Source organism: Scyliorhinus torazame, chromosome 16 (assembly GCF_047496885.1).
Source record: "Scyliorhinus torazame isolate Kashiwa2021f chromosome 16, sScyTor2.1, whole genome shotgun sequence".
NCBI lineage: Eukaryota > Metazoa > Chordata > Chondrichthyes > Carcharhiniformes > Scyliorhinidae > Scyliorhinus > Scyliorhinus torazame.
The window spans coordinates 59,562,715-60,584,490 of record NC_092722.1 but is presented as its reverse complement, the minus strand read 5'-3'; the positions used below and the strand labels follow the sequence as shown (position 1 = coordinate 60,584,490).

General features: G+C 47.4%; 3 protein-coding genes and 2 non-coding genes across 11 annotated transcripts; 3 read left to right on the top strand and 2 right to left on the bottom strand.

The window, feature by feature from the left end:
• The first annotated feature begins 14,614 nt into the window (after nucleotides 1–14,614).
• ldlrad2 (low density lipoprotein receptor class A domain containing 2) lies at nucleotides 14,615–56,175 on the top strand. The gene is made up of 4 exons (XM_072478564.1): nucleotides 14,615–15,313; nucleotides 30,982–31,488; nucleotides 51,790–51,951; nucleotides 53,248–56,175. The coding sequence occupies exons 1-4, from the start codon at nucleotides 15,232–15,234 to the stop codon at nucleotides 53,493–53,495; spliced, it is 999 nt and encodes a 332-aa protein (XP_072334665.1). The 5' UTR covers nucleotides 14,615–15,231; the 3' UTR covers nucleotides 53,496–56,175.
• Nucleotides 56,176–93,337: 37,162 nt separating this feature from the next.
• hspg2 (heparan sulfate proteoglycan 2) lies at nucleotides 93,338–738,158 on the bottom strand. 7 transcript variants are annotated; one of them, XM_072478556.1, is made up of 93 exons: nucleotides 737,897–738,158; nucleotides 590,997–591,123; nucleotides 589,870–589,965; nucleotides 546,913–546,990; nucleotides 508,403–508,512; nucleotides 506,112–506,170; nucleotides 499,799–499,959; nucleotides 490,454–490,582; nucleotides 487,103–487,345; nucleotides 482,325–482,444; nucleotides 480,233–480,364; nucleotides 478,879–479,023; nucleotides 475,218–475,369; nucleotides 467,217–467,363; nucleotides 459,693–459,856; nucleotides 455,226–455,405; nucleotides 453,236–453,432; nucleotides 452,290–452,437; nucleotides 444,458–444,585; nucleotides 442,336–442,422; nucleotides 441,890–441,948; nucleotides 439,887–439,960; nucleotides 432,374–432,514; nucleotides 431,208–431,390; nucleotides 430,262–430,441; nucleotides 428,734–428,852; nucleotides 427,317–427,428; nucleotides 426,887–426,997; nucleotides 425,364–425,491; nucleotides 421,245–421,331; nucleotides 398,654–398,703; nucleotides 385,349–385,419; nucleotides 383,515–383,655; nucleotides 380,265–380,459; nucleotides 364,993–365,085; nucleotides 350,713–350,796; nucleotides 347,219–347,449; nucleotides 344,397–344,510; nucleotides 337,639–337,766; nucleotides 336,814–336,900; nucleotides 335,643–335,701; nucleotides 330,208–330,372; nucleotides 328,445–328,555; nucleotides 324,367–324,467; nucleotides 319,674–319,854; nucleotides 301,989–302,042; nucleotides 290,593–290,706; nucleotides 283,642–283,794; nucleotides 276,983–277,128; nucleotides 265,402–265,537; nucleotides 263,021–263,172; nucleotides 261,958–262,087; nucleotides 258,441–258,592; nucleotides 257,702–257,831; nucleotides 254,883–255,034; nucleotides 254,568–254,694; nucleotides 238,883–239,034; nucleotides 238,547–238,673; nucleotides 235,488–235,636; nucleotides 234,431–234,557; nucleotides 232,508–232,659; nucleotides 231,146–231,275; nucleotides 227,681–227,832; nucleotides 221,963–222,092; nucleotides 215,862–215,996; nucleotides 213,473–213,607; nucleotides 210,331–210,512; nucleotides 207,203–207,398; nucleotides 203,545–203,724; nucleotides 201,814–202,074; nucleotides 197,528–197,690; nucleotides 193,275–193,372; nucleotides 191,084–191,350; nucleotides 186,120–186,232; nucleotides 184,630–184,777; nucleotides 179,099–179,215; nucleotides 173,498–173,582; nucleotides 171,897–172,041; nucleotides 160,313–160,415; nucleotides 154,606–154,715; nucleotides 151,443–151,551; nucleotides 149,670–149,768; nucleotides 148,842–149,063; nucleotides 146,895–147,139; nucleotides 144,448–144,619; nucleotides 139,315–139,437; nucleotides 124,088–124,138; nucleotides 110,651–110,726; nucleotides 108,401–108,479; nucleotides 104,584–104,654; nucleotides 102,318–102,401; nucleotides 101,211–101,314; nucleotides 93,338–99,279 (listed from the first exon to the last, which is right to left on the bottom strand). In XM_072478556.1, exons 1-93 carry the CDS (start codon nucleotides 737,960–737,962, stop codon nucleotides 99,107–99,109), a joined length of 12,285 nt encoding a protein of 4,094 aa, XP_072334657.1. In that variant the 5' UTR covers nucleotides 737,963–738,158; the 3' UTR covers nucleotides 93,338–99,106. The 7 variants fall into 7 exon arrangements, with proteins under 7 accessions (XP_072334657.1, XP_072334658.1, XP_072334659.1 ...); XM_072478557.1 differs by having other exon boundaries at nucleotides 227,681–227,829; XM_072478558.1 differs by lacking the exon at nucleotides 124,088–124,138 and having other exon boundaries at nucleotides 737,897–738,157.
• On the top strand, nucleotides 113,683–113,877 carry LOC140393415 (U2 spliceosomal RNA). The gene has a single exon (XR_011935600.1). It is a non-coding gene; the product is annotated as a U2 spliceosomal RNA (small nuclear RNA).
• trnal-cag (transfer RNA leucine (anticodon CAG)) lies at nucleotides 597,387–597,469 on the bottom strand. The gene has a single exon. It is a non-coding gene; the product is annotated as a tRNA-Leu (tRNA).
• Nucleotides 738,159–865,838: 127,680 nt separating the features above from the next.
• On the top strand, nucleotides 865,839–1,020,980 carry LOC140392842 (proproteinase E-like). The gene is made up of 9 exons (XM_072478555.1): nucleotides 865,839–865,907; nucleotides 892,614–892,668; nucleotides 933,572–933,666; nucleotides 933,739–933,836; nucleotides 934,366–934,494; nucleotides 961,807–961,943; nucleotides 981,306–981,448; nucleotides 1,007,842–1,007,994; nucleotides 1,020,786–1,020,980. Exons 2-9 carry the CDS (start codon nucleotides 892,629–892,631, stop codon nucleotides 1,020,801–1,020,803), a joined length of 813 nt encoding a protein of 270 aa, XP_072334656.1. The 5' UTR covers nucleotides 865,839–865,907; nucleotides 892,614–892,628; the 3' UTR covers nucleotides 1,020,804–1,020,980.
• Nucleotides 1,020,981–1,021,776: the final 796 nt, after the last annotated feature.

The following is a 1,021,776-nucleotide window of genomic DNA, read 5'->3' as shown; positions in this document are numbered from 1 at the left end:
GACCCGGCTCCTCCTGTTACTTACATCATCTTTATCCCACCAAATCCTATGAATTACTTAATTATGTTTAAACACAATGTTGCTAATTATCTGCTGCCCACTGACTCCCCAGAAAACGTTCTTTGTTAATATACGCATGGTTGGAAAGAATGACGTTTTCACTTTTACGATATCTTAATTTCACATTATGCAGCCACAAAGTCTGCCTGTCTTTTAAACCAGGATTTTAAAAAATATTACTCCAGCTGGTATATACACATCCTAACCCAAACTTTTAAAACCATTACTGCATCAGGTACATATAATACTATATATATATATATATACCAAATTCTTACGTTCATCACACCTCCCCTCTTCAGAAAATTGAACCAGCAATATGAAAAGATGACCTCATTTTCCAAAGCCTTTTAAATTGAAACATTACTCATAATGATACATCACTAATACTCTATAAGATACATATCTTATTACATTTAGGCATGCAAATTCATACATTAGCATAGTCCAGTTCAGTCTTTCTTTTCCTACTTTGATTGTTCCATTCGTCTTACATTTCAAAGTCATGATTACGCATCTGCAATCAAGTTTTCTCTTCCTGCTATATGTACAGTCTTCAAGTTAAATGGTTGTAGCAATATACTCCATCTAACAAGTCTTGCATTTTGATCCTTAAACTTCTGTAAACATTTTAATGGATTATGTTCTGTATGTACAATTGTCTCTAATGAATTATTCGCAAGGACTTCCGGTTGCGGCGATGCAGAGCTAAGCCGCGCGTTTCGGCAGCTCCAGCGAAAACAGACTTTCGGGCTCTACAGAGGAGCCCCAACGGAGCTTTTTTTTGGTTGATCCCGTGTGGGAAGGAGCAGTGAGGACCCCCCCCCACAATATTTGGCAGGGAGCAGCGGTGGAGCAATAAGGGAAGAGGCCATGGAGCAGAGAACAAAACGAGGGGAAGAAGGCAAGATGGCGGAGGGTGGAGTGCAAGCAGCGTGGGGGCCAGACCAGCAGGAGTTCTTCATGAGATGTGTGGAGGTGCTGAAAAAGGAGGTGCTGGCGCCGATGCTGTTGGCGATCGAGGGGCTGAAGGAGACCCAGAAGACCCAAGCGGTGGAGTTTCGTGAGGTGAACGATAAGGTGAACACCAACGAGGACGATATCCAGGGCCTGGCGGTAAAAATGGAGGCGCACGAGGCGGTGCACAGGAGGTGGGCCGAGAGAATTGAGGTCCTGGAGAACAGGTCGAGGAGGAAGAACCTCCGGATTCTGGGTCTTCCTGAAGGAGTGGAGGGAGCTGATGCTGGGGCGTACGTGAGCACGATGCTCCATTCGCTGATGGGTGCGGAGGCCTCTCCGACCCCCCTGGAGCTGGAAGGGGCTCACCGGGTCCTGGCGAGGAGACCCAAGGCAGGTGAGCCGCCAAGGGCGACAGTGGCAAGGTGCCATCACTTTGTGGACAAAGAAAGTGTGCTGAGATGGGCCAAGAAGGTGCGGAGCAGCAGATGTGAGAACGTGGTGATCCGAGTATACCAGGATTGGAGCGCGGGGGTGGCAAAGAGGAGAGCTGGATTCAACCGGGCCAAGGCGGTGCTGCATAGAAAAAGAGTCAGGTTCGGCATGCTGCAGCCTGCGTGACTGTGGGTCACTTACCAGGACAGACACCATTATTTTGAAACGCCAGAAGAGGCTTGGACCTTTATACAGACAGAAAAAATGGACTCGAACTGAGGGGATGTGGTTGTATATGGGGTTGTAAATATGGGTAAAGAATATTTTGTGGATGGGATGATGGATGGGGATGTGGGTAGAGTTCTGGTTAAAATTCCTAAAATTTCCTTTTTTCCTTTCTGTAGACAAAATGATGATGATGGGGAATGTGGGCGTCGGTCCTGGAGGGAGGTGAGACTCGGGGATGAGGGAACTGAGATGATGGCCGCAATAGGAGCTGCGCCACAGGGGACGGGGCTGGTTCAGGAAAGCGCGAGCTTTTCACCCGCGCCAAAAAAAAAAAGGGGGGGATGGAGGAAGGTAAGGAGGAGGAGAGACTCCCACACGGGGAGGTCAACGGGAAGGCGGGGGAAGCCGGGGTCAGCAGAGGTCAGCTGACTCACGGAAGTAATATGGGGGGAGCAAAAGCGCTAGATGTGGATCTAGCGGGGGCGGGGGGGGGGGGGGAGAGATTCTAGGGTTGCTGCTGCACTGTCCGAGGGGGAACTGAAAATGGAAGAGGTGGTCGGGGCGGGGGTTCCCCACCTGGGGGACTGGAGGGTGTGGGAGGCGCGAGCACGGGACTGGCCTAAGATAGGCGATGGCTAGTCGGCGGGGGGGGGGGGGGGGGGGGGCGGGGGCTAACCCCCCAATCCGGCTGATCACGTGAAATGTGAGAGGCCTAAATGGGCCGGTTAAGAGGGCCCGAGTGTTCGCGCACCTAAAGGGACTGAAGGCAGACGTGGTCATGCTTCAGGAGACACATCTGAAGGTGGCAGATCAGGTCAGGTTAAGGAAGGGATGGGTGGGACAGGTGTTCCATTCAGGGCTGGATGCGAAGAATAGAGGGGTGGCAATACTGGTGGGAAAGCGGGTGTCATTTGAGCCCAAGAACATAGTAGCGGACAAGGGAGGCCGATACGTGATGGTGAGCGGTAGGTTGCAGGGGACGGAGGTGGTACTAGTGAACGTATATGCCCCAAACTGGGACGATGCTGGATTCATGAAACGGATGTTGGGGCGTATTCCGGACCTGGAGGTAGGGAGTTTGATAATGGGTGGAGATTTTAACACGGTGCTGGACCCAGCATTGGATCGTTCTAGGACGGGGAGGAGGCCGGCTGCGGCCAAGGTGCTTAGGGGTTTATGGATCAGATGGGGGGAGTAGATCCGTGGAGATTTGCCAGACCTTTGGCCAGAGAATTTTCTTTTTTCTTCCATGTACATAAGGCCTACTCCCGGATAGATTTTTTTTGTTTTGGGCAGGGCACTGATCTCGAAAGTGGAGGGAACGGAGTATTCGGCCATAGCCATTTCAGACCATGCCCCGCACTGGGTGGAGCTGGAGCTGGGGGAGGAGAGGGACCAATGCCCGTTGTGGAGGTTGGATGTGGGACTGCTGGCAGACGAGGGAGGGTGCGGGGATGTATTGAAAGATATCTGGAGGCTAACGACAACGGGGAGGTGCAGGTGGGAGTAGTATGGGAGGCGCTGAAGGCGGTGGTCAGGGGAGAGTTAATCTCCATCAGGGCTCACAGGGTGAAGAGAGAGGGCAGGGAAAGGGAGAGGTTAGTGGGGGAGATTTTAAGGGTGGACAGGAGCTATGCAGAGGCTCCGGATGAGGGACTACTCAGGGAGAGACAAAGTCACCAGACGGAGTTCGACCTGTTGACCACAGGGAAGGCAGAGGCACAGTGGAGGAAGGCAGGGGGCGATATATGAATATGGGGAGAAGGCGATGCTAAGATGTAGATGCTAAGTTGCTGGCAAAAATGTTGGCCATGAGGATTGAGGACTGTGTCCCAGGGGTGATTCATGAGGACCAGACGAGATTCGTAAAGGGTAGGCAGTTAAACACTAATTTGCGAAGGCTCTTAAATGTGATAATGATGCCATCGGTGGAGGGAGAGGCGAAGATAGTGGCAGCCATGGACGCGGAGAAAGCCTTTGATCGGGTAGAGTGGGAGTATCTCTGGGAAGTGTTGAGGAGGTTTGGGTTTGGGGGAGGGTTTATTAGTTGGGTTAAGCTCCTGTATAAAGCCCCGGTGGCGAGTGTGGTCACGAACCGGCGGAGGTCGGAGTATTTCCGGCTGTATCGAGGGACGAGGCAGGGGTGCCCCCTGTCCCCTCTACTGTTCGCATTAGCAATTGAACCTTTGGCCATGGCGTTACGGGAGTCGGGGAAATGGAAGGGGGTGGTTCGAGGGGGAGAGGAACATCGAGTGTCGCTGTACGCAGACGACCTGTTGCTGTATGTGACGGATCCAGTGGAGGGGATGGTTGAGGTAATGCAAACTCTTACGGGAGTTTGGAGACTTTTCGGGCTATAAGCTCAATATGGGAAAGAGTGAGCTCTTTGTGATCCATCCGGGGGATCAGGGAAGAGGGATAGAGGACCTATCGCTGAGGAGGGCGGAAAGGAGCTTTCGATATTTGGGGATTCAGGTAGCGGAAATTCCCTCACCTGCCGCCTCACAAACGCCCTCACTTGCATGTACCTGAAAGCGTTTCCCGGGGGTAGCCCAAACTTCTCCTCCAGCGCCCCTAGGATCGCAAACACCCCATCGATGAACAGGTCCCCCATTCTTCTAATCCCTGCCCGATGCCAGCTCTGAAACCCCCCATCCATCCTTCCTGGGACAAACTGATGGTTATCTCTGATCGGGGACCACACCAAGGCACCCATCGCACCCCTGTGCCGTCTCCACTGCCCCCAGATCTTTAGCGTTGCCGCCACCACCGGACTCGTGGTGTACCTTGTTGGCGAGAGCGGCAGCGGTGCCGTCACCAGCGCCCCCAGGCTCGTTCCTTTGCAGGATGCCATCTCCAACCTCTTCCACGCTGCCCCCCTCTCCCTCCATTACCCACTTACGGATCATCGCCATGTTGGCTGCCCAGTAGTAGCCACCCAAGTTCGGCACTGCCAACCCTCCTCTATCTCTGCTACGCTCCAGGAACCCCCTCCTTACCCTCGGGGTCTTACTCGCCCACACAAATCCCATAATGCTCCTGCTTACCCTCTGAAAGAAGGCCTTAGTGATCACAATTGGGAGGCATTGAAAAACAAAAAGAAACCTCGGGAGGATCACCATTTTAATTGACTGTACCCTCCCCGCCAGCAAGAGTGTCCCACCTTTTAAAATCCTCCTCCATCTGTTCCACTAGCCCGAAAAGTCTCCAAACTCCCTTAGGATCTGCATGACCTCAACCATCCTCTCCACTGGATCCGCCACATACAGCAACATGTCATCTGCGTACAACGACACTCGATGTTCCTCTCCCCCTCGAACCACCCCCTTCCATTTCCCCGACTCCCTTTACGCCATGGCCACAGGTTCAATTGCTAATGCAAACAGTAGAGGGGACAGGGGGCACCCCTGCCTCATCCCTCGATACAGCCGGAAATACTCCGACCTCCACCGGTTTGTGACCACACTCGCCACCGGGGCTCTATACAGGAGCTTAACCCAACTAATAAACCCTCCCCCGAACCCAAACCTCCTCAACACTTCCCAGAGATATTCCCACTCTACTCGGTCAAAGGTCTTCTCCGCGTCCATGGCTGCCACTATCTCCGCCTCTCCCTCCACCGATGGCATCATTATCACATTTAGGAGCCTTCGCACATTAGTATTTAGCTGCCTGCCCTTTACGAATCCCGTCTGGTCCTCGTGAATCACCCCTGGGACACAGTCCTCAATCCTCATAGCCAACATTTTTGCCAGCAACTTAGCATCTACGTTGAGGAGCGAGATCGGTCTATACGTCCCACATTGCAGTGGGTCCTTATCCTGCTTCAAGATCAAAGAGATCGTCGCCTCCGACATTGTCAGGGGCAGTTTCCCCCCCTCCCTTGCTTCATTGAAGATCCTTACCAGCAACGGGGCTGACAGGTCTATATACTTCCTGTAAAACTCCACCGGGAACCCATCCGGCCCCGGGGCCTTCCCTGCCTGCATGCTCCCCAGTCCTTTAACCAGCTCCTCCACCCCAATTTGCGCCCCCAAACCATCCACCTCCTGCTCCTCCACCCTCGGGAGCCTCAGTTGGTCCAAGAATCGTTGCATCCCCTCTTTTCCCCCGGGGGGCTGGGACCTATACAGCTCCTCGTAAAAGGCCTTGAATGCCTGATTCACTTTCCCCGCACTCCGCACCGTAGTTCCCCTGCCATCCTTGACTTGCATTGACTTTTCTATAGTCCACACACAATTGTTGCATTCCATCTGGTTTTGGTACCATCGCAATAGGTGAGCTCTGATCACTTTAATTCACTTCAGTGATATATATCATGTATAATTACTTTTGTATTTCTTAATTTGTTCCCACATAAAGCTCTTTGTGACCCCAGTACCTTTTCAGGTTACTTTGATTTTCCTCCGGAAGGTGACTCAGTAATTTATCCCTATTTATTATCACTTCCTCATTGCCCAATCTAATTTGAGAAATGTCAATTCAGAATCATCTGGATTTATCTTTCTTCCTGTGTTACAGTGACAAATCTATCCACCTTCCCTATCATATTTGAGCATATTAACATGACACACTGTGAGTTTTCCTTCTGTCTGGCGTTCTTTTCAATTAATTCACCTCACTCAATTTCCTTTTAGTTTGATAAGGCCCACCAAATCTAATTTTTAATGGCTCAACTACCACTGGTAATAATACTAATACTTTTCACCCCTTAACATAGCACACATTTTTGATCTCTTGTCCACCTCTTTTTTCATTATATGCTGCGACAATTCTAAATGCTTTCTAGCCAACTCACAAGCCAAGTTAATCTCTCCCTAAAGTTTGACACATAGTCCAACAATGTAGCCTCAGAATGCTGACTCGCCAATTTCTCTTTGATCAAATTAAGTGGTCGTCTTACCTCATGACCCAAAATCAGTTCAATGGACTGAATTTAGTGAAACCCTAATTGCAAATTGTACAAATGAAATTATTTTATTTCAATCCTCTGGATAACCCTGACTATGGGTCCTCATAGTTTGGAGCCACATTCCAAATGCTCCCTGTGATTCTGGATGATAGGCTGTGGATTTAAATTACTTTACTGCTACATTATCCATAACTTCCCTGAATAACTTTGACATAAAAGTGGATCCCTGATCTAATTGGATTTATTTTGGTAGTCCGTATCTGCTAAGAAAATTGAGTTAACTCCTCTGTAACCCTATTAGCTGTAATATTTCATCACTGAATGGCCTCCGGAAATCTAGCAGACACATCCATTATGGTCAACAAATACTGATACCCACTTTTCATTTTAGGCAGGGGTTCCACACAATCAATTAGGACCCTAGTAAAAGGTTCTTAAAATGCTGGATTGGGTATTATGGGTGCTGGTTTGATTACCGTTTGCGGTTTTTCTATTATCTTGACATGTGTGACATGTATGGCAAAATTCAACTACATCCTTATGCAGTCCAGGCCAATAAAAATGTTTTTGTATTTTTGCTTGAGTTTTCCTTACTCCTAAATGACCCCCTACTGGAAACTCGCACGCTACCCACAAAATCTTCTTTCTGTAACCCACTCTGATGAACCTCTGCCCACTTATCATCTGCCTGAATATGTAAAGATCTCCACTTTCTCATGAATACACTATTTCTAAAGTAATAGCACTCTGGTGTACACATAGATTCTATTTCTGTATATGCTTTCTGATGCAACTGCTTTATCTCTGAATCTTTCTGCTGCAATTCCACCAATTGAACTAATGATATCCACTTCATCCACCACCTGCTTTGTTCTTCGTCAACCATCTGGCCAAAAATTGTTTCTGATAACTGAATCTCAGCTTCCTTAAAGGCATGCCTTGATTTCTCCTCCTCTTGTTTCAACCTGTCATTTTGTGATCTTCTCACCACGCAATCTGCAAACACCCCAAAACATGCCTCTTACAACTCCTCAGTTTTTTGACTTTCCACTGGCTAGTCAACTACAGTAGGCACCACTCACACCTGTGATCCAGCTATATCATTACCCGGGATAACTGTACCCCTGAAAAAGGTAATTTCTCTATTATTCCTACCACCACTTCACCACTTTTCACCAGACTCTCTACCTTAACTTACATAGTGGCACATTACTCCTCTCACAACTAATTCCACATATTACAACCTTTTCTGGCTATACATATCTCCTTATCTCTCACCATTGGAGATTGTCTTTCTCCTGTAAGCCTTGAGATCTTAATTTTTTCCCAATCCACCTTGAACACACAAGTAACCCGTACCCTCACAAATAAAACCTTCAAGAGATCTGGCACCTGTTTATTCACCAACCTCTAAACAGGCCGCACACACTTTTGCACTTCTTTCACTTGAATCATGTTTTTTCCCCTACTTCAATAAACCCCACTGGCTTACCTTCTTATTTTTAAAATAAAGTTAGAGTACTCAATTATTTTTTTCCAATTGAGGAGCAATTTAGAGTGGCCAATCCAGCTATCCTGCACATCTTTGGGTTGTGGGGGTGAAACCCACCCAGACACAGGGAGAATGTGCAAACTCCACACGGACAGTGACCCAGGGCTAGGATTCGAACCCGGGTCCTCAGCGCCGTAGGCAGCAATGCTAACCACTGTACCGCCGTGCTGCCCTTGGCTTATCTTCTTTTAACTGGTCTGTCTTCCCAGTACTTTTCTTAAGCCACCAACACTGAAACATCATGTGTCCAACTTTATTACAATGAAAAACTTTAAGTTTGTTTTATCTCTCTTCCACAATAATAGATTTCCAAACAATCCTTTATATCTCCAATTAGACCTCCTTTACCTTGCCCATCTCTGGATTTCTCATTTCCCCAGTTTCTATCCTTCACAGATTAAAATTGATATTGAAAAAAAGACTTTGATTTATGAAATAATTCAAAAAACACCTGCCATTTCTGCTGCCAGCCTAATCCTTTGCTCTTTCACATCGGTTCTCACAACTGCGGGAAGTGAACATTTAAATTCCTCCAAAATAATTGTTTTCCTAAGAGCTTCATATGTTAGGTCTATTTTTAATGCTTTTATCTACCTATCAAAATTATTTTGTTCAATTCTTTCAAATTCTAGATATGTCTGCTGGTTCTTTCCTTAGATTTTTAAACTTTTGTCTGTAGGTTTCTGGCATTAGTTCATATGCACTTAACATGACTTTTCTCACCTCATCATAATCCCTAGATAACACTTCTGATAGTGATGCAAAAACTTCACTCGCTCTACCTGCCAACTTTGTTTGAACCAGCAATACCGATATCATCATTTGCCAATTCAATTGTTTTTAACCACTTTCTCAAATGAGATGAAAAAGGCTTCCACATCTTTCTCATCAAAACCTTGGCAGTTTGAATATATTTAAACATATCCATAGTAAGCTTTGACCAGGGTGTGTTAATCCTTCCTCTAGACTTTCCTCAGCTTCTGCCTTTAAATCCAACATTTCACATTAATTTTCTCTTTGCAGTTCCAGTTTCTGAAGTACAAATTCTCTCTTTTTCCTTTGCTTCTGCCATCACCTCTCACTCCTTCTCCTTATCACTTTCGTCCCTTGCCAACCTTTCCATTTCCACATCATATTTCCTTTTGAAAAGCCCTCTCTTTTTCCTGCATTTTTAATTTCTTCAGTTCCATTTCTTTCTGTTTATATTTTCCCTGCATTTCTTCTAATTTTTCATTTGTAATTGAATTCTAGCTAATTCTAATGATTAGTGTTATGTCTTTGGCAGATCTAAATGCTGAGCTGTTGCTTGCATTATCTCCACCTTCCTCACCACTTCAAGTAAAGTCAATTGCAGTTGACCACCAAAGGCAAAAGCCTTGGGCGAAATTCTCCCCCAACAGCGCGATGTCCGCCGACTGGCGCCCAAATCGGCGCCAATCAGACGGGTATCGCGCCGCCCCAAAGGTGCGGAATGCTCCGCATCTTTGGGGGCTCAGCCCCAACATTGAGGGGCTAGGCCGATGCCGGAGGGATTTCCGCCCCGCCAGCTGGCGGAAATGGCGTTTGTTGCCCCGCCAGCTGGCGCGGAAATGCGGCGCGGGAGCGTCAGCGGCCGCTGACAGTTTCCCGGCGCATGCGCGGGAGCGTCAGCGGCCGCTGACAGTTTCCCACGCATGCGCAGTGGGGAGAGTCACTTCCGCCTCCGCCATGGTGGAGGCCGTGGCGGAGGCGGAAGGGAAAGAGTGCCCCCACGGCACAGGCCCGCCCGCGGATCGGTGAGCCCTGATCGCGGGCCAGGCCACCGTGGGGGCACCCCCCGGGGTCAGATCGCCCTGCACCCCCCCAGGACCCCGGAGCCCGCCCGCGCCGCCTGGTCCTGCCGGTAAATACCAGGTTTAATTTACGCCGGCGGGACAGGCAATTTCTGGGCGGGACTTCGGCCCATCCGGGCCGGAGAATTGAGCGGGGGGTCCCGCCAACCGGCGCGGCCCGATTCCCGCCCCCGCCCAATCTCCAGTACCAGAGAATTCGGCGGGGGCGGGATTCACGGCGGCCAACGGCCATTCTCCGACCCGGCGGGGGGTCGGAGAATGCGCCCCTTGTTTCCACCACCCTTTGTAAACCGATGAGAGTGACCTCTTCCCCACCCAGGAAATTCTTTGCAATGGAAAGTATATTTCCCAAGTCACTCCCTATTTAAACTGCAACACCTGAAATAAAGCATCAGTTCTTCACACACTCACTGACTTTAAATTCAATAATCCCCAGACAAACTAAGAATTATACTTTTAAATCCTGGCACTGTGAAGCAACAGTGCTAACCACTGTGCTACTGTGCCGCCCATATTAACACAGTATTAAACTATCTTAACATCACAGAAATATAATTTACAAGTTAACAATGCTTAACAATAAAATAAAAGGAAACGCTTTAATTTCTAGCTGATACCTTCTCTATCTCCAGTCATGCAAAACCCATTACAGGTCAAAAAACACTTATAAATAAGTTAGCAAACACAGGCTTACTTGTCAGCCTCTGGATAAAGAGTTCTTTAAAAAAAACTGCTCACAGAGAGTGAGAGAGAGAGATCTTTTCAGTAAACAATCTGCAGATCCTGTCTGCCAGATTAATGCTGAATCTGACAGCTCCTGGGCCGCTTCAAACAGAATTAAGTGATTTCCAAGCAACCCCGTCATGCTTGAGAGATTTTGAAGTGGTCAGCTAGAAATTGACAGCACTTAAATCTATTTGAAGTGGTCCAGAAGCTGCCAATCAAAGCTTGATATTGATAAACATTGCAGTTAGAGCACTTCAGTTACTACAACCGTAAAGTAAGATGAATGGAACAATGCTGACAGCTGGAGGGTGTGGGAGCTGCCAATCATAGCCTAGTAAAATCAATATCAAAGAGAAATGAATAAATGGCTCGAAGATCAAAAATCTGAGGGCTTTATACACAGCTGACTGTTTTTCTCTTTCCAGGAATTGGCAGGTGGTGCATTCTGTGCCTGACCCAGGTGTATTGCCCAGGTGAGTGTTAAAGCAGTAATTATTTTCACTGCCTCTGTCTGGACTGCTGTTCCAGACAGGGGTTTTTCTTCTTGGGGGCTCCCGGACAGTGGTCTCTTTTCTGGTGGTCTTCCTGATAGGGGTCTCTTTTCTGGGGGTTACATGACTGGGGTCTCTTTTCTGGGGGCTTCCTGTTTTCTGGGGGCTACATGATTGCGGCCTCTTTTCTAGGGGCTACCTGACAGGGATCTTTCTTTCTGGGGGCTTCCTGACAGGGATCAATTTTCTGGAGGGCTTGTGGGGGTTTCCTTATTTAGGGAATCTCTATCACGGTGTATCTTTGTTTAGGGGGCCTCTATGGAGGGCTCTTTATTTGGTGGGTCTCTGGGGGGTTTCCTTATTTAGGGCTTCTGGTGGGTTCCTTATTTGGGGGTCTCTGGGGGGTCTCTTTATTTAGGAGTCTCTGTTGGATGTTTTTTATTTAGGGGTTCTCTGAGGAGGGTTACTTATTTAGATGGTCTCAGAAGGGTGTCTTTATTAGGGACCTCTGTGGGGAATCCCTTTATTTAAGGGGTCTCTGGTGGCAGCGGTGGGGGTGGGTCTGGTGGGGTTGGGTGGGAAAGTCTTTCATTGTGGGGTGGGAGGGTGGCCCTCGGATGGACTATAGGGGCAACTCCCTTTTTGTACATGGTTATATTTACAGGTGTACACAAAGAGAAACCAAAAAGAGATAACAAAAACACGACATAAATAAAAAAAACAGACAAATAAAAAACCAAGGGGTAGGAAAGTAAAAACTGGGAAAGTATTACATAGAAGCAACGGAGAGACAATTACATTATACATGTCTTTGGGGGGGGGGGCTTTCTCGCCCCCCCCCCCACCTTCTTTTCTTCTGTTCTATTAAAAAAAGAAAATACATACAGCACTAGTAAAACAAAACAAAACTGGGTTGTTGTTGTTGTGTGTTTACCTCTGCCTCGGCTGTGTTCGTTGTGGTCATTGTTGTTTCCCGTGCCCTCCTTCCAGTTTGTGTTCCCTCATCTTTCCTCCCCTCTGGCTCCCCTCTATTATTCTTTATCCTCTGTCCTTCCTTCTTCCCTGCCCCCGTTCCCCCCTCCCTCTCTGCAGCTCTCCTTTGCTTTCTGTTGTGTTTGGCTACACCTCTTGCACCGTCCTGTCCCCTGTCCCTGCCCTCCCCCTCACACACACACACCCTGGGTCCTTCCTTCCTTCCTTCTCTTCGCTCATGTCTTGGCTACTTTCTCTGGCTCTTGGCTACTTGATTACTTATTTGTTTGTTCGTTGGCCACAAACAGGTCCCGGAACAGTTGGGTGAGTGGCTCCGATCTTCTGAAGAAGCCATCTTCCGACCCCTGGATGGCGAATTTGTTTTTCTCCACTTGGAGAAATTCCAATAGGTTGGACAGCCAGTCTGCAGCTTTTGGTGGTGCTGCTGACTGCCAAGCAAGTAGGATTCTACGGTGGGTGATCAGGGAGGCAAAGGCAAGGGCATCCGTCCTCCTCCCCATGAAGAGACACGGCCGGTCTGATACCCCGAAGACCTCCACTTCCAGTAACGGCTCCACCCTCATCCCCACCATTTTGGATATTGCCTCGAAGAAGGCTGTCCAGTACCCAGCAAGTCTGGGGCAAGACCAGAACATGTGGGCGTGGTTGGCCGGGCCTCCTTGGCACCGTTCACATCTGTATTGTTATGGGCCAGGGTTTAGAGAACTCCAAAGTGTATCATGGAGTTCACCTGACCCACAACTTTTAATAGATTGTGGTAATGGGAGCACATGGCCCACTCTACAGGTGTGGTACAGCAGAAATGGAAAAGTATTTTTTAAAGCAAAACAATGTTTATTCTACGAACGCAAGTTAACCTTTTTAAAACATACAGTGAACATCTTAGCAACCATTAATTCAAATACAACCCCCAAAGACTACAACACTAAGTAATCTGCAATATGTTTGCCAAATGTAACAGTCTGCTTTTAGTCTCTGTCCGTAAGGTACTGCGTGTGACCGTCTCCACCACCAAAAACCTCTGAGCCTCTGAAAGAGCCATTGTCCACAACACACTCCCTGCTTAAACTAGAATACCACACCTGAAAGCAACCACAATATGCTCACCCCTCACTGTCTTTAAGTTCACTAAGCCAATCCAATCAATAGACTTTTATCCCGGACGAGCTCCCAATTTGTTATGGGCCAAGGTTTAGAGAACCCCAAAGAGTATCATGGAGTTCACCTGACCCACAACTTTTAATAGATTGTGGTATGGGGAGCACACGGCCCACTCTACAGGTGTGGTACAGCAGAAATGGAAAAGTATTTTTTAAAGCAAAACAATGTTTATTCTATGAACTCAAGTTAACCTTTTTAAAACATACAGTGAACATCTTAGCAACCATTAATTCAAATACAACCCCCAAAGACTACAACACTAAGTAATCCTTTAAGCTTTCCTTTTAACATCCATAAGACTTAAAAAAGAACTTTTAACAGAAGCACATCAGGTTAAAGGCACTACTGAGAGCAGTTATTAGTTTTAAATCACCAAAGGATCGATTTACATTTTTTAGATTACAGAGAGAGAGAGACTCATACACCTTCTGGCTGTGACTGCAGCTATCCAGCTCTGAAAACGAAACTAAAACACACCCTGCACCAAACAGCCTAAAATGAAAGTAAAAAGCTGACAGACAGCCCAGCTCCACCCACACTCTGACATCACTGATAAACACTCATTTCTTAAAGGTACATTTCTTAAACATCCATTTCTTAAAGGTACTCTCACGTGACAGTATATTCATCAGTGTTAACAGTTAATCATTTGCAAGTCATTCAAAGTCTGTTACAATTTACAAATTTTAAACTCACTCCAAGTTCAGAATTTGTTGTGAACGCTGATGTGGCGTCATCAAGATCAGACTGCCTGGGACCAACAATCGACAACCTGCTAAAGGAACACTTTGTAACATTAGTTAAAAAATATAGATTAATAATATTTGTCACAAAGAATTGTTCATAAATCATATTTGGGGCAGCACGGTGGCACAGGGGTCAGCACTGCTGACTCACAGCGCCAGGAACCTGGTGAGTGTGTGTGGAGTCTGCACGCTCCCCCATGTCTGCTGGGTTTCCTCTTCCTCCCACATTCTTAAGAGTGCAGGTTAGGTGGATTGGCCACAGTGCCCAAAAGGTTAGGTGGGGTTATGGGGAAAGGGCCGGGTAGTGGGGCTAGGCAGGGCACTCTTTCGGAGGGTCGGTAGAGACTCGATGGGCCGAATGGCCTTCCTCTGCTCTGGAGGGATTCTATGGATTTTACCAATGTCAGCTGCCAGGATAGTTTGTATACGAGTGAGGCGGAATATTGCCAGTTCGTGTTTCTGCCATTTGAGTTGCACTAAGTTTTGTGTTTGGAGAACAAATCATTTGAAATGTGCAGGTCGAATGACCCCCGAGTTTCATCCTGTGGGTGGAGGCGCCAGATTTTGGTTTAATGAGCCGGACCTTAAGGCCAACTTTAATATTTATCGCAATTTCAACAAAGCGTAAAGAAGGCACAAAGGCCCGTCCGTACCCAAACTTCGAAGTGCTGAGCGGAGTAAACACTCGAAGGAAGGGCAGAACTATTAATTCTGCAATTTGTAAAACACTGTGGTGGAAGAGCCAGCTCTCCATGAAAGATGTGTCATTTATCCCGGCTGCACTGTGGTGTCTCCTTGCTCTATTAAACTCGCGTTGTTTCCATGGTTTCCCGCCCAAAGCACACATTGGGGAATAAAGTGGACAAAGGACGAATGTCGCCTCTTTTGTGGACCTTTGGGATCCCCCACCATCACTTCCTTCCCCCACCCAAAAAAAAAATCCAGAGCTGCCGGGAATAACCTGCCTTCCTCCGAGTGTTTGCTGAAGAAATGATGATTCGCTTAGTTGAAGGGGCTAAGCTGTGTAACCCGCAGAGAGGGCCAGGAGCTGGAATACCCAGCGCAACTTCCCAACCACCACCTTCCCAGTCCTAATCCAGGGAGCTCAGGAACATTGAGAATCGTTGGGAGGGAGAAGATGGAGAACAAGCCAGGGAAGTTTCTGCAGCCCCTTCTGTTGCTTCTGCTGAACACTTTGCTTGTGAATTCCATGCGAACAGGTAAGTCTCTCTCCCCCCACCCCCCGAACTAGTTTGAAGTTTTTAGTGTGGATGCTGTCATTTCAGATCTCATTAGCGTTTGTTTTCTCCTTCTCTCACTTTTTGCTGTTCTCGCTGTCCCGGTCCGTTTGTATTCACTTTCTAAGCACCATCGTCTCGTTTCCCAGCTATCCATACCCACGCAGCTTTGTCCCTATATGTTTTTCTTCCTCTAAATTTGCTTCTTTCCTTCTGCTGCGGCTTCTTGTCCCTGGTCCGAAATGCAATCAGACCCCCTGTTTAGTTGAAAACAATTCTCTCTACGCAGATCTTGTTATTTACTTGAAACAAGTATTTGCCGTTCCGGGTCCGACAGGAGAGTTTTGCTCAGCGTGAAAACAGGCAACCTGCTGTGTTGGAAAGTGTTAGCATTCAGAATCAACATTTTCAAACTATTTCCCCAGTTTGGTCCTTTTTTATCCCCTGTGTGGGGTGCTGCTGAATAACTGTCCAATTCAGTTCTTCATTTTTGTGAAACGGAAGTTGAGTAAAGTCTGCCTCGAGACCAAAAGTGCAGACCACCCAACTTCTCTTCCTGCTCTCCATGTTACCCGAAATTATTAATGTTCGTCTCTCCTTGGATGCTGTCCCCTGCCATTCATATCTACCACCATTATCCCTGTCCTAAAAAAAACAACCCATATTCCCCCCCTCCCCTCCACCCCCCGCCCTTGCACCCTACTACTCCATCTCCAACCTCCCTCTCCTCTCTAAAATCCAGGAATGGGGCAGCACGGTAGCACAGTGGCTAGCACAGTTGTTTCACAGCTCCAGGGTCCCAGGTTCGGTTCCCGGCTTGGGTCACTATCTGTGCGGAGTCTGCACGTTCTCCCCGTGTCTGCATGGGTTTCCTCCGGGTGCTCCGGTTTCCTCCCACAGTTCAAAGATGTGCAGGTTAGGTGGATTGGCCATGCTAAATTGCCCTTAAGAGTCCAAAAAGGTTGGGTGGGGTTGCTGGGTTACGGGGATAGGCCACGATAAACTGCCCCTTAGTGTCCAAAGGTTAGGTGGGATTACGGGGATAGGGTGGGGGTGTGGGCGCAGGTAGGATGTTCTTTCAGAGGGTTAGTGAATATTTGATGGGCTGCATTTTAGGGACAGCATGGTAGCACAAGTGAATAACACTGTGGCTTCACAGCGCCAGGGTCCCAGGTTCGATTCCCTGCTGGGTCACTGTCTGTTCTCCCCGTGGTGCGTGGGTTTCCTCTGGGTGCTCCGGTTTCCTCCCACAGCCCAAGGACGTGCAGGTTAGGTGGATTGCCCATGATAAATTGCCCTTAGTGACCAAAAAGGTTGGGAAGGGTTATTGGGTTATGGGGATGCGGGTGGAAGTGAGGGCTTAAGTGGGTCGGTGCAGACTCGATGGGCCGAATGGCCTCCTTCTGCAATGTATGTTCTATGAATGGCCGTTTTCTGTATTGTAGGGATTCTATGCCTTCTATGTCTATGTCCAATGTGCCTATCCCAAAATTCCATGTTTGAATCTGATCAGGTTCTGCCCCAAGTCAGTACCAAATGACATCCACTTGCCTGATCCCATTCCTATCTATCCAGTTGTAGCCAAAGATTCACCTGCATTTGGCTTCTCTTCCCACTGCCACGCGCTGACTGGATTCCCTAAATGATCTATTCTTGGCCCGCTCCTATTTCTCTGACTTGTTATTTGCACCATTAGCACACTAAGAAGTCCTATTTCCAGCTTCATACAATCATTCAACTTCATCCTTGCTTCAGCTCAACTACTGCTCAAACCCATGTCCATGTGGAGGGTGTGGCTATGAGTGAGCTAGGTAGAGGAATCTAGGAGGTAGGGTTGCAGGGGCCTCAGTCCTTGTCCAACAAGATTGAAATTCTTGCTCCCTGCGGATGGGAATGGGGACTGCAGGGAGGGTGTACAAACTGATCACAGCACCCTGGTGCAGGGAACCATTCAAGTGAGGGAAGAGAAGACAAAAGTAGTCATAATGGGCATAGTATAGTTAGTGGCATAGACACTGTTCTCTATGACCAGGATCGGGAGTCCCGAAGGTTGTGTTGCCTACCTGGTGCCAGGGTTTGGGATATCTCATCTGGGCTGCAGAGAGACATGGAGTGGGAGGGTAAAGATCCAGTTGTTGTGGACCATGTAGGTACCAACGGCATAGTTAGAACAAGAGCAGAGGTTCTGCTAAGCGAATACGAGCAGATAGGGGCTAAATTAAAAAGCAGAACCAAAAAGGTAATAATCTGTGGATTACTACCTGAGCCACAATCTAATTGGCACAGGGTCAATAAGATTAGGGAGGTAAATGCGTGGCTTAAAGATTGATGTGGGAGAAATGGGACATTGACACCAGTACTGGGGAAGGAGGGGCCTGTTACAATGGGACGGTCTCCATCTGGATCATGCTGGGACCAGAGGCCTGGCGAATCACATAGGGTTACAGATAAGGCTTTAAACTAAATGGGGGATTGGGGGGGGGGGGGGGGGGGGGGGGAGGGGGGAGGGGGGGGGTCAGTTGCAGGGAAAATTAGTAAACCAAAATTAAAAGAAGTTAGCAATGTGACAGGTGGTTACCAGAAAATTATGGTGAGGGTCAGAATGGGTGAATGTCTTTTTGCAACAAGGAATTATAAAAGAGCAGGAAAATTTGACAATAGAACAAATTTAGAAGCTTTTTATCTAAATGCACGAAGCATTCGGAGCAAAATTGAATTAACGGTGCAAATAGAGACAAAAGGGTATGGTTTGGTGATGATGACTGAGACATGGTTACAAGGAGACCAGGTCAGGGAATTGAATATTGAAGGGTACTTCGTATTTTGGAAAGATAGACTGAAAGGAAAAGAAGGTGGTGTAGCTTTGCTGGTGAAGAGGGAGATCAGTGCAATAATGAGAAATGATATAAGCACTGGGGGTAAAGATGTGGAATCAGTCTGGGTAGAAATAAGAAATAGCAAAGGGAAGAAGTTCCTGGTAGGAGTAATCTATAGGTCCCCAAACAGTAGTACCACAGTGGAGCACAGTATAAACCAGGAAATTCTGGGGGCTTGTAAGAAAGGTCCGACTATAATCATGGGTGATTTTAATATGCACATATAGTGGATTAATCAGATTGGCATGGGTAACCTCGAGGGAGAGTTCATTGAATGGATTAGAGATTGTTTCTTGGAATCTTGTGGAACCAACCAGGGTGCAGACTACTCTGGATTTGGTATTGTGTAATGAGGAGGGATTAATTGATGAGCCCAAAGTTAATGATCCTTTAGGAAAAATTCAGTTTGGGGGCTGTCATGTGAGAGTACCTTTAAGAAATGGATGTTTATCAAATAGCTGTAGTGGGTGTACCTTTAAGAAAGGGGTATTTATCAATTAGCTACAGTGATGTCAGAGTGTGGGTGGAGCTGGGCTGTCTGTTTTTTTCCCGTTTTTGAGCTGGCAGCTACAGTGTGTGTTTAGTTTAGTTTTCAGAGTTGGAGCTACATCCAGCCAAACAAGGTATCATTTTGGTCTCTCTCTGTGTGAAAAGAATGTCTTCAGAGCACTTGCTAATTTAAAAGTGATAACTGCTCTCAGTAGAGAATTTAAACCTGATGTCTTTGTTACAGAGGGTATTTGTCTTATGTTACTAGGAAAGATTAAGGGTTACTTATAGCGTACTGTATTCTTTGGGCGAAGTATTTAAGTTGATAGTTGCTAAGATGTTTACTGTGTGTTAATAAAATGTTAACTGGATTCATAGAATAAACATTGTTTGGTTTTAAAAGTACTTTAGATCTCTGTTGCATCACACCTGTAGAGTGGGCCCTTGTGCTCCCTGTAACCAAAATCTATTAAAAGTTATGGGTCAGGTGAACTCCATGATACACTTTGGGGTTCTCTAAACCCTGGCCCGTAATAGGGGCGTGGAAGTGAAGTCCCACACTAGCGTTTTGGAACCAAAGTAATTGCATCGGCATGAGGACAGATTTGGCCCGAGTAGAGTGGGCACGAAGGCTAAGGTAGGACAGCTGAGCAGTGGCAGTTGTTTAATGAGCTACTCAATTCCTCACAACTAAAATATATTCCAGCGAGGAAGAAAGATGGTAAGAGGAGTAAAAAAAAGTCATGACTAACAAGGAGGTTAAGGACAATATAAAGGCAAAAACTAAAGTATACCACTTTGCAAAAGCTAGTGGCAAGCTGAAAGATTGGGAACTTTCAAACATAAACAAAGGGTTCCTAAAAAAAGTACTAAAAAGAGCTAAGGTAAATTATGAAAGATCGATAGCACAAAATATCAAAAAGGACAGCAAGAGCTTTTATAAATAAATGAAAGGGAAGAGAGTCACTAAAGTGAATGTTGGTCCCTTGGAAGATGAAACTGGAGAGTTAAGAGTGGGGAACACAGAAATGGCAGAGATGCTAAATCAATATTTTCCTCAGTTTTCACGGTGGAGGACACAAGTAACATCCCTATAGGAATGGGTAATTCAGAGGTAATAGAAAGGGTGGAATTTAGAACAATCAGCAGCTACAGACTATTGGGAATGAAGGCAGACAGGTCCCCAGGGCCTGGTGGCCTACATCATAGGGTGGTAAAGGAAGTGGCAGTGGAGATAGTGAATCCATTTGTTACAATATTCCCAAATTCCCTGGACACGGGAAAGGTTCCAGGGGATTGGAAAAATGCTCATGTAATGCCTTTATTCAAAAACGGAGTGAGACAGAATGTAGGAAATTACAGACCAGTTAGTTTAACAGCTGTTGTTGCGGAATTGTGAGAATACATTATTAAAGAAGTAATATCATGATATTTGAAAGTCAAAATGCAATCCATCAGCGCCAGCATGGTTTTATGAAGGGTAAATCACGTTTGACTAATTTGCTCTTGTTCTTCGAAGATGTAACAAGCCAAGTGGATAATGGGGACCCTGTAGATGTAGTATATCTGGACTCCTGGAAGGCATGATAAGGTGCCGCACAAGGTAGGAGGTTACATGGGGTTAGAAGTCACATGGGGTTAGGTGTAATTTATTGGCTTGGATAGAAGACTGGCTGACATTGATTGCTGGGAAGTATGTTTCCTGGGGTGTTTATTTGTTGTAACCTGTTTTGATACATGGTGGTAATAAAATGCATTTTTTTTTCAAAGAAAAAAAAGACTGGCTGACGGACAGAAGACAGAGAGTCGGGATAAATGGGTCTTTTCCTGGATGGCAAGATGCAATGAATGGGGTGCAGGGTTTGGTCCTTGGGCACCAACTATTTACAATCTATATTAATGACTTGGATACAGGGATAGAAGGTTCTTTAGCCAAATTTGAGGATGACACTAAAATAGGTAGCACAGTAAGTTGCAATGAGGAAATAAGAACCTTACAAATGGATTTGATAGGTTAGGAGAGTGGACCAAAATGTGGCAGAGTTTAGCGTGGATAAGTGTGAGGTCATGCATTTTGGTCAGAAAAATGGGAAGGCAACTTATTATCTAAATTGAGAGAGATTTTGGGATGCTCCGATGCAGAGGGATCTGGCTGTACTCAAGCATGAGTTGCAGAAAACTAACAAGCAGGTACAGCAGGTAATAAAGACAGTGAATGGAATGTTGGCATTTATAGCTAAAGGAATAGAGCATAACGGTGAGGAAGTGTTGTTGCAATGTTCAAGGCATTGGTGAGACCGCACCTGGAGTATTGTGCACAGTTTTGGTCCCTTTATTTGAGGAAAGATGTAATGGCATTGGAGGCAGTTCAGAGGAGATTCACTAGGGTGATTCCAGAGATGAGGGGTTTGTCTTATGAAGAGAGATTGAGCAGTTTAGGCCTATACTCTCTAGAGTTTAGAAGAATAAGGGGATATCAGATGATAAAAGGTATGGATAAAGTAGACGTGGAGCAGATGCTTCCTCTTGTGGGACATTCTGGAACAAGAGGTCATAGTCTCAGGATAAGGGGTAGCAAATTTAAAACAGAGATGAGAAGAAGAAGAATCTTTATTAGTGTCACAAGTAGGCTTACATTAACATTGCAATGAAGCTACTGTGAAAACTATTTCTTCCAAACGGTCGTGAGTCTGTGGGATTCGCTACCCGAGTGTGCAGTGGGTGCTGGGACAGTGAGTAAATTTAAGGAGGAGTTTGACAGATTTTTAATTGTAATGGGCTGAAGGGTTATGGAGAAAGGAAAGAAAGGTGGAGTTTAGGCCATGATGAGATCAGCCATGATCGTACTGAAGAGTGGGTCAGGCTCGAAAGCTAAATGGCCTACTGCTGCTCCTAGTTCTTACGTTCATATGTTCTAAGAAAGAACTATTCCACATTTCAGCTCTTGGTCTGTCACCCTTTGATTACAGCACTTCAAGCACAATTCTGGTGTTCTTGATTAATAAGGGGATTTCTTGATTAATAAGGGATCGGGGTTATGGGGAGAAGGCAGGAGAATGGGGATGAAGAACATATCAGCCATGATCGAATGGCGGAGCAGACACAATGAGCTGAATGGCCTATTTCTGCTCCTATATCTTATGGTCTTATGCCTTTGTTACTTCTCAAGGCGACTATTTCAATACTCACCTCACCAGCCTTCCACACTTCATAAATGTAATCTCTTCTGAAACTCTCATGCCATTAAGCTAACTTGCACTGAGTCCCATCCACCCTCTGTGCTCAGTGAACCACGTTGGTTCCTGGCTAAGCAAGGCCTTCATTTAAAAAAAATATTCTTATCCTTGTTTATATTTCTGTACTCCTCAAATTCAGGCCTCTTTGTGCATCACTGATTTTAATCGCTCCACCATTTGCCGTCATACCTTCTGTTGCCAGGGACATCAGCTCTGGAATTCCCTCCCAAAGTATCTCCACCTTGCTAATACTCTCCCCTTCTCTAAGATGCATTTTTTAAGAGCTCTTTGAAAGAGCTATTCAGTTTGTTTCATTTCTCGGCTGTTTGCCATTTACCTTACTTTTTCCCCATCAAGTGCTTATCCAACTTTCCTTTAGACAGAAGACAGAGATGCTTCCACCAGCCTTTCGGCAGTGCATTCCAGATCACAACATGTGAAAACATGGCTCCTTAAGCCACCTCTGTTTATTTGCCAATGTGCTTAAATCTGTCTCCTCTGGTTACTGACCCTGCTGCCATTGGAAACATTTTAAAAAATAAATTTAGAGTATCCAATTATTTTTGTTCCAATTAAGGGGCAATTTAGCATGTTCAATCCACCGAACCTGCACATCTTTGGGTTGTGGGGGTGAAACCCATGCAGACACGGGGAGAATGTGCAAACTGCGCACGGTCAGTGACCCAGGGCCGGGATTTGAACCTGGGTCCTCAGCGCGGAGTCCCAGTGCTAACCACTGCATTGGAAACATTATTTACTTTATTTAAAATCCTTGATGGTTTTGACCGCCTCCATCAAATCTCCTCTTGAAACCATTTTGTTCTAAGGAGAACAACAGTCTACAATTAAAATGTGCCCATAATGCACTGAAAAAAATCTCCCGGCACTTAACAGGCACGGCTTTAAACAAAATCTGAAACCAAGCACATGCGAGGATCTTCGGGGAGATGGCCAAAAGCTTTTTGAAAGAGATTGATTTTTAAGGAAGATCATAAAGGAGGAAGGAGAGGTAAGACCATAAGACATAGGAGCAAAATTAGGCCACTCGGCCCATCGAGTCTGCTCCGCCATTCAATCATAACTGATATTTTCTCATCCCCATTCTCCTGTCTTCTCCCCATAAGGACTGAAGAATATTGCGATACACGTTTTGAAATTTCTAAGGTTGATTTTGAGGAAGTTTGAGCAGTTTGAAATATTGCTGTGTGTGTACACACCATCTCCAGGTAGACAGCGATACAGCATGGTATGTAATTGAGAAAGTGGCACTGGAAGCATATTTGGGGGTAACCCTAACAAAGAAGATTAATGATTTCACATTTGATAAAATAAGAGAAGGGGATAAAGTAAATGGGCGGGATTTACCGACCATCCCGCCACATTTTTTTCAGCGGCAGAGATGGCCCACCAGCAGGATCTACCAACCCCGCCGTTGTTAATGGGATTTCCCGGTGGCAGCACCCCTCGTCGCCAGGAAACCCGTGCGCGGGCCTGGGACTGGAATGTCCCGCCGGAGTGAACAGCCTTTAAACCCCGCCCAATGTTTTGGCGGCGCCAGATGTTTTGATGTAGTTTTTCAACCATGTTGTCCGAGAGACCCCAGTTCCATGAAATATACTGAAATTAATGAGGTTCTGAACTCTTATTATGGTTCAAGAATGAAATTGCACTGAGAGTTATGATTCATCAAAGGAAGCACTTGCCAAGTGAGGCTGTTGTCAATTACTTTCTCGAATTAAGGAAACTCTCTTGTCACTGTGGGTGTGGCCTAAATTTAGAAATCAGCCTCAGAGACAAATTTGTCAGAGCCTAAAGAACAATAAAATCAAAGCCAAGCTTTAAAACAAATGCTTTAATAAGCTGATGGGGAAAGAGACCTCCGATAAGGCCATGGTCATGGAAATGGCAGAAGGAGATAGTTGCCAATTGCAAGGGTGTTCTTTACTTGAGCCAGGAGGCAGGTCCACCTGTTTTCGGCGTGATCCAGGCCTCAGAAAATAACTTCACATGCTCATGGTTGGAAATTTAGAAGCTACAGTTGCCATGGTAACCAACAACCACATAGATTCCCCCATTTCCACCCCATATCCAGTACAAGTGTATGCCTATGAGAATGTTAGTTATATCTAGCCATATCAGGAGCAAAGAAAACAGTATAACGCTCCAGGCAATGGTGAAGCTCCAGGTCACAGCCATGCACAGGTTTGAAGTCGTGGTAGGTCTAAAGCTGGTTCAGGAAATCCTTGAATGCCCATATCATAGATAGAAGTTACAGTGCAGAAGGAGGCCATTCGGCCCATCGAGTCTGCACCGGCCCTTGGAAAGAGCACCCTCCTAAACCTTCGTCTCCACCCTATCGCCGTGACCCAACTTTACCTTTTGGACACTAAGGGGCAATTTAACGTGGCCAATCCACCTAAACTGCACATCATTGGACTGTGGGAGGAAACCGGAGCACCCGGAGGAAACCCATGCAGACACGGAGAGAAAGTGCAAACTCCACACAGACAGTTAGCTGAGGCCGGAATTGAACCTGGGGTCCTGGAGCTGTGATGCAGTAGTGCTAACCACAGTGCCGCCCATTGGATAAATATGGAAACAAAAGTTGCTATCATTGAGCAGGAAGATCAAGAGTTATAATCACTTAGAGAGCTACAAAATAAGCACAGGGGATGAGAGTAATAGGGTTGAAGATAAAATTGCAGCGTCCACAGTAGAAATGAAAGTCAGAAATTCACTTTTCTTTTATAAATTAGAGTGCCCAATTAATTTTTTTTACAATTAAGGGGCAATTTAGTGTGGCCAATCCACCTAACCTGCACAACTTTGTGTTATGGGGGTGAAACCCACGCAGACACGGGGAGAATGTGCAAACTCCACACTGACAGTGACCCGGGGCCGGGATCGAACCCGGGTCCTCGGCGCTGTAAGCAACAGTGCTAGCCACTGCGCCACCCTGCCACCCTGAAAGTCAGAGATTCACAACTTATTTTCATCATTGATACAACTGCAGCCATGTCTGTTATCTCATAAGGACAATTCAAGAAATCCCTAAGTCGTATTCCCTTACACAAAACTGGTGTGAAATTGACTAGTTATTCGAATTACAGTGGCCCAGTATTAGGTGAAGTTATTGTTAGGGTGCAGTATGATGATGCATTCTATTACTTGCCATCATTAGTAGTTGAAGGGCACAGACTCTCCCTAATGGGTAAGAATTGGCAGCAGAAAACACGATTAAACATGCTGAGTTATTTACTGTCGGATAAATAAGACTATGTCTGACAATGAGGAAATGCTAAGAGAGCACAAAGTTGTCTTTGAGTAAGGAGTACCAAATGATAAGATTTGCCAGCAGTACGATATCAAATATTGTAAGTTAGCAGATCATATAAGGACAGATGCCCTTTCAAGATTTCTCGTGAAGACTGATTAATTTTTCACCGCTGAGCTATCTGTGAATGACTTTACATACACAAAGGGCGGCACAGTGGCACAGTGGTTAGCACTGCTGCCTCACAGGTCCAGGGTCCCAGGTTCGATTCCCGGCCTGGACCATTGTCTGTGCGGAGTCTGCACGTTCTTCCCATGTCTGCGTGGGTTTCTTTCGGGTGCTGCGGTTTCCTCCCACAGTCCAAAGATGTGCAGGTTAGGTGGACTGGCCATGATAAATTGCCCTTAGTGTCTAAAAAGGTTAGTTGGGGTTACTGGGTTACGGTGATAGGGTGGGGGTGTGGGCTTAATTGGGGTGCTCTTTACAAGGGCCGGTGCAAACCTGATGGGCCGAATGGTCTCCTTCTGCACTGTAAATTCTATGATTCGATGATTCTCACAGCGCTAGGGAACCGGGTTTGATTCCGACCTCGGGTAACTGTCTATGTGGAGTTTGCACATTCTCCCCTTGTCTGCGTGGGTTTCCTCCGAGTGCTCCGGTTTCCTCACACAGGTCAAAGATGTGCAGATTAGGTGGATTGGCCATGCTAAATTGCCCCTTAGGCTGGTGTTGCAGGAATAGGGTGGGGGATTGGGCCTAGGTAGGATGGTCTTTTGAAGAGTCGGTGCAGACTCAATGGGCCAAATGGCCTCCTTTTGCACTGTAGGGATTCTGTGATTCTATTCTTCTATGATTCTATGACACTCCAGTGCCGGAAGGGAAATTAGTGAAGAAACACAAAAGGGTGGCATGGTGCCAGAGGGCCAGGTTCAATTCCAGCCTTGAGTGACTGTGTGGAGTTTACACTTTCTCCCCGTATCCATGTGGGTTTCTTCCGAGTGCTCCGGTTTCCTTCCACAGTCCAGTGATGTGCAGGTTAGGTGGATTGGCCATGCTAAATTGCCCCTTAGTGTCAAAACATGTGCTGGTTAGGTGGGGTTATGGGGATAGGGCGGGGGGTGGACCTGGGTGGGGTGCTCTTTCAAATCGTCAGTGCAGAATCAATGGGCCGAACGGCCTCCTTCTATGATACTGCTCAATAAAGTGTTCAATTGTGTCATCAATGGCTGGCCTAAAGAGTGTAATGATGAGAGATTGCTGGGGTATTTTTCACATAAAAATGAACAGAGTGTAGATCAAAGCCGTCTTCTTTGGGATTTAAGAGTCATTATTCCACCAAGGTTTAGAGGGAGATTGTAAGAGGAACCTCATCAAGGGCACACAGGAATAGTCTGTATTAGCAAAAAGCTAGTGTTGGTACCCAAAGGTAGTTAGAGATATTGAAGAGTTGGTGAAAACGTGTGAAGCATGTCTCAGAACGAGAAAGGATCTAACCAAGTTCCTTTCATTCCATGGTCATCTACCCTGGGAACAAGTTTCTGAAGTGGAAGGGAAACATTGGGCACAATTCAGCGGCCTGGTCATGCCCAACTTATGTCAGGACAGGCGGTTGAATCCCATGAGAGCCTGGCACACTGGCAGTGCCACCTGGGTGCCAGGGGCACTGCCAGGGTGCCAGGTTGGCACTGTCCGGTGTCGGTCCCGGAGAGGGGGGGGGGGTGTTCCTCCGCAAGGTTGCGGAGTGACAAACAGAGGTGGGGGGGGGGAGCAAAAGGTGGGGGGGAGGATGGGTGCAGCCAGTCCAAATGGTTCCCTGATCTCCAGGGAGCCTTGGATGCTTGCCAGCAGGAAATTACTGTAAGTGCAGCCTCGGCGGAGAGAATTGCCGCAAGGTCAAAAAAAGGGCAAAGTGCCCTTGGATAGCGTGGCGTTTTTCGGTGCTGCAGCTGCTGAGAAACAGCCCGCTAAACATGCCGTTCTGCCGACTTTAACTCAAGTCTGCTGAATCACACCCCTTCTTCTGGTTGATAGCTATAGCAAGTGGATAAATGTTGAGTCTGTGCCCAATACAACAAGGGCCAAAACTATTGAGGGTTTGAGAAGTTGGTTTACAATTTATAGATCACCAGATGTATTGATAATGGTCCACAGTTTATGTAAAAAGAGTTCGACATTTTTCAGAGTGAATGGAATCAAACACCCTCTAACATTACCATGTCACCCAATATAGAATGTTGCTGCAGAAAGAATTATAGAGATTGTGAAGAGTCGGGCGGAATTCTCCGCTATCGGCGCGATGTACTCCGACCGGCGCCAAAAACGGTGCGAATCAGTCTGGCATCGCGCCGCCCCAAAGGTGTGGAATCCTCCGCATCTTGAGCCACCGAGCCCTAACCTTGAGGGGCTAGGCCCACGCCAGACTGATTTCCGCCCCGCCAGCTGGCGGGAAAAGCCTTTGGTGCCCCTCCAGCTGGCGCAAAACTGACTTTGCCGGGCGGCGCATGCGAGGGAGCGTCAGCGGCCGCTCAGGGCATGCGCAGTGGCAGGGGTCTCTTCCGCCTCCGCCATGGTGGAGACCATGGCGAAGGCGGAAGGAAAAGAGTGCCCCCACGGCACAGGCCCGCCCGCGGATCGGTGGGCCCCGATCGGGGGCCAGGCCACCGTGGGGGCACCCCCCGGGGCCAGATCGCCCCGCGCCCCCCCAGGACCCCGGAGCCCGCCCGCGCCGCCTTGTCCCGCCGGTAAGAGAGATGGTTTAATCCACGCCGGCGGGACAGGCATTCCAGCAGCAGGACTTCGGCCCATCTGGGCCAGAGAATCGCGGGGGGGGGGGGGCCGCCAACCGGCGCAGCGCGATTCCCGCCCCTGCCGAATATCTGGTGCCGGAGAATTCGGCAACCGGCGGGGGCGGGATTCACTCCAGGCCCCGGCGATTCTCCGACCCAGCGGGGGGTCGGAGAATCCCGCCCGAGGTCTTTCCAGATGTATTTGGTAGGTGACATGTTAGAGTGTAATTTCCATGTTTCTCTTCGACACAGGGGTAGTCAATTTTCTGTTCTCTTCCAGAAAACCCCAACAGCCTTAAAGTTTGAATTTAAATCACTTTTACCACAAAATTTAGTTTGCTTAAGCCTGATGTCAATAGCAAACAAAGAGAAAAGCAACAAAAACAGAAAGTGCTGGAAAAACTCAGCTGGTGTGGCAGGTACTGTAGAGAGAGAAAAACAGAGTTATAAAAACCATCTTTCCAATTAAGGGACAATTTAGCATGGCCAATCCCCCTACCCTGCACATCTTTGGGTTGTGGGGGTGAGACCCATGCAGACACAAGGAGAATGTGCAAACTCCACACAGACAGTGACCCGGAGCCGAGATCCAACCCAGGTCCTAGGCGGTGTGAGGCAGAAGTGCTAACCACTGTGCCGCCCCGAGTTAACGGGTGAGATTCTCTGGCCTCTCCGCAGCGTGGCACCGACCCGCTGTTGGCTGGCAGCAGGATCTTCTGGTCTCACTGCTGTCAAAGGGACTTCCTATTGAATCCACCCGACAATGCCGGGAAACCTGCGACACAGGAACCAGAACATCCCTCTGGAATGAACAACCGGAAGATCGCGCACAACATTTTGAGTCCAATGTAACCTTCCATGGGAAAAGTTCCAAAGAGGAATCATACTGGACTCAAAATGTTAACTCTGTTTCCCTCTCCATCAACCACACTGCTGTCCTTAATTGTTCCATTACTTCATCAAAGAACTCAATCAAGTTAGTCAGACATAATTTTCCTCTAACGAATCGATGCTGACTTTTATTTATTAGTCTATCCTTTTCCAAGTGCCAATTAATTTTTTTCCAGAGTTTTGTCTCTAAAATATTCCCACCACCAATGTCAGTCTGGCTGGCGTGTTATTATTAGGTTTATCCCTCTCCAGCCAATCCTCCAGTCCTCCTGCACTATCTCTATATCTTGGATTGGAAGATTGTGCCCGAAACATGCAGCAGTTCACCTTCACTAGCATTGTCAATTTAGAATGTATCCCCTCTGGAATGTCTCACTTTTCTACTTTGCATATTGCCAGCTTTTATTAGTACCCTGCTTTATCTGCTCTTATCCAGTATTACTGCTATCTCCACCATTCACAGAGTCACAGAAGTTCACAGCAGATTGGCAGCATTCTCTTCTCCAGCAAAGATCAAAGCAAAATAGCCACTTGGTGTTTCGGCCTCCAAAAGGAGGCCTCCATATTTGATCCTAATTGGCCCTACCCTTCCTTGGACTACTTTTTCAGTACTGAGTTCCAGGGATGCTCTCGGCATCTTATAAACTGAAACCGTCTAATTCCCAGTGTATTGAGTGCATAAGGGTTCAACCCTCCACCCCACTATTCTCAAACCATTTAAATATTCCCAGCAGCGTTTGGGCTGTCTCAATGCGCTACAAATATATATGTACAGCCACAGGGAGATTGCAGTATAACCCGTATGCTTCCACGGAGAAAGCACCCGTTGCAGCTACTGGTTTCAGCATAACTACCGCCTGATTTATCTAACATCTGTAGGCATTGAAGTTGAGGACTTGGAGCAAAATCTTTCACGTTACCGTTTGCTACCTAATGGAATTTTTACTTGAGTACAATCACCATAATTCACATGTACTTAGCTCGCAAGTACCATGTTGTTTGGAGGATGTAGCATAATTAGTGTGGCAAACAAAGGCATTGATCATCAACGGTATTTTTAAAATAACTCTTTCAAGACAATGTTTTCGAAAGCAATTATCGAAGTGCCAGGCAAACAGGCTCAGAGAAACCACTGACAATGGACTTGAGGGATGAACAAAGCAAATTAGCTTCAAACATTCTTCTGAATGTCCTAACCAGACTTCCCTAAGCCCCTGGAAACCTCGCTAATAAATGCTGAGAAGCACAATAAATCTCTGTGTTCTCCATGTCATCCTTGGGTAGTGCGGTGTGAGAAAGAGGACAATGATAGCTTTGGCATCTCTTTCATTGGGATGCTCATAGGACCCTAATAAAGGTCCCATTTTCTTACTTTACTGCTGTTTGCCCCATAGAATACAAGATGGAGCAGCTTGCGTTCATTGTTAAAGAAAGTAGCTTCAATTTATAGCAATTTCAATAAAAGTTATTCCTATAAATTGAGGTGATTTAGTTGAATTCCAAGGAGTGTTTTCAGACATCCATTTCCTTACAATGAAGCCACGCTCTGTATTTCCATTTTTGTTCTCTTTATTTTATATCTTTGCATTTGGTTAATGTTGAACAATTCTGTCCGAAGGCATAATACACAATGGTCGATCATTTGAAACCTTCACAAGCAGGCAAATATCAGGCTGAAGGAAGCACAGAGTGGGGGTATAAAATACTTTCACAGTTTTGCGCCTCTCAGTACATTCTATGTCGGCATCAGAAAAAGCTACAGGGCTCAGATCAGAGCAAAGTAACTACCAATCCTAATCTATCACATCATAAAAACATTCTTAATGTGCAACCTTTTAATTTAGGCTGGAAAACCACCCTTTCTGTTATTCCGTGAACTCTCACATCAGCTCCATGTCTCATGATTTGCTCAGTAAAAAATAAACCATATTAAATGTCGTTAGATCACTACATTTGTGCCAATCATGGAAAGATGGAGACGGTCAAGTGTAAAGGTTGAAATGTTTTCTAAATGAATTTTGTCTGGTTAGACTTGCTGTAACCTTGAGTAACCGAATAAATACAGTAAGTAATATAACTCTATTTCTATTGCCCCAAGTCAGTCTGGTGGATTTCTGTGGACACAACATCAAGGCTGATGGAATCATTATTAAATCCCATCAAGAATCTCAGAAGGACTATTTTGTCACTGTCGGGACTGACTGTGAGTTTGCAATGCAGGCTATTTCCCCCACGGACAAAGTTCAGTTCCAGTTTAGATCCTTCCTGGTATACAGTCTGTTGCGAGAGTCTTCTATCCTCCAGCCCACCGCATCACTTCAGCTACTGCAGCGCAATGCAACAGGACCTCTGTCCCTACTAGAGACCAACAGACCCGGGCAAAGACCACTGCGAGAGGAGGTTACTGACACATGCAATGCTGGATCGTATGTACAATTTTATGACGGGAAGAATAGAAATTCACCACCTATTGGCTCCCTTTTATGTGGGAAGAATATCCCCAAGCCAATTTTATCGACCGGGAACTACCTTTTGCTGAGACTGGTCACCAGAGGTCAACAACCCAGAGTGGACTTTGTTGGAGATTTCACGTCCTTTCGACCAGGTAAGTGATACTTTTTTTGTTAATTGGATTTTTAAAATCCAATTATATTTCAAATTATGAAAGGATTGAGGTGGGTGACCTTAACAGGGAATACTATAATTCCTCTAAAAGAGCACTCTACCTAGGCCCACTCTCCCGCCCTATCCCACCTTTAAATATCAGAGTTAACATGAATATATTTTGTGCGTTTCCGCTGTCCATTTCTATTTATTTGAAATAAGTGCTGATTTGTTAAAGAAATTACTGAGGCCCATTACGATTAGCCGGATTGAATATTGTTAGAAGCACACTCACAAGACAAGGGATGATTTAGCACAGGGCTAAATAGCTAGCTTTTAAAGCAGACCAAGACAGGCCAGCAGCACGGTTCAATTCCTGTACCAGCCTCCCCGAACAGGTGCCGGAATGTGGCAACTAGGGGCTTTTCACAGTAACTTCATTTGAAGCCTATTTGTGACAATAAGTGATTTTCATTTCATTTCATGAGTTGTGATCATCTGCGCTTATTAATCCAGGTGCCTTACATTGTTACATTGCCTTCCAGGGGCCGTTTAGCACAGTGGGCTAAATAACTGGCTTACAATGCCAGCAGCGCGGGTTTAATTCCCGTACCGGCCTCCCCGAACAGGCGACGGAATGTGGCGACTAGGGGCTTTTCACAGTAACTTCATTGAAGCCCCCTTGTGACAATAAGCGATTATTATTATTATTGTTAGTTGGATTCAATGGGAGTCGTTTTGACATTGGGCAAAATGTAATATTTGATTTACTTCTTGTTCTGCACCCCACCAAGTTTTGTTTCCTTTACAAGCAATGTAACTGAGATGGTGTGCGATATACAGCAGGTGGCTGCTCAGATATTGCTCGTTTTACATGCTTGCCCAAAAACAAAATAACTCCTTGCAAGTAACTTTCCTTCTGCAAGAGCGATGATGCAGGATTGAAAATAATGAGGCAGGGGAAGTGTTGAAATATAACGGGTGTGAGCTGTATATCTGCATTTACCAGCACTGTACCTCTGGTTACACAGTGTAGACCGATTGTCTTCCTCATTGGGAAACACCATTTTCCCAAGTTCTCATTGTCAGCACATCTCAATACCTCTTTAAGGTGGAAAATCTTAACCTAGCCGAGTACACGGAAAGCATCCATTCTTTTCCTACCGCCTGGGATGAGATATCTCTTTTGTGGTTCGTTTCGCAGGCAAGAAAAAGATCCAAATTGCATTTAATCTCCTTGTAATTTATCTCCCTATGGGAGAAAGAGCAGGGGAGTGAGACAAATCTGTTAGTTCCTTCAAAGAGACACAATGGTCTGAATTGCCTCCTTCTTTGCTGTCGGATTTCATAGAATGCCAACAGTGCAGAAGGAGGCCATTCGGCCCATCGAGTCTGCACCGACCCTCTGAAAGAGCACTCTACCTAGGCCCACTCTCCCGCCCTATCCACGCAACCTTGATCATTGTCAATTGTTCCACGGTTCAATTTCCGTACCAGCCTCCCTGAACAGGCGCCAGAATGTGGCGACTAGGGGATTTTCACAGTAATTTCATTTGAAGCCTACTTGTGACAATAAGCAAATTTCATTTTTTTCATTTCATTTTCAGACAGACTTTACGATCTTATAATTATTATTGATCACATTTTGTGGTTTCTCCAGCTCAGTGCACATTTCCTAAATTCCCACTATCAATGTCTGTACTGTTTCTACATTTGTTCAATTGATAAGACATTGGGGAAAAAATGGGTGGGGTATATAAAGTGTGACTCCATCTTTTGGATGCGATATTAAACCGAAACCCCACCTTGGGTGGATGTAAAAGATTCCATGGCGCTATTTCGAAGAAAAGGGGAGTTATCACGGTATCCAGGCCAATATTTATCCCACAATCCACATGAAAAAAAATAAGAATGATTTGGATATTTTACATTGCTGCGTGTGCGAACTTGCCGTGTGAAAATTAGCTACCATGTTTCCTGCATTATAACAGTGACTACACTTCAAAGGGTATAGAGGAATGTTCATAGCCTTAAATATTAAATATGAAGACAAAAGAGACAAGGAAGTTTGTAATGAAGAGAGATTTAAGGCCCAGGACAAAAGAAGATCACTTACCAGAGGACAAGTGGGAGAAATCCATTCTCCCCCCACCCCCCCCATATATGGGAACGGGATTTAAGTCTTGGATACACATGGGTTTTATAAAAGTTGAAAGTTGGAAGACCCAACACTTTACAGTATCCAAGGCCATGGAGAGAAATTATGGGCCCTGTTGCTATTTCCTCCCCTGCCCCCCTTTTAACCTCCCCCTCATATCCTTCAAGTGCCCAGATTTGGGAACCATTGTCAAAATGGGGTCAAACTGTTGAATATAGGTTTAGCAAAATGTCTTGGCTTTTGTACGTTATGCCTCTATTTATCAAGTCCATCGAAAACTCAGGTTTCAGTATGACATACATTACAACTACAGCTCTGTTGGACAATTACACAATTACTTTCGCTTTGAGCTGGAAGCTGTTTTGTGGCTTGGTGTTTTAGTTTCATTTTCAGTTGGGAGCTGCATTCAAACAAGAAGGTGTATTTTGATCTCTCTCTCTGCATGCTAAAGAATGTCTTGAGATCACTTGATAATTTAAAATTGATAACTGCTTTCTGTAGGGAGAGGGGGGGTGTAGTCAGGTGCTCAGGGAGTGTGTGTGGAGAGGGGGGGGGGGGAGGTGGAGGGTGTAGTCAGGTTCCCGGGGAGTGTGTGTGGAGAGGGGTCGGGGGGGATGTGGAGGGTGTAGTCAGGTTCCCGGGGAGTGTGTGGGGAGAGGGGTGGGGGGGAGGTGGAGGGTGTAGTCAGGTTCCCGGGGAGTGTGTGGGGAGAGGGGTGGGGGGTAGGTGGAGGGTGTAGTCAGGTTCCCGGGGAGTGTGTGTGGAGAGGGGTGGGGGGGAGGTGGAGGGTGTAGTTAGGTTCCCGGGGAGTGTGTGTGGAGAGGCGGGGCGAGGGGGGGGGGGGAAGATGGAGGGTGTAGTCAGGTTCCCGGGGAGTGTGTGTGGAGAGGCGGGGCGAGGGGGGGGGAGATGGAGGGTGTAGTCAGCTGCCTAGGGAGTGTGCGTGTGTGTGGAGGGGTGGGGGTACAGTCAGATGCCTGGAGAGTGTGCGTGTGTGTGGAGGGGGGGGGGGGTACAGTCAGATGCCTGGGGAGTGTGCGTGTGTGTGGAGGGGGGGGGTACAGTCAGATGCCTGGGGAGTGTGCGTGTGTGTGGAGGGGGGGGGTACAGTCAGATGCCTGGGGAGTGTGCGTGTGTGTGGAGGGGGGGGGGGTGTGGGGGGGGTACAGTCAGACGCCTGGGGAGTGTGCGTGTGTGTGGGGTGGTGGTGTCTAACATCAGGTGTGTCCCAAGTTGGAAACATTGCTGGAGGGCGGGGGGGGGGGGGGGACCGGGGGAGTTTGTGGGGGGGACCGGGGGAGTGTGTGGGGGGGACCGGGGGAGTTTGTGGGGGGACGACGGGGGAGTTTGTGGGGGGGACCGGGGGAGTTTGTGGGGCGGACCGGGGGAGTTTGTGGGGGGGGGGGGACCGGGGGAGTTTGTGGGGGGGTCCGGGGGAGTTTGTGGGGGGGACCGGGGGAGTTTGGGAATCTGCCGTCGACAGCTCAAACTCCCGGTACAATTTCCCACCGAGGTCCACGGGTCAGAATTTCCGCACGGTCCCGACTAACCGCCTAGAAAAAAAAAGATAACTGCTTTCTGTAGAGAATTCAAACCTGCTGGGCGGGATTGTCTCATCCTGCGGCAGGGTGTCCACGCCATCGTAAACGCCATCGCGTTTTATGCCGGCATGAACGGGCCACTCCCAGGACTAATTCTGGCCCCTACAGGGGTCCAGCACGGCGCTGGAGCGGTTCATGCCACTCCAGCTGCCGATCGCGGTGCGAACTGGGTGCCGCGGGATCCATGCAAGCGCAGTGGCGCCGGCGCGCGCATGCGCAGTGACTTCCTTCAATGCGCCAGTCCCAACGCAACATGGTGCAGGACTACAGGCGCCGGCGCGTAGGAAATGAGTCCCCCAGCCAGAGAGGCCGGCCCACCAATTGGTGGGCCCCGATTGCTGGCCAAGCCACATTGGAGGCCGCCTCCCCGGGGTCGGACCCTCCTCCCTCCCCACAGGCTGCCCCATACACTTCCACGCTGAGTTCCCGCCGGCTGAGACCAGTTGTGGATGGCACCGGCAGGACTCAGCATTTCCACGACGGCCGCTCGGCCCATCCCGGCCCGAGAATCAGCGGAGGGGGGGGGGCGCATAGAGCGGCGCGCGACTGGCCTGGCGCCAACCACACCAGCTCCAATGGCGCCTATTCTCCAATCTGCGGAGAATTGCGTGCCGGGACGGCATGGCCAGGTCGCGGGGATTCTCTGGTCCGGCCTAGGGCTGAGAGAACCCCCCCGCTGTCTCTGTTAAAAAGGGTTTTGGCTTATGGATTATCTCTGGAAAGGTATTAAGGGTTACCTACAGAGTATTGTATCTGTGGGGGAGTACCTGTGCTGGTAGTTGATAAACTGTTTATTGTGTGTTTATAAAATGTTAACTGGATTCATAGAATAAACATGGTTTTGTTTAAAAATACATAAGATCTCTGTTGCATCACACCTGGAAAGTGGGCCATTGTGCTCCTCATAACCAAAATCTATTAAACGTTGTGGGTCAGGTGAACTCCATGATATACTTTGGTGTTCTCTAAACCCTGGCCCATAATAAGGGGGACGTTTAAAGAGATGGGGCGGGGTGGAATAAGGGGTCTGAAAAAGTGCCAAGGTCCATGATTTCTCTCCCTGCCCCTGATGATCTCTGTAGTGTTAGTGCCTGGTCAATCCAGCCCCACCTGACCCAGAGATGCAACGCGATTCAATTAACCAATAATTCTTACAAAAATATGTCGGTTGGAATTCTCCGACCCCCCCGCTGGGTCGTAGAATCGGCTCCGCGCGAATCGCGCCACGCTGCCCCGACGCTGGGACGCAATTCTCCACAGAGCGGAGAATCGGCGCTGGCATGGTCGGCGTGGCGTGGTCAGGGTATACGCGACTCTCCGGCCCGGGCCGGTATGGGCCGGTGCGCCGATTCTCCAGGTCGGATGGACCGAGCGGCCGTCACAAAAAATCTGACTGCCGCCGGCGCCGTTCTAACATCGTCTGAGCTGGCAGGACCTCGGCGTTGAAGGGTCCGGGGGTGGCCTGTGGGGAGAATGGGGGTCCGACCCCGGAGGGGGCCCTCCGTAGTGGCCTGGCCCGCATCGGGGCCAACCGATCGGCGGGCTGGCCTCTCTGACTGGGTGCCTCCTTTCCTCCGCGCCGGCTCCTGTAGCCCTGCGCCATTTGGCGTTGGGGCCGGCGCGGGGAAGAAGGCCATTGTGCATGCACTAGTTGGCGCCGGCCCAACTGCGCATGCGCGGACCCCGTGGCGCCGGGTTCACACTGGGATCTGCAGCTGGAGCGGCGTGGGCCGGAGAATGGGGTCCCAGAACGGGCGCCGACGCCGGAGTAAAACACTCCCGATTTTATGGCGGCGTCGACACTTAGCCCGTCGTCTTTGGTCCTTGGCTGCCTAATAATTACAGTCAACAGGTTTGTAAATGCAAACCCAATTACTTTTTATTTCTAACAAGAACTGTAATGAAATATGCAGCAAATGCAACTGATTAACTATTACCAAAATCCTAATCTCCCACTTTAACTTGGTCGCACTCGCTACACACACACATAAGATAGACAGACACACAGGGTAGGAGAGGGGTGAAAATCATAAGTAAAAGGGAAAAGAGTCTTTGTTGCAGATGGTTGTCTCCATCCAGACCTTCCTTCCAAGCAAGCTTTCAGATCCAGGGTCTGATTGCAGCCTGTAAAAGTTTTACTGTAGATTAATTGAGATATCTGCAGTTTCAGAAATACATCAACCCACAGCCTTTCTGGAAAGAGAGAGAGAGAGACAGAGAGAGAAGAAGAGCAGGTCCTTCCCCTGAGTGCCCAGGTTCCAAACAGAGCTCCTTGTGTCTCTGAAAATCATTCCAGTTGAGTAGGATCCAATCACCACATGTTACAGCCAGAATGCCGTATTTTGGCCAAATAATGAATACATTAATTACTGTACGACCCCTGGGCTAGTGCATGGTCAATTCCAGCCCCACTTGAACCTGAGTCGCAACACAATTGGTATAAACAAATAACTATGAGAAGATACCCAAAGTCTTATCGATGGCTGCCCAATAACTACAGTCACCTAGGGCGTCATTCTCCGACCCCCCCAGCGGGTCGGAGAATGGCCGTTGGCCGCTGTGAATCCTGCCCCCGCCGGTTGCCGAAGTCTCCGGTACCGGATATTCGGCGGGGGCGGGAATCAGTCTGCGCCGGTTGGCGGGCCCCCCCGCTCGATTCTCCGGCCCGGATGGGCCGAAGTCCTGCCGATAAATTGCCTGTCCCGCCAGCGAAAATTAAAGTACCTATTTACCGGCGGGACAAGGCGGCGTGGGCGGGCTCCGGGGTCCTCGGGGGGGCGCGGGGCGATCTGACCCCGGGGGGTGCCCCCACGGTGGCCTGGCCCGCGATCGGGGCCCACCGATCCGTGGGCAGGCCTGTGCCGTGGGGGCACTCTTTCCCTTCCGCCTCCACAACGGTCTCCACCATGGCGGAGGCGGAAGAGACTCTCCCCACTGCGCATGCGCGGGAAACTGTCAGCGGCCACTGACGCTCCCGCGCATGCGCCGCCCCGACATGTCATTTCCGCGCCAGCTGGCGGGGCAACAAAGGCCGTTTCCGCCAGCTGGCGGTGCGGAAATCCCTCCGGTGACGGCCTAGCCCCTCAATGTTGGAGCTCGGCCCCCAAAGATGCGGAGCATTCCGCACCTTTGGGGCAGCGCGATGCCCGTCTGACTGCCGCCGTTTTGGGCGCCAGTCGGCGGACATCGCGCCGTTTGGGGAGAATTTCGCCCCAGGTTTGTAGATTTAACACAATTAATTTTTTATCAATAACAATAACTATAATTAAATATGCAACAAATAAAACTGGTTAACTATTATCCAATTCCTAACCCCGCCCCCCCCCCCCAACTTTAACTTGCCCCACCCTCTACAGGCACACAAGACAGACAACCAAACAGAGGGGAATTAGGGTATAAAATAATGATGAAAGTGAAAGGATAAGAGTCTTTGTTTCAGATGGACTTCTTCCAACACACCTTTCTTCAATCTAGGCTTTCAGTACCAGATTTTTGCTTTCAGTATGTAATGGTTTTCACTGTAGATTCATCCAGGTCTCAAAGCTTCTCTGCAGGTTCATAAAAACAGCAGCTATGCAGCATTTCTGGAGAGAGAGAGAGAAGAGCAACTTCTTCTCTCTGCCTCCAGGACCCGACTGTCCTTTCTTTGGTTCTCTGAAAACCATCCCACTCAGATAGGATCCAATCACCGGGCAGAATAAGGTCTTTGGGCCAAATCTCTCTGATCTCTTGGGTGCCAAAATGTCTGAGTTCTGGGGTGGGATTCTCCGACCCCCCGGCGATTCTCCGACCCAGCGGGGGGGTCGGAGAATCCCGCCCCCGCCGGCTGCTGAATTCTCCGGCGCCGGGGATTTGTCGGAGGTGGGAATCGGCCGCGCCGGTCGGGGGCCATTGGCAGAGTCCCCCCCCCCCCGGCGATTCTCCGGCCCACGATGGGCCAAGTGGCCGCCCGGTTTCGGCTGGCCCCGCCGGCGTATGTTACGACAGGTATTTGCCGGCGGGTCCTGGCTCAACGGGCGGCCTCGGGGGACGCAGGAGGATCTGGCCCTGGGGGGTGCCCCCATGGAGGGCCTGGCCAGCGATTGCAGCCCACCGATCCACGGGCGGGCCTGTGCCGTGGGGGCACTCTATTCCTCCGCACCGGCCGGTGTAACAGTCCACGATGGCCAGCGCGGAGATGAACCCCCCCCCCGCCGCGCATGCGCTGGGATGACGCCAGCAGATGCTGGCGCTCCCGCGCATGCGCCAACTCGCGCCGGCTGGCGGAGGCCGTTTGGCGCCGGTTGGCATGGCGCCAAGCCCCTCCCGCGCAGGCCGGCGCGGCGCAAACCACTCCTGTGCCGGCCGAGCCCCTGAAGGTGCCGAGGATTCTGCATCTTTGGGGCGGCCCAACGCCAGAGTGGTTCACGCCACTCCTCGGCGCCTGGACCGCCTGCCACGCCAGGTAGGGGAGAATCCCGCCCCTGATGTATAAAAGCTAGCACAGTGTGTTACTTTGTAACTTTTGAGTTCCTCACATCCTCTGCTCAACTTAAAGGTATATGTCCATTAAGTATCATATGGATCAACAATGAAGGCGGCAAAATGAAAGAAATAGGAAATAAGGGAATCAACAGGAAGAGCCTATACAATACTTAAATATTTACTTTATTTAAAGAGACAGAGATGTGTTGTATTCATTCCCCAGAATGTTACCATATGTTAATACTTATGTTCAATTATATAGGCAAAGTGTTTATTTTCTACTCTTGTGATAATTATATTTAAATTGTTTCTAGAAATGTGTCTTGGTGGATATGCATGAGATCGGTGAGTATAGGATGGGTCTGTAATGCATAATTTAATCAGGTTAATGACAGGTCAAATATTGGGATGGCAGTATCCAGCAAGTTACGCAGAGTTACAGCCCATAATCCCTTTGCCTTTAGGTCCAAATACAAAGTTGTTTAACTAAAGACTGATTCTCCTATTCATGCTCCTAGATTAGTTTTATTCTCTTGTACATTGTATTCAGTATAAAAGTTTGGAGGACCCTGAAGATCCCTCCACCAGCTCACAACGCTGAGGAGCCAGGTTCGATTCCGGCCCCAGGTCACTGTCCGTACGGAGTTTACACATTCTCCCCATGTCTGCATGAGTCTCACTCCCACAACTCAAAGATGTGCCGGTTAGGTAGATTGGCCACGCTAAATTGCTCCATAATTGGAAATAAATAATTGGGTACTCTAAATTTATTTTTAAAAACATGAAATCCCGCCCGTGTGGTACAAACTGCATTAACTGAACAATTAAAGAAAAGATCCTTTTTGTTACTGCACCAAAATGTAACTTCAATAACAGTAATAAATGGCCAATTATAGATTTTTTAAAAATCTATTCGGGAGCCTGGGTGTCACTGGTTCGGCCAGCATTTATTGCCCATCCCTAATTGCCCTTGAGAAGATGGTGGTGAGCTGCCTTCTTGAACCGCTGCACCACAATGTGTAGGTACACCCACAGTGCCTATTGAGAGGTGGTGCCAGGATTTTGACCCAGTGACAGTGAAGGTGATATAGTTCCAAGTCGCACACCATTCATTTGGACATTTCTGAATCAGATTTGTGAAATGCCGTTAGTTAATGCTTTTGTGTTTTTTGCATTTCCTGCCCAGCTTCCTGTTGTCATAAATTATGGTAACACTCTTTAATAAATACTTAACACTGAAACTGCTTATTTAAACCTTAGAATGAAAATCCTGCAAATAAACAGTTGCCATAATAATATGGCTGTGAGCTCTGCCCTGTGGATGTTGCTATCATGGAATGAGTTTCTGAGTCTCTTTCTACCTACAATAACTGCATTGTTTAGAAAAAGGATATTCAACAACTCATCTTGGTAAATTTCATCGGCTGGATTCGAAAGACCCCCGGAAGGAACTTCCATCCCTGCCGAATGGGACCCCGGAAGACCCATCAGCGGGAACTTCCAGTCCCGCCGATGATGACCCCATGCGGTGGGATGGGAGGGGCACGCAAAATAGCATAGACATTGGCAGGACCAGACGATCTCACCGGCAGCCAATGATGGGCCGCCCCCCCGACTGGAAAATACGCCATGGGGAAGGGGGGGGGGGGGCACGGGAGGAGTTCCAACTCAAAGTCATCACTCTGATCCTGGAATAACAAAAGTAGAAATAATAATGTACGTAGAAAATCTGAAACTTTCCAGTCTTTAATCACAGGGTTCAAATCTTCAGCATGCAGTAAACAATACTTTCAATGTCAAAACAGAAACTGCATTTCCGAGAGTCTGGTCTGTGATTCAGAAAGTATTGATAACTGTGGAGGTGGCAGTGATGAATCTGGACTTTTCCCAGAAAAACGCAGAAGTAAGACTAGAGTATTTGCATTGAACAGGACTCACACAGGGGCATAAATAGGGATTAGAATCAAATAGCACAAAAGCAGGTCATTTTCCCCATTGTGCCTGTATTCGATTAAATGTTTCTGGAATCAGAAATATTTCCAATTCAACTCTCTCGCTACCTTCTTAAAAATGCATGTGGTATCAAATGATATTAGGATTGAGGTGTCCTCTATCGTCCCAATTGATAAGGCTGAGCCTCCCTCTTCTCCAATCCCCAAGAGGATAATGATTGAGGACACAAGGCACGAACCCTCATCAAAGTTCGCTGTGGGAGTCGGTCCCTGCACCCTGTTTCCATTCATTACTGTTCTCCGAGCTGTCAGTCTCTCCCCATCCCCCCAAATCAGGATCAATCTACAATCTGCCTGCCTCAATTGACAACCAGGATGTGGAGGAAATATGGTAAGTGTAACTTTTTTCAATAAATAATGAATTGCATTTTTTGTGCAATTGTAGAGATTAATATTTGGGCTTTGCTCCTTGAAAAAGTAGTGTCGACATCGACAGGAAGTATTTGAAAAAATTTATGATTTAAGCCAAATATCATGGGGTTGACTATTACATGAAATTGATTTTTACACAAGTATATATGATAAATTAGTTTGCGACATTGAACTGCAATGTGGTATGTGGTGTGCCTAGCAAATTCCAAAGGGAAACATGGAGAGCTATCACAATGGTTTTCAATTTGTATTCTATTACGAGAAGATGCTTAGAGAGAAATCAAGAGTTAAAAACACTTCTGGAAATTTTCAGTAGTAAATTATAACATTTATTAATAAAAGAAAACTTAAACACACAAGTTCACATTTATACAGTTAAAATTAGGCTGACAAATATTTATACTTGGTTATACCAACAAACAAACACCTCTTTTAGACAAAAGTTCCGATGGATATTTATTCTATAAAGATTCCAATAAGTTTACCACAAGGCACCCACTGTTGCTCTCGGGAAGATATGTCACAGGGCTTCTCTCCCTCTCTCTCTCTCAATGCCATGTGAAGGATTCCAAGAGCTTGAAAATAAAACCCTTCTTTCTGGAACAGACACTTCTTTGGGGTGGCTGAAGTCTGCTTCACTTTGCTTTTTTCACGGTTCTGTCCCAGCACAGCACTCTTTTCAGGATTTTACATGGCCGCACCTACTAACATAGCTTCCAACCTTCCTTTAAATATATTTTTCCTTCTTTCATCTTTTCCCGATTGTCCCTATCCTTCTTTGAAATTTACCTTTCCCAGATTTTAGAAGTCAGGTGGGGAGGCAGAAAAGGGGATATAATGGGAGGGTGGGTGCCCCCAATTTTCACAGGGCAGCCCTCCCTCCACCACACCCTCCACCCTCTGTCCAAAGGATATAACCCCCCTCCCTTCCCACATTTTCACCACCTTTGGTTAAAAAGAACAGCCATTCCACTCCCACCCGCCTTTCCACTGCCCAAAGGGGATATGGCAGTGGAGGTGGATCGAGCTCCTTAAGTGGACATGAATTGGTCACAAAAGCTTCAATAGGCCTACGGGCTGATGGGCCAGTGAGCGTCTCACCCATGTCCCCCGATCATAGGGATTGGGTCAGGGGTGGTCAGGAAGGCAGTGGACTACCCACCCGTCATATTTTACATCCCCATTCCTGCCAAAAAAAAGCCTGGCTGGGGACTGTAAATCTAGTCCCTGAGCACAAAATCCAGGCAGATAGTTCAGTGTGGGATTGCACGTAGGCACTGCCTAAGGTGTTGTTTGTTTGCGTAAGATTTGAAACCAAGGCCCAGTTTGGCCTCTCAGATGAATGTAAAAGATTCCCTGGCACAATTTTGAAGAAGAGCAGAGTTCCCTCTTCAGTGCCCTGGCCAATATTTATCCTTCACCCAACATTACTAAAAGAATGGGGGTAATTTTTACGACCCAAAACAGGTAGCCATTATTGTGTTGATGTCTGTGGGAGTTTGATGGGTGCAAATTGGCCGCTGTGTTCCCTGTATTTCAACAATGACTACATTTCAGAAGTATTTCACTGGCTGTTCAGTGCTTTGGGATGACATTGAGATCAAAGCAACCTTTCCTTCCACAATTTGTTCAGTCAGATTTTACTTATTGGTTCATGACTGGTAGCTTTGAAAAGAATTAGGAAATTCGATTGGACAATTATCTGCCGGCTACTTATTCATCACTGGTCTATTTTAATTAATTTACAAGAAATCAATAAGTTAATTGATTCAATTAAGCATTTATCTAAGCTATCAGTCACGATATTTTGCATGACAGATATGTGACTCAGTGGAGTTACTGTGACTATAATTCGAGGTGTTATACCTGTGATGATAGGCATAAGAAATCGTGTATATAAAAATGTACACGACCTCTGACCACCAGGTGGCAGTGTAAACGTACCACGTGACTCTGTGCCCAGGGGAGTTGGGAGTAAGTTGTGTTGGTGGATAGACAAATTTTGCAGTAGCTCTAATAATAACAATAATAATAATAATCGCTTGTCACAAGTAGGCTTCAATGAAGTTACTGTGAAAAGCCCCTAGTCGCCACATTCCAGCTCCTCTTTGCAAAGGTACAGCAACAAGCAGGCCCAAATTCATATCTCATCATCACGGGTGAAGGCATTGTCTTAAGGAAAAACCGAAGAGCTCAGCTGAAAGTTCGGCAACCTTTTGTGATGTGACCGCAAGAAGAAGTAGTTAGTAGTTCTTTTTTTTTTTCGAAAATATTTTATTGAAGCATTTGTAATTTTCACAATTTAACATGATGAGATTTCTAAAACAACTGCGCGGTTGACGCACAAAATACCCCCTGAAAGACCAACAAACAATAGACCACGTTCCCCACTTCTCCCGCCCTGTCCCCAAATACCCGTATACTGAGTTCCCTGTCCTTATTTAACATTACCATGTCTCCTGTTTTCCTCTCCCCCCCTTTTCCCTTTCCCCCCTTACTGCTGAAGTTCAATTTTTGTTGAAGAAATCGATGAACGGCTGCCAACTCCGGGCGAATCCCTGTATTGATCCTCTCAGAGCGAACTTGATTTTCTCCAGACTGAGAAACCCCGCCATGTCGCTGACCTACACTCCTGACATCGGGGGCTCCGAGCCCCTCCATCTCAGCAAGATCCGTCTCCGGGCCACCAGGGAAGAGAAGGCCAAGATATCGGCCTCCCTCCCCCATCTTTGCCCCCGGATCCTCCGACAGCCAAAATATTGTCAATTCTGTACTCGGAGTTACCCTACATTCTAGGACTTCTGACATAACAGCCACAAAGCCCTGCCAGAATTCCCTCCATTTCGGACATGCCCAAAACATATGCACATGGTTGGCTGGGCTACCCCTACACTGTCCGCATCTGTCCTCCACCTCGTCGAACTACTTGTAGTCCCCTCAATAACGACACGAGAGTGTGGAATGGTAAATGAAGGCTTTAATAAGCAGAGAACTAGCCAGCTACAGAGACGTGTGCTTACTGAGTGCCGCCTACAGGGCGTCATCTTATATACGGCACCCTGGTGGGCTGAGTCCCCCAGGGTTCCAAACCCGGTCTTAAAGGGGCATCACCTACATGGTCTTAAGAGTACAGTAACCATTCATCACCTACTCATCCGGGCTACCGTTATGTGGGCCCTGTGGACTACCTTGAACTGAATCAAGCTGAGTCTAGCACAGGGCGAGGATGCATTTAGCCTTTTCAAGGCTTTTTCCAACAGTTCAGTTTCCAGCTCCCCTCCTAGCTCCTCTTCCCACTTCCTCTTCACCTCTCTGATAGGGGCCCCTTCCCACTCTAACAATTCCCTGTATATGTCCGAAACCTTCCCACCTCCAACCCCTGTTTTTGACAGCACTTTATCCTGTAGCCCCTCAGGGGGAGGCGGGGAAAGCTTGGTACCTGCCTCCGTACAAAGTCCCTCACTTGAAGGTACTGAAACCTGTTCCCACACAGCAAATCAAACTCCTCCTCTAATGTCTCCAAGGTCGGAAAGCCCTCCTGGATGAATAGATCCCCAAACCTCTCAATCCCTGCCCGCTGCCATACCTTAAAGCCCCCATCCAGCCCCCCTGGGACAAACCGGTAATTGTGACAGATCGGTGACCACACTGACGCCCCCTCCAGTCTCATATACTGCCTCCATTGCCCCCACAACCTTAGGGCTGCCACCACCACAGGATTTGTAGAATACCGAACTGGCGAGACGGCAGGGGCTCCGTCAGTAAAGCCTCCAGACTCGTACCTTTGCAGGATGCTGCCTCCATCCACTCCCAGACCGACCCCTCCCCCACTACCCACTTCCTGACCATCGATATGTTGGCAGCCCAGTAAAAGTTAATAAAACTCGGGAGAGCCAAGCCCCCTTCTCCGCGGGTTCGTTCCAGGAGTGCCCTCTTTACTCTCGGGGTTTTACCCGGCCATATGCACCTCGCTATCGCCGCATTCATATTTCTGAAAAAAGCCTTTGGGACAAAAATCGGGAGACATAGAAAAAAGAAAAGCAGTCTCGGAAGGACCGTCATCTTCACCGTCTGAACCCTCCCCGCTAGCGTCAGTGGGAGCACGTCCCATCTACGGAAATCCCTTCTCATTTGATCCACTGCTTTGCCCAAATTTAACTTGTGAAGCTGCCCCCAATCCTTGGCCACTTGAATTTCCAGATACCTGAAACTCCTTCCAACCACTTTAAAAGGTAGCTCCTTCAGCCCCCTTTCCTGCCCCCGTGCCTGGATCACGAACATCTCGCTCTTTCTCATATTTAACTTATAGCCTGAAACTCGCCCAAATTCTCCTAATACCTCCTTGATTTTGGTCATCCCCCCCACCGGGCCCGTGACATAAAGCAGCAAATCGTCCATATAGAGAGAGACCCTGTGTCTCCCCCCCCCCCTCCCTTCCCTCACTATACCCCGCCAGGCATTCGCTGCTCTCAGGGCCATTGCTAAGGGTTCTATGGCCAGGGCAAACAGTAATGGGGAGAGCGGGCATCCCTGCCTTGTCCCCCGACATAGAATAAGGTATTCTGACCTAACTTGATTAGTTCTTACGTTTGCCACCGGGGCCTGGTACAATAACCGGACCCACTCCACAAATCCCTGCCCAAACCCAAACCTGCCTAAGATATCCCATAGATACTTCCACTCCACTCGATCGAAAGCCTTCTCGGCAGCCATGGCAACTACCACCTCAGCCTCGCGCCCCTCCGCTGGCATCATAATTACATTAATTACATTAAGAAGCCGCCTCTTTGGGGGCCGAGCCTCAACATTGAGGGGCTAGGCCGGCGCCGGAGGGATTTCCGCCCCGCCAGCTGGCGGAAATGGCATTTGTTGCCCCGCCAGCTGGCGGAAATGGCGTTTGGTGCCCCGCCAGCTGGCGTGGAAATGCGGCGCATGCGCGGGAGCGTCAGCGGCCGCCGACAGTTTCCCGCGCATGCGCAGTGGGGAGAGTCTCTTCCGCCTCCGCCATGGTGGAGGCCGTGGCGGAGGCGGAAGGGAAAGAGTGCCCCCACGGCACAGGCCCGCCCGCGGATCGGTGGGCCCCGATCGCGGGCCAGGCCACCCCCCGGGGTCAGATCGCCCCGCGCCCCCCCCCCCCCCCAGGACCCCGGAGCCCGCCTACGCCGCCTGGTCCCGCCGGTAAATACCAGCTTTGATTTACGCCGGCGGGACAGGCAATTCCTGGGTGGGACTTCGGCCCATCCGGGCCGGAGAATTGAGCGGGGGGTCCCGCCAACCGGCGCGGCCCGATTCCCGCCCCCGCCCAATCTCCGGTACGGGAGACTTCAGCGGGGGCGGGGGCGGGATTCACGGCGGCCAACGGCCATTCTCCGACCCAGCGGAGGGTCGGAGAATGACGCCCCCTGTCTCCCTTCAGGTTGACAGAAATTGATGCCTGTGATAATGTTGGGGGGAGTGGGTAGTGGGGGAGGGGTCAGTCTAGGAGTGGATGGAGGTAGCATCCTGCAAAGGTACCAGCTCCTTGGACTCGTTAAAAGTCTTAACCAGGAGCGGCCCCAGTAACCCAGAGAACTTCTTATAAAACCACTGGGAATCCATCAGGTCCCGGGGCTTTACCCGATTCCCCCAGTCCATCTATCACCTCCCCAAGCCCAATCGGGTCCCCCAGGCCTCCACCAGCTCCTCATTTACCTTCGGGAACTCTAGCCTCCCCAGGAATTGATTGATGCCTTCCTTCCCAACCGGGGATTCCGACTCGTATAGCTGCCTATAAAATTCCGGAACACTTCATTCACCACCCCCGGGTCCGTCACCATCTTCCCCCTCATATCTTTTATTTTCCCTATTTCTCTCGCCGCCTCCTGTTTCCTCAGCTGATACGCCAGCATCCTGCTAGCTTTCTCCCCATGCTCATATATTGCCCCTTTTGGGAAAGGGTCCAAACTCCATTTGACGTCTCTGCCGCTCCTTCAAGAGCTCCTCATTTGGAGACTCCGAGTATCTCCTGTCCACCTGTAAGATTTCTCCTACCAACCTGTCCAGCTCCGACCGCTCAGTTTTATCCCTGTGAGCTCGAATCGAAATACATTCCCCTCTAATAACCGCTTTCAGTGCCTCCCAGACCATCCCAGCTGCAGTCTCTCCCATGTCATTGATCTTTATGTACCCCCGAATGGCCTCTCTCACTCGCTCACAGATCTCCTCATCCGCCCGCTAGCAGCCCTGCATCTAGTCTCCACTGTGGGCACTGGAACATTCCCGTGTCTGCCCGTAGGTCTATCCAATGTGGTGCGTGATCAGAAGCCACAATTGCTGAGTACCCAGTGTCCTCAACCCCTGCTAACAGTGTTTTATCCAGCATGAAGAAAACTGTCCTGGAGTACGCCTTACGTACATGGGAGTAGAATGAATATTCCCTGCTCCTTGGTCTCTCAAATCTCCACAGATCTACCCCATGAACCCCCGCAGTTCCTTTGCCATTGCTAATAGTTTCCCCGACCTAGCACTCGACCGGTCCAATCTTGGGTCCAGGACCGTATTAAAGTCGCCCCCCATGATCAGCCGGTGCGAGTCAAGGTCTGGGATCTTTCCCAGCACCTTCCTGATAAACGCAACATCATCCCAGTTTGGGGCATATATATTCACCAGCACCACTGCCATTCCCTCTAGCTTCCCGCTAACCATAATAAATCTGCCTCCCGGGTCTACCTCTATCCTCCCCACCTCGAATGTCACCCTTTTGTTAATCAGGATAGCCACCCTCTTGTTTCAAAGTCCAATCCTGAATGAAACACTTGCCTGACCCATCCCTTCTTTAAGCTAATTTGGTCTCCCAGCTTCAGGTGTGTCTCCTGTAACATGGCCACGTCCGCTTTTAACTGTCTCAGGTGTGCGAACACACGGGCTCTCTTAACCGGCCCGTTCAGTCCACGAACATTCCACGCAACCAGTCTGGTTGGGGGGGGCCCTTGCCCCCCCTCCCCTGCTGATCAGCCATGACCTTTCTTAGGCCAGCTCCTAGCCCGTGTTCCGCACCTCACTTGATCCGCCCCTCGGCGGCGACCGCCATCTGATCTCCATCTCCAGTCTCCTAGCTGTCCCTTACCCGTCGGCAGCAACCCCCTCCCCCCCCCCCCCCCCACTTCGTCTTTCCTCAGCTCTCCCCCCACTTTGTTCCCGTGAAGTCGCTGTCCAGCTAGCCCAACAGCTCCCACCCTCTGGCGTCAAAAAACCTCCATCTGCCTGGTTCTATCTCCCCTAAACATAACACAAGCACTCAACACAGTAACAACAATCCCCAAAAGCAAACACACTGTTATAACCTGCCTACTTACCATTGGCTGGGGACTAATAACAATCCCACAATCCTGTGGGAGTATGAGCTTCCCCAATGAGGGGGGCAGAGAAATCATTAGCAGACGCCCTGTATAAATAAAGCTGGCCAGTTTGGAACCAGCAGGAAGGAGTAAGCAGCAAGCGAGGTTGCTGCTGTTGTGTATATATATGTTATTGTAAATAAATGTTATTTCTTTGTATCCTTGAAACTCGTGCTGAATTCTTCGCGGCCCTCACAAAACACACCATCCCCAACACGCAGGCAACAAAGCCCACCCCTCCCCTTTAACCAATTCTTATCAGTCCCTTCACCTTCAAACAGAATCAAACACAATAGAAGAAGCTTCAAGCAGCTTAAGCAAAATTATGCTTAAGCAAGAATCAACCATCTTTCTTACAGAAAAGAAAACCCCCCGTCGCAACTCAAAAGTTTTTTCCTCTGTAATCCAGTACATAAAGCAATAAATCTAAATCAAATTACAAAGGGAAAAAAAAGCTTTTCTTCCCGAACATCGCGACTTAACTCACAAAATTAGAAAGACGGAAATTATAAACAAGACAAAACAAAACACAGAACTATTCCCCCCCCCCACCCCCACTTTATCCCTACCCCCACACTCAGTCCACCACAGTTAGAATTTAAAAGTCCCTAAGCCAGATTATTGTCTTTCATAAAAGTAGCTACCTCTTCCGGAGAATTAAAGTACAGCTCCCTCTTCTCATAGGTCACCCAAAGACGAGCCGGGTATAGCAATCCAAATTTAATGTCTTTTGCAAACAGGGCTCCCTTAACTTTGTTGAAACTTGCTCTCCTCTGTGCAAGTTCTGGTCCCCAGTCTTGCTACACCCGGATCTCTGATTTTTCCCACATGTACCGTTTTGTCTGCCTGGCCCACTTCATGATACGCTCCTTATCGAGGAATCGATGTAGCCTCACCACCGTGGCCCTCGGCGGCTCACGACCCTGGGGCTTACGTACGAGCAGCTTATGTGCCCGGTCCACCTCCAGCGGTTTGTCAAACACATCTGCCCCGACCATCTCCTGCAACATCTTCCCCACATACGTACCCGCATCTGATCCCCTCCTTTCCCTCTGGCTGCCCGACGATTCGGATATTTTGTCTGCGAGACCGGTTCTCCAAGTCTTCTACCTTATCCAGCAGTCGTTTCTGGCTATCCTGTAGTGTGCTAATTTCCAAAACCATCGTAGTGGACTCCTCCTCTCGTTCAGTCCCCAGCTCCTGCAAATTTAGAATCTCCTGTGTCTGGGTCGTCATTTTCTCCTCCACCCGGTCAACCACTTCCTTAATCGAGGCTATCGCCTGGGTCATGTCTTCTGCACACTTCTTACGATGCCCCACGAACTTCTCATCCAGGTACTCGACCCATTGCTCCATCGACCAGTGAGCTGGCGTGGACACGCTTTGTCTCGTTACCATTGTTTATCGATGACCTCTGAGCCTTGCTTTCACTCATCTTTTGGTTTCTTCTTTTTCAACTCTTACTCGGACACGATTCCATAAATTGAGGGTCACCTCCTTTTCCTCTCCCTTCGATCAACTTATGTTGAGAAATTTCCTGAAAAATCCGGCTTAAAAACCATTTAAAAAAAACACTAAGGGCGAGAGCTGCTGAATGTGCGACCGTTCACTCCATGGGCACCACCGGAGATTGTAGTCAGCAGTCCTAAGCAAGCTCAAGAAGATAGAGTCCAGCATCTTGTTGTGCAGCACAACAACAAGATAAAGACACAACGATACAAGAACAACAACAAGCTGCATCCACAACTACAAAGGAAGATGAAGTAACTTCACAAGTTCAGCAGCCACTCAGAAGATCAACAAGGCTAAGACGTAAACCTGAGAGACTGAATTTGTGACAGACTGTAAATAGGTTAAAGATGTAAATATTCATGCATATTATATTGAATTGTTAAAAATTATCTAATGAATGTAAATAACTACATTTCCAAAAGAAAGACGATGTGATGATATGCATAAGCAATCTTGTATATAAAAATGTACACAACCTCCGACCACCAGGTGGCAGTGTAAACCTACCACGTGACTCTGTGCCGAGGGGAGTTGGGAGTAGGTCGTGTTGGTGGACAGATGTATTTTGCAGTAGCTTTAGATCAATTAGTTAGTGTTAGTAGTTTGTTATATATTTATTCCTTTTATCTTTACCACGCAGTAGTTTTCTAAAAAATTATTTTAACTAGTCAAGAACCAGATGTTCTGTAGTGCATCATTCATACTGGCCAATGTACAGAACATGACAATATCTTTGAAAGGCTTTTAATTACATCAATGCTTATTTGAGCTTATGTTGCCACCCACTGGAACCTTCTTCTTTTGTAGATAATTTCTCCAGCTCAGCAACTGTTGGTAAAGTCAGCTCAAGCACCATGGAGCCGAACAATTCACTTTCTCCTTCTGTCAACCTCTCAGCTCTTTGTCAAACACCAAATAGACGTCATCACCTTCTACCAGACAGCGTTCTTTATCCAGGATCTGTCACAGGTGCTTTGTTTAAATAATGATGTAATCATTTTCCCTTTTCTTTTAGTATCCTTTATGGAACTCATTAAAGTTTGTTATCTTGGAATGAAAACTCCTTGACCTTAAATTCCAGGAATGTAGTCCCTCCCTCCTCCATGTACTCCCTCCCTCCCCCGTGTACTCCCTCCCCTCCATGTGCTCCCTCCTTCCTCCATGTATCCCCTTCTCCTCCATGTACTCCCTCCTCCATGTACGTACTCCCTCCTCCATGTACGTACTCCTTCCTCCATGTACTCCCTCCCTCCTCCATGTACTCCCTCCCTCCTCCATGTACTCTTGCTCTCCAAAAGTGCATTTGATGTCATGTCTGTTACTTTGAAAAGCCATTTGATAAAATGTCACAGATTAGGCATGTTAGAAGAACTGAAGCTAAAAGGGCAGGAGCGTCATGGGACAAAATTAGTGAAAGGATAGAAGACGGGGAGTGGTGAAGGGCTGTTTTGTAAACTAGAGAGAATATCCAGTGGAGTTCCCCCAGTTCCCAAACCAGGATCACTGTTGTTTTTAATAGACGTTAAATGACTTGAACTTGGGAGTCGGGGACCCAAAACTCGGAAATGTTGGAAACAGTGATGAAGATAAGAACAAGCTTCAAGAGGAAGTGAACAGGCTGGTGGAACTATCAGGCACACAGCAGGTGATGAAATGCAACACTGAAAAGTGTAAGACATGTATCATCAATGTACTCCTGCCAATCCACACCCTCGAATGGTGAGTCAGGACTGGGATGGGCAGCAGGAATTGCCTAAACTGGAGGTTCCCAATCCTGAACCTGGTCTGAGGAGCCACTGTTGCATGAACCCCCCACTGAGGTGGAGGAGTGTTTTGGCCTCTACAACAGTAGATGTGGGTCCCACCAGTCATTGTCCAGGGTTGGTAAATGGTGCAAGCCCCCTTTAGGAACTACAGGTTTGTTTTTATCTGATTTCCTTGCCGTCATCCATGTTCAGTGAGCTGATTGGTCCAGTGTCAAGGAAGAGGAGAAGTGAACTGAACTATATTCCTAAGGTGGAATAAATGGAGAATTTCCAGCATCATGGATCAGGCTCTTGGAAACACATAACAAACTTGTTCCCTAACCATGTTAGTCTCATACACATGAGGAGTTCCTCCTGTTAGCCCAACGAATTCTGGCTGGAGTCCTGCCCTGGGAATAAATTATTGTAACAGATGTGGTTCTTGGTTGATTAAAAGGTAAATTGATCCTAAATCTGTCGAATCTTTGATGCAACTTGTGCTCTTCTCTCTTCCTTGCAGACGCCAAGTCGTACGTTTCACTGCTCACCCTCTACATCATCCTGGGAGTGATTGCTGGGGTGGTCCTCCTGTTCTGGTGTTGTTGGTCACCAGGCTGGCTGGTCTGGAGGTTAAGTGTCTGCAGGTTCCTCCCGTGCTGTAACTCCTTCTGTGCAGCCTGTCAGCTCTGCACCCACAGCTGCTGTCGGACGGACAATGGTCGACTGGCCAAAGTCACACCACAAAGCACAGTCCCTGTACCTGTGTAATATATATTGCCTAGGCTCCTCCTCTCTTTGAGTATATTATTAATAGCCTGACCAGCATTATGCAACACTCCAGCCCGACATTGCTACAGTTCAGGATTGGGTTGGACTAATTTAACACTTAAAATAAGATCCATTATATTTGTTTGACTAATTCATGGCTTTCCTGTTCTTCAGGAATGAAAGAGTGTCGGTATATTGTCTACTTTCTTGCGGCCTCAGCAGTATGGGATTGTACTAATTTACTCTCGTGTTTCCAGACTTGTGTGTTGCATTTTGCGCAAAGACAGATTTCCTTTGCGACTGTGAGAGACAGTTCGCCGTTTGAAAGTGAGTTGATTTCAATTGAATTCTGAAGCGTAACTGGGTCCCTTCAAGGCAGTGAAAATGCAGCATGTGTAACACTAATAAACCACTGTTGACAGCTGTAGATTTCCTGGTAAGATTATTTTCAGATTTAGGCTTCGTCTGTTCTTTGGCCTTTGCAAACTGGTCCACAAAGTTCCCTTGGGACATCGAAAATGCAACGTATCATGGTTTCTGGAGGTTGGGCAGCCTGAGGCGAATGTGTCCAATGAACATAGAACATAGAACATACAGTGCAGAAGGAGGCCATTCGGCCCATCAAATCTGCACCAACCCACTTAAGCCCTCACCTCCACCCTATCCCCGTAATCCAATAACCCCTCCTAACCTTTTTGGTCACTAAGGGCAATTTATCATGACCAATCCACCTAACCTGCACATCTTTGGACTGTGGGAGGAAACCGGAGCACCCGGAGGAAACCCGCGCAGACACGGGGAGAACGTGCAAACTCCACACAGACAGTGACCCAAGCCGGGAATCGAATCTGGGACGCTGGCACTGTGAAGCCACAGTGCTAACCACTTGTGCTACCATGCTGCCCAAATGGAGCTGTTAGAGGGAACATAGGAACAGGAATAGGCCATTCAGCCCCTCGAGCCTGTCCCACCATTTAATGAGGTTATGGCTGATCTGTGGCCAAACTCCATATACCTGCCTTTGGCCCATTTCCCTTACTATCTTGTTTAACAAAAACTATCTATCTCAGATATAAAATTAACAACTGATCTCGCTTCAACTGCTGTTTGTGGGAGAGAGTTCCAAACCTCTACCACCCTCTGAGTGAAGATGTTCTCCATAACATCTCTCCTGAATGGTCTGGTCCTATTTTTAGACTATACCCCCTAGTTTTAGAATCTCCAACCAGTGGAGATAATTTATCTTTACCTACCCTGTCTTTCCCTGTCAATATCTGAAATACTTTGAACGGATCACCCCATAACCTTCTAAATTCTAGCAAAAACAGGTCTAATTTGCGTAATCCCTCCTTGTAACTTATCCCTGCAGTCCAGGTATTATATTTGTAAACCTACGTTGCACTCCCTCCAAGGCCAAAATGTCCTTCCTAAGGCGTGGTGCCCAGAACTGCTCACAATACTCCCAAGTGGGGACCAACCAGGGTTTTGGAACACATATTCCAAACACATGTTTGCAACCAGGGAACACATGTTGATTGATGTCGACAGGAGTGGATGGCAAATGGCCTAACCTGTCTCTGCCTCTGTTGCGAAACCTGCCTCTCTTTTTGTGACGCGTGTTTTCACTGCGAGATAGGGTAGTACATTAGGAAAAGGAACTGTTTCAGGTTTTGCTTTTTACACTGGGCTTCAACTGGGCAGTGGAGTCATCGGCAAGCAAATAACGCTAACCTGACCTGTCGAAGGAGCCTTTGTGAGTTGCTTCAGTGCATCTTGTCGATAGCGCACACTGTTACTGCTGTGCGTCGGTCGTAGAGGAATTTAATGTTTATTGGGGTGGATGCAGTGCCAATCAAGCAGGTGCTTTGTCCATGATGGGGTCAAGCTTCTGCAGTGTCGTTGGAGCTGCATATGGAGAGTATTCTATCACTCTGCTGACTTGTGCCATGTCTGAATATGGCTAGTCAAATGCAGCTTCTAGTCAATGGTAACCCCCAGGATGCTGGTACTGTGGATTCAGTGATGGTAATGTCATTGAATGTCAAAGGGAAATTGTTAGATTCTCTCTTGTTTGGTGATGGTCATTGCCTGGCACTTGTGTGGCATGAATGTAACTTGCCACTTATCAGCCCAAGCCTGGATATTGTCCAGGTCTTGCTGCATTTGCACATGGACTATGTCAGTATCTGAGGAGTCACAAATGATTCTGAACATTGTGCAAACATCAGTGAACATCACCATTTCTGACCATATAATGGAAGGAAGGTCATTGATGAAGCAACTGAAATGGTTGTACCTAATACACTACTCTGAGGAACTCCTGCAGTGATGGCCCGGGACTGAGATGATGGATTTCCAACAACCGCAACCATCTGCCTTTGTGCCAGGTATGATTCTGACCATTGGAGAGATTTCCCCGATTCCTATTGACTCCAGTTTAGCTAGGGCTCCTTGATGCCACACTCGGTTAAATGCTGCCTTGATGTCAAGGGCAGTCACACTCGCCTCACCTCTGGAGTTCAGCTCTTATGTGCATGTTCGAACAAAGGCTGTAATGAGGTCAGGAGCTGAGTGACCCTAGCAGAATGTAAACCGAGCGTCTGTGAGCAGGTTTTTGTCAAGTAAGTGCCACTCGATAGTATTGTTTTTTTTAAATTAAATATTTTATTGAAAATTTTTGGTCAACCAACACAGTACATTGTGCATCCTTTACACAATATTATAACAACACAAATAACAATGACCTATTTTATAAACAAAAAATGAATAAATAATAAATAACAAAAATGAAAACTAGCCCTAATTGGCAACTGCCTTGTCACAAGTAACACTCTCCAAAAATATAATTTAACAGTCCAATATATAATTATCTGTAGCAACGACCTATACATACTATACAGTATATATTAACAACCCTGAGAGTCCTTCTGGTTCCTCCTCCCCCCCACCCCTCCCCCCACCCCCCCACCCCCACCCCCCCCACCCGATCCTGGGCTGCTGCTGCTGCCTTCTTTTTCCCATTCCGTCTATCTTTCTGCGAGGTATTCGACGAACGGTTGCCACCGCCTGGTGAACCCTTGAGCCGACCCCCTTAGGACGAACTTAATCCGCTCTAGCTTTATAAACCCCGCCATGTCATTTATCCAGGTCTCCACCCCCGGGGGCTTGGCTTCTTTCCACATTAGCAATATCCTGCGCCGGGCTACTAGGGACGCAAAGGCCAAAACATCGGCCTCTCTCGCCTCCTGCACTCCCAGCTCTTGTGCAACCCCAAATATAGCCAACCCCCAGCTTGGTTCGACCCGGACTCCTACTACTTTTGAAAGCACCTTTGTCACCCCCATCCAAAACCCCTGTAGTGCCGGGCATGACCAAAACATATGGGTATGATTCGCTGGGCTTCTCGAGCACCTCGCACACCTATCCTCCACCCCAAAAAATTTACTGAGCCGTGCTCCAGTCATATGTGCCCTGTGTAATACCTTAAACTGAATCAGGCTTAGCCTGGCACACGAGGACGACGAGTTTACCCTGCTTAGGGCATCTGCCCACAGGCCCTCCTCGATTTCCTCCCCCAGCTCTTCTTCCCATTTCCCTTTTAGTTCATCTACCATAGTCTCCCCTTCGTCCCTCATTTCCCTATATATATCTGACACCTTACCATCCCCCACCCATGTCTTTGAGATCACTCTGTCCTGCACCTCTTGTGTCGGGAGCTGCGGGAATTCCCTCACCTGTTGCCTCGCAAAAGCCCTCAGTTGCATATACCTGAATGCATTCCCTTGGGGCAACCCATATTTCTCGGTCAGCTCTCCCAGACTCGTGAACTTCCCATCCACAAACAGATCTTTCAGTTGCGTTATTCCTGCTCTTTGCCACATTCCATATCCCCCATCCATTCCCCCCGGGGCAAACCTATGATTGTTTCTTATCGGGGACCCCCCCAAGGCTCCAGTCTTTCCCCTATGCCGTCTCCACTGTCCCCAAATCTTCAGTGTAGCCACCACCACCGGGCTTGTGGTGTAGTTCCTCGGTGAGAACGGCAATGGGGCTGTCACCATAGCCTGTAGGCTAGTCCCCCTACAGGACGCCCTCTCTAATCTCTTCCACGCCGCTCCCTCCTCCTCTCCCATCCACTTACTCACCATTGAAATATTAGCGGCCCAATAATACTCACTTAGGCTCGGTAGTGCCAGCCCCCCCCTATCCCTGCTACGCTGTAAGAATCCCTTCCTCACTCTCGGGGTCTTCCCGGCCCACACAAAACCCATGATGCTCTTTTCAATCCTTTTAAAAAAAGCCTTCGTGATCACCACCGGGAGGCACTGAAACACAAAGAGGAATCTCGGGAGGACCACCATCTTAACCGCCTGCACCCTCCCTGCCAGTGACAGGGATACCATATCCCATCTCTTGAAATCCTCCTCCATCTGTTCCACCAACCGCGTTAAATTTAACCTATGCAATGTGCCCCAATTCTTAGCTATCTGGATCCCCAGGTAACGAAAGTCCCTTGTTACCTTCCTCAACGGTAGGTCCTCTATTTGTCTACTCTGCTCCCCTGGATGCACCACAAACAACTCACTTTTCCCCATGTTCAATTTATACCCTGAAAAATCCCCAAACTCCCCAAGTATCCGCATTATTTCTGGCATCCCCTCCGCCGGGTCTGCCACGTATAGTAGCAAATCGTCCGCATACAAAGATACCCAGTGTTCTTCTCCTCCCCTAAGTACTCCCCTCCACTTCTTGGAACCCCTCAACGCTATCGCCAGGGGCTCAATCGCCAGTGCAAACAATAATGGGGACAGAGGGCATCCCTGCCTTGTCCCTCTGTGGAGCCGAAAATATGCAGATCCCCGTCCATTCGTGACCACGCTCGCCACTGGGGCCCTATACAACAGCTGCACCCATCTAACATACCCCTCTCCAAAACCAAATCTCCTCAACACCTCCCACAAATAATCCCACTCCACTCTATCAAATGCTTTCTCGGCATCCATCGCCACTACTATCTCCGTTTCTCCCTCTGGTGGGGCCATCATCATTACCCCTAACAACCTCCGTATATTCGTGTTCAACTGTCTCCCCTTCACAAACCCAGTTTGGTCCTCGTGGACCACCCCCGGGACACATTCCTCTATTCTCATTGCCATTACCTTGGCCAGGACCTTGGCATCTACATTTAGGAGGGAAATAGGTCTATAGGACCCGCATTGTAGCGGGTCCTTTTCCTTCTTTAAGAGAAGCGATATCGTTGCTTCAGACATAGTCGGGGGCAGTTGTCCCCTTTCCTTTGCCTCATTAAAGGTCCTCGTCAGTACCGGGGCGAGCAAGTCCACATATTTTCTATAGAATTCGACTGGGAATCCATCCGGTCCCGGGGCCTTTCCCGCCTGCATGCTCCTAATTCCTTTCACCACTTCTTCTACCTCGATCTGTGCTCCCAGTCCCACCCTTTCCTGCTCTTCCACCTTGGGAAATTCCAGCCGATCCAAGAAGCCCATCATTCTCTCCCTCCCATCCGGGGGTTGAGCTTCATATAATTTTTTATAAAATGTCTTGAACACTCCATTCACTCTCTCCGCTCCCCGCTCCATCTCTCCTTCCTCATCCCTCACTCCCCCTATTTCCCTCGCTGCTCCCCTTTTCCTCAATTGGTGTGCCAGCAACCTGCTCGCCTTCTCCCCATATTCGTACTGTACACCCTGTGCCTTCCTCCATTGTGCCTCTGCAGTGCCTGTAGTCAGCAAGTCAAATTCTACATGTAGCCTTTGCCTTTCCCTGTACAGTCCCTCCTCCGGTGCTTCCGCATATTGTCTGTCCACCCTCAAAAGTTCTTGCAGCAACCGCTCCCGTTCCTTGCTCTCCTGCTTCCCTTTATGTGCCCTTATTGATATCAGCTCCCCTCTAACCACCGCCTTCAACGCCTCCCAGACCACTCCCACCTGGACCTCCCCATTATCATTGAGTTCCAAGTACTTTTCAATGCACCCCCTCACCCTTAGACACACCCCCTCATCTGCCATTAGTCCCATGTCCATTCTCCAGGGTGGGCGCCCTCCTGTTTCCTCCCCTATCTCCAAGTCCACCCAGTGTGGAGCGTGATCCGAAATGGCTATAGCCGTATACTCCGTTCCCCTCACCTTCGGGATCAATGCCCTACCCAGCACAAAAAAGTCTATTCGCGAGTAGACTTTATGGACATCGGAGAAAAACGAGAACTCCTTACTCCTAGGTCTGCTAAATCTCCACGGGTCTACACCACCCATCTGCTCCATAAAATCTTTAAGTACCTTGGCTGCTGCCGGCCTCCTTCCAGTCCTGGACTTCGACCTATCCAGCCCTGGTTCCAACACCGTATTAAAATCTCCCCCCATTATCAGCTTTCCCATCTCTAGGTCCGGAATGCGTCCTAGCATCCGCCTCATAAAATTGGCATCATCCCAGTTCGGGGCATATACGTTTACCAAAACCACCGTCTCCCCCTGTAGTTTGCCACTCACCATCACGTATCTGCCCCCGTTATCCGCCACTATAGTCTTTGCCTCGAACATTACCCGCTTCCCCACTAATATTGCCACCCCCCTGTTTTTCGCATCTAGCCCCGAATGGAACACCTGCCCCACCCATCCTTTGCGTAGCCTAACCTGGTCTATCAGTTTCAGGTGCGTTTCCTGTAACATAACCACATCTGCCTTAAGTTTCTTAAGGTGTGCGAGTACCCGTGCCCTCTTTATCGGCCCGTTCAGCCCTCTCACGTTCCACGTGATCAGCCGAGTTGGGGGGCTTCCTACCGCCCCCCCTTGTCGATTAGCCATCACCTTTTTCCAGCTCCTCACCCGGTTCCCACGCAGCTGTATCTCCCCCAGGCGGTGCCCCCCCGCCCATCCTCTCCCATACCAGCTCCCCCCTCTCCCCAGCAGCAGCAACCCAGTAATTCCCCCCTCCCACCCCCCCCCCCCACTAGATCCCCCGCTAGCGTAATTACTCCCCCCATGTTGCTCCCAGAAGTCAGCAAACTCTGGCTGACCTCGGCTTCCCCCCGTGACCTCGGCTCGCACCGTGCGACGCCCCCTCCTTCCTGCTTCTCTATTCCCGCCATGATTATCATAGCGCGGGAACCAAGCCCGCGCTTCTCCCTTGGCCCCGCCCCCAATGGCCAACGCCCCATCTCCTCCACCTCCCCTCCTCCCCCCATCACCACCTGTGGGAGAGAGAAAAGTTACCACATCGCAGGATTAGTACATAAAACCCCTCTTTGCCCCCCATATTCGCCCCACCACTTTGTTCAAACGTTCTTTTTAATAACCCGCACATTCCAGTTTTTCTTCCACAATAAAAGTCCACGCTTCATCCGCCGTCTCAAAGTAGTGGTGCCTCCCTCGATATGTGACCCACAGTCTTGCCGGTTGCAGCATTCCATATTTTATCTTTTTATGAAGCACCGCCTTGGCCCGATTAAAGCTCGCCCTCCTTCTCGCCACCTCCGCACTCCAGTCTTGATAAACGCGGATCACCGCGTTCTCCCATTTACTGCTCCGAGTTTTCTTCGCCCATCGAAGGACCATTTCTCTATCCTTAAAACGGAGGAATCTCACCACTATGGCTCTGGGAATTTCTCCTGCTCTCGGTCCTCGCGCCATCACTCGGTATGCTCCCTCCACCTCCAACGGACCCGCCGGGGCCTCCGCTCCCATTAACGAGTGCAGCATCGTGCTCACATATGCCCCGACGTCCGCTCCCTCCACACCTTCAGGAAGACCAAGAATCCTCAGGTTGTTCCTCCTTGCGTTGTTTTCCAGTGCCTCCAACCTTTCCACACATCGTTTCTGATGTGCCTCCTGCGTCTCCGTCTTCACCACCAGGCCCTGTATGTCGTCCTCATTCTCGGCTGCCTTTGCCTTCACGACCCGAAGCTCCCGCTCCTGGGTCTTTTGTTCTTCCTTTAGCCCTTCGATCGCCTGTAGTATCGGGGCCAACAGCTCTTTCTTCATTTCCTTTTTGATCTCTTCCACACAGCATTTCAAGAACTCTTGTTGTTCAGGGCCCCATGTTAAACTGCCACCTTCCGACGCCATCTTGGTTTTTGCTTGCCTTCCTTGCCGCTGTTCTAAAGGATCCACTGCAATCTGGCCACTTTCTCCTCCTTTTTCCATCCGTATCCAGGGGGGATTCCCTTCTGGTTTACCGCACAGTGTTTTAAGCCGTCAAAATTGCCGTTGGGGCTCCTATCAAGAGCCCAAAAGTCCGTTTCACAGGGAGCTGCCGAAACGTGCGACTCAGCTGGTCATCGCCGCACCCGGAAGTCTCCCGATAGTATTGTTGATGACCCCTTCCATCACTTTACTGATGATGGAGAGTAGATTGATGAGGTGATAATTGGCCGGCTTGGATTTATCCTGTTTTTTGTGTACAATTTCCCACATTGATGGGTAGATGCCAGTGTTGTAGCTGTACTGGAAGTGATTGGCTAGGGTTGCGGCAAGTTCTGGAGCATAAGTCTTCAGAATTATTGCTGGAATATTGTGTGGGCCCATAGCCTTTGCAGTACCCAGTGCCTTCAGCCATTTTTTAATATCACGTGGGGTGAATTGAATTTGCCAAAGCCTGATATCCGTGATGCTGGGGACCTCTGGAGGAAGCCAAGATGGGCCATCCACTCAACACTTCTGCCGAAGATTGTAGCAAATCCTTCAGCCTTATCTTTTGTTGTGATGTGCCGGGTTCCTGCATCATTGAGGATGGGGATATTTGTGGAGCCTTCTCCAGTGAGTTGTTTCATTGTCCATCACCATTCACGGCTGGATATGGCAGTACTGCAGAGCGGTTGATACCTCGTATGCCTGGTGTTGCTCCTGGCATGCTCTCCTGCACTCTTCATTGAACCAGGGTTGATCCCCGGACTTGGTAGTAATGGTAGAGTGGCGGATATGCTGGGCCATGAGATTACAGATTGTGGTTGAGTATAATTCTGCTGCTGCTGATGGCCCACAGCACCTCATGGATAGCCAGTCCTGAGATGCTAAATCTGTTAAAATTCTATCTCATTTAGCACAGTGTTATTGACACACAATATAATGTCGTCACTGTGAAGATCATACTTTGTCTCCACAAGGACGGAGTGATGGTCACTCCTACCAATACTGTCATGGACAGATGCATCTCCGACAGGTAGATCGGTGAGGAGGAGTCAAGTAGGTTTTGCCCTTTTATTAGTTCCTCACCACCTGCCGCAGACCCAGCCTAACAGTTCTGTCCTTTAGGACTTTACCAGCTCGGTCAGTAGTGGTACTATCGAGCTTCATTTCATGATGGACATTGAAGTCCCTCACCCACACCTTTTATGGATTGGTATCATGTTTGCTTTACAGTAATGTTGTGCAATGCTTTTGGATATTTTATTCTGTTAAAAATGTGATATAAATATGAGCTCTTGTTATTTCACAGCCAATTTTCTTATTTTTGTTATCTTGAGCGGAAGCTAGTTTCCCATCTCCGTGAGAAAGTGCCAATCCCCTCCCCCCTCGGATGGCACACAGTGAATTTTCCATTGCAAATGTATTTATTTCTCTCTTGGATCAAGGAAAGGAATGGCAATGACAGCATGGAGGCTGGTGAGATTGCACGTGGCACCCACCACACTCCCCACCAGACTGCCGTGGTTTACCTCCATGTGAGACCTAGCCTGTGGTGGCTTTGATTTCTAAAGGACACCGCCTTAGGCAGTTCACTGTCAAGGGTGGGTTTGAGCTGCTGAGTGACCCTGCCAAGAAGGACGAATTGAACTTGGGGACTCTATTTTATAGTCCCCAGGGGCTTCCCACCCCTTTGGGCGGACCCCGTATCTGGTTCCAAGTGATTAGACTACGTTCTGATCACTTGGATTGATTTCTCCAATACTGGAGCTGTTCCCTGATCGCTGGGCGGTCCCTAGGTGTCCGTTGGCCTTCCTTTGTCTTGGCTCCTACTGGCGCCGAGGAGTCTGGCTTGACCTTGTTTTACTCCATGTTTCCAATTGTTCCCGGGGATTGCTCATTAGTATGCAGATGGTCGGTAGTTTCAGTGCTGTCTGGGTTTCTGCAAAGTCTAATACACAGGAAACTTTGCACCTGCTAGTTTTTCCTGGCTTGACTGAATTTCCCTGCAGTCTTTGCGGATCTCCATTTTAAGTCGGGAAGTGGCCAACCCAGGTGGCTACAGAAGAGAGACTCCTGCCGCCAGCGAATGGCACGTCACTGAGAAACACATGGCTGGGGGACTGGAAAATCCCACCCAAAGCCTATGACAGTAAGTTTCCTCCACTGTCATCACTATTTAAGCTATCTTTAAAAACACATTTAAGATTGTATTAGCTTCTAACTTCACCTCACATCTATGTCTTAATTGCTAATTGGCTTCATGTAAACATTCTTTGAAGTGATTTTATTGTACTTATTTTTGTTTCTTGGTTGTGTGAAAATCCTTTAAAATGATTGGCTGCTTAGACAGCCTGCTGACAACACTCTGGGTGGGAAGACTCAATGAAAATCACGAGGCCGAGGACCTGAAATTCCCGTGTCTGCGTGGGTTTCCTCCGGATGCTCCGGTTTCCTCCCACATGTCCCGAAAGACGTGCTTATTCGGTGAATTGGACATTCTGAATTCTCCCTCTGTGTACCCAAACAGGCGCCGGGATGTGGCAACCAGGGGCTTTTCAAAGTAACTTCATTGCAGTGTTAATGTAAGCCTACTTGTGGCAATAATAAAGATTATTACTAACAACAAGTTTGATGTTAAAAACCCAAAATACAGCTCTCACCACAAAAAAGAACTTGGATTAAAAATCTATGAAGAGCCCTTGGCCATAATGGATTTTTTTTTTTCAGGACCAGTTTTGTTATTCATCAAATTTTATTAATCACATTGCTGTTTAAAACAGTTACAACTGATTGAACAAAGTGTAAGTTTTAATGCATTTCAAATGACCACATGCGAGCAGGAATGTTGAAATTCTTGTTGATTTCAATGATTGCTGGCGCAGGGAATGGGTGAGGCAGTGGGGGAATGGTGGGGTTGGCCCTGCCTGTGTTGATGCACTGAGTGGGAGACCATCCCGTCACGATTTCCGTGCTAAATCTGCGGTTAAGCGCCACGCCACACCAACCCCCCCTCCCCCCAAAATCCGGCCTTTAAGCCGATGCTCCCTTTGCCATTTCAGGTGGATGTAAATACCCCATGAACGCTATTTAGCGACTCCGTTATGCCCGGCGTGGATCCTAGCACGATGGGTGAATCACGCAAGAGCCCCAAATCGGGCTCGCTGGCCCAGGTCCAGATCTGCATATTTAAATGAGCCAGGGCGCAATTTAGTACTGGCCCCACAAATGTAAACCAGTCGGAACGCCACCTCTGGGGTTTGTGCAGGCCATTGGAGACCCCCAGGTGGTTGAAGACGGGGCAGGGTAGTAGAGATGTGCCTGGAAGTTTAGGCATTAAGCCGACTTTGAATATTTAAATCAATTTAAATAGATTTGGTAATCAGGTTGACGCTCTCTGATTACGTCAGCTGGGAGGGTCTGGGAACATCACCAACTGTTTGGCGCTCATCGCGAGTCCCGTCTCAGAATTCTCCCGGAATTCTCTCGGCATAGGGGGGATTTGAGTCAGGCACAGCCTGGACGGAGAATTGTCCCCACTGATTGTACTGGGGGACATTTCAGTAATTTGAGGGGTCAAAAACGTGGGCCAGAGATACAAAGATTGAAAGAAAGAGAGTTGGAACAAAGGGCAGGAAAATCCTCTTCACAGGGAGTTATGAGGCTTTGGAATTCACTTTGCAGAGATAGTGGTTGAAGCAGAAACTGAGTCAACAGTGAAGCTTAAATTGGATAGGGGATGATGGAGAACAGATAGAAGAGCATTGTGATTAGAAATATTCTCTTGTGTGGATAGTAAACACTGACACGGGCTAGTTGGACCAAATGGCCTGTTACAACTTTGATGTATTTCTGTGTATATCAGTAAATGTACACTAGGAATATTGCTACATCATGCAAAGTTTCTAAAAATCCAATCAACCTCTCTCCAAATCATCTTCTGAAAAATTAGTTCCTGTGGTATAAATTATATAATTTAGGATTCAAGTTTGAACAGTACATTTCATGTGAAGGCCGTTTGATTTGTGTGCTTTTTCTAAAATTACTTAAAAAATATATATATAATGGAATTGAGTGTGTTAAAGTAAAAAAAAGCCAGATTAAAATTTAAAAAGCTACAAACAAGCTATGGATGAAGGAATGAAAACACTTGCGTGTGTTTTCATGTTCATTATTGTAGAGACTGTAATGTAACTTCTATAATTGTATTAGCGGATTGTGCAACCTGTGAACAATTAAAAGTAGAAAACCAACAGTGGAACCAGAAGGTGCATTGGTCTTTAATCCATGAGGGAGATCCTTTACAATGTCCTCAGTGTGGTGTTCTTTGGGTTGCTTATTTCAGGATAGTTGGCGTAGTGTTCACAAAGACCACAAAATAGCTTGAACTTAAAGCTATAAATTTATTAACACTACTAACTTGGATTCGACACGTACTCATAAAGAATACACACTTGATGAATAACATTTAAACGACACTCATCTGCAGCTAATCTCACTACTGATATAAACTATGATCTGCTCTTACTTATACCATCTGTACTTCTGACTCTCTCTAGCTAACTCCTGCACAGACTTTCTCATCACTGCCTTATATAGTTGTAACTGAAGCTCCCTCTAGTGGCTACTCTCAACACTTCATTAATGCCTGCAGTTCTTACAGTTATGATAATACTGCAGTCAGCTCCATTAGGGGCAAATCCTCCATTTATCGAACACTTTCTCATTTCATGTAGGTGACCGACCCTTCAATTCCCCTGCCTCTTCTTCCCCCCGCCCCCCCCCGCCTGTACAGTTTTCTGGGGTTCTTCTAACTTTACATGTTCTATTATCTTTCTTTTTCACAACACAACAAACAATTTGACAAGTTTCAGCTGGTTGGATTTTGAATTTGGAAAAGGAGTTGCGCTATCCCTGTAACCCCACCTAACCTGCATATTTTTGGAATGTGTGAGGAAACCGGAGCGCCCGGAGGAAACCCACACAGACATGGGGAGAAAGTGCAAACTCCACATGGCCAGTCACCCAAGGCCAGAATTGAACCCGGGTCCCTGGTGCTGTGAGGCCACAGTGCTAACCATTGTGCTGCCCACCTGGGACTCCTTTGAGAAGAGAAAGTTGCGAGGAGATTTAATAGGGGTTGAGGGGTTTCCCCGCAGTTTCCACCTGGAGAACAGGAGTTCTATTCAATGCTTTAAACAGTCTGCTCGCTAGCTGACAGTTTCTTGCTTCAGTTTAGTTTCTCCTTCACAGTCCACCACAGTCGGGCTTGACTAACAACACACAGAATAATTAGTAGACACACATAATCAAACACCGAAGATTCAATCAATTGAATACTACAGGCTGGTTCTCCGAGCACATCTCTCTAGCATTCACTCAGATGATAAAGGAATAGACTGGCCATCAGAACGTCAATCTCTGCTACCTCCAGAGTCTCGCTAAGCCCTCCCTCAGCTACAGTCTTGTCTTTATTTTACTGATAGCACTAAAGTGATAAATGCTTCTTCAAGCATTTTACTGCCCCACACTTCCACCCCACACATTTTTAAATAATTCTTTTGTTTTTGAAATATTTTTATTGAAAGCATTTTGCATATTTTTAAACAATATATATATTTATTAAAGTTTTTTAACAACACAATTTTTCCCCCTTACAAACAATAGCCCCCCCTCCCCCCGTAACAAAATAACACAAAATCGCACTGAGCAAGATACATCCATGGGAAAATGGTATATTTACAGAGCTTTATACACTAGCTCTCTCCCGCACGTGCCAGTTTCCCCCACCCTTCATGTTATCTCCTGCTCATCCATCCCCTCAAACAATCTCTCATCCCCCCCCCCCCCCCCCCCCCAAGGTTGCTGCTGCTGCTGACCGACCTTCCTCGAACGCTCCGCGAGGTAGTCTAGGAACGGTTGCCACCGCCTGTAGAACCCCTGCGCAGACCCTCTCAAGGCAAACTTAATCCTCTCCAGCTTTATGAACCCAGCCATGTCGTTTATCCAGGCCTCCAGGCTAGGGGGCTTCGCCTCCTTCCACAATAGTAAGATCCTTCGCCGGGCTACTAGGGACGCAAAGGCCAGAATTCCGGCCTCTTTCGCCTCCTGCACTCCCGGCTCATCCACTACTCCGAATATTGCTAGCCCCCAGCTTGGCTTGGCCCGGACTTTCACCACCTGAGATATTGCTCCCGCCACTTGTAGCCATGTAAAATGGCTGCGTTTCGATTAATCTGGCCAAAACCCAGTTTAAAATGGCTAACCCGAAAGACTGCTGGGAAAAGCAGCCAAGAAGACACAGGCAGGCAGCTGCAGACAGGTTTGCATATTCAGCTCTGGGAACGTAGCCCAGATCGATACTCAGGGCTATCAACAGCCCTTCAACCCAGGTATCCGCAGTTTCATTCAGGACTGTTTACACCTAATCAACTCAGACATTCACAGTTAAATCGGCTATCCCCGGGAACAATTGCAACATATTAGCAATTGAATACCGGGCCAGACCTGTCGGCGCCTGCAGTGGCCGAAACAAAGACAGGTGAGCGACCACCCCCCGATCGAGGAATCGCCTCACCATTGGACACATCGACCCCAGAGACTGGGGACAGAATCCAATCACTTGGGACTCAGGGTCAAGGGCCGCCCCGGGAGGCGGGAAGCCCCTGGGCCCTATAAAAGTGAAGGTCCAAGTTCAGATCTCTCTCTCTCTCATCTTCGCCTGCTCGAGACCTTCGGAAGACCAGCCACCGGTAGCAGTAAGTTTGAATCCAACGATCGCTATCCGGTAGAGACACCTAGCCACCGACCTGTAGCAGCACTTTTGAATCCCGCGGGCCAGATTTGATTGGACAAGCCATTCGTTTCCCTGACCTGGTGGGCTCTTCCTAAGTTAAGTATTGGCTAGTAGTGATAGGTTTATTGTATAGAAAGTAGTATTAGGGTATTAATATTGCTTGTTGTATATAATAAATGACCGTTGTTTTAATCCTTACTAAGCAGTGTGCTGTGTTATTAATCATAACCTAAACTTGAACCACGTGGCGGTATCATAAAGATACCTGGCGACTCATGAGCAAAGGTGACCTAAACAGAGCAAATAGATTAAAGCTAGAAAGAGCAACATAATTGGCGACATCCTGACGGGACCCGACTTAGAAGTGGAAAACCACTCCGGGAGAACCCCAACATTTTGAATTAGAATCCAATCGGAAACAAAGCAAAAAAAAACCACAAGTGTTCAAGCGGTTCTGGTTAATAATTCACAATTCGGAAGTGTGTATATGCATGCGTAACTAACAGGGTTATGAGGCAAAACTGATAGACTTTTTGTTGCGTCAAAACTATTGGTATTTCGGAAATTAGCGCAAGCCGTACCCGCATCTACCACACCACCTTAGCCCCCTGTTCCAAATTCGAACGTAACGAGCAGATAAGAGAGAGCCATGCAGGCAATGCAAGCGATGCAGCGCCTCATGAACCCCGAAGATTTTGCTGTCGCACCAGTCAGCAGCATAGGAGCGGGACAGTGTCCCGTTTGGGAGGTGGAAATCCGCAAATTTCTGCAGGGCAAAGGATGGCCCGTGTGGAAGGATTTCTGCAATAACGACGACTCAGGTCCTGGAAGTATAGGGCATACTTGGTGGGAGAACCTGAGTGAGATTCACAGAAAGAGTTTAGCAAAAGCGCGCAAGCCGATGGCAATTGTGTCCTGTCTGGCACAATTGCGAGGCACAGAGGAGGTTGTCAGGACGCTCCGCAAGGAAATAGAAGGCATACATCGGATAAGTAAAACCGATACATGCGAAATTGAGAAAGAGAACCTGGAATTGAAAGGGAAATTAGCAGCAAAATACGAAGAGGTGGCTGACGCCAAACAGGGTCACCAATCTTGTCTGGCGCACTTGAGTAGTTTCCAGTCACAGTATGAGAAGGCTTATCAGGACCTGCAGCGTGCATAACCCTGTAAAGAAAGAAACAGAAAACCAGTTAGAGAAGCTCCAGAAACAATGCAGTGATCTCAAGGCAGCCTTGAGAGCGCTCCACGCCACAACAACGGAACAAAGGCAGAGTACTTTAGACCATGCAAAGTGCCGAAAGCAGGTTGCAGACTTGAAAGCACTGCTTTCTGTCCAAAAGGGATTTCAAGAAACCTTTGGGGAAAGTTTAGAACAGGAAGACGGCCCTGATTGGGAAGAATTGCGAGAGACAGCGCAGAGATATGTTCAGGGAGCATGTGCGCAGGGAAAACCCCAAAGGAGGAAAGCACCCCCACCCCCCACACAACAGATAATACAGGCTCCCATGAACCCTGTAACAACCCACCGCACCGCCACAGCAGACGCGGTGGACGTCTTATATTCCACCCCCCTCACAGTGACCCAATTATGGGACGCGTGTGCCAAAATCACACCGTTCCTCCCCGCTTCAGACCCACACCATTTCTTTGCCACCGTCAAACACCAGGCGACCATGTACGGCCTGGATGAGAAAGAGCAGGTAAAGCTCACGGTCCTCAGCTTAGACCCATCGGTCGCAGCAGCCCTTCCCGACCCACAGAATGTAGGAGGAGGCACCCTTGCAGAAATGCATACCGCGATCCTGGATGCGATCGGGTACAACCGGGGCGACCCCGTAGACGGTCTGAATAAATGCAGACAGAAAAAGTCTGAACACCCCACAGCGTTCGCAGGACGCTTGTGGATTCATTTTGAAGCCGTTTTCGGCAACGTAGATCGTGCCCATTTGTCCGCAGACAATATGGCCAAGTGGACCCGCACCCTTATCTCCCATGCCACGGAAGCAGGACAGAATGCCTGTAACAATCTGAGGAGGCTCATAATGAGAAGTGGGTGGTCAAGAGATTGTCCCGCGTTTGGGAACAAGTGGCTCACGGCAAATCAGCAACTAGAACCCCCGAGGAAAACCAAGCCGCCGCAGACGTGCAGGCAGTAAGAACCACTCTTCACAACCCCGCCTGGGTAAACGAGGGAAAGAACAGCCTCCCAGCCAAACCGCAAGAGTGCTACAATTGCGGCCAATTGGGTCATTTTGCTAGGGAATGCAAAGACCCTAAGAAACCACAGAGTGCCCAACCGACAGGCACTCTCAATAAGAAAAAGGCAGAGCCCATCGCGACCGAGAACTGAGGTGTCCACATGATGATTTAAAGGAGACACTTGGTGAAAAGTGTTGTCCTTTCTGATGGAACCTGCAGAATGTTTTACATTGTCTGTCTGTTTGTTAAATGTTTTATGTTGTCTGTCCGTTTGTTAAATGTTGTTCGTCCTACAGGAGAATTTTCTCACCGCCCCACACCCATTCACCTGAACGTTTAATTTTTCCCGCTGGTACCCACCGCGGCCACACGCCCATTCGGCCGATACCTCTGAGGACTTGCCTCAGAGGCCCAAACAGTAACCCCACCATGATGACTACATTTTTGTCCGTTCTTTGGTCGCTCAGGCAGTGGAGAAACGGCGTGAGACCCGCCCTGCCTGGGGACCCCCCCGTTGGTCAAAAACGCTCGGGTAGGGAAGATACGGTATTGGTAGCCGTCCTACCCGGGGACTCCACCCAAATCGTACCCGTCGCGGCCCACACGCACCCCATTCGAACTTTTCTTTCAAAAACCGTTTTATTTTATTTAGGCAACCGTTGGGTTGCTGCCACATGCTATTTACATCCTGGAACATTTGGATGGTAAAGTTAGCACTGGTCCACCATTGGGAAGTGTGCCGTGTCCAAACATTTGTTTTGAAAACAAAAAAATGGGGGGAGAGTCACATGCTGTGACCAATTATAAGGGTTTAATTGGCCCCAAGAAGGACAGACACACTAACACACCAGATATTAAACCAAAGTATTTACACACACTACGCTTGTCTTACAGAACTCCAGAAGCTCCAAGTCCGGAGAAAACCAGCAAAAACAGGAAAAGGAAAGAAAGAAGACAGCCATGAGGACTCATTTTTTCGTGCTCAACATGCTTGTTATGGATTTTTTGTTGCGCGGGAACGCGGACCCCATTACTCCAAACCCCCCTGCCGTTAACGCTTCACTGCCCCGTAGTACCGAGGGCCCAGTCACCAACCACGCTGCATTATCCTGGTGTGCCAAGCTCATAACTTGGTACTCTCTATCGTACATCATTGAGGCACTGTTGGCATTGGCTATACTCAGTTGTGCAGTACAGACCATGTGCCTCCGCAAGTGGAAAAGGAGAGCGTACCGCGCTCGAACCCCAGTCTATCGGATCCGATCCCCGATATTCGGCTATGACCAGACCCCAGACCCCCGCGACCTATAAAGAATAAAGAGTATTCATGTGCATTATTCCTGTAAATAAAGAGATATATGGAACATTTCATTAAAAAAAATGTATGATCCTGAGCTTGACTGCCAAGCCAGGAAAGAGTATATTAAATGTTGTGATTGTTGTTGTATGTTTTAGGAAGATAGGATAATGAAATGTTTAGGAGTATAGAGTGTTTAGGTAAAATTAGAGGTTCCCAGTTTATTTTTTTTATAGACACATGCCCCTGCCTGACATAGCACCCTCAAGAATTGTTTAGGTAAATTTTTGTGCATAGCTAGGGTCAGAGCAGTGGCCATGTGGGAGGTACCCCCCCCAGTCGGGAAACGAAGAGGACAAAATTTATGTGATCCTTCACGCTTCGCGTTAGGATCACAAGGTGGGAATGTAGCAATGTAAAATGGCTGCGTTCCGATTAATCTGGCCAAAACCCAGTTTAAAATGGCTAACCCGAAGGACTGCTGGGAAAAGCAGCCAAGAAGACACAGGCTGGCAGCTGCAGACAGGTTTGCATATTCAGCTCTGGGAACGTAGCCCAGATCGATACTCAGGGCTATCAACAGCCCTTCAACCCAGGTATCCGCAGTTTCATTCAGGACTGTTTACACCTAATCAACTCAGACATCCACAGTTAAATCGGCTATCCCCGGGAACAATTGCAACATATTAGCAATTGAATACCGGGCCAGACCTGTCGGCGCCTGCAGTGGCCGAAACAAAGACAGGTGAGCGACCACCCCCCGATCGAGGAATCGCCTCACCATTGGACACATCGACCCCAGAGACTGGGGACAGAATCCAATCACTTGGGACTCAGGGTCAAGGGCTGCCCCGGGAGGAGGGAAGCCCTTGGGCCCTATAAAAGTGAAGGTCCAAGTTCAGATCTCTCTCTCTCTCATCTTCGCCTGCTCGAGACCTTCGGAAGACCAGCCACCGTTAGCAGTAAGTTTGAATCCAACGATTGCTATCCGGTAGAGACACCTAGCCACCGACCTGTAGCAGTCCTTTTGAATCCCGCGGGCCAGATTTGATTGGACAAGCCATTCGTTTCCCTGACCTGGTGGGCTCAAACTAAGTTAAGTATTGGCCAGTAGTGATAGGTTTATTGTATAGATAGTAGTATTAGGGTATTAATATTGCTTGTATAGAATAAATGACCGTTGTTTTAATCCTTACTAAGCGGTGTGCTGTGTTATTAATCATAACCTAAACTTGAACCATGTGGCGGTATCATAAAGATACCTGGCGACTCATGAGCAAAGGTGACCTATACAGAGCAAATAGACTAAAGCTAGAAAGAGCAACACACTCCTCTCCCGAACCCCTCCAGTGCCGGGCATGACCAAAACATGTGGACATGGTTCGCCGGACTCCCTGAACACCTTCCACATCTGTCCTCTACCCCAAAGAACCTATTCAACCTCGCCCCGTCAAGTGCGCTCTGTGAACCACCTTAAATTGTATCAGGCTGAGCCTGGCACATGAGGAGGAGGAATTAACCCTACCCAGGGCATCAGCCCACAAACCTTCCTCGATCTCCTCCCCCAGCTCCTCCTCCCATTTACCCTTCAACTCTTCTGCTAGGGCTTCTCCCTCTTCTTTCATCTCTTGCCCTCCCCGACCCATACACCCGAGATCACCCTGTCTTGAATTTCTTGTGCCGGGAGCAACGGGAATTCCCTGACCTGTCGCCTCACAAAAGCCCTCACCTGCATATATCTAAATGCATTTCCCGGGGGTAACTCAAACTTCTCCTCCAGTGCCCCTAGGCTCGCAAATGTCCCGTCAATGAACAGGTCCCCCATTCTTCTAATCCCCGCCCGATGCCAGCCCTGGAACCCCCCGTCCATCTTCCCCGGGACAAACCGGTGGTTACCCCTGATCGGGGACCACACCGAGGCTCCCACTGCACCCCTGTGCCGTCTCCACTGGCCCCAGATCCTTAACGTTGCCGCCACCACCGGGCTTGTGGTATACTTTGATGGCGAGAACAGCAGCGGTGCCGTCACCAACGCCCCCAAGCGCGTTCCTTTACAGGACGCCATCTCCATCCTCTTCCATGCCTCCCCTTCTCCCTCCATAACCCACTTGCGGATCATCGCCACATTTGCTGCCCAGTAGTAGCTCCCTAGGTTTGGCAGCGCCAACCTTCCTCGGTCCCTACTGCGTTCCAGGAACCCTCTCCTTACCCTCGGGGTCTTATTCGCCCACACAAACCCCATAATACTCCTACCTACTCTCTTGAAAAAGCCCTTGGTGATCACGATGGGAAGGCACTGAAACACAAACAAAAACCTCGGAAGGACCACCATTTTGACCGACTGCACTCTACCCGCCAACGAGAGCGGCAACATCTCCCATCTTTTGAAGTCCACCTCCATTTGGTCCACCAACCTCGTCAGATTCAATTTGTGTAGGGTCCCCCAACTCCTGACTATCTGGATCCCCAGATACCGAAAACTCCCCACCGCCCTCCTCAGCGGTAGGTCCCCTATCCCTCTTTCTTGGTCCCCTGCCTGTAATACAAAAAGCTCACTCTTCCCTACATTGAGCTTATAGCCCGAGAACTCCCCAAACTCCCTCAGAGGCTGCATGACCTCCACCATCCCCTCCATTGGGTCCGCCACGTACAGCAGCAGGTCATCCGCGTATAGCGACACCCGATGCTCTTCTCACTCGCGGACCACCCCCCTTCATTTATTAGACTCCCTCAGTGATATGGCCAAGGGTTTGATCGCCAATGCAAACAACAGGGCGGACAGAGGGCACCCCTGCCTCGTTCCTCAGTACAGCCGAAAGTACTCCGACCTCTGCTGGTTCGTCACCACACTCGCCACCGGGGCACTGTAAAGGAGCTTAACCCAGCTAATAAACCCTCCCCCGAACCCAAACCTATGCAACACCTCCCAGAGGTACTCCCACTCTACTCGGTCAAAGGCCTTTTCCGCGTCCATAGCTGCCACTACCTCCGCCTCTCCCTCCTCCGATGTCATCATTATCACGTTTAAGAGCTGCCGCACATTAGTATTTAATTGCCTGCCCTTTACGAATCCCGTCTGGTCCTCGTGAATCACCCCCGGGACACAGTCCTCAATCCTCGTGGCCAGCACTTTTGCCAATAACTTAGCGTCCACATTGAGGAGCGAAATCGGCCTGTACGATCCGCATTGCAGTGGGTTCTTGTCTCGCTTCAGAATCAAGGAAATTGTCGCCTCCGACATTGTCGGGGGCAGGGTCCCCTCCTCTCTTGCCTCGTTAAAGGTCCTCACTAGTAGCGGGGGCAACAGGTCCACATACTTTCCATAGAACTCCACCGGGAACCCGTCCGGCCCCGGGGCCTTCCCCGCCTGCGTACTCCCCAAACCCTTACTCAGCTCCTCCAACCCGATTGGTGCCCCCAAACCAGCCGCCACTTGCTCCTCCACCCTCAGGAACCGCAGTTGGTCTAGGAATCGTCTCATCCCCGCTTCCCCCCCTGGAGGCTGGGATCTGTACAGCTCTTCATAGAAGGCCTTGAATACCTTGTTTATTTTCGTTGCACTCTGAACCGTGGCTCCCCCTCCATCTTTGATACCCCCTATTTCCCTCGCTGCCGTCCTCTTACGGAGCTGGTGTGCCAGCATCCGACTGGCCTTTTCCCCGTACTCGTAGGTTGCCCCCTGCGCCTTCCTCCACTGTGCCTCCACCTTCCCCGTGGTCAACAGGTCAAACTCCGTCTGGAGCCGTTGCCTTTCCCCAAGTAATCTTTCCTCTGGGGCCTCTGCGTATCTCCTGTCCACTCGCAAAATCTCCCCCACTAACCTCTCCCTTTCCATGCCCTCTGTCTTCTCCCTATGAGCCCTGATGGAGATTAGCTCTCCCCTGATCACCGCCTTCAACGCCTCCCATACCACCCCCACTCGCACCTCCCCGTTGTCGTTGGCCTCCAAGTACCTTTCGATACACCCCCTCACCTTCCCACACACCACCTCATCTGCCAGCAGTCCCACGTCCAGCCGCCACAGCAGGTGTTGGTCCCTCTCCTCTCCCAGCTCCAGTTCCACCCAGTGCGGGGCATGGTCCGAAACTGCTATGGCCAAATACTCCATCCCCTCCACCCTCGGGATGAGCGCCCTGCCCAGAACAAAGAAATCTATCCAGGAGTAGGCCTTGTGCACGTGGGAAAAGAAAGAAAATTCCCTGGCCTGAGGTCTTGCAAACCTCCATGGGTCCACTCCCCCCATCTAAGCCATAAACCCCCTGAGCACCTTGGCCGCCGCCGGCCTCTTTCCAGTCCTTGATCTGGAGAGGTCCAGTGCTGGATCCAGCACTGTATTGAAGTCCCCTCCCATTATCAGTCCTCCTACCTCCAGGTCCGGAATGCGCCCCAACATGCGCTTCATGAATCCAGCATCATCCCAGTTCGGGGCATATACATTTACCAACACCACCCACGTCCCTTGCAACCTACCACTCACCATCACATATCTCCCTCCATTATCCACTACGATAGTCTTGGCCTCAAATGACACATGCTTTCACACCAGAATTGCCACCCCTCTATTTTTCGTGTCCAGTCCCGAGTGGAATATCTGTCCTACCCATCCCTTTCCTAACCTGACCTGGTCCGCCACCTTCAGGTGTGTCTCTTGGAGCATAGCCACGTCTGCCTTCAGTCCCTTCAAGTGCGCAAACACTCGAGCCCTCTTCACCGGCCCATTCAGGCCCCTCACGTTCCACGCTATCAGCCGGATTGGAGGGGCTCTCACCCCACCTCCCCCCGCCGACTAGCCATCTCCTTTTCTGGGCCAATCCCGTGTCCGCGTCTCCCTCACCCTCCAGTCCCCCAGCTGGGGGACCTCCGTCCCGACCACCTCTTCTGTGTCCCATTCCCTTTCGGCCAGTGCAGCAGCAACCCTTTCCCTTCCCCCCCCCTCCCCTCCCTCCTGCTAGATCCCCGTCTAGCTTTTTTGCTCCCCCCATATCACTCCCGTAAGTCAGCTGACACCTGCTGACCCCAGCTTCCCCCGCCATCCCTTTGACCCCTCCGTGTGGGAGTCTCCCCATCTATATACATTCCTTCGTTCCCCTTCCCGCCTGCGTGTGATTGACCCCCTACATACAACAACCATCATACTTCAACCCTCAAACACCCCCCACCCTCACAAACCCTCAATTAGAGTCCAACTTTTCAGTTAGTATAAAGGTCCACGCCTCTTCGGGCGTTTCGAAGAAGTGGTGTTGGCCATTACGTGTAACCCACAGTCGCGCTGGCTGCAACATTCCAAATTTCACTCCTTTCCGATGCAGCACCGCTTTGGCCTGGTTGAAACCCGCTCTCCGCTGAGCGACCTCCGCGCTCCAGTCCGGGTATATTCTGATCTCTGCATTGTCCCACTTACTGCTCCGCTCCTTCTTGGCCCATTTCAGGACCCTCTCTCTGTCCGTAAACCAGTGAAATCTCACCACCATCGCCCTTGGCGGCTCATTTGCCTTGGGCCTCCTCGCCAGCACCCGGTGTGCCCCATCCAGCTCCAGCAACCTCGGGGGGGCCTCCGTGCCCATCAGCGCCCTGATCATTGTGCCCGCATATGCCGCGGCGTCGGCCCCCTCCACTCCTTCTGGGAGACCCAGGATCCTCAGATTATTTCTCCTCGACCTGTTCTCCAGGTCTTCGAGTCTTCCCGCCCACGTCTTGTGTAGCGCCTCGTGCCGCTCCACTCTCACCACCAGGCCCAAGAGCTCGTCCTCATTCTCACTCACTTTGTCCTGGATCTCCTGGATCTTCACCTCGTGGGCTTTCTGGGTTGCCCCAAGTCCTTCAATTATTGCCAACATAGGCGCCACCATCTCCTTACGCAGCTCCTCGAAGCAGCGCTTGATGAATTCCTGCATCTCCTCTTTGTCCCCGGCCGCCGCCATTTTGCTTATTTTCCCTCTCTTCTCCCGCTGCTCCAATGCCACTTTTTTGGCCGTTTCGCTGCGGGTCCGGTCCATACAAGTTAGTAGGGGACCTCTCTCCTCTCTTCCCCACGGGTTGGCTGTAAAAAAAGTTCCGTTGGGGCTCTTCTAGCGAGCCCAAAAGTCCGTGTTCGCGGGAGCTGCCGAATCGTGCGGCTTAGCTCCGCATAGCCGCAACCGGAAGTTTCTCGCATTTTACATATTTACACGAAGGTATCAGAAGACCAAACATCAACAGGAACAAAGGACACATGATCACAACATCCCCCAATACTAATCCCCTCAACTCAACCCGTCCTCTTAATTTCCGTCCCCCCCCCCCCCTCCCTTAAGGCGAACTTGACCTTCTCCATGTCTCCAAGTGCAGGAATTCTGTCAGGTCGCTCACCTACACCCCTGCCGTTGGCAGCTCCGAGTCCCGCCAGCCCACCAAGATCTGGCTCCGGGCTATCAGGGAGGCAAAGGCCAACACATTGGCCTCTCTCCCCACCTGGACCCCCGATCTTCGGACATGCCAAATATCACCACCTCCAGACTCAGAGCCATCCCTACACCCAGAATCCCAGACATGACATCTGAGAACCCCTGCAAGAATCCCTTCAACTTTGGACATGCCCAGAACATGTGGACGTGATTCGTGCGCCCCCCCCCCCACCTCCCCTCAGCACACAGTCCATACCTATCTTCCACCCCTGCAAAGAATCAACTCATCCTCACAACTGTCATGTGGGCCCTATGCACCACCTTATACTGGATGAGTCTTAACCTCGCACACGACGAGAATGTGTTCACCCACCACAGGGCGTCTTTCCACGTCCCAGGCCTCACTTCACCACCAAACCCCTCCTCCCATTTGCACTTAATCTCCTCCACTAGAGTCTCCATCTCCATCAACTCCCCATAAATGTCTGACGTTATCTCCTCCCCCAATATCATCCTCCGACAACAGCTTGCCCTGCAACACTGGAGGCGGCAGCCCTGGGAATGACGGCACCTCTCTCCTTACAAAATCCCTCACCTGTAAGTATCTGAAACTGTTTCCCTGAGGCAACTCATACATTTCCTCCAACTCTTCCAGGCCGGCGAACTTGACCCGAGAAGCAGATCCCTGAAGTATTCTATCCCCACCTTCCCTGTGTCTTCCCTGCCTACACAAACCCTGAAATTATCCCATTCACCTTCCTGAAAAAGGACTTGAGAGGTTCCGGAACACGGAACAAGAACCTGGGCAACACTGTCATTTTAACCGTCTGCACGCACCGAGCCAATGACAGCGGCAACACATCCCACCTCCTAAAATCAGCCTTCATTCCCTCCACCAGTCATGCCAAGCTCAATTTATGCAGTTGGGCCCAGCTCCGCGCTACCTGAATTCCTAGAAAACCGAAAACCTGCCCCCACCACCCTGAAGGGAAACTCCCCCATCTTCCTCTCCGGCCCTCTAGCAATGATTGGGGACACCTCGCTCTTCCCCATGTTCAATTTATATCCTGAGAACCAGCCAAATTCCTTCAGGATCTCCATGCTGCCCACTGGGTAAAAATATGTAAAAGATCGTCTGCATACAATGCTCGGCCCCTCCCCGCTCTATCCCTCTCCAACCCCTCAATGCCCTAAGTAGCATTGCTAGTGGCTCTATCTACAAAGCAAAAGGTAATGGGGAGAGTGGGCACCCCTGCCTTGTCCCCAGATGCAGCCCGAAGTACCCCAAGCTCATCCTATTCATCCAGACACTAGCCACCGGCACCCTTTACAGCAGCCAAATCCAATCCACGAACACCTGATAGAACCCGAACCTCCAACAGATACGCCCACTCCACCTGATCAAAAACCTTCCCCGCATCCATTGCCACTACTACTTCTACCTCCTGCCCCTCCGAGGTAATCATAATGACATTAAGCAGCCTCGGCACATTCACCGAAAGCTGCCCCTTCACAAGCCCTGTCTGGTCCTCCGCTATCATTCCGACACCCAATCCTCCATCTGCGACGCTAACAACTTTGCTAATAGGGGAAGCTCCCGCCTTCCCTTCACCTCGTTGTACATCCCCACTTGCAGAGGTCCCAAATCCTCACCAAACCTCTTGTAAAACTCTGCCAGGAACCTGTCCAGCACTGGCGCCTTCCCTGCCTGCATCGACCCTATGCCGTCCCATCACCTCCCTCAGCCCAATTGGGGCCCCCAGTCCCTGCACCCACCCCTCCTCCACCCTAGGGAATTCCAACCCACCCTGGATCCGCCCTCCTCCCCAGGCGGTGACTCCGACTCACACAATATTCTGTAGAAGGTCTCAATTACCCCATTCACCCCTTCTGCGTTCCATGCCACCTTGCCCCTCTCATCCCTCACTCTACCAATCTCCCTCATCACTGCCTGCCTCCTCAGTTGGTAGGCAACATACTACTCACCTTTTCCCCGTACTCATACACTGCCCCTCTGGCCCTCCGCAATTGCCCTATTGCCTTCCCCATGACACCAACCATCTGGGGCCTCTGCCTCTCCTCTAATATCTCCTCCTCTGGCGCAACCGAGTATCTCCGATCCACCCTCAAAATCTCATCCACGAGTCTCGTTCTCTACTCTCGTTCCACCCTCTCTCTATGCACCTGGATCGAGATAAGTTCCCCCGACTACTGCCTGAAGTGCCTCCCACAGCGTGGAGGCCAAGACCTCCTCGATGTCATTTCGCTTGACTTACCCACGAATGGCGGCCCTTACTCTCTTGTGCACCCCTTCATCCGCCAACAACCCATGTCCACTATGTCCAACCTCCACTGCGACTGCTGGCCCTCCCCCAGTGCCACCCTCAAATCCACCCAGTGTGGCGTTTGGTCAGAAACCACGATTGCCAAATAGTCCGAGTCGGCCACCCCTGCCAGCAGTGCCTTGTCCATCACGAAAAAATCCACCCAGGAGTACACCGGGTGCACATGTGAGAAGTACCAGAACTCATTCGCCCTTGGTCTCCCCAAACCTCCATGGGTCTGCCGCCCCCCCATATGGTCCAAGAACCCCCTCACCACCGCCGACCCCTTTAACGACCCGGGACACGACCGGTGCATCCTCGGATCCAAAACCGCGTTGAAATCGTCCCCCATTATCAGCCGGTGCATATCCAGATCCAGGGTCTTCCCCAACATCCACCTCAAAGTCCAATTTGGGGCATAAACATTCACCACGATCACCGGCATCCCTTCCAGCTTCCTACTGACCATCAGATACCTCCCCATGTGGGCTACAATACTACCCACCTCAAAAGCCATTTTCTTATTGACGAGCCCCCCCCCCCCTTCATGCCCAACCCCGAGTGGAACATCTGCCCCATCCATCCCTTCCTCAGCTCGTCTGATCCCCGAACTTCAGGTGTGTCTCCTGCAGGAACACAACGTCCGCCTTCAAACTCCTCAAGTGCATAAAAACAGGCGACCATTTAACTGGCCCATTCAACCGGCAGGGCTCCCCCTCCCATGCCGATCAGCCATAACCTTTCTTTAGTCAGCTACCCCAGGCTCGTGTTGCAGACTTTTCCCGGCCTGCCCCAAGATGTCCGTCACCATCGCCCCTTCCCCCACTGCTTCACACCAAACACACCCTTGTCAGCAACCCTCCTGCCTACACCCCCCTCCCCAGAACCACACCAAAAATCAACCCATCCTCCCCACCCGACTTCCACCTCCTGGCAAGTGCCCACTTCATTTCCCTTAACTAGCCCAACCAGCTAGCATTGTGGCCCCCGCCCAGGGTCTCTGACTGCTCTCATTCCCCCAATCCGCCCCTCCCTCCATCCCTCCAAACAACAAACATACAAGGAAAAACAAAAGGCACATTCACCCTCACCGCCCCCCTGTCGTAACGTGCACCAACCACCCACACTAGGGGCGAAATTCTCCTACCCGCCCCGCCACATTTCTGCCCCGACCGGCCGGCGGGAGTCTCCGTAACACCGGCCGGTCAATGGGGTTTCCCATTGTGGGGCAGCCCCACGCCGTCGGGAAACCCCCAGGCGCCAGCAAAACGGAGACTCCCGCCGGCGGAGAATGACGCCCTAGGTTCCCACATTTTATACAAAACCCCACTCCAATGTTCAATGTGCTCACACTCCTCCCAGTCCATGGTCCCTCATTAGGTCCATCGCCTCCTCTGGCGAGTCTTGCTTCTGGAGTGTTATGGGCCAGGGTTTAGAAAACTCCAAAGTATATCATGGAGTTCTCCTGACCTACAACTGTTTATTGATTTTGGTTGCGATGTGCACAGAGCCTGCCTTTCAGGTGTTATTCAACAGATTTCTTAGGCGCTTTTAATCAAAAACAAGCTTTATTCTACGAATTTAGTTAACATTTGTATAAACACACACAGTAAGAATTTTTATCCACTACAAACATGAAGACCCCACACAGCTGCAGTAATCTATGTATAACCCTTAATGAATCCCCCTTAACTGTTCCAATTCAATAACAAAATCCAAGTAAACCAGAAATCCCTTTTCAAAGGTGTGGCCTAGCACACGGCATTCTTACTGGTATAAGACTTGTTAGTGATACTCTTGTTCCCCTTTTCAAACAGCAGCTTTGAATTCCTTCCAGAAAAGCAATTATCTCTTTTAAGTTATCAAGTAGTCTGGAAACCACTTTTAAAAATGAAGATAGAGAGACACTTCTTTCGACCTGTGCAGTTCAAAACCAGTCCAAACTCAAAGCGAAAGTAAAACCTACCAAGCCATAGGCCAGCTCCACCCACACAATTACATCACTGAAGCCATGTGATAAGACAAAAACATTTCTTAAAGGGACACTCCCATGACAGGTGTGTAATCCACAAGTGAGCGGTGTACAGGACCCTGAACCTCACCCCCTTCTTGTACAGGGTGGCCTTGATCAGGTTATACCCGACCCTCCACTTGGCCAACTCTAATCCCAGGTCCTGGTATATCCACAGCTCACTCACTTCCCAGGTACACTTCTTGTTTTGCCTCAGGATCTTCTCCTTATCAAGGAACCGATGCAACCTCACCACCATCATCCTCAGCGGCTCCCCCACCTGCGGCCTCCTCCTCAGCGCCCTGTGCTCTCGGTCCACCTCGAGAGGCCGGTCAAAGGCCCTCTCCCCCATCAGCTTCTCCAGCATGTTCACCATGTACTTGGCAGCTTCTGTGCCTTCAATGCCTTCAGGCATCCCTGCGATCCACAGGTTTTGCCACCTGGGGCATTCTCCAGCTTCTCCCTCGACCTTTTCTGACTGCTCACCACCATCTCCATCATCTCGCCTCCTGCAAGGTCAACTGTTCTCATGCTACCCACTCCTCCACCTTTTAGATGACCAGGCCTTGCCGTCTTCTGCCTCTGCTTCACCCATTCGATTGCTGCCCTAAGCAGCTCCACCACCTTGGCCAAGTCCTCTAAGGCCTCCTTCCTCTACTGCTGGAACTTGCTATTGAGAAATTCCACCAGCTATTCCATAGACCACTGGGTGAGCAGCGCTGCCCCCCTGCTCTCCATCTTCTCCTGTGTTGCACTACAAAAGCTTTCTTGCTCAAGTTGCTGTCTCTTCCTTGTTGCACTTGAGATTGGAGTTGGCCAAGTGGAGGGCCGGGTATAACCTGATCAAGGCCACCCTGTACAAGAAGGGGGTGAGGTTCGGGGTTGAGCCACAAACCAGTCCCACCAGAGGAGCATAACATTCCCTTCGCGCTCATGCACCTTTTGCCATCAAACACCACACAATTCGGGTGGAGAAGGACCAGAAAATTCCACCTCGAGCGGGAGCCACCAAAAAATTCCACCTCGAGCGGGAGCCACCAAATGTACGGCCACTCACTCCATGGCCGCCATCGGAAGTCGCCAATTCTTTCATCGTGGTGGAAAATTAGGTAATGAATTTGCATGGGAGTTTAGAAACAGAACGGAGCAAATGAATGCATGGCTGGAGAGATGATGCAAGAATCCTTAGATTCCTGGGATGCTGGGACCAGTTCTGGTCTCAACAGAAACTTGATCAATGTCTTCTTGGGTGGATTGATCAGGATGTTAGACTGAATTCAACTTAATTTTCTTGGTGGTTTGTCCATCAGGTTGCAGCATTAGAAAGGAGAAGCCCGGGGTACAAAGGAATGACTGAGGCAGATAGAACTAGAGTAAGAAGTAGTGAAATGGAGTCAAATTAAGCAGGAATACAAGGTGTAAATTAGGCTTACAGTGCATATATGTAAATATACAAAATGTGGTTAATTAAATTTTCGAGTGGTAGTACCATAAATTGCGGTGTAGAAGCTTGCTTTTGAAGGAGGTCGCACCATTTTTTACCTGGTTGCGCCAGGAGCAGTGATTCTGGATGAGCTTTTCTGTTGAGTCCTGGGTTTATGGAGAGGAGACGAACAGAAACATCACCATAAGATCATAAGACACAAAGTCCATGTACTCCTGAGCAGACTTGAACAGAATCAAGCCCTGACACAGAGGCTGCATTATCCTGTCCAAGGCCATCAAAAACGAACAAAAATTGTTCTAGTGACACTCATGGCTGACTGCCCATCACCAACCACATGGCAGTGGGTACCTCCGAGCAGGATGTTTAAAATGGCATACCCCACATGGAATCATAGAATCACTGCAGTGCAGGAGGTCGTCATTTGGTCCATTGAATCTACATGCAGCTCTTTCCGTACTGATTGTCATGTTCTGCAGACTGGCCGAAGTGAATGATAAACTACAGAACATGTAGTTTAAAGTAATTTTATTACAGAACAAACTGCGTGGTAAGCTAACTAGGAAAAATTAGCTAACAAACAACTAACACTAAATAACTCGTGGAACTACTGCAATTACGCCTATCTCCCAGCACAACCAACTCCCTACTCCCAGATCACATGGTGACATGATGGGTATATAATAAGAGGGAGAAAAGAGGAGGCCAGGAGAAGCAACCAATTTCGTGATAGGTTGAGCTTGGAACAGGTTTCACACGATCTGTCTCTTAAGTGAGGATGATGTGCATGATCCAGAAAGAATCAAAGGAGACAAGGATTTTTTTGTGTGTGTAAAGAGAACACAAAGAAGTGGTGTTCTGGAGCACTAACTTGACAATAACTTGTTTCACTGTGAAATTCTGAATTCTTCCTCATGGAAATAAAATGTTTACTTAATTTTCAGTCAAAGTTCGATCCATTTTCAGAATTATAGAAAGGGCTGAGTTATCGCCACGGATAATATTTAGTAATTCATTCAAGCAAAGCATTTATCAACAAACATGTTCATTTGACCTGCCAGGCTGATTAAGCAGGAGTTCCCTGCAGTTGTGACAACAAGCTACTTGACATACTGCTTTGAAAGTCAGCCAGCATTCAAATGTATATGTGCACCATTGATGAGCAGACACTCCCTGACAATCAGGTAGTGAAGAGGAAGAATGCGGACATACACCCATCTAACAAAACCCCACGGATAAAGGCATCGATCGTGAAATTGAGATCCTGTTGCTGACTTCAATAGAAGTAGTGAAGCATTTACATTCCAGTCACCCGTAGACAAAAATACCTTCAAACTTTGTGAGAGTGTTATGTGGCTCTCTAAGGGCAGTATCTTTTCAAAAGTCTTGAGTTTCGTTTGATACGGTGGATTGTTTGTTGGACTCACAACCCAGCAAAGGCCTGTTCCCACTATGGAAGTTTGAGAATTTGAACTGAATTTTAAAAATCAAACTATAAAATTGGTCGGAGTAAAAATGATTATAAAGTTTCCAGATTGGATCCAAACACCAACTGGTTCACTCATCTCCTGTAGAGAAGAAAGCCTGCCACCCATACCAGGCCTGGCCTACATGTGACTCCAGACCCACAGAAACATTAAACTGTCTTTTGAAATTGCCTAGCAATGCTTCAAGAAGAAGTGACATTAACACCCTCTCAGAGTAACTAGGAATTGGCAATAAACATTGGCTTTGCCAGCTCACCACACGAGGAAATATTTAATCTCCATAGGCTATTTTCTGTAAAGTTCTTTAAAGTATTTTTATTGCTCTCCCCGTGTCTGTGTGGATTTCCTCCGGGTGCTCCGGTTTCTTCCCACGGGCAACCCGTGGGTGGCGAATGTCGGTCACATTTTCTCTACGATTGCTGATGAGGTTGTGGACTTCATTTTGTGTCTGTCCAACCATTTGGAGTGGGCATCAATTATGAGGAGGAACACGGTGCCCATGAATGGGCCTGTAAAACCAACCTGTAGTCACACCCATGGTTGAACAGGTCACTGCCAAATGGTGCGTAGCCGCCACAGACAGCAATTTTTGCTGCATTTAAAATTGGTGACACTGTTTGACCAGATTCTCTATGTCGCTATCCATCCCAGGTCACCACACATAGCTGCGTGGGGGAATCTTCATCATTGTCAGCCCAGAATGGGAACAGCGTAGCTCTTGTAATAATACCTTTCTAGTGGGAGTGGGAACGACCATCCTTGCTCCCCATAATAATACATAGACTTCACAACTTAACTCACCTTTTCTTATCTGAAAGGGTCGTAACTGCTCAGATCTGTTATCATGATGCCAGCAGTGAAGGACCATATGTTTAACCCTAGACAATACTCTGTCCTTTTGGGTCCAAAGTTTGATCTATCATGTGGACATGGGTAACGCATCGAGAAAGTTTAGAGCATGTACAATTTCCTGTGGTACTGGCGGAAGTGGTATGCTATCCGGTAGGGGAAGGCAGCTTAAAGTGTCCGTGTTTGATATGTTTGAGCCCAGCCTATACTGACAAGTATACTCGTAGGCTGAGGCCAGCATTGGACCTTAACTGAAGCTATGGGATGAATGACCTTATATCTCTAAATAAGCCGAACAGGGGTTTGTGGTCAGTAGTGACAATGAAGTGCCGTCCACAAACATCTAATTTACATAGATGATTTGGAGTTGGGGACCAAGGGCAATGTGTCCAAGTTTACAGACGACACTAAGATAAGTGGTAAAGCAAAAAGTGCAGAGGATACTGGAAGTCTGCAGAGGGATTTGGATAGGCTAAGTGAATGGGCTCGGGTCTGGCAGATGGAATACAATGTTGACAAATGTGAGGTTATCCATTTTGGTAGGAATAACAGCAAAAGGGATTATTATTTAAATGATAAAATATTAAAACATGCTGCTGTGCAGAGAGACCTGGGTGTGCTAGTGCATGAGTCGCAGAAAGTTGGTTTTCAGGTGCAACAGGTGATTAAGAAGGCAAATGGAATTTTGTCCTTCATTGCGGGAGGGATGGAGTTTAAGACTAGGGAGGTTATGCTGCAATTGTATAAGGTGTTAGTGAGGCCACACCTGGAGTATTGTGTTCAGTTTTGGTCTCCTTACTTGAGAAAGGACGTACTGGCACTGGAGGGTGTGCAGAGGAGATTCACTAGGTTAATCCCAGAGCTGAAGGGGTTGGATTACGAGGAGAGGTTGAGTAGATTGGGACTGTACTCGTTGGAATTTAGAAGAATGAGGGGGGATCTTATAGAAACATATAAGATTATGAAGGGAATAGATAGGATAGATGCGGGCAGGTTGTTTCCACTGGCGGGTGAAAGCAGAACTAGGGGGCATAGCCTCAAAATAAGGGGAAGTAGATTTAGGACGGAGTGTAGGAGGAACTTCTTCACCCAAAGGGTTGTGAATCTATGGAATTCCTTGCCCAGTGAAGCAGTAAAGGCTCATTCATTAAATGTTTTTAAGATAAAGATAGATAGTTTTTTGAAGAATAAAGGGATTAAGGGTTATGGTGTTCGGGCCGGAAAGTGGAGCTGAGTCCACAAAAGATCAGCCATGATCTCATTGAATGGTGGAGCAGGCTCGAGGGGCCAGATGGCCTACTCCTGTTCTTAGTTCTTATGTTCTTATGTTCTTATATTCTTGGGACTTCTCCACTCCAAAGATTACGGTTAGTCCCCCTTTCTTAATTTGAGAAAAGCTTTTTAGGCATCGGTCAGAGACCTCGAGGCAAAGTCGATGGGCCTTTCTACACCATCCTCCATCTTGTGTGTAAAACTGCTCCGATTCCACGAGTTGTGTCGCAGGTAAGAAAGATCTTTTTTGAGGGGCCAAAATGGACCGAGAGGCTCGATGACTGCAAAGCTGGTTTAACCTGTTCAAAGGTTTTTTTCTGATGCTTTCTCCACTACCACTTCTGGTACTTCCATCAAATTCATACAGTGCAGAAGGAGGCCATTCAGTCAATCGCATCTGCACCGACCCTCTGAAAGTGCACACTAGGTAGGCTCACTCCCTCGCCTTACTCCCTTAACCCCACCTAACCCGCACATCTCTAGACACTGAGGGCAATTTAGCATGGCCAAGCCACCTAACCTGCACATCTTTGGACTGTAGGAAACTGGAGCACCCGGAGGAAACCCATGCAGATGCGAGGAGATGTGTGGTAGGGGTTCCATTCCTAAAACTCATTTCAATATTGACACATTTTTGGGGCCTTTACTTCCTTAATCACTTTTATATTCTCCTCCATTGGGTGCAGCCCTTGGGTGTCTACAAAATCCTAAGTACATCGCACACTTTTCCCTTTTTAACTTCACTTTGGCCTTCTCAAATCATTTTAAAACTTATTCGAGATTTGCTAGGTGCTCCTCTTTGAACATTCCTGTAATCAGGACATCATCTACTTGGGCATGTCCTGTAGTAAGATTTCCATTGTGCGCTGGACAATAACACACGTCAATGAGACTGATGGGTAGCTGGGTATATTGGTACAAGCCTTTGTGGGTATTTATAGTAATAAACTCTCTAGATGGCTCATCCAATTCTAATTGTTGGTATGCATGCCTCATATCACGTTTAGTGCCAGTTAAACATCCTGCAAAGTTAGTGTATAAATCTTCAATTCTTGGTATTAGTCCAATTTTGCTACCTAATAATTTATAACCCCCACATATCCTAATGGTTATATCTGGTTTAACCATTGGCACAATGGGAGTCGCCCACTTTGAAAAATGTACAGGCTTGATGGCACCTCATTCTTCCAACCGCTTGAGTTCAGACTTAACCTTCTAATGTAAGGCAGAGGGCATGGTTTGGGCTCTGGAAAACCTGGGCTATGTAATTTTTTTCTTCTTGGCCCTATATCTTACCTAACTAGTCTTGGAACACCTCGTGGTATTTTTTAGAAGATGCCATGAAAAGTTCCATCATAAATTTTCAAGATTTCTAGCCAATTTAATCTAATTTGGTGAAGCCAATCTCGGCCCATCAAACTTGCCCCCCCCGCCCCACCACCCAACTACTATTAGAGGCCATTGAGCTGACTGGCGCAGGTAGCTTATGGGCATTGTTGTTGTTCCCAGGATCCTTAAAGCTTCCCCAGTGCACGTAGATAGCCTGGCCGTCATGCTTCTTAACTTCAGGAGCTGGTCTTGAAAATGCAAAGAATGATATGTTTGTCCTCCTATAACTGCAGCAAGGCACATGTGTCCACCTCCATTCTGATTGACTGACCATTTATCATCAACACAATGGTGATTGGGGGTGTCTTGTCCACCTTAATGTTGTTTAAACTGTATGCTTCAAATCTGTTTTCACTGTTATCCTCAACACCGAGTGCTGGAGTCGGAATGTTTTTTTGTTGGCTCCCTCTAGCCTCTGCCTAGCCTTGCACTTCCTCCTAATATGCCGCCTCCTATAGTAGGCATAATATTCAGCTTCCCTGAATATACATCTTTCCTGGGGTGGGTGGGGGGGGGGGGCAGGGTGATCTCCCCCACACCAGGAGCATTCTTCATTTCTCCTGGTGTGTGGACCAAATTTCATATATCTCTGCACTCTCTTTTGCTATCAGCCTCTTTCCTCTCTACACTCTCATCCCTATCGCTACGACGACCAGCGGCTTCCTACCAAACTTGATGGATATCGCCTGTTTGCAGGTTTTGCAGTTCCATTGCCCCCTTTCCGGCACTTTCCAGAACCTGGGTGATCTCTAATGCCTTCTTTAAGGTAATCTCTGCCGCTGCTGATATTTTCTTTTGTACAGCCCTGTCGTTAATACCACAGACTAGCCTATCTCTCAACTTGAATACATGGAAAGTATAATGCCTGGAGGTCGGTGACCAGTGGTGCCCTGCAGGGATCAGTTCTGGGACTCTCTGCTCTTTGTGGTTTTTATAAATAACTTGGATGAGGAAGTGGAAGGGGTTAGTAAGTTTGCCGATGACACAAAGTTTTGTGGAGTTGTAAATAGTGTCGAGGGCTGTTGCAAAGCTGGGCTGAGAAGTGGCAGATGGAGTTCAACCTAGATAAATGTGAAGTGATTCATTTTGGAAGGTCGAATTTGAATGCTGAACACAGGCTTAAAGGCAGAATTCTTGAAAGTGTGGAGGAACGGAGGGATCTTGGGGTCCACATACATAGATCCCTCAAAGTTGCCACCCAGGTTGATAGGATTGTTAAGAAGGCGCATGGTGTGTTGGCTTTCATTAACAGGGGGATTGAGTTTAAGAGCCGTGAGGTTTTACTGCAGCTTTATAAAATCTGGTTCGACCACACTTGCAATATTGTGTCCAGTTCTGGTCGCCTCATTATAGAAAGGATGTGGATGATTAGGAGAGGGTGCAGAGGAGATTTACCAGGATGCTGCCTGGAGTGGAGGGCATGTCTTATGAAGAAAGGTTGAGGGAGCTAGGGCTTTTCTCACTGAGCAGTTTTGGGCTCTGTTTCTAAGGAAGGATGTGCTGGCCTTGGTGAGGGTCCAGAGGAGATCCATGGTCCCCGGAATGAAGGACTTGTCATTTGAAGAGCGGTTGAGGACTCTGAATCTGGACTCGATGGAGTTTAGAAGGATGAGGGAGGTATCATTGAAACCTACAGAATATTGAGAGGCCTGGATAGAGTGGTGTAGAGAAGATGTTTCCACTAGTAGGAGAGACTAGAATCAGAGGGCACAGCCTCAGACTGAAGGGTCGATCCTTTAAAACCGAGATGAGAAGGAATTTCTTCAGCCAGAGGGTGGTGAATCTTTGGAACTCTTTGCCACAGAAGGCTGTGGAGGCAAAATCACTCAGTGTCTTTAAGACAGAGATAGATAGGTTCTTGATTATTAAGGTGATCAGGGCTTATGGAGAGAAGGCTGCAGAATGGGGATGAGAAACATATCAGCCATGATAGAATGGTGGAGCAGACTTGATTGGCTGAATTGCCTCAGTTTGCTCCTATATATCTTATGGTCTTACAAGCTACTGCCCTTAGACCGGGCAGCCATCCCACAGCAGGCCCAACAGTTTTCAATGGTTTTCCAGTGTTTTTTTGGCCTCGCGCTCCCCCACCACAGCCATGGCGCCCAGTCCAGGTTTGTTGAAACTTGCAGTAATTAACAGCCGCAAAACTTCTGACTGAGAAGGCCGGAGAATTACAGAGGCCGAGAGAATACTGGTCAAATGTGCTAATGACATGTAAATTATGCAATTGCAGGTTTTAGTTTATCGTAACCAGCAAGGAACCGAAGCATGGCATCTGATTCGGTGCAGACCTCGGTTTTGGCGAGATGCCTGGTTCATTTCCCGATCGCGGTTCAGGTTTCTGGCATCATGAAGCAGAGAATTTAGCTCGTACTGTCACAGTTTGATTCTTTTTCACCCCTTATTTCAGCAATTCCAGTCCGTTTCACAGTGACCTTGACCTGCTTCACACTCCTCCCGGTCTGCTTCACAGTGATCCTGACCTGCTTCACACTCCACCCGGTCTGCTTCACAGTGATCCTGACCTGCGTCATACTCCTCCCGGTCTCTTCACAGTGATCCTGATATGCTTCACACTCCTCCTGGATCCTGACTTGCTTCACACTCCTCCCTGTCTGCTTCACAATGATCCTGACCTGCTTCCCACTCCTCCCGGTCTGCTTCACAGTGATCCCGATATGCGTCACACTCTTCCCTGTCTGCCTCAGTGAGCCTGACCTGCTTCACACTCCTCCCAGTCACTTCACAGTGATCCTGATCTGCTTTACACTCCTCCCCGTCTCTTCACAGTGATCCTGACCTGCGCCACACTCCTCCTGGATCCTGACCTGCTTCACACTCCTCCCTGTCTGCTTTAGTGTTATCCAGACCTGCTTCACTCTCCTCCCAGTCTCTTCACAGTGATCCTGATAACTTCACTCTCCTCCCGGTCTCTTCGCAATGATCTTGACGGTTACACACTCCTGCTGATCTCTTCACAGTGATCCTGACGACTTCACTCTCCTCCCAGTCACTTCACAGTGACCCTGACCTGCTTCATACTTCTCCCAGTCACTTCACAGTGATCCTGACAACTTCACACTCCTCCCGGTACCTTCACAGTGACCCTGACAGCACCCCACCCAGGCCCACTCCCCGTAACCCCACCTAACCTGCACATCTTTTGGACACTAGGAGAAATGTAGCATGGCCAATCCAACTTACCTGCACACCTTTGTACTGTGGGAGGAAATGCAGACATGGGGAGAACATGCAAACTCCACACAGTCACCAAGGTCGGTGCTATGAGGCAGCAGTGCTAACCACTGTGCCACCATGCCATCCCTCATGCAAGTTATATATGTTGCAGGCAGTGTAACAATGATGGCATAGAAAGATATCAATCTTAGTGGCATGGGTGCCAATCGAACAAACTGTTCTCTAGTGGATGATGTTAACACATCTTGGGCAGAATCTTCTGTCCAAGTGGAAAATGAATGACTACTTAAGAGTCTCATACCACCACTACTGGTATTAATCCAGCTGTGAATGGGTCTGTGGTCATGTAGTGTGCACGTCAAGAAAACCTGTACAGGCTACGACATATCGTCTTCTGTGGTTGGGGGTGGAAGAGGGGCTCATTCAAAGGTTATCAGAGTAAGATTGAGGGGCCTCCCACTAAGAGCCACCCTCCTGCCATTGCTGCCCACTACATCACAACCCCACCCTGCAAATCCCTTCCTGTCATCACTTAACTGGGCCTCTGATGACTGTTGTTCCATCAGCGGCCACTGCTTCACTGATGGCGCTGCCGTTCAAACGAGCTGGCCGGTCATGGTAGGCGAGACCTCACCGGTGTCCTGGTCCTGGGGCAAAGTCCACCGCTGTCCTCGCAATTTTGGATTGGCTTGTAATTTGGCGGGCCTTGCCTCAAAAGGGGCAACGTGGGTCTCTCGTCAACTCTTCAGATGGCAGGCGAGACCCCTGTTACACCCACAAGATTCCACCCCTTGAGTGGCATGGCATATACGCTCATGTTAGATCTTTGCAGTGGAGAGTCAGGCGGTGTGACGTCTGTCGCTAAATGCCCAGAGTCTGGCGGCTCTTGTGAGCCACAGTGTTGTTTTGTCTGGTTCAGTTAAGCTACTGCTGATTTCCAAGGTTTTGGCGATGGGAGGAATTCATTGATGGTGTGCTGTTAAAAGTTGGAGTGAGAAAGAGAGAGCTGAGGCTTTCTCTTTTACAAGGTGACCATCACATAACACCAGTTCCAGTGAATTAGAAAGCTTTTATTGTTTAAATAAAATGCATTGAACACAGACAGCAACAGTAGGTTCACTTGCAAATCCCAAGGAACCTGCTCAAGCACCAAACAAGTGGCATTTTTGATATATAGTTGCCAGGACTATTTTTTTTAACAATAAAAAAAAAATCGTACAACAGTTCGGATTTGGTAAACAACACAATATCCACTGGAATTGTACTTTCAGTTACATTTCTCACCAGGCCATGCCACCCAGACTGATATAACCCTCCCCCCCCATCCCCTGCCGTGACAGCTGTGTACAGATGTGTTATGTTAAAATGGCTGCTCCATTCTCCTGTGGGTAACAGAAAAATGCCATTCTGTATAAAAGTTAAATTGCTTATGACCATTTTCTGTGGCAGCCAACGTTTCTTCAATCATATCTCCAGCTCCGCTCACGATATGCACCCTTCCCTCGGGGCTTTGGCTTATGTATAGCCCCCTGCGCGTGATGATTTCGGAACCTTGTTGAACTGACAACTAATTGAGACAGGCAAACCTGGGACACCTCGGACCAAATGCCTGAAAGTTGCCAGGTGACGTGCTGCCGTGTCTGCCAGCACCTTGTACAGATTCTTATGTTCTGTTGTCACAGTGGCTGAGGTAGGAGTTTTGAAAATGATGGTCCGAAAATAATGGAGGTGACTCGGGAAATGACTGGATAAAAGACTGAAGTTGCCTTGATCATTTTGGAATGAGCCTTGTACACAACAACATAATTTCTTACCAAAATCACGTCCATAGCAAACCGTATGAATGTCGAAAAGGAACTCCTCTCAGGATGTTGAGGAGGTGCGTATAAATAATAGCTGGGGCAATAACAAAGAAAATGTAGGTTTGCATGATTGTCACCTCACCCTACTGGTACCGGGTTTGAGGCTGCGATGGTGGAATATCAGCGGGTGTTCTGATTTCGCAACTGTGAACCCTCCTCCCCCTCCATAAGGATCTGGTTGTACTTGTAGGTGAGCTATCATAAGTAAACAAAAACAAAAGTCGGCATAGTCCCAGAGGCTGCTTTCCCCTTGAGGGGAGAGTTGACAGGTGGTGATTTAACCTGAAGATCACCACACCTCAGGCGAGGGGCAAGGTTGAGAAAGCGGAGCCCTCATGAATAACCTCAGCCGGTACGGGGATTAAACCCGCGCTGTTGGCCTCACCCTGCATCACGAACCAGCTGTCCAGCCAGCTGAGCTACACCAGCTGACAAGTTCAAGGTGGGCGATGAGGGATGACTAAGCAAAGGGACAGGGTTGGTTTGGCTTGGAGCAAGATTATGAGGAAAACGAAAGAGAAAAATTGTTCTAATAACTTTTTTGGAATTGAGGGACAGTAACGAGATGGGCTCCAGAGTGGACTTCTATGGGACACAATATTTATACATGTCAAATTTTAAGAAGTTATTTAAAAAAAGAATTCCTATATATCCCAAGATCATTTCCCTCACTGTGTTGCCTGCAGTGTTTAATGCTTGAAGCTTAAAGCATTCAGGACAGTGTCAGCGCTCACTCAATTCTGTGGACAACTGGATTGGAATTTTACGACATGAGATGGCCCTATTCTGGGCTATCAAACTCAACTACTGTTAACAGAATGCTTCATCCAGCAGTCGCAGAACATAGAATGGCAAATAAGCGCACATGCTTTCTGGCAACACAAATTTGCAGAGGAATGACCTTTAGGTAAAGTCGCCATAGTTCCAGATGACCATTGGCTACTTTCACCTCCGAGGGGAAGAGCAGACTGTGGTGGTTTAACCTTAGGATCACCTCACCTCAGGCAAGGGACAAGGTTGCGAAGGCGGGGCCTTCGTGTTTGTTAGCGAGTTTGTGTGGCCATGGAAAGGGAGCTAATTTTTTTAAAAGACTGGAATCCAATGACACGCAACTATTGCAATAGCCACTATTCTGGATGAAGCATGAAGGTTTAAATATTTTGGCAATTGGACCATCATGCAATGTTGGGTTTCCCAATATATAATTCAGACAGGTTGAAGTCTAAAAAAGATCAAATTGATTGATTTTTAGTGTCACATGTACCGAAGCACAATGAAAAATATTTTTCTGCGGCCAAGGGAACGTACAAGGGGTTTAATTCAGTCAAACTCGAAAATATTTTAAATGTCAGCATCCAGATACTTCTTTCAATAGTTCACTCTTATCCTTACTTCCCATTGCCCAAGTCATTGAATCACCTCCAAACGGACTGCAGTTTTGTATAACAATCTACGTTGCAAGGCCATCATTCTTGGTTCCAAAAAAGTTAATAGCAGTAAAAGATTTTTTTCTACATAAAAACTGTATATCCTTCAGCAATCTTTAGTGGGTTAATACAATACACAGAATATGGATGCCCCAGCTAGTGTGATTGTTGGAAGAACACAATAGATACGAGGGCAAATGTTTCTGTTGCACGGACTGGGGGAGGGGTGATAGTTGGTGCCAAATGTTTCCATTCCATATTTTTTTTTAAAAATGACAAGTTAGCAATTAATTTCTGAGTCTCAGACTTGTATCTGCTTAATCCATATGTGGGAATAAGCTGCGAAATGCAAAGTCATTGTATCGCACACGACAGGGCCAAGTATCGAAATATATCTCAACACATGTGTAGTACATTCTATATTGTTGGAGCACAGACAGGGTCAAATCATCAGGCTGATCATCAGATCCTGAATCGCCTGATTGGCACCAGGAAATCAAATTTAATAAAATATGGCTAACACAAAATGTATAAAAATGTTTCGAGGACACATATGACAATATGTGAGGAATGCTGGAGGCACTGGCTCCTTCCTAGTGATGCAGTGATAGGAAGGCACAGTGACCAACAGTTGTGTACTAAGTTGCTGTCTTCACTCTGGAACCAGCCAGGACAATGTGCGGACCTAGAACTGCCCAGGAAAGTGAAAGGCTTCTCTTCGACTTTGAAGCAAGACTTTAACCCAGGGTGTGTATTTTCTTTGTCCATTCTGGGCCCCTCCTTCTCCAGTCCTGTTCCATCGCCGCTTCCTTAACCAAGAGAGAAAAACGAACCTGTGTCCGAGATAGTTTGCAGAATGAGAAGTGAATTCAATCACCACTAGGGCGCATTTTGAAGAAACTGCGAAAGGGGAATCGAGATTCCAAATTATTCTAGTAGTCCACAGTGCCAGTGCCGAATTGAAAATGGTGTGTACAGTGGCATTCTTCTTATAGCTTCGTAACCCAGAATGAAAATTCATTACTACAACTTTCTAACATGGAGCCATGAGCATCTACCTTAACAAAGAATGATGTGATGAAAAATGAAGCCATTCCATTGAACAAAGTGAGAGTAAGATTGTTATTTCTTTTATGGCTTTATAGATATACACAATAAATCTAAGGCATGTCTCAAACCTGCTCACTTTAATAGTAACATAACGAGGGGTAGATAGCTGAAATGCTGACTCACTAATTGAGGAATCAGGTTTCTTTAATACTGCGGTTGACGGAAGAAAATGTCTTTGGTTAAAAAAAAACACAGAAAATGATCAAATATTACAATCATGTTCAAGGATGTTGTACATATCATTAAAATGCATAGTTAAATGTTAAAAACACTAGCACGTGCTTGGTGTGTAATTGCCCTGTCTATATTCGGAGAAGAGGTGTCAGTAGTTCTAATAAAGCATAAACTACGCAAGGGTGGTCTGGTTTGTTTTCTTTTTAAAAAGTATTTGTGTTGGATATATATGTCCAGCAAATATCTTTCACAAAAGGCTCACAAGCTTAATGAGTACATCAATTCTGAACAATGTTTGGAACTGCAAATAGTGCTAAGTTTCAAAATAAAAATCTCAGTCCATCATTAAATGTTAAGCATGAATGTGTACTTGCACCTGAATGTAAAGACCAGGACTAGAGCAAAGATGTGTCATTGGTACCTGAGGTCAATGTCTTAGTGTCTCACCGGCTGTTCCATTCTCTGCTGGTTTGCTTGTGTTCTGTACACCAGCTTTCTTAGTATTTTAGTTAAGCCATGTGCGTGAGTGTGTTACCAACAGTTGGAGGGTCGCTCTCTAGTCAGAAGGTTAGATGCAAATGCTGATTATCACATTTAAGAGAACTTCCTGGATCTTTACCCTGTTTAATAAGCAGCAACTCTCAAATCCTTAAATCAAACGTAGAGGACAGCGTGTCGGGAGCTTGAGGCAATCTCAACTTCAGGTGGATTTACACCAACCTGCCAACACAGCAGCGGAAGAAAATAATATTCACCATATTTGGTTTTCATGGACATTTTCATCCTTGGGAAATCCCATTTGCCCCAGAGAAGGAACCAACTAAGATTACAAGCAATCCAGACATTGACAGAAATCCTGCTAGTAAGTTAAAGGGGCATTGTCTTCATGGAAACAATAGTAACCATTTTGTACTTAGCAAATACACTCAGTAACTTCATTTCAAATCTTTCACAATGTCTAAATCATATGTTAATGAATTTTGATGTCGCAAATTTTGTGTGTGTAAACACTGAAAAAGCAGTTAAATACTTCTCCAAATGACAGTGTCCCTCCATTGATTTAAACTTTGGCATTTGCTAAACTCCTCAATTTCAAGATCTAATTATCTTGAACAGAAGCTTTCAATTGAAGGCACACAAGAGAATAAGGCAGGTAGAACTGGGTTTTATGTTTTAAAAAAAAAAATCACTCCTGGGATGCGAGTGCTGGGGGCAAGGCTGGTTAGTTCCCCTGAGGGCGTTAAGGGTGAAACATGTCCCGTGGGGGACTGGAGTCATGTGCTGGATTGTTGCAGTATTTGTCAGCCCAAATTTAACAAATACAATTTCCCAATTTTCTCTGCTGAGATTTGAACTTACAACCCCGGCTTGCTCGTCCAGCACCATAACCACTCCTAAAAATGTGAGCTTTCAGAACAACCTTGAGTGATTTTTTTCTTCTCCTTTTCCTTAATGTAGGATATTAATGTCTTCTGTCCAGCTAACCCCAGGATCTCAAACCTTAACTAATGTCGTATCTTACTCAATGGCCGTCTTTGTGAGCGTGAAGCCCAATTACCCTCTGCACCTTTCTGGTTATGTTAAGAGGTGGTGTTTAAGCACAAGGCTGGACTTCAGTGTGTGTGGAACAATTGGTAAGCCAACCATGTACATGCACAGGAAATGGTTGCCAGTCTGATCAAAGTTAAATTGTTATAAACCCTTGCCATTTTTCTATATGGTACCAAATCAGATCTCCGCATATTCTTTTCCAATTAATAGAGTTCCTATGGTGGCCAGCCCTCCGATACGTCAGTTATAGACCTTCAGGTATACAGCTTGTGAACCTTTTTTCTTTGTAAAAGAAGTGATGATTGAACTGGGCCTGGTTCATTTCAAGTAGGCACCAACCAGGCCAGAGTGCGTTGAAACACAGTACTAAAATCCAGAGGCAAAGGTAGAAGACTGATTTCTAGCTGTTCTTCTTCACTAACATTCCAAACTTCAGTGCTAGAGAAATCTGAATCCATAGGATCGTCCGCCTCAAAGGATAATGCTAGTGTTCTTGTATGGCTGTTGTAGGTACAAAATAGACCAATCCAAGTTGCCGAAACCCTTCATTCAACGGAATACAATTGGATGACATTGTGATGATTTGTTTTTTGGTTAACGAGGACTGCATTAAAGAACACAAAACAATCCAATTTAATAGCAGCAAAGCACCTTTTCCAGAAGTCTCTACTTTGCCTTTAGTGAGTCAGAATGTTTATGATGAACACTCTCGAGCATTTACCCCTCCCTCAGCATGAACCCGGAGGTCGACTGGCTGAACGTGATGTTGGTCTGGTCTTTTATTTACAAGGACCACTTTCCTGATGCAGCCAGTAATTCCGGAGGTGAATTTCCCCCCTGTGAAGAGTTGAATGTCTGGGGCACCACCTGAGGACAGGAAGGAAAGATTAAATCAGGATGGAAAAAGTGGAGCAGAGGTTCTGCTTGCACAGATTCTTGCCGTGGGACTGGGAGCACACAATCTGGTGACGTGCACGCCATGTCTGCACAAGTGGTGTCTCTTGTCCATGAATTAAAATTCAATCAAAATGATTCAATACTTCAAGGTAGTCAACAGCATTTTGGCTCCTCTTATTAACAATTAATAGCAATAATAACTGTCACATAGTTCATCTTTAAGTATGAAAATTGGCAAGTCATGTTGCAGCTGTATAGAACTTTAGTTAGGCCACACTTGGAGTACAGTGTTCAATTCTGGTCGCCACACTACCAGAAGGATGTGGAGGCTTTATAGAGGGTGCAGAAGAGATTTACCAGGATGTTGCCTGGTATGGAGGGCATTAACTATGAGGAGAGGTTGAATAAACTCGGTTTGTTCTCACTGGAACGATGGAGGTTGAGGGGCGACCTGATAGAGGTCTACAAAATTATGAGGGGCATAGATAGGGTGGATAGTCAGAAACTTTTTACCAGGGTAGAGGGGTCAATTACTAAGGGGTGAGGGGCAAAGTTCAGAGGAGATGTACGAGGCAGGTTTTTTTACACAGAGGGTACTGGGTGCCTGGAACTCGCTGCCGGAGGAGGTGGTAGAAGCAGGGACGATAGTGACGTTTAAGGGGCATCTTGACAAATACATGAATAGGATGGGAATAGAGGGATACATAGAATTTACAGTGCAGAAGGACGCCATTCGGCCCATCGAGTCTGCACCGGTTCTTGGAAAGAGCACCCTACCCAAGTCCACACTTCCACCCTATCCCCAAGGCCCAGTAATCCCACCCAACACTAAGGGCAATTTTGGACACAAAGGGCAATTTAGCATGGCCAACCCACCCAACCTGCACATCTTTGGACTGTGGGAGGAAACCGGAGCACCCGGAGGAAACCCACGCAAACACGGGGAGAACGTGCAGATTCCGCACAGACAGTGACCCAAGCTGGGAATCGAACCTGGGACCCTGGAGCTGTGAAGCAATTGTGCTAACCACTATGCTACCGTGCTGCCCAATACGGACCCTGGAAGTGTAGAAGATTTTAGTTTAGACGGGCAGCATGGTCGGCGCATGCTTGGAGGGCCGAAGGGCCTGTTCCTGTGCTGTACTTTTCTTTGTTCTTTAGCATAATAAAACACTCCAAAGGCATTTCATGGATGTTACTCCCAGACAAACTTTGACACTGAACTTCATATGGAGATACTCGGATAAGGTGACCAGAAACTAAATTCTGAGGAATGTTTTAAAAGATGAGAGCGGCCGAGGGGAGGAAAGGAACTTCTGGGCTTTTTGGCAAAACAGCTGAAGGTATGGGCAACAATGGTGGAACGATTAAAATCGTGGATATTTAAGAAGCCAGAATTGGAGGCAGAATTTCGAATGACTTGGGACTTAGAAGATTGTGAGTTCAAGCCGTGTACCATGAACTTTAAACACATATTTTATGCATATCTTCAGTGCAAAATCAGTGCAACCACCGATAGAGGTGCAGCCTTTCTCGAGGCGGCCTGACACCAAGGTCCTGTCTGCCTTGTCACCTGGACATAAAAGGTTCAATGGCACCACTTGAAGAAGAACAGGGGAATTCCTCCCTGGTATCTGGGCCAACTAACATCACTACCAACAGATCATTAATGGCGTGGCTGTTTTGGGAATATTGCTGTGCACAACCTGGCCCTTTCATCTTACTGCAAAAGCAGCATCACTTCCAAGGCAATTAACTGCCTGTTAAGAGCTTTGGGGCACCTTGCGTTTGTGAAAGGGAAGCTTTCCTTTCCCTCTTTCTGACTCTATGACACCTTCTGATGGGACAGGGAAAAAATGAACTGAGCTGATGAAAACGACCTCATGGAAATCCAAACTCACCCAAATAGACACTTCCCTTCGTGTTCACCATGACTTTGTCTCCTTTAGATTCTCCTCGCACAATCTCTTCATCGTCCACTTGGATATATCCCCTTTTTCCTTCTCTGTGGAGGGAAACATTACTTAGATTCCAAACAGGCACCAATTTTCCACATACTTTAACCGAGCTGGAAAAACCATGAATGACATTTGAGCTCAGCAAAAATCGTTTCAATTTGCTACAAGGTTCAAAGGCTTTAATACTCAGATTCATAGGGAAACAGTAAATAAGAGGGTTTTGAATGAAGATCATATCTGAAACATTGACCATTCCGTTTCAGGTTGGAGAATGTTTCGGGTCCCTTAAATCACTGGCACGAAGGAGTTCCAACAATGGTAGTGTATTGCTGGGCTCAACTGCTACATTTGGTACTTGTGCTCTGCGTGGGACTACAGGGATGACATCCGCACTCCCGCCACGTGAACTCTTATCCAGCCACGTCATCACATTCTTATGTGACCTCTCAGTCTACATCTTCCCTGTTTAGCTGGGATTCCCTGTGGCATGAGATGTAACAGTGTGCTCCAATAGAAATTATGTACAGTCGGACCATTATGTGACAAGCAACTGAACAAACTGACAATGCATAACTATTTACATCGATACAAAGATGGATTAGGCTGCAGCAACTGGTACATATCCCATGGTACATCCTTCCCCCACCCCTCCTCATTTCTGTTGGAAAGAAAGCATCCCATGAAAGATTTTTTAAAAAGGCAACTGCATGGCTTGTGAGACCATTTCAGCGGGCAATCAAGTGTCAAACAAATTGCTGTGGGTCCAGAGTCACAATGTAGGCCAGACTGGGTAAGAGTGGCAGATTTCCTTCCCTAAAGGACATTAATAAACCATATGGGTCTTTACAACAATCTAATAGTTTCATAATCATTACCGAGACTAGTATTTTATCCCAGATGTATTAATTAACGGAATTTAAATTCCCCCAGATGTCGTGGTGGGATTTGAACTGAAGCAGTAGTAAGTAACTCTGGATTACTATTCCAGTAACATTAACATTTTTCTATCGGGTGGATTAATATCACTAGAAGTGGTTTCTATTTCCTTACCGCACAGCAGTTATTCTGTGCCATTCCCCATCATTAATTGGATCTTCTGACAGGATATTGGCTTCACCACTTCCCAGCTGGTAACTGCATGGACAAAAATAAAACGTGCAAAGCGTTTTAGAAAAGAGCTAGCGAAGAATCTGCTGTTGCTGTGTCACAGTTCTGAGGCCTATCATCAATACTAAATATGGATAGGAAGAGGAGAAGGGCATTTAGCCTCTGGAGCCATTCAATTTGATCATGGCTTAACTGTATCTCAACCTGGCTATGATTCATAGCTGCCAATAACCGAACAAAACTCTATCGACCCTTGTCTCAAAAGCTTCGGCTGACTCTTTTACTGCAGAGAATTTCAGATTTGGCTTCTCCTCGGGTTCTCAATGCAAAGACAATTGCGACCCCCGCCCTCTTCCATAGGTCAGGCAAGGAGGCAGCTCCCAAATCTACCGCAGCCAGAAAGGGGATCGAGGCCCGGGCTGCCAGCAGCACCAATCTGATCCACGCCGGCCATTCAGCAAACTGAGCCAACACCCCCACCCCCCCTCAAAGGGTTCAGGGTTGCTGTGGCAACATATATGTTGTAGCCCAGAGCTTTTAATAATGATGGTGGAAGCTCCAATCTCTTTCCATCACATGACTGACCAGGAATCTCTCCCACTCTTACCATTTGCCACTAGCGTGTTGGAAGGGTTTACAAATTACTACTCAACCTTTTGGGCCGCGTTGTGAACACATCTTCCTTCAGCTTCTGGCTCACAGGCAGTGGGCAGCACGGTAGCATTGTGGATAGCACAATTACTTCACAGCTCCAGGGTCCCAGGTTCGATTCCGGCTTGGGTCACTGCCTGTGCGGAGTCTGCACATCCTCCCCATCTCTGCTTGGGTTTCCTCCGGGTGCTCCGATTTCCTCCCACAGTCCAAAGATGGGCAGGTTAGGTGGATTGGCCATGATAAATTGCCCTGAGTGTCCAAAATTGCCCTTAGTGTTGGGTGGGGTTATTGGGTTATGGGGATAGGGTGGAGTTGTTGACCTTGGGTAGGGTGCTCTTTCCAAGAGCCAGTGCAGACTCGATGGGCCGAATGGCATCCTGAGGCTATCAGTGGTAATCCCCTGGTGGTATGGCCAATAGTTAACCCTCAAGCAACATCGGTAAATGCATTATCTGGTAATAATCACATTGCTGGCTGCCATTTCCTGCTTACAACAGGAACCACACCTTATTTATTGTACAAATACAGTACCCTGGGATGTACTGAGGGGGGTGTCAGGAGCTACATGAGTGCGAGTTCTTTGGTTTTTTTCAGAATTGACCTGAATTATCTTTGGTATCTTGAGCATGTTGGAGGTTTTCTTTAAAGTGAAAAGGTTCAATTGCGTGAATGGGGCAGAATGGTCCACTGGAGCCTCCGTGGGTCACTGAGCCTGTGGACAGCCACTGGATCTGACTTTAGCCTGTGACGATTTTGGCGATCTCATAGACGACCGTGTTCCTGTTACCGACCGCAGTACCTCAGGTGAGAAAGAATGTGTTCCTGTCTGCTGGTTCTTGCTGGAAATCCCTAGGGTTGGCCTTAATCCTTTGGGCGGTTGGAACATTCCAGCAACTTGCCCATTCTGGCAGTGAAGATACTGAAACCATTTTGATGACAAGGACTCATCTAAGTAAGCAGATGGACTGCCCACTTAAAAAGATCATTCTGATGCAACTCGTCATGTTCCATTTTAGCCTGGCCATCAAGGTATATTGGCAACAGGGTTTGGGCGGGGGTGTTTTTGTTGCAGAGCCTGGGACGGTATCAACCCAGAATATTTCTTGAGTGCCTGGAGGGGCACACTCACTCTTGCTTCTCAGGATCTATGTAATTGAAACTGGACAGGACGTTCACAGAGATCCCACTATTTTTGCCTGCAAGGGTGATTGGAATCTGATGCATGTCATACAAACCTGTTTTGCATATTAAAGGGCCACCCACCTGAAACAAGGTAGGCAGCCTGGTACCCATGTTAAGGTGGCAGAAGGAAGAGTGTCAGCGTTAGTGGGAGAACAAGACTACTGACCATATTTTGAGGCCAAAATTACCCCATTAACACTGAATTTGGCAAGTTAAATATTACACAGTGACGCAACATATGAGGTAAAGGACGGGGGATAGCATTTTCTGTACACTATGGTCCGAGTGTTACAAGGATGGAAGAGGTTTTTGGGCCGGAATGAATAAATGTGCTTTTTCCTTGTTGAATCACATCACACCTTGCTTGCCTTACCTGAAGAGCACATGACCATTCTGTAGTCCGAGAGCGACAAAGTCCTTTCCTCTTCCATTTTCCCCATGTTTCTACAAACAGAAGATAATTGACAAAAACTAAAGGAGGCAAGCTGGAACACTCATCTGCTGACTAGCCCAGCGTGTAAGAGAGAAAAAGTGTAACATTTCATCAGAGCTCCGAAACCGGTTATCCTCCTCATTTATAACAACAGACCTTCTTCTCTTGGTGAGGTATGGGACTGCAAACCTCAATTGAATATGGGCACGTACGTAGAGAATAAAATTGCCGGAGATTTTAAGGACTATGACAGCCCAAAGATGTGCAGGTTAGGCGGTTTGTCCATACTAAATTGCTCCTTAGTGTGCAAAGGTTAGGTGAGGTTACGGGGTGGCAGGGATAGAGTGGGGAGTGAAGGGAGTCGGTTCAATTTGTTAACTGGTAACTAGTGGGACAGTGTTCTGCCTGACAGCGACCAGTAATTGATTCCTGCGTAATGCTTTCTGAAGAGGACTTAGTAGAAGTGTTCAGACCTTGGAAGTGAAAGGAACAGTCTCTCTTTCTCTATCTGTCCTGCTTGCTGAAGAGAAAGAAGTGCTCTATTGTTCCGAAAGCAGTGAGTGCTGGGCACATCCTTTGTTGTAAACCTGAAATGATGCAGAGTCTGCAGAGAAAGTAGACAACCTTGCAAGAGAAAACCCTCTTAAGTCTAGAAGGAAGAAATGCCAAGACGAAAGCCTGAACTTCAGAAAGACATCGACTGGAAATCGTCCCAGTTTATCAAAGATCCTCCTCATTTTACTTTTATGAATATTTTCTTTTCCTTTCCACCACCCTTTTCCCCTCTGTGTTGCTTGTTTGAGTGTGTATGAGGTGGGGAGGGTAGTAGATAGTCACTTACATTTTCTGTCCGTTTAATTATAATACTGTGCATAATAATAGGTTACTTGTGTTTTTAAAGTTACAAACTTGGTGACTACTTTATTGGGCTCAATCAAGGTCCTCGAGTATTTTAAATAAAGTCTAATTTTGCCGGTATCGCGACTCAAAGGGGACTGGAATTGGCTGCATACTATCCCGGGGAGTTATCACACAATACATCAATGTCTGCTGCTAAATATTTTATATTTGTGCATTAAAACGCATATAAACCAAAATAATACCGATAAACGCGGACCAGAATGGGATTTTTGTCTTCTAAATTTTGGTGTGACCTCAGAATTCAGCAATAGAACAGTATCCTGGGGACAGTTTTGCAAGACAAAATAAGAAATAGGGACAGGAGTAGACCAGATGGCCTGTCGAGTAGCTGTCGAGCCTATTCCGTCATTCAATACGACCATGGCTGACATTGGGCTTTAACTCCATTTTCCCAACCACTCTCCACTACTCATTTCCTGAGACTCCAAATCCTCTGGGGTAGAGAATTCCAAAGGTTTACAATCCTCTGAGGGAAGACATATTTTCTCATCTCAGTCCTAAGTGATTGGCTCCTTGACCAGAGATTGCGCCCGACCCCCCCCCCCCCACCCCCTCCATGATTTTGATTCCCCCGACCAGCGGAAGCAATCTCCCAGCTCCACCCTGTCGAAGCCCCTTCAGAACCTTATAGGTTTGAATGAGATCGCCTCTCATTCTTCTGAACTCCAGAGAATATTGATCCAATTTACTCAGCCTCTCATCAAAAGATTCTGATACTGTAGGCTGATGAACATATTGTTTTCAATTTTATCATTCTGGTGACTCTCATTAAGGATATACCAGATTGGTATGAAGTGAGAGGGGTGGGGGAGGGGCATTGCGTTGAAATAAAACTGCACGGTGATGAAGTCATACCATGCTCCTGAGCATTTAAGCAGCGGCTGCTGTTGTGGCTACTGCCTAGGAATACAGGAATGTCAGTATTAGAATTTTTCCTTTTGTTACCTGCCTGCCACCCGTTCATATTTTCATGTTAGCTGGGTGGGAAAACCAGCAGCCGGAGGCCAAGCAGACCCATTTCCATAGAATGATGGCACAGTGGTTAGCACTGCTGCCTCACAGTGCTAGAGACCCGGTGTGTGCACTTTCTCCCCGTGTCTATGTGGGTTTCCTCTGGTTGCCCTGGTTTCCTCCCACAGCTGAAAGATATGCAGCTTAGGTGGATTGGTCATGATAAAATTATCCCTTAGTGTCTTGGGATGTGCGGGTTAGGTGGAGTTACGGGGATAGGGTGGGGAGTGGGTCTCGGTAAGTTGCTATATCAAACAAAGGATGGCACAGTGGTTAGCACTGCTTCCTCAGAGCGCCAGGGACCCAGGTTCAATGCCGGTCTCGGGTGGCTGTCAGTTTGGAGTTTGTACTTTTTTCCCGTGTCTGTGTGGGTTTCCTCCGGGTGCTCCGGTTTCCTCCCACTCTCCAAAGATGTGGTTAAGTGGACTGGCCATGCTAAATTGCCCCCTGGTGTCCAAAGTGGGGTTACTGGGTTATGGGGGTAGGATGGGAGCCTGCCACGAGGTAGTTTGCTCTTTCAGATGGTCGGTGCAGATTCATTGGGCCGAATGGCCTCATTCTGCACTGTAGGGATTCTATGTTCTAACCTAATCAATTGATATCCCAGGGCAGGCTGCAGAGAGGGCTGGGGGTAGAGGCAACAACCCGTATTACAAAGGCTGATGCTATGATCGAGGGACTGAGTAATAGCTCCTGGCCCGCTAGGAGTGCTGGGAAAAGGCATTCATATTCATAGAATCATAGAATCTCTACAGTGCAGGAGGAGGTTTGGCCCATTGAGTCTTCACCGCCCTCCGAAAGAGCACCCCAACTAGGACCATGATCCTGCCCTATGCCCTTAATCCCACCTAATCTTTGGACACCAAGGGGCAATTTAGTGTTGCCAATCCACCAACTAACCTCCACATCTTTGGACATTGTATAGTTAGTATTCCCTCCTCCATATCACTGCCAGTAACCTGATTGGCAGCAGTCAAACTGAAATCAGGCTTCCAATTTTGTTTGAAAAATGTTTTATTTCCAATTATGGGGCAATTTAGTGTAACCAATCCAGCTACCCTGCACATCTTTGGGTTGTGGGGGTGAAGCCCATGCCGACACGGAGGAGAATGTGCAAGCTCCACACGGAGAGTGGGGCCAGGTTCGAACCCAGATCCTCAGCATCGGGAGGTAGCAGTGCTAACCACTGCACCACTGTGCTCCCAATTTCAACGTGGGAGTGTGGAATCCTTTTTTGTAAAGATCACATTTATTCTTAAGTAACAGACAACAAATAATGGCAATTTTGTCTCTTCCTTATACAATACCTCAAAGATTTTCAACAAAATACAAGTTTGAGATTTTGATGTTAATTTGTTTGGACACCGACGTTGTGGCCTTTGCGTCCCTAGTAGCCCGGCGCAGGATCCTACTCATGTGGAAGGAGGCGAAACCCCCCGGACTGGAGGCCTGGGTAAATGATATGGCAGGGTTCATTAAACTGGAGCAGATAAAGTTTGCCCTGAGAGGATCGGCTCTAGGGTTCACCGGGCGGTGGCAGCCATTTCTCGACTACCTAGGGGAACGTTAGAGGGAAGACAGAGGACCAGCAGCAGCAACCCAGGGGGAAGGGGGGGGGGGGGGGGGGGGCGGGGGGGTTTAGTTTAGTTTAGGTCAAAGATAAAGGGGTTTTGTTACTTGTGTATTGTTAAAAATTTCTGTATTGTTATTGTTGCGTTTGCTTTGTAAGAGGGGAAAAATTGTTGTTTGGGAAAAAAATTTCAATAAAACATATTTAAAAAAAAAAAAAAAAAAAAATTTGTTTGGACACATTTGAGGTACTTACCACTCCCTGCCAGAGCAGGATGCCATCAAGCGACGTTGTGTGAACTTCCATTTCAATGGTTTCAGGGGCAGTTGGAGAACTGTGAAAATTCAATCAGAGTTTTTAAATAGAAGGAATATAAATTTGTCTCGATAGTCACAGTAACCTTTCCAATGCACCCAACGGTGAAGAAAAGCTTCTGGTCTATAAGTGCACGATTTTCGTAGCCATTCATGGAAGAGGAGGAGGGGGCACTATTGCTCTAAGGCTGGGCTGGAATATACCTTGAAGCTTCAGCATAAGGCCTCAGCCAGTCACGGCCTTCTCTGCTATTTCCTCAGGCTGCAAGAAATCTCTGTCCCAAGGTCAGCCACATCAGAGGGATGTGTCTGCATGGGTGGAGGGAGTTTACACCACTCCCCCACCCCCCCTCACGTTTGGTGGAAGTTAAAAAATCTATATATATTTCTATTCTCCATTTTCACATTTTCTTCAGAATTTACACCCCACCAACAAACAGTAAACGGTAACGAATACATTGACAATCCCCTTATCAACAACGATCCCATCATCCCACCACCCCCCAAACAACAGCCCACCTGACAATATAAGCGTCAAATAAAACTAAACCTCCCAAGGAGGGAAAAAGGAAAAAAGAAAAAGGAATCACCCCTGGTCACCGTTGACATATATAGTCCACCCCCCTAATATTCAATGCCATCCAATCCCCAAAAGAGTACCGTGAATGGCACCCATGAATTGTAGACAACCCCCACAAGCCCCCCCCCAGACTCCTCCCCTCCACTTCCTCTTGTAAACTCCGCCTCAGCCTCGGTTCCTTCCCCCAACTTTTCACCCCGGCTAGACTCACCGAAACCTGTTCTACCAGGCTCCGATGGCCGCAGCCCCTCCCCCCACCTCACTCCCGTTCACTGGCCGGCTAAAACCGGCCAGCGTGGAGGCACCCACCCGGGTCTCCTTCCCCCTTGCCCGGTCCCAGGAAAACCAAGAAATCCCCTTTAGCACACAACCCCAGCATACACACCCAAGCCCCAAAGAACCATCATTGCAAATGAAAGTAGTCTGGTGGAATAGTTGATGCAACAGTCAAGAAAGCCCAACAACATCTCTACTTCCTACGGAAGCTAAAGAAATTTGGCATGTCTGCATTGACTCTCACAAACTTCAACAGATGTGCGATAGAGAGCATCCTATCCGGCTGCATCACAGCTTGGTATGGCAACTGCTCGGTCCAAGATCTCAACAAACTGCAGAGTGTGGTGAACTCAGCCCAACGTATCACACAAGCTTGCCACTCCCACATTGATTCTGTCTACACCTCCCACTACCTCAGGAAGGCAGACAACATTATCAGAGACCCCTCCCACCCAGGCATTGTCTTCTTCCAGACCCTTCCATCAGGCAGAAGGTACAGAAGTCTGAAGACACGCACATCCAGACATTGGAACACCTTCTGCCCCACAGCTACAAGACTCCTCAACGACTCCCCCTCAGACTGATCTGTTGCCTGTAAGAACACTATTCACGACGCCCTATGCTGCTCTTGCTCATGTATTTGCTTTGCTTGGCCCCTTGTTCCGCACTGTAACCAATCACTGTTTGTCGATGTACCATTTATCAATGTTCTCTGTTGATTATTCTTTTTGTCTACTATGTACATATAGTGTACGTTCTCTCGGCCACAGAAAAATGCTTTTCACTGTACTTCGGTACATGTGACAATAAATCAAATCAATCAATCAATAGCTGTCATTCATATGAGATTCAAAGGAGATAGATTGTTTACTGTCAGGATGGAGGGGACTGCCATCAAGAGAGACTGATCCTGGGTCATGGGGATGGAAGAAAAGGCAGCACTCTGAGTAAGGGGAGTAGCTGTGGACAAGAGTTTGCCCACCATCTCAGCATCCTGGAGTGACCATCTGCCCCTGGGGGAGGAAGGTGGGGGGGGGGGGGGGGAAGATTCATTGGCCCCAGTGTGTTTGGCAGGATCAGTGCTCAGTGGAGTGGGATAATCCTCGCTTTGATTGGGGATCAAAGCTTGGCAGATTTTAAATCTACAAGACAAAGAAAGACAATTGATATCCTTTGAACTTCATATTCTATTGAACCCCCATTCCAGAGGTAATAGTTCACATGTTTGTACAGCTGACATCACTGGTTCGTTCATGAGTAGTCTCAGGATTTGTGACTCATGAGACCCCACAGGTGCCCGAACTGTCACTCTGGCACCTCACTCATTGCTCTTACCTCCTTGGGAACATCTGTTTTGGTAACACTATGTATCCTCCATCATGGAAGAAAGCTCCATACTGCACAGGAGAGTCTGTACGAAGAGATAATATTGAAAATTTAAACCCGTAATAAGCCACAGCAACCCAGAACCTTCCTTTACAAAATGCAGCTTTCCATTTGGTGACTTATTTCACAGTAAAAAACCAACCAATTAGGAGCTACTAAATTCTTTGCCATCTACTCAATTGAGACCTCACTATGCTGCATACCGGGGTATAAAAATATTGTGACTGAACCACCTTATGTGTGTTAATGAAAGGTTTCATCATTGCTTATTGAACCCTTAAAATGCCCATAATCGGATTTCACCTTTGCTTTTTTTGTAACATGTTGTTTCAAATGAGGTGGGGTTGAACCCTCATTATGTGACTCCACATCCTGATTACTTGGGAGTGTAGTCAACAGAACTCTTGTGGTCACTGTACTACTTACTTTACCTGGGATTCAATCTACTCGACAGTGAATTTATAAAATCCATTGGGAGGTCACAGTTTTTAAGTCCTGGCTGTTACTCAATATTTCCCTGGGAAAAAATTGATCTTTCTTCATCAGATTTTAACATGAGATCTTACTTCCAGGAGCTAAATTTCTATCTGCACTGGACTATTTTATTCGATCAACACAAAATATGAATTGAGTAAACATTGACTCCGGTTGCTGTAATAATCCAGCTGTGCTGGCACTCACAAACAGTCCATGTGCCGGCCTCACAACAACAACGCAGAGTTTTCATATCGGCCATTTTCACACTTCAGTCACAGGCTGATCAGAAAATCACACAAACGAAACAGATTTTTATGTTCCACCACTGCCGCCCCAATATCAAACCTCTCGCCATCTGTGGCCTTACCTTTCATGTCCCAACCCTGGCCTTGCCCTCTCCCTCCCAGTGCAGCATCTGATGTCAAGTCCCGCTCCCCAGGAATAATTTCAGGCTAGGGGACAACGGTTCCCTGAAATGGCTGGGTTCCCGTTCCAACTTTGATTCCCACCTGCTGGCCACGGCGTCATTCCAGACAGGAGACACTTGAACGAGGAGCAGGGGTTAGAATGACCTCAGGCATCCTGCTGAACCCTCTCTGCAAGTGGCAATCTCCCCGCCATCCCCATCCTGAGGCAAAATCAACGCCAAGCACTTGTCACGGTCTTCTCATTGCAGGCCAGAGAAGCAAACAGAATAGCCACCCCAAATATAGCTACACCTTCTAAAGCTAATCCTGGACACTGCTGGTGACCATGTCAAGGAACTCCCTGTACCTTCCATGCACCCGGGAACCCTCAGAGACAACCAGGAGCATACACCTCACTTCCCTCCCTCACCACATTACCACTTAGAAGGAGAGTTGAATTGTGGAGCAGAAAACTACATATCCTCAAGGAAAAAGATCAAAGAAAGAACAAATGGGTCACACCAGAGACTGGACATTGATGTTCGGGCTTCCTCATATGGGCCCTGAACATAATGCTGTGTCCATGCCTTGCTATGTGGTGCTGGTGAGTGCGTGGTAAAGGAAAGAACTGTAAATGTGTAACATCTTTCAAAATTCATGACACCTTGAAGCTCTTTACTGCCAATTACTACTGAATGTAGGAAAATGTGGTCGCTAATTGACACACAGCCAGGGCCCACAAACAGCAATGTGATAAATGATCAGATAATCTGTTCCAAACATCGGTTGAGGGATAAATATTAGACAGGGCACACGGGTCAACTCCTTTGATCCTCTTCAAATTCCGTCGTGGGATCTTCAAAATGGCACTCGTCTCATCTGAAGGACTCTTGACAGAGCGACATTCCCTCAGTAACAGCACTGGAGAGCTGGCCGCGATTATGTGCTCACACCTCTGGAATTTTATGTCTGCGTGCTTCACCTCTCAGGAGCACCAAGTGGAAATCGCACCGCCTTCTTCACACAGAAAGCAATTTAACATATGAAAGGAACAACTAAAGGAAAAGCGTCCATAAAGTTGGCCAGCTTTCCAATATAAGAAGTCTTACAACACCAGGTTAAAGTCCAACAGGTTTGTTTCGAGCTGCGCTCCGAAAGCTAGTGATTCGAAACAAACCTGTTGGACTTTAATCTGCTGTTAGAAAACTTCTTACTGTGCTCACCCCAGTCTAACGCCGGCATCTCCACATCAAGCTTCCCAATGGGCTGTTAACAATATGCTAACTATATTGTTAAGGACACAGGCAGAAGGGCCATTATTTAATTCAGTCTTTTGAGTGCATATAAATGAGGGACACACCAGGGGACTTCACCCTCTTCAATTTGTTTACTTTACTGATTTATTCATTTTGATCAAGAACAGTATAAATGGGGGACAGCCTTCCACGACCGGTGGGCACCATGGGGGCTGAAGTGCATCATCACCTCTGGAAATGATATTTTGGTTTAGTGAGTTCAATTTCCTTTGACATTTTGTTTTAGTTACAGTGCCCCATCAGTGGCACTCCCCCCTCAATTGTGTTTAATTTATTGATTTTCATTCTATTTGTGAAAAGAGTATAAGCAGGGAACAACCAGATAGGGGTGTGTTCGCCTTTACTCTTGAGGATTTCCGTGAGTGGTGTCATGTGAGAGTCCCTTTAAGAAATGGATGTGTAAGCAATGTACCTTTAAGAAAACAGTGATGTCAGAGAGTGGGTGGAGCTCAGCTCAGTTCAGCCATTTTGAAGTTTCAGTTTTGAAAAGAACCTGGCTGGTTTTGCTGAGAGCAGCTAAATAAAGAACCTGGCTGGTTTTGCTGAGAGCAGTTTAAAAGTGCCTGGCTGTTTTGCTGTGAGCTGATTAAAAAGTAGAAAGCCAGGTTTGAGAAAGAAGTTTGGGTGTGTCTGTGGGTTTCCAGAGAGCTGCATGAAGAAAAGCAAGGTGCTGGAGCTGAAATCAAACAAGCTAATATATCTCTGCCATTCTACAGAAACTATATATATCCTTTAACCTGATGTGATACTGTTTAAAGGTGTTAAGTCTCTTGGAAGTTTGATCGCTTCTCGGCCTTTTGGCTAAGATCAAGTGTCTGTAGATTGAGCCTTTGGGTTCAGATCTAGTATGTCTCTCTTGTGGGGACCATGAATTCGATTCAATTTGAATTAGTTTTTTGGAGCAGGCGAGGAGCTGGATTGGGGGTTCGCCCCTGACCCACACTCTGAGCCCTGGCTTGGTAACTCAGAAAAGGAAAAAAAAAAAATCTCTTGGAAGTTTGCATGAACATTTTAAGGAAGTATTTACTGTTACAATATTTTCTGAGTTATCTTTGAAGTAAGGGGTGTTAAGAGATCCAATGTTTATTTAAGATGTTAAGTTGAGTTCATGGAATAAACAGTGTTTAGTGTTTAAAAACCCACGTGTCCATAATTGTAATCCCACTCCTAGGGAAAAAGCCGTGTGCTCGGAAAAGCAACAAATCCATTAAAGGGTGAGGTTGGTTGAACTCCATGATACATTTTGGGGTTCTGAAAATGCCTCGCCCATAACAGTGGTAGCACTGCACGGGCTGGAGTGCATCATCAACCCTGGGAACATCATTTCAATTTAATCTTATAAGTTTCCTATGACGTTTTGTCTTTTTGTTGCAGTGTCCCTTTAAGGGGCTTTCAACTAGCTTATGAGTTTATTTTATCTGTTTTAAAAAGGGTATACAAATAGAGACAGCTGGGGCAACGGGTGGGTGAGAGGAGAGCTGAGACTGAACAAAAGTCAATAAACTCTTAGGAAAAACTCTGTATCTTGGTTTTGATTTCACCAACTGGCTTGGCTTCTATTAATGTGGGTGAGGGAAGTTGTTTTAGAGTGGTACACTCAATGTGAAAGGAATGGGCAGCTCAAGCCTACACTAAACAGAGGGCACAGGAACTCCACCAGTCAAAGCTAGGAAAGCAGTAAAAACTTGCCTGATATGGAATAAACAGGAAGCTCATCAAGATTGGACACAAAGGCAGTGAGTTCACCTCAAAGAGGTTTTAGGAGCTGACACAGTGCTAGAATTCATACTGCTGATTCAAGAGGTTGTGGGTTCAAACCCCACCCGAGAGACTTGAGCATATAATATATTTTGGGGGGGGGGGGGGGGGGGGGGGGGGGGGGGGAAAGAGTTGTTGCAGAAGTCCTGCTGTTCAGATGAGACATTAAACAGAGACCCCGTCAGCGCCCACAAGTGGATGTTTAAAAGAAAATTACTTGTCCAAAGCATCATGCTGGAGTTGGCGGAACTGGCAGAGGATGATTCTTTGAATCACCAAATGCCACCACCAAGCACATCTTTCCCTCACTCCCCCTGTCAGCATTTTGCAGAGAATATTCCCTCAAGGATACGCTGGTCCACCTTTCCATCACCCTGAACACCTCACCCTCTTCCCAGGCACCTTCCCATGCAATCATAGAAGGCGTAACACCTGCCATTTTACCTCCTCCCTGCTCACCACCCCAGGGCCTAAACACTCTATTTCAAGTGAGGCAGCACTTCATGTACATCTCCTTCAATCTGGTCTATTGTATTTGCCGCTCCCAATGTGGTCTACTCTACCTTGGAGAGACTAAATGCAGACTGGGTGACCGCTTTGCAGAACACCTTCGGTCCGTCCTCAAGCACGGCCCAGACCTTCCCATCGCTTGCCATTTCAACTCACTGTCCTGCTCTCACGTCCACATGTCCGTCCTTGGCCTGCTGCAATGTTCCAGTGAAGCCCAGCGCAAACTGGAGGAACAGCACTTCATCTTCCGATTAGACACATTATAATCTTCTGGATTTAACATTGAGTTCAACAATTTCAGACTGTGCACTCTCTCCTCCACCTTCACCCAATTTTTATTTCCATCAATTTATTTTCATTTCTCCCTTTGATCTATTTTCCCCTCACCATTGTCCCCCCTCCCCCTCCCCCCCACCCCACTTGGGCTATCTGTTCCCTGTTCCTAGTTGCCATTTACACACTGCTCACCTTTGTTCCGCCATTAACACATTCTAATCTCTAAATGAGCCACTATCAGCACCCTTCTTAGCCTTAATCACACCATTTATATTTGTTTTCTCTTTCAGTCCTCGACATCTTTGTCAATCTCTGCCCATTGCTGGGCCCCTGTCCAGCCCTTACTTCCAGTTCTCCCCAGCCTTGACAAAGAATCATCCAGACTCGAAACGTTAGCTCCCTTCTCTCTCCACAGATGCTGTCAGACCTGCTGAGATTGCCTAGTATCTTCTGTTTTTGTTTCAGATTCCAGCATCTGCAGTAATTTGCTTTTATCTTCACGCTTTGGCCTCAACTGCTTCCTGTGGTAAATAATTCCACGAGCCTCCACCACTCTCTGGGTGAAAGAAATTTCTCCCCATCTCAGTCCTAAATAGTCCTCAGACTGTGACCCCAGGTTCTGAACTCCTCTGCCAGAGGGAACATCTTTCTTGCATCTACCCTGTCTAGTCATATTAGAATTTTATAGGTTTCTATGAAATACCCTCTCATTCTTCTAAACTCCAGCAAATATAATCCTGACTGACTCAAATCCTTCCTCATATGTCAGTCCCACCATCCCAAGAATTAGTTTGGTAAACCTTCGCTGTACTCCCTCGAGAGTAAGAACATCTTACTTCCGATAAAGAGACCAAAACTGCACACATTATTCCAGGTGTGGCTTCACCAATGCCCTGCATAACTGCAGCCAGACATAGAGTCATAATCATAGATGTTTACAGCTTGTCCACGCCATCCTGTTTCTATCAGTAAGCTAGTCCCACTTGCCCGCATTTGGCCCATGTCCCTCTATACCCACCCTGGTCATGTAACTATCTAACTGTTTTTTAAAGGACAAAATTGTACCCGCTTCTACCACTGCCTCTGGCAGCCCGTTCCACATGCTCACCACTCTCTGTGTGGAACAATTTCCCCTCTGGTCTCTTTTGTATCTCTCCCCTCTCACTGTAAACCTATGCTCTCTAGTTCTAGACTCCTCTACCTTTGGGAAAAGATGTTGACTATCTACCTTATCTATTGTTCATTATTTTATGGACCTCTATAAGATCACCATTAAGCCTCCTACGCTCCAAGGAAAAAAGTCCCAGCCTCTCCTTATAACTCAGACCATCAAGCCGTGGTAGCATCCTCGTAAATCTCTTCTGCACTCTTTCTAGTTTAATTTAAAAAAAAATCCTTCCTATAACAAGGGTGACCAGAACTGAACACAGTATTCCATGTGTGGTCTTACCAATGTCTTGTACAACTTCAATAAGACATCCCAACTCCTGTGTTCAATATTCTGACCAATAAAACCTAGAATGCTGAATGCCTTCTTCACCACCCTGTCCACCTGTAACTCCACCTTCAAGGGGCTATGAACCTGTATCCCTTGATCTCTTTGTTCTGTAACTCTCCCCAACTCCCTACCATTAACTGAGTAGTTCCTGCCCTGATTTGATCCACCAAAATGCATCACCTCACATTCATCCAAATTAAACTCCATCTGCCATTCATTGGCCCACTGGCCCAATTGGTCAAGATCCTGTTGCACTCTTACATAACCTTCTTCACTATCTACTATGTCACCAATCTTGGTGCACCTACAAACTTACTAACCATGCCTCTTACATTCTCATCCAAATCATTGAGATATATCACAAATAACAGTGGACCCAGCACCGATTCCTGAGGCACACCATTGGTCACAGGTCTCCAGTTTGAAAGACAACCCTCCACAACCACCCTTTGGCTTCAGTCGCCAAGCCAATTTTGTATCCAATTGGCTACCTCACCCTGGATTCCGTGAGATTTAACCTTTTGCAACAACCTACCATGTGGTACCTTGTCAAAGGCCTTGCTCAAGTCCTTGTGGACAACGTTAACTGCACTGCCCTCATCTACCTTCTTGGTTACCCCTTCAAAAATCTGAATCAAGTTCGTGAGACATGACTTTCCCCTTACAAAGCCATGATGACTTTCCCTAATTAGCTCTTGCCTGTCTAAATGCCTGTAGATCCAGTCCCTCAGAATACGTTCTAACAATTTACCCACTACAGAAGTAAGGCTAACCGGTCTGTAGTTCCCAGGCTGATCCCTACAGCCCTTCTTAAACAAGGGCACAGCAATTGCGACCCTCCAATCTTCAGGCACTTCCCCTGTGGCTGTCGATGATTCAAATCTCTCAGCTAGGGGGCCGGCAATTTCCTCCCTAGCCTCCCACAATGTCCTGGGCTACGTTTCATCAGGGCCTGGGGATTTATCTATCTTGATGCGTTTTAATACCTCCAGCACCTCCTTCTCTGTAATATGTACACTCCTCAAGACATCACTTTTTATTTCCCCAATTTCTATAACACTTGTGCCTTTCTCAACAGTAAATACTGACGAGATATATTCATTTAGGACCTCTCCCATCCCTTGTGGATCTGCACACAGATGACCTTGTTTATCCTTAAGAGGCCCTACCCTCTCCCTAATCACCCTTTAGTCACATTGTTTGAAGAAAAGGGGTAAACCTTTTGAGGCGAGGAGAAATTTCTTCACCCAGAGAGTGGTGAATCTGTGGTATTCACTACCACAGAAAATAGTCGAGGCCAAAACATTATGTAATTTCAAGAAAAAATTAGATAAAGCTCTTGGGGCTAAAGGAATCCAGGGATATGGGGGGGGGGGGGGGCAGGATCAGGGTCTTGAACTTGATGGTCAGCCATGATCAAAATGAATGGCTGAGCTCAAAGGGCTGAATGGCCTCCTCCTGCTTCTATTTTCTATGTACGTTTCTACATATCATTCCCCTGTACTCAAATCCTCTCGCTTTGAAGGCCAACATACCATTTGCTTTCTTCACCGCCTGCTATGCCTGCCGATCAGCGGAGTTCCTGCAGGTGCCCTGACCAACACTATGCATCACCAAAACAGGAGTATCTGGTTATTCTCACATTGTTGTTTCAGGAAGCTCGCAGTGTGTCAATTAGCTGTCATGTTTTCTACGTTACAGCAGTGACTATGCTTCAGAAAGTACATAAATGATTTTGGAGCAAGTTAAGTGAGTTGGCAGCAAGGTGGCAGATGGAGTATAATGCGGGTAAATGTAAGGTTGTTCACTTTGGTCAGAAGAATAGAAAAGCAGAACCTTTTTTACAAGGCATGAAACCCCTCGATGATCAGAGAGACTTGGGGCTACTCGAACACAGAACAGAAAGTTAGCATGCAACTACGGCAAGCAATTAGGAAAGTAAAATCATGTTAGTTTTTATTGCAAAGGCATTGGAGACAAGAAGGAAATCTTACTACAATTGAACAGGTTTTCCGTGAGACTGCACCTGGAATATTGGGCACATATTTAAGGAACAACATATCTGCCTTTAAGACAGTGCAGTGAAGGTTCATTTAGATAGATTCCTGGGACGAGGAGGTTGTCCTATGAGGCGAGGTTGAGAAAACTGGGCCACACTCCCTTTAAGTTTAGAAGAATGAAAGGTGATCTCATTGAAGTATCTGCTGAAGGGTACAAAAGGAGAGGTTGTTTCCCCTGGCTGGGAAAACTAGAACACAGGGCACAGTCTCAGGGTAAGGGGGGAGGGGCGATCATTTAGGACTGAGATGAGGAGAAATCTCTGCACTCTAGGGGTTGTGAATCCTTGGGATGGTCTATCCCAGATGGTTGTAGGTGCTCCAACCTTGAGTATATTTAAGTCTAAGATTGACTGAACTTTGGTTTCTTGTGAGCAATCAGGGAATGTGGGAAGCAGACAGGAAAGTAGAGCTTGAGGTAGAGGAGCAGCCGTGATTGTATTGAACGGTGGGGCAGCCGTGAATGTATTGAACGGTGGGGCAGCCGTGATTGTATTGAACGGTGGGACAGCCGTGATTGTATTGAACGGTGGGGCAGCAGTGATTGTATTGAACGGTGGGACAGCCGTGATTGTATTGAACGGTGGGGCAGCCGTGAATGTATTGAACGGTGGGGCAGCCGTGATTGTATTGAACGGTGGGACAGCCGTGAATGTATTGAACGGTGGGGCAGCCGTGATTGTATTGAACGGTGGGACAGCCGTGATTGTATTGAACGGTGGGACAGCCGTGATTGTATTGAACGGTGGGGCAACCGTGAATGTATTGAACGGTGGGGCAGCCGTGATTGTATTGAACGGTGGGACAGCCGAGAATGTATTGAACGGTGGGGCAGCCGTGATTGTATTGAACGGTGGGACAGCCGAGAATGTATTGAACAGTGGGGCAGCCGTGAATGTATTGAACGGTGGAGCAGCCGTGAATGTATTGAACGGTGGGGCAGCCGTGAATGTATTGAACAGTGGAGCAGCCGTGATTGTATTGAACGGTGGGGCAGCCGTGATTGTATTGAACAGTGGAGCAGCCGTGATTGTATTGAACGGTGGGGCAGCCGTGAATGTATTGAACGGTGGGGCAGCCGTGAATGTATTGAACGGTGGAGCAGCCGTGATTGTATTGAACGGTGGGACAGCTGTGATTGTATTGAACGGTGGGGCAGCCGTGATTGTATTGAACGGTGGGGCAGCCGTGAATGTATTGAACAGTGGAGCAGCCGTGAATGTATTGAACGGTGGGGCAGCCGTGATTGTATTGAACGGTGGGGCAGCCGTGATTGTATTAAACGGTGGGGCAGCCGTGATTGTATTGAACGGTGGGGCAGCCGTGATTGTATTGAACGGTGGGGCAGCCGTGATTGTATTGAACGGTGGGGCAGCCGTGAATGTATTGAACGGTGGGGCAGCCGTGATTGTATTGAACGGTGGGGCAGCCGTGATTGTATTAAACGGTGGGGCAGCCGTGATTGTATTGAACGGTGGGGCAGCCGTGAATGTATTGAACGGTGGGGCAGCCGTGAATGTATTAAACGGTGGGGCAGCCGTGATTGTATTAAACGGTGGGGCAGCAGTGATTGTATTGAACGGTGGGGCAGCCGTGATTGTATTAAACGGTGGGGCAGCCGTGATTGTATTGAACGGTGGGGCAGCAGTGATTGTATTGAACGGTGGGGCAGCCGTGATTGTATTGAACGGTGGGGCAGCCGTGATTGTATTGAACGGTGGGGCAGCCGTGATTGTATTGAACGGTGGGACAGCCGTGATTGTATTGAACGGTGGGGCAGCCGTGATTGTATTGAACGGTGGGGCAGCCGTGATTGTATTGAACGGTGGGGCAGCCGTGATTGTATTGAACGGTGGGGCAGCCGTGATTGTATTGAACGGTGGGGCAGCCGTGATTGTATTAAACGGTGGGGCAGCCGTGATTGTATTGAACGGTGGGGCAGCCGTGATTGTATTGAACGGTGGGGCAGCCGTGATTGTATTGAACGGTGGGGCAGCCGTGAATGTATTGAACGGTGGGGCAGCCGTGATTGTATTGAACGGTGGGGCAGCCGTGATTGTATTGAACGGTGGGGCAGGCTCAAGGGGCCCCTCCTTTTTCTTGTTACAGAACATCCCGAGGGTGTGAAAAATGCGGTTGAAATACAAGTTTTTTTCTCATTGCCTAATTTAATTGGCTGAAAAACAATCCTTCCTCTAAAAGCTCAGATATTAGAAGTTCCTTTTGCAGTTTATATTTCTAAGTTCCTGATCAACTAACAAAGTCAGCAGAAGGGGTTCTTACCCTTGTGTGACCATATGTAGTGGGGGCCCATAGAATCCCTACAGTGCAGGAGGAGGCCATTCAGCCCATCGAGTCTGTGTCGACCCTCCGAAACAATACCCTACTCCCCCGCCCTATTCGCATAACCCCACCTAGCTCTTGGATACTAAGGGGCAATTTAGCATGGCCAATCCACCTAACCTGTTTTTCTTTGGACGGTGGGAGGAAACCAGAGAACCAGGAGGAAACCACAGAGACACATGGAGAAAGCGTAAACTCCACATAGACAGTCACGCAAGGCCGGGATTGAACCCGGATCCCTAGCTCTGTGAATCATCAGTGCCAGCCACTGTGACACCGTGCCGCCCTTATATTCATCAGACCTGACCTGGCACCAAGGTAAATACAAATCAGACGGAGACACTCAGATCAAATGGAAATTGCATGTGCAATCAAAATGACAAACACCAAATACTAATGTCAAATGTTTGCTGGAATTTTGACTTGCTAAATATATCAGGAGTTTCACACTAACTAAATTCTTGTGATTACTCCCTGGCACCTATTATTCTCAATGCAGCCATCAGTTTATGAATAAGGGCTTCAATTCTTAGGCTGTAAGTTCCAGCTTGGGGAGGGAAGATAATCAAATGCAAGCAGGGATTGTAAACCTGTTCTCTTATAAAACAGAAAAATGTTTTCTTTACTATGTTAAATAGTTTTCACACTGGCTCGTAAACACATTTGAAAAACTTAACAGCATCACCCATCAAATCACTTATTTGGACACGTAATCAACCGTGCTTCCAATAGAAAATAACTGCAAAATTATCACGAAATTTGTTGCTGAATGCTAAATTCTGGTAATCATTTCACAGAATTTGCAATCCAGGAATATTGCCAACAACTACTTGGGTTAATTTTGTTAAAGCAATTGGTGAATTCTTTCATATAGTGTGCCTTGAGCTATTACGAGTGCGGCCAGCATAGATTTCTTGTGTCTTTATGTAGACTTCCCAATGTGACAAGGACATGAACTGGGGCTCCAGCTGAACTTGTCCAACAGCAGTCCTTATTCGCACCACACTGCCCTATTGAGGACGGTGCCACTCAGTACATGCTCCAGGTGTGAACAAGGAGTCAGACTTCCAATCCTCAGCTAAAAGGGTTTGTGCGGTGGGCGATTAAGCCACCAAAACACTTTGTCCTCAACAAAGGGAGATGGAGAAGCTTTGTGTTTTATGTTTAAACTTTTCCTTCCTTCTCCCACCAAAGTTGATATAACATGGGGCATCACATTAGACTGGGTTATCTCATTCCAACAGATCCGTTAAAGACACTGTATGAAAGTGTTAGTATGTAGTCAGATCTAGGTTAAAGCTAAATGATGCACGACAGGATTGGATTTGGGCTAAGAGCTTCACTTTAAGCCCAAATCAATAACCACCTATTATTATCCTCCTCTCTGTTCCTTCCTTGCTATTTCTTTATGCATTCCATTTTCAAGTTGCATCATGAACCATTTCTTCCTGGATGGAGCAGCAGCCACTGGGGGTATTGATCCAATCCTTAAGGTGACCATGTTTAAATGCTTTTGTAATCAAATCATAGAATTATGAATCCCTACAGTGCAGGAGGCCATTTGGCCCATCATGTCTGCACTGGCCATCCGAAAGAGTACCCAGGCCCACTCCTCAACCATATCCTCGTAGCCCCACCTAACTTGCACATCTTTGGACACTAAGGGGTATTTTAGCAGGGCCAATGTACCTAACCTGCACATCTTTGGACTATGGGAGGAAACCCACGCAGACACCGGGAGACCGTGCAAATTCCACAGTCACACAAGGCCGGAATTAAGTCCGGGTCCTTTGCCCTGCGAGGCAGCAGTGTTAACCACTGTGCCACCCTTTATGGCTTCAAAGCATTATTAGTACCTCCCTTTGAGGTGACCTGTTGGCTCAGGTGGTGACACATGGGGTGCTCAAGGATGCGATTGAGTCCTGGGTTTAGACTTGATCATCAGATGCAATATGGTCCACAGTGAGGCAACTCATTCAATCCACAATATTCAAGTTCTGTTTACTGCAATTCATTCAGCCAATGACAGCTCTGATGGATAAGGTCTTCACCTAGCCTGGTTCCTCCTCCCATCTGAAGGAAGACATATGATTATTATCAACTTAACAGGGCAGAGAGAAGCTGGGACAAAACTAGGGATATCTTGGAGGCCCTGGGAATTAAAGATTAATCTCCTGAACATTTATGTCAACATTCTGGGAGAGGATTTAGGGGGCTTATTCATTTTGAAATTTCTGTTTAACAGATCAAAAATGGGACCAAAAGACTGTTTGGCAAATTAGAAGTGGGAGGTTATTTGCAGAATCCTCCAAGATTATGTTCACTCAGAATTGGCAATCTGAGACAAAACTGAAGACCTCAAAAATGAGTAAAATTAAAGCAAAAATCCTCAAGCTAAAGTCCTCAAAAATAAAATGCCATTTTGGTTGCCACTTCAGACTAAGAGGTGGACTAAAAGATGAATTCAGACTAAATACCTGACAATGCTCTCTATATTGGGCCTATAGTTGGGCAACATTTCTGTCAGTCAATCAATCTAAAATGGTTCAGGACTGAGGCATGCTGCATCCTCACGACAAGGAACCCATCCCGTTTCCTCTCTTCCCTCAGACTTCAGTGCATCATTTAACAAATAAATGTTACAAATGGGATTACAGGCAACTAGGACTAGGAGTCATGCCAAATTAGATACCATCACCGCTTCCTTGTTAGATTAAAAGCCAACACAGACTAAATGACATTACCCGCACTACCCTCCATGTGCCATTCTGATGCTGGAGTAACAGCAGACATACCTGTGTAGGTGTAAATAAAGTCATTAACAAGCCATTGTCTCTTGCTGAGCATCATTAAATTTCCTAGTTTGGGGGAGAAGAAATGTAAATGCCCACAGACAGCCCCTTCCACTCTGCAAAGTCCTCCTCACTAACATTTGGGGACCTGTGCCCAACTGGGAGAGCTGTTGCACAGATCAGTCAAGCAACAGCCTGACGTTATGATGGCGGCCATGGAGGGGTAGGTCGCACATTTGATACTTCCCGCCTGTAATGGACTTTTGGACCTTTTCCCTCCCCGTTTTTTTTCGGATTTTATAGGATAGAGCGGTAAAGAGTGAGACAGTAAGGAGAAATCCCCCTCCGGTATATGGAGAATTGGACCAGAAGTGGTCGTGTGAGATGACAAAGTCCTATAAGGGAGACGCAAGCAGAGCTGGTAACACGGGACAGCATGGCGGAAGGCAAGGGCCGCGGGGAGACGGCACAGTGGTCGACGGAGCAGCTGGTGAAGTTCTTCGAGGATTCGATTGATCAAGTGGTTCAGAATCAGGAAACCCACGGGAGAGCGATCCAGGAGGTCGAACAAAAGTTGTGCTATATAACCGTGCTGGAAAGCAAGGTGCGGATGATGAACGTCCGCCAGAAAAGAATGCAGGGGAAGCTGGAGGACCTGGAGAATAGGTCCAGGAGGCAGAATCTCAGAATTGTTGGCCTACCTGAAGGCAGTGAGAGATCGGATGCAAGGGCCTATGTGACGGACATGTTGGAGAAGTTGATAGGGGCTGGGGCGTTCCCTCGGTGCCTGGAATTGGACAGAGCACACAGAGACCTCGCGAAGAAGCCCAGAGCGAACGAACCGCTGAGGGCCATGGTGGTACGTTTTCACCGTTTCATGAACAAGGAACACGTTTTACGGTGGGCCAAGAAAGAACAGAGCAGCAAATGGGAGAACTGTGAGTTGCGCATTTAGCAGGACCTGGAAGCGGATTTGGCCAAGAAGCGAGCTGGGTTCAATCGGGCAAAAACGACCCTCTTTAAGAAGGGGGTGAAGTTCAGGATGCTGTACCCAGCCCGCCTGTGGGTCACACATGAGGAACAGGACTTCTACTTTGAAACGCCAGACGAAGTATGGACCTTTATTAAAGAAATGAAGCTGGAGGCGAATTAAGCCTTGGAGAAGTACTGTGGCAGCGATTTGTGGTGCTGGATTGTAAAAATTTAAGTAGCTCTATGTGAAATAATGGGCTGTGTGGATGGTTAAAGGTTGATCTGTCTTGCAGGGACCTTGTTGGGGGGGGGGGGGGAGCTTTTAACTTAGTTCTGCTTTTTCGGCTATTTTTCTAAAGTAATTGTTTCTTCACATTTTTTTTCTACTGTTTGTTTACTGGGGAATGTGATGCTTTTAAAATGTTTATTCATGTGGGGGAGAGAGAGGAGAGTACAAAAGGGAGACAGACTGCTTGGTGCCAGGGGCGGGAGTTATCGAGTGGATAGCACAATTGCTTCACAGCTCCAGGGTCCCAGGTTCGATTCCTGACTTGGGTCACTGTCTGTGCGGAGTCTGCACATCCGCCACGTGTGTGCGTGGGTTTCCTCCGGGTGCTCCGGTTTCTTCCCACAGTCCAAAGATGTGCAGGTTAGGTGGATTGGCCATGCTAAATTGCCCATAGTGTCCAAAATTGCCCTTAGTGTTGGGTGGGGTTACTGGGTTATGGGGATAGGGTGGAGGTGTGGTGTGGACCTTGGGTAGGGTGCTCTTTCCAAGAGCCGGTGCAGACTCGATGGGCCGAATGGCCTCCTTCTGCACTGTAAATTCGATGAAAATTCTATGAGTCAGCATGGGTCAGCTGACTCTCGGAAGCGCAGTGGGGGTGGACAGGTGTTAAGCTGGAGCTTGACTAGGGGGACTGGGTTTTTAGTGTTGTTGCTAGGGCGGAAGGGAGCTGCTTTGCTGACAGGAGAGGAACTGTTACTAGGGGACAAATGGGAGGTCGGGAATGGCAACAGCCCGAGTGGGGACTTGAGGAAGCGGAGGGTGTGAGCTCGAGGCTGGCCTAAAAAGGGTGACGGCTAGTCGGCAGGTGGGGCGGGGGGGGGGGGGGGCGGGGTTGGTAGCCCCCCGTCCAGGCTGATCACATGGAACGTGAGAGGAGTGAATGGGCAGTCAAGAGGGCTCATGTGTTCGCGCATTTGAGGGAACAGAAGGCGGACATGGCAATGCTACAAGAGACACACCTAAAGGTTACAGACCAGATGAGATTGAGGAAGGGGTGGGTTAGCCAAGTGTTCCACTCAGGACTGGACTCAAAAGACCGGGGGGGTAGCGATCTTGATCAGCAAACGAGTGGCATTCGAGGCAGGGAGAATCGTGTCAGACAAGGGGGGTAGGTACATAATGGTGAGTGGGAAGCTGGAGGGGGTGCGAGTGGTACTTGTAAACATATATGCTCCGAATTGAGATGATGTGGAATTTATGAGGCGGGTGTTAGGTAATATCCCAGACTTAGAGTCACATAACCTGATCATGGGAGGGGACTTCAACACAGTCATTGATCCGGAATAGGACCGGTCAAAATCCAGGACAGGGAGGAGGCCGGCTGCGGCAAAGGAATTGAAGGGTTTTATGGAACAGATGGGGGGAGTAGACACATGGAGGTTTGCCCGGCCGAGGACGAAGGAGTTTTCCTTTTTTTCACATGTCCACAGGGTATACTCTCGCATTGACTATTTTGTTCTGAGCAGGGCGCTAATAACGAAGATGGTGGATCCTGAGTATTCGGCAATTGCAGTGTCGGTTCATGCCCCGCACTGGGTGGATCTACAGGTTAGTGTGGAGAGAGGGCAATGCCCGCTGTGGAGACTGGATGTGGGGTTGCTAGCGGATGAGGCGGTCTGTGGGCGGGTTAACAAGTCCATCCAGAACTACCTGGAAACAAATGATAAGGGGTGGTCTCTACAGTGACGGTCTGGGAAGCTTTGAAGGCAGTAGTCAGAGGGGAATTAACCTCGATATGGCCCCACAGAGAAAAGGTGGAACGGGCTGAGAGGGATAGATTAGTGGAGGAGATACTCCTGGTGGACAGGAGATACTCGGAGGCCCCGGACGAGGGGCTACTGAGGGAGTGGCGGATGTTACAGGTGGAGTTTGGGCTGTTGACCACAGGGAAAGCAGTGGAACAGTTGAGGAAGGCAAGGGGGGGGGGGGGCGATCTATGAGTACGGGGAAAAGGCAAGCAGAATGTTGGCGCACCAGCTCAGGAAAAGAGAGGCGGCCAGGGAGATAGGTAAAGTAAAGAGTAGAGACGGTAATACTGCCCTGGACCCAGCGGGGGTGAACGAGGTGTTTAAGGACTTTTATAGTAAATTATATGAGTCGGAACCCCCGGCTGGGGTGGAGGGGATGAGGCAATTTCTGGATCAGTTGAGGTTTCCGAGGGTTGATGAGGATATGGTAGAAGGGCTGGGAGCCCCAAATGAGATAGAGGAAATAATCAAGGGGCTGGAGGGCATGTAGTCGGTCAAGGCCCTGGGGCCTGACAGCTACCCGGTGGGATTCTATAAGAAGTTTTCAGAGACATTGAGCCCACTGCTGGTGAGGACATTTAATGAAACAAGAGAGAAGGGAGTCCTCCCCGCAATAATGTCGCAGGCCTTGATTTCATTGGTCTTGAAACGGGAGAAGGATCCAGAGCAATGCGGGTCATTCAGGCCGATTTCTCTACTGAATGTGGATGCCAAACTGCTGGCTAAGATACTGGCCACAAGGATAGAGGACTGTGTCCCGGGGGTGATAGGGGAAGGCCAGACGGGATTTGTTAAGGGCAGGCAACTCAAGGCCAATGTTGGAAGGCTTCTAAATGTTATTATGATGCCCTCAGAAGGACAGGAGGCGGAGGTGGTGGTAGCGATGGAGGCAGAGAAGGCTTTTGACGGGTGGAATGGAATTACCTGTGGGAGGCGCTGGGAAGGTTTGGGTTTGGTGAGGGCTTTATTGACTGGGTGCGGTTGCTCTATCAGGCACCAGTAGTGAGTGTGCATACGAAGCGGCTGAGGTCGGGGTATTTTGAACTACATCGAGGGACAAGGCAAGAGTGCCCCCTCTCCCCGTTACTGTTTGCTCTGGCCATAGAGCCATTGGATTGGCCATGGCATTAAGAGTTTCTATGAACTGGAAAGGGCTGGTTCGGGGGCCGGGGGGGGGGGGGGGGGGCACCGGGTCTCGCTCTACGCAGATTACCTGCTCTTGTACATTTTGGACACATTGGAGGGGATGGGGGGAAGTAATGTGAATCTTGGGGGAATTTGGCAACTTTTCGGGGTATAAATTGAACATGGGGGAAAGCGAGATGTTTGCGATCCAGGCAAGAGGGCAGGAGAAGAGACTGGGAGAGCTGCCGTGTAGAATGGTAGGGAAGAGCTTTTGATATCTGGGTATCCAGGTGGCCCAGAAATGGGAGGTACTGCACAAGTTAAACCTATCCCGGTTGGTAGAACAAATGGACGGGGGCATGCTCCCGCTCTCACTGGCGGGGAGGGTACAGACCGTGAAAATGACGGACCTCCCCAGATTTCTGTTTGTCTTTCAGTGCCTCCAATCTTCATCCCTAAAGCCTTTTCCAAGCGGGTGAATAAGATTATTTTGGGCTTTGTGTGGGCGAGTAAAACCCAGCGAGTGAAGAAAATGTTGCTGGAGCACAGTCGGGGGGAGGGTGGGTTGGCGCTGCCGAACGTCTGCAATTACTACTGGGCGGCTAATATAGCCATGATCAGGAAGTGGGTAGCGGGGGAGGGGTCGGCATGGACGCGGATCGAGGCGGCGTCATGTAAAGACACCAGTCTGGGAGCATTGGTAACGGCACTTCTGCCATTCTTGCCGGCCTGATACTCCTAAAGTCTGGTGGTAGTGGCGGCTCTGAGGATCTGGGGGCAGTGGAGGAGATAGAAGAGAGTGTAGGGTGCATCGATTTGGACCCCGATTTATAACAATCACAGGTTTGTACCGGGTAGGCTAGATGGCGAATTCTGGAGTTGGCAGAGGGCAGGAATTGGAAGGATGGGGGATCTATTTATAGATGGGAGCTTTCCCAACTTGAAAGCCTTGGAGGATAAATTTAAATTGCCAGCAGGGAATGGTTTTAGGTATTTGCAGGTGCGTGACTTCCTGAGAAAACAGGTGCCGGTCTTTCCGCTGCTGCCGCCACGGGGGATACAGGATAGAGTAGTTTCCAGTACCTGGGTGGGAGAGGGGAAGGTATCGGATATTTACCAAGAAATTTCAGAGGCGGAGGAAACTCCGGTGGAGGAGCTTAAGGGCAAGTGGGAGGACGAGCTAGGAGGAGAGATAGAGGCGGGTCTATGGGTGGATGCCCTAAGCAGGGTTAATACCTCCTCATCGTGCGCCAGGCTTAGCCTGATATAATTTAAGGTAGTCCACCGGGCACACATGACAGTGGCTAGGATGAGCAAATCTTTCGGGGTAGAGGATAGGTGTGCGAGGTGCACGGGAAGTCCAGCAAGTCATGTCCACATGTTTTCGGCATGCCGGAAGCTTAGAGGGTTTTGGCAGGGTTTTGCGAAGGCAATGTCCACGGTGCTAAAAACATGGGTGGTGCCGAGTCCAGAGGTAGCGGAAGATCCGGGAGTTCAGGGGGCGAAAGAGGCCGACGTCCCGGCCTTTGTCTCCTGGTAGCCCGGAGACGGATCTTATTAATGTGGATGGACTCGAAGCCCCCCGAGTGTAGAGACCTGGGTTAGTGACATGGCTGGGTTTCTCAGTCTTGAGAAAATAAAGTTCGCCTTAAGAGGGTCATTGTTAGGGTTCACCCAGAGGTGGCAGCTGTTCGTCGACTCTCTCGGGGATAATTAAAAATATCAGCCGATGCAGTATTCCAAGTGGGGGGAGGGAGGAATTGTTGTTGTATAGTTGAGGTGTGTGAAGATTGGGCTGGGGGGGGGGGGATGTTTATTTTACCATGTTGATGTCATTGTTCTTGTTACTGTTATATTTTCAAATACCTTAATAAAATATTATTTTAAAAAAGCAACAGCCTGACAGAGGCACACTTACCGCTCACACCTTTCAGCCAGTGTCATAGATCCTTCTATCACCATTCCTAGGTATATCCTGTTCCATCAGCACAACAGATCGACCAGAGGTGGTGGCACAATGGTGCGGACAGAGTGTCCCTAGGCACCCTCAACATTGACCCCATGAAATATTTTGGGATCAGGTCACACTTAGGCATCAAAATCTCCTTATCACCACCTACCACCCTCAGTCAGCTGAGGAATTGGCAATCCTTCATGTTGAACACAACACTGAGGGTGCAAGAGTGCAGAATGGGAACTTCAAAATGTCCAACACCAAGAGTGGCTTGATAGCACCCCTACTGACTGAGCTGTCCAAGACCTGAAGGACTGATTCTACAGACTGGGCCTAAAGCAGGTAGTAAGAGAACTAACCAAGGGGAAAAACCTATTTGACCTCATCCTCATCAAACTACCCATCAACGATGCATCAGCTCGTGAGCCTAAGTAGAAGCGACCACAATACAGTCCTTAAGACAAGGTGCTGTTTCACACTGAGGACGTCAGCTACCACATTGTGTGGTACTACTACCACGCTGAAAGGAATAGTCACAACAGATTTAGCAGCTCAAACAAAACATAGCTAAAAATGAGATGTCAACCTCGTGAAGCTACAACACAAGGACTACATGCATGTTAAACAGCATTCTTTAGCAGGACTAAGCAATCTAATAACCACCAGCTCAGATCAAAGCTCTGCTGGTCTGCCCTTTCCAGTTATGAATGGTGATGGACAGTTTAATAAATAACAGGAGGGGGCTCCACATCCTCAATGATGGGAGAGCCCAGCATATCAGTGCAAACAACGAGGCTGAAACTTTTTCAACCATCTTTGGTCTGAAGTGGATGATCCATCATGGTCTCCTCCTGAGGTTCCCAGCATCACAGATGCCAGTCTTCAGCAATTCACTCCGCATGTTGTCAAGAAATGTTGAAGGTGCTGGATCCTGCAAAGGCTATGGGCACTGACAAACATTCGGGCAATAGTACTAAAGACTTGAGCTCCAGGACTTAGTTGCGCCTCCAGCCAAGCTGTTCCACTCAAGCTACAGCACTGGCATCTACCTGGAGATGTGGAAAATTTCCCAGCTATGTCCTGTCAACAAAAAGCAGGGCAAATCCAAACAGGCCCCATAGTCTACTCTTGATCATCAGCAAAGTGATGGATAGTGTCATGAACAACTAAGTGGCATTTACACAGCAATAATCTCACTAATGCCCAGTTGGGGTTTTGCCAAGGCCTCTTCAGACCTCATTGCAACTTTCAAAGCTAAAATCCGCAAGTGGGTGATGGAGGGAGAGGGGGCGGCATGGAAGAGGATGGAGATGGCGTCCTGTAAAGGAACGAGCCTGGGGGCGCTGGTTACGGCACCGCTGCCGCTCTCGCCGTCAAAGTATACCATGAGCCCGGTGGTGGCGGCAACGCTAAGGATCTGGGGCCAGTGGAGATGGCACAGGGGTGCAATGGGAGCCTCGGTGTGGTCCCCGATTAGGGGTAACCACCGGTTTGTCCCGGGGAGGATGGACGGAGGGTTTCAGAGCTGGCATCGGGCGGGGATTAGAAGAATGGGGGACCCGTTCATTGATGGGACGTTTGCGAGCCTAGGGGCACTGGAGGAGAAGTTTGAGATACGCCCGGGAAATGCTTTTAGATACATGCAGGTGAGGGCGTTTGTGAGGCGACAGGTGAGGGAATTCCCGTTGCTCCCGGCACAAGAAATTCAAGGCAGGGTGATCTCGGGTGTATGGGTCAGGGAGGGCAAGGTGTCGGTAATATACCAGGAGATGAAAGAAGAGGGGAAAGCGCTGGTAGAGGAGCTGAAGGGTAAATGGGAGGAGGAGCTGGGGGAGGAGATTGAGGAGGGGTTGTGGGCTGAGGCCCTAGGTCGGGTTAATTCCTCCTCCTCGTGTGCCAGGCTCAGCCTGATACAATTTAAGGTGGTTCACAGAGCGCACTTGACGGGGACGAGGTTGAGTAGGTTCTTTGGGGTAGAGGACAGATGCGGAAGGTGCTCAGGGAGTCCGGCTAACCATGTCCATATGTTTTGGTCATGCCCGGCACTGGAGGGGCTCTGGAGAGGAGTGGCGGAAGCAATATCTCAGGTGGTGAAAGTCCGGGTCAAGCCAAGCTGGGGGCTAGCAATATTTGGAGTAGTGGACGAGCCGGGAGTGCAGGAGGCGAAAGAGGCCGGTATTCTGGCCTTTGCGTCCCTAGTAGCCCGGCGAAGGATCTTGCTAATCTTGCTAAGGCGAAGCCCCCCAGCGTGGAGGCCTGGATAAACGACATGGCTGGGTTCATTAAGCTGGAGAGGATAAAGTTTGCCTTGAGAGGGTCTGTGCAGGGGTTCTACAGGCGGTGGCAACCGTTCCTAGACTATCTCGCGGAGCGTTAGAGGAAGGTCGGTCAGCAGCAGCAGCAACCCGGGGGTGTGGGGGGACGTCCTGTGAGGGGGGGAGGGGGGGTGGAGGGGGGGGGGAAGGAGGGCTTGCCGGGGGGGGGGGGGGGGGGGGTTGAGCAAGAGAAAACATGAAGGATTTGGGAAACTGGCACGTGCGGGAGAGAGCCAGTGTAAAAAGCTGTGTAACATATCGTTTTACCATGTATATATCTTGCTATGTGCGATTTCTTGCTATTTTGTTATGAGGGGAGGGGGTTATTGTTTTTAAGGGTGAAAAATTGTGTTAAAAAACTTTAATAAATATATTTAAAAAAAAACTTTCAAAGCCAAATACCAAAGATGAGGCAAGTGTAACAACCCTTGACATCAAGGCAACAATTGATCGAGTATGGAATTAAGGACCCTATCAAAAGTGGGTTCAATGGGAATCACGGGAAAACTCTCCACCGGTTGGCGACATATCAAGCACAAAGGAACATGGTTATGGGAGCTCAAACATCTTAGTCACAGGACTTCACTGTAGGAGTTCCTCAAGGTAATGCACTTGCCCCAGGATGTTCACAGTGTTTCAGTTCCATTCATAACGCCTCTGCCACTGCAGCAGTCTGTGTTGATCTGCAGCAAGACCTGGACAACATTCAGGCATGGGCTAATAAGTGGCAAGTAGCAGTCGCGCCACACAGCCACAATGCGATGACCATCTCCAACAAGAGAGAATCTAACCATCTTCCAGTGTCATTCAACAGCATGACCATTGGTGAATTCCCCACCATCAACACCCTAGTGATCATTATTGACCAGAAACTGAACTGGACTAGCCATGTAAATACCGTCGCTACAAGAGCAGGTCAGAGGCTGGCAATTCTATGGTGAGATATTCTAATATATATTTTAAATATATATTATTTAAATATATAAATATTTTATATTTGTTGACAATTTGGAGATAACTAGTACTTGACTATAAAACCTAAATGCATAATTTACTCTGAAACCCGTACATGTCTCAGAAACCCACAGACATAAGTTGCTATCTCAAATGACTTTCCTTTGAATGCAATCACAACACAGGGGAAGTCATTAGCAAGAGCAGCACTTACAGACCACCTGTATTTACTCTTCAGAAGCTGGTGATGAACCGCTTTCTTGAACTGCTGCAGTCCATGTGGTGTAGGTACATCCACAGTGCTGTTAGATAGGGAGTTCCAGGATTTTAAACTCAAGTGACAGTGAAGCAAGTTCCAAGTCAGGAAGGTGTGTGACTTGGGAGGGAAACTTGAGGGTAGTGGCGTTCCCATGCATGTGGTGCCCTCGTTCTTCTAGGTCGTAGAGGTCACAGGTTTAGAAGGGGCTGTTGAAGAAGCCTTGGTGAGTTGCTGCAGTGCATCGTGCACACTGCTGCCATTGCACGTTGGTGGCGGAAGGAGTGGGTGTCAAAGGTGGTGAATGGGGTGCTGATCAGGTGGGCTGCTTTGTCCAGGATGGTGTCGAGCTTCTGAGATACACTCTCATCTATGCAAGTGAAGAGTATTCCATTGCAATCCTGCCTTGTAGATGGTGGACAGGCTTTGAGGAGTCAGGAAGCATCAAAACAAAGAACAGTTCATGGAGAAATTATTAATTTAGCCATGTGAGCCAAGTATTATTTAGATCAATAAGTGTTACTAAGAACATAAGAACAAGGAGCAGGAGTAGGCCATCTGGCCCCTCGAGCCTGCTCCACCATTCAATGAGATCATGGCTGATCTTTTGTGGACTCAGCTCCACTTTCCAGCCTGAACACCATAACCCTTAATCCCTTTATTCTTCAAAAAACTATCTATCTTTATCTTAAAAACATTTAATGAAGGAGTCTCTACTGCTTCACTGGGCAAGGAATTCCATAGATTCACAACCCTTTGGGTGAAGAAATTCCTCCTAAACTCAGTCCTAAATCTACTTCCCCTTATTTTGAGGCTATGCCCCCTAGTTCTGCTTTCACCCGCCAGTGGAAACAACCTGCCCGCATCTATCCTATCCTCTTCAAAATGTTATGTTTCTATAAGATCTCCCCTCATCCTTCTAAATTCCAACAAGTACAGTCTCAGTCTACTCAACCTCTCCTCGTAATCCAACCCCTTCAGCTCTGGGATTAACCTAGTGAATCTCCCCTGCACACCCTCCAGTGCCAGTACGTCCTTTCTCAAGTAAGGAGACCAAAACTGAACACAACACTCCAGGTGTGGCCTCACTAACATCTTATACAATTGCAGCATAACCTCCCTAGTCTTAAACTCCATCCCTCTAGCAATGAAGGACAAAATTCCATTTGCCTTCTTAATCACCTGTTGCACTTGTAAACCAACTTTTTGCGACTCATGCACTAGCACACCCAGGTCTCTCTGCACAGCAGCATGTTTTAATATTTTATCATTTAAATAATAATCCCTTTTGCTGTTATTCGTACCAAAATGGAGAACCTCACATTTGTTACTGTTCCACAAACCTGGATAACATCGGAAGCTCTTCCAACACATTTCTCCTGCTAAAGGAATTTGATTAGTTGTAGCCGGAATCCGCTGTTAGTCAACCCAGTAATGGGCATCGGTGGGAGAAACAATTTCAAATAGAGTAAAACAACTCAACTAGTTACCCAGAACCAAAAGACATGTGGTTGTAGCTGCTTGGATCCTGCTCTATCAGTGAACCTCGCTATTCTCATCCCAAGGCTGCAGACTCGCCAACTCCTGGTGATGGGACCATTTGCATAGTTGGGAGGGTGACGGGAGCCCACGATGAAACTTTCGCAACAGTTACTCAGACCTTCTCAGGAGCAACGGCATCCTCACAAAGCCAAAATGTGCGAAGAATATATGTATTTTTAAAAGTCTAGACAAGAGCATAAATCCCGAAGGATGAATGACGTTCCTCTGCTGAAGGTTGGGGACTTCCATGCAAGATCACACAAATGTGTAGCTAGGACATAAAGGGAGCAATGCCCCCATGACATACCCGCCGGATGGAGCCTCCTGGGACTCCAGGAATTTCAGTTTTTCCCTCATTCAGCATTATTAGCATTGAGATTGAAGACTTCCAGGATATTATGGATGAGCTAAACATTTGTTCGCAAGATAGTCCTCTGCAATGTATTCAAATGAAGCAGTGAGCTGAGAACAGTTGTCTCTTGCCTCTGATCTCCACCAGAATTTAAATCGGGTCATCACTGAACCATGCTTCGCTTGGTCAGCATGGAATGATCAGGGTCACTGTTACCATCGCGGGTCAGATTTTCAGAACACGAACTGAGACGTAAATAAATCAGGGAAATGGATATTAGAATCTGACAAGGAATTGATGGTTCATCCGGGATGCGGGGTCTCAGCTGCGATATTGCAGTAAGATTTATTTCTACCTGGAGAGTGAGGGATGGTAAACGATCAGCCATTTTGCCCCAGCTGCAGGAGATATTCTTCAAACCTGTGAAGCTCAGGTGACACCAGTGTTCAAGCTGTAAAGCCTCCTTGTGCAGGTCCATCTCAGTACTGTCAACTGTCCATTCTTGAGGAACAAGGCTGTGCAAGCTATTGATGTGGTAACTGGGCCTATTTGCATTGAGTCTAGATTCCTAGACAGGAGTGGCCATACCAATTACTGATTACAGCGTAATTAATGATTTAAAATAACCTCAAGCACTCATTTGGCGTCCCATTTTAAGGTGATTGCTGACCTTCTGATCCAGCTTTCCTAGGCCAGCAAAAACTTAACTCCCCAACAGCCTCCTGAACTTTTACCCGTGTTGCCATAAAAACGACTTGCCATCAACGTCAGACCTTACTCACACCTGAAGTCTGCATTCATCACAGAGGTTGCAGCATTCACGTGGCACAGTTAATAAGTGATCCTCTCCGAGCAGGTGTAAATAACTGATACTGTAGCTGCTGAAAGTGTATATATTATTGATGCAATGAGAGACAGGCCCTCAGCACTTTACAAACAACAAAATGGTAGGTGTTCACCATTTGAGGGTGGGAGTAGCAATAAACGCAAATATATTACTCTTAAAACTCAGAAACCCAAGCTTGTAAAACATCTGGTGGCAATTTTAGTTCAAGAAAAGTGTTGGCTTTACGGTTGAGTAGGAAACTCGCCCGCTGGCCACAAAAGAGGCCCAGAACATTTGTAATTCCTGCGCCTCCTGTAATTTCCATGGCTGATCTCTCTCCCAAGCTGTGCAGGGTGTTGTTGGGAAACAGTTTTAAAGAAAAGCGGATAAAGCAAATGGTCATATTGTTTACATCACTGTGGTCTGCGGGAACTTGCTGTGCACACAAAATAGTGGCTGTGTTTCCTACATTTACAACAGTTACTACAAGTCAACGATACTGTACTTCAATGGCTGTCAGGAGCTGTGGGATATCCCAGGGGTGTGAAAGGTTCTGTATAAATGCAAGTTCTTCTTCATCTACTGAATACAGGCAGACCAAAATTCTTGTAGTGTGGGAGAGAATGTTTTCCTTTGGCCCTTTCCTTTGTTTCACAAACTGTGCCTTATTATTAATCACAACCGAGCAATGTGGTGCAAATTGATAAAATCATCAAGAGCTTTAGCAAAATTAATCACTGGTGTTAATGCATACAAGCCACTTGTGACATAACCAGTGCAATCACTTTGGGTAAACCATCTAGTGATAGGCGAATGGACCTATAATCCCTTTAACAACTCTTTAATCCTCATATTTTATTTACATTCCTGCACAAGACCATTATTCCCAGACAGAAGGAAGAAGTGCTTGTTAACTGTTGGATGTTTGCAGTCACAGCAGCCCCGAGCTTTCAGGCTGCTTTGCTAAGGGCAGCCCAGGGTGACTCATCACCTAATGTTCCTTGTGTTGAAAATGCTCTTCTCCAAGGAGAACCCCAGGGAATCTATGACTAATCGTGATGGGGCATTGAAACACCTCACAGCCAAGACCTCCCATTGATATTTTAACTCACTCGGGAATTCTCCCAGGAATAAGAGGGTTACTATAATGATTTTCACCTGCCAAATCGCCCTGAATGACCTTCGAGACAAATTAAGGGATGACACGCAAATTCTAAGCCAACTTGATCTCTTCTCACTTGGTGAGGCCAGAGAGCAAGTGACTGAACTACTTGAAGACTGATCGTAGGTTATTTATGACTTGCTGAGAATAGACACATTGAGTTTGGAAGATAACATTCCTGTAAGTTTATGTACAATTGTTGAAATGAGAGGCAGGCCCTCGGCATTTGGGAAACAAGATGATGCACAAGGCATTCATGTGAAGGCCACCGTAATCAACTGAACAGTTGCTTATTTTTCACTTCTGCAAGAGGAATGTGTGTGGCAAGGAGACAGTCATTCAGGAGTCACCTTCAACTTTGCACTGCTGCTGTGAGTCTTACAGCTCAGAAACCCAGGCAGCCTGGCACATGGATCTCTAACATAGTAATGAGCAGGGCAATTGCATGTGCAGCATTCACCCACGATTCTGATATGCAGTCAAGCTGCATGGCGTGTAATTAAGAATAACCAAGAGACTTCAACCATCCAGATCTCAATGGACATTGAAAGCTTGTGGCATAATTCCAACTCCGCAACAGAAATGTCAAGTGTATGACACCATTTACCGCAGCGAATCTAAATGGGAGAATTATATCTGCTAGCTTCTGAAATTGGAGATCCTAAATGAAAAGTTATCAACCTTTTCACTGGCCCACTTAACTCTCACTCAGTTTTATCTTCGGTTGAGGTTAACCAACCATGACTCCTTCAGCCTTTGTGATGAAAACACACAATAGGAAGTTAAACAAATTGAGAAAACCCTGCCCACCAATGGGAAAATTTGGTGAACATCCGCTCGTGAGGCTTCTTGCCCACCAAGAGGACATGCCAGAAATTCTGGCACATTGCCCAGGAATGAGCATAGGGTCAAAAACATTATGCACCTAGGTTTCTGATACCCAGTCATGGCAGCTACAGATCTCTGCTCAAGATGGGCATCAGGTCAATTCCACCTCATGTCTTCAACTGCTCCTCGTATCCCCAGACACCTCAAAATGAAAGTTCTCTTCCTGGTTCTCTACTGCTTTGTTTTTCTCCGTCTCTGCCATACAATCCTCAAAGGGCTCTGCATTCCTGGCCTCCTGTACACTCTCCACTCTCTTTGTCCTATCATTAGTACTCAGACTTTCAATCTGACTAGGCCCCATTTCCTATTCCCTCCTTCTATCGCTGTGCCTCCTTCTCATCATCCTTTAAGACCCTCCTTAAAACTCATCACTTTCACAAAGCCTTTCACCGTCGCTCCTCATTTCTCTCCTTCCTGAGCTCGGTATTCATTTTCATTTCATTATGCTTCTGTGAGACATCTAGAGATAATTTCATTTTCTTAATTGACTGCATAAATACATGTCGTTATCCTTGATAGTAAAACTCACGAGTGGCTGAAGAAATATCAAACAACAGTAATATTCTCCATTACTGAACAGATGGATCATTCAGAGATAACTTAATTCTGCAATTCAGAGAGAGCATCTGTTCAAAGATAATTACAACAGATTATATCAAATATGCCCTCACATTTGTCAAAATATTAGAGAGATCCTTTGAGGACCATTAATTAAATCTTATTCTTTTTAATGGTTCTAGGATTTCAAATGAGTTGGGAGATGGCATTGTGATGAAACATTTGTCTCTGTCTGTACCTAGCTCACAGTACGATCCAGTATATCCCATTGGACACCAGCACTGGTTCTTCTCACAGGTCCCACCGTTCATGCAAGGATTTCCCTGCAAACACATGTCCAGGAAGATTTCACAGTTCTCACCTAGAATCAAAGTAGAGTTACAATTAAACACCAGTCCTTTTATATTATTCAGGTCAAAACAAGCACACAATTCCAACGAAAGGCGCAAGGGGCAATACTTTCTCCGAAGTGCTCGGTTTTATGAGAAATGTGCAAAAATAATCGGGCAGCACGGTAGCATAGTGGTTAGCACAGTTGCTTCACAGCTCCAGGGTCCCAGGTTCGATTCCCGGCTTGGGTCACTGTCTGTGCGGAATCTGCACGTTCCCTCCCGTGTCTGCGTGGGTTTCCTCCGGGTGCTTCGGTTTCCTCCCACAGTTCAAAGATTTGCAGGTTAGGTGGACTGGCTATGCTAAATTGCTCTTAGTGTCCGCAAAAGGTTAAGTGGGGTTATGGAGGTGTGCGGATAGGGTGGAGGTATGGTCTTAGGCAGGATGCTCTTTCCAAGGGCAGACTCGATGGACTGAATGGCCTCCTTCGGCACTGTAAATTCTTTGATTCTATGTAATAAGCAGGTGAAAAAGACTCAATAGCAAGACACCTTTTGACCCTGCTGATAACTGCAAGGTGGGAAGGCAGTTGAGGTCGAGGAAGGGAGAATCTGAAGCTGGAAAGGCCTGGACACACAGCTCACCGCAAGTCCTGCCAGATTTAACGGAGGGCTGGTTTCTGAATATTTGTCAACAGGTGCAGCTTGTCTCTGTCAGGATGGTGGGTGTGGGCACAGGGAAGGTAAGCTGCTGGGGAGAGGAACAGTGCTAAACCCAACGATGAAAGAGGAGAGGATGGTAATGGCCGTTCCATGGGGTAAGTATGTTGGGTCAGCGGCAGGGACATTCCTGCTTTTCTTGGCCCACAAGCAGTGCTGGAAAGGGCACTACCTACGTGGACCCAGCCTGTCACACCTCTCGGCAGCTGCCAGGTTTCTCACAGAGTCCAGAAAACCTGACCCACAGGCATTAAACTCCTTTAAGTATTATCGTGAACAACCTGCCTCCTGAGAATGGATTCATTGCCTGCTCTGCCCCCGCTTAGCATGTAAAACTGAAAGTGGGTGGGTTGGGGTAGGGTTGTTCATTTATTTAAGTTTTTACCCCTCGCCTACCTCGGGAGATAAAATGATCATCTTCGCTGCTGCCAATTTTTCTTATTTCTCAACAAAATAAAGAAAAACTATCGATTATAGGCTTTATTGAAGGCCTAGTCGGAGAAGGAAAATTTGTGCCCCTGGCTCAAAATCAGAATTATCATCTGACAAGAACTCATCAAGATTTCCAACTGCTGAGGAGACTGAGGGAGATGCCGTTCAAAGTGGTGGGAGGGGGTTTTAGGTACCTGGGGATTCAAGTGGCAAGGGACGAGGGTCAGCTTCATAAACTAAATTTGGCCGGGCTGATTGAGCAAATTAAAGGGGACTTCCGTAGGTGGGATGTTGTCCCGCTGTCATTGGCGGGGAGGGTTCAGACTGTGAAAATGACAGTCCTCCCGAGTTGCTGTTCGTGTTTCAGTGTCATCCAATCATCATCCCCAAGGCATTTTTTAGAAAGATGAACGCGGCGATCTCAGTTTTTATATGGGCCGGGAAAGCCCCGAGGGTGAAGAAGGACCTTCTTGAGCGGGGGCGCGGCGAGGTGGGCCCTTCCAAACTTTATTAATTACTACTGGGCGCCTAATATATCGATGGTTAGGAAATGGTCAGTGAGGGGGGGGTTGGTGTAAGAGCGAGTAGAGGCGGCATGTTCTACGGCACGAGTCTGAAGGCTTTGTTCACAGCACCTCTGCTGTTCTCGACGGCTCGGTACTCCACAAGCCCAGTGGTGGTGGCAACCCTGAGAGTGTGGGGGCAATGGAGGCAGCACATGAGACTGGAGGGGGCGCCGGTGTGGTCACCGATCTGTGACAATCACTGGTTCGCTCTGGGGGTGCTAGACGGGGGCTTCAGGAGGTGGCAGCGGACAGGGATAGAGAGGTTTGGCGATCTCTTCATTGAGCGGGGTTTCCCGAACCTGGAGGAGCTAGAGGAGGGGTTTGAGGGGAATGGGTCCTGGTACCTGCAGGTATGGGATTTTTGCAGGCCCCGAGCTTCCCTCGCCTCCCATTAAGGGGACTACAGGATAAGGTGATGTCTAAAACAGAGGTTGGGGAGGGGAGGGTCTTGGAAATATACAAGGAATTGATGGAGTGGGAAGGGGTCCCAAATGGGGAGGTGAAGAGGAAGTGGGAGGAATAGCTGGGAGGAGAGTTGGAAGTCGGGTTATGGGAGAAAGCCCTGAGGAGACTACAAGGCTCAGTCTGATCAAGTTCAAGTTGGTCCACAATCTCATATGACTGCGGCCCAGATGAGTAGGTTTTTTGAGGAGGTGGAGGACAGGTGTAAGCGCTGTGGGGGAGGTCCTGCGAATCATGTACACATGTTTTGGGTGTGTCCGAGGGGATTTTGGCAAGGATTTTCAGATGTCATGTCAGAGGTCTTGGAAGGGAGGGTGACTCCGAGACCAGAGGTGGCAGTATTTGGAGTGTTGGAAGATCCGGAAAGGGGGGGGGGGGGAGAATTAAGTTCGCCCTAAGGGGTTCATTACAGGGGTTCGCTCGGAGGTGGCAGCCGTTCATCGACTTCTTCAAGGAGAATTGACCGTCAGCAGGAGGCATGGAAATGACTGATAAGGGGCAGGGAATCTAATGTATGGCTAGTCAGGGTTTAGGGCTGGCAGGAGTTGGGTATGTTATTGTGTGAGGTTTTGCGTGTGTTGCATTTCTCTGTTGTTTAAAATGTTAAAATCATAAGTGCCTCAATAAAATATTTCCTAAAAAAAAAGTTTTCCAACTGCTGCTGGGAGCTTAAAAACATACGTTGTCAGTAATAAGACGGCAATACAATTGATAATTCAGATGTGTTTTACAAAACGAATCCTCGAATGTAATATTTTATTAAGCATGCGATACGGGTGTAATGTAAATTATTCACTCTTAACAGTTCTGTTACTTGATTTGAAGGATTATCTTTCAATCTAACACCAAACCTTAAACCTTTTGTTTTACAATGGCACATTCTCATTTCCTCAGTAAGGTTAATTTTTTATTGTTCTTTTGTGGGATGTGGGCATCACTGCCCATCCCAAATTGCCCTTGAACCTGGAGGCTTGTTTGGTCATTTGAGTGGGCAATTAAGAGTCATCCACATTGCTGTGGGTCTGGAGTCACATGTAGGCCAGACCGAGTAAGGATGGCAGATTTCCTTCCCTCAAGGACATCAGTGAATCAGTTTTTATGACCCATCAATGATAGTTTTCTGATCACCATTACTTAAGACTAGCTTTTCATTTATTTAGTGAATTTAAATTGCCCTGGTGTTCCATATTTCTCACTTCTTGAGAAATGCTTTAGGCAGTATGTCATTTGTAAGTTTTGTAAATTCTAACTTCGTACATAAATACTAATTTGCATTAGTAGTCTAGCTCATGGATTTAGAGAAAAAATTGTCAGATCGAAATGATAAATTAATGTTAGCTCCAGAAGAAAAATAATTGCTACAGTTGAACTATTTTTTCTCATATGATAAAAGCAAAATAGCGCGGATTCTGGAAATAGAAACAGAAAAACTCAGCCGTTCTGGCAGCATCTACAGCGAGAGAATCAATTTAAATTTTTTTTATTTAGAGTAACCAATTATTTTTTTTCCAATTAAAGGGCAATTTAGCATGGCCAATCCACCTAACCGGCACATATTTGGGTTGTGGGGGTGAAATCCACGCAGACACGGGGAGAATGTACAAACTCCACATGGACAGTGACCCGGGGCCGGGATCGAACCCGGATCCTCAGCGCTGTGAGGCAGCAGTGCTAACTACTGCACCACCGTGCCGCCCTTAAACAGAGTTAATGTTTTGAATCTAAAATGACTCTTCTTTGGAACTGGAGATTGTAGAAACGGGACGGGCTTTAGACAGTTGAAAAAGGGGAGAACAAAATAGAAGTTCAGGGCTATGTTGGGGGACAGGAGAGATTAAATGACAAAGATGTCATGGAATACAAGACAGAGGAAATGGTAACGAGTGTATACAGACAAAAGCTTTGATCCAGAGAAGGTGTTGAAAGTAGAATAAAGGTCAGCACTGTCTGAAATTAAAACAGCAGAATGTGCTAACAGCAGAGAAAGTGGTTTTGTTGTCTGAAAGCAAAATATATGTGAACAAGATGAAATGAAATGAAAATCGCTTATTGTCACAAGTAGGCTTCAAATGAAGTTACTGTGAAAAGCCCCTAGTCGCCACATTCCGGCGCCTGTTCGGGGAGGCTGTTACGGGAATTGGACCGTGCTGCTGGCCTGCCTTGGTCTGCTTTCAAAGCCAGCGATTTAGATACAGATTGGTATTTGGTGGGGGTGGGGGGATTAAAATGGAGGACAGAGTTAATTCTTATAAAATGTCTAATGCAATGTTGAGACCAGAAGGCTGTAAAAGTTGGAAGATGGGATGCTGTTCCTCCAACTGGCTTTGGACTTTACTTGAACATTGTGACAGGACCCAGGACAGAAATGTGAGCATGAATATCCAAACATTTTACATCTACGACATTACCCTTGTCTAAACTTTGCAATTCCTATAGCTGTAGGAAATACAAGATTTTAGGCGGAATCTGTTGGGGGATGAACCTGAACCAGGGCACTGAGGTCAAGGCCAGAGCCAGGATTGATCAATCATCAAATCCCCAGCAATTGTAGAAAAAATATGCATTGTGACTTTATCTGATAGATGATGGTCAGTAGTCACAATCGTAGCTCTGGTGTTACCAATAGTACCGTAGGTAGAAAATTTACTCTACATACTATTTGCAACTGAATTGCACATCTATCAGTAAATACGTTAAAGCTTTAATACATAAAAATAGGAAATCTGGTCTTCACCTCCCAAAATTACTTTCCTGATGTCAACCCGAGGAATTTCAAACCCTTTTCATTAATCGCGAGGCCCTTGTCCATCAACACATGAACAGAACAAGACACAAGGCAGCTCTTTCTTCCTGCAGACTCACCCTGATATTCATTTGCACAGATGCACTGATATTCATATTCTCCAGTTACTATACACCTTCCACCATGCAGGCAAGGCACACGGTCACACGGTGATTTGTCGTAACACTGATCAACATTCAGGCTTTCGGTAAAGGTATAGGAGAGATCCACCTTCTTCCCATTAACTGACACCTGGTTAACGGAGAAAGGTAGAATTACACAAATTGAGGTGAGAGAAACAGCCCAGTAAGTTTATCTTCCATTTGCTTATCTGACCTTCTCTTATGCCTCTATACTATTTTCCTCATACTGTGGTAGAGACCTCCACATTCTGGCCATTCCCTGGCTAAAGTGGTTTCTTCAGAATTCCTGATTTGATATTTTTTATTCTTTCGCCGAATGGAGTGTCGCTGGCTAGGCCAGCATTTGTTGTCCATCCTTAATTGCGTTTGAAGTGGTGCTGGTGAGGGACTTTCTTGAACTGCTGCAGACCAAGTGGTGTAGGTACACACACACAGATTTCTTGGTGACTATCTTTTATTGATGGCCTCTAATCATGGTTCTTCTCCACAAAAGGAAACACAACTCAAACCAAGTTTGATGCAAGTTGAACAAAACTTCTTTACTTTCAATTCCATCCCTCAGGAATGATGCTCGATTTGCCTTTGTTTTGGTCTTATTAATTAACATCAATACTTTGTTGGTTTGCATATTTGGGTCCCGGATCTCTTTGCTCCTCTACCCCATTTCATTTCTTACTTTGAAAGCAGTACATCACCTGCTTGTCCTTCTTTCCAAAATGGACTACTTCATGCTTATTTATGCTAAAATTCATGTCAGTTATGTGCCCCTTCTGCAAGTTTTTAAACATATTGTAATTTGTTACAGCTCTCCTCAGTGAAGACTATCCTTCCCAATTTGGTGTTCTCCAATTTAGAAGTTGTAGTTATGATTCCAAAGTCTAAATTGTTAATAATAATTGTGAAAATTAGTGCTTCCAACATTGAATCTTGCAGGCATCCATTGTCCATCTTTGGCCATTCTGAACTACCCCACTCTCTGCTTTCTACATTGCAGCAAGTGAGTAATCCATTCTGCTAATTGTCCTTTAATCTGCAAGCTTGGAACTTATTCATTAGCCTATTACTTGACATCTTATAAAAGGCATCTTTAAAAGGTAACCTTGTCTACTCTCTGTTACCCCTTCAAATAATCCAATGAGGTTGGCTGATAAGAATTCCCCTTTCGATATCAGTGCTGACAATGCCTTGCAAGCTTTTTGGTGAAAGCTGAATTGCATAAGCATCAAAATAAAGTGAACACAAATGTTCATGGCACCGTTATCACTCAAACCTCAAGTTAGAAAGGTGATGGGCACATTAGGGGGGGGGGGGGGGGGGTCAGAGAATCCACATCAGATTCCAATCATATCAGAGGTGGTGCAGCTTTAAGCACTAGATTGCTCAATTACTTTTTCCAAAATGGACCAGACAAATAAAGCAGCTTTTATTCAAATATAAATGAGCATTTTTGGTTTGGAGAATCATATGGGGAGCAGTAAGCTATGTAAAAGTAATCCTCAGAGTTGGTTAGACATCAATTCGGAGTTTAGAAGTGTGAGAGGTAATCTTATTCAAACATTCAAAATTCTGACAGGCTTGACAGGGTAGATGCATGAAGGATATTTCCCCTGGCTAGGGGGTGTCTTGACCAGGAGAGACAGTCTCAGTAAAAAGGAACGCACCATTTGGGACTGAGGTGAAGAGGGTGGTGAATCTTTGGAATTCTCTGCCTACGAGGGCTGAGGAGGCTCAGTCATTGAGGTCAAGTCAGAGATCGATGGGTTTTATAACATATTAGAAACATTAAGGAATACAGGGATAGTGGAGGAAAATGGCGTTGAAGTAGAAGATCAGCGATGATCTCATTGAACAATGAAGCAAGCTCGAAGGGCTGAATGGCCCACTGTTCCTGTTTCTTCTGCTTTTCTGAACTCAAGCCCACAATTTCCCAACACAGACATTAATCTGTGTGCCACAGGGTTAGCCTATTTCCCCCAAGTTCCACTATGGGCTACTTTAACACAGTCCTGCACTTATTTAAAAGAAGCCAGCCCAATTTAGCATATATCAAAGAATTTTACACAAATGGGTTACTTTGTGCAGCATTTCCAGAGGAAATGCAACCCAAAGGTGAGTTCTGGGCTGGGATGTTAGAGGTTGGGGATTAGGGGTGGGGGGAGGGGGCGAGGTTGAGGAATAGCCAAGGCAGGCTGCTCGCACCAGTTCCTTATAGACTAATAACAGAGAGGAGACTGGGTACATTGGGCAAGTCCGTCACATCCTCAGCTCATGTATGGTGTTTAGCACACAGGAGAGCGTACATTTGTGGATGTGTGATAATACGGGTCCTTTCTTCAATCATTGGTGGACATTGGCATTGAGTTGTCCTTACTCCAGAGACTCACCTCAGTAATACAGCCATCAATCCCCTCCGTGACATTTACTGCGATGGGAACAACTTCTGTCCTGGGCACACCACCAAGATACATGGGGCTTCGGAGGTTAAGACCTTGGCTTTTGCCCGGAGAGACACTTCTGATCTCCTTCTCACCATCAATAATCAGCAGGCCGTCCCTGTTGTGTCGATGTACTTTCAATCTGTGCCAATTGTTGAGATCCACTGGTTTGGCGCTCTGTAGAACAGCAAGCCCTGTGAAAATCCCAAGTGAGTTGGGGTTGAGTAAATGGACACAATGGCACACGCTCGCTCTCACATCAGTGATATGAACCCACTCTCAGAAATCTGTCCCTCAACCAAGAGCTGCTCACACATAAAGGAGATCCTTTTGCTCCGAAATGTATGGGGTTGTCTGAACAGTCAGATAACCGAGCAAATACACTGAGGCCAATTTCACAATTCCTGAGGGGAGTACATTCCAAAGTTGAATATTGGGGCCATATCGTGAACATGGCTTAAAAATAACCAGCTTTCTTTTTCCTTTAACTATTTATGGTGATCGAGGGAAGGGATTTTGTGCTGGGAATGGAACTCTCAGCAACAGCTCGGGCCTGGCTTAGCGCACATGGCCTTCATTCCTGTAGAGGCCCCTTTACTGTACTAACAGCCACACACCTAACTGCCCCTAAAACGCCTCCAAACGTGTGGTGTAGCTGGATCCCTGCATGGCAACAGCTAAAGCTTGGGGATGTGATCATTTCCATAGCGCAAATGGGTGGCAAACAACTCCTTGGGCATTCCAAAGGCTCGCTTGTGCTGGTAGCAGTTGCAACTGAATTCGGCTCCCCCACCAGACAATCTGGAGCGACGGGAAAGACTGCAGGACACAAGCATTTAGCTTTGGAATTCTCCAAACGGAGCGAAGTGCCAATGTTTTTAAAGGTAAGTAATTTGGGGCAGGTTCTTTCCTAAGGCTCAATTTAGGACTAGCTCTCAGTTATTGCGAGTATCACTGGGCTTCGGGAAGAAAACTGACTGGATTCCTCAAGGATCCTCCGGACTCTCTGCTAGAAAAAGGGGAGCACTTCGAAAGGACACCTCCTCCCCACAGGAATTTGGGTGCAGTGGGATTATAGAATGTACAGTGCAGAAGGAGGCCATTCAGCCCATCAAGTCAGCACCGGCCCTTGGAAACACCACCCTACTTAAGCCCATGCCTCCATCCTATCCCCGTAACCCCAGCTAACCTTTGGGACACTACAGGGCAATTTAGCATGGCCAATCCACCTAACCTGCACATCTTTGGACTGCGGGAAGGAAACCGGAGCACCCAGAGGAAACCCATGCAGCCACAGGGAGAACGTCAAAACTCCACACAGTCACCCAAGGGTCCCTGAAGCTGTGAGGCAGCAGTGCTAACCGCTGTGCCACTGTGCTGCCCGGAATCCGGGTGGAAAGCAGGCAGCTCTTGGCTCCATCATCACCTCCTCCCCTACCATGGAGAACTTATTTTGTGTGATCCCGCAAAACCCGGTAATATTCACTTTTACCACAGAGCATCAGTCTGGCAAAGAGTATCGCCCACCTGCCATAGAACCCAACTTTCATTGTAGGCAGCATTCTACAGTGGGCTGCTGATCCTCAATGGATTAATGCCTGGCAATAAATGGTACTCGCATAGTTCTTCCCATTTCTCTTGCTGGCCAGCTGCTGCAATGTACCTGGTCCCATTTTGGTATCATGCAGCAGCTACATTTTGCAAAATGACAACTGTTTAGAGGATTTAAATGGATCGAACAGGCAAGGTTACATAAACATGCAACACCCCAGAAAAAGAGTGCAACGCTCATGGTCAGAGAAAGCCCAAACAGCGGATTGTTGGAGGAGCTCTGCACATGGAAGGCTGAGCTTTGTTAATAGCAGGAGTTATCAATCCAGATTAATTGTCACCCACCTGATCCCAGGTCGTAGCGGAACTCCACATGTCTGTTGAGCATGGCGACAGAGATGAAGTCATTCATTTTCATTCTCTGGCCACTGCTGTAGAACATAAGGCCGGAGGGTGAGCGAGGTTTGAACTCCAGCTCGATCGTCAGCTCATTGTGAACATTGGTCAGTGGCGGATACGCCACAAAAGAATTATGTCCCCTGAAGGAAGGAGCTGTAATTAAAACACCTGTGAGACAACAAAAGGAAATGAGAGTCAAGATTTACAATTTTGGAGCTTACATATTTCCAGTTAAAGCAAGGATACTGGTGAAGTCGTTCTACAGAAATACTTGATCTGTCTGATTGCCAAGTGAGAAATGCCCAGCGAGGCCACCACAGCTCAAATCCTAATCTCCGCTCTGATATTAGGGATGGGCAGCAAATGTGGATCTTGCTATAGTGAGGCCTGCATCCCATGAAAGAACCTTTTAAAAAGGTGGTAGTCTTCTTTATTTGAGACCAATGAACGTTATTAGGGCATCAGAAATGAAGTTTGGCTTTGCACTGGGCCTTTGCCGTACCTGATCTTGGGGCAGTAGGAGTTGACACAGATCAATAAAACTAGAGTCTTCTATTTCCTACAGTACCCCCACCAACAACAAAAAATGATTGCTCCTTAAATTTAAAGGGTAAGATATATGGAATGATTCCCTGCAAGCTTTGGATGTCTATAATTTCAATCGGTCAACAGCGTTAAATAAAACAACGATCATGCAACTGGAATGTTATTTAGTTATTTTCAGTGTGGGATAACTTTCTTGTCCTGTAATTATGACTGAACAGCAAGACTCACCATCCATACATTTTGACCCTCGTTTGCCCAGGTGGCATCGGCAGTTATACCCAAGGCCGTCTGGTCTGTTCACACAAGTTGCATCTGATCCACAGGCCTCTGCGGACCCAAAACCACAAACTGGCATCAGTAACTTCATCACAGAGTTCTGACATTGTTAGATTATTCTAAACAGAGAGGTATGTCCCTTTTGCCCGTGCTCAAGTTTCTACAAATTGGATCTCCATTGGCCGGAGGGGCCAGCAACAGCCTTGATTGTAAATCTTCGGCCAGCACTTGGATAAATAGCCAATGGAGTCTCTTCATCACCTTCCCATAAAGACATTGCTTAGAACAGGAGCTCACTTCACGCAGAATTGAAGAGACCTATCCCTCGCCACTCGAGCAATAGGTTCCCCGTCTCTACGATTCTTGTTGGGTAGTATTAGTTGTGAAACAAAGGGATCACGAAGCATCTTGTATAACCTTCCTCGCAGTTACTAAAAACTTGCCCAGCACAGCTACCTCCCTGACCCAACCACCTTGGAAAATGAAGAATACTTATTTTCTCAGACCCTCTTTGAACTTTTCAAGTTTAACATTCTTACTCCAACTAGATTACCAATGTTTGGGTGATCTACTTTAACTCTGTCTTCAAAAACAACTGGTTGGCCACGAGAAGATGCTGTGATGATGAACCCTAGTTTATGAGAACTTGATATGGTGAGTGGAATTTACTGATTTTCGGCGGCATGGATGGCCCGCCACTGGGATTTACCGATCCCGTCGTTGTCAACCTGATTTCCCCATGACTGCACCCCTCATTGCCGGGAAACCCGTGCTCCGGCATGGGACCGGAATATGCCACCGGCATGAAGAGCCGATAGATTGCGCCCGGCATTTTCACACCCTCGTGGCATTTTCACACCCTCATTACAAAGCACTTCACATATCTTTTGAAATGCAATTATTGTTGTTATGCAGTACACACGAGCCAAAGTGTATCCGGCTTGGCTCCACAAACAGCAAGGTGATGAATAATGAGCCAATCTAGGAACATAATGAGGCCATTCAGCCCTTCGAGCCTGCTCCACCATTCAATAAAATCATGGCTGATCTGATTGTGGTCTCAGCTCCACTTTCCTCTCTGCCCCCCCCATAACCCTCAACTCTCTTGCCTAACAAAATTCTGTCTAACTTTGCCTCAAATGAATTCAGATTCTCCTACTTTCTCACCCTTTGGGAGGGAAAATTTCTCCTAATTTCTGTCTCCAAAGGGAGACTTTTACTTTTAAACTATGTCCCCTCCACATCCTCCTGGTATCCACGCCATTAAAGTCCCCGGAGGAAGTTTTGATAAGATCATCTCCAATCTGCTTCGATTGATTGATTGAGAGATAAACATTGACCAGATCATTAGGTGGAATCCCCTGTTACTTTTCACTCAACCCAATTAGGACTTTGGTTTAGTCTCCCATTTGAAAAATTGGCACTTTAGACAATGCACTGCATTAGAGTTTCAGCTCAGAGTGAGGCTTGAATCCATGCCTCTGACTTAGAGGTGAGTGCTATTAGTTTGCTGAGCTGACACACTGGGACCCAATCCTCTCCTCCACCCAATGTAGAACACTCAGACATCATAGGCAGTCTTTCCCCAGCTGATCAATTCCAATTATTTCGAAAGCGATGAGAAATCAAGGGTCAGTGTTAGGTTTTCCCTCTTGTCGGTCAAAACCAGGTTACATGGTCCGGGCATCACCATTTATGGTCAAGCGGTTCTAAATACACGTTTACCCGGGTGACAGTGCAGAGCCAGCGAATGTTCACAGTTGCTCCCAGTATATCCCGTCCTACAGTGACACGCATAGCTGCTAGTCTCAGAATCGACACATCGTCCTCCATTCTGAAAAACATCAAAGCCGCTTCATTAATAAATGATAAACCCTCAATACTGCTGTCAGCCTACAACAGCAATGGTTAATTAATTGTCGAGACATTACCCGTTAGTATTCTCGTCAATGTAAAACATCAACTAGAATATTGGCAGAATTAGCACGGTGTCCTCCTCTAAGCACAGCTACATATATCTCTGGAATTTAACAACTGCACTAAGTCAGGCTTAGCATCAAAATGTTCGTAAGTGAGCAAATTTCTGTGTGCATTCCACCCTCATTGATGTGATTCACCCTGGTGAATGATTCGAGATTAATAAGTCGGGATGTTTAACTCGTATAATTGCGTCATATCCTGTATCATTAAGTGACCCCTGATCAGATTGAAATCAAGCATCTAATCTCGGGTTAGGACTGTACACATTCTGTGATTCACAAACTATCACAAATGCATGGGATAGGCAGGATGGACAAAAGGGCCTTTATAGCTGTCGATCATTGTTCATGTATACGCCTAACTTTGCCAAGTCAGAAACACCATAATCTGGAAGGTAAGGAACTAGTCTACTGGGAGAGGGACAATTTCCTTTAAAGATTCTTTAATTCCACCACGATTTATCATAATTGACGGAAGCATTGAAAAATGGAGACTCAGGGGCGGCACGGTGGCGCAGTGGTTAGCACTGCTGCCTCACAACGCCGAGGTCCCAGGTTCGAATCTGGCCCGGGTCACTGTCCGTGTGGAGATGGCACTTTCTCCCCGTGTCTGAGTGGGTCTCACCCCCCACAACCCAAAGATGTGCAGGGTAGGTGGATTGTCCATGCTAAATTGCCCCTTAGTTGGGAAAAAAAGAATTGGGAACTTTAAATTAAAAAAAAAAAATGGGGAATCAATTGCATTTGGTATTTTTTTTTTTTTTTTTTTAAACTGGAGAAACGTTGGGTGGGAATTCCACACTGACCCCCTCCACCGCAGCATGTTTTCCATCAGCCGAGGCAGCTCACCATTGGCCCCCGGTGTGATCTTCCAGCCCCGCCGAGTTCTATGGCAGTTTATTCCGCTGTTATTCCAGGGTAACCTGCTGTGGAAAATCCCACCCTTTGAGCTTTTAAGTCTTGAAACGAAGCACCCGCAGAGTGATTGCATCGGGTGCATAAACTGAATAGGAAAGCTCAATGCAAAACATTACTTTCAATTGAAAGTGTAGGACAAGAGAATAAGGGTCGTAACTAGTGTGATTAATCACTTGCAATGGATTTTCAGATGGAGTGATCGAGCCAAAAACCTTGAAATTGTTGACGAGGTCATTTTGATTTAGCGCTGGGAGTGAGGTGTGGACTGTGACCTCTCTCTAAATGGGGGAATTAAGATGGCTGGGTTCCCTGAATGGATGGGCTGAATGGTCTTCTTGTTTATAACTCTCTTTTGATTTTTCTGAGACTTCATTTTTTGGTTGGTGCAGACAAAAATAAACCTGCTTTCCTTCTAAACAATTGGAATATCTTCTATCTTACCTGTATCTATTTCATGTTCCACAATGTCTTTTAAAAAAAAAAAAATTTAGAGTACCCAATTATTTTTTCCAATTAAGGGACAATTTAGCGTGACCAATCCACCTATCCTGCACATCTTTGGGTTGTGGGGGTGAAACCCACGCAAACACGGGGAGAATGTGCAAACTCCACACGGACAGTGACCCAGGGCCAGGATTCGAACCCGGGTCCTCAGCCCCGTAGGCAGCAATGCTAACCACTGTGCCACCGTGCTGCCTCCACAATGTCTTTTGAGTATTAACTCCCAATAATTCTGTTCAATTTTAGGACTCATTAAGTCAAAATAAAGATGCTGTCGCCAATGTGCACATTTCCTGATTCAATGACCCGTTGTTGCATCAATTGTCTAAATCCTCCCCTGTACAAACATCCATCATCTGAAAGTCCAATCTCGAAGTATTCTAGTCTAGAGATGGTGGCCCTTGTCCATGACTCGGATGCTATCGCACTAACAAGCTAACCAAGTGATACTTGGGTTTACGACAAAGAATAATCCTCAAGCGGGCATCTGGACCTCATATACTCTCTAACCAGGAACACTGTGTTCTCTTCTAGATTCTACATGAAGTTATTGAATGTGCACATGAATTCATGCCACGTACATACTAATCATTCCTTTCCTTCAGGAGGTTAAGGCAATTACCCTGATATCATTATTAACTCCAGGTGAATGGGCTTATTCAATTCCTAAATATACCAAGAAGGAGTTTAGAGTAGATAAAGCAATTGGTGCAAATACTGGAACACCAAATTATAAGCTACAGTGGACTTGTAATATTTCAAGATCTTTGCAATGTGCCCATTTGCTGGTGCAGCCCTCTTTAGTCTCACAGGTGTGTGACTGGTAATAACAGATGCTCCCACTATTTTCCGGAAGATTTCCTAACTCAACTGTGCTGATGAAGGAGGTGCTGAAAGAGGCCTAGTTGCTTCTCGTCACTTGGGAAGCCAATGATGTGAGGCTAGTTGACTCCATGCCTGTGGACTTCATCTTAGAGGACTGCATTGACAGAGATCCGTAGAATCCCTACAGTGCAGAAGGAGGCCAATCGGCCCATCAAGTCTGCACCGACCCTCCGAAAGAGCACCCTACCTCGGCCCACTCACCCCGCCCTATTCCTGTAAAACCACCTACCCTTTGGATATTAAGGGGCGATTTGTCATGGCCAATCCACCTGAACCTGCACATCTTTGGGCTGAGAGAGGAAACCGGAGCACCCGGAGGAAACCCACGTAGACACAGGGAGGACGTGCAGACTCCACGCAGACGGTCACCCAAGGTCGGAATTGAACCCGGGTCCCTGGCGCTTTGAGGCAGCAATCCTAACCACCGTGCCACCCTGAAAGTAAGTTACTTACCTTAGCCGGCAAATGAAATGTAGGGTGGGGAACTTGCTTAAAAGAAAAAGGGATATGAAAACACAGCAACAAACTCCCTGATACAATGAAAATAAATTTTCACTCGACAATCACTGGATTCTCATCTGAACAGCCCTATTGATGCATTGTACCTTGCAAGGATTCTCTTTGCATGTTGGGCAGTTGGATATTCCTTTCCCTTTCGTTTCTGGAGCTGAGAAGATCACCTCATCACCTTGAATTATGAGCTGACGGATGCAGCCTAATCAGGGGGAAGAGCAAGTCAGGTGAAATATTGATCATTGTATTGTCATTCTGCAAACCTATCCATCAATGTTTACCAAGAGGTTTCTTTTCCACAATTGATTTCACGGACATACAAAATATTTTCCTCTGCTACATACTGCAGTGAAAAGCAACACAACAGTCTGTGGGAGCTCTGTGAATGGTTGTAGCGCAATAGCTGTGTGACGTCGCATGCATAACCCTTTGGTATTATAAAGCACCGTGGGAGGAAACGGGAGTGGAAAGTCCCTGCCCGTGACCCCTGCCGACACAAGATGGCCGCCGAAGCCCGTTGTAAAAGGCCAGAAATATTCAGCAGGTCAGCCAGCAGCTGTGGAGCGATTTCAGGTGATGACCTTTCACCAGGGTTGAGAGAATGACCGATTGCTAGGCAAGTGGGTTTATAGGTAAGTGTTGAGAGGAGCGGATAGTGAGGAAAGATCGAAAGGGGAAAGTTTATGATAGGAATGGAGGGCAGGAGGGATCCACTGACAAAATGCCTGTCCCTCCAGCATCTTCTGCCTTAATTTCAGACTTCCAGTAATCGGCAGAATTTGGGTTTACTATAATTAGTTGCTGGATTCTCAAAGCTCAGGGTGATTTTGGCAGTACTGCAGTGTGAGATACTGCCAGTTGGACAGTGGCTGTACTGGAATAAGCACCGGAAAAGGAGCAAGGTAGGTGTTCAGGGCTAAATCGCTGGCTTTGGAAGCAGACCAAGGCAGGCCAGCAGCACGGTTCAATTCCCGTAACAGCCTCCCCGAACAGGCGCCGGAATGTGGCGACTAGGGGCTTTTCACAGTAACATAATTTGAAGCCTACTTGTGATAATAAGCGATTTTCATTTCATTTCATTTCATTTAACTGGGAAGCAAGTCAGCTGACCCTAACTTCCCCCCCCCCCCAACGCCGCATTCTTCTGGAGAGAGACAGTGGGAAAGGGGCGAAGAGTGAGTGAGGCAGAGTGGGAAAAGTGGGTGAGTGAGAGGGAGGGTTAAAAAGGGGGGAAGTGAAGGTCGTGAATGGCATATGCCCGAGGGGGGGGGGGGGGGGGGGGGCTTCAGGAGACGGAGGGCGTGAGCTAGAGGCTGGCCTAAATAGGTTAATGGCTAGTCGGCAGGGGAGGAATGGGTGGGGAGGGCGGGAAGCCCCCCCCGACCAGGCTGATTACATGGAACGTCAGAGGGTTGAATGGGCCGGTCAAGAGGGCTCGCGTGTTTGCGCATTTGAGGGGGCTGAAGGTGGACGTGGCAATGCTACAAGAGACACACCTAAAGGTTACAGACCAGATGAGATTGAGAAAGGGGTGGGTTCGCCAAGTATTCTACTCAGGGCTGGACTCAAAGACCAGGGGGGGTAGCGATCTTGATCCACAAGTGAGTGGCATTCGAGGCAGGGAGAATCGTGTCAGACAAGGGGGGTAGGTACATAATGGTGAGTGGGAAGCTGGAGGGGGTGCGGGTGGTACTCGTGAACATATATGCTCCGAAATGGGACAATGTGGAATTTATGAGGCGGATGTTAGGTAAGATCCCAGACTTAAGAGTCACATAACCTGCTCATGGGAGGAGATTTTAACACAGTCAATTGATCCGGAATTGGACCGGTCAAAATCCAGGACAGGGAGGAGGCCGGCCGCGCCAAAGGAATTGAAGGGGTTTATGGAACAGATGGGGGGAGTAGACCCGTGGAGGTTTGCACGGCCAAGGACAAAGGAGTTTTCGTTTTTCTCACATGTCCACAAGGTATACTCTAGCATCGACCTTTTCGATCTGAGCAGGGCGCTAATACCGGGGGTGGTGGATACTGAGTACTCGGCAATCGCAGTGTCGGATCATGCCCCACATTGGGTAGATCTACGGGTTAGTGTGGAGAGGAGGCAACGCCCGCTGTGGAGACTGGATGTGGGGTTGCTAGCGGACGAAGCGATCTATGGGTGGGTTAACAAGTCCATCCAGAACTACCTGGAAACAAATGATACGGGGGAGGTCTCTGCAGCGACGGTTTGGGAAGCTTTGAGGGCAGTGGTCAGAGGGGAATTAATCTCGATACGGGCCCACAGAGAAAAGGTGGAACGGGCTGAGAGGGATAGGTTAGTGGAGGAGATACTCCAGGTGGACAGGAGATATTCCAGGTGGACAGGAGATACTCGGAGGTCCCGGATGCGGGGCTACTGAGGGAGCAGTGGAGGTTACAGGCGGAGTTTGGGTGTTGACCATAGGGAAAGCGGTGGATCAGTTAAGGAAGGCAAGGGGGGCGATTTATGAGTACGGGGAAATGCCGCAGGCCTCAATTTCATTGATCCTGAAACGGGAGAAGGATTCGGAGCAATGCGGGTCATACAGGCCAATTTCTGTACTGAATGTGGACACCAAACTGCCGGCTAAGATACTGGCCATAAGGATAGAGGACTGTGAACCGGGGGTGATCGGGGAAGGCCAGACGGGATTTGTTAAGGGCAGGCAACTCAAGGCCAATGTTCGAAGGCTTTTGAATGTTATTATGATGCCCCCAGAAGGAGAGGAGGTGGAGGTTGTGGTAGCGATGGGTGCGGAGAAGGCTTTTGATCGGGTGGAGTGGGATTACCTGTGGGAGGCGCTGGGAAGGTTTGGGTTTGGTGAGGGCTTTATTGACTGGGTGCGGTTGCTCTATCAGGCACCAGTAGCGAGTGTGCGTACGAACTGGCTGAGGTCGGGGTATTTTAAACTGCACTGAGGGACGAGGCAAGGGTGTCCCCTCCCCCGTTACTGTTTGCTCTTGCCATAGAGCCACTGTCCATGGCGTTAAGAGTCTCTAGGAACTGGAAAGGGCTGGTTCGGGGGGGTTGTGGAGCACCGGGTCTCGCTCTACACAGATGACCTGCTCTTGTATATTTCAGACCTGTTGGAGGGGATGGGGGAAGTAATGCGAATCCTGGGAGAATTTGGCAATTTTTGAGGGTATAAATTGAATGTGGGGAAAAGCGAGATCTTCGTGATCCAGGCAAGAGGACAGAAGAAGAGACTGGGAGAGCTGCTGCTTAGAATGGTAGGAAAGAGCTTTCGGTATCTGGGAATCCAGGTGGCCTGGGAATGGGAGGCACTGCACAAGTTAAACCTATCCCGGTTGGTAGAACAAATGGAAGGGGACTTTAAGAGATGGGACATGCTCCCACTATCACTGGCAGGGAGGGTACAGACCGTGAAAATGACGGTCCTCCCCAGATTTCTGTTTGTCTTTCAGTGCCTCCCCATCTTCATCCCAAAAGCCTTTTTCAAGTGTGTGATTAAGGTTTTTTCAGGCTTTGTGTGGGCGGGTAAAACCCCGCCAGTGAAGAAAGTGTCGCTGGGCGCCGTCAGGGGGGAGGGTGGGATGGCCCTGCCGAACTTCTGCAATTACTCCTGGGCGGCTAATATAGCCATGATCAGGAAGTGGGTAGTGGGGGAGGGGTCGGTGTGGGAGCGGATGGAGGCGGCGTCATGCAAAGGCAAAGGTTTGGGAGCACTGATAACAGCACCTCTTCCGTTCTCGCCGGCCCGATACTCCACAAGTCCGGTGGTGGTGACGGCTCTGAGAATCTGGGGGCAATGGAAGAGATACAAGAGAGTGGAGGAAGCATTGGTTTGGACCCCGATTTATAATAATCATCGGTTTGTACCGGGTAGGCTAGATGGTGGGTTCCGGAGATGGCAAAGGGCAGGAATTAGAAGGATGGGGGATCTATTTATAGACGGGAGCTTTCCCAGCTTGAAAGCCTTGGAGGAGAAATTTAAATTGCCAGCAGGGAACGGGTTTAGGCATTTGCAGGTGCGAAACTTCCTGAGAAAACAGGTTCCGGCCTTTCAGCTGCTTCCGCCACGGGGGATACAGGATAGAGTAGTCTCCAGTACCTGGGTGGGAGAGGGGAAGGTTTCAGATATTTACCAGAAGCTTTCGGAGGCGGAGGAAAGTCTAGTGGAGGAGCTTAAGGGCAAGTGGGAGGACGAGCTAGGAGGAGAGAAAGAGGCGGGTCTATGGACGGATGCCCTAAGCAGAGTTAATAACTCCTCATCATGTGCCAGACTGAGCCTGATACAATTTAAGGTAGTCCACCGGGCACACATGACAGTGGCTAGGATGAGCAAGTTTTTTGGGGTAGAGGATAGGTGTGCGAGGTGCGCGGGAAGCCCAGCAAATCATGTCCACATGTTTTGGGCATGCCCGAAGCTTGGGGCGTTTTGGCAGGGTTTTGCTAAGGCAATGTCCACGGTGCTAAAAACACGGGTGGTGCCGAGTCCGGAGGTAGCGATCTTTGGAGTGTCGGAAGAGCCGGGAGGTCAAGGGACGAAAGAGGCTGACATCTTGGCCTTTGCCTCCCTGGTAGTCCGGAGATGGATCTTGTTAATGTGGAGGGACTCGAAGCCCCCGAGTGTAGAGACCTGGGTTAGTGACATGGCTGGGTTTCTCAGTCTTGAGAAAATAAAGTTCGCCTTAAGAGGGTCAATGGTCGGGTTCACCCGAAGGTGGTAGCCGTTCGTCGACTTTCTCAGGGAAAATTAAAATGTCAGCAGAGGGGGAGGGTGGTGGTGGTGGGTGGGTGGGTGGGTGGGGGGGGGGGGGGGGTTGTAGGGGGCCGGATTGTTGTTTTAGGGTTGGGGCATGTGAAGATTGGGATAGGGGTGGAAATGTTTATTATACCATGTTGATGTCATTGTTATTGTTATTATTATAAATAATTTCAAATATCTTAATAAAAATATATTTTTTTTTAAAAGAAAAGGGGGGAGAGAGAGAGAGTGAGAAAGGGGATGAGCGAAAGAGACAGAGTGGGATGAGTGTGAGACACAGAGTGGCCACCTGCTGCTTATGGACATATAGCGAATCAACTGGCATTTTTACAACAATTCAGTAGCCTCATGTCACCGGTAGCTTGTATTCCAGATTCAATTGATTAACCAAATGTAAATTCCCAGTTGCTATGGTGGGATTTAAAACATGTCTCTGGATTTTACACACAACTAGAAGGGTGCACATCATTCAATTCATATGCAAATCGAAGGAAAATTGAGAAAACTATTTAAGACCAAAGGGACAGGGATTGGACCTTATCATTCTGACGTGAAGTGATTAGTTATCGTTTCAGCATAATTTGGAGGGTCACCCAGACTTGAAACGCTAACTCTGCTGCTCTCTGAATAGATGCATCCCGACCTGCTGTGTTTTTCCAGAACTTTCTGTTTTCATACCGACTATTTTCGCAGGTTGAAGCAATAATTAACTGTAGGTAGAATCTGGGTAGATGGACATTGGTCGTGGAGTGAAACCAGTCTTTATACTGTTGCCGTGGTTATTTTGCGGCCTTTGCTCGTGCAGACGAATGGTTTGGCGTGCAGGAGAGCTGATGATTGCGGAGGCTGATCAAACACAAACTTTGATCTTTAGGACCAGGCATGGCAACTTCGACTCACTGAACTCTGGATGGGAGTCATATCACCTTGAGCCATACTTGGCTGCTCTACATGCAAGACTTGACAGGAGCTACTAACAATGGTCCTCAGGAATCTTTCAACTGTTGATCCAAGACTCTATAGTCATGTTCTGAATTTGCTTTCTTACCCATAAACCCACTGTTGCTTCCGGTGACTTTTGAAATGTTGTGAAAATCAGGGTATCCACCGACGTACAGCTCCTCATTCAAATCCAGGCCTCGGAAATTACCCTAAAATAAAAGAGTAAAATACCTTAATGGGACAGAGTAAAACAAGAGGAAAGCGGTGAAAAATTGGGTCTTTCCCCTCAAGGGATGCAGCAGATTGCCAGGCAACGTGATCAACATGTTTAAATGGGGCGAGATAGATGGAAACAGGCTGTTTCCAGTAGTTGATGGGTCAAGAATGAATGGCCGGAGACACAAGATTGAATGGAAGAGACTTAGGACAGAGATGGAGAATCTCTCCACATCGGGCATCGTGCGGCTGTGGAATTAATTCCAGGGTTAGTGATTGAGGGAAAAAGTGCGGCAACGCTGAAAATCGCAGTGGGTATGGAGCTGCAGGTAAAGGGATAAACAGGATTTGGGAAGAGGGCAGTAAGGTGACCAGCCATCCCAGAATTTTGGGGACCATAACTTGGTCTCCTGACCTTCCTGAGGTCACAAATGTCCGGGTCACAATTTTTTCTTTCCCAGACCAGTTTGTCATTGGTCAGCTTTCCGCTACCCTGATTGGTTTGCCTTTCGGTGCCCTGATTGGCCATTTGATCAGGACGCTCCTTGGCGATTGGCTAATCAGGGATTCCAGGGCATGCTCAGTTTGATCTCGCACATTCGTGCATGCAGCAGCTTGGAGATTCCTGCCGAGATTAATTCACTTGGTTAAAAATAAATGGCTTTTCACCGAATTGTATGGAAATCACTCTGGATTTTAATTCTGTTAATTTGAATGAGAAACATTTGTGAAAGGATAATGGGCAATGGCACTGGGGGGGGGGGGGTGAGGATTCCTGGAGGACTCACAGGAGTAAAAGGGGGGATGGGGGGAGGCAGAGTGGGAAAGGGAGGGAGAATGGCGAAGAGTGAGGTAGAGAATGGAACGGGAGAGGGAGAAAGAAATGATGAGGGAATATGAAGGGATGGATTGAATTGAGTCCATGTGTGGTTTTTAATTAACTCCAGTGAAGTTTAGGTTTTTGAGGTTGGGTTTGGAATTCACTCATGATTGGGGAGATGTGGGACAATGCACTGAAAGACCTGTGCGTGACAGAGACACCATGGGGTGAAAGAGTCTCCGTGGGTGTGAGAGAGACCCCGTGGGTGTGAGACTCCATGGGTGTGAGAGAGACTCTGTGGATGTGAGAGAGCCTCCATGGGCGTGAGAGAGACTCAGTGGGTGTGAGAGAGACTCTGTGGATGTGAGAGAGTCTCCGTGGGTGTGAGAGAGTCTCCGTGGGTGTGAGAGAGTCTCCGTGGGTGTGAGAGAGTCTCCGTGGGTGTGAGAGAGTCTCCGTGGGTGTGAGAGAGTCTCCGTGGGTGTGAGAGAGTCTCCGTGGGTGTGAGAGAGTCTCCGTGGGTGTGAGAGAGTCTCCGTGGGTGTGAGAGAGTCTCCGTGGGTGTGAGAGAGTCTCCGTGGGTGTGAGAGAGTCTCCACGGGTGTGAGACAGACTCCACGGGTGTGAGACAGACTCCACGGGTGTGAGACAGACTCCACGGGTGTGAGACAGACTCCACGGGTGTGAGACAGACTCCACGGGTGTGAGACAGACTCCACGGGTGTGAGACAGACTCCACGGGTGTGAGACAGACTCCATGGGTGTGAGTCTCCGTGGGTGTGAGAAAGAATCCGTGGGTGTGAGGGAGACTACGTGGGTGTGGGAGAGTCTCCATGGGTGTGAGAGAGTCTCCGTGGGTGTGAGAGAGTCTCCGTGGGTGTGAGAGAGTCTCCGTGGGTGTGAGAGAGTCTCCGTGGGTGTGAGAGAGTCTCCGTGGGTGTGAGAGAGTCTCCGTGGGTGTGAGAGAGTCTCCGTGGGTGTGAGAGAGTCTCCGTGGGTGTGAGGGAGACTCCGTGGGTGTGAGAGAGTCTCCGTGGGTGTGAGAGAGTCTCCGTGCATCACCTTGTCTCACACCATACAGTCCATCACCCTGTCTCGCACACATACAGCACATCACCCTGTCTCGCACAAATACAGCACATCACCCTGTCTCGCACAAATACAGCATGTCACCCTGTCTCGCACAAATACAGCATGTCACCCTGTCTCACACACATACAGCTCATCACCCTGTCTCACACACATACAGTACATCACCTTGTCTCACACACATACAGTCTATCACCCTGTCTCACACACATACAGTCCATCACCCTGTCTCACACACATACAGCACATCACCCTGTCTCGCACAAATACAGCATGTCACCCTGTCTCACACACATACAGCTCATCACCCTGTCTCACACACATACAGTACATCACCTTGTCTCACACACATACAGTCTATCACCCTGTCTCACACACATACAGTCCATCACCCTGTCTCGCACACATACAGCACATCACCCTGTCTCGCACAAATACAGCATGTCACCCTGTCTCACACACATACAGCTCATCACCCTGTCTCACACACATACAGTACATCACCTTGTCTCACACACATACAGTCTATCACCCTGTCTCACACACATACAGTCCATCACCCTGTCTCACACACATACAGTCCATCACCCTGTCTCACACACATACAGTCCATCACCCTGTCTCACACACATACAGTACATCACCTTGTCTCACACACATACAGTACGTCACCCTGTCTCACACACATACAGTCCATCACCCTGTCTCACACACATACAGTCCATCACCCTGTCTCACACACATACAGTACATCACCTTGTCTCACACACATACAGTACGTCACCCTGTCTCACACACATACAGTCCATCACCCTGTCTCACACACATACAGTACATCACCCTGTCTCACACACATACAGTCTATCACCCTGTCTCACACACATACAGTCCATCACCCTGAATCTCACACATACAGCACATCACCCTGTCTCACACACATACAGCACATCACCCTGTCTCGCACACATACAGTCTATCACCCTGTCTCACACACATACAGTCCATCACCCTGTCTCACACACATACAGTCTATCACCCTGTCTCACACACATACAGTACATCACCCTGTCTCACACACATACAGTCCATCACCCTGTCTCACACACATACAGTCCATCACCTTGTCTCACACACATACAGTCTATCACCCTGTCTCACACACATACAGTCCATCACCCTGTCTCACACACATACAGTCCATCACCCTGTCTCACACACATACAGTCCATCACCCTGTCTCACAAACATACAGTACATCACCCTGTCTCACACACATACAGTACATCACCCTGTCTCACACACATACAGTCCATCACCCTGTCTCACACACATACAGTCCATCACCCTGTCTCACACACATACAGTACATCATCCTGTCTCGCACAAATACAGCACATCACCCTGTCTCACACACATACAGTACATCACCTTGTCTCACACACATACAGCTCATCACCCTGTCTCACACACATACAGTCCATCACCCTGTCTCACACACATACAGTACATCACCCTGTCTCACACACATACATTACATCACCTTGTCTCACACACATACAGCACATCACCCTGTCTCGCACAAATACAGCACATCACCCTGTCTCACACACATACATTACATCACCTTGTCTCACACACATACAGCACATCACCCTGTCTCGCACAAATACAGCACATCACCCTGTCTCACACACATACAGCACATCACCCTGTCTCACACACATACAGCACGTCACCCTGTCTCGCACACATACAGTCCATCACCCTGTCTCACACACATACAGTACATCATCCTGTCTCGCACAAATACAGCACATCACCCTGTCTCACACACATACAGTCTATCACCCTGTCTCACACACATACAGTACATCACCTTGTCTCACACACATACAGTACGTCACCCTGTCTCACACACATACAGCTCATCACCCTGTCTCACACACATACAGTCTATCACCCTGTCTCACACACATACAGTACATCACCTTGTCTCACACACATACAGACCATCACCCTGTCTCACACACATACAGTACGTCACCCTGTCTCACACACATACAGCTCATCACCCTGTCTCACACACATACAGTCTATCACCCTGTCTCACACACATACAGTCCATCACCCTGTCTCACACACATACAGTACGTCACCCTGTCTCACACACATACAGCTCATCACCCTGTCTCACACACATACAGTCCATCACCCTGTCTCACACACATACAGCACATCACCCTGTCTCACACACATACAGTCTATCACCCTGTCTCACACACATACAGTACGTCACCCTGTCTCACACACATACAGCACATCACCCTGAATCTCACACATACATTACATCACCCTGTCTCGCACAAATACAGCACGTCACCCTGTCTCACACACATACAGTACATCACCCTGTCTCACACACATACAGCACGTCACCCTGTCTCACACACATACAGTACATCACCCTGTCTCACACACATACAGTCCATCACCCTGTCTCACACACATACAGTCCATCACCCTGTCTCGCACACATACAGCACATCACCCTGAATCTCACACATACATTACATCACCCTGTCTCGCACAAATACAGCACGTCACCCTGTCTCACACACATACGGTACATCACCCTGTCTCACACACATACAGTACATCACCTTGTCTCACACACATACAGTACATCACCTTGTCTCACACACATACAGTACGTCACCCTGTCTCACACACATACAGCACATCACCCTGTCTCACACACATACAGTACATCACCTTGTCTCACACACATACAGTACATCACCCTGTCTCACACACATACAGCACATCACCCTGTCTCGCACAAATACAGCACATCACCCTGTCTCACACAAATACAGCACATCACCCTGTCTCACACAAATACAGTACATCACCTTGTCTCACACACATACAGTCCATCACCCTGTCTCACACACATACATCACCTTGTCTCACACACATACAGCACATCACCCTGTCTCGCACACATACAGCACATCACCCTGTCTCACACACATACAGTACATCACCTTGTCTCACACACATACAGTACATCACCTTGTCTCACACACATACAGTACATCACCTTGTCTCACACACATACAGCACATCACCCTGTCTCACACACATACAGTACATCACCCTGTCTCACACAAATACAGCACATCACCCTGTCTCACACACATACAGTACATCACCTTGTCTCACACACATACAGTACATCACCTTGTCTCACACACATACAGTACATCACCTTGTCTCACACACATACAGTACATCACCTTGTCTCACACACATACAGTACATCACCCTGTCTCACAAACATACAGCACATCACCCTGTCTCGCACAAATACAGCACATCACCCTGTCTCACACAAATACAGCACATCACCCTGTCTCACACACATACAGTACATCACCTTGTCTCACACACATACAGTACATCACCTTGTCTCACACACATACAGTACATCACCTTGTCTCACACACATACAGCACATCACCCTGTCTCACACACATACAGTACATCACCCTGTCTCACACAAATACAGCACATCACCCTGTCTCACACAAATACAGCACGTCACCCTGTCTCGCACAAATACAGCACATCACCCTGTCTCACACACATACAGTACATCACATTGTCTCACACACATACAGTACATCACCTTGTCTCACACACATACAGCACATCACCATGTCTCGCACAAATACAGCACGTCACCTTGTCTCACACACATACAGTCCATCACCCTGTCTCACACACATACAGTCCATCACCCTGTCTCGCACAAATACAGCACGTCACCCTGTCTCGCACAAATACAGCACGTCACCCTGTCTCGCACAAATACAGCACGTCACCCTGTCTCGCACACATACAGTACATCACCTTGTCTCACACACATACAGTCCATCACCCTGTCTCACACACATACAGTCCATCACCCTGTCTCGCACAAATACAGCACGTCACCCTGTCTCGCACAAATACAGCACGTCACCCTGTCTCGCACACATACAGTACATCACCTTGTCTCACACAAATACAGCACATCACCCTGTCTCACACACATACAGTCCATCACCCTGTCTCACACACATACAGTCCATCACCCTGTCTCGCACAAATACAGCACGTCACCCTGTCTCACACACATACAGTACATCACCCTGTCTCGCACAAATACAGCACGTCATCCTGTCTCTCACACATACCACCACCCTGTCTCACACAAATACAGCACGTCATCCTGTCTCTCACACATACCACCACCCTGTCTCACACAAATACAGCACGTCATCCTGTCTCTCACACATACCACCACCCTGTCTCACACACATACAGTACATCACCTTGTCTCACACACATACAGTACATCACCCTGTCTCACACACATACAGTCCATCACCCTGTCTCACACACATACAGCACATCACCCTGTCTCACACACACACAGCTCATCACCCTGTCTCACACACATACAGTCCATCACCCTGTCTCACACACACACAGCTCATCACCCTGTCTCACACACATAGTCCATCATCCTGTCTCACACACATACAGTGCATCACCCTGTCTCACACACATACAGCACATCACCCTGTCTCACACACATACAGTCCATCACCCTGTCTCACACACACACAGCTCATCACCCTGTCTCACACACATAGTCCATCATCCTGTCTCACACACATACAGTCCATCACCCTGTCTCACACACATACAGTCCATCACCCTGTCTCACACACATACAGCACATCACCCTGTCTCACACACACACAGCTCATCACCCTGTCTCACACATATACAGCACATCACCCTGTCTCACACACATACAGTCCATCACCCTGTCTCACACACATACAGTCCATCACCTTGTCTCACACACATACAGTCCATCACCCTGTCTCACACACATACAGCACATCACCCTGTCTCGCACACACACAGCACATCACCCATCTCACACACATACAGCACATCACCCTGTCTCGCACACATACAGCACATCACCCTGTCTCGCACACATACGGTTTCACGCACATACATAGTCATTCAATCAGGCAGACCGGGTGTATAGAGCGTGATGTGTGTGTGGTGTGGGGGGGTGTGGTTGGTGGAGAGGAGATTGTCCCGTTTTCCCCCCCAACTTTAGTCCACCTCAGTCAAGCTCTCCAAGTGATGTGGCACTCCGCATTGCTGGAGGAGTTGAGACTCTGAAGGTCCCGGTCATGGGAGAAATCTCGAATAGCATCCAGTCAGGAATGTTCAAGTGGAGCAACAATTTTCCAATGTTTTTATCTCTCTTGCTCTGCCCCCTTTCCCACTCTTGTCTTTCTCGCTCTCGTTCCCTTTCCCACGCTCTCCTTCTCTTTCCCACTCTATCTCTCCTTCCCTTTCCTACTGTCTCTCTCGCTCCCATTCCCTTTCCCAATATCTCTCTCGCTCTCCTTCCTTACTCTGTCTGTCTCTCTCACTCTCATTCCTTTCCCACTCTCTCTCCTTCTCTTTCCCACTCTCTCTCCTTCCCTTTCCTACCGTCTCTCTCGCTTCTCTTCCCTTTCCCAATATCTCTCTCGCTCTCCTTCCTTACTCTGTCTGTCTCTCTCGCTCTCCTTCCCTGTCCCACTCTCTCTCTCTCTCTCTCCTTCTCTTTCTTTTGTTAAAAAATATTTTTATTCTCCTTTTTCACATTTTCTCCCAAATTTACACCAACCACCAATAAACAATAATCAGCAACAAGTATGTCAATCCCCATAACAATAACAACAATCCCATCCTCCCACCAAACCCCAAACATTAGCCTGCATGTTCACATAAACAAATGACAAAGAGGAATCAGGGATCACCCATAGTCACCCTTAATACACACAGCCCCCCAACCCTCCCACCCATCCCCCTCAACTAATATTCAATGTTATCCAGTTCTTGGAAGTACATAATGAATAATGCACATGAAGTGTAGAACCCCTCCGTCCTTTCCCTCAGTTCAAACTTAACCTTCTCAAGAGTCAAGAATTCGAACAGGTCCCCCCGCCACGCCTATGCACAGGGTGGAGAGGTTGCTCGCCAACCCATCAGGATCCGCCTTCGGGCGATCAACGAGGCGAAGGCTACATCTGCCTCCACACCCGTTTCTAACCCTGGCTGGTCCGACACCCTGAATATGGCCACCCAGGGGCCCGGGTCCAGTTTCACACGCACCACCTTGGAAATTACCCTAAAAACCTCCTTCCAGTAATCCTCTAGCTTTGGACAGGACCAAAACATATGAACGTGATTGGCGGGGCCCCCCCGCAACGCTCACTCACATCTTCTACTCCTTCAAAGAATCGGCTCATCCTCGCCCTCATGAGGTGTGCTCTGTATACCACCTTCAGCTGTATCAGCCCCAACCTCGCGCATGAGGTGGAGGCATTCACTCTCCGGAGCACCTCACACCAGACCCCCTCCTCTATAACCTCTCCCAGCTCTTCCTCCCACTTTGCTTTGATCCCTTCCAGTGATGCCTTACCCTCTTCCAAAATAGCTCCGTAAACTGCTGACACTACCCCCTTCTCCAGTCCCCCTGTCGTCAGCACCTCCTCCAGCAATGTGGAGGCCGGTTCCTCCGGGCAGCTCTGTATCTCCTTTCTGGCAAAATCTCGAACCTGCATATATCTCCTTCTCTTTCCCACTCTATCTCTCCTTCCCTTTCCTACCGTCTCTCTCGCTCCCCTTCCCTTTCCCAATATCTCTCTCGCTCTCCTTCCCTGTGATTGTGTATCATTCCCTACTCTGTCTGTCTCTCGAGCTCTCCTTCCCTTTCCCACTCTCTCTCTCTCTCTCTTCTTTCCCACTCTCCTTCCCTTTCCCAGTGTCTCTCTCGCTCTCCAACCCTTCCCACTCTGTCTGTCTCTCTCGCTCTCCTTCCCTTTCCTACTCGGTCGTTCTCTCTCACTCTCCCTCCCTTTCCCACTGTCTCTCTCATTCGCCCTCCCTTTCCCACTCTGTCTCTCTCACCCTCCCTCCCTTCAATTCCTAAAACCCGTGAAATCTCCAAATATCACCACCTCCAGCACATTACCTGTCATTTCTTTACCAATGTTTCATGTGCAAATCAAAGGGGCAGATTTTTCTGGCAGAGTGATTTCCATATAGTCGAGTAAAAAGTGACTTCTTTTTAACCAAGTGAATTTATATAAAGAGGAACTGCATGCGCCCTGGACTTCCCCAATTAGCCACTTGGAACATTGACTGAATGGCCAATCAGCACAGTGAAAAACTGTCCAATGCCAAACTAGTCTGGGAAAGAAATATTTGCTCCTGGGTCATGCCTTTGTGGGATGTCTACTGTCCTGGAATTCATCTGTCACGCCAATCTTCCTCTTGCACATGCGTTGGCCCCAGAGGTTCTGAGATTTCTGCTTGTGGCTTCTCAGTGGGTGGTTGGTTGATGTTGTACAGAGGGACTGTATTCCCTGTTCTCATTGCCCTTCAGCTCACCCACCCCTCCTACGCTCTCAAATTCAGCACCACCACATAGCCTCACCGCCTCCCCATTGCCCCTCATCTCCCAATAATTGGTCATCCTGCAGAGAAGGTAAATTCGATTAGAACTATTTATTCAGGTGAATGGTAAATGTTAACTTGGGTTGAATTCCCTGTTGTAATTTCTATGCGCCTACGTCCTCATTGACTTCTATAATTAAATCGAATTGCAGTTGTCCTGTGGATGTTTTGATCGTGTGGGCATTTGATTCTGCTTTACATTGTGCCGGCATGCAGCACCAAGATCAGGAATTTCAGGTCCCGCACAATGCGGCTAATTTAAAATTCCCTCTGCGCTGCTCCGACTTCCAAAGAGCCCCCTCTACTGTACCAGTGGGAAATTCTCCCATTTCCCACAACAGCCATTCTCTCAGGCTGCTGCAACTTACCATCTAATTCGAGGCAGCCATCCATGGTGAGCACACAAGTCACTGGGAACTGGGAGGACACCTTTCACACCGGGCCACCAGTCTGACATTGATGTGAACACAAGATCCAAAGGTGAAGCATCAGTGCCTGAGCCTCCACATCACATGTGCAGCCCGAGAAAACTGCTGTTTATGAATTGCAAAGTTGTTTCTAAATTCCATTTCTCCTGCCAGCCCAGAGCCTGCATAATGGCATGACATCCCAGGAGACTGTCAGAATCTTGAATTAATGCAGTTTCTGCTTATTTTAAATCATCATTAGTGTAATTTGCACTCATAATTTGTGGAGTGAAGTAATACAGGGATAGAGCAAATGCAGGGTTGTCCTGAGAGAGCCACAGTGATCAGAAGGGTAGGTTTTTGACGGCAAAGTTTCAATAATTTAGAAATACTGAATCGCAGTATTCAGTACAGAGCAATTACAGGGTGTTGTGTGAAGGAATGAAAAACAATTACTGAGGAAGGAAAATTCCAAACTTTTTTTTATTTAAAGTATCCAATTCTTTTTTTTTTTCCAATTAATGAGCAATTTAGCGTGGCCAATCCTCCTACCCTTCACATCTTTTTGGGTTGTGGGTGTGAAACTCAAGCAGACACGGGGAGAATGTGCAAACTCCACACGGGCAGTGACCTGGGGCTGGGATCGAACCCGGGTCCTCGGCGTCGTGAGGCAGCAGTGCTAACCACTACACCACCATGCTGCCTGGAAAATTCTAAACTTGAGACTATAACCAGATACTTGTCAGGTTCGGTGGATTGGCCATTAGTGGCCAAAGATGTGCATGTTAGGTGGGTTATGGTGATAGGATGGGGGAGTGGGCCTATGCACGGTGTTCTTTCGGAGGGTTGGTGCAGATTTGATGGGCCGACTGGACTCCTTCTGCACTGTACAGGGTTACGGATCTATGGAACTAACACCTAAAATCTGATTATCTGGTCATAATTACTTTGCTGTTTGTGGGAGCTTGCTAGGCGCAAATGTGTTGCCACATTTCCTGAGTTTAAACAGCGACAACACTTCAAAAGTACTTCACTAGTCACAACGCACTCTGGGATTCCCTTAGGTTGCAGAAGGTGCCATTTAAATCTTCTTTCCTGAGGAGTCAAGGAAGGAAGAACGTGCTTTTGTACAGCACCTCATGGTCTTCAGAGCATCCAGACTTCACATTCAATTAATTACGTTTGAAGGGCAGTCTCTCTTGTCATGCTGGTAAAATAGAGAAAATAACCGGTTAATCAGTTTTTGGTGGTGCTGCTTGAAGGAGGCCAAGACACCAGGGAAGCTGATGGTTATTCTTTGCCAGTACCTGAAGAAGCAGATAGGGCAATGCTTCTTCTGAAACACTGCAAAAATGCAGCACTCCCCTGCACTGCTCTGGAGTGTCACTGTGAGTTATGTTCTCCTGGAGTGGGACTTGAGCCCACAACTTTCTGACTCAAAAGGTGAGTTGCGTGAGCCAAGCCGGCTCTTTTGAAGAACTCAACAGGCAGTGCAGCCATCCACGATACACACATCAGTACACTGCAGCCAGGCACCCCAAATGCACTCTCAACATCTGAAATACTGATCGTACCTGAGAGCTCCCGTTGACAGGCAGGTCGTTGTCCACAAATAGTGAGCCTCGAGTTAAGTTCCGATATAACACCACAGTGTGGTACTCTCCCAGAGAAATGGGGTTGGGATGGCGAATGGTGGCCGTGCCAGAACCCACATCAAACCTTTGGAAGGAAGCACATGCGTTCATCGTAGATATCAGGAAACTGTGAGGAATGTAATTATCAGTGAGTGTGAACCGAGGCAAAATGCGTGAGATTATTAACGAGGTATGTTGCAAGACTCCTTTAAGGGAATCCTGCAATGGGCATGCATAGTTGCTTTTTGATGATTTAGTCCCATCTCTTTGCTGCAGTTTCTTTATTTAATATGTTCGGGATGGAAGGCACCATTATACTAGAGTGTTTATTTTGAGGGTTTCTTCTACATTGGAAGTAATTTTACCGAGTCTGCGATGAGAGTTGGCAAGACTCCTGAGGGATAACACATTGACATCGGGACCTTCTACAGAATTCAGATCAAACTTCAACGTTTGGGGTCAAGCAACACCAGAAGGCAACGAGGACAGGTCCGCGTTGCCCAACACAATGCTTGTATCGTAGTGCGTATGACTGGTGCTCGAGTTTGGTGCACCGGCCTGCTCGCTCACTCTTCAAGGGAAAGCTGCATAAACTCTGCAAAGCTTTGTCCAGAGCTATGGAAACAAAGATGCAACTCCTCACATTGGTGGAAGGAATGAAGAAAGGACATTTCCAGGAATGGATATCTCCTCTAATAGAGATGGGCAGATAGTTTATTTGTATTTGTGAACAATAACTTTATTTCTGGATGAAGAGTTATTGCCATTGCTTTTTTCTTTATTCTCTCATGGGATTTGGGCATCACTGGTAAAGCCAGCATTTGCTGAACTGAATGTCTTGTTCGGCCATTTCAGAGAGAAGTTAAGAGTCAGCCACGTTGCTGTGTGTCTGGAGCCACATGTAGGCCAGACCAGGTAAGGTGGCAGATGTCCTTCCCTAAAGAACCAGATGGTTTATTTTGTGACAATTGATGATATATTCATGGTCACCATTATGGAGATAAGAATCCAGATTTAATATTTATTAGCAGAATTTATGCCATGGTGGGTTTTGAACCCAAGTCCCCAGAGCATTATTCTGGGTCTCTGGTCGAGTGACATTACATCGTCCCCTTTCGGTTTGATTTGGTCCAGGATTGACGGCTGTGTAACTAAGGCAGCCACTCTTATAATTACCCAACATTTTAAACATCCAATACACGGAGCACAGTGGGTAGCACTGTTGTTTCACAGTGCCAGGGTCCCAGGTTCGATTCCCGGCTTGGGTCACTGTCTGTGCGGAGTCTGCACATTCTCCCAGTGTCTACGTGGGTTTCCTCCGGGTGCTCCAGTTTCCTCCCACAAGTCCCGAAAGACGTGCTTGTTAGGTAATTTGGACATTCTGAATTCTCCCTCTGTGTACCCGAACAGACGGCGAAATGTGGCGACTAGGGGGTGTTCACAGTGGCTTCATTGCAGTGTTAATATAAGTCTACTTGTGACAATAAAGATTATTATTATTACTCTGTACACATGTAACTAAACCAAAGCATTAAAATTACCTGAATTCAGGGCGGCCGCCCACTAAAGTAAATGAGATGAAATCGGCTCCTGTTGTTCGTTTCTGGCCATTGTATATAATCATACCTGAAGCACAGAGAACGAGAGTGGGGTCAACATAAAGAGTATCGCTTCTGATGGAATTGCTTCAATGCATTTGCACAGAGAAGGTTTGTGAGGATGTTGCGGGGGCTGGAGAATTGCAGCTAGGAGGAAAGATTGGTTAGGCTGGGGTTGCTCAGCTTGGAACAGAGGGGGCTGAGAGGAGATTTGATTGTGGATTTCAAGATTGTGAGGGGCCTGGATAGAGTGGATGGGAAGAGCCTATTTCCCTTAGCTGAAATGGCAGTGACTGGGGGCCATTCATTTAAAGCGATTGGTAGGAATATTAGAGAGGAGATGAGGAAAATCATTTTCCACCCAGGTAGTGGTAGGGGTCTCAAACTCAACGCCTTAACAGTGATGGTCGAGGCAGAAACCCCCAATTCATATAAAAGGTGCGTGGATGTGCACCTGAAGTACTGTAACCTGCAGGGCTAAGGACCAAATGCTGGAAAGTGGGATTAGGCTGGTTTTTCAGCCAGCACAGACATGATGGGCAGAGCTGCCTCCTTCAATGCTGTAAACCTTTCTAAACTTTCCATATATCCGAAAAAGAGAAATGTGCAAGGGTGTGGGGCAGGATGTGAATTGCTCCTTAGGAGACCCAGCATGGGCACGATGGGCCTCATGGCCTTCTCCTGTGCTGTGGTGATTCCATACTTTGCCAACGATTGCCATGTTTGCATTCTAGGGGTGAGTTGGGACACCATGGAGCACAAGTTCACTTTCCTCTTGTTCTCAGCCATGTTCCTAGGTAGTGGGAGTCAAGGCCGCCCACCATTCAAAGGGGAGAGGGACAATTCAAGGAAGATGTGTTGCCACGTTAACCTTTGAGCGCTTCTTAATATCTACCCTAATATCCATCCGGAAAGACATAGGTGGAGTTGGAGTACTCTGGGCAGTTTTGGTCTCCATATCAAAGGAAGGATATACGTGCCATGGAGGTGGTACAGCAAAGGTTCACTGGATTGGTGCCTGGGATTGGGGGGGGTGGGGGGGGGGGGTTGGCCTATGATGAGAGGCTGAGTAACTTGGGTCTGTACTCGCTGGAGTTTAGAAGTACAAGAGGCGATCCCAATACAACAGACAGGATTCTGGAGAAGCTCAACAGGGTGGTCACTGAAGGTCACTCAGTCCCCCTGACCAGGGAACCAACATTACAGGGCCCACAGCCTGAGGGTAAGAAGTCAATAGTTTAGGACTGAGAGGAGAAGAAATGTCTTGAAAAGGTGATTGAATCTTTTGAATTCTCTATCCCAGAGGGTGGCGGATGCTCCACATTGAGTATATTTAAAGTTGAAGTCAGCAGATATTTGGTTGCTCAGAAAACCAAAAGATACGGAGAGCGGGCGGCAAAGTGGAGTTGAAGGCCAGGAGCAGCTGCAATACTACTGAATGGCAGAGCTGGCAGGGCAAGCCATGTGGTCTATCTATCCCTGCTCCTATTTCTTACAATCTTACGAGCTGACGGAATGGACCAGCCACACTTCAGCCAGAGTGCAGGAGCTCGTCTGACTGACTGTAATCCAGGGAGACACAATAGTGGTAATCTGGGGGCTCCAATCCTAATGCTGAAGAGGGTTGCCCGGCAAAACACTGAAGCCTATTAGAGATGGAAATGGTTTAATTCTGCCCCAAGCCAGTCAAGGCTGAAGTCATTGATGCTCTTCAATAATTAACCATTTGGCTTTCAGTAAGAAAATGGTTGGATGAAATGCTTCACTGGACAGCACTTCGGTAACAAAATCCTCTTTTCACAGAATAATACAATTAAATATGCTATTTAGTCATCTGATCAAGCAAAAAAAAAAAAGACAAAAGCACATTCAAAAGGAAGGACAGCTGAGGCCAAATAAAAAATAGTCTTATTCCACCCCCCCCCCCCCCCCCCCCCACGAACATGGGCTTTTGAGTAGAACAGCATGTGTGTAATAAATTCTAAACCAACCCTCGGCATCCATATAAAAGCCTCCCCATGTAGTTACTGGTTTAAATCGGAACTTTAAACACACAAACATTAGTTTCCAAAAAAAATCCCTTCCTGCTTGGATTAATATATTCTAAACATGGCCAGCCTCCTTTTCGATCTTTGTATGACCGATTACTTAACTGATTAACAGTTCAATTTGGGAAATAAAACAGGAATCATCCCACCCAAGAAAATTGCGTTACATAATTAGAATTCTAAAATGCACTTTTCTCCAGTATTTGGCAACATTAAGCGATTCATTACATTTAATGCACTTGGAGATGAAGGAATGAAAAACAATCAAACTCATTGTTCTCATTTAAACACGCACATGACAATATTGTTTCTCTATAACTTAAAAGCCAGCCAGCTTTGAAAAGAGCAGAGCCTGAGGCATTAATACAATGCTCTGTAAAAGCATGCGGATTATTCCAAGCAGCTTTCAGCGGCAAGAGAACTTTTTCATTATTAACCCAACAGGTGGTCTCAGCGTTAGTAGAGTTAAGTGGCAACTCTACCCGATGATTTCCTGGTCGGTCAAGCACTGACAATGCATAGCCCAATCATTCCAACTCCCAGTTTTCTATTTAGGGTTGAAGTTGCCTATGGTTTGGTTTCCAAATTACACACCTGCCATTGCTGCCTTGGCTCTAGTTACACAGAACAATGAATCAAACATACGGATGCAGGAGCAGAGTTCTGGCTTGATATTGAATGTTGAATGATACCAAGGTCCAAACCACGCAGAATATGGTTGTTTATAGGCTTCAGAAGAATCAGGACTGGTTGACATAGCACAGAAGCAATAACATATTTTCCCATTTCCACTTGTTACTTATGATCTCATGTGGTCAAAAGTGATCGCCTGCTCCAGTCAGTGTCAATGCCATATTAATCGTGTTAATAAGGTCCAATGGCAATTGCTTTGTTAAGTGGCCGCCTGTTCAACAGGTGATGAGTGTTGGTCAACAGGTTGCATTGTTCAACAGGTGACGAGTGTTGGTCCATCACTAAATGTGGACAGTACCTAGTGGGTGCCAAGGGGACTGGGCTGTTTCATCAACCCGTCTACTCACATTTTGATTTGATGTTTTAAGTTTCCTTTGCCATTTGTTTTTGTTTAATGCAGTGTCCTTTGATTTGTCCCTCAGTTTGTTTAATTTAGTTTAGTTAGTTTAATGGGAACAGCTTGAGCACCGAGGGGAGGAGGAACTGGGTGAGTCTGTTACTTTGCTGTCTTGGAACTAAACCTGTTTTAGGTACAGGCTAGCTTCAATCTCATCCTTCCTCAACATACAATGAATGGAACTAACAGTCAGCTGATAAGGCCAAAGGTTCAGGAGGTTTCTGCTCATCATTGAGCATAATGACTTGTGATCAATCACAAGGGCACAAAAAGAGTAGGCCATTCAGCCCCTTGAGCTTTGGGACTGTCATTGGTTCATTCATATCAATCTTCTGGGATTCTAATATCGAATTGTGTCTATTGAATGGCCAGAAAATGGTCAGAAATATTTCAATATTGGATCTATAATTCACAAAGTGCGAAGACACGTGTCTGGGAGGGAGGCCAGTCAGCTTACATCAGCTCAGCCATCCAAAAACACATGGCCAACCCCTTTGCATCATCAAACTCTACTCTCAAAGAGTTCCAGGTTACATCCAGAAGACCACACCCACTGCATGTCATAGAGGTCTACAGCTCGCAAAAGGCCCTTCGTGACTGCGCCGATGTCAGGCACTCCATTTGAGGAATCTCTCTCCCTTAAATTGACCGTGCACTAATTTGAGCTAATGCCATCTTGCCCCAGCATCTCTGCTGACCTTGAGTGTGAAGTGTCCTAAATGTTTCATTGAGATGTGGTCTATTCATTCGAGTACAAATAAAATAGATCTCAAGAAGTCTGGATTAATAGAGATCGTCACACATTTACCCTTTTAAGAATGTGGCCATTTGTTTTTTGGAATCACCTGTTCATTGTATTCAGGATATCATAACTAGCAGCTGGGATAGTCAGAAAGGTCGAGTCCAATGGTTAAGGAACAATAAAGGCATTGCACAGAAATTCACATCAGTCAAAATCAACCCAAAACGGTTTAGTTCTAAAATCATACCATTCACAACACACCATAAAGGCATTGCTGGAGGAATTAATCAATTCAAATATTAATTAGAATCCAAGAACATTAATAGATCAAAAATTCATATTAGCATTTTGTAAAGCACTCACATTTATGGCCTCTATCAAATCAGTGAAAGCCTTTCTTTATACTGTAATCATACAACACAGGAGGCCATTCAGCCCATCTCACCTGTGCTGCCTCTTTGAAAGAGTTAGCCAATTAATCCCACTTACCTGAAGAATATTGCAGCTTTGGTTACAAATGTTAGCACAATGTTATCCCCAAATCATATTAGGAACATAGGAACAGGGAAAGGCCATTCAGCCCCGAGCCTGTTCTATCAATTAGATCATTGTATTGTATTCTCACTCACAGTGAACTTGATAATAAATAAAACAGGTATAATGGTAGCAAATTTGCACGATAAGGCAAAGGCCCAAGGCTTAAAGCAGTTGATGGTCTGATATAATTTTTTTTTTTTTTTAGTAGTTTTATAATGGAGCTCAGCACAATCCAAACATGAAGCATAGTTTTTGCCAAGAGCAACTAGTGGAATTTGCGGATATACACAACAAACTCACCAGAGTACAACAAGAGAGCTTGGATATAGAGATGGGGAAAAAAAAAACACAGAAACACAAACAAAGAGTGAGAAAAATCAAACACAGGAACAGACAACAAACTATACACCTCTAGACTGACATATCAATATGAAAAGTCTTTGTACAAGTTAAGGTCGAGAGGCAAAGCTTTGACAAATATAGTTACAATTTTAACAGTGCTGTTCACTTTACAATGTACCAAAGGTGAAGATAATCTTCCCTGTCTTGTTGGAGGGGAGGACTGAACACATAGATCATGTGGAACCGCAACTTGGTGTAAGAGCCTTTGAGTTAACACAATAGGCTTGACCACCGGAGCCCATTGTGAAACGAGGATCGTCTCTGACTGCCCCTCATTTGGGTTGATGAATAAAGTGCCAATGACATAGTTGTGTGAGCTCGTTGGGAAGAATCTCAGCTTGGGGACTGTAGGGATTTAATCAACACCCATCATCCAAAATAAAATCAGCATATGATGGAGTAAATCAAAAGAGCCTTGCATATTAAACAGAGTTAACTATTTATTTTCTAAAAGGATCTCATGTTGGTCAGATCCCCACAGTAATATCCTTACTGGGGGGTTATGGACAGTCACTGAGCCATAATGACATAGAAGGTACAAAGATTGACCGTTGGGCTATTTTGGTGTCAAGTAAAGAGAGGGTTATAGTTAGGTTTGATGTCATTTCTCAACTGCCAACGCGCAGTTCATAAATAAAGGTCACTTGGGTGAGTCATCGAATGGCTTATTTACTTGAACACGATTCAGAGCTTTAAGGAGAAACACAGAGGGAAGAGATTCTTACCATCAGCTGTATCTGGGCGGAATGTAATCTTGATTTCAAACTCATGGTAGGCATCCTTTATGGTGGGCAGAGCAATGTAGGAGATGGGGTCCTGTGTGAAATATGGGATCTTACGTTCTGCAAAGACAGGAAAATGTACAAAGGTTTACTGAAGTCATACAAAAGACCCTTTTTGACATTCAACATTTAAAGTGGTTCAGTGGGAGCCTCATAACCCCAGAGTCACCATGCCTTAGGTTCAAATCCTCCTCTGCATAATTTAGGCTGACACTTCAGTGCGGTACTGAGGGAGTGCGGCACTGCTAGGGGTGCAGGTTTTCGAATGAGGCATTAAACCAGCCCCATGTGCTCCCACAGGTGGGCGTAAAAGATGTTATGACACTATTTCGAAGAAGAGCAGGAGAGTTATACCTGGCGTCTTGGCAATGCCAGTGAAACAAATGATCTGGCCATTAATTTTATTGCTGCGGCCCAGTGACACAGTGGTTAGCACTGCTGCCTCACATTGCCAGGGACCCGGGTTCAATTCCGGCCTCAGGTGACTGTCTGTGTGGAGTTTGAACATTCTCCCTGTGTCCGCGAGGTTTCCTCCAGGTGCTCCGGTTTCCTCCCACAGTCCAAAAATGTGCAAGTTAGGTGAATAGGCCATGCTAAATTACCCCTTAAAGTGGGCAAAGATGTGCAGGTTAGTTTGTGGGGTTACGGGGATATGGCTGGTTGGGTGGGGGCATGGGCCTAGGTCCAGAGCTCTTCCAGAGGGTTGGTGCTGACTTGATGGCCGAATGGCCTTGTTCTGCACTGTAGGGATTCTATGCTGGATGTAGGACCTTGCTCTGCACAAACTACCTTCAGTGTTTCCTATGTAAAGCCGTAGCTTCACTCTAAAAGGACTTCACTAGCTATGAAGCACCTTGGGACATGCTGAGGATCTGAAAGATGTCGAAATACGACACCACTGTAGCACCTTTTGGGAGTGTCAAACCGAGATGCAGGGAAGCCTAATGTATTCGGTACTGAATATGGAGCAAAGCAAACCATAAGAAATATGAACAGGAGTAGGTCGTTCGGCCCCTCGAACCTGCTTCGCTTTTACTCACATTTCAATACTGCTACAGCAATACACGTTCAGATAACTTACATCATATTGTATTTCAAGATTTGTATTTTTGACTCTGCTAAACCCCATTTGTACCAATTCGGAAGGCAAATGACGGGTTGGCCCTTATTGTAAGGGGACTGGAGTCCAAGAATAAAGGTCATTCTACAATTGTGTGGGGCTTTATTGAGTCCACATCTGGAGTATTGTGACAAGTTTTGATCTCCAGATCGAAGGAAGGTTATACGGTCGTCTTTGAGGTGTTGTAGTGGTATTGTCAATGGACTAGTAAACCAGGAACCCAGGGTAATGCTCTTGGGACATGGGTTCGAATCCCGCCACTGCAGATTGTGAAATTTGAATTCAATAAAAATCTGGAATTAAAAGTCTAATGATGACCATGAAACCATGGTCGATTGTCGTAAAAACCCATCTGGTTCACTAATGTCCTTTTGTGATATTCCTTCCTTTCGGGAAGGAAATCTGCTGTCTTTAACTGGTCTGGCCTACATGTGACTCCACAGCAATAGGGTGGCTTGGCAGCACAGTGGTTAGCACGGTTGCCTCACAACGCCAGAAACCCGGGTTCAATTCCGGCCTTGGGTGAATGTCTGTGTGGATGTCACGTTCTCCCAGTATCTGCGTGGATTTCCTCCGGGAGCTCCAGTTTCCTCCCACAGTCAAAAGATGTGCAGGTTAGGTGGATTGTCTATGCTAAATTGCCACTTAGTGTCCAGGGATGTGTGTCGGTTAGGTCATGGGTTTATTGGGATAGGACGGCAAAGTGGGCTTTGGAGGGTTCTTTTGGAGGGTCGGTGCCTACTCGATGGGCTGAATAGCCTCCTTCTGCACTTTAGGGATTCTATGATTCTATGAATGTGGTTGACTCTTAACAGCCCCTTCAAGGGCAATACATGCTGGCCAGCCAGCGACACCCATGTCCCATGAACAAATTTTTTTTAAAATGTACGTGATTGGTTCCTGGGTTGAGAGGATTGTTCTATAATGAGAGGCTGAATAAACTGGGCCCATACAGTCTGCAGTTTAGAAGAATAAGAGGTGATCTCATTAGAGTCTGTATGCCTCTTTGTTGATAGTGACTGAGTTCATCAACTTTCGACTGTGAACTTTCTCTTCCATTTTCACCGTTTGTTTATGCAATCAAAATGTTTTTGTTCCAATGCACCATGCCCCTTTCCACAGGGCCATCTGTCACTTGTTCTTCAGTTTTGATTTCACTGAGCAATGACCCTTGTTCCCTATTAACACATTCTGCTATCTTACCTCTCATGCCACTATCTGCATCTTCTATTGCACTGCAATTAACACTTCCTTTGTCCTGACGAGGGTGCCCGCTCTCCCCATTGCTTTTCGTCTTGGCGATGGAGCCGATGGCAATGGCACTTAGGGCATTGAGGGACTGGAGAGGGATTGACAGTGGGGTGGTGGTGGTGGCGGTGGGGGGGGGGGGGGGGGGGGGTGAGTATAGGGTTTCGCTATATGGGGATGAATTGTTATGTATTTCGGACCCGTTGGGGTGCATTGGGGGATTATCGCGATTTTGGGGTAATTTGGCTGGTTTTTGGGATATAAATTGAACATGGGAAAGAGTGAGGTATTCCCGATCAATGCCAGAGGGCAGGAAAGGAGATTAGGGGAGTTGCTGTTTCGGGTGCTGGGGAAGAGCTCTAGTACCTAGATATCCAAGTGGTGCGGAGCTGGGCCCAGCTGCATAGTTTGAACTTGGCTGGAGTGGTGGAGGGAATGAAGGTGGATTTTAAAAGGTGGGGTGTGCTGCCGCTGTCGCTGGCCGGGCTGGTACAGACAGTGAAAATGACGGGGCTGGCCAGGTTTCTGACTGTGTTCCAGAACCTCCCCATCTTTGTTCGTAAGTCTTTTTTTTAAGGAAAGTCAATCTGATAATTTCAGGGTTTGTGTGGGCGGGGAATGTCCAATGGGTGCGGCAGACATTTCTAGAACAGGGGAGGGGGTTGGCATTGCCAAATTTGATAAATTATTACTGGGCGGCGAATATTGTGATGGTGAGGAAATGGGGTGTGGAGGAGAGATCGGTCTGGGGGCGGGTGGAGGCGGCGTCTTGTCGGCCAGTGATTTTCAAAGTGGGGATCATGACCGTGGATGGGTCGCGGGATGGTGTAGAATGGGTTGCCAAAAGGTCACCAAAAATAATCTCCAAAGATCGCCTGACCATTTTTTCCGTTTGCTCTCTTGGTAAATTCTCACTGCAGCCTAGTGTATGACCACATGAGGCTGATGCAGAAGTTGGTGCCATGGACTTCCTTGCCTCTCTGGGCCACAGCTGGCAACTAAACTACTCTCATGTATGCAGGAGCTGGTAAAATGTTGCAGGCGTATGGAATGGAATGTGTCTGCACGTTCTGCATATTGATCAGCTGAGTTGTGTCCAGTATTTTTTTTTTTTTTTAGCATTTTTTCAGTCTGTTTCATAGTTACCTGGGAAACAGTACTGACAGGCGTCCAGTGACATTCTGTCTGACTGTGTTTTTAGTTCAGCCATCAGGGCTCCTGTTCTGAAGTGGAAGTTTTGAGTTTAATTTCCTTTCCGAGGTCGCGTTAGGTATTGAACGAGTGAACATGACGTTGTTAAAACTGCAAAATTGAGCCTGTTACTCTTTCCAGCGCTTGTATGCAATTCTCCAAATGCTAAAAATGGGTGTGAAGATATAAAGTACTCAAATAAGCCCGAGTTACACCCTTTAGCAAGGTGTCAGGGTGGAGCTGTCGGTTAAGGTGTAACAGCAGCTCAATTTACAATTTTACATTTAATAATACAGAAGTGCTAACAATGTGTGAGACATTTTTAAGAATAACTGTGGGGAATCTTTGGTGAATGTCGCGAGTGGGTTGCGAGAGTCAGCCATTCTTTAAACATGGGTTGCTGAAAAAAAGATTTGAAAAACACTAATGTAGGCTGTGTTGTTGTTGCCTGTGCCATTCTTGCCGGCCAGGTACTCCGTGAACCCCCGGGGCAGTGTAGGCAGCATTTTAGACTGGAGGGCATGTCGTTGTGGGCACTTATCTGTGACAACCATGGTTTTGTGCCAGCGGGACTGGACGCAAGGTTTCGAGGGGCAGTTGGAGATTGAATATTTCAGTGACTTGTTTACAAGGGGCAAATTCACGGGGATGGAGGAGTTGGAGAAATTGCATGAGTTGGCCAAGGGGAATGGTTTTAGGTACCTGCAGGTTCGGGATTTTGTGATGAGAGAGCTGCCGCCTCCAGTGTTGCAAGACAAGCTGTTGTCGGAGGACGAAATAGGGGAGGGGAAGGTATTGGATATTTATAAGCAATTGATGGAGAGGGGTGGAGATGCAAGTGGGAGGAGGAGCTGGGTGGGGAGGTGCGGGCCGAGACATGAGCGGAGGCCTTGTGGAGGGTGAATGCGTCCTCTTAGTGCGCTCGGTTAAGCCTCATCCAGTTTACAGTGGTGTACAGAGGTTTACAGAGGGCGAGAGACGGATGTATTGGCCTTGCCTCCCTGATAGCTCGGAGATGGATTTTGTTGGGCTGGAGGGACTTGGAGCTGCCGAAGGCAGGGCTAAGAGTGAGCGACCTGGCAGAATTCCTGAGGTTGAAGGAGGTCAAGTTAACTTGTGGGGATCGGTAGAGGGGTTCACCAGGTGGTGAAAACCGTTCATTGATTTCTTCAATTGAGGGGCCAGCAAAGGGGAGGGGGGATTTGGGTTGGGAGCAAGGTGGTTATAATGGGGAAGGCGGGAGGTGATGGGGTTATGGTTGGAGGACTGTGGTTGTTTGTTGGGTTGATGTGTTGTTCTTCTGATACTCTGTGTATATATGTTAAATGCCTTGAATAAAATATTTTAAAAACACTTCCTTTGTCTTGTGCTCGAAACATTTTTGTTGCAATCTCTCCTAGCTCACACCTATCACTGACCCCTTACGTTGCTCCACCAAATTCCACCCCCCCCCCCCGCCCCGCCCTCTCTAACAGTCTATAATCCATTATATTTCTCCTTCTCTAGCTCTGAAGAAGAGTTATATGGACTTGAAACGTTAACTCTATTTTTCTCTCCACAGATACTGCCTGACCTGCTGGGTTTATCCAGTATTTTCTGGGTTTTTTTTATTTGGGGGGGTGGGCACAGTTTCAGACTGAGGAGGCAATCATTGAGATGGAGAAACATTTCTTCAATCAGAGGTTGTGAATTCTAGGAATTCTCTACCCGAGAGGGTTGTGGGTGCTCCATCGTTGATTCAACTCAGGGTTGAGATGGTCACATGTTTGGTCTCTCAGAAAAGATATGGGGAGCAGGTGGGAAAGTGGAGTTGAAGCAGGAGACTGTCCGCGATGGAATTGAATGGCGGAGCAGCATCTACTCCTAATTCGTACGTTCTTATATTACAGAAAAACGCAGGGCAAATTTGTGATACCTCTGACTTTCAGCATGGCGTAAGCGGTTTCTGTTCCCTGTTCATTTGTAGCTGTACAGACGTATGTCCCAGTATGTTCAGTGGCAGCTGATCGTATGGTCAACACATTGTTCTCAACATATGCTCCAGGTGGCAGATCGCCCTCCAGCTAAAAGTAACCACAAAATCGTGTGAACATGAAAGCAGGATGGCAGTCTCCTGACAAAGTCAACTCAACACCAAGATTTTCATCGGCCTTGGTCAAAGGCAGAAATGCAACGTGGGCTTGCTTATTACCGATTAATAATCTACCTAAAAACTAAATCAATTTTCAATTTATAGTCGAAATACTCCATCCTATTTCTCCTGATCGCATTTTTGCCATGAATCTTTTGCATGGGCATTTATTGGTTAGCACCACTGTCGTACAGCGCCATGGACCCGGGTTCCATTCTAGCCTTGGGTGACTGCCTGTCTGGAGTTTGAACGTTCTCCCTGTGTCTGCATGGGTTACCTCCGGGTGCTGCGGCTTCCTCCCACAATCCGAAGATGTGCAGGTTAGGTGGATTCGCCATGCTAAAAATTGCCCTTCAATGTCCAGAAATGTGGTTAGGTGGGATTACAGGGATAGGGCCTAGCTAGGACTCTATTTCAGATGGTAGGTGCAGAGTCGATGGGCACTATAGGAATTCTGTGAGTGAATGCCTTCTGGAAATCCACATCGCAACATCTAGAAACAGCTTTGACAAAGAATCATCCAGACTCGAATCGTTAGCTCCCTTCTCTCTCCACAGATGCTGTCAGACCTGCTGAGATGTGCAATATTTTCTGTTTTTAATCTAGGAACACTCCTTTATCTCCCTTAATAGTGACATCCTCAAAGAAAAATCAACCTGAATAATTAGAAATGACTTACACTTAACAAATCTCTGCTGGCTCTCTGTGGCCAAAGTATATTTGTTCAAGTGCTTAGTCACTCAATTGTTAACAATGGACTTGAGCAGCTTCTCCACAACTGGCTTTAAACCGACAGGCCTGCCGTTCTCCCACTTATCTCTCCCACCATTCTGAAACAATAGAGTGTCAGCAATTTTGCAGTCTAACGATGCACTTTCTGAATGCATATACCCCACTCTTGACTCAGCCCTGGCTATTTAATTTTCGTAAGGGAAATTTGGCATTAATACTTCCTCAACCAATGGATCATCAATTAAAATTGCAGAGGGCCTACCCATTCAATAACTCACTTATATAACAGAACACCTTGCCACCCACAGTTAAAGCAGCCACAAATTATTTAATCACATCAGTCTGTGCTTCGGTCATAACCTCCGATCCCATTCACAAACCAATATTTATCCAGAAAGGGGTTAATCAGTTCAGCATCAACTAATTAGGAGCATGTGGCAAAATGTGCAAGATGGACAGGAAATGAGTGCGTTTTTGACCCTACAAAGGACACACTTCTCAAAACAGTATCGAAGGAAACAGATACCCAAGCAAGAAACTACCTTATTCCAGGTGATCTCTGGTACTGGGTACCCTGAGGCTAGACATGGGAAGACAGCGGTAGATCCAATAGCTACTTCTTTGAGTTCTGGCTGAGGAGCAATCATGGGGACAGCTACAAAAACAACAAGTATTTTGTTAATGGTGTAACATTGGAAAGTAAAAGTTTTACAAGCCAATTTTTGAACACGCAACAAACAAGGGGGCTAAGTAACCCCCCACCCCTTGTACAACAGGACTGCCCTTGTCTCCGTTCATCTACTTCAAAGTTATGGAAAGACTCTTAGCTTTTCTTTAGAAATATCTTAATGAAATATTAATTTATGGGGGTCAGTTGTAGAGGTATGATGAAGGTTAGATTATCTGGAGCAAATTGTAGTTGTTTTCAGGGATGTGACCAGCATTGGCAAGAACACATTTATTGCCCTTTCCAGAATTGTTTTGAGGGCATTAGGGGTCAAGCAAGGGTTCGGGAACTGGAGTCAGTTGTCACATACAGAAATTATTTCAGGACAATGTTTGCACTTGGTTTTGCAGGGTGCAACAGCTTAGTGGTTGGTTATGAGCTAATAGCTCAAATCCCACAGGAGCAAGTTGTGAGACTAAATTTAATAAATCTGGTCCTTTAAGGGTTGTCAGCTAAAACGTAACCAATGTGGATTCTAAAGAAAGTCCAAACTGGCCAAACTAATGCCCTTCAGGGAATGGGCCCTGTCATTCCTACCATGCCTAGCCTGGAGAGGGGTGGAAGGGGAGGGGGGGGAAGGGGAGGGGGGGGAAGGGGAGGGGGGGGAAGGGGAGGGGGGGAAGGGGAGGGGGGGGAAGGGGAGGGGGGGAAGGGGAGGGGGGGGAAGGGGAGGGGGGAAGGGGAGGGGGGGAAGGGGAGGGGGGGAAGGGGAGGGGGGAAGGGGAGGGGGGGAAGGGGAGGGGAGAAGCGAAGGGGAGGAAGGGGAGGGGGGAAGGGGAGGAAGGGGAGGGGGGAAGGGGAGGAAGGGGAGGGGGGAAGGGGAGGGGAGGAAGGGGAGGGGGGAAGGGGAGGGGGAAAGGGAGGGGAGGGGAGGGGGGAAGGGGAGGGGAGGGGGAAGGGGAGGGGAGGGGGAAGGGGAGGGGAGGGGGAAGGGGAGGGGAGGGGGGGAAGGGGAGGGGGGAAGGGGAGGGGGAAGGGGAGGGGGGGAGGGGGAAGGGGAGGGGGGAAGGGGAGGGGGGAAGGGGAGTTGAGGGGGGAGGGGGGGAAGGGGAGGGGGGGAGGGGGAGGGGAGGGGAGGGGGAGGGGGAGGGGGGGGGAGGGGAGGGGGAGGGGGAGGGGGAGGGGAGGGGAGGGGGGAAGGGGAGGGGGAGGGGGAAGGGGAGGGGGGAGGTGGAAGGGGAGGGGGAAGGGGAGGGGGAGGGGAGGGGGAGGGGAGGGGGGAAGGGGAGGGGGGGCAAGGGGAGGGGGGAAGGGGAGGGGGGGCAAGGGGAGGGGGGGCAAGGGGAGGGGGGGAAGGGGAGGGGGGCAAGGGGAGGGGGGGCAAGGGGAGGGGGGGGAAGGGGAGGGGGGAAGGGGAGGAAGGGGAGGGGGAGGAAGGGGAGGGGGAGGAAGGGGAGGGGGAGGAAGGGGAGGGGGAGGAAGGGGAGGGGGAGGAAGGGGAGGGGGGAGGAAGGGGAGGGGGGAGGAAGGGGAGGGGGGAAGGGGAGGGGGGGGAAGGGGAGGGGGGGAAGGGGAGGGGGGGGAAGGGGAAGGAGGAAGGGGAAGGGGTGGCTATGACAACTTTACTACAATTAGGACATGAGGCAATGGAGAAAGTTACTGAAAGGTTTGTCAAGGATCTTAGCACAGATTTGAGGTTAGAACGATCAGGAAAGAGTTAACAGACGAGGGTTCTTTTCTCTGGGAAAGAAGAGGTGGAGGAACAATGTAACATAGATCAAGAGATTCCCGTACCAGCCTCCCCGAACAGGCGCCGGAATGTGGCGACTAGGGGCTTTTCACAGTAACTTCGTTTGAAGCCTACTTGTGACAATAAGCGATTTTCATTTCATTCCATTTCATTTCATTCATTTTCAAGAGATCCGATATTCTACTGCTTGTTGGGGAGTCACAAACTATTGTAATGATGGAATCATTAAATACAGTTAGTCCTCAATTAAAGCTGTGGTTGCGTTTCTAAAAATCATGACTTTCAGTGAATTATTGGTTCCGATAGGAATCAATTTAAAGGTGGATACTGCTCGCTTGGAAAACCCAATGTACAAGTTGAAATAATTTCCCATACATAAGCAGCTCAGTGGATTCCTACCTGAGCTAGCTTGCAAAATAAAATGTGTTGCTAATATAGAAGTACAATATACAATAAAATACATACAAAATACAAGAAAAGAAATGCAATATAGAATAATTAAATTGTTCTTTTTAAATTGCAATACTGACCTCAGTATAGTACTTTTGGATTGACCAGGCTCCATCCAGTGGCTGACATTGGTCAGTGCAACTAGAAGCTGAAGTCCTGCATATCTGCACTGATCAACCTCTGCCAGGAGATGGAGCCCAAGACACCGGTTGCGAGGTTCAGGAGCAAAGCCAGCAAAGTCGGGAGCTACAGAGGAACAGAGACCCTGAGGACTAAGGGAAGAACAGAGGTAGGAGGAAGGGTGGGAGCCAGCAAGGGCGGGAGTCGGCCGGTGAGAGGTGGCAAGGGTGGGCACGGGAGGAAGAGGAAACAGAGGGCGAGGGCAGAAGCACAGCCGGAATGGTAATGTGAGCAGAAAGGCCACAGAAGGGGACGTCGGGGCAAACAAGGTAAAAGTAAAACTGGCAACGGTCAACAGATATATTGTTAATGTATTGGATGGGATTGGATTTGTTTATTGTCACGTGTACGGAGGTACAGTGAAATTTATTTTTCTGCAAGCAGCTCAAACAGATCATTAAGTACATGAAAATAAAATACATAATAGGGCAACACAAGGTACACAATGTAAATAGATAGACACCGGCATTGGATGAAGCATACAGGGTGCAGTGTTAATGAGGTCAGTCCATAAGAGGGTCGTTTAGGAGTCTGGTGACAGTGGGGAAGAAGCTGTTTTTGAGTCTGTTCGTGCGTGTTCTCAGACTCCTGTATCTCCTGCCCGATGGAAGAAGTTGGAAGAGTGAGTAAGCCAAACAACGTTAAGTGAGTTGATGTTAAGCGAGGGCTTATTGTAGTGACCAATAAATCCAATAAGGAATTCAGGAGAAATGTCTTTCTCCAGAGTGTGGTTAGAATGTAGAACTTTCAATTATATGACAGGATGAAGGCAATTTGTATAGATGTATTTAAGGAGAAGCTAAATAAGTATGAGGGAGAAAGGAAGAGGAAGGATGGTGATGCAGTCAGGTGAAGTAGGGGGTGAGATTCTCCAATAATGGGGCTATGTCCCCAAGTCCAGAGTGATTCTAATGCCTGAAGGGGGCTAGCAGGGTCCCGGAGTGGTCCTCGCAGCTCCGGCTGACGATACTGGGCCCTGCACTCCTGGTCAGGGGTCAGCGTATGCGCACAGCGGCTGCCTGCATCGGCTGCCCCGCAGGATGTGGCAGATCCACAACGCGGACTGGCACCCAAAAAGATAGGCCCCCACGAGATCGCGCGCGCCTGCGGATCGTTGTCCCCGATCGATAGCCTGGCCGTCTGCGTGGTTCCCCCCCACCGGTGAAGGATCCCCCCCGCCCCCCCAACAGGGGGCCGCAGACTCCGCAGCCACCACTGGCCGTTCCCGACAGACAAAACATGGTCAGAACTACGCCGTCGGAAACATGGCCAGTTTACGTGGCAGAATCGCCGCGGGGGCCTCTGTCAATGGCCCCCGACTCGCGCTGCGTAGACCGTGCGCGCGATTTGCGGTGACCGGAGAATCGCATGAGCGGCGTCGGACCGGATTTCGGGTTCGACGTCCATTCTCTGCCCCCGCGCCCATCACGATTTTGGCGCGGAGAATCCCGCCCAGGGTAGTGGGAGGCTGGTGTTGAGCATAAACACCATTTCGGACAAGTTGAGAAGAATGGACTATACCTGTGTTGTAAATACTATCGTGGCATCTAGGTGAATTCCAGATCTGGACCCCATGCCCAGGCTGCATCGCCGTAGCAATGTAATCTTTTAATGCAAATGGCCGAATTGACGAGAGGGCAAGGTCGACTCCAATTAGAGGAGCCAAGTGTCTCCAATTCAAGGAGCCAAGTGTCTCCAGGAGGGAGCTGCCTGCCTGGCACCAGCAACAAAGGCAGACAGAAGCCATGTTTGGGGCTGTGCTGCTCATTAGATCAGGCAGCTCCTCAGAAGTGGAAGTGTTGCACAACAAGGTAGGAACAACGTTCCTGCGGGCATCGGCTGGCCCCACGTACCAGTTGAGAAAAGCACTGCAAATAAACTTATTCGGGTCCCGCAGTGAACCCAACAGCTGCGCACTGACAGGCACAATATCGATGAGGTTATCGCCGAGAAGAATTCCAAAATCTGATTCCATTTCAGGCAGACCCTTTAACAAGATCCTCAAAGAGCTTAAGGGATCGCCAGGTGGAGGAGAGTGCCTCCCCGGAGAGGGAGCATGCGGTGTCCATGGACACCATTGAGGCCTTTCGTGCCTGGTGGGCCTGGGGGGAGGGGTTATTGACCTCTTTAATCACATTTTAGTTTGATGTTTAAAGTTTCACTGGTGATGTGTCTTTGTTTAAGGCAGTATCCCTCTCAGGGACTGCCCCTTTTAATCTGTCCCTCAGTTTATTTAATTTAGCTTCAACAGAATAGTTGAAGGCGAGTGCCTTCCCGGCTCTCTTCCTCCCTGGATGGGCAATCGGAAATTTGAGCCTGCCCTGAAGAGGGGCGGATGTCCTGATACGGCTTCCCGTGCTGCCATTTCCACAGGCTGCCCACACTGCGCCCCCGGCCCTTCGGAAATCTGGTCCCACGGCACTCAAAACGAACGAGGGAACAAGTAAGGCTTCACTCACTCTGTACGTATAGGACCACCTCGGACTTGACGGATCCAGCGTCGTTGGTGGCTGTGCATCGGTAACGCCCAGCGTCAGACTCCTTCACATGTTCAATATTCAGCATTCCATTCTGAATGACGACATTGGGAGACAGCCTTCCATCCACTTTACTCCACCGAATACTAGGCTGGGGATCACCGATCGCCTGGCATTCGAATTCCACCGAGCCACCCACCATCACCATCTGCATAGATGCCCTCACGTTGATCATAACGACAGGCAAGGCTGAAAATAATCAGGGAGAATATTGGCTTATGTTTTTCAGCCTGTTCCAATCCCCCACCCTCGTTGTTGATGCTGGATTAGCATGTCTAGCTCAGTGTCACAGCTGCCCTATAGCTTTCTGCCGTGTACATTGTCTCCAATCTTCTCCTGACTCTTGGTGGTTTTAGCTAGTTTCCACCAATCCTCTCTGTAAACGTTTGTGAGCTCGGAGGCCCATCACAGTCACGCACACAACCCGAGCAGCCCACGCCTCATGTACTAATCACCTGACATGCCCAGGTGGATGACTCCCTCTTAAGCTGACCCACCTTTGCTTTGTGACTTACCAACCTAGCCCATTTTCCTCATGTTAGCATTGCTGGGTTATTCGACTGCTGAAAGTCCGTCCAAACCAGGCCAGATCTTGAAAATCATTTACAGCCTATCCTTGCTGTTAGCCAAATTCCTTACATTTGCGTCTCCCACAAGTTTCCCTGTGCCCATTTCCAAATCTTCCTCAGCTTTGGGAGTTGGCCTCCCATCCTCCAAGCTTGGTAAACTTCAGCTGATTTGAATCCATCTCTGCTTCACATATCCCACACCAAGTCTGTTAGCTCGTCATCCCTCTCCTTGTTCGTCTGCAATGGCGCCTGCTTCGTGCAATATTTCCATTTGAAAATTTGCATTGAAATCTCTTTCTGACCCGACCCTCTCCTGATCTCTGTAACCTCCTCCAACCGTACAGACCTCACAGAACCTTCTGATTGGCTAAGTCTGAACCTTGTGCATTCGCCCTCTCGACTCTCTTTGCTTCTCCCTTGACAGACGTACCTTCAGCTCCGGAGCTAATCAATAAACCGTTCTACCTCCCCAGTATCTTTCAAACCCACCTCTTTGACCAAGGTTTGATCACCCTTTGAATATTCCCCCTTTGACTCAGCATCCATTTTCTGTCTGATTATGCCCCGCGAAGCACCTTTGGGGGGGGGGGGGGGGTGTTCTACATTATGGGTGCTATTTAAATGCAGGTTGTTGCTCAACCGCCTGTCAAATGCTCGTTCTTGAATCTTGAAAACCTATCGTCAGCATTGAGAAGCTCATGATCCACAGAAAACCAACACGCCAGCAAAACATGTCAAATATGGAACAAAGGCTATTCACCTGATTCTCTCTAATAATAATAATCGCTTATTGTCACAAGTAGGCTTCAATGAAGTTACTGTGAAAAGCCCCTAGTCGCCACATTCTGGCGCCTGTTCGGGGAGGCTGGTACGGGAATTGAACCCGCGCTGCTGGCATTGTTCTGGATTACAAGCCAGCTGTTTTAGCACACTGTGCTAAACCAGCCCTACCTCTCCACTGAAGGGAGGGATGACCTTCATTAGCACTGCTATTATATTGCAGCTGGCCAATCCTCTCTGTAAACGGGCTAGGGGGCACATCAAGAATATATCTTGAGCAGCCCACTCCTCATGAACTAATCATCTGACATGCCCAGGTGGATGACTCCTCCTTAGCTAACCCACTGCCTTATGTTCTTAACCATTAAAGTTGTGGCTGCAGTATCTCGAGTGTGCCTGGCATGTGTACTCTTGCCCGTTCTCCAGTTCCATTGTGACATCAGCCGATGTCTGCATCATCTGGGAATTCTGTGCAAACCCACTTCCGGAACACTCGCAAACACTTACAAACCTTCCTCTTTGCAATAACCAGGGCTACAACACATCACAACTTCATCAATAAGGACCTCAGCTTAGGGCAAGGAGTTGACCGATTCTCAAAATGTTTCCAAATGTCCACCACTGCACTCAAAGGAGGCAAAGAATAATCCATTTATTTCCCCAGGCATTATAATCTATTTAATTACATCTAATTTTTATTTTTTAAACAGAGGAAATATAGAATCCTCTGTCAACTGAGATGAAGAGTCTAATCTAAAGCCTACCTTGGATGGCAAGTTTGGCACCGTCCTGCACTTGCCCAAATGGGTTTGATGCTCTGCAGATATAAACTCCTTCATTTCCATCTTGTATATTTTCTATTCTGTAAAGATAACAAACAACGCAATTTGATGTCAGATAAACATCCCCAAAGGAACTGAACACACGTAACACAAAACCCAGCCTTTACTCCATTTGTTTTTTTTATTTGTGTCACCCGTTCCTCAGGTCAGTAGAACTCTCACCTCTGGCCTACAAAGCTCTAGGTTCAAGTCCAATTTAAGGACCTGCGCACAAAAAAGATCGAGGCTGGCATTCCCAAACCGAGGGAATGCAGCACAGTTGGAGGTGCCGCCTTTTGGATGAGAGGGGAATCCAAGGCCCCACCCCGCTTTCCCATCTGGTGGGAAAAGTTCCTATCACACCATTTTTTAAAGAGCTGGAGGATTTATCCTGGTACACAAGGAGGCCATTAGCCCCATCGAGTCTGCACCGACTCACTTAAGCAGGGTTACGTGGAGAAGGCGGGCGGATGACACTCAGTGAATTGCTCATTTGGAGAGCCGGTGCAGACACGATGGGCCGAATGGCCTCCTTGTGTACTGTAACAATTCTCTGTTCTTTTTGGAAAGTTGTTGCAATTTAGAACATACGACATGGAAGGCTGCTGGAAGCATTTCAACAGCCAAAAGGGAATTGGATATAACGTGAAAAAGATTTGCTGCAATATGGGGAATGAATGGAGGGGTGGAACTAATCGGAGAGCTCAGCAATGATGGACTAAATGGTCCTCGGTCTGTGTTGGATAACCCCAAACAATGCTCTCTCTCAGCTGTAGAGCTATCAGAAACCCAAAGGTTCTCGTGCAAGTCAGTCCCATTAAATTATAGGGTGTACACAACCATGTTAAATATTATAAAGGGACCTCTTACTTAAAGGAATAGGCTGCACACTTAAAAAGGGTATGTTGACTCCAAAATGGAAAGCTCAGCTCTGGGACTTTGCGCTGGGCAGCAATCCCATCAGGCCGGAGAGGTGTCCCAGTTCCATATGACTACAAGTTCTAACACTATGTGTTTCCTAATCCAAATGACATTAGAGGGTGTCTTATGGCTCTGCCCCTGGAAAGTGAGGATGAAGAGAATTTTTCCCTGAATGCATTACGTGATGACATTTTTGTATACATTATGTTATGCGTCTGTTGCAGTAATATTATTAAAAGAACTTAGGTAAAAGTATCCAGATGAGATGCCTTCTAAAACTGTGATTAAGGGGTTCCTAGCTGGGCAGACTGTGATGCCACTAATGGGATGGGCTGGGTCTGTTTTTAGTTTCGTTTTCAGCCCTGCCCTGTATCTGTTGTTTTCAGTTTCATTTTTAGAGTTCTGCTCTGGTTTCTGAGAAAAAGAGGTGCATTTCCCAGACTGAACTCTGAACGTTTCTCTCCCAAGGTCATTGTTCAGAAATCTGTAAGCCACGGAGTGTTAACTGTATTGATAAGTGGCGTTTGACCTGTGTGGATTTTATTTATTTGAAATTTTAGAAGTAGATGGGAGAGTAAGCTCAAAGACCTTGGGCTGGATTCTCCGTTTTCGGGAACACGTCCCCACGCCGTCGTGAAAACTGTGGTCTTTTACAGCAGGAAAACTGGCGTCAAAAGGCCACAGATTCACAGCCCGCTGGGGGCTAGCAGGCAAATGTCCTGGAGCTCGCAGCTTCAGCTGCCGAAATGGTCCCCACACTTCCGGGTCAGAGGCCGCGCATGCGCATGGCGGCGGCCTCCAGCGGCCGTGCCGTGCTCCATGGCGGACTCAGACTGCGGACCTGGACCGTGGAAATAGTGCCCCCAATCGGCCGCTTGCCCGACCCGGACCGCCAGCATAAACAAAAACAGTCCCGAATGAGTCCCCTGCCCTCCGAGCGGCCCGCTCCCGACTGTGGCGGCCGCGGTCTGGGACCGCAGCCACCTCACGAGTTTTCCGAATGGCAGGACCACATTAGAAATACGCCGTTGTGAATTCGGCCAGTGGGGGATGGAGACTAGCAGGGCGGTCCTCAGGCAATGGCCTCAGGTGGTGGCTACTCGGCGCGGCATACTGCCGGAGTACGCTGCTTTTCGGGAGGGCGGAGAATCACGGAACCGCCGCCGGTCCTGATTTCATGCGTGAAACTGGATCTCCGCCCCGTCGGCGAATGCGATTTCGGAGTCGGGGTGCGGAGAATCAGCCCGTTTTTCTTTGTTATATGGTAAGAAATGTTTAATTGTTATTTGAAAAGCTGTTTTTTCTTGGATATTAATGGGGTCAATCCTGTGTTAATAATAAAGGTTGTTTCAAAATAAAAGACGCCTGGAGTGAAGTATCCTTTCCTCACAGTTTGCAAAATAGGAAAATTGTTGGGGTTTCGCACGGTTTCCGAATATAAATTGGGGCCTGGTCGGAATACCGTAACAAAAAGTGATGGTGTCGGTGGAGATGTGTTTCTGGGGAAGGGCTATCTATTTGCAGAAATGTGCAACTGCAGGAGTGCTTGCATCTCCAAATGACAATGTCCAAGTGTGAAACATGGTAAATTATATGTATTGTAAATATTAAACAGCAACCACCTTAATAACACTGTGCAAAAGGAACATCTTTATAAGATTCTATCTGTGGGTCAGTCACACACAAGGCTAAGGCACCCCTCATTCATGGGACAAAGTTTTCATTTTTAAAAACTGGCATTCTTTGTGAAATACAATGGAACTAGGTAAATCATAACAAAATAGTTAATTTGTAACACCTAAATGAGTAAAATGCATACATTGCTCAGGCATTTTTCTGTTTCCAAACAAGAACATTCTCTTCTTAAAAAAATTTAGAGTACCCAATTATTTTTTTCCCAATTAAGGGCAATTTAGCGTGGCCAATCCACCAGCCTGCACATCTATGGGTTGTGGGGGTGAGACCCACGGGGAGAATGTGCAAACTCCACATGGACAGTGACCCAGAGTGGCATCAAACCCGGGTCCTCAGCCATTGTGTCACCCAACACAACAACATTCTCAACCAGTTTTGTTCTGGTACATTATCCCTTTAATGAAGATAGAACTGTCTTTATGTTCCAAAGAACAGGTGATTGGACCACACAATAATTGCGAAAGAGGAAAACCGTTCATCCCATCTTGATTCATCCCTCTAGAGTTATCTCAATGCCAGCCCTTGCTGTCCCCTCATTGAAATCTCTAACTTTCCATAAAATCCATACAGTGCAGAAGGAGGCAATTCGGCCCATCGAGTCTGCATTGACCCTCTGAAAGAGCACTCTACCTAGTCCCACTCCCCCGCCTTATCCCTGTAACCCCCGCGCATTGATCATGGCCAATCCACCTAACCTGCACATCTTTGGACTGTGGGAGGAAACCGGAGCACCCGGAGAAAACCCATGCAGACACGGGGAGAACATACAAACTCCACACAGACACCCAAGGCCGAACCGAACCAGGGTCCTTGGCATAGTGAGGCAGCAGTGCTGACCACTGTGCCAATGTCCACTCTTCTTATGCAAGTGCATTCCACACATTGATCACCCACCCTGTGCAGAAATATTCCTCAATAATAGTCTGAAAATTAAAATTTACAAATATGAAGCCTTTGGTCTGGCTATCTAGTTTAATTTAAATTAAATTAATATTCTAGCTTAACATCTTCTCTATATGTTTATCCATCTATAGGGCGGCACGTGGCGCCGTGTGGAGTTTGCACATTCCCCCCGTGTGATGGACCATCAATAATAGGCAAAGTGAGTGAGAGAACTAAATTGTGGCTTTAACACACTGAGGTGTGTGCCTGCCTGCTGCTGATCCCTCACTGGGGCAGGGCCACAGATCAGCCAACTATATACAAAGCCCGAGGGCGGAGGCAACAGAAGCAACAACAACAGTAAGTAACAATGGAACAAACAATAACAGTGAATATATATATACAGCAGTGAGTAACAGTGGAACGTGGTTCACCACACCGTGTCTGCGTGGGTTTCATCCCCACAACCCAAAGATGTGCAGGTTAGGTGGATTGGACACGCTAAATTGCCCCTTAATTGGAAAAAAAATAATTGGGTACTCTAAATTTATATTAAAAAGAAATGCTTATCCATCTACCAGGTGATATTTCAGAGACCTCATTTAAAAGCGGAATGATAGGAAATTTGGACATTTACTGTCTTCAGTTAAGAAACAGTTACCTGTAAAGCTATCAGAAGTAAACATTTGTTACCTTACCTCAAGAGTCCTTTACTGATTCTGTGATTTGGTGGCAAGTGTCCACCCTCCTTAAACCACTCAATCCTGGGTTCTGGGTGGCCGGTTACCGAACAGGCGAATTCAACAGAGCTGCCCAGGTTCCGCACCTCAATCTGCGGTGTTACTTTCACCGCTGGGGGAGCTGATGTGGTAAACAGTACAAAACACAGGAAAAAGAGTTACATATTGTGATGTTCATTTCACAAAATTCCCAAACATTATCACTTCCTTTTCCTTTTTCACTCCAATCTATTCCATTCCACTCATGTAACAACAGGCTCCCAGCAATGGATTATTCAGGACGACATTAAACACCATGCATGGAGAGATCTCATCTATTCTGTGAGTCGCCGCGCTATAATTTGGACCATTTGCCAAGAAATGTATTGGAGCTTCGCAAAACTGACCCTTTGCACCTGAAGATTGAGCAGAATGAGCAGACATTGGTGTCTTCCTGTATAAAGGTGGTATTTTTCCAAAACATCTGTATTTGCTGTAAGCAAGAGGATCAAGCTTGCTAGTTTAGCAAATAATTTTGTATTTGAATTAGGATTATAGCCAGATAAGGCGCGCTATTCTCCCCCCCCCCCAACGCCGGGTGGGAGAATCACCGGGGCGCCGCGCGAATCACGCCACGCCGCCCCGACCCCCGCACGCGATTCTCCCATCCCCCCAGAAACCAGCGGCGCGCAATTCGCACCGGGCCGCTCGGAGAACCGGCGAGCGGCGGTTCACCGGCCTGGATGGGCCGAGCGGCCGCTACGACACGACAGGTTCCCGACGGCACTGTCCACCCCTGGTCGCTGCCGGTGGGAACTCTGCGGCACGCTGGGGGGGCAGCCTGTGGGGGAGGGAGTGGGGCTCCTTCACCGGGGTGGCCTCCGATGGGGTCAGGCCCACGATCGGGTCTCACCGATCAGCGGGCCGGCCCCCCCCCCCCCCCCCCCCCCCCCCCCCATAGGGCATACCTCCTTCCGCGCGCGGCCCCAGAACATCGCCGCCATGTTGGTGAGGGGCCGGCGTGCGTAAGACGTTCCCCACGCATGCGCAGGATTGGGCTGCCCCGACAGCGCATGCGCAGGATTGGGCTGCCCCGACAGCGCATGCGTGGGTTGGCGCAGCGTCCATTTGGCGCCATGCAAGGACGCTGGAGCGGCGTGAACCGCTCCAGCGCCGTGCTGGCCCCCTGTGGGGGCCAGAATAGGTTGTGCCCGGGCCCCGTTTGCACGGGCCGCGTTTCACGACGGCGCGAACACTTGGCCTCCATATCGGAGAATCGCCCCCAAGATTTCCATCAGTTTTGGTACAGTAACCATTCAGCAACCTGTCAGCGGGTGATTCTAACAGAGGGGAAAATACTGAACAAAGACATTTTCTCTCGAGTGATTGGATTGTGTATTTAAACTAAACATATTCGGAACATCGACTTATTAGTCCAACTGTATGTGTGTCAATAATATAAAAACAAATTACTGTGGATGCTGGAATCTGAAACAAAAACAGAAAACACTGGACAATCTCAGCAGGTCTGACAGCATCTGTGGAGGGACAAGGGAGTTAATGGGTGGGATACCCGACCCCCCCGCCGGGTCGGAGAATCCCCGGGTGGCGGCGTGAATCCTGCCCCGACGCTCCAACACCGGCTGCCGTATTGTTCGGCGCAGGTTTTCGGGCGGGGGTGGGGATCACGCGGTGCCGGTCGGGGGCCGTTGGCAGCGGCCCCCCTGGTAATTCTCCGGGCCCCGATGGCCAGTCCCGCCGGTGTGGATTGGATATGGTCCCACACGGCGGGACCTGGCTGGTAGGCCGGCTGGTGCGGTCCTCGGGGGGGGGGGGGGGGGGGGGGGCGGGGAAACCGGTCCTGAGGGGCCCCCCACTGTGGCCTGGTCCGCGATCGGGGCCCACTGATCGGCAGGCGGGCCTGTGCCGTGGGGGCACTCCTTCCTTCCACGCTGGCCTCTGTAGGGCTCAGCCATGGCCGTCGTGGAGAAGAACCCCCCTGCGCATGCGCTAGAATACACCGGCCGATCTGTGCATGTGTGGAACCGTGGCGGCGGTTCTGCGCATGCTCTAACTCGCACCAGCCCTTCGACGGCGGTTGGCTCAAAGCCAACCCCTCTGGCGCCGGCCTAACCCCCGGAAGTGCGGAGGATTCCACAACTTCGGGTTGGCTGACGCCGGAGTGGTTCGCGACGCTTTTTACTCTGGCGTCGGGCCATCGCGGGGATTTGGGAGAATCCCACCCAATGTTTTGAGTCTGGATTATATGTGTCAAACTGTGAGGTAAAATATCTGCATTTGAGAATGATAGTTGGAAGCTGTTATACCTAGAGTTTTTTTAAGAATCACAAGTCTGAGAGATTTATTTTTCTGCTGATATTGTTGAGCATTAGTGGGATTTATTTTTTTACCCATAAGGAAATAGTGCCAGTTGCCATTGCAAGCACTGAATTGAGACCAATCAAATGGCCCCTCTCCGGTATTCACTTCCTGAATGAGAAGCCCAATCAAATCTGCCCCCACACCCCCGCCATTCACTTACTCAGTAAAACGGCCAATCAATCTCACCCCCTATTCCCTTTCTCAGTGAGAAGAGCAATCAAATCTCCGTATCGTCCCCGCCCCCACACTCCCCATTCACTTCCTCAATGAGTTGAGCAAATACCTCCTGGAAATGCTGAGCATGTAACAAATCATCAGAACACAATCAAGTTTCTCCCAGTTTAGAAATTCAACATTTTTTATATTTTCTTGCTCTAGTTTAGACTTGAGCTGATAAGCAGCTATGTCACAAAAATCTATCTGATTATGGTTCAAATTCAGTGATAGCATTCTGCGGCAATCTATCAAGATGATCATCAGGGAATAGAGTCAATATTTACTTTCTTTATTTCAAATGCTCCAGGATTATTTTGGGCCATCAACAGTGATCGCCAGCTGATGTTTTTACTTAACTGCAAACTAACATCAGTTAGAGGCACAACAGTGAAATCCAATTCTCTTCTGGCAACTCATTCAATCATCGTTGAGAACAATGACATGTAAAGATGGTCTGTGCTGGCAGGTTGCAATCAGAGTGTTAGAAAGATGCCAGAAGGAGAATCACAATGATTATACATCGGCATCAGTAGTTGTCGAGACAACTGTTCATCTTATAAATCCAATTTATTCCTCTATTCGTTTGAGACTAAACGGAATAAAAACACAGGCAGACTGGTGAGTGAAGACTGAAAGCCAGTTTCGCTTTGTGAACTACCTGTGAAATGAGACATGAGAAGTGCGATAATACAGGGTTTCAATCACCCCGACATGTCCTTCCTTCGTGCAGGACACAATATGAATGGGGTACTTCTGAGGAATCAGTCAGACACCCGCATCTCACTGTGATGTCACAAGGATCTGCTGAGAAAATCTTCTTTGGGAAGAGGAGCTTCAAGTAAAGTGCACCCCCCCCCCCCCCCCGAGTAAATTGTATAGAGCCTGGAGCAGTGTGCACAGGCTTGGCCTCCTTACCTAAGGAATGATAGACTCACCATAGAGGGAGTGCAATGGAGGTTCACCAGACTAATCCCTCAAAAGACAGGATTGTCCGAAGAGGACAGATCGAGGAAACAGGATTGTCCGAAGAGGACAGATCGAGGAGACGGCCTCTTATCCTCCAGAGTTTCGAAAAATGAAAGGCGACCTCAATGGAACTTACAACATTTTTCCCGGGGGTGACAAGGTAAATGTAGACAAATTGTTTTCCCTGGATTGGGGCGAGTGCAGGAGAGCTCATCATTAAAACTGGAAATTTGCATCCCCCAAAAATCCAGAAGTCAGATTGATAGACAAACTTTCATAATTTTGTGCACTTTCCAATTTGTCCTAATTGCAGTTAAATTACTGATTGGATTATCTTGAAGCCTTGTTAAGGGACTACTTGAAGGTAATTGGTTCATGTTCAAGTCCACCCATCAGACACCTCTGTTGGCCTTGATCTGATAGCCTTTGCCATTCTACACCCAAGGTAATATATCAACCTCATTTTTAATTAGGCGGATAGAGTCTGAGAATCGCACCATTTGTGTTGGGAATCATTCGGAGAAGGCAGCTATTCAGTCCACTGCACTGTACCTGCTCGCTGCAAGAGCCATCACTAAATCCTACTACCCATACTCTTTGGTCCTAGTCCTGCAAATTGTCTTCTTCATCAATTTGCTCTTTAAGTTCATTATAATGGAAGAGGAGAAAAGGATGAGATGAAAATAAGACATTTTACTCACATTTCACATTGACTGTTGCAAATGCATCACTTTGACCAACTTTGTTCTTCACCAGGCATCGGTACATGCCTGAGTCAGATACAACGGCCAGGTTGATCTGCAGGAAGCCATTTTGTATGACTGCCCTGCTCGGCAAGCTTCCATTCACCTTGGACCATTCATACTTTATTGGTGGAGTTCCTTGGGATAGACAATGCAATTGGATTATCTCGCCCACCCGTACGGTGACAATCGCAAGGTCAAAGGCGGCATATGGTGCGGCTGAGGAACAAAATAAGGCAGTGTTACATCAAATGTGTAATTTGGCGTTAACTACATCATTAGAAAATAGCTATAGGAATATGATTGGTTACTTGTGGCGGATGGTCACACAGTCACGTTACCTGTGAGTCCTCAGTTCTACTGAACCACAGCTCTTTGACCATGACTGGCCTTTCACTGAGGTCCTCCGGTCTTAACCAATGCACAAATAGTGTGCATGTCACTTCAACTCGAGAGTCCAAAAGCTTCACGGCTGACCAAGCAATAAATATCAGATCGATGCACTTTGTCGGACTCTCACAACTGGGAGCGAAGATTGTGGACTCAAGGTCACCTTCAAGATTTGAGCACACAATCTGGGCTGGCACCACAGAGGGAAGGTTGCTCTGTTGGTGTCCTGCCCTTTACCCGAGTTCCATTAATTCAATTGGGTGGTGAAGTTCTCAGTCCTGGCTGAAGAAAAGCAAGGAATTCTGGTACCCTGGCCCATTTTCTTCTCCCAGCCAACACCAATAAACTGAATGGGATTTGCTGAGTGTGTAACATCTGCCATATTCGTAGAACCATAGAATTCCTACAGTGCAGAAGGAGGCCATTTGGCCCATCGAGTCTGAACCGACCCTCTGAAAGTGCACCCTGCCTAGGCCCACGTAACGTCCAATAAACTAATTGTGTGGGCAGTAAATCAGTGATTAAATGAATTTACCATCCTGGCCAATAGGTATCCCTCAACCAGCATCTCAAAGCACATTATCCGGTCAATACTGTTTGTGGGAGCTTGCTGCACACAAATTGGTCGCTGTTATATTACAACAGTGGGCTGGAGAAGTCCTGAAGCGTGTAAAGCACAAATCTTTGCATGGAGGCCTGGATAAATGATATGGCTGGGTTTATCAAGTTGGAAAGGATAAAGTTTGCCTTGAGAGGGTCTGTGCAGGGGTTCTACAGGCGGTGGCAACCGTTCCTAGAGCATCTCGCGGAGCGTTAGATGAAGGTCGAACAGCAACAGCAGCAACCCGGGGGGGGGGGGGGGGGGGGGGGGACATCGTTCGTGGGGGGGTTCCTGTGGGGGGCATGTGAGCAAGAAAGCACATGAATGATCCAGAAACTGACATGTACGGGAAGACTCCAATGTACAAAGTTCTGTATTTTATTGACTTGCCATGTTCATGTCTTGCCACGCGAGTTCTTTTTCTTTTCTTTGTTAGGGGGGGGGGGGGGGGGTTTGTTTGTAAGGTGGAAAATATTGTTATTGAAAAATTCTTAATAAAAATATACTTTAAAAAAAAAATCTTTGCCAATCCCTGATCACCCCGGCATTGCTGGCAGAGCCTTCTCCAGTGATAGAATTCATTCCCAAAGTCTCGAAATACGGTAGAAACTATTTAAATAGTACCTGCCTGCTAAAAAGTAATAATTCATAGACTACTCAAAAGGTATTGAGAAAAATACCAGCGAGCTAGCTCTTACTTTCGACATCCAGCGATATGTACAACTCAGCGAATCCAGCAAAATTGGAGGCATTGCAGATGTACTGGCCCGAATCCTGCAGTCCCACATTCGGAATAAACAGAGATTCATTGACAATCCTGTGCTGCCATGGCAGTGGGGCCCGCAGTTTAGACCACTGAATAATCGGAGTGGGGTAACCTATAGAGAACAAAGAGAAGAATCAAGGTTTAATGCGACAAAGAAACTCATTACATTTTAGATTCAATTCTCTTTTGTTCCCACAAGGGAGTTTAAATGCCTGGGGGAGATGCGGGAATTCATCGTAGCGTCAAAAGACGAGTGCTCCAGGGGCCCAAGCTAATGCTCTGCTGACATGGGTTCAAACCCAATGCATCAATTAATGGAATTTAAATTCAATTAATAAAAAAATCTGGAATTGAAAGCTGGCCTCAATAATGGTGACCATCATCAATTGTCATAAAAACTAATCTGGCTCACTAATGTCCTTTAGGAAAGGAAATCTAGGACTGCGGGCGGGAGGCGGCCGCACAATGGAGAGCTCTCGCTCGGGAACGGCATTTTCGGGGCTTTAAGCCCGGTCCCAGGGTCCAAGGAGGCGGCAGAAGCAGGGAGAAGGCACGGAGGAGGCACTGTGAAGACACAGGAGGGAAAAAAACCCAAAGAAAAATGTCGAGGGTGAGCAAAAAAACGGCCGAAAGAAAACCAGCTGGAGGTCCGTCGGGGAGTGGAAAGGTCACCGCGGGGTCACCAGGAAAAATGGAGGCTTGAGCACCAGGGAAGGCCGCACTGCTTACGGCTGAAGAAATAACCAAGGTGATGGCTGCGGAATTTGAAAAGCAGTTGGCGCAGATTGCGAAATGCTTGGAGACGGTGAGGAAGGAGATGAGGGCGGTTTTGAGTGTGCTGGTGGAGGAGGCGGTTTCCCCGGTGAGGACGGAGGTGGCGAGCGCAGTGGCGGAGGTGCGAGAGCAAGGGGAGGCGCTGAAGGAAGTGAAGGAGACCTTATTGCAGCACGGTGATCAATTTGCCTCGATGGGGAAAGAGATGCGGAAGGTGATGGATACTAACAAGGATCTGCGAGGAAAAATGGAAGACCTGGAAAATAGATCCCGGCGACAATCTTGAGGATTGTGGGGCTGCCCGAAGGAGTTGAAGGAACGAAGCCGACTGAGTATTTTGCTGCGATGCTGGCAAAACTATTGAGGGAGGGGGAGGATCCGTCCCGATATGAACTGGATCGGGCTCATCGGTCGTGGAGGCCAGTACCAAAGGCGAGTGAGCCGCCAAGGGCAGTGACTGTGCTTCCGTAGGTGAAGGAGAACGATCCTGAGCTGGGCCAAGCAGAAGCGGGTGGTGCAGTGGGCTGGAGCTGGTATACGTGTATACCAGGACTTTACGGTGGAGCTGTCAAGGAGGCGGGCTGCCTTCAACCGGGTGAAGAGGGCACTGTACGTTAGCAAGGTGCGGTGCGGCATTGTATATCCAGCGAAGCTGAGGGTGACTTACAAGCTCAGGGACTTTTATTTTGGAACAGCGGAAGCAGCGGAGGAGTTTGCGAAAGCAGAAGGACTGTGGCAGAACTGACAAATTGAGGAATGGCCATGTGCCGATGTAACCTCATGACTGTATTTTCTTCTTTTTTGTATCACTGCGCGCGGGTGTAGAGATTGAAGGAGCCAAGGTGGTATATATTTGGACAAGGGAAGGGACGGGACTTTCACTCGAAATGAGAGTTCTTTGGGGTGTAGGTGGATATGCGGGGTTTGTGTGCAAAAAGGGGATCTTTGGGCTTTCCTGGGGCCGGGCAAGTGGGAAAGGGACCCAGGCGGGGGCCTCCATGCTGGCCGGTTTGTGCCGGCCAGTGAATGGGAGTGAGGTGGGGGGAGGGGCTGCGGCCATCGGAGCCTGGCAGAACAGGGTCCGAGTGGTCTAGCCGGGGTGGAAAGTTGGGGGGGGAAGGAACTGAGGTTGGGGGGAGGAGTTTTACAAGAGGCAGTGGACGGGAGGAGCTGGAGACCTGGGGTGGGGGGGGGGGGGGGGGGTGAGCTGTGTAAGATTAAGGGTGACTATGGGTAATCCCAGATTCCTTTTTGTCATTTGTTTATGTAAACATGCGGGTTGCGGTTTGGGGGTTGGTGGATAGATGGGATCGTTGTTATTATGGGGACTGACATATCTTGCTGATTATTGTTTATTGTTGATGGATGTAAATGTGGGAGAAAATGTGAAAATGGAGGAGAATAAAAAAAAATGTTTTAAAAAGGAAAGGAAATCTACCATCCTTAACTAGTCTGGCCTACATGTGACTCCAGATCCACAGCAATGTGGTTGACTCTTAATGATTCTCATGGGCTGGCAAACAATGTTGTCTTTGCTAGCCATGCCCACATCACATTGGAACTTGAAAAAAAATACTTATCTCCTTACCAATTAAAAATAAATCTTGGGTCGGTTCCCTGCGGCAGTTTCATGCGCTCAAGACTAGTACAAATCCCACCAGAAATATTAAATGCCAGTGTAAGCTTATTTGTCATCATTATTCAAAACACCAGGTTGACACGCAGATGGATCCGTGGTGGACATTAATATCGGGCATCAAAAAATCAAATTCTGAATAGCAATGCATTAACAATTCGCCTCAAAGATTAAGACTTCCTGTTGAATGACCACGACAATCGAGCACGAGATGCTTTTAAGGAGGGCAGCCCCCTGTGTCACTCTGCAGTAACCTTCCTGAATCTCCTTGCAGCATTCTTGCAAGTCATAGCAGACAGGTTTATGGGCACGGCCGATAGTTACTCCATGCAATAAGATCCTGTTTACTTTACACTCTAGACAAAGGCCTCATGCCATGTGGTTCACTCTGAACCACCTTCCAGAATAGCGTAACAAGCCACTCATTTTAAAGGCACTTAGGGGTGGGGAACAAATTCCGGCCTTGCCAGCTAGAATGAAGGGGGGGGGGAAAAGCATAGTGAAGCTTTACATATATAGGCAACAAGGTTAAACAATTGTTCTTACAGCGGCAACACTAAATACTGACTTCCTTATACATATTGAATCCTCGGGAGCGAGTCCTGTGGGAAGGAGAAAGGAGGACAGTAGAAGTATGTATGCTTATATATCCTGAGCCCATACAGCGGAGCCTGGTCTCCAGCCGTTTTGGACCTCCTTGCCACTGGTCAAAGGCGGTGCTCTCTCAAGCCCGTGTGGCAGCTGGTGTGCAACAGCCACCACACATTAAAGTAAATCATGCACGGGCATGGCCCCTCCTTAAAAATGAAGTTCGGGACCTGGGGTGACTGCAGGTCACGCATTGGACTCCCAGGTCACCCAAGGACTCATTTTGAGTGTGGAAGCAAGTCACCCTCGACCCTGAGGGACTGCCTAAGACGACCTTGCTACGCCATCTTATTGTTCCAACTAATTAAAACTTTAAACAATCTATGCTGCGTCCTCAGTAAAGGACATCCTTTTCAAAGTCACTGGTGTCAAACATTCAACAAGAATGAGCCAACTCATTCATAGGGCACATTGTCAATAGTGGCCTGGGAGGCTTAAATAAGCACGAGAGGGAAGAAAGGATAAAACCTTATTGATTATATTTGAAAAACCAAATGATGAATACTGGAGCATCATGATGCCACTGACATACCTGCAGCTGAACAACGCAGTGTAGCAACCTGCCCTGCGGTAACAGTTAATGTTGGCTCTTCCGAGGTAACCTGAGGAACCTGAGGTATGGAGGCTGAACGCTCGACTATCACCTCCACCTGAACCTCAACGGTGGCAAACAAATTAGAAGATGTACAGGAATAGGTCCCAGAGTCCTGCAGACGAGCGGAAGAAATCTGAAATAGAAAATTGAATAAACGATCCAAGGTTATATTCGCTTAAAGTAGAACAATCTTTGTGCAAAGTGTTTGTCAAACTCTTGAAGCAAGGTCATAAATCATTAAAAGTTCTGTCACAGGAAATAACCCTTCGCTTGCGGACACTCCAGAAAGCCGAGGCCAAGGTGCCGGACTTCAGGTGAATCAGAGTTTAGAGAATGGAGCTTAATTAGACCAGACTGTGCTACTTCATTCACTACCCATTTTACCCATACTATTACATAACACTTTGATTCTATATTATTTATGGCAGGGTTTTTGGCAATTTGGAAGAGATAAGGGCTGGTTTAGCACACTGGGCTAAATCGCTGCCTTGTAATGCAGAGTAAGGCAGCAGCGCGGGTTCAATTCTCGTACCAGCCTCCCCGAACAGGCGCCAGAATGTGGTGACTAGGGGCTTTTCACAGTAACTTCATTGAAGCCTACTTGTGACAATAAGTTATTATTACAGCGGATTGGTGTGCAGGTGTTCTAATGTCGGATGACGAGCTGGGAGACTCAAAACGTAAGCACAGCAGCGCCATGAATGATGGGATGGTGTAGTTACAGCAAAATAAAGGTAGTTTCCATTCTGAATGTGGATAGGGACAGTTATAACAGTAGAAAATCAACTCAACAACTGATAAAAGCATGGAAAACAGGAAATAAGATTTTGTAGACTGGAAATGCATGCGAATTTAAGATTTTAAAATATATAATCAATATTAGGTTCAATAGAGATTTTCAAGTGACATCAGTTCCTGCTTTCTGGACACTTGATAACCGTTGGCCTTGGGAAATATTGCACTTGCGCACCTGCCTGAGAACTGCATTTCGATATGTCGTGCAGCTGCGTAAGTCTAGACCCGAGAGTCATTACGTCTTTAAAGACGGTTGACAGACGTGTGGGGAAGCAGTTAAGATATGAGCCGGAATTGTCCGGCTATTGGGATTCTCTTTCCCCGCTGGCAGCGCAGCCCCTGGTGGCGTGGGGTGGCTTCAATGGGAATTCCCATTGGCAAACAGCAGGAAGAGAGAATCCCACAGCTAGTGATCCCGCCGGGTCGGAGAATCACCGGGAGGGGTGGCGTGAATCCCGTCCCCGCCGACTGCCGAATTCTCCGGCACCGAACATTCGGCGGGGGCGGGAATCGCGCCACCCCCCGGCGATTCTCCGGCCCGTGATGGGCCGAAGTCCCGTTGCTGTCATGCCAGTCCCGCCGGCGTGAATCAAATCACCTACCTTACCGGCAGGGCTGGCGGCACGGGCGGACTCCGGGGTCCTGGGGGAGGCGCGGGGCGATCTGGCCCCGGGGGGTACCCCCACGGTGGCCTGGCCCGCGATCAGGGCCCAATGATCCGCGGGCAGGCATGTGCCATGGGGGCACTCTTTTCCTTCCGCCTCGGCCATAGCCTCCGCGATGGCTGATGCGGAAGTGACTCCCCCCCCCCCCCGCGCATGCGCCGGGATGACGTCAGCAGCCGCTGATGCTCCCGCGCATGCGTGAACTTCCGCCGGCCGGTGGAGTCCCTTCGGCACCGGCTGGCGTGGCGCCAAAGGCCTTTCCCGCCGGCTGGCAGCACGCCAACCACTCCGGCGCGGGCCTAGCCCCTCAAAGTTTGGTTCCCGCCACTCCATCCCGCCCCGCGGGTAGGGGAGAATCCCGGCCCTGAATCTTCAGGTGCTGTTGGTGCCTTTAAGGGAAAACTGGACCAGAACATGAGACGGAAGAGAGTGGAATGATAGGTATGGATGCAGTTAATGTGGGAAGAAATCTGTGGGGAGCAAAAACTGGCATTAGGTGAATGGCCCATTTCTGTGTTGTAAATTTATACTAATATTGCAAAGGTTAATTTGATTTCCTATTTTAAAGAAATTCTCATAATTCAGAGAAATTAACTGGAAAAAAACTGGGATTTCCTGCTGTACCCATCTGAAGGGAGATGAGAAAATAGGGTTAAATATAGGTAAATAATCATAAATTGCCTGAGAGTACAGCATGAGATGTCAATCTATCACTGAAAAAATGAGCTCTAATCTGTTTACCTATGTTGTGCCAGTATTGGGGTTCTGCATAATCTGGAGAAGTACATGCAACAATATTTACTGTGCGCATATGTGAGATGAAGGTGCTTGAACATCTGTATTATATTAGCCCCAAGCTGGTTGATTTTATAATTCTCCTTAATTTACAAATCTAGAAATAAAACCCACCAGGTGTTTTGGCCTGGAAACAATTCAATTCTGGATCATTCATTTTATGAGCTTGCGAACTTAGATTTGGAATGTGACTTAGTTTAGTTCAGTAAGAGAAAATGCTGGAAAATCTCAGCAGGTCTGGCAGCATCTGTAGGGAGAGAAAAGTGCTAACATTTCGAGTCCAATGACTCTTCCAGCATTTTCTCTTTCGTTTCAGATTCCAGCATCCGCAGTAATTTGCTTTTATTTAGTTCAGTCAGAGCTCCACAAGCAAGACCATTGTTCATCCAGGGCATTGCTCTTCACTGAAAGGGTAACAATGCAACAACTTTGGATTCCACTACCAAAATTGTCACAGAGTGACAATACGGAGCAAAACCACAGCAAACAACAGTGATGATGCGGTCACTGGGTCAAAAACCTGGAACCTCCTACGACCAGCATCTTCGCATCATGGGAGTGTAGTATGGTTGAAGAAGTCGACATCTCCACCTTCCCAGGAGCCCTTGGGATGAGCAACAATGAACTGCCAGTAAAGCCCACTTGGCCAGAATAGATAACATAAATAATAACCGACACCAGTTGGGTTCTAAACCAGTCCAGCCCACTTCGACTTTGTCACAACTAAGATGTCCTGTGGCCAATCTAATCTCCGGTTTAAATTTCTCACAATGTTGGCAGAAGAGATGATGAGTATCAATATTTACTCACCGTCAAGATGGGATCGCCTTCCCTCGGCAGCTGCCTCCCCAAGTTGTTCCTATGCCTGCCACTAACCCGACGCCAGTTGATTGTAGGCCGGGGCTCCCCCATGACTATGCATTCCAGAGTAATGGAATTGCCCACACCCAGTCTGACCGGACCTCTGGGGGAGATGGATACAGTGGGCGGTCCTAGAGGCAACGAAGGAGAAGTAAATTTCCACTGATCAAACATAAATACAGATTGATGGATAAGCATTAGGGTGATGGATTTTTTTGTACAATCCAAGAAGGCTTTACCAGATTCCCCTTCTAACAACAGATGTAGGTTCCAGCTCATGCTGCTGAAAAGAAGAGGCATGCTATCTAATCTTTCCATCTTGTACTCATCATGACAGCTCGCCAGAAATTACTGAACTATAACTGAGGAACAACAATCTATGCCGCACGAGATGAATGTGCTGATTGGTTGGCAATCGGACCCTGACTGGTGGAGATTTTGCCATGGGGCATGGAGAAAGTAGCTGCCCAGCTTTGATCAAATATCGGGCAGGTTGACTCCGATTGGTCAAGGATACCCAGGGGAATGAACCAGGTTTTGTTTTGATGAAAAAGGCGCAAAGTATGCACTTTGCATACTTTGTGTCCCTTCTTTCTCCAAATCTTCTCTTAATTCATTGAGTACTGATTGAAGTATTGGATGGAATTCTCCCAACCAGCCCATGGCGTTTTTGATGGTGGGCAGGCGTGGTGGCGGGAACCAGAAAGTCATAAACTCGCCTGCATGAAATCACGTTGCAATTCTCCCAAGGCGGGTTAATGGCGGGTCGCTCTTCCCGCTGGCAGGTGTCGCAAGCACAATTTGCATTCATTTGCATCTCATGACTGCTCATTAAAACAGCTGCCCACTCGCATTCCGTCAGGCCTTTCAATCTTGTGTCACATCAGCGGCAATTTACATTTGCTTCAAACCTGATGGCTAATGAATGGCACGCACAAGGTGGTCGAACCTCAGTTCACAAGAGACTGAGATGAATGCAACAGCTTTTCTGCCACAGTGCTGTGCTGCTCCTGATGCACTGTTCGCCACTCTGCCAGGGCAGACTGGTTCCTGCTCTCCATCTCCAGGCCGAGTTGGTATTCATGGACAGCACCATGTTGCTGGATCCATGGACCCTGCTGTGATACCAACTCGGATCAGTACAGTACCTGGGGATGGGGAGCACAGGAATTTCCTTCTGCCCACACCGGTGCCACACACCAGTGTCTATCTTGACAGGATGGTGTTGTGGAACTCATGCTGCCACCGCAACAAAGGTACGAACTTCGACCGGGGATGGGGGTGGAGGGGCGGAGAGTGTGGCCTAACAAAGACAAAGAGGGGCTAGAGCGATGGCTCACGATGGCAGGCAGAGGGGCAAAGAGGTGGATGATGGTGGTGAACAATGGAAGGCAGAGGTAAGATCGAGGGGAGGGAAGCTAGACCCAGTCAAGCTGCATGAAAAGTTCACAAACAAGGATAAAGATAGATCAGCCATGATCTCATTGAATGGTGGAGCAGGCTTGAAGTGCCAGATGGCCTATTCCTGCTCCTAGTTCTTATGTTAGGAGATTAAAGGGGCAGCCACCGAAAGGGGCTTGTTGAAGACTCCAGATGCGACGGGTAGAGGTCTAAGTGGGGCATGAACCCCTTGTAGGTGATAGGCTGGGTTGTTGTATTGAGGAACAAGCTTCCTGTTGAGGTTGCTAACCTTTTCCCTCTGGGTTGCTGAAATCCTACTGGAGAAGTCAGGTGGGCTAGAGGGAGCGATATGAGTGGGCTGGACTGGTGTTTAAATATGGTGCTGGGACCTTTGAACCTGTCAGCTGAGAATGGGTGAATCAGCTGGCAGGTGACTTGAGGGGAACTCACTTGTGCACAATTCATGAGCTTCCAAGTGTTGGATTTTGCACGGGATCCTGATGTTCTGGTTGGAGGGACAGGCACCGCTGGAGCTGCCCGCTACCACACTTAGTCTCAAAATGGGAGATTTCCACCCAGTAAGTTACAAAAGCAACTGCTTATGACTTTAAGGCATAACTGGATGAACACTCAGCATTCATACGGTAAAAATAAATGCCTCATCGCTCTGAATAGGCAGCCATTAACACTGAGTTCTGGGCGAGAAGTCAGCCAGCTGAACTGATAATACAATAATGTTGTATATCGCGTCTCTCCTGTCCTCAGGATATCACAAAGGGCTGCCAATAAGTTACTTTTGGAAATGCAGTCACTGTTGTAATGGAGGAAAATGCAGTAGTCAATTTGAACACAGCCAGCTCCCACAAACACAACTGCCGACCCTGGTAAAGTCCACTATTCTGTTTTTTATATAATGCAGGGAAATCTTTTACACTCGCCTGAGAGGACGGGCATCCAAAAGACGGAATCTCTGACAGCGCAGCACTGCCGTAGTACTGCATTGGTGTGACAATTTGGATTCTATGCACAAGTCCTGGTGTAAAGTTTGAACCCAAAACTCTCTGACTTGGGGCGAGTCTGCTACGAACTGAGACAAGGCTGACACTTAAGACGACAAATAAAAACGGAAAACACTGGAAAAACTCAGCAGGTCCAGCTAGCAGATCTGTGGAGAGAGAGAGAGAGGCAGAGTTGACGTTCCGAATCTGCATGACCCTTCTTCAGAGTTTTGCAGAAGAATTATAATGGACTCAAAATGCTAACTCTTGTTTCTCTCTCCACAGATGCTGCTAGCTCTACCTGCTGAGTTTTTGGCTGCATTTTCCATTCTGTTTCTGACTTCCAGCATCGTTTTGCTTTTACTTCATATTTGACTGAAATAGGAATACTTTACTTTAGATGGGCGAGTCATGTGTGGAAAGAGAATTCGTAGAGAGATGAGAATAAATAATATGACCATGTCAATAAAATGCCAAACATTCTTTTATATGACACAAAAGGAGGATTGAAGTGAACTGTGCACTCATCCCAGTCAGCTTTGGAGAAAATTCACAAAAATATGGATCACCTCACCAGAAGAGTGAAAGACTGAGAACTGACCGGTGTTTGTGTCAGGACTGGTGACAGAATAGCTGGGAAGTCAAACTAACAGAGCTGAGCCTCAACTCATTGCTGTTTTACAATGTTGTACCTTGTACGATCAGAGTCATTATGCTGGAAGCTGAGCCAAACTGGTTACGAGCCACACATTTGTACTGGCCTTGATCGCGTTGACGAGCTTGACTGATTGTTATCATTGAGCCATCACTGCTGATCTTCACGTTATCTGAAAAACGAGATGAGCAGGTAAAGCTGTGGAAACTCCTTCATGGAGCTATCGCAACAGTTCATATATGTTCGTTGCTTGCTGTACGAGTGCCCACGTTGCAAAGTCTGACATGTACAGGCTTGAGCAATGAAGGAAAGTAACGATTGATTCTACTGTTAATAGTTTATTGATGCTTTCATTGCTCCATATCTACTGCTATAAATTTGCTATCAATATTTTTAAAGGGGTGCCGTTTGAAGCTAGGATATATCCAGGAATCACAAGATTGCTGATAGACTGGGACTATATAAAAGGTTAGACTGGGACTATATAAAAGGTTATATACCAGGTTATTCATGAAGGCTTCGCCTTCTCAACCTTGCCCCTCACCTGAGGTGTGATGACCCTTGGATTAAATCACCAACAGTCAGCTCTCCCCCTCAAAGGGGAAAGCAGCCTATGGTCATCTGGGACTATGGCGACTTTACTTATTTATATAAAATGCACAATAATCATAGCAGCACCAGTCTGTGGACATTTTACTTAAATAAACGTGTCTGGAAACTATTTGCAATAGTGAACTCCAGAGTCCTACTCCAGGCTTTCGGAAACAGTTTCAACATTTTACCCTGTGCTACTTTTAAGTACCTTGGGACGCAGAGTGCTAAAACTCATAAAACCCAGCTTGATCTTCGCAAGTTCAATGGAAAATTCCGAATGCAAACTACAAGCACCTTATTGACTCTGCCGTGATCAAAATTTATTTTCCTTCATTTACTATGTTTCAAAGTTGAAGAAATTCTAAATCTCTATATCATCTAGAATACTTGGATATTAAGTTTGCCCAGATAGAGATCGAAGTGGGCATTAACTTTCAAGCAATAATTCAAATAAAACATAATTATATAGGCGATTTCTCAATTTTGGCATTACATATACGGAGAACATAGACGCTGGGTGGTTTGGCAATGTTGCAATGTGACACACATTATGCCTGTTTGCAGTCAGGAGTTCACACAGAGGTGGCTAAAGCTTCAGACCTACAATGTCCAAGCATGAGCACGATACGGCAGCACATGGGGCGTATTAAACCCTGAAGTGTCAACCTTATCACTCAGTTGGTATATCTTCATTGGGCAGTGTACTAAAGAGGGAACGCTCAGGACCAATTGTTGGCTCTTGTGCACCGATTAGCCTTTGCTTGGAGACGGGCCTGTGATAGTTTACAAACCAGCTCTCCCTGCAGCAAACATTATGTGGCAAAAAAGACAACAAGGAAAAGTACAGCGGAAATGCTGGGTCTAACGTTGAACGGTTTGTATTTCAAAGACTTCCCTTTAAAGTGCATTACTTTTTCCTGTTACTGGATTTCCATGAGCTATCCTGAATTAATCGAAGGAGACGCTACTTGGACTCTGAGCACTTTGGCCAACTCATGCTGTTCTCTGGTTCAGTGTACACCGTGGTGACTGTGTTACGGCTCTGTGCGATTCGCACACTGACAGGACTTATTAAAGTACCACAAATTCCTCATTTCGTCCTTCCTTACTGACACTGCCTGCAGAGATCAAACAGTGCAGCCTCAGTCTCTGCAGCTTAACTGCGTGTATGGCTCCACGGTTGATACATGCAGTTGTTACTCGAGGAGAGAGCTATTCACGCTGGACACCTGTGGTTGCCTCAAATAGCCAGTGCGTTTACCATACTGGAAGCAGCTGTTATTGACAGTGACAGCAAATGGTTTGTGCTACCGTTCCCTATTTACATATGGGCAAGTTAAATGATGGAGACATTATGTTAAAAAAATGGCCATTCATGGCACCCCATAAAAGCACATTCCAGGCAAAGTCATAACTGTGGTGATATATATGTACACATCAATGTATATAGTTGTCCATCAATGCACATAGTTATCTTTTCGACCTCCGACCACCAGGTGGCGGTAGAGATCCACCACGTGACTTGAGTTACCCGCCAGTTGGTAGTAGGATGTACAAGAGTATAGTCGCACCGAGTAGCTCCAGGAGAATTCACTGAATTCATTTAGTAGCCTTCATCTGTATTATAGTTCCTGTGTTATCTTTCCATGTTTGTTAATAACTCATCTTTCTCGTTAAACAACCAGATGTTCTGTGTACATCATTACAAAGGTGGGATCACAGTTGGTCATTCATGGAGCCCCCCCAAAAAAGCACATTTCAGGCAATGTCAAAACAAACTCCAACCCTGCCTTTAGGTATCGGCATATGACACAAACCCCACTGCAATGTACCTTGTAGTGGCTCATTAGGCGTTTTCCACTCTATGCTGAATGGCTGAGCTCCCTGGGCAACCTGACAACTGAACACCGTACTGCCACCCTGGATTACAGTCATATCCTGTGGCCCGGTGCTTATCATTGGTATGCCTGCAGCACAATACAAAGGGTTAAAATTAATTATAAAGGTAACAGACAAGGGAGCAGTTTATTTTACAATATTAAGCCAATATGCAGTACAAGAAAGAACTTGCAGTTGTAAAGCACCTTTCACAACCCATGACTTCCTAACACACATTGCAACCAATTAAATAGCGTTGAAATGGAATCACTGCTGTAACGTGGGGAAAAGCAGTCACTATTAAAATCCCACAAACAGTAATGAGATAACTGAGCAGATCATCTGTTTTTCTTTTAGTGATACTGGGTTAGGAATCAATATTATAGCATCACAGAATTATACAACACTGATGGAGATCATCTGGCTCGTTGCAAGTTCTTTGGTAGAACTTTTTGATTCATCCTATTCCTTGTTCTTTCCTTACAGCATTGTAACGTTTCATCCTTCAGGTGTTTACCCAATTCCCTTTCAAATCTGCTTCTAGCACCTTCTCAGGCAGTGCATTCCAGATCACACCCAACTCGCTGATGGCACCTCGGTTTCTAAATTGCCTTTAATACGTAGCCTGGATTTTCAAAGAACAAAGAAAAGTACAGCACAAGAACAGGCCATTCGGCCCTCCAAGCCTGCGCCGACCATGCTGCCCATCTAAACTAAAATCTTCTACACTTCTGGGGTACGTATCCCTCTATTCCCATCCTATTCATGTATTTGTCAAGATGCTCCTTAAACATCACTATTGTCCCTGCTTCCACCACCTCCTCCGGCAGCGAGTTCCAGGCACCCACTACCCTCTGTGTAAAAAAACTTACCCTTCTCCTCTAAACCTTGCCCCTCGCACCTTAAACCTATGCCCCCTCGTAATTGACCCCTCTGCCCTGGGAAAAAGTCTGTGACTATCCACTCTATCTATGCCCCTCATAATTTTGTAGACCTCGATCAGGTCGCCCCTCAACCTCCTTCGTTCCAGTGAGAACAAACCAAGTTTATTCAACCTCTCCTCAGAGCTAATGCCCTCCATACCAGGCAACATCCTGGTAAATCTCTTTTGCACCCTCTCTAAAGCCTCCACATCCTTCTGGTAGTGTGGCGACCAGAATTGTACACTATACTCGAAGTGTGGCCTAACTAAGGTTCTATACAGCTGCAACATGTTGCCAATTTTTATACTCAATGCCCTGGCCAATGAAGGCAAGCATGCTCTATGCCTTCTTGACTAGATTCTCCACCTGTGTTGCCCCTTTCAGTGAACTCTGGATCTGTACACCAAGATCTCTCTGACTGTCAATACTCTTGAGGGTTCTACCATTCACTGTATATTCCCTACCTGTATTAGACCTTCCAAAATGCATTACCTTACATTTGTCCGGATTAAACTCCATCTGCCATCTCTCCACCCAAGTCTCCAAACAATCTAAATCCTGCTGTATCCTCTGACAGTCCTCATCGCTATCCGCAATTCCACCAACCTTAGTGTCGTCCGCAAACTTACTAATCAGACCAGTTACATTTTCCTCCAAATCATTTATATATACTGTGAACAGCAAAGGTCCCAGCACTTATCCCTGTGGAACGCCACTAGTCACAGCCTTCCAATCAGAAAAGCACCCTTCCATTGCTACTCTGCCTTCTATATCCTATCCAGTTCTGTATCCATCTTGCCAGCTCACCTCTGATCCCGTGTGACTTCACCATTTGTACCAGGCTGCCATGAGGGACCTTGTCAAAGGCCTTACTGAACTCCATGTGGACAACATCCACTGCCCTACCTGCATCAATCATCTTTGTGACCTCCTCAAAAAACTCTATCAAGTTAGTATTACACGACCTCCCCTTCACAAAACCATGCTGCCTCTCGCTAATATGACCACTTGCTTCCAAATGGGAGTATATCCTGTCTCAAAGAATTTTCTCCAGTAATTTCCCTACCATTGACGTAAGGCTCACTGGCCTGTAGTGCCCTGGATTATCCTTGCTATCCTTCTTAAACAAAGGAACAACATTGGCTATTCTACAGTTCTCCAGGACATCACCTGAAGACAGTGAGGATCGAAAGATTTCTGTCAAGGCCTCAGCAATTTTGTCTCTTGCTTCCTTCAGTATTCTGGGGTAGATCCCATCAGGCCCTAGGGGCTTATCCACCTTAATATTTTTCAAGACGCCCAACACCTCATATTTTTGGATCTCAATGTGACCCAGGCTATCTACACACCCTTCTCCAGACTCAACATCCACCAATTCCTTCACTTTGGTGAATACTGATGCAAAGTATTCATTTAGTACCTCACCCATTTCCTCTAGCTCCACACATAGACTCCCTCCCCTGTCCTTCAGTGGGCCAACCTTTTCCCTGGCTACCCTCTTGCTTTTTATGTATGTGTAAAAAGCCTTGGGATTTTCCTTAATCCTATTTGCCAATGGCTTTTCGTGACCCCTTTTCGCCTTCCTGACTCCTTGCTTAAGTTCCTTCCTACTTTCCTTATATTCCACACAGGCTTCGTCTGTTCCCAGCCTTCTAGCCCTGACAAATGCCTCCTTTTTCTTTTTGACGGGGCCTACACTATCTCTCGTTATCCAAGGATCCCAAAATTTGCCATATTTACCTTTCTTCCTCACAGGAACATGCCGGTCCTGAATTCCTTTCAACTGACATTTGAAAGCCTCCCACATGTCAGATGTTGATTTACTCTCAAACATCTGCCCCCAATTTATGTTCTTCAGTTCGTGCCTAATATTGTTAGAATTAGCCTTCGCCCAATTTAGCACATTCACCCTTGGACGACTCTTATCCTTGTCCACCAGCCTTTAAAACTTACTGAATTGTGGTCACTGTTCCCGAAATGCTCCCCTACTGGAACTTCTACCACCTGGCCGGGCTCATTCCCCAATACCAGGTCCAGTACAGCCCCTTGCCTAGTTGGATTATCTACATACCTACTCAAGCTCCTCAAGTGTGGCTTGATCTCTCAACCTTCTGATTCAAAGGTGAGGGTGCTACCACAAAGTCACTGCTAACTATTGTGAAGAAACATTTTATTATTTTAAAACTATTTTGGGGGTTTATTGTGTCATTCTGTGAATCAAGCTTGTGGCTGTGTGTGTGTGAACATAAGAACCAGGAGTAGGCCATCTGGTCCTTCGAGCCTGCTCCGCCATTCAATGAGATCATGGCTGATTATTTGTGGACTCAGCTTCACTTTCCCACCTGAACACCATAACCCTTTATTCTTCAAAAAACTATCTATCTTTATCTTGAAAACATTCAATAAAGAAGCCTCAACTGCTTCACTGGGCAGGAAATTCCATAGATTCACAATCCTTTGGGTGAAGATGTTCCTTCTAAACTCAGTCCTAAATCTACTTCCCCTTATTTTTGGGCTATGCCCTCTAGTTCTGTTTTCACCCGCCCGTGGAAACAACTTACCCGCATCTATCCTATCTATTCCCTTCATAATTTTATATGTTTCTATAAGATCCCCCCCGCATCCTTCTGAATTCCAACGAGTACTGTCCCAGTCTACTCAACCTCTCCTCATAATCCAACCCCCTCAACTCTGGGATTAACCAAGTGAATCTCCCTGCACACCCTCCAGCACCAGTACGCCCTTTCTCAGGTAATGAGGCCAAAACTGAACACAATACTCCAGGTGTGGCCTCACTAACACCTTATACAGTTGCAGCATAACCTCCCTGGTCTTAAACTCCATCCCACTAGCAATGAAGGACAAAATTCCATTTGCCTTCTTAATCACCTGTTGCACCTGTAAACCAACGTTTTGCAACTCATGCACTAGCACACCCAGGTCCCTCTGCACAGCAGCATGTTTTAATATTTTATCATTTAAATAATAATCCCTTTTGCTGTTATTCCTACCAAAATGGATAACCTCACATTTGTCAACATTGTATTCCATCTGCCAGACCCTAGCCCATTCACTTAAACTATCCAAATCTCTCTGCAGACTTCCAGTATCCTCTGCGCTTTTTGCTTTACCACTCATCTTAGAGTCGTCTGCAAACTTGAACACATTGCACTTGGTCCCCAACTCCAAATCATCTATGTAAATTGTGAACAATTGTGGGCCCAACATTGATCCCTGAGGGACACTACTAGCTACTGATTGTTACTAGCTACTCCCATTGTTAAATCTCCCTTCCCATCCTCTAAAGGATCAATACTTACCTTAGCCACTCTTTTTTGTTTTAGATATTTGTCAAAACTTTTACTGTCTTTTTTTATATTCTGAGCAAGTTTACTCTCATAATCTATCTTACTCTTCTTTATAGCTTTTCTAGTAGCTTTCTGTTGCCCCCTAAAGATTTCCCAATCCTCTAGTCTCCCACTAATCTTTTCCACTTTGTATGCTTTTTCCTTCAATTTGATACTCTCCCTTATTTCCTTAGATATACATGGTCGATTTTCCCTCTTGCTACCGTCCTTCCATTTTGTTGGTATAAACTTTTGCTGAACACTGTGAAAAATCGCTTGTAAGGTTCTCCAGTGTTCCTCAACTGTTTCACCATAAAGTCTTTGCTCCCAGTCTATCTTAGCTAGCTATTCTCTCATCCCATTGTAATCTCCCTTATTTAAGCCCCAAACACTAGTGTTTGCTTTTACCTTCTCACCCTCCATCTGTATTTTAAATTCCACCATATTATGATCGCTCCTTCCGAGAGGATCCCTAACTATGAGATCATTAATCAATCCTGTTTCATTACACTGGACCAGATCTAGGACTGCTTGTTCCCTCGTAGGTTCCATCACATACTGTTCTAGGAAACTATCGCGGACACATTCTATAAACTCCTCCTCAAGGCTGCCTTGACCAACCTGGTTAAACCAATCGACATGTAGATTAAAATCCCCCATGATACCATTTCTACCTGCATCAGTTATTTCTTTGTTTATTGTCCGCCCCACCGTAATGTTACTATTTGGTGGCCTGTAGACTACTCCTATCAGTGACTTTTTCGCCTTACTATTCCTGATTTCCACCCAAATGGATTCAACCTTATCCTCCATAGCATCAAGGTCATCCCTCACTCCTTAAATAAATGTCATCCTTAAATAACAGAGCTACACCACCTCCTTTACCATTCACTCTGTCCTTCCGAATAGTTTGATATCTTTTGATATTTAACTCCCAGTCGTGACCATCCATTAACCATATTTCAATAATGGCCCCTGGTGTGGATCTATGTATGAACATAATTTAATTAAGCTGGGGACTGGTTGGATACACGGTTGATGACATCGAAGGGGTCGAAGTGTGAAAGATCTAGATTTATTGTCACGAGTTATAGTGAAAAGTATTGTTCTGCGTACAGTCCAGGCAGATGGTTCCATACATGAAAAACATAGGACACTTGATAAAAACACAATGTAAATGCATAAATATAGACATTGGGTGAAGCATATGGGGTATAGTGAGCCTAGTTAGAGATGGCAGGCATTCAAAGTAAATGCGGCTAAGTTGAATTTTCTTTACGAAAATAAGACATGGCTAGAACTTTACATTTGGAGATAAAGTAGGGATGTTTTGTTCTGCAGTTACATTTCAAAGGGAAGTATAAAAGGGTTCACAACTTGGAAAAGGTGATGAATGAATAAGGCAAGGTTACTGAATTTTATTTTACCCAAAAGTGGGAGCAATAGGGAAAACATAAAAGAGTAAACTAAAGATTTTGGAACAGTGTCCAGTAGCCTCATTGGAAGGAGAGTTTTATAACATCACAGCTGTCAGGCAAGTTCTGGACCAATCCCTACACTACAACAGTGACCACACTTCCAAAGTACTTCATTACTGTGAAGCACTTTGAGCAGTCTTGAGGTTGTGAATGGTGCGGTGGAAATGAAAGTTCTGTTTCCTTCCATCCATAATGGAGTCATTCTTAAGTAGACAAAAACACAAAACTGATGCCTGATAAAGCAAACAGAAACATTAAAAGGTGAATAATGAAATAATAATGAGCACGAATGACTAGGTTTACGCACCGGATGATGTGGAGGGGACCGAGACCGAGAATTTAAGTTGTTCCATTCCGAACATATTTTCAGCGCGGCAGATATAATCGCCGCCATCAGCCAGAGTCACTTGCAGGATTCGCAGCACACGACCCTCCACCTAGAACATTAATGGGAAAAGTGCAAGATAGCTTTGTCACTTAAACTAACCGCTTTTAGCACTGCCACACATAACACAGCTCCCATCCAGCAGAAGCGAAATTCACGGAATATTGTGTTCACATCCAGTGGGAATGTGGCGATTGTTGGGCGGCACAGTAGTTCTCCTCGTGTCTGTGTGGGTTTCCTCTGGGTGCTCCGGTTTCCTCCCATAAGTCCCGAAAGACATGGGGCGGGATTCTCCGACCCCCCGCCAGCCTCTGTCAAGCTCCACCATGGCCGGCGTGGAGAAGAAAGCCCTTGCGCAGAGATCACATCAGCGGTTCTGCGCATGCGCCAGAACACGCTGGTGCTCCCGCGCATGCGGCAAAACGCACCGGTCGTCGGCGGCCCTTCGGCGCCAGTTGGCACGGCGCCAACCACTCCAGCGCCGGCCTAGCCCCCGGAAGTGTGGAGGATTACGCAACTTCTGGGCGGCCCGACGCCGGAGTGGTTCACGCCGCTCTTTGGCGCCGGTTGGGGGAGAATCCCGGCCGTGCTGTTAGGTGAATTGGACATTCTGAATTCTCCCTCTGTGTACCCGAACAGGTGCCAGAGTGTGGCAACTAGGGGATTTTCACAGTAACATCATTGCAGTGTTAATGTAAGCCTACTTCTGACACTAATAAAGATTATTCATTGTATCCAGCCAGCCTCCCGGAGGTTAAAAGTCAGACCAATGACCTGATCAGGAGGAAATGAGCTCCGATATGGAAAACACTGAGAGCAAGCACCACCTTTTGCCTGTGAGAGCAGTGACAGAGGAAGATTGCCTCATGCGCCTCATGTTTATAGCACAAAGCTGTTACTTGTGAGTGTAAGTCAAGTGAGCTCAATTATCAGGCATGGAGGCCTGAAGCCTACCATGTCATTGTTAGACTCTGTCCATGTCCATACACTCAGACTATCAAGGTTCATCAATGCCCCAGGTTCTGCACTAATTAGACATCTTCCCCAAACTACCTTAAGTGCCATTGCTCTAGATGCTCAGTGCAGGCTAGGAACAGGTGCTAAAAGCAAGCTACATTAAATTCAAAAAACTGATTCTTCCTGATGAACTTTCTTTCCAAAATGGCCATCTAATCATTTCAAAAGCTCCATGTCTTTGTCTCCCTGGAGCAATGTATAGATGGGGCCCTGTGCCCCAAAATATGAAACCATTAAAAAAAGTATTGGCACTAGGATAACAGTCATCGGCACTTTATTAGCCGCTGGTGCTCAGTATCCTGGAGGCAAATTTGCCATGCAAGGTCAATTCCTCTGGTCGCATGCAGGGCCAGTGCACAACTTCCAGAGGATTAGCCCGACAGTGACAGCTGCACTGTGTCCTGTGAAGGAATAATTGAGGTTTCCTCATTTTAGCTATTCAAATGGAAGCAGAAGTCATTCCCACTCCTAGTAACTCCTGAGACAATGTATGCAGTTTGATGATGGAAATGGTCTTACCAGTGACGCTCGGTTTAAAGTATTTTAAAAAAAATAGAAAACCTGAACTCCAGCTCCTAGCCATTGCATATTAGGAAGCGGGTCAACAAACTTGAAAATAATGGGAGCGTTTTCACTCATTTTTGCAAAAGAAACTTTTTCAAAAATCTTTACGACTTATTTCTTTCGCGAGGGCACTAAATCATTACTGCATTTGGCACATTCAGAAATGCAAACATAAGTTAGAAAAAATTGAAATAAGCTTTTAAAGATAGGCAATATAATTAGATCTAAAATAATACTGCTATGTTACGTTACTACATTTTAAGTAGTATGTTTTATCATATTTTAATTTCCCTTCAAAAACCATTTCTGCCTGGAAGCAAATTGCTTGCCAGCTTGAAATCCCAAATTGACCCTGTCTTGTTATGCTCTTGTCGTGGCATCAGCTGATCCTTGATGTGCACTCTGACAAAGGAAGGTTCAGACTTGGACATGTTTATTAAATTATTAAAAATTCTCCTACTTCGATTCGACGCTACTGTTCATCCTGCTATAGCTACTCAGACTGACTAACCAGTCTGCTACAATCCACGTGGTGGGAGTGATGTATTTCAATCAACCCTGTGTCTGTACTCACAGAGTCTCCACTGGAAAGAGGCTGAGCATGTGTGATGTGTCCTTTTATATGGGTTGGTGTAATGCCCTCCTGTGGTAGTGTCACCTTTGTGTGTATCGTGACTGCCCATTGGTCGTGTCCTATCTTACTGACCTATTGGTTGACTGTCTGTGTGTCATGTCTCTGGTGTTCCCTCTAGTGTCTAGCTAGATGTAGTGTATGTACATTAACCCTTTGTGTACTTACAGTGATGTATATCATCACAGACCCTAAACTGAGCTTTAACCTCTGCATTCCATCCACCATCAGAATCTTTCAATTCCCTGACATTCGCTGTCTTCACCTCCACGGTTTAAGAATACAGGTTTGATGTAACTTAAGTAAATTTAAAAACTTTGACCAAATTTTGTACCTGCATGCTTTGCAAAGTCAAAGTGGAGTAAGCTGCTCAAAGCTGCAGGTTGCCTTTTCACAGATCAGCAAGAATCACTGGGCTGGGGCGGGGAGCAACACTTTGAATGCCCACTGTCATCAAAGGGAGTTAAATGCAACAGACAACCATACGTTGGAGCTGCGGTAAATCATTATGTTGCTAGAATTCAAGGTTAATTAGAACCTCAGTTTGGAATCGATAGTCTGATCAAATCGGAGAACCATCATAAGTGGCTGACAACAGGCGAATACTAAACAAGAAATTCTGCAAGTTAATTTACTCATCAGAGGCGGCGCACCATTTGCTGTCACTGGGATTCTTTCCTCCCGGGAAAGGCGGGAGAGGCCTGCAGCGAGCCTCCCGACAGGCTCCGCACCTCCTGGGAGTCTCCAAAATCCCGCGAGACGTTGGAGTCGGAACCCTGGCCCAAAGGGGCGGGACCGAATGACACTCGCAGAAATAGGTCTTAAGCCTACTTATGACCTACCTGCGTGCGATTCAATGGTCTCCCTCGATTCTCAAGCCTCCCAGGAAGGCTGCAACCAGGCGCCGATCAGTGCTGGTCCAAACAAATGTGGACCAGGCGGAACGGCAACCGGGGGAGGGATCTCCCAGGCCACCAGAGACCCCAGGTAGACAGGGTAAGTGCAGCGTGGCTCCTTGGCCATCCTCCTGGAATGCGGGTAGCTTGGCACTTCCCTGATGGCACCTTGGCACTGCCACCCTGGCACTGCCAAGGTGCTTGGATGGCACTACCATGCCAGGAGCACTGCCAGGGTATCTGTGTAAGGGTGCCCAGGTGGAATTGCCAAGAGTCATGGGACAATGGGGGCCATAGACATGAAATGAGGGTGGTGGGGGTTTTGAAGGGTGTGGGAGTGCAGGGCAGGTATGTAGGGCCTCTGGGAAATTGGGTGGGTGATGGATGTGGGTCCTAGAAGGAAGGGGGTGCTGTAAGGGGCCTTGTGGGGGCCTGAAGAGCAGGGATCCCCAGTGACTCCATAGCGGGGGTGTACTCACTTCGGGTGGGGGGGGGGGGGGGGGTAGTGTCCATGAGTATGGGAGGTGACATTGCCCATGGGCGGTGGGTGTGGGGGACGCACAAGCTCACTTAGAGATCGGGGCACTCTTTCAAAATTGCTTCCTGATCTCGGAGTTCAGCTCCCCAGTGCTAAAAAAAATTCGAAACGTGGGCTAAACCAGTGAGAAACTCCCCAGAGCCCCAAAAAGTGACTAAGTGTAATTGAATAGCGATGGGGATCTCGCCGGCAGAGAACTCCTTGAAAAACCCGCCACAAATTAACTTTGTAATTTTTTGGGAGAATCGGGCCCAATGTTAAAGATTGGTGGATCAAAGGCAGAAGGCGCACATTAAAGTCCTAGATGCTCGTGGAGGATGAATAATATTGTCGGGCGGGGGGGAGAGGGGTCACCCCCTCGCTGGGTGTGAACCTGATTACGTCGCTGGAAAACCTTTAGTGGACAGTGAGGTACCGTCAGTACAAAATCCTGTCTACTACTGGAAGAAAACTGTAAGAAGTGGCTGTTAAAGGGACATCATTACTTTCCCACCAGAATCTGAATCAACAAGGCCGGATCATCTGTTGGTGGTTGTATGTATGGTCATCACCTGTAACATTATCAATGTACCACTTACACTGTGCAGCTAACTTTATGGTGCGTGGTGGCGGAAGTTTAGAATCTATCCATCAGATACAAATTACATCATTAAGAATTTGTGAGTCCTGTGTAATTTCTCATAAATTTCAAGTAAAAGAATCATAAAGCTGTAAAAATTAACAATGAGGTCTTACAACTGCAATCTTTGTAGGTGTCACTTCCACACTATTCCAACGTCCTGAAGTGTTTGTAAACTCCCGACCTGCGCAAAAAAAATCTTCCTCATCCACTGCACCCTTCAAATTTGTTAACTTTCACTGATTCCCATACCTCCAACACAGTCAACTTAAAAACACATGCCCCTGACATGGCCACCTCGATTGCTAGAGAGCTTATTTAAATTCATGCAAATTGATGGTAATCAGGTTCACGCCTTAGCTAGCGGCGGGGGAAGGAGACAGAGTGGGAAAGATCGATTTCTGAGATCTCTGTCGGTGCAAAACTCATTATGGCCCTCTCGCAAGAGCCATAATGGAATTTGCGGGCATGATGACCGGGTCTGAAAAGCCCCCCCCCCCCCCCCCCCCCAGCTCAAACGCTTAATTCCTTGTACTCTAGCCTTCTCCTCCCAACATTAGTAGCAAAGCCTTCAGCCACCTCCATTCTACAGTGAAATTCTCTCTCGTGGTGTCCTCGTGTTCGCCTCTCTCTCGTCACTCAAAGAGCTTCTTAAAGGTTTCAGTTACTCTTCCGAATCTCTCTTTATCTGGCACAGGATTCAGTTCCTCAAGCACATTCGTGACATGCCTTCAATGATATTATAGAATACAAACAATCCCAGAAACATTCTGTCACCCCCCCCAGCTTTGGTCTGACTCATTCCTGGAATCTAGTCCAGCCTCCATGTATATAGAAAGCCGCAGTCATCCCAACATGAGGAAGTTGGAGGCTAGGGTGAGAACTACGCTGGCATGATTTCCTTTACGGGTTTGCACTACAATTACTCAAGAAATTCCCCACAGCCTGACCATCTACGCACCCCTGTTCTGGAGGTTTCTCAGTATTGTTTCGAAGACAGATGCCAGAGTTTCTACAGCAAGGAGCAAGAAACTTCCAACCAGTAATAGAGAGGGACAAAAGGAACATTAAGTGAGTCAGTTTGAATGCAGAGGGTCAGATACACTTACTAAGTTAGATCACAACTGGATTTATTGCCTGACAACCACCTGCCAAAGTAATACCAGAATTCACAGTTGGACATGCACAGATCAATATTGATTGTGATTTGTAGCAACAGAGCCAAAGGATTTGGGAAAGAGTAATTTTGTTGGTGCTTACCTGAAAAGTGTCTCCATTGCAAACCCCAATGTCCCTGGAAATTTAGTTTTTCATTACACTTTACTGATATAAATTAAACCAGAAGACTCACTTCTATTCCACCACAATGACATACCTGGTGATTGGCATTTAGATAGCCATCTGTTTTGTACCATGTGATCATGGGTTCCGGCTGACCTGTGACCTCGCAGTGTAACTCCAGCATTTGCCCCTCCGTTATCGAGACGGGTCTGGGCTGGACTCTCACTGTCGGTGGTCCGCCACCTGCTGCAGGGAGGGTGGAGATCAGAAGAGGCATCAATAAGACCAATAGAAATGTGGGTGTTACAGACGCTGTCATTGGTTGAATCTCATATTTTGGCATCTTGTACTGACATTGGGGCGTCACGCTGGCAGTGTGGTTAGCACTGCTGCCTCACAGCGCCAGGGTCCCGGATTCGATTCCGACCTTGGGTGACTGTGTGGAGTTTGCACTTTCTCCCAATGTCCTCCGGGTGCTCTGGTTTCCTCCCACAGTCGAAAGTTTTGCCGGTTAGGTGGATTGGCCATGCTAAATTGCCCTTTAGTGTCCAAAGGTTAGATGGGGCTAGTGTGTTACGGGGATAGGACAGGTGAGTGGGCCTAGGTAGGGTGCTGTTTCAGGGGGTCAATGCAGACTTGATGAGCTGAATGATTGCCTTCTGCACTGTACAGTACGAAGTCTTACAACACCAGGTTAAAGTCCAACAGGTTTGTTTCGATGTCACTAGCTTTCGGAGCGCTGCTCCTTCCTCAGGTGAATGAAGAGGTCTGTTCCAGAAACACATATATAGACAAATTCAAAGATGCCAAACAATGCTAGGAATGCGAGCATTAGCAGGTGATTAAATCTTTACATATCCAGATATGGCACTCGACTCATCGATCGACAGTTCCAACGCGCCACAGCGAAAAACCGGACCGACCTCCTCAGAAGACAAACATGGGACACAACCGCAGAATACCCTTCGTCGTCCAGTACTTCCCCGGAGCGGAGAAACTACGTCATCTTCTTCACAGCCTTCAACACGTCATTGATGACGATGAACATCTTGCCAAGGTCATCCCCACACCCCCACTACTTGCCTTCAAACAACCGCGCAACCTCAAACGAACCATTGTTTGCAGGAAACTACCCAGTCTTCAGAACAGTGACCACGACACCACACAACCCTGTCATGGCAATCTCTGCAAGATGTGCCAGATCATCGACATGGATACCACTATTACACGTGAGAACACCACCCACCAGGTACGCGGTACATACTCGTGCGACTCGGCCAACGTTGTCTACCTCATACGCTGCAGGAAAGGATGTCCCGAAGCGTGGTACATTGGCGAGACCATGCAGACGCTGCGACAACGAATGAACGGACATCGCGCAACAATCACCAGGCAGGGATGTTCCCTTCCAGTCGGGGAACACTTCAGCAGTCAAGGGCATTCAACCTCTGATCTCCGGGTAAGCGTTCTCCAAGGCGGCCTTCAGGACCCGCGACAACGCAGAATCGCCGAGCAGAAACTTATAGCCAAGTTCCGCACACATGAGTGCGGCCTCAACCGGGACCTGGGATTCATGTCACATTACATTCATCCCCCACCATCTGGCCTGCGAAATCCTACCAACTATCCTGGCTTGAGACAATTCACACCTCTTTAACCTGGGGTTACCCCATCTCTGGATCTGTAAAGATTTAATCACCTGCTAATGCTCGCATTCCTAGCATTGTTTGGCATCTTTGAATTTGTCTATATATGTGTTTCTGGAACAGACCTCTTCATTCACCTGAGGAAGGAGCAGCGCTCCGAAAGCTAGTGTTTGAAACAAACCTGTTGGACTTTAACCTGGTGTTGTAAGACTTCGTACTGTGCTCACCCCAGTCCAACGCCGGCATCTCCACATTCTGCACTGTAGGAATTTTATATATTTTAAAATTACTCAGTAAGAGTCAGTAAAAATCTAGGGATGCAATTAAACGCGTGGTAGCAATTTTATGACAGGGTGGGATGGTAGCACAGTGGTTAGGACTGCTGCCCTACGGTGCCAAGGACACCCGGTTCGGTCCCGGCCCTGGGTCACTGTCCCTGCGGAGTTTGCACATTCTCCCCGTGTTTATGTGGGTCTCACCCCCACAATACAAAGGTGTGCAGGGTAGATGGATTGGCCACGCTAAATTGCCCCTTCATTGGAAAAAAAGAATTGGGTACCCTAAATTTATAAAGAAAAAGAAATCTTATGAAAGGTTTTGAATATGTAACCTCTGAATTACATCCATGTCATTTTTGAAGTTTGCAAAGCCTAAAATGGACACAACAGGGATCCTGATCATCCTTTGAGAGGAAGGTGACCATGCTCATCATCTGGGGTGTTTGGTAGGGTTCCGGTGGTTACTTAGGTGACCACTGAGACAGATGTGCAGCCGGAAAGCTCTGCTGCAAATAGTGCAAGATTTAGCAGATGACTGAGTTTTGGAGTTGCTGGTTTGGGACCGATTTCCTCTCCTCGCCTTTCCCCTCTGAATCTGGTACGCTCTTGCTTTCGAAGGGCACACCAACAGAGTAAATTCAGGAAAGCTCCATTTGGGCCAAGGCCTGTTTCATCAAGAGTCTGGGCCAGAGAGGGCGACTGGCATTCTCAGACCAACTCTGCAACCTGCTGAGTCAGAGCAGGAGCATTGCTGATTTACTTCCAAATTTACCCAATGTTGCTGCACCCGTGATCAATACAAGTCCAGACCAAATTCCTCCCAACAAACCATTGCTTGAATTCTACAAGGTGCCTGGTACGAAGTTATTGTACAAAATTAGGGCTCATGGAATCTGGGGATATTGGCATGGAATGAGGGCTTGTTGATGGACGGAAAACAGAGTGTAGCAATAAATGGATAATTTTCTGATTGGAGAGCTGTAAATGTGGAGAACCCCAAGGATCAGTGTTTGTGCCACAATAATTTAGAACCTATATAAATAACTTAGATGAGGAGACTAAGTGTAATTAGTCTAAGTTTGCTGACAACACAACGTTAGGTGAGAAAGTAAATGCTGAGGAGGACACAAAGGACTATAGACAGGTGCAGTGAATGGCAAAGATTGCGCATATGTTTGGCCTCTTTGGCCCTAGAGTGAGTGCAACCAAAACTGGTTCCTGGGGTGAGGGGATCCAATCTACAAAATTCTTAAGGGCTCAGCAGGGTAAAAAGTGGGCCGATGTTTCTCCCTGGCTGTGGAGTCTACAACTAGAATTAGAGATGAGAGAAAAAGGAGTTGATCATTTAGGACTGGGATGAGAACAGCAGGGCTAACCCACTCAAATAGGGAGCTATTTTAAGGCTCTTGGCAAATCGGATGGCTTTGAATGCAGTTGGTATTAAGTTTAACCCTGTGCTCCCGTGTGCAGTCATTCTTCCCGAGTGCATGACCTGACGATTAAAATTTTCTTAAATAGCGCACAAAATCTTTTGGTTCCAAATGGAAAGTGAACAGTAAGAGCAAGGGCAGTGATAGGATTAAAAGTGGGTGGGAAATGTAAAACATGCAGAACATAAATGACTGAGTTACGCACTGGATGGAGTGGAATCGAATGAGACGGAGAATCTGACTTCCTTTGTTCCAATGACGTTTTCTGCGCGGCAGATGTAATCCCCGACATCGACGGGATTCATGCGAAGGATGCGTAGCATGTGACCCTGAACCTAGAGCATCAACAGGAAATTCACAGCCTGCGTAACTCTCCCCGGCACCTTTCAGCATTTACAAATATACAGATAACTACAATGCACACTCACCACTCAGGAGGAGCAAGGGCTAATATTTTCTTCAGGTGTAATGATTTAAGCTCTGCTTCAAGATACACCTGAATCTCATGAGCAGGTTCAAAGGGGTTAAACACCCGAGTCCTGTATCTTTATTTTTAAAAAAAACTTTCAATTCTCTGAAGATTATTTAAATAATTATTTATCAACCTGAATGGGTCTAGGGATGATACCAATGGTACGAGAGAGAAGTTGCTGGGAGATAGATGCAAGGTTAAAGGGAAGGGATGGAGGGAGGATTAGAGGGAAGAGAATTAAAGGGGAACATCAGAATGGGTTTCACACGAGTGGGACTAAATTCAGAACTGTATTAAAGTACCTACAGAAAAACATCTCAACTCTGACCTTTTCCAAGGCTGTGGCAGTGGAGGATTAAGAGTGACCAGATATAAACAAAGGGTTAGAGAACCTGAAGTAGAGGCTTGAGCAATTACTCGCACTCCAACACCATGTCCAATGGCGACAGGACTCAAGGTGGTGCTGCACAAGTTGCACGCAAGGAGGGTTGTCCTTCAGAGCTGGACCATCCCATAGGTCAGTCAGTACTGCTGCATGTCTACGGGGGAGTGCAACCAAGTATCAGGCTGCAGGTCAGCACTACTGACCAGCACCACAAGCTTCCTGATGCAAGATTGACACAAGCATCCTTGCAGGAAATGGTGCATCATTGTATCGGCCTCTCCACTGACCCGGGACAGGAGAAGCTAGGTTCCCCTCAGTTCCAGATAGATGGTTGCCTGGCAGTCGTGCCAAGTGTCCCCTCCCCCAGACACCTAGCTGCCCTTAGTTGTGTGGCAGTTACGCAGTTATTGAGGCGCGTCTGAAAAATATTCCAACATTGCAGTTACTTAGTCAGGCATTTGCATCTCAGGATAGGTCAACCAGGGACCAGCCGGGCGTGCCACCTTTTGTAACGGAAACTCCCTCCAAACCAACAACCGGCGAAGCCTAATGAATAAAATCATTTGGTGTCGGGTGGGGTATTTTCTTGGAAATGCCATTCCTTCCACCACAACAACAGGTTACATTTTACATCAACAGCTCCATTGTGTCCACACAAAATAATTACCAACAGATGGAACATCCTGGGTTGTCCCATCAGTTTCACCTACCTGGTGATTGGCTGTTAGAGAACCAGCTGCTCTGTGCCATGTGACTCGGGGTTCTGGCTGCCCAGTGACCTGGCAGCGTAACTCCAGCATTTCGCCTTCGCTGACCGAGGTGGAAGAGGGATAAATCTTTGCCGTGGGGGCAGTTACGTGTGCTGTGGGAGGGGACGGTGGTGGTTGGAGAATAGAAGAGGTTTTTAATCAAAGCAAGCAGGTGGAAAGTACACAATACTGAGGGCTGTTACTTGTGGAATCACAAGGATGTCTCTCTACCCCCGACTTGTTCCCTCCTCGTTCTTCTCCTGCCTCATCTCGAACCACAACAAGATACTTCACTGGATCGCCTCCCGTTTCCGTTTTCGCAGTCCTTCAGATGACCCAGTTAATCCCAGTTATGCAGTATCCTTCATGTACCCCTCCTTTATACAACAAATATCTTTTCAAAAAATATTTTTTATTCTCCTCCTTTTTTACATTTTCTCCCAAATTTACACCCAACAATAAACAATAATCAGTAACGAATGTAATGTCAATCCCCATATCAATAACAACGATCCCATCCTCCCACCAAACCCCCAAACATTAGCCCGCATGTTAACATAAACTAATGACAAAAAGGAATCAGGAATCACCCATAGTCACCATTAACACATACAGTCCTCTCCCCGCAAACCTCCCAGCCCCCAACCCCCCTAATGTTCGATGTGATCCAATTCTCGAAAGTGCATAATGAATAACTCCCATGAATTGTAGAACCCTCCATCCTTCCCCTCAGTTCAAATTTGACCTTTTCAAGCGTCAAGAATTCCCACATGTCCCCCTGCCACGCCAGGGCACAGGGTGGAGAGGTTGATCTCCACCCTAACAGGATCCGCCTTCGGGCGATCAACGAGGCGAAGGCTACAACATCTGCCTTCGCCCCCGTTTCCAACCCCGGCTGGTCTGACACCCCAAACATGGCCTCCCGAGGGCCCGGGTCCAGTTTCACGTGCACCACTTTAGTGTTTATCCTAAAGACCTCCTTCCAGTAATCCTCCAGCTTTGGACAGGACCAAAACATATGAATGTGGTTTGCGGCCCCCCCCCCCCCGCAACATTCACACACATCTACTACCCCCTCAAAGAGCCGCTCACCCTCGCCCTTGCAAGGTGCGCTCTATGCACCACCTTCAGCTGTATCAGCACACCCAACAGCTATGTTTACTCAGGGGGTTTTGTGGCGTCGGAGCAATTGATTTTATAATCATGGTGATTATGTTTATGGATTCAGTTCTTTCCCGTAGTACTGAAAACACAGAACTCGTGAAGCTCCTAAACATTCCACCTCCTTTTAATATTGGATCTATAATGCTGGTCCTACCCTCCGCTAAGAGAAACATAGGAAATATGAATAGGGGTAGGCTACTCGGCCCATTGCGCTTGCTCTGCCATTCAAAGCACGGCTGATTATTTACATCTCCGCCATTTTCCACACTATTCCCATATCGGGTGATGTCATCAGTATCCAGAAACCTAGCGATCTCGGTCTTGAACAAATTCAGTGATTGAGCTTCCCCGGCCCTCTGTGCGACAGAGATTCGCCACCCATTGAGGGAAGAGATTCCCCCTCTTCGCAGTCTTAAGTCGCCTGCCCCTTATTCTGAGACTCTGTCCCCTGGTTCTATCCCCCCTCCACACCCCAGCCAGCGGAAACATCCCATCCGCATTTAACCTGTCATTCCCAGTAAGAATATCGTCTCAGATTACGACAATCTCTCAATGATGAGGTTTCTTTCCCAAAATGACAGACGACTGACGTTGCAGAACACTTTTCTAAGGCTACAAGAGATCCTCGGATCTCAAATTGCGTTGAAGAGTAAAACAACAAGAAATAAACAGAGTAAAAGATGCCACGAATGAATGCAAGAAGAATGACGTGTTACATACGGTTGGAAGGAGTGACTGAGACGGAGAATTTGACCTCCTGCATCCCATAGATGTTTTCTGCGCGGCAGATGTAATCCCCGACATCAGCTTTGCTCACACGGAGGATGCGTAGTATAGCGCCCTGAACCTAGAGCATCACCAGGGGGAAATCACAGCCTCTGTTACTTACATTCTCCTGGGCAGCTTTCAGAAGTCACAAATACACTGATAACTGCAACACATGAGGAGTGAAGGCTGACAATCGCTTGCGCTCCTCTCTGAATGAGGAATGAAAATCAGGACTTGGAAGGATGACCCAGGTTGTGCTCCCAGTTCCTCACAACCATCCAGTGACCCACGAGAGCAAATGAAGGCGTGCAGCTAGGGTATGATTTGATTCATCTGCTCCGGTGTTTACTTAGCAGATTCATATGAAATGGCACATTATGCAGAGAGTAGAAGAGCACGGATCGGTGTTAAACCAGCTAATTTCAGCCAGATTTCTGCACTGTCAAGGTGAATGTTGTACTAAATAAGAGAGCTATTCCAGTGGAAACCAGATCTGATACTTCCAATGGAGCCTCTCGATCCAGTCCCCTCTCTCAGTTTTGTTGTACCCATTTTCCATGGACACTTCAGAAGGAGGTCAGAAATCTGGCAGGAGAAATAAGGAAAAGCTGAAGGTGATTGGACATCCCGGCTGAGGGAGACTAGATGCTCAGTTTGTCAGCCAACCTGATATCAGACTGGCAGTGTAGTCACCTTATTTTCTGTCACCTTACCTCAGTTATTTGAAATGAGAGTTAGCCCGCCCAATTTGACAAGGAATGAGCCAGGGGACATTATGCATCTGTTCAGAGAGAGGGAACTGAAAGGCAGGTCAAAGGGCAGCTGTGAATGGTGAGGTTGAGCTACGATCAGAGAATGACTGTGACCAGCACAGGGATGCGGACATGCCACTTTTGGTGTGATTTTAATCTAATCTGCCCACCACTCGAACCTTAGGTCACGCACTTCGGTCCAGATAAAATTATTTCCCAGAAGGAGGAATATTGAGGGTTCCACTGCTGTCATTTACCTGATGATTGGTTGTTAGAGAGCCAGCTGCTCGGTGCCATGTGATCCTGGGTTGTGGCTGACCTGCGACCTGGCAGTGTAATTCTAGCATTTCCCCCTCTATTACAGAGAGAGGGGAGGGGTGAGTCAGCACGGTCGGTACATTTTGTGCTGTGGGAAGAGTGGAGACAAGAGTGAGGCAAATAGATCAAAAGTGGACAATACAGTTGTTGCCATTTATTGAACCCCAGATTTGTTCCTTGCCTGGATATTCCCTTCAATAGTTTGTGCTGATGTTTAAATATTTCAATTGACTGTTCATCCTCGGCCATCTAGCACAATACATTGGACAGAAACCTTTGTTTAAAGAGAATTCAAATTTTTTTCCAATGAAGTGGCAATTTAGCGTGACCAGTCCACCTATCCTGCACATCTTTTGGGTTGTGGGGGCGAGGCCCACGCAGACACGGGGAGAATGTGCAAACTCCACACGGACAGTGGCCCAGAGCCGGGATCGAACCTGGGTCCTCGGCGGCGTGAGGCAGCAGTGCTAACCACTGTGCCACAGTGCTGCCAAGAGAATTTAATTTTAACTGACCTTGTGTTGGCATTGCTCAATTGGTCTCTGGGCGCGATTCACCCAAAAGGGAACAAAGTCCCTGGCATTCGCAGTGCCGAGAAACACATGGTTATTCAACGTGACTCGCGTTGAATAAGGGGCCTGAATGGGGAACGTGCAGCCACTGCGTCACACAGCCCCATTTTGTACATTGTAGCGAGCGATCAGGACGCCATTTTTAAATGGCGCCCTGATTTCCGAGGCCCTGAAACAATCCCCTACCTCCCTGCCAGCCCAAATGCAATATGGGAGGGTTCCCGCCGCCACCCCCCAAACACCCACGTTCGGCAAGCCTGGCCTAAATGCACGGGCAAAGAAAATATCAGCTTGACAGTGCCAATTGCTGGTGCCACGAGTACCCTGGCATTGCCCATGCCAGCTGGCAGTGGGCACTTTGGGAGTGCAAGGCTGCCACCCAGGTGGCACTGCCAATGTGCCAGGCTGGCACTGCCAGCATACACATGTGGCACCAGCAGTGCAAGGGCACCACCCTGCTCATAGGGCATGAAGCTAGGGTCTCTGATTCTCTGGGAGGCCACCTGTCTGGTCCCCATTTGTGGGGACCAGTGCTGAACAGCGCTTGCCCGAGGCAAAGGGGTTGAATCCCAAAGCCTCTGGTACCTCGGGAATCTGCACATTAGAGTGAGGCTTATGCAGATTTGCTAAAAAGTAATCTTGCCCATTGTGGGCGGGAATCACATCGCAACGCCTCGCGAGATTGAGTTGAATCTTGCGAGGCGTTGTGGGCCGGGTAGGCCTCGGCAGCGGGGTCTCCTGGCTTTCAATGGCCATGCTGCGATGCAGTGAACTGTTTTTCGGGCGCAGTGTGGCCGTTGATCACGCCCTCTGTCTAGCCTCTGAACCAGAGCTGAGATTAGGAATTTGACCAGAGTAGAGCCCATAAACTCACTTGACATTTCAGTGCTGTGCTGGTGGATTGCTGCACTATCATTATTGAATAATGCTGGTCCCTTCCCTGCCGATATTCCAACAAAGTCTGACCACGAACATTAATCAGGCCTCCCTGATTGAATAATGGCATGTTGTTTGCTGCCTTCCAAACCACTGCCACCATTTAAGTTTTATTTTTGTATATCAAACCCCTTTTTGCCTTTTAAAACATTTTCATTTTGCTGCTTTCTAAAACCTCAACACATAATTCTGGGCACGATCTGGGCGCCCTTCATTTGTGGGGCAGTGCGTAGGCTAACTAACTTCATTCACCTGAGGACATCGGGGAGGAGGAGTGGGGTGGGAGGCCTGATTGAGGTTTGTGATCAGACTTTGTTGGAATATCGGCGGGGAAGGGACCAGCATTAATTTTGCTGCTTGCAAACATCTTGCTGTTCAGGGGGGTGAGTAATCTGGTGGGCTCTCAGCTCTTAAGGTGCTTCCTTATACTCTACACTTGCCTTTAGCCCTTGATGCGAAGTCATGGCTTACTTCAAAGAGTGCTCAGGATTAGCATTAATTACTGCCCTCAGTATCATGTACTTTGCTTCAAGGCCCCCTCTCACTCACTTCCTTCCAGGATTGAGAACTCATTCAAACCTTTCCTCTTCACTTGTGGCTTTGCTGTTGCCACATTCATTTTCCCAGAATATATTTAACAAACCTGTGTTTTCCCAATCTACTGGATCTCTTAACTTTTAATTGGCTCACTCATGATGAGACAGCTTTGGGACACTGCTGCTACAGTGCAAAGGTGGTGAAGGGAGTGAATGTTTGCAGATGTGGTGCCAATCAAGGGGGCTGCTTTTTCCTGGATGGTGTCGAGCTTCATGAGCGCTGTTGGAGCTGCGCTCATCCAGGCAAGTGGAAAACATTCCATCACACTCCTGAGTTGTGTCTTGGAGATGATGGACAAGCTCTGGGGAATCAGGGTGTGAGTTACTCACCACAGGATTCCTAGCATATGACCTGCTCTGGTAATCACATTCAGTTTTTGTTCAATGGTCACCCCCAGAATGTTGATTGTGGGGGGGGGGATCAGCAATGGTAATAACCATTGAATGTCACGGGGAAAGGGGAAATGACTAGATGCCTGGCACTTGTGTGCTGTGAATGTTACTTGTCAGCCCAAGCCTGAGTTCTGGCCAGGTGTTGCTACATTTGGACGTGAACTTTGCCACAATGATAATGCTCATGAATTCTTTAGGGTAGGTGTGGAAACGTTAAACATGCAAAACCCATTGACATTTTCTCTTCTAATAATATTAAGTCACCATGCTGACACCATCTTTCCATTGCAGCCTCAGCTCACAGAACTCAATCGTGTTTCCCAAAGCTGGAGATCACTGCAGTTACAGAGCACTTTTCAAAGAATAAAAGGAGTACTTTGGAACTCAAGCATTTTGAAAACTGGGCAGAAATGTTAAGCAGGTAGTTGTAAAATGCATTAAAAATGGTGCAATTAACTGCTGTGGTGCAAATAAATGCTGGAAGAATTACGTGTTACATACGGGTGGAAGGAGTGACTGAGACGGAGAATTTGACCTCCCGAGTTCCAACAATGTTTTCTGCGCGGCAGATGTAATCTCCGACATCAGCAGGACTCACACGGAGGATGCGCAGCACAGCGCCCTGAACCTAGAGCATCAGCCGGGGAAAACCACAGCCTCTGTTACTCACACTCTCCCAGGCAACTTTCAGCATTCACAAATATATAGAGCGACAGGTAACCATTCGCCATGAACACATTCGCCATAAACAGTTAATTTCCGGTCAATAAGTTGAAGAACAGATGAAGACAAACAGAAGGCAAGTGGATGATGGCCAAACTGGAAGGTGTCACTTACCTGGTGATTGGTTGTTAGAGGGCCTGCTGCCCTGTACCACGTGATCCTTGGTTCTGGCTGACCTGTGACCTGGCAGTGTAACTCCAGCATTTCTCCCTCCCTAACTGTGGTGCGCGAGGGGTGAACATTCACTGTTGGGGCAGTTCCATGTGCTGAGGGGAGAGACAAGAATAAGCATAATGTAGACAATATAGATGTTGGTATTTATTGAATCCCAGATTTGCTTCTTGCCTTGATATTCACTTCAATTGTGTATGCAAAATTTTAAATATTTCAGGTGACTTTTCACGTGTGACCATCTGATGCAGTGCATTGGGCAAAGTTCTGTGAAGAAAGTACACTTTCAACTGACCTCCTGTTAGTCTGGCTCAATCTGAATCTGCCTAGCCCCTGAACCAGGGCTGAGATTAGGAACTCTACCAGAGTAGAGCACAAAGGCCAAATTGACACTTTAGTGCTGTTTCAGTTTATTGTCATATATCAAACCCTTCTTCATGATTACTTTCCAACCAGTTGTCCCTTGTTGTGAAGTCATGGCTTTCATCAAAAAGTGGTCAGGATTAGTATTTCTTACTGCACTTAGTATCATACTTGATACTATAACTCTATGACTTTGCTACAATGTTCCCACTCACTTATGATCAGGATTGAGAACTCGTTCTAACTTTTCCTCATCACTACTGGGTTTACAGTAATCATATTCACTTTCCAGAAAATATTTTACACACCAGCTGTTCTGAGATTGGGACATTCTGAGGAGGATTTTCCGACCCCCCGCCGGGCCGGAGAATCGGCGGCGGGGGGGCGTGAATCCCGTCCTGCCGCCGGCTGCTGGATTCTCCGGTACCGGTTTTTCGGCAGGGGCAGGAATCGCGCCTCGCGGTCACGGCCCCTGACAGCGCCCCCGCCCCCGGTAATTCCCGGCCCGCAAAGGGCTGAGTAGCCGCCCGTTTTCAGTGGGTCCCGCCGGCGTAAAATGCACCAGGTCTGTACCGGCAGGACCTGGCTCTGCGGGAGGCCTGCGGAGTCCTCGGGGGGATCTGGCCCCGGGGAGGGTGTGGGGGCGCCCATGGTGGCTTGGCCCGCGATCGGGGCCCACCGATCCATGGGCGGGCCTGTGCCGTGGGGGCACTCTTTCCCTCTGCCCAGTCGGGTGTAACGGTCCGCCAGGCCAGCGCGGAGACAGAACCCCCTGCGCATGCACTGGGATCATGCCAGCGCATGCTAGCGTTCCTGCGCATTTGCCAACTCGCGCCGGCCAGCGGAGGCCCTTTGCCGCCGGCTGGCATGGCGGCAAACTCTCCGGTGGCGGCTTAGCCCCTGAAGGTGCGGAGAATTCCGCACCTTCCAGGCGGCACGACGCCGGAATGGTTCACGCCACTCCTAATCGCCGGTACGGCCCGCCCCACCGGTTAGGGGAGAATCCCGCCCTCCGTCTTGGATACCAGGCATGGTTCTTAAACATACTGGAGGATGTTAGGCAGTGGATTTCCCCAAGTTTCAGGACTAGGATCACTTCTTCTGGAGCTGTGACAAATGATAAGAACGATACCAATTAACTGCATTGTCCTTGAACTGCTGCAGTCCATGTGGCAGAGGTACACCCGCTGTGCTTTAGGGAGGCAGATCCAAGATTTTGACCCAGCGACAGTGAAGGAACAGCGATATATTTCCAAGCCAGAATGTTGAGCAACTTGGAGAGGAACTTCCAGATGGTGGTGCCCCCATGTACCTGCTGCCCTTATCCTTCTACATTGTCATAATTTTGGAAGCAATGTAGACTTAATAGCACAGTTCTAAAGAGTGTAAATGAAGAGAGAGACTTGGGGATTCACGTGCATAGATTATTTTTGAAGTTGCCAGCAGATGGGATCTCAGCTAAGCTCGTTGCTTACTGGTAGAGATTCCTTTAAGAACATTGTTAAAAGTGATATGAGGAGAGACAGAGACTGTTGTGTATTGCACTGAGAAAACTCAGCAAGCAAGTAAGTAAAGTAAAGTCGCCATAGGCCCAGATGACCACAGGCTGCTTTCCCCTTTGAGGGGGGGGGGGGGGGGGGGAGCTGGCTGGTTGATTTAACCTGCGGATCACCACACCTCAGGCAAGGGGCAAGGTTGAGAAGGCAGGGCCTTCATGAATATCCTCAGCTGGTACAGGAATTGAACCCCCTCTGCATCACAAACCAGCAGTCAAGTCAACAGCTAAACTGGCAATTGAACTAACTTTATTAACACTACAACAACCAAAAGGGCAGCAGAGAAGGCTCTGTTGCAATTTTATGCTTTGGAGATACGCAGGTATGACACACAAGCTTCTGTGAGTGCAATAGGATTTTTATTCAATGCTTTCAAATGTCTGTTCTCATGCCTCTAGCTATTTGCCTACAGTTTAGTTTCTCTTTCTCAGTTAACACACCCAGCTTAAGTAATCGCACACAGACAACAGAGACCAGACACATAATAAACAAAAACTGAACAATTGAACACTACATTCCCTTCTCGCTTCAAACAACTTAAAATGCAAAATGATACATGTCCATAAGAACAATACGTGACTAAACCAACAACAATACCTGAACATTTAACAGATCGGGTTGCTTATTTGTTTTTTGCCACAACCACAACCAAATCACATATGACGGAGTAATTTGGGTGTTAAAAAAAATTGTCTTACTCAGAAATATTGCAAACATTTCTGTCATAAAGTGTGGACCATTATTGGACACTAAAACTTCTGACAATCTAGAAATTGTAAATCACTCCTGAAAACCCCAATAGATTTGGCAGTTGAAGTATTGGGGATAGAGTCAACACTTCTCCACTTGCTGTGGCTATTGACCAAATCAAGGTTTTTTTTCCCCCTTCCACTTCAAAGAAATCGCTACGTGCTCGATCCAATGGTTTTCTTGTGTTCAGAATGGAATGAAAGGAACCTCAGGCAGATCATTTTTCATTCTGAGATGCTCTTCACAACTTTTTGCCGACTCTTCAATATCTCCATCTACCAACATTAGCTCCTTGCTCGTGTTTTGATACAGCCTATACCTGTGTGCTCTTGATGAGGTTTCGCAAATAGTCTCTCTCTAAACCTTGGTCGAATAATTGCTCTTAAATCCCAAAGGAGACGGCCTTGACCTATACTCAGTTCATTTCTACGTGTAAAATATCTCTTGCAATTTCACATCATCACACTCTTTAGGCCAGCCACCCATGACAGTGTGTTTGTGTGACAGGGGGAGTGTGCGCAGGAGAGGAGGTGTGTGTGCGTGCGTGAAAGGGTGTGTGCGTGTGTGAAAGGGTGTGTGGGTGTGCGTGAGAGGGTGTGTGTGTGCATGAGAGGGTTTGTGTGTGCAGAAGAGGGGGTAAGTGTGTGTATAGAGGGGGTGAGTGTGTGTGAGAGAGAGGGGGTGAGAGTGTGTGAGAGAGGGGGTGAGTGTGTGTGAGAGAGGGGGTGTGTGTGAGGGGTGTGTGTGTGTGAGAGAGGGAGTGAGTGTGAGAGAGGGGGTGAGAGTGTGTGAGAGAGGGGGTGAGTGTGTGTGAGAGAGGGGGTGAGTGTGTGTGAGAGAGGGGGTGAGTGTGTGTGAGAGAGGGGGTGAGTGTGTGTGAGAGAGGGTGTGTGTGTGAGGGGTGTGTGTGTGTGAGAGAGGGAGTGAGTGTGAGAGAGGGGGTGAGAGTGTGTGAGAGAGGGGGTGAGTGTGTGTGAGAGAGGGGGTGAGTGTGTGTGAGAGAGGGGGTGAGTGTGTGTGAGAGAGGGTGTGTGTGAGAGATTGTGTGTGTGTGTGAGAGGGTGTGTGAGAGAGAGACGGGGTGAGTGTGTGTGAGAGAGGGTGTGTGTGTGAGAGAGGGGGCAAGTGTGTGTGAGAGAGGGTGTGTGTGTGTGAGAGGGTGTGTGTGTGTGAAAGAGGGGGAGTGTGTGTGAGAGGGGCTGAGTGTGTGTCTGAGAGGGGGCGAGTGTGTGTGAGAGAGGGGGTGAGTGTGTCTGAGAGGGGGGTTAGAGTGTGTGAGAGAGGGGGTGAGTGTGTGTGAGAGAGGGGGTGAGTGTGTGTGAGAGAGGGGGTGAGTGTGTGTGAGAGAGGGGGGTGTGTGTGTGAGAGGGGGTGAGTGTGTGTCTGAGAGGGGGCGAGTGTGTGTGAGAATGGGAGTGAGTGTGTGTGAGAGAGGGAGTGAGTGTGTGTGAGAGAGAGGGAGTGAGTGTGCGTGAGAGTGGGTGTGTGTGTGAGAGAGAGTGTGTGTGTGTGTGTGAGAGGGGGTGAGTGTGTGTGAGAGAGGGGGTGAGTGTGTGAGAGAGGGAGTGAGAGTGTGTGAGAGAGGGGGTGAGTCTGTGTGAGAGAGGGGGTGAGTGTGTGTGAGAGAGGGGGTGAGTGTGTCTGAGAGGGGGTTAGAGTGTGTGAGAGAGGGGGTGAGTGTGTGTGAGAGAGGGGGTGAGTGTGTGCGAGAGAGGGGGTGAGTGTGTGTGAGAGAGGGTGTGTGTGTGAGAGAGGGGGCGAGTGTGTGTGAGAATAGGAGTGAGTGTGTGTGAGAGAGGGAGTGAGTGTGTGTGAGAGAGGGAGTGAGTGTGCGTGAGAGAGGGTGTGTGTGTGAGAGAGGGTGTGTGTGTGTGTGAGAGAGGGGGTGAGTGTGTGTGAGAGAGGGGGTGAGTGTGTGTGAGGGGGTGAGTGTGTCTGAGAGGGGGTTAGAGTGTGTGAGAGAGGGGGTGAGTGTGTGTGAGAAAGGGGGTGAGTGTGTGTGAGAGAGGGGGTGAGTGTGTGTGAGAGAGGGGGTGAGTGTGTGAGAGAGGGTGTGTGTGTGTGAGAGAGGGTCAGTGTGTGTGAGAGAGGGGGCGAGTGTGTGTGAGAGCGAGGGAGAGTGTGTGCATGAGAGAGGGTGTGTGTGTGAGAGAGGGAGTGTGTGTGTGAGAGAGGGAGTGTGTGTGTGAGAGAGGGTGTGTGTGAGAGAGGATGTGTGTGTGTGTGAGAGAGGGTGTGTGTGTGTGTGAGGGGGTGAGTGTGTCTGAGAGGGGGTTAGAGTGTGTGAGAGAGGGGGGGAGTGTGTGCGAGAGAGGGGGTGAGTGTGTGTGAGAGAGGGGGTGAGTGTGTGAGAGAGGGTGTGTGTGTGTGAGAGAGGGTGTGTGTGTGTGAGAGAGGGGGCGAGTGTGTGTGAGAGAGAGGGAGAGTGTGTGCATGAGAGAGGGTGTGTGTGTGAGAGAGGGAGTGTGTGTGTGAGAGAGGGTGTGTGTGTGTGAGAGGGTGTGTGTGTGAGAGGGTGTGTGTGTGTGTGAGAGGGGGTGAGTGTGTGTCTGGGAGGGGGCGAGTGTGTGTGAGAATGGGAGTGAGTGTGTGTGAGAGAGGGAGTGAGTGTGTGTGAGAGAGAGGGAGAGTGTGTGCGTGAGAGAGGGTGTGTGTGTGAGAGAGGGGGCGAGTGTGTGTAAGAGAGGGTGTGTGTGAGAGAGAGGGGGTGAGTGTGTGTGAGGGGGAGTGTGTGTGAGAGGGGGTGAGTATGTGTCTGAGAGGGGGCGAGTGTGTGTGAGAGAGGGGGTGAGTGTGTGTGAGAGAGGGGGTGAGTGTGTGAGAGAGGGTGTGTGTGTGTGAGAGAGGGTGTGTGTGTGTGAGAGGGGGCGAGTGTGTGTGAGAGAGGGTGTGTGTGTGTGGAGAGGGTGTGTGTTTGAGAGAGGGGGAGAGTGTGTGTCTGAGAGGGGGCGAGTGTGTGTGAGAATGGGAGTGAGTGAGTGTGAGAGGGAGTGAGTGTGTGAGAGAGAGAGGGAGAGTGTGTGCGTGAGAGAGGGTGTGTGTGTCAGAGAGGGTGTGTGTGTGTGAGAGGGGGTGAGTGTGTGTGAGAGAGGGTGTGAGTGTGTGAGAGAGGGAGTGAGAGTGTGTGAGAGAGGATGTGTGTGTGTGAGAGGGGGTAAGTGTGTCTGGGAGGGGGCGAGTGTGTGTGAGAATGGGAGTGAGTGTGTGTGAGAGAGGGGGTGAGTGTGTGTGAGAGTGGGTGTGTGTGTGAGAGAGGATGTGTGTGTGTGAGAGGGGGTAAGTGTGTCTGGGAGGGGGCGAGTATGTGTGAGAATGGGAGTGAGTGTGTGTGAGAGAGGGAGTGAGTGTGTGTGTGAGAGAGGGAGTGAGTGTGTGTGATAGAGGGTGTGTGTCTGAGAGGGGGCGAGTGTGTGTGAGAATGGGAGTGAGTGTGTGTGAGAGAGGGAGTGAGTGTGTGTGAGAGAGAGGGAGTGCGTGTGCGTGAGAGAGGGTGTGTGTGTGTGAGAGGGGGTAAGTGTGTGTGTGAGTGGGGTGTCTGAGAGGGGCTGAGTGTGTCTGAGGGGGGTGAGTGTGTGTGAGAAAGGGAGTGAGAATGTGTGTGAGAGAGGGAGTGAGTGTGTGTGAGAGAGGGTGTGTGTGTGTGTGAGAGAGGGGGTGAGTGTGTGTGAGAGAGGGGTTGAGTGTGTGTGAGAGAGAGGGTGAGTGTGTGTGAGAGAGGGGGTGAGTGTGTGTGAGAGTGGGGGTGAGTGTGTGAGAGAGTGGGGGTGAGTGTGTGTGAGAGAGGGTGTGTGTGTGTGTGAGAGAGAGGGTGTGTGTGTGAGAGAGGGTGTGTGTGTGTGAAGGGGTGAGAGTGTGTGAGAGGGGGTGAGAGTGTGTGAGAGAGGGGGTGAGTGTGTGTGACAGAGGGTGTGTGTGTGTGTGTGAGAGAGGGGGGGTGTGAGAGGGGGTGAGTGTGTGTCTGAGAGGGGGCGAGTGTGTGTGAGAAATGGAGTGAGAGAGGGGGAGTGAGTGTGCGTGAGAGAGGGTGTGTGCGTGAGAGAGGGTGTGTGTGAGAGAGTGTGTGTGTGTGAGAGAGGGTGAGTGTGTGTCTGAGAGGGGGTGAGTGTGTGTGAGAAAGGGAGTGAGTGTGTGTGAGAGAGGGAGTGACTGTGTGTGAGTGTGTGCGAGAGGGTAAGTGTGTGTGTGAGGGGGGTCTGAGAGAGGGGGTGATTGTGTCTGAGGGGGGTGAGTGTGTGTGAGAAAGGGAGTGAGAGTGTGTGTGAGAGAGGGAGTGAGTGTGTGTGAGAGAGGGTGTGTGTGTGTGTGAGAGAGGGGGTGTGTGTGTGAGAGAGGGGGTGAGTGTGTGTCTGAGAGGGGGCGAGTGTGTGAGAAAGGGAGTGAGTGTGTATGAGAGAGGGAGTGAGTGTGTGTGAGAGAGGGGATGTGTGTGTGAGAAACGGGGTGAGTGTGTGAGAGAGGGGGTGAGTGTGTGTGAGAGAGGGGGTGAGTGTGTGTGTGTGAGGCGTGTGTGTATGTGAGACAGTGTGTGTGTGTGTGAGAGAGGGTGTGTGTGTGCGAGAGGGGGTGAGTGTGTGTCTGAGAGGGGGCGAGTGTGTGTGAGAAAGGGAGTGAGTGTGTATGAGAGAGGGAGTGAGTGTGTGTGAGAGAGGGGATGTGTGTGAGAGACGGGGTGAGTGTGTGAGAGAGGGGGTGAGTGTGAGAGAGACGGGGTGAGTGTGAGAAAGACGGGGTGAGTGTGTGAGAGACGGGGTGAGTGTGTGAGAGAGGGGGTGAGTGTGTGAGAGAGAGGGGGTGAGTGTGTGTGTGTGAGGCGTGTGTGTATGTGAGAGAGAGGGTGTGTGTGAGGGGTTGAGAGTGTATGTGTGAGAGGGGGTGAGTGTGTTTGAGAGGGGGTGACTGTGTGTGTGTGTCAGAGGGGTGTATGTGAGTGAGCGGGTGAGTGAGTATGAGAGGGGGTGACTGCGTGTTTGAGAGGGGGTGAGTATGTCAGAGGGGTTACGTGTATATATGAGAGGGGGTGAGGGGGTATGTTAAAGAGAGGGGCGAGTATGTGTACAAAAGAGGGGTGACTGAGTGTGTGAGAGGGAGTGGTGAGAGAGATAGGGAGAGGGGAAGCGCATTCGAGAGGAAGGGGTGAGTGAGAGAGCTCTGCGTGTGTGTGTGTGTGTGTGTGTGTGTGTGTGTGTGTGTGTGAGTCCAACACAAAAATCACTTTTCCAGCATCAGGGGCGAAATTCTCCCCCAACGGCGGGATGCCCGCCGACTGGCGCCAAAGCCGGCGCCAATCAGACGGGCATCGCGCCGGCCCAAAGGTGCGGAAGGCTCCGCATCTTTGGCGGCCTAGCCCCAACATTGAGGGGCTAGGCCGACGCCGGAGGGATTTCCGCCCCGCCAGCTGGCGGAAATGGCGTTTGTTGCCCCGCCAGCTGGCGCGGAAATGCGGCGCATGCGCGGGAGCGTCAGCAGCCGCTGTCAGTTTCCCAGCGCATGCGCGGGAGCGTCAGCGGCCGCTGTCAGTTTCCCGCGCATGCGCAGTGGGGAGAGTCTCTTCCGCCTCCGCCATGGTGGAGGCCGTAGCGGAGGCGGAAGGGAAAGAGTGCCCCCACGGCACAGGCCCGCCCGCGGATCGGTGGGCCCCGATCGCGGGCCAGGCCACCGTGGGGGCACCCCCCGGGGTCAGATCGCCCCGCACCCCCCCCCCCCCCCAGGACCCCGGAGCCCGCCCACGCCGCCTGGTCCCGCCGGTAAATACCAGGTTTGATTTACGTCGGCGGGACAGGCAATTCCTGGGCGGGACTTTGGCCCATCCGGGCCGGAGAATCCAGCGGGGGGTCCCGCCAACCGGCGCGGCCGGATTCCCGCCCCCGCCCAATCTCCGGGAGCGGAGACTTCGGCGGGGGCGGGGGCGGGATTCACGGCGGCCAACAGCCATTCTCCGACCCGGCGGGGGGTCGGAGAATGACGCCCCAGACCTCCCATTAAAAATAGCACAAAGGCGACTTCCGGTGGCAGCAATGGAGTAGGAGGTTGCACATTTGGTAGCTCCCGCTCGTGACGGACCTTTTCCCCCGACTTTTTCCGAAATTTATTTGAAAAATCGGGAGTGGGTGGCACAGTGAGGAGGAATCCCATGCCAGTATATGGAGACGTGGACCAGAAGTGGTCGTATAAGAAAGACAAATCGAGCAGAGAAGGCACGTGTAAAACCCACAGCACAGAAAAACATGGCGGAGGTGCAGGGCACTGGCTCAGCGGCCAGTGTTCAACGGAGCAGCTGGTGAAATTTATTCAGGAGGGTTTCGCCAAGCAAAAGGAGGATTTCTAGACCCGATCACGGCATCGATCGACTGGGTGGAGCAGGGGCTGGAAGCCCAAGATTGGGCGAACCAGAAGGTTGAGGAGAAGGTGGTCGAGCACGAGGAACACCTAACTGAGCTGGAGTTACAGGGTGGGGCTGATGAGGGATCATCAGAAAAGGCTGCAAGAGAAGATGGAGGACCTGGAGAACAGGTCCCATCGACAGAACTTGAGGATCATCGGCCTCCCCGAGGGCTGCGAGGGAACGGACGCAAGGGATGTTTTGCAAATATGCTTTCGAGAAATTAATGGGTGATGGGGCGTTTGCCTGACGCTTGGAAGTGGATAGAGCGCACAGAACACTTGCGAGGAGACCGCGTGTGAACGAGCTGCCGAGGGCGATGGTGGTGCGAACGCACCGGTTCCTGGATAAGGAACTGACTTTGCGGTGGGCCAAGACAAGGAGCTGCAAGTGGGAGAACAGCGTACTGCACATCTTCCAGGACCTGGGTGCGGATCTGGCCAAAAGAGAGGGATTCAACCGAGTAAAATCGACCCTTTTCAAGAAGAATGTGAAGTTTGGGCTGCTATATCCAGCTCACCTATGGGTCACTTTTGAAGATCAGGAACTCTATTTTGAGTCGCCGGACGAGGCGATGGACTTTATTAAAAGTAAAGGGCTGGCGTGCTGGTGGGGAAGGGTGGATGGATCTTCTTTGTCTTTTCTTTGTGTTTGGTTGGAACTGTGTTTGTTGAATATGTATGTCCGAGCGGGGTGGGGGTGGGGGGGTAGACAATAGTGTGTAGGATGTTTGGCGCCATGGGGGGAGCTAGCAGGCTAGCTGGGCGGGCTAGCTCACGGAAGCGCAGTGGGGGGGTGAGCAGATGATAAGTTTGCTAAAGGGGGTTGGAATTGTTCTGTGGTTAATGGGGGGGGGGCTCTGCTGACAGGGGAGGGATTGTTGCTGGGAGACAAATGGGAGGTCGAGGATGGAGGGTGCCGAAGGGCGGGCCTGCGGAGGCGCGAGCTGGAGTCTGGCCTAAGAAGGGTGATGGTTGATCGGCAGGGGGCGAGATGCCTCCCGGTCAGGCTGATCACGTGGAACGTTAGAGGGCTGAATCGGCCGGTTAAGAGGGCTCGCGTGTTCGTGCATTTGAGGGGATTGGAGGTGGGGGTGACAATGCTACAGGAGACGCAGCTGAGGGTAACAGATCAGACTAGATTGAGAAAGTGGTGTGTCGGGCAGGTATTTTACTCGGGGTTGGACTCCAAGACTAGGGGGGGGGGGTTGCGATCCTGATTAATAAACAGGTGTCATTTGAGGCAGGAAAAATAGTTGTGGATATGGGGGGGCAGGTATATCATGGTCAGCGGGAAGCTGAAGGGGACACTAGTGGTGCTCCTGAATGTCTACGCACCAAACTGGGATGATGTGGAGTTTGTAAGACGGGTGTTAGGGAATATCCAGACCTGCATTCACACAAGCTGATCACGGCGGGGGGGGGGGACTTTAATACAGTCATTGATGCAAGGTTGGACCGGTCGAGCTCAAAGACAGGGAGGGTGCCAGCAATGGCGAAGGAACTAAAGGGATTCATGGAGCTGATGTGTGGGGTAGACCCATGGAGGTTTGGTCGGCCAAGAGCGAAGGAGTTTTCTTTCTTTTCGCATGTACATAAAGTATACTCCCGGATCGATTATTTTAGTCTGAACAGAGCTCTACTGGCGGGGATGGTACATACCGAGTATTCGGCGATTGCTGTGTTGGACCATGCCCCACATTGGGTGGATCTGCAGGTGTGCAAGGGTGGGGGGGGGGGGGGGGGGGGGGGGGGGGCAGTGACCACAATGGTGATTGGATGTGAGACTGTTAGCGGATGAGGGTGTGTGTGGACATGTGAGGGAGTCCATCCAGAACTATCTGGAAATAAACGACAGGGGGCGGGGGGAAGTCTCAGCAGCAATGGTTTGGGTAGCGCTGAAGGCAGTGGTTAGAGGGGAACTAATATCGATATACAGGCCCACAGGAGGAAGGTGGAGATAGGTTGGTTGGGGAAATACTCCAGTTAGACAGGAGATACGCAGAGGCCCCGGAGGCAGGGTTATTGAAGGAGCGGCGGTAGCTACAGATGGAGTTTGATCTGTTGTCTACGGGGAAGGCGGTGGAGCAGCTGAGGAAGGCGAGGGGGGCGATATACGAGTGTGGAGAGAAAGCCAGCAGAATGCTTGCACAGCAGCTAGGGAAAAGGGAGGCGGCCAGGGAGATGGGTAGAGTGAAGGGCAGAGCTGGGAACACGGTCTTGGACCCAGCAGGGGTGAACGGGGTGTTTAAGGAGTTTTAGAGCCGGCTATACAAGTCAGAACCCCCAGCTGGGGTAGAGGGGGTGAGGCAGTTCCTGGGTGAGTTGAAGTTTCCGAAGGTGGCGGAGGGTTGGGAGCCCCGATCGGGATTGAAGAAATAGCAGAGGGGCTAGAGGCCACGCAGTCGGGTAAGGCCCCGGGACCGGATGGTTACCCAGTGGAATTTTACAAAAAGTTCTCGGAGTTGCTGGGCCGGCTGCGGGTGAGGACATTTAATGACGCAAGGGAGCGGGGGGTTCTTCCCCCGACAATGTCACAGTACACGTTCTCACTGATCCTGAAGCGGGAGAAGGACCCTGAGCTATGCGGGTCATACAGGCCAATCTCCCGATTGAATGTTGATGCCAAACTGTTGGCTAAAGGGTTTGTGAAGGGCAGACAGCTAACGGCCAACGTTAGAAGGCTCGTAAACGTGATCATGATGCCCCCAGAGGGGAGGGAGGTGGAAGTAGTGGTCGCGATGAACGCAGTAAAGGCCTTCGACCGGGTGGAATGGAACTATTTGTGGGAGGTGTTGGGGCGGTTCGGGTCTGGGCGGGGCTTTATTGATTGGGTCCGGTTGCTGTACCAGGCAGCAGTGGCGAGTGTCCGAACGAATTGGTTGACGTTGGACTATATTAAATTGCACCGGGGGACTAGGCAGGGTTGGCCCCTCTCCCCACTGCTGTTCACTTTGGCCATAGAGCCACTGGCAATGGCGCTATGAGCTTCAAGGGACTGGAAGGGGTTCATAGATTATCATAGAATTTACAGTGCAGAAGGAGGCCATCGAGCCCGCACCGGCTCTTGGAAAGAGCACCCTACCCAAGGTTGGTCCGAGGTGGGGTAGAACACAGGGTCACGCTATACGCCGACGACCTGCTCCTATATATTTCCGACCTGTTAGGTGGGATGGGAGAGATTATGAGGATTTTAGGGGAATTTGGCCGGTTTTCGGGGTACAAATTGAATATGGGGAAAAGCGAGATGTTTGCGATCCAGGCAAGGAGGCATGAGAGGAGACTGGGAGAGCTGCCGTTCAGAGTGGTGGGAGGGAGCTTTCGTTATTTGGGAATCCAGGTGGCACGGGACTGGGGGCTGTTACATAAACTAAATTTGACCCGGCTAGTAGAACAGATGAAGGAGGACTTTTGAAGGTGGGACATGCTCCCGCTCTCACTGGCAGGGAGAGTACAGACCGTGAAAATGACAGACCTCCCGAGGTTTCTGTTTGTTTTTCAGTGACCCCCAACTTCATCCCAAGAGCCTTTTTTAAATGAGTAAACAAGGTGATTTCGAGTTTTGTGTGGGCGGGTAAAACCCCGCGAGTGAAGAAAGAGTTGCTGGAGCGTGGCCTTGGGCAGGTTGGGTTGGCGCTGCCGAACTTTAGCAACTATTACTGGGTGGCAAATATAGCCATGAATAGGAAGTGGGTAGTGGGTAGGGGGGAGGGCGGCAGGTTTCGTCCTTTCCGCTTGTAGAAGCCAGGTATTTCTAATACAACTAATATAGATAAAAGATAGCTGTTTAAGCATAAATATTAAGCCCCAGTTTTAAATTAAGGATTGAAGAGACACATATTCTGCAAATTCATTTTACATAGTTTTAAAGTAACACCGAAGTCTGATAAAACAAACATTTTTAACTACATTTCTTCAAGGACAAGGGCTGAATTCCATGGCAACGAGGTGACACGAGTCCAGTAACTTAAAAGCTCTATTGTTCTCTTTTCAGGCCATTAGTGATTACAGCGTGAACCACATTCCATAATTTATACAGGCTGAAACAGTTTAATGGACAGTTTATAAAACATCGAATCAAATATATATTTGATTCCAACTTTCTCGAAACATAACAATTTACATTTTGTAAATTATTGTCCAGCATTGCATGAAGAGATTACATGAAGTCTCCATTGTTACAATAGCCAAGCCAGCATAAAACCAGTTTTTTGCTGGTAAAGATAAAGCAGAATATCGCATTCCTTAACATACATAAGTATGCAGATACGCAACAATTAGAAGTAATGTTACATATTGAAGATGGACGGCTTGCCGTCAAATCAAATGCGTTTGAGTCTACCCCAAACCAATTAGGATTATATTGGGGTGTGATTAAATGACTTAAGACAGATATGAAAGAGTATAACTGAAGAAGTTTCGGCCCGCCATTTTGAGTTTTAGTTTGGAGTTTTTGTTGTAGATTAGGTTTAGGTAGATTGGTAGGGTAGGTTTTTGTGGTTAGTTTTTGTTTTGTTGGTTTGAAGCTGAAGATTAGCTCTCTCTCTTTTTCATATTTCATTTTCAGACTTTGACCTTTTAAAAGTTATTGTTGAGCTGTTTGCCTAAGCAAGAAGACAATGGCTGTGATTCTTGAAAGCTTCAAATTGTCTACGAATTGCTTTTTAAATGACTTTCAAATTGTAATCAATAGAAGACAAATAAAACAATTCCTATTGGCACCTGAGAAGTTAACTTAAATTTCTACTGAGTTCCAGTAATCGCAAAGTGCTGCTGGTAACTGAATGGTAGAAATCCTTCACGCTCCTACTGCCACGGGGATACAGGACAGGGTAGTTTCCAGAACGGGGGTGGGAGAGGGGAACGTTTCGGATATTTATAAAGAACTCACGGAGTCGGAGGAAATGCAGAGAGGAGCTAAAGCGCAAGTGGGAAGATGAGCTGGGGAGGGGGGGGGGGGGTGCGTTAAGCAGAGTCAACACGTCTTCATCATGTGCCAGGCTCAGCCTGATTCAGTTTAAGGTCATTCACCGGGCACACATGACGGTGGCCCGGATGAGCAAGTTTTTGGGGATAGTGGGCAGGTGTGCGAGATATGCAGGAGGGCCAGCAAATCATGTCCATATATTTTGGGCATGTCCGAAGCTTAGGGGATTTTGGCAGGGTTTTACAGGTGTCATGTCCACGGTTTTGAAAACAAGGGTGGTGCCGAGTCCAGAGGTGGCGATTTTCGGAGTGTCGGAAGATCCAGGAGTCCAGGGAGTGAGAGAGGCTGACGTCTTGGCCTTTGCCTCCTTGATAGCCCGGAGACGGATTTTGTTAGCGTGGAGGGACTCGAAGCCCCCGAATTCAGAGGTCTGGCTTAGTGACATGGCCTGGTTTCTCAGGCTTGAGAAAATAAAGTTCGCCCCAAGAGGGTCAATGCTAGGGTTCGTCCGGAGGTGGCAGCGGTTTGTCGACTTCTTTGGAGAAAACTAACTGTCAGCAGAGGTGGGGGGAGTTAGATTATTGTTTAGAGGAGGTGGAACGTGTGAGGGAGGGAGGTGGCCTTTGCACTATGTTTATATATGTATTTGTACTGTTATTACTGTTTACTGTTATTATTATAAAATTATAAATACCTTAATAAAATGTTTTTCAAAAACAAAAACAGCAAAAGGTAAGAATTTAGTATTTTTTTAAAATAAGAGAACTTATTAATCATTACCAGATTACCTACTAAAGTGGGTACTATTAACAGGGGTTAATGTTAAGGAGCCACAGGAGGGGGGTTTGGCCAGAGGTTAATGTGAGAGGGCCATGTAGCTGGTGAATGTATCTGTCACACTGTACCTCCTCCTAATTACTGATATATACATACTTATAGCTTATTTAAATTTGATTCTGTGTTCACACCTATTTTGTGGCAATGAGAGGGGAATCACATTCTGAGAATGCTTGGGGTTCCGCGTTGCTCTTGGGATGTCACTAGTGGGTTCCAGAACTCAAAGAATTTGGGAAACCCTGCTTTAGGTAGCTCTCCTACACAACTACACTACTCAAAACACCAGGGGAGACTAGAGAGATAGAACCAGCTGAATTTCTTCTTCCCCACTATGACTTTAAAAAAAAAAAATCAATTAAGGGTCAATTTAGCGTGGCCAATCCACCTAAGCTGCACATCTTTGGGTTGTGGGGGTGAGACTCACACAGACACGGGGAGAATGTGCAAACTCCACATGGACAGTGACCCGGGGCCGGGATCGAACCTGGTGCTAACCACTGTGCTGTGCTGCCCTTTCCCCACTATGCTGATAAATTCTTCTTCAGGAATGGTCTGGAAATGTAAAGTATGCAATATTCATGAACGCTTTCTCTCCTATTAATATTACGTTAATTTATCTTCCATGCTGACACCATCTTTCTGTAAGAGCCTAAGGTCACAGAACCCTCTTGGTTACAAGGCTGCTCAATCTGGTTTCCCAAAGCTGGAGAACAAAAGGAATACTTTGGAACCCAAGCATATTGAAAAATGCTCAGATAGATAAAGCAGATAAAACACATAAAAGATTTCACAAATTAATGCTATAAGTGGTACATACGGTTGGAAGGAGTGACTGAGACAGAGAATTTGACTTCCTGCATCCCATAGATGTTTTCTGCGCGGCAGATGTAATCCCCGACATCAGCAGAGCTCACACGGAGGATGCGTAGTACAGCGCCCTGAACCTAGAGCATCACCAGGGGAAAATCACAGCCTCTGTTACTCACACTCTCCCAGGCAGCTATCGACATTCATAAAGAGTGACAGGTAACCATTCCGCATGAACAGTTCTTCTCCGGTCGTGAATTTGAAGAATAGATGAAGATAAACAGAAGGCAAATGGATGATGGCCAAACTGGAAGATGTCACCTACCTGGTGATTGGATGTTAGAGGGCCTGCTGCCCTGTACCATGTGATCCTGGGTTCTGGCTGACCTGTGACCTGGCAGTGTAACTCCACCATTTCCCCCACCTGAACTGAGGTGGGCAAGGGGCGAACTGTGACTGATGGGGCAGTTTCATGTACTGTGGGGAGAGTGGAGATTCCGTCATTGCTGTATACCAAGCAGGTCATGGTCAATCACTGGTCCATGCAAAATTCCGTGGGTTACACCCTGCCACTTTGAAAATGTCCTTTTATTCCGATTTTCTGTTTTCTATCCAATCCTCAATCCTTGTTTATATATTGCCCGAACCCTATGGACCCCAATCTTGTGTTATCACCGCCTGCCTTTTAAAATCCAAATATACTACAACCAGCTGTTTCCTACTAGTTATATCTTCAAACGCTAACAGATTTGTCAAGGATTTCCCTTTTGTAAAACCATGTTGACTCTGCCTAATCATATCATGATTTTCTAAGTGCCCTGTTCCATGTTCTTAATGACAAATTCTAGCATGGCCCCTACTAATGATGTCAGGCTAACTGGTCGATAGGTCCCTGTTTTCTCTCCTTCTCCATGTTTGAGCAGCCTTTGCTACCTTCCAATGCATGTTCTCGAATTTAGGGAATTCTGGAAGATACTAGGGTTGTTTCAATTACTGTCTGTGTGAAAATCATCGTAATTTACATAAGCGTCTGGTTTCAATCAGAATAGTTATTCTTCTTAAGTTTTCTGGATTTAATCATTAAGTTTCTCCCTTCAGTTATGCCGAACCCTCTTGTCAACAACTTCTTCACTGAAAAGATCAAACCAAAATCGTATTTCAGCACTCCTTCTTCATCCTTATCCTTTCCTTCGATACAACAGTGTCTAAATCTTTTGTTATGGTCTCCTTAGGAAGCAAAACCTTATGAAACATACTTGAATTCCAATGACTGACTGAAAATATTAAACGACCGATTTCACAATTTACGGCTTCTATTGAAACAAACAAACTAAAATCAACATTGGCTAAACACTATTTTTTTTAGACGTTTTATACTCTAAACTACAGAAAGATTTCAATATTTAACTTTTAGAATGATCAAAAATCCCCTGCCATGGTTATACTTTATTCTGTTCCTTAAACAATGCTTTATTCTCCCCGAATCAGTCCAAAGCCACGATCCTCTCCCAATAGTCTGCTTCCTTTTCCCTTCTCAGCTGTGTAACTTCTAACCCCAGAATTGATTTTCATTGTGATGGTTATACTGGAGATTCCTCTACTCTAACTCAAACTAGGCAAATCTTCCAGCCTCCTTTAAATCCTCACAAACCCAGTCCCTTCAATCCAATGCGAGCTCCCGCGGGCATTCTACATGGTTACAACAGAGACACAATTTTCTCTGTTATGGGTTCAGGACTGGCTGCCTCTGCTCTCTCTAATTTTGGTCTGTGAAGTTCAGTACTATCTCATGAAAACCTGTAGCCCAATAATACAATGGCTTAACGGGCTCTTCCCTTCCCTAACGCCCATCTCCGTGGCAATGTGAATCACATGTGTCTTGTACGCAGGTAGAAATGCTAATTAGCTATCTTCTAGACACCCAGTTGCATTCTATCTTTGAATTTATGAGAAAATTTAAAATATAACAGTTTATAAATCCTGACAACCACACCTGTCTCTGAGACTTAGAGACAAACAGTCGACCCACAGTCAGCACAGATGCTCTTGCCAATGTCTTCAGGTGTTCTGAGCAAGGCTCTTGACTTGGGCACCTCTTGTTCCCAGAATAACCAAGCCACCCAAGCTTGTCGACAGACAGAATTCAGCGAAGGTCACATGACCCCTTTCATGACTCCATTTTACTTTAAATTAAAGAGACAGTGCCAAAACACAATCATGCAATAACTTTTGTATTTAATTGGCAGTAAACTGTTTTGGAACATCCTGAGGTTATGAAAGGTGCCATATAGATTTTTAAAAATTTGTTACCCATGTATTCTAGGATGCTCTTTGGTTGTTGCAAAGAAAAAAAGGGGTTGGAAAAACAGTAGGTAGTGGGGAACAATGGATATGCATTGGGGGTGCGGGATGAAACAGAGAACAGAGTACATTTTCCTCAGAAAATCTAACTACATCTAGCTAGGGGGTGGCACGGTGGCACAGTGGTTAGCACTGCAGCCACACAACACCAGGAACCCGGGTTCAAGTCTGACTTTGGGTGACTGTCTGTGTGGAGTTTGCATGTTCTCCCTGTGTCTGTGTGGGTTTCCTCCGGGTGCTCCGCTTTCCTCCCACAGTCCAAAGATATGCAGGTTCGGTGGATTGCCTTGTTAAATTGCCCCTTAGTGTCCAAAGATGTGCAGATGGAGTTATGGGGTTACGGAGATAGGGTGGTGAGAGGGCCTAGATAGGGTCTTCTTTCAGAGGGTCAGTGCCGACTCGATGGGCTGAATGGCCTCCTCCTGAACTGTAGGAATTCTATGGTTCTATAGATTAGTTAGACAGGATCTTTTGGCCTTGGCGAGGATCTCGTTCGATCTCGCAAGGTGTTCCGAGCATCGCAGATTTAATGGCCTTGTCATGTAACCGAGTCGGGCGCGATGAGGACGTTCGATTGCACCCTCTGTAAAAACCTTCTGTTGTAAGATAATTAGATCTTGTTTCCCCAATATTGTGTACCTCAGAAGGGACAGATTATTTTTCGAATACACAAAATTCCTGGATCTCAATTGCTGCCAAGAGTGGGCACAAGGTTAAAACATACAGCCACAAAGAGAGTCGAATGAAGTGCAAATCAAATACTAAAATGACCAGGTTACATACCGGTTGTAGTGGAAGTGACCGTGACGGAGAATTTGACTTCCCGCATTCCAAGAACATTTTCTGCACGGCAGACATAGTCCCCGATGTCAGCAGGCGTCATGTGAAGGATGCGCAGCCTTGGACCATCCACCTAGAGCATTAACAGGAAAGTAACAGACCCTGTTTACTACATCTCCCAGGCTGTTTTCAACATTCCCAAATACACTAACAACTACAACACACAGTCGTCGCTCAGGAGGAGGAGCGCCGGCTGGAGTTTGCTGGCGAGCCTTGACTGAAGAATGGAAAACAGGAAAATGAGCCATTCCTCAAAGCTATCCAGTGATGTGTCAGTGAAGATGCACGTTGGGTAAAGGCTCACGCTGAGTACAACTGTGATGCTCCTCTATGTCGAAGAGCATGTCCAGCTTCACACACAAAGAATAACCGCTCGGTTACAGTACCAACTGTCGCGTACCAGCCTCCCCGAACAGGCGCCGGAATGTGGCGACTAGGGGCTTTTCACAGTAACTTCATTTGAAGCCTACTTGTGACAATAAGCGACTTTCATTTAATTTCATTTCATTTCAGTACCTAATATCGGATTGGCACTGAAATTATCGCAGTGTCAACAGTTGGATGGTAGAGGTGATTTTATTTCTTTTCTGAATGCATTCTCTGTTTCAACAATAGTTAAAAGTCCGTGTAAAATAATTCTGCATTAGTGGAAAAGCAGGGTTGTTCCAGCATCTTGACCTACCTGGTGATTAGCTGATAGGGAGCCAGCTGCCCTGTACCATGTGATCCTGGGTTGCGGTTGACCGGTGACCTGGCAGTACAACTCCAACATTTCACCCTCACTCACTGATGTGCGGGAGGGATGAACCTTCACCACCGGGGCTGTTGTGTGTGCTGTACAGACCAGACGAGGTTTTAAATGAGATAAACAGATCAAAACATTGTCATTGGCTGTATCCCAGATACATTACTTGCAACAATTAATATAAATTGAAGGATGGAAACAAATTCCTAACTTGTGTTGTAACTATTTTTGAATAACAAACCTTTTTGTTCAATGTACCTGTTAGTTCTTGGGGATGCACGGAGGCACAGCTACCTCACAGGGGCCTGGGTTCGATTCCGACCTCAGATGACTGCCTTTGTGGACAGTACGAAGTCTTACAACACCAGGTTAAAGTCCAACAGGTTTGTTTCGATGTCACTAGCTTTCGGAGCGCTGCTCCTTCCTCAGGTGACGGTCACCTTAGCACTTCGCTTTACCGCAAACCCACGGATAACCTCATGATGCTCCACTTCTCCAGCTTCCACCCTAAACACATTAAAGAAGCCATCCCCTATGGACAAGCGCTCCGTATACACAGGATCTGCTCAGATGAGGAGGAGCGTAACAGACATCTACAGACGTTGAAAGATGCCCTCGTACGAACGGGATATGGCACTCGACTCATCGATCGACAGTTCCAACACGCCACAGCGAAAAACCGCACCGACCTCCTCAGAAGACAAACATGGGACACAACCGACAGAATACCCTTCGTCGTCCAGTACTTCCCCGGAGCGGAGAAACTACGTCATCTTCTTCACAGCCTTCAACACGTCATTGATGACGATGAACACCTTGCCAAGGTCATCCCCACACCCCCACTACTTGCCTTCAAACAACCGCACAACCTCAAACGAACCATTGTTTGCAGCAAACTACCCAGTCTTCAGAACAGTGACCACGACACCACACAACCCTGCCATGGCAATCTCTGCAAGACGTGCCAGATCATCGACATGGATACCACTATTACACGTGAGAACACCACCCACCAGGTACGCGGTACATACTCGTGCGACTCGGCCAACGTTGTCTACCTCATACGCTGCAGGAAAGGATGTCCCGAAGCATGGTACATTGGCGAGACCATGCAGACGCTGCGACAACGAATGAACGGACATCGCGCAATAATCACCAGGCAGGAATGTTCCCTTCCAGTCGGGGAACACTTCAGCAGTCAAGGGCATTCAGCCTCTGATCTCCGGGTAAGCGTTCTCCAAGGCGGCCTTCAGGACACGCAACAACGCAGAATCGCCGAGCAGAAACTTATAGCCAAGTTCCGCACACATGAGTGCAGCCTCAACCGGGACCTGGGATTCATGTCGCATTACATTCATCCCCCACCATCTGGCCTGCGAAATCCTACCAACTGTCCTGGCTTGATACAATTCACACCTCTTTAACCTGGGGTTACCCCATCTCTGGATCTGTAAAGATTTAATCACCTGCTAATGGTCGCATTCCTAGCATTGTTTGGCATCTTTGAATTTGTCTATATATGTGTTTCTGGAACAGACCTCTTCATTCACCTGAGGAAGAAGCAGCGCTCCGAAAGCTAGTGACATCGAAACAAACCTGTTGGACTTTAACCTGGTGTTGTAAGACTTCGTACTGTGCTCACCCCAGTCCAACGCCGGCATCTCCACATCATGCCTTTGTGGAGTTTGCACTTTTTCCCAGTGTCTGCGTCGGTTTCCTCCCACAGTCCAAAGATGTGCAGGTTAGTAGGAGTTATGGGATTACAGGAATAGGTCGGTGTTGTGGGCCATGATAAGGTGCTCTTTCAGTGGGTCGGTGCAGACTCAATGGGCCAAATGGCCTCCTTCGTCATAATGGGCAGCACGGTAGCATTGTGGATAGCACAATTGCTTCACAGCTCCAGGGTCCCAGGTTCGATTCCGGCTTGAGTCACTGTCTGTGCGGAGTCTGCACATCCTCCCCGTGCGTGCGTGGGTTTCCTCCGGGTGTTCCGGTTTCCTCCCACAGTCCAAAGATGTGCAGGTTAGGTGGATTGACCATGCTAAATTGCCCTTAGTGTCCAAAAGTGCCCCTAGTATTGGGTGGGGTTGCTGGGTTATGAGGATAAGGTGGAGGAGCGGACCTTGGGTAGGGTGCTCTTTCCAAGAGCCGGTGCAGACTCGATGGGCCGAATGGCCTCCTTCTGCACTGTAAATTCTATGAATCTATGAACTCTGAGTTTCCGCTCGTAATGAAAACCTGTAAATCTCTGGTAACATCCCAGTGAATCTCTTCTGCACCCTCTCTATGTATGACCCTCACATCTTTCCCCAGGTACAGCTCCAATGCTTGAGGTACTTTTAAAAGCATTTATGCAAATCTCATTGATTTAGAATCTTTAATTTCCTCAGGCATATTAAAAAACACTGCAGGGTTAAAACTTCATAACTGACAGAAGAACTGCAACATGCCCTAACAGAACCGCGTTAAGTTCTAGATCATTAAGCACCAGCTCGATCACACAAATCTTGGTCTCGCAAGAATAGTGGGAGCATCAACAATAGGAATACAAGAATTAGGAGGAGTAGACCATTCAGTTCCTGAAGCTTGCTAGCGGACTGTGTCCAGCGCCGCCAACAGTCAGATGGTGCTGCAGGTCGTCGCCGTGCACATGCGTGGCCACGGACCCGGCAATTCTCCAGCCATTCATATCGGGAAGGCCGTGCGTTTAACGTGGTGTGGCTGCTAGTCTCTCACCATTCGGAGGATACGTGCTGGGGCCTTGCCGATTTTCCCCACGTAAAATGCCACGGATCCTCCGGACATAACCCCAAAATCGGAGAATCCAGCCCCTTCTTATAAAAATGGTATTCCCCAGTTCTAGTCTCTCCCACAAGGGGACATCCACCCTGTCAAGTCCACTCAGGATTTTATACATTTCCATAAGATCTTATTGTTCTAAACTCCAATGATTACAGGCCCAACTTGTCCAACCTTTCCTCATCCCGGTTATTAGTCGAGTGACTCTGCTCTGCCTATCTTTGCGTCTTCAGCAAATTTAGCAATCAGATATTCAGCCTCTTCATGCAAGTTATTGATCTAAATTGAAAATAGTTGCGGATTCAGTGCTGATCCCTGCGGCACTCATTAGTTACAGCTTGCCACCCAAAAATGGCCCATTTATCCCTACTCTTCTGTTTCCTGTTGCTAACCAATCCTCTATCCATGCTACTATGTTACCCCCAACACCCTTCTCCCTCCTTTCGTGGACAGAGAAGTTATGTTCACTATTTTCCAATCTGATGGAACCTTTCCTGAATCTCAGGAATTTTGGGAAATTGAGACCAATGCAGCTACTATCTGGACAGCTACTTCTTTTAAAAGCCGATTAAAACAACCACTGTACAGTCCTTAAGAAAAAAAAAGGGGCAGAAATGATCCCATGCTACCCAATAAGCACGAGTGGGTTACATACGGTGAGCACTGGACGTGACCGACACAGAGACTGCAACCTCTTGCATTCCAAGCTGGTTTTCAACATGGCAGATGTAATTCCCAACATCAGCATCAGTCGCCTGCCGAATACGCAATACAGGACCCTGCACCTACAAGATCAACAGCAAAATCAGAGCCATGGAACTAATGTTTTGGAAGCACGGGGTTCAAAACTCACCAGGGCAGCTATGGGAATTTAAATTCAATTGATTAATTAAAACATCAGGGATAAAGTGCATGACTTGTTAATAATGATCACAAAATTACTGAATGGTTGTAAAAACCACCTGGTTCATTCATATCCTTAAAGGGAGGAAATTTTCCACCTTTGTCCAGCCTGGCTTGCATGTGACTGCAGGCCTACAGCAATGCGGCTGACACTTGACTGCCCTCGGAATAGATAGCAAGCCACTCAGTTGTATTACAATTGTTACATAACAAAAAGCACTGTGGGTGTAGCACATTGTCTACAGCGGTGAAAAAAAAGGTGGCTCACTACCACCTTCTCAATGGCAAATAGGAACTGTCAGTAAATGTTGACCTTGCCAATGATGCGCACATTCCAAGAACAAATTGAAAAATATAAGGGCTGTTTTCAATAATCAGAACATGTGCTGCAAATAAGGCACAGAGATTGCAGCCGATCAGAGCGAATGTCAGATCTTTTCCGGAGTTTGATATTTGATTAATAAACAAAGATTTGAAAGAAACCAGTCAAGGTTCCCTCTCCTGATTACTGCCAAGCGACCCATAAAGGAAAAGGACTTGTGGTTCACAACCTCTTGGTATTCCAAAGCCCCTTCTGCAACCAATTAGATTTTTCTGAGGTGTTGCTAATATTGTGAGATGGGAAACGGTGTAGTAAATTGGAAAAAGCTCCCACAAAAACAAGATCATCAGTGGCAGTGAGAATGGTTGACAGATTAACATTGGCAAGAACCCTGGGAGAACTCCTGTACTCCACCCTGAAAAATCTCACGGGGGAAAAAGTGTGGGATGTCTTTGCTCTCACCCATTTCCATCCAGAAATTACAATTGCATACCTGGTGATTGGTGGTTAGGTAACCACTTGACTTGCGCCATGAGATCATGGGTCGGGGTTCCCCTGTCACGTGGCAGTATAACTCCAGCATTTCCCCCCTTGTTACTGAGGCAGGGGAGGGCTGAATTCTGGCTGTTGGTGCAAATCCTGCTGCTGTGGGGAGAGGAGACACGAGAAGCAAAACATCAAAATGTGGAACAAAGAAACTTTCATAGAATTTACAGTGCAGAAGGAGGCCATTCGGCCCATCAGGTCTGCACCGGCTCTTGGAAAGAACACTCCTACTTAAGCCCACACCTGGGTCCCTGAAGCTGTGCTATCCACTGTGCCACCATAAACTTCTCCTGAATGCTACAAAAAGTCAGAAAAACGCACACAATAACCTCATGCACAAGAGTCAATACTCTTCAAAGGGAAAATGTGTGACGAATCTAAGAACTTTAAGAAAAATTAAACAGGCACCTAAGTGCAGATACCACAAATTAAATGGGCCATAATTATAGAAGACAGTGCAAGTGTAAATACATTTTAATTATATATTCATTTTAGAAACAAATACTTTTTAGAGCAGTGGATAATTTCGAAATCATCATTTTGATCGTTGTACAAAGTTTGTTTAATATTTATGGGGTTAGGTTTGTGGTGAAGTAGATGAAGAGCATATGGTAACTCATTTTTAATCAAATGTTTTTGGTTGAATTCTCTTACAATTTTATAAACTGTGGGGCAGCACAGTGGCTCAGTGGTTAGCACTGTTGCCTCACGGCACGGAGGTCCCAGGTCACTGTCCGTGTAGAGTTTGCACATTCTCCCCGTGTCTGCGTGGGTTTTGCCCCCACAATTCAAAGGTGTGAAGGGTAGGTGGATTGGCCACGCTAAATTGCCTCTTAATTGGAAAAAAAATAATTGGGTACTCTCAAAGAAAAAAAATTCTAAACTGTAAGTTTGCAAATCAGGGTTTCCAAATGTTCAAAGGCCAAGGTTCCAGTTCAAGTTTTGCGAAAAGAAAACTTGGTGGAGTTTAATTACTGTGTGATAGGTTACTTTAGGGTTCTCTGTTAAACGTGATGTTGAAATTTGCTATAGGAGATTGACTAATCAGAAATACAGAGATGGTTTGGAGTACGTCTGCTTTGAAGATAAGCCAGGTAAAAGAAAGGACCTTTCCTTCATTTATTAGCATTTCATACACTACAAAATGATCGCGACTGCAAAATACAACCTTGGGCTGGATTCTTCAATTCCCCCAGCCTCTTGTTTCTCAGCCCGCACCCTTCACTGGAGGTGGGATTCTCTATTTCCACTGCTTGTCAATGGGATTTCGCACTGAAGCCACCCCACGCCGCTGGGAAACCCGCGGGCGGGGTGCGCTGCCGGTGGGGAGGGATAATTCCTGCTCTTATTTCACCTTTTGTAGTGACTGCGCTTTTGGCAAAGATATTCTTTAACAGCTGCAAAATCGACTACATGGGGATAGAAAAAACACATTGTGTGTGTCGCTCTGTTCTCAACTAACTCTGGAGGCATCTCCTGGAATAAACTCTGTACACCAGACTCAAGCCCACTAATGGAAAATTCTGAGATGGCATCAATGGATTTAATACAGGTTGAGTCACAGTATCTGTGTTTGAACATTTCTGGCTGTCCTTCAGTTGAAATATGCTTTAGCTATATGCCCAGACAGAACATGTGCATGTCTGGAAGACCCGACTGACTCTCTGAGGTGACTTGCATCTCTCTGCAATCTGTTACCTGCCAAGCTTCATAAGCTGAGAAGCCAATATATTTGGTCCCACTGTGATCCTTTCATTGCTGCAATATGATTTGCTTTCTAGTTACCATGTAAATCAGGTTTGTTTGATATGGAATCTCAACTCTCTGCGCTATTGTGCTTTTTAGCTGCATTCGAATTGCAGAATTGGCTAGTCTGCCAATCAGTATTGCTCAGCCGCAGATATGTGGCTAGTGGCAGATTATTTGGATCCATCGATTATTGAGGATCGACTCTGATTGGGTAATCCAGAATACCAGGTCCCAGCGGGGCTACTTGTGGCCCAGTCAAAATGGAATAACCTCCGCCAGATAGGAAAAGTCTGAAATGGGTTCTTTTGAAGTCAAGTGAAGGTGGAGGAGTAACATATTCTGAAGATCGTAGTTGGGCACAAGGGCAAGAGTGAATTGAATGGGCGACAACCTTAAGCATCACACAAATAAGTTTGAGTATTGTTGAGAAAAAGAGAGACATGTCGAAGTTATTCTTGCGAAATGTCCTGAGTGCAAGATGAAAAGTTTTGACATGTCCCTTTTTTTTCTGCAATACTCAAGTTCTGACTACCCAACAACTATAAATAAGCTTAATACTTCTGGAAAACCGCCACCTACGGGTTAATACTGAGACTTCTATGCGACCTTCAGAAGAGCCAGCAGCATTGGTTCCCACACACAGGTAGATACCAGCTTGGTCAGTAGTGATTGAAGGGATAATGAGAGTCCCAATATCTGTCCGTTCGACCTTGGCCTGCAAAAAGAATAAAAGCAATATATGTCACACAGAGCATAATGTTGCTAGGTTTGTCCCTACCGATAATATATGAAGCATCTCGCAGTTCTATGCATTGTCAACTTTTCATAAATGCCTATGTCCACAAATATAACTGCAGCAGCCTATAAACAGTGCCTCCAGTGGGTTGAAAGTGTAAATACATTGCAAGGTGCTTGCAAACAAAATTAGCTGTAAACAGTGCCTCCACTGGAGGAGGAGATGTAATTACACCAAGACATGTCGACACAGCCACTTTGCATTGTAAATGTGGATTTGAAATTTACAACGGAAATCTAACATTGACAATGTGAAAGTTAAAAATTAGGGACCGATGTAATGTCTGTGTATCAAATTATCTCCAACTTCTAACCCGGCTTCACCTAAAGTCTTGACTTCCAGACTAGCACTCGCAATCTCTTTTGCCATTTGCTTGATTAGAGGAGCAACAGATCCATGCGTTTTCATGCAAGGGATATGCAAGCTCCTGCAAAAACAACTAGTACTGATCGATTTGGCTTAATGTCTTGGCAGCGTCAAATATGACTGAAATCCTTTGTAGGGCAATTCCAAACACTCGTCTTTGGACCTTCTCATGCTCCCATGCCTCTTGTATCTTCCAGCCTCCACTACTAGCGTTATTCCGCAATGAAAAGGGGTGGTGCATTTTCCCCCCGCGAGCTTCCAGCACCCAGTGGGAAAGTATCTCATCACCGCTACGGATTCTTCTCACACCCTTCCCAAAACCTGAGTGGATGAGCAGCTCAGCAGACAACGGTTCGCAGACCCAAACTCAGAACTCGTGGTTGGGGCAGTCCTCTGACAGAACAATGCCACACAGCGGCAGCACACAGAAACACCTCACAGCTCTGATCGCGGGTCGCAGTGGAGTTGAGCCTTTAGGTTTAGCAATGGTGTACACTTACAATAGTCACAATGGCCACAGGCACATTGTCACAGTAACTTCAGTACATGTTAATGTAAGCCTACTTGTGACACTTATAAAGATTGTTAGTATTTTGTTGCGATGCTTTCAAAAGTACTTGATCCGATTAGATCGGAGTCAGTACGATCAGCAAATCTGAGAACCAATCATGTTCATTGAAGATTTATTCTCTCCATGAAATCATTAGTATCAGAACATATACTTCAATTTTATCACCTTGCTCAGCGTCTCTATCGGTAGCTTGGTTCCTGTTTTGTCTGATAAATCTCTTGTGGAGGAATGGTTAGGTAAAAGTTTACAGAAATATTGTTGGGACAGCTCACTTCTGTCTCCAACCTTCATTTGAGACTTCAAGCACAATCAAGGGAACTGTTTTCTTGCACAGTGACGGGAACTTGCACTCTAAAGATCCTTGCTATCTAAAGATCCCATGTAAGAAACAGAACCCACCAACCCAGAGAGGCCCGCCCAACAGCCCAACCTACCTGGTGATGGAAGAAAGAAAAATCCACGCGGAGGCCCGACCGGGCCTACTTAAAGATCCGACCCCAGGAGTGCCCAGGGAGGGAGCAGACCACGGGATCCAGCCCAACCTGCCTCAGGAAGCCCCTGCCCACGACCCAGGACCCCCGAAATGGCGGAGACCCCACGCGAGGACCCAAATGCGCTGCAAGATATTCCCGCGCCCGCAGAACGCCGGGACCCATCCGGATCGCAAACATGCCCCCCTAGCAACCCTTCTACCTCAACCAGCGCCCTGGACCCCGCCAGACGCAACCACATACCTTCCACAAGAGCTGACATCTGCCATCGGATCCCAGGATCATCCAGCAGCAGCCGCCGACCGAGGAAGCGAGGGAAATGCGGTGGTCTGCAGGCTAGACTGAAGCAACGCGGTTTCAAGACCCCTCTCCCCAGCATACTCCTGGCAAATGTCCAAGCGATCGAAAACAAGCTGGATGAACTTAACGCCAGACTTACCGCTCAGAGGGAAGTAAGAGACTGCTGTGTGCTCTGTTTCACAGAGACATGGCTCACCACCGCCTCACCGGACTGTGCCATACAACCTGAAGGCTTCTCAATTCACCGGGCAGACCGCACGCCATCATCAGGCAAAGCGAAAGGTGGAGGAGTTTGCCTCCTCATCAACTCCTCCTGGTGCTTGGATGTGGCGACTCTGGCGACCTACTGCTCCCAGACCTGGAATACCTGACCGTGAAGTGCCGCCCATATTATCTTCCATGTGAGTTCACTTCAGCCATTATCACAGCGGTCTACATCCCACCCCAGGCAGAAGTGAGGAAGGCGCTGGACGAACTATACACAGTAATAAACAACTACGAAACAGAACACCCGGAGGCCTTGTTCATTGTGGCCGGAGACTTCAACAAGGCCAACCTCAAAAGTGTCCTGCCAAAATTCCACCAGCACATCTCCTGTCCCACCAGGGGCGACAACACTCTTGACCACTGCTACTCAAAAATCAAGGGCGCCTACCATTCCATCCCCCGACCGCACTTTGGGAAATCAGACCATAAGACGGTGCTCCTTCTCCCAGCATACAAGCAGAAACTCAAGCGGGAGAATCCAGCTAAGAAGGTTGTGCAGTGCTGGTCTGAGAAGACAGAAGAGCTCTTACGTGACTGCTTCGAGACAGTGGACTGGTCCCTATTTAAGAACTCAGCGACCAACTTAAATGAGTATGCCAGCACCGTCACAGACTTCATCAGCAAATGTGTGGACGACTGCGTGCCAAATAAAGCAGTACGTGCGTTCCCCAACCGTAAACCATGGCTCAATCGCGAGATTGACTCCCTACTGAAGGACAGATCTGAGGCGTTCAAGGCAGACGACCCTGACCTATACAAGAAATCCAGGTACGACCTCTGCAAAGCCATCAGAGATGCCAAGAGAGAATATCAAACCAAGCTAGAGTCACAGACAGACTCTCGGCGGTTGTGGTAAGGACTAAACAACATAACGGGCTACAAAGCGAAGCCGAACAGTATCTCTGGCAGCAGCGCACCCCTCCCCGATGAACTCAATGCATTCTATGCTCGGTTCGAGCAGGTAACCAACAATCCGCTGTCGAGTGCCCCAGCAGCCCATAATTCACCCATACCCACCATCACAGCTTCCGAAGTCAGATTGGCCTTCCTGAAAGTGAACCCTCGGAAGGCGACGGGCCCGGACGGGATCCCTGGTCGTGCACTCAGAGCCTGCGCGGACCAGCTGGCAGAGGTATTCGCGGACATCTTTAACCTGTCTCTACTCCACTTCGAGGTCCCCACCTGCTTCAAGACGACCACCATCATACCGGTACCAAAGAAGAACCAGGCAACGTGCCTCAATGACTACCGACCAGTGGCCCTGACTTCAGTCGTAATGAAGTGTTTCGAGAGGTTGATCATGAAGCGCATCACCTCCATACTCCCAGAATGCCTTGATCCACTGCAATTCGCATAACGCTGCAACCGGTCCACATCAGACACCATTTCCCTGGCCCTACACTCATCCCTAGAGCATCTCGAAAACAAGGATTCCTACATTAGACTCCTATTTATTGACTACAGCTCTGCCTTCAACACCATAATCCCAGCCAAGCTCATTTCAAAGCTCCAAAACCTAGGACTTGGCTCCCCATTCTTCAACCGGATCCTCGATTTTCTGACCAACAGACCACAATCAGTAAGAATGAACAACAACACCTCCTCCACAATAGTCCTCAACACCGGCGCCCCGCAAGGCTGCGTACTTAGCCCCCTACTTTACTCCCTGTACACACACGACTGCGTGGCAAAACTTGGTTCCAACTCCATCTACAAGTTTGCTGACGATACGACCATCGTGGGCCGGATCTCGAATAACGACGAGTCCGAATACAGGAGGGAGATAGAGAATCTAGTGGAGTGGTGTAGCGACAACAATCTCTCCCTCAATGCCAGCAAAACTAAACGGCTGGTAATTGACTTCAGGAAGCAAAGTACTGTACACACCCCTGTCAGCATCAACGGGGCCGAGGTGGAGATGGTTAGCAGTTTCAAATTCCTAGGGGTGCACATCTCCAAAAATCTGTCCTGGTCCACCCACGTTGCGCTACCACCAAGAAAGCACAACAGCGCCTATACTTCCTCAGGAAACTAAGGAAATTCGGCATGTCCACATTAACCCTTACCAACTTTTACAGATGCACCATAGAAAGCATCCTATCGGGCTGCATCACAGCCTGGTATGGCAACTGCTCGGCCCAGGACCGCAAGAAACTTCAGAGTCGTGTACACCGCCCAGTCCATCACACGAACCTGCCTCCCATCCATTGACTCCATCTACACCTCCCGCTGCCTGGGGAAAGCATGCAGCATAATCAAAGATCCCTCCCACCCGGCTTACGCACACTTCCAACTTCTTCCATCGGGCAGGAGATACAGAAGTCTGAGAACACACATGAACAGACTCAAAAACAGCTTCTTCCCCACTGTCACCAGACTCCTAAATTACCCTCTTATGGACTGACTTCATTAACACTACACCCTGTATGCTTCATCCGATGCCAGTGCTTATGTAGTTACATTGTGTATGTTGTGTTGCCCTATTATGTATTTTCTTTTATTCCCTTTTCTTCTCATGTACTTAATGATCTGTTGAGCTGCTCGCAGAAAAATACTTTTCACTATACCTCGGTACACGTGACAAATCCAATCCAATCCAATCCAATCCTAATTCCGTCATTTTCTCACTTATTGTGATGGACATGCATCAAACTGCTGCTCGGGGACAAACGCGTTTGGGTAACATGCGGCCCTTTGAAGCAGCAGTTTACTAGTATTTTGATAAAATAAAAACAGCGCAAAATATTGCAAAAGCTGTCAAATGGGGAGTGCGGGGATATACTCAAACTGCAGGATTGCACCAGCCACCAGGGAGCGCACTTGCCAAGGGCTGAACCATCAAGTCAAAGATTTACTAGGCCACAGTCGAGAGTTGCTCAGCACCAGATAATCCTGGGACTGGATACAAACAGTCTTAATATTAATATGTTCCAGCCTCTTCCCCCTAACAGGAAGACAGAGTACTGGGCTAATGGTAAGATTCTTGACAATGTGGATGAGCAGAGAGATCTCGGTGTCCATGTACATAGATCCCTGAAAGTTGCCACTCAGGTTGAGAGGGTTGTTAAGAAGGCGTACGGTGTGTTAGCTTTTATTGGTAGAGGGATTGAGTTTCGGAGCCATGAGGTCATGTTGCAGCTGTACAAAACTCTGGTGCGGCCGCATTTGGAGTATTGCGTGCAATTCTGGTCGCCGCATTATAGGAAGGATGTGGAAGCATTGGAAAGGGTGCAGAGGAGATTTACCAGAATGTTGCCTGGTATGGAGGGAAGATCTTATGAGGAAAGGCTGAGGGACTTGATGCTGTTTTCATTAGAGAGAAGAAGGTTAAGACGTGACTTAATTGAGGCATATAAGATGATCAGAGGATTGGATAGGGTGGACAGTGAGAGCCTTTTTCCTCAGATGGTGATGTCTAGCACGAGGGGACATAGCTTTAAACTGAGGGGAGATAGATATAAGACAGATGTCAGAGGTAGGTTCTTTACTCAGTGAGTAGTAAGGGCGTGGAATGCCCTGCCTGCAACAGTAGTGGACTCGCCAACACTAAGGGTATTCAAATGATGTGGAGATGCCGGCGTTGGACTGGGGTGAGCACAGTACGAAGTCTTACAACACCAGGTTAAAGTCCAACAGGTTTGTTTTGATGTCACTAGCTTTCGGAGCGCTGCTCCTTCCTCAGGACCTGTTGGACTTTAACCTGGTGTTGTAAGACTTCGTACGGTATTCAAATGGTCATTGGATAGACATATGGACGATAAGGGAATAGTGTAGATGGGCTTTAGAGTGGTGTCACAGGTCGGCGCAACATCGAGGGCCGAAGGGCCTGTACTGCGCTGTAATGTTCTATGTTCTATTTTCCTGAGTTTATTTACGCTCCAGTGCTGTTACCCTCAGCCTTGCAATGTAGGTGCCACCAGGCTATTTCCAACCAGCAAGGAGGAAAGGATTTCTAAATTCGGGAAAAGGTTATGTGGTACTCCTCAGGATCTCTGGTTATGTGAAAGTGTTTTACAGATGACCCACACAGACAAGGAAAATCACAGATTCAATCCCTCAACTGCACTGAGTCAGTCAATGTAAATCGGTGTTTCTCAAACTTGTTTTTCCCTGGGACTTACTTTTTGCCAACTGGCCGACCTTGGGCCCCACTTGATGGACGGCACAGAGACGATGGGCCGAAGGGCCTCTTTTTGTGCTGTAAAACTCGAGGAAAGTAGAGAGATATTCAAAATGCAGAGGAAAGCCACAAGGTTGATTTCGATATGTGATTTATGGAAATAAAAAACAAGATTTGTATTTTGCTAACACCTTCTCAGCTACATGAGCACAAAGGAGTTTGCAGCCAATGAAGTACAGTCACTGCTCATCAACCTGGTGTTTGGCTTCCCAAAAGCTCCTTCCAATGAGAGGACCGAGAGATAAAGAGTGTGTATGTGGAGGGCTTGTGGACTAGGGGTCTGTGTTCGCTCCTCTATAGAAATGGGAACTGAGTCTCGTGGTGGGTGATCCTGAAAAGCTACTCAATTGAAGGTTAGTTGATTGAAAGACTTCAGTTCAGTGAAGAATTGGATTGGTTGGCGACGGCCTTTACTCGGCTTCAGTCTTGACCCTGTGATGGTTCCGAATTACAGCCAACCGTCTGGCTTGCTGTTGGGCTATCTATGTCAGCCCACCAGTCCACTTTGCTTCCTGCTCCTGGACCATGCGTTCTATCACATCTCCCGCTGCAAAAGCTATTTTCGTGGCACCCCTTTCTGTTCATCATCCTGCAGATCCTACCCAGTAGTTGGGACTCTTAATTTGATTTCAGGATGCACCTCGACCCTTTTTACACCTGCTCACTACCCACCCATTGGGTCGTGACACCCACTTTGAAAAAGCCTGATCTATATAGAAATGCCCTGTTGGTCATGGGCTGATGCCAGGATTATTACCCGGCCACTCCTGCTTGGAAATGTACTTGTAGGTATGGGATGAGGATTGGTTTGGCGCAGCTGTGATGAGACAGGCTGGCTGGGGGGCGATCGCAGCTTGGACCCATTTGGTTGACCCAGAAGACGTTGGTTGTCCCAGTAAGTTCAAACAAGTGGAGAAGGGTGCGAGGATTGGGGACGGAGTTCCGGAGAGAGTGCTGAAGGCTCTGTTACCAATGGTGGGACAAAGAGAAGGGATGAAGGATAACTGATGGAGTCAGCAGAAGAGAAGTTAAGGGAAAGACTGGAGGAGTTTGCAGAGACAGGGGGCGGTGAAGTTGCGGAAGGATTGAACAGATGAGGAAGCTCAATCACTGAGCCTGTTTAAACAGAAGATGATAGATTTAATAACAATAATATTTACTATTGTCACAAGTAGGCTTACATTAACACTGCAATGAAGTTACTGTGAAAAGCCCCTAGTCGTCACATTCCGGCGCCTGTTCGGGTACACAGAGGGAGAATTCAGAATGTCCAAATTACCTAACAGCACGTCTTTCGGGACTTGTGGGAGGAAACTGGAGCACCCAGAGGAAACCCATGTAGACACGAGGAGAACGTGCATCCTCCGCACAGACAGTGACCCAAGCCGGGAATCAAAACTAGGACCCTGGTGATATGAAGCAAACCACTGCGCTATGTGTGCATAAAGCTAGATGATCAACCATGACCTGCGTGATTGGCAGAGCAGCCTCAATGGGCTGAATGGTTTCCTATGTTCCTCTGATAGATATTTTGAACTAAATAGTTTTGGTGGTGGGTATCTAGCGTCGGAAAAGTTGCACGTGGATAGAGTGAGACTTTCGGAGGGTTTGGATAAGAGCGGCTGATTTATGGAGGGTGGGACAATGCAAAATGCCACTGCACCCAATCTCATAACCATAAAGATAGAAGGTATGTTACAAGTGCATCTTAGCCTACCCTCTGGGGTACATTACATTGAAGGAATTATTTGGTTTGTGATACTTTTGCTTTGCACTCAAGTATGAGAGTCAATTTGTTCACAACAAGGTCTCACAACGCAGACAGATGAATGACATGTTATCCTGTTTCTGGTGAGGCTGATGGAGGAGTGTTGGGCAGAAATGTAAAATTGGGCTAGTTTTATGCTGTGTGGAAATATTCCTTTTTAAGTGCCGCACTTCTATCAAACCCTTCACCACTCTTTTTTGCTCACTCCTGCTGCAATACGTGCCATGCTCTTTGAACATTCATCATAGAGTGTTCCTGACATTAGACCCAATGAAAATTGCTTGTCACAAGTAGACTTCAATGAAGTTACTGTGAAACGCCCCTAGTCGCCACATTCCGGCGCCTGTTCGGGGAGGCTGGTACGGGAATCGTACCGCGCTGCTGGCCTGCCTTGGTCTGCTTTAAAAGCCAGCGATTTAGCCCAGTGTGCTAATGTTTCAAGGTAAATAGTTGTTTCCATGTGTCTACTGAGTGGGAGTGTTTGGTAGCAGCTGGCTGTCAAGCTCAAAGGGAAACTCCTCCCAAAGAGACCAGAAATCATAGAGGAACTGAAAGATTTGGAAGTCTGACTACAGAAATGATTAAACTCTACAATTCAAGTGAAAAAAGTAATCGAAAAGGCTCTTGGAATGTTGGTTCGTGTCCAGAGAGGGCTTGAATACAAAGGGGAAGAAGTGTTACTTCAGCTGCCTAACAGGTTGGTCAGACTGCATCTGGAGCACTGCATTCACTTCTGAGCATCACACCTGAGGAAGGATATGGAGGGGGTGGAGCACAGGTTCAACAGAATGGGCACCGGGGCTAAAGAAAATTAAAATGATGAGGTGTCGCATAAATTCTGCGTGTATTCCCATGAGCAGAGAGGTTGAGATTAGATTTGATCAAAGTGATTAAAACATTAAAAGGCAGACAGACCAAAGGCATACAGACAAACTATTTCCTTCTGGTGGGCCTCCTGAGGGACTGAAGGGCATACCTAACCCTATGTTTCTATGTTGGCAGCTCGCTCTGAGTGAGGTCAGCACCATTCATGAAAAACATTCACTCCAGAAGCAGTCGTCAGAAATGGCTGAGACCAGTCAGATAATGTAACATAGGATCATGGGTGCATGCGTTGAAGGCAAGTGCAAGACCACCGTATACACTTCGACTGCTGGAGGTGTGAGGGGTAGATCAGGTCAGGGGCTTAATGAGGGAACAGCCAGGGTATTGCAATGGTCTTCTTTTGGTGGAATGTGATTGGTCGCCACTTAACCAATCAGGAACGAGTAACAAGTCACTCTCCAGAGGCTAAAAACATTTAAATAAAATATTCTGAAAAGGTTAGGGATCAGCAGATGATCCCAAAATGTTATTAAAAATTTTTAGAAATTGAAGATCTTACACAGGAAACCTGCCCAAATATATAGTGATGCTATAATTAAACAGCAAAACCCGCAAAAATCATTGGAAGTCATTTAACACACATGTATACATGCATGTTATACGAGAGCTCAATTTATAAACACATCACTTCAATGAGGTCCTTGTGGCAATTTTTCTTTCTAAAAAAGGGCTTGACTATAGTCATGGGGTGGAAATGTTTATTACCTTGATTTCAAGGACATCTCGGTCTCGTGAATGCCCAATAAATAGAAAGATGACATTGCCATTCCAAATCCTCATCACAGCTCCGAGCCTCATTCTTACAAAGCATGCAGGCACACGCAATATTGGGATTACTGCATTGCAAACAAATTGCCTTCAGACCATTCCACTCGGGTGTCCCAGATGGGCAATACATCCTCAGGTTTGTAAGCCTAGCTTCACTTCAGATCAAGCTGCTCTAACTCCGAGGCTGACCTCTATTGTCCGTGCAATGCACGGAGGAACCTGCGCAGGCTCGGACACTTTTAATGCTAGCTGGTGCTATCTCATGGCTAATGATCAGATGCGATTAGCACTCAGTTTGGCCACATTTCTATTTTAAAGTTCTCATTCTTGCTTTCAGATTTCCACCATGTACACGTCCCTCCCTAGCTCTGTAATCATTTCCAACCTTATGACCCTCAGATGTATCTGCTTTTCTTCAATTCTAGCCTCTTAGGCATTCCTGATTGTAATCACTTCGACATTGGAGGTCGTGAGGTTCTAAGCTCTGAAATTCCCTCCCTACACTCTCATCTCTAACTCCATCTCATTAAGATTCTCCTTAAAACGTACCTCTTTGATCAAGCTTTGAGTCGAACGCGAGACTCACCCAGAGTCAAATTTAATCTGATAACACTCCTGAGAACTGCTGTGGAATGCTTTACTATTTTAAAAGTGTTTTATAAATGCACGTCGTTATTGGTATTACTGACATTGTGGATTTGGGCAGAGTTTTATACTCTGGCTCCTCCCAAAATGATTTTATACAAGTTGGAAATCGACCCAGAGAGAGACAAATCTGTGTGCGACTGGAATGTGGACTGATCAGTTCGGGCTGGGAATAATTTTAAATTTGTCAAAGGTAAAAGGAAGGAAGAAAACAGACATGTCCTGGAAGCGGCAAGTGCCAGTACATTCAGAGAGTGGGAGAACAAATAATAATAATAATAATAGCTTATTGTCACAAGTAGGCTTCAATGAAGTTACTGTGAAAAGCCCCTAGTCGCCACATTCCAGCGCCTGCTCGGGGAGGCCGGTACGGGGATTGAACCCACGCTGTTGGCCTTGTTCTGCATTACAAGCCAGCTGTTTAGCCCACTGGGCTAAACCAGTCCCTGTAGCAATAGTGCAATGAAACACCCAAGTCTATGCCATCGGGTGCTGAATGTTGGAGAATAGACTGCACTATAGACAGGCGTGAGTTTCCAAATACAGATGTTGTGCTGCACTGGACACACCCTGCACACCTGCTGCAGCCCTGCCCACCTGCTCACACACTGCCTACCTGAAGCTGCATTGCCTACCCGCCGCAGCCCTGCACACCTGCTCGTGCCCTGCCACTTGCTGCAGCCCTACATATCTGCTACTGCCCTGCTGTTGCCTTGCTCATTCTGCCACTGTGCTCCGTGATGGAATGGTCTGAAACCAGCGGGTCAGAAGCCGCTCAGCAAGATCCAGTGCCCAGACAAGTGCAGCTACCTGCAGCTCTTGGATGCGCCTCTGGAAAACCTGAGCATTGTAGCCATTTCCCATCGGAAAGAAACCAAATACGGACATAGCCTGGACAGAGAGCAGAGAGAGTTGAAAAAAAGAGTGCAAACAGCAAAGAAACAAGCAGTACATCATGGGGGAAAGACTTGTATTGCAATATTGTTAAGAGACCGGTTAACACCGGAAAGTTGATTTTATTTAGAGCTTGAGCTTTTGTTAGTTCCCTCACCAACAACATCTCCTATGCTTCCTCCTTCAGGAATTTGAGTGCATCTTGCAAGCGAATAAAGGTAAGTGTTACCTGTGGTGGTAGTTCTCCTCCATGCTTCTTCCATGAGAGCATTGGTGAAGGATGTCCTCCAGCTCGACAGTACAGCCTAACAGTGTCACCTGCTGGTACCTCTATCCGCTGCGGACTGATCTGTACCTGAGGAAGGTTCCCGCTACCTACAGAGGCAAGTTAGAGACATTGGACTTAAAAATGTACATATACAAAGCAACTTTGAGTAAGGATTACCATTCATGGAATTAAAAGACTCAAAACAATAGAGGGTGCCGATTATTTTAAACAGCTATCATTGAGTAACTCAGATTATTAGATTAGTTCAGATTGGTGCATTTCTGTGATACTAGATTTTGTTTCCAATTTTTAAAGGTAGGTAAATTATAAAATGCACAATTACATGTGATAGATGCCTCTCTTTCTTTTAATTCACCCTGCATGTTCATTTGTACAATTATATAAAATTGTGTCTTTAAACTTTTGGCATTCCACCTAACTTGGAAGGACTTATTTAATATTAGAAGGAGTCAGTACTGCAGAAGAATACATGGAGCACAATAAGAAACACAAATGTGTAACCGAGACAAGAGTGAGAGAAACATGTTTTTAAGGAGGTCTGGCCCTATTGAAACAATGAGGAAGACATTCCCCAATTCAGTCTTTCCCATTTGACAATGCTCATAAACAAATGAAACGTGTCAAGTAGTTCGGGGTAGAGAAATGTAGAGGCCAGCGTAGACCAAGAAAATATAAATATTGCCATACCATGAGTTTTTCATTGAACCAAGGCTTGGCTAGGAGAATAAAATAAGCCTTTACTTTTTGCAATAAAAACCACAGACCAGGTAAAGGAATGAGCTGAAGAATAACATACTTGCCAATGCTGATTTCTAAAGGAGTCCCATATCCTCGATCCTGTCAATAAAGACTCATAGATATCATAGAACTTACAGTGCAGAAGGAGGCCATTCGGCCCATCGAGTCTGCACCCGCTCTTGGAAAGACCACCCTACTTAACCCCATACCTCCAACCTATCAACGTAATCCTGCAACCCAGTCTCAACCAAAGGCAATTTAGCATGGCCAATCCACCTAACCTGCACATCGTTGGACTGTGGGAGGAAACCGGAGCACACGGAGGAAACCTACGCAGACACAGGGCGAATGTGCAGACTCCGCACAGACAGTGACCCAAGTGGGAATCGAACCTGGGACCCTGGCACTGTGAAGCCATAGTGCTAACCACTATGCTATCATGCTGTCCTGGAGAACTCAGGTTATCCTCCTCTCACAATGAGCATCAACAACAGAAATCACAAACCACAGCAATTAGAAAAGGTTAGGTCTACTATACTCATTGGAGTTTAGAAAAATGAAATGTGATTTACTGAAACATATATGTCCCGGAGGGGACTTGACAGGGTAGAACATTTCCCCTTCATGGGAGAATCTAGAACTAGGGGGCAGTGTTTAAAAAATATGGCATCTCCCATTTAAGACTAAGATTAGGCGCACTTTCATCTCTCTGAAGGTTTTTAATATTCAGAATTCTCCACCCCAGAGAGCAGTGGAGGCTGGGTCATTAAATTATTCAAGGATGAGTTAGATAGAATTTGGATCGCCAACGAAGTCAAGAGTTGTTATAGGGATGATAGGGGATGGAGATGAGAATGCAGGTTTGAAAGTGGAGTGAAGGCCACAATTAATTTAGCCTTCTGGATCTTGCTGAATGGTGGATATCTTCCTTGCAATTACTGTAATGTATTTACAAAAGTTTGTTTCATTGGATATAGAGATTGAATGATTGAGGAAAGACTTGTTCTTGTCTTTATATTTTTGGGGAGAAAATATTCAAATGGGTTTTAATTTTGAATCTTGGCCTAATTTTCACAAGACAAAATTTTATCCATCATTTCAGGGTGGCAAAGCAACATTTTGAAACTGTAATCTTCATTATACTTGGATTATTGTGGAGCTCGGTGCTAAGTGAATCAAACCAGGCAGAAGTAAAAAAAATAAAGGCTGGATAGCTTGTACAGTCCGATCAGCCTGCTCTGTCATTTAATTGGACCATGGCATCTCTCCTCCTCAATGCCACTTCACGGCACTATCCTTAATGCCCCAAAATCGATCAATCTCAGTCTTGATTACGTTCATTGGAAAAGCATCTATAGGCCTCTGGGTATTCCAAAGATTCACAATCACTCCAAATGACACCATTTCTCCTCATCTCTGTCTTAAATAGTCGACCCCTTATAATTCCCCTAGCTCGAGATTCTCAAATCATGGGGAACAATCTCCAAGCTGTTCAAATACTCAATATTTTTTTAAATTTAAAAATTCAATATTTCCCCAATGAAATGTTACATATTTTAATATTATCTCTCATTCTTCTAAACTCCAAAGATAGCAGCCCCCCCCCCCCCCCCCCCCACACACACTCTTCTTCATAGGACAACTCTCTAGCCCCAGAATGATCTGAGCTATTTTTTGACATTGTGACTAATGTTGGTACAACTTTTACGTTTTGGAGCTGTTGTTATGGGATTTTTCATTTTTCTGCTGGCAAGTGATTACAGAAATGACAAACCACTTCAAATTGTGTTTAAACTGTACCAAAAGATAGTCAAAGTGGTTGTGACATACCTACTGTATCCTGCTCAGCACGAGGTTTACTCAATTGTGTTTTTTTTCTCAAAAAAAAGGACCAAATCTAAATCGTCCATTCATGACCCCCTTGTCATGACAGTAGTTAGAATTATGCAAGGCGAATTCTTTGATGTGTCCACACATCACATTAAAACTTAACAATACCCCACAGAAAGATTCAAAATTAATGCTGAGCTTGGTTGTGTGTGGGATGAATTTAATGAGATCACACAAAATGTATGTGTCACAGAGACAGCAAGCAGCATCCTGCATGATACTGTCTATCTATCGCGCTGGAAATTGGCGCACGTTAAATGCACAACAGGCTTCCGGGTTGGCAGGTTTTCAAAATTCGATGTTACAGGCTTCAAATCCACGAGGGTTGCCACAGCAACACAAAACTGGGACAGGTTGTCCAAAGAGTGGAAGGAGGAATGCAGACAGTTCTGGTTACACAATTTAGCCGCACTATGGCAGACAGTGCACAAGATCAACAATGCTCATTCCCTTTTATAATGGCCACGCCAAATCTAATCAATCCAAAATGGACACCTAATCCCCGCTTATGCATTGCAGCACCGCCCGACTGCACAAGAATTTTTCTGCAAATGTAGTGGGTAGTGATATTAGGCCTGGGTAGTGATATTAGTAATGTTGTCTCGGCCTGGGTTGTCCATTAGCCCAGTGAAGCCTGCTTATCACATAATTATTACAACAAAGAAATAATGCTTTTTAATTTTACTTTGAATTGAATGATGGAGGCAATTTTATTTCACATTTATCAAGTTTGAGTGCCCAGAACAGAGGTTAATTCAATTATCTGTTTAGACCCATTTCCCACATCTTACTTGGACTTTGAGCACTTCATTTATTTCAGCTCTGCTATCTATCTCTCAATCTACATCAAGGTCCGTTTGCCAATCACCCCGTGCTTGGTGACCAACGGTGGTTCCTGGGTCCACCTCAAATTTAAATTCCCTGTATTTTTGCATTTTGTATGGAGGCAAGGTGGCACAGTGGTTTGCCCCTAGCACTGCCTCATCACTCTAGGGGCCCGGTATGATTCCGACCTTGGGTGACAGTCTGTGTGGAGTTTGCACGTTCTCGCCGTGTTTGCTCCGGGACCTCCGGTTTCCTCCCACAGTCCAAATATGTGCAGGTTAGGTGGATTGGCCATGATCAATGCGTGGGCATTACAGGGATAGGGTGAGGAAGAGGGCCTAGGCAGAGTGCTCTTCCGGAGGGTCAGTGCAGACTTGATGGACCAAATGGGCTCCTTCTGCACTGTTGGGATTCACCCTCCTCTTTGCCAGCTGTATATCTCTCTCAGATCAGATCTCTGCATTCCTCTGAATTGTAGCCTCTTGAGCAAACCCCCGCTTCCTCCAGCCACCATTGGCAGTCAGCTACATTGGCATTTAGTTCTGGAAATCCATCCCTGAATTTCGCCCTCTCTCTACCTCTTTCTCCTCCTAGTAAGATGCTCTTTGGACAGGTTTTTGGTCACAGTGTATATCTGTACATGACTTGATGACGCTCCTATTTTGAAAGGTGCCTTATCAATGCAGGATATTGCTGTGTGTGTGGAGGTGAACAAATTCCCCGACTGGGTCAGAATTTGAGAGCTTGCCTTTGTTCCATGTATGAAACAAAGCTCTTCTTTGAAAAGAGTTAAATAGCGGACAGGCATAGGGCAACCGCTGTTGCTTTGATTTCTACACCAGTGCCCCAAATGTTCTGCACCTATGTCACACGGAATGCAAGACAGGTACTGCTCAGTGAAGGCAAGCAGGATAGGCCGCAAAGTCGGAGATCCCGTGGTACAAGTTACAGAAGATCAAATTCAGCCAAGAGACTGCAGACATCATTCTTGTGGCGAATCAGTGTATTAGTTTATTTTATGTTCCTTTGCAAACCCACTTAAGGCCAATTTGTACAAAAAGGGAGGGGGGGGGGGGGGGGGGGGTGTTGAACACAACAAGCAATGCGGGAAGTGAAGCTTCCATTATTTTCCCTCAAGTGGACAAGTCCGAAAGAGAATAATTCCTCAAAATCCTTTGTGGTAAAATAAATACTACCTTGATTTATTGAGATTCTATCTAAAGTTCCCGTGAACATCACCTGCAGCTCTTGGGTTGTTACTGATACATTTCTTTACAAGGAACCTTTGGTGATTTGATAGTGTCTTGGGTTGTTACTGATACATTTCTTTAGTGATTTGATAGCGAAAGGAACTTTAAGAGCAGATGCCCTTCATCGAGAATCCCAATCTCTGGTCCTGCACATGTATGTCACCTATTGCATTAAGTCACTTGCTGGTGAAAATATAATCAGGCCTTTCAGTCTTGTAACTGTAACACATCACACTTCATTCCCATGTCTTGGCCTAACTGCAGACAACGTGACATCTTTTTACAAGGTCATGGCTTTGAGAAGATGTCAAAGGCCAAGAGTGTGGTTGCTGCGGCACACAGTGACCACACCAAATTATTGCAAGGATGGGACAATTGTAAAGTTTGCAGGTGATACAAAACTTGGAAGTTGAAGAGGACAGTGTAGAACCTCAAAAGGACATAGAGAAGTGGTGAAGTGGGCGGATAGGTGGCAGGCGAAGTTCACCGAGAAGTGTGAGGTGATGCATTTTGGTTGGAAGAACATGGAGAGACAATATAAAATAAGAGTTAAAATTCTTAAAGGGATGAAGGAACAGAGGGACTTGGGTGTATGTGTGCATCGATCATTGGATGTGGTAGGACAGGTGGAGAGAGCAGTTAATAAAGCATATAGTATTCTGGGCTTTATTAATAGGGGCATAGAGTACAAGAGCAAGGAGGTTACGCTGAACTTAGACAAGACACTAGTTAGTTCGCAGCTCGACTATTGTGTACAGTTCTGTGTGCCACACTATAGAAAGGATGCAAACACATTGGAGAGAGTTCAGAAGAGGTTGACAAGAATGGTTTCAGGAATGAGAAATTTCAGTTATGAGGATAGATTGGAGTAATTGGGACAGTTCTCCTTGGAGAGAAGAAGGCCAAGAGGAGATTTGATAGAAATGTTCAAAATCATGAGGGGCTGGACAGAGTAGATAAGGAGACACTGTTCCCGCTCGTGAAAGGATTAAGATTGAGAGGGCACAGATTTAAAGTGTTTTGTAAAAGAAGCAAATGCGATGTGAGAAAAAACTTTTTCACACAGAAGTGGTTGGGGCCTGGCATGCACTGCCTGGAAGTGTGGGGGAGATAGGTTTAATTGAGGCGTTCAAGAGGACATTAGATGATTACTTAAATAGAAAAAATGTGCAAGGGTACGGGGAAAAGGCAGGGCAATGGCACAAAGTCTGATGCTTGTTTGGAGAGTCGGTGCAGACATGAAGGGCCGAATGGTCACCTTCTGCGCTGTGCCAATTCTGTGATTCTGACAGTGCACATTGATCGAGTGTGCAAATGTTGGATAATTCATTTGGGAATTGTGTCCATGATATAGTTACACGGTGCACTTTCCAACTATAGCACACTAGCACATTCTTGGCTGAGTTGTCTACGACTGGAGTAATTTATAGGCAGTACCTTTTTGATATTTCATGAAATCCACAGTAAGCCTCAAGCAATGACTGTGAGCCACCAAATTTCCATTCAATGATGCTACTTCCTCCTCTCCCCTTTTAAATACAATGATTTCCATTAGCTTGTGTCTGCTGGGGGTCTCTGGGCTTTCACCGACTTCTCCAAGGTGCCACAGTTCACACAAGAACCTCATTAAGCCATAGAATGGAGATCAGAACGCAGATCAGAACATAAGAATCTGACCTGGATTCTCCCCTCCCTAGTTCGCCGGTACCGATAAATACGGTGCCCAGGGCGCTCTGATCACTTGACTTTGCACAAACCAAGGATTAAAAAGGGTCCTTTCCTAGTTTGAGTACGGATCATTGTCCCAGGCCTTAGGAGGCTAATCCATTAGCTGGTTGGGTTTCAGGGTGCGGCGAAGAAGAAGACACCTTGATTGAAATTTAATTTGTCTCTTACTCTGCACGTAGAGAATGGACGTGACCGTGTGATGTCCAGCACCGTTCGAAGCTTTGCAAGAGTATTCGGCTTCATCTGAATGCTCCACAGCAACAATTCGAAGAAGTCCGCCCTGAATTACTGCATTTGGTGAAATAATATTACCTTGGCCCCCTGAAACATAGAGGGGAGAAAAATGATATATTTGCCACAATAATCACATTTTGGGCAGTATTTTACTCGCAGTGAAACTCGGAGATTTTACAATTTAGGAGATCATTTTAGATTTAACAGGTTGGAATAGGTCAATATATGGTATCAAGTAGAAATTGCGCAGCCTCACCCATTACAGAGATTATCTATATGCAGTCATGCTGTAATTCCACCCATGGAGGCACTGCAGCACCATCACTAAGATATAGAACATAGAACATACAGTGCAGAAGGAGGCCATTCGGCCCATTGAGTCTGCACCTATCCACTTAAGTCCTCACTTCTACCCTATCCCCGTAACCCAATAACCCGTCCTAATCTTTTTGGTCACTAAGGGCAATTTATCATGGCCAATCCATCTAACCTGCACGTCTTTGGACCGTGGGAGGAAGCCGGAGCACCCCGAGGAAACCCACGCAGACACGGGGAGAACGTGCAGACTCCACCCAGACAGTGACCCAGTGGGGAATCGAACTTGGGACCCTGGTGCCGTAAAGCCACAGTGCTATCCACTTGTGCTGCCCACCTGACGAGGGTGTAATTACTGCCTGGGTCTCTGTTAGCAGCACAAAATGGGCTTGCGGCGAATCAGCAGCCAATTTCCCACCACTTCTCATCTTCTTTCCACTGAAGTCTGCAGAATGACAATTCAATCTCGTTTTGGATAATCGTGTCCTGGTCTTACTGGCACTTCTACTTGGTTTGAAATTAAAAACCGTGGCAATATTTTCCAAGGTAAAGGAAACTAAAAACTGGCTGCTGATTTGCTCAGAGCCAGTCCACACTGCTGGGATGGGCTATCTTCCCTCTCACAGTGTGGACATAGGGATGTATAACTGAAATTATTTTCATCTTCCAAGGCCGATGGAAGGAGTACGTTAGTCCCATCGCTCAGATTATGGCCTTTATCACCTTTTGCAATGCATTTTACAGGGGAAATGACAAATCTGTGACGCTGCACAATGACAATGATTTGGTAACTGATGTTTTGCAAAACTGGTGCATTTCTGGACAAGCCTAGAAACTTGGATGTTAAGCGATCTCCAACTCACACTCTGGTTTGCCAGAACAAGGACGTTTCTAGTAATTAACTTACCATTAGCGTCTACAAATTAATGTCACATATAACATTCCTCTTCCAGTATTCTAACAGGCATTGCTAATAGATAGCAAAGGTTTCTACAAATAAATAAAATGAAAAAGAGTAGCTGAGGTAAACATTTGTCCTTTGGAGGATGAGAAGGGGGATTTAATAATGGGAAATGCGGAAATGGCCGAGGCACTGAACAGGTATTTTGTACCGGTCTTCACGGCGGAAGACGCAAATAACATGCCAATAATTGTTGGCAAGGAGGCTATGGTAGGCGAGGACCTAGAAACGATCATCATCACTACGGAGGTAGTGTTGGGCAAGCTAATGGGGCTAAAAGTGGACAAGTCTCTTGGCCCTGATGGAATGCATCCCGGGGTACTAAAAGAAGTGACAGCGGGGGAAATAACAAAAATGCTAATGGTAATGTACCAAAATTTGCTGGACTCTGGGGTGATTCCGGCAGATTGGAAAACAGAAAATGTGACGCTACTGTTTAAAAAGGCGGTAGACAAAAGGCGGGTAACTATAGGCCGGTTAGCTTAACTTCTGTCGTGGGGAAAATGCTTGAATCTGTCATTAAGGAAGAAATAATGAGACATCTGGATAGAAATTGTCCCATTGGGCAGACGCAGCATGGGTTCATGAAAGGCAGGTCATGTTTGACTAATTTAGTGCAATTCTTTGAGGACATTATGAGCGCGGTGGACAATGGGGAACCGGTGGATGTGGTGTATCTGGATTTCCAGAAGGCAGTCGACTGCAGAAGAGCAGAAGGCTGCTGCCTAAGATAAAGGCACATGGCGTTACGGGTAATGTATTAGCATGGATAGAGGATTGGTTAACTGACAGAAAGCAAAGAGTGGGGATAAATGGGTATTTTTCTGGTTGGCGATCAGTGCTAGTGGTATGCCTCAGGGATCAGTGTTGGGTCCGCAATTGTTCACAATTTACATCGATGATCTGGAGTTGGGGCCAAGTGTAATGTGTCAAAGTTCACAGATGACATTAAGATGAGTGGTAGAGACAAGCGTGCAGAGGACACTGAAAGACTGCAGAGGGATATCGATAGTTTAAGTGAGTGGGCAAAGGTCTGTCAGATGGAGTTCAATGTTGAAATATGTGAGGTTATTCCTACCATGTTGGTAGGAGTAACAGCAAAATGGACAATTATTTAAATGGCATTAAATTGCAGCATGCTGCTGTGTAGAGGGACCTGGGTGTCCTTGTGCATGAATCGCAAAAAGTTGGTTTGCTGGTGCAGCAGGTAATTAAGAAGGCAGATGAAATTTTGTCCTTCATTGCTAGAGGGATGGAGTTTAAAAGCAGGGAGGTTATGTTGCAGCTATATAGGGTGCTGGTGAGGCCACACCTGGACTACTGTGTAGTTTTGGGTCACCTTACTTGAGAAAGGATGTACTGGCACTGGAGGGTCAGCAGAGAAGATTCATAGGTTGATTCCGGATTTGACAGGATTAACTTAAGAGGAGAGACCAAGTAGACTGGGACTATACTCATTGGAATTTAGAAGAATGAAGGCGATCTTATAGAAACATAAATTTATGAACGGAATAGATGTGATAGAAGCAGGGAGGTTGTTTCCACTGGCGGGTGAAACTAGAACTAAGGGGCATAGCCTTAAATAAGGGGGAGCCGATTTAGGACGGAGTTGAGGAGGAACCTCTTCACCCAAAGGGTTGTAAATCTGTGGAATTCCCTGCCCAGTGAAGCAGTTGAGGATACCTCATTAAATGTTTTTAAGGCAAAGGTAGATAAATAAAAGGTTACGGTGAGTGGGCGGGTATGTGGAGCTGAGACCACAAAAAGATCACTGGATCTTATTGAATGGCGGAGCAGGCTCGAGTGGCCAGATGGCCTACTCCTGTTCCTAGTTCTTATAGCAGTCAGATGGGCTGAAGTGTCTTGTCCATAAGAAGTGTTTATACAAGCATAAAGCTCCTTGGAAGTCAAGCTTCATTGTAAATTGAGGAATGTTCAAAAGCTTTCACCCAAATTTCTAAAGTGTGTGCTATCAGATTCAGTCAATATTAGGGAGGCTTGAATGGCTGATGTGGGGTCAGTTTCTGCTCCTGACATTGAGCATGCATTTCCCAGATTTTACTCAGTTGCATTTGTGATGTGGTCAAGAGTTGGTCTGGAAACTTTTAGTTTGTTTGGTGTTTGTAAAATTACTGTGTCTGATGATTTTTTCTAAGAGTCTGTATTACAGAATGTTTCACTCAAGTGAAGGCAGCATTGTGTTTATAATACCAAAGAATGCTTTGATGATTAGCCCAATTGCAACTAAAGAAAGATGACTGGCTTTCATCTTGGGAACATGCATGATTTCCTGAAACAAAATTGGTCACAATTTGGGTATTTCAAAGCATCATGTGTGGTTATAATACTGGTTTTTCAGTCCCATCTCAATAGCCCCAGGAGGAACGTTCAACACATCTTTCAGACTGATAAGAAGCAGTTTCAAAATGAAAATACGAATTAGGATCAGGAGTAGGTCACTCTGCCCCTCGAGCCTGCTCTGCCATTCAATAAGGTCGTGGCCGATCTGATTGTAACTTCAATTCCTGCCGACCCCTGATAACCTTTCATCCTCTTGTGAAACAAGAATCAATCGAACTCTGCGTTAAAAATTTTCAAAGACTTCACGAACTGCCTTTTGAGGAAGAGCGTTCCAGAGACTCTCAATCCTTTGAGAAACAAATTCTCCCCGCCTGGGTTTTAAATGGACGACCCCTTATTTTCAAACAGTAGCTCCTAGTTCTAGGTTCTGCCACAAGAGGAAACATCCTCTCCACATCCATCCTGCCAAGATCCCTCAAGATTCAAAAGGTTTTGATCAAGTCGCCTCTTACATTTCTAAACTCTAGTGGATACAATCTACCCTGTCCAGCCTTTCCTCGTATTAGCCTAGTAAACACCTTACAGATACTTGTGCGAGAGAAGCTGTTTGGCACCTGGTTTGCCACCCTTTTTTTAGGATTCCCAGTGCTGAAATGATGGGAGCTGAAAATGGTGAATGACACAACTCAAAAGTGCTTAATTGGCTGTAATGCACTTGGAACTTCCTGAGGACGTTAAGGGTGCTAGATAATGGCAAGTTCTTTCTTAAACCTGAGCATCTCTTCATTAACTGCGAAGATTTCAGCTACTATGCTATCAGTTTGATTCTGTGGGACTGATGAGTCTTGTGGTCTTATTGCATCTGGACCTTCGTCAGGATTTTGTGGAGTCTGGTTTATTGTGTGTGGAGCTTTCACATTTACCAATTGCAGAAAGCCACAGGGTAGTCTATGAACAAGCTGAGTAAAAGGAGCAGCACTGGGTGATTTGAATTATCCGAGAGGGACTGTAACACGTTGGCCTAAACTCTCCCTCAGCATTTTCCTTCGAGCGATAAGAACCAGCAAATGTATGAAAAATATTCAAGATAAAAGCAAATTACTGCGGATGCTGGAATCTGAAACAAAAACAGAAAATACTGGACAATCTCAGCAGGTCTGACAATATCTGTGGAGAGAGGAGGAGCTAACATTTTGAGCCTGGATGACTCTTTGTCAAAGCTGTCAAAGCTATATTGGAGAGACTAAATGCAGACTGGGTCACCGTTTCGCAGAACACCTTTGGCCCATTGTAAGCAGGACCTAGACCTTCCTGCCACTTGCCATTTCAACTCACCATCTTGCTCTCATGTCCACATGTCCATCCTTGGCCTGCTGCAATGGTCCAGTGAAGCCCAACGCAAATTAGGCACACTACAGCACATTCTGGACTTGTTGAACAACTTCAGACTGTGAACTCGCTCCTCCACCTTCACCCCATTTTTATTTCTATCTATTTATTTTCATTTCTTCCATTGATCTGTTTTCCCTCACATTTGTCCCCCCCACCCTACTCGAGCCAGCTGATACAAAGAGTCATCCAGATGAGAAATGTTAGCTCCCTTCTCTCTCCACAGTTGCTGTCAGACGTGCTGAGATTGTCCAGTATTTTCCATTTTTGTTTATGAAAAATATTGAAGTTCATTAAAACAAAGTCTCCTCCACTTGAGTGTTGAAACTCGAGCCTCACTTGGCCGTGGGGATAAGAAGATTGGAAGAGATCTGTACAAGTCTGAAGGCTAATGGCTATCCTCTCCTTTAATATCCTCTGCAAAGTGTAATACACCTCACATCCCCTCTTCAAGAAGATGGGATTCAGCTCTGAATTTTGAATAGGTGTATCCTATCTTATCCAATTAGCCAAGTCCTGTTTGGTACCAAAGAGAAATCAACAGTCAGTACTGGAGCTGATATCACTGGCTGGGCAACCAGCATGTCACGTGGTCAGAGAAATCTCTTTTAAAACCAGCCTTCTCCTGGTTCAGAACAAAGTTTGAGGTTGGCATCGTAGGGAATGGTTGTGTACCTGGTTTGTATTAGACTCCCAAACCTGGGAGCATGAGTTCAAATACCATTGCGGCACAGGATGAGAATTGAAACACAGTTTAAAGAAGAACCTGAAATTGAGGCGTGCAGTGGTTAGCACTGTTGCCTCACGGCGCCGAGGACCCAGGCTCGATCCCGGCCCCAGGTCACTGTCTGTGTGGGGTTTGCAAGTGAATTCTACCTCATGAACTTGGACAGCTTGAATTGGGATTTATGTTTCAGAGGCTCAACGGTTTCTCAGAGTTCACTGTTTTTACCATCTGCAACTTACTCAGACACTTTGATATTTTAGTCACCACTTGTTCTCTAAGCAACAGCACTCAAAAAGACTAAACCCAACAGCTTTGTTACCATGCTGGGGGCACAATGAGAAAATCTCAGAATCCAGCATCACTCCCATCTTGATCTTTTTAGTTAATAGCTTTGTTTCAGAATCACTCCTCAATTTAATGTTTGAATTTGCGTCTCAGTTAAGAATCCAATATCCCAGCATTACAGCCAATTCCTTGTATATTAGGGATTGTTCCAGCACAGGAGAAGTCCATTTAGCCCATTGAGGCTCTGCCAGCCCTCTGCAAGAGCAATTCAGCCTGCCCTTTCTCCATAGCCCTGTACATTTTTTCTCTTCAATTGCTTGTCGAATTCAGTTTTGAAAGCCACAATTTAATCTGTCTCCGTCACACTGTTAGGCACTGCATTTTAGATCCCAACCACTCGCTGTGTAAAAAAAGTGTTTCCTCATTTCATCCCTTGGTTCTTTTGCCAATCACTTTAAGTCTCGTTCACAACACCTCTGCTAACAGGAACAGTTTCTCCCTTTCTAGTCTGCCCAGACTCCTCGTGCATTTGACCATCTCCACCAAATCTCCTCTCAACCTCCAAGGAGAACAACCCCAGAATTCCCTTTTCATTGGAAACATCCTCATCAATCTTTCTGCTCCCTCTCTAATGCCTCCACATTTCCCCCTACAGCATGGTGCCCAGAAATGGGCACAATACTCCAGTTGTGGCTGGACTGGTGTTTTATACAGGTTCACCATAATTTCCTTGTTCTCGTACTTTATTTTATTCTACTTTTAGGGCACATGACTTCAACCACACTCCTCATATTGATGCAATCTACTGTTCTGGAAAACAAAGTCAGATTTGAAAGACGACTAACAATAGACCAATTATTACAATACAGTACCAAATGACCAGTGTAATTTTGTTGAAATAACATACCGAACCATTCCAAGGTTGGAGGTGGATTCCCAGTCGCAGTGCATCGAAATTCTGCCGTCTGCCCCTGCTTGACTGTTAGGATGTGAGGTTCAACTGTCGCTACAGGTGCTGTTGCTATGGCAAGGCAAAACACAATTTTATTCTACTTAAATATTTTAATAACATCACATCTGTCGAGGCCCTTCGGGGTTGCTTGAAAGTGTACAGAATCTCTTCTCCCAAACTCCATTGTCTAGGAGAGCCAGCAAATGAGTAATCAAGTAAATCCTTGAAGTGAGTGAACAACACATTTTCAATAGCAAAAATAAACTCAGTGGAAGACCATTTGAAAAGCACACATTTTTAAAACCAGGCATTATCACACTGGAGTGCAGTGGTTGAGAAGTACACACTGAGACAGTAAATGTTTCTGGTTTACAGATGTATCGAATGAAGCCCAACATCTGCATGCGCAAACACACACTTCGACTCAATGTGAGTTGATACTATTTGCACGAACAACAGCGATGCAGTAAGTCGCCTCTTGCGGCTAAGTGGGAACAATATGCCGTGTGAGACTGCCAACCTTATTGGGACAGCAACTCAGAAGTCAGACTGATGCTGGATCCAAGATTTGGAGGCTTTCGGACTATTCAAATCCTCCTTATCATGCGTTCACCTGTCATTGGATCCACACGTTCCTTCACCAAGAACAGGAAATAAAAGTGTTTGTCATCGAATATCCAATACAACACCCTTTTAAAATTCAGCCGATCTGTTGGTAATAAGACCACCAAGACGTTCGGCACGTCAACTTGCGCCGAGGAGGGACAAGTGAGGCCACCAGTTTTCAAAATCACTTTTTTTTCTTTCAAGAAACACAGTTCACAGAAACGTGCACAGATTCTGAAAGATTCTGAGCTTGGGAAAAAAAACCTTGTTAAAGAATCTGTGCCTGACCAGAATACCACAGGCAGTCATCTATGTGAACCGCTGGATCCTAATTATTTTCTTGGTTCATTTCGGGAAAGAATGGGAACAAATTAATTTGTTTTGCTCGATTAAAATAAAGTCAATGCGAAACGATTGAAGAAACAGATTATACTCAAATTGACAGATGGAAAATAACGGACCCCTAATTTTCATTTAGCTTTTGAAGAAAAAGATAGTGATGGAGGAGGCGGCAAGCTGCCCTTCTTTTTTTGTAATTTCTTCCAGTCTTTACCTGACAGAATGGGGTCTTCTGCAATGTACAAATGGCACTCTGGCCCATAATGAGGTTTAGAAGTGGGAACATTAGGAACAGGAGGAGGCCAGTCAACCCTTTGAGGCTGTCCCATTCTTCAATGAGTTCATTGCTGCTCTGCACTTACCTGCTTTTGCTCCACGTCTCTCAATAACCTTACTGAGCAAAAGATCCATCGCTTTTGTCTTGAAAATTTAATTGCCCCCAGAATCTACTTCCATAAAGCTTACCGGAACGGAGTGCGACACATTGTCTCCCAAGCAATGCTGAATGGATTTGGAAACAGCAGCAAACACATGCACAGAAGATAAAGATACGGCTTTAACTTGGGAGCTTTCAAAAGTAAACATGTAGCATACATGGTTACGGATCAAGTGCTGAAAAATGGGATTAGAATAGAGAGTTGCTTGATAGCCAGCGCAGACACGATGGGCTGAAGGGCCTCTTGCTGTGCTGTAAAACACTATGACTCTTTATATATATTTTTAAGCAAAAACATATTTTCCGAATGATGGAGGGGTTATAAGAACCAGCCTAATTTTCAGACAAGAATAATACCAAGGACTTCCGGGTGCGGCGATGACCAGCTAAGTCGCACGTTTCGGCACCTCCCGTGTTAACAGACTTTTGGGCTCTTATCGGGAGCCCCAATGGCAATTTTCGAAGGCTAAACCCACTGTGAGGCGACATAGAAGGGAGTCCCCCCCGGATATGAATGGACAGAAGAGATAACAGTGGCCAGATTGCGGAGGATCCTCTGGAGCAGCGGCAAAGAAGGGAAGTGAGAAGCAAGATGGCGGCGGTGGGAGGCCAGTTGGTATGGGGCCTGGAACAGCAGGAGTTCCTCCGGCGATGTGTGGAGGAGCTCAAGAAGGAGGTGCTGGCGCCGATGCTGCAGGCGATTGAGGGGTTAAAGGAGGCGCAGAAGACCCAAGAGATGGAGCTCCGTAGAGTGAAGGCAAAAGCTGCCGAAAATGAGGACGAGATACAGGGCTTGGTGGTGAAGACGGAGACGCACGAGGCACTGCATAAGAGGTGTATGGAGAGACTGGAAGCCCTGGAAAATAGTCCGAGGAGGAAGAACTTAAGAATCTTGGGTCTTCCCGAAGGGGCAGAGGGAGCGGACGTTGGGGCGTATGTGAGCACGATGCTCCATACCTTAATGGGAGCTGAGGCCCCGACGGGCCCCCTGGAAGTGGAGGGAGCGTATCGAGTCCTCGTGAGAAGACCAAAGGCAGGAGAAATACCTCGAGCAATAGTGGTGAGGTTCCACCGCTACAAGGACAGGGAGATGGTCCTGAGATGGGCGAAAAAGACACGGAGCAGCAAGTGGGAGAACGCGGTGATCCGCGTGTATCAGGATTGGAATGCGGAGGTGGCGAGAAGGAGGGCGAGTTTCAATCGGGCCAAGGCGGTGCTCCACAAGAGGAAAGTGAAGTTCGGAATGTTGCAGCCGGCAAGACTGTGGGTTACACACCAGGGTAAACACCACTACTTCGAGACGGCAGAAGAGGCGTGGACATTTATCGAAGAGGAGAAGTTGGACTAGATTGGAGAAAGAGTGTTTGAAATGAAGTAGTGAGGTGGTGGCAATTGACTGTGAATCAGATGGGGGGAAAAAAAAATTCTTTCCCCTCGAAGGGGGGGGGACACGAAGAAATGTGGGCGCCGGTGGGGAAGGGGAGGGGGAAGGACAGAGGGAGCTGCGCCATCAGGGACGGGGCCGAGAGGGAAGCACGGGCTTTGTCCCCGCGCTATGGAAATTGTGGCGGGAAAAGGGGGCGCAGGAAGGAGGCGGCCTCACAAGATGGGAGGCTAAGGATAAACGGGGGAAGCCGAGGTCAGCCAGAGTTTGCTGATAGCGATATGGGGGGAGCAACTAAGCTGGAGAGCGATCTAGCGGGGGGTGGGGGGGGGGGGGGTGGGGGGGGGGTTAACTGGGTTGCTGCTGCTAAGGGGAAGGGGGAGCAGTTACGGGATGGGATGGTTGGGACGGGAGGGCGCCGTCGAGGGGAAAAGCGGGAGCGTGGGAACCGGGTGAGGAGCTGGTCTAAAAAAGGGGATGGCTAGTCGACGAGGGGGGGGGGGGGGGGGGGTAAAGAGCACCCAAACCCGGTTGATCAGGTGGAACGTGAGAGGGTTGAACGGGCCGATTAAGAGGGCAAGGGTACTTGCGCACCTAAAGAAGCTAAAGGCAGACGTGGTCATGCTTCAGGAGACGCACCTGAAACTGGCGGATCAGGTCAGATTAAGGAAAGGATGGGTGGGACAGGTATTCCACTCGGGCTTGGATGCGAAAAATAGAGGGGTGGCAATACTGGTGGGGAAACGGGTAGTGTTTGAGGCGAAGAACATAGCGGCGGACAGTGGGGGTAGATACGTGATGGTGAGTGGCAGACTGCAAGGTGAGGCGGTGGTGCTGGTGAATGTATATGCCCCGAACTGGGATGACGCAAACTTTATGAAGCGTATGTTGGGGCGCATCCCGGACCTGGAGATGGGAAAGTTGGTAATGGGGGGGGACTTCAACACGGTGCTGGACCCAGGGCTGGACCGGTCCAGATCTAGGACTGTGAGGAGGCCGGCAGCGGCCAAGGTGCTGAAGGGCTTTATGGAGCAGATGGGAGGAGTGGATCCCTGGAAATTTACTAGGCCAAGGAGTAAAGAGTTTTCCTTCTTCTCCCATGTCCACAAAGTGTACTCACGGATATACCTCTTTGTCCTGGGAAGGGCGCTGATCCCGAAGGTGGCAGGAAAGGAGTATTCGGCTATAGCCATTTCAGATCATGCTCCACATTGGGTAGATCTGGAAGTAGGAGAGGAAAAGGAACAGCGCCCACTCTGGAGATTAGATATGGGACTGTTGGCGGACGAGGGGGTATGTGTAAGGGTGAGGTTGTGTATTGAAAGGTACCTAGAGATTAATGATGACGGAGGGGTCCAGGTGGGAGTGGTCTGGGAGGCGCTGAAGGCGGTGGTTAGAGGGGAGCTGATCTCCATAAGGGCCCATAAGGGGAAACAAGAGGGTAAAGAAAGGGAGAGATTGTTGAGGGAGATTTTGAGGGTGCATAGGCAATATGCGGAGGCTCCAGATGAAGGGCTATACACGGAAAGACGGAGATTGCACACGGACTTTGACTTGTTGACCATGGGTAAGGCGGAGGCACAATGGAGGAAGGCACAGGGAGTGCAGTATGAATATGGAGAGAAGGCGAGCCGACTGCTGGCCCAACAAATTAGGAAGAGGGGGGCGGCGAGAGAGATCGGAGGGGTTAGAGACGAGGAGGGAAAGATGGAACGGGGAGCGGAGAGGGTGAACGGGGTGTTTAAGGTATTTTACGAGAGGCGATATAAGGCTCAACCCCCGGAAGGGAAAGAGGGAATGATGCGTTTCCTAGACCAGCTAGAGTTCCCGAAGGTTGAGGAACAGGAGATGACAGGACTGGGAGCGCAGATTGAGGTGGAGGAGGTGGTAAAAGGAATTGGGAACATGCAGGCAGGGAAGGCCCCAGGACCGGATGGGTTCCCGGTGGAGTTCTATAGGAAATACGTGGACCTGCTGGCCCCACTTCTGACGAGAACCTTTAATGAGGCTAGGGAAAGGGGGACACTACCCCCGACGATATCGCTGATCCTGAAAAGAGACAAAGACCCACTGCAGTGCTGGTCATACAGGCCTATTTCCCTCTTGAACGTAGATGCCAAGCTTTTGGCCAAGGTGATGGCGACGAGGATAGAGGACTGTGTCCCTGTGGTGGTGCATGATGATCAAACGGGGTTTGTTAAAGGGAGGCAATTGAATGCTAATATACGGAGGCTGCTGGGGGTGATGATGATGCCCCCACCGGAGGGGGAGGCGGAGATAGTGGTGGCGATGGATGCAGAGAAAGCATTTGATAGAGTAGAGTGGGACTACCTGTGGGAAGTACTGAGGAGATTTGGATTTGGAGAGGGGTTCATTAGATGGGTTCAGCTCCTGTACAGGGCCCCGGTGGCAAGTGTGATTACAAATAGGCAACGATCTGACCACTTCCGACTATATAGGGGTACAAGACAGGGATGTCCCCTGTCCCCGTTACTGTTTGCGTTGGCAATTGAGCCACTGGCCACAGCGCTGAGGGCCTCTAGGAAGTGGAAGGGGGTACTTAGAGGAGGAGAAGAGCATCGGGTGTCATTATACGCGGATGATTTGTTGTTGTATGTCGCGGACCCAGTGGAGGGGATGCCGGAGATAATGCAGACACTCAGGGAGTTCGGAGAATTTTCAGGATATAAATTGAATTTGGGGAAGAGTGAACTGTTTGTGATGCACCCTGGGGAACAGGGCAGGGGAATAGACGATTTACCGTTGAGGAGGGTAACAAGGGATTTCCGGTATTTGGGGATCCAGGTGGCCAGGAACTGGGGAACCTTGCATAAGCTTAACTTGGCACGACTGGTAGAGCAGATGGAAGAGGACTTTAGGAGGTGGGACATGGTGCCCCTGTCATTGGCGGGCAGGGTGCAGGCGGTTAAAATGGTGGTTCTTCCAAGGTTTCTTTTTGTGTTCCAGTGCCTCCCTGTACTGATTACAAAGGCCTTTTTTAAGAAGGTGGACAAGAGTATTATGAGCTTTGTATGGACTGGAAAGACCCCAAGAGTAAAGAGGGGGTTCCTGCAGCGCAGTAGGGACAGAGGGGGACTGGCACTGCCGAGTCTAAGTGATTATTATTGGGCCGCCAACGTGTCAATGATATGTAAGTGGATGAGGGAAGGGGAAGGAGCGACGTGGAAAAGACTGGAGATGGCGTCCTGTAGGGGAACTAGCCTAAAAGCACTGGCGACGGCGCCGTTGCCGTTCTCCCCGAAAAAATACAGAACAAACCCAGTGGTGGTGGCAACTCTGAAAATTTGGGGGCAGTGGAGACGACATAAGGGAGTGACGGGTGCCTCAGTGTGGTCCCCGATAAGGAACAATCATAGGTTTGTCCCGGGAAGGATAGATGGGGGATTAAAATCTTGGCAGCGAGCAGGAATTGCGAAATTGAAGGACTTGTTCTTAGACGGGACGTTCGCGAGTCTGGGAGCACTGACAGAAAAATATGGGCTGCCACCTGGGAATGCATTTCGCTATATGCAAGTGAGGGCATTTGTGAGGCAACAGGTGAGGGAATTTCCGCAGCTCCCGGCGCAAGAGATCCAAGACAGAGTGATTTCGGGGGCATGGGTAGGTGATGGCAGGGTGTCAGATATATATAGGGAAATGAGAGACGAGGGGGAGACGATGGTGGAGGAGCTGAAGGGAAAATGGGAGGAGGAGCTGGGTGAAGAGATAGAGGAGGGGCTGTGGGCAGATGCCCTAAGTAGGGCAAACTCTTCGTCCTCGTGTGCCAGGCTCAGCCTGATACAATTCAAGGTTCTACACAGGGCGCATATGACTGGAGCAAGGCTGAGTAGATTTTTTGGAGTGGAGGATAGGTGCGGGAGATGCGCGGGAAGCCCGGCGAACCACACCCACATGTCCTGGTCATGTCCGGTATTGCATGGGTTCTGGGTGGGTGTGGCAAAAGTGATTTCAAAGGTGGTGGGTGTCTGGGTCGAACCAGGCTGGGGGTTGGCTATATTTGGGGTTGCAGATGAGCCGGGAGTGCAGGAGGTTTGGCCTTTGCGTCCCTAGTAGCCCGGCGAAGGATTCTACTTATGTGGAAAGAAGCTAAACCCCCGGGCATGGAGGCCTGGATAAACGACATGGCAGGGTTCATAAAATTGGAGTGGATAAAGTACGCACTAAGAGGTTCGGCTCAAGGGTTCACCAGGCGGTGGCAATCGTTCCTCGACTATCTCGCAGAGCGATAAGGGAAAATAGGAAAGGTTGCAGCAGCAACCCAGGGGGGGAGCGGGTGGGGGGGGGACTCATTTGGGCCCTCAGGGGTTTTATATGTGTGTTTATATATTAGTTATTTATATTAGATTTTACAAAGTTACTATTTTAGTTACTATTTCTATTGTTTTTTTAGTTTTGTTGTTGGCAGTTGCCGTTAGTTAGTATATTATGTATTTAAAAAACGATCAATGTATATATTATTACAAAGTTTTAAAATGGGAAATTTTTGTTTTTGTTTGATCGAAAAACTTTAATAAAATATATTTTTTTAAAAAAGAATAATACCAAGGAAGTTAATGTTGGCCCTGAAATTGAAGTATCCCAATGAACAGGTTTCCAAATAATTGAATAGTCGGCTTGGTTTGTGAGTCCTGGAACCCTCCTTAGTTGCGCTGGTTAGTTGAACCTGTCTCAGCCATTGCAAAGACAGGTTACTTTCCTCCCATTCATCACTATAATGATGCTACATCTATTGGTGCTGGGGGTTATGAGCCAGGTATACTGTCGTGAGGGACACTGGATTCTACAATTTCAATTTTATATTAAGATTTTGGAGAGGGATTTTGAAATGGGTTAACCGACTTATTGGACAGTTTACTTTTTCTCAAGTTTTGAATACATGCATTAACTTATTTTTGCTTTCAGTTAATGTGTCCGTTGTAAATTTTGAGATCAAGGCGAAGGGTATTCGTGGTGGAAATGACACAGGCACCCAGTGTCGGCATTGACCACGCTGGTGGTATATCACACAGTTTAGCTTTAGAATGGGGCATTCGCTACTCTGCTGAACATTATAATAATACTTCTGACTGACATTTTCCCATTCCTCATCTAGTGGCCAATTCCATGCCCATTAGTTTCAATGTGCACTGGGCGAACAAATTAATTTCACACACAACTTATTACATTCCAATATCCCCTCCACTTAATTTTCTTTCCTTCAAGTTTGCTTCCCAAATTTCTTTCACCAAGATCCCTTCATCCATATCTCACTCCAGCAGCATTGGGCAGTCAATCTGCTGCATTAGCTATCAACAGAAGATCCATTTCCATTCGCAGATGCTGGTTGAAGCCTGTACCCCATCTGGTGATATTGTTTCTATCACTACCAAGTTCTAGTATTTCCACCACTGGAGCTCATGCAATTACGTATTAAACAGGACTGATAAGGATTAAAGAAAATATACTGAAGCAGTCCAAGTCAAGTTGAATAATTAAACAAGTTGAATATTGAACAAGTTCCAATGGACCAAGGTTTAAATAAAGAATCCTGGCCAAATTATTTAAGCCCAAATAAAGGAAAAAATTAAAGGCTTAACTTGACATTACCGAGGGCAAAACACCACGTTATGGCTAAACGAGGCCCATCATTCCCCTAAACAATATTCCTTCATTACCACATCTCCTAAACAAATGTTAGCAGAATCAGATTAGCTGTCTAAAAGTAGAATACAACTCGGAGTCAGGTCAAGTCAGCAGGGTGTCATGACCGTGTCCTTTGAAGAACTTGGCTGTTTTCAATTCTCTTAAATTCCCGATGGAATTGGTTGATTATTTTTAATGCGGGATTTCTATTCCAGTCACTGAAATGTATCCAGATACTGTAATAATTTATTTGAACCCCCTGTTTTGACTGACATCCCTTTAAGGCTTGATTTTGGGGCGGAAACTTGAAATAGAATGTAAAATGCCAATAAGTAAGAGTTATCTGATAACTGAGGTAACGTTTGAGAAATTCAGTCATTTGCACTAGTCCCCTTTTTATATGATAAAAACAAGCTACTTAACAAAACCAAAACAAAATTTTGCTAGTTGCAATGAACCAAAGCAGTAAATGATCACAAATTGGTTTTGGACGAAGAACGACAATAACCTCCTAGCTGTGCCACAGTAATGGGTTGACCCTACAACGCTGATGCAAACTGACAGTTGCAACAAAGCCATTAAGCTGGTTTCGCACACTCTGTGCCAGCTTGGCAGCAGACGGGTTTGAACAATAACGCTGTGCGAAGTAAGGGGAGATAATTCAGAGTTCTGGCGAAAGGGCCTGGGATTAGAGGCAGCTTTTGAATACATTATAGCAATCGCGCGAGGAGTCAGTTTTTGTTATTTATGCTGATGAGTGCAATGAAAAGTGAGGGCAAACCATCAACTGTACAATGAATTAGCTCTATTCACTCAGCAAGGTTGCAAGTTCTCACCCAATTCTCCCACAGTCAGACTGTTGCCAAAAGTAATAGGCTTAGTCTCTGTCACAATTTTAACTTCACTTTAATCTACAGAGTATCCTTGCAGCCAGACATTAGACATTTTTAGGGGCTTAGCTTGATGATGATAGTGTAGGAGGGAGAAGTGGAGCAATGAGTGGAGCAATGAATGGAGGGATGCATGAAAAGACTCACTGAGCTCAAATGGACACAGATGTAGAATAGCTGTGGGACTCAGTGCAGAAGAAAAATGACCGTGGATATTGCACTTGACCTAATATAAGCCTCGCTGTTTGACAAAAACATTGGGCAAACCAAAATATATTCTAATTTCGAAGTGCCAAAAAAAGACCACGTGCGTTTTCCCATTGTTAGCGACATAGGAACTGGAGTTGGTGATTTTGCCCCTTGTGCTTGTTTCACCATTTAATTAGATCATTACTGATTCGTACCTCAGCCCCATGCTTTCATAACCCTTACCGAACAAAAATCTTTTCATTCAGATTTGTACCTTTCAACTAACCCCCCTCCTCAGCCTCAACAACATTTGGGAGAGAAAGTTCCGGATTCCCACCACCCTTTGTGTGAAGAAGTGCATTGTGACATCATCCCTGAATGACCTTATTCTATCTATGAGGTCTTTTTGCCTCCTTCATCGGGACTCCCCATTAAGAAAGTAGCATCCTTCAATCTGCCCATTTGATTTTACATTTAGGTAACCCCATAATCATCTATATTCAAGAGTATGCAAGCCTAGTCTATGCAACGTCCTTTCATTACTTAACCCTTTTAATCTTGGCTCGATCCTGGTGAATCTACCCCGCACCCCCACAAAGTCAACATATCCTTTCAAAGGTGTGGTGCCAAGAATCGAACACAGTACCTCAGATGTGGTCTAACCAAAGCTTTATACAACTGTTGCATAACTTCCATCCCCCTATACTCTAAACCCTCCCCCCCCCCTTCCCAATAAGGGACTGGCTCACACTGCATTTTTCTATTGCTGATGAAGCTCTGATTTCACTTTGGGTTTCATCAACATCAAATCAGGCATTGGTCCCGCCGCGAGTCAATGGACTTTTGACTGGACTGCCGAATCTCCTGAGACAGCTCCTGCCAAGGTGGGTCCGGAAACACCTGGCCAAAGTCTCCTCCTCCGGAAAATGTGCTTTAACCCGGGCTGTCACATATATAACCTTCCAGCTGAAACTATTCGCAATGGCCTGGGAGACAGAATGACACTCCCCGTGGACAAATGTAACCTTGCTAGCTTCACAATGCAAAAGCAAATACCAGAAAAGAATATAATGTTAAAAAAATTGCCATCCATTGGAATAAAGCAGGTTGACAAATTACATATGCACAAAAATATCATTGCATGCTGACCTAACGGGTGGTCTGATGTCAAAGCAAATGGATGATTCAGTCAAGGTTCATGCGGGGATGGGGAGAACATGCCAGAAATAGGTCACATGAAAACTGTCCAGTCTTCAGTTTGCATGCACTCTTTAAATATAATTCTACAAGGACACAGCGCGTGGGAATTAACCATACCCAGTCAAACATCTCAGTTGCATCCGGGATCAAGGCCTAATGTTGGTGTACACACTCCATTGAAAATGCAGGGTTGACTGGGCGTGGAGATGCTATTTTTTTTTTTGTAGTGTTTCTTTAGCAATGTATGTTCTTTATCGCTTCACTTTGAATGGAACCGGCAAGAAATCTCTTCCAAAAGACATGGAAAAATGGTGCCCCAGAACATCGCTTATCTGATAAAAAGGGACATGCCTACTAGGAATGGATGGACACATTCGCAGTAGATATAGCACATAGAAATTGGAGAGACTTCAGGAAAAAGGACAAGAATAAAGTAGAAAGGACATGGGGGGGCTTTAAACAATATATTTTATTCTTGGGGGGAGGGTAACAAGAATTCCCAGTGGCACCAATGGCCCTTTGCAAATTCTGCTTGGCTCATGAAGAATGTACACCAACATTTTGATAACTTTTGGACAAGAATATTGGAGATAGATACGCACGTGTGAGAGAGAGGAGAAAAAAAGATTCCAGAAAAATTTAATTTCATACCATGCCAACTTACATTGTCTGGATCCTGCTAGTGTTTCAAATGCCTGAAAATGGACCTGTGGCGCAGCTGTGGAGTTAACATGTCAGATTGAACATCGAGTGAATAAGTATCCATTGCATGAAGTGAGGAAAAATCATAACCCTTTGCTTTCCTGACAGTGGAAGGCCCGTTAGCTAAACATAAAAAGGAACACTGTGCACAGCCTGATTCTGACTTGGCTGTCCATGCAGCGATCCCATTGAAAGTGTCGTCAGGCGGACTCGGAGAGGACGGCAACCACGCATGCGTGGGTTTGCGCCGGCCAACCCGCACATGCGCGGGTGACGCCAGTTATGCGGCGCCGGCCGTGTCATGTATGCTGCCGTTGGGAACAGCGCAGGAACATGTATGCGGCGTCGCCTTTACGTGGCGACAAGGCCTGGCGCGTGTAAATGACGCGGCCCCGCCCCTACCCCATTATTGGGCCCTGAATCGGTCGGGATAGGGGCCGTTTCGCGCCGTCGTGAACCTCGACGGCGTTCAGGACGGCGTGGGCACTTCGGCGCGGGAGTGGAGAATCCCACCCTAACTCTTACAGAAAGAAGATCTGATTACAGCAAAGAATATGAAGTAGAGGAAACCAAAACAAACAAATGATTGTCTTATAACAGAATCCCAGGTGAAAAAAAATCATTGCAAAAAAAATTTGCAAAAGGACTCAGATGAAATACCGGTGAAGTAGAAACAGCTGATATCCCAACCCCTGTTCTAGGAACAGAATCCCAATAAGGTGGCACAAAAACAAAATGAGCTCGTTCAGTTAAATTGCAACCGTCCAGGGTTAAAATACATCGATTAGTCAATACAATTAAGGGAATCTGCACTGAATGAAGGTGCAATGTACTGAAACTTGCGTTTCAGGACTTCATTTCACTGTATCACAGGTAAGCCAATTGCACAGTCATGTTTATTGTCATGTTGGGTGTTCTGCTGCACAAATGATCCAACACGGCTGTAGATGGTACAACTCTGTTTTATTGTCTGAACAACGGTAACAACTAACTGCTGGCTTGGGTACGTGCTTCACCAGCTAACCTGTGGACCCAGCCCTATCACTATCTTAGTGAGACACTCAGCACATGGACTATGTCTGAGTGGCACGCTGTGAGCTCTGTGCTCTGAGCTATCTCCTGGTAGAATGAGCGGGAACTGTGGTGTTCCCTGTTTTATAGTGCGTGTGCTCTCACTGGTGATTGGCTGCGATGTTATGTGTGTGCTGGTTGGTCCAACTGCCTGTCCATCAGTGTGTGTGTGATTGCACCATGATATGCTGATGTGGATATCATGACATTCCCCCCTTTTACAAAGGATATGTTTCAAGAAATGTTGACATTCTTAATACTTTGAATTCAGTTTGTGCTACTGATAGAAAGTCATGGAGGAAATAACAGAGAAAGGAAGGGGTGGGATTTGAAAACAAGGGATTTGAAATCAAGGATGAGAATTTTAAAATCAAGAAATTGACAAACCAGGAGCCAGAATAGTGATCGCAGGTTGTTTGGTGAACAGGACCGGGTGCCAATAAGGGTGCAAGGAGATTAAAAGCTCTGCTGACCAAGTTCACAAAGGGTTAAATGTGGAAGAACAACCAGCATTGCATTGGAAAAGGCAAGTCGAGGGATAACAAAGGCAAGAGTGAGGGCTCAGCAGCAGATGAGTTGAGGTAGGGGTAGAGTTGGGACACGTTACAGAGGGAGAGACGTTTTTTGTGATTGTATGGTTAGGCAATGCAAAGCTGGTCTCAGGGTCAATGTGACACCAACATTGCAAATGGTGTGGCTCAGTCTCACGTCACTGGGGAGAGGGAAGAAATTGGTAGCTATGGAATGGAATTCGGAGTGGGGATGGAAGCAATAGCTTTGCCCTTCTTAATACTTAAATGGGAATAATAAATGGGATATGTTTAACATCACAACAGTGGTTAGTACTGCTGCCTCACAACTCCAGGAACCAGGGTTCAATTCCGGCCTCGTGTGACTGTCTGTGTGGAGTTTGCATGTTCTCCCCGTGTCTGCGTAGGTTTCTTCCGGGTGCTCCGGTTTCCTCCCACAGTCCAAAGATGTGCAGGTTAGGTGGATTGGCCATGATAAATTGCCCCTTAGTGTCCAAAGGTTAGGTGGGGTTCCTGGGTTACGGGGATAGGGTGGAGGCGTGGGCTTAAGTAGGGTGCTCTTTCAAAGGGCCGGTGGGGACTCGATGGGCTGAGTGGCCACCTGCTGCACTGTAAATTCTATGATTCTCTGAAATCTACTTCGTTCAGTAAAGAGTGTAAGGATTTTACCATGAAGAAGTGCCACTTCACCAAATAAGACGTTTCATCATATTAAATGTTCTCACTGTACACGTTCACCACTACACCTCCTGAACAAAACCAGATGGGAGTTGAAAGAAAATTGTAGCTACTTAACGAATAATGGCAAACTAGTTAGGGAGCCTGTACTCCATCTGCAACTTTGTATAACCAGCAACTTTACAATTAAATGTAAACATTTCACTGTGGAGAGGATCACACCCTCAGATTGCAGCATGGTGTCCAATGATAGGCTGACAGCATTAGCAGCATTCTGTAATATTCCCCCTGCAGTTTGTGGATCCACTGACATTTCCAAAGAGGGGAATAAATCACAAAATGAATGGTCCCACAAATGCCAGGGTGCAGCCGGTAAGGAACGCGCAGGAACACAGAGCGACTGAAGGTGCACAGAACACCTGACGTCACAGTACAAAGGAGGTGCAATGAGGCGGAGAAGTGGAAATTGAGAGCAAACGAGCAGAACAAGACCAGGGTAACCAGAGTCAAAGAGCAGGCACGGGAGCTGTGGAAGATTGAATCCATGATGCAAAGATGGTTAGAACTGGACATTAAGGGCGCGATTCTCCACTCCCGCGCCAGTTGGGAGAATCGCCCGGGCCGCCACAATTTCCCGCGACGCCGGCCCGACGCCCTCCCACGATTCTCCCAAGCGGCGGGAACGGCCCCGTCGAGTTCCGCGGGCCGCAGGCTGGAGAATCGCCCGAGACACCCAAAATGGCGATTCTCCGGCACCCCTGCTATTCTCAGGCCTGGATGGGCCGAGCGGCCAGCCCAAAATGGCGGGTTCCCCCTGGCGCCGCCCACACCTGGTCGCTGCCATCGGGAACAGTGCGGGAACGCTGGGGGGGGCGGCCTGCAGGGGGGGGGGGGATCCTGCACCGGGGGGTACCTCAAATGTCGGGTGGCCCGCGATCGGTGCCCACCGATCGTCGGGCCGGCCTCTCTGAAGGAGGACCTCCTTTCTTCCGAGGACTCGGAGAGGACGGCAACCACGCATGCGCGGGTTTGTGCCAGTTATGCGGCACCGGTCGCGTCATGCATGCGGCGCCGCCTTTACGCGGCGGCAAGGCCTGGCACGTGTAAATGACGCGGCCCCGCCCCTAGCCCATTATCGGGCCCTGAATCGGTCGGGATAGGGGCCGTTTCGCGCCGTCGTGAACCTCGACGGCGTTCAGGACGGCGTGGGCACTTCGGCGTGGGAGTGGAGAATCCCACCCTAACTCTTAAAGAAAGAGGATCTGATTACAGCAAAGAATATGAAGTAGAAGAAACCAAAACAAACAAATGATTGTCTTATAACAGAATCCCAGGTGAAAAAAAATCATTGCAAAAATAATTTGCAAAAGGACTCAGATGAAATACCGAACAGTTGTTACTTCACTAAAAGCTAGGAACAACCTGCATGATCGTGTGGGCAGCATGGTAGCAAGTGGGCAGCACGGTAGCTTCACAGCTCCAGGGTCCCAGGTTTGATTCCCGGCTTGGACCACTGTCTGTGTGCAGTCTGCACATTCTCCCCACGTCTGCGTGGGTTTCCTCTGGGTGCTCCGGTTTCCTTCCCAAGATGTGCGAGTCAGGTGGATTGGACATGCTCAATTGTCTTCTGTGTCTAAGAAGGTTGGGTTGGGTTACTGGGTTACGGGGATTGGGTGTGGGCTTGGGTAGAGTGCTCTTCCCACGGGCCGGTGCAGACTCGATGGCCCGAAGGCCTCCTTCTGCACTGTAAATTCTATGATCAGTCGATTTTACCTTGAAGAAGCATTAGGCTCCTGTTTTAGGAAAGGCCATTCTACCAGCGAGAACAATCTGATCTTATCCTGGTTCTCCAACCAACTTACCTTACTGAATGAGGCAAATCTCCAAGAAATTCTCCCTAAACTACAATATTGGCTGCAATTTAGCAGCAGTGCTAGCCATGGGTGAAAATCCCATAATGGCTGCTAAAGGGGCTATTTTAGCACAGTGGCCTAAATAGCTGGCTTGTAACGCAGAACAAGACCCGTACCGGCCTCCCCGAACAGGCGACTAGGGGCTTTTCACAGTAACTTCATTGAAGCCTACTTGTGACAATAAGCAATTATTATTAAATCGCTGCTGAATCTTACGAGAGGCCAAAAGCGGGATTTGCGCCGGCGAGAATCCAGAGCATGATCTTCCCCGTCGTCGACACGATCAGGTTCATGTCCTGATTAGCATATTTTATTATGAATTCAAATAGGATTAGCAGGCTTCGTGCAGCCCTCAGTGTACATTCCCACCCACCCAGCGTGATGTCACACCGACCCAAACACTACTGGTTACCAAAAGCGAAAACTAGTCGTGGTGGCCACGCTGGGCGCATAGTGAGGTTACAGCCCCCGGGTGGGTGCGGGACATGGCCGGTGCAGTGTTGTGGCACCCAAATTGGCAGTGGCAGGGTGGCACTGTGAGGATTCCCCTTGTATGTGTGGGGGTGGGATGATGCTTGTAAGCAGGGAGGTGCCTGTGAAGGCGGGTGGGGGCCATGCCAGTGTTGAAGAGGAAGCGCTCCGGGGTACGTGGTGGGTGGGGCACCATACTAGCAGACCAGCCAGTGCAGGGAAGTATGGACGGACGGACGGGGGTGGGGGGGGGCAGTGCAGCGCCTGTCAGGAAGTGTGTGCCTGACAGAAATGGGAAAAAGGGGGAGGGGGAGGAAATCCCACAGTGGCACAGAAAAGGGGGGACGCGAAGGGAGGATAGACCCAAGATGGGGAACCGGGGAGGAGGGGGGAGATGGGTTGAATGCTGGCCAAAACAAGTCGCATATGGTGGCAGCTGAAACAGCAGAACCAAGTGCAGCCATCTTGGTGGACCTCGAAGCAAAGGGAATCCCTGGAGTTCAGCGGCTCAGCCGCATGGAATGAATGGCAAAGACTGTCATCTTGGATGACCCCTGGACAAAGGGAAACCCCAAAGCCCAGGGGCACTGCCACATGGAAAGCACGGTGAACCCAGGATGGCTCGCCCAAACAATGGGAAACCCCGTAGTGCATGGCGCAACCAAGAGGCAAGTATGGTTGACCCCGCAGGAAAGGGGGCCAGAAATCCCCCATCAGGATAGTCACCTGGAACGTCTGGGGACTCAATGGCCCAGTGAAAAGTTCCATATTCTTCGCCAATCTGAAAAGTCTGAGGGCCAATGTTATCTTCCTCCAGGAGACACACCCGAGGGAGAAGGACCGATTGCGGGCAAGGAAGAGATGGGTGGGTCAGACATACCAATCGTGTTACAGGACGACGGCTGGGAGGGGTGTTGCCAGACTATTGAGCAAGAGGACAGTCCTCACGACGTCAAAGACGGTTATGGATAGAGGGGGACGGTATGTCATGGTTAGTGGTGTCTTCGAAGGGACAACAGTGGTCCTGGTAAACGTGTATGTTCCCAACTGGGATGACGCGGATTTAATTTTAAAAAAACATGGCAGAAATCCCCAACATAGACACACCAACTTATCATGGTGGGGACTTATCATGGAGGGGGAGGGAGCGGGGGAACTAATGGGGTGGCTCTTTCAGTGCGCTGGCACAAATGGCCACTTCCCGCACAGTGTTGGGGGGAGGAGACTTTATCTACATACATGACCAACAGACGGACAGATCCAGCCCTAAATCGGGGAAACTAAAGAAAATGGCAAAGCAGCTGAACACCTTCAAGGAGAAGATGGGGGCAGTGGAGCCTTGGAGATTCACACACCCAGGGGAGAGAGGGTTCTCTTTCTTCTCCCAGGTCCACAGGATCTACTCGAGCACAAAGACAGGGAGGAGAGGGTGGCCAGGCAATAGCTGGTCGACTCCATACCGGAGGTGGATCGACGATACTCCACTGCCCAACAGCGGAGGTGCTCGTGAAGAAGAAAAAATTGCAAATGGACTTCAAGCTGCTCTCCACTGGGAAAGCAATGCACCAGCTCCGCCAGGAAAGGGGGACCTTTTAAGAACATGCGGACAAAGCCAGCCGCCTGCTGGCTCACCAGCTGAGAAAGCAGGCAGTCATGAGGGAAATAGCTCAGGTTAAAGACAGGCAGGCTAGTCACTGCACCAGAAAAGATCAACAAAGCCATTCCAAATTTCTGCTGTACATGTCTGAGCCCCCAGATGGCGTCTCGAAGATGAAGCAGTTCCTCGACAGACTGGACATGCCGGTCCTGAGGGAAGATAGGAGAAGGGGCCGGGAAGCACCACAAGAACGAGGGGAAGTCATGGAGAATATCAACTCAGTGCAGGTGGGGAAGGCGCCGGGGCAGATGGATTCCCAGCGGACGTCTACAGAAAACGTGGACCGCAATTGTGGGAGATGTGCTGGTAAAAAGCACTCTGCCACCAACACTGGCCCAGGCCTCAATATCGCTGATACCCAAACAGGACAAAGGCCTGACAGAATGCGGGTCCTACAGGCCCATATCACTACTTAACATGGATGCAAAACTCCTGGCGAAGGCCCTGGCGAGGCAGCTGGAGAGCTGCATGCCAAAGGTAGTCGTTGGAGGATCAGATGGGCTTTGAGAAGGGCAGGCATCTCCTTGGATGCAGAAAAGGCCTTCAGCAGAGACGAATGGAAGTACCTCATAGAGGTACTGGAACGGTTTAGATTTGGACCAGGGTTCACCTACTGGGTGAAACTACGGTACAGCACTCCAATGTTGAGTGCAAGGACAAACACCATCAGCTCTGGATACTTCCGATTGCACAGAGGCATGAGGCAGGGATGCCCACTATCCCCACCCTCAGGACAGTGAAGAGGTGGAGAGCTATCTAAAGGGGAGACAGAGAGAATAGAATCTCACCCTATGCGAATGAGCCCCCCAACCCCACATCCCCGGAATGTGAGCAAATGTGAACAGTGTCAAAGAAGCCAGCCTGGCCAATCACACTCATGTTCTTGTCTTGCCCCAGATTTGTCGGGTACTCAACGACATTCTTTAAGTCACGACCAGGGTTGTGGAAGTGAGGGTGGAGCTATGCCCAAAAGTGGCAATCTGTGGGGTATCAGATTTCCGGATGCGCCCTAGCCTTTACCTCCCTGATTGACCGCCGGAGAATCCTGCTCGGCTGGCAATCGGCAGCACCACGTGGGAACTTATTTCAAGACCTGTTTATAGCCAGCAACCAGTAGAGGTGGCGGTGGTTGGGGGGGTGGGGGGGGGGGGGAGGGAACTATCAGGAGACTCTTAAGTATTAACTTCCTCAGGTTCAGTTAACCTGTGTACAGTACAGCAATAGGAATTTGAATTTTAATAAAAATCTGGAATTAAAAGTTTAATGATGACCATGAAACCATTGTCAACTATTGCTAAAATTCATCTGGTTTACTAATGTCCTTTAGGGAAGGAAATTTGTCGTCCTGACCTGGTCTGGCCTACAGATCCACAGCAATGTGGTTGACTCTTAAATGCCCTCAGGGACGGGCAATAAATGCTGGCCCAGCCAGCGACTCCAACATCCCATGAACGAATAAAAGAATTGTTGTGGGTTTGAAGAATGAACCTTGACCTTTTGTCGGTTTGCTTCATGAAGCTGAGTTTCAAAAACCTGTCGGCTTTTCGCATCATAAGAGGAGCCACAATGGGAAAGAAAAGGCTGGACCTTGCTTACAATGCGACTAGAGATTTGCATGTCAGTTTTAAAACCCATTGATATTCAAGGTTTAATTTTCCAGTTCCATTTTTGATCTGGATGTAAATGACACAGCTAACTCTGTTTGCACTCCAATTTTAGTGCAATGGGAATCCCTGTGTTGTATTGCTAAGCCTCTTGTGTAAATGCACTCCAGATTACAGCCACCATTTTAAAGTAGTCACATAAATTCTGGTTGAGAGTGTGGAAAGATGACTTAATTATTTCACGTAATCAGTGTACCTCCCATACTGTTGCTCGTAGCAAGTCAGATGGGCGGCACAGTAGCACAGTGGTTAGCAGTTGCTTCACAGCTCCAGGGTCCCAGGTTCGATTCCCGGCTTGAGTCACTGTCTGAGCGGAGTCTACACGTTCTCCCTGTGTCTGCATGGGTTTCCACCGGGTGCTCCGGTTTCCTCCCACAAGTCCCGAAAGACGTGCTGTTAGGTGAATTGGATATTCTGAATTCTTCATCCGTATATCTGAACAGGCGCTGAAATGTGGTGACTAGGGGCTTTTCACAGTAACTTCATTGCAGTGTTAATGTAAGCCTACTTGTGACAATAAAGATTATTATTATAAAGAACGTGTAGGCTCAAAGGTAATTTAGAGCTTAATTGTGGTTTGGTCAGGAAATCTTGAAAAGTGGAGTCTGCATGTCAACCTCAATCTGTAGCCCAGAAGCATTTTTAAGGCTGCTTCCCCCTTGAATCGGAGAGTCAGAGCTTAGGATGACGACGTGATTTTGAAGTCATTGGCCTCCTGGTCTGAATTATTGCCAGAAAATCTGCACACGTGTCAACCAACTACAAATACAAATTATTCAAATTGGCCTATCCTTCCATGAGACATCTGAAACATGAGGGGAAAGAAACAACAATGCATGCGCCAATATTATATCAGCAGACCATCCTTCTTGTTGCACACTTAATCATAGGACGAGCTGTCAACAGTAAGGGTCTTATAAATGTGTGGTATACAACTCAAATACTATTTGTACCAAGCATAAAAAAGAATTGGACTTTGGCCATAAAAGGTATAAATGACCTTAAAGAGACAGGACAAATTCACAAAATGAGTATCATATTTGTTCCCGCATTATCTACTCTTACAGTTCAGTACGCAAACTGGGATAGAACGTAACCACCGGTTGTTAGTCATAATGGAGAAAGAAACTGCAGTAAAAGTTGGAAAGCAATGTCAAAATAACTACACAGAAAAGCAACTTCTACAATCGCGTGGAACGTAAACACCAACATGGGCCAGTTGCGCCGAATGGCCTGTTTTTATGCTGTAAATACTATGCAGTTCCATATAAGTGTTGGTGAAATAAAATTCAATTAAATCACTATAATATACAACATGACTTAACAGGGAAGCAGCGAGTTAAACAAGCCTTTTTTAAAAATCTTGTGCTGGCTACAGACCAGAATGTGGCTGAAAACAAGGGGCGAGCAGAAGTACAAAACTAGAACAAGCTCCTAAGGCATGAGGCATGTGGGACGACATTTCACACGGCTCGTGTATGGCACCAAAATCTCAAAGGAGCAAGGTCTGAATGGTAAGTCCGCCCCTCACCTGAAAATTAAATGTTATTATTGAGAAATTGAGGCGTTCATAACATTTTGTAGTGTTTATGTAAGCCCTCTTGTGACATTAATAAAGATTATTATTATTATTGTTGAAGGCATGAGATTCTCATGATCTTTTCTTTGCCAAGCACTCCCCGTCCCATCCTGGACCATTCTTGCGGATGCAGTGCCGGTACTGAGCTTCTCTGAATGGGCAGATCATCACGCTGCCCAGCCCTAGGTTAATTTATTGAATTACGGATGAGATCCCTTCTAATGTTGCCTCTGTGGCCCTTGAAATTAAGAGCACTGTACTCCAATGGTCTGAGCAAGCCTGATTTCAGGCAAGAAAATAAATCACTGAAAGGGAAACACTGATACCTTTACATCAAAATGCACAACATTGAAAACGCGATGCTGATCAACAGAGTTGAGTGAATGTATGCAAAAGAAGGTAAAAGCAATGATGCATAAATAGCAGGATTTGAGGGTTCTTGATTACAAAAAAAAGGCTAGGCAGACACATGCATGTTAGTATATGCAAAAGCTTTACTTCTGTACAAAATACAATAAAACAGATTTACATGGTTTTTTATTTTTGACTTGATTCACCCTCTATAGTGGTGGCAGGAGAAAGGGAGGTAATTGTGGATAATTAGATCACATTGTATCATTTAAGCACCAGGAACAGCTGTGATAAAAAGCACCGTCTGATCAAGAACTTTGCGAATGTAAGCAGAAAATTCTGGTCAAGAAACAGAAAAAGGGATTTAAATGGCTCACAGAGCAAGCCACTTAGTAATGGCAAAAATTGTATAAATTGTTTTAATAGCACGATCATAAATGTCATGTTTCCCCAGGATCCGGCTATTGCGCCAAAGTCGCTTGTAAAACCATCAGGGACTCAGGTTGTGCGCGGCTATCTTTGCCATTACTACAAGACCCTGCTCCATGAAACACATCTCCTGAATACTGGCATCGTAGAAGTCCCTGTCAACTGCTCTTCAATATACTTCAGCAGCTGAGGTTCTAGTTCGAGATTCTGTACACAACTCAAGTGTAGAACCTGATGGCAGCAACAAGGCTTCTGGCTGCCAGCCTGACTGGTAAGAAGTGTACAGTCAGCATTAGAAAAAAAATACCTGCTTTCTGTGCAGAGAGCAACAGTGCAACATTAACCGATGCACACATACGTGAGCCTTGGTACAGCTGACGGGAATCGGCTGGACTATCCTGTTGTGAAGTAACTTTGCTCAGGCAAATTCTCTATTTGTTTAAACTAGTATTAGGTGAAAGACTTTCATCACTGGATGCTGATTATTCGAGCTGCCCATTCCAATCTATTATTCTCACCGAGGTTGCCCACTATTTTTCCAGCACACGGTCAACTGCCCCACAAATCCCCTATCAAGCCGGGAGAGCGGAGTTGGGGTTTGTAGCATGACACTCTGTCAATGTTTCTTCTTCGTCAAATTAGCCAAGGCGTACTCGTAACAGTGAATAGGAGCACCACTGGCATGTCTGACCTGAGGTAAATGTTGCAGAATCATTCCTTTTTTAAAATAAATTTAGAGTACCCAATTATTTTTTTCCAATTAAGGGGCAATTCAGCATGCCCAATCCACCTAGCCTGTACATCTTTGGGTTGTGGCGGTGAAACCCACGCAAACACGGGGAGAATGTGCAAATTCTACACAGACAGTGACCCAGAGCCGGGATCGAATCTGGGACTTCGGCGCCGTGAAGCAGCAGGGCTAACCCACTGCGCCACCGTGCTGCCATGCAGAATCATTCCTAATGATCTGGTCAGCCCACGACCAATGCTGATTATCGGAGTTCCAGCCCTCTTGGGGTTTAGCAGCATTTGGCTGATTTTGAGCCAGTTTTACAACGCTGTTGGATTAAACTGACAATACTGGTAACATTCTTTTATGATTCCATTGAAGGATTAATTTTATATTAAAAAAGAAAAATCACCATGTTACCATTTAAACTTGCCAGCTTAGAAACTCATGGCAGTTCCCAAACCCAGACTAAAAGGCTCAGATGCCATCGCTGATCTTGGAGCTCAACCAGACGGTTTGAATTGTGAGGCCAGTCTGGTTTTACTGCTATGCACCTGGCCATTAGTACCATAGTCAACTTCTCTTCATCAATCATGCCATGTCTTCTGGCGGTTTGCACATTTTCCCAGTGAAATCTGTGTGAAATCAGCAGCTGCACTCCCAATGCCTCACAGCCATTAAATGAGACATATCAGGACCAGCATCCGGCACCAGTTAGGTGACGAATGAATTGGGAATAGAGCAGGGCTATACTGAAGAATTCCAGCAATCATCTGAAAAGCACCTCGCTTTGAAATTTCCAGCCCCCTTACTGGTCAGCTTCGCTCTCCTTGCTGCCCTGCACTAAGCGACTGGTGGGGTTACAGGGATATGGCGGGGACGTGGGACTGGGTAGGGTTGGTGCAGACATGATGGGCCGAATGGCCTCCTCTGCACTGTCGGGATTCTATGGAGAATTTGAATCATCCCATCCCTTTTCTCATTAATCTCCCGAAGTAACTGAACACTGAAGTTTGGCAGTTGTGTAAGCATTGTTGTTGACTAGAAAAAGTGGAACCTATGTTATAACTGGCCCCCCCCACACAATTTTTAAAAACAAAAATCTTCACTGTGCTCGTCTCTGTACAGAAAGCAGGCCAACTCATCATTCATCTCAGTGCAGACACCAATTTGTACATTTGTAGCTCAGTGTTGCTCTGTTCAAGGGCTCAAACAAACAGCTGATTAAATAATACATTTCAGGACCATCCCTGCTCCTTATAAAATGGGTTTTACAGTGCACAGCAAGTGAAAGTGGGGTTCTCACCTAATCTTACCTAAACGCACGGCCTGCCTTTAATTAATGCCAATAGCTCGAATTAGCAAAGTCCGAGAAAAAAACGTTTTCTGAACTCGCTACAGTTGCTGGTTTCGATTACACGGTGAGAAAACAAACCTTGCTCAATCTCGTCGGTTTCTCGGTGTATTACAATTCTCGCAAATAATGAGCTCATTCAGAGTTTGCCTGGGAATCCTTGCGACTGTGGAAAATTGGTACTTTTGTGCAGTTTATGGTAAGATTCAATCAATTTGAGACTGAGTTTGTCTCTGCTGAATTGACGTGTGGGAACGGAAAGGTCAGCATAAAACAACATCCATGGATTATAAAACTACACTGTGTGGGAAGTGGCCATTTGTGCCAGCACACTGAAAGAGCCACCCCATTAGTTACACCCCACCCCCCCCCACCCCGCGACTCTTTCCCCCATGGCCCGACCAATTATGGGACAATTTATCTGCCATTGTTGTTGTGATAAGAGCCAGAAGGTGGAAAGCAAGGGACACTATCATGTAGTTATTCACACTCAGAGCTTCTGCCACGCCTGCCTTTCAGCCAATGAGAGCCCTTTCTAAAGACAGCTCATCCAAAACAGATGGTAGGATCAGGAAGGCTGAGGGAGAAGGTTAAGAGGCAAACTGCCAAATTAAAATAAATACCAAAATAACAAAGGTAATGAAAGAAAGGAAGTTGCACATATAGAGCAGTTTTATCGTCTCAGGATAGCCTTGAGTGTTTCACAGTCAACAGTACAGCAAGATAGGGGACGGGAACTGGATCACAGAGAAAGTACAAGAAAAATGTTTCCTTATTTTCCAGTTTTCTAAGTGTAGTTGGCAGCTTATTCGGCCATAATACCTCATTCCTCTGGTACCTCTTTCCAAACCTCCTCTGCTTCAATGCTTTCAAAAGCTTCTTTCAACTCTCTCCCTCTGACCAGAGCTTGGCTCCCTTGTTCTAATCAGGTTTCCTTCCTTCATGGCTGTGAACTGTTTATCTTTCTTAATATAAAACCCTCTGAGAATTTCCCTGCACAAGCAGACTTATGGAGAGAAAGCTGTCATTAATTTAAAACTGGGTTAATATGTTGCAGCAATAAAAGCTGTCCCTGAAGTTTGAGTAGGTTTATTATGATAATAGGTGTGCTTATTTTAGCATTGCTGAGAGTTTGCCTGTGTTTGGCAGATGGGGAACGTTTATGGTTACACGTTATAGATAATAAATTTCATGATGGGGCTTGGAGAACAATCCCTCTGGAAATCTTAGCTTAGAAGATTACCTCTGATTTCCTTAATTAAATGTTACTGATTTCATGCTGTTTAATTTTACAGAATTTACAGTGCAGAAGGAGGCCATTTGGCCCATCGAGCCTGCACCGGCCCTTGGAAAGAGCACCCTGCCCAAGCCCACCCCCCACCCCATCCCCGTAACCCAGCAATCCCACCCAACCTGTTTTTTGGACACTAAGGTCAATTTATCTTAGCCAATCCACCTAACCTGTACAGCTTTGGACTGTGGGAGAAAACCGGAGCACCCGGAGGAATCCCACGCAGACACAAGGAGAACGTGCAGACTCCGCACAGACAGTGACCCAAGCCGGGAATCGAACCTGGGACCCTGGAGCTGTGAAGCAACAGTGCTAACCACTGTGCTACCGTGCTGCCGTCACTCTCTCAATGAACTATCCTGATTAAATTCACTGCGACACTGCTCAGCACTGAAGGATTCTGTTCAAATTGATTAGCAAATGAGAAGGTTGTGGATTAACACTCACGATGAGGAGTTGAGTAGAATATCTAAGCTGCCGGTCCAACACAGCACCGAGGGCCTCCATATTGAGGCCTTGTGTGTTATCCCCAGTGGTTCAAATGTACATTCCTTGCCGCTACTTAATAGAGTGCTTGTGGTTCCTTGGCTAAACGTTCCTCACTTAACGACCACCAAACACAGATGGGGCTGGTGACTGCTGTGTGTGGGATCATGCAATGTGTAAAATGACTGTCACCCTTGCCCAAGTTACTTCATTCCAGAGTACTTCATTAATCATGCAATGTTTTGATCCGCTTCTGAAATGGCATCCGTCCTGCCCTGTCCTTTGGCTCACTGGCTCGTTTCACTTACTGCCATCCGTGCTCACCCAGCAAATGCAATTTGATTCCCGCAAAACAGCGGTAAGTGTAACCACTTTCCACCTCTTCTCAAGAGGGGGGGGTTAAATTTAGAGCGGGTGCCTAACTTTGTTTGAGCCCTCTTTAATAACAGTCGCAAAATCCAAAGATTTCTCAAAAAATGGATTACAGTTCAGAGAGTACAGGTAAACAGGCCATCAGTAACAGAACTGACCATTAAATAAAACAGATAATTACACACAAGTTTATGTTTTCATAAAAGTAAACAGAGTCGGAAGAAATAAATTCAACAACTTCTCAGGTCATTTTGTAGCACCAAACGAGAGAAACAAAAATCAGAAACAAGCACCTTTGGAATATGGAAACTTCACTGAAATCCTGATGGTCAACCTCTTTGCCCATGTTGTTCACGGCAGTTACCATCTCTTTGGAATGCATAAAACCTACGAGCCAACCCCAGCAATAGTATAAACAAGCACAGGGGGGAATCAGAAAGATGAGGAACAATTTTGGATTGCAGTTGGGAATGAACAGGAATTACACTGCCTTCTGTTCCTTGATGCGGCCATGTTTACAGGAGCTTGGAGTGAGAGGGTGTAACTCGTAAGAGTTGTAAATGTTAAAGTGTCAATTCAATCTGGTGAGATCGATCTTTTATCATTGCAAAAGGATCAGTGTATCTCCAACAGTATAGACTTAAAAATGAACCAGCTAATCTTTCAACAAATGCTGTATCTAAACAGATACCGTTACGTATATATTATCGATGGGGTTGACTTCAACATGCTGTCTGCTTTGACAATTTATAACAAGTGACTCCAATACCAATGAAAAAATCTCTTGCGCATTGCTTCCAGACATGGAACTGTCAATTTTATTTGGTAATTTCAGTGTCTGGTGAATAATTTAAAACTGCTAATTAAATCTTTTGCAGGTATGGAGTGCAGTTTTTTTTTCAAAACATTTAATAAATACCTATTTTGACATGGACAATTTTCCAAGCAGTTTTAAACAATGTCCATAATGGGTCGTAAAATGGAAGACTCTCTTGGAAGGCAAGAGGTTGGATGTTGATTTGACAAATGTCCAAAAGGCTCGCTGCACCACCAGAATATGACTGGTTACCTCATCACCCACGGCTACCCTGGTGTCTTAACAGAGCGTCAGCAGGAATAAACCTAACACCGATGGAAAGGAACACCAAGACCAAGACCACCAACACCCACTGACACAACAGAAACATTGAGGAGGGTAAAAGAGAGAACTGAGGCAACCTGCGTTCATTTTACAATGTAATCACCTGGACTTTAAAATAATGCGATGGAGGGTGGGAGGGGTTTGAAAAGAAGAGGCTTCAAGGAGGATGGGCCGAATGGCCTAATTTCTGTGCTGTAAGATGCGATGAGATGTCAGTATTTCTAACCTTAAGCGGACACTGCTAAAACTACTGTGGATAGGGAGGAGGATGTGATCCAAGGAGTCCAACTTAGATGCAAGGAGCACCATGAAATTTTTCTGGTATTTTGCCAAGAATACTCTGAAATCTAACATTCAACTCTTCACTACCCCTGCCTCCATAGGTTGACGCTTTCACGTCGCAATATCCCAACTCTATGTAAACTGTTCAGCAAAAATATCACTTTCCGACAGCTAGAATCTGCCCCCTGGATCCAACATAACTGAAGGTGCAGGATTTTGTAAACCAAGAGGCTTAAATCTTGCAGCTGGTTTTCAAACTCTCGGAATTACAGGATAATATGGTTAAATCTTTCTTGCGTTTATTCCACAACCCCTACAGCAAGCGATGAATACATAAAATAAACAGTATGCAAATTATCTACAAATTACAACGTGCGGGACAAACAACTGTTGTGTAAATAAAGGAAGTAGATTCAATAAAAAGTTGAAGTTTTAAAGCGACCTATATTGTAATTTTCACATTTGAGAGGGGCATAAAAATAATTTTAATTGCAAGATTTTCTCTTTTCATAAGCCCTGGCCTCTAATTGTAAGAAGTAGAACATTATTTTCCCCATGTAGACTCGATGGGCCGATTGGCCTCCTTCTGCACTGTAAATTCTATGATTATGAGCTAAAGTATCGATGTTCAAGGGAGACCATTTTGTGCCAGTGTTCAACTGTAGTCAGACTGCAAAACAACGACTAGATATAGGAACAGCAGTAGACCATCCAACAGCCTGGTCCCCAATCATGGCTGAACGGCTTCTTAATTCCATCCAGCAGCCTTGGTTCTAGATTAGCAATGTATTTGTTTTTAGAAAGAGATTCCACTGCTAACTGCACTAACTCCTGCTGTGCTGAATTTATGAGTAACTCTACATGCCTGATACATCAACGGCTCTAGCTAAGCAGTTTTGTGGATTACCTGCAGAGATGACCTTGATATGGTTAATGGAAGTCCCCAGTTGAGAACATTATAAACAACAAATCAGTTCTTGGCCTCCAGGTGCTCCTCTTATTTTCTTTTCCTTTAGTTTACAGCTCTGGCAAAGTGTTAAGACAGACTTTACTGAAACTTTCGCGAAGATAGCTATGCCCTTCGGGGACAGGCGACGAATCAAGAATTTACGTCCAGCTAATGCCACCCGGAAAATACAGATCAAGGAATTCCGTGGGGACTGGCAGTCATGTTGTGCCTAACTAGTGTCATTAATGCATTATAGCTCTGAGCATGGCTAAGAAAGATTAACATGGTGTGAACAAAATTAAGACAGTTACTCTAAAAGAAACTCTTCACCTTTCCCAAGAAAGTCCCTACTGCTTACTAAAATCAAATTCAATCACTGTAAATATCAAAATGTAATTCTATTTAGTAGGGCCAGATTGTTCTAAAGAGGCCAATTTTTTTTTAAGGGGGGGGGGTTGGAGGAAGAAAAACATATAGCCAATCGAAGTCTGTATTGCAAGGCTGCAGTTGAACAATTTGAACAGGTGAAGGGATCAGCCACAGTAGAGGGGAAGCAAAAGGTGAAAGAATAAAGCAGAGAAATGTCACGGCAAAGCACAGCGCTGTTTGCAGGTCAAGGGGCACAGGGAGGCGGTTGGTGGAATGCCATGCACCATGGGAGGAGAGGATGATGAGTATTCAATGGTGCAGTTCACGAACCTGGTACGTGTAAGACAGCAGTCCCCTCATCCATGGCGAACATGTTGGAGCCTGTGCAGATGTAGACACCAGCATCCTCAGGGCGAACATTGCGGATGGTCAAGATTCCATTGAAGTCTACTGCAGTGTTTGGGAGTTTGCTTCCAAGTTTCCTGGTCCACACCAATGTGTATGCGGGGGACTGCAAGTAAAAAAGACATGAAATGTCACACTACCCCTACCACCGAACATGCCTATCAAATCTATAATCAATACTCTCGTCACAAAATAGCAAGAAACCGGAACTGGTAACAATGTCCACATGTAAAACTGATAATTATTGCACTGATGCTTTTCACATCGAGCAGTAAAAAAACGGTGTTCAGAAGAATGATGCTTAGCTGCTGCTCAGTGGGGAATACTCATGCCCAACTCCAAAGAGCTTGTTCAAAATTCAGGCTGAGACTCCCAGTGCAGTACTGCAGGAGTGTGGCAATGTCAAAGCTGTTGTCTTGCGGATAGGATGGAATGTCGAGGCACCGTCTGCCCTCACCTGTGGAAGAAAACGATCTTGTGGCAGTGTTCAAAGAACCCGCAATGTTCTGGCCAACTACCTATCCTTCAGATACCACTGCTAAAAAACATTGATTGTCACTCCACGGGTGTTACGACCAATTACAGTCGATTTGCCATTCTGCTTCTAGTTACTAGTGAGGCTAGAACTAGGGACCACAAGAATAAGAGGTCTCCCATTTTTGATGGAGCCGAGGAGAAAGGTTTTCTCTCAAAAGGTCATTAGTGAGTAGAATTCTCCTTCCAGAGAGAAGTGGAGGCCGGGCCCTTGAATATATTCAAGGCTGAATTAGATAGATTTGTGATTGACAAAGATGTCAATCGTTATCGGGGGGAGGGGGGCTGCAGACAGGAAACAAGAGTTGAGGCCACAATCAGATCAGCCATGATCTTGTTGAATGGTGGAGTAAGAATGAGGGGCTGAATGACCTACTCATGCTCCTAATTGTACGTGCTTTTGGTCGTTTGTAACTGCACGATATTTCTAAGCCAATATTTCTGGGTGATTTCCATGCTTTACCGAGTCTCACCACCATAAATAGTTTTATTCAAGTGTTTCGCACTGAATCCCACTCAGTGTCCAGGATGACTTCTCGGCCAGGCAAAGGAACCTCCTGGGAAGGAACTTACTTTACACAGCCATTACTTTCCGAGGGAAAAATCCAAAATAAAACCCCATCAAATTTTATTGCTTCAAGCCAGCAATTTTGAATATCAGAGTGAAGCTTTCTGTTTGTCTCTCCAGCTTGTGCACTAACTATAGCTGAAAGGATGAATGGCTGGTTCCCAGACCTTTGTCTGCACTAATCAAAACTAGTAAAGAGATGCACTGAGTTTGTGAATGGTTCCCTGCACAATCTATCTCCCTGCCCAGAGGAAGTATGGCCTGCATTCGTTGTACTTATTCTTACATCAAAGCAGGCAAGACAGAGAACTTAGTATTCAGTGACTTATGGTCATGACCCATGTCCTAGCAATATCTCATCTGCTAGATTCTTCCATTTCTGTTTCAAGGACATCTTATGTTAAATTCAACCAACCTTACTGATTGCTGAATCACACTTGCAGAGAAATGAAATGAAAATGAAAATCACTTATTGTCACAAGTAGGCTTCAAATGAAGTTACTGTGAAAAGCCCCTAGTCGTCACATTCCGGCGCCTGTTCGGGGAGGCTGGTACGGGTCTGCTTTACAAGCCAGCTATCTCGCCCACTGTGCTAAACCAGCCCCTAATGCGGCAACTATTAAATCAGCCTGCACAGCGTGAATGTGAACTGGGAAAAAGGACAAGAAATTTGGTAAGGTGAACACTGCAGGGTGAAGGTGACAAACGCAGACGTTGACCAAGATTTTTAGGATGGTGAGGGGGGGGGGGGGGGGGGGGGGGGGGAGCTGGCGGGAACACATCCATGCCGCACTGTCTGCCCTCAGTGTTTTCACGCTCTAACAAGCATAAATTTGCTGGAAATATGACCTCTGCCCCCTCACTCATAAGGGGGCTCCACCTCAGACAATCTGATTGTCCGGCAGCTCTCTAGTCCCTGCAGCTTTTCAAAACTGCAAGAAGACCCTGAAGCCTCAGTCCTCGGAGTCTAGGCTGAGGCAAGTTCAAGGGATCTCAGGCTGGGCAGGCCTGGTGGGGTGGACAATGAGGGTGTCTACGGAGAGACCTGGGGGAGGAGTGGGTATGATGGAGGGTTGTCCTGCGGTTACCAGACGTTAAGCATCTTAAGGGTGGCCAATGTTAAAAGGGAGCTGCTGAAGGCTTTCCCACACCCTCAACTCCTCCCACCAGCCTAAAAATTGAGGCTGGGCAGGAAACGGCCCTCAAGTGGTCAATTACTGGCCACTTAAGGGCCTCCTCAATTGAGGCAAAGTTGCGGAAGGGCAACAGAGGCCTAGCCTGTCCCAGCTTAAAATTGTAGAGAAGTCAGGTCAAATGGGAACCCAGTGGATAGGTCATCCGAGAAATGTACACTCACCCCCACCTGTAAATCCGTCAGGTTGGGGGTGGGAGGAAGAGTGTAAACTTTTGCCCATCCATTAGGCCACAGTCTCCAGTGGCATAGTGAGAAAAGAATCATGGTGTTTTACAAATCACAGGGGAAGACCTGGTCAATGCTGTGATAGCCAATCCCATCTCGGATAATGGACGAACCATAGCCAGAGGACTCAAGCTGGGAGGGGAACATTGACCTGCTAGAGATTCTGTGATTACATTAAAAGTCGTCAAAAATTGAAGGAAATTCTATTCCCTCCATGTTAACGACAGCTTAAAATTGCAGCCTGCAAAAAGTTACTCAAAATTAAGTGCTGAAAATACGGAATTAATTTAAAATACTCTGTTCATTAACATTTGAACAGAGGTTCCCTTGGAAATATAATTTTTAAGGAAAGAATTCCAGACCTATTTCACACTGCGATGTCCACGATACCAAGTGTTATCCGAGATTTTGAGGTTGTCTTCCAGATGTGTTGCAGGTCATCACAACATTTGCACTTTTAACCCTAACACACCAACTTTTCAGACTTCCAATAAGACTGAAAATCTTTTCAGGAGAACACGTGGGAAACCCTGCCTGAGTGAAAGGCATGTCCGTACCCAATGCACCCTGTGCTGGTGGAATGAGTGACATGGGGTAGATTAGCTGCTTTGAAAATTCAGCGATTCTGGCACCAAATTGTTCCTGTTTTGACAATAGTTTTCTTCAACATCCCCCTCACCCTGGAGTTTCCATTCAAACTAATTTGCACATCACAGAGTACAAAATCTGCCATAAATCAGCACAAACAGAAACAAACTTTATTTTTAAAAATCTTCACATATTTAAGAGTGGCAATTTGGTGCAGTTTGATAAAATAGCTCAAAACGATTTACCACAAAGAAATTAGTCTTTTAAGTCAGTGCCAATCCACCAGTGAGTAATCTGATTTTAAATAACCAAAAATGTCTTCAAACATTTTCTATTTTCTCGTTATATTGAGGCATAAGTAGTGATTGTCCCTTTGAGGGCAACACAGCAGAGTAAGAGTCACATGCCAGGGTGACCAATGGAGACTCAGAGTCAGGAATCACCCCAGGGGGTGGAGTCCTCTCCAGCAAGAGACACAGAGGGAGCTGGGTAAATTAATTGTGTGTTCATTAATGAAGTCTGTGTGGTAGTCAGTTCCTTAGTAAATTTTTAAAAAGCACATTCAAAAAGGTGTATTAGTGATCTTGGACTGGATTCTCCGGTCCCCGAGCTGTGTGATTCTACACTGAGGAGTTCCAGTGAGCGGAGCTCCTCAGTGCAGAAAACAGGGCTGTTCGCGACCTCAGACCCGCATTCCCCGCTGAGGCATCCTAACAACCCGGGTGCCGTTTTACAGCGCTGTGTTTATCAGTGCTGCGAACACCTCTAAACGTGCTCAACATGGAACTTTGTTCCCATTTAGTTAAATCCTACCCCTTGTGTCCATCAGGGTCCAATTTAATCTTGGAGCCACCGTGGCCCTGAAAGTGAGAACAATTACTGGAATGTTGCTCTGGTGATCAATTCACTCTGAGGGAGGAGGTCGGCAACCAGTTTGGTGGGTGGGCCTTTCTGGCACAAATATTTTTTAAACTAACGCGACAGATCACAAAAAAACCCGAGTTACCCCGAGAGTAATTGACGTTTTAAAATTTCTCAATTGAGGGGCGGTACGGTGGCGCAGTGGTTAGCACTGCTGCCTCACTGCACCGAGGACCCTGGTTCCATCCAGGCCCGGGTCACTGTCCGTGTGGAGTTTGCACATTCTCCCCACATGTCTGCGTGAGTCTCATCCCCACAACCCAAAGATGTGCAGGGTAGGTGGATTGGTCACGCTAAATTGCCCCTTAATTGGAAAAAAAGAAATGGGTACCCTAAATTTAAAAATAAATTTCCTCAATCTATTATGCTGGTTATGCCAGTATTGGGACATTTATACCGATAAAACAAATTAATAATCTTTGTCACAAGTAGGCTTACATTGCAATGAAGTTACTGTGAAAAACTAAGGCAGTGAACAGAAACCCCAGGCGTTTATCTGAATTTCCCAATGCTACTTTGTTTAAGCACCAGGTTATCATGCAGGTACCACTGACTTCCCAGCCATGGGCCGGCTGAGGGACGTTTACCTGACTTTTTGCCGTGCAGATAAAATTGACGGTGATGCCGGATCTCACTGTTTGTGTCCTTGGTTCTTCCACAGTCACCGTTATAGCTCTGAAAGAGGGGACTGCAGATAAAACAGGAAGATGTATGTTACGGATATATCCAGATACTCCCAGCAAGAGCAGCAAAGCAACACGCGGGAGAGTCCAATCTTCAACAGGTTACAGAAACAGGACCAAACTTAGCATTTGGTTGCTCGGAGGTTTTTTAAAATTTGATTTGATTTATTATTGTCACATGTATTAGTATACAGTGAAAAGTATTGTTTCTTGCATGCTGTACAAACAATGCATACCGTACATAAGGAAGGAAGGAGAGACTGCAGAATATAATGTTACAGTCATAGCAAGGTGTAGAGAAAGGATCAACTTAATACGAGGTAGGTTCTTGACCTCAAACTTTGGTATCTTTTTCCTGATGGAAGGAGGTGGAAGAGAGTATGTCCAGGGGTGCGTGGGGTCCTTAATTATGCTGGCTGCCTTTCTGAGGCAGCGGGAATTATAGATAGAGTCAATGGATGGGAGGCTGGTTTGCGTGATGGACTGGGCTACATTCACGACCTTTTGTAGTTTCCTGTGGTCTTGGGTAGAGCAGGCTCCATACCAAGCTGTGTACAACCAGAAAGAATGCTTTCTATAGTGCATCTGTAGAAGTTGGTGAGGGTCGTAGCTGACATGCCAAATTTCCTTAGTCTTCTGAGAAAGGAGAGTGGTTGGTGGGCTTTCTTAACTATAGTGTCGGCATGGGGGGACCAAGACACGCTGTTGGTGATCTGTACACCTAAAAAGTTGAAGCTCTCGATACTTTCTACTTCATTCCCATTGGTGTAGACAGGGGCATGGTCTCCACTACGCTTCCTAAAGTCGATGATAATCTCCTTTATTTTGTTGACATTGAGAGAGAGATTATTGTCGTCGCACCAGTTCACCAGATTCTCTATCTCATTCCTATACTCTGTCTCGTCATTGTTTGAAATCCGACCCACTACGGTGGTGTCATCAGCAAATTTGAAAATTGAGTTGGAGGGGAATTTGGCCACACAGTCATAGGTGTATAAGGAATATAGTAGGGGGCTGAGGACACAGCCTTGTGGGGCACCGGTGTTGAGGATAATCGTGGAGGAGGTGTTGTTGCCTATCTTTACTGATTGTGGTCTGTGGGTTAGAAACTTCAGGATCCAGTCAGAGGGAGGCGCCGAGGCCAAGGCCACGGAGTTTGGAGATGAGTTTCGTAGGGATGATGGTGTTGAAGGCTGAGCTGTAGTCGATAAATAGGATTCTGACATAGGTGTCTTTGTTGTCTAGGTGTTCCAGGGTAGAGTGCAGGGCCATGGAGATGACGTCTGCTGTGGACCTGTTTCAGTGGTGGGCGAACTGTAGTGGATCAAGGCAATCTGGGAGGCTGGAGTTGATTCGTGCCATGACTAACCTTTCGAAGCACTTCATGATGATGGACGTCAGAGCCACTGGACGATAGTCATTAAGGCATGCTGCTTGACTTTTTTTTGGTACAGGGATGATGGTCGTCTTCTTGAAGCAGATAGGGACCTCAGATTGTTATAGAGAGAGGTTGAAGATGTCTGCGAATACCCCCACCAGCTGATCCGCGCAAGACCTGATTGCTCATCCGGGTACCCCATCCGGGCCAGTGGCATTCCGTGGGTTGACCTTCGAGAAGGCTGCTCTGACGTCTGCAGTGGTGATCTCAGATACAAGTTCATCCGCGGCTTCTGGGGTGGAGGGCTCGCTCTCGCTGACCTCTTGCTCAAAGCGGGCATAGAATGCGTTGAGCTCATCAGGGAGGGGTGCGTTGGAGCCGACGATTTTACATGCCTTCATCTTGTAGCCTGTTATGTCTTGCAGACCTTGCCATAGATGGCGGGGGTCCGTGTGGCTAGCTTGGTCCGGTACTGTTTTTTGGCATCTTTGATGGATTTCTTTAGATCATATCTGGCTTTCTTGTAGAGGTCAGGGTCACCTGACTTGAATGCCTCAGACCAAGACTTCAGCAAGCAGTGGATATCCCTGTTCATCCAAGGTTTCCAGTTGGGAAACACGCGGATTTGCTTCTTTGGCACACAGTCTTCTACACGCTTACTAATGAAGTCAGTTACTGTAGTGGTGTACTCGTTCAGGCTGGTCGCAGAGTTTTTAAATACTGACCAGTCACTGACTCTAAGCAGTCCCGTAGGAGATCATCTGATTCCTCAGACCAACAATGTACAACCTTCTTTGACGGATTCTCCCGCTTCAGTTTTTGCTTATAAGCCGGGAGCAGGAGCACAGCCTTGTGGTCAGAGGTAATGTTAAATCTTAAAGAAAAACTTTTATTACAACGAGAGAAGAAATCAGAATGGCAAAATGGTTAAAACAAAAAAACACATTCACGGGACTGAGAACCGAGGGATTAATCCCCTCCTGAGTAACTCACGGAACTAATGTGAACAGCTACCCACATAGTACTGTAGGAAGTTAGTTTAGAATTTACTGGCTACAAGAAATATTATACCACACTTTTTCCACAATTGAAGTGTGGCTCAGCTGCAATAAAGCAATTGTTACCATAGACTAATGCTCTCTCCGTGGGAGAATTTTTTCAAAGCAAAAACTTTCAATGTGGCAGGGTCTCTCAAAGCACTTGCTCGCTACATGTTTTGATAATTGGTAACATTATTTGACTTTGAATTCAGCAGTAACTGCCAGGTCTACTCATCGTTTTTGATAAGCCGCATATGCAAACACGCAAATGAGAAACATGCTTCAGCCATCATAGGCAAGGTAATTAAAGCCAAATACTTCTTGATCAAGTAATGCTCACGACTCCTCCATGTTGATTCTCTCATTGAGCCAATTAGTCTAGGGAAACAAGTTTCAACGGGCTGGATTTTAAGGGTTGTCATGGTTTCCCCCCCCGCCTCCCCCCCCACCAATCCAGCTAACAAGGGTGCCCACCCAGGTTCTCAATAGCTGTCCCATAGCATTTTAACACTGGGCGCAGCGTCAATTACTTTACGGCGAGATGCCTGCCCCTTTCTGGGAAGGAAGTTGCACCTTAGATAGCTGGCAGCCAATCAGTTTGCTGGCATCGGTGTCGTACCAGCAGCATCTGCCAGCAGGAGCCGTGATTACTTCTGGGAATCTGGGGGGGGTCGAGGGTCTCAGCGAGGCAGGTGAAAGGTTGGAAAGCTGGGTTCAGAGAGGGGCGGGGTGAAGGAGGATTAAGGGGGTGTCAATATTCTTGGGATGGCGCCTCTGATGGGTCAAGGGGATCTGCACAGGAGGTCACTGCCCTCCCCGCAACCTGACACCAGTCAACGCAGATGAAGCTTTTCACTACAGTGGGTAAAATACCAATGGGGTAGGTTGAAGTCCTTTAGGGGCTTCAGTGGGCCCAAAGGGCAGGTGGGCTGCCTGACGTTTCCACCACCTCCAGGCAAGTCAGGGGTGGTGTGATGAAAGGGCCATTTGCTGGATTTTACATGCCCCACCAACCCCTCCCATCTTCACCCTGCTGGTGTGGGAGCTTAAAATCCACTCTTCTGGCTCTCGTGAAGAATGTGGCCTTACAATCAACGTCATTAAAAACTCGTAACATTTGGAAGCATAAATTAACAGAAAATATTGCAAGAAATAAAGCCTGTATAATCCAGTATACTCTGGCTCGCAAATTAGTTTTTAAAATGATTGGCGCCAGATTTGGCTCTTTTATCAATGGGCTGTAACAAGGGTCACTCTAAAGGGGAAGAGCGAGGGAAGAGGAAGGAAGGTGTGCCTAAACTGATGACGCGGTGTGCTTTCATTTCAAACCCAGATGTCGGATTCTGCTTTCAAAATAAGACAAAGACAAGAAGCCACAAAAACAATAAAGAAGTGTGCCAAATGTTGGGGAGAGGAAGCAGCTGCAGCAAAATTCAAGAAGTCTTCAATTTCCTGGAGATTGGGAAAGCGAGATTTGAATTGATTCTATGCTGCAGTGATTTGTTTGAAGAGCTATTGCATTGGTTTTTGATCGCATTGGTTCTGGTCTGTTTCTGTAACTCACCGGTAACAGTGACTTCACTCCGACTCGAATTGGTGTTCTGCATATTGCGACAGGTACATATGTAAGTCCCGGCATCAGATGATTTAATTTCTCTGATCAACAGCTCTTCACCTGGTAGAGAAGAATTCAGAAATAACCGTTAGCCAGCCCATGTCACTTGCTAGATGAACTGATCCAATGTTCTCAAAGTCAATATGGGATCCACACTATCGACAGTCAATGGACGTACAGGGAAAGATGATCAATTTCAATAACCAAGGTTATTCTTTTCAACAACAAGAGATGAATGAATTTAGATGTGCTCTTGCAATGCCAAGGCATGCAAGGCTGTGGGCCAAGCGTTGGAAAATGGGATTGGAATTCTTAGGTGGTTGCTTTTGACCGGCGCAGACACAATGGGCCGTCGGGCCTTTTCTGTGCTATAGACATCTGTGACTTCACTGTCAGTTCACTAAAAAAACAGCACTGCAAACTTGCGAGTTGTCCTATCAAATCTGTGTCTACACCAGCAACATAAACACCATCATTAAAAAATTGCACCCTTCCACATTAAGTTGAAAACCCTACATTTCCCATGTGAATTCTGTACAGCTCTTTCCAACCCTTTCCTTTTAAACAGTTAAATATGGACAATCAGTTAGTGGGCCTGGATTTTCCGATCTTACCACAAGAGTGCAAACAAGTGCGAATGCAAATCCCTTTAGGGCACAAAATCTATAGTGGATGCACTGGTGAAAAGAGAAAAAGCCAACAATGGAATTCAATCGTCCAACTAACTTATTACAAAGTTAAGAGCAATGGCTGTAATCAATAATTAATTCAGCCTCATGTTCACTTGGGCACTACATGAATGGTTCAAACAATGGGGGCAATCACCCTTGGGTGACAACTAAAGCTTTAATGAACCATTCCTAGGTAGGCTTGGTTCTGAAACAGAGAAGATGTGACGTTCCAATATTTCACATATTTGTTCAAGGCTGGAAAAAAGAACAACCATCACCAAAGCAGCCGCCAACTGTATCTCCTTCAACAATCATCTAAGACTTCTAATACTGAAGAGCAGTCTTCCTGACTATTGCATGAAAATACAAGAACATCCTGAGCAGCATGGTGGCACAGTGGTTAGCACTGCTGCTCACAGCGCCACAGATCAAAATTTTCGGGTTCGATTCCGGCCTTGTGTGACTGTGTGGTGTTTGCACGTTCTCCCCGTGACTGTGGAGGCTCCAGTTTCCTCCCACAGTCCAAAAACATGCAGGTTGGGTGGGGGAGTGGACTTCGGTTGGGTGCTGTTTCAGAGGGTCGGTGTCGACTCGATGGGCCGAATGGCCTCCTTCTGTACTGCAGGAACTCTTCGGTTCTATTAACTTTTACACTGGATTTGTGGAGAAAGGTCGTCTTAAAAGGTCAACTGCAAAGGAAGATAAAGATGATTCTCCACAATTTCAGAATTGCTCACAGCCCCAGAACACTTGGACCAGCTCATCTTTACATCCTATTCAATTAATTCAGAGAAAAAACTCCTGCGTCCAGTGTCTTTGAATTTCTGAGTGGTCATATGGTTTTAACTAATACTGGTTTGCCGACCAGGTACCCCACACACACTGCTGGGTAATTCAACAGGAAGAGCAGTGAGTTCTTGAGAACAAGAAATGTTCTTTCATCAAATCAGGAAGTGTTTTCAATGCAACTGTGCAACTAGTCTATGCTCGCAGTTTTAAACATCACGCAGATTGTTGAAGAGATTCTCAATGCACCGTTACCTTGGTCTCTTTGCTGAACGCGGCTGGATAAAGGTTGACCATCAGCTCTGCTCCAGTAGAAATAAAATGGGGCTTGACCAAAAACCTGGCATTTCAGTATCACGGTGCTACCTTGTTCCACTTTTGTTCTCTCAGGGAAAATAGTAACCAAGAAAGGATTGCGATCTAAAGACAACAGTAAATTCAGTTATCGCCGTACTGTTGAGTTTTTAAAAAATATATATTGTATTCAAAAATTTTTTGGCCAAACAAAACAATACAAAGGTTTTCCTTTTTACAACAGTAAAACAGTATAAATAACAGTGGCCGTTTTTAACAAATAAATAAATAATATATAAACTAAATGGCAACTGCCCTATCAAAAATAATAACTCTCCAAAAATAAAATCAAACAATCCAATATACATAGCCTAATACAAATATTTATACAAAAACACCCCTGAGGACCCGCCCGGGCCCCCCCCCCCCCCCCCCCCCCCCCCCCGCCCCAGGTTGCTGCTGTTGTTACCTTCCCATTTCCTTTATCGTTCTGCGAGGTAGTCAATGAACGCTTGTCACCGCCTGGTGAACCCTTGAGCCGAACCCCTTAGTGCGAACTTTATCCGTTCTAGCTTTATAAACCCTGCCATGTCATTTATCCAGGTCTCCACGCCCGGGGGTTTGGCTTCCTTCCACATAAGCAATATCCTTCGCCGGGCTACTAGGGACGCAAAGGCCAAGACATCAGCCTCTTTTGCCTCCAGCACTCCCGGCTCTTCTGCAACCCCGAATATAGCCAACCCCCAGCTTGGCTCGACCCAGACCCGACCACCTTCGAAAGCACATTTGCCACCCCCACCCAGAACCCCTGTAGTGCCGGATACGACCAAAACATGTGGGTGTGGTTTGCTGGGCTTCTTGAGCATCTCCCACACCTATCCTCTACCCCGAAAAATTTACTGAGCCGTGCTCCGGTCATATGCGCCCTGTGTAAAACCTTGAATTGTATCAGGCTTAGCCTGGCGCACGAGGACGACGAGTTTACCCTACGTAGGGCATCAGCCCACAGCCCCTCCTCAATCTCTTCCCCCAGCTCTTCTTCCCATTTCCCCCTCAGCTCATCCACCATGATCTCCCCCTCGTCCCTCATTTCCCTGTATATATCCGACACCCTACCATCCCCCACCCATGTCCCTGAGATCACTCTATCCTGAACCTCCTGCGTCGGTAGCTGCGGGAATTCCCTCACCTGTTGCCTCGCAAAAGCCCTCAGTTGCATGTACCGAAATGCATTCCCTTGGGGCAACCCATATTTTTCCGTCAGTGCTCCCAGATTCGCAAACGTCCCGTCTACGAACAGATCTCTCAGTTGCACAACCCCAGCTCTTTGCCATGCTCCAAATCCCCCATCCATTCTCCCCGGGACAAACCTATGGTTATTTCTTATCGGGGACCGCACCGAGGCTCCCATCCTTCCCCTATGTCGTCTCCACTGCTCCCAAATTTTTAGTGTTGCCACCACCACTGGACTTGTGGTGTATTTCTTCGGGGAGAACGGCAACGGCGCCGTCACCATTGCTTGTAGGCTGGTTCCCTTGCAGGACGCCATCTCCAATCTCTTCCACGCCGCTCCCTCCCCTTCTCCCATCCACTTACACACCATTAAAATATTGGCGGCCCAGTAGTATTCACTTAGGCTCGGTAGTGCCAGCCCCCCCCTATCCCTGCTACGCTGCAAGAACCCCCTCCTCACTCTCGGGGTCTTCCCGGCCCACACAAAACTCATGACACTTTTCTCGATTCTCTTGAAAAAAGCCTTCGTGACCATCACCGGAAGGCACTGAAACACAAAGAAGAATCTCAGGAGGACTACCATTTTGACCGCCTGCACCCTACCCACCAGTGACAGGGGCACCATGTCCCATCTCTTAAAATCCTCCTCCATCTGTTCCACCAATCTTGTTAGATTAAGCCGGTGTAAGGTTCCCCAACTCCTGGCTATCTGAATCCCTAAGTACCGGAAATCACTTGTCACCTTCCTCAGCGGTAAGTCATCTATTCCTCTGCTCTGCTCCCCCGGATGCACCACAAACAGCTCACTCTTACCCATATTCAATTTGTACCCCGAAAATTCCCCAAACTCCCTGAGTGTCTGCATTATCTCAGGCATCTCCTCCACTGGGTCCGCAACATACAGCAATAAATCATCTGCATACAAGGATACCCGGTGTTCTTCTCCTCCCCTGAGCACTCCCCTCCACTTTCTGGAGCCCCTCAGTGCTATGGCCAGGGGCTCAATCGCCAATGCAAACAGTAACGGAGACAGGGGACACCCCTGCCTTGTCCCTCTATGAAGACGGAAGTAATCAGACCTCTGTCTGTTCGTGACCACGTTCGCCACCGGGGCCCTATACAGCAGCTGTACCCATCCGATATACCCTTCTCCAAAACCAAATCTCCTCAGCACCTCCCACAGATAATCCCACTCCATTCTGTCGAATGCTTTCTCGGCATCCATCGCCACCACTATCTCCGCCTCCCCCTCTGGTGGGGGCATCATCATTACCCCTAGCAACCTCCGTATGTTCGTGTTCAGCTGTCGCCCCTTAACAAACCCAGTTTGATGCTCGTGGACCACCCCGGGGACACAGTCCTCTATCCTCGTCGCCATCACCTTGGCCAAGAGCTTAGCATCTACATTTAAAAGGGAAATGGGCCTGTAGGACCCACACTGCAGCGGGTCTTTTTCCTTCTTCAAAAGGAGCGATATCGTTGCCTCCGACATAGTCAATAGGAGTGGGTGAGGAGGATGTTAAAGAAGGAAAAGGAGGTGGTGGGGCAGAGGCAGAGGGATATACGGAGGGAATTCCAGAATGTCGTTTCAGACACAGCAGCAATGATGGAGAAAAATGAGGGAGAAATGCTCATGGTTATATGTATTTGTTATGTGCTTATAAGAGGAAAAGGGGATAGAGACAAATTCCACCAGGTGACTGCCACGTTTTGCAGCCCTGGCATTTCCTGGGATCTACCCATATCTTGTAACGCACCTTTGGCCTATAGTAGGAGTGGGACTACTGCACCAGCCTCCAACCCTGACTGGTACATGGGCCTGTCCTTGGATCCCCAATATAGCGCCATTTACAACTTCAGGACATCGCAGAGTGTTTCACAGCGAGTGAGGTGCAAGTTAATGAGAGAAACTGCTGCAATGGCAGCCCATTAACGCACAGCAATTTGCCAGAACCTCTTATATACCCACCCCACAGTCCCCACATATGCTACCCCCCGCCCCCCGCCCCATCACCCACTCCCATTGCTAGCAGTGCCTTCAAATGCTAAAATAATGTGCTGTGGAATTCTCTCATCTCTTCTCCTGTACATACTACTTTTTGAACCAGGTTTTTAAGCCAGCCTTCGAATAGTTCCTCCCTTGGGTTAGCGTCCTTTTTATCTGACGCAGACACATTGGGACATTTTCCTACATCATTGAATATATACTTCGATGAGTACATTCAAACTCCATATACAAAGCAGTATCATGCCAAAGAGAACCACGACCGTGTGATGTAAATTTTAAAACCAGCTTGCTACATCAAACTATCATTGATCCTGCACTGTTGGCCTATTTAGCTCAGTTGGCTGGACAGCTGATTTGTGATGTAGAGCACGGCCAACAACAAGAGTTCAATGCCTGTACCAGCTGAGGTTATTCATGAAGGCTCTGTCTTCGCAACCTTGCCCCTCACCTGAGGTGTGGTGATTCTCAGGTCAAATTATCACCAGTCAGTTCTCCTCCTCAAAGGGGAGAGCAGGGGGAAATATGGGGTAAAATTCTCCGGTATTGGCGCGATGTCCGCCGACTGGCGCCCAAAACGGCGCAAATCAGTCGGGCATCGCGCCGCCCCAAAGGTGCGGAATGCTCCGCATCTTGGAGGGCCGAGCCCCAACCTTAATGGGCTAGGCCCGCGCCGGAAGAATTTCTGCCCCGCCAGCTGGCGGAAAAGTCCTTTGGTGCCCCGCCAGCTGGCGCGGAAATGACATCTCCGGACGGCGCATGCGCGGGAGCGTTAGCGGCTGCTGAAGGCATTCCCGTGCATGCGCAGTGGAGGGAGTCTCTTCCGCCTCCGCCATGGTGGAGACTGTGACGAAGGCGGAAGGAAAAGAGTGCCCCCACGGCACAGGCCCGCCCGCGGATCGGTGGGCCCCGATCGCGGGCCAGGCCACCGTGGGGGCACCCCCCGGGGCCAGATCGCCCCGCGCCCCCCCTCAGGACCCCGGAGCTCGCCCGTGCCGCCGGTAAGGTAGGTGGTTTAATCTACGCCGGCAGGACAGGCATTTTAGCGGCGGGACTTCGGCCCAACTGGGCCGGAGATTCGCGGGGGGAACCCGCCAACCGGCGTGGCGCGATTCCCGCCCCGGCGCGATTCCCGCCCCTGCCGAATATCTGGTGCTGGAGCATTCGGCAACCGGCGGGGGCGGGATTCACGCCAGCCCCCGGCGATTCTCCGACCCGGCGGGGGGGGTCAGAGAATCTCGCCCGTGGTCTCCTGGGACTATGGCGACTTGACTTTACTTTTACTTAGTCAACATAAGAAATAGGAGCAGGACATTTGGCCCTTGAGTCTAGTCTGCCAGTCAAGAAGATCATGGCTGACCTGATGTGGCCTTAATTCCACTTTCCTGCCTACCCCAAAAACTCTTGACCCCTTTGCGGGTCAAAACGCTGTCCAATCCAGTCTTGAATATAGTCAATGGCCCAGCTTCTACTGATCTCGGAGGAAGAAAACACTAAATGACCCTCAGAGAAGATATTCTTCCTCATTTCCTTCTTAAATGCGAGACCCCCTATTTTGAAACCGTATCCCTTGTTCCCTGGATTGCCACATGAGGAAACATCCGCTTAGCATCTAAACCATGTTGGAATCACTGCATGCTAAGCTTGAAAATGTTGTTGCCATCCACCTCATGTACATTCTGTGTGCGACAATGAGCTGGAGGTACAGATCTGCAATGCAGTTAAAGGCAATAATAAAACGGGTTTGTGAACTTAATGTTCACAAGATTAGGAGCTCCAAGCAAAAACACACTTTGCATGTGCACATTTAGTGTGATTAAAATAATCTGATGTTTTCAAAATATTATGTTTCCTGAGCAGCAGGTTGGAACCTGAGGGGGAAATTAATCCTGAAAGGTCACGTGCGAATGGTGAATCTGTGTTTGCGGAATTCCAACTGGTTTACAACTCAGACCCATGATCTGAGACTGGTTTTGGTGACTGCAAATCTAGATGTTTTGTGGTGTTTGGTTTTCCCAAAAGAATTTTGGAAGCAAATCCCTTGCACATTAACAGTGCTCAACAATTCCATGTTGATTCTGTGAAAAGGTAAATCTCAAACTACAGCCCCCCCCCCCCCCCCCCCCCCAGCATCTCCCAGGGCTTGCTGCCAACATACCAACTGGATGACACTTCTGTCCTGCGATTCTTGGATTGCCAGAATACCCTGGGGCACAGCTGAAAAGGAAGACAAAACGTTACTAGTTGAGGGAAAATAAAGAGCAGGGTGTCAGTGCCAAGCGAGTGATACACCATTCAATAAGGTGCATTACATCAAATTAATTAAAGGCCAGCAGAAGGTTGCACAGCCCCAGCACTGTTACACTTCTTAGCTCATCTCCAAGGGTGAAACCTACAATTGGCACCATCCCTACACGTCCCTCAAAGCACTGATACCGAGTTCCTCTCTGTGCTGCTGTAGCCCCAGCATTAACCCATTAAAATCACACAGTCATAGAATGGTTGCAGCACAGAAGTGGGCCATTTGACCCATCACATCTGTGCTGGCTCTCTGATGGAGCTTTTCATCTGGTGTCACTCCCCTGCCTGCTACTCGTTGACCTGCACATTTTAATTTCAGCCCAACAGTCCTGCATTACCATAACATAGAAGATATTACTACCAAGCATGCAAATTGGAAATTTAAGGGTCAATTGCCCTGCTTTTCACTCATGCCCACCAAACACCGGACCGGAACACAAAATCCAAAGTCACCAGCACTTTCCAAGGCCTACGATTCCTATACCGGACCATCAGCGGTTTGGAGAAGCCTTCAGTGCAGGCATGGTGCCTGGGAGGTAGGGTGGAAACTAGGTGCTGAAAATGGGGCAGAAAACAGGGCAATAGACGCAGAACTGAAAATCAAGCAAATGTTAACCCTAGGACTCGTCTTCAGCTGGTTGCTGGACCTTCTCAAATAAGAAGAGGCTCCAAAGGTGGCTTGGTGACATATCCCTGCATCTGCATACCCCATGGGTACATGATCAGGAAACCGACGTACACAGACTGGTAGTGCCGTGCAACTCTGGACCCAGGGGGAATGTGGAAAGTGATGTCGATATTTTGGAGCAATGCAAAGTGGGCAAAGACTTTGGGCAAGAAAGTGTTCACCACACACGTTTCCCTGACCTCTACACCCAGGGAGTTGGCCGGTCCAGGAGACAAAGGTCAAGAATATTACTCATATATCGCAGAAGGTTTGCAGAGATCTGTACAGAGGTTTATGCTAATTTCTTACTTTTGATTATCTAAGCCTTGAGGAATCTCTACTAATAATCATATCCACTTACCGTTCACAGTGTTGGCCTGTGTAACCAGGGAGACAAGCTGTACATCTGTACCCACTGTCGCCATTACTTTCACAATTTGGAGAAAACCTAGCAGAAGACAGAAAGTGATACATACCAGAGCAAGTTACCCAGTTACATCCTCTTTTTTCCACACAATCAGATGCACAAATAACTTGCAACTATGAAAACCCACAAAGGTAGAGCCAAACACCTTTAACGATGGTACGGTTAGCAGTGATGACCAACAGTAAAGAAGGTGCCAGGGGCACCAATTGCCAGGCCACTCTCAATGCCCCTCTGCCACCCCCTCCAGTGGTCCCTCTAGCCCCTGCTGCCAATGGTTCCTCTGGCACCGACCGTCTATGTTTGGCAGTGTCAGTTTTAGCTGCTGCTCTGTAAGGAAGAAAATGGCTTCACTCAAGTGTGTCTGCATTGTGAAGGAACACAAAGTCTGGAAGTAGAAAGTGGAAAAAATGGAAACACTCAGCAGGCACAGCAGCGTCACTGGGAAAACGGCAATCCATATTCCTCACTGCTGGCTCTCTCAAACTCAGCAATTCTCACAACAGTGACAGGGCTGAGGCCAGGAATTCAAGGCCCTCTGGCAATCACTGAAGTAAATCCAAATCGGTTAATTTAAACCTTTTACCTCAAAACGTTTAAGAACTGCATAAAGTTGCACAACAATATCACTAGCCTTATCCACAGTGCATTGAGCAACAAGTTACTTGGTGGTAATGAAAGCAACACAAAGCACCAAGACATTTGCAAAGTAGGCAACTCGCTGGCAAAATAGGCAACTTACTGGCAAAGTAAGTAACTTACTGGTTTTCTTGAATGGTCAGTGGACAGGCGCAAGGTTGGCAATCCTCTGGTGTACCCCTTGTGGCATCACCGTAATATCCAGGGGCACACCGATCACACGACTCCCCAGCCGTGTTATGTAAACAGTTCTGTTTAAGAGATTTTATGTAAAGAAAAATCTTACTTCAGTTAAACACTTTCAATGCCAGGGTTTATTACTAGGGTTAGTCAGCGCATTAGTAAACAAGGGGCATTTGAAGGAAAATCCCTCAACTTAATATGCCTACAAGTAGTGGTACACAGTTCTTGTCTGACCTTCTTATTCATCCTCTCCACTTCTTCTGGTCACTGTGTTGGTTCAGCACAGTGGGCTAAATAGCTGGCTTGCAAAGCAAAACAACGCCAGCAGCACGGGTTCAATTCCCGTACCGACCTCCCCGAACAGGTGCCGGAATGTGGCGACTAGGGGCTTTTCACAGTAACTTCACTGAAGCCTACATAAGAACATAAGAACTAGGAACAGGAGTAGGCCATCTGGCCCCTCGAGCCTGCTCCGCCATTTAATGAGATCATGGCTGATCTTTGTGGACTCAGCTCCACTCTCTGGCCCGTACACCATATCCCCGAATACCTTTATTCTTTAGAAAGGCATCTATCTTTTTCTTAAAAACGTTTAAAGAAGGAGCCTCAACTGCTTCACTGGGCAAGGAATTTCAGAGATTCACAATCCTTTGGGTGAAGAAGTTCCCCCTACACTCCGTCCTAAATCTACCTCCCCTTATTTTGAGGCTATGTCCCCTAGTTCTGCTTTCCCCGACCAGTGGAAACAACCTGCCCGCATCTATCCTATCTATTCCCTTCATAATTTTATATGCCTCAATAAGATCCCACCGCATCCTTCTAAACTCCAATGAGTACAGTCCCAGTCTACTCAACCTCTCGTCATAATCTAATCCCCTCAACTCTGGGATCAACCTAGTGAATCTCCTCTGCACTCCCGCCAGTGCCAATATGTCCTTTCTCAGGTAACGAGACCAAAACTGAACACAATACTCCAGATGCGGCCTCACCAACACCCTATACAATTGCAGCATAACCTCACTAGTCTTGAACTCCATCCCTCTAGCAATGAAAGACAAAACTCGATTAGCCTTCTTAATCACCTGCTGCACCTGCACACCAACTTTTTGCGACTCGTGCACCAGCACACCCAGGTACCACTGCACAGCAGCATGTTTTAACATCTTACCGTTTAAATAATAATCCATTCTGCTGTTATTCCTCCCAAAATGGATAGCCTCACACTTGGCAACATTGAATTCCATCTGCCAGACCCTAGCCCATTCACCTAACCTATCCAAATCCTTCTGCAGACTTCCGGTATCCTCTGCACTTTTTGCTTTACCACTCATCTTAGTGTCGTCTGCAAACCTTGACACATTGCACTTGGTCCCCAACTCCAAATCGTCTATGTAAATTGTGAACAACTGCGGGCCCAACACTGATCCTTGAGGGACCCCACTAGTTAGGTTGCCAACCAGAGAAACACCCATTTATCCCCACTCTCTGCTTTCTGTTAGTTAACCAATTCTCTACCCATGCTACCACTTTACCCTCAATGTAATGCATCTTTAGTTTATGCAGCAACCTTTTGTGTGGCACCTTGTCAAAAGCTTTCTGGAAATCCAGATATACCACATCCATTGGCTCCCCGTTATCTACTGCACTGGTAACGTCCTCAAAAAATTCTACCAAATTAGTCAGACACGACATACCCTTTGTGAACCCATGCTGCGTCTGCCCAATGGGACAATTTCCCTCCAGGTGCCCCGCTATTTCCTCCTTAATGATAGATTCCCTACAACCGAAGTTAAGCTTACCGGCCGATAATTACCCGCTTTCTGCCAACCTCCTTTTTTAAACAGTGGTGTCACGTTTGCTACTTTCCAATCCTCTGGGACCACCCCAGAGTCTAGTGAATTTTGATGAATTATCACTAGTGCGTTTACAATTTCCCTAGCCATCTCTTTTAACACTCTGGGATGCATCCCATCAGGGCCAGGAGACTTGTCTACCTTTAGCCCCAGTAGCTTGCCCAATACTGCCTCCTTAGTGATTACAATCATCTCAAGGTCCTCACCTATCATATCCTTATTTCCATCAGTCACTGGCATGTTATTTGTGTCCTCCACTGTGAAGACTGACCCAAAAAACCTGTTCAGCTCCTCAGCCATTTCCCAGTCTCCTATTATTAAATCTCCCTTCTCATCTTCCAAAGGACCAATATTTACCATAGCCACTCTTTATTGTCTTATATATTTGTAGAAGCTTTTACTATCTGCTTTTATGTTCTGAGCCAGTTTACTTTCATAGTCTACCTTACTCTTCTTTATGGCTTTTTTAGTAGCTTTCTGTTGTCCCCTAAAGACTTCCCAGTCCTCTAGTCTCCCACTAATATTTGCCACTTTGTATGTTTTTTCCTTCAATTTGATACTCTCCCTCACCTCCTTAGATATCCACGGTCGATTTTTCCCCTTTCTACCATCTTTCTTTTTTGTCGGTATGAACCTTTTCTGAACACTGTGAAAGATCGCTCGGAAGGTTCTCCACTGTTCCTCAACTGCTTCATCATGAAGTCTTTGCTCCCAGTCTACCTTAGCTAGTTCTTCTCTCATCCCATTGTAATCGCCTTTGTTTAAGCACAAAACACTAGTGTTTGATTTTACCTTGTCATCCTCCAACTGTATTTTAAATTCCACCATATTGTGGTCGCTCCTTCCAAGAGGATCCCGAACTATGAGATCATTAATCAATCCTGCCTCATTACACAGGACCAGATCTAGGACCACTTGTTCCCTTGTAGGTTCCATTACATACTGTTCCAGGAAATTATCCCGGGCACATTCTATAAACTCCTCCTCAAGGCTGCCTTTACCAACCTGGTTAAACCAATCGATATGCAGATTAAAATCTCCCATGATAATGGCTGTACCATTTCTACATGCATCCGTTATTTCTTTACTTATTACCTGCCCTACCATCCTGTTACTATTTGGTGGCCTATAGACTACTCCTATCAGTGACCTTTTCGCCTTACTATTCCTGATTTCCACCCAAATTGATTCAACCTTGTCCTCCATAGCACCAATATCATCCCTTACTATTGCCCGGATGCCATCCTTAAACAACAAAGCTACACCACCGCCCTTACCGTCCATTCTATCCTTTCGTATAGTCTAATACCCATGGATATTTAACTCCCAGTCGTGACCTTGTGACAATAAGCGATTATTATTATTCCTCCCATCAATCGCAAACATGTAGGAAAATCATCCTGTGCCAATAATAAGCCAATAGGGGGTGTAAATTGTCTTCGGTGATAGCACAGAACAGGGAATAGCTCATCAGCATGCATTTCACTGCTGGCCAATTGAAGTCAATGGAAAAGAAATTCAGACAGAATGTAAATTTGTTCTGCCTTACTGCCCGAGACAATTTCCATCTCCTTCTGTCTCTGGGTGTTGGAATTATTGGTGATATCGGAAGAGGTATAACTTTGGCAATATCGTTTTCTCAAGGAAGCAGCTTACATTGGATGAGACAAATCTAGGACTCGACCGCTGAGTGATTCCCCCCCCACCCCAGTTAGCTCCCCGGTCTTGCTGTAAAAGCTGATGGCTGCCCAGTTGCTGGGCACTGCACTCACTGCCCATCACTGTGTGGGTCTCTTTATCAAAACGAGACCTGTGCTCCGAATCTGCCTTCCAGGAAGCAAAGGAGGTTTAAAACATCTTTCTTCACGAAAGATGCAGCTGTTCACAAACGAGCAACAAAGCAAAATGGAAACGATCAAACAATTTCATCTTTTTAAACATCTATGTTTACAAAACATCTAAGAAGGAGAATGCACCTGAAGATAGTCCAGATCTTATTTCACATTCATATGGTCTCTAGTTTTGGGTGCGTTTCAATGCAATGCTTTCAAGAAAAATGCAAACCTTTTGATATACAGTTTTGCCTCACACAAGTACAGCAACCAATATATTCCCTTTCTGTACCAGTGAAAGGGTTTAGGCTTTCCAGCTGCATCATTAATGTGAAGTAGGTTGTGACAGGCTGGAAAACCTGTTTTAGAATAAAGTGGAGTGACATTGGGGAATAAGTCAAGCAGCTGGGCTGGATTCAGCTGGCAGCTGCTGAGCTTCCCAAGATCACAAATTGTACAGTTTTGCTGCAATATCATGGCTTTGTATTTATTCGGGCATCGATGGCTTAGCCCAGCATTTATTGTCCATCCCAAATTGCCCTTGAGAATGTGGTGGGTGAGCTGCCTTCTTGAACCGCTGCAGTCAGTGTGGTGTAGGTCCACCCATTGTGCTGATGCTGAAAGTTGGTCAGTCCATACATACCACTTTCATCGCGGCAACATCTCTAGTTACACACTCTAAACCCTGCTGCTTTAAGATTGCGTCTGATCAGCCATAATGCCAAGTCAGGACTTTGTGCCACACTTCACTGTGCAACAAGTGAGTGCAGGCGAGTACTATCCATTCCTCTCTCACCATCAGCTATAATCTCACACCTCCATCCTCACCTGCTTTTTTCCCCTCTTTGCTTTTACATTATTACTTCCGTTTCGCCTTTTACAGATAATGAAATCACATTCACAGGCCATTCAGCCCTTCCTGCCTCTGCCAGCATCTTGAGAGTTAGTCCCATTCGACCGCTCTTTCCAGAGCCCTAGAAGTGTTTCCTTGTCAAGTATTCTGCTCATTCCCTTTAAAAAAAAAATTTAGAGTACGCAATTAATTTTTTTTCCAATTAAGGGCCAATTTAGTGTGGCCAATCCACCTACACTGCACGTCTTTGGGTTGTGGGGGTGAAACCCACAAAAACACGGGGAGAAAGTGCAAACTCCACACGGATAGTGACCCAGAGCCGGGATCGAACCTCGGACCTCGGCGCCATGAGGCAGCAATGCTAACCACTGCGCCACCATGCTGCCCGCTGCTAATTCCCTTTTTAAAAAAAATTTAGAGTACCCAATTATTTTATTTTCCAATTAAGGGGCAATTTAGCGTGGCCAATCCACCTACCCTGCACGTCTTGGGTTGTGGGGGTGAAACCCACGCAGACACGGGGAGAATGTGCAAACTCTGCACGGACAGTGACCCAGTGCCGGGATTCGAACCTGGGTCCTCAGCGCCGTAGTGCTAATTCTCTTTTGAAAGTTACTGTTGAATCTGCTCGCACCGCCCTTTCAGGCAGCAAGTTCAAGATTAGAACTCGCCATGTGAAACAACAAGTCCACCCTCTGGCTCTTTCGCCAATTCTCTTAAATCAATGGCCTTGGGTTACTGAACCTCCTTCCAGTGGAAACAGTTTCTCCTTATCTACTCTGTCAAAACCTCACAAAATTTTGCAGACCATTATTTAAATATTTAACAAGGCCATCTTCAATACTTTAGTTAAGTGGCAATTCTGTGAGTGTGAGTCTAGCCAGTGTATGCCAGCAATGGGAATATTACTACTTCCAACACCTCACTAGCTTTGATCAGTACATGCTGGGGAATCATATTCAGAACATGTTTGGTCTGCAAGCTTAGCGGTGGACCAGCTTAACCAGCAGAGCTACTGGGGAGCCTCAACACTCATTGACGGGAAAAACACTTTGCTGAATTGTTATAACCTGCCCGGATCCTATTGGCTGGCGACAATTGGGTACCCCACAGCAATATTCAGAAGGGAATTGCAGAATACTTGACAAGGAAACACTTATAGGGCTCTGGAAAGAGCGATGGAATGAGACTAACTCTCAAGGTGCTGGCAGAGGCAGGAAGGGTTGAATGACCTGTGAATGTGATTTCCTGATCTGTAAAAAGCGAAACGGAAGTAATAATGTTAAAGCAAAGAGAAAAAAAAAAATAGGTGAAGGATGGTGAGATTATAGCTGATGGTGAGAGAGGAATGGATGGTACTCACCTGCACTCACCTGTTGCACAGTGAAGTGTGGCACAAAGTCCCATCTTAGCATTATGGCTGATCAGACGCAATCTTAAAGCAGCAGGGTTTAGAGTGTGTAACTAGAGATGTTGCCACGTTGAAAGTGGTATGTATGGACTGACCAACTTTCAGCATCAGCACAGTGGGTGGACCTACATCACACTGACTGCAGCGGTTCAAGAAAGCAGCTCACCCACCACCTTCTCAAGGGCAATTAGGGATGGACAATAAATGCTGGCCCTGGTATTTTAGGGTCCAATCAAATCAATATAATAAAGGATACAAACTGAAGGACAAATTAAAATGGGCTACTCCTGGTAGGGGCAGGGCATATGAGCTCCCCCATGAGGGGAGCGGGGCAAGCGTTAGCAGTGCAGCTGTATAAATAGAGCTGGTCAGTGTGGTACCGGCACAGAGTGAACCAGTGGTATACTGCTGGTACTGTGTACATATTGTTGTAAATAAAGTTAATTTCTCTTTGACTCTACAAACTCGTGTTGGATTCCCCTTGGCCCTCCCAAAATGAATTAACACTGAAGAGTGAATGTGGTGCAGGCACTAAAGCACTCAACTGTGAATAGGCCATCTTTCATATTCCACTCACTTTGTCATGGGATCTGTAAAAGGCCCTTTTAAAATGAGAACTTACTTGTTGACAATTCCCTGCAAACGTGAGACAGAGATTTCTGAAGGTAATTATGGAAGGGAGCCATCTAGATACAGCTCATTCTTTGCTAAATTCCTAGTATACGGAAATAGGTAGTCAAAGTACGTACCGAGCAAAGGCCATTCTCTGGGTGACAGGACGTGGAGTGCCCATTACATTCACACAACTTGCAGTCTCCGAGGTAGAGACCTCCTCCAGTCCTTGTGTAACCAGGAGCACAGTCCTAGGAGAGAAACAGGACAATGTAGAAAGAGATTGAACATATCGTCCTTTATTCAATTGCCTACCTAGGGTTCACTTTAGCTGAACAAAGCCAGAGAAATCAAAAAACTCTGAAATTGCGGTGCACGTTTCTTGCTAACCCATCGAATCATCTTCGCCTGGGTGACAAAAACGGCAGCCCTGGGTCGAAATCAACATTCACAATGTTCACAACTGAAAGGTCTTGTAGAGGCCAATGCACAGGAGTCTTTAACTGGTTTATAGAACCTTATAGCACAGGAAGCCCATTGACGTTTTGAAAGAACTATTGATTAGTCCAAGTTTTAGCTTCTTTTCCCCCATAGCCAGGCAAGTTGCTCTTTTCTAGTATTTACCTATTTCCTTTTGAAATCTACGGAGACTGCTTCCACCACACTTTTCCTTCTCAATCATAATAACTCGCTACATTAAAAAATCCTGATTTCTCATCTTCAACACTTCATTCATTTACTTGTCTTTACACAAGTGCTGAATTATATAAATACCTTAGATATAAATTGACCTGTATAAGATGACACAAATTTTTTGGCACCAAATGCCAGTGTCTTATCAATTTACATAGTAAATATTTGTTAATGTCAATTACATTTTTCAGGGAAACTGGTGACCTATATTTGAACACATAGAACTAGGAGATAGCTGGGACACTGGGTGTATGGGAGGAGTATTAATGCTGAACAAAGGCAATAAACTCTCTCAACAAGGAAAGTTTGTGTGTCTTAGTTTTGACTTCACCAATGAGCCTCAATTTTTCATCTTATAAATGTATGGTTTATATACCGGCATCTTGTAACTGAGTGCAGGGACCAAGCAGGTGGTATGGATTGTGATCCAAGAGTGAGCTGGAGTTGAAAAGATGCTGACGCAGAGGAAACCCCACGTGGCAATTGACAAAGATGGATATCACCCACACCGGTGTTCACTTTTATACTTGGCATACAAGTGGACGGTCTTTTTTGGCAGGATTTTGAAGCTTCAGAGGTTAATTTCTACATTGACATCTACAATAATCTGCAGATGGACTGGGTATTGTTGCTGCTGACCATTGATTGGAGTGCCTGGAGACTATCAGACAGAAAAATGTAGAAAAAGCAGAGGACAAAAAAAATGACTAGATCTCAGAAAAGAGATCGCCCGCTGGAAGGAAAAATCATCAGTCTACCTCGGGCCAATTCTATTCAGCTGTGGCAGCTGCAGAATGGACTGCCACTTACGGATTAATGGCCACAGCCACAACAGGCATGCTCAATCCAGAGGTGCCACACATCCTGAGTGCAGTCTGTCATCTACAGAGACAGATGATGCCATCATACTTCCACAGCAATAGCACCTTCTATAATAACATCTATTATAGGTATACAGGCATGTATTCAAAGTGAGAAATGGGTGGGATTTGGCTGCAATAAACCTCATGGACAACAGTCCATGGATACACATCACCTGGAGTTATTCACAGATGATCAATGACGCTCGGAGGCCTGCCTCTTCCTGTAGCATAGCAGTGGCAGGCAGGTTTGGGGACATCAGGCTTTGATCACTGTGCCAGACATCCCACTTTTAAAACTTACTTCTGTCATCAGTGAATGCTCCGATCTCCCATTGCTTCAATTACAGAATGGGTCATTGTACAGAATCTATCACTTCAACTGATCACGTACATCAGAAATTGTGTTTGAGAGAGAAAAATTTAAGTAGTAAAATGTAAGTCCAAAGATGAGCAGGTTAGACTGGCCATGATCAATTGCCCCTTATGTAGATGGATAGATAGAACATTCAGTGCAGAAGGAGACCATCCGGCCCATCGAGTCTGCACCGACCCACTTAAGCCCTCACTTCCACCCCATCCCTGCAACCCAGTAACCCCTCCTAACCCTCTTTGGTCACTAAGGACAATTTATCATGGCCAATCCACCTAACCCGCACGTCTTTGGACTGTAGGAGGAAAGCGGAGCACCCGGAGGAAACCCACGCAAACACGGGGAGAACGTGCAGATTCCGCACAGACAGCGACCCAGCAGGAAATCGAACCTGGGACCCTGGTGCTGTGAAGCCACAGTGCTAATCACTTGTGCTACCGTGCTGTCCATTGGGATGGTGGAGTTATGGGGTTGTGAGGATTGGGCAGGGGAGTGGGCCTCGGTTGGGTGCTCTTTCAGAGGGTAGGTGCAGACTTGATGGGCCAGGTGGCCTCCTTCTGCACTGTAGTGATTCTATGACTCTATGAAAGGAAATGTTAAGAGGACATAGTGTGTGGACCTCATCTATATGTTCAATCCTTCCATGGCTTTTGCTTCCCCAATCTCTATAATATCCTCCAGTCCTACACCTCGAAGACTCCTCTAATTCTCGCTTCTTGTGCATCTCCAACTTTAATCTACCACTGGCAGCCATGCCTTCCGGTGCCAAGGCATTTGGCTCTGGAATTTCCTCCTAAACCTTCCCCTCCCTTAAAGCCTTCCCCTTTGACGAAGCTTTTCGACATTTCTCCTAATTTCTCCCGATGTACTTTAGTGTTAAACTTTGCCCAAGAACGTTCCTGTGAAATGCCTTGAGACCTTCTTTCTAAACTGTTGTAAAGGTGCACCATGGATACAAGTTGCTGATTTTGACCTTACAAGTTACAGATTTAATGGAGGTCAGATTCAGCCAGGGAGGTTTTGATGTAGTTACCTGGCAGGACAAGCCGTGGTACGCCAGGGGGCAACGACATTCTTCCACTTGCAGTGCCTGCGCCAGGTTGGTATTGAATGGCACTGCGATCTCCATGCTCACATCGGAGAGGCTGGCAGAGATCATGTCAGTCGAGTAGGTGGCACGGATGAGGACTTCGTCTAAGTCAGCGAGGACCATCAGGAGATGTTCCCGGGTGGCTTGCTGACCATCAGGGCGCTTCCAGAATTGCTGAAAGGGAAGAAAAGTTTCTCATTTTGCTGACTCCCACCACATGGTCCTGAGCAAAAATCCCGCTCCCACTGACAACTAAAATTAAAATTCAGCTCACATCAAACTGTTCCAGTGTCTAAACCCGGGCACCAAAGCAAAGATTCAGTTAAAAGGTGATTGGAAAACTAACATTAGCCATTTTAAATGTTCAGAAGACATAGTGCTCAACAATGCTTACATTATTTACTCAGTTACCAGGCAAACATAGAAGAGCGTTTTCAACTAAATTGAGCTCCAAATATAAATTGCACCTGTTTTTTTGGCAGTTGCTTGGAGAACTGCAAACCTACCTTGATTATAAGTTAGTCAGCTGGCATTGGGATTAGGTGGGATGTGGTATTGAGGCCACAATCTGTTCAGCCTTAACCTTATTGACTGGCGGAGCAGCCTTGAGGGACCGAATGGCTATTCCCTGCTCCTAATCCATATATGAATTCATTTAAAACAGGACGAAAAGTTTCAACCAGGTTTTAACTAGTTCTTAAAGATATACAATAATAAATTTACACTATATTCTTTCCTTCGCCAGATTACGTAGTGCCTTGAAGGAAAACCAGCACTACCTTCAAACTAAAATAATTTATACAGAGTGGTCCCTGTTCATGATTTGCGAATCATTTCTGTATAAAGGTAAATGTGAACCAATATTGTATTGTTGGTGTCTCCCAGTAGCACATTCATTGGCTTGGCATAGTTAGGATCACTCTTGCTTCTCACTCAGGACGTTCAAGCCATTTTCAGGATCTAAGCACTTAATCAAGGAAATATCACAACTCATGAGGAAGCTCTGCTCAGTCAGAGATGCCATCGCTCCAATGACATGTTACACTTTAAATATTTAAATGTACATTAAAGATCCCATCGCGTAAAAATCGTTAGAAGTTTCTATAGCCGCCTTAATTGATGTTATCATTATTTTTGCTGCTGTACTCATTGTATTAATCACTATTCACACTGCTGGACTCACCATGAATAAATTTGCTTATTGTAGTTGTACAGAGCTTATCGTGTCACATGATTGTTATGGTGCAGGAGGCCATTTGGCCCATCGTGTCTGCACCTGCCCTCCGAATGAGCACCACAACTGAGTGCCATTCCCCTGCCTTTTCCCCATACCCCTGCACATAATCATCTAATGCCCTCTTGAATGCCTCGATTGAACCTGCCTCCACCACACTTACCAAGCAGTTCATTCCAGATCCAAACCGCTCATTGCGTGAGAAGATTTTTCTCACATGTCGCATTTGCTTCTTCTGCGAATCAATTCAAATCTGTGCCCTCCTGTTTTCACTCCTTTTAAGGATTAGAACAGTTTCTCCCCGTCCACGCTGTGCAGCCCCCTCACGATTTTGAACATCTTTACCAAATCTCCTCTCAGCCTTCTTCACTCCAAGGAACACCGTTCCAACCTCTCCAATCTATCCCCATAACTGAAGTTTCTCATCCCTGGAACCATGTTTGTAAACCTCTCCTGCACTCTCGCCAATGGGTTCACATCCTCCCTACAGTATGGCGCACAAACTGTACACAATATTCCAGCTGAAGTCTAACTAGTGTCTTGTGTAAGTTCAGCATAACCGTCTTAGCTTTTGTACTCTATGTCCCTATTAATAAAGCCCAGAATACATTATGTTTTATTAACTGCTCTCTCCAATTGTCCTGCCACCTTCAATGATCTATGGACATATGCACCCAGGTCCCTCTGTACCTTAAGAAATATTGTCTGTCCATGTTCTTCCTACTAAAATGCATCACCTCAAACTTCTCCACATTGAACTTCATCTGCCTTCTATCTGCCCACTCCACCAACATTTCTATGTCCTTTTGAGGTTCTGCAGTGTCCTCCTCACAGTTTTCAATATTTCCAAGCTGTGCGTCATTCGCCAACTTTGAAATTGTCTCCTGCACACCAAGATCGAGATCATTAATATATATCAGGAAGAGCAAGTGTCCCCATATTGATGCTGGGAAATCCTCGACAAACCTTCCTTCCAGTCCGAAAAATACCCAGTAAACTTGGCCTTCTATTATTCAGCTAATTTTAAATCCACATTGGTACTGTTCTTTTTATTCCATGTGCTCTAACTTTTCTCACAAGTCTTTTGCAAAGCACTGTACTGAATGCCTTTTGAAAGTCCACATCAACAGCATTACCCTCACTGGCCCTCTCTGTTACCTCCTCAAAAACAACAACAAATTAGTTAAACACGATTTCCCCATTTAGAAATTAATGTTGGCTCTTTCTAATAAACCCACTAATTCTATCCCAAATAATCGTTTCCAGAAGCTTCTCCACCGTTAAAGTTAAATGGACTGGTCTGTAATTGCTGGGCTTATCCTTACAGGCTCTTTTGTACAAGGGTCTAATGTCTGCAGTTCTCCAGTCCTCTGGCACTTCACCAGAGTCCAGCGAAGACTGAAAAAATCTGGCCAGTGGGAAATTTCATTCTCACTTCCTTCAATATCCTCGGATGCATCTCATTGTTCTCAGTGCACTGTCAACTTTTAAGTACTGACAATTAATCCAACATTTCCTCCTCATCAATTTGGGACTCGACAAGTGACAGAGTTTCCTCCTCTATCGCTCTGACACCATCTGCTTCTTTGGTAAACACAGATGCAAAAGATATTTTCCAATTACAACAGGACACCATATATTTAAAAAAATTATATTACTTTATTTTCTGCAAGAATAAAATCACCTAAAATTGCCAAATATTTCCATTTAAAATCCTGAGGCATCTTATGGTACGTATTTGTAGTGAATGTGTACCCCTACCTTTCTTGGCATGGCAGAAAATTTGAGTACCTATGGTATTGGCCATAGTCCATGAAATACTCAGGCATCTCTCTTTAAAAGAGAGACACATGGTTTATATAGCTTGAGGGGCACCACTCTGCACCAAGTCTGGGCAAGGCAAGGAGACAGATCTCCACGAACTGCTTCAACTAGTGTGTAGATTGAACCCACACCAGTGGCATCATTATGCATCACACTCTGGGCGTCTCATCAACAAAGCTAATTGACCTCCATCTGTGGATCTAAATTCACAATAAGGAATGAATAAAATGGGGATCATGAGCCCTTTCGCCCCGAGAACAACTCTTGTGGAGTAACTTAGCAACTCGTCTCCAAGACACTCATGGATCTGACTTTACCACTGCCGAAGGTGTTTACAGGAGGAATGGTGAAACAGAACGTGCAAAACTTAACCCTTTACCTCCTTGAGCATGACCTCAAAGGACTTCATCTCTCTTGGCTGCAGCTGGTGATGGTGGTAGGTCACCAAGGTGATGTCGTTGCCCTGAAAGATCACGCAAGCAAAAACATTTTCAGGTTAACAATCAATAGGTCTGTACACTGTTAAGCATGGAGAAAGTACAACGTAATGATTGTTCTCGCAAAAAGGATTGTACAACGATTCCTTTTATACTTTTAATAAAGGTTACCCATCACTGGATCTGGAGGGTTCTCACTGTGCTCCCGCTGGGAGTGCTGACACACTTCAGAGGCCCAAAGAATAAAACTTCTGAAGTTTCAGGGTGGGCTCTTCAAAGATCTTCAAAACATCTAACTTAAATTTAAGAAATGTGCCATGGAAGCATAGCACTGAAGGGGGCTATTCAGTCGACCGAGTCTGTGCTTACTCTTTTGAAGGGCGACTGCTCTTTCCACATATTCCTGAAGTCCTTTCCCCATCACGTATGTTTCCAAACCTTCTTGGAAGGCTGCTCCTGAATCTGCACCCACCACACTGGCAAGCATTACATGCTGCATTAAAACAAAACTTTTTCTCACGTCATCTCTAGTTCTTTTGCTGATCACTTTAATTCTGATGTGGAGATGCCGGCGTTGGACTTGGGTGAGTACAGTGAGAAGTCTGACAACACCAGATTAAAGTCCAACAGGTTTGGTTCAAACACTAGCTTTCGGAGCACTGCTCCTTCCTCAGGTGAATGAAGAGGTATATCTCTTCATTCACCTGAGGAAGGAGCAGTGCTCCGAAAGCTAGTGTTTGAAACAAACCTGTTGCACTTTAACCTGGTGTTGTAAGACTTCTTACTGCACTTTAATTTTGTCCACTCAGGTTATCGACCAGTCAGCTACTGCAGCTAGTCTCTCTCTATTTGCTCCATCAACACCTTTCATGATTTTAAACACCTTTATCAAATCCACTGAACCAATTTTAAGCTTCAGATAGGTTGACAAATATCAGGATTTAGGGATAAATTATTTGAGAAAAGGATTTCCACTAGGCAGGGGAGGAGGAAGATACTACAAAAGTCAGAGCACGCACTAACAGGTTCAAAAACAGCTTCTTCCCCGCTGTTACCAGACTCCTGAATGACCCTCTGACGGACTGGAACTGATCTCAGCACACATCTTCCCTACTGAGTCTATGTATTTACATTGTGCATTTATGTATGTCCTATGTTTTTTCATTAATGGAACGATCTGTCTGGACCGTACGCAGAACAATATTTTTCACTGTACCTCGGTGCACGTGACAATAAATCAAATCCAAATCCTTTGAAATTACCCGGGGTGGAATGATTCATTTTATTATCCTCATCCAACTATATACAACCTGTTTGCCAATTGCTATTGTTCCCTGGAGCCCTTTAACATCTCGCATTTTTTTTCCTTTCTTTTACTGGGAGATGCTGTGCGTTGGTATGACCAACGCCAGGCCGGCATACTTTATAAACTTAACGAACAGGGCAGGTAACTGTGCGGGTAAACCAGGCTTTCTTAGGTGTGTGCGCGCATTTCAATTGACAAATTAAGCTGAGGCAACTTCAGTGATGATGCGACACAGGTGACATAAACGCTAATTTTCAGCTTTCTATTAAGTTCAGGATTTTCAGCCCAAGTCTGCAGCAAAACTGACCTAGTGAGCCAATTGCGCACATTTTTATGAAAACAGCTCACTGGACCAATTACTGATGGATACCGACACAGCTGTGATTTGGTGCAAGGAGCCAGTTTAATGAGGATTGCATATTATCCAACGGCAACTCAAATTAAATGATCAGCGCACCAAAGATGTGCAGATTAGGTGGGTTGTCATGCCAAATTGCTCCTTAGCACTAAAAATGTTAAGTGGGGTTACGGGGATACGTTGGGGGCGTGGGCCTAGGGTTGGCGCAGACTCGATGGGCCAAATGGCCTCCTTCTGTACTGTAGGGATTCTAGTCTATGATAAAACCAAGTGGCTGCAATAGTGGAAAAACATAATGTCACCTTTTATAGAGCTACAAAGTTAATTATAAATACTTGCCAGCCTTTGTCAAAGACAGCGGGAGACAGAAGGAGTTTAAATGAAAGAAGTGGAAGGAAAGGCAACAGGGAGGCACAAAACATTTTCTCGTGGATGAATGATGTGAACCTTGCCCAGTCCGCTTTGAAGGTTGGCAAATTGGATGTACTACTGCATAGGGAGAGATGTCTACTTTGAGACTTTGCGTTACACAGCCGTACATTCTGCCTTGGCAGCAGGTTCTGACCAGGCTGAATGTTACATACTCTACCTGGACACAGGTACATAAAAAGACTTCACAGTTCAAGAAATTGGGTAAGGTAAGACTACAATGCATTGGATAGACGGCCCAAGATTCTGAGTCACGTGGTGCTGCCTGCCGATCTGTTCCAAATTAACTAATTGTTCACAACTCACAACTTCTTCACTGCACCTCATAGATCCCCATTTCCCAGTCCGGCTCACATTTAACGATAATTGAAAGCCTGAACATACACATGAGTCATGGCAAGTCGCTGTAATGGACAAAAGCTACATGATGCAATAGGTACCCGTCAATACCTATCCCTCAACAGCTGTGAGCTCCTTCAAATCAGAATGTGGAAACAAACTTGCAAAAACCCCCAAAAAGCTTGGAATTTACAAGCCAAAGGACAAATTCACCCGATAAACAAAGATAGGACCCAAAGAGTAAAGCATATGATGAAAAGTTGCAAAGCAGCATTATTCAAAGGAGGAAAAGTGCCTTCAACAGCCACCATTTTGTAAGGGCCGAGAGAACGGTGCGTTTCCCTGACAACGGTTCAGAAATCATGACCCACATCTTCTGAATGAATTAGGCATAGTGATGAACATGTACTCCATCAGCAAGAAGCTCTCTCCATCCCAGTGTAAACCAGCTTGAAAAAAATATGGGGTCCACATGATCCGCAGAGCGGATGCATGGGATACTCACTGGCTCCAAAGGTTAGTGTGTGTTTTTACGGCTATTTATTCTCTCAAATCAATGCCACACCCACAACTTCGGTCTTCCCAGAAAGGTATATGGTGGATATCCAAGATCAACATTTCACGAAACGGCTATCTCCATTTTTACAGACTCAAAAGTTTGTGAGCTGGGATGGACTTCCAGTGGCGATCGCGAACAGAGCGGCCGCAGCAAAGGCGCTCCCGCACATCCACGAAATTGCGGCTTTTAACGGGGGTTTTCCCGGTGAGTTTAAAAAAAAATGTTTTAAGTCCCGTGAAATCAGCCCTGCCCAGGCGCCAAAGCTCCGTTCCACGGAGCTGAAGAGGGGGAAAAAAAAGAGGCGAGACTGGTCCCGGTGAGCTGCACGTGGAGGAGGAATGGGGATCGCTCAGAAACTGCCTGAAAGTCGGAGCACAGAGAGGATAACACAAAAACAAAATAATATATTTTTTTAATTCAATCTTTCTTGTTCCTCTCCTGAAAATTAAAAAAAAACCTTTTAAAAAAAAAAAAACTTTTTTTTTTTTAAAATTGTTTTTTAAAAGGCGAAAAAACCCTTGGGGGGGGTTCTTTGGGGGGGGGGGGGGGAACAAAAAAAAAAAAATTATTTTTCGCACCAAAACCCAGGAAAAAAAGAGAAAGGTACATAACAGAAATATGCCTGCAAATAATAAATCGGGGGGACGGCGAGATGTAGGAAGGAGCAGCAGCGAAGGTGTAGGAAAAGGACAGGAGCTGCGGCCGCGCAGGCAGACGACCGCATGGGGTGAGGCGGAGGTTCAGGCGAACCAGGAAGTGGAAAAGCTGACGAGCCAAGCAGCGGAACAGGAACAGGTCGCGGCGACCATCCCCCCTCCCCCCCCCCCGGCACAGGGGGAGGAATGGAGAAGCGTGCTGAAAACGGAAATAAACGCCATAAAGGAGATAAAAATGGAGATAAACGCCATGAGGGACGCACTCAGGACGGAGCTCCACACAATGATGAAGGAGATGCTGGCGGGGACAACGGACAAAATGCAGCGAACCATTAACGGTCTGGAAAGGAAGGTGGAGGTGCAGGAGAAAATGATTCAGGAGTTGGAGAGGGCCGCCTTGGACCAGAGCGACAGGATGGTAACTCAGAAAACCGAGGTGAAAAGGCTGGTAATGACCCAGGGGAGTCTAAGAGGGAAAGTGGAGCACCAGGAAAATAGGTCCAGACGGCAGAATGTTAAAATAGTGGGTCTGCCAGAGGGGATGGCGGGCAGAGGCCAAACAGGCTACGTCACCCAAATGCTGGGCAAGCTAGTGGGAAGGTAGAAGTTTCCAAACCCCTCAGAAATTGACAGGGCGCACAGGTCGTTCCGACCCAGGCCCAAAGCCGGGGGGCAGCCCAGAGCGATTATCATGAAGCTGCACAGGTTCCAAGACAGGGAAAAAAATCCTAAAGTGGGCCCGACAGACAAAATCGAGCACGTGAAAAGGGAAGACCATAAGGGTGTACCAGGACATTGGGGCGGACCTGGCCAAAAGAAGGGCTGAATTCAACAGGGCCAAAAGAAGGGCTGAATTCAACAGGGCCAAATCAGCACTCGACAAAAATAATGTGAAATTTGGGATGTTATTCCCGGCCAAACTCTGGATAACATTTGAGGGGAAGGAGCTGTTTTTTAACATCCCAGTGGCAGCGGAGGAGTTGGTTAGAGCGACCAAACTGGATGAGGGAAAGCCGCAACGGCCATCATGAAAGCGACGGGGATGGAAAAGAAAGGAAGAATCGGAACAAAGAGCAGCGGGCAGACCGCAAACAGAGACAATACGATCACGAACTGTACACGCGTGTTTGGTGCACTGTGCGGGACTCGTTCCCGGGCTCGTTCCACCTCTCAATGCAATGGGGAGGGAGCGAAGCAAGGAGAATGAGGGTGAGAAAGGCGGACAGGAGAGCGAGACAAGGGCTAGCAAAAGGAAGGTAAAACAGGACAAGAACAGGGCAAGTGCTGGGAGGGGGCCCACCGTGCTAGCGAGGAGGGCTAACATGGGAGGGCAGGAAGAAAGGAGGGCCGCGGCACGCTTCTCAGGGGAGAGGGAGTGCCTGGCACAAAGAGAAGGGGGGAGGACAGGGCAGAAGGGGAAGGGGGGGAGAACACAGGGGGTGGACAGAGGAATAGGGACTAAGGCGGGGGGGGGGGAGAGCGCAGAACAAAAGAGAAGCAAAGAGAAGGGTGAGGTAGATAAGCAGCATGAACACAGTGTAGAAGCCAGGTATTTCTAATACACCTAATATAGGTAAAAGATAGTTGTTTAAGCGTAAATATTAAGCCCCAGTTTTTAATCCTTAATTTAAAACTGGGGCTTAATATGTACGCTTAAACAGCTATCTTTTTATCTCACTTAATCTTTCGATTTACCAAAGGGCCGACTGTAGAAGCCAGGTATTTCTAACACACCTAATATAGAAATACCTGGCTTCTACACACAGACCTCGGCAGGCATAGAGCAGGGCGAGGAACCAAGATGGTGCCACAAAACAGCCACTCAGGAGGGCTTCACGGCGAAGGTAGACCCTGGAGTGCGGGGCGCAGCCACGTGGTGTACACATAGCTGGTGACCATGTTGGGTGCCCCCTGGACAAAAGGAAACCCCGGAGCCCTGAGGTCCGACCTCATGGCGAGTGTGGTGACTGCGGCCATTTTGGTTGGCCCCCTAACGGAGGGAAAGCCCGGAATGCAAGGGCGCGTCCACCAGGTAAGTATGGGTGACCCCGCAGGACCGGGGGGTCGAAAACCCTCCACCAGGATTGTTACCTGGAATGTAAGGGGACTCAACGGCCCGGTGAAAAGATCCAGGGTCTTCACCCACCTAGGAAGCCTAAAAGCAGACATAATCTACCTACAAGAGACGCACCTGAGGGAGAAGGACCGACTGCTGGTAAGAAAGGGTGGGTGGGACAGACATACCACTCATGCTACAGGACGATGGCTAGTGGGGTAGCAATATTAATTAGCAAGAGGACGAGGTTTATGGAAACCAAGACAGTTACGGACCCAGGGGGACGGTACGTCATGGTCAGCGGTGTCCTGGAACGGACACCGGTCGTACTGGTAAATGTGTGCGCTCCCAACTGGGACGACACAGAATTTATAAAGAAGGCCATGGCAGAAATCCCCGACCTTGACACACACCGACTGATCATGGGGGCAACTTCAACTGTGTACAGGACCCACTGACCGACCGATCAAACCGCAGACAGGGGAAAAAGACTGGCCTGGCTAGGGAACAAGGAGCATTTATGGAGCAGATGGGGGTGGTGGACCCATGGAGGTTCCGGCACCCGGGAGAGAAGGAATTTTCATACTTCTCACAAGTACACAAGGTATGCACCCGTATCGACTTCTTTGCAGTGGGGAAATTGGTGCCTCCAGGGATCACGGGAATGGAGTACTCAGTGATCGTTATCTCTGACCACGCTCCACACTATACGGATGTGAGGTTGGAGACAGGCTGGGACCAGCGCCCCACATGGAGGCTGGACACGGACCTCCTGGCCGACAAGGCCTTCTGTCAGAAAACATGGGGGGCCATAGGCAACTATGTTAGTATCAGCCAAAACGGGGAGGTCTCACCCTCCATGTTCTGGGAGGCACTGAAGGCCGTGATTAGAGGAGAGATCATAGCCTCCAAGGCAAGCAGAGATAGGGAAGAGAGGGTGGCCAGGCAACAGCTAGTGGACTCCATCCTGGAAGGCGACAGAAAATACTCCGAGGCCCCGACTGTAGAGCTGCTGGCGGAGAGGAAAAAGCTGCAAATGGACTTTAACCTCCTATTCACTAGGAAAACTCTGCCAGACACAGGGGACCTTCTACGAACACGGAGACAAGGCTGGCCGCCTATTGGCTCACCAGCTGAGAAAGCAGGCAGCCACAAGGGAAATAGCGCAGGTAAAGGATAGCAGAGGCAGACTGGTAACAGAAGCAAAGGAGGTCAATCGGGCATTTGAGACCTTCTACCTGGGACTGTACACCACCGAGCCCCCCAACGGGGATGCGGGGATGAAACAGTTCCTAGACGGACTGGAACTATCAGTTGTGGGGGAAGACAGACGGGCGGAGCTGGAAGTACCAATAGGCCTGGGAGAAATCATGGAGAGCATTAGCTCCATGCAGGCGGGGAAGGCACCGGGACCCGACGGGTTCCCGGCAGACGTCTACAGAAAATTTGCACCAGTCCTGGCCCCACACCTAAGGGACATGTTCGCGGACTCACTGGCAGGGGGTACCCTGCCCTCCACGCTAGCGCAGGCCATAATTTCACTGATACCCAAAAAAGATAAAGACCTGACGGAATGCGGATCATACAGGCCCATTTCTCTGCTGAACGTGGATGCGAAAATACTTGCAAAGGTCCTGGCCAAAAAGCTGAAGGGCTGTGTACCAGAGGTGGTCGCAGAGGACCAAACCGGCTTTGTCAAGGGTAGGCAGCTCACAGCGAACATCAGGCGGCTGCTGAACGTAATAATGACCCCCTCTGGGGATCGTCTCCATGGACGCAGAAAAGGCCTTCGACAGAGTCGAATGGAAATACCTCCTCGAGGTACTGGAACGGTTTGGGCTAGGAGCGGGGTTCACCGCCTGGGTGAGGCTCCTGTACAATGCTCCCAAAGCGAGCGTCCGAACTAACACCACCAGCTCTAAATACAAAACAGGGCTGCCCCCTGTCCCCACTTTTGTTCGCGCTAGCCGCTGGTGACAGCCCTGCGGGACGCGAAAAGCTGGAAGGGAATCCGGAGAGGAAACAGAGAGCAGAGAGTCTCACTCTATGCAGATGACCTGCTCCTCTATGTCTCGAAGCCACAGGAGGGACTGAAGACAATACTGCTGTAGCACCATCGATCACACACGAGGCGAGACGTAGAGAACTTCAATCGAGGCTTTATTGAGCAGACTTGTTCCCCAGCAGCTCAGTCACAGAATGCAGCTGCAGGGAGTAAAACGGCTTCTTATACCCCTCCTATCTGGGTGGAGCCCAGTAGGCGGCAGATCCAATCGGGACCCAGCATCTGTCCTCCAATAGCTCCTCGGCATTCATGGTGTGCCGTATTACCCCTAACACATACCACCACATTCTCCCCTTGTTAAAAAGGAACCCGGCGGGGTGGTGGGTGTTATGGTGGTAGGGGTTTACAGGGTCGGTGCCTTAACCATTGAACTATATACAACCATGCCGCTTTTACTGGGCCACTGAATTATTCACATTTTACCCGATTAGCAGCGTTCACTGTTTACAACAATGCCGCTTTACTGGGCCACTGAATTATATACATCTTAAGTCGACTCGATGAGTCGAGATGGTGCTCTGGTCGCCCTCTCCGATCGTCTCAGCCCGGGTGGTGGTGGTGCTGGCTCGGGTCCGGTCGACTCTGGGAGCATCGCGCTGTCCCTCTCTGTTTCCTTACTCCTGGGCGGGCCTGGGAGGAGAACTGACCCCCCCGGGAAGGGGGTGGTTGTGGGGTGCACCAGCGGGAGTGAGGGGGTGGTGATTGGTGTTAGGGGGGTGTGGGGAGCTCCGGCGGGCACCAGGTCCCGCAGAGAGACCGTGTCCTGTCGGCCGTCTGGGAACGCCACGTAGGCGTACTGCGGGTTGGCGTGGAGTAGATGTACCTTTTCCACCAGTGGGTCTGATTTGTGCGCCCGCACATGTTTCCGGAGCAGGATGGTTCCCGGGGCTGCCAGCCATGTCGGAAGTGACGTTCCAGAAGCGGACTTCCTAGGGAAGACAAGGAGGCGCTCGTGCGGCGTTTGTTTCGTGGTGGTGCACAGTAGGGACCGGATAGAATGAAGGGCATTCAGGAGGACTTCCTGCCAGCGGGAAGTTGGGAGATTCCTAGACCGTAGGGCCAATAGGACGGTCTTCCAGACCGTTCTGTTCTCCCTCTCTACCTGCCCGTTCCCCCAGTGGTTGTAGCTGGTCGTCCTGCTCGAGGCTATGCCCTTGCTGAGCAGGAATTGACGCAGCTCGTCACTCATGAAGGAGGACCCCCTATCGCTATGGATGTAGGCGGGGAAACCGAACAGGGTAAAGATGGTGCAGGGGGCTTTAATGACCGTGGCCGCGGTCATGTCGGGGCAGGGGATGGCGAAGGGGAAACGGGAGTATTCGTCAACGATGTTAAGAAAGTACGTGTTGCGATCGGTGGAGGGGTGGGGGCCTTTGAAATCCAGACTGAGGCGTTCAAAGGGACGGGAAGTCTTTATCAGGTGCGCTCTATCTGGCCTGAAAAAATGCGGTTTGCATTCTGCGCAGATTTGGCAGTTCCTGGTGACTGTTCGGACCTCCTCGACGGAGTACGGGAGGTTGCGGGCCTTTATAAAGTGGTAGAAGCGAGTGACCCCCGGGTGGCAGAGGTCCTCGTGGAGGGCTTGGAGGCGGTCCACTTGTGCGTTGGCACATGTGCCGTGAGATAGGGCATCGGACGGCTCGTTCAGCTTTCCGGGATGGTACAAGATCTCATAGTTGTAGGTGGAGAGTTCGATCCTCCACCGCAGGACCTTGTCGTTCTTTATCTTGCCCCACTGTGCATTTTCGAACATGAAGGCTGCCGACTGTTGCTCAGTGAGGAGAGTGAATCTCCTTTCAGCCAGATAATGCCTCCAATGTCGCAGAGCTTCCACTATGGCTTGGGCCTCCTTTTCTACGGAGGAGTGGTGAATTTCTGAAGCGTGGAGGGTCCGGGAGAAAAAGGCCACGGGTCTGCCCGCTTGGTTGAGAGTGGCCGCCAGAGCTACGTCGGATGCGTCGCTCTCGACTTGGAAGGGGAGGGACTCGTCGATGGCGCGCATCGTGGCCTTTGCGATATCTGCTTTGATGCGGCTGAAGGCCTGGCGGGCCTCTGTCGACAGGGGAAAAGTAGTGGACTGGATTAATGGACGGGCCTTGTCTGCGTACTGGGGGACCCACTGGGCGTAATAAGAAAAGCCCAGGCAGCGTTTCAGGGCTTTGGCACAGTGGGGAAGTGGGAACTCCATGAGGGGGCGCATGCGTTCAGGGTCGTGGTCTATCACTCCATTACGCACTATGTAGCCCAAGATGGCTAGACGGTCGGTGCTAAACACGCATTTTTCCTCGTTGTAGGTGAGGTTGAGGGCGTTAGCGGTCTGGAGGAATTTGCGGAGGTTGGCGTCGTGGTCCTGCTGGTCGTGGCCGCAGATGGTGACGTTGTCGAGGTACGGGAACGTGGCCCGTAAACCGTGCTGGTCAACCATTTGGTCCATCTCCCGTTGGAAGACCGAGACTCAGTTTGTGACGCCGAATGGAACCCTTAAGAAGTGGTATAGCCGCCCGTCTGCTTCGAAGGCAGTGTACATGCGGTCATCGGGGCGAATGGGGAGCTGGTGGTAGGCGGACTCAAGGTCCACGGTGGAGAAGACCTTGTACTGTGCAATCCGATTGACCATGTCGGATATGCGGGGGAGAGGGTACGCATCTAGCTGCGTGTACCTGTTGATGGTCTGACTGTAGTCTACGACCATCCTCTGCTCCTCCCCTGTCTTCACTACTACCACCTGAGCTCTCCAGGGACTATTGCTGGCCTGGATTATGCCTTCCTTCAGCAGCCGCTGGACTTCGGACCTGATAAACGTCCGGTCCTGGGTGCAGTACCGTCTGCTCCTAGTGGCGACGGGTTTGCAATCCGGGGTGAGGTTCGCAAACAAGGAGGGCGGCTCGACCTGGAGTGTCGCGAGGCCGCATATAGTCAGTGGGGGTATAGGGCCGCCAAATTTAAATGTTAAGCTCTGGAGGTTGCATTGGAAGTCCAACCCCAGGAGAGTGGGAGCGCAGAGATGGGGGAGGACATACAGCCGGTAATTTTTGAACTCTCTCCCCTGCACCGTTAGGTTTGCGATCTCGTGCCCGTTCACCAGCACCTTTGTCGTTGTCGTCTGGAGCGTCCGGGGTCGCGACTGGTCGAGGGTCACCGACGCCAAACGTGGTTGGTGCATCAGATCGTTGTCTTCAGGCAGTGTGGAGCCGTCCACGCTGGGGTCCTTGCCTGTCAGCCAAGATGGCGGCGTCCATGGATCGCACGCTGCCGGGAGTGGACAAAATGGCTGCTCCCATGGGTCGCACGCGGCCGGGGGTGGACAAAATGGCCGCTCCCATGGATCGCACGCAGCCCGTGGGTAGGAAGATGGCGGCGCCCGTCCCCCCCTTGTGGTGTCCGGGGTTCAGAATGGCGGCGCCCATTGGCCGCCCGTGGGTCGCTGGTGGGGGGTTGAGCCCGTGGTCCCGTTTGTTCCCCGGAGATAGGGGCGACCCCACGGGACTGGCACACCGCTGCATAGTGCCCCCTTTTGCCACAGCTTTTACAGGTGGCCGAGCGGGCCGGGCAGCGCTGGCGGGGGTGTTTCGGCTGCCCGCAAAAGTAGCAGCGGGGCCCCCCCGGGGTGGTCTGGGATTCTGGCCGCGCACGCTTGCGGAGGGGTGGGGGGTGCCGGGGGGGGTCGGTCGCGGTGGGGGTCCACAGAGCCCAAGGGGCTGTAGTGCGGCCGGGGGCATAGGCGCGGGCGTTTTGGGAGGCCACGTCGAGGGAGGCTGCAAGGGCCCGTGCCTCTGTGAGTCCGAGAGAGTCTTTCTCTAAAAGTCTCTGGCGAATTTGCGACGATGCCAAACCTGTTACGTAAGCGTCTCTGATCCGGAGGTCCGTATGTCCATTCGCCGTCACTGCTGGGCAGTCGCAGTTTCTTCCCAGGATCGTCAGCGCATTGAAGAATTCGTCCAGCGATTCCCCGGGGATTTGTCGTCTCGTCGCGAGCTGGTAGCGTGCGTAGACCTGGTTGACGGGCCTAATGTCGATCTCCTTCAGCAAGTTGATCGCCGCTGGGAATTCTTCCGCGTCCTCGATGAGTGCGTAGATTTCGGGACTCACTCTGGAATGCAGGACCTGCATCTTCTGGTCTGCCGGGGGCTGTTCGGAGGTATCCCTCAAAGCACGCCAGCCAGTGTTTAAACGCCGATGTTGCGTTAGCTGCTTGGGGGCCGATTCGCAGGCACTCCGGGGCGATCCGGAGCTCCATATTCCTTTTTAAGTCTGCTCAATAAATTGTAGCACCATCGATCACACACGAGGCGAGACGTAGAGAACTTCAATCGAGGCTTTATTGAGCAGACTTGTTCCCCAGCAGCTCAGTCACAGAATGCAGCTGCGGGGAGTAAACCGGGTTCTTATACCCCGCCTATCTGGGTGGAGCCCAGTAGGCGGCAGATCCAATCGGGACCCAGCATCTGTCCTCCAATAGCTCCTCGGCATTCATGGTGTACCGTATTACCCCTAATACATACCACCACAACTGCAAACACTGAAAGAGTTTGAAACCGTTTCGGGCTACAAACTTAACCTGGGCAAAAGAGAGGCATTCCCAGTGAACCCAAACGGGGGAGGGAGAGAGCTGTAGGGGCTCCTGTTCAAAACAGCCCAGAACAGATTCCGCTACTTGGGGATCCAGATAGCCAGAGACTGGACACAGATCCACAAGTGGAACCTGACCAGCCTGGTGGAGGAAGTAAGAAGAGACCTTCAAAGGTGGGGCTCACTCCCACTCTCTCTGGCGGGGAGTGCAGACAATCAAAATGAACGTAATGCCAAGGTTCCTCTTCCTGTTTAGATCCATTCCGATCTTCATCCCCAAGGCCTTTTTCCAAAATGTAGACAGTCTAATCATGGCATTTGTGTGTGTGTGTGGGGGGGGGGTAAGAACCCGAGAATTCCCAAACAGACACTGCAAAGAAGGAAAATCAAAGGGGGCTTGGCCTTACCGAACCTACAATTCTACCACTGGGCAGCAAAGGCAGAAAGAGTGAGGGGATGGGTACAAGAACCCGACACAGATTGGGTACAAATGGAGGAGGTATCCTGTAAAGGAACAACCTTCCAGGCCCTGCCACAGCAGCACTCCCATCCTCCTCAACAAGATACACAACGAGGCCAGTGGTAGCGGCCACGCTGAGAACGCGAACCCAGTTGAGACAGCACTTCAGGATAACCAAAATATCCCTTATGGCCCCCATCTGTGGCAATCACAGATTCCTCCCAGCCATGCTGGATACCACCTTCAAAAGTTGGAGGCAGGACGGGGGCATATTGACGGTCGGGGACTTCTACGTAGGGCACAGACTGGTGACATTAGACAAACTGACGAGGAAGTGGAGGCTAACAAAAGGACAGGAAATGAGACACCTCCAAATAAAACTCTTCCTCAGCAAAGAGACAGTGAGGTACCCCAGGGCCCCAGAAACCACACTACTAGAGGACCTGATAGGCACAAGCAGCGAGAAGGGGGGGCTATGTGGGAAAATATACGGACAGCTACTGGACAGAACCCAGACTCCACTGGACGAGACCAGACAAAAATGGGAGGACGAACTGGGAACAGAGGTAGGGTGGAGACTCTGGAGCGAAGTACTGAGCAGGGAAATCTCCACCTCCTCCTGCACAAGGCTAAGCCTAATGCAGCTCAAAGTGATGCACAGAGCACACCTGACCAGAACCCGAATGAGCAGGTTCTTCCCGGAGGTGGAGGACAAATGTAAGCGGTGCCAGAGGGGCCCGGCCAACCACACCCACATGTTTTGGGCTTGCCCCAAGCTTGCTGGGTTCTGGACAGCCTTCTCCGAGGCAATGTCCAAGGTTGTGGGGGTGAGGGTGAAGCCATGCCCAATAGTGGCAATCTTTGGGGTATCGAAGCAACCAGAGTTACACATGGGGAAGGGGGCCAACGCCTTCGCTTTCGCTTCCCTAATCGCACGCCGGAGAATCCTGCTCGGCTGGCGATCGGCAGCACCACCCAAAGCTGCAGACTGGCTCGCTGACCTCTCGGAATTTCTCCACCTGGAGAAGATTAAGTACGCCACCCGAGGGTCAGAGGAAGGCTTCCTGGATACTTGGGGGCAGTTTGTCGGCTGTTCCAAAACCTGTTCGAGGCCAGCAACGAGGAGTAACCTAATAAGAATTTTTTTTTAAAACACCAAGACAGATGAGGTACCAAAAGCCTGCGCAGCCAAGGGGGGGGGGGACAACGGGAAGGGGGAGGAACCATAGACCAATCCAGAGGGTAATGAAATGTACGGAGGGTCAGTTAAACGAAGGACAAACTAAACCTCTCTATATAATGAAGGAAATTAGCGCGGGCGAGAAAAATGTGTTGAGTATATATACAACTGTTTATAAATATGGGAAATGCCAATAAAAAGATTTTTTAAAAAAGTTTGTGAGCTGGACAACTGCAGTCACTTACGATGATCTGCACGTCGGCATCTGGTACTCTGGAACCTCGGAACCCAGCATCGTAAGAGAGTGTGTATCGAAGGAGTCCACCGTAGGAAGTCACCTGTGCAAAAGAACAAAGAAATACTGACAGGAATGCTTCACACTGATGCAAAACGTTGATTAACACCACTCCTTAACCAGGAGTACAGACAGAACCACCAGTACCACCTTGAATTTAACGGTCAGACACCATGACAGAGTGTAGATACCTACAGAAATAAAAACGATCGATTTTATAAACTGCTGAAATACTGTAGGAGGTAAAACATTTGTCAAAATTAACACTTTATTCACAACATTTAAAAAAGTATTAAATTATAAAGTCCCAGTACTTTGGTTGAAGGTGCCATTATTCATAGATCCCCTGTGATGCTACTCGCAATGAGTCCAGGATGTAGGAGCGCAGTGGAGCAACCAAGCACAGATTAGAAGAGGGCTAGGTGTGGGAAGGAGGAGGAGTTGGAACAAGACAGGAATCCCACAGATGGTGGAGCTGGATGAGTTTCATTTATCCGTTAACTAGCAGTTGTTGTCATTGTGAGAGCAGACCTGCCTGGGTGCTGGGAAAGATACATTCCAGGACAGAGGCTGTTGAGCTGGAAGAAGGATGGATCAAGGTTAGTTAGTGGATAGTTGTTTTGATGTCCTGACATTGCAAATCAATATAACTAAATGCAAACTTATCATTCTGGAACTCCCCACTTTTAATCTTCTACAATTGAATGATAATGTTTGTGTGTCATTCCATTCATCACCAACTGGTCACCTTACATCAGATGGTTAGGCCAGTAATCCTCTTCTATGTCAGGCAACACAACGTGATTCTCCGTTGTGAGTCCGCCCCGCTACCGCTGCTAGCGAGGACGGAGAATTTGGCACCCAGCCAAATCGTCTGTTCCCTAAAGCGGGACTGGAGAATCCCGCTGCAGTGAACAGACGAAGAATCCAGCCCAGAGGCTTTCAACACTTTCTCGCCGAACCATAAGAGCATAGATCAAACCAGTGAATCTTTCTTCAATAATACATGCAAAGGCATTGTCATATTAAGAAACACACACATAAATTGGATTTATTATCCAAACTACAATTGTGCAAAGATTTGGTTTCTAATTCAGTACTGGAAATACAGGTTACCTTGTTCCCCAGGTACTGGTGAGATAGCTGCCAATAGTAATTGCTTTCAGGTAGGAGGCTGAAGCCCTTGTAAAGCAGAGAATACTAGGATAGGAAAAAGAAGCAGTCACGGGATGAACAGAGAAAGTATACAGACAGAAGAAGTCAAAGGCACATTCAAGGACATCCCTTCCTCAGGAGTGTCTCAGGAAGCAGACACCCCTTGCACCCCCGTCCCTCAATTCTCTGCTGATAAAATACAAACAGGTTTGCTTTTACTACAGAATTTTGTGGAATGATTAGAATGCGCTGGGCCTTTGTAAAGGTACCAAATCCTAACAGTATGTCAGAAGTACTGTACTCTGAGCAAAATCCACATGACTGAGCAAAATGAACTAAGCAGAAGCCAATTCAAAGGCGAGAAATGCAGTTTCGATGAAAGATCATGCATCTGAAATACTGACATTTCCCACCCCCACCAACTCCACAATGCTGCTTGACCGGTTTATTATTGCTGACATTTTCTGTTTTTGTTACAAAATTAACATACCGTTTTACACCTTTTGTTTAGTGTGGTGAATGTCAGACATGCACAGGAACCCAGCGACACGCTCGAGGCTCTCCATGTCTAACTAGAGAGAGGTTTTTCTGTGCCTGATATACAAAAGACCAGCTCACCTAGAGAGCCAAGGTGCAGGTTAGCTATATCTAAGACAGAAGGAACAGCAAGTTGGGAGTGCTGGAACTTTAGTCAGCCTCAAGCCCACAATTTCTCCCCTCAAAGCATTGGAAAATTTCCTATTGTTTCTTTTCCAGTTGTTCATTCGGGTTTTAGATGCTTTGAAGATCAGACATTGTGAAGGAAGAACCCATTATTGCATCATGACACCTATATGATGTTACAATGGATGCAGTTTAGCTCAGTTGCCTGGATGGCTGGTTTGCAATGCGGAGCGACACCAACAGCCGGGTTCAATTCCTGTTCCAGCTGAGGTTATCCATGAAGGCCTCACCTTCTTAACCTTGCCCCTGGTCTGAGGTGTGGTGACCCTCAGATTAAATCACCACCAGCCAGCTCTCCCACTCAAAGGGGTGGGCAACCTAAGATCCTCGGGGACTATGGCAACTTTCATTTCAAGATGTTACAAATTAAGTCTTTAAGAGTTCAGGGTATAGACAGTCTGTTTCATAAATATAAAGTCAGCTGCCATCATGTTTCTTATGCGGGTATCAGTGGGTAGAAGACATTTTTCTGCCTGGTCTAAAACGTCTACTTCCTCTGAATGGAGACCATCCCTCAGTTCATGGGTGGGGAAAGGTCACTTGGAAAAATGCTTAATTTTACTTTTTTGATTACTCCTCCATTTCAAAAAGCTTTTCATCAATCTGCAACTTCACAGCCTTCTGAAATCCAGCTACTTATTTGAAAGTACAGTAAATATTAACCAAAGGGAGGAACATTCCTGCCACTTGGAAATTGGAAGGTACGGACAATCTATAATAAAGTTGATAATAGAACATAGGAAATAGGAGGAGTAGGCTATTTGACTCTGCCATTCAATAAGATTGTGGTGGTCTTCTACTTCAGCACCATTTTCCTGCACCATTTCTAAATCTCTTTATATCTTCATGATGCAGAAATCTAGAAACAGAATTCCCCATCACTTTCCACATCAGAGATTGGAACTTCTGGCCAGGATTTTCCATTGGCGGAATCCTAATGCAAATCTGGCAAACTTGCCAGGGGCAAGCTCGTTCTTTTAAGTTTGGCAGGTTTCCAACAGAATTCTCACTTGCGGTGGGGAGCTCACTAAAAAGGGGAGGCGTGATGCTGGGCACAGATGTCGCAGGCCTCATTGGCTGGTGGGGCTCCGGGATAGGAAGTCAATTTGTTTTTGTGAAGTATTTTATTTAGAAACAGAGAGCGGGAAACCCTGTTACATTTCCTGGCTCTGTTTGACTTCCTTGCTAAAAAGCAAACTCTCTGTAACCGAAACCATCGTCCATTGATGCATTCCTTCAGGGGACTAACAATCTGCTCTCCTGCCAGCCAAGCCAACTCTGGATTCCAATTACACCGACATGCCGAACATTCAGCATGGTTATGGCAACGAGTGGAAAAGGTGATGCCTGGCATTACTCCGCCACAGAGTGGCCACATCCATTTGAAAGATGCTCATCACATTATGGCAGACCCACCCAAAAGTTGATGTTACATCCAATGGGTAGTCCTGGAAGAGACATTGGACCCGTGGAACATCTCTTATTCACAGAACTTTTAAGAGATGAGGAATGTGTCTCAAGTCCCCTCTCAAGAGTGTTGTCCGAACACGATGGGTGGGATTTTCTGGTCCTGCCAAAGGCGTCGCCCCGCAGTGGGTTCACTGGCAGCTGGACGGGCAAGCCACACAAAATGCAGTAGACTTTAGCGTGACCGGAAGATCCCATTGGCAGCCGATGGTCAGCTACCTCCACTGCCGGAATGGAGGGGGTGGGGGTGCAAAATCCCTTCCGGTGACTAATAAGATTCCCCTTTTAATAATTTACCAATGACACTCAGTATCAGGACACTCAAATCCAAACGTGCACTTCTGAACCAATCACAATAAAACCATACATACGCAGTTTTAGTTCTAACTAAAACTCAACACAAATAAAACATTGATAACTGTACCCAGCAGGCCGTTTATAACCATGTTAAAATCTCATGCAGAATGATCTACATTTTGTAATCTCAGCTATTTTCTACATTTTCTGAACACAAACATGCTGCTTTGATGCTTTTTTAAAGTTATCTTCAACCAGTTGGCATGGTGAATAACGACAACATTTGCAAACACAGGCAATCTGATGAGCTTCTCGGCAGACTGGGGCCTTTGTGCAAAGTCTTGAACTTGTAGTCAAACAGGCAGCTTTGTGAAGCCATTCACATCTTAGACATGCATGGAGATACTAGAACATTCCATGCATAACTTGACTCTGGCTACCTTTTCGAAGCCTCCAGGCCTTGGGCCTGATACGGGGGATGAAATTAGGTTTGTTGATTCCTGAGCTTGCAATGAGGGAGTCTGAGGAATGGTCCTCATCTGTATTTGTATGCAGAGAAAATCAACACTGAATTTCATCAATTTATAATGGCGTCGGTTTCAAAAATACTGCAAGCTCTCACATTTTAAAAAAATGGAGAATAACACTACTGACATTTTATCTTCAACTTTCTCCCCTATCATGTCTCGGCTGGGAGTATGCTTATACCAGCTTTCCCAGTGAGTGTGCTGGCCCAACTATTCACACAAGTTCAGATGGAAACCTAATCCTTTCACAATTGCACATTTTCCAGTCGGGGGAGAAAACGACAGAGCCACTTACTCCTCCCCAGGTAGACCTTAGTCTGACTGATGGGAGCAAATATTCAAAATTCTAAGCGGTTAAACCCTGAGCCTCTGTGTCCTACAGCACACTGCACACACACATACTCTGTAACATTTAAAAGAACAAAAATTCCAACTAAGGGGCAATTTAGCGTGGCCAATCCACCTAACCTGCACATCTTTGGGTTGTGGGGCTGAGACCCAAGCAGACACGAGAATGTGCAAACTCTGCACGCCCAGGTCCGGGATCGAACCCGGGTCCTCGGTGCCGTGAGGCAGCAGTGCTAACCACTGCGCTACCTTGCCGTCCTCATATCAGGCAACATGATTAACATTCTCCACTCCCAAGGCTAATTACAGCATTTCAATTCAAAGTTTCAAGTCATCAAGCTTTTGCAAAATCAGACCTCTACCCTCGGTCAGTCTCAACAGTGGTGAGCCACTGATAATTATGCTATTGCCATTTGCAGCTCATCTACATCCACCTCTTATGTCTTTACTTTCCCCATTACCATCCCTTTTTGCCTTGCTGTATTATCCCTTCTGCCGTTTAATCTCTCGTTCCTCCCATCCTATCACAGACCTTCCATTTTGTCCTTTCCACATTTTCCCCTTTTGCTGCTGCTGTACCTCACAGAGTATCACAACTGTTACAGCGCAGGAGGTCATTCGGTCCACTGTATCTGTACCAGCTCATCCAATTAGCAACTCACTTAGTGCTATTCTCCCGTTTCCGCCCAGTCATCCTGCCCATTCTTCCTTTTCAGGTGCCAGTTCAATTTCCTTTTGAATGCCTCGATAGAATCTATCTGCGTCACACTCTCAGGGGGTGCGGTGCAGTCCGGTCCTTAATCACTCACTGTTTAAAATCTCTTATGTTTCCATTTCTGACAAAAGGTCACCAATTTGAAACGTTGACTGTATTTCTCCACAACATGACTGACCTGCTGAGTGCCTTCAGCATTTTTTGTTTCTATTCCAGTTTACACCGACTCACTTTCCCCCTCGGTCGAAGCACCTTAAATCCACTTCTTTCTTCTACTGGTGACCTCCGAGGTTGAGGAATTGACACAATGTCATATCCTACTACTGCAGAGCACCACATGATCTATCAACATACTTTGCCAACTGACAACTTAAAATCCAATTTTAGTGTCCAGCAAGCTAAGGTCACAGTTAACTGGAACCATTCACCATCTGTAACAGTCGTCAATTGAACGCTCGACATTCCTGATGAAGATAGCTGGCAAACAGGGATTCCCTTATCCACAGCTTGTAATGACATACTTTGGCATTTTACTAAATGGAAAACTATGCCTTGACTTTTTGCTAATCCTAAGCCTACAGGTGCAAGTGGATGATTCTATTTGCCACTGAAGCAAGATTTCCGTACCTGTTTGTAGTAGCCGGGAGGGGAATGTAGAGATGAGGGGAGAGGAGAACGGGGATTAGCAGATCTTGAAGAGAAAGATGAGCGTGCGGAATGAGATGACATATTGCGAGAGGAAGAGGGAGCGGGTGGTCCAGCAGGCCTTGTTGCGGCCAGTCGAGATAGCGGATGGGATGCATTGGACAGATTCCTGCCAACGGGTGGGGTGCGAATAGGTGGTTTGTGCTCAGCGGTAAAGCCAGTTATAATTGCCCATATCTCATCATCTATTCGCTTCTGCTCTTCCAAATCTGGCACAGACTACAAGGAAGTAGGAACAAGTCATCCATCAAGAGTACTTGCATCAAAAAAAAACACCACTGCAATCCAGTTACACGCGCCCCACTTACTAAATAATAAAAACGCATGAAAACACAGTACAGGCAAGGACAGTTGCTTTTTTTTCTTTATTCTTTCATGGCATGTAAGCATTGCTGTGAATGTCGGCATTTGTTACCCATTGTAACCCTGTAACCCAGTGGCTTGTTAGTCCATTTCAGGGCGCAGTTAAGAGTCAACCACATTGCTGTGAGTCTGGGGTCAGATCCAGGCCAGACCACTGAAGGACAGTAGATTTCCTTCCCGAAAGGACATTGTGCACTTTCCTTTCAAAATTGTTCAGTAAACTTTCTCCCTCTTTTGAACGGCCATGCAGTGTCCAAATCCATGCAAATCAACAACAGTATCCCAATTTTCACTGCTGTCCTTTGAAGGATGACCATCGGGTGTAAAATCACAGTGTTAAGACCAAAATACCATTCCAAAAACAAACACCAAAACATGCTGTAAGAACAATTAAGTGGGTTGCCAGTTTGCTAATCCACCCTTTCCCTTGGTTCACTTTGAGATCCAATCATGACGGATCAACGTGATGCTATGGGTCCAATTATGTTCTGACTTGATCTGTATTTGAACAAGGCCTGGAGCATGACTGCAGATGATGACCATTCACAGGCAACACAGCCAACTGCCAGGGGTGAGGGAGAGCAGTCACGTGGAGAGCCTGGGATTGTCAGTCTTGGAGCAGAAGAGGTCATGGGAGGAACGAACAGAGATGTTCAAGCAGACAAGGAGGAACTATTTCCACTGGCAGAAGAGGCCAGTACCCAGTGGATTTAAGTAATCAACAAAAAAACCACAGGAAAGATTAGGAGAATATTTTTTAACAAAGTCAGTAATGCTGATCTGGAACGTATAGCCCAAAGTAATTCCCGTGCGTCATTCACAGCACACATGCAAAGTCAGCAAAGATAATTGGAATAATAGACTGTATACTGTTTTATTACTTTTACCGAACTTATTTGCAGTGATGATGTGGAGATGCTGGCGTTGTACTGGGCGGAGCACAGTAAGAAGTCTTACAACATTAGGTTAAAGTCCAACAGGTTTGTTTCAAATTACTGGCTTTCAGAGCACTGCTCCTTCCTCAGGTGAATGAAGAGGGAGGTTCCAGAAACATATATACAGACAAAGTCAAAGATGCAAGACGATACTTTGAATGCGAGCATTTGCAGGTAATTAAGTCTTTACAGATCCAGAGAGAGGGTTACCCAGGTTAAATAGGTGTGAACTGTCTCGAAGATTGTACCGAAGATCTTGGGTAAGCGTTCTCCAAGGCAGCCTTCAGGACATGCGACAACGCAGAATCGCCGAGCAGAAACTTATAGCCAAGTTCAGCACACGAGTGAAGCCTCAACCGGGACCTTGGATTCATGTCGCAGTACCTTCACCCCCCACCATCTGGCCTGGGCTTGCAAAATCCTACCAACTGTCCTGGCTTGAGACAATTCACACCTCTTTAACCTGGGGTTACCCCTCTCTCTGGATCTGTAAAGATTTAATTACCTGCAAATGCTCGCATTCAAAGTATCATCTTGCATCTTTGACTCTGTCTACATATATGTTTCTGGAACCTACCTCTTTATTCATCTAAGGAGCAGTGCTCCAAAAGCTAATGATTTGAAACAAACCTGTTGGACTTTAACCTGGTGTTGTAAGACTTCTTATTTGCAGTGGGGAAGGAGAAATAAAAGAATTATGAAAATGCAGTCTTTAAAATAGCTGAAATAACCTTGCGAACTAGGTCAATGGACTGGTTAAATCTACTCTATCTGTAGTTCGTACTATCCGTAGTCACCAAGAGTCATGCTGAACACTATTCATGCAGTTTCATTGCTACCTTTGAGGATCGCTTGACCCTCGGAAATGATGAAGAGGAGCCTAAGAGTTCCCAGATGGCTGCATCCTTCCTCAGCTGGTCCTCAGTCAAAGACGGGTCTTTCTAATGAATGTAATTTTGCACGTTAGTTAGAACATACAAACTCTTCCTCCTGCTCAGCAAGGTGCTCCAGCTAACCTAACATCAGCACAAACAAGAAACGACCATGTAAGCAAACGCTGGCAGGTTCTGAAAATACGGTTTGGTTATATTGCTGTGGTTGGCCAAGGTGAGTACATCAAATCATTGCAGGTCAAAAATACAGCGGCTTTGATTTAACATGGAACATCGTCCGTCAAACAATATCAACGCATGCTGAATGTTAATAGAAATATTTAAAAAACTGCTTTCATACGTGCCAATGAAGATGCCAACATCTTTCTAACCAAAAATTACTGACCGCTTGGAACTATTCCAGATGCACAGTGGATGCTAATTTCCATTTATTATACAAAATGGCTTAATCTTCCCACCTCCCGTGTGCCCCCCCCCCCCCCCCCCCCTCCGGAGTGCATTGTTCAAACACAGGAAGAGGTCAGCCCCTCAAGATTGTTTCAACACTCAATTAAATTATGGTTGATCTGCACCTTCAACCTATTTAACAGGCTTTGCTGCAAATCCCTCAATATTCTCACGCCAACAAAAAAAATCTATCACACTCAGTGCTCATAATCTCAACTGACTCAGAACAAAGAAAAGTACAGCACAGGAACAGGCCCTTCGGCCCTCCAAGCCCGTGCCGGCCATGCTGCCCGACTACTACAATCTTCTACACTTCCTGGGTCCGTATCCCTCTATTCCCATCCTATTCATGTACTTGTCAAGATGCCTCTTAAATGTCACTATCGTCCCTGCTTCCACCACCTCCTCCAGCAGCGAGTTCCAGGTACCCAGTACCCTCTGTGTAAAAAATCTTGCCTCGTACATCTACTCTAAACCTTGCCCCTCGCACCTTAAACCTATGCCCCCTGGTAATTGACCCCTCTCCCCTGGGGAAAAGCCTCTGACTATCCAACAGCATCTAGGCCTTTAAGAGGGAGTGAGTTCCATGTTTTATGCCAGTATGGTCAGATTTGTGGCAATCTCCTCTTAAATTCAGTTATAAAGAAACATGACCCATGTGACAGACTAGCTGACATTGTGAAGCCCATGCATTTTGTTAATTTAGCAGATGAAGATTTTCTAGTCTGCATGTATATAATGGGTGGGATTCTCTCAAGCCACGCTGGCACGAAGAATTGGCGGGCCGGGCGCGAATTGCCCGACGCCGGTCCGCCGATTCTCTGGTCACCGGAGAATCAGCGCCACTGGCGCCGGCGTGGTCGGCGCACCGCCGGCCACCCCAGCGATTCGCCGCCCGGGAAGGGCCGAGTGGCCGCCAGAAAAGCCCGGGTTCTGCTGGCATCGTTCACATCTGGTCTTACCTGGCGGGGACCTCACCATCCATCCTGTCGGGGACGGCCTCTTCCGTGGCCTGGCCCGCGATCGGGGCCTACCAATCGGTGGGCCGGCCTCTCCTGGTGGGGGGCCTCGTTTAATCCAAGCCGCCCCCTGTAGCCCTACGACATGTTGCGTCGGGGCCGGCGTGGAGAAGGAAGCTACCGCGCATTCACACCGGTCGCAGCGCACATGCGCAGACCTGAGGCACCTATTTGACGCCATATTGGCAGCTGGAGCGTCATGGGTCGCTCCAATGCGGTGCTGGCCTCCGGTAGGGCAGAGGATCACTACACTTAGCTGTCCGATGACATCGTCATTACACTCTCCAGTTCTTATGACGGCGTCAACACTCTGACGTCAGAAGGGGAGAATCCCGCCCAATATCTTTACAGGGAACAATTAACATTCAGTTATTTTAATATATTTAGTATTAATACATTGAGCTGGCCGCGATGGGGTGGGGGTTTGGGATACAGATTGAAATGCACAAGATTGAAGTATATAAGATCCTGACAAGGTGGACGTGGAAAGGATGTTTCCTCTTGTGGGTGAGTCCAGAACTAGAGGGCGCAGTTTTAAAAATAGGGGCCACCCTTTCAGAACAGAGACAAGGAGAAATATTTTCTCTCAGAGGAACTCTCTGCCTCAGAAGCCGGTGGAGGCTGGTTAGGCAAGGCAATCAAAGGTTCTCGGGGGGCGGAGGGGGGGGGGGGGGGGGGGGGGGGGGGAGAGTGACAGTAATGTGGAACTTGAAACGCAAACAGATCAGCCATGATCTCATCGAATGGCAGAGTAGCTCGAGATGGCCTACTCCTGCTCCTAATTCATGTGTTCAAAAAGAGGAAATAATGGGCAGCACGGTGGCACAGTGCTCAGCACTGCTGACTCATAGTGCCGAGGCCCCAGGTTCGATCCTGGCTCTGGGTCACTGTCCGTATGCACATTCTCCTCGTGTTTGCGTGGGCTTCGCCCCCACAACCCAAAGATGTGCATGATAGGTGGATTGGCCACGTTAAATTGCCGCTTAATTGGAGAAAATGAATTGGGCACGCTAAATTTATTTAAAAATAAATTTAAAAAGGGGGAAAAGGCAGCTTAGAAACAATACAACAATTTGCAAATCTGTATTAGTGCAATTGCTACTGAAGTAACTGAGGCAGTGCAGTAAAACAGAGAAAATTTTAAAAAGTGCAAAAGTTCAGCAGGGTCACTTCAGAAGCATCTCCCTCTCCTTTGCTCTCTACCACTGAGAAAGACAAGGTCAAGAAGGTAGTGGGAATATCTGAGAAAAGGCTGGCATTTGCATAGCACCCACCATGAACTCAGGATGTCTTAAAGTGCTTCATACCCCAATAAAGAACTTTTGAAATGTGGTCACTGTTGTTATGTAGAAAATATGGCAGCCAAAGTGCATCTCACAAGCTCACACAAGCAGCAATGAGATAACGATTACAACATTATTGCTGAACCACCACTCTACCCTCTCTATTGCCTATGATTTGTCAGACTATTTTCCAGGCATCTAGCCCAAGATGAGCAGAGATTAAATGTCCCAACTTTATAACAGAAAGACTACAGCAACTGTATTTGGTCCCCTCTACAAATCTCCTTCCCAAGCTGCAGGTTTCATCTCTCGCACTGATCACTGTCTTAAGGCTGAACCACTGTTTGCAAACTTGCTTCATTATATGACCCTTGGCTGAAGCTCTGATGGCACATCCTTTGCAGCAACACCGCACAATTCCATCTGTGGAAAAGCGTTGACTCCATGCCCACCTCAACTCATCTACTGCCAAAACCGTCATTCATGACTTTGTTACACTTGGGTTCGACTATTTCCAACGCTCCCCAGGCCAGTCTCCAATCTTCCACTTGATCATCGTGAGCTCATCCAAAACATTATGTCCCAGCTCTCCATATCCTCACTCACACCCAGTCTCATTCAAACACTATCCTTGTACTCATGGTGCCTCCTGGTCCAGCACTGTCTCAGATTTAAAATGATCACCCTAGTGTTCTAATCCCCTGCAGGTCTCGCTCCTACCTGTGTCCACTGCCAGTCCCATGATGATCTGAGCTCTTTGCATCCCCGCAATTCTGGCCTTTTCAGCAGCTCAAATTTCCTCTGTCCCCACGATTTGCGGACTTGCCTTCCCTCCCTAAACTTCTCTGCCTCGCTCTTCTCTTCAAGCTGTTTCTTGACCCCCCCACTTCCTTGACCAAGCTTTCAGTCACCCATCCTAATACCTCCTCCTGCAGCTCATTGTCAAACGTTCCCTGATGACAACACAAATGCTTCGAGACGATTTATGTTAAAGCTGCTGTGTAAATGCTCCTACTGATGCTGGCTGAGAAATAAATATTGACCAGGATACCAGGATCCTGTTCCTAGGCATCAGAAAAAAGTAAAAGATTTGATGGGTAACAGATGAAAAATAAGTTAGATTCTGAAATTGTGCACAGTGCACTTTTCTGCGAAGTGTGGGCGGATCTCACCTGGGCTCAGGGGCACCATTTCCCTGTTTGGAAGCAATTTTCAAGACAAAAGTTGGTCTGGCCACTTCCACTGGTCAATCTTTACTGAATCTATGCTCCTGGTAATCAGGAAAAATTGCTTTGAGCTACAAAGTTACTCCAAGCTGCAAGGTGGTGAATGGGTGGGAGATGTAGAGAAGGTGATGGAAGGTTTTCGAAGCTTAAAACTAAACACCGGAAGAGGATTAAACTGAGTGGAGACCATTGTTAAAGTAAAAGAAAGAAAAACAGAGAGTAGGGCTTAAAATAGAATAGGAGAAAGAAAGGAATAAGGGGGTGAATGCGACACAGGATTTCTTATTGTTTATTTCACAGTCATAATAAAGGAGTTGACCGCAAACTAGATGGATTAAGCTGAAATGGTGAGAAGTTTACCTGGTGGTGCTTCCATATTCACCAACAGCTACAGGATTTTGAAGAGATACATTGTTCTCCCTTGTTTCCAGTCTTGACAATATAACAAACATTAAACCTGAGAATATTGCTGAAGAAGAGACATGCCGCCAAAGGTTTTCATCTGGCATTAATCAGAACAGGCGCAAGAACGCCAAATTTCAAAGAAGCGACAATTTATGTTGCATGAGAAAAGGTCAGCAATTGGTTGGAAAATGTAAATGGTCGCAATACTGACAGGGATGTCTCCTTCCCCCCCCCCCCCCAATGCTTTTGTTTAGCTCAAAAAAGGCAGAGTGCCTAGATGTTGTTTCTTTTGCCTGAGACTTGCCAACCATTCAGCATTCTTTCTTTCATGCATTATAAATTGTTGAGCCCTTTAAAATTTGGCATTCTTGCATCTGTCCCGATGTGTGCAAGATGAAAAGTTTTGACAGTATGTCTCTTTTATTCGCAATACTGTCCTTCCAAGAAACATGAAACTATATTGTACAGTCCTTGCTCATTTCTTGATCTGGAGGTGAAAAACTGAGCTTTCTCTCTTTGGGAGAAATATATGTGTATCGCACATTTTTGTTTACTTTAAACTACGATATTTTCCGGTCTTCTTTCCTGTTCTCCCTTTCATAACCATTCAGAGCGGAGAGGAAAGGCAGGGCAATCTGCCCTCAGTCTGCCTGCCGTAGGAAACACTGCTAAGGAAGCTGCATCACGATCAGACGACATTTGCTCGGCATCTGACCACCTAAACCAGTTGGAGAAAATAGGGGCGTTGTTTCATTCCAGGACTCTGCCGTCTGACCTCAAGGTACAATTTCACTTCAGCGCCTTCACAAAACATGGCACGTTTTCATGACTGGAAGCTAACAGCGCAAAGCCGAGACCAAGCAGACAAACATAGCAGTCAAACCATGAGAAGGCCATTCCAGCCGGCCCAATACAAACGCTACCTTGTGTCCACGTCTAATACGGGCAAAGAATTGCTCCCTCTGAAGAAAGGGAATAAACAACAGTAAGAGGTGAACTGGTACAGAGCAGTGAACAGTACGTCAGAGAGAAAGTTAAAAAACAACAGACCAAGGTGCAGTTTACCTTGGGAACATAAAGTAAAAGTGAATGGAAGACACCCCTGAACCTTCACAGTTGTCGTTAAGAGTTAATGGAATGCAACTGTAAGATCCGTGTGTTCAGGCACTGACTCCATATTATTTTAATTTGTTTTGCTGAGAAAATTTATTACCAGATCAACTCTACCCCTTCTAATTTTGTCCAACTGACTAAGCCCTTGGCTCAAAGCATTTCTACATTTGCCACAGGTTTGTACTGCCAGTTCCAGCAGTCAATCTACAGGCACCAATAACTCTGCTTTGAAATGGCAGTATTATCTTTTCCATGTACATGTGTAAGGCCGAATTAACGTGCATTCCACATACATTTATATGAACCTGGGTTAAACTTTAGTCACTGCTAGTTCCACGCATATCAAAGTCTGTTAAGCCTTGAGGTGCGGTGCTGGGCAGATTAATTTTACAGAGAAAAAAAGAGAATTCAATTGCTGTCAGAACCTAATCTTTGGAATTTGGCAGTTTTTGATTGAAAATAGATCAAAGCTTTTAATATGGCTCTGAATTCAAATCTAGATTTTCAGCTTGTGGTCTTGTGTCAGAATTTCTGAGGGTGGTTAACCCTCAAACTAGTGCTGTGACTATAAAGAGACTGGAGGCTTGCACACTGAATGTACTGGATCACACAGACAAATGTTCCATTCCATGGGTGTAATGTACTTAGCTGCACAATTTGGATGAAATTGAACAGCCCTGTGACTACACCGATCACCGAATAAAGACTGTGAACTCATTGGATATTAGGTTCATTTCTAAATGTAAGCAATATATCCACTCTTAACATTATGGTACTGCCCTCAATATTAACTCCTCCACATCAGGCAGGTGTTTGTGTTAAAGGTAAATTGTCGCTCAAGACATCAACATATCACTAAGCTTCACATGGCGGATATTGGGACATCTGAGTGACACTCATGAACATAATTAAATGGGGTGACCACAGTGCAATAAGGACCTCCCATTTAAAATTCACTGCAGCATGTATTGTTTCCCTAGGATTGGGAAATTCGGTAGTGAATGGAATGTGGGAGCTGAGGGCTTCACTAGGTGAGTGTCTTTCTCCACCATTCCTTGAGGGCCTGGTGGAGCAGGAGTGTTCGCCCTGGCTGCTCAAGGAAAACTTCTGCCTCCAGTCACAGCCTGGTTACCAAGCCTCTCACCCCAAAGGCTGGCCTCCATTCCGACCAATTGGCAGGGATTATCCCCCTTCCTGCGGCCTCCAATGGTTAGTGCTCCTTCCCACCTACTGATCAGCCTGTCGGATAGATGGCAGGGTGGCTATGAGGCCCTGCTGTTTATGGTATCAGGAGTTCCTGAATAACTTCACAATGGGTCCCCACTCCACTGTAATCAAACCAGTTCCTGCTTGCTCCGTATGCTGTCAAGAAATGTCACAAAACAGACAATTAGCAACCTCCAAAGCCTTGAACTATAAATATCAAAACATTATTGTGATAGGAGCATGGCAGAAAATTCAATCCGAAATAAACATTCTTGATTACTAGTAGGAAACATCTCCTTGAGCATGGCCAAGTCCTGCTTGAGTTGTAGCAAAACGTTTGTAAACCTTCAAAGTATAGGGTTCAAAGCATTTAGATCGAGAGTCTGGAGCTGTACCTTGTCTCCCTGAAATGCCTCTGGAAGCTGCCAGTAATAGGATTCCTGTATGTGTTCCCCAAACCGTCCAAACGAGAGCTGTGGCTGCCTGTCTCTCACCGTCACTGTGAACCCCGAGGTGATGCGAGTGCTGCGCTGGCGGTTCACCAGCGAGAAGTTCTGGAAGTTGTTTGGTGGAACAAACGGACTTGCAACCTATGAAAGTGAACAGGATGAAAGGTGGTTTGTTTAACAGCTTAGAAAAAGGTACCTGATCAGAAAGGCCTTACAGTATCCTTCAAACCAGGAAACCTAGACAACAACCATGATATACAAGTGCCACTGAAAAATCTCTCACAGCAGAATGCTTACAGGACAGGAGGCCATTCACCCATCATATCTACACTGGCACTGGCTCTTTAAAGGATCAATTTACCTATTGTCATTACCTCACCTTTTCCCGGGAACTCTGCACATTCTTTCTTTTCCAATAATAATCCAATTCCCTCTTAAATGCCTCAGTTGAACCTGCCTCCACCACACTCTACAGGCAGCATATTGCAGATCCTAACCATTTGCGGTGTAAAAAGGTTTCTCCTCATGTTTGCAGTGCTTCTTTTGCCAATGTTTTTAAATCTCTGCCCTCTTGTTCTCGATCCTCCCATCAACGGGAAATGTTTTTCTCCATCTACTCTATCCAGGCCCCTAATGAGACCCCAAATGATTTTCAACACCTCTACCAAATCCCCTCTCAACCTTCTCTTCTCTAAGGAGAACACTTCCAACGTCTCCAATCTATCTACTTAACTGAAGTTCTTCATCCCTGGAACCATTTTTGTGAATCTTTTCTGCACTCTTTTCAGTAACTTCACACATTCCCTAAAGTCAGTGCCCAGAACTGGACACAATATTCCAGTTGCAGCTGAACCAGTGCTCTCTACAAGTTTAGCATAACCTCTTTGCTTTTTCTACTCTAAACCGCTATTCATAAAAGCCAAAGGTGCTCGATGCTTTATTACCTGCGCTCTCAATCTCTCCAGTCACCCGCAGTGATTTGTGCATGTGTACCCCAGGCTCTATTGCTCCTGCACCCTCCTCAGAATTGTACCCATTATTTTATATCGTCTCTTTACATTCTTCCCACCAATGTCATCTGCCACATGCCTGTGTAAGGGTCCATTCTGCTGATTCCCTTACTTCCCCTTTCTTTAATGTTTGTCGTTATCAATTTGACCCATGGCTGCTTAATGGTCATGCGTAAATATAGCAGCAGAGAGTGAGGAATTCAAAAAGTTGCAACATAGTCAATGGTGCTAAGTTTCGGACAGTACAACTCAGACCTTTGGCACCCATGAGATCGGTGGGACTCGGTTCGACTCGTGGCTAATTAATTGGCCAAAAAGCCTGTATTCTGCCCGGTAACAGGCGGTGATTGGGTCCTGCCTGAGTGGGATGATTTTCAGAGAGCCAGGGGAAAGGCATTTGGAGACCTGGATGCTGAGAGACAAGCTGGACGCTGAGAGACAAGCTGGACGCTGAGAGACAAGCTGGACGCTGAGAGACAAGGACTTCCAGAAAGGTTGGTTGGCTGCTGTATATCTGAAACTGCAGAGACCTGAATTTATCTACAGTAAAAACCGTTCCAGACTGGAAAGCAGAAATCTTGACCTGAAAGTGTATTGGAAGCAACCATCTAAAACAAACTTTTCCGACACCCGAGCGGCTTGTTCATCCACAGCGGAAGCAGTTCTCCATTGGCCACCAGTGGGATTTTCCAATCCTGCTGATGTCAAAGGCCATTTGCGAGCTTACCGGCTCTGCAGCCAGGGAACCCACCACGGGGGTCGCACTCAGAGGGACCAGTAAACTCCTGCCTGCGGGAAGGGCCGGAAAATACCAGCCTGTTCCCGCTTACGGAGGGATTGAGAATGAGAGGGCACAGATTTGAACTAATTGGCAAAAGAAGCAAAAGCGACATGAGGAAAATCTTTCACAGCGAATGGTTAAGATCTGGAATGCACTGCGTGAGACTGTGGTGGAGGCAGGTTCAAAGCATTCCAAAAAGAAGTTAGACTGTTTTCTGAAAAGGGAGAAGGTGCAGCGTTCCAGGGAGAAGGTGGGGAATGGGATCTTGGTCATTCCTCAGGCGGAGAGCTGGTGCAGACACAATGGGTCAACTGGCCTCCTACTGCTCTGTAAAAAAAAGTGAGATTCTGGATACGGCAGTTACAGGCGTGGATACTGTTACTTATTCATTAGATCCATCACGTTCACCAGGAAGGTTCACTGGCATGCTCACCTCCACCAAGTGTGCACTTAATCTCAATTTTTACTTCTGAGATGTGATAGGCTAACACATCTTTGGAATCTGGCTGAATAAAATTTCAAACATGCATGATGCAAAGTGATGCAGTGAGATGCCAAACTGCCATCACATACGGTACATCTATGCACTTACAATGCTGTTCTGAACACACCCTTTGAACTAGGCCAGCATCAGCAGGATTGCCTGATGTATGCATCTCTGGTGTTAATGGAGGAACATCCTATGTCAAAGTCCTCTCGATGTGCAATTCCTATCACACAAATCTAGGGTCATTTACTACTGCTGGAGCTGGGTTTTGTGTGGATGATTTACAAGGGGAAAGTTTCAAAAGTTGCTTGGTGGAACAAATGAGATCACAACCTGCAGAAATTAACAGCATTAACTGCATCAGTTTTTCCATATGCTCATCATATGCTAGCTCTTATCTGACAGCAACAACAACTGAAAATCGCTTATTGTCACAAGTAGACTTCAACTGAAGTTACTGTGAAAAGCCGCTAGTCGCCACATTCCGGCGCCTGTTCAGGAAGGCTGGTACGGGAATTGAACCGTGCTGCTGGCCTGCCTTGGTCTGCTTTCAAAGCCAGCGATTTAGCCCTGTGCTAAAGCAGCCCCTTATAACTTATATTTATATAACACCTTTAATGTAATAAAACAATCTGAGGTGCTTCACAAGAGTATGATGACACAAAGTATAATGCTGAGCCACATGAGCAGATATTAGGCACATTATAAAAGGGTTAAACACTCCTGGATTGGGAGACAATGTCGGGGGTAGGGGAGAAGTAAAGATTGTTCCCAGTGCAAGGTTTTGGATACATTTAGCCTGTGGGTACTGGGAATATTTCATGAGCCCAATATTCCCAGATAATTTTCCTTAGGCGATGACTAAGTTACTGTTCATACACAGGTTGCCAAAGATTGAATGGTTAATATAAAACTCACCAGTTTTCTATAGTACGAGGAACTGCTGCATTGCTGCGTCACTCCCATACAGAAACATGGCAGGCATCCTTCTCTGCTCTCTGCACTCAGGTAGAAGTAACCGGCTTTGCAAGTGTCACAGGTCCGGCCTTGCACATTAGGCTGTAATCAAAAAGACAAATCATCAAGGTTAAACTTGCATTAAAAGTGACATTTAATGCAAGTGGGTCATATCATTCTGCAGTAAAACACTTTAAAGAACAAAGTGAAATTGGATTTAAACAGCATCTCTCTGAAAGTAGATTTGTAGGTTCATGACTTGAAGTGACAGAGCGTCAGGTTTCTTACTTAAACCAGATTGTCAGTATAATACACCCCCAGGAAGTGTAACTCATCCCTATTTTACAGACAGTGCAGTCGGGTTGAATGAAGTTTCAAGAACTCGATCATTGACTATTCCTACCCTCATCCCAGATTTTGTTCCGTTTCAAAGCCCCAGAGAGGGTCCATTTGGTGATGTGTTGTAGGAGCCACACATACGACTGAGAGAATAGACTGTCTCAGTCTTCTCTGCATTGCAGTGAGTTGTATTGATAGATGGCAGGCACGCTTAATTCAGTGCTTAAAGTGAAAACATTCACCTTATCGCCATCCCCTGCAACCTAATTCTCTATCCTGAAACTGTTGGACTAGTTGCTAGAATGTGGCTTCACAGATACCTTGTCACTCTTTGGTGCCCTGTCCGGGTGGCTGTTATTCATGTGGGAGCCGTGACGGGGAGTGAAAACCGGCATCACTGCCAAGCCCAGCCTCAGTTGTGTGTGTCTACATTTGTGGACCGACAGGACATCCTGTGACCCGACACTTTTAGAACTTGTTGTCTTGAGGGACTGATAGAAGAGTATGAGCTGCCCAGCGGGAATGGGTTGCAGGTGCGAAACTATGTGAGGAAACAGGTGCCGCTCTTTCTGCACCTGCTGCTCCCAGGGTTGAGGATAAGGTGGTGTTAAAAACAGGGGTTGGTGAGGGAAGGGTGTCAGAGATTTACAATGAATTAATGGGCTAAGAAGGTGCCCCAATAGGAGATGTTAAGAAGAAGTGGAAGGTTTTGGAGGGTGTTGGAGGCTGGGTTATAGGAGGAGGCTCTGAGGGGGGTGAATGCATCCTCATTGTGTGTTAGGCTTAGCCTCATTCAATTTAAAGTAGTTCACAGGCCGCATATGACGGTGGCCAGAATGAGCAGGTTTTTTGAGGGGGAGGAGGATAGGTGTGGGCGGTGCGCGGGGGGGGGGGGGAGATCGCAAACCATGTCCACATGTTTTGGGTCTGTCCGAACCTGGAGGATATTGGAGGGGGTTTGTTGACGTGATGTCTGAGGTGCTGAGTGTGAAGGTGGTCCCGACTCCAGAAGTGGCGATTTTTTGAGTGTCGGAAGACCCGGGAGTCCAGGGGGGGGGCGAGAGAGTTTTGCCTTTTGCCTCTCTGGTAGCCCGGAGACGGATCCTGTTGGAATGGAGGGACTCAGGGTCGCTGAAACTGGCGGTGTGGGTGAGCGACCTCGCGGAATTCCTTAGTTCACCTTGAGAGGGACGGTGGAGGGGTCTGCCTGGAGCTGGTAACAGTTTATCGATTTCGTCAAGGATAGTTAAGAAGTCCGGGTGGGGGGGGGGGGGGGGGGGGGGGGGGGGCCTTGGGGTTAAAAAAAGGAGGCAGAGTGAGTGGAGGGTAACAGCAGGGAGGGTGGGGGTGTTGGTTATTTATTTGTTCTGTGGTTTCCTGTTTGTTCTCTTTTTGGTTGTGGTTGTGTTTGATGTATATAAATAGTTGTTCTTCAATGGCAGCATTCAATCATTACCTTGCATTGGCATTGCCCAAAGGCATCACAGTGGCCTCCTGTACTTCCTCTCCAGTCACACGTACAGCCAGCTGCAACACAGCAAATTAAACATTTCTGGTTTCATTCAGAAACTTGGGAAAATCAAGAGGGTTACCAGAAAGCAGACCTAAATTTTAAAAGACGCCTCCAAGCCATCATGGTTGGTCTCTCGGTGGGATGAGAGTTGCTCTCGCTAATGTGGGCTCTTCCCTCTTGGCTAGCAACCCCAGAGTTCCAGTGACGTTTGAGAAGACTCCGGTGCTGACCAGGTATCTGGCTACCTCACTTAAAACAAAATAAATGCACTGGAGGAGTTGCGGAGAAGGGCATAATAAATGATCCCTAGTTTAAGACAAGGGAAAGGTTGAGAGAAACCTAATCTCTGTTATCTGGAGAAACAAACTTGAGTCACTTAAAGGTAAGTCAGGCCAGTTGGTCACTATTAGTGAAAAATATATTTAAAATAGATGTTGAGAAAAACTTCTTTATTCAAGATGTGATTAGCATTTGGAGTAATCTGCCAGATAAGGTACTAGATTCAAATACATCAGAAGGGAATTTTTATTTGTAACGTGGCCTCTCGGCATGGGCTCAGCAGTAGCACTCTCACCTCTGGGTCACCGGTTCGAGTTTCACACCAGAGATTGAACATATAACCTTGGCTGACGTTTCCATAGAGTACTGAGGGAAGGCTGTCTTTCACCAACATCAAAAAAACAAGTTATCTGGTCATTTATCTCATTCACGTTTCCAGGATCTTGCAGAGCTCGAATTTGGCTGACATGTTTCCTCACAGTACAACAGTACTACATTGGCTGTAAGTGATTTGGAACATCCCGAGAAGCTCCGAGAACATTGTGAGAAGCTCGATATAAGTGCACCTTCTAGTCTATATCAGTGTTCACATTTCACATGAGCCTCCTCCCAAACTGGTCCCATGTCACCCTCTCCCTCGATCCCTCATATGTACATCGAAAGTTCCAATTAAATGCATCAGTGCTGTGTACTTCAACCTCTCTTTGTTGCAGTGTGTTCCACATTCTCATTAATCTTGGTGATAAGAAATTCCTCCCAAATTATTCATTTGATGTGTTGTGGCAAGTTTAAAGAGCTGCATCAGTTCACCCCTGGGACTACTTTTTAAAAAAATAAATATTTTTATTAGAGTTTAAAATTTTAAAAAAATATATATTTTATTCAAAATTTTGTGGCCAAACATAACAGTACATAGTTTTTCTTTTGAACAACAACAAAGCAATATAAATAACCGTGGCCAATTTTAAACAAATAAATAAATAATATATAAACAAAAACAAAAACAAAACTGAGTGGCAACTGCCTTGTCAAAAATAGTTACTCTCCAAAGATACAATCCAACAATCCAATATACATTACCTATAACAAGTGTCTATACATACACAATGACATCCCTGAGAGTCCGTCCTTTTCCTCTCCCCCCTGGGTTGCTGCTGTTGTCTTCTTCTTTTCCATTCCCTCTATCTTTCTGTGAGGTAGTCGACGAACAGTTGCCACCGCCTGGTGAACCCTTGAGCCGAACCCCTGAATACGAACTTGATCCGTTCTAACTTTATAAACCCTGCCATGTCGTTCATCCAGGTCTCCACACCCGGGGGTTTGGCTTCCTTCCACATTAACAATATCCTGCGCCGGGCTACTAGGGATGCAAAGGCCAAAACATCAGCCTCTCTCGCCTCCTGCACTCCCGGCTCTTCTGCAACCCAGAATATAGCCAACCCCCAGCTTGGTTCGACCCGGACCCCCACCACCTTCGAAAGCCACCCCCACCCAGAACCCCTGTAGTGCCGGGCATGACCAGAACATGTGGGTGTGATTCGCTGGGCTTCTCGAGCATCTCCCACACCTATCCTCTACCCCAAAAAATTTACTAAGCCGTGCTCCAGTCATATGCGCCCTGTGTAGAACCTTGAATTGTATCAGGCTTAGCCTGGCACACGAGGGCGATGAGTTTACCCTACGTAGGGCGTCAGCCCACAGCCCTTCCTCAATCTCCTCCCCCAGCTCTTCTTCCCATTTACCTTTCAGCTCATCTACCATAATCTCCCCCTCGTCCCTCATTTCCCTATATATGTCCGACACCTTACCATCCCCCACCCATGTCTCTGAGATCACTCTATCCTGCACCTCCTGTGTCGGGAGCTGCGGGAATTCCCTCACCTGTTGCCTCGCGAAAGCCCTCAGTTGCATATACCGAAATGCATTCCCTTGGGGCAACCCATATTTTTCCCTCAGCGCACCCAGACTCGCAAACGTCCCATCTACGAAAAGATCTCTCAATTGTACTACCCCAGCTCTTTGCCATGCTCCAAATCCCCCATCCATTCTCCCCGGAACAAACCTATGGTTATTTCTTATCGGGGACCGCACCGAGGCTCCCGTCTTTCCCCTATGCCGTCTCCACTGCCCCCAAATTTTCAATGTAGCCACCACCACCGGGCTTGTGGTGTATTTCTTCGGTGAGAACGGCAACGGTGCCGTCACCATTGCTTGTAGGCTAGTCCCCCTGCAGGACGCCCTCTCCAATCTCTTCCACGCCGCTCCCTCCCCTTCTCCCATCCACGTACACACCATTGAAACATTGGCGGCCCAGTAATAGTCGTTTAGGCTCGGTAGTGCCAACCCCCCCCCCTCTCCCTACTACGCTGCAAAAATCCCCTCCTCACTCTCGGGGTCTTCCCGGCCCACACAAAACTCATAATACTCTTCTCGATTCTCTTGAAAAAAGCCTTCGTGACCACCACCGGGAGGCACTGAAACACAAAAAGGAATCTCGGGAGGACCACCATTTTAACCGCCTGCACCCTACCTGCCAGTGACAGGGACACCATGTCCCATCTCTTAAAGTCCTCCTCCATCTGTTCCACCAACCGCGTTAAATTAAGCCTGTGTAATGTACCCCAATTCTTGGCTATCTGGATCCCCAAGTACCGGAAGTCCCTTGCTACCTTCCTCAACGGTAAATCCTCTATTTTCCTGCTCTGCTCCCCTGGATGCACCACGAACAACTCACTTTTCCCCATGTTCAATTTATACCCTGAAAAATCGCCAAACTCCCCAAGTATCCGCATTATCTCTGGCATCCCTTCCGCCGGGTCCGCCACATACAACAACAAATCATCCGCATACAGAGATACCCGGTGTTCTTCTCCTCCCCTGAGTACTCCCCTCCACTTCCTGGAACCCCTCAATGCTATGGCCAGGGGCTCAATCGCCAATGCAAACAATAACGGGGACAGAGGACATCCCTGCCTCGTCCCTCTATGGAGCCGAAAATAATCAGACCCCCGTCCATTCGTGACCACGCTCGCCATCGGGGCCCTATACAGCAACTGTACCCATCTGATATACCCATCTCCAAAGCCAAATCTCCTCAGCACCTCCCACAAATAATCCCACTCCACTCTATCAAATGCTTTCTCGGCATCCATCGCCACCACTATCTCCGCTTCCCTCTCTGGTGGGGGCATCATCATTACCCCTAGCAGCCTCAGTATATTTGTATTCAGCTGTCTCCCCTTCACAAACCCAGTTTGGTCCTCATGAACCACCCCCGGGACACAATCCTCTATCCTCGTTGCCATTACCTTGGCCAGAATCTTAGCATCCACATTCAGGAGGGAAATGGGCCTATAGGACCCGCATTGCAGCGGGTCTTTTTCCTCCTTTAGGAGGAGCGATATCGTTGCCTCTGACATAGTCGGGGGCAGCTGCCCCCATTCCCTAGCCTCATTAAAGGTTCTCATCAGTAGCGGGGCCAGCAAGTCCATATATTTCCTATAGAATTCCACTGGGAATCCGTCTGGTCCCGGGGCCTTCCCCGCCTGCATGCTTCCAATCCCTTTCACTACTTCCTCCGTCTCAATCTGTGCTCCCAGTCCCGCCCTCTCCTGCTTCTCCACCTTAGGAAATTCCAGCTGATCCAGAAAGCACATCATTCTCTCCTTCCCTTCCGGGGGCTGAGCTTCATATAATCTTTCATAAAATGCCTTGAACACTCCATTCACTCTCTCCGCTCCCCGCTCCATCTCTCCCTCCTCATCTCTCACCCCCCCTATCTCCCTCGCTGCTCCCCTTTTCCTCAGTTGGTGGGCCAGCAACCTGCTCGCCTTCTCCCCATATTCGTACTGTACACCCTGTGCCTTCCTCCATTGTGCCTCTGCATGACCCGTAGTCAACAAGTCAAATTCTACATGTAGCCTTTGCCTTTCCCTGTACAGTCCCTCTTCCGGTGCCTCCGCATATTGTCTGTCCACCCTCAAAAGTTCTTTCAACAACCGCTCCCTTTCCCTACCCTCCTGCTTTCCTTTATGTGCCCTGATATATATCAGGTCCCCTCTAACCACAGCCTTCAACGCCTCCCAGACCACTCCCACCTGAACCTCCCCATTGTCATTGAGTTCCAAGTACCTTTCAATACACCCCCTCACCCTTAAACACACCCCCTCATCTGCCAATAATCCCATGTCCATTCACCAGGGTGGGTGCTGTTCTTTTTCCTCCCCTATCTCCAGGTCCATCCAATGTGGAGCGTGGTCCGAAATAGCTATAGCCGTGTACTCCGTCCCCGCCACCTTCGGGATCAGTGCCCTTCCCAAAACAAAAAAGTCTATCCGTGAATAGACTTTGTGGACATAGGAGAAAAACGAAAACTCCTTACTCCTAGGTCTACTAAATCTCCAGGGGTCTACTCCTCCCAATCTGCTCCATAAAGTCCTTGAGCACCCTAGCTGCAGCCAGCCTCCTTCCGGTCCTGGACCTCGATCTGTCCAGCCCTGGGTCCAGCACCGTATTAAAATCTCCACCCATTACGAAGTTTCCCGCCTCTAGGTCCGGGATGCGTCCCAACATACGCCTCATAAAATTGGCATCATCCCAGTTCGGGGCACATACGTTCACTAAAACCACCGCCTCCCCTTGCAATCTGCCACTCACCATCACGTATCTGCCCCCACTATCCGCCACTATGGTCTTTGCCTGAAACATTACCCGCTTCCCCACTAATATAGCCACCCCCCTGTTTTTTGCGTCTAGCCCCGAATGAAACACCTGCCCCACCCATCCTTTGCGTAGTCTGACCTGGTCTATCAGTTTCAGATGCGTCTCCTGAAGCATAACCACATCTGCCTTTAGTTTCTTTAGGTGCGCGAGTACCCGTGCCCTCTCAATCGGCCCGTTCAGCCCTCTCACATTCCACATGATCAGCCGGGTTGGGGGGCTCTTTACCCCCCCCCCGCCCTTGTCGACTAGCCATCTCCTTTTTCAATCCAGCTCCTCTTCCGGTTCCCACGTAGCCGGATCTCCCCCCCAACGGCGCCCTCCCACCCCAACCACCCCACCCCATACCAGCTCCCCCTTCTCCCCAGCAGCAGCAACCCAGTTAATCCCCCCCCTCCCCCGGCTAGATCCCTTTCTAGCGTAATTGCACCCCCCATGTTGCTCCCAGAAGTCAGCAAACTCTGGCCAACCTCAGCTTCCCCCCGTGACGTTGGCCCCCACTGTGCGAGGCCCCCTCCTTCCTGCTTCCCTGTTCCCGCCATGATTACCATAACGCGGGAACAAAGCCCGCGCTTCCCATTTGACCCCGCCCCCAATGGCCGGCGCCCCCAGCTCCCCATCCTCCCTCCCCCACGACATGGGGAAGAGAGAAAAGTTACAGGGTCGCAGGATTAACAACTTGGGAAATCATCTCTTCCCCCATTTCCCCCCCTTCACCCCACGTAATCACCCCACCACTTTGTCCCAAACGTTCTTTTTCTATGATGTGGAGATGCCGGCGTTGGACTGGGGTGAGCACAGTACGAAGTCTTACAACACCAGGTTAAAGTCCAACATGTTTGTTTCGATGTCACTAGCTTTCGGAGCGCTGCTCCTTCCTCAGGTGAATGAAGAGGTATGTTCCAGAAACACATATATAGACAAATTCAAAGATGCCAAACAATGCTTGGAATGCGACCATTAGCAGGTGATTAAATCTTTACAGATCCAGAGATGGGGTAACCCCAGGTTAAAGAGGTGTGAATTGCATCAAGCCAGGACAGTTGGCAGGATTTCGCAGGCCAGATGGTGGGGGATGAATGTAATGTGACATGAATCCCAGGTCCCGGTTGAGGCCGCACTCATGTGTGCGGAACTTGGCTATAAGTTTCTGCTCGGCGATTCTGCGTTGTTGCGCGTCCTGAAGGCCGCCTTGGAGAACGCTTACCCGGAGATCAGAGGCTGAATGCCCTTGACTGCTGAAGTGTTCGCCGACTGGAAGGGAACATTCCTGCCTGGTGATTGTTGCGCGATGTCCGTTCATTCGTTGTCGCAGCGTCTGCATGGTCTTGCCAATGTACCACGCACGGGACATCCTTTCCTGCAGCGTATGAGGTAGACAACGTTGGCCGAGTCGCACGAGTACGTACCACGTACCTGGTGGGTGGTGTTCTCGCGTGTAATAGTGGTATCCATGTCAATGATCTGGCACGTCTTGCAGAGATTGCCATGGCAGGGTTGTGTGGTGTCGTGGTCACTGTTCTGAAGACTGGGTAGTTTGCTGCAAACAATGGTTCGTTTGAGGTTGCGCGGTTGTTTGAAGGCAAGTAGTGGGGGTGTGGGGATGACCTTGGCAAGATGTTCATCGTCATCAATGACATGTTGAAGGCTGTGAAGAAGATTACGTAGTTTCTCCGCTCCGGGGAAGTACTGGACGACGAAGGGTATTCTGTCGGTTGTGTCCCATGTTTGTCTTCTGAGGAGGTCGGTGCGGTTTTTCGCTGTGGCGTGTTGGAACTGTCGATCGATGAGTCGAGTGCCATATCCCGTTCGTACGAGGGCATCTTTCAACGTCTGTAGATGTCTGTTACGCTCCTCCTCGTCTGAGCAGATCCTGTGTATACGGAGTGCTTGTCCATAGGGGATGGCTTCTTTAATGTGTTTAGGGTGGAAGCTGGAGAAGTGGAGCATCATGAGGTTATCCGTGGGTTTGCGGTAAAGCGAAGTGCTGAGGTGACCATCCTTGATGGAGACGAGTGTGTCCAAGAATGCAACTGATTTTGGAGAGTAGTCCATGGTGAGTCTGATGGTTGGATGGAACTTATTAATGTCATCGTGTAGTCGTTTCAGTGATTCTTCGCCGTGGGTCCAAAGGAAAAAAATGTCATCAATGTATCTGGTGTATAACGTCGGTTGAAGGTCCTGTGCGGTGAGTTCTTTGGTGTTCTTTTTCTAGCCCGCTTATTCCAGTTTCTCCTCGACAATAAATGTCCACGCCTCTTCTGCCGTTTCAAAGTAGTGGTGTTTCCCTTGATGTGTGACCCACAGTCTTGCCGGCTGCAGCATTCCAAATTTAACCTTCCTTTTGTGCAGCACCGCCTTGGCCCGATTAAAGCTTGCCCTCCTTCTCGCCACCTCCGCACTCCAATCTTGATATACGCGGATCACCGCGTTCTCCCACCTACTGCTCCGGGTTTTCTTTGCCCATCTGAGGACCATCTCTCTGTCCTTATATCGGAGAAATCTCACCACTATGGCTCGAGGAATTTCTCCAGCCCTCGGTCTTCGCGCCATAACTCGATAAGCTCCCTCCACCTCCAACGGGCCCGTCGGGGCCTCCGATCCCATTAACGAGTGAAGCATCGTGCTCACATATGCCCCGACGTCCGCCCCTTCTGCACCTTCGGGAAGACCAAGAATCCTTAAATTCTTCCTCCTCGCATTATTCTCCAGCACCTCCAGCCTTTCCACACACCTTTTCTGTTGTGCCTCGTGCATCTCTGTCTTCACCACCAGGCCCTGTATTTCGTCCTCATTCTCAGCAGCCTTTGCCTTCACGACCCGAAGCTCCTGCTCCTGGGTCTTTTGCTCCTCCTTTAGCACTTCAATCGCCTGTAATATCGGGGCCAACAGCTCCTTCTTCATCTCCTTTTTAAGTTATTCCACGCAGCGCCGCAGGAACTCTTGTTGGTCAGGGCCCCATATTAAACTGCCACCTTCCGACGCCATCTTGCTTTGTGCTTGCCTTCCTGGCCGCTGCTCTAGAGGATCCACCGCAATCCGGCCACTTTCCTCTCCTTTTTCCATCCGTGTCCAGGGGGGATTCCCTTCTGGTTTACCGCACAGTGTTTTTAGCCGTTAAAATTGCCGTTGGGGCTCCTATTAAGAGCCCAAAAGTCCGTTCCACCGGGAGCTGCCGAAACGTGCGACTTAGCTGGTCATCGCCGCACCCGGAAGTGGAGTTTTTAAATTTTAACAATATAACAATTAGATATACCAAAGAGGACATAATATTTACAGATTGAGATGTTTTGTTTTTACACTTTTACATGTACCCCTTTCATCGCGCCCCCCCCTTCCTTGCTCTCTCTTCTCCCCTCACCCTCCTCCTCCCGTTGGTAGTCGGGCTCCATCTTGGCCCCTTCTTTCGCCCTGGGTGTTGTATTGCTGCGTTCTATCTTTGCTTTGTGGTTGCTGCTGTTGTCTCTGTGGCTTTGCCACAGGGAGGGGGGGGGGGGGTCCTCAGCTCTCTGCCCCCCTCCCCCCTCACTTTTTTCGGTGTCCCTTCCTGATACTTTCATGGGTTCCTTCCTTGCCGCCCCTCCACCCCCGTGTTCTTATCCGTTTTATGTGACCTTGTCTACTCTCCTTGCTCCACCTAATGGTGTTCTCGCCCTTTCTAGCAGTCGCCCGTAAATGTCCCCGTAGTTCCCCTTCTCCATGCTGTCTGCGCTCTGCAGTTCCTCCAGCAATGTGTCTCTCGGGGCCCTCGTCGTCTCCATAAGACCATAAGACATAGGAGCAGAATGAGGCCACTCGGCCCATATAGTCAGCTCCACCATTCAATCATGGCTGATATATTTCTCATCCCCATTCTCCTGCATTCTTCCCATTACCCCTGATCCTTGCACAGAAAGTTTTTGATTTGTAGGAGATGGAGCTCCTGTCCGTTCGGTAGTTGCATTCTTTCCGTCAGCTCGTCTAGGGTTGCAGGTATGTCCCCCATGTAAAAGTCCCCGAAGGCTAGCGACCCCCGTCCTGTCTTCACTGCCTAAAGGTGGCGTCTAGCATGACTGGCGGGAATTTGTGCTTACCGCAGAAGTCTGCTCTTTTTCCAGAGAAAAGATTCCCAGTCTCCTCAATCTTTTCTGATAGTTGCATACGGACTACTTTGAGTGATTTATGTATCTATGTTCCCAGGACATTTTGCTCCACTACTTCATTTAGTTTCTTACCTTCTGAGGGTTAAATGGCTTCCTTTGTTTCCCCCATCAAACAGACTATCCAATAATTCATTATACTGAATGTAACTTATCTTAACTTATCTACCCATTTCATCTGTTCCTGTGTTCTGGTGGTTTCCTCCACGATATTAACAACACCACATGCTGGTGTCATGTTCAAATTTCAACACGAAACCTCCAGTTCCTGAGTCTAGATCATTTATCTGTGTGCTAAAGAGCATGGGCACCTTTGGGACAACACTATGGCCAGTTCGAGAAACCTTCCTTAATTTCACCTCTCTGCTCCATTTTGTAGACACCTTTCAATCCATTCTGCTTTCACACGTTCTGATCTTTGACATGAATATACAAATTAGGAGCAGTAGACCCTTTCAGCCTGCTCTACCATTTGATGAGATCATGTCTAATCTGATTCTGGCCTCAACTCTACTTTTCTGTCTACCCTCTGTAAACCTTGACTCCTTTATTAATCAAGAGTTTATGTAACTCAGCTTTAAAAATATTCAATATCACAGATTCCAATGTTCTCCGGGGAAGAGAGGTCCACGGACTAATGACCCCCTGGGAGTAAAAGATTTTCCTCATCTCTGCCTTAAATGGGGGACTCCTTGGGCGGGATTCTGCCATTATTGGCGGGGCAGGCAACTCCAGCAGGAAGGAGTGGCGTGAACCACTCCAGTGTCAGGCCGCCCGAAAGGTGCGGAATCCTCCGCACCTTCAGGGGCTAGGCCGGCCCCGGAGTGGTTTACGCCACACCAGCCGGCGGGGAAGGGGCTTGGCATAACGCCAACCGGCGCCGAAGGGCCTCCGCCGGCCGGCATGAGTTGCCGCATGCGCGGGAGTGCCAGCGTGTGCTGACGTCATCCTATTGCATGCCAGAGGGCTTCGTCTCCGCACCGGCCAAGGCGGACCGCTACCGCCGCCAGTGCGGAAGAATAGAGTGCCCCCACGGCACAGGCCCGCCCGTGGATCGGTGGGCCTCGATCGCGGGCCAGGTCACTGTGGGGGTACCTCCCGGGGCCAGATACCCCCCCCCCCAAGAACCCCGGAGCCCGCCCGCGGCACAAGGTCCCGCCAGTAAGGACCTACTCTAATTTACGCTGGCGGGACTGGCCAAAAACGGGCGGCCACTCGGCCCATCGTGGGCCGGAGAATCGCCGGGGGGGGGGGGCGCTGCCAGCGGACGCCGACCGGCGCAGCGAGATTCACGCCCCTGCCAAATCCCCGGCGGCGGAGAATTTGGCAGCCGGCGGGGGCGGGATTCACGCCGACCCCCGGTGATTCTCCGACCCGGCGGGGGATCGGAGAATCCCGCCCCTTATTTTTAAACAGTTTCCCCCAGCTCTCATCTCTCCCACAAGGGGCAACATGCTTTCAGCATCCACCCTGTCAAGTCCCCTCAGGATCTTATACATTTCAATAAGACCACCTCTCATTCTTCCAAACTCCAATGGATACAGGTCCAAACTGTCCAATTTTTCTTCACAAAATGATTCAATTCCATAAATCAGTCACTTGAACCTTCTCTGAACTGCTCCTAATGTAACTACTGTACATCCTTTATTGAGGATGGAGAGTGAAACTGTACACAATCCTCCTAATGTGATCTCCCCAACAACTGCAGCGAAACTTCCTTACCTTTACATTCCATTTCCCTTGCGACAAATAACATCTAATTTGCCGTCCTCATCACTTGCTGTACCTGGATCTGCAATTCATGGACCAGGGCATCCAGATCCCTCTATCACAGAATTCTGTAATCTCTCTCCATTTAGGTAATAGCTGGAATTCTTGGTCATTGCGATTCACATTTCCCACGGGCAGCGCACCCCCGCCCGCAGGTTTCATGGCGACGTGGGGTGGCTTCATTGGGAATGACAAGTGGCGGGAAGGTAGAATTCCGTCACCAGTGAACGGCGTGCTGCTGAGAAGCATGCGGCTGGGGAACCAGAGAATCCAGCCCAGTATTCTGCTTATTGATTCTTCCTGCCAAAGTGGACACTCTCACATTTTCCCTCCCACAATCCAAAGATATTCAGGTTAGGTGAATTGGCCATGATAATACACCTTAGTGTCCAAATATGTGTAGGTTAGGTGGAGTTACAGGGATAGGGCGGGTGAGTGGGACTACATAGGGTACTCTTTCAGAGGGTCAGTGCAGACTCGATGGCCAAATAGCCTCCTTCTGCATTGTAGGGATTCTATGATTCTATCCTCCCATCAATCTTCACATAATTGTATGTTTTTTCTTTGAGTTTGACGCTATCCTAACTTCCTTTGTCAGCTACAGCTGGTATCTTTCTCAGAGTTTTTTTTCACAGGAATATATTTTTGCTGAACTTTATGAAATATTTCCTTAAATATCTGCCACTGCATCTCTACTAACCTACCCTTTTAAGTTAATTTCCCAGTTCACTTTAGCCGGCTCCCTCTTCATACCTTTGTACTTGACTTTGATTTTAAAACTGGGTCTCAGACCCACTCCTCTATCCCTCAAACTGAATGTGAAACTCAATCATATTATGATCACTGCTACCAAGAGACTTCTTTACTAAGAGGTCATCAATCAATCTTGTCTCACTGTACATTACCAGATGTAGAATAACCCGCTCTCTAGTTGGCTTTAGAATTTTATGCTCTAAGAAACTGTCTTGAAAACACTTTTTATGAACTCACCTTCCAGGCTATCTTTGTCAATCTGATTCACCTGATCTGTATGTTCATTAAAATCATACCTTCGTAGTGCTGTATCTTTCTTACAGCCCTCCATTATTTCTTCTTGTATATCCCATTCTACAGTGTAGTTACTGTTAGGAGCCTATAAACGATTCCCACAAGTGTCTTCTTACCTTTGCTATTTCATATCTCTACCGAAACCTATTTGATATCTCTTTGAAGGTCATCCTTCACTACTGTACTAATGCCATCATTATTTAACAGAGCTACCCCACCACCTCTCCTAAGGTACCTGTCCTTCTGAAATGTCAAGTACTCTTGAATATTCAGGCCCCAGCCTTGGTCACTGGTCACGTTGCAGCCATGTCTTTGTAATGGCTATAAAGTTGCACACGTCACCTAATCAACAGAGAATGGTGGCATATTGATCACCAGGTCTAGTGTCCCAAATCCCACCATGAAAGCCAGGGAAATAAGTTCAATTTTTAAGTATTTACAAAGTCAAATGGAATGTTTATTGCAAGGAACCTGGAGTAAAAAAGTAGATGTTGAGAGGATGCTTCCACTCGTGGGTGAATCTAGAAAAGAGGGCACAGTTTAAAAATAAGGGGTCTCCCATTTAAGATGGAGCTGAAGAGGAATTTCTTCTCAAGAGGGTTGTTAATCTTTGCCATTCGTTTCCACAGAGAGCAGTAGAGGCTGGATCATTGAATATATTCAAGGCTGAGTTAGACAGATTTTTGATTGGCAAGGGAGTCAAAGGTTACGGGAGATGAGCAGGAAAGTGGATTTGAGACCACAATCAGTTCAGCCTCATCTTACCAAATTGAGGAGCAGGTTCAATGGGACGAATGATCTAGTCCTGCTCCTGTTTATTATCATATGGTCATCTGAAAGTTCATGTAGACCACATTCATGAATTACACTGATCAAACGTTCTGTTGTCCTTTTCAAATAATTCAATAAATTTGGTTAAGCATTTTCTTCCTTTAGGAAATCCATGAGGATTAGTGTTATTCCCTTCTCTGTCCCTCGATGCTTTGTTAGTTCCCATTATCTTACATACCACTGACATTAAGCAAACTTGTTAATAATTCCCTGTACTGGTTCTATCCTCCTTTGTGAAACTAAGAAGTACATTATCTGTCCACTTGTCCTCTGTGACTAATTCTTTACCATTGGACTTTTAAGACATGGATACTAGTCCCTTTGCTATCCTCTGCCTTTGAGTATCAACTGGTACAATCCATCTGGACCTGGTGTTCTATCCTCTAGTTTTATTTCATTTCAGCAGGTCGAGAAGGTGGAGTTAAAAGATATTGTAATAACTGCATTAGGTTTCGATACTTACTAGTGCAACTTTGCCCATAAATGGGATTCCCGGTGTAACCTGGAGCACACCTATAACAAGAATTGCAAACCAAAATTAGAAATAGTTATTTGTACAAAATACAAATGTGTTTGCATGTAAACCTTTCTTGAACCCACTGACTTAAGGTCAAATTTGTACGGGAATTTAATTCTGATTTGTTGTCTGCAGGACGACCATACCCGTAGATAGAATCATAGAATTTACAGTGCAGAAGGAGGCCATTCGGCCCATCAAGTTTGCACCGGCTCTTTGAAAGAGCACCCCACTTAAACCCACACATCCACCCTATCCCCATAACCCAGTAACTCCACCAAACACTAATGGCAATTTTGGACACTGAGGGCAATTGAGCATCGCCAATCCACCTAACCTGCACATCTTTGGACTGTGGGAGGAAACCGGAGCACCCGGAGGAAACCCACGCACACACGGGGAGAACGTGCAGACTCCGTACAGACAGTGACCCAGCCGGGAATCGAACCTGGGACCCTGGAGCTGTGAAGCAATTGTGCTAACCACTATGCTACCGTGCTCATAGATATATGAGCGCCTTGGTTGTAGCAATCAGGGGTAAATAGATCGGGATGTTACCCGGTAAAATAAATATGAATAGAAAGGCGACAACAGCTGAAAGAGATCCCAACTTTTGGCAGGCCTTTAAAAATCTGCGTCCAAAGAACTAGTACAAATTTGCAAATCCTGAAATTGGACACCATGGCTTTGGTAAAAGCAGGCCTTTGACAAAAAGGCAAGGTGATCTGCCCAGAAATTGTCTCCCTCTTGTTTGAAGCCCTCCCTGATGGCTTCAACTGGTTTCTCTTCCTACCTGTGCAAATACATATATATCAGGATGTGTTTTCAGTATGCTGCGGTGCACACAGGTGTGAAAACAAAAGCATCTACCTCCGTTCTAGGGACCATCCACTGCACACATATAGCACGTAGAACTTCCAATTATGTGAGTCTAGAGAAGCTGGGGTTGATACCCTTACAGCGAAGATTAAGGGACGATTTAATAGAAGTGTTTAAAATGATGAAAAGCTTTGATAGTTTTTCCCTGTTCCATTAACCGGAGGGTCAGTGACCAGAGAACCCAGATTTAGATAAGTGGCAAAAGGGGAGATTATTTTTAACACAGCGAGTTGTTGAGGTCTGGAACGGGCTGCCTAAAAGGATGTTGGAAGCAGATTCAACAGTAACTTGCAAAGTGGAAATAGAAATATATTTGGAAAGTAAGGATTTGAAGAGCTATGGGTTTAATTGGATAGCGCTTTCAAGGAGCTGGCACAGGTTTGTTGGGCTAAATAGCCTCCTTCTGTGCTGTGTATTGTGTACTGTAATTCAAATTCCTTGTGGTCATTATTATAGCTCTGTTGCCCTCTCGCCTAATAATTGCTCAACTGCACAATTTGCATTTTTAATTTTACTTCTTGGTGTACTTTTTGGTACAATGCACATCAATTATAAAGCTACCATCAGCAATTAGTTGTGAGCAACTATTAACTGCAACTTACTTTTTGAATAGTTCTTGCCAGACAATAAGTCAGTGGGAGCATTCCAACACTTCTGCACTAACTAATTGAGTCCAGTTACCTCCCCCTCCCAAAAAGCATGCTGAGTTGGCATAAAAGTTTAACAATATTATTATTTATTGATTTCACACAGTAACGGACAGAAAATAATCATTTTACTCAGAAAAATACATTACATATGCGAAACTTATGAAGAAACAAACACACACACCACACACGCACAAGAGCCGAGGGCAGCATCAGCAAACCTGCACCAACACTAACTAAAGTCAACAGTGACAAAGTTTCAGAGGAATCAAGGCAGCAAAACAGACGGCTATTTATTATGAGAGCTGGCAAAGCAAATTAAACAGCAGACTGGAATTACTGACAACCATGGGACACCAAGGGCAGCAGAGATCGAGAACAGCAGGCAGATAAGATTACTGTTCTGACTATAAACCCTTAGTTAAGGTCTCCTCCTTACTATACACCACTAGGCTAAATATCACCCGAACACATTCCATAGGGAAATGCAAAAGGACCCTGTCACTCAGTTGTGTATACCAACTGGGTGTCAGCAGGAAACATTTCCATAAACTATCATAGCTCAGAGGCCTCATGTAATCAGCTAACCTTTTATTTTTAAAAATTCTAACAAATTGATCTCATTGAACCATAGAATTCGTACAGTGCAAAGGAGTCCATTTGGCCCATTGAGTCTGCACCGACCCTTCGAAAGACCACCCCATCCTTGTAGGCCCACCCAACCTTTGGACGCTTCGGGGCAGTTTAGCATGGCCAATTCACCTAACCTGCACATCTTTGGACTGCGGGAGGAAATCGGAGCACCCGGGGGAAATCTACGCAGACACGGGGAGATTGTACAAATTCCACAGTCACCTGGGGTCGGATTGAACCCGGGTCCCTGCCGCTGTGAGGCAGCAGTGCTAACCACTATGCCATTATGCCGCCCCAAATGCTTGAAGATTAATGTGAAGATTTAATTTAAAACACTTCACACAAGAACATTCATTTGCATGTCGTTAAGACACTTGTGACACATCAAAAGCATTGTCTACCCTGTGATCATCTCATTGTTATACTCAAATTTAGGACAAAACCCGAATGTTCATTTCTAGCTGATATTTCACATTAGGACAATTTATCCTTGTTCTGTCATTAAAACAGAGTACAAATCCACAATGCTCTACAGTCAGGGTCACACAGCAACTTGAGCAGTGGCAGAAATCCAGGTGTTTTATGAAGTATTAATGACTCCAAACAATGAGTGCTGTATTTCATTTCTGGGTCTAGTCCCCACACCAAGGTAAGAGCAACGCATGAATCAGCTTTTGAAAGAGTCTCTATGAGATACACGAGACCTGCAGTGGAACAATATTTTGCGTTTTAATAACCGCCCTCATTTTAAGCCTTCCTTCTGTAAAATAGCCGATTTGGGATTTTCTCTGCAGTTTCACATCTGTCGGATTGTTCCTGACATTTGCTTCATTTGGTCCGGCAGTGCTCTTGTGATGCGCTTTGGAACGCTTTACTGTGTTAAAGGCACTATTTAAATGCAAACTGTAGTTGCTGCTGGACAGGTTGTGTTTGAAGTTGCCCGCTTCATTCAAGATATTTTACTGGGAAGCTCAGTCACAGGCTAGTTGTATGGATTAAGCAAAGGTCAAACTGGGCTCTTGCATTGCCCTCAATATCTGGCTACTGAATGGGAAAGTCATGGTACTGCAAGATGGTCCAGACTGGATGGGCTGCTGGAAAAAGAATTGTGGAAATAGAAATGTTTGAGTACTCATCGAGTTTACAAACCAGTGCTTCCGACTTCACTGGAAAACTTGTGGGTTTCAATTGGAGCTGAGGTTTTAATAATCTGTCTCCCATCACATCAGAGCAACCAACTAGTTTTAATATGTCTGTTATTAGCACAAAACTAGCACTTCCATTGTTAAAAACAGCTAAGGTTTATGTCTAAGTTTTGCTGTGGCCAGTAGCATGAGGGGTTAAGTGCTCCTTACTCATGGATGGAACTTCTGATAATCCACTCAAGTGTCAGCCACAGGTGAATGATAGCACTCTGACCTGGGAGTCAAAAAGGCTGCAGTTCAAATCACACTCCCATATCATCTAGGAACTACACTTCAGTGCAGTCCTGTCATGGGTGAACATTTTTCGAAGAGACGGTGAACCAACATGTTCAGGTAGGCATAACAGCATTGACGAGGAGCAGGTGAGCTCTCCCCCCTGCACCAACTCATACTTCTCTCCCAGCTTCCCTAAACTCGCAAATCGCTACCCCAGGAACAAATCCTTAATTTCCTTAATCCCCCTCTCATCCTATCCCCGAAACCTTGCGTCCATCCTCCCTGGCTCAAACCCATGATTCCCCCTAATCGGCATCCTCTCTGACCCAGCCCTCCGCTTAAAGTGCTGTCTAAACTGCCTCCAAATCTTCAACATGGCCACCACCCCGGACTCACCAACTGATTCACAGTCCCTGATCTCACTGCTACCTGTGCCCAGGTAACTAGTCACTCAGGTGAGAACAATATTTTCACGCATAACAGTGACTGTATTTCAGGAGCAATTGATGCACATTGGGACATCCATAAAATAGGCATTGGATTATTAAATTGAAAGTTTTTTTCCCATCATCCCATTTCCTGGAATTATCTGGATAACCTCATTACTGGATAGTGGGATAAATGGATCAGCCACTATTGAATGAGTGCTTCAAGACTGATAACACAGCCTTCATTATTGGAATTCCATAGAATCCCTACAGTGCAGAAGGAGGCTATTCAGCCCATCGAGTCTGCACTGACCCTCTAAAAGAGCACCCTAACCCCGTTACCTCACCTAACCTGCAAATCTTTGGACACCAAGGGGCAATTTAGCATGGCAAATCCACCTAATCTGCACGTCTTTGGACTGTAGGAGGAAACCGGAGCACCTGGAGGAAACCCACACAGAGACAGGGAGAACGTGCAAACTCCACACAATCATCCAAGTCCGGAATCGAACCCGGGCCCGTGGTGCTCTGAGGCAGCAATGTGCAAGAGCATAAAACAAAATAGGCTGTGAAAATACTGTGCTGGCCATATCACATTTACAAAAATAAAGTAATATTCTCTTGATTCAGTAACCCCGGAAGGCGAGTTTGTAAACTTTCCAAGTCTCCTTCAATTTGAGTTGACTAGAAGAATCCTAGTAAAGCATTTTATTGGCTGACTGCCAAGATCTAGAGGACACAAATGACATGAGAAGGTTGGATTGTGACAGGAGCTCCAATATATAAAGTGTACAAATACTAGTTTACTTTTTGCCCATCCTCCAAAGTAACATGACCGCCACGAATAATTTACAAGTGAGTAAGAAAAGTAGTCAAATACTCACACAATGTGCCAAATATTGGACCTGACCTGGTTCAGGACTGTAACAATCAAAACAAGGAAGACGAAACAAAGACATGCCACAGGAAAAGGATAAGCGATTTGCACCGCCTCACAGTTCGACTGCAATGCTCGTTGTTTTGTATAACAAATGCACACACAGAGACACTTAAAGCTTTGTTCACAAAGAAAGCCACCTGCACCCAAAAGTAACTGGAATAGATTGAAGTCCAACTAACCCAGCACAGCACCTCTTCCCAAAAGGATGCAAAAAGGATTGGGGAAACAGAATTACAAGCATACCAGCTGGCTTGTGCATCATGGGAATCTTACCTTGCAGGTTTGTGGCCTAGCGTAGCCATTTCTGTATGGCTAACCAGAACAATTCTTGCACCAAACAAAAGGCCTGAACCTATAAACACTTTATTACATCAAGTGTGTTAAACACCTAAAACAGTGAGGTCTTAAGATAGGCAAAAATATTAGAAGCATTCCTAATAAAATAATAATACACTTCAACAAACTATTCCTTTGCTTCCTCAACAGGAAGATGAGAGATTATTTCAAGGACATATGATTAACTTGGTACTGATCACAATGGGCCATTCAGCTCAGATTCAAGCAATTGATGGGTAATCACATTACCTGACAGCTTCCAACTTACCACAGAAGAAAATAGGGAATGGGGGCGAGCGCGAATGTCCAAGCACAATGTACCCTGAATAGCAAAAGTGTCCAAGCATATTGTACCCGGAATACCTTAAAACTTTAACTAATAGGATTGTTTGTCTGAGAGCGGCTGACAAGGCCACTGCTCCCCTGCAGTTACAGGAAAAAAATAACAATAAACTTTGATGCATTGATTTTGATGTAACATTAATGCAGCCCATGCTTAGGCGCTAAGCTTGGCACCTCCTGCGAATTTGAACAAAAGTCTATTTGAGGCTCCCACCACAAGAAAGGCATCACACTGTCCAAGCTGGGTACAAGCAGAAAGTCATACCCATTGCCAGACCTTCCAGAGTCCACTGCTGTACGCTGGTACAGGTCTGGTTGCATATATTCTCCTATTGAGAGCAGGACAAGCTGCACTGGCAACAGGCGAGCTATTTTACTCTACCATCTTATGGATACGGTCTTTCACAGGCTACTCGAGGGGCACAGGGGTTGCAGTCGGGACAGGGAAGAGAGCAAGACATTGGAAACAGTTTTAGATTGCTCCAGTAATAAGCCAGTAACACAATGGGCTGAACGGCCTCTTTCTGTGCTATTATTGCTTATGGTTCACTGTTGAGCAGTGCGTCTCACATTTATGAGACAAGGAAAACATTTGCTTCAACATGACACACGGTGAAGCCTTAATTAACATTTGACACCTTACTACTGCTCTCGTCTCAGAATTCACAAAGGTTCAAATATACTCAAGATGATGGTCACTGAAAATGATAAATAGTGACTTGTTCGTCTTTCAAAGATAATTTTATTTGCATTCCTAGAATTAATTATATATTGAAAACATTTGAAGGTCCGACAGCATGTTAGAGCTGAAAGCACATAATGTGATTTCGAAAATTTAGTTCCTCACTTGTCCGAGGCAAATGCCTCACACCCAATCACCTCATCCTGTAACTTTATGGTACAGAATGTCGCATAATCATCCGGAAATATACAGGTGTCAAAGAACAGAATAATCACGGTGGCCCAGTGAGATGCTAACTCATGCGGCAGCTCCGGTAGATAAGAAACCCAGGCCTTTCGACAGTGAATTGCACTTATTTAACAAAACAGACACACCAGGAATGACGGCCACATTTTTTAGTTAGATTGTTGACTATTTTGATGCTTCACACATAATCAGAGATATCACCAATGCTCCCTTGGTGTTGACAGTTATCACCTAGAAAGAATGGTCGACTTGCAAACCCAGTAAGAGGGGATATTTTCTCAGTGTTGTAATAAAATTATAAATAAAATAAAATTAGATTTTCAAACATCTTTTTGTGGAACAGCAGAAGGAATTTAATGCACTCCCCCATGGTGAGCTTGGGGGTGGGCGGGGCATTTAACCAGGCGAAGCGGTTGGTGGGTGTTGATTCTGTCACTTGTTAAGTCCGGGACAGGAAGCTTGTGGATGGCCTTTCCACCCCACTGCCAATTGAGGCCACACCTCACTGCTTCATCTCACTACTGCTGGTATTTTATTAGCAGCAGACGAGGGAGTCACTATGCTCTTGTCACCGACCCTCCTCCACCATCTTCCCTGCAATCCCCGACCTGTGACCCCATCCCACCCTCACTCACCTTTGGCCTGGGGTCCCTCAGCAATCTTGGGTGGCTCCCTGGGTGCATTACTGATATCAGCCACCCCTCCCACTCACACTGCCTCCAATGCACAGCTTCCAACATCTCATTGGCTGGCAGATCAAGGGGGCCAGGATTTCTACCCTCGGGGCTCCGTGATTCCGGAGAAGGCCCCCAACACTGGTTATGTAATGAGACAACCCTTCCTGAAGAGAGGTGACACAGGGCCCTTGGTGGCTCTCCAGCTGGCAGGAAGGACCGGTCAACTGCATTAAACACTGCCCAGTGTCCGAGTAACGTGAATGTACTTAGTGTAGCATGTTTGGGAGGATCAGGAGACTATAGGCCTATGGTTCCCTCAGCTCTCCATCACCTGGGTTTTCCTTGCCTCATGTATGGGTCTATTGTAGACCTACTAATAAAAGAGATTGATTCCTCCAAAGTCATTGCAGCCTGTGAATACCAATAGGGTTAAAGACAAACTAGATGGGGCGTGATCTCTTTTTATTTGGCGGTTCCTAAGTTCCCATCTTCCCACATACACTTAAAGGAGCATACAACATCGGGCAGTTGGATACCGAATGTTGGCCTGTTGCAATGTTGCGGGGCCTTGATGTTTGGAAATGGCTGTTTATAGCTTCACTGATGAATGCTAAATCAGGACAGCAAGTGTGGTTAGCATCAGCAACTTAAGAAATATACAAATCAATACATCATGGATGTCAACTTCACAAAGCCTACAAGGCTCCATGATATACACCCATGATTACAAAGCTAAAAAACACAGAAACAAGAAAAAAAGTTGGACAGTGCGGATATATCCAGTAATCTGACTAAGCTCTATTCTCAGTACGTAGCCACCCAACATAGGAACAGGGGTCAAAGACAGGGCACTCGGTCTAATTCTGTGATCCATCATTCAGCCTGGTGAAGTTCAGTTCTCGAAGTGCTTGTACCTTGGAGCAACATGGAAAACGATAGCTCGACTAATATATGGTAAACCTGAGTGAAAGTCAGAATGATGATGTTTAGCTGTAGAGAAATCACAGGTCACTCAACTAATCCTGAACAAAGGAGATTGTGAAAATGGTGACTGATATCATTACGAATCTTTATTGTCATAAGAAGGGAAACCACAAAATTGTTTTTAAAATGTCAACATAAAGGCAATATAGAAATAAAATGACTTAAATAGCAGTTAGGAGTTCAGCAGGATTTAAAAATATAACAGCTTTTATTTTTAGCTTTGTAATCATTGTCCAGAAGGCACAATAGCTAAAAAGAAAACAAAATGTGTAACACCAAAACAGAATGGAGGCAGGGCATTTCCTATCTGTTATTCTTTGCTATTTCTGCAGCTTTATGGAACAATGCCATTGCCTCGAAATGTTCATTAAATTCACAATCTCCACAGCAAACGATCAATGGTGATTTTAGCTCTGTTGAGCATAAGTAGGGCCGACTATGTTCTGAACAATTGCCAGGAACACCCTTTTTATGGGGAGCTAATAATAATTAGCCTAATAATATCAAGTCAGTTGAAACTTATTTCAACAATAGGTCACAACTGGTACCTACTGAGAGATCACTGATTGCCGGTGTCGGTTCAGTTTGTCAACTATGCGCTAGTTCACCGACGTGTGTGTGTGTGTGTGTGTGTGTGTGTGTGTGTGTCAGGTCAATTAACTTCTGGACAAGACGTCCGGTGAAGGATTCCACCTTCCAAGGAAGTGTACCAGATTGATTTCTTCTTTGGCACTTTGCTATGTCTGTGCCATCATCTTTAATGTCCCACTTAGAATGGAAACTCTTTGCGGGAATGGGGTGGTGATTACTGACCAGTGAGTATTATACTTCCTGCTTCTTCGCAAGAAAGCCCATGACTGAAGGTTATAACAGAGTTATTTAACTTTATATAATTCATTGGCAAAACTGTGATCAGATCGATGGCCTTCCACAGATTCCTACATAGAAACGGCCTCATTCTCAGAACTATCTTAACTTTTTAATAAAAGGCAAGCAGGAAATGAGAGGAGCGCTCAAAAGCTCCAGATTTGATTGAAAGAGAGAAAGAGAGAGAGAGAAAGAGAGAGAGAGAGAGAGAAAGAGAGAGAGAGAGAAAAAGAGAGAGAGAGAAAGAGAGAGAGAGAGAGAAAGAGAGAGAGAGAAAGAGCCATTGAGGATGTAAACTACGGCGTATATACAACTAAATTTCTCCTAGGACATGGTAGGATTTGTACTACGTTCTCGCAGTGACATATCGCCAGTTTTTCAGTGATGATGAGCACCATTTCAATTTAATTCATTCTTTATTAACCAGCATCCTGTTAAAAAACAATTTCATCTGTTTGTCCCTAAACCATGGGCTCGCTTAGGCTGTGGCAGAGCAAATCACAAATTTCACCATGCCACACTTCATGTGGTGGGAGTTGTGTCACATTGTGTCAGATGGGTGGCATGATGGCTTGCACTGCTGCCTCACAGCGCCAGGGACTCGGGTTCAATTCTGTCCTTGGGTGACTGTGTGGAGTTTACACATTCTCCCAGTGTCTGCGTGGTTTTCCTCTGGGAGCTCTGGTTTCCTCCCAGTCTAAAGATGTGCAGGTTGGGTGGATTGGCCATGGTAAATTACTCTTAGTGTCCAGGGACATGCAGGTTAGGTTACAGGGATAGGGTGGGCTAGGAGTTGGCCTGGGTAGGGTGTACTTTCAGAGGGTTAGTGCAGACTGGATGGGCTGAATGGCCTCCTTCTGCATTGTAGTGATTCTATGATACTCCACTTCTCATAAACGTAATGTCATGCAAAGTGGCTCACTTCTTCACTAATTATTGACCAGATTAATTGTACCCCAGGGTGACCACTCGACTTTCTCACTCTCAACATTTTCTATTTGAAAATGTGGAATATGGAGAAAAGGCTTCATCTAACAGTCTATCTTTTTAAGGGAGTGAGTTTAATTGACTAGGGCTGAAATTTTCTCTCTCTTCCCACCAGTGGCATTTTCCGGTCCCACCAATAGTGACCCACATGGCGTGTTCCAAGTGGCGGGGGTTGTGGGGGCGGGTGCTTGCAGGGCATGCAAAACCGTGTAGACGTCAGCAGAACCAGTCATTTCTGCCACCAGGAAATACCACAGGAGGTGCTGAAAAGTCCCACCCGAAGATTTTCTTCTAAGGTACTCACATTAGACTGAATTTGAACACTCAAATCCTACCACGTCCTTGGAAAAATTTACTGTGGTTAAGGGTGTAGATTCAAAGCAGTCCATTATAAGGATCGGAAGAAGACATTTTCAGTTTTCAGCTTTCCAGGATGCAAAGTGGCTTCAAGGAGGCTAAGTGAATAGGCAACAAATTTGGTAGATGAAATAGAATGTGGAGATGGGTGAGGTTATCTACATGGGTAGGAAAAACAGAAATACAGAGCATTTTCTTAAATGATAAGAGGCTGGGAAATGTTATAGAGACCTGGGTGTCCTTGTTCATGAGTCACTGAGATCTACAGCAAGCAGTGAAGAAAGTAAATGGTTGCAAAAGAGAAAATGCTGGAAAATCTCAGCAGGTCTGATAGCATCTGTAGGAATCGAAACGAGCTAACGTTTCGAGTCCAGATGACCCTCTGTCAAAGCTAAAAGACATAGAAAGTGGGAAATATTTATACTGTGGGCTGAGGGAATGAAAGATGAGTCATAGCCACAGAAACTGAGGGAAAAGAGCGCTGATAGCCACAGAAACCAAGGGAAAGCATTGCCAATGGTAGTCCCCAGAGAGAATAAAAGGTGTGAAAGATCAAATGGCAGACAAATTAAAATCAGAGGGTAAACTGTGACAGATGTAGATGTGCGGGGAGGGGGGACATGGGTGGGAGAGAGGTAAAATGAGAAAAGGGGGGGGGAAGGGGAAGCAAGAGGGAGAAAAGGTAAGGAAAGGGTGTTAAGATAGGGGGAAAGAGCAGGGAGGGGGGAAATGTATATAAAGAAAGACAAGAAATAAAGAAAAGGTAGAAGACAGTTCAAATGAAATGGAATGAAAACAAAGGGGTCGAGGTGGGGTAAAGCTAATCATCTAAAGTTGTCGAATTTGATGTTGAGACCGGAAGGCTGAAGGTGCCTAAACGAAGATGAGATGCTGTTCTTCCAGTTTGCACCGAGCTTGGTAAATGGTATATTAGCCTTTATTACAAGGGGATTTGGGTAAAGACGACTTACTGCAATTGTATAGAAACTTGGTGAGACCACCCATGGAAGTGGTGTTTGCAGTTTTGGTCTCCTTCCCCAAAGAAAGATATATTTGCAAAAAAAGGGAATGCAACAAAGGTTCAGCAAACTAATTCCTGGGAAGGGGGGAATGTCCTATGAGGAAAGATGAAATAGACTGGGCCTTTATTCTCCGGGTTCAGAAGAATGAGAGGTGATCTCCTTCGGACATAAAGAAGTCTACAGGGCTCGACTGGGTAGATCGATGAAAGGTGTTTCCCTTAGCTGGGGAGAGTCGACAACGAGGGGAGGTGTGTCTCAGAATAGTGGGTAGTCCATTTGGGACTGAGATGAGAAGGAACTTCTTCAGTCATAGGGTAGTGTACCTTTGGAATTCTCTACCCCAGAGAGCTGTGAAGACTCAGTCATTGAGGATGTTCAAGACTGAGAGATCAATGAGATTTCTACATATTAAAAACATTGAGGAGTGTGGAAATTGTGCAGGAAAATGGTGTTGAAGCAGATTAACTGTGATCTCAATAAATGGCAGAGCAGACTCGAAGGGCTGAATGGCCCACTCCTATTCCCATTCCTGATGTTATGTATCAGCAGGACTTCTCCACCTACCAAGTTCATTCCTGTCAATTCTATACATGGAAGAGTTTTGTGCAAACTCCATTTTGGAATCTCTATAGGTCAGGATTGGAAACTAACTCAGACCCACCTGTAGCTGCACATGAACAAGCTGAAAGGTGCAGTGCATAATGTTCCATCAACTGAGCATTGGTTGGAACTTTTAACTGGGTTTGCCAGTGCCCTTGTTGTTGGTCAACAAGTGGAGCAAATTGGGGCCCTAAGAGTGACCAATTGTCACAGGAGGAAGTCCTTGAGCATTGAAGGATATAGAGAGGTGCTCTGCAATGTAGCTCAGCCAACCTTACTTGGATCGTTTTTAAATAGTGGTTCCTGTTTTCCTTCTAGCTATGGGGCAAAGGTGTGCTTCTCTGAGCAATGTAAACTCATTCAGCTGGATGATTGAGTGTGACCCATGCTTGTCTGGCCCTCTGTTGAACCACATTAAACAGACAGCCCGTAGAATTAACACCTCTGGAAATCGTTTACAGTCAATAAGCATTGGAAGGAAATATCTGAAGTGACTGGAGGAGGATAATAGAACCAGGATCATCATCATCACATGCGAGAAAAAGAAAGGCGCACAAACCTGGACTTCAGTCAATTGAAAGTAAGAAATATGCATCAGCCAAGCGCTGGACTCATGGCATTAAACAGTCAAAACTTGCTAATAAAGTTTCACCATATTTCTGAAAGCTCAATGGATGGAACATATTTGCCGGTATTCTCCGACCTCGCCCGTGGCTGGGATTCTCCAGTCCCGCTGCAGTGGATGGGGTTTTGGCTGAGCGCCAAATTCTCCGCTCCCGCTGTCAGTGGTGGCGGGACGAACAAGACCCAGAGAATTCCGCCGTTAACTCGTTTGTCCATTTTAACAGCAAGTCAGATGCAAATGTAAAATGCTGTACTCTGCCTTATGCTAGTCAGCTTTTCAGCACCTAAGTTCGGGATGGAGGAAAACATGTCTTCGCGTGGCTTAACTATGCAAACTTACCATTTGAAATGACGGAAGCAACTCTCTCCTCATGGACACAAGGCAGATGGGAGATAAACAGTTGCGGTCCCCAGAAGATGGCCTTCTATAAAGTAGGTTGTCATGAAATGTCCCTGAATGTTAACCCTGTTGTTCTCTCCACAAATGCTGCCTGACTTGCTGAGTATTTCCAGCATTTCCTGTTTTTATTTCAGATTTTCAGCAGCTGCAGTATTTTGTTTTTGCCTTCCATTAAATAGGCTTTGGGAAGAGCATGTGCCAGTGTGTTACAGACAGGATCAGACTGCACAAACCCAGAAGAGATTTGTAATAATCTCCCCTCTTTCTTGGGATGAATACACATGGAGAATAAGGAATGGGGAAACAATAGATTACTTCATTGGGAAGATGATTTTTGAAAAATCACAAATCCATTTGCTTTCTAGTCTGTATTCGGTGCTGAACACATCAAGATTTTATTAAATACGGTACACTTTAAACAGCAATGTGTTATTTTCTGTCCAACAACTTTGAAATGGGGGATTTCAATCCCAGTTTACGAAAAGGGTTTAAACATTCTCAGAGAAAACAGCATTCACGGTGTGTGGAAATGATCAATATTAAGTGGTGATGGGTGAGTGAAATAAAATGAGCCAGGCATTTAGCCCAGGTTCACCCAGAATCAGAGAAATTAAAAGATTTGAAACCTGGTCTTTTACCTTCATGTTGCCTTGAGTTTCTACACGTCCACACATTGCAGACCCGATCACACAGATATGGCTAGTTGACATTTGTAGTTAACAGATTGTTAAATCTATACAACGTAAGGGACATAGGACATGCAATGTAACAAGACAGATGCTCAATTTAAGTGAATGATCTGTAAAATTATCAGCAGGCAATTCATAAGCACTCGATTGCAAACAACCTAGATGTATGTGGAGGTACAATACGAATCCTATTTTCTTTGGGGGTCAGCGATTCAATATTTGAGTCATAAAGAGAGTAATGCTGTTGAACTCAATAAATTATTGCCGCAGACAGGCTGCAGTACAGATTATTCAAATAGAACAATGAGAGAAACCAAGTGTGTCACTTGAACTGAGGTAGTTATTTGCACCTCATTGCTGTTAGAGATGAGCTACATTTTACTTTCACAAACTACATTGCATAACACCTTCAAAACTTTTGACAAACTTTTGTATGTTGTTTTATACAGCTAAGTGCAAAAGAATCCCGATCAGTTCTCTGTGAATCTCCGTCTTACACTTCAGCAAATGAGATTCTCAAGCACAAAACGAGCTACCAGGTGGATGTTGTCTTCACATATTTTTCATTAAGAAGCTGAACTCTGAAAGCCAGCACAGAAACTCATCAATCTGGTATAATTCTTATTGGGATGGCTAGGCGACCCAGTGTAATGTAGAGCGGAAGTTCCTTGTTTTTGCCATTTGAGTTGACATAATGCTGCTGTCCCCCTCGCAGCACTTGCAGGATGTCGAGAGCAGTTGCTTTCTTCGTCTTTCTCTTTCTGCCTCCTGCCAGTTTCTGTCTGGGGGGATCGATATGATCACATTTTTTAACCTGTGACCCATGTATTGGTCGACTTTCAACCCTTTTTGGTGACGGCACAGTCACTGGCTGCGCCGTGGTAAGCGCCAACTGAGTTTCCACCTTCTTCCTGGCGGACACAAATGTTGGCACCGAGCTTGTTTTGCTTGCAATTATAGGCTGTGCTGTCAGTAGGGGCAATGAAGTAGCACCTGAATTAAAGAATGTCTTTCCTCTCCTATGGATGGAAGCACGATTACGATCAGCTGATGGCGGCTGCTTGATATTATGCCTCGGAAAGCCACCTCTATTCCGTACTGCTGCAGATAAAGGTTTCACAGTTGCCTTAACATGTTCGGTGGCTGTTTTACGAGCATGTTTTGTTTTATCCTGCGACTGTGCCGAAGCTTTTGTACCAGGTTTTGGTTTATGCTTCGAGTGTCCACTTCCATTTTTAACGGGGTTGGTTTTACTTTTAGACTTTGTGACCGTTTTACTGCCAGAGTTTACTTTACCCTTAACTTTAACTGGAATTGTTGCATTATTTAGAGTTTCCATGTATCTGGGTTTCATTTTCTTTCTTGAGACCTGTAAAGGTGATTTTGGGGGTTTCTTAAGCACGGCTGTAGGAACTGGCTGAGTTGTCAAATCCTTCGGCTCTACAGCGACCGTAGTCACCTTGGAATGCGATGCAAGTGTGGTCGATGAGACGCGTGTGGTTGCAGGCTTCACGTTTAGAGCTGATATAGCTGTTGTGGGGATCTGCTTAACAACAGTTCTGCCTTTACCAAACAGAGCTAAATTTTTATGCCTTTTATTAGGTGATACTCTAAATTTCTTCTTAACCTGGATTTTGCCAGTGGATTTCACACGTGTCCGCGCAGTTGTCAAAGGAGCTACGGTAACTGCTACTTTTCGGTGAAAGCGAAATGTTTTGCTCTTGACTGGTGGCGGGGTGGTGAGAGTGGGTTTTTTAACAGGAGGTCTTTTAGAAACAAACCTTGAGGTTTTGTTGTTGCTTCCATGAGATGAAGGCTTCACCTTCGATCTTGTCCTGGAGTACTTTGTTAAAGGATTCACAGGAGAGCTGGTGGTAATTTTACTGAGATCTGGTTGGTCACTGTTGGTAAGTCCAGTTCTCCTTTCCTTCATCTCGGAGATCTCTTCTGCCAAAACTGCAAAGCCATCAATAAGAATCTCCAGCCGGACTTGCAAAGCGGTCAGCTTGTCCGTGACTCCTTCGTACTTCCACTCCAAGTCAGAAATCAGCTCATCTTTGGGCTGGGCCAACAACATCTGGGTGAGGTTCTTCAGCTGCAAGCTCAAATTATCTTGCCTTTTTTGCAAATGCTTGAAGCCATCTTTGAGGTCCAGACCCGAGTCCTCTAACATGGTCAGTCTTCTGTTGAAGCCGATGAGATGAGTTTTCATCAAGTGCCTGAAGTTAAACGTCCTTCGTTTCGAGGTGGTGGCCACTGGCAGTACTTTTGTTACTCCTGTTGGCACAGTCACTGAATCCGCATTGGAAACATTGTCCATCTTTTCTGTAACCCCAGTCGTTAGATCAGTGGTGTTACCGGTCTGATTGACAGTTTCCGTCACATTGTCACCTTCAAGGATCTTCTGGCACTCAACTGGAATCAGTTCTTCAGACTCCAGCTTTACTGGCGGAATCCAGACTTTGCAGAATTCTGTCAGATTTCTTCTTAAAGGATTAAAAGGTCTTGGTCAGCAAGCAAAAACATATTTTCCTTCTTTAAAGAAATATTTACATAGAATTTGATCATTTGGCCTCAGACTGATGGCCAGTTGGTTAGTTTAAAATCAGTTTCATTTTAGGTCGGCTGCTTTGAGCTGTTTTACTTGAGCACAAAGACTGCGTGCTGAAGACTCTATTGTTCGCAACAATAGCTATGTTTCAGCCAAGTAGGTTTTCTTTTGTTTACATGTACTTGTGTGTCAGTGTGGAAAGGCTTTAAGCAACAAACCGCCATGTTTGAAAGCCCTGACCAACAAGTAGCCAACATGGTAGCCCCCATGTTAGTGCACAGGTTAATTAGCAGCGGAAGCAGAACAGAAGAGCTTGATTAGGCAGTGAATAAAGCAAAGGCCCCAGACTAGTCTGTACATGAAGGTCAATTATCATCCTTGCACCAAAACCTGCTCTCACCTGCTCCTCATCTCAATGCAATCCTCAAAAAGAAACTACTACCGTTCCAAAAGCAAACTCTCATCCTGTATTTGACTGCATTCCTCAGGCTGTCGTAAGCTGGAAAGCAACCTGAGCTCTTAGTCACATAGAAAGCAGCGCTTAAAAGGATGCAAACCCGATCAAACTTCATTGATTCGTCGACAGATAACTCCAAAACAATCCCCACGACTTAAGATAGGAAACACCAAACGTGACAGTGAGAGTACTCAGATATGAAAACGCCCCAAGGCTCCCCAACGTTCACCATCAGCTTTGTGCAACTAACTTGGCAACTCTGGCCCTTATTTGAGTGTTTATCGCTCATCTCAATGGAATTGGCCGGCCGGCTGCAAGGAAATGACAAAAGTAAAACATGCAGAGTGAGATTTTGCAATTCAGCTGACCAGTAGATTTTTGTAAAAAAATACGGTCTTGTAGACATTCCTTCTCATTACCTGCTGCATTTTAAATGAGGCCTTCATACCCATTTTCCAGTTGATTTAGGTGAAGCTAATGCAACAAACTGGAGAAATCAGCTGTACTGGGGATTAAACCAGTGACAAAGGAGTCCGTTCTGTGGGCTTATAGTGCAAACAAGTCAGACTTTGTTCAGTTACTCAAATTGTTTCCTTGATGCAGGACAGCTGGAAAGTGATTTTTGATTTCACACCGTGTTAAAATCTTTGAAAAAAAAAGTCCTCAGGCACTGTGTAAAACCAAACCAGAAACAACACATCTGGATGTAATAATGGGATATTGAGGGTATTCAAAGGATGTAATGACAGGATAACTAAGGTATTCAAAAGGATGAGTCACAAGGGGTGCAATTTATTTCTCACATCATTTGACCTTTGCAGAGATTAGAAAACACCCTCCATCCAATTTCGCAAATAATTTTTACAGTAATTAATGTTGGTAGAACCACTTCCCTTTAATAGTAATCATTGGGTTGTGGGGGTGAGACCCATGCAGATACGGAGAGAATGTGCAAACTCCAAACGGACAGCGACCCGGGGCCGGGAACGAACCCGGGTCCTCGGCGCCGTGAGGCAGTAGTGCTAATCACTGCACCACCGTACCACCCTCTATCAGTAATAATAAGTGCAATTTAAATAATTATCCTTATTCAAGCCCAACAAAGGGGGCAAATAAATCATTACGGAAAGGTGGGAAACTACCAATGGGTGGCGAGAAAAAGAACCCCAAGTGCATGCCCAGTGCCAGAGCTAGACTAAAGAATCCACAGGAGGAGCTCGATTGTTGCTGAGCTGCTCCATTGACACACATTACAGCGAGTGCCCTGCAGCTGGCTCCACTGAGGGAGGGTCCAATTTCAAAGTACCCCTCACAGGAACAGTCTCAACACCTCCAACCCAATCTGTATTGGGAAATAGACGCTTGCAACGGAGCCTCTCTGGGACCCTTCCAGTAGTTGACATCACCAAATATCCCAACGGGAAGACTTGACTCTAGGGTTTATCGACGGCAAGAAATGTTCACCCCAAGAAAAAAGATAAAGCACATTCCAGGTGTTCTTTTACCAAAAAGAGCGATTTTAACAGGGCCATTCCCTCAAACCTTTCCTATGTCTGTTTAAAAAACAATTTGCTTTATTACAGTCTCAGTTTCTGCATTGTACCAACCACTAATATGCACTCATTCCGGAGAGCAGCCAAAATAACATTAACTCTGTTTATTTCTCCACTGATCCTGTCAAACCTGCTGAGATTTTCGAGCATTTTATGTTTTCGTTTCAGACTTCCAGCATCTGCAGTATTTTGCTTGTGTATGGTGCTAATATTTATCGGCCCCATCATCTCCTCACTCTACCGAATGAGGTGTCACAGCTTTCAGCCACATAGTACACAGTAAAAGTGATAATTATAACTCAGTGGTCACACTCCCTCCATTGAGTGGCAGGTCTTGGGATTCAAGCTCCACTCCAGGCTGACACTTTATTGCAGCACTAAGAGGGTGCTGCAGTATCTTTCAGATGGATTCTCCGGTCCCCCCACTGCGTATTTCTCGGTGGTGCACCGTTCGCTGGCGGCGGGATTCTCTATTCCTGCCACTTGTCAATTGGATTCCCAATTGATGGCAACCCACACCGCCGGGAAACCTACAGGCAGGAGGTGCGCTGCTGGCAGGTACAGCGAATCCCAATGGCCACAGAATTCCAGCCCCAGATGTTAACACAAGGCCCTGTCTTGTCTTCTTAGATGGTAATCTGCCAAGGCAAAGCTGAAACCTAATAGTCCTTCACTAGTTAATATGGGGAACCTGTCAGTTTCACAGCATCAACTCACTTTCAGGGTGGGAGATAAATTGAGACAATTCCACATCACTGCAGCTTTGACCCTACTGGGAGGAAGACCATTCCGGCACTTACAAAATCACACAGCTGCAAATAAACAATTTTACAGTGCGGTAGAAGATTAGAGCAGGCAGCATCCAAAGACTGTTAAAAGGAAGTTATGCTAAACCTCTATAAATCACACGTTAGGCTCCAGTTAGATACTGTGTCGAATTCTGAGCGCCACAATGTAGGAAGAATGCAAAAATCTTAAAGAGTGGGAAGAGCAGATTTACTGGAATAATGGGGAGAAACAAGAGAAACTGCGGTTGTTTTCCTCAGATCAGAGAAAGTTGAAGGTAGAGGTGTTGAAAATTAATGAAGGTTTTTGACAAGAGTAAATAAGCAGAAACTGTTTCCGCTGGCAGGGGGGTCGGTAACCAAAAGAGGCAGATTTGAGATAATTAGTAAAAGAACCAGATAGGGGACGAGGAAAACATTTTCTTTAACGCAGCGAGCATTGTGATTTGGAATGCACAGCCTGAAAAGCTGGTGGAAGCAGATTCATTCATTATTTTCTAAAGGAAATGAGACAAATACCTGAAAGGGAAAAAAATGTTGCAGCAGAAAAGGGCAGAAGAACTGACCAAAAGGCTCCAGAAGTGCATTTATTAAAATGAGGGGTCAGATTTGCGGAAGGTAATTTGGCATGGACACTAGAGTGAGTACTGAGCATTCCTGAACCAGTTACCTACCCACCCTGCAGCACAACTCCAACCTCAGAACCCCAAACACTACAACCGCCTACTCCAGCAATCCTTTATGGCGTCTCTGGGGGACAGAGTACCAATAGGCCCACACTAGTTTTGTTGTCCATGTTCATTCAGAAGCCGCCAGAAACTCCAAAACAGCCCCAATTGACTTCACAGAAGATTCAAATTGGTAATCCCCAAGTACAAGTCTGTTGAAAATATCTCAGCATTCCTGTTAATTGTCATGTTGAATATGATAGCTCCTCACTGGAAAGTAACAGCTGGAGTCGGCCCCAGTTCACCCTGTGGGTTAATCACACACCGAACTCTTTCCGATGCCAGTAAAACTGTCTGATCAGAAATGAGCAGGTTAAACAGGAGCTCTTCCAAACTCGCAAGCTTTCATTTAATGGGATTGTGGGATACACCTGGCAATTTGCATACTGTGTGTCAATGATTCTCAGTGGGGGGCGGTAATTTACAAAGCTAGGATAAATAAGCGCGGGAGAAATTATTAGCAATAACTGAACTGTGAGATTGAAGCAGGCTTTGGGATTAGAGCAGACTATTTAGAATTGTGGAAACATCCAACCACAAAGACAATATCATCGGACATTCAGCAGATATGTCCCATTCATAGGTTGGACATTTTGCAGCTGTGTTATTGCTTCATTCTAATGTACCAACAGGCGCTCAAGCCTTTAGGTGAAATCAAGCTCATGAACCCACAAAAGGTCAATAGGTTTGTTGGCTGGAAGATTCCGGCCATTCACACCGGTGAGTTCTTCCGGTCCCGCCAATGGCACACCCCCACCGTGGGTTTCACAGTGCCACGGGGGGCATTCAATGAGACCAAAAGATCCCGGCAGTCAATGGCGAGCGGCCGCAAAACAAGCAGCGGGATGAGCAGTAAATTCCACCCATTTGTTTGCAATTCTATCTAGTTTGCGTCAAGTATGAAGAATAAAACTTTTAAATAGTCTCAAACCAAGCTATCCATGAAACAAAATTTGCAATTGTGAAAGGACCATAAGAGACAAAAATGCATAGCAATCACCATCACTACAGTAAGCCTTCAGTACAGACACACAAAGAGAGTCCAAGCCACCAAGAAGCACCTGCAGACCATCAGTCTGCAACTATACACGAGCTCCCACATCACAAAGCACCAACTCCAACTAATTCATGCAAAACCCTTTGGCTTTTCCACGGTAAGTAACATAGGCAATTATTATTAACCCCTTTTTTACAGAAGCTGAAAGTCCAGACTCTTGGTCTGCTGGTCAAAAGGAAGCTCTAGTCATCTGCTACATTAACAGAGGCTGGCAAGGAATCTGCTCTAGATCAGATGCCTAGCTTCCATTATGGCCAGAAGGAATTCCTGTCTCCTAAGAAATTGACAGCGAACCCAATACATGTGAAAGGGTGATGGCTGATAACAGTAGGGAATATCCTAATGGCTGTTAACGTTATCTCAACAGCCTGTCATTCTGCCCTTCCAGCTTCTGCCCCAAGGAGTGAGGTAGTTACCGACTATCAGTCTAGTAATGATTATTTAAACTTTCTTCTCTCCAGACTCTCCACATATAGCATGCAGAAGATCCTATTTGGCTCTATGGATATACTGTTGTATAACAGATTACTCTCAATTACACCCCATTAAAAACCAGTGATCATACATTTCAGCTCAATGCCATTTACAGTATAATCGAAGAGCAGTACCATCTTCCTACTGATATTTAAATGACATTTTGTATGACAGGTTTATTGTCTCGAGCGAACCACACAGCATCTTTCTGCTCATTTTACTACAGTTGATGAGGCTGGATTTTTCCATCCATTAAGGTATACTCCTGCATGCTCAATCTACTGTATAGAGTTTGGGAGAAGCTACAAGTGAATTGTCTGCTTTCAACAGTGTCATATTCCTGATACAGAAGGATTTTCAATGTTATACTGCTTTCTTTGTAGGGAGTTAACAGCAGAAACAGTGGCACACTGAACAAAGAGGATTTGTCAGCTCAACTTTAAAATGCCCATTCCCACCATAATTGAGATGAGCCAAGCTCATTCTCACTGGGGCTCCATGAGATCAGATAAAAGGGATCTCCACCCCTTCTCTAACTGGGCTGGATTGCAAGTCCGGTTCGATACAGGACAAGCTGACTCAATACTACTTCAACTCTTTGAGAAGACATGTTATCATCTTCAAGTTGACACACAGAACAAAGAAAGCAGATTTCAATTGAAAATCTTTTTTAAAAAACCAGACCGTCCCTTTTAAAATCGAATCCCCGATTTATTAGCAACAGCGAGGTTCTTTTAGTCAGAGAATTACGAGTCAAAGTACAAAGACCTTGCTGTTAAATTCAGGGATTCACGTTATACGGACTTGGTTAAATTGAACCCTTTCACCGGAGTTCGACAATAGTCAGGACTAAACAAAAGTTCCCTGGATGGTAACTGAATTTGAATGCGTTGGTCGAGTTCTGGGCACTTCACTTTTGGCATTTAGCAAACAACATGAATGTAAATGAGATACAGAGCTTGGTACACACAAACCGGTGAAGGGGTCAGTACATCTGAATGAGATGCTGGTTCTTGGAATTGACACCACATTTGAAGCAGCTCCACATTCTAGATTAAATATGTGGGTCCTTGGGCTAATTACCTGGAATACCCACTTAGGAAAAGATAGCAATGAACAGTAAAAATAGTGTTAAAAAACCAAGACATAGGAGGGTCTTGGCGGGCAATACCTTTCGCAGTTTCTGCCTTCATAACCACTAGGGCAACGATCACAAGTCGGTTGACCGTCTGTGTCCTGGAAACAGGTTGGAGAGAACCTGAGTGGAAAACAAAACCATATAAAAGGATGTAAGCTTCTTCAAGATTTTGGAGTAAAATTTTCACAACGGCTGTACAGGCTAAGGGACCAGGACACAAGTGAAAAGTATTTGAAACATTTTAACATAAAATTCAAACCGTTTTTTGTTTTGTTTTTCTTTTACTGATGTTTGACCCAACGTGTCCGTCTCGCTGGAAGTTGTTACAATCAACGTGGAAAATGACCTGCCTTTTGCAACGATCTGGCTGGAAATTTTGCTCAGCGGCTTGATGAGTGGGTTAGATAGGTTACTCACAAACTACTACACAATTGAGTCCACTCATGGAGGCTCTGAACACAGTTCAGAAAAAGGGGATCGATGACTGAAACATGCACATACATGAATAATGTGTATAAAGACAATATTGGAACCTGTCAAAGCACAAAGAATGGACTGTCTTTTGAATCTTCAGGAAGTTCTTTGACCTATGGCTGCAATGCTGCACGCTCAGGTATAAATTTGTAAAAACTTCTATTAATTCTTGATCTCTACCTGAATCTCGAGCTGATAAACACTCCTCTGGAACTTGGGTTACTCACCTACCATTGCCTTGGACACCTCCAAGCCTTTCAGAAAGTGCATTTCTAAATAGGCTACCTTGAATGCATGCCATTAAACATGCAAAGCTATCTAGTTTCCTGTCAAGCCCACTGGTTTCTCATGGAATCAGTGACTCATCACACTTCATCAACACGGTAGTTCCCCACAATTCTCCCTTCCCTCCCATTATTTCTTCTCCATCCAATCGTGTCCATTCTTTTACACTCTATGGCCAACATGCTCACGGTTGCCTGCAGTGAAACAGTAAAATCATTGTCATTCGATCTCCTCCAAACTCTTCATTGGACACTGTTCATCACTTCTTTCCTATTCTTTGAAGATGGTGGGAGTAGAGTTTCCGTTGGATAGCACTGTGCAACTTGCCCAAAATCAGCCAAGCCAGCACACAAGATTGAGGAATTGTGTAAGTACAACTGAAGTCCAGCACAAATCCAACTTCTGCTGTGGAGAAACTGGCCCCATCCAAAAACTGACCATGCCCCCAGATTGAATTAATCCGAATGGTACATTTTCCCCAATTAGTCCATTTTGCAGCCATTCGATGAGATTGTTAACATTGATCATTTTCAGTGATTTGTTGTAAGGCTACCCTCTTATCGTAGACAGTCCCTCAGACCTGAATCTGACTTGCTTTCACTCCAGTTCAATGGGCTTCGAGATGGCTGATAAATCCAATGTAGGTGACATGTAGGCAGTCCTTGAAAGGCCGGAAAGAGGTGTTTGTTTGGAAGTTTGTGTGCTCTCTCCAATAGCTCCACCTTTCACTACATGCCCCTGATGAAATCTCTCGATGTCTTCACAAATGAACCTTCTCCGTTTTGGTCAGTGACTTGCTGGGGACCCCTATGAGTCGGCAGAGATGTCTGACCTCTTCAGGGAGGCTTTGAGAACATCTCGAAGGTGGTTCTGCTGTCCTGGGAGTCTGCTGCTCTGACCCAAGTTCTGTGTAGAGCAGTTGCTTTGGGAGTCTGGTGTTAAGTACATGACCGACACGTTTGCCCAGTAGCACTGGCTTTGAGTGATTGGTGCTTTGATGCTGGGCAGGTTGGCTTGGGCGAGGATGCTGCTATTAGACATTTCTTGCCACTGGATGTGGAGGATATTGCGAGGGCACCTTAGGTGGTACTTCTCCAGTGCTTTAAGATGCCTGCCATGGGTTGCCTAAATCTCCTAAACATAAGTGCACAGTGATCTCTGGTGCCCGGTAAACCATGACCGTAGTCTTGGGGTTCAGACTAAGATTTGGTCCTCAAATACTGTCTCTCCTCAGTTGGTTGAACTGGCATACTGAAGACGATAATTCATTTAACTGTCTACCTTTGTCTACAGTGAGAGGAAGCTTCCATGATATGGAAAATGAACGACATTTTGCAGGATCTCCTCTCGAACTTAATTGATCGGTGTTTAGAGAAGGGCCCATTTTTTCACACAGACACCTAAAACTGCTTATTTTAAACCAATTTTCAGTGGTATTAGTAAAACTGAAATGAAAATCGCTTATTGTCACAAGTAGGCTTCAAATGAAGTTACTGTGAACAGCCCCTAGTTGCCACATTCCGGCGCCTGTTCGGGGAGGCTGGTACGGGAATTGAACCATGCTGCTGGTCTGCCTTGGTCTGCTTTAAAAGCCAGCTCTTTAGCCTTGTGCTAAACCAGCCCCTAACTGCACCAGGTTATCACAGAATATCAGAATTTTGTTTTTTAGGCAGGGAGGGAAAAAATAAGAAATCACACGGTAACGCACTGACTGCTTCATGGACAATTTTATATTTACGTTTCCAACAGTCTTTCACTCTTGCTCAGAGTACACGGCAAAATGTTTTGTACAACTGGAGATCTCTCCTCAGTTGTTACATCAAGTGTACAACACAGAAATGGGCCGTTTGGTTCAACCTGCCAATGCAACCTGCCAATGCTGATGTTTTAGGTTTCATGCAAGCCTCCTCCCACTCCCCTTCACCTAACACTATCAGAGTCTCCTTCTATTCCTTTCAAGCTCATGTGTTTACTGAGCTTCTCCTTAAACACATTGATGCTATTCACTCCATCTACTCCATATGAGTAATGAATTCTGCATTCCAATCACTCTCTGGGAAAATAAATATTTCCTGAAATCTGGAAACATTCTCTCTATGCCTACCTTTCATTATCTTAAAAACCTCTGCCAGGTTGTCAACACCTCAGCAATTATATTGTTATGGTCTAAGGGCAATCAAACATTGTTAAACAAGGTGATGGATATTTGTACACCAATAAATAGAGATGGGGATCTCATAGCGTATTGGGTCCCCGCCTCCAAGCCAGAAGCTCCGGGTTTGAGCGCCATCCCCAGACTTGATGGCTAAGGAAGGTGCATCCGCAACGCAGCCAACAAGTTGAGTATCAACCTGTAAAATCCTTCCAACAGGCCAATAACGGACACTAAGAGTGGGGAGACTCCTGCTCAGCCATGTTTGATGTGTAGTGACACTGCCTTAAGCTATAAGCCTCTGGTGACAGGCTAGTGACCTTCTCCAGGAAGAAAATTGCTATGGGAACAAATAACACTCTGCCTTGTGCGCCACTGGGTATGGGAAAAGAAACAAATGGGACACTGGTTTGTTGGACTAGCATGGACTGTGAACTAAATCAATAAGTTCCCTCCAGGAAAGTGAGCGCTGTGTTTTAACTTCAACTAGCATGGATCCAGTTAACACAAGTTTCTTCTAGGAGAAGGCTTATAATTTCACTCCCTCTCGGTGTTGCAATTATCCTCATCTTTTTCTTATTTATCAAACATTATGCTGACAAGTCAATCAGCTAAAACACTGGAAAGTGTAGCAAGTTGCCATATCTTTGTGGTTTGGGGGGGGGGGAGAAGAGTGGGGGGAAGAGAGGTGGAAGCAGAACATTTAGTGCTAATAATCATCTTCAACATAATACAAATCGCTCCCACTTCTGGGGAAAGTAAAAGGATCGACAGCTATATGGAGCAGCTTGAGGTGTAAGTGCGGAGCAGCTTGAGGTGTAGGTGCGGAACAGCTATCAGCAATGGGACAGTAAAGGATTGAGCTGCAGTATCAGAATAGGACTTATTTAGTCTGAAAGCAAGGGTATGCCACATGCTCCTACAAGCAATACAAGGTTCCAATCTCAAAGGAGACAAGGGTTTTAAGCAGTTTCCCAATTAGCATAGTTAGTGATTTGTAAATGCTTATGGAGGTTAAGTATTACATTATTATACTACTTGTTCATTATTTATTATTTTATTATTTATTTTACTTGTTCATTATTTCAAATTGTTTCATTGACATTAATCAACAGCAGATTTTCCATTAAACAAGAGCTCTGAAAGAAAAGGAAAATCTACCAAACTGTTTTTTTTATTTCATGGCACTCTTTCTATATTATAAATAAATCGTATTTCTTTTTTAAGAAAAGGAAACTCACTGAGTTGAGGGAGTGGTTGCTGGACAAGGACAAGGTCGACAGTCATTTGATGTTCCACCTTTGGCATCCCCATAGAAACCTGACCCACACTGTTCACATCGAAGGCCCTCAGTGTTGTGCTGGCATCCCTGTATTCACACAACAAGCCAAAGAAACTTCAAATCATAGCCGCTAATATCTGGGTAAGATTGTAAACTGATAAAAGGCAACAAAAAAACAAAAACCTGATAATTCAGACAGCATTCCCAACATTGAACACGTTAACACAGATTTCCACACAATTTTAATATGCACTCTCCCTCGGTACAAAGCTATTTGTGAGAGACGAGGGCAAAAGATCTTGCATCGCGGAAACAACTGTATTTGAAACCTATTTAAAATAGGATGCTAAATTTCTCTAACGTTGAAGTATAATGTTGATCAACAGCAGATCCAAAGATGTAATCACACATGCATTATATGTTAGCAGACCAAAAGTGAAAATTTTATGTGGCTACAGTATTGATTGTGGTACTTATTCACTCTTCAAAACTGCTTCATTGGGCTGGATTCGCCGCCCCACCGTGTCACATTTCAGGTTCACCCCGCCGGCGGGATGCTCCATTATGCCAGCCGGTCAATGGGGTTTCCCATTGTGGGACAGCCCCACGCCGTCAGGAAACCCCCGGGCTGCCGGCAAAACGGAGCATCCCGCCGGCGGAGAATCCAGCCCATTGACTTTGATCGACAGTGGACTCTCCATTAAACAACAGCATTGACAAGGAAGCCCAAGGGAGTACTTATTAATTCACAGCACTCTCCAATTTTCAGAGAATCATAGAATGTCTCCATTGCAGAAGGAGGCCATTCAGCTCTGCCGAGTCTACACTGATCATCTGAAAGAGCACCTACCTAGGCCTACTCCCCCACCCTATCGCTGTAACTCCATGAACGCACCTAACCTTTGGACGCTAAGGGACAATTTATCATGGGCAATCCACCTAGCCTGCACATCGGAAACCGGAATACCTGGAGGATACCGACGCAGACATGGGGAGGAAGTGCAAATTCGACAGTCACCCAAGGTTGGAACTGAACCTGGGTCCCTGGCGCTGTGAGGCAGCAGTGTTAACCACTGTGCCACCCATATTATATTTTATAATAGGCTTTAACATTGCAGCAATTTGCCATTTTATTAAAATTAACTGACCCAAAGTGAAGATAGAAACTCGGCAAGTGCGGTTTGCAGGGTTTGGTGAGACACTGTGAATCTCATTCTGTCACACAAAGACAATGTCCAACATTCTGACTGGGGAAAAGTCTCCAAACTGCTGAGTTGGCAAGTTATCAGTAGTATATGCAGATTATGCCATGGAAATGACATGAATCATAACAAGCGCAAAGAAACGGAGGAATCAAAAGACCAACCCCGAAGTCCAAAAGCAAATATCATTTCCCGACGTTATTAACAAAGCTGGAAAATGTTACAGAACATATCAATCAGTATTTGGAATTGAAGAAGCATTTTGTGGATTTATTCATACCAGGCATTTCCCAGTGTCTCCATCGCAGTCGGAGTGTCCGTTACAGTCACAGCGCTCACACATTCCCAGGTACAATCCAGTCGCTGTGCGTGTGTAGCCAAAGGCACATTCCTGCACGAAAGGAATTTTGCAAGAGTTTGTTTCAAAAATAAGCTGTGAATCCATCATTTTTTAAAACATTAAAATTATTGCAACCACCTTTCTTGAAAAAATTCAAACAACATTGACTAGATTAAAACGTTCAGTGTTTTCAAATTGCTGTGGGTGAGAACTAGTTAGACAGAGATGGTAACATGCAAATATATTCAGAATTTTGGCCTCTTGGTTTTGAGTCAAGATGCAAGTTTTCCCAATTTGACCAGGGAGCACTTTTGGATGTCCAGAGACCATCGTAGGTGCTGAGTCAATGCAAGTTTTTCCTTTCTTTTACCTGACATGATGATCCTTTGTAACCTTCCGGGCAAATACATTCCTCCACCTCAACTGCCTGTTTCTGCCCAGTAGGATTTGGGACCGCTACATCCATATGGATCTGGGATATTCTGAAAAAAGAACAGCAGCATTAATCTCCAAACATTGCTGTCCTCCTGAAAACGGTTGGTTTCTTGTCCCTGATTTGCTGTTACATACAGACAGAATTTCTATCCAAATGTGTCTCCAATCTAGAGAGATTTTTTTCCTCTAATATCGAGGATCTGTAATAATTTTTGAAAACTGATGGGACAACGCAATGTACATTTAGAATCATAGAATTTACAGTGCAGAAGGAGGCCATTCGGCCCATTGAGTCTGCACCAGCTTTTGGAAAGAGCACCCTACTTAAGCCCACACCTCCACCCTATCCCCGTAACCCAGCAACCCCATCTAACCTAAGGGCAATTTAGCATGGTACTCCACCTAACCTGCACATCTTTGGACTGTGGGAGGATACCGGAGCACCCAGAGAAAACCCACGCAGACACAGGGAGAACATGCAGACTCCGCACAGACAGTGACCCAAGCCAGGAATCAAACATGAGATCCTGGCACTGTAAAGCAACAGTGCTAACCACTGTGCTACCCTGCCGCCCTTGGGCATGTCCTTTTAATAGTATGATGAGGTAGAATTCAGAATGTCCAAATACCTAACAGCACGTCTTTCGGGCCTTGTGGGAGGAAACTGGAGCACCCGGAGGAAACCCATGCATTCACAGGGAGAATGTGCAGACTCTGCAAAGACAGTGACCTAAGCCGGGAATCGAACCTGGGACCCTGGTGCTGTAAAGGAGCAGTGCTAACCACTGTGTTATCGTGCTGCCCTTGGACATGTCCTTTTAATAGTATGATGAGGTATTGGGGCTAGAACAATCCTTGTGCTCTAACAGGCCTATTGACATGGACCTTGATCTGGTAAATTCGGGGAAAAGGCAGGCTCAGATAAACTGATCAAATACAAGAAAAACTCACAATGTCACGGTCTGTTTAAGAATTGGTTTTAGGAAAAATAACTCTTTGTTTCCCCAACCCCGCCCCTCAAACCTCTTGTTCATCTATATGTCAGCTAGATAATTTACAAACCATTTTCTACAAATTTGAAGTTTTCTTGACGCCTTTTGCTATATTTTGAGATGCCCGGCATCCCAAATCAATATTAATCAGCTGGCATCAACCATGGACTCAAGTGCTACATTGACGCAACAGAGATTTGCTTTTTATTTTGTTCTGAGATACCTAGCCAGCCGCTAAGCATGGAGCCAAGTGTGTAGCACTGGCAGAAGATAACATAGAAAAGATACTGAAGAGGTTTCCCACAAACAATTTTTGTTTCAAGTTAGAAATATTTATCCAAGGATCTGTCGATACTTAACCTGCTTTCAGTCGTCCCTTCCGTATAACTTGCTCGGATCATGAAAACATTAATACTGGCCAAAGCCATCAGGAGATGTTCTCTGGTGGAAGGCAGGCCATCTGCCCGTCGCCATGCCGACTAGAAAAAAAAAGGCCACTTGTGAATCATTGAAAAACGATACAAATAGGAAGTATGATCTTACTTAGTTCACAAGTTCAACAAAATAATTTGCAAATATCAAAGAATGCAGCTAAATCACGATAATGGGGATCCTCATCCACTTCATTATTCCTTCCAAGCCTTTACATGATTCCCTCTATAGTTCTTACATCCCATGTAATTCTAACAAGGCTCATAATTTGTGGTGGGGAGATTGGAGCTGTTCTACAGTCGACTCTGAGAAGCTACACTGGGAGCAAGGGCACACAAAGAAATGAACTATCTTGCATTTTCCATTCGACTATTGAGTGATTATCCATCTGGCGGTGAGACTAAGTAAACTAGACAAACCCATCCAAGCAAAATGGCGGGCAGCAAGATGTCAGTCTCACCACAACCCAATTTAACAGCTACACCCTAATCATGAGTACTAACCTTCCCCACACACCCCTCCCCCAACTCCCAGCATAAACCCCATTGGCCTGAGTGTTAACCTCCCTCTCCCCGGGGCTGGTTTAGCTCAGTTGGCTGGACAGCTGGTTTGTGATGCAGAGCGAGGCCAGCACAGCGGGTTCAATTCCCGTACCAACTGAGGTTATCCATGAAGGCGCCGCATTCTCAACCTTGCCCTTCGCCTGAGGTGTGGTGACCATCATGTTAAATCACCACCAGTCAGTTGTCCCCCTCAAAGGGGAAAACAGCCTACGGTCATCTGGGACTATGGCAACTTTACCTTTAGTCCCAGCATAAACCCCAATAGAACATAGAACGTTACAGCACAGAACAGGCCCTTCGGCCCTCGATGTTATGCCGAGCCTTGTCCGAAACCAAGATCAAGCTATCCCACTCCCTGTCATTCTGGTGTGCTTCATGTGCCTAGTCAATAACCGCTTGAATGACCTGTGTGTTAACTTCCCCCTGCACCCAATTGCACTGGCTACTGAACACACCCACTGTTTTTGTCAACTGCACCAACTGCATTATGGGTTGGAGATCTCCGCTCCCGTCCGGCAGTTCCTGCCCACATTCAGCAATGTACGGTGTAGGCCTCTTACCTCATCCCGTTGGGTGCCACACATGGAATTAATAGGCCCCTTGGCATCACTGAATAGCAATTGCAGATATCGCAAATAAACTGCGCAGTGGAAGATTACCTCAAAACTGATGATCTTGTCCCTGAATAAGCCAATCCAGTCTCAGCTCAACAGGGCATTAGATACACATATTAGGTTGCCTTTTAACTGAACACAAAGGTCTTGCATAACCCATTTGTGGATGGATGATCCATATCTAAGAATCTAATCAGCAAAGGACTCTCTTCTCCACTCAAGCATTCACTCCATATTTCAAATACACTTGCAACAAGTTAAAGAAATACAATAACCTACTTCTTTAAAAGTAACAGAGAAAGTTGAGGGAATGCCAGGTTGTGGCCTCTTAGCTGTGTAGTGCTCCAGGAAGATGTTGTTGCCTTGTAGAATAACATCAGGCATCCCAGTGATTGGTGAGGAGCCAGGGGAGACATTATGCAGGATAGTGTAACGTAATTCACCTCCATAAGAAGTAACCTGTAAAAATTAATAGGGGGAGGAAGCAATTAATAGTATCAAATTAAGACATAGCCAACCCATATTAGATCATGCACTGAACAGAATCGGTACAGACAGCATCTCTGGCAACCAGGTGTCGACAGAACTGAGACTGAAACTGAATAAACATTGTTCTATCCTTAGAATAAATTAAATTAAACACTTAAATACTTGCACAATTATCTTCATGCAACAGAATTTCATGAGGAAACTACTGAATGACCTCCCGCAGAAGACAATGCTCCTCGCTTTTTGATCACAGTTCAATGTCTCTATACAAAGTCACTGGTCAAATGTTGGAAACACCAAGCTCTCACCCCACACAATTTGTCACTGTGTTTGGTCCTCGTAGATTCATGCATTCTCTAAACTCCCACCACCCGCCCCTCGGTTTGTGTAGATCTTGTTCTGGAAAATTCACCTCAATTCTTTTGAAAGAAAGCATCAGCAAAGAGCTCAAGTTGATAGAGTGAGTATGAACAGGAAGTTCAAAAAGCAGTTTGAGAGTGACTGAACCGAGCAGCAGAAAATTGAATAGCATCCAAAAAAAGCTGGTGGGCAGTAAACTCCCTTACTTCTTTGACAGTTCAAAACAAATTAATATGGAAAACAGAGGTGGAAATATGGAGTAAAGTCACAAGTGCCTCAAAACAGTAATTCGCAAACTGGGTGAAACCACATCTTTTGTTTTGCCTCGATATTGTCATTTGCGATGTCAACCCAAATCAGACAGATCTCCGTTTACCTTATCGCCTTTAAACCTTTCAGGTAGCACCCAGTAGTAGATATCCCGTGGGATTGTGTCAAAGTTCGCAAAAGTCAGTTCACTCAAGCCACTGATTTGAACTCCTTCAGTGATCCTCTGGGTGTGCGCCATATTTGTCAACATGTAGAGATTCCTCTCCCGCTCATCATAAAGAGCTTGGACCTTGCAAAGAGCACACAGCACAATTTGATTCAGGAACAATGAGGAACTGTCAGCAAATCTCAACAGTCAATTTATTTCTACTTGGTTCAACTCAAACATTAACATATTAGGATGGCAACAATAGTCTCTGTCCTCCCTCCTCTGGGCAGCCATTTTTAAGATTTCAGCCTACTTACTATCCATTGCAATAAATTTCACATCATATTTAAAACAATATAAATATTACAATACTAACAAATTAGAATAGATGGTTATTGCTGTGTTACTATTGTAGATAGCTCACATCCATCTTGTGCAAGCCCAAAATAATACATTTTTAAACAAAATCCTTCAGTTTATACAACTCTGTTTCTGCGCACAGTCACGCTATCCCACTGGAAGAGCTCTCAAATCCAGCTCCACATTCCCTCAACAGAAATTTAATCTTCCAAATCCAGCCAGCTCCAGATTGTCACTTGCAGAATTGGGCAACAAAAAATATTGGGACCTTCCTCATAAATCACCCCAATTATCAAAGGAGTTGCTGAAGAGTTAAACTTTGTTGCGAAGTTCCAGCATGGATAAGCTTTTTTTTTTTTTAAAAATTGAAATGCCAAAAGAAAATCCATGGAACACGTGAGATTCTGCAAAGGCGAAAGTTGTGCCAAATCCGAGCTTGATTCTCTCATCTGCAGCACACATATTCCAATGTCGGAAGAGCTTTGGTACAAATTGCTCATTTAACTTGGCTTCCTGCAACAAAATGAGGTAACATTCCCCGAGCAGAGGATATTGAACCTGACGAAGGGATGCCCAGTTTTCCCCTCTGTAAATCCCCCGCACCTATTCTCCGCCAAGTTGAAAAATGCAACCAGTAAATCGGGTTTTTAAAAAAAATCTAAAAATCAACCGCTCCACGAAAAGCCTGGAACCCACATTACAAAGGTATGCTTCCAGATAGCTCCCCCACAAATGTCCAAAGACATTGCTGCTCGCAGACTAACCTGGTCTCGGTGCCAAGAGGAACTGGCACACTCTTTGCTGATCCCCATGCAGAAACATTTCAGGCAACCATCCACATTGGAATCATCCAAATTGAAGGAACCCGTCGAGCATTCATCACATAGCCTTCCAACAACATTGGCCTGTAAAACAGCCAACACAGTGAGAGCTTTATAATAGCTATGTGCAGCAAGCCTGCACACAGTGGGACCTGATTATAGCCCTCTGACATACCAAGGGTTCTGAGATTCTCAAACACAGAACAAAATAAATGATGTTAACAACAACCATATTCTTTTTGTTACAATAGGATTTTGAAAGAGAATCCCTAACAGTAAGATTCTTACATTCATAGAATCCCTACAGTGCAGGAGGACGCTATTCGGCCCATCATGTCTGCACTGAACCTCCGAAAGAGCACCACACCCAGACCCACTCTCCCGCCCCATCCCCGGAACCCCATAACAACACTTAACCCTTGGACTCCCGGAGGTAGCCCATAAAGACAAGGGGAGAAAGTGCAAACTCCACACAGTTACCCAAGGCTGGAATCGAGCCCGGGTCCCTGGCGGTGAGGCAACAGTGCTAACCACTGTGCCACTGTGCTGCCCCTCATCTTGTCACATCATACCAAACATCAACGAAAACATTTTGAAAAGTACCGGTTGCCATTTCATTCCATTCTGCTAACCCTGTGAATGTTGCCTGTTTATTTTAAAGATCTTCAATCATATACAAAATCTTGAATCTTGTGCAATATTTTTAAGTGTTGCTGGGATGGATTTGGAAATCCACTACAGATTCCAAAATCAGACTTATCACAGTGTGGTAAAACCTATGAATAATTAATGCGGTTGTCCATATTGTAGCATAGGAGCTGGGACAGTTCTCCTCAGAATAGAGACATTTAAGGAGAAATTCAATTGGCTTGTTTAAAATCATGAAGGGAGCACAGTGGGGGGAGGGGGGGGAGCAGTGGTTAGTGGGGGGACGGGGGGATCAGAGTTGTTGTTCTTGGGGATTGGCGGAAGGGAGGGGGAGGGTGGGGATGAACTGCTGACAGGGGAAGGGCTTCTAAAAAATGGTAGGAGGAGGATCGATGACAGTGGGAGTCAGAGGGCGGGTCCGAGAAGGTGCGGGATGCAGGCTGAAGGCTGGCCCAAGAGGGGGTATGGTTGATCAGCAGGGTGCCCCATGACTAGGGGGAGTAGATCTGTGGAGATTTGGGAGACCGAGGGCGAAGGAATTTTCATTCTTCTTCCATGTGCACGACGTGTACTCCCGAATAGACTTTGCGTGCGATAAGACGTTACTGGCGGGGCTGGTGGATGTTGAGTATTTGACAATAGTGGTGTCAGACCATGCCCCGCATTGGGTGGACCTGTGGGTGAGAAAAGGGCGGGGCTAGCGCCCGCAATGCAGGTTGGACATGGGGGGAGGAAGAGGTGTGTGAGCAGGTGACGAAGGCCATCTGGAGATATGTGGATTAATGATATGAGGTAGGGTTCGGCGGGTACGGTATGGGAGGCACTGAAGGCAGTGGTCAAGGGGTAGTTTATATTGATTCAGGAACATAGGGAGAAGGCAGAGATAGAAAGGCTAGTGGGGAAATCCTACAGGTGGATAGGAGGTATGCGGATGCCCGGAGGCGGGGCTGCTAATGGAGCGGCAGAGACTGCAGATGGAGTTTGGGCTACTACCTACGGGAAAGGTGGTGCGGCAGTTGAGAAGGGCAAGAGTGGCAGTGTAGGAATGTGGGGAGAAGGCTAGCAGGATGCTGGTGCACCAGTTGAGGAAGCAGGAGGCTGAGAGGGAGATCGGGACAGTGAAGGACGCAGGAGGGAATACGGTCTTGGACCCGGCGAGGGTGAATGGAGTGTTCAGGGACTTTTACAGCAAGTTGTATGAGTCGGAACCCCCAGCCGGGGCGGAGGCGATGAGGCAGTTTTCCGAGGGGTTGGAGTTCCCGAAGGTGGATGAGGAGTTGGTGGAGGGATTGGGGGCCCCAATTGGGCTGGTAGAAGTGGTGGAGGGGCTGGAGGCAATGCAATCGGACAAGGCCCTGGTTCCGGATGAGTACCCAGTGGATTTTTATAAGAAGTTCTTGGGAGTATTGGGGCCGCTGCTGGTAAGGGCTTTTAACGAGGCAAGGGAGCTGGGAGTGCCCCCCCCCCCGACCCCCCGACATTGCCACAGGCTTCAATCTCCCTCATTTTGAAGCGGGAAAAGGACACGGACCAGCGCGGGTCATACAGACTGATTTCCCTGCTAAATGTAGACGCCAAACTATTGGCTAAGATCTTGGCCTTGACAATAGAGGATTCTGTGGCAGGGGTGATAGGGGAGGACCAGACGGGGTTGGTGAAGGGGAGGCATCAGGAGGCTACGTGATATGATCATGATGCCTCCAGGGGGACGAGGGTTAGAGGTGGTGGTAGCCATGGATGCAGAGAAAGCCTTTGATCGGGTGAAGTGGGAATATCTGTGGGAGATCCTAGGGCAGCTTGGATTTGGGCAGGGATTTTTGGACTGGGTCCAGTTATATCAGGCACCGGTGGCGAGTGTGCGGACGAACCGGGTGAGTTCAGATTATTTCAGGCTGCACCGGGGGATGAGGCAGGGGTGCCCACTTTTCCCACTGCTATTTGCCATGGCTATAGAGTCATTGGAGATAGCACTGGGAACGTTGGGGATTTGGCAGGGGATAGTGCGGGGAGGCGTGGAGCATAGGGTCTCGCTATACGCGGATGATCTGCTTCTGTATATTTCAGACCGCTGGGGGGGGGGATTGGAGGGATTATGGGGATATTATAGGAATTCAGTCAGTTTCCGGGGTATAAATTGAATATGTGCAAGAGTGAGGTCTTTGCGATTCAGGCGAGGGGGCAGGAGAAGAGATTGGGGGAGATGCCGATCAAGGTATTAGGGGGGAGCTTTCAGTATTTGGGCATCAGGTAGTGCGGGGGTGGGAGCGGCTGCATAAACTGAATCTGGGTCGCTTGGTAGAACAGATGAGGGGGTGGGATGCGCCCCGCTGTCATTGGCGGGGAGGGTGCAGACAGTGAAGATGACTGTGCTCCCAAGGTTCCTGTTCGTCTTTCAGAGCCTACCAATTTTTATCCCCAGGGGGTTCTTTAAAAAAGTGAATGCGGTGATCTCAGGGTTTGTGTGGGCGGGTAAATCCCCATGGATGAAGAAGGTATTGCTGGAGCAGGAGCATGGGGAGGGTGGGGGTGCAGCTGGCCCTTCCAAACTTCATTCATTATTATTGGGTGACAAAGATAACAATGGTTAGGAAGTGGGTAGTGGGGGAGGGGTCGGTTTGGGAGCACGTGGAGACTGCCTCATGTAGGGGCACAAGTTTAGGGGCACTGTTAAAGCCACTTCTGCCGTTCTTGCCGGCCAGGTACTCCACAAGCCCGGTAGTAGTGGCAGCCCCGAGGGTGTGGGGACAGTGACGACAGTGCATGGGGCTGGAGGGGGCGTCGGTGTGGGCACCGATATGTGATAATCAACGGTTCGCTCCGGGGGGACTGGATGGGGGCTTCCGGAAGTGGCAGCGGGTGAGGATCGAGAGATTTGGAGATTTCTATATCGATGAGGGGTTCCTGAGCTTGGAGGTATTGGAGGAGAAGTTTGAAGTTTAAGCGATCTACAAGGAACTGATGGAGTGGGGGAGCCCCGATAGGGGAGGTGAAGCGAAAGTGGGAAGAAGAGTTGGGTGGTACAGAGTCCAGAGGTTGCGATCTTTGGTGTGTTGGAAGATTCGGGAGCCCAGGGGGTGAGAGAGGCCGATGACCTGGCCTTTGCCTCCCTGGTGGCCCAGAGATGGATCCTACTAGGATGGAGGGACTCGGAGCCCCTAAAGTCGGGGCTGTGGGTTAGTGACGTGGCGGGGTTTCTCAGACTTGAGAAAATCAAGTTTGCCTTGAGGGGATCGCTGCAGTGGTTTGCCCGGAGGTGGCAGCCGTTCAGCGACTTCTTTGAGAAAAATTCGAAAAGAAAAATCACGAAGGGGTTTTGCGAGATTCATAGAATATCATAGAATTTACAGTGCAGAAGGAGGCCATTCGGCCCATCGAGTCTGCACCGGCTCTTGGAAAGAGCACCCTACCCAAGGTCAACACCGCCACCCTATCCCCATAACCCAGTAACCCCACCCAACACTAAGGGCAATTTTGGACACTAAGGGCAATTTATCATGGCCAATCCACCTAACCTGCACATCTTTGGACCGTGGGAGGAAACCGGAGCACCCGGAGGAAACCCACGCACACACGGGGAGGATGTGCAGACTCCGCACAGACAGTGACCCAAGCCGGAATCGAACCTGGGACCAGGAAAACTGTTTCCACAAGCAGTAGGGTCTGTAGCCAGAGGACATAGATTCAAGATAATTGGCAAAGTTTTAAAAAGTATAAACGGTTGATATGGTCTGGATTGTTTGATTGCCGTTTGAGAGGCTGGTAGAAACAGAGTGAATAGCAACTTTGAGAATGGAATTGAATACATACTTGTATTAGTGAGCGGCAGCATGGTTTTGTGAAGGGGAGGTCGTGTCTCACTAACTTGATAGAGTTTTTCGAGGAGGTCACTAAGATGATTGATGCAGGTAGGGCAGTGGATGTTGTCTATATGGACTTCAGTAAGGCCTTTGACAAGGTCCCTCATGGTAGACTAGTACAAAAGGTGAAGTCACACGGGATCAGGGGTGAGCTGGCAAGGTGGATACAGAACTGGCTGGGCCATAGAAGGCAGAGAGTAGCAATGGAGGGATGCTTTTCTAATTGGAGGGCTGTGACCAGTGGTGTTCCACAGGGATCAGTGCTGGGACCTTTGCTCTTTGTAGTATATATAAATGATTTGGAGGAAAATGTAACTGGTCTGATTAGTAAGTTTGCAGACGACACAAAGGTTGGTGGAATTGCGGATAGCGATGAGGACTGTCGGAGGATACAGCAGGATTTAGATTGTTTGGAGACTTGGGCGGAGAGATGGCAGATGGAGTTTAATCCGGACAAATGTGAGGTAATGCATTTTGGAAGGTCTAATGCAGGTAGGGAATATACGGTGAATGGTAGAACCCTCAAGAGTATTGAAAGTCAAAGAGAACTAGGAGTACAGGTCCACAGGTCATTGAAAGGGGCAACACAGGTGGAGAAGGTAGTCAAGAAGGCATACGGCATGCTTGCCTTAATTGGCCGGGGCATTGAGTATAAGAATTGGCAAGTCATGTTGCAGCTGTATAGAACCTTAGTTAGGCCACACTTGGAGTATAGTGTTCAATTCTGGTCGCCACACTACCAGAAGGATGTGGAGGCTTTAGAGAGGGTGCAGAAGAGATTTACCAGAATGTTGCCTGGTATGGAGGGCATTAGCTATGAGGAGCGATTGAATAAACTCGGTTTGTTCTCACTGGAACAAAGGAGGTTGAGGGGAGACCTGATAGAGGTATACAAAATTATGAGGGGCATAGACAGAGTGGATAGTCAGAGGCTTTTCCCCAGGGTAGAGGGGTCAATTACTAGGGGGCATAGGTTTAAGGTGAGAGGGGCAAGGTTTAGAGTAGATGTACGAGGCAAGTTTTTTTACGCAGAGGGTAGTGGGTGCCTGGAACTCGCTACCGGAGGAGGTGGTGGAAGCAGGGACGATAGTGACATTTAAGGGGCATCTTGACAAATACATGAATAGGATGGGAATAGAGGGATACGGACCCAGGAAGTGTAGAAGATTGTAGTTTAGTTGGGCAGCATGGTCGGCACGGGCTTGGAGGGCCGAAGGGCCTGTTCCTGTGCTGTACATTTCTTTGTTCTTTGTTAAGAAGCAAAAAGAATGTTATGAAGAAGGAGCGAGAGAGAATTGGAAACTCTTCGCACCAATCAGTACAGACACAAAGGGCCAAATGGCCTCCAATCTGCTGCAGAAATCTATGGTGATGAAATTGTGTTTTTGGTCCAGATATAATCAGAATAATAATTTCACAGAATTCCCAAGAAAATCGACAAACAGAATAGAAAGGAGGAATGATCGATGACACCGCCCTTGGACCGATTGAGAGAGAGCGGACTAGAGGGTCCCCACACCTGTACATATGTTACTCTTGGGTGTATACTGGTTTGTTTGTTGTGTATTTTTTCCTTTTCATATTCCCATTTTTGTAGATTCCTCTTCGTTTTGTGATGGCCCTGGCGAATGTTATTAGCAATAAATGTAAAATCAATAAAAATATTTTTTTGAAAAACAGAGAGAGTGGACTTCAAGCTGACTACAGTGAGCACACTGGTCAACTGGTGGAAGGGATAATGTTGGGTTGTTACTGTTTTGAATGGTTGGTAGTATTACAAAAACATGGTTAGTTGGAATGGACAGGTTTAACATCAGGAGCTGGTAAAATATCCAGCTGTGAAGAAATCAAAACATATACTGGAGTACATGCGTTATTAATCTCTAAATGTGGTAATGAAGGAGGGAACAGAGTAGGCCGGGGAGAGGGGAAGAAGGTTAGACAGGCAGAGAGTGGGGCATGGTGACAGAGTAATTAACAGAGGGAGAGAGAATTTGACCAAAGGGTGACAAATCCAAACACTGGATTAAAATGGCTTTTAAAATGTTTATTTGAGCGCTAACAAATTGACAATCCAGCAAGTGGTAATATAAAGTCTGATGGGAGTGTCCCTTTAAGAAATGTTTTTGTCTTATCACATGGCTTCAGTGATGTCATTGTGTGGGTGGAGCTGGGCTGTTGCGCTGTGAGTTTGTTTTACTTTCGTTTTGCGTTTTGGACTGGCTTTTGAACTGCACAGGTTGAAAGAAGTGTCTCTCTATCTTCATTTTAAAAGCTGTTTCCAGACTACTTGATAACTTAAACAAGATAACTTCTTTCTGGAAGGAATTCAAACCTGCTGTTTTGGTAAAAAGGGGTATTTGGTTTATGGGATCTTGTTATTGAATTGGAACAGTTAAAGGGGGGAATTCATTCAGGGTTATACATAGATGACTGCAGCTGAGTGGGGTCTTTATGTTTGTCATTGATAAAAATGCTTACTGTGTGTTTTTAAAAATGTTAACTAAATTCATAGAATAAAGCTTGTTTTTTGATTAAAAGCGCCTAAGAAATCTGTTGAGTAACACCTGAAAGGCAGGCTATGTGCTCATCGTAACCAAAATCAATAAACAGTTGTAGGTCAGGTGAACTCCATGATATACTTTGGGGTTTTCTAAACCCTGGCCCATAACAAAAGAAAGTACAAAAATACGTTATTGTGCATTTGGAAAACATGCAATAATATGACTGAACCAAAGGTACATAAAATACAGAGTACTGAAAAGAGGCTAATAGATCTTGTTGATACTATGGCCATAATTAACTCAAAATGACTACTGAGTTGGAACTATTTACTAATATCCATGCTCTCTACATCCACTGCATGGATGTTCTATGTAAATACCTCCAGGTCTAGGGCCATGTTCACTGTATTAATGTCTAACACTCTCAAGTGATTATAATATACCTACCTTACACGGACAAGATCCATCATATGATTCTGTTGGGTCTGTTCCTCTGTTGTCACAATTTGAAATATGTCCAGCTGTACAACAAAACAAACATCCTTAGAAATTCTGTTCTGAATCATGTCAAAGCATGTCAAGATTCATGAGACACAATTTCCTACCTTACAACAGTGACTACACTCAATTGAAACTCCTAGCCAGGTCCTGAGGCTGTGAAAGAAGCTATATAAATGCAGGCTCTTTCTTTAGAATATGGAACCCGAAGCTTTTTTCAAACTCGGTAACAGTGTTATTAGATAAAATATGGGATGTTAAGTTGAGTATGGGCACCAGTGGTTCCATTTCAAAGTAATATATTTTACTACAACAGTCACGTCTTGCCAATTCCCAGATTAGTGACTTGGGTGAGACTGGCAAACACAGAACAATCGTACACCTGTAACCTTTGGGAACTGACCCTGAAGGAAACGACCTGGACACAGCTTACTTTGCATTTCACTTCACCAGATAGATGATTTAGTCCATCCATCCAGTCTTATTGAAACCAACGTCCAGGGGTTGGATTGTTTCAGATGTGAGGTTTCATGAAATGGTTATGTTTTTGAACTGTCTCTTTCAATTCAGGTAACACAGGATTTCTGCCAGGAGTAAGCCCCATTTGATCTGTAACCGAAACCTATTGAAAATCAAGTGGCAGGTTTCACACCGGGAACACAGGCGACACAGAGGAACACAAAGGGGAAAGAAGCAAACGCAACCTCGCAGTTTTTGCTGCAGCGAAGAAAAGGTGCTTTTGTGTGAAGAGCTCAGAAATGCTTGTAAAAGTAGATATTAAAGTTTTACATTTGGAAGGGGAAGGCAGCAGGACTTTGAGATTCAAGGAACAAGGCTTCACCTAGTTGAGCCTTGCTGGTGAAAGTCTGATTTGGATTACTTTGAGTGGCCCGATTTCCCAAGGACACCAGAAGCTTTGACCTGGTGTGCAGGGGGAAATCAGCTTGCTCGGAAGCTGTGAGTGTCTTCAGGCTTAATCTTATATTGTTACTCCGCAGCCAGAAACATGGCACGAAGTAAAAATATCGTACAGCGTATTTCGATTGAATTTATTAGTCAATTCAAAAGTACCTTTTGCTTTAAGTTGGTATAACAGTTGCGTGTTAAGAAATGCTTGATCAATGTTTATTTTGGTTTGTTACAGTAAAAGGTTTTAACATGTGAAATCTTGTCCCTTGGCAATTTCCATCGATTGCTGGGAAATTTGTCTCTTTTTAAAACTTCCTTTTCTCTATGGGGATCGTAATGGTATCTCATCCCAACAGGCAGCCCACATTTGAATGTGGCAGTTCTCCTGAAATTCTCCTGGTTTCCCATTCTGAGGGAGTGCTGTTTGTTTTGGAGTTCAGGTGATCCGCTTAGTGTCACACACCATCTAATGGGCAAACTCAACCAGCAATCAGCTGTGGGTAAAAACGGAAAGTGCTGGAAAATAAAAACTTGGCAGGTTTGGCAGCATCTGTGGAGAGAGAAACAGAGTTAAAGTTTCGAGTCCAATACAACTCTTCATCTGTTCTGAAGAGTCACACTGGACCCGAAATGTGGGGTGGGATTCTCAGTCTGTTCACACCAGTGGGATTCTCCGGTTGCGCTTCAATGAACGGGAGACTTGGCTGAGCGCCAAATTCTCCATCCTCGCTAGCAACGGTAACGGGTCGGACGCGCAAAGGAGAATCCCGGCCGTTAACTCCATTTCTCTCTCCACAGATGCTGCCAGACCTGCTGAATTTTCCAAGCATTTTGCTTTTATTTCAGATTTGTAGCATCTTCAATATTTTGCTTTTATTTAAGCAGCAATGGAATTCGGCTGTAGATGCAGAGCCCTCAGCTTCTTGCAAACTGAGCGTCATTAATAACTGGGGGATTTAATTTGACGCGAAAAGATAAAGTTAACCCAAAACACCCATTATCTACATATATCTGAGAAAAATAACCTGCTTTCTGGAGCTTACCTTGCAGTCTACATTTTCCACCTGGTGTCATTGGGTTTCCTTCATAACCAGGAGCACAGCTATAGGAAAAAACAAACACAGTTTAAAGCAACAATACATCTAATTTAAAAAAAAAAATCTTTAATAATCTTTATTGTCACAAGGAGGCTTACATTGCATGAAGTTACTGTGAAAAGCCCCTGGTCGCCACATTCTGGCGCCTGTTCGGGTGCAGGGGGAGAATTCAGAATGTCCAAATTACCTAACAACATGTCTTTTGGGACTTGTGGGAGGAAACCTGAGCACCCGGAGGAAACCCACGTACACACGGGGAGAACGTGCAGACTCCTCACAGACAGTGACCCAGCTGGGAATCGAACCTGGGACCCTGGCGCTGTGAAGCCACAGTGCTAACTATGCTACGAGGCACTGGTTCAATAACTACATTGTTGTGGAGATAAACCTACATTTCACATCTACGCCCAGTGTAGCCGACACTACAAGCATCACAGGTGGGACGCCCATCTGTATCCAGGAAGCAGGTATCTGAAAATCTGTAGAAAGGACACACGTCAGTATGGTTTCTGCAATCGACAATCACTTCCCAAATTTACCCTGGGCAATGCCAGTTTTCTTTTTTAAAAAAGGCACTTTCATTACTAAAATAACCTCCATCCTGAAACATTCTCTGCACAAACAGTTCTACAGAGCATCAGCTGTAGAAATGATGCAGGAAACACCTGTTCATAAGGACATATTAGATGTCCTACATACAGACTCTTCAACTCAGGAGGAAGAGTGGAGAGGGAGGGAGCGCTCAGGCAAAGTGGAGAGGTAAGGAGTGCTGAGGGAGAATGGAGAGGGAGGGAGCGCTCAGGCAAAGCGGAGAGGTAGGGAGTGCTGAGGGAGAATGGAGAGGGAGGGAGCGCTCAGGCAAAGCGGAGAGGGAGGGAGCGCTATGGGAGAGTGGAGAGGGAGGGAGCTCTGAGGGAGAGTGGAGAGGGAGAGTGCGCTGAAAGAGTAGTGAGGGGGAGTAGTGGAGAGAGAGAGGGAGGGAGGGTGAAGAAGGAGCACAGAGGTAGGGAATGTGGAGGGAAAAAAAGATGGAGGGAGCACAGGAGAGTCACTGCTTCAAGTACTCACAGATCAGAGTTAAGATTAAGCTTCTGCATTCTATTAGAAACTATGCTCTTTAATTCCTACACCAAAACTCTATATTGCACACTGGTGAGAATTTTTCCATTCATTGTATCAGTCCATTGGCTGCTCTGGGCCACACAGCCTATTTGGCAGCAGTCGATGTTATTAGTCTGCACTTATTACAAACCAAATGTATCAGTCACCCATCCAGCCAATAGAGAGCAGAGGTGCTCAGTCCCTGTTCTGTTTGGGCGAGATTCAAACCAGAATAACTATAGAGCGGTTTCGATATAATGGCTTGCTGGGTCATTTCATAGAATCATAGAAGTTACAGTGTAGAAGGAGGCCATCCGGTCCATCGAGTCTGCACCGGCCCTTGGAATGAGCACCCTACTTAAGCCCATGCCTCCAACCTATCCCCGTACCCAGTAACCTCACCTAACTTTTTTGGACACTAAGGGCAATTTATCATGGCCAATCCACCTAACCTGTACATCTTTGGACTGTGGGAGGAAACTGGAGCACCCGGAGGAAACCCTCGCAGAGAGCGTGCAGACTCCACACAGTGACCCAAGCCGGGAAACGAACCCAGGACCCTGGAGCTGTGAAGCTACTATGCTAACCACTGTGCTACGGTGCTGCCCAAGGGCATCGATTAGTCAACAGCATTCCTGTGGGGGATGGACTCACATGTAGGCCAGACCGGGTAAGTACGGCAGATATCCGTCCCTAAAGGACATCAGTGAACCAGGGGGTTTTATGACAATCGACGATCGTTTCATGGTCATCATGAGAATTTTAATTTCAGATATAGAATTCACATTCCACCATCTGTCGTGGTGGGGTTTGAATCCAGATCCCCAGAGCATTACCCAGGATTACTAGTCCAGTGACAATACCACTACGCCATTGGCTTCCTCCCCATGTTCAATCTTTGGAAAAAAAATGTCTCCTGTGCTTCTTCGCAAAGTGAAGGCACAATTGGGAAAATGCATGGCGTGAGCAGAAAGGTCCGCAGTTCCCTCTGGTCTGTGCTGTGAGGCTGCTGGGCTCATCCTGAGCATAGTGCGGGAGGTCTGTCACATTCAGGTTGAGGATAGCCAACCTGATTGGTAACTGCTGATCACTTTGAGATGGTATGCAAGAGTGGACTTCAGAGGTGGGCAGGAACTTGTTCAGGGTAAACAGCACGCCAATAATCCGAAATTAAATTCACACATGGGGCTGCGTGAAATCAGCTTCAGTGCTGGAGGGGATTGAGAGGGAAATTGGTAAATGGCAAGTGGTAAGTGAACACAACGTGTGAAAAATAAATCGTTCATTCCCAAATAAAAAGTCCATTCCCAAATCTACACCAAACCACAAATCTGACGCTCTCAATGTCAAGTCCGCAAATTTATTTTCCAGCAAAACTGTTTTTCCAGAGTTTTCCAGCTGTGGGACACAAACCTCCTGCGGGAATCAGTAAACGGACATGGACACGGCATGCAGTCGTTGGTGGTTCCTCGAGTGGGTTTGCCAAAAAATCCAGCCTTGCACCTGTCACAGTGTGGACCTTCCGTGTTGTGTTGGCAGCTCTGAGAGGTGTGGAAAAAAAACATATTAACCGCTAAAAGCCATTCAACTCCTTCAGCAACATTCACACAAGGAAACAGAATTTACTTCGGATCTTTATCCAACAACTCGCAAGCACACCTGTACCGCAAATCCAAGATAGGCAGATTGTGAGATGACATAATTAGCAAGAACTGCCTGTTAAGCCCAGGTCTCAGTCACCCAAGTCACAACTGGATCCAAATCCACCCTTCTCCAGAGCATCTTAGTGGTTTTGATGACGTGTCTCCACACACAACATTAATCTGCGGTTTTTTTTTTTTTTTTAAACACATTGACTGAGCTGCTGCATAATTGAGAATTGTTGAAAAGAGACATGCTGTCAAAGCTTTTCATCTTGCACTCATCAGGACAGATTCAGGATGAGCCCAGCAGCCTCACAACAAGAATACCAAATTCCTATGATGGCAAGGATTCGGAAAAGGGTCTTAGCAGAGGGACCGGTAATCAGGGGGTCTGGCGCTGCCGAACCTGATGTACTATTACTGGGCGGCGAACGTGGAGAAGGTGTTGGGCTGGTGCGTGGATGAAGAGGAAGTCTGGGTGAGGATGGAGACTAGGTCATTTATGGGGATAGGACTTCGAATGTTAGTGATAACGCCCCAGCTGTTTGCACCAGGAAAATTTTCTGAGAATCCAGTGGTGGTCGTTACATTAAAAATACGGCAATTGCGGAGGGACTTCCGGTGGCGACCATAGAGGAGTATGTCGCACATTCGATAGCTCCCGCCTGGAACGGACGTTTGGACCTTTTTTCCCGACTTTTCTCGGACTTTAGGGGATAGATCGGTGCAGTGGACAATATTAAGAAGGATTCCCTCTCCGATGTATGGCTAATTGGACTAGAAGTGGCCGTGTGAAAAGACTCAGCCCGGATAGAGTGAAGCAGTCGGAGCTGGTACCACGGCGCAGCATGGCGGAGGGTCAGGACCAGGGAGCGGTGGCTCAGTGGTCGAAGGAGCAACAGAGCAACTGTTTCGCTGAGCTGAAAAAGGAAATGTTGGACCCGATCAAGGCTGCGGTCGATCAAAGGGTATTGAGTCAGGCGGCCCAAGGGAAAGCGATCCAAGAAATTGAGCAGAAGTTATCTAGCCAGGAGGACTATCTAACCGTACTGGAGCACAAGGTGGAGGTATTACATGAGCGCCACAAGAGAATGCAGGAGAAGCTGGAGGACCTGGAGAACAGGTCCAGGAGGCAGAACTTAAGGATTGTTGTCCTCCCTGAAGGAATTGAGGGGTCGAATGCGGGACCGTATGTGGCGAGCATGCTGGAGACGCTGATGAGGGCCGGGGCATTTTCTCGGCCCCTGGAAGTGGACGGAGTGCATAGAGCCCTCGCAAGGAAGCCGAAGGCGAATGACCTGCCGAGGGCCACGGTGGTGCTTTTCCACCGTTTTTCGGACAAAGAACTTGTTTTGCGGTGGGCCAAGAAAGAGCGGAGCAGCAGATGGGAGAACAGCGAGGTGCGCATCTATCAGGACCTGGGAGCGAAGCTGACCAAGAGACATGCTGAGTTCAATCGGGTGAAGGCGATCTTCTTCAAGAAGGGGGTGAAATTCGGGTTGCTGTATCCCGCGTGGTTGTGGGTTACGCACGAAGACCGGCATCTTTACTTTGAGACACCGGACGATATTTGAACATTTATTAAAGAACAGAAGTTAGAAGCGTCTTAAAGGACACTTTAGTCTCAAAGAAGTTAAGTGACGGTGGTTCGCAATCTTAGTAATTTTTGTATCGGTTCAAATAAGATTGTATGTAGTTTTGGGTTGAGTGGTGGTTTGTGGGTGCTGTGTGTTGTAGAGATTTGATGCGGAGGGGGGGGAAGGGGGCCCTGAAGTTGGTGCTATTCTGTGGGAGGTTGGGTCCTGTTTCAAGCAATTGTTTCTTCATTGGTCTACTTGAGGTTGTTTACTTACTGGGGAATGCAATGTTGCTAAATGGTTATTTCATGTCGGGAGAGGGGTTCAAACAATAGGGAGTCAGACTGTTTGGTACCGGGGGCGGGGGTTGTCAGGGTCAGCATGGTTCAGTTGACTCTCGGTAGCGAGGTGGGGGGTGAGTATGTGTTAAGTCGTTGCTTGACCTGGGGGATCAGGTTTTGTGTCCTGTTGTGTGTGTGTGTGTGTGTGTTGGGGGGGGGGGGGGGGGGGAGGCTACTTTGCTGACAGGGGAGGAACTATCATTGAGGAACAAATGGGAGGTCAGGGGCAGCTGCTGCTTGTGGGGGAGCTCAGGGAAGCGGGGGGGCGCGGGATCGGGGCTGGCCAAAAAAAGGTTATGGCTAGTCGGCATTGTGGGGGGGGGGGGGGGGGGGTTTACGTGGAATGTGAAAGGGTTGAATGGGTCGGTCAAAAGGGCTCGCGTTTTCGTGCATTTGAAGAAGGCAGACGTGGCAATGCTTCAGGAGACACATCTAAAGATTATTGACCAGACGAGATGAGAAAGGGGTGGGTTGGTCAGGTGTTCCACTCGGGGCTGGACTTAAAAGACCAGGGGGGTAGCGATATTGATCAGTAAGCGGGTGGCGTTTGAGGCTGGAAGAATTGTGGCTGATAAGGGGGGTAGATATATAATGGTGAGTGGAAAGTTGGAGGGTGTACGGGTGGTGATTGTGAACGTATATGCGCCGAACTGGGACGATGTGGGATTTATGAGGCAGGTGTTAGGCAAGATCCCGGACTTGGAGTCGAACGGCCTGAGAGGGGGGGGGGGGCGGCCTTTTATACGGTTATTGATCCCGATCTGGACCGGTCAAAATCCAGGACTGGAAGGAGGCCTGCCGTGACAAAGGAATTGAGGGGTTTTATGGAGCTGGTGGGGGTGTAGACCCGTGGAGATTCAAGCGGCCGAGGGCGAAGGAGTTTTCGTTTTTTTCTCATGTCCATAAAGTTTACTCCCGTATTGATTTTTTTGTTCTAAGCAGGGCGCTAATTCCGAAGATGGCGGGGACGGAGTATTCGGCGATTACAGTCTCTGATCATGCCCCGCATTGGGTGGATTTGCGGTTGAGTGAGGAGAGAGGGCAGCGCCCATTGTGGAGATTGGATGTGGGGTTGTTAGTGGACGAAGCGGTCTGCGGGCGGGTGAACAAGTCCATCCAGAATTACCTGGAAACAAATGACACGGGAGAGGTATCAGCAGCGACAGTTTGGGAGGCTCTGAAAGCAGTTGTCAGAGGGGAACTAATTTTGATTCGGTCCCACAGAGAAAAGGTGGAACGAGCAGAGGGGGAGAGATTAGTGGAGGAGATACTTCGAGTGGATAGGGGATATGCGGAGGCCCCGGACGCTGGGGCTCCTGAGGAAGCGGTGCAGGTTGCAGGCAGAGCTTGAGTTGTTGACCACGGGGAGAGCGGTGGAACAGTTGAGGAGGGCAAGGGGGGTGGTCTACGAATATGGGGAAAAGGTGAGCAGAATGCTGGTGCACTAGTTTAGGAAGAGAGAGGCGGCCAGGGAAATTGGGAGAGTAAGGAATAGGGAGGGTAACATGGTCTTGGACCCAGGGGGGTGAACGATGTCTTTAAATAATTTTATAGCAAATTACATGAGTCGGAACCCCCGGCTGGAGCACAAGGGATGAGGCGATTCCTAGATCAGTTGAGGTTCCCGAGGGTGGAGGAGGACCTGGTGAAGGGGCTGGGGGCCCCGATTGAGGCAGAGGAAATTGTTAAAGGACTGGAGGGCATGCAGTCAGGCAAGGCCCCAGGGCCAGACGGCTACCCGGTAGAATTTTACAAGAAGTTCTCAGAGGTGTTGTGCCCGCTGCTGATGAGGACCTTTAACGAGGCCAGAGAGAGGGGGATCCTCCCCCCACCAATGTTGCACTCATTCTTAAACGGGAGAAGTACCCGGAGCAAAGTGGGTCATATAGGCCGATATCGATAGGCCGTAGATGCCAAGCTGCTGGCTAAGATTTTGGCCACCAAAATAGAAGACTGTCCCCGGGGGGTGATAGGGGAGGACCAAACTGGATTTGCTAAGGGCAGACAGCTCAATGCTAACGTCCGGAGGCTTTTAAATGTAATTATGATGCCCTCAGAAGGAGGAGGTGGAGGTGGTGATTGCGATGGACGCAGAAGGCTTTTGATCGGGTGGAGTGGGAGTATTTATGGGAGACGCTGGGAAGGATTGCGTTTAGTGAGGGCTTTATTGACTGGGTGCAATTGCTCTACCAGGCGCCGATAGCGAGCGTGTGCACGAACCGGCTGAGGTCAGGGTACTTTAAGCAAGGGACGAGGCAGGAGTGCCCCCTCTCCCCGTTGCTGTTCGCTCTGGCTATAGAGCCATTGGCCATGGCGCTGAGAGCGTCAAGGAATTGGCAGGGGCTGGTTTGGGGGGTTGGCGTACTGGGGTTCGCTGCGCGGCGGACGATCTGCTCTTGTACATTTCGGACCCGGTGGAGGGGTTGGGGGAGGTTATGCAGATCTTGGGGGAATTTGGCAGGTTTTCGGGGTATAAATTGAACATGGGAAAAAGTGAATTGTTCGTGATCCAGGCACTGGGGCAGGAGAGGAGACTGAAGGAGCTGCCGCTCAGGATGGTAGAGAGGAGCTTTCACTACCTGGGAATACAGGTGGCTCGGAAATGGGAGGCACTACACAAGCTAACCTAACCTGGCTGGTGGAGCAAATGAAAGGGGACTTTAAAAGATGGGATATGCTCCCACTTTCGCTGGCGGGGAGGGTACAGACCGTGAATATGACGGTCCTCCCCAGATTTTTGTTTGTCTTCCAGTGCTCCCCGTCTTCATCCCTAAGGCCTTTATTAAGCGGGTGAATAAGATTATTTTGGGCTTTGTATGGGCGAATAAAACCCCGCGAGTGAAAAAAATGTTGTTGGAGCGCAGTCGGCGGGAGGGTGGGTTGGCGCTGCCAAACCTCTGCAACTACTATTGGGCGGCAAATATAGTGATGATAGGAAGTGGGTGGTGGGGGAGGGGCCGGCATGGGAGTGGATGGAGGGGGCGTCATGTAAAGGCACTAGTTTGGGAGCACTGGTAACTGCACCTCTGCCATTTTCACCGGCCCGTTACTCCACTAGCCCGGTGGTGGTGGCGGCACTGAGGATCTGGGGGCAATGGAGGTACAAGAAGGTGGAGAATGTGTCGGTCTGGACCCCGATTTGCAATAACCACAGGTTCGCACCGGGCAGGCTAGATGGCGGGTTCCAGAGCTGGCAGAGAGCAGGAATTAGACGGATGGGGGATCTATTCATAGACGGGAGTTTTCCAGTCTGAAGGCGCTGGAGGACAAGTTCAAGCTGCCGCCGGGGAATGGTTTCAGATACGTGCAAGTGCGGATTTTCTGAGGAAACAGGTGTTGGCTTTCCCACTCTTGCCACCACGGGGGATACAGGACAGTGTAGTCTCTGGTATCTGGGTGGAAAAGGGGAAGGTGTTGGATGTCTATCAGGAGTTATTGGAGGAAACCCCGGTGGAGGAACTGAAGGGCAAGTGGGAGGAGGAGTTAAGTGGGGAGTTAGAGGCGGGTCTTGTGGGCGGATGCCCTAAGCAGGGTTAATTCCTCCTCATCATGTGCCAGGATCAGCCTAATACAGTTTAAAGTGGTGCACCGGGCACACATGACGGCGGCGAGGATGAGCAAGTTTTCGGGGTAGAAGACAGATGTGCGAGGTGTTCGGGAAGCTCAGCCATGTCCATATGTTTTGGGCATGCCGAAGCTTGAGGGTTCTGGCAGGGGTTTGCCAAGGCAATGTCCACAGTGCTAGGTACGGGGGTGGTGCCGAGTCCAGAGGTGGCGATCTTTGGAGTGTCAGAAGATCCGGGAGTTCAGGGAGTGAAAGAGGCCGACGTTCTGGCCTTTGCCTCCCTGGTAGCCTGGAAAAGGATCCTTTTAATGTGGAGGGACTTGAAGCCCCCGAGCATGGAGACTTGGGTCAGTGACAAGGCCGGGGTTCTCAAGCTGGAGAAATAAAGTTTGCCTTTTTAAAAAAATATATTTATTAAAGTTTTTTAACACAATTTTTCTCCCTTACAAACAATAAACCCCACCCCCCCCCCCCCCTGTAACAAAAGAAAGCAAGAAATCGCGCAGAGCAAGATATATACATGGCAAAATTATATATTTACACAGCTTTGTACACTGGCCCTCTCCCGTACGTCCCAGTTTCCCCAACCCTTCACGTTATCTCTTGCTCACACACTCTCCCCCGGCAGTCCCCCCCCCTCCCCCCCCCCCCCCCCCCCCCCCCCCCCCCCCGCCCAAAACATGTGGACATGGTTCGCCGGGCTCCCTGAGCACCTTCCACATCTGTCCTCCACCCCACTCAGCCTCCCCCCCGTCAAGTGCGCTCTGTGGACCACCTTAAATTGTATCAGGTTGACTGAGCCTGGCACACGAGGAGGGGGAATTAACCCTACCTAGGGCATCAGCCCACAGACCTTCCTCGATCTCCTCCCCCAGCTCCTCCTCCCATTTACCCTTCAACTCTTCTACCAGCGCTTCCCCCTCTTCTTTCAACTCTGGTGTATTTCCGACACCTTGCCTCCCCGACCCATACACCCAAGATCACCCTATCTTGAACTTCTTGTGCCGGGAGCAACGGGAATTCCCTCATCTGTCGCCTCACAAAAGCCCTCACCTGCATATATCTAAAGGCATTTCCCGGGGGTAAAAAATAAAGTTTGCCTTGAGAGGGTCAATGCTGGGGTTCTCTTGTAGGTGGCAGCCATTCGTCAACTTTCTCGGGGAAATTAAAATGTCAGCAGAAGCAGCACTATGAAAGGGGGGGGGGGGGGGTGCAATATGGTTAAGGGATGTACAGAAGGGGTTGGGTGGGAAATGTCTATTTTACCATGTTGTTGTTTATGTTATTATTATTTTGCTTGTTGTTATAAAAAATTTTGCAAATACTTTAATAAAAATATATATTTTTAAATAAATACGGCAATTGTGCAGGCATTTAAGACGGGGGGGCGTCGATCACATGTTTGAACCGGCTAGATTGGATGCCAGGTTTAGAGATTCGGAGGATAAGAGTGTGGCAGTAAATGGGATTATTCCTGTGGAGGGGCGGTTTGCGAGACTGGAGGAGTTAGCAGAGAAATATGGCTTAGCACAGTCGGAAGCGTTCAAATACTTGCAGGTTCGGAATTTTGCTAGGAAGACTTATTTCCAACCTCGTGGCATTGCCAGCATTGTCATTGGTGAAGAGGGTGCTGTCGTTGGTGGGGTCGGAAGAGAGGAGTACTTTTGAATTTATGGGAGGATTCTGCAGAGGACATAGCGACAGTCACTGGATCACCACATCGACTTGCTCACTGCCTCGTCACGGGAGCACCTTTCGCGTGTCATGGGAGCACCTTTACTACAAGGACTGAAGTCATTTGGGGCAGTGGCTCACAACCACCTTCCCAATGGTAACTAGGATGGGTAATAAATGCCAGCCTCGGCAGTAACAACCTGGTCACATGATCAATTACTGGAAATAGCTGCTTTACCAGAAATCATCTCCAGAGAACCAAGCTCTTAAAGGGGCCATCACCCTAATATAAAATATGAATCTTTCCCTGAAACAATCTGAGCCATTACACATCCCTGACAGAAAGTAGATGACTAAGTAATCTCTGAATGGCAGAATTCTTTTTCCTAATGTTTCTTTGGTTTTAATTACAACATGTTCTTGCTGTAATGTTTAATGCTCTTACCAGACAATGTCCTGTGACTTTGTCGCAGCTGCTGGCATGGCCATTGCAGCTGCAGCCATCACATACACCCAGATATGGCCCAGTCAAAACACGTTTAAATCCATGGGCACAGGTCTCACATGACAGACCCTTGTAACTGAGAGGGCATCTGAAAAAAAGCAAATTTTTCACACTGTATTTATCTGCTTCAAATTAGTGACTTTGAACTTCGATTCCTGCACACATAAACATGCCAGATTGTTCCTGGCATAAATGCACTGTTGCATGCTAATCAATACAACTGGACTGGAATTTCCTGGAAGTATTTGATGTAACTAGGGTGACCAACTATCCCGTACCTTTATGGGATGGCCCCATATTGGAGCACACTGTCCTGTGTCCGGGGCTACACAGCGCCAGAATGCTGTTTGTCCCGTAATTCAGACCATTAAACTTCATGTTTGTGTGGTACCTGCTTCCATCCTGTTTGCTTGACCATCTCCAGCGCATCCCCCAGCCCCCACCTACCGGGCAGGCTGTTGCTTGATTTTCTCTGCAAGAGTTGGTCATCCACTTCTCCTCAAAGGAATTTCTTCCTACTGTTCTACAGGCAAATTTCCTTAGCATCAGCACCACACCCAAATTACATCTGGCACAGCTCACTTTGTTCAAGAACAAAGCTCTGCTGTTTCACAAAGAGCACAGAACTCCAATTTTCTGCATTTGTGCCAAATCTGAATGAACATAAATTTACTGCAAAGCATTTAAATGTTTCGGGTTACAAAATCGCTAACTTCGGTGTTTTATGGAGATGATTTTTAGTCTCAGGGAATTTCAGTGTAAATTGCCACAGGCAAAATCAATGTAGAAATGGATGTAAACTTCATTGCAAGCCAGATCAAGGAAATTCGAGCCAATTTGCAACTTCCCAGAGACCGATAAAATGAGGAGGATATCTGCTTGGTACCTGCACTGCTCAACAAGGAGTGGTTTTCCCAGAGTTGTGAATTCCACACTGGTGGTATCCATGACAATGTCACTCAGACCAACGCTGGCCATCTTATTGTCGTATTTTGTTCGGATCATAATTTTGTCCAGATTAACTAACGTCATCATGAGATCTTCACGGGTCACAGGAGTACCTGACTCGTGTTGCCAGTTATCCTATTAGCAAAAAAAAATGCAATATAAATGAGTTATCATGCTTTCCTCAATTGTTGGAACAATAAAAATTGAATTTTGCCTCATAGCGTTAAAAAAATCCATATCTTTGAGGATATTAAAGATAGTTAACGTTCAGAAGTCCACTTGGGCTGCATTACAGATACCAAGATTTATCAAACAGTCAAAGAAGAATTTGTTTCATAAACTAGTTTCAGAACAGCTTTGTCATCACTTATCAAAGCAGTTAGATATCACACTCCACAAGATGTCACAGCCCACAATTCAAACTTTCAAAGGTGCAGCAGCATATAATATTCAATAATCTACAATCATGTAACAGCTGCTATATCCCTCAACCCTCCGAATTACAGCCATGTTACTGGTCAGCCATTGAGAAAACATTTACAATTCTGTTAATTGATCATCATAGGATCCCGACAGTGCAGAACGAGGCCATTTGACCCATCAAGACTACACCAGCCCTTCGAAAGAGTTCCCTACCTAGGCCCAATCCAGGCCCTATCCCCTTAATCCCACCTAATCTACACATTTTTGGACACTAAGGGGCAATTTAGCACGTCCAATCCACCTAACATGCACATCTTTGGACTATGGGAAGAAACTGAGCACCCGGAGGAAACCCATGCAGACATGGGGAAACTGTGCAGACTCCACACAGACAGTCACCCAAGACCGGAATTTGACCTGGGTCCCTAGCGCTGTGAGGCTGCAGTGCTAACCACTGTGACACCCTGTCGCCCTTGATGATCACGTATGTTGCAGAACTCTAGAAATGCCCAGATTGCGAGTTAACATACCAATAATGCTCGAACGAACGGCAAGCTAATTTTCAACCAAAAGTCACTCATGCATTTAAATCGAGGAAACAAAATTGGGTTTCAAACCAGAGCCAAAACACAGAACAGCCGTGGAAATCATGACTTATGTTGCATGGTTACAATTACTTTGTTAATTTGTTAAATGTATGGATCCTGGATTTGTTGCTTTATTTTGTACTTTTCATCCCAGGTTCTGTGAACATGTCAGAGCAATGGTCTTCCAACAGCATTAGTGCTCAAATTGCTCCACAAGCAAAAATAAATCTTTGAACTTCAGCAGAGACATGCTCTCACCAAAATTCAACCACTTAATGAGCTTTTAAGTTAAATACATATGGGAAATGAAATGTAAAAAGGGCACCATGACTAAGAACTCTACATCATACAGCCTCTTGTTCGCGAATTTTCCAATTTCCCGGAAAGGTTAGTATTCTTAATTCCCGATCAAACAAACTAAAAAGTTGCACTTTTGTGAAAAACAAGACTCGAAAGCTTTAATTTGTTTGGGAGCAAAATTGCACTCAATGCAGAGACTAGATCCAGGGAATGCAAAATTAGAACATGGCCTTCCTATCATTCATCAAGCCCAAATTCTAGCAATTCAAAGCCTTATTTGAGGACGTCAAATAAAATCTTGGCTCTGTTGAACATGATTTCATTTTTAATCAAATGCACCCACTGTGAAAGAAACAATGGATTTCAACTGTTCCCTCTGACATTTTGTTGGTTCCAACACAAGGCATGTGGTAACTGTTGATGGCTCTCCAGTCCATCCCAAGTGCCGTACAGGCCCAGAGCATCCAAATCTAATGGGAGTGGGTCATCAAAACGGCCTGACATAGGCCTGATCCAGGTCCACAGCCTGACAAACCTCGCATCAGGAATGAGCACCTACAGTTAATCAGAATGAGAATCTCCAGTGAAGATGACTGGGTTTGGAAATTCTCTTCTTACCTCAGTGAACAGGATTTCTTTCTGATTAATGACATCAGGCTGGGTCGGGGTCTTCGTTTTGTAGATTAGCTTTCTTCCATTTCCTATTATTATCACATCTGCCTTTTGCTCAGGCTCTGCTTGCCCTCGTGCCACACTGTAGCGAATCTTGTAGCGCAGGAACCCACCGTACGAATCGACCTGCCCACAACCAAACGTCACATTCTCAAAACAGGTGCCATTATGGTATCCTGAACTTTAAACGTCTTAAAACAAGCACATTCTCTGACCTGGAAACTAACATATCCAGCTATCAAGATTCAACTCAACTTCCTTTAACAAATGGATTTTCAACTAATTGAAACAAATATTAAATCCTTCACCACCCAGCACATGCAAAAAACATTAGGTCAAAAGGTTTCTTGCTTACACTAGACATTTTATTTTACTTGCACCCCAACAGTTACATCATTCCTGATTAAAGTACTTTGTATATTTCGACATTTTGCATTGCAGAAATCAAAAGGGTGAGTGAGTGCCTAGACACATACTAGATATCGTGCCGAGAAGGTAATTGATGGCTGATAGAAAGGCAGCGGGCTGGATTCTCCGCAGTCCCGCGCTGAAATCACGTTTGGCGCGGAGGCAGAGAATCGCCGATTAGGCGAGAATTGGGCTCGGAGAATCGCTTGCACGCGAATTACGCAGCGCGGCTGAGGGGCCATTGCCAGAGGCCCTCCCAGCGATACTCCGGTCCCGGCCAGCCAGATTCCCGACTGCGGGGTTCTAACGACGTCTGGCCGGTCGGGACTCAGTCCGTGGCCGCCCTGGTGGGGGACGGGGGATCACGTACCAGGGGGACCTTATGGGCGGCTGGGGCGGCGATTGGGCGGGTTAGATGGAGCGGCGTGGGGCAGATTGTTGGGACCTTGTTTGTTGGCCCAGATACACCGGCTGAGTCCGCCATCGCGTTCGGCTCGGCCGCTGGAGGCGCATGCGCGGACTGGAAACCGGAGGTGCGGGGGCCCGTATCATCAGTTAAAGCTGCGAGAAGCACTCCGGGGCCCTCCAGCTCCCTGCAGGTAGGTGAATAGCTCTTAATTTTTTTTTTAAGGGAAGTCTGGCATGCAACGCCAGCGTTTTTGCCCCGGTGTGGGGACATAGCCCCATTTTTGGAGAATCCAGCCCAGGGTTTGCTTGCAGAAGTGTTCCTTGGTGCATTAGAGAAATATCTGGCGCAATCTAGAATTTCGAACAGATGACTGTGTCAATTGGTAGATAATTAAATGTTTTTCTTCATCAAATTAATCCTTGCGCCGTGTCAAGTTAGGAGGAAACTGCAGGATGAAGGATGTGGAAGCATTGGAAAGGGTGCAAAGGAGATTTACCAGGATACTGCCTGGATTGGAGGGTAGGTCTTATGAGGAAAGGTTGAGGGAGCTAGGGCTTTTCTCATTGGATCGAAGGAGGATTAGAGGTGACTTAATTGAGGTGTATAAGATGATGAGAGGGATAGATAAAGTGGACGTTCAGCGACTTTTTCCTCGGGTGGATGTAGCTGTTACAATGGGGCATAACTATAAGGTTCATGGTGGAAGATATAGGAGGGATGTCAGAGGTAGGTTCTTTACTCAGAGAGTGGTTGGGGTGTGGAACGCACTCCCAGCTATGGTAGTGGAGTCGGACACTTTAGGAACTTTCAAGCAGTTATTGGATAGGCATATGGAATGCACTAGAATGATTGGGAGTAGTTTGATTTGATCTTAGTTTCAGACTAGTTCGGCACAACATCGTTGCCTGAAGGGCCTGTTCTGTGCTGTACAGTTCTATGTTCTATGTTGGCAGAGTACGCTATGGCCAAATATTGGGGCCAGCTGGAATCATATCACCACCAAAAACTATTGTCAGCTTGAATTGTCAGCTCAAGATTTCATTAACACTACATCCTGAATGCTTCATCCGATGCCAGTGCTTTTGTAGTTACATTGTATATGTTGTGTTGCCCTATTATGTATTTTCTTTTATTCCCTTTTCTTCTCATGTACTTAATGATCTGTTGAGCTGCTCGCATAAAAATACTTTTCACTGTACCTCGGTACACGTGACAATAAACAAATCCAATCCAATCCAATCCAAGATAATAAAAAGATTTAATTGCCTTACGGGTAGTGATTAGATAAATCTCGTTATTGTTGGCCCACAAAGTGGCACAGCAGGAAGCAGAATGGCCAAAACACTGCTTGGTGATGGATTTGACTGACTGCGCCGCTAAATTAGATTAATGGCTGGCTCCTTTGCGAAATGCATTTCATGCTAATCTATACAGAACAAAACTACGTTGGCTTTCTCTGTAAGCAGCATGAGATGGCAAATAAAGTCTAGCAATTACGCAGGGATAATTAAGATGTATAACTATGCTCCAAAACAAAAATCAGGCATAAGATCCTGTGACGATAATCAAGAATCAAAGAAAGATATTCCAACAAGATCAGAATTCCTGCAAGATGACGTGAGAGCAAACAGAGTGTGCTATAAAAAAAGAACATTTGGGTCATAAGAAACCAAAACTACTCCTCCATGAAATCTGTGCAAAATAAAATGTTAATCCCTGGTAATAATAATTATTAAAAATCTTTATTATTGTCACAAGTAGGCTTACATTAACATTGCAATGACGTTACTCTGAAAATCCCCTAGTCGCCACACTCCGGCACCTGTTCGGGTACACAGAGGGAGAATTCAGAATGTCCAAATCACCGAACAAGCACGTCTTTCGGGACTTCTGGGAGGAAACCAGAGCACCTGGAGAAAACCCACGCAGACACGGGGAGAACGTGCAGACTCCGCACAGACAGTTACCAAAGCGTGAATCGAACCCGGGACCCTGGCGCTGTGAAGCAGCCGTGTTAACCACTGTGCTAACCTTTCAATGTTAATGTTCAATGCTAGCCTACAGGTGTTAACCTTTCAATGCTTACAACGTGGATCCACTTTATAAATTTCCCACTGAGCAACAACTGTTTTAAGACTTATTAAATTAGCCATGAGAACATTAGTTACCTGGACAATAACCCAAAAAGAAAACCAAAAATATCCCAATGCGATACGTCATGATCTTGATTCCGACACAAACACCTTCAAATTTTTGATGCCTTTCCAAATGTCATTGAATATAGCAAGGAGTTTATTTTAGTTAGACTGTCCCCTTTAACAGTGCAAATCTATCCGTATTCTCACAATACATTTGGAAGGAGGTCCAAACACGAGGGAACATGAATGAAGCAAGCACAGTAAGCTTCATTTCTAGAAAGAATCACCGCCCCTGACAGTGATTTTCTTTGAAATGTACACAAGTGTGGCTGAGAAACATGGAAGGTGCAACAATCAACGGTGAAATAAGATTTGGGCCTGGAACATAAAAATGATCTTGACTTATGGCGTGACAGTTAAAACACAGAACTCTTTCAAAGGAGAGACTAACCAGCCAATACTTATCGAAATAATTTCTTCCCTGTGAATTGAAAACTCATATCTCCTGCTGCTAATCTCCTGAACAATTTAGTATTTTTGCAAAACTGTACCACGATGATTAAAAGTTCCAAGAGGTACCAAAATATCAGCCACTGGAGGAGTGGGAACTGCTTCTGAGTAAAAAAGAAATATCAGGGCTCGTTCAGGAAAAAAAAACAGAGCTGAGAAAAACAATTTACAGAATGGCCAACACTGGACAATTCCCACTTTTGAAATGGTGACAAGTTGGACATCTGAAGAACTGCTTACACCAAAACAAATGAATAAATGTGTCAAAATCGGGCTGCAGGCAGTAAAGTGCTCTCTCCTCTCTCTTATCCTTTTAATAATTTTCGTCCCCACCCTTTGACTCCCTCATCTTCATCAGCTACCTGTGTTCCGCAGCAATAATATAGGCACGGTTACTCCAAAATTCACCATGCAGGGATAGCGAAACCATGAAAATTATAGCAGCTTGCCACTTTCCCAAAAAGTTTTCACCCCGCTATCAACAGCACTCTTCAGCTTCCTTTCTTTTGAGGGGAAGATAGATGCCTTGAGTTTCCATCACAGTTCAGTCATGCCTAAGGCAAGGGGAGATCACAAGTGTGGGAGAGTATACAGGCTCACCAAGATGGGACAGCACATCTGACCCATTTGACAAGACCACACTGGTACCACTCCAAACTTGTACAGATAAGAATTTATATAAACTGATATTTACAACATCAGCCAGACAAAAGCTTCTTTATTCTTACTCATGTGCTATGACTGAGTTTGCATCAAGTGATAACAGCCTGAAGGTTGCCTTTCATAAATCTTCACTCATGATTAAAAGCAGGACAACAATTCTGACTGGTTTCAGCCTGAAACTCCAGTGTGCTGTAAGTGTGAGATAAACAGAATAACAAAGTTTGAGAGATAAAGCTCTCAAAGTTTGAGGGATAACGCTAAATATCTTAAAAACTTCAAATGCACCTGATTTCCCAGAAACTGTCTCGGGAGAGTCCAGAAGGAATCATGGTTGAGGAACCGTCTTGAGATATCGACGAGTTGAAATTCTCCTGAGTCAGGGTCCACAATCATCTGAGAGGTAGAGAGGGGAGGTGTCACCGGCTGGGCTGGTACCGTCACATTCACACCTAGGAGAGGAAAGACAATTGTACCTCAATACAACCTTGAAAACTGATTAATTCCAAGACACCGTCAATCGAGACGGATAGCGGCTGAGCGGGATAGCACGATTCCAAGTCTGGAGCTCAACAACTTACAATCATATGGCACCTCTAGCGCAATTGAAATTCCCAAGGCTCGTCACAGGAGCATATATAAATCACGGAGTCACACAAGGAGCTATTAGGTTACGTGACCAAAAGCTTAGTGAAAGGGACAGGTTTTAAAGAGTGGCTTAAAGAAAGAAAGCGAGGTAGGAAAGGTCAAAGGGCGTAGAGAAGATATTTCAGAGTTTAAGAGTTTAGGCAATTGAAGGCACTTGCTTTGCAGAGAGTGAGGAGTCGAAAAAGCCAACAGCTCAGGGTGCGTCAGGGAATTGGGAAAAGCTAATCGGCATGTTTCTTTGATTGCCATCAAATGGTGAATCGGTTGCTCCTCCGAGTCACAACCTAAATCGCAAGCGACGTTTCGTTTTATCAGCTCAAGCGGGTCTGCCAGGGTCTGTACAAGGCACAAAATGCTGATGTATTCCTTCATGGGATGTGGGTGTCACTGGCAAGGACGGTATTTGCTGTCTACCCTTAATTGAAATGAGTGGCTCGCTGGGCCATTTCAGAGGGCAGTCAACCACATTGCCCTGGGTCTGGAGTCACATATAAGCCTGCCCAGGCCAGACCAGGCCAGGATGGCAGATGTCCTTCCCTAAAGGACTTTAGTGAACCAGGTGGGGTTTTACGACAATCGATGATAGATTCAAAGTCACTGTTACTAGTGCTAGTTTTTTTAAACTCTAGAATTATACATTAAATGAATTTTATCAACTGAATTTCAATTACACCAGAAGCCATGGTGGGATTTGAACCCCTGTCCCCGTAACATTAGTCCGGGCCTCTGGATTAGCAGTCCAGTGACGTACCATTACACCAGTCTCCCCCACTATTACCTGGTATCTTCTGCAGCTCACCAGCTGGCTCTTGTGGCCAAAACACAAATCAGAAGAGGTGGCACCTAAAGTTCACCTGCATCTGTACCCAGAGCAACATCACACGTACTCTAGATTATAGCTCTAACACATCTTTCAGGTGGCGGTACAGGAGTTTCAAAGTAGTCACCCAACCATGTGTCACTTCGGTGATATTTCGTTCATTGATTTCGATAAAATAGAATTTTTCAACAAATGACGTCCTGTTCACTTGCCAAATGCGGACCATCATTTGGCAAATCATGTTTTTATCCTCAACAATCATCTCAAAGAATGGAGATGACTCTTCATGAATACAATTCATTCCATTGACCACCCTTACATGCACAATTTTCTGGTTGTTTCCAAGCATTCCCACAGATCTCTGCATATAAACTGACATTTGTATTTTGGCCATAAGAACCAGCTGGTGAGCTGTAGAAGATATCAGAGAGTGGAGAGAGTGGTGCAGTGATAGTGTCACTGGACTGGTAGCCCAGATGTCCAGGCTAGTGCTCTAGGGACATGGGTACAAACGGCACAATGGCAGGGAGGGAGTTCCAGGTTTTTGACCTGGTAACAGTGAAGGAACTGCAATATATATTCGCACCTCCTCAGATACTGAAGCGCGCCATGCCCAAATGCAACAGGACCTGCACAATATCCAGGCTTGAACTGACAAGTGGCAAACAACGTTGGTGCCATATAGGTGCCGGGCAATAATGATCGCCAGCATAAGAGAATCTAACCATCGCCTCTTGAGATTCAATGCCAGTACCATCAGTGAATCCACCACTATCAACATCCTGAGGGGTAACCAGAAACTCAGGACTAGCCATAACATTACTGTAGGTACAAGTTTGGGCCAGAGGCTATGAATCCTGTGGAGAGTAACTCACCTCTTGACTCCCCAAAGCCTGTCCACCATCTACAAGACACAAGTCAGGAGTGTGATGGAATACTCTCCATTTGCCTGGATGAATGCAGCCTCAACAACACTCAAGAAGGTTGACGCCATCCAGGACAAAGCAGCCCGCTTGACTGGTACCCCTTCCACAAAGATTTACTCCCTTCACCACTGACACACAGTTTAAGCCGTGTGTACCATCGACAAGATGCACTGCAGCAAGTCACCAATGCTCCTTAGACAGCGCATTTCTAACCCACGACCACTATCATCTCGAAGGACAAGGGCAGCTGACACATAGGAACACCACCACCTACAGGTTCCTCTTCAAGCCACTCACCATCCTGACTTGGAAATATATTGCCGTTCCCTCACTGTCAAAATCCTGGAGCTCCCTCCCTAACAGCACTGTGGGTGTACCTACACCACATAGACTGCAGTAGTTCAAGAAGTCAGATCACCACCACCTTAAAGGGCAATTATGGATAGGCAATGAATGCTGACCTCACCAGCAAAACCCACACTGCTTGAATGAATCAATTTTTTAAAAAAACATGATAGTGCCACACAACATGATTTGAAGACAGGACTTCATCTCCACAAGGACTGTTCAGTGGTCACTTCTCCTGATACTGTCACTAACAAAGGCAGGTTGATGAGGATGAGGTCAAGTATATTTTTCCCTCCTGTTGGTTCGCTCACCACCTGCCGCAGTCCCAATTCAGCAGCTATGTCCTTTAGTACCCGGCCAGCTCGGTTTGTGGTGCTGCTACCAACGGCTCATGGTGATGGACTTTGAAGTCCTCCACCCAGAGTACATTTTGTGTGCTTGCCAACCTTAATACTTTCTCCAAATGGTGTTTAACATGAAGGAGTACTGATTCATCAGCTGAGAGGGGACGGTACATGGTAATCAGTAGATTTCCTTGCTCACGTTTGACCTGATGCCATGATACTTCATGGGGTTCAGAGTCGATGTTGAGGACTCCCAGGGCAGCTCTCTCCCGACTATATACCACTGTACCTCGCCACCTCTGCTAGGTCTGTCCTGCCGGTGAGGCAGGACATACCCAGGAATGGTGATGATGGTGCCTGGGATATTGTCTGTAAGGTATAATTCTGTGAGTATGACTATGTCAGGCTGTTGCTTAGCAAGTCTGTGGAACAGGTCACCAAATATTGGCACAATCCCCCTGTGCTAGTAAGGAGGACTTTGCAGGATCTACAAGGCATCAAGCATTGTGGTTGCTGGACATCTAGTCAAGTCCATAAGATTGTCTCAAAATAATTAGTGATTAGTACGGAACTAAATTAAATCAATAGCAAGATGTGATATACGATCAGAAGGAATAGAATCTGTGTGGGGAGAGTTGAGGAATCGCAAAAGTAAAAAGAACCTGATGGAAGTTATGTGTTGACCCCGTAGCAGTCGTCAGGATGTAGGGCAGAAAATAAATCAGGAGATAGAGAAGGCATGTAAGAAAGTCAATATTACAATAATCATGGGGGACTTCAATATGCAGGTGGACTGGGAAAATCATGTTGGTGTGGATCCCAAGAAAATAAATTTGTGGAATGTCTAAGATTTTTTTTGGAACAGCTTGAGACAGAGCCTACGAGGGAACAGGCAATTCTGGATTTGATGATGTGTAGTGAGGCAGACTTGAATAAGGAACTTAAGGTGAAGTAACCCTTTGGGAGCATTGACCAGAACATGATAGAATTTACCCTGCAGTTTGAGAGGGAGAAGCTAGAATCAGATGTAACAGCATTACAATTAAATAAAGGTAACTACAAAGACATGAGGGAGGGGCTGGCCAGAGTTGATTGGAAGGGGAGCCTTGAAGTGGAACAGCAATGGCAGGGGTTTTGGGGGTTAGTCGTGACGCACAACAGAAATTAATCCCAAGGAGGAGGAAACATGCTAAGGGTTGGACGAGGAAACCGTGGCTGATGAGGGAAGTCAAGGACAGCATAAAAGCTAAAGAGAAAGCATACAAAGTGGTGAGCATTAGTGGGAAGCCAGAGGATTGGGAAGCCTTTAAAAGCAAGCAGACAACAACTAAAAAAGCAATAAGGGGGGGGAGAAAATTAAGTAGGAGTGTAAGCTAGCTAGTAATATAAAAAGGGGTGGAGGGGAGTGTAGTGGCCATCACTATGGAGAAGGTTCTGGGGAAGCTGAAAGGTCTGAAGGTGGATAAATCATCTGGACGGGATGGACTACACCCAGGGTTTGAAAGGAGATAGCTGAAGAGATTGTGGAGGCATTGGTCGTGATTTTCACTGGAGGCAGGGAGGGTCCCAGAGGTCTGGCAAATGGGTAATGCACACCCCTGTTTAAAAAGGGAGGCAGAAGATGGGAAATTATAGGCCGGTTAGACTGCCTTCAGTCATTGGTAAGATTTTAGAGTCCATTAATAAAGATGAAATTGTGGAGTCCCTGGAAGTGCTTGATAAAATACGACTGATTCAGCACAGCATCGTCAAGAGGAGGTCATGTCTGGTTTAGCACAGGGCTAAAGAGCTGGCTTTTAAAGCAGACCAAGGCAGGCGAGCAGCACGGTTCAATTCCCATACCAGCCTCCCTGAACAGGCGCCGGAATGTGGCGACTAGGGACTTTTCACAGTAACTTCATTTGAAGCCTACTTGTGACAATAAGCGATTTTCATTTCATTTCATTTTCAAATCTGTTTGAATTCTTTGAGGAGGTAGACAAAGGAGAACCAGTGGGTGTGATCTATTTAGATTTCCAGAAAGTCTATGACAAGGTGCCATAAAGGAAGCTGTAAATAAATTAAGAGCCCACCGTGTTACGGGTAAGGTACTGGCATGGAGAGAGGATTGGTTGACTGGCAGAAGGCAGGGGGTGGGGATAAAAGGGTCTTTTTCAGGATGGCAGCCGGTGACTAGTGGTGTACCTCAGAGTCAGTGTTGGGACCACAACTTTTCACAAGAAACATTAATGATCTGGAGGAAGTAACTGAGGGCACTGTTGCTAAGTTTGCAGATGATACAAAGATATGGGGCGAAATTCTCCGGAAACGGCGCGATGTCTGCCAACTGGCGCCCAAAACGGCGCAAATCAGACGGGCATCACGCCGCCCCAAGGGTGCGGAATGCTCCGCATCTTTGGGGGCCGAGCCCCAACATTGAGGGGCTAGGCCGGCGCCGGACGAATTTCCGGCCCGCCAGCTGGCGGAAAAGGCCTTTGGTGCCCCACCAGCTGTCGTGGAAATGACATCTCCGGGCGGCGCATGCGCGGGAGCGTCAGCGGCCGCTGACAGCATTCCCGCGCATGCGTAGTGGAGGGCGTCTCTTCCGCCTCCGCCATGGTGGAGACCGTGGCGGAGGCGGAAGGGAAAGAGTGCCCCCACGGCACAGGCCCGCCCGTGGATCGGTGGGACCCGATCGCGGGCCAGGCCACCGTGGGGCACCCCCCCGGGGCCAGATCGCCCCCAGCTCCCCCCAGGACCCCGGAGCCCGCCCGCGTCGCCTTGTCCCGCCGGTAAGGTAGGTGGTTTAATTTACGCTGGCGGGACAGGCATTTTAGCGGCGGGACTTCGGCCCAACTGGGCCGGGGAATCGCGCGGGGGGCCCGCCAACCGGCGCGGCGCGATTCCCGCCTCCGTCGAATGTCCGGTGCCGGAGACATCGGCAACCGGCGGGGGCGGAATTCACGCCAGCCCCCGGCGATTCTCCGGCCCGGCGGGGGGTCGGAGAATCTCGCCCATGAAGAGGGACAGGTGGTATTGAGGAAGCAGGGGTGCTCCAGAAGGACTTGGACAGACTAGGAGAGTGGGCAAAGAAGAAGCAGATGGAATACAATGTGGAAAAGTGTGAGGTTATGCACATGGAAGGAAGAATGGGGCACAGACTATTTTCTAAATGGGAAAATGCTTAGGAAATCAGAAGCACAATGGGACTTCGCAGTCCTAGTTCAAGATTCTCTTAAAGTTAACGTGAAGGTTGAGCCGGCAGTTAGGAAAGCAAATGCAATCATAGAATTTACACTGCAGAAGGAGGCCATCGAGTCTGCATCGGCCAAGTTAGCATTCATGTCTAGAGGGCTAGAATACAAGAGCAGTACTCTGAGGCTATATAAGGCTCTAATCAGACCCCATTTGGAATATTGTGAGCAGTTTTGGGCCCCGTATTTAAGGAACGATGTGCTGTCCTTTGAAAGGGTCCAGAGGATGTTCACAAGAATGATCCCTGGAATGAACAGCTTGACATATGAGGAGCGGTTGAGGACTCTGGGGTCTGTACTCATTGGAGTTTAGAAGGATGGGAGAATCTTATTGAATCTTACCGGATACTGCGAGGCCTGAATAGAGTGGACGTGGAGAAGATGTTTCCATGAGGGGGAAAAACTAGAACCAGAGGGCACAACCTCAGACTAATGGGATGATCCTTTAAAACAGAGATGCGGAGGAATTTTTTCAGCCACAGGGTGGTGAATCTGTGGAACTCTTTGCCGCAGAAGGATGTGGAGGCCAAATCACTGGGTGTGTTTAAGACAGAGTTAGATAGTTTCCTGATTAACAAGGGGCTATAGGAAGAAGGCAGGAGAACGGGGATGAGAAAAATATCAGCCATGATTGAATGGTGGAGCAGACTCGATGGGCCGAGCGGCCTAATTCTGCTCCTATGTCTTAAGATGTATCCTTTATCCATGCTAGCCCTTATGAGGGAAAATAGCTAACAGGGACTGAAAGGTGACAGACAGAAAGGGTCGAGAACCTCAAGTTTTTAGGTGTACAGATCACCAACAGCCTGCCCTGGTCCCCCCATGCCGACACTCTAGTTAAGAAAGCCCACCAACGACTCTACTTTCTCAGAAGACGAAGGAAATTTGGCATGTCAGCTACGGCCCTCACCAACTTCCACAGATGCACCATAGAAAGCATTCTTTCTGGTTGTATCACAGCTTGGTATGGAGCCTGCTCTGCCCAAGACCGCAGGAAACTACAAAAGGTTGTGAATGTAGTCCAGTCCATCACACAAACCAGCCTCCCATCCATTGGCTGTCTATAATTCCCGATGCCTCAGAAAGGCAGCCAGCATAATTAAGGACCCCACGCACCCTGGACATACTCTCTTCCACCTTCTTCCATCAGGAAAAAAAGATACCAAGTTTGAAGTCAACGTACCAACTGACTCAAGAACAGCTTCTTCTCTACTGCCATCAGACTTTTGAATGGACCTACCTCGTATTAAGTTGATCTATTCTCTACACCTTGTTATAACTGTAACATTATATTCTGCAGTCTCTCCTTCCTTCCCTCTGTACGGTATGCATCGTTTGTACAGCATGCAAGAAACAATACTTTTCACTGTATACTAATACATGTGACAATAATAAATCAAATCAAATCTCTACAAAAATCTTCACAGCACAACTCAAGGTACGGTTTCAAAATGTTGCTTGCAATGGAGCAGATATTATTTAGAATTGTTCACCCATGTAGTTGTCCTCCTCAGTGAAACGCAGATGTATCTGGCTTCTATAGTGGCTTGTAGATTCACAGTTTCTGGTAGCACCAAAGCAGAAACAGGGAACACATTGAAGACTACCCTGCACATTGAAGTGCCCTTCATGGCAGATTCCTGAAAAAGAAAAGCAGTGTATGAGATTAATGGCTATTGCAGGGGAGGAGCGGGAAAGGAGAGAATTAAAACTAAAATCCCAACACATCATTTAATCGGTGTTGATCTGAGAATTTCTGCTGGCACCTATGCAATTGGACCTCAATGACTAGATACCGCTCTGAAACAATTGCATTTATCTATCCGTGCTTGTTTGAAAGCAATTTAATTTGCCGGTTCTCGGTTATTTCAGCATTTTTTTTTTAAATAAACATTTTATTGAGGTAGTTATGGTTTTACAACAACAACAAAATAAACAATGTACATGAAAATATAAACATAGTGCAAAAGCCGTCTTCCTCCTTTACAGGTCCCACCTTTACTAACCCCCCCCCCGCGCTTCTGCTGACGGTTAATTTTCCCCAAAGAAGTCTATGAACGGTTGCCACCTCCGGGCGAACCCTAACATGGACCCTCTCAAGGCGAACTTGATTTTCTCCAAACAGAGGAAGTTAGCCATGTCAGATAGCCAGATCTCCGTCTTCGGGTCCCTCCAAGCTAATAGTATCCGTCTCCGGGCTACCAGGGAAGCAAAGGCTAGAACATCTGCCTTTTTCTCCTCCTGGATTCCCGGGTCTTCCGACACCCCGGAAATCGCCACCTCTGGACATGACATCCGCAACCCCTGTCAGAATCCCCTTAGCTTCGGGCATGCCCAGGACATGTGGACATGGTTCGCTGGTCCTCCCGCACACCTTGCGCACCTGTCTTCCACCCCAAAGAACCTGCTCATCCGGGCCACTGTCATGTGAGCCCGGTGAACGACCTTAAATTGTATCAGGCTGAGCCTGGCACATGTTGTGGACGTGTTGACTCTACTCAACGCGTCCACCCAGAGACCGTCCTCTATCTCTCCTCCTAACTCTTCTTCCCACTTGTGTTTCAACCCCTCGGTCTACGTCTCCTCTGACCCCATGACTTCCTTGTAAATGTCAGAAACCCTCCCTTCTCCCATCCACACTCTGGAAACTACCCTGTCCTGAATCCCCCTTGGTGGTAGGAGCGGGAAGGTTGAGAATTCTTTGAAGAGGTAGACAAAGGAGAACCAGTGGGTGTGATCTATTTAGATTTCCAGAAAGTCTTTGACAAGGTGCCATAAAGGAAGCTGTAAATAAATTAAGAGCCCACCGTGTTACGGGTAAGGTACTGGCATGGAGAGAGGATTGGTTGACTGGCAGAAGGCAGGGGGTGGGGATAAAAGGGTCTTTTTCAGGATGGCAGCTGGTGATTAGTGGTGTGCCTCAGAGTCAGTGTTGGGACCACAACTTTTCACAAGAAACAGTAATGATCTGGAGGAAGTAACTGAGGGCACTGTTGCTAAGTTTGCAGATGATACAAAGATATGAAGAGGGACAGGTGGTATTGAGGAAGCAGGGGGGCTGCAGAAGTACTTGGACAGACTAGGAGAGTGGGCAAAGAAGTGGCAGATGGAATACAATGTGGAAAAGTGTGAGGTTATGCATTTGGAAGGAAGAATGGGGGCATAGACTATTTTCTAAATGGGAAAATGCTTAGGAAATCAGAAGCACAAAGGGACTTTGCAGTCCTAGTTCAAGATTCTCTTAAAGTTAACGTGAAGGTTGCATAGGAAATTCCGCACCTGCAGGTACCTAAACTTATTTCCTCTCACCAATCCAAATTTCTCCTCCCACTCCCTCAGGCTAGAAAAGCTCCCCTCCATAAACATATCCCCCATCCTCTCAATCCCTGCTCTCTGCCATCTCCGGAACCCTCCACCCAGCCTTCCCGGGGCAAACTGGTGATTCTTACAGATTAGAGACCACACCAATGCTCCCTCCACTCCCCACATGCCTCCTCCATTGCCCCCAGACCTTCAGGGTCGCCACCACCATGGGGCTGGTGGATTACCGTGCGGGTGAGAACGGCAGAGGTGCCGTTACCAGCACCCCCAAACTGGTGCCCTTGCATGAAGCCGCCTCCACACGCTCCCATACCGACCCTCCCCCACCACCCACTCCCTGATCATGGCTATATTCGCCGCCCAATAATAATTACTAAAGTTTGGCAGTGCCGGCCCGCCCTCCCCCCCCGGCTCCGCTCAAGCATCCCCTTTTTTACTTGCGGGGTCTTACCCACCCATATAAAGCCAGTGATCATCTTATTGGCTCGTTTAAAGAAGGACCGTGGAATAAAGATGGGGAGACACTGAAGCACAAACAGGAATCTCGGGAAGACCGTCATTTTTACTGTCAGCGCCCTCCCAGCTAATGACAACGGGAGCGCGTCCCACCTTCGGAAATCGTCCTTCATTTGGTCTTCTAATCGGGCCAAATTTAACTTGTGTAGCAATTCCCATTCCCGGGCCACCTGAATGCCTAGGTATCGAAAGCTTCCCCCTACCACCCTAACTGGCAGCTCCTCCAATCGCCTATCCTTCCCCCTTGCTTGGATCGCAAACATCTCACTTTTCCCCATATTTAGTTTATGACCCAAAAACTGGCCAAATTCCCCCAGAATCCTCATAATTTCTTCCATCCCCTCTAGTGGGTCCAAAACATATAGGAGCAGGTCGTCAGCGTATAGCGAGACTCTGTGTTCCACTCCCCCCCAGATCAGCCCCTTGAGGCTCTCAGCGCAATTGCTAGCGGCTCTATGGCCAACGCGAACATCAATGAGGATAAGGGGCATTCCTGTCTCGTCCCCCGATGTAGCCTGAAATAGTCCGATGTTGTCGCTTCGTCCGTACGCTTGCCACAGGAGCCTGATACAGCAGTCTGAGCAATTCAATGAAGCCCCGCCCAAATCCAAACCACCCCAGTACCTCCCACAGATATTCCCATTCCATCCGATCAAAAGCCTTCTCTGCGTCCACTGCGACCACTACCTCCACGTCCCTACCTTCTGGGGGCATCATAATCACATTTAACAACCTTTTTACGTTTGCCGCCAACTGCCTACCCTTAACAAATCCCGTCTGGTCCTCCCCAATCACTTCTGGTTTTCAATCCTAAAGGACAAGATTTTGGCCAGCAGTTTGGCGTCCACATTTAGTAGGGATATCGGCCTCTAGGACCCGAAGGCATATCTCCAGGTCCTTGTCCTGCTTCAGGATCAATGAGATAGTGGCCTGTGACATAGTCGGGGAAGCACCCCAAGTTCCCTTGCCTCATTGAATATCCTCATCAACAGTGATCCCAATATCCCAGAGAACCTTTCATAGAACTCCACTGGGTACCCATCCGGCCCTGGGGCTTTACCCGACTGCATGGCCTTCAGTCGCCCTGCTATTTCCTCCAACCCGATCGGGGTCCCCAGCACTTCTACCAACCCCCCCGTCGACGTTCGGGAACTTCAGCCCCCCTAAAAAGTGCCTCATCCCCTCCGGCCCAGCTGGGGGATCCAACTCATACAACCTACTGTAAAACTCCTTGAACGCGTTATTAACCCCTCCTGAATCTCCAACCAGGTTCCCATCCCGTCCCTTACTTTCCCAATCCCCCTGGCTGCCTCCCTCTTTCTGAGCTGCTGTGCAAGCATTCTGCTGGTCTTCTCCCCATGTTCATAAATCACCCCCCTCGCCTTCCCTGTAGTTAACAAGCCGAACTCCGCCTGCAGCCTCCGTCGCTCCCTTAGAAGCCCTGCCTCTGCGGTCTCCGCATACCTGTCGACCTGCAATATCTTCTTTATCAGTCGGTCCGTCTCTGCTCTGTCTGCCTTCTCCCTGTGGGCCCGTACCGAGATTGGCTCCCCTCTAACCTCCGCCATCAATGTCGCCCAGACCACTGCCAAAACTTCACCCGTGTCGTTGACTTCCAGGTAGCTCTGAACACATTCCCTCAGCCGCCCACACACCTCTGCATCAGCTAAAAGTCTCACGTCCAGCTTCCAGTGCGGGTGCTGGCTACTCTCCTTGCTAACCTGTAGGTCAACCCAGTGTGGGGCATGATCTGAGATTGTGATCGCCGAATATCCCGTGTCCACTATCCCCGTCAGTTGAGTCCTGTTCAAAATAAAAAAGTCAATCCGGGAGTACACTTTATGCACATGTGAGTAGAAGGAGAATTCCTTCACTCTCGGCTGCTAAAAATCTCCCTGGATCCACCACCCCCATCTGCTCCATGAACCCTTTTAGCTCCTTCGCCATTGCTGGCACCCTGCCCGTCCTTGAGCTCGACCGGTCTAATCCAGAGTCGATAACTGTGGTTAAGTCCCCTCCTGTGACTAACTTATGCAAATCCAGGTCCGGGATCTTCCCCAACATCCTCTTTATGAACTCCACATCATCCCAATTTGGCACGTACACGTTCACTAGTACCACCGGCAACCCTTTCAGCTTCCCACTGACCATAATGTACCATCCTCCCACATCCGCAACTATTCTTCCCGCCTCAAACACCACTCGCTTGTTAATCAGGATCTCGGCCCCTCTAGTCTTCGAGTCCAGCCCCGAGTGAAAAACCTGTCCGACCCATCCCTTCCTTAATCTAATTTAATCAGTTACTCTAAGGTGCTTCTCCTGTAACATTACCACGTCCGCCTACAGACCCCTCAGATGCGCGAACACGCGTGTCCTCTTAACTGGCCCATTTAGCCCTCTTACATTCCATGTGATCAACCTGGTTGGGGGACTCATCGCCATCCTCCCCCTTCGCCGATCAGCCATCACCTTTCTTGGGACAGTCTCCAGCCTGCGCCCCACGTATCTGCCGGACCGCCCTCAGGCAGCCTCCGCCCCTGACCACCTTTCTGTCCCACAGCAAACGTCCCTCCCCTGTCAGCAGAACATTTCCCCCCCCCCCTCTAGCACAGCACTATGTAAACCAACCCCTTCAACAAGCATAACATCTGCTCACCCCCCCACTGCGTTTCCGTGAGCTAGCCCGTCTAGCTAGCTTGGTGACCCCCGCCCATGGCACCAGACATTCTCCCACCTATTGTTCCCTTCCCCCGCCTGGACACACATATGCAAAACAAAAGCAATCCCCACACAATTGCCCGAAAATAAAACGCGAAAAACAAAGAAAAGATCAAAGAGAAGATCCAACATCTAATAATCACACCTCCATCCCCCATCAGTGCAAATGTAAACTTTAACTCACTCAGCTATGCAACAGGCCCCAAATCAATACAGAAGGTATTACAGATAACGTCCGAAAAACAAGAAACGTTTTTTACATGAGCGCTGCAGCAAAGTTCAAAGACCTTAGTCCGCCACCAGTCCTTTCCTTCTAGCCAAGTCCATCGCTTCCTTGGGCGACTCAAAATAAAAATGTTGTTCCTCATACGTGACCCAAAGACGGGCCGTATACAGCAGTCCAAACTTAACCTTTTTCTTAAAAAGGGTCGACTTTATCTGATTGAACCCCGCTCTTCCCCTGGCTACATTCGCACTCAGATCCTGATAGATCCGCAGGATACTGTTCTCCCATTTACAGCTCAGTGTCTGCCTGGCCCACCGTAAAATACGCTCCTTGTCCAAGTACCTGTGGAATCTCACCACCATTGCCCTCGGGGGGTCCCCCACTCGCGACTTCCTCGCGAGCGCTCTGTGAGCCCTGTCCATCTCCAAGGATCGGGGAACATCCCATCCCCCAGAAACTTCTCGAACATGCTCGCGATGTATGCCCCAGCGTCCGCTCCTTCGGACCCCTCAAGAGACCGACGATTCTCAAGTTCTGCGGGCGGGACCTGTTCTCTAGGTCCTTCACCTTCTTCAGGAACCTTTTCTGCTGATTCCTCAGCATCCCCACCTCCAACTCCACCGCTGTTTGATGTTCCTCCTGCTCAGCCAGCGCCTTCTCTACTTTCTGGATCGCCCAGTCTTGGGTATCCACTCTATGTTCCAGCCGCGCAATAGATTCTTTAATCGGGTCCAAGCATTCCTGTTTCTGCTTGGCGAAGCACTCCAAAATAAACTGCATCAGCTGCTCCGTCAAGCCAGGACCCCGGTCGTCTGCCATGCTTTCTCCCGCTGCAGCTTCAGCCCAAGCCTTCTCTGTTCGCCTATTTCTTCCTTTGCGAGCACTTCTAGTGCTCTGTGCACCGATGTAGGAATCCACTCCACAATTGCCTCCACCATCAATTTGCCGAATCAAGTCCGACAAAAAATCGGGGGAAAAGGTCCAAAGGTCCGACCCGAGAGGGAGCCACCAAATATGCGACCTACTCCTTCATAGCCGTCACCGGAAGTTGCTATTTCAGCATGTAATTATTTTCCATTCACCTCTTTTGGTTATCTCGCCCTCAGCTCCTCCCTATCCCCCCCCAACACTTCCATCTCAGACCGTTAAAGAATTAAAAAGCAACCTATTTCACCACCTCCGGCTAGAAATCGGCGGCTAGAAAAGTAAGGAAGACCGTGTCGACCGACGCACAATTGACCTAATCCAGGATAACCAGATTGACATTGGAAATTCACCGTGAATCAGTTTATAGTACACATCTAGACTGCCAGTCTGTCAAATCAGTTCCTTCCACAACAAAATTTTAAAAAGACAGTTTTGGAAATAAAAAATAAAAACAGTAAAATGAGACAGAACCATATAAGGTAGTATTAGGACTGATGGCCAATAACTTGTTTTAAGAAGCGTTTCAAAGGAGGAAAGCAGAAAGAAGCAAACGTCTTCACACAAAGAGTGGTGAGAATGTGGAGCTTGCAACCACTGAGAGTGCCTGAAGCAAATAGCACAGATGCATATTCGGGAAGCGAGACGAGTGGGATACAGTGATAGATTTAGATGGAGAAGGATGGGAGGTGACTCGACTGGAGCATAAATATCAACATGGCTATTTCTTTGATATATATCCAGGTAATCCTGAGTTGCATTATCAGTCAACGGAGGAAGCCACAAATTCAGCTGTACAAATTGTATTTTATTATTCTTTTCTCACCAATGTTCTTCCTTCACATCCTGAAAGGGCCGATTCCCTGCTGAATCACAGTTCCACTTCTGCCAGTCAGCTTTCAGTACCGGGCACAACCAATCATCTGTTAGCTGTCCAACTACATGGGCATCACAGCCATGCCCCTGCCTGCCCATCGCTCTGGGAAGGGTGAATAGATGCCGAAGCAGCGGATCAATCGTCCCCTCCCTGTCCCAGTGGGTCTGACACTAAGCAAAGAGTTCTTGCCACCACCGGAGAAAAGCTGGCTTCACACACAGCAGGCAGTGACCCCCAGCCTTGTGTGCTCTGCATGACTTAACCGTTCGAAAACCACACTTTCTGTGCCTCGTGGGAACATTTCACATTTCAATTATTTTACCAGTGTTAATAGTCAGGTAGGGATGCAATGCAACAACATGCAACAGGGGTTAAAAACTGAGAAGTACCCGGTTAATGAATGCCATTTAGTCCTCAGCATATTTGGTGCTGTGAATAATTCTATTGGTGCCAACAACCAACTGATTACTGGTCCCATGCCCTATAGATGGTATATTGTTTACTTGGTTGTTCCCTGCCTTCCCCTCTCCTTTCATCATCCACCCCATATGGGAAGTTCCAGGCCGCACAGGGTCATCCAAGCTCCTCACATGGGAAACATCAGGTGGATTGCTCTTCTGGCTTGGTCAGGAGATACCCATCATTCCTTCACCTCTGTAGAAAGCCAAAGTGACGAAATTTCCACCATTGATCCCCAAATATAAAAGCCAACAGGGCCACAGATTTGCCACCAAACTCAAGAGCTGGATTGCTGGAACATAATAAAAGTCCATCCCTGTGTCAATGACCTCCATTGTCAATTCAAACTCCTGACCAGCCACAGGGTTTGGAATTAATACTTATACTGATGAATGAAGGATTGTCTCGGTTATTAATGAATAGGTTCCGTTGAGCTTAGTGTGAAAGGATTACCTGGGTTGGATTTCAAAATCAGTAGTGCATCAGGGATCGCAAAGATCATTCCTTTGGCATTGATGGCCTCGCAGGTGTACGCTCCTTGATCGGACTGCTTGACATCCCTAATGATCAGTGTGCCCTGGCCATTCTGACTAGTCATGGTAACTCTGCAGAAAAAAAACAATGAGAATTGGTCGCAGTTGTAATTTTGGCATAAAGCTGTGCTACAAAAACACACCATACCAGTGTGTGCCCGGAGACTCGCTGTGAATTCAAACTGTACCACACAACATTCCAAAACAATAAGTAACCTTTCTTCACTCAATGGAAAGGCTGCTGAAGGCAGGTGCATTGACGCCTGCACAAAGTAATGCAACACAGATCCCAAATAATTTTATTTAGCCAGGAAATATGGATATCAAACATTCAACATTTATTGGCTGCTCTTTTCCCTCGTTCTTGATCTGGGTTTTCCCAGAGCCCATCAGTGGAAGGGGGGTGGGGTGAGGAGACTGGGATATAGGTCAGGAGCAGGATTGAAGGGAAAGCAGGGAACAGAGAGATGTGTGCGTGTGTGTGTGTGTAAGAGAGAGAGGGAGGATAGGGAGGGGGCATGCGTGGAGAGGGAGACAGAGGGCTGGATTCTCTGATCACGTTCGGTGATCGGCTGGAGAATCCCCGTTTACGCCGGAATCGGGGACGGTGCCGTTTTTGCGATGCTCCGCCCCCTCAAAAACAGCGAACTCGGGGAGAGAGGTAAAGAGAGAGAGCGTGTGTGCGTATGTGAGAGACAGAGAGAAAGTGGGGGAAAGGAGAGGGTGAGTGAGCGACTGAGGAGTTATATAGATAGATATTTATGTTGGGTGTGTGTGAACAGGATGTGTTCACCGTATAACAATGCACAAAATGACTGTTTGACATATTCAATCTCTTTTCTTGTGCAAAAGTCTTTCCAACCCAAGGAATAAAGCTTGGATTTACACATTACAATTATGAGGGTATAAGATGTTAGAGAATGCAATGAGTATGAATACAGTGCCCTGCAGCTTTCAGATTGGCTTTAAGTCTCTTTTAGTGAGGACTTTTCAGGGCTGTAAAGATTAAACCTCCATGAACAGACTCCTTCTAATTACAGTAATAAACTAATAATTTGGCAAATCCAATCGAACAAGTATGGTTGCAATTTTGGAAAGCTGGAAACACTAAACCAATTAAAATACAAGAAAAAAAATCATTGAATTACGCACCCACTGATTTCATTACAGTCTTGGCTCGGTTTATCGAGCTCCACACATCAGGGAAAAGGCGAGCAACAACTGAGGATCTTTAGCACTACATTAACATAGGGCCAGCAAGCTTTCTTGGATTAGTTGAATTGCCTTAATGACCCAGAGGGGAAATTCACTTCTCCGATTTTGAGGCTATGTCCCGAGCTTGAGTCTCGTCTTATGACCAAATAGTCGGTGCTGCGCCCGCACCAATGCTCCGCCCAGTGGGGGACTAGCAGCCGTGCCAAGTAAAGCCCCCTGCTTTACCTGCAGATACGGATGGAGAATTGTCGGGTCTGTGGCTGCGCATGTGCACGGCAGCGACCTGCAGTGGTCGCGCTGTACAACATGGCACTGGCTGTGGACCTGGCTTGCCAGATAGTGCTCCCCCGAAACCCCTGCCACCCCCGGACCAGCTCCCACCAATCCTCCTCCTACCCCCCCCGGACCAGCTCCCACCAATCCCCCCCCCCCCGAGGCCGATCCAATGGCGCGCTGCGTACTCAGCGATGATGCAGTTTTTGAGAGGGCGGAGCGTCCGAAAAACCCCGCCGCCCCCGATTTCTCATAAAAGCGGATTCTCCTGCCGATCGCTAAACGTGATTTCGACTCGGCAATCGGAGAATCCAGCCCTTTGTTTCTACTCCAGCTTGATCGCGGTTTGCATCCAGTTTTTCACCTCGCCCAGGAGATTTTATTATCACCCTTTCATGAGGTGTGGGCGTTTGGTGCCCATCCCCAATTGCCCTTGAACCAAGAGTCTTGGGAGACATTTTCAGTGGGCAGTTAAGAGTCAACCACATTGCTGTGGGTTTGGAGTCACAGGTAGCCCAGACCAGGTAAACCATGAGGGACACCATTATTGAGGAGCAGCACAGTAGCATAGTGGTTAGCACAGTTGCTTCAAGTTCCAAGGTTCGATTCCCGGCTTGGGTCACTGTCCGTGTGGAGTCTGCCCATTCTCCCTGTGTCTGCGTGGGTTTCCTCCGGGTGCTCCGGTTTCCTCCCGGTGCTCCGATTTCCTCCCACAGTACAACGATGTGCAGGTTAGGTGGATTGGCCATGCTAAATTGCCCCTTAGTGTCCAATAAAGGTGAGGTGGGGTTACTGGATTACTGGGATAGGGTAGAGGCATGAGCTTAAGTAGAGTGCTCTTTCCAAGAGCTGCTCCGGACTTTATGGGCCGAATGGCCTTCTTCTGCACTGTAAATTCTATGATTCTATGAGACTAGAATCATAGTGGTATTATCACTGGACTGGTAAACTTAAGACCCAAGGTAATGCTCTGGGTATCCAGATTCAAATCCCGGCACTGCAGATGGTGAAATTTGAATTCAATAAAACAAAATCTGGAATTAATGAAGTGAAAATCGCTTATTGTCACAAGTGGGCTTCAAATGAAGTTACTGTGAAAAGCCCCTAGTCGCCACATTCCGGCGCCTGTTCGGAGAGGCTGGTACGGGAATTGAACCGTGCTGCTGGCCTGCCTTGGTCTGCTTTAAAAGCCAGCGATTTAGCCCTGTGCTAAACCAGCCCCTAAAAGCTTAGTGATGATCATGAAACCATTGCCGAGTGTCGTAAAAACCCATCTGGTTCACTAATGTCCTTTAGGGAAGGAAATCTGTCGTCCTTACCTGGTCTGGCCTACATGTGAGTCCAGACCCACAGCAATGTGGTTAACTCTTAACTGCTCCCTCTAGGGCAATTAGGGATGGGCAATAAATGCTGGCACAGCCAGCGACGCCCATATGCCATGAAAGGAAAAAAATCATAGAAGGTTTCCGGCACAGAAAGAGGCCACTTGGCCCATTGTGTCTGCATTGGCTGAGCAACAGGCTTCATCCCACTTTCTAGATTTTAGTCCGTAGCCCTGCAGGCTATAGCACCTGAGGTGCACATCCACCTTTTAATGAGTTTAGAGGTTTCTGCCTCTACCACCCTTTCAGGCAGCAGGTTCCAGATCCCCAGAACCCTCTGGGTGAAAAATGTTTTGCTAACTCCCCCCCTCTATAATCCTTCTACACATCACTTTAAACCTAGACAATAACCACTCTGTTAAGGTAAGTAGGCCCTTCCCATCTATTATATCCAGGCCCCCCAATTTTGTACAACCTGCTTTCAATTTCGGATTTTTTGTTTTTGCATTTAAATTCCACTGACTGCCTTGGTGGGATTTGAACCTCATTTCCCAGTGCCTCTGGATTACTAGCCCAGTGACATTACGACCAGGGCACCCATCTCCCCCTGCCCAAGGCGCAGGTTGTCAGAAGTGTTGCTTTGTGGGATGGACTAAAAGATTGTTCGCTGTCCTCTTTTTCATTCAAGTGCTCAATCTACAGACCAGTTGGAGTTGCTCCGACAGGCACATTGCAAACATTCAACTGACTCCTGAACCATGTGATAGTTACCTGCTGGTGACAGGGATGTGACCCCAGTTCAACCGCCACGTAATGATTGGAGTGGGAACACCTGCTGCCACACAAGTTAATGTGACGGTAGCGCCACGCTTCACCATGACCGTTTCTTCTGGCGGTGTGATCACCTGAGGAGGAGCTGTAAAGAGTAATGTTCAACAGTGACTTGGTGACCCTGCAGAACCCTGCCGCAATTTCTTGGTCACAGATTAAGAATGGCTTCAAGTCAAAACACAAGTGCCGGGATTCTCCTGATGTTCGCATGCGGTGCGATTCTCTAGTCCTGCCGGCAGTACACCCTCGCACGCGGGTTTCCCGGAAGCATGCGGTGGTTCCAATGGGAGAGCAGAGCAGAGAATCCCCCCTGCCAGCAAATGACCCACTGCCGAGAAACATGCAGCTGGGAGGCTGGAGAATCGCACCCCAGAACTTTCAAATAAATCGATCCCCATATGGAATACCTTTAAAGGCTTGATGGGGAGACGGAAGAAGCGTCATTAACAGTTTCAACTAATGAGAGATCTGGCTAATAATCAGATGACCCAACCCTGTGAGTTCCCAGTCTTAACTCTTCCGTGATGGGAAGAAACGAAACAGAAGACAACGTGGTTCTTCGAAAAAAGAAAAGGGCAGTGACAAGAAAGCTAAATAAACAACAATAAGGCAAGTTCAGGCACTTTCCCATTGGATTCTGCAGACTGTCGTCCTGCCACCCAAATCACCATCTAATTCTTTCTGTTTAAAAAAAAAGGCCAAAGACCGAAGTCATTATTTCAACATTGTAACCATTTTGCTGAAGGTGATATTTGCCTCTATGCCGTGCCTTTGAACTGCCTCAGGAACTCATTCAGCGAATGGCCAACCCTTCATAAATCACTGAGACACCCCAACTGGAGTACTATGCCCAATTCTAAGCACCACACCAAGGACAACAAGGCTAAGAGAGAGGATCTGGAGAGGATTTATTAGAGAGTTAGTGAACTTCAGCTATGTGGAAAGACTTGAGAAGCTAGGGTTGCTGCCTTTGGAGCAGAAATGATCAGAGGTGTGCAAATTCATCAAGGGCTGAAGCAACTGTTTTCGATGGCAGAAGACAGAGAGTCCATTCAGCCCATCGGGTCTGAGTCAGCTATTGGAAAGAGCAATCCAATTAGTTCTTCGCCCGTGCCTTTTTGCCCTCCAACACAAAGAATGCCAACAAAATAAGTAACATGAACAAAAATTTCAAAGTGGGAGTTTCAACAAGGGTTCAATATCAAACTCACTTCCCTGAGCACCAATGTGGATAACGACATACATTCGTTAGGGCAACAGTTTATTTGCATAATGGCAAACACTGGTTACTTACTGCATCCAAATTCATCTGACCGATCAGGACAGTCAGTCTCCTCATCACACTGGTAACTTGCCGGAATGCAGGTTTGGGTCGAAACACAGACAAATTGCTCAGGAGCACACATGTCTCCAGGTCCTTTGGTCGCTGAAAGTTGACAGAACACACTTTTACCAGAACTCATTCATTGGAAAGGACTTTGATCAGTACTCACACTGCATGTTGTGCTCAAGGTTTACAACATGTCCAAGATGATAACAGAAACAATATAGACAAGAGGGAAATATCAGGGCAAATTAGCGATTAAACAAAGCATACATATGCACATACGATTTAGGAGTAGGCCGCTGGGCCCCTCGAGACTGCTCTGCCTTTCAGTAAGACCATGGCTGATCTGATTGTAACCTCAACCCCACATTCCGGCCCACCCCGATAACCTTTCACCCCCTTGCTAATAAAGAATCTATCCACCTCAGCCTTACAAATATTGAAAGACTGAGGGCTTGATTCTCCCGCCCTGCCCACCGCAAGAGCGCCACGGGCGAGACTCCGACAATGGAAAATCCATTGACCTCAGGCGGGATTTTCCGGTCGCCGGTGCCCAGGAAATTCCAACAGTCTCTTCCTGACATTGGTCGGCAGAGGTTCAGATTTTACCGCCACCTCTTCATTTGGTCGTGTGACTTGTCCAAGACATCTTCATTGTTTGCTTCAGAAACCACAACTCTCAGCCTTAGTTCTTCTCGGCATTGCTCACTGATCGTCCAATACTCGTTTCCCTCTGTCAAAATTGATGCAATGTAGTATTCCACGAAAGTCAGCCTTGTTTTCACAGCTAATTTGGAGTTGATCATAATATTTTTCGTATTCTGAAATGTATCTTTGGCTGTTCCAATCCTTAGTCTTATTTCTTAGTCACACTTTCTACCAATGTGCACACACTTCCTGGGCAACAACATTTGTCTACCTGAGTGACATCTTCATTCTTCTCTGGGATCTTACATTTTGGTGTGATTTTCTTTTTGAACACAAATAACATTTTGGACACAGATTTTTTTTAAAAATTCTTACAATTTACACTGAGCATTTTCTTCTCACTTTCACTCACTATCCGAAATCCTTTGCAATTGCTCTTCGTAATCGGCTATAAGAATAGTATTATCGACATATATTAATAAATTGAAGCCTCCAACTCATAATCCAGAAAGATCTTCAATCTCTCCAAGAATAAATCTGGGAAGAAAACACACCCTTGTTTGACCTATCTTTTTTTTCATTTATAAATTTAGAGTAGCCAATTCATTTTTTCCAATTAAGGGGCAATTTAGCGTGGCCAATCCACCTAACCAGCACATCTTTGGGTTGTGGGGGTGAAACCCATGCAAACACGGGGAGAATGTGCAAACTCCTCATGGACAGTGACCCAGAGCCGGGATCGAACTTGGGACCTCGGCGCCGTGAAGCAACAGGGCACTGTGCTGCCCTGTTTGACCTATCTTGTAAACTTCACAAAATCGTTTAGATCATTTTAACTTACAGCTACAGTTTGTTCCCAATAAAGAGTTAGTATCACTCTCTAAGATCTTTATCTTCAAGATAAAGTGACATCTCTAACATGTTCATCAATTCTTCATGTTTCAACTTCTCAAATTCCTTACAATAATCTAAAACATGGTACATCTTTTGTTATCGCAATGGCTCTTTCTGAAAGCATGGACCATAAAGGTAGAATTTCTCATTTATAAATCTTCTACAAAGCCACACTGAAGAGTTGAAAGTTCTGGCATCACCTTGCTTCTGGTCTATTCATCAGCCCTTGAAGGATCTTAACAATGTGACTCATCAAAATGGAAGTCACAATCAATTGCTCTGGCCTTTTTAGGGTGCGCAACAAATACTGATTTACTTAATTGTTCTGGGATTTCTCACATGTTGCAAACTTAATTACTTTTTCTTAATTAGCATCTTATTTCAATAATCCACTCCCTGCAATCGGAAATAAGCTTGAGTACAAAAAGTTTTAAATTAATTAGCTGACAAAGCACAGCTGCACGTAATCTGTTCCTGGGGCATGGACATGGCTGAAGGACGTTTCCCGCTGACTTACGACAGTATACTTCATCGGAGTTGTCTCCGCAATCGTTGTCGCCATCACAATGCCATAGCTTCAGGGCACAGCGGCCATTCTTGCACTTGAATTCATTGGGCTCACATGGTGATGGTGTTCCTAGGGCACAAGAAAGGGACCAAGAAAAACTGAATATGCATCTTGAATTCCAAAGCAATGCCCGAGCTGCGCTTTCCAAAACTGCCTGATCTACTGCTGGATGCTCCCTGGCTTTTATCTCTGGAGAGTGAGTGCCCCAGATCGTTGCTGTATGTGTAGGTATGAGGATCTGCCCCTTCTGGATTTCGGATGAAAGGGTGTGTGCAATGCAAGTACCACTGTTTGTCAAATAAAGTGTGTGAAAACTACACACCAAATTCAATACAGAGTTATGGAAGTAAATGTGGAGAATAGTTTTCACCCCTCATATAATCAGTGACTAAACGTAGCTTTGTGATGCGGTGAGATACTGAGCAGAAGAACATGGTCATGTGAGAGTACCTTTAAGAAATGTACCTTTAAGAAATGGGTGTTTATCAGTGATGTCAGAGTGTGGGTGGAGCTGGGCTGTCTGACAGCTTTTTACTTTCGTTTTAGGCTGTTTGCTGCAGGGTGTGTTTTAGTTTCGTTTTCAGAGCTGGATAGCTGCAGTCACAGCCAGAAGGGATATTAGTCTCTCTCTTTGTAATCTAAAGACTGTAAATCGATCCTTTGGTGATTTAAAACTAATAACTGCTCTCAGTAGTGACTTTAACCTGATGTGCTTCTTCTGTTTAAAGGTTAATTAAGTCTTAAGGATGTTAAAAGGACAGCTTAAGGATTACTTAGTGTTGTATTCTTTGGGGGTTGTATTTGAATTAATGGTTGCTAAGATGTTCACTGTATGCTTTAAAAAGGTTAACTTGAGAATAAACATTGTTTGCTTTTAAAAATACTTTTCCATTTCTGCTGTACCACACCTGTAGAGTGGGCCATGTGCTCCCCATACCGCAATCTATCAAAAGTTGTGGGTCAGGTGAACTCCATGATACACTTTGGGGATCTCTAAACCCTGGCCCATAACAATATGATGTTACAGACAGCGTATTAACATAGACAGCGTATTGGCTAACTAACAGGAAAAGGGCAAATGGGTCATTTTCTGATTTACAAACTAAGTGGTGGAGTGCCATAGGGATCTATGCTGGGACAATTTCCGATGTATGTTAATGACTTGGACGAAGGGATCAGCTGCACAATAGCCAGATTTATTGACAATATGAAAAGTGGTAGGAAAACAAGTTGTGAGGAAGGTACAAAGATTCCGCAAAGGTATATAGATAGGTTAAACGATTGGGTAGAAATATGGCAGATCGAGTAGAATGTGGATAGGTTTTTAAATTCATTTTTACGGGATGTAGGCTTCGCTGGCTAGGCCAGCATTTGTTGCTCATCCCTAGTTGCCCTTGAAAAGGTGGTGGTGGGCTGCTTTCTTGAACCGCTGCAGTCTATGTGGTGTAGGTATACACACAGTGCTATGAGGGAGTTCCAGGATTTTGACCCAGCCACAGTGAAGGAACAGGGATATATATTTTTTAAAATTCCAATTAAGGGGCAATTTAGCATGGCCAATCCACCGACCATATCTTTGGGTTGTGGGCGTCAGACCCACACAAACAGTGGGGAGAATGTGCAAAGTCCACCTGGACAGTGGCCCGGTGCCAGGATCGAACCCGGATCCTTGGCGCCGTGATGCAGCAGTGCTAACCATTACGCCACTGTGCCACCCATAGAATAGCGATATATTTCTAACTCAGGCTGGTGAGTGACTTAGAGGGGATCTTCCAAGTGGTGGTGTTCCCATGTATCCTGCTGCCCTTGTTCTTCTAGATGGTCATAAGTTTAGAAGGTGTTGTCTAAGGAGCCTTGGTGAGTTCCTGCAGTGCATCTTGTAGATATACACACTGCTGCTATTGTGCGTCGGTGGTGGACGAAGTGAATGTCTGTGGATGGGGTGCCAATCAAGCGGCCTGTTTTGACCTGGATGGTGTTGTGTTTCTTGAGTGTTGTTGGAGCTGCACTCATCCAGGCAAGTGGGGAGTATTCCATCACCTCCTGACTTGTTCCTTGTAGGTGGTGGACAGGCTCTGGAAAGTCAGGAGGTGAGTTACTCGTTGCAGGATTCCTAGCCTCTGACCTGCTCTTGTAGCCACAGTATTTATATGGCTAGTCCAGTTCAGTTTCTGGTCAATGGTAAGCCCCAGGATATTGACAGTTGGGGATTCAATGATGGTAACGCCATTGAAGGTAAAGGGGTGATGGTTTGATTCTCTCTTATTGGAGATCATCATTGCTTGGCACTTGTGAGACAGGAATGTTAATTTGTCAGCCTCAGCTTGGATATTGTCCAGGTCTTGCTGCATTTGCAAGTGAACTGCTTCAGTATCCGAGGAGTCACAAATGTGCTGAACATTGTGCTGTCATGTCAGCTCCGAACATCCCCATATCTGACCTTGGAAGATCATTGACGAAGCATGTGATGATGGTTGGGCCTAGGACACTAACCGTGACGAACTCCTGCAGTAATGTCCCGGGACTGAGATAATTGACCTCCAACAACAACCATCTTCCTTTGTGCCAAGTATGACTCTAACTAGTAGAGAGTTTCCCCCCTGAATCCCATTGACTCCAGTTTAGCTAGGGCTCCTTGATGCCATACTCAATCAAATGCTGCCTTGATGTCAAGGGCAGTCACTCTCACCTCACCTCTGGCATTCAGCTTTTTTGTCCATGTTTGAACCAAGGCTGAAATGAGGTCAGGAGCTAAGTGACCTTGGCAGAATCCAATCTTAGCGTCAGTGAGCAGGTTATTGCTAAGTAAGTGCCACTTGATCGCACAGTTGATGACCCCTTCCACCACTTTACTGACGATTGAGAGAAGACCGACAGGGCAGCAATTGGCTGGGTCGTATTTGTCCTGTTTTTTGGAGGTACAGGACATACATGGGCAATTTTTCACATTGCCAGGTAGATGCCAGTGCTGGGTCTACTTGGCTAGGGGCACGACAAGTTCTGGAACACACGTCTTCAGTACCATTGCCGGAATATTGTCAGGGCCCATAGCCTTTCCAGTATCAAGTGCCTTCAGTGTTTCTTGATAGCACATGGAGTGAATCAAATTGGCTGAAGACTGGCATCCTTGATGGTTGTGAGGTTGCCCACTTTGGCAGGAAAAACAGATTATTATTTAAATGTAGAGAGACTGCAGAATTCTGAGATACAGTGGGATCTGGATGTCCTTGTACATGATCAAATTGTCAGCATGCAGTTACAAGAAATTAGCAAGCCAAGTGGAATGTTGTCCTTTATTGCAAGGGGGGATGGGGTATAAAAGTAAGGAAGTCTTGCAACAACGGCACAGGGCAATGGGGAGACTGCACCTGAGGTACTGGGTATGGCTTGGGTCTCCTTATTTAAGCAGGGACACGCTTGCGTGGTAGGCAAATCACTTCACTAGGTTGATTCTTGAGATGAAAGGGCTGTCTTATGAGGAAAGATGACGATCAGACAGGAAAGTTGAGTTAAGGTCACAATCAGATCAGCCGTGATCTTATCAGATTATCAGAGCTGGCTTGAATGGCCTATTTCTGCTCTTATTTTTTATAACCCAGTAAGGGCAGCAGGATCAATCCCGGAATCAGAATTTATGGATCAGACTCAGGAAATAATTAACTCTCGGTTAATTTGTTTTCCTTTTTAACCCAGGATTATTAAGACCAATTTCAGTGACCCCACTGATGGCCAGTCTCCAATGGTCTTTCTTGGTTAAGCAAGAAATTATTATTTCAGCACTGCAACCCAGAGGACATCATAAGAATCAGGGCTGGAGAGGAAAGGAGAAGTGGTGTACAGGAAATGTATAGCTATGACAGAGAAGTTCAATTAATAAATCAGTATCTGTAAAATTACAACCGGTTCAAATGTGTAGGTCTTAAAGGGTGATTAAAAATGGGGGTGGAGGGGCACAGTAGAGAGGGTTAGGAGCAGCGAGCTCTTATTGAAATTGTGAATGCATATGGTAGCAATTTATTTATTTATTTATTTTTTAATTTTAAAGTACCAAATTATTTTTTTTCCAATTAAGGGGCAATTTAGCGTGGCCAATCCACCTAACCTGCACATCTTTTGGGTTGTGGGGGTGAAACCCACGCAGACATGGGGAGAATGTGCAAACTCCACGCGGACAGTGACCCAGGGCCAGGATTCGAACCCGGGTCCTCAGTGCCGCAGTGCCAGTGCTAACCACTGTGCCGCATGCTGCCCCTTATGATAGCAATTTATGATGAAGTACAATCCCACAGATAACAATATCCAGATTGTCACACCACAGCACCCATGATCCCAGACAGTAATATCATTAGGATATTCAATCATCGCAAAACAGCCTGACCCTGGCTCTTCCCCAATGTGTGCGCATGGAAACCTCCATGAATGGGTCACTGTCTGAATGTGAGCAGTATTCACTCACTTTCCAGCAGGGGTCAGAGGTAATCATTCAGAAATGGGGTTCGCAGCCAATTATCTGCTTTTTCCAAAGTGGAAACACTTTGGCAATTCTCCTCTTCTGCTTATTTTTCAGAACATTCTAACAGTTAATAACTGGCCGCATCCAGGAGCAATTTGCCGTTCCCTCCTTAATTTGATTTTCACAGTGACAAAAAACAACTCAATAGCGGCGAATGTCCTTCACCCTCTCCCAAACAGATTAGTGCTCAAGAAATTCTACTTCAGGTACTTACCGCAATCCAACTCATCGCTGTTGTCAATGCAATCCCTCTCTCCGTCACACAGGTAGTCCCTGGGGATACACTGCCCATTCTGGCACACCGCTTTGTCTATTGGGCAGGGTCTTAGAACATCAACAATGGGGGTAGTGGGTACTGTAGGAACCAGTGGCCTTGGTGTTCGTCGCTCTGGCTTAGCTGTGATAATAGGTGTTGTTGTAGGGGTTGTTGACGTGGTAAATGGTCCAATTATATCTGCTGCAGGTTTCAAAAAAGTAAAATGCAGACATGAGAAGCAAATCTTCTTAAAGCCTGCAGCCAGTCCGTCCTGGCTAAAGCTTTCCTTACAAGACGAGGAAATTCATTTCAGATGTCACTCTTGTAAGGATCCTCCTGTTTAAACCTGGTTTCCCTTATATATTCCCTTTATTTTCTGTTATTCGTTCTGGCCTGACAGTTTCTGGGACTTACACCTTTCAAATGGACTGCACTTTAATTTTAAAAACAAAGAAACATCCCTGGAAGATGTGCTATTTGGTCTGAACTCAGGAATTCCCCCTGTGAGATGTGCTGCTTGCTTTGGTCTAGTGATGACATATTTTGATGGACTTGGCTGGCAGCCAACCAGTTACTTTAAATTCCCAGGCCTTAACAGATCCTTGATGCTGATTGTTGCTCATCATTCCTCACTTTGTAAGACAGTGTGCTGGCTTTCAGTTTCGTTTTGATTAAGTAGCTAAGAAGGCCACAGCTCTTATTTCTGTCTCACCTGATTGGTTCTTTCTGATAGTCCAGGATAAAGAACTTTCTCACTGTAGTCAGTTTAACCTGCAGAAGGATGCAGTCCAGCGCCAGCTGCAGGCAGAGGGGGTTGTTTGAAAACCCTTCTAAAATTCTCATATGAAGAACTCTAGTTTTATCTCATTGAGGCTGATAGTTAATCTGGTGAGAGCAAGTTAGAATTGAACAGACCTGAGGGGAATCTTCTGTGTGAAGGCCCAGGTCAATACAAATTAAAGTGACTCCCTGGAAAGGATCCCACAGCTGAGAGCCCGGCCTGAATGTTCCAGCCCGAAGTTCCAAACCAAGTATTTCTGTTTTTGTAAATATTTGAAAATACCCCCAAAAAAGAAGCTGCAAACCAACCGGTGGTTTCGGCACTCCACGTCCTGGGAAGATGCCCTTCTACAACAATCTAAACAGGACACTTAACTCTCTTTCTTCCATTTTAATCCCTATCATTTTACTCCTTTCCCCTGTGTATATCTCTGCCTTGTGTGTGTTTAGGTGGAGGTTGGGGAGGGCGGAGTAAGAGATTAGCTGGCCTATATTCTATGATTGTCATTGCATGTCTTATCTCTACTGATGTTACAAATAAACAGTTGTTTTGTGTTTTACTTACAAATCTAGTGCCTGTACGTGTTGGAGCGGTCAAGGGCCAAAGATCTCAGAAACTTTATATGAATTATTGCTCAATTCACTTGTGTTGGAACTCCGGGGCCTGTGGGGCTGGAACTGACCGCCCACTTCTCCAGAGTGTCGCACCGCTCTATGACTATTCAACTTTAAGACTTACACCTTGGGACGATCCACATTGTACCCCAATAATTTCACGTTGGTCTCAAAGCGGCACAAAGTTGGTGATACTGAATCTCCCATACATCTTACACGCTTTGTTATGATTGGACATTTGGTGGCCATAGTGTAAGACAGGCGGCAGATTCACTATTACCCGATCAGCTAGCGTCCACTATGAATTTATTGTCCACTGGCAATTGTGAAAGAGCAGTGAGAGGCGGGGTGCACGAGGCCTGAAAACTGCCTTGGTTTTCCCTTCGTTTCGTAAGAAATATTGAGGGAACAGGAGGGGAAGGTCAGGTGGTGAGAGTTCAAGTTGTAAATACGTATTATAAAGTGGTGAAAAGTATATATTTAAAATAAATCAGACAAATTGGAAGCCACGGGTCCCAAAAGGACACACAACCTCTGGTTGCTCAGAGGCTTCAAAGACCAAAAGAAGCAGATGTCGGAAGGTCGATGTTGGAATGCTGAAGGGACATTTCTTTTCAGATGGGCCCAGATTAGTTACAGAACTCCTCCCTCAAGTCCACTGAACACACCGGTTTCACTGACAATTCATACATTTAGATATTGCAGTTAACCAGTCTGAGGCATAGGGAAGAGAGGTCAAAGAGGTTTAAAAGAAACGGGAACATTCCATCATCAATTTTCTTCCTGGGGCTTAAAGCACATGTTTCAATCCTAAATGCATTTGGAACACCGAGAAGAACATAGATATTAGACAGCGCACAATTTGTCGGGGGGCTGTCAACGTATCAGCAATTGTTAAGCTAACTGCATTGTTAAAGACAGGTAATAAGCATTAGCTCTCCGATAAATGGACATTGCTGGAACAGTTGGGGATGAAAGGAACTAGAAGAGTCTCTCTCTCTACTCGGCTGAATTGAGAATAAACCTGCCCGAGGTAAAAGCCTAGCTTTAGATTCATTCTTTCACCATATGGTATTAATGTACTGAACAGTGGATAGAGTATAAAAGTAGGGAAGACTTGCTAGAGCTGAACAGGACATTGCTAGCACCACGCCTGGAGTACTGTGTGCAGTTTTGGTCTGCTTACGTATGGAGGGATACTCTGCATTGGAGGCAGTTCACAGTAGGTTCACCAGGCTGATTCATGGGGAAAAGTTGAGTAAGTTGCACCTATACTCATTGGAATTTAGAATGAGTTGTGATTTTATTGAAACATAAGGGATACTCTGTCCCGCCGCACCAGATTTCTGGTGCGGTGCGTCCCCGGGATTCTCTGTCTTGTCAGCGGCCAATGGGGTTTCCCATTGTGGGCACCCCATGCCGTCGGGAAATCTCCGGGCTGCCGGCGCAATGGAGAATCCAGAGCAAGGTGTCTTCCATTTATTATTGGGATGGTTGTTAGTCTTTGGCATTCTCTCCCACAGTGAGGCTGGGTCATTGAATACATTCAAAGTCCTGTCTTGACACAACCTGGATGGACAGAGGGTTCCTTCCCATCCATCATCATTATTATGTTAATGTATCTGAAAGTCATTGCTTAGCATTCTCCCGACCTTTCACTTCATTTCCAATGTGATTGGAATCCTGGGTCCCGGACACATGCCTTTGGGTGGCCCCGATCAGTGGGTCAGAATTACCAAAAGGAAGACGTGCTACAAGGTGCACATCTGGTGATTGCTCTGGTGGGCAATTATTCCCCCCCCTCCCCAACCCGGGAACATGGCAAACATTGGGACCACCACAGCTATTCTCCAGAGGAAGAAGCTGCGCACTGAATTCAAAATTCCTACACATCAGGATTGATAGAGCCCTTACCACAGTTGTCTTCGTCAGACATGTCACTGCAATCAGCTCTCGAGTCGCAGCGATAATCAAGAGGGACACACTCGCCAGAACCACAGGAAAACTCATTGGAACCACATTCGCGAGGGAGAGTTATCACATCTAAACACAGGGGCAGAAAGAAGTTGATTAAAACAAAGCCACTTGCCGCATTTACTATTGCATGCCAGTCAATAAACATCTGGGGCTGGATTCTCCAGTCCCCCAGCCGCGTGTTTCTCAGCAGCGCTCCATTCGCTGACGGCAGGATTCTCTCTTCCCGCCGCTTGTCAATGGGATTTCCCATTGAAGCCACCCCATACCGCCGGGAAACCCATGGGCAAGGGGTGTGCTGACAGCGGGAAAAGTGAATGACAATGGCTGGAGAATTGGCGTGTGTCAGTTTGGATCAGCACCTCGCAGCTTTACTGCAATATGAAAATTTATTTAGGTCATCAGGTTCTTTCAGTAAGGTGTTAGTACACGACTAAACGAGTGCTAACGTTGTCTTTTGGATAAGTCATTAAAGTGAGGCCCTTCTGTATGACTGAGTGGGTGTGAAAGAACCCAGGGCTCCATTCAAGGAATAGCAGTGATGCGCAGGTCTGCCTCAAACAAACCAACTTCGGCACCAACTTTTCCAACATTTCTAAGAATAAATTAATTGGTCAAATCATTCATTTGCTGATTTTTGGATTTTGGCGAGTAAAAAAATCAACTATCTTTTTTAGCTTTGAAGTTATTTTGCAATGGTTGAAGATTGTTTTGAGGCATCATAAGGATAATCTAAGGCACGAAATAAATATAAATTTCTTCTTCAATAGATGTGCTTTTTGCTGTCCAGCCAGTTTAACACTACACTGCAGCGATATGACAATCTCCAGTCAAAGGAATTTTTTCGGCAATTTGTTAGTCTTTCACTATTGCATTATTGAGAATCTACAGCACTGACAAAAAGGCCACTTGGTCAATTCAGACACTAGAAGTGTTTAACATTGATAAGTAGCTGTTATTGGATAGGCTGTCCTTATTTGAAGTTGATAAAGGCAACAGGTCGGGATGAGATGCACCCAAGATACTGAGGTAAGTGAGTGGAAATTACAACAGCATTGACCATAATTTTTCAGTCTTCCTGAGACTCAGGTGAGGTGAGGAATGGAGAACTGCAAACATCACACCCCTGCTCACCTTTCTGAAGAGGTAGCGAGAAGGTTGATGAGAGCAATACAGGTATGTACAGACCTCCAAAGGGCATTTTGGTACAGTGCCGCAAAACTTGTGAACAAAGTTGTAGCTCACGGTATCATGTAGTAACATGAATAGAAAATTGAGAGTGGTTGCAAACAGAAAGTAATGGTGAATGAAAGATTTTCAGCCTGGCGGAAGATGCATCATGGAGCTCCCTGGGAATCACTATTGGCATCCTTGCTCTTCCTAATATCCATTAATGACCTAGACCTTCGTGTGCAGGTTTCAAAATCTGGGGATAATGCAAAGCTTGGGAGCATTGTGAACTGGGAGGAGGATAGTGCGGAACTTCAATGGGCATAGACAAGTTAGTGGAATGGGCAGGCAGGTGGCAGATGAAATCAAATACATAGAAAGTGAAGTGATTTATACAGGAAAAACATGGAAAGTCATTACAATTCTAAAGGGGGTGCAAGAGCAGAAGGACCTGGGGTATATATGTGCCTAAGTCATTGAAGATGACTGGGCAAGTTGAGAGCAGTAAATAAAGGTTACCATTTCTTAGCATAATTAATAGAGGCACAGAGTACAAGAGCATGGAGTTAATGTTTAACCTGTCTAAGACACTAGTGTGGCCTCAGCTGGAGTAATGCATTCAGTTCTGGGTGCCGGACATAGCTAAGATGTAAAGGCATTGCAGAGAGTGCAGAAAGGAGCCATGGGAATGATTCCAGAGGTGAGGGACGTCAGTTATATTGGGAACATAGGAGAAGCTGCAATTGTTTTTAAAGATCAACAAAGGATTACCAAAAAATAAAAAGAGCAACGGAAACTTCTGAAAGAAAATTAGTGTAAAATGTTGAAAAGGATAGCAAAAGCTTCTATAAGTACATAAAAGGGAAGAGAGTAGCTAAAGTGAATTTTGGTCTATTGGAGGATGGGACCAGGGAGTTAATCATAGAATCCCTACAGCACAGGAAGCCATTCAACCCATCGGGTCTGCACTAACCCTTGGAAAGAACACTCTACCTAGGATCATGCCCCCACCCTATCCCCGTAACCCAGTCACCCCATCTAACCTTTTGGACAGTGACATTAAGGAGCAATTTATAATGGCCAATTGTCTAACCTGCACATCTTTGGACTGTGGGAGGAAACCGGAACACCCAAAGGAAACTCACGCAGACAAGGAGAAAAGTGCTAACTCCACACAGTCATTCGATGCCGGAAATGAACACGGGTCCCTGGCGCTGTGAGGCAGTAGTGGGGAACACCGTAATGACGGAGACACTAAATCAATATTTTACTTCAGTTTTGTATCATCCCAATAGTAACAGGTAAAGCATGAGGTAATAGAGAGGGAAAAACCTAGAACAGTTATCATCAATAGGGAAAAAGTACTAAACAAACTATTGGGATTGAAGACAGACAAGTCCCCAGGGCCTGATAGCCTACATTTTAGGATCTTAAAAGAAGAGGGAATCAAGATCCATTAGTATAATAAGAGTATAAAAATAGAGAGGTACTGCTGCAACCGTACAAGGCATTGGTGAAACTATACCTGGATACTGTGAACAGTTTGATCCCCTTTCTCGAGGGGGGATGTAGTTGCATTGGAGGCAGTTCAGAGGAAGTTCACTGGATTAAATCCAGAGGTGAGGGGTTTGTCTTATGAAGAGTGATTGAGCACTTTAGACCTATACTCTCGAGTTTATAAGAATGAGAGATCATCTAATTGAGGTACATCAGATGATAAACTCTATTGACAAAGAAGACGTAGAGCAGATGTGTCATCTTATGGGGCAATCTAGAAAACAGAGATGAGGAGAAATTACTCCTTTCAAAGTGTCACAAATCTATGGAATCCACTACCCCAGAGTGCAGTGGATGGCAGGACAGTGAATAAATTTAAGGAGGCAATAGACAGATTTTCAATTAGTAATGAGTTGAAGGGTTATGGAGAACGTGCAGGAAAGTGGAATTGAAGCGGAGAGGAGATCAGCCATGATCGTATTGAATGGCGGAGTAAGCTCGAGGGGCTGAATTGCCTAATTCTGCTCCCAGTTCTTAAATGTTCTTCAGTTCTTATGTTTTCTTCAACAGAAGTTAGGGTGGCGATTTAATATAGGTATTCAAACCTTGAAGGGTTTGATTGGATGGTTAGGAAGACACTGTTTCGACTGACAGATGGGTCAGAAACCCAAGAACAGAGATTTAAAATAGATGGCAAAGTATCAGGGCAAGATGAGGTGAACAATTTTTACTTCGAGTTACGATGATTTAACTGCACTGCCTGCAGTGGTGCAGGAAACAGATTCCAGGGTAACTTTCCAAAGAGAATCAGAAATTTATTATTTCATGGCATGTGGGAATTGCTGGCAATTTGTTGCCCATCCCTAATTGCCTTTGAATTGAGTGACTTACTGAACCATTTCAGAGGACAGTTAAGAGTCAACTACATTGTGGGTCTGGAGTCTCATATAGACCAGACCGGGTAAGGACGGCAGATTTCCTTCCCATTAAAAAAATTTTTCTCCCGGTTATGGGGCAATTTAGCATGTCCAATCCACCTACCCTTTGGGTTGTGGGGGTGAGACCCACACAGGCATGTTTTACTCTACAATGAAATGCATTCAATTCTCTTGGTACAAACAGCCTCTATGGATTGTGAACTGGAGGATATTGCAAATATTGCTTGCTCCAGCCTGGAATGAGCCAGACACATACAGGTTCATTGCCACGGTAACCTTCCCAATCACTGCCAAAGTGATCCTCGGCACATGCTTCTTGAATCTGGTTGTCACAAACATAGTCGAAACAAAGTTGACCAAGGCTTTCAGGAGAATGTTCCATTTTATAACCAAGTCAGGTTCAGCCTTCACACCTAATTTATATACTTGTATATTGTTACTGCAAAGTGGTTTTTGCTTTGGCGGATGGATATACTGCGATAATTATGAAATACTCATTTCTTAAAACCTAAGGAGGATGAATTGGCCAATTCAGCTCTCCGAGGTTGCTCTGCTGCTTAATAAGATCATCACTGATCCTCTATCTCAACTCCACCTTCTCACATTATCCTCAAAACTGAAAATCTCTCAACTTTTGCCTTGAATATACTTAACGAATGAATATCTACTGGCTACCAATGAGATAGGGAATGTCAAAGAGCCCATAGGAAAACAACTTTGATTGCAGGAGGGTCCATAACCAGAGGACGCAGCTTTAAGATAATTAGATAAAGAACCAGAGGGTGAGATAAGGATTAGACTTTTTAACGCAGTAAGTTTGATGTGGAATGCACTGCCTGTAATGGCAGTACATACAGATTCAATGGTAAATTTCAAAGGGAACTGAATCCATACTTGTAAAGGAAATATTTTTAGGGCTCAGCAGGGCAGTGTGAGTAGTTCAAATGCTCTTTGAAAGAGCCAGCACAGCACGAATGGACTAAATTACTTCTTTGTATGCTACATGGTGGCACAGTGGTTAGCATTACTGCCTCACAGTGGCAGGGACCCAGGTTCAGTTCTGGCCTCGGGTGACTGTCTGTGTGGGGTTTGCACATTCTCCCAGTGCCTGTGTGGGTTTTCTCCGGGTGCTCCGGTTTCCTGCACAGACCAAAGATGTGCAGGTTAGGTGGACTGGCCATGCTAAATTGCCCGTTTGTGTCCAAAGATGTGCAGGTTAGGTAGAGTTACAGGGATAGTGTAGAGGAGTGGGCCTAGGTAGGGAGTTCCTTTGGAGGGCAGTGCATGCTTGATGGGCCAAATAGCCTCCTTCTGCACTGCAGGGATTTTATTAAGATTCTACAAGAGGCACTGGACCCAAGACACTAATTTGTGGCCGCAATGCCTCATGCAGCTAAGTGTTCTTTTCGGTCAGGTCATCGTGAGGTGCCAAATTAATGTATGTATCACAAGTCACAATGTAAAAGTCTGTGAAACTTTAAAATAACTGCACAGACACATACAGGGTAAGTCACTGTGTCCAGATTGACAAAGACTTAATTTCACAGCAGGAAGTTCAGAGTAGGAAATGTAAAATCCGCTCCATTTGCTAATGTTAGAGACTGCAGCTGCTCAGCAGGAAAACATTCAATCCCAGAGCAGCAATTAACAGTAACAGAACATTTTATACAAAAGATGTAACTGTCATGAGTACAGTCCTTCTATTTATTACCAAGGGCTTGCAGTCAGCCAGTCTATGGATGTCAGTTCTTATATTTCTATCTAAGCTGGCAGAGGGCAGCAGTGAATGAAAGGAAGATTTGGAGCACAAGGTGGAGCTTCAAAGTGTACATGGCATTTTCCCACCAGGGTGAGAAAATCAAACTAAACCTAATTTAACCCAGTGAAGGGGTGTAGGTTAGGTTGATCTTAGATTAGGATAAATGGTTGGCACAACATTGGCTGAAGGGCCTGTACTGTGCTGTACTGTTCTATGTTCTAGCAGAGACATAGCGGATATGGGGTGTCAATGTCTTGTCAATGTCATTATTAAGGTTTATTAATGTCATATCAATTACGTTGTTACAGTTAAGAGAAACACATGATGGGTATTAATTGTCTATGACCACATCTAATTAGGCGATAGCTGGGACACTGGGTTGGGTGGAAGGAGAGCTGTGAGACTGAAAAAGTTATTAAACTCTCCAAGTAGAGAAAAGCTCAGTGTCTTGGTTTAGGCTGCACCAACCAGCTTGGATCCTATTAGTGTTAGGTTTGTCAGCTGGCTAAATAGCAAGACATTCTCCTGCATTTCATATCTACAACATTAGTTCTCAGCTGTCATATTTTCTACATTACATCCGTGACTACACTTCAAAAAGTACTGTAAATGTTGTAAAGTACTTTGGAATGTCCTAAGGGCATGAGTGGGGGTGTGTGAATACAATTTTGTTCATTTTTCTTGCTGGCTTAGTTACAAAAGCCCGGAATACAATTTCGCAAAAGTACCAGAATTGACCAGTCAGGCAGACAAGGGAGTCACATTGCTGCCGTGTGAGGTGCCTCTGCCAAAAGATCACACAAGTGGAGTAGGAGATGACTGCGTAGAGTTGTTGGTAAATAATTCTGGCATTAAGAGATTTGAAAAACATTTATTCCTCCAGGACGAGCTTCTCCCATTTAGCTAAACGAAAATAAAAGTGCTTGTTCAAGACGGAATGATGAAAAACCTCAGGAATTACACCCCAGGAAAAGAAACCTCCTGTCTGCAGTGTTCTGAAGCTGCACATTTATGCCAACGGGACACACAGCACTTTACATTGTGAACAAAACCCCGAGCTTCATTCCTGCAATGACAAGGAAGGGGAATTCGGTCAAAGTCTACAAGACTTTCTCAACCCTGAAATAGTATTCTCCATAACAACTGAGGGCGTTACAATATGAGTTTTATAAGATTATGCTTTTGGACTGTTTCTTTCGGGTAAAATGAAAGGGTGGTCATGTGGCCTGGACTGAAGTCTGCCTGACAGCAGGGGCGAAATTCTCCCCCAACAGCGCGATGTCCGCCGACTGGCACCAAAAACGGCGCCAATCAGACGGGCATCACGCCGGCCCAAAGGTGCGGAATGCTCCGCATCTTTGGGGGCCGAGCCCCAACATTGAGGGGCTAGGCCGACGCCGGAGGGATTTCCGCCCCGCCAGCTGGCGGAAATGGCGTTTGGTGCCCCGCCAGCTGGCGCAGAAATGCGGCGCATGCGCGGGAGCGTAAACGGGCGCCGACAGTTTCTTGCGCATGCGCAGTGGGGAGAGTCTCTTCCGCCTCCGCCATGATGGAGGCCGTGGCGGAGGCGGAAAGGAAAGAGTGCCCCCACGGCACAGGCCCGCCCGCGGATCGGTGGGCCCCGATCGCGGGCCAGGCCACCGTGGGGGCACCCCCCGGCGTCAGATCGCCCCGCGCCCCCCCCAGGACCCCGGAGCCCGCCCACGCCGCCTGGTCCCACCGGTAAATACCAGCTTTGATTTACGCCGGCGGGACAGGCAATTTCTGGGCGGGACTTCGGCCCATCCGGGCCGGAGAATTGAGCGGGGGGTCCTGCCAACTGGCGCGGCCCGATTCCCGCCCCTGCCCAATCTCCGGTACCGGAGACTTCAGCGGGGGCGGGGGTGGGATTCACGGCGGCCAACGGCCATTCTCCGACCCGGCGGGGGGTCGGAGAATGACGCCCCAGGTCTGGATGATTTGGCTGTTAAAGATTAAAGAGAGATCTAGATTAGTTTTACTCGAAGAATGTGCAAGGTATTCGCACTTGCAAACATTAGGAAAGCAGCTGTGAGGGCGATGGATAGACTGTGGGTCTCCAAGTCTTACAGAAGTCCAAAGATGTGCAGGTTAGGTGGATTGGCCATGCTAAAATTGCCCCTTCAGGTTCAAAATTTTAGGTGGGGTTATGGGGATAGGGCAGGGGTGTGGGTCTAGGTCAGGTGCTCTTTCAGAGGATCAGTACAGACCCGATGAGCCAAATTGTCTCCTTCTGCACTGTAGGGATTTTATGATTTATAAGTGTGAAAAATGTCAGGTTATTAAAGGGTATAATAATAATCTTTATTAGTGTCACAAGTAGGCTTACATTATCGATATAAAACTGTCCATTTGATACCAGGGTAGGAGAGGGTGGGTGTCTAAATAATAGCTAGTTAGCATTTCCATTTGGATACAAGCCCCATTTTGTTCATATTGCCATGGAGAACAGTGCAGAACAAGCCATCACAAAGATGGGTTCCAGGCTTTCCTAAAATATCACTGAATATCACGGACAGGATCCAGCAGAGCAGCAGCTCTGGGCAGCAAGCGTGGTTCACCATACAAATTGTACATGGATCGGAAAGACAAAATTCATGGGAGGTTAAAACAAGGCTGGAAGATTTGCTGAGCTTTAGCTACAAGGACAAGTATCCAGGAAAACCCATTTCGTGATTTTTTTTTGAAAGTTCTGGGGAGGGATTCTCCGCTATCGGCGCGGTGTCCGCCGACCAGCGCCAAAACCGGCGCGAATCAGTCCAGCATCTTGAGGGGCCGAGCCCTCACCTTGAGGGGCTAGGCCCGCGCCGGACTGATTTCCACCCCGCCAGCTGGCGGGAAAGGCCTTTGGTGCCCCGCCAGCTGGCGCGGAAATGATGATGCCGTGCGGCGCATGCGTGAGAGAGCGTCAGCGGCCGCTCATGGCATCCCCACGCATGTGCAGTGGAGGGGGTCTCTTCCGCCTCCGCCATAGTGGAGACCATGGCGAAGGCAAAAGGAAAAGAGTGGCCCCACGGCACAGGCCCGCCCGCGGATCGGTGGGCCCCGTTCGCAGGCCAGTCTACCGTGGGGGCACCCCCCCGGGGCCAGATTGCACGCGCCCCCCCCAGGACCCCGGAGTCCGGCCGCGCCGCCTTGCCCCGCCGGTAAGAGAGGTGGTTTGATTCTCGCCGGCGGGACAGGCATTCCAGCAGCAGAGCTTCGGCCCATCGCGGGCCGGAGAATCGCCGGGGGTAGCCCGCCAACCGGCGCGGCGCGATTCCCACCCCCGCCGAATATCCGGTGCTGGGGAATTCGGCAACCGGCGGGGGCGGGATTCACGCCAGCCCCCGGCGATTCTCCGACCCAGCGAGGGGTCGAAGAATCCCGCCCCTGGATTCAAAGGGATCCAGGCTCGGAGAAGAAAAGATCAGAACTAAACCCTTGGGAGCGGAAATTTATTTTTTGGACTCATTCTGGGAGAATTGAATGTCTACTTAAAGGGCTGTGAAATGCATACCTGATCGTATTTTTTTAAAATAGTTGTGTTAAAATTTCTGTTTGGTAATTTAAAGTATAAGATGACTGTAATAACTGTTTAGTGATACATACCTGTCGTCTGTTTGTTACAGTAAATGTCTTAAAATGTGAAATCATGCATCGTTTGTTCAATTTTCAACTGGAAGTTTGAATGTCTTTTTAAAATTTCAGTCTCTGTGGGGATAGTAACAAGTGCTATAGTCCAGAATTATTATATTCAGTTCCGGGTCAATCCATCTGGGTGAGAACTGCACTGGCTTTAATATCAGAACTGACTTTTTCTCAGTCTTAACTGAACACCCAGATTTGAAGTTCAATGTCCGTGCAGCTTTTCTTGACAAGCCACATCAACATGCAACACGTACAGGAAGGAATGACAAATACCTTCTCCCAGATGTCGGAATTTGAAGCCTTCAACTGAGGTTTCATAAGGGCCGATGGACCCACTCCTCACAACTGAGTAAACCACATCTCGTATTTCCTCATCATTACTGTTTCCGCCAGACCCGACATCCAGCTCCACAATCACATTTTGGTCCTCTTGCCTGTAAAGTTAAATGGAAAGAATTCTGTAATTATACGCCACATATTGCAGCCTAGTCAGTCTAGACTGAACACTTTGGGTCCTAGCTACCAAATGGGATAGGACAATACAGAACTAGACAAACCAAAGTTAAATTCACAAACGTACGATGAAGCAACCAATCGAATTTAAATAATTGTATGAAACCTCATCCTGTTTCATTTTTTAGAACTATGTAAACTAAGAAGCTCTTAACCAACTGGATGCAACATGCAACTATGTTGGTCATCCAAGATCTTTCAGTAAGAGAATGAGATTGATAATGTATATTCACATTATCCAGCATATGGGTAAAAATATCAATTTATTCATCACCAGAAATGTAGCAACACAGGAGTAGGTCATTGACCTCTCAAGCCTGTTCATCTATTCACTGAGTTCACAACTGAACTTAACTGCACCTACATGCCTTGGCTCAAAATTCAGTGATAGGCCTAGCAATAATCTGTTGACCTCAGATTTAAAATTAAGCTAAGACTTCATTCATTTTGTGGGCAAGAGTTCCAAACTTGATCATACAGTAAGGGAACACCAATTAAAAATTTTGAGCAAGAGACGCAGCAGGAATGTGAGGACGAATTTTGGAATTTCCACACAGCGAGTTGTAATGACCTGGAACTCGCTGCCGATGGGGTATTGGAAGTGGAGACAATGAAAAGTTTCAAACTGAATGGGTATTTTAGGTAAATAAATTTGCAGGGCGATGGCTGGATTGCACCACAGAGTGCTGGCATGGCCTGGATGGGCCAATTGGCATTCTTTTGTGCACAATGACCCCCTATGTATGAACTGATTTCCAACCTCTTCCCCCAAATGATCTGGCTCTGATTTCACAGCTATGTCTCCTAGCTTTAGTCTCCCTCCATTCATGGAAATTGTGCTTCTCTCCGATCAAATCCTTTCCAAGTCCGAAAGCCTCTTGGAGTTCACTAATTTAACCCTTTGTATTGCAGGCAACACAAGTCTAGTTTATGTACGCTCTCTTTTAATCTAATATCCTGGTTAATATTCTGTTGACATTGCTTCTCAGTCTTTAGGCTAAGATCATGAGTCAGATCAAGCCCAAGATGAGGTGCAATGCCTTATCTTGTCAGCTTGGACCTTGTATGTGTCCCTTGTGGAGACCATGATTTGGGTTCACTTTGAATTTGAATTAGTTTTTGGAACAAGCAATGAGATGGATTAAGGGCTTGCCCTGTCCACTCTGCGTCCTGGCTTTGTAACTTTAAGAATGAGTAAAAAAATACATTTTGTTGACTTCATGCTGTATTGTTTCCAAGGTCAATACATATATTCTCAGGTGTGATGCACAGGTGTATTTCACACTACTCCAGATGTAGTCTAACCAGGACTTTGTATGGCTTTGGCAAAACGTCTTCGTTATTTTCTAGCCCTCTTAAGTATAAAGGCAAGTATTTCATTGGCCTTCTTGATTAATGTTTGTACTGACTGCTACACGTTAGTGCACATAGAAGCCTAAATCTCTTTGGCTCTTCATTGTTCGTAGCTTTTGATCATTTAAAAATTATTCCCGAGTGCTATCAAGTTAGAAAGTCTAACAAATTGTGGTCACTGTGCTGGGAACAATTAAGGCTCCATTGTCCTTGTGTCAAAAAGCCTGCTGACACTTTCCACCTAGTCTCAACATTTGAAGAGTGATCATTCAGGGAGACATTGGTGTACAACAGGTATCGAGGGATCTCAGCTCCAACAAAAATCAGGACGATCAACAAAGTGAAAGGTCATTAACAATGACCCATTGTTCATCAAGCTTTCGAGGTGGTAATGTCAATTTACTTCAACATTGGGTTAGTCTGAAAGCAGTGCACAAGAGAATCAGCCCCTGACTCCAAGGCAAGAAGGGGGCATCCATTCAAAATCAGACCTAATAGGTTTTGTTTTTAAAAAAGCAACTGTGCTCTGGAAAGACCGAGATCACGGGGTAGACTGGAGAAGGTGGGATTCACCTTCTTTCAGCAGGAAATGTTGAGGGGAGTTTTAATGAAGGTGGTCAAAGTTGAGATATTTTGCTAGAGTCAACTAGGAGGAAACTTTCCCACTTTTTCACAGGAGGCCGAGTAGCGGTAGTACTCAGATTTAAAGCAATCGGAGAAGATGAGGAGAATTTTTTTGTTTTTAAACATAGCACGTTTTTATGCTCTGCAGTGTGTAGCCTGAAATGTGGAAGCAAATTTGATTGCAACTTTCAAAAGAGAACAGAGTAAATTTTGAAAAGAAGAAATTTTCAGTGAAATGGGAAAACAACAGAGGATTGGGACTAATGCTACAGCTGTTTCACCACAAAGAAGTCTATCCATGAATAGGCCTTATGCACATGGGAGAAAAAAGAGAACTCTCTGGCCACCGGCCCAGCAAACCTCCACAGATCCACTTCCCCCCATCTGATCCATAAACCCCCTGAGAACCTTGGCCGCAGCTGGCCTCTTGCCCGAACTCGACCTGGATCGGTCCAGTGCCGGGTCCAGTACCGTATTAAAGTGTCCCCCCATTATCAGGCTCCCCACTTCCAGATCCGGGATCCGACTCAGTGTGCGCTTCATGAACCCTGCTTCGCCCCAATTTGGGGCACACACATTCACCAGCACCACCCGGGTCCCCTGCAGCCTATCACTCACCATCGCATATCGACCCTCATTATCAGCCACAATGTTCAGCACCTCGAACGACACCCGCTTACTCACCAGGATTGCAATCCCTCTATTCTTCGCATCCAGCCACGAATGAAAGACCTGCCCCACCCATCCCCTTCTCAGCCTGATCTGATCCACCACTTTCAAGTGCATCTCTTGCAACGTAGCAATGTCTGCTTTCAGTCCCTTTAAGTGCATGAATACACGGGCCCTCTTGACCGGCCCGTTCAGGCCCATCACGTTCCATGTGATCAGCCGGATCAAGGGACTGCCCGCTGCCACCCCCCCCCCTGCCGACTAGCCATCTCCTTTCTTAGGCCAGCCTCATGCCCACGCTTCCCGCACTCTCCGGCCCCCCAGGCGGAGGACCCCCGCCCCGACTCTCCCTCTTACCTCCAGCTCCCCTTCGGTCAATGCAGCAGCAACCCAGTCAGCCCCCCCCCGGCTAGTAAACTGTCTAGCCCCCTTGCTCCCCCCATTGCACTCCTGTAGGTCAGCTGACTCCTGCTGACCCCAGCCGCTCCTGCCTCGGCCAACGATCCCCCCTTTAGATTCCCCGTCAAAGTCCCCCCTCCCCCTTCAATTCGATACGGACACCCCTCCGGCACCGCCCACCCCCCTTCTTTAGCGCGGGAAAGAAGCCCTCAATTTTCTACCTGGGACGTTTGCGAGCCTAGGGGCGCTGGAGGAGAAGTTTGGGCTACCCCCGGGAAACGCTTTCAGGTACATGCAAGTGAGGGCGTTTGTGAGGTGGCAGGTGAGGGAATTCCCGCTGCTTCCGGCACGTGGGATTCAGGACAGGGTGACTTCGGGTGTATGGGTTGGAGAAGGCAAGGTTTCAGCGATATACCAGGAGCTGAAGGAAGAGGAGGAGGCCTCGGTGGAGGAGTTAAAGGGCAAGTGGGAGGAGGAGCTTGGGGAGGAGATAGATGAGGGTCTGAGGGCTGATGCCCTGAGTAGGGTTAATTCTTCCTCCTCTTGCGCCAGGCTCAGCCTAATACAGTTCAAAGTTACTCATATGACAGGGGTGAGGTTGAGTAGGTCTGCTTGTTAAAATGACTCATGGTTCCAGCTGCAGAGAGCCGTTCTTCATTCCCACTGATTCCCAAAGGAATCATCAATTAACACTCACAGCTTTTAATCGCACTCTTTATATTCCACTGCTGTGTTATCGTCTTCAATTGATTAACACGGATTAAAGAAGCCATCACACTTTCCAGCATCATCAGGAGCATAGTCAGCTGGTAAAATCATTGTGCCTTCCTCCCTCCCCATGTGCACTCACAAACACACTCCCAAAGCAACTGGTGCACGGAACAGACCAAGAGCCCTTTTACTCCAGTGTAACAACCCTGGATTTATACACCTCGGCTCGGTAGTACAGTGGTTAGCACTGCTTCCTCACAGCGCCAGGGACCCGGGTTCGAATCCGACCTTGGGTGACTGTCTATGTGGAGTTTGTACTTTCTTCCTGTGTCTGCGTGCGTTTCTCCCAGGTGCTCTGATTTCTTCCCATAGTCCAAAGATCTGCAGGTTAGGTGGAGTTACGGGGATTGGGTGGGAGAGTGGGCCTAGGTTGGGTTCTCTTTCCGAGGGTCGGTGCAGACTTTATGGGCCGAATGGCCTCCTTCTGCACTGTAGGGGTTCTATGGTTCTATGTCACAGCACTGGTTGCAATGGCCAATCATTGTGGAACAAAGCTGAGAAAACCAAATTTGATATTGACTCTTTATTGAACGGTCACTGTTGGCGTCATCTATTTTAATGGCATTCTTCAGCAAAGGAACTGGCAAGGTCATGGGGAAAGAGCTAATCAGAACATCCTTTAAAAGTGCTGGCAAATATATAATGGGCTGCTTGTCTTTCTTCTATTCAGTGAGATTCCTGGATTAATGATTATGAAAATGTGCAAACACAGAGGTGATCAATAATAATAATCTTTGTTAGTGTCACAAGTAGACTTTAACACTGCAATGAAGTTACTGTGAAAATCCCCTAGTCGCCACATTGCGGCACCTATTCGGGTACACTGGGGGAGAATTCAGAATGTCCAATTCATCTAACAAGCACGTCTTTCAGGACTTGTGGGAGGAAACCGGAGCACCCGGAGGAAACCCATGCAGACATGGGGAGAACATGCAAACTCCACACAGACAGTGACCCAGGCTGGCAATCGAACCTGGCTCCCTGGCGCTGGGTCCTCTGTGCTCTGTGCGAAATGTTCTATGCTCCAAAGTGGTTCCTGCATTGAACAGAGGGTTTTGTCAGTGAAGGGCAGCCAGTCAAGGATGAATAATGAAGGGTGGCACGGTGGAACAGTGGTTAGCACTGATGCTTCACAGCACCAGGGATCCAGGTTCAAATCCGGCCTTGAGTGACTGTTTCTGTTCAATCTGCACTTTCTTCCCATGTGTGTGTGGGTTTTCCCCGGGTACTCCTGTTTCCTCCTACAGTCTAAAGATGTGCAGGTTAGGTGGATTGGCCATGATCAATTGCCCCTAATTGTCAAAAGATGTGTTGCTTAGATAGGGTTAAAGGGGTAGGACGGGGGGGTTGGGCCTAGGAGGGTGCTCTTTCAGAGGGTTGGTGCAGACTCGATAGGCTGAATGGGCTCCTTCTGCAGTGTAGGGATTCTATGTGGATATGGATAGACATTCTGGAAGTTTCCTCACCTGCGATTAAGAATCAGGCTCAGACATATTTTTCCTTTCGGAAATTAAATGGTTGCAATAGTAACCAAGTCAGGCGAGATAAGAGATGCCTTACAGATTTGTAACTTCATGCTTCAGGTAGTCACTTGAAACACACAGTATCGAAACATTGTGGGTGACTCTTGGGTCATCATCTAATCCACAATAAGTGGGTTCAGCTGCTGAAACTCAGCAAACAGAACAGACAAAACAAAACCAATCTGGATGAGAAGGCCAAAAAAAATGCAAGGTGCAAGTGGGACAGTGTATGTTAAATGTGAAATCCCTGCTCTTGCCCTTAATGAAATACCTTTGACCTCGTCAACAACTCTGCCGTGTAAATGCGTGCCCACATATCTTTCAATGATGAGAACTGATCATACATCACCAAATGAGGAATTAGCAAATGATGCATATTACATTGATTTAAAAACAAAATCATCAAGGGTTAGGACAAAAAAAGAGAGATTTATGTTCCATTAACGTGTGCCAGTAGGAATAATTGTGAAATAATTAGATAATACATGACAATTATACTTAAGAACGGAGGTTAAAAAAAGAATGTGGTCCATGAACATTAATCATTTCAGGATTATCTGTACTCGCTTGAGCTGAAAATTCCCTTTCCCTCAACTGGTGAATAAGCCCTCATAGCTTTGATAGTTTGTTAAGATTAATCTGAGGACGATCATATTATGTTTTGCTTTGTCTGACACTGGGCCTACAGAAGATCATTCCGACCTCAGTTGAAATTTTGATGAAGCTGCACTTACTTGATCCATACCACAGTAACTGACTGGTCTCCTGGGATCCGATAAAATTCAGATTCAAGCTGTAAAGAAAGTGCATTTATTAAAGTTTTGAATCAAGGGCAGGCTTGAAAGCCTCCAAGATTGCGTCCACTTCTGAATATTGTTTTTGAATAATTATTCAAGAATTAGCCCATTTCAAGTGATGTGACACATCCAATCAGCATGTTGGCCGCAATGTAACATTCAAAATTCTTTCAGCCAGGTTTCCAGGTTATGGAAGTAAAGAGGGTCAAAGCAGGAAGGTTAAGGGCCTTTCACAGTGAATCTGTCACTTACTGAATTGGGAATCCTGAAGGACCAGCTTCCGGTGCCAACCTCAGCTCAATGTAATAAACAACTGAGTACCTGTCAAAAAGTTGCATCATACAAGATCACAAGATCTTGACTGTTGTATACCCCAGAAAGTGACGGAGTAGACCCCAGTTCAAGGGACCATGTAGATGACCAATGCTCAGATACTTTCTCAAGGGCAATTAGGGATTGGCAAGAAATGTTGTCCAAGCATCCCAAGAATTATTTTTTTCATTTTAAGCTGGACTTTGTACAGAAAAACCTGCTCGAATTTGTAAAGAGGTAAATTTAACGAGTACACCCTATGTCCTAACAAGACAAGCAATAGGCAATATATCATAATTTGGATGTTCTGGATGAACGGTCATTGACACAAATATTGTTTGGGATTTTCCAGCCCTTCCTGCCGGTGGGATTTTCCAGTCCCATCGAGGACTAACTCTGTGGGATTAGTAACAGTTAAATGATGATTAAATGCACCAAAGGCATGAGATACAGGCTAGCAAGGACTGGTTAAAACCACAGTTGGTCCTGTGCTTGTGGAGAGAGGAAAGGGAATGACACTGGCCTCATGAATTGTGGAAAAATAAACCAGGTTGCCTGCTCGCGATCACTATTCAGTGAAGTACCAGGGTTACTGCTCGGCTGTGTGGCCCCTCTCAGAGTAACAGCTCTCTCACATTAAGCTCACATATTAGCATTGGCCATTTGGGTGTGGACAATTAGCATCTGGAGAATGGTATGCAAGCGTGAGCTACTTCCTTTGCAAGGGCTTGGAGAGACACGTAAGAAAAGATTTCTACAAGTATTAGAGGGTAAAAATGTGCACCTGCAGCATCTCTTCAGACTAGTCAGATGCCAGAGCAAGAGATCCCACTTCTCCCACCAATCAGATCAGGGAAGCAGGAAATCAGGGCCGATCAAAGCCAAGATTCTTGACTGTAGTGTCCCTCAGATTTGCCCTCCCTCCAGTGAGCGAGTTGGGATTATTCGGATGCCTCCACCTCCTCACCTGGTGCCGTTCTTCACCTGCAACCTTCCTCTCACATCCTGCAATCTTGAACATGCTAACAGGTCCTTAAACAGCAAGATTCTGTGTTCTTGGACTGATTTAGAACTATAACCCAAAATAACCGTCTGCTGCCTCACTCACTATTTCACACTCTTGGAACTTGTCTCTTCCGCCAGGGATGATGCCTGACGGTGAGGGGGCAGAAAAACAGTTAAAACACAGAAGAAATCAACTTCAGAAATTTCCAAAAATCCCGAATCCTCATCAACTGCCGAGCAAACTACACACTCATGAACTCAAATTATATTAAATCCAGCAGCAAAACCTCAGTAACTCTTTGAATTCGATAGAATCTACAGCACAGAAACGGGTCGGTCAGATAAACCCCTCTTGTGTCGGTGCGTTGTCCTGACTTGGCCCCTTTGCATGAAACGGATGATATTAAATCCTGTTTGGCATCCCTCCTGAGTTTTATTTCCATTCAATGTATAAGAGGTGATTGGTCCAATATTGCTATTAACAATATTGCCCAAATTCAAAATTAGTCCCAGAATCCTTTATTTCCCAGTATATTGGTAACGAACCACACACCCTACTTCATCCCATCATCATCACCATAATCTCCTGCTCTTTTATTTCCCCATGTATGTGTCCACTTTCCATTCAATGATTCTACATTATTCACCTCTCTGAGTAAATAATTCCCCCATTGGAATAACTGCAATCTTACATTCAAGGGTCCTAGTTTTGGATTAACTCCAGAAGCAGAAACATCTTCTCTACACCTCCCCTATCCAAACCTCCCATCGTTTTGAAGAACTCTTATTGAGCAAACTCTCAGTCTTCTCTCTTGTCGAGCCCCAGCCTATTCATTCCTTCCTGACAGTCAAAAGAAAATGAATGAAGTTTAGGTTTTAAAATCAGAACTATGAAGTAGAATTATACTTACTGTGTCTATGATTCCTTCAGATACTTCCCTGAATGTTTCAGATTCGAAGTCTTCCAACTGAGGATCATACTCAATTGAAGTTGTGAAGTTCACCAACACACGGTAGTACACTGGAAATAAACACATGGATATAACAGTAAACATCAAAATGGGGATTGATTTTTCGGGGACTGCATCATCGGGGACTGTCTGAAAACTAGATTTAATCTCAGGTTTACCTTCAAATAAGGCAAATGACACAACAATTTTAAAAAATCCAATCCTTTCCTTAATGCCCCGATTAGTCAACATTACCATAAACATAGCTATGACAAAGCTATAAATATGAGCTTTGACAAAGAGTCATCCAGATTCAAAACATTAGCTCCATTCTCTCTCTGCAGATGCTTTTGGACTTGCTGAGATTGTCCAGCAATTTCTGTTTTTGTTTCAGATTCCTTAATCTGAAGTAATTTGCTTTTGTCTACCATACACTATTGTCCGCTGGAAAGCAGGGGACTTCCTGGAGGAAAAGCTCCCATTTTCCAAAGCTCCTCTTCAGGAGCAAGTTGTGAATATCTGTTTCTAGTCCATCTTTCCAAACCATCAGCAGCCCCTAATATTAATGACGATCCAGGGCCTGAAACAGAGGACCACAACTCAAATTTCCAACCAACCAGGTTGGAACCTCTATATTCTGCATTATCGCGTTGTCAGATAGAATTCAGCACACAATGTAAACAGCGTAAATATTACATCAGCAGCAGTACACAGCAGAAGCTCGCGAACTGGAAGTCGACCATTAGTACAAAGGAGTCATGAAGGAAACATTTTACTGTTTTCACCCCTCTCCCGTCCTGGAGAAATTTTATATCGAGCTTGACAAGATATGTCATACAAAACAAACTTTGTAGAACTATTTGCAGTTTGTAAGTGCCATGTGATGGCAGTGGCTGGTAAGTACCTCAAATCAGATATCTAGAGCCTCTTACAACCTTAGGACAGCACAAAATTCTTCATCACCAATTATTTTTGTTGTCTGAAGTGCTGTAAATGCAATGGCCTATATGCATAGCCTATGGTCCTCTGGGACCGTGGTGACATTTACATTGGCATTGATCAGTGGGGAGAGTGGAGGTGTGGGTGCTCAGTTTAGCTTCTGACCTGAAAGCCAAACACTTCTAACAACACAGCACTTGCCACTGCTTTGGAGTGTCAGCATAGGTTATGTGCTCAAGTCTTCGGAGTGTGATTTGAACGTGCAAATCTTTTGCACAAGCAAGTAGCATTGACCCTATCTCCTACTAGTAGTCCTTCACGCTTGGTTTAGGTTTTTCTTGGAACATGTTCACATATTAAATCTCTATTCAAATCAATGGTCTGCCCCTTTTGATCTTTTTTGCAATTATCTCAAATTTGCGGCCTCAATCTCCAGTGCAAACAATTTATCACCATTCGTCTCCTGATGAACATGTATATCCCAGCAACGCACCCGCAATATATATTCAGTCTGCAATGTATAGTTTATCACTTTCAGCTTCTACAACTTCTCTGTTGCATTTCTCGACCTTCCTTCATTGACGAAAGAAATTAAGCCATTGTCCGTGTTATGAAAGTGCTCCTGAAGGGATTTTACAAAGATCCTTGATTTTATGAAATACCGCCTCAGCCAAACTTGGTAGATTAACGATGTATTTAGATTACATAACTGCTTCAAGTAGCCTCTTGATCGCTCAGGCTGTGGAATCCACTCCATTTATACCAATAAAAGCAAATGCATTTATGCAGTTATCCAACAACAGCAGCACAGTCTCGCAGCCATCACAATGGCTTAGGGAGCACTTGGTCTGTGCCGATAATAACTAGGGCATGGATAGACTAGAGGCTGAGTGTAGGGGAGGGGAGAGCATCGAAGAACTTAACTGGCATGTAAAGACCAATGCTGGAAAGAAAAGGGTGGTACTTACATCGATGTTCCAGTCTTACAGCCGCCAGAGAAGACAAAGTCAACTAATTTTTAGGCACTTGGAAAGCAGCAGCATCACCTCCTTGTCTCACAGTGCTGCTGCTGGCAGCCAATTTATCAGAATATAGAGCATAATGTCCTCGGCAATAATTACTTCAAGGGCACAACATATGCAATCATCCTTAGTCCAGTCCAATTAGCTATGACTTGCCACTGTCTCAAGAGTGGAGAGGTCCACTTGAGATCGCCACCAGGTTCTTTCATCGGTTCAGTGATGGATATATCAGCGAGCAAGGAACAAGTTTCCAACATTGTGCAATGCACCAGAGAAATTCAAACCCTGTTTCCTTGGCTGACAAATACCACTGCTCTGTTTAACAAAGCTCCTTCATACAAAACTATCCACTTTAATACTGGAAGTAGCACCAACCAGTTCAATGAAGGAGACAAAGATATAACAAGAGTTTGATGGGGGTAGAAGTAGAAAAGATGTTTTCACTTGTGAGGAATCCAAAGCTAGCTGCCATATTATTATTATTATTTTTTTTAAAATGTTGAACTCACTACCACATGGTGTGAATAAACACTCAAGGTACTTCAGGAAAACCAGTTAAGAACACTTTTGGGGAAGGATATGTTAATGGGGCGATAAAGAGTTTGGGTGGGATGAGCCTCACAAAGCAGCATAGACAGCAGCATAGTTATGTTGGGCCAAATGGCCTGTTTCTAGGCAGTAAAATTCCACGTGAAGCTCTGTCGACAAACATAGCTCAAACCTCAGGATTCCCAATTCTGTACAAATAAATTTTGACACACCCCTGAGGTACGACCATGTTTAATGGCTCCAAACGCATACAGTAGCTTCCAGCTTTTCATTAAAAGCAAACTTGTGTCGTGTAAATTGAGTCTCGAGGGTCAAACCAATTCAAACGTTTTGTGAGGACCACGAAGAATCCAGCACGAGTTTTAAGGATACAAAGAAATAACATTTATTTACAATAACATATATATACACACACAACAGCAGCAGCAACTTCGTTTACTGCTCACGCCTTCCTGCTGGTCCCAAACTGGCCAGCTGTATTTATACAGGGAGTCTGCTAATGGTTTTTCCGCCCCCCCTCATTGGGGAAGCTCATACTCCCACAGGATTGTGGGATTGTCATTAGTCCCCAGCCAATGGTAAGCAGGCAGGTTATAATAAAAAACATTCATATTGCACCGCGGTGAGTTTCCTCTCTCCGCGTAAGGCCCTGTATGATGCCTGACGAAAGATTCAGGCTGCTTTTACATCATAATATTTTGTATTAAAGTAGCCACCAGATTACCTGGCAGAAATGTTTCCCTATGCATTATTGAAGACACATTTTAACATGGACCATTTTAAAGATAGAAGAGAAAACTACAGGGCCGGGATTTTGTTTTGGAGTATAAGTGTTCCCGCAAGGATCGAATAGTGTGCGATTCGCACTCCCATTGTGGGCGCTATACGTTCCCCGATTCAGGACATGTATGTGGGCCAGCAGTCTGCCTGCGCAAATTGGAAGCAATTCCCGGCCCAGCAGGGTGTGCAACCACTGGGGCCAGAATTAGCCCTACAGAGCCTGACAGCTGGAGCTGTTTTTAAGCGCTCCACTCAACACTCACACACACGCAACCACTCAGATGGCTCAGAGAAGACCTGCCCCCCTGATTTCAGGAGACAGAGGTGGAGCCTCTACTCGTGCCAACGAGAGGAGGGACACCCTCTCACCAGGAGGAGACAGCTGTGGACTCTGGGGTGTGGGGGTCACTGGTGTGACCTCTGCCCTGAGAGAGGTAGAGTACCAGGGAGGGTTTCAAAGGCCATGGTGCGGGCGTCCTTTGTTTGGGGTGAGCTCTGCTAATCTCTCTTCCTTTGCAGTGAGGCTGCACTTCTGAGGAATGCCAACACTGATGTGTTACTGATTGAGCTTGGTCACACCCATCCCCTTGATGATACCGCTGGGGTAGAGCGGTGGCCTGGGTGAGCTCCCACACCACTAGAGACTCTCTAATTATTCACAAGACACAGTGAGCATTCAGCAGTGTCAGCAGCCAGAGGTCTATAAGTAGCACCAAAGAGGTGAGTTTAAACCCACATAATGCAGCCATCTAAGCAGGTCTGAGCCGGACCACCTGGATCCCGAGGAGGGCACCCCGTGTTCATGGACGTGGCACCAAGTCATTCCCCACTACTACGCCCGGCCTGGGTAGCCAATCTCTAGTAAGCTCAACAATATTTATTTTAGCCTCCCAACAGTCGTGGCAGCCAGGCTCCGTTTGCAAACACTTGCACCAATTCATGCCTGCGAGAATTCTGCCTAAGAGGGACATAGCATCACAGAAGGGTGGAGCATGCATTGGTCAACCCGCTAATGATATTCAAATCCATGCAAATGATGTTTTTGCATGGGCCCACCAGCATGGGGTGCAAACTACGATTACGCCGGCAGCGAGGGACTGGAACATGGTGATCGCCGGCAGCGAGGGACTGGAACATGGTGATCGAATCGGCACCGGGAAAAATCACAATTTTTCATTGCATGCTATTCTCTGCCCGATTTCAATTCCCGTGCCTTATTTTTGCCACATTGGAGGTCAGAGCTGAAATGAAGGGACCGTGTTTGAGAAAGACAGACTTTCACAATGCTAGGACCAAGAGTGGTTTACGATCAATTAATTTTTTTAAAATTGTGGCCACTGTATAAATGTAGGAAAGGTGGCATCTGATTTTTCACACCGCAATGAGGTAGTGTTTGTGTGTTTTAGTTGAGGAAAAGAATATCGGCCAGCGCACCTTGGAGAGCCACCCTGCTATTGACTGAATTGCCGCCATGGGATCTTTTACCTGATTTGGCAGACAGAGCCTCGGCTCAACATCTCATCTGAAGGACAGCACCTTTGACAGTGCAGCACTCCCACAGTATTACACTGATGTGTCAGCCTAGATTTCATGCTCAATCCCCAACAAAATGCGGCCTGTCAGTACATGGACTGTCTGGACCATGGAACTGAACCTTCTAAATCAAGGATGAAAGTGCTAACACTGAACCACAGCAGGCTCCTAAGAGTTACAAGGAAAGGGCAGCAAGGAGCAGTTGGTGACACGGAGTGCCAATAGCAAGGAGTGCATCCATGTAGTATCTACAAGAGTGCCTGTGATGGATTGATATACACTCAGCGCTGTCATCGCTTTTCAGATGCTGACACGGTCCAATGTGAGAATGGTCAATACAGCTGCAGAGCCAATTAAAACCCAAAGAAGCAACTAAGTTCCTTACACAGGGAAATTCTGGATATGTTTTGGCTTCAGCACTGTTGCGGCTGTGGAATAAGCTCCAAATTATTTCCCAGTGTAACAACCATTCGCAGCAACCAAGCCAATCCTCGGAATCGCACTGTCTTGACTTTCTCTCTCAGCTTTTCAAAGAGCACTGTGCCCTCAGAGTCACAGAGTTGTCCACAGCATATCATGTCGAGGTTTGTGACCTTGAACACAGAACATTACAGGCCCTTCATCCCTCGATGTTGCGCCGACCTGTGAAACCAATCTAAAGCCCATCTACACTATTCCATTATCATCCATATGTTTATCCAATGACCATTTGAATGCCCTTAGTGTTGCTGAGTCCACCCTACCCAAGCTCACACCTCCACCCTATCCCCATAACCCAGTAACCCCACCCAACACTAAGGGCAATTTAGCATGGTCAATCCACCTAACCTGCACATCTTTGGACTGTGGGAGGAAACCGGAGCACCCGGAGGAAACCCACGCACACACGGGGAGGACGTGCAGACTCCGCACAGACAGTGACCCAAGCCGGAATCGAACCTGGGATCCTGGAGCTGTGAAGCAATTGTGCTATCCACTATGCTACCGTGCTGCCCTATCAGGCAACATCCTGGTAAATCTCCTCTGCACCCTTTCCAATGCTTCCACATCCTTCCTATAATGCGGCGACCAGAACAGAACGCAATACTCCAAATGCGGCCGCACCAGAGTTTTTTTTACTGCTGCAACATGACCTCATGGCTCCGAAACTCAATCCCTCTACCAATAAAAGCTAACACACTGTACACCTTCTTAACAACCCTATCAACCTAGATGGCAACTTGAGGACTTGTTCGGATAGTCAAATTGTTTAAAGCTCTGTTCCCAGTTGCTCTGCCCCACTATTCACACTGTGGCATGAAAGCACTAAATGGGGTTCTACGAAAAGGCCGTCAGGTCAGGCTCCGCTCAGGGAAGCAATCTTACAGCAACACCCAGCCTCCTCTCTGTGCCACAGTCCTTCATCAACCCTGGGTCTCAGTGCCATAACACCAGAGCCATATTGAACCTTATTGGTAGTCATGGCATGGAGAGACTAGACCTTCTCCAATGGGTCTTAATGAGCCCAGGATTTGGCTGACGCTGACCACCAAATGAAGTGGAAAAAATGCTCAAAACCATTAACTCCTGCCAAGGGGATCAGACTGTGCCGAGAGAACACATTTTCTAAGTGTTAAGCATACAGTGGTGCTTCTGAGCAAAGACAGAATGCTTGGAATCATGTCACAAGACATGCTATAACCCAAAGACTTCATTCAAAACCTTCCCACTGCTTCCATCTTGTGGGAAAGCGAACCACAGTGAATTCTTGAACTTTGGTTGATTTGTAATGATTCAGTTGTGCCACAGTTTCAACTCCAAACATCCCGTCAGCAAGCCCATCTCCTCCTCCTTACAACCTCAAGATTGATCACACTACCTGTCCTCACTCCAACTCATCCTTTCCAAGGAACCCAAAACTGTTAACATGAAAATGAAAGAAACTATACAAGTAGTACGTTGCCTACAATTAGTACACAGCTTACAATTAGCATACTGCCTACAGTTCGTGTCCATATGCAGTGAAGTGTTGGGTGCTCTGAGATACAGATGAACCAACACGGTTGCGATTGGTACAACGCAGTTTTATTTCTTTAAACTATTTATATAACAAACTTGGTACTCAGCACGTGGTGGCTGTGTGAGTGTCTGGCTTTGAGGTCCTTGCCCTGTGCCGTCTCCTGATGGACTGCCCAGGAAGTGTCGTGTTTATTGTTTTGTACTGTGTATGCTCTTGTCTGTGATTGGCTGTCGTGTTATGTGTGCTAATTGGTCCGTTGTTCTGTCTATCATTATGTATGTGTGCATGTGCTGTGATGTTCACTTGAATATCATGACTTGCAGCAAGAGCTGAACCTGTTCAGGCTTGGACTATTAAGTGGCAAGAAACATTTATGCCTCAAAAGTGCCAGCTAATGGCCATCTCCAAAATGAGAGAATCCAACGATCACCCCAGCACATTCAGTGGCATTACTATCGCAGAATCCCCCACTAACAACATTCTGGGGGGTTACCATCGACCAGAAACTGAACTGGACTAGCCATATAAATACTGTAGCTACAAGAGCAAGTCAAAGGCTGGGAATTCTGCCTGTTCACAATCTGCAAGGCACAAGGCAGGAGTGTGATTGAATACTCTCCACTTGCCTGAATGAGTGCTGCTCCAACAACACTCAAGAGGCTCGACACCATACAGGACAAAGCAGCCCGCTTGGATTGGCACCCTGTCCACAAATATCCACTCGTTCCATCACCAACGAACAGTGGCAGCCATATCCACCATCTACAAAATGCACTACAGGAACTCACCAAGGCTCCTTAGGCAGCACCTTCCAAACCCACAACCACTACCATCTAGAAGGACAAGAGCAGCAGATACCTGGGAACACCACAGCCTGGATGTTCCCCCCCAAGTCACTCACCATCCTGACCTTGAACAATATCGTCATTCTTTCACTGCCGCTGGATCAAAATCTTGGAACTCCCTCCCTAATAGTGCTGTGGGTGTAATTACATCAGATGGACCGCAGCGGTTCAAGGCAGCTCACCAACACCTTCCCAATAGTAGTTAAGGATGGGCCTGGACAGCGATACCCACAATCTATGAAATAATTTTTAAAGATGTTCTTGAAAAAACACCCATGAGATTTCAAATGATCTGTGCACACAAGGGAAACATGTCAGAAAATTGGACAATAGCACAATTATTAAAACCAGCTTCTAATGGCAAAAATCAGTGGAATACTTCATTAAACACTTCTGTATGGAACTACTTGTAATTGCTTGCTTTTAAAGGTGCAATAACTGAACAAGATAAAGAGGCTGAATGGCCTATACCTGTCCCTAACTGCCTCTGCTATAGCATTCGTTCAATCGAATAACACAATAAAATTGGCCACGGATGATTGACCCTTCGGCTCAGCTTCTTACCCGGACCACGGGAGTCGAGTAGAAACAGGATTCATCAGCTTTCAATAAAACCTCACCACTATTTCAGAACAATAGATGGCTTCCGCCCAACATCTGCAAAGTTACTTCCACACGACGTTCCAAGACTGAAACACAATTATGGATATAAACAAGAAAAACAGACAAATTTGCTATTCATAGGAAATTATGTTCTTCACTTCCTTCTGCAAAATTTGTTTTCCGCTGGGACTGGGGAGATCCAGATTTTTCGTGACACACGACGCAGTCATTAACACTGAGACCATCTGATCTCCAAGGTCGTAACTCGAAATTTCAGTGGCAATTAAGCCTCAAAGACCGGTTCAAACCTTCACCAGAATGAAACCGCTACTTCGGCAGCACCTTCCTACCTTGTGACCCCTAACCCCAAAGGAAGGACGGGGCAGCAGCACCGCGGGAACACCATCACCTCAAACAGCTCCTCTCCGCCTCAAACAATTTGGCCATATGTCTCCCTTCTTCCAATATTGCTTGGCCAATATACTGCAACTCCCCTGCCAACAGCCCCTGCCAGATCACCTTCACCACAAGATGATCCACCATGAGCCAATGAGTGACAGCACAATCCTGTCAGCATACCCACCTACCAAAACCCCCCCAAAAACTAACCTTTGCCCTTGATGTGGAGTTCAGTGAAGTAGTGTGCTCACTGAGATAATGACCAGTGTGCTGTGCGAGGGAGTATCAATCCATGTGGACTAGGACGACTCTATGTTGGCTGGTCTGTGCTGACTTCGCTGGCCAAAGTAAGGAGTTTTGGGTGGGTGGGTTGCTGGAGTGGGACTGGGGGGGCGGAATATCCGAGAAGCAAGGGTGTTTAGGCACTTGGTCCCACTTCTGGTCACAGTGCAATGATCTTTGTTGGAAAGGCCCCATGGGCATTGCTAGGACAGAGCCGAGCTCCCCTATTCCATGGGTGAATACCCTACTCGACAACTGAAGGTAATGGAAGGCAGCAGCTACCAATTGAGCCATATCAGAGTGCAGATCATCACAGGCAGAAGCACTACGGAAGAAAAAGAAAGGGAGGAAATCAAAGCTTTTCGAACCAGACAATGAGTACCGTGGAAACCTTACTGTTTCCTTCAGCTTACTTTACTTGTCGGGAAATTCTGTGAGCACTGTCTGTGCAAGAACTGCAGTGGCAGTAATGATAGCCATGTTTGAACTGAGAGTTCATTCATGGGATGTGGGCGTCGCTGGCAGGGTCAGCATTTGCTGCCCACCCCAGAATTGCCCTTGAACTGAGTGGATTGTTTGGGTCATTTCAGAGGTCAGTGAAAAGTCAACCACATTGCTGTGGGTCTGGAGTCATAGACAGATAAGAATGGCAATTTCTTTCACCGCAGGACATTAGTGAACCAGGTGGGTTTTATTTTTTACGACAATTGATGATTGTCATGGCGGGATTTGAACCCATCTCCCTGGAGCATTAACCTGGGCTTTTGGATTACTAGACCAGCGACATTACCGCACTACCACCATCTGATAATCAGACAGCCTGATTTGACTGCCATGAGGCATGGGGAGGGGAACTTAGAATTTTGCTTCATTTTGACAGTGGCTGCATTGGAAAGTACTTGATCAGCGTGTAAAGTGCTTTGGAAAGTTCTGAGATCGTGGTAGCCTCTGTAAAAATGTATGTTTGCGGCTTCTTGTGATCTACAGAATCCTGGGCACCGATTGTGCTGCCCGTTGCATCAGTTTCAAAATCAGTTGCAATGGGGCTTCCGGATACCAAGTCCGATGCGTGTAATTATAGGGAATTCAAATCAGCATGCCCAACCGCAGCCATTTCAGCTGTTGACTCTCTTTCCCCTCACCACACCAGCCTCCAGTAACAGCACAATCCATATCGACAGACAGGTCCTGTATCCTTGTGTGTGCAGCAGGATAAGAGAGCAAGCAGGCTTTGCATCAATTTGGGCAAGAACCCAGCATTTAATCAGCAGCAGAACTCGTGCCCAATTCATTCCTTCGCTCTTTAAGGCTCCAGGAGTAATGCTGAAATATTTAAAAGCCACATTTGCTGATGGTTTTCCTTGTGTGCTGGTTTGGAGCGAGGCCAAAGTAGCTCAAAAATTGTGCAACAAACACTTTATAAGGGTTTTCTCACAATGTTTGCAGTACCTTTCTAACTACCATGTTGCTTTGATTATAGATTTTTTTCCCCCACATTTTAAATTTTCAGAGAAAAATGTTGCTCAAATCTTTTTTTAAACCAAGTCAAAATGTGGGATTGCACAGTTCACAGAATCATAGAGCGGTAACAGCATCGGAGGAGGCAATTTGGCCCGCCTTGCCCATACGTAAGGTGGGCTTAGAAGGAAGATGGTATTGTGCAGTGGTACTGTCACGAGGTGAGTAATTCAGACACCCAGGGTAATGAACTGGGGTTCGGGGTTCAAATCTCACCGTGGCAGATGGTGAATTTGGAATTCAATAAAAATCTGGAATTAAAAGTCTAATGATGACCATGAAACCATTGCCGATTGTTGTAAAAACCCATCTGGTTCACTAATGACCTTCCTTACTTCAGGGAAGGAAATCTGCCATCCTTAGCCAGTCTGGCAGACCTGTGACTCCAGACCCACACAGCGAAGCAGTTGACTCTGAACTGCCTCCTCTCAAATGGCCTAGCAAGCTACGGAGTTCAAGGGCAATTAGGGATGAGCAACAAATGCTGGCCCAGCCAGCAATGCCCACATCGCAGGAACACATTTTTAAAAAGCAGATACCAGGCCAGATTATCAGACCTCAAAATCTACCTTCCTATGTCGAAGCACACCGGCCTCAGCTCGCTTCAGCCCAGCATGAAGAGTGAAAAATGGTCCCAATCATTCCTCGAGGTTGCCTGTTAGAATTTACTGCTGTGCGGAGTTAGGAATGTACTTGAAGAACATCACCCCTCTGTTTGGAGAAGCTGGGGGTAGGATGGGATTTTCTAATCTAAAAGTAGATTATCCCTCCACCATCTTCCTGTCCGCACATGTTGCACGAATAACTTTCACCTACATCCTTGCAGTACATCACTGCGTTGGTGTTAAACTGTAGTGGCCTTCACAATGTAGGCAAACATAGCAGTTAATTTACACAGCAGGTCCCCATACAGAAAACCACAACCACGCTACATAATAGGAAGGTGATTGCACTAGAGGGGACAGAAGAGATTCACCAGGATGTTGCCTGGGCTGGAGCGTTACAGCTATCAAGAGAGACTGAATGGCTGAGGTTGTTTTCCCTGGGGCAGAGAAGGTTGAGGGGGGACCCAATTGAGGTGTATAAATTTCTGAGGTGCATAGATGGGGTGGATAGGAAGGAACATTTCCTCTTAGCGGAGGGATCAATAACTAACCAGGGAGCATGAATTTAAAGAAAAGGGCAGGAGGTTTAGAGTGGGTGTGAGGAAAAACTTTTTTACCTGTGGGAATCTGGAACTGACTGCCTGAAAGGGTGGCAGAAGCGGGAACCCTCAACAACATTTAAGAAGCATTTAGAATAGATAGGTGCTTGATGGCCGGCACAGACACGATGGACCAAAGGTCCCCTTTCCGTGCTGTAAAAAAATCTGCGACTCTGTAAGGTTACCAGGTAAGGTAACCTCCAAGGTAATCAGTTTTTGTTACTGTTGGTTGAGGATTAAATACGAACCCCAGGACACCAGGTAGACCCCCATCTTTAAATAGTGTCATGAGATTTGTTCCATCCACTTGCACAGGCAACGGGGCCTCGAATTAACATCTCAACCGAAAGATGGCACCTTCAATAGTACAGCACTCCCTCAGCAGCAACCAGTAACATTCTGACTGAAGCCGAGACTAAATAAAAGTTGAGGAATTTCTCATAATGAAAGAAAAAAGTCCCAATTATTTGAATGAACAGACAGCCTGCGAGGACCTCTTTTAATGGATAGGTCTATGTTTGCTGAACAAAGCTTTGACCTCTTCTGTACCTGAAGGACCTTCCAGCACAATTAAATTACAACCTGAACAGTAAATCTTTTCGATCTGACACACCCTGTTCTGAAAGTGTTCTTGGATACCACTCTTCAAATATTTGCACCTAAATGCCAATTCTTTGATTTATTATTTTACGCCCAATTTTCATCGGGAAAGCTTTAAGTCTTCTAAAATCAATGGGTCTTCAAACTAGAATGGAAGGGTCAGTATCAGAGATCGTAGAGGTCTGGGAAGCCCACTAATATCTAAATTCCTTTGCAATTCTTCAAATACTACTTTTTTTTGTAAACCTGAATCATTGCGATGGAATTTTAAAATATTGCTGTGCTAAAAATAATACTGAAGCTCAATTTGCCTCACTCTTAAGGTTCCAAGTGTGGAAGGTGTTTCTTCTCCAAAGGGTCATTATTTCCTATTCCAGCAACACTGAATTGCAGGAAAAGGTTTTGTGATTGAAAGATGGCACTGGAGGCTCACTTCTTCTATGGTTCCACTCTTCTCTATCTCTGTAACCTTCTCGAGTCCTACACCTCTGAGAATTCTGCATTATTCCAAACCTAGTTTCCTTTTTGGTGGCTGTCCTTTGGTGGCCATTCCTTCAACCATCTAGCTGTCAGCTCCCAAATTCTCTCCCCTTTTTAAAGGTGCTACTCAAAGCCTGTAGTCATCATCTGCCCAGATACATTATTCTTTGGATTGGTGTCAACTTTTGTCCGAGTATATTCCTCTGATGTACTTTCAAACCAAAACCAAAAAGATAATTGTTCTTATTCGTTCATGAGATGTGGGCATCACTGGCTGGGCCAGCATTTATTGCCCATCCTGGAGAGTATTTAAGAGTCAACTACCTTGCTGTTGATCTGGAGTCACATGTAGTCCAGACCAGGTAAGGACGGCAGATTTCCTTCTCTAGATAAGATTAGTGAACCAGATGGGAGTTTAATCAACAATGGCTTTGTGGTCATCATTAAAGACTTTGAATTCCAGATTTATATTGAATTCAAATTTCACCATCTGTTCTGGGGTTCTGGTGGGATTCAAACCCAGGTCCCCAGAGCATTACCGTGGGTCTCTGGGTTACTAGTCGAGAATACGATTACCCTACCACCTCCACTTAATGGAACAGACGTTAAATACTGAAGCAATGTTGTATATTCTTAATGTATTAGAGTCTTGAACACTGCATAGTTTTCAAAATCCCTTGATTTACAATCTATAACACACATGGCAAATTAATATTTATTTAAAAATCTTGATTGATATCTGTGCAAAGGCAAATTAATATTTAATTAAACATTTTGATTGATATCTGTGCAAAGCCTTTAGCAATTTATGCCACTATTTATCCTGAATGTCAGACTTGGCAAGATGCAACTTACTGTGTAGGGGTGGAAACTCGGTTGGGGGGGATGGAAACGCCAATGTGGCTTCCGCCAACTTCTACCAAGAAGAGAATTAGACACAGGTGGATTTCTATAGGTAAGTTTGTGGAAACTAGTTTTCGCCATAGCTATTATACAAAAGGATGTGAAGAGAGATTCTGTGATCCAACACTCCCTGTGGGTAAACATATTCAAAGAAAATTAGAGAATTAGAACTGGAATGTTGCCGTCCCGTCTCGGACCTCGTCTGACCTGCACTCCCTGCAGGGGAACGCACAATATATTTTGAAAGACGAAACACCATAAAAAGGTGCTGCCTGTTGGGCAGGTGTAACGTGCACCACTGGGCAGAGTAACTGGAAATTAGGAAAAGAAATTGAGCACTATTGGCAACAATCTTCACTGTGTTGCTGAGGTATTCCGACCATTGAGAGCTTTTTAAAAAAGTGGGTAAATTTCTAGATTTATTAGGATTACTCCTAACTTGAGATATCCAGTTCTTTTTTTTTTTAATAGCTTTGGTGTAGTTGTACAGCTTTACTGCTTTCTCACAAATAATTTGATGTTAACCGGTCAGTAGTAGCACTCTACCGTCCAAGTCAGAAGGTTGTAGGAAGAAGCCCCACTCCAGAAACTGGAGCACAAAACCGAGGCAGATACTCCAGTTCACGACTGAGGGAGTGCTGCGCAGTCAGAGCTAGGGGGCGTCATTCTCCGACCCCCCGCCAGGTCGGAGAATGGCCGTTGGCCGCCGTGAATCCCGCCCCCGGAGATTGGGCGGGGGCGGGAATCCGGCCGCGCCGGTTGGCGGGACCCCCCGCTGGATTCTCCGGCCCGGATGGGCCGAAGTCCCGCCCAGGAATTGCCTGTCCCGCCAACGTAAATCAAACCTGGTATTTACCGGCGGGACCAGGCGGCGTGGGCGGGCTCCGGGGTCCTGGGGGGGGGGGCGCGGGGCGATCTGACCCCGGGGCACGGTGGCCTGGCCCGCGATCGGGGCCCACCGATCCACGGGCGGGCCTGTGCCGTGGGGGCACTCTTTCCCTTCCGCCTCCGCTACGGCCTCCACCATGGCGGAGGCGGAAGAGACTCTCCCCACTGCACATGCGCGGGAAACTGACAGCGGCCGCTGACGCTCCCGCGCATGCGCCGCATTTCCGCGCCAGCTGGCGGGGCAACAAACGCCATTTCCGCCAGCTGGCGGGGCAGAAATCCCTCCGGCGTCGGCCTAGCCCCTCAATGTTGGGGCTAGGCCGCCAAAGATGCGGAGCCTTCCGCACCTTTGGGCCGGCACGATGCCCGTCTGATTGGCGCCGGCTTTGGCGCCAGTCGGCGGGCATCCCGCCGTTGGGGGAGAATTTCGCCCTTGATGTTTTAGACAAGATGTTAAACAGAGATCCCATCTCCCCTCTCAGATAAATAGGGCCGGCAGGTTGGCACAGTGGCTAGCACTGCTGCCTCACAGCACCAGTGACTCAGGTTCAATTCTACCCAGGGAGTGTCAGGCAGTCAGAATTTTGGTGTTTTAGATGAGATGTTAAACAGAGATCCCATCCATTCTCTCAGATATAGGGGCGGCAGGGTCGCACAGTGGATAGCACTGCTGTCTCGGAGTGCTAGCGACCCGGGGTCAATTCCAGCCTTGGGAGATAGTCTGTGTGGAGTTTGCATGTTCTCCCAGTGTCTGTGTGGGTTTCCTCCGGTTGCTCCGGCTTCCTCCCACAGTCTAAAGATGTGCAGGTTAGGTGGATTGGCCACGATAAATTGCCTCTTAGTGCCCAAAGATGTGTTAGGTTGAGATTATGGGGTTAGGGCTGGGGATAGGTAGGTAGGGTGTTCTTTTGGGGGGTCGGTCCAGACTCGATGGGCCAAATAGCCTCCTGTACTGTAGGGACTCGGTGTCTCTTTGCGCACCTTATCCAAAGGAGTTATCCCTAATGTCAATATCTGTCCCTCAGCCGATATCATTAAAGCAGGTTATTGGATCATTATCATATTGCTGTTCGTGAGAGCTTGCTGTGCAGAAGTACACTGCACCTTGTCAACACCTCAAAAACACTTTATTAGCTGTAAAGTGCTTTCAAACGGCCTGAGATTGTTAACAGCTCGATATAAATCCAAGTTCTCCTTTGTATTATTGATCTTTGCGTTGTTAACAATGAAGGGTCACGTGTCACCAATATGTTATACTCCCGATGAATATGCGGGACCCAGTTTTGCTTTTGAAAAGCCTCGGAGGCTCTGGTTAGGCCACAGCTAGAGTACTGAACCCAGTTCTGGTCACCGCACTTTAGGAAGGATACGGGAGTCCTCGAGAAGGTGCAAAGGAGATTTACCAGAATGCTTCCAGGGATGAGGGGATTTTAGCTGCAAGGTTAGGTTGGAGAAGCTGGGGGTTGTTCTCAAATAGCAAAGGAGGTTGAGGGGAAGTTTGACAGAGGTGCAGAAGATTATGATTGGTTCCGATAAAGTAGACAAATGAAGGTTGTTCCCATTAACTGATCGCACAAGGGTTAATGTTTTGGCTAAGAAACACAGAGGGGATGTGAGAAAGAACCTTTTCGTTTACACAGCGAGTGGTAATGAGCTGGAACCCGCTGCCCAAGAGGGTGGTGGAAGCAGACGATCAATGATTTCGAAAGGATATTGGATGGGAACGCGAGGTAACTGGATTGACTAGGTTGCTCTACAGAAAGCCAGCTTTGCCTCGACAGGCCGAATGGCCTCCCCCTGTGCCACACTGGCTCTATCGTGGAGCTTTGCAGTTTCCCCTGTGGCAGCTGAAGAAACTTTCATTCCATGGCAGCTACTTCCTTGATTGATTGTTGCCGTGTGCTGAGCTGCCCTCACCACCTACTATGGATAAGACAAAACATTCGCCTTTACACACCAATCGTCAAGCCACGTCAATCTCAGGCAAAGAACAAGCAACCAGCTGAAGGTAAATTGAGACTGAGGCATTGCTATTTGAAGAATTGTAACTTATGATTCAGGTTGAACATGAGGCATCCAACATAAAAGTTGAAAACTCCAATGTTTTATCAATCATTTTATCAATACTATATCTGGAATAGATATCCAGAGGCAGCTTTGAACTACAAACTAAACCTTGGGGTAATGTATATATATATATATATATTCATTTCACGTGTTTATCTCAGGCTCTCTAATACACATTTCCATGGCTTGAGTCTTTCCAGAACACTGGTTAAAACACATTTAAAACCTTCAAATAAAACATGTTATCCTTCAATATAATGGCAGCTTTTAATCACACCATTCTGGTCTGCAAATCAGAAGACTTTGATTTCAAGTTCCAGACGAGCGACAGGAACATATAATCTAGGCTGACGTTTCACAGGAGTGCTGAGGGAGTGCAGCACTTTCAGAGGGGACTTCAAATTGAGGTCCTTCATCTACCCTCACGTGGAGGTAAAAGATTCCAAGGCACTAACAGCAGTGGCCAATATTTATCCCTCGACCAACACCACCAAAAATGGACCATCCGATCAATCACTGTTGCTTGTGGGAACTTTCGGTGTACAAATTGGGTGCCATCTTTGTCTACAAATTAAATTCTTAGGAAGCATCCAGAGTACTTGAAACGTGCTTTGTGAACATACCTTCTAAAGTTGGTATGCTTCGAACATGAGAAATTAATCAAATATTACATTATGTGATACATAAAATCAATACCAAACAATATATAGCACATGCCAAACAATGTATAGCACAGACAGTGACCCAAGCAGGGAATCGAACCTGGGGCCCTGAAACTGTGAAGCAACAGTGCTAACCACTGTGCTATTGTGCCGCCAACATAATTGTCACAAGTATGTTTGGCAGCACGGTAGCATAGTGGTTAGCACAAATGCTTCACAGCTCCAGGGTCCCAGGTTGATTCCCGCCTTGGGTCACTGTCTGTGCGGAGTATGCACGTCCTCCCCGTGTGTGCGTGGCTTTCCTCCGGGTGCTCTGGTTTCCTCCCAGAGTCCAAAGATGTGCAGGTTAGGTGGATTGGCCATGCTAAATTGCCCTTAGTGTCCAAATTACCTTTAGTATTAGGTGGGGTTACTGGGTTATGGGGATAGGGTGGAGGTGTGGGTTTGGGTAGGGTGCTCTTTCCAAGAGCCGGTGCAGACTCGATGGCCGAATGGCCTCTTTCTGCACTGTACATTCTATGAAATTAACACTGCAATGAAGTTACTGTGAAAATCCCCCAGTTGCCACATTCCGGCGCCTGTTCAGGTACACAGAGGGAGAATTTAGAATGTCCATTTCACTTAACAGCACGTCTTTCGGGACTTGTGGGAGGAAACCGGAGCACCCGGAGGAAACCCACGCAGGCACGGGGAGAACGTGCAGGCTCCACACAGACAGTGACCCAAAACCGGGATCGAACCCGGGTTCCTGGCGCAGTGAAGTAGCAATGCTAACCACTGTGCTACCGTGCCACCCCACTGTGATCTGACATGCCACTCCGCAGATAACTATTTTTAAAAACCGTCAAGCTTCTATTTATTTTTTCAGTATAAATTTGGAGCTTACTTTTCACAAAAAGTATTTCTCACCCGAGATGTTGTTCCCCTTAAAACAAAATGGACTGAATCTCGAATCAACAAGGACCATTGTTGATGGAACTGTTTGTGCATGTGTGGATGCATACTCGGGTTTACAAGTTGGAGCCATTGCCTTGGTCAAAAAATTATGAATGGTGCCCTTGGAGGCCACATGATTCTGAATGTCAACTGGTCTTGGCACTGAGCCTGCTCTTGTGAGTGAGCAGTCAATGCCCTACTCCTGGACCATCTGTGCTTGTGTGGTGGAATCTCATTACAGTCGGGTGTCATTCATGCAAACTGTTCTTGAAAGCACCATTATTCTGATACGTGAAGAATTCTGGAAAAGGGATTGCATATGTGGGCAGAAGGTCAGAGAGTAATGATGCCGCATTTGCTCTCAACGTGATGTGGGTGAGAGAGGTTAGATTGGATAGTCAGTTCTTCAATACTTAGCAGTGGTCTGACACTGCTCACATTACATCAGATAGCATATTAGATTCCATGCAAGGCACAGTGTAATATTCTGCTGCTACTGTAGATTGGATGTTTTAACTAGCCTGCCTCTTGATAAGGCTATCCAAGAGCTGCATCCAAGGAAGTAAGACTGGAAATTGCAAAGACACTGGCCATAATTTTAAAGTCTTCCTTACATTCAGACGTAGTGTCAGAGGACTGGAGAATTGCAGACAGCACACACTTTGTTCAAAAAAGGGTGTAAAGATTAGCCCAGTAACTACGGGTCAGTCAGTTTAGTGTTGAGGAAACTCCTAGAAACAATAATCAGGAACAATTAATGTATTAGTTAATGAATTAATGTTTTGAGTCTTTGTGACCTTTCTTCAAAGCTGTGTTTCTCTCTCCACGGACGCTGCCAGACCTGCCGAGATTTTCCAGCAATTTCGGCTTTCATTTCAGATTTCCAGCATCTGCAGTATTTTACTTTTATTAATTAGTGGTGAATAGATTTTTTTTTGTGCTGGAGTAAGTTTGTATTGGAGTTCCCAATGTGTTGGATCAGTGTTGAGACCCTTGCTTTTTGCTGATATATATTGATCACCTACATGTTCACTGCGTCGGTGATGGATGGAGTGAATGTTTGTAGAAAGGGTGCCAATTAAGCGGGCTGCTTTGTCCTTGATGACGTTGAGCTTCTTGAGTGTTGTTGGAGCTGCACTCATCCAATCAAGTGGAGAGCATTCCATTACTTTCCTGACTTTTGCCTTGGAGATGGTGGACAGGTTTTATGGAGTCAGGAGGTTGAGTTACTCGCTGCAGACTTCCAAGCCCCTGACCTGCTCTCGTAGCCACATATGGCTAGTCCAGTTCAGTTTCCAGTCAAAAGTAACCCCAGGACAAGGCCAAATGGGTTTCCGGTGGAATATTATAAAAAATTCAAGGATAAGCTGGCACCCCTGATGGTGGGGATGTTTGAAGAGGCGATAGGGAAGGGGGTATTGCCACAACCTTTGGGGCAGGCATCGGTTTCCCTGTTGCTAAAAAAAGATAAGGATCCGATGGAGTGTGGGTCGTAGAGACCCATATCACTTCTGAATGTGGATGCAAAAGTATAGACAAAGGTGCTGGCGTGTAGGCTGGAGGAGTGCCTCTCGAAGGTGATAGGTGAAGATCAGACAGGGTTCGTGAGAGGGAGGCAGCTCTTTTCAAACGTTAGAAGGGTATTGAACGTTGTTATGGCACCGGCAGAGGGGAAGGAAACAGAGGTGGTTGTGGCATTGGACGCTGAGAAGGCGTTTGACTGGGTAGAATGGGGGTACTTGATGGCAGTTCTGGAGCGATTGTAATTGGACCAAGATTTGTGAACTGGGCAAAGCTACTATATAAGGAGCCGAGGGCGAGTGTCCGCACAAACAACATCAGCTCGAGATACTTTTCTCTCCACCGTGGGACGAGACAGGGATGTCCTATGTCCCCCCTGCTGCTTGCACTCGCGATTGAGCCGTTGGCCATCGCATTAAGAAGCTCGGGGTGTGGAAAGGAATAGTGCGGGGTTAGAGCATAGGGTGTCCTTATATGCCGATGACTTGCTGTTATACATGTCGGAACCGAGTGTGTCGATAGGGGGAATATTGGTGCTGCTTAGAGTGTTTGGGTCCTTCTCGGGGTACAAACTAAATCTAGACAAGAGTGAGTACTTTGTGGTGTCTCGGCCGGGTGTGGGGGGGGGGTGCCATTCCGTAGGGCAGGGACTCACTTTAGGTATCTGGGGGTGCAGGTTGCCTGGGAGTGGGGGGGGCTCCGCAGGTACAACATTTCTAGTTTGGTGGGGAGAGTGAAAGCTTATCTGGCAAGGTGGGATGGTCTCCCTCTGGCACTGGCGGGTCGGGTACTGGCGGTTAAAATGAACGTGTTGCCGCGATATCTGTTTATTTTTCAATGCCTACCGATTTTCCTGCCAAAGTCTTTTTTCAGGGAGATTGAGGGAAGGATTACCTCATTCATATGGGTAGGGAAGGTGGCCAGAGTGAGAAAGGTGCTGCTACAGAGGGGAAGGCAGGGGGTTTGGGTCTCCTGAACCTGTTGTACTACTACTGAGCGGCGAATGTGGAGAAGGTGTGGAGTTGGGTCAGAGGGGTTGATTCCCAGTGGGTCAGAATGGAGAAGAGTTTGTGCAGGGGATCGGGATTGAAAGCACTAGCAACAGTGCCGCTCCCGCTGTCCCCGGGGATATACTCAGGGAGTCCGGTAATAACAGCTTCATTGAGAATTTGGAGGCAGTTTCGCCAACTCTTCGGATTGGGGGCAGGGTCAAAGGAAATGTTGATTCGGGGGAACCACAGATTTGAGCCTGGAAAGTGGGATGGAAATTTTCGGAAATGGGAGGAGAAGGGGATTAAGACGCTAAAAGATTTGTTTCTTCGGGGTCGGTTTGCAGGATTGAAAGAACTGGTAGCGAAGTATGGGCTGGAGAAGGGTGAAATATTTGGATACATGCAGGTTCGAGATTTTGCCAGAAAGAAAATACAGAGCTTCCCGGTGGAGCCGGCCTCCACATTGCTGGTGAAGGGGGATTGGAGAATGGGGTAGTGTCGGCGGTTTACGGAGCTATTTTGGAAGAGAAGGCATCACTGGAAGGGATCAAAGCAAAGTGGGAGGAAGAGATGGGAGAGGATATGGAGGAGGGGTTCTGGTGTGAGGTGCTCCGGAGAGTGAATGCCTCCACCCCGTGCGCGAGGTTGGGGTTGATACAGCTGAAGGTGGTATACAGAGCACACCTCACGAGGGCGAGGATGAGCCGATTCTTTGAAGGAATGTGTGTGAACATTAGAGCAGCACAGTAGCATTGTGGATAGCACAATTGCTTCACAGCTCCAAGGTCCCAGGTTCGATTCCGACTTGGGTCACTGTCTGTGCGGAGTCTGCACATCCTCCCAGTGTGTGCATGGGTTTCCTCCGGGTGCTCCAGTTTCCTCCCACAGTCCAAAGATGTGCAGGTTAGGTGGATTGGCCGTGATAAATTACCCTTAGTGTCCAAAATTGCCCTTAGTGTTGGGTGGGGTTACTGGGTTATGGGGATAGGGTGGCGGTGTTGACCTTGGGTAGGGTGCTCTTTCCAAGAGCCGGTGCAGACTCGATGGGCTGAATGGCCTCATTCTGCACTGTAAATACTATGATAATTCTAAACATTGCGGGGGGGGGGCACTAATCAAGTTCATATGTTTTGGTCCTGTCGAAAGCTAGAGGATTACTGGAAGGAGGTTTTTAGGGTAATTTCTAAAGTGGTGCACGTGAAACTGGACCCGGCCCCGGGAGGCCATAAACGGGGTGTCGGACCAGCAGGGTTGGAAATGGGTGCGGAGGCAGATGTTGTAGCCTTCGCCTCGTTGATCGCCTGAAGGCGGATCCTGATAGTTGCCCTGGCGTGGCGGGGGGCCTGTTGGAATTCTTGACTCTTAAACTGAGGGGAAGGATGGAGGGGTTCTACAATTCATGGGCATTATTCATCATGCACTTTCAAGAACTGGATAACATGGAACATTAGTTGGGGCGTGTGGGTGGGAGGGTTGGGGGGAAGGGGAGCTGTGTCTGTTCATGGCGACTATGGGTGATCCCTAATTCCTTTTTGTCATTTGTTTGTGTGAACATGCGGGCTAGTGTTTGGGGTTTGGTGGGAGGATGGGATCGTTGTTATTGATATGGGGATTGACATATTTGTTACTGATTATTGTTTATTGTTGTTGGGTGTAAATTTGGGAGAAAATGTGAAAAAGGAGAATAAAAAATATATTTTTAAAAAAAGTAACCCCAGGATGTTGATATATTACTGTGCCGTACACTATGCTATACATTCTCAATAATATTGTATGCAATTACATGTGCAGTAATCTCAGTACTGCACAAGAGCGCCAGCCTGGATTTGCGCTCAATTTTCTGGAGTGCAATTTGAACGCAAGGCCTTCTGACCCTGAGGCGAGAGGCTACCCACTGAGGAAAGGTGGCACTGAAGCAGCGATACTTTTAAAAAATAAATTTAGAGTACCCGATTCTATTTTTTGCAATTGAGGGACTATTTAGTGTGGCCAATTCACCCACCAGGCACATCTTTGGGTTGTGGGGGTGAGACCCACGCAGATACGGGGAGAATGTGCAAATTCCACATGGTCAGTGACCCAGGGCCGGGATCGAACCCGGGTCCTCGGCAACGTGAGGCAGCAGTGCTAACCACTGCGCCACCATGTCGCTCCCAGAAGCAGAGGTTTTGACTTATTCTTCCCTTCCTTTTTTCATTCTTGGAATGGAGGTGCTGCTGAAAAAGCTGTAATTTATTGCCCACTCCTAGTAGCCCTGAGAAGGCGATAGTGGATGTTCTCTTGATCCATCTCTGGTTGCAGCAATTTGATACTACTCAGTGACTTTCTGGGCCACTCCAAAGGGCAGTTTAGGAGGTCTTGGCTCAAGCGAAACATAATCAAAATGCAGACGTTATGTTGCTCGCCAGGTGCAGATTTTCAGATAACACATTTAAAATAAAGCCTCGCTGACCCCCATGGCTCGACTTAAAATTATCCCTTGGTACTATTTCAAAAAAGGGCAGGCAAATTCACCCTGGACAATAATTATTCCTCAACCAATATCAGCAATCAGTAATTATGTCAAAGCCTGTTGTGGAACCTTTGTGCAAAACTGGGCTGCCACAATTCTCTACCACGGTGACAATATTTCAAAAGTACTTAATGTGTCTGGTAAGTCCTTTGGGACATCACAAAGGCTGCTATATTCAGTTCCCTCTTTCATACATCAAGCTGATTAAGCCTAGAAATACCTCGGACTGCCTTTTGCCTTTAACCGGTGTGACTTATAATCTCGCAAGCTTGTAAAGTTTCAATGAAAAGGAAGCCTGTAAAGTAGGATGCACCTCCACAAGTTTTATTTGAAAGCTTTACCCATATCAGCTCAACAGAGACAGCTGGCACACTGAAAAGTCTGATTTGCCATCTCAACGCCTTAAAACAATGTTCGCTGGCATGCCTTCCCAGTGAGTCCATTTAAATAAAGCAGCCGGCATCCGATGATAAAAGAAACAGAGACCGAGCCAGTCAGCTGATGAGGTATGCTGTTTGTGAAGCATTTCAACATGCGTCAGGATTGTATCCACGTGGCCATTTAAAAAAGAACCCATGTAATCAAAGAAATATTTCACTTCTCTCAATTATAGGCAATTCATGTAAGAGCCTAGAATCGGCAAGATAGGTTGGTAAGTCCAAAGTGTTTGCCACTCAAATATAAACTATGAACCTATATTTCTTTCAATAGTCCCCAAAAGGCATTTAACAAACTGCCACACAGAAGACTAAACTGAAGCTGAATAGTTGTGGGTTAATGCAGGGTAAACAAGTGAAGAGGACACTGGGTAGAACACATAACTCCACCACACTGCATCACCTCAAAGTTATTACAATTACATAGCTCTTCCCTGAGGCTTTTCCCTGCTCCATGGTTGCGCTGTAACTACAAAGGTGAAACCAACTTTTTTTTATTAGAGTTTCCATCTTATGGAGGAGGTTTCAGGCCAATCCGCATCCAATAATCTGCTCTGAAAACTCTGCCCAAATTTTGACATGTGTGACAAATTCCATCATAGCAGCTGAGACAAACCACACATTCTAAACAAAACAACTCACAACATAGTAAAAAAAAAGCAACCCTTTTAAAAAATTCCAGGATCCAGAGCAGCACTTCGCCAAATCTGAATAAGTTCTTCCTTGTACCTCAACCTGTCCACCAAGTTTCACTGAAATCCATCCATTTGTTTTTGAGATGTATTGTTTACAAACAAGGGCGAGAACATTACCTCCACCCGGCTTCCACGACAGAAGTAATCAGGGGTAGAGGAAAATAAATTGTTCTTAATGCTGAAAATGATCATTAATTTTTCAAGATGTTACATTGGGGAGTTGGGGAAAACCAGAGCAGATCCAGAGGCCAGTAGTGGGATGAGTCTTTGTAATTTACAGCAGTAGAATGGACATAAAGAAACTCAAAACAAATTACAACATGGCCCAAAGTGCTTCACCCTTCACAGGAGCGTTGCCCAAAATACCTCGACACTGAGCTACATAAGAAAATATTTGGACAGGCGATAAAGAGCAAAGAGGTAGGTTTAAGGAGAAACTTAAAGGAAGAGAATATGATGCAGAGGAGAAGAGGTTTAAGGAGTAAACTCCAGAGCTTAGGCTCTAGACAGCTGAAGGCACAGCAGCCGATGGCGGCATCATAAAAATCTGGAATCATCGAGAGGCCAGAATTGGAGAGACCAGAATCGGAGAAGTGCAGAGCCCTCTAGGGTTATGAGGTTTGAGTTTACAGAGATAGGGAGGGGTGAGGCCAGGGAGGTATTTTAAGAAAGGGATCAGGATTTTAAAACTGAGCTGGTCCTGGTCCTGGTCTTCGGCGAAGTGAAAGGAGTTGAATATTTCCAAGACGTGATCACCCGCTGTGGTGAGGAAAAGAGCTATCTTCCGTGCATCAGACGCACCATTGAGATCTGATGCTTCGACGTAAAGCCGAAATTTCTGCTTGAATGGCCGCCAGTTGGCACTGAGGTTGCCGGAGGTCCTGAGCTGGTGAGGAGCTGGAATCTTTTCCATTGTACCGATATACATTCGCTGGTCATCATGGATCTTGCTGAGTTGAACTAGATTGAACAGACACCTGGTATCATGTTGTGTTATGTAATTTGGAATAACACAAGCTGCCACTTGATGCAGTTTTGAGTAAAAGATGCTTCAGACTTTGAAGTGAATTCAATGTGTTTTATTGAACTATTAGCACAGTTCTCATGAGTTTGACTATTTGCTAATCTAAATGTAGTAACTCAGTCTAACTGAACCAGCCTTGCTCTAAGCCACGTGCTGGGGTGTGATGCAGGTTAGGTGAGCTTACAGGGATACGGCGGGGGAGTGGGCCTATGTGGGGTGCTCTTTCAGAGGATCAGTGCAAACTCGATGGGCTGAATGGCCTCCTGCACTGTAAGGAGTCTATGAATTCTATTCTATGGATTCTATTGTAAACTGTGAGGAGAACACCAAGAGACATAGGAAAAGTGATTGGGAATAAAAGTGGCAGATGGAGTGTAATGTGAGAAAGTGTGAGGTTATTCACTTTGGTCGTAAGAATAAAAAAGCAGAATATTTTTCAAAAGACGCAAAACTTGTAAATGTTGATGTTCGGAGGGACTTGGGTGTTCATACAAGAAACGCATAGAGTTAGCATGCAGGTACAGCAGCAATTAGGAAAGAGAATGGCACGCTGGCCATTGCCCGCATTGGAATACAAGAATAAAGTTTTGCTGCAAGTGTATGTCGCTTTGGAGAAATCACACCTGGAAAACTGAAATTTTGATGTCCATATACAAAGATAAATATAGCTGCATTGCGGGTGGTATATAGAAGGTTCACTAGATTAGTTCCTGTGATGGGATGCTGAGTAAATTCAGTCTATATTCCCTGGAGTATAGACAAAATTGATGTGATGCATCAAGTGTGTTAGCGCAATGGGTGGTGCATGACATACAGACCCACCGATGTGTGCTCACACCCTGGTGCCCACAGATCAGACCTCCGTGGGTAAGTAGCCTGGGGGGTGTCTCGGGAGAGAAAAGGGTCAAGAGAGTAAACCTTGAACGAAAATCCCGAGGGGAGTCCTGTCAGTGGTAACCTGTTATCTATCAGCAGCTTTCAGGCAACCCCTGCAGCAGAGCTGAGACCAAGCGGTACTGGTTCCAACCTTTCAACAAAAAGCGGTACTGTTTCCAACTTTTCAACAAAAAGAGCTGCCTGGCCATATCAGGGAAACACATATATCGTTATCTCTGGGGAGACACTAATGAAGCTCAGTGGGCTGTATTCAAAGAGACCAATACAAAGGCCGTCTGCATTTCATAACCTATGTTGGCCTGCTTGTCTTCTTTCAATTCTTAATGACTGAGACATTTAATAATCTCAGGGACCCAGATGAGCGATGCACATCCGTTGTCAAAGGTTGTGTGGGGAGGTGGGAATCATGTGACACGGGCCTCTGGCTTGTGGAACCAGTAATGTCACCACCATTCTAGAGGCTGCCCTCCCCTTGGAAAGAGAGTTGACTGGTGGTGATTTAACTTGAGGGTCACCACACCTCAGGTGAGGGGCAAGGGTGCGAAGGCAGGGCCTTCATGGATAACCTCAACCGGTACAGGAATTGAACCCGCGCTGTTGGCGTTGCATCGCATCACAAACCAGCAAATGGATGTCACTTATCTGTGACAAGACAAAGTTTCAGACTATCCTAGACAAGTTTGACAGCCACTGTGAGGTGGACACCAATGAAATCTTCGAGCACTACATATTCAAGCAGCGATTGCAAGGTAAAGATGAATCCTTCAACTCATATTGAACTAACCTTAGACTGCGAGCGCAATCCTGCAACTTCGGTGGTATCATTGACTCCATGATCAGAAACCAAATCATTTTTGTTGTTTACTTTGATCCTCTGAGAGAGCAGTTACTGAAGATCAAGCATATGACCATGCCAGTCGCGATTGAAACATGCAGTGCACGAGCATGCTAAAAATCGCTATTCCCAGTACAAAACGGCAGAAAATGATAAACTAGCCTCCCATGAGGCGGAGTGTGTGCAGGCCAACTCCCAGATGCAGTGCCTCAACATTGATGAAAGCGGCCATTTCGCATGCTCTTCCCGGGGCCCGCCGCATGCGCGATGCGAACGGGATACCGAAGCGGCCGAAACCGCACTGTGCGGGTGCAGACGTCTGAGAACCACACTGTGCATGTGAAACGACGCACGGGGCGTCAGGACGCCGAAGTCATGACGTGTTCAAACTTTGACACTGCCCATTTAAAGAAACACTGACCTGCAAGAGGCAGACGCTGTTTAAACTGCAGGAAGCCAGGCCACTATGCAGCCCTGTGAAGATCTGCACCGCCAATCAGAAGCCAATTCCGACGACGGCGCATCCGGATTGTGCAACAACGCCTACAGGATTCTGATCCCGGCAGTGCAATGGATCCAGATGATGAATGCCTGGACAACGCCTATAGTGTGGGCATCATTACAACGTGTGAATATGCCACACCAGACTCATCGCAAGTCCAGTCAATCTTAGCTGTGGATTCTGAGGACGAATGGCGAGCAGTGAGGAAGGTCAACCACTGCCCCTTCCAGTTCAAGCTGCACACAGGTCTGCCTCTCACCTCTCACCTCCTCTCACAGGCAGACTTCAGATGCATTAAGAAGCCCCCCACGGTCCTTCCAGCTGCCTGCAAGCTCCTGGATTACAACGGGAATGCCATCACGGCACTGGGATCCTGCCATTTGCACGTATCCAACCGACACACACAAGCACGGTTACGCTTTGAAATTGTTAAGCCGGACAGGGCATCCCTACTAGGTGAGCACGCCTGCAAGCAGCTGAACCGCATTCAAAGGGTTTACACCATGACATCCTCCCATGTGGATCTTCAGGCTGGCATCAACGACATCCTCGCCCAGTATTCAGATGTGTTCAATGGGATGGGCACGCTGCCGTATCGATACAAGATTCTGCTACGACCTGATGCCAAGCCAGTGTCTGGCACCACGACGTGTCCCTGCTCCACTGAGAGAACGCCTGAAGGCACAGCTCAAGGACCTTCAGCAAAAAGGCATCATATCCAAGGTCACCGAACTGACTGACTGGGTCAGCTCGATGGTGTGCGTAAAGAAGCCTTTGGGGGACCTGCGCATCTGCATTGATCCCAAAGATCTCAATCATAATATCGTGCTGGAACACTGCCCCACCCCGAAGCAGGAGGAACTCGCGAGGGAGATGGCACATGAGCGCTTCTTCACCAAATTGGATGTATCACAGGGATTTTGTCAAATCCAGCTGGAAGAGTCCAGGCGAAGGCTCTGCATCTTCAACACGCCTTTTGGCGGATACTGCTGCAATTGCATGCAATTTGGCATCATCTCGGCATCGGAGATATTCCATTGCATAATGGAGCAGATGATGGAAGGCATTGAAGGGGTTCGTGTGTACGTGGATGACATCATCATATGCTCCACGACCCCTGAAGAACATGTGTCCCGTCTCCAGAAGGTATCCAACATGTACATGCCAACGGCCTAAAGTTAAACAGGTCCAAATGTTGTTTTGGCACATCGACGCTCAAGTTCCTAGGCGACCAGATCTCACAACATGGTGTGCACCCGGACACAGACAAAATGAAGGCCATCGTGGCGATGAAGGTCCCTGAGGACAAAAAGGCAGGGCTGCGCTTGGTCAATTTTCTGGGCAAGTTCATTCCAAACATGGCCACACACACCACGGCCCTACGCAACCTGGTGAAAAAGTCAACTGCCTTTGAGTGGAAGGCGGCGCACCAGACAGAGTGGCTGGAGCTGAAAGCCAAGCTCACCACTGCACCAGTCCTGGCATCCTTCCACCTGGACCGGGAGACAAAGATATCCACAGATGCGAGTCAGAATGGCATTGGTGCGGTGTTGCTTCAACAAGATGACACATCATCCAGGGCACCAGTAGCCACAATTTTACAATGTGAAGGATGACCTGACTGTGATTGATGGTATCCTCCTCAAGCTGGACAGGATTGTCATTCTGCTCCATCTCCAGAGCTTGGCGCTGCGCCAGATTCATGAGGGACACTTGGGCGTCAAGAAGTGCAGATGCAGAGCCCGGCAAGCTGTCTACTGGCCCGGCATCAGCCAGGACATCACGAACATAGTCCTGAACTGTGCTACCTGTCAGCGGTTCCAGCCAGCGCAGAGCAAGGAGACGCTCCAATAGCATGACATAGTGACCTCTCCGTGGTCCAAGGTTGGCATCGACCTCTTTCATGCGAACGGTCGTGACTACTTATCGATCATCGACTATTTCTCGAATTACCCGGAGGTGCTGAAGCTCCCACACCTCACCTCTCGGACCGTCATCAAAGCCTGTAAGGGGACGTTCTCAAGGCATGGCATCCCAATCACCGTCATGAGCGACAATGGCCCGTGCTTTACCAGTCGAAAATGGTTTGCCAGGTCGTACCAGTTTCCAGCATGTCACCGCCAGTCCGCACTATACGCAGTCCAATGGAAAAGTCGAGAAAGTGGTGTGAAAGCATCCCAATCACCGTCATGAGCGACAATGGCCCGTGCTTTACCAGTCGAAAATGGTTTGCCAGGTCGTACCAGTTTCCAGCATGTCACCGCCAGTCCGCACTATACGCAGTCCAATGGAAAAGTCGAGAAAGTGGTGTGAAACAGCTCATCTGCAAGGCCGCGGACTCTGCTTCCGCCATAAACCTTGCACTGCTCACGTACAGGACGACTCCATTGTCCACTGGCATGTCGCCTCCTGATGAACTGCGGACGCGCTTCCAACCATACACCTGCCCAACCTGGATCACCTCCCGGTGCTGCAGAAGATGCAGCAGCTCAGAGACCGTCAAAAGCAGGGCTATGATGCCCATGCCACCGATCTGGCCGTGCTCTCCCCAGCAGACACTGTCAGAATCAAGATACCGGATGGTGAGTGGTCTGCCCGGCTGTCGTTGCTCGACAGGCCGCACCCCGCTCTTATGTTGTACGTATGGCTGATGGCTCCATCATGCGAAGGAATCAACGGGCACAGCGCAATGTTGCCTGCCCGCAACCACTTTCTCCTCCATTTCCAGATGTTGAATTGCCACCTCCTGATACCTCACACCACTAGGCCACCAGTCAGACTTCCATCCCGCCTGTCAAGGCACCGTCGTCCCCTCCGCCACCTCTCCAGCAGTCGACCAGGATCAGACGCAAGCCTCAGAGACTGGACTTGTGAACGTTTGTTTTGTTTGCTCTTTTCTGTGGTAATCCTGATGTGGAGATGCCGGCGTTGGACTGGGGTGAGCACAATACGAAGTCTTATGTCTGCTTTCTTGAATCTTTGTAGAAACTTAATGTCAGTGTCTATATGCGCGATCTTCCAAGACTTCGTACTGTTGTACTCCGTCAGTCATGTTAGACAGACTCATTCACATGTAAATACATTCACATACACCAACAAAACACAAAAAAACATGGAGATGTCATGATATGCAAACATGCAGCTAATGAACACATAGAATAGGACACGACCAATGAGCAGTCAGGACACTCAGGGGTGGTATCTCACTATAAAAGGGATGAGGCACTCACACCCCGCCTCGTTCCACAGACCACCATCTACAGAGTGAGACAGGGGTGTACCCTCAGCATCACACCCCAGCACGTGGCTTAGAGCAAGGCTGGTTCAGTTGGGCTGAGTAACTACATTTAGATTAGCAGAGAGTCGAACTCATTGAGAACTGTGCTAATAGTTCAATAAAACACATTGAACTCAATTCACTTCAAAGTCTGGAGCATCTTTTACTCAAAACTGTATCAAGTGGCAGCTTGTGTTATTCCAAATTACATAACACAACATGTCCCACAGAGTTCAGGTGGAAATTTCCACTCTAGTAGATGCTCTGTAACAGCTCCCTGCTCCAATATTTTCTACTTAGTGACTTAGAGTCAAGCAACCTTGCAACACTAAGTGGGTCAAAACTGGCCAAGCACTTACAACTAGACAATCAACCCTCCTGCTGAGTGGTCGGTGACTTGTGCGCAATATTTCTCCTTCCATTCCTCAAGGTGTCAATTCTTCCTCTCACATACGCTTCCACAGACAAATCCTCCAGTAGGGAGTGGGCATTAAGTGCACGTGGTAAATATGTGAAGCATTAATAAATGTTTGAACAGCTGGTCAGTGTTCATTACTTCAGACGGTGAGCGCCCTCTCATTCGACATTTCGAATTGCATGTGTATCATGATCAATCATGGTTCATTGTGCAAATGGTGGGAAGCTATCGCGACCAGAAAAGAAGCCCAGTTTCTGTGTTTCATCCAACGCTGCAGGAAGCTGTGTGTATTTTTAATTCTACTATTGTTAAACAACATCCGCTCGTCTGGGAACCGATCAACCAGCATCCGAAAGCAATCTGTGGTATTCATCAAGCAGCCCGAGACACCAAAGGTCCAAGGCAACAGAAGAAACGCATTTCCATGCATTATAAAGTAAAACTGATGGGGCGGCGGCGGGGGGAGGGTTCCAGCCCAGCAGTACATTTTGGACACGTGGGAGATCTGAGCTTCTCCAAGCATGATCCATATGAAGTTGGCTACGCAGCAAACACAAAACAGCTGAGGTTAATAGAGGTAGCTTGGGAGATGTGGTTCTAGTGGGTCCTAATAATGGTAAATTCACTGCATGGGGAACACAATGTCACTCATGAAGTACAAAAGCCCCTTTTAAACTCAGAGCTTCAGGGTTGGACAAAGGCTTGACTTAGATTCCACTTTTTCTTTGCAATCAACTTAGGGCAGATACAAGACACAACTTGAAAATGAAATGAAATGAAAATCACTTATTGTCGCAAGTAGGCTTCAAGTGAAGTTACTGTGAAAAGCCCCTAGTCGCCACATTCCGGAGCCTGCTCGGGGAGGCTGGTACGGGATGTGTGTTCCAAAATGCAAATTACTGTCACACTTCAAGAAGTTATTGGAATGCATAATTAACTCACCCTCCACTTCCCATGTTATGCTCTCTCTGGCAGTATTTGCAGAATGTTTTTATGCTGCATATTCCCGATAACAAAAAAATATTTTTTAGTTTAGCCAATATGAGAGAGCGCAACAAAATGAAAGTCAGCTTTAACAATGCATGCAAGAGATGGCAGAGACCACAAATGCAAAGTTAATAAGATTGTTATATTTTGGGTCTGGAACCAGTCGAGGAGGCACTTTAGGATAGAGGGGATGTCGGTGTTGAAGCCGCTGTTCGAAAGCCACGGATTCGAGCCGGGGGTGGGGGGGCAGAAAGCATGTTTAGGAAGTGGAGAGAAGTGGGGGAATCTGTACCTGGAAGAGGGGTTTGCCAGTGTGGAAGAACTGAAGGAGAGGGTTGAGCTCGAGAGGAAGTGAGTTTAGATATTTGCAGGTAAGGGACTTTGCGTGGAAGGTTTGGAAAGTGTACCCCAGGCTACCGAAGCATGCCCTGCTGGAGCCACAGCTGCTTTCGGACGTGGAAGGGGAGGGCAGGATCGTAGACATATATGGATGGCTGGGAGAGCAGAGAGGTGAGTTAAAACGACTGGGAGTTAAATATCCGAGGGTATCAAACTTTTCGGAAGGACAGCGTGGATGGTAAGGGAGGTGGTGTAGCTCTGTTATTTAAGGATGACATCCGGGCAACAGTAAGGGATGACATCGGTGCTATGGAGGATAATGTTGAATCCATTTGGGTGGAAATCAGGAATAGTAAGGCAAAAAAGTCACTGATAGGAGTAATCTATAGGCCACCAAATAGTAACATTATGGTGGGGCAGGCTATAAACAAAGAAATAACAGATGCATGTAGAAATGGTACAGCAGTTATCATGGGGGATTTTAATCTACATGTTGATTGGTTTAACCAGGTCGGTCAAGGCAGCCTTGAGGAGGAGTTTATAGAATGTATCCGCGATAGTTTCCTCGAACAGTATGTAATGGAACCTACGAGGGAACAAGCGGTCCTAGATCTGGTCCTGTGTAATGAGACAGGATTGATTCAGGATCTCATAGTTAGGGATCCTCTCGGAAGGAGCGATCACAATATGGTGGAATTTAAAATACAGATGGAGGGTGAGAAGGTAAAATCAAGCACTAGTGTTTTGTGCTTAAACAAAGGAGATTACAATGGGATGAGAGAAGAACTAGCTAAGGTAGACTGGGAGCAAAGACTTTATGGTGAAACAGTTGAGGAACAGTGGAGAACCTTCCAAGTGATTTTTCACAGTGCCCAGCAAAGGTTTATACCAACAAAAAGGAAGGACGGTAAAAAGAGGGAAAATCGACCGTGGATATCTAAGGAAATAAGGGAGAGTATCAAATTGAAGGAAAAAACATACAAAGTAGCAAAGATCAGTGGGAGACTAGAGGACTGGGAAATCTTTAGGGGGCAACAGAAAGCTACTAAAAAAGCTATAAAGAGTAAGATAGATTATGAGAGTAAACTTGCTCAGAATATAAAAACAGATAGTAAAAGTTTCTACAAATACATAAAACAAAAAAGAGTGGCTAAGGTAAATATTGGTCCTTTAGAGGATGAGAAGGGAGATTTAATAATGGGAGATGAGGAAATGGCTGAGGAACTGAACAGGTTTTTTGGGTCGGTCTTCACAGTGGAAGACACAAATAACATGCCAGTGACTGATGGAAATGAGGCTATGACAGGTGAGGACCTTGAGAGGATTGATATCACCAAGGAGGTAGTGATGGGCAAGCTAATGGGGCTAAAGGTAGACAAGTCTCCTGGCCCTGATGGAATGCATCCCAGAGTGCTAAAAGAGATGGCTAGGGAAATTGCAAATGCACTAGTGATAATTTACCAAAATTCACTAGACTCTGGGGTGGTCCCGGCGGATTGGAAATTAGCAAACGTGACACCACTGTTTAAAAAAGGAGGTAGGCAGAAAGTGGGTAATTATAGGCCAGTGAGCTTAACTTCGGTAGTAGGGAAGATGCTGGAATCTATCATCAAGGAAGAAATAGAGAGGCATCTAGATGGAAATTGTCCCATTGGACAGACGCAGCATGGGTTCATAAAGGGCAGGTCGTGCCTAACTAATTTAGTGGAATTTTTTGAGGACATTAACAGTGCGGTAGATAACGGGGAGCCAATGGATGTGGTATATCTGGATTTCCAGAAAGCCTTTGACAAGGTGCCACACAAAAGGTTGTTGCATAAGATAAAGATGCATGGCATTAAGGGGAAAGTAGGAGCATGGATAGAGGATTGGTTAATTAATAGAAAGCAAAGAGTGGGGATTAATGGGTGTTTCTCTGGTTGGCAATCAGTAGCTAGTGGTGTCCCTCAGGGATCAGTGTTAGGCCCACAACTGTTCACAATTTACATAGATGATTTGGAGTTGGGGACCAAGGGCAATGTGTCCAAGTTTGCAGACGACACTAAGATAAGTGGTAAAGCAAAAAGTGCAGAGGATACTGGAAGTCTGCAGAGGGATTTGGACAGGCTAAGTGAATGGGCTAGGGTCTGGCAGATGGAATACAATGTTGACAAATGTGAGGTTATCCATTTTGGTAAGAATAACGGCAAAAGGGATTATTATTAAATGATAAAACATTAAAACATGCTGCTGTGCAGAGAGACCTGGGTGTGCTCGTGCATGAGTCGCAGAAAGTTGGTTTTCAGGTGCAACAGGTGATTAAGAAGGCAAATGGAATTTTGTCCTTCATTGCTAGAGGGATGGAGTTTAAGACTAGGGAGGTTATGCTGCAATTGTATAAGGTGTTAGTGAGGCCACACCTGGAGTATTGTGTTCAGTTTTGGTCTCCTTACTTGAGAAAGGACGTACTGGCACTGGAGGGTGTGCAGAGGAGATTCACTAGGTTAATCCCAGAGCTGAAGGGGTTGGATTACGAGGAGAGGTTGAGTAGACTGGGACTGTACTCGTTGGAATTTAGAAGGATGAGGGGGGGATCTTATAGAAACATATAAAATTATGAAGGGAATCGATAGGATAGATGTGGGCAGGTTGTTTCCACTGGCGGGTGAAAGCAGAACTAGGGGGCATAGCCTCAAAATAAGGGGAAGTAGATTTAGGACTGAGTTTAGGAGGAACTTCTTCACCCAAACGGTTGTGAATCTATGGAATTCCTTGCCCAGTGAAGCAGTAGAGGCTCCTTCATTAAATGTTTTTAAGATAAAGATAGATAGTTTTTTGAAGAATAAAGGGATTAAGGGTTATGGTGTTCGGGCCAGAAAGTGGAGCTGAGTCCACAAAAGATCAGCCATGATCTCATTGAATGGCGGAGCAGGCTCGAGGGGCCAGATGGCCTACTCCTGCTCCTAGTTCTTGTGTTCTTGTGAGTAGGGGGTGAAGATTAAGGATAAGTAGGAGGGGGAGTTGGGACGGGAGATAAACGGGAGTGTAGAGTGAGGCGCTACGCAGGGTAACTTCCTTGTGTGCAAGGATGAGCCTGATACAGTTCAAGGTGGTACATATGACTCGGGCAATAATGGGTGGGTTCTTCCAAGGAATGGCAGACGATTGCGAGAAGTATGGTCGGGACGATTGCGAGAAGTATGGTCGGGGACCAGCAAACCATGCACATATGTTCTGGGGTTGCAAGAAGTTGGGAGAAATTCTGGGTGGGAATGTTTACGACACCAACAAGGATACTGGGGGAGGAGGTTGGGATGGACCCTTTGGTGATGATACTTGGGATATCGGAGAAGCCGGAGCTGATGGAGGGGAGGAAGGCCGATGTCATAGCTTTCGCCTCTCTGGTTGCCCGGCGAAGGATCTTACTGGAATGGCAGTCGGCAACACCACCGGAGGTGGAGACCTGGCTGAGGGACTTGTACAACTTTCTCTGTCTGGAAAAGATCAAACACGAACTAAGGGTTCAGCTGAGGTTTGTGGCCATATAAAATTGTACAAACTGTATAATTGTGTATTGGGGAGTATGTTCCCCAGACTGTTTATGTATTGTAAACACTTGAAGAAGTTTGGAATAAAGTACATTTTTAAAAAAGGTTTGTTATATTTTGGGGCTCTCTTTAATTTAAGGTAAAATGGAGGATTGAAGGAGAGTCCTGTGATCTGCTCTGAATTTCACTCAACAAGAAGCCTGGGAGACATAGATGCTCTGGGGATAAAAGGGACCCAAATAAAGAGACTTGCTGAGAAGCTGCAAGATGTTCACACCTGCAGAAATTGGCAAAAGCATTTTGGCTGACCAGACGTAGCCTGTAATTCTCCAACGCCCACAAAGAAAGATGTATGAGGAATACCATGTGTTATAATGGTTTAAACTATTTAGTTCCAAGTTAGAATAAAGTTAGGAGGGGAGAGGAGAGCTAATTGGCATTTATACAAAGTCCATGTGATTCACAGGGCGATAGAGATTAGCTCGGGGGATAAGAGTTTATAGATGGTCATTGTAGTTTAAGTTCTCATGGTTTTGGGTTACTTCTGAAACTCACAAATACAAGAGAGTCTGCAAGAATCTGACAGCAAAAAAATCAGGAACATAAAAGCAGCCAGACATGCACCTGAAGCAGAGAAAATTCTGATCATATTAGTTCATCACCCAGAATATGGGTGGGAACCTGCATTCAGATTGAAGAGACCAAGGTAGTTGAAGATCTAAAGGAGGATGGAAGATTTGCCCAGATTGGGCTAAAGAGAAGGGATCTCCAATGTGTTCCTCACAGTTAAAGTCAGCTCTCAGATTAGAAGTTACGCAGCTGGGTACAAAAATGGGAAGCAGGCCATCAGGAGTGGAGAATAACTTTCTACTTGTTCCAGGAGAATAAAGTATCCACTTAAGGGACAGGGTAAAATATAGTCTTGGCCTGGGATTGTCAGTTCCGTTCAATGCCACGAGTAAAATTTCTGTATTTTAGAGTATAAGTTGCCGAAAGAAATTATGTTTAGCCAATGTTGCGTTTAGTTTGCTTGTTACAGTAAAAGTCTTAAAACTTTAATTCTCGCCATGTGATCCTTCCCAGTCACTAGAAATTCAAATATCATTTTTGAAATTATCTGTCTGTATCGGAATTGTAACATTGGCTGAATGTAAGTATGTTCAAAGGTCAGAGGTTTGGTGGCATTCAAAATTCTTCCACCAGTCAACAACACCTGCCTTTAACCTAATAAAACATCCCAAGGCACGTCATCAGACATTATGAAGCAAAATTAGGCACTGGGTCACATAAAATTAGGTCAGATGAAGAAAACATTGGTCAATGGGGCAGGCCTCAAGGCATCTTGAAGGAGAAAAGAGGGGCAGAATGTGCAGGGAGCAAATTCCAGAGCTTGGGGTTCAGGCAGCGAAGGTCCCTGCCACTGATGGTGGAGTAATTAAAATTGGGATGCACAACAAGCCAGAATTTGATGAGCACAGACACCTCAGGAGTTGTAAGGCTGGATGAGATTACAGAGATAGGAAGCAAGATCATGGCGGGACTTGCAAACATGGACAAGAAGTTTAAAATGAGGCATTGCTTAACTTAGAGCCAATATAGCTCAGCAAGTACTGGATGTTAGGTGATTGAGACTTGTTGCAATTTAAGACATGGACAGAGTTATGGATGACTTCAAGTTTACAGAGAGTCGAATGTGGAAGACCAGCTTGGAGTGGGTTACAGTAGTCGAGTTTAGAGATACCAAAGGCATGAACCAGCGTTTCAGCAGCAGCTGAGCAGAGGAGAAGTTGAGTGATGTTACAGAGGTAGAAATAAGCGGTTTTAGTGACTGTGCAGATAGGTGTTTGGAAGCTTGGGGTCAACCAAGATACTAAAGTTTCAAGCAGTTTTGTTGGTCTCGGACAGCTGTCGGGCAGAGGGATAAGGTAAGTAGCTGGGGACTGGAATTTGGACTCGGTGTACCATGCATGTGCACCTTGCATTTTCAGATCAGGGAACTCGGAATAATTTAATATTTGGAGGAAGTGAGCGTTACTGAAAACGAGAACAATAATTGCCTGTCCCTCATTGCCCTCAAGAAGGTAGTGGTGAGTCCCATTCTTGAAGCGTTGCAGTCCACGTGGTGTAGGTGAGATTAATCCATAAAAAAAGCAACATGCATTCAAAGTCACTTATCAAGCCTTTGCATGCAGCATGACATGTTCATCGGCATCTGGGTTGCTGTAACAGAGCAGACAGCTCACAGTGCAGTAGCAAACTACATTACAGTCCAACACGCACTGGGTGCAGAAACACTTACCGTACTCAGGGGGTTCTGGGCTGCTATTCATTTCTGCTACTACTGGAATAATTAGAGGGTAAACGTGGGACTCTGGGCCTTCCCATAGGGAGAAACATGGACAAACAGAGAGGGTATGGAATGGAGTAGGGCAGTGGAGTGAATAAAGCAGGACATGTTAATGAAGAGAAAGAAAATGGGGTAAAGCATGAACAGAAAACAGTGAGAGGAAACATGACAGAGGACACAAGTGGATTCAATAAGGGAGGTGGGAGAGAAAAGAAGAAAAAGAAAGTGAGTAACGCCAGATAAAATACAAAATGGATAACAGCAGTTTGAACATTAGATCAGGCATTAAAATCCAATCCCTTTTACAAGTCAATTGTCTTGCTCATGTGTAAACAGTTGATGCTTTTTACAATTTTTAAGTAACTGTAGGAAGTTTGTTTTTGCATCATCTTCACTCTAACATCCCTACATCTGGAGTGAGCAGGGTGTTTCCTCGTGAAAACTCAGACATCTTTTCTCCCTCTCAAGTCTCTAATGTGCTGCAGGATGGACAGCCCGGAGGAAAGCAAGGCCGAAAATCTGGGGCGGGATTCTCCGAACCCCCGCCGGATCGGAGAATTGCAGGGGGCCGGCATGAATCCCGCCCTCGACGGCCGCCGAATTCTCCGACGTCGGAGAATTGGCGGGGGTAGAATCACACGCCGCCGGTCGGCTGCCGCTCGCAGCGCCCCCCCCCCCCCTTGGCGATTCTCCGATCCGCGATGGGCCGAAGTCCCGCTTGTTCTATGCAGTTTCCGCTGGCGTAAATTAGAGTTGGTCCCCTACCTGCGGGACCTGGCGGCGCGGGCGCGCTCTGAGGTCCTGGGGGGGGGGGGGGGGGGGGGGGGGCGGGGGGCGATCTGGCCCCAGGGGGTGCCCCCACGGTGGCCTGGCCCACGGTCGGGGCCCACCGATCCACGGGCGGGCCTGTGCCGTGGGGGCACTCTTTTCCTACTTGCCGGCCGTGTAAGCCTCCGCGATGGCTGGCGCGAAGGTGAACCCCCCTGCACATGCGCCGGGAAGACGTCAGCAGCCGCTGACGCTCCCCGCATGTGCGAACCCGCGCCGGCCGGCGGAGCCCCTTCGGCCCCAGCTGGCGCAGCGCCAAAGGCCTTTCACGCCAGCTGGCGAGGTGCAAACCACTCCGGCGCCAGCCTAGCCCCTGAAGGTGTGGAGGATTCTGTACCTTTAGGGCGGCCCAACGCCAGAGTGGTTCATGTCACTCCGTCCCGCCGGGACCCCCACCCAGCCGATTCCCGGAGAATCCCGCCCCTGGTCTTTTCTTTTAAAAAAAAATCAAATTCCTATGAATGGGTGGCCTCTCGGTTTGATGGTGATAGAAGTTAACAACCCGCACTGAATCTGGAGCTGAGAGAGGGAAATAGAGGCCCCGGCTCCCAGCGAGCTCACCTGGCCTTACTGAGGGCAGCAGACATCTTGATGCTGATTAAACGTCTTCAAATACAGGGAAACTCAAAATCTCTGAGCCTCCCATGAAACTCGGTTTGGTTAGACTGTTTCCATTAGCCAACAGTACAAGACGGAAAGGGGAACAGGAGGGAGAATTTCCTTTTGCGCAGCAAGTGGTTTCTTGAAATCCATTCCGGTTACAACTTAAAACTTTTTTTATTCTTTCATTGGATTTGGGTGTCGTTGGCAAGGCCAGCAATTTGCTGCCCCTTCTGAATTTCCCTTAAACGGAGTGATTAATTGTTCAGCCATTTCAGAGGGCAGTTAAAAGTCAAACACAATGCAGCGGGTGTAGAGGCCAGATCTTGTAAAGATAGCGGATTTCCTTCCCTAATGGTCATTAGTAAACATGAGTTTTTACGACAATTGATGATAGTTTCATCGTCATCATTACGGAGACGAGGTTTCTATTCCAGATTTATTAATTCATTTAAATTCAATGGTTGGATTTGAACCCATGGCCCCAGAGCCTCTGGATTGCATGTCCAATGACATTACCACTACACTATCAAGTCCCCCTTTTGCTTGACAGTCCTTTATTCTCCTGAATATCTCCGATTGTCAAACTTAAAGCATACAGCTTTCTGTTAAAGAAAAAACATGGATAATCAACATCAGCAAATCTGAGGTCACTGGTATTTTATCACAGTGAACACATGTCAGTGATAAAACCCAGTGATCCAGATTTCACCAGCAGCTGGTTGGCAATAGCGAGCTGAACAGCCTGTTGAAGCAAATGCATTTTTTTGGGCAATTATTGAAGATTGCTCCCAGTTCCTACCAATCTTTCTTCCAAGGCGTGTGTACGAAGGCACAGCTACCCAAAGGGTCCCGCGTGGGCTGCTCAAGAACTGTCCTGTTATGGTGCCATGCATTTCAATGAACTGTTTCACACTACAAAATAGAGAGGAAACATTGGTTCCCAACGGAGCCTGGCCGCAGAAACAAAGATGCCTCCTCCCTCGTTTTAACTTCCCACCCCCCATTCGCAATGTCACAGAAATCAGAATATTCTGATTTTTGTAAAGTCGCTTTGTAATCCCCTCCCTACTTGTTAACTTCCAACAGTAGCACGACTGGCAATCTCATTTGGTTTTAGCTGGTTTAAAATACTCATCCTTGTTCACCCATTCCCTCTCTGTAATCTCTTCCAGCCTACAACCAAGATATTTGCATTCCTCCAATTCTGGCCTCCTGCGCTTCCTCAATTTTTAATTGCACCACCAGTGGTAGGTATGCTTTCAGCTACCTTGGCCCCAAGCTATGGAATTCCCTTCCTAAACCCGTCTGTCTCACCAACTCACCACTAAATAGCTCTAAAATCAATTTCTGTGGCCAAGCTTCTGGAGAGCTGTCTTTCTAACTCCTTAAAATTGTTCAGTATCAGGTTATGTTTGATAACACTGCTCTCAAGTGCTTTGGAACATTGCATTATGTTAAAGGTGCTGTATAAATGCAAGCTGTTGGTCTGGGACCTTCCTTTGTAAAAGAGTGGAGCATCACAAAGGCCCAAGATAATGAAATCCTAAGTGCAGAAGTGTAGGTATTAATGCAGTGAGCTACTTGTTCAAACCTGAATAATTCAAGTTGAAAATTAACTTGCAAGCTAAGTCAAGCCACAGTGTTCCAGACACATCAGCTGTAGAGGAAACAAAGCGTAAATGATCAAATGTAGGAACAGAAAGACCAGCTTGCCTCTGGTGTTGCAGCTGGAAGTGTGCAAGGTCATTCTGCATGGGCGTGTAGGTTGGACTCTGTGGCATTTTAATGATGGTTCATTCCTCCCACTGCATATTGGAACATGCTCTGGGTGCATGGAGGGAGTGGGAACTGAGCGGCCGTGTTCAGCAGCAGATTTAACTGGTTATGCTGAACTGCTACAAAAGGTCTTGAGAGTTCAGTGAGGCCCATGGAAAAGGCAGCTCTTCTCATTTCGGGAGAGTTGTGTTTCTTTCACAGGCTGGGAGGATCACTGGCTAGGCCCTCATTTATTTCCCATCCCTAATTGCCCTTGCGAAGGTGGTGGTGAGCCGCTTTCTCCAACCACTGCAGTCCACCCGGTGCAGGTAAGCCCACAGTACCACTAGGGAGGTTTAAAAAAATTCTTTCATGGGTTGTGGGTATTGCTGGCAAAGCCAACATTTGTTGCCCGCCCGGAAATGCTTCCCAAGTGCTTTTGGAGGGCAGATAGGGTGCTGAGCCCAATACCGCCCAGGCTGACATCAGTAGTCAATTCACAAATTTAGGAGAGCCAGGAAGTAATGTTGGAAATGCACCCAAATCATTTCACCCATTCAAGAGGACCAACAGCATGAGCTTCCTGTAATATCTGCAAAACCCAGTTGAAAAGTATCCGGCTTAACATTCCCAATACAGTTTTAGGGCAGTGATTCTGCTTGTATACAAGTGTCCCTAAAGTTTCTACACATAACATATAACCGTAAATATTTTCCATACATCAACTAATTCTACAAACATAAAAGTAAAGTAAGTAAAGTCACCATAGTCCCAGATGACCCTTTGAGGTGGTGATTTAACCTGAGGATCACCACACCTCAGGCGAGGGGCGTGGTTGAGAAGGCAAGGTCGAATTATACAGAAATAAAGGGCAAGTAATAGGCTGTGTGCAGATGTAATGCCATCCCTTCTGCAATATGCCTTTAAGGGTGGAGCGCACAATGACTTACGAGAGAGACGAGTAGTGATGAAGTCGATGAGGCTTTATTAAGCGAGACTTGTCCCCAGCAGTTCAGCAACAGAATGAAGCGGCAGGGAGAAGCTCGGGTTCTTATACTCCGCCTTCAGGGCGGAGCCAGGAGTCAACAGCCAACCAGGACCCGGGATCTGTCAGCCAATAGCATCACGGCTTCACAGTCCCACATGACCCCTAATACATACCACCACAAAGGGATAGCAGCATCACTCGGAAAGAAGCGTGTCATGCGATCCAGTTTTAGTTTCACTTTTGCTTTTGAGCAGAGCGCAGCACACACAGCGCTGCTGATGTCTTCAAGTTTGACATCTATGTATAATTATTCATATGTGCCTAGACTAAATGAACCCACAATGTGTTTATCCAACCCCTTACGAGTAACTAGTGCCTTTATATCATTATATAAACATGGCAATTCGTACTTTTCAGGCTTGATATTTTGTCCTTATTTTCCACGAGAAATTCTATCATTTACAATGGAAATTACCTATGTAAACACTATTGTTACAGCAGTCTGATAGCGGTGGTACTATATTCTCCTCCAGTGGGGCGCTGGAGTGTTATTACAAGCCGATGAGCTTTGATTGGATTGTCTTCATTACAGTGTGCAAATAGACACTGACAAAACATCTGGCACAGTTCAATCACCAAATATCTGATGCTTTATTTACTTATTATACCTTGTGGCCTCAAGACCCTGCTCCAGCTTAATAGCGGAACAATACATTCTCCACAATACATTCTCCACAGAGAAAATTGTATGTAGTTTTAAGTTTGGAATAGTCCCAAATCTGCTGCTTTCATTCCAGAGTGGATGAAATCAGATAAGCAACATTGAGGAGGAAATGTTTTTGTCGTTTGACTGACAATCTCGAAATCTTATCATGTCAGATAGCCTCACGAGAAGGCCTTCTGATATTGGATTTTATTTTTTCTCCAAAGACATAAAATCAGATGAAATGAGCTGTCTTCAAAGTGCTTTTTCACATCAAAAAATATTTTATTTTTTTTTGTAACCGGAAAATTCCTGATGGAACCAAAAAAAACAATCCGTAAGAAAGAAATACTGCTCAGTAATGAAGATGTACAATTGCCTCACGAACATGAAGCTAGCCAGTGGAGCCAGCATCATTGAACGGTCAATCAGCAGAGTCTGACACAGGCATCCGCTCCGGGCTCATATTGTTCTTCAGTTCTGTATCAGCTGAGGCTCAATCGGAGGGTAGCGGCCTCTCCTCCAAGTCAGAAGGTTGAGGGTTTAGGTCCATTCCACAGACTGTCAATCTCTGCAGATGCTCCAGTGGTGTACTGAGCAAGTGCTGCATTATCATGCATTAGATGAGATATTGAACCAAGCTCCCGACTGCCCTCTCAGGTAGACATAAAGATCCCATAGTACTCTTTGAATAACAGATTATTACTGCCCACCCAGTGTCCAGGCTTCCCATAGAATCCCTACAGTGCAGAAGGAGGCCATTCAGCCCATCGAGTCTGACCCGACTAATATTAACCACTTATTCAATAAATGATCTGGCCATTATTACATTGCTGTATGCAGAGCCTCACTCTGTGAAAATTGGCTGATACTTTTCCTACATTAATTACCACAGTGACTACACTTCCGAATTACATTGGCTGTGAAATGTGTTGGGACATCCCGAGATCGGGAAAGGCACTAGATAAATACAAGCCTTTGTTTATTGGAGCTGTGCATTCCACTGCAGCACTCTAATACGGATGCTTCCAAATTTGGTCAAATTTACAGCAATTAGGGTTTGATTTTCTCTTACATTGAAACAATCAAAACCTTAAACATCTTAGAAGTGCTTGGGGCTCAGGACAGCCCCAATTCTCAGCAATCAGACAGAGGCAACTTCCATCCAACCTCGTTCAGGAAGTGTACAAGTGAAATTCCCAGGAGTGAATGCATGGACCAAGTGATTGATTTGTTCTCTAGTAGGCTTTCACCATCAGTCTCCTGTCTGACTCCCATTCAGCCTGTGTGGTAAAACGGAGTCTCCTTGCAGGAAAGGCAAGTTTATTTATGTCTGCAGAAAGCTTTGGTGACAATCACAAGACAAATGTAAAATTGAGATTCAAGGAAATATAAATGAACTGGTTTCAGGCAAAATACATTCCCATTTTAAAAAAAATATATAATCTATTTTAAATCACTGGTCATGCATCACCCCAAGACCCACACAGGGCTGGAGACAATGGGCAATCAAATTTAATAAGTGAACAAATGCCAGAAACTGATTCAGACAGTAACCGGCACCCAAGACAGAGCAGAGGGATTCCAATAATTCTCTCTTTGAACAGCTCACATAATAATAATAATACTAATAATCTTTATTCATGTCACAAGTAGGCTTACATTAACACTGCAATGAGGTTGCTGTGAAAATCCCCTAGTCACCACACTCCGGCGCCTGTTCGGGTACAGAGGGAGAATTCAGAATGTCCAAATCACCAAACAAGCACGTCTTTCGGGACTTGTGGGAGGAAACCGGAGCACACAGAGGAAACCCACGTAGACACAGGGAGAACGTGCAGACTCCGCACAGACAGTGACCCAAGCCGGGAATCGAACCAGGGTCCCTGGCACTGTGAAGCAAGTCCTAACCACTGTGCTACCGTGCCGTGTTACTCATGTTACACATTTTCAAGATATAAACACTGCTTTAAGTTACTACAGTAGCAGTGATTTTATCACAGAGTACTGCCTCTTCACTCTAATCTTTTAAAGAAAGCTTTGTCACACTGTAATCATAGTTTATCACACTCAACTCCCAAGTATTAGAGTTTGGGCCACATCCTGAGATACATTTCCCTTGTGCTCTCTACAAATATCCGCTTCCACAGGATTGCCTGCCCTTTCTACAAATCCTCTCTACCACACCACAATGCCAATCTACTCACCACGTGTCCTAGATCTTTCTGAACCAGTCCACAGGTCAAATGCCCACAAACTAAAAACAAATACATACTTGTTAATAATCAAAATTATAGAGAATAGATCCCCCCAAAAAACAAATGAAGCACAAATTTCAAAACCGTATTTGTTTTTCCAGCAGTTTTTGATCCATACATGGGAGGGGAATGAATATACAGAGTAGAGCAGGTACAGGCTTGAGTGGAGCAGAAACACTGGCATAGAACAATTGGTTTGCAAATTCTAGATATACTAATCTATAAAAAGGTCCACGAAGAATATCAGTTGAGAAATGGGGAACAGCAGCATCATGGTGGCGTTACTTGGACTAGTGGCTATGTTACTTCACAGAATCACAGAATAGACAATTTGGATCGTCATATTTGTACCAGCTCTCCGAATGAATAAGGCACCTCAGCCATTGCTTCTCCTCATAACCCTATACATTCTTCCTTTTCAGGTAACAATCCAATTCCTCCTTGAATATCTCAATTGAACCTGCCTCCATCATACTCCCAGGCAGCACGTTCTTAATTACTTGGTCACCCACTGCATGAAGAAGGTCACCCTTCTGATGCCTGCCCTCTCACTCACCGGCAGGCCCCCACCCACAGCCTGTCCATCCAGAGAAGCCGAAGCCGAAGCCTGAACCTGGCCCAGGCCCAACTCGAGCACCACAACTGCTGGCCTTGGCTAGTGCCATTTGAGCGAGGCCTCCCACTGCTTTTTCTGCTCTGCTCTTCCTCATCTGGTCGATTTGGATTTCCAGTCAGGCAGAGCACCGAGTTGGCTTCAGCTCTGCCCATTCCCACCACCATCTCCAACATCACCATGGCAACCCCATCTGCGTTGGTCGTTAAAATGTCATAAACAGGAGCAGAAAATGATTCAGAAGCTAATGGAATGCTAGCTTTTATTTCTACAGCATTCCCGCCCGGAATGCTGTGAGCAGCAAGTGGCACAGGGAGAATTTGTCACTTGGACTGATAATCCAGAGACCCAGGGTAATGCTCTGGGGAGCTGGGTTCGAATCCCACAACGGCAGATGTTGGAATTTGAATTCAAGAAAAAAGAAATTTGGATTAAACGTCGAATAATGACCCTTAACCAGATTGTAAAAACTGACCTGGTTAGTTAACGGCCGTTAGGGAAGGAAATCTGATCTGCCTACATGTGACTCCAGATCCCTGACTCTTAAATACCTCCTGAGATGGCCGAGCAAAACACTCAGTTCACATGCAATTCGGGATGTGCAATAAACAACCCATAAATGAATAAACAAAATGTTCTGGGCACCACACATGAGGAAAGATATAATGGCAATGTAAATTCACCAGAACATATGTTAAATTATGAGGAGAGGTTCCACATACTAGGATAGGATTCTCTAAAATTTAGAAAGTTAAGAGGCAATTTGAACCAAGTTCTCAAAATATTAAGGGGATCAGATAGGGTAGAGAAAGCGATACTATTTCTATTGGTTAGTGAATCCAATACAAAAGGATCCACAGGGATGAATAGCATCATCCTGCTCCTGTTTCTTATGTTATGTTCTGGAGACGGTGACCAGCCATCCCCACTTGACATTCAATGGAATTGCCAAAAACTGCAATCCCAATATCAACATCCCTCAGGGTCACCATTGACCAGAAACTGAACTGGACCAGCCTTATAAATACTGTGGCCACAAGAGCAGGTTAGAGGTGATCCATCCCAAAATGTGCTGTGAGCATGAACTCAATTTCACGAATTGCAGCAATTTAATATGGCAACTCACCACTGTTTTCTCCATGGCAAAAATATGCTGGCCTTGCCAGTGACGCCCGATCCCATGATCAAAATAAGGCAGTATTTCCCTGTGAAGCAGGACTGAAGAGGAGCATGAGACCACAGTCTGGCCTGATTAGTCTCTCTTTGCCTCAACATTAACGCTGGTGCCATGGAAGACCCAAATAATATTATTCCCAAAATTGGGTCACTCACCAGAGTGAAACGGAGACAATAAGAAATCCACGAGTGGAAAAAATTAAATTGAATTTGTTCCCAGACCAGCTTGTATATTTACATCAGGGTTAAAAAGCAAACCATTGCTGGTTGCCCAGCTCTCAATGAAATGAAAATCGCTTATTGTCACAAGTAGGCTTCAAACGAAGTTACTGTGAAAAGCCCCTAGTCGCCACATTCCGGCGCCTATTCGGGGAGGCTGGTACGGGAATTGAACCGAGCTGCTGGACTGCCATGGTCTGCTTTCAAAGACAGCTATTTAGCCCTGTGCGTTCTCTCAAGATACTCTTAATCACACCAGTGATGATGTCTGCTTTAAATACCCCAGTGCCAAGGGAGTTCAGCAGGGTTTGTTTTGGAAAAAAAAAACCCAGAAATTCCTATCAATGAAACAGGATTAGTCTGTGCACATGTTTAATGAGCTTTTGACAGATGTCTTCCTCCCTGGCTCCCATTTATCGTTCCTTTGCTTCTTGAACTCACAATCTAATGCTGGACACCAATCCCCCTCCATCTCCTTCCTCCCTCCGTGTCCCCAGGCATTTAAGAGAACTTGGGAACTAGTTTTAAGTTTTATTACGCAGTAACTCCTCATTGCTCGGTTGTTGCCACTCCGCATTGGAGCGGATAGGCTTTTAAGACTGACCACTCCCTGAGGGCCAATACCACAGCAATTGACACTGCCAGCCACACAGATGGTTCTGTTATCAGCCCATCCGTACACTGCCCAGAGGAGTCATTGTGCTTTGATTTACTGATAAAAGGACAGCTGGGATTTCGTGTTGATACAACTATTATCCTAGATGACGCGCGTTGCAGCCGAAACTCAGCATTGACTGGTGAAAAGGTTGCACAGGATCTACAGCTGCTGGAGAGCAGGAAATGAATTCAGGGAATGCTGGAAACTCTCAGCAGATCAGGCAGCATCTGTGGAGAGAAAATTTTATAGTGACAACTTTTCATCGGAACTGTAGAGAAGTTAGAGATGCAACAGGTTTTAAGTGGAGTGCAGAGGCAGGGTGAAAGGGGAGGGAAGATCTGTGATCGGATGAAAGGCAGGATCGATTAGATGAAAAAAAGGACTAAATTGCTGGAAGACTAAAAGGGGCTGGTAATGAGACAAGTAAAGAAACAAAAAGGAGCAGGATTCTCTGGTCTCTGATGCCGAAATCGCGTTCGTCAATCGGCTGGAGAATCCCCGATGGCGCTGAAATGGGGGGGCGTGACGCCACTTTTGCAATGCTCCGCACCCTCCAAAACAGCGTACTCACTGTGCTATTTTTTTTTCGGGAACCGGTGTGGCAGCGGCGGACTGAGTCCAGTGCTGCCACAGTCGGGTGGGAGCCATTCTGACTTTGGCGGGGCTGGGGGCACGTGGTCCGGGGGTGGCGAGCCTGGTCATAGGGGTGCATTATTTGGCAGGCCGGCGCCATGTTGCATGGTGCGGCCGCTGCAGGCCATCACCCTGTGCATGCGCGACCGCAGACCCGACAATTCTCCGGCCATATCCGCTGTATGCCTGCTAGTCCCCCCACCAGACCGAAGATCGGTGCAGCTTTCGCGCCGAATTTTGGGGGCGTAAATTGCAACTGTCCCACACTGGCGTCAGCACTTGTTCTTCAAATCGGAGAATCCAGGCCAAGATGTGTCTGGAGGCAGCATAAATAGATACAGCCAAGCCATCACCAGCAGCTGCATCCAAACAAATGGGAGCAGCAGTCATGGTGTGAAAATGTTGAACCCAACGTGCAGCCTCAATGATTGCAAAGTGCCTCATTGAAAGATGAGGTGCTGGTCCATGGGCTTGCCTTGAGCTTCAATGGAGCCCTGTCAAGGGCCAAGGACAGAGAGGTCAGAGTGCGAGGAGGACTGAGAATTCAAAATGACAGGCTTTTTCATTTGCTTTGTCCTTTTAAGCGTGGAATACACTTCATCTGACAAAATGACCATCATGCCACATCTTCCACAACTCAACGCTCTGACGAATCATCCAGAAAAGCCATCAGCCTGATTTGGGTTTTTTGGAATCCTGACCAATAAACTGCTAATACTGGGAAAAGGGGAGGCTATTCTGTCCTTTGAGCTTACTCCACCAGTTAATTAGGACAGACGTCATCTATATTTTCACTCAACTCAACTTCATTAGCTCCATAGCCCTCGCCACCCTGATCCAATATAATCTACCCATCTGTCTCGATAGCTCCCCAGCATCAACAGTACTTTGGGGAAAAGTTTCAGATTTTTAGCTCCGTGCGTGTGAGGAAGTGCTTCCCAATTTCCTTCCTTAAGAGTTTAGCTTGAACATACGGGCAGCACAGTGGTTAGCACTGCCGCCTCACAGCGCCCGGGACCCGGGTTCGATTCCCACCTTCAGTGACTGTGCGTGTGTGTGTGTGTGTGCGTGTGCGTGTGCGGAGTTTGCACTGTCCCCACATGTCTGGGTGGGTTTTCTCCGCGTGTGCCGGTTTCCTCCCACGGTCCAAAGATGTGCAATTTAGTTCGAATGGCCATGCTAAATTTCCCTTCCTATCCAGAGATGTGTATGTTATGTTGCAGGCATAGGGCGGGGGAGCGGCCTGGGTAGGGTGTTCTTTCAGATGGTCGGTGTAGCCCCAAATGGTTTCCTTCTGCACTGTAGGGATTCTGTTTTAACACATTCCACGGCTACCCAATTCATGTTATCATTCCCCCCAACAGAGGAAGTACTTCCCCTCTGTCTACCCTAACAAATCTTTCTAATATTTTAAAAGGCTCATTCAGATCACCCCTTAATTTTTGACATCCAAAGGAATACAAATTGAGTTTATGCAGCCTGTCCTCATAATGTAACACACTGAGCTCTGGTAACTTACTGGCTAACCTGTGCTGCATTTGCTCGAAGGCCAATATATCCTTCATGGTGCCCTGGACACAATTCAGTTACTCCAGATGGGTCTGACTAAGGCTCTGTGCCACTGAGGCGTCGCAGGACTGTGGTGTCAGCAAAGGGCAGATTGCCTCTTTCTGTACAACCTGCCACCACACAACGAGGGTGAAGACACAGGAAGGCAGGTCTGCAGCTCCTTAAACTGCCCCATGTTTAAAATAGCAAAACCAATAATGTCAATAACCAACGTTCCCTGTGTTTTCTCATTTTGGTCTTAAACAGATGACTTTTCTCTCAACAGTTTAGCTGTGATTTATTTTACACACGCTCAATGGTAGGATTTCCAGCTGTTTAAGTACTGCAAGTGCCGTCAGGTCAATAGGGCAACTTCAGGAAATATGAAATCTAGCGAATGATCCACAGGACTCCCAATGCATGGAGGCACCACTTTTAAAAAACAAATTCACAATGTCAATTCCTTTTTTGACAAAGCAATAAATTTCCCTTGTATTCCCCTGCCCTCATTTTGCAAACACTTCAAGTAGTTGTAGACCCGAATAAGATTGGAATAATTCATCCATGTCAGCCCCCTCCCCCCATCTCGTCCACAGCTCTCAGAAGATTCAGCTTCTTCACTCTCTTCTGTCCTCAACTCCCTCTTAAACACACAACTTCCTTTCCTTGACTCAATATTCACTATCCTTCTTGTGAACTTCCTTTCTATTCCTCGGTCATCTATTTCAAAACGGTCACCACTGTTGCCTTCCTCAACCCATTCTATCACCTACAAATAATAGCCCAAGTCTTACTTCCACTTTCCTCTCAAAAATATTCCCCCCCTCCCCTAGCTTCAAATATCCCCTCAAAAGTTTGTCTCGGTAGTCCTCTGGCCTAGCCCTACTGCTCAAAGCCCTGGTATATTGACGCTGAAGGCATGACATAAATGCAAGTCGGCGCATCGGTTCTCATTGAAACATAAAATTGTTACAGAGATGGAGGAGGCCATTCAGCCCATCGTGTCTGTGAGGACTCTCTGAAAGAACAATTCACCTGGTGCCATTCCCCCACAATCATGAACATCTTCCTTCTCAGGCCGTAATCCATCTCCCTCTGGAATCCCTCAATTGACCCAGCCTCCACCACACTCTCAGGCAACACATTCCTGACCACACCATGTGAAAAGGATACCCCTCCTGTCGCTATTGCTCATTTTGCCTGTTACTTTTAATCTCTGCCCTCTCATTCTCGATCCTGCCACCAAAAGGAACAGTTTCTCTATCTACCCAGACTAGACCCCTCATGATTTTGAATACATCCATCAAATCTCCTCTCAACTTCCTCTTCTCCAAGGAAAACAGTCCTAACTTCTCCAATCTCTCCATGTAATTCATCCCTGGAATGGGATGAAGTGCTTCATCCCTGGAACCATTCTTGGGAATCTTTTATGCACTCTCTAATGCCTACACATGCTTCCTAAACAGCCTAGAACTGGAAGTAATACTCTAGTGTTTAATACAAGTTGAACAGAGCCTCCTTGCTTTTGTTTTCGATGGCCCTTTTGGTTAAAATTTCAGGAGACTTACTAAAGATAGGGACCTTTAAAACAGCGGATTGAAGGTGGACCGCAGGCTAGGGAAATAAGATCAGATGAATGGTGGATGTACAATTCCATATATGTTTGATTTTGATGCAATCTATCAAATGAACAAATAGTTGACAGGCTGAATGTGGTCAGGCCCACGTGTCGGCTAGTAAGGCAAGCTGCTATCAAAATGCTGAGAAAAGACAGCACTTTCTTTTTTGATGTACAAAACATTTAATTTGCAGGAACGTATCGATGTGGGACGAAAGCAGACAAGGAACAGAAGACAAGAAAAGAAAAGGAGATACGAGAATCTATCAGTGTTTGACATCTTCACAACAATGTAAACATTCATTTAATGGCATATTTCTAGAAAACATGATTACTTCCCAATAAGTATATCCCCTGGTACAATGTTTTCAGCTGTAAAAAGGTAAACTGATTATAGAGCAACATGAATAAAATTAAACCGTGATTATAACTCAGTAAAAACCCATACAGTTACCAGCAACACAATTGAAAGTTCACTTCAAAGGCATACGGTACAAGGCGACCGCTAATCTCCTTTTCCTCAGTGCAGAGAAATCACATCAAAGGACTAGGATATTGTCTGAAGAGCGTTTCCATTGATGCATTCCCAAAACGTACCTGTGGCACACTGTTCTGTAATTACAGGCCTCACAACACCAAACGAGATTGTTTCAAACCATAGTGGGTGTTAAGTGTCCAAGCTCCGGGGGGGGGGGGGGTCAAAGTTCACAGATTGTCAGACCTGGAGAATTTTATCATCTCTCACCCTTCGACCATGTGTCAAGACAGAGGACACCTCTCAATTGTCCCAGTAGAGGGGGTCTTATGCTTCGGTTTCACTTAATGATGTATGTCCCCAGCGATGGGCACACTGTATTTCACCAACATGCTGGCCATTTCACCAACATCCATTAATAGGGCTCGTTCCAAAACTCACTTGGTTTAACACTGCCGTTTTGGAACAGTTCTGCAATATCATGAAAATAAAAAGGTGCAATTCTGTAACGCTTTCTACAATCTCAGGAAGCCCCAACCTGCTTTACAGCCGATGAAGTGCTTTTTGAAGAGTTGTCACTGTTGGGATTTAGAAATGCAGCATCCAAGGGCAGCACGGCGGTGCAGTGGTTAGCACTGCTGTCTCACGGCACCGAGGTCCTAGGTTCGATCCCGGCTCTGGGTCACTGTCCGTGTGGAGTTTGCACATTCTCCCCGTGTTTGGGGATGTGCAGGGTAGGTGGATTGGCCATGCTAAAATCGCCCCTTAATTGAAAAAAATGAATTGGGTACGCTAAATTTATTTAAAAAAAAGAAATGCAGCATCCAGTTCGTGCACAACAAGCTCCCACATGCAGCAACAACTGGGTCATGTATTATTATGGGGATGTTGTTTGTGGGATAAATATTGGATAGGATACCAGGGATAGTTCGCCTGCTGTTCCTTGAAAAAATACCTTGTCCAGAATTTACCCCCCCCGCCCCCACCAGCAATTTTATGCTGGGGCGGACAGGGTCTCGGTCGGGAAGCCTGCTCATGCCCCAATTAAGGCTCTGAAGTGGCCATTTAAGGGCCTTTTCCCCACCCAGCCTCAATTTTTAAGCTGTTGGGTAACCGACCACCAAGGGAGGGAAACGGTCTCGGGCAGGGGATGCCTCCATCAGAAGGCCCTTTTAGACTGGGGGTACACTCCCCTCAAGGACTGGAGACCCGGCCTACTCTCACTACCCTCCGCTCCCGCATTTCATGACGCCCCATTTCTCACCGGGGCCCCTGGTGCTTGCCAGCACTGCGGTTCCCAGGACCTATTCTCAGGCATGACGATGCAGTACCTCTTCCAGCCACTGTTACGCTGTGCCTGGATGGGCTGGAGAACTCTCCAAGGCAGTATTTCCATCGAAGTGAGGACGGAAGCCCAGTCTGCTGCCGATCAATGCCCATTTGTGTGTGAAATGGCAGCTGACCCGACCGAGGTGGCGGGGATGTATTTCCTCTGGTTCTCCAGATGACGGGCATCGATCAGGCCTCGCCATCCTGAAAAGTCAGGCCCCTGACATTTTATTTACGCCCACCTGAGAGTGTAGACTGGGCCTCGGTTTAATATCTCATCTAAAAGATGGCACCTCTGACAGTGGAGCATTCCCTCAGTCCTTTTCTGGAGCGTCAGCCTAGGTTTCTTTGTGCTTCGATCCTGGATTGGGATTAAATCTCACAACATTCTGCATCAGAGATGAGACTGCTGTCCACTGAGGCACAGCTGAACACAACAGGTATTATGTCTGAAACTCACATTTATACAGCACCATTCATTTGCCACTGAGTCATAAGCTTGGTCAAAGAGATTGGTTTTAAGGACCATTTTAAAGGAAGAAAGCAAAGCAGAGATCTCTAGGGAGGGAATTTCAGAGCGTAGGGCTTGGAAAATGGAAGACCAGACTGTCAAAGGAAATCAGAATGTTCAAGGATTCTGGGGCTGAAAAGGGCTCCAGAGATAGGATCAGGCAGCCAGAGAGTTCAGAGAATCCGCGTCTTTGTTAGCCCGAATGGCAAAAGGCTGGCTTCACACCAGATCTGGAGCAATTTTCTCACTTGGATTCATTCGCTTCAGTAACACCGCTGCTAAGGAGGGTAATAAGACAGCTAATTTTGCACATGCGATGCTAAATCTGCCTTTTTGCTGGTGTTCATTAAGGAGGAATGATGGGCGCGAGTCCCCCCCCCCCCCCCCCCACGCCGGGTGGGAGAATCGCAGCCCCGACCCCCGCACGAGACTCTCCCACCCTCCGGAAACCAGTGGCGCGCGATTCGCACTGGGCCGCTCGGAGAACCGGCGAGCGGCGATTCTCCGCCCCGGATGGGCCGAGCGGCCACTACGACATGACAGGTTTCCGCCGGCGCCGTCCACCCTGGCCGCTGCCGGCGGGAACCCTGTGGGACCGTTGGGGGAGGCGGCCTGTGAGGGGGGAGGGGGCTCCTTCACCGAGGTGGCCTCCAATGGGGTCTGGCCGGCGATCGGGGCCCACCGATCGGCGGGCTTGCCTCTTCCCCCCCCCGGGCCTACCTCTATCCGCGCGCGGCCCCAGAGCACCGGCGCCATGTTGGTGAGGGGCCGGCGTGCGTAAGACGTTGCCCACGCATGCGCAGGATGGCGCGGCCCAACTGCGCATGCGCAGGATTGGGCTGCCCCAACTGCACATGCGTGGGTTGGCGAGGCGCCCATTTCGCGCCGCGTAAGGACGCTGGAGCGGCATGAACCACTCCAGCGCCGTGCTGGCCCCCTGTGGGGGCCAGAATAAGTTGCGCCCGGTCCCTGTTCGCGATGGCGTTCACGATGGCGCGGGCACTTGATCCACGCCGCGGAGAATCGTCCCCGTTATTTATGTCACCTGGAAAATGCATACCCCGTGCATCTTTGAACCCTCCGACAGTGCAACATTCCCTCAGGATTCCACTAGAGTGTTAGCCTGGGTTATGTGCCGAGGTCTTGCGAGCAGAAGCCGAATCCACACTCTTCTGACAAATCATTCAACAAACATAATTTATCCCTTTTTAATCTCATTGACAAGTTTATCACCTTAAATGGCTGTTTGGTTAAAAATTTGGTATCCTAAATAAACTGTCTAAAAACAATGTAGGAGTGCAATGTCATGAATAAAACAGGGGTGACTGAATTGTGAAGGCAGGAAGATGATTTTAGAATTACTTAAGCTGCTTCATCAATGTACTCTCCCCGAGGAAAGAACTTACATTTACTTTACACCTTTCACAATCTCAAAAGCATGCCAAGGCGCTTGGCAAGCAATAAAGTACCTTCTGCAGCATGTTCCTACACTGGGGTAGGCCATTCGGCCCTTTGAGCCTGCTCTGCCCTCAATTAGATCACATAGAATCTCTACAGTGAAGAAGGAGACCATTTGGCCCGTGGTGTCTGCACCGGCCCTCAAAGAGCACCCCACCGAGGCCCAATCCCACACGCTATCCCCATAACCCCACCTCGGGGTAATTTAGCACGGCCAATCCACCTCACCTGCACATCCTTAAGCTGTGGGAGGAAACCATAGCATCCGGAGGGAATCCACGCAGACACGGGAAGAATGCGCACACTCCACAGTCACCCGAGATTGGAATCGAACCCGCGTCTCTGACGCTGTGTGGCAGCAGTGCTAACCATTGCGCCACCGTGGTTAGTACCACGGCTGATCATCTACCTCAACACCACTTTCCTGCACCATCTCCATATCCCTTCATATCACTGCTCTCCTGAAATCTATGATTTCTGGCTTGAACATGCTGAATGATTGAGCTTCCACAACCCTCTGGGGTGGAGAACGCCAGGCGGAGTAAAATAAGCCAATTAGCGCACATCAAAATTCCACAACACAACGAGATACCTGACCATATTGTGATGTGAGAGTAGCTTTAAGAAATTTGGGTTTAGAAAATAGCTGTAGTGGATGTACCTTTAAGAAATGGGTGTTTATCAGTGATGTCAGAGTGTGGAGTGGAGCTGCTTTTACTTTCGCTTTGGGCTTGCAGCTACAGGGTCTGTTTAGTTTTGTTTTAGATTTGGAAACTGCAGTCACAGCAAGATGTGTATGAATCTCTGCAAGCTTATGAATTGGTGATTTCAACATTAACTGTTCTCAGTAGTGAAGTTAAACCTGATGTCTTTCTGTACAAAGGGTTCTTTTTGTCTTATGGATGTTGCCAGGAAAGATTAAGAGTTACTTAGAGAGTACTGTATTCTTTGGGGGATTTATCGGTGTTGATAGTTGTTAAGATGTTTACTGGGGGTTTCTAAAGTGTTAACTGGTTTCATAAATAAACATTGTTTTAATTTAAAAGTACTGTAGATTTCTGTTGCATCACACCTATAAAGTAGGCCCGTGTGTTCCCCATAACCACAATCTATTCAAAGTTGTGGGTCAGGTGATACACTTTGGGGCTCTCTAAACCCTGGCCCATAACAATATTATCTACTTTAACGATGCTGGCCTGGGGATGAATATTGTCCAGGAAATCAGGGAGAACTCCCTTGGCTCCTCTTGTGCCATGAGACCTTTGACACTCATCTCGGACAGTGCAACACTCCTTCAGTATTCCACTGAAGGGTGAAAATGTACTTGGGTTTCGGGGTGGAAATTGAACCCATGACTTTCTGACACAAGGGTGAACATGCTACTGCAGAACCAAGGCTGACACCTCTTGTGGACTTCAATCTAAGAAACAGTATCAACATTGTTACAATTGGCCTCTCGATCCACACTTCAACTTCTGCAAAGAAATGCCTTTCCAGCCTGCAAATCATCAAGTTAAAATATTACGGCTTTTATCAGAGGATTTTATGTTCATGTCAGATTCATTTGAAAAATATTCTCAAGATCATCACAAACAGCAATCAATTCATTGCGAAATAACTATGAAATCAAGTCCTTGAACTGTCCAAAATCATGGGCGTCATTCTCCGACCCCCCGCCGGGTTGGAGAATCGCCGGGGGCTGCTGTGAATCCCGCCCCCGCCGGTTGCCGAAGTCTCCGGTACCGGATATTCGGCGGGGGCGGGAATCGGGCCGCGCTGGTTGGCGGGCCCCCCCGCTCGATTCTCCGGCCCGGATGGGCCGAAGTCCCGCCGATAAATTGCCTGTCCCGCCGGCGTGGATTAAACCACCTTTTGAACGGCGGGACAAGGCGGCGTGGGCGGGCTCCGGGGGGGGGGGGGGGGGGGGGGGGGGGGGCGCGGGGCGATCTGACCCCGGGGGGTGCCCCCACGGTGGCCTGGCCCGCGATCGGGGCCCACCGATCCGCGGGTGGGCCTATGCCGTGGGGGCACTCTTTCCCTTCCGCCACGGTCTCCACCATGGCGGAGACGGAAGAGACTCCCTCCCACTGCGCATGCGTGGGAAACTGTCAGCGGCCGCTGACGCTCCCGCGCATGCGCCGCCCGGGGATGTCATTTCCGCGCCAGCTGGCGGGGCAACAAAGGCCGTTTCCGCCAGCTGGCGGGGCGGAAATTCCTCCGGCGTCGGCCTAGCCCCATTAATGTTGGGGCTCGGCCCCGAAAGATGCGGAGCATTCCGCACCTTTGGGGCAGCGCGATGCCCGTCCGATTGCCGCCGTTCTGGGCGCCAGTCGACGGACATCGCGCCGTTTCGGGAGAATTTTGCCCCATGAATCTAATCAATTCATAGAATCATAGAATTTACAGTGCAGAAGGAGGCCATTCGGCCCATCGAGTCTGCACCGGCTCTTGGAAAAAGCACCCTACCCAAGCCCGCACCTCCACCCTATACCCACAATCCAGCAACCCTACCCAACACTAATGCCAATTTTGGACACTAAGGGCAATTTAGCATGGCCAATCCACCTAACCTGCGCATCTTTGGACTGTGGGAAGAAACCGGAGTACCCGGAGGAAACCCACGCACACACGGAGAGAACGTGTAGACTCCGCACAGACAGTGACCCAAGCTGGGAATCGAACCTGGGACCCTGGAGCTGTGAAGCAATTGTGCTAACCACTATGCCACCGTGCTGCCCGCAATTGCTCATTGTTGGTGAGTGACTTGTGATGAGTAAACAGCACTCTGGGTATCTCCTCCGATATTCAAATGGGGTATGCTTCCCAACCAGCAACAACCATTATATCTTGAGACAGACCATTCCAATTTCCTGACATGAACGCAAACACACATCATCGTTAGGACGTGAAGGTTGGAATGGGATGACGAAAAGTGGAAGAAATTAACCCAAGACCTTCAAAACCTACATTGGAGGGCATTCAGTCATTCCCCAAAGGTAGTTAGCTGAGATCTCACGTCTCAAATTATTCTACATCGCTTAGAAGATGATCTTTGTTTGGAGATTAATCATCATTTAATATACATCCCTCAAATCATATTGAGGAGTTAGATGGCCTTCTCCTGTCCTTATGTACTCAAACTCAATCTTACACAGTGGTTAGGACCACAAGTGAATGAATAAGTCACACCGTTGGATGACAGGAGTCTTGTAACACTGCTCATTGCAAATCAGGGGAGACACAATTGACCCGAACTATGATGATAACATAACAAAATTAAATATATTGAAGGCGTTTGAAGCATCGATACTAACATTGGAATTCACACTCTATACTTGTTCAAACCTCTAGATTTACAAATCCCGCATACAAATGAATCACAAAAGGTATGCAGGTACGGCAAATAATTAGGAAAGTTAATAGAACATTATTGTTTATTATGAGGGGAATTGATTACAAAAGTGGGGAGGTTATGCTTTAGTTGTACAGGGCATTGGTGAAACCGCATCCAGGGTATTACACACAGTATTGGTCTCCTTGTTAAAGGAAGGTGTAAATGAGCTAGCAGTTCAGAGAAGGTTTACTAGACTAATACCAGAAATGGGCAGGTTGCCTAGAGTTTAGAAGAATAAGAGGAAAATTGATCAAAACCTTTAAATCTTAAGGGGTATTAACAGGGTGGATGTGGAGTGGGTGTTTCCTATAGTTGGAGAATCTAGAACTTGGGGTCACAGTTTGAAAATAAGGGGTCATTCATTTAAGATGGAGATGAGGATAATTTTTTTCTCTCAGAAGGTCATGAATCTCTGGAACTCCCACAACCCTCCCCTCCTTGCCACCTCTGTTCCGTTGACACTTCTGTTCGCCGGTTCTACCTCCCGAAACGCTCCTGCACACCACTTTCTCCGACCGACTTTCTCACTTGCTGTTGAACAGCACACCTCCGTCCGACCTTCCAGCATGCTCCATCCCTCCCCTCAAATCCTCAGCACTTCCGACTTGCTGTCCTTTCTCCTGAGCCTTCGCTCACAGCTGGGGGGTGGGGGTGGGGGGGGGGGGGGGCCCTAAAGAGAGCAGGGTGGGAAGTCTCCCACTGGAGGTTCCAACAAACAAATCATCCGTCACATAAATAATAATTGTTTACTAACCATTAATGACATATGCGTAACCTGTAATTATAATGACTTAGGAAACATGCAGTCATCAGAGGGGTATTTTTAAAAAAAGGAACTGCCTGTGGGGTTATGCAAAAAGGTTGGTAAATCTAAAGAACAGTGATGTGCAATCAATTACACTCAAGACGAAGTGATTTCATAACTGAAGGCTTTAATCTACTAGAACTTGTTCCCCAGCAGCTACGATACAGAAAGTGAAGGCTGCTGGGACGGCACCATCTCTTATACTCCGCCTGTCAGGGCGGAGCTACGTACGACAGCCAATGGTAGACTCCTGGGTCTAACCAATGGTCATCAGCCTCTTAGGTACCGCAATACCAGGTACTACCACTTTCACCCCCTGTTAAAAAAAGAGTTCAGAGGGGTTGGTGGCCTTTAGCATGGTATGACTAGGTATGGAGGTACCGTGGTGTCGAGGATATTTACAAAGTGTTCACAGTGAAGCAATCAGTCGATTGGGTGGCCTGGTCGTCCTTCTGGAGCGTCTGGGCTTCGGTGGTGATTCTGATGGGGGACCCTGTGGTTGCGACTCCGGGAGGGTGTGGTTTCCTCCTCCCTGGCAGCTTTGTCACCCCCACGTGGCGGTGTTGGGGCAAAAGGTTGACACGTTGGGGGGGGGGGCTGTAGGGGGAGTCGGTGGGTGGTCGGGCCTGGGCAGGAGCGGCGGGAGTACTGACCCTCCAGTGAGGTGCTGTGGGGGAGGTGGGGTGGGGGCAATGGTTCGGGTGCGCGTGGGGTTCCGGCGGGCGCCAAGTCCCGGAGGGAGACTGTATCTTGCCGGCCGTTAGGGTACGCCACGTAGGCGTACTGGGGGTTAGCGTGCAGCAGGTGGACGCTCTCGACCAACGGGTCCAACTTGTGCGCCCGCACGTGCTTCCGAAGCAGGATGGGTCCGGGTGTCGCTAGCCAGGTTGGGAGTGAGGTTCCGGAGGAGGACTTTCTGGGGAAAACAAGGAGACGTTCATGAGGTGTCTGATTTGCGGTTGTACAGAGCAGCGACCGGATGGCGTGGCGGGCCATCGGGAGGACTTCTTGCCAGCGGGAGACTGGGAGATCCCTGGACCGTAGAGCCAGTAGAACAGTCTTCCAGACCGTTCCGTTCTCTCTCTCTACCTGCCCATTTCCCCAGGGGTTGTAACTGGTCATCCTGCTTGAGGCGATGCCCTTGCTGAGCAGGAATTGACGCGGTTCGTTGCTCATAAAGGAGGACCCCCTATCACTGTGTATGTACGCGGGGAAACTGAACAGTGTAAAGATACCCTGGAGGGCCTTGATGACGGCGGTTGCCGTCATGTCTGGGCAGGGGATGGCGAAAGGGAACTGGGAGTACTCATCAATCAGGTTCAGGAAATACGTGTTGCAGTCGGTGGAGGGGAGGGGGCCTTTGAAATCCATGCTGAGGCGTTCAAAGGGATGGGAAGTCTTTATCAGGTGCGCCCTCTGTGGCCGGTAGAAGTGCGGTTTGCACTCTGCACAGATTTGGCAGTCCCTGGTGACTGACCTGACCTCCTCGATGGAGTAGGGCAGGTTGCGGGTCTTGACAAAATGGAAAACGCGAGTGACCCCCGGGTGGCAGAGGTCCTCGTGGAGGGATCGGAGGCAGTCCACTTGTGCAGTGGCACAAGTGCCGCGGGACAGGGCATCAGGAGACTCATTTAGCTTCCCCGGACGGTACAAGATCTCGTAGTTGAAGGTGGAGAGTTCTATCCTCCACCGCAAGATCTTGCCTTTTTTATCTTGCCCCGCTGTGCATTATCGAACACGAAGGCAACCGACCGTTGGTCCTTGAGGAGAGTGAATCTCCTGCCGGCCAGGTAATGCCTCCAATATCTCACAGCTTCTACTATGGCTTGTACCTCTTTTTCGACCGAGGAATGGCGTATTTCAGAAGCATGGACGGTACGGGAGAAGAAAGCCACAGGCCTGCCTGCTTGGTTGAGGGTGGCTGCCAGAGCTACGTCGGACGCATCGCTCTCGACCTGGAAGGGGAGGGACTCGTCGATGGCGCGCATCGTGGCCTTTGCAATGTCTGCTTTGATGCGGCTGAAGGCCTGGCGGGCCTCCGTCGACAGGGGGAAGGTTGTGGACTGGATGAGGGGTCGGGCTTTGTCTGCGTTGTTGGGGACCCACTGTGCATAATAGCTGAAGAACCCGAGACAGTGCTTCAGGGCCTTGGGGCAGTGAGGCAGGGGGAACTCCATAAGGGGGCGCATGCGCTCAGGGTCGGGGCCTATAACTGCACTTCGCAGCCTAGAATGGCTAGACGGTCGGTGCTAAACACACATTTATCCTTATTGTATGTCAGATTAAGGATTTCTGCGGTCTGGAGAAATTTTCGGAGGTTGGTGTCATGGTCCTGCTGGTCGTGGCCGCAGATGGTGATGTTATTCAGATACGGGAACGTTGCGCGTAAGCCGTACCGGTCAACCATTCGGTCCATCTCTCGCTGGAAGACCAAGACCCCATTAGTGACACCAAAGGGAACTCTTAGAAAGTGATAGGGCCGCCCATCTGCTTCGAAGGCAGTGTACTTGCGGTCACTATTACGGAGGGGCAGCTGGTGGTAGGCGGACTTGAGATCCACCGTGGAGAAGACCTTGTATTGTGCGATCCTGTTTACCAGGTCGGCTATACGGGGGAGAGGGTACGTGTCCAGCTGCGTAAACCTGTTGATGGTCTGGCTGTAGTCAATGACCATCCTAGCTTCTCCCTGGTCTTTACCACCACTACTCGAGCTCTCCAGGGACTGTTGCTCGTTTCGATGACCCCTTCCCCCAGCAGCCTTTGGACCTCTGACCTGATGAAGGTCCGGTCCTGGGTGCTGTACCGTCTGCTCCTGGTGGCGAGGGGTTTGCAATCCGGGGTGAGGTTCGCAAACAGGGAAGGCGAGTCGACCTTAAGGGTCGTGAGGCCGCAGACAGTAAGGGGAGGTATAGGGCCGCCAAATTTAAAGGTCAGGCTTTGCAAATGGCATTGGAAGTCCAGCCCCAGGAGAGTAGCCGCGCAGAGGTGCGACAGGACATACAGGCGGAAATTGTCGAATTTCCTGCCTTGGACAATGAGGTTCGCTAGGCAGAATCCCTTTATCTCCACCGAGTGTGACTCGGAGGCCAGGGAGATCCTTTGGTTTACAGGGTGGGTTACAAGTGAACAGCGCCTTACCATGTCGGGGTGAACAAAGTTTTCCATGCTCCCAGTCTTGTGGCCGTTGATGAAGACCATCGTTGTAGCTGTTGCGAGTGTCCGGGGTCGACTTTGGTCCAGTGTCACCGAGGCCAGATGAAGCAATTGCGAGTTCTGATTGGGCAGCGTGTAGTCGGCGGTGCTGGTGGCCTGGGGCCCCATCCAAGATGGCGTCACCCATGGGTTGCACATGGTGTCCGGGGTTGAACAAGATGGCGGCGGCGATGGACAAAATGGTGGCGCCCACCCGTCCAGCGTGGTGTCCGGTGGGGAAGATGGCCGCGCCCGTGGCCCCAGGATAGGGGGGTGGCGGTGAGCGCTGGCCGGTCGGGGCCTGAAGGGGGGGTTGCCGCGGCGGTCCATAGTCGCTGGAGACGGCGGCCACGGCGCGGGCCTGGCAGACCCCCACAAAGTGGCCCTTCTTGCCGCACCCTTTGCAGGTGGCGGTGCAGGCCGGGCAACGTGGGCGGTGATGATTCGCCTGCCCGCCGAAGAAACAGCGGGGCCCGGCGGCGTTAGCGAGCCGTCTCGTAGTGCGGGCCTGCGGGGTCAGGGGGAAGGACTGTGGGGCTGCCGCTGCGGGGTGCCATGCAGCCCAGGGGGCCGCCGCGCGGTCGGGCGCATAGGACTGCACATTTCTGTAGGCAATGTCCATGGACCCTGCCAGGGCCCGTGCCTCTAAGTCCCAGAGTGTCCCTTTCTAGGAGCCTTCGGCGGATATCTGGGGAGCTTATACCTGCTACGAAAGCATCCCTGATTAAAAGTTCCGTGTGCTCGCTCCCCGAAACTTGCGGGCAGCCACAGTTTCGGCCCAGCACCAGTAGCGCCCGGTAGAAATCTTCCAACGATTCGCCGAGGCTTTGCCGTCTAGTCGCAAGCAGGTGACGTGCGTAGACCTGATTTACAGGGCGGATATAATGTCCTTCTAGCAGTTCGATCGCGGCATCATAGTTCTCCGCCTCCTCGATAAGGGGGTAGATCCCAGGGCTGACCCTTGAGCGCAGGAGATGCATTTTCTGTCCTTCTGAGGGGGTGCCTCCGGCCGTCTCGAGGTAGCCTTTAAAGCACGCCAGCCAGTGTTTAAATATTGCAGCCGAGTTCTCCGCGTGGGGGCTGAGTTGAAGGCACTCCGGTTTGATTCGGAGATCCATCCTTCCAGCTTAATTCTAGTAGATTAAATGGATGCGCGATCAATTACACTCAAGACGAAGTGATTTCATAACTGAAGGCTTTAATCTACTAGAACTTGTTCCCCAGCAGCTTCGGTACTGAAAGTGAAGGCTGCTGGGACGGCACCATCTCTTATATTCCGTCTGTCAGGGCAGAGCTACGTACAACAGCCAATGGTAGATTCCTGGGTCTAACCAATGGTCATCAGCCTCTTGGGTACCGCAATACCTGGTACTACCACAAACAGTACACGACCAATAAAGCTCAAGAACCAGTGAACAATTCAGCCCCAAGATTTAAGCTTTCAGATGAAATATCCCAACATAACAGGTTACAGGGAATTTAACATGATCGGATTTACTGGCTATCGACTTAGTGTTTTAGCGAGTGCAGAAACAGGAGCGGCCCTCTGCATTGGCACACAATCCTCTGATTTGGACAAGTTGACCACCCCAGTGCTTTGGGGCACAAGCTTTTCACATCTTCTAACTGCAGCGGAACGACATTAAAAGCCAAGACGATCAGACTGTGATAGGGTACAATTTTATTGCACAGGGCTGTCTGCAAATCAGAGAGAAAGGCAGGCCCGTTCCCCCAGCATCGCCATCACCTTGATGTTAACTTACTCAGCCAGAGCAAAGAAATAAAATTTTGAGAATAATGTGATGATTACCCAGGGGTTATTAACTTACCTCCAGAGACTTAAATAACCTCCACTTATCTACAATAATGACAAGATCATTGCTAGTTCAAATTAAGTACATTTACTACTCAACATAATGGGCGTCATTCTCCGACCCCCTGTTGGGTCGGAGAATGGCCGTTGACCGCCGTGAATCCCGCCCCCGCCAAAGTCTCCGGTACCGGAGATTGGGCGGGGGGCGGGAATCGGGCCGCGACGGTTGGCGGGACCCCCCACTCAATTCTCCGGCCCGGATGGGCCGAAGTCCCGCCCAGAAATTGCCTGTCCCGCCGGCGTAAATTAAACCTGGTATTTACCGGCGGGACCAGGCGGCGTGGGCGGGCTCCGGGGTCCTGGGGGGGGCGCGGGGCGATCTGACCCCGGGGGGTGCCCCCAAGGTGGCCTGGCCCGCGATCGGGGCCCACCGATCCGCGGGCGGGCCTGTGCCGTGGGGGCACTCTTTCCCTTCCGCCTCCGCCACGGTCTCCACCATGGCGGAAGCGGAAGAGACTCTCCCCACTGCGCACGCGCAGGGAAACTGTCAGCGGCCGCTGACGCTCCCGCGCATGTGCCGCATTTCCGCGCCAGCTGGCGGGGCAACAAACGCCATTTCCGCCAGTTGGCGGGGCGGAAATCCCTCCGGCGTCGGCCTAGCCCCTCAATGTTGGGGCTCGGCCCCCAAAGATGCGGAGCATTCCGCACCTTTGGGGCGGCGCGATGCCCGTCTGATTGGCGCCGATTTGGGCGCCAGTCGGCGGACATCACACCGTTGGGGGAGAATTTCGCCCAATATGCCTCAAGGCTACATCACCAAACTTCAGTCATAAACCCATTGTGACCTGGGAAGACATGTATTGTATATTTGTTTAAGGATTGTTAAAGCTAGGTGTTCAAGAGATTAATTTAATTACCCAATCTTCTTTCCTTTTAATTACTCCTCCTGACAATCAGCAAGAGGCATTCATTTGCTGACACAGACACGGTTTTGTTGTGCTTGTCGGGCCAGCTTTGAACCTCAAATCCATGTAAATCTTGTGGGAGTAAACCTTGGACTGAAAGAGCGGCACCCAATTGTGTTGAAACAAACACCCATGTGAGAACTTTGACTCATTTCGAATCCGGAATGAAAATAACCAGATGAAGCCACTTCCAATATTTTCCCTGCGTCATGGTTTGTCCTTCCCGTCACGGAGCTAAAGACATTGCGCTGCCTTGCTACTCGGCCATAAAGCTTTGCCAGATACAATTTCAATAACATTTCAAACAAGCAGAATCAAAGACACTAAAGGAAAAACACACTGTGCCAAAGACTGTTGCTTCCATTCACCTTACTGTTAGATAATTTGGACATTCTGAAGTCTCCCTCGGTGTACCCGAACAGGCGCCGGAAAGTGGCGACTAGGGGCTTTTCACAGCAGCTTCATTGCAGTGTTAATGTAAATCTACTTGTGGCCTATGTTGGCGGCATGTTAGCACAGTGGTTAACACTGTTGCTTCACAACTCCAGGGTCCCAGGTTCGATTTCCGGCTTGGGTCATTGTCTGTGCGGAGTCTGTACGCTCTCCCCGTGTGTGCGTGGGTTTCCTCCGGGTGCTCCGGTTTCCTCCCACAAGTCCCGAAAGAGATAATTTGGACATTCTGAATTCTCCCTCCGTGTACCCAAACAGGCGCTGGAATGTGGCGACTAGGGGCTTTTCACAGTGACTTCATTGCTGTGTTAATGTAGGCCTACTTGTGACAATAAAGATTATTATACTACTCACAGTTCCGTCACTGACTCTGGGTCAATATCAGCCATGATCTCATTAAATGGCGGAGCAGGCTCGAGGGGCCAGATGGCCTACTCCTGTTCCTAGTTCTTATGTTCTTATGTAAAATCCTGGGATTTCCCTTCCCAACAGCATCCTGGGTGTTCCTACACCACGAGGACTGTAACGGTTCAAGAAGGCGTCTCATCACCAGCTTCTCGAGGGTAATTAGGGATGGGCAATAAATATTGGCCGAGCCAGAGACAGTCACATCCCATGAAGGAATTTTTAAAAATGGCTTGGAAAGATTTATTAATTGAATTTTAATTCTGCCAGCTGTCTTGGAGGGATTTGAACCCCTGCCCCCAGAGCATTAGCTCGGGATTACTAGTCAGTGACATTACCACTGCACCACCATCGCTTCCAAAGGGTAGGAATTCTAGACCTTCACAGAATCACAGAACTGTTGCGGCACAGAAGGAGGCAATTTGGCCCATCGTGTCTGGACCGGTTCTCCAAAATAAGCATGACTTAGTGCCATTCCCCATCTTTTCCCCCGTTCCCTTGCACGTTGTTTCATTGTTTGAATAGAATCAATCTATTTCTATGATCTATGAACAATGTAGTTCGGTGAGCTCAGGGGGTGGATGGGCGAACAGGATGTGGTGTAATGAGGATATAGACAGCAAAGTAGTGTGCATTGATTTTAGTAAGGCATTTGATAAGGTTCCCCATGGTAGGCTTCTGCAGAAAGTAAGGAGGCATGGGATAGTGTGAAATTTGGCCAGTTGGATAACAAACTGGCTAACCGATAGAAGTCAGAGAGTGGTGGTGGATGGCAAATATTCAGCCTGGATCCCAGTTACCAGTGGCGTACCGCAGGGATCAGTTCTGGGTCCTCTGCTGTGTGTGATTTTCATTAATGACTTGGATGAGGGAGTTGAAGGGTGGGTAAGTAAATTTGCAGACGATACGAAGATTGATGGAGTTGTGGATAGTAAGGAGGGCTGTTGTCGGCTGCAAAGAGACATAGATAGGATGCAGAGCTGGGCTGAGAAGTAGCAGATGGGGTTTAACCCTGAAAAGTGAGGTTGTCCATTTTGGAAGGACAAATATGAATGCGGAATACAGGGTTAACGGTAGAGTTCTTGGCAATGTGGAAGAGCAGAGAGACCTTGGGGTCTATGTTCATACATCTTTGAAAGTTGCCACTCAAGTGGATAGAGCTGTGAAGAAGGCCTATGGTGTGCTCGCGTTCATTAACAGAGGGATTGAATTTAAGAGCCGTGAGGTGATGATGCAGCTGTACAAAACTTTGGTAAGGCCACATTTGGAGTACTGTGTACAGTTCTGGTCGCCTCATTTTAGGAAGGATGTGGAAGCTTTGGAAAAGGTGCAAAGAAGATTTACCAGGATGTTGCCTGGAATGGAGAGTAGGTCTTACGAGGAAAGGTTGAGGGTGCTAGGCCTTTTCTCATTAGAACGGAGAAGGATGAGGGGCGACTTGATAGAGGTTTATAAGATGATCAGGGGAATAGATAGAGTAGACAGTCAGAGACTTTTTCCCCAGGTGGAACAAACCATTACAAGGGGACGTAAATTTAAGGTGAAAGGTGGAAGATATCGGAGAGATATCAGAGGTAGGTTCTTTACCCAGAGAGTAGTGGGGGCATGGAATGCACTGCCTGTGGAAGTAGTTGAGTCGGAAACATTAGGGACCTTCAAGCAGCTATTGGATAGGTACATGGATTACGGTAAAATGATATAGTGTAGATTTATTTGTTCTTAAGGGCAGCACGGTAGCATTGTGGATAGCACAATTGCTTCACAGCTCCAGGGTCCCAGGTTCGATTCCGGCTTGGATCACTGTCTGTGCGGAGTCTGCACATCCTCCCCGTGTCTGCGTGGGTTCCCTCCGGGTGCTCCGGTTTCCTCCCACAGTCCAAAGATGTGCAGGTTAGGTGGATTGGCCATGATAAATTGCCCTTAGTTTCCAAAATTGCCCTTAGTGTTGGGTGGAGGTGTTGACCTTGGGTAGGGTGCTCTTTCCAAGAGCCGGTGCAGACTCAAGGGGACGAATGGCCTACTTCTGCACTGTAAATTCAATGATAATCTATGATTAATCTAGGACAAATGTTCGGCACAACATTGTGGGCCTGTTCTGTGCTATATTTTCTATGTTCTATGTTCTAAAGCTTTGGGTCAACCGGGTTTTTGGAAGCTACCTTGAACAGTTTTCAAGGCCTGAACAGACGTGTGCAGAACGTGTGTACAATTGGTACAAAACCAAGACAGTGTTAGAGGCAAATACATTGAAGCCAGTGTCCTGGCGTGGATCCAGACATTTTGCAAAATTACTGCTGCCACAATTCTTTTGAAACATATCTCAACTTCTATTTTTGGTACAGAGTAACTAAGGTCCCATAAACCTTTCTGCAGATTTCTGGAGCCTTTTGATGTAAATACGACAGACAAACCTGTGAATTAATTAGTTACAGGAAGTAGAGTACAGCCCTGGCTGCAGACCCATCCATCGTGTGTAATATTGAATACATGAAGGTTCACATTCTGCCCTATTTACTGATTCCCACATTACAAGTCACTTCATTGGTTCTGGCTATGCTGAGGTTGTGAAAGATGTTATATAAAAGCAAATTATTTCTATTTACTTTTGCTTAATGGATAGCGGAGAAGAAATTTCCACTACTTTTATCGGATAAGGGCAAACCTGCATTTATATAGCACCTCTCAGATTCTCAGAACGTCCCTGTGTGTTGAACAGCCAACACCTTATCTTGGCTGATGAGTCTCGGTTAATAGACTCAGAATCCCTACAGTGCAGAAGGAGGCCATTTGGCCCATCGAGTCCGAACTGACCCTCTGTAAGGACATTCTACCTAGGCCCAATCGCCCGCCCTGTCCCCGTAACCCGGGGATAAGCCAATCCGCCTAACCTGCACATCTTTGGACTGTGGGAGGAAACCAGAGCACCCGGAGGAAACCCACATAGACACGGGAAAGAATGTACAAATTCCACACAGTCACTCGAGGTCAGAATCGAACTCTGGTCTCTGGCACGGTGGAGCAGCTAACCACTGTGCCGCCAATCTACAAATCTGACAGATAATTTGCATTCTGCAACATCCCATAAACCTCAAGCAAGCTAAATGACCAGCGAAACAGTTTGGTAAAGTAAGCAGAGGGAAGAATGTTTGGTCAGGGCAGTGGGAAGACTCCGCTGCTCCTCTCTGAATAATGGATCTTTAACTGTCCATCTGAAGAGGTCGATGAGACTGCTAAACCTCTGACAGCCAGTTGGTGAAAGAGACCAGAAGTTAATCTTTACTCAGTTCTGGATTTATTCACAAGTAAAATATTATAAATGTATAGTTCCTAGCTCTACAACATACCACCAGTGTCAATAAATGCCTCTTTATACATCTTCTGAACAACACATATCAACTCAGTGCCCCCTTTGGAAGGAGCAGTGTCTCTTTATACTCTTTTGATAATCAATAAACAAAAATAAGTAATTAACCAGCTCTTGAAGGGACACTGAAACCAAAACAAAAATATCAAAAGAAACTTGAATTAAAATGTCATTATGAGTAATAATGCACTCAGCTCCCGCAGCGCCCACCAGTTGCGGAAGGCCTCAAGCTTACTAGTGAACATCGCATGCGCCTTCTCCAAGAGCACCTGGACATGGTTGTAACTACAAAAGACAGCAAACAGTTGGGTCTAATGCCCCCCTCAATATGTGAGTGTCTCTTTACATGTTCTTTTGGTGTAACAAAAAAAAAAAATCAATAAATTAAACAAAAGTTCAATAAATAAGTGTCCCATAATGGGGCACTCGAACACAACGTGAACAAGGAGTAGCCCCTCAAGCCTGCTTTTTTACAATTCATTTACGGTAAGTGCGCATCGCTGGCTTGCCCAGCCCCAGTTGCCCTTCAAAAGGTGGTGGTGAGCTGCCTTTTTAAACCACTGCAGTGCCGGAGGTGTAGGTACACCCACAGTGCTGTTAGGGAGGGAGTTCCAGGCTTTTGACACAGCAACAGTGAATGAACGGCAATATATTTCCAAGTCGGGATGGTGAGTGACTTGGAGGGGAACCTTCAGATGTTGGGGTTCCCGGGTATTTGCTGCTCTTGTCTTTCCAGATGGTAGCGGTCGTGGGTTTGGAAGGTGTTGCCGAAGGAACCTTGGTGAGTTCCTGCAGTGCATCTTGTAGATGGGTACACACGGCTGCCACTGTTCGCCGTGGTGGAGTGTTTGAATGTTTGTGGAAGGAGTTGCAATCAAGCGGGCTGCTTTCTCTTGGATGGTGTTGAGCTTCTTGAATGTTGTTGGAACTGCACTCATCAGGGGGATGAGAACAACCGGAAGCGTTGATTGGTTCAGGTGTAAACTCAATGACAGAGAAGGCTGGGGCTGAAGCTGCAGTGGGAGAAAGCATGGCGGAGGACCGGACCTCTGGCCTGTCGACCCAGCGGTCAACGGAGCAGCTGATGCAAGTTATCCAGGGGGGCTTCGCCAAGCAGGACTGCTTGGACCCGATTAAAGAGGCAATTGTGAGGTTGGAGCTTAGATTGGATGCCCAAGATCGGACGATCCAGAATGGAGAGAATGCGCTAGCTGACCAGGAGGAACATCAAACAGCGGTGGAGTTGGAGGTGGGAATGCTGAGAGGCCAGCAGAAAAGGCTCCTGGAGAAGGTGGAGGACTTAGAGAACAGGTCCCGCCGTCAGAAATAGAGAATCGTTGGGCTTCCGGAGGGATCCGAAGTAGCGGACGCTGGGGAATACATAGTGGCTATGTTCGAGAAGCTGCTGGGGGATGGGGCATTCTCTTGGAGGTGGACAGGGCACACAGAGCGCTCGCGAGGAAGCCGCAAATGGGAGACCCCCCCCCGGAGGGCAATGATGGTGCGATTCCACAGGTATCTGGATAAGGAGCGTATTTTACAGTGGGCTTAGCAGACATTGAGCTGCAAATGGGACAATAGTATCCTGCGGATCTATCAGGACCTGAGTGCGAAGTTGGCCAGGAGAAGAGCGGGGTTTAACCAGATCAGGTCGACCCTTTTCAAGACAAAGGTGAAGTTCGGGCTGTTGTATCCGGCCCGCCTCTGGGTCACATACGAGGAGCAACATTTCTATTTTGAGTTGCCTGAGGGAGCACTGGTCTTCACGGAAAGGAAAGTACTGATGTCGGACTGAGAACTTTGAACTCTGCTGCAACGTTTATGTTTTTAAAAAAATTTCTTGTTTTTCGTTTTGCAGATGTTATTTGTAATGCCTGCTTTATTGATCTGGGGCCAGTTGCAGAGCTAAGCGAGTTAAAGTCTGCATTTGCACTGTTGGGGGATGGAGGTGCGTTTGTTCAGATGCTGGATCTTTTGCTTGACCTTTTCTTTGTTCAACTTGGCTTTTTTTTCTCTGTCGGGCAAATGTGTTGGGATTGTTTTTCATTTGAATATGTATGAGTGGGGGGGGGGGGGGAAACAATAGGTGGGTGAATGTCTGGCGCCAGGGACGAGGGCCACCAAGCCAGCTGGGTGGGCTAGCTTACGGAAGCGTAGTGGGGGGTGAGCAGATGTTAGGCTTATCAAAGGGGTGCTGTTACTGGGGGAGGGGGGGGAGAAAATGTTCTGCTGACAAGGGAGGGACTTTTGCTGAGGGACAGAGAGGACTCGGGGGCGGAGGCTGCCTGGGGGCGGGCCAGTGGAGGCGTGGGGCACGGGCTGGCGACTGGCCCAAGAGAGGGGATGGTTGATTGGCGAAGGAGGGGGGGGGAAATGAGCCCCCCAACTAGACTGATCACCTGGAATGTAAGAGGGCTCAATGGGCCGGTCAAGAGGGCACGCGTATTCGTGCATTTGAGAGGACTGAAGGTGGATGTGGTAATGCTGCAGGAGACGCACCTTAGAGTAGCTGACCAGATTAGATTAAGGAAAGGTTGGGTCGAACAGGTTTTTCACTCGGGACTGGACTCGAAGACTAGAGGCGTTGGGATCCTGATCAATAACCGAGTGCGTTTGAGGCGGGAAGAATAGTTTCGGATGTGGGAGGCCAGTACATTATGGTCAGTGGGAAATTGGAAGGGGGTGCAGGTGGTACTAGCAAATGTATATGCGCCAAACTGGGACGATGTGGAGTTTATAAAGAGGATGCTGGGGAAGATACCGGACCTGGATTCGCATAAGCTGGTCATGGGAGGGGACTTCAACACAGTTATTGACCCTGATTTAGACCGGTCAAGCTCAAAAACGGGCAGGGTGCCAGCAATGGCTAAGGAGCTAAAAGGGTTCATGGAGCAGATGGGGGAGTGGACCCATGGAGATTTGGGCAGCCAAGAGTGAAGGAGTTCTCCTTCTACTCACACGTGCATAAAGTGTACTCCTGGATTGATTTCTTTATTTTAAGCAAGGCTCTACTGACGGTGGACACGGGGTACTCGGCGATCACAATCTCAGACCATGGCCCGCACTGGGGTGACCTACAGGTTAGTAAAGACAGTAACCAGCGCCCGCACTGGAGGTTAGGCGTGGGACTTTTAGCGGACGAAGGGGTGTGCGGGCGGTTGAGGAAATGTATTCAGAACTACCTGGAGGTCAAGGACCACGGGGGAAATTTCAGCAGCGGTGGTCTGGGAGGCATTGAAGGTGGTGGTTAGAGGGGAGCTGATTTTGATACAGGCCCACAGGGAGAAGGTAGATAGGGCAGAGATGGAAAGATTGGTAAAGGAGATATCGCAGGTCGACAGGAGATATGCGGAGACCCCAGAGGCAGGGCTTTTAAGGGAACGGCAGAGGATACAGGCGGAGTTCAGCTTGTTAACCACAGGAAGGGTGATAGAGCAGCTGAGAAAGGTGAGGGGGGCGATTTATGTGCATGGAGAGAAGGCCAACAGAATGCTTGCACAGCAGCTTAGAACGAGGGAGGCAGCCAGGGAGATAGGGAAAGTAAAGGATGGAGACGGGAACCTGGTGGGAGACTCAGCAGGGGTGAATAAGGCATTTAAGGAGTTTTATAGTAGGCTGTACGGATCGGAACCCCCACCTGGGCCGGAGGGGATGAGGCACTTCCTAGGGGGGCTGAATTCCCCGAAGGTGGACAGGGAGCTGGTAGAAGGGCTGGGGACCCCGATCGGGATCGAAACGATAGTAGAGGGACTAAAGGCCATGCAGTCGGGTAAAGCCCCGGGGCCGGATGGGTACCTAGTGGAATTCTATAAAACGTTCTCTGGGATATTGGGGATGGTGTTGATGAGGACATTCAATGAAGCTGGGGAGAGAGGGGTGCTTCCCCCGACGATGTCACAGGCCACGATCTTGCTGACCCTGAAGCGTGACAAGAATCCGTAGCTGTGTGGGTCCTACAGGTCGATATCCCTATTGAATGTGGACGCCAAACTGCTGGCCAAAATTTTGTCCTCTACGATTGAAGACTGCGTTCCGGACATGATTGGGGAGGACCGGACGGGGTTTGTTCAGGTAAGGCAGTTGGTGGCCAATGTAAGAAGGTTGCTAAATGCGATCATGATGCCCCCAGAAGGTAGGGACGTGGAGGTAGTGGTCGCAATGGACGCAGAGATGGCTTTTGATCGAGTAGAATGGGAATATCTGTGGGAGGTACTGGGACAGTTAGGATTTGGGCGGGGCTTTATTGACTGGGTCAGGTTGTTGTATCAGGCTCCTGTGGCGAGCGTACGGACAAATAGGACAACATCGCACTATTTTAGGCTACATACGGGGGACGAGACAGGGATGCCCCCTCTCCGCACTGTTGTTCGCGTTAGCTATAGAGCCGTTGGCAATTGCACTAAGAGCCCCAAGGGGCTGGTCCAGGGGGAGTGGAACACAGAGTCTCGCTTTACGCAGCCGACCTGCTCCTGTATGTATTGAATCCAGTAGAGCGGATGGAATAAATCATGAGGATTCTGGGGTAATTTGGCCGGTTTTCGGGTGTACAAACTAAATATGGGGAAAAGCGAGATGTTTGCGATCCAGGCAAGGGGACAGGAGAGGCGACTAGGGGAACTACCGTTTATAGAGTGGTAGGGGGAAGCTTTAGGTATCTAGGCATCCAAGTGGCGCGGGAATGGGAACGGTTGCACAAACTTAATCTGTCCCGACTAGTGGACCAAATGAAGGATGATTTCCGAAGGTGGGATGCGCTCCTGTTGTGATTAGCTGGGAGGGTGCAGACGGTGCAGATGACGGTCCTTCCTAGATTCCGGTTTGTGTTCCAGTGTCTCCCCATCTTTATTCCGCGGTTCTTTTTTAAACGGGTTGACAAAGTTATCACGGGCTTTTTATGCGCGGGTAAGATCCTGCGAGTAAAAAAGGGGGTACTTGAGCGGAGCCGGGGGGGGTGGGGGGGTGGGGGGGGGGGGGGGGCGGGCTGGCGCTGCCAAACTTCAGTAACTATTATTGGACGGCGAATATCGCCATGATTAGGAAGTGGGTGGTGGGGGGAGGATCGGCATGGGAGCGTATGGAGGCGGCCTCATGTAAGGGCAGATTGGGGTCGTTGATAACAGCGTCTCTGCCGTTCCAGTCGGCACGGTACTCCACCAGCCCCGTGGTAGTGGCATCCCTGAGAGTCTGGTGGGAATTGGAGGAAGCACGTGGGAGTGGAGGGAGCATCGGTCTGGTCTCCAATCTGTAATAATCACCGGTCTGTCCCGGGAAGGATGGATGGGGGGTTTCGGAGATGGCAGAGGGCAGGAATTGAGAGGATGGGGGATATGTTTATAGAAGGGAGCTTCCCTAGCTTGAGGGAGCTGGAGGAGAAATTTGGATTGGCAAGGGGAAACAAATTCAAGTACCTGCAGGTGCGGGACTTCCCACGTAGGCAGGTCTCAACCTTCCCGCTCCTACCACCAAGGAGGATACAGGATAGAGTAGTTTCCAGAGTGTGGGTGTGTGAAGGGAAGGTCTCTGACATCTATAAGGAACTCGTGGGGTCAGAGGACACGCAGACTGAGGAGCTGAAGTGCAAATGGGAAGGGGAGTTAGGAGGAGTGATAGAGGATGGTCTCTGGGGGGAGGGGGGGGGGGGGGGGGCAGCGAATCATGTCCACATGTTTTGGACATGCCCAAAGCTTAGGCGATTTTGGCAGGGGTTTGCGGACGTCATGTCCACGGTGTTAAAAACAACGGTGGCACCGAGTCCGGAGGTGGCGATTTTTGGGGTGTCGGAAGATCCGGGAATCCAGGAGGAGAAAGAGGCAGACGTTCTGGCCTTCGCTTCCCAGGTATCCCGAAGACGGGTATTATTAGCTTGGAGGGACTCAAAGCCCCAGAAGTCGGAGACCTGACGATCTGACATCACTAGCTTTCTCTGTTTGGAGAAAATCAAGTTCGCCTTGAGAGGGTCAATGTTAGGGTTCGCCGTCCATCGACTTCTTTGCAGAAAATTAATCTTCAGCAGAAGGGGGAGGGGTGGTTAGTTTAGCTTAAGAGTCGGGGGTTAACAAAAGTGGGGCCTATAAGGGATGATGGAGGCTTTTTGCACTATGTTTATAGACTCATGTACATTGTTTATTTTGTCGTTGTTGTAAAACTAAAAATACCTCAATAAAATGTTTATTAAAAAAGTGTAAACTCAATGCATTTTCTTTTTTTAAAATAAATTTAGAGCACCCAATTATTTTTTTTCCAATTAACGGGCAATTAGATGTGGCCAATCCACCTACCTGCACATCATTGGGTTGTGGGGGTGAGACCCACGCAGGCACGGGGAGAATGGGCAAACTCCACACGGACAAACTCAATCCATTTTCTTTTACAGAAAATAACTCTTTGGGATACATTGTGTGTGCAATCGGAGGCATGAGATGTTGCGAGTGTCGCAGGCTTGGGAAGACCAAGTGAGTTTGGTCCTATGTTTTCCAAAGTTCTTCATCTCATACCTGGGTCTGTTTTTGGTTAATTGGTAGGGACTGACCTGCTGTGGATAGTTAACAACTCCATTATCGATTGTATTGTGACTTGTAGGATGGTAGAAGCTGGGGGAAATCTGTCATTAGCAATTCACATGACAGTTTCTACAAAGTGCTTGAAACATTGGGCACAACATTAGCCTCAGCGATCCAGAGCAAGCTTAGAAATACTGATCCGAACCCAGCTTAAAACTGGACTGCAAACAGCACAACTGTACAGATGACTATATTAAGCCCATGTGAAATGAGTTAGTCTGCTAATTGCAGACTCGCTTCATACTGTGAAATTATTCTTTATTTTGGGAAGGCTGTGAACAATAAAGTGTAATAAATAAGGGTCCCATTTCAAACAGCTGCCACCCCATGAACTGCATGCAATAATCCCAAAATACCCCTCAGGAAAGCTTCTAAAACAAAAGTTCAGGCCCAAATGCGTATCCCCTCTCTAACAGCTAGCCAATGCCCACGTAAAAACTGATACAGCTTTGAGTAAAACCCGTTACTTGCAACGTAGCTCTGACAAGCTGTTCAGATTTATCGCAGCAATTAGCCAGCTGACTTGGAAAAAAGACTGCAATCTTTTGTCAAGTCTAAAAGCGGACAAAGGACTAGGAGCAGTGTGATGAGCATCATCAAAAAGTTGTACAGAGGCAAATCATTCCAACTACTGTGCAGTCTTGACATTCCTCTCATGTAAGGAGCACATTCATTTCACTAGAGTCACAATGGTTTTCCTGGCTGCAGCCTGGTTGCCAGTATTCTCACTTTAGATGTTGCAGCCATATATGCAGTGCCCTTAGCTCCATATAACTGCTCAGTATTTGGCCCATTGTTGGTTCTGTTTTTATAATTGTTTCTAAATATTGGTAAGTCATTCCCCTAATCACAAGTCATAGCTATTTATTTGGAACCTTTTCTTTACGCTGTCTCAATTTTTAATCTTTTTGATTTCGTCGGGTGCCTCCCTAGCCCGGCCTGGGGACATTGAAATTCAGTTTAGTGATTTTCTACTCCATTGACTAGCTGAAATCTGCATCTTTTAAATTATTAGCACAATACCAGATGAAAAAAGTTGCCAAAGAAACATTTGAAATAGAGTAAAATTGCCATTGAATTTCTTTGATAAGAAAGAAACTTAAATACATGCTGAATGGGACATCCGGTGCCGGCCATGGAGTGAGTGGTCGCACATTTGGTGGCTCCTGATCGAGGTTGAATTGTTTGGTACTTTTTACCCAATTAGGGGGTGTTTGCTGGGTCAAAGTGCATGATCATTGAGAGATAGTAATTCTCCTCTGGTAGGGCCTGTCTATGGCTTATCAGACGAGGAGTGCAACGATTAAGGGGCAGCGGTCCAGCCCGGAGGACTTTCGAATTGCATCAGAGAGGAGATGGCGGATGGCTCTGGGGTTGTCCTGGCCCAGTGGTCAACTGAGCAATGGTAGAGTTCCTGAATGCCAAGTTCCAACAGCAGAGGCAAGGGGCCTTAGAGGACCTGGCTACAGTGGCAAAGCCGATCAGGGCGGCTGTGGAGAGAGTGGAGCAAAGGCTGGAGGCGCAAAGTTTGGCACTCCAGAAGGTGGAGGATCAAGTGGAATGGCTAGCTTCGTTGGAGGCAGAGATGGTGCTTTCCCAATTAAGGGCAATTTAGCGTGGCCAATCCACCTAATATGCACATCTTTGGATTGTGGGGGTGAAACCCATGCAGACACAGGAAATTGTGCAAACTCCACACAGACAGTGACCCGGGGGCTAGGATGAAACCCGGGTCCTCAACGCCGTAGGCAGCAGTGCTAACCACTGCGTGTCACCCAGCAGGTAGGGTAGATAACGGGAGAAAGGTAGGAGCTTCGATCCGTGGAGGGTGTAGGTGTTTCATTTTCTGTTCCTTTCTTTAATGGGGGGGGGTTCCTTGTATGCGGGTGATCTCCTGCTGTATATCCTGGACCTTGTTGAGAGCTTGAAAGGATGTGTGTGTGTGTGTGTGTGTACGTGTGTGGGGGGGGGGGGGGGGGGGGGGATCAACCACAGTGGTGGGAGATTACTCCACAAGCCCAGTGGTATCAATGCTGAGGGTGTGGAACCAGTGCCGACACCATTTCAGAATGGAGGGCATGTCCTGGTGGGCGTGATTTGTGACAATCATCGGTTTGCCCCAACAGGGTTGGATGTGAGGTTCTGGGGGTTGGCAGCAGGTGGGAATGAATACTTCAGGGATTTATTGTTGGAGGGAAGTTTGCAGGCTTGGTGGAGCTGGAGGAGACATATCAGTTGCCGGTTCCTGCAGGTAGGGACTTCACGAGGAAGGTGGTGCCTTTGTTTCCGACGCTGCCACCCCCAGTGCTGCAGGACAAACTCCTGTCCGAGGAGGAGACAGGAGTGGGCAAAGTCTTGGACATATATGGGGAGCTGTTCAAGAGAGAGAGCACCCCAGTAGAGGAGGGTAAGTGGGAGGAGGAGCTGGTTGGTTTTCTGGGGGGCTGGAGTACGGATTGGGATTTGTGGAGGGTTAATGCGTCCTCGTCGTGTGCGAGGCTAAGTCTCATTCAGTTCAAAGTGGTGCACAGGGCCCACATGGCTGTGTCCAGGGTAAGTCAGTTCTTTCCAGGGTGGAGGATAGGTATGGACGGTATGCAGGGAGGCCGGCAAACCAGTTTCATAGATTTTGGGCATGTCCGAGGTGGGGGGAGTTTTGGATGGGATTTGCAGATATAATGTCAAAAAGTTTTGGGGTAACTATAGCTCAGAGTCCAGAGGTGGCAATATTTGGGTGGCGGAGGATCTGGGAGTGCAGGTGAGGAGAGAGACCGATGTGTTGATCTTTGCCTCCCTGTTAGCCCAGAGACCGATTTTATTGGGCAGGGGGCACCCGAAGCCGCCGAGCATAGGGGTGTAGGTGAGCGACTTGGCAGAGTTCCTGCACTTAGAGAAAATGAAGTTCGCCATCAGTGGCAGAGAGGAGGGATTCACGTCGAGGTGGAAGCTGTTCATCAACTTCTTTAAGGAGTATGGAGTTGGTCTGCCATTAATGAAACAGGAGGGCCACTGCATAGAAGGACTAAGCAGTTAAACCAATGGCCACTGGCTGGTGCCTGGAGTTTTAGCTGTTTGCACAAACCGTTTGTTCCCTGCCGCACTGCCATAAGCTCCCCTCAATGTGATTCCACATCAGCACATCTCCAGCAAGTCAGAACACAAAAAGTCACAGTCACAGAGCCCACTCCACATTCCGGGGGTGCCTCAAGAATAACACAGCCTAACAAATAATTCTAGAGTATAGTTATTGCTGTACCATGGCAGCTAATTTATACACTGCAAGATCTCACAAACCGCAATGATCAGTTGATCAGTTTTGCTGTTGTTGGTTGGGAATAAGTGTTGGTCGGGAATAAGTGTTGGTCAGGAAAGGCCAGAGAATTTGTCTTCAAAGATCTCTGCAAGGCCTTCAACTAACAAACTGCACGAGTGAAGCTCAGTTTATAACATCTGAACCATCCTGCAGCATCACCAGAAACCCATTCTGTATTCCTGCCGTGCAAAATGCTCATGCCAAATGTGCATTTTGACCTCAAAATATACACCTGGTTCTCTGTTCCAAGACCTGGAGTATCTCTGACACAGGCTCTCACATTACCTGCTTCAAAAAGGAATTGATACGAGCCTTCAGATTAATCTCTAGCTAATCCAGTTGTCCAGAAAGACAATGCTCCCAAGGTGCCCGCCAGAATCCAGCCCAGGAGAAGCCCGTTCTAAGTGCTGGATTAAGTGATAAAAGCAGGATTGGAATTTTCCCGCCCGCTGTCTCTCCTGCCAACACAACACAGCCATGCAAGGTGGTGGGTGATACCCCGTCTGCACAATGTTTCATGCATGTGCAGAAATCTCTGCTGGAGCTTGGCACTTGAGTGGCAGAAGGACAAAAATGAGGGGAAGTAATACAGTCTTAACATTCACCATATAGCAACCTACTCACCAACATGACTAGGGGAAAATATCTCACAAGGAATGAATTTTAGTTCCCTTCTAACCCTGTAAAAGGGGTTTCCAAAATCCATCATTCAATCCAGGACAGAAATTCACAATGTTCGCTCCTCCTGCTGCCAGGGCCAGTGATGTCCGTGAATGAGTCCTGCTGCACACTGCCACTTATAAAGATGGTGACCGTTAACTTATATTTCCACAGTGCAGAAGGAGACCATTGGGCCCATCGGGTCTGCACCGGCCCTCCGCAAGAGCACCTCCCTAGGCCCACTCTCCCGTCCTATCCTCACAATCCCACATAATTTGCCCATCTTTGGACACTAAAGGGAAATTTAGCATGGCCAATCCACCTAACCTACCCATTTTTGGACTGTGGGAGGAAATAGGAGCACCCAGAGGAAACAAACGCAGACATGGGGAGAACGTGCAAACTGAACACAATCACCCAAGGCCAAAATCAAACCCAGGTCCCTGGTGCTGTGAGGCAGCAGTGGCAATCACTGTGCCACCGTGCCACTCTGTGAAAACACTAGTTAGCAGCAAATGAGGCTTTCCTGCCTCGCTAAAGCAATCCCACATTTACAGCATGTACAACATAGTCGCTGAAGAGCGGTCGAAGTAACTTAAGTGATGTTTTTCTTACCTGTTTTTTTCCTTGGAATCACTGATATTGTTGGAATTCTACGTTCAATTACAGTTGTGGTGGGTGTGCTGCCCTCCTCTAACTCAGCACTCCCCTCTGGAAAAAGAACAGCAAAATCCCCATGAACAATTACAATAATTCCAGCTCTCTCTTGAGATCTTATGTTGAGATTTGGACAGACTGTCTACTCCTGGCAATTCAAAGTGCAAGTCAGTTAATTATCCAATGATTTGAATTTCAATTTGCACACTGATTTAACAGTGGCTTAAGGCATTGCAGTGCTGTAGGCCCGAGTAGCTGTGTGGAGGCTGCCCAACCTGAGTAGCTGTGTGGACAGGACTAGAGTGTGGACCATCCATCTCGACACTCCTGCCCTGAACCTGAATCCGTTCGCCTCAGAGACACACCTTCAGGACAGGCACTCAGAACTGTTTCTTCAACAAATTACTGTTTTCTCTAGAGTAATTTAAGAGGAAACCGCATTTTCCAGATTCAATAGTAAGGCATTACTCCACCTTTTAAAAAAAAAAGAAGACTTTAAGACAGCTGCTGACTCACACCTCGGTGCTGCTGTTCAGAAGTTGCAGATTTGCTTTGTTAATAAAGGAAAGTACCGCAATGGTTCAGCAAGTTGGGAACTTTCAATGGCTGGGCAATAAGAGATAATGAAGGCCATCAGGTCTGATTCCCATTCAGGTGTTTGGCGAGCTACTCTCAGACAGATCAGGCATTAACAATAACTCCAAAAAGCCGTAAGGAAAGGTGGGAAGAATCAACAGAGTTCTAGCTCCTTATTACAAGCCAGCTGCAGCACCCGCACCCTCCACCCCCCCTTCCCTGCCCACCCCACTGTGAGGCTGGCTAATGACCCTCACCACCCTCTCCCCCACTCCCCGCAACCAAGGCACAATGTGATCATGAAGCGAGGAAAGCATTAAGATTTATTGTGATGCCCCCAATGGTAAAATAGATACTGGGCTAGGATAATAACCAGCCGACAAGGTCCTGGAGATTGCCAATGAAAGCACCGCCCAGCAAGGAGCCAACAATGGAATCAGAATCAGCCAATCTGGAGCTAGTGGCCAAATTTCATCCCCTCTTTCAATCGGACTCCTTCAGCTTCTTACCAGCAGATGCTGCAAAGTCCTCATCATCAGATTCCACGGGGAACCTCCGCCGTCGAAGGTGACTCTGGACCAGCTCGGAATCCTCGGGGATTGGGACTTCATCTAAAACCTTCGATGCATTCACAATCTGAAGGGACAAGAAACAGGGAATGACTTTTATTTTCGAACAGCAATTCAGTAAATTCACATTCTATTTGTACAGAACGAACATCGAATCACTGAGGTGGTGGATGCTGAAGATTCCAAACCAGAAAGGACTTAATTGACTGGCCTCAAGACACTCAGCACAGGTTCAGTTATTTTACACACAAGGAAATGCAAAAATTAAGTGCAATTTGTGACAACTAAACCATTTAGTTGGTGGTCGAATGATAGGTTTAGCTCATTAATCACAATAACTTAGTATCACAAAAAGTTAGTATGCAGGTACAGCGAGTGATTAGGAAGGCAAGTAGAATGTTGGTGTTTATTGCAAGGGGAATGGAATACAAAAGTAGGAACCTTTTACTGCAGCTAGACAGGGCCACGGTGAGACCGCATCTGAAGCTTGGGCCTCCTTACTTAATAAATAATGCAAGTGCATTAGAAGCAGTTTGGAGAAGGTTCACTAAATTGACTTTTCGATTGAAGCGATCATCCCATGAGGAAAGTTTGGATAGGTCGAGCCTGTATCCATGGGAGATCAGAAGAATGAGCGGTGATATTACGGAGGGGGCTTAACAGAGTGGATGCCAAGGTGGTGTTTCCCCTTGTGGGACAGACTAGAACTAGGGGGCACGGTTTAAAAATAAGAGGTCTCCAATTCAGAATGAAGATAATTATTTTCTCTCAGAGGGCCGTTAGTCTGCGGAATTCTCTTCCCCAGAGAGTAGAGGGAGGTTGGGTCATTGAATTTATTCAAGTCTGAGTGCGACAGATTTTTGATTGACAAGGGGGTCGAGGGTTATGGAGGGCAAGTAGTAAGGTGGAGTTGAAGCCAGCATCGGATCAGCCATGCTCTTATCAAATGGTGGAGCAGGCCGGTCGGCCCAATGGCCTCCTTCTGCTCCTAATTCTTGTACTCGCAGTCATGTTTACAACAGTACAACTTAAAAGCAGAACAGAGAAGGTTAAGGGGTAATCTGGCAGAAGTTTTCAGGATGACATGCAGTTTTGACAGGGTAAAGAGAGGAAAACCATTACCTCTTGAGAGTGGATCAATGACCAAAGTTCATAGATTCAAAATGGTTGGCGAAAGATGCGGAGTGGAGGTGAGAATTGTCAGTATTATCATAGATTATCATAGATTATCATAGGATTTACAGTGCAGAAGGAGGCCATTCGGCCCATCGAGTCTGCACCGGCTCTTGGAAAGAGCACCCTTCCCAAGGTCAACACCTCCACCCTATCCCCATAACCCAGTAACCCCACCCAACACTAAGGGCAATTTTGGACACTAAGGGCAATTTATCATGGCCAATCCACCTAACCTGCACATCTTTTTGGACTGTGGGAGGAAACCGGAGCACCCGGAGGAAACCCACGCACACAAGGGGAGAACGTACAGACTCCACACAGACAGTGACCCAAGCCGGAATCGAACCCGAGACCCTGGAGCTGTGAAGCAATTGTGCTATCCACAATGCTACCGTGCTGCAAGGGCCCTACCAGAAAAGCTAGTGGAAGCGGATTCCATCCATCATTCTTTTTTTTTCCCAATATAAATTGAGAGTACCCAATTATTTTTTCTCCAATTAAGGGGCAATTTAGCGTGGCCAATCCACCTAGCCTGTACATCTTTGGGTTGTGGGGGTGAAACCCGCACAGACAGGGGGAGAATGGGCAAACTCCACACGGACAGTGACCCAGGGCCGGGATTCGAACCCGGGTCCTCAGCGCCGCAGTCCCAGTGCTAACCACTGCTCCACATGCCATCCTTTCCATCAGTCATTCTGAAGGCAGGTTGGACGGGTCCTGGGTGAACAGGAATGTGCAGGATAACGGATAAAAAGCCAGGGTTCGGGACTAAGCACGACTGCTGCTTCAAAGAGCTCGCACAGACACAATGGGCTGAAAGGACTGCAGGTTTCTAGGATTCCAATTTCAGCCTCTTCCTACAACATGTTCTCTCCAGAGGATCACAACCACCAGCAGTTTCATCACCACCTTACTTGCATTTTTAAAGTTTCTGTGGTGATACGCATCATTGTAAATACACAAGGGGTTAATGTAAATACACGTAGACTAGATAGACACTAGAGGGAGCACCAGAGACATGACACACAGACATTCAACCAATAGGCCAGTAAGATAGGACACAACCAATGGGCATTCAAGATACACACAGAGGTGACACTACCACAGGGGGGATTACACCAACCCATATAAAAGGACACAGCACACATGCTCAGTCTCTTTCCAGTGGAGACACTTAGTGAGTACACAGGGTTGATTGAACATCACACCCACGTGGATTGTAGCAGACTGGTTAGATCGTCTGAGTAGCTATAGAAGGATTAACAGGAAAGTCGAATCCAAGTAGGAGAATTGTTAATAGTTTAATAAATGTGTTAAAGCTATCTCCAAGTCTGAACCTTCCTTTGTCAGAGTGCACATCAAGGAAGCAGCTTATGCTACATCAAGAGCATAACAAAACAGTTTCATGCAGCACGGTAGCATTGTGGATAGCACAATTGCTTCACAGCTCCAGGGTCCCAGGTTCGATTCCAGCTTGGGTCACTGTCTGTGCTGAGTCTGCACGTCCTCCCCGTCTGTGCGTGGGTTCCTCCGGGTGCTCCGGTTTCCTCCCACAGTCCAAAGATGTGCAGGTTAGGTGGATTGGCCATGATAAATTGCCCTTCGTGTCCAAAATTGCCCTTAGTGCTGGGTGGGGTTACTGGGTTATGGGGATAGGGTGGAGGTGTTGACCTTGGGTAGGGTGCTCTTTCCAAGAGCCAGTGCAGACTCGATGGGCTGAATGGCCTCCTTCTGCACTGTAAATTCTATGACATACTATTACTAGCAGTTACAAAACGGCTCACTGCCACATGCAATCTACATTGAGATTAATCGGGGTATTTCCTGAAGAAAACCCTATTTTTTTCCCCTGTCAAACCATCCTCTGCAGCTTCACACAGGGACCTGGTCCAGCATCCATTGCAGCACATGTTCCTCACAGAGCAATGACTTCCCTTTCCCCATTTAATAAAATGTTGCTGTTTGTGTGTGTATGCATCATTGTGTATGTTTACAAATTTGCACTTTTGTACGTACTCATTATTTTTGCAGATGCATGATTTTGCATCCCTCCCTGGCAACAATACAAGATTGAACTTGCCTGTCCACAACCTCAATGTCAAATCTGACCCCGAGATGAGCTCCTGATCCCATGTCTGTGTCCTCGCTTGGATCGCTATTTCCACATCCATCTCATCGCCCAACTCCACCCCGGTCTCAGCTTTCCCTCGTCTGCACCCTTGTTTCCTTTAGACTCAATTATTCCAACGCACTCCTGACTAGTCTCCAGTATTCATTCCTCCAAAACGTGGCTGCCGAGCCTTAACTCAAACCCACAGCAATTCCCTCGTAACTCCAGCGTTCGCCGACCTGTGGTGGCTCCTGTTCCAAGCAACGTCTTGATTTTAAAATGCTCATTCTTGTTTTTCAAATCCTGCCATGGCCTCATCCTCCAACTCTACAACTCACCCAGAATGGGCAGGAATCTATTGGAATTTGGCATCCTTCTCCCAGGGGCTATTGAGGGCAATCCGGGAGATTTTAAAACATTTTTTTTGAAAAATATTTTTATTGGATTTTAAAAATTTTAACGCCAATAAATAAATATACAAAATAATTCCTACACAGCACGGAAGTTCATCACTCGCTGTAAAATGATGCACAGTTTATGTGCCTGGCAGCACAGTATGATCAAATGTAACCTAGTAGAGATGTAGGTCACACAGACGTAGTTTAAAACGGAAACCACTGCGCAAATTGGTGAGAGTTTATACAGGTAGCATGAGCTGATAGCTAATTCGGCTCTTACAGTGGGGTTGATTGAAGCTTTGACGTGTTATCCTCTCTCACACTCCCTTAAGAGCCCACTAACGCCACACCATCGACTTTCCATGACATGATTCCCATCGACATCTTCCGGAATACATCAGCCAGAGTCGCCAACCCTACTGTGACCCTTCCTAAAAAATTGCCCAAAAGTGTGCAGATTAGATGGGGTTCCGGGGACAGGGCGGGAGTGTGGGCTTAGCTAGGGTGCTCCTTCAGAGGGTCGGTGCAAACACTTTTTTTTTAAATTTAGAACGCACAATTCATTTTTTCTAATTAAGGGTCAATTTAGCATGGCCAATCTACCTACCCTGGACATCTTTTGGGTTGTGGGGCAAAACCCACGCAAACACGGAGAGAATGTGCAAACTCCACGTGGACAGTGACCCGGAGCCAGGATTGAACCTGGGACCTCGCGCCGTGAGGCAGCAGTGCTAACCACTGTGCGCCACCGTGCTGTCAGCGGTGCAAACTCGATGGGCTGAATGGCCTCCTTCTGCACCATAGGGATTCTCCGGAGATATCTATGCCCCATTCAATTCTGGCCTCTTGAGCATCCCTCGATTTTAATCGCTCCACTATTGGTTGCTGCGCCGTCAGCTGCCTGGGCCTCAAGCTCTGGAATACCCTCCCTGTACCTCTCTGCCCATCTTTCCTCTTCTAAAACACGCCTCAGAGCTCGCCGATTTGATCAAGCATTTGGCCATCTGAACTAACATCTCACGCAGCTGGGAGGCACAATTCTTTTGGCAATGCACCTTAGGACTTTTTTATTACGTTAAAGCTATAATACCAGCTCTTTTTTCCACAGAACTGTTACAACACAAAAAGAGGCCATTCAGCCCATCATATTGGCACCTGCTCTGCAAATGAACAATTCCGAGTGCCATTCCCCCCCTCCCACCCGCCTTCTCACTGAGATTCTGCATTATTCTCCCCTTTCACACACCATCTCATTCCCTTTCGAATGCTTCGACTGAGCCTGCATACCAGACCCTAACCACTCACACGAGCGGCCATTTTCTGAAGGTACATCATTACAGTAATCTGCAGCACAAACAAAGCAATTTCTGCTGCAAATCTAACCACATTCTGCAGAGAGTCACCCCAGCATGGGGTCCTGTTTCATTATTTTAACAAAAGTATGTTAAACAAAATACACAGGCTTGAGTAGTGGTAGTTTAAAAAAATATGTTTAAAATCAGGTGTTGCAAAGTGTAAAAGCGCATTTGGGACGTTCAGCCTTCGAACTGCCCACGAGAGTTCCTCAGCAGTCAGTCCACAGTAACCACCATCATTGAAAATCTCTCTGATTCATGCTGAAAACCCAGTTCAATCACAATCTTGGTGCGTGATGGCAGCTAACTGAACGGGTGGTGAAATGCCCAAAATGCTGGTGCTCACCACATGTGCGAATAAAGACTTGAGACTCAAAATTAATTAAAATTGCTCAGCGCTTTCCGATTCCCTAAAGTTTCAGCATTTCATCGTTGAAATCGGAGTGAAGCAGGTGTTGCCTGACCCAGTCACCAGCTGGAGTAACAGTCAAACAAAACTTGCACTTGAAATGAAATGAAATAGAATGAAAATTGCTTGTCACAAGTAGGCTTCAATGAAATTACTGTGAAAAGCCCCTAGTCACCACATTCCGGCATCTGTTCGGGGAGGCTGGTACGGGAATTGAACCGTGCTGCTGGCCTGCCATGGTCTGCTTTAAAAGCCAACTATTTAGCCCTGTTCTAAACCAGTGCCTTTAACGCAGAAACATTCCCCATGTCATTTAAAGAGGGGACAGATTTGTATATATTTTGAGAACAAGTTACAAGAATGGTTTCAAACGCAAAGAAAGAGTTAGGAGGCAAAATAGCACAGGTGCTGGAAATCTGAGAGAGAAACATCTCCAGAGATACCGCACGTCCCGCTGAGTATTTGCAACATTTTACTTTCGGAATTTAGAGGGGGTTCAATGATGGAGAGTCCCAGAAGCGACAGAGGCTTTTGGAGGTTTCAATTTCATAGAATTATCATAGAATTTACAATGCAGAAGGAGGCCATTCGGCCCATCGAGTCTGCACCGGCCCTTACAAAGAGCACCCTACTCAAGCCCACATATCTACTCTATCCCCATAACCCTGTAACCCCCACTTCACATTTTTGGACACTAAGGGCAATTTAGCGTGGCCAATCCACCTAACCCGTACATCTTTGGACTGTGGAAGGAAACCTGCAGACACAGGGAGAAGGTGCAGACTCTGCACAGACAGCGACCCAGCCGGGAATTGAGCCTGGGACCCTGGAGCTGTGAATCAACTGTGCTAACCACTATGCTACCGTGTTGCCCTAAATCAATGTCAGGAGTGGGATTTGAACCCACGCCTCCAGAGAAGACTGCGACCTGAACGCAGCGCCTTACACCGCTCAGCCATCCTGACTTAAATTATTGTACTGGGAAATGCATCCAGTTTAGATCATCAGTGCCCCAGAGTGACGGTGAACAGCACTTGGGTGTAGGATGCAGGCTTGCCAACTGTGATTGAATGCATTCCTGGAGGACTCATCACATGACTTTCCACCCCCTCCCCCTCCACCCCCCTCCACCCCCCCACCCCCCCTTCCACCCCTCCACCCTCCCCCCCTCCCCACCCCACCAGTCGGCCAACACGTCCATCCTTGTGATGCACAACCTTCCTACGCCAATTGGAAAGGAGAAAGACTTATTGCTCAATTGGACAATGTTGATAGTCAACCAAACAGCCTTACTCTACCCCGGTTTCAATATTTTTATATCTGGCAAAGAGAAATGTTGAAAGAAAATAACAAAAAAAAAAAAAGTGTCATTGTCCTGATGGTTTTTCTCCAGGGCTTCCACAGGGCAGTGTCCTGGAGATTGATCTTTAACTCCTGTAGACACGGGGCTACTCCTGGAGGGTTGGCACCCCGAGTAGGTGGGATGTAGGTAACTGAGGGCTGATTGAGTTGGGAGATTTTGATGGGGAGAGTTCAGATATCTGGATCGGGAGTTGTTGGATGAATGAAGTCCAGAATTGACAAAAATCGATACGGTTTTCATCAGCAACGGGCTTGTGAGGAGCAGAACCAAATTAAAATATACTTAAAGTGGAAAATGCATGTCTGAAATTAAGGATCGTCGGGAGTTCTATTCAGCACATACAAAGATACAAGCATTTAGTCACAGAGACTGAGCAATGCATCATATGCTCAAAGATTTGGTAAAGCCAATAATTAGAGAATGAGCTAAGTGGGCCTGATCCCTGTGCACCCCACACTTCAGCTGTGCGGTTTGTGTTCTCAAGGTGTGAAATATTCAGGGAATTAATTATTTGCAAATCAATGGGGTTTTAAATATTAGTGTCATCTACCTAGATAGCTATAAAGTGCTTTGGGACATCCTTGGGTCATGAAAGATGCTAGATAAATGCATCTTTGTTCCTTCTTTATCATGTGATGAATATAGGAAATTATTATAATATATATATTGTATTTTATATCTGTTGCATTAATGTTTCACTGTCACTATATATCTGTGGCAGTAATATTAAAGAACCTAGGGTTCAGGTATCCAGTCTTTGTGTCTGCAAAAGATGCGATTAAGATGTCATAATAATGAGATAATCATTAATTTTAACCACGTACTTGTTTACCTATATGGGGTTATTAGAATATTGTGCATTTTGGAATGGTTCCCTGGAGGGGTAGATAATTTGAGACAGTATTTAGACTTGGGTAAGCTAGTCGTGGGACATCTGAGTGGATTGAGATGATGTAATGAATGTGAGGCGCCACATCTGTAGCAAGCAGTTTAGCTGTACGTTTTTTTTGAAGCTGATAAAGACAGAAGGATTTCCAGGAAAGGGTCTTCTGCTCCAAGAAATCTCCACACAGTAGTACACGAAGAAACCCTGTGTTTACTAATGCTATTTACCAATGGCTTTTGAACTTTAACAAAGAACAAGAACAAAGAAATGTACAGCACAGGAACAGGCCCTTCGGCCCTCCAAGCCCGTGCCGACCATGCTGCCCGACTAAACTACAATCTTCTACACTTCCTGGGTCCGTATCCCTCTATTCCCATCCTATTCATGTATTTGTCAAGATGCCCCTTAAATGTCACTATCGTCCCTGCTTCCACCACCTCCTCCGGTAGCGAGTTCCAGGCACCCACTACCCTCTGCGTAAAAAAAACTTGCCTCGTACATCTACTCTAAACCTTGCCCCTCTCACCTTAAACCTATGCCCCCTAGTAATTGACCCCTCTACCCTGGGGAAAAGCCTCTGACTATCCACTCTGTCTATGCCCCTCATAATTTTGTATACCTCTATCAGGTCTCCCCTCAACCTCCTTCGTTCCAGTGAGAACAAACAGAGTTTATTCAACCGCTCCTCATAGCTAATGCCCTCCATACCAGGCAACATTCTGGTAAATCTCTTCTGCACCCTCTCTAAAGCCTCCACATCCTTCTGGTAGTGTGGCGACCAGAATTGAACACTATACTCCAAGTGTGGCCTAACTAAGGTTCTATACAGCTGCAACATGACTTGCCAATTCTTATACTCAATGCCCCGGCCAATGAAGGCAAGCATGCCGTATGCCTTCTTGACTACCTTCTCCACCTGTGTTGCCCCTTTCAATGGCCTGTGGACCTGTACTCCTAGATCTCTTTGACTTTCAATACTCTTGAGGGTTCTACCATTCACTGTATATTCCCTACCTGCATTAGACCTTCCAAAATGCATTACCTCACATTTGTCCGGATTAAACTCCATCTGCCATCTCTCCGCCCAAGTCTCCAGACAATCTAAATCCTGCTGTATCCTCCGACAGTCCTCATCGCTATCCGCAATTCCACCAACCTTTGTGTCGTCTGCAAACTTACTAATCAGACCAGTTACATTTTCCTCCAAATCATTTATATATACTACAAAGAGCAAAGGTCCCAGCACTGATCCCTGTGGAACACCACTGGTCACAGCCCTCCAATTAGAAAAGCATCCCTCCATTGCTACTCTCTGCCTTCTATGGCCTAGCCAGTTCTGTATCCACCTTGCCAGCTCACCCCTGATCCTGTGTGACTTCACCTTTTGTACTAGTCTACCATGAGGGACCTTGTCAAAGGCCTTACTGAAGTCCATATAGACAACATCTACTGCCCTACCTGCATCAATCATCTTAGTGACCTCCTCGAAAAACTCTATCAAGTTAGTGAGACACGACCTCCCCTTCACAAAACCGTGCTGCCTCTCACTAATACGTCCATTTGCTTCCAAATGGGAGTAGATCCTGTCTCGAAGAATTCTCTCCAGTAATTTCCCTACCACTGAAGTAAGGCTCACCAGCCTGTAGTTCCCGGGATTATCCTTGCTACCCTTCTTAAACAGAGGAACAACATTGGCAATTCTCCAGTCCTCCGGGACATCCCCTGAAGACAGCGAGGATCCAAAGATTTCTGTCAAGGCCTCAGCAATTTCCTCTCCAGCCTCCTTCAGTATTCTGGGGTAGATCCCATCAGGCCCTGGGGACTTATCTACCTTAATATTTTTTAAGACACCCAACACCTCGTCTTTTTGGATCACAATGTGACCCAGGCTATCTACACCCCCTTCTCCAGACTCAACATCTACCAATTCCTTCTCTTTGGTGAATACTGATGCAAAGTATTCATTTAGTACCTCGCTCATTTCCTCTGGCTCCACACATAGATTCCCTTGCCTATCCTTCAGTGGGCCAACCCTTTCCCTGGCTACCCTCTTGCTTTTTATGTACGTGTAAAAAGCCTTGGGATTTTCCTTAACCCTATTTGCCAATGACTTTTTGTGACCCCTTCTAGCCCTCCTGACTCCTTGCTTAAGTTCCTTCCTACTTTCCTTATATTCCACGCAGGCTTCGTCTGTTCCCAGCCTTTTAGCCCTGACAAATGCCTCCTTTTTTTTTTGACGAGGCCTACAATATCACTCGTCATCCAAGGTTCCCGAAAATTGCCGTATTTATCTTTCTTCCTCACAGGAACATGCCGGTCCTGTATTCCTTTCAACTGACACTTGAAAGCCTCCCACATGTCAGATGTTGATTTGCCCTCAAACATCCGCCCCCAATCTATGTTCTTCAGTTCCCGCCTAATATTGTTATAATTAGCCTTCCCCCAATTTAGCACATTCATCCGCGGACCACTCTTATCCTTGTCCACCAGTACTTTAAAACTTACTGAATTGTGGCCACTGTTACCGAAATGCTCCCCTACTGAAACATCTACCACCTGGCCGGGCTCATTCCCCAATACCAGGTCCAGTACCGCCCCTTCCCTAGTTGGACTGTCTACATATTGTTTTAAGAAGCCCTCCTGGATGCTCCTTACAAACTCCGCCCCGTCTAAGCCCCTGGCACTAAGTGAGTCCCAGTCAATATTGGGGAAGTTGAAGACTCCCATCACCACAACCCTATTGTTTTTACTCTTTTCCAAAATCTGTCTACCTATCTGCTCCTCTATCTCCCGCTGGCTGTTGGGAGGCCTGTAGTATACCCCCAACATTGTGACTGCACCCTTCTTATTCCTGATCTCTACCCATATAGCCTCACTGCCCTCTGAGGTGTCCTCTCGCAGTACAGCTGTGATATTCTCCCGAACAAGTAGCGCAACTCCGCCTCCCCTTTTACATCCCCCTCTATCCCGCCTGGGCTTTGCTCAATTGGGGATAGAGAACATATAAGCTAGTAATTAAATTGTTTCCTTTTATTTTAAGAATTGTATAACTGTTAATTGTAAAACTATTTTCTGTGATGTTAATGTGGTTAATCCTATGTAATAATAAAAAAATTTGTTTTAACATGAAATAACTCTGTCAGAATCGTCACTCCTGGGATTCAAATATCCTTTCCTCACAGTTTTACAAATTAAGATAGAGGGCGGGATTCTCCACTCCCGCGCCGGTTGGGAGAATCGCCTGGGTCGCCGAATTTTCCCGCGACGCCGGTCCGACGCCCTCCCACGATTCTCCCAAGCGGCGAGATCGGCCCCATCGAGTTCCGCGCGGCGCAGGCCGGAGAATCGCCCTAGACACCCAAAATGGCGATTCTCCGGCACCACTGCTATTCTCAGGCCCGGATGGGCCAAGCGGCCAGGCCAAAACGGCGGGTTCCCCCCGGCGCCGTCCACACCTGGTCGCTGCCGGCGGGAACAGCGCAGGAACTCTGGGGGCGCGGCCTGCGGGGGGGTGGGAAGAGGGGGGCTCAAATGGGGTCTCGGAAGGAGGACCTCCTTTCTTCCGCAGCCGCGTCTGACATCTTCTTGCGGGGCGGACTCGGAGAGGACGGCAACCATGCATGCACAGGTTGGCGCCAGCCAACCCGCGCATGCGCTGGTGATGCCAGTTATGCGGCGCCGGCCGCGTCATGTATGCGGCGCCGCCTTTACGTGGCGACAAGGCCTGCCGCATGTAAATTACGCGGCCCCGCTCCTAGCCCATTATCGGGCCCTGACTCGGTCGGGATAGGGGCCGTTTCGCGCCGTCGTGAACCTCAACGCCGTTCACGACGGCGTGGGCACTTCGGCGCGGGAGTGGAGAATCCCGCCCAGAGTGTTTGGAGTTCTTGTGCAGCTTCCTAACAAATGTTGGGGTCCGACCCTGGTTCTTAACAATCTAAAGGCTTTGCCACTATGAACTTGAGTTATTCACTGCAATATTGCAGATGAAGAAGTGGGGAACTGAGGGAACAAAAGCAAAACAACAGAGTAGATTATCACAAGTTTCTACAGACATGGACCATCATGGGCAATAGGTGACTTGAGAGGAGGCACACCCGAGTGAAAACTAAGGTTCTATTAATTTTGTGCTAATGTTGAACAATCAGGAAAATAGACCAAGCAAGAAAAATACACTTGGCCAATCAAATCTATCCATCAACATCTTAGGCAATGTAGCCAATGACAGACTCCTCCCAGAATGCGTGGCAGATACTAGCCCGACTTGACATTGGGCAGATGACCAAGCTTGACACACGTGAAATATCATCTGTTGCTTCTCTGACAATTCTGCCCGTTCCTCATCAACTCTATACACGGCCGCTCTCAGTTTTGCTACCTATATATAAATAATGTCAAACGGCTGAAATATATGCAAGTACGGTCAGAATGAATGATTGAAAATTAGGGTTGAGTTACTCTTATACAACTATCCCCCTTGAAGACCGCCCAAAGGGCAATCTTCCAGGATATGGCCCCATTAAACTCAGTAACGCCACAGCTGGGTAACTTCAACATATTGGCAGAACAGTTTGGCCTGTTCTTGTCAAACCAAATGAATCCAACATCTGATCTCCACTGGCTGTTCTTCACCGATAACGTCTAACAGCTGGTCTAGGTTTTATTGGCAAACGTTCCTGCACAATGCATCACGGAGACCCAACACGTGTGTGGAAAAGAGCGAAAGCCAGAATTGTAAAGACAAATAGCCATGAAGTTAAAAGTTTTGTTATTCATCAAGTTGCAGAATTCCTTTCCCCGAGTCTTCTACAGGTGAACGAGGATCCCAAAGGGAAACGCAGTCAAATAACCCGCATTAAATTGTCGGGGAACTTCTCCGTTCCGCGCACCCTACTCCAAAAAGACATGCTGCCTTCACCAACCAGGAGGAGGCACTGGCACCAATGGGACATTTTTTGAGATCGATCCCCAGGAAAGGATCTTCAGCAGCTTGAATAGCTGGACAAATTCTCAAAGTGCCCAGTGAACCCTCTCCACAAAGTGCAGCCACAGGCAAATCAAAGAGCTCAGTCCACCATTTCTACATACATGGAAGCCGGGCAGGAAGGTTAATTGTGTGTACTCCATTTGTGACAAGTAGGTAGACTAGTGCATCTCACGCATACAGCAAAGAGATGAATCCAGTTGTTAAAGGCCAGTACTTACCACTGCTGATATATAGATTAAATATATAACACAAAATCTAATGTGAGAGGGGATGGGAAGTCAGCCAAGGCTCCCATTCCAGGCAGTTATATTCCAGGCTGGCAATGTGTCTCTGGTGAAGACAGGATTGGGATGGGTTATAATTGGCCTTGTGAAGAATCGGATGACCATTAAAAGCAGGATCAGCCATACAAATAGGCATTTGCACAGGTGTGATAGGCAGACAGACACCTGACGCATCATGCTTTCTTAAATTCTTTCATGGGACTGTCCAAGATTTTAATCCAACCCTAATTTCCCTTGAGAAGGTAGTGGAGAGCTGCATTCTTGAACAGCTGCACTCCATGCGGTGCAGGTATACCTACAGTGCTGTTAGGGAGGGAGTTTCAAAATTTTGACCCAGTGACAATGAAGGTACTGTGATATTGTACCATATCAGGATGGTATGTGGCTTGAAAGGAAACTTGCAAGGGTTGGTGTTCCCATGCATGTGCACCCTTTGTCCTTTCAGATGGTAGAAGTCGCAGGTTTGGAAGGTGCTGTCCAAAGAGGTTCAGTGAGTTGCTGCAGTGCATCTTCCATATAGCACTCACTGCTGCCACTGTGTGTCGATGGTGGAGGAAATGAATCTTTAAGTTGGTGGATGGGGTATTGATCCAGCAGGCTGCACTCACTGCCCTAGATGGTTTTGAGCTTCTTGCTTGTTGCTGGAGTTATACTCATCCAGGCAAGTGGAGAGCATTCCATCACACTCCTGACTTGTGAACAGACTTTGTGAAGTCTGGGGGTGAGTTAACCTGCACAGAATTCCCAGCACCTGACCTGCTCTTGTGGCCACAGTATTTATGGTAACAATAATAATCATTATTATTGTCACAAGTAGGCTTACATTAACACTGCAATGATGATACTGTGACAATCCCCTTGTCGCCACACTCTGGCGCCTGTTCGGATACACTGAGGGAGAAACCAAAATGTCCAAATTACCTAACAGCATGTCTTTCGGGACTTGTGGGAGGAAACCAGAGCTCCCAGAGAAAACCCATGCAGAATGTGCAGACTCCACACAGACAGTGACCCAACCTGGTACCCTGGCGCTGTGAAGCAACAGTGCTAACTACCGCCCAGTAATATGGCTGGTCCAGTTAACTTTCTGGTCAATTGACCCCAGGATGTTGATAGTGGGAGATTCCGTGATGACAACCTTACTAAATTCAAGGGGAGGTGGTTGTATTCTTTTTGTTGGATATGGTCATTGCCCGACACTTGTGTGGCGCAAACAGTTTCCACTGACTTCCGTTTTGCTGGGGCTCCTTGATACCACACACTGTCAAATGCAGACTTGATGTCAAGGGCAGCCATTCTCACTCCTCTCGAGATCAGTTCATTTGTTCATGTTTGGACCAAGGTTTAATGAGGCCAAGAACTAAATGACCCCAGGGGAACTCAAATTGAGCATCAGTGAGCAGGTTATTGCTTGATAACACTTGTCCTGCTTTTTGTTAATAGGACATCATTGGGCAGTTTTCTAAAGTTGGGTTGATGCCAGATTTTTGCTCTACTTCAACAAGAGAGACTGACTGGAACTGCAGCTCAGAGTTAATACTTTCGCGAGAGGAACAGGGGAAAAGATTGATGTAAAAATATATACGTAAACAAAAAACAACCAGGTGGTCAAATGCCTTCCAACCGGGACAGATAGTGACTTATCCTGAGGCAAGAGAACAAGATGAGACTAACAAAAAAGGGTGTAAATATAAGCCCAGCATCTACCAGCCAGTCCATAAGACCATAAGACATTGGAGCAGAATTGGCCACTTGGCCCATCGATTCTGCTCCGCCATTCAATCATGGTTGATATGTTTCTCATCCCCATTCTCCTGCCTTCTCCCCATAATCCCTGATCCCCTTATTAATCAAAAACCTATCTATCTCTGTTTTAAAGACACTCAGTGATTTGGCCTCCACAGCCTTCTGCGGCAAAGAGTTCCACAGATTCACCACCCTCTGGCTGAAGAAAGTCAGTTTAACGTCAGTGGTGGGAAAACTTCTAGAAACAATAATTCATGGTGTTAATGAATAGTCACATGGACAAAGGCAAGTTGATTAAGGAAAGCCAGCATTAATTACTTAAGGGAAAAAAAATCATGTTTATTTAACTTGGAGTTTTTATTTGAAGAGGTAACAAGAAAGATTTGATGAGGGCAATGCTGGGTTCCTCCTGCACCACAACAATTCTCTGATTCTGTGAAGACAGATGTGTGAAATCTTTGAATAAGTCCTTAAGATTATAGATCTAAAATTACACAGAATTTCACAGCACAGACACAGGGCACTCAAGCCAACATATCAGCATTCATGTACTACAGGGACCTCGCCCTACCCTACATCTCATCCTGGCTCGGTGTTGTACTTTGTTTTATAAGGATCGTGTGAAGCACCTTGGGATGATTGAATTACATTAAAAAGTGTGAGGTAAATACAAGTTGCTGTTGTCATTATCAACATAACCTTCTATTTCTTTCTCCCTCATATGCTTCGCTAAAAGTCCCAATAGTCCTCAAGAACCATAAAGCTCCTTTCCCCTTGCTTGGTGGAGAGAGCTGGCAGGCGATGATTTACCGGAGGGTCACCACACCTCAGGCGAGGGCAGAGGTTGAGAAGGATAACCTCATGGACAACCTCAGCCGATACGGGAATTAAACCCACGCTGTTGGCATCGCTCCACATCACAAACCAGCCAACTGAGCTAAACCGACCCCCTTATACTTCCCTAACTTTGACTTCAATGTACAATATTGTTCAACTCAGCTCCTCCCTTGTGGTAGGGAGTTTCACATTCTCACCACTTTGTGTGCCTTGACTCCAAGATATTAGTCTAAAATTACAAACAGCTATATTCAATCAAAACCATAGCGAAGTTTTTGAAGGCTCAAGCAGGATGATCTAAAAAAGTCATCTTTAAAACATATGCATCTAATCCAATTTAAAAGGGACTTCACAGATAAAATGTCTGTGTGGAGTTTGCACATTCTCCCTGTGCTCCAGTTTCCTTCCACAGTTCAAAGATGTGCAGGTTAGGAAGATTGGCCGTGCTAAATTGCCCCTTCATGTCCAGGGATGTGTAGGTTAGTCTCAGGGGTTATTGAGATAGGGCAGTTAAGTGGATTTGGGTGGAGTGCTCTTTCAGAGGGTAGGTGCGAACTCAATGGGTCAAATGGCCTCCTTCTGCGCTGTAGGGATTCTATGAGTCTATAAGCACAGACTCCTGTTCCGTAGAAGGTTGATGATCCACGTTTGTCCCAACTGTTGCATCCAGTGGGAAGTGCCATCTGCCTCACACTCCAACATACGTCAGTTAAGGCACTGGGAATGCCTTTGTCCCATTCCCACCCTCCACGGTTCAGTAAGAATGCTGCTACTCCATATTCTAACCGGCAAACATTACCTTACGTACCAATAATGATCAGTTTGCAATATTCAGCTCCATGGAGCAACACCAATTAAAATTAGTGGCAAGTTGATGAGCCACCTTATCGTTTGGATTCAACAAATAGAACCATGCCTTTCCCTGCTTCAAAGTACAAACGTACCATTTACAACATCAGCACCCCACTCTTTACGTCTCAAAAGTCATTGGTGGAAAACACAAATGGCAATGAAGTCAGAGAATTGATGTGTTGGGTAAGCTGGGTCTGCGAGGACTGCGTTTACAGTAGCAGCGAGAGAGATAGGCTTCCAACACTTGAAGAAATGCAACTCTATTTTATTAAACTCTTAACTATTAAACATACTTTAACTGTGGGTTGACACTATGCTGAGTTGACTGGAGACCTGAGGCTAACCTGACCAGACTATCTTACTACCACATGGTGGATGTTCTAGCTGTTGCTCACAGGCTCTCACTATCTCAGAGGCTACATCCCAAGAGAGCGGGAAAACTAGTGCCCTCTGGTTTTATAGTGGCTGTGTCCTGTCTGGTGATTGGCTGCTGTGTTCTGTATGTTCATTGGTCATCCTTTGTGTCAATCAATGTCTGTCTGTGCACCATCATATACTTGTGTGTATATTATGACAAGAATAACAATGGGAGAAGAATTTATTATTATTATTTGCTAAGTGCTTGAAGCTCACAGCGTTTCACTACATTTAAAGAAAACTACAGGTCTCCTCACTGAAAAAAATGAAATGAAAATCGCTAATTGTCACAAGTAGGCTTCAAATGAAGTTACTGTGAAAAGCCCCTAGTCACCACATTCCGGCACCAGTTCGGGGAGGCTAGTATGGGAATTGAACTGTGCTGCTGGCCTGTCTTGGTCTGCTTTCAAAGCCAGCGATTTAGCCCTGTGCTAATGTAGGGCCTTTGAAAAGGACTCCAAACTGAGGAGTCAATGCATGACTTCACTGAGATCATAAAGGTAATTGCAGCTTGATTCAATTTAGATCTACAACCCAGAGCTTTATTGCTTGTTCCATATTAAATGTTTTAGCAAAGTGTCACCCACCAAACTTGTCTCCAGCCCATAATTTCAATTTATTTATAACATGTAACAGCTTGTTACATTCTATTTTCAAGCCAGCGCATATGGGAGGTGATATAATTGCATCACTTGCACTCAATTTACAGATGAGAAGATTGCTCCCTCAAATCAGCAGCAATGAGCTGGATAATTGTTTTTAAAAGATTATTTTCAGGATGTAGGCAATGATGATAAGATTGTATCCATTGGCCATCAACCCGAGAAGATGGCGATGGGCTGCCGTCTTGAAGCAACTGAATTTTCACGCGCTTCACAAGAGACTGGAGTCACACGTCAGCCAGATCAAAAAACACATGGGTTTTCACAACATCCAGCAACTTCAACGACACTTTCTAAATCCATGGCTTTTGCCAGCTAGAATCAAGGGCACTGGATAATTGGGAAACATCACCATCCGCAAACTCGCCCCCCAACTCATACACCACCCTGACCTGGAACTATATCAACGTTCCTTCACTGTCACTGGGTCAAAATCCTGGTACACCACAATGACCGCAGTGGTTGAAGGCGACAGCTCACCATCATCTTCTCACATGCAATGAAGGACAGGCAATAAATGCTGGTCTTGCCAACAAATAAAAAAAGCTCTTCCAAGGTCATTTGTCGTGGTGGAACCCGAGCTCTCTGGATTGCGAGCCCAGTACTGCACCGTAACCCCTGCACTGTTGATTACACTCTGCATGTCACTGCATCTACTGTCACCCACGTAATAACAGTTACGCCAAAGGAATTCTCTGCACATGAGGCAGGCTAATACTATTTCAAGGGACCTGAAAGGCAATGAAGGATTTCTTAATTGCAACAAAAAAAGACTTGACTAAAGCATGGCAGGAGCTAATGTGCCCGTGTTAACAGTGAAGTGAGAGGCACCGTAAAGCAAGACAAAGTGGCAGTACCGAAGAGACAGCAACTTCCTCTACAATACTCCACCGTACATTCACAGGAGAGCTTTTAGCTAAATGAAGTTCCTGAAATATGATCATAGCTTCCTTTACAATCTCCACAGACAAGTAGGACATAGTTTTGCCCCACTGAGACGAGGAAGGAATGGTAAGGTGAAGGAGCTTTGGATGACAAGAGAAGTGGAACTTCCAGTTAAGAGGAAGGAGGAAGCTTACATAAGGTTGAGGAAGCAAGGATCTGGCACGGCTCTAGAGGGTTACAAGGTAGCCAGGAAGGAACTCAAAAATGGATTTCGGAGAGCTAGAAGGGGGCATGAAAAAGCCCTGGCGGGAAGGGTTAGGGAAAACCCCAAGGCGTTCTACACTTATGTGAGAAATAAGAGGGTGATCAGAGTGAGAGTAGGGCCGATCAGGGATAGTGCAGGGAACTTGTGCCTAGAGTCTGAGGAGATAGTGGAGGCCCGAAATGAATATTTTGCTTCAGTATTCACTAGAGAGAGGGACCTTGTTGCTCATGAGAATAGTGTGAATCAGATTAATAGACTCAAACAGGTTGATATTAAGAAGGAGGATGTGCTGGAAATTTTAGATAAGTCCCCTGGGCCTGACGGGGTATACCCAAGGTTACTACGGGAAGCGAGGGAGGAGATTGCTGCGCCGTTGGCAATAGTCTTTGCGTCCTCACTCTCCACTGGAGTAGTACTGGATGATTGGAGGGAGGCAAATGTTGTTCGTTCCCCTGTTCAAGAAAGGGAATAGGGAAATCCCTGGGAATTACAGACCAGTCAGTCTTACGTCGGTGGTGAGCAAAATATTGGGAAGGATTCTGAGAGATAGGATTTATGATTATTTAGAAAAACATTGTTTGATTAAAGATAGTCAGCATGGCATTGCGAGGGGCAGGTCATGCCTCACAAGCCTCATTGAATTCTTTGAAGATGTGACAAGACACATTGATGAAGGTCGGGCATTGCCTGTGGTGTATATGGATTTCAGTAAAGCATTTGATAAGGTTCCCCATGGTAGGCTCATTCAGAAAGTTAGGGGGCTTGGGATACAGGGAAATTTGGCTGCCTGGATACAAAATTGGCTGGCCAAAAAAAGACAGCGAGTGGTAGTGGATGGAAAGTATTCCGACTGGAGGTCAGTGACCAGTCGAGTCCCGCAGGGATCTGTTCTGGGACCGCTGCTCTTAGTGGTTTTTATAAATGACTTGGATGAGGAAGTGGAAGGGTGGGTTAGTAAGTTTGCCGATGACACGAATGTTGGTGGAGTTGTAGATAGTGTCGAGGGCTGTTGCAGGTTAATACAGGATATTGACAGGATGCAGAGCTGGGCTGAGAAGTGGCAGATGGAGTTCAACCTAGATAAATGTGAAGTGATTCATTTTGGAAGGTCGAATTTGAATGCTGAATACAGGGTTAAAGGCAGGATTCTTGGAAGTGTGGAGGAACAGAGGGATCTTGGCGTCCACGTACATAGATCTTTCAAAGTTGCCACCCAGGTTGATAGGGTTGTTAAGAAGGCGTATGGTGTGTTGGCTTTCATTAACAGGAGGATTAAGTTTAAGAGCCGCACGGTTTTGCTGCAGCTTTATAAAACCCTGGTTAGACCACACTTGGAATAGTGTGTCCAGTTCTGGTCGCCTCATTATAGGGAAGGATGTGGATGCTTTGGAGAGGGCGCAGAGATTTACCAGGATGCTGCCTGGACTGGAGGGCATGTCTTATGAAGAAAGGTTGAGGGAGTTAGGGCTTTTCTCACTGGAGCGAAGAAGGAAGAGAGGTGACTTGATAGAGGTGTACAAGGTGATGAGAGGCAAGGATAGAGTGGATAGCCAGAGACTTTTCCCCAGGGCGGAAATGGTTGCCACAAGGGGTCATAATTTTAAGGTTATTGGAAGAGGGTATAGGGGAGATGTCAGAGGTAGGTTCTTTACACAGAGTGATGGGTGTATGGAATGCACTACCAGCAGAGGTCGTGGAGTCAGAATCATTAGGAGTCAGAACATTTAAGCGACTCTTGGACAGGCACATGGACTGCAGTAAATTGAAGGGGTGTAGGCTAGGTTGTTCTTAGATTAGGATAAATGGTCGGCACAACATCGTAGGCTGAAGGGCCTGTACTGCTGTATGTTCTATACCATTAACCAACTTGGGTGGGGGATGGTGGTGTAGAGTACACATTGTGGCACCATCCTTCCACCAGTCCAAGGCTAACAGAATTTTCTGCCATTTTGTTAGCCCTGGCCAGCGGTGCGGAAAGCTCACACGAGAAGTCACAACACCTCACGATCTTCACATGGTTGATGTAGAATGTGAGGCAAAAAAGAGAGCAAATATTGGGAAAACTTGGAAGGTGGAATATTCTCGCAGAATCAAAAGATCGTGTCGATTTAGAATAAAGTGTTGGTGTCAGAATGCGACAAGGGAATCCCCAAGTTCTTATTTTAGGCAAAATTGAAATTAAAAGTGAACCTACGACCAGCCTCGACGATTGTTTTTCTTAAATTAAGCAGCACACACTACCAAAGTAAGTGAGAATTTGAAGCAATAACAGCAACAACCAGACCAAGCATTATCGAAGGGATACGAGGGGGCTCTACAGTTCTGGATCCAGGATTTAGGAGATGCAGCAAGGATATGCCACCTGCAAAGTTAAATAGCCAACTGGTTTAGGTTTAACCTGGAGTTGATGACCTGTCCCTCACTGCAGATCCATAAATGAGTGTTGCATTGCACCTGGACAACAGTTTGGACTCGAGACGCATGTGCATGTGTTCGCAGCTTCCAGAGAGAGGCCTGTATTTTTATACTTCAGCGACAGTCAGTATTAAAGACTTTTAGCGATGGTTGAGAGAATAGTAAATGGATCCTGCATTTCTTGATCACATGAATCATTGTGGACAATTGCAGTTGGTAATGTTCATAGAGCTCAGTCCTGACACCGTATACATTACCCTGAACACCAATTGGATTCAAGGGTTCGATGGCAGTGGGGAGTTGGGGAAGAGATACTAACCATTCACACAGCATTAACTACTTCCAATGAGTTTTCTCTCGGGTTCTTAAACATATGTTACATGATATCAGTCAAAGAGGAGATCATGAATTCAGATCATTATGAAGAAGGCATCAAGAGGGCAGGTGAAGAGTAACTGTTCGTTTTGACCTTGTAGATGAACAGATTAATCAGGATGATGTGAAAGCTCTGCTGAAAAATCAGCTTGCTTGTCAGAACAAATCCCGCCGACGAACCATTTCGACCTGTCACTGCACAAACTTGTTTGAAGTGCTCTTCTTGTTTTCTTCTCATCTTAACAATTACCAAACAAAGGTTGCCTGTAAGTGGGCCGCATTTCTCGCACAAAGAAATCATGCCGCACGCTACACACCCATTCACAAACCTGAGTAGTCTTGCAAGGTACCGTTAACAAGAAGAGCCCTTTGTTATCAGCAATGCACAAGACTGAATCAAATTACACAGACACGTTTGCATCTTAATAAGCCCCGCGATTCCATTACCAACTTGTCAAAAGTTATTAAATTTGTATCAAGTGATCCCAGCAGGAGCAGCAGTCAGGACATCAACAAATCTAATTCAGCGTTCATGGCTCGAGAAGGAGCTCAGAGCAAAGCTGGAGCGGCAGAAAGGATGTAAAAGTGCTAAACGCTCAATTGGCTGTGATTCATTCGCTCTTCATTCAAGTGACCCATTGAAATTGTTGGCTGATCTTCATTGCCTAGGTTTCCAGTAGCCAGTTCGGAAGGTGGTTGGTGGCTATGAAACTGGAGCCTGCACTCAGCATCAGCTCCAAGTCAGATAAGAGAAAGAAAACAAAAACCTGGAGGATTCCTATTGCGTATTTTATATGACTTTTAATACGTAGGGTGATTGGAAAACTATTGTCAAGTCGGAGAATGTCTGTTCAAAGGCCCTTGTCCCTATGGCAATAAAGGCTGCTGCATGGAGCGGGTTTCACACTCTAGCTGAGGCATTGGCGTGTAATAGGAGGGGAAGTTTAATTGGGCGCCTTATATGATTTCCTTGTATCACCATTACAGGCTCAAAGCATGCGATTTGTGGCAATGCTTTCATTTCAGAGAAAATTCCGCTTGGAGATAGTCGTACTGCTGTGAAAGGTACCAGCACAAACGTCGGGCACAGTGCAAAGACCCCATGCAATTTTCAGATAAAGAGGAGTGAACGGGCGGTGGATGACTGAAGCGTTGATGAAATTCAGTGACCATTTTAGAGTCAGAAACCTACTTTTCTTCTAAAAAATTAAAGTTTCAGATTTCTAATCGGAATTGCATATGTGACAAGGTGTGGCCGGGCTGGTTCTGCAGCCACTCCGCTGGTCAAGAAGTGCAATTACAACACAATGGTTTTTTTTTCAGTGTTGGGACAAGAGCATTACTGGGAAGGCCAGCATTTGTTGCTCATCTTTAATTGCCTTGATAAGGTGGTGTTAAGATTCTTGAACTGCTGCACTCTGCGTGGTGAAAGTACTTCCACAGCACTGTTAGGAAAGGAGTCCCAGGGTTTTAAGCTAGGCACAATGATATACTTGGAATTCAGGATGGTGTATGATTTGGAGGTGGGGGGGGGGGGGGGGGGGGCTTGGCAGTAGTGGTGTTCCCCAAGTATCTGCTGCCCTTGTACCTTTCAATCAGTACAGGTCTGGAAGATGCTGTCAAAGAGACTTGAGCAAGTTGCTGCAGTGCATCTCCTACATTGTACACCGCTAGCACAGTGCATTGGTGGTGGAGGGAGTGAATATTTAAGGAAGTGGGTGAGGTGCTAATCAAGCAAATTGCTTCATCCAGGGTGCTGTTGGCCTTCTTGAGTGATATTTTAATTGCATTTATAAAGGCAAGCGGAGAGAATTCCATTACACTCCTGACTTGTACCTTGTAAATGTTGGACAGGTTTTTTGGGGGGGGGTCCAGGTGGCGAGTGACCAGTCACATAATAACCAGCTTCTGACATGATGTGTCCAGGGGATGCATTTAAACTCTTTGAGATGATCATTCCTCAGCACTTGTGCAGCATGAATATTATTTGCCACTTAGCAGCTCCCATGTTGCTCAGGTCTTATTCCATATGGACACAGACTGCTTATGAGGAGTTGCAATTATCTCAAGCATCCCTACTTTTGGCCTTATGACAGAGGGAACATCACTGATGAAGCAACCTTGGCCATTACCTTGATGAACTCCTGCAGTGATTCGGAGATGATTGGCCTCTAACCGCCAAAACAATCTTCCTTTGTGCTAGGTATGACTCCAACCAATGGAGAGTTTTCATCTTTTTTAAAAATGAAGTCAAGGGCTGTGGGAGTTGCTGACTAGGGCTGTGTTTTTTGTCCACCCCTAACTATCCTTGGGAAGGTGGTGGTGATCTGCCTTCTCACGGGCAATTGGAGATGGGAAATGAATCCACAATTACATCAATTTTACTTTGAGGCCCTTTGATGTCGCTTGATCACATGCTGGTCATGATGGAAGCAAAGTCATTGAAGAGGATGCTGAAGATGGATTGGTCTAGGACTCCTATGGGAGGCTGTTGAGCCCACAGTCATTGCTATACCCACAGCTGTACTCCTATGCCATGCTGGGTAACTCTGGAGGAGCCACGTACTTGACTCTTCTTTCTGAAAATGGTTGCACATGTTCCAGCATTGCCATCACTGAGAACTGGGATTTTATGGACCCTCTTGGGGCAGCACGGTGGCACAGTGGTTGGCACTGCTGTCTTGCAGCACTAGGGACCCGGACCCAGATTTAATTCCGACCTCGGGTGACTGTCCGTGTGGAGTTTGCACGTTCTCCCCATGTCTGCGTGGGTTTCCTCCAGGTGCTCCGCTTTCCTCCCACATTGCAAAGATGTATAGGCTAGGTGGATTGGCCAAAATTCATTGTCCCTTCATGTCCAGGTGTGTAGTTTAGGTTAAGGGGTTATTGGGATAGGGCAGAGAAGTGGGCTTGGGTGGAGTACTCTTTCAGAGGGTCAGTCCAGATTTGATGTGCTGAATGGCCTCCTTCTACATTGCAGGGATTCTATGATTCTATTCTATTCTTCCGCTGTTCCTTGCTTCATTTTTTCACCACCATTTATGACTGGGTGTGTGTGGCAGGACTGCAGAGCTTTGATTTGATCCTTTGATTGTGAGATCACTTTTAAGTAGGCGTGGTGCTGTTCCTGGCATGCCCTCTTGAATTCTCATTGAATGAGGCTAACTCTCCCTCCGCCTTGGTGGTAATGGTAGAACAAGGGATATGCCGAGCCATGAAGTTAGAGATTATGGTCAAATACAATTCTGCTGCTGCTACGGCCCACAGCACCTCATGGATGCCCACTTTTGAGCTGCTAGATCAGTTTTGAATCTATCCCATTCAGCACCATGGTGGGGCCACACAATACTGTGTGGAGGGGGTTCTCAATGTGAATACATGACAGTGAATCCTCAAGGACTGTGTCAGTGATCACTCCTACCGACACTGGGACAAGTTTACATAGAGAACTTCCATTAGAAACATGGTCATAGGTACTTATGCAAATACTTTGGCATGAAGGGCATGGGACTTAGTATATTAGAAATAAATGCAATTTCACAGTGACAAATATTGAAAGCGTCCTCAACATGGGAAGTAATTTAGATACATTAAAACAACCAGGGGGTTTTTCAGTGAATAGTTTAATAACTTGGCCTGACACCCTGACAACACAATTTATTTAACAAGTGAAAGCAAAGCAGTGAGATGTGGAATGGTCTGGTGATAGTGAGAATGTTCCTGAATCTACAGTGCTTTATATCAGATAGCCCAAATACTCTGCCAATCAGTGCACGCTGCCAACTTCACTTGAAAGAATTTAAAGACACAGCATTTTTTGAAGAACAAAAACAATCGGATTATTATTACAGGCTGCTCAGTGAATAGAGAAAGGAGGATTTGCAAAATGGCAGAATTCTCCAATGATGGCGCAGGCAGCAATCAGATGTGTTACGCTGCCTGCACTATGTAATGCTGGAACAGCAATCTGCCGCAATTCGACACAGGGCATGCATGGGATAGATTCAGATAGGGAGAAAGACAGATAGAGATCAAGTGAAAGGAGAAGCAAGGAAGAGCAAGAGGAAAGAGAGCAATCGCTCAGGGCCGAGAACAAGCAAGAAAATAAGCAAGATTGAGAGAGACAGAGAAAACACTTTGATATTATGTTTTCTTATCTTTCTGGCCAATGTTGAGCAACAACTATAACTTGACATTCAGATGTTACGCTCAGTATCAATGTCAGTAACAGCGACGAGTACGGCTGTGAAGTCTCCTGCGTACTGGTGAATCAGGCATCGAGCGGTTATGTGTTGCATTGTCTGTTCTGGGTGACCACAGTCACACACTGGAGAGTTTTCCATTTTCTGCATCAAGTATACGCAATCCGCCACAGATTGTGCTGTTTAGGGTTACTCAGTATCTTTAATGAAGATAAAAGCCAGGTATACACAGGTCTTTCACACGGTGCTTGTTTGAGACTTGAGTTACTTGTAGATTTCCAAGTTTCTTTAAGGTTGAAGTCATGTTGTTAAAGGTTAAACATATGGGTCCAAAAATGATGCATGTGACTACAAGTGTGTTGGAGGGTATTGTTGAGGACCAGGTGGATGGGAAAAAAAATGAGCTTTCCTTGATTTGCTGGACTTCCAGAGAGTTGCAGCATTGTGGTGGACAAATATGGGTGAATGACACAGGCTACCAGGGTGTGCCATCAATTTGTGGTTTCCAATGATGGTGTGTTTACTTAGGCATCAACAAGTCAAACATGACTACTTCTGTTTCATAGTGGTGTTTCACCAGCTACAAGAGCAAACAAGGGCCATCGCTGATGTCCAAAAGCACTCAAGCTACCCAGCTTGTATTTGCAGTTCCAGGGCTGATTTGACCCTCACCTTCATCTTGGCAGCTACCCTCGACAGGTGGTGATGGAGGCGCAAGAGACATGTCGCACAGTATTGCCAGCGATTAGCATTCCTAAGGTGGAATGCACTGACTGCAGTTTTGTGCGGGTTTTGCCTGAGCTTGGCTTTCTGGTGATATTCCTGCATGCTGTTTGTCACCTTTTACAGTGGACTCAGTCATTGAAGGTGCTGCTGTGGGCGAGGGGAAGGTCATCCACTTGTGGAGATCTACAGGACGCCATTAGCAGAATGCTCCCCATGTAGACACTGAAGAGCATTAGTACGAGAGCAGAGTTTTCTGCCAATCCGTTGTTCGAGAAACCAGAGCGAGATAAACCAGCGGCCAAATGGAAATGCCTATTGCTCATCCCAAGCAGAAATTAGGAAAGAGCGCGCTTTGGGCCTATAATCTCAGCAACCTATTGGGATCAGGTCCTGCAATATATTGGGAACAAATACAGGGTGATGGGGAAAGTGTGGAGAGATGTGGAACAACTTGGATTGCTCTTTCAAAGCTAGCATAGGCACGATAGGTCAAATGGTTTCTTTCCCTGTTCTAGAATTCCATGATTCAATAGTGCCATTCCTGTGAGAGGTTTGGTTGCTTCAAAGGGGAGCACTCACATGACAGGGAAACATCTAGAGGCACACAGGTATTCATGAAGAGAAAAAAAGCATAGCTGAGGAGAGCAGACAGCAATAATAAAAGGAAATGAAAATCAACTGGCAAAAGTATGACAGATGTGGATTGATAAAGAGACTGAGGGATTTTAACAGGTGAACACACACTGATCTGAGCAAATGATTCAGCAGACAGATATTTGGCTTGAAACAGAGCACAAAGATAGATATCACAGCCAACACTCGAATGGGGGAAGATAGATATGCTGCCAAAAAATATGCATCTGCAAGGAAATCAGATCCTGCTGCCCTCAGGAGATGCAGTACATGAAAATGGACCATCTGATTTAAAGTTACGGACTTTCTTTGATTTAAATATTAGCAGTTCTCTTTAAAGGAGGCCATTCCATTGGCAAATTTTATATTTTAAGGACTTGAATAGTAAAATTCAAATACTGATAATACTAGACCATGTTGCAGCACCGTTACACCAGCAGTGATCCTGGACCTTGTAGTAGCACCGACACACCAAGACAAAGAGATTCTGGGCCTTGTCGTAGCACCAGCACACCAGGACAAAGTGATCCTGGGCCTTGTCGTAGCACCAACACACCAAGACAAAGTGATCCTGGGCCTCGTCGTAGCACCGACACACCAGGACAAATGATCCTGGGCCTTCTCATAGCACCGACACACCAGGACAAAGAGATCCTGGGCCTTGTCGTAGTACCGACACACCAGGACAAAGTGATCCTGGGCCTCGTCGTAGCACCGACACACCAGGACAAATGATCCTGGGCCTTCTCATAGCACCGACACACCAGGACAAAGTGATCCTGGGCCTTGTTGTAGCAGCAGCACACCAGGACAGAGTGATCCTGGTCCTTGTCGCTGCACCGACACACCAGGACAGAGTGATCCTGGTCCTTGTCGCTGCACCGACTCACCAGGACAAAGAGATCCTGGGCCTTGTCGTAGCACCGACACACCAGGACAAAGAGAGCCTGGGCCTTGTCGTAGCACCGACACACCAGGACAGAGTGATCCTGGTCCTTGTCGCTGCACCGACACACCAGGACAAAGTGATCCTGGTCCTTGTCGCTGCACCGACACACCAGGACAAAGAGATCCTGGGCCTTGGCGGAGCACCGACACACCAGGACAAAGAGATCCTGGGCCTTGGCGTAGCACCAACATCTCCCAAAACCAGTCGATGGGTGGATCGCTTTTCAGTTATATTGAAGACCAGTGCCTGCAGAGTCAGATTAAATCATATACTTACCAACAGCTCTGAACAAAAACAAGTCACCAAGCTTGCCAAGAAAGACATGCCTTTGACATTAAAAAAAAACTCAATTGCCACCGGAACAGGAAGAAGATGGCGACTAACGAGCAGTGATATGCCTCCTGAAAATTAGTGTGTGGAACCTGTCAAAGCTATGCAAAGGAATTTCTGTAAACTTCAAACGTGCTTTGATTTGGTAACCTATTAGAGAAAATGTATATTAATTATCAGTTTGACCCTCATATACATAACTCGATGCAAATCCTTGAACAAAACCATGGGTCATTTACTGGACCAAAATTAGTGCAGGTAAAGAACCTCAAAAAACAGACTTTTTTTTAACCCCGCCCCCTCCCCCTATATTCCAGTGAACCCTGACCCTCCTAGACCCAGCTCGGAAACGTTTGGGGCATTGTTGAGTACTAATCTGCTTTGCGCGCCTGATGTTTCCTGCGCTCCAGTGAACCTCGATTCCCAGGCGGTCTGATTTCACCCCCCACCATCCCCCCACTCCAAAACCTGACCAAGTTCCAGAAAGCAGCACAGCCTCTGTTCCAAGGCTGCCAAGGATTTGAGGTCCTCTGCCCGTTTAGGAATTGCACATCACTCAGAACTGACTATTCACTACTTCCCACTCCGACTAGTTAAACAATGGCTTCATGTGCACATGCTGACTGAGTTTCCCAGACGACTCATGCAATTTTCCAACTGACTCAGTGGCCCCCTTCCTCCTCCTCCTCTTCCCTTCCACAGCCCAGTCTGACCATCTGAGAGGAGACTACCGTGGGAAAGTTAGCCCAGCCTCATGCAAACTCCATTTAAGCTGGTCAAAAAAAATGAGATAAAGCAGCAAATTCACATTAATAATCAATGACATAATCTGCAAAGTGGACTCCAAGCTGAGGAATGTTCTATCAGAACAGAACAATAGGCAGCAGTCACCAGCTCTCCTGTATAATTGAGCAGGCAGCCTTGAAAGAATTCTCCAAGTTAGGCGAGGTCAACTTGGACAGATCACGTCAACGGTACATGTTCCCAGTCTTGTAACAATACGTCAGCTATGATCTAGCTTCTGCCAATGAGGACTGCCTCCCCTCGCAGAGACTGGGGGTGGCGGACCAGAGAGCCACTGTCGCACAATTGCCCAATTGTAATTATTGGAAGATAGGTCAGTGAGAAATTTCTCAAGCACTTAGGTCCGAATTTGAAATATGTGCTGCTTTTGAAGACAGGCCAAGTTTATAACTTTAAAGTTCTTCACTGGAAACAAACAAGTTCAGTGAACTGGATATGCCAACCCAATCCATATAGGCATGTATAGCATCACACAAGAAACTGTGACCACACATCAAAAAAGTACTTAACTGGCTGCGCAGTGCTTTGGAATGGCCCCGGGTCATGAAATTCATTGTATAAATGCAAATCTTTCTTTTTACCTCACAGCTGAATAGTTGCCAACATGTTCAGACTTGTCTTGCACCAGGGGAGCTTGCAGGCAGGGTCTGGGAAGGGAAATGGTGCCCATTGCAATGTCGCCTCAGCAATGGGTCAATGCCTGCATCAGGAGGATGGTGAGGAAAAAAGAAAGAAATCGACCGGAGGCCAACCTGCTCATTCTTTCTGTTTTAGATCCCACATTACTCTTGGACACAGAATCCTGAGCGAGCGACGATTGGTCATCAAATGCTGATACATGCCCTGAACCAGGGTGAAGTGACATCCTCCAGACAAGTAGAGAGTTGCAATCGTACTCCTGATTTGTGAAATGTGCCCACATTTCCTCACGTGTTGGCTACACACATCTATGTGGAGCCCTAATCATCTCCCCTTGACATTCAGCAAAATTACACTGCTACAAGCCACAATTAACGAGAATCACAACTGATCAGCCACTAACTGACTTGGCTATTAGGGCAGTTCACAGGCTGGGTATTCTGCATCATGTGGCTTACAATCTAACTCTCTTCTACCACTTATTGAAGATAGGCCAATTATATTCTTAATCTCCTTCATCGGGAAGAAATTACCACTTTGGTTTTCAATTCAGTCTCTATGCATAAGTGCTACATAATACTCAGCCTCTGACCTACCCTAGCCGACAAGATATTTATGTGGTTGATCCAGTTGTGTTTTTGGTTGATTGTGACTGTTAGCAATGTAATGATATTGAATGACAAGGAAGACAGTTCTGTTGGAAATTACATTTGTGTACCAGAAATCTTGCTTGCCACTTATCAGCCCGAGCCTATTCTGCATGTGGGCATCGACTGCCTCACTATCTAAATAAGTCCACAAAGATGCAAATTATCTCAATTTTGCGAGGTCCCCTTGATTCCACACATGGTCAAACACTGCGGTGATGTCAAGAGCAGTCGCTCTTACCTAATTTCTGGAATGGAGCTTTTTTGTCCAGGTTTGCACCAAGGTCGTAATGTGGTCTGGAGCTGAGTGGTCACAATTGGAAGGCAAACTCAGTAATGTGAGGAGCAATGCCTCCTTCAATCTGTTTTTGGCTGTTGCCTGACCAGTTTGTTGTATTGTGCTGAACATTCTGCAATGCTACACTACCATGCATCCTATAGGGAGGAATTTGCTAAGTAGATGCTGTTTAATACTTTTAAAAATAAATTTAGAGTCCCCAATTCTTTTTTTTCTAATTAAGGGGCAATTAAGCGTGGCCAATTCACCTATACCTGCGCATCTTTGGGTTGTGGGGGTGAGACCCACGCCAACATGGGGAGAATGCGCAAACTCCACATGGACCGTGACCCAGGGCCGGGATCGAACCCGGGTCCTCTTCGCCGTGAAGCAGCAGTGCTAACCGCTGCACCACCGTGCCAGCCTTACAACTCATTAATATACCACCTTTAACAGAGCCCCTGATGCGGATTAATAAAACTGCTCGCGACTCTCCCATCGCTTGGCTGCAGGCCAATCCCTCGAGCGTAGGCTGGTGGAGTAGTAGCTGGTTGGGTTCAAGGAGTCCTGCTTTTTTTTGGTGCAGGTACTCAGACACCATTTCAACGCCCCTGATGACAAGGTGAATGGACAAGGTCCCTGATGACAAGAAAGTTAGAAAGAAGTGGCACAAGTATCAGGTCATTTTAACATTCCTCCCTTTTCCTCAGGTGCTAGGCAGTGAAATAGGTGTAATGTTAACTCACTAATGTTAAATGAGCAGTAACATTAAGCAGGATGTGGGAGCAGCTTTGTATCCAATTCTGGTCAGGTTCACAATAAGTGAGGGCAGCACGGTGGCGCAGTGGGTTAGCCCTGCTGCCTCACGGCGCCGAGGTCCCAGATTCGATCCCAGCTCTAGGTCACTGTGTGTAGAATTTGCACATTCTCCTCGTGTTTGCCTGGGTTTCGCCTCCACAACACAAAGATGTGCAGGCTAGGTGGATTGGCCACGCTAAATTGCCCCTTAATTGGAAAAAATGAATTGAGTACTCTAAATTTTTTTTTTTTTTTTTTATAAAAGAGAACGCAAAAAGGTTCACAATGGGTTAAAATTGCTCCCAATGCCTGGAGCGTGTGCAGAATGTGAGAGGATTATATTATGCATGTATCAATGTGGATCTGTGCTATACTGGACAATTTGAAGAAATCAAATATGGTTTCGCTTTTCAATTTGTCCTCCCTCCGAGAAACAATAGCGCCCTTGTAAGGAAGTATAATCTTGCCACACTTCGCTGCTGAGCAAGAGACTGGCAATTCCCAGGGATGTCAATCCAGGGGAAATTCAATATAGCCGAACAGGGACCTGACAGCTTTGATGGGTGTTCTCATCCTGAAAAAGCTTTACACCTGGGGTGGCCCCATATGCGACTCGGTGCCACGGCCTCGCTGGAATGGTAACATGCAACTTAATTTTCAATGAGGAAAATTCAGCTAATTTATAATAATAATATAATAATCTTTATTGTCACAAGTAGGCTTACATTAACACTGCAATGAAATTACTGTGAAAATACCCTAGTCGCCACACTCGGGTGCCTGTTCGGGTACACAGAGGGAGAATTCAAAATGTCCAATTCACCTAACAAACACGTCTTTCTGGACTTGTGGGAGGAAACCGGAGCACCCGGAGGAAACCCACGCAGACACGGAGTAAATGTGCAGACTCCACACAGTCAGTCACCAAGCCGGGAATCGAACCTGGGACCTTGTCGCAATGAAGCAACAGTGCTAACCACTGTGCTACTTGTGCCGTCCACTGGGCTTCGCTTTGAGAGCCGATTACATGCAAAGCCTACAAACAGCACTGCTGAGGTTTCAAAGAAAGGCTTGCATTTATTTTTCACCTTTCATGACCACCGGATATCGCACAGCACTTTTTTTCCCAATTAACGGGCAATTTAGCGTGGCCAATCCTCTTACCCTGCACATCTTTAGGTTGCGGGGGTGGAACCCATGCAAACACGGGGAGAGTGTGCAAATTCCGCATGGACAATGACCCAATGCCGGGATCGAACCTGGGACCTCGCGCCGTGAGGCAGCAATACGAACCACTGCGCCACCATGCAGCACACAGCACTTAAATGTGGCAGCCGATTTGAACACAGCAAATTTTCACAGTCATATTGATATGGGTGGCAAGGTGGTACAGTGGTTAGCGTTGCTGCCTCATAGCGCCAGGTACCTGGGTTCAATTCCAGCCCTGGATGACTGTGGCGTTTGTACATTCTCCCAGGGTCTGCCTGGGTTTCCTCAGGGTGCTTCGGTTTCCTCCCACATTCTAAAGATGTGCAGGTTAGGTGATTTGAATGATAAATTGTCCCTTAGTGTCCAAAGAGTATGTGGGGTTACGGGGATAGGGTGGGGGCATGGGTCTAGGTAGGGTGCTCTTTCAGAGGGTTGATGTAGATTCGATGGGTCGAATGGCCTCCTTCTGCACTGTAGGGATTCTAAGGTTCTATTCTATGAATGAATTATAACTATTGGCTTGGAATCCAATGATGTGCAGGTTAGGTCGATTAGCCATGCTAAGAATTGCCCCTTAGGTGTCCAAAGATGTGCAGGTTAGGTGGGGTTGCGGGGACAGGGTAGAGAGGAGGGCCGAGGTGGGCTATTTCAGAGGGTCGCCGAGACTGGATGAGCCGAATGGCTTCCTTCCGCACTATTGAAGCCAGATTCCACCTCTTCTTCAACATATTGGTATGGGATCTTTACATCCAACCGAGGGGGGTGCAGACAGGGTCTCGGTTTAATATCTCACCTGAAAGGTGGCACCTCTGACACTGCAGCACTGCCAAGTTATGGTACTGCAGTGTCAGCCTTGATTCCTGTACTCACTTACCAGACGGGTTGACCCCACAATGTTTCAACCAATCTATCAACAAAAGTAACCTGGAAGAGCTTTGTTCAGTCAACGATGCATCCCGACATGTTTGGTGGATAAATCACTGACTGAACAAATCATTTAAGATATCAAATTTCTGTTGTTATCATGTGCAAAAATAAATCACCTCACTTTTTCATTAAATAACAAGTATTTATTTTATTCACTGTCCAAGCAAATCCTATGCAGGGATTAATTGGCTTTAAGAATGTGAACAGGATGGTTATACACATGGCTTCTTTTGCACATGTTAAGACTCTGCGCTTTTGAGAATGAGCTGAAAATCTTGTTAAATTTATTGGTTGGTTTGCACTCAATCATCTTCAAAAACATACAAAAACACTGTTCTGCACAAACGCAGTTTGACTTCTTCACTAACAAAGATTTACAAACAAATCTGAATGTACAGTCAGCATTACCTGTCATTTTGTCAGTAGCGTCCGAGAGCTCCTTTCTCTCAGGCCTAAATTATTTAAACGTCCCGTTCAACGCAGGACATACCAGATTAAAGCTTCTCTAATTTACAACTAGGTAATTCCAAAGGCTAGTGAATGTGAATCTTATCAACAAATGGTGAAAAGATCGCCCAGTCCAATCTAGCTGAAATTGACCCCAAAATTAACCCCAAGGCACAGTGTCAACCCCATCCTAAGGAAGCTCATAACCCTTATCCGCCTTCAAAACAATGTTCTCACAACCCCCAAACTGACTGGAGAGACACGATTTAAACAAAAAGAGAGTCGCGTGTCAAGGGCGTTTAGCGGCATTGGTAGTGCTGAGAATGACCCCCGCTATTAAATGGGACGCGGCTTCATTTTGGGGCCCCAGTGAGGAATGCCCCGCCGAGGTCTCACTCGGGCCACTTTCCTGCACTAACGAGCTCTGCTCGCCAGTACAGGACGAGATCGGCCTCTAGACATCGCCCTCCCAAATGCCCCAACTCACCTAAAAGGTGTCCTGGAGCCTCACACGCCCCTCCTTATAAGAGCATGGCATCCCCAAGCCTGATGCCCAGCACAGGCAGAATGCCAGCCGGGCACCTTGGCATTGCCAGCCTAGTTCTAATCAATCTATCAAAAGCTTTCAGAAGTGACCTGCCAGAGCTTTATTTACGCTTGAGCATTAGCCAGGACCACTGGATTACTAGCCTGGTGACATTACCACGACATCATTGACTCCCCCACTCATTGGTTCAAATCCAAAGACCTTCAATTCTCTAACCCCCCCCCCAATGTCCTTGACCCATCTCATCCCTTCCATACCCCACGTCTGCGCCATTTTTCTATTTCTCACAGCCAACTCATCATGGGTAACACTGATCCCAGTAGGTTTGTAAATGATTTAGATGATTGTTCAATCAGTCAGAATTGCCCCATCAGTACTCCCACCCAGTTACCCCACCAGCACCTCCTTCCCACCCCAAAATGTTCCAACTTCCGAGCTCTGCTATCCCAGTGTTGCTGCAGATATCTCTTCACCACTGGCAGGCACCAACACTCCCCTCCCAGTGCCTCCAAACCTCAGAATTCCTCTTGTACATCGATGGCACTCTGAAACCACCTTCCCAATTGTTGCAAACCCTCAAGATTCTGAAACACCAGAACCACCAGCTCCACATAGAACTAAGTTGCTGAATGTTGGGACTAAGTTCTCAGAGATCTCGTCACTCCTGTGTTACTACACTACATGATCTATATTCCCAATTACTCCCAGATGGAGGGAGCATACTCCCCTTCCACATTACTCTCCCTCTCTCGCCAATATCGGTATGCACAACTCCTGTAACCTTCCTCCTAGCTACATGGCACATCTCACCCATCATGTATCCATTAACAGTCCAGTTAGTTTGATCCATTTTATAGCGATGAAGACAATGGCGGCTCTTCTACCATAGGCATTAATCCATCTGTTAAATAATTTTAATCTCACAATTAACTCGCAGAGGAGAAAACTGAATACAAAAGCTTAAGGGTTAGAACACACCATTCACACAGCATGGCTTCAAGGGTAAAAATGGCCACCATGCAGGCAAAGGGCAATTCGCTAAATTGGATGGGGAGTGGGCAGAAAACAGGCAGGAATGGGAAGCGGGCAGGGCCAGCGACGGGAAGCAGGCCGCTTCACAGTTCACAGCTGTGGGCTTTCTTTTGTTTGTGCAGCTCATGAGAAAGTTGAGCAAACCTCATCCTACAGACAATGACTTTTCAAAAGTGGGTTCTATTTTAATCTCGCTCACTTCCATTTGTGATTTTTAAGAGAGGATTCGAGTCTGGTTTGTGGCTATTGGTGGGTCGCACATCACCGTCGATCCAAAGCAGGCAGCATGTTCCTTCTCCCTCTGTATTACACGAGTTACCAGGCTGCAGCGTGCGAGTGAGGGGGAAGTCAGCAGGAAGTGTCCAACTGACGGCAGGAATCGCTTCACACTACCAAACACTAAGTGTTGCACCTTGGCAATGCTTTCCTCAGTGTAGTTTTGGCAAATTATTTAAATAGGGGCTGGGCAACAAGACGAGGTGATGTTTTATTTCGGGGCACTGCTTGCGAGGCCAGCATTTGCTGTCCATCCTGAATTACCCTTGCACTCAGTAGCTTGCTCGGCCATGCCAAGAGTCAACCACATTGCTGTGGGTCTCGAGTCACATAGGCCAGACCAGGCAAGGACGGCAGATTTCCCTCCCTAAAAGGGCATTAGTGAACCAGGTGGGTTGTTACAACAATCGAGGATGTTGTCATGGCCACCATGACTGAGGTTAGTTACATTCCGGATTAATTGAAAATAAATTCCACTGTCTGTCATATGGGATTTGAACCCAAGTCAAGGTACCACACACAAACGGCTGGCAAAGATAATTATTAACAAATTGATTTGAGTACAGTTTAACCGTGGATATTTGTGAATGTAGCTGGCTGCCCTTTCTCTAGCAAACACTATTTCTCCAATAATCAAAATACTTGCCAACAATCACCTCTGTCAGAACCAACTACGTCTTTTAAGATGTGCTTAAGTCATGCTGTCTACAACAAGGGCTTCCAAACTGTGAGTTGCAGTCCCAGGACACGGGGTTGTGGGCTCTGAAACAGCAGTGGCAGCCATGGAACTGGAACTGGGGCCATATTCTAAAGTTACCAGCCCCTTGATCTTGTTTTTTTCTGTGTCCATCAATCTTCCCCCACCCCACCCTTCCACTTTGGGGGCCACACAAAGTAGTCTGAAGCAAAACAATTGGGTCACAATAGGAAAAGTTTGGTAAGCACTGGCCTACAATAGGATGTGGTTGGGATAATAGCATCACCACATGCCAGTACCACATCCACCATCGAGAATAACGTGTAATATAAAAAGCAAGACAAATAAACTCTATGTTCTACCATTTAAGTCCATGTTAAAGTTATTCTTTTTCTCCAGTAATAACATCCAGTGACTTTATAGAAAAAGTTAAAAATATGAAGTTTGTCAAATTGCTGTGCTTTGGGATTCCCTTTAATTTAGAGGGAAATGGAAGAATGATCAGGTCATGTGACCTGTTCTGAATTCTGCCCGACAACAAGGTTCTTATAGGTTAGAGGGTTGTCTTACTGGGAAGAAGATGGAAGATGCTCACGCCCGCAAACAATGACCTGAGCAGCTGTGCTAACAGTGGATAGAATGTGAGTCTCCTCCAAGTCACAGGAAAATGGAGGAATATCAGGTCTTGCAAATGATTATACTTGAAACCATTTAATTCCAAGACAGAATGGAGGGGGGGGGGGGGGGGGGAGGGGGGTATGGAGGATAGCTCATTTGCATTTCTATTTGGATACAATGCCCTTGTGATTCATGTCACCATGGAGATGAGACAGACAGACAGAGGGAGAAGCAGAGAGAGGGAGAAGCAGAGAGAGGGAGAAAGAGAAATTGACAGAGACAGAGAAAGTGACAGAGACAGAGAAAGTGACAGAGACAGAGAAATTGAGAGAGACAGACACATACATACAGTCTCCATTGCTCACAACACAAAATGCAGTTGGGAACCTGTAAATGGTTCTAGACACCAAAATTGTGATGGTTTAAATGAAGCTGGAAGATTTGCCTAGTTTCAACCTGAGGGAGGGATCGCCAAAGTAACCCACACCCTGAAAGTCATTTAGGGGTCAGAAGTTATCTGGCTAAAATAGGAAAATGGAATCACTTTGGACTGGTTCCTGGAGAACGAAGTGTCTAATTAAGGGACAGAGTAAAGAATAACTGTAGAGGGAGATTTTTGGTAGTTTGGAAAGTTAAATGGGACATCCTTTCTATAGTTTACAGAAGTTGCCTGATAAAATTGTGTTCAGTCAATTTTGCTTTTAGTTTGTGTGTTACAGTGAAAGCCTACAAATTTTAAATCTTGTGTGATCCTTTCAGTCGGTGACTGGAAGTCCAAATTTATTTTCAAAAGTTAGTGGTCTTTACTTGTAACAACGTGCAATCTTGGCCTGAAAATGAAATAATCGCAACGGCTTGCAAATTGACCAGTTTCTGCACTGTAAATTCTATGATTAACATGCGTGTCTGAGTGAGTAAGTGAGTGAGAAAAATCTTGGACAGGATTCTCCGTTGCTCAACGCCATTATCATAATCGGCGATCGGGTGGAGAATGCATTCCAATGCCCAAATCGGGGCCGTCGCCAGTTTGATGCCAGTCAGCCATGCTCTGCCCCCACGGGTGTGCCGTAATCGTGTCGCTTGCCACACGTCTGTGCAATGGTGTTGGCAGAAGACCCTCCTGCGATCCTTCACCTCCGATGGGTCGAGTTCCCGAGTTGATGTGTGGTCCAAGCGGTCGGGATCCCGGCGTGATGGCTGCGGACTGGTTCAGCGCCGCCACAGTCGGCCGGGATTCGTGTCGCTGGCGGGGGCTGGGGGGGGTGGTTGGCCTGTGGGGTCACGGATGGTGGGTCAGGTCCGCGCACGGCTGGCGCCATGCTGTACAGCACGACCGCTGCAGGTCGTCACCGTGCGCATACGCGGCCACAAACCCAGTCATTCTCTGGTCGTTTTCGGTGTGGGAGCCAGGAGCTTCACCCGCCGCCGCTGCTAGCCCCTCACTGGTCCCGTAATCGGTAAAGGTTTGGCGCCGATTTTGGTGTCGTAAAATGCCCGCAAATTATCCCCTTCAGCTGGCACTTCATCGCTGAAACGGAGAAACCAGCTTCATGTGGCTGTGTATAAAGTACACCCATTCCTGTATGTCAAAGGAATGTACCACAATGAAACAACTTTATTACACACAATCCCACAAAGGTCAAGAGAGGATCCAGCACGGGCATGCCCCAAAATACATTGCAACATATCGGAGTTTCACTCTGCAAGATCAGCCTGGGAAGGTGACGAGCAAACCTCTTTTCTAATGTTGTATCAAAAATATTTGACGCTCTCGACATAGGCTCTGCACGTCTCGAGCTATTTAAATAGAAACCCATAAAAGAGTTCAATAATATGATCATTCAGGGGCTGCTGCAGACTGACAGAACCATCCTAGTTATCTCAAGGCTTGTTAAGTAAAACTGAAACCTGAAGCATGTTATCACCCGGGAAGACAATACAATGAGGACGCTCAGTGCTGGTTCTGAACCAAGGACTTTTTACAAAACTCTCACGTCCTCTAGTACCGTGTCTCAGCAGCGATTCTGGGCACACAGACCAGGAATGCCGTGGATACAGTTTGAAATATCCTGAAGCAAGCAGACAATTTAACGTTTTAACAAAATAGACGAGCCAACCTTTTCTCCCCAGAGTCACAGCGGGTATAAACGGTAACTTCCCAACTTCGTCTCTTTCCCTCACTTTCTCCCACCAGCATTCCATCGCTCCAACCCCAATCCAGGAATTGTTCCCAGTCAGGATTAGATTGATCAGTTAACTTGAAAACAGTCCGGTAACACCGGTTACAGCAGCGACTGATATGTAAATTGAGTGGTTTTTTTGAAAGTTTAAAAGCAGCGTTAGCAGTCACGGAGGCTGCCAATGTTTGCTCCTGTTTATTTACTTAATTCTTCCAATTAAAGGAAAATAAGTAGGCTTAGGTAGGGTGCTCTTTCCAAGGACCAGTGCAGACTCGATAGGCCGAATGGCCTCCTTCTGCTCTGTCGGGATTCTATGATAAGGCAGCACCAGACACCACAGCATCATCAGGCTGTTGCAGGACTGTGTCAGATCTCAAGTCTAACGGATTAGTGCAGAATGGACGTTAAATGCTTCTTCAGAAAGAGTGAGAGAGAAATTCTAAGAAAAGACGTGCAGGTTAGGTGGATTGGCCATGATAAATTGCCCTTCGTGACCAAAAAAGGTTAGGAGGGGTTATTGGGTTATGGGGATAGGGTGGAAGTGAGGGCTTAAGTGGGCCGAATGGCCTCCTTCTGCACTGTACGTTCTATTTCTATTTCAAATGCTCTCTAGTTATAAAATTGTCATCTGTTTTAGTCTTTTATTGTAAATGCATTAACCAGCAGACAGCAATCCAGAGACTTATCTCCTCAAAGAATCTTAAATTACTAATAAGCTTTTCAGGTAAGCCTGTAAACCACTCAATCAGGATCCCTGCAGACATTCTTGTCCATAGTCCAAGTTACCTCATTTTTACAACCCAGTTCTATCGCCCGAAATAACTCACGGCATTTTTATTATACCTTTTAAAGCAACAAAAAGAAAGCTAATACAAACACCATGAAGGATCATTGACAAATGGCAATCAACACCACTGGGGAATGAAATAAATTAGCACGGAATTACCAAACAAAGGAGGCATGTTTCACTTTTTAAAAACGCACACTTTATCAAGTCCCCAGGATGCCCCGAAGCACAGCTCACAGGCACTTTTCAAATGATTGCCGTTGTAATGCAAGCAAACGTCAACTTGCACATAGCAATATCCCACAAGCAGCGAATTAACTAAAACAACCAGCTGTGATGCTGGCTAACGGAAAAATGATACAACAACAATTTTGTGTTTCCGTGGTGCCTTCAACAAAGTGAAAAGTCCAAAGGGATAGATAGGCAGGGTTATAACGAGTGTGCGGAGGCTCAAGAATCAAATTGTACAGGCAGCAGGTTAAGCAAGGGTTCGTGCAATGATTAACATTTCGCTTAAATCAATGGAGATTAGAATAAAGAGCCATGGCCTCTCTAACTATTGCAATAAGTGAGCGTCATGAAGCAGGAATGTAGATTGATCATTCATTCCAAAGTCCTGACACCCGGCACAAGAGAAAGAGGGACTGCTAGATTGAAGTCACCCAACACCCTCGGCCCTTGATAAAAGTTGCTAACTTGCTCATTGGATTACAATTCGTTTTATATAGATGCAAAATATAGATTTACGAGAGGTTAAATAATTTTCAATGGATTTAGTGCCCGTAATGTGTCAACATGATCTGCGAAGCAACTGATTAGGGCAAAAAAATCTCCAGACTCAAACTATCCCATACACTCCTGCCCAGCTTCCCATGTTCTATGCAGTGGCGTAGTGGTATTGTGTAATAACTAGTAATCCAGAGACCGAGGGTTCAAAACCCACCAGGACAGCGGGTGAAATTTGAACTCAATAAAAATTTGGAATTAAAAGTCTAATAATGATGACCACGAAACCCTTGCCGATTGTCGGAAAAACACATCTGGTTCACTCATATCCCTTAGGGAAGGGAAGGAAATCTGCCATCCTTACCTGGTCTGGCCTACATGTGACTCCAGATCCACAACAACGTGGTTGACTCCTTAAGGATGGGCAATAAATGCTGACCCAGCCAGCAATACCTACATCCATTGAACGAATAAAATCCTCTGTCAATCTATGATTACACTGCCTAGGTGCAAACACCCTACAAGTCCCACTTCGCTGCCATTCCTGTGCTCAGTGACCTACATTGGCTCATGATTAAGCAGTGCCGCAATCTTAAAATCCTCAACCCTGTATCCAATTTCCTCCATGGACTGGCATCTCCCACCTCGGTCATCTCCTCTAGCCCCACAGCCCTCTGATCTATCTGCCCTGCTCCAATTCAGGCCTCTTCATTAAAGTGCGCCTTAAAGCCGGAAAGAGAGTCAGAAAGTGCCATGCAGGGAATTTGAGGATTCAGGACTGGGCAACTGAAGTTACAGCCACTCGTGCTGGAACAATTAAACCTGGGGGTGCTCAAGAGGTCAGAATTAGCACAGCATTCTCTGGAAAGTAGTCGGTTGGAGGAGATTACAACACAGTGATTTGGAAACAGGGACACTATCTCTAACCCATTGGGAGTCAGCCCAAAGTCATGATTTGATTTGCACAGCCTCCCAATTAGTTCCCATATCAAATTGCCTGCTGTAATCCTCAAGGGAATTTGCAATGTCAAATTTTACTACTTCCTTCTTTCAGGGATTCTACAGAATGGAAAAGTCAGAGATTCCGCTAGGATGGGAACTCTAGCCCCACAGTACACAAGTTTAACGTGGAACCAGGTACACGTACAGTTTAGGAGGTGTGTACTCGGGTTTGAACACATCAAATGCTGAATCTACACTGGATTCCAATTTGTCTGGATTAAAACTCTCCATCAAAAAAAAAGGGTACATGTAGCATTTAGCCCAATATGGGAGCTGACCAGTAACAATTACTAAATTCTATTAAGAAACTGGTGTGTATTGAATAGGAGGCATCTGGCAGTTTGCCAAACCACGGTGGCATTTTATATGTGCGCTGGTGTGAGGGGCCCTCAGAATTCCTGTTGCCGTAGAAACCACTTGCTACTGTAAGCACGTGCCACAGAAATGTTCTGAACTCCTTGTGTACATCACTGAATAAAGTCCTTGACCCCCCCCCCCTCCCCTCCTTGAGAAGTTTATGTTCCGCTCTGATTTAATGTTCCACTCTGTATGAAGGTTCTATTTGTCTGCTTACACTGGGGTCCTCTTGTGTTTAACCCTTTGAACAGCCAGCTCAAGTGCAAGGCTCTTTATATTCTGGTTAGGGTCATGGATTCTTACTGGTATCCAGTGGAGCAAACACAAAAAATGTTTGGTGAAAAGTCCATCAATTTCTTCTCCATTTCATTCATGGAATCAGTGCCCGTCTGGAGCGATAATTCATTCAACTAAAATAAGCGACAATGGAATGTGGCACAAATCAACAAAATTTTACGAGTTTTCCCCAGCTAAGGAGGGGGCGGGGGGGGGGGGGCAATGAAGCAATGAACCCTCCTGGGCTTAACAAATACATCCAATATATCAAGAACGACGTAATTGAAAACAAGTGGAACAAACACATTCATTGACGAGTCGGAGGACAGCCTGGACGAGTGAGTATTCAGTGCAAGACACCAACTAGCAAGAGTCATCCTGATAAGAAAACATTTATAGACTTGGAATTATTCATCCATGTTTACCTCGAAATAGCTCGGGTTGATGCCTCAGTGTGAATTGTTCCAGGATCTTTCAACGCCCTGAAGTCTCGAGCACCATGACCCGTTAAGGCATTTCTGCCTAGATAGACCCCAAGCCATCTAGTTTCATGCCCTGACTGGGAATTGGTCTTTTTGATACCAATCAATTCAGTCGAAACGGTAGTTAACAAGAACTGTGGTTTTAATCAGCTAGAATGTGCCCATTAGTAGCTCCTCCCGCACTGAGAGTTTGTCCCGGATCGATGCATTATGTACCTTCTCAGAGGGGCGGAGGAGCCAACAACAACATCAACACAACAACAGTAACAGTGAGTAAATACAATAATATATACAACAGCCATATGTGGCTCACCACATTCACCCCCTGTTAAAAAAAAGTCCGGCGGGGGTGAAGTGGACTCACAGGTTCAGTCTCACAGGAGGGTGCATTGTCCGCTGTGAACGTCGCAGTGTCGGCGCTGGCGTCGAACCTTCGACTCCGGGAGCACGTCGTCCTCACAACAGGGTCCCGGGCAGGGTGACAGCGCAGGGGCGGTGCTAATGGACCCCGGATGAGTTGATGGGGTAGATGGGGAGGAAGCGGTGAGGTGATGGTGGGCGCAGGGGTACCCGCGGGGCCAGGTCCCTGAGGGAGACTGTGTCCTGCCGCCCGTCGCGGTGTGTCACGTATGCGTACTGAGGGTTCGCATGGAGGAGGTGAACCCTCTCGACCAAGGGGTCGGCCTTATGGCTCCTCATGTGCTTCCGGAGGAGTACCGGCCCAGGAGTCATGAGCCAGGTAGGAAGTGAGACCCCGGAGATCAACGTCCTGGGAAAGACAAATAGATGGTCGTGAGGGGTCTCGATAGTGGCAGTACACAACAGTAACCGGATGGACTGGAGTGTGTCAGGGAGGACGTCCTGCCAGCGGGCGACTGGGAGACTTCTAGACCGTAAGGCCAGATGGACGGCCTTCCAGACCGTAGCATTCTCCCTCACCACCTGCCCGTTTCCCCTGGGGTTTTAGCTGGTAGTCCTGCTCGAGGCGATGCCCTTACTGAGCAGGTACTGACGCAGCTCATCGCTCAGGAATGAGGATCCCCGATCGCTGTGAATATAAGTGGGGAAACCGAACAGGGTGAAGATGCTGCGCAGCGCCCTGATGACTGTGGCAGAGGTCACGTCAGGGCATGGGATGGCAAAAGGAAAACGTGAGTACTCATTACGAAAGTACACGTTACGATCAGTGGAGGGGAGTGGCCTTTTGAAATCCATACCGAGGCATTCAAAAGGACGGGAGGTCTTCACCAGGTGGGCCTTGTCTGGCCGATAGAAGTGCGGCTTGCACTCCGCACAGACTTGGCAGTCCCTGGTCATGGCCCTGACCTCCTCTGTGGAGTAGGGCAGGTTGCGGGCCTTGACAAAGTGGAGAAGCCGGGTGACCCCCGGGTGACAGAGGTTGTTGTGGATAGCCCATAACCGGTCTGCCTGCGCGTTGGCGCAGGTGCCACGGGACAGGGCATCTGGGGGCTCATTGAGCTTCCCAGGACGATACAAGATGTCATAGTTATAGGTGGAGAGCTCGATCCTCCACCGCAAAATCTTGTCGTTCTTAATTTTGCCCCGCTGCGTGTTGTTGAACATGAAGGCAACCGACCGTTGGTCTGTGAGAAGAGTGAATCTCCTGCCGGCCAGGTAATGCCTCCAGTGCCCCACAGCTTCCACAATGGCTTGCGCCTCCTTTTCAACAGAGGAGTGCCGAATTTCAGAGGCATGGAGGGTAATGGGAAAAATAGGCGACAGGCCTCCCTGCCTGGTTAAGAGTGGCTGCCAGGGCAAAGTCAGACGCATCACTTTCCACCTGAAACGGGATGGATTCATCCACGGTGTGCATCGTGGCCTTGGCAATTTCGGATCTGATGCGGTTGAAGGCCAGGCGGGCCTCAGCCGTCAGGGGAAAAGTGGTGGACTTAATGAGTGGGCGGGCTTTGTCCGCATAGTTGGGGACCCACTGGGCATAGAAGGAGAAGAACCCCAAACACCTTTTCAGGGCCTTGGGGCAGTGGGGAAGGGGAGTTGCAGGAGGGGGCGCATGCATTCGGGGTGAGGCCCTCGGACTCCGTTTTCCACGACATAGCCGAGGATGGCTAGCCGGGTTGTGCGGAAAACGCATTTCTCCTTATTATATGTCCAATTAAGGAGTCGGGCGGTGCGAAGGAATTTTTGAAGGTTGGTGTCATGGCCCTGCAGGTCATGGCCGCAGATGGTAACATTATCCAAGTACGGGAACGTGGCCCGCAGCCCGTACTGGTCGACCATTCGGTCCATCGTTCGTTGGAAGACCGAAACCCCGTTGGTGACGCCAAAGGGGACCCTGAGGAAATGGAAGAGACAGCCATCTGCCTCAAAGGCAGTGTATTGGCGGTCCTCCCGCCGGATAGGGAGCTGGTGGTACGTGTACTTCAAGTCCACCATATAGAAGACTCGATACTGCGCAATCTGATGGACCATGTCAGATATGCGCGGGAGGGGGTACGCATCGAGCTGCATGTACCGGTTGATCGTCTGACTGTAGTCGATGACCATCCGGTTCTTCTCCCCGGTCCTGACGACCACCACTTGTGCTCTCCAGGGGCTATTACTGGCCTCAATGATCCCTTCCCTCAGGAGTCGCTGGACCTCTGACCTAATGAAGGCCTTGTCGTGAACACTGTACCATGTGCTCCGGGTGGCGACAGGCTTACAGTCTGGGCTGAGGTTCGCGAAGAGCGAGGGAGGGGTGACCTTCAGGGTGAGGGGTGGCAGGGGTCTCCCGAATTTCAGGGTTAGACTACGGAAGTTGCACTGAAAGTCTAAACCCAGTAGGAGAGGGGCGCAGAGATGGGGGAGGACGCAGAGTTTGAAATTGGCGTATTCGACGCCCTGTATTGCCAGGTTGGCGGTGCAGTACTCCGGGTCTGCTAGGAGTGTGATCCGGAAGCTAGGGATATGACTTGTGAGGCAGGGAGAACCCGTAGGGAACAGCGCCTTACCATGTCTGGGTGGACGAAGCTATCCGTGCTCCCGGAGTCGAAGACGCAGGATGTCTCCTGCCCGTTGAGGCTGATGGCCATCATCGAACTTTGAAGATGGCAAGGCCGGGACTGGCCAAGTTGAATGGAGCCGAGTTGATGGCGATGATTGTGGTGCTGGTCGCAAAATGGCGTCGTCGACGAAGTCGGACAAAATGGCGGCCCCCCATGGATCGCAGTGTAGCCACCTGGGTTGGCCACTTCCCGACTTAAAATGGAGGTCCGTAAAGAATGCAGGGAAATTCAGCCAAGCCAGGAAAAACTAGCAAGTGCAAAGTCTCCTGTGTATTAGAACTTGCAGAAACCCAGACAGCACTGAAACTCACAGCCATCTGCATACAAATAGCGATCCCCGGGAACAATTGAAACATGTAAGGTGAATAAGGCCAAGCCAGACTCCTCGGTGCCAGCAGGAGCCAAGACAAAGGAAGGCCAACGGACACTCAGGGACTGCCCAGCGATCAGGGAACGGCTCCAGTATTGGAGAAATCGATCCAAGTGATCGGAACGTAGTCCAATCACTTGGACTCAGATACGGGGTCCGCCCTGAACAGCACAAAGCCCCTGGGGACTATAAAGTAGAGCCCCCAAGTTCAATTCAGTCTTCTTGGCAGGGTCACTCAGCAGCGCGAAACAACACTTGAGTGACCTGCCCAAGCTGCCGCATCAACCAAGTCTCCAGTCAACACACGCTACGAGATAGGCGCTCCTAGCTACCAATCCAAACCAGCTTTTGAATCCTGCAGACTCAGAATCGAACGAAAGGCCATTTGTTCCCCTGACCTGGTGGGCCAGTTCCGAAGCGAAGTATAGGCCTTCTAGTGATAGAGATAGTCAAGTAAGTAGAGTTTTATGCATGAGTAGTGATTGAGTGTGTATAATAAATGTGTTTTGATTTGAATCTTACTAATTGGTGTGTCGAGTTGTTGATCAGTACTTGAACTTGAACCTCGTGGCGGTATCATAAAGATACCTGGCGACTCTAGAGCAAAGGTTATAGAAACAGAGCAAATTAAGTAAAGACACAACGGGCAACAATTTAAGAGCCAACCAAAGTTAGCAACAGCACGCGGCGTTCAACGTCGATGATGTCAGACACGATGGCGGCCCCCATGGATCGCACGCGGCGGGCGGAGTCAACGATGTTGGCCAAGATGGCTGCCCCCACAGGTCGCACGCGGCGAGTGACACGTCAGCAGAGGGCGCTCCAGGCAGGCATGATGTCACGCTGCGGGGTCTGTGAGTCTCAGACCGGGCCTGACATGCTTTCGGATTTTGATTTTGATTTTTAGGCTTAGCTAGGCATACCTTAGCATAGGGCCCCTTCTTGCCACACTCAGTACACGTGGAGTTCCGAGCCGAGCAACGCTGCCTGGGGTTCTGGCCCCGACCTCAGAAGTAACAGCATGGTCCTTCGGAGCTGGACGGCTGCCGCGCGGCGCAGGAATGAGGCACACCTGGGTCGGGTGATGGCTGCGCCTCCGACGTTCCTGAGGATGTCGCGTGGTCGGATGGGAAGGCATTCAGGCTCTGGAAGGCCACTTCCAGCGAGGTAGCCAGCTTCACAGTCTCCTCGAGTTCGAGGGACTGCCACATAGGTGTCTCGGACCATCAGCTCCGCGTGCTCGACCGCTGTGACATTACTGCAGTTACAACTGCAGACGTGTACTCTCAGTTCATCCAGATATTCAGCGAGTGACTCACCCTGGCACTGACGCCGCGTGGTCAGGAGGTGTCGAGCGAGTACATCGTTCACTGGCCTCACAAACTGTCGTTTGAGCAGCTCCACTGGCTCCGTGTGTGAGGCCGCATCTCTGATGAGTTGGAAAATCCTATGGCTCACCCGGGCATTGAGGGGATGCTGTTCAATTTCGGGGAGACCTCGGCGGCGAAGGAGCGGAGGTGGGACTCAAAGCAATTGAGCCAGTGCTCAAATATTGCCGTAGCCTCCGGCGCCTGTGGGTCAAGTTCGAGGCGTTCTGGTTTTAAAACTGCTTCCATGTTAAAAAAAATCTAGTTGATTAAATTGATACCAATCAATTCAGTTGAAATGGTAGTTAACAAGAACTGTGGTTTTAATGAGCTAGAATGTGCCCACCAGTAGCTCCTCCCGCACTGAGAGGCTGTCCCGGATTGATGGGTTATATACCTTCTCAGAGGGGCGGAGCCACAGGCGGAGCCAACAACATCATCAACACAACAGTAACAGTGAGTAAATACAATAATATATACAACAGCCATACATGGCTCACCACACTTTTCAGCTCTGATGGCTGTGGTGTTGTCTCAACAGCAATCAATACATTCAGTTAAGCCAGACTGGGCAGGATTGGAGCGTCAATGTTTGCCCTAGTTCAGAGAGTAACACTCGGCTCAGAGTCAGAAGGTTTTGGGGTCAGGATCCGCCTCGGAACAGAAGCCAAACAGACACTCCAATGCAGTACTGGGGGAGGCCCTCAGTGTCAGAGGTGCCATCTTTCAGATTAGATGTTAAACCGAGGTGCAGCCTGCTCCCTTGTAAAAAAAAAAAAAATTACCGCATGGCATTATTTCAGAAGATCTGCAGTGTTCTCTCCTGCGCCCTGGCCAACTTTTATCCCTCATTGAACATCACCGAAACATTTGATCTGGTGCTTACCATGTGAAAATTGGCCGTCATGCTTCCTGCATTAGAAACGTGGCTTCCCTTCAAATCGCCCAGGGATGGCCTGAACCTGTGAAAGGGGTTATATAAATGCCAGTTTGTTCTTCCTTCCTTCCAGATCTTGTTGTTCTCACTCTGAATGATGCAGGATGTCGTCCATTCTTTGCTGCTCAAGAAAGTTGCTGCAATTGTATTTAAACAAGAACTTCACAAGCCGACACTGAATGGATTTCACAAGGAAACCGGCACCTTCGAAATATACTGGCGTTAACATGTTAACGCCACTGCGGAGGGTGGGCTTGGTTTCGCTGAAAATTATTGAATGGAATGGCTCACAGAAGTGCAGTGCTCTCTCACGGAGCTTATGTTTAAATTTGTGTCTTCTGGAGGAAGCACTACCCCATGCCACAACACCCCTCTCCCACCACAACAAGCACCCTCCCCACCACCCCCTCACCCAATAACCAATTTAAATTTTCAAGACGCCAGATTTTTGTTAGGCAAGGCTACCGAGAGATATGGGACAGAGGTGGGTAAATGGGGCTGAGGTTCAAGATGAAACGTGATCGAATTAACTTGTGGGTCTGAATGGACCACTCTTATTCATGGAAATTATCAGAAGCTCCGATACAGGGCAGATGGGTCATCAGCAAGCTAACAATTCCCACAGACAATTTTGGTGAATTGTTCACCATCAACCCGAGACTAAAAGCTGGAAGAATACCCTGTAATGGAGAACAGCAATAAGTTCAAATAAATTAATATTCATGCGTTGAAGGGATTGGGGGCGGGGGGGGCGGGGGGGGCAGGAACGGATGAGGGAATACTAGAATCATTCCGATCAGAAGAAATAAAATAGAAATTAAACCTCCAGGACTGTAGTGAAGTGTGAACTGCCAAGTTTCTAAACACGCAAGCTTTGCTGCTGACCTAGAAACTGCTCATCTTTAATCTCACCACCTCCCTCAACTGCATTTCTACAGTCCTTTCACCTTACGCCACTGAAAAATACGTCTTGAATTAGGGGCAATCAAAGCTTCATAGAAAACAAAGATAACAGATTTGTTGAGGGGTCTCCAACTGTGCACACGCGGTTAAAAGGCTTAGTTAGCTATCAAACTAATACCAGCATTCATTTACTACTTAATCTCAGGTTGTGATTTACGTGTAGCGGATGCGAGTTATCAAAGTTTTTATTGTATTTATTTGGTTGGCACCAGGTGCAGGCTGTCGGGCACATTAATGACATCTACTTTGTGCCAGGTAGCCAGCAATTTTTTGCAATAATCGGTGTTCACTGCTGCACCCTCTAACAGCTATGTGGCACCAGAGGGGAAGATCGGCAATGGTGACAGGAGTGAGAAAGGCGATAAAGCACCGAGGGAAGGCTGAAAGCTTCCGAGAAGACTGCTGCTCCTGGCCCGCAAGCTGTGCCGGGAAAAGCACTCAACTTCCTGTACCAGCAACTCCCTTATCGCTTTCCCTGCCAGGGAAACATGTGTGGCAACTGCAGGATACAGGAAACTTAGCACTTTGGCTGTCAGGGCCCCACTCATTGTTTTTTCCACGTGTAGCTCCCAGCCTCTGGTGGGGGAGGGTGGGAAGGATTTATGTCAAGACCATGATCCCTTGTTGCACAATAGTTGTACTCGTATGTAGGTACACAGTGGCATCACGGTGCTGTGTTTAGAGCGAAAGTGTGTCTTGGTGCTATCTATTCTCCTTGTACTCTTGCACAAACTCCTGAAAATGTTCACATTGAACCCTCATGCTACAGGCAGAAGGCCAGAGAAAGAAATCATTGTTTTAACAACAGCATTAAAAACCAAAGTGAAAAATACAAGATGACCCCTTTTTTGGATCTTGTTTTGCATGAGTCAGAGAAGTAATTTATATTCCAAAAACTGGCATGTACTCGTGTTTTATAGCCAAGTTCCATTGCTCTGCTGCATCTAAAGTCCTTCTAAGGTGGTTAATTCACAACCACTTCATCAAAACAAGTTTAGCCCATGAATAAAACTAAATATGGTCTTCAAAACGGAGGTCACCCAACAGTAGAAAAAGAACAAAATGGTGCTCTTCTCACTTTCCCCAGTTAGTGTTTAACCCACAGATAATCACCGTCTCGGATTTCTCTGTTTGGCCTTCCTTCCTTGGCCTGAACTAACCATTCAGTTTGTTTTAGTTAGTAACTGACTTTTTGTTTCAGGACAGGAAGCAAGGAAGTCGAGGGTTACGGGGGACATGTAAGAAAATGAGTCGAGGCCACAATCAAGTCAGCCATGACCTCATCGAATGGCGGAGCAGGCTTGAAAGGGCTGCTCCTGCTCCTAAATCCAACGTCCCTCACATCCACTCTGCCTATCTGCTCATTCATGCAGTAGCCCACAGGAATGGGAGCACAGCAACAATGCTCCTAAACCAGTAATCTGCAAGGGTGGGACTAATGATCCAGAGACACGAGTTCAACTGAATTAATAAATAAATCTGGAAGTTAAAAAAAAAGCTAATCTCAAGTAACAAGTACCATGAAACTACCAGACTGTCATGAACACCCACCTGGTTCATTCATCCCTTCCATGGGAAGGAAAATGCCCATTCTTATCCGGTCTGCCCCACAATTCACTTCAGATCCGCAGCAAGATGATCGTCTATAAACCTGTCGCCCTGGATTGGCCAGGCAAGTAAGTTTGTTATATTAAGCAGAACACTGTGGGCGGGCGTACCTATACCACGTGGCCTGAAGCAGTTCAAAAGGCAGCTGATCACCACAGTCTCAAGGACACTAGGGCATGGGCAATAAGTGGCAGGTTGGTCAGTGGCACTCGTACCCATGAGCAAATTAAAAATAAACTCCACCAATGCCATTCAAATATGGTTTGCCTCGAGATGCACAAGAAGGGTCTCCTCCGATGCTCCGGTTTCCGGTGGGGAGGACTGGCCATGATGAATTGGCCCTGTGTGTCCAGCATTGTGTAGGTGAGATGAAGGGGTGATTGGCATAGGGAAGAGAAGTGGGCATGGGTGGAGTGCACTTTCAGAAGCTTGGTACAGACTTGATGAGCTGAATGGTCTCCTTCTGCACTGTAGGGATTCTATGAACAGCTCAGAGTGACCTTCCCTCCCCCGTGGGGCAGCATCTTCCATTTAGCGTGGCACTCCTGGCAGCAGCATTCCTCAGGTCATGAAGCCAGCATGAATATTTGGCTCAAACCTTCCAAACCCTATCATCAAAAGTTCTGTGAAATGGTAAAAAGTTTTCCAACCAGGTCATCTCTTATCCAAAGTGAGGCCAGCACCGTTGCAAACAGCCAACAATAATTGTATTACACAAGTTGTTTATCCGAGTGTGGGAGATAATCCCGTTGCAAAATGAATTCACAAGTTTGGAAGGTAACCAACTGCCTCCTCACATATGCAACATTCAGCTGAAAGTCTGAACCCTTTCTCACAGGATAGTCTGCAATTTCCATCATTTTCAACAGGAATTCACAGCTGGCTTTGTCAGTTACAGCTTTCCAAATTAATTCAGCATCTGGGGATCCAGAAACTGGACACCACATTCCAAAATGTGTGTCAGGAACTGTCCAAAGAATGTTGAGATCGGGTTGTCTTGATGTAACCCTGGCTGAAGTTCCATGCCTTCTCAGAAATTAGCAATATCTCAAGGAGGAAAAAGACAAAAGCAGCTGATACCAAGCACGTTTGTTTCAAGTATATATAGCGCAGGGGCAGCACGGTGGCGCAGTGGTTAGCATTGCTGTCTCACAGCGCCGAGGTTTCAGGTTCGATCCCGGCTCTGGGTCACTGAAATTATCATAGAATTTACAGTGCAGAAGGAGGCCATTCTGCCCATCGAGTCTGCACCGGCTCTTGGAAAGAGCACCCTACCCAAGGTCAACACCTCCACCCCATCCCCATAACCCAGTAACCCCACCCAACACTAAGGGCAATTTTGGACACTAAGGGCAATTTAGCATGGCCAATCCACCTAACCTGCACATCTTTGGACTGTGGGAGGAAACCGGAGCACCCGGAGGAAATCCACACAGACACGGGGAGGATGTGCAGACTCCGCACAGACAGTGGCCCAAGCCGGAATCGAACCTCGGACCCTGGAGCTGTGAAGCAATTGTGCTATCCACAATGCTACCGTGCTGCCCCACACTCTACGTGTGGGTTTCACCCCCACAGCCCTCAGATGTGCAGGGTAGGTGAAGTGGCCACACTAAATTGCCCCTTAATTGGAAAAACTGAATTGGATACTCTAAAGTTTAAAAAGAAAGGTGTGTATAACAAAAAGAGCAGCAATTTAGAAATTCACTCAAGATTTAGATTTTCATTTTTGACATTCAAAGTGTTTAAACCGGAAGCACAGACATTAGTCTGTTTTAATATTCATTCGGAGGATGTGGGCATCATGTAGGGCAGCATGGTGGCACAATACTGCCTCACAGCGCCAGGGATCCGCATTCAATTCCGACCTTGGGTGACTTTCTGTGAGAAGCTTTGCTGGAGTCCGTTTGTGTGTGGAGTTTGCACATTCTCCCCGTGTCTGCGTAGATTTCTTCCGAGTGCTCTAGTTTCCTCCCACATTCCAAAGATGTGCAGGTTGGGTGGATTGGCCATGCTAAATTGTCGCTTAATGCCAGGTAGGTGCAGGTTAGGTCACGGGGTTAAGGCAGGGTGGATGGGGAGTGGACATGGGCGAGGTGCCCTTTCAAAGGGCTGGTGCAGACTCAATGCGCCAGATGGCCTTCTACTACACTGTAGGGCTTAAGGCCAGCAATTATTGCCTTGAGAAAGCAGTGTTGCGATGAGCCGTCTTCATGGACCGCCACATAGTCGGTGTGAAATATGCATTGCAAACTCTGGTCCGGTTCCACATGCGTCCACGCTTGATTCGCAGGAGGGAAGCCTACAGACGCACGTTGCAACTCTTAATGTCAGGCTATAAAATTTAGCAACATCTGGGGGACAACTGACAAATTCAGTCTTGTCACAGGTTTGTACAAAATCCATTCAAAATCTTTTAAGCATGGGAGCAGCGCACAACATGGCAACAACGTGCACCAACAAACACATCCTGGCAAACTAAAGGCACAAAGAAATGGCAACACTTGGATTATGTATGCAGCATTATTTTGCTACATCAACAGCATTAATATTATTTTGTACTTTATATCACGCAACTCGAGCCACTGGCTTATCGTAACCAGTAAGAAAAAAAAAATTAACAAAAGAGGAAATGGTGTGGTGGGCTCCTGCCCTGAGCGGCAGCTACAGAACATGCAAACGGACTCCAGGAAAACTCACGTTTTGTAAGACTGGTTACAAAATAACGTTGTTACATAAAAATGTGATAGTAAACAGGGAAATAGGAAATAAATGAAAGATGATAGGAAAGAGTAGAGAGTTAATTTCAGAGATTCCGTGGTGGATAATGATGTTGGTGGGTGCAGTATCAACAAATCCATTTTGCGAGTTCGGCAACAGGTATACCGAGTGCAGCCCGGAAGCCATTTTGAAGACTGTCTCTTTTAACCCTGGGGGCTGTGTGTTTGATGAAACAGAAAATGTTCTGCGCTACACACACACACACACTCGCACACACAGTCCCATCTGATGAAGACAATGTTACAAAATAGTTATTTAACCGACCGCCAGTCCACAAGAACAGAACGTCACTGAATCAACAATCCCATCAAATATGAAAACATTCCACAGGGCATGAGCCACAAACCAAACAGAAGCTGTGCTTTTTATAAGTGACTCTCCCCCTGTCGGGTCAGTGGTCAAAGACGCTGAATGTTAAATGGGTGAAGATACTTCAGAGTTCAGCTGTGGCCCAATGGACAGGCGAAGGTAGCTGTGGCGTATCCCTTACCCCTCTCTGTTAGTGTGCAGCCTTCACGGCCTCTCCAGTGGGAACAGTCAAGATATCCATGGAGCTTTGACAAAGAGCCATGCAGACTCAAAACATTACCTCTGTTCTCTCTCCACAGATGCTGTTAGACCTGCTGACGTTGTCCATCATTTTCTGTTTTTGTTACAGATTCCAGCATCCGTGGTAATTTGCTTTTACCAACAGCCCGTGCTGGCCAGCGTACGCTCACTGTACTTATCCCATGCACCAAAACAGTGCTGCACATTTAGCGAAAAACAGGTCACTGGTATTCAGTGGCCTCAAAATCTTCCTTGGCCCCATTCCGATGCTCTTTCCATAGCAGTGACAGGAGTGCAGCAGGACCCCTAAACCCTGCATCAACTTCAAGGTTGGCAATATTGCTGGTGGGCACGGGCATCTCAATATCTCAGTAGATATTCAGCATGTCAAAGCTTTTCTTATAAAGTTATTTCATCAACCAGCCCATGCCCAAACTTAAAAAGGTGTGACCTGAAAAAGTTATTTTATCAACCAGTCCATGCCCATACTTAATAAAGGTGGGACCTGAAACTGCACACTTCAATTTTAAATTCCAATCCCCTCACGGTGCTTCCCCAAACTCATGGCATGCGCACACCCTCGTCTTGCGCACACCCTCATCTTGCATACACCCTCATCTTGCATGCACCCTTGTCTAGCACACAAGGGACAGGATACACAACTGGCTGTTGCAGGTCATCAAATAAGCTCGTATAGACTTTGAATGCAAACACTAGAGGCATAAAGGATGTGCACGAGACGTATAGAATGCACGTATGGAGGCGAATACAAGTCCTAGTGGGGTATAGAATGTGCAAAAAGGAACTTAGAAGGAAATCCTAGAGGGGTATAGAATATGCAAAAGGGAACTTAGAAGGAAATTAGGAGAGCAAAAAGGGGACATGAAAGAATACTGGCATGTTTTGATTCATAGAATTTACAGTGCAGAAGGAGGCCATTCAGCCCATCGAGTCTGCACCGGCTCTTGGAAAGAGCACCCTTCCCAACCGCACACCTCCACCCTATCCTTACCCCATCCAACACTTAAGGGCAATTTTGGACGCTCAGGGCAATTTAGCATGGCCAGTCCACCTAACCTGCACATCTTTGGACATGGGAGGAAACCGGAGCACCCGGAGGAAACGCACACACACACACAGGGAGAACGTGCAGACTCCGCACAGACAGTGACCCAAGCCGGGAATCGAACCTGGGACCCTGGAGCTGTGAAGCAATTGTGCTAATCACTATGCTATCGTGCTGCCCACTAAAATAAAGGAAAATCCCAAGTTGTTTCACAAAGGATAACTAGGAAAAGAGTAGGACCCATTCAGGACCATAGTGGTAGTTTGTGTCTGGAGCCAGAGGATGTAGGTAGGGTTCTAAATGAATACTTTGTGTCGGTGTTCACTCGTGAGAGGGACAGTGTGAGTATAGAAATCAGGAAGAAGGACTATAATAAAATTAAAGAAATTAACATGAGGTTCTGAGTGTTCTTGCAGGCTTAAAAGTAGACACATCCCCAGGGCCAGCGGGCAGCACGGTGGCGCAGTGGTTAGCATTGCTGCCTCACGGCGTTGAGGTCCCAGGTTCGATCCCGGCTCTGGGTCACTGTCCGTGTGGAGTTTGTACATCACTGTCCGTGTGGAGTTTGCACATTCTCCCAGTGGTTGCGTGGGTTTCGTCCCCACAATGTAAAGATGTTCAGGGTAGGTGCATCGGCCACGCTAAATTGCCCCGTCATTAGAAGAAATGAATTGGGTACTCTCAATTTGGAGAAAAAAAATCTCCAGGGCCAGATTAAATGTATCCCAGTCTGTTGGGCACCACCCCTCAAATTATACCACCATTGAACCGCCAGTCCTCGGAATCTTGTTTACCACAGAATTACGACATGGAAGGAAGCTATTCGATTCATTGTGTACGTGCTGACTCTCTGAGCCATCTACTTCATCTCATTCCTCCATCATAGACTGAGGTCTTATGGCTGAGAGTGGGCAGCATCCCCACATCTGCGCCAGAAGCTCTCGGTTAGCGTCTCTTCCCAGGGTTTGATGGCCAAGGAAGGTGTTCAGAACGCGGTCAAACAGATCGAGACTCGAGCAACAAATCCTTCCAACTCTTGCCAATGGCAGGCGGTAAGAGAGGAAGAGATTCCTGGTCAGCCATGTGGTGAAAGTTGGAGCCTCTACCATCACTATCCATAGCTTCAGACTACATGTAAAAAGTTGCTACAGCAACTTTGACTCCGAGTGAACTGCCCCTGCAAATTTATTCCCTTTCAAACATACATCCAATTCTCTTATTGAAAGTTATGATTGAAGCTGCATCCATCATCCTTTCAGTCAGCGAGCCCACAATACCAATAGTTCAACACCAATTTAACTTCAGTTTATTAATTTTGTTAAATTTACCCCCAACTAGCCAACACGTGCATACAGCGCAAGATCAATTTTTTTGAAACACTGAGCATTGCCATAATGGGACAATATAGCCTAACATTAATAGCACTACAAGAATCCAAACTGCTGTCTCATAAGACATGCTCATATCACTCTGCAGAACCAGAACTGAATCAAGTACTGGCACTGGAGGGTGTGCAGAGGAAATTCACTAGGTTAATCCCAGAGCTGAAGGGGCTGGATTACAAGGAGAGGTTGAGTAGACTGGGACTGTACACGTTGGAATTTAGAAGGATGAGAGGGGATCTTATGGAAACATATAAAATTAAGAAGGGAATAGATAGGATAGATGCGGGCAGGTTGTTTCCACTGGCGGGTGAAAGCAGAACTAGAGGGCATAGCCTCAAAATAAGGGGAAGTAGATTTAGGACTGAGTTTAGGAGGAACTTCTTCACCCAAAGGGTTGTGAATCTCTGGAATTCCGTGCCCAGTGAAGCAGTTGAGGCTCCTTCATTAAATGTTTTTAAGATAAAGATAGATAGTTTTTCAAAGAATAAAGGGATTAAGGGTTATGGTGTTCAGGCCGGAAAGTGGAGCTGAGTCCACAAAAGATCAGCCATGATCTCACTGAATGGCGGAGCAGGCTCGAGGGGCCAGATGGCCTACTCCTGCTCCTAGTTCTTATTTCACCAGTGGCCATGTTCGCCCCTTGAGCAGTTTCTCCTCCTGCAACTAAACTGGTTCTTAAATCTACTGCTGCAGGAAAACTCCACATGACCATAAACTAACAACTAACATTTGTCCACCATGACAAGAGGCGAGTCATTACAATCTGGAATGACTTGGAACAATGGTCCCACTCCAAATGACCATAAACCATCCCCACAAGCCATCGAATTGCCGCTTCTGGTGGTGATGTTGTACGTGATGAGAGAATGCAAAATAGATGATGTCACCTCCTCACAACCAAAGGCACTGCTTCCCAATGCCAACTTTCTGGGCTTTATTTCAATAACGATTTTGATGTGGCCCAAAAGCTTTGCATGTCTGAGGTGCAAACTAATTTATAACAGCTTACATCCAGATATGAGGGAGCACAGCATAGAAGTAGACTGACGTTCCCACAACCTCACTAACTGTTCCAACCAACCACAGGATTCATCCCAGAAAACCTATAAAGCTTTGCAAAAATAAAACCAGCCTTTTAGACTAAAATTTGTATTGGTGATTTCTTTTGTGTGATCTCAACGAAGGATTTATATTTTGAGCCTTCGCAAACTCAAAGTGTTGCGCTTCACAACCAGCGAATTATTTACAAAGGCGGGCAGCACGGTTGCGCAGTGGTAGCACTGCGGTCTCACGGCGCCGAGGTCCCAGGTTCGATCCCGGCTCTGGGTCACTGTCCGTGTGGAGTTTGTACATTCTCCCAGTGTTTGCGTGGGTTTCGCCCCCACAACCCAAAAGATGTGCAAGGTAGCTGGATTGAACACGCTAAATTGCCCCTTAATTGGAAAAAAAATGAATTGGGGACTCTAACTTTTTTTAAAAATTATTTACAAAGGCACTGGAAATCATTCGCCAATTAGTCCACGGCTCTCCCACACATAGAAATGAGATAAACGGCTGCTTTGTCTGTTTTCAGTCGTATTGATCACAATAACAAGAGAACACCCAAGTTCTTTGCAGAGTTGCCATGGTTCTGTGTCACGGGAAGGCTTTCATTAAACTTTTCATCCAAATGAGACAACTTCTGACAGTGCAGCACTTTCTCAGTACTGCATTGAAGTGTCAATCAAGATCACGTGGACCCACCATCTTATGATGTGAAGTGGCACGGTCACCTCAGACACATGAAGGGCTGCCAGTAATCAATATCAAGTGTTCTAGTCACATATTTGAACCCAACAACTAACATTTGTCCACCGTGACAAGAGGCGAGTCATTACAATCTGGAGTGACTTGGAACAAGACAAAATAATGTCAATTCACAACATACATCCAGCAAGTAAAGTTAAGTTTATATTGGAGAACCAATCAAATCACAAAGTTGCCTGTATGAAATGGACCCCCAGAGCTGCTAAGAGCTAAAGTTGTACATCACAAGTATGTGTATAGGACCCGATTGGTCAACATTGGTTCATGTACCAATATAGGCTTGGACAAGATGTCCGGTACTGTAACCAAATTGCACGACATCAACAAAAGAAATTTAAGCACCCAACAACAGGGATACTAAAGTCAATACCTGCAGTGCCATGGTACAGTGTGCAAATAGTCACACATTCTAAACCTGAGATTGCAACTGTTTCCCACTGCATTCCCGCTCCCACACTATGACACATAAATGGAAAAAATTCATAACCTCAGGCGTGGTAACAGATTAGGAAAAGAAAAATTCCGAAAAGCATCAAGTTTCAATTTCCATCCCTCCAGGGAAGGGTGGGTGTGAGAGAGAATGACGGCTGTTCCAAGTTATTGTCTTGCAAGGTGTGAGCCAGCATACAGCAGGAATGAAAATCGGTGTGAAAATCAGGTAGGGACAAAGGAAAAGATTTATTCAATAAACCAGGTACTAGATTGAGAGTTTGGTGGGTGGGTGGGGGAGGGAAGGGGGGGGAAATCACAGTCTTGCACATTCCCAAAAATCTGTAGCCTCGCTCAGAACAAACTGAAACCAATTTAAACTATTAAAAATTCAGAATCACAGAATAGTTAGAGCACAGGAGGAGGACATTTGGTCGGTCGTGTCTACACCAGCTCTGATTGGCACCAAATGCAATTTCCCCCCAACCAACCTTCTCCCATAACCCTGCACATTCTTCCTTCTCAAATAAGAATGCAATTCACTCTCGAATGCCTTAATCAAGGTTCAATTTGTCAGTTCCTCCTTTCTCAAAGTTCAAAGCATCTGATAATTCAGCGTTTTTAAACATTTAATTCACACTTCATTATTTATGGTGCTTTATGTAAATTTTTGGATAAATCAAACTTAAGCAAAAAAAAAAAAAATCAACTGAATTATTACAAGTTAACTGCATGCATGGAGATGGGGACCAGACTGATGGATCTGAGCAATGCAAGATATGAAATGAAAATCGCTTATTGTCACAAGGAGGCTTCAATGAAGTTACTGTGAAAAGCCCCTAGTCACCACATTCCGGCGCCTGTTCGGGGAGGCTGGTGCGGGAATTGAACCATGCTGCTGGCCTGCTTTAAAAGCCAGCGATTTAGCCCAGTGTGCTAAACCAGCCCCTTAGGACCTGCCTTTCAAATCCTTCAGAACACCCCAAAATATCTGAAGTACTTATGAATTTTATTACGGTTAAAATGCAAGCAAAACCACTTTGCAAACATCAAGACTCCAAAAACAGCAGTGGGATCGGTGGCCCATTGGTTAGCTGGTAGGGATGGTTGGCGAATAAACACTGGCCAGGACACCATGAGAACCTCGCTGCTCTTCTTCAAAACAGGAACCTAACCCTAACCTACCAGACAACAAAATGCACCTCAGTTTAGTGTCTCACCCGAAAGATAGCACCGCCATCAGTGGAGCACTCCATCCGTAGTGCAACAGAACGTTAGCCTAGTTTGGTGTTCAAATCTCTGGAATGGGACTTGAATCTCTTGCCACTGACTCAGAGGTGACAAGAGCTACCACTGAGCCATGGTTGACATCAGCATCATAAGCACATATTGACTCAGCATTGACCACAACAGCAACTTCATCTTCCAAACCCTGTTACAGTTTGAAGAAGGACTGAATCACCAACTGAGCTGCTCTATAATCTGGCAAAGTGCTGCATCTGCTTGCAAGGATGGTTTACAGCTGTCCCGTACAACCATTTTGAACTGCTTGTTACCGACCACCCCCCATTCTTTGGCCAAAGAGGTGAGAAAGCAAATTTATCCCCATTGACAAATTTGTAATCGACTTTGCAGACTCATCCCATTCTTTTATCAGTACACCTTTGCCAGATCAGACTTATGCACTTCTACTTGTTTAGGAACAATGACCTGTTCGACTGTCCCTTTCATCTCAGCTTTCCTCATAAAATGAGCTTCATTGTGGTCTTTGAGCTGACAAAGAGCCCCCCTCAACTCCTTGATGATGAAGTTTTGTAATAAATTAATTTTGGAATCTAGGCGTCACTAGTAAGGCCACTGTTCGTTATACATTTCTAATACCCCTGGAGAACATGCTCGCATGGCACCTTCCTGAACCAATGCAATCTGCGTGAATCTCCATAGCCTTGCTAGGTAGGATTTACAGAACTTTGACCCAGTGACAGTGAAGGAATGGCTATGTATTTCAAATGAGGATGGTGTGTTGCTTGGCGGGACGTTCATAGGTGGTGATGGTACTCTCATTCATCTTCTGTTAGGTGCTGTCTAAGGAGCCTGGGCAATTCCTGCAGTGCACCCTGTAGATGTTACACACGGCTGCTACTGTGCATCGGTGGTGGAGGGAGTGAATGATTAAATTGTGGTTAGGGTGCCAAACAAGCGGGTTGCTATGTCCTGCATGATGTCGGGTTTTTTTTTTTTTAAGTACTGTTGGAGCCAGACTCAACCAGGCAAGTGGAGAGAACGCAATTGCCAAAGGGCTAACACGTGACACTAGTCAAGAGGTTTATCTGTCCATATTTGATAAGTTTGGCTGCTGTACAGACAGGTCTTTAAGTCACCGACTTCAACAAGTTCCAGCCGTCTTACATTTGATTTTCTGCAGGAAGAACTGGGAACATAAGTGCGACATAATGTTTCTCCGCATATTGGAGTTTCTTTGTGAAAATAGAGATGAAAATAGAATTTTTTTTTTTAAAACGACACTCTAGTACAAGAACCTTAAAGATCTGTTCCACTTACCAAACTAAGGATGGTAGGATGAACATATTAAACAGAAAAGGTTTACAGCTACAAAGCAGCACAGGTTTTATAAAGAAGCATGTACAAAATTGCACAGCGATACTGAAATGTTACACCTCATCTTTCCAGGATCTTCATGGCCTTAAGCAGGACTTATTCAGGTTTTTCTCTAGAAAGTGATGAAACGGTGGAAAGATGAAAAATAACCCCCTTTGCCAAAAGTGGTTCTGAATGAATGTTATCCAAGAAAGGAAGAGAGGCTATGGGAATACCAAAGAATAAAACGGAATACAGCTGTTGGATGACTGTTCGGGGACCAGAAAACAAACCACTGCCAATAGATGCCTCTACCGTGCATGATATTCTAAATACCAACGCTGGAAAGTGGAAATTCTTTGTGAATGATCAGATTGCCTATGAAAGGTTTAAAGATGAACTCTAACAGATCTGGACAACATTCTAAGACAATGGGCCTGGCTTATCAAAAAGAGCTAATGGTTGAAAGACATGGGATGTTCTCATGCAAATGTTGTTTTTTTGGTTGATTTGGCCAGGAGTTGAATCCCCTATTCTATAAAATAACAGCTTCATAATCAAGTGCTGCAATGATCACTGTCACCCCATCATTTGGGTCTCAACCTGTACTCCAACTGAGTATAATCTTACCATGGTCTCTCGTCATTTCCTATGGTCCAAAATAGTACACTATGGATAAACAAAGTATTGAAGTCAAGTCCTCGATGCAGCAAGACATGCATAGTATCCAGCCTTGGGCCAGGCAATGACTATCTCTGACAAGAGACGATCTAACCATAGCCCCTGGACATTCAATGGCATTACCATCACTATCAACATCTTGGGAGTTACCATTGACCAAAAACTGAACTGGACGAGCCATATTAATACAGTGGCTACCAGAGCAAGTCAAAGGTTAGGAATTCTGTGCAGAGTAACTCGCCTCTCAACTCCCCAAAGCCTGTTCACCATCTACAAGGCACAAATCAGGAATGTGATGGAATACAGGATAAGTGTGGCTCCAACAACACTCAAGGAGATTGACACCATCCAGGACAAAGCTACTCCTTCCACAAACATTCAATCCCTCCACCACTGACAAATTGTATAGGGTGTTGGTGAGGCGACACCTGGTGTATTGTGTGCACTTTTGCTGTCCTTATCTGAGGAAGGATGTTCTTGCTATGGAGGGAGTGCAGCGAAGGTTTATCAAGCTGATTCCTGGGATGGCAGGACTGTCTTATGAGGGAAGACAGTTGGTTAGGATTACATGCATTGGAGTTTAGAAGAGTGAAAGGGGATCTCATTGAAATTCTAACAGGATTAGATAGGGAAGATTCAGAAAGAATGTTCCCACTGGTGGGGGAGTCCAGAACTAGGGGTCATAGTCTGAGGATAAAGGGTAAACCATTTAGGACTGAAAGTTTCTTCACCCAGAGAGTGATATTCACTACCACAGAAACTAGTTGAGGACAAAACATTGTGTGATTTCAAGAAGGGATTAGATACAGTTGTTGGGGCTAAAAGGATCAAGGAGATATGGTGGCAAGGCAGAATCAGGGTACCGAATTTGATGATCAGCCATGATCATAACGAATGGTGGATCAGGCTCGAATGGTCAACTGCTGCTTCTATTTATGTTTCTATGTAAGCGGTGGCAGCAGTGTACACCATCTACAGAACGCACTGCAGGAACTCATCAAGGTTGCTTAGACAGCACCTTCCAAACCCATGTCCACCACCATCTAGAAGGACAAGAGCAGCAGATATCTGGGCACCCCACCACCTGGGTGTTTCCCCTCAAAGCCACTCACCAACCTGACTTGGAAACATATCACCGTTACTTCACTATTACTGGGTCAAAATCCTGGAACTCCCTCGAGAGCAGCACGGTGGGTGTGCCTACACCACATGACTGTAGCGGTTCAAGAAGACAGCTCACCACCACCTTCTGAAGGGTAACTCGGAATGCTGGCCTAGCTAGTGAGGCCCGTATCCTGTAAAAATGATTTTTTTTTTTTTTTTTAAAAAAGGTAACCACCGACCGAGTAATTAGCCCTGTGCAGGAATCCGAAAACACTAACAACCTTATCGAACCTTTCCAGAGAGGAAATGGCAAGGCTTGCTTTCCAGAGCAGAACAATGGCCAAAGATCTGACTGTCACTGAGAAAATTAATCTGCCGTTGGAATGGAGCACTCCGACTCAAACAGTCCAAAACCAAGAAAGATATATTCCATAGGTTACCAGCTGACCAGAACAGCTGGAAACAACTGGGAGTTGTGATAATAAGTTTAGTTGGAATTTCTGTATGCTGAGAACTGTGGGGGCAGTTGTGTGTTTCTTGGGACCCTAACAATTGGGAATTCAGCGGAGAATGGCTCACATTCTATCTTTAACTCTTTAACTGGCCGATTACATTCATGCTGCAAGAGAGACTTTGACTTCTGCTCTCTTTATAATTAAGGGTAAAGGAGATTCCTGTTTTACTCCAACCTCCTGGGGGAGGGTGACTGACCAATTCCATTCCCAATGAAGAATGATTAGCACATCAACCAGAGAACCACATTGTTGGCATGGCCTTTGAATTGTATCCTACGTGTGTCAGTGATCAAATAAGCTGGTGGCCTCAGTCTCCAGCAGTCCTTTTTTATATTCTGTTGTGTTCGAATCAATTGACGTTGCTAATCCCTGATCTGCAAGCAAAGTTATACAGATACCAGATGTAGCCCCAACAACACAAAACATTAATTATCATGAAATTTCAGAATCTTTTTCGCCGTTAGCTCTGCTGTTCCACAATAAACTACAATGAGCTGTATCCATTTCACGCACAAGACATCAAACGGCCGCACTATGTTATCTAACTTTCAGATGAGAGGAGAAGCTCTGGTTCCCTGTGGGTTACTGCCTCGTTCAGTTTATGCAGATGTAAAAAGGTCAGTAAGTTATTCGGGAGGATGGGACTTCTCTCATCTGACTGGCCAACTTCCAATTGCCAATCCCTGAAGAAAGAAACTATTTTTTGAGCGATTCCAGAAGCCAGTTGTGGGGTGGGAAGATTCATTTCCATCAGGTGTCAGGCATCCCGAGGGTATTCCACAACAATCCTTTCTCACTGCAAAGATTGCCGGCAAATGTTGCAACAGGTATGCTAAATATTCTTTTCGTGCTGACTGCAGCACTTTGCCAAGTGGAAAAACTCCGAAGTTACTCGCATAATTACTCAACATTGTTTGGGAAGGGTGCACGTGCGTATATTTAACGGAAACAACATTGTTTAACAGGCCAAACAATTTTAATTCTTCATTCCAACCCAGGGAGCGGATCAAGTGGTGAGGGGCATTCGCTTCCAGACATTGGGATCACTGCACAGCACGAACCACAGCAAGAGCCACCACATGATTCTCATTCAGAGTAACACGACTGAAACAAACACTGAATGGCATTGGTAAGTTGTGGACCTTGGGGCCCACAATCCCCCCCAAAAAAACACGATGGCATACGATTTGGAATGCTTTATATCCTGAGCTTCAAATGTCAGCAATAAATTAAAGACTTACATTTGCAGATCTTTTTATGGCAGCTAGGCAGTCAAAGAACTATGCTTGATGTATAGCAATCATTGTAGTTTGAGATCGTGTGCAGAGGTAACATTTCCGATTTCACTTGGTGTATAATAATCTCCTGCATGATTCCCTCCTTGCAAAGTTGAATAATTTTTAAAACATTTTTTAAACAAACTCTCCATACAACCCCTACAGTGCAGGAGGCCATTTGGCCCATTGAGTCTGCACTCTCCCTCTGAAAGAGCACCCTGCCTCGGCCCACTCCCCAATCCTATCCCCCGTCCTCGGCCCACTCCCCAACCCTATACCCCGTAAACGAGCAGTGATCACCGCCAATCCACCTAACCTACACATCTGCACGGTAGCATAGTGGTTAGCACAGTTGCTTTACAGCTCCAGGGTCTCAGGTACAATTCCCGGCTTGGGTCACTGTCTGTGCGGAGTCTGCATGTTCTCCCCGTGTCCACGTGGGTTTCCTCCGGGTGCTCCGGTTTCCTCCCACAGTCCAAAGATGTGCAGGTCAGGTGGATTGGCCATGCTAAATTGTCAGTGTTTAAAAAGATTGGGTGGGGTTACTGGGATAGGTTGGAGGTGTGGGTTTGGGTAGGATGCTCTTTCGCAGGGCCAGTGCAGACTCGATGGGCTGAATGGCCTCCTTCTGCGCTGTAAATTCTATGATTCTATCTTTGGACTGAGAAGGGAAACCGGAGCACCCGGAGGAAACCCACGCAGACACGGGGAGAACGTGCAGACTCTACACAGACACCCAAGGCCAGAATCAAACCCGGGTCCCTGGCACTGTGAGGCAGCAGTGCTAACCACGGTGCCACCGTCTCCTCATAATTCACCCTTGGATATTATGGATCACCACAACACCAAGGAAGCGCCACAATACCGAGGGAGCGTTACACTATCTGGGATTTCATCTTTAGGATATGAGACGTTAAACTCAGACACTCAAGTAGACATGGACGATCCAGTGTCATTATTTGAACAATAGCAGAGGAGCTCTCCTCAGTGGCCAGACTAATATTTGCCACTTAAACATTAATAAAAAAAGTTCATAATAGTATTTATGGGACCTTGAAGTTGTAAATCGGCTGCATGTTTCTGGCATTAAAACAGAGGCTACACCACAAATTATTTAATTGACTTAAAGGACTTTGTGACACCTAACATCATAAAAAGCGAGAGATAGATGCAAACCTTTCGTTTTCACTTGGGATTAGACAAGACATCTTGCCATTAATTGTCTTTACATTGCAAATATTACGGATTTGGGTATCGTTGCGTGTGCTGTGTCCTCGGGTTTGAGAGCAATTTTAAATCCAACACATTGTTTGTTGACTGCAACCTTCAATTGACAGCAAGTGGTTTACTGGATTCCTTCAGGTTACAGGGGTGACAAGCATATCGCTTTTTTGAATATAAGGTGGATACTTCTGGAGCAAGGCCAACGTGCAGATCAGCGATGGCGAACCTCTCTGAAGTTTCACGGCAATGTCCTGCACTGCCGTAATACTGAGCAATCTTTCCAGATTGGTGACTCAGGGGTTCGCTCGGGAGGTGGCAGCCGTTCATCGACTTCTTCAAGGAAAATTGCCCGTCAGTCAGCGGAAGTGACGATTAAGGGCAGGGAATCTAATGTATGGGTAGTTAGGGTTGGGTGTGTTATTGTGGGGTTTTTGCGTGTGTTGGATCTCCGTTGTTTAAAAGGTTAAAATGTTAAAATTATAAATGCCTCAATAAAATATTTTCTTTAAAAAAACTATGATGTAGAATAGGGAGGTCACTTACGACTTGGCAGGTGCAAGCCTAGGTAGCACAGAGGAACAAAGGGATTTCAGGTTACGAGTGGAACAATCACTAAAGCGTTGTGCCACAGGATAGCATGGTCATAGAAAAAGGAAATCAAGCAGAAGGCAGGGATAAAGTTGAAAAGGAGGGAAGTTATGCTGAACCTGCATCGAGCCTTAGTTAGGCCACATATAAAAAGGATACAGTGGCACTGGCGGTGATGCAGAGAAAATGTACATGGATGATACTAGAAATGCGTGGGTATACATAGCAGGAAAGGCTCGACAGGCTGGGTCTCCTTTCTATTTGGGGAAAAAGACGACCTGATGACCTAATCGAGGTCTTTGAAATGATTAAAGGTTTGAGAGAGTGGATAGAATCACTACAGTGCAGGAGGCGGCCATTTGGCCCATCGAGTCGGCACCGACTCACCGAAAGAGCACCCTAACCTAGGCCCACTCCCCTGCCGTCTCCCTGTAGCCCCACAGAGAGAATGTTCCTCTTGTGGGGAAGAGCAGAACTAGAGACCATCATTATCAGATAGTCACCGAGAAATCCAATCGGGAATTCAGAAGAAACGTCTTTGCCCAAAGAGTGACGAGAATGTGGAACCGACTACCACGGGGAGTGGTCGAAGTGAATACAGATACATTAGAAACTATAGAAGCATTTGAGGAAGACTGGAATAGAGCATTATGGTGATAGATTTAGGGGAGGAAAGATGGGAGGAGGTTGGAGTACAGTATAAATAACAACATGGCCTGGTTGGGCCGAATGGCCTGTTTCTGGGCTACATATCGTACGTGAATTAATTCAGTGCGATTTTGAGAAGGGAAAACCAAGCAACTAAGAGAGCGAGGAGCCAAGGGATAATTGTAAAAACTCCCAAGGTTTAATTTCACACTGATTCATTTAACCGCTGTTAGCCTTTCAAAAGCCATTATATATTACTCCAAAATTGCACGATTAGCATTACCGTTGACATTCCAAAACAAGGACACATACCGAAGTTGTGTTAAGTTCCAGGTACTTATCTGTTTAAGTCTCTTAGAAGTCACAATTTTGAACTACGAATTTGATAAGATCTTCCTTTGCCAGAGAGAGCATAAACATAGTGATTTATGAAGGAATAGAAAGTTGTCTCCGGGAAGAAAGATTACCTCCAATTAGCCAGCAAGATGACTAATGACAAGATGGATCTGTCCCAGGTCAGAAGTAAAATTTGCAGAGCATCAAACAGGTTGGCATACTCCCCAGCCATCAATAGGACTTAGACTCATGTCCACCAATTTTAGATTACGTACATGTCTAGCATAGAGAACAGTCTCCATTTTTCTTCTTATACCCTCCAACACTGAAAATGAGGCATTTAATATTGCAAATGGTTTCTGAATCCAAAGGTGCAGCTTAGGTGCTGTCATGGGGTTACAGAGATAAGAGGGGGAGCAGTCCTAAGTAGGGTGCTCTCTCGGAGGTAGAGACTCGATGGGCCAAATGGCCTCCTTCCGCACTGTAAGAATTCTAAGGTTCTATGGAATCCAATGATGGGCCAAAACATAGTTGCCCCCTGTTACCTCCTTTATATAGCAGATTCCTACAATCGTTGTTGCCACAAATTACTGAGGTCCTGCCTGCCTTCTGAAGTGGATGTGATATGTGCATTGCCACTATGAGGGCAGCCGAGTGTTCCTGGTGTCTTGGCCAATATTTATCCAACAATCAACATCAATTTAATAAAAGACAGGCCATTACTGTTTGCGGGAGCTTGCCATGTACATAAGGACTCACTGCAACAGGACCGACACTTCAAAAGTCTGTTATCGGCTCTTGGGCCGTCCTAAGATCATATGAATAAGTTTTTCCCTGTTGCAGTGAGTGCCAGAGGTGGGAATAGCGGAGTTGCAGGGGCCTTAGCTGAATTTGTGCAGATGGATCTGTGCATGGATAAATGCACGTTGTTTTATTTTTGCTTAACCCACATCTACAAACAGACCTGTAGCTTACGCTGTTGACGTCTGGCACAAAAATGAGAAATGTCCCAATTAGCACCTCGTCAGATTGAAGCAGTTCAAGTACCTTTCACTGAAATTACTTTCTCCCTTTTGAAAAACATGAATTGGAGACAGACAAAACTTCTTTAATAAACTTCCATCCATAATGAGCCTGATTCAGTGGAGAGCAACCGTATGGTGTAAATCATGATTTTGGGGGACAAAGATTGCACACAGGTTTGGGCCTCCAGGCTTCTGCTCCATTACAGCTCTGTTAAGTAATTAAAATACCATACCACCAGGGTTAAATTAAAGTCAGATTTTAAAATGAGATTAGTGCTGCAGTTTGATGCACCTAATCTCACATTAAATCATGCTTTAATGCACAACTATTTCAGTGCAGTTCTGTGTTCAAGACATCGGGCGTGATTCAGCCACCGTATTGCACCTGGCTCGGGTGAATCCGCAAGAGCCGGGCCGATCAAGAGTCACCCGATTCGCTACGCCTGGAGCGATCTGCATCACGCCCTCACTGGGCATGAACCAGATCGGCATATTTAAATGTTAAGCACTGGTTTCCACAAACGTAGACCAGGCATGACGGTACCATGAGGGGGTCTCATGGGCCATTAGGGACCCCCCCCTGTAGTCAGGGACAGGTCAGGGTAGTACCCTGGCACTCCCCCAGTGCCTGGGCACTACCAGCCTGGCACACTGGCAGTGCCGCCTGAGAAGTGTCACCAGGACACCCTGGCATCCTGCTGGCACTGCCATGGATCAGGCCCATGGACCACAAAAGGGTTGTGGAGGTAAGGAGGGGTGGGGGGGTCTGAAAACAAGAAGTTGGGCACGAGATTGCAGCAGCCAGTCAAAATGGTCCTCAGCTCAGTATAGCCTCGACGGGGAAAAACTCAGAGGCTCAAAAAAGCAACAAATACCGGTGAATAGCGAGGTGAATCTCAGCATTGCAGCCGCTGAGAAATACCCCCCAAACGTGCCTCAAAGCAGACTTTGTTTTATGCCCGCTGAATCGTGCCCATCATCTCAATACTGGCAATGAAATACGCTTCACCTTTTCCACCCAGTATCGGGCACCCACACATCAGGTACAGTAAGGATAAGGAAAGACTGGAAGTTCTCTCCCTCTTTTTAATAATTCACTTTCACCGTCCCGTCCCCCAGCAACCCTGCCACACCCTGTCCTCCAGTGCTGCCCCCACCAACTCAGGGGGATGCACATATCCATACCAATACTGTGGCCACTACGGTCAAGAGTTCTCAAATTCCAAATCATCACGTGCTAACTCTGTTCTGTTGAATCCATCCCTTCTGCTGTGACAATCAGCCCAAGCTGCATGGCCTCGGCACTCTTTACAAAGAGGTTTATAAACTGACCTCGGACAGGTTTATAGTCCAAGTATTTTCCACACTCTTCTGCGACACTACAGCATCAAGCTGTTAAGCGTTTTCACAAGTTCGATGAATCATTTGGAGTACATTAGGCTTTTCATGGAACTGTCAAAATGACTGAATGTAGTCCTTCGTGCCTTCAAAACAAGATGTCATCTTCGCACTTTGGCTATTTGAGACAAGCGAGATGAAGCAGGATGTTTGCCTGTCCACATATGAAGTGCAGTGTGTTAAAACTCAGCTGCTCAGCCACACAGCTGAATAAAGCAAGCTCTTGGAAGCAGAAGCCTTGAGAGCGTGTCCCTTCGCCCAACCTATTTAGCCCAGTAAGCCGTGGAAATGGCAAGAAGACAAGGGATGGGTTTTTTTCTATACAAGATGTACTTTAAAATGACAAAGGGCAAAGAAAATGACACTGCCTCTTCTCAGTGAGAGACTTCCTTACTCATTGTCTATAGGTTAAAGTTCCACAGAGCGATCAACACATCTCCCATCTAAACAGGGAAAAGGAATATGGTGCAGTTCGCCTTTAAGAGTTTAGTTCCCTATTGGACCCTCTACCTTTCGGTGTACAAGAACTTCATTCTGAACCATTATCTGGAGCTTCTGTGCTTTTCCATCAAATAATTGTGTACTCTGGTATAGTACAGTGCTTCAACCCACATAAAGGAGCAGAGGGGACATATTGATACAAGATTAAAGCAACAAACCAGAAGGTGTGAAGCCACATCAGGTCACAGAGGGAGAGAGAGAGACAGAGACCGAGAGAGAGACCGAGACCGAGACCGAGAGAGAGAGAGAGAGAGAGAGAGAGAGAGAGACTGAGAGAGACAGTGAGAGAGAGACAGAGAGAGGCAGAGAGAGGTTTAAAGGTGGAATTTGAGCAAAACATCAAAGGCAGGTTATCCAGTACAACTCCTCAGGAAATCAGCAGAATTATATTAAAGTAATACCACAGGGAAGACACAAATAGATGTGGGAATTTCTGTATGTTGAGATCAACTTAGAGCTCAAAGTTTTGGCAGTTTCAAAATTATAGGTCATGTTTTAAAAGCATGCCCAGATCCTGAAAACGCTTGCCTTGAAAAGATCAGAATTGAATGAAGTTCCACTTCCCTTGGCAAGTTCCTAGAATCCATGAAATATCCGGGAATATTTTCTACAAGCCTGGTTCCTATCAATTTTGCATTGCACCTCATTTTATTCAGGAAAAATACAAATGGGACACAAAAATCTCCAATGCTGGCTTCTATCAGTAGGTTGTGGAGTTAATAAGTGTGAGGTAAGCCCATTTGTTTTCAAAGGCCCCTCACAAAGCCCAAATGTTCAAAGAACAGTTTACCTACAGACATTAATTGGACTTAACATCGGACAGCCTCCAGGATTTCTCTGTTGATCCTCACGAACCTGCTGCCAACACAATGTAGCTTTCTCCCAGCCCAGATGGAGTTTTAACTGTATAATTATATACGCAAAACTAGCAACTTCTTCGGCCACATCTCGCTAACTTTCAGCCTCAGTTGAGGGGATTTCCACATCCAATAACTGCACTTTGAAGGTGCCAATATTCCTCTCTGCCTCATCACTCTCAGCTTGGCTATTAATGAGAGGCACAATATACAATTAATTATATAATCAATAAGAGCATGTGTCTTTAAGGCAACAGAAAGAACCATTGAGACTGAAGATGTAATAGAAGATAATAACAGAGAGCAGTTGCTGAAAATGTTAGCGCACACTGAACAGTAACTGAGTGGCTTAAACAAGATCAGTCTGACCAAGACCTCCAGAGGCCTCACATCGACATCCTTGTTCTGGATACAAACTTCACTTTTTTTAACATGAACATTTCAATTAAATCATATTCGGGCCTTTGAAAGCTATTCCATCCTCTTGAAGCTCCATGGTTCCTCGAATAGGCTTGTGCCTGGGCAGTCCCTCAATTACTCTGAAAACTGCCCTCCACGAAACCAAATACTTCTTAACAGCATTTGCTACAATGACATGGCTTGTAATGCAAGTGAGTTCGGTGTGCTTACCCAGCGAGGTGCCAAGATACACGGGTCATGAGGGTTTCAGATGCAATACCTCCGTTCTGTGATGAGCGAACCAAACCAGATGGAGAGGGGCTACATTGCCCTCAGCTCTTCTTGCTCATGGAGAAATGAACCATTGATTCTAATCATCGTCGCTTTCCAGTAATCCTTGCGGATGCCAAGTGAAGAAAGATTAGTGTTTTGAGGTGTTCCCTTCCCCCTCGTTCCTAGCAGTTAAAACTCTCAGAAGAATCGCAGCCATTTGGAACTGGCACCAGACTGAAATGCCTATGGTTGAAATGGTCCACCCACAGGTAGCCACTGTGATGAGAAAACAAGAACAAAAAAGGATAAAAACAAAAATCTAGGGACAGAAAAAAAAAAGTCATCCTCCTGAGCCTGTTCCACTAACATGGTCAATCTGTACCCCACATTTACCACTATGTTCACGTAGTCCTCAACATCCTGGTGTCACGAAAAAAACTACCAACTCTGTTTCAAAATATTCGATTTACTTCCTATGGGAGAGCTCCATCCTTCCACCGATAGTTGTGAAGAGATTTTCTTCTTTGCGATCCACCTTGCACAACCTAACTCTCATTTTAACATGCCGCCCTCAGACTTTAGTCCTGGACTCTTCTAACAAGAGGAAATAGTTGCTCTCTATTCTCTGCTACAGTCAGAAAGCCAGCATAGTCTACGCAAACTGCCCTCGTGAATCAGCTCTTTTTTAACTCCATTCCAGTAAAGTTTTCCCCACGTGCAATTGCTTTCTCATCGACCTCTTGGCAATTATCCTCCCTTCAAGAAAAGACAATTTGAAGCAGGCACGAGTGAAAGCCGGACCCGTTAATGTTATCTGGTAAAATAATTGACCTTTGAAGCAATCCTGAATTAATTCTAGTGTCACTGGAATGTTGCTTTTCATACCAGCATTGCCTCTCCATTGGTATCATGTATGCTCTATTCTTGCCTGAATTGCTTGACATCGTGTGTTCTCTTTGTCTGGCTGACCTCAGTGTCTGAGCAGTTTGTTCAAACCACAGACTCTTTAGCTGGTTTAAAGGCTATTGTACCAGGAGGACTCTTCAAATCCACTTCTAGCTAGGCCCATTATTGGAAAGGAATTTATGACGTTACCAGCAGCACCCCCCCCCCCCCCCAACCACAACATTGCAGGGCTCAAAAGAAACCGGCTCACTTGGCAGTCATTGAAGACGATTTTTTACTTTGCAACTGGGTGACCAGGTATCAAATACTTATCATGGGCACTGTTCCTGAGCAGCGCCAATAGGCATGAAGTCTGCTAAAGCACAAAGCACAGATGGTTCATTGGAAGACACATGTTGAGTCAAATTCATGTTGAGTCACGCTGAGCTAAGTATAATGGAGTCAGGGCAAAATCTGCTGCGTTAACAAACAGACTTAAAAGCCGCAGCTTGATTTTCTGCATCATTGAAGGTGCTGATCCAAATTGCAGGAGAGTGAGAGAGAAAATGGAGCAAGACCGTTAAACAATGCTAACTGTTATATTTATACCAGCGGCAATCTCGACAGCAATGACAACCAAACGAAAGAAAACATCTGCATTCACAGAGCAGATTTACAGTAAAATAAACTTGTTTCCAAGTGCAACATTAACATTAGTCACTTTTCCTGGATTTGTATTTATGGTGCTTAAAAACCCACTCAGAGCAGAAGCAGCTAGAACCGAGCTCAGTCTATATGATGATGAAAAATCGTCCAAATCTCATACATTTTAATGAAGCTCCAAATGATCTGTAAATAGAGGAAATGAACTGGGTGAGGAATAACATAAAGAATAGTCTGGAAGAACAGGGTCACACGAGGGACAGACAGCTGGGTTACGAAGCAGGACCTATCTAACTGGGGGAGATGGTGGAAAAGTAGGAATGTCACCGGATTACTAACAGAGACATGGGTTCAAATCCCATCACAGCAGCTGGGTGAATTGTTAAAAATATGGAATTAAAACTAGGACAGCAGTGGTGATTATGACAACCATTATTGATTGCCAAAAGAACCCATTTAGTTCGCTAGTGTACTTTAGGGAAGGAAATCTGTCAGCCTCTGGCCTACATGTGACTACACAGCAATGTAGTCGACTCTTAACTGCCTTCTGAACTGGCTTAGCAAGCCATTCAATTCAAGGATAATTAGGGATGGACTCGGAATGCTGGCCTTGGCGGGGGATGCCCACATCTCATGAAATAATTTTTAAAACTTGTTGCAATCTTTTGATAAGACCACAATCCAATAGATAGGGGTGATGCAGGTTGCTATCTCGATTTCAGGAAGGCATTTGACATGGTGCAGGCCCATGGAATAGAAGGCAAGATTTTAAACTGTACCGGCCTCCCCGAAAAGGCGCCAGAATGTGGCGACTAGGGGCTTTTCACAGTAACTGCATTTGAAGCCTACTTGTGACAATAAGCGATAAAAGCAAGAACGGAAGAAAGAAGGAAACATGGCATTCCAAATTCTTTAAAAACATTGTAAGATTTACACAATTCAGCTGGTTGGGGATTGACTCAACCCTGCTGCTTCTCAACCTCAACCCATCTTCATCAGCCACAGACACCGCCTCCCACCACAAAACATCCCACAGTTACAAGCACATCACTGAAACAATGCTCCTCATTTCCTGGACACAGATGTCGCAACATTGGGGAAGTGTGGCGACACTTTAAAGCAGGCAACCCAAAATCTGCAACTTATTTCCCCCAAATGATCCTCCAAGACCAACTAACGACGAGCCCACGTTCTATCATCGCTGGAGTCAGAACGTTGTTGGTCCAAGTCCCACTCCAGAGACTGGGGGTGAAAGAAGTGAGATTGATACTCTAAAGCAGCACTGAAGGAGTGCTTAGCTGCCACCTATCGGATTGAGATGTTAAACCAAGGTCCTGACTGTCCTTTTAGATGGACATAAAAGATTCCGTGGCTTTAGTTCAAAGAGGGAGTCCTCCCTGGTCTCCTTAGCAATATTTATTCATCACAAAACTTCACTAATGCAGTGTCTGATCATTATCACATCGTTAAGGAAGCTAACTTTGCGCAAAATTAGCTGCCTCATTTCCGAGATTACAACATTAAGTACACTTCAAAAGTCCGTAATTGACTGCAAAGCAGGTTGGGACATCCCACGGTCATGAAGATGCAATGTAAATGAATGTCGTTCATTGCACAGTCGGAATGCTACAGGGAAATGGAAATGAAAGAGCAAGTATTATTATTCCTGGGCTTACCGCACACCGTTTGGTAGAGTCATACCAACAACACAAAAAAAAATACATCTTGGGGGGTGGGGGGGGGAAAGAGTGAGCGAGGAGGAGGAGGAGACGACGATGTTCAGGTCAGTTATCCCCAACAACAGAGGGCCCAGTTACACTAAATAATCACGAGAAGCAAATGGTGCAAATGTTCCTGATTTAGGATTGTGTTCAATCCCAGACAGAACCTGATGGTGTTGAATGAAGGGTTCAATGTTTCAGATGCCTGGTCTTGGAAATGGTCCTAGAGAATTATACTGGCAGAGCCCTGGCTAAGCTCGTTCACTTTGGCTGGAAGGATAGAATATTAATTAAATGGAAAGGGACTGGAGAGCTCTGCAGTGCACATCTGGGTGTCTTACTACATATATTGCAAATACATTGCATGCAAGCACAGCAAGTGATTAAGAAGGAATGGTATAGCCTTTAATGCAAGGTGGGATCAAGTATACAAGTAGGGAAGTGCTGCTGCAGCTGTATGGGACTTTAGTGAGGCCGTATCTGGAATACTGCCTACAGTTTTGGTCTCCTTACTGAAGGGTGATTCCTGGGATGAACGGGTTGTTTTAACAGGTTACGGTAAAGCTGCCATAATCCCAGATGACCATAGGCTGCTTTTCCCTTTGAGGGGGGAGAGCTGACTGGTGTGGACCACCACACCTCAGGAGAGAGATAAGGTTGAGAAGGCAGAGCCTTCATGAATAGCCTCAGCCGTTACAGAGCTTAAACCCGTGCTGCTGGCCTCGCTCTGCATCAAAAACCAGCTGTCTAGCAACCCGAGTTAAAACCCCCCCAGTGATGGTTAACCGTGTATTTAAACTCCATTGCACCCCCGGTTGTGCAGGTTAGACCTGTACTCACTGGAGTCTAGAAGAACGAGAAATGCTCTTATAGAAACATAATTCTGAGGAGACTTAATTTGCTGGGAGATTGTTTCCTCTTGTGGGACAGTCTAGAAATAGTTTAAAAGTAATGATCTTAGATTTAAGATGGAGATGAGGTCCATTAGTCTTTAGAACGCTCTTCCCCATGAGCAATGGAAGGTGGGGCATTGAACAGATTTGAAGTCGAGTTAGGCAGATTTTTGATCGACAAGTGAGTCAAGGGTTATGGGGGACAGACAGGAAAACGGAGATAAAGCCACAATCAGATCAGCCACGGTATTCCAGCCTCGGAAGGGCCGAGTGGCCACCTCCTCGTAGTTTGTATGTATATAGGCAGCACCGTCACACTTCAGTATTAGGATGGTTTCCTCCTCCAAGTTTTCCTTCCACAAAACACAGCAGTTCATATGGCCCTGAGTGAGATTATAAGAAATAGAAGCAGGAGGAGGCCATTCAGCCCCTCGAGCCTGCTCCATCATTCAATAAGATTGTGGCTGACCGGATTGTAACCTCGACCCCACATTCCTGCCTTTCACCCTCTTTTTTTAAAATCAAGAATCCCTCTACCTCGGCCTTAAAGACGCTGCCCCCACTGCCTTTTGAGGAAGAGAGTTCCAGAAAACCACGAAGCTATGAGAGAAAAGATTCTTCCTAATCTCGGACTTAAATGTTGAAAGTAAGCCTATCACCATCAAGTTGGGTCAGACAGAAGAGCACATCTTCAGATTAGTCGTTCACTCAGTGTACAGTGAACCTCAAGAGCTTTCTAGGAGAGACTTATTCCAGTTTGAGAACTTCAGCTCCTCCTTCCAATGCTTCCATTATGTTTAATGACATTGAATATGGATGCACATAGCAATCGATGTTCAAAGACACAACTAATAATTATACTGCCATACAAATCACCACAGATTTTCTAACAGGTAAGTATGTGCTCCAGGCGGCCTGCTTCGCCAAGTGATGGTTAACCCTGTATTTTAAACTCCATTGCACAAGCGACAGAGAAAGCTACCTCCAACTTTGGTGCCAACACTCTGCGCAATTGTGGGCAGGTCTCATTCGCCTGACAAACCTCTCGATCCAGAATTACATCGCGTGAAATAACTCACTGTACATCTGAACATATTTAGTATTACAGGTAAACTCAGGTAGAGAACAAGTCATCATCAAGTCGGTGTTTGGTCTGTTCAAAGTTTGAAGAACGCCAAATAAGTTTCCCCCACAGAGTTTGCCAAGCAGGGATATAAAATCTGATCACAGTTAGATGCAGGTTTTGTACAAACTAAATGACCAATGGCAATTTCATCCATCAGCATTTTCAGCTAAATTAGAGTTAGGCAATCCTTGCATGGTTCTTGCATGGAGTCCACAAGATGATGAACATCCACTGATCTGAAGAAGACAGACATAGTTCAGCACATCTACTAAGAGGTCCAAGTTGATCTGAGAGACCTGGACTCCATCAAACATGCAAAATCTAAAATTACCAAGGACCTTAATATGGGCAGCAACAGTTCTCCAAACCTCGTGCACTGCGGGAAGTTGCAATATGAAAATGAAATGAAAATCACTTATTGTCACGAGTAGGCTTCAATGAAGTTACTGTGAAAAGCCCCTAGTCGCCACATTCCAGCGCCTGTTCGGGGAGTCTGGTACGGGAATCGAACCGTGCTGCTGGCCTGCCTTGGTCTGCTTTAAAAGCCAGCGATTTAGCCCAGTGTGCTAAACCAGCCCAATATTGGTGGAATACAGTAATTTATACATGTCAAGGAAACTTCCAATGACACAGCAAATGCCAGGTTTTCCCATGAACTGGCAGAGGTTTGTAAATTCTACTGTTCACTCACATGGGCAACCAGAAGTCAAACATTCCACAGGCATCCAGTCAATGCCAGCAGAAACTGTTCCATCGTGTGCTGACAAATCAGTGACTAGAACCATTCAGATTTGGAATGAAGAATAATGAAAGAAAATTGTGAGCAGACTCATTTTCCAACAATGTGTGTCCACAGGCCAACATGCGAACAGAAATAGAAAATACCAAAAATGGAAGAATGAACAGTAAATGAAGAATTCTCTCCTCAAAAAAAAAAGGACAGTGCACAGTCATGCAAGAGACACATGACCCGCACCCAGAGTCAGCATGCAGACTCGAGCATGGAGGCAGCTCCGAGCCTGGACCCTTCATTGTACAATTGTAAATAGTTCTAGGGTGGCACGGTGGCGCAGTGGTTAGCACTGCTGCCTCACTGCGGCAACAACCCGGGTTCAATCCCAGCCCTGGGTCACTGTCCATGTGGAGTTTGCACATTCTCCCCGTGTTTGCATGGGTCTCCCCCCCCCCCCCCCCCCCCCCCCCCCCCCCCCCACAACCCAAACATGTGCAGGGCAGGTAGATCGGCCACGCTAAACTGCCCCTTAATTTAAAAAAAGTCAATAGTTGTTAGTTGAAGACTTTCATTTAATCTACTTGCAACGACGATTACTTATTCAGACCTACCAGGCTGTAACCAAAACCCTATAATAGCACACACACACGAGAGAGGAAGCAGGTTACCTGGTGTGCTGCCAGTATACACCAACAACACAAGTTATACCTAACAAAGCATCACATGCAAAGCTGGGTATCAGGAGCAGTGCTTATCCACAGCACAAATGGCTCCCGAGTACAGCCAGAAATCGGCTCATGCTGCAGTGGGCATGGCAAACTATTAACCACTATTAGAATTGGGAGCTCCATTTTTAATCTTTGCACATCGTCGGTACCACCCTAGAGATAGCTTGTGAAAGCCCAGACTGTTGAGGAAGACTGATGCCTTAAAGTAAAGAAACGCGACAGATAGAAAAGGGCAATGGATTCATTTAACCATCTTACTGTAAAAATTTGATGTTTCAAAATTTAAAATCTCCCTTTGACATTCATTTCAGTTCTTGAAAAGAATGGCGGGTGAAAGAGTTTTGAGAGTTTCCATTTGGTTCAACAAACCTTGACAAATCAAAACTGATTGAGAATTGTCAGCGGAAGGAACTTGGATCAAAAAACCATGACAACAGAAGGAAGGTTTAAGGATAGCAAGTGCACAAGACCTTTACTGATGTACAGCTGATACCATAATGGGGAAATGGGGCCTAGTTATTGTCATGATATGCAGATATGCAGATAATGATACACAGACAGGCAGCTAATGGACACAGAGAACAGGACATGACCAATGAGCAGGTAGGACACTCAGGGGTGGTATCTCACTATAAAAGGCACGAGGCACTCACACTCTGCCTCTTTCTACTGAAGAACATCTACAGAGTGAGTCAGGGTGTGTGTACAGTATCACACCTCCAGCACGTGGCTAAGAGCTAGTCTGGTTCAGTCAGACAGAGTAACCACAGGTCAGCAGAGAGTTGAACTCAGAGAACGGTGCTATTGGTTCAATAAATCAGATTGAACTAACTTCAAGGTCTGGAGTATCTTTTGGTCAAAGCTGAATCCAGTTGCAGCCTGTGTTATCCCAGAGTACATAACACAACAGTTATGATTCTACCACTCTTGGGATAGGAGTGTGCTGCCTTCCAGCATCTCCTCAATATAACTAGGTTCTAAGAATGCTGTTCAGAGCTGTAGCCATCCATGAGCGAAAGACAATAATGCAACGATCATAATTCCAACAGGCGTCTGTGCAGGTGGTTTCACTTTCCATGCACTTAAATGATAATTGCCCGAAATGACTATAAACTAGACTTCTGCTCGGCCAGGACTAAATACTACACCTAACCGAGCGAACAATCCAATCAGATGTTTTTCAACTCTAACCTGTTGCTGTTCTGGTAATAAAAGGTTGCTTGCAATGTGTCCAAGATATATTTCATGTATTTATTTCTGCCTCCTACCAAAGTAACCTCCTCTCGCACTACGACCTCGTGAGAAATCTGCACTCCTCCATTTCTGGCTTGGTGAACATCCTCAATTTTAATTGTTATCATCCACCTGGGCCCTCGAGCTCTGGAATTCCTTCCTTAAGCCCCTCCATCTCTCTACCTCGCTTTCCTTCCTTAAGATGCTCCTCAATTCCCAATAGCCAATCTCTTAGCTAACTGCTGTAATACTTGCTTATGTGACTCGGAGTCCCACTTTTCTTCGTAACACACTAGCACCTCGGGCGCTTTATTATGCTAAGTGGGTCTATAGAAGTTCAAGTATTTGATTTTGTTGCATGAATAGCAAATACAGCAGGTTAGCAAACTGTGCAAATCAAGAGGGGAAAGGCATAACAATACAAGTGAAGAGGCTGGAAATGTGTGTCACTTCTTCAGCTGCCCCATTAGGTTAACATGTCCAATCGAAATCCGACAAATTCTGACAAGAAATAACTGGATTGACAAGGCTCCAGCAATCAACTACAAAATTCACCTGGCAAGACCCCAATACTCAAACATCTGTTGATCACGGCAGCTGGCTGACCTTTGGCAGGGAGAGCAGCATGATCTGTGAAAGTTTGTATAACTGCAATAAAACAACACACGCACTCATCTGGGATTTCTCATTGATGAGCTGGGCCATAAACATCTGTACTTGGGGATAAAGTGGAATCTAAACAAAACTGAACTTGGATAACATTATTGTCCACAATCTCAGAGCACAGCTTGCAGCAAGAGGACGAGCTATAATCAAATATAATTGAAGTTGAAGGATGCCTCAAACATTACACGCTTCTACCGTGGACCTTTGAATAATAACTTAGAAAGCAGTTCCTCTTCTCTCTACTATTCCCTGAAAGCAGAAAGTCCTGTCAGGGTGCAGGTCCACAGGTCGCATTTGCCATTCAATACACTTAACAGAGACATATACAGGTGTGAGAAGGTTGAATGTTGGCCATTGCTATCCTCCCCCAACATTTGCACACCAGTAAGAGTTGCTGCCTTCGTGACCTTCTCCCTCGGTCAAAATTTGGGACAGTTTTCGTTTGCGCAGCTCAGAACCACAGTCATTTATCTGGTTGCCCACTGAGCAATTCGGGAATACACAGTTATCTTTAAGAGGAAATCCACAACATCAACAGCCTTTAGTCGCCAGTAACAAAAGAGAGATGCGTCACCTTCTGCACTGCACAAGATATTATGTAGCACAATGACTCTGGGACATGTTTGCATGTGAACTGAATCACAACAACTATTGGATGGAAAGAGGTTCGTCACTCAAATAAATTAACTTTCAACCTGAGCAAGCATTCTTAAAAAAAAAAATCGCAAGTCAATTTTCCGTGGAGTGAGAAGGACGTTTGTTTAACTATCAAGATGTTGGAGTATTTAAACCCAGCCTGGCTCCTTAAGGTACCTTCTCAGGAGAAAGTGGTCAAAAACATATTTGGGAAATTCTGAGATTAAATCCCAGACAAGCGGTTAACAGAACTGAGTGTTTCCTTGCCACACACTTCAATAGTTCTACTGAGGCAGGAATATGCCAGCATTTATTGCATTGAACAAATACCTAAAAAGCAAAAATAATTACAGAATGTAGTGAAAAGAAAGGTGATTGAGATTAGAGCAGGTCACTCCAGTTCAATAGCTAGTACTGCCCAGCTGGGCTACATGGCCCCATGTGCTGCGAACTCTGGCTACCCTGAGGACAGCGAGAGATTAATTGCTGCTTAGAGTTCCTGTGAATTGGCAATAATTGCTAGGCCTTCCTCTGGGGGACAGATCCTGCTTTCAAAATCAAAGGAACCAGCACAAAGTCAGCATCTTTTGCTCCATTTTATTTATATTGTTCAGCTGTTCTTCCATCTGCCATGACAGAAACATTGCTCTTAAGGACGATATTTTGCTGCTTAATGGAAAGTTCTGAAATCTCATGGCAGGACAATTTTCAAAAGTACAATTAACTTTCTCAGAATAATTCCAATTGTTCGAAGCCACATACTCTCAAAAAACATGCTCTTCTCATTTTAAACAAGTTACAGATGGGCCAGTCTGCATCAACTGCAGCTCTGTAATTACTACCTGATGATAAAGAATCTGTTTTAGTTAAACAGTGGTGGCTTGTACATCCTGCTGATCTGCTGGAACGGAGAACTGCAGGACTTGGATCTGTACACAGGGTTTCCGATCTTGATTGTGGCTTAACTGGGACAGATAAGGGGACTTCCGGTGACGGCGGGCGGGAGGCGGCCGCACAATGGAGGGCTCCTGTTCGGGAATGGCATTTTCAGGGCTTTAAGCCCGGTCCCAGGGTCCACGGAGGCGGCAAAAGCAGGGAGAAGGCACAGAGGCGGCAGAGTGAAGGCACAGTGAAGAAAAATGTCGTGGGTGAGCAAAAGACCGTCCGTAAGGAAAACAGCTGAAGGTCCGTCGGGGAGTGGAAAGGTCACCGCGGGGTCACCAAGGAAAATGGAGGCTGAAGCACCAGGAGAGGCCGCATTGCTTACGGCTGAAGAAATAACTAAGGTGATGGCTGCGGAATTCGAAAGGCAGTTTACAAAATACATGGAGACAACGAGGAAGGAGATGAGAGAGGTTCTGAGTGTGCTGGTGGAGGAGGCGATTTCCCCGGTGACGAAGGCGGTGGCAAGCGCAGTGGCGGAGGTGCGAGAGCAAGGGGAGGCGCTGAAGGAAGTGGAGGAGACGTTATTGCAACACGGTGATCAACTTGCCTCGATGGGGAAGGAGATGCGGAAGGTGATGGACATTAACAAGGATTTGCGAGGAAAAATGAATCCAGGCGACAGAATTTTTAGGATTGTGGGGCTGCCCGAAGGAGTTGTAGGACCGAGGCCAACTGAGTATTTTGCCGCGATGCTGCCGAAACTATTGGGGGAGGGGGAGGATCCCTCCCGATATGAACTGGATCGGGCTCATCGGTCGTGGAGGCCTGCACCAAAGGCGAGTGAGCCGCCAAGGGTAGTGACTCTGTGCTTCCGTAGGTACAATGTGAAGGAGAAAATGCGGAGCTGAGCCAAGCAGAAGCGGGTGGTGCAGTGGGCTCGATCTGGTATACGTGTATACCAGGACTTTACGGTGGAGCTGGCGAGGAGGCGGGCTGCCTTCAACCGGGTGAAGACGGCACTGTACATTAGCAAGGTGCAGTGCTGCATTGCATATCCAGCGAAGCTGAGGGTGACTTACAAGCTCAGGGACTTTTATTTTGGAACGGCGGAAACAGCAGAGGAGTTTGCGAAGGCAGAAGGACTGTGGCAGAACTGACAAATTGAGAAATGGCCATGTGCCGATGTAACCTCATGACTGCATTTTCTTCTTTTTTGTTTCAGTGTGCGGGTGTAGCGATTAAAGGAACAAATGTTGTGTATATTTGGACAAGGGAATGATGGGACTTTCACTCGAATTGCGGGCTCTTTGGAGTTTAGGTGGATATGCGGGGTTTGTATGCTAAAAGGTGATTTCTGGGCTTTCCTAGGGCCAGGCAAGGGGGAAAGGGACCCGGGCGGGGGCCTCTACGCTGGCCGGTTAAAGCCGGCCAGTGAACAGGAGTGAGGTGGGGGGAGGGGCTGCGGCCATCGGAGCCTGGCAGAACCGGGTCCGAGTGGTCTAGCCGGGGTGGAAAGTTGGGGGAAGGAACCGAGATTGGGGGGAGGAGTTTTACAAGAGGCAGTGGACGGGAGGTACTCTTTCAGAGGTTGGAGGGCGTTGAGTGGGGGGGGGGGGGACTCTACAGGTCAATGGTGACCATGGGTGGTCCCGGACTCCTTTTTCTCCTTTGTTTTTTTGTTGCCACCGTGGGAGGGTTTGTTTTATGATGCATATATTGACAGGTGGGCCGTTGTTTGGGGTGGTGGGAGGATGGGATCATTGGTATTGTTAAGGGGATTGATTCTGTATTTGTTACCGTTTACTGTTTGTGGATGGGGTGTAAATTTTGAAAGAAAATGTGAAAATGGAGAATAAAAACATTTTTTTAAAAACTGGGACAGATAAGCATCGAGGAGCTGCACCACAGGAGCAAAGTAATATCCGGGAGAGAAACTACCTTGGACTCCGCAGGCACATTCCCCTCTTTCCAGGGAGCTGGGCAGTGCTACCACCAGAGACCAGGTAGCACAACCACCCTCCGCATTGAGCAATGCCAAGTGCACGGGATATCAAACAGGGGGGTGAACACTAATTTTATTTCCCTCCAAGATGATCATCTGCTATAACTGAAACTAAACTACAAACTAAGCCTGGCATTATTCAGTAACTGGGAAATATTCACAATATGGTTCGGATTACTATTTAAAGAAGTGTTTCTTAACTACATTTATTGTTTGGTTACAACATACTGTTTTACATTATGTTCCTAGTGTACTGTGTATCTAAAGGTACGCCATTAATGATACAGCATGGTGAGTCCGGTACACAGCTCAACATGTGAATGATTTGGAAGCTAGTTGTGGGAAGTCATTGAACCCTTGAACTTATTCTGCCATTCAATTAGGTCAAATCTATCGAACCACTTTAGTTCCATACCCTTCGATACTCTCATCAACTAAAATCCATCTAGGCCACTTTTGAAAGAGGTGAATGAAGATAAACTGACGATTTATTCTTTTCCTCACCCACAGCTAAACCATTATAACTCCAGTCAGTGACCATATTCAGGGCTGGATGCAGAATGTCCTGCTGACGGGACACTAACAGTGGAGTGAGTTTTACTGAGATGTAGCCACACTGCTGTTGGGAGGTAGGAACTGTGAACCAAATTTATTTTTACGTTTGCAGGTACATTAATTTATTTAGACTGGGTCAGGAGAGCAGGCTTGAGGGGCTTAGCGGCCTATTCCTGATCTTAATTCATACCTTAATTTATATAGTGACTCATGCCGATCGAGCATGGCAACACAACTCACGCTGGCCGAATGTGGGCTTGCAGAGGGCAAGAGATGATAGAGAGAAGGGCTTCCTCCTGCCAACCAGAGATGCACCATCTGAAAGACCACAAGGTTCCTCACATTCAAGGTGGATGAATGGCCTTGTTCATTCCTGGAACGAACGAGGCCTAGAGCAAGTGCCAAGCAATGGATCGGGTGATATTGCGCCAGCACAGGTTTCGACTGGGTGCTTTTGCTTTTCAGTCTTTTTCACAGCAGGGCTGAATCTTAGGACATGCGCAGAGAAGATACCGGATTCTGGCTGCTCCATAGTACTTTCATACACAGATTTTACACAGGAGATGGGGGACAAAAGTCGCTTGCATTTCTGTCCTCTGCTCTCGTGGAACCAACATTGGGATGTCACAATTCCAACCTCAATGATGTAATGATTGCAGCAATTCAGACTTGCGCAGCAGAAGGTTCTCTGTTTCCCCCCGACCAGGAGCACTCTGTACTTCTGATAGCTGGTTCAACCTTCTCATCAATGCTAAAAAGCTGCTCTTTCTCTGCAAGAACTGCATTTCCACCATCCCACCACAAGAAGCATGCTGCTTGAGCTATGCTTTGTACTGTCATTAAGGAATGGCAACGATAAAGTCAATAAACAGGGGAGACGGGAATTAGTTAGACAACCGCACAAGGGACCTTTAACAGTGCTAATTCATAAACATGTATCACTCCAGGCTGTCTTTGAAATAGATGAGGAGTTAAAGATGTAGAAGGAGGAGGGACAAAACAGCATATTATAACTCATGTAGATAAATAAGGGGCGGGATTCTCCGACCCCCCGCCAGGCCGGAGAATCGCCGGGGGCTGGCGTGAATCCCGCCCCGCCGGTTGCTGAATTCTCCGGCACCGGATATTCGGCGGAGGTGGGAATCGCGCCCTTTATTAAAAATAAATCATCACTCATCAGCTCAGGTCCAGCGATCAAGTTCCAATTCAAGATGTTCAAAATGTTGTCTCATTAAAATTACTTATGGCAACAGAAAAATATCTCAAATATAATGAACGTCAGGGGACTTCAAAGCACCAAAATCTTTCAGGCACAAAAAAGCATGATTTATCAACGAGAGTATAAAATCCAAGGACAAACACAGGCCAATCGCAAAAGAAGACCAGGCACTGCATTTATATGTGGCAGTGATTAATACAACAGTGAAATTTGGGCATATTCTGAATTTCTGACTTGAATCACAATTTTAAATTAATTCCAGGTCATCAGTAAAACCAGCCCTGACAAGCATTCTATCTCCTTATTTGCTGTATGACTCAACCAGTACAGGGTGACTGTAGCAGTTCTTGGAAAGAGCTCCCCAATGAGATCCGCTCTTTGACAAGAGCCCTGTAAATTCCCCCTTTTTTGAAGTATTTATCCAATCCTCTTTTGAAAGTTATGAATCTTCTTCCTTCGTTATTTCAGGTAATCTGCTCCAGATCTCTATATAAAAACTTTGCCCCACATCGCATCCTGGCTCCTTTGCCAGGCTTCATATTAAAAATGCCTCTTTGGAGCCATTCGCCATGGAAATGCATTGAGGAGCAAACGGAGAATTCCATCCGGAGGGAGAGAAAATAAATCAGCTGCAATTAACAGTAACCTTTGTCTCCACAGAGTGATCCGGAATTTGGACAAGCAACGTTTCAGAGGGAGATTGGATGCGGGGTGGTGGCGCGACGGGGCAGGCAGACCGGATCCTTTTGTGTGTGTGGGGGGGTGGGGGGGCAAGAGAGTACGGAGACTCTGGGAAGTGGGTACAACAGGGTGTGGAGACTCTGGGAACATTGTGGGGGTGGGGGGCGCAATGTGGGAAGGAGGTTTCTACAGCACCGCCCAAGAACAAGAAAGGTGTTTTTAAAAATCTGGAATACATTACTTCCTCCACTTACCAGACAGGCCAACCTACAGCAGGCATGGCATTCACTTTGATTTAAAACACCTTGACTTTCAAAATCAGAGTCACTCATTACCCCTCGGTAACCTCAGCAGTTAATTTTAATAACAGCTGCTAGCTGAAGAGTTGTCGAGTCACAGTCAATGAAAGTGAAGGCAGTCAGGCTGGACGAATGTTTCACGGCTAAACAACACTGGGTCAAGCTTTGGCTAACATTACCATTCATGCCTTCAACTTGGTGTGTCCTGTTTGTTTACCGGGCGGGAATGGGGGAGGGGGGGGGGGAGGAATCAAGAATGAAGTGTCTGGGAAGCAGGGAGGGGGGTTGGCGGCACCAAAAAGGTGGTGCTTAAAAACCTGGTCACCCGTTAACATTCCACACATCTAATACACCAATCAGTCAACGACAATTCTAGGACTATGTGGACAAGGGATTAAAAACGTTTAGTCGGAACATGCAGAGGAGTGCAGAAAGGATGAACAAACAAGTTATTTGTTTCTGTTCCCCATCTATTTACAATTTACATTGAGGTCACGCCTTTCATGTATACAATATCACAAGATGCCACACAGGAATAATAGAAGACAAAGCAGGACAGCAAACCACAGGAGGAGATATTGTGCCAGGTAACCAAAAGCTTGATAACAGAAATAGGTGGTGAGGAGCCTTTTCAAGGAGGACAGCTAGGTATAGCACAGAGAGGGCTTTCCAGAGGTTAGGGCCTGGGCAGCAGAAGGCATCATCACCAACACGGAGGCAATGTGGCTCAAGGCAGAGGGAAGTCAGGCAATGTTTCAGGAGGTGGCAATCGGCCATCTTAGTGAGTTAGTGTGGAAACTAACACTGTGCTTTTGGATGATGTCGGCGAGCAGGAGCATATAGATGAGAAATAGATGATGGCTAAGAATAGACGCTTAAGGGATGTTCAAATCTCCCACAAACAGCAATGTAATAATATTGAGATAATTAGCTCAAGGGGACTGAGGGAATGACTCTGCTCTTCTTCCAAATGAGGCCATGCAATGTTTTTGCTCTGGCTGAGAGGAAAGTTGGTTTAATGTCTCAACAGGAAGACACATCTCGGGCAGTACAGAACTCCCTCAGTACCACAGTGAAGGGTCAGCCTGCACTTCATGAGATATACTCATTTCAACCCTTCGGAGAAAAGATGGGGTTGGACAGGCGATTTAAACAACTTTGGATTTTGTACACCATTGACAGTATTTAATGCCTTCGACTGAGGCGGTTTGGGCCGAGGAAATATTTAATTGGACCGGAGGGTGGTGATTGGATTGGATTTGTTTATTGTCACTTGCACTGAGGTACAGTGAAAAGTATTTTTCTGCGAGCAGCTGAACAGATCATTAATAAAAGAAAATGCATAATAGGGCAACACGAGGTACACAATAAACTACATAAGCACCGGCATCAGGTGAAGCATACAGGGGTGTAGTGTTAATGAGGTCAGTCCATAAGAGGGTCGTTTAGGAGTCTGGTAACAGCGGGAAGAAGCTGTTTTTGAGTCTGTTCGTGCGTGTTCTCAGACTTCTGTATCCCCTGCCCGATGGAAGAAGTTGGAAGAGTGAGTAAGCCAGGTGGGAGGGATCTTTGATTATGCTGCCCGCTTTCCCCAGGCAGCGGGAGGTGTAGATGGAGTCAATGGATGGGAGGCAGGTTTGTGTGAAGGCTCACTGCCTTCCTGCCTCAATTAAATCTGGGACAGGAAGGATCTTGGACAGCCATCCCGACCAGTAATCAATGGAGGTCCTTAAGTGGGCAATTAATGCCTGGTCAAGTGCCTCATCCTGCCACTGCTGCAGGCATGGTACTCGCCATCAGGGGAGCCTAAAAAGCAAATCCTATTGCAGTTGCTTGCAGGGGCTCACGGGGATCCCTCAGTACCTGGTCAAAGGACCAGGAATGGGGTGGCTGGGCAGCACTACAAGGCTCCCCCCCCCCCCCCCCCCCTTCCTCCATACCGCAATCCTCACCCTGTAACCCCAATCCTCTGCCACCACTCCTGCTGGTGCTGCCAGCTTCTGATTGGTCAGCAGCTCTTAGGGGGTGATGTTTCTACCCGGCCCCAAAGGAGGTGACATGGAACCCATCACCAGCCCTCTCCCCGGGTACACTTTCAAGTTGTGGTTCCGTAATTTTAAATTACTTATCCTGATCAGGTTTTGGAATCAATCTCAATTTTGTGACCCACAGAATTTCTGATGCAGAATCCCTGGTCGCTGTTTGGATATTTACCCCCCCCCCACCACCAGCCAGCCAGATTCCCTCTCTCCTCCCTCTCCCAACACATCAGTAACTAATGATGCCTCATCTGTCTGGCTTCAAAACAGATTTAAGTCAGATATTCACTTCCAAAAGGAGGACAAGGAAGCATTATATAACCATTTTCCCAAAGTTCCTTTCAGTCAAACTACAATGTTCCTTTCTTTCCACCTGATTTGGTTTAATTTTCAAAGGAAAACGGCAAATATTCACGGGAATTTTTAAAAGATTTTTTTTAAAAAAACATTATATGTTCACTCATGAAAGTAACAGCCTCTTTAATAAACCTTCACAAACTTGTACGTGCAGCGTTGCACAGCTCCCCAAGAAACAAGACAGTAAGTTGAGCTTTGAAAGAAGTGAATCATCGCCAGGCTAGTAACCTCAGAGCCACTGCTCCCTCCTCCCATGGCAGACAGCATCAGGAGACACAGACACTTACAGACCTCACAAGGGTCATCACGGCAAAATGCTGCCAGATCAAAATCCATGACTGGAATCTCCACTGTGCAAGATCAAGGCAAATAGCTAAAAGGTGACTGATGACTGCAGAGGGATATTTCTTTGCAGACGAGGAAGCCAGCACACTCATTATTTGCTTCCATCCTCTGCCGGACATCTCAATGGATTTCCTTATCCAGGGGCTGGAGTTGTACACAGGATGAGTGGGGACTCCTCATTAGATGGTTTTGGAGCCAAGAGAGTTGGACGTAAAACCAGCCCGCTAGCCGAGTGCAAGTACGTGCACAACCAGTTCACAAGATGAGTTTGCGAGTAATGTGAACAGCAACAACATGTGAGAAGAACCATGGAAACCATTTTACATTAAAGCAGGAAACAAATAAAACAGAAAGAAAGGACTGGCATCTATCTAGCTCCTTTTGTGATCTCAGGATGGCCTAAAGTGCTTCACAGCCAACACAGCATGCTGTATGAAATGCAGCAGCTAATTTGTACACAGACAGCAGCCTCAAAAATCAATGAGACAATGATCAAATGATCGATTTTCAGAGTCAGTTAAGGAATTTTAGCCTCAACACGGGGGGAGCACGCCCTTTTCTTCTTCAAACAGTGCTGGGGGAGGCTTTACGTTCACCCGACGTTCTACACAAGATCACAGTCTAACAAGTCATCTGACGGACTGCAGCACCTCGGTCAGTGCAGTACTCCCTCGGTCTGCACTGGGAACGTCAGCCTGGAACATGTGTTCAAGACTCTGAAATGGGGCTTGAACCCACAACATCATGTCGAGAGGGCTCAAATACACAAATATGCTTCTGAGCCTAGATATGGCTCTGGTCAAACCCCATTTGGAGTATTGTAAGCAGCTTTTGGCCCTGTATCAAAGGATGGATGTGCTGGCCTTCGAAAGGGTCCAGAGGAGGTTCACAAGATTGATCCCTGGAATGAAGAGCTTGTCGTATGAGGAACGGTTGAGGACTCTGGGTTTGTATTCGTTGGCGTTTCGAAGAATGAGGGGAGAATCGTATTGAAACTTACAGGATACTGCGAGGCCTGGATAGATTGGACATGGACGCAGAGAGGATGTTTCCACTTGTAGGAAAAACTAGAAGCAGAGGACACAATCTCAGACTAAAGGGACGATCCTTTAAAACAGAGATGAGGAGGAATTTCTTCAGCCAGATGGCGGTGAATCTGTGGAACTCTTTGCCGCAGAAGGCTATGGAGGCCAAATCACTGAGTGTCTTTAAGACAGATAAATAGGTTCTTGATTAAGAAGGGGATCAGGGGTTATGGGGAAAAGGCAGGAGAATGGGGATGAAAAAAATATCAGCCGTGACGGGCCGAGTGGCCTAATTCTGCTCCTATGTCTTATGGTTTTATTATGACAGGAAGCAAGAGTTCTGGCACTGAGGCAAAGGCCATCACCTTAACAAGGACAGCAGCTTGATTAATCTGCCACTGAGTGCTCAATTGTACAGCCTGCCATGGTCTCCGATGCCCGAAGGGGAACACAGGCTATCCAGTGGAAGGCTGGACAGCCAGTGGCCAGTGAGCTGTGGTAATGCCACACTTAGGTTGTAGGCTCCCACAGCTGGCATCCACGCCAAACGAAGTTTACCTGATGGCCAGCCTTGGCAAATCGACTGAGTTTTCTTAGATGTTGCTGGACTCAGTGACACTGGCAAGACCCTAGAGCAGTAATTCCCAACCAGTGCACCATAGCACACTGGTGTGCCGTGAAGCACAGCCCCATATCCCAGCTTTGTGGTTGGCATCTCCAAGAGCCGACGGATCTTGGGCCGCCCACGCATGCACCGCTGGGAAAAAGCTGCAAACGTATGGTTTAGATTTTTTACGTTGGTCAGGCCCATGCGCTTGGCCAACGGGACTTGAAGCTGAAGACAAAGGTCCCGTGCACCTGCACAAAAAGCAAAAATTGAAAAAGGGCTCAAAACTTCTGGGAGAAGTGAGAGAGACAGGAAGAGGTTAAAAAAATACAAGAGAGAGGGCCGGGAAAAGTTAAAAATCAAGTTCCCAGGAAGGGAAGAAGTCAGCGAAAATAGGTGTGCCTCAAAATCTTTTTATAGAATAGAGGTGTACCATGTCATATAAAAAGGTGGGAACTGCTGCCCTCGAGCAATGTAACAGCAGCTTTCAACAAATTGCACGAGTTTCTGCTGAGTTCCCTTAAAGCATAAAAACATGATACATAGCACTAAATAAAGGCAAAGAATGAAAAACAAGAGTGCCACCTTAAAATGGACACCTTTGCATGAAAGAAGCAATTCCTCCTCTATATTGATAAAGCAGCCGAAAGCAAGGCAAGTTACACTGCAAGAACAGTGAGCACAGTGAGGAGAGCACATTTTGGTCACTGAGCCCTAATAAGCTTCCAAGACTCGACGACAACTCAGGCACACCTTGGACACCAAATCGGACTGTCGGCAGCGACTGACTTTGCATCATGAGGTCACACAACGCTGGTGCCTCCAAAGGCTGCTGAACAAGAGCCAACGGGAATTCCCAACAATAAGCTGAGGGGTAATGTGCAGCGAGTCCAAGATTTGCAGCAATACTCCAATAGGAGGCTCCTTATGAGAGTTACTCTGAGCTAGTGTCCAGTGCTCGCCGGGTTTGGTTCCACGGTGCTCACACACCGGCTCTGACAGCAGGATGCAGCAACCTGTGAGAGCAGAGTGTGCAGGGGATAAGAAACAAACCATCAGAAAGGAGAGTGGCAACATTTCTTTTTAAAAGCGCATCACAACCGGCCGATTTTAATCAGCGATGCGACTGGCCACAGCACGTTCCACCAGACCAGACTCAGTAAAAATTGAATACATTAGTGACCTGGAATTCCTGACACTCTTCCCCACCACGGGAATTGGCTTCTCGGCAAGATGTGGCTGTGGTGATATACATACATCACTGTAAGTACACAAAGGGTTAATGTACATACACTACTTAGCTAGACACTAGAGGGAACACCAGAGACATGACACACAGACAGTCAACCAATAGGTCAGTAAGATAGGACATGACCAATGGGCAGTCACGATACACACAAAGGTGACACTACCACAGGAGGGCATTACACCAACCCATATAAAAGGACACATCACACATGCTCAGCCTCTTTCCAGCGGAGTCACTCAGTGAGTACAAACACAGGGTTGATTGAACATCACACCCACCACGTGGATTGTAGCAGACTGGTTCATCAGTCTGAGTAGCTATAGCAGGATTAACAGTAGCGTCGAATCCAAGTAGGAGAATTGTTAACAGTTTAATAAACGTGTTAAAGCTATCTCCCAAGTCTGAACCTTCCTTTGTCAGAGTGCACATTAAGGAAGCAGCTTATGCTACGTCAAGAGCATAACAAAACAGTGGCCTGGGATGCAACAATCGTTCGCAAGTGTGTCCAGCAAATGAACATTCTTTTAAAGTGTCAGCCCCAATGGCAAATGTTGACAAAACCTCGGACAATGGGAAATGGGTGTGACAGCCACGGTCGATCCTGACGTCACTGGACATCCACACAAGAAGATCAGATAGACAGCATCCAGGATAAAGTAAAGCAGCCAACAATCAACCGCCCAAGCAAGTGAGGCCAAGACCAATTATATTGTCCCTTCCATTTCCCTGGTCACCACACAAAGGCATTCGCAGCTGGATACTTTCTACTCAGCAGAGCTAGTGTGTGTGTGTGTGTGTGTGCACGTGTGTGCGTGTGTGCGTGCGCGCGTACATGCTTTGCTGCAGAAAGAAGCAAGTGCCCAGCATCTCCCAGCAACATGATCAAACTCCGCTCCCAGTGTTTTGTGGCCCACCTCCCCATCATATAGCTACTTTCACTATCCAAATGGAGTCCACATAAATCACACCAATACATCGGGGACAGGCTCAAACTCTCACACCTCTATTTTCTCCAATAAAAACGGAAAATAAATAAAAAGTCACAACATCTATATAATCATCCATCCACTGAGATCCTAAAGCCTCATCAAGTCAGCATCCAATAGGCTTGGAGCTTTCTGCCTCAGAATTTTCTGATAGCAGTCCCGCAGTCCCCAAAATTACTCTCAGCAGTACAAACTGGGAGGGGGCAGGGCCCTTTACTGGTACAAATTAAATTCTGGATTTACCCTTTCGATTTCCTGAACGAACTGTTCAACTAAAAAGATCACCTTACTAATTTCTCCATTGCAAGCCGAATCATAGAATAACACAGCATAGCAAGGGGCCATTCAGCCCAAGTGTACCTGTGCTTAGCCTGCTGATAAAGAGTTTCCAATAATGAACACCCCTGCTCTTTCCCCAATGGCCTGCAAATTGTTTCTTTTGAAGTATTTATCCACGGAGTCTGCTTCAGTGTGTTCCAGATCATCAAAACTCACAGCGCAAAAGGATTCTCATTTTCCCTCCCACCACGCCACCTTCACGCCTCCACCCCCACCAACCTTTGCCAAGCATGATACCTCTGGTTACCAGGCCATTGGACACGTTACTCCTTGTTCACTGAAATGCGGAAGTCTCTCTCTCTTACCTGACAACGGAATACTTCTGGGAGGAAGATTTGCCGAGGTCCTCCAATTTTCCGATTTGTCCCATTTCTCGCTCGACGACGAGAATTGGACACAGATCCCTGATGCCCAGAAAGCCAGACTGTTTCATTAGTATTGAACTGCATTCCGTTTCAGCCATGTTGCTAACCATTCTTTGGCTTTCCGAATGCTCCAAGCTCCCTCGTTCTAAAAGGGATATTGTATCTGCTTGAATTCCTTTTGTACACTCCACAAAACATGCCCCAGCGCATACAACCACTGCACGCGCCTAATCTACACAAGGGACTGTGACGAGACAGCTCATGGAGGCAAGCTAGCTTCTGGGCGAAGTCAAATCTAAGCAGCGAAGTGAGCTTTATCTGATGGATTCAAACTTGTTCAACACAATGGAAATGATTACAAAAAGGAGGTTTAAGAGAGTGATAACATGATAATATGCCTGTGGTTTATGGCAGACAGAACACAAAGGCTTGTACAGTCTGTTCAGCCGACATTTCACCAAATATTTCCACATCAGACGGCTCACATTCCAACAGCTTTTCCCACCCCTGCCTCACTGCCAGTCCTTCCCACAACCAAATGACCAAAACTGCAGCAATGTTAATTAATCCTGGAGCTGATAAAGTTCAGGTCAGACTGTAAACAGCACCCGGTATATTAACATCTACAGAATTCTCACCTATAGTCACACTTCTGGCCAGAAAAGGACTAACTCTGATAAATGACCTTAATGGGCTGTTTAGCTTTGGAATTTCCTCCCAAGAAGGCAGCGGAGGCTGGGCCACTGAATATTTTCAAGCTGGAGACAGGCAGATATTTGTTCTCCGAGGGAGTAGAGGGTTATGGAGGCATGCAGGAGTTGAGGTCATGATCAGATCAGCCATGATCTTATTGAATGGTGGAGCAGGCTTCACGAGCCAAACGGCCTACTCCTGTTCTTCTAGGTTATGTTCCACCAACATATCAGCCAGCAGTGACAGATCGTGTCCACACATTGCCATGGCATGCTTCTCAGAACAACCCAAGGTGCATCACATAATCGATGAAGCCTTCACCTGCCATCACAGACTGGGCACTGGATCATCTTCAATGACAGTTCCTGGCACTTTGAATGTCCACGGAACAATCGGATATGCTTCAGTTTAACATTCCATCCAGTGGCAGTGCCAACAATGAAGCATTTATTCAGCCCCAGTGTAATCGAGTCATCTAGAGACAGCAGGAACTCGCTCACCATGAGTAATCGTGTCTGCCAACCCTATAACCTCTTCCAGCTAGGACACGGCCTTTAAAATGTCACCTCCAGGTCGCACTCCACCCAGAGTTGGGTATCTCCCTTTGTCGCTGTTGAGCCAGTTCCCCAGCAAACACCATTGTGGGAGAAGCAGCAAGTCAGGGCTTCAAGAAAGCAGCTGCTCAGGACAGCTGGGTAATCTTACATGGGCAATGTCGACAGGCCAGGAACTTGGAAACAAAACTAACTTATGAAGGAAGAACTTGCATACAACTACGGACAAGTCATTAAGAACGTGGTTCTCTCACCCCAATGTGCTATTAGCAATAGGAATAAAAAACAGAAAATGCTGGGAATACTCGGCAGGACCGACAGCATCTGTGGAGAGTTAATGGCCAGGATGTGGAATAGAATCCCTAAAGTGCAGAGGGAGGCCATTTGGGCTATCAAGTCTGCACCAGCCCTCTGAAAGAGCACACTATCTAGGGCCACCACCCTGCCATATCCCCGCAATCCCACCTAACCTGCACGTCTTTGGACTGTGGGAGGAGTGGAGGATCCGTAGGAAACCCACGCAAACACAGAGAGAACGTGCAAACGCCACACAGGCAGTCACCCGAGGCTGGAACTGAACACAGGCCCCTGGCGCAGTGAGGCAACAACCAACGTTTTGGTTAATAATCTTTCCCACCACGGCCGGGGGATTTGTAGAGTAGCCATTAGTCCTTTGACTTTGGGCAGGAATATCTGGTCCTACCAAAAATCTTGCCGAACGTTTCAGGTCAGTAACCTGTCACCAGATGTTTGATCGGAAAGCCGAACACGGTTTCTCTCGCCACAGAAGCCAGACGGAGTTTTTCCAGCATTTTCTGTTTTTAGTTCTGATATACAGCAACTGCACGACTTTGCTACTTTTGTTTAAAAAAACAGAATTAGATAATTAGACAGTACGGTGAGAGAGAATTTAACCCATTTTGACACAAAATGGAACAATACTTGTGATTGTCCCTTGCGGAACAATTGTGAAGCATGATGGTCACTGCCAACAACCTATTCCTGTTGCTAGGTCACGCCTCGCACAGGCCGAGAATGGCCCCAGACACGAGAGCTGTGATTTAAAACGTGATAAAAAGGCTTCGACAAATGGGAGTGCCAAAAAACAAGGGCATGTGAATAATGGATGATGTGCGTGATAGGCAGGGTCACCAATTGTATAGCTCAGTCAGCAGTGTACAAACAGAAGGGGGCGCAGGAATCAAATGACTTGCACATTCGTGCTTGAAGGCACACTATAGTCAAAAACATTTAAATAACAATTGCAGCATTTGGGCAAATTTAGGATACAAAAGCAACTACATTTCAAAAGCACTTCACAGGCTGTAAAGCAACTCAGGATGCTTTGAGGGCATGAACGGTGCTACATCAATGAAAGTCTTTCTTTTGCTTGTTCTGTGATCTCTGCGTTTCACTCAAATGGAATGTATTTTGCTTCCACTGTGCACGTAGGGCTGGTTAAAGTATAACACACTTTGTTCAGAATTTAAAACCAGATAGGAATGGAGGGAGTGGGGGACGGGGGAACGTGGCAACGCTGGCCTGAATGGATGGACTTTATCAACTGTACGACACTAAAGAACGATCCCGAGTACAGGGTACAGGTTCTATCATGCAGCAGAGAATACTTTCGTCCTGCAAATGTTCAGGAAAGCAACTTCCCTGGAAGGGGATAAATCCAAGAGAGAATAGTGTGATGCAAAAAGGCAGCAAGATTTTCCATGGGATCAACTAGTTGAGAGCACGCAGTGGGGAGGCAACAAGTGGCATGAAGGGAGTTTACATTTGATTTAAACTCCAAAAACCAAAATAGAGATGAAGATGATTAAATCTGGGGGAGGGGGGAAATGGGGTAAGAAAGAAGGCAAAAGGGAAAAAATATATTTAAGGAGATACTGAAACCTGCACAGCGGAGCAGTTATTTTAGATCTCAGCCAACAGCAGGAATAGCTGTTTAACTTCCAGACAGCGGTGGGTGAAGGCAGCCGGATTCGAAAAGCAAGCTGCTGGAAGCGATCCCAAGAGACACAATTGCACTGTGTAGTAACAGTTAGTGGATTTTTTATGGATCTCAAAACCTATAAAAGTGTTGTGGAACAGATTGGGGAGAGTTAGTTCTGATGGTAGTTACGATGGTTTGGAACAGTTTAAAGAGTTGATGCTGTGTAGTTGTCTTAGTTAAGTGTACTTCTAGTTTACTTATTGTTTTTTCTTCTATTTCTTAATCAACATTTACTTTATTGAAATCATCATAAAAAGTCAGAGACATCATTTCCTAGATTTCAAACTTCTCCTCGTACGATACAGATTGCAAACTCAGTTGAGGGTAATTGTTTCAAGCTTCCCTTCTAGGATTAGAACACCTCGGCATTTACCACCAGCCGTGCCTTAACAAAAAATAAAAAAGACTTTGATCACTGTCTGTGCGAGTCTGCATGTTCTCCCCGTGTCTGCGTGGGTTTCCTCCGGGTGCTCCGCTTTCCTCCCACAGTCCAAGGATGTGCAGGTTAGGTGGATTGGCCATGCTAAATTGCCCTTTAGTGTCCAAAAAGGTTAGGTGGGGTTACGGGTATAGGGTGATGTAGGGCTTAAGTGGGGTGCTCTTTCCAAGGGTCGGTGCAGAGTCGATGGACCGAATGGCCTCCTTCTGCACTGTAAATTCTATGTTCCAAGTCCAGGCACAGAACAGGCACTAACTGCTCCTAGTTTACAGTGACTATTTGGGGCCAGAGATGGAATCACTTCTTAAAAAAAAAATATCCCTTTGCACCTAGGCTATCTCACATTATTGTATCTTAAAAGACAGAAATTAAACTCAAGAGGTCAAACGTTTCTCTGGGATAAAACGTTGGGCAACGGATCATGTGACTTTCAGTTAACATAACCATGGCCAAAGTACTACATTCAAAACATGGCAGGTTCTGGACTTCTGTTGCCAACACTTTTGGCTCGGTTTACGATAAAAGCACTGGATAGGTTTTAAAAATGAATTAATGATTCACGTCCGGTGGAACTTAGAATGGTTCTCACACCACACTGTTACCTTCAGGCCGGAGTTTGATTTACTCACCCTAAGCCTGTCTCATTTACAGCCGGGTTCACTGGCTGTTCACCAAGGGCAAACGTGCCGACCGAGGAGAACACTGAAAACTGAACAGCATTTGGCACATTTCAACTATTTCAGTAGCCAAATGTGCAATTCCGCATAAGCGCTCCGAATCCTTCAAACAGAACATGCCTCCCAATGACGATTTGAACAATCGTTTATTCTCTCAATGCATGAATGGTGCTTTGCCTTTAGAGATTGGATAGGTTAAGCAGCCTATACTGGTTTTCAAAGAGAAGACAGGTCCATAATTCATAATCCGAACTAGCATTTGATCACACATACAGGCTCACAAACTTCAAACAAAGGATCAGAACCAAATCTGACTGGCCACGTTCACACATTTGGCGTAGCACTGAAGCAACCCATCTGCACGGACAAAGAAAGGCTTCAGACGGAGGGAACCATTTACGAGAAACAATTCTACTTGCCAACTCTCAAAGTGTACCCAGGAGAAAGTACGACCTTGGTTACAATTCTATACAAAGACCAACATGAGGAGCTGTAGGATGCACCATCAGCAAAAAAAGAGACAGCAGACTTGTGACTATTAAATTGACAGAAACCTGCGGGAGGCTATCTCATGGGTTTTGGGTTTGCACTGGGTGCAGTATAGCTGCTGTCTTATGGGACAAGAAGTGTTGGCTGCTGGACAGTCAGTTCCTCAGGTGCTCCTCACGATGCATGCTTATTAATGCCCATCCGACGCCTTTCTCATTGGTCTTTCTCACCCCCAAGTCCTCACTTCTGCTGTTTAACCTCTCCTGATTCAAACAGCGAGAACATTTCAACCAGAACTTCAGGTTACTAATTAACTGAAACGACCTCTGTCTGATGAATCAAAGCCCATCCCTAGACCTTACCTTGTGAGCTCTGGAAAATATCTGGCTGTTGATTTTCTCTCAAACCTGGCTTCAAATTCTTGGACCTCACAGGAAATCATGGTCACAGTTCTGCTCTGGGTTACAGTGGTTGTACCATAAGACCCAACTCGCTGACTTGCGGGTCTTTTGCGATATTTAAAGTATCTTTGATCAGTTTATTTTCCTCCTCCCTCCCCCATGACTGCAATGATTGAGGGGCCTCAAGTGTCCTGCTGAGCTTGTGATTTGCCACTGATTCTACAGATGCTTTATCCAAAATACTTGGGGCTGTTTGCCTTTCAGTGTTCGGATATTTTCACGTTTTCGAATCTACTTTATGTATGGTTAGCTTAGGCCTACTTACATTACAATAGGCTAAGCTAGCTGTAGTCTACAAATACTAGGCTGTTGCTCCATTTGCCAACTCTCTCGCAGGGTTACAGGGATAGGGTAGGGGAGTGGGTCTAGGTGGAGGGCTCTTTCGTGGGGTTGGTGTAGACTTGATGAGACGAATGGCCTCCTTCTGTACTGTAGGGATTCTATGGTTATCAACTCATGCCCTCTCCCCCTTCGGAGTTTACTACCCTCATATCCTCCCCTAATCTCTCCCTCCAGGTCAATTCCCCAACCCATATTCACAGCCATCCCCTTGTACTTGCCTCTCACCTAATCACTTAACTCCCACCCATCACAGCTAAAGCCTTCGCTGAACACTTCATTGCATCACTCTCCACCAATATCCCAAATCCTTCCCCTTCTGTATCAGGCTTGGGCAGGTTGGGGGGGGGGGGGGCTGGAAAGAGAGAGCTTACCCCCATTTCACTCATAACTGGAAAGCTGTCCCACCCAGCTGGACACGGTAGAGAGATATTGAAGAAGAAGGTGTGGCCAATAATCTCAAAGGCTGCTGACAGGTCAGGAAGAATGAGGGGGCAAAGTTCACATTTGTCTAAGTCACCTAGGATGCAATTTGAGACTTTGATAACTGTTCTGCAGAGGGAATGGAAACCCGACTTAGAAGATGCGATCATGGATTTCAGGAAAAATGGGAAGGGATCTGGGAGACAAAATGTTCCAAGATCTTTGGTTAAAAACAAAAGGAGGTTGGAGAAGGAACGATAGTTTTCAAGGACAGTGGAGTCAAGGGTTGATTTTTTTTTGAGGCGACGGGTGATGATGGCAGATTTAATGGTAAGAGGGATAACAGCTGAAGAACCGTTCCCAACATTGGCCGACATGGGAGCCAGGAAAGGAAGCTGAGTGAAGATAGGAGAGAAAGTAAGGAGAGAAAGATGCAGGTTCAGGATTAGGGCAAGGAAGAAGCAGTGAAGGAGGTTTGACCAGGTGGGCTAGTACAAGGGAGGGGCATGGCTGAGACATCTGGTTGCTACTCAGATCAAGACACTCCAAAGAAATCCAAGAGCTCCTCACATTTGTTGTTGGAGGCGAGAGGTGTTTAAGAAGATAACTGGAGAGCTGGAACAATTTTAGCCATTTTTTAAAATGTTCCAATTAAGGGGCAATTTAGCGTGGCCAACCCACCTACCCTGCATATCTTTGAGTTGTGGGCGCGAGACCCACGCAGACACGAGGAGAATGTGCAAACTCCACACGGACGGCGACCTGGGGCCAGGCTTGAACCTGGGTCCTCGGTGCCGTGAGGCAGCAGTGCTAACCATTGCGCCACCGTGCCACCCTCATTTAGCAAAACTAACAAAGGACCCAGAAAGCATTTTATGTTTTCCCGCCAATTTTGGCAGTGGATGGTTAAACCAGTTATCTGTCATATATTTTCAAGTCAGCATTCCTTGGATTTAAGAGAGCAGACATGAAGACTGCACTGGGGGAACAGCCAGGGTGAGACAGAGAGAAAGGGGTTTGTTGCGGATGGTTGCATCGTAGACAAGAGATGAAGGTGTGGCTGAATAAATTAGTAGCTGCAGAAATGTAACAATAATAATCTATTATTGCCACAAGTAGGCTTACATTAACACTGCAATGAAGTTACTGTGAAAAACCCCTAGTTGCCACATTCTGGCACCTGTTCAGGTACACAGAGGGAGAATTCAGTGTCAAAATTACCTAACAGCACGTCTTTTCAGGACTTGTGGGTGGAAACCGGAGCGCCCGGAGGAAACCCACGCAGACACGGGGAGAACGTGCAGACTCCGCACAGCCAGCGACACTAACTGGGAATTGAACCCAGGACCCTGGCGCTGTGAAGCAACAGTGCTAACCACTGTGCTCTCGTGCTGTCCACTGTTGCAGCACATGGACGAACCAAGGCGAGATGGTTATAATTTTGAACAGGTAGTTTTAAAAGAATTGGGGGACAGTTTTTCCCCCAGCAGAGATGGATACGGGAGGTAGGATTGAGGCGAGGAATGTGAGGGGGGTTAATGAATAATGAATCTGAGATGGTACTGTAAATAAGCACGTCACTAATTTAAAACACAGATGTAATCAATGAATTAAAAATAAGCAACACACCGATCCGTTGACCCATATGATCACAGTCCATTCCTGTATTTGCACGTTATGCATTTGTTGGCATGAGGATACCAAATAAGAATCCTCGCAAAAGAAAGAGAGAGTCGCACACCAGATAGGGGAAAGGAAATTTATAAAGGAGGCAGCTCCAAACCCTCATGTCTGTTCAAATGTTGGATCTTGCAAAGTAATTCTCAACATACCATCACAATCTATTTGGTTTGCAAGCTGCTTACTGCTCTGAATGAAATCACAGGCTGGAACAGGTTTTGTTTATGAGACCATGAGATTTAACGTACAACATTACGAGGGGACAAGAACATTAACCAGTCACCTTCAAGTCTTGTGTTCTCCTCCCCCCACCTACCATCCTACCCAAACCCTGACACAGACCACTGATGAAAGTTAACAGGGTCACACAGACCCACACTAATAGCCTGCTTTTAAATCACACACTTACAACTCCACCCTCTTTGCAATCGGGAGAGATCAAAGTAAATCCCTCAAACACACAGTGTTTTACAGAGGAAGGCCACTATTTATCTATCCATTGCAATGTCCTAAGTAAACATCACTATCAAAATCCTTCTGAAGAGGATCAATGCTTGGAGAATTCATGGAATTTATGGTCCAGGAAGCATTATGGAGTCTACACAGAATGTGCCAGTATTTGAACCAAACAGGAATCTTATTCAGAAACTCATGAAGAGCCTGAGTCTTTAGTCGCGTATTCTCTGCTGACGCAAAAACAAAAGCCAAGTTGAAAGGGTTTTAATTTATACAAAATACAAAATCTCCCTTTCTTTAGCTATTTGTTTTACTTGGGCATGGACAGTGCTGCACACGGTACAAGTCACTATAAAATGGATCCAAGCCAGACGGCAAAATTAGGCACAGGTCCTTTTGTTGGTAGTCAGTTTGTTCACAGAATGCAGCATTGCACATCTCTGCCCCCTGCCTACCAGTGTCCAGCGGTCTCTTTTTATATGTGCTCAAGAGACTTCATCAATCAATACGCTCAACTTGCTTGGGTGACGGTGGTGCAGTGGTTAGCACTGCTGCCTATGACGTTGAGGACCCGGGTTCAATCTCGGTCTCGGGTCACATTCTGTGTGGAGTTTACACATTCCCCCCCGTGTCTGCGGGAGTTTCATCCTCACAACCCAAAGATATGCAGGTTAGGTGGATTGGCCACACTAAAATTGCCCCTAATTGGAAATAAATAATTGGGTACTCTAATTTTTTTCAAATAAAAGAAAAGATTTGTCACGTGTACCGAGGAATAGTGAAAAGTATTGTTCTGTGGACAGTCCAGACAGATCGTTTCATCCATGAAATAAACATGGGCATACAATAAATACACAATGTAAATACATAGACACAGACAGCGGGTGAAGCATACGGAGTGTAGTACTATTCAGAACAGAAGGTGTGGGGAGAGATTAGTTCAGTCCATAAGAGGGTCAGTCAGGAGTTTCGTAACAGTGGGGAAGAAGCTGCTTTTGAACCGGTTCTGCAGACTTTTGTATCCCCTGCCCGATGAAAGAGGTCTTTATCCTTAACCTTCAAACCACAGTTAATGAAACATTAAGAGTCATCTGTAAAAACACTCGCTGTAGCCTACCTACGAAACTGCACACCTGAAATCAGAGTTTGAGAGTCAGTAAGTAACATAGTACAACGTCCAAGGCCTGAACGTCATCAAATTCAACAATGAGCCAAGTAAAGTAGAATCAGGATAGCCAAGGGGCAGTGGGACAGCAGAGAGTTAGCTTTTTGGGGAACATTTTAACAAATTAGAGAGGTTGAGAGGAAAGGTGCTAACATGGGTAGATCAGCAACTTATGGTGATCCTGTTGTGCTTGTACAGAGAAAACTGCTACAGAACACAACTCGATAAATGATGTGGGGGAGGAAAGAAAACTGTCCCCTTGAACAGTGTGTGTGTGTGTGTGTGTACTGGATGTAAACAAGAGCCAGTTCAACTGTGATGCCTTGCCAAGTCAAATGCCCGGCAACTCCACAAGGCACACTTTCTAGGCTTACACAGGAGCTGCTGGAACCCCTAACAGAGCAAAGAGACAACCGGCTTTAATGTTGGGCTCCAACATCTCCCAGGCCTAGCCAAGCATACAGGCAAAAATGACCACGAGGTTTCCTAGAACAGATATATTTAAATCAACTCCCCTGAGGCACGAACAGATAAGTTGCCTTTGCTGAACACGCTCTCCCAAACCAGGAGTCAAATAACAATGAACTTTGGATCTGAATTTGTGCAGTCAAGCAATGGTTTTCAAATGGGGCACTGTCAGACAGAGCACGAGGAAGCCAAAGAGACAAGCAGCGAGCAATGTCTAGCTAGCGCCAGGTTTTTGGATTGTTTCAGAATTCAGAGTCACTGCTCTAATGTTCTTGGCATGAACACAAAAACATCTGGATTAAACAAGCAATTGCAACACATCCTGCAGAGGGCTGGAACCTGGCACACCTTTACAATATCAGAGGATAAAGGCAGGCACCGTTTAAACCTTCTTGCATATCCTGTCAATGCATGTTCAGTAGAATGTCACAGGTTGAACTTCAAAAGTAAATGCTTCAAAACGAGGAACAATCTGCAATTTAAAACTCGCTCGAGTTTTCCGCAGGCAGGTGGTATTGTTCCTGTGTAAACTGCTATTTGGTCACATTTCAATCTCCAATATGGTCCATTGCCAGGCTATTAAAAGCTTGAAAACTAATGCATCATCAGGTTTTGGCATTATAAAGTAATTACAATTCTAGTAATGAGTCTGTACAGGTGACAGTAAACAGATGGTGCTTGGACTAATGTTACAACAATCACTAGAAGGCAGATTATTGCAGACTCCCTTTTAAGGACAGTTTTACACACAAAGGCCCCTTGATACAGCACGCTACAGTAACAGCTCCCTTACTAAAACCCTCCATGAACATGAATTTCACAGCACACTTTGTATTAGAACCTACAGGGCTACAGATGAGGTGCCAGAAAATGGTATTAGACTGGATTGCCCTTTGAGAACTGGCACAGACAAATCAGCCAAATGGCCTCCATCTGTGCCACAAATCTTTCTACATCTTTACCATTACAAAGAAAGTGCACTCTGACTCACTACAGATAGGGAAACAAGAATACAAATTAAGGATTTAGCCAAAGCCAAATGGCTCCTCCTTTCTCTCACCATGGCAACGCCCTGGCCAAGCAGCACCCTTGTGGTGATAGTTTGAAATTTTGCATTCTGATGAGTGCAAGATGAACATGTCTCATGTCTCTCATCATGTCTCTCTTCAGCGATGTTTGAGTCCTGTACTCCCCGTCCTGTCTGTGTACAAATTAAGGCACCTCTCTCACACTCCTCAACCACCTCGTACGCCAGCTCTACAGCAGACGACGCAACCTGGAAACCAAGATAGAGGCCATATTCTCAACTTGCGCTCAGGACGCAGCAGACCAGCTGCGGAACACCGCCAAACAGATAAGACAACAATACTATGTCACCTATATTCACACCAAGAACAGGAAGCTTGAGAAACTCGGCATCACCACCAGCAGCAACCAAGCCTCCCCGGTACCACAGTAGAAAACAATACAGGGAAATCTATTGTCAACTTGTCAGACTACACCCTTCAACCAGACGAAATCGAAGTCCTCAGCAGAGGGCTCAATTTCTGAACCACCACCAAAATGGACCCCATCAGTCTCGCGGCAGACACGGAGGAATTCATCAGGCGAATGAGGCTCCGGGAATTCTTCCACAGACCCCAAGAGGCCAACAGCGAACCCAAGCAGACTATCAATGAAACGGAACAGCAGACCGAGAGATCTGCAGTGCGGCAACTGAAGAGGAAAGAGTCGAATTGGACCCCTCCGGAAGGCCACTGCCCTAGACTCGACATTTATGCTCAAGCCGTCAGGGGTCGCGTAAATGCCAGATTAATCAGTCGCATTCATAAGACAGCCCCAACATCACCCAAGCACAACCCAACGCCATCCGCGCTCTCAAGACCAACCGCAACATCGTCATCAAACCAGCAGACAAAGGAGGGGCCACTGTCATACTGAACAGAACGGACTACTGCAAAGAAGTATACCGACAACTCAACAACCAGGAACACTACAGACAATTACCCACAGATCCGACCAAGGGACACATCCACCAACTCAACAGACTGATCAAGACCTTGGATCCAGACCTTCAGAGCACCCTACGTGCTCTCATCCCACATACTTTCCGCATTGGAGATCTCTACTGCCTCCCGAAAATTCACAAGGCCAACACACCAGGCCGTCCTATCGTTTCAGGCAATGGGACCCTGTGTGAGAACCTCTCTGGCTACATAGAGGGCATTTTGAAACCCTTCGTACAAGGTATGCCCAGCTTCTGTCGCGACACGACGGACTTCCTACAGAAACTCAGCACCCATGGACCAGTTGAACCAGGAACATTCCTCGTCACAATGGACGTCTCGGCACTCTACACCAGCAGCCCCCATGATGACGGCATTGCTGCAACAGCCTCAGTACTCAACACCGACAACTGCCAATCTCCAGGCGCAATTCTGCAACTCATCCGCTTCATTCTGGATCACAACACCTTCACCTTCGACAACAAGTTCTTCATCCAGATGCACGGAACATCCATAGGAACCAAATTCACACCCCAATACGCCAACATCTTCATGCACAAGTTTGAACAAGGCCTCCTCACCGCACAGGACCTTCAACCGACGTTATACACCAGACACATCGATGACATTTTTTTCCTTTGGACCCACGGCGAAGAATCACTGAAACGACTATACGATGACATCAATAAGTTCCATCCAACCATCAGACTCACCATGGACTGCTCTCCAAAATCAGTTGCCTTCTTGGACACACTCGTCTTCATCAAGGACGGTCACCTGAGCACTTTGCTGAACCGCAAGCCCACGGATAACCTCACGATGCTCCACTTCTCCAGCTTCCACCCTAAACACATTAAGAAGCCATCCCCTATGGACAAGCCCTCCGTATACACAGGATCTGCTCAGGCGAGGAGGAGCGTAATAGACACCTACAGATGCTGAAAGATGCCCTCGTACGAACGGGATATGGCGCTTGACTCATCGATCGACAGTTCCAACGCGCCACAGCAAAAAAACGCACCAACCTTCTCAGAAGACAAACACGGGACACAACCAATAGAATACCCTTCGTCGTCCAGTACTTTCCCGGAGCAGAGAAACTACGACATCTTCTTCGCAGCCTTCAACACGTCATCGATGAAGATGAACATCTTGCCAAGGTCATCCCTACACCCCCACTACTTGCCTTCAAACAGCCGTGCGACCTCAAACAAACCATTGTTTACAGCAAACTACCCAGCCTTCTGAACAGTGACCACGACACCACACAACCCTGCCATGGCAATCTCTGCAAGACGTGCCAGATCATCGACATGGATACCACCATTACACGTGAGAACACCACCCACCAGGTACGCGGTACATACTCGGCCAACGTTGTCTACCTCATATGCTGCAGGAAAGGATGTCCCGAAGCGTGGTACATTGGCGAGACCATGCAGACGCTGCAACAACGAATGAACGGACATCGCGTGACAATCACCAGGCAGGAATGTTCCCTTCCAGTCAGGGAACACTTCAGCAGTCAAGGGCATTCAGCCTCTGATCTCCTGGTAAGCGTTCTCCAAGGCGGCCTTCAGGACGCGCGACAAAGCAGAATCGGCGAGCAGAAACCTATAGCCAAGTTCCGCACACGAGTGCGGCCTCAACCGGGACGTGGGATTCATGTCGCATTCATCCCCCCACATCTGGCCTGGGCTTGCGTAATCCTACCAACTGTCCTGGCTTGACACAATTCACACCTCTTTAACCTGGGGTTACCCCATCTCTGGATCTGTAAAGATTTAATCACCTGCTAATGCTCGCATTCTAAGCATTGTCTGGCATCTTTGAATTTGTCTATATAATATATATGTTTTTGGAACATACCTCTTCATTCACCTGAGGAAGGAGCAATGCTCCGAAAGCTAGTGTTTGAAACAAACCTGTTGGACTTTAACCTGGTGATGTAAGACTTCTTACTGTGCTCACCCCAGTCCAACGCCAGCATCTCCACATCATTACAAATTAAGGAACCAATTTTTTTTATTTTGCAACGCCACAGAATACTTGTTAACATTTATCAAGCTTTGCTCAGCCCAAGATATTATCACGAGTTTGCAGAATTCCAGTTCCTGCGTTTTGCCTACAGATGTTTAACTCACGCATGCAAAAGCGGCACTAATGTGAAAGAAATTCCAGCTGGAAGTGCTTCAATCATTTACGGATCGAACTTTGATAGTTCACAGTGGAGCAAACTTGTAAATATGCAGATAGACAGATTTGTCAAGTACGGTCTCATATATCACATTAAATCCCAAATGAATTACTACAGTACATCTAGACAGACAATATCAGGCAGCAAAACCTGCCGTGATGGATAAAACCTGTGCAAATACTGATTTTAACCCCTAGTTCTGGCAGTTATTGCTCCTTATGGATGAAACATTACACTGTGACCCAGTCTGCTCCCTCAGATGTAGAAGGTCTCAGAGTACAATCTCAAAGAAGAGCAGGGCAAATCTCCCCCATATTCTGGCCAACATTTATGCCTCAGCCACCATTTCTAAAACATGCATAAGCTGGCCTTTATCACATTGCTGTTTGCAGTCGTTTGTGGTGCCCAAATTGTCTGGTCCTTTTCCCACATTACAACAATGACGATACTTCAAAAGTGCTTCATTAGCTGTAATGTACTTTAGAACATCCTGTCATCACAAATGGCACCATAAAGGCCTTTCATTACAGCTGGAAAATTCATTCACTGAAGTTTAAGAAGGGGACACAGCGGTGTAGTGGCAATGTCACTGGGCTGGTAATGTAGAAACTCGGGCTAATACCCTAGCGGACAAGGATTCAAATCCCACCAAGGCAGTTGGAAAAATATGAATTCATAAAATTAATTGATTTCAAGCCAATGTTTTAATAATGAAAAAAATCTTCAACTGGAAGTGAGTTTCAGTAATGGCAAAACTATTTCTGATCGTCATAAAAAGCCATCTGGTTCGCTAATCTTCTTTAGGGAAGGAAATCCGCCGTCCTTACCCGGTCTGGCCTACATGTGACGCCAGATCCACAGCAATGTGGTTGACTCTCAACTACCCTCTGAAATAGCGGAGTCAGCCAATTAAGGGAAATTAAGAATGGGCAACAAAACACTTTTTTCAGCAACACCACACCCCAAGAATTAAAGAAAACCTTGGATACAGTGCCCACCTTCACACAAGGTCGAATGCTAACTCACCAAGCACATGACCAGTACCATCACTCTTTCTCCATTGCAGGAGGGGATCTCACGCAGCTTACATCCAGGTCACATTTTCATAAGCACTCCCTGTGGGTGGGAAATGCAGCAGCCAATATATGCACAGCAAGCTCCCATGAACAGCAATACGATAATGGCCAGATAATCAGTTTTTGCTGTGCTGATTTAGGGACAAATATTGCTGGTTTGATGTCTCCTTCCTGAAGCCAGCTCCACAAGCATTCAGGCAAAATCAACTTTGATGGGCCGGACACTGCACCTGGATGGAAAAGAAGCACCCCCTACACCAGGTACTGCTGCCTGAACTCTCAAATGGCCTACATTTTAGGGGAGGATAAAGAAAACACTTCAAAAACACTCTGAAACACGTGGAGCCCAGGATCCAAGTTCTCCTGGAAGTTGAAATTTGAGAATGAAGAATGGTCCTTCCACATGACGGGGCAGCACGGTAGCCTTGTGGATAGCACAATTGCTTCACAGCTCCAGGGTCCCATGTTCGATCCCGGCTTGGGTCACTGTCTGTGCGGAGTCTGCACATCCTCCCAGTGTGTGCGTGGGTTTCCTCCAGGAGCTCCGGTTTCCTCCCACAGTCCAAAGATGTGCAGGTTAGGTGGATTGGTCATGATAAATTGCCCTTAGTGTTGGGTGGGGTTACTGGGTTATGGGGATAGGGTGGAGGTGTTGACCTTGGGAAGGGTGCTCTTTCCAAGAGCCGGTGCAGACTCGATGGGCCGAATGGCCTCCTTCTGCACTGTAAATTCTATGTAATGATTCTTCAGTCCAGCCTCATGCTATAATCACTTAAAGGTATAGCATCCAATTTAATAAAGAGTGGCAGCTCTGCACAGTTTCCATAAGAATGATTAATTTTCGACTGACCAAATGAACTAAAATCTGTACTAATAGCAGGGTCATCTGATGGCAACCCCTGTCTGCCTTTTCAGCAATCAATTTGGATTTGATTGAAAGGGGCGCGGATCTTCTTTAAGTACAGCTACCAGGACAATATTCTTTGTGAGCATCAGTGTGATAACTCTGTCAGGGCACATCAGTCCTTGCTCGTCATCCAATTCAGATTGAACAATTGACACCACCCACTTATATTCATACACGACACCCAAGATTAACTACAGTCACACAAGAATAATTTTTGAACTAAAGCCAAGATCGTAATGATTTCTCTGTGCATATTCTTGCACCATTTCTGATTTTCCATTTCGCTCATCCCCACTTTAAGACATTTCATAAATCCAAGCTTTTAGTGACTCATTCTTTGACTCGGTGGGACTTATTTTTGGCCGCTTACACTCCCATGGTGCCTTGGGGTGTTTCACCATGGTGCAGATAAACGCTAGACAAATGGAAGTTGGGGTCGTAGATAAATGCACGGTCATAGACTTTTACATCACAGAAATATGCCCTTCAGCCCTTAGTGTCTGTACCAGCCATCAAACACCTGTCTATTCTAATCCCATTTTCTAGCACTTGGTTTGTAACCTTAAATGCTATAGCATCTCAAGTGCTCACCTAAATGTTTCTTAAATGTTGAGGGTTCCCGCCTCTACCACCCTTTCAGGGAGTGAGTTCCAGATTCCCACAGCCCTCTGGGTGAAATATTATTTCCCCAAATCTCCTCTAAATCTCCTGCCCCTTACCTTAAAATCTATGCCCTTTGGTTATTTTCTAGGCAAGGGAAATGTTTCTTCCCATCTACCCTATATATATCCCTCAATTTTGTACACCTAAATGAGCTCCCTCCTCCGACTTCTACACTCCAAAGCCTAACCAGCCTCTCTTCATAGGTGAAACGTTACTGGCTAATCTCCTCTGCACCCTTTCTAGTGCAATACGTCCTCCCTATAGTGTGGCAACCGGAACTGCACACAGTACTCTAGCTGTGGCCAAACAAGAATTTATACAGCTCCATCATAACCATATTCCATGCCTTGGTTAATAAAAGCAAGTATTCCACACGTCTTCTTAACCACCTTATCTACCCGTCCTGCTGCCTTCAGAGAGCTTTGGACCTGCACCCCAAGGTCCCTCTGGTCCTCAGTACTTCCCAGTGTCCTAACATACATTATGTATTCCCTTGCCTGGTTTGTCCTCCCAAAACGCATCACCTCACACTTTTCAGGGTTAAATTATACGTGGCACTGTTCTGCCCATCTGACCAGCCTATCTATATCATCCGATAATCAAAGGCATTCTTCCTCGCTATTTACCACCCCACCAACTTTTGTGTCATCTGCGAACTAAAGATAGGTTTCTGCTTGTATGCCGGGAGAAGGAGCACCAACTTGTGGTTCGATTTTCCGAAGTGCAGTTGGGGGATGGATCGGTAGGCGCCCTTGATGTTTGTGTAGCAGTGGTCAAGGATGTCGGCACCCCTTGTGGGACAGGTGATATGTTGGTGGAATTTTGGCAGTACTCTTGAGGTCAGTCTGGTTGAAGTCGCCGGCCACGGTGAGCAAGGCCTCTGGGTATTCTGTTTCAATGTTATTTATAGCGGTGTACAATTCATCAAGTGCCTTTTTCACTTTCGTCTGGGGTGAGATGTAGACCGCCGTGATGATGGCACTTTGCAGTCATTACAGAGCCCTTGAGGTGCAGAGGGATCTGGGTGCCCCCATGCATGGATTGCAAAAGATTAGTATGCAGGTACAGCAAGTAATCCAGAAAGCTAATGGAGTGTTATCATTTATTTTGAAGGGAATTGAATACAAGAGTAGGGAGGTTATGCTTCAATTGTGCAGGGGTCTAGTGTTACCACATCTGGAGTATCATGTACAATATTGGTCACCTTATTTAAGGAAGGATGTAAATGCATTGGAAGCAGTCCAGAGGTTTACCAGACTAACACCTGGAATGGGTGGGTTGTCTTATGAGGAAAGGTTGGACAGGTTAGGTTTGCATCGACTGGAGTTCAGAAGAGTAAGAGGCAACTTGACTGAAACACAATAATAGAATCCCTACAGTACAGAAAGAGTCTGCACTGACCCTCTGAGCGAGCCCCCCAACCAGGCCCAATTCCCCGCCCTATTCCCGTAACCCCACCTAATCTTTGGGCATTAAGGGGCAATTTAGCATGGCCAATCCACCCAAGCTGTACATCTTTGGGCTGTGGGAGGAAACTCCGGACCACCCGGAGGAAACCCACGCAGACGCAGGGAGAACATGCAAACACCACACAGACAGTAACCAGAGGTTGGATTCGAACCCGGGACCCTTGTGCCGCGAGACAGCAACGTTAACCACTCTGCTACCCTAGTATCCTGCGGCGCCTTGATTGGGTGGATGTGGAGAGGATGTTTCCTCTTGTGGGAGAATCGAGAACTAGGTTTCAATGTTTAAAAAGGGATCACCCATTTAAAACAGAGGGTCATGAGTTTCTGAAATTCTTTTCCTCAAAATGTGGTGGAAACAGAGACTTTGAATACCATGAAGGCAGAGGTGGATAGATTCGAGGTCAACTGGGGGGAGGGAGTGATAGATTATTTGGGGTAGGTGGTATGTAGGTTTGAGGTTACAATTAGATTAGACATCATCTTATTCAAGGGCAGAGCAGGCTCGGGGGGCTGAATGGCCTAATCCTTGTTCATATGTAAGGATACACCCTTTTAAACTTAAATCTAGATTGTAATGATTTATCTGACAGATGGAGGACAAAAGTAACTTGGTAAAAACAGAACAAAACAAACTTTGTTAAAAGAGACAAAAGTCATGTTTGGGCAGCATTTGAATCCATGGCCCAGTTAAAAGGTCAATATTCTACCACTTTACATTCGTTCCACTTCAAATTTATTAAGCAGGTATAATGTCAAGATGGAGAAGCCAAGATTGAAATAAGCTTCCCTTTAAATGTTTTACGAGCCACAAATGAAACAGATGAAAGGATTGCACATGTGCTGTTCCTAGGCCAAGAAGAGAGCCATATTAAACACATCCTGACACATAACAGGACAGAGCTTTGTTGCTTGCTGTATGTACTTTTAAGACTCCCAGCTGTGCTTCAGTCACTGACATCTCACCCTCGCGTTTCTGGGGGCAAGCCACTTCAGGGTTGGAGTACAAAAGTCAAGGCTGACACTCAAGTCCAATGTTGAGGGAGCACGTGTTGGAGGTTTTGGCTTTCAGATCAGATGTTAAACCAAGACCCTGTCTACCTGCTCAGGTGGGAGTAAAGGATTGTGGTAGTAGAGGTATTATGGTACCTCTACTGGAACACCATTGGTAGAAATTGTATGCTTCCTATTGGTCAAGCTGTATGGTAGCTCTGCCCTGCTAGCCAGGGTATAAGAGCCCGTGCCGCCCCAGCAGCCTTCATTCTGTACCTGAGCTGCTGGGGGAAACATCTAGCTTATTAAAGCCTTCAGTTGGACTACAACCTCGCTTTAGTGGTCATTGATCATGCATCAATTTAATAAGCTAGATTTAAAAGGATGGAGCTCCGAATCAAGCCGGACTGTCTGCAACTCAGCCCCCACACGGCGAACTCAGCGACAATCTTCAAGCACTGGCTGGCGTGTTTTAAAGGATATCTCGGGACGGCCGAAAACACACCCACGGGAGAGCAGAAACTGCAAGTCCTGCACTCGAGGGTGAGCCCGGAGATTTACACCCTCATCGAGGAAGCGGAAGACTTCGATGCAGCAATAGAGCTGCTAAAAAGACATTATATTTGCCCGGTAAACCAGGTCTACGCCTGACATCTGCTAGCAATGAGGCGACAAATCCCTGGGGAAATCGCTGGAAGAATTCTACCGTGCACTCCTAGTGTTGTGGAGAAACTACAGCTGCCTGCAAGTTTCGGCGAGCGAACACACTGAACACTTGGTCCGGGACTTTTTCGTGGCAGGTATGCTGTCCTCCCAAATCCGCCAGTGATTGTTGGAAAAAGACACTAAGTCTCAAGGAGGCAGGGGCTCTTGCAGGCTCCCTGGAAGTGGCCTCCAGAAACGCCCGCGCTTACGTTCCCAACCGCGCAGCAGCCCCCTGGGCAGCGTGGAACCCTTCTGCAGCCGACCCCAAGACATCCCCCATCCCCTCACAAGCTTGGGCTGCAAGGCGGCCTGGAAAACCCGGGGGGCCCCGCTGCTACTTTTGCGGGCAGGCCAAGTAGCCCCGCCAGCGCTGCCCGGCCCGTGCATCCACCTGCAAGGGATTCGGTAAAAAGGGCCATTTCGTGGGGGTATGCCAGGCCCGTGCGGGTGCTGCGGTCCCCGGCGGCGAATGCGGACCGCCACCACAAAGCTCTCCACGGTCCCAGTGCAGCCAGCGGGTGCCGCCATCTTCCTACTCCAGGACCATGTGCGGCCCCCGGGCGCCGCCATCTTGTCCTGCGGACGCCACGTTAGATGGATGGGCGCCGCCATTTTATGCACCCCCAGCCATGTGCGACCAATGGGAGCCGCCATCTTGGATGGACCCCCAGGACCCCAGCTCACTGGCCACACACTGCCCGAACGGAACACTCAACTGCTGCGATTAGGGGCTGTTTAGCACAGGGCTAAATCGCTGGCTTTGAAAGCAGACCAAGGCAGGCCAGCAGCACGGTTCAATTCCCGTACCAGCCTCCCCGAACTGGCGCCGGAATGTGGCGACTAGGGGCTTTTCACAGTAACTTCATTTGAAGCCTACTTGTGACAATAAGTGATTTTCATTAGCCTCGGTGACTCTGGATCAGTCCCAGCCTCGAACACTCTCAATTGCGACAACGACTGTATTTATCAACGGGCACAAGACATCGTGCCTAATCGACTCTGGGAGCACGGAGAGCTTTATACACCCCGACACGGTAAGGCGCTGTTCTCTCCTCGTCCAACCCATTAATCAAAAAATCTCCCTGGCCTCCGGTTCCCACTCAGTAGAGATAAAGGGGTTTGGTGTAGCAAACCTCAGTCCAGGGAAGGGAGTTTAAAAATTACCGGCTCTACGTCCTTCCCCACCTCTGCGCGGCCACACTCCTGGGTTTAGACTTCCAGTGTAACCTTCAAAGTCTGACCTTCAAATTCGGCGGCCCTATAAACCCCTTACTGTCTGCGGCCTTGCAACCCTTAAGGTCGACCCGCCTTCCCTGTTTGCAAACCTCACCCCGGATTGCAAACCCGTCGCCACCAGGAGCAGACGGTACAGTGCCCAGGACCGGATCTTTACTAGGTCAGAGGTCCAAAGGCTACCGGGGGAAGGAGTCATTGAAGCCAGCAACAGTCCCTGGAGAGCTCAGGTAGTGGTGGTAACGACCGGGGAGAAGCATAGGATGGTCATCGACTACAGTCAGACCATCAACAGGTTTACGCAGCTGGACGCGTACCCTCGCCCCCGCATATCTAACCTGGTAAACAGGATCGCGCATTACAAGGTCTTCTCCATGGTGGATCTTAAGTCCGCCTACCACCAGCTCCCCATCCGCTCTAGTGACCGCAAATACACTGCCTTCGAGGCAGATGGCGGCTCTATTACTTCTTAACGGTTCCCTTCGGTGTTACCAACGGGGTCTCGGTCTTCCAGCGCGAGATGGACCGAATAGTTAACCGGTACGGTTTACGGGCAACATTCCCGTATCTCGATAATGTCACCATCTGTGGCCATGATCAGCAGGACCACGACACCAACCTCCGAAAATTCCTCCAGACTGCAAAGATCATTAACCTTACATACAACAAGGATAAATGCGTCTTTAGCACCGACCGCCTAGCCATCCTCGGCTGCGTAGTGCGAAATGGAGTTGTAGGCCCTGACCCGGAGTGCATGCGCCCCCTTGTGGAGTTCCCCCTCCCTCAATGCTCCAAGGCCCTGAAGCGCTGCCTAGGGTTATTCAGTTACTACGCCCACTGGGTCCCCAACTATGCGGACAAGGCCCGTCCCCTGATCCAATCCACAGCTTTTCCGCTGTCGATAGAGGCCAGTCAGGCCTTCAGCCACATCAAAACGGACATTGCAAAGGCCACGATGCACGCCATCGATGAGTCCCTCCCCTTCCGGGTCGAGAGCGACGCGTCTGACGTAGCTCTGGAGGCCACCCTTAACCAAACGGGCAGGCCGTGGCCTTCTTCTCACGTACCCTCCATGCTTCCGAAATCCGCCACTCCTCAGTCGAAAAGGAGGCCCAGGCCATAGTAGAAGCTGTGCGACATTGGAGGCATTACCTGCCGGCAGGAGGTTCACTCTCCTCACTGACCAACGGTCGAACATTATCATGTTCGATAATGCACAGCGGGGCAAGATAAAAAACGATAAGATCTTGCAGTGGAGGATCGAATTCTCCACCTACAACTACGAGATCTTGTATCGTCCCGAGAATCTAAACGAGCGTTCTGGCACCCTGTCCCGCGGCACATGTGCCAACGCACAAGTGGACCGTCTCCGAGCCCTCCATGAGGACCTCTGCCACCCGGGGGTCACTCGATTTTTCCACTTTATCAAGACCTGCATTCTGCCCTACTCCATCGAGGAGGTCAGGACAGCCACCAGGGATTGCCAAATCTGCGCAGAGTGCAAACCGCACTTCTACCGGCCAGAGAAGCGCACCTGATAAAGGCTTCCCATCCCTTTGAATGCCTCAGCATGGACTTCAAAGGCCCTCTCCCCTCCACCGACCACAATACGTACTTCCTGAACGTGATTGACGAGTACTCCCGGTTCTCATTCACCATCCCCTGCCCCGACATGACTGCAACCACCGTAATCAAGGCCCTCCATAGCATCTTTGCACTGATCGGGTTCCCCACCTACATACATAGCGATAGGGGGTCCTCCTTTATGAGCGACGAACTGCATCAATTCCTGCTCAGCAAGGACATCGCCTCGAGCAAGACGACCTGTGACAACCCCCGGAGTAACGGACAGTAGAGAGGGAGAACGGAACAGTCTGGAAGACCGTCCTACTGGCCCTACGGTCCAGGAATCTCCCAGTCTCCCGCTGGCAGGAAGTCCTCCCGGATGCCCTCCACTCCATCCGGTCGCTGCTTTGTACCACAACCAACCAGACACCTCACGAACATCTCCTTTTCTTCCCCAGGAAGGCCTCCTCTGGGACCTCGCTCCCGACCTGGCTGGCAGCTCTCGGACCCATCCTGCTCCGAAAAAACATGCGGGCGCACAAGTCGGACCCGTTGGTTGAGAGGGTCCATCTTCTCCACGCTAACCCCCAGTACTCCTACGTGGCGTACCCCGACGGCCGACAAGATACAGTCTCCCTATGAGACCTGGCGCCCGCCGGAGCCCCACCCTCCTCTCCACCAGGGCACCTTACAGGAGGATCGGTCCTTCCGCCGGCCCCGGCTAGGCCCCCCCCACCCACCGACCCACCCCACAGGCGCTCCCTTCCCAGGTCAACCGTTTTCCCCACCAGCGCCATCTATGGGTGTCATAAGAACATAAGAACTAGGAGCAAGAGTAGGCCATCTGGCCCCTCGAGCCTGCTCCACCATTCAATGAGATCATGGCTTATCTTTTGTGGACTCAGCTCCACTTTCCGGCCTGAACACCATAACCCTTAATCCCTTTATTCTTCAATAAGAAGCTGCCACAGAGATCGATGCCGCGCTCCTGGAGTCACAGACGCCCGAGCCTCCACCGCAGTCACCACCGAAGCTCCGCCGATCACAGAGGACGACCAGGGCCCCCGATCGACTGATTGCTTCATTTTAAGTTGTAAATTTAAATCATAAATTGTAAGTAGTTACTAGAATTGTAAATAGTTACAAAACGCTGTACGGAGGTATTACGGTACCTCCATAACTAATTCTACCACGTTGCCATGTTTGTAGTATCAGGCCGCCGCCACCCCCGCCGGACTCGTTTTTAACAGGAGGCGAATGTGGTAGTGGAGGTATTACGGTACCTGATAATGCTAGAACACCATTGGTAGAAACTGTATGCTTCCTATTGGTCAAGCTGTATGGTAGCTCCACCCTGCTAGGCAGGGTATAAGAGCCCGTGCCGCCCCAGCAGCCTTCATTCTGTGCCTGAGCTGCTGGGGGAAACATCTAGCTTATTAAAGCCTTCAGTTGGACTACAACCTCGCTTTAGTGGTCATTGATCGTGCATCAAGGATTCCATGGTGTTATTCCAGGACGAAGCAGGGGAGACATCCCTGGTGCGCTGGCCAATGTTTATTTGTTGTCAGCAGCTGACCCTCAACATCTACTCAGAGTCACCAGTTTCCACCTTGGGTCTTCATGTGACTTAACAGGTCAATGCGCGACTCACATCTTTTGGCACCTGGAGAAGAATGTCCTACGAGGTAATGGGATCCAGAACCTAGGATTCACTTACTTTCCGTTCTTTGCTTACCGCCACTCTGCCTCATCATCAGGGCGTTGTGTCTTAAAATGCTATGGACAAGTTGTGACCATTTTGAATGACTGGTAGCAAGCTGCGCCAATGCTGCTGTGCTTCAAGGAGGGCTTCAGGAGTGTCTTTGAAACATTTCCTTTGCTCTACCTTGGACTTGGGGGGGGGGGGGGGGGGGGGGAGAGAGAAAGAGAAAGAGAGAGAGAAGAGGTGCAGTGCCTGTGGAGCTGGCTTCAAGAAGGAGACATGGAACCAAAAGTATTTATCCCTTAAATCACCATGTCAAATACAAATTATCCTGGTCATTATCATACTGCTGCTTACGGGAGCTTGATGTGCACATATTGGCTGCCGCATTTCCTACATAACAACAATGATCACACTTCAAAAAGTATCTCTGACTGTACAGTGTTTTGAGATGTTTTGGGGGGGTGAGTGTTGTGAAAGACGATGTATAAATGCAAGTCTTTCCTTTTTCAGTTTGCACAACTATTTGGAGAAAACCTGGGTAGCCCAGAAATCTCAACATGATTTACACCGGGGCAATTTGCTTATTTGTGATTCCAATTCGCCGAGGAAATCAGACTGGAGAGAGAGAAATAAAGAGGTCAGTCAGGCGATGCAAACATACCACTAACCTCCTCCAGGCAGACAATAACCAGACAAAACAACAGAAAAATTAATCACCAGTCAATCTGTGGGTGGCGGAAAGGCATGCATCAGTTTTATCAGGGAATTTATTTGCACAGATTGTTCCTGCATCCGCAAACAGAAATATGAGCCACCAGCTTCAAGGTGAAGACAGGCCCATTAAATGGAAAGGTTTGATATGCCAATTATTAATATAGGAAGGGAGTATTGTTATTGGCCCGTCACACACAACAAAAGAAACCCAAAGGTTCAGTTTTTTCCACAGTTGTTTGAAAGTCACAATGTGTTTCTTGCCCATTAGATATTCCCTCGTGGTGCTGAAGGATCCAGGCCAGAGTATGCACTCCTTGATCCCGCGCAGGTTAAAAGTTAAACATCAAAACTGCCCACAGCTAGAAAAACACTCAAGTGTCCCTTCAACTGCACTACGCGGAGGAAACAAAATTCACTTTCCTTACTTAACTGCAGTCAAGTAAAGTTCAACTGGGTGTGTATTTTGGGGAAAGTGGAAATTCTGCACTAACGATGTATGTTTAACAACCCATACAAACACACGCTGGGCAATATGATAGGTAGGTAAGTCAAATTAATTAACTGAATTACTTTCTTGGTATTTGCAAGGGAGAATGGAAGAGGGAATGGGTGGATTGCAGGGGATCCAGTTGCAACATTTGGATTTTCATAGTTAAAGATCTTGTGATGGTCTCCAAGCTGAACCTCAACAACAGAAGGCGGGAGAAAGAGGAAACCCGGGACATATAAGCTAACATGGTCAGAACTGACTGCCTGGCCTTGGGCAGCTTGAGAGCAGGAGAACAAACTCGTGGAACAGATTCACATATCACATCGAAGTGATAACGTCAATAGCTTTGAGGAAATATAATTTGGTCAAATTTCCAACGGGCCGAATTTCACCCCATAACCTTCAAGATGACAACGAATGCACAGGCATCAGAAATCTCAGACAGCATTTATCACCAAAGCATTGAATTTACCTCCTAAAGAATTCATACTGTGAAATAATCCTTGTTTGAACTTTTATCTATGACATCTGCTTTGATTTTAAGCAAGCTCCAACACACTCACTCATATGTTTGTTTTGTCTATTATTATTTGTCACTCAAAATCCCTAGTGTAGAAGGAGCGTATTCAGCCCATTGAGTCTGCACCAACTCTCCAAAAGGGCACCCTCCCTGGGCCTACACTCTGCCCCATCTCCTAATCCTGTAACCCCACCTAACCTTTTAGCATGGCCAATCCACCTAACCTGCACATCGTTGGACTGTGGAAGGAAACCAGAGCACCCGGAAGAAACCCAGGCAAATATGGGTGGAACATGCAAACTCCACACAGTCACCTAAGGTCGGAATCGAACCCGGGTCCCTGGTGTTGTGAGGTAGCAGTGCTAACCACAGTGCCGTCATGAATTCATCCACACTGGATTTTTTAAAATTAAATTTAGATTTCCCAATTTTTTTCCCAATTAAGGCTCTATTTAGCGTGACCAATCCGCCTACCCTGCACATCTTTTTGGGCTGTAGGGAGAGACCCACGCAGACACAGGGAGAACATACAAACTTCATACGGACAGTAACCTGGGGCTGGGATTGAACCTAGATCCTCGGCGCCGTGAGGCAGCAGTGATACCCACTGTCTCACCGTGCCACGCTATACTAGGTTAATAGAAAACCAAAATGGTGTATACAGCCAGCAGTTCCTTAACTATGCTTTCCTCCTTCTCAAGTCTTTTCCAAACTTTAGGCAAATTCCTCCCCATCTCATACGTAAATACTTCATAGAAACATCAAAATTGAGCCCTTTGAGCCCATTCAGCCGTTCATTATGATCATCCAATTCAATAGCTTGTTCCCGCCCTCCACCCCCTGCCCCCTCCCCCCCCCCCCCTCCCCACCCCCAATATCCTTTAATCCCTTTCTCCCCAAAAGCATACCCAACTCCTCGAAAACATAAAATATTTTGGCCTCAACTACTAGTGGTAGCGAATTCCACTGGCTCACCACTCCCTGGATGAAGAAATTTATCCTCCTCTCAGTCAGTGACCCCTGGTTCTGGACTCCCCCACATCCTTTCCGCATCTACCCTGTCCAGTCGTGTTCGAATGTTATGTTTCTATGAGATCCCCTCTCATTCATCTAAACTCCTGCGAATATAATCCTAACCAACCCAATCTCTCCTCGTATGTTAGTCCCGCTATGCCAGGAATCAGTCTGGTAAACCTTTCCTGCACTCCCTCCATAGCAAGAACATCCTTCCTCAAATAAAAGGAGGAATATTCCAGGTGTGGTTTCACCAAGGCACTGTATATTTACATCAAGATATCCCTGCTCCTGTATTTGAATCCTCTCGCTGTGAAGGCTAACACACCATTTGCCTTCTTCACCACCTGCTGCATCTGCATGCATACCTTCAGTGACTGGTGAACAAGGACACCCAGGTCTCCTTGCACATTCCCCTCTCAATTTATAGCCATTCAGATAATAGTCTGCCTCCCTGATTTTGCTAGCAAAGTGGATAACCTCCTGCTTGTCCACATTATACGGAATGTGGCGACTAGGGGCTTTTCACAGTAACTTCATATTTGTGACAATAAAAGGTTCTTATTATTATTATACTGCATCTAACATACATTTGTCCACTCACTGCCTGCCACTTGGAAAACAATTTGTTTATTCCTACTCTTTGTTTCCTGTCTGCCAACCAATTTTCTATCCATCTCAATACACTACCCCCAGCCCCATGCACTTTAATGTTACACGCTTCAATTATTTTTCTCTTGCAGGTTTTGTTGCTCCCCTCCCAATGCACTCCCTCTTACTGTGTGTGGTCCGGTCACTGGCAATCCTCCATTACCTCAGTCATGAACAGCACATGAGCTGAACTAGACCATTCATTCCCTCGAGCATATTCCACCATCACCCAATCAGATAGTGGTTAAATGCTATCTTAGCCATCTACTCACCTTGGTCTTCTAACCCTTAATATCCTTGCCTAATAAAAATCCATCATGAGACGTGGAGCAATGGCTGGTAAATATAGATGAGGAACAGATTAGCTGGGATCTAACTGAAGAGTGGAACAAGCACTGTGTTTAGTGCACATTAGACACAAAGCCATGGTTTGGAAAGATCAAACTAGTAACTGGACTACGGGGACGTTTCGGTTCAAGCAGTCACAGTACAAAAACTGGGCACACCCATGACATGAACCAAATCCCACTGACAATACTGTTCTCATTTTTATGGCTGTCAGCTGTGAAATTCTGTATCAAACTCCCAATGCCAGAGAAGCTCTTATTCATCTTGATCCTCTTTAGCCTGCCTTTCTCCAACAGACATCATAGTTCAGCTGAGAGAGTTTGAGAATGTTCTCCAACCTTGAGCCAGAACACTGGATATTTTGAAGTGGCTGATTCCATCTCATCCTCACATCCCGTGGAGGACCGAATGGTGAATCTCACCTCTGCCACGCAAGAATCCAACACTGAGCCAACGTTGATGGCAAGTTAACCATTCAAGTAATGATGTTGGCTCAGACTTCTGATCTCTGAGTGGTCGTAACTCGGATGCACCCCCCCCCACCCCCCTCCCCAAGATGCAATACTGGGCCCCTCGGAGGTTCGAATGTCCTGACCCTGTGGGAATTGCCCTGGAAGATTGCTTCCGGGACCTTTCAAAAAGGACTCTCAATCTGAATTAGAGTCGGAGACATCGGAGAGTTCAGACAAGTTACCTGGATAGTTATCCGCGAAACAGTTCAACATCCTGGGTACCCATCACGTAGATTGACCACCCCGGAATCCTCCCCCAGACTCTCCAATACCCAACACCCCATCCCGACCCTCCGACTACCCCCAAACCCGACCTAACCACCGACCTGATATCACCACCTTGCCATCCTACCTGCCGTTACCTACCAGTCTGTCATCCCATCACCATAACCACTTGCAACACTCAGTCACTAACATTTAGAAAAGCTATTTAAATGTCCCAAAGCTTCTCACTGTCTTTGTGAATGAAAACTTATTCAACTACGACAGCTAGTCCCTTAAAAAGGGACGTGGATCGGTTACTTCCGATGATCCTGAACTACGAGAGAGGACGCAGAACAGATACACTCCACATTTCTACAGGTGCCAGATATCAGAGATCTGGGCCAGAAATGCGAAACTCCAGCACTGTGTAAGAAAAATAGGAACGTGACTGCCTGTCCTCGGAAGTTTAATCTCTTAATGTTTTGATGAAACCATTCAATGCTTTCAGCATATCTTGACATAAATTCCTAATGATGTCCTGAGCTATAGAACGGATGTTCTATGTTCACACAACCTGATAAATGGCAAAACCACAGTAAAACAACCAGAAAGGTGGAAGGTCATTTGAAACTATTAATGGCGAAACAGAGGATTTCTCTGCCTTCCTACTGCTGGCTGAATGGGTGTCCAGTTTGTCTGGTCAAGTACCACAGTAGATACCGAAAGCTGGCCTTTCGTTCTGAGACCAGCTGTTGCAGCTCATTTTGCTCCTGCTAGTTTTCTGTCACATCAGACGAGCCATCTGATGAGCAAGATCCATTCCAGTCACTGACTGACGGAAGGAAGTTATTTACACAGTGGAGCCACTGCTGGCACAACAGGGATCACCTCATCTCCTCTCAAACAAGTGTAGTCACTCTTGTAGTGTGGGAAACACAACAGGAAAGTCCTGAATCCTTAGTGTTGAAGGAGGCCATTCAACCTAGCGAGTCTGTATTGACCCTCAAGAGCACTCTACCTAGGTCCACTCCCCCACTCTATTCCCGTAACCTCACACATTATGGTCAATCACCTAACCTGCACATCTTTAAACTTTGGGAGGAAACCGGAGCACCCGGAGGAAACCCACGCAAACATGGGGGAGAACATGCAAAGTCCACACAGTCACCCAAAGGCCAGAATCAAACCAATGTCCCTGGTGCTCTGAGACAGCAATGCTAACCACTGTGCCTTTGTGCCATAAACAACAAAGATATAAACAACGTTTCTGGGTTAAGTATTGGCCATGACAATGTGGGAGAACCTCCCTACTGTTCTTGAAATGGGATCTTTACTCATATACGAGCACAGAGCATAGAACATAACAGCGCAGTACAGGCCCTTCGGCCCTCGATGTTGCGCCGACCTGTGAAACCACTCTAAAGCCCATCTACACTATTCCCTTATCGTCCATATGTCTATCCAATGACCATTTGAATGCCCTTAGTGTTGGCGAATCCACTACTGTTGCAGGCAGGGCATTCCACGCCCTTACTACTCTGAGGAAAGAACCTACCTCTGACATCTGTCCTATATCTATCTCCCCTCAATTTAAAGCTATGTCCCCTCGTGCTACACATCACCATCCAAGGAAAAAGGCTCTCACTGTCCACCCTATCCAATCCTCTGATCATCTTGTATGCCTCAATTAAGTCACCTCTTAACCTTCTTCTCTCTAACGAAAACAGCCTCAAGTCCCTCAGCCCTTCCTCATAAGATCTTCCCTCCATACCAGACAACATTCTGGTAAATCTCCTCTGCACCCTTTCCAATGCTTCCGATAATGCGGCAACCAGAATTGCACGCAATACTCCAACTGCAGCCGCACCAGTGTTTTGTACAGCTGCAACATGATCTCATGGCTCCAAAACTCAATCCCTCTACCAATAAAAGCTAACATACCGTACGCCTTCTTTCCAACCCTCTCAACCTGGGTGGCAACTTTCAGGGATCTATGTACATGGACACCGAGATCTCTCTGCTCATCCACACTGACAAGAATCTTACCATTAGCCCAGTACTCGGTCTTCCTGTTATTCCTTTAAAAATAAATCACCTCACACTTTTCTGCATTAAACTCCATTTGCCATCTCTCAGCCCAGCACTGCAGCTTATCTATGTCCCTCTGTAACTTGTAACATCCTTTCGCACTGTCCACAACTCCATCTACTTTAGTGTCATCTGCAAATTTACTCACCCATCCTTCTACGCCCTTCTCCAGTTCATTTATAAAAATGACAAACAGCAGAAGGAACAGAAGGAACCTCACAACACACCCAAGAAGCTCAACACCATCCAGGACAAATCAACATATTATCAGGCCATATGTTAAAAGCGTTTAAAATTATGGAAGGGTGGGACAGAGTGGATAGAAGCAGACTACACTGATGCATTTCAAACCCATGGACAGGGAATTCAATATCGGGGATTTGGAACAGAAGGCATGAGTTTTTTTGGACTGTTCCATGATGAGATGTGGCCACTGTCGGCTCGGCCAACATTTGTTGGTCATTTAAAATAAATTTTCATTCAAAGGGCCAGTTAACCAGGCCATGTCTACGCATGTTCCAGCAGATTGCTCAGGAGCAAGTCCGAGAGCTTGTGTGTTCTCAACCGGGGAATAAATTGTTAAATGAAGATGTCAGGGACTTGAGAAGGGGCACAAAGAGAAACTAGGAAGCCAAGGTCTGTAGCACATTACTGGGGGGGAATGGTGCACAAAAATCCGGCTCAATACATTTATACTATTGGACAGGATAGCTGGGGAAACTCCCTTCCGCTTGTTCAAACAGTGCTTTTACATCCATCAAATGAGACAGGCCTTAGCTTAATGGCTCATTTGAAAGACAGCACCTCTGATAGCATAGCTTTCCATCAGTAAGTACTGCACTGCATTAGTCTAGACTTACATTTTCTCCCAAATTTGCACCCACCAACAATAAATAAGCAGTAACGAATATAATGTCAAACCCCATATCAGCGACAACAATCCCATCCTCACACCAACCCCCAAACACTAGCCTGCATGTTAACAAACAAATAACAAATGGGAGTCAGGAATCACCCATAGTCACCATTAACACATAGTCCCCCTCCCCCCAACCCTCCCAGCACCCCCACCCCAACTAAAGTTCGATATTATCCAATTCTTGAAAGTACATAATGAATAATGCCCATGAATTGTAGAACCCCTCCATCCTTCCCCTCAGTTCAAACTTAACCTTCTCAAGAATCAAGAATTCCAACAGGTCCCCCCGCCATGCCAGGACACAGGGTGGAGAGGTTGCTCTCCATCCCAACAGGATCCGCCTTTGGGCAATCAACGAGGTGAAGGCTACAACATTAGCCTCCACACCAGTTTCCAACTCCGGTCACCCCGAATATGGCCTCCCGAGGGCTCGGGTCCGGTTTCACGTGCACCACTTTAGGGATTACCCTAAAAACCTCCTTCCAGTAATCCTCCAGCTTTGGACAGGACGAAAACATATGAACGTGATTTGCGGAGCCCCCCCCGCCGCAACATTCACACGCATCTTCTACCCCCTCAAAGAGCCGGCTCATCCTCGCACTCGTGAGATGTGATCTATATCCCACCTTCAGCTGTATCAGCCCCAACCTCACGCACGAGGTGGAGGCGTTCACTCTCTGGAGCACCTCACACCAGAACCCCTCCTCCCACCCTCTCCCAACTCTTCCTCCCACCCTCTCCCAACTCTTCCTCCCACCCTCTCCCAACTCTTCCTCCCACCCTCTCCCAACTCTTCCTCCCACCCTCTCCCAACTCTTCCTCCCACCCTCTCCCAACTCTTCCTCCCACTCTCTCCCAACTCTTCCTCCCACCCTCTCCCAACTCTTCCTCCCACCCTCTCCCAACTCTTCCTCCCACCCTCTCCCAACTCTTCCTCCCACCCTCTCCCAACTCTTCCTCCCACCCTCTCCCAACTCTTCCTCCCACCCTCTCCCAACTCTTCCTCCCACCCTCTCCCAACTCTTCCTCCCACCCTCTCCCAACTCTTCCTCCCACCCTCTCCCAACTCTTCCTCCCACCCTCTTCCAACTCTTCCTCCCACCCTCTCCCAACTCTTCCTCCCACCCTCTCCCAACTCTTCCTCCCACCCTCTCCCAACTCTTCCTCCGACTTTGCTTTGAATATTTTCTCTAAATTATGCGGTTGATCCAGAGATTCAATTTCAGAATGAATTTTAAAATGTTTAACATTTGCCACAGCCATCTCACAATCATGCGGATATAGGATGGAATTTTCATTGTTACATCTATGAAATGGCTGTGGTAATTTTAAATATATATATTTTGGTTGTGGTTTTTAAAAATCAATGTCTCTTAATCCCAATGTTCGCATGAGTGATCTGCAGACCATTATAAACTCAGTCTTTAATTCTTTGAAGTCATGATTTTGGTCTTTCCTCATACAAACCAGTTGACATGGAACCCATCCACTCCCATCCCAGCTCATGTTCTTTCTACGTGAATATAATTAAACGGTTTGGAAGTGTCTCCAGAGCAAATGTTCACATCAGTCCCTTCATACTGCTGACTGATCTATGATGGTCCATTTATCCCAACATATCTAACCATAAAACAGTTCTCTCAACCTGTAGCCAGAGCACCAGTTTAGAAACCGCATTCCCCAAGTTATCTTCTGCTCATTGCACCCTTTTCCCCCTAATTTATTCAAATGAATAAAAAAAAATGTTTGGGAAGCTCCCACAGCAAGTAAACAGACCCTGCTACACACGGCAGCATCTAACTGTGCTCTCTGCGGATTTCAGCCAAGGGAGCAGCAAGGACACTGGTCCATTTCAGCCATCAAGTGCCTCTCCTCCAAATCCTAAATACACTAGCACTAACTCAGCTGTAGCCCAAGTTAGGCCATGAGTTCAAGCACCATTCCAGAGGCTCACGCACAACATCCAGCCTGACACTAGTGCAGCTGTGACGGGGGTGGAGGTCATTGCTATTTAATTTATTAATAATAATAATCATCATCTTTATTGTCACATGTAGGTAAATAGGAACACTGCAATGAAGTTCATGTGAAAAGCCCCTAGTCGCCACATTCCGGCACCTGTTCGGGTACACAGAGGGGGGATTCAGAATGTCCAAATTACCCAACAGCACATCTTTTGGGACTTGTGGGAGGAAACCGGAGGAAACCCACGCAGACACAGGGTGAACGTGCAGACTCCACACAGACAGTGACCCAAGCTGGGAATCAAACCTGGGACAATGGCGCTGTGAAGCAACAATGTTAATCATTGTGCTACCATGCCATCCTGTGTCTGAATTCGCTGCCAGGTCTCCCCATGTTATACTTGGCTGTTAAGCAGTTCAAGGTGCCCTGAGGAAATAAAAGGCACTATAAAATGCAATTCCATTCTTTTGTTGTTAAATCCAACATATGGACAGCACCAGGGCATATTTTAAACATTCTGCATAGATCATACTGCCGCAGCATTTCTGTGTGGACTGAAGGACAAATGAGTGGATTAAATCAAGAGTTTGGAAATCAAAAGGATTTCTAAGTACAGTTAGAATGAGAGAAAGCAAGATAGCCAAGTACAGACAGTGGAAACAAAGACCCAATGTCTTTCGCTGGCAAAAACAGAAGGATAAATTGAGGCTAAAGGCAGAAGGGGAAAGAGGAGAAATCGGATGGACGGATAACACAGATGCGCACTGAGAGAGAATTGAAGAAAAGCAGGAGAAGAAGCAAGACGCAAAGGGATCTTTCCTCCTTCACTCTGTCCTCGCTCTCGATCGCTTCCAATGCCAGCAGACAGCGGCGTCCTGACTCACATCGCAATAGTCCAACCATCAAGCTCAATCTCGCAACACAATAAACAGTAAAACCACACACAGTCATTACACAATCAAATAAATTGCTCAGGAATGATTACTCTGCACCGAGAACACTTTAATTCCACCAGGAATAAAGAAATATAAACCACTGTCTGCGCTGCTGCCGTTTCCGCTACACTCACTCACTCAGAGATCAGAAGTGCAGCTGGCGTGGCTGAAAGCAGACAGGTGTTCACCCGATTGCAAGGAATTGCCTCAGGGTTGGAGGGCGGAGATTTGGTGGTAGTTGCATAGTGGTAATGTCACCAGACTAGTAATCCAGGCTAATACTCTAGGGACATGGGTTCAAACGTCACCACAGCAGCTGGTGGAATTTAAACTAATCTGGAATTAAAAAGCTGGTTCCGATGATAGCGACCATGAAACCATTGCCAGGAAAAACCATCTGATTCACAAATATCATTGATGGGAGGAAATTCACTGATTAGCCTGGTCTCGCCTCCATGTGACTCCAGACCCACAGCGATGGTTCACTCCGCCCCTGATATAGCCGAGCAATCTCTCTGTTATATCAAACCGCTACAAAGTCTAAAAGGAATGAAACTGGGCTGATCACCCGCCATCAACCCAGGCACCAGAAATGACAATGGCAAACCCAGCCCTTTCAACTCTGACATCTGGGGGCTCGTGTCAAAATCGGCAGAGCTGTCTCACAGTCTAGTCAAGCAACAGCCTGACATAGTCATACCCATGGAGTTATACCTTATAGATAATGAACCAGACAGCACCTTACCATCAAACCAGGGGATTAACCCCGGTTCAATGAAAAGTATAGGAGGGCAGGCCAGGAGCAACACCAGGCATACCGAAAAATGAGATGTAAACCTGGCGAAGCTACAACACAGGACTACTGGGCGGCACAGTAGTTAGCACTGTTGCTTCACAACTCCAGGGATCCGGGTTCGATTCCCGGCTTGGGCCACTCTGTGTGGAGTCTGCACCCTCTGCCTATGTCTGCGTGGGTTTCCTCCGGGTGCTCCGGTTTCCTCCCACAAGTCCTGAAAGACATGCTGTTAGATAATTTGGACATTCTGAATTCTCCCTCAGTGTACCCGCTCAGGCGCGGAGTCTGGCACCTAGGGGATTTTCGCAGTGACTTCATTGCAGTGTTAATGTAAGCCTACTTGTGACACAAATAAAGATTATTATTATTTACTTGCATGTCAAACAGAGAAAGAATAGAGTTAAGTGATACCAAAACCAACAGATCAGATCTAAGCTTTGCAGTCCTGCCACATCCAAAAGTGAATGATGGTGGACAATTAAACAACTGGAGGAGGAGGCTGCACAAAGATCCCCATCCTCAATGATGGAGGAGCACGGCACATCAGTACAAAATATAAGGCCGAGACATCTGCAACAATCTTCAGCCAGAAGTGCCGAGGGGATGATCCATCCCGGCCTTCTCCCGAGGTCCTCAACATCAGATGGCAGTCTTCAGCCAATTCGATTGACTCCACATGGTATTAAGAATTGTCTGAAAGCATTGGATACTGCAAAAGCTGTGGCCCCTGACAATCGTCCGGTAATAGTACTGGAGATCTGGGCTCCAGAACTTGCCACACCCCCTAGCCAAGCTGTTCAGTACACCTACAACACTGACATCTATCCAGCAATGCAAAACATTGCCCAGGTACATCCGATACACAAAAGCAGGACAAATCCAACCCAGCCCATTACCGCCCCACCAGTCTATTCTCAATCATCAGTGAAGTGATGGAAGGTGTCATCTAGCGACACTTGCTTAGCAATAATCTAGTCACGGACGCTCAGTTTGGGTTCCGCCAGGGCCACTCAGCTCCTGACCTCATTACGGCCTTGGTCCAAACATGAAAAAAAGAACTGAACTCGAGATGCGAGATAAAAGTGACTACCCTTGACATCAAGGCAATATTTGATAAGAGTATGGCATCAAGAAGCCCTATCAAAATGGGAGTTAATAAGAATCAGGGGGGAAACTCTCCAGTGATTGGAGTCATACCCAGAAGAAAGGAAGATGGTTGCGGTTGTTGGAGGTCAATTATCTCAGTTCCAGGACGTCGCTGAAGGAGATCCTCAGGGTAGTGTCAGGGGCACAACCATCTTCAGCTGTTTCATCAATGACCACTTTCCATCATGAGGTCAAAAGTGGGGTATTCGCTAATGACAGCACAATGTTCAGTACCATTCATAATTCCTCAGATACTGAAGCAGTCCATGCCGCTGTGCAGCAAGCCACGACAATATCCAGGTTTGGACTGGCTAGTGGGAAGTAACATTCATGCTGCACAAGTGCCATGCAATGAACACCTCCATCAAGAGAGAATCCAACCACCTGCCCTTGACATTCAATGGCATTACCATCACTGAATCCTCCACTAACATCCTGGGTGCTGCCATTGACCAAAAACTGAACCAGCTATATAAACACTGTGGCGACAAGAGGTCCGATCTTGGGAATTCTGCAGGTAAAAACTCACTTCCTGACTCCCCAAAACCAGTCCACCACCTACAAGGTATGAGTCAGGAGTGTGATAGAATACTCTCCCCTTGGCTGATGAGTGCAGCTCCAACAACACAGGATGCTCAGCACCATTCAAGACAAAGCAACCCACTTGTCTGGCACCCCTCACTGATGCACGATACTGGAGATCTGTGCGGACCATCTTCAAGATGCACTGAGGCAAGTTGCCAAGGCTCTTTCGAAGGCACCTTCCAAACCCACAACTTCTACCATCTAGAAGGACAACAGCAGCAGGCTCATAAGAACTCTGCCACCTGCGAGTTCCCCTCCAAGTCACTCAACATCCTGACTTGGAAATTTATGTCTGTTCCTTCACTGCCATTGGGTCAAAATCCTGGAACCCCCTCCCTAACAGCACTGTGGGTGTACCTACACCACATGAACTGCAGCGGTTCAAGGCGGCAGCTCACTGCCACCTTCTCAAGGGCAATTAGGGCTGGACAATAAAAGTGCTGGCCGAGACAGAGACGCCCACATCCCATGAAATGTGCAAGAGAGGAGGACAATCTAATCAAAAATCGCAGAATTGTTAAGGCACAGGAGATGACCATTTGGCCCATTGATTGAACAATGATGGGAATAGCCCAGCCCTGGGAAACTGGGAACTAACGCCTCTCCATACTGGCAAGGGTGAGCTCAAATTCCAAAACTGTTTCCGCACAGTGGGGAAGTCCTGAACAATAAACACGGGAGCAACCAATAAAGAATTAAAGGGGCATTTCTTCAGGCAGAAATTGGGGAGAATGCACTGCTACAGGGGCTAGTTGTGTTAGATAGTCTTCCTATAACTTGTACATAATAAGGATCTATAACAATAAAGCCTGTTTGCCCAGGCATGGCTTACCCTACAACAGGTACAACTATAATCACCGATTGCCAAACTCTTTCAGCAAATCTAAATTTCAGAGAAAGTCCCCATTTAGCTGAGCCAACTTCAGTTTTTCCCAGCACATCTGCCTTTTATTTTCCCCTGATTGTTTATTTTATTACGGTACAGTTTCACTTGATTTCAAGCCACATTTCGGGTCAAGGATTTTGCTGTCAAAAGGTAGATCTGATTAAAGAATATTCCGAAATCAAAGGATTAGCTGCATGGGAAGGAAATTATCGATAGCAAAAAGGCATAAAGTTAGCCTCACTGTCATGGTTTAAAAAAAAAGACATATTCATGTCCAACATTGAATTTTATGATCAGGGTTTCCATATATTTCTCCAATCTGCACAACTCTTGTGATTATCTGCTATGCAAGTGTATATTTAAGCACTACAGCTGCTGGAGACCTTAAGGGGCTTAAACATAACGAAAAACAAAAGCCCTTCTTTTTTTTTTGACATTTTGCTCTCCGCAATCTCCATATCACATACAGCTCAGAATGGAGCCTCCTCAATCCAAGTGGCAGCTTGTCCAAGTTGGCAGTCCTCCTGCCTTGGAGTCAAAGGTTTGTGGTCAAAAGCCACAACTGAACAAAGCTTCAGGCTGGAGATTATTATAGTATTGAGAGAGAGGGACAGTGCTGGAGTTTATTACAGTGTCGAGGGAGAGGGACAGTGCTGGAGTTTATTACAGTGTCGAGGGAGAGGGACAGTGCAGGGGTTTATTACAGTGCCGAGGGAGAGGGACAGTGCTGGAGTTTATTACAGTGCCGAGGGAGAGGGACAGTGCTGAGGTTTATTACAGTGTCGAGAGAGAGGGACAGTGCTGGGGTTTATTACAGTGTCGAGGGAGAGGGACAGTGCAGGAGTTTATTAGAGTGTCAAGAGAGAGGGACAGTGCAGGGGTGCCGAGGGAGAGGGACAGTGCTGGAGTTTATTACAGTGCCGAGGGAGAGGGACAGTGCTGAGGTTTATTACAGTGTCGAGAGAGAGGGACAGTCCAGGAGTTTTTTTTTACAGTGTTGAGTAAGAGGGACGGTGCTGGAGTTTATTACAGTGTCGATGGAGAGGGACTGTGCTGGAATTTATTACAGTGTCGAGAGGGAGAGACAGTGCAAGAGTTTATTACAGTGTCGAGGGAGAGGGACAGTGCTGGGGTTTATTACAGTGTTAGGGAGAGGGACAGTGCTGAGGGTTATTACAGTGTCGAGAGAGAGGGACAGTCCAGGAGTTTTTTTTACAGTGTTGAACAACAAAGAACAAAGAAGAAAGAAATGTACAGCACAGGAACAGGCCCTTCGGCCCTCCAAGCCCGTGCCGACCATGCTGCCCCACTAAACTACAATCTTCTACACTTCCTGGGTCCGTATCCTTCTATTCCCATCCTATTCATATATTTGTCAAGATGCCCCTTAAATGTCCCTATCGTCCCTGCTTCCACTACCTCCTCCGGTAGCGAGTTCCAGGCACCCACTACCCTCTGCGTAAAAAAAAAAACTTGCCTCGTACATCTACTCTAAACCTTGCCCCTCTCACCTTAAACCTATGCCCCCTAGTAATTGACCCCTCTACCCTGGGGAAAAGCCTCTGACTATCCACTCTGTCTATGCCCCTCATAATTTTGTATACCTCTATCAGGTCTCCCCTCAACCTCTTTCGTTCCAGTGAGAACAAACCAAGTTTATTCAATCGCTCCTCATAGCTAATGCCCTCCATACCAGGCAACATTCTGGTAAATCTCTTCTGCACCCTCTCTAAAGCCTCCACATCCTTCTGGTAGTGTGGCGACCAGAATTGAACACTATACTCCAAGTGTGGCCTAACTAAGGTTCTATACAGCTGCAACATGACTTGCCAATTCTTATACTCAATGCCCCGGCCAATGAAGGCAAGCATGCCGTATGCCTTCTTGACTACCTTCTCCACCTGTGTTGCCCCTTTCAATGACCTGTGGACCTGTACTCCTAGATCTCTTTGACTTTCAATACTCTTGAGGGTTCTACCATTCACTGTATATTCCCTACCTGCATTAGACCTTCCAAAATGCATTAAGTTGAGTAAGAGGGACTGTGCTGGAATTTATTACAGTGTCGAGAGAGAGGGACAGTGCAGGGGTTTATTACAGTGCCGAGGGAGAGGGACAGTGCTGGAGTTTATTACAGTGTTAGGGAGATGGACAGTGCTGACGTTTATTAGTGTCGAGAGAGAGGGACAGTCCAGGAGTTTTTTTACAGTGTTGAGTAAGAGGGACGGTGCTGGGGTTTATTACAGTGTCGACGGAGAGGGACTGTGCTGGAATGTATTACAGTGTCGAGAGGGAGAGACAGTGCAGGAGTTTATTACAGTGTCGAGGGAGAGGGAACAGTGCTGGGGTTTAATACAGTGTTGAGGGAGAGGGACAGTCCAGGAGTTTATTACCATGTCGAGGGAGAGGGACAGTGCTGGAGTTTATTACAGTTGCGGAGAGGGACAGTGTTGTGGTTAATTTCTGTGTTAGGGAGAGGGACATTGCTGGTGTTTATTACAGTGCCGATGGAGGGGAACATTGCTGGGGTGTATTACAGTACCAAGGGAGAGGGACAGTATTGGAGTTTCTTAATGTGTTAGGGAGAGGGACAGTGCTGGTGTTTATTACATAGTTAGGGACAGGGACATTGCTGGTGTTTATTACAGTGTTAGGGAGAGGGACATTGCTGGGGTTTATTAAAGTGTCGAGGGAGAGGGACAGTATTGGAGTTTCTTAATGTGTTAGGGAGGGGGACATTGCTGGTGTTTATTTCAGTGTTAGGAAGAGGGACAGTGCTGGGGTTTATGTCAGTGTCAAGGGAGAGGGACAGTGCTGGGGTTTATTACTGTGTAGAGGGGAAGGGACAGTGCTGGAGTTTATTACAGTGTCGAGGGAGAGGGACAGGGCTGGGGTTTATTACAGTGTTAAGGATAGGGACAGTGCTGGGGTTTATTACAGTGTCGAGGGAGAGAGACAGTGCTGGGGTTTATTACAGTGTTCGGGAGAGGGACAGTGCTGGGGTTTATTACAGTGTTAAGGATAGGGACAGTGCTGGGGTTTATTACAGTGTCGAGGGAGAGAGACAGTGCTGGAGTTTATTACAGTGCCGAGGGAGAGGGACAGTGCTGGAGTTTATTACAGTGCCGAGGGAGAGGGACAGTGCTGGGGTTTATTACAGTGTCGAGGGAGAGGGACAGTGCTGGGGTTTATTACAGTGTCGAGGGAGAGGGACAGTGCTGGGGTTTATTACAGTGTTAGGGATAGGGACAGTGTTGGGGTTTATTACAGTGTTAGGGATAGGGACAGTGCTGGGGTTTATTACAGTGCTGTGGAACAGGGACAGTGCTGGAGTTTATTACAGTGCCGAGGGAGAGGGACAGTGCTGAGGTTTATTAGTGTCGAGGGAGAGAGACTGTGCTTGAGTTTATTACAGTGTTAGGGATAGGGACAGTGCTGGGGTTTATTACAGTGCTGTGGAACAGGGACAGTGCTGGAGTTTATTACAGTGCCGAGGGAGAGGGACAGTGCTGGGGTTTATTACACTGTCGAAGGAGAGGGACAGTGCTGGGGTTTATTACACTGTCGAGGGAGAGGGACAGTGCTGGGGTTTATTAAACTGTCGATGGAGAGGGACAGTGCTGGGGTTTATTACAGTGCCGAGGGAGAGGGACAGTGCTGGGATTTATTTCAGTGTTAGGGACAGTGCTGGGGTTTATTGCAGTGTTCGGGAGAGGGACAGTGCTGGGGTTTATTACAGTGTCGAGGGAGAGGGACAGTGCTGGAGTTTATTACAGTGCCGAGGGAGAGGGACAGTGCTGGGGTTTATTTCAGTGTTAGGGACAGTGCTGGGGTTTATTGCAGTGTTCGGGAAAGGGACAGTGCTGGGGTTTATTACAGTGTCGAGGGAGAGGGACTGTGCTGGTGTTTATCACAATGTTAGGGAGAGGGACAGTGCTGGGGTATATTACAGTGTTGGGGCAGGGACAGTGCTGGGGTTTATTACAGTGTTCGGGAGAGGGACAGTGCTGGGGTTTATTACAGTGTCGAGGGAGAAGGACAGTGTTGGGGTTTATTACAGTGTCGAGGGAGAGGGACAGTGCTGCGGTTTATTACAGTGTCAAGGGAGAGGGACAGTGCTGGGGTTTATTACAGTGGGGAGGGAGAGGGACAGTGCAGGGGTTTTTTACAGTGCCAAGGGAGAAGGACAGTGCTGGGGATTATTACAGTGTCGAGGGAGAGGGACAGTGCTGGGGATTATTACAGTGTCAGGGAGTGCAGCAGCATTGGAGTTTGGTATCTGTGACAATCTGGACCCGGCAGCAGAGACAGGTTACATAGAATTTACAGTTCCAGAGGCCATTTGGCCCATCGAGTCTGCACCGACTCTTGAAAAGAGCACCCTACCCAAGTCCACACCTCCACCCTATCCCCATAACCCAGTAACCCCACCCAGCACTATGGGCAATTTTGGACACTAAGGGAAATTTAGCATGGCCAATCCACCTAACCTGCACATCTTTGGACTGTGGGAGGAAACCGGAGCACCTGGAGGAAACCCACGCAGACACGGGGAGAACGTGCAGACTCCGCACAGACAGTGTCTTCCCACCACTCCCCATATGATCCCGACACATAACTATATCATCGGTCCTTCATCGTACCTGGATCAAAATACAAGGTCCTCAAGGTTCAAGAAGTGCCATCTTCTCAAGGACAACAAGTGTTGGTTGGCCTTGCCAGTGACACTTACACCTCATTAAAATTTACGCGGCTCTTCTGGTCTGAATTTTAGCACCAATTCATAACTTTATTCAACATTTCATCGGATCCAACACAACAACTCTTGTTGTCCAATCAACTGTCTACATTTAATTTTAAAGAAAGAAAGAGCTTCCATACAGTTCTATGTTCCAAATCATTGCAGCCACAGGGCAGTGTAACCACTTATCATGGTGTCTGAAAGTTCACCACAAACTCCCAGACAATACACACGGGCACACACACTTAACTGAAGCCCGAACACGCCTGGCCAGGTGACAGGATTCTTGAATTCAGTTTCCCGAGCCCTTGACTATCGTGTTTCTTTAGGCATTGCAGCTTTCCTTTCAGGCAAACCCTATCCTTCCTCTGATCTCAGAGCTATGGAATGCCTGGGGACACACTGCCTGGGTTTACAAAGCACAGCGAAGGGCAGAGCTGTTTTCGCCCTCGCAGTGCTGTGCTGATGCAACGGCCACGCAGAGCAAAATCTGACGCCCCCCCCCACCCAAGATTCCACCGGGGGGGGGGTGCAGGAGTTCCGATTGTCTGGTGTAATTTTAGTGCTATGGTCACAGGTTTCATCCAGCAGGAAAACACTAACAGAATTTACAGGAAAAAGTGCGCACAGTTACAAACGAGGAACAATTAGCTGAACACAGACTTGAAGCAAGCTCAATTCCTAAGCATATAATAATATTCTTCAAAATCATTCACAAAGGCTGCGCTATAATTAGCTTCCACTGTTTACCTGCAGTTAGAAGATTTAAAACCAAGATTGCAGACAATAAAACATTAAAGGCAATCTCGTGTCTGCATTGGAAGGGAGTCAGGTTAATGCAATGGTGGGAGATCAGGCAAATGTTCTTACGCACAGAGGTTGTTATATAAGACATCGGAGCAGAATTAGGCCACTTGACCCATCAGGTCTGCTCCGCCATTCAATCACGGCTGATATTTTCTCATCCCCATTCTCCTGCGTTACAGTCCAGGATGCGCAGCCTGAAGGAAAGGTGGAGGCACGCGTGATGGGCTGAATGGCCTCCACTAAGATTCTGTAAATCGAGCATCAATTCCCAACTAAATATTTGGAATATTGCACACAATTCTGGTCGCCACACTACCAGAAGGATGTGGAGGCTTTGGAGAGGGTACAGAGGAGGTTTACCAGGATGTTGCCTGGTCTGGAGGCTGTTAGCTACACGGAGAGGCTGAATAGAATTGGATTATTTGCATTAGTATGACAGAGGTTGAGGGGGTGACCTGATAGAGGTTTACAAGATTATGAGGGGATGGGCAAGCACTCTTTCCCAGGGTGGAGGGGTCAGTTACCAGGCATAGGTTTAAGGTCCGTGGGGCAAAGGAGACGTGCGAGGCAGGTTTTTACGCAGAGAGTGAGGAGTGTGTGGGACGCGTTGCCAGGGTAGGTTGTGGAAGCAGATACAATAACGGTGTTCAAAAGGCATCTTGACAAACACATGGGTAGGATTGGTATAAAGGGATACGACACATGGAAGTGCTGAGGGTTTTGGCAAAGGTTGGTATTATGACCGGTACAGGCTTGGAGGGCCGAAGGGCCTGTCCCTGTGCTGTATTGTTCTTTGTTCAAAATGCAAGGCGATACCGACGTACGAATTAAGAGTAAGGAGTAGGCCATTCAGCCCCTTGAGCCTGTACTCAATAAGATCACAGCTGATCTGACTGTTGCCTCATCCACCCCCGATAACCTATATAAAATATCACAAGATCTCTCTTGGCAAACCAGCCAACGAGGCACTCCCCGGGTCTATTTCTCCCAGAGTCTTCACAGCAGCAGTTGGTGCTGGACACAGTCCCACAGGAAGCTCACTCAAAAGGCCATGGTCCCAGCCAGACGCTTCCAAGGTGTTGGCAGCCTGTTTGTCGTTTGAATATTTTACCTTTAATACAAATATTTGAGCTGTTGATTAATCAAAAAGCTTGCCTTCAAAGTAGCAGATTATTGATCAGCTGTAACTCGACGGCAATGATAAGTGTGTTTACCCGCCTCCAATAATCTAATCTCCCAGCTGTCTCCAACCGCTGGAGCAATGCGGGGTTTGCTCATGTTAAGATGAAATCACCATTTTTCACTCCTTCATGAAAAGCCCAGCTGAGGTCCAGATAAACCACAGACAGGCAGCCAGCACACAGGCTCTCTCCTATTCTCTGCTTTGAATCCCTGCTGCAACACAACAGCAACCCAATGACAGATTTATAGGCTTCACAGCAAATCTTGAAAATTTAATCTCCTGTTGCAAAACGTGACTAAAATAAGACCCGTGCCAAACAATATTTGAATAAGCGTTTCAAGGCACTGAACCATTTTATGGACTGATCAATCCTCTTGTGCCAACCATACCTGGTGGCAGTCCACACAGATTCAGCTGCCAAGCCCACTAATGTTTCCCCAGCGTTAATACAAGCTTAGCCGTGGCACAAAGTGCTCAGGATCCCAGGAACACCTATTCACAGAACAGGTGCAGCACAGAAAGAGGCCATTTGGTTCATCGTGTCTGCACTGGCTCTCCGAATGAGCAGTCTACCTAATGTCCCGCCTTCTCCCCATAACATCGCGCGTTCACCCTTTGCAGATAATGATCCAAGTCCCTCTTGAATGTTTCGATTGAACCTGCCCCCACGACTCGCAGATGGTGCACTCCAGTCTTAATCACTGACTGATGTGAGACATTTCTCATGGGTGGGATTTTCCACGCCCCTTCACTCCCCCGTCCCCAACAACATATTTTACGGTGGTGGACGTGGCCTGCTCTTGGTGGGATCTTCTGGTCCCATTGATGTCAACCAGGTTTCTCCTTGTACGCAGCCTCCACCGCCAGGAAACCCATGGCAGCATTTCGCCACCATCGGGAATGGTCAGAAAATTCCAGTGCATGTTTCCATTGATGCTTTTGCCAATTACCTTAAATCTCCGCCCACTCATTCTCGATCCTTCTGCCAGTGGGAACAGTTTGTCCCTATCTACGCTGTCCAGACCCCTCATTATTTTGAACACCTCTAGCCAATCTCTTCTTCTCCAAGGAAAATAGTCCCAACTTCTCCAAACTTTCTAATTAAAGTTGCTCATTCCCTGGAGCCGTGCGTGTGACTTTTTTCTGTTGAGCAAGATATAGGGCGGGATTTTCCACCCCCACGCCGTCGTGAACGCCGTCGAGGTTCACGACGGTGCGGAACGGCCCCGACCGATTCAGGCCCTGACAATGGGCCAGTATCCGGGCCGCGTCATCTACCCGCGCCAGGCCTTGTCGCCCGCGTAAAAGCGGCGCCGCATAGATGACGCGGCCGGTGCCGCATAACGGACGTCATCCGCGCATGCGCGGGTTGGCCGGCGCCAACCCGCACATGCGTGGTTGCCACCCTGTCCAAATCCGCCCCGCAAGAAGATGGGGGACAGATCTTGAAGGCCGCGGAAGGAAGGAGGTCCTCCTTCAGAGAGGACGGCCCGACGATCAGTGGGCACCGATCGCGGGCACCCCACATTGCCGGTGAACCCCGGTGCAGGATCCCCCCTCGCCCGCCCAAAGGCCGCCCCCCCAGCGTTCACGCACCGCCCACGACTGCAGCGACCAGGTGTGGACGGCGCCGGGGGGAACCCGCCGTTTTGGCCTGGCCGCTCGGCCCATCCGGGCTTCAGAATAGCGGGGGTGCGGGAGAATCACCATTTTGGGTGTCTCCGGCGATTCTCCGGCCTGCGAAACTCGACCGGGCCGTTCCCGCCGCTTGGGAGAATCATGGGAGGGTGTCGGACCGGCGTCCCTGGAAATTTTGGCGGCCCAGGTGATTCTCCCAACCGGTGTGGGAGTGGAGAATCGCGCCCATAAGGTGGGATCCTGTATAATCACTAATGTCTTCATTTAGCTATCCCTGATTCCCTGCAAAAATGGTCCCATCCCAGTTCTATTGGGAGTGAGAGCTCGCCAATGCAAGTGAATTTTACTGTTGAGCATGGAAAAAGTATCTGCAGATAGCGTGAATCTCCGGAATGAAAACTTTTGCTTGTCATGGAAATACACACTGGCCAGTCAGACATTGCGTGTGCGAGCAGATCAGCCATGTGGGGGTTTAACCAAATGATGAAACCGGCTCGAGGGGGCGGCCTGCCAGCCAAAGCCGGCTCGAGGGGCTGCCGGGAACACTCCTGTACATGCGCGAACGGGCCCACAATTACAAGGGCAGCTTTGTGCAGGAAATTTATCCTTTCTAAAAATACTGCATCGATGCAAAGAAGGTTCAGTTACAGCAATTTTTTTTAAGAACTTGCTGTTAACACAATGTCAAAGGCCCGTCGCAATGCTTTCTAAGACTTGACTGGAATGACACCTGCCGCCACCCCTCCTGAAGATGGACGTGCTGAGGTTCTCATCAGTATCTCATCCATGAGACCATTCAAGTAGGAGCCACAGCAAGGCATTGCGCCCAAAGAGGGTGGATCAATGCTGCCCTTACCTCACATCCCTGCGCACATACTTTCTAATAGGTTCGACTGCCGCCAAACTCCTACCCCCTCCCCATGCCCTGCCCCCAGCCTAGGGCAAAGCCAGCACAACAGAAACCAATTGACACAATACAGACCAAGAGTCAAATCTTCAACATGTGCATTCTGTAAAGCACAACACCAGACAAGGCAGAGCAATTAAACCGGGCGAGCACCTCAGGCACTTGGTTTTCTGAAAGGAACAATACATTCCCCTTGATGCAAGTTAAAGATAATGACATTTCTGTGATTCTTGTACTGAATTAACATGCACACGAGTCACAGTTGTTTTGTAATCTAATTTTCATCTCTTTCTTGCTATTTTTTCAAACTCTTTGTCTTTTATTACCATATCGTCTCAAATCAAGAGTGTGGACTTTGGATTACTATCAAAAGACTGACATTCGGTCAGTCACTGTGATTAGCCATTCCTATTGTTCCCTTGCCTATCTCAGCGAGAAGATAATCTTATAGATCTCTGAACTCTCACTAAATCCTGTTTACCCATCGCCCCCAAGCTCGCCGACGTACCCCGTTCCCGGCTGACAGGTGTCCCCATTCTAAAATTCTCATCCTGGTTTGCAAATCCCTTCTCATCTTCATCCTTCCCTTTATCTGTAACTTTCTCTCACCCCTTTCTCTGTAACTTTCTCCAACCCCAAGTTCTGATCTCTCCTCCAATTCTGGCTTCTTCTGCATCCTGGATTTTAATCACTCTTACCTACCCCTGACGGCCATGCCTTCAGCTGCCTGGTTGTGAAATTCCCTCCCTGAACCTCTCCACCTCTCACATACTCCTGGGAACATACCTCTTTGATCAAGCTTTTGGTCACCAATCCTAACATCACCTCAGCTGACATGCTTTGATGTCAATGTTGATCCTGTGGAGCACCTCACCATGTTTTACCACACGACCAATGATATAGAAATGGAAGTTATTTTGTCTGCTGGAGGCTACACTCAGGTGGATACAGTAGGTGGCTCACACACCTCTAGATAACCAGGTAAAACATGGTTAGGGTTGCCAACCCTCCAGGATTGGCTTGGAGTCTCCAGGAACTGAAGATCAATCGCCAGGATACTGCAGAGGGCATCCCTGAAGGAAAATCATTGGGATGATAAAAATATAGTTTCTATTTTCTTTGAACATTTCTCTTCACCAGGTTTTAAAATATGGAAACTAGGGGAGAAAAGGCCGTTTGTCTCACAGTCAAGAATCATCCAATTGGGTAATGAATCTTTTTGCTTTCCAATTGGTGTAGGAAGGCCGTGTGTCACTAGGATGGACGTTTGGCCGACTAATGGCTGGCGGGTGGGGGCAAATCATGTGATGAAACCTCCAGGAATCCATTTAATCACAATTGGCATTGGTAAATATGACAGCAAAGCAGTCAGTATATCTTGTGCTGCAGAGAGTTATGGCATGGTTGTGGGTTTTACCATAGGGCTAAGACAATGACAATAGCGGCCATCTCTTAATGTGGCAATGGATACATCAGAAGTGTCGGACAAGTTTATTAAAGTTGAGTTATGAAGGGATTCCAAGATGAACATTAGGAGAGTTAGGTTTAACATAACAAAAGGCAACCGCCTTTATACTGAGGTCAGCTTGAAGGTTTGCAATATTCAAGAGGTAAGCAGCATTTCAAAAGGTGGAAGTAAGTAAGCTGCCTTGAGACAGAGGCTGACTGGAGTTTGGGGGAGATGGTGACCTAGTCATAATGTCACAGAGCTAATGATCCGGAGGCCCTGGTTAATCCTGCCTCCGCAGCAGCTGGTGGAATTTGAATTCAATCAATAAAATCTGGAATACAAAGCAAGTAACGAGCACGATGATCTTGAATCTACATCAATTACCGTAAAAACCCATCTGATTTACTATTGCATTTTAGGGAAGGAAATCTGCCATCCTCAGCCGGTCTAGCCTACATGTGACTCCAGACCCACAGCAATGCGGCTGACTCTTAACTACCGCTCTGAAATGGCCTAGAAAGCCATTCAGTTCAAGTTTAATTAGGGATGGGCAACAAATGCTGGCCCAGTCAGCGACGCCCACATCCCATGAAATAACAAATATTTTAAAACCTCAGCGTCAGAGAGGGCAGGAAGATTGCACACAATATACTTCAATGCAAGGGAAGGGAATCGCTAGCGAGTCTCTGATGATGAGCCGGAGGAAGTTCTGATTCACCAGAACTTGGCGGTGGACAATGATTTAAGTGTGAGGGCTGTCGAGGGACAGCCCTCACAGGTGGTGGTGGTGGTGAGGTAATGTTCAGCACAGAGATCAAACCGGATAATAATAATTGTTATTATAATAATAACCTTTATTATTGTCACAAGTAGGCTTACATTAACAGTGCAATGAAGTTACTGTGAAAAGCCCCCAGTCGCCATATTCCGGCTCCTGTTCGGGTACACAGAGGGAGAATTCAGAATGTCCAAATTATCTAACAGCACGTCTTTCGAGACTTGTGGGAGGAAACCAGAGCACCCGGAGGAAACCCACGCAGACACAGGCGGAACGTGCAGACTCCACACATTGGAAGATTCCATCAAGAGGCAGCACAACACAGATACTGAGAGTCATGCTGCAGTTACCACTTCATAGAACCATGGAAATACTACAGTACAGAAGGCCATTTGGCCCATCAGGTCTGCACCGACCCTCTGAAAGAGCACCCTACTTAAGCCCATGCCCCACCCTATCCATGTAACTGCACGACCCCACCAAACCTTTTGGGGGGGCATTAAGGGACAGTTAGCCAGACATGGCTAATTCACCTCACTTGCACATCTCTGGACTGTGGGACAAAACCAGAGCACCCAAAGGAAACTCACACAGGCACGGGGAGAAACTGCAAACTCCACACAGCCAGAGACCGAGGCTGGAATTGAACCCAGGTCTCTGGCGCTGAGAGGCAGCATTGTCGACCACTGTGCCACCCACTTGCACTGACCAGCACTGCCATAGAACGATCATTCCTGCAAATGAATCTGAACATATACAACAGGAGGACCATTGCCAACATTAACAGGAGCAGGAAACTGGCCACTGATCAGACACCATTACAGGCCAGCCTGAATTTCCTTTTTAACTAAGCCAATGTAGAGGAGAATGGGTGTATGACTGGAGCCTCAAATCCAATCCATGGCCCACCCAGTTTCCAACAGGGGGCATTGGATTCCATTCAGCATCACAGATCCATCGTCACTCCTCATTCTCCCGCACTCCTCTTCACACCCGAGGGACAGAGGAACCAAACACAGACCCCGTGACACCACCCCCAGAGACCTGTCAACGTCAGCACAGAGCCGGGTTCAAACTTGCACCCCTCCTGCCCTGGAGGACTGATCGCACTTAACCAGCACAGCTATCTGGGGAGAGTCAAGAGGAGCATGTGGACTGGTTTCAAACTCTACTTCAGAATTAAGTCTAGGGTTTTTTCAGCATTGGTCGTGTAATAAAGAGGCAGTGTAATGGAGCTGCAACTTTGCCAAGAACTGATTTAACATGGTTCGCACCATTTCCAGGGATCACCCTGGGTTTTAGACAAATTTTCACAAAGCTTCAATTCACAACAGTCAGAACAACTGTACTTGGATCATTTGCCTGGATTTTCAGATTTCTAAAATGTGACTGGAAGTAGGTCCCAGGTCCTGTGAATCGACTTAGTATCTGCTCTAGCAACGGGGGGGGGGGGGGCAAACGTTATTATAGCTTGACATTGCAATTCAGCAGGCAGAGCTAAATCAGACAAGTGAGAAGATTCAGAAACAGGCTCGAAGCTTCGGTCTACTTTCTCCCCACAGTTAGCTACTTTCATTGGGGGGGGGGGGGGGGGATCAAAGTGCATCCAACTGGGCTGATAAAGCAGGAGCTGAGCTGAGTGCAAGGGCGATACCTAGTCTGTAACCTGCTGAGGGACACCAGGGTTGTAACACAGTGAGTGGCTTGAGGGCCCCCTGAAGGGAGCATAAATCTTGCAATATCCGAACACATTTTCCAAACCAAAATTCGCCGTTCAGAAATGAATTTGATAGTGTCAGAGTTTTACAAGTCTTTTTTTGTTTAAATTACAATCATCTTTTCAAGCCACAAACAAGACGTCCAACCATCGTACTTAATGCAAATAAAAAGGTAATGCCAGGGACAGACTGATTTAGAAGAAACTCTATGAATAGGTTTTGAAACATAGCAAGAGTTCCAGACTGGATAAAATTAGCCTTTAGCTGCTTGCTGGTGGCACTTTTACACAAATATACTCAAGGTACCCTTTGGTATGGTACAATCTCAAAGTCCCCCTCCACCCCACCCCCAGTTTAAAGTGACCCCGGCTGGGCTGCAGATTTTCCACAACTTTTCAAAAAGTTTTCGAAAACTTTTAGCTTTGATGGGTTGAGGTTACTTTGAGAGTTCGCCCTCCCTTCACCACGTAAACGGGTCTCAAAATCTCCAGAGAAATGCAAGAAGAAGCGGGCGGGGGAAGAAAGTTGGGACACTTGTACTCACACAGGAGAGGAAAAGAATTTGGATGAGGAGACGCCAGTGGAGCAGCGAAACTTTTCTCCGGCCCATTTCTCTTCAGTCTTCTCCCTTTCTTTCTCTCTCTCCCAACCCAAACTCCTCACAGAAATCTCCCGCTGATCGGCCGCTGGGGCTGGGAGAAGAAAGTGATTCAAAAGTCCTTGAGCGGAGCTGTCCCGTCTCTGCCTCTTGCTCCAACTTTGCACAAAGTTCTCCTCCCCTCTCCCTCGCCCTCTCCACCCCTCTCACTGAACTTCTCCTCACAATTCCGAGCTTCACTCTCTCCTCAAGCCCAGCCCCACACAAAACTCTACATGGATTCCCAGGAATGGATCCGCTCGCCTCGCCTTCCCAAACTCCCCGGACTGGATTTTACAGGAACCGGAGTTCACTTCCCCCAACCCCCCCTTCTCTCTCTCTCCCAAATCCATGAGTCTCACTGTTCCCAACAACTTTCCAACCTCATAATGGTTTCTCTTCCTATTTGTCAGCTTTTCTTTTTGGAAGATTGCTACAGTGCAGAAGGAGGCCATTCAGCCCATCGAGTCTGCACCGACCCTCTGAAAGAGCACCCAACCTAGGGTCAGGCCCCACCCTATCCACTTAACCCAGTAATCCCATCTAACCTTTTGGACACTAAGGGACAATTTAGCATAGCCAATCCACCTAACCTGTACGTCTTTGGACTGTGGGAGGTAACCGGAGTACCCAGAGGAAACCCACACAGACACTGGGAGAAAGTGCAAATTCCACACAGACAGTTACCCAGGGCCAGAATTTAACCTGGGTCCCTGATGCTGTGAGGCAGTAGTGCCACCCACAAAATGGGCAAAAGGAGGAAGTGTCTCAATGGGTAGCTTTCCCACCATGCCCCCAGAGTTAAGTGACAAGTTCCACTTGGCAGCCAGACTTGAGCGCCTAATTCACAGGGTGAGTGCCATGGTGCCAGAGGCACCTGCTTTCAGGGAAGAATTTAAACTGAGGTCCCATTTGTCTTGTTTAGGTGGGCACGAAAGATCCCACATTGTCATCCCAGTAAAGAAGAGAATCCATAGAATCCCTACAATGCAGAAGGAAGCTATTCGGCTCATTGAGTCTGCACCGAACCTCAGAAAGAGCACTCTACCCAGGCCCTCATCCCGCCCTATCCCCATAACCCCACCGAACTTGCACATCTTTGGGCTGTGGGAGGAAACTGGAGCACTCTGAGGACTTGCAATCAAGGAGCACTTTTCATGACCTCCAGGCATCACAATGCACTTCCTGGCTAACACAGAACCTTTTGAAGTGCAGGCACTATTGTAGGTTGATTGTCAGCCGCTGAATCCTCTCCATTGGCAGGTGGTAAGAGTGGGAGAGTTTCCTGGTTGGTCATACTGCACAAGGCAATATAAACATTGACCAATCCAATGCATGTTTTTGGTTGCCAATGGCTTCTTAGAGCATGGTACTAAAAGGAGGAGTGACTGTTATAATCTTGGAAAAGTGACAACCAATTTGTGCACAGCAAGAACCTCGAAACATCATACCTGATGATATTTTTTTGTGTCATTGATTGTGGGATAAATTTTGGCCAGGATGTTGGGAATAACTCTCCTGCTCTTCTTCAAAATAGTGTCATGGTATTTATTTTCCATCCACCTGAGAGGATGGACAGGGCCCCAGTTTAATATCCCATCCAAAGGACCGTACCTCTGACAGTGTACTGCACCGGAGTGTCAGACTTGATTATTGTGTTCAAGACCTTGAATTGGAATTGAACCCAGAACCTCCCTTAAAGGCAAGAGTGCTACCAACTGAGTCATGGCAGCTACTCACTTTTTATCAATGTGAATCCCCCAAACAGCACTAAGTCATATGTACAATAGCCAGTCGAAGGGCTGACAAGTGGCAAACAACATTCGCACCATACACGTGCCAGGCACTGACCACCTCACAAGAGAGAATCTAACCATAGCTCATGACGTTCAATGGCATTACCAACACCGAATCCTCCATCATCGACATTCCATGTGTCACCAAGACCAGAAACTGAACTGGACTGGCCATAAAAATAGTGAAGATATAAGAGCAAATCAAAGGCTAGGAATCTTGCAGCGGGTAACTCGCTTTCTGACTCCCAAGGGTTGTCCATCATCTACAAAGCACAAGTCAGGAATGTGAGAGAATACCCTCCATTTGCCTCCATAGGTGCAGCTCCAACAACGCTTATAAAAGCTTTCCACATGAGACTTCCGGTGATGGCGTGTAAAAGCAGATCGCATGAAACGTGGCTCCTGCCAGGGTCCCAGTATTTTGGTACCTTTTGCCCGTTTTGTTCGGGGGATTTTGGGTTCTGACCCAGTATGTTGGTTAGGAGAATGGAAAGGCGACGGAAAGCCTCAGTGAAAAAGGCCACGGGAAAGAAATCCCCAGCTGGTAGCCCAACAAAGGAATCTAGGGGAGAAAACATGGCGGAGACGGCTACACCCATCATGTTCGAGACGCTGGCGGGGGTGACGCTGCAGGAGTTGGAGAAGTTTGGCAGGCTGATGGATGGTCAATTTGAGCGACAAGGGAAGGAGATTAAAGAGTCATTCAAAGCCACCATCGAGGAGGTGTTGGGCCCGATATAGGAGGAGCTGGACAAGATGGTAAAAGCTGTGAAGGAGCAAGAGGAGACACTGAAGGGTTGGAGGAGGTCTTGTCGAGGCCTTGTTGGAAGCTGAAATGCTGCTCATGGCGGCCAGGAATAAGGGCCTGAAGGCCAAGATTGAAGATCTGGTGAACATGTCGAGCTACGTGAATCTCAGAGTGGTAGGCTTGTTGGAGGTAGTGCAGCGCCCAAGACCAACCGAGTATTTTTCAGAAATGTCCTCTCGATTGGTGGGAGGGGGTGAAGTGTTCTCTGTTCCAGAATTGGCGCACCGGGCTCTGCGGCAGAAGCCATAGCCGAGCGAGCTGCCATGGGTGGTGATCGTCTGATTTCACAGTCAACCAGAGGAAGGAGCAGATCCTGGAGTGGGCCAAGAAGAATGGGCACATTGATTGGGGCGGGCGCAAGGTATGCATCTACCAAGACATTGGTGAAGGACATTGATGAAGGTGGTACTATAAAACAAGGGTGTGCACTTCGGGGTGGTGTAACCAGCGAGACTGAGAGTCACGCTGGATTCAAAGGATCACTAATTTGACATGCCAGAGCAGGCTGAGACCTTCATCAAGGACAAAGGACTGGTTCGAGGAGGGCTAGTGGGATTTTTTGTATGTAAAAGTTGGGCAGGGGGCTGTAAATATTAGTGTGTTATGTTTTTGCTCTTCGTTTTCTTGAGGCCAGGGTCATGTAGGCTGATAAAGCGGGGCGATTAATATGGCGGCATGGTGGCACAGTGGTTAGTACTGCTGCCTCTTAGCACCAGGGACCTGGGTCCAATTCCGGCCTCGGGTGACTGCCTCTGTGGAGTTTGCACTTTCTCCCCATGTCTGCGTGGATTTCCTCTGGGTGCTCCAGTTTCCTCCCACAGTCCAAAGATGTACATCTTAAGTGGTTTGGCTGTGATAAATAGCCCTTTAGGGTCCAAAAGATTAGGTGGGGTTACGGGGATCGGGTCAGGCGTGGGCCTAGATAGGATGGTTTTTCCAAGGGTCGGTGCAGACTTGATGGGCTGAATGGCTTCCATCTGTATTGTAGAAATTCTATGATTCCATCATCAACGCTGTTGGGGGGAGCCTGCTGTGAACTAATTGGCTGTCATGTTTCCGTACATTTCAAAAGTACTTCATTGGCCATAAAGCACTTTGACATATCCAGAGGATTTGAGTATAGAAATAGGGATGTTTTAATGCAAGTGTATAAGGCATTGGTGAGGCCACACCTGGGGTATTGTGTGCAGTTTTGGTGTCCTTATCTAAAAAAGGATTTTCTTGCGATGCAGGGAGTCCAGTAAAAGTTTACCAGGCTGATTCCTGGGATGGCGGGACTGCCATATGAGGAGAGACTAAGTCAGTTAGGATTATATTCATTGGAGTTTAGAAGAGGAAAAGGGATCTCATAGTATGCCAATAGACCTTTATATAATCCGCGTCCTGCCCATGGCGATCTTGTGGCGGGAGAGGCGGAAGAATCCAGTCTGGTGTCTTTAACATACGTAGAGCAATACATGGAAAATAGAAGCAGGAGTAGGCCATTCGACCCTTCAAACCTGCTCCGCCATTCATTATGTTATTGGCTGATCATCAAATTCAATAACTTAGAAAATTCTAACAGGATTAGACCAGGTAGATTCAGAAAGAATGTTCCCGATGGTGGGGGAGTCCAGAACTAGGGCTCGTAGTTTGAGGATAAGGGGTAAACCTTTTAGGACTGAGGTGAGGAGAAATTTCTTCACTGAGTGGTGAATCTTTGGAATTCACTACCACAGAAAATAGCTGGGGCCAAAACGTTGTGTAATTTCAGGAAGGAATTAGATATAGATCTTGGGGCTAAAAGGGAGGGTTATGGGGGAAGGCAGGATCACGGTTTTGAATTTGATGATCAGCCAATAACATAATGAATGGTGGAGCAGGTTTGAAGGGCCGAATGACCTACTCCTGCTTCTATTCACTTGCACATCTTTCAGTTTGATCTACTGTATCCTCTGCTCACAATGTGGTCTCCTCTACATTGGGGAGACTAAACGCAAACTGGGTGACTGCTTTGCAGAATACTTCAATTTTGTCCACAGTCATGACCCTGACCTCCCAGTTGCTTGCCATTTCAAATCACCATCTTGCTCACATGCTTACATGCCCGCCCTTGGTACTTTTACACCCTTCTGGGCTCTACATTGAGTTTATTTATTTATATTTTTCTTAATTATTTTCCAATTAAGGGGCAATTTAGTATGGTCAATTCACCTACCCTGCACATCTTTTTGTGGGGGTGAGACCCACGTAGACACAGGGAGAAGAACTCCACATGGACAGTGACCCGGGGCCTGGATCGAACCCGGCTCCTCGACACCGTGAGGCAGCAGTGCTAACTACTGCACCACCGTTCCGTCCTCTCAGCATTGAGTTTAACCTTAATCTCTTTCCACCATTTTTGATTTCCCACCATCATCATTCCCAACCGTGCCCCCGACCCCTAAGTGCCTTTGTATCTATATGTTGCTCTCATATTTTTGTTTTCAATTTGAAACTGACCCTTTTTCTGCCGTTGACATATTCTGCTATTTGCACTCATAGAACATAGAGTGCAGAAGGAGGCCATTCGGCCCATCGAGTGTGCCCGACCCACTTAAGCCCTCACTTCCACCCTATCCCCGTAACCCAATGACCCCTCCTAACCCCTCCTTCAGACATTACTGACCCACTATTAACACCTGCTTTAGTCTTTAATACTATCATTATGACTCCTTTGGTCTTGTGTTCCTTGAGATCTTTGTCATTTATTCTCCCCTGCCCTCTAACCTTGTTCCACTTGCCCCTGCCCTCTTCATCAAAAGCGTGAAGTGGTGCAAAATGTAGAGTGTGCACCACCAAGATGTTGGACCTGGAGCTGCTCTCATTCACCTACTCGTGGCCAGTTACAAGCAGGCATTATTGGATTCCTAGTGTTAGGGGACCTGCTTGTTTTCCCTTTGGAGAAATGGTTCTTGTCTTGGAGAAGTTGGGGTGAGAAGAAAAGAGTTTGAGGGGAAGAAAATAAAATTGTTGAAAGGTTCTCCTTTCCAAGGACACTGAAAAACCAGGGAAACCAATTCCCTCACATATTAAGGTCTAAGACACAAGAATACTAAAGAACAGTTTGGGGAATAATGGGAATATTGACTTAACGTTTGATCTTTAACATGATACCATTCCTTTTATTAAACCTCCTTAAAGTGGGCAGCACGATGGCGTAGTGGGTTAGCACTGCTGCCTCACGGCGCTGAGGTCCCAGATTCGATCCTGGCTCTAGGTCTCGAAGTAAGCTGGAGGGTCCCACACACACATGGGCATTACCCTACACACCACCTAGTGAGGACACCCCGCTATGGGGTCCCTGAGGGCCCCACTCTTCAGGCACCCCCATACTCCCTTGCCGGCCACCCCACTCCAGGACCCCCACTGTTCACTCCCTCAACCGCCAAGAGACCCCCCTGTATCCCCCCATTTTTCATACCCCACTCCAACCTCCTTTCATGGACATGGCCCCCGCAATGCCCTGACCCTTGGCAGTGCCACCCTGGCACTTGGACATCCTGCACTGCTACCCTGGGAATGCTCCTGTGGTGCCCGCGTTCCAGGGGGAGGGTCAGGGGGCCACCCTGTCCAACCCTGATCACCCATGGGCCTTCAATTGCCTGGGAGACCCCCTCGGTGCCATTCGGCTGTTCCACGTTTGCGTGGGTCAGTACTGAATGGCGCTTGGCTGTAGACCGCCAGTACGTACGCTTAAGTAGGTTTAAAACCTACTTAAGCACGCGCGGCTTGGTCCCACCCATTGTGGTCTGGTCATGCCATCTCGTGGGACTTGGGTCGATCTGCGAGGCATCGTGGCTGCTGGGAAGCCCGCGGGAGACTTCACCTGGCATCTACCTGCCACGCAGCGCTCCCAGGCGGGCGCGCGTGGCAGGTAGATCGCAGCCATTATAAAACCTGATTAATAGCAGTTGATGACAACATATTTATTGGTGAACTATATATATATATTAATTAAGAGGCAATTTAGCATGGCTAATCCACCTAAGCTGCACTTCGTTGGGCTGTGGGGGTGAGACCCACGCAGACATGGGGAGAATGTGCAAACTCCAATTGGTGAACTATATTGAGAAACATATTCAAAATGCAACAACCAAGAGTCAGTGCTGGAGAGAACCCCTTCGTAAGGTAATGGATCTTGGCTATAAAATCTTGTGCTGAATCTCGAGACCACTCTCAGAATAGTTAGAAGTTTTAAACCACAGCAGTGATTCAGTCATTGAGCTGAAAACTAACTTAGTGATTGGCAATCCAAGTCAGCTTGGTGGTAACAGATACCCCGTTCTGAGGATTACAAATGACCCACAGTTCGAGACCAACCCTGCGTTTTGATGGAAAACCCTAGTTGTTGAAGTAACCAGCCACTCTCCTTAAGTCTACAACTGTGAAAGGAAGAATCATTTTTACTTTTTTTTGCAATAAGGGCTTCAGATATCATTCATTTTAAATGTTCTTGTAATCGAGAGACAGAGTTGTAATTAATCATGAAGAGACACCATGAATACTTGTAAGCCACACTGTGCAATTTAAAAAAAAATTTTTTTTTATTAAAGTATTTGCAAATTTTTATAACAATAACAAAAACAGTAACAATGACATTGACATGGTAGAATAAACATTTCCCCACCTGACCCAACCTTCACACACCACAACCATCTAACACCTATACACCCGCCCACTCCCCCCCCCCCCCCCGCCCCCTTTGGAATACTGCTTCTGCTGACATTTTAATTTTCCCCGAGAAAATCGCCAAACGTCTGCCACCTCCGGGAGAACCCCAACAATGACCCTCTTAAGGCAAATTTTATTTTTTCAAGCCTGAGAAACCCAGCCATGTCACTAACCCAGGTCTCGACACTCGGGGGGCTTCGAATCCCTCCACATTAAAAGAATCCGTCTCCGGGCTACCAGGGAGCCAAAGGCCAGGACATCGGCCTCTTTCACTCCCTGAACTCCCGGATCTTCTGACACTCCAAAGATCGCTACCTCTGGACTCGGCGCCACCCGGGTTCCTAGCACCATGGACATTGCCTTCGCAAACCGCTGCCAAAACCCTCTGAGCTTCGGGCATGACCAGAACATGTGTGTGGTGAATGTATAATTACTGATAATTCACCAGTGCACTGTGTTATGTTATTAACCCTGTGGGCTCTACCTATGGGCCATTGTGTGGCTTCACCCACAGGGGATATGTTGGGGCATGTACAGGCTCTGCCCATGGCTCCACCCCCTTTACAGGAAGTATAAGAGCTGTTGACCTGCGGGGCTGCCTTCAGTGTTGTACCTGTCACAGGCAGGCTCAATTCTAAGCTGATTAAAACCACGGTTTACTTCTCCACGTGTCTTCGAGTGAATTGATGGTCGCATCAATTTAATCAGCTTAAAATACTACTATGGAATCAGCCCTCAAACCTGACAGACTGGAACTCGATCCACAGGCCGCGGAGGCGAGAGAAATGTTTTCACATTGACTTCGATGTTTCAAGGCCTATCTCGACGCGTCGTCTACGCCATCCGTCACTGACGAACAGAAGCTGAGCCTCCTCCACGCACGGGTGAGCCATCGCATTTCTGTCCAGCTCGACGAAGCCGCTTCCTATACAGAGGCCCTCGCACTACTCGAACGCCTCTATGTACGGCTTGTGAACGAGGTATACGCGCGACACGTCTTCACCACTCGTCGCCAGCGCCCCGGGGAGTCACTAGATGATTACCTACGCAACCTCAAAGCCCTCGCGCGCAACTGTAACTACCAGGCCGTTACGGCCACTCAGTACATGGAGCTCGCCGTCCGAGATGTTTACGTGGCGGGTGTCTGATCGAACTATGTGAGACTGCGCCTGCTCGATAAAGGGGCCCAGGTCCTGGACGACACGGTAAAACTGGCTACCTCTCTGGAGGCCACTTTTCAGAGCCTTACTGAGTTCCCGGCCGATCAGGCAACTCCCTCGTGGGCCCCCGACCCGAGACTACCCCAGGCCTGTGCCGCCCGGCAGCCCGGCCATCATGGGGGGCTACCCTGCTACTTTTGCGGCCAGTCCCAACACCCCCGGCCGCACTGCCCAGCCTGCAACGCGAACTGCAGCAGCTGCAGGCGAAAAGGACACTTTGCCAAGGTCTGCCTGGCCAGGTCTAAGAACTCAAACTCACAGACCCGATCTTCGCAAACCGCTGCCAAAACCCTCTGAGCTTCGGGCATGCCCAGAACATGTGGACATGGTTTGCTGGGGTTCCCGCACACCTCACACATCTATCTTCTACCCCGAGAAACTTGCTCATCCTCGCCGCCGACATATGTGCCCGGTGGATCACCTTAAATTGTATTAGGCTATGCCTAGCACATGAAGAGAAGGAATTGACCCTGCTTAGGGCGTCCGCCCATAGACCTGCCTCTAACTTTCCACCAAGCTCATCCTCCCACGTGCCCTTAAGCTCTTCCACCGGGGTTTCCTCCGCATCCAACAGCTCCTGGTAGATATCCCACAGTGCAATTTTTTAATTACCAAATGGATTAGTGGCAACAGTCTGAGATTAAACCAGTCTGTTTGCAAACTTGGTGTCACATTTAAATCGGAGATAATCATCCAACCTCATATTAGTGTCTCCACTAAGACCACCATTTTTCTACTTTCGCAGTTTTGACTGACGTCGCCCCGTCTCAACCAATGGCGGACCTACATTTCTGGGGTCCTGAAGCTTGAACTGTTACAGGGGCCCCTTCGCAACCAGCAACGAGGTCTGGGTAACCACTGTTATCTTCTTCAATGGGGTTGTTCCACAACAGATCACCACAAATTTTTTAAAAATTTAACCACTACATCTCAGATTTTGATTAAAATTGCTGTACTGGATTATCTCACATGTCAAAGTCACTGGTGTGAATAAAAATTTCCTATGCCTTATAGTGTTCGAGTTATGGGGGGATGACAATTAGGGAAATGTTATAGACATACATGATGCATCATAGAACGATGAAATAAATAATAGAAAAAACCACAGTCAATATAATCTTTTATTTTAGACACCTATGAGAATACATACTACATGAAGCACATTTTACAAAATACTCTTTTTTCTGTTTTTTCTAGCAACATATTCACATACAGTTTTGTCAGATGAGAGCTTCCTTGCAATGTCATTTTCTAGAGACAATATGCATAAAGAATTTAAGCGTTCTTCAGTCATGGTAGACCAAAATTTGTTCTTTATAAAGGATAGTGTAGCACAATCAATCACTCACGAGGCGAGAAGAGATGAAGTCAATCGATGGCTTTATTACGCAGACCTGTTCCCCAGCAGCTCGGTTACAGAATGCGGCTGCTGGGAGAACCCGGGTTCTTATACTCCGCCTTACTTAAAAAATCCACCCAACACTAAGGGCAATTTTGGACACTAAGGGCAATTTATCATGGCCAATCCACCTAACCTGCACATCTTTGGACTGTGGGAGGAAACCGGAGCACCCGGAGGAAACCTACGCACACACGGGGAGGATGTGCAGACTCCGCACAGACAGTGACCCAAGCCGGAATCGAACCTGGGACCCTGGAGCTGTGAAGCAATTGTGCTATCCACAATACTACCGTGCTGCCCCATTGGGCTACTGAATTATTTACAGATCTTGCTTTATCATCAGATTCAATGAGTCGAGTGGGTGCCCTGGTCGTCCTTGCCGATTGTCTCAGCTCCGGTGGTGGTGCAGGCGCTGGCTCGGGCACTGTCGTCTCTGGGAACATCGCAATGTTTGTTCCTGTTTCACTACTCCTGGGCGGGCACGGGAGGAGGAATGATCCACCTGGGAAGGGAGCGGCTGTGGGGTGAACCGGCAGGAGGGAGGGGGTGATTGGTGTTGGGGGGGTGTGGGGAGCTCCGGCGGGCGGCAGGTCCCGCAGGGAGACCGTGTCCTGTCCGCCGTCGGGGTATGACACGTAGGCGTATTGAGGATTCGCATGGAGGAGATGAAGCCTCTCGACCAACGGGTCCGATTTGTGCGCCCGCACATGCTTTCGGAGCAAGATGGGTCCTGGGGCTGCCAGCCAGGTCGGAAGTGACGTTCCGGAGGAGGACTTCCTAGGGAAGACAAGGAGGCGCTCGTGAGGCGTTTGATTAGTTGTGGTACACAGCAGCGACCGGATGGAGTTGAGGGCATCCGGGAGGACTTCCTGCCAGCGGGAAACTGGGAGACATCTGGACCGTAGGGCCAGTAGGACGGTCTTCCAGACCGTTCCGTTCTCCCTCTCTACCTGACCGTTCCCACGTGGGTTGTAACTGGTCGCCTTGCTCGAGGCGATGCCCTTGCTGAGCAGGAATTGACGCAGTTCATCGCTCATGAAGGAGGACCCCCTATCGCTATGGATGTAGGCGGGGAAACCAAACAGTGTAAAGATGGTGCAGAGGGCTTTAATGACTGTGGCCACGGTCATGTCGGGGCAGGGGATGGCGAAAGGGAAACGGGAGTATTCGTCAACCACGTTTAGGAGACTTCCGGTTGCGGCCATGCGGAGCTAAGTCGCACATTCGGCGGCTCCCGCAAAAATGGACTTTTGGGCTCTTTTCAGGGCCCCCAACAGCACTTTTTCGACCTTTCCCGGTGTGGGAAGGAGTCTACAACAGCTCCCCGTCAGTATATGGCTTCAACGAGGAGCGGGGCGACAAAAAAGGTGGTGGTGGACCCGAAGAAGGTGCGAGGGAAGAAGGACAAAATGGCGGCGGGCGGAGACCAAGCAGCGTGGATGCAGTGGGCGGAGGAGCAGCAGGAGGGTATCCAGCGCTGCTTCAGAGAGATTAAAACGGACCTGCTAGAGCCAATGAAGGCGTCTATTGATAAGCTGCTGGAGACACAGACAGCCCAGGGAGTGGCGATCTGCGAGGCTCGACAAAAGATCTGACAATGAGGACGAGATCTTACGCCTGGCGGTAAAGGTGGAGGCGCACGAGGCGCTCCACAAGAAATGGCAGGAGCGGTTCGAGGAGATGGAGAATCGGTCGAGGCGGAAGAATCTGCAGATTCTGGGCCTCCCAAGGGGCTGGAGGGGCCGGACGTGGGGGCCTATGTGGTCACCATGTTGAACTCGCTGATGGGAGCGGGGTCCTTCCAGGGGCCTCTGGAGCTGGAAGGGGCCCATAGAGTGCTGGCGAGGAGGCCCAAGGCTAACGAGCCTCCGCGGGCGGTGCTGGTGAGGTCCCATAGGTTCGTCGATCGGGAGTGTGTGCTCAGGTGGGCCAAGAAGGAGAGGAGCAGCAGGTGGGAGAATGCGGAGGTTCGGATATATCAAGACTGGAGTGCGGAGGTGGCGAAGAGGAGGGCCGGGTACAATCGAGCGAAGACGGTGCTGCACAGGAAGGGGGTGAAGTTTGGCAGGTTGCAGCCGGCGCGACTGTGGGTTATCTACAAGGACCGGCACCATTATTTTGAGTCTCCGGAGGAGGCGTGAGCCTTTGTTCAGGCCAAGAAGCTGGACACAGATTGAGGATCGGGACGGGCGATTGGGGACTGCGGTTGATATGCTGTGTTTATTTTTGTTTTGAGGGGAGGGGCCTTAGTATTGCTCCGGGTTTCTTTTTCTTTGTGTTTTTTCTCTTTTGGGTCGGTGGGGTGGCTGGGGCGGGTTGGGCACTGTTTTGGTTGGGTTGGCCGGGGGGGGGGGGCTCTTGGAGGTGAGATGGGGCCCCGCGGAGGAAGGGGATGGCCCGAGTCAGGGGTGAGGGGACCGGGCCTGTAAAAGAAGCTGCATCAGAGGTGGCGTGGCCTGGTAGGTGGAAAGCGCGGGCTTTTTCCCGCGCTGAAGACTGGAGCGGGCGGGGCCGGGGCGGGGAAGCAAGGGTTGTTTCCCGCACTTAGAATAGAAGGGGAGGGGGAGAGCCTATGGATGGGGACAGGAAGGAGGGTGTGCCACACAATGGGAGGAGTCGAAGGAGAGGCGGGAGTGGCCGGGGTCAGCAGGAGTCAGCTGACTTGCGGAAGTGCAATGGGGGGAGTAACTCAGCTAGGATGGGTCCTAGCCCGGGGGGGGGGGGGGGGGGGGGGGGATCGAGTTGCTGCTGCTAGGGTCAAGGAGGAGCAGGAGCGAGTGGGGGGATCGAGATGGGGGGGGGTGTGCCGCTGTGGGGAACGGGCCGGGTGTGGGGTGCGGGCGCGTGGCTGGCCAAGGAGGGGGCTAGTCGGCGGGTGAGGGGGGCGGGTAGCCCCCTGATCCGGCTGATAACCTGGAATGTAAGGGGACTAAATGGGCCGGTTAAGCGGGCCTGCGTGTTCGCACACCTGAAGGGGCTCAAGGCGGATGTTGTTATGCTTCAGGAGACACACCTGAAGGTGGCAGACCAGGTAAGATTGAGGAAAGGATGGGTAGGTCAGGTGTTTCACTCGGGGCTGGATGCCAAAAATCGAGGGGTGGCGATCTTGGTGGGAAAGAAGGTGTCGTTTGAGGCGTCGAGCATTGTGGCAGATAATGGCGGCAGGTACATAATGGTAAGTGGTAAGTTGCAGGGAGAGAGGGTGGTACTGGTCAATGTGTATGCCCCGAACTGGGACGATGCGGGTTTTATGCGGCGTATGTTGGGTCGGATCCCAGACTTGGAAATGGGGGGCCTGATAATGGGGGGAGACTTTAACACGGTGCTGGACCTGGCACTGGATCGCTCCAGGTCTAGGATGGGTAGGAAGCCGGCGGCGGCTGGAGTGCTGAGGGGGTTTATGGACCAGATGGGATGGGTGGACCCTTGGAGATTTGCAAGGCCGGGGGCTAGGGAATTGTCATTCTTCTCACATGTCCATAAGGCTTATTCCCGAATCGACTTTTTCATTTTGAGTAGGGCATTGATAGCGAGAGTAGAGGATACTGAGTATTCGGCAATAGCCATTTCAGACCACGCCCTGCATTGGGTGGACTTGGAGATGGGGGAGGAGAGGGACCAGTGCCCGCTGTGGCACTTGGAGGTGGGGCTGTTGACGGACGAGGAGGTGAGCGAGCGGGTCCGAGGAAGTATAGAGAGGTACCTGGAGACCAACGACAATGGGGAGCTCCGAGTGGGGATGGTATGGGAGGCACTGAAGGCGGTGGTGAGGGGAGAGCTGATCTCCATTAGGGCCCACAAGGAGCGGAGGGAGCGGGGGGATAGGAAGAGGCTGGTGGGGGAGATGGTGAGGGTAGACAGGAGGTATGCGGAGGAGCCCGAGGAAGGATTGTTGAGGAAGAGGCGTAGCCTCCAGGCCAAATTCGACCTGGTGACCACCAGGAAGGCGGAGGTGCAGTGGAGAAAAGCCCAGGGAAAAGGCAAGCCGGATGCTGGCGCATCAGCTTCGGAAGCGGGATGCAGCTATGGAGATCGGGGGAGTTAAGGACAGGGGAGGGAGTGTGGTGCGGAGTGGAGCTGGCATCAATGGGGTCTTCAGGGACTTCTACGAGGAATTGTACCGATCCGAGCCCCCACGGGAGGAGGGAGGGATGGGCCGCTTCCTGGACCAATTGAGGTTTCCAAAGGTGGAAGAGGGACTGTTGGCGGGATTGGGGGCCCCGATTGGGCTGGAGGAGCTGATCAAAGGGATAGGAAGCATGCAGGCGGGGAAGGCACCGGGGCCGGACGGTTTCCCGGTCGAATTCTATAAAAAATATAAGGACCTGTTGGGCCCGCTGTTAGTTAGGACCTTCAATGAGGCAAGGGAGGGGGCGGCTTTGCCCCCGACGATGTCCCGGGCACTAATCTCCTTGATCCTGAAGCGGGACAAGGATCCCCTGCAGTGTGGGTCTTACAGACCGATTTCCTTGCTAAATGTAGATGCCAAGGTGCTGGCGAAGGTCTTAGCCACGAGGATTGAGGATTGTGTGCCGCAGATCGCCCATGAAGACCAGATGGGGTTTGTGAAGGGGAGGCAGTTGAACGCGAATGTGCGGAGGCTTTTGAACGTTATCATGATGCCGGCGAGGGAGGGGGAGGCGGAGATAGTGGTGACGATGGACGCTGAGAAAGCCTTCGATAGGGTAGAGTGGGAGTACCTGTGGGAGGTGCTGAAGAGGTTCGGGTTTGGGGAGGGGTTTGTCAGGTGGGTTAGGCTGTTGTATGAGGTCCCGATAGCGAGTGTGGCCACAAACAGGAGGAGGTCCGAGTACTTTCGGTTGCACCAAGGGACGAGACCCTTATCCCCCCTGCTCTTCGCACTGGCAATTGAACCCCTGGCTATGGCACTGAGGGAGTCAAGGAACTGGAGGGGGTTGGTGCGGGGTGGGGAGGAGCATAGGGTGTCACTTTATGCGGACGACCGGCTGCTGTATGTGGCGGACCCAGTGGGAGGAATGCCGGAAGTAATGAGGATTCTTAGGGAATTCGGGGACTTTTCGGGGTACAAGCTCAACATGGGGAAGAGCGAGCTGTTTGTAGTTCATCCAGGGGACCAGGAGAGGGGGATTGGCGAGCTCCCACTAAAAAAGGCGGAGAGGAGCTTCAGGTATCAGGGAGTCCAGATGGCCAGGAGCTGGGGGGCCCTGCATAGGCTTAATTTTACAAGGCTGGTGGAGCAAATGGAGGAGGAGTTCAAGAGGTGGGACGCGTTGCCGCTGTCCTTCGCGGGTAGGGTGCAGTCAATCAAAATGACAGTGCTCCTGAGGTTTTTGTTCCTGGTCCAGTGCCTCCCCGTGTTTATCCCGAAGGCTTTTTTCAGGCAGGTTAACAGAAGTATAATGGGGTTTGTGTGGGCGCGAGGGACTCCGAGGGTGAGAAGGGCGTTTCTGGAGCAGAGTAGAGATAGCGAGGGGCTGGCGCTGCCCAACCTCTGTGGATACTACTGGGCCGCCAATAGAATTTACAGTGCAGAAGGAGACCATTCGCCCCATCGAGTCTGCACTGGCTCTTGGAAAGAGCACCCTACCCAAGGTGCACACCTCCACCCTATCCCCACAAACCAGTAACCCCACCCAACACAAAGGGCAACTTTGGACACTAAGGGCAATTTATCATGGCCAACCCACCTAACCTGCACATCTTTGGACTGTGGGTGGAAACCGGAGCACCCAGAGGAAACCCACGCACACACGGGGAGGATGTGCAGACTCCGCACAGACATGACCCAAGCCGGAATCGAACCTGGGACCCTGGAGCCGTGAAGCAATTGTGCTATCCACAATGCTACCGTGCTGCCCAATGTGACGATGGTGCGCAAGTAAGTGATGGAGGGGGAGGGGGCCGCATGGAAGAGGCTGGAGACGGCATCTTGTGTGGGTACGAGTCTGGGGGCGCTGGCAACGGCGCCGCTGCCGCTCCCTCCAAGGAGGTATATCACGAGCCCGGTGGTGGTGGCTGCCCTCAAAATCTGGGGGCAGTGGAGGCGGCACAGGGGGGAAGTGGGGGCCTCGGCGGGGACCCCATTACGGGGGAACCACCAGTTCGCCCCAGGAAGAACAGGTGGAGGGTTTGCGGGGTGGCAGGGATACGAAGGTTGGGGGACCTGTTTGTGGACGGGAAGTTCGCGAGCCTGGGTGAGCTGGAGGAGAAGTACGGGCTCCCCTCGGGGAACACCTTCAGGTACTTACAGGTAAGGGCGTTTGCCAGACGGCAGGTGGCGGAATTCCCGCGGCTACGGCCACACACAGTACAGGACAGGGTGCTCTTGGGGGGGTGGGGGGAGTGGGGAAGATCTCGGAAACTTACCAAGTGATGCATGAGGAGGAGGAGGCCTCGGTGGTGGCGGTAAAAGGTAAGTGGGAGGAGGAGTGGGAGAGGAAATTGAGGAAGGGACGTGGGCAGACGCCCTGGGGAGGGTGAACTCTTCCTCATCGTGCGCAAGGCTCAGCCTCATACAGTTTAAGGTGCTGCACAGGGCACACATGACCGGGACAAGGATGAGTCGTTTTTTGGGGGGTGAGGACAGGTGTGTTAGGTGCTCAGGGAGCCCAGCAAACCACACCAATATGTTCTGGGCATGCCAAGCGCTGGAGGAATTTTGGAAGGGCGTAGCGAGGACTGTGTCGAGAGTGGTAGGATCCAGGGTCAAGCGGGGCCGGGGGCTCGCAATATTTGGGGTGGCAGAGGAGCCGGGAGTGCAAGAGGTGAAAGAGGCCGGAATTCTGGCCTTTGCGTCCCTGGTAGCCCAGCGAAGGATTCTTCTTCAGTGGAAGGATGCGAGGCCCCCAAGCGTGGAATCCTGGATCAACGGTATGGTGGGGTTTATCAAGTTGGAGAGGGTGAAATTTGCCTTGAGAGGGTCGGCACAAGGGTTCTTTAGGCGGTGGCAACCGTTCTTAGACTTCCTGGCAGAGCGGTAGACATTGGTCAATGGCAGCAGCAACTCTGGCGGGGGGGGGTCACTTTACTTTTTTGTTTTTGTTATTTATACTGGAGGGTCTGAGGGGTTGTATATACTTGTATTAAGTTGGGGTGTTAATGCAAATTTATTATTTATGTACAGGGGGGAGGGGGGTATGGAGGGTTGTTTTTCTGGACTGTGTTTTGTACTTAACCCTGTTGGGTTTCTTTTTCATTTTGTTATTGATATTTTATGAAAACACTTTAATAAAAATATATATTTTTTTTAACCACGTTTAGGAAGTACGTGTTGCGATCGGTGGAGGGGAGGGGGCCTTTGAAGTCCAGACTGAGGCGCCCAAAGGGACAGGAAGCCTTTATCAGGTGCGCTCTATCTGGCCTGAAAAAATGCAGCTTGCACTCTGCGCAGATTTGGCAGTTCCTGGTGGCTGTTCGGACCTCCTCGACGGAGTAGGGGAGGTTGCGCGTCTTCACCAAGTGGTAGAATCGAGTGACTCCCCGGGTGGCAGAGGTCCTCGTGGAGGGCTTGGAGACGGTCCACTTGTGCGTTGGCACATGTGCCGCGGGATAGGGCATCGAAAGGCTCGTTCAGCTTTCCGGGACGATACAAGATCTCATAATTATATGTGGAGAGTTCGATCCTCCACCGCAAGATCTTGTCGTTCTTGATCTTGCCCCGCTGCGCATTATCGAACATGAAGGCTACCGACCATTGGTCCGTGAGGAGAGTGAATCTCCTGCCGGCCAGGTAATGCCCCCAATGCTGCACAGCTTCTACTATGGCCTGGGCTTCCTTTTCCACTTAGGAGTGGCGGATCTCTGAAGCGTGGAGGGTACGGGAGAAAAAGGCCACGGGCCTGCCCGCTTGGTTGAGAGTGGCTGCCAGAGCTACGTCGGATGCGTCGCTCTTGACTTGGAAGGGGAGGGACTCGTCAATTGCGTGCATCGTGGCCTTTGGGATATCCGCATTGATGCGGCTGAAGGCCCGGTGGGCCTCTGTCGACAGGGGAAAGACGGTGGACTGAATTAGCGGGCGGGCCTTGTTCTGCGTAGTTGGGGACCCACTGGGCGTAATAAGAGAAAAAGCCCAGGCAGCGTTTCAGGGCTTTGGAACAGTGAGGGAGGGGAAACTCCATAAGGGGGCGCATGCGTTCAGGGTCGGGGCCTATCACTCCATTACGCACTACGTAGCCAAGGATGGCTAGACGGTTCGTGCTAAACACGCATTTTTCCCTGTTGTAGGTGAGGTTCAGGGCGTTAGCGGTCTGGAGAAATTTACGGAGTTTGGCGTTGTGGTCCAGCTGATCATGGCTGCAGATGGTGACGTTATCGAGGTACGGGAACGTGGCCCACAAACCGTGCTGGTCAACCATTCGGTCCATCCCCCATTGGAAGACTGAGACTCCGTCAGTGACGCCGAATGGAACCCTTAAAAAGTGGTAGAGCCGCCCGTCTGCTTCGAAGGCAGTGTACTTGCGGTAGCTTGGGCAGATGGGGAGTTGATGATATGCGGACTTAAGGTCCACGGTGGAAAAGACCTTGTACTGTGCAATCCGATTGACCATGTCGGACATGCGGGGGAGAGGGTACGCATCAAGCTGCGTGTACCTATTGATGGTCTGGCTATAGTCTACGACCATCCTCTGCTTCTCCCCGGTCTTCACAACTACCACCTGAGCTCTCCAGGGACTATTGCTGGCCTGGATTATGCCTTCCTTCAGCAGCCGCTGGGCTTCAGACTGGATAAATGTTCAGTCCTGGGCGCTGTACCGCCTGCTCCTTATGGCGACGGGTTTGCAATCCGGGGTGAGGTTCGCAAACAAGGAAGGCGGTTCAACCTTGAGGTCGCGAGGCTGCAGATAGTAAGTGGGGGTATAGGGCGGCCGAATTGGAACGTTAAACTCTGAAGGCTACATTGAAAATCTAGCCCCAGGAGAGTGGGAGCGCAGAGGTGGGGGAGGACATAAAGTCGGTAATTCTTAAACTCTCTCCCCTGCACCATTAGATTCGCGATGCAGAACCCCTTGATTTCTACGGAATGGGATCCCGCTGCCAGAAAAACAGCGTCTGACCGTATCCGGATGGATAAAACTTTCCGTGCTCCCAGAGTCGATCAGGCATGGTGTTTCGTACCCGTTAACCAGCACCGTCGTCGTTGCCGTTTGGAGCGTCTGGGGCCGCGACTGGTCCAGGGTCACAGAAGCCAGTCGCGGTTGCTGCATCAGGGCGTTCTCTTCAGGCCCCGTGGGGCCGTCCATGTTGGGGTTCTTGCTGTCAGCCAAGATGGCGTCGTCCACGGATCGCACGCGGTCGGGGCGGACAAAATGGTGGAGCCCATGAATCGCACGCTCCGGCGGGGCACAAGATGGCGGCGCCCATCCCCCCTGCATGGAGTCCGGGTCCCAAAATGGCGGCGCCCGTTGGCCGCATATGAATCGTTGGGGGGGGGGTTGAGTCTGTGATCCCAGTTCTCCCCCAGAGATTGCGGCGACCCCCCGGGGCTGGCACACCGCTGAATAATGCCACTTCTTGCCACAACGTTTACAGATGGCCGAGCGGGCCGGGCAGTGCTGCCGGGGGTGTTTTGATTGCCCGCAAAAGTATCAGCGGGGCCCCTCCGGGTGGTCTGGTGCTCTGGCCGCGCAGGCTTGCGGGGCAATGGGGGGTGCCAGGGAGTCGGTCGCGGCGGGTGTCCACGGAGCCCAAGGGGCTGCCGCGTGGTCGGGGGCGTAAGCGCAGGCATCTGCGATGCCACATCAAGGGAGGCCGCAAGGGCCCGTGCCTCCGTGAGCCCCAGCGAGTCTCTTTCCAGCAGTCACTGGCGAATTTGGGATGAGGTCATACCTGCTACGAAAGCATCCCTGATTAGGAGTTCTGTATGTTCGTTAGCCGTCACCGGTGGGCAGTTGCAGCTCCTTCCCAATATTAGCAGCGCGCTGTAGAACTCGTCCAGTAATTCTCCGGGGATTTGCCGTCTCACCGCGAGTTGGTGGCATGTGTAGACCTGGTTTACGGGCCGAATGTAGATCCCTCTCAGCATGGTGAGCGCCGTCGGGAAATCCTCCGCATCTTCGATGAGCGTGTAGATCTCCGGACTCACCCTGGAATGCAGGACCTGTATTTTCTGGTCTTCTGTAGGTCTGCTGGGGGCCGTTTGGAGGTATCCCTCAAAGCACGCTAGCCAGTGTTTAAACGTGGCCACTGAGTTTGCTGCATGGGGGCTGATTCGCAGACACTCCAGGGCAATCCGGAGCTCCATAGTCCTTTAAAGTGTGCGTAATAAATTGTAGCACAATCAATCACTCACGAGGCGAGAAGAGATTAAGTCAATCGATGGCTTTATTACGCAGATTTGTTCCCCAGCAGCTCAGTTACAGAATGCGGCTGCTGGGAGAACCCGGGTTCTTATACTCCGCCTTACTGGGTGGAGCCAGCAGGTGGCAGATCCAATCAGGACCCAGTGTCTGTCCACCAATAGCCTCTCGGCATCACTGGGTACCGTACTACTCCGAATACATACCACCACAGATAGCTTTGAAAAATGTCTTTCTGCTTCACAGCTCATGATAGGCATTGTCAAGTACAGCTTAAGCGCAGTAGTAATATTGGGGAACACTTCAATTAGGTGTTGCTCACAAATAAGCTGAAGAACTTCTGCGCATTGCATTTTAGATGGCGTGTTTTCTTCTGTGTTCTGGGATTTCCTTCGGTGCAAATATTCTTTGAACTGATAACACTCGTTTACTAATTTGTGGTCAATATCATCTTTGAAATACGATATTATAAGTTTAATACTGTCCTCATCAATTTCAGAATTGTTCACCAATTCTGAGAGGAACTTGAACCTTTTCGCAATCTGCTCATATGGGTCAATCCTCTTGTGTAACTGGATTATCAAGCAGTCATAGAGTTGATATAGAACTTCTATCATAAATTTGTCAGCTCCTCTCAAAGAAGCAATACCACTTGTTCCATCTGAAAATTTCCTTGTAACAATGCGTTTGGAAGCATCAGAATAACTTGAGGTGATATCTTCACACAAACCTTTTGCTTCTGATTCATAGTGTGCAATCCTATCGGCTGAATTTTCTCTGAGTTCTTCAACAAACAAAAGTAAAGATGATAGCAGAAGATAACCTTTAAATGCATCAAAACCAGGGGTTTGGATTTTCTTACATGTTTTGTTGAAACGTTCCAGCACTTCTTCCCAAATGACTGTTAAAATAGCATATTCCAGCTTTACCAACTTGTGGTATAAATTCTTTGCATCTCGTTCACATTCAGACTTCTCTTCTGAGTCTTCAAAAATCTGTTTGAGAGTTTGTAAAATACCCATATATCCATTTTTACTTGCCCCGACTGCTTCATAGTGTGCAGACCATCTAGTTACACTTAAGCTCTTTAGAGAAAAATGTAGATTGCCCTGTGTGTTTAAAATCCCCCATCTTCGTGGAGATCCAGAAAAGAAAACATACAGCTCCTACAAAATAGTCAACAGCTTCAGGTACAGTCGACACTGCCTTTTCTCCAACAAGGTTAAGTGAATGGGCTGCACATGGTACATAGTCTGCGTACCTGTTAATGTTTTTAAAGAGTGCTTGCAGCCCTTTCTCCGAGCCCTTCATGTTAGATGCATTATCGTAGGACTGACCACGGATATTTTCAAGTGAAAGCTTATGTTCACCCTGGACTTGTTGTATTTTGTTGAACAAGGTCGTGGATGAATGGTTTTCTATCGGTAAAAATGTTAAAAATCTCTCACAGGGTTTTCCATTATAGCAGTATCGAACCACAATTACCAGCTGGTCAACATGTGTCAGGTCAGGCGTAGAGTCAACAATAATAGAGTAGTAATTGGTGTCTAGGTTGTTTATTTGATTCACAATTCCATCTTGCACATGTTTTCCCATGATTTCTATCAATTCTTCATACACGGCTTTGGGTAGGTAAGTAGCATTTACTTTTTCATTTTTACATTTCTCAAGATGCTATCACGTTGAAAATTCACGTTAGCATTGTGATTGCCTTTTCAAGGGCTCCCCTTTTTTGTTACGACACGTCATCTACTGTTTGTATTTCTGTCATAAATGTTAATAGTGTTTTAAATTATTTATAATTATTTTATATTAAATATATTTAGAATGAAACATCCTTAATTTGAACGTTTCTTCGTTTACGGCTAGCCTACATGATACTTTAATCGTTTCATTTTTATTTTAACTATTATTTTGTATTGAATTACACTATATTATTAATATTTTTTTAATTTTTTAAACCCCTTCTCATACAGTAGACCCAAAATTTTTAAGCAATGCGGACTAAAGTCGCTTCTGGGGCCGCTCCGGGATTAGCGGCCCTGAAGCTTAAGCTTCATTAGTTTCATAGTAGATCCGCCCCTCGTCTCAACTCTTCTGCTGCTAAAACTCTCAATCATGCCTTCGTTACATCTAGACTCGACATTTCCAACACATTCCTGTCTGTACTCCCACATTCTACCAATTGGAAACTCAAGGTCACCCGAAATTCTGCTGCCCATATCTTGATTCGGATTGATTCCCATTCACCTACCGTGCCTGTGCTCGCTGACCTGCACTGTCAAGCAATGGCCTGATTTTAAAATGCTCATCCTTGTTTTCAAACCATTATATGGCCTTGCCCCCGTCTTATCGCTATGATCTCCCATAACCCTTGAGATATCGGTGCTCGGCTAATCCTGGCATTCTGGGCATCCCCGATTTTTACCGATTCACCATTAGTAGGCGCAGACCAGAGCTCTTGGATTCCCTCCCTAAAACTATCTGCCTTTCTACTTCAAGTAGAATGTGGGATACCAGCCACTTTGCTCTCCTCCTCTAAGACACTCCTTAAACCAACCCTTTTGACTGATCTGACCTAATAGCTCTCAAAGCTCTATGTCATATTTTATTTGTAAAGCTCCTGTAAAGCCTTGGAATATTTCATTATGTTAAAGGTGCTATGTAAATATAATTATTGTTGACGTTGTACTGAGGGATATAATTGTTAACAGAATCAATCCAATAATTTGAAGGAAGAAAAATAACTTTAGGCTCTTTCCGTGGTTCAGTGGACGATAAACACTTCCAATTTTAACATTGGTTTGGTTTTCGGCAATATGTGAACTAGAAACCCGCTCTCCAATCCAATTGGCAATTGTGACTCCTGGCCCTTGTTTAAATTAGATTATCTGGATGGAGCTTCAACAGCAGCAGCGGAAATTCATAGAGTCGGCTTCTCGGGCCACCTCCCTGGGTTCTCAGAATTGGGAAGGGGTAAGAGGCCTGAGTTTGCCGTGTGGGACTCAGGTGAGAGCTCTCCTGGTTTCACAGAGAGCATGCTTGGGCAAATTCTGCCCTCTTCTCACGGTTTTCACCTGCCAGGAAAGCCACAACCTGCTTTTCCACTCAAGTCGGAGTTAAAATTGCAGGCCGGTTCTGATGACAACTTCGGAATCCAACAAGAACAAGTAAAGAAGGATCCCGGCAGCTTTGGGAAGGAACCCTTGAAATCTGCTCAGACATCCGGCTTAAACCCTGAATGGTGGCTTCTCACTGGCAGGAAACCTGATGTGTTTCAGTCTCCATCCACCTATGTTCAAATCTCCCAGGTACATTAAGCAATATTGAGATCAGGGCCCATGAACTGATGGTCAAGTGGCCTCAGCTAGCTCGAGTGGGAAATTACAATTGGTTTAGTGAGGGGTAAATGAAGCAAAGTTCTTTTCCCTACTTGGAATGTAATAGTGGACATGTGATAGTGAAGTGTGTATTGTAAAAATAATGAAGGGGTAACAATTTACTTTAACTACATCCAACCACTAGATGGCGATCAAGGACATACACGTGGATCATGGGATATTCTTGATTCGGGGAATAGGTTGTTAGGCGAGATAGTGAATAGTCATGTTATCAGGAGCTCTGTAGTTAGTATCATAGCTTAGTCAATCTGTAATCTTTTACATCTTAGCAAGCAAGACAAATCCATTTATTTTGTCGTGCAAATAAATTAGCTTTGTTCAAAACATAGCTTGATGTACATTGTGAGACACTACACTTCGAAGCCATCCCCAGTAAGAAATCAAAGAACATCACACCACCTTTACAGGAGCTTGCTGTATCCCAATGTTGTCATCAGGCCCCTACTGCAATTTTAATTTGAAGGGGATTTTACTCGGCTGTGACATGCCCCACGATTGAATAGTCCACTGTCTAAGGGCAACCACTTGAGCAAGGACATGTGACAGCCCATGAAACACGACTTCAGCAACAGCGCCCCCCCCTTCAGGACAGGAAAGAAATAGGCATTGCAAGTCCCAACCAGAAAATCCAGTACCGGAAATAACCACCTCCAATCGTTTTCCTGAACTTTTGAATTTATATATTTTTAAATCATGAAGGTCTTTGGGAGGCTTTGCTGCAGGGTTTTCCATCTCTCTACCAGCTTTCATGTAATCCTCGCACACTGGCACTGTGAGACAGTTTGCATGTCCAGCAGTAATGGTCTCAATCGTGTGAGGACCAGCATGCAGAGTGGGCAGGAGGCCAGACAAACAGTACTTTGGAACAAACTTAGTTGACGTTTTTAGTGCAGGCTAGCTTTCCTTTGTCTCTGTTTACTTTTCTCCCACTTTTAGATCTTCGGATCTTGCTGGGAACCTTTCTATCACATCTCAATTGCTGGCCAAGGAATGAGTGAGTTACTGCGTTCGACCTCCACAATCCTGCTCTTGAACCAGCTGCTAAGCATCTTAACTATGGTTCAGTGGGTGGCCCCTCTTGCGTATGAGTCAGAAAAGGTTGTGGGTTTATGCCATCGTTCCGTGGACAAAAGCCAGGCGGACTCTCCAGTGCAAGGAGTGAGGGAGGACTGCAGGGTTGGAGTCTCTGTTCTTCAAATAATCCAAGGCTCCGCCTGTCCTCTCGGGGTGAAGCACTGCCCAATATTTATCCCTCAGTAACACTTAAAAACAGATGACCTCCCCATTATCACGTGGCCGTTGATCTCCCTGCTCTCTCCTTTTGAAATGCTTCTTAAGATCTAGTTCTATGGCCAGTTATTTTGCCCACGATATCCCCATGGTTGATTCGACATCAAACTTAATCTGGTGACATTTCTCTGAAGCGTTTAAGAAATTTTACGATGTTGAAAATGCTACGATTTGGTTGTTGTTGAGACAAAGAATTCCTAAAATTTGACAGTGAGCAACAGCTTGGAACAGCAACTAGTAGTTATAATCTTCTGTTTCTTTGAAACGCTACCTCACCTGTGGTGGAAAGAACTACACCATTCAGCAGTGGTTTGTTCAGTTATATAATTAATGACTAGACTCTGTACAAGTACAGGCAAACAGGCCATTCTACTATCGAGCTGCGGGGGAACAGACACGCTTAATAAATTGTAGCGTACAAAGACTCCGTGAGACGAATAGAGTGAAGTCGATGAGGCTTTATTAAGCGTGTCTGTTCCCCCGCAGCTCGATAGTAGAATGGCCTGCGGGGGAGGACTCCGGCTTCTTATACTCCTCCGCCTTCAGGGCGGAGCTAGAGGTCAACGGCCAACCAGGACCCGGGATCTGTCAGCCAATGACATTAGGGCTTCCAGTCCCACATGACCCCTAATACATACTACCACACCAATTAAGCACATTTAATTGCTGAGATCAATTAGAAGTCCAATTTCTTTTGCCTCCTGAATAAACTGTGCTTTCCCTTGCACTGATACCAGACATTTTGGGCCTGATTTAATGGCCGCATCATGCTTGAGTGAGAGCACGAAAACGTGAGTGTTAGATTGTGGGGAAGGCCAAAATTGGGAAACGTGCCAGGCTCTGATTGGTTCGCTTTCTAATCGGCCTGTCCCCGTTGGCGAGAACTGAATCCTGCCATGATATGGCGAGAAACCAATGTTCACCAAGTAAAGCCAATCGCCATATAATTAACGGGCAGGGCCCTTGAGGTGCAATTTAATGGCCGCGTTGCTTAAGCGACGACGCTGTTAGATCGCAGGAGAGGCCAAAATCTAAAACCAGGCCAGACGCCGATCTGCTTGCGATCCAACCAGCCTGCCCCGATTGGCGAAATCAGAATCCTGCCATGGCACGGTGAGTAACCAATGATCACCACTTAAGCCCAACCTTCAGACAATTAACAGGAACGACCCTCTATTTAAGGCCTCACGTGATCGAACCACCTTCCCAGCAAGTGGTAATGTGGCACCGATTAGTACTCCTTTTTTAAAACATGAAGCTGGTGGAATGGCTGCCGTGGGGATCCGAGGAGGTGAGTAGCCAGCTTCAATCCCGGGCAGTGAGCCCGGAGGCACTGGGACTGCTGCCCCAGTGCTTGGGTGGGGGCAACCCCAACTCCTGACCGTCTGTGCCACTGACCACCCATAACTCAAACTGACCCCAGTCGGCATCTGGCCGCACAGCTGAATAGGGAATTGGTAATCGTAGTGAAGTGAACACTTCACAGCTCCCAAGTGGATTCCCATGGGTAGGCATCCCATTTTGCATCCTGGGGCAGTCAGACATCCCTGGATTCTTTGAGGACCACCCCAGTTGTCTCTTGGGGGATAAGGGGTACCTGCTGAGGACCTGGCTAATGACGCCAGTAAAGAGGCCGGTGACCAATGTGGAGACCTGATACAACCCATGCAGCCTCCTGGGCTGTCATTGAGTGGTGCAGGAGGGTGATGATAACCCGCTACGAGCTGAGCATTGGTGCGCCTCAGTCTGACTGCTGCCTGCCTGCTGAGTGCTTACTCAAACCCATCTCCTACATGTGGTGTGCTGGGGGGAGGGGGTGAATCCAGGAGTACCATGCCTGCGGGTGGGGGCTGAGTGCAGGGGATTGGAGGTCAGCCCGCATTATGAATAACATACCAGAGTATCATATTTCTCGGGTGCAATGTGTTTTCATGCCGTATATTTGTGTCCCAAACTTCCCTTAAACCCGATGGTGCCATGCCCCCGCCTTCCCCAATCCCCCAACCCTTCCCCCCACCCCTTACCCCCCTTATTTACTCCCCTTACAGCCCTCCCCGCCCAGTGCCCTTTCAGGGATCTTCAAACTGATTAACCTTGTGTGTTCTACCGCTGCGTCTAGGCTGAGGTGGAGGCAGCCTGCTGCTTACCGCGTCCTGTGGCCTTCGATGCGCCTGTGCATCTGGCAGGCGTCCTCTGGGTCCGCAGCACATGCCTTGCCATGCCGTCCTGTTCTGGGTGCTGACTGTGAGACATGCCTTTGTGAGGTGGTGGCAGCTCGGAGAACGGTTGGCTGCAGTCGCCACTCGGTAGGGTTGGCACTCAGCGCCCCCTCCTCCCGGCTGGTGCCTGCAGGGCCCTGGGGGTCACCTTGGGACAGAGGGGTAGCAGAATTGAGCCACGGCTGCCCCTGCATCAGCTGGCTCTGCCAGCCCAGGCGGCACCCCATGCGATGTTCCTCAGTGACTGCGACATGTTGTGGAGCGCCCTGACAAACATAGAACATAGAACATAACAGCGCAGTACAGGCCCTTCGGCCCTCGATGTTGCGCCGACCTGTGAAACCACTCTAAAGCCCATCTACACTATTCCCTTATCGTCCATATGTCTATCCAATGACCATTTGAATGCCCTTAGTGTTGGCAAGTCCACTACTGTTGCAGGCAGGGCATTCCACGCCCTTACTACTCTCTGAGGAAAGAACCTACCTCTGACATCTGTCCTATATCTATCTCCCCTCAATTTAAAGCTATGTCCCCTGTAGCCACCTAAAATGGCTGATTCCCGATTAATTTGGCCAAAACCCGATGTAAAATGGCTAACCGAAAAGGCTGATGGGAAAAGCAGCCAACAGGACACAAACGGACAGCTGCAGACAGAATAGCGTATTCGGCTCTGGGGAAGTCGGCCCAGATCGATACCTGCGACTATTAGCAGCACATCAACCCAGACATCTGCAGTTTAATCGGCTATCCCCGGGAACAATTGCAACATATTAGCAATTGAATGCCGATCCAGACCTCTCGGCGCCAGCAGCGGCCGAGACTAAGAAAGGTGAACGACCACCCCCCCGATCAAGGAATCGCCTCATTATTGGAGCATATCGAACCCAGTGATTGGGAACAAGTCCAATCACTTGGGACCAGGGTCAAGGTCCGCCCCGAGAGGCGGGAGGCCCCTGGGACCTATAAAAGATAGGGGCCAAGTTCAGATCAACCCTTCTCTCCCTTCTTCTCCTGCTCGCAACCTTCGCAAGAACCATCGACCAGCAACCGTAAGTTTGACTCCAGCGATCGCTACCCGATAGAGACTCCAAGCCATCGACCTGTATCAGCCTTTGAATCCCGCAGGCCAGATCCAATTCAATAAGCCATTCATTTCCCTGACCTGGTGGGCCATTCCCAAAAGTTAAGTATTGGCCAGTAGTGGTAGGTAGTAGTCTAGAAAGTAGGATTATTGTATAAGTATTTATTGCTGTATATAATAAATGACCGTTGATTTTAATCTTACTAAGTGGTGTGCTGTCTTATTAATCATAATTAGAGCTTGAACCAGGTGGCGGTATCAGAAAGATATCTGGTGACTCGTGAGCAAAGGTGACAGAATTAGAGCTAATAAAACTAAGGCTACTAAGAGCAACACCCCTCGTGCGAGACATCACCATCTGAGGAAAAAGGCTCTCACTGTCCACCCTATCCAATCCTCTGATCATCTTGTATGCCTCAATTAAGTCACCTCTTAACCTTCTTCTCTCTAATGAAAACAGCCTCAAGTCCCTCAGCCTTTCCTCAGAAGATCTTCCCTCCATACCAGGCAACATTCTGGTAAATTTCCTCTGCATCCTTTCCAATGCTTCCACATCCTTCCTATAATGTGGCGACCAGAATTGCACGCAATACTCCAAATGCAGCCGCACCAGAGTTTTGTACAGCTGCAACATGACTTCGAAACTCAATCCCTCTACCAATAAAAGCTAACACGCCATACGCCTTCTTAACAACCCTCTCAACCTGGGTGGCAACTTTCAGGGATCTATGTACATGGACACCGAGATCTCTCTGCTCATCCACACTGCCAAGAATCTTACCATTAGCCCAGTACTCTGTCTTCCCGTTATTCCTTCCAAAATTAATTACCTCACACTTTTCTGCATTATACTCCATTTGCCACCTCTCAGCCCAGCGCTGCAGCTTATCTATGTCCCTCTGTAACTTGTAACATCCTTCTGCACTGTCCACAACTCCACCGACTTTAGTGTCATCTGCAAATTTACTCACCCATCCTTCTACGCCCTCCTCCAGGTCATTTATAAAAATGACAAACAGCAGTGGCCCCAAAACAGATCCTTGTGGTACACCACTAGTAACTGGACTCCAGTCTGAACATTTCCCATCAACCACCACCCTTTGTCTTCTTCCAGCTAGCCAATTTCTGATCCAAACTGCTAAATCACCCTGAATCCCATGCCTCCGTATTTTCTGCAATAGCCTACTGTGGGTAACCTTATCAAACGCTTTAATGAAATCCATATACACCACATCAACTGCTTTACCCTCATCCACCTATTTGGTCACCTTCTCAAAGAACTCAATAAGGTTTGTGAGGCACGACCTACCCTTCACAAAACCGTGTTGACTATCTCTAATCAAATTATTCCTTTCCAGATGATTATACATCCCATCTCTTATAAACCTTTCCAAGATTTTGCGAAATCCAAAGGGCTGCTCCTGTAAAGGTAAGGCGTTTAAATACACTACTCACCTCCCAGAAGGCCCCTGCGCACCGCTGCCACCGAAATCCAAAGGGCTGCTCCTGTAAAGGTAAGGTTTTTAAATACACTACTCACCTCCCAGAAGGTCCCTGCGCACCGCTGCCGCCGAAATCCAAAGGGCTGCTCCTGTAAAGGTAAGGTTTTTAAATACACTACTCACCTCCCAGAAGGTCCCTGCGCACCGCTGCCGCCGAAATCCAAAGGGCTGCTCCTGTAAAGGTAAGGCTTTTAAATACACTACTCACCTCCCAGAAGGCCCCTGCGCACCGCTGCCGCCGAAATCCAAAGGGCTGCTCCTGTAAAGGTAAGGCTTTTAAATACACTACTCACCTCGCAGAAGGCCCCTGCGCACCGCTGCCGCCGAAATCCAAAGGGCTGCTCCTGTAAAGGTAAGGTTTTTAAATACACTACTCACCTCCCAGAAGGTCCCTGCGCACCGCTGCCGCCGAAATCCAAAGGGCTGCTCCTGTAAAGGTAAGGTTTTTAAATACACTACTCACCTCCCAGAAGGTCCCTGCGCACCGCTGCCGCCGAAATCCAAAGTCAAAGAGATCTAGGAGTACAGGTCCACAGGTCATTGAAAGGGGCAACACAGGTGGAGAAGGTAGTCAAGAAGGCATACGGCATGCTTGCCTTCATTGGCCGGGGCATTGAGTATAAGAATTGGCAAGTCATGTTGCAGCTGTATAGAACCTTAGTTAGGCCACACTTGGAGTATAGTGTTCAATTCTGGTCGCCACACTACCAGAAGGATGTGGAGGCTTTAGAGAGGGTGCAGAAGAGATTTACCAGAATGTTGCCTGGTATGGAGGGCATAAGCTATGAGGAGCGATTGAATAAACTCGGTTTGTTCTCACTGGAACGAAGGAGGTTGAGGGGCGACCTGATAGAGGTATACAAAATTATGAGGGGCATAGACAGAGTGGATAGTCAGAGGCTTTTCCCCAGGGTAGAGGGGTCAATTACTAGGGGGCATAGGTTTAAGGTGAGAGGGGCAAGGTTTAGAGTAGATGTACGAGGCAAGTTTTTTACGCAGAGGGTAGTGGGTGCCTGGAACTCACTACCGGAGGAGGTAGTGGAAGCAGGGACGATAGGGACATTTAAGGGGCATCTTGACAAATATATGAATAGGATGGGAATAGAAGGATACGGACCCAGGAAGTGTAGAAGATTGTAGTTTAGTCGGGCAGTATGGTCGGCACGGGCTTGGAGGGCCGAAGGGCCTGTTCCTGTGCTGTACATTTCTTTGTTCTTTGTTCTTTGAATTGTGGTCAATTTGGGACACAGACAGGTACACAGCCTCTGTGTATTGTGCAAAGAAACCAGACTTGGCTGAAACTTGTATCCATTAAGAATCGATCACCATTTCCCCCAGGGCAATAGAGTTTGAATCAAGGAGTTACAACAGTAGCAGACTAACCGGCACCACCCCCCCTTATTTGGAAAGGCCTATGTGCCTGGGACAATGATAGCTAGGACCCGCCCAGCTATCGAGGTATCCACCCCCTAATTGGCTGAGATCGATGAGGGTGATTGAGAATCCTATCGATCCATTTGACCTGGAGTAAGGACGCGAAAGAGACGAAGGATAAAAAGCCCTGCGCACTAGAGATCGATCTCTTTTGGGACCGGCCTGCGTGTGACCAATTGCAGCAGAACAACCAAGTTCAAGGACCCATGACCATTCCTGAAGAACGAGCCCAACTGAGACAAACCCAACAACTTCCAAACCGACCACATGGACCCAGATAAAGGCCTTATCTCACACAGTGCCGGTCACTCGAAGTTAAGTAAAGGTCATCTTAATCGTTAGATGTAGTTTAGTACGGGGCCCAGTGTGTTATTGCACAGAGATACAAGTCTTGTGTTACTAATAATCTGTGTTTTCGAGCTAACATATTGGTTGTGTGGTCATTTGGTTGCTATAAGACCTTGTAGTTCACCCCAAAGTAAAGAAGGCAACATTTATTGGCGACTCTGGTGGGACCTCGATTAGAAGTGACTTTGTTACTCCGAGGGCTCACACAACTTTGAATTAAATTGGGAAAGAGAAATGGAATAGTGCCAGAGGACTGGAGGATAGCAAATGTGGTTCCTTTGTTCAAGAAGGGGAGTAGAGACAACCCCGGCAACTATAGACCGGTGAGCCTCACGTCTGTAGTGGGTAAAGTCTTGGAGGGGATTATAAGAGACAAGATTTATAATCATCTAGATAGGAATAATATGATTAGGGATAGTCAGCATGGCTTTGTGAAGGGTAGGTAATGCCTCACAAACCTTATCGAGTTCTTTGAGAAGGTGACTGAACAGGTAGACGAGGGTAGAGCAGTTGATGTGGTGTATATGGATTTCAGTAAAGCGTTTGATAAGGTTTCCCACGGTAGGCTATTGCAGAAAATACGGAGGCTGGGGATTGAGGGTGATTTAGAGATGTGGATCAGAAATTGGCTAACTGAAAGAAGACAGAGGGTGGTGGTTGATGGGAGATGTTCAGAATGGAGTTCAGTTACAAGTGGCGTACCACAAGGATCTGTTCTGGGGCCGTTGCTGTTTGTCATTTTAATAAATGACCTAGAGGAGGGCGCAGAAGGGTGGGTGAGTAAATTTGCAGACGACACCAAAGTCGGTGGTGTTGTCGACAGTGCGGAAGGATGTTGCAGGTTACAGAGGGACATAGATAAGCTGCAGAGCTAGGTTGAGAGGTGGCAAATGGAGTTTAATGTAGAGAAGTGTGAGGTGATTCACTTTGGAAGGAATAACAGGAATGCGGAATATTTGGCTCATGGTAAAGTTCTTGGAAGTGTGGATGAGCAGAGGGATCTCGGTGTCCATGTACATAGATCCCTGAAAGCTGCCACCCAGGTTGATAGGGTTGTGAAGAAGGCCTATGGAGTGTTGGCCTTTATTGGTAGAGGGATTGAGTTCCTGAGTCATGAGGTCATGTTGCAGCTGTACAAAACTCTGGTACGGTCGCATTTGCAGTATTGCGTACAGTTCTGGTCACCTCATTATAGGAAGGACGTGGAAGCTTTGGAGCGGGTGCAGAGGAGATTTACCAGGATGTTGCCTGGTATGGGGGGAAAATCTTATGAGGAAAGGCTGATGGACTTGAGGTTGTTTTCGTTAGAGAGAAGAAGGTTAAGAGGAGACTTAATAGAGGCATACAAAATGATCAGGGGGTTAGATAGGGTGGACAGTGAGAGCCTTCTCCCGCGGATGGAAATGGCTAGCACGAGGGGACATAGCCTTAAACTGAGGGGTAATAGATATAGGACAGAGGTCAGAGGTAGGTTCTTTATGCAAAGAGTGGTGAGGCCGTGGAATGCCCTACCTGAAACAGTAGTGAACTCGCCAACATTGAGGGCATTTAAAAGTTTATTGGATAAGCATATGGATGATAATGGCATAGTGTAGGTTAGATGGCTTTTGTTTTTTGACTTCCCATGTCGGTGCAACATCGTGGGCCGAAGGGCCTGTACTGCGCTGTATCGTTCTATGTTCTATGTTCTATGAATCACAAGAGTAAGTTTCATATTGGCCAAATAAACGATTTTCGGAAGTGTGCACTAACCACATGCGCAACTAACAGGGAAGGGTAAGGTAAACTCGTCAGACTTGCATGCAAACCTAGAGGGATTGTGAACCGGAATTTTGCCGTAAGCTGTACCCATTGTTCGATCGACTCCTTATTCCCCCCTGTTGCAAATTTTAAGTAGAGAAGAGATGGCAGCGCAGATGATAGAGAAGTTGATGAACTCACAGCAGCAATCCGAGGTTACAGTAGTTGATAAATCAGAGCAGTGCCCCATATGGGAGGATGTGTTGAGAAAGTATTCAAAGAGGAAAGGATGGCTCCTTTGGTCGAATTTTTGTGCAATAGGACAGACTTGGTGGGAGAATCTTTGTGAGTTATGTAAGGAAAAGGCAGCAAAGTTTAGAAAGCCAATGGCAATAGTGTGCTGCTTGGCACAGTTGCGAGGCACCGAGGAGGTCGTCGAGACGTTCTGCAGACAGTTAGCAGAGAAGGAAGAAGAGAATGAGAGAAACAGTAAAGAAAGTGAGAACATTATTGAGGAACTCTGGAAGAAGTTAGCCGCTAAAGACAGGGAAATCACCGATGTTAAACGCATCCACCAGTCTTGCATAGTACACCTTAGCAACTTTCAGATCCAGTACGACTAAGGCCTATCGAGACACACGGCGCGCAGTCTTGATAAGGGAGGAGACTGAACACCAGGTCACCCAGCTAACAAAGAAATGCACCGATTTAAGGCAGCTTTAAGAGCGCTGCACCAGTCCATTAAAGAACAAAGGCAGAGCACCATTGACCACGTTAAATACCAGCGGAAGATAGATAATCTCCAGTCGTTACTTTCAGTTCAGAATGGTTTTATGTGTGCCTTCGGGACAGATGAGCCAGATGAAGAAGAGGTGGCAGACTGGGAAGAGTTAACCGAAAGTGCGCAAATGTATGTTAAAGGAACAGAAAATCAAAAGCAGCCGCCACACATCCCAAAAAGAAAGGCCCCGGCAGCACCTGCTGCACAGGTCGCACCAACCCCCACAGCTGCCCCGACACCCATGAATCTGGTCACCATGGAAAGAAGGATAAGGGATCAGGCAGGTCCAGATATCACCTACACCACCCCACTTTCGGTAACTCAGTTGAGGGACGCTTGCAGTAAAATTACTCCATTCCAGCCCACCACAGACCCGCATAGCTTCTTCGAGGAGTTGTGCCAGCAAAAGGTTATGTACGGATTAGATGAGAGGGAGGAAGTTAAATTGATTGTAATGAGTCACAGCCAGTCGGTACGATCAGCTTTGCCAAACCCCCGAAACGTAGGAGGAGGAACCCTAGAGGAAATGAAGGCCGCAATATTAGATGCTATCGGATACAACAAAGGGGATCCAGTAGAGGGTTTGAACAAATGCAGGGGAACATCCGACTGCCTTTGACGGTCGCCTCTGGATACATTTCAAGGCAGTATACGGAAATTTAAACCGCGCTCACCTCGATGAGGAAGATACCACTAAATGTTCCTGTACATTAGTTTCACATGCCACTGAAGCAGGTAAAAGGGCTTGCGCGAATTATGACTCGGCAGATATCACGCATAATGAGATTTGGGTACTTAGACACCTATCCAGGGCATGGGAACAGTCACTTCAGGATCAGATGGACCAGAACACAGTAGAAGCCACAATGTACCCAGTCAGAACTAGCCAGAAACCTGCATGGATAAATGAGGGCAGAAGAGAGCAACATTTCCCCCGAGAACAGTACCCCAGAGCACAAACCCCAGCCCACACACCACGAGGTCCATGTTACACTTGTGGACAAGTAGGACATTTTGCCCACAATTGCAGACAAAACCCCCCACACCACCAACAACCCCAACAGCCCAACCCCCCACACCACCAACGACCCCAACAGCCCAAACAGTAGGCCAGACCACGATCGCCAGTCGCGACAGCTAGAAGGCAACGCTCGACCCAGGCATAACGTAAACGCCCGTTCAGACAACCTCGCTTATAACTCCTCAGATTGACGGTGTCCAGAGTCTCCAACATGGGTCTGTGACACGCGCTGGGACAACGTAGGAAGACCGGTAGTCACAGGCACAGTCCGGGGACAAGCAGTTGATTTTCTTTGGGACACAGGAGGATCCCGAACCACTCTAAACTCCGCAAACCTATTCCAAAATACACCCTGGCCCACCACAGATGCCGTCACACTCAGTGGATTCATAGGCCACATGCAAGAGGGATACATCACAGCCCCTATATCTGTCCAAATAGGAAACATAACCACTACCCACCCCGTTGTTCTAGTAGACCTACCCCCGACTGCTGAACACATCCTAGGCATTGACTTTATGAACTCCCATAACCTCTCCTTCGACCCCGTAAACAAGTGTGTCTGGCGAATGTCCAGGACAGCTAGAGCCCCCGCCACACTCTCAGTGCGAGATTACGAAAACAGGATTTGCTCAGTAGGGGACTATTGGTTTAACCCTTCGGCAATTAGCACAGACGACAGCATTAGACAGGTATTAGCCACACACAAAGGTGCATTTGCCCAACACAAGCGCGACTGCGGGCACATTCCAGGTACGATTATGATCTCAGGTCCCGACCCCAAACCACAGAAACAGTATGGATTTCCATAGCAGGCTGAGGGCGAAATTTTAAAGGTAATTAACAGTCTGTTAAAGCAAGGAGTGATTCAACCCGTAGCTTCGACTAATAAAGCCCCGATTTGGCCCATAAAGAAACCAGGTGACTCACCATTGACTACCGCAAACTGAACAAAGTTACCCCTTTAACAGCACCCACCGTTGCCAAGAGTCCCGCGACCATGCTTAAGCAGGGAGTGCAAGCAAAGTATTTCACCGTGCTGGATATCAGCAATGGTTTTTGGTCCATTCCCCTAGATGGGCTTGCCAGTATAAATTCGCATTCACTTTCCAAGGACAACAGTACACGTGGACGTGTCTCCCCCAAGGCTTCCATAATTCCCCCTCCATTTTCCACAGACAGCTAGCCTCTGGTCTTTCCAAATTCTCTTGCCCCGAATGCCTAATTCAGTATGTAGGTGTCCTGCTCCTACAAACCGATACCAGGGAAGAGCATGTGTCTCTATTGGCTGAATTACTAACCCTGCTACAGTCCATCAGATGTAAGGTAAACCCCAAAAAGGCACAGATATTGAGGGAAAAGGTACTTTATTTAGGCACCACTATTACAGATGGCAAACGTGAAATTGAACAAAACCGCATTGACGCCATTGTGAACTTGCCCCTGCCCCATAAAGTAAGTGTACTCCGCTCATTTCTAGGTTTAGTGGGATACTGCAGAAATTATATAGACGGTTTTGCCACAGAGGCCGCCCTGCCCTCAGAGCTTCTGAAAAAGAACACCCCATGGAATTGGCTCCCCCAGCAATGATGCCATAGGCAATTTAAAAATCGCCCTAGGTACAGCTCCCGCTTTACAAGTTCCCGACCCTGCCTTGCCCTACACCATAGAGGTAGCAACCACTGACCGAACCCTCTTAGCAGTGCTCCTACAGGAACGCCACGACCGATTAGGCCTGGTAGCCGATGCCTCTCGAGTTTTAGACCCCGTAGAACAAGGATTTTCTGCCTGCGAACGACACTTGCTTGCAGTCTTCTGGGCAGTCCGGTACTTTGCCTACATTACAGGCCTCAATCCAGTCACGATATTAACCGAGCACACCCCCACCCAACGACGGCAAACTAAAGGGTGGTTCAGTTAGCCAGATCAGAGCAGCTCGCTGGACACTCTTATTACAAGGCAGCGATATTTCTGTGAAACGCACCAAGGCCCACATGTTCTTAGCAGACAATTTACAATACGCAGGGACCCCACACGATTGCCAGATAATTGCAGCCACACACCCCATAGGACTCTTTGTTCCTAAATCGTCACAATGTAGCCACCTGGGTTTGCCAATTCCCGACGCAAAATGGAGAACAGCAAAGGCTGAAGGGAAATTCAGCTAACACAGGCAGAAACTAGCAGGTGCACATTTACTGTGTATTAGACTCTGCAAAAGCCCAGACAGCATCGATACAAGCAGCCATCTGCATAAAAATGTAGCGGCCATCTACATACTAATGAGTGATCCCCGGGAACAATCAAAACATTTGAGATAAACAAGGCCAAGCCAGACTCCTCGGCGCCAGCAGGAGCCAACACAAAAGAGGCTAACGGACACCTAAACACCGCCCATCGATCAGGGAACCGCTCCAGTATTGGAGAAATCGAACCAAGCGATTGGAACGAAGTCCAATCACTTGAAACCAGGTACGGGGTCCACCCTGAAAGGCGGGAAGCCCCTGGGGACTATAAAGTAAAGCCCCCAAGTTCAAATCGTCCTTCTTGACAGGGTCATTCAGCAACGCGAACCAACCCTTGACAGTGACCTGTCCAGCTGCCTGCAAAGAATGTAAGTCTCAAGTCAACGCTCGCTACGAGATAGGCGCTCCTAGCTACCAGTCCATACCAGCTTTTGAATCCCGCAGACTCAGAACCCGAACGAAAGGCCATTTGTTCCCCTGACCTGGTGGGCCAGTCCGAAGCTAAATATTGGCCTGTTAGTGATAGAAATAGCCTAGAAAGTAGAGTTTATGCATGAGTAGCGATTTACTGTGTATAATAAATGTGCTTTGATTTGAATCTTACTAATTGGTGTATTGAGTTATTGATCATTACTTGAACTTGAACCTCGTGGCGGTATCATAAAGATACCTGGCGACTCTAGAGCAAAGATTATAAAACAGAGCCAATTGAACCAACCAAAAGCTAGCAACAACAACCATGTGTAAATGGTGAGACACAAAGTTCCCAAGACACAGGGGACACAGTAAAGATCCATGTAGATGGCTCCTCCACTGTTGAGGATGGAGTAAGAAACACAGGATGCGGGATTTACATGGAGGACTCACAGGGACGCCCAGTAGAAGCGGTATCTTTAAAATTATCCAGCCACTTGGGTTCGCAGGCAGCCGAACTGGCAACAATAGCTTATTTAATTGATCACCCAGAGTCCTTTCCAACGCCTGCGGACATACACTCCGACAGATCCGCCACTCTCCTGAAACATATTCTTAAGAAAGCCACCGGCCGCACATACGGCATCATTAAAGTAAAGAGCCATCACCTCCCCCCCCCCGAGAATCGCAAGGCCGACGCCTTACTTAAAGCTGGATCACGCACTGGTCACTTCTGGCAACCCCCCGAGTGTGAACAGATACATTCAATCCAGGTCTCCCAAACCAATATTGAGGATTTATCTCAGGCACAGAAAGCAGACAACTCCCTCAAACAGCTACAGAACGGCATCTACCCAGCCCCGTATGATAAATGGAAGGACACACTCACAATACAGGATGGAATAGTGTTAAAGGACGGAATTTATGTGGTCCCCACCCAAGGCAGAAACCAGTTAATCTACCAATTCCATGACTGATACGGACATCAGGGAATAGACACAACCATTGCCCATTTAAGACCCTTGTGCTGGTGGCCCGATTTAAAAAGCGATGTCACACATTATGTGGACAATTGCCTCATTTGCCCCCAGAACAATCCGGAACATTATGCAAAGAAGGGACAATTAAGACACACCCGACCTGTAGAAGGCCCCTGGACAAATCTGCAAATTGATTACATTGGTCCCCACCCCCCCTGCAGAAATGGTTTCAAGTACGTGCTAGTCGTCATCGATACATTTACAAAATGGGTCGAAGCATTCCACACACGTTCAAACACGGCAAAGACCACCGCTAAAATTTTGACCCAACAGATCTTTAAGCGCTGGGGTCTTCTACGAGTCAGATCAAGGTTCCCACTTCACCGGCAGAGTAATGCAAAACGTTATGACCATTTTCAGTATCAAACAAAAATTCCACTTAGCCTACCACCCCCAGTCCAGCGGCATAGTAGAGCGCATGAACCAAACTTTAAAAACGACCATTTGGAAGACGGTACAGCAGAACAATTCCACTTGGGACACGGTACTACCCTTTGCTCTCATGATTATCAGGAACACAGTTTCCAGTTCCACAGGTTTCACCCCCACACCCTTATGACAGGGAGACCCATGAAAGGCATTGAATATTTATTAGGGCTCGATTTGGCAAATCCCGCAGGAACCGCGCTCACCCACGAAAAAGCAGTCCAATAGGTCACAGAAAAAATTAAAGCAGCACAACTAGTTGCTGCTGTCCGACTAGGCGCTAGGATAAAGCAGAGTAAAGCCAGCTTTGACAGAAAGGTTCACCCCATAGAGTATCCACATCAACCAACTCAAACTCTACGGATCACAACGTAGCCACGCCCACCACTTAGCCTTGGTAATGGGAGAGGATGACGCTCTGCCCACTGACGATTTAGCCCGATGCCTGCTCCAACCCTCCCCCCCTCAGGAAAACACTCTCCCCTCGCCTACGCCCATCCTCACAGGTTTCAACCTCGAACTTGACTCTGATGAGAGCCTCCCGGATTTGACTACCACCCCTAGCGACCTCCCCACCATCAGCTACCCTAGCCCCCGGAACAACGCCTTGGATTTTCTCGACCCCTTGTACGACCGTCTCCGCCCAACGACTCTTCCTACGCCCGCTCTCGACAATGTTGCTTCCATTTCCAGTACACCACTTCCCAACTGCACACCGCCACACGACAACCCCGATACTCCCTTCTGGCACCGTGACAATTCCTACAGGTTGGTAAGACATGACAAATCGGACCACCCACAGACCTACGCGGCTACCGCCCGGAATCTGCAGACACGAGTCTGGCAACCAGGAGAAGGTGATGATTTAAGCGATGAGCCCCTTCTGGGAAATGATTTAATGGAACTGATGCACACAAATATTTGAGGTGTGCAGATGATGAGAAACGGACACTGTCTAAGAATTAAGGTGTCCAAATTTCTGATGGATCCTGCCCATCTTCTTGTTTTAACCTCCTCTTCTCTCCAACACATGGTTTTAATCTATGTTGGCCCGACACTCAGTTATGTAGTCGCAATTACTCCTCTGACTCAACCGTCAGACATGGTCTACTGACCAATGGCAGTTGAAGGCACTACAATCTGACTACAAATTCTTTCCGTTCATCCCGGTCACCCAGGTAGGGAGTCACGACACTGATCCCCGCCCTACCTGAGGGCCCCAAAATTAACCAGTCAATCACGCTCGGGTAGTGGAGTAACGGCACTAATCCCCGCCCTACCCGGGGATCCCACCCATTCTTCTCCCGCAGCGGCCCACACGCACCCCACGTTTCACATCATGCTCTCTGGAATGGTTTACTACACCCTTTTGCTGCTTTGGGCAGGTCTTGAATCTTCCTCCCCACTCCAAATCTAAACCCTTCCTTCTTCCGTTGTTCTTTCCGACCCCTTCGGGTCACCTCCAAATGCTATTTACACGTAAAAACACAATGGTTGCTGATCGCTGTTGCTACCTCTGAGCCCCTGGGATGAAACTCTATAAAACTGTCCGCCCTGAAATTTGGCTAGTTAAGCAAAACCTCAACCTCCTTGGTTGCTAGTAAAGATGGAGACTAGTCGAAGAAAGCATCCTCCCACTCCTCGCAATGACCACACAAGCCGTGAGACACTTGAATACTTGAATTGAGACACTTGGATTAGTACCTCTCCAAATCTCTTTTTTTTTTAAACAAAATGGGGGAGTCACACATGGTGACAATCAAAAAGGGAAATTGGAACTAAGAGAGAGAGCCTAACACACACAGATATTAACCAACGGTACTGACATGATACTACGCTTGATTCCCTCGGATTACACGGAAACCAGACACCGCAGGATGAAATCAGCCCCCATGATCGCCGCCTAGATAATTGCCACATTTACCGGACTCCAAGCACAAGATACCCAAGACTTTCCCCAGCCCGGCGGTCTGTGGTACCGTCCCCCAGATGCAGGGGAATGTGAGAGTGGCACCCTATGGGTACGCAAGAACAGAAGCATCATATTTGGGTGCAATAATCAACGGACAATTTACAGAAAGCCCAATGGGTCCACATCAGAATGTTACATGAGCGCAACCGGAACAGAAGGTTGGTGGGAACTTACTAATGAAGGGTGCCCCGATATTGGATGTTTAAATAAAATTGCAGGGAACACAATAAGGATAAGAAAAAATTGGCCCGGGACACCCACAAAAGGTAATTTGGCAACACACAATTAGAGTAGGACCTAAGCCAGCCCCGACGACACCACCCCACAGACCACCTCCAGTCAGGATACCACACAACAACTGTTAGAGATAGAGACCGAAACCCCCACCTGGTGGGGAGGCATTGCAAAATGGAACCCACTCTCATACATAATAGAGACCCTCCTTCTGATTGCAGTAATCTATAATGTAGCCCTCACATTCAAACTCCGTAAATGGAAGGCAAAAGCCTCCCGGCCCCCTATATACACAGTTCGAGCCCCCTCTTTGGAATTCAATAGAACTCTACTAAAAATGTATAACTTACAAAACTATGATAACCGCTACTAAATGGGCCCTTTATACCTCTGTACCGATGAAATGTGATAAGACAAAAGAATGTGGTGCTGCTGTTTACGTTTTGTAGATTTTGTTTTATAGATAAGTTCTTTAGGCAAAACCAACAGCATGAGTGTAGTTTAGAAAGGTTAGTTAGAAACCAACTGTTTTATATGTTAATTTAAGTTAAAATGTTTTATATGGATCCGATTTTAGGCATGAAATAGCTATCAGTAGTGAATTGTTTTAATGAATGTATGTAATATTAATGAATTAGGTAAAATGGTACAATACATTTAGGACAGAGTAGAGTAGGACCTGAACTGACTGACCAGTGCCGGCTTGATAAGGTAGACTACGGGATCAAGACTGTGGTCCACCACGCTTCGCGTTCAGGATCAAGGGGAGGGAATGTAGTCATGTAAAATGGCCACCTGCAAAAGATCATGGGAATTGTGGTCAATTTGGGACACAGACAGGTACACAGCCTCTGTGTATTGCGCAAAGAAACCAGACTTGGCTGAAACTTGTATCCATTAAGAATCGATCACCATTTCCCCCAGGACAATAGAGTTTGAATCAAGGAGTTACAACAGTAGCAGACTAACCGGCGCCACCCCCCCTTATTTGGAAAGGCCTACATGCCTGGGACAATGATAGCTAGGACCCGCCCAGCTATCGAGGTATCCACCCCTGAATTGGCTGAGATCGATGAGGGTGATCGAGAACCCTATCGATCCATTGGATCTGGAGTAAGGACTGCCCAAAAGAGCGCGAAAGAGATGAAGGATAAAAAGCCCTGCGCACTAGAGATCGGTCTCTTTTGGGACCGGCCTGTGTGCGACCAATTGCAGCAGAACAACCAAGTTCAAGGACCCGCGACCATTCCTGAAGGACGGGCCCAGCTGAGATGAACCCAACCAATTCCAAACCGACCACATGGACCCAGATTAAAGCCTTATCTCGCACAGTGCCGGTCACTCAAAGTTAAGTAAAGGCCTTCTTAGTCATTAGATGTAGTTTAGTACGGAGCCGCGTGTGTTATTGCATAGAGATACAGGTCTGGGGCGTGGTTTGGTGCTGGGCAGGGGTGGTGTCAGGTGCATGGTCTTCAAGGGGGCTGGGCGGGGATGGCGGGTGGGGCCGGTGCCAGGGGGCTAGCGCCAACTCACCCGTGTGGCCTGGTGGAGGTCTTTTCTCTTCTTATGGCACTGGGTGCCTGTCCTCCTGGTGACGCTCCCCGAGCTGACGGCCGCTGCTACTTCCTCTCAGGCGACACTGGCTGCCCTGTGGCTTACCCTCCGAACCCAACAGGAGAACAGGGCATCCTGTCTGTACTCGACCGTGTCCAACATTCTGTCCAGCTCGGCATCCCCGAATCGTGGGGCTGGTCTCTTCGGTGGCATGGCTGTGTGCTGTGTGGGTTTGCTCTGCAGGATCGGTTTAAGGGCAGCTCCCCCTTGTTAGCAGGGAGCTGGCGGGCGTGATCTCGGTGAATCAGCTGGCGGGACCATCATTGCAATATGAAGCACATGGGGCCTCGTTAAGTGGACCAATCAGCATTTGATACCAGTGACGGGCTTGCCGGGTCAAGCATCGGGAAGCTTGCGGCAATTCCCGCTCGCTACCACACTTAGAAACGTTTCCAAGAAATCATGCCCATTATGTTTTCTTTCCTCTATTCCGCTCCATAGTCCATCAAGAACCAGGGCTTCCCTGCCGCCATCAGTGAATACTGCTGGAGAAGACTTGGTTCAAATTGCTGTCCTCTGCTTGAGAAGAAGTATCATACTAAAGTGATTATGACCTGCTGGTACTGATGGGCAGGGCAACCAGTTGAGCAGTTGTGTATCTTCGGGGTTTGAGGACTTCCTATACCAGGTCACTTAAAAAGCAATTAAACCTGATTATAATTGTGACAGAGGTGGAAGGTCAGTCAAGTAGGGTTCAATTTTCTGGAAGTCAATCTGAATCACAATTAATACTTTAGAGGCTCTGTGCAATTGATATTGTTCTACAAAATGGGATGGGTGCGATGCTTGACCACAGTTCCATTTGCACCATGTCCCCAACTTAGTCACGACACCAAGGGGTCTGCTCTCTAATCCATGACTATCGTTTTGTCTCAGCAGTAACACTCTCATTTCAGGTCTCTGGGACTTAAGCTCACGCTCTGGGCAACTCATCTCACCTGAAAGACGGTGGGCGGGATTCTCCACCGGCGGGATTCTCCGTTTTGCCGGCAGCCCAGGGGTTCCCCGACGGCGTGGGGCTGCCCCACAATGGGAAATCCCATTGACCGGCCGGCGTAACGGAGAATCCCACCGGCGGGTCGGGGCAGAAATGTGGCGGGGCCGAGAATCCAGCCCGCTACCTCTGACAAAACAGCATGACATCAGTACTGATTTTCCAAAGTTCCCATTCTCGCTCCCTTTCTTTTGCTTCTGCCGTTGCCACTTTTTTTCCTTTTGCTTTTAATTCCAATTCAAACTGTCTCGGTTCTCTTTCTCTTTCTCTTTTTTCTGCATTTCTAATTGTTTCTTTTGGAATTGAATTTGAGCTCATTCTAATGATTCTGATTGTGTCTCTGGCAAGTTTAAATGCTGAGCTATTGCTTTAATTACCTCCACTTTACTCACCACTTCAGGTAAAATCATCTGCAGCTTGGCTGCCAAATCCAAAAGCTTTGTTTTAAACACCCTTTGTCAGCCACCCAGAATTACCTCTTCTACACCCAGGAAACTCTTAGCCATTGAAAGAGCCATTTTACCAGTCATTCCCGATTTAAATTGACAGAGTACCATACCTGAATAAACGGGCCAGTTCGTCTCACATACAGTCTTTAAATTCAATAATTACAAACAAAACTAGGAATTATACTTTTTAATCCGGGTAAAGAGCCCCCAATTTTGTTTGGATACAGGACCAGACTCCAACATTTCAGGGGAGGCAGTGACATAGTGGTATTGTTGCTGGACTAGTAATCCAGTGATCCAGGGTAATGCTCTGGGTATCCGTGTTCGATGGTGATGGTGAAATATGAATTCAAAAATTTAGCATTCAAAATCCTATGATGACTATGAAACCATTGTTGATTATCGTTAAAAACCCCATCTGGTTTACCAATATCCTTTAGGGAAGGAAATCTTCTGTTGCCTGGTCTGGCTTAGACTTCAATGCCCTCTGAAATGGCAGAACAAACCACTCAGTTCAAGGGCAATTAGCGATGGGCAATAGAATGCTGTCCCACCCAGCGATGCCACACCCCCTAAATGAATATTTTTTTAAATTGGTACGATAGGGCAGCACGGTAGCACAGTGGTTAGCACTGTTGCCAGTGCCAGGTGCGAGTGTTGTGCCAGGTGTCTCCCTGCCCTGCTTCTTGACCACCCGGGGGCCCCACTGAGACCCCCACAGGTGCCACCATGACTTTGTGAACCAATACCAAAGAGGCCCGGTTGAGGCCTCGTTGGCGACGCAGGTGAATTCCAGGCTCTGGGTGAATGAGCAAGTGCATATTTAAATAAGCCTAATGGTTCATTTAAATATGCGTGCCGGGATATTGCCCAGCGGGGCCTCTCGCGAGATTCAACGGCCACACTCCGACACCAAGTTGGGCGCAACAAGTACACTGAATCCCGCCCCTGGAAATGCACAATAGAAGATTATATGATTGCTCCTTGTGCACCCAAAACAAAGAAAAAAGAAAAGTACAGCACAGGAACAGGTCCATCGGCCCTCCAAGCCTGCGCCGACCATGCTGCCCGTCTAAAGTAAAATCTTCTACACTACCGTGGTATGTATCCCTCTATTCCCATCCTATTCATGTATTTATCAAGATGCCCCTTAAACGTCACTATTGTCCCTGCTTCCACCACCTCCTCTGGCAGCGAGTTCCAGGCACCCACTACCCTCTGTGTAAAAAACTTACCTCGTACATCTCCTCTAAACCTTACCCCTTGCACCCAGGTGGCATTATCAGACTGGCAGGGCCACTGCCCAGGTACCAGACTGGCAATGCCAAGGTGCCCAGGAGGGTGGGTCCTGAGGCCACGATGGGGTTGCAGAGAGAGGTGGAAAGATCAGGGCTGCCTTTAAAAATGGCCCCGATCTATGAGCAGTCTTCCTGCACTGGCGAGCTGAGCTTGTCAGTGCAAGAAATAATTTAAAGAGTGGCCTCGACAGGGAGTCCCTTTCCGAGGCCAAAATAAATGCTAAATGCCATTGAATAGAGGGGTCTTTCTTGGCACTGCAGGCACCAAGAAACACCCCACTAGATGTGCCGTTCAGTGGATTCTAACTGAAGTCCGCTGTTTCGCACCCAGGAGTCACCCCTTGAGCTTGAGTAGTCTACCCTCATCCCATTCCATGATATCTGTAGCTCAGCATTTATTTGATAGAATGGAGTGGAGTGCATTTTGTAGCTCTTTTAAGAATGTGATTGGCTGCCCTTGAAAAATTGATTTATTTCCCAGCCGCCAATTGGTGGGCACTTTATCAATCAGAATGAAGATATTGTACCTACACTGAACCACTCAGAAGCTTGTGTATGTGTTTAAGCAGAACAAATCGGAAGGATGTGCTGCAGATAGATGGACAAAAGATAGTTTACAAGAAGGACAGCCATGTTTAAAATGTGACACTATGATGCATGGTAAACACAAGTCTTTTTATAAGATTGCTGTGTTTTGGGATTGTCTTTTTTAGGGTAAAATGGAAGAATGGGGTGGGGGGGTAGGGAAAGGTGACGTGTTTGGGTAGTTTGGTTGTTAAAGGTTAAAGAGGGGGCCAGGTTGCTTTCAGAGGAAGATGGTAAAGTTGCTCACGTTGGTTTAGCACAGTGAGCTAAATAGCTGGCTTGCATTGCAGAACAATGCCAGCAACGCGCGTTCTATTCCCATACCGGCCTCCCTGACCAGGCACCGCAATGTGGTGAGGGGGGGCTTTTCACAGTAACTTCATTGAAGCCTATTTGTGTCAATAAGTGATGATCATTATTATTATTATTACCTGTGAAGAATGACCAGAGCAACTCTGCCGACGGTGGATAGTTTTTTAGTCTCTGAGTCTCACAGGGGGCTGCTCGGAATATCAGATTTTATAAATGGACCGTCCATTTAATTTAAAGATAAAATAGAGTTACGGGTCTAAACAATAGCTAATTAGTTTGGTTTCTACCTGGATACACTGCCTATATGATTCCCATTGCCATGGAAATATATTTTAAGAGGGAATAGTCCATAGGAATCCATTTGGGTTCCAGGTGTTCCTATGATTCACTGAAACTGTCAGACAGGTCATCCTGCAAGAGTCTGGGAAAGAAAGAAAGAGAGCAGAAGGATAGAGGAAGCCTGTTTACTGCGCAGAATGCAGGTGAAGTTTGTGCTTGGATTGAAGAGACAAAGTTTGTGTGGTTTTAAATGAGGCTGGAATATTTGCATAGTTTTGGCTAGAGAGAGAAATCAACAGGGTAACCCTCAGTCAGTTTGGGGATTGGGCGTTAGACCGCAGTAAAAAGAAAAAGGAAGTAAGCCTTCAGGAGTTGAGAATAGCTTTGAACAGGTTCCAAGAGAATGAAGTGTCCACTTAAGGTACAGAGTAAAGTATTACCAGAGAAGGGAATTTTCAGTTGTTTTAAAATTTAAGTAGTGAGCCTTTTCTATAGTTTAGACTACAGGTTGCCTATCGAAATAGTGTTTAGTCAATGCTGCTTTTAATTTGTTTGCTACAATAAAAGTCTTAAAACTAGCAGTCTTGTGTGATCCTTCCAGTTTCATATTCTTTTAAAACGTTATCAGTCACTACAGGGATTGTAACAATGGACAGATTGCAAGAGTACTTCCTGTTTATTTCTTTTGTTCCCGTTTCTTTTATGTTATGTTGTTACTTTGGTTTGTAAACTCATAATCGGGGTGTGTCTTTATGCAGACAGCTCAAGGTTGAAGCAGCTTGCATGTCAAGACACGGTGCTCCCATGGTGTTTTTGGAGAGAAGAGGCTAGACTGCTCAGTACCTGGTGAATTTTTCTTCAGGTGGAGGACCTGTCTTTGGTTTATTTAAAGGGCTTTGAAAAGACAAGTTAATTAAATCAATAGAGGTAACTATGATGGTATGAGGCATGAGCTGGTTATGATGGACTGGGAAACATTATTGAAAGGAAGGGCAGTGGAACGGCAATGGCAGGCATTCAAGGAACGAATAGGTGAACTCCAAATGTTGTTTATTCCTATTTGCCGCAAGAGCAGAAAGGGAACTGTGGCCAAATCATGGTTTACAAGGGGAATTAGAGCTAGTATTAGATTCATAGAAGCGGCATACAAATGAGCAAGAAAAAGCAATAGACCTGAGAATTGGAAACAGTTTTAAATTCAGCAAAGGCAGACCAAGGGATGATTAAGAAGGGGAAAATACAACATGAAAGTAAGGTAGCGGGGAACATGAAAACTGACTGCAAAAGTTTCTATAGATATGTAAAGAGAAAAAGATTGATAAAAACTAATGTAAGCCCCTTACAGTCAGAAACAGGGGAATTCATGATGGGCAAAAAAGAAATGGCTGAGTAACTAAATTTGTACTTTGCTTCTGTCTTCACAAAGGAAGATATGAATAATGGACCGGAAGTTCGGAGAATCACAAGTTTCAGTAAGGAGCTTAAGGACATTAGTATTAGTAAAGAAATGGTTTGGGGGAAATTAATGGGACTGAAGGTGGATAAATCTCCAGGGCTTGATAATCTTAATCCCAGAATACTTAAGAAAGTGGCTCTAGAAATAGTAGATCCATTGGTGGTCATTTTCCAAAATTCTTTGATCTCTGGAATGGTTCCTGCAGATTGAAGGGTAGCTAATATAACCTCGCTATTCAAATAGGAAGGTCGAAAGAAAATAGAGAACTATAGACCAGTGAGCCTAACGTCGGTAGTAGGGAAGTCACTCGACTCCATTATCAAGTATTTCATAACATAGCATTTGGAAAGCAGTGGTGTAATCAGACAAAGTCAACATGGATTTACAAAAGAGAAATTGTGCTTGACAAATCTACTGGAACTCTTTGAAGATGTAACTAATAGAGCTGGCCAGGGAGAACCAGTGGATGTGGTTGATTTAGACTTCCCGAAGGCTTTCAACAAGGTCTCACATAGCATATTACTATGTAAAATTAAAGCATACGGGATTGTGGGTAGTGTCTTGAGATAGGTAGAAAGCTGGTTAGCAGACAGAAAGAAAAATGTTGAAATATATGGGTCTTTTTCAAATTGGCAGGTAATGATTAATGGAGTACTGCAGGAACCTGTGCTAGGATCACAATTATTCACATAATATATTAATGATTTGGACAAGAGAACTAAATTTATTATCTCCAAATTTGCAGATGATACAAAGTTGGGTGGGAGGGTGAGCTGTGAGGAGGATGCAGAGATGCTTCAGTGGGAATTAGACAGGCTGAGTAAGTGGGCATATGCATGGCAGATGCAGTATAATGTGGATAAATGTGAGGTTATCTGCTTTCATACCAAAATAGGAAGGCAGATTATTATTTGAATGTGTGTAAATTGAAAGAGGTGATACTCAGCGATATCTTGGTGTTCTTGTGCCTCAGTTGCTGAAAGTAAGCACGCAGGTACAGCAGACAGTAAAGAAGGCAAAAGGTATGTTGGTCTTCATAGCGAGAGGATTTGAGTATAGGAATCAGGATGTTTTACTGCAATTGTATAGGGCATTGGTAAGGCCACACCTGGAGCATTGTGTACAATTCTGGTGTTCTTATCTGAGGAAGGATGTTCTTGCTATGGAGGGAGTGCAGTGAAGGTTTACCAGACTGATTCCTGGGATGGCAGTACTGTCATATGAGGAGTGAGTAAATTGGTTAGGATTATATTAATTGAGTTTAGACGCGTGAGAGGGGATCTCGTAGAAAATTATAAAATTATAACAGGATTAGGCTGGTTAAATTCAGAAAAAATGTTCCCGATGGTGCGGGAGACCAGAACTAGGGGTCATAGTTTGAGGATAAGGGGTAAACCTTATAGGACTGAGTTAAGGAGCAATTTCTTCATCCGGAAAGTGGTGAACATGTAGAATTCACTACCATGAAAAATAGTTGAGGTGAAAGTGTTGTGTAATTTTCAGAAGAAATTAGATATAGCGCTTAGGCCTAAAAGGACCAAAGGATGGGGGGATCATGGTATTTAACTTGGTGATCAGCCATGATCACATATATATTTTTCTATGTATGTTAGTGAATTAAAAGTAGAGGTGTGGGTTAAAGCTAAGAAGGCAGATATATATGATGTATTAGTTGAATGCCTGTGTCTGTTAGAAACACAAGAGAGCCCACAGACACATAGTCCAGGTAGTGTGGCATCAGAAGCACTTTCTGATGGGGAAACTGATCTGGAGAGTATTCGGTTGCAGTTTGAGCGCGAGACAGAATTTTAAAAAATGGACATGCTAGAAAGAGAATTGGAGATGCAAAAAAAGGAGGAGGGGTTCTAAAGAGCATTTGAAATTTGGAAACTTGATGTGGAAATGGAAAATTAGCAAGGGACGAAAGGGAAATTAAGAGAAAGAGAGAAAATCAACTTAAAATGTTGGCATTAAAGGCAAAAGTTGAGGAAAGTCAAGAGGGAGGAGTAACCCTTCCCAGCCCAAATCCTAGTGGGAATATGTTTAAATGTGGACAGGCCTTAAAAATTTTTGAGGAAAAGGATGTAGAGACATTCTTCATAGCATTTGAGAAAATGGCAACTCAAATGGATGGCCGAAGGAAAAGTGGACATTACCCATGGAAAGTAAACTGACGGAGTGGGCGCGGAAACTTTATGCTTCCTTATAAGAAGGGGTGTCTAAGGATTCCAACAAGGTAGAAAATACTATTCTGGGTGCATCTGAATTAGTTCCGGAAGCATATAAGCAAAAGTTTTGAATTTAAAGAAACAGCTGGGACAGACTTATGTTGAATTTGAAAGGACTAATCAGAACAATTTTAATCGGTGGATATAGGCATTGGGAGTTGAAACTACCTACGAAGCTCTGAGTCAAATCATCCTCTTGGAATAATTTAAGAATTCACTACTTTCTGTATTAAGAATCCACATTGAAGATATAACTGCTAGACAGGCAGAAATAATGGCTGATGGTTATGAGCTGATCTGTAAATTTAAACCTTTGTTCCATCACCCCCATAATTTTGAAAAGGATAGGGAGTGGGAGAGTGAAAGGAAGGCAGGTAGCCAAGGTAAGAAATAGATAGCTGGCAATGCTCCTCAGACCAGGAAGAAAGGTACTGAGGGTGGACGTGAGACGCAAAGGCCTAAGTGAGACATGTTCCTTCAGTATGTTGGAAGTTGCGATGAAAGCCCATGGTACTGATTGAGGTTCATTAGGAAAATTCTGAAATGGGAACAAAAGTGGAAAATATTACAGGGCAGACTGTAGCTCTAACTAGAACTAGGAGATCTGCGGTAAACACGGCTGTGGGAACAGGTGTGGTGAATGAGGTAGATGGGCAGGGTTTTTGTCCGAGAGACTCCAATTTCATCAAATGATGTAGCCAAACCCAAAATTATTTTAAGGGACACAGGTCCTGCGCAAACTCACTTATTGGCGAGGGATTTGATTTTCCCTCCAGAGCATTCAATGAAAGCTGAGGTGTTAGTGAGTGGGATAAGTGGAGATTTCATTCCAGTTCCATTGTATAAAGTTCAATTGGAGTGTCATTTATTATCAGGTCCGAATTGTTAAAAAGTTACCTTATGTTTGGGGAATGATTTGGCAGGAATGAAGGTTGTAGCTTCACCCATGATTACAGAGAGTCTGAGGGCAGATAAGGACACAGTTAACACATATGGTGACAAGGGCAATGGCTATACAAAGTCCACCACAAGACATGAAAGTCACACCACCATCAGATGGTAGAATAGCCAAGACTATCCTTGAGGATGAGAATAATTCCGGGGAAATGTTTGGTTGGACTTAATTAATTGAGGCACAGGAGGCAGACCCAGAATTACATGGATAAGCAGTCAGCTCTCACAGAAGCTGAGGCTGAGGTGGTTCCACAGTGCGTTCACATTAAGCGCCGAGTGATGTGGAATTGAATATATCCTCATAGAACTGTGGACAAGGAATGGACGGTTGTTCGTCAGGTAGTGATGCTGTCCAAATAGGGAAATAGTGCAGGTGGCACATGAGATACGAATGACAGGACATGTGGGAAATCGAAAAACTCAGGCATCATTCAACGGGAATTTTTCCTGGCCACGACTGCATAAGGATGTCGTGTAATTCTGTAGAACCTGTCATATCTGCCATGTAATACGTAAACCACAACATGTGATTAGACCAACACCTTTGATAAACCTGGTGACTATAGTGTCATGTGAGTGTGCCTTTAAGAAAGGTTTAGTCTCTTATCATGTGACTTGTAGCACACTGGGCTGTGGCTGTGAGTTGAGAGGGGGTTTCAGTTTCAGTTTGACTTTGGACTGAAGAAGGAGAAAGAAATGTTTTCCCTTTTTTTCTCTCTTTTCATTTTAAAAGCTGTTCCAGTAAAAAGCCCATTGGTTGTGGCTAACTGTCTGGGAATCTTTAAAGATATAATGGTTTTCCGGAAGGAGTTTGAATCTGCTGGTTGGGACTGGATTGGAATTTCAGGAAGAGGACCAGTCCCATTCAAGTGAGAATGCATTGTGCTGGGCCACACCCTTGAAAAGGGGTTTTGGTTTAATTGGATTTTGTTATTGAATTGGAACAGCTAAGGGGGAATTCATTAAGTGTTATGTACATAATTTACTGTAGCTGTGTGGTGTCTTTATGTTTGTAATTGATAAAAATTCTTGCTGTGTTCACATATATATATGTTAACTACATTCTTAGAATAAACTTTGTTTTGATTAAAGTGTCTCGGAAGTCTGATGAATCACACCTACAGTGAAGGATTTTGTACTCATCCTAGCCAAATTCAACATAAAGGTTGTAGGTCAGGTGAACTTCACAATACATTTTGGAGTTTCTAAATCCTGGCCCATAACAATAGTTTATTAGGTTCGACCAAGAGTATTTTTAATAAATTCTAATTTTGACTGTGTTGCGACTCCGGGTCACCTGGGCTGACCCCGCACTAGCCCAGGGTATCTTGACAAGACATACATAAATAGACAGACAAAGATATCTACAAATATATAGGTGGGTATGTGCTTATAAATGGATAGCTAGAAGCATAAATTGATAGAACAGCTATATGTACATTTTGATATACAGATGGATCAATCTTTCAAGTCAACTTCATTGTATTGTACGGTGAAAGATAGCTAAACTCCATTTGGTGTAATTGTTAGATTTAGATCATAACTTAATCTTTCCCACCAGACACATTTTGATACTTTTTATATGTTTTTTTAAATGGTTGGATTTGATATCTGTCTTCAACAAGTATAAACCTTTGATACAGTTTACTTTTTATCGTATGTTTTTTCTGGGCATTAGCTCACTTATTACCCATTATTCCCCAGGAGTTTGTTTCATGCCCTTTCAGTGTAGTAGTTTGTCCATGTTTCAGATCACAGGAATTTCTGAGCAGTGTGAGGCGTAACTTAGTAACGGTTGTCAGCATCTGTACCACCTCATGTAGGGAATGCACCAACAGCGCCATTCCTTTTTCCTGGATTTTTAGTCTCAAAATCAGATTGAATCTTCCCCCTCTGTATTGTCCATGTGATTCCTTGTTATGGTTGAGTGTGCAGGATCCAAAGAGTCTTGTTACTTATGCAAATTAAGGCGAAACGGTGCCTTCAGACCAGTTAACACGAATAGTCTCACAGGAGTTGTATATTTGGAATATTCTAAACTTCCATAACCCGAGTACCTATGGGATCTGCGGTGTTTGTAGCAGACAACCTGATCGAAGCTCACACAAGGTTGACAACTGCCACTGATTTAACTGTCTCCAGTGGCCATTAAACCTTAGCTCCCATACCTGGTCCAGTGGAAGAGGACAACTCAAGACAATGGAGGCTTTTCAATCTCCCACGATCAGATTTCCTGCAACCTTTACTGTAGGAAACATATTGTTCTACTTGTACTGAACTGCAATCTTCCCTGGAACAACGACTGGAGGAACTTGACGGAAATAGATGACTGGCTTATACTTTATAAACTGAGAAGTTGTTCTCAGTAACTAAGCAAAAAATGTTCTCATGATAACACAGGCGGCACGGTGGCACAGTCATTATGACTGCTGCCTCATAGTGCAAGGAACCCGAGTTCGCTTTCGGCCTTGGGTGACTGTCGGCATGGAGTTTGCAGGTTCTCCCCCATGTCTGCATGGTTTTCCTCCGGGTGCTCAGGTTTCCTCCCACAGTCCAAGGTGTGCACAAGGTGTGCAGGTTAGGTGGATCGGCCATGATCAATGTGTGGAGCTGCGGAGATAGGCCGGCGAGTGCTCCTAGCTAGAGTGCTCTTTTGCATGCAATGCAGACTCCATGGGCTGAATGGTCCCCTTCTGCATTGCAGAGATTCTATGAACCCATTTCCCTGCTGCCCCAACCATGCAATCATGTCCCTAGCAATCCTTTGACTGCTTGCTGAGCATACTCAGTGTACAGTGAAAGCAGTGTTGCCATGTGCCAGGTGCAGTGCAGCAATGTACCACGAGTTCTTCAACAGCACCTCCTAAATCTGTAACCTCTGCCACCTCGAAGGATAAGGCCATCAGATGTGTGGTAACAACAGCATGAGCAATATCCCCTAATCCTGGAAGTCACTTCCAACAGCAGTGTGGATGTACCTATATCACATGAAATGCAGAGGACATTGTAGATCCCAGGTAGTCAGGGATATGGCTCTGCCCCCTGGCATCCTGGCTGGGACTGCCAGGGTGCTGGGGAAGTGCCAGGTTGGCACTGCAGAGGGGTGGGACCTGAAAAGAGCAGGGGCCAAAAGGGACGGGGTCTGAATGGGGCCAATGAAGGGGGGGCAAGAAGAAGAGCATTTGCGACTCCCATAGTGGGGTGTCGTTCACCTGCGGGAGGGGTGGTGCTGCTACTGGCATTTGGGGGGGTGGGCCTAAAGGGTGACCCATCCGGAGAGCCCCTATGCCAGCGATCCTTGGGGGTTGGGGGTGGGGGGGAGATACCCCGACCTCTGAGGAGCCAGGTTTGCTGCTGTGTTTAGGCCCCGCCCATCTCACTGTCGGTGCAAAACTCACCCCCTCCAAAGAAATTTCTAATTATTGGTGAACGGCAATCTGGATCACGCTGACTCACTTGGTGAGAATTGCATTTCCCGCCGAGACCGCACTTTTTTGACAATTCTTTTGTGAGAATTCCACCCAGTGTCCACTTTCGATGCGATTCCACAATTGGACAACATTTGCTTCATGATCCTGAATGTGCTAAAAATTATGCCGACAACCAATTTAAGAATATCAGTCAGGCCCACAGTGTGACACACTGTGCTAGAAGCTGTATATATTGGACACAAAGCCTCATTCTTTCCATACAGAAAGAACATGTACGTGTAGTGTACCTGTTTAAAGTAAACAAAATAAGTGACAGCCATGCTCTGGTTCATTCCCCGGGCAGTGCTTTGATTAATCAGAGTCAATCTGCCTGGTTTGAATTTAAACAAAGCTTCGCAGTTAACTATCAACTGGTGCATTCTCCATGGAAATCCCTTCACCAGAGTCTGCTTGCCAACCAATCAGCACTCTCGTCTAATGAAGTATAAATTGTTGTACCCTTTACATTTGGTATTCTTGCGAATTGTCCTGTTGAGTGCAAGATGAAAAACTTCAACGGCATGTGTCTTTTTTCAGCAATTCCTCATTTGATAAAACTCTTGTTTTTGAGGCGTGATGGTGTATGATATCAGGTGGCAACACCAAGATGCTGTTACATATGACCAGGGAGCAGGGAGTTTCCTTGCTGTCCCAACCAGCATTCATCTCTCAACTTAAAGCAGATTAATTAACAATCTGTTTCATTTGCTGTGCAATAAATTGGCAGCTGTGTTTGACCGTGTAATGGCAGAGAGTACACACAGCAAAGTTCCTAAAAATACAATGAGACAATGACCAAATACTTTGGGCTGGATTCTCCGATTTCCAGACTAAGTGCTGATGCCGGCTTGGGAACAGTGACGTTTTACGCCAGAAAAAATGATGCAACAGCTGCACCAATTCCGGGACCATTGGAGAGCTTGCAGCCACGCCGTGTAAAGCTCCCCGGCTCCCATGGCAAAAACGGCTGGAGAATGGGTAGGTCTGAGGCCGCACATGCGCACGGCGGTGGTCTGCGGCGGCCACACTGTGCAACATGGCGCCGCCCGCGGGTGGACCCTGCCTGTCAAATAATGGCACCCAGTAATCCCGCTCGCCACCCCCGGACCACTCCCCACTAGTCCCACCAGCCCTCGCCGAAGTTCCCCTGGCCAGTGGCAGGGATCCCCCCCCCTCCAACTGTGGTGGCGCAGGACACAGTCCGCAGCCGCCACGTGGGGTCCACGGAAAAAAATGCCATGGCCGGGATTCTCCAACCACCCCGCCGGGTCTGAGAATTGCCAGGGGGCGGCGTGAATCCCGCCCCCGCCGGCTGCCGAATTGTCCGGAACCGGGGATTTGGCGGGGGCAGGAATCGCGCCGCGCCGGTTGGGGGCCGCTAGCAGCCCCCCCCCCTGCGATTCTCTGGCCAGCGATGGGCCGAGTAGCCGCCAGTTTTTTGCCGGTCCCGCCGGCGTACATTAGTGTGGGTCCTTACTGGCGGGACCTGGCGGTGTGGGCGGCCTCCGGGGATCTCGAGGGGGCCCCGGGAGGTGCCCCCACGGTGGCCTGGCCCGCGATCGGGGCCCACCGATCCGTGGGCGGGCCTGTGTGGTGGGGGCACTCTATTCTTCCCCACCGGCGGCTGTAGTGGTCCACCATTGCTGGTGCAGAGCCTCTGCGCATGCGCTGGGATTGACGCCAGCACACGCTGGCACTCCTGCGCATGCGCCAACTTCGGCGCCGGTCGGCGTGGCACCAAGCCCCTTCCCCGCCGGCCGGCGCAAACAACTCCAGGGCCGGCCTAGCCCCTGAAGGTGCAGAGGATTCCGCACCTTCGGGGCGGCCCGACGCCGGAGTGGTTCACGCCACTCCTTCCCGTTGGAGCTGCCCGCCCCGTCGATTATGGCAGAATCCCGCCCCATATGTTCCGCGCCGTCGGGAACTCAGCCCATCAGGGGCGGATGTTCGGGGGAGGGCCTCAGGTGACGTCCTGAGGCAATTCCGACGGCGTGCAGCATACTAGGTTTTTGAGGGGGCGGAGCATCGCAAAAGTGGCGCCATCCCCAATTTCAGCGCAAACAGGGATTCTCCGGTTGATCGCCGAACACGATTTTGCCGTCAGCGATCGGAGAATCCCCCCCCTCCAACTGTTTAATGATGATAAGAGGAAGATAAACATAGGTCTGGATACGGAGAGAACTTCCTTGCTCTTCTTTAAAGTGACATTGATGGACTTCCGGGTGCGGCGATGACCAGCTGAGTCGCACGTTTCGGCAGCTCCCGGTGAAACGGACTTTTGGGCTCTTGATAGGAGCCCCAACGGCAATTTTGACGGCTAAAAACACTGTGCGGTAAACCAGAAGGGAATCCCCCCTGGATACGGATGGAAAAAGGAGGAGAAAGTGGCCGGATTGCAGTGGATCCTTTAGAACAGCGGCAAGGAAGGCAAGCAAAAACCAAGATGGCGTCGGAAGGTGGCAGTTTAACATGGGGCCCTGAACAACAAGAGTTCTTGAAATGCTGTGTGGAAGAGCTCAAAAAGGAAATGAAGAAATAGCTGTTGGACCCGATACTACAGGCGATCGAAGGGCTAAAGGAGGAACAAAAGACCCAGGAGCGGGAGCTTCGGGTTGTGAAGGAAAAGGTAGCCGAGAATGAGGACGACATACAGGTGGTGGTGAAGACGGAGACGCATGAGGCACATCAGAAACGATGTGTGGAAAGGTTGGAGGCACTGGAGAATAACGCAAGGAGGAACAACCTGAGGATTCTTGGTCTTCCTGAAGGTGCGGAGGGAGCGGATGTCGGGGCATATGTGAGCACGATGCTGCACTCGTTAATGGGAGCGGAGGCCCCGGCGGGTCCGTTGGAGGTGGAGGGAGCATACCGAGTGATGGCGCGAGGACCGAGAGCAGGAGAAATTCCCAGAGCCATAGTGGTGAGATTCCTCCGTTTTAAGGATAAAGAAATGGTCCTTAGATGGGCAAAGAAAACTCGGAGCAGTAAATGGGAGAACGCGGTGATCCGCGTTTATCAAGACTGGAGTGCGGAGGTGGCGAGAAGGAGGGCGAGCTTTAATCGGGCCAAGGCGGTGCTTCATAAAAAGAAGATAAAATTTGGAATGCTGCAACCGGCAAGACTGTGGGTCACATATCGAGGGAGGCACCACTACTTTGAGGCGGCGGATGAAGCGTGGAATTTTATTGTGGAAGAAAAACTGGAATGAGCGGGTTATTAAAAAGAACGTTTGAACAAAGTGGTGGGGCGAATGTGGGGGGCGAAGAGGGGGGTAAAAAAGGGGGGAAAGAGGAGTTTTATGTACTAATCCTGTGATGTGGTAACTTTTCTCTCTTCCACAGGTGGTGATGGGGGGAGGAGGGGAGGTGGAGGAGATGGGGCGTTGGCCATTGGGGGCGGGGCCAAGGGAGAAGCACGGGCTTGGTTCCCGCGCTATGATAATCATGGCGGGAATAGAGAAGCAGGAAGGAGGGGGCGTCGCACGGTGCGAGCCGAGGTCACGGGGGGAAGCCGAGGTCGGCCAGAGTTTGCTGACTTCTGGGAGCAACATGGGGGTAGTAATTACGCTAGCGGGGGATCTAGCGGGGGGGGTGGGAGGGGGGAATTACTGGGTTGCTGCTGCTGGGGAGAGGGGGGAGCTGGTATGGGAGGGGATGGGCGGGGGGGCACCGCCTGGGGGAGATACAGCTGCGTGGGAACCGGGTGAGGAGCTGGAAAAAGGGGATGGCTAATCGACAAGGGGTGGGGGTAGGAAGCCCCCCAACCCGGCTGATCACGTGGAACGTGAGAGGGCTGAACGGGCCGATAAAGAGGGCACGGGTACTCGCACACCTTAAGAAACTTAAGGCAGATGTGGTTATGTTACAGGAAACGCACCTGAAACTGATAGACCAGGTTAGGCTACGCAAAGGGTGGGTGGGGCAGGTGTTCCATTCGGGGCTAGATGCGAAAAACAGGGGGGTGGCTATATTAGTGGGGAAGCGGGTAATGTTCGAGGCAAAGACTATAGTAGCGGATAACGGGGGCAGATACGTGATGGTGAGTGGCAAACTACAGGGGGAGACGGTGGTTTTGGTAAACGTATATGCCCCGAACTGGGATGATGCCAATTTTATGAGGCGGATGCTAGGACGCATTCCGGACCTAGAGATGGGAAAGCTGATAATGGGGGGAGATTTTAATACGGTGTTGGAACCAGGGCTGGATAGGTCGAAGTCCAGGACTGGAAGGAGGCCGGCAGCAGCCAAGGTACTTAAAGATTTTATGGAGCAGATGGGAGGTGTAGACCCGTGGAGATTTAGCAGACCTAGGAGTAAGGAGTTCTCGTTTTTCTCCTATGTCCATAAAGTCTACTCGCGAATAGACTTTTTTGTGCTGGGAAGGGCGTTGATCCCGAAGGTGAGGGGAACGGAGTATACGGCTATAGCCATTTCGGATCATGCTCCACACTGAGTGGACTTGGAGATAGTGGAGGAAACAGGAGGGCGCCCACCCTGGAGAATGGACATGGGACTAATGGCAGATGAGGAGGTGTGTCTAAGGGTGAGGGGGTGCATTGAAAAGTACTTGGAACTCAATGATAACGGGGAGGTCCAGGTGGGAGTGGTCTGGGAGGCGCTGGGGGAGTGAGGGATGAGGAAGGAGAGATGGAGCGGGGAGCGGAGAGAGTGAATGGAGTGTTCAAGACATTTTATAAAAAATTATATGAAGCTCAACCCCCGGATGGGAGGGAGAGAATGATGGGCTTTTTGGATCGGCTGGAATTTCCCAAGGTGGAAGAGCAGGAAAGGGTGGGACTGGGAGCACAGATCGAGGTAGAAGAAGTGGTGAAAGGAATTAGGAGCATGCAGGCGGGAAAGGCCCCGGGACCGGATGGATTCCCAGTCGAATTCTATAGAAAATATGTGGACTTGCTCGCCCCGGTATTGACGAGGACCTTTAATGAGGCAAAGGAAAGGGGACAACTGCCCCCGACTATGTCTGAAGCAACGATATCGCTTCTCTTAAAGAAGGAAAAGGACCCGCTACAATGCGGGTCCTATAGACCTATTTCCCTCCTAAATGTAGATGCCAAGGTCCTGGCCAAGGTAATGGCAATGAGAATAGAGGAATGTGTCCCGGGGGTGGTCCACGAGGACCAAACTGGGTTTGTGAAGGGGAGACAGCTGAACACGAATATACGGAGGCTGTTAGGGGTAATGATGATGGCCCCACCAGAGGGGGAAACGGAGATAGTAGTGGCGATGGATGCCGAGAAAGCATTTGATAGAGTGGAGTGGGATTATTTGTGGGAGGTGTTGAGGAGATTTGGTTTTGGAGAGGGGTATGTTAGATGGGTGCAGCTGTTGTATAGGGCCCCGATGGCGAGCGTGGTCACGAATGGACGGGGATCTGCATATTTTCGGCTCCATAGAGGGACAAGGCAGGGATGCCCTCTGTCCCCATTATTGTTTGCACTGGCGATTGAGCCCCTGGCGATAGCGTTGAGGGGTTCCAAGAAGTGGAGGGGAGTACTTAGAGGAGGAGAAGAACACCGGGTATCTTTGTATGCGGACGATTTGTTACTATATGTGGCAGACCCGGCGGAGGGGATGCCAGAAATAATGCGGATACTTGGGGAGTTTGGGAGTTTTTCAGGGTATAAATTGAACATGGGGAAAAGTGAGTTGTTTGTGGTGCATCCAGGGGAGCAGAGTAGAGAAATAGAGGACCTACCGTTGAGGAAGGTAACAAGGGACTTTCGTTACCTGGGGATCCAGATAGCCAAGAATTGGGGCACATTGCATAGGTTAAATTTAACGCAGTTGGTGGAACAAATGGAGGAGGATTTCAAGAGATGGGATATGGTATCCCTGTCACTGGCAGGGAGGGTGCAGGCGGTTAAGATGGTGGTCCTCCCGAGATTCCTCTTTGTGTTTCAGTGCCTCCCGGTGGTGATCACGAAGGCTTTTTTTAAAAGGATTGAAAAGAGCATCATGGGTTTTGTGTGGGCCGGGAAGACCCCGAGAGTGAGGAAGGGATTCTTACAGCGTAGCAGGGATGGGGGGGGCTGGCACTACCGAGCCTAAGTGAGTATTATTGGGCCGCTAATATTTCAATGGTGAGTAAGTGGATGGGAGAGGAGGAGGGAGCGGCGTGGAAGAGATTAGAGAGGGCATCCTGTAGGGGGACTAGCCTACAGGCTATGGTGACAGCCCCATTGCCGTTCTCACCGAGGAACTACACCACAAGCCCGGTGGTGGTGGCTACACTGAAGATTTGGGGACAGTGGAGACGGCATAGGGGAAAGACTGGAGCCTTGGGGGGGGTCCCCGATAAGAAACAACCATAGGTTTGCCCCGGGGGGAATGGATGGGGGATATGGAATGTGGCAAAGAGCAGGAATAACGCAACTGAAAGATCTGTTTGTGGATGGGAAGTTCGCGAGTCTGGGAGCGCTGACCGAGAAATATGGGTTGCCCCAAGGGAAAGCATTCAGGTATATGCAACTGAGGGCTTTTGCGAGGCAACAGGTGAGGGAATTTCCGCAGCTCCCGACACAAGAGGTGCAGGACAGAGTGATCTCAAAGACATGGGTGGGGGATGGTAAGGTGTCAGATATATATAGGGAAATGAGGGACGAAGGGGAGACTATGGTAGATGAACTAAAAGGGAAATGGGAAGAAGAGCTGGGGGAGGAGATCGAGGAGGGGCTGTGGGCAGATGCCCTAAGCAGGGTAAACTCGTCGTCCTCATGTGCCAGGCTAAGCCTGATTCAGTTTAAGGTATTACACAGGGCGCATATGACTGGAGCACGGCTCAGTAAATTTTCTGGGGTGGATGATAGGTGTGCGAGGTGCTCGAGAAGCCCAGCTATTCATACCCATATGTTTTGGTCATGCCCGGCACTACAGGGGTTTTGGATGGGGGTGACAACGATGCTTTCAAAAAAAGTAGTGGAAGGTTGGCTATATTTGGGGTTGCACAAGAGCCGGGAGTGCAGGAGGCGAGAGAGGCCGATGTTTTGGCCTTTGCGTCCCTAGTAGCCCGGCGCAGGATATTGCTAATGTGGAAAGAAGCCACAGGAAGGGGGAGGAACCAGAAGGACTCTCAGGGCTGTTAATATATACGGTATAATATGTATAGGTCGTTGCTACAGATAATTATATATTGGACTGTTAAATTATATTTTTGGAGAGTGTTACTTGTGATAAGGCAGTTGCCAATTAGGGTTAGTTTTCATTTTTGTTATTTATTATTTATTCATTTTCTGTTTATAAAATAGGTCATTGTTGTTATAATATTGTGTAAAGGATGCACAATGTACTGTGTTGGTTGACCAAAAATTTTCAATAAAATATTTTTTAAAAATAAAAAATAAAAATAAAGTGACATTGATTCCTTTATGTCTACAGCAAGGGGAGTCTGCTTAACATTTTAACTGAGGAACAGTGGGCGTCATTCTCCGCCGGCGGGAGTCTCCGTTTTGCCGGCGCCTGGGGGTTTCCTGACGGCATGGGGCTGCCCCACAATGGGAAACCCCATTGACCGGCCGGTGTTACGGAGACTCCCGCCGGCCGGTCGGAGCAGAAATGTGGCGGGGCGGGTAGGAGAATTTCGCCCCTTATCTCTGACAGTGAAATACCATCTCAGTAAAGGCGGATGTCTCTCTTCAAGATGACCAATTAGAAAAGAGTGAGGGGCACAATTGTGAGAACTTAAAATTGTCATGAAGAGAAGATGGAAACAGTGAACGATGAGGAAGGGGAAACCATGCAGATTTGGGATTTGCAGGAAAGGAACAGGTTTAATAGGCAGCAGCTTCGATAAAAGCAAATGACTGCGGATGCTGGAGCCTGGGACAAAAACAGAAAATGCTGGACCATCTCAGCAGGCCTGACAGCATCTGTGGAGAGAGAACGGAGGTAATGTCTCGAGTCTGGATGAGACTATGTCATCCAGGTTACTTAAGGCTAAAAGGGACTTTGTAAAAACAAATCAACCAGCCTCAAACAGGGACTTCTTAAGCGATTGTGTGATTGCTTTTCCTTCACGTCAGTTCTGTCCTAATCTAGCTAGAAACTGCCACCGCACCTGAAAACTGGATGCAGAATTGGTCCTGTCCAGCATTTGCATAACACACTCTAGGTTTCTGGATCATGTGGTTTATCTACTGATGGATCATTGCTCTAAATATCTACCTACATAGATAGAGATAGGAACATTATTCAGCTCCAAAGTATTCATAAAGGAAAAAATTTGATCACAGTAATAATTTGATGTGAACCGATCAGTGTTGTATGTGGTGTGACCTTTTGAACTCTCTAAGCTTCAGAGCTGATGAACCATGTAACCATTCTCACCCTGTGACAATGGGAAGAGGGAATCGAACAGCTGAAGGAATGTGAGCCGTCTGATGTGGAAGTATTTGCTGAAATGTCGACTGAACAGACTGTACAAGCCTTTGTGTTCTGTCTGCCATGAATCAGAAGGCATATTATCATGTTATCACTTTAAATCTCCTTTTTGTAATCATTTCCATTGTGGTGAGCAAGGAGCCATCAGATAAAGCCCACTTTGCAGTGTGGATTTGACTATTTGCCAAGAAGCTTGCCTCCATGAGCTGTCTCGCCCCTGTCCCTTCTGTAGCCTACAGGCATGCCAGACAAGGCACAACTTTAGACCAGGGCACTCAACCTTCTCCTCCAACCCCAAACCGCAGCTCCGTATGGATTATTTCAAAGTCATGTCTTTGACCTCAATTTTGGTCATTCCTCCCACAATTTCTACCTTTGTCTTGATGGCTATTTTTGATTATGTTTCTGACGTGAATTCAGAACTTTTTCTACATTGGGGAGGTATTTTTTTTAAATGACTTTTTCTAAATTTAAAGTACCCAATTCTTTATTTTTCCAATTAAAGGGTAATTTAGTGTGGCCAAGCCACCTACCCTGCACATCTTTGGGTTGTGGGGGTGAGACCCACGCAGACACGGGGAGAATGTGCAAACTCCACACGGACACTCACCAGGGGCAGGGTTCTTGTGGTAGCATGGCCCCTTTAAGGGATGATACTTCACATGATAAGACCTGGACCCATGGAGACGAAGTGCATAAGACCTGGATCCTGGACCCATGGAGACGAAGAACACAGACATTAAATGCGGATGTTTTGAGCAGTCTTCCATTGCCATAAACAATGGCAGTGGAATCCTGCTAAGCCTCCCAATTCCACAGGAAAGCATCCTGGCTCTGAATTTTTGTGATACTCTGCCTATCTCATCTGGCATTAAGACGTGGACTAACAGAGCCCCTGTGTTGTCAAGAATTCAAAGGTGGTTCTCACGGGCCAGCATTTTAAGAAGTCAGAACAGATCAGACTCAATATGCAGCGGATGGAGAAAATCACTTGTGAGGACAGAGTTCTCCTGTGGCATTGCAGAGTGAAAGGACACCCCCGGAGAAAAGTCTAAGGTGAAGATGCTGGCCAGGAGTTAGGTTTGGTGGCCAGGGATCATCAAGTACATCGAACATATGGTCAATCAATGCGAGTAGTGTGAGTCTCAGCACAACCTTCTGCTTGCAGCAAGTTTGTATCCTTGGGAGTGGCCGTGATGAGGTTCCACATTGACTTTGCAGGTCCCTTTTTGGGTATGAAGTTTTTGATTGTTGTAGATGCGAAGTGGTTGGATGTTCAGCCTATGCATTCGACCACTGCAGTGGCCATAGTGGGCAAGCTGCACCAAATCTTTGCCATTCACAGCCTACCCAAGGTGATCATCTCAGACTGCCTTCACAGTCGAAGAGCTTCAACTCTTTGTTCAGTTCAATTGGACCCAGCGCAGAAGGGCAGATCCCTACCAACTCGCAGCAAACGGGCTGGCTGAATGATCGGCCCACACGTTCAAAGCATCAATGAAATAAACAGGCTAATTGGCCACTGCTGCTTCTTGCTCTCGTACAAAACAACCTCACAAACCACCACTGGGGTCACCTGGCTGAGTTGTTAATGGGCCAGCACCTCAGGACTAATTTTTCCTAATTTGTCAGGGAGAGTGGAGGCTAAACAAGCCTCACAGAAAAGCCACCACAATACAGCCAAGATGGACAGGTCATTTCGAACAGAGATTTAGTGAATGTGCGGAACTTTGGTGGAGGACCAGGATAGTTACCTGGGAGAGTTGTTGCCAGGACTGGGCCAGTGTCCTATGTCATAAACCTACAGGGCCTTGAGGCTAGAAAACATGTTGATCATTTGAGAAGGAGAGAAACTGTCCTCCCCGCAAATGGGCCGGGGGACCCAGTCCCAGCTACCAGTATACCACTTGCCAAGATGGTTAGAACCGAGATCCTCGCAAGTGGAATGATCATGGGCCACATACGTTGAAGTGATAGTCAGTACTGCCCGACTTTGAACTCTACCAATTTGCCTGCCCTTGCTGTAGACTCAGATGTCTCCAGCCTGGAAAAGCCTGTTGCTAAGTTGAGACATTGGTCAAGAGTTAGGATAGGATAGACTTTGTGTCTTTTGCCCACCTTGTCCTGGTACCTGTGGAGCGACCTGTGTGTGCGGTCCGCCCCCCCCCCCCGGGGCTTGGCGAAGCCCTCCTCACCGACCAGCTTCCGGAGCATCGCTGCTACATACTCCGTGGGGTTCCTTCCCTCCGTGCCCTCCGGCAGCCCCACAATCCGCAGGTTCTGCCGACGCAATCTGTTCTCCTGATCGTTGATCTTTTCTCTCAGCCCTTTCTGAGTCCTGACCAGCCTCATCACCTTGGCTTTGATTGCCGCAATCCAGTCACCTTTGTCCGTGGTGGCTTTTGCGAGGTCTCTCATTGGTGCCTGTTGAGCTCCAAGCCTCCGCTCTATTTTGCCCACAGCCGCCTTCGTGGGGGCCGTCACAGCCTCGTCTGCCGCCCCCATGGCTGCAATGAGGACCTCTTTCATTGCCTCCCTGTGTTTCCGGAGCTCGGAGGTGATGAAACCCGTCATTTTTTCCATCAGTGCCTGGGTCTGCGCTGGAAACCCTGTGCGGTCTGCTGTCACTGGTTCCGTGCTGCCACGTGGGCTTCCGGGAAACGAGGCTGAGAGTTGCCTCTCCTCATCTTTGCTGCTCTTATGGTTGTGTTGCTGGTTCCTCAGCATTCTGACTGGCACTGCGGTTGATGGAGGAGTTGGTTTGTGGGGGGTTTCTGTCCTTTTGGTGCCTGTTTGTTGCCTGTTACAGGGCCTTAACCAAACCTCCTAGTCAAGAACCACCTTTAGTGCGACAGCTCAGCTCACGGCTGCCACTGGAAGTACATCACTGATAAGACTTAGTTATGAACTTTCCTTTAAGCTCCCTCACTGTAACCCTCTTTGTCTGTATATAACTGTAAAAAAGAGTTTTTCTGTTTTTCTATTTCAGGGATCTGTAAGGGAATTTAAGGGGGAGGAATATGGTAACATGACCCCCTTTAAGGGGTGATTTTTCACACGTCACGTGACGGGCCCGGAGCCTATGGGATGGAGTGCATGAACGTTAGCCTATCAAGTGTTTAGGCGCAGACCTGTCTATTGGGGTTTGGTCAGAGTTAGCCTGGGAGAGTGCAGCACGGGGGTGCAGTGGGTTAGCCCTGCAGCCTCATGGCGCCGAGGTCCCAGGTTCGATCCCGGCTCTGGGTCACTGTCCATGTGGAGTTTGCACATTCTCCCCGTGTTTGCGTGGGTTTAGCCCCCACAACCCAAAGATGTGTAGGGTAGGTGGATTGGCCACACTAAATTGCCGCTTAATTGGAAAAAATTAATTGGATGCTCCATATTTATTAAAAAAGAGAGCTGGCCTGGGAGTTGTGGGAACAAGACCGGCCTGTGTATTGGTTGAGCTGTCCTGTGTATATAGTTCTTCTTAGTTCAATAAATGACTGTTGTGATTATACACTCCCTCATCACTTGCCTCGCAATGCAACATGTCTGGAGACAGAAATCTGACACTTTGGGCGGAATGTTCCTGGAAATCAGCAAAGGGGTGGTGGCGAATAGGAGAAGCGGTGTTTTTTAAAACTTTATAATTTTGTCAAAGTTTTCAATTTAACAAAATTTTACAAAACATATAAAGTTTTATAAAACCCCTGAAACATCAAACAAGAAAAAATGCGAAAGAGAACACACTCCCTCCCGCACACCCCAACCACAGATACCCCCTCCCTCCTCCCCCCACCACCCCCCTCACCCCTCAGCAACCGACGGTGATTAGTTCCTTGAAGTAATAAAAGGCCGCCACTTCCGGTAGAACCCCTTGACCGATCCCCTCTTGATGTACTTAACCTTCTCTCGGAATAAAAACTCCATTAGATCCCCTAACCACTCTAGGGCACTTGGTGGGGCTGGAGACCTCCACCCCAGCAGGACCCGTCTCTGGGCCATCAATGGGGCGAAGGCAAGGCTATCTGCCTCCACCTCCATCTGCAGCCCCGGCGAGTCCAACACCCCAAATATGGCAAATAAGGGCAGGGTCCAATTAGCCATTGAGAATCGGCAACATGGTGCGAAAGAAGGTTTTCCGGACCTCCGGAGCAACGCTCACCTATGTCCACCTAGAACCATAGAATATATCTACTTCCGGAAAAAAACTGCCCACCTTCTCCTTGGTTAGGTGTGCCCTAAACACTACTTTAAGCTGGATTAAGCCCCGCCTCACACACATGGACATGGAGTTCATCCTGCGAAGGGCCTCACTCCACACCTCATCATCTACTATGGGCCCCAGGTCCGCCTCCCACTTCACTTTTACTCCATCCACTGAGCTTACTTCTTCGGATAGGATCCGCCCATAGATTCCAGACGTGTTACCCTCCTCCAACCCCACAAGTAAAGGAATCCTTTCCGTTGGACATGTGGGAAAGTCTGAAAGTCTTCTGTACTGAATTTCCAACCTGTTTATACCTAAATGAGTTTGGCCCGAGAGCCCGTACTTCACACTTAATTCCTTTAAGCTGGCAAATCGCCCCTCCGAAAACAAGTCTCCTATTCCCTCTAACCCCTTCCATCCCCATACCCCAAACATGACATCCAGCCTCACTGGCTCAAATCGGTGGTTGGTACAAATAAGGGATAACTTCAACATAGACCCAAGGCTGAAATGCTGTCTGAATTGCCTCCATATCCTTAAAGTGGACACGACCACTGTGCTTGCAGAATATTTTGTCGGTGAAAATGGGAGCGAAGCTGTTACCAGCATGCCCAACCCAGACCCCTTACATGACCTTGCCTCTTCCTGTACCCAAGTGGCCTCTGGGTCACTACACCAACCCTACGGATTCCTGGACTCTTGGCCGCCTAAATAAAAGATGTTATCAACCTGCTTACCCTCCCAAAAAGGGATTTAGGGAGGAAGACATTGAAAAATCCCAGAAACTGTGGAAGAATATTCAGTTTGATAGACCGGACCCTGTCCGCCTAGGAAAAATGCAGGGACAGGGTCCCAGGTTCGATTCCCCGCTGGGTCACTGTCTGTGTGGAGTCTGCACGTTCTCCTCGTGTCTGTGTGGGTTTCCTCCGGGTACTCCGGTTTCCTCCCATAGTCCAAAGACGGCAGGTTAGGTGGATTGGCCATGATAAATTGCCCTTAGTGACCAAAAAAAGGTTAGGAGGGGTTATTAGGTTACGGGGATAGGGTGGAAGTGAGGGCTTAAGTGGGTCGGTGCAGACTCCATGGGCCGAATGGCCTCCTTCTGCACTGTATGTTCTATGTTCTATGTATCCCACCTTTGCAAATCCAACTTGATCTGACTCACCTGACTGGCGTAGTTCAATTTATGGATTTCATATAAACAAAAAAAGCAGAACAACCAAACAACATTATAAACAACCAACCCCCACTCCCACCTGCTCCCCTAATACTACCCCCTCCTCATCTCCCGACTTCCCCATTTTAACCCCCTTACACCCGCATATCCCCCATCACCCATCCTGCTGAACCCTCGAACCTCCTTAAAGAAATCAATAAGTGGCCCCCTCAAGGGAACTTAACCTTCTCCAGCCTCAGGACTTCTCCCAGGTCGCTCACTCAGATCCCACTTTTGGCTGCTCCGAGTTCCGCCACCTGAGCAAAATCCGTCTCAAGGGTATCAGGGAGGCAAAGGCCAAAACATTGGCCTCTCACACCCCCTGGACTCCCGGGTCTTCCGACACCCCGAATTACGCCTCCCCTGGACTCGGGACCACCTCTAACCCCAGCACCCGGACGTTACGTCTGCAAACCCCTGCCAAAACCCCTTCAGCCTTGGACATGCCCAGAACATGTGGATGTGACTGGCGGGCCTCCCCGCACACCACCCACACCTATACCCCCTCAAAGAATCTACTCATCCTTGCTACCGTCATATGTGCCCAATTTATTACTTTAAACTGGATGAGGTTTAACCTTGCACATGACGAGAACGCGTTCACCCTTCGAAAGACCTCTGCCCACATCTCGGCCCCCACCTCCCCTCCCATCTCCTCCTCCCACTTGCACTTTCTGTCCCCACCAGGGCCCCTTCCCAGTCCATCAACTTATAGTCATCGGATACCTTCCCCACCTCTATCTCGTCCCTCAACAGCACTTTGTCTTGCAGCCCCAGGGACGGCAGCCCAGGAAAGGACGGCACCTCTCTCCTTACGATGCAGGTACCTAAAACCATTCCCCCCAATAGTCTGGAGACTTCCCCCCAGTAGCCCTCGGACATGGGCTCCTCAACCCCAATGCCTTAGCCTGTTCCCCCAAGGACTTTTCCGATACCCCATCTCTCCTCTGAATAGGTGGAGACACTCTGAGTGTCTCACCTCTGAACTGCCCTCAGAGGCCGGCTTGCCAGGTGCATGCCTTTTGAAAGCAATCGTGAGGCCTGATAATGAGATGGAAATGAATGGAAATGAATGAATGGAAACATTGCAAGGCGGGAAACGCAGCCAGTCACTGATGGGGGAAGGGGAAATCGTGACACATTTTCCTACCGATGTAAAATGCGATTTGGCCTTCTCGTGAGATTCTCTTTTTTTTTTTTATAAATATTTCATTGAAAATTTTTGGTCAACCAACACAGTACATTGTGCATCCTTTACACAATATTATAACAACACAAATAGCAATGACCTATTTTATAAACAAAAAATGAATAAATAATAAATAACAAAAATGAAAACTAACCCTAATTGGCAACTGCCTTATCACAAGTAACACTCTCCAAAAATATAATTTAACAGTCCAATATATAATTATCTGTAGCAACGACCTATACATATTATACAGTATATATTAACAACCCTGAGAGTCCTTCTGGTTCCTCCTCCCCCCCCCCCCCCCGCCCCCCCCCCCCCCGCCCCCCCCCCCCGATCCTGGGCTGCTGCTGCTGCCTTCTTTTTTCCATTCCATCTATCTTTCTACGAGGTATTCGACGAACGGTTGCCACCGCCTGGTGAACCCTTGAGCCGACCCCCTTAGGACGAACTTAATCCGCTCTAGCTTTATAAACCCCGCCATGTCATTTATCCAGGTCTCCACCCCCGGGGGCTTGGCTTCTTTCCACATTAGCAATATCCTGCGGCGGGCTACTAGGGACGCAAAGGCCAAAACATCGGCCTCTCTCGCCTCCTGTACTCCCGGCTCTTGTGCAACCCCAAATATAGCCAACCCCCAGCTTGGTTCGACCCGGACCCCTACTACTTTTGAAAGCACCTTTGTCACCCCCATCCAAAACCCCTGTAGTGCCGGGCATGACCAAAACATATGGGTATGATTCGCTGGGCTTCTCGAGCACCTCGCACACCTATCCTCCACCCCAAAAAATTTACTGAGCCGTGCTCCAGTCATATGCGCCCTGTGTAATACCTTAAACTGAATCAGGCTTAGCCTGGCACACGAGGACGACGAGTTTACCCTGCTTAGGGCATCTGCCCACAGCCCCTCCTTGATCTCCTCCCCCAGCTCTTCTTCCCATTTCCCTTTTAGTTCATCTACCATAGTCTCCCCTTCGTCCCTCATTTCCCTATATATATCTGACACCTTACCATCCCCCACCCATGTCTTTGAGATCACTCTGTCCTGCACCTCTTGTGTCGGGAGCTGCGGGAATTCCCTCACCTGTTGCCTCGCAAAAGCCCTCAGTTGCATATACCTGAATGCATTCCCTTGGGGCAACCCATATTTCTCGGTCAGCGCTCCCAGACTCGTGAACTTCCCATCCACAAACAGATCTTTCAGTTGCGTTATTCCTGCTCTTTGCCACATTCCATATCCCCCATCCATTCCCCCCGGGGCAAACCTATGGTTGTTTCTTATCGGTGACCCCCCCAAGGCTCCAGTCTTTCCCCTATGCCGTCTCCACTGTCCCCAAATCTTCAGTGTAGCCACCACCACTGGGCTTGTGGTGTAGTTCCTTGGTGAGAACGGCAATGGGGCTGTCACCATAGCCTGTAGGCTAGTCTCCCTACAGGACACCCTCTCTCATCTCTTCCACGCCGCTCCCTCCTCCTCTCCCATCCACTTACTCACCATTGAAATATTAGCGGCCCAATAATACTCACTTAGGCTCGGTAGTGCCAGCCCCCTCCTATCTCTGCTACGCTGTAAGAATCCCTTCCTCACTCTCGGGGTCTTCCCGGCCCACACAAAACCCATGATGCTCTTTTCAATCCTTTAAAAAAAGCCTTCGTGATCACCACCGGGAGGCACTGAAACACAAAGAGGAATCTCGGGAGGACCACCATCTTAACCGCCTGCACCCTCCCTGCCAGTGACAGGGATACCATATCCCATCTCTTGAAATCCTCCTCCATTTGTTCCACCAACCGCGTTAAATTTAACCTATGCAATGTGCCCCAATTCTTGGCTATCTGGATCCCCAGGTAGCGAAAGTCCCTTGTTACCTTCCTCAACGGTAGGTCCTCTATTTCTCTACTCTGCTCCCCTGGATGCACCACAAACAACTCACTTTTCCCCATGTTCAATTTATACCCTGAAAAATCCCCAAACTCCCCAAGTATCCGCATTATTTCTGGCATCCCCTCCGCCGGGTCTGCCACGTATAGTAGCAAATCGTCCGCATACAAAGATACCCGGTGTTCTTCTCCTCTTCTAAGTACACCCCTCCACTTCTTGGAACCCCTCAACGCTATCGCCAGGGGCTCAATCGCCAGTGCAAACAATAATGGGGACAGAGGGCATCCCTGCCTTGTCCCTCTATGGAGCCGAAAATATGCAGATCCCCGTCCATTCATGACCACGCTCGCCATTGGGGCCCTATACAACAGCTGCACCCATCTAACATACCCCTCTCCAAAACCAAATCTCCTCAACACCTCCCACAAATAATCCCACTCCACTCTATCAAATGCTTTCTCGGCATCCATCGCCACTACTATCTCCGTTTCCCCCTCTGGTGGGGGCATCATCATTACCCCTAACAGCCTCCGTATATTCGTGTTCAGCTGTCTCCCCTTCACAAACCCAGTTTGGTCCTCGTGGACCACCCCCGGGACACATTCCTCTATTCTCATTGCCATTACCTTGGCCAGGATCTTGGCATCTACATTTAGGAGGGAAATAGGTCGATAGGACCCGCATTGTAGTGGGTCCTTTTCCTTCTTTAAGAGAAGCGATATCGTTGCTTCAGACATAGTCGGGGGCAGTTGTCCCCTTTCCTTTGCCTCATTAAAGGTCCTCGTCAATACCGGGGCGAGCAAGTCCACATATTTTCTATAGAATTCGACTGGGAATCCATCCGGTCCCGGCGCCTTGCCCGCCTGCATGCTCCTAATTCCTTTCACCACTTCTTCTACCTCGATCTGTGCTCCCAGTCCCACCCTTTCCTGCTCTTCCACCTTGGGAAATTCCAGCCGATCCAAGAAGCCCCTCATTCTCTCCCTCCCATCCGGGGGTTGAGCTTCATATAATTTTTTATAAAATGTCTTGAACACTCCATTCACTCTCTCCGCTCCCCGCTCCATCTCTCCTTCCTCATCCCTCACTCCCCCTATTTCCCTCGCTGCTCCCCTTTTCCTCAATTGGTGTGCCAGCAACCTGCTCGCCTTCTCCCCATATTCGTACTGTACACCCTGTGCCTTCCTCCATTGTGCCTCTGCAGTGCCCGTAGTCAGCAAGTCAAATTCTACATGTAGCCTTTGCCTTTCCCTGTACAGTCCCTCCTCCGGTGCTTCTGCATATTGTCTGTCCACCCTCAAAAGTTCTTGCAGCAACCATTCCCGTTCCTTACTCTCCTGCTTCCCTTTATGTGCCCTTATTGATATCAGCTCCCCTCTAACCACCGCCTTCAACGCCTCCCAGACCACTCCCACCTGGACCTCCCCATTATCATTGAGTTCCAAGTACTTTTCAATGCACCCCCTCACGCTTAGACACACCCCCTCATCTGCCATTAGCCCCATGTCCATTCTCCAGGGTGGGCGCCCTCCTGTTTCCTCCCCTATCTCCAAGTCTACCCAGTGTGGAGCGTGATCCGAAATGGCTATAGCCGTATACTCCGTTCCCCTCACCTTCGGGATCAACGCCCTTCCCAGCACAAAAAAGTCTATTCGCGAGTAGACTTTATGGACATAGGAGAAAAACGAGAACTCCTTACTCCTAGGTCTGCTAAATCTCCACGGGTCTACACCTCCCATCTGCTCCATAAAATCTTTAAGTACCTTGGCTGCTGCCGGCCTCCTTCCAGTCCTGGACTTCGACCTATCCAGCCCTGGTTCCAACACCGTATTAAAATCTCCCCCCATTATCAGCTTTCCCATCTCTAGGTCCGGAATGCGTCCTAGCATCCGCCTCATAAAATTGGCATCATCCCAGTTCGGGGCATATACGTTTACCAAAACCACCGTCTCCCCCTGTAGTTTGCCACTCACCATCACGTATCTGCCCCCGTTATCCGCCACTATAGTCTTTGCCTCGAACATTACCCGCTTCCCCACTAATATAGCCACCCCCCTGTTTTTCGCATCTAGCCCCGAATGGAACACCTGCCCCACCCATCCTTTGCGTAGCCTAACCTGGTCTATCAGTTTCAGGTGCGTTTCCTGTAACATAACCACATCTGCCTTAAGTTTCTTAAGGTGTGCGAGTACCCGTGCCCTCTTTATCGGCCCGTTCAGCCCTCTCACGTTCCACGTGATCAACCGGGTTGGGGGGCTTCCTACCCCCCCCCCCCCCCCCCCCTTTGTCGATTAGCCATCACCTTTTTCCAGCTCCTCACCCTGTTCCCACGCAGCTGTATCCACCCCAGGCGGTGCCCCCCCGCCCATCTTCTCCCATATCAGCTCACCCCTCTCCCCAGCAGCAGCAACCCAGTAATTCCCCCCTCCCACCCCCCCCCCCCCGCTAGATCCCCCGCTAGCGTAATTACTCCCCCCATGTTGCTCCCAGAAGTCAGCAAACTCTGGCTGACCTCGGCTTCCCCCCGTGACCTCGGCTCGCACCGTGCGACGCCCCCTCCTTCCTGCTTCTCTATTCCCGCCATGATTATCATAGCGCGGGAACCAAGCCCGCGCTTCTCCCTTGGCCCCGCCCCCAATGGCCAACGCCCCCTCTCCTCCACCTCCCCTCCTCCCCCCATCACCACCTGTGGGAGAGAGAAAAGTTACCACATCGCAGGATTAGTACATAAAACTCCTCTTTCCCCGCTTTTTAACCCCCCACTTTGGCCCCACATTCGCCCCACCGCTTTGTTCAAACGTTCTTTTTAAAAACCCGCTCATTCCAGTTTTTCTTCCACAATAAAAGTCCACGCTTCATCCGCCGTCTCAAAGTAGTGGTGCCTCCCTCGATATGTGACCCACAGTCTTGCCGGTTGCAGCATTCCAAATTTTATCTTCTTTTTATGAAGCACCGCCTTGGCCTGATTAAAGCTCGCCCTCCTTCTCGCCACCTCCGCACTCCAGTCTTGATAAATGCGGATCACCGCGTTCTCCCATTTACTGCTCCGAGTTTTCTTTGCCCATCTAAGGACCATTTCTCTATCCTTAAAACGGAGGAATCTCACCACTATGGCTCTGGGAATTTCTCCTGCTCTCGGCCCTCGCGCCATCACTCGGTGTGCTCCCTCCACCTCCAACGGACCCACCGGGGCCACCGCTCCCATTAACGAGTGCAGCATCGTGCTCACATATGCCCCGACGTCCGCTCCCTCCACACCTTCAGGAAGACCAAGAATCCGCAGGTTGTTCCTCCTTGCGTTGTTCTCCAGTGCCTCCAACCTTTCCACACATCGTTTCTGATGTGCCTCATGCGTCTCCGTCTTCACCACCAGGCCCTGTATGTCGTCCTCATTCTCGGCTGCCTTTGCCTTCACGACCCGAAGCTCCCGCTCCTGGGTCTTTTGTTCCTCCTTTAGCCCTTCGATCGCCTGTAGTATCGGGGCCAACAGCTCTTTCTTCATTTCCTTTTTGAGCTCTTCCACACAGCATTTCAAGAACTCTTGTTGTTCAGGGCCCCATGTTAAACTGCCACCTTCTGATGCCATCTTGGTTTTTGCTTGCCTTCCTTGCCGCTGTTCTAAAGGATCCACTGCAATCCGGCCACTTTCTCCTCCTTTTTTCATCCGTGTCTAGGGGGGATTCCCTTCTGGTTTACCGCACAGTGTTTTTAGCCGTCAAAATTGCCGTTGGGGCTCCTATCAAGAGCCCAAAAGTCCGTTTCACCGGGAGCTGCCGAAACGTGCGACTCAGCTGGTCATCGCCGCACCCGGAAGCCCCTCGTGAGATTCTCTACTCCTGTCGCTGAACCCGTCTAAAGGAAACGGAACTGAAGGTCCCAGTCTTCATTTCAGAACTGAGGGAGTGCTGCAGTGCTGGCAAGGCTTTTGTGTGAGACTTTAAACTAAGGCCTTGTCTGCTCTCTGAGGTACAAAAATCCCAAAGCATTATTCTGTAGCCAGTTAAAATGGCTAACTCCCGATTAGAATGGCCAAACCCCAATTTAAAATGGCAAACGGAAGAGGCTGCTGGGAATATCAGCCAACAGGACTCAAGCAGGCAGCTGCAGGTAAAACTGTGTATTCGCCTCTGGGGAGGCCAGACAGAATCGATACCTGCAGCCATCAACATAACAACACACCAGCCATCTGAATATAAATTAGCAATCCCCGGGAACAATGTGCAACAAATTAGACACACAAAGCCAACCCAGACTTTTCGGCGCCAGCAGGAGCCTACACAAAGAGAGGCGAACGACCACCCCAAAACCGCCCATCGATCAAGGAATCGCTCCAGCATTGGAGAATATCGAACCAAGTGATTGGGACGAAGTCCAATCACTTGGAGCCAGGTACAGGGTCCGCCCCGAAAGGCGGGAAGCCCCTGGGGACTATAAGAATAGAGTCCAAGTTCAAATCGACCCTTCTTCTCCTCTCCGCACCCTTTGAGACCCTTCTGCTGACCTTATACAACAGCTGCTAGAATCGTGAGTCTTACTCCAACGCTCGCTACGTGATAGGCGCTCCTGGCTATCGACCTGTACCAGCTTTGAATCCCGCAGGCTCAGAACCCATACGAAAGGCCATTCGTTTCCCATACCTGGTGGGCCATTTCCAAAGTTAAGTATTGGCCTGTTAGCTGTAGGAAGTAGCTTAGAAGTAGAATTAATGTATAAGTATTGATTACTGTATATAATAAATGTGCGTTGATTTAACTCTTACTAAGCGGTGTGTTGGATTACTGATCATTACTCGGACTTGAACCACGTGGCGGTATCAGAAAGATACCTGGCGACTCAAGAGCAAAGGTGATAGAACAAGAGCAATTAAACTAAGGCTAAAACGAGCAACAATTCCAAAGAAGAACAGGGACATTATTGCAGGTGTCCTGGCCAATATTAACCCCTCAATCAACATTGCAAAAGCAGATTATCTGATCATTATCACATTGCTATCTGAATGAGATAGCTGTGTGAAAATTGGCTGCCAACGTTTCAACAATTCAAAAGTACTATACTGGTTGCAGCACATCCTGAGGTCAAGAAAGGTGCTATTTAAATGCAGACCTTTCATTTTTTTCTCTCTCAAAACCAACCAATCTAATCTGGGCCATTAAAGGCAGTGCTGAGCACCTACACACTTCTATTGTTAGAAGCATCAAATAAAATACACTTTCTCAAAAATTGTCACACACCAATGTCTCTCCCTGAAACCTTTCGTTTTTATAAATCCACTTGCCTGTTTACCTGGTGCTGGGCCACCCAGATGACGGGCTCCATCTACTTCCAATGATCATCGTGCCCTATGTTATTGAGTGTACACTTCATCAGACCAAGTACAAGAAAACTAAGTGTCTGCTTTGACTCGGGTGCCAGTATCTCGCCACACAGCTGGCACCTGAGCGTTCATTAAAGGGTGGGCAGTCTCGTTTGGTTGCAACAAGCAGCCAGATTTAGTGTCAGTAAAACAATTCCTCACACAAGTAGGTCGACAACCAACTGTTGCGGCTAGAGAGCAATTGAAAATTTTGAAACTGGAATCAATATATTTGGTTGAGCAGAAATATTAAGAGCGGTGCAGTTAAAGTGGGAAAACAGAGCAAAGGTGAATACCAACCATGATCTAGTTGAATTATGTAACAGGTTCAAGGGGCTGAACGGCCTCTCCCTTAGTTCACATAGGCCTCATGGAATGCTTCTGAAGGTATTCATTGACACTGCATTAATTGTCTTTGCACAATCTGTTCAACATATTCAGTGCTTTGCTGAACCAACCAAAATGGGAATATGTTATCCACAAGTCTCCTCTGTGCTATTGTGAATAATTTGTCCACTTTTTTTTCAGGATGAAATGTTGCTGCTTTTTAAGAACTGCGGGTCTCAACGGATCTCCAGGATGGGACTGCCTCTCACTGAGGGATGGAAGACCCACTCTCGCACTGACTATTGCTGAGGGGGAGAGTCCTTATGTCCATCAGCTGCCAGCTGACTTGTGCAATGGAGGGGGACGAGGTCAAGCAATACACCCCAACCACTCCCCCCGGCCCCGGTGAAATTCCACCCTTCATTCCTGCGAGCATCTCCATGAAGAAAAGAAGATTGTCACTGGGGCCATGCAAGTCAGGACTGTTTGTAGGGAGAGCAATCAGGTATCCTGAGAAGGGATGTCAGATTTTAGGTTTTGGACAGGGAGGCACAAAGGAGGGGGGTAACATCTTGGGGAGGGGGCTGCCCCCAATGTGTAAAAAGCACCCCCCCCCCACACCCCCCGGTCCCCATGAATGATGTGATGCTCATGCCCTCCCTCTCTTCCTGCCAAAGCTGCCATGGGCCAAATTCTTGAGCCAACCTTTCCTGTGCCAGTAGCCTATCCAAATTATGGTGACGAGAGATGCCCACGGCAAAATGCCATGGTCTCTGGCCTGGTTAAGGTGAGCCAGGCACCGTGGGCCGACGCAAGACCATTTTTGTAAAGGAACAAAGGAACAAGAGAAGACCATTTCACCCCTTGAGCCTGTTCCATCATTCAATGTGATAATGGTAATCTGTGGCCGAACTCCATCTACCCACCATGTCTCATAATACCTTTGGTTCACAAAAATCTATCAATCTCAGATTTTAAATTATAAACTGATCAAACATTATTTGCCGTTTGTGGAAGAGGGTTTTCAACTTCCACTCCAGAAAGGTCTGACTCTAACTTTTCCACAATACCAGCTAGACTGAGATTCCATAACTAGCAGGAATAGTTTCCTTCTAGCTTGCAGTCCATATGGACAAGGCCAAATTAGATTTAATAACGTGTACCGAGCAGGATTTAGTTAGCGCCCTTATGGCCTGGTAATATGAGCTGTGTTGCAAAGACGCATGGAGGTTTTTTATTATTTGTTCATGGGATGTGGACGCTGCTGACTGGGCCAGCATTTATTGCCCACCCCTGAGGAGATTTAAGAGTCAACCACATTGCTGTGGGCCTAGAGTCACATGTAGGCCAGACCAGGTGAGGATGGCAGATTTCCTTCCCTAAAGGACATTAGTGAACCAGATGGGTTTGAACAACAATCGACAATGGTTTCATGGCCATCATTAGTGATGGGATTCGAGCCTGGGTCCAAGAACATTACCCTGGGTCTCTGGATTACTCGTCCAGCAACAATACTACTACGCCACTGCCTACCCTGTTTAAGATACGCCTACTCTTTGCATCAGATGCCAGCTTTTCGAAAAGGTGACCAGTCACGTCTGCACTGCATGGTGCACTTTTATACTCGGTGTATAAACTGACCCCTGTTTTTGGAGGGATTTTTCAAGGCTTCAAAGTTTAAACTATATGTCAACATGCAGGACAAAAGTGTTCACGAGCAATGAAAATCCCATAAAAACTGACATTGGTGATATTATAAATGACAACCAGGAAATGAGTACGAGTGAAATAATTACTTTGCATCAGTATATAAAATAGAGAATGAGAGCACCATGGCATACATCCCAAGGAAATTAATAATGAGTCAGGGGTGGGCTTTCAGCAAAATTAATGTAATGAAGATGAGTGACAAATCACCAGGACCAGATGGTTTAAAGGAATTCGGTGAGGACATTGCAGATGACGTTACAAAGTTCCCTCAAATCAAAAACTGTTTCTTTAAATAGGAAAATTGCCCATGTCACCTGAGGGTTCACAAGAGGTGAGTGAGTGAAACAGGGCTTTATAGGCCAGTTAGCTTAACATCTGTGTTCTGGCAATTGCTTGAGCCTCTAATTAAAGACAGGGTGAGTGAACACCTTGAATATTTTGAACATTTTCAGTTGATCAGAGAGAGCTGACCTGAATTTGTAACAGTTCAGTAATGCCTAACAAACTGATCAAATTATTTGAAGCGGTGACTGAAGTAGCGGACAGGGAAATGTCAATGGATGTTATTTATATGGATTTCCAGAAGGCAGTTGACAAAGTCCCTCAGAAGAGGTTGTTGGCTAAAGTTAAGGTCCATGGAACTGTGGGACAGTTATTGACTTGATTCAGAGATTGGCTGTGTGCTCGGAGACAGAAAGTAAGGATAATTAGCAAGAACTCTGATTGGCAGGTCGTGACGAGAGGCACCCTGTAAAAATGTGTTGGGGTCTTGACTAGTCAATGTATTCGTTAACAACTTAAATGCTAGGCTAGGGAGCTAATGTATCCAAGGTTTCTGATGACACAAAGATACAATTCCGATGTGATATTTATAGATGAAGTGAATGGACAAAACTGTGGCAAATGGATCTCAACTCAGGGAAGTGAGGTCACCCATTTTGAACTTAAAGAGGTAGAACAGGGTACTTTCTAAATGGTAGAAAGCTCAAAGCAGTGGGGACCCAAAGAGATTTGGAGGTCCAGGTACACAGATAATTAATTCCAATTCCAATTCTCTTCCCATGCCTAGTGCTTCATGAAGGCAGACTTTCATCTTTTTATTGGTTAATAATTCCCAGTTCAAGACACAGATCATTAAAATGTCCCGAAAAAGTACAAATATAATCTAAAAGGTTAATGGAATGCTGGTCTTTATCTTAGAGGACTAGAATACAAGGGAGTAAAAGTCATACAAAACACTGTTTAGATCACGTATTTCATAGACCCCCTATAGAAGGGGTGCAGAATGAGGCCATTTGGCCCTTTGAGCTTATACCGGCCCTCCGAAAAAGCACTCCACCTAAGCCCACTCCCCTGACCAACCTTGTAACCCTGTGCACTGATCATGGCCAAATCCACCCAACCTGGATATCTTTGGAGGAAACCCACGCAAATGATAAGTGCAAAGTGCAAACTCCACACAGTCACCCAAGGCTAGGATTGAACCCGGTCTCTGGTGCTGCGAGGCAGCAGTACTAACCACTGTGCTATCGTGCTGTGGGGGTTGCTGCCTGGGCCAGCATTTATTACCCATCCCTAATTGCCCTTGAACTGAGTGACTTGTCAGGGAATTTCAAAGGGCAGCTCAGAGCCGTATTTCTGTGGATCTACAGTCACAAGTAGGCCAGACCAGATAAGGAGTGTAGATTTCCTTCCCTGAAGGACACATGTAAACCAGATGGGTTTTTATGACACTCGACAATGGTTTAATGGTCATCATTTGGCCCTTTAATTCCAGATTTTTAGTGAATTCAAATTTCACCATCTGCCATGGGTGGGATTCGAACCCGGGTCACCAGAGCATTGCCCTGGGTCTCTGGAGTACTGGTCTAGCGGCAATACACTGCGCTACTGCAAAGATGTAAAATAGTACCTGGACTCTAAGAGCTAAATCACAAGAAGCATTTACACAACCCAGGGTTGCATTTGCTGGAATTTAAAAAAATAAGCTGCGATTTGACTGGGGTTCTTCAGATATAATGGGGAACAAATAGGTCAGATAGAGAGAAAATATTTCCGCTGAATGGGGTGTTTGGAACTACGGGGCATAGCCCAAAAAGTAGAGGCAGCCAGCCCTTTCACAAGTCAGGCTTGGACGCAATCTACATATGAAGGGTGGTGAAAGTTTGGAACTCTCTGGCAAATTCTAGCTGATGCTAAATCGATTTCTATTGAAGATATTAATGGTATGTGAGGCGAAGACCAGAGATCAGCCATGGGCCCCATTGAAACAGTCTCAATGGGTAGAGTGGCCTATTCCTCGCTCTATGTATTGAAATTACCGTGTGGGTCTGTTTCTTTCTGTGTGGTCTTTTTTACGATGTTTAAACGAACAATCTTTTGCAGTCCTTCAACCTCTTTAAGAGTCCTTTTATCAGCATGCTGGAGTTGATTTGTTATCAAGTTTCAGTTTATCAGATACATTTTTACTACTTTCCCCTCTCTGATCTAGGGGCCGCTGAAGCCAGTTGCAGTGCTTTCTGGGGGTTACTGTGGTGTAACCGCTCGGAAGGAGAGTCAAATCGACTGGAAGCGGAGGATGGAATTTTCCACCAGAAGGGTATTCCGCTCCCACTGAATTTTCCAGTCTCACACCCTCCATTGACCGGCAGTGGGATTTTCTGATCCAGCCGCTTTCAACGCACCACACCCTGCCCCACCCCCCCCCCCCCACCCCAACCCCCGCCACCGGGAAACCCATGAAGATCCTGCCGCCGAGAATGGCCGGAAAATTCAGGACTATGTAGTGTTTACTGGACTGGCTAAGATCACTTAATTAAGCACAAAGCAGAGATCAATCCTGGGCCTCAGCTCATGGAACCAGTTGTTGGGGAAAGTTAATCAACATCATATATAGCGCACTTTTACACAGTAAGACATCGCAACACACTTCATGGGAGCAAAGAATTGCATGGTGCCACATGACGAAGAGATATTTGGACAGGTAGCCAAGCAAGAAGAGTCAAATTGGATTCCAAACGTCAACTGTGTTTCTCTCGCCACAGATGCTACCAAACTTGCCAAGTTTATCCAGCACTTTTGGTTTTGAATTTGTCAAAGAGTGTGGTTTTAAGGAGTGCCCGAAGGAGCGGAGAGAGGTTGAGAGACTTAGGGCGGTGTATGATGGAGGCGATGGGAGTCGTGCCCACCAGCTGAAGGGGCAACGAGAGCCCTATGTCACCTCTTTGAGGGCAGGCCCTGACAGAATAAATGCCACTCAGGCACTTAACTGGACAGCTTCAGGCCTCTCCTAGGTTCAAGGACCCTGGGGACAGATAGCCCGCTCGCCAAGAACCGTCAGCCAAACAGAGGCTGCACACTCTATTGACTGAGTGTGACAACTCTGCGATTAGTCTAGTCTAGTTGTGTCTTTCTTAACAATGACACGGGGCATAGTGGTGAGGCACGATCAATTGGACAAAGACGATAGTTGAATCCAAACTGAGGCTTTATTGCTATCAGATGTGTGGCCCACCACAGCAGCTGGCAAAATGGCTGCTGGCTGGAGGACATGCATATTTATATCCCGCCTCCTGGGCGGAGCCGGCAGGCAGGGATTACTGGCGAACCTGTAGTGCAGGTCCTACCATACATCACCTAATACAGGTGCAACAGTGGTTTACCACATTCACCCCCTGTTAAAAATTGAGTCCGACGGGGGTGGTGGATAACTAAATACAACAATTAATTAATATTTACAAGATTTGAGCAAACAAATGTTCTTTGATGTCCGGTGGACCGGTCAGAGGTTTAGCCGGTCCAGGGCCTTGATGTTCCTCTGGGAGCGAAGCAGTGGTGTCGGTGATGTTGGTGCTCATCTGGTTGATGGTGCCTCCGGGAGCCTGCCGAAATCCTCTTCATCGTCGGGCGTGGGTGGGGGGGGACAGATGGTCCTGGGGGGCTGCTGTTGGGAGCGACGGGGAAGGGGAGGGTGGCGCTGGGGGCGGAGGGGGTGTGGGGGTGGAACCTGCTGGTGCCAGGTCCCTGAGGGAGACGGTATCCTGGTGGCCGTCGGGGAACGCCACGTAGGCGTACTGGGGGTTTGCGTGGAGCAAATGCAGCCTCTCCACCAACGGGTCCGCCTTGTGGAGTCGGACGTGCTTATGGAGAAGCACGGTTCCCGGAGCTGCGAGCCAAGTCGGGAGCGACACCCCGGATGTGGACGGCGGGGTGTGTAGAGGGGGGGGGGGGGGCGCTAGGGCGCGTGTACAGTCGGTGTCCACCGACGGGGAGTGGGACCGGGGGGGGGGGGGGGGTGTTGTGGGTGCCGGATCCCACAGGGGGGCTGTTTGGGAGGGGGCGTCTGTAGTGGGGGAACCAGCGGGTGCCAGATCCCAGAGGGAAACCATATCTTGCCTGCCGTCGGGGTACTCGACGGAGGTGTATCTGGGGTTCGCATATAGTAATCGGACCCTCTTGACCAGGGGGTCCGTTTTATGGCTCCTCGCGTGTCTCCGGAGAAGAACAGGTCCCAGAACTGTCAGCCAAGGTGGAAGCGAGACCCCGGAGGTGGACTTCCTGGGGAAGACAAACAATCGGTTGTGAGGGGTCTCATTCGTGGCCATGCAGAGGAGCGAGCTAAAGGAGTGTAGGGCATCGAGCAGGACCTCCTGCCAGCGAGTGGTTGGGAGACTTCTCGACCATAGGACCAGAAGGACAGCCTTTCTCACTGTCGTGTTCTCCCGCTTCACTTATCCGTTTCCACGCGGGTTATAACTGGTCATTCTGCTCGAGGCGATGCCTTTGCTGAGCAGATATTGACGCAGTTCATCGCTCATGAACAATTTACCCCAGTCGCTGTGGACATAAGCGGGGAAACCAAACAGGGTGAAGATGCTGTGCAGTGCCTTCATCACGGTAGCTGAGGTCATGTCGGGGCAGGGGATGGCGAATGGGAAGCGGGAGAACTCGTCGATGACGGTGAGGAAATAGGCAATGCGGTCGGTGGACGGGAGGGGCCCCTTGAAGTCCACACTCAGTCGCTCAAACGGCCCCGAGGCCTTCACGAGACGAGCCTTGTCTGGCCGGTAGAAGGGCGGTTTGCACTCCGCGCAGACCTGACAGGCCCTGGTCATGGCCTTGACCTCCTTGGTTGAGTAAGGTAGGTTGCGGGACTTGATAAAATGGATGAGCCGGGTAACCCCCGGGTGACAGAGGTCATTGTGGATGGCTTTCAGGCAGTCCTCTTGCACGTTGGCGCACGTGCCGCGGGACAGGGCATCTGGGGGCTCGTTGAGCTCCCCTGGATGATACTTGATATCGTACGTGTAGGTGGAGAGTTCGATCCTCCACCTCAAAATTTTATCGTTTTTTTATTTTGCCCCGTTGTGCATTATTGAACATAAAGGCTACCGACCGTTGGTCAGTGACGAGGGTGAATCTCCTACCGGCTAGGTAGTGCATCCAGTGCCGCACAGCCTCCACAATGGCTTGTGCCTCCTTCTCGACTGCAGAGTGCTGAATCTCGGAGGCGGTGAGGGTCCGGGAGAAGAACGCTACTGGTCTGCCTGCCTGGTTGAGGGTAGCAGCCAGGGCGATGTCTGTCTCATCGCTCTCTACCTGGAAGGGGATAGTTCCGTCCACCGCGTGCATTGCGGCCTTAATGATGTCGGCCTTGATGCGGCTGAAAGCCAATCGGACCTCAGCCGACAGGGGAAATATCGTGGTCTTTATGAGTGGGCAGGCTTTGTCCGCATATTTGGGGACCCACTGGGCGTAATAGGAGAAAATCCCCAAGCACCATTTGAGGGCCTTGCGGTTGCGGGGAGGGGTAGCTACTTAAGGGGGCGCATGCGGTCGGGGTCGGGACCTAGGACCCTGTTTTCCACGACATAGCCGGGGATGGCTAGCCGTGTTGTGTGGAAAACGCATTTTTCCTAGTTATAGGTCAGGTTGAGGGCTCGGGCAGTCTGGAGGAACTTTTCGAGGTTCGCGTCATGATCCTGCTGATCATGGCCGCAGATGGTGACATTGTCCAAGTACGGGTATGTAGCCCACAAACCGTACTGGTCCTCCATTTGGTCCATCGCCCTTTGGAAGACGGAAGCCCCATTTGTGACGCCGAAGGGGACCCTGAGGAATTGGAAGAGTCGGCCGGCTGCTTCGAAGGCAGTATAGGGGCAGTCTTTCAGTTGGATGGGGAGCTGGTGATAGGCGGATTTGAGATCGACCGTGGAAAATACCCGGTATTGGGCGATCCGATTTACCATTTTTGCTATGCGAGAAAGGGGGTACGCATCGAGCTGCGTGAAGTGTTTTATAGTCTGGCTATAATCCATGACCATCCATTTCTTTTCCTCGGACTGGACTACCACCACTTGTGCTCTCCAGGGGCTGTTGCTAGCCTCGATGACCCCCTCTCCCAGTAAACGCTTGATAAAAGTCATGTCTTGGGCACTGTACCGTCAGCTCCTGGTGGCGACGGGCTTACAGTCGGGAATGAGGTTCGCGAATAGATAGGGGCTGCGACTTTCAGTGTCGCAAGGCTGCGTACCGTGACGGGGGGGCAAGGGTCCGCCGAACTTCAGTGTCAGGCTTCGGTGGCTGCACTGGAAATCCAGTCTGAGCAGCAGGGGGCGCAGAGGTGAGGGAGGATATATAGTTTGAAACGGGTGTATTCGGCGCCCTGGATCGAGAGATCCGCAATACAATGTCATTGATAGGTTTGACAAACCGCTTGCGTAGTAACCCGACCGCCTCTTCGTAGATAGTCGCCTTTTCGAGCGTGGCGGAAATTCTGTGACTCACCCGGGCGTGGAGTAGGTGCAGCTTGCGTGGCCCCAGAATGGGAGTGTCTGAGGCGTCCATGTAGGCCTCAAAGCATCGGAGCCAGTATTGAAAATTTTCCTTTGCCTCCGGTCTCCGTGCTACCAGATTGAACTTCTCTGGTTTTAGGCCTGCGTCCATCCTGATGTAGTTTAGCTTATTGAATTGTTGTACCCTCAATAACGATGCTTAGAGAGTAAACGGTAAAGAAATCTTTAATAAGCTAAGAACTAGCCTGGTGCCGAGAGGGGTGCTTACTGGGTGCCGCCCACAAGGCAGCCCCTTATATACGGCTCCCAGGTGGGCGGAGCCAGAGGCGGAGTCCCCCAGGGTTCCAAGCCCGGTCTTAAAGGGGACATCACCCTACATGATGATAAGGGTACAGTAATACAGTAACCGTTCATCACAAGAGGTGACAGGATGCTCTAAGGCCCTCAGTAGGTGGTGGGGTGGGAACTATGAATGAGGAGGAATTTCTTCATTCACTTTTGGATTCCCTGCCCCAGAGGGATATGGAGGCTTGATCATTGAGCATGTTCAGGCAGAAATCAAAGATACAAAAGGATTGGGCAGCATGGTGGCACAGTGGGTTAGCCCTGCTGCTTCACGGTGCTAAGGTCCCAGGTTCGATCCCAGCTGTGGGTCACTATCTGTGTGGGGTTTGCACATTCTCCCCGTGTTTGTGTGGGTTTCGCCCCCACAACCCAAAGATGTGCATGCTAGGTGGATTGGCCACGCTAAATTCTCCCTTAATTGGAGAAAATGAATTGGGTCCTCTAAATTTTTTTTTAAAAAAAGATACAAAGGGATATGGGGATAGTGGGGAAAATCGACGTGCTGGGAGATGATCAGCCACGATCTGTTTGAATGGTGGCGCAGGCGTGATGGGCCAAATAGCCTACCCCTGCTCCTATTTCTCATGTTCCCCCAGTTCCTTTCCATGGGCCTTCCTGTCATGGACTTAATCAAGGTGGGAGGTGGGAAGTCGGTGGTCTGTCTGAATAGACGTCCCCCTCACCACCAAACCCCCCCCCCCCCCCTGGAGGGGGGGGGCCAACACTGGGCCTGGGCAGTTCTTGTGAACCGTAAAGAGATGAAACCTCCGGGATGTGCAAGAAGCCAGAGCTGGAGGAATGCAGAGATCGCGGAGGGTTGTTGGACTGGAAGAGGTTACAGAGCTGCGGTGGGGTGGGGTTGCGGGTTGCGAAGCTGTGGTGGAACCTGCAAAAGAAGACATGACTTTTAAAACGGAGGCATTGATGGACCAGGAGACAATAGAGGTCAGCGAACCCAAGGTAATGTTTTATTGGGACTTGGTGAAGGGTAAAGGCAGCAAAGTCTCAATGGTGTCACGTGAACAGAGGGCGGAAATTGAGTGGTCAGCCACTAGAGCAATGGAGTGGCCGAGTCTGAACGAAGAATCGACGCTCCATTAACTGTTTTTGCTCAATCTGTTTGACATCTTCAGTGCTTTGTTTGTTTTCATAACGATATCTCATCTTTGAGTTCATTTCAGGATTATTGATTTAGAACTTAATGTTCTTTTTTGATAGGGAACTGTGCACCAGTGCATGGAAAACGTTGCTGTGGCCAGCATTTATTAAAGAAGCCGTTTGTTTAGTGGTATTCAGAGCGGAATGTATCTCTTTGTTTTCGAGGTTTTGCTTAATAAAAAGAATTCTTGCTAATTTTTAGGTTTTAATCCAAATGAAATTAAACTGGTGGAAAAATTACAGAGCGAAAGACCCGGTTATTCCAACACTCTGCTCCCTGATTCCTCATCCGATCCAGTTTCTCCAAAACTCTACCGTTTTTATCCTGTCCTGCGCCAAGTTCCAGTTGCCTATAATTCCTAACTCACCGACTTTCATAGAATCCCCAGAGGGCAGAAGGAGGCCATTCAGCCCATCGAGTCTGCACCGACCCTCCGAGAGAGGGTTCTACCCAAGCCCACTCCCCCGCCCTATCCCCAATCGTGGCCAATCCACATAACCTGCACATCTTTGACTGTGGGAGGAAACCAAAGGACCCAGAGGAAATAGGGTCAGAATGTGCAAACTCACAGACAGTCGCCCAAGGGGCCGTAGTGCTGTAAGGCAACAGTGATAACCACTGTGCCACCGTGCCGCCATTATTTTCCCCGTTGCCTCAATTCTAAAAGTCTTAGGCCCGTTGTGGGATTTTCAAGCACTAAGGGATCTTCCAAACTTCCTGAGATTGTAGAATGGTCCCAGTCAATTGGAAAGTAGCAAATGTAACACCACTATTCAAGACAGGAGGAAAAGAGAATATAGGGTACTGTAGGGCAGTTAGCCTGACATCGGTTGTTGCTATTTATTGTTGAGGAAGTCTTAACAATGCACTTATAAAATCATCCGATAGAGTCAACATGCTTTTATAAAAGGGAAATTGTGTTTGATAACCCTATTAGAGGTTTTTTGCAGGATGTGACTAGCAGGGTAGTTAAAGGGGAACCAGTAGATGTAGTATACTTGTATTTTCAAAAAGCTTTGGTTAAAGTGTCACTCAAGAGGTTAATAAACAGCCCCGATCACGATCGATTCAGGGCCTGAAAATGTGCTAGGAGCGGGGCTGCGAGGAACTCGGGGGGCGTGGCGTGAAAGCAGCGTCGTAAGTGCGCGACGCCCAAATGACACGGCGCTGCGCCATAAATGGCACGATCCGCGCACGGAAGGACCCAGGAGCAGGAGAAGGAGGAGAGATGGCTGAGCCCCGATGAACCGCACCGAGGTTCCGGGATACGGACCTGGACACCCTCCTCGATGAGGTTGAAAACCGAAGGGCCACCCTCTGCCCAAGGCGTGGGCATCGCCAGCCGTCCAGCACGGTAAGGCGTGACGTTGGTACCGCTGTGAGTGCTGTGGGGCACAGCCCCCAGTCCGGGGAGCAGTGTAGGAAGAAGATGCACGACCTCACCCGTACCAGCCTCCCTGAACAGGCGTCGGAATGTGGCGACTAGGGGCTTTTCACAGTAACTTCATTTGAAGCCTACTTGTGACAATAAGCGATTTTCATTTCATTTCACTCGGGCTGCCAGGGTAAGTGAAATGAGGGTGCTCCGGGTCACAACCAACACCCCCCCCCCGAGCACGAGGGGGGGAAGTGGGGTGGGGGGAGTGGAGGGGGGGTTCAGGGTGCACAACGTTGTACTCAACCCACATGAGCCCCTCCCCCCCCCCCACCACCCCCCAGGACAAGACAGCTCACAACCATCATGAGCGTATGAGAACCGGAGGGGGTTCTCCTTGTGGTAAACCACTGTGTTCCCATATTAAGGGTTGTACGGTAGAACCTGCACTACAGGTTCACCTGGGCCCCTGCATGCTAGCTCCGCCTAGGAGCCGGGTTATAAATATGCGTGGCCTTCAGCTCGCAGCCATTTCGTCAGCTGCTGTAGGAGGCCACACTTCAGACACTAATAAAGCCTCAGTTTGAATTCAACTTCGTCTCCAGCCAAATTGGTTGTGCGTCATTCCTGTGCTGCACCCCCTAAACGTTCACGAGCAGAGGGCCCTGGACCTCGCTGGGGGATCCGCCACCCGGGAGGTTGCGACATGCCAGGTCGGAGGCGCAGAAGCAAGTGAGTCAACCCTGCATGTCCTCACTCCCCCCCCCAGCCCGTCATCGCCCCCCTCACACTCTGGCCACTGCACCCCCGATCCCCTCCCCCCTCACACTCTGGCCACTGCACCCTCGATCCCCTCCCCCCCTCACTCACTGCCCCCACCACCATCATACACCCGGCCCAGCGTGTCTAACGAACCCCATATCGTTGTGTTCCCCAGGGCCAGCCGCCGAATGTCCAGTGTGGTCTCGGCCAAGACACAGCCGACCATCTGCAACCTCAACCGCACCCAGGGACGCACGCCAGAGGGTGGCAGTCGTTTGGACAGGAGGGTCATCCTCTCAGTATGGGACGCTGGACGGGGACGCACAGAGGACGGACAGAGACAATACTGAGGGGCACAGGACAGACAGTGACGACGACGCACAGAGAACAGCCACACAGTCCACGGATTCACCTGGAGGGCAACATGACATGGGCCGCATGCACCTTGCGCCGGGCCATGAGGGGGACCAGTACACAGCAGACTTCCTAACGGACGATGACCTCGAGCTTGCGGCACTGCTGTCTCCCACACCATCCACCATCGCAGAGACACTCAGCTCGGTTGGGCAGATAAGTGATGAGGCTCCTGGGTCACGGTCTGGTGCGCACCACACAGTCGAACCGGTACAGCAGGTGGAGTTTGGAGCAGCCGAGGGGCTGGCCGGTCGGGGGGCAGCCCAGGCCCAGCAAACAACTGCCGCCCAGACGGTTCCCGGGTTCCTGGATGTACTTGACCCACCCGGACAACCGATGCATGTGGACACCCAGGGACTGAATAACGGGATGAGGGCCATCTTCCAGGACCTGCACACGCAGCTGGAGGAGTCTATCCGCGTCCAGGAGCAGGGAGTGGTGCCGCTCATCGCAGCCACCCAGGCCGACACCGCATTGGTGGCGTCCGCGGTGGAGGCAATGGGTGAAACGTTTTCGGCCATTGGTCAGGTTCTGCAAGGCGTTGGACTTCACGTACATGCGTCATCCATGACCCAGGAGAGGGCTGCCCTCTCACAGGTAGCCATGCGCCAGAGCCAACACGACATTGCCGCAGCTCTCCGGGCCCTGGCCGAGTCTCACCCTGCCATGGCCCGGTCCCAGCAGGCGATGGCACAGTCCCAGCAGTCAGTCGCGGAGAGCATAGACCGCCTGGCGAACGTGATGGATGGCATGACGCAGTCACAGGTTGAGATCGCACAGACCTTGGCAGGAATGTCGCACTCCCTGGGCTCTGTCTCTGCGAACATTCGGACCGTGGTCGATACCGCTGCAGGCCTCCAGGACTGGCAGCGCCAGGTGTCGGGGGTACGACGGGGCATGTCTCCATCGCACCTCCGTCCCACAGTGAGGCCCGTGGGAGGAGGAGGTTCTGGGGCCCGTCCCGGTACCTCCAGCAAAGGACGTCCCTGAACACTCAGCCTCCCCCCGTTCCGTCCCTGGCGCATCTGGTGGGCAGTGGGCAGGACAGGGTGGCACCACGCCATCCAGCACGCCCGCCTAGCAGCCTGGCCCATCGAAGCCGGGCCGCCACAGGAAACGAGTGCCGACGGGGAGCCATGTCGCAGGGCGTGATTCACAGCAGTCCACCTCCACTCCTGCTGTACTATCTGGGGAGACTCCTAGACGCAGTGGTAGGGCACGTAAGGCAAAGAAGTTAGAAACATAATAAGTTGGCAAGGGTGCAGGGCACAGTTTAGTTGTAGGGGGTAGGGCAGGGCACAGTTTAGTTGTAGGGGGTAGGGCATCTGTATGTGAATGTCACAATTAAACTCACTGTTGCACTTAACTTGTAAGACTCTGTGCTATGTCCGGTGCCAGGGGGCTCGTGAGGGTGACCGAGCTGGGGTTAATGAGCGGTTCAACGTCGGTGCCGGATGTGCTGTCACTTTCCCCCCTGCCTTCCAAAATCGGACACCATAGTCCTCGGCACTCCGACGCCAGCTACCCCACACGGGCACGTGATGAAATGTCCGTGACGAACGCTGTGACCACCGGAGTGGATGGTTCAGCTATAGCCATGAGTCAGACCTTGGCTGGCGAATCTGAGCTCACAGCTCATCGCAGAGCAGGCTGTCATCATTCAACATGGCACTGATCACACCCGCTTACCCAATCATCAATGTTGTGCAATCCCGTAGTGCCGCAGTGGTAAGGTGATGTGGAATTGGTGCCGTAAACGCGGTGCGGGGGTGCGGGAGGGGGGGCGGTGGTGGGTGCTGTGTGGTGCGCGTGTGCAGGACTGGCGGTGCAAGTGGCAGTGTTCAGCGACCACGGTACGTGAACCGTGCAGCCACCAACGTGTCACGTGCCCACTGTCCTCGACGGTGCCGTCGTGCAGCCTCCTGAACGTAACCAGCACCCGGGCAGTGTCTGTGTCCTGCGCCCCTCCGCCCACCCTGATGCACGCCATCCTCCTCCTCCTCTTCCTCCTCCCCTTCGTTTGCGTAGCTCCCGTGCCGTCGGGTCTTCCCTCCGACTCCTCCACCAGGGCATCTCCCCTCTGCATGGCAATGTTGTGCAGCGCACAGCACACCACAACTTTGCGACCGACCCTGTCGGGCCGGTACTGCAGGGCCCCTCCTGATCGGTCCAGGCATCTGAAGCGCATCTTCAGCAGGCCGAAGCACCGCTCCACCACACCCCTGGTTGCTGCATGTGCCTCGTTGTATAGGCTCTCCACGTTGGGCTGAGGCCTCCGTATTGGCGTCATCAGCCATGACCTCAACGGATAGCCTCTGTCGCCCAGCAACCAGCCCCTCAGCCGGGGGGGGCATCCATCGAACATTGCGGGGATGAACGACTGTGCCAGAATGTAGGCGTCATGCACACTGCTGGGGTACCTTGCACACACGTGCATGATCTTCATGTGGGGGCCGCACACCACCTGAATGTTCATGGAGTACGCGCCCTTCCTGTTCATGAACACGTCCCTGCTGTCTGCAGGTGGGCGCATGGGGACGTGAACACCATCGATGACACCCTGGACCATCGGTATCCCGGCCACCTTGGCGAATCCACGTGCCTGTGCTTCCTGCTGTGCTCAGTCCTCGGGGAATTTAATGTACCTGTCCACGATGGCATACAAGGCGTCGGTCACGGCCCTGATGCACCTGTGGACCGATGCCAGTGAGATCCCGGGTAGGCCCCCGCTCGGCGCCTGGAAGGAACCGGTAGCGTAAAAGTTTAGGGCCACCGTCACCTTGACAGAGACTGGTATCGCGTGTCCTCCTCCCATTCCACGTGGTGCGAGGTTCGCCACGAGCTGGCATATATGTGCGACCGTCTCCCTGCTGAACCGTAGTCTCCTCCTGCATGTGATGTCCGGTAGGGCCTCGAACGACATTCTGTCACGGTACACCCTCGGCCTTGCTGGACGCCTGTGGCGCCCTGGCACCACCATCAGTGGATCCTCCTCCTTCTCCTCCTCCTCCTCCTCCTCCTCCTCCCCCCCCAAGCACTTCGATATCAGTGCCCGCTTCCTGTGCATTCCTTGCTGTCTGGGGGTCAATGTTCCCCTCGACATCCCCCTGGACATTCGGGGCCTGAGCGCCTGCGGCCTGCGCGGCGACGACGGGCCACTCCGCCGCCATACCCTCTGCTGCAGCAGCACCCGCTGCATCTGCAGCCACTGTGGGCCGTCGCAGTCTACGCTGCCAGATGGCCACCTGCAGAGCTGCGGCTCCAACCACGGCAGTGAACATCGATGTCTGGTTGGCATACATGGTGACCTGCAGGAGGGTGGTGGGGGGCAGAGAAACGACATGTTACACTGAGGTTCTTCCACACCTGGCCAACCGGGTTGCATGGGATACCTGTGTGCCCCGGTGGCCTGGTCGCGCTGCAGATATGCAGCCAGCCTAACACCTGGTCACTGTCTGCGTCCAACGGTCAGTTCACACCGTCCTCCTCACCAGTGTGCCACTCGCCTGTGCCCATCAGCCACGCGACAACCTGCGGCCGTGTCCTCGTCACCGTCCTGCCATATCAGGGCGGCTGACATGTGGCATCCGCGGATGGACGACACCCTCCACACTCTCCCTCACCCCCTCCCACCTCCACTCCCTCCCTCCCCCCCATCTCCACTCCCTCCCTCCCTCCCCACCCCCACTCCCTCCCTCACCCCCCTCCCACCTCCACTCCCTCCCTCACCCCCCTCCCACCTCAACTTCCCCCCCCCCCCCCCCCCGTTGGCTGCAGCGTTCTCGGGGAAGCCGACCCGGTCTACAGGAGCTCCGGAACAGTCCGCTCACCTCCTCACTACTCAGCATCAGCCAGCACGGCTGGCTGACGACTTTATTTACCAGGTGTGAACGGCGACGGGGTGAAAAGGGGTCACGCCATCGAGTCTTCGGCCCATTCGGTCCGGAGAATAACGGGGGTAGCGGAGAATCGCCATTTTGGGTGTCTCGGGCGATTCTCCGGCCTGCGCCGCGCGGAACTCGACGGGGCCGATCTCGCCGCTTGGGTGAATCGCGGGAGGGCGTCGCGTGGAAAAATGGCGTGGCAGCCGATTCTCCCAACCGGCGCGGCATCGGAGAATCACGCCCAGGATGTTAGAAGAATAATAACATAAGGGTTAATCATTGCGGATGGAGATGAGGAGCAATGTACTGGGAATCTTTGGAATTCTCTGCCACAAACGATACACTGCTGTCGAATATAGTTAAAGCTGAGATGGATAGGTTTCTGAGTCTCAGGGAGTCAAGAGATATGGAAAGCAGACAGGAAAGTAGATTGGAGACCGATGTTCAGACAGGGTCGCGATGGAGGAGGTTTGAATATTGTATTGTACTATATTATATTGGCCACTCTTCTTTCCATTTCTCATGTTCTTATGTATAGTGGCAGTGTGATTGCTGGTTTCAAAGTCCCTGTGCTGATCCTACGGAATGCATTGAGCTGAGTATCAATTCGAGCTCAAGTGTGACTATAATGGTGTCACATGGGCGACAAAGAAGGGTGCTGATCGCTAAGAGGTGTATCACAACTCACTGGAGTTCCTGAAGTTTATTTTCCCTTTGCCACCTCTTTCTGTTCCTGTTCAATATTCTGTGCAGAGCAGAACCGAGCTTTGGTGTTCTTTCAACCGGTCACACACTAAACTGAATCTGGAGCAGGTTTCGCAATACAAACAAGCTCCAGCATTGGCAGGTGGTGTAAATGCTGGACAGCGTAACACGTCCTCGGTGCCTGAAGTGAGTTGAAGCTGCGGGATACTTAAAGGGGAAGTGACCCCGAGAAAAAAGAGAAAATGGGCAAGAACTATGGAGACTGAGCCAGGAAAACAAACGTACCAGAGTCACGAGAGGAAAGTGTCAGTGAATGGCTAATCAATCTTCTCCGTGTTAGGTCTACTTAGAGGGAAAAAAAAGAATGTTTCTGGTAAAATGCACCTTTAAAAACACAAGAGGATTAATGTCAAGGAATGATCTTCAAACACGATACTGGTACTATACAAAGTCGGTGAGAGGGAGTTGACACCATGCTGTTATAGTCGAGACAGCTGGCGGAGGTACAGACAGTGACAATTGCCAGCTGGTTGGAAACGGAATGTGACATTTTCAGGGTGGCTTCCCATGACAAACTTTGCGCAGGAAAATATATCTTTTGCACCTGCATGCACCCTCCTGATTTGTGAAATGGAAACTGCCGCCCAGTCTGGTTCTCAGCCTCTGTCAACTTGAGCATGGGCAGCTCATTTTACAGGTTCTCAGTTGGCCACTCCAACTGCGATCACGAGGGGGTTGATCCCCAAGCATTGGGAAAGCTCACATGGGTTTATGAAAGTACCGGCTCCTGCTCATGATCAGTGAAAGAGGTTTACCAACATGCCGTACTCTCCAGCCGAAACATTTGCACCACTTCTCTGTGGTATTATCAGGTATTGCAGTACCCGAGAGACTGAAGTTCCATTGGTCAAACCTGGGGGTTTACCATTGGCTGTATAGTATGTAGCTCCGCCCTGATAAGCGGGGTATAAGAGTCAGTGCCGTCCCAGCAGCCCTCATTCTGTACTTGAGCTGCTGGGGAACAGTTCTAGTCTATTAAAGCCTTCAGTTGTGCTACAACCTCGTTTTAGTAGTTATTGATCGTGCATTAATTTAATAGACTAGACTTAAGTAGAAAGGATGGATCTCCGAATCAAGCCGGAGTGTCTGCAACTCAGCCCCCACGCGGCGAACACTGCGGTGATTTTCAAGCACTGGCTGGCGTGTTTCAAAGGCTACCTTGAGACGGCTGGAGACACACCCTCGGGGGAGCAGAAACTGCATCTCCTGCACTCAAGGGTAAGCCCTGGGATCTACACCCTCGTGGAGGAGGCGGAAGACTTTGATGCAGCAATCGAACTTTTAAAAGGACATTATATCCGCCCAGTAAATCAGGTCTACGCACGTCACCTGCTTGCAACGAGACGCCAAAGCCCCAGGGAATCGTTGGAGGAGTTGTACCGCGCGCTACTGGTGCTGGGCAGAAGCTGTGACTGCCCGCAAGTTTCGGCGAGCGACCACACGGAACTCCTAGTCCGGAATACCTTCGTAGCAGGTATGAGCTCCTCAGAGATCCGCCAGCGTCTTTTAGAGAAAGACACCTTGGGACTTAGGGAGGCACGGGCCCTGGCAGGGTCCATGGACGTTGCCTCCAGGAACACACAATCCTACGTGCCCGACCGCGCGGCGGCCCCCTGGGCAGCGTGGAATCCCACAGCGGCAGCCCCACAGACCTTCCCCGTGTCCCCGCAGGCCTGCGTTGTAAGGCGGCCCGCCAATTCCGATGGGCCCCGCTGTTTCTTCTGCGGGCAGGAAAAGCACCCCCGCCAGCGCTGCAAGAAGGGCCATTTTGTGGGGGTCTGCCAGGCACAAGCGGTGGCCGGGGTCTCCAGCGGCGACTCCGGACTATCACAGCGAACTTCAGGGCCCCAGACGGCTAGCAGTCACCGCCACCCCTGTATCCTAGGGCCACGTGCGGCCCACAGGTGCCGTCATCTTGTTCCCCGGACACCGCGCTGGTCGGATGGGCACCGCCATTTTGTCCAAATCCGACCACCATGTGAGACCCATGGGAGACGCCATCTTGGATGGGGCCCCAGGACCCCAGCCTGGCCGACTACATACTGCCCGATCAAAATTCACAATGACTGCGTCTGGCCTCGGTGACTCTGGACCAAACTCGACATCGAACACTCTCACCAGCAACGACGATGGTCTTCATCAACGGCCACGAGACGTCCTGCCTGATCGACTCTGGGAGCACGGAGAGCTTTATACACCCCGACACGGTAAGGCGCTGTTCGCTTTTTACCCACCCTGTAAATCAAAGAATCTCCCTGGCCTCCGGTTCCCACTCAGTGGAGATAAAGTGGTTCTGTCTAGCAAACCTCACTGTCCAAGGAAGGAAATTCAACAATTTCCGCCTTTATGTCCTTCTGCACCTCTGCGCGGCTACACTCCTGGTGTTGGACTTCCAATGTAACCTGCAAAGTCTGACCTTCCAATTTGGCGGCCCGAAACCCCCCTTACTGTCTGCAGCCTCGCACCTTCCCTGTTTGCGACCTCACCCCGGATTGCAAACCCGTCGCCACCAGGAGCAGACGGTACAGTGCCCAGGACCGGACCTTCATTCGGTCGGAGGTCCAATGGCTACTGAGGGAAGGGGTCATTGAAGCTAGCAACAGTCCAAGTAGTGGTGGTAAAGACTGGGGAGTAACATAGGATGGTCATTGACTACAGTCAGACCATCAACAGGTTTACGCAGCTGAACGCGTACCCTCTCCCCCGCATATCCGACCTGGTAAAGAGCATTGCGCATTATAAGGTCTTCTCCACGGTGGGTGTCAAGTCTGCCTACCACCAGCTACCCCTCCGCACTAGTGACCGCAAATACACAGCTTTCAAAGCAGATGGGCGGCTCTATCATTTTATAAGGGTTCCCTTCGGTGTCACTAACGAGTACTCCCGGTTCCCATTCGCCATCCCCTGCCCAGACTTAACGCGAGATGGACCGAATGGTTGACCCATACGGCTTACGCGCAACGTTCCCGTATCTTGATAACGTCACCATCTGCAGCCATGACCAGCAGGACCACGACACCAATCTCCGAAAATTTCTCCAGACTGCTAAAATCTTTAACTTAACGTACAATGAGGATAAATGCGTGTTTAGCACCGACCGTCTAGCCATTCTCGGCTACGTAGTGCGAAATGGAGTTATAGGCCGCGACCATGAACGCATGCGCCCCCTCATGGAGTTCCCCCTCCCTCACTGCCCCAAGGCCCTGAAGCGCTGCCTCGGGTTTTTCAGTTATTACGCACAATGGGTCCCCAACTACGCAGACAAAGCCCGACCCCTGATCCAGTCCACAACCTTCCCCCTGTCGATGGAGGCCCGCCAGGCCTTCAGCCACATCAAAGCAGACATTGCAAAGGCCACGATGCACGCCATCGATGAGTCCCTCCCATTCCAGGTCGAGAGCGATGCGTCCGACATAGCTCTGGCGGCCACCCTCAACCAAGCAGGCAGGCCCGTGGCCTTTTTCTCCCGCACCCTCCATGCTTCCGAAATCCGCCACTCCTCAGTCGAAAAGGAGGACCAAGCCATAGTAGAAGCTGTGTGACACTGGAGGCATTACCTGGCCGGCAGGAGATTCACTCTCCTCACTGACCAACGGTCGTTGGCGTTCATGTTCGATAATGCACAGCGGGGCAAGATAAAAAACGACAAGATCTTCTGGTGGAGGATAGAACTCTCCACCTACAACTACGAGATCTTGTATCGTCCGGGAAGCTAAACGAGCCTCCTGATGCCCTGTCCCGCGGCACATGTGCCACCGCACAAGTGGACCGCCTCTGACCCCCCCACGAGGACCTCTGCCACCCGGGGGTCACTCGCTTCTTCCACTTTATCAAGACCCGCAACCTGCCCTACTCCATCGAGGAGGTCAGGACAGTCACCAGGGACTGCCAAATCTGCGCAGAGTGCAAACCGCACTTCTACCGGCCAGAGAAGCGCACCTGATAAAGGCTTCCCGTCCTTTTGAACGCCTCAGCACGGACTTCAAAGGCCCCCTCCCCTCCACCGACCGCAACACGTACTTCCTGAACGTGATTGACGAGTACTCCCGGTTCCCATTCGCCATCCCCTGCCCAGACATGACCACAACCACCATCATCAAGGCGCTCCATAGCATCTTTGCACTGTTCGGTTTCCCCGCTTACATACACAGTGATAGGGGGTCCTCCTTTATGAGCGACGAACTGCGTCAATTCCTGCTCAGCAAGGGCATCGCCTCAAGCAGGACGACCAGTTACAACCCCCGGGGAAATGGGCAGGTAGAGAGGGAGAACGGAACGGTCTGGAAGACCATTCTACTGGCCCTACGATCCAGGAACCTCCCAGTCTCCCGCTAGCAAGAGGTCCTCCAGGAGGCCCTCCACTCCATCCAGTCACTGCTCTGTACGACCACCAATCAGACACCTCACGAACGTCTCCTTGTCTTCCCTAGGAAGTCCTCCTCCGGGACCTCGCTCCCGACGATGCTAGCAACACCCGGACCCATCCTGCTCCGAAAACACGTGCGGTCCCACAAGTTGGACCCGTTGGTCGAGAGGGTCAATCTGCTGCACGCTAACCCCCAGTACGCCTACGTGGCGTACCCCGACGGCCGACAAGATACTGTCTCCCTACGGGACCTAGCGCCCGCCGGAATCCCACACGCACCCCAACCACCAGCCCCCCCCCCCACCCCCCCTCCACGGCACCTCACAGGAGGGTCAGTCCTCCCAACCCCCCTGCCTGGGCCCTCCCACCCACCGACGTCCCCTACAGGCGCCCCCCTCCCAGGTCAACCGCTTTCCCCACCAGCGCCGTCTAGGGATGACGAAGCTGCCATGGAGGCCGAAGCCACGCTCCTGGAATCACAGACGCCTGGACCCCCACCAGAATCACCACCGAGGACGATCCCAGAGGACGACCTGGGCACCCGACCTACTGATTGCTTCATTTTAACCGATCTGTAACTGTAAATAATAAACACTGACTGTATATATCTGCCATGACTGTAAATATCCTCTAAACACTGTAAGGAGGTATCACGGTACCTCCATATCTGATCATGCCATGTTGAATACATTTGTAGCCACTGGCCATCACCCCCGCCGGACTCCTTTTTAACAGGGGGTGAATGTGGTATTATCAGGTATTGCAGTACCCGAGAGGCTGAAGTTCCATTGGTTAAACCTGGGGGTTTACCATTGGCTGTATAGTATGTAGCTCCACCCTGATAGGCGGGGTATAAGAGTCAGTGCCATCCCAGCAGCCCTCATTCTGTACCTGAGCTGCTGGGGAACAGTTCCAGTCTATTAAAGCCTTCAGTTGTGCTACAACCTCGATTTAGTAATTATTGATCCTGCATCATTCTCTTAATGCAATGCTGGATAAACGTAGCACCTGTGGAGAGATGAACAGTAAATGGGCGCAATTCTCCGGAAAAATTTCCAAATGCTGTGGCAAGCGGAAATTGTGGTCTCAGGTGAAGTTTCCCGGCGCTCGGCGAAGTGAGGCCGGCAACAGTATTCAACATTAATTGGTCCACTTTACGAGGCCTCACGGGCGTCTGGCCAGGAATGCCGTCTCGCCAGCTGATTCGCCGGGACTGTGGCTCGCCAGCTCCCCGCTAACATCGTTGAGCAGCACTTAAGCTGCACTTGCTGACGATGCTCTCCCTTTGTCCCCTCAGGAAAATCTCTCCCATAATCGGCAGGAGAGGGCCCAGACTGGCAGTGGGGTGCCGGATCTGAAAATTCTCACCTCCTTCAAGAGCCGGCCCTGGAGGTGACTGGTGTGGCCAAGGACAGGGCAGTCACCCACGCGGAGGCTGGAGGAATGCCGCAGAGATGAGGGACCACCAGGCTCCATCCGGAGGACCTGTCAAACGTGAGTAGTGATTGCCTTACTGACCGACCCATCCCTCCCACTGAGCACATGCCCATTCTCCCGCAGGTCCAGCAGCCGACGGCTCTGGTCCATCCCGGGCGGCCCCCTCTCTAGACTCCGAGAAGATCAACTCAGAGGAGAGCTCCGAGGATGCAACTGTTATGGTCGCGGTACAGCTGTCATCCCCATCCTCCACCAGCGCAGATACACACACCTTGGTGGGAAATGTTAGTGGTCAGGCTTCTGGGGCACAATCTGCTGAGCACCACACTGCTGCTGATGTACATCGGGTGGAGGCAGGAACCCCCCAGGCGAGACAGCAGTTGGAGGTCTGCTGGATCTCTGGACCCAGTTGGGTCCCAGCCTGATGCTGAGCCTCTGGAACAGAGTTACCCGGGGCTAATGGGGACGATAGTGACCAACCTGGACATTCTGATGGAGATGTCAGCATAACTCCAGCAGATCTATAGCCGATTGGAGGAGCTCCAGGGGCTGTGGGTGCAGGAGATGGCACCGGCAATGAGTGACACCGAGGCCAACACTGCTAGCGTGGCGACCGCAGTGCAAAGCCTGGTGCATGACGTCGGCTCCATGAGTGAAGGTGTCCAAGGCATCACGCATTCGGTGACGGCCATGGGTGAGGGTCTCGGCAGTATGTCTGCCTCACTGGGGGATGTCTCCCAGTACCAGGCCGACCTTGATGGGGTTCTGCGAGACAGGTGCCGCTCTCAGATGGGAATGGCCAAGGCTCCGTGGAGATTGTCCCAGCCGCAGGTGGGCATGGCTGAGGCACTGCAAAGCTTGGCCCGGTCACTGGGGGGTGTCCCAGTCACTGAGGAGCATTGCCGAAGGGGTCAACACAATGGTGCGGACTACAGGAAACTATCAGGGCTGGCAGAGCCAGATAATGCAGGGGCAGCTGGGGCTCGAACCAGCTGCCCCTCTGTCCCAAGGTGAACCCCAGGGCCCTATGGACACTGACCAGGAGGAGGGGGCGCTGAGTGCCGACCCGGGCCCGTCCCATGGGGCGGCAGCGGTGGCCACCAGCACTCCTGGGTTCCACCCGCCTAATGAGGCCGAGCCTCGGGGTCAGCACACTGGACAGGGCGGCATGGTCGTGCATGTGCCGTTGACATGTGAGCAGGGGTCCCAGAGCCCCCAGAGGACGCCCGCCAGGGGTATCGAAGGCAATGGGAAGAGGTAAGCAGCTGGCTGCCTCCACCTCAGATGTGCATCCTGGGGAAATACCGAGACGTAGTGGTAGAGCAAGGAGGGCGTGACATTGAGCATCACTGAGGGCACCGGGGTAGGGGGGAGGGGTTAGTTAGGGAGTGGGTGGGATTGGGGGCGGTGCGGGGGGGGAGGCGGCACTATCGGGAATAGAATATTAAGCAACTTTTTTCAGAAACATTATGATGCCTCTGTCACTTTCTTCCGGAATGCGGGCTGAGCCCTGGACCCTTTGCCTGTCTCCAGACAACCGCCCACCCCCGTGGCACCCACCCACCCTCCGGCCGTGATCATATCCCGGGAGCCCTGTCCCATCCCCTGGGTGTTCGCATGTTGGCTGCTGCATGTGTGGTGTCCAGGCATCAAGATGCGATCGGAATGCTAGGCAATGACTCCCACATGCTACATGGCCCGCCTACCCACGGAATCCACTTGGCATGTGTCAAGTGCTCACTTAACCACGATTGCCAATTCCCCATTAGCGATTGCCTTCAGCCGCACAGCCAGAGGCCTCAGCAGTCGGTGGGGGTTATGGGTGATCGGTGTGGCAGACGGGCAGGGACAGCGGTTGCCCCCGGAATGGTGTTGGGACCCAGGGGTTGGCATGGTGGTGCCGAGAGCGATTGCCCCCCCAAGTTGACCACTCAGCATCTCCCCCCCCAACACCCTCCCATGGCAGCCCACCCCTGTGGACAGCTCCCCGCCGAGCACTGGGGTGGGAAGTCCAGCGCCCCCAGTCTCTTTGTCTGTGAGCAAAGAGGCTATTCACCTCCTCGGCTCCCCACAGAAGTCACTCCATCAGATTCACGTTTTGAAAAAGGCGCCAGCGTGACCATTTGCTGGGGAGGCCAGTGAATGACAGGAGGCCGCTGGATGACGGGTGGCTCTCGTTAATTGTATGGAAATGGGGCCTAAGTGGTGATAATTGGTTTCTCCCCTCGCTACGGTGAGATTCCGAATTCGCCTACGGGAGCAGGCCGGTTGCATCGCAAACTGTTTGGCGCCTTGCGCGGTTCCTGTTTTTGGCCGCTCCCGCTATTCACAGGCCTGACTTTGAGTGTAAAGAGACTGGAAGATCGCGCCCAATGTTTTGAGTACACACGACTCTTGTACAGTTACAGGGGAGTCTGGGAAATGGGAATGTTTTAAAAACACGTTCATGGGTTGAAAACTGTATGAAAGCATTTCATTTTGTGAAAGCATCAAAATGAAATTAATTTGTTCAGATCTCATTATATTTCGATCTCGATTAAGTCCAAAGTGCTATAATCTCAGCCTTGTTTGTCACTGACCCAACACTCATAATTATCATAGAATCATCGGATTTACAGTGCAGAAGGAGGCCATTCGGCCCTTCGAGTCTCCACCGGCCCTTACAAAGAGCACCCCACCGAAGCCCACGTATCCACCCTATCCCCGTAACCCAGTAACCGCCACTTAACATTTTTTGGACACTAAGGGCAATTTAGCATGGCCAATCCACCTAACCCGCACATCTTTGGACAGTGGGAGGAAACCAGAGCACCTTGAAGACACCCACGTGTCATAATATACACCAGTATATCATGGTGCAGACACACACTGATGGACACACAGTGGGACCAATCAACATACACAACACCGCAGCCAATCACCAGTGAGAGCACACGCACTATAAAGACAGGGGGCATCAGAGTTCCCGCTCATTCGAGGAGCAGCTAGCTAGGAGCACAGAGCTCACAGCCTGCAACACAGACATTCACCATGTGCTGAGTGCATCAACTGGTTAGGACAAGGCAAAGGTCTTTAGTTAAAGCTGGTATCGTATTTACCCACAGTTCAAGTATGTTTAAATAGTTAACCTTTTAATAAAATAGTGTTGCACTACTTCAAGTGTTGGTGACCTGTATGTGATCCAGAACACCCAACACACCACCACGCAGACATGGGGAGAACGTGCAGACTCCGCACAGACAGTGACCCAGCTGGGAATCGAACCTGGGACGCTGGAGCTGTGAAGCAATTGTGCTAACCACTATGCTACCGTGCTGCCCGTACAATTATCTCTGTACTGAGTCTTATCTGGCCAGGTAGAGACTCGTTGATATGTCTGTTGTGTGAATTACCAGCAACCTATTATGCCTGAAAATATTTGTCAAGTGCCAGCTTGTTGCCAACTGGGGTTGTACAGTGTTTCTTCACTCAAGTATTTTAATTAGTGTGGTAGTGCAGGGCCGCCCTCAACAGACCATATGACTGGCTCAGGCCAATCGTTGGGGAGCACCTGAACCCTGGTCAATAGGGACTTTGCGTAGGGCGGTAGGAGCAGGACCCCGGGCATGTGGACCCTGCGGTGTTCTTTGTGTTGCTTATTTAGGATAGTTGGCATAGATCACAGTATAGCTTTTACTTAAACAAAGCTATGATTTTATTTACACTACTAAACTGGATTTTGACACTTAGTCATTTAGAATATAGAATTGATCAGTAACATCTAACTACACTCACCTACTGCGAATCTCACTCACTGGTATAACTATAATCTAACCTTCTCACACTAACTGCTCTGATGACCTCGCTCGAGCTGTCTCCTGCTTACTCCTCCCCTAAGGCAGCTCCCTCTAGTGGCTGCTCTGTGCAGTACATTAACCCTTGTAATGCTGATAGTTATGATAATACCACATACCATGGAGCTGAAATGTTAAGACCTGTTGTATAGTGCTCTAAGCCTATTACTTAACTGCCTTCACAGTAAGAAGTCTTATAACACTAGGTTAAAGTCCAACAGGTTTGTTTCAAATCACTAGCTTTCGGAGCACTGCTCCATTCCTCAGGTGATTCACCTGAGGAAGGAGCAGCGCTCTGAAAGCTAGTGAATTGAAACAAACCTGTTGGACTTTAATCTGGTGTTGTAAGACTTCTTACTGGGCTCACCCCAGTCCAACGCCGGCATCTCCACACCTTAACTGACTTTGCCTTTCATCAGCAAACCCCTTTGTTATCTACTAACAGCCTCCGGTGTATGTCTCGAGCCACATAGAGAGCAATGGAGGCTGGGTCATTGAATGTTTTCAAGTCAGGGTTAGACAGATTTTTGATTTGGAGTTATGCCCTTATGCCCTCTACACTGTCCGAATTTTGACCCTCACCTCAGAAGGCTGTGAATGTGCCTAACTCCAGGCCAACATCCAAATCTATATTTTACTGGAACTTGAACAAAGACTTACCCCTGAGTGCGAAATTCTACAGTGTGTTACAAAAGTGTCTTCAAAGAGGGTTTTTCAACCTCTCTCTGTGTTTGCAGCCTCAAAGACCAGCATTCAGTGATAAGGATCACTGGCAAACAGATATTTCAGACTAGTCCGTAATCCGAACTTTAAACGGAAGATATTAGACAAGTATTTTTGAAAAAGTTCTTGTGGAACTAATAGTGTAACTACTGTTTTCCTTATATCATCATGAGTTAGAAATTGCTGCGTTTCCATTACTCCAGCCCCAGCAGAACAATACAGGCATTATAGGAAAAGGCCTAGAAATGTATTCTGTTTACGGGAAAGCAAATGATTCATGTGCCTGATTTGGCCGGCTGGAGTGCGCCTGATATTGGGCCTTGGGCCTTAGTTAAAATATAGGGGGGATCTGTGAGCACCTACTGGGTCTGTAAGGACCACAAATTACTCATGTTAGTTAGTTCGACCAATGTTTAGGCCTCATGTTCACACCAATTTTGCACAGGGTGCCTTAAACAGTTAAGGGTTAGGCATCTTCTTTGAATATGCAAGAAGAACTAATATTGATTCAGATGTCTATTTTTGCGTTCACCAATAATGATGGGTGACACATTTCCGGCTCGTAGTGAGCATGACCCCATTGCCGCCTATGGTAGTCACCACTGTTTGTATAATACGTATATGAGAGGTAATACGATAAGGCTCCTGTACTACTGGTATGGGGGTAGATCCTTGCCTGCTGGCTCCGCCCAGTAGGTGGAGTATAAATGTGTGTGCTCACCGAGCTGCAGCCATTTCTGCAGCAGCTGCAGGAGGCAACACATCTCTGCTTAATAAAGGCTCGATTACTCTCAACTCTCGTCTCGTCGTAATTGATAGTGCATCAATTTATTAAGCAGAGATTTTACAGCGATGGACCTACGCATCAAGCCAGATCGCCTGCAGTTGCACCCTCAAGCAGACAACGCCACATCGGCCTTCGACCACTGGCTAGCTTGCTTTGAAACCTACATCGGAGCAGCGACAGAACAACCCTCAGAAGCACAGAAACTCCAGATCCTGTACACACGGTTGAGCTCCAATATTTCCCCCCATATCCGGGTTGCGCCCAACTACACTGAGGCCATGGCGCTTCTGAAAGAGAACTACATCCGGCTGATCAACAAACTCTACGCCAAGTAGTGAAGAAGGGGCATTTCACTGCGGTGTGCCAGGCCCGGTCGATCGCCGCTGTATCCAGGCCAATTGTTCCTGCACCCCCCACGTGCGACCCGTGGGCACCGCCATCTTCCCCCCATCAGACCCCGTGCAGCACGTGGGCGCCACCATCTTTAACGCTGCCCACCATGTGCGCCCGTGGGCGCCGCCATCTCCGGCGCCATTTTGGACGGCGCCTCAGGACCCCTGCTCGTCGGGCACCTCATCTGGCTGCTCATCGCCCGCAACCGCCGCCGACCAGCCCGGGGCCCACCAACATCAGCCGCAGCTCGCCTCCATCAAGCTCGACCAGTCCCGGCCACACAAACGCGACAACGACGGTGAAAGTCAATGGCCACAAGACATCTTGCCTTCTCGACTCCGGGAGCACTGAGAGCTTCATCCACCCCACTACGGTAAGGTGCTGCTCCCTCGCGGTACACCCCGTTACCCAAAGAATCTCTCTGGCCTCCGGATACCACTCTGTGGAGATCCGGGGGTACTGCATTGCCACCTCACCGTCCAGGGCGTAGAGTTCAGCAACATCCGGCTCCACGTCCTCCCCAACCTCTGCGCTGCCTTGCTACTCGGCCTGGACTTTCAGTGCAACCTCCAAAGTCTAACTCTAAAATTCGGCGGACCCCTACCACCCCTCACCGTATGCGGCCTCACGATCTTTAAGGTCGACCCACCCTCCCTGTTTGCAAACCTCACCCTGGATTGCAAGCCCCTCGCCATCAGGAGCAGATGGTACAGTGCCCAGGCCAGGACCTTCATCAGGTCGGAGGTCCAGTGGCTACTGCGGGAAGGTATCATTGAGGCCAGCAACAACCTGTGGAGAGCCCAAGTGGTAGTTGTAAAGACTGGGGAGAAACACAGGATAGTCATTGACTACAGTCAGACCATCAATCAGTACACGCAGCTCGACGCGTACCCCATCCCACGCATATCTGATATGGTCAATCAGATTTCATAGCACTGGGTCTTCTCTACAGTGGACCTGAAATCTGCCTACTACCAGCTCCCAATCCGAAAGGCGGACCGCCAATACACTGTGTTCGAAGCAGACGGCCGCCTTTACCACTTCCTTAGGGTTTCCTTCGGCGTCACTAATGAGGTCTCGCTCTTCCAACGGGAGATGGACCGAATGGTTGACCGGTACGGATTGCGGGCCACCTTCCCGTACCTAGATAAGCTCACCATCTGTGGCCATGACCAGCAGGACCACGACGCTAACCTTTTCAAATTTCTCCACACCGCCAAACTCCTGAACCTCACGTATAACAAGGAGAAGTGCGTGTTCAGCACCAACCGCTTAGCCACTCTCAGCTATGTGGTGCAGAATAGAGTTCTAGGGCCTGACCCCGATCGCATGTTCCCCCTCATGGAACTCCCCCCCCCCCCCCCCCCCCCGGCCCTAAGGCCCTCAAACAATGCCTGGAGTTCTTCTCATACTACGCCCAGCGGGTCCCTAACTATGCGGACAAGGCCCGCCCACTCATCCACTCCACAGTTTTCCCCCTGACGGCTGAGGCTCACCAGGCCTTCAACCGTATCAAGGCTCACATCACCAAGGCCACGATGCACGCGGTCGACGAGACCCTCCACTTTCAAGTCGAGAGCGATGCATCAGACGTCGCTCTGACCGCCACCCTCAACCAGGCAGGCAGACCCATGGCATTCTTTTCCTGCACCCTCCATGCCTCTGAAATTCGGCACTCCTCTGTCGAAAAGGACGCCCAAGCCATCGTAGAAGCTGTGCGGCATTGGAGGCATTACCTGGCCGGCAGGAGATTCACTCTCCTCACTGACCAACGGTCGGTTGCCTTCATGTTCAATAATACACAGCGGGGCAAGATAAAAAATGATAAAATCTTGAGGTGGAGGATCAAGCTCTCCACCTACAATTACGAGATTTTGTATCGCCCCGGTAAGATCAACGAGAACCCCGATGCCCTATCCCGAGGTACATGTGTCAGCGCACAAGTGGACCGACTCCGGGCCCTACACGATGGTCTCTGTCACCCAGGGGTCACCCGGTTCTTTCACTTCATAAAGGCCCCCAACCTACCCTACTCCATTGCGGAAGTCAGGATGGTCACCAAAGACTGCCAGGTCTGCGCGGAGTGCAAACCGCACTTCTACCGGCCAGACCGAGCGCACCTGGTAAAGGTCTCCCGTCCCTTTGAACGCCTCAGCATGGATTTCAAAGGGCCCCTCCCCTCCTCCGACCGAAACACGTACTTCCTGAATGTGGTCGATAAATACTCCAGATTCCCCTTCGCCATCCCATGCCCCGATATGACGTCTGCCACTGTCATCATGAGCATCTTCACTCTGTTCAGTTTCCCCGCTTACGTCCACAGCGACCGGGGATCCTCCTTTATGAGTGATGAGCTGCGTCAGTTCCTGCTCAGCAAGGGCATTGCCTCGAGCAGGACGACCAGCTTCAACCCGCCGGTGCCACCCATCCTCCAGCCCCCGCTCCAGGACGATCCGACCTCCCATTGGTTCCATCCGGGGATGAGGATGAGGACTACATGCTCCCAGAGTCACAGGCGACCAAGCCGGTGCCTGTTTCACCACCGGGACTGCGGTGCTCACAACTGAGGATCAAGGCACCCGACCGTCTAAATTTGTGAACTTTCAGCAAACTGTATTCTTTAAAAATGCTCACATACCATGTAAATAGTTTTAAAAGTGCTCACATACCATGTAAATGGTTTTCCACCACCCCCGCTGGACTCTTTTTTAACAGGGGGTGAATGTGGTAGTCACTACTATTTGTATAATACGTATATGAGAGGTAATACGGTAAGGCTCCTGTACTACAAGTACGGGGGTAGATCCCTGCCTGCTGGCTCCGCCCAGTAGGTGGAGTATAAATGTGTGTGCTCACCGAGCTGCAGCCATTTCGGCAGCAGCTGCAGGAGGCAACACATCTCTGCTTAATAAAGGCTCGATTACTCTCTACTCTTGTCTCGTAGTAATTGATAGTGCATCACCGCCATTTTAGAAACTTAGGCTCCCATTTAGCACCCGATAAAGCCGGCGCTGCAGCATTTCAAGACCAGAATGCTGAGTCCTAAATTCCTTGAATGGTACACAAGAAATGTGCCCATGTAAGAAATTAACTTTTTCCTGAGTTTAACGATAAAGCGGAGGGAAGTTTTCACGTGCAGCATTCTTCACTCAGTTTAATGCCTTGTCATGTTATTGAATGCATTTGTTTCACTCTGTTGCTTCTCTCATTTGTCATGTTTTCTTTCTGCGTTAATTCTTCAACGTTAGAAAATTGTACTTTAGTGCTGTTTAAAATGAGGCATTTTAGTTTCCTTTCCGTTTCTGAAATCCAGTGTCAGCTCCAAGCAGCACTGTGCCAAACACTGAACCTTTTGAATTCTTGATTTACTGACCCACAAACACATTGGGGAAAGTTTTAATCTCAGTCTCCTGTCAAGTCGCTGGGATTGGGTGTAACACCAGTTTACTTCCTGTCTGATTTTACTCTTTATTGAAGTCAGCAGACAATAATATCAGATGCTGTGCAAAACTGATATTTCACCCGTTCGTGTGGGATTCTCGCCCAGTTCAGTTAGGTTCAAATTGCCCCCCATTGTCCCAGAAATTCCTCAGAGTTGCCCCCACTCGGCCATTCTCCAGGGGTGCATTAGAAAGCCCCGGCCTGTGGATCGGTCTTGCCCCAACAGCTTGAAGAGGAAGTTGGACAGGAAGCAGGCCGGCTGTGTGAAGGCCGAGGTGATCCAGCCACACCTCATCAAGCTGTGAGGCCTGCCAACAATGCTGGCGGAAAACTTCACAATGGAAGATTGCAGAATGGGCAACACTGACAATACTTATCAGGGCAAATAGTGGGAGTAAAATCGCCCAATTTATCAGTAATTTGGTTTCATTAAAAGCAAAGTGAGTGAAAAGAAAGACCATGCGATGCCACTACCAGTGCCACTCAATTATCTCGTCTGTTTTGTTGCTATATTTCATGATGAGATAAAGATTGACAGTGTTTAAGAGAAAAGATTATGGGTGGAATTCTCTGTTAATGGGGCTATGTCCCCACCACCGCGAGGAAATGGGCGTGAATTACTCTGGACTTTTCTGGACAAAGTCCAGAGTGATTCTCCATTTTGAAGGGGGGTTGCACGGCCCTGGAGAAGTCCATGCAGCTCCAGCAGCCGATACGGGGCCCTGCACTTCCGGCCCCGGGTCCTGGGCGGCAGCCCCGCGCAACATGGAGGGCCCACACAGCGGGCCGGCCCTAACAATATAGGCCACCCCCAGATCGCGCGGGTCCGCCGATCAGTGGCCCCCGATCGTGAGCCTGGCCGACCTAGAGGCCCCCCCTACCCGTGACGGATCCCTCCCCCGCCCCCCACCAGGGTGGCTCCTGACACTCCGAGTGTCTGCTGGGTGGACCCATGAGCGAACCACGCCAGCAGGGACTCGGCGAGTTGTCGGCGGAGGATTGCCGCAGGGTCCTCTTTCAATGGCCCCTGACTGGCGCCGCGGTCCCCGGAGAATCGCGTGAAGGTATCGGACCCGATCGGGGGTCTGACGCCCCATTCTCTGACCCTGCGCCGAGAGCGATTGCGGTACGGAGGCTTGGAGAATCTGGCCATGATTTTACACACTGTAATTGTATTGTCCAGTGTTGTCCGATGATGCAGGCAACTGGGAATGTTGGGTGGGATTCTCTCACCCCTGGGCCGGGCCGGAGAATTGCCGGGACCGACGCGAATCGCGCCACGCTGCACCGATGCCGGTCGGCCGATTCTCCGGAGAGCGGAGAACCGGTGTCATTCGCGCCGGTGCAATCGGCGCGGCGCCGGTTGGGGGCCGCTCTACGGGGCCCCCCCAGGGTGATTCTCGGCCCGAGCGGCCACGCTGGTAAAGCGGAGTTCTGCCGTCGCTGTCCACACCTGCTCTTAGCGGACGGCTTGGTGGAGGGCAGGGGGTCCGACCCGGGGGGGGGGGGGGGGCCTCCGCTATGGCCTGGCACACGATCGAGGCCCACCGATCGGCAACCAGTCTCCCGGGCTGGGGGCCTCCTTTCTTCCGTGCCTGCCCCTGCCCCTGTTGCATCGGGGCCAGCGCGGAGAAGGGAGCCACTGCGCATGTGAGGTTAGTCGTCGAGTGGAACAGGTTTTGCCAAGGGAAGTTCAGCAACGGTGAGGCACAAGGCGCGAGGTGCAACGTCCCAAATCAAGCCTGAGCCACGAGGTGATGATGAGTGAGGCAGGATGCTTTTGTCTACAAAATTATGAGGGGGATAGACAGCGTGGATAGTCAGAGGGTAGAGGGGTCAATTACTAGGAGGCATAGGTTTAAGGTGCGAGGGGCAAGGTTTTGAGGAGTTTTTTACACAGAGGGTAGTGGGTGCCTGGAACTCGCTTCTGGAGGAGGTGGTGGAAGCAGGGACGATAGTGACATTTAAGGGGCATCTTGACAAATACATGAATAGGATGGGAATAGAGGGATACGGACCCCGGAAGTGCAGAAGATTTTATTTTAGCTGGGCAGCATGGTCGGCACAGGCTTGGAGGGCCGAAGGGCCTGTTCCTGTGTTGTACTTTTCTTTGTCCTTTGTTCTTTGTTTGAAGACCCCAGGTGAGCGAGATTGTGAGAATGGGAGAGTGTGAGGGGTGGGGGTGGGGGAGAGGAGAGGAGAGCATGTGAGCGGGTTGCAGGCTTGCAGGGAGGGAGAGTTTGTGATGGGATGGAGTGTCCATGGGGAGTTTGTGAGGGGTGAATGGGCAGCAGGAGAGTAGAGTGAGTGTTGTTTGAAATCCAGAATCACAGCTTCATAGTTAAAAGATGAATCCAAGTTTTGCAGAGTTTGAATTGAAACTGATAAAATTGTGGGATTGACTGTGTAAACGTCTACTCTTTCAGACACTTCACTACAATCAAGATCACTTTCCTTAGCAATATGAAGATATACAATCAATCTGGGAGTTAAAAATGCAGAAAATTGAAGGCGAGGCAAGAGGATGAAGCGAGGCAAAAAGACAGTTTGTCATTTTACTTCAAAAAGTTTGAGGTATTGAACAATGCCCAAGCTGCACATTCATCCTTGTCCGAATGTGTGCGGGAATTATCAATTTATGTATTTTTGTAGTGTCCGCTTTTGCATTCTGTGGGGATAGAGGTGAGTGGGTGGGTCAGGTGGGGGGTGGTGAAGTTGGGAGGGGGGGGGGGGGCAGAAATGAAGTTGAGCGTGGCCCCCATGAAATCCAAATCTGTCTCTGGCCTGAATTCATCTCTGTATTAATAGAGCCATAGAATCCCTACAGAGCAGAAGGAGGCCATTCAGCCCATCGAGTCTTCACCAACCCTCTGAAAGATCACCTTACCTCAGCCCACTCCCCCACACCATCCCCGGAACCCCACTTAACCTTTGGATACTAAGAGGGCAATTTAGCATGACCAATCCACCTAATTTGCACATTTTTAGACTGTGGGAAGAAATGGAGCCCCTGGAGGAAACCCAAGGCTGAAAATGAATCCAGGTCCCTGGCGCTGCGAAGCAGCAGTGCTAACCACTGTGCCTGCCTGCCACCCTGCATCGCTTTATTGACATTTATAATAAAAGAAATGAAAAGGTGAAGGGGGTCTTGTGACACAGTGCGTAGTGTCCCTAATTCTGAGCCAGAAGAACAAGGTTCGAGTCCCTCATCCAGGATTTGATGATCACAGACTGTGCATTCAGAACATTGCCATACACATTGGCTATCAACCTGCAGATATTTCCAATACACCAATGGCGAGCAGCGTAGAAGGCTATCCTGGCCGACCGAGCTTCTTGTGGAGTGCCCCTACATCTGTGCACATAGCATCTGGACGGTGGCAAAAGCTTCTATAGGTGCCACTGTGCTGATACATGCTTTGATGTTTACCGCTGAATGTTGACTCATTTTATGTGTCGATGGTCTGGTCATCCTCATTATCTGGTTATGTAGCTTCGCTAGACAGTTTGTGGATCCTGTCTTGATGATGTTTGGTATGTGCTTTTCCTTTGTTTGAATGCTGTACCTCCCTGGCTTTTGGTTGTGTCTTCTCCTGATCTCGAAACTCTTGTTTGAAGTCTTTGCTTTCGGCACTGGCACTGCCAATGCTCTCTGATGCCACAGGCCTTGCTGGGTGTATGTATGAGGCTGCACCATCTGTCATAAGACCATAAGACATAGGAGCGGAAGTAAGGCCATTCGGCCCATCGAGTCCACTCCGCCATTCAATCATGGCTGATTTCAACTCCATTTACCCGCTCTCTCTCCATAGCCCTTAATTCCTCGAGAAATCAAGATATACATCAGTACATTATGGTGCAATCACACACACACACTGATGGACATGCAGTAGGACCAACCAGCATACATAACACCGCAGCCAAACACCAGTGAGAGCACAAGCACTATAAAGACAGGGGACAGGAGAGTTCCCGCTCATTCTAGTAGCAGCCAGCTCAGAGCACAGAGCTCACAGCCTGCATCACAGACATTCACCATGTGCTGAGTGCCTCACCATAGCTAGTGCTCGGAAAGGGTCCACAGTTAGGCTGGTATTGCTTATACCCACGTTTACAGTATGTTAGCATAGTTGAACAGTTAATAAAATAGCGTTACACCACTTCCACTTGTTTGTGAACCAGAACACCCAACACGACATGGTATAAGGAGTAGCTGCAATCTAGCACTTGTGAGACCTACCAGTAACTTCTCACCATTCCGGCATCCTACAGCATGGAGAACATCAACCCGCCGCCGCCGCTCCGCATCGCTGGCAATCTCGGGGTAAATTGGAAGATATTTAAACAGCGCTTCCAGCTCTTCCTCGAGGCCACGGACAGGGAGAATGCATCGGACACCCGGAAGATAGCCCTTCTTCTCTCCACGGCTGGGCAACATGCCATCCACATCTTTAAATCCCTGACATTCGCGGACGACGAGGACAAGACCATGTACAAGACGGTGCTCCTCAAATTGGACACACACTTCAGTGTTGAAGTCAACGCAAGCTTCGAAAGGTACCTGTTCCAGCAGCGCTTGCAGGGTTAGGACGAGTTTTTCCAATCCTATTTAACACACCTCCGCATCCTCGCGCAATCCTGCGGCTATGGGCCCACCTCCGACTCCATGATACGCGACCAGATTGTTTTTGGGGTCATGTCGGACACCCTGCGTCAGCAGCTCCTTAAAGTTAAGCAACTAACCCTAGCAACTGCCATCGAGACCTGTGTCCTGCATGAGAATGCCACCAGCCGGTACTCCTACATACAGGCAGCTGAAACGGTGCGGCAAGGGCCTCATGAGGTGGAACAGGTCCAAACGATCGAACACCTCCCGGGCCGCAGTCTGGAGGAGGGCGGCCATTTTGCGCGCTTTCCGAGGCCTCCCGTGCTTGTATGCACCAAACGAGGCAACGGTGACATGGAGGAACGCGATGCGCAGGCCCGCACCACGCAAGACCGTACCGCGCATGTGCGGTGGTGCAACGAACGCACTGACGACGCGACGTGCGGCAACTGTGGCTCCGCCCACTTAAAGCGGCAATGCCCTGCAAAATCACGACAGTGCCTACACTGTGGCAGGCTTGGCCACTATGCTGCCTGCTGTCGAGCAGCCCAGCCTGCCAACTCGCAACGATTTAACCAGCCAACACGACACCATCCACAATGCTGACTAGGCTTTCCTGCATAGTCCAGTATGCCAATGGTGGGCAATTTATGTATAGGCTGTAGACTATGTATACCAATATATGGCTTTGTACTTGCTTCCATTTCTTAGTCGTGCTTCCATGGTATCATGGTGGCACAGTGGTTAGCATCGCTGGCTCACAGTGCCAGGGAGCCGGGTTCAATTCCAACCTTGGGTGACTGTCTGTGTGGGTTTGCACGTTCACCCCGTGGCTGCTCCAGCTTCCTCCCACAGTCCAAAGATGTGCAGATTAGCTGGATTAGCCACGCTAAATTGCCCCTTAGAGTCCAAAGATGTGCAGGTTAGCTGGATTAGCCACGCTAAATTGCCCCTTAGAGTCCAAAGATGTGCAGGTTAGATGGGATTATGGGGGATAGGGTGGGGGAATGAGCTCAGGTAGGGTGCTCTTTTGGAGGGTTTGTGCAGACTTGATGGGCCAAATGGCCTCCTTCTGCACTGTCGGGATTCTATGGTTCTATGGTGTAACTAGGGTTGGTCCAAGATGTCGTTTTGGAACATTTCCATGAGGGTCGATGTTATCACAAGGTTGATGGTTCTGTCGGCCAGTTTGGATGCCATGCAGGATCACAATTGTGGCCCTTGTCTCTGCGTCCACTTCTGAATTAATCATTGGTCTCTGTTGGTTGTCATCTAAAAGTCATGAATTCCACATGGTGTATTATGAAGTTGAGCTTCACTCATAATTGACTGAGTGTTGACCATATTTTCTCTGGATTTTTAAAGTGGTTGTCGGGTAGACCTGGGGCAGGACTCTCTGGTCGCTGACGCCAAAATCGCGTTTGGTGATTGGCCGGAGAGTCAAACTTTCCGAGCAAATTGGGGGCGGTGCCGCTTTCGCGATGCTCCGCCCCCTCCAAAGCTCAGGCCTGCCCCCAATGCTCCACCTCCAACGGCGTGGGTCTCTCATGGTCTCATCCGTCGGGAACTCGGTGTGGTGGCTGTGGACTCAGGCCAGCGGCGCCACAGTCGGGGGAGGGCTGATCCGCGGGCAGGGTGGACTTTGCCAGAGGCTGGGGTCACTGTGACCGGCCAAAGGGGGACACTATTTCACAGGCCTGGTCTGCGAGCGGCAGGAGCCATGTTGCACGACACAGCCATATAGGCCGCAGATGTGCGCTTGCGCGGCCACGGACCCGGCAATTCTCCGGGCCGTATCGGCAGCTAGAGCCGGGTGCTCTACACTGCCTTGATGTCCCCCAGCCAAATGGAGGATCGGTGGCCATTTTACACCATTTGTTCTGTCGTAAAACGCCACCTTTCCCACGTCAGCATGGGGACAGAGCCTCAAAATCGGAGAATCCAGCCCCTGATGTATTCAGTGTGCGGATGCCTTCATTGCCTGTAGTAATTTAATTTTAATGGCTTGTTTACTGGTTCAGAAATGTTGAGGTCCAGAAAACATAGCTCGACACGCTGTCGAAACAGGTTAAACTCAGATAGAAGATTTGCGGCTTTCCAATTGGGTGTTGTAAATTTTGTGGTCACCCTTTCGTTTTTTCAAGCATTTTTAATGCTATCTGGAACTACCTGGGGTGAATGACCATAGATCCTTGAAGGCAGCAGGAAAGGTCAATAAAGTGGTTAAGAAGGAAAATGGGATACTTGCCTTCATCAGTTTAGATGTAGATTATGAGAGCAGGCACGTTAGAATGGAGCTGTATAAAATACTCATGAGGCCACAACTCGAGTACAGTGTGCAATTCTGGTCGCTACACTATAGGAGCATAAGAACTGGGTGCAGGAGGAGGCAATTCAGCCCCTCGAGCCTGCTCCACCATTCAATCAGATCATGGCTGATCTCATCTCGTCCTCAACTCCACTGTCCATCCTCCATTACCATTCAACCCATTACTAATTAAAAACCTGTCTATCTCCTCGCTAAATTTACTTAATGTCCCGGCATCCACCGCACCCTGGGGTACTGAATTCCGCAGATTCACAACCCTTTGGGAGAAGTAGTTTCTCCTCATCTCGGTTTTAAATTTGTTATCTCTTATCCTGAGACTATGACTTCTTGATCCAGAATGCCCCACAAGAGGAAGCATTCACTCCACGTCTACTTTGTCAATACTTTTTATCATCTTATATGTGTCAATTAGATCTTCTTTCATTCTTCTAAACTCGAGAGAGTATAGGCCTAAACTGTCCAAATTCTCTTCATAAGATAAACCTCTCATATCTGGAATCAATCTAGTGAACCTCCTCCAAACTGCCTCGAATGCAACATTAAACCTCCTCAAATAAGGGGACCAAAACTGTACACGGTACTCCAGGTGCAGTTTCACCAATGCCTTGTACCATTGCAGCAACACTACCCTTCCCTTAGCTATAAAGGCCAAAATTCCATTTGCCTTCCTTATTATCTGCTGTACCTGCTTGCTAGTTTTCTGTGATTTATGCACGAGTACATACGAGTACATACACGAGTACGAGTACATTTAGATCATAAGTTGGCTTTCCATTTTTCCAACCAACATGGATAACCTCACTCATTTTCATGTTCAACGCCACCTGCCAAATTTGGCCCACTCACTGAACCTATCTATATCCATTTGAAAATTTCTTATTTCCTCATTGCAACTTACTATCCCACTTATTTTAGTATCATCTGCAAATTTGGCTACAGTACCTTTTATCCCTACATCCAAGTTGTTAATATAGATTGTAAATAGTTGGGCTTGAGGACTGCACCGTGTGGCACCCCACTGGAAACATCTTGCCTACTAGCAAAAGGCCTATTTATTTTGACTCTCTGCCTTCTATCAGTCTTCCATCCAAGCTAATATATTACGCTTAACTCGATGTGATCTTATCTTGTGTATTAAACTTTTGTGAGGCACGTTATCAAATGCCTTCTGGAAATCCACACATCACATCTACGGGGTCACCATTATCCACTTGGCTTGTTACATCTTCGAAGAACTCTAGCAAATTAGTCAAACACGATTTACCCTTCATAAAACCATGTTGACTGATGGACCGAGCTTTGAATTTCTAAATACCCTGTTATTACTTCCTTAATAATGGATTCTAACAATTTCCCGATGACAGATGTTAAACTAGCTGGTCTAGAGTTTCCTACTTTCTGCCTCCCTCGTTTTTTGAATAAGGGCATTACACTAGCATTTTTTCCAATCCACTGGAACCTTTCCTGCATTCAGGGAATTTTGGAATATTATAACCCATGGATCCATTATCTCCGCTGCCACTTCCTTTAATACCCTAGGATGTAGGCCATCAGGCCCTGGGAACTTCTCTGCCTTAAATCCCAATAGTTTGTTTATTATTTGTTCTCTATTGATGATTCCAATTTCTTCCCTTTCCATTATCTCTGCATTACCTGTTACCACTGGGATGGTGTTAGTGTCCTGCATCGTGAGAACTGAGACAAAATATAGATTTAGCATCTCCGCCATTTCTGTGTTCCCACTATTAACTCCCCAGTCTCATCCTACAAGGGACCAACTTTCACTTTAGCTACTCTCTTCCCTTTTATATACTTACAGAAGCTTTTGCTATTGTTTTTTATATTTTGCGTTAGTTTTCTTTCATAATTTATCTTTGCTCTTATTACTTCTTTAGTGATCCTTTGTTGATCTTTAAAATTTTTCCCAATCTTCCAGCCTGCCACTGGCCTTTGCAATATGCTTAAGATATGCCTTAGATTTTGTCTTTGTATTATCTTTAACTTCCTTACTTAACCGTGGATGTTTTTTCCCCCTCTTACAATCTTTCTTTTTCCATGGAATATATTTTAGTTGGGAGGAATTGAATATCTCAAACAACTGCCACTGCTCATCAGTCTTCTTGCCCAGTCCACTAGGGCCAAATCTGTCCTCGTGCCGACATAATTACCTTTAACTAGAACACAAGTATGGGACTCCAGTTTCTCACCCTCAAACTGAAGTTGAAATTCCAGCATGCTGTGATCACTCTTTCCTAGAGGATCCTTAACTACAAGGTCATTAATTAACCCATTCTCATTGCAGAATGTCAAATCCAGAGTAGTCTGCTCCCTGGTTGGTTCAACAACATATTTCTCCAAGAAACAATCTCTAATCCATTCAATGAAGTCTCCCTCGAGGCTCCCCTTGCCAATTTGATTAATCCAGCCTATATGCATATTAAAATCACCCATGATTATTGTTGTACCTTTCTTACAGGCCTCCAACATTTCCTGGTTTATACTGCAGAACAACTGTTTGTGGACCTATCGATAACTCCCATCAGGGACTTCTATCCTTTGCTATTTCGGATTTTTACCCAGGCTGATTCCACATCTTGATCTTCAGTGCTTATCCCATTTCTCACTACAGCATGGATCCCTTCCTTTACCAGCAAAGCTACACCAACTCCTTTACCTTTCTGTCTGTCCTTCTGAAATACTGAGTACCCTTGGGTATTCAATTTCCAGACCTGGTCACCTTGTAACCATGTCTCAATAATCGCCACCAAATCATACCTCTCTATCTTTATTTGTGCCGTTAATTCATTAATTTTGTTCCGAATGCTTTGTGCACTCGGACACAAAGCCTTTCAGTTTCATCTATTACCAGATTTCGCTCCTCTTGTCTGATTTTTTGGTGCAATATTACTTTCACATGTTTTGGCTCTTCCTTTTAGTTTCTGATAACAATCAGCCTCATCAATAATCTGCATTCCTACCTTCTCCTTTCGCTTTGATTTTTGAATTTTCCTTACACATGAACCCTGCCCCCCCCCCCCCCCCCGCTGACACTTCAATCCTCCTTGAAGAACCCTGCCCCCCCCCCCCCCCCCCCCCCCCCCCCCCCCCCGCTGTCACTTCAATCCTCCTTGAAGAAGTCGATGAACAGCTTCCACATCCGGTCAAACCCATCGACCGACCCCTCTTAAGACGAAGCTGATTCGCTCCAACCTTAGGAACTCCGCCAGGTCGCTCACCCACACACCCCGGTTTCGGTGGCTCCGCGTTCCTAAACTTCAGCAAAATCCGGAAAAAGTCCAGAACATCGGTCTCTCTCACCTCCTGGACTCCCGGGTCTTCCGACGCTCCGAATATCCCCCCCCCCCGCCACCTCCCGGAAAACAGAAATAATGACTAGCTAAGCGGAGCTTTGTGTCGGGATTGCGGCCTCTGACACGAACCTTGCATTGCTGCTCGTTCCACCATAATCTGCCTGTGCTCATTTCTGAGTTGTGAATCGCCAAGTGAAAATCCAACTGGCTGTCCGAGTGGACCCACCGTCGAGGGAATATTTGGGCCCGTGTTTGACCGTGCAGCCTGCAACGGTGCATCCTCAGAAGGAATGGGGGCACCAGGAAATTGTCCTCTTGGTTCCTCTGCGCCATTTGCTGTGCACGGGTAGGCCCTGGAAGACTAAAGAACAGGGTAGGATTTTGTGGTGGCAAAATCATAATCTTTATATTCACCACATTCGATCTGCCCATAGCTCCGTCAGTGATGAAATGAACTTAACAAAGCCATGTCTGACAGACCTGCATTTCTGTCTCCAGCTATTTGAGGATCCCTTTCCCTCTATTTCTGGGTAGATATGCAATTTATCTCCAGGAACCCCTTCTCTGAGGGCTGGAGTATTTCTGATGACAATTTCAGTCCACATATATTGCCCACTCCGAACTGCCCTTGAGATGGTGGTGTTGAGTTGTGTTCTTGAACCGCTTCAGTCTCTGTGCTGTAGGTACATCCACAGTGCTGTGAGGGAGGGAATTCCTGGTCTTTGACCCAGTGACAGTGAATCCATAAATCTCTACAGTGTAGGGCCGGTTTAGCTCAGTTGGACAGTTAGTTCATGATACAGAGTAAAGCCATTTGCGTGGGTTCAATTCCCGGACCGACTAAAATTATTCATGAAGGTCCTCGCCTTGCCTCTCGCCTGAGGTGTGGTGATCCTCAGGTTAAATCACCGCCAGTCAGTTCTCCCCCTCAAAATGAAAAGCAGCCCCATGGTCATCTAGGACCAGGGCAAAAGGAGGCCATTCAGCCCATCGGGTCTGCACGGCCCTCCTAAAGAGCACCCCAACCTAGACCCACTCCCCCGTCACCACGTAACCCCACCTACCCTACGCTTTGGACACTAATGAGCAATTTAGCATGGCCAATCCACTGAACCTGACATCTTTGGACTGTGGGAGGAAACCGGAGCACCCGGAGGAAACCCACGCACACACGGGGAGAAAGTGTAAACTTCACACAGACAGCCACCTGAGGCCGGAATTGAACCCGGGTCCCTGGTGCTGTGAGGCAGCAGTGCTAACCACTGTGCCACCGTGCACTCTATTTCCAAGTCAGGGTGGTGTGTGGTTTGGCGGAGACCTTGCAGGTGGTGGCGCTCTCGTGTGTCAGGTGCCCTTGTCCTTCCAGGTTGTAGATTTGGAAGGTGTTGTTGAAGGATCCGTGGCGAGGTGCCGTCGTTCACCCTGATGCTGCTGAGGTGGCAGAGGGAGTGAAAGGTCATGGTGGTTAATGGGGGTCTGATCAAGCCGGCTGCTTTACCCTACATGGTGTCAATTGAGGAACAGTCGGTATCACCGTGCGAGGTGCAATCACCCAACTGATGGTTAATACATTTCAAGGGAACACGGACATTCGGGCCCTGCACATACGCAGATGATAATGCTTAACTCTGATTAATCTGTGCACCTGTGGGAACCCTGACCCAACAGACATGCCATACAATTGAAATGCGCCCTGCCTCAGAACAGGCATTCATTCCACACTTTATTTCCAAAAGCAGGGGTTGTAAATGAAAGAAAACCACCTATAAATCCAAGAATGAATTCAGGAAAAATCTTTTTATCCAGAGAATGGTGAGGTTGGGGAACTCGCTGACATCAACGCAGTTTAGGCGAATGATAGAAATACTTTTCAGAAGAAGCTGTGTAAACAGATGGAGAAGAAAGGAATCGAGGACGTGTTGGTCGGGTGGGAGGAGGCCAGTCTGGAGTACAAACACTAGCATTGACCAATGCAATTTTATGTAATTATGTGACACTTCTCACAAACTCTTTGTTTCGTTGCGCTTTGAAAGCTGGCTTTCACCGCCATCTGCTGGCGAGCTATGCAAATTCACATTCAGGTCGTGGGGGGCAGTCTCACTGGGAAACCTTTGCCTCATAACAGCCTTGTTAGAGGTTTGTGCCCCCTGATCCCTCACCGCCCCGCTCAGTGATTCACTTTGGTGCTCGGCGTTGCTGCGGATGCCGGAACAATTGATCCAAATAAGGTCATGTGCGAGCATTAAGGATGAATGTGGGTGAAACTGGGGCTGTTTAGCACAGGGCTAAATCGCTGGCTTTGAAAGCAGACCAAGGCAGGCCAGCAGCACGGTTCGATTCCCGTAACAGCCTCCCCGAACAGGCGCCGGAATGTGGCGACTAGGGGCTTTTCACAGTAACTTCATTTGAAGCCGACTTGTGACAATAAGCGATTTTCAATTTTGCAACTGGGTCATGTGAAGATGCTTCAAGGAACAAAGAGTAACAGAGAGGCAGGGGGATTTAGTTGGGAATTGTAGAGAGTGTTTAGGAGAGGAGATGAAGGGCCCGCTGTCGTTCTTGTCTTTCCTCAGCCCTGGTGTGGGTCTATTGCAAGCTTAGTTAGTGGCACATAAGACGTGCCAACAACAACAATATGCATCACTGTAGTATCCTCAAAGTGGAAACTATTCCAAGCTGCTTCACAGAGATCTACCCGGGAAGTGAGAGTGAAAGGAGAGGGCGAGAGATTTACAGAAAAAAAGAGACAGACTGATGGAGTGGGAATGGGGAAGGTGTCGTGATGGAATCTGGAGAGAGTGGGGCATACAGACAAGTGGAGCCGAGAATAAATGATAAACAGCTAGAGACTAACAGAGATATAGGGGAATTAAGATACATGCAAATCAAAAGCTTCTTACAGAGGGAAACAAAGACAAACCCACGACCACCGCAACAATCGCTATTAGAGGGCCTACTGGATCTGCGGGGACCTGTATAGGCGTCTATTGGGAAGGGTGTGCTCACCACTGGATGAGACAAGGGAAAAGTGGGAGGAGAACCTCGGGTTTGAAATAGGGTTGGGACTCTGGACGACGCACAGGGTCCACTCCACCTCCACTTGTGCAAGGCTAAGCCTAATGCAGTTGAAAGTGGGACACAGAGCCCACTTAACCAGAACCCAAATGAGCAGGTACTTCCCAGAGTGGAGGATGAATGTGAATGGTGCCAGGGAGACCCGGATAACTACGCCCACATGTTCTGAGCATGTCCAGACTTGTTGGGTTCTGGGCAGCCTACTTCGAGGCAATGTCCAAGGTTATGGGAATGAGGGTGGGGCCATGTCCGAGAGTGGCGGTCTTCGGGGTATCAGAGCAGCCAGAATTCTTTATGGAGAGGTGGGCCGGCGCTCTTGCCTTTGCCTCCCTAACCACCCGCCGGAGAATCCCGCTCGGCTGGCGGTCAGCAGCATCACCCAAAGCTGCAGACTGGTTGTCCGACCTATTGGAATTTCTCCGAATGGAGTAAATCAAATTCGCCATCCAGGGGTCGGAAGAGGGCTTCCTCAAAACGTGGGGGCCATTCACCAACCTGTTCCAAGACCTGCTGTTTGTAGCCAGCAGACAATAAGCCAGGGGCAGAGGGGATCCATAGAAGGACAGCAGACACAATTGGGCAAAATAAAAGAAGGAGATTGCGGGGTGGGGAGTGGGGGAGGCGGGAGGGAGGGAGGGAACAAAGAAGTACAGAATCCAACTATACTAAACACGAAACAGCACTCGTAGCACATGCCATCCCAACAGGACCAGGTTGGAAGGCCCAACGAGCAAAGAAGGCACACCACATAGCGGGAAGGGGAGGGGGATCACTAAGGCAGGGAGAAGTCAGGAGCAGGGAGCCTAGCCAAAACTAGGCACTTGCTGAGAAGTACAAATTGCAACGGGTGTATATAGTGATTGGTAACCAATGTATATAGTTTCTGTGTATGTTCACATTCATCTTTGCTTTGTATAAAAAGAAAAACATTAATAAAAATATTTTAAAAAAGAGATATGGGGAATAAAGTTCTTCATGCCCTTAAAACAGGTGCACAGGAGCGGTCCTTGTGCTTGAGGTCACATGCCTCATTATTATCCAAATGGTGAGTTGTGGACACCTAACCTGTACCTGAGACAGTTTCTTTCAGAATGTGCCCAGGTAAGTCCTTAAAGGGAAAGACAGGTCTAAAAATTAAAGAAACACTTACATTTATACAGTGTCTTTCACAATCACAATCTCAAAGAGTTGTAAGTAATTTTGAGATGTAGTTACTGTTGCAATGTAGTCATGATAATTGAGAACGATCAAGGTCACAGTTCGAGGATGCGTTGGCCTAAATGGAATCAGGTGGAGCAATTATTTATGAAATCCCGGTTGTTGGTTGACACCTGTGGTGTTCGCCTAAGAGGTGCCTGTCAGGCTGAATGATCATATAACTTTTTCAAATTATAGAATCATAGAATCTCAACAGTGCAGAAGGAGGCCATTTGGCCCATCGAGTCTGCATCGGCCCTCTGAAAGAACACCCCCATGCAGGCCCACTCCCCCAACCTATCCTCGTAATCCCACCTAACCTTGTGGACACTAAGCGGCAATTTAGCATGGTCAATCCACCTAACCTGAACATCTTTGATAAAAGCAAATTACTGCGGATGCTGAAATCTGAAACCAAATTTTCCAGCATTTTCTTTTTGGTTGCTTTTGACCTGTGGGAGGAAACCGGAGCACCCTGAACAAACCCTTCCAGACACGGGGAGAACATAAAATCTCCACAAAGTCACCCGAGGTCGGAATTGAACCCGGGTCCCTGGCGCTGTGAAGCAACTGTGCTACCCACTCTGCCACCCTGAATGCAGCTCCCCAGCGTTGGCTGCATTTGGGACAATACACAGATTGGTACCCGGCCCCTTAAATACATTGCAGAGTCCCCCTTGGGATATGTGTCTATGATCAGGTGGTGGGGGTGGGACAATCGAGAGTGAGGGTCAGTGATCAACTCCTTTAACAAGTGAGCAGAATAAGCAGTCCCTGCTTCCAGATCAGTTACATACCCGCAGACAGTCCCTCAGCCTCATTGCCCAGAGGCAGCGATGGCTGCTTTGCGTGAACCAGTGTTGGAGTGCAGAGGTCAAACTAACTTCATGCCTCTAATGTACATATGCAAATTCCCAATACCTGCTTGAAGCATGAGGAAAAGATGACTCTTGTTTTGTTATAACCCCCACAGGACTCAGGATGGTCCTACCTGGCACTTGGACTTTGCTTAGTTGCTGTATTTCCTAGCTGTGAGTAGGAAATAAACTATTTTTGACTCACCTTTTCGGGACTTCTCATTGATTACAATATGTTTTATCTTCCCAATATGTCAGGTCGGAAGCATTCGTTGTTCATTATTTTGGCAGCAGAAACTGACTGCACGCTGCGAGTTCTCTTGGTAACATGCTGAGGCCCACCCAGCCCCGGACTGAGAGTTCCTGTTAGTTCCGGGCTGGGACATTTGTGTTACGCGCCTCAGGTGGGGTTTTTACTTTTGAGTTTAGAATAAATCTGTTTGAACCTTCCTCTTCATGTCTCCTGGATTACTGCAGCCATAAAGCTTCTCATGTTCACGGGTGACCATTTCTTAGTAATACAGTGATGTTACTTTGCATTCTGTAAAATTTTGAATATATGAATTTGAACAAGAGCTTTAGTAATTATTCAGAGGGATGAATAATATTGTTGCGAAATAATCTTACAGGTCTAGGTTCCAACTGTAAAGAGGAGAAAATGTTTGTGTTGTGTGGTTTTCAACCTGGTCTGATAGCTACAGTAGAGGTGGTGGTGTAGTGGTATTGTTGCTGGATGAGTGATCCACAGACCCAGGTTCGAATCTCACCACGGCATGGAATTAAAATTCTAACGAAGACCATGAAACCATTGTTGATTGCGGTAAAAGCCCGTCTGGTTCATGAATGCTCCTTTACGGAAGGAAATCTGCCGTCCTTACCTGGTCTGTCCCACAACAATGTCGTTGACTCTTAAACACCCTCAGGGATGGGCAATAAATGCTGGCCCAGCCATCGATGCCCACATCCCATGAGCGAATAACAAAAATAAGTCATATTGCAAATTTGGTATGTCTAACTAGCAACACCCCCCACCCCCCGCCCCCCACATCCCCACAACCCCACATACAATCTACAAGTTATATATGGGTTTCAACATGATTCCTCTGAACTCTGTGCATTCTGCCTCGTCTTCACCACAAGTCTGGCGGTAATCTCGTTAGCAAGATGGATAGGAGGTTGGACAGTGGAGGAAGATGCAAAGAGTTTACAAAGGGCAACCCATGGGTGAAGTGATTAGACAAGAAAGTGGAATATGACGTGGAGAAATGTCAAATTATCTATTTGGCAAGAAGGATGGAAAACCAGAATATTAGTCAGAAGGTGAGAAAGTAGTAAATGTTGATATTCGGAGGGATTTGGGGATCCTTGCTCCCTGATCTGGAATGCCGTGAGCAGTTATGTGCTCACCTTAGGAAGGATATTTTGACCTTGAGGGGAGTGCAATGTAGGTTTACAAAAATTATACCTGGATTGCAGGGGTCGAGTTACGAGGAGATTACACAAATTAGACCTGTTTTCGCTAACATTTAGAAGATTGAGGGGTGATCTGATCATAGTATCCAAGATATTAACAGGGAAAGACAGGATAGATAAACTATTTCCACTGGTTGGAGATTCTAAAACTAGGTCAGCATAGTCTATAAATTAGGGCTCGACTGTTCAGGAGAGATGTTAGGAAGAACTTATTTACTCAAAAGGTAGAAGTTTGGAACTCACTCCTACAAACAGCAGTTGAAGCTGGACCAGTTGTTAATTTTAAATCTTAAATAGATAGATTTTTGTTAAGCAAAAATATTAAGGGATATGTGGCCAAAGGCAGGTATATATAGTTAGGTCACAGATCAGCCATGATCTCATTGAATGGCGGGACAGGTTTGAAGGGCTGAATGGCCTACTCCTGTTCCTGTGCCCCTATGTTTCTGTGGAGCACAAAGCTGACATGCAGGTATGGACAGTAAGTAGGAAAGTAAATGGTGTCTGTTGCAATACTCAACAAAATCATGGCTGAACTCCTCCATTACCTTCGTCGTCTTGTCCCATCCTATTGGTTCCCTTAGTAGCCAATAATTCCTTTAATATCGATCTCAGTCCTGAATATACTTGTTAGTTGAGCCACAGTCCGTTGAGGAATTCCAAAGATTCACAATATTCCTGGTGAAGAAACATTTCTTCATCTTAGTCCTAAATAGCTGACCCCCTCACGCAGAGGCTCTCACTCCGAAATCTTCGACCTCCCAGTTATGGGAAACAATTCTGCAGCATCTATTCTTTCAAACCCTCAGTTTCTGGTCAATGGTAACCCCCCCCCCCCCCCACCTCCCCCCCCCCCCCCCCCCCCCCCCCCCCCCAGACACCTTTCATGATGGAATTCAGCGATGGTAATCCCATTGAATGCCAAGGGGTGATGGTTGGATTGTCTCTTGTTGGAGATGGTCACTGCCTGGCACTTGTGTGGCGCAAATGTTACAGTGGCATTGGTATGTGTGTGTATGTGTGTGCTGGGTGGGCGGGTGCGTGTCTCGATGTGAAGGACCCCTCCCTATTTACCGCAGTTAATTTGTATCACTGGAACTTTGGAATTACTTAGTCACTGTTGTCATGGCATCATTCGTTGATGTCACCAATAAGTCTGATTCTTACTGAAAACATAGGATATTGTGACATCAATCAGCTTAGATTTCAGCTGGTGCAACAGCCCTTACTTTTTGCCTGATGCTTTTTAACACTTACGTTGGTGCAATCATTCGCTACTTACATTGTCGATTGCCTTTTCTTTGAAGTGGCCTTCCTCAGAGTGGCTGCAGGTTGCAGGTAAGGCATCAGTTCAACCTGTTGTTCCTTAAACATTTTCGATCCTGCGCTGTGGGCAAAATTCCCAACAATGGTACACTCAAGAACAAGCCTTTTGTGCCATACCACACACTCTGAATCACCTTTGGCTCAAGACTCATCCATGAGACTAATTTGTGCAGAAATCGTCACAAGATCTTGTGCTTTGTGGAATGAATCTGGCTCTGTATCTTTGCCGTGACCCATGTATGTAAAACGTTGGAATGTGAACCAAACAAGCTGGTTATCATAATGACATTGATAAACTCACAGACGTTGTTCATCCTCACCAAAAGCACATAGTTTCCCAATACATGCTTTTTATTGCCAAAAAATTGGTAAGATAGAACAAGAATGTTACGATGTGTAGAATTGAGCATACTGAGGGGGTGCTGCACTGTTGCAGGTGCCATCTTTCAGATTAAATGTTTAACCCCGTTTGTCCTTTCACCGCGAAAAACCCCAAGGCACTATTCAAACAAGAACAGGCTGTTAATGTGTCAGTGCATCAGCCAAGTGTGTGCTTTGGCAATTACATTGTTAAGCTCATTGCCCTATTAAAGACAGGTGATGGTTATTAGTTCAACCGCGAAAAGAATATAAATGGACACAGCTGGAGCAGTTGGGACAGGGGAACCGTAAGGAGTTTGTATTTCTGCCGAGCTGGATGCAGAATAAACTTGCTGAAGGTAAAAGACAAGCTGCTTTATTATTCCTCCATCATATACCAACAGGGCAGCATGGTAGCACAGTGGGTAGCACCGTTGTTTCACAGCGCCAGGGTCCCAGGTGCGATTCCTAGCTTGGGTCACTGTCTGTACGGAGTCTGCACGTTCTCTCTGTGTCTGCGTGGGTTTCCTCTGGATGCTCCAGTCTCCTCCCACAAGTCCCGAAAGACGTGCTGTTAGGTGAATTGGACATTCTGAATTCTCCCTCTGTGTATCCAAACAGGTGCCGGAATGTGGCGACTAGGGGCTTTTCACAGTAACGTCATTGCGGTGTTAATGTAAGCCTACTTGTGACAATAAAGGTTATTATTTGATATTAACATCTGGCCAATAACTAACCTCACTAAAAAGCAGCTTATCGGTTCATAACCACATTGATGTCAATGGGACCTTGCTGTACATTATTTGTCTACCATTTCTCATTCATCAGGTGAGCCACCTGATGAAGGAGCTGTGCTCCGAAAGCTAGTGATTCCAAACAAACCTGTTGGACTTTAACCTGGTGTTGTAAGACTTCTTACTGTGCCCATCCCAGTCCAACGCTGGCATCTCCACATCACCTTCTAACCAGGCCTTTAAAGTTAGAACTGTACCAAACTCTGATTTTTCCGAGCAGTGTGATTGAGTGAAGTGGCACCCACTACTTAGACCTCCTCCCCGCCATTGACCTTGGGGTGGCAGCATTCTCGGAGGTTGAAAAGACATAGGTGTTCACCGCATCTGCAGTTTGCCAGGTAGATGGTGTGGTTGAGGGACAGTGAATTGGGACAAAGAGGGGAAGTTGTGAAGAAACCCTGTGTGATTTTTCCTCCTGCACTGCCAGCAGCTGTAGCCTCCGCTCTGCTCCTTTTTATTATAACAGGTGAGCAGGCAGCCTCTCCCTCCAGTCGTTACAGCCAAATACCAATAAGAAATAGGAATAGGGGTTGGCCATTCAGCCCTTCAAGCCTACTTCGCCATTTAATAAGGTCATGGCTGATCTAACACTCACTAAGTCCACTGACCTGCCTTCTCTCCGTAACCCGTAATTTCCTCCTGATTAAAAACCTATCGATCTCAGCCTTGAAAATGTTCGAGGAGTCAGCTTCCAAAGCTTCCTGGGGTAAAGAATTCCAAAGATTCATCACTCTTTGAGAGAAGAAATTCTTCCTCAGATCTGTCTTCAATGAGCACCCCCTTATTTTGCAACTGTGCCCTCTGGTCCTGCACTCTCCCATTAGAGAAAACATCTTCCCAACATTAAACCTGTGTGAACCCCCCCCCCTCTGTTTACCAGGAGCCGTTGGGAACCTTCTCCTGCAGGAAAGAGTGATGTGTGTCAGTGAGAAGTTTGTTTGGAGAGTTTGGCTGTTGTGCTGACACAGGGGATAGCCTGTGTGTGAGAAGGGGGTAAGCGAAGGGTGTAAAGGCGTGGGTGCTGTCAATGTTACTACTGAATATCTTTGTGCCTGTTCTTTCAGACACATTCAGGGAGTCGCTGTCATTGCTGACTCGTCACTGAATTCCTCTGCATTGCAACCTGTCTAAATTAAATGAGTTCATAAAAACAACGCAGAGAGGAATGTGGGCAGAATCCTTTGCAGGAGCCTTCAGTAGGGCAGGGGAGACTTTGAAGTGCAAAAGCGAAATAATGCAGATAATGGAAAAATAGAATACTGGCTTAGCGCAGGTCTGGAAGCATCTGTGGGGGGAGAACGGGATCAGGGTGGGCACAGAGGATGCTCGTGTGGGGGAGGAACTTCGATAGGGGTTGGTTTAGCACAGTGGGCTAAACAGCTGGCTTGTAGTGCAGAACAAGGCAACAGCGCGAGTTCAATTCCCATTCCAGTCTCCCCGAACAGGCGGTAGAATGTGGCGATTTTTCACAGTAACTTCATTGAAGCCTACTTGTGACAATAAGCGATTATTATTGCCAGGTTGACCCCAATCGCCTGTTTCTGTGTTGGAATTTTCTGGTGAATCGTTCTTCTCCCAGGCACGCTGAACATTCTAGACTGATTGCTGCACAGTTCAGCCACCCAGACAGTTGTACAATGGAGACGTGGGACTGACAGCCGAGCACTGAAGGTGCTGAGTCATCCAGGGCACTGGTTGTTTCGGCTATCTTGTCCTCTCTGCGCACAGGCAGAATAAGTGCTGGCAATGTGGTGTCTGAGTCTGAGAAACTTCGCAGCTGAACCCCCTCCTGGTCCACGTTTATTTCATCATTTCCACATGTGCACCAAGAGTCTCTGGTTAGCAATCATGCGCAGAGGCCCTGGCCTTCCTCCTGACCACAGCCTAAAGACCAATTTCAGCAACTGTACTGCCAACCCACCTCGAAACTCGGACCTCTTGGATCGCATGGACTGAGTTAGACTTTTCAATTCCCTTCCCACATACAGTCCTGCAATAAGGCAGATATTCATCTGTTTCCATGGCTAGTAATTCCTGTAACAGGTCATTAGTTTGTTGCTATGGGTTTATTGCTTGAGGGGCGCCATTCACAGCAAGCGTGGCTAACCAGGAGTCTCACCCACTCTTTCCACCAGCAGTTGCCGTGTTTGGAAGGACTTTCAGATTGTCACTCAACCTGTTTGGTCATGTTCTTAACGCACATTACCTTGGCCATCAGATCCTGGGGTGGGACTCGAACCTGGAGCTTCTAGCTCAGAGGCAGTGGCCGGTACCCATTGGGCCACTAGCCTGCTTGAGTAAGACATTTCTTTAAGTTTCTTAAGATTTTGGTGACTAGTAAATTAACATAATCACTTGAAGCACAAGTTCCTGCCTTGTCCTTCCCTGGTACACGCTGGACTGCTTATAAGGTTGGAGCCCCACACTGATGTCCAAATAGATCTCTGTCCTCCCAGACAAATTATTACAATCTCCAGGCACATTCTCTAGCTCTACCAATTCCAGATTTACCATTTTCACCTCGGTTTTGTTGTTAGAATGTTCTTCGAACTGTGAACAATCCTGCAATGTCTTCTAAAAGAAAAACACTTGGAATAAGAGTGAGTGGAAAGTGTTTATCAGTGCATATTTAGAAGCCTCTATTTACAACTTAGAGATGGATCTTTTTCTCGTGATTAAGTAGCCTGCTTTCCAGTAGGATCTTTGGCCTGCTGAACAGGGAGCCACTTGTAACCATCAGTTCCACTGTCCCATGACTTGTTAAAGTCCCTGGCATTCTGTGTTGATTTCTCCGCGAATCTATTTGATTGTGAATCATTGCAATAAGTGGAATAATTGCGTGCATGAATTACCATTGTTTGTCAAACTGTCACAAAACAGGACACTGCTAAATCTCAGTCCATTGGCTTTAAAGATTTCCTATACATTTCTGCCACATCGCTGTGTGCTATACACTCTAAGTGTTGAACACTAAATGTCACCTTACAAAGTGAACACATTGTAGTGTATTGAAAATTATATTGTGAATTTTAGTCACATGAGGCTACTATACATAGATGTACCAGCAGAGGGAGTCGGGTAGGTAAAGATAATAAATGATCCATGCTTAACAGTTCATGTAGTTATAATTCTGAATGTCTTTGGCTGAATGCATAACTGTTCCTGTCCCACGAACTTCACAAAAATCAATTCTGACTTTCTGATAGGTCGAGTAGTTCTACTTATTAGTGTATATATTTATAGACGGGGAATCATTTGCCACCAGATAAATATGACCTGATTTGTTCTCAGTAAATAAATGACATCACATACAGACCTCAAATGTGACTTTTACATTCATTCAACTAGCTTTTTGATTATACAGTCTTACTCCTTTAGTGAACTCCTCCGATTATTGCTGTCAGTTCCTCCTCCTACATTCCCAGGTTCTGCCCCAGTCAGGGAACAGACAGAGACTGTATGCCAACATGGCCTTCTTGGAATCTTGATATTGGATAGGGGACTGTAATAAAGCCAGGGACTCATGACTGGGTCCTCGTCATACCTGCCTCAACTCACCTGCTTCTGATAACTTCATTGCTGCCTTGTATCAGCTCTGGGCTCGACTATTCGAAAGCCATCCTGGTCGGGCTCTCACGTCCCATAAACTCTGCTGCCCTAATGCAAAAGACCCAAGTCCAGTTCGCCCATCACCTCCTGGTGCACACGTTGGCTCCTGGTTCGCCGAAAAGAAAGTCGATTTTAAAATTCTCATCCTTTAAATTCTTTCATGGCCTTAGCCCTCCCTACCACTCCAGGCCTACAACCCTCTCCAGATTTCAGTGCTCCACCAGTTGTGGTTTCTTGCATAAAAATGACTTTATCGCTCCACCATTAGTGGCCTTTCTTTCAATAGCTCTGGCAATCCCTGCCTGAGCCTTTCTGACTCCTGATTTTAGTCACCTTGATCCATAAACATGCCTCTTCGGTCAAATCTTCGGCCCTCTCATCTCCTTGGCTCAGATTAAATTTTCCCCGATGACGCTGAAGTGAAGCACCTTGGGACATTTGGCTCTGTTAAAGGTGCTGTCCACTAACAATTTGAAAACCATGAACGGCTGGCTGGCCTGATAGGAGTATCACTTGGTTGTTCATTCCTGGCGACTTGCTGTGCATTCCAAAATTAATCAGTCGCCAATAACTTGAAAATCAAAAGCTGATACAAACCTGCAAAATGTTTGGCATTCTCATCCATTTTGATCAGGTCGTCAATGTCACAGAGAGCAGACTTAGTGACAGAGGAGGTCAAAAGGACATTGAGGCCTGTGGCCAAGGAGCAGAATGGAATTAGTGGTGAGGTACAGACACGGTCTTTATTTTTATTCGTTTGCAGGTTGTGGGTGTCGCTGGCTAGGTCAGCGTTTGCTGCCTGTTCCTAATTTCCCTTGGACAGGTGGTGTAGCAGCTGTGGCTCAGTTGGGAGCACTCTCTCCTCAGCATCACAAGGTTTCTGGTGCAAGCCCCACTCTGCGGCTAGCATTTCCGTGCAGCACTGAGGCAATGCTGATTAGTGGAGTCGTTGCCATGGGGAATGCAGCATGCAACGCCAGTCAGAGCTCACCAGCCAACCAACCAGCACTTTCTTTCCATGTAGTATAAATTGTTGTTCCCCTGTCACAGTTGGAAAATTCTTGCGAGCTATGCTGATGAGTGCTGGATGAAAACTTTGATGCCATGTCTCTTTTTTTCAGCAATGCTCAAATATTTAATTGACAGTGAAGTGCTTTGAGATGTCCAATGGTTATGAAAAGTGCTATCAAAATGCAGGGACTTTTTTCTTTATATTTCTTTTCTGGTGGGGCCAGGAACTATACCTTTTATTTTCTTGACCCTATTTGCATTCAGCTTAGCGGGAAAGTTGCTCTCATTGAGATCTCTCATCCCTGGTCCCATTCCGAAGTTCATTCTGTGGAACATATACCCTAATAAATCTTGTCTGTGCCCTCTCCAAGCTCTCGGCATCCTTCCTAAATTGTGGTGCTTGGAATTGGTGACGAACCCCCAGTGAATTAAACCAGTGTTCTATAAAAGCCTTAATCTCACTTCCTTGCCTTAACATAACTTCTCTGTAAACTGTGCTGCTATTTATAAAACTAAATGACCCTTTAGCTGTTTTGTTAACCTTCTCAACATGTCTTGCTACTTTCAAGGACTTGTGTACATATGTGGCCAGGTCTCTCGATTCTTGCCTTCTGTTCCAAATGGTATTAATTTGGGTTAAAGAGACAGTGGATGGGAACAACAGCCACTGTGATGAATGTAGGAATGGTGCAGTAAGGTTTAAAAGCCTGTGTTAGTGTGTGTGTGAATGCTGCGGTCATGTTTTCAAAGAAATCCTAGTTTGAAGGACAACAAAGGTTTGGGGAGCCAGGGAGGGGTGCAATTAAACCATCATAAAAACTTGGGCTGATTGCAGTTTTATTTGGATTAAGGGCATTCCATGTGGAGTTAATTCGATTTCAGCTTGGTGAGATGATGTCGTTACTGGGTGGAGCTACGTTATCAGGCATTTTGCAGAAAGCAGTTCAGTTGTGAATTAGATGAAGCTGTGAACAGAAGTCAAAATGCAGTTCAGTTAAAAGAAATGTCTACAGACAGGGGAATAGTATGGCTGGTAAGGTGAACAAACCAACTGAACCAGCTTTGGAAGGAATGCAGCTAGATTTTCTGCATGGTTCTGATATGCTTCAGGTCTTTCCTTTAAACTGTGGCTCAAGATCTCTCTTTTTTTTTTAAATAAAAAAATTTAGAGTACCCAATTAATTTATTTCCAATTAAGGGGTAATTTAGTGTGGCCAATCTACCTAACCTGCACATAGAACATAGAACATAGAATAATACAGCGCAGTACAGGCCCTTCGGCCCACGATGTTGCACCAAAACAAAAGCCATCTAACCTACACTATGCCATTATCATCCATATGTTTATCCAATAAACTTTTAAATGCCCTCAATGTTGGCGAGTTCACTACTGTAGCAGGTAGGGCATTCCACGGCCTCACTACTCTTTGCGTAAAGAACCTACCTCTGACCTCTGTCCTATATCTATTACCCCTCAGTTTAAAGTTATGTCCCCTCGTGCCAGCCATTTCCATCCGCGGGAGAAGGCTCTCACTGTCCACCCTATCCAACCCCCTGATCATTTTGTATGCCTCTATTAAGTCTCCTCTTAACCTTCTTCTCTCCAACGAAAACAACCTCAAGTCCATCAGCCTTTCCTCATAAGATGTTCCCTCCATACCAGGCAACATCCTGGTAAATCTCCTCTGCACCCGCTCCAAAGCCTCCACGTCCTTCCTATAATGCGGTGACCAGAACTGTACGCAATACTCCAAATGCGGCCGTACCAGAGTTCTGTACAGCTGCAACAGGACCTCCCGACTCCGGAACTCAATCCCTCTACCAATAAAGGCCAACACTCCATAGGCCTTCTTCACAACCCTATCAACCTGGGTGGCAACTTTCAGGGATCTATGTACATGGACACCTAGATCCCTCTGCTCATCCACACTTTCAAGAACTTTACCATTAGCCAAATATTCCGCATTCCTGTTATTCCTTCCAAAGTGAATCACCTCACACTTCTCTACATTAAACTCCATTTGCCACCTCTCAGCCCAGCTCTGCAGCTTATCTATATCCCTCTGTAACCTGCTACATCCTTCCACACTATTGACAACACCACCGACTTTAGTATCGTCTGCAAATTTACTTACCCACCCTTCTGCGCCTTCCTCTGGGTCATTGATAAAAATGACAAACAGCAACGGCCCCAGAACAGATCCTTGTGGTACTCCACTTGTGACTGTACTCCATTCTGAACATTTCCCATCAACCACCACCCTCTGTCTTCTTTCAGCTAGCCAATTTCTGATCCACATCTCTAAATCACCCTCAATCCCCAGCCTCCGTATTTTCTGCAATAGCCTACCGTGGGGAACCTTATCAAACGCTTTGCTGAAATCCATATACACCACATCAACTGCTCTACCCTCATCTACCTGTTCAGTCACCTTCTCAAAGAACTCAATAAGGTTTGTGAGGCATGACCTACCCTTCACAAAGCCATGCTGACTATCCCTGATCATATTATTCCTATCTAGATGATTATAAATCTTGTCTCTTATAATCCCCTGCAAGACTTTACCCACTACAGACGTGAGGCTCACCGGTCTATAGTTGCCGGGGTTGTCTCTGCTCCCCTTTTTGAACAAAGGGACCACATTTGCTGTCCTCCAGTCCTCTGGCACTATTCCTGTAGCCAATGATGACATAAAAATCAAAGCCAAAGGTCCAGCAATCTCTTCCCTGGCCTCCCAGAGAATCCTAGGATAAATCCCATCAGGTACCGGGGACTTATCTATTTTAAGCCTGTCCAGAATTGCCAACACCTCTCCCCTACGTACCTCAATGCCATCTATTCTATTAGCCTGGGGCTCAGCATTCTCCTCCACAACATTATCTTTTTCCTGAGTGAATACTGACGAAAAATATTCATTTAGTATCTCGCCTATCTCTTCAGACTCCACACACAATTTCCCATCCCTGTCCTTGACTGGTCCTACTCTTTCCCTAGTCATTCGCTTATTCCTGACATACCTATAGAAAGCTTTTGGGTTTTCCTTGATCCTTCCTGCCAAATACTTCTCATGTCCCCTCCTTGCTCGTCTTAGCTCTCTCTTTAGATCCTTCCTCGCTACCTTGTAACTATACATCGCCCCAACTGAAACTTCACACCTCATCTTCACATAGGCCTCCTTCTTCCTCTTAACAAGAGGTTCCACTTCCTTGGTAAACCACGGTTCCCTAGCTTGACGCCTTCCTCCCTGCCTGACCGGTACATACTTATCAAGAACACGCAGTAGCTGATCCTTGAACAAGCCCCACTTATCCAGTGTGCGCAACACTTGCAGCCTACGTCTCCACCTTATCCCCCCCCCAAGTCACGTCTAATGGCATCATAATTGCCCTTCCCCCAGCTATAACTCTTGCCCTGCGGTGTATACTTATCCCTTTCCATCATTAACGTAAACGTCACCGAATTGTGGTCATTGTCCCCAAAGTGCTCTCCTACCTCCAAATCCAACACCTGGCCTGGTTCATTACCCAAAACCAAATCCAACGTGGCCTCGCCTCTTGTTGGCCTGTCAACATATTGTTTCAGGAAACCCTCCTGCACACACTATACAAAAAACGACCCATCTATTGTACTCGAACTATATCTTTTCCAGTCAATATTTGGAAAGTTAAAGTCTCCCATAATAACTAACCTGTTACTTTTGCTCTTATCCAGAATCATCTTCGCCATCCTTTACTCTACATCCCTAGAACTATTAGGAGGCCTATAAAAAACTCCCAACAGGGTGACCTCTCCTTTCCTGTTTCTAACTTCAGCCCATACTACCTCGGAAGAAGAGTCCCCATCTAGCATCCTCTCCGCCACCGTAATACTGCTCTTGACTAGCAGCGCCATACCTCCCCCTCTTTTGCCTCCTTCTCTGAGCTTACTAAAACACCTAAACCCCGGAACCTGCAACATCCATTCCTGTCCCTGCTCTATCCATGTCTCCGAAATGGTCACAACATCGAATTCCCAGGTACCAACCCATGCTGCCAGTTCCCCTACCTTGTTTCGTATACTCCTGGCATTGAAGTAGACACACTTCAAACCACCTACCTGCCCCCTCCTGCGACGTCAAATCTGTGCTCCTGACCTCTATACTCTCATTCTCCCTTACCCTAAAACTACAATCCAGGTTCCCATGCCCCTGCTGCATTAGTTTAAACCCCCCCAAAGAGCACTAACAAATCTCCCCCCCAGGATATTTGTGCCCCTCAGGTTCAGATGTAGACCATCCTGTCTGTAGAGGTCCCACCTTCCCCCGAAAGAGCCCCAGTTATCCAGAAATCTGATTCCCTCCCGCCTGCACCATCCCTGTAGCCACGTGTTTAAATGCTCTCTCCCCCTATTCCTCATCTCACTATCACGTGGCACGGGCAACAACCCAGAGATAACAACTCTGTTTGTTCTAGTTCTGAGCTTCCATCCTAGCTCCCTGAAAGCCTGCCTGACATCCTTGTCCCCTTTCCTACCTATGTCGTTAGTGCCAATGTGGACCACGACTTGGGGCTGCTCCCCTTCCCCCCTAAGGACCCGGAAAACACGATCCGAGACATCACGTACCCTTGCACCTGGGAGGCAACATACCAAACGTGAGTCTCTCACGCTCCTACAAAATCTCCTATCTGTGCCCCTGACTATAGAGTCCCCAATTACTAATGCTCTGCTCCTCTCCCCCCTTCCCTTCTGAGCAACAGGGACAGACTCCGTGCCAGAGGCCCGTACCCCATGGCTTACCCCTGGTAAGTCCCCCCCCCCCACAAGTATCCAAAGCGGTATACTTGTTTCTCAGGGGAACGACCGCAGGGGATCCCTGCACTGACTGCTTTTTCCCAGTCCCTCTTACAGTTACCCACCTATCTCCAATCTTTGGTGTAACTAATTCCCTGAAGCTGCTATCTATGACCCCTTCTGCCTCCCGAATGATCTTTGGGTTGTGGGGGTGAAACCCATGCTGACACGGGGAGAATGTGCAAACTCCCCACGGACAGTGACCCGGGGCCAGGATTTGAACCCGGGTCCTCAGCACCGTAGTCCCAGTGCTAACCACTGTGCCATGTGCCACCCTGGATCTCTCGTTCTTAAGGAACATCTCTGTAAAGCAAGTATTCCTGAGTGCTAAAGATATTCTAACAGTGGATTGAGATCTGAGATGGTGTTTTCTTATTGTTTGAGTGGCAATAAAGATAGCAGTTAAGGGTATTGTATTCACTGTATTGTGTGACATTGTTTTAGGTGTAATTGTAAATTGTTTTCTAGTGTGATGTTAAAGATATTTTAATACTGTTAGTCATAAAATGTGTTTTCAATCCCTATTTCTTCGTGTAATCACTCCTGACGTGAGGTATCCTTCCCTCACAGTCCTACAAGATTAAAATAAAATATTGGGTTTTCTGTACAGTATCCGAGCCATTGTTGGGGTCTGGTCTGGGATTGTAATACCACGCATTCACTTGTTTCAGGAAGGCAGTGTTTATATTGCACCATTGAGTAATTTACATATTTTGCAAGCGGACGAACAAGTACAAATTGTGCGTGTGAAGAACAAAGATGTGGGAACGGGAAGAAATCGCTTTGGGTCTTGTCTTTGCCTTGTGAAAATGGCATAGACTAGTTTGTACGGTGAGAGGGAAGGAGGATTCTTCACCTGTAGTGGGCGAACGGCAGGCTAGGAACCACCAAAGCAAAATTCTTCAATAACTGTTGGGCGGCCTTTGTAAATGTAGCTCATCCTCTACCTCCAAGCAAGTCACATCGTTGAAAAGGGAAGTGTTGCACATTATTTGGAGCATCACAGGTATCAGTCATGACTCGGATGTTCGGATTCTTTTGTACTAGAGTTTTCGGGCAGAGCAAAAGTAAATATGGGACTGGAGAACAATACTGCACAGAGTGTGATGTAGAGAGTCACATGATGGTCGGCTGTACGCCAAGTTGAGTTTGGAAGGAGCTAGCATGAAGACAACACACTTACAGGGCAGTATCTTGAAGATGTATACAGTAATGGGTTCACGGATTAACAATAAATGGTCTACATTCAACAAAACAAACATCCAGGCTTCTTCACGAGATACCAAACAACCTTACAGCATATTCCAGCCTCTGAATCAGGAGGTAGTGGATTGAAGTCCCACTTACCAGAATTAAACGCAGACTGTAACTAGTGGTGGGGCACTGAGAGAGTGTTGCATAGGCTGGTCAGATGTTAAAGCTGGGCTCTGCCTGTCCTCAAGGTAGACATGGAAGATCTCATACACTATTTTGCAGAAGAGCAGGCAGCTTTCCTTGCCACCCTGGCCAATATTTACCCCACAACCAACATCACAATAGCAGATGGCCACGATCAAATGTTGCATGTGGGAGCTTGCTGTGCCTGAATTGGCAGCCACGTTTCCGACATTACAACTGTTACTACATTGGCTCTGACATTGTGAAACGACAGTCTAACTGAAAAGTTATTGACTGAGCAAAGCCCCTGTTGCTTGTTGGAAAAGGTTAACAGCAGCACTGCAGTTAATGCAAAAAGCCACAGGCAGAAACCTTTCTTAATATTGCTGGCCTGTCCCTTTAAGGTTGATATTACCTCGATGGCGGCTCAGGTAGCAACGGCACTGGGTTTGAATCGGAGCGACTACAGGAACTCAGCGTGCAGAGCCACTTGCCATTCACTTGCATGGAATTTCCACAGATAGAATCGTAGAGCACAGAACCAGGCCATACTGCCTCTCAGGTCTATGCTAGCCCTTTAAATGAGCTTTCCAGATTCTACACCCCATCATTTTCCCATAACCCTGAAAATTAATCCCCTTCAAACACATGTCCAATTGCCCTGTCAGGTAGTGTCCGCCAGACCATCGCTACCACGTGTGAAAAATAATTCTCCTGCTTTGCACGCCAGCCCCCCCCACCCCCCCCCCCCCCACCCCCCGCCCCTCTCCCACAGTTCTTTGCCAATTATTACAAATCTATGATCTCTTGTTACCAAATCACTTGCTAGAGGAATCAATTTCTCCCTACTCACTAAAAAGAGCAAAGTAACAAAGAAAAGCATAGGTTAGGAACAGGCCCTTCAGCCCTCCAAGCCTGCGCCGACCATGCTTCCTGTCTAACCTAAAACCATCTGCACTTCCGGGGTCCGTATCCCATCCTTTTCATATATTTGTCAAGATAACCCTTAAACGTCACTATCGTACCTGCTTCCACCACCTCCTCCAGCAGCGAATTCCAGGCACCCACCACCCTCTGTGTAAAAAAACTTACCACCTCCTCTAAACCTTTCCCCTCGCACCTTAAACCTATGTCCCCTAGTAATTGACTCTTCCAACCTGGGAAAAAGCTTCTGACTATCCACTCTGTCCATGCACCTCATAATATTGTAGACTTCTATCAGATCGCCCCAACCTCCGTGAGAACAACCTGAGTTTACCCAATCTCTCCTCACAGCTAATGCCCTCCATACCAGGCAACATCCTGGTAACCCTTCTCTGTCCCCTCTCCAAGTCCTCCTCATCCTTCTGGTAGTGTGGTGTCCAGAATTGAACACTATATTCCAATTCTAAGGTTCTATACAGCTGCAGTATGACTTGCCAATTTTAATAATCAATGTCCCGGCCAATAAAAGCACGCATGTTGTGTGCATTCTCGACTACCTTCTCTATCTGCGTTGCTACTTTCAGTGACCTGTGGATCTGTACACCCAGATCCCTCTGTCTGTCAATACTCTTAAGGGTTCTGCCATTTACTGTATATTTCCCACCTGTATTAGACCTTCTAAAATGCATTACCTCACATTTGTCCGGATTGAACTCCATCTGCCATCTCTCTGCCCAAGTCTCCAACCGATCTATATCCTGCTGTAACTTCTGACAACTCCTTATCGCTATCGGCAATTCCACCAACCTTTGTGTCACCTGCAAGCTTACTAATCACGGTATCAAAACCTCTCGTAGTTCATACTTATTATTATGTCTCCCCTTAACTCATTCTTCTCTAAGAAAACAACAGCAACATCTCAAATATCTCCACACAACTGAAGCCCCTCATCCCTAGTATCATCTTGGTAAAACCCCTGTACCCTCTCCAATGTCTTGACATCCTTCCTGAAGTTTGGTGCCCAGGATTGTACGCAATACTCTGGCTGAGGCCTAACCAGTGATTGGCGAAGGTTCAGCATGACTTCCTTGTTTTTGTATTCAATGCCCGTGATTACAAAGCAGTTGTCCGCCCGTTTTCCGAACTGCCTTCTCAACCCGCCTCACCATCTTCAAAGATTTGTGAATATGCTGCCCTTGGGTCTCGCTGCTAATGCACTGCCCCTCAGACATTCCGCCTCGCCGCATTTTCACACTTACCCGCATTTTATTCCAGCAGCTTTGAGCTCGCCCATTTTTCCAGACTATGTCTTCCTGAAGTCTGCTACCATCTTTTTCCCTATTTTCTATGTTGCCAGGTTTTGTATCATCTGCAAATTTTAAATGTGTACGCCATACACTCGGTGGGCCAAATGGCCTCCTTCTGGACTGTAGGGATTCTATGATTCTAACAAATTACACACTCAGGTTACCATAATTTCTTTATTGCCTTGTACTTCTATTTTCTAAAAACTTCAAATGCTTTTTCGAAGTTCACATAGTCAACAGCTGCTGCACTAACGTCATCAACCCTCTCCGTTCCTTCATCAATCAAGTTACTCAGGGATGATGAGCCTTTAGCAAATCCAGGTTGACTGTCCCTTATTAACCCTTGCTTCTCCAAATGAGAATTAATTTTGTCCTTGTCAATGGTCTCCAATATTTTTCCCATCACTGACATTAGACTGATTGCCCTAAAGTCATTTCCCTTCTCCCCTTTTTTTGAACAGGGATTTAAGTTTTGCAATCCTCCATTCCCCTAACACTGTCCCCATACCCAAGGCAAGATTGTGGTCAGTCCTCTTGATATCTCCACCCTATCTTCCCTCGGTATCCGAGAGTGCATCCCCATCTGGACTGGGTGACTTGCCAACATCGAATGATGCCAACCTATTTAGCATCTTGTTTCTACCTGTTTTATTCGATTCCCGGCTTGGGTCACTGTCTGTGTGGAGTCTGCACGTTCTCCCCATGTCTGCGTGGGTTTCCTCCGGGTGCTCCGGTATCCTCCCACAAGCCCCGAAAGTCATGCTTGTTAGGTGAATTGGACATTCTGAATTCTCCCTCAGTGTACCCAAACAGGCGCCAGAGTGTGGCGACTAGGGGATTTTCACAGTAACTGTATTGCAGTGTTAATGTAGGTCTACTTGTGACACTAATGAAGATAATTATTATGATAAAGACACTCATTCACTGCCTCTATTCTGTCACCTGCTTTCCATGAGGAGATTTCTTCTTGTTTCTTGTCTCCAAATGGTCCCACTCGTTCCTTTACCTATCGTTTAATAGGTTTATAAAAGATTTTTGGATAGCCTTTTCTGTTGCTCACTGGTCTTTTCCCATAATCTCTCATTGCCCTTTTATTTTCCTTCTCAATATCCCCCGAAGACTCTCTGCATGATTGCTGACTGATGCACGATCAATTGGACAAAGACGAGAGTTGAATACAACTGAGGCTTTATTACTCTAAGATGTGTGGCCTCCCACAACAGCTGGCAAAATGGCTGCTGCATGGAGGACACACATATTTATATTCCGCCTACTGGGTGGAGCCAGCAGGCAGGGACTACCGCTGTACCTGTAGTACAGGGTCTTACCGTACATCTCCTAATATATGTAGAACAGTGGTTTACCACATTCACCCCCTGTTAAAATTGAGTCCGGCAGGGGTGGTGGAGAACTATATACAGCAAGTTTGAGTTTAATGTACAGTTTTGCAAGGAAAACATTTTTACTTTTGAAGTTCTGTGGGTAGATAGTCCCGAACCAGTTATAGGTTTAGTCGGTCTGGGGCCTTGATGTGCCGCTTGGAGCGATGCAGTGGTGGCGGTGATTCCAATGTTGGCCTGGTCCTCGGTGACTCCGGGAGCATGCCAAAATCCTCTTCATCCTCAGGCGTGGGCAGGGGGAGGATGGATGGTCCTGGGGGGGTTGTTGCTGGGAGCGCCGGGGAGGGGGGGGTGGAGCCGGGCCAGAGGTGTGTGTGTGTGTGTGTGTGTGGAACCTGCTGGTGCCAGGTCCCTGAGGGGGATAGTATCCTGGCGGCCGTCGGGGTACGCTACGTGGGCATACTGGGGGTTCGCGTGGAGCAACTACACCCTTTCTACGAACGGGTCTGCCTTGTGGAGTCGGACGTGCCTACGGAGGAGTACAGGTCCTGGAGCTGCGAGCCAAGTCGGGAGCGACACCCCGGATGTGGACTTCCTGGGGGAGGCAAAGAGACGCTCATGGGGTGTGTCGTTAGTGGCGGTGCACAGTAGTGACCGAATGGAGCGCAATGCATCGGGGAGGTGCTTCTGCCAGCGGGAGGCTGGGAGATCCCTGGACCGTAGGGCCAGTTGAACGGCCCTCCAGTCTGTCCCGTTCTCCCTCTCTACATCCCCGTTTCCCCGGGGTTATAGCTAGTCGTCCTGCTGGAGGCGATACCCCTGCTGAGCAGGAACTGACGCAGCTCATCATTCATGAATGAGGATCCCCTGTCACTGTGGATGTAGGCGGGGAAACCGAACAGAGCGAAGATTGTGTTGAGGGCTTTGATGACGGTAGCAGATGTCATGTCGGGGCATGGAATGGCGAAGGGGAATCTGGAGTACTCACCGACCACACTGAGAAAATACGTGTTACGGTCGGTGGAGGGGAGGGGGCCTTTGAAATCCATGCTGAGGCGTTCAAAGGGGCGGGAGGCCTTCACCAGGCACGCACGGTCCGGCCGGTAGAAGTGCGGTTTGCACTCCGCACAGACCTGGCAGTCCCTGATGATTGTCCGTACTTCCTCAACGGAGTAGGGCAGATTGTGGGCCTTTATGAAATGGTACAACCGTGTGACTCCCGGGTGACAAAGGCTGTCATGCAGGGCCCGGAGTCGGTCTATCTGTGCGCTGGCACATGTACCTCGGGATAGGGCGCCTGGGGGCTCGTTGAGCTTGCCGGGGCGATACATAATCTCGTAGTTGTAGGTGGTGAGCTCGATCCTCCACCTCAAGATTTTATTATTTTTGATCTTGCCCTGCTGTGTGTTATTGAACATGAAGGCTGCCGACCGTTGGTCAGTGAGGAGCGTGACTCTCCTGCCGTCCAGGTAATGCCTCCAATGCCGCACAGCTTCAATGATAGCCTGGGCCTCCTTTTCGACGGAGGAGTGCCGAATTTCTGAGGCATGAAGGGTGCGGGAAAAGAATGCCACGGGCCTGCCTGCCTGGTTGAGGGTGGAGGCTAGGGGGATGTCTGATGCGTCGCTCTCCACTTGAAAGGGCAGCGTCTCGTCTACTGCGTGCATCGCGGCCTTGGCGATATCGTCTCTGATACGGTTCAAAGCATGTTGAGCCTCGGCCGTCAGGGGTAAAAGGGTGGACTGGATGAGTGGGTGGGCCTTGTCTGCATAGTTTGGGACCCACTGGGCGTAGTATGAAAAGAACCCCAGGCAGCGTTTGAGGGCCTTGGGGCAGTGGCGAAGTGGGAGCTCCATGAGGGGGCGCATGCGGTCGGGATCGGGCCGCAGAAGTCCGTTCTGGACCACATAGCCAAGCATGGCTAAGCGGTTCGTGCTGAACACGCACCTCTCCTTGTTATAGGTGAGGTTTAGGAGAGTGGTGGTGTGGAGGAATTTTGCAAGGTTGGCATCGTGGTCCTGCTGATCGTGGCCACAATGGTGACATTGTCTAGGTACGGGAAGGTGGCCCGCAATTCGTAACGGTCGACCATTCGGTCCAGCTCCCTTTGGAAGACCGAGACCCCGTTGGTGACGCCGAAGGGAACCCTGAGGAAGTGATAGAGGCGACCATCTGCCTCGAAGGCAGTGTATGGAGGGTCCACCTTATGGATGGGGAGCTGGTGGTAGGCAGATTTGAGGTCTACAGTTGAGAAGACCCAGTACTGTGCAATCTGATTGACCATATCAGATTTGCGTGGGAGGCGGTACGCGTCGAGCTGCGTGTACCTGTTGATGGTCTGGCTGTAGTCCACGACCATTCTGTGTTTCTCCCCAGTTTTAACTACTACCACTTGGGTTCTCCAGGGGCTGTTGCTGGCCTCGATGATGCCTGTCCTGGGTTCTGTACCGTCTGCTCCTGGTGGCGATGGGTTTGCATTCCGGGGATAGATTTGCGAAAAGGGAAGGTGGGTCGACCACAAGCCGCAAACAGTAAGGGTGGTAGGGGCCCGCTGAATTTCAAGGTTAGGCTCTGGAGGTTACATTGGAAGTCCAGGCCGAGTAGCAGGGCAGCGCAGAGATTGGAGAGGACGTAGAGGTGGAAGCCGCTGAATTCTATGCCCTGGACCGTGAGCGTGACTATACAGTACCCCCGTGTCGCCACGGGGTGGGATCCGGAGGCCAGGGAGATTCTTTGTTTGGCGGGGTGTACCGAGGGAGCAGCGCCTTATCGCATCAGGGTGTATGAAATTTTCGGTGCTCCCGGAGTCCAGTTGGCAAGAGGTCACGTGCCCATCGATCTTAACGCTGGTCGATGCAGTGGCCAGGTTGTACTGGCGAGACTGGTCGATGGTGACTGAGGCGAGACGTGGCTGGTCGTCGGATGATGGGGTGCCCGGGGGGCATGGGTCCTGGAACAATGATGGTGCCCATGTGCCGTAGGGGAGACAAGATGGCGGCGCCTTGAGATCTTGGGGTGGACAAAATGGCGGCACCCACTGGCCCACCGCCCGTGGCGGGGTTGAAAAAGTTGCCGCGCCCATGGGCCGCACGTGTTCCGCGGAGGGGAAGATGGCGGCACCCACTGGCTGCACGTGGTCCGGGGAGGCGAAGATGGCGGCGCCCATTGTGCGTAAACGAGGGGGTTCGGTGTGATAACAGCGACTGCGCGGGCCTGGCACAGCGCGGTGAAGTGCCCCTTCTTACCGCAGGCCTTACAAAAGGCAGCGCGGGCCGGGCAGCGTTGGCGGGGGTGTTTTTGTTGGCCGCAAAAGTAACATCGGGGACCCCCGGGGTTAGCTGTTTGGCACGTGGCGCAGGCATATTGGCTGGGTGAGGCCCCCGCTGGGGTGGCCGTCTGTGGGGTCCACGATGCGTAGGAGGGGTGGGCCACGCGGCTGGGGGTGTAGGCCTGAATATTGCACGAGGCAACCGTCATGGATAGCGCTAGCTTCTTTGTCTCTGCGAGATCGAGCGTGGCCCCCTCTCAGTGTCGCTGGCGCATGAGATCTGACCCAATCCCCGTAACAAAAGCGTCCCGCATAAGGAAGTTCGAATGTTCCGTGGCCGTAACGGCCTGACAGTCACAGTTTCTGACTAGTGGGATTAAGGCACGCCAGAAATCTTCTACGGACTCACCAGGGAGCTGACAGCGAGTGGAGAGTACGTGTCTGGCGAAGAGAATGTTCGTCCGCTGGGCGTAATTCTCTTTCAGTAGCGCCATGGCTTTGTCGTAGTTCGGCGCGTCCTGGATCAGAGGGAAGACGTTGGAGCTCAACCTCGAGTACAGTATCTGTATTTTCTGAGCTTCCGGAATTGGGTCTGGTGCAGACCTGATGTACGCCTCGAAGCAAGCTAGCCAGTGTTGAAAGTCCTTTTTGGCGTCGCTTGATTGTGGATCCAGCTGCAGGCGATCCGGCTTGATGCGGAGGTCCATCTTCTGAAAATCTTAGTATAATAAATTGATGCACGATCAATTGGACAAAGACGAGAGTTGAATACAACTGAGGCTTTATTGCTCTAAGATGTGTGGCCTCCCACAACAGCTGGCAAAATGGCTGCTGCACGGAGGACACACATATTTATATTCCTGGGTGGAGCCAGCAGGCAGGGACTACCGCTGTACCTGTAGTACAGGGTCTTACCGTACATCTCCTAATATATGTAGAACAGTGGTTTACCACATTCACCCCCTGTTAAAATTGAGTCCGGCAGGGGTGGTGGAGAACTATATACAGCAAGTTTGAGTTTAATGTACAGTTTTGCAAGGAAATTTTTTTTACTTTTGAAGTTCTGTGGGTAGATAGTCCCCAACCAGTTATAGGTTTAGTCGGTCTGGGGCCTTGGTGTGCCGCTTGGAGCGATGCAGTGGTGGCGGTGATTCCGATGTTGGCCTGGTCCTCGGTGACTCCGGGAGCATGCCGAAATCCTCTTCATCCTCGGGCGTGGGCAGGGGGAGGATGGATGGTCCTGGGGGGGGTTGTTGCTGGGAGCGCCGGGGGAGGGGGGGGTGGAGCCGGGCCAGAGGTGTGTGTGTGTGTGTGTGTGTGTGGAACCTTCTGGTGCCAGGTCCCTGAGGGGGATAGTATCCTGGTGGCCGTCGCGGTATGCTACGTGGGCATACTGGGGGTTCGCGTGGAGCAACTACACCCTTTCTACCAACGGGTCCACCTTGTGGAGTCGGACGTGCCTACGGAGGAGTACAGGTCCTGGAGCTGCGGGCCAAGTCAGGAGCGACACCCCGGATGTGGACTTTCTGGGGAAGGCAACGAGACGTTCATGGGGTGTGTCGTTAGTGGCAGTGCACAGAAGTGACCGAATGGAGTGCAGTGCATCGGGGAGGTGCTTCTGCCAGCGGGAGGCTGGGAGATTCCTGGACCGTAGGGCCAGTTGGACGGCCCTCCAGACCGTCCCGTTCTCCCTCTCTACATCCCCGTTTCCCCGGGGTTATAGCTAGTCGTCCTGCTCTAAGATGTGCGGCCTCCCACAGCAGCTGCCGAAATGGCTGCTGCACGGAGGACACACATATTTATACTCTGTCTACTGGGTGGAGCCAGCAGGCAGGGACTACCGCTGTACCTGTAGTACAGGGTCTTACTGTACATCTCCTACTATATGTACAACAGTGATTTACCACACTGACTGTATCCCAAAAATCTCTAGCTTAGCATGCTGTATATTTCCTCCTTTTGGGAGAATGTTTGGTTTGTACCAGGCCTATTGTCCGGAAAGCCTGCCATTGCTCAGTCACTGTTTCCCAGGCCTATTTTTGTTTCACTTCACCTGTGCTAGATTTCTTCTCAAATCAGTGAAATTGGCTCTCGTCCAGTTGGATTCTGGCACCTTTGATTTTACTTCTTTCCATCGGTATTTTAAACTTCCTACTGCCCTGGTGTTCTACAGTGACACCCTCCACTTGCACAACCTCAGACGGTACATAATCAGCAATAAAGATATGCAGAGAGACAGATAGTATTGAGGAAGCAAGGGGGTTGCAGAAGGACTTGGACAGGCTAGGAGAGTGGGCCAAGAAGTGGCAGATGGAATACAATGTGGATAAGTGTGAGGTTATGGGCTAGGGGTTAGGTTATAGGTTAGGGGCTGGTTTAGCACAGGGCTAAAGAGCTGGCTTTTAAAGCAGGCCAGCAGCACGGTTCAATTCCCGTAACAGCCTCCCCGAACAGGCGCCGGAATGTGGCGACTCGGGGCTTTTCACAGTAACTTCATTTGAAGCCTACTTGTGACAATAAGCGATTTTCATTTTCATTTTTTCATTATGCACTTTGGAAGATAGAATGGAGGCATAGACTATTTTCTAAATGGTAAAATGCTTAGGAAATCAGAAGCACAAAGGGACTTGGGAGTTCGAAGTCAAGATTCTCTTAATGTTAATGTGCAGGTTCAGTTGGCCATTAGGAAGGCAAATGCAATGTTAGCATTCATGTCGCGAGGGTTAGAATACAAGAGCTGGACTGTACTTCTGAGGCTGTAAATGGCTCTGGTCAGACCCCATTTGGAATATTGTGAGCAGTTTTGGGCCCCATATCTAAGGATGTGCTCTCCTTGGAAAAAGTCCAGAGGAGGTTCACAAGAATGATGCCTGGAATGAAGAGCTTGTCATATGAGGAGCTGTTCAGGACTCTGGGTCTGTACTCGATGGAGAAGGGGGATCTCATTGAAACTTACAGGATACTGAGAGGCCTGGATAGAGTGGACGTGGAGAGGATGTTTCCAATAGTAGGAAAAGCTAGAACCAGAGGACACAGCCTCAAACTGAAGGGATGGTCCTTTTAAACAGATGAGGAGGAATTTCTTAAGTCAGAGGGTGGTGAATTTGTGGAACTCTTTGCCGTAGAAGGCTGTGGAGGCCAAATCTCTGAGTGTCTTTGAGACAGAGATAGATAGTTTCTTGATTAATAAGGGGATCATGGGGTCTTGGGAGAAGGCAGAAGAACGGGGATGAGAAAAGAAAATGCCATGATTGACTGGTGGAGCAGACTCGATGGGCCAAGTGGCCTAATTCTGCTCCTATGTCTTATGTCTTATAACCTGCTCAGTTTGGGTTCCATCAGGATAACTCAGCTCCTGACATCATTACAGCCTTAGGTCAAACAGGAGAGCATTGAGTTTCACTGTACGGAGATGTCCTGCTCCTCTACTTGTCAGACCCCCTGGCTAGAATGGGAAAGATAACCAGACTCCTCAGGGAGTTTGGCGCCTCCTCAGGTCACAAACTCAACCTGGGAAAGAGCAAGATCCTCCCGGTAAACCTCCGAGAGGGAGGAGCGGAGCTGGAGGAACTACCGTTTAAAGTAACCCAAACCAGGTTCAGGTACCTGGGGATCCCAAGTGGCCCACACCCAGAGGAGGCTCCACAAATGGAATCTCTCCTGGTGGAGGAGGTGAGAAGGGACCTGCAAAGATGGGACTTGCTCCCTCTTTCGCTCGCCGGAAGGTACAGAGAATCAAAATGAATGTGCGGCTTAGGTTCCTCTTCGTATTTAGATTGTTCTCAATTTTCATCCCCAAAGCCTTCTTCACCAATATTGACAAATTAATCATGGCCTTCGTTTGGAGGGGAAGAGTGCCTAGAATACAGAACTCCATGGCCAGCACGGTGGGGCAGTGGTTAGCCCTGCTGCCTCACGGCGCCAAGGTCCCAGGTTCAACCCCGGTTCTGGGTCACTGTCCATGTGGAGTTTGCACATTCTCCCCGTGTTTGTGTGGGTTTCGCCACCACAACCCAAAGATATGCCGGGTAGGTGGATTGGCCACGCTAAATTGCCCCTTAATTGGAAAAAATTAATTGGGTACGCTAAATTTATTTAAAAAACAAATACGGAAATCCATTTTACAATGAGGGTGGCATGTGGGAGGCCTGGCTCTACCAAATCTTCTGTTCTACCACTGGCTGGACCACACAGAGAGGGTGAAGGCGTGGCTAAGGGAGCCGGAGATGGATTGGGTCTGAATGAAGGAGGACTCTTGCCTATGGACCTGTCTCCGGGTGCTGGCTACTGCTCCACTCCCAGCACCCCCACACACACACTCCAGGAGCCCGGTGGTAGGAGCCATCCCAAGGACGTGGAACCAGCTTAGGTGCCATTTCAAACTGGGCGAGATGTCCACAGGGCCCGCATGTTCAATAACCACAAGTTCGCACCGGCAGGGATGGACACTATTGTTGGGATGTTGGAGGATGGGAACAGAGGAATGCCGATGGTAGAGGACAGCTACATGGATGACAGACTTGCGGCCTGGGAGAATCTTACCGAGAAGTTTTGACTCCCGAAAGGGGACGAGCTCAGGTATCTGCAGCTGCATTACTTTCTCTGCAAGGAGATAAAGGCATTCCCTCAAAGATCCATGCACACATTCCTGGACACGATGGTAGGGCTGGACTGCTAGGGGACGACAAGGGCGGTGACATATAGAGGAGGCTCGTAGAAAAGATCAGGACTCCACTGGACGAAATCAGATGAAGGTGGAAGAGAAACTGGGCACAGAGATAGAACATAGAACATTACAGCGCAGTACAGGCCCTTCGGCCCTCGATGTTGCGCCGACCTGTGAAACCACTGTAAAGCCCATCTACACTATTCCCTTATCGTCCATATGTCTATCCAATGACCATTTGAATGCCCTTAATGTTGGCGAGTCCACTACTGTTGCAGGCAGGGCATTCCACGCCCTTACTACTCTCTGAGTAAAGAACCTACCTCTGACATCTGCCTTATATCTATCTCCCCTCAAGTTAAAGCTATGTCCCCTCGTGCTAGACATCACCATCCGAGGAAAAAGGCTCTCACTGTCCACCCTATCCAATCCTCTGATCATCTTGTATGCCTCAATTAAGTCACCTCTTAACCTTCTTCTCTCTAACGAAAACAGCCTCAAGTCCCTCAGCCTTTCCTCATAAGATCTTCCCTCCATACCAGACAACATTCTGGTAAATCTCCTCTGCACCCTTTCCAATGCTTCCACATCCTTCCTATAATGCGGTGACCAGAATTGCACGCAATACTCCAAATGCGGCCGCACAAGAGTTTTGTACAGCTGCAACATGACCTCATGGCTCCGAAACTCAATCCCTCTACCAATAAAAGCTAACACACCGTACGCCTTAAAACATTTTTAAAAAAAATAATATTTTAAAAAAATTCTCCTCCTTTTTCACATTTTCTCCCACATTTACATCCATCAACAATAAACAATAATCAGCAAGATATGTCAATCCCCATAATAACAACGATCCCATCTACCCACCAACCCCCAAACCTCAACCCGCATGTTTGCATAAACAAATGGCAAAACGGAATCAGGGATTACCCGTAGTCACCCTTAATCTTACACAGCTCCCACCCCCCCCCCCACCGCCCCACAGCTCCCCCCCTCCCCCTCACTCCAACCCCCCCCCCCCCCCCGCCCCACCCACCCCAGGTCTCCAGCTCCTCCCGTCCACTGCCTCTTGTAAAAGTCCTCCTCCCAACCTCGGTTCCTTCCCCCCAACTTTCCACCCCGGCTAGATCACTCGGACCCTGTTCTGCCAGGCTCCGATGGCCGCAGCCCCTCCCCCCACCTCACTCCCGTTCACTGGCCGGCTTAAACCGGCCAGCGTGGAGGCCCCCGCCCGGGTCCCTTTCCCACTTGCCCGGCCCTAGGAAAGCCCAAAGATCCCCTTTTAGCACACAAAGCCCGCCTACACCCCAAAGAGCCCTCATTTCGAGTGAAAGTCCCGTCCCGTCCCTTGTCCAAATATATACCACATTGGCTCCTTTAGTCTACACCCGCGCGCAGTGATACAAAAAAGAAGAAAATACAGTCATGAGGTTACATCGGCACATGGCCATTCCTCAATTTGTCAGTTCTGCCACAGTCCTTCTGCTTTCGCAAACTCCTCCGCTGCTTCCGCCGTTCCAAAATAAAAGTCTCTGAGCTTGTAAGTCACCCTCAGCTTCGCTGGATATACAATGCCGCACCGCACCTTGCTAATGTACAGTGCCCTCTTCACCCGGTTGAAGGCAGCCCGCCTCCTTGCCAGCTCCACCGTAAAGTCCTGGTATACACGTATACCAGCTCCAGCCCACTGCACCACCCGCTTCTGCTTGGCCCAGCTCAGGACCTTCTCCTTCACACTGTACCTACGGAAGCACAGAGTCACTGCCCTTGGCGGCTCACTCGCCTTTGGTGCAGGCCTCCACGACCGATGAACCCGATCCAGTTCATATCGGGAGGGATCCTCCCCCTCCCCCAATAGTTTTGCCAACATCGCAGCAAAAGGTTTGTGAGGCACGACCTACCCTTCACAAAACCATGTTAACTATCTCTAATCAAATTATTCCTTTCCAGATGATAATACATCCTATCTCTTGTAAACCTTTCCAAGATTTTGCCCACAACAGAAGTAAGGCTCACTGGTCTACAGTTACCGGGGTTGTCTCTACTTCCCTTCTTGAACAAGGGGTGCTGCAGTGAGTCAACTCCACCTCGTCCTATGGCTAATCCTGATGCAGCTCACGGTAGTGCACAGAGCGAACCTCATCAAGACAGGCATGAGCAGGTTCTTCCCGGAGGTGGAGGACATGTGCCAGAGGGGCCGGGGGTCCAACCAACCCACATGTTCTGGTCCTGCCCCAGACTCAGGGAATTCTGGATGGCATTCTTCGAGGTTATTCCCAAGGTGGTGGGGTCGAGATGGAGCCATGCCCGTCTGTGGCAGTCTTCGGGGTGTCAGAACAGCAGAGCTCTGGACAGGGAAAGGGATGGACATCCTGGCCTTCGCCTCACTGATTTCCATGCGGAGAATTCTGCTAAGGTGCAAGTCGGCAGCACTACCCTGGGCCTCGGAACGGCTCTCAGATCTGGCCGAATTCCTGAGGCTAGAGGAAATAAAATTTAAAAACTAGATGGTCTGAGCAGAGGTTCCACACCACATGGAGCAAACTCGCAAGCCTATTTACAGTCCTGTTTGCAACCAGCAGCCGGCAGGTGGTGGGGGTAGGGGCGGGGGGGGGGGGGGGGGGGTGGATGGAGGAGAGATCGAGCTAGGGGTGGAGGTGGTGGGAGGAGAGGTGCAGGGAGGGAGGAACAGAAAAGGGGTGAATAGGGATAGCCGCCCAGAGAGTGGAGAACTCAAGGGAAACCGGGAAGATATGGGAGGGGGCGGCCTACTGGGAGGGAGCACAGGCCCACCCCCCTTGAAGGCCTCAAGACCAAGGTGGGAGTGGGAGTGGGACTCCAACCACCCCACCCCTCCCCCCACCGCCCGCCTACAGAATGAAGGCTACAGACGAGCGAGGAGGGATCCTCAAACACACCAGGACACAGCGGGGCGAAGCTGGAGACAACCCCCACCGCCAAGAGGCCCCAGTGTAACCTGGCAAACCATTCTGAAAATCAATTACCCCAATCACAGTTATAGTGACAACGGAGGGCTCGAGGCCGGTTGGTCAGACCTATGTACAGTTGTCGTTGTCATTGAATGACACTGCGTGTGAAACCCAGCTCTTTTTCGTTTTCTTTTTTAATTCTGTAACTGTCACTTGAAATACCAATAAAAATATATATTTATTAAAATATAAAAACAATTCGCAATAATCGGACTGCACAATTCTTTTGTTTTTACAGTTCTACTGAAGGAAAATGAGGGAACTTCTTCTCGCCTTTCTCCTGATAGCCAGCAGTAAGTCGTGGACTGTACTTTCCATTTCCTTTTCGCATCATATCTCAATGATAAATAGCGGTGGAATATTAAAATTGCATCCTGCTTCAGCTAGAAAAAAAATTCCAATTACTTTCCGCCATTGGGATTCCTTCTTATGAATGGAATATGTTAATTTTACACATGAAATTCTGCACAAACAAAATTATGGATCACATTATTATCTCTATCTAATGTCTACACAGCAATGTGAGTGGTTGTCACCTAATGTGAAGAGATAATTTATGAAAAGTCCTGGTCTGACTGCACATTTTGGGATTGACTTGGCTCACTGACCATTCAGCCCATCGTGCCTGTGATGGTTCTTTGAAAGAATTATCCAATTGGTCCCACTCCTCCTCTTTCCCCATGACATAGAATTCAAACAGGGAGCAGCAGTTTGTCTCAATGGGTTTCATGCCCCACTTGGGTGTGAGGTTCAATAAGATGCTGAGGTTATTCGGCAGTGAGTTTCAAGTGGTCAGGAAGGAAGAATTAATGTACAGAGTCTGTGTCAAATGAGGGTGGTGACGTTGCTGTGGTCTTCCTCATGGCAGGGCATTGCCTGGACATTGTCTCTACCCTTGTGGCCTTAGCAGCTCCAGTCATCAACTGGAAGTAGCTACTGGTTGTAAGTGCCCTGTGTTCGCAGTTTGCGTAGCATTCACCCTTTCTATGTTCTGAGTTGAGAAGTCTGTTTAACAGTGTTTTCAGGCCACCTGGCAAATACTGCTTTCTATTCAATCCTTATTTTTCTCCTGCCCCTGACCCACTCTTTCCGACTCCGCCTTTGTCTATGTTCAGTTTGAACCACACACTAGAGGTGACTTTAACACACAAACGGGTGAACTTGTGCCATGTAGGTAGGTAAAGAGTTAAAGTTCTGAAACACAGCTCACCCTAGCCCAAATGCACCCATTTCCACTTTTAATGGAGGGACCATGTGACCAATCTGCACTCGGGATGCTCAGTAATGCCTTTCTAGGGCTTTTCATGCCACCAATTTAATAGGGGTTTTCATTTTTAATGCATTTTGGCTGGGTTTTCCGGGACTTAGGAATGTTTGCAGGTGAAAGGCAAGATGGGCTGGATCCATGAAGTAAATGCCTTTACAAGATTGTTTGTGGGCCTACCCATATCCAACAAGCTTTCTTATTTCCAGCTTGATGATTGCTACACTGTGTCCAATTTACTCACAGCATCTGTGGGGAGAGGGCAGTGTTGCGGGGGAGTGGGCGGTGATGTGGGTGAGTGGGCAGTGGTGTGGGGGAGTGGGCAGTGATGTGTGGGTGTGGGCAGTGGTGTGGGATAATGGGCAGTGGTGGGGGGGAGTGGGCAGTGGTGTGTGGGTGTGGGCAGTTGTGTGGGATAATGGGCAGTGGTGGGGGGGAGTGGGCAGTGATATGGTTGTGGGCAGTGGTGAAGTGGAGTGGGCAGTGGTGTGTGCGTGTGTGTTGGCAGTGGTGTGGGACAATGGGCAGTGGTGTGGGATAATGGGCAGTGGTGTGGGATAATGGGCAGTGGTGGGGGGGGAGTGGGCAGTGGTGCGTGGGTGTGGGCAGTGGTGTGGGATAATGGGCAGTGGTGGGGGGGAGTGGGCAGTGATATGGTTGTGGGCAGTGGTGAAGTGGAGTGGGCAGTGGTGTGTGCGTGTGTGCTGGCAGTGGTGTGGGACAATGGGCAGTGGTGTGGGATAATGGGCAGTGGTGTGGGATAATGGGCAGTGGTGGGGGGAGTGGGCAGTGGTGCGTGGGTGTGGGCAGTGGTGTGGGATAATGGGCAGTGGTGGGGGGGAGTGGGCAGTGGTGTGTGGGTGTGGGCAGTTGTGTGGGATAATGGGCAGTGGTGTAGGGGAGTGGGCAGTGGTGTGTGGGTGTGGGCAGTTGTGTGGGATAATGGGCAGTGGTGTAGGGGAGTGGGCAGTGATATGGTTGTGGGCAGTGGTGAAGTGGAGTGGGCAGTGGTGTGTGTGTGTTGGCAGTGGTGTGAGATAATGGGCAGTGGTGTGGGGGAGTGGCAGTGGTATCATTGTGGACAGTGGGGTGAGGTTATGGACAGTGGTATGGTTGTGGGCAGTGGTGTGGGGTTGTGGGCACTGTTTTAAACTGGGACATTTGGCATCCAATTTGCACATAGCAAGCTCCAACAAACGGGAATATGATAATAACCAGATAATCTGCTTCTTTGTGATGCTGATTTAAGGATAAATATTGACTTGAACACTGTGGGTAATTCCCCTGCTCCTATTCAAAATGCTTTAAGGTCAGTTTCTCCATGGAGTATGTGTTCCTGCCTTGGTGATATCAAATGTTGTTCCTCTCTGTTGGCCACATCACACATTGTTGTTCTGAGTGGGTTAACCATGCATTTCCCGCATGTCAGCAGCTTGACATGCAACAGACCACACCTGCACATTCCCACCGATATCCCAATATCATGTCACTCATCCCGTACAAACCACTCTCAGGACTTCCATGTGATTGTATGAAAAGATTGGAGGGTGACTGTCTCAAGATTTTTACTTGCCTACCCCTGCTCCTTGGGGAGTGGCCAGACTATTAAATGCAGCTTATAAATGTTAAAATACTCATTGACAAAGAGGTAAAGCTTCTGGTCGTGCCTGCTGCGGGACAGTGGTGCTGACAGATGAACCATCACCTGATGAGGGTTCTGCCACAGTGGAAAATGATAGCGAGCTTGAACCTTCTCCTCAAAATGACAACCAAGTTGTTCGACAGACCAGTTAAAGATCGATTGACTTCGGATGGAAATTTCTGGTCTTAGGGCAGACAAGATCGGAAATTCCCACCCGAAGGATAGGAAAAGTTGGCAATAAGGCAGAAGGAGATAAATATTGTAGAAAATGTTGCCGTGGTCAAGTCAGAGGAAGGAGTGGTTGGGCTTTGTTGCTAACTTTTGGTTGGTTCAATTGGCTCTGTTTTATAACCTTTGCTCTCGAGTCGCCAGGTATCTTTATGATACCGTCACGATGTTCAAGTTCAAGTAATGATCAATAACTCAATACACCAATTAGTAAGATTCAAATCAAAGCACATTTATTATACACAGTAAATCACTACTCATGCATACACTCTGCTTTCTAAGCTATTTCTATAACTAACAGGCCTATACTTAGCTTCGGACTGGCCCACCAGGTCAGGGGAACAAATGGCCTTTCGTTCGGGTTCTGAGTCTGCGGGATTCAAAAGCTGGTATGGACTGGTAGCTAGGAGCACCTATCTCGTAATGAGCATTGACTTGAGACTTACTTTCTTGGAGGCCGCTGGACAGGTCACTCTCAGGGGTTGCTTCACGTTGCTGAGTGACCCTGTCAAGAAGGGCGATTTGAACTTGGGGGGCTTTACTTTATAGTCCCCAGCGGCTTCCCGCCTTTCGGGGCGGACCCCGTACCTGGTTTCAAGTGATTTGACTTCGTTCCAATCGCTTGGTTCGATTTCTCCAATACTGAAGCTGTTCCCTGATCGTTGGGCGGTCTTTAAGTGTCCGTTAACCTCTTTTGTGTTGGCTCCTGCTGGTGCCGAGGAGTCTGGCTTGGCTTTGTTTACCTTAACTGTTTCGATTGTTCCCAGGGATCGCTCATTACTATGTAGATGGCTGCTACATTACTATGCAGATGGCTGCTTGTATCGATGCTGTCTGGGTTTTTGCAGAGTCTAATACACAGTAAACTTGTGCCTGCTAGTTTTTTGCCTGTGTTGGCTGAATTTCCCTTCAGCCTTTGCTGTTCTCCATTTTAAGTCGGGAAGTGGCCAACTCAGGTGGCTACACTCCCTCCTTGTGATCCTAACGCGAAGTGTGAAGGATCACATAACTGCATTGTCTTCATTCCCTGACCCAGCGATCACTCTTCTATGGCCTCTACACTGACCATAACTATGCAAGAACATTTTTAACTGACAATTCTAAGTGGCGCTATGTCAAAACAGTGACGTGCATTACAAAATAAGAAAAATGGTACCTCTAACTGTCCTTAATAAACTACACTCACTCAAACATTCAATCATACTAACTTCTTAAACAATACACACAAAATCATGGCAGTATTAGTCACATTTTCCCTGGCTTGGCAGTCATGCTCAGGATTGCACAATTGCTCATGAAACACATTTCTTTATTCACAAAAAGAATGCAAACGAATGTTCTTTATTATAGATCGCGGGGGTCGGGGGTCTGGTCATAACCAAAAATAGGGGATCTTATCCTATATACCGGGGTGCTAGCGCGGTAGGCTCTCCTCCATTTCCTCAGACGAATAGTCTGCACGATGCAGCAGAGTATCGCCAATACTAGTAGGGATTCTATTAAGTAGGACAGCGAGTACCAGGTTATAAACCTGTCACACCAAGATGGTGTGGTGTCGCTTGTGACTGGGCTCTGGGTGCTATGGGGAAGTAAATCATTAACGGCTGGTCGGGGGGGGGGGGGGGGGTTAGAGGGTTCGCATTTGCGCGCAACCAAATGTTCATTAGGGTGATGAGCAACACGGAGGATGGCATCATGGTTCTTTTTCTTTCTCTTTTCTCTTTGTTTCGTCTCGTTTCCTGGAGCTTCTGAGGTTCTGTGGGATCAAGCATAGTGTCTGTTACTAACTTGGTTTAATATCTCGTCTGTTAGTATGTCTGTCCTTCAGTGCCAATTCTTCCTTTACAATTTGTCACCATGTGTGACTCCCTCATTTTTTTTTTTAAACTGAATACTCCGGACAAGACACACTTATAAATACTGAAACAGTGCGAGCCGTCTCGCAGACTGTGCGATTTACCATCCAAATGTTTGAGGATGTAAGTAGCATAGGGATGGCAACCTAAGGGTCATCTGAAAACAAAAACAAAACTTTTTGAATAAAAATTGCCGAAATGAGGTGCGTATGGGCCGCGACGAGTAAGATTTGGATGGAATCCCCGGGTAGAACGGCGACCAATGCCGTGTGTACTCTACCCGAGCGTAGCTGACCAGAGGGGGGTCCTCAGGCAGGGCGGGTCCCAATGCCGTTTCTCCACTGCCTGAGCAACCGACAAGAACGGGCAAGAAATGTAGCCATCGTGGGGGGGTTGCCGTATTGGTTCTTCCGTCGAACCAGATGGGCAGTAACGAACGGGGGTCTGTGTTTCTGTCGACAGACGAGCTCCTCTGAACTGGCGTCTGGGACATTAACAAGTCTCTGTGGACAAACTAGTTCCTCTGAACTAGTGTCCGGGACAAACTAGTTTCTCTGACTGCCAGTGAGCGTCAGAAGGGTGGTGGCGTGGGGCCGTGAAAAAAATTTCCGATCTTACAAACAACATTTAACAATACCATTACAAACAATATTAAACATGCTGCAGGTTCCATCAGAAAGGACACCGTTTTCTCCCAAACGGTTCCTTTTTAAAACATCATCTGGACACCTCAGTTATCGGTTGCGAACAGGGTCGCAAAGGGGTTCTCGTTTTGGGAGTCAGACTCAAAGTCGTCATCTTCTCCCGGATGCCAAACTCTCGAATGTATAAGGGCGGATACGGCTGCATGGTGCGATTTGGGATCCATCTCGTCGTTCCGGATGAGCCTGTATGAGTTATCTCGGTGCCAAAAGGTGGTGTCTAATTCTGTGGGGATGGAGTCGGGGTCGTCATTGTAGGTCGGTGGTCAGCGGTGGGGTTTGTTTAGGAAAGTGATCATGAAGGGATCACTCGAATCGTGGTCAGGTTCGCTGGGTGTGGGTCCTGTTGCATGGGGATAGTAGGGAGGCGTGCTGTGGCTGTTGTCTGAGTCACAGTCGCTGTCTCTGCTGCTGCTGTCTGGGGCGTTCCGGGGCAGAGTGTATAGCTCGGGGGTGGAGTCGGGGTTGAGTCCGTGGCTGGGCTGGACGTGTTGGGGGAGGGTAGGGTTACGTTGGCTGTGGGCGGTGCGTGGTGTGCTGCGTCGAGCATGACGTGGTGTGTGTGGTTAGACTGTGTTCCATATGCCTTAAGCTGGTTAATATGGAACCAAGCAGTCTTTCCGTTGGGGAACTTTATTTTGTACACGGAGGGGCTTACTTTGTCCGCAATGGAGTATGGACCCATATATTTAGGTGACAGGAATGTGCTGGGGTTGTATACGGAGAGCATGACTTGCTGTCCTACACTGAACTCAGTCGCATGTACTGTCTTATCGAAACAGGCCTTGCTCTGTTTCTTTCGTGTGCCTAATCATACGGCGGCTGCTAGCTGAGCCGTTATAACATTCTCTACCAGTTGTTCTACTGCTTTCTCGTGTGTGAGGGTCGTCACCTCGGGGCTGGTCAAATCTAATCCCAATAAAAATTCTGTGCCTTTCATGGGGCGTCCGGTCATGAGGGTGTGTCGGGTGTAACCTGTAGATGTTGATACTGTATTTCACAAAAACATCAGCGCAAAAGGGAGGCCTGAATCCCAAGTGGTGTTGTTTTGTTGGACCATTTTTCTGAGGGTTGCTTTTAGGGTCCGATTCATGCGCTCCACGATACCACTTGACTGGGGGTGGTATGCTATGTGGAATTTTTGAGTAATGCCAAATATCGTGAGGACGTTCTCCATGACACGTCCCGTAAAATGGGAACCTTGGTCGGATTCAATGCTGCGGGGGAATCCCCATCTCGTAAAGATGTGGTGGGTTAGTATCTTGGTTGTGGTCTTTGCCGTGTTCATTCTGGATGGGAATGCCTCTACCCATTTTGTAAACATGTCTATCACAACGAGTACATACTTATAACCATTCCTGCAAGGGGGCAATGGTCCTATAAAATCAATCTGGAGATTAGGCCAGGGGCCATTAACGGGGCGGGTGTGACTAAGTTGAGCTTTCTTGGCGTATCTGCCTGGATTGTTCTGGGCACAGATAAGGCATTTCTCAACGTAGTGCGTTACGTCTTCTTTTAAACTTGGCCACCAACAGAGCTGCCTGAGGTGGGCTGTAGTGGGATCAATTCCCTAATGTCCATGACCGTCATGGAACAAACAAATGAGTTGATTCCTGTCCTGTTCAGGAACCACATAAAGGGTGTCTTTTAACACCACACCGTCATGTGTGGTCAGTGCATTTTTAAATCTCTCGTAAGGTGCTGTAAATTTTCCTTTCAAAATCTCCGTGAAATTGCTATCCTGCTTCTGGGCCTGCACTAAATCCTCGATATTAGTCTGCGAGACCTGAACTGCATTCACTGGTGCGCTTTTGGGGGGTGTCCAAAAATATCCGTGCCTGGAACCTGCTTTTGTCAGTGCGTCGGCTTTTACATTTCCAGGGGGGGAGGAATGATGGTGACTACGAACTTTGACAATTCCAAATGTCCTGGTCTGTGCCTTTTCTAAGATGTGACGGAGCAATGGGGCTGAGGGGAGGGGTATTCCGTCTGCAGAAACAAATCCTCTTGCTTTCCACAGGGGTAGGAACTCTGTAAGGCTGTTGCAGACATAGAAGCTGTCCGAATATATGTCTGCTGGGCTGGGGAAGGAATCTGGGTGTTCTACAATGTACACCACGGCTGCTAGTTCTGCCGCCTGCGGTCCTAAGTGTCCTGGAAGTTTTAAAGCGATTTTTTCTAGGGCGCGTCCCTGCGCGTCCTCGACCTAAATGCCGCATCCTGTTAGCGCTTCCCTTCTAATATTGTGGAAGATCCATCCACATGTATCCTAATGGGTTCGCACGTGTCTGTGTGCTTGGGGCTCTGGGTTGAACTACTTATCTTTCTGGGGGGGGGGGTTTTCGCAATAAGGGGGCCTGTGTTGTGGTGCGGTGAGATGATTTCACATTTGTGGGGGGTGCCTGGGTACTGTAGGTTATCTGCTAAGAAAGTGTGGGTCTTGGTCATTTTAACAGTGATGTCCCGTCCCTGCAAAAGAAGGGTCCATCTGGCTGCTCTTATTTGACTGACTGTACCGTCCTTAAGTCGTCTGTCCAGTAAAAGTTGGGTGGGGGTGTGTTCCGTCAGGATTGTGATGGGGTTCAGTCCGGTTATGTAAGAGAAATATTGTACTGCCCAAAGAAATGCGAGCAGGTGCGTTTCACAAGCCAAAATTCCCTGCTCCACAGCATCTAAAACTCCTGAGGCGTAAGCCACGGGCCTTAACTGTTCGTGCTGTTCCTGAAGGAGCACGGCCGAAAGGGTACGGTCTGTGCTTGCTACCTCTTATCACATAGGGGGAAAGCGGGTCTGGAACTTGTAGTGCGGGGGCTGCAATGAGGGCTCTTTTCAAAGCACCCACAGCATCCGTATGCTGCAGAAGCCATTCCCAGGGGGCTCCTTTCTTTAGGAGGTCTGAGAGGGATGTTGCCTTGCTGGCGAAACCGTCCATATGGTTTCGGCAGTAGCCAACCAGTCCTAAAAACGACCAGAGGGCTAAAACGTTCTGGGGAAGGGGCAATTTGGCAATTGAGTCAATCCTTTTATGCTCGATCTCGCGTTTACCATGTGTGATAATCGTACCCAAATATATCACTTTGTTTTCCAAAATGTGGGCCTTCTTGGGGTTTACTTTACAACCAATTGAATGTAAGAGTTCCAGGAGTTCGGTCAGAAACTCGATGTCCTCTTCCTTGGTGTCTGTCTGCAGTAATAGGTTGTCCACATACTGGACCAGACATTTGGGGGCGAGAAAATTTCGATAATCCATTTGCCAACTATTGGTGGAAAATGGAGGGGGAGTTGTGGAATTCTTGTGGAAGGCATGACCACGTATACTGCTGTGCTTTAAAGGTGAAGGCAAATTTATACTGGCACGCTTTTGCCAATGGAATGGACCAGAAACCATTACTGATGTCCAAAACCGTAAAGAATTGTGAGTTGAGTCCCTGTTTGAGCATGGTCTCGGGACTTGTGGCTACCGTGGGGGCTGCTGCGGGGGTGACTTTGTTGAGTTCCCGGTAATCGATGGTCAGTCGCCATGATCCATCGGGCTTTCTCACTGGCCAAATCGGGGCATTATTAGTGGAGGCTACTGATCTGAGTACGCCCTGCTCTAATAAGCTGTCGATAACTTTTGCGATTTCTCCCTCTGCCTCTTGGGGAAATCCGTATTGTTTTTGGCGTCTAGGGTCAGGTCCTGTGATTTGAACGGAACCAGTTGTGTTTGTGGGTCGCGAATGCTGCCCTGTCCTTTTGTAAAACTGCCCTAACCTGCTTGTCCGTGCTAATTGTAGTCGTGTCAAACCAAAACTCGCCGACTGCGCTAATCTTGTTGGTGTATTCACCTATTGTGAGCGTTGCGGGGGCTCTTGCGGATTTTGCCATTTTCCAGACACATTGATCGACTGGATCGAAGGATAGGTTGTGGGAATTTACAAAATTGATGCCTAAAATGTGTTCTGCTGTGTGGGGTAGATCGACTAAGACTATGGGGTGCTTGGTGGTGATGTTGCCGATTTGAATAGGTACAGGGGCTGTGATGTGTCCCTGCTGTGAGTGGCCTGTAAAGCCGCTGAGGGTGATGGTGGCTGGAGTGGGCCACGTGTCTAACTGGAATATGGTGGAGAAATTGATTGTGGTGCGGGACCCTCCTGTGTCCCAGAGAAATTCGATGGGCTGCCCCCGTATTTTTGCTGCAACTATTGGTCGGCTGGACCTATCCCAAAGGGTGTCGCAGACCCAACTGGGTGAGCCCGAACACCGTCAATCCGTTCCGTTCAGGTCCGTCTGATCTGAACGGGTGCTCACACTATGTATTGGCTTTGTCCTGGTTTTATTTAGAGTGCCTGTCTGCTGGGCTCTCCGTTGCTTTTGTGGGGCATTGCATTCTCTTGCAAAGTGTCCCAACTGTCCACAGTTGTAACACTCCTGTGGCTTTTGTGGGGGGCTGTTCCTGCCTTCATTTACCCATGCGGGGTTCTGGTGTGCCTTAACTGTGTGTATGTCTGCTTCTGCCTGCTGTTCCTCGGGATTTTTATTCATGGGTTTGTTTTGAACAGATTGCTCCCAGGTGCGGGACAATCTTTTTACAACCCATTTCTCATTATGAGCCTCCTCTGAGGGATCATAATTCGCACAAGCTTTCTGTGGCATGGGAGATAATGGTGCGGGTCCATTTGGCCATGTTGTCTGGGGACAAATGGTCGCGGTCTAGGTCTCCGAAAACTGCTGCGAAATGGATCTACAGGCATCCAGCAAACGCTGTGGGGTGCTCGGTTTTCTTTTGCCTGCACTTATTGAGGCCATCTACGGGGTCACTCCTGTTATACCTGATCGCGTCTAGGATCGCGGTATGCATTTCTGCAAGGATGCCTCCTCCTACATTCTGTGGGTCGGGAAGGGCTGCTACGACCGAAGTGTCTAAACTCAAAACTGTGAGCTTTACTTGCTCTCGCTCATCCAGGCCGTACATGGTAGCCTGCTGTTTTACTCTGGCAAAGAAGTGGTGGGGGTCTGAGGTGGGGAGGAACGGTTTGATTTTATCACATGCGTCCCGTAATTGGGTCACTGTTAAGGGGGTGGTGTACAGAAATTCCGTGTCGTCCGATGTGGCTGTACGGTGGGTGGTGACTGGGTTCATTGGAGCTTAACTATCTGCTCTGTGGGGGGTTGGGGCGCTTTTCACTTCTGGGGCTTTCCCTGCGCACAGGTTCCCTGAACATATCTCTGTGCTGTCTCACTCAATTCTTCCCAATCAGGGCCGTCTTCCTCATCTAGCTGTGATCCAAAGGTTTTCTGGAATCCTTTTTGAACTGAAAGCAGAGATTGCAGTTCTGCAATCTGCTTCCGGCACTTTGCGTGATCTAACAAGCTTTGTCTTTGCTCCGTGGTGGCAGCATGGAGTGCTCTTAATGCTGCCTTCAGGTCACTACACTGCCTCTGCAATGCCTCTACCTGTTTCTCTGTTTCCTCTCTTACCAGGACTGCACGTTGCGTGTCCTGATAGACCTTTTTGTACTGTGTCTGGAAGCTGCTTAGGTGCGCCAGACAAGACTGGTGTGCCCCCTTGGCATCATCCACCTCTCCTTCCTTTGCTGCTAACTTCCTTCTTAATTCTAGGTTCTCTTTCTCTATCTCGCTCACATCGACCTTGCTCATTTGATGTGCCTCCTCTATCTCTTTTCGGAGCGTCCTAACGACCTACTTTGTGCCTCGCAATTGTGCCAAACAGGACACGATTGCCATTGGCTTGCGAGCTTTTCCTAAGCTCTTCTTGTGAATCTCGCTCAGGTTCTCCCACCAAGTATGTCCTATACTCCTGGGACCTGTTTCCTCATTTTCACAGAATTCGCTCCAAAGGGGCCATCCATTCCCTTTGAGGTACTTTCTGATTTCCTTTTCCCAAACGGGACACTGTCCTACTCTACTGCTGGTCGCTGCGACCACGAATTCTTCGGGGTTCATGAAGCGTTGCATAGCCTGCATTGCCATCTTTCCTCTCTGAATGCTTCTCTTGATATTTGGAACAAGGGGTATGAAGGAGGTGCTGTAATTACGGGAATGGCTTTCGCTATTTTCTGGAATACAAACTCCCAACAGTTTTGTCGCAACAAAAAATCTATCAGTATTACCTTATCGCCCTGTTAGTTACGCATTCATTAACACACTTCTGAATAATGAGGATTGATCAGAACTGCTTGAGCACTTGTGGTTTTTCTGTTCCCAATTGGATTTCTAATTCAAATTTTGGGTTCTCCCGGAGTGGTTAAGCCACTTCTAGATCAGGTCCCGTCAGGATGTCGCCAGTAATATGTTGCTAACTTTTGGTTGGTTCAATTGGCTCTGTTTTATAACCTTTGCTCTAGAGTCGCCAGGTATCTTTATGATACTGTCACGAGGTTCAAGTTCAAGTAATGATCAATAACTCAATACACCAATTAGTAAGATTCAAATCAAAGCACATTTATTATACACAGTAAATCATTACTCATGCATAAACTCTACTTTCTAAGCTATTTCTAGAGCTAACAGGCCTATACTTAGCTTCGGACTGGCCCACCTGGTCAGGGGAACAAATGGCCTTTCGTTCGGGTTCTGAGTCTGCGGGATTCTGCGGGATTCAAAAGCTGGTATGGACTAGTAGCTAGGAGCACCTATCTCGTAGCGAGCGTTGACTTGAGACTTACTTTCTTGGAGGCCGCCGGACAGTTCACTCTCAGGGGTTGCTTCGCGTTGCTGAGTGACCCTATCAAGAAGGATGATTTGAACTTGGGGGCTTAACTTTATAGTCCCCAGGGCCTTCCCGCCTTTCGGGGCAGACCCCGTACCTGGTTTCAAGTGATTGGACTTCGTTCCAATCGCTTGGTTTAATTTCTCCAATACTGGAGCTGTTCCCTGATTGTTGGGCGGTCTTTAGGTGTCCGTTAACCTCTTTTGAGTTGGCTCCTGCTGGCGCCGAGGAGTCTGGCTTGGCTTTGTGTACCTTAAATGTTTTGATTGTTCCTGGGGATCGCTCATTACCAGGTAGATGGCTGCTACATTACTATGCAGATGGCTGCTTGTATCGATGCTGTCTGGGTTTTTGCAGAGTCTAATACACAGTAAACTTGTGCCTGCTAGTTTTTGCCTGTGTTGGCTGAATTTCCCTTCAGCCTTTGCTGTTCTCCATTTTAAGTCAGGAAGTGGCCAACTCAGGTGGCTCCAGCTTGAGGAATTAATCTAAATGTATAATGTGCATGGCCAACATGTCCTGGCGTGGGGTTTGAACCCAGAGGGTGAGATGCTAACACTGAACCACAAGACCTCTGTATGATTTCACACTGAGGGCAATAGCTATCCTTTTCAATGTTGTGAATCCGAAAGGTCTGTACCCATCTAGCAAGGGAAATCTCAAAGTGGCTGGAAGGGAATTTGGAAAGTGAGGGTATTATGTTTTTGGGGCTTACACCATAGGTTACTGAACTGTCACGATATCTACATGAACATATCATGGTGCAATCACACACACACTGATGGACAGGTAGTTGGACCAACCAACACACACACAACATCGCAGCCAATCACCAGTGAGAGCACACGCACTATAAAACAGGGAACACCACAGTTCCGCTCATTCCACCAGGAGATAGCTCAGAGCACAGAGCTCACAGCGTGCCACTCAGACATACACCATGTGCTGAGTGCCTCTCTAAGATAGTGCTAGGGCTGGGTCCACAGGTTAGCTGGTGAAGTACGAACCACAGCCAGAAGTTAACAGTTATTATTGTACAGAATAATAAAACAGAGGTGTACCATCTACAACCGTGTTGGTTCGTTTGTGTATCGGAACACCGAACACGACATTAACCAGTTGTCAGAGTTTATAGCAGAGTTGTCGCTTGGTCACAGTCTAGGATGGAAGTGGGGACTTCCAGTGGTGCCATGTAGGAGGAGGTTGTGCACGAGGTAGCTCCCACCAGGGTACTTGCGTTTTGGCCCGTTTTGGCCGGTTCCTGGGTTGTTTGGTGGACAAATTCTACCCATAAGCAAGTAGAAGGGTCTTATTGTGAAAATATGTCAAAAAAGGCTGCAACTGAGAAGGCAACAGGTGGAAATCCTTCAACCGATTCGGAGGCTTCACATCAAGCCTCAGCAGGGAAGGTGGTGGCGGCGGCTCCGGAGGTTGTGGCTGCCTCAAGCATGGCAGACATGCTAACTGGGGTGCTGGCTACTGAACTTGAAAATTAATTTGAAAAGCATTTTGAGAAGCAATGGAGAGTGATGTATGAGAAATTCTTTGTAAATTGATTGAGGAGGCATTGGGTTCTGTCCCCGAAAAGCTGGCGTGGACTTTGGAAGCTGTGAAGGAGCATGGCGAGGTGCTAAAGGCAGTGCGGCAGGTTCTGTCGAGGCACAGCGTCCAAGCTGCCTTGCTGGCGGCCAAGGTCTCAGTGGTGGCAGAGAAGAATAGAAATTGAGTGGACAAAACCTCAGAGTTGTGGGGTTGCCGGTGGGTGTAGATGGCCTACTGCATATTTTTCACAGATGTTCGGTAGCATTATGGGTGAGGGTGAACAGACGTCCCCTCCAGAGTTGGACAAGGCCCATCGACCACTCCGGCGGAAACCATGAGTGGTGATCGTCAGATTTCATGGGCTGGATTCTCCGATTTTGAGACTACGTGCAATGAGACTACAAATGAATTGAAAATCGCTTATTGTCACAAGTAGGCTTCAAATGAAGTTACTGTGCAAGGCCCCTAGTCACTACGTTCCGGCGCCTGTTCGGGGAGGCTGGTACAGGAATTGAACCGTGCTGCTGGCCGGCCTTTGTCTGCTTTCAAAGACAGCGATTTAGCCCTGTGCTAAACAGCCCCGTAGTGCTGACGCCGACGTGGGAAAGGTGGCATTTTACGACCGGAAAAACGGCACAAAACGGCCACCGATTCCTCCGTCTGGTGGGGGACTAGCAGGCACCCAACGTAGAGCTCCTGACTCTAGCTGCGGATATGGTTGGAGAATTGCCACACAACATGGAGCCGGCCACGCGTGGATCCTGCCTGTTGAATAGTGACCACCTTTAGCTGGGCTCGCCACCCCCGGTGCCCCCCAGACCCTGCCAAAGCCCCCCTTGCCCATGGATCGGCTCCCCCGATTTCGGCGTCGGAGACCGGAGAATCCCGCCCCATAGCTTCCAGGAGAAGGATCGGGTCCTGACGTGGGCCAAGGAGAACCGTGAGTCGAGATGTGAAGGGAGCTACATTCGAATCTACCAGGTTATCAGTGTGAAGCTTGCAAAGAAGCGGGTGGCCTTTAATAAGGCCAGTGCAGTGTAATGATCTGTACAGCTGTACATACATCTGCACATACACCAGGGACTGCAGCACAGATGTGACAGCCACAGCATCACTAGAGGGAGCATCAGAGACGGGTATAATGGGTTGAGCCCAAGGCAGGATCCGCCTCTTTTAGAAGCACAGAGCTAGTGAGCAGCAGCACACAGAGACAGCTCAGCATAGGCAGTTTACCTTAGCTTCACTGGTGATACCTCTTGAATGTTTTACATCTAGTTGAGCTCTGGAAGCAGAACGAACCCTTTGAATAAAGAGTTTGTGTTAACTGTAAGTCTACAGTCGTTATTCAGAATTAGAGAATAACATATAGTACCAGGAGTGGTTTCAGAAAGCCAGCTGGCCACCAGCAAGAGAAGAGAACTTAAACCAGACATTCGACCAAGGAAGGCCTCGCAGCATTCAGACCCTTCAGATACCAAATGGCACGATGGACCCAATCCAACCTCCATGCCTGCTCAAGACCACTGGTTATATGCATTCCAATTGGAAACTTTTTATACAACAGTTCAAAATATATCTAGAAGCTAAGGGTCTAACCTCAGCGTCTGATGCCAGGAAGATAGCCTTGCTCTTCTCCCTGGCAGGGCCGCAGGCATTAGAAATATATAATTCCTTTACCTACCTGGAAGGGGAGGACAAGGGCAAACTGGAAATAATCATCAAAAAATTTGAAACCAACTGTCAATCTGAAGTCAATGAGATATTTGAAAGATTCAATTTCACCGGCGTTTACAAAAACCGGGAGGATCTTTCAGCAGTTTTGTAACTGATTTTAAATTACTAGCTCAATCCTGCAACTTTGAAAACCTCCGTGACTCCCTCATCAGAGACCAGATAGTCAATGGTATTGGTATATCTGATGATTGACTCAGAAAATCCTTATTAAAACGAAAAGACCTAACCCTAGAAACAGCCATGCAAAGATGCTCTACTTATGAAAAAAGTAAAGAAGAATATGAGGAGTTTACTTACCGGGACCAAGGTCTTCACCACGAGGTCGAGCCCGTCAAAATGGTGGCCCTGGCTTCCAGAAGCCGCTCCTTGAACGGCAATCCCGCGCGCGCGAACCTGGATGCAGGCCACACGCATGCGCAGTTCTCCCGAAGATTTGACACGGAAGAAAGGCCTACTCCGCATGCGCAAGCGTGGAGGGACAGCGTCATGACGTGTCCCCGCTGCAGACACGCCCACTTAAAAGGCCAGCTTCCAGGTTCTGGAAAACAATGTTTAAAGTGTGGCAAATACAACCACTTTGCCTCACAGAGCAGAGCTGCACCGTTAATGAAGACAAGAAACACATGAACTTCAACATAAAAAGCATAGACTCAACGGAGCACAAAAAAAACAATGATGAGTATTCCTCGGATGAGGACAACCTCGCTTGCGACAACTCACTTGTCGTGGACACGATCGAGACAATTGAGGAACATGACGCAACAATCGCCACGCCTCACCCGGTCAACAGCATTGATTCCAGCAGTGAGTGGACTGCGACTGTGCAAGTCAATGACTTTCCATTAGTCTTCAAGCTTGACACTGGGCCTCAGCTAACCTCCTCACTAGTAAGGATCTCCATTCGATTCCAGGAGACTATGAAATAATATCCGCTGCATGCCGGCTGAAGGACTGCAACGGCAATCAGATCACTTCAAAGGGATCGTGCCATGTCCGGGTGGACAACAAGACGATACGCAAGCAGCCACGATTCGAGATTGTAGACGACAATAAATCATCACTGTTAGGCGCTCAGGCCTGCAAAGACCTGCGGCTGGTGCAACGCATTTACATGCACACCCAGGATTCATCAAGCCTGGAAGCTATGATCCACAGCATGCTACAAGAATACCCCGACGTATTGAAAGGCATGGGCACCCTACCCTGCCAATACAAAATCATGCTGAAGACAGACGCCAAACCCGTCATCCAGCCGCCCAGGAGGGTTCCAACTCCACTGCGGGAGAAGTTGAAAGCGGAACTCAACAGACTGCAGTCACAAGTCGTAATATCGCGAGTCACACAGCCGACTGACTGGGTCAGCTCCATTGTCTGTGTTAAGAAACCTTCTGGAAATATTCGCTTATGCATAGACCCGAAGGACCTGAACCAGAACATTCGCCGGGAACACTACCCCATCCCCAAGCGTGAAGAGATCACATCTGAGATGGCGAACGCTCGTATCTTCACCAAACTCGACGCCTCGCAGGGATTTTGGCAGATACAGCTCGATGACTCGAGCAGATTTCTGTGTACGTTCAACACACCATTTGGACGTTTCTGCTTCAATCGCATGCCCTTTGGCATTATCTCTGCGTCAGAGATCTTCCACAGGATAATGGAGCAAATGACCAAGGGCATCGAGGCTGTCAGAGTCTATGTGGATGACATCATCGTATGGTCCACCACTGAAGAAGAACACCTCTGTCGTCTGAAGAAGGTGTTTCAGAGGATTCATAAATACGGTTTGAAACTGAACCAGGCAAAATGCACATTTGCGAAGGGGTCTGTAACCTTTTGGGGTGACATCATATCATCTCAGGGTGTCAGCCCTGATGAGGTGAAAATTGCTGCAATATGGACCATGAAGACGCCACACGACAAGAAGGTGGTGCTACGATTTCTGGGCTTCGTCAACTTCCTCGGCAGGTTCATCCCAAACCTCTCCACAGCGACGGCAGCTTTACGCAATCTCCTACGAAAGACCACTGCGTTTGAGTGGACACAACGTCACCAAAATGAATGGGTGGATCTCAAACAGCAACTAACGAGGGCACCGACCCTTATTTTCTTCGACGCAACCAGACCCACCAAGATAGAACATAGAACATAGAACAATACAGCGCAGTACAGGCCCTTCGGCCCACGATGTTGCACCGAAACAAAAGCCATCTAACCTACACTATGCCATTATCATCCATATGTTTATCCAACAAACTTTTAAATGCCCTCAATGTTGGCGAGTTCACTACTGTAGCAGGTAGGGCATTCCACGGCCTCACTACTCTTTGCGTAAAGAACCTACCTCTGACCTCTGTCCTATATCTATTACCCCTCAGTTTAAAGTTATGTCCCCTCGTGCCAGCCATATCCATCCGCGGGAGAAGGCTCTCACTGTCCACCCTATCCAACCCCCTGATCATTTTGTATGCCTCTATTAAGTCTCCTCTTAACCTTCTTCTCTCCAACGAAAACAACCTCAAGTCCGTCAGCCTTTCCTCATAAGATTTTCCCTCCATACCAGGCAACATCCTGGTAAATCTCCTCTGCACCCGCTCCAAAGCCTCCACGTCCTTCCTATAATGCGGTGACCAGAACTGTACGCAATACTCCAAATGCGGCCGGACCAGAGTTCTGTACAGCTGCAACATGACCTCCCGACTCCGGAACTCAATCCCTCTACCAATAAAGGCCAACACTCCATAGGCCTTCTTCACAACCCTATCAACCTGGGTGGCAACTTTCAGGGATCTATGTACATGGACACCTAGATCCCTCTGCTCAGCCACACTTTCAAGAACTTTACCATTAGCCAAATATTCCGCATTCCTGTTATTCCTTCCAAAGTGAATCACCTCACACTTCTCTACATTAAACTCCATAAACTCTCCACTGACGCCAGCCAGGACGGGAGTGGTGCCGCCATCTTGTTCTGCGGACGCCACGTTGGAGGGATGGGCACCACCATTTTGTGTACCCCCAGCCATGTGCGACCAATGGGAGCCGCCATCTTGGATGAACACCCAGGACCCCAGCTCGGCTGACCACACCCGAAGAAAACTCTCAACTGCTGCGATTAGCCTCGGCGGCTCTGGATCAGTCCCGGCCTCCAACACTCTCAACTGCTACAACGACTGTATTCATCAACGGGCACGAGACCTAATCGACTCTGGGAGCACGGAGAGCTTCATACACCCCGACATGGTAAGGCGCTGTTCACTCCTCATCCACCCCGTTAACCACAAAATCTCCCTGGCCTCCGGGTCACACTCAGTGGAGATAAAGGGGTTTTGTGTAGCAAACCTCACAGTCCAGGGAAGGGAGTTCAAAAATTTCCGCCACTACGTCCTTCCCCACCTCTGCGCGGCTACACTCCTGGGTTTAGACTTCCAGTGTAACCTCCAAAGTCTAACCTTCAAATTTGGAAGCCCTATACCCCCCCGTACTGTCTGCGGCCTCGCGACCCTTAAGGTCGACCCGCCTTCCCTGTTTGCGAACCTCACCCCGGATTGCAAACCCGTCACCACCAGGAGCTGACGGTACAGTGCCCAGGACCAGATCTTCATTAAGTCAGAGGTCCAAAGGCTACTGAGGGAGGGAGTCATTGAAGCCAGTAACAGCTCCTGGAGAGCTCAAGTAATGGTGGGAAAAACCGGGGAGAAGCATAGGATGGTCATCGACTACAGTCAGACCATCAACAGGTTTACGCAGCTGGACGCGTACCCTCTCCCCCGCATATCCGACCTGGTAAACAGGATCGCGCATTATAAGGTCTTCTCCACGGTGGATCTCAAGTCCGCCTACCACCAGCTCCCCATCCGCACTAGTGACCGCAAATACACTGCCTTCGAGGCAGATGTGTGGCTCTATCACTTCTTAAGGATTCCCTTCGGTGTCACTAACGGGGTCTCGGTCTTCCAGCGCGAGATGGACTGAATGGTTGACCGGTGCGGTTTACGGGCAACATTCCCGTATCTCAATAATGTCACCATCTGCGGCCACGACCAGCAGGACCACGACACCAACCTCCGAAAATTTCTCCAGACCGCAAAAATCCTTAACCTAACACACAATAAGGATAAATGCGTCTTTAGCACCGACCGCCTAGCCATCCTCGGCTGCGTAGTGCGAAATGGAGTCATTGGCCCCGACCCGGAACGCATGCGCCCCCTTATGGAGTTCCCCCTCCCTCACTGCTCCAAAGCCATGAAGCGCTGCCTAGGGTTTCTCAGTTACTACGCCCAGTGCGTCCCCAACTAGGCGGACAAGGCACATCCCCTGATCCAATCAACAGCTTTTCCCCTGTCGATAGAGGCCCGCCAGGCCTTCAGCTGCATCAAAGCCAACATTGAAAAGGCCACGATGCATGCCATCGACGAGTCCCTCCCCTTCCAGGTCGAGAGCGATGCGTCTGACGTAGCTCTGGCGGCCACCCTCAACCAAGCGGGCAGACCCGTGGCCTTCTTCTCACGTACCCTCCATGCTTCCGAAATCCGCTACGCCTCAGTCGAAAAGGAGGCCCAGGCCATAGTAGAAGCTGTGCAACATTGGAGGCATTACCTGGCCGGCAGGAGATTCACTCTCCTCACTGACCAACGGTCGGTTGCTTTCATGTTCGATAATGCGCAGCGGGGCAAGATAAAAAACGACAAGATCTTGCGGTGGAGGATCTAACTCTCCACCTACAACTACGAGATCTTGTATCGTCCCGGGAAACTAAATGAGCCTCCTGACACCCTGTCCCGCGGCACATGTGCCACCGCACAGGTGGACCGCCACCGAGCCCTCCACGACGACCTCTGCCACCCGGGGGTCACTCGCTTTTTCCATTTTGTCAAGACCCGCAACCTGCCCTACTCCATCGAGAAGGTCAGGACAGCCACCAGGGATTGCCAAATCTGCGCGGAGTGCAAACCGCACTTCTACCGACCAGAGAAAGCGCACCTGGTAAAGGCTTCCCGTCCCTTTGAACGCCTCAGCATGGACTTCAAAGGCCCCCTCCCCTCCACCGACCACAACACGTACTTCCTGAACGTGATTGACGAGTACTCCCGGTTCCCATTCGCCATCCCCTGCCCCGATATGACCGCAACCACTGTCATCAAGGCCCTCCATAGCATCTTTGCACTGTTCTGGTTCCCCGCTTACATACATAGCGATCCTTTATGTGCGACGAACTGCGTCAATTCCTGCTCAGCAAGGGCATAGCCTCCAGCAGGATGACCAGTTACAACCCCCGGGGTAACGGACAGGTAGAGAGGGAGAACGGAACGGTCTGGAAGACCGCCCAACTGGCACTACGGTCCAGGAACCTCCCAGTCTCCCGCTGGCAGGAAGTCCTCCCGGATGCCCTCCACTCCATCCGGTCACTGCTGTGTATCACGACCAACCAAACACCTCACGAACGTCTCCTTGTCTTCCCCAGGAAGTCCTCCTCTGGGACCGCGCTCCCGACCTGGCTGGCAGCACCCGGACCCATCCTCCTCCGAAAACACGTGCGGGCGCACAAGTCGGACCCGTTGGTCAAGAGGGTCCACCTGCTCCATGCTAACACCCAGTACGCCTACGTGGCGTACCCCGACGGCCGACAAGATACGGTCTCCCTACGAGACCTGGCGCCCGCCCGGAGCCCCACGCACAACCCAACCACCCGTCCCACCCTCCCTCCCACCAGTGCACCTTACAGGAGGATCGGTCCTTCCACCGGCCCCGTCTAGGCCCCCCCACCCACCGACGCATCCCGCAGGCACTCCCTCCCCAAGTCAACCGTTTTCCCCACCAGCACCATCTAGGGGTGCCGAAGCTTCCATGGAGATTGAAGTCACGCTCCCGGAGTCACAGATGCCCGAGTCACCACCGAAGCTCCGACGATCACAGAGGACGACCAGGGCCCCCGATCGACTGATTGCTTCATTTTAAACTGTAAACTGTAAATTTAAATCACCAATTGTAAATAGCTATCAGAATTGTAAATAGTTACAAAACGCTGTACGGAGGTATTACGGTACCTCCATAACTTGTAGTATTTGTAGTATCAGACTACCACCCCCGCCGGACTTTTTTTTAACAGGGGATGAATGTGGTATTAGAGGTATTATGGTACCTGACAGGCTGGAGCACCATTGGTGGAAACAGTATGCTTTCTATTGGTTAGGGTGTATGGTAGCTCCGCCCTGCTGGGCGGGGTATAAGAGCCCGTGCCGTCCCAGCAGCCTTCATTCTGTACCTGAGCTGCTGGGGGAAACATCTAGCTTATTAAAGCCTTCAGTTGGACTACAACCTCACTTTCATGGTCATTGATCATGCATCAGAGTGATAAAGCAAAATTTGCAGAGGATACTGGAAGTCTGCAGAGGGATTTGGATAGGCTAAGTGAATGGGCTAGGGTCTGGCAGATGGAATACAATGTTGACAAATGTGAGGTTATCCATTTTGGTAGGAATAACAGCAAAAGGGATTATTATTTAGATGATAAAATATTAAAACATCCTGCTGTGCAGAGAGACCTGGGTGTGCTCGTGCATCAGTCGCAAAAAGTTGGTTCACAGGTGCAACAAGTGATTAAGAAGGCGAATGGAATTTTGTCCTTCATTGCTAGAAGGATGGAGTTTAAGACTAGGGAGGTAGGGCAGCCCGGTGGCGCAGTGGGTTAGCCCTGCTGCCTCACGGCGCTGAGGTCCCAGGTTCGATCCCGGCTCTGGGTCACTGTCCATGTGGAGTTTGCACATTCTCCCCGTGTTTGCGTGGGTTTCGCCCCCACAACCCAAAGATGTGCAGGCTAGGTGGATTGGTCACGCTAAATTTCCCCTTAATTGGAAAAATAAATGAATTGGGTACTCTAAATTTAAAAAAAAAGAATAGGGAGGTTATGCTGCAATTGTATACGGTGTTAGTGAGGCCACACCTGGATTATTGTGTTCAGTTTTGGTCTCCTTACCTGAGAAAGGACGTACTGGTGGTGGAGGGTGTGCAGAGGAGATTCATGAGGTTAATCCCAGAGTTGAGGGGGTTGGATTACGAGGAGAGGTTGAGTAGACTAGGACTGTACTCGTTGGAATTTAGAAGTATGAGGGGGGATCTTATAGAAACATATAAAATTATGAAGGGAATAGATAGGATAGATGCGGGCAGGTTGTTTCCACTGGTGGGTGAAAGCAGAACTGGGGGGCATAGCCTCAAAATAAGGGGAAGTAGATTTAGGACTGAGTTTAGGAGGAATTTCTTCACCCAAAGGGTTGTGAATCTATGGAATTCCTTGCCCAGTGAAGCAGTTGAGGCTCCTTCATTAAATGTTTTTAAGATAAAGATAGATAGTTTTTTGAAGAATAAAGGGATTAAGGGTTATGGTGTTCGGGCCGGAAAGTGGAGCTGAGTCCACAAAAGATCAGCCATGATCTCATTGAATGGTGGAGCAGGCTCGAGGGGCCAGATGGCCTACTCCTGCTCCTTGTTCTTATGTTCTTATGTACTGAATGTTTCAGTAAAAACCTCAAACCAAAAACCACAAATTGTAACACCATGCAGACACAGTTAGCGACAATAAAGACGGATCAAGTCTCTGATAGTGCCCATCTCTGGCACTATCTGATCCATTTCTCCTTTTATGAAACAGAAAGAACCCAATTACTTTTTTTTCCAATTAATGGGCAATTTAGCGTGGCCAATCCACGCACATCATTGGGTTGTGAGGGTGAGGCCCACTCAGATAAGGGGAGAGTGTGCAAACTCCCGGGGCCGGGGTCGAACCCGGGTCCTCGGCGCTGTGATGCAGCAGTGCTAACCACTGCACCACCGTGCTGCCCGTGATCCATTTCATCTTGTATAACATTCCAGAGTAACATTACTTTGAAAGCAATCCTCACACTATGCAAAGAGATGTTTGAAATAAATGACAGTTTATAGTTACACGCGGGGGAACAGTTGCTCCCTAATCACTCTATCCAGACCTCTCATGATTTTAAATACCTCTATCAAATCTCCTCCCAGCTTTCTTTTCTCCAAGAAAAAAAGTGTTCAACATTCTCCAATCTTACTTCAAAACTGAGGTTCCTCAGCCCTGGAACCATTCTTGTAAACCTCTTCTGCATCCTCTCCAAGCCTTCGCATTCTTCCAAAAATGTGTGCCCAGAACTGAAGGCAGTACTCCAGCTGAGGTTAAACTAGTGTTTTGTACACGTTCAGCATAACCTCCTTGCTCTTGTACTCTAAAGCCCAGAATACTATACTGCTACCAGAACAGGTCAAAGGCTAGGAATCTTGCAGCAAGTAACTCACCTCCTGATTCTCCAAAACCTGTCCACCATCGACAAGTCACAAGTCAGGAGTGTGATGTAATACCCTCCACTTGCCTGGATGAGTGCAGCTCCAACAACACTCAAGAAGCTCAACACCATCCAGGAGAAAACAGCTTGATTGCTCCTCCTTCCACAAATGTTCAAGCCCTCCACCACCGATGAACAGTGGCAAGATGCACTGCAGGAACACACCAAGGCTCCCTAGGCCGTAAGTTTTCAAACCATGGCCACTACCATCTAGAAGGACAAGAACAGCAGATACATGGAGGTTCCCCTCCAAGTCACATTCCACCCTGACTAGGAAATATATCATCGTTCCGTCACTGTCGCTTGGTCAAAATCATGGGACTCCCACCCTAACAGCACTGTGGATATACCTACACCTCAGAGACTGTAGCGGTTCAAGAAGGCAGCTCGCCACCACCTTCTGAAGGGCAACTAGGGATGGGCAATAAATGCTAGCCTAGCTAGCGATGCCCACATCCCGAAACAAATTTTTAAAAAATGGCTTATTAACCTCTCCTGCCACCTTTAATGACTTATTCACAAAAACACCAAGGTCCCTCTGCTCCTGCACCCAATTCAGAGTGGCACTCTTGATACCATCTCTCTATCTTCTTTCTACCACAATATATCATTCACATTTCTCCGCACTGAACTTCATCTGTCACCCATCTGCCCAGCCCACCAACTTGGCCCTGTCCTTCTGAAATCCTGCACTGTCCTCCTCGCAGTTTGCAAAGCTTCAAGTTTTGTATCATCCTAAAATTTTGAATTTGTCCCCTGCACATCGAGGCCTGGATCATTAATTTATATCAGGAAAAGCAAAGGTCTAAATATGGACCCCTGAGGAACAACACTACAAACCTGCCTCCTGCTCAAAAAACAACCTTTAGCCATTACTCTCTGTTTCCAGTCATTAAGCCAATTTTGTATTCATGTTGCTACTGCCCCTTTTATTCCATATTCCATAACTTTTTGCACAAGTCTGTTGTGTGGTACTGTATCAAATACCATTTGGTAGTCCATATACATCACATCAACAGCATTTCCCTCAACAACTCTCTCTGTTAACACCAGCAGGTTACTTAAACACAATTTCGTCTTAAGAAATCCATGCTGGCTTTCCTTAATTAACCCTCATTTGTCTAGGTCACTATTAATTTTGTCCCAAATGATAGTTTCTAGAAATTTCCCCATCGCTGAAATTAAATTGACTGGCTTGTGGTTGCCGAGGCTGGCCTTTTTTTGAACAGGGGCATTCTCCAGCCCCTATCCCTGAGTCTAAGGAAGACTGGAATATTATGGGCAGTACTCCCCAATTTTGACCCTCTCTTCCCTCAGTATTCTTGGATGCTTCTCATCCGGATCTGGTGACTTGTCAACATTGTGTACAGCCAGGTGCCTTGTCAACATTATGTACAGCCAGCTATCCAATATCCTCTTTATCACGTTCATCATTTTAAAGCCTTACATTGACTGAATTTTCTCCTCTTTCACCATGGCCTGGCTACTGTCTTTTACTTCAGTAAAGGTGGACGCAAAGTACCTAATTTCCTCTGCCTCCATCTGCAGATTACCTTTTTGATCCCTAATTGGCCCAACTCCTCCTTTTACCCGACCGTCACCATTTATATGCATATCGAAAATGTTGGGAATCCTTTTGTTCTACCTGCCAGTCCCTGTTTATACTCTCTCTTTGCTTCTCATATCTGCTTTTACACTTTCCCTCTGAACCATGTGTATTATGATGAATGTAGAAATTTTTATCTATATTGTATTATATGTTATAGTAATGTTATTAAAAGAACTTAGGTTAATGCATCCACATTAGATGTCTGCTAAAGCTGTGATTAAGGGGTTAACAGCTGGGTAGGCTGTGATGTCATTCATGGGAGGGGCTGGATCTGTTTTTAGTTTTGTTTTCAGCCCTGCCCTGTGTCTGTTGTTTTTAGTTTCATTTTCAGGGTTCTGAGGAAAGGAGTTGCGTTTCTCACATTGACTTCTGAAAGCTTCTCCACAAGGACTTTGTGAATAAATCTCTAAGCCACTAAGTGTTAACTTTATCAATAAGTGGCATTTGACCTGTATGTGGATTTTGCTTGATTGAAATTTTAAAAGTAGATTGGAAAGTAAATTCGAAGACCTTCCTTTATTTTTTTTTAAAGAACCGTTAAACGGTCAATTGAAAAGCTGTTTTTTCCTTGGATTTTAATGGGGTTAACCCTGTGCTAAAAATAAAGTTTGTTTTAATACAAAACCTCCCACTAATTGTCAGTGGAATCACTCCTGGAGATGACGTATCCTTTCCTCACAGTTTACAAATTGTTGGGGATTCCTGTCCAGTTTCCTGATATAAATTGGGAGTCTGTCCCGGTACTGTAAGAATATTCAGCCTGACTCTCCATTCTATTATTCACCTGACACCTGTTATAAGCACACTTGCTCTTCATCTTAATTTCTGTCTCCGTTGTCATCCAGGGAACAATGGATTTGTTTGCCCTTCCTTTCCCTTTCAATGGAATATGCCGTGACTGTGCCCAAACTCTCTCTTCTTTGAAGGTAGCCTGTTGTTCACTTACTGTTTTCCCTGCCAATCAATTTATTCAGCCCTGATCCTTTCTTACTCCAATGAAGTTGCCTGTCCCCAAGTTAGTTATTCTTGCTCGAGATTCTTCTTTGATTTCCATAGTCCGCTGAAATCTTATGATACGATGATCACTGTTCCCTAAATGTTCCCCCACTGACACGTGATCCAATTGGTCTACCTCATCTCCAAGAACAAGGTCCAACAGTTGTTCCTTTCTCACTGTTACTAGAAACATAATACCATCAAAAATGTTCCTGAACACAATCTAGGAACTCTTGGCTCTTTCTGCGCTTCACACTACCACAGTCCCAGTCTATATTCAGAGAATTAACGTCCCCCCATTATAACTACTCGACAATTTATTCTCCTCTCTGTCATTTCCTTGCAAACTTATTCTTCCCCTTGGTTGGTGGCCTGTAGGCTACACAGAGCGATGTAACTCTGACCAAATAGATTCTGCCCTCGGCCCCTCTGGGGTACTGTCCCTCTGTCCAGCACTGCAATGTTTCCTTTAATCAATACTGCCAACCCTCCCCTTTATCATCCTTGCTTCTATTTCCTGAACAGCTTGGCTGGGATTTTCCGGCCCAACTGTGGCAGGACCACCACAGGATATTTGGCAGCCTGGCCAAAGGTTCTTAGCCTTTCGAAGGAACCCATCCCTTGTATTAAAGAATGTTAAACACCCAGTCCTGCCCTTCTTTGAGCCAGGTCTGTGTTATGGTCATAACATTGCAATCCCCATGACAACCGGTGCCTGTAACTCACCAATCTTATTTACCACACCACCAATTAACTTCCTACTCTCTATTCTCCAGCTAGCTATCTCTCTCTCAAGGAACTCCGTCCTGGCTCTGTTCAGGTGCAACCAGTTTGGTCTGTACAGACTCTTCCCCCAGAGTCGGTCCTAATGTCCCAACAATGTACAGCCCTCCCTCCTGCGCCATCTTTCCAGTCACGCATTCATCTGCGTATCCTCCTATTTCTATACTCACTTGTGCACGGTGTTGGAAGTGACCTGGAGATGACTTTCGAGATCCTGCTTTTTGATTTTTCTACCTAGCTCCTTAAATTTTGACTGCAGGACACTCTCCATCTTTCTACCTATGTCACAGGTTCAAATGTAGACCACAACTCCTTAGGGTGCTCTACAGCCGCTCAGTGACTTCCTTGACCTTGGCACCAGCGGGGCAGCACGCCATCCTGGATTCATATCCATGGTCACAGGAATGCCTCTCTGTTCCCCTAATCATTGAATCACACATTGAATCTAGTGCTCTTCTGGACTTTCTTGTATCCCTCTGTGTGACTGAGCCACCCATGATGCCTTGGATTTGGCTCTGGCTGCACATCCCAGATGAACCATTAAGTAATAATAGTAATAATCTTTATTGTCACAAGTAGGCTCACATTAACACTGCAATGAAGTTACTGTGAAAAGCCCCTATTCACCACATTCCAGCGCCTGTTCGGGTACACTGAGAGAGAATTCAGAATTCTCAGCTGGCACGAGAATTTAACCCGCGCTGCTGGCCTTGTTCTGCATCACAAACCAGCTGTCTAGCCCACTGAGCTAAGCCAGACCCCATTACTCTCATTGGTATTCAGAACTGAGTATTGGTCGGTGAATGGGATGGACTCAGGGGGCTTCTATGCTTCCTGCCTGTTCCAATTTGACTGCCTGGTGCTTGTCCATTCCCTCTCTCTCTCTGCATACTCTTAAGATAAGGGTTGGACATGCTTATAAACATGCTATCGATGCAGCTTTCAGCATCATAGGTGCATCAAAGTGATGGCAGCTGCTGCTCAGGTTCCAAAATACTGAGCTCAAGCTGCTGCAACTGACGACACATCCTCATAAATTACTATCCACGACACGGATGCATCCTGGAGTTCCCACATTGCACAGGACGAACATTCTCAAGGTTGGAGCAGTCCTTTTTAAAAAAAATATGTTTTTATTAAGAATTTTTTCAATAACAATATTTTCTACCTTACAAACAAACCCTCCCCCCCCGTAACAAAACAAAGAAAAAAGAACTCGCGTGGCTAAACATGAACATGGCAAATCAATAAGATACAAAACTTTGTACAGTGGATTCTTCCCGTACATATCAGTTTCCGGATCCTACCATGTGTTTTCTTGTTCAAATGCCCCCATGAAAAAAAAACCTTCCCCCCCCTCCCTCCCCCCCCCCTCAACCACTGTCCCCCCTTCCCCCCCCCCCTCCCTGGGTTGCGTTTGCTGCTGTCCAACCTTCCTCTAACGCTCCGCGAGATGGTCTAGGAACGGTTGCCACCACCTGTAGAACCCTTGCGCAGACCCTCTCAAGGCAAACTTTATCCTTTCCAACTTGATAAACCCAGCCATATCATTTATCCAGGCCTCCACGCTGGGGGGCTTCGCCTCCTTCCACATTAGCAAGATCCTTCGCCGGGATACTAGGGACGCAAAGGCCAGAATGGCGGCCTCTTTCGCCTCCTGCACTCCCGGCTCGTCCACTACTCCAAATAGCGCTAGCCCCCAGCCTGGCTTGACCCGGGCTTTCACCACCTTAGATACTGTTCCCGCCACTCCCCTCCAGAACCCCTCCAGTGCCGGACATGACCAAAACATATGGACATGGTTCGCCGGACTTCCTGAGCACCTCCCACATCTGTCCTCCACCCCAAAGAACCTGCTCAGCCTCGCCCCTGTCATATGAACCACCTTAAATTGTATCAGGCTAAGCCTGGCAAACGAGGAAGAGGAATTAACCCTGTTAGGGCATCAGCCCATAGCCCCTCTTCAATCTCCTCCCCCAACTCCTCCTCCCATTTACCCTTCAGCTCCTCTACCAAAGCCTCCCCCTCTTCTTTCATCTCCTGGTATATCGCCGACACCTTGCCCTCCCCGACCCATACGCCCAAAATCACCCTATCTTGAATCCCCTGTGCCGGGAGTAGCGGAAATTCCCTCACCTGCCGCCTCACGGACGCCCTCACTTGCATGTACCTGAAGGCGTTTCCCGAGGATATCCCAAACTTCTCCTCCAGTGCCCCTAAGCTCGCAAACGTCCCGTCAATGAACAGGTCCCCCATTCGTCTAATCCCTACTCGATGCCAGCTCTGAAATCCCTCGTCCATCCTTCCTGGGACAAACCGGTGGTTGTCTCTCATCGGGGACCACACCGAGGCTCCCACTGCACCCCTATGCCGTCTCCACTGCCCCCAGATCCTTAGCGTTGCCGCCACCACCGGGCTCGTGGTATACCTTGTCGGCGAGAGCGGCAGCGGTGCCGTCACCAGCGCCCCCAGGCCTGTTCCTTTGCAGGACGCCATCTCCAACCTCTTCCACGCTGCCCCCTCTCCCTCCATCACCCGCTTACGGATCATTGCCACGTTGGCTGCCCAATAGTAACCCTCCAAATTCGGCAATGCCAACCCTCCTCTGTCTCTGCTACGCTCCAAGAACCCCCTCCTTACCCTCGGGGTCTTGCTTGCCCACACAAATCCCGTAATGCTCCTGCTTACCTTCTTAAAAAATGCCTTAGTGATCACGATTGGGAGGCTTTGGAATACAAAAAGAAATCTCGGGAGGACCACCATTTTAACCGACTGTACCCTACCCGTCAGCGAGAGTGGCAACATGTCCCACCTTTTAAAATCCTCCTCCATCTGTTCCACCAACCGCGACAAATTAAATTTGTGCAGTGCCCCCCAGCTCCTAGCTACCTGAATCCCCAAGTATCGAAAGCTCCTTTCCGCCCTCCTCAACGGTAGGTCGTCTATCCCTCTTTCCTGGTCCCCCGGATGGATCACAAAGAGCTCACTCTTTCCCACACTGAGCTTATAGCCCGAAAAATCTCCAAACTCCCGTAGGATCTGCATAACCTCAACCATCCCCTCCACGGGATCCGTCACGTACAGCAACAGGTCGTCTGTGTACAGCGACACTCGATGTTCCTCTCCCCCTCGAACCACCCCCTTCCATTTCCCCGACTCCCTTAACGCCATGGCCAAAGGTTCAATTGCTAATGCAAACAGCAGAGGGGACAGGGGGCACTCCTGCCTCGTACCTCGATACAGCCGGAAATACTCCGACCTCCGCCGGTTCGTGACCACACTTGCCACCGGGGCTTTATACAGGAGCTTAACCCATCTAATAAATCCTCCCCCGAACCCAAACCTCCTCAACACTTCGCAGAGATACTCCCACTCTACCCGGTCGAAGGCCTTCTCCGCGTCCATGGCTGTCACTATCCCCGCTTCTCCCTCCACCGATGGCATCATTATCACATTTAGGAGCCTTCGCACATTGGTATTTAACTGTCTACCCTTTACGAATCCCGTCTGGTCCTCATGAATCACCCCTGGGACACAGTCCTCAATCCTCATGGCCAACATTTTTGCCAGCAACTTAGCATCTACATTAAGGATCGAGATCGGTCTATAGGACCCACATTGCAGTGGGTCCTTATCCCGCTTCAAGATCAAAGAGATCGTCGCCTCCGACATTGTCGGGGGCAGGGTCCCCCCCTCCCTTGATTCATTGAAGGTCCTTACCAACAACGGGGCTAACAGGTCTACATATTTCCTGTAGAACTCCACCGGGAACCCATCCGGCCCCGGGGCCTTCCCTGCCTGCATGCTCCCCAGTCCTTTAACCAGTTCCTCCACCCCAATTGGTGCCCCCAAACCAGCCACCTCCTGTACCTCCACCCTTGGGAACCTCAACTGATCCAAGAATCGCCGCATCCCCTCTTTTTCCCCTGGGGGCTGGGACCTATACAGTTCCTCATAAAAGGCCTTAAAAGCCTCATTCACCTTCCCTGCCCTCCGCACCGTAGTTCCCCTGCCATCTTGGACTCCACCTATTTCCCTCGCTGCCATCCTCTTACGGAGCTGGTGTGCAAGCATCCGGCTCACCTTCGCCCCATATTCGTATATCGCCCCCTGTGCCTTCCTCCACTGTGCCTCTGCCTTCCCTGTGGTCAACAGGTCGAACTCCGTCTGGAGACTTTGTCTCCCTGAGCAGTCCCTCATCCGGAGCCTCTGCATAACTCCTGTCCACCCTTAAAATCTCCCCGACTAACCTCTCCCTTTCCCTGCCCTCTCTCTTCACCCTGTGAGCCCTGATGGAGATAAACTCTCCCTTGACCACCGCCTTCAGCGCCTCCCATACTACTCCCACCTGCACCTCCCCGTTGTCGTTAGCCTCCAGATACCTTTCAATACACCCCCGCACCCTCTCGCACACTTCCTCGTCTGCCAGCAGTCCCACATCCAACCTCCACAATGGGCGTTGGTCCCTCTCCTCCCCCAACTCCAGCTCCACCCAGTGCGGGGCATGGTCTGAAATGGCTATGGCCGAATACTCCGTTCCCTCCACTTTAGGGATCAGTGCCCTGCCCAGAACAAAAAAATCTATCCGGGAGTAGGCTTTATGAACGTGGGAGAAAAAAGAAAATTCTCTGGCCAAAGGCCTGGCAAATCTCCACGGATCTACTCCCCCCCATCTGATCCATAAACCCCTAAGCACCTTGGCCGCAGCCGGCCTCCTCCCCTTCCTAGATCTGGAACGATCTAATGCTGGGTCCAACACCGTGTTGAAATCCCCACCCATTATCAAACTCCCTACCTCCAGGTCCGGAATACGCCCCAACATCCGTTTCATGAATCCAGCATCGTCCCAATTTGGGGCATATACATTCACCAGTACCACCTCCGTCCCCTGTAACCTACCACTCACCATCACGTATCGACCTCCCTTGTCCGCTACTATGTTCTTGGCCACAAACGACACCCCCTTTCCCAACAGTATTGCCACCCCTCTATTCTTCTCATCCAGCCCCGAATGGAACACCTGTCCCACCCATCCCTTCCTTAACCTGACCTGATCTGCCACCTTCAGATGTGTCTCCTGAAGCATGACCACGTCTGCCTTCAGTCCCTTTAGGTGCGCGAACACTCGGGCCCTCTTAATCGGCCCAATTAGGCCTCTCACATTCCACGTGATCAGCCGGATTGGCGGGGGTTACCTACCCCCCCCCCCCCGCCGACTAGCCAGTCCCGTGCTCGCACCTCCCGCACCCTCCAGTCCAGGCGGGGGACCCCCGCCCCGACCACCTCTTCCATTTTCAGTTCCTCCTCGGACAGTGCAGCAGCAACCCTAAACTCCCCTCCCCGCCCCCCCACCCCCCCACCGGCTAGATCCACATCTAGTTCTTTTGCTCCCCCCATATTACTTCCGTGAGTCAGCTGACGTCTGCTGACCCCGGCTTCCCCTGCCTTCCCGTTGATCACCCCCCGTGTGGGAGTCTCTCCTCCTCCTTACCTTCCTCCAACGCCCCCCCCTTTTTGGTACGGGAAAAAGCCCGTGCTTTCCTGAACCAGCCCCGCCCCCTGTGGCGCAGCTCCTGTTGTGGCCATTATCCCAGTTCCCCCATCCCCGAGTCTCACCTCTCTCCAGCACCGACGCCCACATTCCCCATCACCATCATCTTGTCTGCAGAAAAGAAAAAAATAAATTTTTGGAATTTTAACCAGGACTCTACCCACATCCCCATCCATCATCCCACCCATGCAATATTCTTTACCCATATTTACAACCCCCTGTACAACCACATCTCCTCAGTTCGAGTCCAGTTTTTCCATCTGAATAAAGGTCCAAGCCTCTTCTGGCGTTTCAAAATAATGCTGTCGGTCCTGATAAGTGACCACAGTCACGCAGGCTGCAGCATGCCGAACCGGACTCTTTTTTTATGCAGCACTGCCTTGGCCCGGTTGAAGCCAGCTCTCCTCTTTGTCGCCTCCGCGCTCCAATCCTGGTATACTCGGATCACCGCGTTCTCCCAGCTACTGCTCCGCACCTTCTTGGCCCATCTCAGCACACTTTCTTTGTCCGCAAAGCGGTGGAACCTTGCCACTATCGCCCTTGGCGGCTCATCTGCCTTGGGTCTCCTCGCCAGGACCCGATGAGCTCCTTCCAGCTCCAGGGGGGTCGGAGAGGCCTCCGCACCCATCAGCGAATGGAGCATCGTACTCACGTACGCCCCGGCATCAGCTCCCTCCACTCCTTCAGGAAGACCCAGGATCTGGAGGTTCTTCCTCCTCGACCTGTTCTCCAGGACCTCAATTCTCTCGGCCCACCTCCTGTGCACCGCCTCGTGCGCCTCCATTTTTACCGCCAGGCCCAGGATCTCGTCCTCGTTGGTATTCACTCATTCACCTTGCGAAGCTCCACCGCCTGGGTCTTCTGGGTCTCCTTCAGCCCCTCGATCGCCAACAGCATCGGCGCCAGCGCCTCCTTTTTCAGCTCCTCCACACATCGCTTGAGGAACTCCTGCTGGTCTGGCCCCCACGCTGCTCGCTCTTCGCCATCTTGTTTTTTTCCCCTCGTTTTGGTCTCTGCTCCAGGGCCTCTTTCCTCGTCGCTCCACCGCTGATCTCTGCCATATATTGTGAGGGGGGACCTCACTGCACCTTCCCACATGGGATTAGATCAAAACAGCTCCGTTGGGGCTCCTCTGTAGAGCCCGAACGTCCGTAGTCGCGGGAGCTGCCGAAACGCGCGGCTTAGCTCCGCATCGCCGCAACCGGAAGTCCAGGTTGGAGCAGTCCTGCCACTCCTTTGTTTATTAGTTAACATTGCTCCTGCTGAAAAAGTTGTTATTACTAATACACCATGCTAGTACTGATAAATCCTACTTATGCTGAACGCATGTTGTAATAAACCTTACTTAAAAATAAAAGATAATGCTCACCAGCTATTCACTTGTTCTTTATTATTACTGCTTAATTTTTAAAATCAAATTTAACCTTCCAGATGTTGAGACTGAGGGCTGGATTCTCCGTTTGGGAGTCTATGGTTCTCTTGCCAGAATAGAATTGCTCCTGGTCTGTGTTGGTGCCAAGTGCATCGCCGAGGAACAATTTCCTCCCCCTAGCCATGTTAATTTAAAAGACCCCCATCAGAGTTCCCCTTTCAGAGACCCCCCATCAGACCTTCCATCAAACCCTCCCATCAGATCCCCCATTATACTCTCCCAGCAGACTCCCTGCCAGAGAGCCCTCCAGCAGAGCCCCATCAGGGACTGCCTCATCAGATGCTCCACATCAGACCCCACATCAGAGACCCCCCCCCCATCAGACCCCTCCATCAGAGACCCCCCATCAGACCCCCCATTAGACTTCCCATCAGATTCCCCCATCAAATTCCCCCATCAGGACCGCCCATCAGACTTCCCATCAGACCTCCATCAGAGAGCCCCCATCAGATTCCTCCATCAGGACCGCCCACCAGAGACGCCGCCCCAATCAGACTTCCCATCAGACCTCCATCAGAGAGCCCCAATTAGATTCTTCCATCAGGACCCCCCATCAGAGACCCCCCCCCCCGCCCCCCATCAGATCCCCTAACAGAGATCCCCATCAGACCCTCCATCAGACTCCCCCATCAGATCATATCATAGACCCCCATATCAGAGACAACCATATTGGAGACCCCCATATCAGAGAACCCCCCCATATCAATCACCCTGTCTTGAAGCTAAAGAGTCCAGGTAGAAACCATGAAAAAATGCTGCTTTTTAACTTACCTGTCCCTTACAACTGATGCCTCATATAGAAATGAAATGAAATGAAAATCGCTTATTGCCACAAGTAGGCTTCAAATGAAGTTAGTGTGAAAAGCCCCTAGTCACCACATTCCGGCACCTGTTCAGGGAGGCTGGTACGGGAATTGAACCGTGCTGCTGGCCTGCCTTGGTCTGCTTTCAAGTGTTGAAAGCAGCAGCTGTTCTTTCATAAAAAGCCAAAACACATCACAAGGCTTTAGACCCCCTCAGATCCTTTAATCTGCGAGGCTTCTATTCACGTTCAAAGAGAAAAAGCTTTTAGTAGGCTGTAATTGACAAGGTAATAGCTTCCAGACGGCCAGGTATCTAGATTGTTTATGTTCACCTCTCTTCACACTGAATGCATCTCAACTACCCTGCTGTGAAGCTAACCACAGTGTTTATAAATGTTGGGGGTACTCTGATGTGGGTCTCTGATGGCGTTTCTGATGCAGGGTTGATGGGGCTCTCTTATGGGAGGTCTGATGGGGGGTTCTGATGGGGGAAGTTGGGGAGTGGGTTGAGAAGGATTTGCATGGCTTCTAATGGACTTTAGGGGCACCTATGTTACATATTTACCCCCCTTGACCCAACACCGGTTCCACAGTGTCAGGGCCATGCTTTAAATACTTTCACCAATCCACGTCAGTGTGAATCCTGGCCAAAAGAGCTGGAGCATCACAGGGACATGGAGAATCGAGCTTCCAGCCCGTTAATCAGATGCAAAGAGTTCAAATGACCCATTTGAATCCTCCCGCTGGCTCGGGGCGTGTAACTCACTGTCACCAGCGACAAAGGACCATAACGTTGGAACGGAGTAAACCCTGGTCCCGCCATTAGTCTGATGCCTGATTTCTCCACCACATTGGAGCCCCACAACTAGTGGTGGGCAACGGAGAATACAACTCCTAATCCCTAAGCAGCGATACTCATCAGCTAACCATCATGATTTCAGACATGCTTGTCCCTCCATTCCCAGAACGCCCGCTGCTTGTCCCTCCATTCCCAGAACGCCCGTTGCTTGTTCCTGCATTCCCGGAATGCCCGCTGCTTGTCCCTCCATTCCCGGAATGCCCGCTGCTTGTCCCTCCATTCCCGGAATGCCCGCTGCTTGTCCCTCCATTCCCGGAATGCCCGCTGCTTGTCCCTCCATTCCCGGAATGCCCGCTGCTTGTCCCTCCATTCCCGGAATGCCCGCTGCTTGTCCCTCCATTCCCGGAATGCCCTCTGCTTGTCCCTCCATTCCCGGAATGCCCGCTGTTTGTCCCTCCATTCCCGGAATGCCCTCTGCTTGTTCCTCTCTCAGCACTCTCACTGCCAGTCCCTCCATTCTCAACACCATGTTCACTTCTCCCTCCACCCTCAGCACTCTCTCTGCTGGACCTCCACCCTCAGCACTCTTCCTGCTGGACCTCCACCCTCAGCACTCTCTCTGCTGGACCTCCACCCTCAGCACGCCCTCTGCTGGAACTCCACCCTCAGCACTCTCTCCGCTGGACCTCCACCCTCAGCACTCTCTCTGCTGGACCTCCACCCTCAGCACTCTCTCTGCTGGACCTCCACCCTCAGCACTCTCTCTGCTGGACCTCCACCCTCAGCACCCTTCCTGCTGGACCTCCACCCTCAGCACGCCCTCTGCTGGAACTCCACCCTCAGCACTCTCTCTGCTGGACCTCCACCCTCAGCACTCTCTCTGCAGGGACCCCCACCCTCAGCACTCTCTCTGCTGGGACCCCCACCCTCAGCACTCTCTCTGCTGGGACCCCACCCTCAGCACTCTCTCTGCTGGGAACCCCACCCTCAGCACTCTCTCTGCTGGGACCCCCACCCTCAGCACTCTCTCTGCTGGAACTCCACCATCAGCACTCTCTGTGCTGGACCTCCACCCTCAGCACTCTCTTTGCTGGGACCCCCACCCTCAGCACTCTCTCTGCTGGGACCCCCACACTCAGCACTCTCTCTGCTGGACCTCCACCCTCAGCACTCTCTCTGCTGGACCTCCACCCTCAGCACTCTCTCTGCTGGAACTCCACCATCAGCACTCTCTGTGCTGGACCTCCACCCTCAGCACTCTCTCTGCTGGGCCTCCACCCTCAGCACGCTCTCTGCTGGGACCCCCACCCTCAGCACTCTCTCGGCTGGGACCCCCACCTTCAGCACTCTCTCTGCTGGGACCCCCACCCTCAGCACTCTCTCTGCTGGACCTCCACCCTCAGCACTCTCTCTGCTGGACCTCCACCCTCAGCACGCTCTCTGCTGGGCCTCCACCCTCAGCACTCTCTGTGCTGGACCTCCACCCTCAGCACTCTTCCTGCTGGACCTCCACCCTCAGCACGCCCTCTGCTGGAACTCCACCCTCAGCACGCTCTCTGCTGGGACCCCCACCATCAGCACTCTCTCTGCTGGGACCCCCACCTTCAGCACTCTCTCTGCTGGGACCCCCACCCTCAGCACTCTCTCTGCTGGACCTCCACCCTCAGCACTCTCTCTGCTGGACCTCCACCCTCAGCACTCTCTCTGCTGGACCTCCACCCTCAGCACTCTCTCTGCTGGACCTCCACCCTCAGCACGCTCTCTGCTGGGCCTCCACCCTCAGCACTCTCTGTGCTGGACCTCTACCCTCAGCACTCTTCCTGCTGGACCTCCACCCTCAGCACGCCCTCTGCTGGAACTCCACCCTCAGCACGCTCTCTGCTGGGACCCCCACCATCAGCACTCTCTCTGCTGGTCCTCCACCCTCAGCACTCTCTCTGCTGGGACCCCCACCCTCAGCACTCTCTCTGCTGGACCTCCACCCTCAGCACTCTCGCTGCTGGACCTCCACCCTCAGCACGCTCTCTGCTGGGCCTCCACCCTCAGCACGCCCTCTGCTGGAACTCCACCATCAGCACGCCCTCTGCTGGAACTCCACCATCAGCACTCTCCCTGCTGGACTTCCACCCTCAGCACTCTCTCTGCTGGACCTCCACCCTCAGCACTCTCTCTGCTGGACCTCCACCCTCAGCACTCTCTCTGCTGGAACTCCACCATCAGCACCCTCTCTGCTGGAACTCCACCATCAGCACTCTCCCTGCTGGACCTCCACCCTCAGCACTCTCTCTGCTGGACCTCCACCCTCAGCACGCTCTCTGCTGGACTTCCACCCTCAACACGCTCTCTGCTGGACCGCCACCCTCAGCACGCTCTCTGCTGGACCTCCACCCTCAGCACGCTCTCTGCTGGACTTCCACCCTCAACACGCTCTCTGCTGGACCGCCACCCTCAGCACGCTCTCTGCTGGACCTCCACCCTCAGCACGCTCTCTGCTGGACTTCCACCCTCAACACGCACTCTGCTGGACCTCCACCCTCAGCACTTTCCCTGCTGGACCTCCACCCTCAGCACTCTCTGCTGGACCTCCACCCTCAGCACGCTCTCTGTTGGCCCTTTGCCCTCAGCACCCTATCTGCTGGTCCCTCCACTCTCAGAACCCTCTCCACTGGTTTCTCCACCTTCAGCACTCCCCTGCTGGTCTCTTGCCCATGGCCCTCTCTCTGCTGGTTCCTCCACCCTTGCGCTCTTTTTGATGGTTCCTTTACCCTCAGTACTCTCTCTGCTGGTCCCTCGCTCTCGGTACTCTCTCTGCTGGTCCCTATGTCCTTGACATGCACACCACCAGTCCTTCCACCCTCAACACTCTTTCTGATCGTCCTTTGTGTAATGGCCTTTCCAATGGATTCCTTTAGTTTCTGTTTCTTTTATTTTGTCTTCATCATTTTTGGTCCGTGGGTCGTTAATTGAGACATACTTTTAAGCTGAGCAGAAGAAGTAAGGAACACATAGAGTCAAAATAGGATACTATGTTATGAAGTTTTGTGTTTTGGGGAGAAGAACCCAGACTTTATGGCACCAAAGAGATTGGAGGGGCTCATTTTGATTGGTTGGCTGATGGCCAATGGATTGGACAGGGACAGCATTCTGCCCGGCAACCGACAGCGATTGGTTCCTGTCAGGTGGAGTTGTATGGAGAGAACCTGGGAGAAGCCACTGGACTCTCTAAGTGGATGCAGCTCTCTCTCTGTTCTGCTGCCTACTGTCTGAAGGCAGAAGCTTCTAGATCCTGAAAGAGAAGCTGTCGCCTTTGAATGCTGGCTACCTGCTATTTCTGAGAATCTACAGTGAAAATCATTACAAGCTGAAAGAAAAGATATCATCCATCTGAGAGCCTAGGCTGAACAAAGAAATAAGAATAATGATAATGGTAATCTTTATTGTCCCAAGTAGGCTTACAGTAACACTACAATGAAGTTACTGTGAAAAGCCTCTAGTCGCCACATTCCCGCGCCTGTTTGGGTACACTGAGGGAGAATTCAGAACGCTCAAACGACCTAACAGATCGTCTTTTGGGAGTTGTGGGAGGAAACCGGAGCATCCGGAGGAAACCCACACAGACACGGGGAGAATGTGCAGACTCCACACGGAGAGTGACCCAAGCCAGCAATGGAACCTGGGACCCTGGAGCTGTGAAGCAACAGTGCTAACCACTGTGCTACCGTGCCGAGCCAATTATCAGCAAGGCGTCCATCTGAAGCAAAGACTCTTATCCTTTTATTTTCATCCTTACTTTGCACCCCTCTTTCCCCTCTGTGTTTGTTTGTTTGTGTATGTGTAGAGGGTGGGGTGAGTTAAAAGGGATGTGGTGGGTGGAGTTAGGGATTAGATAGTAGTCAATCAGTTTTATTTGCTGCCTTTTTAATTATAGTTACTGTTACTGTTACTAATAAAAAGTTCTGAGTGAGCTGAACTTTCCTCCAATTAACCATTTGGAAGATTGAAGAGCATTGTTCAAACTCCATTCCTCAGCCACCCATTGCATCTTCCCATTCCCCACCATTAGTTGCTGTCTCAGGCAGAACCAGACTTTCTGATCTCAGTGTGGCACTCGATCTTGAGGAAACTCCATTTCCTCTCCATCAACAGCACAGACTGCAATGGGAAAGAACCAGTCAATACTCGGGAGGCTCCATCAATGTGGGACTGGCCCATAGAACATAGAACATACAGTGCAGAAGGAAGCCATTTGGCCCATCGAGTCTGCACCAACCCATCGAAGCCCTCACTTCCACTCCATCCCCGTAACCCAATAACCCATCTCAACCTTTTTGGTCACTAAGGGCAATTTATCATGGCCAATCCACCTAACCTGCACGTCTTTGGACTGTGGGAGGAAACCGGAGCACCCGGAGGAAACCCACACAGACACTGGGAGAACGTGCAGACTGCGCACAGACAGTGACCCAGCGGGGAATCGAACCTGGGACCCTGGCGCTGTGAAGCCATAGTGCTATCCACGGCCAATACTTGAAGAGGAGTAGTCCATATTTAGGGGCCATAACCTCGGTAGCCCGTGAAGGGCTTAGGGATGTCACAGAAACTGTCAGATAAATGCAGCTTAACTGCCTGCCTTGACTTAGTGCTGGCCCTCTCAATCCTGAATCATCAGGTTGTGGGATCAAGTCCCATTTCAGCAGTTTGAACGCCTTTTCCAGGCTTATAGCTGAGTACAGTTCTGAGAGGATGCCGGCTCATGGTTGTCATTCAGATAATAAATCAAGGTTCTGCCTGCCGACTCCGATAGACATGGCGCGAGTCAAAAAAATAGCCCATGAATTCTCCCCGATGTTTTTGCCACTATTAATCCTTCAATCAGCATCATTTAAAGAGATTATCCAGTCATCCTCTAACAGCTACTTGTGGGAGCTGGTCTTACACAAAATGGCTACCACAATTGCAATGTTACATCGATAACTAAACTTCGCAAGCTCTAAATGGCTTTGGGACACTCTGCAGTTGTGGGAGTTGTTCTACAAATGCTCATCTTTCCTCCTCCTTTCTGACTGCCTTGTGTTAAGTGCACCATTATGTTAGCATCTGCTCACTCTTACACCTCAGTGGGGATGGTTGATGGTAATGTTAGAAGGGAGTGGATCACTCACTGTTGATTCCTTATGCTTTCAGCCTATGCTTTTGAGTTCAGCTGTGGCGATCCTGTCTACAAACCAGATTTAAATGAGAACAGTAACCGCGCAGTACCGTTCAGCTGGCCCTGGCAGGTAAATGAAGATCTAGACTTGAGCAGTATGCAAAATATGCCGCAAACATCATTGCACGTTTGTTATTTCTAGGTTTCATTGCAAGCTAAAAAAGGAATTTCTTATTCTCACATGTGTGGTGGAGCCCTCATTGATCCAATCTGGATCGTAACTGCTGGAAAATGTGTTAAGTGAGTATTGGCTGCTGAGATCAAAGCTATTTCGCCCCCTGAAATTAGTGCACACCCTCATCACAAAAGTAGCAACCCCTGATTTTCTTTGGGTCCGAATGTTATCAGAGGTGGAACAATGGCACTGCTGCCTCACAGCACCAGGGTCCTGGGTTCAATTCCGGCCTCGGGTGACTGTCTGTGCGGAGTTTGTACGTTCTCCCCATCTCTGCGTGGGTTTCCTCCGGGTGCTCCGGTTTCCTCCCACAGTCCAAAGATGTGTAGGTTAGGTGGATTGACCATGCTAAATTGCCCCTTAGCGTCCAAAGGTTGGGGGGGGGGGGTAATGGGGATTGGGGGGGTAATGGGTATGGGGGGGTAATGGGGATGGGGAGGGGGTAATGGGGATTGGGGGGGGGGGCTGCGTGGGCCTAGGTAGGGTGCTCCTTTGAGGGTCGGTGCTGACCTAATTGGCCAAATGGCCTCCCTCTGCACTGTAGTGATCCCATGTCGTCTCGGTGACATTAATATTTTTTTCTTCTCTTTAAAGCGAAGGTATGAAATATCGTGTTGTATTGGGGAAATACGACTTGACATTGACCGAAGGATCAGAACAATACATTGAACCTGTCAAAATGATTTCTCATCCGATGTTTAATCCCAAATGTATCAATTGTGGGTAAGTCCCAGCATGTGTTGAATTAAGCATCTGCTTGGAGATTATTGTCAGTTGTTGTATCAATTTTAAAGATGTCCTTTAAATCAAAATCAGTGCTTGTAACCAGCTGTCCTCAAGTATGCTTAAGCTTAATGTTAACGAATAGAAACTATAGATGGGCTACACCTGGAATTTGCAGACTGATGCACGATCAATTAAACTCAAAGACGAGGTTGTAACATAACTGAAGGCTTTAATAGACCAGATCTGTTCCCCAGAAGCTTCGGTACACAATGCGGGCTGCTGGGACGGAACCGGTTCTTATACCCCGCCTGTCAGGACGGAGCTACATACCAAACAGCCAATGGTAAACTCCTAGATTTACCCAATGGTCTACAGCCTCTCGGGTACTGCAATACCTGATAATACCACATTCACCCCCTGTTAAAAAGAGTCCGGCGGGGGTGGTGGCCAGTGGTTACAATTGCATTGAACATGGTATGATCAGATATGGAGGTACCGTGATACCCCCTTACAGGATTGTCGAGAATATTTACAAGCGTGGAAGATATATACAGTCAGTGTTCATTTACAGTTACAGTGAAGCAATCAGTCGGTCGGGTGGCCTGGTCTTCCTCCTGGATCGTCTGAGCCTCGGTGCTGACTCTGGTGGGGGTCCGGGCGTCTGCAACTCCGGGAGCGTGGCCTCGGCCTCCATGGCAGCTTCGTCACCCCTAGACGGCGCTGGTGGGGCAAACGGTTGACACGTGAGGGGGGCGCCTGTAGGGGGTGTCGGTGGGTGGGATGGCCTAGGTAGGAGCGGCGGAAGGACCGACCCTCCAGTGAGGTGCTGTGGGGGGAGGAGGGGGTGGGGGTAATGGTTCGGGTGCGCGTGGGGTTCCGGCGGGCGCCAGGTCCCGGAGGGAGAATGTATCTTGCCGGCCGTCAGGGAATGCCAAGTAGGCGTACTGGGGGTTAGCGTGCAGCAGGTGGACCCTCTCGACCAACGGGTCCGACTTGTGCGCCCGCACGTGCTTCCGAAGCAGGATGGGTCCAGGTGTCGCTAGCCATGTTGGGAGCGAGGTCCCGGAGGAGGACTTCCTGGGGAAGACAAGGAGACGTTCATGAGGTGTCTGATTGGTAGTTGTACAGAGCAGCGACCAGATGGCGTGGAGGGCCTCCGGGAGGACTTCCTGCCAGCGGGAGATGGGGAGAGTTCTGGACCGTAGGGCCAGTAGAACAGTCTTCCAGACCGTTCCGTTCTCCCTCTCTACCTGCCCGTTTCCCCGGGGGCTATAACTGGTCGTCCTGCTTGAGGCGGTGCCCTTGCTGAGCAGGAATTGACGCAGTTCGTTACTCATAAAGGAGGACCCTCTATCACTGTGTATGTACGCGGGGAACCTGAACAGTGTAAAGATACCCTGGAGGGCCTTGATGACGGTGTTTGCGGTCATGTCGGGACAGGGGATGGCGAATGGGAACCGGGAGTACTCGTCAATCACGTTCAGGATGTACGTGTTGCAGTCGGTGGAGGGGAGGGGGCCTTTGAAGTCCATGCTGAGGCGTTCAAAGGGACGGGAAGCCTTTATCAGGTGCCCCCTCTCTGGCCGGTAGAAGTGCGGTTTGCACTCCGCGCAGATTTGACAGTCCCTGGTGAGGTGCTGGCCGCCTCGATGGAGTAGGGCAGGTTGCGGGTCTTAATGAAGTGGAAAAAACGAGTGACCCCCGGGTGGCAGAGGTCCTTGTGGAGGGCTCGGAGGTGGTCCACTTGTGCGGTGGCACACGTGCCGCGGGACAGGGCATCGGAAGGCTCCTTTAGCTTCCCAGGACGGTACAAGGTCTCGTAGTTGTAGGTGGAGAGTTCTATCCTCCACCGTAAGATCTTGTCATTTTTTATCTTGCCCCGCTGTGCATTATCAAACATGAACGCCACCGACCGTTGGTAAGTGAGGAGAGTGAATCTCCTGCCGGCCAGGTAATGCCGCCAATGTCGCACAGCTTCTACTATGGCTTGTGCCTCTTTTTCGACCGAGGAATGGCAAATTTCTGAAGCATGGAGGGTACGGGAGAAGAAGGCCACGGGTCTGCCCGTTTGGTTGAGGGTGGCGGCCAGAGCTACGTCGGACGCATCGCTCTCGACCTGGAAGGGGAGGGACTCGTCGATGGTGCGCATCGTGGCCTTTGCAATGTCTGCTTTGATGCGGCAGAAGGCCTGGCGGGCCTCCATCGACAGGGGGAAGGTTGTGGACTGGATTAGGGGTCGGGCTTTGTCTGCATAGTTGGGGACCCACTGTGCGTAATAGCTGAAGAACCCGAGACAGCGCTTCAGGGCCTTGGGGCAGTGAGGGAGGGGGAACTCCATAAGGGGGCGCATGCGCTCAGGGCCGGGGCCTGTAACTCCATTTCGCACTACGTAGCCGTAGAATGGCTAGGCGGTTGGTGTTAAATACACATTTATCCTTATTATACATTAAGTTAAGGATTTTCGCGGTCTGGAGAAATTTCCGGAGGTTGGTGTCGTGGTCCTGCTGGTCATGGCCGCAGATGGTCAACCATTCGGTCCATCTCGCATTGGAAGACCGAGACCCCATTAGTGACACCAAAGGGAACCCTTAAAAATTGGTAGAGCCGCCCATCTGCTCAAAGGCAGTGTACTTGCGGTCACTAATGCGAAGGGGTAGCTGGTGGTAAGCGGACTTGAGATCCACCGTGGAGAAGACCTTGTATTGCGCGATCCTGTTCACCAGGTCGGATATGCGGGGGAGAGGGTACGCGTCCAGCTGCGTAAACCTGTTGATGGTCTGACTGGAGTCAATGACCATCCTATGTTACTCCCCGGTCTTCACCACCACTACCTGAGCTCTCCAGGGACGGTTGCTAGCTTCAATGACCCCTTCCCTCAGTAGCCTTTGGACCTCTGACCTGATGAAGGTCTGGTCCTGGGCACTGTACCGTCTGCTCCTGGTGGCGACGGCTTTGCAATCCGGGGTGAGGTTCGCAAACAGGGAAGGCCAGTCGACCTTAAGGATCGCGAGGCCGCAGAGAGTAAGGGGGGGTATAGGGCCGCCAAATTTAAAGGTCAGGCTTTGCAAGTTACATTGGAAGTCCAACCCCAGGAGTGTAGCCACGCAGAGGTGCGGCAGGACATAAAGGCGGCAATTGTTGAATTTCCTGCCTTGGACAGTGAGGTCTGCGAGGCAGAACCCCTTTATCGCCACTGAGTGTGACCCGGAGGCCAGGGAGATTCTTTGGTTTACAGGATGGGTAACAAGTGAACAGCGCCTTACCGTTTCGGGGTGTAAGCACTGGCTGCGTGTCTCCGTGCTCCCAGAGTCGATCAGGCAAAACGTCTCATGGCCGTTGATGAACACCATCGTCGTTGCAGTTGCGAGTGTCACCGAGGCCAGATGGAGCAGTTGCGGGTTGTGATCGGGCAGCGTGTAGTCGGCCGTGCTGGGGGCCTGGGGCCCCATCCAAGATGGCGTCTCCCATGGATCGCACATGGTGGTTGGAATGGACAAAATGGCGGCGGGGATGGACAAACCGGCGGCGCCCATCCGTCCAGCGTGGTGTCCGAGGGGCAAGATGGCCCGCCCGTGGGTCAGATGTGGCCCTAGGATAGGGGGGTGGCGGTGAGTGGTGGCCGCCTGGGGCCCGAGGGGAAGGTTGCCGCGGCGGTCCGGAGTCGCTGGAGACCGCGGCCACGGCTCATGCTTGGCAGGCCCCCACAAAATGGCCCTTCTTGCCGCACCCTTTGCAGCAGGAGGTGCGGGCCGGGCAGCGCGTGCGGGGATGCTTCACCTGCCCGCAGAAGAAACAGCGGGGCCTGACGGAGTTAGCGGGCCGTCTTACAGCGCAGGCCTGCGGGGACATGGGGAAGGTCAGTGGGGCTGCCACTGCGGGATGCCACGCAGCCCAGGGGGCCGCCGCGCGGTCGGGCGCATAGGACTGCGCGTTTCTGGAGGCAACATCCATGGACCTTGCCAGGGCCCGTGCCTCTCTCAGTCCCAGGGTGTCCTTTTCTAAGAGTCTTTGGCGGATCTCTGAGGAGCTCATACCTGCTACGAAGGCATCCCGGATTAGAAGTTCCGTGTGCTCGCTGCCCGAAACTTGCGGGCAGCCACAGTTTCTGCCCAGCACCAGTAGTGCACGGTAGAAGTCCTCCAGCGATTCCCCGGGGCTTTGCCGTCTAGTTGCAAGCAGGTGACATGTGTAGACCTGGTTTACAGGGCGTATATAATGTCCTTTTAACAGTTCGATCGCAGCATCGTAGTCCTCTGCCTCCTCGATGAGGGTGAAGATTCCAGGGCTTACTCTCGAGTGCAGGAGACGCAATTTCTGTTCTCCTGAGGGGGTGCCTCCGGCCGTCTCGAGGTAGCGTTTAAAACACGCCAGCCAGTGCTTAAATATCGCCGCCGAGTTCTCCGCATGGGGGCTGAGTTGTAGACACTCCGGATTGATTTCTTTCAGCTTAAGAGTAGTCTATTAAATTGATGCACGATCAATTAAACTCAAAGACGAGGTTATAACATAACTGAAGGCTTTAATAGACTAGATCTGTTCCCCAGCAGCTTCGGTTCAGAATGAGGGCTGCTGGGACGGCACCAGTTCTTATACCCCGCCTGTCAGGGCGGAGCTACATACCAAACAGCCAATGGTAAACTCCTACGTTTACCCAATGGTCTACAGCCTCTGGGGTACTGCAATACCTGATAATACCACACAGACATGATCAAGGTTGATACAGACCAGCAGGGGAGCCTGGAATCTGCGCAGGTCTTGGGACAGAAACAATTCTATTCAGAGACATTTAGGATTAGAACTCCACAAGCGGTTGATCATGGATCTTTTGTTATTAACTCTTGTTAGGATACTGTAACAGACCCCAATGTTCGTTCGGATACTGGACAAGGACCCAAACAAATTTTTTTTTCATTTGTATAATTGTGAGAAAAGGATACTTCACCCCAGGACTGATGACTCTGATCAATAGTTATCTTTTATGTTTAAACAAAACTTTAATTTAAACACAGAACTAACCACATTAACATCAAAGATATAGCTTTACAATTGACAATTAAACAGTTCTTAAATAAATGGAAAATCTTTAACTCATTATCTACATCTGTCACGGTTATAACCTGCCCGGATCCTATTGGCTGGGGACAATTGGTTACCCCATGATTCTTGGAGAATATGAGTTCCCCCATTAAGGTGGCCAGTATGGTACCGGCTAGAGAGGGAACCAGTAGTCAACTGCTGGTACTGTGCGCATGTTGTTGTGAATAAAGTTACTTTCTGTTTGACTCTACGAACTCGTGCTGGATTCTTCGTGGCCCTCACAAAAGTCACGAATTCTAATTGAGCCACTCCCAATACTGTTCAAATGCCACTTAAAAATAAAGTTAACACAGCAGGTTTACTTGCTATCTTCTGTGTAGATACTTTTAGAGAGATATCCTTTCAAAGGAGGACTCAGTACACTCCTATGGCAAACTGCTGTTCAACTTGAAATCTTCTAACTGATGGAAACAACTACAGACAGACCTGGCTCCTCCCATTAATTACATCCTCTGTATCCCATAGATTCCATTACCTGCTTAGCGAGGACTAAATACAATCTCTCATAATTATCTGCACTCCAGGAAATCTTCAGCAATCATGGAAACATCTCATTAACCATTTAGCTGTAACCAAGTAAATGGTTAGAAATTATAATTACCTCACTCTTTTACGACACCGTAATTACAGCTTCAGTAAACACACTGCCTGTATGTATTTTAAACCAGCATTTTGAATAATATTACTGCAGAAAATATGAAATATGATATATCACAATTTCTGCATTCATCGCACTCTTTTTAGCAAACTCCCTCTGCTGGTACAAGTGAATAAGGTGGACAAATGCTCAGTGAAAATACAGAGACTGAATAGGCATATGCTTTAGATTGTGAACATCTTATTTTGGTTTAACTTTACTAACTTTGAAAATCTTTGCAATGACAATTGCCTGATTAATAAACTATTTTCTTCTGTCTCATTGCTGCTGGTTTTCTTCTCTCCTAAACTGCCGTCTTTGGGGCGATGATGATCTTTGAGTGTAGCACAAAATGAGTAATAGTGAATGGACATCCCATTTCATACTCCACCTGATTTTCATTTTCAATGAAGTCAATAGGAAATGAATTGGACATAGTATGCTAGCTGATTTACTATCATCTGCTTTATCCTCCTAACCAAGGAATGCTTCAGCCATGGTTACTATTTGATGGACACTACTTCATGACTCCACAGAATCCATAAAATCCCTACAGTGCAGAAAGAGGCCATTCGGCCCATCGAGTCTGCACCGACCCATTTAAGCCCTCACTTCCACCCTATCCCCGTAACCCATTAACCCCTCCTAACCTTTTTGGACACTAAGGCCAATCCACCTAACCTGCACGTCTTTGGACTGTGGGAGGAAATGGGAGCACCCGGAGGAAACCCACGCAGACACGGGGAGAACGTGCAGACTCCGCACAAACAGTGACCCAGCGGGGACTATTTCTGGAATATTGTCAGGGACTATAGCTTTTGCAGTATCCATTGCTTTCAGCCATTTCTTAATGTCACTTGGAGTGAATTGAATTGGCTGAAGACTGACATCGGTGGTGTCGGGGACACTTGGAGGAGGCTGAGATCCACTTGGCATCTCTGGCTGAAAATTGTGAATGCTTCAGCATTTTCCTTTGCACTGATAGGCTCGGCTCCTCCATCATTGAAGATGGGGATATTCTTGGAGCCTCCTCCTCCATTGAGTTGTTTAATTGTCCATCACCATTCATGACTCAATGTGACAGGGCTGCAGATCTTATATCTGATCTGTTGGTTGTGGAGTCACTTAACTCTGCCTATTACTTGTTACTTATTCTGTTTGGTACACACAGTCCTGTGTTGAACTTTACCAGTGTCATGGATCTGCAGTAAAACAAATTTAACACGGTTTGATCGGATGTGATCTGCACAGCAGTAGCAATAGCCATCATTAAAAAGCCATGTTGAGATGTGACTTCCCCAGTAACGAGATTAGCAGGTAGCTAGACAGACTTAAGTGGAAATCGCCATATTAGTAGAAATAGCTTTCCTGGATGACCGAGAGATCAGTGGAGGTATACACATGTTAATTTCTAGAGTTAAGGGATTTGAGAGAGGCAAACAGCCAAATACACAAAACGAAGAATGAAAGGGGAACGTTATATCATTGCCAGCACCCTCAGAAGCAGGCAGCCAGTTTCTATCTAACCTTCAGAGAGGTCAGATAACCTCCAGCAACCTCCAAGGCCAGTTTTACATCCAAATCTTCAAGCCAAGGTTGTGCAGAAACCTTTCCAAAAGCAGTTTAAATATCTTTGCAGGAGCAGGAAGAGATGTTTCCCAGACTTGATTAACAGCCCTGTATTATGTGGTAACTGTAAGTTGGATTTGGCTTACAGATTTATTGAATTTGGATCTTGTCTGTGGAAAGGGGAAATCTTAACAGGTTCAGTGATCATAGATACATTTTGGAACAAGTGTACATTCTACATAAACTGTGCATGTATTTAGTTATTCGTATATTTAATTGTCGTAGAATATTGTAGACCTATTCGCGTACATTTGGCTCTTCTTTAATTTAATAAATAGTCTCTAATAATTGCTACATGATAATTGGGCTGCTTATTCTCACTGGGGTTTCACGTGATTCTTCACACCATTCCAAAAGCAAAACTATACACTCCCACAAACCAATGTTGCAAGCTGGGACCCCTCGCAAATGCATCAGATGGTTCATGACACCAGGTTGACACCTCATTTTTAGGTACACATGGTGCTGCTCCTGGCATGCTCTCCGGCACTCTTCATTGAACATTGGTTGATCCCCTGAATTGGTAAAGGGAGAGTGGGGGATATGCCGGGCCATGAGGTTACAGATTGTGGTTGGGTACAATATTGCTGCTGATGGTCCACAGCATCTCATGGATGCCCAGTCTTGAGCTGTTATATCAGTTCAAAGTCTATTCCATTTAGAAGGGTGGTAGTGGCACATAACAGAATAGAGTGTATCTTTGCTATGAAGACAGGGTTTTGTCTCCGCAAGGACTGTGTGATGGTCATTCTTACCGTTACTGTCATGGACACATACATCTGCAACAGGTAGCTTAGTGAGGTCAAGAATGCTTTTCCCTTTGTTGGTTCCCTCACCACCTGCCACAGTCCCAGTCTGGCAGCTATATCCTTTAGAACTGGGTCAGCTCGGTCAGTAGTGGTGCTACCGAGCCACTCTTGGTGATGGACTTTGAAGTCCCCCACCCAGAGTACATTCTGAGCCCTTGTCACCCTCAGTTCTTCCAGCAAGTGGTGTTCAACATGGAGGAGTACTGATTCATCAGCTGAGGTGGTGGTGGTGGTGATGGTGGTGGTGGGGGGGGGGGGGGGGGCAGTTTCCTTGCCCATGTTTAACCTGATACAATGAGACTGCATGGGGTCCAGAGTCAATGTTTAGAATGCCCAGAGTTCCCTCACATATGTATACCACTGTGATGCCTGTCGGTGAGACAGGGCACACCCAGAGATGGTGATGGTGGTGCCTGGGACATTCATTAACTTTAAGGTATGATTCTGTGAGTATGACTATGTTGGGCTGTTGCTTGACTAGTCTGTGAGACAGATCTCCCAATTTTGGCACAAGCCCCAAGATTCCAGAAAGGAGGAAAGAAGCACTGGATAAAAGCAAATTACTGCGGATGCTGGAATCTGAAATGAAAGAGAAAATGCTGGAAAATCTCAGCAGGTCTGGCGGCATCTGTAGGGAGAGAAAAAAGCTCACTTTTCGAGTCCAATGACTCTTTGTTAAAGCTAACAGACAGAGAAAGTGGGAAATATTTATACTGTGGAGTGAGAATGAAAGATGAGTCATAGCCACAGAAACCCAGGGAAACCGGGTGCTAATGGTCACAGAAACCAAGTTGATTGTTACGTACATTGATTGATACACACATTGACTGATACACACATTGATTGATATATATATTGGTTGATATGGACATTGACTGATATGCAATTGATTGATATGGTACGTTGATTGATAGATGCACTGATTGATATGCACATTGATTGATACATATATTGATTAATACAGACATTTTATACATTGATTGATATGTACATTAATTGAAATGGATGTTGATTGATACTGACGTTGACTGAGACATAAGTTGTTTGATACGTATGTTGATTGATACGCACATTGACTGATACGCATGTTGATTGATGTGCATTTTGATTGATACTTGTGTTGATTGACACTGATATTGACTGATATGCGTGTTGATTGATATGTACATTGAGTGATACACACATTGATAGATGTGCATATTGATTCATATGGACGTTTATTAATATGGACGTTGACTGATACGGACTTCGATTGATATGCGTATGTTAATTGATACGGTCGTTTATTGATACGCACTTTGATTGATATACGCGTTGCTCAATGTATGTATAAACCAACATGTGTATCAATCAACGTATGTATCACTCAAAGTGCCTATCAATCAACATGCATATCAATCAATGTGCATTTCAATCAATGTGCATATCAATCAACTTACATATCAATCAATGTGCATATTAATCAACATATGCATCAATTAATGTGCATAACTATCAATGTGTAATATCAATCAATGCATCTTTCAATCAATGTACTATCAATCAATATGCTTATTAATCAATGTGTATATCAGTCAACGCCTGTATCAATCAACATGTCCATTAATCAATGTGCTTATCAACCAATATACCTATGGATCAACATGCGTATCAATCAACATCTATATCAATCAATGTGTATATCAATCAATGTGTGTATCAATCAACGTGCATATCAATCAAAATACGTATCAATTAATGTGCATATTAATCAACATATGTCTCAATTAATGTGCATATCAGTCAACGTGCATATCAATCAATGTATCTATCAATCAAAGTACTATCAATCAATATGCTTATTAATCAATGTGCATATCAGTCAATGCCTGTATCAATCAACATGTCCATTAATCAACGTGCTTATCAACCAATCTGCCTGTGGATCAACATGTGTATCAATATACATATCAATCAATGAGCATATCAATCAATGCATCTATCAATCACCGTACGTATAAATTAATGTGCATACCAGTCAATGCATGTGCCAATCAACCTGCGTAATAATCAAAGTGCATTCCAGTGTACATCCTCATCAATCAATGTGTGTATCAATCAATGTATGTATCAATTAATGTGCATATCAGTCAATGTATGTATCAATCAACATTCATAATATCAACACCTTATTAATCATGGTACATCCAATCAATGTGCATATCAATCAAAGCTTTTATCATAGAATAATAGAATCATAGAATTTACAGTGCAGAAGGAGGCCATTCAGCCAATCGAGTCGGCACTTGCCCTTGGAAAGGGCACCCGACCCAACCCCACACCTCCACCCTATCCCCATAACCCAATAACCCCACACAACCTTTTTGGACACTAAAGGTAATTTAGCAAGGCCAATCCACCTAACCTGCACATCTTTGGACTGTGGGAGGAAACCGGAGCACCCGGAAGAAACCCACGCACACACAGGGAGAACGTGCTGACTCCGCGCAGACAGTGACCCAAGCCGGGAATCGAACCTGGGACCCTGGAGCTGTGAAGAAACTGTGCTAACCACTGTGCTACCGTGCTGCCCCAATTATCAATTAAAATATGTATCAATCTATGCGTGTATCGGTCAATGTGCGTATCAATCAATGTACGTGTCAGTCCATGTGCGTATCAATCAACGCCAGTATCAATCAATGTATGTATCAATCAACATGCGTATCAACCAACAAGCTAATCAATCAAAATATGTATCAATCAATATGTGCATCAGTCAACGTCCATGTCAATCAATGTATGTATCGGTCAATGTGCTTATCAATCAATGTCAATATTAATCAATGTATGTATCAATAAACATGCATATCGATCAATGTGCTTATTAATCAATGTACGCATCAATCAATGTGTATATTAATCAACGCCTGTATCAAGCATCATGCGTATCAATCAATGTACTTATCAGTCAATTCCTGTACCAATCCACGTCCATATCAGTCAACGTGAGTATCAATCAATGCCTGTATCAATCAATGTCCATATCAATCAACATGCATATGAATCAATGTGTGTATCAGTCAATGTCTGTGTCAATCAATGTACAAATCAGTCAATGTCCAAATTAATCAATGTCAGTATCAATCAACGCATGTATCAATTAACATGTGTATCAATCAATGTGCTTATCAATCAAAATACATATCAGTCAATGTGCGTATCAGTCAACATCCGTATAAATCAATGTCCGTATCAATCAACATGCATATCAATCAATATACGTATGAGTCAACCCCTGTATCAATCCAAGTACATATCAATCATCGTGTGTGTCAATTAACATTTATATCAATCATTGTGTGTATCAGTCAACATATGTATTGATTGACATGTGTGTCAAGCAATGTACATGTCAATCAACATGTATATCAATCAACGTACGTATCAATCAACATGCGTATCAAACAATGTACATATAAATCAACTTGTGTTTCAATCAACATACATAACAATTAATAGGTATGTCAATCAATGTACTTATCAATCAACATGCATATCAAGCAACGTCTGTATCAATCAACGTCCATTTCAATCGACATGCATATGAATCAATGTGCGTATTAATCAACTTGTGTATCAATCAACGTTCATATCAATCAATGTATGTATCATTTAATGTTCATATCAATCAACATACATATCAATCATTGTGCACATCTATCAATGTGCATATCAATCAAAGTCCATATCAATCAACATGCATATTAATAAATGTGCACTTCTATCAATGAGCATATTAGTTAATGTGCGTATCAATCAACGGACTTATCAATCAACTTATGTATCAATCCGGTGCTGGAACCAGGGCTGGATAGGTCGAAGTCCAGGACTGGAAGGAGGCCGGCAGCAGCCAAGGTACTTAAAGATTTTATGGAGCAGATGGGAGGTGTAGACCCGTGGAGATTTAGCAGACCTAGGAGTAAGGAGTTCTCGTTTTTCTCCTATGTCCATAAAGTCTACTCGCGAATTGACTTTTTTGTGCTGGGAAGGGCGTTGATCCCGAAGGTGAGGGGAACGGAGTATACGGCTATAGTCATTTCGGATCACGCTCCACACTGGGTAGACTTGGAGATAGGGGAGGAAACAGGAGGGCGCCCACCCTGGAGAATGGACATGGGACTAATGGCAGATGAGGGGGTGTGTCTAAGGGTGAGGGGGTGCATTGAAAAGTACTTGTAACTCAATGATAATGGGGAGGTCCAGGTGGGAGTGGTCTGGGAGGCGTTGAAGGCGGTGGTTAGAGGGGAGCTGATATCAATAAGGGCACATAAAGGGAAGCAGGAGAGTAAGGAACGGGAGCGGTTGCTGCAAGAACTTTTGAGGGTGGACAGACAATATGCGGAAGCACCGGAGGAGGGACTGTACAGGGAAAGGCAAAGAATTTGACTTGCTGACTACGGGCACTGCAGAGGCACAATGGAGGAAGGCACAGGGTGTACAGTACGAATATGGGGAGAAGGCGAGCAGGTTGCTGGCACACCAATTGAGGAAAAGGGGAGCAGCGAGGGAAATAGGGGGAGTGAGGGATGAGGAAGGAGAGATGGAGCGGGGAGCGGAGAGAGTGAATGGAGTGTTCAAGACATTTTATAAAAAATTATATGAAGCTCAACCCCCGGATGGGAGGGAGAGAATGATGGGCTTCTTGGATCGGCTGGAATTTCCCAAGGTGGAAGAGCAGGAAAGGGTGGGACTGGGAGCACAGATCGAGGTAGAAGAAGTGGTGAAAGGAATTAGGAGCATGCAGGCGGGAAAGGCCCCGGGACCGGATGGATTCCCAGTCGAATTCTATAGAAAATATGTGGACTTGCTCGCCCCGGTATTGACGAGGACCTTTAATGAGGCAAAGGAAAGGGGACAACTGCCCCCGACTATGTCTGAAGCAACGATATCGCTTCTCTTAAAGAAGGAAAAGGACCCGCTACAATGCGGGTCCTATAGACCTATTTCCCTCCTAAATGTAGATGCCAAGATCCTGGCCAAGGTAATGGCAATGAGAATAGAGGAATGTGTCCCGGGGGTGGTCCACGAGGACCAAACTGGGTTTGTGAAGGGGAGACAGCTGAACACGAATATACGGAGGCTGTTAGGGGTAATGATGATGGCCCCACCAGAGAGGGAAACGGAGATAGTAGTGGCGATGGATGCCGAGAAAGCATTTGATAGAGTGGAGTGGGATTATTTGTGGGAGGTGTTGAGGAGATTTGGTTTTGGAGAGGGGTATGTTAGATGGGTGCAGCTGTTGTATAGGGCCCCGATGGCGAGCGTGGTCACGAATGGACGGGGATCTGCATATTTTCGGCTCCATAGAGGGACAAGGCAGGGATGCCCTCTGTCCCCATTATTGTTTGCACTGGCCATTGAGCCCCTGGCGATAGCGTTGAGGGGTTCCAAGAAGTGGAGGGGAGTACTTAGAGGAGGAGAAGAACACCGGGTATCTTTGTATGCGGACGATTTGTTACTATACGTGGCAGACCCGGCGGAGGGGATGCCAGAAATAATGCGGATACTTGGGGAGTTTGGGGATTTTTCAGGGTATAAATTGAACATGGGGAAAAGTGAATTGTTTGTGGTGCATCCAGGGGAGCAGAGTAGAGAAATAGAGGACCTACCGTTGAGGAAGGTAACAAGGGACTTTCGTTACCTGGGGATCCAGATAGCCAAGAATTGGGGCACATTGCATAGGTTAAATTTAACGCGGTTGGTGGAACAAATGGAGGAGGATTTCAAGAGATGGGATATGGTATCCCTGTCACTGGCAGGGAGGGTGCAGGCGGTTAAGATGGTGGTCCTCCCGAGATTCCTCTTTGTGTTTCAGTGCCTCCCGGTGGTGATCACGAAGGCTTTTTTTAAAAGGATTGAAAAGAGCATCATGGGTTTTGTGTGGGCCGGGAAGACCCCGAGAGTGAGGAAGGGATTCTTACAGCGTAGCAGGGATAGGGGGGGGCTGGCACTACCGAGCCTAAGTGAGTATTATTGGGCCGCTAATATTTCAATGGTGAGGAAGTGGATGGGAGAGGAGGAGGGAGCAGCGTGGAAGAGATTAGAGAGGGCGTCCTGTAGGGGGACTAGCCTACAGGCTATGGTGACAGCCCCATTGCCGTTCTCACCGAGGAACTACACCACAAGCCCGGTGGTGCTGGCTACACTGAAAATTTGGGGACAGTGGAGACGGCATAGGGGAAAGACTGGAGCCTGGGGGGGGTCCCCGATAAGAAACAACCATAGGTTTGCCCCGGGGGGAATGGATGGGGGATATGGAATGTGGCAAAGAGCAGGAATAACGCAACTGAAAGATCTGTTTGTGGATGGGAAGTTCGCGAGTCTGGGAGCGCTGACCGAGAAATATGGGTTGCCCCAAGGGAATGCATTCAGGTATATGCAACTGAGGGCTTTTGCGAGGCAACAGGTGAGGGAATTCCCGCAGCTCCCGACACAAGAGGTGCAGGACAGAGTGATCTCAAAGACATGGGTGGGGGATGGTAAGGTGTCAGATATATATAGGGAAATGAGGGACGAAGGGGAGGCTATGGTAGATGAACTAAAAGCGAAATGGGAAGAAGAGCTGGGGGAGGAGATCGAGGAGGGGCTGTGGGCAGATGCCCTAAGCAGGGTAAACTCGTCGTCCTCATGTGCCAGGCTAAGCCTGATTCAGTTTAAGGTATTACACAGGGCGCATATGACTGGAGCACGGCTCAGTAAATTTTTTTGGGTGGAGGATAGGTGTGCGAGGTGCTCGAGAAGCCCAGCGAATCATACCCATATGTTTTGGTCATGCCCGGCACTACAGGGGTTTTGGATGGGGGTGACAAAGGTGCTTTCAAAAGTAGTAGGAGTCCGGGTCGAACCAAGCTGGGGGTTGGCTATATTTGGGGTTGCACAAGAGCCGGGAGTGCAGGAGGCGAGAGAGGCCGATGTTTTGGCCTTTGCGTCCCTAGTAGCCTGGCGCAGGATATTGTTAATGTGGAAAGAAGCCAAGCCCCCGGGGGTGGAGACCTGGATAAATGACATGGCAGGGTTTATAAAGCTAGAGCGGATTAAGTTCGTTCTAAGGGGGTCGGCTCAAGGGTTCACCAGGCGGTGGCAACCGTTCGTCGAATACCTCGCAGAAAGATAGATGGAATGGAAAAAAGAAGGCAGCAGCAGCAGCCCAGGATCGGGGGTGGGGGGGGGGGGGGGTGGGGGGGGGGGTGGGGGGGGGGAGGGGGGAGGAGGAACCAGAAGGACTCTCAGGGTTGTTAATATATACTGTATAATATGTATAGGTCGTTGCGACAGATAATTATATATTGGACTGTTAAATTATATTTTTGGAGAGTGTTACTTGTGATAAAGCAGTTGCCAATTAGGGTTAGTTTTCATTTTTGTTATTTATTATTTATTCATTTTTTGTTTATAAAATAGGTCATTGTTATTTGTGTTGTTATAATATTGTGTAAAGGATGCACAATGTACTGTGTTGGTTGACCAAAAATTTTCAATAAAATATTTATTAAAAAAAAACTTATGTATCAATCAGTGTACATATTACTCAATGTGCATATCTATCAATGTAATCAACATGCGTATTAACCAATGTGCTCATCAACAAATATACATATCAATCAACATGCATATCAATCAATGTACAAATCAATGAATGTGCGAATCAATCAAAGTGCAGATCAATCGCCATGGATATCAGTCAACGTACGTATTAATCAACATACGTATCCATAAACTTGCATATCAGTCAACATGCATATCAGTCAACCGACGTATCAATCAACATATGTATCGATCAATGTACGTATCGATCAACATGCACATCTATCAATGTGCATATCAGTCAACATCTGTATCAGTCAATGTACGTATCAATCAATGTGCACATCTATCAATATGTATATGTGTCAACATCCATATCAATCAACTTGCATATCAATCAACCTGCGTACCAGTCAACATCCATAACAATCACCATGCATATCAATCAATGTGCGTATCAGTCAACATCCACATCATTCAATGTGTGTATCAGTCAACATCCATATCAATCAACATGCATGTCAATCAACATGTGTATCAATCAATGTGCATATTAATCAATGTGCGTATCAGTCAACATGCATATTAGTCAATGTGCGTATCAGACACGTGCATATCAATCCACATGCGTATCAATCAACGTGTCTATCAAGCAACTTACGTATCAGTCAATGGGTGTATCAGTCAATGTGTGTATCAATCAACGTATGTATCAGTCAACATGCGAGTCAATCAATATACGCATCAGTCAACCCCTGTATCAATCCATGTCCATATCAATTATCGTGCATATCAATCAACATTCATATCAATTAATGTGCATATCAGTCAATATATGTATCAATTAACAGGTGTGTCAAGCAATGTACATATCAATCAACATGCATATCAATCAATGTATGTATCAGTCAACCCCTGTATCAATCCACGTCCATATCAATCAGCATGCATATCAATCAACGTACATATCAATTAACATGTGTCAATCAACGTACTTAGCAATCAACATGCATATCAATCAAAGTCTGTATCTATCAATGTCCATATCAATCAACATGCATATGAATCAAATTGTGTATCAATCAATGTGCATATCTGTCAACATGTGTATCAATCAACGTCCATATCAATCAACGTATGCATCAATCAATGTCCATATATCAATGAACATGCATATCAATCAATGTGCACATCTATCAACGTGCGTATTAATCAACGTCCATATCAATCAACATGCATGTTAATAAACGTGCACTTCTATCAACGTGCGTATAAGTCAATGTGAGTATCAATCAATGGACATATCAATCAAATTATGTATCAACCAGTGTATGTATCACTCAATGTACATATCTATCAATGTAATCAACATGGGTATTAATCACAATGCTTATCAACCAATATACATATCAATCAACATGAGTATCAATCAATGTACAAATCAATGAATGTGCATATCAATCAAAGTGCAGATGAATCACCATGCATATCAGTCAATGCATGTATAAATCAACATATGTAGCAATCAACTTGTTATCAATTACCATGCACCTCAGTCAACGTACGTATCAATCAACGTGCGTATCAATCAAATTATTGAATTGGATTGGATTGGATTTCTTTATTGTCACGTGTACCGAGGTACAGTGAAAAGTATTTTTCTGCGAGCAGCTCAACAGATCATTAAGTACATGAGAAGAAAAGGGAATAAAAGAAAATACATAATAGGGCAACACAACATATACAATGTAACTACATAAGCACTGGCATCGGATGAAGCATACAGGGTGTAGTGTTAATGAAGTCAGCCCATAAGAGGGTCATTTAGGAATCTGGTAACAGTGGGGAAGAAGCTGTTTTTGAGTCTGTTCGTGCGTGTTCTCAGACTTCTGTATCTCCTGCCCGATGGAAGAAGTTGGAAGAGTGAGTAAGCCGGGTGGGAGGGATCTTTGATTATGTATCAACCAGTGTACATACCACTCAATGTGCATATCTATCAATATAATCAACATGCGTATTAATCAACGTGCTTATCAACCAATATACATATCGATCAACATGCGTATCAATCAATGTACACATCAATGAATGTGCATATCAGTCAACTTGCATATCAATCACCATGCATATAAGTCAATGTACGTATCAATCAACGTGCGTATCAATCAACATGCATATCAATCAACCTATGTATCAATCAATGTATGTATCAATCAATGTACATATCAATCAACATGCACATCTATCAACGTGCGTATCAGTCAATGTCCGTATCAGTCACTGTATGTATCAATCAATGTGCACATCTATCAAGATGTATATCAGTCAACGTCCTATCAATTAACATGCATCTCAATCAACTTGTGTATCAGTCAATATCCGTAACAATCAACATGCATATCAATCAATGTGCGTATCAATCATGTGTGTATCAATCAACATGCGTATCAGTCAATGTGCGTGTCAATCAACATGCGTATCAATCAACGTGTGTATCGAACAACTTACGTATCAGTCAATGTGTGTATCAATCAATGTGCGTATCAATGAACATGCATGTCAATCAATGCGTGTGTCAGTCAATGCTTGTATCACTCAAAGTCCATATCAATCAACATGCGTATCAATCAACGTACGTATCAATTAATGTTTGTGTCAATCAACGTGCGGATCAACCAAGGTGCATAACAATCAACGTGCGTATCAATTAATGTGGGTATCAATCAATGTACATATCAATTAATATTTGTGTAAATCAATTTAAGTATCAATAAACATACATATGAATTTACATCCGCAATCAATCAACATACGCATCAATCAATGTGCATATCAATGAATATGCGTATCGATCAACGTATGTATCAATCAACGTGTTTAACATTCAACATATGAAAGAAAGTGCGTATCAATCAATGTGTGTATCAATCAATGTATATAGCAATTAACATATGCATCAATGTGTGTATCAATTAATCTGCATATCAATCAACGTATGTATCAATGAACGTGCTTATCAATCAATGTGTGTATCAATCAATATGCGTATCAATCAATGTGTGTATCAATCAACGTCTAAAAGAATATGCGTATCAATGTGCGTATCAATAAATGTATACAAGAATATGCGGATCAATCAATGTGCGTATCAATAAACATATTTATCAATGTGTGTATTTATTAATCTACGTATCAATCAATGCATGTTTCAATCAACATGCCTATCAATCAATGTATGTATCAATCAAAGTACGCATCAATCAATGTGCTTGTCAATTAATCTGCCTATCAATCAACCTGTGTATCAATCAACATGCATATTAATCAATGTACATATCAACAAATGTACATATCAATCAATTTAAAACTTGGCTACGTGAACAAAAGTGGACCGTGGTTACTAGAACTTTATGCACAGCAAGGACTTGTGTTACCAAAAGTTTCCACCAGGGTAGACATCGACACAATGTCATGGTGCCCTCCAAGACCTGACAATTGGCACCAATTTGACCTGATAATCACCAGAAGACGTGATTTGTCCAGCATTCTTCACACTCACACCTATCACAGTGCAGACTGCGATACTGATTACTTATTTATCAGCAGCAGGGCGAAGGTGCAAACATGGAAAATACACAAGTGCAAATGCAACATAATTCCACGCATCAACATTCAATAAACGAAGAAAAACAAGAAATTTCAGAAGCTCTCGGACAGTTCTTTCCACCTGAGAATGCTGATGGAGCAGGGAGAGCTCTGTGGTTAATAATCTACAAAGCTGCAGTTAACACATTTGGAAAGGAAAGAAACAGGCAACTGGGACTAGCTTAATGGTAAAAACTGGGCGGCATGGACTGGTTGGGCCGAAGGGCCTGTTTCCATGCTGTAAACTTCTATGATTCTATGATTCTATGATTCTAAGATTGGTTTGAGGCTTATCTTACAGACATGACTCCTGCCATCAAAGCGAATAGATCAGCTCACTTGGCTTGCATCTTGTCTACTAACCCGAAATCATGTGACAATCTTATGCTAGCCAAGGCAATTGTGTGGAAGACAACAAGGTATTGTGCCAACAAATATTGGGTAAAGCTATGTGAGGAAATACAAACTGCTAGTGACAGTGTCCCATCAAAAAGCACTCAACCCCATCATCAGCAAAGTTGCCCCATTGAAATGTGCAGATGGGGAGATACTCACTGACAGGAACAAGCTGGGTAGTGCACTATTCTGACCTATACACACACAAATCTCTCTACCTGTGCTTGATGATCTCCGACAGCTACCTATTATGTATGAGCTTGATGCAGAACCCTCATTACTTAACAATAACAATCGCTTATTGTTACAAGTTGGCTTCAATAAAGTTACTGTGAAAAGCCCCTAGTCGCCACATTCCAGCGCTTGTTCGGGGAGGCCGGTACGGGAACAGTACTTGAGCCTGAACAGGCCATTAACTCCCCAGCAGCAAGGAAAGCATTTGGAAACAATGGAATGCTAGTTGAGTTATATAAGAATGGAATATGCCCAGCTGCACAATGTCACTTCAGAGCAATTCTTTCTTGGGCAAAAGTGCGAATCATGCCGAGCACTGATTAAGCAAAGGAGGCTTCAGCATGTCGGCACAGGATCGAAGATAGCCACTGATGCACAATCAATACTCTCGAGACAAAGAGGAGTCATATCTAATCGGCTTTAATCAGCTAGAACTGTACCCAGCAGCGGTGATACAGAAAGTGAAGGCTGCTGGGACGGCATTGGTTCAGGGCGGGGCTATGTACATTATCCAATGGTAGACCCCTCGGTCTAGCCAATGGTCATTCACCTCTCAGGTACTGCAATACCTGGTATTACCACAGCCACATCCCTAAGGATATGCAATATGGAGATACAGCCATTGCCAAGTGACCAGCAGGGGACCCACAGCTCTGATTCAAGGATGCTGAAAATAAAGTCATGAAATCCTTCAACATGAATAATTCCAATTTGAAATTCCAGTGGTTGCTTGATTCAAATGATGACACCAGCTGTGGGCAGGAATTTGCTCCCACATTGTCATGTGGTTTCAGAAGCGCCAAAGCAGACTCCAGGCCTCCAAACAAGGCCTCAGTGGACACCAGCCCAGACCATCCGGCAATGGGCAACTTCATACGTGACACTTGTGGCAGACTTTGCCTTTCCAGAATCTCCTTGTTCAGCCATCGAAAAGAGTGCAGCAAATGATCTCAATTGATCACACCTAAATTCTGAGGCTGCATTTCCCATCATCTCTGCAGGCGCGAGGTTGCCCAATCATCATAATCTCCTTGCTTGTGAACTCTATGGGTGTGATTCCCCTGATTGGAGACTAAGTGCTCCCACCAGCGGGAGAGCCAGAGTGATTCCCGCTAGTGCTGGGAGTTGAATGTGACATTCAACAGCACTTAAAATTTATTTTCCCTCAATCGGGTTTTCAGTGCCATTCCATGGCTCCCCCTATTTTATGGCATGGCACCCTAATCATGGCAAGGGCACTCCCGCCTCAATACCCATGTTCTCCCCCCCCTCCCTCAGACTACAGATTCAGCCCTCCATATCCACCCTGACCGCCAGTCCACCTCTTAAGCTCCCCCGCTCTTCCCCCCCTTCATCACCCCAGCCCTAGTCCTCCCTTTCAGGCCCCACCTCGCGGCAGTGTCAACTTGACAGCTTGCAGTTCGATGGGTGGCAAGGGATGAGTACTATCTCTACAATTGCCTCCAGGGTTCCAAGGGATGTGGGGGTCAGGGGACTTGTGCTAGACTGGTGGGGCTCAGGTTGCGTGTCTTTCCTGGAGTGGGGGTTGTTTAGCTCTTTTTCCCATTTGCAGCCTTTAAACCCCTTTAAACAGTCGGTCAGCATATAGAAATTAATGTTATCTCATAATAAAGTGAAAGGGTCCCATCTACACCTCTAAACCCTTTAGACAGTCTGTCAGTAAACTAAGTTCAAAGATCAGTGAGATGAAGGTAAAAGTAATCCCTTTAATGTGGGGGAAACCTTTGAAATGGTTTTCCTACAGTCAATTACATTGCCTTTTAAAGTATTGAATTGAAGCCTGCTTGAATGCCTTTAAGGCTGAAAGCTTTGAGTGGCATTGTTTACATTCAATTTCACGCAACATTGCCTCCTAAAAACATTTTGATTGACTGGTCAAGGCAATTTCAAAGCAAGGATTAAGATTGTTTATTTGTATAGCTCTGCAGGGTTTCATTAACTCAGGGGAGCAGCTCATTTTCTAACCACAGTTTTTTAATGAAGTTGTCTCTTTGTTGTCAAGTACTTCGTAAAAAGAGCAGCTAACTTTGTCATAATCCTAATACACCCTGTTTGACATGGATGCATAAACTTCCTGCAGCCTCCCCGTCAGTTTACTTTGTATGGGTAATGTTCACTTTTCCTTCTGCCACTCCACTTGAGTTATTTTCACAAATTCCATGAAGACTGCCTCTTCATCTTTTGCCTCAAAATTTGGTAGGGCCTGTACATATTTAAACATATCTCTATTATGATTTGGACTGGGAAGGCTTACTCCTCCCTCTTGACATTTCCCAACTTCTGTTTACATTTCCAATCTTTTAAGTTATTGTCTTTCTAATTTTCCATTTCCACATCAAATTTCCTCATTTCAATATCCTTTTGAAAACCTCTTTCATCATCTGTTTCCTGCATCTTCAGTTTCAAAAATGCTCGAACTGCATTCTCTACAGATCAGTTCCCCAACCAAAAAATGCTTCTGATGTAACATTACCTGGCCGAATTGCCTGTGGGCTCCCCTGTATTTCTAATAGACCCAAAATGTGAATAAAGACTTGAGCAGCTTCCAGACCCATCCTGTTATGCTATTGCAATCTTGGTGCCTCTTTATTATATACTGTTCCCCAAATCGTCTACTGTTCCAAAGATCCAGGGTGGGCCCCAAAACAATGTCATGGCACTCTGGGCTCATGTGCAGTCAATTCCAGCTCCACCTGACCCAGAGTCACAACATGGGTGAAATTAGATTTTTATTTAAAATACCCAAACCCTTGGTTTAAGCTCAATAAACGACAGTCAACTGACTTTCATAAAATCCCTATGGTGCAGAAGGAGGTCATTCGGCCCATCGAGACTGCACCGACCCTCTGAAAGAGCACCTCACCTAGGCCAACTTCCCCACCCCATCCCCGGAACCTCACCTAACCTGCAGATCTTTGCACACTAAGGGGGAATTTAGCATGGCCAATCCACCTAAACTGCACATCTTTGGACTGTAGGAGGAAACCGGAGCACCCGGAGGAAACACACGCAGACTCGGGAGAACGTGCAAACTCCACACAGATGGTCATCCAAGGCTGGAACAGAAACCAGATCCCTGGCGCTCTGAGATCTACTTTCTCTGAAGAGTCGGAATAATTTCAGCTTTACAGCAAAGGATGTGCCAGGCACTCATAGCTTTCAACAATATAGCAGTTTTTTCACTAAAGCAAGCAGGACAGGGAGAGAGCACTCCCAAGGTCCAAACACTTCTGCCCTGTTCTCTCAGAAACCAACTACTGACCACTGTCAGGCAGAACACTGTCCCTGGCCAATCCACCGGTTGCCAGTTAATCAATTGAACTGACCCCCTCCAAACCTAATTCCTAAGATCCACTCAGTGCCAAAGAGTCTGGTTCTCCTTTCCAAAATACAAAACCTGGGAGTGTAGTCCTGTCTAGCGCACTGTCCTAACTGTGAGTCTGTTGCTTAAAGGCATATTCCAATTATGGGTCCATGGATCAAAATAATAAAAGAAGAGAAAATAAATGGGAACAAAGGGAATAAACAGGAAGGTCTCTTCTATACCTTCCCCCTTAGATGGATTAAATGTCAGTGTAAGGATGTTTCATCACAAGGTATGTGACACAAACCATAATACACCATAATACACACATCCATTCATCCTTCCTTCCTAAGTTCCCCCAGTTTTACACCTGTCACTTATCAGCACTTAGGCTCATGACAATGCATCCACAATAATATTGTCCTTTCCAGTAATATGCACAATTTCTACATTGAAGGGTTGTAACAATAAACTCTAATGGAACAATCTTGCATTCTGAGTTTTAAATTTTCCCACAAACTCAAGCGGATTATGATCAGTATAGACTAGGCTTTGCTTATTATCATGCCAGACATAAACTTCAAAATGCTGAAGGCCTAATAGGCGAGGGCTTCCTTCTCAATGGTGGAGTACTTTCTTTGGCACAGACTTTGCTTTTTTGAAAAGTATCCCACCAGCCTCTCTATTCCTGACTCGTTACCCTGCAGTAACACTGCCCGCCCCCCCCAAGGTCACTCGCATCATTGGCCATTTTAAAGGGTTTGGAAAAATCAAGGGTGGCCAACATTGGCTCATTTACCAATATGGCTCTCAGATTCTCTAAAGCTGTTTGGCATTCTGTGGACCATACCATTTTTGTTTGTTTCTGCAATATATTAGTCAAAGATACCGCTATGGTACTAAGGTTAGGCACAAAATTGCCATAGAACCTGCACATGCTCAGGAACCTCCTAATCTCCCATCTGGTTTTGGGAAGGGGGAGATCTAGTGAGATCTTTACCTTGGCTGTGCAGGGTACGACTCACCCCTGTCCCATAACGTGCCCTAGGTAGGTACGTTTTGCTTTGGCAAACTCTCTTTTGACCAAATTGATGACTACGTTGGCCAGCTGCAGTTGTTTAAATAACTCCACCAGTTATCCTCCATGCTCCTTCCATGTGTCACTGTAAATACCAGGTTGTCCAAATATATCAAGCATTTAGGCACCCTACCCACTACTTGATGTACGAGTCGCTGAAATGTAGCCGCTACGTTTTAAACCTGAGCAGCATCACTTTACAATGATACATTCCCCTTGTGAGTCACAACGGCAAATATACATTTAGCCCTGGGCGTTAAAGGAATCTGCCAGTACCCCTTTAAAAAATCGATTTTCGAAAGGCATGAGACACTGCCTAGTCTATCAATACAGACCTCCAACCTGGGAATCGGATACACATCTGCTTTGGTGATGGCATTGGCCTTCCAGTAGTCGCTACAGAACTGGGTTGTCCCATCCGGTTTAGGCACTAACACAACCGCTGAAGTCCAGCTACTCTTACTCAGCTCAATTCAATGATTCTCCAACATGTATTGGATTTCCACTTCTATCTGAGCTAGTTGCTGGGGGTTCAGTTGATATGAATGCTGTTTTATCGGGTTGGAGTCACCTATATCTACATCGTGTTCAGTTAACGTAGCGCACCCCGGTGTGTCCCTACAATTCTTCTTATGCTTTCGGTTATGGGTTTAGCTACAACATTCGATAAAAATAGGGTGATCTTTCCCTGAGACAAAAACCCTGTTTATCTCCCATCTACCTTATTCGCCACACCTGCTCCCACAGCAGTATTTACCTCCGGTCTCCTAGTTCTAGCTAGAGCTACAGCCTGCCCTGAACAAACATGTCCTACTTTATTGCAATGATAACACTTAGGCCTTTGAGTCTCACCTCCACCCTCAGTACCTCCCTTCCTGTCTGAGAAGGGGTTCTTGGAGCATCCTCATCTATCTACACCTCACCTGGGCTACCTGCCTTCCTTTTCCCCTCTCACTTCTGATCCTTTTCAAAATGATGGGGGTGATGTAACAAAAGTTTAAATTTTCTGGCTCAACTCATAATCGTCAGCCATTGTGCTAATTGTCTCGCGGTTATAACCTTTTGGTCTTCAACATGGGTTCTTATCACAGCAGATAGTCTCAGTTACATTATATAAAGAGTCGTGACACACTGGACATCTTGGAGTAGTGCGCATTCAATTCCAGCCCCACTTAACCTGGAGTCGCAACACAGGTGAAATTAGATTTTATTTAAAATAACCAAAGTCACCAGGTTTGTAATTTTAAAACACAAGTAACCTTTATTATGCATAATATTATAATTAAATTGACAGAAAATGTATCTGACAATCTACTATCCTTTTCCCAAACCCCCTTTTCTAACTCGCCCCACTCAATAAAATAAATAGGAACAAAGGAAATAAACATGAAGGGAAAGACAGATGCAAGTATTTATTTAGTAACTCAGTCATGTTGTCTGCCTCCATGCATGGATCCATTTTTGGTCCCTAATCGGCTTTATGTTTTAGTACCTTTTTACTATTTATCTGCCTATAGAAGACTTTTGGATTCCCTTGTCAGTTTCTTTTCATGCTCTCTTTTTTTCCTCAATTTGTTTATCATTTTCCCATTGACGTTTATCTATTTGTTTGTTTCTACTGTATTTCCAAATTGATATCTTTCATATACAGCCTTTTTTCTGTTTTATCTTATTCTCTATCTGTTTCATCATCCAGGTAGCTCTGGATTTGGTTCACCTACCTTTCCCACTTGTGGGAATGTAGCCGATCCATCTCCTCTTTAAAGCCAGCACGTTGCTCCATTCGAGCTTTGTCCAGTAATTTTTAAATCCAATTACCTGAGAAAGATTCACTCTGACCATACTGAAATTGACTTCCTTCAATTAAATATTTTCACTCTAGATTGCTCCTTTTTCTTTTCCATAGGAAACCTAAATCTTATGATACTATATGATCACTCTTCCCTAAATACTCCCCTACTGATACTTAGTTCACTTGGTTCACACTATTCTCCAGAACCAGATCTGGCAATGCCTCCTTTCTTGTTGGGCCAGAAACATTAGCTTGGGAAGGTGGTGATAAGCAATTTTCTTGAACTGCTGCAGTCAGTGTGGTGTAGGTACTCTCACAGTGTTATAAGAGGAGGGGTTCTAGAATTTTGGTCCAGTGGCAATGAAAGAACAATGATATCAGGTCAGAATGTTTTGCAATTTCAAAGAGGAGCTGATTTGAGTATGGACAAGATACATTCCCATCAGGGGGAAAGGTGGGGCAGACATGCCCAAGCTCCCTGGATGATGAAAGAGATAAAGAAGAAAATGAAGCAGAAAAAGGGTCTGGTTTAGCACACTGGGCTAAATAGCTGGCTTTTAAAGCAGACCAAGGCAGGCCAGCAGCACGGTTCAATTCCCGTACCAGCCTCCCCAAACAGGCGCCAGAATGTGGCGACTAGGGGCTTTTCACAGTAACTTCATTTGAAGCCTACTTGTGACAATAAGCGATTTTCATTTTCATTTTCAAAGGGTGCGCAGGGCAGGTGCCAGTTTGATAAGTTCAGGAGGGGAAGTCGAAAAGGAAACGAGAGGCAAAGAGAGAGTACGAGAAGAGACAGGCAGCTAACAGAAAAGGGATTCTGAAATTCTTCCAAAGGCAGAAAAATAGTGAAGATGAGGTTGTTCCCATCCACATACTACCCTTGCCCATTGTGATGGTGTAGGTTATGGGTTTGGTGATATTTGGAGAAACCTTGGTATGTTACTTTGGGATTTTAAAGAGTCCATCTTAATAACCCTTGTCCATATTTACGTTGTGAATAATAATCTCCAAGTTTTATTCTCTTATTCAATTTGCATTAAAATGTAACTTTAAAAATATATATGTATTTGGAAGTAAGCTGTACATTGTTACTTGTAGGTTTGATTTGGCTTTATTAAAGCTCTCCTGGCCTGTTGTCTTCACTGACAAGATTAGACTAACCTGCCTCCCTGGTGCGGGTGAAGAACTGCCTGATAACTACACGTGCGTGGTCACTGGATGGGGAAAACTGAATGGTACAGTATGTAATTTTTCATTAGCTTTTTAAAACACAAATATTAAAGATTTTTTAAGATAAGCGGGGAGTGAAGGGTCTGTTTGGTGCTACAGCACTGATTGACTAGAGTCACATAACAAATTGCATTGGGAGCATGACCTAAAGAGCTGAAACTGATATCACCAAGTACAGAAGGTAGTTGGGATGTCCAGTGACGTTCCCCCTGGTTGGTCTGATCTCCACTGAAGAATAGCTGGTGGTGGTTGGGGAGCATCAGAGTTCCATGCTGTTTTTTTCATTGCACCGTGACTTCAAGGGACAGGCATTGGACTAACTGCACTTTTCCTTTCTCATATTAGTTTTTTTTTTCAAATTCAAATCATTGCACTGGAAACGAGCATTGGAGACGTAGAAAGGTTGCTTTAGTCACCACATAGCTAGAAAAAGCTTTAATCAAGTCGAGCTCAGCAGAAGAATAATCTGGGCAATTCTTTATATCATTTTGAAGCTCACAACATTAGCGACTATACCTGTTCAAGTCAACATAGAAGAGAACATTACTTGTGTGGCATGGACCCGAGTTCAATTCAGACCTTGGGTGACTGTCTGTGTGGAGTTTGCACATTCTCCCAGTGTCTGTGTGGGTTTCCTCCGGGTGCTCTGGTTTCCTCCCACAGTCCAACGATGTCCAGGTTAGGAGGGTTGGCCATGCTAAATTGCCCCTTAGTGCCCATGGATGTGCAGTTTAGGTGGGGTTACGGGAATTGGCGGGGTAGTGGGCCTGGGTTCTCTTTCGGAGGGTCAGTGCAGACTCGATGGGCCGAATGGCCTCCTTCTGCACTGTATGGATTTGATGACTCTATGATTCCATGTATCTTTATATTATAACATTTCACCTCCTCATCTCTGTTGTGATATCCTGACTAGAGATGTGTACAGAAGATGTCTTTGGGAATTCAGTAATCAAACCTGAAGGCTGATATGTCCAAACCAGCACCACTGTGACTTCATGAACAAGGGAACATTGGCAGTCATACTGCAGAATATAATAATGTAAATGTGTCCTCTCAGTTGATTCCGACAGGTCTAGTTAGCACAAGTGAAAGTCACATCACTTGATGTAAAGGTGGTCTGCACTACACTACTGGTTATTAGCACGTATCTCTAAAGGCAAAACACTCCAACACACCCTAACATATAAGAATTAAATCATTACTGCAGCAGGAATGACTAACGGACCATTCCTCTTCAAAGTTAGAGTTCCAATTCATTTCATGCAGGGGTTTTTTAATGTGCCAACTGAATTTTCACAAAGCTCTTACATTTCAGAGCTTTGCTGAGAAATTTCACTCAGGTTTACATCACCTGTCAGCCTCATGTGCTACAGCCCAGAGCGTACCTGTTACTGCCCACTGTCTAGATAAAAGATTTTGAGAGCAGGGGATTGAACAAAGAATACTTGTGATAGCACACCAGCTTGGTGGAGTGTCCCAAATGCCAGTATGTGGTTCATCCTGTTTCTGATTGGCAAATTGATTACACACGGGATCAGACTCCAGCTAGAAAACACCAGTCAGTTTAATTCACATTGAACGTGTAAATGAAGAGTGCTCAGAACAAAGCAGTGCATCCGCCATCATTTATGAACTTTGCTACCTTGGTGACGTATAGAATCATAGAAAAGTTCGAGCTCAGAAAGAGGCCATTCGTCCCATCTTGTCCATGCCAGCCTGAGGATACCCAGGTGCCTTCTGCACTTGATCCATGCAGCTTACAGCACTTAAGGTGCAGATCCAGGTTCTTTTTAAAAGAGTTTAGGGTCTCTGCCTCCACTGCCATCTCAGGCAGCGAATTCTTGACTCATGACAGTAAAGGCACTGAGTTACTTGTCAGCATCCACTGGACCGTGAAAGCAGATGTCCAATATTATTATTATTTTAACATTTGAAGAGGAGTTGGTCATATGGCCATTTGAACCTATCCTGTTGTTCATCTAAGTCCATAAGACCATAAGAAATAGGAACATGAGTAGGCCGTTCCTCCCCTTGAGCCTTCTTCGCCGTTCAGTAGAATCATGGCTGATCTGATATTCCTTATGTCCACTTTCCTGTCCTTTCTTTTTTTTTAACTTTTCCAATTTAGTGGCACTTTAGCGTGGCCAATCCACCTACCCTGCACATCTTTGGATTGCGGGGGCGAGACCAACGCAGACATGGGGAGAATGTGCAAACGCCACACGGACAGTGACCAGGGCCGGGATCAAATCCAGGTTCTCAGCGCCTTGAGGCAGCAGTGCTAACCACTGCAGCACTGCGCCACGTTTCCTGCCCTTTCCCCATAATCCTTAATTCCCTTACTGATCAGGAATCAATATACTACAAGGACTCTACCCCCACAGCTCTCTGTAGCAAGGAGTTCCAAAGACTCACAGCCTTCTGAGAGAAGAAATCGCTCCTCATCTCAGTCTTAAATTAGCACCCCTTTATTCTGAGACAATGCCCTCTGGTCCTAAACTCTCCCATGTTGGGGAACAACCTCTCAGCATTAACCTTGTCTAGCCCCTTAAGAATCCTATATGTTTCACTGAGATTCTTCTAAATTCTAATGACTGGAATCCCAACCTGCTTAATCTTGGCTCATAAGACAATCCCTCCAAACCAGGGATCATCCTAGTGAACCTTCTTTAAACCCCCTCCAATCAAATAATATCTTTCCTTTAATATGGGGATCAAAATTGTTCACTGTACTCCAGATGTGGTCTCACCAGTACCTTGTACAGCTGCAGCACGACTTCTCTACGCTTATACTCCAACCCCTTTGAAATAAGAGCCAACATTTCATTAGCCTTCCGGATTGCCCATTCTAGCTCTCTGTGTTTCGTGCACAAGTACCTCCAGGTCCCCTTTGTGTTGCAGCTTTCTGTCGTTTTTCTCCATTTAAATAATACTCTGTTCTCTTGTTCTCCCTTCCAAAATGAACAACTTCACATTTCCTATACTCCATTTGCCAACTTACTTAACCCGTCAATAGCTCTTTACAAACTGTTTGTGTCATGGCCGATCAGTACCTCAATTCCATTTCACCATCCTCCTCCCACATCCTTGACTTCCTTCCATTTCTCAGTATTTTGCAGAAACGGTCGACAGAAACCGACATCATACCAATGTGAACAATGACCAACAATGGAAAAAAAGCAATCGATAAAGTTACATAAAAACAGAATAGTTAATTTTTGTTCACCGTTCTTTGCATCTGCAAGTAACTGGAAATGAGTGCATTGAACATTATTGTTCGTGAATTCACAACAAGATGTAGTTTCCAGTATTGTTTTACTACTAAAAGCATGAAACCATATCTGCTTTGAACTTTTGTGGCCAACGACATTGGAGCAGATTCTCCCCTTCAGAATCAATATATCATGAAGAGGGGTTTTGTTTCACTTTTCTTCAAATTATTCTGCTCTATGATTGGACAGCCCCGTTATTGCGGACCAGGTAAATTATTTCTGAGGATATTACATGACCAGAGCACTTTGGTTTTCACTTACGGCAATCATGTTTCTCCGTCTTATAGTTAAGAGCATTCCTCTTGTCATTTCTTTCATACTTTACCCAGGTTTTGGAGGTATTTAAGAGATGGGGACAAGGAACAGTGTCAGCAATGCAGTTGACTGATGTTTTAAACATAATCTGAGCACACTGAGAGCCCAGGGTGGTTAGCATTGCTGCCTCACAGCGCCAGGGACCTGGGTCCGGTTCGAGGTTTGGTTCTCCTGTGTCTGCGTGGGTTTCCTCCGGGTGCTCCAGTTTCTTCCCACAGTACAAAGATGCGCAGGTTATGTGGATTGGCCATGATCAATTGAAATGAAAATCGCTTATTGTCACAAGTAAGCTTCAAATGAAGTTACTGTGAAAAGCCCCTAGTCACCACATTCCGGCGCCTGTTCGGGGAAGCTGTTACGGGGATCGAACCGTGCTGCTGGCCTGCCTTGGTCTGCTTTCAAAGCCAGCGATTTAGCCCTGTGCTAAACAGCCCCTCTATTGGGGCACCTTATTGTACAAAGATGGCTTCATAGAATTTACAGTGCAGAAGGAGGCCATTCGGCCCATCGAGTCTGCACCGGCTCCTGGAAAGAGCACCATACCCAAGGTCAACACCTCCACCCTATCCCCATAACCCAGTAACCCCACCCAACACTAAGGGCAATTTTAAACACTAAGGGCAATTTTGAACACTAAGGGCAATTTATCATGGCCAATCCACCTAACCCGCACATCTTTGGACTGTGCAGGTTAGGGGGATAGGGCTGAATATGGGCCTAGATAGGGTGCTCTTTCAGAAGCTGGGTGCAGACTCAATGGGCCTCTTTTGCTCTGTAGGGATTCTACGGAGAAACATCATGTGGTATTGTTATCATCTCCAGTAAGCGTTAATCTTTTGTTTCCAATTATAGTTTGGATCTAGTGAATATAAAACTGAGAAAATCTCAGAGCTTGAAATGTTAACTCCACGTTTAGAAACATAGAATTTACAGAGCAGAAGGAGGCCATTTGGCCCATCGGGTCTACACTGGTCCTTGAAAGAGCACCCCATCTAAGCCCACGCCTCCACCCTATCTCCATAACCCAGTAACCCCACCTAACCGTTGGACACTAAGGGGCAATTTGGCATGGCCAATCTGCCTACCCTGCACATCTTTGGACTGTGGGAGGAAACCGGAGGACCCGGAGGAAACCCACGCGCACACGGGGAGAAAGTGCAAACTCCACACAGTCACCCGAGGCTGGTATTGAACCCAGGACCCTGGAGATGTGAGGCCGTAGTGATAACCACTGTGCCACCATGCCGTGTTGCCGTGACTGTTGCGAAGCTCTTATCTCTTCGAGCGGAACTTCTGCTTGGCTCTGATAGAGAAGCTCGTAGGATTTTATCGGGCCTGCAAGAGTGGGAAACACGGCGGGTGGGATGACTTATCCAGGTAGCTGATGTGTTGAGTAAGTTGGTTCTACATTGACTGCAACTGGATGCAGTGAAACTAGAAACAGGCTTCTGACACGGGAGATGATCCAACACTGTTTTATTGACTTTGAGGAGCTGCTCCCGCAGAGAGTCGGACTGGACTCCGAAACGATCTGATCCCGGATCATGAAATCAGTCGTTGAGTCATAATTACATGACTGTGCTAGGATGCGGAGATGGGTCAAGAAGGACTGAAAAGGTTCATCCTTACCCTGAAGCCTCTGTTGGAAGATGTACCGTTCAAAGCTCTCATTCACCTCAATGTCGCAGTGGCTGTCGAATTTCAGCAGAACTGTCTTGAACTTTGTCTTGTCTTCGTCATCCACAAACGTAAGCGAGTTATAGATGTGGGTGGCGTGATCCCCCGCTGTCGACAGGAACAGCGCAATCGTTCTGGCATCCGATGCTGCCTCGAGGTTGGAAGCCTCGATGTACAGGAGGAACTTTTGTTTGAAGACTTTCCAGTTGGCGCTGAGGTTGCCGGAGATCAGGAGTTGAGAAGGAGGCTGGATTCTTTCCATGCCGCTGGATGGCTGCTTGCGGGTCGTTGCAGATGCTCTCGAGGTAGGTTCGTTAGGATTAATAGCACTCTGGTACCATGATGTGTTAAGTAAGTTGGTTCAACGTTGACTGCAACTGGATGCAGTGAAACTAGAAACAGGCTTCTGACACAGGAGATGGTCCAACACTGTTTTATTGAACTTCCTGATTGCTGTACATAGTCTGCTGTGAGTTGACACTCTATCAATCTAACTGATAACCTCCTACTGGCTTGACCAGACTAACTCTCTACCTCATGGTGATAGTGCTCACTGGCTTGTGCACTCTTACTATCTCAGTAGTTGTGTCCTGTAGAGAGAGGGAGAGTCTTAATGCCCTATGTACTTTATAGTGGTGATGACCTGTCTGGTGATTGGTTGTTATGTGTCGTGTGTGTTCATTGGTTATCCTGTGTGTCAATCACTGCCTGTCTGCATCTCATTATATACATGAGTGGATATTATGACATCTTCCCTTTTTGAAGTAAATTTTGGAACTTGGCGATATATATACATGCATGAGTATATACAAGTGGTGAGTGAAAGAACATATGTACATGGGAAGGTGTCTATCGTGCAGATACAGAGCAAACTGAACAAAATATACAAGATTTAAGTCTATAGATTCAGTCTTTGTGGCGGGCGACAAATTCTTGTTGATCGCCTCAGAGGTGGAGGGGGGAGGCTGGCACTTGGACAGGCGGGATTGCTGCCATGTCGGTGGCCTCATGGAGAGGCGGGATCGCTGCCAGATCAGTGGCCTCGTGTTGCGAGATGTCCGGAGGAGGCATGATGACATGCGGAGAAGTGCGGCCAGGCGGTGGGCAGGGAACTTTTCAGAGCGCCCTCCTGTTGCGCCGTAGAATGGAGCCACCAGCCATTTGGACAACGAAGGACCTGGGGGCAGCCTGTCTGACGACAACCTCCCTCAGGCAACTGGACGTGAACAACATCGTCTGGAGCCAGCGCAGGTAGATCCTTGGCATGAGTATCATACGTGATCTTCTGCTGGCCCCTGGATCACTGCACTTTCTGCAGCACCGTGAGGCGGTCAAGGTCTGGAACATGGATGGCTGGAACAGTCGTCCTCAGGTTGCGGTTCATGAGCAGCTGCGCCGGAGACAAACCTGTCGACAGAGGGGTTGCCCTGTATGCCAACAGCGCCAGTTGAAATCCGAGGCTGAGTCTGCAGCCTTGCACAGCAACCGCTTGACAATATGGACCACTTTTTCGGCCTTCCCGTTTGATTGCGGGTAATGGGGACTGGATGTGATGTGACTGAAGTGGTAGGATCGTGCAAAGTCGGACCACTCTTGGCTATAGAAACATGGGCCTTTGTCACTCAATACTGTGAGTGGTATGCCGTGCCTGGCAAACGTCTCTTTGCAGGCTTTAATCACTGACTTGGACGTGAGGTCTGACAGTTTCACCACTTCCGGGTAGCTGGAGAAGTAGTCGACCAAGAGCACGTAATCACGCCCATTTGCGTGAAAGAGGTCTATCCCCACCTTGGACTACGGAAAAGTCACGATCTCGTGCTGTTGCAGTGTTTCCTTGGGCTGAGCTGGTTGAAACTTCTGGCATGTTGTGCAGTTGAGGACCGTGTTGGCAATGTCCTGGCTGATGCCAGGCCAGTAGACTGCCTGCCGAGCTCTGCGTCAACATTTTCCGACCCCGAGGTGACCCTCATGGATCTGTCTGAGCACCATGGCTTGCATGATTTGGGGAATGATGCTTCTATCTAGTTTAAGAAGGATCCCCTCGAGAACAGTTAACTCATCCTTAACGTTGAAGAACTGGGGGCACTGCCCCTTTTGCCAGCCATGGGCAAGGTGTTGCATCACGCGCTGCAGTAGAGGATCTTTGGCAGTTACTTCGCGTATCTGGACAACTCGTTCATCAGTGGCTGGGAGGTTGCTGGCACACAACTGCACCTGTGCCTCGATGTGGCAAATGAAGTCGCCAGGTTCAGACGGCATGGTGGTGGATCGGGATACGGCATCCGCGACGATCAGCTCCTTGCCCGGTGTATAGACAAGTTCAAAGTCATATCAGTGGCACTGGAAAATCTTGTAGCATCCAGTTCACGTTGATTTAAAGATGGCAAGGAGGTCAGCAGTTTTCCTTGTTGGACGCAGGGGCACTAGAGAGGGGATCAGGCAAATAACAGCTGGCGGCACAGTGGTTAACACTGTTGTGTCACAGCGCTAGGGACCCGGGTTCGATTCCGTCCTTGGGTGACTGTGTGGAGTTTGCACGTTCTCCCCGTGTCTGCATGGGTTTCCTTCGGGTGCTCTGGTTTCCTCCCACAGTCCAAAGATGTGCAGGTTAAGTGGATTGTCCATTCTAAATTTCCCCTTAGTGTCCAGGGATGTGCAGGTTAGATTATGGGGTTATGGGGATAGGGCCGGGTGGGTGGGGCCAAGCCAAAGTGCATAATTTCTTAGTCTGTGAGTTGCTGTTTGCTGATGCTGCTGCACTGGCATACCATGCTGAGGTTCACTTGCAACAGCTTGTAGATTGGCCCTCCTGGGTCTGCAAGGACTGACAATCAGCATCAGAAAGATCAAAGTTACAGGCCAGGACGTAGAGACTCCACCTGACAACCTCAATGGAGGTTGTTGACAGATTCCCATGCGTTAGGTTGACAATTACCAACAACCTGTTGCTTGATGTCAAAATCAGCACCAGAATTGCAGAGGCCGCAACTGTCATGTCAAAGTTGAGAAGTCAAGTGTGGACCAAATTAATAGATAAAAGCAAATTACTGCAGATGCTGGAATCTGAAACCAAAGAGAAAATGCTGGAAAATCTCAGCAGGTCTGGCGGCATCTATAGGGAGAGAAAAGAGCTAACGTTTCGAGTCCAGATGACCCAAATTAATGGTATGTTTTCTCAGTGCCCTCCTTTACAGTAGTAAAGCACGGACAACTTATGCAAGCCTTGAAAAGTGTCTGAACAGTTTCCACCCCCACTGCTTCAGATGAATATTGGCTAGGAATTGTGAGCTGAATGGATGACGGCCGCAACCCAAAAGACACAAAGCGGAATTCTCCTTCGGCGGGATCAACTGGTCCGCTGGCAGTGCACCCACGCCCACGGATTTCCCAACGGCGTGGGGTGGCCACAATTGGCCAGCTGCAGGAACGGAGAATCCCTCTGCCATGCCGGTGTTGTTCTTTTTAGCCTTAGTTTTATTAGCTCTGATTATGTCACCTTTGCTCACGAGTCGCCAGGTATCTTTCAGATACCGCCACGTGGTTCAAGCTTGAGTTATGATTAATAAGTCAGCACACCGCTTAGTAAGATTGAAATCAACGGTCATTTATTATGTACAGCAATCAATACTTCCCCACCCAAGGTCCACACCTCCACCCTATCCCCGTAACCCAGTAACCCCACCCAACACTAAGGGCAATTTTGGACACTAAGGGCAATTTAGCATGGCCAATCCACCTAACCTGCACATCTTTGGACTGTGGGAGGAAACCGGAGCACCCGGAGGAAACCCACGCACACACGGGGAGGATATGCAGACTCCGCACAGACAGTGACCCAAGCCGGAATCGAACCTGGGACCCTGGAGCTGTGAAGCAATTGTGCTATCCACAATGCTACCGTGCTGCCCATGTTCTTGCGAAGGTTGCGAGCAGGAGAAGAAGGGAGAGAGAGCGATCTGAACTTGGCCCCTCAATTTATAGGGCCCAGGGGCTTCCCGCCTCTCGGGGCGGCCCTTGACCCTGAGTCCCAAGTGATTGGACTTGTTCCCAATCACTGGGTTCGATATGCTCCAATAATGGGGCGATTCCTCGATCGGGGGGTGGTCGTTCACCTGTCTTTGTTTCGGCCACTGCAGGCGCCAAAAGGTCTGGCCCGGCATTCAATTGCTAATATGTTGCAATTGTTCCCAGGGATAGCCAATTAAACTGCAGATGTCTGTGTTGATGTGCTGCTAATAGTCTTAGGTATCGATCTGGGCCGACTTCCCCAGATCCGAATACGCTATTCTGTCTGCAGCTGTCCGTTTGTGTCCTGTTAGCTGCTTTTCCCATCAGCCTTTTCGGTTAGCCATTTTAAATCGGGTTTTGGCCAAATTAATAGGGAATCAGCCATTTTAGGTGGCTACACCGGAAAACATGGCTGGTGGACCAGAGAATCCTACCCAGGCTCTATGGCAAGCTTGCTATCGGCATGAGCCCAACAAGTCACCCATGTCTGTGATACAAGGACGTCTGAAAGTGCGACCTCAAGTGGACTGGGATTGGTGCATGGGGAGTCCTTGCTACTGACTGGAATGCCTGGAGACATGCAGTCAGGAACGGCGTGGAAAAAGAAAGGCCGGATGGTGGAAAAGAGAGCTCGGAAAAACATCCGTCAATCCCAGGCCAACACTTTATCTGTGCCAGCTGCGGAAGGCACTGTCACTCACGAATTGACTTCGACAGACACAACAGATGGTCTAGAGGTGACTTATAATCCGGGCACAGTCCATCGTCACTGAGACAGGCAGATGTCCTCACAAGGTCAGATTCAGCTTCCAAGGTGCGACTTCACAGAGACACACAAGCCACTTACAATGATAAGTTTAAAGAAGTCAGGACCTTGGTGTTCATGTTCTCAGATCTCTGAAGACAGCAGGGCAGCATGATAAGATGGTTAAGAAGGCCTATGGGATTCCTGCCTTAATTAGCTGAGGCATTGAATATAAGAGCAGGGAGGTTATGCTGGAGGTGTATTAAACACTGGTTAGGCCCCAACTGGAGCACTGTGTGCAGTTCTTGTCACCACGCTACAGAAAGGAAGTGAGTACACTGGAGAGGGTGCAGAAGAGATTCACCAGGATGTTGCCTGGGCTGGAGCGTTTCAGCTGTCAAGAGAGACTGGATAAACTGGGGTTGTTTTCTCTGGAGGAGAGAAGGCTGAGGGGGGACCTGATTGAGGTGTATAACATTATGAGGGACATAGATAGGGTGGATAGGAAGGAGCTTTTCCCCTCAGCGGAGGGGTCAATAACCAGGAGGCATAGATTTGAGGTAAACTTTTTCGCCCAGAGGGTGTTGGGAATCTGGAACTCACTGCCTGCGAGGGTGGTAGAGGCGGGAACCCTCACAACATTTAAGAAGTATTTAGATCATCACTTGAAATACCATTGCATACAAGGCTATGGACCAAATGCTGGAAAATGGGATTAGAATAGTTAGGTGCTCGATGGTTGGCGTGGACTTGATGGGCTGAAGGGTCTCTTTCCATGCTGTAAAACTCTATAACTCTATGAAAGGCCAAGTGGACCAGTCATTATATGATTTTTGCATGTTATTTCAGCTTTGGGACAATTAAAAATTGCTGGATGACTTTCATTGCAGTTTGCGCCCTAACAGTAACATGTTTTTTATTCCCATTGCCCAGCAGGGGGCTTGGCTGAACAGCTATCACACTGATATTGTGAGATTTCACACTGAGGGAGAGTGTTCCTCATTCCAGGGGTTTGTCAATCCTCAACATTGACGTAACCTGAGATCAAGGACACGAATTGAGTGCAGGTTATAAAAATATTTTATGGTGATATACTCCTGGCGTCAAATCTTTATAAACATTAATGGAAAAGCTTAACTTAGGGGAATGAACTATTTACGATGGAGATTCATGGCTGACACTCCAGGGCCATCAGAATACTGCCAAACGTCAACTCCCGATCTCTGAACAGCCAGGTAGCAGAGTGCAGTTGGTGGATGAAAATTCATGCCTTATCATAGTATCCTAGTTTGAGGGCCTGTTGTAACGCTGCCTGGATCATGTTGTTGGGCAGTAGAGAGGCACTCCTGATCATAGGGACATGATGCCTGGAAATGAGAAAGTTCAGAGTGCTCTGCAGAGACCAGGACCGGCATTGTTGAAGCTTAATTATGAGAGTTTGATAAACCTGGAGTGCAAGCGAACAGTAACTCCATGAACATCTGCAGGGAAGTGCTTCTGAACACCGATCTGTAACACAAGCACTGCTTTCTCTCATGGATAATGTTACCGAGACCATTGAAACCCAAAGCCCTCACTTGAAAAAGCAATTTGCATTTAGATTGTAGTGAAGCTTTGCAAGGCACTTCACAGGAGTGTTATCAAACAAAATTTGACAGTAAACCACGTAAGACAGGTGACCAAAAGCGAAATCGGTTTAAAGGAGTGTGTTCAAGGAGGAATGGGAGGTAGTGAGGCGGAGAGATTTAGAGAGGAAAATCCAGAGCTTGCGGCCTAGCCAGCTGATGGCATGGCCACCAATGAGGAGTGGTGGGGGAGGGTGGGGGAGACAATTGGGGACGCTCAAGAGACAACCAGATTTGGAGGAATCGTCAACAGCCTCCTGCTCCCCGATTGGTAGCCGAGGGGAAGTCATGTCGAGAGTCAGCACTGAACTCATGATTCAACAACTTGTTCTACAGGCCTATTATCTTCTGACAGAAGCCGAACCTCCTGACATTTACCTTTGCATAGCTTACATACATGATTGATAGATTGATTGATTGATTTATTGTCACATGTACCAAAGTACAGTGAAAAGTATTTTTCTGTGGCCAAGGGAACGTACACAGTACGTACACAGTAGACAAAAAGAATAATCGACAGAGTACATTGACAAATAATGTTTGGTTACAGTGCGGAACAAGGGCCAAACAAAGCAATACATGAGCAAAACCGCATAGAGCGTCGTGAATAGTGTTCTTACAGGGAACAGATCAGTCCGAGGGAGTCGTTGAGGAGTCTAGTAGCTGTGGGGAAGAAGCTGTTCCTATGTTTGGATGTGTGGGTCTTCAGACTTCTGTATCTTCTGCCTGATGGAAGGGTCTGGAAGAGGGCAAGGCCTGGGTGGGAGGGGTCTCTGACAATGCTGTCTGCTTCTCTGAGGCAGCGGGAGGTTTAGACAGTGTAGAACATGAACCGTGATGGAATTATGAACCTATTCAGCAAGATCCTCACTCTCCCAAACAATTTCATGTTGAATGTGATTAGTCTTCATGCTGCTCCCTGCCAAATGCATAACACTGCTTTTAATTATAGAACATTATTCTCCACGCAACAGTGGAAATTAGTCTTTGGCTTCGCCTTCAATACAGCATATAATCACACAGTCATTAGTTAAAAACAGTAAATATTTCATGGGCAGCATGGTAGCACAAGTGGATAGCACTATTGCTTCACAGCGCCAGGGTCCCAGGTTCGATTCCCCGCTGGGTCACTGTCTGTGCGGAGTCTGCACGTTCTCCCCGTGTGCGCGTGGGTTTCCTCCGGGTGCTCCGGTTTCCTCCCACAGTCCAAAGATGTGCAGGTTAGGTGGATTGGCCATGATAAATTGCCCTTAGTGACCAAAAAAGGTTAGGAAGGGTTATTGGGTTACGGGGATAGGGTGGAAGTGAGGGCTTAAGTGGGTCGGTGCAGACTCGATGGGCCGAATGGCCTCCTTCTGCACTGTATGTTCTATGTTCATGTATACCTACATTCATACATTTGTGCATGCATAACATGTCCATACCTTGCAAACATTTCACTTTGCTTTTAAAGTATTCACTGCAGTGAAAATAAATAAAAACAGCAAGTTCAATTCACATTATATTATTTAGTAAGCTTACGGCACTGGGAACAAAGATTCTTGAACAGATTTTACCTAACAATAGGCATCCTGAAGCGCCAAGTTTGACTCAGCCGCCCAGTTCATCTCGATCTGCCTACAGAAAATTGTTCTCCTCCACTTTCCTAAAGCATGCCCAGATGTCTAGTAACATTTGCAAACCGGTGGACCATCCTCCAACACCTGTATCTGGGTCAGAATTGGATATACTCCTGCCAGCAGAAAGTTGTTATTAAGAACTGAGTCTGCTTGGATGCCGGTGTATGTGAGACACCAATGGTAACCAGCCTTCAAGCAGATTCTGGGCTCTGAATAACAACTTTCTGCTGGCAGGAGTACATCCAATTCTTACTCATTGACTTATTGACGTACTGTTGTGTAACATATTATCATGAAAAGTTTCTGAACATTCAAGTGAGCAACATTTCAATCCCTCATCTATTAACTTACTTCTTCAAACATTTATGATTTCCAGAAGCTGTGTTGAGTGTCACTAATGTCTTCTTTACTGTCCAGGGTGGTAGAGGCTTGGAACTCTCCTCCACAATAGCAATTGCTGCTAGATCAGTTGTTAAATTTAAATCTGAGATAGGTGAATTTTTGTTAAACAAAGGTATTCAGGGACTTGGGCCAAAGTAGTTAGGCCACAGATCAGCCATGATCTCATTGAATGGCAGAGCAGACTTGAAGGGCTGAATGGCCTACTCCTGTTCCCACGTTCCTATGTTCCAGTGATGATAAGATGCGATTTATCGGTGGCGGCCTGCCGGAATTGAGATGGGACGTGGATGGTAGATCCCACGAGAGGCTTCTTCCGTGATTCCTAACGAAATCTCGTGAGGCGTCGCATAGATAAGAGAGCTTAACAGCTCACTTAACAATGCCTATGCCAGATCAACCAACCCCAGGGATCTACCGGCCTTGCCGAGGAGACCCCAACCGGGCGCCCTTTAGCACTGGTCCTCACAAACGAGGACCAGGCAGAATGGCACATGGGGGGAGGGGGTCACCCAGGTGATCGGAGGTCTCCGGGTGGTTGAGCTCTGGACAGGGTGGCACCCTGGCCGTGCCACCTGGAGACCCTGGCAGTGCCAGGGTGGTCAGGTGGCAATACCAGGCTGGCAGAGGCATTGCCAGGCTGGCACGCGTACTGCCAGGGTGCCGGGCTGGAAGTGCCAAGGCGCCCAAAGCATTTTGCCGGCACCTGGGGATCAGGGCCAGGGGTGGGCTGCCATTAGGAGACGGGGTGCAAGGGGGTGGCTCGAGGACCCCCCCAACTGGTGGGTTGGGGTATTGGGGGGGGCCTGGGGGTCACGTTGGAGGGTCAAGAGATTGGGGAGTCATTTAAGACAGACTCCCGTTCAATAGCCAGGTAATTCCCGGTGCTAATCCCAGCCAGAACAGGACCCTGTTGTTTTTTTTGTTAGATCGCGCCCAAGGTGCATTATTCTGTGGTCTCTTCAAACATTTTACCAAGAATTGACTCCCGTCTAATGGACTAAAAGCCCCCTGACTCATCATCATCCCTTATCAGAGCAATAGGGGCATCCTTTCAATGCAATGATATAAAAAACAGAAAATGCTGGAAAACTCAGCAGGCCTGGCAGCATTGGTGGAGAAAGAGACTTAACTTTTGGAGTCCAATATAACTCTGCTTCAACCAAACAATTCCAGTGTCTAAATAAGCTGGTAATGACATGGGGAAGAACTTTGCAAAGTGCATGTCCCATCTCTTTAACCTCTTTAAATTAGATGAGATGATGATGCAACGGTAATGTCACTGCACGCTAATACTCTGGTAATATGGGTTGAAACCTGTGGAATTAAAACTCAATTAATAAATCTGGAATATAATAGCAGTCTCAGTCATGGTGACCATGTTGATTATTATCAATTGCTATAAAAACTCTCTGGTTCACTCACATCCTTTAGGGAAGGAAATCTGCCGTCCTTACCTGGTCTGGCCTCCAGATGTGACTCCAGACCCACAGCAATGTGGCTGACTCTTCAATTTCCTCTGAAATGGCCCAGCAAGCCACTCAGTTCAAGGACAATTAGGGATGGACAACATATGTTTGCCCAGCCATCAACGCCCACATCCCATGAAAGAAATGTAAACCTCCAATGGATGTCATTAGGATCAGCAATCTGATTTGTGATAAGACTTATTATCCTTTGTACAATTATTTTCTTATCTACAGCATTACCCACGGCTGGTAGCTTAGCATTGATCACAGGAGTACTGCAAAGTACTCATTTAACATCACTGCCATAGCTTGTGAATTCATATGAATCTGTCTTAAGGCTTCTTTCAGTGGTTTTCTACAGTCCTTAGTGGTCTTCTACCCGCAAACATACCTAGTTTAGCAACTACTATCCTAACTACCTAACATATTTTTCTCCGTTAATCTCTTGGCTTCTATAATTTCTCTTAATTCTGTAGGATATTTATCTCTATCCTCCTGTGAATTGTTTTCTGTGTAAAGGGTTAACATCAGAAGCATACAGGGTGGCATGGTGGCACAGTGGTTAGCACTGCTGCTTCGCAGCCCAGGGACCCGGGTTGAATTCCAACTTTGGGTGATTGTCTGTGTGGAGTTTGCACGTTCTCCCCCCATCTGCGTGGGTTTCCTCCGGGTGCTCTGGTTTCCTTCCACAGTACAAAGATGTGCAGGACTCAGCAAGATGTAGGAACATGCGGGAGCAGCAGATGCTACCGAGACACAGATCCGGAGACTGGACAGCAGCGAGCACAGGCCCGAAGCAGAAGCAACACAGAAGAAGGAACAATCCCAAGGCTCAACAGATGCATGAAATCCACACTATCACCCTCAGGACCATTTCGGAGCGCAGCAGGGTTGCAACAGGCCTATAAATGGGACAACTGGAGAAAAAGGTTCATGAGGTGCAGAATTGCTTCAGGATTACATAAAAAGTATCAAAACAATCAGGTCAGTACCATACTTTATGCAGTAGGATCTATCATTGGCGATGTGATAGTAAGGCAGGGTGGGGTTGATAAGATATTAATTTCTTTTGAAGATGTCCTGCAAGTTTTCAAGTCATATCTCAGTGTGTGTCAGAAATTAATAATAGTGAGGGTTAGATTTAACAAAAGAAAGTAAAGCCCTGGCAAAAGTGTGCATGTGTTCATCGACAGTCTCTATACGCTGACGTGGAACTGAAAGTAAGGAATCGTAAAGGCTGAGCTTATTCCTGACAAAAGCAGTGCTAACCACTGTGCCACCATGCTGCCTGGCTTCTGCAATTTCTATATTATAACAGTGACCACAATTCAAAAATACTTAATTGGCGGTGAAATGCTTTGAGACACCCCGAGATTGTGAAAGGCACCGTGGAGATTCAAGTTTTTCTTGCTTTACTTCCTCGCAGCTGATGATTGAAGTGTTACTATATCTATATTCCAAGTTTGTCCATCAGTAACCAGGGTTCCAGTTTTCACCAACAGTGGCCTGCCTCATCTCTCTGTTCCTTCAAATGGTGGTAACTAATGAATACTAAATCAAAAGGCATCAAGGCTATGCCCAATGGGTTTCGCATTTCCAACGTCACTCCTGTAATGTTCTTGTCGGGTGGCCTGATTTATATTAGAATCATAAAATATACAGTGCAGAAGGAGGCTATTCGGCCCATTGTCTCTTCACCGGCCCTTGGAAAGAGCACCCTATTTAATCCCACGCCTCCATGTTGTCCCCATAACCCAATAACCCTACCTAACCTTTTGGACAAAAAGCAGCAATTTATCATGGCCAATCCACCTAACCTGCACATCTTTGGACTGTGGGAGCAAACCGGAGCACCCGGAGGAAACCCAGGCAGATACGGGGAGAGCGTGCAAACTCTACACAGACAGTCACCCGAGACTGGAATTGAACCTGGGACCGTGGAACTGTGAGGGATCAGTGCTAACCACTGTGCCACCGTGCCATCCGTGCAAGAACACTTTTAGCTAAAGCTATAAATAATTTATTAACATTAACTGTCGGTCAACTATACACAAAACAACAGATGAATAATAGTATTAACATGCACAGAAAATTGTTGCTTCCGGTTCTCCAGTCAGTCTGAGGTCACCTGACTCTAACATTCACATATATGCTAGTGAGACTCCTAGTGGTCAGTCAATGAATTACAACATAACCATGGTATCACCACATCTCGCAGTGGGTTTCTCATTCCCATTTATGCTTGTCGTTTTTTTTTGTTTCTCAAACAACATCTGCCCTTCATCAGAATTAAGGAGAAACAGTAGGATCCTGCTCAATACAGCACTTTTCCCAACCTCAGGAAATCCCGCAACACATTACCACTATTGAAGTGGATGTACCTTCACCTTAGGGATTGCAGCGCTTCAAGAAGCCAGCTCACCACCATCTTCTGAAGGGCAACTAGGGAAGGGCATTAAATGCTGGCCTAGCCAGTGGCACCCACATCCCGTAAATGAAAGAGTAAGTCACTTTTGTAGGGCAACTTATTAGCCAATTGCACAGCAAGATACCACAAAGAGCAGTGCGATAACTGACAAGTTAATCTATTTTACCTGTTGACTGAGGAATATATATTGGCTCAGCCAACTGGACAACTCTTCTTCTTCAGTAGTTCTAATGGATATTTCATGTCAACTATAGTTGGACCCATATAGGATCCATATTGGTTTAACATCTCATCTGAAAGACGGCGCCTGCTTCTAATTCATTCTGGAGTCTGCCAAGGGGCCAGTATGCCTGTTCCCCTCTGAATAACTCCTCATTAATAGACTCGTCTGAATTATGTATATCTGCTAGACCATCTGAAATATAAACACTTTAAACTCCTGACTCTCTCATTTCCTGTCAAACTTGCGGGAATTGACTTTGTTGCAAAAAAGGATGACATTTAAAAGTAACAAAATCCCAAAATACGGCACTAAGTCATGATGTTCATTTGGAGAGCTGGTGCAGACAGGCTGGACCAAATGGCCTCTTTCTGAGCCTTAACAATTCTGTGATTGTGATGACAAGGATGAAAGGGATAAGTCTCTTCAGACATAACCAGCAAGGTGTGTCTAATGTTAGATGCCAGCTTTCTGAGTTGAGTGGGTGCCCAATACAGTCACACCAGCCTTTTTCCTCATCCGAAGATTTTCTCTCTGCTTGTGAAGAATGTCCAAACATACCCTTACCATTGAAATTAAACACTGCCAACTGTCACAGCTATTAATGTACAAAGTATTAGAGAAGCAGATAGCCAGAAATACATACAGTTCTATATATCTACTGTAAGTTACCTCAGGAACAAAAGAACAGGAGCAGCCTACTAAGCTCTTGATTCTGTTCCACCATTTAATTAAATCACAACTGATCTGCATTTAACTCTAGTTGACCATAATAGATCCATAACCCTCAGTACATTGTCAGAACAAAAACTTATAAATCTCAGTTTTAAAATTTTAAATTTATTCCCAGCCTCAACAACCTTTTTGTTGGATAAGAGTTCTAGATTTCCGCCAAGGAAATACATCCTGACATCTCTCCTGAATGGGGTAGCCCTAATTTTAAGGTCATACCAAACTGTTCAGGACTCCCACACCAGAGGAAATAGTTCTAGTTCCTGTCTCGCAAGCCAATTGAACTCTTCAGTAATTTTAAACACCTCCATTAGGTCAACCCTAAATCTACGATACTCGAGGAAATTCAAGCCTGATCCATGCAATATGTCTTCAGGATTTGACCCGTTTAGCAGTGGTTCCTGTGACATTATGTGAAAGTGCCAGTGAATAATGCATTGGGCAGTGTCCCTGCTGCTATGCCAACCTCTTTGGATTCGAGTCCCACCCCAGGCCGCTATGGCCAGGGCATTTATAATGCGGCCAAAAAGCTGGAGTATCAACTTGTAGATCCTTACAAGAGGTGCCAATGGCCGGCGGTAAGAGTGGGAGAGATTCCTGGTCAGCCATGTGATGATAATAAAATCGGAGCCTCTACCAACACTATTCGTGGGCCCAGGCTACTACATGTATGTAAAAGTGCCCATTTCCCACGGCAACTCAGACTCCCTCAGACCAAATTGCCACCGCGTATGAGCAGAGTGTTGCCGATTGAAGATTTCAAATTGGATATTGTTTTTGAATTTCTTTCTGTTGGACCAGAATTGAAAGCTGATCTGTGTTTACATTGACTGATGCCATGTGTTTGACATTATGTAGCGAAGGGGCCTAAACCACGCAAGTTGCAGCAAGCACTTCTTCCAGCGGTTGAACATGATCTCTGCAGCCGGTCTGACTGGTTGGGAACCAATGTTATGGACACCATGATCTGTGTTGGAGGTTATTCCAAGACTGCATGTGAAGTATGTCATTCAATCTACTTGGTTCAATGAAATATTATTGTATATGCATTCATCAAAGGAAACTATCGTCTTAATGACAAACTTTTGCTTTGCTTACACACTGTGATTTTTTTATAAAACTCTTTCATGGGATGTGAACGTCACTGGCAAGTTGTCCAACCCTAATTGCCTCTGCAAAGGTGTTGGTGAATTGCGGAACCGGGGGATGAATGTGTGGTATAGCCGATTGGGTCACTGGCCGTTCACCACCAAGCCCTTGTGTTAAAGTCTAGTCCAGTCAAATGGGGCTGTCTTTGATCATCGGTAGTTTAATGAGGATGCACTTGCAGACGCTTATTCCTGTCCCCAGTTATGTGCAAGTCCCCAGGATGAAAGGACATGTTGTTTGACTGCATCCAGCAGGATAACCCAGGCCATCTAAGAAAGGATATACTTGCCAGAGAGGGAGCACAGCAAAGGGATCACCAGACTGATTCCTGGGCTGGCAAGGTTGTCGTATGAGGAGCAATTGGGTTGACTGGGCCTGAATTCACTGGAGTTTAGAAGAATGAGAGGGGTTTTAACTGAAACAAATAACATTCTGACAGGGCTGGACAGACTGGATGCAGGAATGTTGTTTTCTCTGATTGGGGGTCTCTAGAAAATGGGGTAACAGTCTCGGGATACGGGATAGGCCATTTAGGAATAAGATGAGGAGAAACATCTTCACTCAGGATGTTAGAACATAGAACATAGAACATACAGTGCAGAAGGAGGCCATTCGGCCCATCGAGTCTGCACCGACCCACTTAAGCCCTCACTTCCACCTTATCCCCATAACCCAATAATCCCTCCTAACCTTTTTGGACATTAAGGGCAATTTAGCATGGCCAATCCACCTAACCTGCACGTCTTTGGACTGTGGGAGGAAACCGGAGCACCCGGAGGAAACCCACGCAGACACGGGGAGAACGTGCAGACTCCACACAGACAGTGACCCAGCGAGGAATTGAACCTGGGACCCTGGCGCTGTGAAGCCACAATGCTACCGTGCTGCCCCTATGGATTAATTTACAAACAAGGCCGTGGAGGCCAAATCATTGAATATATTTGAGAAGAAAATAGATACATTTCTAGACTCTAGAGGTGTCGAGGGGTATGGGGAGAACATTGGAGAATGGAGTTGCGATAGAGGGTTAGCCATGATTATGTTGAATGATGGAGCAGACATGAATGGCTGAATGGCCTACTCATGCTCCTGTTTTCCATGTTTTTATGGGAGGATGAGCATTGTAGTGAATGGGAGTGATACAATACTGAGTGAGAGAATATCTTGAGTGAGAGTCCACGGAGTGAGTGTTAGGATAGAGTAGTACTATGATCCCAGAGCAGACCTCAACAGTGGCTAGGATACTGGATAGAAATCCCAATATTTTATTTTAATTTTGTAAGGCTGTGAGGAAAGGATGCCTCGCTCCAGGAGTGATTACATGAAGAAATAGGGATATGGTATATTAAAACAAACTTTATTACTGACACAGTATTAGAATATCGTCAACATCACACCAGAAAATAACTTACAATTATCCTTAAATAATACTATTCAATACAGTGAATACATTGCCCTTAACTGCTATCTTTATTCCCACTCAAACAACAAGGGGAAACATATTTTAGCTCTCAATCCAATGTTAAACCATTGACACTCAGGAATACCTGCTGTACAGAGAGGTGCTTTGAGAAGGAGAGGTCCCTTGACACTGCTTTAAAGAAAAAATCTGACTCCTGTCAGACCCATACAGAAACTCTGGTTGTAAACTAAAGACTGGGGGGAAGGGAAAGTCAGGGAACCAAGAGGTGAAGTAATCAGCGGGAAGCGTAGCTGCTTAGGAATACAAAAAAACACGAACAGACAAAACTCAAGAGTGGTTACGATTGTCCCCATCCCACAAAATATGACACAGTGTATGGAAAGGCTCAGTAAACCAAGGTCCACCACACTAAGAAAACAAAAAGGGACGGTCAATAGAGAAATAAAGGTGCTATATTTAAATGCGCGCAGTGTACGGAACAAGGTAGATGAGCTTGTGGCCCAGATTGTGACTGGCAGGTATGATGTGGTAGGCATCACAGAGACATGGTTGCAGGGGGTTCAGGACTGGCATTTAAACATCCAGGGATTCACAACCTATCGAAAAGACAGAGAGGTGGGCAGAGGGGGCGGGGTTGCCTTGTTAATTAGGTATGAAATTAAATCAATAGCACTAAACGACATAGGGTCAGATGATGTGGAGTCTGTGTGGGTAGAGTTGAGGAACCACAAAGGCAAAAAAAACATAATGGGAGTTATGTACAGGCCTCCTAACAGTGGTCAGGACCAGGGGCACAAAATGCACCACGAAATAGAAAGTGCATGTCAGAAAGGCAAGGTCACAGTGATCATGGGGGACTTTATGCAGGTGGACTGGGTAAATAATACTGCCAGTGGACCAAAGGAAAGAAAATTCATTGAATGTTTACAGGAGGGCTTTTTGGAACAGCTTGTGATGGAGCCTACGAGGGAACAGGCCATTCTGGACTTAGTGTTACGTAATGAGCCAGACTTGATTAAAGATCTTAAAGTAAGGGAGCACTTAGGAGGCAGTGATCATAATATGGTCGAATTCACTCTCCAATTTGAAAGAAAGAAGGTAGAATCAGATGTAAAGGTGTTACAGTTAAATAAAGGTAACTACAGGGGCATGAGGGAGGAACTGACGAAAATCGACTGGGAGCAGAGCCTAGTGGGAAAGACAGGAGAACAGCAATGGCAGGAGTTTCTGGGAGTAATTGAGGACACAGTACAGAGGTTCATCCCAAAGAAAAGAAAGGTTATCAGAGGGGGGATTAGGCAGCCATGGCTGACAAAGGAAGTTAGGGAATGCATCAAAGCAAAAGAGAAAGCCTATCATGTGGCAAAGAGTAGTGGGAAGTCAGAAGATTGGGAAGGCTACAAAAACAAACAGAGGATAACAAAGAGAGAGATAAGGAAAGAGAGGATCAAATTTGAAGGTAGGCTAGCCAGTAACATTAGGAATGATCGTAAAAGTTTATTTAAATACATTAAAAACAAACGGGAGGCAAAAGTTGACATTGGGCCGCTCCAAAATGACGCTGGTAATCTTGTGATAGGAGACAAGGAAATAGCTGAAGAACTGAATAAGTACTTTGCATCAGTCTTCACAGTAGAAGACATGAGTAATATCCCAACAATTCCGGAGAGTCAGGGAGCAGAGTTGAATATGGTAGCCATCACAAAGGAGAAAGTGCTAGAGAAACTAAGAAGTCTAAAAATTGATAAATCTCCGGGCCCAGATGGACTACATCCTAGAGTTCTAAAGGAGATAGCTGAAGAAATAGTGGAGGCGTTAGTTATGATCTTTCAAAAGTCACTGGAGTCAGGGAAAGTCCCAGAGGATTGGATAATCGCTGTTGTAACCTCCCTGTTCAAGAAGGGAACAAGGAAAAAGATGGAAAATTATAGGCCAATTAGCCTAACCTCGGTTGTTGGCAAGATTCTAGAATCCATTGTTAAGGATGAGATTTCTAAATTCTTGGAAGTGCAGGGTCGGATTAGGACAAGTCAGCATGGATTTAGTAAGGGGAGGTCATGCCTGACAAACCTGTTAGAGTTCTTTGAAGAGATAACAAATAGGTTAGACCAAGGAGAGCCAATGGATGTTATCTATCTTGACTTCCAAAAGGCCTTTGATAAGGTGCCTCACGGGAGACTGCTGAGTAAAATAAGGGCCCATGGTATTCGAGGCAAGGTACTAACATGGATTGACGATTGGCTGTCAGGCAGAAGGCAGAGAGTTGGGATAAAAGGTTATTTTTCGGAATGGCAACCGGTGACGAGTGGTGTCCCGCAGAGTTCAGTGTTGGGGCCACAGCTGTTCTCTTTATATATTAACGATCTAGATGACGGGACTGAGGGCATTCAGGCTAAGTTTGCCGATGATACAAAGATAGGTGGAGGGGCAGGTAGTATGGAGGGGGTGGGGAGGCTGCAGAAAGATTTAGACAGTTTAGGAGAGTGGTCTAAGAAATGGCTGATGAAATTCAATGTGGGCAAGTGCGAGGTCTTGCACTTTGGAAAAAAGAATAGAGGCATGGTCTATTTTCTAAACGGTGACAAAATTCATAATGCTGAAGTGCAAAGGGACTTGGGAGTCCTAGTCCAGGATTCTCTAAAGGTAAACTTGCAGGTTGAGTCCGTAATTAAGAAAGCAAATGCAATGTTGTCATTCATCTCAAGAGGCTTGGAATATAAAAGTAGGGATGTACTTCTGAAGCTTTATAAAGCATTAGTTAGGCCCCATTTAGAATACTGTGAGCAATTTTGGGCCCCACACCTCAGGAAGGACATACTGGCACTGGAGCGGGTCCAGCAGAGATTCACACGGATGATCCCAGGAATGGTAGGCCTAACATACGATGAACGTCTGAGGATCCTGGGATTATATTCATTGGTGTTTAGGAGGTTGAGGGGAGATCTAATAGAAACTTACAAGATAATGAATGGCTTAGATAGGGTGGACGTAGGGAAGTTGTTTCCATTAGCAGGGGAGACTAGGACCCAGGGGGCACAGCCTTAGAATAAAAGGGAGTCACTTTAGAACAGAGATGAGGAGAAATTTCTTCAGCCAGAGAGTGGTGGGTCTGTGGAATTCATTGCCACAGAGGGCGGTGGAGGCCGGGACGTTGAGTGTCTTTAAGACAGAAGTTGATAAATTCTTGATTTCTCGAGGAATTAAGGTCTATGGAGAGAGAGCGGGTAAATGGAGTTGAAATCAGCCATGATTGAATGGTGGAGTGGACTCGATGGGCCGAATGGCCTTACTTCCGCTCCTATGTCTTATGGTCTTATGGTCTTATTTCTCCAGAAGCTGGTTCAGCTGGTTTGTTTACCTTTCCAATCACACTGCTCTTCAGTGTGCAAACACATATTTTAACTGAACTGCAGAGAGCAAGCTGCTTGACTTCTGATCACAGCTTCATTCAGCTCACAACTGAACTGCTTTCTGCAAAAATGTCTGATCCCTTAGCGCCACCTACCAACATCATCTTACCACGCTGAAATCGAATTAACACTACAGAGAATTCCCTTCATCGAACAATATTCCATTAGCCCAAGCTTTTTTATGATGCTTTAATTGCACCCCTGGCTCCCAAACTTTACTTGCCTTTCAAACTAGGATTTCTTTCAAAACAAGATCGCAGCAGTCACACACAAACTAACCCAGGTTTTAACCCTTACTACACCAAATACACAGAATACAATACATCTGAAATTCCTACATTCATCACAACTCCCCCTTAAAAAATGAACCAGCAATATGGCTTCATTGTTCCAAAGCTGTTTAACTCTAATCTTTCTCGCTAATTAATACTCTGTAAGATACATATCATATTATATTTAAACATGCAAATGTAAGCATGAGAATAGTCCATTTCAGTCTTTCTTTTCCACCTTCGAGCATTGGAATTACAGAAAATCCTGGTCCTACGGATACACAAGTGAGCACATTGCTTGGGACCCATTTATGAGATTGCCGGCAAGTCTAATTTTGTGGTGCATGGAGCTGTAGGAATCCCAATGTGTATATTGACCAATGGTTTGAGGTAGACAGTAGATGAAAACTCAACACAGATTTCTCAACCAGCAAGTCAAGGAAAAGATGGCTCATTAGACTGCTCCATTTCACAGGCAAATTTGAGTGCGGGATGGAGCACATTAAGGAATGTCAGGAGATTCTTACATGCCACTGCAGATTCAAATATGGCAAACATGTCATCTACATAATCAGAAATATACAATGGGTGGAAGGAGGTTATGGGTCATTTCTTCTGGAAACTGACAAAAGTGAGTGAGAGCTGGCCCTAGAAGGGCAACACCGTCTATTTGGGCATACATAGCATCCTTAAAGCTGCATTCAGCTGCGAGTGTTACCAAGTCCATAGGTTTAACGAATACAAATTCAAAACACATATAGATTTCCATGATATAGTCCGAGGAGATAGGAGAGGTGCTAAATGAATATTTTTTGTCAGTATTCACACAGGAAAAAGACAATGTTGTCGAGGAGAATACTGAGATTCAGGGTACTAGACTAGAAGGGCTTGAGGTTCATAAGGAGGAGGTGTTAGCAATTCTGGAAAGTGTGAAAATAGGTAAGTCCCCTGGGCCGGATGGGATTTATCCTAGGATTCTCTGGAAAGCTAGGGAGGAGATTGCTGAGCCTTTGGCTTTGATCTTTAAGTCATCTTTATCTACAGGAATAGTGCCAGAAGACTGGAGGATAGCAAATGTAATCCCCTTGTTCAAGAAGGGGAGTAGAGACCAAAACCGGTAACTATAGACCAGTGAGCCTTACTTCTGTTGTGGGAAAAATCTTGGAAAGGTTTATAAGAGATAGGATGTATAATCATCTGGAAAGGAATAATTTGATTAGAGATAGTGAACACGGTTTTGTGAAGGGTAGGTCGTGCCTCACAAACCTTATTGAGTTCTTTGAGAAGGTGACCAAACAGGTGGATGAGGGTAAAGCAGTTGATGTGGTGTATATTTCGATTTCAGTAAAGCGTTTGATAAGGTTCCCCACGGTAGGCTACTGCAGAAAATACGGAGGCATGGGATTCAGGGTGATTTAGCAGTTTGGATCAGAAATTGGCTAGCTGGAAGAAGACAAAGGGTGGTGGTTGATGGGAAATGCTCAGACTGGAGTCCAGTTACTAGTGGTGTACCACAAGGATCTGTTTTGGGGCCACTGCTGTTTGTCATTTTTTAAATGACCTGGAGGAGGGCGTAGAAGGGTGAGTAAATTTGCAGATGATATTAAGGCGGTGGAGTTGTGGACAGTGCGGAAGGATGTTACAAGTTACAGAGGGACATAGATAAGCTGCAGCGCTGGCTGAGAGGTGACAAATGGAGTTTAATGCATAAAAGTGTGACGTGATTCATTTTGGAAGGAATAACAGGAAGGCAGAGTACTGGGCTAATGGTAAGATTCTTGGCAGTATGGATGAACAGAGAGATCTCGGTGTCCATGTACATAGATCCCTGAAAGTTGCCACCCAGGTTGAGAGGGTTGTTAAGAAGGTGTACGGTGTGTTAGCTTTTATTGGTAGAGGGATTGAGTTTCGGAGCCATGAGGCCATGTTGCAGCTGTACAAAACTCTGGTGCGGCCGCATTTGGAGTATTGCGTGCAATTCTGGTCGCCGCATTATAGGAAGGATGTGGAAGCATTGGAAAGGGTGCAGAGGAGATTTACCAGAATGTAGCCTGGTATGGAGGGAAGGTCTTATGAGGAAAGGCTGAGGGACTTGAGGCTGTTTTCGTTAGAGAGAAGAAGGTTAAGAGGTGACTTAATTGAGGCATACAAGATGATCAGAGGATTGAATAGGGTGGACAGTGAGCCTTTTTCCTCGGATGGTGATGTCTAGCATGAGGGGACATAGCTTTAAATTGAGGGGAGATAGATATAGGACAGATGTCAGAGGTAGGTTCCTTACTCAGAGAGTAGTAAGGGCGTGGAATGCCCTGCCTGCAACAGTAGTGGACTTGCCAACACTAAGGGCATTCAAATGGTCATTGGATAGGCATATGGACGATAAGGGAATAGTGTAGATGGGCTTTTGAATGGTTTCACAGGTCGGCGCAACATCGAGGGCCGAAGGGCCTGTACTGCGGTGTAATGTTTTATGTTCTATGTTATCCTTTAAGTAAGTAAAGTTTGGCAATAAAATTCATGCGTCCCACTTTTTCAACAGTCTAACTAATGAGGAATAGGATAAAAATCTGACTCTGTAACTGTGTTGACTGTTCTATAGTCCACACACATTTATTGTATTCCATCTGGTTTTGCTACCATCATAATAGGTGACTTCCGATTGCTGCAACTCACTTTAATGTTATCATTCTTAAGCATGCTGTTAATCTCCTTTTGTACCTGTGCTAACTTTAGTGGATTGATTTTGTATGAACATAGAACATAGAACATACAGTGCATAAGGAGGCCATTCGGCCCATCGAGTCTGCACCGACACCCACTTAAGCCCTCACTTCCACCCTATCCCCATAACGCAATAACCCCTCCTAACCTTTTTTGGTCACCAAGGGCAATTTATCATGGCCAATCCACCTAACCTGCACGTCCTTGGACTGTGGGAGGAAACCAGAGCACCCGGAGGAAACCCACGCAGACACGGGGAGAACGTACAGACTCCGCACAGACAGTGACCCAGCGGGAATTCGAACCTGAGACCCTGGCGCTGTGAAACCACAGTGCTATCCACTTGTGCTACCGTGCTGCCCTTAAACAATGGATGTTGTTTAATTGGAATGGCATTTCCTACATCTGCCTCATGCATATATCCGCCTCATGTATTCCTACATACACCACGATGTAACTGTAATTAGGTCATTTGGATTTTCCTCCGGAAGGTAACTCAATAATTTATCCCAATTTCTTATTACTTTCTCATTCTCCAATCTAATTTGAGGGATGTCTAATTCAGAATCACCTGGATTTATCTGTTCTCCCTGAGTTGCAATGACTAACACCTCCTCCTTCTTTCCTCCTGTATCAAAATACCTTTTGAGCCTATTAACATGACACACTCTGTAAGTTTTCCTTCTTTCTGACATTCTTTTCAAATAATTAGCCTTACTCAATTCCTTTCAATTTGATAAGGCCTATTAAATTTTGCTTTTTTTTTGATAAACAATTTTAATGAGGTATTTTTTGGCATTGTAAACTGTAGAATTACAGAACGAGAAAACAATAAATAAAGTACATAGTGCAATTGCCGTAACCGGTAACCGTCCCACCCAGATCTGCTGAATTGACCCCCTATACTACATACCCCTAACACCCCCCGCCCCCCCCCGCCCCCCCCCGCTGCTGACGATTAATTTTCCGCAAAGAAGTCAATGAATGGTTGCCACCTCCGGGCGAACCCTAACAACGACCCTCTCAAGGCGAACTTGATTTTCTCCAAGCCCAGGAAACTTGCCATGTCTGACAGCCAGGCTCACGAATTCAGGGGCTTTGAGTCCCTCCAAGCTAGAAGTATCCGTCTCCGGGCTACCAGGGAAGCAAAGGCCAAAACGTCGGCCTCTTTCTCCCCCTGGACTTCCGGGGCCTCTGAAACCCCCAAAACCGCCACCTCTGGACCCATTGCCACCCTTATGTTCAATACTCTAGACATGACGTCCTCAAACCCCTGCCAGTATCTCCTCAGTTTTGGACACGCCCAAAACATGTGGACATGGTCTGCCGGTCTTCTCAGACACTTTACACACCTGCCTTTACGCCGAAGAATCTGCTCATCCGGGACACTGTCATGTGGGCCCGGTGGACGATCTTAAATTGAATCAGGCTGAGTCTGGCACATTAACCCTGCTCAGCGCGTCCGCCCACAGGCCTTCCCCAACCTCCCCTCCGAACTCCTCCCATTTATACCTCAGCTCCTCGGTCTGCATCTCCTCCGCCCCCATGAGCTCCTTGTAAATATCCGAGACACTCCCCTCCCCCATCCATCCTGTAGACACTACCCTATCTTGTATCCCCCTTAGTGGCAAGAGTGGAAATGATGGCACCTGCCTGCGCAAAAAGTCCTGCACCTGAATATACCGGAATTCATTCTCCCTCGTCAACCCAAACTTGGCCTCCAGCGCCCTCAAGCTAGGGAAGCTCCCTTCCAAGAACAAATCGCCCATCTGCTCAATCCCCGCCCTCCGCCATACCCGAAATCCCCCGTCCAAACTCCCCGGGGCAAACCGATGGTTGTCACATATCGGGGACCAGACTGATGCTCCCGTTGCTCCCACGTGCCTTCTCCACTGTCCCCAGATCCGAAGGGCCGCCACCACTACAGGACTGGTGGAGAAGCGCGACAGCGGGAACGGCAGAGGTGCCGTCACCAATACCCCCAGACTGGTACCCATACACGAGGCTACCTCCACCCACTCCCAAGTCGACCACCCCCCCCACCACCCACTTCCTTATCATGGCTGTTAGCTGCCCAATAATAATTGCTGAAATTCAGCAGTGCAAGCCCCCCTTCCCCCCGGTTCTGCTCGAGCATCGACCGTGGGGACTTGCCCGCCCATACAAAGCCCAAAATGATCTTAAAAAAGGAACATGGAATGAAAATGGGGAGACACTGGAACACGAATAAGAACATCGGGAGGACCGTCATTTTAACTGTCTGTACTCTCCCAGCTAACGACAGCGGGGGCGCATCCCACCTCCGAAACGCCCCTCGCATTTGATCTACCAGCCGGGTCAGGTTCAGCTTGTGCAGTCGACCCCAATCCCGCGCCACTTGTATTCCCAGGTACCTGAAACTGTCCCCAACTAACTGGAACGGCAGCTCCCTCAGCCGGTCCCCTTGGCCCCTCTCCTGAACTACAAACATTTCACTTTTTGTCATCTTCAATTTGTACCCCGAAAACCGGCCGAATTCCCCCAGGGTCGCCATGATTCTGTCCATCCCCGCCATCTGGTCCGAAACGTACAAAAGCAGGTCACCTGCATACAATGAAACTCTATGCTCCACCCACCCCACCCGAACCAGCCCCTTCCAACCCTCTGAAGCCCTCAGAGCAATTGCCAGCGGCTCTATAGCTAGCGCAAGCAGCAGTGGGGAGAGGGGGCAACCCTGTCTCGTCCCGTGGTGCAGTCTAAAATAGTCGGATGTCGTCCTGTTTGTCCTCACACTCGCCTCCGGGGTCTGAACTCGCTGACCCAGTCGATGAAACCCACCCCAAATCCAAACCATCCCAGCACCTCCCATAAGTAGTCCCACTCTACCCGGTCAAACGCCTTCTCCCCGTCCATTGCCACCACTACCTCCACCTCCTTTCCCTCTGGGGGCATCATGATCACATTGAGCAATCTTCTTATATTTGCCACCAGTTGCCTACCTTTAACAAACCCTGTTTGGTCCTCCCGAATAACACTCGGCACACAATCCCCAATCCTAGTGGCCAAAAGCTTTGCCAGCAGTTTGGCATCCACATTAAGAAAGGAGATCGGCCTATAAGACCCACACGACTCCGGGTTCCTGTCCCGTTTTAAAATCAAGGAGATGGTAGCTTGCGACATCGTCTGGGGCAACACTCCACTGTCCCTTGCCTCCAAAAACCTTGACCAGAAGCGGCCCCAATATCCTGGAGAACTTTTTATAAAATTCTACCGGGTACCCATCCAGCCCCGGGGCTTTACCTGACTGCATGGCCTTTAAGCCCTCTAATATCTCCTCAGCTCTGATCGGGGCACCCAGCCCTTCTACAAGCTGCCTGCCCACTTTTGGGAATGTCAGGCTGTCTAAGAAGTGTCTCATCCCCTCTGGCCCGTGGGGGGCTCCGAGGTATAGAGTTTGCTATAAAAGTCCTTGAAAGCCCTGTTCACACCCGCCGCATCCCCTACCAAGTTACCGCCTCCATCCACCACTTTACATATTGCCCTAGCCGCCTCCCTCTTTCTGAGCTGTTGAGCCAGCATCCTGCTGGCTTTCTCTCCATGTTCATATACCGCACCCCTCGCCTTTCTGAGCTGCTCCACTGCCTTACCCGCGGACACCACCCCAAACTCCGCCTGCAGCCTCCTCCGTTCCCTCAAGAACTCCGCACTCGGGGTTCCCGCATACCTCCTGTCAATCTGCAGGATCTCTGCTAACAGTCGGTCCGTCTCTGCCCTGTCCGTCTTGTCCCTGTGAGCCCGGATTGAAATCAACTCCCCTCTCACCACTGCCTTGAGTGCCTCCCGCACCACCGCTGCTGAGACTTCCCCCGTATCATTGACCTGCAGGTAGTTTTGCATACACATCCTCACCCTCTCGTACACCCCTTCATCCGCCAGCAGTCCCACATCCAGCCTCCACTGCGGGCGCTGGAAGCTCTCTTCACTCACCTGTAGCTCGACCTAATGCGGGGCATGGTCGGAAATGGTGATTGCCGAATACTGCGCATCCACCACCCTTGTCAGTAGATCCCTACTCAGTATTAAAAAATCGATCCGGGAGTAGACCCTATGAACGGGCGAGAAAAAGGAGAACTCCTTCCCTGTCGGCCTTCTAAACCTCCACTGGTCAATCCCCCCCCCCCACCATCTGCTCCATGAACTCCCTCAGCTCTTTTCCCATTGCTGACACTCTGCCCGATCTTGAGCACGACCGGTCCAGGACCGGATCCATAACTGTATTGGAGTCCCCTCCCATAACCAGCTTGTGGGCATCCAGTTCGGGTATCTTCCCCAGCACCCTCTTTATGAAATCAGCATCATCCCAGTTTGGCGCATATATGTTGACCAGGACCACCTTCCTCCCTTCCAGCTTACCGCTAACCATAACGTAGCGACCTCCCCCATCCGAAACAATAGTCCCCACCTCAAACTGCACCCGCTTGTTCACCAGAATCGCGACCCCCCTGGTCTCAGTATCTAGCCCTGAGTGGAATACCTGACTAACCCAGCTCTTCCTCAACCTAATCTGGTCCGTTACCTTCAAGTGTGTCTCCTGCAACATTATCACGTCCGCCTTTAAAGCCCTAAGATGTGCGAACACTTTTGCCCTCTTCACCGGCCCATTTAGCCCTCTAACGTTCCACGTGACCAGCCTAGTTGGGGGGCACTGTGCCCCCCCCCATGCCGGTCAGCCATCCCCTTTCCAGGTCCTGCCCCCAGCCTCTGCCCCGCACCCCTGTAGCCTCCTGGCAGCGCCCATCCCCGACTTCTTCTCCACTTCTAAAATCAAATCCCTCCCTTGTCAGCCGAACAACCCCCCCCCCCCCCCCAAGCAACAACACTCTGTAACCGAACCCCATCCCTAATCTGATTGTATACACCCCCCCACTGTGCTCCCGCAGACTAGCTCACCCAGCTCGCCTAGTGGCCCACGGCTCCGGTGCCAACATGTCTCCCACCTATTGTTGCCTACCTGCCCTCCCTCCCGCCCATCGAAACCATCAACCCAGCCCCGACAACCGCCCACTTTAAGAAACAGCCGCCAACCAAAATCAGTATAAAGAAAAACAAAGCCAAACTCTCGCCATAATACAGATCAAAGTAACACTACTCAAAATAATACAAAGTCAAAAATCCCCACCACCATCCCCCTCACAACACAGAAAACACACCAAAATCGAATCATTCTTTCACTACTTTCCCCTTCTTAAACAAAACACAATTATCAAATGAATAAATCAGTGCAAACAGCATTTAAAATGAACAGGAAAAACAGTTTCTCGAACTTAGAGCAGAATGTTCTCAAGTTGGCACCAGTCCTTTCCTCCTGGCGAATTCCATAGGGTCCTCGGGCGACTCAAAGTAATGATGTTGGTCCTCATACATAACCCAAAGTCGCGCCGGATACAACAGTCCAAACTTAACCTGCCTCTTGAACAGGATCGACTTGACTTGATTAAAGCCTGCCCTCCTCTTGGCCACCTCCACGCTTCGATCTTGGTACACCCGCAGAATGCTGTTGTCCCACTTACAGCTCCGCGTGCGCTTGGCCCACTGGAGAATGCGCTTCTTATCCAGGTACCCGTGGAACCTGACAACCATCGCCCGAGGGGGATCTCCCTGCCGCGGCTTCCTCGCCAGCGCTCTGTACGCCCGATCCACCTCCAACGGTCGGGGGAAAGCCCCATCTCCCAGCAGCTTCTGGAACATGTTCGCCACAACCTCCCCGGGATCAGCCGCCTCCGCCCCCTCCGGGAGGCCCACAATCCTTAGGTTCTGCCTATGGGACCTATTCTCCAAATCCTCTACCTGTTCCAGCAGCCTTTTTTGCTGGTCCCTCAGCACCGCCACCTCCACCTCCACCGCCGTCTGGTGTTCCTCCTGTTCAGCGAGCGCCTTTTCCAGTTTCTAGATCGTCCGGTCCTGGGTATCTAGCCTCCGCTCCAGCCTCTCCACCATTTCCTTAATCGGGTCCAGACATTCCCGTTTCTGTCTGGCGAAGCTTTCCCGGATGACCTGCATCAGCTCCTCCATTGATGGTTGGGTCGAAGCCCCAGGGGTCTGGACACTGGCCATCTTATCCCTTCGGGCTCTCTGTTCCATAAATCAATATATACACCAGACACTTGTTCACTGTTACTTCAAGTCCAGCGCTTAAAAACATAAAAAAAGCCGGGGGGAAGGTCCGAATGTCTAGCCAGAGCGGGAGCCACCAAATGTGCGACCTATTCCCTCATAGTCGCCACCGGAAGTCTAAATTTTGCTTTTAATGTGTCATCTACCATAGTAACAGTACTAATCCTTTCTCCCCACTAATAAAACTACACATTTTTGATTTCTTATCTGCCTTTTTGTTTCATCACACATTGTGACAATTTTAAATACTTTCTAGTCACTCACCAACCCTGTTTAATCTCCCCATAAAGTTTGACACATAGTCCAACAATGCAGTCTCTAAATACTGATGCACTAACTTCTCTTTCATCAGTTTAAGTGGTCCCCTTACCTAATGACCAAAAATCAATTTGAATGGACTAAATTTAGTTGATTCGTTTATGTGCATCCCTAATTGCAAATAGTAGAAATTAAATTCCTTTATCCCAATCCTCTGGATAATCCTGACTATAGGTCATCAACATGGTTTTAATGTTTGATACCATCTTTCTAATGCCCCTTGTGATTCCGGATGATATTCAATTGAGTTAAATTTCTTTATTCCTAAACTATCCATAAGTTCCTTGAATAACTTCAACATAAAATTGGATTGCTGACCTGATTCAATTTCTTTTGGTAGTCCACACCTAGTAAAAAATGCAATTAACTCCTCTACAACACTCTCAGCTGTAATGTTTCTTAATGGAATGGCCTCTGGAAGTCTAATAGACACATCCATTATGGTTAACAGATACTGCCCCTCGCAATCAATTAGGACCCTAGTAAAAGGTTCCTCAAATGCTAGAATAGGTATGAAAGGTGCTGGTTTGGTTACTGCTTGCGGTTTCCCTATTACCTGATATGTGTGACATGCACGGCAAAATCCAACTACATCCTTATACAGTCCAGACCAAGAATTTTTTTTTTGTATCTTTGCTCGAGTTTTCCTTTCTCCTAAGTGACCCCCTACTGGAACCTCATGTGTTACCCACAAAACCGCCTTTCTATTTAAAAAAAATAAATTTAGAGTACCCAATTAATTTTTTCCAATTAAAGGGCAATTTAGCATGACCAATCCACCTACCCTGCACATCTTTGGGTTGTGGGAGCGAAACCCACGCAAACACAGGAACGTGCAAACTCTGCACGGACAGTGCCCCAGAGCTGGGATCGAACCTGGGGCCTTGGCGCTGTGAGTCAGCAATGCTAACCACTGCTCCACCGTGCTGCCCCAAACCTGCTCCTTTCTATAACCCACCGGTAATGCCACTTGATGACTTTCGGCCCATTTCTCATCTGCTTGAATATGTAAAGGTCTCCACTTTCTCATTAATACAATATTTCTAATGTAACAACACTCTGATATACACTCAGATTCTATTTCTGTATATGCTTTCTGACACAACTGCTTTACCTCTGAATTGTTCTGCTGTAATTCCAACAATTTTCTTTAACTAAAGTTATCCACCTCATCCACCACCTGCTCTTGTTCTTTATCAACCATCTGATCAAACATGGTTTCTGACAACTGAATCTCAGCCTTCTTATTGGCACTGCTCAAGTTCTCTTCCTCCTGTCTCAACCTGTGACTTTGTGATCTTGTCACCACACAACCAGGAAACAACTCAAGATATGATCTTATGGTCTTATATGCTTCTTGCAACACCTCAGTTGTTTGATTTTCCACAGGCTTTTCAACCACAGTAGGCTGCAGTCCCACCTGTGAACCAGCTATATCATAACCCAGGATAAATTGTACCCCTGAAAAAGGTAATTTTTCTATTATTCCTACCACCAATTCACCACTTTTCACCAGACTCTCTAACCTTACCTCACATCGTGGCACACTGCTCCTCTCACCACTAATTCTACATATTACCACCTTTTCCGGCAGTATTCCTTCCAAACTACATTACATGGGTGGTACGGTAGAACAGTGGTTAGCACTGTTGCTTCACAGCGCCATGGACCTGGGTTCAATCCCCGGCTTGGGTCACTGTCTGTGTGGAGTTGTACGTTCTCCCCGTGTTTGAGTGGGTTTCCTCCAGGTGCTCCAGTTTCCTCCCACAAGTCCCGAAAGACGTGCTTGTTAGGTGCATTGGCCATTCTGAATTCTCCCTCAGTATACCTGAACAGGCACCGGAATGAAGCAACTAGGGGATATTCACAGTAACTTCATTGCAGTGTTACTGTAAGCCTACTTGTGACAATAATAAAGATTATTATACCTCCTTATCTCTCACCATTAAAGTCTGACTTGCTCCTGTATCCTTTAAGATCTCCTTACCTACTCCACCTTGTACATATGAGTAATCCGTACCCCCACAAATAAAATCCTTAAAAAGTTCTGGCACCTGCTTATCCACCAACCCCTGAACAGGCTGTACAGTCTTTTACACCTCTTCCCACTTTCATAAACCCACTGGCTTATCTTGTTTTAATGAGTATATCTTCCAGTACTTTTTTTAAGCCACTAACACTCCGACTTCATGTATCCACCTTTATCACTATGAAAACACTTGTTTTCTTCCCTCCCTTTCACTATCATAGGTTTCCTTTTAAACCTGAGGCAAACTCTCTTTAATGTCACCAGCTAGACCGCCTTTATTTTGACTACCTGTGAAGTTTCTATCCTTTGCAGATTGAAATTGATGTCAAAAAACAGATTTTGCTTTGTGAACTAATTCAAAATTATCTGTCATTTCTGCTGCCAATCTAGCAGTTTTGACTATTTGCTCCTGCACAACAGTTCTCACTACGGCTGGAAGTGAATCTTTAAATTCCTCCAAAATAATTGTTTCCCGAAGAGCATCATTTGTTTGGTCTGTTTTTAATGCTCTTATCCACCTACCAAATTAGTTTGTTTGCTTCTTTCAAATTCTATATATATCTGCCTGGTTCTTTCCATAGATTTCTAAGCTTCTGACTGTAGGCTTCTTGCATTAGTCCATATGCACGTAATATGTTTTTTTCTCAACTCATCATAATCCCTAGATATCTCTTCTGATAATGATGCAAACACTTCATTAGCTCTACCTACCAACTTTGTTGAACCAACACTACCCACATGGTCTTTGGCAAATTCAATTGTTTAGCCACTTTCTCAAAGTAGATTAAAAAAAGGCTTCCATATCTTTCTCACTCAAATCTTGGCAGTGCTCGAATATATTTAAACATATCCCTATTCAGCTTTTGACTAGGAAGTGTTTTGCCTTCCCCAACTCCATCTCCAGTCACTCCCTATTTAAACTTCAAAACTTTGTTCAATTTCGGGTTCCCCCCCTGATCTATCATCTGCCCACCAGCCTAAAAATTGAGGCTGGGTGGGGAAAAGCCCTTAAGTGGTCATTAAGGGCTTTAACTGGGGAAAGAGTGAGATTCCTGCCCGAGGCTCTGCCCACCTCAGCATAAAATCTAACCAGGTCGGGGCAGTCGGGATCCCAGACAGAATCCTGTCCATGCAATTTCACATCCTCCTCCCCCCACCGTACCACCTCAGAATCCACCGGGGAGCATAAAATTCTTGCCCTGGTGTCCTGGCTGATATTTTTCTCTCAATGGTCATCACAAAAACAGATGATATGGTCACTATCACATTGGTGTCCATGGGAGATGCTGGCTGCAAATTGGGCTGTGTTTTCTACATTCAAACAATTCAAAAGTACTTCCACTGGTTGTAAGGTGCTATGGGAGGTCCTGAGTTCACGAGTTCATGAGAGATGCTTTAGAAATACGAGTCTTTCCATTGCCAGTTATAATAATTAAGATTCGGTGTGTGTGTATGCTTTCAATACTCTTGCTTAGGATGGCATATTGCAAGCATGTTGACCTTTGATTTTCTGGGAGATTGGATGCACCATCTCACTAATGGTGAAGGTCTGGGCACACTGCAGTGCAGCAGCATCAAAAGCCACATATACTGGTCCCCGTCCACCCATAACTGCTTCAAAGCAGACCTGAACACGGAGGACAGTCTGATCCCATCCATGTTATTTTCATGCACAGCTTTACTCACTGAATATTCTATCATGTTTGATTAAAGCATTGTTCTGCGGTCATGCAGAAAGCACCTCGAATATTGGTACTTTTAGTAACTGAGGAAGCCAGTGCAACAAAGATTCATTAAACTATATGCAATACTCTGCCTACGGTAGTAACGCTCTTCCTTTCGAGTTTCTGTTGGGGCAACCAACAACTCCGGGCCCTGCTTGGGCCGGCTTTTATGTGTAGTCTTTAAGCACTTCCAGCTGTGTGGCTTCCACCGCCTACCTGGGAAGCTCGTAATCCACGAGTCCCAAGGGGAGATCAGCAATGGTTTCCGTGTGGTCCTTTTGGGGGTTATGACAATACTGAATCACTCCTTCCTTGGCCCATGAAAGCAATAAATAACGTTGTGTGGATCAGACCAGCTGTGGAGTGCAAGGAGTTTGGGGCTGACAGAGTGATTAGGAGTAGAAAAGCCGAATTCCCTGCTGAGGCCCTCATTGAGGCTTTTGTGAGAAAATGTGGAAATATTCCTAGTGATTGGGAGGAGAAACCAGCAGGAATGGGAGGCAATTAATGCGGCCCTTGTCATGACAATAGCTGATTGTGTGTGGATGTGAGTTTTCTTTTAAAATGTATCTTACCACACACACTTTATTTTACCCTTTGGAGAATAGTTGGGGCGTGGGGGGTGGAGGGGAGTTAGGGTTCCCAGGAGGAAGGATTCCCAGGCTGATTATCAGCCCATTGAACCGCCTTACGAATGCCCCATCCGTAGCCAACAAGTCCCGGCGTTGGACTCGAACCCGGAGCATTTGGTCCAGAGGTACCGACGGTACCCACTGGCCCGCAATGCCAACTTGGACATGAGTATAATTACTAAGTGTTACGGGATGAAATACTGTAAAGCACATTCTGTACTACACCTAACCTGTGGCCTGGAACGTCAGCTAGCACATGTTGAAAAGTCACCTGGGCGGCCCGGTAGCACAGTGGTTAGTACTGTTGCTTCACCAGCTCCAGGGTCCCAGGTTCGATTCCTGGCTTGGGTCACTGTCTGTGTGGAGTCTGCACATTTTCCCTGCGTCTGCATGGGTTTCTTCCGGGTGCTCCGATTTCCTCCCACAAGCCCCGAAAGACGTGCTTGTTAGGCAATTTGGACATTCTGAATTCTCCCTCCGTGTACCCGAACAGGCGCCGGAATGTGGCGACGCGGAGCTTTTCACAGTAACTTCATTGCAGTGTTAATGTAAGCCTACTTGTGACAATAAAGATTATTATTATATGGCAGATTCAATGATATTGTTCTTGAAGTTGAATCTCTGACTTGTGTGTGCTGTTCTACCAGCCTGAGACGTGACAGTTTCCTCACCTGCTGTGCTGATTAAGGTGGTCATATTTTAACCAGGAGACAGCCACGCACATATCTGCGTTACCTTTTATAGTGAGAATTGGAATCCTATACCAGAGTTTTCATTACCCCCTCCATCTCCACCAAACCTCCTCCCTAATACCCCGGACCAGGTGTTGAGATTCGTGCCTGTTTTCTGCATTCCCTGGAATACAAAGCAACTTGCTTTGGAGCTTCCTGAGGAGCAGGAGAATGAAGACGGGAATGATGATACAGAGGAGAAACTTTGCCCAGCCGTACTGCCGTTCCTAGAGCGGTGAGGCTACAAATTATTGAGAGATTTTCCTGAACCACCCAACAGAGCAATGAAATTCTCTCCTTCCATCTGACCCACTGCTCTCAAAATGTACAACTTCATGAGAGTTTCTTTTACATTATGAAGATCAAAAGCTGTATCAAAACCATTCCAACTGACTCTAGTCTGTGACAAACGGTTACTGTATATGACTGGTGCCTGCTCCTTATCACTCTTGTGTGAACCCTTGGTGCCTGTTTAGCTACCTCGGGCTGGATCCCCTTTTCCAGAGACTAAGTACTTCTACCAGCAGGGACTCGCTACTGGTCTCCACTGGCATTAGCAGTGGCGCCCAGGTGCAATTCTCTCATCTCTTCCATGCTAGAGTTGGTGGTGGAGTTGGTGGTAGAGTTGGGGGTAGAGTTGGTAGTAGTGTTGGTGGTGGAGTTGGTAGTGGAGTTGGTGTTGAGCTAGTGGTGGAGTTGGTGGAATAGCAGGCTTGCTGTCAGCTTAAGAAACAAGAGACGGTCTCTTGCCAATGGAACAAATGCCATTTGCAGGCATCCCCACCAAGGTTGACTGCTTCTTCCCCGAACACGCCCACCAGGATGGTCTGAGGACTGTCTGCTTCTTCCTCGAACAGTGGATGGTCAATCCCTCTATATCTCCATTCCCCACCAGGATGGTCTGAGGGCTCACTGCTTCTTCCTTAACAGGCCTGAACAATCCCCATCCACCACCACTCTCCTCCATCTGGCTGAACTTGTCTTCTCACTCAACAATTTCTCCTTTAACATGTCTCATTTCCTCCAAACCAAAGGTGTGGCTATGGATACCCGCATGGGTCCCAGTTTTGCTTGTCTCTTAATGGGGTATGTGGAACATTCCTTGTTCCAGTCCTACTCTGGCTCCATCATACAACTCTCTTATCGGTACATCGATGACTGTTTCGGTGCCGTTTCATGGTCCCAACTGGACCTGGAAAAATATATAAATTTTGCTTCCAATTTCTACCCCACTACCGCCTTCACATGGTCCATCGCTGACACTTCCCTTCCCTTCCTTGACCTTTCAATCTCAATTTCTGGGAATAGACTGTCCACTAATATCCATCACAAACCCACTGATTCCCACAGCTACCTCGACTACAGCTTTTCACACCCACATCGTGTGAGGACTCCATCCCATTCTCCCAGTTCCTTCGCCTCTGTCACATCTATTCCGATGATGCCACTTTCCAAAACGGTGCTGCTGACATGTCTTCATTGTTCTTTAATTGGGGTTTCTCACCCACGGTGGTTGACAGGGCTCTTAACCGTGTCCAACCTATCTCCGTGTCTCTGCCTTCACCCCTCTCCTCCCTCCCACAACCAGAATAGGGATCCCCTCATCCTCACTTTTCACCCCACCAACCTCCGCATTCAAAGAATTATCCTCCGCCAGTTCCGCCAACTCCAGCATGAATCCACCACCAAACACATCTTCCAATCACCGCCCCCCCTTCCCCTGTCAGCAATTCACAGGGACTGTTCCCTCCAGGATACCCTGGTCCACTGCACCATTACCCCAACACCTCGCCCTCTTCCCACGGCACCTTCCCTTGCAATCGCAGAAGGTGTAACACCTGATCCTTTACCTCCTCGCTGCTCATCAATGCAGGCCCTAAACACTGTTTTCAAATGAGGCAGCGCTTCACATGCACCTCCTTTTATCTGGTCAATTGCATTTGCTGCTCCCAATGTGGTTTACTCTACATTAGAGAGACCAAATGCAGAGGTGACTGCTTTGCAGAACACCTTCGGTCCGTCAGCGAGCAGGACCCAGACCTTTCTGTCGCTTGCCATTTCAATTCACCGTTCTGCTCTCACGTCCACATGTCCGTCCTTGACCTGCTGTAATGTTCCAGAGAAGCCCAGCGCAAACTAGAGGAATAGCATCTCATCTTCCAATTAGGCACGTTACAGCCTTCCCGACTATTGAGTTCAACGACTGTGAACTCTCTCCTCCACCTTCACCCCATTTTTATTTCTATCAATTTATTTTAATTTCGTCCATAGATCTGTTTTTCCCTCACCATTGTTCCCCCTTCCCCTACTCACTTGGGCTATCTGTTCCCTGTTCCTAGTTGCCCTTTGCACACTGCTCACCTTTGTTCTGCCAGTCACACATTTTAATCTCTTTATATGCCATCATCAGCACGTTTCTTCGCCTTAATCACCGCCATTTACGTTCCTTTCCTCTTTCTGTCCTCGACATCTTTGTCAATCTCTACCCATTGCTGGGCCCTATCCAGCCCCGCTGCTCCACCCACCCACTATAGTATAAATCTGACCCTATTTCCAGTTCTCCCCAGCTTTGACAAAGAGTCATCCAGACTCAAAACGTTAGCTCTCTTCTCTCTCCACAGATGCTGCCAGACCTGCTGAGACTTTCCAGTATTTTCTGTTTTTGTTTCAGATCCGCAGTAATTTGGTTTTATATTATTGCCATTTGCAGTGGCCTGGACAATATAAACGAAAGCTTGAATGATAAAGCACCTTTACTGTAGTGATATCTCCTGAGCCGCTTCAGGTGTGATTCATTAAAGATTAATGTGGCCACTCTCAGTACTCAATATGAACGTGGGGACACAGGACTTGGGAACACAGGAGTAGATCATTCGGCCTTTTGAGTCTGCTCTGCCATTTGATTAGAAGGAGGCCAGAGGACAGGGGAGGTCTTTGAAGGGCCACTCTGCATTCTCTCTCTGCTTTGTAAGCTACATAAAATGTTGCATCCCAGATCAAAAGTGCCCACAGCCTGAGTCCCAGCACTGGAACAATATTAAACAAATGTTGACCCCAAAACACACGTGGAAATATTGTTTGTTTTCACAACTCCTCAAAGGATTGGGCCTAATATTCCTGAATCCACCCCAGGGAGTTAGTCAATCTGTCATCACCGGTTTTCCTTTGTCTTCAAAGATGGCTGTTCCTTGTGCTTGTTGAGTCATCTTCTGCATGTTCTAACATGCCTGTGGAGTTTGATTGCAACGCCGTATGTCTTTCCACAGTGAGGGCAAGGATCTGATTGTGTTGAGCCTGCTTAGTCTCTAGACTTCCTTTTGTCCCTAGCTGCCTGAAATTTTTACTGTTCGAAGAAAGCAACACCACTATTTGAGATCGCTACCCAAGGTAGTTTTTTTTTCCTGTGCATCTTTCTCCCATTCTGTGGTGGACAGGTCCCACTTCCTGAGGTTCGGCTTCGAGGAGTCCTTGAACCTTAACCTTGACTACCTTGCGTGTGGTGTCCAGGTTTATGTTGTGAATACATAACCGCCTTAGGGGAGTTATCAAGTACAGCGGTGGGGCTGGATAAGACCCAGCAATGGGTAGAGATAGCTACCACACTCCATCTGAGCTGGGCTCTGATTACAAGGCTTCAATTCCACATTCCTGCTCTTTGATGTACCTCAGTGTTGGGCACTTTGTCCTCCGATTTGATGTCCATGATGTTTTGAATGCATCTCGTGCGGAACCTGCCCAACTACTTAAAATGTCAGGGGCAGGTAGTCCAGGTCTCACAGGCATATGGGAGGGTAGGTATTACCACAGTTTTGTACACAGCAGGCTTTGTTGTAAGTTTGATACCAGTTTTCCTCCACGGTCTCTTGTGCATACAGGTCTATGGCTGAGTTTGCTCGAGCATTTCTCTTTGCTACCTTGTTGTTAATGCAGATATTTCTGGAGATTGTGCTTCTGAGATAGGTGAAGTTATCTACTGCTTTTAGCGCTGTCATTTTGATAGCTTTAGGAGCTGGGGTACTTAGAGTTTGCTGGCGTTGGTGGAGTATCTTTCTCATCCTGAAGCTGAAAGTCAGGTGCTTTTGAAAAACAGTTCATGACCCACCTGAAGGCTATACCCAGGGCGTAACACAAGGACACAACCATCAGCAAACAATTACCAGACTATCTTCTTTGAAGTTGAGGATTTCAGTTGTCTCAGGTTGAAGAGATCGCCATTTGCTCTGAATTGATACATAGTCCATCAACATTTCCATCAAATGCCCCAGAAAGCATGGCAGCAAAGAATGTACTGCCCATCTGTACGTCAGCAGATAAGCATTACCTGTTCGAGCCTGCAGCAGCACTCCACTATTAAGATGGACAAAGATTTCAAGAATCAACTTTATAATAAACAACAGTTCTGGAGACGCACCCTTTTTGTTCTATAGAATCCCTACAGTGCAGAAGGAGGCCATTCGACCCATCGTGTCTGCACCCGACTCTCCAAAAGAGCATCCTACCTAGGCCCACTCCCCTGTCTCATTCTTGCAACCCCACCTAACCTGCACATCTTTGGACACTAAGGGCAATTTATCATGGCCAGTCCACCTAACCTGTACATCTTTGGACTCTGGGAGGAAACCGGAGCACTCGGAGGAAACCCACGCAGACCCAGGGAGAAAGTGCAAACTCCACACAGACAGTCACACGAGGTCAGAATCGAACCTTGGTCCCTGGCACAGTGAGACAGCAGTGCTAACCACTGTGTCACTGTACTGGACTAATATATTGAGCAATAAATTTAAATTTGTAATTACTAAAAATATACTGTTTTGTGCCGAATACTATTGACACACATACAAACCTAAGAATTAGGAGCAGGAGGAGGCTATCCCACCACTCGAGCCTGCTCCAGCATTCAATAAGAACATTGCTGATCTGATTGTGGCCTCAACATCATTATCCTGCCCATGCCTGATACACTTTGACTCCCTTGTTCATCAAGAATTTCTCTACCTCTGCCTTAAAAATATTCAATGATCTAGCCTGCACCACCCTCTGGAGAAAATACTTCCATAGCCTCTGAGAGAAAATATTTCTCCTTCTTTAAATCTTCAATGGGAGTCTCTTTATTTTTAAATGGTGCCTCCTGGTTCTAGTCTCTCCCACAGGGAGAAACATCATCTCAGAGCAAAAACCCGGTCAAGTCCCCTCAGAATCTTGTATTTTTCAATTAAATATTTAATATTCAACTAACTTTGTGTTTTTAGATGACAGGCAGTGGGCATTTGGGTTAAACTCATGTTGGAAAATGCAGAGTAACGACAATGACCGTTGAGAAGGACTGAGCCTCACAATAGATGCTCATCAGTCTCATCTGGTGGGACAGCATACCAATGGATTATGGACACTGTCCCACAATTATCCATCCATTATTTGTTTCCCTGAGGGCGGAAGATCCTGGGAACCTACTTATGATTTTCTGACAACTTCTGCTGGTAGGAAATTGGACTTCTGTTGTGTAAAGTGCTGTTTGGAGTTAAGCAGGTGAGAACAACGCTCAAAGCCACCCAACCCCACCCCTGCCCACCAAACCAGGGAGGTCTTTGTAAATTCTTAGGAGATAGCTGGGTATGGGAATACTATATGAAGGTCAGCTGAGCTTTAAGGCAGCAAAATGGCATTGCATTATAGTGAATGTAGAAATTGTTATATATTATATTTCATATGTGTGGCAGTAATAATACTAAAAATCCTGGTTTAAAATACATACAAGCAGTTTGTCTGCTAAAGCTGTAATTTGGGCAGCACGGTAGCATTGTGGTTAGCACAATTGCTTCACAGCTCCAGGGTCCCAGGTTCGATTCCAGGCTTGGGTCACTGTCTGTGCGGAGTCTGCACGTTCTCCCCGTGTGTGCGTGGGTTTCCTCCGGGTGCTCCGGTTTCTTCCCACAGTCCAAAGATGTGTAGGTTAGATGGATTGGCTATGCTAAATTGCCCTTAGTGTCCAAAATTGCCCTTAGTGTTGGGTGGGGTTACTGGGTTATGGGGATAGGGTGGAGGTGTGGGCTTGGGTAGGGTGCTCTTTTCAAGAGCCGGTGCAGACTCGATGGGCCAAATGGCCTCCTTCTGCACTGTAAATTCTATAAGGTGTCATAAAAGGTGAGCTGATCATTCATTCCAACCATTTACTTGTTACAGATAAAGGGCTAAAGAAATAGTGTTGTGATTGCTGGCGATTCCCGTGAGTGTAGATAATTTATGAGGGATTATATTAAGTCCTAGCTAAGGAGGTTGTGGAGCTTAGTGGGGTACAGATGATGTAATTATTGGGAGGAGCCAGGGTTGTCTGTAGTTGTTCAGTTTGTTGTTGGATTTTAAGTTGAACAGCAATTTTGCCAAATGCTGCTAGGTTGAGCAGAAGTTTACTGGATCTGCTCTTGAAATTAATTCTCTCCCAAGGTCTGCACAGCGAAGCAAGTAACTGTTTTGTTAATTTTATTTATAAGTGGCATTTGAACTGTATTGGGGTTGTTTAATTGGAGTTAGTAGCAGGTATAGCTAGTAAACTCAAGTTTTTCCTTGTGTTTAAGAACTGTTTAACCGATAATTACAAAGCTATGTTCTTTGATGTTAATGTGGTTAATTTTGTGTTTAAATTAAAGTTTATTTTAACATAAAAGATACCTATTGGTCAGGGTCATCACTCCTGTGGTAAAGTATCCTTTCCTCACAGTTTCATAAATAGAAAAATTGTTTGGGGTTCTCCTAACAGAAGTTGGGGTTCGGTCCGGTATCCGAACAGTATATAAGAACAAAAAACAACATAATGGAGAGATTTCTTTTACTTCAGGGTGACCCAGGCAGTCCTTTGAATTGTTTTGGTAGTGACGGCAGATGGTATGTTAATGGCGTGGGAAGCTTCACGGGATCCGTTCCATGCAACACAGCGAGGAAGCCCTCGGTCTACACTCGAATGTCTGCCTACAATAGCTGGATCAATGATGTAAGTCGATTTTTAAGCAGCAAGTAGAAAGATGTCTTTTTGCAATGTCAGCTAAGCTCAGCCTTGGCGGGTTATTGGATAATAATGCCATAGCCTGCTTGGAAGCTTGATATGATTTGCAGGAGGGTAGAGTCCAGGTCGATGTTCAGCCATGATCTTAGTCAATGGTACAGCATGCTCAAAGGGATGAATGGTCTACTCCTGCTTCCAGTTCTTATGTTATGCATAAAGAAGTCAAAGTCCCTCTTGTTTAAATGCATGCAGCGCTAAAAAATTGTTGCAGAGGCGTGTCTGAATATTTTTGAGTTTGCCCTTCTACTGAGAGCTTTTATTGTCAGAAGTGAATGCTCAGCCAAGTGTCGGATTGGTAGCAGTATGATGCAGACCTCAGAATTCACAGAATCACAGAATTGTTATGGTGCAGAAGGAGGCCGTTCAGCCCATTGTGTCTGCACCGGCTCTCCAAATGAGCATTACGACTTAGTGACATTCCCCTGCCCTTTCCCCCGTATCCCTGTTTCCAAGTTCAAGAATCTCATTATTCTTTACATGACAAAGTTCTAACAGTTCATTAGTTTTGGTTTAACATCTGCATTCAACCAATTATTTAGATTTACCAGCAACTCCTTTTCATGCTCAAGGCACTTTTTACAGAGAGACTTTCTTTCATAGAGACTTCTGATGCTTACAGTTAATCCTGTTTTAACTGAAGATTGACCTTTGTTACATTTGCTTTTACAAGTTTATCATTTAGACTGTTAAAGTCCTGAGTAAAGTGATCCCACTTTTCGTGATTGATTCTCAATTAGTTGCGTATTCATGTTTCTTCCTGGTTGGAACAATGTCACTTTAAGAGTCCGATCACATGATGTATTGATGATGCCATCGCTCTTTGTGTGAGCAAACGGGCAATCTACCTGAACAACCTGTAGAGTAAACACACCTTGCCAATAAAGCTCTTGTTTGTTTGTACCTTTGTGATCTGCAAGCCTATCCTTTAAACAATTGTTCTCGACAATTCTCATTTTCCATTAGCAAACGGCTCTTTCATGTATGAAAGTTGGTATTCACATTAATCAGGTTTTCCTCCAACTGGTTGTCATTGGCAATAAGTGTCTCATTCTCCTCTTGCTCACTTCTCTCTCTGAAGGTCATGTTTTCACATGTCCAATTCCCTTTCCTTTACTTTTTCCTTTCATTCTCTTGCCTTCTCATCCCCTTGAAGTCCTTTTTCTATTTCCTTTTCTTCCCTTTCTCTTTGTTTTCCCTCCAATTCAATTTTTTTCATTTACAATTGAATCTTCGCCAATTCAAGTGACTCGATCCTTGGCATACATGGTCTGTCCGGAATCCCTTCCAATTTAAAATTCTGCCCTATAATAGCAACCGCGTTTCCTTTCCTTGCCCCTTATGGGTAATTCTAATTGCAACTTATCCGCCAATTCTGTTAAGTGAGCCTTGTTTACTCTCTGAAGCCCGTCAGGATTACATACTCTATCTTTGGAAAAGCTTCCAAATTCCAAAGCCATTCTGGATTCCAACCTGTATAATTCCAATTACCTCACAGCAACTCTAATTCCAATGTCCAGTACCTCAGTACTTCCGCGTTTACATTTTTTTAAGGATTCGCAGATACCACCAATGTTCAAGGATTCCCAATCCCACATGGATCAGACCTCATAATGATAAATCCTGGACGAGCCCCCATTTTGTTATGATCCCAGCTGATTTTAGGACAGGACAAGTCAGATGCCGGTGTGGAACCTGGCTTGATAGATCCTAACTTTTATTTTTTGTTTTTATATGTGGAAGACAGCGACTGAACAGAGACATAGGAGGAGTCATCTGATGAACTTCTAACAACAGAATGAAACATTTGTTAAACAAGAAAAGATGAGCCATAATACATTACCTCTTCACCCCAACTATGCTTTTATGTATATATATACAAATTTGTATATAAAGAATATCTTGGGCTGGATTCTCCGCTGGTGGGATCCCGGGGGTTTCCCGATGGCATGGGGCTGTCCCACAATGGGAAACCCCATTGACTGGCCAGCATAATGGAGCATCCCGCCGGAGGGGTGAACCTGAAATATGGCGCGGCAGGGCGGAGAATCCAGCCCCCTATGTTCTAATGTTCTCAGTAAGTACACAGTGCATGTAAAGCAATAGGTGAAATGTGGTCAAACACACCACACTCTGAGGCCAAGTGGCAGATTTCACCCAAAACAACTTCTGCAGATTTCTCAATTCCCCCCAGACACTTGTCACATTGTGATCCAACTGGCCTCACTGGAACTCTGTATTTCATCTGAGGGCTTCTAGTCTCTGCTTTTGTAGAATATGCCTTGGAACCTTCTCCCAAATTTTCTCCTGGATGTCTTCACCAGGGATCCACTTCCAGTGTTTCAACCTCTCCTCTGGTATTCCTCTCCCCTGGATTTCCACATGCATTCAAGCTCTGCCTTTCACATACTCTCTCAGATGTTCAGCTGGGCCACCAGAACACCACTGCTTCGTATGCCCACAGTAAGGAGTCACCAACCTTTGGATCTCTGGCTTCTCGCAAGCCCATGTTGCCCAGATCTGCGCACATTACAGCTGTCTTTTAACTTAGAAACTCTCTGCTCCTCACACTGAGCTCCAGTGAGCAGGGCCTATTTTCCAGATTTTCATTCTTTGTTCCTTTGAATAGAAGCTCTTCTTGTAACTTGCTTCTGTCCCTCTCCCTGGTTTCTGCCACTTTCTTTAGTATTTGGAACTTGCTTTCTGTCCTGTGCATTGTCCGGCTTGCTCTGGCAGTTTTGGAACATAGGAACATAGGAATTAGGAGCAGAAATAGGCAACTCAGCCCTTCAAGTTTGCTCTGCCATTCAATCAGATCATGGCCGATTTCTTCATGGTCTCAAATCCACCTACATACCTGCTCCCCATATCCCTAAAACCCACTTTTAAAATCAGAAATCTATCTATTCCTTCTTGAAACCATTTAATGACTCAGACTCCACTGCACTCTGGGGCAGTGAGTTCCACAGATTCATCACCCTCTGCGAGAAGTAGTTCTTCCTCATCTCAGTTTTAAGTCTACAGCCTGCCAATCTATATCTATGACCTCTTGTTCTAGATTTCCCCACAAGGGGGAACATTTGGTCTACGTTTACTTCATCAAACCTTCTTAATATTTTCTATACCTTGATTAGATCCCTTCTCAATTCTTCTAAACTTCAGCGACTATAAACCCGAACTGTTTAATCTCTCATACGTCAACCCTTTCATCCCTGGAATCAATCTGGTGAACCCCCTCTGAACTGCTTCCAATGCCACCACATCCTTCCTCAAATAAGGAGACCAAAACTGGAGCCAATACTCCAGATGTGGTCTCACCAGCACCCTATACAATTGCAACAATATTTCTCTACTTTTATACTCCAGTCCTTTTGCGATAAATGCCAAAATTCTATTTGCCTTTTTTATTTCATGCTGTACCTGAATACTGACTTTCTGCGATTCATGAACCAAGCCACCCAGATCCCTCTGCACAGACGCAGTTAAAATCTGCTTTTCATTTCGATAATAATTTGCCTTTCTAATCTTTTGGCCAAAATGGATAACCTCATACTTATCTACATTAATCACCATCTTCCAAATTTTGATCCAATCTCCTAGCTTATCTACATCCATCTGTAAACTCTTTATCTTCTCTTCACTGCCTGCTTTCCCATCTATTTTAGTATCATCTGCAAATTTTGCTATGTTGCAAGCTGTCCCTGCTTGCAGATCATTTATATAGATTATAAACAGTTGGGGTTTGAGGACTGACCCCTGCGGCACCCCGCTAGTCGCAGTTCACCAGCCAGATAAGGAGCCATTTATCCTGACCCTCTGCTTGCTGTCAGTCAGCCAATCCTGAATCCAATCTACCTCTCTACCTACAATACCCTGCAATCTCACCTACTGGATCAGTCTTTTATGTGGCACCTTGTCAAACACCTTCCGGAAATCTAGATGTATCATTATCCACCTTGCTGGTTACGTCCTCAAAGAACACAAGCAAGTTTGTCAAGCATTTTTGTTTCTTTTTTTCCCTTAAATTTAGAGTACCCAATTCATTTTTTCCAATTAAGGGGCAATTTAGCATGTTCAATCCACCTACCTTGGCAAGTTTGTCAATCATGACTACTCTTCATAAAACCATGCTGACAATGGTGGATTGAGTTTTGTCTTTCCAAATGTTCAGTCATCTCCTCCTTAATGATTGATGCCAGCAACTTCCCCACTGCAGAGGTCAAGCTAACCGGCCTATAGTTTCCTACTTTTTGTCTCTCTCCCTTTTTGAATAGGGGAGTTATATTCGCGTGTTTCCAATTCACTGGGGCTTTTCCAGAATCCAGCGAATGTTGAAATATCATAACCAATGCATCCACTATCTGCTATCACCTCCTTTAATATCCTCGGATGCAGGCCATCAGGTCCTGGAGACTTAGCTGCCTTTAATCCCATTAGTTTATTCAGTACCTTCTTCCCAGTGATGGTTATTGAAGAAGGTTCCTCTGCATTAACTGCAGTTTTTGGAAAATATTTATTATCCTCTACCCTGAAGACAGAGGCAAATTGTTTGTTCAGTGCCTCCGCCATCTCTGTGTTCCCCATTATTACCTCACTAGTATCGTCCTCTAAGGGACCAACATTTACTTTAGCTAGTCTCTTCCTCTTTATATACCTATAGAAGCTTTTGGTATCAGTGTTTATCTTTTTGGCTAGTTTCCTTTCGTAGTTCATCTTAGCTCTTTGATTTTATCTTTAGTAGCCTTTTGCGGAACCTTAAGGTTCTCCCAATCCTCCAGCTTACTACTAGCTTTTGCAGTATGGTATGCCCCAGTTTTTGTCTTTATGTCATCTTTGACTTCCTTGTTTAGCCATGGAATGTTTTTCTCCCTTTTACAATTCCTCTTCCTCTCAGCGATATACTTTAATTGAGAGGTGTTTAATATCTCCCTGAACATCCGCCATTGTTCCTCAACTGTCCCGACCCTCAATTATTTGTGCCCAGTCTACTTGAGCCAACTCTTTTCTCGGGCCTGTATAATTTCCTCTGCCCAATGCTAAAACTCTAGTATGGCATTCTGTCTCCTCTCGCTCAATCTGAATTTGTAATTCTTTTTTTTTTTTAAATAATATTTTATTGAAAATTTTTGGTCAACCAACACAGTACATTGTGCATCCTTTACACAACATTGTAACAATACAGATAATAATGACCTTTTTAAATTTAAACAAAAACAACAACAAATAAATAAATATTAAATAACAAAAAATAAAAACTAGCCCTAATTGGCAACTGCCTTGTCTCAGGCCACACTCCCCCCCCCCATCCCCCCCCCATCCCCCCCCCCCCCCCCCCCCAAGTCCTGGGCCGCTGCTGCTGCCTTCTTTGTTCTCCCCTATCTATCTTTCCGCAAGATATTCGACGAACGGTTGCCACCGCCTAGTAAACCCTTGAGCCGACCCCCTTAGGACGAACTTAATCCGCTCTAACTTTATGAACCCCGCCATATCATTTATCCAGGTCTCCACCCCCGGGGGCTTGGCTTCTTTCCACATTAGCAATATTCTGCGCCGGGCTACTAGGGACGCAAAGGCCAAAACATCGGCCTCTTTCGCCTCCTGCACTCCCGGCTCTTGTGCAACCCCAAATATAGCCAACCCCCATCTTGGTTCGACCCGGACTCCTACTACTTTCGAAAGCACCTTTGTCACCCCCATCCAAAACCCCTGTAGTGCCGGGCATGACCAAAATATATGGGTATGATTCGCTGGGCTTCTCGAGCACCTCGCACACCTATCCTCCACCCCAAAAAATTTACTGAGCCGTGTTCCAGTCATATGTGCCCTGTGTAATACCTTGAACTGAATCAGGCTTAGCCTGGCGCACGAGGACGACGAGTTTACCCTGTTTAGGGCATCTGCCCACATCCCCTCCTCAATCTCCTCCCCTAGCTCTTCTTCCCATTTCCCTTTTAGTTCGTCCATCATAGTCTCCCCTTCGTCTCTCATTTCCCTATATATATCCGACACCTTACCGTCCCCCACCCATTTCTTTGAGATGACTCTGTCCTGCACCTCTTGTGTCGGGAGCTGCGGGAATTCCCTCACCTGTTGCCTCGCAAAAGCCCTCAATTGCATGTACCTGAATGCATTCCCTTGGGGCAACCCATATTTCTCGGTCAGCGCTCCCAGACTCGCAAACTTCCCATCCACAAATAGATCTTTCAATTGCGTTATACCTGCTCTTTGCCACATTCCATATCCCCCATCCATTCCCCCCGGGGCAAACCTATGGTTGTTTCTTATCGGGGACCCCCCCAGTGCTCCGGTCTTTCCCCTATGTCGTCTCCACTGTCCCCAAATCTTCAGTGTAGCTACCACCACCGGACTCGTGGTATAGTTCCTTGGTGAGAACGGCAATGGGGCTGTCACCATAGCCTGCAGGCTGGTCCCCCTACAGGACGCCCTCTCTAATCTCTTCCACGCCGCTCCTTCCTCCTCTCCCATCCACTTACTCACCATTGAAATATTAGCGGCCCAATAATACTCACTTAGGCTCGGTAGTGCCAGCCCCCCCCTATCCCTACTACGCTGTAAGAATCCCTTCCTCACTCTCGGAGTCTTCCCGGCCCAAACAAAACCCATGATACTCTTTTCTATCCTTTTGAAAAAAGCCTTCGTGATCACCACCGGGAGACACTGAAACACAAAGAGGAATCTCGGGAGGACCACCATCTTAACCGCCTGCACCCTCCCTGCCATTGACAATGCTACCATATCCCATCTCTTGAAATCTTCCTCCATCTGTTCCACCAACCGCGTCAAATTTAGCCTGTGCAATGTGCCCCAATTCTTAGCTATCTGGATCCCCAGGTAACGAAAGTCTCTTGTTACCTTCCTCAACGGTAGGTCTTCTATTTCTCTACTCTGCTCCCCTGGATGCACCACAAACAGCTCACTCTTCCCCATGTTCAATTTATACCCTGAAAAATCCCCAAACTCCCCAAGTATCCGCATTATTTCTGGCATCCCCTCCGCTGGATCCGCCACATATAGTAGCAGATCATCCGCATATAAAGATACCCGGTTGAATTTGTAATTCTAGCACGCTGTGATCACTTCTTCCAACCGGATCCTTAACAGCAGGACTATTTATTAACCCTTCATTGTTACATAATGCTAAACCTAAAATAGCCTGCTCCCTGGTTGGCTCGATAAGACATAGGAGCAGAATTAGGCCATTTGGCCCATCGAGTCTGCTCCGCCATTCGATCATGGCTGATATGTTTCTCATCCCTATTCTCCTGCCTTCTCCCTATAACCCCTGATCCCCTTATTAATCAAGAACCTATCTATCTCTGTCTTAAAGACATTTGGTGATTTGACCTCCACAGCCTTCTGCGGCAATGAGCGCCACACCTTCATCACCCTCTGGCTGAAGACATTCCTCCTCACCTCTGTTTTAAAGTATCATCCCTGTAGTCTGAGGCTGTGCCCTCGGGTTCTAGTTTCTTCTACGTGTGGAAACATCCTCTCCACGTTCACTCTATCCAGGCCTCTCAGTATTCTATAAGTTTCAATGCGATCCCCCTCTCATCCTTCTAAACTCCATTGAGTACAGACACAGAGTCCTCAACCGCTCCTCATATGACAATTCCTTTATTCCAGGGATCATTCTTGTGAACCTCCTCTGGACCCTCTCCAAGGTCCAAAACTGCTCACATTATTCCAAATGGAGTCTTACCAGAGCCTTTTGCAGCCTCAACAGTACCTCCTTGCTTTTGTATTCTAGCCCTCTCGACATGAATGCTAACATTGCATTTGCCTACCTAACTGCCAACTGAACTTGCATGCCAACATGCATGTTAAAATCACCCATGATTACCGTTGTTCCCTTCTCACAAGCCCTCATTATTTCTTGGTTTATACTATGCCCCACTTTGGAAGTATTGCTCGGGGGCCTGCAAATTACTCCTACCAAGGAATTATTTCCCTTGTTTTTATTTCCACCCACTTCGATTCAACATTTTGGCCCTTTGTGCCAATATCATTTCTTAATACAGCCTTGATGTCATCTTTAACCAATAAAGCAACTCCACCTCCTGTTCCATCCTGTCTATCCTTCCGGAATACTGAGTACCTTTGGACATTCAACCCCCAATCTGGTCCTCATGCAACCATGTTTCAGTAATCCCCACCAAATCATACCCATTTGTCTTTATTTGTACCGTCAGCTCATTGACCTTGTTCCAAATACTGCGTGCATTTAGGTACAAGGTTTTTAAATATGTCCTACTGATTTGTCTTTCCCTTGCAGGATTTTCTTGTGCACTATGCTTTTCACACATTCTGACCTCCTTTAGTAATCTTCGATAACACTCTGCTTCATCCCCAACTTTCACTCTTACAGTCACCTTACATTTTGATTTTTTAACGTTTCCTTTCCCCTCGTTAGCCCTGCCTGTTCATCGTATTAACCTCTACCTTCTCCTCACGTGCTGACCTGCTGCATTCGTTCCCATTAACCATTATACTTCTTGCAGTTTTACCATTAGCTGCAGTTCCTAAAGTTAGGTTCTTGCCTATTCCTTTACTCTCTGCCCTGTTATTTGTTTTTGGAACTGTTCCCATGAGGCTTTCTCTTTAACCCCCACTTGCTAGTTTAAAGCATTTGCACTAGTATAAAATCCTTTCTGCTAGAACACTGGTCCCAAATTGGTTCAGATCCATCTCGTCCCAATACTGATGCCAGTGCCCCATGAAATGGAACCCCTCTTTCCCGCACCACTCCTTTAGCCACGTGTTTACTCCCCTAATTTTCTCATCCCCATGCCAACTTGCACGTGGCTCAGGTAAGAGATTATAACCCTTGCGGACCTGTTCTTTAATTTTGTTCCTAGTTCCTGATAATCCCCTAGCAGGTCATCTTTCCTACTATTGGGTATGGTGTTTGTCCCAACCACAAAACTGAATCGTCCCTCTCCCTCTCCAATATCCTTTCAAGCTGGTTAGACATGTCCCTCACCCTGGCAGGCAACATACCATGTGGTACTCTTGATCCTGCTTACAAAGGATGTTATCAATCCCCCTAACTATAAAATCCCCCTCAACTACCACTTGTCTTTTTCCTCCTCCCACTTGAATGGCTTCCTGTACCACGGTGCAACAGTCGGCTAGCTCATCCTCCCTACAGCCCTTTTCCTCGTCCACACAGGGAGTAAGTACCTTGTACCTGTTGGACAAGATCAAGAGCTGAGGCTCTTCTATTTCTGAATTCAAGATTCCTCTCCCTGTCTCACTTGCAGTCACATCCTGCTGTCCCTGATAACTGGCCGAATTTGAAGTACTTTATCCACGGGGTGTGACTGCCTCCTGAAACAAAGCGTCCAGGTAATTCTTCCCCTCCTGGATGTGCCGAAAGTCAATTTGCGCATACCTGTGTTTGGTATCTGACATTGATCTTGATGCATATGCTCCTGGAAGCCAATTTTCTTCCATATCTTCTTGTAGTGCGACCTGTCCCAAACCATCCTTTGATGCGCCAAGAAACATCAGGACTGGCGCTGTTGTCAATGAAATGTGCAATGCTTGCCATTCTTGTTTATGTCTAGTAGACCATTGGAATATTGCATCTTTCCTGATGGTTTCTCTGAGTTTCTCTGAGGTGTGCAGTTTTAGCTGCTAGATTGGGAATGAATTTTCCAACAAAATTTATCATCCCGAACATTCTTAATATACCTTTATTATCATTGGGATGTGGCATCTGTAAGATTGCCTTTATTTGATCTTTATCAGGCTGAACACCCTGTGCAGAGAGCGTATTTCCTAGGAAGATGATACTATTCAAACCAATTTGATATTTAGTCTTGTTCAACTTTAAGTCATTCTTTTTAATGCTCTTCAGGACCCTGAGAAGTCTTTTGTTATGTTCTTCCCGTGTTGATCCCCAGCTGATTAAACTCTGACTCCTGGAATCCTTTCAACTATGGGCTCCATGGCACGATGGGAAATTTCTGAAACAGAAATAATGCCAAATGGCATCCTTAAGAAACAATATCTTCCAAAGGTGTGTTGAACGTAGTTTTGTGCTTTCTTTGCCAAATTTAAGCTGGCAGAAGACTTGTGGCACGCCTAATTTTCTGAAATGTGCTCCGGCCATCTCACATGTTATTTCCTCCCTTTTGGGTATTGGATAATGTTCTCTTTTAATATTAAGGTTCAGATCTTTAGGGTCCATACAGATTCGTAGGTCACCATTTCTCTTCTTGACACACATCATAGAGTTTACCCAATCTGTAGATTCTTCTATGCGTTTAACTACACCTAAAGTTGTTATCCTTTCAAACTCAGCCTTCAATTTGTCTCTCAATGGAGCTGGCACACGTCTCGGTGCGTATATTACAGGCTTTGCGTTCTCCTTTAAGTGGATTTTATACGTGTAAGGTAAAGTGCCAAAACCTTGAAATATCTCAGGAAATTCCTCCAATATAGAATCTACTGATGTTGTCTGGTTGATGTGCTGTCTGCACTGTAAACCCGCTTAACGAGCTGAAGTTCCTCACACGTTTCTACTCTTAGAAGAGAATTGCATTCCGCCTCTACAATGGAAAATTTTACAGTGTGAACTCTGTTTTTCACATTAACATTGAGCTCACATGCTCCTCGCGTCGTAATTTCATTTCCGTTGTAGTCTCTCAGTAGTACTGCTTTGTATGCTACTTTCGGTTTAATTCTCAGCTGTTTTAAATCTGACAAACTGATGAGCTTGGTCCTCGCTCCTGTGTCAAGTTTGACGATCATTATTGTGTCATTAATCATTAATGGAACTGTCCATTTGTCTAGTGGAGTGTTTGCATTTAATTCACTATTGCTGCAAATTAGTCATGAAAGCATTGTCATTTTGCATGACTTAACCATCCTTATCTTCAATCGAAATGATGTTAACAAAGAACGTGTCTTCGAGGCACACTTCATCAACTGTGTTTTTGTTTGTTCCGCTTTTCTCCTGGAAAAGCATTGCATCGCAAAATGATTTTTGTTGTTACAGTTGTAGCATATCTTTCCAAACGCTGGATATTGTTGTGACAAACGTCGTCTGGTACATCATGGGCATGAAATGGAGGATCGTGTTGGCAGCTCAAAATGGCCACTGGCGCTGGGTCCACGTTTTTTATTCGAGTGTGCCACTACTCTAATGACACAGAGTCACATGGTGGGTTTACACTGCCACCTGCTGGTCGGAGGTCATATACATTATTATATACAAGATTGCATATGCATATCATCACAATTCTTAGAGAAAAACTTCCTTCTCATTTCAGGGTCAAATGGGAGACTCTTTATTTTGAAACTATGCTTATAGTGCTACATTCTCCCATAAAGGGAAACATCCTCTCAGTATCTATCCAGTCAACCCCCCTCAGAATTTTATATGTTTCTATAAAATCATCTCTCATTCTTCTAAACTCAAGTGAGTACAGGCTCAAACCTTTTCAATGTTTCTTCATAAGGCAACCAAAAAGGTGCCTGGATAACAGAGCAAATCGAATAAATTGAATGGGTTTTTCTGTCTTTTCATTTTTCTGGTCCCCCTGTAGAGGTCTGGGGTTTCCTTCAAAGTTATGTCCAAGGCACCCTCAATCTAAATGCCAGCCAATTAGGTTGCTTAAAAGATTGTGGAACTTTGAGCATAACTACAATATGCCATCATCTCCTTGGTCTTTTGTCTCTGCCCATCAAACCGAACCTCCGAATGAACCTCCGCCGACAGAACAAGCACACTGAACTGACTGTCAAACACGGGTATCCTCCAATGGTGCTTGCTCAAGGGTTTCTCAAAATTCTGGTCAGATTTTCAAAGGCACCAGGGAATAAAATCATTTTCGAATCCTTCAATTGCATTTTTCTTGCTGCGTTCAAATGTTTCTTCAGTCCTTCCTGAGACCAGCTCTTTATTTTCTGTTTCTTTGACTGGAGATTTTATGGCATCAATCACAATTAACATTTTAGAAGCTTCCCTGATCACAGGTTTAGGTGAACAAAAGTTTCCTAGATTTGGTTCCATAGAGTACCTACAGGGCAGAAGGTGGCCATTCGGGACATTGGGTCTGCACTGACCCTCCGAAAGAGGGCTCTTTCCAGGTCCACTCCCCTGTCCACCCAGCCTGTCCCCGTAACCTAACTTGCACATCCCTGGACTCGAAGCGGTAATTTAGTATGGCCAAACTACCTAACCTGCACATCTGTGCACTGTGGGAGGAAACCGGAGCATCCGGAGGAAACCCTCGCAGACATGGGGAAAACATGCAAACGCCACACAGATAGTCACCCAAGGCTGGAATTGAACCCCGATCCCTGGTGCTGTGAAGCAGGAGTGCTAACCATTGCGCCACTGTGCTGCTCTTTTTAGGGCTGTAACTTGATACCAATAATGGTGGTGTGAAACTGGGTAAACATGGAGTTCGTCCCTACAGCGCAAACTCCAGGCCCACATTTGAGAGTGGCACTTTTAAAATCAGTTACCCCATTTGCAAAGGTCTAAGCTTATAAACGATCAGAATCTTGATAAGCAAACGCAGTGAAAAGTTATCGGGGGTTAGGCGGAAATGTGGGATTGAGGTTACTACCAGAACAGCCATGATCTTATTGAATGGGGGAGCAGACTCGAGTGGCCTCCTGCTCCTATGTTTGCCAATTGATCTGACGTTGTTGTACTCTCTAATAATTAAATTCCTTTACTCCAGACCATGAATAGCAACTAACGCAAGAAAACAGCAGCCTTCGAGTGATCACGTACCTTAGATAAAGAACTAAATCAGACTGCAGATTTGGTGGTGATTTGCTCAGCGGACTCCTGCTCCACAATATTGAGAAGATTGTAAAGAAACGTTTTCCACAGTTTAAACATGATTCTTCTGGTTCAAATGAACTACATCTCATATTATGTTTGATTGTTTGTAATTTATTCTTAAAGCAGTGCTTGTATAGTTTTTAAGTGCCAGGATTTATTTAACAATAACCTCACGTTAATGCATTTTATTCAGTCAGGATATTTTGGGAACGGCACATGCATAGACGTCCACACCTCGGATGAAAGGAAGAATACACAATTCCAGTTATCTTCCCGTTGTATCCACTGCCTCTTTCTTTAGAAGGAGATGTTGGTGCTACAAGTGGCGTCACCACGTTGCCACTGTCTGTGACTGCCCAGCTGGCAACAGAGAGGCAGTGAGATTGAGCTGGTACTCGCTCTTTGAGGAGGTGGGCACCATCACAGTAGGTGGTTTTAATCTGTGCCCCCCATTGTCACGGACAGATAGTCCTGTAGATTGATCATAAATAAACACATTTGATTTGTTCTTTGTTGTAGTCCTCACATATTTTTTTGGGATGAGTCAGGGGTTTGCCCTGATTATGAAGGACCATCAGTGAAGGGTATTGGTTTCCTGCTTACCTTTAGCTCTTTCCTTCGAAAAGAACAATGGGTTGGATTGGGTGACCGAATGTTAAGATTTGGAAGGGATTCAATGGGGTATTGATAATGAGAAGATTTTTGCGGGGGGGGGGGGGGGGGGGGGGGGGCGAGCATAGGTGGAGTCCAAAATTTCCAATCATAAGGATACGATCGTCACTAATTAACTCCATAAGGAATCCAAGCGGAACTGCATTACTCAGAAAAAGGACACCAGAAGATGCTGGTGAGATGGAATAAATGAGGAGAAGCGTTGAGAGAAC

Bases quoted from the DNA above. Each gene is read 5' to 3' on its own strand.
- hspg2 (XM_072478556.1), bottom strand. From the start codon at position 737,962: ATGGGCCGGAGAAAAGTTTCGCTGCTCCACTGGCGTCTCCTCATCCAA. The intron at 380,460-383,514 runs GTGAGTTTTATA...TCACTTTCATAG, and splicing joins CCTCGTACTATAGAAAACTG to GTTGCAAGTCCGTTTGTTCC. The intron at 254,695-254,882 runs GTAGGTGACATC...GTGATGCTCTAG, and splicing joins CTCTAACATCCAATCACCAG to GTTCAGGGCGCTGTACTACG.
- ldlrad2 (XM_072478564.1), top strand. From the start codon at position 15,232: ATGGAGAACAAGCCAGGGAAGTTTCTGCAGCCCCTTCTGTTGCTTCTG. The intron at 15,314-30,981 runs GTAAGTCTCTCT...TATTGCCCCAAG, and splicing joins TGTGAATTCCATGCGAACAG to TCAGTCTGGTGGATTTCTGT. The intron at 31,489-51,789 runs GTAAGTGATACT...CTTCTTTTGTAG, and splicing joins TTTCACGTCCTTTCGACCAG to ATAATTTCTCCAGCTCAGCA.
- LOC140392842 (XM_072478555.1), top strand. From the start codon at position 892,629: ATGAGGGAACTTCTTCTCGCCTTTCTCCTGATAGCCAGCA. The intron at 933,667-933,738 runs GTAAATGAAGAT...TGTTATTTCTAG, and splicing joins CGTTCAGCTGGCCCTGGCAG to GTTTCATTGCAAGCTAAAAA. The intron at 933,837-934,365 runs GTGAGTATTGGC...TTCTCTTTAAAG, and splicing joins ACTGCTGGAAAATGTGTTAA to CGAAGGTATGAAATATCGTG.